At 42.7% G+C, this 1,132,532-nt stretch overlaps 7 protein-coding genes and 3 non-coding genes across 11 annotated transcripts; 3 read left to right on the forward strand and 7 right to left on the reverse strand.

Moving 5' to 3' along the window:
* The first annotated feature begins 135,137 nt into the window (after nucleotides 1–135,137).
* ALK (ALK receptor tyrosine kinase) lies at nucleotides 135,138–820,909 on the forward strand. Its single transcript, XM_087436965.1, has 29 exons — nucleotides 135,138–136,758; nucleotides 336,153–336,272; nucleotides 359,616–359,780; nucleotides 510,959–511,160; nucleotides 639,705–639,832; nucleotides 695,590–695,721; nucleotides 702,695–702,826; nucleotides 705,164–705,264; nucleotides 724,272–724,441; nucleotides 742,089–742,183; nucleotides 742,353–742,481; nucleotides 764,842–765,004; nucleotides 775,495–775,645; nucleotides 781,702–781,833; nucleotides 782,607–782,751; nucleotides 785,471–785,653; nucleotides 786,896–786,994; nucleotides 787,513–787,665; nucleotides 788,736–788,840; nucleotides 790,676–790,862; nucleotides 791,597–791,687; nucleotides 791,819–791,883; nucleotides 793,344–793,473; nucleotides 799,676–799,773; nucleotides 803,551–803,643; nucleotides 805,697–805,798; nucleotides 816,525–816,659; nucleotides 817,350–817,440; nucleotides 819,812–820,909. Exons 1-29 carry the CDS (start codon nucleotides 136,086–136,088, stop codon nucleotides 820,490–820,492), a joined length of 4,851 nt encoding a protein of 1,616 aa, XP_087293091.1. The 5' UTR covers nucleotides 135,138–136,085; the 3' UTR covers nucleotides 820,493–820,909.
* An 8,415-nt stretch (nucleotides 820,910–829,324) lies between these two features.
* CLIP4 (CAP-Gly domain containing linker protein family member 4) lies at nucleotides 829,325–888,465 on the reverse strand. Of its 2 annotated transcripts, none has more exons than XM_087436968.1 (16): nucleotides 888,338–888,465; nucleotides 882,520–882,667; nucleotides 875,159–875,298; nucleotides 874,265–874,358; nucleotides 872,972–873,133; nucleotides 871,100–871,218; nucleotides 867,720–867,956; nucleotides 863,775–863,910; nucleotides 857,603–857,740; nucleotides 852,812–852,901; nucleotides 851,898–852,041; nucleotides 849,802–849,936; nucleotides 846,499–846,622; nucleotides 842,441–842,505; nucleotides 836,858–836,930; nucleotides 829,325–831,602 (listed from the first exon to the last, which is right to left on the reverse strand). In XM_087436968.1, exons 2-16 carry the CDS (start codon nucleotides 882,650–882,652, stop codon nucleotides 831,281–831,283), a joined length of 2,112 nt encoding a protein of 703 aa, XP_087293094.1. In that variant the 5' UTR covers nucleotides 882,653–882,667; nucleotides 888,338–888,465; the 3' UTR covers nucleotides 829,325–831,280. The 2 variants fall into 2 exon arrangements, with proteins under 2 accessions (XP_087293094.1, XP_087293093.1); XM_087436967.1 differs by lacking the exon at nucleotides 888,338–888,465 and adding an exon at nucleotides 884,112–884,203.
* A 28,682-nt stretch (nucleotides 888,466–917,147) lies between these two features.
* PCARE (photoreceptor cilium actin regulator) lies at nucleotides 917,148–925,035 on the forward strand. Its single transcript, XM_004418595.3, has 2 exons — nucleotides 917,148–920,842; nucleotides 924,855–925,035. The coding sequence occupies exons 1-2, from the start codon at nucleotides 917,148–917,150 to the stop codon at nucleotides 925,033–925,035; spliced, it is 3,876 nt and encodes a 1,291-aa protein (XP_004418652.2).
* An 11,849-nt stretch (nucleotides 925,036–936,884) lies between these two features.
* On the reverse strand, nucleotides 936,885–976,334 carry TOGARAM2 (TOG array regulator of axonemal microtubules 2). The gene is made up of 19 exons (XM_004418596.3): nucleotides 975,763–976,334; nucleotides 973,779–973,892; nucleotides 972,010–972,276; nucleotides 971,444–971,655; nucleotides 970,158–970,348; nucleotides 965,109–965,155; nucleotides 962,586–962,752; nucleotides 959,886–960,042; nucleotides 959,493–959,657; nucleotides 957,228–957,381; nucleotides 956,440–956,545; nucleotides 955,402–955,637; nucleotides 953,128–953,286; nucleotides 952,126–952,243; nucleotides 951,643–951,737; nucleotides 949,767–949,959; nucleotides 948,593–948,809; nucleotides 941,211–941,297; nucleotides 936,885–937,361 (listed from the first exon to the last, which is right to left on the reverse strand). Exons 1-19 carry the CDS (start codon nucleotides 975,788–975,790, stop codon nucleotides 937,105–937,107), a joined length of 2,970 nt encoding a protein of 989 aa, XP_004418653.2. The 5' UTR covers nucleotides 975,791–976,334; the 3' UTR covers nucleotides 936,885–937,104.
* Nucleotides 976,335–1,013,527: 37,193 nt separating this feature from the next.
* On the reverse strand, nucleotides 1,013,528–1,061,253 carry WDR43 (WD repeat domain 43). The gene is made up of 18 exons (XM_004418184.3): nucleotides 1,061,014–1,061,253; nucleotides 1,053,415–1,053,552; nucleotides 1,050,270–1,050,391; nucleotides 1,043,830–1,043,950; nucleotides 1,042,912–1,043,051; nucleotides 1,038,738–1,038,840; nucleotides 1,038,111–1,038,175; nucleotides 1,035,542–1,035,713; nucleotides 1,033,789–1,033,875; nucleotides 1,032,634–1,032,765; nucleotides 1,030,710–1,030,841; nucleotides 1,024,236–1,024,322; nucleotides 1,022,340–1,022,371; nucleotides 1,021,023–1,021,086; nucleotides 1,018,219–1,018,332; nucleotides 1,017,623–1,017,692; nucleotides 1,015,256–1,015,305; nucleotides 1,013,528–1,015,154 (listed from the first exon to the last, which is right to left on the reverse strand). The coding sequence occupies exons 1-18, from the start codon at nucleotides 1,061,236–1,061,238 to the stop codon at nucleotides 1,014,960–1,014,962; spliced, it is 2,049 nt and encodes a 682-aa protein (XP_004418241.1). The 5' UTR covers nucleotides 1,061,239–1,061,253; the 3' UTR covers nucleotides 1,013,528–1,014,959.
* LOC147915998 (small nucleolar RNA SNORD53/SNORD92) lies at nucleotides 1,031,988–1,032,063 on the reverse strand. The gene has a single exon (XR_015553716.1). It is a non-coding gene; the product is annotated as a small nucleolar RNA SNORD53/SNORD92 (small nucleolar RNA).
* LOC147915999 (small nucleolar RNA SNORD53/SNORD92) lies at nucleotides 1,033,195–1,033,272 on the reverse strand. The gene has a single exon (XR_015553715.1). It is a non-coding gene; the product is annotated as a small nucleolar RNA SNORD53/SNORD92 (small nucleolar RNA).
* On the reverse strand, nucleotides 1,043,372–1,043,456 carry LOC147916000 (small nucleolar RNA SNORD53/SNORD92). Its single transcript, XR_015553717.1, has one exon. It is a non-coding gene; the product is annotated as a small nucleolar RNA SNORD53/SNORD92 (small nucleolar RNA).
* A 14,666-nt stretch (nucleotides 1,061,254–1,075,919) lies between the features above and the next one.
* On the forward strand, nucleotides 1,075,920–1,093,679 carry TRMT61B (tRNA methyltransferase 61B). Its single transcript, XM_004418185.3, has 7 exons — nucleotides 1,075,920–1,076,657; nucleotides 1,081,696–1,081,798; nucleotides 1,085,918–1,086,108; nucleotides 1,091,617–1,091,708; nucleotides 1,092,157–1,092,383; nucleotides 1,093,101–1,093,178; nucleotides 1,093,262–1,093,679. The coding sequence occupies exons 1-7, from the start codon at nucleotides 1,075,938–1,075,940 to the stop codon at nucleotides 1,093,303–1,093,305; spliced, it is 1,455 nt and encodes a 484-aa protein (XP_004418242.1). The 5' UTR covers nucleotides 1,075,920–1,075,937; the 3' UTR covers nucleotides 1,093,306–1,093,679.
* SPDYA (speedy/RINGO cell cycle regulator family member A) lies at nucleotides 1,093,559–1,121,207 on the reverse strand. Its single transcript, XM_087436970.1, has 7 exons — nucleotides 1,120,955–1,121,207; nucleotides 1,118,390–1,118,448; nucleotides 1,116,384–1,116,469; nucleotides 1,111,164–1,111,335; nucleotides 1,100,507–1,100,801; nucleotides 1,098,841–1,098,843; nucleotides 1,093,559–1,093,647 (listed from the first exon to the last, which is right to left on the reverse strand). Exons 1-7 carry the CDS (start codon nucleotides 1,121,187–1,121,189, stop codon nucleotides 1,093,559–1,093,561), a joined length of 939 nt encoding a protein of 312 aa, XP_087293096.1. The 5' UTR covers nucleotides 1,121,190–1,121,207.
* Nucleotides 1,121,208–1,132,532: the final 11,325 nt, after the last annotated feature.

Here is a 1,132,532-nt window from a genome sequence, read left to right on the forward strand (position 1 = left end):
CCAGAAACCTGGGTGTCATCCTCCCAAGGCCCCTTCCTCTCATTCACCATTCCCCTCCCCACCCCACCCCCTGCCATGTGTAATTAGTTGGGAAGTCCTAGAGCTTCTTTCTCTTCTGTATTTCTGAGTCAACCTTCTCTTTATTCTCAAGGTCGCTGACTTAATTGAAGTTTCATTTACTTCTTGCCTCTCCTAACTGTTCTTCACGCCTCCAGCCAGGACCTCTTCAATCTGCCCGTCTCACAACCACCAGTGTGAACTTCTAAAACACAAATCTTATTCTGCCGCTCCCTTACTTCAAGGGCAATGGTTTCTTAGCAAATGCCACCCTCTGTGACCTGATTTATTTCAGCCTAAATCTCTACATCTTATTTTCCTCAAATGCAGCCTATGCTCAGCCATTACTTGTGATTTTCTTGCAAGGGCCATGCTTGTTCATACCTGCATGCCTTTGCACATGCTGTTCCCTTGACCTGGGATGCCCTTCTCCTCTCCTTCATCCAGCTAACTCCAACTCATTCTTTAAGAGCCAACCCATATGACTCCTCCTCTGAAATGCCTTCTCTAGCCCCAGACTGGGTTAGGTGTTCCTCCATCATCACATTTATCATCAGTCATATCAGATTGTATCAGTCTATTTGTTGAGTTAGTAATCTATCTCTCCCACTAGACTCTAAGTTCTTTGATGTGTTTGTGTTCTGTTTGACTTTGTATCCTCTGTTCCTAGCACACGGCCAGGAACATAGTGGCATCCAATGAATGTCTTCTGAGTGATTAAGGTAGCATGGAGGGAGAGAGCTAGAACTTTGTGAGGAAGCTGGGGCAAGGATCAGGAAGACCTGGTGTGGAAAACAAATGCCTCATTTTATCCAGCCTCAGACATGGGTAAGTCTACCTGTTGTGAAAGGAGGAGAAGAGTAAGGGTATCTTTGGGGAGAATCCATGGAAGGGAATGAAGTATAGGGAAGGCACATTCAAATGTCTGGGTCACTGGTTCTAGCAGTGAAAGTGTCTGACTGAAGAGAGCAGACAATGTCTTTGTTTTTTAACAAATTGTTAAAAAAGATTTTAAGTGAGGGAAAGTCAAGAGACAGAGAGAGCCTAAACTATGGCAAAGCAACAAAAATGAGAGAAGTATACATTCTTAGATTTCTGTGTGAGAGAGCAAGATTATTAGACTCCCAGACAGTGCTCTTTTGACAACATCACTCAACTGGTTGGGTCACAAATGTCATTTCTTCCTGTGAACAGTGTCCTGCAGTTTTCACAGTACTTTTCCAGGCATTGTCTCATTGTATCTGTACACCAACCCAGGAAGTAGGTAGAACTGATCTGATGAATCCCATTGAGCCAGTGAAGAATGGGAAGCTTAGAGAGCCTGGCTGACTTACTCATGCCACAGGGCTGGAACTCTTCCTGGTACAGCTTCTGTCTCTAAGGTGAGACCTTGGGCTGAGTGGCCTATATCAGGTGTGTTTAGAGATGATTTGCCTGAGAAGGCCTATGGCTATTTGCAGGCTCTACAATGAGACAAGAGAGACCTGACAAAGAATGTCCAGAGGCGGAAGCTACTGTAGGTTGGAGAGCAATCTCTGAGTCAATGAAATGTTAGAACAATTTAATATTAGATTAACAGGAGAACTGTGAGTTCCCTAAAGTCTTAATGTCTTCCACTTGCACAACTGGGGCAATTGGCCAAGGAAGCTTTTGATTAGCTGGAGCTTTATGGGATGAAACATTTCCTGTGACAGTGCTCTTTTTTTTTTTTAATGAAAGAGAAAAGAAATGATTCTCAAAAGAGAAAAGGGATAGTTATAAAAGGAAGCATTTTTCTTTCTCCTCTTTAATAGATGTTCTTGTGTTAAATGATTTTGAATCTTAATACCATATTATCAATCTTATCACAACATGAAACATAAGAGTTTTTGTTTTGAGTGGAAGATCAGCGTTTTTCTTAGTCTATATAGCCTAGAAGGTAAGAACACAGGCTTTGGCCTCAGACTGTATTCACATCTTGGCTGCACCACTTACTAGCTGTAGGATCTTGGGCTAGTTGCTTAATGATTCTGTGCCTTAGATCTGTTCCTACCTTATAGGCTTATTTAAGTATTAACTGATATCAGTAGAAAACACTTAGCATATTATTGGTACGATAATATAGTGACAATGCCTTATATTTGCACATAGCTGGTTTTAACTTTTTAAAAGCCCTTCCATTTCATTCTTATAACAACCCTATGAAATAGGCAGAGTGGGGACTCTTGCTGCTTTTTGACAGAGGAGGAACCTGTGGCCCAGAAAGGTTAGGTGATCTGTGAAAGGTCATAGCGCTAACAAAGGGCAGTCTCTTGGATGCCTCTTACCACTCCACTTTTTACAGAGAGGGTAGAATTGGGAATTATCGCTGGGGAGTGAGAAAGCGGGTATGGTGGGGATCTTAGCCCCTTTCTCCTATTCTTCTGGTTTGGAGTGTGCCTTTACTGGGCTCCAGATCTTAAATAAGGGTCTGAACATCAGCTGAGGCTCTATGAATTAGATTGTTGTGTGTCAAATCCTACTTATTGATTTTAGAAATGAAGCCTGTGTTATTTTCATTGATTTATTCTTGGGATTGTTTTGTATACGTTTTACTCTCAAGTTTTAACTGATAGAGCTAGAGTCCATTCTAGTCTTTCAATAAATATTTGTCAAGTACCTACTTGTCGTTGTTACATGCTGTCAGGTTGTCTCTGACTCCTGGCGACCCTGTGAATGTCCATACTGTCCTGTCCTCAACAGCCCTGCTGAGCTTCTGTAGACTCATGCCTATGGCTTCCTTTATGGAGTCAATCCATCTCATATTTGGTCTTCCTCTTTTCCTGCTGCCTTCTACTTTTCCCAGCATTCTTGTTTGTTTGTTTTTGCCCCAAAGAATCCTGTCTTCTCATGATGTGCCTAAAGTAGGACAGCCTCAGTTTTATCATTTTTGCCTCTAGTGATAGTTCAGGTTTAATTTGCTCTAAGACCCACTTGTTCATCTTTTTGGCAGTCCAGGGTATCCATAGAGCTCTCCTCCAATACCACATTTCAAATGAATCAATTTGAATACCTACTATGTGCCAGGAAATGGGTTAAATGATTTCACATATATTTTCCCATTTAACCCTCATAACAACCGTATACATTATGGTAAATTGTCTCCATTTTACAAAAAATGAAATATAAGCTCATAGATGTTGAGTAATGTTCCCAAACTTATGAAGGACCATCACAAGAAAGGGGAAATTATAGGTAAATCTCTCTTGGATAATGATACAAAAATCCCAACAAAATATTAGCAAACTGGTCCAGCAATATATAGAAAAGATAATATATCATGACCAAGTTGGCTTTATATAGGAAATCAAGGTTGGTTTAACATTTAAAAATTAGCTGATGCAATTTACCAAATTAACACAATAATGGAGAGAAGTCGTATATCAGTTCAATAGATGAAGTACAACATTTATTAAATTCAATACCCATTCATGATTAAAAAAAAAACTCTTAGCTAACTAGAAGTAAAATGAAACTTCCTTATTGAGATAACAGGAATTTACAAAAAAAATAATAAAAATATATAGTAAATACCATGGTGAAATACCTGATAAGATCAGGAAGGAGACAATGAAGCCCACAACACCACTTCTCTCCAACATTGTACTGGAAGTCCTAGCCAGGGAAATAAGTCAAGAAAAAAAAAGGCAAAATGAATAGAAAGGAAGAAATGAGACTCTTGTTATTTGCAGATGACACGATTATGTACACAGAAAGCTCAGAAGATTCCACAGATGTGGGGTTCAAATTATTAGGTGAAATTGGTCAGGTCACTGGATACAAGGTCAATGGTCAACAGCAACAAACAATTAGAAAATGGAAATTAAAAAATATACTATTTGCAATAATGTTAAAAACATCAAATATTAGGAATAAGTTTAAAGAAAGACATGCAAAACCTCTATCTCAGGTCTTCCTCTTCAGTATGTAGAATTTCACTTAATACCACTGTTTCCACTGAGGTATCTGACCCTTGTTTTCTGATAAGTGTGGTGTGCTCGAGACAGAGCCTCTCTAGTTCTGTTATACTAATGACAAAACCTCCAGTCTTCTCCCAAAGTGGGGAGGTGTAGTCACTTGGTTACTTGAGAGAGGGGCTCTTAGCGGCTTTCACTCCTCTTGTTTCAGCTGTATCCCTTACCTCACCCATTTGAGTTTTCTGGTTCCTCCAAATTCAGAGCTTTTCTGTGATTCTGAGGTGCAAATTGGTTTGCTTCCTGATGACTTCCCTCTCTTTGTGCTTAGTTTTCAGCTTTCTCTATATTCTTAAGCTGCTATCACTTCCACTTTCCCAAGTCTTGTTGACATCTTTTGTCTGCTGTCATCCTCTCTCTCCTTTTTGTTCTTATGGAGTCACACTTCAAAAAAATTCTTTTATTGTCATTTCACTAGGTTTGGAGGAGGAAGGAGTGATAAATGCATGGGTTTAATCTGCCATGTTTAATCAGAAATTCCACATGAAGTGGAAGTTATAAAAAGTTATAGAAGCAAGTTATAAAAAGCAAAGTCACTAGGCAGTGTTTGTTATGTTTGATTCCTGTACAAACCACTTAACACATCCCGTCCAATACCCTGCCTGCTTCCACAGTTCTCTTAGCTGCTCTCCCTCACAGGCATTTGAGTGTGTTGCTGCTGGACCAGGTGATCCCTGGGGCTCAATCCAGCCTTGAAAGCCTGTCTTCACATTGCCTCCCAGATGGCATTCCATGCCATGAGGATCCGGGATTGACTGACAGGAAGGAGACTGCAATCCCTGAGTCCCCAATACCCACTTCATTCATGAGGTTGTCTTTTGGGGCTTGAAAGAACGCAGATCAGCTTGAACAATGCCATTAATTAAAGTGTATTCTAATTGATTGGATGATCCCTAGGTAGCTTAAGTTTAGGGAGTGAAGGGATAAAGGAAATGGGAAGAGATGCAGAAATCTAGATAGAAAACGCTCTTTCTTTTTCTCTCAGGCTCATCCCAACTCCAAGCACCTGATAAAAAAGGTCTCCTTATCCTGTTCCCTGCAGAGTGAATGGCTCTCCCTGCTACCCTCTCCTTGCCTTTCTTCTGCCCCCAAGCATCTACTGTGTCTCCTAACTGTAAGGCTGGGAGTGCAGTGACCAAGTGTGGGAATGCCAGCTTTCCAATCATGCCTCTACCCCTTACCAGCTCTGTGACCTTGAGCAAGTTACTTTACCTTCCTGTGCCTCAGTTTCCTCGTCTTCAAACTGGGTCAATAATGATGCCCACCTCATATGGTTTTTGTAAGAATTAAACATAAGTATGTAAAGGTACTTAGAACTGTGCCAGCCATGTATGAAGCACTCAGTGCACATTAGTTATTATTTTTATATGCTTTTCTCTGCAAATGAAGTTGAAAGACATAGTCATTACACTCAAGAGCTTGCCATCTATGTGCAGATAGACTAGCATTTGAGTGCATAGGATGCTATGAGGGCAAAGAGGGTCAGTCACTGACTCAGTGGGGATTGGTGACTGGTGGCTGTGGTAGGGGAGTGTGGAGGAGACATCTGGGAAATTATGCTAGAGCAGGTGGTGACCCTTGAATTGAGCCACAGGGGGAGAGTATGAGTTAGCCATCACCAGAACGTAACAGCATGAAGGCAGGAACTTATTCCCAGTGCCTAGAACAGTGCCTGCCACATAACAGGTGCTCAATAAATATTTGTTGCATGAATGAATGAGTGATAAGCTGGAAGAGTGGGCCAGGGGAGTAAAGAATTCCAGACAGAAGAAACAGTTTGTGGGAAAGCACAGGGTTCAGAGAGTACACGACCCACACTGGGGAAAGTATAAGGGCACAGTATGGCAGGAGCTCAGAGTCTGTGTCAGAGAATGGAGAACAGAGAAGAGGCAGGCCCAGGACCAGCAAGAATGTGGAAGACGCACTTCATGGGATGCAAAACAGATGAACTCATTTTAGTGGCATGTGGGACCCAGACCCTCATTTTCTTAGATACAATGTGTCAGTTGCAACAACAATCCCAAATAATATCAATCAAGTTTACAGTTTCGTAATGCTTTCCATTCTACAAAGCAGTGAAACACTTTCACATGTATTATCTCATTTAAGAATCACAATACCTTGTGAAGTTGGTGATATCCCCATTTTACAGATAGGAAAACTGAGGCTCAGAGAGGTTATGGGACTTACCAAGGTTACTCAGCTATAAATTACAAACCTAGGATTCAAACTAGGACTTTGGAAAGCATAGTGCTTCACTGATTTTTATTGTTGTTGCAGAAAATAAATTCATAGTGTGCTGAATAGTGTTAAAATAAACACCCAGGTGACTGTAACCCAGGTTGAGCAATAGAAACATTACCAGCGGTCCCAGAAGGTGGCTATGTACCCCACTCTGGTCTCAACCCCCTTCCTCCCTCCAGAGGTAATCACTATTCTGACTTGTAGAGTAATCAATTCGTTGCTTTTCTTTCTAGTTGTAGCACTTATTAATGCAGACTTGTTTTTTGATCAATCAAATAGTCACTTATAATCTGGGCATTTTTCTATTAGCCTGTAAGTTCATTGAGAGGCCACTTCAGTGGCTTAATTCATAATATTCTTTTGTTAAATATTTAGGGAGCCTCTCCCAAGAGCCCAGCAGCTGGGTTCTGAAGAGCTAGATATAAAAACAGGCCCTGTCTTCAAGTTAGGACAGCCTTATGGTCACTGCTTTAATAATTTGTATGATTTTTAGTTAGAAATAAACAACAGGAACAGCAGCAATGACCCACAGCAGCCCTGGGATGCGAACCCTCAACATCACCTGACTTTTCACAGGTGTGCCTTCCCTCCTCCTGGCCAGGGTGTCCTTCTTGTTCCGTGATGGACAGCAGGGTAACCAGAACAACAGCTCCTTGCTTTGACCACTTGCTATCTTGTGGGCAGTTGGAATTTGTAGGTATTGTTCACCTTCAGAAATAAATTTATTGTTCAGTGTTTCTCAAATTTGAAAATGCATAGCCTCCTGAGAATACATCTGCATATTTCCAGCTTGAGAGAGCCTTCATTAAAAGTTAAGCACTGGGCCGGCCCCCTGGCTTAGCGGTTAAGTGCACGCGCTCCGCTACTGGTGGACCGGGTTCGGATCCCGGGCGCGCACTGACACACCGCTCCTCCGGCCACGCTGAGGCCGTGTCCCACACACAGCAACTAGAAGGATGTGCAGCTATGACATACAACTATCTACTAGGGCTTTGTGGGGGGAATAAAAGAGGGAGGATTGACTATAGATGTTAGCTTAGAGCCGGTCTTCCTCAGCGAAAAGAGGAGGATTAACTACAAGTTAAGCACTTGTAGTTCTGAGTAATCACTTGGTGTCGATATGGTCAATTCTCAGTTATAACACTAACATTGAAATGTCATGGCAGTATTCAGTTATCAGTAGCCATCCATGAGGTACAGAATAAACTTAGATTAATTGTTTAAAAGTTTTCATGAAAAATGAAAATAGAAAATAATTCTTACAGAGAGCTTTGAATTCCTGAGGATATCTCTATGTACTCCGTCAAAGGAAAGGCATGAACTCCCGTGTTGATTGGAATTATAAATAAACCCACGATTAGTGTGGTTTTGGATGCATGTTGATATCTTCAAAGTAGTTCTACCTTCCAGTTATGTGTAAGGTGCATTCTTGTAACACATGTTGACTACAGGGGAAACTTCCAGGGGCAGAGGGTGGATGGCTCAGGGTTGCAAATTGTTCCCGGATAATCTATGAGTAATCAATAGCATACTAAGTCAAGAGACCGACCTGTCTTTGGATCCCCGGCGGAATTTTATTTTAAATTCCCGTTGAAGAACTGGGAGATGATCTATTTTTCCAGTCTGGTTGCCTGGTAAATCAAATGCTCCAGTTTTGGCTCTGTTTGTTATTTCTCTGACCACCAGCCCCAATGGATTAAACAACTCACTGTGCCAGTTTGACCTATGTCTGTTCTAACATATGGAACAGAGTTAATGAGCTTGTTATGACTACTAGAAGGATCCTACCCAGAGAGTTATGGAATTTCAGAGAAGAATAGAAAAGAACCAACGTTTCTTCACTGGATTTTTGCAGCAGCCTCCTAACTTGTTTCCTTGCTGTCATTCTTCACCTGCTCCAACCCATTTTCCACACGGATCGTACTTGTCTTGTGTCGAGTTCCCTAGAAGCAGGGGGCCTGCGCTGGGGTTTGGAGTTGCTGGTGCAAATGATTTATTGAGAGAGTGTTCTCGTGAGATGAGGAATGAGGGAATCAGGACATGGAAGGAGGAAAAAATGCAAAGACATGGCTTGGCTAGAGCTTAGCTTCAGCTTGGTCCCATAGGGTGCTCTGGAGTGGAAATGGCACCACACAGGTGGTCCCACATTGAGGCAAAGGGGCCAACCCTTTGTACTCCATGTCAACCAGTCATTGGCTGTGGGTGCCCCAGGTTCGTGGAGAGTGGGCTGAGGGTGATTCTTCAAAGAAGGGAGCAGCTGTGAGCATTAGCAGCGAGTACTCACAATGCAGGAGGATGGATGCTGTGCTGGAAAAGACGATCTGGGCTGGGCACCAGCTGCATGCGTTACACTAGGTAAACCTAAAATGCATATTTGATGCTGACAGCTGGTAAATTGACTTGCCTAGGAGCACACATCTAATGCTTTGCAGCTATAACCTGCCTACATTTTTTAAAGTTTAGTCTAGCTTATGTGGTATTTGGTGATTTGCCCAGAAAAAAAAAAAAAACGAAATCCAAACATTTCTTATAATTCTTGCAAGCTTGGTGGTGAGACACTCTGGGACTGGACTGGCCCTACTGGAACTGACTAGTTATAACCCAGACTCCTGAGGAAAGTAACCTGTTAATATCCAAAAGACTCTCTAATCCAGTGAGTTGGACCCAATAATGGGATCTCTAGAAAATGACATTCTTACAGTCAGGTAGGTAATAGAGTAATTCTGGAATAGGACACCAAGGACCCAGGCATCACCCCAAACTCTGGAGCTGCGTCAGCACAACTTATCTACACTCTATTTGCTGGGAGCCATGGGACTTCTGATATGCCCTTGTCTTGGCCAGGGTTGGTTCAGGGACTGTGTAGGGCTGGGCTTCAAAGACTGTGGAACAGGACTGGATAAAGCAAGGCTAACAGGAACTAAACTTTGAATCAAATATTTAGTAAAAGATAGTATTTCCAGTTTGAGAAGCTCAAATAAAGAGCTGGGTCTCAAGAGGAACTGTATTATTTTGTTACAGACTAGTTGTTGCTTTATTTTGGTGAGAATTAAGCTTTTCCCTGAAGTCGCCGGATGGTTTGATGATCTTCATGGCAATTACAGACGCAGTCTGGAAGCTGGCGCCAGATGACAGGAGCTGTCCCTGTGGTCTGTATCCCTGTATGCTCTATTGACTGGCAAATATGGCACAGAGAATTTCAAGCATAATGATTGCTCAGCCAACTAGATCAGATCTTATTCCTAAAAGCTGTTTTCTTTCAAAGCTAATATGTTGGTTCCTGACTCATTCTGATCAGTGGGACATCAAGTTGTAAGGAACAGATTGGAGATTATTTTATTGATTTTTTTTTTCTTTTTCTTTACCAAAAGTGAGAGTGAATTTCTCTTCCCTGAGTGTTGTTCAGATACGAGTAAAGCGGAGGACATTAGGAGGTTTGGGTAGAGTCAATGTGGAACCATCACAGCCTGACTCCGCTACCCTGGCACATAAACACTGGGGAAACGGCCTTGGGGAGCCAAAGAGGACTTCACTCTACTGTCTAAAGGGCACAGTCAACTTTTCTTTATGGCCCTGGCTACAGTGGTCGTTGGGAGATCTCAACTGCCTGTGTAGTGTGCATCCCACAGAGGCCCCAGAGCCTTGCCAACACTCTCGAGACCATGGTGTGGGATTGCAAAGGCCACAATTTGGGAATTGTCTGATTCAGAATCTTCCTTTCCTCCCTGGCCCCCAATCTTTTCATCAGAAGGGAGAATGAGACAAGGCAGGAGATTTCTGTTGAATCTAGGAGAAAGCTTTCCTCATTACTCACAAGAGGAAGGTTTGGGAGAGGAACAGAAAAACATTTTTTTCCCCTCAATTTTTCTTCCTCAGGGACTATCCCCATTTCCACTTCCAAATTGTTTTCAAAAATTAACAGTGTGGGGCTGGCCTGGTGGTGTAGTGGTTAAGTTCTCGTGCTCCCCTTCGGCAGCCCGGGGTTCACAGGTTCAGATCCTTGGCACCACTTATCAAGTCATGTTGTGGCAGGCGTCCCACGAATCAAGTGGAGGAAGATGGGCACAGATGTTAGCCCAAGGCCAGTCTTCCTCAGCAAAAAGAGGAGGATTGGCAATAGATGTTAGCTCAGGGCTAACCTTACTCACCAAAAAAAAAAAAAAAAAAGAAAATTAACAGTGAAAAATCATGTTTAGGATGTCTTTCCATGGCCCTCCCCTAAACAATTTCTCAAGTTATTCAAAGTGAAAACTTTTATGTGCACTATTAGCAAACATCAATGACTTAGCATGGCACTGTGATAAGTAGCTTTACATGCAGTACTTCATTTAATCCTCAAAAGAACTTTATGAATCGGGTTATCACGACCATCTCCAATTGGCACAGCTGAGAAGTGTTGAAGCTGTAATTCAAACAGAGGCATATCACCTAGGACTTCAGGGTTCATGCTTTTCACCATGAAGCTGTGCCACCTCCCAGCTCACTGAGCGTGAAGACACACCTAATCCGTGAGCCTGTTGTGGGGCCTGGCTTCATGGTACAGTAGGACCCCCAGCCAAAGTCTTACTGTGGGGCCACTAGAGAGATAAGAGTAGGCTATCAGAGCCAGGCAACCCCACAGAGGTTCACTTCTGACTCTTTATACTGCCCCATATGACACGTCCCATTCACCGAGAACGAGTGGTAGAAGATAACTCTTAAATGCAAAAGATGCACATTGGCCTGCAAGGAGCGCTTCATCATCATGATGGAAGACGATTCATTACCTTGTTGGATTTATGGATTACCTCTTGCCTCTATTAGTTGTAGCTGCTTAGACCTCAGAGTTCTGGAAGTGGTAGAGACCCTGGAACTAGTGTCAAAAGAAGTACCCTGCTTTCCATCCCCTGGGTTCTCAGACCATGAGCACCACAAAGGTAGCTCTTCAATGCTATAAAAATGATAAGATGTTACAGATGTACTCCATTAAGTTGAATCAGTATCCTGTTAACTTGTATGTGTTTGATGTGGCCTGTTAAGTTGATAAGCACTACCCGTGCCTCACATATACGTACGTAGAGACATAAAGGTAATAAAGCAGTAGTTCTCAACCCTGGATACACATTAGAATCATTTGTAAAGCATAGCAATGCCTGGGCCCTACCTCAGACCAGTTAAACCAGCATTTCTGGGCATGAGGTCCAAGCATCAGTATGTTTTCAAAGCTCTTCATATGATTCTAATGTATCCAGGTCTGAGACCCATTGGACTAAGCTAAGTCAACTATGAAACTATGCTAATAAACCGTGTCCTAAGTAAACTATGATACATGTGGGAGCTGGAGCTTTAGTGTGCAATTCAATTGACCAGCTGGGAAGAGGTCTTGGTGGTGGCAGTGGGGTTGCCCATAATGATAGCCTTGTAGACGCAAGGTAAGAGAAAGGTTGAGAATGAGGGATAGAACAATTGTCTGGCAGACAGTGTTGCAGTGGCTTTGAACTCTGGGGAAAGAACTGGCTGAGACTGTGCAGGGGATGGAGTCAGGTGGCAGGTGTCCTAGCCAGGTGGTAGCATTGGTGATATTATCGTGTGAAGGTTTGGAGGTGTAGGGGTGCAGGCACGTAAGAGTGTAGCAGCTGTTGGAATTATGGCAGCTTCATTGAACAAGATCTCAGGCCTTGGAGACATAAAGGGCAGTGGCAGCAGCCCCGGCCAAGAACAGTGAATATAGAGCTAGGAAGGATCAGGAAGCACAGGCCTCATGGGTTTCCAGGCAGGTCAGACAGATGTAAAGATTTCTATCCTACCAGAATCCCTGTTGGATGCTGCCTCTTGCCTTTCTGCTGCTTTAGAAAAGCGTCTCTTAGGAACATTTAAAACTATGCTTAAGCAAGTTTATACAATGCCAGCAAAGTAAGGACATTGTAGAGGATGCGATATTCAAAATGTTTGTTTGCATGCTCTTCATAGTTTATGTGCTACCCCCGTTCCCTACCCTCTCACTTCCCAACAAGAATAACAATGCATTGTGATTAGCCCAGAATTACAGCCTAGGAGGAAGCAGACCTTTGGAGGCTCCTAGAGGGAAAACAGGAAGGGAAAAAAATTTTCAATCCCTGAACCTAGAACTTTTGTCTTTTGGAATCCTGGCTTGTTCAAGCAGTCACAGACAAAGGAGCTGGAATGGAGTGCAGAGATGTGGCTGGGCCTGTTCTGCATATGAATGGAGACTGGCCACTTAAGCACTTGCCATGCTTGGAAACTTCCAGTTCTTAGAAGCCCAGAGAGGGTAAGGAAGGCCCCCCTGTCATTTCATGACATGGTCCCATCTCCCATGACCACATTACCATAGCTCAATAGGTGTCCCTTAACAGACTCCAGTCCCTCCCCTCAAGGAGTCCACAATCAAGTGAAGTGGATGGATAATGTATGCAACCAACTATACTGCAATGCAAGTTTATACAATGAGGTAATACTTCTGCCTGCATCCTCACCGTGTTGTTATGAGAATCAGTTAGCTAACATAACTGGAATGTGCAATAACAGTTAAGGTGTTCGTATTATCAAAATTCAGGATATTAAGCTATATTTCAGCTGTATTGTCATATTTTTCATGTCGGAACCTGAGGTTTAATGCAAAACCACTTACTTACACTTTAGAAATAAGGGGAAGCCTGCAGGAACAGAAAGTTCTTGAGCATGATGCCAAGAGGATGCCATTATAATATTTATACATGTTCTGGTTTAAACTAGCTCCTTAACGATAGTCTTCTTCCCTGTCTTCCTCCTCCAAGCAAAATGATGAGACCAACTTTGACATATGGAAGAATTTCTGCAGTGCAAATTATTCTGGAGGAGAACAACAAAACATAATTTGCAAATGCTGTCAAGGAAATGTTTCTTTCCAAAGGCTACGAGCAGAACAGAACACGTATTGGTGTGTGAGAGTTGCCTCGTGGTTCTGCATGGCTGTGTATGAGAGGACCGTGGTGATGAATGTGCCAGGTACTTTACCAGTGTTCTCTACCCAGATGTTTTACTATGATGCTCTTATAACCCCAGCATTGTCACATTGAAATCCTCAAGAAATAAAATATTCCACGAAATGAAATTTCTACACCTCTGTCTCCCGTTATTTGTAGACAAGATGACACCTGGATTTCAGTAAACACCTTGGCCAAGCACTCCCAAGAGCTATCTAGTCTTGGATGCCCTACTTTAAAGTCTTAAAAGCATTCTTAGAGGGAATGTTTGAATTATGAAGACCATCTCATTTTCCCCGCAGGCCCTTTTCGAGTGAATCTCTTTGCAGCCTTACTGAGTGGGAAATGGCATCGGAGGAAAGGAGAAACAATGATGCTTTTATCTCATACCATTTACAGATAGGTGGACAATATGTGGGGGAAAGGAGTCATTCCCTTAGTGACAACACCTCAACCAGTGTTGTACAGCAGCACTGAGACAGGGACCAGAATCACTGGAGAACAATTTTGCTGTAAAACGCACGAAAAGCAGATTAATGTAGTGGAGAGCAGCATAGGTTTTGAAGTCTGTCACTTACTAGTCAGATGATTTTGGGTGAGGTTCTTAACCTCTCTATGCCAGAGTTTCCTTAGTTGTAAAATAGAGGATAATGACAGTACCTACCTCATAGAGTTGTTATAAAGATTAAGTGTAATAATGCATGGAAAGGGCTTTGGCATAGGGTATGGTGCATTGTAAGCACTTGACAAATGTGAAACAGGTCCTATTGAAGATCTGAAGATAGTGAGGCTAAAGCATTTGCTTTGCCAGCTGATAAAATAAGTACCATCATGTCTGTAGTTGGATGAGAGGTTATAATAATAAATATTCACATATGACTGCAGCAGGGTATTCATCTCCTGGTTTATATGTATTTCTTTATGACATCATGAAGTTGGGAACTCTCCAAATGATATCAAAATGCATAGAGAATGTTACAAACAGGTAAAATTACTGGTCAACCACTTGAAGCTGTCTTCCCAAAGTCCGAGTGAAAACATCGCCAGGGGAGAAATAGAAATAAAAAGTTCTGTTAAACAAACAAAGAACTTAGTGGCCACTTAGAAATATAATTTCATAATTTTAATTTTTCTCAATACATATATATGATTTAAAAAGTCAACTAATACTACAGAGTTTATGTTGAAAACCTATAGGTCCCTATTCATCCCATTCACCTTAGAGTTCCACTCACCATAGGCAAAGACTTTAAACTCTTTACTTCTGTTTTTTTCTATTTATCTCCTATTTCTAGTAACATACAATATACTGCTCTTAGTGAGTTTTCAATTTTATATATTATCTATCCACATCCATTTCCTCAAATGTCTGATGATTCTTGGCCAATCATTTATATTGAGTGAGGCCCTAGAGAGCAGATTGAATTTACCTCCTAATCAGGGAAAGTAGACAAATCTGAAATCCAGATTAGGATTGAGAGGCACTTGTTGACTTAGTTTTCATCTTTAAAAAATTTTGTCAGTACTGTTTTCTTTGTCTTTGTGGGCCTATGTCCTTTTTATTCCTTTATCGTCATTTTAGTGAGGTTTGAGATGGATTCAAATATAAATGCTAGGATTCCATTTACCTGAAAAATCCAACCCATAACTTGTCTATAGCCTTTGAGAGACTACTAAATGACAATTTTTAAAAATAACCAACAGCAATCGTACTTTAATCAGTGTTTTCCTCTGGGAAATGGGAATTCAGGTAGAGTGAGGGGAGAGGATTTTACTTCTCATGCTGTATACTTTTAAATATATCCATACATATACATATATATTAAAATCAAACCTCTCATGATAAAAACAAGGACACTTCAGACAATTTAGTCATTTGTAGTAGTTGTTGCTCACAAATTACACTTATACCAGGGGATGAGATTGTGGTTAGGATTGAAATTTCCATTATTTCATTCCCATTTTGAATTCTTCCAAGTTATGAGGAAGAGTTCTTTTAGGTTATTTTATGCCAGATTAAAATGGCTTTGGGGATGTTAAAAAAGATTTTCACTCAATTTGAAAAAAAATTGATCAGGTCCCTGAAATGAAAAACAATATTTTGTATGATGATGTCTTCTGGACTCTTAACTACATTCTAACTACAGAATGACTGAATAGACATTCCAAAAGTACTGAAGGAAGTAAAGTTAAAGCTTCCATTAAGGCATAAGAAGCAATTTGCCTTTATCTGCTGCAAATATCTTGAATCTAAGAGGTACAGGCATAAAGGCAATAATATCAGCTATAATAACTCACTAAGAAACCCAGAGCAAGTGAGAGTCAAAGCCAGGATTTGGACCCCTGTGTGTCCTTCTTGGTTTTAGCCATCACACTAAACAGGAACCAAGTGCCTTGGAGCAAAGATGAGAGATCAGAGGGTGCCATTCTGCTTGGGATGTTTGAGGACAGCTTTATCAAAAAAGGGACGTCTAGACTGGGTAGCAGTTCACTGCTCACAGGGGCAGGGTTTACTTACGGCTATTCACAGGCCTCTCTGTGACTTTTAGAGGGAATGTATGTTTGTAGAAGGTAAAGGACTTGCTGGCACTCTTCCTGTTCCTCATTGTACATAAAGATATTCTGGATTTCCATGTGAGGAATGACTCTCTACTTAGAAACTTAAAATCACTGGACTCTAAAGTTACAGTGACCAAGTCAGCATGGTATTGGAATAAGGGTACACTTGTAGATCATTGGCACAGAACTGAGAGTCCTGACCATGCTTATATGGTCAAATTGATTTTCAGTAAAGGTGTCAAGGTAATTCAATGGTGAAAGGATGGCCTTTTCAATATGTGGTGCTGGAACAATTGGTTATTCTTGCTGCCATTCTTCCTTTTTTTGTTGTATATAATAAAGCTATTCTTGATTTCCATAAGAGAAAAGACTCTTTACTTAGAAACTTAAATTATTGGACCATAATGGAATTAAACTAGAAATAAACACAGAAGAAATTTGAAAAACTCCCAAATATGTGGAAATATAAACAACGCACTTCTAAATAATCTGTGGATCAAAAAAGAAATCACAGGGGAAATTAGAGAGTATTTTGAGCTGATTGAAAAATGAAAATGCAATTTATCAACACTTGTAAAATGCAACTAAAGCAATGATTAGAGGGAAACTAATAGCTTTAAATGCTTCCATTGGAATAGCAGAAAGGTCTAAAATCAATGATCTAAGGTTCCACCTTAGATCCTTACATAAATAAAGGACAAATTAAACAAACAGAAAAGTAGTAGGAATAAAAGAATAAGGATCAGAGACGAAATCAATGAAATAAGAAACAGACAAGTAATAGTGATAACCATTGAAATCAAAAGCTCCTTCTGTGAAAAGATCAATAAAACTTTAGTTAGACTAATGACAGAGAGAGAGAGAGGGAGAAATATTGAAAGGGAGAGATTGAAAGAGAGAGATTGAAAGAGAGAGAACAAGAAAGTCAAATTAGCAGTATCAGAAATGAAACAGGGACATCATTACAGGTTTTATGAACATTGAAAAGATAATAAAGTAATAATATGAAAAATTTTATGGCAACAAACTCAACAACTTAGTAAGATGGATAAATGTCTTGGAAGACACAAATTACCAAAGCTCACTCACAAAGAAATAAACTGAATTGTCCCATAGCTATTGAATACATTGAATTCATGATTAAAAACCACAAAACCTCCAAGCCCAGGTAGTTTTATTGATGAATTTCATCAACATTTAATGAATAAATAATACCAATCCTACACAAACTCTTGCAGAAAATTGAGGAGGAAAGATCACTACACAACTCATTTTATGAAGCCCAAATTACCTTGATATCAAACCCAGATAAGACATCATGAGAATAGAAAACCACAGACTAATATATCTGGTGAACATAGGTTTAAAAATCTTAAAGTATTAACAAACTGAATCTAGCAATATATAAAAATGGTAGTACACCATGTCCAAGTGGAGTTTATCCTAGGAATTCAAGATTGGTATAACATTATCACATCAATCAATGTATACACCATGTTAATAAAATAAAGGGTAAAACCCATTTAATCATATAAATAGATGCAGAAATGCCTTTGAGAAAATTCAACACACATTTATGGCAAAAACTCTCAGAAAACTAGGAATAGTAGGGAACCTCCTCAATTTGAGAAAGGTCATCTATGAAAAACCTACGACTAATGTTACACTTAATGGTGAATATGTTCCACAAAAGATGAGGAATAAGGGAAGGAATCTGCTCTCATGACTTCTATTCAACATTGTAGTGGTGGTCTTAGCCTGTGCAATAAGACAAGAAAAAGCAAAAAATGACATAGAGATTTGAAAGGAAAAAATAAAACTTTGTTTGTAAACAACATAAGCATGTATGTAGAATGTTCTAAGGAAATCTCCAAAAAAAAGAAAAAAAAGTTACTAGAACTAATAAGTGAGTTTAGTAAGATTGCACAGTACAAGATCAATAAACCAAAATTTACTGTATTTTTATATACTAGCAAACAAAAACTCAGAAATAAAATTTTAGAAATTCCGTTCATAATAGCATGAAATACTCAGAAATAAGTTTAACAAAAGATTTGTAAGACCTCTACACTGAAAAATATAAAACATTGCTGAGAGAAATTATAGAATAGTTAAATAAATAGAGAGCTGTACCAGGTTCGTTGATTGAAATACCCAATATTGTTAAGATGACTATTTTCCAAAAATTGTTCTATAATTTCAATGTAATCCCATTCAAAATCCCAGTAAACTTTTTTCTAAAACGAAATTGATAAGCTGATTCTAAAATTTGTATGGAAATGCAAAGGACCCAGAAAAATCAAAACAGTTAAAAATAAATTGAAGGACTTACATTTCCTGATTTTAAGAATTACTCTAAGGTTACAGTGATCAAGTCAGTATAGTATGGGCATAAAGACTTGTATAACATCGGCAGAGAATTGAGAGTCCTGGAACAGATCACCCTTATGTGGTCAATTGATTTTCAATAAAGATGTCACTATAATTCGATGATGAAAGGATAGTTTTTTCAATATATGGTGCTGGAACAGTTGGTTATTTATATGGAAAAAATGAACTTTGACCCTTCCTTCATGCCATACACAGAAATTAATTAAAAATGAATTAAAAAGTGTTATAATCATAACATTTTTATAAGCAAACATAAAAGAAAATCTTTCAGAACTTGGGTTAGGTGAAGGTTTCTTAGGACAAAAAAAGCATAAACCATAAAAGTAAGAATTTATAAATTGAATTTCATCAAAATTAAAAACTTTTGCTCATATAAAGACAATTAAGAAAATGAATGAAAAGCCATAGATTGGGAAAAACATTTGCAAAATATAGATCTGATAAAGCACTTACGTTCAAGAGTCCAAAGAACTCTTACAACTCAATAATAAGACAAACAATTTTAAAAATGGACAGAAGATTCAAACTGATATTTCATAAAAGAACATATAGAAATGGCCATAAAGCACAAGAAAAGATGCTCAACATCATTAGCTATTAGGGAAATGCAAATAAAACCACTATGAAATAGCACTCATACTCTCAAGAGTATCTGAAAAGATTGACAATAGTAAAGTGTTAAAAATAATATGGAATGACTGAAATTCTCATATTGTTAGTGGAAATGAAAAATGATACGGCTTTCTCTAAAACAAGTTTGGCAATTGTTTTTTTGAAAAAATAAATTTAAACACTTACCATTTGACCCAGTAATTCTACTGCTTTCTGTCTATTCAAGACACAAAAACACATGGCCACACATGGAAGCATTATTCATAATAGCCTAAAATAAGAAATAACCCAATGTCAACCAACTGGTGAATGGATAAACAAAATACGAAATATCCATGCAATGAAATACTACTCAGCAAGAAAAACGAAAGAACTACTGATACACACAACAACATGGAAGAATCTTAAAACCATTGCGGTAAATGAAAGATGTCAGATACAAAAGACTCCGTACTATATAATTTCATTTAGATGGGATTCTGAAAAAGGCAAAATTATGGTTGCAGAAAGTAGATCAGTGGTTGCCTAGTACCCCAGTGCTAAGGATTGACTGCAGCCAGGTACAAGGGAACTTTTTGAACTATACACTCTAAATGGAGGAATTGTAAGAAATTTATACTTCAACAACAACAATATATATATTTTATATATATATATATTAAATATATATATTAAATACTGCAGAAAGCCACTTACACAAATAGCTGTATTTTTTTCAGGACTCTTAGAAAGTGTTTTACCTCTAATTGTTTTCCCTTCTTCATGGTGGTAGTATGTGGTGGCATGAATTTTCATGGCTAATTTACAGGACATTCAATATTTGTGCAAGTGAACTCTTAGAGTTGAGCAAACCTTTCCTGGTGGTATTGGGGTAAAGTGGGGTAAAAACTTAAATCCAGATCAGACTTGATTATTTTAAGAAACATTAAAAAAATACCCTAGTTTATGTCACAAAAAAATTGTCTGAAATTTTTGACTGCAGTTCTTTCCAGCAAAAATTCACATGCTTATTTGTTTGCATTTTTGTAGATTCTATAATGCCCTCCTCTCCCCATGCCCTTGTTTAATGTGTTGGTGAAAAGAATGATTTCCAACTGTTTCCACAAATGGCCACATCTTAAGCTTCTGGAGAATAAATGATGAGAATGTAAATGTTCCTTGTTGAATGCCAATATTTTGGCTACTCTGATTTTTTTTAGAGAATCTTCTAGAGGTCTAGGGCTCAACAATAAGAACAAATAGTAAACTTTTAGTGTCTTGGGCAAAGACAAGTTGGAATAAAATAGGAGCTGGATTAATGCTTATGAGAAATAATAATTTTTGTCTTTATTTCTTTCAGTCTTCCTCTTTTTCTTTCTCTCACTTTCTTACTCCCTGTCTTTTACACACACACACAAACACACGCACACACACCCCTTCATAACAATTGTGCCATTTGGAACTAGAAATGAAAAGAGCAAATAGAATTTAAAAAAACCAAAAGCATAACTTTAAATGAAGTATTTCCACTTCTAGAATTTTATCCTGAGGAAAAATTAAGTACATGAACAGTTTAAGCTGTAAGGTTTTTCTATCTCACTTTTGTATGCAATAGTGAAAAACTGTAAATATGCTAAATGTCACACAGGGATTTTGTCAATAAATTACTGTAATTTTATACAATGGAATAACATGCAGCCATTAAAAACCATGCTGTAGAAGAATATGTACACTACATGGGTAAATGTTATTTTGCTAAGCACAAGGTTGAATTTGCTTCTATGACTATAGTGAGTCCTTGCCAGGTCTACCATGGACCAATAACCCTCTAAGAAACAAAAGACCAAATGTGTCACTGTGATGCAGCGAGAATTTCCTTACATAGTTTTAGGACGGACCCACGAGGCAACCTCCAATGCCCCAGTCCCCTACTGCTTGCTTCTCAAAGAGCGGTCCGTGGACCCATAGCATCCTGTCACCTGAGACTTGTTAGACATGCAGAATCTCAGTCCCCACTCCAGACTTACTGAATCAGAATCTGCATTTTAACAAAAGCCCCAGGTGGTTTCTACGCACACGAAGTTTGGAAGGCTTGCTCTGACCTGACTTTGTGGGGGCTACACAGACCGCTGAACTTTGGGTCCCCATGGAGAGCAACACTCACTCGCTTGTGCCTTTGGTTTCGCGAATAACTTTGCACTGCTTGATTTGCTGGAAAGCAAACTGCTTGATTTGTTTGGAAGTCAATCTCAGTGAAGACAACATTAATGGAGTTCAAACCACTTTTCTCTCCCATCTAAGAACCAGATGAGCCTTTGTCATCTGGACTAGCTCTCACGTATCATTCTAGATCAGCAGTTCCTCAAATGTGTCCACTGGAACACTAGTTCATTTATTTTCTCAATAACCATTTATTAAACCTTGACTGTGTACTCACCTCTATTATAGGCACTGGGCTTTCAGCAGAGAATCAAACAAAACCTGTGCTCTCATGGGGCTTATCTAGTTGTAAAAGGTATGAACAGATTAAAAAAATAAGAGATAAGAGGGATCTGTGGCCAAATATACTTATTAACTTCAGAGTTTCTCAAATGCTTTAATATATTATTGTGCATTGCAAGTTACCACGCAGGTGGAGGGAGTAGGGTGGGCAGAGGTTGACGATATTTAAAAACAGCTTTGACCACGGAGGCTCCTTATTAAGGAGATTCTGGCAGGACTCACAGTCTGCAGAAAATACTTTGACAAATGTAATTTCAAAATCTTAAGAGTAAGAGAGTTTCCCACTGTTGTTATTGTTATTCAGGATCTCAGTAGGGTAGAAATCTATTTTTCATAAAATTCAGAGATATGTATTTCTTCTCTCCTTCACCTTCAAGTAATGATACTTTATGTTCATTTAACAGCTAACTCCACTGATGCTTAAAACACACTGATATTACCCCGTAATGATGTTAAGGCCAAATGAAGTGAGAGAGGCTGGTATCCTCACCCACATGTAATAGATGAGAAAATGGTGGAAGGAGGAGAAGAAATTATTGGAATAATAATAACTAATAGAGTGTGGCAGCCAGAATTCCAAGATGGCCCCCATTACCTTCACCCCTCACGTTATTCCTACTATTATGTATCTTACATGGCAAAAGGGATTTCGTAGATGTAATTGATATTACTAGTGAGTGTTCCTTAAGATAAAGAGATTATCTGGTAGGCCTTACCTAATCACACGAGCCCTTTTAAAAGCAGTTTTCTCTGGCTGATACCTTGATTTCTGCCTGTGATATCCTGAGCAGAGAACCCAGCCATGCTGGCCTGGACTTTTGATCTCCAGAACTGTGAGTCTTGTTTGAAGCGGCTAAGCTTTTGGCAATTTGTTATAAAGCAATAGAAGACTAAAACACAGAGCTTGAAAGCTACCATCCTCTCATTTGACAAATGAAAGAACTGAAGCCTGTGGCTCACCTAATGTGAGTGTCTGAGAGGATCTCTGAGGTCACTTCCTAAGGCCACCTCCAACTTGAAGATGCAATAGTTTTAACATTCACCTCTCCCTCTCCTGGGAAATAACCTAACAGAGTGTTTTCATTATTCATACGGTATGCATTAGACACAGCCCCTCCCTTCAACGAGCTCACAAGTCTGATGAGGGGAACAGGCAGGTGCACAGAGCCCATGTATGTGGAACGCCATACAGAACTGTGCACTGGAAGGAGGGGGTGGTCTCTGTGTCCATTTGGTGGAAAAATGTACGCGTTCTAGTAGGATTTTGGTGATATGTGATATTATGAAACCATATTATTACTTGCAAGGACCTCTAGGATGAGTTCATGGAATTCAGGCTGGGACACATTGCTCATTTTATTGATGTGGAAACCTACACCAGGAGAGGGCTTATGACTTGCCCAAAGTCACATTGTAGAATAGTTCAGAACCTGTTTATGAACTCAGACCACCCACGCCGGGACAGCATTTCCTCTGCTGTACTTCCCCTTTTTGGTCTGCTAAAAAGAAGCCAATCTCTTCCCCTCATCTGTAACACTCTACAAAGGAGAGAAGAGGACTGTTAAAAGAAAATTTTCCACAAACAATTTACTGATCTAGTAGGCTTTTCTTCAGTGACTCATGAATTGGGCAGCAGATAGAAAGGAACTGTGAAGAGCTGTACCAGGCGAGAGGTTTTCATAGACCAAAGGGAATAGGAACAAGGAAGTTACACTGGGCATTTGTTGAGTGGCTAAAGCAGGGTTGTTTTCCTTATATGGAGCAAAGGGAAGACTTGGAGCCTGGTCAGGTAACTTGTGCTGAGCACGCGAGTGCTGATTGGTTGACCTAGACCTTCCTTTTTTGGGAGAGCCGAGCATAGAAATTTAGTTAAGTTTTGGTTTGCTGACATGGGGTTTAGCATGAGTGATTGCATCTTGGGTCTAATCTGGTTACTTTAACAGGACAAAAAACTTTACTCCAGAATTGTTCTGTTTCAAGGAAGAGAGAGACATTCAAACAGGCTCAAGTCCTAGGGGAGCTCCTGGAATGGCGCTTGGCTTCTCACTGGGCTCAGAGGAACCTAGTGCTGTGAGCCTACTCTGTTCTCTGCCCTCAGGGCTGCATAGGTTGCTTTTGCAGCCCTTCTGAGCATCTGCTTCTACATCTGTTTGCTCAGAACCCATCCTGGCCTCCACAAGTTGGAGCCTCTGAACCTAAGCAACACTCAACTTGGCTCCTTATGGCTGACTGGCTGAGTCTCTGATTGTCCTTGTTTGGTATTGCTGGTCATTCAGGGGGAAAAATGAGGTGCCTGGGATCGGGTGTCCACTCCTGGCCTGTGGGTGAGGGCAGTATCTTTCAGAAGTATATTATGGAGATCACTATTACAAGTGCCAAGTGCGGGTGGCTGTTGTCTGGCTGGATGCAGCTCTTTTAAGAAACTACCTCTGCCCTGCAAGATACACCATGTTATAAAAGTGTTATTATCTATGAACCCTGTTATCCAGAGACCATTTATGTCATTTCCTTTGTCACTGAATCTTTAATTCAGTTCTTTCGGTCTTTAGCTCTTTCTCATTGATGTTTTTGTGTCTCCTCCTTGGATTAGAATATCAAGAGGGCCTTATATTTCATGTAAGGGAGATACATTTCATGCCTCCACATGGTCTCTGGAACCTTCCCTTTCTTCATCTGTTCAAAGAGCAGCCCCAACCTCAGTGTGTCCTGGCTTTGAGGGCAAGGACCAAACAGCCATGGCTGGAATGATGGTGGCCAGATGGGATGATGCTGGTGGTATTTGTTCCAAGGGCCCGGCTGCTTGGCTGATGTAAATGCCAGGTGATGTCCATGAACTTGATGACTGCCTGGGCTCCAGGGCCACATTCAGCCCTCCAATTCTTCCTGTGATTCACCATCACTGGGGGCTGTTGAATCACTACAATCAGGAAAAGGTACCAATACTTGGCACTGAAATTTAGCAGCTCTCTTAGCCTTGACACTTCATTAACTGGAGGGAAAATCAATGACAGGCTCTTTATGACCCAGGGCTTCCCACTTAGAGCTTCCTCCAAGTAGGCTATACCATCCCTTCAGCTATACAATCCAAAAACAGGGGCTGCTGCCATCTTGGAATGGACGTTTGAAAGAGAAAAATTTCTTTTTGTTGTTATACATCCAGTAGATGTATTTATTCCTCTTCTCCACAGCCCAGACCTGCACCTTATATGTCAAGGTGATTGTAATCTGGAGTTTGGAAGATGAGAGAACTGTTGATTACAGATATTTTGGAAAGTCTGACTTTGGCAAACTAATAGCTGTGTTGTGGTTAGAATCCTCACTCTGTCTTTGGGGAAGTATGTGTTTAATAGCATTGTCGTTCTGTGTTTGCTTGCTTAATTGCATCCCTCTTCAATCCAGTTTATGGTGTAGAAAACGCTCCTTTGCTTTCTCTGAGTCTGTTTCACATTCATCTTTAACTTTTTCTCAAGTCTGATAAACTCCTCAAAATATTTCCTACTAAAAATTCTGTTTGATTACTGTAGATTAAATTTCTGTGTTTGGCTTCAGAAGATCTGGATTCTAAGCCATGCTTGTCTGGTAACCCATTGCGAGCTTGGGCAAGTCACCCTGAGGAGGATGAAGATAACTAGCCCTGGCTATCTCTTGGCATCAGAAGAGAAAACTTATTGGAAGTCAGTTTACTTTTCTGAGCCAGTGCCTTCATTTTCAGATGTAGGCATAGTTGTTATATAAGCAAGGGCTTTAGGAAAGACAGATGCAGGTTCAAATCCCAACAAAAGCATTGATTAGCCATGTGGTCTTGGGTCAGTTTGTGCATCTCATTTTCCTTTTCATCTGAAAAGTAGGGAGAGTATTACCTTATTGCATTATGTTGGGGTTCAGTGAGGTGATTTAGGTAAAACATAATATGCATTATATCACAACCTCTCCCCCACACCCCAGTACTTGCTGTCCCCCTTACTCACTGCTGTTTTTTTAATAGAATTCATCAGTTTTTAGATTTGATATAATGTACTTATTTATTTTGTTTAGTACCCATCTCCCTCCACAAGCATCACAAGGACAGAGTTTTTTGTTTGTTTACTGCTGTATCCCCAACGCCTAAAACAGTATCTGGCATCTAATAGGCTGTCCATAAATACTTCTATAATAAATGTTAAACGAATGTGATTCTTGTACAAGAGAAAAAGAAAAGTCAGCAGATTTGTTATGTAAAGGACCAGATAGTAAATATTTTAAGTTTGCAGGCCACACAGTCTCTGAACTTGGTTGTGTAGCGTGAAAGTGGTCCCATAGACAATACATAAACAAATGGGTGTGGCTGTGTTCCCATAAAATTTCATTTACAAAAAAACAGGTCTTCAGCTGGGTTTGGTCTACAGGCTATAGTTTGCCTGTCCCTGCTATAGACACATTTAATGGTTCTAAATTCTGATGCGTCATTCGTGTACATCATTAATTCAGGAATAGCCCCTGTTTGGCCTCCTATGGTGAGGAAAGAGAAAAGCCCATCCTGGATATCCTCTCTTTGTCCTCTGGATGCACTATCCTTTCTTCTCCACACTGCCCCTGTCCTAGGAGGCTGACCCTAGATGGCTTTATCCAGTTCCTTTGGCTTCTGGTTGATTTCATTGCCTTGGAGGCACCTGCAGGAATTCAGAGCATGGAAGGAGAGGGGGGTTGAGGCGCTGGTTTCCCAGCTCCCTCCCTGCTGGCAGTGGTTTGGGGAGACTGAGTTCCTTTCTTACAGCCCCAGCTCTTGACAGCTCGCAGTCCCACTGTTTCTCCACCCAGGATGCTTTATCAGTTTTTTTGCGTGCTCTCTTAGCTTTTTTCACACTTTAGTAAACAGTGCCTTCATTACACTTGCTTTTCTTACCCGCTTTAGAAGGGGACTTCTGTTTTCTGCCAGGTCCCTGACTCACACACAGTCCAAAGGAAGAAACACATAGTGGGAGCCAACTGAGATCTCCTTCGTTCTCTGTCCACAGCTGCCCGTGATCCTCTCTCCAGCAGCAGCTACAGAACACTATTTTGGTTGAGACTTTGTGTTTTCTCTTCTTTTCCTGCCAGGAAGGGCAGATAGAAGAGGAAATGACTTGCCGGAGGTAGTAGGTTGGCAAAAAAGTGAGAGGTTCTACTTGTTTCTCAAATTCATCAAAAATAAGAATAGAGTGTCAGAGTTTTTTGGTTCCAAACCCAATGTTTTCACTCCGTAGCCCTGTGTCTTTGGACTAGTTATTTAACTTCTTTGAGCCTCAGATTACTTACCTTTAAAATGGATATAATAATCCCTGCTACGCAAATTAATCTATTTAGTATGATTACACTTAATGAAGAGGAAAAAAAACCCAACAAAACTAATTCATAGAACGTGAAATACTATTTAAAAAATGTTAAGCATGAAAATCTACAGGTGGTTTTCTTCACTTCCTCTATTTTCCAAATTTCATGAATAAGTGTTTATTATTTTTATTGTAAGAAAAAAGAAAAAAAAAAAACCCCAAAACATAGTCTCTGTCAACTTTACAAAGTGGCTCAGGAAATAAAACAAAATGTTATCTTTGAATGCACTTTGAGAACTGCAAAGTGCTGCGAGGATTAGAATTACCATTATTAATTTGCCCCACGGGTTTGAGCCAGGGTTCAGTGGATCTCCTTTTGCTTGTGCAGAGGTGGCTCCTTCTACCAGGACCTTTACTTTTGAGTCCCCAAAGCCAAGGAGATATTAGTGGAGCTTGGCAGAGACCAGGATGCTCCATTTCATTTCTGCTGCGGTACCACCACCCCTCAGGAAAGGGTGGCCCTTTCTCTTGGGCTGTCCTGATTTCAGCACCAGTTATTCTACCAATGTTCTAAGAGGTTTCCAGAAGCACCTTCCACAGCTCCAGCTCCCAAGGTCTTTTTGTCTTCTGCATGAGCTCAGAACCTCCCAGACAGAATAGTAGCCACCAGTCCCTTCTCCTCACCACATTCCTTTCCCTGAGCTCATCCTGTGCATGTGCCCTGGCTCTGGAGCCTCTGAGGGAGGACAAAGGAATGGGGCACCGTGGGCATTTTCATTGACCCTCTTTTCTTATATGTTTTTGGATGAAACCTTTCTTTATGCCTGTACTCATGATGTTTTAGTGTTTGCCTTCACTTATCCCTCCCAAAGAAATGACTTTCATATAGGTGGCCCTTGGATCAGACTTTTTGATTATACACACACACACGTACATATAAAGTTGAAGTTCCATTTTCCTCCCTTCTCAGGGTCACCTACTGTCATGAAATGAATTTGAGTTTATCTATTATATTAATGTTTTCTGATTTAGAAGTGATAGATGGCATTTATGTTTTTTTAACTGTTGTTATTAAAATTTTAAAATAAACATTTTTGTTGAAGTGTAGCATACATACAGAAGTTGTACAAATCCTAAGAGTACATCTTGACCAGTAGTAGTACAGAGCGGGTGGTGCGAGCAGTCCACTGCAGCTTCCGGCAATAAGTGGGCTTTCATGTCTGTAGAGAATTTAAAAACAAGAGAAAAGCAGTCAATCTGCTTTTTATTATCATTATGCGTTGACTATTCTAAACAATGTCAGTGATAAAATCCTCATCCCTGCTGGGCAGACCACTCTCATGGCCCTTCTCGTTGGTATACCCTTCAGCTTGGTAAATACCACACGGTGAACGCATCCATGAACCACTACCCATATGCAGTAATGGAATCGACCAGCATCCTGGAAGACTCACCTGTCGTACCACCAATTCAGTTTGCCTATATTTTAATCTTCTATAAGTGGAATCATACAGTATGTACTCTTTCAAGTCTGGCCTCTTTTGTCCAGCACCATGTTTGTGAGATTCCTCCACATTGTTGTGTATAGCAGTAGTTTATTCATTTCTGTTGTTGCATAATGTTTCAAGGTATGAATATACCAAAATGTGTTTATCCATTCTTGACGTTTGCTAGGAATGTTTTGCGGTTGATTAACATTCATGGTTAACATCTGGGTTGATTCTGTTTTTGAGCTATTATGGATGCTGCTGCTAGGAATGTTCTTGTACATGTCTTTTGGTGCACACATGTAGACATTTCTATTGGGCGTATACCGAGAAGTGGAATTGCTTGGTCACAGAGTATGTGTATGTTCAGCTTTAGTAGATATTGTCACTTCCTTAAAATGTTTGTACCTATTTACGCTCCCACCAGCAGCGCATGAGAGGTTCAGGCACTCCACATGCTCACCAACACTTTGTGTAATCAACTCCTAAAATTTTAACTATTTTGGAAGGAGTGTCATGGTGTCATTTTGTGGTTTTAATGTGTATTTTCCTGATCTCTAATAAGTTTAAGAAACTTTTATGTGTTTATTGGTTATTTGGATACCTCTTTTGTGAAATGCCTATATAAGTCTTTTGCTCCATTTTTTAATTGAATTGTCTGTATAAATGATTTGCAGAAGTTATTTATATAGTCTGGATAAACTTATTTTTTTTTCTGTTATATATAATGCTTTTTCCTCTATGAATGTTGTGTTTTGAAGCACAGCAGTTTCTAATTTTAATGTAGATAAATTTTTTTTATTTTTCCATTGTGGTTAGTGCTATTTGTGTCTTGTTTAAGAAATCTTTGCCTACCACTAAGGTTAATTCTCCTATGTGATTGTCTTGAAGGTTTATTGTTTTGTTTTTTATGTTTAGATCTATAATCCACCTGGAACTGATTTTTATGTATGGTGTGTGATAGGGGTCACTTTTTTTTCCACGTGGATATCTAATTTACCCGGGAATTGTAAAGTGATGATAGTAACTCTCCTGGTTTTGCTCCCAGTCTCGGAGGAAAAACTTTCAACAATTCACAATTAAATGCAATGTTTGCTGCAGGATTTTTGGTAGCCATCCTTTATCAGATGAAGAAAGTGCTCTTCTACTTGTTGGCTAAGTTAGTTTTTTCTTTCAAATCATGAATTGATGTTTATCAGATGATTTTTCCTCATTTATTAAACTAATTTTTTTTCATTATTTTTCTATTAAATTGTAAAGTTACATTGATAGATTTTCAAAATGTTAAGCCAACTTTCCTTTTTGGAATAAAACTACCTTGGTCTTGATGTTGTGTATTCTTGTTGTGCATTGTATTTTATTTGTTTTATGCTTGTGGGTCTTGCCCACATCCACTTGAGGACAAGGGTGTGCCTTGCACAGATTTGATACCCCTCCCCTAATAGAGCTAAGCCTTTAGGAGATGCCCAGTGAATTCTGGTGGAAGTAAAGTGCCATTAATCCAAGTAGAGTCATTTTTCCTGCCTGTAGTTGGATGGCTTTGACAGTTTAGATGGGGTGATTCTCCCAGTGGCTAATGAGCAGCCCGGGAATGCTAATGAAGGGCTTCCTTTGGTTGTCTCTTGTGAGTTAGCAAATGAGCTCTGTAACTTGGAGAGCAGGAAGTTAATTAGCGACCTAGTATAGACAGACCGTGATGGAAATAAGGGAATTTTTGTCTGTCAGAGTGGAGCACTCAGAAGCTTTGAAGGTGAGGTCAGGATTGGAGATGTAAGGAGAAAAGCGAGTGGAAGCCAAAGCTAGGGTTTATAAATAAATGTCAGTGCTGAAGCTCTGTAAAGGAAACCAGGAAAGGCCAGAACACATGGCCTGCACAGGAAGAGGAGCGGGCCCAACATCTGGGTATCGCTGACATCAGAGTTGATTGACATCTCTCCCTGGTAGCAGAACAGAAGATGTGCAGGAGATGTGTACAGTGAGAATAGCTGAAGCGGATCGCCTGCCAGCGGGCGATGATGGACGAGGGATTTTAGGTGTCTTGCACTCCTTGTTCATTTTTCTTTGAGACAGGGTGGAAAATCTAAAACCCCATCTGCTTACACATTTACTACAATAACCCAACAGATAAATAATTTGCCAGGCAGTACCATGGATAATGTTCTCCAAATGAAATCGAATAGACTATAGACATCAGGCGAAGATGAAAGATCGAGGTCTTCCTTGTCAAGCTGCATAAGTGATGTCCACCATAAGCACTGGACTCGGATGTGCTGGGCGTGCTCGTGATCTTGGAAAGGCAACTTCAGCCAGAAAAAGTGTCCCTCCCTTGGCTTAGGCAGACACCTAATTAGTTTAGGAGAAATGCCAAAAAGCAACCTATTGAAAGCTTAAACTATTGCCAGGCACCGTGGGTAAAATATGCAAAGTGCCACCGAGGCAGAAGTAAGGAAGCCTAGAACAGGTGCAACCTAAAACTAACCTGCCAGAGAAATGGTTAGTTCTGTTTCCTCATGAAATGAGTTTAACTTTTTTTCCCCTCATTTTGGAAGCTCTGTCACCTTTACCATTTAAGACCCAGAAACAGATGCTTCCTACCCTCTGCCCACCCAAATTTTAATAGGAGGCTGAAGATGGAAAAGAGTCTCTTGATTTTTCCACGTCCAGGTCAGGTGTCCCAGTCATTCTGTGTTCATCAGGAATATGGCGCGGAAGGGAATGGCGATGTATCAAATTCTGCCTGGTTTAAGCCTGTTCTTTGGAAGTTTAACTACTTGAACGAAATGTTTTAATTTGCCGCACTGGTTTCTTATTGCAACAATGCAGTAATACTACACCGATGTCAGCTGGGGCCTCTGTAGCCTGGGGAAGACCTAAGCCTATCCTCAAGATTTCTGCAGATGCTCTCGGGCCCACTCTTTCATGGTCCTGAGCTGCACTGGAATGGCCAGGTGTAAAATACAGCCTTATCACACACTCGCAGGCTCCACTTATACCAGGGTGTTTTACTAGTAATTTTGCGACCAATATGAGGCAGGTGGGGCAGGGAGGATGCATTCTGCCTGTCACAGCCTCTGACCGTCTCCCTGGCCATCCCCTCTTCTGTCTCCTTCGTGTTCTTCTCTGCCTTTTCTTTTAGAAATCCTTCTTTTTGTCCATGCAGAGAAGTTTTACCCCCTTCGCTGAGCCCTTGGTACCGGTGATATCCATGCCCTTCAGGTCGTACATAACTCAAATGAGCTTCTCAGGGAAGTTTTCTCACAAAGCAGTCTCTCCCTGAAAGATTTAGTACCAGCACTGTTTAGACACTTTGAAGTGGGCATCATTATCCCCATTTTACACTTGAGGAAACTGAGGCCTGGAATGAGTTTGCGAGTTGCTTAAGTTAACACAACAGGGCCAGGATCCTAAATGAGGTTGCTTGACCCCAAATCCCATGCTGTTGCCACTACTCAATGCTGCTTTAAGGGCCCCTTATAAATATTTCAAAGCCCTTTACCTAAGTGATCTCTCCCATGCTCAGGTAGGAGGAGGGTGCAGGTGCACTCTGTCAGCCTTCATACCGTATTGTCGCATAGTGCTTTAACCCACTTTGTTTTATTAAAGCCTACAAGGATCCCTGCGAGTAACCCCTTTTTAAAAAAGAGGAAGCTGCAATTTGGAGAGGGAAGTGACTTGGCTAAAGTCACCACCAGTAAAGAGTACACCTAAGTCTCAAACCCGGGCCTTTTGCCTCCAAATCCATTGCTCTTGACACCGCTGTATGGCAGAAACTCAAAAGTGAAGGGTCAGAAGTTTGTAGCATCCTGGTGATTTCTGCTTGGTTTTTCAAGATGATGTTTAGCCCAGACTGGAAAGAATAACTAGCTCAGCCACAGATACAGGCTTGTCTCGCACCTACCCTGGGGCCCAGGTCAGATCTGACGCTGTGTCATCTCCAGCCGCAGTGGTGGGTATTGAACATCACTGGGCAGGCCAGGAGACACCGGAAGTAGCTGGGCCTTCACATGTATTTTCTTCCTTCCCCTTGGCTTTTTGTGGAGCTGAGCCTGTCATTAATCAGGCTGCGAAGCAAAGGAAATAAAAAACTGCCTTGGAAAGAACTCTTATTTATTTAAAATTGAAAAAAAATACCCAACTCAGAAAAGACTGAAACATATTTCCAATATACTGGATTTGATTATCTGGCTGTGAACAAGGGGACCTAGTCATTTAAAATTAAAGTTTGGATATTTATTTGTTGAAAAAGTTTGTTTGATGAATCAATTGTTCTGGGAGGAGCCCCCACCAGCAGAAATGGTGAGGTTCCATCGTCTTCTCTCTGTACATTCTGACATGCTTGCTAATTGCTCTAATTGTTTGGTGTCACTGTTCACAAGCGCTGGGTAAGGGATGGAAGCAAAGAAGTCCAATACATCCTCATCGTATGGATTTGAACAAGGCTTTTCATCTGAGCAAGGGAGCCCTGGGTCTCTGTCCCTAGGAGTGACCATTAGACGACCCTACTTGCAGCACCCAAATGTGCCAGGCTTGTTGCTTTTGACTTTGATGGTGAGTATCAATCAGAAACATAACGCTTATCCAGCCAGGAGCAAAGACAAATGCATCATTCATACAGTAGAACAGAATGGAGGAGAGTAGGAAGCAGAGGATATTATTATTGTTCTCTAGGGCAGCTTATAGAGGAGAAAACCTGGCAATGAGTGCACAGGAAGCAGTAACTGGCGGATATAATCCCAGCAATATGAACACTGGGACATATTGTACAGCGCTTTCAGTTGAATTCCAAAATAAAATCTCGGTGGACTGGGGACTCCTCTTGCCATGAACTCATGCCCTCACCTCCCTCCCTGCAGTGTTCACAGCAGAATTCTCTGTTACCCTCCTGCTGAATTAGCTTTCCCCAGGCGCAGTTCTGATGGTGTCCCTCCCTTGTTTAGGAACCTGCAGAGGCTCCCTCTTGTCTACAGAATAGAGCGAATTTGGCATTCAACTTTGCTTTAGCATCCTCCTTGACTCGTCTGCTCCTGCCCTTTCCACCTATGGCCCAGGCTTCCCTTCTTGCACCCTGCATTTCAGGGATGAAACCATTATGATCCCAGCACACACTTTCCCTCCTTTTTCAGTTCATGCCTTTTCTTTCTTTACTTCCTGAAATGCTCTAAATCCCATCTTTGCGTGTCACCACCTTCCCGTGGTTTTAGAACCCCGGTGAAATGACACTTCTCTCTTTGATTCCTCTCCCCCAACTGGACACCTCTTCTTCCTTCTCGGGGCTCCCACAGTACTGTGTCTTTCTGATCACAGTACCCATCACCTCCTACCCCATGTTACAGTTCCTTGGTAGGGTTTCTTTTCTGAATACCTTGCCTCATGTGTTCTTTGAAAGCAGGGGCAAGTGATTCCTTGTTGTATCTACTCTGGGGTCAGGCAGGATGCCTTGAGCATCCAAAAATTTTGATGATGAATGAAGGAATGAGAGGTTTACTGAGGCAAGTGTTAGCAGTCTTTGGCCCAGGTTGGCACCCAAGGGTGACGTCTGTCCATCCTTTCCTTCCTTCTCTACTCCCCCTTTTGCTTCTCCCTCTTCTCTCTTTACCTTCTCTTTTTCCTCTTTTTGTCTCACCTGCCCCCAAGCCTTGGTCTCTAAACAGCTCTGCTAGGCATACCTCATCTCTGCAGGTGCTGTTTCCTACTACAGGGGGAGTTTTCCATTGTCCCAAGCAACTTTTAAAGAAGAAGAACAACAACAAACAAACTGTACACTCAACAGGGTCTGGTATCAGGGAAATAGGGACCTTTTTCCATATGGGGCTTGTTTGCTCTGGAGATTACTATCTGAAATAGATGAAAATATACCTTTGTGGAGTGTTCCCTTCTCTCCTCTGGGAAGCAACAAGTGCTCTTTCCTGGCCAGTGTCTCTGCTTCTTTCCAGTGGAGGGTTAAGCACGAGGAGGCAGGTGGGCACAGCCCTGAGTAGCAGCCAAGCCTCTCTTCTTGCTAAGATCCCTCTACAAAGCCCATGTCCCTCTGTGGCCAAGGTTACTGGGCCCTAGTGGTTTGGCTTCAAGAAGCAGGAAATCAGCAAGGTGCTAGCGAAAGAGCACCAGATTGGACTTGACTCTGGCTCTGCCACACTGGGGTGTGGGGGGAACCTGCCAGCATCTAAAGGGCTCAGTTTCCTCTTCTACATAGTGGGGAAGGGGGTTGGATGATCTCTGGGGTCTTTTCTAGATCAAACACTCCAGAATTGCTGATCAGAGATTCCGGATCATTTGAAAAGGCTGCCGTGGCTCAGCCTGAGCTGGGGCCAGGAGGTGGCAGCACCTGCCCCGTTCAGAGCCCACAGTCTCAGCTGCAGCTGCAAGGTCTGGGCTGTCGCTGCCGTAGAGCTGGGGTGGACATCGTGCTGCACTCCCGTGGGGACTCTTTGGTTGCGTCCCACTGCAGGTTTTTTGTGGTCTGCTGGGTTGTGACTGCCAGCAGGACTATCAAGCCGTGGGTACAGGAAGCTCTTAACTGTTCCCTCTCTGTCTGCATCTGACTTCACCTGGCATGACACACGCAGACCAGGGCTCAGTCATCCCCAACGAGGCCCCTGTGACCAGCTCATATCCGGGCAGCTCACTGGAGATCCTTGACGCAGGCTTGGGTCTCCCCCAGGGCAAGTGAGAGCTGCATCCATGAGTAAGCGCCTGTGCTCGCCTACTCCTAGTGTGCGCTCCTGTCTCCCAGGGACCTCTGTGCTGTTTCTAAAAGCTGCATTTGCTCACAGCAAAAATGGAAATGTCTGATGCCAGACATGACTGATGCAAGAACAGAGAAACTGACTTGGGGGTTGCCCATCAACTTGTGGGGAGCTTTTACTAAATGGAGGTGGACATTTAGACACTTAAAAGGCAATAGAATGTTTAGATTGCAAGGAACCTGTGAGATGATCTAGTTCAGTGGTTCTCAAACCCTGCAGGGCATCACCTAGGAAACTTGTTAAAAATACGTATTCCCCGGCTCAGCTTCAGCTCCAATGAATAAGAATCTCTAGTGCTAGAACCTAGGAATCTGTATTTTTTTGTTGTTGTTGGGGAAGATTGGCTCTGAGCTGACATCTGTTGCCAATCCTCCTTTTTTGCTTGAGGAAGATTGTCGCTGAGCTAACGTCTGCTCCAATCTGCCTCTATTTTGCATATGGGATGCCACCACAGCGTGGCTTAATGAGCGGTATGTAGGTCTCTGCCCAGGATCTGACCCTGCCAACCCTGGGCTGCCGAAGCAGAGCACGTGAACTTAACCACTGGGCTGGCCCCCAGGAATCTGTATTTTTAACGAGCTCCTCAGCTATGTCTAACGTAGCTGGTCTGCAGAAAGGCATTTAGGAGCCACCATCTAGTCTATAACAGTACATTCAAGGAGCTTATTAGAAATGCAAATCTCTGGGCCCAGCACTCTGTTTTAACAAGCCCTCAATCCTGGTTTGCCTGGGACTTTCCTGGGTTTAGCACTGAGACTCCGATGTCCCAGGACCTCCCTCAGTCCTAGGAACACCAGGATGATCGGTTCCCTACGAGGTGACTTTTACGCATGCTCAAGTTTGAGAGGCACTGGAAACAGTTTATTTCCCAGTGGAGGAAATGGGGTCCGGGACAGGAGTTTGCCCACAGACATGCAGGCAGTTAGTGGCAGAGATAGGACAAGACTTTCAGCCGTGTCCTTGCTACACTTGGAAACATTTTGCTGTAAGTAGCTGCCTCACTCTTTCCTGTTGTCTTCTAGGAGCTAATCCTGGAGGAACTCATTATGGAGTGGCCATATTTGGAGCAAATAATCTGTATTCTGTGGCCTCCCATGAGTGAGGTGTGCAACAGCGACAGGGGCAGGTGCCATCAGACTTAATGAATTCTTCCAGGCCTTCCCTTGGTCCATGTGGGGAAGGTGACTTACAATTTAATGCATTTCCATTTGGCCGTAATCCTTGGGAAAGCAGCATTACTGAGATGGAGAATCGTTGAGAAAAGATTACAACCCAGGGGATTTGGTACAACTGAGTTAAGATCCCTGGCTGCCCTACTACCTTCAGTGTCCCCCTAGAGGCCCGGGATAAATCCTCGCACGGCTCCCTTTGTTCTCTCACCCTTGTCTGCCCAGACTTGCCAGGCTATGCTTGATCATTAAGTCTAGGTCTGATTTATTTATTCCAGGGTGCCCATTGCATTACCAGTTAGCAAGGAATGGAGTACAGTAACAGGCCAGAGGCTCTTGTAATACAGTGGTTCTCAAACTGGACCATGAAGCACATTCACTTAGAGGGCTTGTTAAAGCAAAGATGGCGGGTCCCACTCCCAGAGTGACTGTAAATTGGTACATTACGAGCACAGGAGTGACTTTGTCATGTGATACTCATTATTGATGTCACCAGGCTGGCCTAACTATATAAGGCAGGCACTAGATGATTTCTAAGGACTCTCCTATCAATGAAATTTTTACTTATGAACAAAGTAGGTACGGCTTTACATATGATGTAATTCATCATCACTGTTCCCTCTTTGCTTAAGGCATCCCTGTGTGTAGGCTAAGACTTAAAAAAAAAAAAGACAATAATTCTTTTGATGTAAAGGTTTAGCTTCAATAACATATAAATATTTAAGGGGAGGGGAGGAAAGAAAACTAACATTTGTTCAGAACCTCTTTTGTTCCAGCTATCATAAAAGCAGAAATGTTAAGCCTTACCAGTCATTTGTACTTAAAACCTCTTAATCTTGGTGTCTGTGGTACCAGAGTCTTCTGGTTTCCTTCCTACGCCCCTGGCCGTCCTTCTCAACCCCCTTCACTAGCTCCTCCTCTTCCTGACTTCTTTGTGGTGTGTTCAAGGCTTGGTCCTGGGCTCTCTATCCCTGGGGGATATTATCTATCCGCTTAGCTTCAAGCCCCATCAATATGCTGGTGACACCCATATTGTACTGTCAGCTTGGACCTCTCCTCTAAGTTCCAGCTGCCTACCTAACAGCTTCACTTGGATGTCTGCATGAAATGTGTCTAAAGCCTCATTCTATATGAAATCTATTCATTTCTCTATCCCCATGGCCCCTTACCTAGTCTGGGCCACCACCATCATCTGTCTTCTGGATAATACAATGGTCTCCTTCCACTTTATTCCACAGTGGCCAGAAGATGTTCTTAAAATGAAAAGCAAACAGTCTCTCCTATACTGAAAACCTTTCACAGACTCCCCATCCACACTCCTCACCATGGCCCACAAAGCCCTGCGGGATCTGGCTCTGCCTACCCCTCTAGCATGTTTTCCTGCAGCCCACACACTGCAGCCACATGCTTTCTTTTGGTTCCTGGAGCACAACTGACTTTGTCACATCTTTGTATGTGCTGTTCCCTCTGCTTGGAATGCATGCTCTTTCGCTGTCTTGGTGTGGCTGGCTCCTTCTCGTCCTTCAGGTTTCAGCTTAAACGTCATGGTCTTAAAATATCCTACTCTGACCATCCCATTGTAAGTAGCTCCATGACTTATCATTTTCTGTTTCAGCGTTCTGTTTATGTTTGGCTTTGACCTTACAAACTGTACTTATTTTATGCTTCTAGTCTGACTACTTTTCTCTTGTTTGTTCCCTCACTGGGCTGTGGGATCTGTAAGGGCAGGGTGTTGATGGTGGGGAAGAAGCTAACTTCACTGCCTGGTATGCAGAGCAGACCCCTAAGAGATTGAGTGAATGTATCAGATCCCATATGGAGAGCATAACTCTGCTCAGGGCTACCAACCATGGGCAAGAAAGAAGGAGAGGAACTGAGGAAGAGAAAGAAGTTTTCAGACATGGGAAGCCATGAGCACTGGCAACAAACAATGCTGGGCTCACAACTCTGTTTTAGCCTGGCCTGGCTACAGGTTTCCCAACTTGCCTGGAGCAGAAGGTCCAGTCCAGTCATGAGCCTGCTTGGAGCATTTCACAGACATTCTTCCCATGGATCTTACTCTCTCCTAAGCATCTCAGTGGCCTCTCTTGGGGTCTTGTGGGGCATGGCAGTAATTCAATCCATTTTCAGATCTGTGCCTTTGAGATGGGTTTGGAGAAGCAAGACTTTGCTTGTGGTGGGGATATGCTTATGCAGAGTAGGCAGCCACTGAGAAGTTCCCATCTCTCCTCCACCAGGGAGCAGAGCTAAACTATAGCCACTCACATGTAATATGAGAAGAAATTAAGTGCTGGTTGTTGTAAACCACTGAGATTTTGCAGTGGTTTGTTATTGCAGCAAAGCTGACTAATAATGTTATCATTCTCTCATAGGAGAGGAGAATGAGGGAAGATTCTTTGGAGGAAAGTATTTCTAGGTTGAGCCCTAAGGATGATCTAAATACCATTTAGACATAGTGGATGTAGGTGGGGAGTGTTCCAGTGAAGGCAAATAACCTATAAAAATTCTCGAATTCAGGAGAAAGTGTTGTTCATTAGAAGAATGAAAAGGGAGTTGGGAATGACTAAAGAATGAGAAAGAAAGAGCGGTAATAAGTACAGCTGGAGAGAGAGTTAGGGCCACACCATGAAGACCCTTGTAAACCAGGATAAGACGTTTACACTTTATCCTAAAGACAATAGAAGACTATTTCATGATCTTTTTTGCCTTTTAGAAAGATCACATTGGCTGATTGCAAAGACTAGCTTAGAGAGGCCAGGAGACGTAGAGAAGTCTGGCAGAACCCCAAGTAAATGATGACAGGCCTGGAGGCACAGAGGGAAGTGGACAAGTGTGAGATGTGTTTGGAAAGATATGGTGACTTCCCATGTGAGAGCTGAGGAGAAAGAGTCAATGATGAGGCCCAGACTTGGGAATCAGGTGAGGGGTATTGACGGAGAGCACAGGAGAGGAGTGTAAGGGAGGCAAATGAGGAGTATATTTTGGCCATTTGGGGTTGCAAGTGCCTGAGAAACACTGTGACATCACTCCTAACAAGAGTACTGTGCCCAGCTAAAAACTACATTGTCTAGCTTCCCTTGCAGCTGAGGAATTGGGAAGAGTCAAGAGGAAGTGATGGTGCCAGATATGAAAATAAACTTTTCCTGAATTCCCTAGAAGACTTCAACTTGTCCCTTACTGGCCAGAACAGTGTCAAATGTTGTTTTAAGTTTGGTTTATATTCTCTACAAACCTTTCCCTTGTGTGCGTATTTTATGACAGTGCGTTTTAAATATGAATGGTATATTATTTGTATCCTTCCGTAACTTGCTCTTTCTTTTTTTTAACTCAACAGCATCACTTAGAATCTAACCATATCATCACATACAGACCTAGATCATTCCTTTTAACTGCTGCATAGTATTCCAGGATCAATGTATTACTGGTTATCTGATCGTTCTCCCATTGCTGCTTGTGTATACGGTTAGATTTGTTTCCAGATTTTTGCTTGTACAACAATGCCCTGAGGGACATCTTTGCACTTGCTTCTTTTTTTGAAAGTGTTTCTTACAAAAACAAATCCCATAAATAATGTCTGGGACAAATAGTGGAATAAGAAGAGTCAGAAGATAGGCATGTTTTTAGTTTTAATAGAAACTGTGAATTGACTTCCACTATGGTTGTATTGATTTTTATTCCCACCAGCAGTGCAAAAGAGTACCTGTTTCTTCACATTCTTGCCATCACCTGATATTATAATGCTTAACATTTGGATCATCTGATGAACAAAAAATAGTATCACTTAAGTTTATATTTTCCTATCTGTTAGCAAAATTGAGCATTTTCAATCTACTTATTCTTCATTTGTAAACCTTCTATGAACTGTTTGTTCATATTCCAGACTATTTTTCTATTAGGTTGTTTTTTCTTTTCTGATAGTTTCCCAAGAGTTCTTTGTATATTCTGGATACTAGTCCTTTGTTAATACTTGCAAATATTTTTTCTCGGTTTCTTGTAACTGTTTAATGCTATATTTTGTATATAGCGTTTGGAAAAGTCAGCTTTATCTATCTCTATGATTTTTACTTTTAGCATCCTTACCCCCAAGGACATCAAAATATTGTATTTTCTTCTACTTCTTTTTATAGATTTTTATGTTACTTTTGGGTATTTATTCCATCTAGCAGTTATTTTTCTTACAGTATGACAGGTATCTAACTATTACCCCTCACCAGAGAGAGGGCCTACTGCTCTAATATCATTTTTTGAGTAATCCATCTTTCCTTTTCCTATTAGAAATGCCACCTCTATCATTTATCAAATTCCCATATATACAAAAGTCTGCTTTTGACTCTCCATCTGTTCCATTGATCTATTCCTTACAATGACAGATAGGTTCTACTTACTTCTCCAGATCTGTTCTCTACTCTTTATCACCCTGTCCCCTGCCCTGGGAAGCTGTATGGAGTATAGGGACTACATCAAGGGGCAGTCCTGCACTTGGGCTTCCAGGTGGGTTAGGCCAATGGGGGTTTTCCAATAGCAGGTGGAGGGAGTGAGGAGAATGGAGTTGGGATATTTATTCTCCTAGCTCTCTTCCTACAGTGTTGTTTTGGGCTGCCTGTGTCCTGCTGTGGAAAGTCACATGTCTTCTTAAGGTAGCCCTCTTTTCCCAACTCCTTTCTTCTGGATTTTGAATTCTAGATTCGCTTCCTTTCCCCAGATTCTGGATTCTGGTAATTTCTGTCTCTCTTTGCCCCTTTAGGCCTGGGGTGGTAATAGCCCCCTTGTTCCTTGCTCTAGGGTGTGGATGGCAGTTTGTGATTTCCCTAGACCCAATCTATACCATGTGTAAATAGCCCCTTTATTAAAACCTTCTGGAATCATTCTAATCTGAGTGTGCTATTAGTTCCCTCCTGGGGCCCCGAATGATACGGTCACGTTAAGATTCTGATTGGGATTGAATTGACTATATAAGTTGTTTGGGGATAAATGAAATACAATATTAAATCTTTCCATCTATAAGCATGATTGGTCTCTCTATTCACATCTTTTAAAAAACGTCTTTCAGTGAAGTTTTATGTTTTTTTTTCTCAAAATGGTTTTGCATATTTTTGTTAGACATTTATAGGTGGCTTTTGTTTCTGTCATGAATAACATCTGTTTCATAGAATATTTTTTAATTGATAAATGTTAGTTTATGGGAAAGTCATTGATTTGTGTAGTTATTTGGCATGTGGATACTTTGCTGAACTCTTTAATGAGTTCCAATTGTTTTTCAGTTGATTTTCTTCAATTTTCTAGGTATATAATCTCATCTGTGGGTAATGAGTTCCATTTCCCTTCGAATTTTTTAATAACTTTTATTTCCTTCTCTTGTGTTTTTTTCTTTTTTGACACTATGTTGAATAATATTAGTGACAGGGAACATTCTTGTCTTGTGTGATATTGATGGGTGTCTTCACCAAACTAAGGACTTTAATGTCTATGTCTCAATTTGCTAAAAGTTTTAAAAACAATAAGTAGATATTGAATTGTATCAAATGCCTTTTCAACAGTCTTGGAGATAATAATATTTGTTAATTTTAATTTTTGTTGAAGTTATACACATATACATGTTAAAAAGGAAAATTGTCCATAAGGATCCTAATAAAAATAACTTTTCCTAACCTTATCCTTCCTACTTCCCACTTCCCTGAGTCAACCATTTTCTAACTCTTTTGGCTGTTTCTTCTGGATATTTGCCTCCGTAGTTTTTAACACAGGCTTAGGCTGCTACCTTTTATTTTTGAGAAATTTCCTTCACTGATTAGAAAGTTATACACTTTATCTCAAGTTTCCTAGGCCTTTTTTTCCATTCTGACATAATACATAAATGCATATTTTTCTGATAAAGTGTAGAGTTAATTAGTATTTATATTCTTAATCTGAGTAGGACAAAAAAGCATTCCTTTATTTGCTTCCCTGTTATCCAAACCCATATTGCTATTGACTAGAATTTTGGGTTCAGATTTTTATTAAAAACTTTTTTCTTTTACAATCAATACTTGCTTAGATTTAACAATAAGCTTTTCTCATTTCTTTTCTTCCTATTTTTTCTTTATAAACATTATTTAGAATTGTTTTATTAAATATTGAGTATATACAAAATCGTATTTATAAAATATGTATAAAGTACAAAGTAAAAATACAATGAGCACATAAGTAACCAAAATCCAGAGTAAGAGAAAGAACACACAGCCCCTAGAGTCCTACTGTCTTTGTTCAAATCCTGGATCTACCATTTATTAACTGTGTGACAGTGGGTGTATTATTTAAACTCTTTGTATCTCTATTTCCTCATTTGTAACATAAGCATGATAATACTTACCTCACAAGGATGTTATGAATGAGCTAAAATGTAACACTGTTTAGAACAGTACCTGGTATATTATAAACACTATATAAATATTAGCTATTACTCTTGCATAAATATACCATAATTTATTTATCCATTTAATGGTGTATGGACATTTTTTACTATCTCAAACAATGCTTCCATGAATATCCATCCACGTGCACCCTGGACCACATGCGTATTACTAAATTATAGAGTATGAGCATCTTTACCTGTATAATGCCAAATTGTTTTCTGTGGTGGTGTTATATTTTACCCCTCAACTAGCAATACATAAGAATTCTGTTTGCCCCACATCTTTATTATACTTGGAATTAAGAGATTTTTAAATGCTTGCCATCATGGTGGCTACGAAATAGTATCTTGTTATGGTTGATTTTGCACCTCTCTGATTACTAGTGCAGTTGACCATTTTTTTTTTGTTGGCCCTTGCAATCTGCTTTCTTTTATGTAGTGCCTATTCAATAGTTTCCCTATTTTTCCACTCTATTCTTTTCTCTTATTGCTGTTTTGAAGTGTTTTAAAAAAAATATGGCATCCTAACCTTTTGTCAGTTATACGTGTTATAAATTTGAGGCTTATCTTTTCACTTCTTTTATAGAGTTTTGATGATCAAAAGTTATTCAATTTTATGTAGTTGATTTATACATTTTGTCTTTGATGATTTTGCTTTTAGTGTCATTCCAAGAATCCTTCTCTCACCCTGAGAACATTTGAATATCTTCTTATATTGTCTGAAAAGTTTGTTTTTCACTATTATGTCTTTAAGCCATCTCTATTGACTTTTATATGTGGTGGGAGGTTTGAGGTTTAATTTCATTTTTTCCCCTATAGATGACCAATTGTCTCAGAAATATTTATTGAAAAGTTCAACCATTTTCTACTGATATGCAGTGTAATTAATCAATTATTTCTCTTCTTGAGTCAGACAGTCTTTGTCTTTTTGCAATTACTGTAAGCACTAATTTATTTGGATATATTTCTACATTTTATTTACTGCTATCATCTTATTTGTCTTGCATTTGCTATAGTTTTTTTCTCTTCTTTCTTGCATTCATTTTGATTGAATGTAATTTCTCCCTCCGCTTTTTCCTTCTATTTCTATTTTTAGTAGTTTCCCTAGAAATGTTAACTTACATCCCTAACTTATCAAATCTAGAGCTTACCAATATTTTTAAAATATCTCATTTAGAACAATAAAAGCACCTTGAAACAGTTTAACTCTGCTCACCTCTCCCCTGACTTAATTCTGTTTTTGTTGTGAATTTTAGTTTTTCTTGTTTATTTTTAATACCACAAGATACTATTATTATATCATACTGACCACATTTCTTTAGATTTATCTACATGTTTACCATATCTGTGCTCTTTGCTCCTTCTTACATCTCAGATCACTTTCCTTCATCTGAGGTATATCCTTTTGAATTCCACTTAGTGGTGGTCCATTGTGTCAAACTCTCATCTTTTGTTTGTCTGAAAACATCTGTTTTGTCCTGTTCTTGAAAGATGTTTTCAAAGTTATTTTCTAAGTTAACAGATATTTTCTTTTAGCCTGATGAAGACATTAGTCCACTATTTTCAGGTTTCCATTATTGTTATTTGGGAGTCAGCTGTCAGACTAACTGTCATCCCTTTCCCAACAATCTGCTTGTCTCTCTGGCAGTTTTTGAGATCTCTTTGTCTTTGGGAGTTTCCATTTCGTTATGATATATCTCTTGGTCAAAGCATGTAACAGTGCCATCCTAGATTCAGGGGTTAGAAAAAGGACTCCACCTCTTGATGGAGAAGTACAAAATATTATAGCTATATGTTTTCAGGAGTGTGCATTTTATTAGTCAACAAATGCACATCATATATTTTTGAAAAACATTAGCACATAAATGTAAAAAACATATTCTATTTAAAGACAATATTTGATGTCCAGGTGGATTTTCAGAAAATTAGCCCATAAGTTAGGAACCATGAATGTAGGGAATGTTCTCAATTGTGACTTCCAAAAATAACCATAACAGCAACAATCATATATTGAGTGCTTATTCTGTATTAGGCAGTGTTCTAAGTGATCTGTAAAAAAAAACTTTTTATTTTGATATAATTTTAGATGTACAGAAAAGTTGCCAAAAACAGTACATAGAATTTTAATATACCCTTCATCCTGCTTTCTCTAAATGTTGACATCTTACACAACCTCAGTACAATTCTCAAAACCAGGAAATTGACACTGACTGTTAACTAACCTACAGACTTTATTTAAATTTCATCAGTTTTCCCACTAATGTCCTTTTTCTGGTCCAGGATCTAATCCAGGACTCCACACTGAATTTGGCATATCCCCCTGACTCCTTCAATCTGAAAGATCCTTAGACTTTCTTTGCCTTTCATGACCTTGACACTTTGGAAGAATCTGTGTTTGTAAAGAGTCTCTCAGTTTAGGCTCGTCTGGTGTTTTCTCTTGAATAGACTGAAGTTAAGCATCCTTGTCAAGAATACCACACGAGGGATATTGTGTCCTTCTTAGTGCATCATATCTGGAGGACACGGTGTTGATTTGTCTTATTACTGGTAATGTTAACTTCAGTCATGTGATTAGGATGCTACCTGCCAGGTTTATCCAATGTGAAAATCACTCTTTTCCCCTTATAATTAATAAGAATTAACTTATTTATTAATTTGTAGTTAATAACAATCTTGTGGGGAGATACACTTCTATTTATCCTTGTACTTTTTAATCTACCATACTCTTATTTTATGTTTTCTGCTCTTTTATCACTCTGTTCTGAATTCTGGGTAATTGCTACAAATTTGTCTTCCAGTTCTCTAATTTTCTTTTCAGTTATGTCTACTCTGCTACTAAATACATCAATTATATTTTTAATTTCAAAATCTCTATTTGGTTCTTTGAAGAAATTACCCATTTAAAAATCTCTTATTTTATTGATAAAATTTTATATTTCATTTTTAAGAGGATTTTAGCTATACCTTTGAAAAGCTCTTTAAGTTTTTTTCTATTTACTATTTCCCCCACATGGAAGTTCTTTGCTTTGTTGGAGAGTTACCTCTTTATGTTCACCTTCATCTGACATTTAACAATTCTTCGTTCTGCATTCATTTTCAGTGTCAGCATTCTCCCCTAGGACCCTGGGACATGCTGGTTTCTTCCCAGATAGCTGGATGTCCTCTCAGCTGGTGTCATCAGTTGTTTCTTGGCATGGCAGATGAGACAACCTCCCGTGCTTTCTGGCATGGTGACCCATCAGTTTCCCATGTAGGTCTTGCATTCTCTTCTCAGGGAGTGTCAGGATACACTGTGGGATCTTAGCTTATAACGAGCCTTTCTATCTACCATTTTTTTCCCAGTATGCCTCACAACTTCAGATACACCAGAATTTCCTCTATTTACATGTATTTATTAAAATAAAATTTTAAGGGTTTGGGGTAGTAGGATGAGAAAGTTAACACTTATATGACACTTAACATATTCTATGCACTATTCTAAGTGCTTAATATATATTAACTTACATATTCCTTCCAACATTCCTATGAGGTAGATACTATTCTTTATCCCCGTTTTATAGATCAGGAGAGTGAGGCACAGAGATATTAAGTGGCTTCCCCCAGAACACAGAACCAGAGTATTGCAGAATCAATATCTTTTTAATCAGATATAAAGCTTCCCCTTGCACTCCTCTCTTTATCAGCCAGCGCCCCCAGCTTTTGCGGCCCCAACTCCCCGGAACAACATCCCACCACTCAAGGTAAAGCCTGCAACCACAGAGGCTGGAATTACAGGAGTGGAAATTAGTTCCGCTAATACAACCCACATGCCCGTCTGTGCACAATGATAGATTGGATTTTGGATCTTGTTCTTCCTGCGCTACCTCCCTGCTTCAAACACTGCTCCAGGACTGTGTTGTTGAAATAAGATTATTGTAGGAATCACTTTCCTGTGGGACCTTAGGAAGTAATTTCTCCTCCTCTGAGCCTGCCTTTTCCACCTGTAAATAAGTAGAGGGCTGAGGGTAAACTGGAAGAGGAAATCTTTAGTTTTTTTCTTTTCTAGCTCCAAGCATTCTCTAAATCTATGAGTCACACATGATGATATTTTCATCATTGCAATTTGACTTGTTTGTATCCACTTTATTTACTTTTCTTTTTGTTTGAATCAGTCTGAAAAAATTAAATTAATACACGTGGTTAAAAAATTGAATAATACAGACGTGCTCAAAATGAAAAACAGTGTCCCGCTTTTCCCCTTTTCTCCCAAATATTGCCCCCTGAAGACAAACTCTCATGACTATCTCTGATTTTAGTTCTACTGGAGGTTACCGCCATACTTCTAAATAAAGTGTGTATTGCTGTTGCTTGATTTATGAGCATCAGACATGATCTATTAGGCTTTGAAAGATGAGGTTATAGCTCATCTATTATGGTCTAAGGGTGAGAGCTCCTGCCCCAGCTCTGTGATCTCAGTTGAATCCCGGAGGTGATGCCTCTGCAAGATGGGAAATTGCTCCCATGGTTGCTCCGTCACTCCGTCACTGCTGCCTAATATAGAATAAGGGCCTTATTCAGGTTTCTTGCTGAAGATGGTAGCACAAGGAGGCACTGGAGACAGCTCATGACTGCACTCTGAGGAGGGGCTTTCTACCCTGGGGAACAGTGTCTCCATCTTTAAAGAGGTTAATCAAGAGGAGTACAGATCAGCACACAGTTTATTGCTCCCAAGAGGGCCTTGCGGTACTGGGGAACCAAGGAATAGGAGCTATTTTACTATAATTGACGGGTGCTGTTGTTCCAGGCAGTGGGAAATAGCAAGGTCACCTGAGATAGGAATAGCTGAGTGCCAGAAGTCCTCTGGCCATGCCCAGTGACTGGCATGGGAAGATTTGGGAAGTGACCTGCATCATCACAGCAGGCCAATTTTCCTCCATCCCACTGGGGATCAGGAAAACATCCTTTGGAAACTTTGGGGGCACAGGCTGTGGTTGGGTGCTGGGAGCAGGTGGCTGCCCTCTGACAATTAGATTGTGCCACAGGAGGCCTGGGCGGGAGTGAGAGACACAGAGAGGACAACCTTGCAACTCTGATTTTCTAGGTCTGGAATCTAGATCTGGTGAGTCCAGGCCTAGAGCTCTTTCTACCACATTAAAATGGAAGAGAACATCACTGAATGTATATCTTGTTAAAACAGATTACTGTTTTAGATCTGTTTAAAAATCTGTTAAAACAGATTACTGCACTGGTAGAGGAGAAATTAGTGTGAGAATGTGCAAGACAGGGGGCCCCAGAGCTCAAAATAGGTGAAAATATCACTAAATTTTATTTTCCAACAGAACTTAAGGCAGAAGGATCCTGCCTGTAATTTTGGAGGCCTAGGGTATACCTTTTAGCTAGCTTTTCCATCAGACACTTCAAGAGAATCTTAGTTTCTTCATCTAAAAATAGGAAAGGTTGGATTATGATCAGCCCTTCCCACTCCAGCATTCTATGATATGAAAAGCTCATATCACACGTGATGTGAAGTAAGGAGAATGACTTTCTTGTCACGTGTTGATCGGGCCTGGTCATAGAAAGTTGTGCAGCAGCATGGCTGATTTTATAGCTGTAGTGCATCCAAGGTCGAGTCAGCCTCCTCCTACAGCCACAGTGAAGAGAAGCTCTTGATTTCATGGTGGCGGAAGATGCTCGGTGAACTCATATCAAATTCTCTGTGAGCTTAAACAAATCTTCAAATGAGACGCTGGACATGAGAAAGGAAGCTTAAGTGGGTCAAGAAAAAGAGCTGTCGGCTGACACTGAAGGATTCATGAAGGTCAGATACACGCGTGAAGTGGGGCCCGTCATCAGCAAGACTGATGAAAATTTGAAAAGGTCAGAAATTTGGTTTGTACAAATAGACAATTATCTGTGAGAATGATGGTTGAGGACTGAAATTGACATGAAAGCAGATTCATTTTGAGAGAACGCTCGAGGAGAAAAGTTTCTCTGGTGATCGTGCTGTGCCTTTGATTAAAGATCGGAAACAGCCAGGACTTGGCATTTGTCTGGATCTCTCAGAGGAAGCTGGACTCAGGAAAGGACTTTTGAGGAAAAGAGTAACTGGTCAAGCAATACCTTCTATCTCTTGCTCACCTCTCTAGTCTACTCATAGTCACAGTTCCTGATCTGGGAAGCACTCATCAAAATAAATGTTGTTGTCAAAATAAAATGAGATTACGTGCATGAAAGGGTATGGCAACCTGAAAGCCCTCAGCTAATGTTATTGCTGTCTTTCAGAGGGCCGGACAAGGAAAGGAGGTGAAGAGGCAGTGTGGTATCTTGGTGAGAGCTATGGCTTTGGCATCAAATGACATGAGTTTTAACTCCTGCTCTACAACCTGAAGATAAATTACTTAACACCTGGAATCTCATATTCCTCATCTGTAAAATGGGGATAACAGAGCCCATTTGCACAGGTGTGTGACTTAAAGCCAAAAAGAATAACATCTGGCAAGACTTTGCAAATGCTAAAGCACTATATAAGTTTGAGGAATTATAAATGTGATTACTATCTTTTGGGTCCTAAATTTATAGGATTGAAATTCGGCTGCTCCAGTGACAGATGAACAGGAACACATGAATGATTACCCCTAGAGTATACTTTTTCTCCTTGCCATCTATCATCAATAAATATTTGATTTACATTTGAAATCTGGCAACCCTGAAAGCCATTAATCCCAATAAATACTCAGCGCTCTGCAAAGCAAAATGTCTCCCAGCCAGAGCCTCCACCTGCTCTGTGATGCCTGCCTTGCGCACACGCTGACAGGCCCATTTGCTGCTGGTACTGTCTATAATGACCCACCCACCAGTCAGTCAACAGCCTGGAATAGGTGGCCACTGTGCATGGAGCAGCTTGCAGGATCTTCAGGCAACTACCGAGGAAGGACAAACATGGCTCAGAGAGCTGACAAGCTGAGAGGTCCTGTTGTGGATGACTATTGTTCATGCCTGTCCAGCCTTCATTTATCCTCTTCTGGTAAGAAAACCTCAATTTTCTTTTTGTTAATCACCCATCCCCCACTCTTGCCAATGTGGTATTTGAGTGAGGCTGACTTCAGCCCCCTGCTCTAGAAGTGGGCACAAAACTCAGTCCTTCTAACCAGAGAGCCTTGGCAATTGGTTCTGGGAAGGGCAAGTCAGTTTGGCCCATTGAATGTCAGGTCCAGAGATCTTGGTCAAATATTGAGAAAAAAAAGTCTTTCCAGAGCCTCAAGATAACCATAAATAGCTTCCTAGTGATATTTCTGAGCACTTGGATCTAGCTGGGCCTGAAGCTTACATTGGACTTTGAAGTTTATTCTGGACTTTGAAGCTTACCCCAACCAATGAATTCCCTTGTTTGCTTGTTCACTTGTTTGGTCTACTCAAGGCTGCCCACAGCCATATACCTAGTTATGGCTGTATTCATTCCTTCAGTCTACAAACCACTTATTGGGTGCCTCCTTGTGTCAGGTTCTGTGCAGGGAGTTTTGATGACCCAGATGTGGGCTCTTCCCTCGTGGAGCTTGCAGACTAGTAGGAGAGACACTGATTATTAAAATACAGTACAGTAAATGTAATGAATGATATATGTATGAGGCATTAAAGAGCATAAAGTGGAAGCCCTTAACTCATCCAAGAGTAGGTCAAGTGTGGAGGATCTGGGAATCTTCTACCTTGAGGAAGTAAACCCTGAGAGGCAACTTCAGGGCTGAGTAAGATTTCCCAGGAAGTGATGGAGAGGAACGTAGATACATGCTAGCTCTTAGCTCTGAGACATAGAGAATGGTGTGTGTGTGCGTGTATGTGTGTGTGTGTGTCTGGGTGTTAAAGGTTGGGGACTAGAGAGGAATTACAAGCAAGTCCAAGTTTCTGGAATGAAAATGCAAGATCTCATTGACAGAACAGTGAAAGTGAAAGTGGGAGGAATCAGGATGATGGGAGGAGTCCTTTTACCCATGGACTTCTCTTGGGTTTTGACTTTCTCCTGTAGGTCAGCCTTGAAATGTATAAAGCAGGAGAACATTTAGAAAGGTCATGCCAGCAGCTATATGGAGAATGGAACTGATAAAGACATCCTGGGAGCTAAGGAAACAAGTTCAGAGGCGCTTGCCCTAACCTTGATGAGAAGCCTAATCAAATTTTGAGAGATAAATACAGATTAAAGAAATATTTTGCAGGTAAAATTTATAGTATTGGTGCCTGGATGTGGGGGTGAGAAAGAGAAAAAGAGTCAGATTTTTTTGGCTTGCGTGGCTAGTGAAGATAGATGGCCAACGGAGATGATAAATTTTGTTTTGGACATGCTGAATTTAAAGTACGTGAGAGATGACTGGACAGACACACCCAGCAGGTATGTGGCTTGATAGAGAAGTCTAGGTTGGAGAGAGACATTTAGGAATCATCAACATATCGTTAAATGTTATCATCTAAGGAGAAAAGTATGGTATAAAGAGCAGAGCATTCAGGAGGAACCCTGGGTAGGCCAATACTGAAGCATTGTGCTGGAGTGAAACGAGCCCTCAAAAGAGGCCGTGAAAGAATGGTCGGAAAGACAGGAGAGGAACCAAGAGTGTGTGGTGCCCTGGAAGTCATGAGAATAGAGCTTTAAGATGGAGGGAGTGATCATCTGCACCACATGCAGTAGAGTATAGAAATAAATAAGATACGTAAGACTGCCTATGGTATTTGAGAGTCAGGAAGTCACCTAGTGATCCTAGAGTGGTATAGAAGAGGAGGGATGGCAGTGGGAGCCAGAGCAGAGTGAGTTGAAGTTGACGGAATAACTGTGACCACTCTTTGTGAAGTTTACCCGAAAAGAGAGGAGAAAGATGGGATAGTAAATGAAAATGGACCCAGTATCAAGGAAGGTTTCCTCTAAGGACAGGAGCCATGTGAGCATATTTCCAGGATAACAGGAAAGAGAGATCTACCAGAAAGGGGGAAGTTGAAGATATAAAAATAGAAGGTTTGGGGATGTAGCAAGACCTTAGAGCCTAGAGGGGTATGATCAAGGGCACCAGGGACAGATTGGCCTTGGAAAGGAGGGCATCTCCTGTTCCAATAATGAGAGGAAATTTTTTAGGATGGGTATGGGTTTTAATAATTGGGTGGGGGAATCTTCAGGAAGAATGCACTTATGGCTCATTTTCACAGAAGTAAGAGGTAAGAGTGGCCAGGAGGGGGCAAGGTTGGGAAGTTGAGGCAGTAATACCAGATAACTATTTTTTTCTGTGGACACTGTCCAGTTGGCTGGGAGTGGACAATGACAAGGAAGGGTAGGTAGCTGAAATGCACATGGCCCAAAGGCACGTGGCTTTTTTTTTTTTAATTTTTATTTATTGCAGTAACATTGGTTTATAACATTGTATAAATTTCAGGTGTACATCACTATACTTCTATTTCTGCATAGATTACATCATGTTCACCACCCAAATACCAATCACAACCCATCACCACACACATGTGCCGAATTATCTCTTTCGCCCTCCCCCCTCCCCCCTTCCCCTCTGGTAACCACCAATCCAATCTCTGTCTCTATGTGTTTGTTTATTTTTGTTATTATCTACTACTTAATGCACGTGGCTTTTTCTTTTTCTTTTTTTTTAATTGAGATACTATTCACATACCATAAAATTTACCTTTTAACTGTGGTTTTTAGTATATTCACAGAGTTGTGCAACCATCTCCACTATCTAATTCCAGAACATTTTAATCACGCACAAAATAAATCTCCTACTCATTAGCCGTCACTACTATTTCCCCCTCCCCTCAGCCCCTGGCAACCACTAATCGGTTTTCTGTCTCTATAGATTTACCTCTTTTGGACATTTCATATAAATAGAATCATACAATATGTGATCCTCTTTGTTACCAACTTCTTTCACTTGGCATAATGTTTTCAAGATATATCCATATTGTAGGATGCATCAGTACTTTATTCCTTTTTATTGCTGAGTAATAGTCCATTGTATAGATATACCACATTTTGTTTATCTATTCATCAGTGTTGGACATTTGATTTATTTCACTTTTGGGCTATTACGAATCATGCTCTTATGAACATTCACGTACAAGTTGTTGTGTGGACATGTTTTAAATTCTCTTGAGTATATACCTAGGAGTGGAATTGCTTGGTCATATGATGTTTATGTTTAACTTTTTGAGAAACTGCCAAACTGTTTTCCAAAGCAGCTACACTATTTTATATACCCATCAGCAGTATAGGGTTCCAATTTCTTCATATCTTCACCAACACTTGCTATACTACTTTTTTAATAACCATCTTAGTGAGTGTGAAGTGGTGTCTCATTGTGGATTTTATTTACATTTCCCTGATGGCTAATGATGTTGAACATCTTTATGTGCTTATTGGCATTTGTATGTCTTCTCTGTAGAAATATCTATGTAAATCCTTTGCCTATTTTTTAATTGGTTTTTTGTCTTTATATTGTTGAGTTGTAAGAGTTCTTCATATATGTATAAACTAGATCCTTATCAGATATGATTTACAAATATTTTCTCCAATTTTGTGGGTTGTCTTTTCACTTTCTGGATAGTGTCCTTAGAAGCACAGAAGTTTTAATTTTAATTTCTCTATTTTCTCTTTGGTTGCTTATGCTTTTGGTGTCATATCTAAGAAACTATTGCCTAATCCAAGGTCAGGAAGATTTACACCTATGTTTTTTTCTAAGAGTTTTGTAGTTACAGCTCTTACATTTAGGTTTTTTATTCATTTTAAGTTAATCTTTTTATATGGTGTGGGACAGATATGCAACTTCATTCTTTTGCATGTTAACATCCAATTGTCCCAACACCATTTGTTTCCCCTATTGAATTGTCTTGGCCCCCTTGTCAAAAATCAACTGACTGTAAATGTAAGGGTTTATTTCTGGATTCTCAATTCTATTCCATTGATCTATATGTATATTCTTACACCTGTGCCACAATACCCTGTTTGCTGTTGCTTTGTATTAAGTTTTGAACTTGGGAAGTGAGACTTCCAGCTCTGTTCTTTATCAAGATTATTTTGGCTATTTTGGATTCCCTATATAGCTACATAAAATTTAGATTTTGAATTTCTGCAAAAAATCCAGCTGGGATTTTGATAGGGATTGTGTTAAACCTATAGATCAATTTGGGAAGTATTGCTATCCTAATAATAATAACTCTTCCAACCCATGATCACAAGGTGTTCTTCCATTTATTTAGGTTTTTAAAAATTTCTTTCAATGATGTTTTGTAGTGTACAAATCTTGCACTCTTTTTAAAAAATTTCTTCCTAAATATTTTATTCTTTTTGATGATATAAATGAAATTATTTTCTCAATTTCATTTTCAGGTTGTTTATATCTGGTGTGTAGAAATATAATTGATTTTTATGTATTGATCGTGTCTCCTACAACCTTATTGAATGCTATTTATTAGTTCTAGCAGTATGCGTGTGTGTGTGTATGTGTGTAATCCTCACAATTTTTTAAAATATACATGATCATGGCATCTGCAGATACAGATAGTTTTACTTCTTCCTTTCTAATCTGGATGCCTTTTGTTTCTTTTTATTGCCTAATTGCCCTGACTAGGACTTCCAGTACAATATTGAATACAAGTGGCAAGGATGAAAATATGATCATCATAACGCTGATATCAGGGGTAAAGCCTTCAGTCTTTCACCATGAAGTATGGTATTAGCTGTGGGTTTTCGTAGATGTCCTTTATTGGGTTCCTTTTATTCCTAATTTGTTGAGTGATTTTATCATGAAAGTATGTTAGATTTTGTCAAATGCTTTTTTCCTGCATCTATTAAAATAATCATGTGGTGGTTGTCCTTTGTTCTATTAATATGGTATATTACATTGATTGATTTTCATCTTTTGAATCAACCTTGCATCCCGGGATATATCCTACTTGTTCATGGTGTATAATCCTTTTTTAAATGTTGTTGTATTTGGCTTGCTAGTATTTTGATGAAGATTTTTACATCCATATTCATAAGTGATATTAGTCTGTAGTGTTCTTTTCTTGTGATATCTTTGTCTGGTTTTAGTATCAGGGTAATACTGACCTCAGAGAATGACTTCAGGGAAGTATTCCCTTTGTTGTACTTTTTGGAAGAATTCTGAAGAATTGTTATTAATTCATCTTTACTTGATTGATAGAATTCATCAATGGACCCATCTGGTTCTAGGCTTTTCTTTATGGTGAGCTATTTTATTACTAATTCAATTTCTTTATTTATTATAGGTCAATTCAGATTTTCTGTTTCCTCTTGAGTCAGTTTTGGTAGATTGTGTATTTCTAAGAATTTGTCCATTTCCTCTGGATTGTCCAATTTGTTGGCATATAATTTTTCATAATATTTCCTTATAATTCCTTTTATTTCTATATGATCAGTAGTAATTTTCCCTCTTTCATTCCTGATTTTAGTAATTTGATTCTTATTTCTTTTTTCTTGGTCAATCTAGCTAAAGGTTTGTCACTTTTGTTGATCTTTTCAAAGAACCAGTTTAGTTTTTTTAATGTCTCTATTGTTCTTCTGTTTTCTTTTTCACTTATTTCTTCCCTAATCTTTATTATTTTCTTCCTTCTGCTTCATTTGGATTTAGTTTGCTCTTCTTTTTTCAGTTTCTTAAGATAGAAAATTAAGTTACTGACTTAATCTTTCTTTTTTTTGTTTAAGTAAAGGTGTTTAAACCTATAAATTTCCCTCTAAGCACAGCTTTAGCTGCATCTCATAAGTTTCGGTATGTTGTGGTTTTGTTTTCATTTATCTCAAAGCATTTCCTATTTCTTTTGTGGTTTCTTCTTTGACCCTCTGATTATTTGACTTGTCTTTTTAAATTTCCACATATTTATAAATTTCCCAAATGGACTTCTGTAATTGCTTTCTAATTTCAATCCATGTCATAAAGTACATACTTCATGTGATTTCAAACATTTAAAATTTATTTAGGGCCGGCCCCGTGGCTTGGCGGTTAAGTGTGTGCGCTCAGTTGCTGGCGGCCGGGGCTCGGATCCCGGGTGTGCACCGACGCACTGCTTCTCTGGCCATGCTGAGGCCGCGTCCCACATACAGCAACTAGAAGGATGTGCAACTGTGACATACAACTGTCTACTATGGCTTTGGGGGAAAATAAATAAATAAATAAAATCTTAAAAAAAAAAATAATAAAATAAAATAAAATAAAATAAAATTTATTTAGGCCTGTTTTATGGCCTAACATGTGGTCTCTTCTGGAGAATATTCCATGCACATTTGAGAAGAATATAAATTCTGCTGTTGTTGGGCGAAGTGTTGTATAGATGTCTCCTGGCTCTAGTTGTTTAAATCTTCTATTTCTTTGTTGATCTTCCTTCTATGTAGTTGTTCTGTCTGTTTTTGAAAGTGGGGTATTGAAGTCTCCAACTATTATTTTTGTGTTGTCTGCTCCTCCTTTCAAGTCTATCAGTTTTTGGTTCATGTATTTTGAGGCTCTCTAGTTAGGTGCATATATATTTGTAATTGTTGTATCTTCTTGATGGATTGACCCTTTCATTATTATAAAATGTCATTCTTTATCTTTAGTAACAATTTTTTTCTTAAAGTCTAGTTGTCTGGTATTAGCCACTCAAGATCTCTTTTGGTTATTTTTGCATGATGTATATTTTTTCATACTTTTTCTTGCAACCTATTTGTATCTTTGAATCGAAAGTGTGTTATTTGTAGACAGTATATAGTTGGATCATGTTTTTGTATACATTCTGCCACAATATCCCTTTTAATTGAAGTGTTTATCCCATTTATATTTAATGTGCTTACTGATAAGATAGCATTTACACCTGCCATTTTGCTATTTGTTTTCTAAATGTTTTGCTATTTTCCCATCTGTTCTTCCATTACTGCCTTCTTTGTTAAATAGCTATGGTTTAATAGACCATTTTAATTCCTTTATCATTTCTTTTCCTATATTTTTGAGTTATTTTTTTTAATGATCACCCTAGGGATTATAATTAACATCTTAACATATAACAATCTATTTCAGATTAATGCCAACTTAATTTCAATAGTATATGAAAACTTTGCTCTTATATAGCTCCATTCCCTCCCCCCTCCCTTCTGTTGCATTATCATACAAATTGCATTTTATACATTATAAGCCCATCAACACAGATTTATAATTATTGTTTTATGCAGTTGTCTCTTAAATCAAATAAGAGAAAAAAGAATTCCAAACAAAACACATTTATGTTTTCTGTTATATTTACCCATGTACTTTCCTTTACCAATGCTCTTTATTTCTTCTTGTGTATTTGAATTACACTCTAGTGTCTTCATTTCAGTCTGAAGGACTCCTTTTGGTATTTCAGACAGGTCTGCTGGCAACAAATTCTCTCAGTTTTATTCACTGATTCTTCTGTGTTGTTCACTGACAATTCAGTGAACTATTTTCAAATTCACTGTTTTTCTTCTGCCTGCTCAGATCTGTTGTTGGGCTCCTCTAGTGAATATTTTCGTTCCAGGTATTGTACTTTTAAGCTCCAGAAATTCTATTTGGTCATCTTTAAATAATTTATATCTCTTTATTGATAATCCTTTTTTAGGTATGACCTCATTCTCATACTTTCCTTTCGTTCTGCAGACATGGTTTTCTTTAGTTTTTTGTTAAAGTAGCATATTTAAAGCTTTTGTGTAGCATGTACAATGTCTAGGCTTCCTCAGGGACAGTTTCCATAGACTGCTTTTTTCCCCTTTATTTTTGCCATACTGTCTTGTTTCTTGCGTGTCTCATAATTTTGTTGAAAACTGGGCATTTTAATAATAAGATGTAGCAATTCTAGAAGTCAGATTTCCCCCCATCCCAAGTTTATTATTGTTGCGCTTTGTTGTTGTCATTGTGAGTTTGTTTCATGACTTTCTGGACAAATTCTGTAATCTGTATTCTTTATCATGAATGATCACTGAAGTTTCTGCTGTTAGCTTGGTTGTCAGCTAATGATCGGCAGAGATTTCTTTAAATGCCTGGAAAGCCTTCCAGTCATTGCTAAAGGGCTCTGTGTGAATTTTGGGCTAAACCTTCAGCAATCACACAGTTAACAACTCTGCCTTAGCTTTTCCTGCTTCCTTGCACAGAGCCTCAAGGTTAGCCAGTGGTGAGATTTAGGGCTTTCTCAGGTCTTATCTGAGTGTGTTCACAGCCCTACACATGCACGTGGCCTTCTAGAATCTCAGCAATATTTCTGTGCTTTTCAAGGCTCCCTGTGGACATCACATTTCCCAGTTTTTTCTTTTAAGCTTTTTGAATAGTCTTTTGTTTACCCCAACTGTTATCCACCTCCTCAGGCAGCTGTGATGTTTAACAATTGCCTCTGATTGTTTTTTACAAATGCCCCCAGGGAAAAGGTTGTTCCTACTGAGCAAGCTCCACGTCAGGTCAAATAACAACAGGCCTTGTGAGTGGGATCTTCCACGGAACTATAAGACAGTTCAGATGTTTGCAGTTCTCTGGGAATTAGGCTTTGAGGGTGCTGCTCCAACCCTGTTCTGCCCCTTCTAGTGGCTGCCAGGATGCTCATTTTCACCGTGATTGTAGGATGTTAAATCTGTGTATAGGAGATATCAAGGATACCGCTGATCTAGGGGTAAAGGTTGGAACTGGAAATAGGGAAGTTAAAATGCCATAATGCTCACTGGCATGTTTCAAGCCTTTGGTTAATTTCTAGAGTTTTGAAAAAGTTAATTCTTGCCAGTGTTCCAGTTAATTTTATGGAGGAGAGGATTTTTAGATGTGCTTACTCTGCCAAATTTGCTGACCATCACTGGATGGTTTCTTCATAAGGTAGAAGTAAGTACAATGATGATGAATTCCAAGGGGTACACCACAAGGCAGAAATGGTTGTAGCTAAGGAAGGCTTAGTGTGGGGGATGCCTTAAACAAATTTTAAAAGAGGGAAGGCTTACGCCTAGATAGAAAAGGGGAGAGAGTTTTCATGTGATTTGAGAGCCAGTCAGGCTCCCAGGCTCCTAAAATGGGGAGTGTCATCTAGAGAATGATGGCTAAACTTGTCATCTTGGAAATACGTTCTCATCCTTAAAAGAAAACCTTTCATGATGGTATCTCACCTTCCAGTTACTACTACCTCTTTCTCTTATTTTCTCATGTATACTTCTTCAAAGAGTGATATACTGTCATGCGTCACCTAATGACAGGGATACGTCCTGATAAATGTGTTGTTAGGCGATTTTGTTGTTGTGCTAACATCATAGAGTGTACTAAAGGAACAAAATTTGCCACCCCAAAATATGTCTCTTTAAACAGGAGGATTATTTTAGACTGATTATTTTTAGGAAACAAAAGATTCAAAGTTTTTCTTGTTACCTCCCCCTTAACTGCCTAAAAGAATTCAGATACAAAAATCTGTTTCAGGAAGTGAGCTATCACCTTAGTATAATATGAACTAGGTGATAGACAGGGAGGAACCTAGAAAAGCCTATTTGTTGGGCTGCCCTCTGTGTTCTTCTGTTTCCGTGTGGCCAAACACTTGTTTTCCAAACATTTACTCCTTTTCACCTACCTGTGAATTACCTTCTTTCCCTTTGAAGTCCCTGAGTCTCCCCATCCCCAACATCTTTTTTTGTCTTTAGTGGAGGACGGTATTTAAGGTGAGGGCTTTGGCCATTTTGTTGAATTACTTGGTTTTCCTGGATTTCTTCTATGTATACATGTTATTAAACTTCTGTTTTTCTCCTGTTAATCTGTCTCATGTCAATTTAATTCTTAGACAAGCTAGAAGGACCTAGAAGGGTAGAGGAAAATTTCTTCCTCCCCTACACTGCTTACACAAACCTTACTGGTATAGCCTACCACACACCTAGGCTGTATGGTACTAATCTTATGGGACCACCATCGTATATGCAGTTCGTCATTGACTGAAATGTCTTATTCTGTACAGTCTTTCTCACTATGTGTCATCTTCAATGCACTCCACTTTGGCTTCTCCTTCTGTCCAGAGGGGCTGGAGGAAGGAAGGCCAGATAGAGAGTCATCCCAGCTTGGGATGGTTCCAGTAGAGAGTATGAATTTGGGCTCTGGACATGGTGAGAAAAGGGTAGATAGGGAAGGATCCCCAGAGGACGAGTTAGCCTAATTCTGAGATTAACCACCTGAGGAAAGAGAGAGGTCTGATCTCTCTCTTTAGTGAAATGTTTTTTAGTGAAATGGAGCTAGAGAGACAAATAAGCTAATTAACATGCATTAAGAAATGAAACCAAGGAAGTAATATTCTCATCTTTACTCTTTGAGTATATTGCTGTTCATGTTTTCAACTGTGAGGTATTTTCTAAATCAAGGCTCATATTGGGGGGAGGACATCTCTTTCAGCTTTCCTGTTTGGCCAGGATAAAATTAGACTGAAGGTCAGAGCAGCCTTGATATAAGGGACTGAGTGGAGAGTTGTAGTCTTGCTGATGGATAGTTAGGTGAGGGCTGATGTTCAACTCAGCCTGGTTCCTGTCATCTCCTGTTTCCCTTTCTCTGCCTCAGCTCAAGGGAAAGATGAACTCGCTTTTCCTGAACCCCTACTATATGTCAGGCATTGGGCTAAGGTGCTCTAAATCTGTTCCCCACCAAATCTTCACATTAACCCTAAGGGATGGGAATCATTGTTCTCACTTTACGGATGAGCAAACTGAGGCTTAGAAAGATTTTTATTTGCCCAAGGTCATGCAGTGAATAAAAAAAAAATACAACAAGGTTGTAAATCTAGGGCTGACTAATTGAAAGTTTGTTGTATTTATTCGCTATCGCTTCTTTCTTTTTTTTTACTTTCTGTCTTCAGAGAGTGACTCTATGTCAGGTGCCAGGGATGCAAAGAGTGCAAAGATAAATAAGCCCTGGACCTTATGTAAATACTCCCTTCTCTTGTCTGTGAGGGCCACAGCCCCTTCCTTCTTTTTGGTTTGGAAAAAGGGAAGAGCAATTTGGGCTCAATTTCCTCTCTGTCTCTGTTCCAGGGGCTTGACTCAGAGCACTGCAGAGTTTCATTCCTGGAAGGAAGGGCTGGTACATTTGGACAAAAATAAAGAAAGAGAGAGAGAGACTTTCAGACTTTGAGAAATACGGAGGTAGCAAGACTAAGGTAGCAAAAGGACCTGCTGAATCTGTCTTCTTCATGGCAGATGGTGGGCACAGAGCCATTACAAGGTCACAAACTCAAACTGCCCACAGGGCCAGGACAGGTCACAATGAGAAAGGCAGGCAAGACATAGAAAACATGTGGCCCACTTGGTCAATCTTGGGTTCTCCCACTTTTGGTGTACACATGGGGGTAAGAAATATTTTACTCTCTTCTCTCTAAATAAATAATAGATCAAGTGCAATGATAAATGACACTGACTCCCGGCTGCCCTGTAGGGAAGACAATGGGACAAGGCGGGCGGTCTAGGGTGATGGGAAAGCAGGTGTCCCACTTGAGGTTGGCAGAAATATTGACTGGGGCAGTGTGTTGTCATGTAGAAACGTGGGTGCAGTTTTTCCAAATCTTTTGATTTTTCAAGAGAAGCTTGGAAAGCCAAATTTTTAAGTGAAATAACTCAATTTTTAAGTCTGAGCACGCAATTCAATTTTTTTTTTTTTAAGACTAGGTAGGCTGTTGATCTGTAGGCCAAACATAATAAATCTGCATGCCACTAGTTTCAACTCTCTTCAGATCATTTTGCAACGAGGACCCAGCCATTGTTGGGCTTGAGGACCAGCTTTCAAAGCATATGGGAGTCGAGGGTACCTTTACCCCTTAGGGAACAGAAGAGCTTCTGTGCTGGAGTGGGAGTTGTTCTCCTTTCTGAGATCAGACTGACATGCCCTTCGTTCTGTTCCTGGCTCCTGCGGCACACCACACTTTATGCTTTTGGTTTCCCCAGAACCCCTTCTTCCTTACTCACTCATACACCTGAAGCAGGCATCTCTAGAATGACGGGGGAACATAAAAGAATGCAACTCTCTGAGAATCCCACCAGAACTATGCTATTCAATACAGTAGCCACTAGGTGCATGTGACTATTGAGCAATTAAAATATGGCTAGTCCAAATTGAGAAGTGCTGTAAAAGTAAAATATATACAGATTTCAAAGCCCTTGCTATGAAAAAAGGAATGTAAAATATCTCAGTAACTTTTTATATTGCTTACATGTTGAAATGATATTTTTGATAGATTGACTTAAATGAAATATGTTATTAAAATTAGTTTGTCTGTTTTCCACATTGTTTTTTAGTGTAGCTACTAGAAAATTAAAAATTACATATATAGGTCACATTTTTTTCCCCACAATTTTCTATACATTGGACAGCGCAGTACTAGGCCCCTCCCATTCCTAGGGTAAACTGGAAAAATTGATTGTTCATTCTATTCTCATTGTCGAGAGAACAACCACTCTGAAGCTCATGGGAGATGATGGGGCTGTTGTGAGGGAATAACCAGGCCCAGCAGTGTCGGGCATCACTTCAGGTAGCTGTGCCTTTAAGTGGCAGGAAACGCCCATGGAGTGGCCACTGAACCGTCAACTCTCACCCTGGATTCTACCTCTCAGTACTCTCTTAGGATGTGACATTTGTCATAGCCCCACATGTCTGGACTTAAGGGAGTGGCCAAGGCTATTTTGAATAACAGCCCTTCCGTGTACAGTCAACACTGAACTGAGCCAAAGGCTGTTTGAGTGTGGGTGAGCAAGTTCAGGGATAAGGGATCCTTCTATCACCTCATGGCCAGAGCACCAGCACAGGAGTCCCCTTTCCTGGCTGGTGTCACAGGATGGATAGTGGCCTCCCAACCACTGCGCCTCTGGATGAGAGATTTATAGTCCTTTATACTCCTGACAGAAGTTAGGAATCTGTGCAGTTGAGACCCCACCATACTCCCCACCCCATGGGCCAAGGGGTATCTGAAGGATACCAACAGAGGCAAGGAAAACCTAGAGCCACAGTGTGCTCTGTCAACTGCGAGCACTTGCTGAACACAGTGCTGAACCCTGGGTGTGCCAGCAGGAATTTTACCCAGCCGAGGAATCAAAGCAGTAGGGACTAGAGTGCAAGTGTTGGATGAAAACATCAGAAATCACTTTTAAAAACACTTTGCTGGGGCCGCCCTCGTGGCGTAGCCGTTGAGTGCACGCGATCCGCTGCTGGCGACCCGGGTTCAGATCCCGGGCGTGCACCGATGCACCACCTGTCAGGCCATGCTGTGGTGGCGTCCCATATAAAGTGGAGGAAGATGGGCACAGATGTTAGCCCAGGGCCAGTCTTCCTCAGCACAAAAAGAGGAGGATTGGCGTGGATGTTAGCTCAGGGTTGATCTTCCTCACCAAAAAAAAAAAAAAAAAAAAAACAACTTTGTTGCATGCTACCACCAGGATTATCGTAGAAAGTTCCTCTTCTTTCCCTCCTTCTTTCCTCCCTGTCCCTCCCCTCCACCCCTTTCTTTCTTTTTTTCTTCTTTCTCTGTGCTCGTGCACAAACCTGCCAACATGTCTTTGCAATCTATCAGAGTCCTGATTTACACCACTCAGATGTTTTGCATGACTGTCACCTCATTAAGGTATTCATGTCCTGGCAGAGCCTGAACTTGAATCTACCTTGAAGGTGTAATTGTGTGTTGCTAATATAATGGCTGGAGCTGCCCATGCAAAGAGCAACACAAGAAAGGTCATGGGGAGGAATGCAAGGTTACAGAGCTACCTGAGGCGTGCTCAGAGCTGATTTGCTCATTTCCTCCAATCCCAGGGAGGAAAAGTCTCACGACGGCAGGTAGAGCCTGTAGAGGGGAATGACTGTGGCATGGGCTTGTGCAGATGGGAGTGGAGAGGAGCTTACTGTGCTTTCCAAATGGCTGAAAGCCTTCGCTGACAATCTGGGCACACACACAGCAATAGCCCTAACCCAGATGCCCATAAATATGGATGAATCAATGGGAGAGGTGGTTGCCTCTCCACTAAAGATGGCTTGCTGTTTCCCCAGCATTAGCAAATTGTCTGCAAAACAATATAGGAAGATATTTTTCTTTTTAGAACTAGATACAAAATTCAAGCTTGCCTTCTTGCATTTGACCTACTTCCCAGGTTCCTTGGGGTACGTGGCATGAGAGATATGGCCAGATGGGCCACTGTGACGCTTTTCTTCTCCTACCACACAGGGAGGGGTGGCTGACTGTGCCGTGGAGGCCTCTGGCCCCCTAGATTATATCACAGTTATAAATTCAGTGAATATTTGTTAAGCACTTTCTATAAGATGTACCAGGTGCTGGGAATAAGACAAGCATGGAGCCTGCCCCAGTGCTCACTGACTAGGTGAGAAGACAGGCAACAGCAAACAATGTGGTAAGTGCTGTTATGAAGGACAGAGGAGGGTGCCATGGCTGGACAGAGAAGGGACGTCTCACCTAGACCAGGTGGCACATGGAAATCTTCCCAGAGCAGAAGGCCCTGTGAATCCTACATTATCACGAATGGGACCTTAGAATTCATCTCATCTAATATTTGCAACAATGAAGAAATAGAGTCCCAGAGAAGTGAAGTAAAACCCCAAGTTTACACAGCTGGTAAGTGGAAGACCAACTGAGGTCAGGTCTCTTTACTTCAGTCTTTTACTCCGATCCACTGAAGTTACGTATTTCTCTTTTCATAATGTTGGGTGTTAAACCAATTGAACTTTAAGACATAAGATGAAAGAGTTGATGGGAACCAAAATATTGCCGTTATTAATTATATAATGGATATTGGAGAATACGGTCTTAGGCGAAGGCTGAACCCCAGGATTAGGCAGACCTGTCCAGCCTGTCCCAGAGGTGCTGGAGCCAAGAGAATACATGCACCTGTGGGCAGCTCACTTTGAAGAGAAAGATGAGCGGAAAGGGCTAGGTGACCCTCTCCAGATTCGTTTCCCAAATGCAGCAACGGAATGGGCCATGCAACACCTCCCAGGGCTCAGAGAGTGTGGGGAGGGAAGGAGCCAGGAGAGCTATGTTAATGAGCTCCCTTCACAAAAAAGTAAGACCAGGAGAGGGGAAGAAACACACTCTCAAAACTCACCTTCCTTCCTCATTCATTTGTCCATTAAACATATTTTTGAGCACTTTCTCCTAGGTGACAAGGATTTAAAGATGTCCTCTTAGCTATCAGAGAAGTCATTACCTAGAAACGAATAGTATTTTCCCTGAAGTTTAACATTGGGAGAGGAGGGGTTATTAAATGTAGATTCTAAGCGACGCAGTCAGTAGTCCACAAAGGGCCCTTTTCTCTCCTTTGAGTCTGTTGGAGAGAATCCACATGAGGCATCACTTGCTGTAATAATGCTCTCATCTCGGCTTTGTACAATCCAAATCACCATGAGGAAGTGGAAAGGAATGGAGTTCTATCTTTCTGTGGTGAGATCTTTCTGTTTCTATCTTTCAGTTTCTCTCTTGCCTCTGGTTGCCAGCTGGTCCTGTCATGGAGTCACACCTTGTGTCCCCCCCACCTCCCCTTCCCTCTCCCTTTCCAGTAAACAGCATCTCTTCTCCATCTTCCCCCCATAAAGAAGGACTACCAACCTTTGACTCACCTCTCTTCCAAAATTTCAATGACTAGTCTTCTCAGAATACATTTGACTGATGTCACAGACCCCTGAGTTTGGAAGGGTCTCAATATAAGAGGGCATTGACCTTAATATAAGTGAGTTTTCTATTCTTTTATTTTTGGTTCCCCCAAAAGGAAACCCTGAGACAAGTAATTTATTTGGGGGGCAGTTCCAGAAAGTACCAGTAGGGGAGTGAGGAAGCTATAGAGGGAAAGGGAACAAAGCCAGCCAAGTGTGGGTTAATGAGCAAGTTTTTGTTGTGGGCACCTGGGGCTCTGTTCCTAGGCCCTGAGAGAGCCTGTGTGCAACATGCCTCAGATTGTCCCTGAAGGATTAGGTGCACCTACATTGGGTGCGTAGATATTTACAAGTGTTATATCCTCTTGTTGGATTGTTCTCTTGATCATTATGTAATGCCCTTCTTTGTCTCTTTTTACAGTTTTTGTTTTAAAGTCTATTTTGTCTGATATGAGTACTGCTACCCCAGCTTTCTTTTCATTGCCATTTGCGTGGAGTATCTTTTTCCATCCCTTCACTTTCAGTTTGTGAGTGTCTTTAGGTCTGAAGTGTGTCTCTTGTATGCAGCATATATATGGGTCTTGTTTTTTTATCCAGTCAGCCACCCTATGCCTTTTAATTGGAGCATTTAGTCCATTGACGTTTAAAGTAGCTATTGATAAGTATGTACTTACTGCCATTTTTTAACTTTTTTTTTTTTTCCTCAGTGTTTTAGTAGTCCTTCTCTGTTCCTTTCTTCTTCTATACAGGATTGATGGTCACTTTAGTTTGACCTCTGTCTGAAAGCTGTACTCTTTAACTACCCTCCTCCCTCCTTTTATGTTTTTGATATCATATCCAACCTCTTTTTGTGCATTTGTATCCATTACGTTCTAATCGTGGAAATAGATAATTTTTCCTGTTTGTGGTCTTCTTTTCCCCTTAAATCAGTCCCTTTAACATTTCTTGTAACACTGGTTTCTTGGTGACAAACTCCTTTAATTTTTGCTTATCTGGGAAAATTTTGATCTCTCCTTCCATTTTGAACGATAACCTTGCTGGGTAGAGTATTCTTGGCTGTAAGTTTTTTCCTTTTAGCACTTTAAATATATCATGCCATTCTCTTCTAGCCTGTAAGGTTTCTGCTGAGAAGTCAGCTGATAGCCTTATGGGGTTTCCTTTGTATGTAACTTGACATTCTCTTGCGGCTTTTAGGATTCTCTCTTTATCTTTAATTCTGGACATTCTGATTATGATGTGTCTTGGTGTGGGCCTCTTTGGGTTTATCTTGTTTGGGGCTCTCTGTGCCTCCTGTACCTGGATGTCTGTTTCCTTCCTTAGGTTAGGGAAGTTTTCATCTATTATTTCTTGAAATAGATTCTCTGCCCCCTTGTCTCGCTCTTCTCCTTCCGGGACACCTATAACACGGATGTTAGTGCGCTTGATGTTGTCCCAGAGGTCCCTTAGACTGTCCTCACTCTTTTTAATTCTTTTCTCTTTTACCTGTTCACCTTGGGTAATTTCTTCTAGTCTTTCTTCCAGCTCACAGATCCGTTCTTCTGTATCCTCTACTCTGCTTTTGAGTCCCTCTAATGAGTTTTTCATTTCCAGTATTGTATTCTTCATTTCTGCTTGGTTCTTTTTATATCTTCCATTTCTTTGTTGACATTCTCACTGAGTCCATCTATTCTTCTCCCCAGATCAGTGAGCATCCTTAACACTCTTAGTTTGAACTCTCTGTCGGGTAGGTTGCTCATTTCTGTTTCACTAAGTTCCTTTTCTGGGGTTTTGTCCTGTTCCCTTACTTGGAATGTATTCTTTTGCCTCTTCATTTTGCCTCTTTCCCTGTGCTTGTGTCTAGGTGTTAGGTGGGTCAGCCGCGTCTCGTGCTCTTGGATAGGTGACCTTATGTAAGTGATGGCTTAGGAGGCTTCCAGTGTGCTACCCTCAGTTCTCAATGTTCCAGGGGTGACCCCTAAGTGGGCTACGTGTATCCTTCTGCTGTGGCCTGTTTGCTCTCCTGTAGGCGCCCAGGGAGGCTGAGTTATGCTCCTGGCCAGCTGTTGTAATGCTCAGCTGCTTGTAGTTGTTGTGGGCCCTTCAGTCTCTTTATCAGCTGTGGGGAGCCCCAGCACAGTTGGCTGCAAGTTCTAATACCACATTTGTGTTGCAGTATTTCTTTTAAGTGAGTAGGCCCCCACCGTGGCAGGTTGTTAGGCTCAGGGCCTTACAATTGCTGTAAGCCTCTAGCCTATTAGGTCTCTTGTCAGCTCTCTGAGGATTGCAGCTGGGTGGGGCTGGCCTCAGGCACAGGAGCACCCAATTGTTTCAGGTTTTGGAAGGTGGAGCAAACCTCCTATGTGGGTCTTTGAGAAGTACAAGTCTTCTGTGGCTGAGAAGCCCTGCCGCCCACAGGTCCACACACACAGTCAACACAGTCCTGCCCCGTGTGAGCGCCCCGACCTCCCCAAGTGGACCCAGTCTCTCCACGGCGGGAGCCCCACACACTCTGCCACCGCCCCACACTCTCCACCCGCTCCTTGTGCACACCCTGCCCCGCTCAAGTCAGCTCAGTTGCCAGGCTGCAGAGAATCCAGTCACCAATCTATGCAGGCCCACAAGTTGCCTGAGGGCTTGTTGTTGGGTGGGGCTAGTCTCTAGGGTGGGCTGCCTGCCCTGGCTGAGCTGGATTAAATCGGTGCTCTAGCGGGTGGGGCAGACCCTGGGCTAGCAGGTCTCAGGGAGAACTCCAATGGCGTCTGTGTCAGCACGCTCACACCAGGCCACAACGATGGCCGCCGCCAATGTCCCAGTCCCTGGAGAGGGCTCACCTCACCGAGATGCTCTCAGGGCCTATTAGGTGAGTCTCTTGTCACCGAAGCACCGTGCACCTTTCTTTCTGGTGATTTTAGGATGCTTTCTGGAACGGGTGAGTTTGTGCGCGGGCCCTTTAAGAGCCAGTTTTAGTTTCTTTGTGAACCGGGTTTTCTGGGGGTGCTACCCAATGCTTTAGTAGCAGGCAAAGTCAGATATTATGCTGCTGGTCTCAATTGTGCTGGGTCCACAAAATGCCCACAGCGGGGGCGCTCCCCGGCTCAGGGCCCCGCGCCTCCAGGGAGGCTGCGTACCTGTGAGCTGCTCCCGGCGGCCGTGAAGCTGGCGGCTTGTGAAGGTGGCGTTTTTCCTCTCCAGAAGGGAGTCTCTGCCTCTTCTACCCCAGTTAGGATTGTCCGTTGTTGCAGGAGTTCCTCTTATCCAGTTTTCAGTTCTGTCTCAGGGGTAATTTTTCCACGAGTAGTTGTAAATTGGCTGTGTCCATGGGAGGAGGTGAGTTCAGAGTCTGCCTACGCCGCCATCTTGACTCCCCGATCCTGTCCCTGAAGGATTAGGAAGTCAGGGTATTTATCCACCAACTTCCATCCTTCTCTAGGAAAAGGTTGTTCCTGGAGCACCAACTCCCTGGAACTTCTGGCCTCCCCCAAAGCAGATTTGAGGCCAGAAAATGTCCTGAAGAAGAGAGACAATGCAGAAAGCCATCCACATGGACTGAACTGTGTACAGTGACCTCTGGGGTAGGCTGGGGGTACAGGCAGGGCACTGACCCCCTTGGCCATGTCTCTGCTAGCCTTTTTTTTTGGTGAGGAAAATTGGCCCTGAGCTAACATCCGTTGCCCATCTTCCTCTTTTTGATTGAGGAAGAGTGGCCCTGAGCTAATATCTGTGCTAGTCTTCCTCTGTTTTGTATGTGGGATGCTGCCACAGAATGGCTTGATGAGTGGTGTAGGTCCGCACCTGGGATTTGAACCGATAAACCCCAGGCCACCGAAGCAGAGCGTGCTAAACTTAACTACTACACCACCGGGCCAGCCCCAGCTGCTAGTCTCTTAAGCCACTCTTTTTTAAAGAATGTACTGTACTTATCACACTTTTCAATTTTACATTAATTTGCAAGTTCATATGTCTAATGTTTGTCTTATTTACTACCATATACCTAATACCTAGCTCAGTGCCTGAAACCTAGGAGATCCTCAGTAATTATTTCTTAATTAAATGATTGAATGAATGAGTGACTCCATGCCCTTGCATCAGCATTCAATCCTTGGGACATGTCTGGGACCTCTGGGGCTTCAGTAACTGGGTGTAGGGGGAAGGTTGGAAATTATGCCTGATTCCAGGTAGTTCTTTCCCTGAGAATCTCTATAGAAACAGAGTATGGCAATCCTTCAAAGTATGTCCCTTCCCCATGCCTGGAACTTAAATCTGTCTGGACACTCTAAGATCCTATCAATGGCTCATTCATTTGACACGTATCAAGCACCCACTGTGGGCAGTGCACTATGTTCAGAGCTGTAAGAAATACAAGAGAAGTACAAGACACAAGTCTTGTCCTCACAGAGCTTACAATCAAGTTGGGGGTAATAAAATAAACCATGTGAATTACAAAACAGCTTGTAATTAAGTGATAGATTGCATTTCTCACTCTATTTGTAGGGTTCAGAATCACCGAGGGGTTTTAATAAAGCAAAGGGGAATGGAACAAGCTGCGGACTTGTGGTGAAGAGCCCTGGATTTGAGTCCCTTCTCTATCACTAGACTCTAAGACTCTGGAGGGCACATACTAGAGTTGATCTAATCTGAAAGAAGAACTAATCACAGTACTTAGGGCCCATGGAAGCCACCTTATTCTCAGCCCCAAGGTTGAGCTATATGAATTACCTTAATGGTGCTGATGCTTTCTGGTTCCTGGTTGGCCAATGGAGAACCCAGTCAGAGGGAGGAGAGTGAGGCTGTGATATTGGTATTCCATGGCTCCCTCCCTATGGTCGCCTCGGCCTGGCTATTGACTCTACCCTACTCTTTCCATTTGGGATCCATTTACCCAACCCTCTCTCATCTCTTTGGGTTTCTGCTAGGTCTGGATTTCCTCACTATCCTTTGAGGTTCCTTATATCTTTCCCACACCTTTGTAAATTAGTCCCTTGGTAAGTAAATCCTCCTTGCATTATCCAGTTTCAATGTGCGATCAGTTTCCTATTGGGACCTGACTGTTACAGAAAAACTCAGGCCCTGCCCTTAAGAAACTTACAGTCTAGTAGGAGAGAGAGCTCTAGACAAGTCTACTCATAATCAGAGGCAGACTGAGAGCAACATGCTGATGGCAACATGCTGAAGGTGTGATGATTCACATTACAGGTTTCTAGAGGGCCTTTCCAAATGTACTTTGGGATATACGGGTGATAGGAACCCTTAGAGAAGAGGTTCTTTCCTATAATTACACTAATTTAACTGTGGTAACATGATTTACTGAAATAGCAGTTGAGGCTTTGTTGTTAATGCTATACAGTTGGCATTTTACATACCCCACCAAGGCCTCTGTTTCCTTACTCCAGGAGCTTCTGCAGGAAGCAGAAGTTTCCAGCACTGCCCCCACCACGACCACCTATCCCCCCACCACCAGCAGACAGTGGCTCTCCTGGCTTTTGTTTTGCCCAAGTCTGTGCTCCAGAGGGGAATGTGCTGAGCTGCAAGGGAAGGGAAGAAGGTGGAGGCAGGTGCTTGGCATCCAACATCATCTAAGAAGACGTTGAGGCTGTCATAGGAAAAAGAGGATTTTAGAACATTTCCTAAGACCAGGAGGGAAAGAAAAGTTTTCAGGTTCACAAGGTAGTAGACACCAGCGGCTGGCCCCTGAGGTACTACAGGGAAGTGGCAGGATCTTAGGAGAGAATGACTCTTTCGGTGCCCCAAGGAGGCTGGACTTGGCAGTCTGGACACTCAGCGTTGGCCATGAGCCCAGGACAGAGGAGACGCTCATCTTTGTGGGATTTCACGGGCGTTTGGACAATGACTATATTAGTGATGGACGATGGACCAGAGAGCCATTCCTGAATGACACGTACTATGCCAGTTCCCTGGGAACTTTGCCAATCCTGAGTGAGGAAAGTATGCTCCCACAGTGACTAAAGTTAAATTTGCTACCAACCCAGTGGGATGGGAGCCCAAAAAAGATTAAATTTTATTTCCGGAGATAAAAATAATGTGATATTTCTTATGTTCCACGTTGTAGAATAAAATTCGTACCTGCTACATGTGGGGACCTCGTCTAGGACTACTAAGAATTCCAGTGCAGAACGTATCTGTCTGCAGGTTTATTACTGCCCTAGCAGTGGGACCAATTGGTTTTGAGGAAATGGCTGTTTCTCTATTGGAAAACTAGTGGGCACAGATGAGTGTGGACTCTCAGAAGTCACAGCTGATTTGGGGAGTACCATGTACTAGTGATGAAACTGAGTTTGAAAGAGTGCTATAGAATGCTTTAAACCTCTGGGTTGTTACAGAGTGGCTTATCAATGTTTGGAAGGAAGGAAGCACAAGTGTAGTTTTGTAATCTAGATTACACTGACAATATTAATTTCTCTGAAATTCCCAAGACGATACAAAGACATTTTAGACTCACAGAAGGAGAAATTTAATGCCCTATCTCTGATTTTATTTTTAAAAACAAACAAACAGGGGCTGGCCTGGTGGTGTAGTGGTTAAGTTCTCATGCTCCACTTCAGCGGCCCAGGATTCGTGGGTTTGGATCCCAGGCGCGGACCTACACACTGCTCATCAAGCCATGCTGTGGCAGCATCCTACGTAGAAAAAATAGAGGAAGATTGGAACAGGTGTTAGCTCAAGGACAAACTTCCTCACCAAAAACAAACAAATAAACTCCCCCCCCAAAAAAAACAAATGAAATTTAACCTCTTTCCAGCATAGAGAGACATCAGAGACTCATATCACCAGAGCCCTCCGTAAGAGAACTCTCTGTTTCCCAAGAGTTATGATGGGTAAAGAGCAGACATCCATGGATAATTTTAGTGGCAGTCTTTCTGGCTGGGGCACATGGGGTCTTAAAACAGAAGATAGACTACCAGGAAGAGGAAGAGGCCTACATCTCATTTGATGAGGCCACAAAGAAGAGGTGGGCTGAATATGCATTTGACAGCTACCGCCTGCTGTGCTCCTTAATGGAAGGGGTTATAGCCTCAGGTTCCAGTTCCACCAAAGGGACCCAAAGAAGTCCAAATGAATTTAGGGACCACTTGCCCCCCAAGTTTGGCCCAGAGCCTGGGGCAGAGTGATGACTTAGAAGATGTAGAGTGCATGGTTTTATATTCGATTGGAAAGACTCATTTATTCATGCAATAAAAATATTTATTGAGCACTCATTATGTGCTAAATGCTCTTCTAGGTTCTGGAGATACAACAGTACACAAAATATGCAAACATCCCTGCCCTTATAAAGTGTGGCAGATTGCATTTGCTAAAAGTGACTCAATGTTTTTAAGATATCAATTCTCCCAAACTTGATCTGTAAATTCAATGAAATCCTAATCAAAGTCCCAGCAAGTTATTTTATGGATATTGACAAACTGATTCTAAAGTTTATGTGGAAAAGCAAAAGGCTCAGAATAGCTAACACAGTACTGAAGAAGAACAACAAAGTTGGAGAACTGGTACTACCTGACTTCGGGTACAGCAACAAAGACAGGGTGATATTTATGAAAAAATAGACAAATAGATCAATTGAACAGAATAGAGAGCTCAGAAATAGACCCACACAAATACAGTCAGCTGATGTTTGACAAAGAGCAAAGGCAATTCAGTGGAGAAAGAATTGTCTTTTCGACAGATGGTGGAACAACAGGATATGCACATGCAAAAAGTTGAATCTAGACACTGACCTTACACCCTACACAAAATTCATTCAAAATGCATCATAGACCTAAATGTAAAATGCAAGACTATAAAATTTCTAGAAGTTAATGTAGGAGAAAATCTAAGTGACCTTGGGTTTGGTGATGCGTTTTTAGAAGCAACACCAAAAAGTATAATCCATGAAAAAAAAATTGCTAAACTGGACTTTACTAAAATTTAAAACTTCTGCTCTGTGAAAGACACTGTTAAGAGAATAAAAATATCAGCTAAAGACTTGGAAAAAATATTTACAAAAAACCTATCTAATAAGGGACTTATATCCAAAATACAATCATGTGTTGCTTAACAACAGGGATACATTCTGAGAAATGCATCGTTAGGCAATTTCATTGTTGTGTGAACATTACACAAACTTAGATGGTATAGCCTACTACATACCTAGTCTAATGGGACCATCATCATATATTGTCTCTCATTGGCTGGAACATTATACAGTGCATGACCATATCCAAAGAACTCTTAAAACTCAGCAATAAGAAAACAAACAACCCAATTTAAAAATGGGCAAAAGATTTGAACAAACATCTCACTAAAGAATATGTGCCTATGCCAAACAAGTATATGAAAAAGATGCTCAACATCATATGTCATTAGGGCATTACAAATTAAAACAATAATGAGATATCACTATACACCTATTAGAATGACTAAAATCCAAGAAACTGACAACACCAAGTGCTGATGAGAATGTGGAGCAACAGAAACTATCATTTATTACTGGTGGGAATGCAAAATGGCACAGCCACTTTGGAAGACAGTTTGGCAGTTTCTTACAAAGCTAAACATAGTCTTGTCATATGGTCCAGTAATTGTGCTCCTAGGTATTTACCCAAATGAGTTGAAATCTTATATCCATATGAAAACCTACACATGAATGTTTACAGCAGCTTTGTTCATAATTGCCAAAAACTGGAAGCAACCAATATGTCCTTCAAAAGGAGAATGGATAAACAAATTGTGGTATATCTATGCAATGGAATATTATTTGGCAATAAAAAGAAATGAGCTATCAAGTCACGAAAAGACATGGAAGAAACTTAAATGCATATTGCTTAGTGAAAGAAGTCAGTTTAAAAAGGTTCTATACTGTATGATTCCAACTATATGACATTCTAGAAAAGCCACCACGTTGTAAGGAAATTCCAGCTATGTGGAGACATCATATGATGGTGTTCCAGCCAACAGTGCCAGCTAATGTCCCAGATGACAGACAGCATCAACTACTAGATATATGAGTACATGAACCTTCACGTAATTCTAGCCCTCAGCTGTCAAGATACCATTAGCCTTCTAGTCTTCCAGCTGAGGACCCAGATATCATGAGCAGAGGCAAATCATCCCCACTGTGCCCTGTCTGAACGCCTGACCCACAGAATTCATGAACATAATAAATGCTTATTTTGTACTCTAAATGGCAGGAAAACTTGCGATAAATAACTCTACCATATATCTCAATAGCAATAGATAACTGGAACATATATTGTATATTCTGGCTACCATTTCATTTGTAGAAAATTCTTACATGGTGGCTGCCAAGGAAGTCTCAGAGACAAAAACATTTAGAAAAGAAAAGAGATTTACTTGCAAAGAAGTGCAAGATAATCAGAAGGACTGGCTCTCCAAATTACAAAAAACAAATGAACTAAATTCCTATATTAGTTTCCTATGGCTGCTGTGACAAATCATCGAAAACTTAATGGCTTAAAAAAGCACAATGTATTATCTTGAATTCTGGAGGTCAGAAGTTTGAAATGGGTCTTATTAGGCTAAAATCAAGGAAAGTGTCAGCAGAGCTTCATTCCTTCTGGAGGCTCTAGGGGAGAATCTACTTTATTGTCTTTTCTAGCTTCTTGAGGCTGCCCACATTCCTTGGCTCATGGCCCCATTCTTTTATTTTCAAAGCCAGCAACATCAGGCCAAGTCTTTCTCATTCTGCCATCTCTCTGGTTCCTTTTGCCTCCTTCTTCCGCTTATAAGGACCTTGTGATTACATTGGGCCCACCCATATAATCCAGGATAATCTTCCCATCTCAAGGTCAGCTGATTAGCAACCTTAATTCCATCTACAACCTTAATTCTCCTTTGTTATATAACCTTACATATCCACAGGTTCTGGAGTTTAGCACATAGATATCTTTGAGGCCATTATTCTGCATGCCAAAGATCCAAACTAGCTTTATTATCAATTATGGGATGGAAATTTTGGTAGGTATTTCCATTCTCTAAGGTTGTTGAGAGTATGTTTTACATACTTTTGTCTCTCTCTGCAAACTTTGCCTGTAGTAGATTCTCGATAAATGTTTGTGGACTGCCTCCACTTCAAAAAAAAGTTCAAGTAGGGAAAGTAAGCATATTCACATACCAGTTACTTTGTTTTATGGAGAGAGAAAAGTTAAGATGACATACAGACCAATCTGAAACCCACCCGGGATACACTAACCTGCTCTTTTAGTTCTGGTTTATCTCGCTGAACTCTTAGCTTAACTTTGTGTAGCAGGTGGGATGGGTCTGTTATCCCTATTTTAGAGATGGGAAAGGAAGTTGCAGGGAGGACAAATGACCTCTCTAAAGTCACCCAGGTGGAACTAGAGAGCGAGCCTTGAGCTCTGTCTCATGTTTCCAAATCCAGTGCTTTTCTCTTACCCACTCTGATGCCTCAGCATCCCCTTGGCCTCTTTCTCGGAGGGTCAATTGCCTACTTGTGTCAATACCTTATGTTTGCTTTTGTTTTCCCCTTTTCTCTCTTGGTATAGGGGATTTCTGTTTTCCCTACTCTGTCCTATGATTTCATGTCCAGCTTATTCTTCATATGAAGCTTGATATTTTGGGGCACTCTCAGGAACCAGCCAAGGAAAGCCAGCACAGAGCAGCTGTGTGAGCTTTTTATCTCGCTCTGCTCTACTGCATGCAGATGTTTTAAATTCCACGCTTTTATACCAGTATGTTTGGACTGGCAGCAGCTGATGAAAGATGAAAGATGATCACTCTTTAAGTCATGATCAAACTTCCAACTGTCTTTTAGGGTTATCAAGGGCAGAGAGAGCCAACGTCACCACTAGCCCCCTCAATTGAGTATTTGCTAATTTAGTCATCCATCTAGCTATTTAAAAATATTTATGGACATATTTAGAGAAATGGAATTGTTCAAGATTTCTCAGCCAGTTAGAGCCAGACATGGGTTTAGAACCCAGTCTACTTTGCCAGCTACACTGATCACCATTGTCAAACCATTAACAGGGAACATCATGGCAAGATGATGTGGTCAGGCTATGAGGGTTGCTCGTCTCCATCAGTCCTCAGATGCCATTTTCTAAGTGTTTTCAAGTTCAGGGGTTTGTTGATGCTGGGAGATATCAGGGTTCAGAGGAAAGGGCAGAGCTTGGAGTGAGACTGGGGTTTGAATCTCAGCTTTAGAAGTTATTAGCTCTGTGCAAGTAAGTTAAATAATTCTGAACCTTACTTTCTTCTTTGTGTAGTGAGAATAATGATACTATCTTTCTAAGACTTGTGAAGAATAAATGATATGGTTCACATGAACCATGTGGCAAAGTCTGTGACATATAGCAAGTACTCAGTAAATACCTGCTTCCTCCCCTCTTTCTGTCTGCAGTGCATTCAGCTATTCCTCAGCCCTGTCCCCAAGGAAGAAGACATTGAGGGTAGGTAAGGCATACCTGGTAACTGAAATTGTAGTCTTGGTTCTGCCCTTGTCACCCTGGAGAAGTTGCAGCCTCATTCTGTATATTGACTTTTTTATATCCATAAAAATGTGGGTAGTCAAGCCTACCCCTCCTAACCTCATGAGGCTTGGTGAATGCACTAAGCTTCTAGAACTGAAAAATCTATAGCACAATGAGAAAAAAGAAGAGGCTCTGCCTCTAATATCGCTGTACCAGTGAGTAGAAAATAAGCAACCAGAGCAACTTGCCAATGATTGAGAACTGTAAATATTTCAAGAGGAAATGAATTTAGAATTGGTCAAAAAGCATTTGATTAATAGCTCCCAGGATTGAAATCCTTTATCAATGTAGTTACTATAGTTAATAGACTTGTATTGAACAACAGCTATGCTCTAGGCAGGCTACAAATAAGAGTAGTTAAACACAGCCCCTCCCCAGTGTCTGCAATTAAATGAGATTGAAAAACAAGCCAAACATGAATAAATGAGAGATGTATTCAGGGGGAGAAATGTGTGGGATTAGATTCACTATGAATCAGGAGACCGCCTGAGCACTACATATGCCATGGGGCCCAAAGTCTGAGAAAAGAGATGGGTAGCTGGTCCAAAAGAAAGCAGTGAAAATGGTAAAACGAGTTCTGAAGGAAGGGTAAATGCTTTGGGTGATTCCCCTGCAGAAGTAAGGGTTCAGGTTTATGAGAATCTGACTGTCCATTGCACACACGTACATCCATCTTCCTCTCACCTATTTCCTCCTCTTCCTCTCCACACTCTTTGTGGTCAGTTTCCAGTTTTACTAGACTGCAAGTCCTCTGAGGATAAGAATCATATCTTATTTGTCTTTGAATGAAATCCACCAGTGCTTGTACAGAGTAAGGTGCTTATTGCATGTTTATTGGACTATTGAGTGATTGAAAGGGTGGATGGACGTGGAGTGGCCAGGCCACAGCCGGCTCAGAGGAATAAGAAAGTACAGGCTGTTTGTCACTACTCAGAAAAGTGTCCTGACACATTTGCAGGTGGGATAATTATTTGGAATCGCAGTGGACATCTGTTGATCACTTACCTAGCAACCGGTGCTGCCTTCACCTCTTTCTAATAGCACGCAGAGTTTCCTTCCTGTGGCTGAGGTACGGATTACCTCACCCTTAGGCCAATCAGTGTAATCTCATCTTGCTTGCCTGGGTGTTGGTCTAGGGCCAGGTGATAACCCAGGCCTAAGCTAATCAGCACATGGACATAACTTGGCCACTCTGATTCATTCAGGTTGGTCCAAATCAGAGTGAGCCTTATTAGTCTGCTCCAAGTTTTGAGCACGAGAAGGTTCATGTCTCTCTCTTCCCTCTGAATGATGTAGAGCATGAACATTGTGTTGGAATCACTATAACCACTTTGCTTCAGTCAGAGATGAAGCAAGTGCATGGGTAAGGGCAGAACCAGAGAAAGGGAACACAAGCTTGGATCAAACTGCACTAAAGACAGCTCTACATTGTGCCTTTCTGTGTGAATCAATACATTCCCTTCATGTTTAAGTCAATTTGATTTGGATTTTATTAATATTCATAACACAATGCATGCTAAGGGATGCAGCCACAATTCTACCATCAAAGTTGGAAACTGAGAGGCAGTGGCATGGTGATTAGGAATTCCGGTATGGCTCCACCACTCCATCACCAGCTCTGACACTGTGCAAGTTATTTGCACTTTCTGAAACTCGATGTTTTTCATATGTAGAGTAAGAATAGGCTTGTGAGGATTAAATGAGATAATGCACGTACACTCCTGAGCACATAATGGGAGCTCAGAAGAGAGTAGCACAGCAGCACTGACATAAACTGTACAACCTTGGAGGGTCCTACCTGGGATTTTTAGTGTAAAAATGACATGTCCTGAGTTATAATTGAACTTTCTTGTCACATTTCTCTACCTTAGGCTTGCTTACCTTAAGTTCTTTGTGTCTACTTCTTAGAAGGTTAAGTCAACTCAAATGGCTTCTTATTAATTACACTGCCCATTTTATTATGCTTTACTCGTTGTACTTTAGTCAGGGTTCTCAAGAGAAACAGAACCAATAGGATATAGACATATTTATATAGATACCTATCTATAGCTCTCTATATTTGTATATATATCAAGAGATTTATTATAAGGAATTGGTTCACACAATTATAGAGGCTGAGAAGTCTCAAGATCTGCAGTCAGCAAACTGGAGACTTAAGAGAGCTGGTGGTATAAGTTCTAGTCTGAGTCCAAAAGCCTCAGAACCAGGAGAGTTGACGGTGTAAGTTCCAGTCCAAGGGCAGGGGAAGACCAATGTCGCAACTCAAGCCAGCAGGCAGGTGAAGTTCACTCTTACTCGGCCTTTTTGTTCTATTCAGTTCTTCAACTGATTGGATGAGGCCCTCCCACGTTAGGGAGGGCAGTCTGTTTTACTCAGTCCATCATTTCAAATGTTAATCTCATCCAGAAACACCCTCACAAACACACCCAGAATAATGTTTGACCAAATATCTGGGCACTCTGTGGCAGTCAAGTTGACACACACAATTAACACTCATTAATTGAAAAATACTTATTAAGTACCTCCTGTGTGCCAGGTATTGTTCTAGGCACTGGGGATGTGGGAGTGGAAAAAAAGAAAGAAATCGCTCCTCTCGTGAAGATGTTTTTTTGTGAAAGTTCCTTATAGCTTAGCAAGTTCTTTCTCCTTATGGTCTCATTTAATCCTCATAATAATCCTGTGAGGTTGTTCCGACAAGCATTATATCTTCACCATGCGAAGTAGGAGATGGAGACACAGAGAGATTAATTTGTTGACTTGGCCAAGGTCATGCAGGTCCTAAGCAGTAGAAACAAGATGAGAATAGAAATCCCCTGAATCCAATGTAATGCTATTTTCACTATACTGGATTTTTATGTACCTATTCACCCACAGAGAGCTGCAAGGTTGAGAGGAGTCCATTTACAGAATTACCTATCTCCATTCTGCAATGTGTTTAGGGATGGACAGCGCAATACGAATTGTCAGATCATGTGTAATTACTATTGTTACTCATTCACCAACACAGTCTAACAGCCTTTCATGCCTTTGCCCAATGAGCAACTGCATTTGAGAAACACACTTGGGTTCGCATCAGTTGACCACTTAATTCTCAACCCAAGACGAGCTCTTGCTTAGTTTAATGGCCCTCAAAATGTTAACATGCATGGGAGCACAAAACAACACTCTTTCTTGTTTTTCCCTCCTTCTAAAAATGCAAGAAATTATTTAAGGAAGTTTTAATGAAATGCATCTGTCACTTATTAAGATGGATGGCTAGAGTGCAGCTTTCCATTACTGGAAATGGCAGAATCAAATTAGGAAATAACAATCCTCAGCATCTTCTCCAACTGGCTTTTGCATAATGTGTTGGGAAAAATGCCACCTCGACGGAAAACTGCTGTTGTGAGCGCCAAGTTTCTTTCCCCAGAGAGATTGTGTTTACTAGTGAGGTTCCTCTTCCCCTTTGGCTCATGAAATGGCTGGGCTTGAGAGTGAATCTTCCTTGCCCAGGACACTTTGGTGTTTGGAGATTGGAGTCTGTTTCCCAGTCCAAGACGCTCAGAGAACCTCTTATGCTGTATGCTTCTCTAAGTCAGAAGACCTGGCTTTAGATATGACTTTTGAAGCATCAAATTTCTCATTTCTTATTGGACCCAACAGCACCCATTCAACAAATACTGGATGTCTTCTACGTGGCCAGCACTCTTTTGATACTGGCGTTGCCAGTGAGAGCAAAACAAAGTGCCTGCTTCACGTTGCTACTACACTAGATGGGGACACAGTAAATAAAGTTCAGAAAGTGTTTCATGCTATCATGGTAATAAAGCAGAGCCACAAAGTCAAGAGTAGGTAGAAGAGGGGTTTATTAGAAAGAATAAAATCTCTTTTACAAGTCATGAAACCCAGGCCCTTATTTCAGGATAACCACTGTATTTTTATGTCTCTAGGGAGAAACTGTGCAGTTAGTGTTTTTTGCTGTTGTTGTTAAAAAGGATATTGAGATCATTTAATTCATCTTCCATCTAAACACAGGAGTCTGTTTTTCAGCAACCCAATAAATGATAGTGGACTAGTCACCTTTTCCTGAATACATCTAAGTTCAATTTTCATTTCCCCAGGAGGAAGTCAAATCACCTCAAAATTTTTGTTAATCCATATAATCTTTCAGGAAACATTTATTGAGCCTGTCCTATGTGCCAGGCACAGCGCGAGGCACCTGGGAGACAGCAGTGAACAAGGCGCGGAACATCAGCAGCATACCCTTCGTTTCCTTAGCACTTGATCGTTATGAAGAACTTTCATGCATGTGATTTTATCCTCTCACCCATCCTGCAAGGTAGGCAGAACGATATAGTCAAGACATTGAAGTTTATGATTGTCATTAGTGCTATTCTTTAAATATTTCTGGCTCTCTTCTTTCTGAGCACAACTCTTTTAAGTAGTTGTGCTGATGTGACACGCTCTGGCCAATGAAATATGAAGAAGAAGGATCATGTCACCAATGAACAGAGGCTCTAAGAGGACCTTTCCCTTCCTGCTTTGGTGGTGATCATGGATGCTCATGTGCCCATCACCAGCTCACTGAGGAACTACAGTGAGCAAAGATCCCTCCTGCCCCACATGGGATGTGTAGTGTGAGTGAGAAATTAAAATTTTACCATATTAAGCTACTGAATTGTGCAGTGTTGTAACTGCCCCATAACTTGGCCCCAAGTAGTACAAGATTCCATCTGATCACTTTTCCTTACTGGGGGCTTACTCTCTTGTGAGGGAACTTAGCATCTCTGGGAGAGTCCATCCCACTGCTAGAAAGTTCTAACTGTTGGGAAGTTCTTCCTTCAAAATCAAAATAAAATCTTCTTCCCCGTCATTTACTCTGACTTCTCACTCTTTCTTCTGGAATATCAAAGGAGAAACCTACACCTCCTTCTACATGGCTGCTTTTCACATAATATGACAGCTGTCATATCTCCCCTCAGAGCTCTCTTCTCCAGGCAAAATGTGACTGATACCCTCAAACTTGTTCTTTAATGACACGATTCCCAGTTGCCTCGTTATTCTTGTTTCCAGTCTCTTGATATACCCTAACTTACCAGTGTAGCTTTTAAGTAGGGAAATCATAATTTCAAATGTTTTATGACCAAATATACTACAATGAAACCTCTATTTTTTTAATGCTTAGGTACTAAAACTAAAAAAAAAAAAAAAAAAAAAGAAAAGATTTAGTAATCTTTTAAGACAAATTCAATCATATACTTCCTGCTCGAAACCCTTCAATAGCTCCCCATTGTGTTTTGGATAAAGCACTCACAAGACCTTAAGTGATCTGATCATAGCCTACTTTTTCAGTTTTATCTTTCCCAAGCATCCCTGTGTTAGTCATTTGCCTATTTGCCCTCTGATCCCTTCCTTCCCCTCCTCTGCTCTATATCACAGTGGGGCAGAAAGAATGCATTCCAGGGCTCCTTACCAGCTGGATTCCACCTAGGTTCGGCCCACTGAGGGCATTGGTGGGAGGGTAGTTTTATTCCCCCACCACTCTGCCTCTACTCCCCCACCAGTCAGCCTCAGGTGGTGTCTCTAGAAATGGCTGCATTTCCTCTGTCTCCTTGTGGCTCCAGCTCCTTCCAGGCTGCTGTGTCCTCTGTTGCCCCACTCCTGCCAAGCAATCACCACTATGCTGTGGCCCCCACCAGATGGCTCCAGCTCTGGGCTCTCGCAACCCCACTCCTCCCTTGGCTTTCTGCTGTAACTGATCGCTGAGTTGCTTCCTCATCCTCTGTTTATCTTCTCATCTTTTCCATCACAGCTGTAAAAAATTCCCTCTATTAAATTTCTTCTATTTGAAATACCTTGAGAGGTTTCTGTTTTCCTGACTTATCTCCATTTAGCAATCTCTTCTCAACCACAGTGAACATATTTCAGTTCTTGGACTTAAGCCACGTTCTCTCTTGCATGTCTGAAACAGTTTTCTATCTACTATCCTAAACATGACTAACTTTATTCATTCTTCAGTTCTCAGTGTAGATATCTCCCCTCTGGGCTCCCTTAGCACTCCATGCTCACTTTTATCAGTATATTCACTTACTCTTGACTTGACCATTTCCCTTTGGAATTATGAGCTAATGGCAGACAAAGGCCACTTCTGCCTTATTCATTGTTTTCCCAGCACCTAACTTCGTGTCTGGCTCATAGAAGGTGCTCAATGAATAACTAAAGAATAAATGAATTAGTAGTATAATTGTAAAAACACGGTTATGAACCCAACATTATATATTTTGAAAAGTGAAATGAGTACCTTGGTAACTATCAATAATGTCTGGCACTCTGAAGGCCATGGGGAGTATTTTGGTGAGGGCTTGTATTGTGGCTTTAATATGTAGAGAAACATGCGTGACCTTGGTTTATATTTTGGATATCTATGAGGCAAGAAATTTCCTGAGTTTTTTACTGCAAAGAGGATAACTTTGGATAAGGAATTGTTGTTGCTGCCATTGGTTATACCAGACAACTGTACCATTGGCAGCAGCCCAAGATTCTATGAAAATGTGTAGATGGGACTGACAGTTGGCCAGGGCATCCTCTAGTGCTAAGATGACCACTGGAGGTTTGGCCAGTTGTGCTGACCTTGGATCCCACGCTTGATCAGGGATGCCTTGGTTAGGGAACGGAAAACAGCAGCTCTCTAGCAGGCTCTATCACATGTGGTGGTGCCACTACAATCCATAATGTATATTGACTCCCTTTTCTCGTCATTCAGCTGATTCCAAGGGGCTCCCCAGGTGGCCAACAGGTCTGGAAGAGGGTTGGCTACCTCTGGTGTCATTGCATCTAGCAAGGGATTGAGGACAGGGGAAGCCATTTCCTCCTGTAGGCAGGATATGCCAGAGGGCCCTGGTTTGGCTTTATCCTATAAGTACTATTTCCGTTTCAATAAGGAGGCCTCTGTGGCCCTGCTGAGCCTGTGGAGTGCTGCTCCATGACCCAAGTTATAATATATAGCTGGTAAAGACTGGTCTGGTAAAGCTGGGTGAGAGCTGGTCTCAGGGACTTCCATCCATCTCCAGAGGAGCCCAATATGTGGCCAGCAGTTGCTGCTTTCATGGTGTATAGTATGAAGCTGAAGAGTTTCTTGCGCTGGAAGCCCATGAGCAATTTATGGCCATCACGGGTGGTCCAGAGACTTCAGGAGACACAAGAGGAAGTTGCTGATGCCTCCACAGTGAAGGAGTCTCTAGGGAGCACTGATGAGATTGCCTGTTGCATTGCAATTTGGACAGATTTTAGAGACTTTTGTTCTAGAGGGGCCCCATTCAAAGTGGGCTGATTTGCAAGTAACAGATAAATGGGCTTAAGTAAAATTTGTAAGTGAGGAATATGTTGCCTCCAAATCCAAATAGATCGAGTAAGTGTTGGGACTGCCTAAAGCAGTGGGTGCCGACAAGGTGAGGAGTTGATTCCTTGATCAAATAATGCCGAGAAATGTTGTTGAGGTGGTAGATCCTTGACTCTTATGGGGAACGACGGCTCAGCCCTAACTGAAAAAGTTCTATGACAAATGTTTATGTATCCTGTGTGAGTGTATCCTTTGAATCTTCTCAGAGGAGGATGTCATCTGTGTAATGTCATATTTGTGTTCCTGGAGAAAATTGAATGCAGTTAAGATCTTTCTTGCAAAGACTGAGTGTGATAGCAGGGCTGCTGGAATATCCCATGGGGAGGCAAGTGAAAGTATGTTGTGTTCCTTCAAAGATGGGGGCAAATTTTTTTTTATTGAGGTCATAGTAGTTTATAACATTGTGAAATTTCAGATGTACATTATTATTTGTCAGTCACAATACAGTCGTGCCCCTTTACCCCTTATGTGCACCCCCCACTCCCTTCCTCTCTGGTAACCGCTAATCTGTTCTCTTTCTCCATGTGTTTATCTTCCACATATGAGTGAAATCGTGTGGTGATTCTCTTTCTACGTCTGGCTTATTTTCCTTAACATAATACCCTCAAGGTCCATCCATGTTGTTGCAAATGGCACAATTTTGTCCTTTTTGTGGCTGACTAGTATTCCATTGTATATATGTACCACATCTTCTTTATCCATTCATCAGTCAATGGGCATGTGGGTTGCTTCCACATCTTGGCTATTGTGAATAATGCTGCAATGAACATAAGGATACATAAATTTCTTTGAATTTTTAATTTCAAGTTCTTTGGATAAATACCCATTAGTGGGATAGGTGAGTAGTATTGTATTTCTATTTTTAATTTTTTGAGAAATCTCCATACGGTTTTCCATAGTGGCTGCACCAGTTTGCATTCCCGCCAGCAGTGTATGAGGGTTCCCTTTTCTCCACATCCTCTCTAACGTTTGATATTTTTTGTGATTATAGCCATTCTAATGGGTATAGGTGATAGCCCATTTCAGTTTTTATTTACATTTCCCTAGTGATTAGTGATGTTGAACATCTTTTCACGTACCTGTTGGCCATCTGTATATCTTCTTTGGAAAAACGTCTATTCATATCCCCTGCCCATTTTTTGATCAGGTTGTTTGTTTTTTTTGTTGAGTTGTATGAGTTCTTTATATATTTTGGAGATTCACTCCTTGTCAGATATATGATTTACAAATATTTTTTACGAGTTGGTGGATTGTCCTTTCGTTTTGTTCCTGGTTTCCTTTGCCTTGCAGAAGCTCTTTGGTCTGACGTAGTCCCATTTGTTTATTTTTTCTTTTGTTTCCCTTGCCTGAGTAGACATGGTATTCGAAAAGATGCTTCTAAGACTGATGTCAAAGAGTGTACTCCCTATATTTTCTTCTAGGAGTTTTACGGTTTAGGTCTTACCTTCAAGTCTTTAATCCATTTTGAGTTAATCTTTATGTATGGCGAAATATAATGATCTACTTTTATTCTTTTGCATTTGGCTGTCCAGTTTTCCCAACACCATTTATTGAAGAAACTTTCCTTTCTCCATTGTATGTTCTTGGCTCGTTTGTTGAAGATCGGCTGTCCGTAAGTGTGTGGTTTTATTTCTGGGCTTTCAATTCTGTTCCATTGACCTGTGTGTCTGTTTTTGTACCAGTACCACGCCGTTTTGATTACTAAAGCTTTGTAGTATATTTTGAAGTCATGGATTATGATGTCTCTAGCTTTGTTCTTTTTTCTCAGGATTGCTGTAGCTATTCGGGGTCTTTTGTTGCCCCATATGAATTTTAGGATTATTTGTTCTATTTCTATGAAGAATGTCATTGAGTTTCTGATTGGGATTGCATTGAATCTGTAGATTGCATTAGGTAGTATGGATATTTTAACTATGTTTATTCTTCCAATCCATGTACATGGAGTATCATTCCATTTCTTTGTGTCATCATCGATGTCTTTCAATAATGTCTTATAGTTTTCATTGTATAGATCTTTCAGCGACGAGGGCAAATTTTGACTGAAAGGCTGTCAAAATAGGCATGAAGAGAACAGATTAGCCAAATCTATAACTGCAAAATACTTGCTGATTGGATGGAGTCAGTAATGTCGATATTACGTATGGGGACCTTAACTGAGGGTATTGTGGCTTTAAGTTTACGGTAAACCGCTGTTAGGTATAATTTATTTTCATCAGGTTTGAACACTAGCCAAATTGGGCCCATAAAGAGGGAGACAGTAGGAACAATGACCCCTTCCTTCAATAAGTCTTGTATAATGGCTCTTAATTCCCGAAGGCCTTGTTTCAAAATATACTGGACTATATTAAGTGTTTTAACCAGGTAGAACAGAAGTGTGAGGAAGGTCTATGGGATCCCATTTTGTGAAACCAACTATAAGTGCCAAAGACTTCATTTTATTCAAATTTATTACTCATTGAGTCAGGGTGTCCATGCCCACTATGGGATATTTTAGGGCAATGAGTGCTATGACCATGGGGAGTTTAGGTAAGGTAAGAGTACTGATGGTTAAGGTGAAGCATAATTATTTGCCCTATATTTTGTGTCTCAAAACTACCCTAAGAGTATAGGGGGTACCTTGTTTAAATTTTGTGAGATCCTAAGTGTAACTGTAACTAAAGCCCAGTGTTGATTAAGCTTGTGAAGATTTGCCAATTGTGGGGAGACTAATGAATCACCAGAGAAGTACAGGGGTAATTGTCCCTGTACACCAGGTGGTGGCTGGTGCCTGGGGGAGATGCCAAGTCCCTAGCAGGATTGTGGTGGTTGTCACTGGGCCCTTGGGGTGGCAGAGGCCCGGGAGTGATGGAGGTCTGGAGGCAACTTGCTGTATATCTGGTGTGGCCTGGTATTGGAGGACTTCTAGTTTCCCCATAGTCTGCTACGATAAAGCTTGCAACTCTTCAAGGGTTGTGCCCCAAATTAAATGATTTGGGAAACCCAGATTTTAGAGTCTGCAGTATCAGGCCTTTTGATGAGGATCTCGGTTTTGGGGACACTGATTACCTGGAAGCCCTTTATGAAGACCATTGCCTCCTTTATAGTTCTCATTCTCTTGATTATTTCTGTGATAGGCAAACACTTATTTGGGTTTCATCTTGTTCTTCATGGGTAACTAATAACTCTAGGCCGTCTAATGCTTTCTTAATAGTGGCAGCCTGGCTAATATGGGGAAGTAAGCCTGCTTGATAATTTGGGGGTGTGCTTCTTAGAAATAATTGCCTTGTATCAGCATCAAAAGGCCCTGCTTGGGGCTAGTAAAGGCCTCTGGTTGATTGGGATGTTCAACAAAATAATAACTCTATTGCATCATGCCAATTTTCCTGAATAGCTGTTGTCCTTCCTCCAAGTTTTCCCAACTGTTGAAAGCATGAGCATTTATGATGGTGGCAGTGTGATGGGCTATTTTCCATGCCATGAACACTCAGTGGATGAGAGAAAGACAGGGAGATGAGCTCTAGAATGCTGCAGAAGTGCATATTATGGGCCCATTTCGATAGATTAAATGAGTTTCTGAATAAATTGTTAATTTTGGGATCATGAGATATGCCTGTTAATTGGCACATCTCAGTAGTAAAGTTAATTCTGAACTAGTGTTATGGAGGTGCAAAAGCCAATTGGTTCCCTTTTCATCTTCCTGTTGAATAAATTCTTTTAGTCAATTTTGGATTTCCAATCAAGTCAAATCACAGGCTTCTGTTTCAGTTTCTGTTTCTTTCACTTGAATAAAAGTCTTGTCAGCAGTTATAAGGAATACTTTACAGAAAGTCTTGCCCTGTCCTGTCTTTAAGCTTCTCCATCCAGGGAATCCCAGTCAGCGTCATCAAGGTTAGGAATTTCATTCCCCACATAACCTCACCCCACAATACCACCTGTTTTGAAGCCATGGGGTTGGAATGTCACTTAACATGCTGATAGGTGGTGGCATCCAGAGTCTTTGGGGACCACTTTTTCAATTTCCAATAAATTTATAGTTTCTTCTGGCCCCTTTGGGGAAACTGGGCTGAAATATTCTGGTATACTTTCATTAGGGTCTGTGCCTTGGGGTATCAGGGATTTCCCCTCTATAATGCCTAGAATCAGGATTTTTTTTCATGCTAGAAACAAAGCAGCAACAGCAGCAGAGGCACTTTCAGCCTCACAGAGTCCTGGTGAGCAGAGTGCCCTGTGGAGCTTGTACCTCAGTGCGCCACGTGCTAGTTGCTCTTCCTCACATGAGCGACCACCTGATGGCCTGTAGATTGCATAGGGTATCAGTTTGTCCCTGAGTGTGTCACCTGGGTGATACACACAAACAACAGTAGGGCAAGAGTCCTTCCCTGAGCCTATAGTCAGTCAGTCTCAGCTCATGATGAAATCAAGACAGCTGAGATGCACAGATAGATCTGGGTCATGATGCACCATCCAGGGCAACTTTAAGGAGGGAATCAATCCCATTTAGGGACTCCTGTTGCTAAATGCCAGTTATCAAAGCTTGTGATTTAGGCAGTTAAATCTGTAACAGAGTCTTAGTAGGACTTGGCATGTGCAGCACAAACTGACATAGCTCAGTGCAAGCTCGCCAGCAGACAGCAGCACAGCTTCAAGTGTGTGCTTGCCAACAGGCAGCGGAGCTGGTTTGCAAGCCAAATACAAGAGAAGAAACACCCCCCGGTGGGGGGGTGGTCATTGCCTAGACCATTCTGCTTACAGTGCCTCTTGTCTTGTGGTTGCCCATGGAGATTGGGATCAAGCCCCTCCAAGTTTGGCTTGGGAGTCAAGACTGATGATGGCACACATGCACCAAGAGGGTATGAAAAAATTCATTACTCATGTATTGAGGCTTTCTGGAAAGAGCAGGATATGCACCCAAGCCGCTCTGAAATGGCTTGAGTGAAACAAGGGGATAGTGGCTTTGGTTGTTATTGTGGTTGGGGGCAGGAGCAGGGAGTGTTTCTGTGCACGTCCAGGGCTTATGTGCTTTGAGCTTCTCTACTGGCACCTAGGGAGAGAGCACCGGAGCTTTCTTATCAGCTTGCCCAAATGTGGGGCACGAGGGTAAGAGAGAAGGGTGGGGCCTGTCAAATATAAGAAATGGAGTCAGACTCTTCATTACACTGATACAAAATGTTTTACAAAGTTCTAATTTTGGCTTGAAAGCTCAAATTGTATCATTAGCAACAAGTATTGTCAGGTATGTTCCAAGATGTGACCGTCTCACTTTGTTTGCTTTTGATGAAGTGTCTGCTAAAGACACAAGTCTGAATAACCATAGTTTATTAGCCATTCTTTTAAGGAAAAATAGTGTTCCATGGAAAAAGTAGCTAATGCAGCGTGCAACTCAATCACACAAGTGCTTTTACTCGCGACAACCACGGTACTTGGGTATGTGGCGGAAGTGCTTTCTCCTTACTTCCCATTTCCTCACACAGATTATTAAAAAGACGTTTACTCGGGCATCAAGATTTAATAAAACTAATCCTGTTTACTGCTTCATCAAGGAAATTTTTAGACAAACTGGAGCTTTCTTTTGCCATGAGTTCACGGCTGTGAAGAACACGATGACTGCTGATAGAGTTTGGTGGCACAGCCTTGATTCATGCCAAGGCACCAGCAGTTTTAGCCAATGTTGCCTTGGCACCATCAGTCCAAATGTCAACTCAGTGAAAAGAGCAGGTAATGTCTTAGTATTACTATGAAGATAGTTTTGACCTCATAACCCTCCTAAAGTATCTCAGAGACTACCCTGCTCCTTTTCAGGTGTTTGCATTCCACACTTTGAAAACCGCGAGACAAGATCAGAATCAAGCAGCAGGGAAGTATATTTTGCCCTTTCCTGAAGCCGTGAGGCAAAGGTGCTCCACAGGAGGGTGAAGAATTGGGACCAATGAATCAACCCATCCTGATGGGTGTCTTATCAATCTCAGCTTGTCTCTAACCGAACTCACTCACCTAATTTACATTATGTTCCAGGTATTATTTGGGGGAATCAATAATAAACAATGAATCAGATGTGGCTCCCGATGTGTTCCCAGATCAGTACAAGCTGAACACACTGCAATAAATGATCATAAAGCGCTTATCAACAGGTCTGATGATGGAAGTACATCCTATGTGTTACGGGAGCACAGTAACTAAATCTCCACAGTGGTCAGAAAAGACTTAACTACAGATGTGATGTTTAGACCGAGTCTTGAAGGAAAGTAGAAGCAGTTCATATGGGGAAAGGATAGGAGCTTTCCGCTGAGGGAATGACATGTGTAATGACATGAAGGCCACAGAGAGTCAAACCTGCTGACATTTCTTTAAAACCAGCTCCAACTCTGTCTCAGTGACACCTTTAATCACCCCAGATCACAACTTAAGGCTTATTCTCATCTCTGCCTTCTCCTCTTTAGCCATTCATTCTTTCAGTCATTCATCAAATTTGTTTCAAGCACCTATTATACATTTTTAGAGTTGCATCTTACTCAGAGGTGGAGCTCAAAAGTCAAGCGGAGAAAGTAGGAAATTACATGGAGTTACAGTTACGTCTGAAAATTCCTTAGATCACCCATAACGTACAATATAAATGGTTTTATGAAGACACAAAGACTTGATTTGGGGATCCATGTTGCATATAAAAAAGCATTAGTCTTACACAGACCTGCTGTGAGATGCTCACACTATGAGAGACACATGAGAGCTGAGACCAAGTGAAGGAATCAGATTCATAGCTTCTGGTTTCTGCTCCCTCCCTGAAACATGACCACTGAGAGGAGTAGAGGGCACATGCGTCTGCATGTTTTAAATGTTCTTCCCTCTCTCTCATGCGTGCACACACACTGCCATAGTTGAATCTGTATAGAAAAAGTGCATGTATGACGAGGCTTCCTTCTATTTTGTCCCTGGTCATGTTGCCGTTTATCACTTTCTTTCTGCCACCTCCATCACCACCCTGCTCTGGGCTCCCAGGTTGCTGTTAGAGTCCTGGAAAGCTGGCCTCCTACTCTGCTCTCTGTGTGCTTCTATCCATTCTTGGCACTAGAATCAAATGAAGCTCCTAAAACCTCCTAGATTAAAGCCTTCCGTATGGTCCCCTATTGCCAAGTGGACACTCAGAACAGACAACTTTTTACTATATGATTTTTTATCTCTCTGACTTCCTTCCCCAACCAGAATGTGAAGTCTGTAAGGGTAGAAATCACCCCTTCTACCCTCTGTATCCGCAGACTCTCCCCATAGTGGGACCCCCATGAATTCTGGTCCTTTTTGATGATGATGAAGACGACATTAAAGTATACATTTTGCCCACTGCATATAAATTGATGTTCACTTGGGTGTGTTTTTTTTTTCTCCTGTGTCCACACAGCTCATCCCTCACTCTGCTTTAAGATAGTTAGTTATCTGACAATGTTTACTTACTTTGTGAGCTTTGCTTCTAGGAAACCTAAAGCTGTCAATCACTTATCTTTTGCAGATCTGTTTTTCAAACCTGATTCTCTTAAAGTCCCTAAAGCAAGTACAGCCAGTTTGTAAGCATTTACAAGGTTGTTCTCCCGCATGGGAGCGATCACTCCCTGCTTAGTGAGTTCTTCCTTCCGCTTGGTGGGACTGTGTGTGGAATGGAACACCACATGTATCGGGGGGCTTTTCCACGTGCCCTGTCCAGGTGTGTGAGAAAGCAGGGGGCCCTCAGCCATGCAACACTGCGCAGGGTAGAAGTTTAATAAATGTTCCTTATTATTTGTGCCCAACTTCTTTCTAAGAAGAATTCAGGGTAGTTTACTAGGAAAAATAAATTAACCATAAGAGAAAAAGGAGGCAAAGAGAAGGAGAGTTCAACCATGTAAGATGAAAAATAGTTAGTGCAAAAATGCACACCGTGAACCTATACACTTGTAAAGGTGGATCATTTATTTGCTCCTGGCTTTCTTGCCAAGACCCTGCAGTTGGAATTCTTATAGGATCACAGAGCCCCGAGGTGAAAACAATGCATTCAACTGAGAGAAGCACAAGTCCTACCATTGAGTCCAGAGGGAAACTTCTCCTAAGGATTTCCATAAAGAGAATCCCTACAGTAAACAATGTCCTCAAGACTGTTCTTACAATAGATGCAGTAGTGGATTTCTCAGGGCTGTTTCTTATAATGTCCTCAAATGTAGCCTTAGAGAGGGAGTAGGATGTCTTGGAGAAAAAGTCTTCCTTTGAGCCTGGCAGGGGAGGGGATAGTCCTGAACCAGACCAAGGCAGGTCTGGATAGGGCTGGGCAGAGCATGTGGGGCAGGGTAGGGCTAGGCCAGGCAGGGCTGGCTGAGAAAGATTGAGCAGAACATGAGCTGGACTGAGCAGGGCTTAGCTGGGCAAGGCAGAGTTGGGCAGGACCAGACAGTGCTGGGCAGGACCAGACAATGCTGGGCAGACTGAAGCATGGATGTGCTGTGCTGAGCAGGTCTGGGCAAGGATACCTGGACTGGGCAGAAGTCATCAGAACTGGGCAGGGCTCAGTAGGACTGGGCAGCTCAGTGCAGAGCTGGGCAGGGCTGCCAGGGCTGGGTAGAGCAGGGCAGAGTAAAGCAGAGCTGGGTAGGACTAGACAAGACTGGACAGGTCTGGGCAGGGGACAAGACATAGCAGGACAGGGTCTTGGACTCTGAAAGGAGTTGCTGAAGGAAGGAGAATGTCCTCTGCTCCAGGAGTCCCTAGAAACTGTTGTCCCAGAACTCATCCTACCTGGGTATCCGAAGGCTGCCTGCCGTTTACATTGTGGATTATGAACCCTGGCAAGGGTGGCACAGACTTAGAGACCTCCCCTGAGGATACTGGCTCAATTATTGTGCACTGAACAGAGTAGTGTCATCATAGTTAGCGAAGACCATCTGGATCTAACGTGTCCTCTGCCTGAAAGAAACTTCTTCCCTGGAAAACTCCTCCTTGTCCTTCAAGACTCAGTGCAAATGGCACTTCCTCTGTGCTACCTTCCCGATGCCTCAGCTCTGCAATTCTCTGACCCTTCACCTACCTCCACCTTAGAGTACCAATAATTTGTATATGTGTCATTTCTAGTCTTGGTTGAAATTCAATCCTTTCTCTTCTGTTCATTCATCATCATGAGTGAGAGTGATGTTACTTGAATGGTCTCTAATTTGGCACACCTATTATTAGTGTTGGGGAAAGAGGGAAAATCCCCCTCTGCCCCTTCCCTTAAGGTTCTTATGGCTGGCCAAATAATTAACAAGATAGGTTAGCAGGAGAAAATAATACCAAGTTTAATAACATGTATACATGGGAGAAAGCAGGGACACTGTGTTTCTCAACACAATAGCAGAAATTCTCATCCTAAATACCATGTTCAGCCAATGACAAAGGAGGATGTTGGGGGTGGGGGGAGTCAGTTACAGGAGATTACCACTAAAGCACTGTAAACAAGAGTAAGGTTATTATGCAGATTTCAGCCCTCACTTTCCACATTGATAAGTTTCTAGAAATGAGGTCATTCCCCCCTCTTCCCAATACAGAGAGGGAGATACCTTTACAAATGGAGATTTCCCTTATAAATGTAAATGTTTGTCTGGCAACTCCTCGAAGGGCCATCCAGAGAATGTGGCCAGAGAGACAGAACTTCTGATAAGATGTGCTTGTTGGTGCGTTTCCTATTGTAACATCTATTTTACATTATATTACAGCAATCAGATAGAAGATCTGTTCCAGGGAGGAGTTACTATGTCAAATTCTTTAGGCAGTTAGTGGGGGAGGTCAAATGTCCTTCAGAGAAAACAATCAAGGTAAAGAGATATATTTCAGGGTGGCCAAATCTTGATCTCCCACATTAGTAACAAACTATTTGTAATATGCTTCACAATTAACATGTCACAATATCTCTACTAGGAGCTGCTTTCATAGGCTAAGATTGATTTGACTATAGGATCAGGGAATACAGTTAGAAGTGTTATTAAGAGGTCTTATTAGGAAACTGAGGCCCAGAGAGGAAATTGACTTACCAGAAGTCACCCAGAGAATTCTGGGGAGAACCTAGGCAAACTTCTTTTCATTCTTGATCTGATATTTTCCCCTACAGGACTTTTCAAAAACATATGACTTTATATCTCAGGGTGCTCTGGGTTAATGGCTCTGAAACCAAGATTCTCAAAATGTGGGTTCATAACTTTCAGGATTTGGGGATTTATAGAAACTTCTCTGGAATGTCATTGCCCAGCCTGAACTCATGACCCCACTCCCTCTTAATCGTATGGTGTCCGCAGGGGCTTCTTCTCCTTTTAACGGTTTTGCTAAGGGAGTAGAGGAGCCCCTGAAGTTGAGTGAGAGTCACAAATACACACATCCAGATCAGCCCGATGGAAAGAGGATGGACACTGGCGTCAGACCTGGGTTTTGATCTGTTTCATAACCTGAGTGAGTCATTTACCATCCCTGAGTCTCAGTTTCCAGTCTATAAACTGGAGATGAGAGTATTTACCTCATTGGACTGTCAGGAGGAATATGAGAGATAATAAATGCAAAATGCCTAGCACAAAGTAGGTCCTCAGTAGGCACATTTTTTGCCTTTCTCCTTAAAAGAGCCCTCACATATCTTTAGTAGAGCCTGTCCATGCCTGGGAGGCAGTTTAGAACAGCAGACTGCTGAGGAATGCAAGCTCTGAGGTTGACCCCAGCCCTAGTCTGGAGCTTTGCGGCCACCTACAGGCTGTGTCAGCTTGCGTAGGTGAGCCTCACTTTCCACACTTTCCCTCCTTTATAAAACCATTGTGAAGATTAAACGAAATACTGCATACAAACAGTTTAGCAACTCAGTGCTTAGTACCAATCAAGGCCAGCCATTAATGGCAGTATTATTACCAATTAAAACGCTTTAGACAGGTGACAATGAGAATCTTCCAAAGGCTGGAGCTCCCTGCAGCTGACCAGTGACTCCTCCTTGGACCCAGCTCTCCCACCAGGCCTGCTGAGCCCCACAGACACCTCTTGTGTCTAGGCTTGATCCTCCAGCTATTATGAAAAATGAAAGGGCTTCTGGCAGCTGCCTCTCCCTCCCTGGGTGTGGCCAGCCCCATGTTTGTAAAGGGTTCAGAAGCACTCTGAAAACTGTGTATGTAGGAGTAATTCGTGGTTAAATCAAGTGCGGGGGGGGTCCTTTCCCCTCTCCCTCCCCAACTGAGGTCCTCCCTCCCCAAGACCCCTCCCCAGGACTGCTGCCACAGCACTGGGTCCAGGACTTCTCCCTACCCTCCCCATCGCCCCGCAGTTTGGCCGTCCCTGATTAGCATTGCAGATTTTCCCAGCTAGGATCTCCCTAATCCAGGGTTTGAAACTTTACCCAGATAAACATTTAATGAGCATGGAGTGCAGTAGACTCCATCCTGAGGGGGTCAGGAGGGAGGAAAGCAGGACCCCTGGGACCTGGAGCTGGAGAAGCAGCTGCTGCTTGCGTCTGTGCTCCACAGCCCACACTCCCCTCCTCTCAGTCTTGGCTGCCCCAGCAGGCTCCATGGGGGTGTGCCTTGGGCTGGCTCCCTGAACCTCAGAGCTGTGATTGCAGGTCTCATCAGGTCATATCCCCTCTGGCTGAGGCAGGGGCCTGTTGTTGGGACCAGACACATGGTATAATTGAGGAGCTGCTGGCAGAGCTGGACTAACAGGGCAGGAAGGGGCCCCTCCTTGGCCAATCCCCAACCCTCGAGGTCAGGGCATCAACACTGCATTTTCTCTCCCCCCCCCACCCCGAGGTCCCATGCTTGGCTGGCCCCCTGGGGGCTTTGGGGTAACTGAAGGATGATGACTCCCAAGATATAGACATCAAAAGAGAGCATCTCCAGGGACCTATGGAACACAATGAAATGAAACCACCACCGTGGAAACCATTTTCGTATGTGCTGTGTATATATAATGTTGAGTTCCATAGTATGCCTGTGAGGTGGGCAGGGCACATTTCCATCCCCAGTTTATGGATGGGGGAACTGAGGCCTGGACAAATGAGTGAAGTGCCTGAGGCTGCCAAGTGAATCAGGCAGAACTAAGACTAGAACCAGATTTTGAAGGTCTTCTGACTTGTGTCAATGGCCTTCCTAAGGGAGCTAGCTGCCCCAGGCAGCTCCACCAGAGGTCTTCTCTGCTCTTGGGGAAGGTCTTCAGAGAGGCCCTAAAAGATAGCTGGGCCTGGACGTCAGCACCTATGGGGTAGGCACCGGGCCTGCTGGACAGGGGAGGAAAAAGAGCTCTGATCCCCACTTGGCCAGGCAGCTTGGGTGGTCAGTTCCTCCACAGAGCCTGTTTTGTCCTCTGAAGAACAGGTACAAAAAGAGCTGCTCCCCAGATATACTGGGATTATTGTGAGAATAAAATGAAATGAGATGAATGTGAAAATGTTTTGTAAATTGTAAGCAGTCATAAAAATGAATAGCATAATTAACACAGAGTCAAGGAACTAGGCTGGGAAAACTTACAGAGGAAAATGACAAGCTAAGAAGAAAGGTGAGTGTTAAAATAGGGCTGGTTTTCTTTCCTTGTCTCCTTCCATCTTCTACAACAGGCTATCTACTCTTTCTGTTTGGAAGGTGCAGACATATTTTGTTTTACCCAGAGGCCCCAAGACCAGCTTTAAGATGAAAATGATTTTATGAGGCAAAACCCTAATGTATATTCCTAACTTCCCTTGAATTTCAGATTTTAAGCATGCTATTACATTGATATTTTCAATACCACTCTCTTTACTCACAAGAATACAAATTAGGTATTTATCTGTTTGACACTATGCATTAAAAGAAAAACAATTTAATCTGGATATGCTAATGTAATTTGCACACAGATACCACTTAAAAATCATGTCCTAAAAATGTCAGACTTACCTTGAATAAGTCTTAGTGGGAATGTATTGCAAAGCAGAGGGAATAAATGCATCATATAGAAAGTCGTAAAATATAGAAACCTTAATCAATTGCAAGAGCAAGTTTAGACTCCAATAAAGGAGAATGATTATATGTGAGTGAATAATTATTTTAAATATAGATATAATTGGGATTACCTTTTGGCTCACATAAAACACTGTAAAACATGAGTTTTATGCAGCAAAGACATTTTGTCATCAGTTCCCATTATTCCTCATAGGATATTATTGGAGGAATAAAGAGCTTTGCCAATGACTGCTTGGAAAGATCTAAGGGAATGGGTCAATATCATTAACCCTTACCTGAAGAAGGAACTGAAGCCTGGAGAATTTAAGTAACCCACCCAAGGTCATGCTGTTGGTCAATAGCAGAGGGGATTGTGTAGCCCAAGTGCCCTGACTTCTGAGCTTGTGCACTGGTCTTTAAAGTTCAAGTGCTGCTTTTCACTATTAGTTTCTGTTAGGAATGTCATTTGGTGTTACAATCTCCTTTTTTTTTATCCTTTTAAATCTCATTTATAAAGTTAAATATGTTTTTTTCCTCTCATTAATTTCAGATTATGTTGCAAAGAGACCCAGGGTTCTGTGAATGTGACTTCACCCCAGTGAGTGTGTGGTGGTAGGAAGGACCAGGAGTAGGGAGTGGTGGGAATCAGCAGGGTCCTTCATCCTCAACCCCTCTTTACCCAGAACTGCTCCACTGCTATTTGCCATATAGATTGGATTTCAGAAACAAAAAAATTGAATTTGAAAAGAGGATTCCACTGCCAAAAAAAGAATACGAAAACCATGACTGAGAGGAAACCATTCCCTTTGGATTGCCAGGTTTGGGGTAGTGGGGGTCAAGGGTGGATAGTGAAGGGTGGCAGCAGTTGTTATTTCCAGTTCAGGGCAGGCCTGCAAGGAATAGGACCGTGAGTGTTCTCACTCCAGGTGTGAATCTGGAGGAGCCAGGAAGCACCTGCCTCTCCCAGCTGCTCTGGGAGGCTCTGTTTGGCTCAGGGAATCCGGAGCAGCAGCCAAGAGCTGCCTCAGAAACGAACAAGCTGTTTTCTGAAAATAGGACATTTGGTGTCTTTAAAGGCATTATACCCCAAGCTTCCCACTTTGAAAGGGAGCAAGATTACAGAGATGTTCAGGGCTGAAGGAAGGGTTCAGAGACATATACCAATGAGAAGTCCCAAACTCCATGTTTATGGGCCCAAATTCTTTCATTTTAGGATCTCAAAGTACCTTATCTGTTCATTAAAGGTGATTACTTCAGCTGTATAGAGAGAAAATAGAGACGAGAGAGAACAGAGCCTGCGGGTGAGTCCTGAATAAATCCCCGGGGCTGGAGGAGACCTTGAAAAGCTGTTGGAAATTTGACGGGATTTATTCCTTTTTCCCCCCTTGTGGAGCTTGAAACTACGAAAAGGGAGACTATGTACCTTTGGATCTGAATTTCATTTTTCATTCTTCAAAATATCACCAATGAAATAATCCTAAAGTGGGGGATACATGATTATTAAGAAAGCTGAGAAGCAAGCATATTCTACCCTTTGAATAGTTCCTGATAAAAGAATAAAAAATACCTTGTGCTTCATTGTTTACACACCACTTCTAACACCGCTAATTTAGTGATAAAGCATCAGAAGGGATCCAGCAGATATACCTGTGAGGATGAGCAACAAATCTGAAAAAATAAAATGAAAACTCAGAGTCCAAGAATCAATGATTACATCATAAAAGGAGGATGGTGGTGACAACTTCATGTACATTTTATATAGGCTATCTCATTTCATCCTCACAATATTCTTTAGAGGTGGGTATCATCATCTCCATTTTACAGGTTCAGAAATTGAGGCCCAGAGAAGTTATGACTTATTTAAGGTCACTTGGTAAAGAAGAAGAAGCATCAAGATTTGAATCCAGGTTTAGTTGCCTCTGAGGTCCATGTTCTCTTTATTCCACCATGGATGAATTCTGATTTGAGGCTACAGTTAAATGCTATTAGGCTTTTAAAAGTGGTTAGGACAGCAAAAAAGGTAAAATATTTTGGTATAAACTTATCAAGAAATGTGCAAATCCTATATGATGAAAACCATAAAACACTTCTGAGAGACACAAAGGTAAACTTGAACAAATAGAAACACATCCCTTGTTCTTGGATAGGCTATCTTAATATCATCAATACATGGGTACTCTTTAAGTTAATTTTTAAATTTTTTTTTTTAAAGACTTTATTTATTTATTTTTTCCCCCCAAAGCCACCGTAGATAGTTGTATGTCATAGCTGCACATCCTTCTAGTTGCTGTATGTGGGACGCAGCCTCAGCATGGCCGGAGAAGCGGTGCGTGGGTGCGCACCCGGGATCTGAAGCTGGGCTGCCAGCAGCAGAGCACGCGCACTTAACTGCTAAGCCACGGGGCCAGCCCTAATTTTTAAATTTGATGTAATTACAATAAAAATGCTAACATGAATTTTTTCCTATAGCTAGAAAAGATGATATTGAAAGTTCATGTGGGAAAATAAACATGAAAGAATAGCTTATATGTGTGTGTGTGGGGGGAGGTGGGTTGGGCGCAGTGGAAGGAGGGACTGGGTATACCAGATATTAAGACACACTACAATGTCTCTATAATTAAAATAGTGTAGTACTGAAACATAACTTGACAAATCAATGAAATAAAACAGAAAGTCCAAAATAGAAACAAATCAAATACATATAGAAATTTAGTATGTATGATAATGGTGACATCTAAAAATCACTGGGGAAAAGATAGATATTTTAATAAATAATGTGAGACAAATATACAGGCATACAGTAAAAGATAAAACTAGATCCATATAATGTGCAAGAATAAAGTTCAAAAGGATCAGATGGAGAGTGGAACTTCTGGCTATGGTGGCATCAAGAAATTGGCATATTCTTTTCGCCCCTAAATAAGTATAAAACTGGACAAAATTGTAAGAAAAATCATTTAAGGGAGTTAGAAATTGGCCATAGGCAGGCAAAATATTAAGCATTTATTCTTAAAAAACTACTAGAGTTTTGGATGAGAACACTGGAGTCTGCAACCTACTTGCTGGGGCTGCTATCATCCTCCCCTCTCCATCCCTGCCTCCACCCACAGATATGTTGGCAAGAATTGTAATTTCGTCATTGTGGAATTGGCCAGGACAAACAGCAGGTTTGCTGCCAAGGGGGTTGAATTCAATAAGAGGCAGAGGGCAAAAACTCAGGGTGTAGTCAGTAAAAGTACAAAAGGTATAAAATGAACAGGGAAACCTACAACTCTGCCTACTTGAGGTTGTGGTTCCAGGACAAGTAAGGGCAAGTGGCAGCTCAGTCAGATATTTAAGAGGGAGACCCTGTAAATGAGAGTCATAGAAGGGCTACATAAGCTCTCCATCTACCCTTGACTGACTATGAAAAAAGGTGCATGCTCAGGAGAGCCTCAAGAGAGTCCAGTGGAAAATGAAAGTCAAGGCAGACTTAAGAACTGGCTGAACTTTGAACTCTTCCTAACTCATAACTCATAACCTAACTCATAACCTAGATAAATCAGTAGAGGAGTAGGTAGAAGCCTTAAGGGATCAAGGTGTTTGAGAACAACCTCTACTCAGATTGTTGGTCATCCACTAAGCTATATAATCCCTAGAAAGCCAGGTTAAAAAAATGAAAGTAAGAATAAGAAAACTGATGGGAGACATAAGTGTTTGCTCATTATGGTGGAAAGAGATTCTGCAGCTGAAGTCCAGGCAAGGTACTCCCCTCCACTAAGAGGGAAAAAAAAAACCCTCAGGAAAGAAGTCAGAATCTAGAGTTGTTATAAAATATTAACTAAAATGACATTTCCAACAAAATTTGCAAAACATGCAAAGAAACAGGAAAGTGTGATTCATATTCAAGAAAAAAAAAAAAGAAGTCAATGGAAATGGATTCTGAGTGGGCCTAGAATGTTAGCTTTAGCAAACAAAACTTTAAAAGGCAATTATAAATATGTTCAAAGGATTAAAGGAAACTGTTTCCAAAGAATTAAAGGAAAATATAGTGACAATGACACAAACAATAGAAAAATTCAATAGAGAAGAAAAAACTATAAAAAGAACCAAATGTAATATTCAGGATTGAAAAATATAATAATTAAAAAATTACTATGTTGCTCAATAGAATATTTGAGATAACAGAAGAAGGAATCAATGAAATAAAAAACAGTTCAGCAAAATTATCTAAGCTGAAAAGCAGAAAAAAAATTACTGAAGAGAAATTAACAGAGTCTCAGAGACATCTGGGACAATATCGAACATACCAATATATCTGTAAAGAGAGTCCCAAAATGAGAAGAGAGAAAAGAGCAGAAGACATATTTAAAGAAATAATAATTGAAAACTCCCCAAATCAGATTTAAAAGATGAATCTACAGATCCAAGAGACTCAACTAACCCCAAGTAGAATAAATACAAAGAGAACCATACCTAGACACGTCATAGTCAATGATAAAATCCAAAGACAAAGAACATCTTGTAAGCAGCAAGAGAAAAATGATTCATCATATGAAGGGAACAGTTTAATTGGCTGACTTCTCATCAGAAAAAATGAAGGTCATAAGGTAGTGTAATGACATATTATAAAAGTGCTGAGAGAAAAAAGAAGTGTCAACCAAGAATTCTATATCTAGCAACACTATCCTTCAAATATGAAGACAAAAATAAAGTTTTCCCCAGGTAAACAAAAACTGAGAGAATTCATTACTAGCAGACCTACTCTACAAGAAACTCTAAAAATGTCCTTCAGACTGAAAGGAAGTGATACCAGATGTTAACTGAATACATAAGAAGAAATGAAGAGTGCTAGAAATGATAAATGTGTAGGTAAAGTATAAAGGAGAACAGAGGAAATTGAGCTATATTGGAGTAAATGCTATATTTTACTGGAATTAAGACAATATTAACTTGAGTTAGATTATGATAAATTAAAGAAATATAATGCAATACTTAAAGTGACCACTAACAAAATAACTAAAAAAATGTAGCTGAAAAGAAATTGAGGAACTAAAATGGTACACTAAAAACATTTGTTTAATATAACAGCCACTAAAGGTGGAAACAAAAGGAAGCAGGAGATATATGGAAAATAAACAGCAAAATGGCAGACATAAATCCAATCATATCAATAATTACATTAGATATAAATGTGTGAACATTCCACTTAAAAGGCAGGGGTTATCAAATTGAATTTCAAAAGCAAGATACAACTCTACGCTATTTACAAGACATCCATCTTAGATTCAAAGACACAAATAAGATGGAAAGAATATACCATGCAAACAATAACTATAAAAGAACTGGAGTGGCTACAAATAATATTAGACAAAGTAGACTTGAAGGCAAGAACTATAACTAGAGACAATGAGGGAAATTTCATAATGATACAAGGGTGAATACATCAGGAAGATATCACAATTATAAACACCTAACAACAGAGCCCCAAAAGATGTAAAGCAAAAAATGGCAGAATTGAATGGAGAAATGGACAATTCAATAATAATAGTTGGAGGTTTCAGTATCCCACCATCAATAATAAAAAGAACTAGACAGGGAATTGATAAGGATATAGAAGACTTAACCAGATATTTTTAGAGCATGCCATCAAACAATAGCAGATTACACATTATTTTCCAGTGCACAATAGACTATTCTCTAGGATAGAATTTATGCTAGGCCACAAAACAAGTCTTAATAAATTTACAAGGATTGAAATCATACAAATTATGTTCTCTAATCACAATGGAAATAAATTAGAAATCTGTAACAGAAAGAAATTTTTAAAATCCTCCAATTTTGAAAATTAAGCACACTTCTAAAGAACCCATGGGTCAATGAAGGAAAAATTAGAAAATATCTTGAAGAGACTGAAAATAAAAACACAACATATCAAAAGTTTTAGGCTGCAGTTAAACAGTGTTTAGAGGAAAATAGCTTTAAAATGTTCGTATTAGAAAGGAAGAAAGATCCAAAATGAACAATCTAAATTTCCACTTTGAGGGACTAGAAACAGAAGAATAAATCAAACTCAAAGTAAGTAGAAGGAAAGGAATAATACATTTTCAATGAAATAGAAAAACAATACAGAAAATTAATGAAATCAAAAGTGGTTTCCTTGAAAAGATTTTTTTTAAAAGATAAATCGTTAGGTAGACCAAGAAAAAGAGAAAACCCAAATTGCCAAAAATCATGAAATGAAAAAGGGACACCATTAGAAATGTTAGAGGAATTAAAGGAATTATACGGGAACATTATGCCAACAAATTCAACAATTTAGATGAAATGAATGAATTCCTAGACACAAATTACCAAAACTGACTCTAGAATAAATAGAAAATTTGAATAGACATGTAAAGAGTAAAAAAGTTGAATTAGTCATTAAAAATGATCTTGCAAAGAAAAACCCAGGCCTGGATGAATTGAATTCAGTCTACTGAATTCAATCGAATATATGTCAATCTTACACAAACCTTTTCAGAAAATAGAGGAGAAGGGAATACTTCTCAACTCATTCTTTGAGGCCAGTATTATCCTGACACCAAAGCCAAACAATGACATCACAAGGAAAGAAAACTACAGAGCATTATTCCTTATGAAAATAGATGCAAAAATCCTTAACGTGGTGAATCCAGCAACACGTAAAAGGATTTTGGACAATGACCACGTGGGATTTATTCCATAAATCCAAATGGATTAGAGACTTGCATGTGAAAAACAAAACTACACAAGTGCTAGAATAAAATATGGGTGAAAATATTCTGTTAGGACCTGGGTATATGCCTATTAATTCTGCTTTGAACTTTGTAAAATTCAGAGGTACTAAAAGAAAAGATTGATAAATTTGACTGCCTGAAAATAAAAAAGAAACTTTTCAATGATAAAAAGGAAAAAAAACTGCATGCAATTTTATTCATAATAAGAGACATTAAAATTAAAATTATACTTAGATACCATTTCTCACCCTTCAGATATAGGATTGGAAAATAGAAACTTGCATTCATTGCTAGTAAGAATGTGAAATGGTACAACCCCTATGGAGTGAATTTGGTAATATCTAACAAAACTACATAAATATTTACCTTTGATCTAGATATCCTTTAATACACACCTCCACCAGTAAAGAATACCTATGTACTAGGTTATTCGTTACAGCATTTTTTAATTGCAGGATATTGGAAAAAGGAGACTGGTTGAATAAAGTACAGTACACTCACATAATGTAGTACTATGCAGTTGTTAAAAAAGAGTGAGGAAGATCTCTATAAACTGATATGGAATGATTTCAAGGCTATATTGTTAAGTTTAAAAAAGCGCTGTGGAAGAAAGCAGGTACAAATATGGAATGGGGAAGGTGAGGAAGAACCTGTGGGTTTGGTTGGATTGAAATAGGAGCTATCAGTATAAACTCATTATGTCTGTCTATCTCCCTGTCTCTGTCTCTATCTCTCTGTCTCTGTCTCTCTCTCTCTCAGTCTTCGTCTTTCTATCTATCTATCTGTCTTTATCTACCTATCTATCTATCCTAGCTCTGCCTGCTGAAAGGGCCTGAACGCACTGGCTCCCAAGGACCAATTAGTACACCTAGAACACAGATCTTATATTTCTCAATATTATTTCCCACTAAAAGGAAATAAGGCTCTTTGGAAAAATGACTGATTCCACAGTTGGGGCAGGAAAGGTACTAGATGGGCCTGGAAGCTGTTGTGCTAGAAAATTAAAAACTGCAAAAAAAAAAAAAAAAAAAATATGAGGACATGTTGAAAAGACACTGAGGGCTTCATTGACTGATGAATGGATAAATAAAATGTGATATAACCATATAATGAAATATTATTCAGCAATAAAAAGGAATGAAGTGCTGATTCATGCTGCAACATGGATGAACTTTGAAAACAATATGCTAAATGAAAGAAGCCAGTCACAAGACCCTACATATTATGTGATTCTATTTATATGAAATATCCAGAATAAGGAAATTTATAGAGATAGGAAGTAGATTAATGGTTGCCTAGGGCTGGGAGGGTTGAGGAGGAATTGGGAGTGACTGCTAACGAGTACAGAGTTTCTTTTTGGGGTGAAGAAAATATTCTACAGTTGATTGTGGTGATGGTTGCACAACTCGGTAAATGTATTAAGACTAGAATTGTATGCTTTAAATGGGTGAATTATATAGCATATGAATTATATTTCAATATAGCTGTTATATTTGTTTATTAAAAAAGACATTGGGGGGCAGCTTGAAGGGACTCCTACCAGTCAAATTTGGGAAATTTGAACATCCAAGTAAATTAGGACAGAAACGGATTATAACCTATTGAATAAAATAAGTAGCCATGAGTCCATAATGATAATAAATATGTAAATGAATAAGTAAATTAGAGAAAAAGGATAGCTCTTTTTAAGTAGAAAGTCAGCTATTAAAGATAGAAGAAATAATGGTGTTAGAAAATCAGCATTTTGCAACCATTATAATACAAATTGATTGAAGCAAGTATCATCAATTATTCTAAATCTGGCAAGGGTGGGGTGAGGAAGTTCTATGAAGAACAGAATACTTTTGTAGTCTCAATGTATCTCCCCACAATCATATATTAACTTGTAAAAGGAAAAATATTAAACATAGAGTGACCAAAATGAACAACACTTTAACCAAGTGATCAAAATGAACATAGCTGAAGGAGGAGTAAATGGATACACAGCACGAGACGTGATGCCTGCGAATGTGTGCCTGAGAAGGGCACGTAACTTATACAGTATTCAGCCAAAAATATATACCATGAATCTAATCATGAGGAAACATCAAACAAACCCAAATCAAGAGAAGTTCTGTAAAATAATTGACCTGTAATCTTCAAAAATATCGATGTCATAAATGGCAAAGAAAGACCGAGGAACTGTTGCAGGTTAAAAAAGACTCAAGAAACATGGCAACTAAATGCAATATGTGATCTTGGCCTGGATCCTTTTCTGGAAAAAAATGACTGTAAGGACATTATTGGGACAATTGATGAAATTCGAAAGCAATCTATAGTTAGATAAAAATATATTAATGTTAAATTTTTGGAATTTGATTTCTATGGCTTTATAAGAGGATATCCTTGTTCTTAGGAAAGATACGCTGAAATATTACGGGTTAAGGGGACATGACATACGTAACCTACTCTCAAATGGTTCAGAAAAAAATTATTAAATATATGTAATATATAACAATTTATATATTAAAAAAGTATTAATTATTATCAATACTTTAATGATATATATATTATAAATAATATATATGATATCTATGTGTATGTATATATAGAGAGAGAATGATAAAACAAATATGGCACAATGTTAAAAATATGAGTAAAGGCTGTATGGAAGTTTTGTGCTGTTCTTGCAACTTTTCTGTAAGCTTGAAATTATTTGAAAATACAAAATTAACAACAAAATTAATATGGCTAAGAATAATATTCAAAACTCTGTTAAGGCCTGCACTGTATTATGTGTGAATTAGAGAATTAGATTGCCCTTTAGTCAAAAATCAGTGATGCACCACCCTTTTCATGGACTCTGGATTATAAGATTTTTAATAACCCTTTTGGAAATAATCTTTTGTATTTTAAAATAAAACAATAGCAAAACTAATATACACACATGGTTTATAGTGAAACCAACCCCCCTGGCCCACTCCCTGCCCTTCCCACCCTTAACCTTGGCTCTGCTCCTCAGAAGAAATCCCTTTGAACCCTTCCTGGATTTAGTCTGCCTCCCACCATATGTTATATGGCACGGTAATGCCACTCTCACCTCGAGAAAGTGTCATTTGACTTCCTCCTGTGGTGAAGGAGGATGTAGCTTATTTATACTCTCCTCCCCTTTTCATTCTTCTAGAAGAAGGATGTCACTGCTTTCAGTTCCTTTAGCTTTTTCCCCCTCCGGCTTTTTTACATTGTTATCCTGGGTTGTAGCTATGTTTTCCTGGGTCCCATAGCTTCCCCTTTATTTCCACCCCAAATTTGTTGGCGTACACCCTAAAGTAACTTTTTTTTTTTTTTTGTGAGGAAGACCAGCCCAGAGCTAACATCCAATGCCAATCATCCTCTTTTTGCTGAGGAAGACTGGCCCTGTGCTAACATCCGTGCCCATCTTCCTCTACTTTATATGGGATGCTGCCAGAGCATGGCTTGACAAGCAGTGCATCGGTGCACGCCCGGGATTTGAACCCCGGGCCACTGCAGCAGAGTGCGTGCACTTAACTGCTGCGCCACCGGGCTGGCCCCTAAAGTAACTTTTAAGAGAGGATACATGGAATATTAACTTTCTGAGGTTTTGCATGTATCACAATACTTTTATTCTAATTTCACACTTGATTAATTAATTTCCTGGATATAAAATTCTAGATTAAAAATAATTTTTTCTCAGCCTTTAAGATATTCTTTCATTATATTCTAGCATCTAGTGTTCCTAATGAGAAATAGGGTGTCAATCTGATTTTTTTTTTCTTTTGTAGGTAAACTTTTCTCCCCCTCTGGATAATTTTATTAGCTTCTCTTTACGTTTGGTGGTCATGTGTCTGGATGTGGGTCCATTTCTTTCATCCTCCTTGACACCATGTTTTCTCCTCTAGGAAGCCTCTCAACTGAATCTAGACTTTCTGAATTGACCATGTCTCTTTTTTCTCTCATATTTTACATCTCTGGTTTTCTTGTTCTCCGTTCTGAAAGTGGACCTTGACTTGATCTTCTAATGATTCTATTTGTGTAATTTTTCTTTGGGAAATTATATTTTTGATTTCTAAGAGATATTTATTGCTCTCTGATATTTAAAAATGGCATCCTGATCGTGTTTTATTAGTGCAGTATTTTCTTGAATTCCACTGGGGACACTTTCTTTTAATCTTGATGTTTCTTCATTATGGTGCAGGCTTTGCCTGTCCAGTCGTTTTTTGATTGAGACTGGGAAAAGGCTGACTGGGAACTCGCTGCGTGTCTGGGCTTCCTGACTGGCAGCTTTTCTTAGGGCGTGGAGACCTAGGAGCCTTTATCCTGGGGGTCCCGTAATGCCCAAATGAGGAGGACTGTACTTAGGGATACAAACCTTCACAAGAAAGGCTGTATCTAGTCCTCCCCACGTAGTTTGTTCTAATTCATTAGAACTAATTCATTAGACACTTTCTTTTTTTCTTCTTTGCTTGCGGCAAATGCTAACACCCGGTATTCTGTAAATGAGAGTGGAGGTAAATTGCTCCATAAACACACCTCAATCTTTGCTCCATTCTGACTCCACGTTCCACTGTACTTGTCCCCCCTCTGGAGTTTGCCTGAAAATTTAACTCCTTCCTCATCTGTAGCCAACTCTAAGTGTATACTAGGCTGCAGTTTCACCTGTGGACAGTCAGTACTTACCAAATGATTTCCTTGTCCCTTTGTTGAGTATTCTGGTCTGCTGTGGGCCCCTCCTGTTCTGTTTGATCTTTAATGAGGTCTTGGGAGGAATAAGACATGTGTTCTGTCCACTATCTTTGGGAATGAGTTTTTTTTTTGGAGGAAGATTAGCCCTGAGTTAACATCTGTTGCCAATCCTCCCCTTTTTGCTGAGGAAGATTGGCCCTGGGCTAACATCTGTGCCCATCTTCCTCTACTTTATATGGGATGCCACCACAGCATGGCTTGATGAGTGGTGCATAGGTCTGCGCCTGGAATCCGAACCTGTGAATCCCGGGCCGCCGACATGGAGCTTGTGAATTTAACTGCTATGCCACCGGGCTGGCCCAGGAATAAGTTTTAATTACCAACATTTTGTTAACAAGGGTCATTGCCCAAGCTCTCTTAGGCAGTTTGGACTAATCTTTATTTTAAATTTAGACATGGCAGTTCCACAAACATTTTTTTCTAGCACACTATTAATGCATTCTGTTTTTAACTTTCCTAGGTATAAACCTACTCATTTCTGAATTAGTGATTCTCTTTTCACCAAAGATCAATATTTACCATTCGATAAATAATCTTGGCTTTTAGGAACTTCCCTAAATCCCTGACTTTCCTGAGGTCAAGCCATGATCACATAATCTGGAGTGGTTGCTTTGTCCTGAGCATTGCTGTCTCCAAGGCTTTGCCAGTTTTTTCCACCAGAATCTTCCCTTCTTTCTCCTGCAGCCCGCCTGTTTTCTCCTCCCATATAAATCCCACCTAAGCTTCAAGGCTAGATGGGCAGGCCAGTCAAAGTGGTGCCCTATCAATATCCTCCTTCTAACAGAGTCTCTGCCCAGAGCCCTGCCGAGGGAGGTGGTCACCAGAGGTGACCATGTGACCCCGTCCCTCTTACACAACATGTACCATGTTGTACCATGTGACCCCGTCCCTCTCCTCCGTCACAGCTGATTGTATGAGCCTTGGCCAGGACCCAAGGGAAACTAATCTATAGATGCAGCAGCAGCCTATGAGGTGATTTTACCTTGTTTTACCTGATCAGACTGATGGTGACTGAACTGAATCTTTTACTCTCTACTGGGTAGTTGATAGCTAAGAGGGTGAGCAGAGTCAGAAACACATGGCGAGAAGCAAACACAGGCACAAGCTGAGTCACATTAATGGTGGGGCATTAATGAGTGACAAAACAAGACAAGGCAATTGCTGGCAGTGTCTTGGGCCCTGAGTGACCTTTATCTAGCCCCAGACTCTATTCGCTGGGCTGTGCCACGGGCCTGTTCTCCCATGAGGTCTGCCTGGGAAATGTTTCCCGATTTCAGCGAAGCCTGGCTCATGGCTAGGCGTCTTTTTTCCTCAGACCTGCCTGCATTCTAATCACTAGCATCCCGTCACTTGGGATAGAAAAGTTTCAGAATTCAGGCCAGAAGTGAAACAAACCCAAACGCACTCTTGAAAGGCCTTGTGCTTCGTGAAACTGCTACTGCAACCCCAGGGATCTCTCCTTCCTCTCAAGAACACTTGGAACAGTGTAGACAGTCCTTACAGGACGTGGCCCATGCCCCGTACTTTGGCTTTCGGACCTACGCTATTAGTCTGACAGGATTAGCAGAGCACGAGAACCAAGCCTTCTGCACCATTGTGTCCTCCATCATGCCTGGAGTGGGGAGGACACATAAGAACTGTTCACTGAATGTTTGCTGAAACAGCGAATGAAAACATAGAAGGTCAAGAAAAGGAGAGAGCCGTGGAGGAAAAGATTTTAATTAAATACACATGGGAATTTCTTTCTAGCTATTATTTATTCCACTAAGCACATGGATGCATGAATTCATTTAACGAATCTTTTTTTTTTTTTTTGGCACATTTGCTATGTATTAAGTGTTAGCTATACAAAGAAAGATAACAAAGCTACAACATTCCTTCTTAAGGAGTTCTAAATCAAATGTGAAAAGGGGAGTTATAAAGTAAGAATTACAATAAAATAAATGTTGTGTTCCGATAGTCCTCTGAAAGTAAAAGAGAATCATGCATAAACAAGGAAGTCTTCACCAAAGGGGAGGAGAGATTAATCTCCTACTGTGTGTCTGCCCGCTGCATAGATGAACTCAGGTGATTCTCAGAGAAAGGTTTTTGTCGTCTATATAGTACATCATTTGTTCATCTTATAGGTGAAGAAATCAGGCTCAGGGAAGTTTGGGCTGTGCCTTGGGTCCCACGGCCAGCAAGACTGAGGCATCACTCCATCCATCTCTTCTGACTTGAAACCCTCCTGCTCTCTCGAGTGTCGGGTATCTGCCATAGGTAACCGTCTTCTGGAGCTTAACCCTGCTCAGACATAAGATTGGAGGCCAGAAAACATAGGGTTTGATTTAAGAAGATTGTTCTGACTGTAACCAACACCCTTGGGACCTTTAGGGGAAAATAAACCCACTGTATATTGGCCTCACAAGACTCTTTAGCCTCCGCAGCTGGTTTCTCTTCTAAGGAGGTCTGGTTCCCCCATCTCGCACCTGGCCCTCAGACCCACACGGCCCGGCCCCAGCTGCTGGGCCCAAAGGGAGGTGCATACACAGGCTCCAACCCGCAGCTCGGCCGGCTGCTCTGGACCTGGGCTTTGCATCAGTTCTGCCTGCAGGGCTTTGTTTAATTATTGCAAACCTGCTGACTCTGGGTTTTAAGGTTTTTTTTTTTTTTCAGTACTGGACACTTAAATTCAGCAAGGGGCCTGGAAAAAGGATTGTATCTTTGGCAATGTCGTTACCAACGGCAGTTGGCAATTACCAGGTCAAAGTTGTGCTAGAGCCAATCTGGAGCTCAGCCTGGCTCCAGGAGAGGAAAATGGAGACAGATATAGGAGGAGGGGCGCTGGGAGCCCTGAGGGACTGCAGAGCCACCTGTTGCTACCGGTCAGCAAATATCCAAACACCCAGGTGTAAGGCAAGGGCCTCACAGTGGTGAGAGGGAGACACAGCCCCCAAGTGCCAGTCTAAGGGACCCTGCAAAGATGCCAGAGTGTGGCAGAGAGAGAGTGCAAACATGTTACATTGCCCTTGAGCGTCACATACCTTTCTTGCTGCGCCACGGAGCAGAAACAACACTTCTGGGAGGGCACAGCTGCCCTTGCCCTTCCTGACAATTTGCCCTCAGGGTTCATCTCTTCAGGGTAACTTCCTTGAACATATCATATTCCATTCCCAACCCGATCTCTTATGAGCGCTCTGAGTGAATGATGGATGAGTATGTCCCAAGTAGGAAGAGAGAAGCTCACACTGCTCCAGGGAGGGCAGAAATGTATGTAGAGGTGAGGAGCACAGCCTTGAAAATCAGAACAAGCACCTTTCCAGCTCCACCTCTGTCACTTCCTATCTGCAGGAACTTGGGCAAGGAACTTAGTTTCTCTAAGCCCCAGTGATCTATACAATGGGCTAATTCTATCTACCTACTAGTTTGTTGTAAAGATTAAATGAAGTAACACTTAAAGGGCACAAGGGATGGAGTAAGCACTCACTGAATGGTGGCTATTGTATTAGTAAAGGACCGTTAGTCTCACCCCATGAATAGACTCAAGAGATTCATTATCCTCAGTGGACTGAGAGTCCATGCCTGTTAGACTGTCAGCGTGAACCCACACCTTCTTCTGATTCCTGAGTTTGGATAGGTCTTACTGATCCTACAATACTCAGCTTAAGCATTTCTTTCTCTGGAACTTTCCTTGACCCCTTCTAGGCTGAGCCAAATGTCCCTCCTCTGGGCTTCATATTTTGCTTATATCTCACATTGTTTTGAAATGATCTATTTCTGTGTTTTTCTCTCCCACTAGATGGTAAACTCCAGGAGGGCAGGGACTGTATTTTTCTCTTAGTAGTCAAGCATCACTCATGGTATGTGGCATAGAAAGGTCCAATATGAACAGAACTGAATTCAGGGTCCAAGTTTGTCCCTTTCTACAAGTCAGGGCCAGGTGCCTGCTGAAAGAGGTAGGGTCGACGGCATCAACTGCATCTTTGACAGAACAGGATCCAAAGGGAAGCAAACTCTTATTCCAGCATACCTTATCTGAGCTGGCAATACCTGTGGGGGCTTTGGGCAGATCTAAGCCATTAAAGGGAATAGAACAAAATGAGAGAAGAGAAAAAAAGAGGGGAAACAGGAAGAGGAAAAGTAGATTTTTAATGGTCTATTATAGATCTTTGCTGATTGAGCAAAAAAATTTTTGCTTGATTGAGCATGAAAGTAGAAGAGAAAGAGGAGATTATTAGAGAGATGACAAACAGGCAATGCCTCACAGACTCACGCCCACCTCTGTGAAAAGACTTGGCTCTGTGCCATGAAGTAGATAAGCCTCATGAAGTTTCAACAATGGGACGAGGAGAGTGTGGGGGTCAAGGGCTCTAGTTTTAGAGTCAGATTGTCTGGTTGGGATCCCAGTTCTACCAAATGGCCATTCACCTGGCTCTTTAAACCCTATTTTCTGTGTTATACAATGTGGATAATAATAACATCTGTTTTATTGTTGTTATAAGGATTAAATGAGATGATCAGTATAGAAGCAGTTGTCAGAGTGCTTGGTACATAGTAAGTGATCAATAAATTATATCAATGATATAGATGTTGTTAATTTTTTCTGAACACCCCAGGCCTGACTCTGGAGCCTCAGAGAGTTGGGGGGAAAGTGGGATGAAGGGGAATCCTTGGATATAGGATAATATGGCCTAGAAAATATCTTCTCCTTTCCCAGTTTATGTTCATTAAGATACTCAAAACATTTTACTATGGATCTAAGGGAATTAGCCAGGTGGAGGGGGAAAATAAAAACAATAACAGTGGAAAGAATGACCCTGGAGTCAGGACATCTGAGTTCTGGTCTAAATCCCACCACCGCTCAGTTTTGTGACCTTGGGCAAGTTCCGTAAGCTCTCTGGGTCTCTGCTCACTCATCTGTCAAATAGAGAAATTGGTCTGTAAGCTCTTTTTTTGGCTACAACAACCATTGATTCTAATATCTAGCCAAGCTGAGTTGAAACATTTTTTTCCTTCTTGTCCACATTTACTTGTTACCCTACCCGGTTGTCTGGGGGCTATAAAGTGATTAATAGGCAAAGCAAACCTCACCAGACAGGCTCTTCATAAAATGAATTGATGGCTGAATAAACACAAGTTATATCTAGCACTATATGTTTAAGTGCTTAAGTTTAAGAACCCAAAGATTTCTGGGGCAGAGGTAGGGGAGGGGTGAGAGTGGGCATGAGAAATACAGAGCTTCCTCAGATGCAGAGCATAATCAGGTTTGGGTGTGCATGGGTCCCTCTCTAAAATACAAGCAGTGACTGAATAAGGCAAGCATTTCCATCTCAGGGAAGAGAGAACCAAGAGCAAACCACAATGATTGATTATACATAACCAAAGGGTTGTCTGATGCAAGAGGGTAGAGAGCTGTCTAGTGGAGGAGGGCACAGCCTCCCATAGCACTCCAGGGGAGAATGATGACCAACAGGGCAGATTGCAGATTTCACTGTAAGTTAAGAAAACTCAGCCATTTCATTAAAAGCGAGGGTTGAGAAACATTTTATGTAGAGGAATGGATAGTAGATATTCTATGCCTTATGGGCCATACAGTCTTTGTCACAATTACTCAGCTCTCTGGAGTGCGAAACCACCAATAGACAGTACATAATAAGCATAGCTGTGTGACAATAAAACATTATTTACAAAAGCAAGTAGCAGGCCAGATTTGGCCCATGGGCCATAGTTTGCTGACCTTGGCATTAGAGGAACACCTGTAGGATTGGGTAGCTGTTGGAAGTAAGTAGTAAGTACCCCCCACCCCAACACCACAGGGAAGACAGGGTTCCAGTAGAGATTGAAAGACCCTCTTAATAGTGCCAGGGTGTATATCCCTGCCTTGCGTAGGGAATCTGGTTAGCTGGCCTGTGGGGTCCCTTTTAACACCAAATCCCACACTTAGAGGGTGGACATAGGGGGAGACCATAGGGTCCTAAGTGTCTGTGAGGGGGCAGAAGACCTTGAAAGAGAAGCTGGGGCTCATAAGACAAACTCCACAATTAACATGGAGCTGCTGCAGTCTAGTTTGATACTTTCAACTTTGGTTCCTTTCTCTTTGGAGGAACGTCATCTGGGAAGGATTTTCTGTTCTTACAATTTTGGCAGATTTGAAGGGGATCTCATGGAGATGGTGATTGACTAATATATCAGATGGGAAAAATTCTTCTCTTCTTTCTTCTGATATTTTGGTTCTCCCCTCATACCGTTTGCCCAACACACACACACACACACACACACACACACACACACACTTCACCACTCACTAGCTGTGTTTACATTTTCAGGCAGACCAGCTGAATACAGAACAGGCATCTAAGAACCCAAGAGAAGCACAGCCTGAGTAGAAAGCTGCAGCTCTGTCTCACCCCCATGGCCTCCTCTTCATGGTTTGCTCCCCCAGAATACCATGCCCTTTTTGGATTTCCTTCATGATCTGTTCAGTCTTCCTCAAACATATAGCAGTATTTGGAGGCAGAAGGAGGGCTTTGGGGTTGCTGGAGGGAATATTAAGTGTATACATGCCAGGCTGCTGTTATCTGACTCCAGGCCGCGTGTACTGATGCATGTGGAATGTTAACACACTAGGCTCCTTCAGCGGCTGCCAGGAGCTCACTGTGGATCCTGTAACAGCCCACTGATAAATTGAGTCCTTGAAAAGCCTAGCTCAGGTGGAGCCAGGCAGGATTCTAGCTCCTTATCTGGCCATTTCCTCCAATCAAGAGTCAGTTAGGCATCCTTACAGACTTGAACTGAATTATCTTTCAGTCTTGTGGCATGGCTGACTGCAGACTTCCAAGATCTGGTCTGCGGGACACTGACCTTTTGCTGTTTCAGCATCTGCAGCATGTCAGAGTAGAAGAATGATGGGAGCAGGAGTCAAGACCATTTGCCTTCAAGTCCTGGCTTTGTCACTTAGGAGATATGGGGCCTCAGGCAAGTCTCAGTCTTGTGAGACTTAGGTTCCTCATTTGTGAAATGGAAATTTAAAAGTAAAATAAAACAAAGCCATGCCAAGTGTAGTGGATTCTCTTTACTCACAGATGTTCTATAAAGTTGCTGCAAACACGGATTTAGTGAATATTGAGCTGGTGCTCCTAGAGGAAATACAGAGTTAGGTTCCTACAAGCCTTTGGTCACAACAGTTTAGTTAATCCATCAATGCATAATCCTGTCTTATGTGTGTTTCTGTTTAAAGACATCTTATTTAATGTACGCTGTTGATTCGTTAATGTTGAACTCATGGCCAACAGCCATAACCCATGCCTGAATGAAGCCTATCTAACACACATTTTTCATGCCTTCTTGCCATGCAGCACTCCAGACTATGCTTAGGGACTATTTTAAACAGTGAAATCACCAACATAAGGCCCAAAAGTGAAAAACATGGCACTCAGTAGATGGCAAAAAGGGCACTGGCTTTTGGTATGAGAACCGAAACAAAGAGAGCATCACCTTGTTTAACCTCAGCTGGGCACATGCACAACAATTATCTCGCTGCTCTGTGCACGTCTATGAATGACCACGAAAGCACTGCAAGAATTGATTTTGGAGTTATAGATAAATTTTAGTGAGAAGGAGAATTTGTGTGAATAATAAGGATTGACAGTACTTGAGAGTCATCATGAGGATCTATTGTGAGAAAGTCCAACAGACCCCATTTAGCGTGCAAAGCCCTCCAAGATCTATTCTAGCCCTTTCTGCTCCTGCTCCCTGATGTACACCCCATTGTCCAGCCATCCTTCCTGTTCTTTGGTCAAGGAATGCTGTTTCTTGCCTCTGTGCCGTTGCACACACTATTTTCTTCCTAAAATGCCCTCCTTGTCCTCATAAAGGTAAGCTATTATTCTACTCAAGGGATGCCAATAGGTAGGAAAACTGGTCTTCCACAAATCTGTATATTTGGCTCAGAATAAAAGAGTTTGATTTTGTTTTGTTTTGTGAGGAAAATCAGCCCTGAGCTAACATCCAATGCCAATCCTCCTTTTTGCCGAGAAAGATTGGCCCTGGGCTAACATCTGTGCCCATCTTCCTCTACTTTATATGGGACGCTGCCACAGCATGGCTTGACAAGCGGTGCGTCAGTGCGCGCCTGGGACTCCAACCTGGGAACCCTGGGCCGCCACAGCGGAGCACGCACCCTTAACCGCTGCGCCGCTGCGACGGCTCCAAAAGAGTTTGATTTTTAAGATTTATTTTTTAAGGCCCATGTAAGTCATGGGTCAAACACACGAAAAAATTTTTTCATTAAAGACCAGTTTCTTCTGATTCTCCTAACTGTCTCCTAAAAGATCTTACAAAATCTCGGTCCCTGGGGAATGCTATTAGTGTCAGAGCATGGGGGGAAATTCCTGCTTCATTTTTCCAGGCTTTTATGTACCCAAGATTTGGGGAACCCTCACTCCCAGCCTGTAGTTTCCACCCTTGTCCTAAACTTTCATCACATGAGACTCTTCAGAATGGTAAGGTTGGAACAACCATCACCAAAATAACATCAGACATCAGAGCCAACCATTTGTGTCTCAGAATGATAGTCCAGCCCTCAGACCTGTTCACTCCAGGGCAGAGCTGGACTTCCTGGAGATGTGGAGCCAGTAATGCAGCGAGTCCCATGAATCTCGATCCCAGGTAGTTGCCTCTGAGCAGCTTGGCTAAACGTCATTGCCAGCTGGGTTTGGGCTCCCATCTGCTCTGCCTACCCCTTGGTTGGACATGCCTGCTCTGTTCCTGCCTTGTTTCATGCCTGCCTCTATCTGGTCCTGGGGCTTATTTCCATTTTTGTTTCATCTTCACTCTAGCCAGCTATTTCCAGCTGCTCCTGGCTTCTCCCGCCTGCGTGAACTGCCTTTCTGCCACCCCTCCTGCCAAGGCTCTGACAGTGCCATCTGATTCCAAGAAGAGGTGGCACCAGGTAGTGAGAGAACATTGAATTGAGAATTAAGCAGACATGGGTTCTGGCCCTGTTCCCACCTCTCGTCATCTGGGTGTTCTTTGCATGTCTTTTATTTTTCTGTGCCCCAGTTTTCCCATCTGTAAAATGAAAGGGTTGATTAGCTCACTGAGGGCTTTTCCAGCATTCGCATTTTATGATGCTATGAGTCTTTGGCAGGGAGATGGGTGGGATGCACCTGATTTGTCCACAGGTGGATAACTGACTTCAACTGGCTCCAGAGCTAATGAAAAATCTGCTGCATGACTGTTTGGTTGAACAAGTTCAGCCTACACATCTATATTTCCCCAGGCTTGGTGATGATGACACCCCTGTGAGTGCCGTCGGCAAAAATGAAAATTAGGCAAAAGCAACGACAATATGGAGGGTACATTATTTGGTTTTCATAGTAATCTCACATTCATTCATTACTCATCTTTTGGAGGAGAAAAACTTCTCAGGGTATCAGAGAAAGCCTTACTGCTCAATTTTCTAATGCTGCTTGGTGGTTCAGAGATTAGCTCAAAAAGGAAACACAAGCAGCCAAATGCCCATGAATCAAGGGAAGAAAATGTTCACTAATCAGGGGTGTTTATAATTTAAAATGAGGATACATAATAATAATGAGGAGGATGGTGTTGGTGATGATGAGGATGGTGGTGGTGGTGATGATGATAATGCTAACAATAGCCAGCACATACAGAGCATATATATTATGTGCTAGGGTCTGTGCTAAGTCTATACACATACTATTTCATTTAATCCTCGGATCCACATTGTATTATCCAAGGTCATACTAAGATATAAACAATGATGTTGTAGAAACATCAGACCTGCTTAGGAGACAATATTAATGTCAGTAATAATAGTGTTTTACATTTACTCCCAGTTTATAAGCCATTGCTCCTCTGTGATACCTTTTCTGTTTTGACTTTGGAAACAACCCTAAGACGTGGAAAGAGTGGACATGTCTCATGTTATAAACAAGGAAATTGAGACTGGCAAAGGTAAACTAATAGGCTAACAAATACCTAAGAAGGAATGATAAAGATCACTTCAAGGGGATTGCATTGGGGTTTTGAGAAAGACAATCTCATCCTTGAAATTTGTACAACAGAAAGAAAGCAAAGTGTTTACTCAGTCGCAAAAGCATTTGCTTAATTGCATGCCCTTTGGCTGTGTCAAAACCTGATTTGGAAATATTTAAGACTCTGAAAAGCTCCCAAAATTCTTTACAAAGAAAGAAGTTCCCCTTCCCTTCTATGACCCTGGGCTTACTGTTTTTCTGTCTGTTTTTCTGTCCTGGTGGGACTCTGGCCTTGCGGGCCCAAATCTCATTCCTTGGGTCAGTGGAGGAGGGTTTGTGGTATCATTGCAGCTACTGCTGCTCTCTGCCCTTCAGTGATGGTTGTTTTTTCTGCTGAGTTTTTCTTTGAAATATTGACCTTTGAAATTCTAGGCCTGCTTAATCTCCAGTCTGTGTTGCCTTGGCTGTGGCCAACTCTTAACCCAGGCGCTATGCAGTCTGCAGCTATGGCCAGTGGCGTGGCGTCTGAAAATGGGGCCCTTCTCCTCCCCATGTTGCTTTTGTTTCCCCCAAGGTCAGCCAAAGGGCTCAGACAAGAATAAAAGATGATCTCAGTGTGCTTGCTTCCAGTTTCTACGCTCAAGAACTTTATGAACTCATTCTTTTAATCTTTCTTCACATTTCTGCCTTGTCTCAGCTGGGTACCATATGCCCTTCTGAGTAACTTTATTCTTATTTCGTCTTCTAGGTCATTCATAAGGATGTTAATCATTTAGAAGGATGGGAGCTTTCCCTACCTGGAGAATGCTTTTTCCTGAACTCATCGAAAGTCTGTTTGATTTGCCCAAGAACTAAGAAAATAAAATCTAGACTAAGTGGGAAAATATTCTGTGTGAATAACATATTTATAAGCTCTGGGTGTTATATCAAAATCCCCACATTGCAGAGAGGCCTGCTAGCTGCTCCCACTGGCGGAATGCGTAGATGCCTATATAGTGTGTTTTAAAGTTTGCTAGAAAAAGTTTCCCACCTCTAAATATATTGCCTTGGATTCTGCCATTACAGATATGTAGCTTAGTGTTAAATATTGCCCTCTGTGTTCGTGTGATAGGGGTGAGAGCCTCTGTTAAAATCAGAATACTCCCAGGGTGGTTTTAAGCTAGAACTGTGTTTGGGATAACAGAATCCATACTGAGTTTTACCAGGTGTAGCAGATGCTTTCAGTACCCCACTCATGCCTGTCTTCAAGGGTCTTATTGCTACTGCAGTGTCCCCAGTTTGGTCCTCAGGCTTTTTCAGGGTGCAGGGACATGTGTGGCCTGCTTGCAGGGGAAGCCGGTGTGCTGGAGTATTAATGCCCTACAGAAGCAGCCCTCCCCTAGGATGGATGGGATTTAATGGCTGTGTACCCCAGCCCCTGTCCCCTTAGTTGGATAATTCTGGTATGTGTTCTATTTGGTCCCCGAGACTTCTCCAGTTCCAGTTTCCCATTGTGGTAATTGGCTTGATGACACCGTTCTTGGCTTCCTTCCCTTCCCTGTGTCACTTCTCATCCTCCTACTGGTGTTTCCTGAGATTTCTTCCTAAATAAACTACAGTTGAAATCTTGTCTCAGGCTGCTTCTGGGGAAACCTAAACTGAGACACCAGGTAACAGCAAGTAGGCACAATCCACGAGGCATGAAGGACCAGGCTGCTTCTCCCAGCTCTAACATCTCAAGTCTGTGGTTTTCAATGTCATGGTGGCAAGAGAGCTGCTGTCCCTCTGGGCATTAGGTCCATGTTTCAGGCAGTAAAAAGGAGAAAACACCAAAAGCCAAGATGGAGACCAAAACCGTCTCCACCAGAGGCTTTGTCATTTTAAACAAGAAGGGATGCCTTCTCTAGAAAATTCTACCTACACCTCTTTTGTCAGAATTAAGTCACCCGCACCCCCACCCCAACTACCGTGGTTACTGGGGAACTGGAGAGTTTTATCTGATCATATTGCCCTGCCTAACAAAACTGGGAGTCTCATTGTAATATAAAAGGAGAACGGATATTGAATAGGCAGTATATATCACAGAAGTTAATGCCTTATAATGTAATACTAACATCTGAGTGTGGCATAGGTTTATTAGATCCATGCTACTCGAAGTATGTGATGAGCAGCGTTGGCATCACCTGGGAGCTTGTTAGAAATGCAGGATCTCAGGTCTACTGAATCGGAAGCTGCTTTTTAACAAGAACCCCCTACCAATAATTGTATGCACAATCAAGTTTGAGAAGCCTTGTCTTAAATCACTTTCCTTGGTGTCAAGACGAACAAGGGAATCCCGTCTTGGTATCCTTTTCTTGGCCTTGCCCGGTGCCTTGTCAGTGGCCAATTTCTGCTGAATGACTGACAACTCATGCCAACCCAGGGTTGGGGGAGAAGCTTCCTCCCTGGTCCCTCACAATCAAAGTGATTGTGATCCTCTCTCCTTTGGATGACCCCCATACTCCTCAATATCCTTTGCCTCTCTCTTTTCTGTATCATAGTCAGTTTCGAACTTCTCTCATTGTTCTCTTGGATCCAAAAGTTTAGGATCTTACTTCATTCATCTTGGCATCCTTCGTACCCCATCCCCTCCTAACACCCAGCTGGGTGCTTTGCTAGGTTAAATTTAGCTGAATTAAGCCTTCTTCTATACCTAGTTGCACCTTTGTTTTTATCATTGCTTTGACTGTTCATTTCCATGTTCCTATTCTTAAAATAAAGCAACTCCCACAACTAACAAGGTAGTGTTTTCTTTCTGGATTTTCCTAGTATTGTTTTAAATGGCTGTGGTGTTTGAATAAACAGAAAAGTGTAGTGCAGAGATTTCAAACATTTTTTGGCAACAGGATTCTTTCTGCAAACATAGAAACTCAGTGTGTGCTCAGATTTGAGGCAAGCTGCTGTGCTTAAACAAAGTGGTGGGGGGGCCTGGACCCCCAGCCCTGGGCTTCCCCACAGTGCCCCTCCCAACCCCCATAGTCCTTAAATGTTTTTGAAAAGTCCTTAAATGTTTGGAAAAAGACTCCACGGCCCACCCATTCCCTCTGTCAGTGATGATAGCAGTTGGTGAGGATAAAAGAGAATTAGAGAAAAACAAAATCAACAAATTGTGAATAACTTATTGCTAGCAAGAAATACATATTGCATATTATTCACGTTGTAAAAGAAGAAGGTGAGCGTATACAAGTCTATATTTGCTAAAGCAATGCCCTGTGATCTTAAAACAACCCAGTGATTTTATTACACCTTCTTTGATAGAAGGTTCAAGTTATTCAAATGGCGCAAATTCACAGGCAGCACATTACAAATTAAATGTCCTTATAAAAGCAAATTAGCACAAGGATATAGATGATTAATATTAAACTTTAATTATTGGAAAAATTATAGGCCTGAAAGACTGTTAATGCAACTATATATCACTACACACTGTAGCGTTACCCAAATAATTGATATTCTCTAAATTGATAATAATGAAACTAAATGAACAGCAATTTATATATTTAAAAGATCAAAAGCTCTGAAAAACCTCACCAGCTCACAATAGTTGTGGTAATCTTGTTGCTAGTAAGAAATCACATGGAGTATTATTTGCATTGTGAGTGCAACTCACATTAGCGCTGGAGACCCAGTGACAAGAAAGCCGACTTCTTCAAAATTGTTGGAGTACAACCACCCATAAGGCATTGCATGCACAGGAAGAAGGAGCTGAGAAATGTGGCCAAGCAGTGCAAGGTGTCCTCACTTTTTGATGGATACTAAATTAAACTTCTCTGCAAACTCTAATAATGAGCTATTTTTAGTTTATGCGCCAACATTTAATAACCTCGATAACTCAATTTAAGGTGTTACTAAGTAGCCCACAGTCCCATGTCAAGATGAAAGTCTGGAGAACAGCTCATCATTTCCTGGAAGAAAGGGAGATCTCTTGCATTTGCCAGGCTTTGAAAATCACTGCTGTAAAGAAGGCGGAGAGACAGGCTGGGAAAATGCTTTGCGTCCCTCAAAGGAGCTTCCTTCATTATGTTGTGCTGCTGGAGATAGAAGCTAAACTCACCAGATGGGCTCCCTTGATGGGCTAGGTGTGCATTCGTGTCCCTGCAAACTCGCCTTGATGTAGTGTGACTTGCAGGGAAGTAACTGGCGGCGGTGCTGGAGGTTCATTAGCGGAGTCCCTGAAGGCCCCAGGAGGCATGTCGGTGGGATGGCTTCTGAGTGAGGGTTCCTTAATGGGCTGAGCTGCTTTACTCTTTTGCTTAAAGACCAATTTAAAAGCAGTTCAGCCGTTCTGCCACTTCTCGCCACCCTTGACTCTAACCACAGGAGCTGCCTGTGGGTCTCCTCAGTGGCCTTGACTCTATGCACATGAGCAGCAGACAGTTTGTAAGTGTGATTGTTCGTCTCCAGGGATGCTTGTCCTTACCTGTGGCCATAGCTCAGGTGGGCTGTAGGGGAGACCTGCTCAGAATCATCAGACTGTAGGGAAAAGGAAGAAGTAGGAAGAGGGCACAGATGGGTGTGGAGCAACCAACCCTCTCCCACAAAAATGGAAGCCAGCAGATCACTGACTGGGGCAACAGGGGTGCAGCAGATGCCATCTTGCCTCCTGTTAGCCTTAATGTCTGAGGCAGTCTGAGTCAGGAACAAGTGTGGGGTTGTAAGACACTGTGGAATTAGAGCAGGCTTTCTCCGTGGATATGGGGGTACAGAGCCAGCCTTGGGGACATTCTCTCTATAGCCAGAAAGATCTCATTGTCATAGGCTCTCATGGCCCGTCCCAATAAAGAAGGTTCTCTACAGAAGGTTCCAAGTTACCTCATCTAGTTCTGAGTTTAATGGACGTGTCTTATCTACTTCCTTCAGAATGTCCATTAGAATCCATCTAGGGATGATTTGAGTGTGTCTCCATCTTCCCATAAATGCATGGGAATCCTTGGAGACTCTGGGTCCAGATAGTTCAGAAATAGCGTTTATTCCCTTCAGGGAATAAGCACACTTAAATAGTTCTCGGGACAGCCTAATGATTTAACTTGGACCTGAAAGAGTTGAGGAAGAAGGGTTAGACCTTCTAAGCCTTGGGGGGGAATTTCATCAGTTTTTGTGACACAGTTGGAACTATAAGGCAGTGATTCTCCTCAAATGTTGGTGTGCATAAGAATTGGCAGGTCTTGGGTAGAGCCCAGGATTCTAAAGTTTAAAGCAAGAATCCTGGGTTATTCTTATGTTTCTTGGGAAACACTGCTATGAAGCGTGGTTTTACAGCCTGCACAGGGGCGACATTAGCTGGTTTGGGGTCAGGATAGAGAATGTGTCTGAAATGACTCTGGGGCCAGGGCTTAGCTATGCTTTGTGAATCAGAGACAAGCAAGGACTTAAGAGACTCAGGAGGGAGAGAGCTCAGATAGATCAATGATGTATGAATAGGTTTGGGTCTGAAGATTTTGCAGGCACAGTTTCCATTCCTTAAATGTTCCTTCAAAACTAGACAGGCCCCAATAGTAACTTCTCACTCATCCCAAACCGAAATTTGTATAGTGCCTCTTTTTTGGTAATCCTCTTTAGAGGATAATGTTTAAAAATACCCTATCTTGGTCCTCAGGCCAGAATTTACCACCTGACTTGAGACAACACACTCATTCCTCCAATTTGAGATGTACACACACACTGTCTGGCAGGTGCAGGATGGCAGCCACAATGATTGATGGAGGGATCTGAAATTTTGGTGGGAGCATGGAGTTTGGAAATATAAGAGTGTGATTCAATAACAAATATATATTTCTCAAGGAAAATCTCAGCATCAGGCATAACAGTAAGATAGTAGAATCATTCCCATAAAGTCAAGAACAACAGGAAGCTCTACACTACCCTCACTATGATTTGATATTTTTTTTGGAGGAGCTAGCGAATAAAACGGGATAAGAGAAGCAAAGGTGGTATAAAAGTTGGAGACAAAGAGCAACATTATCATTGTTTGCGAGTGATACAGTTGTATACTTGGAAAATCCAAGAGGATCAACTGAAAAGCTGTTACAAGCAACAAGTGAATCTGGTAAAAAGGCTGAATACAAAATGAATATAGAGAAATCAATAGCATCCCAATATATAATGCCAATAACTAGTTAGATACTATATTTTTTAAAAATCCCATTTACTATAGCAAAAGAAATAATAGGAATAAACATTACAAGGAATATGCAGGAACTATTTGAAGAAATTGTTAAATAGTATTAAGAACATGGTTAAAAAGACCTCCTATATTCTTGAATAGAAAGATTCAATACTATAAAGATGTAGATCTCCCTGTGTTAATCTGTAAATTTCAAGTGATTTCAGTAAATAAAATAACAGGATTTTTAAACTAGTGGAAGCAGTTCTAAAATTCATATGGCAAAATAAAGAGCAAGAATAGATAGGTAAATTCTGTAAATGAAGAATAATTGGGAGGAGGGAAGAGCTTTCTACCTATTAACCCTTAGGAGGGGTAGACAGATGGATCCATGAACAGAACGGGGGAACCAGAAAGAGATCCATATACAGGCAAATAATTATTTTATAATAAAGGTGGCATTTCTTATCAGTGGGGAAAAGATTTTTTATGAAATAAATAGTGTTGGGACAATGAGTCCCATGTAGGGAGAAAATAAAAAAATAAAGTTGAATTCTAATCTATTCTTTACCAAAAATATCCAAATGCTTTAAAAACATTAAAACATAAAAACTCATGAAAATACTAGAAGAAAGTATAGGATAAAATTTGAAATATCATGTGTGTGTTTGCAGGACGAGGGAGGAACGTATAACTAGAAGCTAAGAAGAGATTATTAATTTGATAGTTGCAAAATTTATTTTGCATGGTAAGATAAAATAATCAAAAGGCAAAAGACAGAAATGTGCTAATTTTTTTAATATATAAAGAAATCCTACTAATCAATAAGAAAGAACCAACAAATCAAAAGACAAAGGGGCGGCCGGTCCGGTGGCTTAGTGGTTGAGTGCGCGTGCTTCGCTATTGGCGGCCCCGGTTCGGATCCCGGGTGCGCACCGACGCACCGCTTCTCCGGCCATGCTGAGGCTGCGTCCCACATACAGCAACAAGAAGGATGTGCAACTATGACATACAACTAACTACTGGGGCTTTGGGGAGAAAAAAGGAGGAGGACTGGCAATAGATGTTAGCTCAGAGCCAGTCTTCTTCAGCAAAAAAAGGAGGATTAGCATGGATGTTAGCTCAGGGCTGATCTTCCTTACAAAAAAAAAGACAAAACAAAGGGGCAAAGTACATAAGCACAGACTTTGCAGAGAGGAAGATACGAAAGACTTTTCGAGTAGGAAAATATGCTTGATCTACTCATAATAGGAGAAATGGAATTTAAAAGTACAATGGGATAACATTTTTTTGTGTGTGTGAGGAAGACTGGGTCTGAGCTAACATCCATTGCCAATCCTACTCTTTTTGTTGAGGAAGATTAGCCCTGAGCTAACATATGTGCCCAGCTTCCTCCATTTTGTATGTGGGTTGCCACCACAGCATGGCTTGATGAGTAATGCGTAGGTCCACGCCCAGGATCCAAATGTGCAAACACCAGGCCGCCAAAGCAGAGCGGCTGAACTTAACCACTATGCCACCGGGCTGGCCCAGGATACCATATTTTTAATCATCAGATTTTAGTGATTGAAAATTTGATAACACTGTGATGGTGAAGCTGTGAGGAAACAATCACTCTCAACTATCTTAGGTATAAAAACTGAGATATTCTCTGTGGAAGGCAATTTGGCAGTACCTATTTTCAATGTGCATACCCTTTGAGCCAGCAATTCCATCGCTAATGAATTTATTATAGAGATATACCTGCATTTGTACAAAATGAAGAGCACAGAAGGTTATTCTGTGCACTATTTATTTTATGTAATAGTAATAATGAAAGAAAAGATTTGAAAAAAACCTAAATCCCGTCAATAGGAACTGGTTGAATATATATGGAACAACCATAAAACGGAATGAAATACAGTCACTTAAAAACACCAAAGCTGTTTTATAGGTGCCGAGATGAAATAATCTCAAAGATATATTGTCATATTAAAAAAAACCTATAGAGTAATGTGTATAGCATGCTACCAATTGCGTGTGTGTGTGTGTGTGTGTGTGTGTGTGTGTTTTAAGGTCTGTACCGACGGATCTCAAACATTTTGGTTTCAGGAGGCCTTTACACTTTTAAAAACTACTGAGGATCCCAATCTAGGATTGTCTTAGAAAATTCTAGAAAACCCAAGAATACACAAGTACACATTCCATTAGCTGTCAAAGTGATGATGTCATCACGTGTCATGCAGCCTTTGGAAAACTCCACCATATACTTGTGAGGGAATAAAAGTGAAACAGGTGAATAATGCCTTGGTATTATTATGAGAATAGTTTTGACCTTATGGATTTCCTGAAAGGGTCTTGAGGACCCCGAGGGGTCCATGGACCACACTTTGAGAACCACTGATCTACACATATGTAATTGTATACACATAGAAAAGTTTTGCATGAATACCCCAGCATGGGTAAAAATTGTTGCCTCTGGAGAAAGGCACTGGGAGGACCAGGGAAAGATGCACTTTCACTGCATAACCTTTTGTAACTTTTCAATTCTCTGCATGTGTTAGTAGTTACATTTTTTACAAAGAAACTTAAGGATCTAAAGAAATGAACTGAAATGCAAACAGATTTATGAGCTATAGAATTAATCAGAGTCATGGACTAAGATTGATGCACATGAATATTTGTCACAGTGTTATTTATAACAGCAAAGACTTGGAAACAACCCACATGTCCAAAAATAGAGACTGGTTAAACAAATTATGGTACATCTATATATTGTAATTCTATGCAGTCATTAAAAATCATAAATCCCTAGAATGTTCTGCTATATGGGAAAATGCTCACAATGTAATGTTAAGTTTAAAAAAATAGTGCAGGATATAATATTGCATGGACCAAATTATACTAACTTAGAACAATACTAGAAGGAAATATACCAAAATTTTCAGTTACTATTTTTGGGTGATGAGACTATGGGTTATTTAAACTTCCTTTTTAATGTATTTCTGAAATTTCCAAATTTCCTATAATTAATATATATCGCTTTTATAATCAGAAAGAAAATGCTATAAAAGAAAGAAAAAAATGGAAAGGATTCAGGGCTGGCCTGGTGGCTTAGCGGTTAAGTTCTCACGCTCCGCTTTGGCGGCCTGGGGTTCACAGGTTCGGATCCCAGGCGCAGACTGACGCACCGCTTGTCAAGTCATGCTGTGGCTGCGTCCCATATAGAGTAGAGGAAGATGGACACAGATGTTAGCCCAGGGCCAATCTTCCTCAACAAAAAAAAAAAAAGAAGAAGAAGAAGAAGGAGGAAAGGATTCATTCCCAGGGCTGTGAGGGGTTGGGCAGCTTGTTGCAGGTGCTGATGGAACAATGAAGTGGTTTTGAGGGATATCCTTCCCCTGGCTGCTGAGGCTGAGGGGCTGTGGCCTGTAGTGATGAACCCTATTTTGGGGATGTTTGGGCACTGGTGGCACTAGCTGTGGTAGATTGGCCTGCAATGGCATGGCTTGGCTGGGGAAGCAGGTAAAAGGGGAGATAGAGGAAACTGGTGAATTGGAAGGGGTGATGTATTTATTGTCTAGTACAACAAATTAATCCAAAACTTAGCAACCTAAAATAACAATAAACATTATCATCTCACAGGTTATATGAGTCAAGAATTTGACTTAGCTAAGTGGTTCCGGCTCAGGGTCTCTTGTGAGGTTACAGTCAAGGTATCAGCTGAGGCTGCAGGCATCTGAAGGCTTTACCTGGCTAGAGGGTCCACTTCCAAGTCGACTTATCCCCATGCCTGGTAAGTTAGGGCTGGCTACTGGCCGTAGTCCTTTGTTCCTTGCCACATAGACCTCTCTATAGGGCTTATTGAATATCCTTATAAGGCAGCTGGCTTCCCCCAGAGCAAGTGATCCAAGAAAGCCACAGTGTCTTTTACAAGCAAACTCATAAGTCATTCACTGTCATTTCCATATATCCTATCAGTGACACTGGTCAGCCCTACTCAGAGTGGAAGGGAAATGCACAAGGGTGCAAATATAAGGAGATAGGGCTATCTTTGATGGTGGACACTTGCTGTTCAAAGTAACAGGGAAGGCTCCAGAGCTCAGCTAGTGTCCCATGGCCAGGCATTGTGGACTGGTGGGAGGTTTGAGGGTCTGTTTTGCAGAGTGGGGACTGACTAGCTGGGCCATACTGAGGCTGCTAAGCCACCAGGAGCCATCAGGCAGGGTTTGGGACTTGGAAATTGGGAGGAGGTCTAGAAGAGGCTCTTCCCTCCTGAAACTAGGTGGCTCTCCCTTTGTATAGAACTGCTATCATGTGCTGGGGGCCCAAATATGGATCACTGGTATTATAACCTTGCATGCTGAATGCTTTGGATCAGCATGATATAAACTTTTTGCCATAAAGCCTTGAAATATCTGCAAAATATGAACATTGTAGAATCCAAATTGCCTCTTATGTGGAAGCCTGCCATACACAGAAGTCATACCAGACCACATGTCCAGATTTGTGGCTTTGAAAATATGGTCCTTGTGAACCTAGGTTTCCCCAGTGCTGTCCAAATCCACCTGGGTAATCAGTTCACCATCAGCACAGAAGTGAAAGCAGAGGACTCTGGGGCTTAGTCTTAATGGGATAAGCCAAGCCAGTCCTGGATAGCAGGGTGAACAGCGCTGGGGGTCAGATATTCCTGGACTTAGAGAATAGTATCTACGTAGGACCTATGCAGAAAATCAGTGCCAGGAAGGACCAGCGAGAGGGAAAGGGCAAGTGTTCTGGCTTGTCTTAGTTTGATTTGCCGGGAGAAAATCCTTCCCAAATTTTCTCAAAAAAGTGAGATGATCATTATAAGGTTATAGATCTGATGGGAGCCATCAGTCCTCAGGAAAGGGGGCATTCTAGTGCCTCACTATTAACATGACTCAAACGTCAGTTCCACAGTCTCTGCTTCCTAGTTCAAATTTTGGAGAGGGAAGCTGACTGGCTCAAGCTATCCTGGGGATTGGCCTCTCTAGAGTCAAGTGTTCACCTCTGGTCTAATCAGCCAAGGCCATGGCCTGTGTCCCGTGGTAATTAGTGATGCTCCCTCTTGGCTATGGGCCCAAACAGAAGAAGAGGGAAAGAGAGGAGAAATGGGCCTCTCGAGGTCACATCCCTGGGAAAGAGGACTGGGAACTAGTATACACACTGCTGGGCTGGCAAGGGATTGGCATCAGGGAAGCCAGTCAGTGGAGAGAGGACTTCAGAGAAAGGGTATTGCCTGGAGGAAGGGTCCTATAAGAACAAGGCTAAGCCCAGCCCTTTCAGAAACTGGGGATATGGTATGGCTTGGTCACAGGGGCAAGAAAGGGGTTCAGTCAGATCTGGGTCTGGATAAGAAAGGAAGGCAGGGACAGAGGACCAGACAGGACAATGCAAATGTGAAATGACGGATCAGATAGGACTGGCCAATGGGAACTGTCCGTTATTTTGATCATTAAGACAACCAGAGCAAGTCAATTAGATGTAATCCATTTCTCAGAAATTGACTTGCCTATGGTCGATCTGATCCATCATGTACACATGATTAGGCTCTAAGATACCAAAGCCTTCTCCTTGATGCCACTAAAAGTCACAGGCGAGGGCACTAACCTCTCTTGGCTGAAAGTCAGAAAGAACTAAATGGAATGGATACTGTGCATTAAAAGGCTTTTCAAGAAGACTATATTGATAACCAAATTACTCCAAAAGTTATTTTTTCATATTCCTCAGTCAAAAATGATATTTAAAAAGATGATAAAATATTAGGATAGCAGCAGGTGATAAGACCAACAAGTGTTGGTTACGATAATAGCTTACATCCTTCTTCCCTAATGTACCAGGCTTCGCTAAACACCGGGATTGCTGTGAAATACACAGTGGTGAACTGTTTGCTTTGATCTCTCTCTTGTTGTTTCTCTCTCTTCAGTAAATGTGACATTGTTTATAGTTTCCAAGAGAGAACTGTCACTCTTTAGTGTTTGAGAAGGGCTTTTTCTGTGTCTGTGTGGCCTCTCATAGCGTGCCTTGGGAGGGATGAGAGCTGTCTGAGCTCTTGTGTTGTTTCCCCTATGATGTATGCACAGACTGAGAGGCTGTGCTATCTGTTGGTGACTGGGATCCCAGGGGAATGAGGTCATTTTCCTCCGGGTATCTCTAGTCTGCTAGACCCCTCCTGGTCTAAGTCATCTAATGCAACACTTGCAGGTTTTCTCCTTCCTTGGGAGTCAATGAAGTTGTTTGCTAGACATTTCTAACTCTCTACCTTGTGGGCCCTTCATGATAGGGTAGGACCACATGGATATTTCCAGCAAGAGCTGTGAGTGGAAATGACAAGTGCCCTTTCCAGGCTGGAGTATTTAGTTCTTGGTGCAAGACCCTTCAAGTTTACTATAGTGGCTGCTCCATCAGCCTGGATCCCTAAATTATTATGATGATCAGAGCCCTCTGCTCACCCGAAGTGGATATGGACTATGAGAAGAATATATTTTATTGTTTTTGAGTTATTGAGATTTGAGGGTGGTTTTTTATTATTACAACGTAACCTGGCTATCCTGACTGATAAATTTTCTTTATAGGAGTCAAATTCTATTATTATATAAAACCATTAAAAGTCATTCGTATAAAGAAAAAAAATCACCCACAATTCTGCCACCCCAGTAAGTCTATTTTTCAATGTTTTCCTCTGGTTATGTTTTTTTTTTTTTTTGTATTTGTAATTTTTGCTTAACTGTAAGATAGGCGTGAATTCAATTTTGTATTCTGGGTTTTTTTCATTTAATTTTATCAAGGCCTCATGATGGTAAGAACCTTGACTGTTTTATTCACCACAGTATCTCCCCTCCACACCTCATGGAAAGCCAAGCATACAGTAGGTGCCTAATAAATAATGGTTGAATTAATAACTTTGCTTTCTTCTTAGCATGATGATTATTAGAAGACTGCAGACTATAGATTCAGAGCTCAGGTTTGTCTAGTGGCAGAGACATTTTCTCAAAGGAGTTTTTGTTTTGTTTTATTTTTCCTCTGGCCAGTGATAGGTCCAAGTTCTTTTCCTGGTTCCCCTGAAAGTTCATAGTCTCCTTCTAGTTCCTGTCCCCAGTCTTGGACGAGAGCTTTTAGTCACTTGGAGAATCTCACACAGAATTTCAGAGTGGACATGTGTCTTAAAGACTATATCTGGTCCTTCTAATTTGATACATGAGCCCAGAGGAACCAAGGGTTTTCCCAAAGTCATAGAGCCTCTGAGAGGCAAGGCTGTGATTGAAATCCACTTTCCTGAACCCAAATCCCCAGTTCATTGGAATGTTTCTTGTGGGTCCCAATTTCTGCTCTTGGCCCGGGGTAAGCTACACTGGTTGTGGATTTCCAATGTCTTAGCAGTAAGCATCTTCTCATGCCTTACTTCAGCTTCACTTACTGATTGTTCTCTTGTCTTTTTTCTCTTCCTTCTCCTTCCTCTTTCTCCTGCTCGTCTTCCTCTTTTCCTTCTTTCTCTCCCTTTTCTCCTCCCCCTCCTCCTTTTTCTTGACCAACTGAATGCCTGACTTAATTAATCATCTAGGTCTCAGTCAGATTTTGCAGTTCTGAGATGTGTTTTGCCTTAAGTCATACTGCTTGGATTTGAAATGCCACTTTTATTACTGCTTCCCCTATAGAGAATTCAGACCCCTCCTTAACTGAGTGGTCCACTTCTCCCTTTCCAGAAGTGGGGGATTTCCTGAGGTGGGTCTTGCTGCTCTCAGCATCCACCTTGACCCTTTCCTCTCTTGGTACCTGGTCTTCTCATTTTCCTCCCTCCTCAACTTAACTGCCCAAGTCATTGCCAAGGTGACCCAGAGCAGCTCACCTTATTAGCTGTGTCCTCGGGGCTCCCAGTATCTCCTGTCTGTTCTCCCCACCACTCCCACCCTCTGTGTGTCTCTTTTTGAGTCAGGCTTTCAATTTCTTCCTCTGTTCACCTCTGCCCATCTCAGCCTATTCCACCCACTCCATTTTCTGTCTTATGAGGTTGCCCAGGATTTGAGAGCATGGACTTCTTAGTCAGATATCCAGGTTCAAATCGTGTAACAGATCTTGTCACCTGTATGGTCTTGTTGTTGGGAAGTTGCCCTCTCTGGGCCATTCCATTTGTAATCTGTAAAATAGAGATATTATTACTTCCCCTCAGAGTGTTAATGTGAATATTAAATGAGATAATGCATGAGAATTATTTTGAAATATGCTGGCCCATAATAAGTGCACAAGACGTGTTAGCTATCACTTATGCTCACACTTTTTATCTTTCTATCTCTGTTTGCCCCACTTGCTCTTTCCCATCTTCTGCACATTCTCATCTATACTTTCTTATCTCCCATCCTCTAGATGGCAACGATATAGGAGAGAGGTGTCAAAATTATAGCTGTCGGCATAAGGAAAAAGCCTAATTCATTCCAATGGGACATGTAAATTTTGGAGGAAAAGAATCATTGGTTCGAATTCCAATTTTGTTATTTACTTGCTGTTTGACCCTGGCCAAATTATTTTGCCTTTCTGAGCCTTAACTGTTTTGTCTCTTTAATGGAAATAATAATATATACCTTCCTCCAAAAGGCCACTGTGTGATGTGATACACAAACATGTACACACACACAGGCACACACTCCTACAGATACATATGTATAGTAACCAATAGAGTCTATCAATATTTGTTCCTGCCTCCTTTTTTAAATTAACAAAAAGGGAACAACATTTTTGAGATTAGGTGTGATTTAATCTACAGGGAGAAGCACTTGTCCTTCCTTGGGGGAAATTTGAGAGAATTTATAAAAGTATGAGAATTAATTGAGACCCATGTGTCCACTAGGTGCAAAGGTAAACGGTCACGGATGTTATCTGGGAGAATGTTAAACCCTGGCAGCTCATCTGAAGTTTCAAGTCTCTGCAGCCCCCTAGTGGCCATTGATTATAGCAGAAAATTTATAGTTACTATACTAGAGTCAATTTGACTTTGGATAAGAATTAGATACAGAAATAAGAGATGGAGTGGGGAGTGCAACAGCCTGCATTTTAGTACTTTTAGTATTTCAAATAGAAGATTATTCTTCCATCAGTGTGCATGCCAGCGAAATGAAAATGCAAACATATATGCTCACATACTAGGGAAGTATTCATCTCCACACCCTTTCTTTCCTCTTCTCTTTCTCATTCTCCCTCCCTCCCGCCTTCCTCCACCAAGGTAGGAGCATCATTTCTTCTACTTGGGTCAGATCATTCTTTGTCCTTGAACTTGTAAAGTCAGTGTACCCAGTTTAAGTTCCAAGGAGAGGCCAGTTGCTTGTCAAATTCAGTGAGTGGTCAAACATAGAGCTAGAAGCAAGTCATTCTGAGAATCAATATTCTTTTGTTATTAGGTCTTCCAACTGCCAAAGGCAATACCACAATGCTCAGAGGAGCCAAGCCTGGGAAAGCAGAGGTCTGCTTGGCCACCACCTCCTGTGGGGCGGTGGGCAAGTTACTGCAGCCCTTTGCAGCTCATTGAGGGAGATTCAACTCCACTCTGTGCTCTGACTCTGTGACGAAGCTCTTCTGCTACCTGCCAGGCTTTGAGCTCCTCAAGGGAGGATCTTGCCTTATTTTTAGCTCTGTCAGTTTTCACAAGGCCTGACAATCAACTTTTGAGAAGAAGGAAGGGAAGGATTTGTGTGAACCAGAGATTGTAGTTTTGTCTCAGGTTCTAGTGAACCACTTGTTATAAACACAGCCATTGTCTGAGTTCTGTGTTGGCAGCTCATGAGAGATGAAGGGAAAGAGAGACCAGAGTTACAGTCCTTACTTCACAGGTGAGTTAAAAAAGGCCTGCAGTTCTGACCTCTTACTCCCAAGGCTATGAGCAAGAGTGTCTGATCATTATCCCTTCTAGGTAAGTCACCACGAGATCTTCTTGGCCTCTCGCTAGTGGAGGGATATAGCAGAGCAGTGGTGAGAGCACATGAGTAAGGGCTTGGGAGGCACATATGACTGTGTGACCCAAGGAAAATCAATTAAGATCTCTGTGACTCATATTTCTCATCTCTAAAACTGGAATTTCAAATACTTACCTTGCAGAGACTAAAGGATACATGTTCAAGCACCATTCTGAGAAAACACAGGGTGACTGAAAAGGTCTGAAATATATTAGTTGTAGCTGAGGAACTCTGCCAGATCGCGGCCGCTCCACACTCTCACCCTGCCAACTTTTCTTGTGTAGATGGTGGGACCACCAGGTTCCCAGGAACGCTTTCAAATAATGGAAGGGTTAGAGAAGATTCTGTCTCAGGGCCCTAATCCAAGCTGTTCTGGGATTTGGCAATGGCGTGCTGCCCCTCCTCCCTTCCCCTCGCCACCAGTTTTATTCCATAACCCGCTTTTCCAAAGTCGGACCCATTTAATCTCCTAAATGCATAATTAGAAAGGGTGGTTGATTACAAAGGCCCCTTGCAGGCCTCCCATTTATCCAAAACAGGCTCCTGTTCACACAGCGGAGAAATAGGGCAGGGAATCTGGAGGAGGGGAAGGAAGGAGAGAGGGGAGAGGGATGCAGGGCGGGGCGGGCTGTGTGCTTTTCTCAATGAATGCCGAGGCCTCTGCAGATTTGCATAGGAGCCGACCTCGGCGCGCCATTGGTTGGCGGGTGCGAGCGGGGCGGGGCGGGCCTGCGTGAGCCAGGCAGCGGCGCGGAGTTGGCGTTCGAGCCCCGCCCCCGCTGCGGCCGCGGCCCCGCCCCCTCCCAGCGCGCGCTCGCGGCTCCGCCAGCTGCAAGTGGCGGGCACCCAGGCAGATGCGATCGAGCGGCTCTGGGGGCGGCAACGGCGGTAGCAGCTGGCACCTCCCGCCGCCGCTGTCCGGAGGGTCGCGGGGCACCGGGCCGCCTTCTGGCCGCCCTCTGGCCAGCTACCCGAAGTCGCAGGGGCTGCCGATGGATGAGGAGGGGGCCGCGAGATTTCGGCTTCTCCTGCCCAGAATGCTTTCTTTCCGCTTCTGCCTCCGGGGCCGCTTTGGTGTCGGAGAACTCTAAGGAGACGAGACGCGGGAGGAGAGCAAGGACGCTGCAAACTTGCGCGGCAGCGGCCTGAGCATCTGCTTCACAGCGCGGGGGTTCAATTCTGGCCCAGAAGTTCAGCGAGCAGTGCAGTCCGAAGACTCCCCGCTGCGGAAGGTCGCAGGAGGGTGCGCGAGAAAGCAGCCCGTACCCTCGATTCCTCCCCAGACGAGAGAGAGAAGCTCAGAGGAACGGAAAGGAGCGCAGGAGGCGTCCAGGACAGCAGACACCAGCTCGGTGCCGCCGTTCCCAGCTGGAAAGTTGCTGAGGCTTGGAGGCTGCTCGAGAGCGGACAGACCGCAGCTCAGGCCGCGGGGGGCGGGGCAGGACGCTACCCAATTGCCACCTCCCTTCTACCATAGTAGTTGCTCTCTTTCCAGAGCGCAGCGAGCCACAGACGGGGGCGCGGCTCTCGGCGCGGCGCGCGAAAGGCACAGGATCCCAGCTGCTAAGCTCTTCGCGCTTCAGGGTCTCTTGACACGCCTCTGAGCTTCCAGACCCGCTTTATTGAGACTCCTGCTCGCCTCCTTGCAGTTGGTGGAAAGCAAGAGAATCCAGTGCACGCACAATCCCCCAGAGATCAGGTGGAAGGAGCCATTCAGGACCAAGGACTGTTCGGAGCCCCTTCCCATTTGGGGGGAAGCGAAGGCGAGGCTGGATCCCGGAGAGTCAGGAGACTAGTATAAGCAACCCTCCTCTGGCGGGATGGGAGCTATAGGACTCCTATGGCTGCTGCTACCGCTGCTTCCAGCGGCAGCTTCGGGCTCCGGGACCGGGACGGGGACCGGAATCGGCCAGCTCGTGGGCTCACCAGCCGTGGGGCCGGCGCTGCAGCCCCGGGAGCCGCTCAGCTACTCGCGCCTGCAGAGGAAGAGCCTTGCCGTGGACTTCGTGGTGCCCTCGCTCTTCCGCGTCTATGCCCGGGACCTGCTGCTGCCGCCGCCGTCCTCCTCGGAGCCGAGGGCCGGCCGGCTGGAGGCGCGCGGCTCGCTGGCTCTCGACTGCGCCCCACTGCTTAGGCTGCTGGGGCCACTGCCGGGGGTCTCCGGCTCGCCTGCCCCGGCCCCGGCACGGACGCTGTCCAGGGTGCTGAAGGGCGGCTCCGTTCGCAAGCTCAGGCGCGCTAAGCAGCTGGTGCTGGAGCTGGGAGAGGCGGCGATCCTTGAGGGCTGCGCCGGGCCCCCAGAGGAGGCTGCTGCGGGGCTGCTCCAATTCAACCTCAGCGAGCTGTTCAGCTGGTGGATTCGCCACGGCGAAGGGCGGCTGAGGATCCGCCTGATGCCTGAGAAGAAGGCGTCGGAAGTGGGCAGAGAGGGAAGGCTGTCCGCGGCGATCCGTGCTTCCCAGCCCCGCCTTCTCTTCCAGATCTTTGGGACCGGTGAGCAGCTCTCGCATGAGCGTGTCGGGATTTGGTTTTTAGTCACATCAATTTGCAATCACTATCAACTAACCCCCGTTTCCAAAACCTCAGCCTCTGGTTCTTAGCCCTCTTTCCCTCTTTCGCAAACCTTCTCCCCCAGTTAGATCATATTTTCTCCCCGAACGCAGTCAGTCCCCAGGGTCTTCCTTCCTCTCCAGCAACCAAGTTGGGAGAAAAGTTTCCTGGCAGAATTGCAGAATGCCTCCTTCTACCGACTTACACAAGGTCCCAGCCAAAACTGGGTTTCCTTGTTCCAGGGCCCCTGGGACAGTTGAAATGCCCCTATTACTTCGATGTTCCAAGCTTAGTTCTAGATCTCAAAACAATTGCCCTTCTTCCCTCCTCCTATTCCTCTTTTCTGTCAGCACAGATTTGGGGAATTTGGTACACTTTCTCAGGGAATATAGAATTCCTCTTCATATTTTGAATCCTACCCAGCTGTCCCCTCCAAATGCTGGCTTACCTAGGGATTGCCTCTGCTTCATTAATTCATTCTGCCCACCCCTCCACCCCAGTCTGCTATCCATTCTCAGACTCTTGTTCTTCCTCTCAGATGTCGTTGAGAGAACCCCAGAGGAACTAAGGGGCAGGGGACTGGAGGGAGATGTGGAGAGAGGGGGCTAAGTTGCCAAGATTGTCTTGCTTTCGGGGAGTTACTGTGAAGCCAGGGAGGGACAATAGTTGATTTCCCTGCCTTTCTTCCCCTGCCCCCTCCCTTCCCTCCAATTCTTAGCTTGAATGTCTGCAGCAGCAGCTCTGGATGACAGTCTCTGGCAGGCCTGTTTCACTGCAGATCTCTCTGCTGGAGACTCCTGAAATGAGGTTTCTGTTTCATCTCCTTCTCATTTTCTTCCCATATTCACTGAGTTGGGGGTGTGTGTACAGGCACTTACTTCTAACTCTTCCCACAGTATCCTTTGACTGGAAATCCAGGTGGTTTTCAATGGATATTTCTCTTGTAAGACCACTGGGGAAAGACTTGTGAATAAAATATACAATGTAAATGAATGAGACAGCATAGAAAAGAAATCATGCCTTTAAAAGCCTACACTAATTCCATTGAGCAAACCCAGTTTCTTTTCTATCATTCTCATCGCCAGAAATAAATGAAATTCTTATGCTCCACTGGTTACTAATGTCTAGTATTAATTGGATGGAAAGCATTGAAAAAGGCCCATTGTAGAGCTACAAGTATCTCCCATGCTTGTCCCAACACACACACACATTCCCACATACACCCAATACTCTCATGCAGCAGAGATATTCAGAAGCTGAGGTTCCTCAGTCATTGCACAGAACACATACTGGTATGTGGTCCCCAAGGAAAACAGAGTATGGATGCATATTTCAGCATTGGCATTAGTGGCATTGGCCCCTAAAATGACCCCTTTGTGTTCAATGTTTGAATTTATATTAGTCCGTAGTAAGAGGCAGGGTCTGATGAGTTTAATAGTGCCTTCTGTGAGCTGAGATAGGAGACCAATACTGTTGTCTCACCACAGATACTTTTGTAAAGAACAGCAGTGCTTTAAAGTCATTGTGGCTTCTGTGGTTTATACATACAACATTCTCTTTTAGTGCCTACTGTTTTTGTAATGGATATAAAAATGACTTCTCTAAAAATGCAGATTTTCTTTCACTTTCGTGTCTATGAGCATCTCTGGAGCTTTCCCATCATCTCTTGTTAAATGACCATAGGTCCCAGTAGTCTATATCAGCTATTGTCAGATGTTGGTGACAGGCAAAAGGGGTCTTTTCTGCAGCCCTGAACTTGCCTACTGTATACAAGCAGGTTGCGTGAAGTTATCAGTGGATGTCTCTAAAGAGTCCCACGCTTAGTGCATTTGAAGAATATATTCCAGTCAAGCCTTAGATAAGGAGTTGAAGCTGCTGAGTGGGGGAGTTTCATGTAGAAAGGAGTGTGCTCCAAGAGCTGCTCTCCCACTGGCAGTAGGGAAGCACTGTGAGCATCCCAAGTCCTCCCTCAGCAGCTCAGTCCACTTGGCAGCTGGACGAAGCCCTTATGCATCATTTGACACATCTAGCAATGCTGGTTTCAGAAAGAGCCAGGATTCTGCCATTAAAAGGCTAGAAATTTTGGCTAAGCATTTTTCAGTAGGATTGGGATCAAATGATTATTGATGGGATCAAATAAGACACTAAGTGTAACTGGATGAGCTCCCCGTGACCTCCAGAGATACAGGCAGTTTGTTGAAAAGCACTTCGGGCCTTGTGGTGATCACACTTGGAACAGGCTGGACTCTCCTGCTCTGAGACATATGCTGCCTTCAGTTAGGCAGCTGGCCATGCAGGACTAGCATCTCACCTTACCACTGCCTCCCCAGCCTCATTCAAATACAGCCTCCACTGCAGACCTCCCCATGGAGGGGGTACACACACCCCGCTATATCATGTTTCATGTTTGGGGCAACATATATCATTGTGGTTCCATTCATTTTCTTGTATGAAAATTCAAGCTTAGGTTCTCTCACTTGGATTGATTTTGCTATTTATCATGTTTGAGGAAATGGGTTTTTTCTTTTTATATAGGCTCTGATTTATAGAAAAGGCATTTAACTCTTCTGTAACATAGGATCTTCAATTATACAAAGGGAAAATAGGCACAACTCAGCTTATTTCTCCCTGCTTCTGCCCAAGTGATTGGTGGTCTTGTCTAGAGGAACACAGGCATGCTGATGGGGCTATATGTGGGGAGGGAAGAGAGGAAGATGGGTGTTCTGCCACCCCTTGTGGTGAGGGGCTTAGGGCAGCCCATTTTTCTCACACTAAAGAGAGCTTCCTAAACCTGAGCAGGACCATGACTAGGGATGTGGTAAAAATGGAAAAGCAGCCAGTCAGGACAAAGCAATACCTTCATATTTCTTGTGGTTTGGGCTGTCTGAGAGGACAAAAGGATGTCTGAGAGGCCTTATAATGCATGACATACTAACGGTTTTTCTTTGTGGGCTGCTTTGAATTTGTAAATGGGATCAGTGTTTCAAAGTCTGAGGCAGTTCCCCAGAGCACCTGTTCATGGAGAAGAGGTAGAGAGACAGTTGCTGGGACTGTATGAATGGTAGTGCACCATCCTGGGACAGCCCAAACCTCAGAAAAGATGTTTGCCTGGAGGCTACCACATTGCCTACAACTCAGCTTTGTATTCTGTTTTGTAGATGTTCTGACACCTTGCTTCTGTCATCCCCCAGGCTGATGATGACCTGTGGGATAGGAGGGCTTGTTTCCCTGTAAACACCTCCCTTCTCACTCCAGGAAAGGGGATATATGACTGGGGACTTTACATGTACTATGGAGAGGCCTGAGCAATTTAGAGAGGATGTATGCAATGCAATATACCTGACCATTGACCTCACATATCTGTCAGTCCCTTCCCATTTCATTTCTGGAGAGGGCAAAGAGAGCAAAGGAAGATAGAGAGGAAATTGGAGCTCTCAGAGGGGATATCAGTTATTGGAGGTGAATTGGGAGAGTTGGAACTAATCCAGAGAAGAGCAGAAAGCTGATTTAAGAGTTGAAGGGACTGATTTATGATGAAAGATGAAAAGAATTAAATATATATGGCTGGGCTAAGAGGTGATGAAGGGAAAGCCATGGTAACAATCTACAAATCTCTGAGGAGGGAGAGTGGCAGTGAAGGAGATGAGTTATTTAGTGTGGCCCATAGAAGTAATAGGATGAGACTTGCAGAAGGAAACTTCAGGTTGAATATCAGGGAAAGCTTATTTTCTGAAATTGATATTCCTCTGACTATGGAATGGAATTCCAAGAGGGCAAAGAGTAAGGTGAGATGTGGGTCAGACAAGCCACAGCATTCATAATTAATCAGTTCTGTATTTTCAAATGCTGAGAAGCCGCAACAGACAGGAGAGCTGGGATAGGGAACAGCAGCAGGAATCAGGATATTTTGGGCTACAACTGTTGAGAGCCTTTGGGTATTGGTGTTTCCAGGGGGAGAAGAAAAGAATTTCATATGTACATTTGAAGTTGGTAGGAAGCACTTACAGAAGAATTGTTAGTGGAAAAAATATTTTGAAATTACTGGGCTTATTCTTCCCTACCCCCAGATTAAACACAGAGTATCTTTATGGGGTGCTGTCTGTACATCCAGTCAGGGGAGGCACACTCACCAGAGCATTATACATCTAAGACACATCTATAGGTGTGTGCGGCATTGAGTCATTGGGCAAGGCAGAAGATACCTGGGTCTTGAGATGATGAGATCAGTTCTAGATTTAGTGGACTCCTACTGGCTACCTGAAAACCCTTTGAAATGCTGAGAATATAAATGGCCATGTAAAAGATGAAGTTCATCTAAATCCAGTTGATCCCTTCACAAATCAAAACCTGGAAAAAGAAGGTCCATAAGGAGTTCGTGTGTGGGGTGTGGGAGGAGAGTGTTATCATTAATAAAAATGAATGCCTTTATAAGGAAGTTTGTCTGCTGAAGGTCGGGAGGGACTGGCCTGCAGGTGGGAGAAGAGAGGGAGAGTTGGGTCAGCAGAAGTTGCAGCTCCCTGCCGCTCTTAGGATTACTGCCCGATAACCTCACTTCATGGAAATTTGCCCAGCCTGACTGATAAAGGACATTTTGCTTTCCTTTATAACCATTATTAATGTCCTGTTACAGTTGTGCGGAACTTTACAATTTATAAAGTACTTTCACATTTATTATTTTTACCAATCCTACAGCAGGCAGGGCAAGTATTTACTTTATTTTATAAATGGAGTAACTGGAATCCAGACATTTGATAACATTTTCCAAGGTTATACATGTAGAAAGTGGTAGACCTGACACTTTCATTTATGTGTTGAGAAGCTTTGAGATGCTAGGTGCTGTGCTAGGTACTGACTAGGACCACAGATCTCCTGGCCTTCACATCAAGCCTCTTCCCACTAAGGGAATCATCTCAAGGTGCCCATTATAAACAACCAAGACATGTAAATAGATGAAAACCTTTACATTATCCTTGTCAAAAGGCCATGCAACAAATATTTGGTGGTCAATAGCCATGACTTGGAAAAATTCCTTAAGATCTTTGAGGCCCAATTTCATCATTAGAAAAATGGGGATCGTCGTCTCAAGGTGTTGTCGTGGAGAGTAAATTAGATGATACGCGTAAATCCTTAACCCAGTGCCTGACACATAATAAATATGAAGCTTTATCAATATGAAGCATATGGTTTTCCCTAGCAGCAGCAAAACCCCAGTGTCTGGTTGCGTAGATTTTGCACTCTACAACTCCAAGAGTTGCATGTACATTTTAGTCTATTTTAATGGTGCCATCTGGAGTGGTGCAGTTCCATTGTGTGGCCGTATGTGGCAGCAGTTGTGATTCTATGGGTTCCCCATGCAACTAGTTTCTATTGTCTCACCACGGAAGGCCTGTCTTTCCCAGAAATGTGGACGAAGAGGAAGATCGAGGTGTGGTATTTACTTCATTTCTATTAACTAATATTCTCTTGTAGGTCTTTTGATCCTGGATTCAGTCCAAAGATTCAAGCAACATATTCACAATCCAATTCTTTTTTCTTCTACAGAAAGAAACTAAGCCTTAGCTTTATGAAAGTATGAAATCGAACACTGATGAAGAACAAGATAGAGGCATTACAGAAGAGTAGTTTTGTCAAGCGGAAAGCAGGGGAGAGATGGAAAGCACCAACTGGTTAATGGACATAAGCCCATTAAGAGCAGTTAAATCTTTGAGATTTCATGGAGACACACAGCCCAGGGACTTGAGTGGGAGGCTGCCTCAGGAAAGTGCCTCAACCTAAAAGAGGCTGTTAAGCATCCACACAGCATTTTATAGGGGGCGTTTTTTATGAGCCATAGCTGAGCCATTGCCTCCAAAAGACACACATGAACATCATTTCTGCTTGGGAATAGATGAAGAATAGGGCATGTTGGTGAGGATGGTTATAGGTCCAGCGGTCATATGGAGAGAGCTGACCTATGGACGCCTTCTTCCTTAGAGACATTGTGTAGTCCTCTGGTCTAGGCTGTGGCCAGTGTTTCTTAACTTAGTGATGGCCTAGCCTCTTTCACACAGGTCAAGGTGTGAGGGAAAAGCAGTTAAAAGACAGTGTTGGCTTGGGGTGAGGTGGTGAGAGGGTGGGAGGTACCCCAGCAACTTTTTTGGTGAGCCAGATTTCTCAGAACAACTTCTTTATCTTCAGCAAATCTTGTGGTTAATTTTCCAGCTGGGCTGTTCTGAGTTTGGGTTCTTTCCCAGGGAAATTCTATCAGATTCACTTGGTAATATAACGTAGGCATTCCAGAAAGTGGGAGGTCCCAGAAGAGGGCTCAAGGAGAGCTCCCTTGGGGCAGATACACCCAACCATGTGGTTAATTAAGAGTCTTTCTTCCTTGAACCTTCCCTTTCTGGCTAATTAACAACAGACGCATGGAGAGGTAGGCAGTCAGAATTTCCTGGGGTAAGGAAAAGGCTAAAGGGAAGGTATGAGGGGCCTGCCCCGTGGCTTGGAGGTTGAGTGTGCGCGCTCCGCTACTGGCAGCCCGGGTTCGGATCCCCGGTGCACACCAACGCACCGCTTGTCCAGCCATGCTGAGGCGGCATCCCACATACAGCAACTAGAAGGATATGCAACTATGACATACAACTATCTACTGGGCCTTTGGGGAGAAAAAAGGGAAAAAAGGAGGAGGATTGGCAACAGATGTTAGCTCAGGGCTGGTCTTCCTCAGCAAAAGGAGGAGGATTGGCATGGATGTTAGCTCAGGGCTGATCTTCTTCACACACACACACACAAACACACACACACACACAAAGGAAATCTAAGCAAGTTTGAAGGAAATCAGGGAAATAGCCAAAGGAAATCAGAAGGAAAATTTAAACCATTAACTATGTTTTTCTTTTCCTCTGATTTATCTTTTATTCAGTTTTCATTGGAATATGGGTTCATGAGGGTGGGTGTGGGCAGGACTCTTCATAGATCCTTTCCACATTCTCAGCCTCGATCATTAAAGTAAGTGTTCTATGGTAGAGAGAACACTAAATTAGGAGGTAGAAGACTTAGATTCTCTTATGATATTTGCCTTTTATTAGCTTTGGAATCTTGTACAACTCCCTTAAACTTGTTGAGCCTCTGGGTCTTTGCTCCTAAAGGAGGTAATACAGACCTTGGCTTGGCTACCTCGTGGAGTCACTACGAGCATCGTATGATACAACCTAAGTGGAAAGCTCCAGTCTGGATTACTCAGAAATAAATATATAATGCAGTAGAAAAATGAATACACAAGATCATAAAAAGTGCTGAGATTCTGCTTCATCCATTCACGGTTTCAACCAACTCTTGGCATTAGGAGGAGCAGTACAAGGTCCCAGCTTTGAGGCCAGTGTTGGGGTTCAGTTAATAGCCCAGCAGCCCTGAAAAGGGGTTGTGTGACCCCTTCCCAAGGTTTCTCAGAGTGAGGTCTTTCCATTGAAGTCATTTTGCCCAATTCCAGACTTTTCTGGAAATGAATCTCTAGTAGTGAGACACAGGGACCTGCATTTTAACAACAGAGCATGATTTTTTTTTAAATTGAGGGATTACAAATACAATTGAGTGCATTAATCGTGTGTACAGCTTGCTGATCACTCACATATGCAACATTTGTATAATCACCATCCAGATAAAGAAAGAGAACATTTCTAGCACCCCAGAAAGTTCCCTCCTGTCTTTTCCAGTCTGTATCCACGCCCCACCCAAGGTAACTATCCTTCAGATTTCCACATCACCAATTAGTTTTTCCTGTTCTTGAACTTCATGTAGATGGAATCATACTTATGCACTCCTGTTTGTCTGGCTTCTTTTACTCAACATGATTTCTGTGAGATTCATCAATGTTGCCGTATGTACCACATTCTTTCTTTTTTTTAATTGCTGTGTTGTATTCCTTTATATAAATGTAAGACCATTTATTTATCCATTTTCCTTTTTGTTTTTCCTACTAATGAATTAGATTTTTGGGAAATCAAAAGTAAAAGTCTATTGCAATTAACGGGTAGAATAAGTCACAGATGTGGGGTTGAAGCCCTGCTCTACCATTTATTGGCCCAATGCTATTTATTTTCTTTGCTTTGAACTTCAGTTTTCTTATTTGTAAAGTGAGAAAAATAATACCCATCTCCTCGGGTTGTGAGAATTAAAGAGGATAAGACATGTAGTAGGCTCTCACACACACTTGGTATTCAGCAAGTGTTAGTTTTCCCCCCCAGTTCTTCATTATATTTTTTTCCCTTGGTGGCCAGAATAGATCCTTCAAAAACTTCCTGGAGGAGGGAAGCAGAACCTTTTTGCAAGTGAGGTCCTTCACTCACAGAGGGAAAAGGAACAACCAAGGGCTAAGTTACATGTAATAATTTTTAATAAATAAATTTATTTATAAATAAATAAAATAATTTTAATAAAACACAAGTATTTCCTACACTCAGTTTTAAAATTAATAAAGAAAATAAACTATTCAATAAATAAATCAAAACTTTAAAAAACTCTTTGATCTTATATTCAGATCAGTTAAGAGAAAAAAGTATAGAGGAGACAGAAAAAGATGGACAGAAACACAACCACATGTACATAAAGAGAGAGACAAAAATGACTGAGAATGATAGAGATACAAGTGGAGACACCGAAAGAAGAATGTATAAGAAGAGGCGACCCAGGAAAATCGAAGACAGGAATTATCTCATGGACACTGAGATGCATAGATATAGAAAAAGAGACTAAAAGAGTGACAGAAAGAGAATGCGAGTAGAAGAGGAAAGCGGAGGGAGGAAACACGTGATTATTTTTGTCCTGGAAGGATTCTGACAAATCTGATTTTGGCGTCAAAATCTGCACTCTGAATCTACATTCTCAATTTTATTGAGGTATAATCCACTTACAATACAATGCACCTGTTTTAAGTGTACAGTTTGATTTGTTTTATAAATTTATACACCTGTGTAACCACCATCCTAATTAGGATATAGAACATTCCTGTCAACCCCCAAAAGGTCCTTCTCGACCTTTTGCAGTGAATGCCCTACACTTCCTGCTGTAGGCAACTTCTGATTTGATTTCTATCACAATAGATTAGTTCTGTCTGTTCTGGAGGTTCATATAAATGGAATCATACAGTATATTTTTTTTTCGTGTCTGGCTTCTTTCACTTAGAATTCTAATGCTTTTAAGATTTATTTGTGTAGTTGTGTGTATTAGTAGTTCGTTTCTTTTTATTGCTGAATAGTATTCCATTGTATGAGTATACCACAACTTGTTTATCCATTCATCTTGTGATGGTTGATTCCAGTTTGGGGCTTTCATGAATGAAAGCTGTAGTGAACATTTTGTGTACAAGTCCTTTTGTGGACATATGTTGTCACTTCTTTTAAATCCATTATGGAATTGCTGCATTGTATGGTAAATGTATGTTTAATTTTATAAGAAGTTGACAAACTGTTTTTCCAAGTAGTTGTAGCATTTTACATTCCCACCAGTAATGTCTGAGAGTTCCCCTTGCCCCACTTCCTTGAAAATACTTCGTGTTGTCTAAGTGTGGTGGAATCTCATGGTTTTAATTTACATTTCTTCTGTATTGGTTCTCTAATATTGCATAGGAAGTCACCCCAAAAGTTAGTGGCTCAAAATAATAACAATAATAATTTATCCTTTATAGTTTCTGTAAGTTAGGAATTTGGGAACAGCTTGGCTGAGTGATGTTTGCTTGGAGTCTTTCGTGATTATAGTCAGATATCAGCCAAGGCTGACGTCATAGTAAACCTTGACTGGGGCTGCAGCATCCTCTTACAAGGCTGGCAAGCTTGTGCTGACTGTGGGTGGGTGGTCTCGGTTCTTCTCCAGGTGGTCCTCTCCACAGTGCTGCGGGAACATCTTTATGACATGGTGTCTGGCTTCCCTCAGAGTGATCATGTATTGAGATGATCGTATAGTTTTTCTTCTTTATTTTGCAAATATGATGACTTACACTGTTTGATTTTCAAATGTGGAGTTAGCTTTACATTCCCAGGATAAACTCCACAGAGTCATGTCATATTATCCTTTTACATATTGCTGGATCCATTCACTAATATCTTGTTGAGGATTTCTGCATATGTTCATGATGGTTATTGGCCTGTGACAGGCTCTAGGGTCTGGCTAATGCTGGGCTCGTCAAATGAGTTGGAAAGTGCTCCCTGTTCTATTTTTCTTGGAAGAGAATTGTAATTTTTTCTTTCTTGAATATTTTTTAATAGAATTTGCCACTGAAGCCACTTTGGCCTGGTGTAGTCTTTGTTGGAAAGTTTTAAATTACTAATTAGATTTATTTAATGATAATTATAGGATTATTCAGGTTATCTATTTCTTTTTGAGTGAACTTTAGTAGTTTGAATCCTTCAAGAAATTGGTTCATCTAAGTTATTGAATGAATTAATGCAAGTTAAGTTGTTCATAATATTCCCTTATTATTTTTTACGTTTGTAAGCTCAGTAGTGCTCTCCTCTCTTTCATACTCGATATTGGCAATTACATCCTCTCTCTCTTTTCTTCATGGTCATTCTGGCTAGACCATTGCCAATTTTATTGTTTTGGTTTTTCCCCCCCAAAAAAGGGCTTTTTGTGATAGTGATTTCTTCTATTATTTTTCTTATTTTAATTTCATTGATTTCTTCTCTTATTTTGTTACCTTTCCTTCATTTTGTTTGCCTTTGGTTAAATCTGCTCTTCTTGTTTCTAGTTTCTTGAGGTGAAAGCTTAGATCATTGGGAACATGTAATGCTAAAAATTAACTCCGATAACTATTTTAGCTGCACCTCAAGAATTTCATCATGCTGTGATGAAATTTCATTCGCATTCAATTAAAAATATTTTTGGGGTCCTGCCTGGTGGCGTAGCGGTTAAGTGCACACGCTCCAATTCAGCGGCCCAGGGTTCGCAGGATCGGATCCTGGGTGTGCACTGACGCACCGCTTATCAAACCATACTGTGGCGGCATCCCATATAAAGTAGAGGAAGATGGGCATGGATGTTAGCCCAGGACCAATCTTTCTCAGCAAAAAGAGGAGGATTGGCATCGGATGTTAGCTCAGGGCTAATCTTCCTCACACACAAAATATATATATATATTTTCTAATCTTCCATTTGAGTTTTTCTTTGACCCACGGTTATTTATAAGTGTGCTTTATTTCTGAATATTTGGGGATTTTCCAGATTTCTTTCTTTTACTGATTTCTAGTATAATTCTGATACATCTGAGATCATACTTGGTTTGATTTCAGTTATTTAAAATTTGTTAAGGTTTGTTTTATGGCTCAGAATATGGTCTCTCGTTGAAGGTTCCATGCATACTTGAAAAGAACATATTTTTTGCTGTTGTTGGGTGGAGTGTTCAATCAATGTCAATTAGGTCAATTTGGTTACTAGTGTTGTTTTGGTCTTTTCTATATTTACTGATTTTCTGTGTGTTTGTCACATGTATTACCAATGGAGGAGTGCTAAAGTCTCAAAGTTTTTGTTTGTGTCTCTTTCTCCTTTCAATGCTATCATTTTTTGCTTCATGTATTTCGAAGCTCTATTATTAGGTGCTTACACATTTAGAATTGTGGTGCCTTCTTGGGCCGGTCCCGTGGCTTAGTAGTTAAGTGTGCGCGCTCCCCTGCTGGTGGCCCAGGGTTTGGATCCTGGGCGCGCACCGCCACACCGCTTCTCCGGCCATGCTGAGGCCGCGTCCCACATACAGCAACTAGAAGGACGTGCAGCTATGACATACAACTATCTACTGGGGCTTTGGGGGGGGGGGAGAAAGAATTGTGGTGCCTTCTTGATGATTTGACTCTTCTATTATTATGTAATATCTCTTTTTATCCCTGGTGATATTCATATTTTGAAGGGTTTTTTTTTGATTGATATTAGTATAGCCACTCCAGTTTTCTTTTGATTAGTGCTTGCATGGTATATCTGTTCCACCCTTTTACTTTTAATCTATTTATTTATTTAAAGTGGGGTTTCTTATAGAAAATGTGTAGTTGGATCTTATGGGGTTAATTTTAATACAACCTCACAATGTCTATCTTTTACTTGGTGTATTAGGCCACTTATATTTAATGTTATAATTGACGTGATTGGATTTAGGTCCACCATTTTATTATTATTGTTTTTCTCTCTGCTTTTTGTTCTTCTCTTGTCTCTTTCCTGACATCTTTTGGGTTATTTGAATATTGTTTAGTATTTCAGTTTAATTTATCTATCGTTTTGGCTATATCTCTTCGTATTGTTATTTTAGTGGTTGCTCTGGACGTTACATATATATGTAATATATGTGTGTGTGTGTATATATATATATATATCTTTCATCGTCTACTTTGAGTTGACATTTTACTATTTCACTACACAGTCCTTTACTGCAGGGTCTCTTTTCCCTCCCCCTTTATGTTATAGTTGTCATATGTGTTCTATCTACATAATTTAAAACCCTGCTAGACAACTTTTATAAATTTTTTTTTTGCTTTCAGCAGTTATACATATTTTTAAAAACTTAAGAGGAGAAAACTAGTTCTTCATATTTACCCAGATATATACCATTTCTCTTGCTTTTCCTTCTTCCTGAAGTTCCAATTTTCCCTATTTTATCATTTTCTTTTAACATAAGGAACTTCCTTTTGCATTTCTTTTAGAACAAGTCTTCTGGCAATAAATTCTTTTAGTTTTCCTTTATTTGAGAATGTCCTTATTTCACTTTTATTTCTGAAGTATATTTTTACTGGGCACAGAATTCTGGGTTGACAGTTCTTTTCTTTTTGCACGTTAAGAATGCTGTTCCTCTGTCCTTCATAATTTCTAATGAGCATTCTACCAGTAAACTGTTCTCTATATGTAGCTGTTTTCAAGATTTTTTTTCTTTGTCTTGGTTTTCAGAAGTTTGATTATGATGAGTTGTGCCTGATTTTATTTGACTTTATCCTGTTTGCAGTTTGTTGAGATTCTTGAATCTTTAAGTTTATGTCTTTCATAAAATTTGGGTAGTTTTCAGCCATTATTTTCTCATTTTTTTCCTGCACCAGTATCTTGCTCCCCATCACTGAGACTCCAATTACACAGCTATTAAACCTTTTGATATTGTCTCACATACTTTTGAGTCTCTGCTAGCTCCTTTTTAATTTTTTTTCTCTCTTCTGCAGATTAGACAGTATCTGTGATCTGTCTTCAAGTTTACTAACTCTTTCCTTGTTATCTTCATTTTGCTATAATTTTTTATTTTAGATATTCTACTTTTCAGTTTAAATTTTCCATTTTTAATTAATTTTATGTAATTTATATGATTTAAATAATTTTAAATAATTTCTGTTTACTCACTGAGAACTACCTTTCCATCCATTTGCCACAATGCTAACTTACACATCATGGAATATAGTTATAATGACTTCTTTAAAGTCTTTGCCTGATAATTCCAACATTTACATCATCTTTTTATTAATATTTGTTGATTATCTTCCCCTTTAAGAATTGATTGCATTTTGTTTTTTTGCTTTTTTGTATATTGAGTAATTTTAGATTGTATCCTGGGAATTTTGGAAATTATGTTGTTTGGTCTGAGACTTGGGTGTGGTTTAAATCTTAGTTTTGTTCTCAAAGCCTTTGTTGTGCTGCTTTGAGTCTGTCCACACAATGTACAGCTCAGAGGTGAGCTGGGACCCTGGGCCAGTTTCTTCCTATAATTAGTATGTTTCTTTCTCCAGCTCTCTTCTCTTTGAGTTTCTCCTTAAACTCAGAGTTTTACACACCTGTACTACTATTGCACAGTTCCTGCAACTGGGGTTGCCTCAGTCAAAACAGACAGATAGTAAAGAGAAAGAAAACAGGAATTTCCTCCATACTCTTTGGCCTAAAGGGGCCCCCTTTCTCAGGCGTCTGGCCTGAAATATGTGGTTTCTAACAGGGTTTCTGTTAGAGTTTTGGCTGCTGACATCACCGGCCATGCTGACTCTGCTGAGGGCTCACCATCATGAGAAGAAAGAAAAAAAGAAATGGAGATTTACCTCCATACGCTCTGGATCACAAAGCCCCATTTTCTGGCTTTTTGGCCAGAAAGAAAGGATTTCTCTGGGAATTTTAGCCGTTCATGGGACTACCACCATAGCTTTGCTGGGTGCCCACATTTGGCTTGCAGATGCAAGAGAAAAAAGGTAAAAAACTGAAAATTCACCTCCATATATGTTGCTTTTCCAGGATTTGAATCTCTTCCTCGATATTCTCTGGTTTTATTTACTTTTCAGAGTCCCTTAGTAGTCATGTTTTTGTATTTTGTCCAGAGTTTTTGGTTGTGAGCAGCAGGATAAGTAGGATTTAGTGGGCTTACTCCACCTTGGCTGCACTAGAAGTCCCTCACTCCTTTTTTGAATCAGAGTTTCCATCAACAATATTTTTCTTTCAGCATTTAATAGCTGAGGTTGTGCCATTCTTCTGTATTTAAATTCTTTCAGCTTTTGCTGAAAGTGTCTTTCATTTCTGAAGATTTTCACTGGATATACTTTTAGATTGATGGCACTTTAATGATGTTCCATTGTTGCATGGTTTGCTTTGTTTCTGATCAGAAGTCAGAGACTATCTTTATCTATGTTTCCCCTTATGTCTCCCTTCCTTCTCCCCCCACATGGCTGCTTTAGAATTTTGTCTTTATCATTTCAGCAGTTTGGATTATGATGTATCTGGTAGTTTTATTTGTGTTTTTCTTGCTTAGGATTTGTTGAGAGACTCTTGGTTTTGTGGGTTTATATTTTTCATCACATTTGGAAATTTTTCAAATATTTTTTCTGCTCCCCCTTCTTAATAATCTCATTACAATTTTGTTATATTATTTAACGTGTTCTCACATTTCGTTAAGCTTCTGTTCATTTTTTTTCAGCCCTCTTTCTCTCTGTACTTGAGTTTGGATAGTTTTTATTGCTTGTCTTAAAGTTCACTCTCTTTTCTTCTGCAGTGTCTAATCTGCTGATAAACTAGCCCATCTAATACATTTTCAACTCCAGAATTTCCACGTCCATTTTTGTTTCTTTCCTTATCATGTTTATGGTTTCTTTAAGTCCTTGAACATATTTATAATAACTGTTTTAAAGTTTTTTCTTTTTTTTTTTTAATTTTATTTATTTATTTATTTATTTTTCCCCCAAAGCCCCGGTAGATAGTGTATGTCATAGCTGCACGTCCTTCTAGTTGCTGTATGTGGGACGCAGCCTCAGCATGGCCGGAGAAGCGGTGCATCGGTGTGCGCCCGGGATCCGAACCCGGGCCGCCAGCAGCGGAGCACGCGCACTTAACCACTAAGCCACAGGGCCGGCCCTTAAAGTTTTTTCTGAGGCAATCTGGTACCATGGGAAAGAGCACAGCCATTAGAGTCAGACTGCGTGGGTTCAGATCTTAGTCTTAATGCTTAGAAGCTGGGTTGACCATAGGTAAGTCAGTTACTGTTTCTGTGCTTTAGTTTCCTTAAAATGGTACAAAGAGATTACCTCCCTTGGGGTTGTTGTGAGAATAAATGGGATAATACATAATGCTCTTAGAACAACAGCACCTTGTACCTAACAAGCACTCAACGAATGTTGATTATTATAAAATTATTTTTAAAGTTCTTTTCTGCTAATGAAATTATTTCCGTCACTTCTGCGTCTGTTTCTATTGCTCAATTTTTTTTTCTTGGTTAAAGGTCACATTTTCCTGCTTCTTTGCATACCTAGCAATTTTTTTCTTGGATGTTGTTCGTTATAAATATTACATTGTTGAGTATGTGGATTTTGTTGTTTTCATTTAAAGACTGTTGTTTTGTTTGCCAGGCAGTTAAATTACTTGCCCATCAGTTTAATACTTTCAAGGATTATTGTCAAGCTTTGTTAGAGGGAGTTTAGAGGCACCTTTATTCTATGGTTAGTTTAGGCCTGCTCTTAAGGTTTGGCCGTTTTGGGGTGTCTACTGAATGCCTCAAGTGTTCAGTGTGGTTCTCCACTCCGGTTATTACACACGTAAACATTTCCCAACTCTGTGTAAGCTGCAGAAGTTGTTCAGCTTACAATTCCCTGATAGATGTTTTTTGTAGCTGTCCTTTGCCTGGCCTTGTGGAATGTACAACTTAATATTCAGCCAAAGACTTAATGTGGCCCCTATGCAGTTTTATGGAGTGTATTCTCTCTGTCTGTCTGTCTCTCTCTGTCTGTCTCTCTTTCTCTCTCTCACTGCCTCTTCTCTGGTTTGCTGCCTGGAAATTCAAGCTGTGTCAGCCTTCTCAAATTCCACTCTCTGTTACCTTATGCCTGTGAGACCACCATGCTCTATTTGGGTTCCTCCTTCCAGTATGGGTGTGGTAAATGCCTCAAGGCAGAAAATGAGGGCAGTACTAGAGCCTACCATATTTATTTTCCCTCTCTCAAAGATTATATTCCTATGATACTGATTATCCAATAAAAACAGTTTTTTTATATATATTTGTCCCCAATTTTACAGCTGTTTATGATAGATGAGCTAGTCCAATGCTTGTTACTCCATAATAACTGGGTGCCTATATGATGAACTTTGAGATCATCATCATATTGGCTTGTCTCCAGAGACGCCATATAGATCTATATGAGAAGTGCTTACCAAATAGAAATTAGACATCCTTTTTATGGACATCTATAAATTTGGACTTTTGCCTTGAGGAAACGCTTATTTATTGGTTTGGTTTTTTATACTGAGCACTTACCAAGTTGAATGAAGTACAATCTCTTTCTCCCAGGAGGAGTTCACAAACTAGTAGGGGAGAAAAGGCAGACAAGGCATGCTAATATATAACTCCAGTGAAAGGCAGCACTTGAATGCTGAACAAATGATGTAAGTGGTTATAGTGGTTCAGCGGAGGCTTGGAGAGTTCAATTCCTGCTGGGGTGATTAGGGACAGTTTCATTCTATACCTCCAGATCTCAAAAACCATTCGCTTAAAGGCTGATGAGCCTCACTTGTTCAGTGCATAATGGGAGGGGTGAAGTTCCTCCGAGACAGGAAATTATAGCTCTGGAACTTTAGAAAGAATAAGCTTATTGCCTTTTGGCATGGAGTCAGGTCAAAGGATATTTACTGAGAATGATGGTTGTCTTTTGGGATTGTGACAGAAGTGAGTTAGAAAAAGCTTTCAGAAAGAGGTGATTTGAGAACAGCATCTTGGAGGGAGTGCAGAATTGGACTTGAAAAAGAGAAGGGCAAAGGACCCTCCAAGTTGGGGCAATAGTGCAATGCAGTGCCCAGAGGATGAACAATTGGTTAGATACAGAGAGACAGACAGACAGACAGACTGACTCTGTGCGTGTGTGTTTGTGGATGTGTGTAAGAAAGTAGGACTAGCCAGAGCAGACATGTCTAAGGATTATTGGAGGTTGAGGCAAGGGGTGTTGAGTCAGATACTCTGAGTGAGAGGCGGGGCTGGCTTATTGAGTCAGGAATTTACATTTGATGCTGAAGAAATCAGAAAGTGTTTAGTTCTTGAGTAGGGGTGACACAAATTGGCTTCACATTGACTGCAGATTCTTCAGGAAATGTAGTTTGGTCATGGATCTCAGGCCTGGACTGAAGAGAGAGCTGGTAGTTGGACTGGAGCCCTGAGAGGCTGTTCCACTGGCTCAGGAGTGGGGGACTCAGAGCTGGGCCAAGAGATGCCCAGATATGAGAGGAACAGAAAGGAAGGAGTCAAAGTCTAAAGTTTTGGTCTGGAGACCCAGCAGACTGGTGGTATTACTGGTAAAGCAGACAGTTAGGAAGAGGATCTGGTCTAGGAGGAGAGTGGCTGGCATGATGACTAATGTAGAGGACATCCATCTGAAGATCAAGTTATCTAGTATGCACATGAAGATATGGAACAGAAGCAGCAACAGGTAAGAGGTCCAGGTGGAAGATATGGATGTGGGAGATATTTATATGGACCTGGTGGTTTAATTCTTGAGAGCAGATACATTTTCCTGAGGAAGAAGAAACAGGAAGGAAGGTCATACCTTTGGTTTATTCAAGTTCATAATTAGTGGAATGGAAGTCAACGATGTTACCAGAAAGAAATTCTTACAAGAAGGAAGACAGATTGAAGACCAATGGATTGTGTGGTGTCATGGAAGCTAAGGGAGGCAGATGTTCCACAGATGGAGTACAAAGGCCATTGTGTTTGGCCAAGAGCCTTCTGGAGAGCAGGCATAAGCAGAAGTAAGTTTAGAGGGAGTGCTGAAGAAATTAAAGCAAAATGTGCATAAGTAATCATTCAAGGAGTCTATCTGTGAAAGAAAGAAGAGAAGAAAAAGAGAATGAAATGTCAGTGAGATTAGAGGGTTCAGCAGACTGAAGAAAAGATATATTAAAGATATGTGAAACTTCTTAATATTGAAAAATAGAGGAGGAAAAGCTAAAGAGAAAGGAATTTTCAGGTATCAGAAAGGGAGGGGATAATTGTGAGGCAAAACCACTCAATCTAGGCATTGCAGACTCTTATACAGGCCTTAGATGCATTCCATCCAGGCTCCTGTCTGCTTCTGCAGTCTCTTCTTGAAATAGAGTTCCTGCCATCTCATCTTTTTACCTAGTTCTGGGAGATGGGGTCACTATTTTGTGAGGCTTCCCTGTGCTTGCTGGACAGATCTGTTGGGAAAATATTTAATAATGGCTGAATTCTACTCCTCTGTAACTTAATACTAATGATAACAGTTACCTCTGAACAGTTTTGCACAGATTACTTTATTTAATCCTCACTATAACGTGGTAAGATTGATTTTATTATTATCCCCATTTTCCAGATAAAGAAACAGAGGCTTGAGAGGTTAAGTAACTGGCCAAGGTCACATAGCTAGTGAGAGGAGGATCTGGTATTTGAATCCCAGCGTGTTTAACTCCACTACTATAATCTCTATGTCTTATTGCTCCTACTTGTGACTGTTCTTCTGCCCCCAAGTATTGTTCTTCTTCTAACATGAGGGTCTTTCAAATGTCTGAAGTCAGTTATCCCACGTACCCTGGATAATTTCCTTTGTCTGCTCCTTCTTTTCTTCTTTGTCCTCTTTCTTGCCTTCTTTTCTTTTTTTTCAATTGTTAATTCAACAAATAGTTATCGACAGCTTCAGTATATCAGACACTGTGCTGGGTGCTGCACAGACAGTAATGAACAAAACAGACCAGGGCTTTGCCCTCATGGGTTTATAGACTGGGGATGGAAACCTATTAAGTGTGCAGATTAACAAATAAAAATATAATAAGAAATGACAATGAGTGCTGTGAAGGAAACAAATATTTCTAGCCTCCTTTGTCACTCTTCCTCATAAACTTGGAGTTTCAGAGTGCTCACTATGCTTGCTTCTTTCCTCCTGACGCTCTCCCCTCTTAAAGAGCAGACTTCAAATGAGGACAAGTTTCTGCAGCTGTGATCTGACCATCCCAGAGCACAGTGAGGCTCTTGACTGGGAAACCTTCTGTTACGGCAGCTTAGAGGTAGGAATGGGCAGAACCACAGGCAGGTGTGGCCGGAGAGAAGGAACACAACTCCCTCCTCTGAGATGAGAGGACAAATGTGCAGAGGGCCATACAGAGACCAAGGATGGAGAGCTCAGGCGTGGGGCCAGATGGTCTCAATCCATTCCATGATGTATGACCAGAGGTCATGCTAAATAGGTCACGAAGCCATGCATCCCCTTCTATTCCACAGAACCTGCCTTTTGCTTCACACTTCAGGCTTCCCCCGACTCCCATACCCACACATCTGCTTGAAAAATGCAGCTGAGGAGGAAGCACTAAATATGCATGTGTCACTGTGGGCAGCTAAGGTAGCAAATGTGCTGCAGGGAAGGCTTTCTCCCCTTCCTCCCTTCCCTCCTTCCTTCCCTCCCTTCTTCTCCCGTCCTGTCCCCTTCCCTCCCCTCCATGTCCCTCCACCCTTCCTTCCACCAGCCCGCCCTCCCCCTCTCTCTCTCTTTTTCTCTCTCCCTCTCTCTTTCTTTCTTTCATAGCATTAGTCTCAATACCATAATTTGGAAGAATCTGGTTGGGGAAAAATGTCAAGAAGTACGAATGCAGATTTGGTACATCTGACCTTTCTTGTCTTCAGAACAATAAATGTCAAATAGCTTAAAATGACAGCCAGGATGGCTAGAGATTATTTATATGCTTAAATATTTAGGGAAGAAACATAGTTTAGATTTAGGTCTAATTTACATGAAGATTCTGACCTATGAGGATCATAAGTACTTTTAAGGAGCTAGCATAAACAGTGATGTTTACATTTAAGAAAACAGAAAATGTGAAAAATCAGAGTAGAATGAAGTGGTAAATGATCCCTGATAGGTAATGAGAACATTTGATAACATCAAGAAAGTATTTTGCAACACAAAATTGTGTTTGGGTTTATCAAATCTGCGTGGTGTGGTGTGGTGGCATTCCAGAGAAAGACCCACATTCACATTTCCTCTCCTTTGATTAAATACAAAATATTTTATATATGCATGTTTACTTGTATGACTTATCCCCATTTTACTAAAGAAATTTTATTGTTAAAACAGAAAGAGGGAGAATTATCTTGCTCCAGCTGTGCAAATCCTGATAGGAGTATAATCCTCCAGCCTGGAGTGTAATTCTCTGCTCAGCCTCATACCCAATTATCATCAGAAGCAGCAGCGTCCCTTTCAGAGGGGAGGCTCTGAAAGGTGGTTTTTTGTTTTTTAAGAACTGTGAACATTAGTTAACCCATTTTTTTCTGAAAGGAGATGGTATTGCATTGTGTTAAGAAAATAGAATATGGAGTTAGTTCTGAGTTTGGTACCCAGCTCCAGAACCTACTAGTTAAAAGTTCTTAAGGTAGTAATATAATAACTTAACTTTTTTGCTCTTGGCATCCTTATCTATAAAATAGAGATTATTATAGCACTTGCTTTATAGGGTTCTTATGAGAAGTAAATGAGATAATTTTTAAAAAGAGTTTAGTACAGCACCTGGGACATGGCTAAAGCAGTGAAAATATTTTCCATTATCTTCTATTTTATTATTACTGTTGTTTTATTAATAAAGGGATTTCCTCTAATTGTTTTTTTGTGGCTTCCTTTCCATATCATCTTTGGTGAAATCTAACTATACTCAAAATTAGAGTTTATCTTACAGAAAATACAATTAAATAAAGAAAGGGCCCCAAAGAAATCTTTAAATATTGTGGACTATAGCAGCCTATTTGCTCAAAGTGTAAAGTCATCAGAAAATCAGTGCCATCCCATTGTGCATCACCTAAGGATTCTATATGGAACCAGCAAGGTTTTTTTGTTTTTTTTTTTTTAGTGTTAAAGAATTTTAATTAAGTCATAAAGATCATTTCTAAACTCTTAAGATATTCCTTATAAGATCTTTTACTTTCATAGCAGAAAAGGTCCTTATTTCAATAATTAACTATAAGGTTTGAAAAACTATAATGTGAGTTGAGGCAGTGGAAGGAGGGAAGAAAGTTCTGGACCAGGAGTTGTCGGATTAGGTTTTCATTTTATGATGTGCCAAGTTGTCCTGTTTGAACCTGGGCAAATCACCTAAACTTTCTGTGTCTTAGTTTCTATCATATCAAATAAATGAGTTCTAATCTCTACTATCCCTTTCATATTAAAATTCTGTGATTCTAATGTATTTCCAGGGCTGGTGTTGAAGCATTACTGGAAAGATGCTATTTCTACAACCAGTTGCAGGGTCAATTAGAATTTCACAGAGCTGTGACAAGAAATGATAACCTTCTCTGATTCTTACATATTGCTAGCTAGCAGATTATGATAAGAGCTGTTTACCTCTAACTAATATGCCTTAGAGACTATGATAAGATTAAAGAAATTTATATTCATTTCCACCCAAAAGGAAAACCCAAGTTATTTCGGTGCTTTTCTGGATATATAGTAAACTCATATGGATGCTGTGTTCTGGTGTTCTGTTGTAATCATTACAGCCAGTCAGGGATCAATTGTGTGGACAGAGGCAATCGATAGATAGATAGATACATAGATAGATAGATAGGTAGATAGGTAGATAGATAGATAGACAGATACTTATCCGTCTACCTACTTGCATACATAAAAAGTACTTCCATTTCCTTATTTGAGTAGCATTTATGTTAGGGGTGGGATTGAGGGATAAGGGAGTGTTGGACTCATCTATCTCAGAATGAGGGACATAGGAGATGCTCAGTAAATACTTGGCTGAATCAATGAAGGAAGGAACAAAGAATGAATGAGGAATGAAAATATAGTATATGAAAAGGGCTATTGAGCAAGTTCTTTCCATCTTTAATAACCCATGCCCCAATGAACACAGTGTGTCTTACATTCACGCTCTCACTTCTTGATGGATCATTGACTCTTTCCTTAACTTCAATTCTCCATTCAACAAATAATCAAGTAGAGCTCCTGTGTGTTCAGAACTTTGTAAAGTTCTATAGGGTAAAAGACAATAATTAGAAATGTGATCCCTGACTTTAAAGGACTTATAGTCAAATAAACGACACAAAATATGGGATTTGGAGTCAAAAGTTGGGGATTCAAGACTTGACACCAGCATCAATTAGCTTCATGATCTTCATTTAAACTCTCTTGAGTCCTAGTGAAGTGCAGGGGATGATTCCAACCTCACAGGGTTGTTGAGAGTATCAAATAACATTACATAAGTAGAATAGCGCTCTGTAAAATTGAAAGTGCTGTAAGCATTACACCAGCCATTTAATTGGAAATAGTACAAGATGGTGTAGACTTAAAGGCCAAGTGTCTTGGGGCATAGAACAGTGAGTGGGGTGGTGAGTAGAGACTTCTTGATAGAGCTGAGGCTCAATGGGTCTTGGAGGATGATAGGGTTTGGATAGTCAGGACGAAAGGAGACCATTCCAGGCAAGGAATATGGAGCATGGAGTGAGGGGTGCTCAATTCAGTTTGATTAAATCACCTAGTCTTTCTGGAGTACCTAATATGAACCTCATGCTCTGTTGAGACCTCTCTGTTTGGAGAAGAGATTTTTTGTTGGAAAGTACTGTTGGATGGGCAGACTGGGATCAGGACATGACAGGAGAGTCTTGGAGAGCAAGTGAGGGTGTTTAACCTTTGCATAGCAAGAAACAGGCAGCAATCAATAGGTCTGATGTGAATAGCATTTTAGGAAGATGAAACTAATAATGGTGTGTAGTATGGATTAGAATGTAGAGACTGGAGTCAGTAATCTGGGGTGGAGTAAGGGGGAAGAGTTGGAAAGTGGGATAGCAGAGAAAAGGGTGATTCCAGAAAAATTTCATGGGCCCTGTTGTCAGAGGCAGAAGAGAGAGAAATTCAAGTTTTTCTAGAACTTTCTGCCAGCAAGATTCAAATATCAGTGGTTCATTTGATAAGAAAGAAGAATTAGGAAAGAAAAGATTTTGGGAGGATGAGTTGAGTTCCATTTGCACCTGGGGAGCTGAGATGATAACCGACTCCAGGCAGCAATATCCTGTAAGCAATTGGAAATGTGGCACTAGAACTCATGTAAGAAGCTAGGGCTGGGCATGGGGATTTGGGAATCATCAGCACAGAGACTTCTCATAAATTATGCACTTTGCTTAGGAACTTAATTTCTTGTTTTTTAGGAGCTAAGAGAAATGAAAAGCTTGCTGAATTATGGATTATGCAACTGTATTAAAAGTAATTCTCTCTTTCCCTCTCCCCTCTGCCTCCCTAGTGATTTTTGTGTTCTCTTCTTCCCTCTGATCCACTCCCCCTTCCCCTAATACTTTGTAAACTGAGGGACAAAATAACTTCTATTTCTGTCAGATCAGAAGATTGTCAGCGAAGAGATTAAGGTGATAGGGAATGTTCGCCAGAAGATACGACGATCCTCTTGGCATCGTCTCCAATCCTTCAGAGATCAGAGGGATAGAAGGTTTCTCTAGAGGAAAGCAAGCATTTATATTTATAGGAGGAAATGTTTAAACAGCTAAATTCTCAGTTCCCTGGACAGCCCCGTTGTTTGATTTGCAGCTTTTCTTAAGTAAAGCACTGATTCTCAACAAGAGACGAGCTGCTTGGCAGATAATGTGATCGGATGGAGTAGGGTTTTCAGACCTGGTGGATGGGCTTGAAGCTGGGACTCCTTTCCTCGCACCAAGCTTTCATTTGTGGTTTGAACTGAGTTATCACAAACAGCAGCTGCAGCACTCAGGCGTTGAATTTTCTTTAATTTAATCCTCTTCTTCCTCCCCTCCAAGGAGAAAATTTTCTCAGCAATTTTCTTGGACGCTCTCAAGAACTATCTGGCACAGATTTGACATTAGATAAGGTAATGATGCGGGGGGGGGGGAGTTTCAGAAATAAGACACATGGTGCTAACATTTAGTGAACATCTATTATATGCTAGGCACTTTACAGACATTCTCTCTCTTAATCTCTTCAACTGCAAAAGATGGGTATTTTAATATCTGTTTCACAAATGAGGCGCTGATGGGTTATGCGATTTGCCCAGATCATACGACTAGTAAGTGGCTGAATTGGGATTTGGTTCCCAGAACTAGGATGAGATTTCTAAGCCTGAAGATCCCCTCCTTGTTCCAAGCTTGTGCTTCCTTCCCATCCCTATTATAAGGAAAAATTATTTTTAAAAAAGATACTTGATTATAATTTTGCAGAGGCCTGTGGGGTAGGATGAGAATCCAGTAGTGCTCATATCCATCTACTCCTTAGCTGTGTCACTCATTTCCCTTGTCCCTCTTTCCTTCCTGCTTTCTCTTTTGTTTCTTTTCCTCCTATCATAGTGAGATGCCCTCTTCTCTTCTTACAATTCTTTCTATTGAGATGGACAGATTAAAGGATGAGGCAGAGTGTTGAAGCAATACAGCATCAAGTCCTTCATTTTTCAGGGCATCCTGTGCACTTTTACTTCTGTGGAGCCCAGTTAAAGACCTGTGGATACTACAGTTTGGCTACATTACAGCTTCTGATTTTCGCGTTGACTATGGACAGACATATTGAGAGAAGTACAAGGCACCACAGTGGGTGCTAGAAAAAAAATTACTTTGAAGTGATTAAATTGAAATTTCCTTTAAAATAAAAAAAAAAGTGTCTCCCAGGCTGGCCCCGTGGCTTAGCGGTTAAGTGCGCACGCTCCACTACTGGCGGTCCGAGTTCGGATCCCAGGTGCGCATTGACGCACCACTTCTCCGGCCATGCTGAGGCCGCGTCCCACATACAGCAACTAGAAGGATGTGCAACTATGACATACAACTATCTACTGGGGCTTTGGGGAAAAAAAGGAGGAGGATTGGCAATAGATGTTAGCTCAGAGCCGGTCTTCCTCCGCAAAAAGAGGAGGATTAGCATGGATGTTAGCTCAGGGCTGATCTTCCTCACAAAAAAAAAAAAGTGTCGTCTTTTTTTTTGCATATTTAAGAACTATGTGTCAAGGAGAAAGTGGTGGGGAAGGGAGAGAAGCAGGCAGTAATTTTGCTCAAAAGCTAACAGGTTCTTGGGGATAAAAGGCAAGGACAGCTTGCTGTGTGGCCCTGGCCAGTTGCCCTGGTCCATTACACAGTCGCTTCTTCATCACAGCCCTCATGTGTCCAGGGTTCTCTATTAGGCAGCCCATTTCCACTGACATCCCTCAGGTGGCGATCCATGCAGATTCTCTTCTCCCCTTACCTTTTTCTCCTTCTCTGAAATCTAATACATGAATGAATGGATGAAGGGCCCACCCTCAAGGTAGAACCACCTGTGCTTTCCAAGACCCATTAATCTGGGCAAGACAGGGAAATTGGAGTGGGCCAGGGCCCCTTAAAACACTCCCACGTCAGCCAGTGCATGTTAACTACAGCCTTCCAGGGAATTGTGACTAACAGTGAGGATTTTAGGTCAATAAGGAGGCAAGGCCAGCTGTGAATTTGAGAGGATGCGCATGAGATAGTCACCACAACACTTAGCACATGGTAAGTGCAACCTAGACGTTATTTGTACCGTGATCATGCTTATTCTTATTGAGATCAATTAAAACGCTTTTGGCTGCAAGTAACATAGACCCAAGTAAAAGTAGCTCAACAGTCTTATATAATAAGAGGTCGAAAGTTGGTGTGGCTCCAGGTTGGTTAATTCTGCAACACATGACAAACTCAAGGACCCAGGTCCTTCCTGTCTTTGCACTCTGCCTTCCTCAGGGTTGGTGGCAGCACAAGCTCCAGGCACCTTCACACACAGCTGAAAAGGGGCAAGTGTTTGTCCTTTATTCCTTCATAAGAAAAATGAAAACTTTTCCAAAGGCCCCCAGTGGATTTACCCTTGTGTCCCATTTGCTAGGGCTGCCTCACGTGACTATGCCAAAATCTAGAGGGAATAACACAATTCACTTAGTCTCAAGCTTGAATGTGCATTAGAGTCACTGGCAGGGCTTGTTAAAACAGACATTGCTGGGCCCCATCCCCAGAGTTTCTGATTCAGTAGGTCTAGGGTAGGGCCTGAGAATTTGCATTTCTAACAAGTGCTCTGTTGGTGTGGGGACCACACTTTGAGAACTATTGGCTTAAACTATTCAGCAGTCATCTCCCAGGTCTAGGGTGGTGCCCTTGAAGCATATAGGTGCCCCAAACCTGATCAAAGTCGAACTTGTGTTAGCAAGAGTGACAGGGGAAGTGTCTGCTGAGTAGCCACATCATCATTTTTAATTTTTGGAGTTATAGAAAGGGCAGATGGTTCCATATAAGGCTCTTGATTCCCACTGGGTCATATCTTATAGGAGGCTTTCTCTTCATTTGGGGCAGTTCTGGAGAGTGTCTGGATGGCAAATCCAACTGAGCTGAGGATAGGAGAAATTTCGGCAGCATTCTGGTACAAAGGCTTGTGGATATCAAACGTTTAGATCAGCTGACCACTGGAGATGGTGGTGGTGGCTTCTTCCCCTCCCTCTCCCTCCACTTGCTCCCTACAAACTTCAGTGTCATGTGAAACGTCTGCCTTTCACAAGCCCAAATTCTTCTTGCCTTACAGTGAGTCCCACTTTGGGGATGTGCAGCTCCTGTGGCTGCAAAGGGCTGAGGGCCTCTCAGCTGACAGCTGAGCAGCACAAGCTGAGCCATCAGGGAGCTCGATGCTGAGGCGACTTCTAAATGAACGCTCACTATTGATCCTAACTGAACTGGAAGTTAATGAAAAAGGATTATTGTACAGGGCTTAAGTCGAGGCCAAAATTGTTATTACAGTTAATTATTCTTAAAAGGCACCATTACAGCCATGATTGTTTTTTATCAGCTTTTTCTCTGTGCTGAAAGAGATTTCTTCGAAGGTAGATTCCTGATATAATTAGTCACCTCATCGAATTCTTAATCACCAATCATTTCTCTCCAGATAAAGGTTAATCAAAGGTATATGAGTTGGATATTCTGCCTTAATTGCATTTGATCAGTTTCAAAGAAACCTTTTTCTCTTCCATTTTTGGTTAGGAGTGTGGCCTTTCCCTGGGCTTTTAAACCTAAAACCTGGAAGATTTTAGGCTCACTGGAAGAATGGACCTGTTCTGCTGCTGGTGGCAGCAGGAGATGGACATCTCTGGGTGTGTCTGGGGCTGGAGGAGGGGGTGGGAGAGAGATTCTCTGTGGCTCTGTTGTTAGCGAAAAACTGGGTCTTCTGCTATTCTTTCCCTTCACTCTCCTCCCTTCTTTTTTTCTTTCTTTTCATATGAGGGGGTCAAGGCTTCAACATATGAATTTAGAGGGAACACAATTCGGTCCATAGTGACACCCAATTCACCCTCACAGCTCTGTGCTTTTGTCAAACTCTTCCCTCTCCCGGGGTACCCTTTCTTTTCCTCTCCATCCTGGGAAATGCTCTTCATACCTCAAGTCTCCACACAAATGTCAACTCCTCCAAGACACATAGCCTCCACAGCCCTTCCTGCCCCACAGGAGAGACCTGCTCCCTCCTTTATGTTCCCCAAGAGCTTATGACTGCATGCCTTGTCTTGCCAATTCTCCGGCAGTATCTGTATCTTCTTCACCCCCACTACCACTCCCACCCTCCCATTACAGGGAACAATTTGTGGACCCCATGAGGACATTCAGTAAGTGTCCCTTATTTCAGCATGGAGAGACCTATGCCAGAATCTTCTGGCAGCAAACACAATGTCTGGGACATGCATAGAAGGCCAGGGAAAGAAAGCAACAGACCCATAACCTGTAGCCAGCTCCGTTTCTTCACTGCAGCCATTGAGAATGCTGGAGAGCCATGGGATGGCTCCTGTGGTCCTCCTCTCGAATTCCCATTGGCCAGAAAGAGTCCTGGGAGAGCCAATAACCTGGCTGATAAGTCGGTAATTAACCAGATTGAGGCTCACAATTAACTGTTGAATTGACATGATGAGGGACGTCCTGAGTTAAGCTGCTGGAAGGGCTATTAAAATGCAAACATTATCTAGAAGGAATAAAATAAGAAACTATGGCCAATCATGCAACACTCATTTACAAAGACCATGAATTCTTTTCCACATTATTTAACCCAATAGGTTTCTGAAGGAATGGTGCAGGAGCCAGACCACGGTTTAGCCAGGCTGACAGCCACAGTGCAGGGATTCTTGGAGCTGCAGCTTTCTGCTTCCGTTCTCGGTTTTTGTCTCTCTGCCAAGACTTTCAGTCATATAACTTTCAACTCACAGCCTATCCCTTTTAGAGAAAAGCTTTGTCTTTTAACCTTTGTTCATTTTCAGTGTCTTTCAGAGTGAAAAAAGGATTTTCTTATGGAATCCTGATTCACCCCAGTGTGGTCTGCCTTCTCAGGTTGTCACCCATTCACAATGCAAAATGGCGAGGAGGCGGCTGTCCCAAGTAATAACTTTCAGGGATAATTCAGGTTTTAAATCATTCTAGAGAATTGGGATCAACCAGTGCCCCTCATGTGTGCCACTGCAACTTGCCAATCCCAAATCCCACCTTATCTCCACGCATAAAAGCCACATTAAGTTTTAAGACCTGATTCAAAAATGCATTATGGATAATGATGACACCTTGATATTAAGTCTTCAGAAAGGATCCTGGGCATATGACTTGACATATTGAGGTTTTACCACTGATAGAAATGTTAAGATTTTATGGTTCCCATTGATTGTTAAGCAAATACTACATCTTTCTACAGGAAATATTGACCCCAAAATTGCATTTTAAGAGGAACATGTGTAAGTGGTGTGTGTGTATATGTGTTTGAGGCATAGCCCTTCTCAGATATTGACGTCTTCCCTTGTCGTCCTCCTAATGGGAGTCCAGAGTCAAAGAATATACTGCATTTTTAAAAAAGTGCTTAGGAGTAAGGAGGAAGCATTAGATAACATTATAGCACCCTCATGTTTTAAAATTTTATTTTTCGACAGAAGAGAATATCCTGGACTAGAAGTCATGCTACTTGGGTTCTCACTGCTCTCCCAGTAATTGACTAGATGATCTTAGATAAGTTATTGATAGTTTTAAGAGCTAGCACTTGATTGGGTATTTTTTTTTCAAGTCAGGTTTTGCCTTCATTTCTCATATAACCCTCCCAGCAGCCCTATGTGGGAAGTATGATTGCATTTCCCATTTCACAGGGGCTTAGAGAAGTTAAGTCACTTGCCCAAGTGGTACAGCTCTGGCTCAGGGCTTGCAGACTCCCAACACCCACCATTTACCACCATGCTAAGCTGCAGTCTTGAGTCCAACAACACCATCCATAACAGCAGTAAATACTCATTGAGTGCCTACCGTGAGCCAGGCACTGGGAAAGGGTTGGAGATGGACATGGCCCTTGCTCTCAGAGCTTGAAGACCAGGACAACTAAGTTCTCTCTGGGTTTCTTCATCTTCTACTGTAAGAAAAGAGCTCAGATCCTTGACATCCCTTTCAACTTGAAAGCTTATAAGCGTTTAAACTATTTGCAATGACTTCTAGTTTTCCATTTCTTTATTAATATTATTATCAGCACATTTTTATTGCATGACTGTCATGTGCCAGGCACTCTGCTAAGAGTTTTTATAGGACTATTGAACTTAGTCCTAATACCAGTCCAGGGAGAGACTGCAAATGAGGAAGTGGAGGCTCAGAGAGGTTACTTTGGCCAAGGTCAGTCAGTTTATAAATGGCAGAACTGTGATTTGAACCCAGCTCTGTCAGCCCCATGCTTTCTCAATGTAAGCCACTTCTTGAGCTACTGCTCTTGAAATTTAATAAGCTCCATTAATTAATTAATTAATTTTTTTGTGAGGAAGATCAGCCCTGAGCTAACATCTGACAATCCTCCTCTTTTTGCTGAGGAAGACTGGCTCTGGGCTAACATCCGTGCCCATCTTCCTCTGCTTTATATGGGATGCCGCCACAGCATGGCCTGACAAGCACTGCGTCGGTCCGCTTCCGGGATCCGAACTGGCGAACCCCGGGCCGCCGCAGCGGAGCGTGCGCACTTAACTGCTTGCGCCACCGGGTTGGCCCCAGTAAGCTCCATTAATATAAACGAACTAATTCCTATTACTACAGATATCATGGAAACAGAAATCTAGGTAACTGAGCAAGCTAGAAGCCTGGGCAGCAGTCTTCTTATTACACGCAGCATTATATACTAGGGAATTCAGACCTGGACAGCCTCGACTCTGGTTGTTGGTTTGTTTGAAACCAAGAATGAATCTGGGAACCTTCACATCATTGAGAGTTAACGTTTTGCCATGGTGAATCGATCTTGAGAAGTTGTTAGTTATGAACACAACAACAACAAAGAACTAATATTTATATACCTCTTTATAGTTTCCCAGGCCCTTGCACATCCAGAATCTCATTTGATAAGAGGAAAAGAATAGTGGAATGGGTTGGAAGCCTGCAAATATATAAAGTGATATGGAGTCTGCCAGGGAGAAACTCCGAGCAATGAGAAAAAGGAGCAGGGTCACTCGTCAGAGGCAGACGGCTTATATTTAAATACCTGATCAGGAAGGCGGCTGAGCAGGAGATAAATGTAAAAAGGACCATGAAGCTGAGAATAAATGGAGCAATCTTTTTCTGAATGGAAAGTAGCTGAAATTCCAGGGCCAGGGAAGGGGAGGGGTGGAAATAATCAGAAATTATGGCCTGAGAAGAATCCCTAAAGCTGTCAGACAGCAGGGGACGACAGCAGCCCATCAGGAGTGGCCCAGAGTAGATGGGGCTGTAAATCAAAGGGAGAAGTGTTATGGCCATTGCAGGGCACTGCGGTGCCCTAATGGGGAATGGGCTGGAGGACTTTATAAAACTGGGTCTGCCAGGCTCTGGGCATGATGGAATTGACCGTGTCAAACTTGGGAAGGCTCAAAATTCAACTTGCTTTTGAAAATGGGCTTGTGGGGTGCTTAGATCATTCAGAAGATCCACAAGTCATTTTTTTTTCCTCTCCCAAGAACCTATTTAAAATAAAAAAGATTATATTCTCTTGGGAAATAGTATGTGTGTTGGAGCAGGGGAGCGGTTCTGGGCCTCCAGGCCCCTATGTTTTCTAATTCCATCAGTGCCCATAGAAGCAGTGTGGAGTGGTGGTGGTAGGAACCTCGGTCCTGGCACGAATGGTCTTGGTTTCAAGTCCCAGATCAGACACTTACCAGTGATATGACCAACTCCTTCAGCTCTCAGCCCTCAGATTTTCTCAGCCTCAATTTTATCATCTGTAAAATGGGGACAATAATATCTCAATTATAGCCCATTGTGAGGATCAAATGAGCTAACGATTGTAAAGCACTTAACAAAGGGTCTAGTGCAGAGTAAGTGATCAGAAGCAATTATTAGAGAGGAAAATAAGTGTATCTCTTCATTCAGGAATCACAATCCAACAAAGAAAGAGTGTAGTAGAAAGTTTTCTCTGGGTTATACTGCATAATAACCTCAAACTCTTGTGGCTTTACAAAATTTATGTATTTCTCATTCATGATGCTTGTTGGTGCCACGGGACAGCTGCTACTGCTCCGCTCCGGGCTGTCAGTAGGTTCAGATCTGCTCTATACATCCTCTCATTCTGGGATTCGAGATGAAGGGGGCACCTCTTATCTAAGCCTCAATATTCTCATGGCAAAGGAAACTAGTGCAAGAGAGCGCTGAGAGTCTCTGTCTGGAGCTGGTACTTTTCTGCTTCTACATATATTTCAGTTGCCAAAGGAAATCCTGAGGCTAAGGCCAACATCAGTGGGACAGGGAAGCATATCCTCCCATGGTGGGTGGAGAGGGGAGACTGAATATTTGCAGGACAACAATGGAGTCCACCTCAAGGGGTATGCTTGGGACCATGGCTGTGTGCACAAAGTCATTTGATTGGACCAGGGGGAGAGTGGTTGAAGTCAGTCAAGCCCCTGTTTACCCAAACAATGGACTTATGGTCCAAGAATGGGCTTTTGCTGCGTCTTGCTCTTGGCTCTGGCATTGTGTGGAGGGAGGCTGGCTGTCAGGAGGGCTGTGCCCAAGTTCTCCCTACCACTGTTGCCCTCAGGTCTTGCTGCCTGTGTGCCTCCTCTTGTGACATGGCAATGACCTCCCTGACCAACTCCTTCAGCTCTCGGCCCTTGGGTGGTACTTCCAGGTCTATGTGAGTTGATGGTAAGTCAGTGTCTCCCTAAGCAGTTGGATGTAAATGTTAACACTGGTTCCCAGGCAGCATCAGAATTCAGCGGTTTCTTATAGTTCTTATAGCTCTCCCCAGAATCATAAAATGTCCTTCTTTATGGGTCTCAGACTTGTCATTTTTAAATGAGATGTGGTAGAGTGATCTCTAAGGCCATTTCCAGTTTCTATGGTCTATGACCATGATGATTTGACAAGTGTTTAGGAGGCATGTATGAAATACTTGATCTGAAACTTCCTAATATAGATAAGTGTTAATTGCAACGTTATGCTCATTAAAGTTGCATTACATTACCCACATTACTATAAAAGGGTGATTGTCACTCAGCATCCTCTCCAACTCTCCTGTTACCCTGGGGTGCTTGTTTCTCCCATGTCCACCTCTTTCAAAAAATCTGCTGCAAGCCTGCATGGTGTCACTAAGGTGTGCATGACTGATCACTATTTCCATTCTTGGAGGAGGTGAGTCTTTACTCCTAAAGCAATGACTGTCAAATCCCATGATGTGACAGGTGTTTAGGGGAAGACACTTTAGGGTGGAGGGCCCTCTTCTTCCTTTATTCCAGTTTGATAAATATCCATAGAGCACCCATTATGTTTATCACCAAGCCCTGTGCTTTCATTTATTTTGGCTCATTTAATCCTCACAAAACCTCTTGAAGGAAATATTAGCATCCTCATTTTATAGATGACAAAACTGAGTTCCAAAGAAATTAACTTACCCAAAGTCACACAGCCAGGTATGGCAGATCTAGGATGCAAACTTGGGTCTCTTTCATTGCAATTTCCCCTCCCCTTTTATTATGATTTGATGAGACGTGAACGGAGCTAAGAGTTGGGGGCCTCCATCTAAGACTTGAGCCTGCTTCTGGCCCATCTGGCCTGAGGCAAGTCTCTGACAATGTGGAATTGAGGCACAGGAACATTTAGCTACTAGGAGACCTTTGTTTTTAGATCCATGTTCACAGCTTATTAACTCAATGACTTTAGATTAGTCACATATATAAAACAGGACTTATGATACCTACCCTGCCCATCTCAGAGATTCTGAGGGAGTCTGAGGAAAGAATAAATGTGAAAATACTTTGTAAACTGTTTAATATTCAAATATATGGCACTGTTGGTGGTTCTTCTTAGAAGGGAATGAGAACAAAGCTAAATGCCACTTCCCCTCTTAAAGATAGATTTTGCTTAAAAAGGAAATCATATCCCCCAAAATGTTTGTTCTGAGGTTTCCAGGATACAGGAGAGAGAGTATCAAGTCTGTAGCTTCTTCATAGCAGGGAGAACAAAAGACAGAATTTCAAACTCACTTTTAGAAAACCCAGTGAGAAATCCAGATTTCCATCAAGGCATTCCAGGATTCAGACCCAGACTTGTTTGACTTTGGGAACTCCCACTTTTTCATCCTAAAACACTGCTTAGGCTAGCTACTAACTGAGGTTACCAAATGTAAGACCTGATCCCTTGATTCTGGTGACATGCAGTCTGATCAGAGCGGGGAAAAGACACCCTTACATAGAACAGCTGCATCGTGGTGCAGAGTGGTGTGGGGTGTGGGGTCTATTGCCAGACGAATGCTGGTTAAGACAGGGCAGAGGTTGCTTCTCTCCCACGTGTGGGTGTTCTATGTTTAGCTGAAAGTGTAAATAGCCTGGAAGTACTTGTTTAGAGGACTCAAAACCTCAGGACGTACACATTTTTTGAAGCATTTCTCTATAACGTATTTGTAAAGCACCCTGTTGTCTTATTTTATCAGCTTATTTTCACAATAGAATCCAGCTAAATCTCGCCAGCTGGTTGTTGTTCTTTTCCTTTACAAGCTGGGTCATAAAGGGATGAAATGTCTGCTCAGTCATCCAGGACTGGGAGTATTTGAGCCCCTCTTCATCAGAGACTCTTTATCTGCCTCACCTCACCATCTACCCACCCCCTACCCCTGGTTTCATTCATTCTCTCTCGATACATAGAGATCTAGATCTAGATCTTCTTTCTTCTTTTCTCTCCTCCTTCTGCAGAGAAGCCACTGTACAGCTCTGGAAACATTTTGTTCTAGTCAAATGTGCTTTTAAACATTAACAAAGTACAAAGACAGAACTTTTTAAGGAGAGGCTGCCAGACTAGTTTCTATTCAAAGTCACTTTTTGATTTAAATTAACTTCTACCCAGTGGTTTGCAAACTGTGTCCAGAGATGGTGATGCCCCCACTTTTGATTCCACCATAGCTACTCACTTTCGTTAGTTTTACATTGGGATCCTCTTAGGACTTCACTTGATGAAATGTTCTGATACAAACAGCATGCAAATCCCTCTTTTACACCAACAGTGAGTTTCCCGAGAGTCAGAAGGAAATGGCGTACTGGATGTTAGAGTAAGACTTTTCAAATGGTAAGGGAACTGTCTTAGGAACTGGCATGTAACTTGATATTTTTTTCCAAGTGGTTTTTGAATGAAAGTGTAAATGATGCAAAGATTGTGGGTATAGTAAAAGGAAGTCCTTTTTGGGAATCAATAGGAAGTCACATACGTGTCTCAAACTTGGCTTCTGTGAAAATGGAGTACTCCAGAGCTAATATAGTATTCTGAAAAGAAGCATTAGTGATTTCTTTTTTTTTTTTTTTTTTAGATTTTATTTATTCAGTTTTTTCCCCCCAAAGCCCCAGTAGATAGTTGTATGTCATAGGTTCACATCCTTCTAGTTGCTGTACGTGGGACTCGGCCTCACGTTGGACGGAGAAGCGGTGCCTCGGGGCGCCCCCGGGATCCGAACCCGGGCCGCCAGCATCAGAGCGCGCGCACTTAACCACCGAGCCACGGAGCCGGCTAGTGATTTCTTTTGTGTAAATTACAGCATATATTTCAAGGCCACTGCTGCCCCCGTGCCTCTGAGTTTTGAACTAGGTTCAGTAGTTGGAGCAGCACAGCCCCTGGAAGTTCTACACAGGACAACACCTATACTTGCTTTGGCTGAACAAAGGGAAAAGTCCCTTCAAAAAGAAAATAGGTGCCACAGACATGGTAATTGGTAACAGTTGAGAATAAGTCAGCACATTGTATCTAGAGGTTTATATTTCTTTAAATCCTGCTTTGAATTGTATCATTCCTTAAGTAAGCAGGTAAACGTTAGCCCGTAAAGTTGTGTTAACACTGATCGTTAGCTAATACATATGTTCCTTTTTTATAGAAAAAAAAATTGATTGAGCCCATGTGCTCAATGCGTCCAGGCCTAACCCTCCACACCAAGGAACAGCCTTGAAAATTGGGTCATTGACTTGTATGACCAGAACCCAAAGTATCAATATTTACCAACTAGCTGAGTCACAGATATTGTCTGAGTCTCCAAGAGGTGATAAACCACCAGTGAGTCCTCTTCTCACAATCATCTTTTTGGACGTGTCTCTACTCAGATGGATGGTGGAGAAAAAGGTACCCAAAAGGTTTTATGATTACCTGACCTGACATCCTCGTTTGCCAAATGTTTTCCCTTTAGCCATTTTAAACTCCTTTGTGAAATCTACACCCGGGGATGTTTCTTTCTTTTGAAATCGAGGTCTTAGAACATAGCAATCCTTCCAGTGAGCCTGAAGAGAGATCGGCTGGCTGAGTTCCAAATTAAATGAAACTACAGAAACTACAGGGAATGAGACAACAGAAACAGGATTTTGGTGCAGAGGAAGATGCAACATAATGGGTTGTCAAAACTTTCCTACTCAAAATGTAAGCTATGGAATGGCAATATCATATGTAACCTATGGAAAGGCAATATCAACATCACTTGGGAATTTGTTAAAAATGCAGAGTCCCAGCCCCCATCCCAGACCTGCTGAACCAGCATCTTCATTTTAACAAGATTCCCAGGGTGGCAGTTTAGAAATGGGGCTCAAATTCCTTGATGCTCCTCTCATTGAGAGGTGAGGAGTCTGTGTCCCCTCCCCTTGAATCTGGGCAGGCTTGTGACTGTTTTGACCAATAGTGTCTGGCAGAAATGACTCTGCATAACCTTTTAAGAGTAGGTCAGAAATGGCCATGTAGCTTTCTCCTGATTCTCTTGAGATGCTCACTGTGGGAGAAACCAGCTGCCGTGTAAAAAGTCTGAGCATCCTCCGATAGCCGTGAAGCCTCTTTGATAATCTGTCCCTCTTGAGCCCAGACTTCCAGCCATCCTTGCCAAAATGCCAGACATATGAATGAAGCCACCATGGGCCCACCAGACCGACCCACCCACCACCTGAATACCACCAAGTGACCCCAGTTGATGCCACATGAAGCAGAAGAATTGCCTAGCCAATCCCTGCTTGAATTTCTGAACTACAGAATTCGTGAGATATAATAAAATGGTGTTTCTTTAAGCCACTACGTTTTGATAGTACTTTGTTAGGCAGCAGGATACCTGAAACGTATCTGTACTACGTGAACTGTATGCCCAATAAACATTTGAGAAGCACTAGACAAAAATAAAAATAATAAATCACTCAGGGAGGCATTGAGAGAAATGTGCAGAGAGCAGTCAAAATGCTAGGGTGGGTTAAGATGTTCCTGATTTCAAGTGGGAAGGTTCCACTTGCAGTCTTTCTCTTCTCGTCTTTACTGTGTAAACCATGGCAAGTCTTAGGATAACAGTTGGAAAACTAACATCTATTAAGTGTCTGCTCTGCCAAGCATTGAACTTAGTGCTTTACTGTGTTCTACTACTCTCCAGAACAATCCTAGGAGGTAGGTATAATTATTCCTATGTTATTAATGATGGAACTGAAGCAAAAGAGGTTATATAACTTGCCAAAGGTAATCCACCTGGAAGTTAAATGTAGGTCTTTCTGATTTGAACGTCTCTTTTCCCCAGGTTGTACCATCTCTTGATGGCACAAGGTTGAGATGCATTTGCCCTCGGGCCAGACAAGACACTGTCAGCCAAGGGCACTCTTCCATCCTTCTCTTCCCTCCTGGGAGGAAATAGACATGGCTGGTACCACCAGCCTGAGTTTTGAGTTTGATCTTTCTTTTATATCCAGGCTCAGATGGAGGGCTAACAAAGACCAAGATGCAGGTGACTAGAGAGGTACACGACCAGGATGCTGCACACATATGATGGATTTTTCTTAGGCAACAAGCTCAAATATAATTAATTGGATTAAGAAAAATTCTTTCTCACTCTCCAAGGAGTGAGTAGATCTGAGCCTAGTTTTTACCCAATTGAGTTTGAGTTATTCAACTTCTCTCTAGTCATCTCTTGGGGGAGAAATGCATCTGTTCAGCATCTTTTACTGAGTGTCACTGTGTGCCTGGTGCAATGCTGGTATTGTTGAGGGGGGAATATAGTGGTGAAAAAGACTCAGCACCCCCCCCCCCAGTATTCATCATCATACATCTATGAATATCACTGGGCAGAGTCAGAGGATGGACAGTCTGGGAGGGGCAGGGAAGGTTTTCTAGAGAAGGTGGTCTAAGGTGGGACTTGAGGGATTTCACAGACAGAGATCGGGTTAACAGCATTCAGTCAGGGGGATACTTAAAGCAAAGGCCTTGAGTAAGGAAAAGCCAGAGGGATTGGGAAATGGCAAAGAGACATCAGTGGCTGGAGTTGGTCTAGGCTTCCCATTGGGTGTGTGGATGGGGTGAGGTTAAGGGAGGGGGACTCCCATCCTGTTGACCTTCCTAACAGGGAAGTAAGGGACAAGGGACTTTTTAATGCTTTTTTTTTTTTTTTTTTTTGAGAAAAAATTCCCTGTCAATATCAACAGTAAGCTTACTTGTTTTTCCATTTATGACCAAGGAAAAATGTTTGGGCATTAGGTAGAATTGCTAGATTTAGCAAATAAAAATACAGGATGCCCAGTTAAATTTGAATTTCAGATAAACATGTTCCATACAAAATTTGGGATATGCATGTGCTATACATTTATTCCTTATCTGCAATTCAAAGTTAATTGGGCATCCTGTATTTTACCAGGCAACTCTAGTGCTAGGAAAATATAAATATCTCCTTTGACTCCTCATGTCTATTCCACAGGTGAGGTGAAAACTTACTTGGTTTGTCTAATTTTTATAAGTAAATGAAGTTTCAATTTAACCCAATGTAATAGTTTATGTCAAGACATCATGTTTTGTTTGTACATTATTTTTTCTTTCTTTTTTTTCTTTTAAACAATCTGTTTGCAATTTGTCACTTAGTTTCTTCCTGTGTGCCTTTACTCTTCTGAGTTTAACACTTTCAAGTCTGACAACCACAGTCCTGGAAGTGTTCTGCCTCAAGCCAAGGTTTGCTGTGAGGGGACACCAAGACTTTCATACTTATAATCCTTCACAGCCTTTTGTGTTTCACGGCAAACTTGGAAATTATTACATTTATTTAGACAACTTCAAATGGTGTCCCTGTTTGCAGGTGGACAAATTGGGTGGGGGCTGTCATGTGGGTGGGCGTCGTCACCAGCCTGCTGAAGAGCTGAGGATCAGGACAGGAGGGCATAACACAAGAGGGCATTCCCCGCTCCTAGGACTCACTGGGTTGTGGAGCCTGTCGTTTCTCCCTCCAATTTGATGGCAGTAGAAATTACAAAGAATTTGAGGCTTAAGACTATGGAAAGGGGAGGGGTACATGCAATGAAGATAATGGTAAGAGAGTGATTCATTTTGACCTGGAGAAGGTGAAGGGGATGTGGGAGGGTGAGGAATTAGGAAAAGTTTCATGGAGGAGGTGGCATTTCAGCTGAGCCTTAAAAAGTTGCGTAGAATTTATGCCACATTCTTGACTGTGGAATCTCATGCACTCTCCCCGTCCCATCATGTTACTTTGTGAAGAGTGCAATGGCCCAACTTGTAACAGCACACGGAGGAGGCAGGGAGACAGCCTGTTGTGTTTGGATGAGCTGGCAGGGGAGCCTACCCCACGAGCCCAAAAGTTTGCTGTGCCCACAATGCCACCATGCCCTTTGCTCCAGAGTCAGAATAATTCAGCCCCATCTATCTCTCTTGCTTCCTGTAAGATATAGAAATGCTCCTCTTTGAAACTTGGTAAAATCACCAACCTGCCAATCAGAAGAGGGAAGGATCATAATTAATGATAATAGCCCTGTTTTAATTATAGCTATTTAGCAAGTTAGCAGAACAATACCAGTAACACAGCTCGACACTGAATGGGTCGGGAGCAGCCTGCTATTTCTCTCAGCATTCATGCGGTGCCCCTGGAACTTTGCAAGGCTCAGCTCCCTGTAACTGGAGAGATTGCAAGTGAGAGCTAAGCAGTCTGCATCTCCCCTTTCCCAGTAAGATCTTTCTTCCTTGCTCTCTTCTATACAATCTGCATCTCATGCCAGGTGCATCTGGCTTGACTCAGTGGCCTCTGAAGCTACAATGTTGAAGGTATACCTACCTTCTGTTGGCGTAGGGGAGAGAACTGGGGTATGCAGATCCCAGTGAGGCCCCTTCTGAGCTATCCATCTTTGGCTTATCTCTCTGTCTTGGCCAGACCTAGAATCCTAGAAATTTAGCCCTGGAAGGGACCTTAGAGATTCTTTAATCCAAAGACTTTCAAACTTTTTAAGGCTAGAAGGCTGCTGTAATTGAAGGGGAGGGTGAGAGGATACCCACAAAACCCTGCTCACCCAGCCTCCAACTTGCCCCTGGCTATAGCCACCTGGTTGCTCCCTGGAACCCTTAAGACTCCTTGAAGAAGTTGTTCCTCACTCTCATTTTTAAGATGTGGGGACTAAAGGAAATGCAGCTCTCCTACACCCAAGCAATTAGATACTAGAAGAATTAAAACCTAGATCTCCTCTCTCTCAGGCATATGCCCTTATAATAAACCCACTTAGGTTATTTCAGTGCTGAAAATCCAAATCCATCTATCCATAGATCACCCAAGGACCTAAGGAAAGGTTCTTGGAAAGGAAGAAAGGAGGAGCCTAGGAAGGTCTTGGGGCTGGGGAGAGCCCCTAAGTCAGAGTCAGTGTCTTTTAAGCTGCATTCCATAAGTGGGTTGGGGAATTGTGTGTGTGTGTGTGTATGTGTGTGTATAGCACTTAGGGGCAACTTTTTTTTTCTGTTTTGAGAAAAGGGTCCATAATTTTCATCAGATTTCAGCAGGATTCATGAACCCCAATATTTAAGAACCACAGCCCGAGGTTACTCAGCAAGTCAGCAAAGGGCTCTGACAAACGAAACCCCAGGCTCCTGTTTCCTTTCCAGATCAGATTGTCACACCCTCCTGCCCTGGGGCGCATCAGCCATCTCAGCTGGTTCTTCCTACTTCACAGCTAATTCCAAATGACCACAGACCTAATCAAGATAGAACCTGACAGGTAGCAAAGGCGTGAAGCAGAATGAAGAGGAGCAGGTTCTTCCCCAAGGCAGCCAGGGAGATATTTGCTCTGAGAGATGACCAAGTGGCCTTGTCATTAATGAGGTAGACATCTCTCCAAGGATGGGTCTGCAGAAAAGACAGCATTTCCCCGATTCGTTTTCTGACAAGAAGCAGCCTTTAACAGATGCAGAAGAAATCTGTACGGTGAGGTTTCTAGGATCTGCTTTAAATCTGCCGTGGGACATTGGCAGTCAGAGAAAATCATCTCAGGTGATAAAGAGTTGGATTAGCATCAGATGACTATGAAGTAATAATTCGTCCCTTTGAAATAATTCAGGCAGCCTTTCTTCTCTCTGACAGATTCAGCCCGTGAGGTTTCGGCCTTGTTAGTTACCAGATTTACAGGAAACTTACCGGCTGCTTCTTATCAAAGGGAAGGGAAATTTCTTCCTAAAAGACTTTGGCCTGGCAATCTTCCTTCCTCTTCTGACTTGTAAGAGGGCATGTTGTCTTTGTTTCTAAGGAACAATAACTGTTGCTTTTGAGAGCAAAAGGATAGAATAAGCTGGTATATTACAGCCACCTCATCTTTTGAGTCAAGATGAATAGATCATTGTCTAGAAGGCGAGTCCGCGAGGCCCCAACTTCCCACGTTGTCAGTCTCCTGGGACATGAGTGGAATTGCAGCATTGGTTAGGAGAGGGAGGGCATTAGACCAAGAAGATGGAGCAGAATAGTTTAAAATAGGCTACCTGGTCACACACCATTACCAGTCACTGATGAGGTAAGGATCTTGCACCAGAGTGTAAATCATCTTCATCACTGAGTTCGTGGGTTAGTTCAGCGGACATTTTTTTCATTGCAAGACCTTCTCAAAAGAGGACGCAGTGTGTTGCTGCATGCTTGGTGAACTCTTTATTTCATCATGGACTGGTGCTTTGAGAAGCACTGGTTGAAAACGAAAGTATTTCCTTAAGCTGCTTTCTCGGAAAGCTGGAAGTTTTCCAAGCCAGACGCTCTCAGAATCCAGGAGAATTGATTGGAGGAGGGATTCTTGTCCACTTGGTCAGATCTGTGTGTCCTGGTGTTGCTACCTGTGGACAATAGCCCTTTAGGACCATGCATGGGAAGCTGGGCATGACCAAAGCTGAGTGCGTTAGTTCGCAGGACCTCATGGTTCTGCAGTCATTGTTGGCAAAGGATGCTGAGTGGAATTGCCTTCCCTGGGGGCACTAGGGCCCACCAAGGTGACACTCCTTGGCATTAGTCCTATTTCTTGCCTGCTCACTGCTTGGCCCCTCTGCCTGGATTTTGCCCAGCCAGCCTGCTGTGTTCCTGTACAGCTCCAGGCCCTGGCCTCTATCCCTGCTCCATCTACCAGCCTCACCTTCTTGACTCTGGATTCCTGGCCAACATTGTTGTCTGAGGCCACTTTCCTCATAGACACGCCAAGTGTAATGCTCCCCAATCCCTCAGCCCTGCTGTCTGCTGGCCTAGTGCCACTGTGCTAGCCAACTCCCATACTTAGAGTTCTCTTTGCTCCCTAATCCTATAGCAAAGGAGTTCTTTCATCAGGATGATTGGCAACTGGTTCATTCTCCAGGGAGGACTGGAAATTCCAAGGCCCAGTAGTGACCTGGGCCTGCTGGTGACATCCAAATCCGAGCTGGGTGTAGTTGTGTTAGAAAATGCCCCAGCAGGACAGTGCAGTATATTTGCCTAGGAATGATGGTCAGAGGACAAAACTGAGGCTTGGAATTAAATCTGGGGTTGATGGTTTACCAGCTGTTGGAGCTCAGGCAAGTCCCATGACCACTGAGCCTCAGTTTCGCAATCTGTAAAATACAGATAATGGAAGAAATGTATGAGGACAATCGATGCAGTGGACACACACTTAACACAAGGTTTGGCTTAGAATAGTTTCCATTATTATCACTCAACCTCCTAGAGACCTAATTTACCTAAAGACCTGTGACTTTCTTCTTTGTCTTTTCTCTCCGACTTCTGTGCCTCCTATACTCCTCAGTGGGTAGAATATCACAGCTCCACACTAACATCTCTTGGAAGCAATCAAGTCTCTTTACAAATGGTAAACAGGTGGTTTCTTGGTAAACAAAAAACTGTGTACTTGATTTATCTTGCTATCCAACAAAATGAAAGAGATCACTTTTTATTCTGTACCATAGCAGAAAGCCATTCTTACCAAACAATGCTCACCTCGATTTGTCTCCCAAGTTGGGGTGGATGAGATAATGGCCCCTACAGACTGCAGTCAGCAGGTGGGCCCCCCACCCTCTGATATGGTGGCCATGTCCCTCCCCTGCATCTTGGAAGGAGGCCGGTGTCTTAGAGCCACGTGGCAGCCCATCACACCTCAGGGAACGACAGCTTCTGGGCAGTTCACTGCATTCTCCCCTCACCGAGCTGGGGACAACCACAAGGAGCAGCCTGGAAGCCCTCCTGCCCTGAAGGCCTGGCTCCCAAACCATAGATGGGCAGAGCCTCTGTGTGGGAGGAACGGCGAAGTGGGGGTCTTGCCCATAGCTTGCCTCTATATTCTGTGAAATTTGGAACCAATTAAATTGATGGTGGACTGGGGCCTTGGGAGTTCGTTCAGTAGACAACTGACTGACTTACTCACTGAATGAATGAATGAACAAGTGAGCAATTATTTATTTAATACCTACTGTGTGCCAGGCACCCTTCTAGACACTAGGAACATAGCAGTGAACAAAATGGAAAAAAGTTCCTGCTCTGATGGTGTTTATATTCTAGAGGGGAGAGCAGACAATAAACCAAGAAATACATAGCATATCAGCGGATGATAAGGTTTAGGGAGAAAATGGAGACTGGAAAGGGGATGGACAGTTATGGGGGGTGATCATTTGCATAGGAGGGGCAGGGAAGGCTCTGCCACAGGCTGATGGTAGAGCAGGAGTGGGAATGCCATGAGAGAAGGAGCCATGAGGGTACCTGGAAGAAAGATCCCAGGCGGAGGGAACAGCAAGCACAAAGGATCTGAGGTGGGAGTGTATGTTGGCCCACATTAGCCTCCAACTTTATCTTATAAATGGGCAAAAAAAAGTTACATGCTTATTTCTGGTATGTTTAAGTGTGACTCCACAGGGGTCAAAGGAGACATTGATCCTCGAGCAAGTTACTCCACTGGACCTCAGTTTACTCATTTATGATATAAATGCAGTAGATTAGATTTACTCTGAGCTCCCTTCTGTAGGACAGAGTTTGGAGATTGATTTTTATTATGGGTACTGATAGGCCATGAATGCACGGAGAAGCCAGGACCAAGGCATTGTACTTAGGTGTGGTGCCTTTGTTTCAACCCTGTAGCATTCTTACCTGGCAAAGAGGAGCTCAGTAAATGTTTGCTGAATGAATGACGTAGAAGTCAGGCAGACAGACGAGGGCCAGGAGGAAAAGTTAAAGTCAAGAATGGAGCATGCACTTGGGAATGAAAGGGTTGGGTGGTTCGATTTGGTGACCTTTAAGGTCACTTTTGGTCCTGAGAATCTAGTTCAACTCCAGTGTTTGGATACAGGTTTTGCTGCATATCAACTTATCCCCAAATTTAGCAGCAGCTTAGAACAACAAACATTTACTATCTCACAGAATTTCTGAGGGTCAGGAATCCAGGAATGGCTTAGCTGGAGCTCTCCTGAGGTTGCAGTCAACCATTGGCCAGGGCTGCAGGCACCTCACAGTTGGACCGGGGCTGGAGGATCAGCTTCCAAGATGGCTCACTCACAAGGCTCTTGGCAAGAGGCCTCAGATCCTCGTCACGAGGGCCTCTCCACAGGGCTGCTGGAGTGTCTGTACCAGGACCAGGACCAGGGACTAGGGTGAGGCAAGTTCTGGCTCTCTTCCTCACAATGTGGCAGCTAGCTTCCCCCAACAAGTGACTCAAGAATGAGAGAGCAAGCCGGAAGCAGCAGGGCTTTATTCTATTCATTAGAAGCCAATCCTTAGGTCCAGCTCATACTCTGGGGGAGGTGACTTAGGCTCCACCTCCTGAAGGAAGGAATATAAAAGAATTTGTAGACTTTCAAAAATCCCTCCATCCAGTTTTTAGCTGTGGGAACCTCATTAAGTCGTTAACTTGTGATCCTCAGGTGCTCAACTCTAGCCTTAGCTTACTGCTTAAAACACGCAAGCTGTCTGACATAATATTTGTTCATTTGTCTAGGAGAAAAGGCAAGAATGGATGTACAAAAGGCTAAGAGGGTGATCAGATATTAAAAAACCCATAGGCCACACTCAAGAATTATGATTCAGTTGGTTTTAGGTGAGTTTTGAGCACAGGTATGATTTTATTTAAAAAGTTTTTTGTGGTTATTTTAAAAACATTTACGTATTTATTTCTTATTGTCGTAAAATATACATAAAATTTAACATTTTAACCAGTTCTAAGTGTACACTGACATTAAGTTCATTCACAATGTTGTGCAACCATCACCACTTTCCATTTCCAGAACTTGTTCATTACCCCAAACAAAAACTCTATACCCATTAAATAATAACTCCCCATTCTCCCCTTCCTCTAACCTCTGGTAACATCTATTCTATTTTCTGTCTCTATGAATTTGCCTTATCTAGGTACTTCATATAAGTGGGATCATATAATATTTGTCCTTTTGTGTATGGCTTATTTCACTTAGCATAATATTTTGAAGGTTCACCCATGTTGCAGCATGTGCCAGAATTTCATTCCCTCTTAAGGCAGAATAATTGTGTATATATACCACATTTTGTTTATCCATTCATCCACTGATAGACATTTGGGTTGTTTCCACCTTCGTCTACTATGAATAATTCTGTTATGAATATAGGTGTACAGGTATCTGTTTGAATCCTGCTTTCAATTTTTTGGGATATAAACCCGAAGTGGAAATACTGGATCATATAGTAATTTCATGTTTAATTTTTTGAAGAGCTTCCAAATACAGGCATGTTTTTTAAAAGCTCCCTAGGTGATTCTAATGTGCAGCCGGGGTGATAAGGACTGGCTGTAGGTGAAGACTGCTAAGAAAGTTCATCTGATGGGTGGGGAACATCTGAATTTTCTCGTTGATTTCTAGGTTCCTCTCAAGAGGGAGGAAAATGTCCGATCTGATGTATCTGATATTTCACTTAGTCTCTTTGGATTCAGCTTGTCACTGCCAAGGTTTCTTTCAAGTATGTCAGCGTTTGTCACAGCAACAGAGCATTTTTTGTGCTGGGCTTCAGTTGACAGATGTCAAGCGTTGCTTGGTCTTGGGTGGTGGAGGTGGGCTGGGGACTAGTGAAGGAAGCCATAGATAAGGAAATAACCTTATAATCTTTTAAAGCCACACAAGCAATCATACCAACAAGTACTTTGGGATGCACAAATCCTGGGGCAGTGGACAAGAGAATCTGTACATCTGTTTCTTTGCATCTGTAGATTTGGTCAGTAGTTAGTGGGTGCTTTGATAGTGAAGCAATTTCTATTTACAATTGGGCAGGTCATCGTTAAGAATGGCTCTTTATGGAGTCTATATTTTTCCACTGCTAAATTTGCGCTATGCCGAAAGAGAGAGCTTCCAGAACAAACCAGGTTCCCATGACACGTGGGGAAATATCTACTTTATTGGCCAGAGGCCATTGCTTTGTTGGGGACATTAAAAGGGTCATACTTTTGAGGCGCAACATCAGAGTGGAAGTGCTTCTCAGGCAACTGCAGTCTGGCAGTAAGGAAACAGCAGGGATTTTTATTGTTCTGGTGGCATTTCCATATCACAGGAGGCCAGGAAGGGTCACTCCAGCTCTGTGGGCCACTGCTTTGCCCAGGGAGAGGCCACTGTGCGACATCTGCTTCTTTCTGCCTGCTTCCTTTAAGATTCTGCTTTCACTCCTGATGCCGAATTCTCTTCCTAGAATTTGGAAGGCCACTTCCTAGGCCACTTCTGGATTCTTTCTGTGGGCAGAGTTCTAGCATCTTGGTTTACTCCACTGATTCCCTCTACCTCCTGTCTGACCTGGAACCAAGCCTTGAGCACAGTCATTATTACTGTCTCCCCACCGTCACCACTAGGTTTCCCATTCCAAGGGCCTGTGTACACCAAATGCCTGTGCTCTGGTCCTGCCTCAGCTTCTATTGCTCCCTTGGCATGTGCTGACCCGGCTTCAGGAGCTCTGAGCATCCCAGTGCACACCTTCCCTCCAGCTGCTCCCTCTGCCCACCTCAAATGTCATCTGGCTCTGGGTATCTTTGGGGGTATTGTGGGGAAGAGCCATCTGAAACTGAGCCGTTGGATTCTTGACTTTTACTGTTAATCATGAGAAATCATACTTGGACCTCTTGCCTGTTTGCGCTGGGAGCCCATAGCACTGAACTGCCACTTGGATAAAACATCAGAGTCAGTGGCCAGAGCCACAGCCCAAGGTGGACACCCCCAGTGCCATTGATTCCTGGAGGGAGTGTGGATGGAGACACAGTGAGCTGAGGAGCCCATACAGTCTAGGCCACTTCCCAGGAAGCCTTTGGAAATTCCCTGGGGCTCTTCCGAGGAGAGATGCGGCTTACTTTTTGATGGGTAAATGCTCCAGCCAACTTGAAAGTGAGGAGGAAAGCTGCTTTTGAACAAATCTATAGCAGAGATGAGGAAGTAGAAATTTAAAGAAACAGGTAGCTATAAGAGACCTTAGTGATGATCTAGCTTGTCTACCTGTTTTGTCTCCTCATCAGACGAGGAAGCTGAGGCCTGGAAAGATCACAAGATGGTCTAAGTGCCACACTGCTCTCAGGCACAGCCCCTCTCCAGCTCTGTTCTTAATTCCTTGAATTTACGAGGCCCTCAGTTCTTCTGAATTAAGAATGTTCGGTCAACTCCCTATCATTGTTAAAATATTCTGGAGTCTCTTCTCTGAAAGCATCTAGAGCTTAATCAAAAAGAGAGGAAGGTGGAGGCTGTGAGGTTTCCTGAAGCTTGGGTCTGCGAGTCAGTGCATCCAACAGGCCCATGGGATCATTATCAGCCATGGACTTAATGACACCCAATCTAGGGCAACAGACTGCATGGTTTCTTTGGCCAAGAGGGCAGGTTAGAAGGCCTGCCTCTCTACCAGCTATGAGTGGTTTCTCTCCAACCCGATGAGGAAGATACTACCATTGCTCTCAATTTATGGTTACTTATTCAAAGCTAATACCAGGCTTCTGTCAGAACTGGTGTAGGACATGCTGTGAACCAGCTATGAGACCTTGGACAAGTTGCCTTCCCTCTCTGGGCTTCAGTTTTTCTCCTCTGTAAAACAAGGTGAGTTCCTGATATCTAAGACTTGTAGGGGGTCCATCATTCCATGACCCATGCAATATTGGTAGCAGCCACTAAAGAATGATTTCGAGCCTCTTTTTAAGAACATCTTCAGTTTCTGCATTTCTCACAGGCTTCTTATGGTCAGGAAGATAATTGGAGCCATTGATTGAGAGCTGGTTCTAGAATCAGAGGTTTTGTTGCTCTTGGATGCTGGGCCTGCCCTGATTTGTTTTTTCCCTTTTCATACTGCTTGTGCCTCGTGGGACTACGCTTCCCACTGCCACATGCTCAGCCAGTGACCAACCTTGGACTCCTGTCTATGGGGGACCAAGTGGGCAAGGGAGAGAGGACTCCCATAGGGGAATGTGGTGGCTGAACCCATGGAGCCTGACCAAGACATTCCATCCAGTAGGATTTAAAGAGTCAGCTCAGGATAGTTGCATGGATATATTACAGCTTTAGTACTAGCTGAAAATGACTCAGGGGAGCCTGGATTAGTAGATACAAACTTCCCCTAGGCCAGAGGATGCCTACACTGGTGGTTGGTTGTAGGCTTGATCTCACCGGGATCTCTCCTCGGCAGCCAGGCATCCTATCCCTCAACACTTGGCTTCCACCAACTTTCCTAAAACCAATGGGGTCTATACCAAGGTTCACGTGTGTTGACCACCTAGACCTCTCTGTTCCCACAATGGACTGAAAAAGGAAAATGAAACATACTTATATGCGAACTGAGGGATAATATGCAACACAGCCCTGGAGTCATCATATCTGGTGCCCTCTCCTCCAAAGGTGGTTATTTGAGCTGCCTTATGATCCTGCATGGACTTATGGTTCCTGTGGGCGGTGAGAATTGCTCTTCAGCAGAGACCTATAGCACTTAACTCCTCCTACAGGGAAATTGCGACCCCTGTCTTAATCAGTCTTACCCTGATTTCTTATTTTCTCCCTATAAAATTCTACCAAAACAGAAGTGTATAAAGTAGATAAGGAAATTCATTGGTAATCCATAGAGATTACCAGCACTGTTAGTTTGAGGTATATCTTCTTAGACGTTTTTCTTTGCAGAAACATACCTATATTTGCATATTTTTACATATTTAAAATTTGATTACATTTTCTACATCTTTAAAAACTCTTGGTAAACATGATTTTAATAAAAATATGATATTTTAGGTGCCGGCCCAGTGGCGCAAGTGGTTGGGTGCATGCACTCCGCTGTGGTGGCCCGTGGTTTGCAGGTTCGGATCCCGGGCATGCACCGACACACCGCTTGGTGGGCCATGCTGTGGTGGCGTCCCATGTAAAGTGGAGGAAGACATAAAGTGGAGGAAGATGTGCACGGATGTTGGCCCAGGGCCAGTCTTCCTCAGCAGAAAAAGAGGAGGATTGGCAGATGTTGGCACAGGGCCGATCTTCCTCACAAAAATAAATAAATAAATAAATAAAATATGATATTTTCTAAAACAGATATATCATAATTTGCTTAACTATTTCCATAATGGTGGAAATTTTCCCTAAGTTGTTTTCAAGTTTTTCTTTTATTTTGCTTTCCGTTATGCTTATTGCCAACTTACTTCACCAAAGGTTATTTAAATGTATACGTACATCAGCAATGTATGAGAACACTCAGCTCACAATGCACCATTATTATCATTTTGCTATTATTGTAGATGAAGATCATTATTATTTTAATTTGAAATTCTTTGATAACCCATCAGGTTGGATATTTACCATTTGGATTTTCTCATTTAGAATTTTTCTGTTTGTGTCCTTTTCCTGTTAATCAGTTGGGATCTTAGTGTTTTTGTTGTGTTGGTTTGTTTTTGGTGTTTGTTCTTTGCCTCTTTGTTGCAGATATTATTCCTTGCTTGTTGTCTTTTAATACTGCTTATAACTTTTTGGCATGCAATCCAGTCTATCAGTATTTTCCTTTATAATTCCTTTGCTTTTAAATTTAGAAAGTCTTTACCCCCAGGAAATAAAATATACCTTTATCCATATTTTCTTCTTTTTCATTTTTTGATTTTTTTACCTTAAGCTCTTTGATTCATACTGAATTTATTTAAGTGTAGGATCTAAATCGATTTTCTTTAAAGTAGTTAACCAATTTTTCCAGTATCAATTTTTAGATAATCTTCTCTTCTTTACTGATTTGTGACACTTCCTTTAACTTTTATTAAGGTTTGTTTCTGGGCTATTTGTTCTTTTTTGCTGGTCTCTGTTAGGGGTAATGTTGAAAGTACTAGGCAGTTACTAGGTCAAGGCACAAAGAAAAAGGTTAATCTTACCTTAGCATAACTGCCTCTCCTCCCTGTGAGGTGCCTAAAGAAGGTATATGCACAAGGGACAAGCAAATCAATGTGGTATTTTATTACTAGCTTTAATATTGATGATCCAGTTGTCTCTTGCTGCATAACAAACCACTTGAACTTAGGGACATAAAACAACCATTTTACTCTGCCCATGGATTATATGGGCCAGGAATTGGGAAGGGCACTGCAAGGATGCCTTGTTTCTGCTCCGTGATGTCTGAGGCTTCAGCTTGGAAGACTCAAAGGCTGGGAGTCACTTGATGGTAGGGGCTGGAATCATCTGAAAGTTTGTTCACTTACCTGTCTGCTAATAGATGAGGGCTGTCAACTGGGGCTGTCAGCCAGAATACCTACTTGTGGTCCATGCACGTGGCTATCTTGGGCTTCCTCACAGTGGGTGGCTGGGTTCCAGGAGTTAGTGTCCCACGAGAATCAGGCAGAAGCCTTGCTACCTTTTATGGCTCAACCTCAGAAGTTATGTAGGATCTTTTCTGCCAGTGTCTCAAACCTGTTCAGATTCAAGGTGATGGAAGGAGTGTCAGAGTCACATTGTAAGGAGAGCATGTGGAATGGGAGATACTGTTGTGGCCATCTTTGGGTGAGGTACAAATGTCAGAGCAGGGAACTTTGACAAGCTGGACTAGAGCATTTTTCCTGCTTAATATTCTCTCCTGCTTGATATCCCAGATACCCACGTGGTTCACTGCCTCAGTAACTTAAGACCTGTGCTCAAAGCTACCTTAGTGAGGTCTCCCCTGCCCACTCTATTTAAATTTGACCTCACCCACACCCTGGAACTCTCTATTACCTTTCCTTGCTTTATTATTTCTTCAATAACGCTTATCATCATCTAACATGCAATCTAGTTGACTAATTTGTTATGTTATTATTTATTGTCTGTCTCTTCTCTGTAGAATAAACTCTCCACAAAGGTGGAATCTTTGTCTATTAATATTCATGAATGTCTCCTACCTGCCTAGAACAGTGAGTGGTGCATAGCAGGTGATCAATATTGTTGAATAAATGAATAGATGGATGAAGGGCAGGCGCACCTCATCCCCTTCTTTCTCCTGGCCACCTTGCTTCTTGGGGCTCCTTTGGAAGCCAAAAGAGACAACCAGCCCATCTGCTTTCCTTCTTTTTGCTTTTCCAGGCTCCTAAAATTCTGAATCCCATCTTCCTGCTCCAACTCTATAGCCTTTCTGCTCACCATTCCTTTTTTAATGGCCGGCCCTTGCTCTGCTCCAGCTGAAGTCAGGGCAGCACTCTCCAGGCTCTGAGCCTTCTAGGTCACTCACACCTGCTCCTGCTACCTTTGCCCTGCACCTGATTCTGCAGGGCCCGTGTCTTCTCTGTCCTTCACCCCTCAATGAGAAGTAAGGGCGCTGCTGTCTGGGCAGCTGACCATTCCTCCACCCTCCCCAACTGTGGCTGTGTCATCTCCTTCCACCACGACCCTCACTCAAGTGGAGCAAGGACACTTGGTCCTCTGGACAACCCTGGGAGGCAGGAAGGCCAAGCATGGAGACTTCCATCTGCAGATGAGGAAACTGCAGAGCCATGTAGTAAAAGAGCTTGCCCAAGGTTGTGAAGAACAGCAGCTGGAGCTAAGGTGCTCTGACTTGAGTCCATGGATCTCCATATGCATCAATCCTTCTGATGTGGCGACTGTCTTAATTTCTGACTCTGGGCCACTTCTCAGTCTCTCTGTGTTTCAGTTTCCCCAAAAGGAAATTAAAAAACATCCCAAGGGGTCGGCCCGGTGGCGCAAGAGGTTAAGTGCGTGTGCTCCGCTGCAGCGGCCCAGGGTTTGCCGGTTCGGATCCCGGGCGCACACCGACGCACTGCTTGGCAAGCCATGCTGTAGCGGCGTCCCATATAAAGTGGAGGAAGATGGGCACGGATGTTAGCCCAGGGCCAGCCTTCCTTGGCAAAAAAAAAAAAAAAATAGAGGAGGATTGGCAGATGTTAGCACAGGGCTGATTCCTCACAAAAAAAACAAAAAAAACACATCCCAAGGTGTAAGGCAATTGTAAGTCCTCAAGTTATCAGGGACAAAAACAGCATTGTTGCGATTTATGAATCAGTTGAATAGCATGAACATGGCAACAAAATGGTTGAATATCTCTTTAGGACAAATAAACCTTGTAATTTGATGAAATTACCTTCCAGAAATACCATTTTGACTATTTAAATACAGAAGTTACATACTGAGCAAATGAGTGTTTTGGTTATGATCCTTCTACTCCTGCTACCTTTACTCTAGAGACAATTTTGACAATCTCCTAGTTTTTTTTCTTTTTTAAGTACTAAACTTCCTTGAAGTGATATGAGGACACAAGAAAGTAACTTTTTTTGGCCTTCTTTGACATGCTTATTTGGCCTCTAGCCCTTAGTAAAATGGAGACTATTTTTTAGAATGTCCCCCTTCAACCTGTCATTCTGCTGTCTGCTAGTGGAGTGTCCTGTGGAATGTGGAGTGGGCTGGAGGCTTTCTTTATGTAAATATATTAATCCTTCTGCCACCCTGGAAATTGTCATCAGTGCCAGCCAGATAATGAATTTTGCCCTTCAAATATTGAGCCAGTGTATATATTTCAGCCAAAAGGTAGAAACTGGCTTGTCTGTAAGTGGCAGCAAGGCCCAGGAATGTAGCATTTTGACAGGTTCCCTGGGTTTCCGGTGCACACCACCTTCTACAGATCAGAGAGAGAGAGGAGCCTCACCAGGGCACCTGGTGCACTTGTCTTGCCCACACGGCTGTTGCAAGAGTTTTGTAGTTTCAAACAGGTGACTTGTACCCCATGTGGCACATTTTCCATGGGCCTTTAAGGCCCTTTTCCTTCAGTCCCTTCTCTGTTTCAGTCTCTCTCAACTCCTTTAATCATGGAGTTCTTTTCATCTGCTAACTCTAATTCCTCCTCATGTAGGTTCTCTTTAGTCTTTGCTAGTCTCTGGTAAATCTGCATATCATAGTGATCAGCCTGGGGCATAGGGATGTAGCTCATAAGTTTATCCTGTAAATAGAACCGGAGTTTAAGCTCCTTATTACCATAGAAATTAAAAATTCTTCTACTCACACGTAGGTTTGGTCCTTAGACAGGGTCTGCTAAACCTGCCAACTCCTAGTGGGCTGTGAAAGCCTTGTGCTTGCCACACTCTGAGCTGGTACCTTCCTCTGAACGGCATCAGACACCGCCAGCTCCCACTGCTCAAGGCCTCCAGTGTATTGTGTACTGCGCTGTCAAATGCTGCTCTGGAAACACAAGCAGATTTCATTGCCCTTCCTTTCACTCCAGTTACCAGAGAGTCCATGGGAGTGAGTTCGGTTCCTGGCGATGCACTGGAGATGAGAGATGATGTGGAGGAGGAAGACCCCATCTCCTGAGGGGCAAGGTGGCCTCATTCTACTTCCTGAGGGGTGGGAGGAGCCCCTCTGCTGCCTCTGGGCTGGTCAGGGTCAGTCTGTGGTATCCCTTTGCTTTCTCCATGCCTTGTCTTTCTCTGCCCTGTGGAGAAAGCCACTGATGTTGCTATGGTTCTAGAAACAGTGGGAACACCTGTTAGTTTAGTTTAAAAAAAATTAAAGAACCAACTCCCTGCCAAACACTGGGCTAGACGCTGAGGTTGTGATGCTGAATAGACTGGTCCCTGCCCCCAGAGACCCTTGGGCCCTCGGAGAAAGACCCTGGGCATTCAGAGACCTGGTTTCAAGTTCTGAGTCCTCTCTTACTGGCAATATGGCTTTGGGCAATAATAACGAAAATAACTTCTGTTTTGGAGCACTAACTATGTGCCAGGCATGCAGAATGTTAGTAGTTTCACACACATTACTATGCCTTTTCAACTTTCAGTTTCTTTATACTAGACAGACTTTTTGTCAGCCCAGTTCTTCCTCCAGTGTAATTCTCACCCCCGCCCTCCCACCCCCCAACCATGGCCATGGCTGTGTGATCTAGGGATGGATGTCTGAGCAAAGATGGGCCAAAGTTCCTTATCCTGGAATGGAGGACAGGAGTAAGTTGTGTCAGGAGAGAGAGAGGAAGGAGGTGAATCTGTGAGTCTCTGGGTATGTGGATTATTACACATCAAACTCAAGAACAGCTGAGGAGGAGAGGAAGTCAACCCACACATAAGAAACAAATAAAGCAGATTGGTAAAAAGGAGGAGACAAAAGAAGGCGAGGGGGGTCCTGGGGGCTCCCCAGACCCAGGTACCAGTGTGCTTTGGATGCCCAGCTCTTTGCCTGTTCTTGGGCTCTGTGAGATAGCCTGAGTTCTAGCAAAATCTTCTCTTCTTGGCTGGAGCTAGTATGAATTGGCTCTCTAACCTTTGTAACAAAAAGTCCTAAATATACATTTCTTTTGTGCAAAGGGGAATAATTGTCAGAATTAAATGAGACCATGTATCTGAAGATGCTTTATAAACTGTAAGGATTTATTTAAAATGCAAGAGATTATTGGATGACAACAATGACTATGATGACAGCGATGATGATGATGATATAATGATTAATATCACACAATGATAGACAAATTAAGCTGTTTATAAGTTGTGACATGAGGAGAATTTTCCAGTAGAGCTCAAATGATGCTGGTATTACCTAGTGTCAGGTGGAGTAGATGTGGATTTGATGCTGGACCCAGTGGCTTCCATGGTGACTTAGGAGCTGATCTAGAAGTTTGAGCTTAGTGAGGATGGAGTTTGGGCCCGGGGGAACAGCTGGGTTCCCTCTTAAAAGAGCCCCGTGAACTATTGTCCTAGATCTTCCAGAAAGGGTCTCTTTCCCTCCCAAGAAAGCATCTGTTTCCTCCTCCTGCTCCTGGCAACTCCTGACCCTAACCCTAACCCTAACCCCATTATCTTGAACTAGCTCTGGCCAGCTGCTCAGTAAGAGTGGGGAGCTAAATTGCAGTGCACATGGAGTGCACGTGCCCCAAGCAGGTCACCTTAGGGTGGAGAAGATGTTATGGCTATGTTGGGAAGACATCATTGAGCTGGATCACCCCAGCCACCAGCTCTATTAATTTAATTGTCAACAGCAGAGCTCTGCCTTGGGCTGACAGGGGCAAACCCATTGAACTCAGTAGCATCAAGCCAGAGTGTGGCTAAAAAGACTTAGCTGATATTTCTGACACCTTTGGTGGATATCAGCTCTACTTGAGCTCCAGTGTCCTTCAGGGGAGAGGAAGGGAAGTGTTTGTCACCATGATGTGACTTGCATGTCGAACTGCTAGTTCTATACACATCTCTTCTAGGAAAAACACTGCCTTTTCTCCAAAGACGGACATGTCCTTGCAGGATGCAGACTCTCCCATCATCAGAGGCACCCTGGCACCTGAGGCCATTTTGGGGATGTGAGGAGTGATCTTTTTCTCCCATCCAACGGATTTAACCTTTCTCTTTTCTTTCCTTTGTGTTCTCTTCCCCTGTCATTAAACAAGATAATGTATGTGTGAAAATACCATGCAAATACATTCATGTATTTACCCATTCATTCATTTATTCAACAAATGTGTATTGACTATGTGCCAGGTACTGTACTAGGATTTATCAATACAATGGGAAGGGAAAGACATGAATCTTGGTATCATGGGACTTGCATTCTAGAAGAAGAAATGGGCAAAAACACTAAGCAGAAAAATAAAGGAAATAATCTTTATAAATTATACATCTGTATAAATATTGAAGTGAGCGCTGCGAAGGAAATAAACCAGGGGCAGAGGTAGTGAAAAACAGAAAGCATCTATTTCTATTTAGTTAGGGAGGCCAGGGAGTACTCCTCTGCCAAGACCCAAAAGAAGAGAGAAGGAGCCAGCCCTTCAAGAGAAGAGCATTCTAGATAGAAAAAACTGTGGGCAAAGACCCAAGGCAGGAAGAACTGGGTGTGTTTAAGACACAGAATATGCCAGTGTAACTGCAGTGATCTTGGGCAAGCACTTACTCACTCTGTGCCTCATCTGGAAAATGGGGACAATAGTACTTAAATCTTGGGTTATCATAATTATAAAATGGGATAAAGCATTGTGTTTATTCAAGTCTTCTGAGGAACAGATGCCAAGACAGAATTAGGTGGGCAACAGACTTACTGAGAGAAACATCTTGAAGAATAAAGGGGAGGAAGCCAGAAAAGGTGAGAGAGTTTTCAGACCTTGATGTAGGTCTGACAGCTGTGAAGGAGAGGGGGAAGGAAGGCGTTCCAAGGAAGATCTGGCCAGTCTAGAGGGAGTTCTTGAGCTAGAGCTGCTTGTTGGAGGAGTCTCACGACCCACAGGAATGGGCTGATAGTGGTATCACTGCTTTGCTCAGTCACTGAGCTACCCAGGGAACTACCTGGGGAAAGGCATGGCCTTGTTGTGGACTCTTTGGAGCCAGAGGGATGGCTTCTGCGGCCGTTAGTCAACAGTGCTCCTGCTGCAGAAGATCTGAGTAGTGCATTTTCATAGCTGGCGATAGTATGTGCTTAGTAGACCCTCTGGTACATAACAGGCATTAAAATTAAAGTGCAGCCTTTGTTACTATTATTACCAAGAATTTTAATAATTACTGTTGTTGTCTTATCTTGTTTCCTTGATTCCTTTTCTGTTTCTTTCTCCCCTGCCTTGGCTGTTCTCTAGCCAGTTGCTAGTACCTCTGGACACTACCGATCCTCATGGTCAAGCAAAGAAGTTACTAACAAGAGAGAGCAGGCAGTTGCCATTGAGAGAGACCACTAAAATTGCCCTTTCTTAAAAAAAAAAAAATACCTGTCACACTACCAGAAATTCCATCATTAAAAATTTCTTCTTTTGGGATAAGCCATAAACCACAGGTCCCAAAGGAAAGATTTCAAGGACTTATCCTTGTAGGTCTTTATCTTTGCTTTCTTCAACCATTTGGGAGCACTCAGTATTGCTTAATCTCTCCTTGAAATTCTCCCTTTCTCTTTCATAGTCCCTGCTATTCTGATTGTCCTAACCCCTCTTCCTCTTCTTTGCTCCATATCTATAATCTTTGTTGACTTCTCTTCTTCCTCCCATCCTATGGGAACCCTAAGGCTCTTTTACACCCCTCCCCTCAGAAATCTATGACTTCAATTAGGAACATGACTGCCAAATAAATATCTCTAATTTTTACCTTTCCCAAGCTTTATACCACATCTCTCAACTTTCCTATGGTCATTTCTCCTAGAAGAAGTCCTCCCAATAACTCAGTCTCAACATGCCCAAACCATCTTCTCCACCCTCGACCTTTCCCCCTCTGAAGGTCCTGTTCTCACAGGCTGGAAATCTGGTCACTTCTATCTTCTTGGTGACTCACGCTTGAAATTTGGGGTATATGTGTGACTTTTCCCTCTCCTCCTCCACTTCCAATCGCTCCTGAGTCTTCTATTTATTTTTTCACAAGTGATCACTCTCTTGTCTCCAGCTTCTCTGCCATTGTCTTAATTCATGTTCTCTCCTTCCACCTATGGTTTTGCTGTGGCCTCCTCACTGGTCTTTTTGCTGCCTGCCTCTGATCCCTCCATTAATTTGGGACCGTCTGTTCATTATTTAACATGTATGGATGAAGTCAAAGTGTTTTTAAAGTTTTTGAAAATCGTGTGTTCTCAACAACTTCAGCAGCTTGCAACCTTCTTTATACACGTCGTTTCCATAGATCTGGCTCTCAATGGAGAGCAGAAGCCAACTTCAGCACCCAGGACTTTCTTTCAGGCCTGGCCTTGCTCCCATCCCAAACCTGACCGCATGCTGAACAATCGTTGTCTGCACCTGACCTTTCAGACACTGCATCTTCTTGTCATTCCTCCTATCATCTACAGGGGCGTCCTGTCCCCAGTTGTCCCTCTAGTGTGACACATCCAATTCCTAGCCTCGGCCCCTCCTCTGCATCCTGCCTCACTCACTCAAGTTGTTAAATAAGATTAAGTGGCTATTTCCTGGGAATGTCAGAAAGTTCAATGGCATCAGACCCATTGTCTCTGTAGCCTACTGTTAGTGCATAAGAGATGCTTTGTGAAAAGGGTAGTTCAACTTTGAGTCTCAATTATTACCTCAAGTGATGTTCCTCATCCTTAATTATGTGCTGTTATCCATAAAACGTTAGCGCTCGTATGATTCCTTTTATATAACATTATTGAAATGACAAAATTATAGAGCTGGAGAACAGATTAGTGGTTATTGGGTGTTGGGAATGGGGGCGGAAGGGAGATGGGTGCGGTTATAAAAGGGCAACATGAGAGATCTTTGTGGTGACAGAACTGTTCTGTACCTTGACTGGTGATGGATATAGGAGCTAACACGTGATAAAATTGCACAGAACTAAACACACACAGGCACACGCGAGTACAAGTAAAACTGGGGAAATCTGACTGAGATTGTTGGATTGTACCATTGTCAGTATCCTGAGTGTGCTCTTGTTAGTTATGTAAGATGTTACCACTGGGGGAAACCGGGTAAAAGGTACACCACAGGATCCCTCTGTGTTATTTCTTACAACAGCATATGAATCTACACTTACTTCAAGATATAAAGTTTAATTAAAAAAAAGTTAGCACTCCTAGTTTTAATACTCAATGGTATTTGTGGAACTGAACTATTTATTCTTTCAGCCAATTCTGCCTCTTGGGAGTAATAGATTTCATGGGATTTTTGTTCACTTAATGAGAAAATGTTTCCACTTACTTTTCAAAATGTGCCTCTGGCTTCAGCCTCTCCAGCGTTCTCCTTATTCTATTCATGATTTTGTAGACATCGCTCACACCTTCCCTGGTGCTCTTGCCTATGGACTGAAGAATCCCAATAATTTTAGTGCAACCTCAGCGTCCCTTTGATTGTTTAAACTGCTCTTTTCTGGTCCCTCAGCTGTGCATTTTTTTTTTTTTTTCTTTCTGAAGCAAAAGCGATGAAAACCACACCCCGCCACAGCCTACCAGTGACTGCACCATGATTTGGCATAGACAGCATGGGATCTTCTGTTTGGTTTTTATTTTCCTTCTTCCTCATTTTTTTTTCTTTCTAACATTTTTGGCTACAGAAACACATTAAAAGGAAGCCTTTGGGTCCAGTCTGGGAAAGATTCCCAGGTGAATTCCAAGGGTCTTAACTGAGAATTCAGAGCGCTGATTCCTTTAAGTCAGAGAAAACTCCTCTCCCTATTCATAGTCCCCTAGGAGCCTGTGGCTTCTTCCCATCAATTTTCCCATTCAATATCCAAAAAAAAACTCCATGCCAACTGCAAAATCTGAAAGTGTATTGCACATTCCATACTCTGAGTAATTTATAAGTAAGGTAAATAAGTTTGAGTCCAGTTCTAATTCCCCAGACATGAGCATACTACCCTTCCGGATGCTTTCTGCCTCTAGGTAAGGGTCCTGTATTTGCCAAATCCCATCCCCACAGACCCCTTGCCCAGCACACACAGTTACACAAGGACAAGGAAAATGACTTGGTTAAAAAATAAAAGTAAGATCTGTGGTCTACCTTACTACAGAGGTGGAAAAGACTGTGAGGACATCTTATTTCTAATTCAGCACTCTACTAACTCAGGAACTGCACTTGTTAGACATTTTTCCTTACAGTGAGTCCAAGCTGTTTGCCCTCATGAGGGACACAGGTCCCTCCACCTATGATGCTTCTCTCTGCAAATTGAAACCCCTGTCTCCTTGGTGTTGCACCCACTCAGTCTTTCAGGCATTTTGTGCACGTCAGGGGCAAACAGATGACACCACCAGTCCTTCTTTACCGCTTATGTGGAGTGTCTCCACAGAGGTATGATTTGGCAAAAGCAGGCTGTTGGTGGAATTATGTAGATCTGGGTTCAAATATCTGTTCTTGCACCTACTAACTGGGTGAGCTTGAGAAAATGACTAACTCACAAGCAGACTGTTTCTTCACATATAAAACCTATCTCAAAAGGTCGAGGTGAGAAGGAAATGAAGTCCTCTGTGTGAAATACCTGGTACACACTAGTTGCTTGCACTCTGACAACTTACATTGCTAGTAGTAGCTGTAACAGTTTACTGAGTACTTACTATGTGCTAGATACCACGCTGAGCACTTCACATGCAATATTTGTTTTTATTCCTCACAACCCTATGATGAAGGCGCTATTATTGTTTCCCACTTCACAAATAAGAGAGCTGAGGCTGGGTTAAGTCACTTGCCACGGGCCACATAGCTGGAAAATGGTAGAGCCAAAATTCAACCTCAGATTTTTCTGACACCAGAGGAAAGAATCCTAACCCAAAACTCCGTGTCATTGTTTTTCCCCTTCCTCCCTCTGAGAACTTCAATACATTAATCAGGCAGTCACCTCACGTCTTTCTTGAGAAGCGTCGGGGTATCAGTAAAGAGAATATGCATATTTTAACTGGAAGGAGCCACAATACCTCTCACTCGATGTTTATGTAATTATCATGAATTTCAAATTAATGTCATCTGAATTAATGGGGTCACATATTAAAGAAACAAAACATGATCTTTAGGGTACTTTTTGGTTTTAAAATTTAATGATTCTATACACATAGCAAATTGTAGGGAAATAAACAACTAAATAATGGAAGAATTGAGAAGACTAAACATAGGCTTGTTTTGATCAGGATTGCTCTAGGAACCCCAAAGCCATGGCCGAACTAAGACAAAATGGACAGGGCCTGCGTGTGTCCAATCTTCTCTGACCAAGTGGCTCTAAAGCAAGAATAAGGACTTATAAATTCCTGTAACCACTTATTTAAGGGAGGCATGGAGACTTTTGTCAGTGTGTGGATTTCTACTAATTAATTTTTAGGAGCTCTTCTGTTGATTTTTCCTAAAGTTCAAGTGTGTAATCCTTGAATATTGACCAATTAATTAAAGGTTATATATAGCCTGTTAATCAAGGTTCTCATCTTTACATTTCCATTTCTCCAGGGGTGTGAGGCAGCAATCTCTCGGTAAAAGGAAGAAGGGGATAACTCTCCCCCTTCTTCCCGGTGTCGTTCCCAGGAAATAAGCATAGCACTGCATAAAGAGATGAGTCACTTATGCATCTAGGCAGAAGCACTGTGCAGCATGAGCCCAAGATTCAAACTGACTCGGGAGTAAACCTCTTAACCTACGAGACTTGGTATATTCAAGTATAGAAAGGAAATAATAATAATATTACTGTAGGGCAACTGTGAAGATTAAATGAGATACTGTATGTTAAGGGCCAAGGTGCCTGCTCCTTCACTGGTTCATTCAATGAATATTTATTGAGCCCTCTGTGTGCCAGGCCTGTGCCATGCACCAGGATTACAATAGGGCGCATTGTTTACACTGGAAAATAATGCAGGTTGTTCCTGCCCTCAAGGAGCTCACAGTCTAATGGAAAAGACAGAGCAAAAAAAAAAAGCCACAGACAAAATATATAACTACAAAATGTGATAAAGGACATGGAAAAGAACATAAGCATAAAAGAGAATAGGTAGGGGCTTGGGGGAGAGGGAAATGGGAAGCTGCTGTTCAAAGTGTATAAAGTTTCAGTTTTGCAAGATGAATAAGTTCCAGAGATCTGCAGTACAACACTGTGCCTATAGTTAACAATACCGTGTTGTGCACTTAAAAATTTAAGAGGGTAGATCCCATGTTAAGAGTTCTTAGCACAGTAAAATAAATACACAAATAAACTAGTGTATTTAACTACAAAAAGTATGCATACACATCAATGAATTGATATTAGTAATGCATTTAGAATATTGCCTGGTACAGAGGAAGCGCTATATAAATGTATGTTGACTAAAATAAATAAGTTCAAATATTAGGGCTTTGTTCTAAGAAAATAATCCTGAAATGCACAAAGATTTAATTGCAAGAATGTTGAACCCCAGGACTGTTAATCTAAAGTTGGAAACAACCTAAATGTCCAAAAGTGGATGATCGACTAAGTGATATTAATCCATAAAGAATAAATAAAAGAAAATCCAGGGAGTGTTAATATAGATAGTGTGGATAGTGAAGGCCTCTTTGAGGAGGTAACAGTTAAACTGATCAATGAAGGAGGAGAAAGACCCATCCTGTGCAGAATAGGGGGTGCATCAGAGTAAGAAGAGAACATTACTGGTGGAGGGAACAGTAAATGCCAAGGCTGGGAGGTGGGAGGGGCTTGTCAAGTCTGAAAGATGAGCCCAAGTGAGGATAGAACTGAAGGAAGAAGGAGAGGTAGCAGAGACTGGGGAGCCAGGCAGGGTCTGATCCTGCCGGGTCTCCCAGGCCATCAGAATGAGTTTAGATTTTATTTGAAGTATGACGGGAGGCCTTTGAGGAGGTTTAAGTGGGAGGATGGCATGATCTGATTTACACATTAAGAAGACTGCTCGGTCAGCTGCACGGAGAATGGATGGGGAGGAGGGCAGAGGTGGAAACCAAGAACCCAGTTGAGAAGCTGCCGGACAAGACTAGGTGAGAGATGATGGCAGCTGGACCGGGGTGGTCAAAGTGGGGAGAGTAAGATGGGTGACTCTGAGATGTTGTTTGGAGTCAGAACCAACAAGACTTGCTGATAGATTCATATCCAGATGACAGAAGGTAAAGAATTAAGAATGAAGCCTGGATTTTTGGTTTAAGTAATAAGAAGAGTCAAAGTGTCATTTACTAAGATGGGGAAGACTGGTTTGTGGGGAGAAACAAAGAGTTCACCTCTGGACGTGTTGGATTTGAGCTGTCTGTGAAATATCCAGTTGGAGACATCAAACGAGCTGTGGAGAAGTTGGGATGGAGGTATAAGTTTGGAAGTCAAATATTCCTATTTAATAATAATAATAGCAACTTCTAGTTTATGAGTTTTCTCTGTGTGTTCTTCAGTTATAGCTGTCAAACACGCCCATTAGGCTGTGTACCATCAGGAGATGTAACTGAGTGACTTAGGATAAGGGGAGTATTTGTGGAGGAAGATTTCAGAACTTTGGGATTCTCTGCTGGGCAGGCTGCTCCTCTAGTTCCAACTCAGAGCTAAGATTTGAGAGATCTGTCCCATGGTGTGAGAGACCTTCTCAACGTTTCGGAATGCATCATCAACAGCCGTCACACTCCTAGGCCTACCTGAGGTGGCCCGTCTTGGTGAGCCTGGGTGATGGTGGGTGAGGCAGCTGGTCTGTTTTTTGAGCTTGGAGGGATTAGGGAAAGGCACATAGATTCCACCGCAGAGGAGAAGATCCATAGCTTCTGCTGACACACTCTGTCTGCCTGTCTGATTGTCACCTGGGTGGAAGGCTGTGACGTCTGTGGAAAGATAAGACGTTATATGAACTACAGATCCATTGCTGCCTTAGCCACCTTAACACACCCCTCTCCAAGGAATCAAACTTTGTGCCACAGGTCATGGGATAAATGCTGCATAATGGGCTGGAGTTCTTGTTCCTGTGGAGGCATCTAGGGAACGGAAAAGAAAAATCAATAACGGTTTTTGTTCTGTCTCTATCTTCCCCCACAGGCAGATATGGCCAGAACAGAGTAATAATATGAAAAATTCTCTTGGGCTGAAACATAAGAAAATGCAGGTTCTAGCTCTCATTCTACTGCTGACTGCCTGTCTGACCTTTTCCTGCAAGTCCCCTGAGCATCCCAAACCTTAGTTGGTCTATCTGTGGAATAGGAGCAACCTACGCTTGCTCTGCTCTTCTGTTTTAAAGATCAAATGAGACAACAAGTGTGAAGGTGCTTTGGTAACATTAAAGTGCCATAAAAGTATGAGATATCTGTTTTCATGTATTCAGCCATGCCCCTGCCCTCATGGAAGTTACAGTCTGATGAGGAGGATAAACACCAAACAAACAATGACAAGTGTGGCCATAAAGGGGTAAGAAGAGGTGTCCTTGGAGACAGTAACAAGGGGGGGCCACTTGGTCTTGACCAGTGGTTCTCAAAGTGGGGTTCCCAGACCAGCAGCAGCATTACCTGTGAACTGGTTAAACGGGCACCTTTCCAGGTCCCACCCCAAACCTACTGAAGCAGAAAGGGTGAGGGCTTGTTGAAACACAAGCCCTCCAGGAGATTCTGATTCATGCCCAAGATTGAGAACCACTGGTCTAGACATTCAGGAAGACTTTCCTGAGAAAATATTTTCAGTAAAACCAGAGAAATAATTAGAATTTAGTCAGACAAAGAGGAGTGGGTTGTGGGGTTAAGAATACTATTCCAGAGGGAGATCCTGCACAAGAAACCACTTAGTCCTTTTGAGAAACTGAAATGAGCCTAATGTGGTGGGAGCAAAGAAAGAGCAAGCTCGAAGGGAATGGAATGAAGCAGCCCCGTGGTTGTAAGCCTTGGGAAAGATTTTGCAGTGTGGGAGATCAAGATTTGGCCACCCTGAAATATATCTCTTTACCTTGATTGTTTTCTCTGAGGGACATTTGACCTCCCCCACTAACTGCCTAAAGAATTTGACATGGTGGCTCCTTCCTGGAACAGATCTTCTATCATGATGGCTATAAAGATAATGTAAGATAGAGGTTACAATAGGAATGGCACCAAGCCCCTTTTATCAAAAACTCTGTCTCTCCCTGACCACATTATCTATAGATGACCCTGAAAAAAATTGTCTTCCTGCCCTCTGAAGTCCCAGACCACTACCCACCCCCAACACGTTCCTCACATTTAGCTGCAATACTTAAGCAAGCAGCTTAGACAGAGGGACAAGTTGCTCATTTCTGAGTTTCTCCCATGTATACATGTTAATAAACTTGGTATTATTTTCTCCTGCTAACCTGTCTTGTTGATTATTTGGCCAGCCATAAGAACCTTAAGGAAAAGGGCAGAGGGAGATTCTCTGTCTTCCCCCTACAGTTTTGGCGTAGTCGCCAGGAGCCACACTGGCTGGCAAGTTGCCTTCTCTGGCTGGAAGACCTGCCTTCTCCCTGGACTACTGCAGATGATGAGATACGGGAATGCCTGATGAAAGCCGGCAAAAGGTAAGACTTCTTACCACGTCAGCTTCCCGGAATCTCTATCTGCAGGGTCCGGCGGAAGGAAGTGGTGAGAATTTTTTTCTCTTTCTAAATTTAGATTGGCAGGAGAAAATATTTAGGAAACTAGTTTCTTGTGCTTTTAGTGACTCTTGGTTTAAATTTGGTAGAGTACTCTTGGTTTTGATCTTGATCCCTTTTCCTCCCAGAGGTAGTCTCTGTTTTTCTCTTTTGTCTGTGTCTTTTGTCATAAGAAGGAAATACCATAGGGTAGGACACAGGCATAGGCCCTATAAGCCTGCTGTCCGGGCTGGCCCCACAGACTGGTGAGTTTGCGGGTCTCACCAGACCGGCGTCTACAAACTTTGCTGTAGGTTAATATGCACATGAAGCGAAGGTCATTGCCAAGGGCATCTTGGAAGCCAAAAAGGCTGCAAATTTGGTGGGCACGGGTCGAGCAGTTAAAAGCCATTAGGGCGCTCGTCACTTTCAGAAGACTCCCGTGACAGGATAAGTTGGGTCACAGAACGGGGTAGATGACACAGGTCCCCTGCCAACTACAAAAAAAAGTCTGTGCAACAACGAGGTACTCTGTAAAGCACACAGTCCCCAACCCCGCGGAACCTCCCCCCCTAGGTATTATTCTGGCTCCAAGAGACCTAAGGCGTGGCTAAAGCTGTCATTGTACACATAAGAAAAAAAACCGGATGAGGTTTTTCCTTCTGTCTTGTTCTGTGTCCTGAGAAAACTTGGCTTTGTGACCAGTGAGAATATTCTCCTTGGTCTCCACCATACAGAAGGTGCATTTACCGGGGTGCCCCTTGGTGGCCAGTCGAGTAGACTGGGGTTCCGAACTGTCTCTTTGTCCGGCTGTGCCAAGCTCTCAGGGGAGTTTGTCATAAAGGGCACAGTCCATAAGGGCTTTTGTCATCTTAACCTTCTTTGCTTGTTAGTGCTAGAAAAATCCCATTCCAGTATCGCCCGCCCGGTGTCACAGATTAGCGGGTCTGTGACTGGAGGCGTCCCACACTATTGCGGGAGACCAGAGACACCATCCTTACCGCCTGTGCAACGAAGTTCTGAATATCTTTGGGAGTGAATTCTGTGGATCATGGGGGCTACATCATCTGCGCCCTCACCAGGGACGCCTCTTGCGTCCATGGTAAAGATTTATTCTAAGCGTGGAAAGTTACCTCCAGGTCTTTCCTTAAAAAGGCTTATTAGATTGAGTCACTATTGGAATAAATATACAAATGAAGATCCTACTCGTCCATGGCCAGATGACGGATCCTTTGAATTGGAAAAACTTCTAAATTGGGGGAAAAAAATGTTTTGAGAGCTCTCACATAATTATTTAATTGGTACCTAAAAAAGGCCAGCAAAAAGAAGAAAAAAATTTAAATAGCCTTAAGACCTTGACTCAGGTTACAATTGAATTGAGAACATGTAAAAGTGTAAGTGTTGATAAGATTATAAAGGTTAGAATGTTTGAACTAATTCTATATAAAGAGGTTACATCAACTTTGCCTGAATATGTTTTAAAATGTCTGACTGGGAATGCTTCCCTTGTCCAAAATTAGAAGACGAAGACCTATTGATAAAAATCTTAATGATAACTATGTCTAAAGGTATAAGAGGTGATGAAATTTACATGAAATTTTGTAGGAAAAAAACTGATGTTATTTCTATTACAGAACTGGGTAACAAAAATAGTAATTTAAATGATGGCTAATTTTATCTGAAGTCTTATGAAGTCTTGTAGGCAATCTAAATAATTATTGAGAATAAGTAACTAAATAGTTGTGAAAAAGATGAATGTTGGATGGACTTTAAACAATAATTATGTGTTATGGTGGTTACAGCTTCCAAACTCTTTTTGGTGACTTAAAATTTTAGAGTTTTGCTAAATTTTATGATAAAAATTCAGTTGAATAGATCATTTCCAAATAACATAAGATATTAGACATTGATTGCTAAATATACATTTGTCTACTTTTGCCTTTTCATTACAAGAAAACTAAAAGGTGTTTTGGGTCTATTGGTAAACATATGTTTTATTAAAAGATTGTACTATAAAGTAACATATTTCTAGAAGTTATGAAGTGTTTATAAATTTTCCAAGCCACAAGATACTAATGTAAAAAAAAGTTTATATTTGTTTACTTAGTTTTTACTTACAAATTAAGGTTTCTAAAGGTTAAAATTTCTAATTAGTATATGTGATTAAAGCTACTAAAAATTAAGAAAAATATGTCTGTATACAGAGAAAGTAAGATGTATAAAGAAGGTACAAAAAATGGAAATATTTTGTTTGATTGATTAAAAAAGATAAATTTGTCAAGTACTAGGAGGGAAAAGAAAGACATGGGACAAATTCTAAATGTTAAAAAAAAAGTTATAGGTTTGTGGAAGAGGAATTCTGGAAAAAGAGTTTTTGCATGGTCAAGTTGGCTAAGATTAAAATGAATTTAATTAAGTAAACGAGTTTTAATATCAGAAGTAAGCTCATACAAAATTATAATTTGGTCTTATTTCTCTTAAAAAGATAATTTTCTTGAACTTGATAAAGAGGTTATAAAAGATTTTTCTTTATCTTTGGGTAAGTCTACCTAAAAGACAGAAAAAAAAAACCAAAACTGTTAAAATAATTTCCTGTGTTCAAAAGACTGAGGTCTCTCTATTAAGGCTTTTTAGACTGTTAATGCTCTGTTTGCTTTGACTTTTTATATTTTTGACAAGCTCCCCAAAATTCATATCTTAAATAAAGTCTTTTTTTTTTACTTTTTTTCTTTGAAAATTTTCAAAGGGCCCTGGAACTTCTCAAAAAAATTTGCTCTCTTCCTATAAAGAGAAAGATACTAAACTTATTAGGCTTATTCAGTATGTTAAATTACATGGAAAACATTGTCAGACAAGTGATGATAAGCCTGCTTAGGTGGTATTATGTGGGTAAATGTTATTGATATAGATGTTTTAAAATTGTATAACATTACTAAAATTCTGATCTGTCCTGGTTATCAGTCATAATTCTGGTTATTATTTTAAAGTGTTGTATGTCACAAAATTAACGAAATTTCTCTGTCAATTGCCATTTTGAGGTCTTGTTGTTTACAGACATTTCTTTGCTCTAATGCTTTTGCAAAATGTTTAAACTTCAAAAAAATTCGTGAAAAGGACTCTGACATTTACACTGGAACACAGGTTTCTGACAAACATTCTGATCATAAAACTGAACTTGATAAGAAATTACATAAATCTGATAGAGAGACTGATAACTTTATAAAGCCGCTAACAAAAAGAGTGGGATCAAGAATAGATTACATGGGACTGAACGAACTGATAAGGATGATTATAATTTTTATGATTTTTCATCTGAAGTATTGCTGAATTTTTAATGTTTTGTTTTTTCAGATTTAAGGAAAACTTTTTCTCTTTTCTCCCGAGCTAGCTATGACTTAACAATTTGGCAAATGATACTTTTATAAGTAAAATTAAAATATTTATCTTTTTCTCTCTATCTGATCCCTCGAATTTAGAAACTCTTAGTGAGTGAATATTGTTGTTTTCATGACAATATAGTTATTTGCATAAGTTCAATAAAAATCTGTTCTCCTTATAACAGGACACAATTGAAAACACTGGTTATATTACCAAGGTTGTGACTAGAACATCATATTTGCGATATAACCATACAGCTTTCGAAAAATAAAGATTAGACTTTATGGAATAAAGCCACGTGAAAATATTGGCCTGGTGCCTTATGTTCCAAGCAGCACTTACCAAGATAAATAAAGAATGTCACTTATCTGGCAGGTACAAGGAAACTCGAAATATTTTGGGAGAACCTCAAAAGAGAAGAATTCACCCAAATCTGTAGGTATTACAGGCGAAGTCTGATGACAAAATCCTTGGCTTGGCTTTCCTGGCCTTGAGAGGCCTTTAAAGTTCAATCTGAGATTCCTTATAAAAAGTTCCAGCAAAGCAGATTTAAAAGAGCCTATGTGATCAATTGCTATTCTTGCTGTACTTATGTAAATAATTGGGCCAACTCTATTGGAACTAGACTTATTCTGCAAACTAGTTAGTTTTAATTTGGCTATCTTAATAAAAATGAGGGTGATTTTAGAGAGAAAAATTATATTTCAATAAAAACTATAATATACATTTGTGGATATTAGATCCTAGTTTTGTTAATTGTCTTTTGAGTTTTTTGTTTTATATCTGTTGACTGGACTGGATCCTGATTTCTTCTAGTCTCCTAAAATATCTGGCTACAGATATCCAAACTGTTTTTGATTTTTTTTCCATCATTTTCATTTAAAATCACTAAAAACTAAACCTGCCCTTTTTCCTGAAGCCTTACAAACTAAAGCTGATGGACTTGATATAAACTTGAGATTACCCAATGACATCATCAGAGACATTTTAAACTGCAAAAGATGCTTTGACGCTGACATCTAAAAATCTTCTTAACTGGCTGTCCTCTGAACTCAAAAACTGCTTTACAACTTGCTCCAAACATTAACCTTGTTTTTCTTTTGTTTACATAAAAATGCTTCTATTAAATACTTGATTGCTTGCTTCCGCAATATAGGCATAACCTTGAGAGCCCACCTACATCACCACCTTCCAAAAGGAACTTAATTAAACTGATCTATTATCAGGACTAAAAAATGTGTTCAGTGAGATGAAACAATCTACCAACTCAGCTTCTAGACTATGAAACTGCTTTAAGTTTCAAAAAGACTGTGAAACTTTTAGTTTCAAAGGCCGGACTGTGGGAGATCAAGATTTGGCCACCCTAAAATATATCTCTTTACCTTGATTGTTTTCTCTGAGAGACATTTGACCTCCCCCACTAACTGCCTAAAAAATTTGACATGGTAGCTCCTTCCTGGAACAGAACTTCTATCATGATGGCTGTAAAGATAATGTAAGATAGAGGTTACAATAAGAAAGGCACCAAGCCCCTTTTATCAAAAACTCTGTCTCTCCCTGACCACATTATCTATAGATGACCCTAAAAAAAATTGTCTTCCTGCCCTCTGAAGTCCCAGACCACTAACCACCCCCAACACATTCCTCACCTTTAGCTGCAATACTTAAGCAAGCAGCTTAGACAGAGAGACGAGTTGCTCATTTCTGAGTTTCTCCCATATATACATGTTAATAAACTTGGTATTATTTTCTCCTGCTAACCTGTCTTGTTGATTATTTCGCCAGCCATAAGAACCTTAAAAAAAAGAGCAGAAGGAGATTCTCCCTCTTCCTCCGACAGCAGTTTATGCTCAGGTCAATAGGAAGTCATTAAAGGGTTTTGAGCAAGGAAGGGCTTTTTCTGGTCAATAATGTGCTATTGTAGTTTTAAAACATTTCCTTATAATCCAATAAAGATAGTTAATTGTCTTAATTGGACTTTATACTCTAATTCAGGAAAAGGCACAATATAACTAGAGGGCCAATCCATGAATATATAATCATCACTAATTGAGTGTTCAGCACTGTAGTAGGCACGATAAAGGATGCAGAAAAAGATATGGCTCTTTCAAAGGATTGAGAACCTGGGCCAGAAGACAAGATGGAAGTACACACAAAACTCCCAGGGAAGGATATCAGACACCGTCACGTTAAATTCCTAATTGCCTGGTGTGGCCGTGGCAAGACTCCAGAGACTGGGTAGTAAAAGAAGTGCCAGGGCAGTCAGACAAGGCTTCCAGGGGGAGGTGGGGCACACGCTTGGCTTGGCAGTGGAGGAGGACCTTGGAGGAAAGCGTAGAGGCACAGATTAGCAAGAAATTTGTCTGTATCCTAAGGAACGGGCTTGATGGGAGTTCACAGTTCCCATGGGAAATACTGGAAAATACATTGGAAGGAGCAGCTGAGACCAGATTGTGCAACCGAGCCCAGGGAGAGGAGGCCCCTCAACCTGGCCGTGCAGGCGCCCAGACCATGCTGACCCCAGATGAAGCCGTCCTTGGGCGCGTTGGCACGGGTGCCGCTGGGAGCCCTCAAGCAGAATAATGGGGCCATTTTCTGCTATCACCCCTGAGAATTTCTTCTCCATCTCCTTCCCAGGCTCTTGGGCATCCCTGATAGTTGGCTGCTTTGCACTTGCTTTTAAATCCTTTTACTGAAATATACTAATCCTAGAAAAAAGTGCACAGATCTCAAATTAAGAGCATAAAGAATTTTCCCAAATGGATACCCTTTTGTTAACTCCACCATGATCAAGAAATGGGATATTTCAGCACCCCAAGGCCCCCTCCCCCCACCATTTCCCTTCCAGGCATGCCCATCCCTAGCAAATCACTGCTCTGACTGCTAACTTACTTCTTTTTGTACCTTATGGATTCTCTATTTCTGGCTTCCCAACATTACCTTTGTGAGATCAATCCGTATTGTTGCCTGTAGTCGTAGATTATTCTTTCTCATTGCTGTAGGAAATTCCATTGTGTGAATACACGGCAATTTACTTATGCATTGTCCTGTTGATGGGCATTTAGGTAGTTTCCAGTTTGGGGCTGTTATTGTGTTGCATTTTAACCTTTGATTTGTGTCTTGCTCGTCAGTTTGCTCGGATTTCCCTTTTTGTCACTAAAATCATCTCCTCTGAAACTGTGAATGCTCTGTTGTATGTGTGTTTGGCAAAGGAATTAAACAGAAAAGAATACTAAATAAAAAATGAACAGCAAGAGAGGCGGCTGGAGACAACCGCTCGCTCCTGCCCCTCCTCTTCCTCAGGGAACCGGGCTACGGGAGACCGCTGCAGCCGGCTCAGGGGTGCCGCCAGCCGGGCACCTGCACAGCTGGGCCCCGTGGATTGCTCTTAGGAGCCTGTGGAGGCTGGGAAAAGTATCTTGTTCATTTGTGTAAACAGCTCGGTGTAGGCATTTGGTAAATGTTTCTTGAATGAATGAGTTTCTAACGAAACGGAACATACAAGTTGCTCTGACTCGATGATGTGCCAGGTGGGCCCTGAGAATGCGGCGAGGTATGAAATCCTTCTCTTGAGGATCTTTTGAAAAATGTTTGTCAAGCACTTTGCCCTGTGCCAGGCACCTTCTAGGCGCTTTGCATCCCTCACCTCCTTTTATTCGCACACAGCTCTGTGGAGTAGTTACTCTTCTTACTCCCATGCGCAGCCGGGGAAGCTGAGGCACAGCCGGCCCAGGTAACTTGCCAGCCCCATCCTCACAGAGAGTGTCAGGTGGCATTAGCAGTCGGGTGGGCTTGAATCCGTGCTTTCACTGCCACGCGGCTGGTGTCAAATGAGCACAGCCGGCTGCAGGCCTATGGGAGGAGGGGCAGACATGGAGCCATTCCCAGGTGGGCCGCGGGAGGCCCAGATTCTCAGAGGAGGTGAGGTTTGGGTGGGACCTTGAAGAAGCGGTGATGCTGATGCAGGTGGAGAAGAGCAGGTGTGTCCAGTGACATGGGGGACCAGCTTGCGCACCCTCCTAGGGTGGGCCCAAGGGGGCTGCTCAGAGCCGGTGGGACTATCGGCAGAGGAGGGGCATATCCTGGTTGTACATGGACTACAAACTCTGGGAGAATATTGTGGCAGGTCAATCCACCAAGTGCTACCTGGGTCAATATTTCCCGCTCTGGGGTCTCTGTGGCTTGGCCGCTGTTTGGCTCTCTGGCTGCCAATTCTCTGTGGCCCTGACTTCTGCATTTCATGTGAGCCCAGCTTCCCTCCCCACGCAGTCTCCTAAGTCAGCTTCTGCACTGCCCCCCAGGACAGGGCCCTGCTTGGGGCCTCCGCCTGGACCCTCAGAGCGAGGCTGTCCCCACCTTGTCCTCCTGGCATCTGATTGCAAGATCCAGCTGTGGGGAGCTCAGAGCTGAAACCCGCCTGTGCCTCTCCCTTCCCACAGACCTGAGAGCTTAACCTGCGCTCCTCTCACCCTGGGGAACCCTCTGGACAACAAACAAATCCATTAACATTTGTTAAGAATTTAGAGACTAGGTATTAAAACACTGCAGAAACCCAGCCTGCTAGCAGAAACACTTTAGAATTCTCTAGTCATCCCCCTTCCAGCAACAGCAATTTGATAATCATCTTGAAGACCTTATGGTTTGAGAGCCCATACATCTGCATAGAGATATTCCTTTCCTTCTTCCCTTTAAGTCTAGCTCAGTGGTTCTCAAACTGGCTCGTGAAAAAGCCTTTCTGAACCAGGCGGTAAACGCAAAGCGCATATGCTGCACTTTCTTGGCAGTTTACGGGATTTTCAAGCATAGTTTTGACTCTATGGGACTTTTACCTTGTGCGCTGCCTTCAGAATTGAAGTCCCTCTGTACTGCTGAGCTGGCTGGGAAGAAAAGCCTTCCTCCTGCCCCCTTCCTGGAGGACTAAGGCACCTCCACGCTCTGCTGCCCCTGAGCCCCCAGGGACCCTGGCAGCTGCATACCCAGCCTCGCCAGCAGCCAAGAGGACACTTCTTGGAGACTTGGAAATCCCTGCCACTTATGGAGGGATTTAAATCCAGTTGGCTCCTGAACTGAGCCTATATTTTTGGAGCCAGGAGTCTGTCTCCCCCACTAGACAATGAGGTCATCAAAGGCAAGAGTGTTTCCTCTTCTCCACTCCTCTTCTCCCTCCCCCCCACCTTCCCTCTCCTTCTCCTCCTTTTCCTCCTCCTTCCTCTTCTCCCTCTTCCCTTCTTTTCTCCTTTTCTTCCCCACTCCGTCCTCCCCCTTCCGTATTTCCACCATCATGCACAGTGCCTGGCACAGAATAGCTATTCTATAAAGTTTGATAAATGAATGAATGAATATCATTATTTGGCTTCAGAGGAAAATTCACTCTTTTTTCAGTCTAGGGTGCTTGGAACTGGATTGTCATGTTCACCTTTCTGTCTTTTTCTCTATTCCCTAAAAGCACAAACTCAATTTAGGCTTTAGTGAAAAATGAAGAGCATTAGACCAACCTTTCAAAATTGCTTGGTCAGTACTTCCTGCTCGCCTGTACTTCACGGCGCTGTCATCACTGGGTAATTATAACATTAAGTATGTACCTGATCAGCAAGTTGCTTTTAATTAAAATCCCCTGTTGGTTTCCTAGCACCTCAGGGCTCCTGGAGCATTTGTTCAGCTCTTTGGGCTGCTGGCAAAGTTTCAGCTCCAGGGAATAGGAGCAGACTTCCAGAGGTCCTGGGTCAACATATCTTCCCCCATTTCCCGCCCCCAGATTTCCCAACAGTATTTTGCCAGCTGTGTGGTGACCAGCTCGTTACGTTCACCTCTAGAAGAAGGGGGCTACCTATCCACAGATAGGGGAATGCCGAGGTCCTGCGGAGGGGGGAGGAAACCCCTGGAACCAGAGCTTTTCTTGGCGATTCCTAAACCATGTCCCACCCACAGTGAGATTCCTCCCTGTGCCTTAGCTGATGGGGCCACCTGGCCTCTCTTCTCATGTTCCCACGCAGGGGAGATGGCAAGTGTGGCAGAGCTGTTTCTACTCCTATTTCCTTCACATGTATTTACAGGTTCTACAGCTCAGCAAGAGTCTAGTTTTGGAGGCAGGCAGACCTGCTCATAAATCCTGGGGCAAATGATTTCTTTCTGAGCTTCGTTTCCTCACCCGTAAAATGGAAATAATAATAACACCTATCTCTTGGAATTCTTGTGAGGGAGTATTAAATGATATATGTAAAGAGATTCACATAGTTCCTGGCATGTAATAAACTCTCAGTAAGTGGTGGCTTCTACTACTCTTACCACTACTACTGGTAGCAGCAGTAAAAGTAGTTCTTCCTGACAACAACCCAGTAAGGACTTTGGCCAACTTTTGATGGTCTCCAGGGGAGGATGGCATCCTTTTCTTGCAGTGTTGGATGACCTTCAATCCAAGGGAGAAGAGATGGGTCTTGGACCGCTCAGAAGACTATGGATGGAGAAAGGAACACCTTCACCAGAATAGACTGAACAGGCTGTGGAGACTGAGAAAGTCTAAATATGGAGCAACAACATCAATCTTTGAACACCAACATATGTGCCATAAAATTCACTAATACTTAGAGTAAATGCCTATTTCTTTTTGCCAAAGGATTATATTCCCCTCACTCATATAAACAAGAAAATGTAACATGTTACTGTTTTATTTCAATAAATATTTATTGGGCACTAACTGAGTATCTAGAAGATGTGACAAATATTTATTCAATCGCTCAGACCTTTTGTGTGCCTATTCTGAGTTGAAGACAGGTGTACAATGGTTAATAAGCTGAGCTGCTACACAGAAGCAGGAGACGAGGCACAGAGAGGTAAACAGCCTTTTTACAGGGGACACAGTGGCAGAATTGTGATTGAACCAAGACCTCCTCCTGCTTACCCTAGTGCCTCTCTGCTGTACTGCACCAACAGTAGTCTCTGCTTTCAAAGAGACTGCGATACTTCTGATGGGACAAAAGTTACCAGCAACAAATCATTGAAAGCATTCATTCATTCAACAAATATTTCCATCCCTACTATGTGCCAGGTTCTATGTGATGGATGAATACAAGAGACAAGTTCTTGTTCTCATGGAACTTATATTCTAGAGGGGAAGACAGACAATAAATAAGCATAAAAATAAACAAACAAGGCAATTTTACATAGTGATAAGTATTGTGAAGAAAATAAAACCAGGCAATGGAACAGTAGGCAGTTTGAGAGGGGTGCTGTTGAATTCCAGGGGCTGATGAGAAAGAGCCAGCCAATGTGAACTGTCTGTGGGGCAGAGGGGTGGGCAAGCACCAAGGGCCAGAGGCAGGAACCAACCTGACAAGAAACAGACAGAAGTCCATAGTGACTGGCCTAGGAGAGGACAGTTCAGGGTGAGGTCAGAGAGACTGGCAGGGCCAGACCATGGAGAGCCTGCAGAACAGAAGACATTGTGCTCCCAAGTCCCAAATTAAATTTCTTATAATCGTGGGCCAAAACGTATGGCCCAGCCTATAAGCACTAAATGCAGACTGGACCATTGGAGAAGGCTTCCTTCATGAGGTAGGATTTAATATGAGCCTTGAACGGGATATAAGGGTTATGCAGTGTGCTAAAGAGAGCCCTGGCATGAAGCAGGGCACAGAGGCCTTTTAAGAGCACTTTGGAGAGCCACATTTCCAGAGATATGCCTTGGAGCACAGATGCTGTGAGATGTTCAACCAAAGGCTTCTGGGAAAGTCTTTAAAAAGTTTGGAAATTTGTAAACTAAATTTCCTTCTCCAAGGTTAAAAAAATACTGTAAAGAATTAGGGAAGTCTTGCAGCAAAGATACCTGTTTCACCTTTTGTAATCCAAAGTATCCCAAGTTTTCTTCACCATGGAATCTTATTTATTTTAAGAACTTCTATTACTATTCCTTAGAATTAAGATACCATGGAACGTCTTTTGGGAATCACTGCTCAAGAAAAAGCTGGGATTTGTGTGGGCCTAAGGGGTCGGTAGCTTCAGCCCCGGGATCCCCGGGTGAATGATTCACCACTTGTGCCTGGATTGTTCACGCTGATGATCCCCTCCAGTGACTCAAATCATCAAGTGTCAACTATTACTTTGTTGGCCCTGATCCACTTGTTTTATTTTCATTTTGCTAGCAGCACAAGGGAGGGCCTGGGGAGAGGAAGTGAGTAGACATGGATTCATAATCCCCCCAGACTCGGCTGTGACTGAGCTGGTTATGAAAACGCTCTTGGGTCTTAGACGACAACCCTGTGAACCCCCAGGGCCAATCTCCTGAAAAGGTCGATAGCCACAGCCTGTGAGAGGCCTTTCCTTAGGATAGGCGGCATGTGTGCGTGTGTGTGTGTGTGTGTGTGTGTGTGAGAGAGAGAGAGAGAGAGAGAGAGAGACAGAAAGAGAGAGAGAGAGGAATCAGGGTGAGGATGATTGTATTCTTTGCTCTACTCTGATGCTAGCAACAGCAAACCTATATTTTCTAACTTTGGGCTCTTATTTCACTGTTGGTGACAGTAAACCTTAGTTTGTCAATTACTTGGATGACTCAGAGTTAGTCTTAGGCTCATGAATCTTAGACAGATGGAATGGACTCTAGTGAGAAATCATCCAGTCCACTGTCCCAGTAAGAATCAGGACAATGGTTCTAACCTTTGGAGGATCGTGGAACTCTTTGGAAATCTAATGACAGCTATGGGCCTTGACCCTGGAGAAAAAGCACAGACAAATATTCAAATAACATTTCACCTACAACATTGGAGATTTATCAGCCTTTTTACATTACTGGTATCCCTTATCTGTAGTATATTCAGTAACCTTTTCTTGAGTATCTATTTAAATCCCCTTAATTGACTCCCTTTGCTCCTAGGATAAAGTGAAAGTATTCTTTAAAAGGGCACATGTGGCCCTGCATGATCTGCCCCTGCTCCCTACTAGCCTCATCTGGCACAACTCACTCTCTCTGCTGCCTATCTAGTCGTGCTGCGACCCCTTGGCACACAGTGGGTAGTAAGTGGTAACTGTATGAGATGAGGGAATGATCTTTGGTTGCCAGGGTACACTGTATCTCCAGGCAACCCATTTCATGGTCCCAAGGCTTTTGTTGGCTTTTGGCTTTTGATAAGTGACAATTTATTGCTTCTTCCCATTATACTGACAAGTAATGAGAGGTTTTATCCTTCTGTAAGTAAATCAATGACCACTTTACAAAACTGTTGGCCAGGTCTCTACAATATAAATTTCCCTCAATGGATACATCTCCAGCCAGAACTTATACTTCACTCAGCCCACTCTCAGGCTGTAGGAGTATATGATGACCACATCCATCAGCAACCATCCACACAATCACATTTCCATTTCCTTCCTCCTTCCCTCCCTTCCTTCCTTCTTTCTCCTCCTTCCTTCCTTCCTTCCTTCTTTCCCTCCCTCCTTCCTTTCTTCCTCCTTCCCTTCTTCCCTCCTTTATTCTAGCAGTTGCATAGGCACCTTCAGAAGTTAAGAATTTGAGAAGATCATATTTATACATGCACACACACACACATATACTTGGAGGAAATTCTCTGCCTACGTGTGTACCTGGTGGGTGGGAGTGGATGCAAAGTAAGGCAAAATTTTACTATTCATAGTTGAAACCAACTCTGCATGGTGGTGGGGCACTAAGACCCCTTATAGCTGACGATCCCCTTCCCTTTCCCCGAATTCCCATTCCCCTCATCTCCATCAACACAACCTCATAATGTCAGTATTACTCAAGTCTCAAGCTCTAATACCTTTCTCACTCAACCACCCTTACATGCTCACCCTGCCCTTGCTGCTTGGTGAAGCTATTTCCTTAAGACTTCACACAGTGGGGAGGAGAGAAGCCAGAGGCCCTCCCCTTTCTCATTTCCTCTACCCTTAATGCTAGAACATTTGCTAAAACTTCCCCTTCCCCTCAGCATCCCACCACCAAAATATCCATGGCCTTTGAGCCCATAATTCCCCAGATACAACTTGTCTCCCCACTTGCAAGATAGGACTTTGAATGGAACTAGGTGTGAAAAGAGATGTTTCCACAGCCCCAGGTGCTCAGAGCACACCGCTCTAGTTGAGACTACACAGCCAAATACAGCACTTGGCAAAGATGCTTTGATGGAAATGAACCTTGCTTGCTCAATACCTCCCTCTTTCTTCCCTCCCCACATGGATCAGTCCCAATGTTTGGTCCATGCTGTGGAGACTTGGAGGGTGGTGGTAATCAGCTGCTGTCCTATTGCCATTGAATATGTCCAGAGTCCTTACTGCACCTTAACCACAGCTGCCCCTAATCCAGAAACATGAGTGTCTTCCTCGAAGAGTTGAGTGGTAACTGTGTGGTGTAGTGGGAGAGAAAGTCCATTGTTAAGTGAGAAAAAAAAAACAGACACGTGGGATGTAGCTGTGTGCCTTGGTGGAGCATTAGAATGATAATCAGTGAGCCCCTAAAACGCCCCCAGGTTCAGATTCACCCTCCAGTTCCTGCTTTTTCTGAGGTGTGATGGTGGGGCTCTTCTTGAGTTCCTGTGCTCAGGTAACCTTCCAATAAATTCCTTGTTGCTTAAAGTAACTCATTGCAACCACAAGAGTCTATCTAGCTAGAACCTCTCCTAGGGTTCTTAAATTTATTTTTATTTTTTAATACTCATAAATATACCTGTCATGTTTTCCCTATCAGATTATAAACTCTCTGAGTCAGATTCCAATTCAGAGTCATCTTTCTAGCATCTGATAAAAATTGTTAGAATAAAGAGAGAAAGGGAAGGAGGGAGGGAGGGGAGGAGTGAAGGAGGGAAAGAAGGAGGGGATGAGGGAAAGAGGGAGAGAAGGAGGCAGAGTAAGAAGGAAGGAGGAGGAAGGAGAAGAATGGAGGGAGGAAGAGAGGATGGAAAGTTAATTTTTAGGAGTTATGTGACCTGCACAACCTGAATGTCATCACTCGTACACCATGGCTGGGGTAAGAGTGGAGAGAAAGTGGGTAGAAGCTGGGATGAGAGTGACGCTGAGTTTTTCTTGAAGAAAGACCAGACAAGCCCTTGATTCAGAGCAGAGTTTTGTTTTTGGAGAAATTAGTTTTGACGGATATTTTTGGAAGCTGAAAAAATGGAAGTTTATTTCACTGCCAAGTCTGCCTGTTGCAATTTGGCAAACATGTATTTCTTCACCCTGTTTTGTATTTCAGGTGGCACTGAAATGAGCAGCTCTGGTGAGGCTGTACTGACTCGACTCATTGGTTGTTCAGTATAGCTCCCCAGGACTCGCTGAGCACAGCCCCCAACAGAAGCTGTCTGCTATTACCCAGAAGGCCAATAGAGGGCTCCTGAGAACACTGAGCAAAATTGGGTGGAAGTCACCAAGGAGAGGTTCAACTATAATGGCAGTGGTTATTATGGTTACCTAACACGCAAAAGGATAGAAGTGGATTCAGATAGTAAAGGTCCAAATGGAGGAGAACCTGCCAAGAATGCAATAGAAGAAGTTGGAGTGAGCTCAGATTAGATGAGCTTGTATATGCTATGTATACGGTATGCTGGGTATGTTAAAGATAACTATGTTATCTTGGAAAAAATCACTTAATTTTCCTAGGCCTCAGTTTGCTTAAATAAATTGCTCAGTTACTTAAAATAAATGAATGGGTCATACTGAGATAGTGAGACTCTGGCTTTCTAAAATCTTTTGAGGTATAACCTTCTATTACTACAACTTGTGGGAACCACATTCAGGAATGATCTCACAAAACGTGGCTTACTCAAGAGGAAGAGGGTTAATCCTGTCCCCCAACACAGGCCTAACAAAATGGTCCTATTATACACCTAGAGTAATAGCTAGAATAGTGAATGCAGTCTTTGATGACCAAGCAGCAAGGGATAGTATGGTGTGGGAGAAAGATAACATTAACTATAGCCAAAAGACAGATTGTGATCTTGACTTTGTTTACTAGCTAATAACTTTACCTCTCTGAGTCTCAGTTTCTTCATCTGTAAAGTTGGGATAATCCAAATTGCTTGCCTACATCAAAGTATGATGATCAGATAAGACAATGCAATGAAAGTACTTTGCCTATTGCAATGTGTCACACAAGTGTTCAGCTATTAATAGATGCACTAACTTACCTGCTCCAAATTTAGTGACATAGTATATGTGAATGCCTTGAGTCCTTTTTTTTCCTGAACTTAAGATCTCATATAAACCACATTATAGCCATAGTGTTTCTTTGTAATCTTCTTTCAACAGAAAATAAATTAGAAAAGAAATATTTCTGAAGTACAAAGAAACAGGAACTAGATTTGCAGATCTTAGAACTAGGAGGGAATTCAAGAGAATTCAAGAGCAAAACCAGATGATTTGTAGCCACTATTGAGACTATGTTTGAAGTAGGAAGTAAGATTGCTTTTCTTCATTTATTTATTTATTTGTTCATTTATTTCAGTTGCTTGATGTTCTAGGAATATAAATTTTAGAATTGGGGAAAGAACTAGAGTCTTCCAATGGGCTTGTCTGTCCATCCATTCCTTCAAGCATTTGTTGAGATGTACTTATTTTCCAGACACCAGGTTAGATGCAGGAGGCAATACAAAGATGTGCAAACCATGATCCTTCCCTTTGAGGAACACTGAACACTCAGCCTGTTACACAGTAAGTGATAAATAGATATAGATAGATAGATTTTTGTTCATGTCGTTTTAAGATAAATGAGACGTGGATGTCAAGGAGGTAGTATAGTGGCAAAGAACAAATGCTATGGAGTCAGAAAGCCTTGGGTCCAATCCTAGGTCTGCTAGGTAGACTAGCTTTGTCCTTGAGCAAGTTATTTGGCTTGTCTAAACCTTGTTTTCCTCTTCTATAAATTGGGTAAATGTTGCCTTCCTTGAAGAGTGGCCATAGGGATTAAATGAGCTGATGTATGTAAAGCACAATGAGTAGCATGTAGTAAACCACAATACATGGTAGTTATTATCGGTATTATCATTACTATAGAGACTCACAATACCAAGCCATTCTGGATTTCACAAGACAGACACTGAGGGTCAGAGAAGTTCAGAGGAGGGAGCACTCAGCAAGGCTTTTGGAGAATGACGTTTAGGCCACTTAAAGGGTGAGAGGATTTTCCATTGGCAGGTATAAGGAAAAAGTCATTCCAGAGGAACACGGAAGTATGGATATGAGCAAAGGAGGGGAGCAGGAGAGAACGTGGCAAGTGCCGGGAATGACGAGACATACATTTGCCATGAACAAAAAGCTCATGTTGTGATCTACTTAATGTATTCATTCCGACTTTGAAATTTCCATAAAGATATCTTGCCATGTCTCTCTGTGTAGGAAATTGCCTCAATTATCCTAATGCTTTGCTGGTCTCAAACGAAGGCAGTTACGTGAAATCTTGAAGATGATGCAATTTGTCTTCTGGAATTCTCAGCTACTTTTCCTTCTGTCAGTTTCCCGTCTTGCTGGGGAATTCCACCCTGCCCAGTCATCTAGGATCTCCATGTACTTAAAAAAAACTACATTTATTTTTCTTAATACGTAATAATATATGTTTATTGAGGAGAAATTATAACACACAAGAAAAACTATCTCCTGTGACCTTCATGGTATTTGACCCAGTCATCCTCCCAAAAACACTTTCTTAGAAAAGGAGCTGATACACTAATTTATAATACGATGAAAATGGTTTTCAATGTGACCCCATTTAAAGGCATTTTGCTTTTTGAACAAGCATAGAGCTTCAAGGTAAATGAATTGGAATTTCAGGCATCCACAGGCACACATGGAAGTCATTTGGGTGGTAAAGGTGATACAAGTGTGTACTCAAAAAATAAAAGCATAGGGGCCGACCCAGTGGCACAAGCGGTTAAGTGGGTGTGCACCGCTGCGGCGGTCCAGGGTTAGCCGGTTCAGATCCAGGAGCGCACCTGTGCACTGCTTGTCAAGCTGTGCTGTGGTGGCGTCCCATATAAAGTGGAGGAAGATGGGCACGGATGTTAGCCCTGGGCCGGTCTTCCTCAGCAAAAAAGAGGAGGATTGGCAGATGTTAGCTCAGGGCTGATCTTCCTCACAAAAAAAAAAGAAAAGAAAAAAAGTATAAAAGCATATTATTGACCACTTATACCTAGATGTTGATTTTATTTTTTTAAATTTATGAAAATTAATATAGATATATATATCATGAGATGTATGTATCTTTAGTGTACAGTTGGAAGAGTTTTAATAATTGCATGCACCTGCATAATCCTCATCCCTATCAAGATGTACATTTCCATCACCACAGAAAGACCCCTCATGCCCCTTGCTAGTAATCCCCTCTACAGAAGCAACCACTGTTATTTCTTTCAACATAGCTTCATTATGCATGTTCTGGAACTTCATATAAGTGGAATGATACAGTATGTGTTGTTTTGCCTGGGTTCTTTCATTTAGCATACTTTCACAAAACTATTAGTTTTTTGTGTCTGGCTTCTTTCACTTAACATAATATCTGTGAGATTCATTCGTGTTGTTGTGTGTATCAGTTTGTTCTTTTTTATTGGCGAATAGTATTCCATTGTATAATTATATTACAAATTGTTTATACATTCTCCTGTTGATGGGCATTTAGATTATTTACAGTTTGGAGCTATTGTAGATAAAGTAGCTGTGAACATTCTTATCCAAATCTTTTAAATCTCTATCATTAGTTTTTAACAATTTGATTATGATGTGCCCTGGCATATCTTTCTTTTTTTATCTTGCTTAGGGTCCATTGAACTTCTTAGATCTTTAGATTCATATTTTTCATCAAACTTGGAAAAATTTTCACTATTATTTCTTCAAATATGTTTTTCTGAACCAACCTTTCTTCTCTTTCTGTTAGACCTATTACATGTATGTTATGCTGCTTAATATTTTCCCATAGATCACTAAGTCTCTGTTTATTTTTTCTTATCATCCTTTTCTCTCTTCCTTTTAGTTTGACTATTTTGTATTGCCTGGTTTTCGTGTTCACTGATCTTTTCTTCTGCAGCATCATCTGTTGTTAAGCCCATCCAGTGAAGTTTTCATTTCAGATTATATTTCTCTATTCTAGGATTGCCATTTGGTTCTTTTTTTACTTACCATTTCTCTGTTTGATCCCTTCTTTGTTTCTTCATTAAGTTCATATTTTCCTTTAAATCTTTGAACATACTTATAATACCTATTTTAAAGTCATGGCTGCTAATTCATTCTTCTCTATCATTTCCAATCTATTTCTACTAATTGACTTTTCTCCTGTTAATGGATCACATTTTCTTGTTTCTTTGCCTTTCTGGTAATTTTTTTTGTATGCTGGACATTATTGATGCTACATTGTTGACTGCCTGGATATCGTTGTCTTCCTTAATATGTCATTGAATTTTGTTCTGGAAGGCAATTAACTTACTTGTGAATCAGTTTAATCATTTTAAGGCTTGTTTTTAAACTTTCTTAGGGATGACCTAGAATAGCCTTTAACCTAGGGCTAGCTTAGGCCTACTCTTAAGGCATAGACTTTCTGGGGTCTCTACTGAATTACTGAGGATTTTCCACTGTGGTTGGTGAAAACTCTCATGTATCCCAGGCCTATGCAATCTCCAGTAGATTAGGATACAAACTCTGATAGATAAGCGAACAATTATCCTCTAGTAATTTTTCTTTCTCTGGTATATGTTATTTTCCTGGCCCTGTGAAGTTGTGCCCTACACACACACAGCACAGTGTTCAGCCAAAGACTTGATGGGACTTCTATGCAGATTTGTGTATCTCCTTCTTTGCACAGTTCCTTTCTTTCTGCTACCTCAGTAGCCCTGAACCCCAATATCTATCTCCTGGGCTCAGCAAGACCATGTTTGGGTTTCCTCTTGTTGTGCCACAGTCCAACAAGTGCCTCCAAATAGAAAACTGAGTCAATTGCATGGCTCATCTCATCTATTTCCCTTTCTCAAGAATCACAGTCTTTTGCTGCTTGCTATCCAATGTCTGAAAACAATGATTTCATATATTCATATGTATTTTTCTGGGTTTAGAAATATTTTCATTAGAACATAGAGCTCTGTACTAGTTATTCTATCTTGACCAAAGTGAAAGACCACATAAATATAGTTCATTTTGCGTATGGAGAAACCAAAGCATTGACCTTAGATTATCCAGGATCACCATATTACCAACCCATGGTAAACTTGAAATAATAGCAACAGTTTTCAGCTTTTGGTTTCTCTAATCAACCACACAGTTTCTTGTAGAAAGTGTCTATAAGCAGATTATGGGAATAAATTGATATGCATGGGAACCAAACCATATTTAACAGGGAGGCAACAGATCTAATTGCTAAGCTCTAATTTACTACAGTACTTATTAGTGAATTTTGCCCCAGGCCCATTGTTAGTTGGGTTGGGCTGTGAAACTAGTTGAGGACAATGAGTTATTAGCAGAAAAGGTGTGTATTAATTCTTAGTGAACACTTGTTGTTGGCTGAGCCTTCCAGTCTCCGTTTTCCTTGTCATGGTAACTGGCAAAGTTCAAGATGATGGGTCTGTCAGTCTGGGTCTCTGAGTGACTCAGGTGAGCAGAGACCACTTCTTAAGTCTCAGTGCATGGGTAGCATGAACAAGGAATAATCCTTTATTGTTTTAAGCCGCTCAAATTTTGGGGATTGTGTGTTTTCATGGTGTAACTTAACCTATCCTGAATCATGAGGAGAATGCGATAAAACTTAATTGTCTTAAGTTGGTTCCCCAGAAGCAGACCCTGAGATGTAGATTAGTATGCAAGTGAGTTCTTAGAGAAATGCTCCCATGAGAGACTGCTAAGAGAGTGGGGGAAGCAGGATAGGGAAGGGAAGAAACTAAGTTAAGGTGTGATCTTAGGCATACTTCCCTCAGATGGTATGCTATAGCCTGATTTTGCAGGGGAATTCTGGAACTTAAGTTTTGTCTTGATGTTGTCCCAACTCAGGGCAAGGGAGTAGGGCTTTCTTATGACCACATACAGCCAGGGTTGGGGAGGCGAGGCTGGGGCATGCAGAATGAGTAGAAGGCGATACCAGGGGATGTAGGTGAAACACCGGCATGGTCTACTACTGTGATCACAGGGGAAGAAGAAAAAGCTCTGTACCTTCATTTTCAGTTCTGTATAACAGCAGACCCCTAATTTCTTATCTCTTTTAAAAATGGCATGTAATAAATACACTGTAAAATTATTTGAGGATAGAAATGCTGGTGGTTGCAGAAGTCTCAGATGGAAAGGCCTTTCTCCCTTATTTCAGTATGTCTTGACTACCAATAAACACCCCATAGCATAGCCACTGAATTTTCCCCACAAATATTTGTATTTTCTCCTATATTTTCAACCTCTGAATCAACTTAGAGCAAAAGAGAGCTCCAAAATTTGCCTTCAACTCTTGTTATTATTTATTATTTGCTGGCTGCCAGCAGGGTACTCAGACCCTTTAGCTATACAAAAAGACATAGGTCACAAGTGCTTGTTTCCTCCTCACTACTTGACTTACCCGCTTGCCAGCCCAGCCTGAGTGTTGGCTGCCTCCTTATTTGGCTTAGATTGCAAGGCTTTGGGGAGCTTGTCTAATGGAGAGATTTTCTTTACAAAGAGAGCCGAATAAGTTACTCTGCCTTTGTGCTCTTTTGAAAGGTAAAGCAAATGGAATTTTGCCTGCCATGTTTTGAAGTGAAGGTGTGTGCTTCTTTTGCTGCTGTTGATGGTACAGTTAATGCTGAAGGCAGATCAGGGAACTCTGGTCTTTGTGTGTTTGGCATGAGTGATGTGGAAAGATTCCTACATTAGGTGCAGTAAAATGTTTTGGGACCAATCTCCAATTCAGGAGTATAGAATCATACCTCTCTTTTTCTTTCTCTCCTTTCTTTGTGGTCTCCCCTCCCCACACTCAAATCCCGTTTATTTGTTGACATTTCTGGACAAAGCATTTCCTATTGCAATCCCAGTTCTTCATCTTGATGTTTGACCTGATAGAATGTCTAATATATTGGCGTTATAGCTGATGTCTAAACCAAGTTTACTATTCACTTTGGAAAAATCTTTGCTGTCCCCTCCCACTCTATCTAGTTTCTACATGTTAGCATTGACCTAATTGTTTAGAGTTGATCTTTCCCCTAGAATTTTCTGCCTCAAGCTCTGTCAACCCATTTACCAAAATAATCTTGTCAAATCAGTTGAGAAAATTGATGAGATGGGCTGTTTGGCATTGTGTCAAGCCCATAAAACCTGGCTAACTAAGCTGCCTTTTTCACTTTTTTACTAATTGGGTGGGTACCATGTGGACATAAATATACCATGTGATTGGAGTTCCCAGTCAGAAAGAAGCATTCTTCTCACATTGTCTCCAAACAGTATTGGCTGAGAAGTCAGTGGTTTTGACCTTACCAGATGTATGACCTTGCTAGATACATTATCTAATTCCACTAGCATTTTGGAATCTCACATTAGTGATGTATATCTTATTATAACTTGAATAATATATTAAACATTTGTATGGCCCTTTGCAGTTTACAAAGTGCTTTTATATATCTGCCTCCATTTTATCTGCCCAACTATCTGTCTTACTGACATTATGTGGTTAAACTGTGCTCACTGGCTTAAGAAAATGAGGGCTGGGTTGGTCTGGGAATCGGTTGATATTGCTAATGACAAAGTCTATAAGAGGTCTCCAGAAACCATGTAACTAAGCTTCTAAGGACAACGGCACCAAAACTGTCTAGAGTTGAAGGTTGTGAGTTGTGTTTGTAATTTTGCAGGAAAGGAGATGCTGCATGCCCTTTCCCTGTAGGGAAGGCCTTTAGAATCATATAGATCTGGGCTCTACCACTTATTAACTGTGTCACCTTGTGTAAATTCTCCATCTTTGAGTCTATTTCCTCATTTATAAAATGAGGGTTAAAATGCCTACAATGTGCAGCATTGTTGTGAAGATTAAATGAAACAATTCTTGTGAGGCACATGTACAGTGCCTGGCTCATAGTAAAGTGCTCTATAAAGGCAACTATTATTCCTTGTACTGACTGATCCTTGCTATGGGGACTTCTTCATTATGTTTAACTTTAGTCTCTTTTGGAATATGGAAAATAAATAACTCTGAATTCTTCAACCCAACTAGTGAAAATTCAGACTGTAGAACATGGAAGACTATTATGTCCAAAGACTGATCTGATAAGATGAAGACAGCTAGATTTTCTATTTTGTCCAGTCTCTTCTAGATTCAGGGCCAAACCTCAAGGCTGCTACATTATTGATGGAGAGTTGGTCCTCATACAGGTGCTATGAGGAGTGGTGGAGGGAGATGTGGACACAGGGGTGCAGGGCAGAGCTGCCTTTTCATCACTCTTTCCGTCAGTTATCTACAGAGATTCTGACAGGTGAGAGGAGAATAGAGGCCTGAAGCTCGCTTGCCTTCTGGGCGTGAGAACTTCTAAGTGGCTGGAATCTGGGAGCTGCCCTAGAGATCTTGTCCTCTAACAGACCTCTCTGTCCAGTGCAGTTCGACTCCACCTTCCTGCTTCGAGTGCTCCCTGGCCTCTCCACCCCACCCATGTTGGCCTTTTCTCAGCCCTCTTCCTTGCCATACTCCTTGCCTCCATTGAACATGCTCTTCCTACCCTTCTTTGCCAAGTAAGTTTGTGCACATCCTTCAGAGTGCAGCTCAACTGCTTTTTTCTGAGAAAAGTAATCCTCTCCTGGCCTCCTAACTATGTTAAAGTCCCTTACCTGCTGTCATAGCAGACTGACGATTTTTCATTCATTTCTGTGCTTATTTGATCTATGTCCACTAGTCTTTGAGGTCCATGAAGGTAGATACTGCCTCACTCAGTGTCTGGCACATTGGAGGTACTCCTTAAATATTTGTAGCCTGGGTAGATAAGTGAGTGGATGGGTGAATATTAGGAAGTAGGCACAATAGTCTATGGCTAGCTCAATGTGCTGGAGAAGCCATAGCTTTCCTGCTGGCTTTCAGAAGCTTAGTTCACAAACTTTAAGATTCATGGGCAAACACCCACATGTGTAGTCCGATGAGGCACAGGGAAAGCTAGGGCATTTGTGCAGGCCTAGTGTGCACATGCCTTCTCTCTCATGTGCATTCTACATATTCCACCGCTCCAAAGACAACCCATTTTGAGCTTCTTGGTTGTTGTTCCTTGGTTTACCCCTTTGAGAGATCAACCCCTTTCTCTTCACATCACCTTGGTTCCTTGGCTCTGACACACTGGGTGCTATCTCTGCTTCTTGGACATCCTCCTGCTTGTGAGACCTCTTGCCAGGGACTGATGTGATGGGACTCAGGCACCCAGCTTTCTGAAATTTCCACCTGCTTGCCCCATATTCCTGCTTTCTGGGTCTTCCATTCTCTCCCTTCCTGTCACTAGTCCAGAGTCCTAGGGAATTGGCTTCTGAACATTCAGAATTTCAATCCAGTCTCTCCATGATGTTGAGTGAGATGACCCGCATTCCCATCTCTTGCCTATCCATTTCCATAGAGAAGACAATGCAGGCAGGGGAACTCAGCTCCCAGTAAAGTAGTAGTAGTAGTAGTAGTGAAGATTCACCCTTACACAAGATTTCTTTCCTGTTGCTAGAGGTTCTTTATAAAGCTTGTTAAGGACACTGAAATCTTTGAATAAGACCTGACCCAGTTGGAAAGCACTGTGAAAGCCCAACTTTTCTAAGTCTTAGAATTAAGCATGCAATGAAAGAGATTAGCCTATTCAGGAGACAGTGGCCATTAACCCAGACAGATGCTCACAAGTACTGCCTTGCACTTGCTATATAATAATGAACGCTATTAAATATGAATGACCTCATTTGTCCTCCTGGCATGTGTGTCCCATAGAGAGTGACGCATATGTATATCGCCATTTAGCATCTGGAGAAACTGTAGCCTAGACAGGTTAAGTGATTTTTATTAACAACCAAAGTTAACTATTGAGTGTTGAACCTTGGGAAGGCATTGCATTTGGTAGACTTGTGCCATAAAAGCTATAAATTAGAGTGAGAGTGGGATAAGAAGCCAAAAATATAGACTGACCTGGGTCAACAGTGTTAAGATGGGTCAGCAGGGGACAGTGCAAACAGGAGAGGAGCCGATTAGAAACTAGCAGTTCAGCCTGTCGTGGAGTCGTCATACCTAAGGGCACAAGGGAAAGCTCTAAAGCGTGCTTCTCAAAGTTTAATATACATGCAGATTTCCTGGGGATCTTGTTATAATGCAGATTCTGATTCAGGTCAGGGGTGAGGCCTGGGACTCTGAATTTCTAAAAAACTCCCAGGTGATGTTGATGCTATTGGTCACTGGATCACCTTGAATAGCCAGGGTCTCAGGACCCCTGGGCTATGATGGGAGTAGATCTTACACCAATAGGATTCTTCTTAGTTGAAGTCTCTTTTGAGTCCCCTAGATCTACTTCCACAATGGGGTCTTCCTACATCCTAGGTTTAGGGAGGTAATGACTATCAATGGGGCATATTGGGCTGTGCCCACATCCTGGAAATTGACCAGTGATTTTCTCCTAGACTACCTTAGCAACAACCCTACTTTTTGAAGATTGAGAATTTTTTTTTTCCCTGAAATGATTAATTCAGTTAAAAGGAGAGAGAACTCTTTGCTGTTGCTGTCTTTGTGAAGGACAAAGCATGTATTTGTTCAGAGTTGAAAGAAATGATTGAAAATAAGTTTTCCTGAAGGTATTTACAGCCAAGAGCCTCACTAAAATATCCACTTCACATTGAATAGAGGGGGTTATAGGCTACACAAACACGCTGTCTTCAGCAAGTCAGAGCCAAGTCAACGTTAAACTTCTCAGCAGCCAGCGGCTCCATGCCACTTCGGTTTGCCAAGAGAATGATGAAGGATGCCCAGATTGGAAAGCAAAACCTTGAGAGAGACAGCAAATTATGGCATCAACTTAATGGAAATCTCAAATCTTCACCCAGAGGCTGACAGCTCCTCTGTTCCCATCAGCCCAGAGCTTTTGCTGAGACTGTAGCTATTGAGAAGAGAGATAAAAGTCCAGGAGGGGAGAGAACCTCACCGATCAGGGCCACACCAGGCTGAGGAGTAGACGCATGCACTTGTAGCTTGGGGCAACAGGTTTCAGAGAATCTGGGACAGCCTTGCACTGGTACCCTGGGATTTTTCTAACACCAGAACTCAGTTGTATTAGGATGAGTTCACTGTTCACTGAGAATTAATTTAATGAATAATGTACTTCCCTTCATAGGTGGGAATGATCTTAGTAGTAGACCCACCTCATTCATACAAATATAGACCTATAGTCTGATTCTAAAACTATTCAAAACAATTGTGACAAGCCTAAACCATGTACAACCTTGCTGAGTAATGATCTTAGGCTCCATGCAGTAGGACTGAGAATAAGAGATGTTCTTGCTCTCTGCTCTTATAAATAACACCCTGGGCTGCTTCCCACCCAGCTCCCTGGTCTTGGGAGGGGTACCAGAATCTAAGCAGACCCCAAGAGTAGAGCCAGGTTAGTTTAGGAATATCCACCCTTCATCCCAGGGCCCCTTTCAAGGCCAGTGGTGGGAAACATTCTTGAGCTATGGAACTAGTTTCTCAGCAGGGACACTAAATCACCTCAGATGGGATTTGAGCCTGCCCATTAAGTCCCTGCCCCTGCCCTCGCCAACAGAGCTCACTAAACAGATTGGACTAAGTACTAGAAATAATAACCAGAAAGCACCTCTAATATGTAAACTGTGCGAAGAACTCATCATTTGATAGCAGCTCATAAGCAGAGAAGACCTGTACATTAGAGAACCTCACAACATTACGGTGAATCACAGGGAGCAAGTGTGTTTCTTGTTGGAAATGTTTGGCTTGCCCTTTCTTCTTAGAAGGTCAGTGGGGTTTTGCATTAGACAGTGAACCACAAATTAGGAATTTTGAATAAATTCCCTAGCCTCTCTGGACCTTGACTCCTCACATTTAAAATAATCTTGGAGGCCTTCCCCTCCAGCTCTGATATTCTAATTTTCCTGGGCTTGGCAAAAGCCATGCATCCAGATCTGCTTCTGAACTATGTGCTGTCCTGAGACCATTACTTGATATCACTAAGCCTCTCTTTTCCTTCTAGCAATATTTGCTCCATCAAATATCTTTTGATCATTGGTTGGAAGATACTGGATTGAGACCGATTTCTCTGTTAGTCCCCGAGACTTGGATTTGAGTTCATATATTTGGAAATCAATCTCCCGTAAGAGTGCAGCAGCTGAAGGCAAACCTTTCTGAAATGTTGCACCATTAACATACCCCCTTAAATGGGTTTCAAGTTTGACATCTGACTAATATCAGCACAGCAAGCGCCTGTAGAATTGCAGCCATGAGCTTAGATAAAAGCATTCTGAGTTCCAGTTCAATTTTCTGTTCCTTACAGCAAAGAAACCAGGCGATGCCCTCTCTTTGGTGCTCATTCAATGCTTGGGGGTCCCAAGGAGGTGGCAGGTGGCTGAGGAGAAAAAGATCTGATTTATTGCTCCAATTAATCATGGAGGGCCAGACAGGCATTGCTCCGGTGTTGGACTTTCTCCTCAGAGAGTGTGAGAACATTATTCTCCTCATTCCTTGCACGCCACGACCATTTGCTGCTGCTTCGAGCACAGAAAGGGTTGCATAAACATTTTAATATTGCATGAGGCTTGTATAAGACTGACTGAGTATGTGAATGCTAAACCCTGACACATAAAGAGAAAGAGAGGGAGAGAGAAAGAGAGAACCTGGTAAAGACCTGAGATGGTCTCTTTTTTTTTTATCAACTGGAGAGGCTCTCTGTAGTAGCTCAGAATGTTTTGATGATTCTCATTGTAGAATTTTGTCATGGTTATATATCAAAGCCCATGATAAATCAAGCCCAAATGCCAAAAACTACAGGGATATTTTCTGTTTTTGCTTGATTTTTCACACACAAAAAAGTCTTATAAAATCATAGCCACTCTGTCTTCTTTTTTCTCCAAAAGTTTGGGGTTTTGCAGTTGGATTTCTACTACCCCCGATGGAGAGACAGGCTTCACGTAGATTTCAGAACCATGGTCTGTTTGTCATTCCTACAGCACTATAAGGCCATGACAGAGCTGCTGGGGAGGGGGGGGTAGGGCAGCACAGGGCAGGCCAGTCCCAGGTGGGTGGGTCCCGCTCCCCTGAAAGGGTCCCAGGGAGAGCAGCTGTGTAGGGAAAACTTACTTTGTTTGGCTTAGCATTCAGTGAGTCACAAGACCAAGCCGGGGGTCACCTGGCATCCTTAGTCATGATTCCCCAGCCTCCAGAACATCTTTCTTATAATCACTCTCTTCCAAGCTCCATCACCTCCGCATCTAATTGTTCTTTCTGTTGTTTTGATCCCAACTTCTAAATACTTCTCAGATGCTTCCATGTTTCTCTGTCTCCATCCAGTCTAAGTTCAAATCATCTGCCTGGAACACTGCACTGGTCTCCTAGCTGTTTTTCTTTATCTTCCTCTATCCAATCCCTGCCACACAATAGCATTTTTTTTTTAACACAAAATGATCTTTTCAAGAAAAAAACCTAGTTGTATCACAGCTATGCTAAAAATCACTTAATGATTTCCTCTAGGATTCCTTTAGATAGAAAACATCATCCTTAAGCTGGATTCTCAGGCCCTTCAGATCTGCCTCCTGCCTACTCTACAGCTTCAGCTGCCACCATTCCCTACCTTGCACTTTACGGTCCAACGCTATTGACTTTCTTTACATTCCTTGAAGTACCAAGGTTTCTTGTTTCTCCAGCTCTTCACACACACTTTGTAATATTTATTTTAGTTCTCTGCCTCTCCTCCTTGACTATAATTAGGACATAGACTGAACCTTGCTCATCTTTCTTATTGTATGCCCCAGTGCCTAATGGAGAACTTGGCCACATAGTAGGCACTCAATGCATATGTGATGAATGAATGGATGGAGGGATGAAGAGAAGAAGCAAAGACGGGAGTCAATGTCTGGAACAGACTCTTTCTATTATAGCTCATTCTATGTATAATCATTGAATTCAGAGATAAAGGCTGGAACTGGGGGGACCTTAGGGAGAATATAATCAACAGCCTCATTTTACAGGTGAGGAAACCAAGGCTCTGAAAAGTCAAGTGTTTCACCCGGCATCACACAGCCAGCTAGTGGGCTAAGACTAGAATCCAGGTCTTCTAATGTCTATTCCAATAATTCTCCTGTATCCTTTGCTATATTTCCAAAGATTTGATTTGTCAACTCCTAGAACTTTAGAAATGGGAGGAATCTCTTTGCCATTTTATGAATGAGGAGGCTCACTGAGTCTTAGAGAGGCAGAGGCTCCAGGTCAGTTTTTGTAAATTGCTCAAGTCCTAGAGAACAGGATGGGCATCAGCTACTCAATTGTAGCCACTGCCAAGCTGAGTCATGAGCCAACAGCACATGACTTTGACTACACATGAGGCAGAATGGTGCCCCCAGCAAATAGTCAGAATTCACATTCAGCTACACCAGTTTCACGTTTCCTCTGCCCTCCTCCCACTGAGAGCTGGTTCTGCCTTTGTCTTCCCCCTGTGTAATTGCTCTGGCACTTTAGCTCCCTAAGTTGGTGGCATAAACCACCAGCAGATGCTAGGTAGTGGTCCAAGACCAACCAGGTAGAATTCCAGATCTCCCTCTTGGGCAGCAGGGAGATGTGGAACCACTCACTTTTCTGTGCTTTGATTCCTCCCTCAGCTGAATCAGGAGGCATCCAGAGCCTGGGAGTTGACTCTACTGGATTACCAGAAACATGTGTGTAAACTCCTCTGGACTCCTTGGAGAAAAGGACAAAATAAATTCCAGACATCATCTGTATTCCTTCCTGCAGAGGCTTAGAGGCTAAGCAAACAGGGACTGAGAAAGCTTCCTGAGATCCTTAGACTTCCTAACAGGCCACTGGGAATGTCAAGACAATGTGTGGGATAGCCATCTTGGAATGGCCCATCAGCCTCCAAATTCCCTGTCTGTGCTCATCTTTAGGAGGGGGACCGTGAGGAGGAGCAGTTCACACAAGATTGATTTTCCTTTGCTAAGCCTTAATCATGGCTGGCAGGCAAGAGATTGAGTTTCTCTCTTTTCCCCTAGGTCTGAGGATAGGAAAAACAGCGGGAGGCTAAGACCATTCAGTTTGTGAAAAGCATTCCAGAGGTCTTCCAATTAGTGTAGGAAGCTATCAGGAGCCAAGTGTTCTGGAGTAATTGAGCACCCCAGAACCCTTCCAAATGCACTTCATCAGTGGTGGGTGGCCAGGGCTGAGGGTGGGGCTGGCTTCCTTTTCATTGTCATTTGTGGGGGTTGGTTTTGGCCCTCTCAGGGCAGGAGGATTGAGTCTTGGTTATCACAACTTCTCACTGGGAAGGCGTCTTGATCCTGCAGTTCACTTTTATCTCCTATGTAAGAGAAATTTGTCAAGATTTCTGCTGGTTGTCCCACAGTCTTTCCAAGAGGTAGATTCTTGATGGAAGAGGGAACAGAGGTACAGAAGAGAGGAAAACCAAGCAGGTTGGGAGAGGGTAGAAGGTGGAGTGGGGTAGGGCACCTTCCGTTACTCTCACAACCTTCCTCTTCTTTCTCTGTCACCAGTGGGTGGAAGAACAGAAGGTGGGTCCCACATGGTTCCACATGGCACCACCTTCCCCAAGTGTCACCAGGGATTCCTGGTTTGACAGCACTCTCCATCACTGCTCTGGTGGAGGCTTTGGTCAGACACCTCCCCAGGCAGGCTCCAGATCGAGTAGATGTGCCATCTCCTCCCTCCCCTCTTCTTCACACATCCTCTTCCTTCCCCGCCCCGGCCCCATGATAGCAACATTGGTCCCCAAGGCAAATGTACTGGGATTAACAGCTGTGTGGGATGAGAGTTAGAAACAGAAAAAGAAGGAGAAAGAGGAGAAGTACTGGAGGGGTAGCAGCTCCAACACTCAGAGTGCCATATGTTAGGTCTCAGACATCACATCATCTCTATTCTCATGAGAGGAAGATCAGTTAACGGACTCATCCAATGCTCAAAACCAATCAGTGACAAAGCCAGGATCAAACTCAGAACTTTCCGGATCCAAAGTCTGTGTTCTTTAAGGTACTAAGGAGACAAGGATTTTACGAGTCATCCTCTCTCATGGCCTGAGACTTGCTTCTTTTTCAGCTGAATCTCTATTCTCTTTCAATTCTCTGCATTGCTCAGGCTTTCAAAGACCTTTGACTTTTCCCAGTTCAGTTATTAGTTATCTACTGCTGCATAATAGATTTCCCCAAAACTTAGTGGTTTGAAACAGCAGCAAATGTTTACTATAGCACACAGTTTTGGTGGGTCAGGAATCCAGGAAGGGCTTAGCTGGATGGTTTGGGCTCAGGGTCTTTCCTGTGGTTGCAGTCAAGTTATGGTCAAGGCTTCAGTCATCCGAAGGCTTGACTGGGGCTGGAGGATCTGCTTCCATGAAGGCCCACTCACATGGCCTCAATTCCTCACTATGTGGACCTCCCCATAGAGCTGCTTTACTGAATTCCGTGACATGGTAACTGGCTTCCCCCAGAGCAAGTGATCTAAGAGAGAGCAAGGAGGAAGCTGCAACGCCTTCTGTAACCTAATCTTGCAAGTCACTTACTGTCACTTGCACCATATTCTATTTGTTAGAAGTGAGTCACTAAGTCCTGCTCACCTTCAGGGACAGAGGAATTGGTCTCTATCTCTTGAAGAGAGGAGTATCAAAGAACTTGTAGACATATTTAAAAACCACCACAGCCTATTACCCAAGTCATCTCAATCATAGGGACAGATGTTTTCCACCCTCATGCCAAGTGAATGTGGGCACTGGGATTGCCTATTCCTCACCTGCAATGGGGCCCAGCCCCAAGAAAGACACATTGCATTCTTGTCCATTTAGGTAGCATTATGGATCAGAGAGTGTGGATGGTGTAAACAAAGCAGTCACTTCTGGCAACATCTTTCAGTGCCCTGCTGACTGTGGGGAGTCTAGCTCTCAGAATGAAGTCCTTTTAGCGAAAGAGAACAAAGGTACATAATCCTAATGCTGAGTCTGCTTGTTTTAACCCCTTCCTAATGCCCTGACACAAATGCTACCATTCAATCAATAACGGCAATTTGGTATGGCAACAAATTTTTCTGTGCACAATAGGGGGTTGTGAAAACACTGGGGTGAGTGGCAGTCTAGGGCTTCCACAGTCATCTCTCTCATGGTAATAATTAATAACACTCAGAGAACATTTACAATGAGCCAGGCACTGTTTCAAGCAGCGTTAACTAACTTCCTTCACACAATTCTGTGAAATAAGTGCTGTAATTCATTTCATAGATGAGGAAACTGAAACACAAAAAGGTTGTATAACATATCTAACATCAAATAAGTAGCAGAGTAGTTTTGACCCCAGCAGTGTCTGACCGCTGAATCTGGGCTCTTAGACATGTCTTAGTGGCTTGTATTATGCACAGCCTTGGATGAAAAAACAGGGGAATAAGACAATGTTTCTCAATTTGTGTTGTGAATTTGAACGAGGGGAACCTGTTAAAATGCAGCTACTGATTCAGTGCGTTCCAATTGTGGTCTGGATTCTGCATTTTTAAGAGGCTCCCAGATGATGCTGCTGGGGGGAGGGTAGGAACTACACTTTGAGTGGCAAGATGTCCTTCCCTTTCCCCATTCTTTTTCAGGAACAAAGATTCTCCACCCAAACTGGACTTCAGAATCACTGGGATTGGGGGTGGAGTGGTGGATGGAGATAGTAAAGAAGACAAAAACAAAAATGAAACCCTTCTGCCCATGTTCCATCCTCAAATGCTCTCAGTCACTCGGTATGGGGTGTCTTCCTGAGGAAGCAGTATTTTTAAAAGTACTCCACGTGATTCTCATCTGCAGCTGGGGTGTAGAACCAAGACCTTAGGGGTAAATCTGCAGTCTAGTATCAGACCCGTATCATCTCCCTCTGCAGAAGTTGTAGCACAGGTCCCCATGGCGAGGGCCACCCCATGCTGGTCCAGGCACTACCAAATCCTTTATCTGCTGCTGAGCTGCTGAAGGGATTGGGGATAGAGCAGTGTAGAGCTGAATTACTTATGCAACAGAATATTCTTGGAGCACTTATGGGCTGCCTTGCTTTGGGGGAGAACAGCAGGTCCCAACCTGGAAAACCTGTGCGCTGTTCCTGGCCAGTGCGTGTTGGAGATGCAGTGCATGGGCCCAGCCGGGCTTCCTCTAACGTCTCATTTTGCATAACACTTTTTGTTTTCATTATGCCTAAATTGGGCCTGCCCAGAGAGCGTGATTAAAATGAAAACCTTATTCTAATAGAACTTGGAAAATGGGAGAATGAATCTAAAAATAGGCCACGGAAAAGGAAAAAACTCAAATGGTATAATGACCAAGTTGGTTCAAACAAACACAGTTGCAGTAATTTCTCTTGGAGAGAGAAAACAGCGGTGACGTCCACGGAGGTATTTGTATAATCCAAGTCACATCAAAACTCCTGTCTGTTTTACAGATACAAAACCCTGGGATAAATGGAAGCAAACAGTAATAGGAGATAATAAGAGGAATAATAAGTCTTATTCCCTGCCTTTTGCACAGTGGAGTTTGGCAAGCCAAGAGTATCTGTAATGCACTTTGTTCTCTGCAGAGAAACACTGGATGGCAAGAGGAAACGTCGTTAAAATTCTAACACAAAGCCTGAAGGGGACTGGCCACAGGCATCTGGTTTTTGGTTTCATTCTTTGCTCTCTCTATGATTAGATAACCCACACTTAATAGCTCTGCTTAAACTGAACTCCTTGTAGAAGGCATCCTCTGGTCCCCTGACCTAAGTTAAATTCTCCAGCTCCAAGTCCCCAGCACCCCCTCCATTTCCCCCATAGGGGACTTATTTCTCTTTGTTACTTTTGTTTAACCTGTGTTTAGTTCAGCCCTACATCTCCATGGCCTTGCACAATACAAGGCACATAGGAGAAGCCTAGTATAAATGAATGAATGAATGAATGAATGAATGAGTCCCTGGGAAAACTGCTAAACTTCCCCAGGCCTCTGTGTCCAAGTCAGTACAATGTTGGTGGAGAAGAGTTGGGGCAGATGATCTTGAAGCACCCTTTCTCTTCTGATGCTCCATTAAGAAGGCTTTCGTTTTTCTGGCTTAGCAGTCCACCCTGCAGTTGGCTGGGCAGACTAGTGGCAGAAGACACGGCCCCCCAGTTGTTGCTCAGAGGAGCAGAAAAGGCCACTAGAAAAGTTACCATCTTGCAGTCACATGGCTTACTCATCTCACACCTTGTCCCCCTACTGTGTTCATGCTCTGTGATCTGTAATTCGCTCTAGCGGTTGGGTATTAAGTGTGTTAGCTCTGGGATCTTACTGCCTGGGTTCAAATCCCAGGCCTTGCTCCCTACTAAGATTTGTGACCTTGAGCAAGTTACTACTTCCCTCCCTGTGCCTCCATCTTGTCCCCTATAAAAGAGGAATGATAATTTTTCTACCTTGTAGGGTAGTTGTGAGGATTTAATGAGTTAATACATATAAAGCTCTTAAAATAGGGCTCAAAGTAGGCACTCAATAAATGTCATCTCTTCTTATTACTTCCTCTCTCTTGTATATTCCTGTCTCTGCCTCTGGCCTTTATTCATGAGCTCCCACTCCTCTACTGAATTCTGATTCTGCTTTCAAGGCCCAGCCCCTCATAGACCATAGATCACAACCTGTCAAGCTGGGAGGAGCTGTGCTGATAATTGAATCCAACCCCCTCATTTTACAGATGAGAAGTCAGAGGCACAGAGAGGCGCAGCCAGTTGCTTAAGGTCACAGAGCCGGCTGGTGCAGCACTGGCCACAAACCCAGGGGAACTGACCTTGCAGCCAGGGCTTTCCTTCTGATACCGGGCAGCCTCGGCAGCCTCCCTCTTTGGAACGCAGAGCTCGTCTTGTCAGCATCTTTCTTTTTGGTGCTTGCTCTCTTGTGAAGCCTTTTTACTAGGATGTGATTAGTAATCACTTTTGGAATAGCCTTTCTTGATTAATCTTACATCGCCACGTGCTGAGCATGTTGTTTTGTCCCTAGTAGGTATTCACTAATAATAATGAGCTGCATTGGATTAGGAAGTCATTATTTACAAAGCACTTTCAGATATATTACTATCTCATTGATGCAACAGGGCCAAGAGCCAGGGATTATTTTTATCTCCTCTAGAAAGGGGGAAACAGGTTTAGAGAAAGGAAGAGAATTGCTCAGGGCCACCTAGCCAACAAGGAGGGGAACCCGTCTGTCTGCAAAGCACTCTGCTATTCCTGCTTGCCTGAATGAATGAATCTGTTACTTAATGTTTCATGTGGATTTGTCTTGTTTCCTTCACTAGAAGGCCTGGGCCATGTGTTAAGAATTCCGCATGTGAGAGTCTACAGTAATCACAGCAGGCTCACAATATGTGTTTGTTGAAGAAATTAGTAACAATATTTCACTGTTGCCTCCAACCCTGATGAGATAGAGTCTGTTCAGGCACAAATATCATTGGCTGTGTGGCCTTAATCCACTTTATTCCCAGTCTGTGTTTCTCTTTCTTCCTCTATACAATGTGGTTAAAGCTATTTGCTTCCTTTCAAATTCTTGATGATGCTTTGAGAGCAGGCTGACAACTAAACATTTGTGGACTCCTCAGGCTCTTTCAACAACGAGCCAGGAGAAAGAGTGTGTACGGGAGCTTCAGAGTTCAGAGGCTCAGTCGTGGTCCAGGGTGCTCCAGGATGACATCACGAAGCAGAAGTTGGGAGGGACACGGACAGGAGGTGGTAGGGAGTCATCCGACTAACCCACTCCCATACCCAATTTCCTCAATCTTTAATTACATCCTTATTTCATGAGTTAATGGTGGCATTACCGCCTTAATATTATTCATTAAAGCAGTTAATTCCACGCAACTCTGTCTGGCCTCCTCTGTGAATCCACAAGAAGAGACCTCTCCACAATCTAATAGCAGAAGGCTTCCAAGAGCAAACCTCTCCTCTCTCAGAGAGAGACCAGCACAAGAAGGGGGCCTGTGCAGGGTTCCAGTGCCTTCCTCGCCTTCTGGGCCCCAAGAAACAGAATTGTTTAAATTAAACAGATGGTGGACCAGGAATAGTGGGGTCACTCAAAGGCTTTCACGAACAACCCCACCCTCCTCCCTTTTATTTTTAAATAAATTAGGAAGATCTGTAGAAACAGAGAAAATTTTAATTTAATCCAAAGGGGTCACAAATTTAAATGCCTATAGAGGCAGGCAATTTATGCAATGAAATGAAAGAATGAAAAGAGGCCGGTCTGATAAAATGGGACATGCTAGCTTCAACGAAAGGGGGCAGGCTTAGGCCAACTCTTGCCCTGTGGGAATCTGGAATCATAAGTGAAAGCTCACTGATTTAAGTGTTGGCAACTGATTTAAATGAAAACAAAATAAAACGACACACACACAAAACCTTGTGGGATAAACAAGACTGACTGTGGGGCACGATGCAACCTGGGCTACCAGTTTGAGAGATCCAATGGGGTGACAGCATTCACACGATTCATGCCTTGGGAGGGAAAGAAGCTTTTGAAGGTGTTTGGGAGGCCAGAAAGTGTTTGCTACTCATTTTTTTTATCTATGTACCTAAAAGGAGTTAGGAATGACTCTATAAGGAAATGCCAGGTACTGTGCTAAATTCTTTACAAACTTTGACTCTTAGCCTCACAGCCCTGCAAGTTGGCTATTATTATCCCCATTTGACAGAGAAGAAAACAAAGGCTAGGAAAGCCTAAGTAATTCATACAAAGTCGCACAATTATTGAGTGACAGAAGTAGTATTTAACCTCAATTTAGACTGCTGCACCAGAAATACCTGGGTTCCAGACACAAGCCACAAGACATCTAGATTTTTATGGTTATCCACTAGGAGCCTGCAACACACCAGAAACTGTGTGTTATACCAAAGCTGGATCTACTCATCTGTTCATCCCTTCATTCATTCCGGATTAGATTAGAGGGTCTCTAAGACTTGACACTCTGTGATTCTGAGACACAACCACCACCCCTACTGCCACTAACATTTCCCGCTAACTAGTTGCCAGGTGCTAGCATTTAATTGCATGTAATTCTCACACCAATCCTGTGACATAGTATTAATCCTATTTCACAGAGGAGGAAACTAAGGCTCAGAGAAGTTAAATAACTTGCTCAAGTTCATGCAGCTAATAATGAGACCCAGGGTTGGGGCTCAGGTATGTCTGACTCAACCTCTAAGCAGAGGTGCCTGGGTTGGAATCACAGCTCCACCATTTACAGTAAGTACAGTGTGACATGGGCTAGGCACTTAACCTTGCTGAGCCTCAATGCCACATCTGTAAAGTGGGATAACAGTAGTACACCTGCTTCCTAGGGTTGTTGTTGAGTTAACATATATAGAGCTCTTGGAACTGTGCCTGACACATGTTGAAGTGTTAGCTGTTGTTATTTTCTTTTCTCATAGCCCTGAGCCTGTGTTCTTGCTCTGAGGACAGGAGGTCAGCTGCACATCTGTTCCTGCCTTGCACCACTGTGGGAGAAATGCGGCCCCAGACTTCTGGAGAGAGGCTTAAAGAGCTTCCCTGATGTTAGGGAAACATTAACTTACCCTTTCTTTCTCTCCTTAAGTTTCTTTCAACCACGACAGCCATGGACTTAATAGAATTCAATTCACTAAAGTTCTATTAGTTCTGGATATGAGTTCTAGAAGGAGCTTTCCCAGGAAGCTGTTTATGGGACTGGCAGGATAACAGCTATTCGCCACACAATCATGAATTAAAGGGTTCCACAAGGAGAACATCCTTAGATAGTTTAGGTGAGAGACTCAGAGCAGGCAGGCGTGGCTGCCCCAGGGTGTGCTATGGAGTTCAGTGTCGGGTCTAGGTAACAAGTCGGTCTTACTACAATGGAGCATTATTTGTGCAGGGGCAGGGCACCTCTCATTTTTTGAGGAAACGTATGCCCATATCCCTGCAAGTTCTAGGAGGTTTATTTGTACGCTTCTTTTATCATCTAGGTAATGGATTCAGTAGACTGTCTTGAGGGAGACATTGTCCTCCTTCTTCTGGCGTAACAAGAATGTGTATTCAACCTTGAGCCCTCGACAGGGTTATTCCTCTGGGCTCCTCTGTCCACTCCCTAATTCTTGTTACACCTCCATCCTGAATGCCCGGAGATTCTAGCTTGTGACACCTCTGCTGTGCTCTTCTCTGGAGCTCGCTGGCCAACCTGAAAGGGACGGTTGGCACCTTCACCTAAATACAAGAAAGAGCATACTGACCAGAGGGTTGGGGAGCCTGGAAGAGACATGTTTGTATCTCCTTCGATGTCTGGCACAACGTGGAACCCTTAGTAGGGGCTCAGCAAAGGCTGGCTGGAGAAAGGCATGAACATCCTGTGCTCAGAATTAGCCATATTTACTGGGAGGCACCTGAACCCTCCATCACCTCCTCTATGAAGTTTTTCCTGGTTGTACCTTCATCCAGAAAAAATATCTTCCAATCTGAAGTCCCATGAAGGTTATCTTTACCTCTTAATAGAGTATCATGCTTCACATTATGTCATATGTAATTCCTGGTTCCCTAGTAGGACTGCAAATGTCTTCAAGTCAGGACCAGATTGACCCCATCTTTGTTTTCTGTACAATACCTAGCCTGAGCCCATTAGTGAGAGGTGAGTGTGTGTGTGTGTGTGTGTGTGTGTGTGTGAACTTGAAAGCATTTTCTCTATGAGAGTGGTCTGCATTATAACTCTAAGTCTGTCTCTCTCACCAGATTGTGAGCTCCTTCAGGCCAGAGGTTGTGTCTTACTCATCTTTGCCTCCCTAGCCCATGGCAGAACCATATGCTTCTCCCACAGCCATGTTTATAACCCCCGTATGCAACTGCATTTGTCATCTCTTTGCCAGAGATACACATTTCTACTTATCTTTCACGAAAAACCCTGGCCAGTTACCCTACTCCCGTCAGAAGAAGATCCACTAAAGAAGAGTTGGTTCCTCCTTTATTTGTGCCATCACTATACCTAGTAGAGAACCTGGCTTATAGTAGCTGGGCAAAGAGATTCTTGAATAAGTAACAGGATTGGCACTTTATATTTGCTGAATAGGTGATGGAATCTAGGAAGGAGATCAGACTCCATTTGCACCTACTCCACTGTCGAGTGTTTCCGTCTCCTCTCCTAGAGTGTATATGTGTGTGTTCATGTGTATGTGTAAGTGTAGCCCCAGTGCCCAGCGCAGTGCCTAACACGTAATAAGTGATCCGTAAACATGTCCTGAGTACATGAAACTCAGGCAGGAGATGTTATGGGAGAAAAAGCAGTCAGGGATGTTGGGAGGGATGGTGGGCTCTATGAAAGACCCTGGGGGTGGAGGTCTCCCAACAGATGACATCATCAACCTGAATTGGCTAAGCCAAATCAGGCGTTCTTTGTGTCTCATTGGGCTTCTGGTTCCTGGAGCCCAGCACTATTTTGTTGATCCCAATACACTGACATTTGCTTGGTAGAAGGCAAGTGAAATTTAAGTTGAAATCCCATAAAAACAGGAATGGGATATTTATTTATATCTATACAGAATAATATAAAATTCTTAGGATGAGTGACACATAGAAGATACTCAGTAGTTGATAGTAGCCTTGCATTTCCCTCCCCTTAGTGGTGTGTTGGAGTTCAGTTCACACAGGCCCCTGAGAGCCAATTATGTGCATCTTTTCCAAACTCTGTTAGGTGATTTTTTGCTGGTAGCTAGAAATTGACAACGATAGGAGAATTTACACCACAGAAACTGGCAAGTGCTACAAAATCAGAGTTTATCTCCTCTCTTCTCTCAAAGCATGTTGTTAAACATTTACTAGTGCACCCCTGCCCCTCTTCCTCTCCTCCTGCAGGCTTTGCCTGTGTGTACTTGTTGTGTGTAACTGCGATGGGCCCAGCATAGTAGGATATGTGAAGGAGAACTGGGTGAATGTGGACTGTGTTGTAGCCTTCTGGGTCTCATACCTTCTTCTTCCCTCACACACCTGCATTCAGCTGGCTAACACCTGGTAGGCACAAGGAGGCATGGAGGACCTGAATTATTGCCACTTAAAAACAGGGATTTACCTTGTTGTCTTTCATATTTGTCCATGTTCCTGTCAGTGAGTCACAAGCCTGAAGACTTGAAATATTCATACATGCATGGCCTTCAGAATCAGGGAACACTCAATTTGGAAGGACTATTAAATTTGGTCTAATCCTCTTCTCTTGAGAAATGGCTGAACCTCATGATGACACCATGTAAATACTATTTTTAAATATCTCACGGGTTAAATATCTCATGTCTCCACATCTCTTTTAGGTACTTATAGGAAGGAGTTTGACCCCATCCTACCAAACTTCTCTCTGTTGTGCTATCTCCTCAAGCTACTCCCTGTCTCATGCTCTTAAATTCAAAAGAAGGAGTCAAAATGTGCCCTCTCTACCTCTTCACCGCCCCTTTATCCCTCATAACCTGGCCTTAGACCCCAGCACTACATGAATGGTCCTCATTTGTGTGTCATTTTACAACTCTTTTCATACCTCATCTCTTTGTACCCTGTAGTAGTCTGCTTCGGCCACCATAACAAATACCACAGATTGGGTGGTTTAAACAACAGAATGTATTTTCTCACAGTTCTGTAGACTAGAAGTCCAAGATCAAGGTGCCATCACCTTGATTTCTGGTAAGACTTCTCTTCCTGGCTGTGGATGGCCACCTTCTCACTGTGTTTTCACATGGCCTTTCCTCTGTGCCTGCATAGAGAGAGAGAGCTCTCTGGTCGCTCTTCTTAGAAGGACACCAATCCTATCAGATTAGGGCCCCACCCTTATGAACTCATTTAATTTTAAATACCTCCCTAGAGCCTCTATTTCCAGATACAATCACATTGGGGATTAGGGCTACATCCTATGAATTCTGGGGGAACATAATTCAGTCTATAACAGACCCTGAATATAAGGCCCAGGAGAGAGCCAGGGCAGGTGTTGTGATTGCCATTTTATTAGCACAGGATCTTGAGGCTCAGAAAATTAACAGTGGAGTCAAGTGACTTGTATAAGGTTGCCAGGCTGGTCAGTTGGAAGCTGGGGAGAGAACCTGAGTTTACTGACTCTGCCCCCGGCCTTTTCCCATTGTTTTCCCGGGTCCCCCATCACAAGTCATCCCCAACTGAAAAATACAACAGTCTGTTCTCAGTCCTTATTTCCTTGACAATACTTAACAATATGACTACATACCCATTATTTTTTTAACAATGACATCTCAATTAAATTAAATTGTAAAGGAAAAAATTTTACCCAAAACGCCACCATCTGGACACCATTGCTGTTCTCCTTTGTCTGTGTCACTTTTCAAGTTTTAGCCATATGTACTTATTACACTCAGTTTAATGAGTAAGTTGGCTTAGGAAATCTATTGGCTTGTCAAGCTCTTCAAATCAATGACTTGGTAGATTCCAAAGCCACGGGCAGATATGAGCCCATGGAGTAGAAACTGGTCTTAGATAGACTGGCCCTTTCCCATGAGACTGGACTGTCCTGTGCTACTTTGTTGCTCTCTTCACAAACCACCGCAATACTTCACAACTAGTATTGACTAGTTGCTTTCTGAAATTTCTGTCCTTATGTATGTCTCTGGGAAGTAACCATTTGAATTCAAGACAGAGCAGTGGAAGACACATTGAGAGCTCCATGAAGTCCACGCTCTGACTGTATCTCAAGATGGGAAGTGGGTGTCATTGGGATTTCATATACTCTTCTAAATGTCCCACACTCCTAACATCAGGAGAAGGAGCTGTGAGAAAGGAAGATATTAGGCTGAAGACATCAAAAGCAGCAGCTCCCCCTCCTTAAATCAGGCTCCCTTACTGAGGGAGAAGTAGTGAGATCTAGTAGAATGATTATGATGGAGTGAGACCAACTCTAGTTCACATCCCAACTCTGCCGTGTAGTCATTCATTCTTTCACATCCTCCCTCATTCCAGCAAAATTTTTAAATGGCTTGCTGTCTTGCTACTTGCTTTTGAGGTGACATTCAGCAAGCCTGAATTGATTTCTTAACTTATTTCTGACTCTTAGTAAAATGGAGATACTAACAGCCACCTTGAAAGGCTGTTTGAAGAATTAAACAAAATAATGCATGAAAGTTCCAACTACAACATGTGGCACATAGTAGGTGCCCAATAAACAGCATCCATTATTTAAAAAACGGAAATATATGATAGGCTTGTGTTTGTAAAGCCTTGTATAAGAAAATATCCTTTATCCATGTTCTTCTTTAAAACTCATATGCTCTTGGATGCAGTTTAGCTTCTGCATAAAGTTTATGCTGCCCTGGTGTTATCAATAAGGGACTCATTATTTCATTGGTTTGGTGAAGCAATCCCTGAAAAGGCATTAGGATTTGGGAATGGCAGGTGATTATGGATGGGGCTAAATTATTTACTTCATCAGAGTGTCTCTGGGCTTTATCATGCAGACCTGTCATAGGAAGCTGTACATAAAGATGAATAATGGTCCCTTTAACTCAGGGATCTGAAGGGTCACCAAGGCCGTGGCAGACATATAAAGTTGTGTTTGCTGCATCCATCAAGATACAATTGTGTATGGATGTGATGCATGGCAGGCAGCATGAGGGTGGACTTTGCTTTCCACTTTGTATTCCGGTCATGCTGGGCTGCCACATGGAAAGGCCGCAATTAGCCCTCCAGAGGCCCAGAATCCTGTACTTACACCATTCTTTGCAGTCACTATCTCCTATAGTAGAGCATTCAGGACAGCAGGGGTTTGGAGAATGGACCAGCGAATGTAGGATAACGAAGTGTCTGTTTTTCCATCTGATAGGTGTGCTGGGCTTGAGCTCACTTGTTATCTCCCAGGGATTTAGGAAATTGATGGAAAAGGAAAAAAAAAGGAGATGAAGTAACTGATTCTGTCACTGCCATGTGATGCACCCCAGTGGGGGGTCAGTGGACTCTTGCAGGTTTCTTGGCCTGAGAAGGAGGGACTGACTCCTGCTTAGGCTCTTGGGACCCAGAGCTTTAGAAAAGTCAGGCGGCTTCTCTGAGTTCCAGATGCTTTTTGGATGAAGTTGACTTTCACCTTCTCTCCTTCTTCATAGGGGCTGAGCAGCAAGAGTGGAAGACACTAATCAAATGTGCCACTGTGGGAGAGTCATCTCCTGCACTGGGCCCAACATCCTTATTTTCCAACTCCAGTGACATTCATGTCACCTTCATCATCCATGTCCTACTTTTGCTACATGCACTTAATATTTTCCAAATAGGCAAATTTTTTATTTCAATAGATTTATTTTTAAAGAATAAACCTCATATCATTATAGTAAACAGATACAGAAAATACTTGAAAAAACAGATAAAATGAAAACGAAGCAACGAGGTTAAATTCTTGCTGGATGCTTTAGCCAAATCAAAGTCTCTACACCTGAAGCTTGCACTTTTTTTGTTAAAAAGGGAGCTTGGTAAGTGTTGGAGAAGTGTTAAACACGTAGTAGACCCAGTGGAGACTTACTCTTTGAGATACTCAGAGTGGTACAAGAGAATTGAAACAGGAGTAACTTTCTCACAATATAATTTAATATTATTTAATAACCCATCCTTGTGTTAGCTACAGCATTTTCTGGACCATCTAAAATCATATGTCATATTAACAATGGCATGAATCCTATACTTTGGGGAAAACTAGTTTCCTTTCAACTCCAAATTTTTATTATTTCCATCTATTATCTATCCCTAATGATCACCTAATTAAACATTTCTATTTCCACTTTTACTTCTACTACTTGCTTACTGGCCTATATTAAGCTGGTATTTATTTGAACTGCCCACCCAGCACTTTGTACCTTCAAAACACTTCTAGGTGCCAATTAAAAACCATTGACACTTAAACTCAGCAAATTACTGGAGCCTGGAAGCAGGCCAAGGAACAAATCCCAGAGAATCCTCTGCCCATGCCTCCTGGCACGCGTTGGGCCCTTGAATGCAGAGCCTTCCCTAACGGAAGGAAGCTTCCTCACTCCCTTCCTGAGGGCTGCCACCATTCCAATGAGTAATGTTTTGAGACAGATGCAAAATCGATAGCACTAGACTCACACCACTCTGGTTATCTGCCATTCTTTCTCATTCAACCTCCCTTGGCTTCCCTAGATGAGAGTCTAGGGAGAGATTCATCTCCTCCCTTGTTTCTTATTATATCACTGTTGTAGCCACAGGGACAGCAGGGACAGATATTTCTAGGTTGTCAAGGGAGAGATAGGAAAGATGAGCTCTTTGTAGCACCTGATAACTTGCCATAAAGACCCACAGCGCTATTTGTGGGTTTTAAAAAAGTTAATGTTTTAATTGTCATCTTCAGTTTGCCCAGCTTGTAATCCTTGCTGAGCATCGCTCCCGAGTGAAGTTTGAAAGTACTTTAGGTGGTCGAGTTGTCTGAGATCTCTTTAATGAAGGGATTTGTGTGTATATGTATCTATGTTTTCCCTGAGGATTGTCTAATACAGACCGATGGTCTTTTCTTCCAAGACCCTGCTTGCTCTTCTTATAGCCATCTAACTTGAGACGTTCCACTGAGACTCCCTCTTTTTGCTTCCTGTCTCTTAGCCACCCAGAAATGGCCCCCTGTCCAGGCCTGGATGCTCCCTGCAGGGTGGAGAGAACTGTCATGAATCAGTCATTTCCCCATCTGCCCTCCTCATAGTGTCACCAGTTCCTCAACATTCCCCTGGAAAGCTTTAGATATTCACCTCTGTGTTTCTCTCAGTCCCAGTATTCTAGAAACATCCACATTGCTTAGGTAGAAAATCTTGCCAGGTGAGCACATGGGAAGGATGGCCTCAACTAGCCCTAAGTCCTGCCCAGATTTGCCAGCCACCATGCAATCTTCAGGTGGATTTGTAATTGCCCACATGGACGTGCAGCTCCTTCTCCCTAAACTCCAATTAACAGTAGTGTCTACAGCTTTCCCGCCATTTTAATGTGGTGCCCTAGCTTTTATCTCATCTCCTGGTTTCTAACCTATTTCTTTCCTCCTCCTCTTCCCCATGGACCCCTTTCCTTCCAATATATGACACTATTAGTCTTCCTCAAATGCTATTAAGAAGCTGGTCTCAGGCCGTTGCCATTCCACACCCCTCCCTCCAACAACAACCACAACAGACACAATGCACACTTGCACACAGTTGCTTTAGGGCTTTTCATTCAACTCTCTCTGACACTTGTCCTCAAGCTTTAAAACCTCCCTAAAGCATTTAGGTCTTTCCATACAGTATCATAGCTAGAAGACAATGGAAAAGTATAACAATGCATCGAGATTTTTAATTAAACTTCTGCATATTTGAAAGCTCCTGGAAGTTACTCACCTACTGAGGCCTGGGGTTGTATAGATTCATCTTTAGTTTACCCATGTTGTTATAGTGGACATGCACGTGTGTGCGTGTATGTGTGTGTGTGTGTCGGGGACAGACAGGGACAGAGAGGTGGGAGAAACTAGCCGCCTGACATGCACAAACAATGGCAGGGAGGGGTGGTAATAATGAGAAAGAATGTCCCCTGGGCTTATGCCCATTTATATAGGGTTCCTGTCTTGTAGCCCTTGATGGGTGTGAGGTCTCCTTGTCTGTTATCTCCACTGTTCCCCACAATCACTCGGGAGGTTGGAAAGTGGGCATTATCCTTGTTCTCATTTTATAAGTGATGGGTCTAAGAAGCAGAGGGTAGGCATATTCTGGAAGGTCAGAGGCAGGACTAAGGGGCTGGCACTCCTACCCCTGGTTAGCACCTTAAACCCAATGCAGGCACTCCTCCAGAAAATGGAAAGCACAGAGGTATGGTGGGAGCCACAGGCCCTACCTCCAGGTAAGGAGGTTATTGTTAGCTTGATAACCTTGCTGAACTTCTGTTGCCTTATCTGCTGAATGCAAACAGTCCTCCTGGCCTTACTTGCCTCACATGGTCATGGTCATGAGCTGCATATGAGGTGAGGGTATGAAAGTTCTTTGTGACCTAAAGAATTCTGTGCAAATGTAAGGCTTCGGGGACTAATTCACACCCCGCATCCAGCCCCCGCCAGTTCTCAGAGAACTGGTTAGTTCCAAATGTAACGAAATGGCATCAAGAAGGACAGGGTGCTGGCTGCCCTGCTTGTGACCCCCCCATTCATCTGTTTGTGGGGTTGGGGCAGCAGGCAGGCACTTTAACATTCATTTGGAAATTTGTCTGTAAGTACAGTAGGTAGCCCTTGGAGGATGAGATTACCAACCGTAATATTCTAACTGCTGGCTTTACAGATAGGCAGGCTTTTACATTTGCAATGCAGTCGTGAAGGAAAAAAAAAAGAGATTTAGTTTTCCTGGTTTGCCTCTGAGTATTGCCTAATTGTCTTGAAAAACAATTGACTTGGTATTTCATACTCGGCTTCTAATACTAAGCATACGTATATACTAAGCATACGTATATTATGTCTCCCAGCTCACTTATCTATTTACCACTGTTGCTTGAGGAAGGTTAATTTCTCCTCAGTCTAAGTTGTTTGTTCCCTGCAAATGCTGCCGTTAAGGGACACTGAGGCTGAGTCCATACAGATGTATGGGGAAATGGAGAGCTGTGTGATTTACTGAGGCACAGGTCCAGGGCATGATTTGGACCCCCTTTCCTCCCACCCTCGACCTCTAAGCTTGGGATCCCATCATCTATCTGCATAACTGTCTTAAATCTACATTTCACTGTGTAGAAAACCCAAGACAATGTTTATTCTACATGAATGAATCAACCCTGGTGCAGTCAATTTATTTCTCTTAGTAGGATAAAAAGACAATTTCCACTTGATGGATTTGATCAAACATACAGCAATCTGAATTAATGGTTATGAAGGTGAAGACCAGCACCCCGACAGCCCAATGTTATTTTTCTCTCTAAACAGAGCCAGTGACAGTTAAAACTCTCTATTCAATGTTTCACATCTGGACCATGAAGAATACCCCAAATGTGATAGTGGGGTATTGGACTTGTGCAAACAACCAGTTACTGTTTTAAGAAGTTAATAACCAATTTTAATTATTATTAAACAACCAGTTGAATTAAAGTAAACAAGAGTTTGCTTGACTATATTCAGCTTTTCAATACTAGCTTGTGGGAACTTGATCTCTTTTGGTCCATTCCCTTCCCAAGTCTGCTCCCTAATGAGCTACGTTGCTTAGAACCTCACGTTAATGGAGTTGTGGTGATGGTAGATTTCTTTGGTCTGAATTATGTGGACAATTGCCCAAATTACCACTTTGTTTTGCTGGCAGGGACACAGCTCATTGAAAGTATCTCCCTGAGGTTGCTTTAAAAAAAGATTTGGCATTTAATAAAAGCAGTTCCTTACTTGTGTTACAGTTCAAGCCACTTAGATAATTAAGAAAGAATTCCTTTGACTACATCTTAACTATTTTTAAAAGTTCTCTTTTAAAAAGAAAAAAAAACCATTTAGCTTATTTGCACATTTGATGGGAAACAGAGAAACTAGACTTAAGCCAGAATGCATGATTTGGGGGTCAGAGTAGAGGGGGATGGCATAACTGCCTAAAATGTGTCTTGGACTATCTTTTTGGTTTTCAACCTCCTCCTCCTTTGTCATTGTTGTTATAAACCAGAACTGCTAACCAAACAAATTAGTTTCAGTGTTTTGTTTCCTTTTCCCTTTTCAGTGTAGGTACAAGGTAATAAGACAATGGTTGAGAAATCATGTTGCCAGAGAGAGATGGGAAAAGCAAAGATTCTGAATAATCTACCAACTTGATAACCAGCCCCTGAATACAGAATTCACTATAGAGGGTTTTCTCTCTCTCTCTCTTTTTTTTTTTTTATAATTTTATTTATTTACTTTTTCCCCCCCAAAGCCCCAGTAGATAGTTGTACATCACAGTTTCACATCCTTCCAGTTGCTGTTTGTGGGACGCAGCCTCAGCGTGGCCGGAGAAGCGGTGCGTCGGTGCGCACCCGGGATCCGAACCCGGGCCGCCAGCAGCAGAGTGCGTGCACTTAACCGCTAAGCCACGGGCCGACCCTCTCTCTCTCTCTCTCTCTTTCTAATGATAAATAAGACCATGGAGTTGCCCACTACAATCAACTAAGCTTTCTTCTCCTCTCATTCAGTCTCCATACTTGACTGAGCTTAAGTGGGTGACTATTTTGGGAGACATGTGTGGGTTTCTTATGTGACTGAGCAAAACGTTATTTGATCTTAATTAGGTTTGGGAGATTTTATTTTATTTTGTTTTGACATTTAAACCGAGTCAACATTTGAAGCAGAACTATTTTCTTCGACAGTATAGTTTATCTTACAGAACCAGAGGCAGGTTTTGATTTCGAATCTATTATTATTATTATAATTATTATTTATGCCCTTCTAGACCTAGGGGTTAAGAAGTTGTTAACTCTATTATGTCCCAAACTGATTTGCCCTCAACTGCATTTGCAGTGCTGTAGTAGAAAGACTATGGGCACAGGATCATAGAGTTGACTTACTGAACAACTGTGATTCCAGGCTGTGATTTCTTGGCCTTGATTTCCTCAATTTGGAATGATGGGTTACTGGAAGATTTCTAGAGACTCTTTTAACTTTAATGGTCTATATACTCCCAGAAAATGGAGAGATGTTATTTCTTTCCTCCTGGAAAAAGAAAGAAGTCAGGCAAAAGGAAAGAAAACAAAAAATGAAAAAGTTAAGGGAAGAAAAGAAGGCAAAAACAATGAATAGAGGCCAATTTTTATTGAAGTGGGTGTGTGGCTCCTCTGATCCTTAACGGCTGAAGGTAGCGTAACAGCAGCGTACACAATGCATGATGCAGGCAAAACCTATACATCTTGGAGCTGAATTCACAATCATTAAAAGTAAATGAGAAAACTGAAGTGTTGCTCAGTATAGGTAGCAACTGGAATGCTCTTTTTTTTTTTTTAAGCAACAAAACAGTCTCTGGGACCGAGTGATAGATGACTAGTCATTGAGCTTAAAAAATTCTGTGCATTTTTCAAATTAGGTGCAATGAAGGGGAACTGCAGATTGGGAAAGCAAATGGGTTACTGTTTCCCGTGTTCCTTGTTTTCTTTTCTTACTCTTGGTGGAAGACATTTCTCACGCCATCCACTAGTTATTATATATTGTTTTCTTTTTCCTCCATCAGCTAGATGGGAGAGCCATCTCCCTGGGCTCCATGGTCTTCTCTGGGTTAAAGGTTGTACCTGTCTTGCCATCTGTGGGTCCATGGGAGCTTGGGAGAGCTGACTCAGCACCTGTCCCTCCCTGGGGAAGAAGGCTATGCATGCCTTTAGGCTGCTCCCCCCCTTGCTGTGAGTAGGACCCACCTGAATCTAGATGAGAGAGAGAGAAAGGGCCAGTGCATATGGGAGCCAACAACATGGACATTCCCAGCTGCAAGGCTCTGCCCTGTCACCACATATCAGAGTTGTGAAATGACTAAGCTGTGAGTTAGCTCCCCAAATTGTCTTACTCATGACCTGGAGACCCCAAGCCTTGGGGAAGTTGTGGGTCTTCTCTTCTGCTGCATTCCTTGGTGGTGGGAGTGGGTGGGGATAGATTTGAGCCAAAAGGACTCTTCTTGGGTCTCAAAGAGAAGAACCTGCTGGTAAGTCCTCAGTGGAGGAAATCTGAATGCCCTCAGATCCTGGCCCCTCTGAAAGATCTTCCGTTGCCAGCACTTCCCAGTGGAAGCTCCTGGGGACCTTAATCTCAATGTTTTCATTGGGAGGGGCAGTTGTAGGGGGTTGTGAGCAGTCTGTCCTCGATGACAAGTGCTCCTAATAGGAATCCTGTTCCATAGCAACTTATTCTCTGCACAGTCCTAAACTCTTCCTTCCAACTCACTATATGAAGCCACCTTAGATTGCTTTTGAAACAAGGCGGGGTATAAATAACAAATAAGTTAAACCAGTGAATGGTTCAGCTTCCTTGCCTGAGCTTTAGGAAATGCTAGGAATGATGAAGATACATGCAAGGGTCTATTGCTCTGCCTAGATGAAGGCTAAGGGCTGACTAAATCTGGGGCCTTTCCTTTGGTCTGCATGGTGGTAGCTGGACCTACCTTAGGTCTTTCTTCTCTGAGAGGTTGATCCTGCTGTCTCTTAGCCATGAATGCCCTACCCCACCTCTCACCCTTTTAGACTCAGTTCAAGCATCACCTTTTCTGAGGGATAACCCCTTCCATGTTCCTCCCCACCCCTCACTTCTATCTCCAAGCAATGTGGGTGTCCCCATTCTGGGCTGCCATGATTCTTAGAGTACTGAATGCACCACAATTAATGCAGTTGTTACTTTGCATATTTGCCTCTCCTATTCGGAGTCAGGGCCTTTGTCCTCTTCTGCACCCTGATGCCGCACAGTGCCTGGCCCAGCAAAAATACTGAACACAGGTGCACTGAGTGAATAGGGGAACATATGACATACGGGCTCCAGCCAAGACCGTTGGCATCATGCCCTTTTGGGGCCCACTTCTGCATTCTTTGTTCAGTCAAATGCAATTTGTTAATGATAGTACGATAGTATGCCTGTTTCTCATTTTGAGGTCTTCTTTTATAATGATTTTTTATCCATTTTTCTATTTCTTTTGCTTTTTGGCCAACTATTCTCTATCTTAAGAAAACAAAAACAAAACCAAAACCAATTAAATACTAAGATTCTTAAAGTGATGCATGGTCATTCTTTCCAATATTGAAAAGGAATCTTTCCAATCTTTCCAATATTGAACCACTTCGATGCCTCCTTGCTGCTCTGGATGGAAATGATTTTTAAATTGATTTCAAAATTAGAAGAGAAGTTTCTGAAAATGTTTCTTCTTTAGTTGAAAGGGAAGTGAAGTGAACAAAACACATGGAGACGATGGTATGGAAACTTCTTTTGTTTTGTTCTAATCTGGCTGGTGAGAAATACCACATCTAAAAGAGCCAGCTGTTTGCAGCCATGGTTTCATATTTCAGACATTTTCATATCCCCTCATCTTGATGATTCCTTCAATAGCTCTGTGAGGTAAGTGAAGCAAATCTTTATGTTCCCATTTTAAAGGTGGTAAAACTGATACTCAGAAAGGCTCAACAACTTATTCAAGTTCTCATGGATAGTGAGCTCAGAGGCAGGACTAGGGCCAGGGCTGCTAACTGAACCCGCTACACCAGAAGGCCTCCCCGTGCTCTCTCTCTTTCTCTATTTTTCAGGAAAACTGTCCAGTAAGATCAACATCCTTCCCTCTCTTTCTATGCACATTCTTCTTAGGGACAAGATCAAGGCTTCTCTACCTAAGTTGAGTTTGAAGGATGAATGGAGTTCTTTGGTTTATTATCAGCCTACATTTGAATGCCCATGGACGTATGGCAGATTCTAGATATGCTGGCAATTTATAGAACATGGTTAAGGATGGTCCCCTACTTCTTGAGAGCTTCACCATTCCTGAAATGCACATGAAATTATGTGTGCTAGAAAGGGGTGGACAACAGGAGCAGGAAATTTTGTAGTTTGTGATGGGAAGACCAAATTCTACATGTTTTCTATCCAACACAAAATCTATGTTACGTATGATTTCTATATCCTAACCAACGATTCTCATTCCAATAATATTTGAAACCACAGTTTTCCAAATGCAGTTAAAAAGAATTCTAAGTCCTTCGATTTCTTTTTAATCAGACTTATGTGGATAATTTTGTCTTTGTGAGTGAACCTATGGCCGAGAACACTTGGCTCTCCTAAAATTGAGGGGAGCTGGTGAAGATACTGATTTAATAATAAAGCACTCAAAATACTTTCACACATGCACACAGAAAGGGAGGATTTGGCCATGTTGTAACTACCCAAGTGATGGCAATTATTCCCCTTTTGGATTTAGACTTCTGAGCTTGTTTCCTGATTAGCTAATATAATAAAGGATACTGGCAGGTGTGAGAAATCTGTCTGCTCACCCTCACCTTCCCGGATCTGTGCTTCATGGCAGTACCAATGCAGTGCTCACCCTTAAGATACCTGATCATTAACCGTCAGGCAGCTTTCTCTGGCTGAAAGACTTCCTTACTGACCAGGGAGATCCTAAGCTCACCACTCCACTGTCTTCTGCAGGTGGTCCCACCCACTCATTTTTGGCTTCCCCTTGTACCCCTTAGATGGCTAGGGCTAGAGCTTTACTTGACCCAAACCCTTGGGCCGGTGACTGCATGAATAAAAAAGTCTAGTCCTTTGGTGATAGTGAACTACTCCTCACATTTCTCTGCTCTTCTTTTTATATTCAATTCAACAAATACTTACTGAGCACCTACTTTGTGCATGGATATGGACATGACTAACAATGAGTCCCTGTTTTTAAAGAGATTTAAAATCTAAGAGTAGACAGATAACTAGTCAGTACATAAGTAGTTCATTCATTCAACAAATATTTGGTGAGCAATTCTATGCCAAGCACTGTCCCAGGCGTTTGGGCTATATTGATGAATGAGACAGACCTGGTCCCTGCCTTTAGGGAGCCTATAGTCCAGAAAGGAAGAGACACAGTTAAACGAGCAATGATAGTAAGGGGCAATAGATAACTTGATGAGGACAGGAGAGGCCGCTCTGGGATCTCATAGCCAAAGTGACCATTCTAATCAAGTGGGTCTTAAGAGAGAGTCAAAGTCAATAAATCAAATATAGTTGAGGATGGAAGGGCAGCGATCAGAAGATGCTTCAAGGAGAAGTATTTGAAAAAAAATCTTTGAAAGACGGGTAGACAGTAGCAGGAGAAGAGCATTTTGGTGGAGGGAATAGCATGCACAAAGGCAAAGGAGGTGGGAAAGCAGAGAATGTGCTCAAAAAACAGAGTTACCTGGACTGGTCAGAATATTGATGGTACACCCAGTCTCGGAGAAAAGACTGTTAAAACAAGTTACAGAATAAATCGTTTTTAAATTTAATTTATTTTTAAAATCTTTTAATAATGATTCAAATCTAAAGAAAACTTGCTAGAATAGTATTATAACTCTCCATATACACTTCTGTTACATTTTCCAGTTCTTAACATTTTGCTACATTTTTTCTCTCTCTCTCTACTTCTATGTATACATATTTATATGTAGATGTATATATATATTTACATCTGTATATAATTTTTTATTATCTTTAAACCGTTCTGTAGCAAGTTGTGGACATCATGACCCTATGTGTATCTCCTAAAATCAAACAAATAGGATTTTATTTGCACTTATTCTTTTACATTAAAAAAAATTATTAAAAGACAGCTCAACCGCCCTCCCCACCCATGACATTCGTCATGCACTGTTTCTATGCCCCTCTCCCAGCCCTGCCTTTCCTTTAAGGTAGTTCCATCTCCATCTGCATCTTTCTGAACCCTGAAGTGAACAGCTGCTGAATAGCCAGGTTGCTTGGAGAAAAGGAACAAGTTTAAACAACTCCGAAGTCGTTTGCAGTCTCTGCTGGGTTGAAGCAGACAGGGCCATCTGTGCTTTCTGCTCATATCTCAGGATCTGAAAGAAAATATTCTATGAGGTTTAGGAGAAAATGACATAAAATGAATCCATTCTGCTGTCAGAGATCATAATGAAACTGGAGAAGAGGTACAAAATCAATTCATTCTTATTATAATTTTCAGATTGCCATCTTCCCCGTTTGTTCAGATGTGGGTCTGATGGCTCAAATTGGTCTTTGGAATATTTAAGGAGCTTTTTTGGTCCCTTAATATTGGCTTATCAGTTCCAGTAATTTTATCTCCCAGAGTGAAATTGGCTGCTAGCATTTGGAGGAAATCCATGCTGTATTTTTTCGTAAGTTTTGCTGATCGTCACCCACTCAGCCACAGTAAATGTGCTTCTGGCTTATTAGGAAGACAGCCAGGGAGACGGGACGTTTTATCAAAAACCTCTGGTCGTTCCAGGAGCCCTTCCCCAGCAGAGAGAGCCTTCGTCAAGCATTTGTCTATTTTTCTTCCTGCGTAATACCTTAGATCTCCTGTTTAGAGGAAGTCTTCCCATTTGGCTGCTAAGATAAAAGAGAAAAATCAGGCCTGCAACAAGTGATCCTTTTATTCCTCCTTCAAGTCCATGCACGTGGGCTTCATGGAGCAAGATTAGGAAGGAAGAGAAGGGTAGAAAGAAAGGGTGACTGAGCTTGAAGACCCATTCCCATTTTTCTTGTATTGCAAGTAATAATTGGAATGTGCATCTATGTTCTGTTTATAAAACATTATTATTTTAATTATAAAAATAATATATATTTTTTAAATAATTAAAAAATACTGAATAAAATAATTGTCCATAATTCTAACAACCAAATATAACTACTTTTAACAATTTAATGTTTCCTTGCAGTACTTTGTGAGTGATAAATGTACAGTTGCCAATATATTACGTATTAATTTTTTAAGATGATATTTTCACTTAACATTACCTAAACTCTTAATAAACATCTCTGTTAGAGGTTACATAATAACTTATCTTGCAGATGTCCATAATTTACTTTATCATTTCTTATTTCAGGCAGCTAGTTTGCTTCCTAGTTTTGTTTTGTTTTTAGTTGTTGTTTTGTTTGGTTATATTTTTGCTATAAAGATGGCAGCAATGAATATCCTTATGCAAAAAGCTTTTTATGTGTATATCGGATCATTTTCTTGGGATAGATTTCAATAAGTTAAATTACTGGGTCAAAAGGTAGGCATGTTGTAAAGACTATCTGTATTTGCCTTCAGAGAATTTTTAAAAATGCTCTACGAGAACAATTTACACTTCTGCTAGCAGCGTACAAGAATGCTTATCTCGTTGAACACTTGCCAGATCTGAATATTACTTTAAAAAATATTTTTAAATTTAACAGATAAAGAAAAAAATGCTATCATATTTTAAATTGCAATTCTTTCCTTACTAGTGAGGTTGAAAAGTTTTTCGTGTCTGTTAGCAATTTGCGTGTGTGTGTGTGTGTGTGTGATTTTCTGTTAATGTTCATAGCATTTTTACCTGTTAGTCTTAGTGTTTTTCTAAATTACTTGGATGATATCAGGAGTAACCCTCTGACTACCATGTTTGTTGTGAATTTTTCCCAGATTGAAATCCTTTTACGTAATTTTTGTACAGTTTTAAAATTTCATGTGGTTAAATTTTCTTCCCTTTTCTTTTTATTTTTTAATTGCTTTTGGTCTTAGAAAGTCATCTCTCATCTAGGGATGTATAAAATACTGTTTTGTATTTCCATTGAGTTTAGTTATGGATTAGTTTTTTTTTTAATACTTACTTTACTTTATTCTATCTGCCTTGTATTGTGGTGGATGATTTCAATTGAGGTTCCCCAAATAGTTAAACAGTGATTCCAGCAGTATTTATTAACTAATCCTACCCTCCCTACTAACCTGAGATATGCCATTTATGTATATTCAATTCGTATGTAGACCTGAATCTGTTTCTGGAGTTTCCAATCAGTTCCACGAATCTATTTTGGTCCAGCACCACACTTTTAAAGAAATACAACTTTATAAAATACCCTAATGTATGGTAAAAGAACGCTCCCTCCCTCCCTCCATTAATTTCTTTTTCAAAAAAGGTTAAAACCATTTTAAACTATTTGTTATAACACGAATTTTAGAATCATTTTTCCAACTTCCAAAGAAAACGTATTGGTGTTTTGGTTGGAGTTGTTAAACCTGTACATGAACCCAACCTTCTTCAAGGTTCTAAGTTAACTTTTATTTCATCAGCTCACGTTATGATCAGAATTGCTGATTCCTACACATAAAATAGTAAATACCGATTTTCAGACCACTTGGTACGTCTGAATCACCCTGATTGTTTGGAGAGAACTCTGAAATGGAATGTTTCAAATTCTCTAGACTTTCAATTAATTGATTATTAATGACAAAGTCTGTCTCTGGGTCTATATTAGACAAAACATGAAAACTAGTTGAATGTAAGTCAATGAATGAGTGAATGAATGAATGAGATTTACAGATGGACCATGAAAAACAAAAGATCTGGCTTACCAGAGGCCATCAGGGCCATCTGGGCAGAATGACTATTACTTGGAAATCCCTGATATCGAGTCTGCTAGTAACAACCAATGGTTCCCTATTTATGGTACAGAGATCAGAAACTAAATATTTATTGAGCTCTGCTAGGCGTTTTGCTAGGTGCTTTTCACGTGTTATCTAATAAAAGAAAATAAGGTACAAAAAAGGAAGAGACTTACCCAGAGGTCATGGAGGTTGTAAGAGGTGGAGCCAGATACAAATTCACGTCTCTTGGTCTCTAGAGTCTTTGCGATCCATTTCAGTTCCTACAGTCTGTGCACGAGCAAGTCTAATGTATAGATTCTTAAAGAAAGAAGATTATTTCACCTGTTCCAATTTCAGTGTATCAGAAGTAGCACAAATAGTAATATTTTAGAAATAGAGTCCCACTGATGATTATTTACTCTTGGAAAAGACTGACAAGGTTTGTCTTTTGTCCCTGTTATATGCAAGTAGGTCCACAAAGACTTGGGCCACAAAGGAGTCTACTGATATGTACTTGAGGACCAGAGGATTCTGCATAGATTAGCATTTTTTAAGTCCATTCCATGTCAGTTGTGATTGCAGAGACATGTCTCATGAAGACTTGACCTGGCATCTAGTCTTAACAAGAGCAGACCTGCTTTAATCTACTTTCCACTCTGCTGCTCTCCATCCGGGCAAGATAGTCTAATTATGGCAGATGCAGGGTTGTGAACTGTGGTTTACTCTTCCTAAAAAAAAATGACATTAATGGAGCTGTGATCGTTCTTTAGCTGCATATATTAGAGATTTCTTCCCCAGAGCCCCAAACACTTTGCAAATATGATCTCATTAACCCTCATGCCAAACCTCTGTGGTAGGTCAGCCGTCTTGGCGGCGTTCGGGAATTGAATTATGTAAAGAGAAAGTGGTCTTTTCAGAGCTGCTTGCCAGCTGGGATGGGATCAAGATTAACAGAGACTCTCAGAACTGTACAGGGCCCTAGATATCACCTGATCCAACATCTTAGTTAAATAAACAGGAAACCGAGGCCCAGAGGGGCCATATCACTAAACTTCAGAATTTTCAGTCATGGTTATACGTTGTTATCACCTGGGAATCTTTAAAAATATATGCCATGGTCCAGGTTCCACTCCAGACAAGTTTAATCAATGTCTCTGGGCCCTCCCTCCATCAATGATTTTAAAAGCTTCGTAGATGATTCTAATGAGTAGCCAGAGTTGAGATTTAGCTGGACAAAGGCAAACCCAGGGGGAGAAGCCCTGTCTATATATTTTAGTCTAGGGATCCATCCATGGCTTCCCTTTGTCATTCTGTGTCATACAGTTTGGCTTATGCCAGAAATTCTTGAGATTTTAACAATCCAGGCTGGCATCTTTGAAACAGGAAATATTTGTAGTAATTTCTTAGCTTTTCACTTCATTTCACCAGCAGAGGCAAATTGCAAAGCCGTGGCAACATCACGCTGAAGTAACTGTGTTATTCTGCCAAGCCAGTCAGTCAACTAGTCAAGTGACTGGACAAAATCAGTCAGATCAGTTGGTTGGCTGACTTACCCATTGCAGATAGAATGGTCTGCCTAGTTGTCTAGGCGTAGACATTACTTTTCTACACCTTGCCTTTTACAGGGAGATGTGATGATATTATATTCATATATTATGTTAGTTTCTATCATAAGCTCAGTGCTAGGGAGCACTGGAGAGTCTCAGCATTAGCCCTGTAAGAGAATAAAATGAAATTCTATCCTCTGGCATTATAAGGGTTAGAGATTTAAGACTTCATCACAGTCCCCATAGTAGGTGCTTGGTAAATGGTAGCAGTTATTATACTCACATTGCCTGGGGATATTGCAGCAACTTAAGACCCAGATCCAGACAGGCACATGTGAGTGCACACACACATATATAGTGTGCCGGTATGGAGCAGATTTTTAGACTTGACTATTTGCAAAACTTGGCTAAAGTTGAGGTGGGAGGAAGAAACAACCAATCTATTCACTCTTTCACCTCCAGAAAGAAGTAAGAATACAGAAAGTGGCATTGGTTGGGGAACTAGAAACACAACATAACGCTGTGTCAAGATAAAACATGCTGTCACTCTTACTTTTTAGCTTTACATGAGGTAGAGCGATAGTGGATCTCTTGGCTTCTGCTCCTTAGCCCTCTGGCTCCTAAAGCTAAAGCCCCTCGACCCTGGAATCTGGCATCACTCTTGTCCCTCAGCTCAGTAGTTCTCCATGTCCCTTTCAGTTTTATCATTTTTGACAGTAAGCCAGTCTCATTGAAGTCCTGCCCGGACCTACCCTCTGTTCCCACTGACTTGAGTCTCGCAATGTTGCCTGTGAACCTTCTCCTGTCTCTTATTCAGGAACTGAGCCCTTGTCTAATTCTCTCCATTTCCCTTTCTTATGAGTCCCTGAATCCGTATATAACCTCTCAGTTCTCCCAGGCCCAGGAAGCCTGCCGCTCCATCACATAAGCAATAAAAATGTAAAGAAAGTGACCAATGCTCTCTGTCACCAAGACAGGCTGATGGAGATCTGTCTAGACCTCTCTGGTTTCAGGAGCTAGACCTCTTCCCTCTCTGATGAAGAATGTTAACTTGTCCACTGGAACATCTCCTCACTGCCTGCCTTCCATGACACTAATCCTTCTTGTTGTGAAACCTGTCACCACAGGTGCTGCAGCTACGTGGCCAGGACATGAGCCACATCACTGAGGCACTGGGAAAGTTATCATGAGGCTCCTTAATTTAAACAGCTGCTCCACTGTCAGACAGCTGGGTGAGCTAAGACAACTCCATTCGTTGTCCCTGTAGATAGGTCACAGTCTAAAGACCAGGCAGAGGCTATGAAGCAAATCTCTTATCAACTGTAACCACTGCTTGCTTCCAAGAAACTCTCTTACCTTCATAGAAATCCTTAATGTCTGCAGCAAATGATGATGTGTTTCCATTTCTACAGTTATGCTTACATGCCTAACCAATATTTTCAGATACCAACACTTTGAATAAAGGCATAAATTCTAATCTCACTAATGGGATAAATGTTTACAGACGAGTGCCAAAGAAGGTCATTGGTTTCTTTGATACCATTCTTTGGTGCAGGGCAAGGTCGATTATTTAGACCCATCCACCTTTTCAGCATCATTTCCTGCCTTTCCTTCAAAGAACCATTTAAATGTTCTCCCTTATGGAATCCACCCTACTGTCTCACAAATCCATATTTTTATACTTGTTGCTTCCTCTCTCTCAAATGTCCTTTTCCTTCTCTTCCCGGCTAATGCTTACTCATCCTTCAAACCTTGACCCACATGTCAACTTCCTTGTAAAGTCTTCCCCAAACTATCATCCTTCTCTGTGTCCAAGTACCTTTTGTGTATATCCCATAGACCACTTATGATATTTCTCCTAGCTCTTCGAGCAGAAGCCTGGCATCATTTATTTTCACATCCATGATATGCACAGTATGAGTGCAATAAGTGTTTTGACACAAGTGAATAAATTTAAGTGCAAAGTAACAAACATGGGCCTTGGATTGCCATCTGTTACTTCTTGCGCAATCACGGAAAAATGTTAAGTGGCTTGAGGAATGAAGCTCTGATTAATTCATTTTTTTATCCTTCATCCAGCACCTAACACTGTGTCTAGAACATAGTAGGTGCATAATTCATGTTTTCTAGATGAATTATGACCAGAAGGATTACTGTGGTGCCAATGTGCCCTACCTAAAAATGATATTTGCTTGGGTTAGATTGAACCTGATATGGAACATGCAGGAGACTTTTCTTTCCGTTGAGTGGGTTTCCATTCCCTTTCAAAAGCTCCCAGGACAATCCTTGGGGCATTTGTGCAAACTCAAGAAGCAGAGGGAAGAAAAGGAAACTTTTCACTTGCATTTATTTTTCACCTAGACTTTGGGCTCCCACCACTGAGACTCTGGCTTTCTCCAGTCGGAGGACTGTGTATTATTCCTGATGAACTCTAATTCCTTAGCCCAGTGCCTGGTACACAATCGGTGCTTTATGAATTTTTATTGAATGAATGACCACATGGTGATGTCTATATTGCCTAGGGAAACCCTCTAGCACCATCTCTCCTAAGACACATTTCGGTTTAATATCCATCGCTATGGATGCCATTTCCTCTCCAGGCAAAGTGATTTGTTCAAGTGCAGCTTGCTTGCCTTTGGATTGTCCTCAAAAAAGAATCCCTGACAGTTGTGCTGATGCTTTAGTTAAGTGGAATGAGGTGGTTTCCATTTTCATATTGTTAGAAACTGCCACTTGTGTTGGTTCATGGATTTGGTTAGCACTGGGGGAGCAGCGCTTGTGCTTTTAGGCTCTATAGAAGTTTCAGATAATGGGAGGGAAAGAAAGAAAAGATTGGTTGGAAGAAGGGAGAAAAACTAAGCTAGGCAAAGAAAATGAATATGAAAAAACTTCTCCAAAGGACACAAAAATTGGTGGCATTCATCATTAAAGAGAGGAGCATCAATCATTCCCAGTCTCATTTTATTTTCATTGTGTGTGTGAGTGAAGGTACAAGTGGAAATGACAATGGTGAATAACTTTTAAAAGCCACTTTATCCAGAAATAGTCAATAAGAAAGATATTTAGTTCCAACCTTGCAGATAGGATAAAAAGGGAAATCTATCAACTCTAAAACGTTTTCCCCTGGGTGGGTGAAATTTCTCTGAACCTTTCCTATACTACCCAATATCCAGGGAATGGAAGATAAGGAGTGGTCAGAACCCATAGGGAAGTGCTGTTGGGGAGACCAGGGTGGGGTGGTGGTTCATGGCTACAGTTCATACTAAATTCTTTTTCCCACTGCGGATTCATTTTCAGCCCCATCTGCTTTCTTTCTGGATCTTAGCCTTGTGGCCTGCACAAATTTGCATGCCTTGCTTCTTGTTTTACACATTTTCCCAAATCACATGGACACCTACTCATGTAACTCTCCTTTGTTAATGCAAGGCTGTGTGAAAGGTGGAACTTTCGTAAATCTAATCATCTTTCGAATGTACTCTGGAGCTTTCTATTTAACAGAAGTCAGGCTTGAGTCTCGCACAAAATGAAAAAGACTTTAGCAATCCCACTCACATGCCAGTTTGTCTGCTCTGAAAGGTGGTTTTTTAATCACCAATTTTCTTAAAGCTGAGCCTGTCTTTCCTGAAGCAATGAATAGGTGTCTGCAGTTTGCAGGACATCAGTGTACTCTGCTGAATCAGCTCCAGTCTCTCCACTCCCCTCACTTACCACTAGGAAGTGCCCAGCACAGAACTGTCCCTTGCTTACATCTAATACCCTATACCTATTAGCGCATGTGCACCCAGGTTTTCTGCAGTGCTTGGACGTAGGTAGGGCAGGTAGGGCCCATGCAGAGCCATGCGAGAAGTTTGTGGCAAGAGTCTAGACCAGGCTCTCCAGATGTCTCAGCAAGTGCTTATCCCTCTTTTTGCCATACCATCTCCCTGTAGTAGGATTCACTCTAAAACGTGATACTTCTTTCAGTGATTTAGGGCATGGTCCCCTTGATCCCTTCCTTCTTCATCAGGCATACACTCAAAACTGCTGAAGGATGAAGATGCTGCCTTCATGGATTTTTCACAGATTCTCTACTTGAAGTATACTTTATAAACTAAAGCAGAAGAGAGCGCTGCATCTCTTGCTAAACAACTGGGAGAATGGTTTAGGAGGCAGTATAACGTAGTGGAAAGGCTGGCTTGGGATCAGTCATGGTCTAATTAATTATTAGCATTGTGAACTTGGACAGTTTCTTAACCTCTCTGAACCTCAGTTTCCTCATCTGTAAGATGGATATATTAATACCAACCTCAGAATGCTGTGGATATTAGAGAAAATGTATATACAGCATGGTAGGTGCTGAATAAATAGTAACTATCATTATCGTTAGTGTTTATTAGCACAAAAATTGTTTTGACCTCATCCTTGTTTTATCCTCACCTCCCCACTCTGACTACCCTTCCATTTTCTGTTATTATACTTCTCTTGTGGTTGCCTAAAGACATTTTCTGTTTTCTGTCTCCTCACTCCCTAATCACTCCCCACCTCCACCCCCTTGCTTGCTCACTCTTGCTCTTTTGCTCTCTTCTCACATCTAATCTTATGGTATTCTTATGCTCTCTTCCATCTAAGAATCATAAAATTTCAAAGCTAAAATGGCCCTCAGAGATTCTGGGATCCAGCTCCTGTGTGTCAGATGAGACAACTGAAACCCAAGGAAATTGGCTTCTACACAAGGTCACCAGGTAGTGGAATCCTGGAGGACACAGGTGGATACTCAGTCTACCTTCATGACTCTCTGTCCCTGGGAGTGACCACGTGAGGGATGTCTATCCCCAAGGAGCCTGGTGAGGACAGGGATTTACAGTTCTCAGTCTCCCTAAAGGATAGTATTTTTCCTCTTTCTTTTATAACCCTCAAGAGCATTTTATATTTCAAAGCTCTTTGATAAAACAGCTAAACCAGCTCATCTCCTGGGGCAGCAAAACTCAGCTGAGATTTCTCCTGAAATTCTCTTGTTGTTGGACTGGGGATATTTAGATTTTTTTTTCAGTCCTAAAAAAAATATATAGTTGCTCAGCATGGATAGTACATCATGATTGGACAGTAGTAGGCTTTTGATCTAATTTTTGTGTATGTCTGCTTTCTCAATAATAAATGGGCTTTTGTAATGAGACAAGTTGACACTTACGGAGTTTGCTTTTCATTGGTCCATAGCAAGTTGGGAGTGGCTGAGGATGTGTTCTCTTTTGTTAGTCCTACAGCAAAACTGTGACTTGACACATAATTGGATATTGTTGCTTACGCCCTTTCAATATTCTGGGCATTAGAAGAGAGAGAAAATTGTGTTCCATCTGGGAGAATAGCATCCAAACAAAATGTCAGGTGACAATTTAGCATAGTGCTGCCTGATATGATCCATCACAAAGGAGAGAAGAACTATTGATTATGGTGCTGAAAAGAGAAAAACACATCCTGGAGAAAAAGGCAGGAAAAAATGGGGAGGCTATAATGTAACCTGCTATCTTTAAGTCACTGCTCTTGAGTAATGACAAATATCTTGTGCTGGCTCAGATTTCTTTGAATCAGCTTGGAAATGGGGCCCAACCTCTCTACCATCAAAGACAACAGAAGAGACGTTAAAGAAAGCTGTTTTGAGTAATGTTAATGTTGAGCAGAATGGCTCACACAACAAGACATCCTTCTAGAATGTGGTCGGAGGGCATTCTTCAAAAGGGCCTGAGCATAAGGACTACTAGAGAGGAACTGGCATAAACTCATCAAGAGGCTCATTTGTCTGTGCTCTCAAACAGGCAAGGTGAGAGGCCGAGGCGCACGGAAGGCTGGCTCTGGGGAGTAATAATGGTGCTTGGAGCCTTTCACTTTGGTGCAGGTCACTGGTTCAATTCAAACCCTAACTGCTGGAAATTGTTACGGCTTGATGGCTGATGGGAAATTAGGTTCTGGCTTTCAGTCAGCTTCCTAAAAATATTCACTGTAATTGGTCTCCCTTCCTGGAAGGCTGCTGAAGGCTGGGAAGGGTAACAGGTACAGAACTGTTTTCTGAGGCCAGGAGGAGATTCTGCTGGGATGGAGAGGGTGATAAATGCTGGGCAGGCATGAGAGGAAAGGCAGTGCAGGGGAGGGAGGAAAATACTTTGTTCCTCTCGCCCCTGAAAGTGTGAGGGCTGCAGGGATCCTGAGGGCAGCCTGTAGGCAGACTAGCTTGGGGACAGTGGACAGAGAGATGGACTGAGTCCCATGAAGAAAGTCATATCTGACTCACAGACCTTTTTACCTCGTTCTGATTCATCTCTAGCCCCCTCCTCTCCACAACTGCAGAGAGTCCTAATCTAATTTCGGGGCAGGGGAGCGTGATTTTGAGCTAGCTTCCAAATGCCTTATTTAAGTCTCCAGCTCTTCAGGTCTTAGGCTATTGCAATGCCCAGGCTCTTGCAAAGCAAAAGCTTTGGCACTTAGATTTCAACCACTTTTCTTGGTTTTTCTACTAGTGTTACCCCTCCCCCTGATGCAGTGAATGGGGAAGGGGGAGTGTCACTAGTGTTCTTATCTCCAACTCGCATCCTGCTCTACTTCATTCCATGTGTTTCTTTCAACACTTACCCTATTCCTGGGCTTTTGAAGCCTGCACTCAGGTCAGCCGGTGGACCTGCCTGTGGGTCCATCAGCCTCCAAAAGCCCTGCAAAGGTCTGTTTTGTAGAGTAAGATAGGGGACAGAGGACAGGGGACAGAGGAAACAGCCCATGAGAAACCTGGCTGGGTCTAATATTTTATGGCTTACAATCCTTTAGTCACAAAGATGGGAGATGAGAGGGAAAAAACTCAATACAGCTCATCACCCGTCATAATAAATGGGCAGTGTCATTTTTATATAGGTGAGATCATTTATTTGTTTGCTTTGCATTATGTAATGATTTCAAGTCACTTTGCAGATAATCTGTTTCTAAAAAGTGTGCCTGGTGTGTCAACTGTGTGATCATGGGCACGTTCTCTCTCCACCCTGGAGATGAGGAGCCTGGTTTCTGACCCGGCAAGCCCATAGGAGGGTGGGCAAACTGGCGTGCTAGAGCTATTGGTAAGCCTGGGAGAAGCCCAGAGAGTGGTTTCCACTTGTTTCTGGAACACAGGATTTGTACAAAAGCTTAAATGCTGGATACGGTTCTTTGAAGGAATGGCCCTGCCAAGGCAGAGGGTGAGATGGAAAACAAAGGTGGTATTCTCAAGAACAAGCTGCTGAATTTGCACTCAGTGTCAGAAGCAGGTGGATGTGTTTTAAATATTTGTGTGTTTCTCCTTCATTAGACATTGAACTCCCTGGAGCGTAGTGTCTTTTTTTTTTTTTTTTTAATTTTTTGTTTATTGCAGTAACATTGGTTTATAACATTGTAAAAATTTCAGGTGTACATCATTATACTTCTATTTCTGCATAGATTACATCATGTTCACCACCAAAATACTAATTACAACCCATCACCACACACATGTACCGAATTATCCCTTTCACCCTCCTCCCTCCCCCCTTCTCCTCTGGTAACCACCAATCCAATCTCTGTCCCTATGTGTTTGTTTATTGTTGTTATTATCTACTACTTAATGAAGGAAATCATACGGTATTTGACCTTCTCCCTCTGACTTATTTCACTTTGCATTATACCCTCAATGTCCATCCATGTTGTCACAAATGGCTGGATTTCATCGTTTCTTATGGCTGAGTAGTATTCCATTGTGTATATATACCACAGCTTCTTTATCCATTCGTCTCTTGTTGGGCACTTAGGTTGCTTCCAAGTCTTGGCTATTGTGAATAATACTGCAATGAACACAGGGGTGCATGTACTTTACAAATTGGTGTTTTCAAGTTCTTTGGATAAATACCCAACAGTGGAATAGCTGGATCATATGGTAGTTCTATCGTTGATTTTTTGAGGAATCTCCATACTGTTTTCCATAGTGGCTGCACCAGTTTGCACTCCCACCAGCAGTGTATGAGAGTTCCCTTCTCTCCACATCCTCTCCAACACATGTTGTTTCCTGTCTTGTTAATTATAGCCATTCTGACGGGCGTGAGGTGATATCTCATTGTAGTTTTGATTTGCATTTCCCTGATAGTGATTTTGAACATCTTTTCATGTGTCTGTTGGCCATCTGTATATCTTCTTTGGAGAAATGTCTGTTCAGGTCTTTTGCCCATTTTTTAATTGGGTTGGTAGTTTTTTTGTTGTTGAGATGCCTGAGTTCTTTATATATTTTGGAGATTAAGCCCTTATCAGATGTATGGTTTGCAAATATCTTCTCCCAATTGTTAGGTTGTCTTTTCGATTTGTTGATGGTTTCCTTTGCTGTGCAGAAGCTTTTTAGTTTGATGTAGTCCCATTTGTTTATTTTTTCCATTGTTTCTCTTGCCTGGTCAGATGTGGTGTTTGAAAAGATGTTGCTAAGACCGATGTCGAAGAGCGTACTGCTTATGTTTTCTTCTAGAAGTTTCACAGTTTCAGGTCTTACATTCAAGTCTTTAATCCATTTGGAGTTAATTTTTGTGTATGGTGTAAGGTAAGGGTCCACTTTCATTTTTTTGCATGTGGCTATCCAGTTTTCCCAACACCATTTGTTGAAGAGACTTTCTTTTCCCCATTGTATGTTCTTGGCTCGTTTGTCAAAGATTAGCTGTCCATAGATGTGTGGGTTTATTTCTGGGCTTTTGATTTTATTCCATTGATCTGTGTGTCTGTTTTTGTGCCAGTACCATGCTGTTTTGGTTACTATAGCTTTGTAGTATATTTTGAAATCAGGGAGTGTGATACCTCTAGCTTTGTTCTTTTTTCTCAGGATTCCTTTAGCTATTCGGGGTCTTTTGTTGTTCCATATAAATTTTAGGATTCTTTGTTCTATTTCTGTGAAAAATGTTGTTGGAACTTTGATGGGGATTGCATTGAATCTATAGATGGCTTTTGAAAGTATGGACATCTTAACTATGTTAATTCTTCCAATCCAAGAGCATGGAATATCTTTCCATTTCTTTGTGTCTTCTTCAATTTCTTTCAGAAATGTTTTATAGTTTTCGGTGTACAGATCTTTCACCTCTTTGGTTCAGTTTATTCCTAGGTATTTTATTCTTTTTGTTGCAATTGTAAATGGGATGGTATTCTTAATTTCTCTTTCTGCTACTTCGTTGTTAGTGTACGGAAATGCAACTGGTTTTTGTATGTTGATTTTGTATCCTGCAACTTTACCATATTCGTTTATTACTTCTAAAAGTTTTCTGGTGGATTCTTTAGGGTTTTCTATATATAAAATCATGTCATCTGCAAATAGTGACAGTTTCACTTCTTCCTTTCCAATTTGGATTCCTTTTATTTCTTTCTTTTGCCTGATTGCTCTGGCTAGGACTTCCAGTACTATGTTAAATAGGAGTGGTGACAGTGGGCATCCTTGTCTGGTTCCTGTTCTTAGAGGGATGGCTTTCAGTTTTTCACCATTGAGGATGATATTAGCTGTGGGTTTCTCATATATGGTCTTTATTATGTTGAGGTACTTTCCTTCTATGCCCATTTTATTCAGAGTTTTTATCATAAATGGATGCTGTATCTTGTCAAATGCTTTCTCTGCATCTATTGAGATGATCATGTGATTTTTATTCTTCGTTTTATTAATGTGGTGTATTATGTTGATTGATTTGCGAATGTTAAACCATCCCTGCATCCCTGGAATAAATCCCACTTGATCAGGGTGTATAATCTTTTTAACGTATTGTTGTATGCGATTTGCTAGTATTTTGTTGAGGATTTTCACATCGATGTTCATCAGTGATATTGGCCTGTAATTTTCTTTTTTTGTGTTGTCCTTGTCTGGTTTTGGTATCAGGGTAATGTCAGCTTCGTAGAATGAGTTAGGGAGCTTCCCCCCCTCCTCAATTTTTTGGAGGAGTTTAAAAAGGATAGGTATTAAGTCTTCTTTGAATGTTTGGTAGAATTCACCAGGGAAGCCGTCTGGTCCTGGACTTCCATTTTTGGGGAGGTTTGTGATTACTGTTTCGATCTCCTTACTGGTGATTGGTCTATTCAAATTCTCTACTTCTTCTTGATCCAGTTTTGGAAGGTTGTATCATTCTAAGAATTTATCCATTTCTTCCAGATTGTCGAATTGGTTGGCATATAGCTTTTCATAGTATTCTCTTATAATCTTTTGTATTTCTGAGGTGTCTGTTGTAACCTCTCCTCTTTCATTTCTGATTTTACTTATTTGTGCCTTCTCTCTTTTTTTCTTGGTGAGTCTAGCTAAAGGTTTGTCAATTTTGTTGATCTTTTCAAAGGACCAGCTCTTGGTTTTATTACTTTTTTCTATTGTTTTTTTTTGGTCTCTATTTCATTTATTTCTGCTCTGATTTTTATGATTTCCCTTCTTCTACTGATTTTGGGCTTTGTTTGTTCTTCTTTTTCCAGTTCCTTTAGGTGCATTGTTAGATTGTTTATTTGAGATTTTTCTTGTTTGTTGAGATAGGCCTGTATCACTATAAACTTCCCTCTTAGAACCGCTTTTGCTGTATCCCATAAATTCTGGCATGTCGTATTTTCATTTTCATTTGTCTCCAGGTATTTTTTGATTTCTTCTTTGATTTCTTCGTTAACCCAGTCGTTGTTCAGTAGCATTTTGTTTAATCTCCATGTATTTGTGGCTTTTCTGATTTTCTTCCTATAGTTGATTTCTAGTTTCATACCGTCGTGGTCAGAAAAGTTGCTTGGTATTATTTCAATCTTCTTAAATTTATGGAGACTTGTTTTGTGGCCTAATATGTGATCAATCCTGGAGAATGTTCCATGTGTATTTGAAAAGAACGTGTATTCTTCGGTTTTTGGATGGAATGCTCTGTATATATCTACTAGGTCCATCTGTTCTAGTGTGTCGTTTAAGGCCAATGCTTCCTTATTGATCTTCTCTTTGGATGATCTATCCGTTGGTGTAAGTGGAGTGTTGAAGTCCCCTACTATTGTGTCACTGTATATTTCTGTTTTTATGTCTGTTAATAATTGCTTTATATATTTAGGTGCACCTACATTGGGTGCGTAGATATTTACAAGTGTTATATCCTCTTGTTGGATTGTTCTCTTGATCATTATGTAATGCCCTTCTTTGTCTCTTTTTACAGTTTTTGTTTTAAAGTCTATTTTGTCTGATATGAGTACTGCTACCCCAGCTTTCTTTTCATTGCCATTTGCGTGGAGTATCTTTTTCCATCCCTTCACTTTCAGTTTGTGAGTGTCTTTAGGTCTGAAGTGTGTCTCTTGTATGCAGCATATATATGGGTCTTGTTTTTTTATCCAGTCAGCCACCCTATGCCTTTTAATTGGAGCATTTAGTCCATTGACGTTTAAAGTAGCTATTGATAAGTATGTACTTACTGCCATTTTTTAACTTTTTTTTTTTCTCAGTGTTTTAGTAGTCCTTCTCTGTTCCTTTCTTCTTCTATACAGTATTGATGGTCACTTTAGTTTGACCTCTGTCTGAAACCTGTACTCTTTATCTCCCCTCCTCCCTCCTTTTATGTTTTTGATATCATATCTAACCTCTTTTTTGTGCATTTGTATCCATTACGTTCTTATCATGGAAATAGATAATTTTTCCTATTTGTGGTCTTCTCTTTTCCCCTTAAATCAGTCCCTTTAACATTTCTTGTAGCACTGGTTTCTTGGTGACAAACTCCTTTAATTTTTGCTTGTCTGGGAAAATTTTGATCTCTCCTTCCATTTTGAATGATAACCTTGCTGGGTAGAGTATTCTTGGCTGTAAGTTTTCCTTTTAGCACTTTAAATATATTGTGCCATTCTCTTCTAGCCTGTAAGGTTTCTGCTGAGAAGTCAGCTGATAGCCTTATGGGGTTTCCTTTGTATGTAACTTGACATTCTCTTGCAGCTTTTAGGATTCTCTCTTTATCTTTAATTCTGGACATTTTGATTATGATGTTTCTTGGTGTAGGCCTCTTTGGGTTTATCTTGTTTGGGGCTCTCTGTGATTCCTGTACCTGGATGTCTGTTTCCTTCCTTAGGTTAGGGAAGTTTTCATCTATTATTTCTTGAAATCGATTCTCTGCCCCCTTGTCTCGCTCTACCCCTTCCGGGACACCTATAACACGGATATTAGTATGCTTGATGTTGTCCCAGAGGTCCCTTAGACTCTCCTCACTCTTTTTAATTCTTTTCTCTTTTACCTGTTCACCTTGGGTAATTTCTTCTAGTCTTTCGTCCAGCTCACAGATCCGTTCTTCTGTATCCTCTACTCTGCTTTTTAGTCCCTCTAATGAATTTTTCATTTCCAGTATTGTATTCTCCATTTCTGCTTGGTTCTTCTTTATATCTTCCATTTCTTTGTTGACATTCTCACTGAGTTCATCCATTCTTCTCCCCAGATCAGTGAGCATCCTTAACACTCTTAATTTGAACTGTCTGTTGGGTAGGTTGTTCATTTCTGTTTCACTTAGTTCCTTTTCTGGGGTTTTGTCCTGTTCCCTTACTTGGAATGTATTCTTTTGCCTCCTCATTTTGCCTCTTTCCCTGTGCTTGTGTCTACGTGTTAGGTAGGTCAGCTACGTCTCCTGCTCTTGGATAGGTGACCTTATGTAAGTGATGGCTTAGGAGGCTTCCAGTGTGCTTCCCTCAGTTCTCAATGTTCCAGGGATGACCCCTATGTGGGCTATGTGTGTCCTTCTGTTGTGGCCTGTTTGCTCTCCCTGTAGGCACCCAGGGAGGCCGATTTATGCTCCAGGCCAGCTGTTGTAATGCTCAGCTGCTTGTAGTTGTTGTGGGCCCTTCAGTCTCTTTATCAGGTGTGGGGAGCCCCAGCACAGTTGGCTGCAAGTTCTAATACCACATTTGTGTTGCAGTATTTCTTTTAAGTGAGTAAGCCCCCAGCGTGGCAGGTTGTTAGGCTCAGGGCCTTACAATTGCTGTAAGCCTCTAGCCTATTAGGTCTCTTGTCAGCTCTCTGAGGATTGCAGCTGGGTGGGGCTGGCCTCAGGCACAGGAGCACCCAATTGTTTCAGGCTTTGGAAGGTGGGGCAAACCCCCTATGTGGGTCTTTGAGAAGCACAAGTCTTCTGCAGCTGACAAGCCCTGCCACCCACAGGTTCACACACACAGTCAACACATTCCTGACCCGTGTGCGTGCCCCGACCTCCCCAAGCGGACCCAGTCTCTCCACGGCAGGAGCCCCACACACTCCGCCACCGCCCCACACTCTCCACCCTCTCCTTGTGCACACCCTGCCCTGCTAAAGTCGGCTCAGTTGCCAGGCTGCAGAGAATCCAGTCACCAATCTATGCAGGCCCACAAGTTGCCTGAGGGCTTGTTGTTGGGTGGGGCCAGTCTCTAGGGTGGGCTGCCTGCCCTGGCTGAGCTGGATTAAATTGGTGCTCTAGCGGGTGGAGCAGACCCTGGGCTAGCCGGCCTCAGGGAGAACTCCAATGGCGTCTGTGTCAGCACGCCCACACCGGGCCACAACAATGGCCGCCGCCAATGTCCCAGTCCCTGGAGAGGTCTCATCCCTCACCGAGATGCACTCAGGGCCTATCAGGTGAGTCTCTTTTCACCAAAGCACTGTGCACCTTTCTTTCTGGTGATTTTAGGATGCTTTCTGAAACGGGTGAGTTTGCGCACGGGCCCTTTAAGAGCCGGTTTTAGTTTCTTTGTGAACCAGCTTTTCTGGGGGTACTCCCCAATGTTTTAGTAGCAGGCAAAGTCAGATATTATGCCGCTGGTCTCGATTGTGCTGGGTCCGCAAAATGCCCACAGCGGGGGCACTCCCGGCTCACTTGGAGCGCAGTGTCTCAATTGTCTCTTTTCCCTTCATTCCTAGCAACTACCAGACACATAGTAGGTGTGCAAAAAATACTTGTAAAAATGAGCGCAGGGGGAGAACAGAGCTCAGCGTAGTTCTATCGTTTCTAAAGAGGATGCTTGGCTGCCTTGGAGTATTTTCATTCAGTTCCTACCTGGCCTGCTATTCAAACTACACTTAAGCATCCAGAAAGTCATCTAAAAACGTTTTGCTGAGTAGGCAAGAAACAGATCTTAAAAAGGAGAACTTAGGCTTCCGTATGATGATAAGGCCAAAGCTTAGTCATCAGAAAGGATATTGGATATCTTTGGAGAATCTCTCACCAGCATCACCCTCCTCAAGCAAGATGGGCTCTTCCTTGTGGCATCTGTACCCCCCTGCAATCCTTGGGCTGTGCTAATGTGAACTATCCAGTTCAGCAGGGTGCTGCTCAGATCTCCCTCAGGTGTCCAGGGATTAGTTCCCCCCGCCTGGCTTCCTCCTGCATGCTCCTGACCCCACGTGACCCTGTCATGTTGCAGTTAGGCCCGATCAATAGTCTTTTTAAATAAGCTTTACCCTTTGAAAACGAGCCCTAAGCACTTTGCATTCCTTTTCTGTTCGAAAAGTTCAGTTTTGTTCTATGCTCAGTTCTAAAAATACCTGAGTGAGTAGGAGGCCCCAGCTATGCAGTTCAAAGCTGTTCCAGTAGGTGAGGATCTCCAGGGCTTGACAATGAACTCATTGGGGTGAATGCATCATCTTCCCCCCTTCAGGAAATAGGCTTTATGAAAGACAGAGTAGGAAAGTGAGAATTCTGTCACCTGGCAATCTCAACTCCATGGAAGACAAGGGAGGGCACCAAGATCCTGAAAGTTGTTGAGATGCCTGAGTTGAAAATGGCTGTGACATGTCTCAAATTTTCTTTGCAAGATGGATGCAGTATGTAGACAGTATTGACTGCGAGTCGATTGATAATCTTCAGTCTGTGCTTTTGAGTGCACGGGTGGAGTTCAGGGGTCGATACCCATTGTCTTCAGGGCTGGGATTCTTGATCCACAGTTGATGCTGGTTATTTGGTTCTCAGCATTCCTGAGATCAAGGAGTCTTGTCCAAAAGCCCCATACGTGAAAGACTGTTTCTGGGTGTGAGTGAAGTAATACACTTGTTCCCTTTGCTCATAATTGTCCCAAAGTGGGTAGCAGAGGCCCAGTCTCTGTTTTGACTCTGTGTCCTTAGAGAATAAGAGCATAGTGAGATACATGCTGTTCAAACACTAAGCTTTTTACACTCTGTTTATCTGATTCTTCTGTCTAATTAAAGTTACCTTCTATACTTGATTGGTTTTTAAAGCCCAATATTTGGCAATTAAACCTTCTTTATTCTAACAACTGAGTGGCATTTCCCTGAGTGATTTAGCGCATGATTTATTATCTGCAGAACCAAGGACTGGCTTCCTTGGAGAGCTTCTCTTGTAGAATTTAATGTCTGGGTGGCCACGCTGAACACCCACCAAAGAACCTGCAGATAGATTGTGTGCATTCAACTCCGGAGTCCATGGAACTTGTGTGTGGAGAGCCTTGGCTTGAATTAGGCATCAGGAGACCTGATTTAACGCCCAATAAGACCATTCTTCTAGAGCTCCCTCAAGGTCTTTGAAGGTGCGCTTTATCCATGTCTACTTGTCATGGCCAAAGAAGAGTGGCGGGTGCGGGTAGAGAAGCTGGCCTGCCCCCACCATCACAGCAGGCACTTACCCAGTCAGTCCAGGCCTGTGCTAAGCCTCCCTGGTGTACAGAGTGCTTCGTAGTGGGGTGCAGGACACACAGAGCTTCCAAATCAGACTTGCTAAGAATCAGGAGCAAATCATCTCCACTTGGTCCTTCCTGGGAGCCCAGTCAAACCTCCACAAGGGTTTGCTTTTTTCCATGTTCTCTCACACAGGAAAACCTGTGGCAGGACATGCAGGGGGTGGAGGGAGTGCCAAGGTGGTAATCATAACCTCTCCCCTTATCTCAAAAGAGTAGACTCTATTTCCTATTCAAATTTGTTAGATTTTTGAAGGACAGAGTTTTAGTGTTGTCTTTTCCAGGGAAATAGAGAAAAAGTGGTTGAGCTACCTTTCAAGCACCATAGAAAGAAGGATGCTAAGGAAATGGCAGCCATTTTACAGAGAAGGGATCAGTGTGTTTACCTCTTCCTTTCTGCCTTGCTCCTGTGCATACACATACATTCACATGCATGGATGCATGCACAGACATAGCCTTGCGTCTGCAAAGCTGGCGAACCTGAGCCGTCTAGGAATGCACACAGTACTGTCATTCTGGCCCGTTCTCACTCTGGTGGGAAGACATCTTCTCCAAGTCTGGCATTTTGAGCCGACTTGTGGCCCTTCCTGGGACCCTGGTCCAACCACATACGGCGTTCTTTGTTTGAGAGTGTTTTCAGTCTTTTATCCTCACATATGAGTCCAGAGTGATGCTTAAGGGAGGCTAAACTACTGCCGCCAACCCGATCTGATTCACTGTGAGGTGATTAGCTCTGCCACCTGACACCAAGGACTGCAGAGCGCATCCTAATGTGTTTGTATTTCCTGTACTGTGAATGCAAATGATTTAGGGGGTTTCTTCTAGACTTTTAATCCTTTCCCGAGGACTCCCCCGGGGAGGATAACTGGAGCTATTGAAGACTCGCTGTAGTCATTCTGGCATGTTTCTAAGCTTCCTCAGCAATACCACCCTTCCCGGAGCTGAGGTGGCCTCCTGCTCCTGGAGTCCTTCTGCCTCTGAGCTTCCCTGTTTTCACCAGGTGGAAGACTGGGCTGGTATGTGGAGATGGCACAGAAAGCAAAGGGCCTGTAGAAATTACCCCTGAGATTTGATTGTTCTGGGAACTTCCAGCTGAGATGGTTCTGGGGTGAGCACACAGGCTTGGGGCAGTCAGAGCTGGAAGGGTCTCTAATCCCTTCCTACACTTTGGGGCCTGAGGACCAGAGACATCAACATCACCCAGGAACTAGGCACCATGTAGAATCTCAGACCCCAGCCTAGACATGCTGAATCAGAATCTGCATTTTAACAAGAGCCCCAGGTGATCTGTAGGTATGTTAGAGAAAACAGCCAGTCAGCTCCCTCATCTTAAGGGCTATTCTCCTAATAACTGTCCCTCTGGGATGTATTGTATTGAGAAAATGTCCACGTGGGGAACAGAAAGGAAGCAAGCCAGCAGGAATTTGCAGCATGGATTTCTGACTCTGGGGTCTTGGCAGTAGAAGGACCAAGGAACCCAGCAGTAGGCAAATGAATAGATGGTGGGTGGCTTGAGCAGGCGCAGGAAGAGGTCTGAGTCAACACGGACTTCCTTGACATCCCTTTCTCCTCTTCTCCTTCCCCGCAAACCAGCTGCCACTGACCTTGTCAGGTGCTCATTTCTAGGCTGGATGGTGACTTTAAGAGACACTGGTCTCTAAGAAGTTTATGGTGTGCCTATTTCCCTACTCCTGCCATAGAATTAAAAATAAAATAGCGGTAAACTGTAAAACAAGTATAAAAAGTCTAATGAAATTCTAAATGTCCCCTTGATGAATACTTTGATCCTTGCTTTAAAATAGCAAATGTGAGTTTTGTGTGTGAGCCCCAGCTTTGCTGGCACCCAAGTATATCACTAGGGCATCAGACTCTGCCAACTGCACCCTCGTCCTGCCCTTGCTGCAGTTTGAGGAGACTTGTTCCTGACACTGGATGAGAAGACTTAGGTTCCAGCTCTGTGGCTCCCTCCCAGTGACAGAGCCACTTACCTGTAGATCAGGGGCCAGAACCCTGGTTTCTGGGGTTCCACCTGTTGAGGTGTGGCTGCTCAGGTCACAAGTAACCTGAGGTCCACCTCGGCATAGCTGGCGCCCTGAAGGAATCATGAAAATAATGTTGGCTTCCAGGGCTTGACACAAACTAGGACCTATTTTGAGTTTATCCACATCTTAGTGTCTGGATGCTGATGAAAAACAGACCTGAGTCAGACTTTAAAAAAGCCAACTAGACATTTAACTGCCAGCTTTTCACTCTGCGTTTGACAAGGATCGGAGGGACAAACTGGCTCTCTGACAGACCCACGGGAGGCATACCTCAAGGAATGGGTCCCTGACAGACACATTCAGGAGGCCAGCATAGCCAGCAGGGAAAGGGAGAAGCTGCCCTCTCAAAGGCCGTCCTCAACCTCTCTGCCACCACCGCTTCTCACTCAACGCTGAGTCAAGCTTGGGATTGGAAGCACTGAGGAAGGGGTTAAGAGTCATGGCTGCTTTTGACTTGTCAGTCAATTTTTGATGAACATCTTTCTTGCCCATGCTTGAAGGGCCAGCCTAATTGTCATGAAGTCTTGCTGACAGTAAGCTCTCTTTTCCAAATTCCATTGCTTTTCTTATTTTTAGCTTAGTTACGGTTAAGGGGTATATATATATATATATATATATATACACACACACACATATATATGTATATATGTATATATATTTCTTCAAGAAGGCTCTGAGTATAATTAAGCTTTGTGCTGTGCCTAGCCCCATGCCTGGCAAAGAGAAGATGATCAACACATGTCTAATTCAGTGAGGGGTTTGTGATACCATCAGTCACATGGTTCACTGCTTCAAAAGTGGAAATTAGAAAATGTTTCTCTCCACTGTCTTACAGATGTTACTCTAGTAGACCTGGGAGTTCCCTGATCTTTTAAAAGTCATGTGACTTTTCCAAAATGATCAAGAATTTGTGCAACACCCCGAGATGCCAAGACTTTTCTTGCTGTAACCTTCATGGTTCTCCTTCAATGTAATACTTTCTCACTAAAACTTTGATCTAAAGCAATTGCTCGTTCTGATATTCATTTGGTGGTTACTTCATTCCAGCCAGGAAGCTAAGCAGCTCTACTTAAATTAAGTAATTTAATCTTACAATAGCCTATGGGTCGGTACTATTATTATCCCTATTTTACAGGTTAAGTAACTGTCTCAGGATCACCCAGCTAGTAGACGGGGAAGCAGGGATTTGAACCCAAAGAATTCTGTCTAGAAGAGTCCAAGCTATTAACTAATATGCTATCATCTGCTAAAGGTGTATGGATGTATGGAGCCCTTCTCTCTCTCTCTCTCTTTTTTCAACCTCTGCTTTGGCTTTTTTGCCAGGGAGGAAGACTACTCATGCCTTATGAGTGGAATAGGTTTCCAACTATGAGGAAGAGATTTGGGGTATAACATCTTAGGCCTCTGTCTTATCCCTCCATGTGATATTCAGTTACTTAGGAGGGGTTTCCTTCTCTCCTAGTGGCATAACTAGCTCCAGTTTCTTTGGTTAGCAAAATAAAAAGACTCTATCTCTTTCCCTTAGGTCAAGTATTTTGGTAACAGAAATAGTCAGCTTCAGTAAAACATTACCCTGACTTCCAAGTTACAGAATGGTTTTGCTCAGAGTTAATCAAGACCCCAGAGTTAGAAGGGATTTTAAAAGCCCTTTTATCCAAATCTCCATCTAATTTATGACTCCCCTTTATAACCTTCCACCAAGCATCATGTTGTATTTTGGTTTATCTGTTAATCGGTCAAAGGTGACCTTGTGCTTGTTGACACTTTCAATGATTAAAATAAGAAATCAGGATTTTTTTGCCTTGTTCTGAATCTTCAATCTGGCTTTCTTTTTTTGTCTCCATCTTTTCTCCTTTTAGAACCTATTTATCTGCTTGACATGAACATCCAGGTTAATTACATCCAGAAAGAAATTCCTTCTCTCAATTATAGAATGATTAACTATGTAAATTTAAATTCACCCATCCCCAAGTCAGAATTTTGAAATCATCTTTTTTGGCGACTCTTTGGTGAAGTTCGTTCCATTTACTGATTTTTCTTGGGAGTACAATTATGTCATCCATTTTCAAAGAGAGGCCGTATATACACCACTGAAACTGTTTAATTGCTATCTCTGGTTTTTATACTTTTCTGGTCCACAGAGCTGTGCCTTTTGCATTCTATTGGAAGAAATTTTTCAGATGCACGGCATTCTGTGTTTACTTCTTAGGCCCACCTCAGAGTTCAAAAGTCAGCATTTTATGGAAAGAGCACTGGGCTAGAAGCCAAAATAACTGAGTGAGTCCTAGGTTGGATTCTGCTCTGGGACCTTGGTCAAGGCATTAACTTTTGGGAATCCTGGTTTCATCCTCAGGAAAAAGGGCATTCTGCCAGCTCTGGTCTTCTCATAGGATTGTTGAGAGGCTCAAAACAGGGAATGTATGTAAGAGCTCTTAATAGATTATAATACAGGATGGCAAATATTAGGCCAAAGTCCTGGTTTCTCAGAATGGTTATGAAGTGGGTAAATGTGGAGAAGGGGAGCCAGAGAGCAAGAAAACCCAAAAATCTCAACCTCACAGTTGATTCTTGTCTATCCAGAATGTGTGTCTGTAGATGTCTGGGAGGGGTTGATGAACATTCCTGTCAGTCAGAAATGTGTCAGTCAGGGAATTTCAAAGCAACACAGGGCAGAAAATTAGCTGACAGTGATTTGTACAAATTTAATGAACACTACTTAAGCATCCTGTTTGCAAATAGCACCAAAGATAGTATAACATAAACCTTACCTGGGCCATTTCAGGAGGTGTCATTAACTAGAGGTGTGTTGCTCCAGCCACCACTATGAGTTGCCTCCAAGGGCTCTGAGCATCATCAAGCACCTTATTTATATCTTTTAGACATTTTCCTCACTAGGACTAGCTCTTGGTTGGATATTATCCTACCAAATTATGTTTTTCCCAAGATTTTTATAAATCTCGTGCCATCCTAGTTCTAAGACTTTCTCTTTAAAGAAATCTTCACATTAAAGAAGTCTTCACAGATCCTCTTCCTTCTCCTTGTTCCCTTCAAGATTCTAAATTAATCTCCTCCTCCTTTGAAGTTTTATTTTTTTATGATGCTTTTTGAAAAGAATAGAATTTCATGAGGAAGTTCATGAAACAAAATTCAGCCAAAAATGCACATAGTGCTTAATGCAATAAATAGTTCAGTTGTCATTTCCATCATCCACCCCAATGGAGGAGTGCTTTACTTGTATTTCTTTGAAAAATAGTGAGTCTTTCAGTTATCAATAATTCCTAATTTTATACCAGAGAAATCCATTCTTATGTAGTGGGTTTTGCCCTCTATGGTCATCAGTGCCGATGCCCTTTGGGGAAACCCAACAAGTTGCTAATTGGTGAAATCAGAGCTGAGACCCTCCCAAAGAGCAGAGGCTTCCTCTCCCCAAGTGGTAGAGAATAAAGAGGGGAGATAGAGGTCACTTCCAAGAACACAGGCCCCTGAGGGATTATTTTGGTCAGTTCTCTGTTTCTAGTCAGGATTCATCATTCCTTACTCATTCCTAAGCAATAGCTGTAGGTCCAATGGTATGCTGGTAAATGTTTGACAACTGGCACTCTGAAAAGAAAAATGTGTGTGTGTGTGCGCACACATGCGTATATATGTATATTAATACACACACACACTTACTGTGTATTTTATTGATATAAAAGATGTGCAGTGCACAATTTACAAATAACAATAAGACATTCTTTTTCTTTGTAAATTCAAATTGATTCTCACAGAATACTTTTGTTGATTTTTGCCCAAATTTTTATTTGTAGCCAACATATGGTTGTAATTAATAAATGAGTGTAGTTCTGACATCAATGTTGGTTGATATTTTCGTTTACATTAACAAGTAAAACAAATATGAAACAACAGTAATGTGTGTTGGAACTCCAGCACACGTTATGTGAGTCGCATCTTCCTAGAGCTATGAGGAGAAAGAGGTTTCCCCCCAAGTCTCACCCAAAGTCCTCATGTTGTATGTTAAGCCAATGCCCTACTTTGAACAGGGGAACAGATAGGAAAACACTATTATTACCTGGAAGAGGAAAGGGCACTTGAAAAATTGAGATTCACGCTCTTTTTTATATTCTAATATTTTATCAAATATTATACATGCCTGTAGTTTAAAAATACAGATAGTGTACAAGACTCATCATGAGACACAGCAGTCTTCTGTCTCTCACCCTTCATTTCCTCTCACCAGAGAGACCACCTTTAACTCATTTAGCTGATCTGGGGGACATGCAGCTCCATATCTCTAAAGAATATGCTTGTATTGTTATTTATTTTTTTTTTTTGGTGAGGAAGATTGTCCCTGAGGTAACATCTGTGCCAATCTTGCTCCATTTTATACATGGGATGCTGCCACAGCATGGCTTGATGAGCGGTGCATAGGTCCTCGCCCAGGATCCCAACCCATGAACCCCGGACCGCTGAAGCAGAGCACATGAAGTTAACCACTATGCCACCCTGCTCGCCATTTTATTTCTTGATTTGAGGTTTCAGACACTATCTGTTGCCTTCGCACTGCGGTAGGTGAGGAATGGGTTCTTTGGTGTTCTACCACCCCTGCCACCTCCCACCCCACACATCCTAGTACACATGCCAAGATGTGCCTTTCTTTTCCCTCCACTCTCCCAAGAGTGTTCACATTTTAATTTTGTTCAAATCAATATTCAGTGTTTATATTATATGGTAGTGCAAATGATATTCATGGCTAAACCTTTATTTTTTCTTTCGTGCACAATCTTTCATTTTCCCTAGAGGTTTTGTTTTGTTTTATATTTACATTTAAATTACATTATATCCTTTTATATTAGCTTTGTTTCCACTGAATTTGTCACTGTTTCAACCCCAACTCCCCCAGTTGTCTAAATGTCTTCTCCACATATCAGATGCCTCCACTCTCCCTTCGTTAAGAAATCTCTCCTGGAGCCCTCTGCCCTGCTTTGACCTGGATGGTTACCCTCTGACATCCCGGGCCCTCCCTTCTGCCTCATCCTAGGAATTCTCTCTGCCTTTCCTGTGTTAGACCTTGTCTTTTAGGGTCCCACTGATAATTGGTGGAACACATCTGCAGGCAGCTTCTGGAGAATGAGTACAGGGAGATAAAATATTGGAGACCTTGTATATCTGACAAAACCATTATTTTTCCTTCATATTTGATTGATATTTTCTCTGAGTATAGAATTCTAGGTTGCAACTCATTTCTCTTCAAATATTTGAAGGCATCACTCCATTGTTTTCTAGCTTCTGGCATTGCTGTTAAGAAGTTCAAAGACATTAAGATTCACAATCTTTGGAATGGGATCTGTCTTATTTTTCTTTCTCTGGAAGTTTATTTGATTGTGTCTTTTTCCTCTATGTTCTAAAATTTCATGACATTGTGCCTTTTGAGTTTATTTTAATATTATTGTATGGACCCCTTTAATCTGGAAATTCAAGTCATTCAATTTCCTTGAATTATTTCATGGTTAATTTCTTTCCCTCTTTTGTGTGTGTGTGTGTGTGTGTGTGTGTGTTTTGTTTTCTCTTTTTGGAACTCTTATTATTTGCATAGCGGGCATCCTGGACTTGTCATTTGCTGTTCCTATCTTTCCTGTCCTATTTTCTATCTCTTTATCTTACAACCCTCTGTTGACTTTTTCCATTTATATTATAATATTTTTAATTTCACCAGTCCTATTTTGCTCTTTTAGTGTTCTTTTTTTTTGTATTATCCAGTTCTTGTTTTCATAAATACAATATATCTTCTTTTATATCTCTCAGGATATTAAATATATTCTGAATATGAAATGTTTTCCTTGCATAATTTTTGTTAGTTTGCTTTGATCTTGTTTGTTTGATTTGATTTCCATCTTTTATGTTAGAGATTTTCTTCGGATGTCTGTGAACTCTAGCTTCATGCTCCTGTTAAGAGCAGAGCATTCAAATGCTGTCCGGAAGCTCTGAGCTTGCCACTGGGACTTGTCGTCTGTGGGCTTCACCACAGGGTGTTGTTGGAGAACCTTGATGTCCATGTCTTTAGGTCTTTCCTCTTGTGCTGTTCAAATCCTCCTGGGAAAGCTCTCCCGTTTCCTGCTTATAGGTATAGGCCTGGCAGCCACGTTTGTAAAAAGCCAATAGGGAAGAAGGTTGGAGGTCTCTGGCATTTAGGATACAAATGCTCACTCCTTCCCACTGTGCCCAGTACTCTGCCCACGTCCTCTAGTGGCCCCTCGTGTCCCCTGGACCAGGGAATCTCTATTTCTCCTAGTCCAGAGAACAAACACACCTCTCATTCCTGCTGGGGATGGGGAGGGGATTTGTGGATCCCACTGCTTCTCTATTGGACTTTGATCAAGCTTCTTTGCTTAGCTCCCCTTCCCTCCCACACTCCCAGAGGTAGTAGAGTCAATTCCTCACCCTTTTGAGCAGTTCTGCTAGGAAAACAGGGCTGCTTCTAGGCCCTACACTGTCAGTTGAGGATACAGCTTTCTCAGATCTGTTAAATCAGTTGGTTATCTGTCTAGTCATCCACTTGCTGCCCGGTTTCCAAAATGTTGTTGCTGTTGTCTGCTGTCTCATTCTTTTCGTCCTTGTGCATTTATAACCCCCTTTTCTCCCATAGCATTTCAGTGCACCTTTATTTCATGGAACCTCTTTTTGTGCATTATAGTTCACTGTAAATCTGTCTAATCTCTCCTTTGAAGAGGGAGCTCCTCTGAAAGAAGAGAGGCATCCTGCATATTTAATAGCCCTCAGGACTTAGCAGTGAGAGACAGCTGTGTGCTGAAGTGTACCTACACTGAGGTCGGTTCAGTGGCCCAGACAGGCACGGGGCTAGGTGCTGAGGCTCAGACACTGGTGGGCCCAGTCTCTGCCCTCAAGGAGCTTATGGTTAGGTGCTGTTTTCCTCCCTCCAACCAGAGGGAGTCTGGCTCTGACTGTTGGCATCTCAATGGTTAAAGAAAGAAGTAATGGCTCCATTAGCTTTCCTTGCTCTCTCTTTATCAGAAAAGAGACATAGAGGGAGGTGAAAGGCAGCCTAGAAACAAAGAGACACAACATTTTGTAGACTGATAGGAAAAGGAAGGGCTAGGGTGAGGATGAAAGTCAAGAGACTCCAACCCCTTTCCATATTCTTCTTTGCCCTCTTTTATATGAAAGATTGTTTCCTGATTATAAAGCAGTACAAGTTCAATGTGGCAAGTTTGAGAAATAAAGAGAAGTATAAAGAAAAAACTTAAATTGCTGATAATCCCACCATCTTTAAATATTCTGTTATAATTGTGTGTCTATATATATATATATACATATATATGCATAAATATACCTATATATACATATACATAAATATATATACATATATACACACATATATAATTTAATGACATTGGAATCATACTGAATACGGTATAAGATACTGCTTTTATACTCAGTATTACATTGTGAGTTTTTCTTACATCATTAAATTTCCTTTGAAAGCAACTACAAAATTCTACTCTGTATATATGTTTTGCATTTTAAACTATTTAGGCTCTGTTATTGTTTCATTATTATAAATAAAGGTTTAATTAAGAATCATATACAAAAGCATTTAACTCATTTCTGATTATTTAGAATTTATAGAAATGGATTTACTGGATTATGAGGAATGGATGTTTTTAAAGAGCTTAATGAATATTATAAGATTGCTAAATAAAAAAGTTATACTCATATGTAGTGCCACCAGCAGAGTATAAAAGAGACTATTTCTCTAGTCCCTCAGTGTGTGTGTGTGTGTGTGTGTGTGTGTGTGTATTTGTCACAAGAAAATTTCATTTTTTAAATTTACATTTCTATATTTGGTTAAATTATCCCCTTTCCTATTTTTTTTTTTAGATTTTAGATACCTTTTTAAAATTACTGTTATGTTAATTTTGCCCAATTTAATATTTTGAGGTTCATCATTTTTAATTGATTATTAGAACTCTATATATCAATGCAGTCAACCTTTTGGTGTGTCTTTTCCTTCAATTTATTGTTTCCTTTTTTGCTTTTGTTTTGAAATCTTCTGACATAGAAATTAGTAGATTTTTATGTAATCAAAGCTATCCTCCTTTCTTTGCAATTTCTTTTTGCTTTATACTAAGAAAGTATACTAAGTAGATTTCCTGAACAGGATATTAGTAAGTTTATTTCTCTAAAAGCCATCAGATTTTCCTGCAGTTGCTCAATTACCATTTATTAGGCCCACATTTACTCGGACTCTGAAGGCTGGCTCTGATACTGAGTGTGATGATTAGGCTCTTTAGAGCTCTGGCTCCCTTTGCTAAATCAGTCCACTCTTCCCTCTGCCACCTTCACAGAGAGGACCCGCTGGCTGCTGGCAGAACCACAGACATTGCTACAGCTGTCATCAGATCTCTAAACCATGAAAATTCCTCAGGAACCCCTTGGGATACTCCAGCCTACATCCACCTTAATTTGAAAGTCCTAGGATCCTTCCCAGAAGACTTGCTAAAACAAGAAATAGCAAAGACTGCTCCAGGCACCAACTGACAGCCGGGCAGTAACAGGTCACTTTTCTTTCCTTGTAGCTACCTAATGAGTAATTGTCATGACTTCCCCCAGACTGGGGCTAGAAGATGAGCAGTGTTCCTTGGAGTTATGTCCTTTCATCTTGCCTGTTTGACATCCCTGTTGACAGGACACGAGATGCCGGGCCAGATGGCGCTAGGCACATTATGCAGATGAGTGGCAGAAGTCCAGGTGTGCCGGGGGGTTGGGGAGGAGGAGGCAGAGGAGAAACTGGGCATTTCATCACTCGAGTATACTAGAAAGAACAGTTCCAGCTGGGCTCTGTCTCTTCTTGAGAGCTTGAGTGATTGATGTTCTAAACAGATTCTGAAATGCCCAGGAAAAATGAACGCGTGTCTCCTAATGACTTCATCTTCCCTTATGAAGAGAGAAAATACAGTTTGTAGTGGAAAGAGCACTGTGCTAGGAGTCAGAGGCCCTGGGTTCTATTCCCTCATAGGGTGACTGACTGTCCTGGTTTGCCTGGGACTGATGGTTTGCCCAGGACACAAGACGTTTCATTTTAAAATTGCAACAATCCTGGGCAAACTGGGATGGTTGGTCTCCTTATCTAGCTGTGTGGCATTGGCCATGTCATTTATCCTGCTGAGCCCCTGTCTCTGGACATCTATCCCTACTCTGCCTTGAAAGAGTTGAAGAAAAGATCACCAAGGTATTGGGAGGCAGAGCAATTTAAAGGCTGCATGACCTTGGTCAGGTTACTTTACTTCTTTACTGATCTTATTTTCTGGTCTCTACAATGGGGGTAATACTAGTTAACACCTCATCAGATTACTGTGGGAATCAAATGAAGAATGAAAATTAAATGTAAATTCCTTATCACAGTGCCTGGCATGTAGTATGCTCTATTAAACGTTAGCTGTGGCTCTCATTTTCAGTGCATGTAGAACATTGTCAAAAGCAGGCTACACTGGCACTGGCCCAGTGGCATAGCGCTTATGTTAGTGCTCTGCTTCAGTGGCCTGGGGTTCACAAGTTCGGATCCTGGGCATGGACCTACGTGTCGCTCATCAAGCCATGTTGTGGCAGCATCCCACATGGAGCAACTAGAAGGATGTACAACTGTGACATACAACTATCTACTGGGGGATGTCCTCCCCTTTGGGGAGGAAAAAAAGAAAAATAAAGGAGGAAGATTGGCAACAGATGTTAGCTCAGGGCCAATCTTCCTCAAAATAAATAAATAAATAAATAAATAAATAAATAAATATTTTAAAAAAAAGGTAGGCTACACTGATATTACTGGAAGAGCCCTTGGATTTCAGAAAGTCAACTCCACCCTTTTTGGTTTGGATTGCCCTCATCCAGAGGAGTCAGGAGTCTCAGAAGGCCAGGGTGTACAGTAGCTTCTAGACGAGCCTTCTGGAGGCTAGGCTCTGATCAAGTTAAGAACCACACTCAGAAGCTGACAGTAAAGATCTCCTCCTCTTCTCCTGGACACGTGTTCCAGTTCTGTCAACAATGGTTCCATGTTCCTTGTTGGAAAGTAAATGCTTCAGGGGAGGTAGAAAAGTATATAAAGGATTTTATTCAATAGTCGTTTATTAAGCTCCAGCTCTGCTCCAGGCCTGGTGCAAGTTGCTATGGATATGAAAGTGAGGAAGACTGAATTCCTATCATATCCTTGAGGGGTTACAGTCCTGTTGAGGAGACAGATCTACGTAGCTTTAGGTCATAGAAATCTGTTTAAGTGCCATAACAGTAGTGTGTGTGCTGTACTGAGAAGCCCAGGGAAAGTGCTGACTGTGAGGTTAGTCTTGAAGAATGAGCAGGGGATGGTGGGGAAGAGATGGGAGTTTCAGAGAGTGGAGAGACAATGCTCAAATATGTGAGGCATAGCCTGTATGGAGAATATAGAGATATAGAGTAATTTTTGGTGGCTGGGAAAGAGAATGGAGCCCACACTGTGTAAGTTTAAATGCCCAGCTTGCAAGTTTGAGAGATCTGGAGCAGCATGAAAGGCACTGAATACCCTGTGAAGGAGTTGGGCTTTGTGAGTGGTCCAAGGGGATCCATCCCAGATGTTTAAAGAGGAGATGGAGAAGGTCAGATTTTTGGATTTGAACTTGCTTTGTCTACACAGATTTATCTTCAGTTATCTTCCCCATCATATTGTTTATACTAGCAAAGATTAGAAAGAGTTTTTATGGATTCTCTCGAGTCAATTATGCATTGATGCAGTAGAATGTCATACAGCTATTTAAAATTATATTCGTGATGTATATTCATTGGCATGGAAAGACTTTAAAGAATAGGTTACAAAGAAGGATGTAGTATTTCCACATTTCATCTAAAATTAAATGTATATTTTATAGTGGTGTGCTAGAGCCAGCTCATATGAGCTCGAAAGAACCAATTGTTAGCATCTCTTCCTAAGTCCATGTTCAGTGACATCATTCTGGTAGCTTGAAATCAGCCAAGTGGAAGTATTGGTCATGAAATTGACAAACACTACAAATCAGGGCGCTTTTTGTTGTTGTCGTTAACAGACAGCCACTTGGTAATTTACCAGCACACCACTGTGTATATATAAATATTCAGAGAAAAGCCTGGGCACCACTGGGTGGTGAGATTAGAGGTGATTTCTTTGCTTATCTGTATTTTCCAAGTTTTTAAAATTAACATGCATTACTGAGGTAATTTTTTAAAAAGTTTTTTAAAAAGGGGCTCACTCTGGCAGCCTTGTCATGATGAGGGATGGGAGTGGGGAGATTAATTAGGTTATTCAGACCATCCTTGGAGAACTCATGAGAGCCTGGGATAGGGCACTGCTAAAAGGGGAGAAGGGGGATTGCCATAAGATTTCTGAAAGAGGCCACCCTATAACTTCAAAGACTCTCAGTCGTTTTCAGGTGAGAAATCCATGGAGATTGGATATTTGGGCAATACTTTTATACAACCAACCCAAGAAAAACCAGAAACAAATATCATGAAAATGGAGCATCCATGGGTTTGAACATGATTGCTTTAACCTTCATTCTAGCCCAGAATTTCAAATCCTCTCCTAACATCATTATTATTGAAACTGATGACAAAAAACAAAACGGCCATTCAAGCAAGACTTGAATGTCTTTGCTCTTGGGAGTCCCTGTGGACCCTATGGGGATAGACCAAGGCAGTGACAGAACAAAAGACGTAAGTGGACAAGATCTTTTATTCATTTTTATAACTGTAGTACCTTGCATAGTGCCTCTCCCAGAGCGAGTGCAAAAACAATGTTTGATGAATGCATGAATAACAGATGAGGCTACTCTCGTGGTGCGCTGGTGAATTTGGAACAACCAGCTCTCTGAAGAAAATCTTCCTAGTTTGTGGCATTTGTGGTATAAATACTCCCATCATGACCAATTTCAAGCTATAAGTGTGAAGTCACTGAACTTGAGGTTGGAAATTGATGAACACAATGGGCTCTTGGGAGCCTGTAGGAGCAGGCTCCAGCACACCACTGGCCCACTTGGTATTCAAGCCTCTAGTGACTACCACCAGTCACCTCTCTGGCTAGACCCACTCTCCCGCTAATCGCTTAGAGAGCTCTGCCCTGCCCCAGCCCTGTAGTCATGGCAAGGCCTCTTCCTGACTTTGACACTCGCAATGACTGCTACGGTCCCTAAACAGAGTCCAAGAGAAGTCAAGGGATTGACCCCAAATAGGAAATCCATTGGAAACTTTGGATTAGGGTGGAAGGAAATCTGGGTTCTGGTCATAGCTGACCACAGGATGTCTCTGGTCTCTGTCCTCTCACCTGTTCCTTGGAGATTAGTGATCTCCATCCCAAGGTAGCTGTGAGGGCCAAATAAATAAGTTGTTACTGGATGGAGTTTTAAGAATCCCTGAAAGTGGGTATGGAGCCCTGAAGAAAGCCCTTTCTTTCTCTCCTCCTTTCTTTCTCTTCCCGTTTGCACCTCTCTCCCTAAATTGGCCAGAGACCCTATTATATGGCAACAAGAGCCAAGACTTCCTTTTAGTATCCTGGGGTTAGCGGACATGGGTTTTCCCCATATCCCTTTCAGGGATTTCCTAGGGCTGAGATAATTTGTAAATAAGTTGTGGAGCACAGCCCTCAAAACTGATATGAAAGGGACAGGAGGACAGTGCTCTCAACCCTTCTACTACAGCTTATGACCTGCCAGGCAGGGCCAACTTGTCTCCCTGAAGCAGAGGTGCTATGAGCTCCTCCAGAGGCAGTGGGTCTCCAATGGCTGATAAACGTGGGGGCTGAGCCTGGTTTGATGGGGAAACACTTAATTTCCTGATTTATGAAGCACTCATTTTTATTAACTATCCTTTTTATTAGGCCTCATTCATGGCCTGGGAAAATCCCTATCCTCGTGGTTCTCAATGCCAAGATCTTCATCCAAGCAGAGAGATGCTCAGGAGTCACATCTGTGGGAGAAAATCTGGCTCTGAAAGTGACTAGAAGGCGATAATGGCATTTATAATAATTGTAATAACACTATTTTGGTGCCTGCTATAGGCCTGATCCTGAACCGGTTCCTTATATGTCCTCTAATCCTCAAAGCAACTCTGTGTGATGGATATCATTACCTCCATTATACAGATGAAGAAATTGAGGTTTAGCAAAGGTATGCAATTTGTCCAATGTCACACAGCTAGAAAGTGGTGGATAAGACCTATATCCAGGTCATCTGACTCCCGAGCCCATTATTGAGGCACTGCCATAGATTCTTGGAGCTGGGAAGGGGCTGACAGCTCTCCCCTCAGCCTCCTTCTGTGATTGGGCACCGTTGGCTAGTTGTTTAAGCCCTCCTGTATTCCCATTTCCTCTTTTGTTTCACAGTACAGGCAGAGTGGGATATGTCTCCAAGAGCTGTAATATTTTAAGGGCTAATATTATCTCAGCCATAACTGAGTCCTAACCAACGCTTTATTTTTCTCTCTCTCTCCTGAAACATGGATCTGGCATGATACTTTTCTCTTGTCAGATGGATCGAGGGCTACAAGTTGCTCCACAATATATACTCTCGGGGCGACTGCAAAAAGCAGCCCTCAGCTCAGCTATTAAAATAACCTTCCCTCTGTAATGGATTAGTTATTTCAGCAATGAGGCCCATTTGAAGAGAGATCATGAGATAATTGACTGTCAAACAGTTGAGCAATGTTAAGGTCAATTGTAGTGGAGGTCAATTCGTTTGAACAATGCGCTTGCTTCTGACAGGCCTCATAATGTTGATAATAATAACTTTGGTTTAATGGAAGTGTTCAATGATGTTAGAGAAGAATGAACTATTAGACATTCAGATTAAGTATTGTCTAAACTCAGAAGGTTTTGGAGACAGTTTAGTCACAGCAAACGCGAAATCCTCGGCTAGGGAAAACTGACTTTAAAGAACAGCTGGATTTAATGTCAAAGGCAAATGATTTTCTTTCCCCCTTTACCGATTGACTTGAATTTACGCTGTGCAGACTGTGATTATTCCCTGACTCTATATTTATAGCTTTTCATTTGCATTTTCCAGAATAATTAAGAATTTAACCTAGAACAGGCCATTTTTGAGTAGAGGTGAGTGCTTTCTGATTTTTAAATGAATCGTCTAAATTAGATACTAAATATACATTGTATTCTCCTTGCTTCCTGCTTAAAGTCCTTCTAAACTTCCGGACTCATTACTGGAACCCAAGGGGAGAGATTGCTCACTCCATCTAGAAGTCTGTCTTTGTTTAGGAGAGTGACTCTCATCCACAGAGGACGATCTGTTTCACAAACGTTGACCCTCTGCCTGTGGTTGTATGGAACCAGAGGACAAGCCCCGCGGCTCTTTAATGGGGCGCCGAGGACTTCCCAGTGAGTCCCCAGCAGACTGTAGAAGGGGAAGGCTGCTCCGTTTTCTTTGCTTCAGTTCTACTGGAAATCGTTTCCAATCTATTTTGCTTTGCTTGCCAGTGCTGGATCTTCCTTGTGCTTTTAAAGGATTTACTCCTCCAGGAAGAGTGTAACTCCCCACATCCCCAGGGTAATGCTGCCCTCCAGCTTCAGCTGAGAAGGGGAGAGCTAATCCTCAGGAGTGCCTGCCTCTCTGGGTAGAGCATCGTCATTCTTATCATTGCCCCCATTTAGCACAGGAGGGCTGAGGCTCCAAGGATTAAGACACATGCCCCACATCACATGGCTGGAAAAATTAGGAGCTCAACCATATCTGTTGGCCTCGAAGTCTATTTGTTATTCGTCTCTACTATGCTACCTCCCGCATTTATAAACGAGGCCTCATATCTTGGTTCGTCAGCAATAAAGACCCGTGTCTTCTCCTGAAGTTCATTCTCTGTTAGTGGGTAGGGGGCCCCGAAGGCCCTGCAGCTGCCAGATTCTGCAATGTAACAACAAAGTTTCTAAGAGAGGGGAGGTGTTCTTTCTGGGCAGATGGGCCCTGTGTCTCCTGGCAGGCATGATCAGCTGCAGAGATAATTCATCAGAGCTTTCTGGAAAACTCGCAGCCACAGACACTTGTTTCTCTCCTTAGAGCAGAAGGGAAGGTGGGGACACCCTGATGCTCTGGAGGGTGTAGGTATGAAAACAGCCAGAGGATCCTTCAGAGTTCCAAGTAGGAGGCAGGGCATGTTGAAGCATGTCGAGCACAGCTCACCTGATCTTTCTGAAGGTTAGTGAGCTGTCTGCAAAGTTCTCTGCATGGTTGGACTCCAGGATCCCAAATGCTCCTTCCACTCTAAACAAAAAGGAGCAGTGATCCCAACATTAATGTTTGTAATGCCCATTGCAGAAGAGGCAAATGCCAGTCAAACAGGGTAACCCATGAATCCACTGGCACTCACCTAGACAGGTCATAGGTCAGATTAGTTAGCAAAGATCAAGGGCTTTATGGAATCTGATGGGTCCATTTTAAAGTCCAGTACTTGGGACATTGCTGGGAAGGATGGGCCTTAGTGAAAGTCTGCACTGAGGGATCTTGGCTAATAGTAATAATAATAGGTGCTGACACTTTACAAGCTGTTATTATGTAGCGGGTGTGGCAGCCAGGACTTTGACCTGCATTTTCTCACTTTATCCTTACCCAATAAGGATGCAAGTACTATTACTATCCCCATATCCAAATGAAGAAACTGAGGCTTGGAGGGGTAAATAGCTTGCCTGAGGTCACCCAGATAACAAGTGCTGGAACCAAGAGTCTCACCCAAGTCAGTCACTCAGACTCTGAAGACAGGCTGAGCATATGGAGAGGTGTGTGTGTGTGTGTGTGTGTGTGTAGGGGGTGATAAAAGGATAGGAGAGTTTGCCTACTTTGCATTTTGTCTTAGTTGCATTGGCATTCTTGTGACTATATGGAGAAAAAATATATATATATATGTGGAAATTTCCAAAATACACTGTATTTACCATCGCTTTCTTCCCCATGGTTAGGGCTATCAGATAAGATTCTTGGTATAAATAGTGATCAGCCATTGCTATAAGGACTTCTGCTTATCTGGAAGGCGGATATAAAATTCAGAGTAAACAATTATCAAAGCTAGTTCTCTGGTATAAAGGAGGAAAACAATAAAATTCATACATGCTCAATGAATAGGCCTGTCCTGAAGACCCTGTATGTAACTCTCTTTTAGAATCTATCTTCCCACGTTCTGGCTAGACAAAATGTGGCCAAGCATCTTGCCTGGCCTGAAAGCAGGAGCAGAATGGTGGCTGAGTGAAATACTTCTGGCTTAGTTACACTTCCCATGACAGAAAAAAAAATGACTACCTCCATGAGAAGGACAGGCAGGAGTTTAAAAAATCCTGTAATATTTCCTTTGTTTTGGCTTCAAACATGCTGTTGATAACAGCTGTTACCAGAGTACAGTGTGTTTATTGTTGAGTAATTATGTTTTGCTTTCATATTGGCAAAGCTATTATTTACACTCTTAGGAGCAGTGGACATCTTGTGTGCACAAATGAATTAATGTGACAATGGCTTTTGACTTTGGAAGCAGAGACTTATTAATACCTTCATCTGTAGTGTTGTTAAATAAATACTCATATCTGTTCTTCATGGTACCTATCACTAATGGGTTTCTCCAGCTACAAATTCCACAAGATTGTGCAACCCAAAAGATCAGATTATAGAAAAGAAAGAGAGAAATTATGGACATCTTTCTTATTATGATTTTGAATCCTGTCCAAAAGCCATAGAGTGTTTCTGATTTAAAACAGTCAGATTGGTCAAAGCCAGACATTGGAAACTCCCCAGAGAGGATGTCAAGGGGAAGACTCCTGCACTGTATCCCATCCCTGGTAGACTAAATCAAAATGACATTCCTCTCCTTCCACCCCACACACGTGCGCACACACACACACGCACGCACACACACACATGCACGCACATGCATATAGAGATCTTTTATTTTTCTAGAACCTCCTAAGTACATGGTGGAGGGCTTAGTCAATAGTATTGCTTGGCTGTTTTATTATTACTCACCATTTCTTGTACACCAGGCACCATACAGTTAGCTAAATCACTCACTATATTGGCTAAATGGAAAGGCAGACAGAAAACCTAAGTTAGGTGAAGGATGACGAATATCCTCAAGGAACAGGAAGGTACAATAATGAAGATAAAGGTCTTGTGTAAGGATCTTGTAGACTTTCACTCAAAATGGTTAACTTCAGAAAAGAGAGAAGGCTGGCAAGCAGCAAGGAGACAGCTTAGACATACAGAAGGAGGGAATGGGACGTGAAAGAATTCCACTTGGTAAATATTCTAGTGCCTTCAGTATGTGTAAAATGAAGTGTGTATGGCAGAAAAAGAAAAAAAAAGAGCATGGCATGGCTTTTACTTCTTAGAGAAGTCAAATGGTAGGACAATGTACACTAAGTGTGTAAAGAGGCAGTGGTTTCCACACATATGAAAGGGCGTGGTGGGGCGTGGTGAGACCAAAAGGAAAACAAGGCTTTGCCTCCGAGACTCTTCTAGGGAAACCTGAAATGTCCAGAGAAAAGGAAACTTGAAGGTCTGATGGAGGAGGGAAAGCTTTTGGGTTGAATCCTTTTTAATTAATAGGAGAAGAAAGAAGCAGTAGAAGTCAGAGAGCGGCAGCCACGAGGACAGGTGATGAATAAGGCAGGAGCAGAGCCTGGGGAGAGAGGAACAAGCCAAAGACAGTGTCCGGGCCCCAGGCAAACACACAGAGGGACCAGGAGCAGAAAGGAGCCCAAGGAGACTTGGTCCACATGATACAAATCCTGCTCATCTCTGATACTTCCCATGGGCACTTTCATAAGCACCGGGGTCAAATTACCAGATACAACTAGGACAAGCCTGCTCCTCAGAAAAGGCTTATCCATTGCCTCGTTAATCAGGAGCCATGTTGAACCATGATGCCAAAATGAATCCCAGTTCTGAGGCCAGCAGTCAGCCATTCTCTAGCCAATGTTGAACCTAAAATCACAGCCAACCCCTCCATGCTCCCCAAATAAAAGTGTTGTGGGTGGGGCCGGCCCAGTGGTACAGTGGTTAAGTTTGGTGCACTCCACTTCAGTGGCCCCCGGGGTTCACAAGTTTGGATCCCTGGCGCGAACTTATGCCACTCATCAAGCCATGCTGTGGCAGCATCCCATATAGAAAATAGAGAAAGATGGGCACAGATGTTAGCTCAGGGCTACTCTTCCTCAAGCAAAAAGAGGAAGATTGGTAACAGGTGTTAGCTCAGGGCCAATCTTCCTCACCAAAAAAAAAAAAGGTGTTGTGGGTAAGGTGCAAATACTATCTCTTAGGAATGTGCAAGAGTTTTCTCGAGTGTGGAGAATCAAGACTTAAGTCAGATCGTGTCTGTCTAGTACTCAGAAGCTTCTAGATCAAGGATCAGAAACTGCAGACAGCATGCCCTGCAAGCTAAGATGGTTTTTACATTTACATTTTACATTTTACGTTTTCAAAATGGTTTTTACATTTTGTTAAAGACAAACAGCAACCAAAATGAAGAATAGGCGACAGAGACTATATGTAGCCTTGAAAGCCTAAAATGTTTACTATCTGACCTTTTGTAAAGAAGTTTGCCGACCTCCACTCTACGGGATTCCAGCACATTTAGGAAAAATCCAAAGTTTATTATGGCTTATAGGTAGTGTTGGCAGATCTGACCAAAAAAAAAACAACAAGAAAAAGAGGATGCCCACACAATATTTGGATGTACTCATACTAAAACACTACTTGCTGTTCATTTGAAATTCAGATGTAACCAGGCATCCTGTATTTTATCTGGCAATCTTACAAACAGGGCATTAGGGGGTTCTACAGCAAGAGCCTGGGCTCTGGAATCAGACCACCGGGGTTTAAATCCCAGCTCTGCCATTGACATAACTGGGCAGGCAGTTGACCTTCCTAGGCCTCAGCTTGTCATCTGTAAAATGGGGATGATTGGCTCTCATAGGGCACCTGGAACAGTGCCTGGCACTAGTAAGAGTGTTAGGAGCACCAGCTGTTGTTATTACATCATCTCGCTCCAGGCTATCCCTCTGACTTCACCTCTTGCTTCTCTCCCCTCCCAGACTTCACTCCAGCCACAGTGGCCCCCTGGTCTCTCCCAGACCCTGCGCATGGCTCCTGCCTTAAAGTCCTTGCATTCATGGCATCCTCTGCCCAGAACTCTCTTCTAGCCAGTACCCCCTAGTGTTCACTCCCTCCATGTGTGCGAGTTTCTGCTCAACCACGATCTCCTCGAGAGGACTTCCCTGGCCACCCTGTCACTCTCTAACCCTCTATTCTGCTTCACTTTGTCATCATAGCTTTTGCTGCTCCATGACATTATGTATCTATGCTGTTTGCTCCTGGTCTGCACTCCCACTAGCATGCCAGCTTCCCGGGCGGCGGGATCTTGCCGGTCTTGTTCACTGTATGCTCCTAATCCCCATCAGTGTCTGGCACTTATTTGAAGAAGAAATGAAAGAATCAAGGGCGTGGTTCAGAGTTGTGTGACAGTTATAAAGCACAGCACGTGTTCGTGAGGGTCTTCCATGTGCCGGGGAGAGAGTGGTGAGTAAGCACATGAGGTCCTGGCCCCCTTTTGGGTTTACCGCCTGGCTGGGCAGGCAGATATTACACAAGCACTTAGGAATGATCGAGTAGAAAATCCGAAAATGGCTGTTAAGTCCTGGGGGCTTAGAGAGCATTTGACAGGGAGGTCAGGGAAGGTGTCTCCCAGGAGGGGACCTCTGAGCTGAGCTGTGAAGCAAGACCAGAATTTAGCCAGGTAAAGATGGGGAGGAAGAGCACTGGGCGCTGAGGGAACAGCATGTGCAGGGCCTGGAGGTGGGGCAGCCACAGCGTGTTCACGGAGCATAGGGTCTAGGACGCCGAAGGATGTGGGCACCGTGTGGCTGTGCTCAGCAGCCTGTCCGTCCCGCGTGGTGTTCAGGCGTCTGTGTTCTGCTAGATGCTATGTCAGCACTACTGAGATGGATCTGGGCTAACAGCAGCCTCCTTGCACGCGCTTTTCAAAACTTGTGCTTTTTATTCTTTGTGAGTCATCTTAGCACTGGTGGAAAGTGGTGGACAGGTCTGAAGATTGATCCATGGATCCACGTTGTGGCATAGATACCGTGAAGGATGGCAACCCCCTTCACTGCCATTTCCTTCCTGATGGGGACAGCCCGTAGGAGAGCAGAGGCCTCCACGCAGCCCTGCGTGTCCTTCCGCCGCCAAGCTCTGACCTGGGGCAAGTGAGCTACCTTCTCAGAGCCTCAATTTCCCCATGTACAAAGTGGGGAGGTGGGTACTGATATGTGCCCCATGAAGTTAATAAAAGAATTACATGAGAAGGGATGTAATGTGCTCAGTTTGTTGTCTGTCACAGGCAGGACACCCAGGAACGGGAGCTCCTGGCTCCCGCCTTCTCAAACCCAGCCCTCTTCTACTTGGCAGGATCCATTCTGAGAAGGAAGACTTGAGGTTAGCATTTTCCATCATGTGCCCTTTGAATCCAGTCCCCTGAGAGTCTGCAGAAATAGGTGCTGTGGTAAAATAAGTCCCTGGAGGATTCCTCCTCTAAAACCTCAGGGTTCCTTTCTCAAATCACCAACCAGTGGATTTGTCTCGGCATAGAGCCACAGATGGTTGGGCGTTTGACACACGGGAGCTTCCTGGCGAAGTTGTTTTGTGACGCAGCATAGGGCCTCCTACAGGGCCACTCACCTGTGGAGAGTCAAGGCTGGTCAGCGCAAGGTTGAGGTGTTTTGGAGTGAAGCAGGCTGGTTCCATGAGAGGAGGTGGAGCTAAGAAACCAGCATCCCACAGACAGCGGCGTTGACCAGCAGCTTCAGATGAAATCGCCTCATTGTGGAAACCTGCCAGAGGGCCCCTCACTGCCCCTCCCCACTGGCCCTCCTGAAGTTGGTGCTGTTAGCGAAGCTGCTGTGGCAGCAATTCATAAGCATTCCTTTGGAGGCAGTGAAGCTCAAAATTCACCTATTCATGCACGTTTCATACCTCCCTGGGGCTGGGGGCTGGCAGAAGAGGTCTTGCCGTCCGCATATCCATGCTATCACCCAGCAGCTCCTTAGACTGAGAGAGTATCTCGTCCTGCACATTTGTATACTACTTTTCCTCAGATGACTTTAGAAGCTGTTGTGCTTAGGAAAATATGAAGTCATTCAGAATTTTTTTTCTTATTGATAAATAGTAATATCCTTGACTAGCCAGGTAAAATTACCAACATGCATGGGTTGGCAAAAACGTTTAACCTAAGAAGAGATCTTCATTCCTAAACAGGTTTGGAATGCTGCTTTAGAATATTTGGGATTTCCTCATCAGAGATGAAGAAACTGAGGCAGGGAGTGGCTGCTATCCTGCCTCCGGTCAGTGAGGATGGGCAGGAGACGTGTGTGCTAGTTCACGGCCTGTGTGATGGAGTCAGCCTTCAAACTGCTCTGTCCTCCTCCAAATCTCCTTCTGCAGGGAGACGCACCTGGGGAAGAAAGCACACTGTGTTCTGCGTTCTGTCATGCTTGCTCATCGTCACCCTTGATGGCCTGGATTGGAGGATCTGATAAGCCCACTCCTGTGTATGGGCTGGCAGCATCCTGCAAAGGTACATGGCCGAGCAGAAAGAGCACTGCATTAGGAGTCAGAACACCTGGATTCGAATCCAGCTTAACCATTCACTGTACTGTCCTTGTGGTTCGGGCCAGTTAATTCATCTTTTTTTTTTCTTTTTGGTTTCAATGCTCACATCTGTATATCGGGGAAAAAAGTTTCCTTTGCCTTCCTTGCAAAGAAGCTACAAAGTAACAAGACATAAAACACTTTGAAAACATTTAAAGCAATTCAGCCAGATTCAGACTGCTGACTGTGTTTAGGTGTTAATGCCAAAAGCAAATGTTTCCTTTCTTTTGGCATGTTTAGCATCAGATTCATGGCCTAGAAGTATCAAAAACTGACCTGAAAAAGTTTCTTGGAGTCTGTCAAGGGCACACAGTTATAGTTCAGTTGAGTTTAAACCTTGGGAAGTTGCAGGATGAAATTGGAAATCACTCTGGGTAATGGAGAGCCAAATTGGGCCTTAGAGCAGGTAGCAGGGTGACTTATTTTTTAATGTTTCCAACATGAAAGAACACAATTGATTTTTTTCCTCCTTAATCCCTCCAACTCCCTAGCTTTTATTGTTTCTAAAATAAGATAAACCAAGCAGGTGTTATTTCAGCTCTGTAAACAATCTTTATTTTTCTGGCAATAGGAATAGAAATTGAGGCGGAGACCAGGCTTGCGAGAGGGCGAAGCAAGGTAATCAAGGAAATCATTGATCTTAACTTAGTGACTCCTAGCACTTCTGCAAATGCTCACAGTGGTCGTGCTCCCTCCATAACTCACCCTCCGGTCTTTGTCGATACCTTGTGAAAGTGCGGAGCCTCCGGCAGCAAAATCTTCAAGTGCTCTGGTTCCTTGCACAGATCAAATCACACTCGTTATTTTTTAAGATTAATGGCCACTTCGACTACACTTTCTTGACTTCACTTTCTCGATCGAGGCAAATAATTGTCAAATGATTTTATTGTAATGCTTCGGTGCTGGGAACATTGGAAGAGTTTCCATTTTATTGCACATTCTGAAGTTCTCAACCCACTTCTCCTCCCTTTGTGTGTTTCTGCCACAGGCAGAACTACGTTAGCTTCAAAGACCTTTTCTGAGTTGGCAGACCCTCGGCAGGATGTCGCTGAGAGGAGGAATGAGGCTGAATACACCTAGCAACGGAGACAGGCACTTTATCCCGGGCCTGGTGTGAGTGCGAGGGTTGGAGTGCACACAGCCCCACTGCCTCTAGCCTCAAGACCCCGTGGCAGCTAGACACATGTGGCACACGGGATAGTCCCTTTGGCTCACTTACAGGTCCAGGCAGACACCCAGCTAGCTGGAGTGTGGGCATCCAGCCAGCCACGCCCCAGTCCTTTTTCCAGCTCCGAATCCCCTTGCTCAGCCTTGGGTGTGTCCCTTGACTTCTTGGGGAGCAAGGTTGAGAAGACTGTTTTTCCTTCTTCCTACCTGCCGGGGCCATTCTATTGTGTTGGTGCGGTAGATGAAGTGAGATGCACAGGGAAGAGAGAACAGGTAAGATCTTTGGTGACAGGCAGACCTCGGTTAGATAGTAGTAGCTTTGTGCAAGTACTTTAGCTTTCTGAGTTTCTGTTTTCTTATCTCTAAAATGGGACAACATTACCTATAGCACGCAAGTCTCAAAAATGTTAGTTATAATTACCATCATTGTTATTTTACAATAATTATTAATAGTATTTCTAGAGTTCATGTATATTTTCATGACCAAATATTAGGACTTGTGGTCAAACAAGAAGACAGAATATTTGAACCAGAAACTGTCCCAAAAAATCTAGAACATGGGAACACAATGAACACTCTCTCTGCCTCTACCTTACCTGGCTACATTTCACCTCACGGAAGGTGGTTCCTGCCTCAGAACTGTGCCTAAGCCTTGGCAAATTGGAGGCTCGTCCAGGTAGTGTCCTGACAATCGGGATCCTGTGCTGCCTTGGAAACAAGTTGTCTGGTGTAATTCATTAACTCAGGGCGGCAGAAGGCAAGAGGAGCAGACAGTGCAATCACTACCCAGAAATCAAAGAAACTGAGATGCTCATACCCAATATGCATGAGACCCAACGCCTTTACCAGCACTGAGATCACAGGGCAGGCTGAACCCAAATAAAACTACCGCACGTGTTCTGGCTCCGTATACACACGCTCGGCTGAGGTGCTGTCTGTCTGGGACGGCTGTTCTCTGGCTGCCACCCCTTCCCTGAAATACTTCCCAAGGCTATTCCTTGCTGGCAGGGAGCCCTCATTTCTTCTGGCTAAGGCTGCCCTTGAGATGTTGACATGAACCTGCTTTCAAGGGTCTGAGGCTGTTCTAGGGGAGGGGGACCACAGCTCTAATTAGCAAAGGTCCAGAATGTGTTTCCATCCTGGGAAACAAGAGGACTCATTTCTCCTCTTCTTGTCTTTTTGGAATCTGGGGAAGAACTCAATGAACTAAAAAGTGTCACCCAAGTTTCCATATAGATAAGCTGTTGGGCTAAACCGAAGCTTTTCTCATGTGGGCTAATAGATGATTGAGCTCATCGCATTGGAGGTGTTTGGGCCATGGAGGAAGCCATGACCTCCTTTTCTTTCGAGACTGAGAGGGAGAATGAGGACCCACCACCCTGGAGGAGCTTCCCTCCTACTCAGCATGATTAGGTCTTTCCTTGGGCTTGAGCCTGAGGACTTCCTTCAGGGATAGAAGGCACAGCCTTGTCTGGGACCCCTGACTCTACTTAGCAAGCAGTCCCATAGGTCCTTCTGGGGCCCTGAGGATATGTATTTAACTCTATTATCTATTCAGGATTAAAGGGCCTTTTCTTTGGAATACTTGTTCTCTGAAGGGTACCTAGCACCTGAGGAGCTGTTTTAAAAACACACCACCAGCCCCACACTCCCAAGGCATGTCATAATGAGGGTGGGGATGTAGGGGTGGGTTGAAAAGCTGCTGGGGTGATTTTAATAAGATTACCTTTCACCTAGACTCCTGGTTTTTTGTTTTTTCATGTGGGGGGGGTGGTGGTGAGGAAGATTGGCTGTGAGCCAACATCTGTTGCCAATCTTCCTCTTTTTGGTTGAAGAATACAGTCCCTAAGCTAACATCTGTGCCAGTCTTCCTCTACTTTGTATATGGGATGCCACTGCAGCATGGCTAGACGAGCGGTATATAGGTCCACGCCCGGGATCTGAACCTGCAAACCCTTGGCCACCGAAGTGGAGCACGCGAGCTTAACCACTGTGCCATTGGGCTGGCCCCTAGACCCCTGGTTTCAGAGAGTGGAAGCCAGACCAGCAGTATCAGCACCACCTGGAAACTTGTTAGCAACGCAAATTCTCAGGCCCCACTCCAGAACTACTGAATCAGAAACTCTGGGGGATTGCTAAAGCAGCAATCGTGCTTTAACAAGTCCTCCAGGTGATTTTGATGCACTCTAAAGTTTGAGAGCTGCTGTCCTAAGTGGTCAGGAAGAGTGAAGGCAGGTGTATTGTTTCTGCTCTGTACAGACTAGAGGACACACTCTTAACAACATCTTCTGTGTCAGTATCTCTTAAAGTACTCTGCACTGTCTTCTACGAATCATTCGGGGTGCTTATTAAATATGCAGATTCTTGGGCCCTACTTCAGATTTGCTGAATCAAAATCTTTGAGATTGGGGGTCTGGGGATACTGCATGTTTAACATGCTCCCCAGAGGCTTCTTGCACCCAGTAATTTTTAGGAATTACCTCATGGAATAGACCCTCATTGCTCAAAGTATGGTTTGTGGATCAGCAGCATGGACATCACCACCTGGGAGCTTGTTAGACATGCAGCATCTCAGGCCAAGCCAGACCTACTGAATCAGAATCTGCATTTACAACATAATCCCCAGATGATTCGTATACATATTAACATTTGAGAAGCATGTCCTTAGACCATGTGCTTGGAGCACCTGCCGTATTTGGGCAGCTGATTCACAGAGCTGTGAGTGGGAAGTCATTCCAGAGTAGACCAAGCACTCTTAAAAAGTGCCAGTGTCTGGGCCGGCCCCGTGGCTTAGCGGTTAAGTGCGCGTGTTCTGCTACTGGCGGCCCGGGTTCGGATCCCGGGCGCGCACGGACGCACCGCTTCTCCTGCCACGCTGAGGCCGCGTCCCACATACAGCAACTAGAAGGATGTGCAACTATGACATACAACTATCTACTGGGGCTTTGGGGGAAAAAAAAGAGGAGGATTGGCAATAGATGTTAGCTCAGAGCCAGTCTTCCTCAGCAAAAAAAGAGGATTAGCACGGATGTTAGCTCAGGGCTGATCTTCCTCACAAACACACACACACACACACACACACAAAAAAGTGCCAGTGTCCCATGGGTCCTGACTCAGACATCCTGGAGCTTGTGCCAATGTGTAATTAATGGGGTAATAGATAACCTTGCAAAGCACTGGAGAGATGGCCAACACCTAATGAGTATAGGGTTGAGGGATACCGTGTGGATCCCTTGTTGTAGGTCTTGCATCTTTTAAGAAGGGAAATCCACTCAAACATTCTTCCAAACTACCTTTTGTTTTTTTCCAGAGGGGACAGGCAATCTCAGTTTATTCTTACTACTTAGCCCAGAGAAGCAGAGATATAGGACTCACTTGACTCATTCTTTTGTTTGTAGTTGGTTTCATGTAGCTTTCCAGAAAGGGCTTGCCAACAATCCTTCACAACGTAGTATGAGTTGAGGTTAATTTATCTTTTCTTTGGGTCTTGACACTTTAGAAGGGAAAAATTGAAAATATGTGCTGTGACAGGCTGTAGTCTCCCCTTAAAGGAACTTGAGGCATCAACAGCAGATGAAAAGGTGTTTCGGCATGGGGACTTTCAAATATTGAGCCTCCCAGGAACTCCTGAGATCATATCTGGTATGCCTGGGCCTAACTTCTGAATGTTGCTGGTTTCTCTTTTGTATTTCTGGGAGGAAAGTGGCTGAGCTGAATAGTCTCTGAGTCTCTTTCCATTTTTGGAACTTCTATGGAGTATTTGTTGAACATTCACTCTGTGCTAGGCCCTGTGCTGGACATTGAGGGAATGAGAAATTTAAGATGGTGCTTCTTCTGGTCACCCAGGCCAGGGCTGGTGAGAGGGACAGAGACATCTGCCCTCCCTCTGAGGTCCATGAGATAGTCTCCTCCTCTGCCTTCAAAACCGATGTACCTGGATAGTGACCCAATAGTATCTATAAAGAATATAATGGAAACATCCACTTTTATTGGTGTGAAGAAACTTGCTCATTCTCTCATTCATTCATTCAACAATTTTTTTAACATCTATTTGTAGATAATTGTTCCTTAGATTTGTTTTTAGGTTTGATTATGGAAGCAATCTTTTTTAAGAGTACCTGCTTCCAAAGATAAGTTTTTAAAATTTCAGATTAGTTGGAACATATTATTATGAATAAAGCACTGATTAGAGGAGAAGAAATGGGCTATTTTCCCTCCAGTTTCCCGAGGGGCAGTTTGAGGGAGGTCAAGTTGAAGTTCTAAATAAGGAAGACCTTTGCATCAATCGGCATTGGCCACTCATGGATTAGAGTGACCCCACACACGTGCACACACTTGGAACTGGTGGAGGAGAGGCAGAAGGATCAGCTATCATTGCCCAGGGCTTTGAGATAGGACATGGACTTGGTGGCCTCCTAAAGTACCTTCCAGACCTGAGATTCTGTGAGAAATATAGGAATGCATGTGATTCATCTCAGAGACTGTGGTTCTTTTAGCATGACAACATCTACATGGCTTATTCCATTGTATTTCTGCAGGATGGATAGAGGGCTGGCAAATGAAAGCTAGATTCCATTTTTCTCTCCCAGGTGAGAGTCACTGGTAATATGGCTCAAACGCAATGGACTGAGTAGAAAACATAAAGGGCTTAGAGTGCAACAGATATCTCAAAGCCAGCAACTGGGAACAGTTATAGGAACTTTTTTTCCTGAATTGGCCTAAAGCCTAAGAGTTGTGCAGGAGCCCAGAAAATATCAGGCTTCTCCGCTAACACATCTCCAAATTACCCGAGTGTATCACAAGACACAACTAGGGGAGATGTTGGAGGTGGCGTAGAGACCAAGTTCTGTATCAAACCGTATCCCTGTGGAAAACTGAGAGTTTAGTATAATTTACATCAAGTCATCCTCTTATTTAAAGGGTTCAAGCAAAGCCAAATCTTGTTACACCACTTGCTATTTGTCTTCTGAAGATCCAGGCTTCATGAATGCTCCGCTTACAATTTGAGCACCTGTCACCAGTAAGCAGGGTCATGGTCCAAATACTAGCTTTACATCAGGAATGCATTTCCAGAGATTCCAGTGTGCAATTCTCATTTTTCACAAAAATTGGTTGTTCAAAATTGATCTCCAGTTGCTTTTTTATCAGACTGTTACAGAAACCCATTGTTGGAAGTATTACCTAATAGCAAAGAGATCAGGCTGTGGAGTCAAACATATCTCAGTGGGAATCTTAGTTTTGATTCTTTCTAGTGGTGTTAACTTAGGGAAAGTTACATATCTTCTCTGAACCTCAGCTTCCTCATCTATAAAATGGGAATAGTTCTAACACCAGTTGTTGTAAGGATTAAATGAGATAATATTCATAAAGTGCTAACAGAGTTATCTGACTCATACTAAGTACTTCATTAAGATCACTATTATTATACCTGATCTTTCATAGTGGGGCTTGAGGGTGTGGACCTATGGTCCTAGTATCCTGGAGGTCGAGAATTGATCTCAAGATTTTCACAGTATAAGATCATTCTTTCATTCATTCATTTGTTCATCCAACAAATATAGCACCTACTCTCTGCTAGGCACTATTTTAGGCACTTGGTATAGACGAATAAAATAGAGATTGTCCCTTCGCTCATGGAGTTTACAGTCTAACAGAGGAGTCAGACAACAAGCAAGTGACTAAACAGATACGTAATTACAGATTGGGATGAACAACATGAAGAAAGCAAACAACGGACAGTGATGGAACATACCAGTGTGTGGGAACCGCCCTGGTAGGGTATCAGGGAAGGACTTTTAGAGGAGGGGACATTTAAGCTGGGCCTGAAGGATGAAAAAGATCCAGCTGCACAAAGAACCACTGATCCCTCTATTAGCACACAAAGTAGACACAGTTTCACCAGGAGTACTCCATCCGAGTTGAGACCCCAGCTTTCTTCCTGTCTGTAAAGGAAGTAGACTTTGCCAGCAACTGGGAGAGCGTTTTGCTCATTTTGTTGCATATGGTGGAGGGTTCAATTATATCACAGTTCTCTAGGGCTTAGAATTTTTGGGGATGTTTCACCATGTATTATTCAAGGTTCTCCAGAGAAACAAAACCAATAGGATATATATATATACACACACATATATATATATAATGAGATTTATGATAAAGAATTGGCTCATGCAGTTATGGAAGCAGTTGCATGATCTGCTGTCTGCAAGCTGGAGACCCAGGAAAGCCAGTGGTGTAAATTCCAGTCTGAGTCTGAACGCCTGAGAACCGGAGCACCACCGATGGTGTAAGTTCCAGTTCAAGGGCAGGAGAAGACTTATGTCTCAGTTCAAGCAGTCAGGAAGAGAGAGAAAATTCAACCTGCCTTCCCCTTTTTGTTCTGTTCAGACCCTCAATGGTTTGGATGATGCCCACCCACACTGGGGAGGGCCATTTGCTTTTACTCAGTCCACCAATTCAAGTGCTCATCTCTTCTGGGAACACCTGTACAGACACATGCAGAAATAATGTTTAACCAGATATCTGGGCATCCCTTAGCCCAGTCAAGTTGACACATAAAATTAACCATCACACATCACCAGGATACAGTTTCTGCCCACTGCTGAAGAAGTGTAACTTGTGAGAGGAGAGTGGGCTTTAGATCCAGATGTGGGATACAACATTTCTCTGCCACTTTCTAGTTGAGTGAACTTAGGCAAGTTAACTAATCTCTGAGTCTCAGTTTCCTCATCTCTAAACTGTGAGTGTGGCTTCTGTTGTTGTTAGGATTGAAATTGAAATGAGATAATGCACATAAAATGTTCAATGCCTTTTATAGGGTAGGCATAGAGTAAAGCAAGTTTTTCAGTGGCATTGTTAAAAATAATGGAAACCCACCCCTATTTTCTACCCCATGTCTTAGAAAAAGAAGTCTTTGGCTATGTGGTGGCTTTAAAACATGTCTGCAAATTCTTTGACACTCTTCCCTTCTTCTTGAAAGTGGGCTTGCCTGGGTCACTTACATCTAACTAATAGAATGCAGCAGAAGTGACACTGAGTGATTTCTGAGGCTACATCAGAAAAGGTAATAGCTTCCTTCTGGCTCTCTTTCTCTTGGGATGTCCTTCCAGCCCCCCAACTTGAACCCAGCCACCATGCTGCGAAGAAGCCAGGCAGCCACATGGAAAGGCCACTTAAAGGTGTTCCAGCCGCTTCCCTGGGTAAGGTCCCAGCCAAGAACTAGCATCAACCACCAGACATGTGAGTGAATGAGCCTTTGGATGACTCCAGCCCCCAGCCTTCAAATGCCCCAGCTGACCCTGAGTGGAACAGGGTTGAACTGCCCCTGCCAAGCCCTGCCTACACTGCAGATTTGTGAGCAAAATTAATATTGCCGTTGTTTTAAGCCTTAAGTATTGGAGTGTTTTGTTACACAGCAACAGATAACTGGAATAGCACGCTTCCCTTCTTGGTCCATCCTGCCCCCTACCCAGTGTCTCTCCCATCACCCTGGGCTCAGAGTAGCATAGGTATTAGTAAGGACACTGTATCGTAGTTTCAAGAACTGTGGGTTCTTGTTTCTTCCACCAACTCTGTGGGCCAGAGTTCCCTCCTCTCTGTGGTGGCTTTGGATTAGATACTCTCTCAGGCATTTGCTAGTACCAAGGTCATATAGGAAACAAATATGGAAATAAAAAAAGTTTCAGGCTTTAGGGATTTTGGATTATAAGCCTAAATTTTGCATGCCATGGTATAGAAATCCAATGTTCTCTGAGAGCCTTCTTTGTGAATTTTCAATTAAAGAAAGCATTGTCTAAGCACTTTTGATTTGAGAGGGAGATTTTGCATGTCTCGACCGTGTGAACCATGCAATGGGCTTGGTTGGAGCCTCGCAGGCCTGTCCTGATCCAATTGTCTAGTAATTCTTGTGGAGTCCTCATTAGAACCTGCACCCCAAAGAAGGCTGCCATCCTGGGGGCCCATTTAACACCTGCAAATTCTCTTAAAGTTTATACAAAGACTAGCAGGCCACAGGCTAACAAAGTTTTAAGCCCCCATCTGTTGAGTGGTTTCTGGCAGATGGACTCTAAAGGGTGCTGTGTGTTTTATCATTTTAGTTTCTTCTGAAGAAGGATTTAAAATCAATTTAGGGGTCATGTTCAGGGACTTTGTCAAAACTACAGGCTCCACGTCGAACAGGAACCAGTCCTCAGGGGCTCTCTAATGACAAAGGGAATGTGATCTGGGCTGTTTCAAGTATCCTTGTTCTCATCTCCTTCCTTTGCTGAGGCACTGGCTTTTCTTTTGAAGTCTATTGCCTCCTTCATTTATTCTTTAATTTCATACCCCTGAGGTGAGTCTGCTCTGTCTTGTGTACATAACTGCTGTCGTGGGCAAGGCTTCTCCAATGAACAAAAACTAGCCTGAAAGGGGTTGCTTCGAAAACCACCTCTCCATGTCGAACATCACACCTTTAAATGAAACAGAAGAAAGTCTTCTAATTAAAGGAAAGTTCTGGGCAAGCTTTGGAGAGGAAAAAAAAAAAAAGATTGTAGAAGCCTTAGAGATCTCAGCAGCTAGCTTATGGAATATCAATATAGAAAAACGGATTCATTTGTTTTTCTACCTGCCACCCCCACCCATGGATAGGCAGATCATGAAACTCAGTGTCAGAAAAAGTTAATACTAAGAGCCCAGCAAGAACACTACTTGTTTTTCTTGGTCAGTTTAAGGCTGCTGAGATTGGATTATATCCCTGGGATATTGGTTTTTTCTCTCTATCTACTGCCTGGAGCTTGGCCATTATTGTAATATTGGCAGAGATGTTGTCCAAGTGCAAGAGGCGCTCAGCATTATGAGTCCTTAACCGAAGTATGGCCGGCACATGAAGGGCCCTGTTCATCAGCTGAGTTTTGCAGCTGTCACCTTGCGGGTAGGGGTGGACCTGCAGCTGTGTGTAGGGTTAGACGTGGTTCTGGGATGCTCTCTCTGTCTTAGAGCAAAGGAAAGGGAGGGAATAAGCGGTTTTGGGTTGGAATCTCAGTTGAGATTGCTTATCTGGTTAGAATGAGAGAGTAGGTCAGGTGTGACATGCCAGAGATCTCTTGCCTGGGAGAGGAGCTGTGGTTGTTGGCTTCTGTTGGCTAGAGCACTAGACTAAGGAGTCAACATCCAGTGTTGGATCTGTAGCTGGGGGAAGGAGCTAAGATACGGATATAAAGGAGGTAGGTAAAATTAGAGCCAGGAGGGACCTTGGCAACCAATTAGTCTAGCCCCTTTCTATTACTAATGCAGAGACTGAGACGCATAGTTGGATAGTGATTTGCCCATAGCCTGTAACAGAGGCAGGGCTGCTCATCTCTTCTCTCAAGTCTAGCCCAGGTCTCAGTCCACATCAGGCAGCCTGTACTCACAGGCCCTTGATCACAAGGGTGACCAGAGGAGAGGGTTAGCACCATTAGCCAATACCTACTATGGGAAAAACAGTTTAGAGTGTTTGCCATACAGGTATTTGTCAGCAGTGCCACCTTAGGGTTAAGGATGGCACCTTCCCTAATGAACCTGTCCCTGCCATCTCCTCCAGCAAGAGGGCCCTGGGCCTCCCTGCCCAGTTCATCCATAGTCATGCAGGCTCTGCCTGATATGAGGCTGAATGGAAACACAGGCCCTGTCACCTGGTAGAGATCATCTCCATGTCCCTGGGGAGCCCTGTGGCAGTGAAGTTGTTGGTGTGCAGGAGGCCAATGTGCTCCTTGATATGGGAGGCAGATTTCAGGTTTTGTTGCAAAAATATTTAGATTTTTTTTTCATTTTCATGGATGACTAAAACCTTCTGAGTCCTAGCACTTTGGGTGAGTAATTCTCCTCCCCACCCCAGCTCCTCCTCCAAACCTCTCTTGGACCCCAGTCACGTAACTGCCAGGCCTTGCTGATTAGAGTCCCTCTGTAGCTATGTAGGAGCCATTCAGCTTGAATCTGATTCAGGCCATCTGTGTGGTTCCTTCAACTTGCCCTGGAGACTTCTGTAAGAGGATGGAGGCCAAAGAGGCTTTTGTCTTGGAAGAATCGTCATGAATGACTCTCTAAGAGAGGGATCAAACTTGGTGAGCTTCTCAATGACCAGATGAATGTCACTGGGGGAGACATGGGCTGGTTAGCTTTAATAACCAACAGCTCGACTTAAAAGCTCAGAAATGTATCGAACTTCTTTTTCAGATTTTTTTGCGAAGATTGATTGGCTTCAGTATACAGATTATAGGAATTTTTAAAAAATCAAATATACTTATGCTAGTATGATTTGTCTGTTCTTTGACGCTTAATATTGACACTCTTCGCTACCATTTAGAACCTAATGCTTTCTCTCATTTTTAAAATGTTTGTTTCAGTACTTCAAAAAGTAGATAAGAGCTATCATGGTCAAAAGATAAAAGAATAAAAGGATAAGTAACAGTCTTTCTGTCAGTCTGACTGTCCCTCTGTCTAACCAACTGTCCATCTGTCTGACTGTCCCTTTGTCTGTCTTTCTGACTCCTCTGTCTGTCTGTGTGACTGACTGTCCCTCTCTCTCCCTCTCTCTTTCTGACTATCTGCCCTTCTTCCCTCCCTTCCTTTCTTCCTTCCTTTTTTTATTGAATAAGTATTCAATCTCCTGCTATGTGGAAAACCTTATTTTTTTGTTAATTCATGAAGCTGATAGAACTCCTTTGCACCAGCGTGGAGCCTAGTGGTTATGTAAACTGGCCATGCAGAGTTGAGGACAGAAAACTTCTCAATGTCAGAACAAGGGACTTGAAACACCAGGCCCTGACCTCACATCAAAATGCAATAGCTCTCTGAAGTTTTACTAAACTAGAGAATGAATATGGATGGTATAAGCATTCAATAAATGTTTGCTGAATTGAATGCAATAAAAATGATAAAAGAGACATTACAAATGCATTTTTTTAAAACTTCATTACATGTACTGAAAGACGTTTTTGACATTTTCTCTACAATCCTAGTTACATCCCTAGCGCCTGGCACATATGATAGAGTTCCTTGCTCTGCCATGTTGTGAATCACTGGCTGCAGAGTCAAAACCCATGCTGGCCTCCAGTAATTTGATTTTGATGGGGGATGGGTGGAGACTTATGTTAAAGCAGGCATTGATATGTGCTTGGTATTCACAATGCACATCTCATGAAATCTTTTAATAATCACATAAGGCAGAATTTTCATCCCCATTATATTTTTTAACAATGAGAAAACTGAGATTCAATTATGTTCATTAATCTGTCTCAGTTACATACCTAATATGTGGTAGGACGAAAATGTAAATCTGGGGTTATCAAACTTTACAAAATATGTAACCACGTTCTTTCCACCCTTTTCCATGCACCCTTGAAATCATGTGTCACAGAAATTATTTTTTTGCCATTTTTGTGTTTTTCTTTTCTTTTTAAAAAACCTTTTTATTTTATTTTTTTTTAATTTTTTGTTTATTGCAGTAACATTGGTTTATGACATTGTAAAAATTTCAGGTGTACATCATTGTACTTCTATTTCTGCATAGATTACATCATGTTCACCACCAAAACACTAATTACAACCCATCACCACACACATGTACCGAATTATCCCTTTCACCCTCCTCCCTCCCCCCTTCCCCTCTGGTAACCACCAATCCAATCTCTGTCCCTATGTGTTTGTTTATTGTTGTTATTATCTACTACTTAATGAAGGAAATCATATGGTATTTGACCTTCTCCCTCTGACTTATTTCACTTTGCATTATACCCTCAATGTCCATCCATGTTGTCACAAATGGCTGGATTTCGTCGTTTCTTATGGCTGAGTAGTATTCCATTGTGTATATATACCACATCTTCTTTATCCATTCGTCCCTTGATGGGCACTTAGGTTGCTTCCAAGTCTTGGCTATTGTGAATAACGCTGCAATGAACACAGGGGTGCATGTACTTTACAAAATGGTGTTTTCAAGTTCTTTGGATAAATACCCAACAGTGGAATAGCTGGATCATATGGTAGTTCTAGCCTTGATTTTTTGAGGAATCTCCATACTGTTTTCCATAGTGGCTGCACCAGTTTGCACTCCCACCAGCAGTGTATGAGAGTTCCCTTTTCTCCACATCCTCTCCAACACATGTTGTTTCCTGTCTTGTTAATTATAGCCATTCTGACGGGCGTGAGGTGATATCTCATTGTAGTTTTGATTTGCATTTCCCTGATAGTGATTTTGAACATCTTTTCATGTGTCTGTTGGCCATCTGTATATCTTCTTTGGAGAAATGTCTGTTCAGGTCTTTTGCCCATTTTTTAATTGGGTTGGTAGTTTTTTTGTTGTTGAGATGCATGAGTTCTTTATATATTTTGGAGATTAACCCCTTATCAGATGTATGGCTTGCATATCTTCTCCCAATTGTTAGGTTGTCTTTTCGTTTTGTTGATGGTTTCCTTTGCTGTGCAGAAGCTTTTTAGTTCGATGTAGTCCCATTTATTTATTTTTTCTGTTGTTTCTCTTGCCCGGTCAGACATGGTGCTCGAAAATATGTTGCTAAGACTGATGTCGAAGAGCATACTGCCTATGGTTTCTTCTAGAAGTTTCACAGTTTCAGGTCTTACATTCAAGTCTTTAATCCATTTTGAGTTAATTTTTGTGTATGGTGTAAGGTAAGGGTCTACTTTCATTTTTTTGCATGTGGCTATCCAGTTTTACCAACACCATTTGTTGAAGAGACTTTCTTTTCCCCATTGTATGTTCTTGGCTCGTTTGTCAAAGATTAGCTGTTCATAGATGTGTGGCTTTATTTCTGGGCTTTCGATTCTATTCCATTGATCTGCATGTCTGTTTTTGTGCCAGTACCATGCTGTTTTGGTTACTATAGCTTTGTAGTATATTTTGAAATCAGGGAGTATGATACCTCCAGCTTTGTTCTTTTTTCTCAGGATTCCTTTACCTATTCAGGGTCTTTTGTTGTTCCATATAAATTTTAGGATTCTTTGTTCTATTTCTGTGAAAACTGTTGTTGGAACTTTGATAGGGATTGCATCGAATCTATAGATGGCTTTAGGAAGTATGGACATCTTAACTATGTTAATTCTTCCAATCCAAGAGCACGGAATATCTTTCCATTTCTTTGTGTCTTCTTCAATTTCTTTCAGAAATGTTTTATAGTTTTCGGTGTACAGATCTTTCACCTCTTTGGTTCAGTTTATTCCTAGGTATTTTATTCTTTTTGTTGCAATTGTAAATGGGATGGTATTCTTAATTTCTCTTTCTGCTACTTCGTTGTTAGTGTACGGAAATGCAACTGGTTTTTGTATGTTGATTTTGTATCCTGCAACTTTACCATATTCGTTTATTACTTCTAAAAGTTTTCTGGTGGATTCTTTAGGGTTTTCTATATATAAAATCATGTCATCTGCAAATAGTGACAGTTTCACTTCTTCCTTTCCAATTTGGATCCCTTTTATTTCTTTCTCTTGCCTGATTGCTCTGGCTAGGACTTCCAGTACTATGTTAAATAGGAGTGGTGACAGTAGGCATCCTTGTCTGGTTCCTGTTCTTAGAGGGATGGCTTTCAGTTTTTCACCATTGAGGATGATATTAGCTGTGGGTTTCTCATATATGGTCTTTATTATGTTGAGGTACTTTCCTTCTATACCCATTTTATTCAGAGTTTTTATCATAAATGGATGCTGTATCTTGTCAAATGCTTTCTCTGCATCTATTGAGATGATCATGTGATTTTTATTCTTCATTTTATTAATGTGGTGTATTGCGTTGATTGATTTGCGAATGTTAAACCATCCCTGCATCCCTGGAATAAATCCCACTTGATCATGGTGTATAATCATGTGTCACAGAAATTATTTTTTGCCGTTTTTGGGTTTGGGTTATCAATAGCAATATTCTTCCATGTTCTAACTTAGAAACATTTCATTTTGAGTCTCATGAAACTTTAAGCATAAAACTTCAAATTGTCAGATAGGGCAAATAGCTCAATGGTGTTCTTACCATGTTTCAGCTTTAAGTCCAGGCCACTCTTTAATGAATTCAATTCCAATAGAGGATAAATGAGTCTCCCTTCTATAGTTCCTGTATAGCTCCCAAGATCTATACAGATCTATGCAGTAATTCCACCTTAGCCATGGTTTCACTTTCCATGGTTTCAGTTACCTGTGGTCAACTGCTGTCCAAAAATAATGCTACGTCACAATGCCTACATCATTCACCTCATTTCATCTTATCACGTGGGCACTGTATCATCCCACATCATTGCAAGAAGAAGGTCGAGTACAGTACAATAAGATATTTTGAGAGAGAGAGACCACATTCAGATAACTTTTAGTACAGTATATTGGTATGATTGTTCTATTTTATTATTAGTTATTGTTGTTAATCTCTTACTGTGCCTAAATTAAATTTTATCATAGGTATGTATGTATAGGAAAAAACATGGTATATATAGGGTTCAGTACTATCTGTGGTATCAGGTGTCCACTGGGGGTCTTGGAACTTATCCCCTGCAGATAATGGGGGATTACTGTATACTACTCAAAATATTCCTCAAAATTTTCCTGGTCTTAAAAGCCTGGGCAACCTCCTCTAACTATGAGCAAGGATTGATACATGAGCTGCCTTATCACACTCTGTAATTCTGGAGTGACAAGAAAATAGTAAATGACTGCACAAGTTAAAGAATTTGCCCAGTGGGCTCGTAAGCTAAATTATGCTGTCAGAACACAAACGCGAAAGCCTATTTTATGATAAAAAGTAATGATACATAGAATTTGAGCATGATTCTTCTGCAAAAAGAACATGTAAATTTGTCACGTGTCATTTACTTTTCAACAAAGTCCATTTGGTTGTTCTTTTTCTATTGATACAGGCTCCAAGCTCCATGAGGGCCAGAGCCACTTGGGTGTGGAACTCAGTTTTGGGTGTCTGCAGCACCCAACTACTCAGGTAGTATTTGATGTATAAATGAATGAGTATAATATAACAAAGAATCCTCCCTGGCCTGAGGCACTTTAAAAGCTACTGCCGAACCTGTCTTTCTACCTTGCTATTACTGAGATCTCTCTGCATCCAACTCCTCCCTGCCAGGATCTTGGTTTCAGGGCTCTCATTAGGCCCACCAGGCTTGCATTTTTGCCCTTGTCCCTTCTTGTGCCTGTCTTTCTCCTTCTCACCTTAGCTCAGTTACTCTGGGCAGGACCTGTCTGATCCTCCTGGGTCTCACCCAGACTCAAACTCAAACCATTTCCCGCCCTCCATGTAGACATACTGTGTTATTCTGGGGAACTAGCCCAGGATATTTCCTAATGGTAGAGACTCAGGGAGGATTATGTAAAAGAAGACAAATACCAAGTTGGGAAGGATGGTAGAGGTAATACCTCCCAGCAGACTCTTCTTTTCTGGGCAAACCTTGCTCATGGCAGATGTCCCTGCCACTTGCTTGTTTTGCTCTGTACTCCCTGGTTTGTCAGTTCTTTTCTGAAAACAATGCCAGAACTGAAGGTAATATTATCAGTGTGCTTTGCCCACTGCAGAGCCCAGGGGAGTCACTGCTGCCCATAGTCTGGAGGTTTTGCTGCTAGTGGTGTCACTTACGATTGGAATTAATGTCTTTTTAGCTGCCATGCTGCATTGCTAGCTATATAAGAGCTTAGGGCAATCATACATCCAGTCCCATTTTTTTTTTTCTTTTTACATGAAATGGTCTAAAATCAGCACCAACTGCAACTCCCCAAAACACATTCTGTAGTTGTATAGAAGATACTTTTACATTTTTTTAAAAAAGTAATTCACATTCAACAGAGCATAATGAAAAAAATACAAACACACAAAGCTACCCATAATTACACTATGCAAAGATATCTGCCACTAACATTTTTATTTAATTTTAATGTATACCTTCCAATCTATATTCCATGCATTTATCTCTGGCTATTCACCACCTATGTATTTCAACCAAATTAGGATCACACTGTTTATATTGTTTTATAACCTACCTTTTTATCTTAACATATTATGAAAATATTTCTACATCAATAAATTCTTTTTTTTATTTATATAAATAAACATCCTTTTACTGGATAATATTATCGACTGTTACAGATCTAAGTGTTTCTAATTTTTAGGTGTTACTAAGGAACATCACTGGGGCTAAGTCTTTGTGCACATTCTTAGTTATTTTCTTGGGATGTTTCTAGAATCACATCAGCAAATCATTTTAGAACTTTGTTTTTTTGCAAAGTATTCATATCGATAAACTATGTAAGTTTATACAAATCAATTAATAAACATATAAGAGGCAACAATGTATAAACAGTATTTCAAAGATAATAGCTACAGTTTTATCATCAAAGTATAAAAACCCATTATAATAATATCCAGTCCTGCTGCGTCTGCCTCCCTATGATACCTCCACTTTCTTTTTATTTTATTTTTTATTGAGGTAACGTTGGTTTATAAAATTATATAAATTTCAGGGGTACGTTATTATATTTCGATTTCTGTGTGGACTACATCATGTTCACCACCCAAAGACTGATTACCATCCATCACTGTACACATGTGCCCTGTCACCCATTTTGCCCTCCTCCCTCCCCCCTTCCCCTCTGGTAACCACCAATCTAATCTCTGTATCTATGTGTTTGTTTGTTGTTGTTGTCGTTTTCCACTTATGAGTGAAATCATACAGTATTTGACTTTCTCCCTCTGACATATTTAGCTCAGCGTAATATCCTCAAGGTCCATCCGTGCTGTCGCAAATGGCAAGATGCCATCTTTTTCACGGCCGAGTAGTATTCCATTGAGTATATATGCCGCATCTTCTTTCCCCATTCATCCATTGACAGGCATTTAGGTTGTTTCCAAGTCTTGGCTATTGTGAATAATGCTGCAATGCACATAGCAGTGCAAATATCTTTTCATATTCATGTTTTTGTGTTCTTTGGATAAATACCCAGAAGTGGAATAGCTGGATCATATGGTATTTCTATTCTTAATTTTTTGAGGAATCTCCATACTGTTTTCCATAGTGGCTGCACCGATTTACCTTGCCATCAGCAGTGTGTGAGGGTTCTCTTTTCTCCACATCCTCTCCAACACTTGATTTCTTGTCTTGCTAATTATAGCCATTCTGACAGGCATGACGTGGTATCTTATTATAGTTTTTATTTAAGACTTTTGATACATAAACAATTGATAGTTTGGAAATGTTAACGAGTATTACATTTCTTCTGAATTTGGCTTAGATGATTTCAAATCTTGACTCTGTTTTCTGTTGCATCAGTTATCACTACAAATTCAATAAGCAATTCTTCCATGTCTTGTCGTTGGTTTTTCAAAAAAATATTTAAAAAGATAAGGTCACTCCTTCTGCAAATATTTTCCAAAAGTTAACACTGGATAAGGCACTCTGTTAGATATTGGGGTAAAGGGAATAGAAATTCAAGAGCACATACGCCTTAATCTTGGTCCTCTTTTATTTATTTAATACGGAAAGCATTGTTTCATTAATAAACAATCTGAGACATTTTGTGTTAAACTTGTTCCCTTTCTTAATGCGCTAAATACAAGTTACTTTGTCAAATTTTAAAATACGTTGTCAAAATGGAAATAAGGTAATTTGGCATGAGCCTGACTTCCTTTTTTTTCACCCTGGATTTAAAAAGAAAGGCATATGCTTACTTCAGTAAATTAGAAAAATTCAGAAAAGTATAAAGAAAATAAATGACTCATAACAAGAGCATTCAAAGACAATTACTGTTAATTGGTGTATTTCCTTCCAGGCATTTTCTTTGTATATTTTTTACATAGCTGAGATCATACTATGTATGCAATTTTCCAAGCATATAATGTAAGTATTTCCTCATATTATGAAAAATTCTTTGAAAATATTATCTCTAATGGTTCCATAACATTCCATCATGGAAATAAATTAAATACTAGTGTTCGATGGTTAATAGTGAAAACCTAGATGATACTGCCATGGTTAACTTGTGATTTAGGGCAAGTCACTTACCTTTTCTGTAGCTCAGTTTCCTTATATGCAAAACAAGGATAATTCTGATCTGTATCTTTTAAAGTTTCTATAAGGAATACATGAGACAATTCTAGTAAAGCTTAAACTAGTACATGGCACATAGTGAGCATGCAATAAAAGTTATTATTATTATTACTATTGCTACTATTATTATTTTCTTAGTCATTCTACCTACTGCTAGATAGTTAAGTCATTTCCAATTGAGATAGCATTTACAATTCTAAAATTACTGTAGAGTGTAATTGTTCACAAACATCTTTATAACCTTAGAATATTTTCTTAGAATAGAATCAAAGTCAGTGGTAAGCACACTCTTAAGATTCTAAATATTGCCAAAATTGCTTATCTACACTTATCTACAGTATAGTGCAGTGCTATTATTCTCAGCAGACATATATGTCCAAATCAGGATCACCTATGGGACTTTTTCACCTCTTCTCCCATCCTCTTCCTACCCATCCTCACCCTCCCTCCCCCAGATGACACATGAGAATCAGAATCTCTGGGGCATTTGAAACTCTTATCCTCTAAATATCTTCATATGCAAAATGAGGATATCAATTTCTATTTCATAGGGTTGTTGTGATAAATAAGTAAGATGATGCATGTGTATAGGGCTTTACACATAGTAAGCACTCGTTAGCCACTATCACATTATTTTTACAAATAACAATTAAATTCATGATTTATACTCCTACCAGGAATGTATAAAATTATCTATCTCATTGCCCCTAATCATTCTTGAGCATAATTATTATAAAATTTAATTTTAAATTAATTTACACTATTTAAATTGTTAAAAATTATTTTTAAATATTTTCTAATTCGATAAGTGAAAAGTAGTAGTTCACTGTTTTAATTGGCCTTCCTTTGATTACTGTAGGAGTTGAACTTTTTCAAATATTTATTAGCCATTTGTATTTCCGTGTGTGAGTGTGTGTCGGAGGGAAGGGAGGCAGAGAGAGAGAGAGAGAAAGAGAAATCAGGATCTGTTTATTTTACTGGGGTCTTTGTTTTATACATCTTTTCCTTTTTTAGGGGGACACTGTGTTCTTCTTTTGATAGTAAGGATGTTATCCTCAGTCTGATCATGTCTTATTCCTATTGAACTAGTTTTGTTTCTAAAGGTTTCCAAGCCATCTGGTTAATTATCCACTTTAGAATTTTGCCAGAGAGTATTGTTAAGCTTGTAAGTCTAAGGTCCGTGAACTCTATTCTTTTTTCCCAGTAAAAAAAAAAAAAAAATCTGAAAACATAGCCAATCTCCTATCTCTGGCACAACTTGAAATCTCCATGATTGCTGAGAGCTTCCAGAAGGTGATGGAGATTGTCTGTAGTACCTTTTGCTTGGGCTAGAATGTGAGTGAAGGGAGTGAATATAAAGAGCACAGATTACTTGGTTGCAGTCAATGAATCTGGGCTACAAGGCCAGAAGGATGCTGATACCTGGGCCCAGAGTTGGTTCTGTGCCCTGTCCTGCTGCTTGTTCTTCAGTTCTCCCTCCTAATTGGGTCCCTAACTTGTTTTTCCATGCCTGAGTTCTCACCTTGCTAACCTAATTTATGCTTTACTGGCTTCCAGACTGACAATGTCTCTGGCACTCTCCACCCTTTGTAAGCGTCAGAACTCCAAGTTCAGGCCATCTACTGTTAGCCTCTCCGACATCGGCCAATGATCCGCCAGGATCTGCAGGCCCAAGTTCCTGTTGCCACCTTTTCCTTAGACAGCCCTTTTAACCCCTCCTGTCACTGTCTACACAGCCCTGAAAGCTGACCCATCCCTGTTGTTATGTCTGGATTCCAGATCTTTGCCCACTGCCCACAGAACTCATGTTTACCTCGTAGGGGTCATACAGACTCTTCCCTGAAATTTTAGAACTCAGACCTCTTATTGGCTAGGCCCGAATTTTGTCCGGCATTTCCTTTATTTGCTACAATAGTAATACATTATTATTTTTGGCAATATAAATAACTTTTTCTGAACACTTACTCTATGCTAGGCATTGTGCTAAGTGGTTCATAAGCACTCTCATGACATCTTCAAGGCAAGCATATAAGGTTGCTTCTATTATTGTTCCCACATCACACATGAGGAAAGCGAAGCTTAGAGAAGTTAAATAGCTTGCCTGAGATGGAGATCACCCTTGTAGTAGTGTTAGAGCTGTGAGCTGATTTCAGGTCAACCTGATGTCTAAGCCCATGTTCTAAACTCTAAGATGATATGGCATCATCTGGGATTCCCCTCTGGTCTCCTTTTCCTAATCTAGTTTACATCCCCTTTTATAAACCCTACCTATATATGTGGCATTTCCTACCACATATCTCTATAAGCAACGATACTTCAAAGCTGAAAGAGGCCCTGGCTGCCATTTCATTCTGCTGGGATGACATCAGGTTTTCTCCTCCCTGATCCTGCTTCTAATTCCTGTACAACTTCTGGGGACCCCAGCTGGGTTACTCTTCTTCAGTGCCCCCCTTGCAGGGCGAGAACCCCATCAGCCAGTTGTATGTCTTTTTCTTGGGTGTCATGCTCTCCTGTTTCCTCTGTGAGCAGACTTCCTTCTGCTCACTTCCTAGCTCCTTCTTGCCCTCACTGGCAGGCTACTTCACATCCTAGAGCTTCTCTCTGTTGGCCTTACATCTCCTCCACTTATATCCACTCTGGAGGCTCAGGCCCTCCTTGTCTTTATCTTTGGGGTCTCCCTAACAATTAGCAGCCCACAAATATGCCTTCCTCAAGTCTTTTCACCTCAAGGGTGAGTTAAACCTATTGTGGATATAATTGCTACTTATTTCAGACAGGAAAACTACACAGATCTACAAATGTGGACAGTGAGGAAGCCACGAATAGAACTTCTAGTGTGTGTGCTAACAGGTCGTTCCTCCTTCCTGCCTATTTCAAAGTCTGGAATTCTAGTATACCCTGGTGACCCTCAATGTACCTGGAAAAGTAGCTTTTGTATCTGGTTATATTCCTCTAACTTTCATATTCTGACTACAGCAACTTCTCAGTAGTGGCAGATTTAATAGTCACAGTTTCTACTATTTGCAAGCAATTCCAACTTCCACGGTAGGTAGTAAATTGTCATTTTACTGAGATTAGAATTTGAAAATCTCATACTATTAGGCTGGGTGTGGTGGCAAGTCGCTTAGTGAGTGATTTGTTGTTTTCTGAATGCATTTTATGGAGGTAATGATATGCTACAGCAGTATTCACAGATGGTGGGATTCTAGAAATCTCTGGATGCATCCTGCACAAAAAACAAGAGTTGACTGTGTGTGCAGTCCCAGGGCAAAGTGATGCCTCTTCTCCCCACCCACTGTGATCTGTTGCTGAGTGCGAGCAATTAGCAGGGAATTGACTTCACCTTCCTACAGCACCTTTCCACGTGGTTGACAGACCCTCCCTAGAAGTCAGGAATGCTCTCTATACACAATTATAAGCGATATTGGTAATGTTACCCAATTAGTCCATGTTTCATTCACCTGCTGCAAATATGTTTAATGCTTACTTCCGACTGCTTCTCTTGGGCTGGATTGGTATAGGGCACATTGTCCTGATGAGAATGGAAACATTTGGGTTGCATTTGAAGATATTCAAGGAATTGAGGAAATATATTCATTTTTCCATCCAGAGGTTTAGTGTTGTGTAGATGCTGTCTGAGTGGCACCTACCCGTACAGAATATAACCTTTCATTCGGTGGGCTAGAAAGCTTAGTTTCGTATGCACCTGGTGCTAGCAGCCATCGTGTCTCAGTGCTGCCCAGAATCTCCAATGACAGCAAGACCTGGGAAGTCTTGGGGAGATAGAGTGTCACTTGCAGAAAAAGAGTCCATTATCTTGGAAGCCACTGCAGGAGTCATTGCCGAAAGCAATTTCTTAGAGTTTATGCTCAAACCTTAGAAGGCTCCTCCTGCCGTTATGATTGAAGGGGTAAGGGAGGGAGCCAAGCCCTCTTGGTCGGCAAATGTCATCAGTCATGATGAGCAACTAATCCTGATGAGACTTCTTATAAGACTCTGGTATGATGACAGATGAGGCCACATACAACAGTTAACTCAGTCATTTGTAATCATTACTTTTTGGCCATTCAATAACCATCCTGTGAAATTACTTTATGAATTTCCCAGAGTAGAGAAAGGAGCCGAGTTTTACCCCCTTTTCTTTGGTGAAGCATCCCAGTAGTTATAAATGCTTGAAGGGAACTTTCTACGGCCCCATCAGATCCAACTTCAAGACTCTTATTCACCTGAATCACCTGCTTTCTGTGTGGGTGATGACACAGTGTTGGACACACTTGCTCTTTTCCTAACTCTGCCCACAGAGTAAGCCCCAGGATTCTTCTGTGGCTGACATCTTTATTGCTGTTTCGATATATCCCTAGGGCAAAATGCATGGTGATGGTGCTCTGTTTCTTCTCACAGTGCAACTGTGGCCACATCTCTTGGCCTAGAGCTTCCTTCCCCAGCAATGTGCCATGGTCATGCGTGTGCTACAGTGGCCAACAGGTGTGTAGAGATACCAAACTATCTCAGCACTCTGGGAGGCTGGGTTGAAGCAGGAATGGCTGAAGCCCTTGGGCCAGTTGCCTCTAACTGCGGGCAACCTCTTCTGTTTATCTCGGTGGGCCATACAAATAGTATCATTTTCTCTGTGTCATGGTATGAATAACGGTTAGGAAGCACTGACTTAACCTCTTCGATTTTCATTTTTCTCCTTTCTAAGTCGGGATTTCTTTTTATTATCTTACAAGACCATTGTGAGGATCAAAGGCTTGAATGCGTATGAAGAGGCTTTAAGAACTGCCAAACAATTACTGGGTGTATCACTGGCCACAGAGAGACAGGAATCTGTCTCCAGTTATTCTCATTGGCTGTCCCTTTGAGCATGAGATGGAATTCCACTTTTTTAAATCTTTCCCAGAAATCAATGTACTGCATCTATCATTGAGGTTCATGCACTGACATAATACATTTTTTATAGTCTTTGGTTCTTGTGACTTCTTTAAGGCATCTACCAGAGCAGAAGCTCCTTGCCCCTCTGCCCAGTGATGCTGAGGGTACACAGCAGTGAACATGCCTCCCCTGGTCTATCTGCATTCATGTCCCAGTTTCTTCCAAGTCCACCCAGGCCAAGGCCTCTCCTTCCTGCTAAAGATTGGCCTTTGCTCCCTCTGAGCCTGTGTTGCCTTTGACTGTAGGCCCTTGCCCTAGGCCAAGAGCATCTCAAGTTTCCATGGTCTCAGCCTCTGTGCTCCAGGGTGTGAGCTGGCTGGTGTTGGCCCCCCAGGTGGTTCCAGAGAATGACATCTCTGCACCCTGCAGACAGAGATCTCATGGGCAGAGAGGAACAAGACTGCCCTTTTCCTCAACAGGCCTTAAGCCAAATGCTATCTTGATAAGTGTATAAAAATCAAGTCACAAAACAATATACCGTAAAGTGTTAACACTGAATTTCTGGATGCCGGAAGTATGAATCATTTATTTTCTTCTTTACGCCTTTCTGATTTTTTCAGATTTTCTATAGTGAAAATGAAAGTATATTTTAAATTATATTTCTAAAAGATGCACTCAAGATGTGCTGCATGAAGGTAAATAACAGCTCCAACATTCCTTCACACTTGCTGGCTGCAAATTACTGCCTCTGCTTTCAGAGCCAGGCGATTTGGAGGGGGTGGAAGCCAGAAGGGAGGGGGAGCAGGCAGCAATGTGGGCCATTGAATCTCCTCTTTTCAGACATTGCTCTGGCAGCTAATTCCACGGTGCTCATCTGTATGGTGGCAGTGTGACTTTCATGTTTTCCCCAAGGTGTTTTATGGCCTTTTTACAGTGTAGTTTGAATAACTTTCTCTCAGTAACTTCCAAATAGTGAAAAATATCAGGTGATTTCTCTTTTTCCCTCGCCACTTTTCTTCTCTTCTTTGTTTCTGCCCATTCCTTAATGCTGGTCTCCTCACTATCTCTTCCTTCACCTTCCTCCCTCTTCTTTTCTCTCTCTTCTTGCTGTACCTCTTCCTCTTCATCTCTTTTCACCTAATTTTTAAAGCAAAATTAAAACACGGTGGTGAGAAAGAAAGGATTTGGTCATGTTGGCCTGGCCCATGGTGAGGGGAGTGCAAACACGGATGTATCATTAGGAGCTAAGTGACTGCAAGGGTGGTTCCAGGGGCATTGTCACTCCTCCACTTTTCCAAAAGGTAATTCAGTTTTCAGACCTGTGACAACTGACGTATCTTCATTTGACTTCGTCATTAAGGCCAGAGGAAGACTGCCTAGGAAATTGATGTTTGAGCTGAGGCCCTAACACGGATGAGTAAAGTTAACTAGTTAAAGAGAATGGGATGGGGTGAGAGGCCGGAGAGGACAGGGGTCTATTCAAGCCCAAGTCTGTCTCAGTCCAGAACACCTGCTCCTTATTCACCATGAAGAAAGACGAGGTGTTACTGAGGACCCCTGATGTATGGAACAACCAGCAATGCCGCCGTCCCATTCAGAACCTCTTGGAGATGATGTCAATTGCCCTGCAGAACAGGGACATTGAATTACATACAGCAGAAAGATTTATCAGATCACAGATACCTGTAGTATTCTCCTAACTGGAGGATGACAGACTCCTTCAGATCAACCAGGGAGGTGACCTAGAACTGCCACCTAGAATGGCTTCACTGTTGACAGGACTGCCCCATCCTGTTAGTCATCCTCCTACCTTTTCTCTGATGCTCAGCCTGCTGGGTAAGCTTCCTGCAAGAAAGGGGCCTGGAGTCCAGACCCCAGACCCCAGCCCTTCCCTTTGGTGTCTGGCTGTGTTTGAGTTTTGAGGGTCTAATCCCTGGGGTTTCCTCCTCAGCATGTCCCCCATCAGATTTTCAGGTCTCTGACAAATTTCACCCTAAGCATCCTTCCCCTGATCAGCCAAGGACCCATATCAGGACCAAGCATCAGGCCTGGTGGTGGTTGCCATGGAAACAGTGCTGGCCGAGTTTGAGGCCCTGGAGAGTCAGCTGCCCCCACTGAAGGTGTAATTTTTAGGTGACCTTCCTGGTTGACCTGAAAGAAGTCTGTCATCCTCCAGTTAGGAGAATGCTATAGGCAGATCAATGATCTGATCAATCTTTCTGTTACATGTAATTCAGTGTCCCTGCTCCAGGGGAATCAACATCATCTTCAAGATGTTCTGAACAGGACAGTGGCATCACTGGTTGTTCCGTACATCAGGGGTCCTCAGTAACACCTCATCTTTCTTCATGGCGAATAAGGAGCAGGTGCTCTGGACTGAGATAGACTTGGGCTTGAATAGACCCCTGCCCTCCCTGGCTTCCCACCCCATCCCATTCTCCACTTAGGGCCTCGGCCTAAGGATCAATTTCTTAGGCAGTCTTCCTCTGGCCTTAATGATGAAGTCAAATCCCTCCTTTATACTGTCTCACAGGGCCGTGTATCTCTCCTTCACAGCACATACCAACGTTGAGACACGGCAAGGATTTGTGAGGTTGTTGGACTGCTGTCTGTTGCCCCACCACCTCTAAGCTCCTCAGCCATAAGCTCTAAGGGGGTAATGTTTAATTCTGCTCACTAATGCATCGTAACTGCCAAAGACAGAGCTTGGCACATAGGAGATCCTCAATAAATATTCATTGCATGAATTAATTAATCTTAGTTCCATCCCTTTTCGCTCCAGGACCTTGGGCAAGTTACTTAACCTCTCTGAGCCTCAGATCCCTCATTGGAAATGGAGATAATAATCTCCTATTCAGAAAATTGTGGGATTTACATGGGACAATGGTTGTAAAGCACCCAGAATAGGGCCTGTATGTGTAATAGGCCCACACACACACAACATTGGTTTTTTCCTTAGTTTCTTTTTCACCCCAGAGTATTGCATAGACCAGTAGTTTAAAGGTTTAAAGAGCAAAAATATATGTCCCTCTATTTCTTTCCCCTTCTCCCTTCTCTATTACCTTCTTCAGTGGCTGGTTGAGGCACAGAATGAAGGGTCAGAAGATCAGATTCTCAATTTTTCACTAACGAGATGACCTTGGATGAAACATTGGCTCCTCCTATATTTCAACTTCCTCGTATATGTGATGAGAAGACATAGATAAATGGTCTTTACAGTCCTTCCCAACTCTCTCACCCTGGGTCTCCGCATAGGGGTCAAGGGTAACATTGACCACTGTTGTTCACAGTGCAAGATGAATGGAAGCAAAAAGGAAATGCGGCTCCAGAATAGGGAGAAGCAAATTAGACTATTGGCCTATCTATTTTAATACTGTACAAGCTGAGTTTATTTTAGTAATGTAGGTAAAGAATACTTTAAAATGTATTATCATGACAATGCCCCTTGGTAACAGCACAAGGATTTGTAGTGTATCTTTCTTCAAAAGAGCCTGAGGGCTTTGTATATACTGTCTCATTAATTCTCGGAGCATCCCTAAAGTTGGATGGAAAAGCATGATGAGTTCTGTTTTATATGCAGAGAATCAAAGCTTCAAAAAGGTTAAGTAGCTTACCCAAGGTCACACAGTAACAACACTGTTCCCAGACACCCAGGTCTCTATCTAGCATACCAGCCTGTTAGAGCATTCTGCTCCCAGTCTCTGGAAATGTGTCCAGCCATGGTCACAACAAAGAGGTCTTTGTTCTGAGCAATGTGGTATTTAAAGTGTGGTTTCCTGGAGGCTAGACTCCTTTTACTGGAATGAGAGAGGTGACAAGTAGATAAAGAGGGATTGAAAGGGCTGGACATTAGTAGAAAGTGCTCTGCCCCTCCTCTTCTCCCCCTCCCAAACATCCTTTCCCTGGACCAACCAAGGGCCCATCTCAAGGGCCAAGCATCAGACCTGGTGGTGGTTGCCATGGAAACAGTGCTGGCTGAATTTGAGGCCCTGGGGAGCCATCTGTCCTTATTGAAGGTATGTGTTTCTAGGTCACCTTCTTGGTTAACCTGAAGAGATTCTCTCACCCTCACTTAGGAGAATGCTGCAGGCATGTGCGATCTGATCAATCATTCTGCTGTATTTAACTCAATGTCACTGTTCTCCAGGGCAATCAACATCATCTCCAAGAGGTCTTTGTTGGAGAGTGGCATTTCTGGTTGTCCATGTATCAGGGGTCCTCAGTCATATGTCCTATCCTGATACTAGCTATGCGACCTTTGATAGGGAAGTTGTTCTTTCTGAGCCTCAATCTTCTCATCTGTAAAAAGAGTTAACTAACAGGACTATCATAAGGATTATGAGTGTGAATGGCTCCAAAAGGCATCAGTGAGTCAAAAATCATGGTGCTTGTGTAAGTAGTTACTATCCACTCTTCCCTGCTGGAGCTCACCTCTTCTTGTGAAAGTGGGCTCTCCCTAGGGGTCACCATGGTAACTGTTGCTTCCCGACTTGAAACATCAGTTCAAAAGAGCCAGTTGTTCCTGGATAGTTTGTTGCTTCTTATCCAACTTATCTAGAGACTGCTGGGCCCGCTGGTGAGTGGTTGTCCCCACAGGCACTCCCTCATTCCAGAAGACAAAGGTCTTTCATTGATGGATTCAGTTTTCCAGGCTGCCTCATCTTTGTGTCACTTGCAGTACATTAATCATTTAGTGCCTGGTAAAGCTCTCTGAGATCACTAGACGAAAGGCCTGGTGGCAGTTAAAAGTCTTCTCTTTGATTATTATTCTAGTCAACATATTTTGGGGGCAGAAAATAGGCTTAGATCACAGTGGAGTAAATTTCATAAAGAGTACAAGCAAGCCGCAGAAATGGATCTGGGATGGACAGTCTTGTCCCTGCTGATGGAAGTACTCAGGCCTGGTCTGTGTGTGTGTGTGTGTGTGTGTGTGTGTGTGTGTGTGTGTGCGTGTGTGTGAAGGATCAGGCCACCTGGACAGTGATGTTGTCTTCATTTCTTTCATGAATTAGTATAAATGCCAGTTAGTCTTCCTCTGCTGTCGAAAGCCAATGAGTGCACCCTGGCTAGGTAGATAGGACCAGTGACCAAGCATACTTGGAACGGGGATTCCAGGACAAGAGGAGACATTGCAGGGCTCACAGACCAGTCAGGAGCACTTGCTTGGGACACTGAGGTCATCTCTAGATAAGTCAAAATGTGGCAACTCGGAACACAAATTCTGAAGGGGCAGCATCCAGTATCACCTTGCTTTCATTATCTGGCTTTGACCATGAATTATGAGTCACCTACACAGACATGGTATCCTAACTGATCAGGAGATATCTGGGTTCTATGCCCCTGATTTTGTCCTGACCTTGACGCAGTCTCATGTCCTACATGAGACTGAACAACAGCCCCTATGAGTAAGTTTTTCCTAATTTCTTCTAAATCTCTGAGCTTGAGATCTGTAAGTGAAATTAATACTATTATACTCCATTGTCGTGAACAACCAAGGTAGTTTGAGTGACATTCGATAAATGACCTAAATGCCACTATGCTAAGTGGTAATAAGCCATAGTGGTCAAGGAGGCAGGAGGGCCCAGTTGAAGTTTTGTTTTGGCCCACTCTGAGTCCCAGCTCAACTGCTTTGATGGGCTCCAGCTCAGGGAAGATGGGGAACCTTGGAGAAGGAAGGATTTGGTTTGGACTTTTAAGAGAGTGTGGGAGTTAGGAGAGCAGGGGTTGAGGAAGGACGTTCTAGGCAGAAATCGGCTTGGGCAAAAGTTTGGAGATGTATGTATAATGGAGACCGTAGAATGTGAAAGGATTCTGAATGCGAAATAAGGCTGAAAAACTAAGCAGCGGTCAAAATGTGAAGGCTTCAGATTTATAGGTTTTAGCCCTTTCGGCAGCAACCTCTTTGTGATTCTGTTTTTGGTGTGGGTCCAATATACCCTGCAGGTAGGCCATTGCCAAGGGCAGGGACCATGCTCACAATTCCCCTTGTATTGCCCTCCGTATTCCGTAAGCTGTGCCTTGGGAAGGAGTGTCTGCTTTTCTTGGCTGACAGATGTGGCTCACCACTGAACGACCTCAGTAGTTATACATGGGTCCTTTTGGGGTTGGGGAGAGGTAAGAAATGTGTTGAAACTTTGACTTTCAATGGTACAAGGGAATATTATGAGAGAGAATAATTTTTGCTTCGAGACTTGAGCTGCCAAGAAAGCACAAACCTGCCTGGCAGGGTGGGAGTGGGGCTGGGGAAAGGTGAGGTGGAGAAAAGGCTGTTAATTCCATTCAAATTCCGCCCCTGATGCTAATAGCTCCTCTCTGAATGAGCCAGCTGGGAAGAAATGTGAAAGCAAACTATGGAGAACCAACTATGTGTGAACTGGAGAGGACATTAGGGAACAGCTAGCCCAACCCCCTCATTTTCCAGGCCTAGAGAAGGTGTGGGGAGGTCTGTGTGTTTAGACAAAGGACACATCTGCTAACTCTCCCTTTCTTTTCTCTGAAGATCACATCTCTGTTTTTCAGACTAAATGAACTGCCTGTTACAACTCCAGCATCACCGCTGACTCTAGTAGTCATGTAAATTCGCTGAGAAGGTTTCTTTGGCTGAACAGGTGTGGGCTCAGCCCTATGAACACTGAAGCCGCTTCCCCGGGTTGCCAATCCCAAAAGGGGCAAGTTGGAACACAAATTCGGAAGGGGCAGCATCAAGTATCACATTGCACAGTGCCTTGCACTGCCCTGTGCGCCGGTCTTGCTGCGCTAGCTCACCACAATTTGACATCCGGACAACTATTTATTTGGCCACATTAAGCTTTGCTTTGTGTGACACAAAATCATTGTAAAAGAATGCATTATTAAGTGTGTTTTCAAATAAGGGGGAAAAACTAGCAGGCTGTCACCAATTGTTTTATTGTTGGAAAGAAAATAAGTAAAACGTGTATGAGGCAAAGCAAGAGCAATTCCAAGGAGTGTTTAGAATAAAAGCATTTTTATATTTTATTGATGTAGGTTTGTAAAACATGCCTGCTAGTGAACCTAGGGCATTCACGTAAATAGTCATCACACACACATAGCTCTTTGTTGTTTATACCTATGCAAGTATGATACATTCACTGTATTATGTACGTTGGCTTAGGAATAAATAGACACACAGTGAGACACGTAAAATAAAGGCTGGAAATAGAGACATTGCCAGTTGGCTGAAACTAAGGTAGTGGACTTCGTGGACAGCTGGCAGAGTTAATAATTAACTGGTGAAAATAGAGAAGCAGCTCTTCGGGAACACATTTGATTTCTGGATGTTGTATCCGAGATCCTCAGATATAGGAAAGACTCCCATTCGTTTTGGATTCTGAAGCAGAGATAGAAGCATAAAACTCAAGAATGGCATAACTGATATTTAAAGAGTAGATCATGCACACTTTATCCCATCTGGCCCTTACAAAACCGTTAGAGTTAGTAAAGCACATGTTATTCTTGTTCTTATCATCAATTTCAGAACATTGAGGTTCTGCAGAGTATGTGATTAGCCTGAAGTTCAACAGCTAATAAGTACCAGAGCTAATAATTTTCTTGAGGGCTCTGGTTTCATTCATTTGACAAATATTTATTGAGTGCCTACTGTGTGCCAGACATGGGGACGTACCACTGACTATTACAGAAGACACACAATGAACAAGTGAATTTAAATATAAGAAATAATAAATGGAGGGCAAGGGGATAGAGAGTGGTTTACAGGGAGTGCTATTTCTGACAGGATGATCAGGAAGTTCTTTCTGAGGAGGTGACATTTGGGCAGAGACCTGGATGGAGAGAGGGAATGACTATCTAGGGGGCAGGAGGTTTTTCAGGCTGAGAGAAGCACCAGTGCAAAGGCCCTGAGGCAGGAGTGTGCTTGGCGAGTTTGAGGAATAGCAAGGAGGCCTGTGGGGCTGCAGCTCCACGAGCAAGCTAAAAATGGTTGGAAATGAAGCAGAGAGAGAACTAGGGGTCAGATCATGGGGCCTTTAAGGGCTAGGCCACAGCAAGAAATGTGAAAGCTATTTCAGGGCTGAGGTGTCCATCTAACTGTATTGTGGAGAACACACTGAAGGTGAACACTGGTAGTGGCAGGGAGACCAGTTGGGAGTTTATAGCAGTAGGCAGGATGAGAGGTGATGGAGGAGAGATGAGAAGGCGTAAAATTCAAGTAGAGCCATCAAGATTTGCTGATGCATTGATATGGGGTGTGGGAAAAAGAAGGAAGTCAAGGATTCCTCCTTGGTTTTGACCCAAGCAACCAGGCGAGTTTTATCATCACTTTCTGAAAGGGGAACAGCTGGGGTTTAGGTGGAGGGACATCTAGTGTTTATTTTTGCACGTGCTAAGTTTGAGATATCCATCAGGCAATAAAATGGAGATTCCAAACTGGCAGTTGAATATATATTCTGCTGTCCATGGGAGAGCTTGGGTCTGAAGATATAAATTTAGTGGCGTTAGAATATAGATGGTATTTAAAGCTATGACACTGGATGAGATCACTTTGGGAGCAAGTTTGGATGGAGAAGAGGAAAGGCCCAAGCTGACCAACTTTTAACAACTGTCAAATAATAAAACAAAGACCCTCCCAGAGTCAAAAAAATAAAAAAAAGCCGGAGCTTATTAACATGTCAGGCAAGGAGAAATTCACTGGGTATTTCTCTAGGGAAGAAAAGTCAGAGTTTTTAAAGCCTTAAGAAGAGGGTTACATGGTGGTCATGCTAATTCAGAACTGGAAATCAGCACTTGGGGTAGGAGAGAATGAGTTCATAAGTCTGTACGTGCTTGGTTGAAACAAGTCCCTGCTTCATTCGTCGAGTCTTCAGTGAGGTCCAGGAAGGGGCTGGTATCCCGGGGTCACTTGACATTCATGATCATTGATCATGGGCAGCTGGTTAAAACCACTGTGATGAAATATTTAGCCATGAAATCTCCTAGGTGATTGCTGCTGGAAAGTGGAGAATGTTCCTTTTGTACAGCCTGGAAAATGGGGAGGATCTGGCAAAGAAGAGGAAAGAAGACCTGCCACTGAAGTAGGAGGCAAGGACGGTGGCAACCAAGGACCACGGGGTCACCAAGGTGTGAGGAATCCAAGAAGCACGCAGGGGTCAGCAGGGTCACATGCTGCTGAGAGGTCTAGTAAGATGAGGACCAAGACTGTCCATTGTATCTGCAACCTGGGCTGCCGGTGACCTTGACCTGGAGCGGTAGAGACAATCTGGATGTTATTGAGTTTAAGAGAAAATGGGAAAGAGAAAGTGGAGACAGGAGCATAGACAAATCTTTTAAGAGATTTAGCTGTAAAGGAGAACAGAGTAATGGGACAATGGCTGAAGAAGAGTGTGGAGGTCAAGGAAGTTGTTGCTTCTTTTCTAAGATGGTATACATTTGCTGAGGATGAGATTGACTTGGTAGAGGGGAGAAATTGTTGATGCAGGAGAAAGTGGGGACAATTGCAATAGCAGATTCCTTGAGGAGGGATGAGATTAGCCCCTAAGTGTAGAGGCTGCCACTGCTCACGAGTGTAGACAGCGTATCCGTTATAACAGGAGAGAAGGTAGCGTATACAGGTACCAATATCAGTAAGTTGGTAGATTTGCTTCTCTTTTCTCAATGAAATGAGAAACAAGATCACTAGCTGAGAATGTGGAGGGATGAGGGGAAGAGAAAGTTGGAAGTTATGGTGCTGGAGAGAAGGAGAGTGAATTGAGCCAGTCAGGGAATGCAGTAGGATTCCTGGGCAGTCCTGAGGGTCTTCTTGAGGTTTGCGGTCATGAATTTCAAGTGAGACTCACGTCATCATGGCGTATTCCTCCTCCTCTTCTCCTCCCCTCCTCTCCCACCACCACATTCCGCTGCTCAGGACAATTGTGAAGGAGGAAAGAGGCAGGAGTTGTGGTTGTTTGCTAGGGAATTATTACAGTGATGAACCTGGAATCTAAGCCAAGGACACCAGGGGGTGATGCACAGTGGAAAGATTAGTGTCAAGAGGTTGGGGGTTTCACTGCCTGGACACCCTGCAGTGTCTGGAAAGGGCTCAGGATATCACTAGGAAAAAAACACTAAAACACTCTTGTCTGTAGCCAATCAATAATGCCCCTGTCCAGAGTGCATTTCTTTACTCTTCTCTCCTTGGGGTCTTGGCCATTAGTGGTCAGTCGCACTTGGGCACCTGGAAACTCTTGCTCCTATTTTCCCCTTTCCTTTCTTTTCCACCCCTCCTCCCCAGGGTCCAAGATACACTCCACTTGAGCCAGCAGAGTCTTAATTCACACCTTCTTCCCACACGTCTGTGCTGCTGAGGCCCCTTTCACTCTATATCCTCACATTTTCAGGATGAAGCACCGAAAAGCCAAGCCTGTCTCTTGCTTAAATGAATTGCTTCTCATGGTATCGCTTTTCTCCTTGCTGGAAACCCCCTTCCCACCAGGGGTGAGTTAGGGGAGGATAGGGAGTGTGGAGGGAACCGAGAGCCTCTTCCCTGAACTTGCTAAATGCAGTACTTTCTTCTTTATATTCTAAATTTATGCATATTCTGTGAACTCACTTCTGTCTTGGTGCTTCCAATTTTATTTTGGCAAACAACTTCATTTACACAGGCTATGTTTTTCTTGGTCTTTATTTTTTCAGGTGAGGAGGCCCATCATTTTGGTTGATCCCTCCATTAGCTCCCCCAGCCTCAGGCAGCAAATCACTACTTACCTCCCTCTGGGGACCATGTGAGCCCAGCCTGCTGGCAGAAATTCCAGGAGTTCCTGTAAGGGCAGGATAAAAATTTCTGCTTTTTCTCCAGTATTCATCTTTGAAGTTGCCCAACAATTTATTGGCATTTTTTGGATATCAAATGCCTTAAGCTTATGTCTTTGGGAATGACCCACAATGACACCCATGGCTCCTTGCTAGGCTGTGACTCAACCCCCAGAGCCCTTCCTTTTGAATGATTTCAGATATTTTTTATTCCTGAATATATAATCTGGCCCTTGTCCATGTTAAATGTCATCTGTCATTTTGTGCCCACTCACAGATTCATAAGTGCTTCCTGAAGTCTAGCCCCATCTGCGTGGTGCTTCACATCAAAGAATTTAATACCATTCCCAGACTACGTGGTTAAGAACGACATCACCTGGAAACAGGGAAATATCATGTAGCCTTGATCTTCTCGTTGCTTCAAAATTACTTAAAATTTGAGCTACGCTGATGACTCAGACACAGGGATGCCAATTTTCATTCACATGGGGGGCATTACAGGGGGTTGGTTGTCAGAGTTCTCTCAGACCCCTCACACTGTTGCCCTGTCTAGAGCATACTCAGTGGTGACCTCTGACCTTAGCCATTGCCCTGTGGGGGCCCTGAAGCCCTGTAGAGAGCTGAGGACCACGCTGCACTAGTTTATGAGGGCCCATGATGGTGGTGGAAGGAGTGTGGGCTATCGCATTAGAGCAACCTGTTCTTTTGACTCTAATCTCCTGCCTACTGGCCACGTGGCCACAGACAGGGTGTCTAATCTCTCTAAGCCTCAATTTCCTTGGCTGCAAAATAAGGACAAATAATAGTACTTATTTACAAGGTTGTTGTAAGTGACTGTAATCACACGTTTAAAACACTTAGCATAGTGCCTGGTCCAAATGTGCTCAATTCATATTATTAATTTTTTAAAGATCTAATAAACTCAAAGCTGCTCCTAAGTAGATCTATGTGGCCTTGGGCCTCACCTCTCTCAGCCACATTGCCCGTCTATAAATTAGTTGATGTGAGGGTGAAATGAGATGGCTTCTCTCTGAGACTTACTAACACAGCTTCTGACCTATGTCAGCACATTTCATCTGAGCCATTTTGTAGAAATGCTACCAGAAAAATGTATCTGGTCACCAACCAATTCAATTCTGATCTCTTTAGCTCAGATATAAGGAGAGGAGTCAAAAACTCTTTTCTAGGTACTCAGGACCCAGCACTTGTAACTCAAACCTTTGGAAGGCAGAGATAAGAATATTTCTTTTGGGAAGGGCACCATAGGATACCCATCCTGTTCTAGTTGCAGGGGCACGTGGTCCTGTGGTCAGCTGTGCCCAAGTGCAGCACTTCTAGGTGAAACAGTGGAGGGATCTGGAAAGAAAAGGCTTCCGTGGTCACCCAGGACAGTTCTTTTCTGACAGCATGTGAAGAGGGGTTGATACTAACAGCAGGTTGGAGGCAGGAGAATAGGGCCTGGAGGAGCTGTCACTGGAGATGATGTGGAAGAGACGACAAAGTGCATAGGCTGGAAAAACGTTTCTGCTGCTGCTGCTTCCTTTTATTCTTTCTCTTCTTCCTCTTATTTCTCGTCACTAAGTCACTCCAGATGGTTTCAGAGTAGCAAGCCAGCCCGCTTATGGTAGAGCATGGCCTTTTGATGCTGGGTAAACTTGGGTTCAGTTCCCGATTCCATCGTTGGTTCCTCTGAGCCTCAGTTGTTGCATCTGTAAAATGGGATGATAATGCTTATCTCAGAGAGTCACTGTGAATACCATGTGAGATTATGTGCGTTAAGAGCCTAGTATGGTGCCTGGCCCATGGAAGCTTCAGAAGAATTCCTAGTTCCCTTCCTTCATTTCTCCCCCCACTCAGTCTTGCTACACATCTATCTACTAAACAGAATTGATTCTCAAACTCATCCTTCTTTAAGAGAAAAAGCTTTGCCTGCCATAAAACATTAGCAAATAGTGATTGAGTCAGGGATTTTCTGGGAAGAACTGCATAAGAGCATGCAGTGTGCGTTCATTTGATTTGTAGATATATTATAATTACTTTTCATCACACAAAACCCACTTGAGGTGCTGTTAAAGCAAAGGAATAAAGCTGCTTTTTTCTTTTTCTCTCAACCCTTCTTTCTCTCATGCAAATCAGAAACATTAATCCTTTGTGGCTCCCTGGACTCTTGGCTATAGGAAAACCCATCACTTAGCTTTTTTTTCCCTGAAAATAACATAATTGTCAAAAACTCATAACTTCTGAGTGTAATTTCAGCCCTCTCATTGATAAGGTAATAACCCAAGCAAACAACATTAGATGAAGTTATAAGTCTGAACATAAAGTAGAACGGAGGCATTATTTGGATGAGATGAAGTTCTCTACAAAGTTGCACAAATTCTTATAGGGAGAATAGACTTTGGATAGAGCTATTAGAACAAGCCATTAAGTAGCCTGGCTTCTAGTTCATCTCCCAGAGGTCTTTGGCACGCCCTTGGTCATTAGATCTGGCTGCCCTTGGTAGAAAATGTACACTGAATTCCTGAGGTCAATTCAGTCTACTAGTGGCACAGTCTTTTTTTCCTCATTTTCCAATGGATGTGATGAAAGCCCTTTAGAAACTTTCTGTCTAATCAATATGAGTGACAGCTGAAAGACACATCCCAAGCAAGTGGATCAGTATTCTCTTTGTTTTTATGTTCAGGTCACAGCTCCTCGGAATCACCGACAAACCTGCCTTCTCTTCCTCCTGATTCTGTTGCATGGAATCTGACCTGGATAATGAAAGATTCCTTCCCTTTCCTGTCTCATCGCAGTCGATATGGTAAGTATGCTTTTGGTACTTATTTGTGATGTGTGGTCACCATCTCAGTTTGTGACTCATGGCTCTCCAGGATCACTTAGCCCCTTCTACAGAGGAAGTCCTTCTGTGCTCTTTGTCTCCACTGGCACCCAGCTCTACTGAATCACTTTAGCCAGACCTGGCCCCTCCAGACTGACAGCTGCATCCTGTATCCTGGAGGGAGCCAAGGGCTTTGTTGCTGCCGGATCCCATCCCCCAAGCCTTTATGGTGTATAGTATTCCTGACATCTCCTTATCAATCATTAGATGCAGTGCTTCTTTGCATTTTAACTGGTTTTCTAAATAGAGGGTTCTAACTCATGAGTGTTTCTAACGATGGTAATCTCTTGAGGGAGGATTGTTATTATGAGGGTCACGGGTCTTCCAGGACCCCTCAAGTGACTCTCTTACATTTGGCTAGCTCCTTAAATGTACCCAGGCATGTTCCTAGATATTATTTCAGCTCATTTGATTCTGCAACAACCTTGGAGGTAAGGAGGCCATCACATTCCATTTTTACAGATGTAGAAACTGAGCTTAATCAGATCACAGAGAGTGGATTCTCTAACTACAAAACCGGAATTCTTCCTTTACGTTGACTTTTTCTCCCAGGGGCCACCTACTCAGCCTGCTAGGTCCTAGCAACCTTCAGGAGGCCATATTTACATGGTGTAGATTCCTCATTCTCCATGCTCATCCTAACAGCTCGTGGGAGCTGGACCTCTGTAGAGGAAAGAGCAGGTTTGGAGGAGAGCTAATGTATTTCCGGGTGGACAATTTTTCTTCTCTTGAACTCCTCTGGAGTGAACCCCGTGAGGGCAGACACTAAGCTGTGTTTACTCCTCACTTGATCCCATCACATAGAAGACACTCTTAGAGGTTGTGCATGATGAATTGTGAGAAGGCCTCCAGGGATGGAACTCACTCATCAGCCTGATTCAATTAAGTATTTATGAACCCAGTACAGCACTGAGTTCTAGATTCCCTTCCAGGCATATTTACCTATTCCTGATGCTCACTCTCTGCCCTTGGGCCTGAGCTTTTAAAAATGCACCTAACAGAGATCTTCCACTCACTGCTGTCCCGCATCCATAATGTGATTAGTCTCGGTTGATAATAGCTGTACCTTTCACTTCAAACTTAAAAGAATAAATGCATGAAAAACCCTAGGGCAGTTTAGGATTATATTCTGCTAGGATGTTTCCTCGTACTTTTAAGCCTCCCCAGTGGGAGAGGAAGATCAGTAGTTGTCAGGATATTTCAGATAAGAATTACTTCTTGATTTTATTTAAGCCAGACATTGAGTGTCATCTTATAAGGGCAAGTGTCTATAAATAATTGAAATCTAGTCCTTTGTATTGTTATTGCCTTCTAACCAGATTTGTGATAAAACCAGACTTTGGATAAGATTTTTGAATTTGCTCTCAAAGTCATTCAGTATCTCCACAGCAATGACAACTTTTATAAAATGTAGAATGTCCAAAAAAGGCAGGTCTACCTCCTGCATAACACAGACGGCACTGTATTTGTTCTCTGAGGAGCATCCAGAAAGGTTACAGGTTAACAGGAGAAAGCCACTGGAGTTTATTAAGCTGCTACCTAACGCTGCTTGGCCCTGATATACCTACTTTCTCTCACTGGGCCCCATCTTTCTTATCTGTAAGGTGAAAGTGGAGTGTCATGATGCCTAAGGGCAAAGGAGTAAATCTGGAAGATTCCCAAGATCCCTTTTAAACTCTCCTTGTGGCCTAGAATCCTCATGGTCTCCCTTCTTGGCAGAGGAGAGGACCCAAACCATTGGCCAGATATTGCCCAAATGCTCAGTGAGTGCCAAATTGCCCAAATGCTCGAGTAGGGTGCCAATCATTATTGCTATTGATTCACAGGATGAGAAGAGCTGATTCTTAATTGGTGGCTCCTTGACTGACTGTGGTGGTAATTTCAGAGCCTTTCCATCTTCTCACTCTATTTAATTCAGCTGAGACTCGTGAAGACCTACCTGCCCCCACCACCACCTCTGTGTGCTTTGTCCAGTGCCAGATGCCAGAGGTGATACAAATACACAACTTGGTCTTGCTCTCTCAGAGTTCATAGGCCAGAGAAATAATTCTGGGGGCGGCTAGGCCCATTGCCACAAAAAGTGCCTCTGGGGGCTAACCCCAGAGCACAGAGGTTGAGGACTCACCCCGAGACCCTTGCAGAGCAAACTGAAGACCAAGACTCCTGTCCCCTTAAGGATGTTTGTGAGGGCTCGGCCCACATGTGTCTACGAAGCAAAGAGGCCAGCAGACTCACTGGTGATAAATATACACCTTTCAACTGCCATGAAAGACATTTTAAGAAATGTTAACAACTTCATTAATTTTAAGGCTCAAACTCGGGCAGAGAAATTTGACTGGAAAATCGCCGCCTGAACGACTAGTTCTTCAGACAGCGAGAAGTAACCAAGTCTCAGCAAGCTGATGTAGGCACTTGAGTGGTGGAGCTTTGTGCCTGGCTGGCTGTCTTCACTTGAGTTCTGGGGAGAAGGCAGGAGGGGGCGACAGGAGTAGCCATCCACAACCAGACCACAGGCATCATGATGGACAGTGGCGGCCCAGCCCTCTCAGGCAAGCTGTCCAGTCCTGAATTGAGTATAGCTTTCTTTTCACTGGTGTTTTATGAGAAGAGACAAGGTGGAGAGAGGCTAATAAGATTTACTCACCCCCAGCCTGTAATTATCTGCTTGAGGAAAAAGATTGACCTATCTTTTTGAAGTCTCCCCATATTTCTTCTAATTTACATTGGGGCCTTTTATGTTGTGTAAAATATATTCTCTTCAGTGGCATTTGGTATCAGATTCCAGCTCTTTCTCGCCTCTTGTCTTGAATGATGGGAGCCTGCTAATTTTATCATCAACAAGCAGAGAGCCGCACATTCTTCCTCCAAGGCTTTGAAGGAGGGAGGACATCTAAAGAAAGACTTTTTTTCCCTTTTTTCTTCAGTTCTGATGCCTTAAGACTTATTTATAGGCTTGACTAAAGGACTGGGCTCTAATTACCTACCCAGATAAAAATCTGTTCCATTCAGTAGCTCCAGGTGCTAGGAGATTGAGGCCACTGGGGTTTTGATCACCTTGAGTTCTAGATCCACAGAAGCAGATGTATCCTGCCCAATTTTAACTCATGTTTGCCCACTCTGGGTGTGGGAAGAATCAGATCAACACTTAGAATAATCAAAGGTTCTGCCTCAGATGAGGAAGAGAAAGAGAACTTTCACTTATTGAAAAAAATGTTTAAGCTTGTTATAAAATTGTGATGGGTGGAAATTACTTTGTATCCCATTTTTATAGAAATGTAAATTGGGGGCCAAAGAAGTTTATTAATGTGCTTCCAAGTTATGGAGCAGGTGAGCAGTTAGACAAGATGGAACTCAGATTTTTCTGACTCCAAGTTGAGTGCTCTTTCTAAACATCACAAAGTTAATTCAAAGAAGAATTTCCCCCTCTGTGGAGAGTGCTCTCATTTCCTGGACAACCTGGTATTTGGACTGAATGACGAGTCTGATATCTAAGATTTTGGGCAATTATAGGACCAAGACTTGATGTCCCCAAACTGGACTATCCCAGGCGGGCCAGGTAATTCGCCTCTTCCTAATCATGAGTATAGGCCCCCTAGGCACCATGGGCAGTCCTGTCTTCCCCATAGTAGACTGTGGTCCCTGTCATGTGTTGAATTGTGTCCTCCAAAAAGATATATTGAAGTTAACCCCTAACACCTGTGAATGTGACCTTATTTGGAAATAGGGCCTTTACAGATGCAAGCAAGTTGAGTCCATACTGGATTAGAGTGCCCCCTAATCCAATATAACTGGTGTCCTTATGAGAAGAGGAAGTAGACACAGACACACAGGATGAACGCCATGTAATGATGGAGGCAGAGATTAGAGTGATGCATCTACAAGCTAAGGAATTCCAAGGATTGCTCTAATCCAGTATAACTGGTGTCCTTATGAGAAGAGAATACAGACACAGACACACAACCACAGAAGCTAGGAGAGAGGTATGGGACAGACTTTCCCCTAGGAGAGAGAGCCAGGCCCTGATGATGACTTGATTTTGGACTTCTGGCTCCAGAACTATGAGAGAATAAATTTCTGTTGTTTTAAGCCAGCCCCAGTTTGTGGTACTTTGTTATGACAGCCCCAGCAAACCAATACAATCCTTCATCCCTCTAGTCCTCCAGTGTCCAGAACCTTGACTCCTGGGGAAGAAAGGTTTCTCCCAACATTCCAACATCAGAGCACACCAAAGCCATTGCTGGACTTTAAATAAAAGTTCTATTAACACTTTGTCTGCTTTCAAGCCCATGGGGACCCATCCAATTTAGGGGCTGGTGTCTTGGAAAGAAAGAAAAATTAGGCTTTTTAATTACTTTCCCAGCTGCCAAAACCACCATCACCAGTCCTGTTAATGTATCAATTTTTTTGATTGAAAAGACTGGGTAAATTAAATCTCTCTCTCTCTCAAAAAAAGTCAACCTACCACAGAATCAAAAACGGAAAAAAAAAGACCCTCCAGCCCCCTATGGGATTTGCTTCATAGCTCTGGCAGGAAGTCAGCTTGATCACATTTCTGAAATTACGTATTTAATGTGGCTGGCCGTGATCAGCCGTCCACCCTCAAGAACCTGGCATCAGTGAAAAGCAGCTCCCAGCTCCCTTGTGGACCATTGTCACGGCTAAAAGCTTTCTTACCAATTCCGCTGCCCTAACAGGCCTGTGTTCTCTTCCCAGCCTTGCTTCATTGAGCTGGGATGTCAAGTTCTTTCCCAGTCCATGCCTCTGTATTTTTATCTACAACATGGTAAGCAAAAAGCCTCTGGATATATATATCAAAAAAGCTGAGTCGCAAAGGGGACAGCAATGACAGCTGTCATACAGGACCAAGAAGACTGAGCATCCGTCACTCGGAGAACCACTGACCTTCTGGGAGCCAATGAACTCAATCCATGGAAATTAAATAAGAAGTTGGCTTAGGTGTTTCAAGGAGAGATTTGTTTAGAACACTCCATTTGATCATATACCTTGACACATAGAGTGTCACATAGAGTGTCACCATGTAGACACATAGAGTCACTCAATAAATATCAGCGATTTATCTCTACATTAGTGGCAGGTTGAGTAAGGAGAAGCAGAAAGGAAACAAGTCAAATTAAAAGATAAAAGAATGACCAACTGACACAAAGGCAAGAAAAGCAAGCAAAGAGATCCACTTAAAAGAGTTGTCACAGCCAGAGGGGGAAAAACATTGACAAAAAGGAAAGAGAGAGACAGATGGATGAGGGAACAGAGGATAGAAAGACGCATGTGGAAAGAAACAGAAAGACAGATAAATAGAAAGGATCACTCAGGGCTGTCTGTTCTCCTATGCACGCTTTCTTTCTCTCCTGCTAACATGGTCTCAGCTCTCACACCAGGGCAGGTGGCTCCCTAATGTTTGCTCCAATCTTGACCTCTCTCCTGAGGGTCACTCCTGCATCCCTACCTGCCTGCATCATTTCCCACTTAGTGTGTCTCTGACACCACAGAGAATGGGAGGATGAATGTAAATATTCTTTGAGCACCAACTGTATGCCTAGTCCTACTCTAGGCACAGCAGTGATGAGGACAAATAGGACACGCTCCTTTCCACCAAGGAGCTCTCAAGGAAGAGGCTGACATCCTTGATCTATGACAAGTGCAGTAACAGAGGCGTGTTCAAAGCTCCCTGAAACACAGGGAAGAAGGGCCAGTTTTGTAGAAGACTCGTGAAGGTAGGTGTTCTGCAGACAGGGACAGCTCAGCTAGGGCTTGGACCACAGGGACCACAAAGACCAGTGAGAAGGGCATTCCAGGTGGAGGGAATGAACGTGCAAAGACGTGTTCAGGAACAGGTCAAGCTCAGCGACACAGGGTGTAGAGGACCTGGGAGGAAGCAGCAGGGATGAAAAACAGTTGCTTCTCGGTGTGCCCAGGGTTTAAATATGATCCTACATGTGAAACATAGGTTGGAAAAGGAAGGACAGGAGGGGAATCTGGGAGAGATTCTGGATACAAGGTGAGCATGACTTGGTTGCCCATTCAAGAGAGTCCAGCCTGAGTAACTGAGTTGATGGAGATCCCGTTAACTGAAACAAGGAGGAGGAGAAACATTTGGCAAAGAGAGATGGTGACCAAGACATCTAGGTGGAGGGGAGAAGGGGGTGAGATCTGTGTTGAACAAGTTACATTTGAGGTGCCTTCAGGACATCCAGATGCAGATGGCCAGTAGAGAGTTGTAGATCCAGATCTTGGCTTTGAAGAGAGAGGTGACATGGAGAGTCATTAGCATAGAGACTGCAGGTGAGGCTGGTGATTGGAAGATGAAGGCCCAGAGGAGATCCAGAATGTTGCTTTTAAGAGGTAAGCAGAGGAAGAAGAGCATGGCAAATAGTCAGAGATGGAGAAACAGGAAAAATAGGAGGAGATCCAGAAGTTGCTTTAGCCACAGAAGCCAGGAGGTAAAGAATTTTAGATGAAGGAATCTACAGTGTTGAAGCCACCTAGAGATAAAGTAGAACAAGGACCATGAGAAGGCCTTTCCTCACCCCAGTAAATTCCTTTTATGTTTTACATTCTTCCTCCCAACCCCCCATGTTTCCTACTTTCTCATTCCAGTCTGTCCCCATTGGTTTGTTTTTCCTTCCCTTGAACCTGTCTCCCTAAAGCCTACCTGCTCCAATTTACAAGGCCCAGTTCAATCTCTGCCTCTACCACAGAGCTTTTCCTGAAGACTCAGGCTTCCCTGATAGCTCTTTCTCCTTGGAATTTTTTTATAATACTAGGTTGGTATCATTCCCCCTCTTGAAATCTGAGAAGATTCTGACTTGTACAGGAAATAGTAATTTCCTGAACATCCTAAATTCTCCAAGGACGATGCCCATACTTACAAAACCTAGGGCTTCCCGAACATTTCTTTTCAACCAAATCACTTTCCTCATTTGTATTTCATCTCTTTTACGGCCCAAGTATAAACTAGGTCACCTGATAAAGCAATCATGGATAAATCTATTTTATCCAACCAAAAGCAGAGATGTTAAATGTCACTTCTATCTATCTATCTATCTATCTATCTATCTATCTATCTATCCATCATCTATCATAGATTCACACACCCAATGAGTGCCTACAATTTGCCAGGCTCTTTGCCCCTGCCCCTCATAAAGATTCTAGCCTAGTTCATTTTGTCACGGGTCTAAGATGGTCCCAAACATCCATCTGGAAGGTTCTTCTTAAATACTCGTTGTATGATTGTTTTGTATGTGTATTCAGTACTCCTGGGTCTGATGAACCATTAAGCCTAATAGGAAGATAGAGCTTCTTTTTAGATATTGTATAGCAAACATTCACACTCAGCAGCTGGTGACCACATTACCCCAAATTAGAACATCCTGCAAGGTTGTAGACCTCACTTTATCCCCATTTTCTCACCAAAGAAGGTTATATAATGTCTTTCCATGGCACTTTGCATGTCTGATGTCATACTTTTCCTTGTATCTTAGTTATCTGTGGCCCTGCATCATCATGATTCCTAGACTGGAAGTTCTCAGAGGTCAAGAAATCCACGGCTTTATCCCTTTTGTATCCCTAGTACTTAACCAAGTGTTTTGTACTCAGTTGGGTTCTCAATAGATGTAAACTAGATGAAATTGCAATATTTTCTAAACAATCCAGGGATAAACTAAGAGCATACTTGAGTCTCTCAATTCCCAACCTGGAGCTTTTCCTCCCGTGAGGTTCTCTGTTTTAGTAAAAAGTAGAGATGTTCCCACCAGCCCTGTCATTCCTAAAATCATTTTAATTGGTTTCAGAAAAGACATGTGTCTAAGGGGAGAACAGTTCCGGGCTGGACATACTTTGGTTTAGAATTCAAAGCTGTGACTTTAAATACTTTGAGCAAGTTTATTTTTTCTCTTTTCAATCTAAAAAAGCATATTCAGCAGACATGAGTGAATTGAGGCATTTTTATTTTGACAGCATTGGGACATCTGAGATTGTACATAGAGAATTTCTAACCAGCCTAGAAAGGCATGTGTCCAAAACATATGCAGGAAAATGACTGATCAAGAGTGAGAAAAATGAGAGGAAATCCTCTTAAAATGAAATGTTTTGTCAAGAGGAACCTCAGATGCAAAACTTTATATCAGAAGAGACCTCAGACTAACAGGACTTTAACCAGCCCATTTGGGTAGATGACTAGAATAATTTGGTCTGTGAGACATTCATAGAGATTGTGAGCTGTGAGAGCCCACAGCAGTCTAGTCAAATATCCTCATCTTACAGATGAGGAAACTGAGGCCCAAGGAGGTAAGTGATCTGCCCAGAGCTAGTGCCAAAGCTGAGATGCAAACCCAGGCCAACTACTTGGCAGAGACCACATCTAACCCCTCCACAGGAGAGGCACGGGTGATGGTTCATATTTTCTCAATACTTGGGCTACAAAGCATTTCCTCATGCGTCACTCCCATCTATTGCCTTACCCATCTCATCACTTTATTTAAAATTTTTTTTCCAGTTCTATTGAGAAAAAGTTGACATATATCACTGTGTAAGTTTGAGGTGTACAGCATGATGGTTTGATTTACAAGATTACCACAATAGGTTTAGTTAACATCCATCATCTCATATACATAAAACAAAAAGAAAAGAAAAAAAAATTTCTCCTTGTGATGAGAATGCTTAGGATTTACTCTCTTAACAATTTTCCTATATATCATACAGCAGTGTTAACTACAGTCATCATGTAGTTAACCATAGCCATCATTATCTCCCTAGTACTTATTTATCTTATAACTGGATGTTGTACTTTTTGTCCATCTTCCTCCAGCTCCCCCTCCCCTCCACCTCCTGCCTCTGTTAATCAGAATATGATCTCTTTTTCTATGAGTTTGGTGTTTTGTTTTGTTTTTTAATTAGATTCCACAATATAACTGAGATCACACATATTTTTGTTCCTCTGTCTGACTTATTTCACTTAGCATAATGCCTTCCATCCATGTTGTTGCAGACGGTAGGATTTCTTAATTTTTTTTTGGCTGAACAGTATAATACTTAGGGATAAATTTAACCACGGAGGTGAAAGATGTCTCTCTGGAAACTAAACAAGACTTTGATGAAAGAAATCAAAGAAAACACAAATAAATGGAAAGGTATCTTGTGTTTATGGATTGGAAGAATTAATATTATTAAAATTTCAATACTACCAAAAGCCATCTATAGATTCAATGCAATCTCTATCAAGATTCCCTGGCATTTTTTACAGAAATAGAAAAAACAGTCCCAAAATTTAAATGGAACCATGAAAGACCCTGAATAGCCAAAGAAATCCTGAGACAGAAGAATAAAGCAGGAGGTATCCCACTTCCTGATTTCAAGCTATGCTATAAAGCTATAATAATTAAAACAGTGTGGTACTGGCATAAAAACAGACAGACCAATGGAATAGAATGGAGAGCCCAGAAATAAATCCAAGCATATTCATCAATTAATATTGGACAAAGGAGTTAAGAATACTCAATGGAGAAAATAAATGGTGCTGGAAAAACTGGATATTCACATGTAAAAGAATGTAACTTAACTCTTATCTTATACTACTCATGGAAATTAACTTCAAATGGATTAAAAACTTAAGTGTAAGACCTGAAACCATGAAGCTCCTAGAAGAAAACATAGGAAAAATCTCCTTGACATGGGTCTTGGTAATGATTTTTTGGAAATAACACCTAAAGTACAAGCAACTAAATAAAAAATAAGTGGGATTACATCAAACTAAAAACTTCTGCACAGCAAAAGAAACCATCAAAAAGTGAAAAGATAGAGGCAGGCCTGGTGGCTCAGTGGTTAAGTGCACGTGTTCCATTTCGGCAGCCCGGGGTTCACAGGTTCGGATCCTGGGCATGCACCGGCGCACCGCTTGTCAAGCCATGCTGTGTCGGCGTCCCATATAAAGTAGAGGAAGATGGGCACGGATGTTAGCCCAAGGCCAATCTTCCTCAGCAACAAAAAAAAAAAAAAGAGGAGGGTTGGCATCATAAGTTAGCTCAAGGCTGATCTTCCTCACAAAAAAAAAAAAAGTGAAAAGACAACCTGTGGAATGGGAAAAAATATTTTCAAATCTTCACATTAATTCCTTGGGTCTCCATCAGCCCAGCAGATCCGTGCTGTCCCAAGGGTTGCATCCATGTAGGGTTACCACCATCCTGCTATGGATGAACCCACTGCCGGGCTCAGTCTAGTTGCCTCATGATCACCTGGGGAGCTTCTTAAAACCAAGATTCTGGGACCCCCAAACTGTAGGAGTAGGTTTGGGAGCCACAGATCTTTTGTTCTCCTCCTCGTTGCCTATTTAAATCTCCTCTGTAACATCCAAGCCAGGAGTCTTCCATCCTCTGTCTGAAAGCAAAGTGCAGAGCAGTTGGGGAAGAAACTCAAGTTGGGATCTGAGACATGGAATTCATTCCCAGCTCTGATTCTTGTGAGTTTTATTATCTTCAGCCTGTAAGCCACTCTCTTTGATTCTGTTTGTCGTCTGAAAAACGAGAATGGTGATGATTCCTAATCGACAGCATCACTATAAGGACTAACTACGTGGACAGATTTCCATGTGATCAGAGCACAGGCATTTCTATAATGCTTTCTAAAGAGGAATGAGACCCATTCCAGGGAGAGGCCAAGAGCCTGCATTTTGGTGGCATGGCTCTATTTGCTGGAAGATTTTTCCTCAAAACTCTTTAAGTCCCTAGTTTTGCCCTCTGGAACCTGAAAGCACTTTACCTTTAACCATGATGCTATCTGAGCTGGGATTTAAGCCCATGAGGTCCAGCTTCAAAATTCATACAACTACACTAAAATAAGCAATACTAGTTCCCCACCTGCCTGGAATAACCTTATTCCTTCTTCTATTCGTAAAAAACTTCCTGGCTAAACCTTTACCATCTGTCAAAATCCTTTCATCCTTCAAGACGCAGCCCAAAACTTGCCTCCTCCATGAGCCTCTGGTCCTTCCAGGAAGAAAGTATTTCTTGTTCTGTGTCCCCGTGGCCTCATCATGTCTGCTTGCTTTGAGAGTCAGGTGTGAATAAGTCCATCCGCCCAGTTGGATTAGGAGTCCCTGAAGGGCACAGGGTCCGTGCTAGGGCAGCCTGGCATCTGCTTGATTTTTCAGATTGACATCAGGGAGGAACCCCATTTTCACCTCCAACATCCAGCAGATCCTTATCATCAGAGTCAGAAGAGTAAGTGGGGAGGGTCATTTTGCATGTTCTGAGGTCGAGACCTCTCATGATGATCAGCCTCCTCTGGTTGTTGTGGACGCCACATTGCTCAGAGCTCTCCTCCAACCTTCTGGTTTCACAAATGATCCCATTTGGATGGATGTCATGCTGAGCAGTGTACAGACTACTAGGGTTTTCACCATGCTCTCTGGAGCCAGCTTCATTCTGTTGGAGACCCCATGTTCTGCATGAACACTTCCTGGAAACCTCAGACAGAGAACTGGACTGGAAGTCCAATCTGGGTTATGGTCTCTGCTCTCTTACTTCTCCAGACCCTAGGCTATGCCCTTTTGGCCAAGTCACTTCACCCTCCTGAGCTTCAATTTTCCCGTCTGTAAAATGAGCAGGCTGGGCTAGTTAACTTCAAAATGTCTGGGATTTTAATTATTTTCAATTTACTGTTCTGGGATAAAAAGCAAAGTCCCATTTCTTCAATCTGTAACATTGTTACGGCCACAGATAAGAGAAATGAGAAGGTTTCTGTGCCTATCTCCCACCATCATGGGCATGCGTGTACACACACTCTCTTCTGAGACTGTCTTCCGAGGCTGTGTTTATATAATTGATTGATTGAAGGAGACTTGGCCCTTCTTTGCTGCAGCTTGATTATAAGTGAGCTAAACAGATGTCTTGAACTGGGTGATTGGTTCCCAGATGCATTCTAGGGAGCAAGCTGGTGGAAAGGAAATGAGTGAGTTCAGTTCTGGGGCCCCATGACAAATGAATAGTGGTTGTGGGTGGGGGTGGGCGGGGGCCAGGTTTTGTACTTAGTCTTATGAAGTGAGTGACCAGATGTTGATGGCAGCTGGTGGATTAATATCAAAGGTGACTGGTGGGCTAAGTGCCCCTGTAGGAGATAACCCAGAAAGGGAGAGTAGAAGTCCCTAATCATCCAAGCCTGGGCTGGAAGTCAGGACTCTTGGGATTCTGCTGACCAGCTGGCTAGAGCCAAGTTAGAGAGCTTGTTTTGGCCATCTGCCCAAAAGGGGAAATTGGTCTTAGAATGGTAGAGATGGAAGAGACCTGAGAATAATTTTATTCCACCGCTTCATTTTTCAGATGAGGAAACTGGGGCCTAAAGAAGTTAAAGGACTTGTCTGAAGTCATACTACAGGGCCAGGGCTAGAGCCAAGCTCTTCTTTCTCAAGGTCTAGTGTGACTTCATGTCCAAAGGGAGGCTCAATTAACACATCTAAAAGCAAAGATTGAGTAAAGAGCTTCAACGAGTTTTGACACAGTCAAAGCTTTCTGCCTTCAGTGCTGGACACGCACCACTTTCCCTCCCCTCTGCCGTGGCTGATCCCTGGAGCCACCTCAAGAGCAAAAACAATGACTTCCATCATTTAATAATAATCAAGCTATGTGCAAGAGACCACTCTAAGTGCTTGACATACATCCAGGCATGCCTTGGAGATATTGTGGGTTCAATTCCAGACCACTGCAATAAAGTGAATATCACAATAAAGCAAGTCACACAAATGTTTTATTTTTTCCCAGTGCATATAAAAGATACGTTTATACTATACTATAGTCTATTAATTATGCAATAGCATTATGTTTAAAAGAACAATATACATACCTTAATTAAAAATACTTTATTGCTAAAAAATGCTAATTATTGTCTGAGCCTTCAGTGAGTCGTAATCTTTGCTGGTGGAGAGTCTTGCCTTGATGTTGATGGCAGCTGATTGATCAGGGTGGTGGCTGCTGAAGGCTGGGGTGGCTGTGACAATTTCTTAAAATAAGACAACAATGAAGTTTGCCACATCGATTGACTCTTCCTTTCATGAGAGATTTCTCTGTAGTGTGCGATGCTGTTTAATAGCATTTTACCCACAAGAGAACTTCTTTCAAAATTAGACTCAATCCTCTCAAACCCTGCAGCTGCTTTATCAACTAAGTTTTTGTAATATTCTAAATCGTTCATTGCCGTTGCAACAATTTCCACAACATTTTTGCCAGAAGTAAATTCCATCTCAGAAAACCACTTTCTTTGCTCAACCATAAGAAGCAACTTCTCATCCATTAAAGTTTTATCACGAGATTGCAGCAATTCCTTAACATCCTCAGGTTGCAATTCTAATTCTAGTTCTCTTGCTATTTCCACCACATCTGCAGTTACTTCCTCCACTGAAGTCTTGAACTCTTCAGTCATCCATGAGGGTTGGAGTCAACTTCTTCCAAACTCCTGTTAACGTTGATATTTTCACCTCTTCCCATGAATCACAAATGTTCTTAGTGGCATCTAGAATGGTGAATACCTTCCAGAAGATTCTCAATTCCCTTTGCCCAGATCCGTCAGAAGAATCACCATCTATGGCAGCTATAGCCTTATGAAATATATTTCTTTTTTGTGTGTGTGAGGAAGATCAGCCCTGAGCTAACATCCATGCTAATCCTCCTCTTTTTGCTGAGGAAGACCAGCTCTGAGCTAACATCTATTGTCAATCATCCTTTTTTTTTTTCCCAAAGCCCCAGTAGATAGTTGTATGTCATAGTTGCACATCCTTCTAGTTGCTATATGTGGGATGTGGCCTCAGCATGGCCGGAGAAGCGGTGTGTCGGTGCGTGCCCGGGATCCAAACCCGGGCCGCTAGTAGCAGAACAGGTGCACTTAACCGCTAAGCCGTGGGGCCAGCCCTGAAATGTATTTCTTAAATAAGACTTGAAAATCAAAATTACTCCTTGATCCATAGGCTGCAGAATGGACATTGTGTTGAAAGCAACATTAATCTCGTTGTACATCTCCATCAGAGCTCTTGGGTGACTAGGTGCATTGTCAGTAAACAGTAATATTTTGAAAGGAATCTTTTGTTCTCAGCAGTAGGTCTCAACAATGGGCTTAAAATATTCAGTAAACAATGTTGTAAACAGATGCACCCTCATCCAGGCTTTGTTGTTGCATTTATAGAACACATGCAGAGTAGATTTAGCATAATTCTTAAGGGCCCAACGATTTTTGGAATGGTAAATGAGCATTGGCTTAAAGTCACCAGCTGCATTAGAGAGTGAGCCTGTCCTTTGAAGCTTTGAAGCCAGGCATTGACTTCTCCTCTCTAGCTATGAAAGTCCTAGGTGGCATCTTCTTCCACCTAGGAAAACATCTTCAATGTTTTGTCTACATCAAAAATCTGTTGTTTAGTCAATCCACCTTCATGAATTATCTTAGCTAGATCTTCTGGACAACTTGCTGCAGCTTCTACATCAGCACTTGCTGCTTCACCTTGCGCTATTATGTTATGGAGGTGGCATCTTTCCTTAAACCTCATGAACCAACCTCTGCTGTCTTGAGACTTTTCTTCTGCAGCTTCCTCACCTCTCTCAGCCTCAGTAGAATTGAGGAGAGTTAGGGCCTTGCTCTGGATTAGGCTTTGGTTTAAGGGAATGTTGTGGCTACTTTGATCTTCTATCCAGACCACTAAAACTTTCTCCATATCAGCAATAAGGCTCTTTTGCTTTCTTATCATTCGTATGTTCTCTGGAGTAGCATTTTAATTGTTTTTCAAGCACTTTTCCTTTGCATTCACAACTTGGCTAATTGTCTTGCTCAAGAGGCCTAGCTTTTGGCCTATCTCAGCTTTCGACTGCCTTCCTCACTAAGCTTCATCATTTCTAGCTTTTGATTTAAAGTGAGAGACATGTGTCTCTTCATTTCACTTGAACACTGAGAAGCCATTGCAAGGTTATTAATTTGTCTAATTTCAGTATTGTTGTGTCTCAGGGAACAGGGAGGCCCGAGGAGAGAGAGACGGGAGAACGGCTGGGCAGTGGAGCAATCAGAACACACACAGCATTTATCAATTAAGTTCATTGTCTTATATAGATGTGGTTTGTGGCATCCCAAAACAATTACAATAATAACATCAGAGATCACAGATCACAGATCACCATAACAAATGTAATAATAATGAAAAACCTTGAAATGTTGTGAGAGTTACCAAAATGTGGCTCAGAGAGATGAAGTGAGCAAATGCTGTTGGAAAACGGCGCTGACAGACTTGCTCCTGCCGTAGGGTTGCCACACACCTTCAATTTGTGAACAACACAGTATCTGTGAAGCACAGTAAAGCGAAGCACAGCAGAAAAAAGTGTGCCTGTCTTGCATGTAATCCTCCTCATGACAAGTCCCTGAGGCGGTCCCTGCTTTAATCCCCAGTTTACAGATGAAAAAATTGAGGCACAGAAAGCTTAAGTAATTTGCCCTGAGATATACAGCTAGTAAAGTAACGAAGCCAAGCTCTCGCCTTGAGCACCCTGAACCCATGCAGGATCTATGCTTCTAATTATTCCCCAGACCCCCTGGCGCCCCTCTGAGGTTTTGATATAAAACAGGGCAAGGAAAGAGGATACTTGTTTAGTCAGTGTCTCCCTGGGTCTTCCAAGGTCAAGTCAGTTTAGCTCATCCCTAGGTTTCTGGTGGTAAATCTAAGGCACAGGGAGACCAAGTGCTGTGTCCTGCACCACAAGGCCAAGGTGGTAGGAACATCCATCCAGAGTCTCTCATAGTTACGAAATCACTTCCAGACTCATTTCCTTATTTGATTGTCATAGCAGATATCATTATTATTATTATCATTATTATTATTATTTTGATGAGCATCATTATTGTGATAATTCTCTCTGGTTTATACATGAGGAAACCAAGACTCCAGTGTTAAATGAATTGCCCAAAAGTACAAGGCTGATTAGCCCAGAGCTGGAAGAGTTTCCAGGAGTTCTGTAGTGATCTTTCCTTTTCACTCCTAGGCCACTGCTTTCCCTCCCTCTGTTCTCACCGTAGCTTCTGGCCTGTGCACAGACCTGCTCACCAGCAGGGAGCTTCCTGCAACCATCAAAAGGCAATGTGTTGATGAAAGGGTACATCTAGGAGGAGAGAAGCCAGAAAGCCTTATTGGAGATTATGTGAGGCATATAATCATTGGGAGATATTTGAAACCTAGCCATGTATGTTTTTGCCAGCTTATTCCAGAAAAACAGTATGGATTTTTGAGAATTTTCCTAATTGTTTAAGGTATTGTTTTTTTTGTTTGTTACTCACAGCTTCGAATAATAATACTAAAAATCACAGGGTTAGGAACTGAATTTTAGTACCAATTCTTCCACCCACCCAGTGTGCATCCTTTGGCAAGCTCCATCACGTCCTGGGCCTCAGTTTCTTCATCTCAGATGGTCCCCAAGGTCCCTCATCACCCTGAAGGTCAATGATTGGAAAGTTCTGGAAAATCTCTTGAGAAAAGGAGACCCTGCTTTATGTCTCAGGATTGTTGGCTGCCGAAGGAGTTCCCTTGAGCTGGATACAATCCTGAAGGACTTACAGTGTTTTGAGAATGTTGGTTTCTGGGGCTCTATTTAATGAACTGTAGCTTCAAATACGGATGCCTCTAAAGGCCGCCTATAAGAGAATTGCCACATGTGCATGATGCTTCATACGGTTCTTTACTGAATACACAAATCAGGCTTCTCAGGAATACATTGGCATTGGTATATGCCTCCTATGAAGCGATCTAGTCTCAGCTTAAATATGCCACTAAGCAAGCCTGAGAAGTGAGAGCTGGTGAATCAGTAATTCTGACGTTCAGCTTGGCCCAGGCCTGGTTCTGTCTGGAAAGGATGGCATTCACAAAGGCCTCCACAGCTAGGAGAAATGCCTTCCACACTGTGTGTGAAGGACTCTCTGACTAGCCACATGACCCTGAGTAAATCTTTTTCCTTGCCTGGGTCTTGGTTTTTTTCACCTGTCCAATGGGAGAAATGGTTGACTTCAAATGTCGCTTCAAATTCTAACAGCCTCTGACTCTGTGCATATCACCTATAGGCAAACGAGCCAATCTTCCCACGGTACCACAAAATACTGAGGAAATAGTCATCTGCCATCAGTTGGAATGCCCCACATAAATACCATTTCTCATGGTAAACAGGAGGCTGTGTTCAAAAAGGGCATGACTATACAAATTCTGAATCAGCTAATGTGGTTTGGGAATTTCTCCATTCCAAGCACGTGCATCGTCTCATTGCATCCTCCTAGCAGTTCTGGGAAGTTAGTCTTATCACTGAGATGACCGAGGCTCAGAGAGAGTGAGAGTGCCCACATTGTACAGCTGACAGGTGGCAGAATTGGAGTCAAATCTCAGATCTTGTGCTCTGTCTCTGAAAAACAATCATGATGATATTAATGTCACTTAATGAATAAGACATACGGGTATAGACACATAGGAAAATATTACAGGGCTGAGTGGAACCATAGAGACCACCATTCAACAAGTGAGAGTGTCAGATCCAACATCGGGCCATCTGCATTCCTGGAGTTAAACATCGATTCACGATAACTACAGACACAAAAGCAGTTTTAGCAGGAAAATAACCCCAAGACAAAATCATGATCATGTTGCCATATTTTAAGTGAATAGCAAACCTGATAATTCTCTGTGTTCAGATGCAGATCCCATGGCCAAGTATCCAGTTGGATAAACTCTCTCATGGGCCCCTGATGGCCATGGAAGACTTGCCTACCCTCAGTTCCCTCAATGGGGACGCCTGGTCCGACCCAAGAAACACAGCAGATATCCTGGCAGACGTCAGGAAATCTAGATAGGAAGTTTGAGCCCCGGACCTTACTGCACGTGTGGCCTTGGCTTCCCGAGCCACGCACCCATTGGGATTAAGACTTGGATCTTGGAAGTACCCTGACTTGGTCCTCACCTAGGGCATCTCAGGTCTGACTTTGTAGAGGTGAGATCAGGGCCTTCAAGGACAGCTAAGATGCTCCGGCTCCTGGCCCGCCTCCAGCTTGGCCCGGCCTGCCCCTCCGTGGCTCCAGTTCCTGTCCTGCCTCACTGCTGGTCTTGACTCCTGTTGGTGTCTGTGGCTCCAAATGAGGGGAGCTATTTTTCTGCCTTTTCAAGTCATAATTTCCTGTATGCAAGGTACTGACTTCAAGGCCTCAGGGCTCTCAGGGAGGAAGCAGATCAGTGAAAGCCCGCTCTGTCACTTCCTATCTGAGTAACTCAGTTGTGACTTCACTCCTCTAAACCCCAGTGTCTTCATCTGTTAAATGAGGATAATCCTTCCTACTTCATAGGAATTCAATAAGATAATTATGGAAGGTGCCCAGCACAGTGTCTGACCACAGTAAGCCCTCATTAAACACCAATTATGAAAAGACTTCCCGAGGTCTTCATGGAGTCCTCCCCTTGGGGCATGCAGCCTTCTATAAACACGTACCCAGTGCTGCCAGAGTCAAGAATGTAAGTGAGACCCCAAGCTTGACTTCCAAAACACTCATAATAAGAGTCAAAATGAAGAAGGGTGAAGTAGTATGGGATTGATAATCATGGCGTTCTTCTCTTTTTTTATGACTCTGCTTTTCACCTGTAATATTTGTTTCCAAACCTCATAGTGGGCAGAGACTGAGTGACATCAACCAGCGGGCTCCTGTGGACCTGACCCAGGGTGGCTGTTCTTTAAGGCCTCTGCCACCCTGTGGTCACCTGGAAACCAGCTAGCCCTGGAGCGGGTGTCTTAAAAACTGAAAGAGGTTGCTGGTCCCCTGACCCAAATTTGACTCAAGGTGACTGAGGAAATTAGTGAGAGGTCCTCCATCTCTGCCCGAACAGCCAATGCTAGTTTCCTAGGCACAGGACTTGGGCATGGCTGTTTTAGTAATCTTGCACATTCCTAAAGGCTAGGTTCCACCCTCAGATTCAGTGTCAAGATGGGTGGTCATTGCCAATTCCTTTACAGCCAAGGGAGTTTGATAAGGGGCCTGGGCATCTCTCTGGGCAGGGCTACCACAGGGCTTTTCTGGTCAGTTACTGTAACACTCATCTGAATGGCTGCATTTTATACTAGAACAATGTCTTGAAGCTAATTGTTAATGAATTCAGTTTTTGAAATGTGACTCATACCCTGAAAGGTTTCAGAATATAGGTACAAACTGATAAAAATGCATGAAAACACACACACACGCACACACACACACTCACACTCACTCACTCACCCAGGAACAGTCATCTATAAAACTTGCCTGAGTTTTCCTTCTTAATTCTTTGAGAAACCTGAGTCCCCATTGAGGGTAGTGTGTGTTCAGCCTCCTTCCATGGGAATCTACTTCTAGGTGTGGCAACAAGCCCTTGTTTAGAGGCAGGCAGTGTGAAAGTGACTGATGGTCTATAGATACGATTGTGTTGGCCCAGGATGAGCCCTATAGAATCACTGACCTTCAGAGATGGAGGGCACCATAGAGAGCATGTGCTTCATTTCTTTCAGTTTTCAAATGCAAAACATCAGGCATAGAGAGGAGAATGGACCTGCTGAGATCCCTCAGCTGTTATGTGCAGAACTGAGCCTGGAACCATCCTCACTGCTCTGCCAAGAACTCTTCCTTCACAGCACTTGACACTCCTCTTAGTAGGTGAACTGTTTCCAGAAGAAGATTCCATTTCCATTACTTTATCGTTCTTCCATGATGGAAGTGACTAAAAAGTGGGTAGCAAGTGATTTCAGCTACGTGATCAGCAGGCTCTGAAAAGTTTGTCTTTTTCTCATTGCTGTTTTTCAATGGTTAGATTCTCCCAGGCCCTAACAGGTACATAAAGTAAAGTTGAGATCTCTGGATTCTTCCAAAGGTCACAGTTACTTTGCAAAATGGGCCTGACAAAGGAATTATGGATCTGTCATATTAGGGTATTGGGGAAGCCTTGGCAGATATGAAAAGGTTGCAGACTTTGGGTCTAATGATAACCAAAATATAACACTTCATAGGTTTCTCATATATTATTTAATTTAATCTGTCGGCCCTGGATTAAGATTCTGAAGCTGTGGAGGTGTGATGAAAAACGCCTGAGTCTTCATCATTATCCAGTCCTGGTTTACATTCTGGGTCTGCCTCAGGGTAGTCCTTGATCTTTGGGCAAGTAGAGTAAAATTCCTAAGCCTCAGTTTCCTCGTCTGTAGAGAGAAGACATTATCCACTTCTCAATGTTGTTCCACAGATTACATATAGTGATGTAAGAAAATCACCTAGCGCAGTTCCTGGCAGACAGCAGGGGGTCAGTGAATGTTATTTCCCACCCCTTCCCTTTGGCGGGGACCTTCTCAGCCATTGGGTTGCTTAAGGCTGAACACTTCATTAAAGCCCTTGATCCCTCTGTGTCCTGTCTATAAAATAGACTCTTCAGTCCCTACTGCCCAGGGATTGAGTCAGAGGAGGGTTAAAGAGAGAGAGATTCAAGAAGTACCCTAGGTCTAGAAACTCAGAAATGGCCTAAGGAAAATGAGACTTAATGTGGTGTTCTTAAAGAAGATGAGTCCCAGATATTATTACTCTAAAGGCACTGAGGCTAGCTTGGGAGACAGAAACTTGTCTCAATGTTTTATAAGAAATTAAATCAGAATGTAGAAAAGCACAATTCAATTTCATCCAAAATGAGCAGTAATGTTAACTCTGTTCCTACTTAAAGCCAAAGAGTACAGCTTTGACAGCTAAAGGGAGGCTACCCCGGAGCAGGAATTTTGAAATGAACCTATTTGGTAATAGGAGTATGTGCCTAGCCTGTTTCACTAGGCATGCTCTGGCCCCGAGACAGCTGATTATCAGACTCTCCAGAGTTCAAAGATCCCAGGACTGATGATGGTCCACGTTGGGACTGTATATTCTGTTGTCTGTCTAATATGCGCACAGGCAGTGTCCGAGCTGGCATACCGCACCTCTGTCCCAAATGAAAATAGGATGACTTTAATTGGAGGTGAAAAGTCAAGATAGAGATGGGCAGCAGAGGTTGAAGCTTTGGGAAAGGCACCAGTAGTTGTCGATGTGGGCTGAGTGTGGCTGTTAGCTTTCTCTTCCATCTTCTGACTTGGTCATTCACTAATATAGATGGATCTTTATGACCATCCCCAGAGGAGCAAGGTTTAATGGCTACACCTTTCCTTATAAGGATAATTTTTGTGCTGCAAAGAACAAAATGTTGGATCAGTTTTACTGGCATTCTGCTATCAATACCAACTGCCTGGTAAGCAAGTCTTGAACATTAAGGCAGACTACAATTCACGGACACCAACTTACAGCAGCAGGTCAGCCCCCAGAGGCAGGTAGAAAGTCTCCAAGGCTGATAAAATATGTAGGCAGCGAGTGGCATGTCAACTCAAACTAGGCTAGCTCTGCCCGTTTCTGCTTGCCATTATAAAGGTGAATTGTCTGAATCATGAAAGGGCGAGTGGTATTAACCCTAGGACCAGAAGGATGGCAGCTCCTGGAGAGCAGCTGGTACATAAATCTCTGCTGGCCGGGAAGCAGAAAGATACTTAATAGAGGTGTAATTGAAGGATTTTTTTATTCCTCCCTAAACTCAGATAGTTTGGCTAGTGTCAATGGGAATTATTTTACTCTCACTCTGGGGCAGGGCCAGCTGCGTATGGGTGTGATTAAAGGACAATCCAGTGACCTACTGCCTGCGCTAGAATCAGCCCCACTTCTCTGCATTCTGAAATTCCCAACACCAGACTTGTCTTGGAAATCAAGGTAGCAGTGGCCCTAGAAGCAGCTGTTAAAATACACAACATTAATTGGGAGTTAGCACCCATTAGCACCACTGCACGGATTGATTTATCAAATTAGCTGTAACCCCTCTAAGAGCAAGGACTTTGAAATCTTAAAAAAGTCCAATCAAGAAAGAACTTTAGAAAATACCTGATCTGGGTCTCATTTTGTGTTTGAGGAACTTGAGGCCCAGAGAGGTTAAGCGGCTTGTCCAAGGTAACCAACAAATTAGTGGCAGAGCTGGAGCTGGAACCCAGGTTTTGCTGAGTGCTTGTTTCTAGAATCATCTAATCTAAACCCTTTGCTTTGCAGATGAGGGCACCAAAATCAACACACGAGAGGCAACTGGCCCAACCTGGACACAGACCAAATTCCCCATATTCCCAGTTCAATGGTCCGTCCTTTATATCACATTCTCTCTTTCTTTGCATCCACATGGCTGAGGGGAGACCATGAAGAAAAAGGTGGCTGAATAATTTGCATTTTGGCACATATCCTGTTGATCCATCAGCAAACATTGAGAGCTTACCACATACAAAGTACTTCGGCCACTTTGGGTAATATACAATGAGTAAGGAAGGGAAAAGAGAAGGTGAGTTATCCTAAAAGTAGGGCAGGCATGGAATGATTTGGACACAAGGATAATTCCCCCCAAAAAAGCTCCCCAATAAATCATAAAAAGTACCAGGGCATGGCCTCTTTCTGCCCCCCTGGTCTCTCTCTCTTTACCCAGTGACCTTCCCCATTCCCTTCCCAAGAGAGAATAAGCCCGGATTAGCTGTCATAGCCTAGGCCCTCTTCTCCGGAGGGGGTTGTAGGGTAGCTGATAGGGCTGGCAAACAGGGCTGTGAGTAAGACTTGTGTTCCCTTTGGCCTGTCTCTTCTCAGACAGGACAGGACCTGACTAGGATTTTTCCTGAGCATCCACTTGGCCCAAGCTCATGTATAGACAATGAATTATCCAATTAGTTCTTAACAGCAAACTCCACAGGTAGATATTATCATCCCCAACATACAGGTGAGGAAATTTGAGGCCAGAAAGGTTAATTCTCTTGCCTGGAGTCACCCAGCTGGTAAGTGGCAGAGCCAGACTTAGATTCAGACCTATCTGGTTGCAAAGCCAGGCTGCCCACTTGACTTCAGGCCCTCTCCATGTCACCAGGTAACCTCACAGGATACAGAGCTTCTCATGGTCCAACCTGTTAGCTCTTTTTTTTTCACCTGCCTTCTCTGAGGACACCTCCCATAATCTGAATTATATGAAGGACACTTTTTCTCTCTTAGTCCCCTTTTCACCAATATGGAGCCTAGCCACCTGTGGAATTGGCAACTCACTACCCCTGGATAGGGTGAAGGTTGTGGGTGAGATGAAGGGTAACTTCCTGTAGTGGAGGGATGGGGCTGGAAGGTCATGTTTGGGAGACAGCTTGCCCCGCTGACCTTTGGCTATCGTTGCAGGTCTGGAGTGCAGCTTTGACTTCCCCTGTGAGCTGGAGTATTCTCCTCCATTGCATGACCTCGGGAACCAGAGCTGGTCCTGGCGCCGCGTCCCCTCTGAGGAGGCCTCCCAGATGGACCTGTTGGACGGACCCGAGGCAGAGCATTCCAAGGAGATGCCCAGAGGTAAGGGTAGAGGCCACTGCAAAGTGTCCCGCGTGGGTCGGGACAGGGCTGGGATGTCTATTTCTGTTTGAAATTTTGAGTCTTCCCCAGCCCTGCTCTATCCTGTTTCCTTAAAACCTGTTTTTAATATCCATGCCTCTGCATGTCTTCTTGGGCTGTACAAGGAAGGGAGAATGCAAGTCCAATTTCAAGATCAATCCAACTCATTACTTTCTTACCAAGTGAATAGAATTTTATAACTCTCTTTCCTGCAGATTTCCCAATGTAAGATGCAGGAGAAAGTGCTAATCTGTTTGCTCATTTGAAATAGGGTTGCCGTATGAAATACAGGACATCCAGTTAAATTTGAGCTTCAGGTGAACAACAAATGATGTTTTAGTATAAATATGTCTCATGCGATAGTTGGGACATACTTATGCTTAAAAATTATTCCAAGTTTACTAGAAAATTCAAATGTAACTGAGTGTCCTGCATTTTTATTTGCTAAATCTGGCAATCTTAACTTGGAAGGTATTGTATAACTGGGTTAAATGTCAGTTTCAAAGCCATTAATGAAAGTTCAGGCTGCATATTTAGCTTTGCAAGGTGCTTCCAGTAGTCCTGAGCTATTTACGAACATCTTCTGAATTATCAAGGACTGGAAAAGGTGGGTTCTGGATAAGCTGTGGATGCTTGTTAAATATTTGCTGAGTTTTCAAGAGAGAGATGCGGAGGCACTAAGCTCTGTCCTGCCTCCGGGTCTCTCTAAGGTAAATCTTGGAGCTCCCAGTTCCTTGGACCCAGAAAACTCTGCTGACCCAGAATTGACAGCCTATGTTTCTGGCTTTTAGGAAGAAATAATAACTGACTTGGTAATGGACTTATTGGACATTCGAAGCAGTACTTTCAGTTTACAAAGCCCTTCCACCTACACTGTCTCATTGGAATCCGGTTTTGTGAAGGAGGCAGGGCAGATGAGAAAGCTAGGGCTCAGAGAGGGGAAGTGACTTGCTAAAGATCACACAGCTTGTACATGTGGGTCCAGGTCTAGATGTCTGCTGTGATGAGTCCTAGATAGGAACACTGTCTACCACATCGTGTTTCTGTCTTTGTAGCAAAAGCTATGATGAGAGCCTGCCCTGGACTCAGTTCTTGGGGGCGATTATCTCAGGCTCATACTATTGGGAATCTACCAGGGACGGGACTCAGGTAAGGTCACGGGGGAGGTTGGAGGTGGCACAAAAATAACTCATGCTCTCAGGCTTCTACGTCAGCCTTGAAGCCTGAACTGTGAGACACCTTTCCCTTCTACAACTCTCCCAGGCTGACCTTTTCTGTTTTTATGACTGTCTTGAAATTGCTTGACCTTAATTTATATTTTAAGCTGCTTTCACCTGGTTACTGATGTGTCTTGTGGTGTGTCTTGTGGTGTGTGTGTGTAGGTAAGTGGTTCTTAACCCGATAGTGCATCCAAATCTTCTGAAGAACTTATAAAAAATACTGCCTAGGCCCCAGAGCCTGAGATCTTGATTTAATAGATCTGAGATGGAGCCTAGAAATCTGTACATTTTTAAATTTTATTATAAAATCTAGCATGTGCAAGAAAGTAGACATAACATATATACATGGATTAAAGATTACAATAAAATCAACACGTGTTCTCACCACCAAGTAAAAGAATTTGACTATTGTCAGTCCCTTTACAACTTCTTCTGTCCTCCACCTAGATCAAAGTCTTTCCCGCCCCTCAGAGATAACCACTGTCCTGCATTTTGTGTTAATCAGTCATTTGCTTTTCTTTATGGCCTTACCATTTATGCATGTAGCCCCAAACAACACGTTGATTATGTTTGCAACCTTTATATAAATAGAATAATACTGTCATGTTGTGATTTGTCCATTTTGATGCATGTAGCTGTGGTTCATTTGGTTTTGAATCCACTGCATTAAAATACCACAATTTATCTCTTCTACTGTCATTGGACATTTGGGTTGTTTCCAGGTTTTTGCTATTCCCAACAACACTACTGTAAGCATTTCTGTACATGCCTCTTGATGTGTGTGCACGTCCACGAGTTTCCCTAGAGCAGAGAACTGGGAGTGGAATTGCTGGGTCCTGGGGTGCAGTTTCCATTTCAATAGGTAATGCCAATCTATTTTCTGAAGTGGTGGCACCAAGGTATACTCCCTCTAGTGATGTATTAGTATTCCTCCCCAGGACTGTACATCCACCCTCACTAGTACCTGGTCTTCAGACTTTCTCATTTTTGTCCATCTGGTGGATGAAATACAGTATCTCATTGCAGCTTCAGTTTCCATGGGACTCTATTTTATTGTATGTTTTTATAAGTTTCTCAGGTGATTCTGAAGCATGGTTAGGTTTGTTATACTATTAATGTGGACCCCTTTTCAGACTTACTCCCATTCAACGACCCCCAGGGATATCTCTGCATCCCAATTCTCAACCTCTAGAAACAGTCCTGGCAGTCCATGCATTTTTGGTCATTGTAGATTTTTTTTATTTCATAGCTATTGAATTATGATCGCAGTTCAGTGAGATCAGGAGAGAGGGACAAGAGGCAATTGTCCACAGACTTTGTGGAGTCAGACTTTATAACTTTTAAAATCAGTGCTTTTTAAATTTTTAAACATTTTTTAAAACAGTGCCAATAGATTGTGCGTTGCCACTCTCTGACCTGTTTCACCTCCTCCATCCTCTGTCTTGTGATCTCTGGCATCTGCACGTCACACTGAGAACTGTGAGGAAAAAAAGGAAGAAGGAGAGGAGGAGAGGAAGAAATAAATGCTCACGTCTCAGTGTTCCTGAGTGTGGAAATGTATCGATGCCTTTATGTTTTTAAAAAGCTAGGTCCCCAGGGCCAGGACATGCACTGAATGTGAACCTTTTTCCATTAGATGAATCAGTCAGGATTGGAATATCCATTTTTTAGTAAGTGTTGTCAACTTCCATCTCTCTGAAAAATTGTTGCTCTTTCCAACGTGGTAGTGTGTCACAATACTAAGGACGGTGATGTGAACAACCATGGCAGAAGCCCCTGTGGATACGCCTGTCCACTTTATCAAGTTCTTTAGTGAACAGACACATCCACACATAACTCAGGGGCATCTCACCACTGTTGGAAACTTGTGTTCATTTTTCCTGGGGACTGATGGAGGGATCTATACTCACACAACCTTGATCAGTCTTAGAAACAAGGGATTGGCCTCCCAGCCTTTGTAAGGACACTTCTGGAATGTTACTGAGAGGTGTTCAGAACTTCCAATAATGGGCCAGTCATTGCTTCTTGAGTCAACTGATCACATTACTACCTGCTCCCTGAAGTAGAGTTGCTCCTCATGAAGCAGGCTGATGTATCTTAATGTCCGCTGACCTTCAGGGAAAGAGGTGAAGGTGAAGGGAGAGAAAAAAGATGTGCCCAATCTGCAGAGTAGCAAAGCAAGGACCTACATCCCAGGCCTAACTCCAAAATCTTTAGAATCTCACTTCCTCTGTCATGTTGGCAGAAGAGATGCTGGTGGTGGAGATAGAAGGAGTGATGGGTGCCCTTTAGGCTAGTGTAGTCACTAGAGTTTTTTTTTTAAACTCAACATTTATTGGTTGGATGGTATTTAGACTCTACTGCAATATTTCTTGCCAGGGGATATAGAAGGGCCAGAAAAAGGCAGTGAGATAATACCAATCATAGAAAATGAACTGTAAGAGTATAAATTCTGAATAATTTTAATTTATGGCCCCTGTAGCTGAGAATAATAAGGGAGATACAATTCAGAGCAGCAAGATAATAAAAAGTGATGATCATGATGGAACACAATTTTATAAATTAATAAAATCTTGAGGAATAATCAGGTTGAGGCATTCTGACTTTTTAAGAAGTGCCAGGGGCATGTTTGATGTCTACTACTTATGATGTTTCGGAATGTAGTCAAGGGAACATATTTTTCTTATTTTTCTTCTCCAGCAAGACCAGATTTTGATCTCTAGCATGAACCCTAGTTTTAAAATGGAAAACAGATTGGCAGCCCCTCCCCAACCCCTCACTCATGTGCATACACAGGAAGAACGGGGGTAGACTCAGCTGGGAGGGCTGACATACTTCCTGTATCAACTCAACTTTCTTCCAGGGCACTGGTTTTCAAGTTTTTGCTTTTTTTGTTTTTGGTGGAGGGCCTGGATGGAACTCTGCCACTGAGATTCTTCTGTTTATCAAGATGACTTAGTTTTCAAAAGATTGAGAAGCACTGTCCTAGAGCTCTGGAACAACTAACGATGCTGCCGTGGATGACTAGGGTACTGCAATGCCAGAATGGAGTCATTCAGCCTTTTGGTCCACTCCTGTTGTACCTTTGTGTGTTAGTTTCTTGTAGTTGTAGAGAAAATTAACACATACTGGGTCACTTAAAACAACAGAAATGTATTCTCTCCCAGTTCTGGAAGCCAGCAGTCTAAAATCAAGGGAAGTGTTGGTACCTTCTGACGGCTTTTGCAGGAGTGTGCTCTCCATGCCTCTTTCCTAGCTTCTGGTGATTGCTGGTCATCTGTGGTGTTCCTTGGTTTATAAATGCATCACTCCAATCTCTGCCTCCATCTTGACATGGCATTCTTCTCTATGACTCTGTATCTCAAATTTGTCTCTTATAGGGACACATGTCACTCTATTTAGGTCCCACCTTAAATGTAGCCTCATCTCATCTCAAGATCCTTGATTATATCTGCAAAACCCTGTTTCCAAATAAGGTCACCTGCACAGCTACGAGGGATTAGGACTTGGACATATCTTTTGGTGACCACTATTCAACCCACTACACATTGATTTTTCTCTCCTTGCATGAAGGTTGGCATGTGGATCCTGTGTGTCTCTCCCTGCACTGATGGCCTGTGGATCTTAGACCTTTCAAGAAGTTAGATTAGGCAGGTTCAGAGGAGCTGAGATTAATATCAGAATTTCTCATTATTCCTTCAATTCCTTCCCCTGCTCCAAAGGTTTGCAATATTCTTAAAAGAGTCCTTGAACACCTCTCAAGTGGACTCCATCCCAGGGGCAACTGGAAACTGGGCCACCTTTTGAGCTGTAGGTGCAGGCTTGATGGGAAATCTCTCTCACAATACAGTTCCCTTTGCACTCGCAGTCACTGGAGGCCGCAGCTGGCTGACTGAGTTGGCTCTAAGTCTCATGCTCTGACTCTTGACCCTTTGGGGTGTTGATAGGCAACTGGTGCGATGAAGGTCTGCCCAGCACTTCCTCATTCATCCAGAAACTTATCATTAGCCACCCATTTCTGCCCTAAGGCTTTATTGGCTCATTGACTGGGACCTCATAAATTAGCCTCTACAGTCATTGACACACCTACATGTGAGTGGGTTCACAGATCTTTCTGGAGAGCAAGTTCCATAGATGAGGAAGGGAGGAGATGGCACAAGGACACGCTGTCAGTGAGATGGAGGTGGAGTCACTGAGAGCATGATCTCGAGCTTTGCCCTGGAAGCACCCCTCTTGTCACTGCTCCGCACTGTTGCAGAGGTGCACTGTGCTAGTGCTGGCTTAAAGTCAGGCGGTTACAGCGCTCAGGGTTTAGTGGTCACCTTTAAGGTAACCTGGTTAATGAGAGAGTCAATAATTGCTCACCTCACTTTGTCTGTATAAGCAGCCGTTAGCAAAGACCTCTGGTTTTGGAAGGATGTGGAAGCAGGAAGAGTAGTCAGGAGAGAGAGGCAAACTGGAATAGAAGAGAAGTGTAATTGGAATGACAGAGATATATACACACTCACATACACACAGACTCAACACACATATATACATACACACATACCTACTCTGGGACAGAACAATGTTCCTTTCTTTTCTCTTATTTCAAGCAGGATGATCCAAACTGGGACTATCCATGCCAAGTGTTCATGGGCTCCAGCCCCCGGAAGCTCCCTTCCTCTGTTGTTCACTTTGTCTACTATGAAGTTTCTGTTTTAAGGCAGTGGTCTCTAAACTTTGTTTTATTGTGTGCCCCATCAGTAAAATATTTCTTAACATGCACTCCTACCATGTATATATTCATCAATTATATGCATGTATTTCTTCCTAACTGTATAATATTATTAGTAAAGCTTAATTTCTTTCTTACTTTTTTAGATAAAAATAAACATTATCGTGGACACACTTTGGAGACCACAGCAGGACGTCTGTCCTCTGTAAATGGGATTTGACTTCTGGGTTCGCTAAGGTATCTCACCCTGGCCCCAGGGTCACCGATGTCTCTGTTCCTTTTCCAGTCCATTAAGGAGCCTCCTGGTTGGGTTTCTCCCTGCATACTCACTTCCCATCAGCTCAGCTGTGCTAGCTGGGCACTCCTCCACCAAGAAGCCCTCACGGACAGATCTAGCCCTTGCATAATCTCTGACTCTTAAGTTTCAAAGACCATTTAATCTTTTTTCTCAGAATCTACATGGTTGGAGAGGAAAGAAATCACTTCTGAGCTGAGTGCTGCTAACAATACTAACTCACCCTCAAGAATCAAAAGATACCTTTCTCTAGACATTCTTGTTTCCATTTCAACTGATAGACCTAAGGTACCGGGTTGCAACCGAGTATTTCCTACTGGCTTATCTAAAAAAATTTCTTGATGGTGTTGTTTATGATGGTGAAAAACTAGAAACAATTTAAATGCTCAAACAATAGAGAATTAGTTAAATAAAATATAGTATACCTAAAATATTATGCAGCCATTACATTTATGCTATGTAAAAATATTTAACAATGTGAGAATGTATTCAAGGCTTATTATTAGATTTAAAAAATAGGTTAAAGCATGTGTATAATATAACTTGTTTTGTAAAAGAGAAAACCATATATATCTATGGAAAAAAGTCTATAAGGAAATACACCAACATAGTGTTAGAAGTCATTTCTAGATGACTGAATCACCAGTGATTTTTATTTTCTTCTATGTGCTTTTGGTATTTGCAAATCTGAGTCCATGAACATGCATTACTTTTATAATAAGATAAAGCAGGTTATTATTTTTTAATACAAAGGGATCAAAAATTCCCATTTGAGGCTATATTCTTTTACATTATTTTAGACTTTTTTGGGTAGAAAAACATGTTAACTCTTTTCTGCCACAACAACAACCAAAAAAGCCAGCCCTACTGGCTGGGATGAGATAGATAAGCAGACAGACAAGCAGGTTGCTTTCCTGCCTGCCTGGGTAGGGCACAGGGCACCAACAATTCACATCGGCTCACAAATCCAGAGTGCCCACCCCCCATCCTCTTTCTGCTCCGCTTATCCTTGAAGGGTGGGAAAGGGCAATTGTAGGAACCAAATGTGCAGCAGGCTCAGGAATGTACCCAGGGACCAAGTGCAGCATGTAAGCAGGAGTGACATAAACAAGTCCTATTTCAGTTCAATCTTTGCCCCTTCAGACATATCAGAAGGGTTCCAGGTGGTCATGCATTTCATTTGAGCGTGACTTCTCATCATACTGTCACTGAGGGGATTTGTAGCCTTTTATCCCGGCTCCTCTTCTGGAACTCACCATGAGAGGCCACATTAGTTTTTTGGTTCTGTTTGCAGAAATGTGTCCTTCATCTCCCAAGCAATGCGGTAACCGGGCCTTAGAGCTTGACCCTTGAGCAATCCCTTCAACAAGCTGTGACTTGTGATTTGTTTATCCTAATGAGATTCTGGTACCAAGCTGGCAACTGGAATTTGAGTTCCAGAGAGGGACTCAAGGAGCTCGCATGTTTGCCTCAGAAGTGGGGTGTCTAGTGAAGTATTCTCCACTTCCCCATCATGATGGGCCTCTCCCAGGGTGTTGCCTTCTCTGCCTTTGAAGGAAAGCCTTCAGTGGGAGGGGATGGATTATGGTCGTTTTGTGAACACTACGCCCCTCCTTAGTTGATCCTAACAACCCTGTCCCCGGGGTGATGGGGAGGTAGGTACATGGAAAAAGGAAAGAAGGACAAGAGTTGGAGGGAGTAGGGGCCTGAGTTCTCATCCCAGCTCTCCATAAAGCATGTCACTTACCTCTCTGGGCCTCGGGTTCCTCATCTGTAGGTAAAGTTCTGAGACTAGATTGTCACTAAGGCTATTTCCTGCTCTGATATAAGATTGAGGTTAGGCATATCCATTGCAAAGGATGGCCATGTACCAGGCGCAAAATCTGTGAGCTGTAGAAATTCCTACCAGCTTCAAGAGAGATACCCATCCTCCAAGGCTTGGCCATGGCTTCTGGAAGCCTGACAGCCCCATGGCTCAGGTTACTCTTTGGACCACAGTGTCAAGATGTGAGGAGTGCCTCTAGAAACCTGTGTGCCTGGAGAGAAGAAAGAGGATCTCCTGCCCCAGTTAGCCCCTTAGCATAGAGGAATTTGTCAGATTGGGTCCTTGAGGCTAGAGAGCCTGAGGAGAGTTAGCAGCATAGTGCTGTGAGCTAGGGTGGCAAACAAAACAGTGCTGCCCAAAGAAGTTCGAATCCCAGGGACCTGTGAATAAGTTGCCTTCCATGGCAAAAGGGACTTTGCGGATGAGATTATCCTGGATTGTCTGGGTGGGCCCAATGGAATCACAGGAGTCCAAATAAATGAAAAAGGGAGACAGGAGAGCCAGAGTCAGAGAAGATGTGACAATGGAAACAGAGGTCAGAGAGAGAGAGAGAGATTTGAAGATCATTTAATTATGTGCTAGTTTGTATCAATTTTTTAATTTTATTCATTCTTTGAATCGTATATTCCTTCATTAAGCCAACAATTGGTAAGCCCCTACTGAATGCAAGGCACTGCAAATTAAAATCTAAGTCAAAGGGATCTAAAATCAAGGAGACATAGTTCCATGTAAAGTGGCAACACAGCAGCTGCTGGCATTGAAGGCAGAGGAAAAGGCTGTGAGAGAAGGCAACGCAGGCAGCTTCTAGAAAATGGAAAAGGCTAGAAAATAGATTCTCCCTAAAATCTTATCCAGAAGGAACACAGCCCTGCCAATCCATTTTAGAATTCTGACCTCCAGAACTGTGAGATAATAAATGTGTGTTGTTTTAAGCCGCTAAGTTTCTGGTAATTTGCTACAGCAGGAATAGGAAACTAATACAGCTGGTCTTGGCCAAGCTTGGAGGAAAAGTGATGTGATCTTAGGGTACCATTCTGAAGAGGGCAGGGCTCGGAGGACTGACTGGGCCTCAGAGACACACTTCTTTGTAGTTACTGTGGAAGGTGCTCAGTGAGTCATTGCTGGGAGTGCAGTCTGTAAACTGCCCCCTCCACTGGGGACAGAACAGACGTCTCTGGACCAGAAATGGAACAGAAATAGCAGCAGCAGGAACTAAGCTGGAAGTACGCAGCTGTCTCCGGGAGTCTGGCTCTTGTCGGTAAGAAGGACTGAAGGCACCCCCGGCAGGAGCCTGAAATAGTGGAGCTGGGGTGAGCCTACCTCTCCCGAGGAAGGGAGCTGTGATGCTGCCCGGGACAGTTTCTGCAAAGCTCCTGTGTGAGGTGGCTGGAGGCAGTGAAACCACACACAGAGGGCCTGCAGCCGGCTGCCACGGGCTCAGGGCCTAGCCCCGGCTCTGTCCCCAATAAGACTGGCAAGAGCTACAGTCTGCAAAGTGCTTTTCCATCCATGATCACATTTGAGTCTCACAACACAGGGAGATGGGTATTACTGGTGTCCCCAATGTATAGCTTGTTAAACTGAAGCTAAATAGTAAGCTTCAGAGAGAGGAAACCAGGTTTTCCTCGTTCATTGCGGTGTCCCAAGAGCCTGGCCCAAAGCCCAGTATAAAATAGACATTCAGGGTATTCCTTGACCCACAGTTGGAAGCTTAGAGAGATGAAGTAAGTTTGCTCAAGTCTACAAAGCCGATATGTGGCAGAGCCTGACTTTGAATTCCAGTTTTGTGCATGTGTGTGTGTGAGGAAGACCAGCCCTGAGCTAACACCCGATGCCAATCCGCCTCTTTTTTGCTGAGGAAGACTGGCCCTGGGCTAACATCCGTGCCCATCTTCCTCTACTTTATATGGGACGCCGCCACAGCATGGCTTGACAAGCGGTGTGTCAGTGCGCACCCTGGATCCGAACCAGCAAACCCCGGGCAGCAGAAGCAGAGCGCACAAACTTAACTGCTGCGCCACCGAGCCAGCCCGTGAATTCCAGTTTTTAAACACTGAATCTCATGTTCTTTCTGCTATTTTGAGATCTTCCTAAAACACAGCGTTTCCCAGGCCTACTCCTACATAAGACTCACCCTCATTAAATGTCTGGCAGTGCATTCAGAAGTTCAGGGCATTGTCCACATACCCATGATGCTAGGGAGACTCATTCTGTTCTATGACATAACCAAATTCTATCCACTGTGGTATCTGATAAGGGCAGTGTCTTCAGAAGGGTCTTGGAAAGCTCACTCTCACCTGTGTCTTCTTCGCAGATGGCTAGGGTGAGGGGTACTGAGTAAGGCAGCTACGGCATGAAGCTTGCCATCCAGGCTACACAGTGATGCAATCAGTGTGAGAAGGTGGAATCAGCAACCAGCACTGCCCTTTTAGAAATGGAAGGGACACTGTGCTGAGAGTCAGGAGTTGGGGGTTGGCTGAAGGCTGACATGTGACCTCAGGCCTCAGTCTTTCAATGGTAAACTGAATGGGTAGGACTAGATGATCTCTTAGAGTATGTGAGGCTGTCTTTCTGACTTCCTACTTCCTATTATTAAGAATCTTTTATTAGTGTTATATGGAGTTTTAGCCTCACTGATTTCCATATATCGAATGGTTCAGATAAGACACATCTTAAAGAAATATGGGCTCTGTTTAAGAAAAGACATGAACCGCTCTGAATTTATGCTTGAAGAGAATTGAAGGAAAGCCAGGACCTTGCAAAGAGGAATAAAATAGAATGCTCTGAATGGGGATAACTATAGTGTAATTCTACTTAGAGTGGAAAGATAATCTTTACCCATTCAAGATGGAAAAAGACCGGTTCAATGTAAGTTAGAGAGAGATCTGTGGGTTGTTTTACCTCTAGAGGCTCTCTTTCCTGACTTGTTATAAAAATCAATAGAAATAATGCACAACAGACCACTCTGTAAACAGGAAAATGGCATAGTAATGTGTAGCCTTGCCTGACAGCAGTCATCTCAGCCACAGCATCCTAAAGCAAGGGGTTCTGCTCTTTCTTGATTTAAGAGTCTTGATCATAAAAGGGAAGAGGCTTATTTGGCCCAGATATCCATGTATAATATATCTAAGGGTGTTTTTAAACTTAGGACTTTTTGGATGTGACAAAGGAATTTGCTGAGAATGACTGAGCCCACCTGCGATGGTAATCATGCACATGTACAAATGGAATTGCAGTAGGCTCTGAAGAATACACGAGGGTTCAAATCTCAGTGTCTAGTTCTCCCCATTAAAGTATTGGTAAGAACCTTTAACCTGGGTGGCTGTGGTGAGAATCTAGGTCATTCTTATCTAAAACATTATGATCTATTTTGATTCTTTCCACTTCTTGCACTGGGATTCTTAGTACTGATTGCTAGTCATGCTCGATCAAAACGTTTTTTGGGTATCAGGTCTTTCTTAGCTGATTTTTACAGAGGCTGTTATTATGCTGCACGTAGGATTCACTTGTTATTGAAACTGGTTGCATGCATGGTGTGGCGGTTGCCTGTGTTCCTGGAGTGCCCTGACCTGCAGTTGGGTTCTCTTTGGCAACTCTCTTCTCTCTGATGTGATCAGCATTCTTTACACCTGGAAGCAGTGGAAGAGATATTTAAAATATTTTTTTGGAAATAAGAAATTATTGCAAGGTACTTAAAATGAGAATGATCTTCTCATTGGAAAGTAGATAGACATTAAATTCACTTCTGCAACAACAGCATATGATACTCCTGTTTAATACCCTCATCTCTGATATTGCGTGGGCTGCACAAATATAAAGTATTATTAAAGCATCACTCCTTAGATAATATACTACCCCTCTCCTAAGAATTCTTTTTCTTCCTTTATTAACATGATGTGTTTATACTCAAAAGGTATCCATTTCATAGTGGTGTGTACTCAGGGAGCTGCATGCAGGAGAGCTCAGTGCAGTTGCTGTTATCCCTCCCATGTCCAAGCTCTTAACTCAGATTATACCCCATTTGGAGCCTCTAACTATAAGTCAGATAAAGAGCACTGAGAATATTTTTTCTAAAAAGAGCAATCAAAATAATGCTTTCAAAATGAGCATTTTGGAGAAGGTCAGAGTCTTAATTCCTTCAGCTTGGAAACCCTCCAGAGATCACCAACAATTGTCCAGTCCTCACATGAGTGCTTCATTCCATTCTCCTATTTTTTTTTTTTTTTTTTTGGCTCTTACTTTTCCTTCTCCCTTCTCTTCCTGTCCTCTGTTCCTCTTCCCTCCTCACCCTCTCTTTCTCCTCAAAAGCCAAATTCATCCTTCCCATCTACACCTCTGGAAACAGAACAGGCAGGATCAGTAGAGTCAGCCAGCACACAGACTGGAAGTGGGCTTCCCCTACAAATAAGACCAATTCAGACCTGGTGGCCACATATATAAGGATAAATTTGAGAAACATTGCTTGCTAAAGAAACAAGAGAGTTAGGCAAATTCTAGAAGTCCTCTGCTCCATAAGGAAATAATTAAAATAAAACCTTCATGTAATAGAAAAATAGCTGAGACAATTGGCTTCTTTATTCCTGGAGTCAAAGGCAAGATGGAAAATATTGTCCTTCAGAAGAGAACCAGGTGCCTAGATGGAGTGAAAGAAGGATCCTGACGGAGTCCTACGTCTTTCAGAGGGATTTATCAATTGAGTTTCTGCAAGAAATCTAATTAGCAATCCTCTTCCCAACACCCTCACCAGCAGCAGCAGCCCAGAACTTTTTTTAAATTCATGGTTCCATAAATGCATGAGTAGTCATTGAGCCCATTTATCCTGGAAAAGGGAAAGAAAAAATAAAGCAAAAATAGAAGAGAAACAACCAAAGACCATGAGATCGATAAGGAGCTTTTGTGTGAGCATGTTAGGCCAACTCCAGATAAAGGACTTAGCCTGCACCAAGAAGGGCTAGGAATGAGGGGAGGGAAGGCAACAGGAGCCAATGTTCAGGGACCAGCTAGGCTACATGGCACTTCTGTGTGAATTAGAATAAACTTGCCTCCTCCAGGTGAAGGAATTAGGAAAAGATGCCTCCTCTGAGTGGATGCAGCCAGTGCTAGAACTCATAACTTGACAAGCAGAGCATGAGCTGAATCTCAGCTCCACTCGCTCCCTCACTCAACACATTTGTGCAGGTTACAAATTACCCAACTGCGTACAACGACCCTGTCGGTGTTTATCAAGGGCTTACTTTGTGCTAAACACTTATCATACATTGCCTTATATGATTCTCATGATAAACCCCTAAAATAGTTTCAGACACATGAATACCCACGTTTCAGACACATGAATACCCACGTTTCAGACTAATAAAATGAGATTCAAAGAAGTAAGGTGAAGCAGGGCTTCCAGCTATGGCCAAGTGAAGAGACTGGCAAATTCTCTCCCACAGAAGCAACTGAAGAGGTGGACAAAATGGACAAAACAACCATTTGAGGGTCTGAAAATTGACCAAATAAATACAACAATCTGAGAAGCATTTGTACTTAAGAAACTGCTGAACTTCTGTCTTCCCTGCAGGGTGTGGTTGCAGATAAGACCCAGGTAAGAACTGTGGGATTCTGTGCCATTCTGACCTGGTGCTTCTCCTATTGACCTCACTCAACTTGCACAGAGGTCCTGCCAAAGTAGGGTACACCATGAAGATCAACAGCTTCTATGCTGCAATCAAAAGGGACTCCCTTGATTTGGAGGAGGGCACAAAATACATGCCCAGCAGTGTTGTAGGTGAAAGTGATAATCTATGACTCAGCCGGCCTGAAGCTCTGTCGTGGTTGGGGCAGGCATATTCATGGTTGAGATTGTGTATATTGCCAATGGGGATGGAAAATGATCCAAGCTAGCCACAACTTTCTAGCCAACTCTAAGACTGTGTGTTTATGCAGAGGAGAAACAAAAGAAATCAGCATCCTAAGCATTGAATGCACTCCCTTATACACACACAGATCTATTGGCAAAAGACAGAAATCTTATTGGCTCAAGGTGTTTGAGCACATCCTTTATCCAAACATTTGCAGACCTCTAAGCTACACACGATGACCCATAGGAAGCCAGGCTTAAAAATAAAAACCAGAACATTAAAAAAAAGAAGAAGAAATGCAGAGATATTAGCAGCCACACACTGCAGGGAAGACAGATTTCACAGATATAGCTTGGCCAAGTTTTTAAACAAAGAAACAAACTAACTTAAGAAAGAAAAGAAAACAAAACAGCAACAACAGAAGAACTAACAACAATCTTCAGGGGAGAAAATTGAAGTCCAAAGTTACTAGCAGAACTGCCTTACAGTAAATATTAAAGTAAATCCTTCAGGCTAAAATGAAATCATACCAGTAAATAACATGAATCCACAGGCAGAAATGAAGAACATCATAAATAGTAAATATGCTGATTAATATAAAAGACTCAATAAATGTTTTCTCTCATTTCTTTTCTTCTTTGAAAGACATACGATTATATAAATGCACAAAGAAAACTATATTTCTGGGTTAACACATACATAGATGTAATATATACAGCAATATATATAGCACAAAGGGTAGGAAATGAGATGGACTATATTGGAGCAAAGTTTCTATATTTTGCTGGAATTAGGTTAGTATTAACCTGAAGTAGACTGTGATAAGTTCAGATGCATATAGCATAGGGAAAGCACTAAGAAAATAACTCCAAAAATGTAAAAAAAATCAACAGAAGTTTCTAAATGGTACACTGAAAAATACTTGGCATTCAAGAGAGAGTAGAGGAACCAAAAAGACATGAGACATATGAAGAACAAATAGCAAAAACACCAATGTAAATCCAACCAAATTGCTAGTTATAGTAAATGCAAATAGTCCAAACATTCAATCAAAAGACAGAGATTGTAGGACTACACAAAAAAGCAAGATCCAACTATATGCTTTCTACAAGGGGTACATTGTAGATTCAAAGACACAATAGGTTGAAAGTAAAAGGATAGAAAAAGAGATACCATGCAAACAGTAACCATAAGAGAACTGGAGTAGCTATATTAACATCAGATAAATAGACTTTAAGACAAGAAACATTGCTAAGGAAAAGATGACATTTTATAATGATACAAAAGTCAATTCACCTGGAAGACATAACAAATATAGATATATATGTATCTAACAACAGATCCTCAAAACACATGAAGCATAACAGTCACAACTAAAGGAAAAACAAATAATTTAACAATTATAGTTGGAGATTTCAATGACCCATTCCCAATAATGAATAGAACAACTAAACTGAAGAGGATATAGAAGACTTGGACAATACTATCAACCAACTCAATCTAACTGACAAATATAGGACACTCTACACAAGGACTATAGAATACATATTCCTTTCAAATGCATGGAGAACTTTCTTCAGGATAGACCATATGCTAGGCCAAAAAAACAAGTTTAAATATTGAATCCATACAAAATATGTTCTTCAGTCACAATGGAATAAATTAGAAGTTGACAACAGAAAGAAATCTGAGAAATCCACAAATATTAGGAAATTAAATAAATAATTCATGATTAAAAGAAGAAATCACAAGGGAAATTAGGAAATAGTTTGGCAAATAAAAATTTAAATAAAACATACCAAAACTTATGGGATAAAACTAAAAAAAAAAAACAGAGAGAAAAGTGTAGTTTTAATGCCTATGTTAGAAAAGAAGAAAGGTCTCAAATCCGTAACCTAAGCTTCCAGTTCAAGAAACTAAAAAATAAATAAATAAATAAATACATGAAGCATGCAGAAGAAAAGAAATAAAGATTAGAGCAGAAATCAATGAAATAGAAAATAGAAAACAATAGTGAGAATCAATGAAACCAAAAGTTGGTTCTTGGAAAAGATCAACAAAATTGACAAAATTTTATCTAGACTAACCAAGGGGAAAAAAAGAAAGAGAAGACACAACAAATTACCAAAACCAGAAATGAGAAAGGGAACATCACTATTGACCCTAAGGAAATTAAATGATTATAAGAAAATATTATAGATATGTTTTTGCCAATAAATTAGACAACTTAGATGAAATGGACAAATTCCTAGAAAACATCAATTACCAGAACTAATTCAAAAGGAAATAGAAAAATTTGAACAGACCTATAACAAGGTCAAATAACTTGAATTAGTAATTAAAAACCTACAAAGAAAAGCCCAAACCCAGATATCTTCACTGGTGAATTCTATCAAATATTTGAAGAAAAAAATAATACTAATTCTTCATATACTCTTTCAGAAAATAGAGGAATGAACACCCCAACTTATTCTATGAGGCCACTCACTTTTTCCTGATACTAAAGCTAGAAAAACACATCACAATTAAAGAAAACCACTTACCAACATCTCTCATGAAGAGAGATACAAAAATCCTTAACAAAATATTAGCAAACAAAATCCAGCAACATACGAAAAGGATGATACTGTGATCAACTGGAACTTATCCAGGAATGCAGGGTTGGTTTAAGATCCACAGAGCAATCAATATACTACACCATATTAATAGGATAAAGGACATAAACCATATGATCATCTCAGTAGACATGGAAAAAGCATTTGATAAAATCCAACATCCATTCATGATAAAATCTCTCTGCAAACTAGGCATAGAAGGGAATTTCCTAAACCTGCTAAACAACATCTACAAAAAATCCATACTTAACAATATACTTGATGAAAGATGGGGAACAAGGCAAGGATGTCTGCTTTCGTCACTTGAACCTCACCAGTGCAATAAGGAAAAGACAGACAGAAAGATGTGGGAAGGAAGGAAGGGAGAGAGGGAGGGAGGAAGAAAGGAAGGAAGGAAGGAATTCAACCCATACAGATGGAAAAGGAAAAAGTAAAATTTTCTTTATTAGCAGGTAATGTGATCCTTTATTTAGAAAATTCAAAAGAATTAACAAAAAAAAAAAACTAATAGAACAAATAAATCAATTTAACAAGATCACAAGATACAAAATCAATATACAAGAACCAGTTATATTTCTTTGTTCTAACAACAGACAATTCCCAAAAGGAAATTAAGAAAACGATTTAAATGACAAAATCGTCAAAAAGAAGAAAATACTTAGGAATAAATTTAACAAAAGAAGTGTAAGCCTTGCACATTGAAAATTACAGAGCATTGCTGAAAGAAATTAAGGATAATATAAATAAAAAGAGAGACATTACAATTTCATGGATTGGAAAACTCAATAGTGTAAGATAGTATTTCTCACCAAATTGATCTGTAAATTCAATTCAATTTCTATCAAAATCCCAGCAGGATTTTTTTTTTTTTGTAGCCTAAAAGTTATATGAAAATGCAAAGGACCTAGAATAAATAAAGCAACTTTTAAAAAAGAAGAAAAAATGAAAAAAATTGGAGGATTTATGCTACCTGAGTTCAAAATTTACTATAAAGCCAAAGTAATAAAAACACTGTGATATTGGGGCAAGGAGAGGCATACACATCAATGGAACAGAATTGAGAGTCCAGAAGTAAATCCTTACATTCATGATCAATTGATTTTTGACAAGGGTGCCCTACACAGTTCAGTGGGGGAAAGGTAGTCTTTTCAACAAATTATGCTGGGACAATTGGGTATCCATATACAAAACGATAAACAGACACTTACTTCACACCATGTACAAAATTAACACAAAATGAAGCATAGACCCAAATGTAAGAGCTAAAACTATACAGTTTCTAGAGAAAAAAAAATAGAAGACAATCTTTGTGACTTTGGGTTGGGAAAATAGTTCTTAGATATGACACTAAAATCACAATCAATAAAAGAAAAATTGATAAATTCTACCTTAGCAAAATTCAAAACTTTCGTGCTTTAAAGACACCATTACAAAACTGAAATAATAAGCTACAGAGTAGGAGAAAATATTTGCAAATCACATATCATATAAAGGACTTGTCTCCGGAATATATAAATAACTGTTACAGTTCAATAGTAAGCCTATAAGCCCAATTAAAAATGAGAGTCATATCATCGACTTCAAAGGGATTTACTGAGAGTTAAACAAGATAGCGCACTAAAGCTCTCTTTGGCACAATGTTTGGCATATAATAAATGCTCAGTAAATGGCAGTGATAGTTATGATCAGAAAAGTTATCACTATTTTGTGATAAAGCAGCTGAGCTCCAGGGAAGGTACAGACCTTGCCCAAGGACACTCAGGGTATCAGTAGCAGCGTGAACCAGGCTCCAGCTTGCAGTGTCCAAGGAGGGTTTAGAAAGTTTCACAGTGAACTTCACATTGGCTGAGTGGAAGGTGCTGCTCTCGGCCACCCCATCGTTCAAGGTGACCAAGGATGGGGCCTCCTCCAGGGTCCCTGTCGCGTCAAGTTCTTCTGTTAGAGGAGGTCGGAGGGGAGAGGAAGAGGGAGAAGCACCCTGCTTTTAGTGGGCAATTCTCATGGTCTCACAGTTCTCCCTGGCCCTCACTTGATTTTCATTCATTGTTTCAATGTTGTTATAGTTCATTGTCAGTATTATTTCGAATAGAGAAAAATTGGAAACTACTTTGTCCAATTTTGGGGAAAATTGGAAATTGAGAAAATTGGAAATTAGAGAAAAATTGGAAACTACTTTTTCCAACTTTTGGCCAGGGACTGGCCAAATTAACTAGGCTTTATCCATAACAAATTTAATTACAAAGTTAATACATATTTATTATGAAAAAATTTTAGTTAGATATATGTATTGACGTGGAAAGGTATTGATATATAGTTAAATGAAAAATGTAGTTTGTAAAACAGTATGCATATTATGGCCTGATTTTGGTTTGTGTATGTTTATTTAGGTATAGACAATATCCTGGAAGCATATATATCAAACCATTATCACAGTTACTTCTAGAGAGCAGAATTTTGGTTGGAGAGCCAAGGGGAGAATACACTTCTGTATTGTTAGAATTTTTTCACATATTTCTTTTGTAATTAAAAACCAAAGAAAAAGAAATATAACATTTTTAAATGTTTTTATTTAAAAATTCTTATTTACTTCCCATTAAAATAAAGAAATAAAGTGACTTAAAGTCACACAGCTAGTAAATGGCACACTCAGGATTTGAACTCAGATCTGTGTCTTCTCTACCACACCATCCTCCTTTAGAAGGGACCTGGACGAGAAATTAGGAAGCGCTTCCTGAACATAAGGTTGTGAATCATTGATTTAACTATCAAAAGAGGTCCTGGACTCTCCTGTTTGGGAGATATTGAATAACAGATAGTGGTCTGAAATGGTTCAGGAAGGTGATGAGAGCCTTGTGAAGAAACAGAGGCATTGGTCAAGTGACTCCTGGAAGCCCCTTTCTTATTCTTCTGTGATTCGACAGAATAAGGAAATACCATTCTGTTGATAGTATCAAATTAGGTAGCAAACTTTCAAAGCATCGAGGGAAAAAGGGATCCTAGAAACGACCGTCTAGTAATTCAATCCCTGCTAAAATAGTGGAACAAATATTAAGAGGAAAGAATACTATCTAGGATAATGGAATTATGAGGAATAAGCATTATGGGTTTTAAAAGAACAAATCATGCCAGACAAAGTTGATTGCTTTTTTGATTAGTAGACTGAGGGAATAGAGTAGATGTAATATATCTTGATTTTAGCAAAAGGTTTGATAGTGTCTCGTGAAATTTTACTCAGGAAATTAATTGAAAATGGCCTAGAGATGAGCACTGTTGCGTGAACTTCAGCGTGGTGGCAGGACAGCAGAAGAGAATGAGAAACGGTGATGTATCATAGCAGGGAGATGTGGGGCGGGGAGGTTCAGGTTAGAGGTCAGTTCTATTTAATTATTTCATTACTTCTCAGGAAGAAGAGGAGGCAGCTCTTACGTGAGTGAAATTTATAGTATATCTTATCTGTGTGCTTTAATGAAAAAAGCCTTTGAAAGTTAGCAAGTCTACCTGGTTTTCAATCCCAGGTAGCCTCATTCTGGGTCCCAGAAGAAGCCCTGTAGATGCAAACAATATCATGTGGTCCCATATGAACTTCAACTCTAATTCTGAATAAAATGGTCTTAGCCAAGAGCCTCCCTTATCCTTGTCACCATGCCCTTATCCTGCATGAGTTCCTTCTTAACCCCTAATACCTGGGAGCCCTCCGACACCTCGAATCCCAACACTCAATCCTCTGATCAACTACTTAGTACCTACTATGTGTCAGGCCAATGGTAGATATAAATGATAAAGGACGTTGTAAATGCATAAGACATAAAGAATAGTTCATGGTTTAGAGTAGGTAACAGACACATTAAACTGCTAGTGATCATTGCTGTATTCAAGTTTAAACAACATTCTATGGAAAAACAGGAAGCTGAGAGTAACATTAGATGGATGAAAAGGAGAGTTTGGGAGAGCCAGAGGTTGCTGAGGACAGCTTCAAAGAGGAAGTGATATTGACCAGGGGATTAAAGCAAAGGAAAAAATGTTATATAGGATGGGAAAAGGAAAGGACAATTCAGCCAGAGGATAGAAACAAGTTACTCAACCTCTGTAAATGATCTGTAAAACTCTAACAGTAATCATATCAGCCCTAAGTGTTGTTGGGAAGATGAGGTGAAGGGTTGTCTATATAGAACATAGCACTATGCAGAGCACAGAATAGAGGTTCAACAGTTAGAAGCCATTATGCTGCTGCTGATGATGAGTGGCAGCAAGTGTCAAGGTGGGGTGGGGTTGTGGTGGGACATGAGGATGGAAAGACAGGTTTAGAACCAACTTGTGAAGAAAGACCTTAAAATTCACATTAAGGAATCCAGACTTTACGAGGCAGACAATAGGAGGACATTAATGGGCTTATAAATAAAAGGATAACTTTGCCAGATCTTGTTTTGCCAAGAGAGCTCCGAAACAAACCAGGGCAGTTGCATTGGGAGTAGAAAAAAGGCTGTGAATCTGAGGTCTATCTTGATAGCCAAAGAAAAGAGAATCAAAATTAACTTGATTATATAGCTTGGGCAACTGGATATTTAGTAATGCCATTATCTAAGAAATGGAGCTCAGAAACAGAAACGGGATTACAAGTTTGATTTTTTATCATCCCACAAAAAGTTTCTCTGGACTTCTGCAAATCAAGGCTCTGAACTGTGATGGGAATGCCATTCTCATTATTACTACCTTTGTCTGTAGAAGTGAGATCTTAACAGGCTGACACTGAGCTGTCTCTCCTGGCTCTCAGAGACGTTGGCAATAGAAGCAGTGTTTGTAGGAGAAACATCTCTGGAGGTTTTACCTGGGGAAGAATTGGAATCGCTGTACTAACTGGGAAGAAGTAAATGAGGAACCAAGAAAACAAGGGAGTTCCCAAAGATACTACTCTCCTCTCTTTTCTCCCTCTTATTTTGTTGTTTCAACATAACAAGGAAACGTTTTCAGAAGTCCCTCTCAGGGTGTTTTCAGCATGGAGCCAAACATTTCATTATTTCTCTACTTGACATATAGGCAAACATTAGAGAGAAGCATTATAAATATCCTGACCTGAAACGTATCAGGTTACAGACTAGATCTATTTGCTATGATTGTCCTGCATCACTACATGGAACCAAGTCTAAACTTTCACAAACCTTGATGTCCAAAGTTAGATTTTGTCCTATGCTTTCCTTTAACCATTAAACAAAAGAGAATGAAAAATAGTTCAAGATAATACCTGATTCATTGAAACCTGTTGTGAGAAGATACTCAATATACCTTAGATGCGTGACACAACTGTGAGTCACGCAAAACACAACCCAGTCCTCTTGAAATGGTCCTCATGAGGTTAAACTCAATAGAGGGAAATTGCTTCAGGATCTCACAGCTTTCGTCACTGCTTGTGCTCTTTCTTGGGTAAAAGTTGCTGAGAGAATGGGGGAGGGAATGAAGGAGGACAATGAGAAGGGGAAAGGGAGGGAGAGCAATCATTTTTGGACCAAGAATTTTCTTTTAGTCTCTTCCATTAAAGCTTTGACTGATTATGTTTACTTTGACTCACCTGGAGTGATTAATAAGAGCATGGCTTCATGAAAGAATTTTGTCAGCGTAATCAAGATGTTTTTACTTAAACTTTTTTCAATGTCCCAAGACATAATCACTAGGTCATTTTGGAATCATGTTTTATGGTTGCTCAGGAAGATGAATATTATGAGTTTCAATGGGGCAGTTAGGCCCACAGTTTAGTCTGCTCTGATTTATGAATTGCCCTTTAAGTAAATATAGTGGTAGTTGAACATGGGTTTATGGAAAGTCAGTGTTGTTCTGAGAATGTGTTCAGTGGAGGGAGTATTATTCTAATAGACAAACTTCCTAAGAGTGGATGTACGAATATACAAATTTCTGGTTCCTTGTCAATCATCAAACAGCTCTTAAGCACCTAGTATCTACTGGGTACCTTCTAGGCCTGGTGGGAAATACTAGCAGTGTAAGATATGGTGCTTGTACCAAGGAGCTTATACTTTCATCAAAATGATAAGTCATAACCACATGGCAAGAGTTAAAAACTGTATTATAAAAACTGGCACACAAATTCCTCTGGAGAAGAAACTATCTTTATTTGGAAAAGTATCTTCATATGAATGGCTTGAGGGGTAGATAGCAGATCTGAAGTCATGATGTCCATATGTTCTAATAAAAATAAGGAGAGGACATATTTCCTGAAAGAAGAAAGAAGGGAGAGAAGACCAATGAATGAAGTCATCTTTGATAATTTCTTAATGGAGGGGTGGTTGAAGACTGTAGGTACTAGCACGCCTAATGTTCATTTTGAGGTTGTTTGCGTTCCTCTGATGTAAATTCTTTCTCTGTATTTATTGTTGCCCCTCGCCACCACCACCAAATCTTGTTGTAAACACACAAATTGCCTTTTTGATGGAACTCAAGGGAGGGGTCAAGTTTCACTTTGGGGCCAACTTGTTATGAAACACACATGACATTGAGAAACAAATGAGACAATCCACGAGTTTGAAGCCAGAAATGGCTATGACCACCTAGGAATTTTGGAAATCTTAATGAGAATTTGAGAATTTTGGACTTCCAAAAGACATGGAATTGGAAGTTTAAACTCATCTTCTCTAGACCTCAAAGGGCGGAGAAGCAGGCCATATTTGAGTTTTTGATGACATGTGCACTGAAAAGATATCGATAAATGACGCAGTATGAAACCTGCTAAATATGTTCAGCAAATAAGAGTATTTCTTACATTGTCCTCTGTTGAGTTGCAGTTTCCTGCTGTGTAGATTCTAAATGACGCAGACCAGCCTTTAAGTAAGTACATAAGTGAAGTACAGAGTGGTTACGAGGACCGTGGAGTCAGACTGCTTGAGATCAAATCTTGGCTCTATATTTATTAGCTGCATTATCCTGGGAAAATTACTTTATTTCTCATCTGCAAAGTGCATATAAAGAATCCTGCCTTATAGGATTATTGTGAGGATTAAATGATTAATACATAGCAAGGCCTTAGAACAGCACATATAAAACCTAAACAATCATTATTCTTTCTCTTGTTAGAGTTTAAGGGGATTTCACACTTACGTGTCCTCACAACATTGCCATAAACTACTCTTATCTCAATCATAGAAGCGGAAACATTTATTTATTCATTCAATGAAAATTTAATGAGCCAGACAATGTGGTGGGTCCTTGTATGGCCCAAATCACAGCATCAATGCAAAATTACTTTATCATCTATAAAATAGGAATAATAATAATACCTTTTTGTAGAGTTCTGATGAGATTTAAATGAGTCAATGTATATAAAATCCCTAGAACAGTGCTTAATACTCAATAAATGTTTGTCTCTTTCCTCTCTTTCCAACACTATGTTGCCAGGAGCCAGAGAGGAGCAGAGGGTCAGTAAGTGCTTTTGACTGCACAGAAAGATGCCCAACATAAGGGCTTCATGGGAGAAGTCAACCAAATGAGAAGTAGGGCGAGCACCACAGTTTCCATCAGGGCAACGTGTAGTCTAATTCTTCTGTGCCTTTATGGCTAAAGCAGTACTTCAAGGTGGGCGTGGGGGACGGGTGGGGCTGGGGCTGTGTAATCACATTCAGATAGAGGCATGAAATATAGAAAATAATGGAAATGGAGAAGATTCCAAAGGGAAGAAATTAGTGCTCTTTGGTACAGTCGTATACACTCTTGACTAGAAGGAAAGTTCCAGCCTTCCCTGGCTTCCTACCTGCTTCCTCTACGCACCCTTCTTACCACCCTTTCATGCCCTCCTTCTCCCCTCTCACTTGGCCCTCTCTATTTCTCCTCTTTTTTTTCTTCCCAGTCTTCTCCTGGTTTCCTTCATCTCCCTTTCGCCCTCACTTCCTCCTGTGTATCTTTCCTTCTTTCCTTCCTCATCACACCCCATCTCTTGGAAAGGAAAGAAGGGACAGCATTAAGCGTTGGTCTGAGGTTGACAGAGCTGGGTGGCTGGCAACCAGGAGGTAGCCCTGCCTCCACAGGTGACTTCCAGATGAGAGTGCCTCTGGAGGGAGCAGCTGAGCCTGCCTTGGCCACTCTCCTTGGGCTATCTGTTCCCGACTCCTCTGAACAAATTGGGCACAGATGACTCAGGCTTTAGAATGTTCTTGTCTGTGTTCACAGTCAGTCCATGTACCATCCTTATTCAGCTGATACAGCATCTCCCAGACCAGAGTTTAATCACACAAGCAGTCAGCAAGCACGTCTAGGATCTGTGGATGCAAAGCCCTGGGTCCCAGAGGGACCATCCTGGGCAGACTCTCAATGTCTCCATTTTCCATGACACATCAGGGACTCGCTTGCTAAGATCAAGGCTTCCTTCCAAAATTGTATATGTTAAAGGACTGTTTATTTTATGATGTCCTGGGATGGGAGTGTTAATCTTTTCAAAAGATATGTTCTAGCTAATAATACATAAAATGAGGAAATGTAAGAAGGGGCCATATTACGGTAAGGAAAAGGGAGACAGCACAGAATAGGAGAGAAGAGATGAGGCAAAGTGAGAGGTGGAAAAGAGTATAAAGAGCACAGCTAGGAAGAGAAAGGAGGGAGGAAGAGCATCTCTAAGAGACTGATTAAATTGCTTATATTAAATTTTTTAATGAAGATGAGGACCTCAAAATAAAAACAGATACATAAATACATTCATACACACACACATACATAAATTAAATTTTTAAAAACTAACATCCACACTCACTTTCCAAGTGAATATTGAGTTAGAGTGAATTGTCAGAAATGCCTGGCCCCTGAGGACAGGTATTGTAAATGTAAAGATGGATGGGTTTTTATTTTGAGATTTGTTTACCTGGTAGTCTGGTGGAGTTTGTTTGCTTTTTTAATATCTTGGGTCTAGTCTCAGCCCTGAGAGACTAGGTAATTTGCTTCATCTCTCTGAACTTTCAGTCTCCTCATGTATAACGCAGCAGTTAGAATGTCTCACCTTCCTTAAGGGGCTGCTCATAGAAAGTGTGTGGCAAGCTTTTGTGAGCAGTCCAGGTCCCATGCAGTGCCAAGTCACAGCGACACTCACAGTGGAGACCTGCTCCCATCTCCTCAGCTCACTTTCCCAAGGCAGAAGAGCCCCCTCTCGGATGCAATGATGTTAGTCATACATACTTGCCTACCTAGGACTCTCACCCACGGATTTGCTACAGGACATGAAGTGCTGTCTATCAATGCAACTCTTATTTCATTAAGTAGCATTGTTCCTAGTGAGACTGCAAATGTCTCTATCAGCCACTAATTCTTTTGTTTGAATGGGTCTAGAGGATTCCAATCATTTCTGTTAACTACCTGCAGCAGGCTTGACGGTGAATGTGCTTGCGGGGGGAGGAGGGAGGAGAGGAAACTCACAGTTCTTGAGCACCTGGATAGGCATTAAAACTTGGGCTTTAACTTCATAGTCTCTTACTCAAGAGGAGGTGGAGGAAAGGCGATTCTGAAAGCCCAGTAAGATGTGGTGACTTGAGATAATGAGCCCCTCCCGAATGTGATTTTTTTCTTCTTGCAGAAACTTTGTAATTTGGAATAAAATATAGGAGATTTAAAAACCACAGCTGCTGAACAGTGGCTTAAACTGGCTCAAACAGGGGAGTAAACTTATGGTCCCTGCTTCAGTGTAGTTTATGAGCCTCTTTATCTTTGTCTATTCTGGGGATGAGTATGTAATAAATATTATATATGTGTATTATATATTATGCATCACACATAATTAAGAAAATTTGTATCACTTAATCCACCCTAGAAAGTAAATATACTAGCATGAATATGCATGCTGAACAAAACAGTGTTCATTGTACTTGCATATTACACGTCTTTAAAAAAAATGCTAGTATTTTCTGAGGCCAGGTCAACCTCTGTACAAATATGTGGGTGTTCTATTCGAGCACTGTCTTAGCCCTGGCTCTCCCATCTCTGAAGAGGGGCTATACCAGGCCACTGACGTCTTTCTGAAAGGGTGTTCAGTAGTATCTGAGAAATGCTTAACATTTCTGAGAAAGGATATATTTATTAACTTAAATTTCCTAATGCTAGAAGAGATGCCAAATGAGCATCTTTCCTTGCAGGTGGGCAGTTCAGGTGAGCTAGGAGAAGCCTGGAGAAGTTAAGCAACCCTATCATGTCACCAGAGCTCTTCAATGGGAGAGGTGGGCCTATAGTCTGGACTAGGACTTCTGCAGGCTGCTACAGTGTTCATTGCACTCTGCTTCTCATTTGACTGATGTACAGAGGCAGAAATAAGCTCATTCTAAGTACTTTTGTTTCCTTCGTGTCTCGTGGAATTACAATCCTTTGGCCTGGCTTGAGTGGATCCTGGGGAGAAAGGAGCAGGAAGAACGCTGGAAGCTCATGGGTTTTCGGCCTTGTAGTTGGCTCCACCTCCTACTCCCAGAACCAGGACATATGCATGGCCTGGAGACACGCCCACCATCCTTCCAGCTGTTTAGTTGAGTGAGACAGATGCTCCGGCCGGCAAGTGACCCGAAGTGACTGGCAAAAATTAATTAACTTGCTGCAGAACTAATAATAAGCTGCTGGTTTGTTTTTTCTTTCCTTGACACCGGTTGCCAAAGTGTTTTTCATTAGGGGGCTGAATGCTTCCTTTGTAACCAGAATAACCTCACTAATTACAATCCCATCGTGGCTGGAGAGTTAGACAACAAATCATTGTCTCCTCTTCAGCCACCATGACCTAACTTGTCATCTTTTATTTTCTTGCTGGGAGGAGTTTTCTCCACCCCCAACATTCTCCATCCCTTCTTGAAGGTCTCTTTCAGAAGCGACCTTCAAACATACCTACTTACAATTTTTTTCCTGACAACAGAGCTATTTTGTGTTTGTTGACCTGGACATTTGTTGGAAAGAGAGTACTTCTAGACACTGCATGTCCGTATTCCCAACCTCCCTGGCCTCTTTGCCCAGCCACTTTTGGTTGGTGCCCTGCCGTTTTAATTCATATTTGCAGTGTGCTTTACAATGTGCACATCAGTTTCAAAGATATCTTTAGTCTTCACAAAGATCCTACAGTGCTATCTCCATTTTACAGATGAGGTCATTGAGGCTCACAGAGGTAACATATCCAGAGTCATACCTCTGTTGAAAGGTGCTACTGGTATGAAGACCAGTACTTCTGACTCCAAGTCAAGTGCTCTTTCTAACCCACCACAGCTGCCTCTCTGTCCCTTGTTTTCCCATGTTATCTTTGCAGTCCAGATCTTGCAATCCCCTCTCCCCACTCTCTTTCACCTTAGCCCTATTGCTCCTTTCTTTAAGACTTTTGGGTTCACCATAAGTAAGTGGCAGGGCAGGGATACTGGGTTGCAAAGGATCCACCCAATTGGCTCATGCTCTTTGTAACTTCAGAAATCTTGCTTCAAGCTAGCAGCTTACCCAAACTGATGTCCTAAATCCTTGATGGACACTTTGTTTGGGTGCTTAGTGAGGAGGAGAAAATGAGGAGGCAGATCAGGGAGACACACCGTGCTTCTTATCTAAATAGGAAAAGGTTTCTAAGATTTCTTCTCTGAACAATTTTATTCCATGCAAAAAGAGATGGAGAATGAGGACCAAGGACAATGAAGTCTGTAGTGGGGACTCATGGACTCCAAAACTCCAGATCTGCCTCTGCGTGGAGGACAGGTTTGTTCCTCCTCCCTCACTGGATGCTGAGTCTCCCCACAAAGACTGCAGACTCAGGGTCAGATGGCCCGGCTTGAAATCCTGGCTTCACTATTAACTTGCTGTTTGACTTTGAACAGGTCTCTATGTTTCAGATTCTTCACGTGTAAAGTCAAGACAATAATCTCAACTTCATAGGGCTGTTGTGTTAAGTAAATTAATATATGTATGTCATGTAGAAATGCTTGGCACACAGTAATTATTTAATAAATATTAGCTAGTACTATTACATTATCTAAGAATTGTGATATTAACATTTTTTTCTTTCAATATGTTCCCCTGGGTATGGGAAGAAATGTGTGTACATATGTTAGCCAAGTTTTAAAACATGCTTATGGTCATTTGTTCTTCTATTAGTGTTCTGCAGGATATTAATTTAAAGTGCTTGATTTGGGATGGTTTAAATATATTCACATAATATTAGAGTTGGAAGAGACTCGCTGTATCTCTCTCTCTATATATAAGAGACTCATATATGGTTTCAGTCAATCCCTCTACTATTCCAGTGAGGTCCAATGAGGACATGAAAGCCGGACTTAGAGACTTTTGTCTTTAAGAACTTTATATATATACACTATATAAATATGTATACTACACATATATATACTATATATATAAAGTTCATATATATGTGTGTGTGTGTTTATCTATGTATATATGGTTGGGTTTATTGAAGTATTTAATGTACAAATTTACATTCGTAAAATTAACCCTTTGTAGTGTAGAATCCCATGAGTTTCGATAAACACACACAGCCATGAAACCACCACCACAATCAAGAAAAAATAATTTCTATAACCTCAAAAACTCTGTCATGCCTCCTCTGTGCACTTGGATTTGTATATATACATATCCTTTTGACCTTCAAAGAGAACTATATATTCTTAGAGGAAGTCTATAGATATAGGTATAGATATAGATATAGCTATAGGTATGGCATTTAGCAGAATGGACTCAACTCCTTTGACCCAATCTTCAGCTATTGTATGATCATATGTCAATCAGTAGAGAAATGCAAGACGTATTGAGAAATTTGAGATTTAATCCAGCATTTTTCCAAGTTGTTTGAACTCAGTCCCTCAGAAAAGAGAAATGAATCTCTACATTTTTAATTTTTTTCTACAAAGAGTATCTAGACTAGTTTATAATTGTAACAAAAGCAATACATATTGATGAGCTTTTTTTTTAATTTTATTTTATTATTTTTGTTTGTTCATTGCGGTAACATTGGTTTATAACATTGCATAAATTTCAGGTGTACATCATTATACTTCTATTTCTGCGTGGATTACATCATGTTCACCACCTAAATACTAATTACAACCCATCACCACACACATGTGCCGAATTATCCCTTTTGCCCTCCTCCCTCCCCCCTTCCCCTCTGGTAACCACCAATCCAATCTCTGTCTATGTGTTTGTTTGTTGTTGTTATTATCTACTACTTAATGAGTGAGATCATACGGTATTTGACCTTCTCCCTCTGACTTATTTCGCTTTGCATAATACCTTCAATGTGACAACATGGATGACCTTGTTTTTTAATGAACCTGACCTCTGAAACTAGTTGAGGCTTTACAAGACAAGGTGAGGGTGGTGGAGTCCAGAGATCATGGGCCTGGAACCCAAAGGACTATCTTCTTGCCCATGTGGTCATTACTGAGCCTTTCCAGGCCTCCCTGGACACAGCTCAGAATAAACAGAGGGAGGACTTGATGAGTTCCTCATGGAATCTTTTGTTAGTAAGATTTCAACGTTAGTGGATCTCCTAAGATACTACGTTCGGTATCTTTTCAAGCACCTAGGAGAGTGGCTTGGAGAAACACCAGAGGGAGCTGGTATATATCATTTATTATTCGTTGGATAGTATCTTCATGTCTTTCCAAAATCATGAAGCTCAAAATCATTCAGTTAGGTCCACAAAATACACAGTTCCCAGTTTCTCCAAATCTCTAGTTTATTAATGCCACCACATTCAGCACCTACCAGCATTTCTACAATATTCCAAAGTTGCCACTTTTCCACCTGCAGGAGCACCCTGAGATCACTTTTCTCTAATCCAGACACAGAAAACCTTCTTAGACTTTGAAGGTTGGTTAATCAGAGACAAACATGGCTTACTCTCTGGTTTTTGCACATTGCTGTTAGTATTTTTGAATGTTTCTCTGAATTCTATTTCTGGAAACCAATATCTGGTCGTTAGCAGTTCAGATCCATTAAGCTTCTTGAAGATGTCTCTAGTTGGTGGAACAAAAGAACTTGTTTTATTGGCCTACAGTAAGCTATCAATGACAGAAGCAGCCAGTTTATCATCTCTTCTTTATTAACAGATGTCAGAGTAATTGATGAGGGCTTTTTTTTTTTTTTCAACCTCTGGTATATTTTTTAAATGGATTGATTCTGGGGCATTTCAGTTCATTTACTGACAGTGTCTTAAGAAGTAGAATGTGACTGTAATCAATTTTCATTATCATTGTGTAGCTAATAGGGCTAAAAATAAGAACGCTTAATTTGCTACGGCATGATTGATTATCCAAGAAGAATATGGAATAACGTCTTTTAATATGCCTGGAGAGTTACATTAGACCTTTAAAATTTTTATCCTCAAAACACATCACTTCCTGTGATTTTCTATCCACTAATAAAACAACTCAGGACTCATGGCATGACTTTTCTCTGGCTTTTAATTTCAATGGGTGATCTCCAGTTATAATTGTCATATTCAATTCTCTCCTGTACACAACCTCATGGCCCAAGCTTTCTTTTTCATTGATTCTCTCCATCCTTGTTTCTCTTGAAAAAATTGTTGGAAGCCCTGCTAGATTTAGAAGACCCAAAGCAGCTTCCTAGAATCCTGACTCTGCTTGTGTAAGTTTTCTCTAGACCAAAAGTGAGTCACCTGGAGGATGAGTTCATCACGGAGTCTTCAAGGTGGTATGGTAAAAATAGAAATTTGAAGGTCATATGGCCTTATGAACAAAGTACTGGGCTGGGAATAAGGAGACGTTGGGTCTAGTCCCAACTCTGTCCCATCATCTTGGCCAACTCCTAATCTTTGGGGCTTCAGCTTCCTCATCTGTGAAATGAATACTAATGCTCATTCTGTCTCACACAGTCATTGGTGTATGACAATGACACAAGGTGCATAAATTTGCTTTGTAACTATAAAATTCTGTATATTATTTTTACTACTCCTTCTCATATTCTTTCTCTCCCTATTTTGCATCTTCTGTCCTTCACATCTTACATCTTTCCCAATTCCTTTACTTTCCAATGAAACTTTGGTTACCCTTTGCTCCTGTCTAATATTAATTGAGCATCTACACATATCTAGTCCTTTGGGATATGTTGAAACATTTTATCTTCGCAATAACTCTGTGGAGTACATACTGCCACAGACAAGAGACTGATGTTCGAATTAAGTTAACTTAGGTAAGTAGGTGGCCTAGTCATGATTTGAACTAAAGACTGTCTTATTCTGGGGCACTGTTCCTCAATAGGGTGATTCTCAAGTCTAAAGAGGTTGTTATTTCCTGGCCTGCTCTAATTAAAAGACAAGATGTGATGCACTCAAAAGCAGAACCAAAGCAATAGGAATGGGAGAAAGTCCCAAATCAGTGAATTGATGGCTTTCTTCTTCTTTAGCATTGATGTTTCTTGTGGCCTTCAGACGATTCAGGAAACTTTCGTTATGGAAAACGGTGGCTCTCCATAGAATACCTTCACCACTCTTCCCTTTGATTTTAAATCAGTGTTATACAGAGAGAATTTCTTACCATTTTATTAACCAACCTCAATTATTTTTTATTCTAGTGTGGGCAGGAAACCCTAAGCCAGGGGTCCCAAACTCAGGACTATTATGCCTGGGGAGTTATGATAAGGAATCCCAAAATCTGTCTGTGGACTAAAAAGTTAAAATGCCTCACTCCTCTAGATGCTATTTTTCAAAAATATACAGTATCAATAGTGAATAACAAAATACAAATTCATTTCAGAGCATCACTAAATTCACAGGACAGTAGAAGCTCCCTTAATTAACCTCCACTTTACCAACTCACTGTATTAATCGCTCCCTCTGTAAAGCATCCTGATTGATGCCCACAGCAGCCTGAACACTCGAGGTCAACAGGCTAGTCTCTAGTATACCTGCACACTTCTGCTGCCGTTAGTTAAGATGTTACCGTCCCAGGAGTCTGCTGGATTCGTTCTCAAAGATATTTATGGTAATTACAAAATTCAGTTACAATGCAAAAAGAGAGCTATTGTTTCTATTGAAATTCAGTTGAATGCTTTGGAAGGACCCAGTAAAAGCAAGCCACTAAAAAAGAAGTTGCTGCTGAGTGAGGCAGAGCCACTGAGAAAGGCTCTATGAGTTGTCACCACACAGCTCTAAGGAGTGGTCTGGATGATGCCCCCTCGAGTTGTATAGGGCGGACATGCAAAGCAGTGCACAGAGCCTTTGCATTGGGAGTAAGACGACTGTAAAAGTTTGGAAAGAAAAGCATTAGTATCTTGAAGAAGTCTCTATTCAAAATCCTTCACAAATCTTTTTAGGTTCTTATCCCCCTTTACATGAAGCCAAATGGGAAATTATAGACAGTGCATTAAGGGTATGGTGAATGTAATAACGATGATTCACAAACTGAGGACCTGAGACCTTGACCTGGGCCCCACATCAAAAGATTGGTATATGAATATATGTAAGAAAATAGAATGTTTAAGATATCCTATTTTAGAATTCTCTGACTTAACTGGCTTTTTGGATTAACACATGAACTGCTTGTCCCTGAACTCTAGCCTTTGCTTGTTTTACATGTTCTCAACCAGCAGATACTCAAAGTACCACCACTGTTGTGTCATGAAGAGTGGTCTGTGAAAAGTTCTGAAGTTACAAAGGAGATTTGTCTTGGTGGCACTCAGCTAGCTCTTAACTGAGCACAAGGCTTAGTAATGCTGTCATTGTCAGACAGGGGAACTAGATTCCTGCAAACACCCATATCAGTTTCTGTGTGTGCTACACTCCCTGAATAGCCCACACCACTGTTGTTTCAAGAGCTCCAAGTCACTGTGAGGCGACTAGCAGACTCTGCATTCTCCGTAATTACACCCAATTTTCCAATTGAATTATCGCATGATTTAATTCGTTGGCTGCATCTGGAGAGCATCAGCATTGTGCAGCTGTTGCAGCTTCAAGAGCTAATTGTTGCTAAGCACATTAAAAGTAGCCCTTTTGCAATGCACTGGAGTCAGAGGGGTGGGGGTGTAAACTTTCACTTCCCATTTTCTCTTTGGTTGAATCATCACCCAAAGAGCCCGAGGGGTAGAAAACATTTAAGCCCTGTTAACTTGGAGACCTCATCGGGTATGGTTACTGTCACTGGATGAAAACCCTTAAGTGAGTCGGACATATCCAGACACCAAAATACACAGAGACCTGAGAACTTTATTTGGCATGTCTTAGAGAATCATGACAAATGAGATTAGGTTCGAAACTAAAGGCCCACCAAAAAAGTACAAGGAAGCCAGTTGTTGATGAGGCACCAAGATATGTAAAGACCCCTAAATCTTAGTTCCAGTAAGAAGCTACCATATACCTGCCACTCTACCCATATGTTAAATTCACCTTGATATGTTTCCATAGAGCATCTACTATGTGCATACTCATTTGAAGACTTGGTTCAGTCTAAAATATTTCCTGATATTCATCTTCAGTCTCTTGTTATATAGTATCTTATAGTCAAGGATCTCTTAACTCTGAAAGACATGAATTGAGTACTTCCCATTCTTCCTTCCCTTCCTTGTGGTCCCAAGGATGTGGAGGTTGAGTCTCAGAGTCTCCTCCTCTGCCTAGATTTAGGGGTCTACATATAGGCTCTATATTCTATGAGAAAGATAAAAATTATGAGTTCATTAAAAAATATCAAGGATATTATGTCTGAACTGAAGGCTGACAGGGGAGGAAAGCAGGCCATGGGGGAGCCATATGTAAAGGCTGAAAGGTAGAAGTGGGTCAACTGAGGGAAAGAATAGAGGGACCCAAAATGGAATCTAAGGACAGAGTCCAGGAGACAGGCAGAGGTGAAAGCATGCATTTGCACCATACTAACACTAGGGGATTAAGAGAGAAGTCTGTATCTTGAATGGTGAGATTCCCCATTCTATTCCTCACGCCCTAGACTTCAGAAGAGTGGCAGTTAGGCTTATGCGCTCCTACCCAGGAAGGAAAGCAGAAGGTTCCTCCCTGAGGAGACTGGCAAGCCCAAGATAAAGATCTACTGATGTTGACAAGGAGGACCATTTACACAATGGTTAGGTCCTGGCCCAATCACCCTCCTGTGAAGTTTACAAGGCAAGAGCTCTCATTCATGCACACTGAAATTCCAATAGGCTTTTAATTTATCCCAATCTTAAATAAGAAAGGACAACCCAATACCACCAGACACTTCATGATAGAGTCCTAACGGAAAAAACAGAGACTAAAACCAAAATCAAGAAGCAAAACAAAGAGGAAGAGAGGGTTCTCAAAGTCAATGCAGGAAGCAGGAATTAACCTTAAACACACACACAGACACACATACACACACACAAATGATATCCTCAGAGAGTTTCTAGCACAATTAATTCCAAAATATAAAAGGCATATATGATAGCACATAATTGTGAAATTTTGGAACACTACAAATAATAAGGAGAGATTGTACATCCTTCAGAAGAAAAAATATAGATCACATACAAATAATAGGGAATCAGAATAGCATCTGGCTTAACCACTGCAATTTTGGGATCTAGTAGTCAATTGATAAATGCCTTCAAAATCCCAAAGGAAAATAATTTCCAACCTAGAATTCCATACCTAGCCAAACTATCATTAAATGTGAAGTTAAAACAAAGATACTTTCATAAACACAAAGTCTCCAAAAATTTACCTTTTATGCACTTTCTTTTTCTTTTTTTGAGGAAGATTGGTCCTAAGCTAACATCTGTTGCCAATCTTCCTCCTTTTTTCCTTTTTTCTCCCCAAAGCCCCGGTAGATAGTTGTATGTCATAGTTCTACATCCTTCTAGTTGCTCCATGTGGGACGCCGCCTCAGCATGGCTTGATAAGCAATGTGTAGGTCTGTGCCCAGGATCTGAACCAGTGAACCCTGGGCCATGGAAGCAGAGTGCTCAAACTTAACCGCTACACCACTGGGCTGGCCCTGCACCCTTTCTTAAAAAGATACTGGAGGATATGCCACCTGGAAATAAGGGAACAAAACAAAGAATAGGAAAACATTGGAACCAGGAAACAGAAGATCCATCCCAGAAGAGAGGCAAAGAGGATTCCCAGCGTAATGGTGAAAGGAAGTCCTGGGATGAATTGAAAGTGTTACATGCTACAACACGGATGAACCTCAAAGTCATTATGCAAAGTGAAATAAGCCAGTTACAAAAAGACAAATATTGCATGATCCCACTTATATGAGGTATCTGGAGTAGTCAAATACATAGAGACAGAAAGTAGAATCATGCCTGCCACCAGCTAGGAGGATGGGGAAATGGAGAGTTATTGTTTAATGGGTATGGAATTTCAGTTTGGGAAGAATAAAAAAATTCTGGAGATGGGTGGTAGTGATGGTTTCAGAACAATGTGAATGTATTTAACGTCACTGAACTCTATAGTTAAAAACGGTTAAAGTGCTAAATTTTATGTGCATACATTTTACTACAATTTTTTTAAAAAGAATTGAAAATGTTTGCTCTGGGGAGTGGGAATTAGGAGGGAGGGGCAACTTCTTTCTTTTGTAAGCCTAGAGTATTAATTGGCTTTTAAAACTATGCATGTGTAATACTTTAATAAAAAGAAATTTTTTAGGTAGAACTACATTTTAATTGCAATAGGCATTCCAGGCAGAGGGCACTGCATGAACAGTCAGGGAGGCCTGAAACAGCATGGGGGGAAGCATAAGAAGTTCCATGTTCCTGGGGACCTTAAACAGGCTGTGGGAAGGAGCTGGGGCTTTTTTCTCTAGGACCGTGTTTCTCACAGTGTACTGTGCACTTGCAGATGTACCTGATGATCTTCGTCACTTAAATAGTTATATCTTTAATCTTAAGGTTACCTTCTATTCATAACAAATGACATTGGTTTTTAGTTTATGGTGGTGACAATAGTGATATAGATATTTTAAACTAAATTTTAGTTTATAAATGTGAGTTGATTTTAAGAAAAACACTATGTGAATAATAATATAAGAAGCACACAATTGTGGCAAAAAATCGTGATGGTGGTGCATGGATGACCAAGGTAGAGGAAACACTTTTCTGGACTATAGGGAGCCCTTGATGATTTGGGTGAGGTGGAGTGTCCAAGCTAAGTTTGAGTCCCATATTGATCCAGGGAATATGAACTGCCTTCAACAGCTCCCTGAGACCTGGAGACATCTTCAGAAACTGTCTTGAGGTGAGAGATGGAGATTCAGACGGAGATTCTCTATTCTATGAGTCTGCCTATGAGTAAAAAGAAGTGGCCACTAAAAAATAAAAGATTGTGGACCACTGAGATCATTCTGCTTGGGGGTGAATTAGGGCAGAAAGGCAGAAAACAGGGAGACGAAAGAGAAGCTGCTGCAAGTGACCCAACAGGAGACTATGGGGGCCTGGCCTGGGACAGTACGTAGGGAGAGGAGGAGAGAGATTAGAGACCTAGAGCTCCTGACTGCAAGCCTAGTGTTCTACCTGGTGGCAGCTCATCTGAACTACAAGTACAGCACTTATGAAGAAATAAACGGCTCTTAGAGAATAAGCTTAATAAACCCAAATAAAGAAGTGATGGCAGAAGTTCATTGCCATATTGATTCTCCAACGTTAGGTTACATTATTAGAAGCAGTGGTATTAGAAACTTTTTCCAAGCCCACAAGAATGTGAAACTAGAAGAGCAGCCGTATGTTATAGTAGGAGACTGGACTTGGAGCCATTCATTCATTCACTCTTCATTCATTCATTCTTTCATTTATACCAGAACTATTTATTCAACACATGTGTGAGGAATTGTTCTATACACTGGAAACCCATCAGTGAACAAAACTGACATCAATTCCTGCTTTCCCAGTGCTCATATTCTTGTACAAAGAGACAGAAAATAAATAAATATATAAAATATACACTGTATTAGAAGAGAACAAGTGCTATAAGGACTAATAAAGCTGGGAAGGCGGGAATGGTGGAGTATAGTTTTTTAAAAGGCAATCAGCTAAAGCCTTGTATGAGGGTTAACATTTGAGCAAAGACTTGAAGGAGGTTAGATCATGAGCCATGCAGAAATCTGGAGGAAGAGCATCCAGGCAGAGGGAGTAGCAAGTACAAAGGCCCTGAAGCCAGAGAATGCCTGGAATGTTCAGGAATAGCCACGAGGCCAATGTGGCTGGAGCAGAGCAAGCCAGGGGAAGAGTAGCAGGAGATGAGGTCAGGGAGGTTGCAGGGGGCAGGCTGTACAGGGTCTTGTAGACCATTATAAACACTTTGGCTTTTATTTGCTCTTAGAGAAATGGAAGACCTTTGTGGGGGTTGGATCAGAGGTGACATGCTCTAACTTAAATTTTAAAAGGATCCCTTCAGCTGAAATGTTGAGTCTAGACTATAGTGCAGCAAGGGCTAATGCAGGTAGATATGTAGAAGACATTTGCAAGAATCTAGGCAAAAAAAAATGTTAACTTGATTCAGATGCTAGCAGGAAAAGTAGTAAGAAGTGATCAGATTTTAAGTATATTTTGGAGGTAGAACCAAAGATTTGGATGTGGAATATGAGAGAAAGAAAGGAAACTAGAGTGATTTCAAAGGTTTGGGCCTGGAAGGATGGAGTTGCAATTAATTGTAGTTAGGAATGACTAGATAGATCAAGTTTGTGTAGGTGGATCATGAATTCAGTTTTTGACATGGAAAATTTGAAATATCTATTAAATGTTCAAGTGGAGGTCTTAAGAAGGCAGAGAGATAAATGGGCCTGGAATTCAGGGGAGTGGTTTGAGCTAAAGATTCTTCACTAGGGAGGTGAGATTAGCCAAGGGAATAAGTGTAGCTAAAGAAGAACTGAGGTCCAAAGGCTGAGCTCCAGGGAACTCCAACGTTAACAAGTTGGGGAGATAAGGAGCAACCACAAAAGAAATTGAAGAGAGGATGGTGAAGTAGGAGGAAAACCAAGAAGGTCCTGTGTCCTGGAAGTCAAGTGAAGAAAGTGTGGGAGTGGGAGTGATCAGTTGGGAATAAATGCTGCTGATGGTCCAGGAAGAGCATCAGAGGGCTGAGGATTGACCACTGGATTTAACTACATGGAGGTGACTGGTGATCTTGACAGGAGCAGCTTGGCGGAAGGTGGAGACAGAAGGCTGATTGGAGTTGTAATTGCTGGGCTCTGGTCCACATCACTAACGTGCTGGGTGACTTTGGATAAATCATGCCGCTTCTCATTTGTCAAGTGTGGAGGTTTGAGGTAGAAGATCTCTAAAGCTCCTTATAGCTCCAAAATTTTAAGATTTTGTGATGATTCTAATGAAGCAGAAACTGATAGCCAAAAAATATTTGGAATCTGAAACTTGCGTGTGCGGCTTCTTTTTTCTCAGAGTGAGGAAAATGTGGGTGGAAATCAAAACATTCAGCAAACTGACCATTGGTTCTAAAGTGAAAAAGGCCAAGTTAGTTTGTAGTTTGTTTCAAGACAATTTGAAAAAACGCGCGCGCGCACACACACACACACACAAATTTTCTGACTTTTCCCATAAGAAAAGACACCTAATTTATATTTGTATTTTTGTTTTTGTTCTGTGTGTAATATTGATCCTATTTAATTAAGATTTCCAGACTCTCATTAAACAGAGTGTGTTTTGGTAATTTCCTGAAAGTGAGCCTTTACACGTTGATAACTCCACCTTTCCTGTGGATGCACCTATCTACTACCACCTGGTGGTAGCAAAAATATTACAAAACTGAGCAAAAGAGGAAAAGCAAAGAAAGGAGCCTTTTTTAGTTCACTGCTCCCAAGGGTTGGTCCTAGGTCTTTCCGGGGAATATTGACTGTGTGACGTCTCCAAGGCCTCTGAGGCTGCGGGATGCGCACGACCTCCAGGAGAACTGATGCCTGGGGCTTGGTATGTGGTCCTTACGTCCGAAGCCAATGAAATCCAGACACACCGAATATTTTCCAATATTCCTGGGGGAATGAACCAAGTAAGTGAGGGCCATGAAAATTAATCCTGATTTTCTGAAACCACTTGAACTCTCTGTTTAAGAAATTATCTATGCAAACATTGAAGTACTTCTAGAAAACTGTTTTTAGTAAAGGTTGAGTTTTTGTATTGTTAAGGTCTTCCATCTGTGTCAGAGACAAACTGTGAGCATATCTGGTTGCTAAGAGATATAAACTTCTTTAAATTATCAGCAAACATAATAGCTAACAACTGGATTCCTACATGAATGGAGAAGATTCTGCTGTCCCTGGAGAGTAAAAAACAAGGCAAAACCAAGAAAAAGCCTTTCATTTGAAAAAAAATAGGTGCTGGGATTTATTCTGCTGATGCAAAGACACACCGACGTGACTATAATCTCTCTGTGTTTCTGAAACCACAGGGAAAGTTGGAAGCAGCTCTAAGCAAGGAATAATAACAGATAACAGGAAACTGCAAGACTTCTATCACTATAGCACCCCATCCCCTCTCCTCCCCCATCTTCCTGAGCCAGCTCAGAGAAGATGGTCTGAGTTACAAGGCAGAGAGAGCCACAGTTAAGAGTGACACTGAGCAGAAGGGAGATTTTCCTTAAAGAAGTCTGTATTGTTGTCCCGAACAACCCTAGGATTCAACAGCAGATCAAATGAGTGAGATAACGATATTGGAGTTTCTCTATAATAAAGGAAGCGAGTAAATATCACGTGAATTTAAGATCACTTTAAAGGATTACTTTACCTGGATGTTTATTTCTTGCAATAGTTCTTTATAAATTATAAAAATTTAAAATTGTTCTACTTAATGTAGGAGTGGTGGTTTCACTAATCATGGTGGAAAAGGAGAGGAAATGGGTAGGACCTAACTAATGATGGAGATCTACACATGCTACAATCCAATTTTATAATTTGATATGGGAAGAAATGAGAACCCATTAGAAGCCTGAAATGATCTTAGTTGAAGCAGCAGGCAGGCCAAGTAAATTTGGTAGTAGAAGTGTCAAACAATCAGTGATCTGGCATTGGAAAGGAGAAAATATGGCATATTTGAGTGATGTCACAGAGAGTGAAATAGCTAGTCTTCATAATCTTCTTCATGTCAGAGTTGAAAGATACATAGAGTTAGACTGTGGATCTTCTGATCTACTCCTCTCCACTTTAGATGCAAATTCAAGGCCAGAGAAGTAAGATTATCTAGCCCAAGTCTCAAGGGAATTAGTGCAGCATCAAGACTAGAATCTGGGTCTCCCAGGCTAGTATTCTTCCCAGTATTTCAGTGACGTCTTTAAGCCCTCCATGAAGTGTAAGGCTTAAGGGGCATGTCTGAATGAAGAGCTTTGATAGAGATGGGTAGGGAAAGCCACTGTGAAGGATAGACGGGTGGTGGGGAGGGTAGGTAAATTAGAAAGAATCTTCAGCTCTGCCATATTGATTTTAGAACATCCAACTAAACACCCTTGGTGCTTTCCTCTCCCTTCTGTTTATCCTGTCTCATTCAACCCCATGGTCTCAACTCTCATGTCTAGATAGAGGATCCCCAAATCACTGTCTTCAATCTCTTCCAGTCTCCAATTATATATTTCCAATTGCCTGCCAGACATTCCCTCCTGGATTCCCACTGACATCTCAGACTGAAGATGCCCAAATTGAATTTACTGCCTTTACTTCAAAATGACCTTTTTGTTTTCCTAATTAGTACTATCATCCTCCCAGACATCCCAATTGAAACATTTAGCATTACTGTTACTTCTTTCTCTTCCTTGCAAATCCCCAGTGAACTGCAATCTAGTTAGATGCCAACTGTAGTCACTTTTCTCATCATTGCATCTCTCGCCCCTGCCCCCTGTTCTCGCCCTGCTCTTAGGTCACGCCCTCATTGCCCTGTCCCAAGCTTTTTATGATACCCTTTCTCTGGGCTTTCAGTGTCCAATATTCTTTTATCAGTATTTTCCTCCAAAATCTCAGACTCAGCTGTGTCACTCCTTCATTGAGAAAGCCTTCAGTGGCTCCTATTGTTTATAGAATAAAGTTCAAATTTCTTAGCCTAAAATTTAAAACCCCCACAATTTTTCTAACATATTTTTCCATTACTTATCTTCATGCAGGAGCCACTCAAGTCAACTTTGCTAGATTCAGTAATCACCTAGCCTTTGCATATGCTGTTCTCATTGGTAATGATGTCTTTCTTTCCAGTGTGAACCCTGGATAATTTAATACCTACCCATATTATTTTCACTTTTCAATCCATATTTTAAATCCACTGTGACCCCTAAGAGAACTTTATTATTTTTCTCAAGCCAAAAGGATTCTCTCCTTTGGCTTTTTCCCAAACCATTTTCTTTCTTTCTCTTTTGAAATCTTCACTTTTCACTTTCTGTTAGGTATTATTATTCCTCAAGTTTAAATCCCTAATAAACTATGAGCTCCCAGAGGGTAAAGACAGGTTTAATTTAATCTCATTTGGTATGTTACTTGGGGTATCATACTAAGTAGGTGCTTAATAAATGTTAGTTGAATGAATGACTAAATGAATGTCAAATAAATTCCTGAAGACAGTAGGCAACTTGGGTTTGAATGCGAATAGAAAGGTAAGGATGGAAAGAGGTTTGGAATTTATCCACATACTACTGATGGAAAAAATTACAACTGGTTTTTGTTATTGCCACTTATTTTGTTTACCTTTTTTTTTTCTTTTAAGAGTAGCTGAAAAGGTGAGGGCCAGGTCTGAGACAAGGGAAACTGCAGAACTTAGCCCAGGATGAAAAGGACCCAGTGAGAAAGGAAGTTGAAAGGGAGAGGATATACAATACCCCAGAGGAGAAATTTATGCAGACCCAGATTTGAAGTTAACCTCTGATTATTTGCTATTTATATATTTTAAAGAAATATGCACAAGATTTGTGCTTCTTTTTTGTTTGTCTCCCAATATATGCATGAGCTAGCACAATTCAGGACTTGATTTACCTTTGCTGATTCAGCTTCTTTTCTCTGAGCTTATTTATGGCTGTGAGAGAGGCATTGTGTCCTTGCTGATAAAGGACAACTAAACTATATTCCAGGCTCAGCCACTGAGCTGCTGTGTGACTCCTAGAAAGTTGGTTTCTTCCCCAGCTGCCAAGTTTTCCTGACCTGTAGGAAATGAGGACCACATGTGAAAGGTAGAGTCCTAACCTAGAGTGTCTCAAATTTTAATGTGCATTCAATCTCCTGGGACTCTTGTTAACACAGTAGATTCTGTTTCAGCAGATCTAGAGCAGGGCCTGAAATTCTGCATGTCTAACAAGCTTCCAGATGGACTACACTGGATAGCAGGGTCCTAGACTTTTGAAGACAGAAGGAACCTTAGAGCTCAGCCAAGCCAGTGATTCACAGATCCAACTGGCCACTAGAATCACCTGGGGAGCATCTTAGAATACAGATACCCAGGCTCCACACCCAGAGTCTTGGATGGGGCCCAAACAGGTGAGTTTGTAATAAGCTCCCTAGCTCATTCTGATGTGGAGCTGGATTTGAGAACCACAAGTATCATCTGATCCCCCACTAGGGATGGCAGAACTGAGGCCGGGAGACTGCTTGAATTCCATGAAGAAAGATTCCATTCATATGGAAGTGGTTTTCCTGAAAAAATAACTCCTATGCATTTTGTTATTCTAAGTGAAAGTTCCCCTTTAGAGCCACAGAAATGACTGGATCCTGTATATAATTTATTTCTTAAAAGCTACTAACACAGAAAACCAATTTTTTCTGCCTCTTTTAGAATGATAAATACTCTAGATTATTTTAGTTTCATCCTAATGGTAGAGGAGGGTGGTGGTGGTGGTGGTAGGAATGGCTATTAAGCAATTATGTTATTCAAACACATCATTATTATTATTACCATGATGAGTGAACTCATTATAATTGAACAATAAAAGCATGAATGACTTTGCATTGTTATTAGTGTCTGTCTCAGGGCCCTTGCCTTTCCCAGGGGCTATTGCATTCGGCGGACGTGACTCAGATGTACCGTACTTGCAGTGCTAAACTTGCAAGTTACTGGATTGGTGTTCAGAATTCAATCTGGTCATCTTTTCTTTCCTGATGCTGACCTATTGTTCATTCAAGACTCTTGCCCCTGCCTCCAAATAACATAATCTTAGGAAGACTATGGGCTGCCTACCTCCACTCTTGTCTTCCCATCCTTTTTTTAACACGGCAGCTAGTGATCATCAGAATTGTGAACTGGCATTATAATTCCCTTGCTTAAAACCTGCCAATGGCTGCTTGTTTCTTTTAGGATAAAATAAAATCCTTGGCAAAGCTTCCCAGGCCCTTAAAAGCTGTGCCACTTCCTTCAGCAGCCTCATTACCAGCCATTCTTCCTCTCCCTCTAACCATACTGTTTTGGGCTTCTGGAATGTTCTAACATCTCTTGCCTAGGGACTTGGTACATGCTCTTCTCCTTGTTTATAAGATAATTTCCCCAGCTATTTCCTCCTCATTCTTCAGATCTCAGCTTAAATTTCTGTTTGTCATGGAGCCTTCCCTGGCCATCAGACTAAATTAACACCCCAGTCAACCCCTTCCATAACATCTACTGCTTCTCCATTGGTAACAGTGACTATACCAGTAATTATTTGCTCTATATCTTTCTTCCTTCTCTCATGGTAAACCCCAAAAGGACATAGTGGTCCTTTCAAAGCTAATTTCCCATTGTCCAACACGTACCTGGCTTAATAGTTATTTGTTGGAGCAATGAGTGTAAGAATCCACAAGGCACCTGAACTGACCATACAGAATCGTGGGATCTAAGGGGAACCAAAGGCACTGGGCCTCCCCCTGTCGAATCCCCAGAGTTAGGTGCTGACTTTCTTTTCCCAGTATCCACATCTCCCCCTCCCTTTCCCCCAAATATTTTTTTAAAAACTTTTGGTGATTAAAGTATTTTATCCCTAAATTGAACATCAAAACCCAGCATAGTAGATCAATATTTCCTAGAACTACTGCCACAGTGTTACTCTAGGAGGATGCATGGGTGAAGCTACACAGAGCCCAGAACTATACTTTTGTGGAGACGTTGTTGCGGATGCTGTTTGCTATAGCACTCTGTGTCCCCTATGGAAAGGCCCACCCAAGAAATGGCTCTTTTAACTCATGCATCTCAACAACAAAAAAACTACCAACCCAATTAAAAAATGGGCAAAGGACCTGAACAGACATTTCTCCAAAGAAGATATACAGATGGCCAACAGACACATGAAAAGATGTTCAAAATCACTATCAGGGAAATGCAAATCACAACTACAATGAGATATCACCTCACGCCCGTCAGAATGGCTATAATTAACAAGACAGGAAACAACAGGTGTTGGAGAGGATGTGGAGAGAGGGGAACTCTCATACACTGCTGGTGGGAGTGCAAACTGGTGCAGCCACTATGGAAAACAGTATGGAGATTCCTCAAAAAATCAAGGATAGAACTACCATATGATCCAGCTATTCCACTGTTGGGTATTTATCCAAAGAACTTGAAAACACCAATTTGTAAAGGTATATGCACCTCTGTGTTCATTGCAGCATTATTCACAATAGCCAAGACTTGGAAGCAACCTAAGTGCCCAACAAGAGACGAATGGATAAAGAAGCTGTGGTATATATACACAATGGAATACTACTCAGCCATAAGAAACGATGAAATCCAGCCATTTGTGACAACATGGATGGACATTGAGGGTATAATGCAAAGTGAAATAAGTCAGAGGGAGAAGGTCAAATACCGTATGATTTCCTTCATTAAGTAGTAGATAATAACAACAATAAACAGACACATAGGGACAGAGATTGGATTGGTGGTTACCAGAGGGGAGGGTGGAGGGAGGAGGGTGAAAGGGATAATTCGGTACATGTGTGTGGTGATGGGTTGTAATTAGTATTTGGGTGGTGAACATGATGTAATCTATGCAGAAATAGAAATACAATGATGTACACCTGAAATTAAAAAAAAAAAGAAAAAGAAATGGCTCTTTTAGATTTAAAAGTCAGGAAGAGCTCTGCTTCCTTCAGAAACTGGTGAATATTTTCCTTGTGTCCACTGAATTTGTGTATCACATTTTTCTCTCTCAGCTTTTGCTGCCAGGAAGCTCAGAGCCACATTGTCAGCCCAACTTTTGTAACTGTGGAAGCCTATGGCTCGCATACTTGCAATATAACTCTGCCCTGGTCTTGATTTTCTATTCTAAACATATTTTCTCTGCTCTTGATTTATTAAATTATTTATAGCTTTCTATTTCAGAGTATGAAGTCTTGTAAGCTTCCTCAAATCGTTAGTGGAATGAGGCAGGGAGATATATGAAAGAAAGAAATTCATGAGGCTCTGAGATACATTTCCTTTAAAGTACAGAGGGTTCCTTTCTATGGGTGGTACTGGCAGGAGAGGTGAATAGAGAGAGTCCTGCTGGCAAGGGTGTTCGTTAACTGTGCAAAGACATGGCAGGGTTTCTAGGAAAGGGAACCCTTTTGGAACAGTTTATTGAGGTGATTTTGTTTCTGATCCCTTGCCAAAGCTATCCTCAAGTGACCCACAAGTGTGAGTGACTCTGTCCTCTGAGTGAGGTCTGAATCCTTTTCTGGAGAGTGGCTAAATAGAGTGAGCCTTGTAATTTGTCCTGAAATTCTGTGTGAAAGCTAGATTTAGGTGTGAAAGCATAAGATCTTCTATTATAAGGTCAGAGTTAGAGTGCTTTTATAGGAAAGACCGTAATTTCAGCTACTTTCCAATTCTCCTTAAGCGTCCAACATTGCAGTGGAAACCCTACTTGCTTTAAGAAGCTGGCATTCATTTCTCTCTCTAAGGGAAGTGGGAATGAGCTCGTGTTCCACATGTACTGTACACTGGATGCTATGAATGTACCTCACGTGGGCTGATTTAACTTCCACACCCACCCTGTGAAGTAGGCTTCTTATCTGCATTTTATGTATAGGTAAAACAAGGCTCAGAGAGAGAGACTTGCCCAAGGTCACCTGGCTAATGAGAGGTGGTGCCAGGGTTATATCCAGATCTTCTGACCCCAGAGAGGCTGATCTTCTGCAGTCCACGGGAAGATTGTGTGAGAGCAGGGAAAACTGATAGGGTGAAAAACTACTCAATGGGTGAGATAAAGAGCAGTCACAGGTGGAGCTGGGAGAGGACTCAGAGACAGGCGGAAGAGAAAGCAAGAGACTCCCGTAAGGACCCAGCCTCTGTGCTCAGTGAAGATGCTCCCGCCCCAACCCACATCCATCTCTTTCCCCCATCCTGTCCTCTTTGGTATGCTCTTGTTGCCATAAACAAGTTCCCTGACACTCTAGGTTATCCTGGCTCTCATCATTCTTGCCTCTTGGAAATTAGATATAGATAAAGATCAGATAGATTAGATATAGATATAGACATAAACAAAGACATAGACATAGACATAGACATAGACATAGACATAGACATAGACATATCCACAACATCCTTCTGAGTGGGAGGTGCTTCCTGAAGGTGGATACTAATCACTGAATACTGATATTGGTAAAAGTTGCTATGTATTGAGATACTGTCATGTTCTGGATGCTTTAGAGACATGATTTCATTTAAACCTTGCAAAACCTAGCATGGTAGACATTATTATCTCTGCATTGCAGGTGAGAGAGTTGAGGCTTACAGAGGTTGCCCATGGTCATGCTGTTAGCAAGTACTTGTGCCCCATTTTCTTGCCTCTACTTTCCATCATTGCTGAGATGCCAGTCATGGTCAGGAGAGTCTCTAAGTGTTAAGTTTGCAGTGCCTGTTTAGGGAGAATGGAGTCAATAAAGAGTAAAGAATTTCACAGACCTCCATAAAGCTCTGATTTGAACACTAGTTCTCTCCATTCACTTCATTGACATGCACATTAATTTTTTTTCAAGTTTATTTCAAAATTCTTTGTTGGATTTAATTCCCAGCTTAAGTTTTAATAGGAACTATATATTTTTAATTAAACTTCTTATTTTGAGATAGTTATAGATTTACATGCAGTTGCAAGAAATAATATAGACGATTCCATTTACCCTTTACCCAATATTTCCGCCAATGATAACATCTTGCAAAACTTAAGTATAACACACAACCAGGATATTGCAATTGATAGAAGTAAAATACAGAACAGTTCCACAACCACAAGGATCCCTCATATTGCCCTTTTATAGTCACACTCAGTTCCTTTCCATCCCCATCCCTTCCTTAACCCCTGGCAACCACTAATCTGTTATCCATTTCTATAACTTTATAATTTCCAGAATGCGATATAAATGGAATCATACAGTATGTAACCTTTTAGAATTGGCTTTTTTCACTCACCATGATTTGTCTGGAGATTCCTCCAAATTGTTGCCTATACCAATAGTTCTTTTCTTTTTATTGCTGAGTAGTATTCCATGGTATAAATGTACCACAATTTGTTTAACCATTCACTCATTGGAGAATATTTGGGTTTCTAGTTTGTAGCTGTTATGAGTAAAGCTGCTCTAAACATTTGAGCTCAGATTTTGTGTGAACACATCTTCATTTCTCTGGGCTAAATTCCCAGGAATGCAATTGCTAGGTCATGTGATAATTGCATGTTTAGTTTTACAAGAAACTGCCAAATTGTTTTCCAGAGTGGCTGCACCATTTTACATTCCCACCAGCAATGTAGGAGTGCTGTAGTTTCTCTGCATCCTTCCCAGTATTTGGTGTTGTCACTTTTTAAAATTTTGGCCATTCTGATAGCTATGTAATGATATCTCATTATGGTGTTAATTTGCATTTCCCTAATAGTGATGTTTAACATCTTTTATGTGCTTATTTGCTATCTATGTATCCTCTTTGGTGAAATATCTCTTCATTCTTCTGCCTATTTTCTAATTGGACTGTTTGTTTTTTACTATTGAGTTTTGAGGTTCTTTATATATTCTAGATACTAGTTTTTCTCAGATATGTGATTTGCAAATATTTTCTCCCATCTGTAGCTTGTATTTTCATCCTCTTAACAGGATCCTTTTCAGATCAAAAGTTTTTAATTTTTATGAAATCCAACATAAATTTTTCCTTTTATAGATAGTGATTTTGATGTCAAGTCTAAGAACTTTTTACCGTGCCCCACCTCCCCAAAATTTTCTCCTACATTTCTTCTAAAAGTGTTATAGCTTTACATCTTCCATTTAAGTCCATGATCCATTCAGAGTTTATAGATATCCAGTTGCTCCAGGACCATTGGCAAAGGCTATCTTTCCTCCATTGGATTGACTTTGCACCTTTGTCAAGAATATGGGCATGCTTGTGTGGATCTATTTCTGTGTTCTCATTCTGTATCTGTCTCTCCGCCAACACCACATGGTCTTGATTACAACAGCTATATAGTATTTTGAAATCAGGTAGAGTGATTCTTCCCACTTTACTTTTCTTTTTCAAAAGTGTTTTAGCTATTCTAGTTTCTTTTTCTTTCTATATAAATTTTAGAATAATCTTGTTTATATCTACAAAAATCTTACAGGAATTTTGATAAGAATTGTGTTAAACCAGTTTCCTGTGGCTGCTGTAACAAATTATCACAAACTTGATGGAAAAAAAAAGCAACAGAAATGTATTCTCTCAGAGTTCTGGAGGCCAGAAATTCAAAATCAAGGTGTCAGTAGGGCCAGTCTCCCTCAGGAGGCTCTAAGAGGAGAATCCTTTCCTTGCTTCTTCCAGCTTCTGGTGGCTTCCAGCATTCCTAGGCTGTATCACTCCAATCTCTGCCTCTGTCGTTACACCACCTTCTCCTCTGTGTGTATAATTACCTTCTGCCACTCTCTTATAAGGACACGTGATTGGATTTATCCAATCACCTGGATAATCTAGAATAATCTCCCTATACCCAAGATCCTTAATTTAATCACGTCTGCAAAGATCCTTTTTCCTTATAAGGTAGTAACTAATTTACAGAATCCAGGGATTAGAACCCGATATCTTTGGGTGGTTATTATTCATTCCTAGTATAAACCTGTATCTCAATTTGGGAAAATTGACATCTTTACTATGTTGAGACTTCTAATCCATGAAGTTGGTATGCCTCTCCATTTGTTTAGATTATCTTTGATTTCTTTCACCAGCATTTTGTAGTTTTCAGCACACAAGTACTGTAGAGGTTTTGTTAGATTTATACCCAAGTATTTAATTTTTTGAGCAATTGTAAATAGTATTGTATTTTTAATTTTCATGCCCACGTGTTCATTGCTGGTATATAGAAATACAATTGATTTTTATATTTTGATCTTGTATCCTGCAACTTTGCTGAATTCACTTACTAGTTATATGAATTTTTTAATTAATTCCTTGGGATTTTCTATGTAGACAACCATGTCATCTGAAAATAAGGACAATTTTATGTCTTCCTTTCTGATACATATGTTTTTTATTTCCTTTTATTTACTTATTTACCTTATTGTGTGGGCTATAACTTCCAGTACTATATTGAATAGCAGTTCATAGAGTGGACATCATGCCTTGTTCTCAATCTTTGGGGAAAAGCATTCAGTGTTTTACCATTAAGTATGATGTTAGCTGTAGGGTATTTTTGTAGACTTCTATATCAAGTTGAAGGAGTTCCCCTCTATTCTTAGTTTTCTGAGAGTTTTATTGTGAATGGGGGTTGAATTTGCCTATTGCTTTTTCTGCGTCAATTGATATGATCATTGATATGATTTTTCTTCTTTAGCCTGTCAATATGGTAGGTTATATTGATTGATTTTTGAGTATTGAATTAGCTTTGCATTCCTGGAATAAATCCCACTTGGTCATGGGGCATAATTATTTTTATATATTGCTGCATTTTATTTGCCAATACTTTGTTAAGGACTTTTACATTTATATGCAGTGGGGCTATTGGTGTGTAGTTTTGTGTTTTTGTACTGTATCTAGTTTTGTTTTCAGGGTAATTCTATTTTTATAAAATGAATTGGGAAGTATACCTCTTCTTCTGTTTTCTGGAAGAGATTGTGTAGAATTGGTATTAATTCTTCTTTAAATGTTTGGTAGAATTCTCCAATGAAACCATCTGGACCTGGAGATTACTTTTTTGGGAGTTTCAATGGTGAATTCAATTTCCTTAATAGTTATAGGCTGTTCAAATTATCTATTTCATATTGAGTGAGATGTGATAGTTTGTGTTTTCACGAATTGGTCCATTTTATCTACGTTGTTAAATTGATATGTGTAGAATTGCTTATAGTATTCTTTTATTACCGTTTTGATGGCTGTGGGATCTGTAGGGTCCTTTGTTTTAGTCTTCATATTGGTAATTTGCATCTTCTCTTTTTTTTTCTTTGTTATTCTTGCTGGAAGTTTGTCAATTTTATTGATCTTTCCAAAGAACCAGCTCTTTGTTTTATTGATTATTCTATTGTTTCTTCTGTTTTCAATTTCATTGATTTCTGCTCTTATATTTGTTATGCCCTTCCTTCTACTTGCTTTGGGTTTATTTTTCCCTTCTTTTTCTGGTTTCTTGAGTTGGGAGCATAGATTATTGATTTGAGAATTTTATTCTTTTCTAATGTAAGCATTTGGTGCTACAAAATTCCCTTTCAGCACTGCTTTAGCTATGTCCCACAAATTTTGACATGTTGTTTTTTCATTTTCATTCAGTTCACTGTATTTTTAAATTTCCTTTGAGAATACCTCATTGACTCATAGGTGGTATTTGACATGGGTAAAGCTATCCCACACCTCCTGAACACATACACGAAGTGGAGCCTCTTTATGTTCTAAAGATCATTTTTGACATAATCATTGTTATAACTATGATGATTCTACCCTAGGAAGAAGTGAGAAATGCAGCCCATTAAACCCATGAGATGGGTCATCATGGACTTAGTTCACCCTCACGCCGAGGTGCAGTATGTGCCCCTGCTGTCTTAATCTTCTAGGGCCGCCATAACAAAATACCATAGACTAGATTAAACAACAGAAATTCATTTTCTCACAGTTCTGGAGGCTAGAAGCCCAAAGTCAGAGTGCCCACTTGCTTGCTTTTTGGTGACAGCTGTCTGGCTTGCTGATAGCTGCCTTTTCACTGTGTCCTCCCATGACAGAGAGAGGGATCTATTTCTCTTATAAGGCCACCAATCCTATTGGGTTAGCAGCACACCCTTAATTACTTTTTTTAACCTTATTTATTTAACCTTAATTTGATCTTATTTACCCTAACCTTAATTATTTAACATTAATTATCACCTCAATCACCTAAATTTGACCTTAATTATCTCCCAAATTTAACCTTATTCACCTCCTAAATTACCTAAACTTAACATTAATTACCTCCTTAAAGCCATTTCTCCAAATAGTCACACTGAGGGGTCAGGGCTACAACACATAAATTTGGAGGGAGACAAAATTCAGTCCGTAGCACTGGCACTCCTACTAGCCCCACACCCAGAGAGGAGAACCTGCTCTTTCTCAGCTCTCACAGATTCAGTTTGGCATCACTCACTTTATTGACCTCATACTCTGTGCAAATCTCTGTGTCAAACAGCATAGAGGTGGAGAGGGAGCAGCCTCAGCCCTCTAGGGGTTTACCACCTACTCCAGGGAGAGACGTGCAGAAACTCTTTACAGGAGGCAGCATTAAGGAACAGATCTGTACTCACCTCCTGACTCCACCACTTACTAAGTGCATGGGACCTGGGCAATTCACTCATTTACACCCTTATCTACTAATTAGAGACAATCCCTACTCTGTCTGCCTCAAAGAGTTAAAATGCAACATTGCCATATGGGAAAAAATGGTGATTTGATTCATGTTGCTGGAGCAGAAGGTACGTGGATCAATGGAGAGAAAACTGAGGCAGGGTACATAAAATGGAACTAGTTGGTGTAGGGCATTGAAGGCTATGTTGAGAGATCTAATCTTTATTCTTAAGACAGATTAACTGTGAAGTTCAATGCCTATCTCTTCTACAGCTTTCAAAAGACCTTGACGTCCATTTTCATTTGATACACAAACAGTCCGTTGAATTGCACAGGGCAGGTACTATTTTCTCAGTTTTAGAGATTTCAAAAAAAAAAAAGGAAGCCCAGACAGGTTACCTAACTTGCCAAGATCACGCAGCTGGTAACTGGCAGAGCTGGGATTTCTAACTCCTACTCTAGTCCTTTGTCTACTGCCCCATCCAGCTGCTATAGGAATGCACAACAAGTCCCTGGATGGGATCTAGAATTAAAGCCCCTTTTCATGCTCACAGATTCACACATATTAGCCGAGCCAGTATAGGTGCTCCTCCATATCAGCAAGATTTCCCTGATCTGAACTCTTTTGAATTTGGGAACAGCTTACAGCTCCTACCTGGAATGATGATAAAGACTAGGTTTCCTTTGATTTGTCAAAGTTTCAGACTTAATCTGCATCACTCTCATCATGGGATATGGCCCAAGTGCCAAAATCATCACTTGTTCATTGACATCTATTAATGAGAAATTTTCTTAAAGGAATCTTAATAAACAAAATTTATGATGTAGAGAATGCATAAATGCTTTCTAAATCTTAAAGCTCTGTATATAACTATAAGAGCTTGTTATTTACTTAAATTTTTATTTAGTTTTTGTATATTTTGGGCAATTTCACTTTGATCATTTTATCTACAGACCTGTGAATTGATTTTCTTATTTGCATATCTTGAAAATGTACATTTCTAGATCCTCACCTTTCACAAAGAACCTAAAGTACCATATACTACACAAATCACACCTAAATACCTAAATACGGCTATCAATAGAGGGATTAGTTATAGGTCCTTGATTAATGATGACTAGTATGATGATGGGGCTTGTAAAGTTATCCCACAAGAAAAAATAGGTATCAATAGATAACCAGGCTATGAGTCATGCAGTGTGAATGCCAAAGTTCCTCAAAGACATAGATAGCCAAATTTCAAAATATAACCTATGGTAACTATAGTATATATTTCTTGTGAAAATATGTCTTCGTTAAGATATCAAAGCATTAATCTAGGAGGATTACTAATACTTGATGGTTTGTATAACATTTTTTGGGATACTCTTAAGAACGACACTTAAAATTGTATTAAAATTATAAATACCTAGTACTCTCAGACACTTAATATTTGCCAACCTTGATTCCATCTCTTCATTCTCTGCTTTCAATAAAACCTAAACATTTTCTTATTTATCATAGTTTGGGTGTCAAAGTCTCTAAGCTACCATATAACTCCCTGGTGCTTGGAATTAGAGACCCTGTAGTTAGGCTTAATATTGCTTGCAAAAAAGTGAAATAAAACTCTGTATCCATGATAGCTCTATTAATACTAGAAAATCCCTAAGGTCACCTTTCAGCTATTGTTTTACTTTCCTCCTTCTTTGCAAGGAGGAGGGACTTTTATTTTCTCCCTAGTACCTTTGGAAAAAGCCAGAAGAGGAGAAATATCCACAGTCCACTTTGGGTACCTTCCTGTGCATCCACCACTATTGTTCTCCAACCAAGTGTCCTTCCACCTCACCCTCTTCCAAGCCAGTTGCCAGAACTTTAAGGTACATGTGGTTATTAGCATTTAATCAAGTCTCTGTCTAGACTGTGAATTGTAGTTGTGCCTGAGGAAGACAACTGACATGAACTACCTATAAAAGTAATGTTTTATTATTTATTATTAGAGCGTTTTTGTGGACAATGGCAAGGAGTAGAATGAGAACGGCATTTGTTGGGTACACGACTGCCTCTATGGTAGGCTCGTCATTTTATAGGTCTGTGAGGCAACCTCATCAGAGACAGCTTGTTTCCAGTTAGCTTAATGGTTAAAACTGTGGCGGTGGAGTCAGGCCAACCTGCATTCAAGTCCTGACCCACCACCTGCCACAGCATGACTTACTGCTCTAACCCTTAATCTGTAAAATGGGAATAATAACAGTGCTCACCTCAGAGGGTTGTTATCAGGATTAACCAAAATCATGTATGCAAAGGACTTAGCATAGTGCCTGGCAACTCAATAATGTTAGATGTTGTTGATGTTGTTGTTGTTGTTGTTGTTGTTGTTGTTGTTGTTATTGAAAGATGGTGGTTACTAAGTGGACAGCAATGCCTTGGATTGTGGTTTCTTGGAGTCTGTGCTTGGTGCAACAGAGAGAATTATGAGAGCAGTTTAAGATTACTCAATTTAAGATTCTTCTATAAACCTTAGCTTTAGAAACACTAAAAGAAAACTCTGAGTACTATGTGGGGAAATTCATTATTTCATTTCAAGAAAGATTCAAATAAATAAAGCTCCCGCTGTAGGCCATTGTATATCTATTCACTATCATGGATGTCTGCTTGAAAAAACACTTGTGGTTAGGAAACAATTTTCCATTTGCCCCATTCTTTCCCTAAACTCTTGAACTTTCTAGCACTTGTATACAGAGTTACTTTGTAAAGTATAATAAAGGTTTACATATTTGATAAGACAAATTTGTTTAATCATAGTTAATAGGCAGTAGTCCTGTAGATTGGCTTTGAGTATGGGGCTTCTTAAGCACCCAGAAACATGTGTGAGGGGGGAATTCTTCCAGGATGCCCAGGTCTAGATCTAACGCCATTGTTTTAGCACACACATAACTAGACAGGGCACTATGTGCCCTCTTTAAATAACAACTTGCAGCTTATCATAGAAAGTGTATAACTTTGCCTTCTAAACATGTCCACGGCAGTCGTAGGCTCCATATTTATTTTGGTTCCTTACATCTTCTCTACTTTAGAAAGAATGACTTGTCCCTGTGCATGGGATCATTCTCTGTTTGGGAAGATACATCACAGAGTCTTGAACATATCAAGTCTGTATCATGTAACTCTTTTATTATGGTCTGTCTCTTTTTGTTTTTACAAATTTTTCTGTGTTTGACTAGCTTCTCCTTTAAAGCTTCATTGATTTAAAAGTTACTTGCATTGAATAGCTTGAGACTGCACGTGAACCATTTTAGAAAACAGGTTTTGCAGCCTGGTCTCTGCCAAAGCTTTGGTTTTAGTTCTTAAGGTAGCCAGACATATTTTTCTGACTCAAGCATTTTAAACAGAATTCCACTAAGTTTTAAAACAGAACTATACGCCAGTTTCTTTATAACACAACATGGTATTTGCTATGCAATAACAAATGAATACAGTATAACACTTGTGAAGTGGTACAAGTGAATTCTGTCCAAGAAAACTCCACCATATGGTTCCTCCAGCTCATAAGTTTGGCTGAAATCCTGAAGCATTCTCCTGATAACTGTGGCTGCTTGTACACTTAGTCCCATGAAGTCATGAAAAATTGCAGTAAAATGAAAATTAGCTATATAACTTTTTTTAATGGAGAATACATGTGATTCATCCGGAATGTGCTAAGATTATATAGAAAAGTGTAAATTTTTCTTACAGTTTTGTGGGAGGATTTAATGCTCATAGATTGCATGTTGACAAAGTTAGAATGCTTGCAGTGAATCATAAGAGGCCTAAATGGTGCTTTTATTGTATTTTGGGATCTCAAAGACACATATCTCGGAAATCATAATGGAAGTCAAAGGGAAAATCATGTAGCTTAATACATGCTTTTTAACTTTACACATAGCTGTTTGCAGACGGCCTGAGATGCATAAAGTAAGATCAAGCTTTACTGAATTTAGCAGTTTTTCATCTGAAGAATTCTTAAACCAAGCCCTGTTGATTTTTCAACTGAATGCTGAAAGAGAATTAATGATATTCCCCAAGCCAAATCAAGGTTTGATGCTCTAAAGATTATTTCACTCCTTTGCCCCTTTTCAGCACTTTCAACTTGGGCCCTTTGCAGTGCCATCTAAAATGAAACATGCTAAACTTTTCTGTCTTTAAACACACAAAATCTCTTCTTGCCTAAATGGTAATGAATAAATTACTTTCTGCCGCCTGACAGAAAAATGAATTGTTTAGCAGTTATTATTCAGCCATCTACTTTAAGCCCTGATTGCAGTTCAATTCACATTTGATTCCTAGAGCTTGAAGTATTCATCATTCCACCCCCTTTCCCCCTTCGAAAGGTCCTGGGACATCTTCCTGTTGTGACAAATAAGACGTGACTCATGCCTTCTCATTCGTCTCTCCCGCTGGAGTCTTAGCAGTAAACCGGCTAGAGACCGTGCTCAAGAAATGAGACTTCAGTTGAATGGATCAAATGCTTCACAGTTCCCTGGCCCACTGCAGTTCACTCAACATAAATACAATAATCATCTTCATTTACTGAATTTGGGAATGGAAATGGGCTATCTGCCATCTAATGCAGAAATTTGCAGCATCAACAGTGAGCGGTGTTTTGAGGGAGAGAGAGTGGAGAGCAGGAAAATGTTCTTCCTTGCAAACAGCTCTGCCTTTAGAATACATGAAGTGATGTGTTGTCCTCTCTGGGCACTGTGTAGAGGGCAGCTGGGGCTGGAGAACAGAGGAGAATTTTCTGTTATAATTGGGCTAGAGAGAAATCTTTTATAAAACAGAGCCGTGGTGGTCTGGAAAAGGCTGCTGTTTGCCTTCCGGAGAGCATCTTGCCCAGCCGAACCTCCTTGCGTCAGTCAGGCCTCAGAGCCACAGTGGCGCCTGGCATTAAGCATCATTAGGGGATGATGGGCATGATTACCTGACACTGGCATCTTTCTCTTTTGGAAACTGCAGCCAGGCTCCTAGAAGCAGGTCTAATAACTGCACTGGGTAGGTTGCAGGTGGTTTGGAGGAGCCCCTGGGTGCAGGGATGTTTGACAGCTAGAGAAAGAATAAGAGGAGCTTTCTTTTCACTGCAAGTCTCTCCTCCTCCTTTGGACATCCACCATAATCTCTGCAGAGATGGAGGCCTGTCTTGCTAGAAGACAACCATGTCCGAAGCAGAAAACTAGAGTGGAAAAAGCATGCTGTCTTAGTCTTCTCAGGCTGCTGTAACAAACTACCATAGACAGGGTGGCTAAACAACAGACATTTATGTCTCACAGTTCTGGAGGCTGGGAAGTCCAAGGGTACCGGTACAGTCAGGTTTTTGGTGAGGGCCCTCTTCCTGGCTTCCAGATAGTTGCTTTCTTGCTGTATCTTCACATGGTGGAAAGAGAGAGCTCTGGTCTCTTCCTCTTCTTATAAGGATGCTAATCTCATCACCTCATCTAAACCTAATTGTTTCCCAGAGGCCTTCCTTCCTAATACCATCAAATTGGGAGTTAGGGCTTCAACATCATATGCATTTGAGGAGGACACAAACGTTCAATCCATAACACGTACTGTCAGCAGTTCCCCAGAGCCCTGTGCTGCTTCTCACTTGAGAGAATCAAATTAAACATCAGGAGGGGAAGAGCTTTGTAAATGGTAAAGTATCGTTTGACTCAAACCCTTTGGAAAGCTTTTTGGGAATATATACATACATATACGCATATATGTACATATATACACACACACACACCTGTGTGGGTATTCTTCCTTCCTTCTACCTATGGATTTTGAAGTCAGTTAATTTTGAAGTCAAACTCCAGCCCCTTTCTAGCTATGTAATCTAATGATTAATTTTCTCGTTTGTAAAATCAAGAAAATAAATATAGAATGTTGGCGAGGATGGCATAATATATAGTAGTGAAATTGCTTAGCACAGTGCCTATAGACTCTCTCAATCTACAGTTGCTTGTCCTGGTACCCCACACATACCCCAAGCCACACTGACCTAGCACTTGTTGTGTCCATACTACCCATGTTGGCAACCATGAATCCCACACAGTATGGGACTATCAGTTACCTTTTCCCTGGGTGTTAATCGTATCTCCCCAATGAGTGTGTAGGCTTCTGGAGATGAGACACCCCCACCTCACCTAGCACAGGGGTCTGCCCACAGTGAACACCCTCCCAGTGAATACCAGTTGAACGAATGTTCTTGCTTATAGTCCCTTGGAGTGGGGACTGGGATGGAACACAGTAACAATGAATCTTAGCTATTGAGTAATGATGATGGCATCCTTGATGTTCCTTCTCATGCTGCTCTACAGGAATAGTTCCTCCAAACCAAGGTCTGCCCTTCTTTTCTGCAGGTATGAACACCAAAGTGAAAGAGGGGCTCTCCCTCCGACATTTCCTCTCTCTCACAACCTTCACACCCCTTAGGATTTCTCTCACTCATCCACAGACATTAAACCTCCCTTTGTTAACACTGAAACATTTTTGTGCGAGAGCTCAAGGAATTCTGGAGGGTTGGTTCTACCTTTATAAAAGACCTCAAGTCAGATCAATTTGGAAGGAACTTAAGGATGCCATTCCTTGTGCCCCAGAAACAGGGATAACACTGGTCTCCCCTCACACAGCTCCACCTAAGCAGTCCCCTCAGGGACTTGGTTGGGGTTTGGGGTTCTTACTACCAGCTAGGGCAGGGCTAGTGTTTGAGCAGAGGGAGAATTCTTTCCCCTTCACACGCTCTCCCCGCCCCCACCCTCCAACACTGAAGTGAGCATATTTTACAAACTGAAAGCAGGACACATGGTTTGACAAAGGATTTTTTCCTGACTAGTGAATTGATTTCTTTCTATGAAGAGTCTTGCTAGGATATAAACATCTAATCCCATATGTTACACATTACAGTGAGTATACTTTATTGAAAAGGAAAAAAAATACATGAGCTGAAATACAATTTTAGCTTTATGTGTATCGGTATGTGCATCAGGTAACTTAGTATTTAAACATTTTAATTCAAGACAAACTCCAGAATATTTAACTCAACAATTGAACAACTGTTGTAAACATTTTACTTGCTTTGCAAGTAGACATTTGAAGATTTCTATATTATGATTAATTTTTTAAATTTTTTATTAAAAATATTCTTCTGTTGTAAAGGTAGTATAAGCACATTATAGAAAATTTTAAATAGAGGGAAAAAAATTCATTTATATTTTCACAATCTTAAAAAAGCAATAGCATTTTGTTTACTTTCTTCTGAACTCTGTATGAATTTTATATCATAGTGATGAAGAGCATATTCTCTGGACACAGATTGGGTTCAAAATCAGGCTCTGTCACTTACCAGCTATATGATTTAGGGCAAGTTACTTAACCTCTCTGTACTTCTACCCCATCATCTGTAAAATGGAAATGTTAAGAGCACTGAAAAAATTACTTATGACATTTGTTAAAGAACTGTAAGGCAGACTTTATTTAAGGGGGGCCTACTACAGTGAGTTTGTAGCAGAGGAGAGAGATTGGGCTCAACTCTAAATACAACAAGGAAAAGTGAGAATTTATAGCCAAGTAGCAAGGTAGGGGGTCAGTGGATGGAAAATTACTAAGAGGAAACATCGGGGGTCAGGGAGGATTCTGGCTAAACTGACATAGCAGGATTCTTCCTAAAACTGGACTCTGCAAAGAAGGACACAGGACCCCAAAGCTGGGCCTAGTCAAAAAGAGAGCTCAGAAGAACCTGCCTAGAGTTTGGTCAAGGAGAGACTCTAAGTCAGTATCTACCACATAGGGTTGTTTTGAGAATTAAAAGAGTTAATACACGTGATGTGTTAAAGTGAGACACCATATAGGCGTTAGCTATGATTTTGATTTTACACAGTCGTAATCATCCTATGCATGCATTTTATATCTTTTTCATTTAATGTTTTATTATAATTCTTTTTCATATTTGACATAGTCTTTCATAACCATGATTTTTGATGGTTGCAAACATTGCATCAGATTGCAATTTAACCATTCTTCTGTTATTGGACATTTAAGTTCATTCCAGGTATTTTTCTATTTTAAATAACACTGCCCTGAATGTTATCATGGAGATCACTTTTTCATAGTTTATATTATCTCCTAAGAATAGAGTCCCCAGAAGAGGAGTATCAGGGTCAAAGGCTATAAAGTTGCTATTGCTCATGATACATCCTGACAAATGGCTTTCCAAGGGCCTTGATTCAATTTATGTTTCCACCACAAAGTAGAAGATGAGTGATTCAACTCACCCTCACCAGAATTGAGTCCTATTTTTTTTTCTTTTTTTTTTTGCTGAGGAAGACCGGCTCTGAGCTAACATCTATTGCCAATCCTCCTCCTTTTTTTTCCCCCAAAGCCCCAGTAGATAGTTGTATGTCATAGTTGCACATCCTTCTAGTTGCTGTATGTGAGACGCAGCCTCAGCATGGCCGGAGAAGTGGTGCGTCAGTGCATGCCTGGCATCTGAACCCAGGCCGCCAGTAGCAGAGGGTGCACACTTAACCGCTAAGCCACAGGGCCGGCCCCACTCCTATTGTTTTTTAATCAGCAAATATAACAGGTTAAAAAAAAATGGTTCATTCACAATATTCAAAATATTGTTCAGCATTTCCTCGGTGTTGGGGACTGGGTCTCACACTGGGGATGCTGAGACGGAGACCATTGGTTCTGCCTATGCTCTAGAGAAGAAACTGGAAACTAAACTAACAATTACAACCAGAGTGATAAGAGCCACAGGGTGCAGGACAGGGATCCTCACCCAGCCTGGGGAGTCAGGGAAGGCGTCCTGGAAGGGCCAGGGTTGACTTTAGTCTTGAATGAGGAATAGTTGTTAGCCAGGTGGAAAGAGCTATGGAGTGTTGTTCCATACCCAGGGAACAGCGTGTGCACAGAGGGCTGACACATTTGGGGAACTACAAGAAATTGGATATAGGCATGTGTGAAGGAGTGTTGAGAGACAAGGCTGGGGCCAGGTCATGCAGAGAGGCTGGGTTCTTTTAGAGTTATGATCTTTAAAGGTTGTTGTTTATTTGTTTGTTTTTGATAATAAAAGCAACCTCAGCGGAACCCTGCAAGAGTTTCTGACTGCATATGATCAGATTTACCAACTGGGTCACAGTATTAAATGTGAAAGTAATTGATGCTTCACTAAATAAAGTTAACTTGTAAACTATTAGTATTGCTGCTTCACTAAGTGTGAAGTTATGGGCTGTGTTATAGCCCATGAGGCAGAGTAGTGAGGCAGCAGAAATGATCTTCAACGTCTTCTCACCACCTCTCCTCTCCCCTTTTTTGTTCCTCTCTTCCTGCCTAGTTCCCACCACAGGTTTGGGGACCTGCCCTGCCCAGTTCCTCTCTAAATAATCTTTCAATACCATGGAGAAGGATTGTTGGATTAAACTCTTTGACACTAAGATGCTGGTGACTGGTTAAGAGATCCAGCCCTCTTAACCATTTCGATTTTAAAGGAGGTCACGTGGAGAGAGAAATTTTTGCAAGTCAAAAAAATCTCCAGTGGTTGAATTTCAGCCAGAAGGCCGGCCAGAGAAGGCACTATTTAAGGTTGGGGTGGGCAGGCAGTGCTTCTCAGACCCTTCCATCGTCCGGCATAGCAGACGGTCTTTGTGCAAGTCCAGCCCTGGATGTAGCCTTTTTTCCCACTGACAGGGTGGCTTCCACCTTGGCTTGCCTCCTCCATCATGGCTTCTGGATGGAGTAGGGGATCAGTGTCCTGGGATAGAATCAGGGTCCTGGGGTAGAAGCTGGTCAGAATCAGACTGATGGCCAATGGCTGGCTGGGAGGTGAGGGCTTCTGTGAAGTGGCCACACTTCCATAACCTCAATCTAATCTACCTCCTTAGTCCTGGTAGAAAAACATTGATATCTTTTTTCCACTATCTTTTTTCGCTGTCTTCTAGATAGCAAAATAAATAAATAAATAAAATCATCTAGGACAGTGCTTTTTTCCTCACCTCAGGAAAACATTGTAATTCCCTCCCGGAAGATTTCCTGGATCTTAAATATCAGCACAAACATTTATGCATGAAAAATTAGAGGCCATGAATGATACATGCATTCTGGAAAGTCTGCTCATAAATCTCCCCTCCCTCCTTTGGAAAGTCCCAGGATGGCAGCCAAAGCCTCATTTCCAACCCTATTGAAGACACCTGAGATGAAATTTCCTATTTGTTTCCCACTTGCCTGGCCTTTGCGTATTCAGCCCTCTCTTGTGGCAGACAAGTCTGCTATTATCTTGTCTGAGATATTGTTCTTTTACTTGACCAGATTATAGCACAATTGTCTGTTTGCTCTTTAATACTACTACTTCACAGGGGATTTGCAAGTATTAATGAAGTAATGTTTGAAAACCACTTTGAATTTGTATGCACTCTTTCTATGGAGGCTCTGGGGTTATTATTTCTTAGGGTTTATAGTGTATCTTCAGTGTAAGAAGTTTTAAATTCTTTGCAAACATTTGGATCCATTTCAGTTAAATGATGGAGCTATTGGCTGATAGAGCTGGAGGGGCCTTTGAGAGGATCTAGTCCTACCTTCATACTGAGGAGGTGAGGAAGAGCCTTAGGCCTAGAGAACTGATTTGATTTACCCAGTACCACACAGCTGCTTAGTGCTAGAGCTGGTTCTAGAATCCAGGTGCCCTGACTCCTTGTTCAGTTCTTCAAGTCTGTTGTGGATTGAATTGTGCCCCTCCAAAAATTCCTCTGTTGAAGTCCTAACTCCCTAGTGCCTCAGAATGTGATCTGATTTGAGTTGTTGCAGATGTCATTAGTTAAGATGAAGTCATTCTGGAAGACGATGGGCCCCTAATCCAATATGACTTGTGTCCTTATAAAAGGGAGAAACTTGGACACAGGCACAGATAGAGGGAGAGCACCTTGTGAACATGAAAATGGCCACCGGCAAAACAAGGAGAGAGGCCTGGAAGGGATCCCTGCCTCATAGCCTTCAGAAGGAACCATGCTACCAACACCTTGATTTTGGACTTCTAGCTTCCAGAATTGTGAGATAGTACATTTCTGCAGTTTAAGCCATGAGTTGGTGGTACTTCTTTACAGCAGCCCTTGCAAACTAACGCAAAGTCTTTCCAACTCTTAACACTAATTATTGCCATTGAGAATATTAAGAGATTGAGACAGGAAGAAAGGGAGCCATTTGGTTCAATGCTGGAAAGCCAAGTAATGAACCCAGACACCTATCTTGTCTTCACTCACCCCAGGACTCCTCTCGGGGCTGCTTGATGTTTCTTGGAGGCCTTCACGGTAGGTATAGGCCCTTGATACAGCCCGTAATGATATACCAGTGCCCAAGGGCTGCTTCCTGGCATTCCTCCAATGTCCTTCACAACATCAGAAGGCAGCAGCAGAGCTGAGTGAGGGCAGCAGCCCGGAGACCCTTGCTGCTTGCTGTTTGACAATCCAGGAGAGGTCTTCACCTATGAAAGAATGGAGATGGGTTCTAAAAGTCTTCTTGTAATGAGACACTGGCAGTTCAGAATTCACTCTCCTGGGATAAAGCATGCTGTACATTGGGCGGGGGGGGGGGGTTCCCAGGGCTGTCCACAAAGCCCATGTAAGTTGTATTATTCTAGAAGCTACATTCTAGCAGTGCTGCTTGCTGTGTGGGAAATCACAGTGACATTGAAGAGGGCTCTTTCATTGGGGTCGTCAGGCTGGCAGGCAAATTGTGAGGCTTTTAAGGGAGAAAAGGGCTGAAGAATGCAATATTCTCAGAATCCACACACTCAAAGGGAGGGAGAAAACTAGGAGAACTAGAACTTAGAGGTGCAACACCCCCAAGGAACAGTTTGGGGAAGGTTCCTTTTTACCACATTGGGAAAAACCCAAGCACGTTTGAAAATCAGGAAAGGAGCCAGCCCCATGAAATCACAAATAATCCTGGAGGAGGCCTAGAGAGGTTAAGGTATTTGCCTACGGCCACACGACGAATGAGTGGCAGAGCGGTGACTCTTGGCTGCCAGCCCAGGGCTCTCTACTGTACAAAGATTGTCCAAACTTCAGCCCATTGTTTCCAAAGTTGCATATCACTCTTGCTATCATTTACTTGGTATTATTATAAGTCAGTTAGCTTTTTCAAAAAAACTTAAATATATTTAACCTCATCTAAAGCAATAATAGCCACGAAATTATGGGTTTGATGTGCCAGGTATGTAATTTTTTTTCCTAATACATATTCAAATTAAATGCATAACTATTTTTAAAGCGTTTTATTTTTTTAATCATCTTGCACATCACCAGTAGTAACCACTTATTCCATAGTTTGGGCAGCTCTGCACTGGGAGATGGCAGGTGATGGGGAGAGGAGAACTAGAGGCAGTGGCAGCTTCTTAGAATCATGGAGGGAGAGAGAGTGGACAGATTGGGAGCACAAGAGTGGGGTTAGCTCTGGAGAGGAGGAGGGACTCTCTTCCCCCAAAATGAGGGCCAGTGGGTTCAGGGACAGAGCAACATTGAAATAGAGGTGAAAGAAGATGGCAGAGCTCACGCTCACTGACCTTGATTTTTTCAAAAAAGTAGTATGACAAACTGATGACAACTTGAAAGGAGCACTGAGCTTTAGCTTTTAAATTAAAATTGTATTACAGTCCCCTGAGATTCAACCTTGTTTGTCAAAGGGCAGAGGCAAGTTGTTTCAGAAAAAAAAGTTGGACTTTGAACCTCAACTCTGGTTCTTAAAACACTACTGTAATTGCTTCTGGATTGGATTTTGAGGTTGACCTTTGATCAGAAACATTGGTTTCCTAAGACGAGGTCTCTCCCTGAATAAAGGCAGATTCGATTGCTCTGAACTGGGCTGAATGTGGGTCAGGGACTAGGAGCAGCTTCTAAAAGACTAGCCAAGCTCCTCCTTGGCAGTTCACCATATTGACCCTGAGGAGGGGGGCTGAGGGATGTGCTGGTGTGGACTCTGTAACCCCCCTCCCATTTCACCCCAAAGCACCTACCTGTGGTCACCATCTAAGGGCAGGTTTTCCCAGACCAACTGTTATGCCAGGAAGGAAGAGTTATCACATGACTGTAGAATTGCTGCCTTTTCAACCAGGAACTAGGTAGACAAATCCCACAATCTCTTGATCTCTGGAAGAAAAATAATGGCAATAATCTTTGGCATGTACTATTAAAGAGGAATGATTCTGACACTTGTTAAAAATGGTGAGGATGGGGCTGGCCCGGTGGCGCAAGCGGTTAAGTGCATGCCCTCCACTGCGGCAGCCTGGGGTTCACTGGTTCAGATCCCGGGCACACACCGACACATCGCTTGTTAAGTCATGCTGTGGTGGTGTCCCATATAAAGTAGGGGAAGATGGGCATGGATGTGAGCCCGGGCCAGTCTTCCTCAGCAAAAAAAAAAAAAAAAAAAAGGAGGAGGATTGGCATCGGATGTTAGCTCAGGGCTGGTCTTCCTCACAAAAAAAAAAAAATGGTGAGGAAGACTTTATTCAAGACTATTGCAATAGTCTTGCAATAGGTTGCAACCTATTGCAATAGGTTGAGTGATCAGGCTCAACTCTGAATACAAGAACGACGTGTGGGGATCTATAGCCAAGGAGTAGGGTGAGGGGGTCAGTGGTGGAAAATTACTAAGACGAGACCTCAAAGGTAGGGGGATTCTTGCTAAACCGATTTAGCAGGATTCTTGCTAGAACTGGGCTAGGCAGGCCAAAGACAGGATGGGGGCCAATGCTGAGGCCTAGTTGAGAAGAGGGCTCAGTGGAGCCTGGCTAAAGTTTGGTCAAGGACAGTTTTTGTCAGTACTGAGTCCTCCACGGGTGCCAGGCACTGGGCTATAGCCTTTGAAATGCAATCATCACACCACCTTATGAAGTAGGAACGCTTATTTCAACTTAATTAAAGAGGAAACTGGGGCTCACCCATTGCCCATGGCCTATAGCCAATCAAGTGTTAGATTTGGATTTGATTTCAGTGTCCTCTGATTCCCCAAGCCCAAAGTTTTCCTACCACATAGTGCTTCCTGACCCCATTGTGACCTTCTCCTTCCCCAGAGATGTTTGTAGAAAGAGAAGACACTTACGTGTCTAGAATGGTCAACACACACAGAAGAAGGAATCACCTGGTACCATTTCCTCATAGCTTCTCCATACCCCTCCATTCCTGAATCTTAAGTCATCCTCCTTCTTGCCATTGTGAGCTCTATGAAAGTTCAAAAACCGAGCCTAAGTTTAATGCCCAGATGGAAACATAAGCAAAAATGTATGGCAGTCCCTCCTCTCTTCCTCCCCTCACTAGTCATTGCTGACAGTCCCTTCTCTTCTCTCTAGGCTGCCCTCTGCCCTAACTCCAAGAGTAGAAATTCTGCCCATCTTCAAATTCCAGCACACATGATGCTTCCTCCACAAATCCTCCCAGGAATTCCAAGTAGGAGCTGCTCTCTCCCCACTTGGAATCCCCATGTCCTTTCTAATGCTCTGAGAGCTGTGGCCATGCTCTGCCTTGTGACATAACATAGTTGGCTATGACTCCACCATAAAGATGTCAGCCCAACCAGGGCAGGTCCTGGATCTCTTCATCCCTGACTCAAAAACTGTATTTGGGGGCCGGACCGGTGGTGTAGCGGTTAAGTTCATGCAGTCTGCTTCAGTGGCCTGGGGTACTCGGGTTTGGATCCTCAGCACGGACTGACGCATCGATTGTCAAGCCATGCTGTGGCGATGTCCCGTATAAAGTAGAGGAAGATGGGCACAGATGTTAGCCCAGGGTCAATCTTCCTCAGCAAAAAGGGAAGGATTGGCATCGGATGTTAGCTCAGGACTAATCTTCCTCACACACAAAAAAAAACTGTCTTTGAGTGGAAGTCATTTAGGTGGGGCCCAAACCCTGGCCTCTGCATGGCAGATGTGGCCATATACCAAATGGGATTTGGAGGTTGGGCTCAAAAGAGTCTGCCTCATCCTCCTCAATATTAGGGTAATTTGACTTCCTGAGGTGAGATGCAAAAGGTATTCCTAGTGTTTCAAGTACTGCTTGAAGACCCCTATTAAAATGCAAATAGACTTATATATTTTGGATATTAACCCCTTATCGGATATATGGTTTGCAAATATTTTTTACCCATTCCATAGGTTGTCTTTCATTTTGTAGGTTGTTTTCTTTGCTGTGCAGAAGCTTTTTAGTTTGATGAATTCCCACTTGTCTATGTTTGCTTTTGTTGCCTGTGATTTTGGTGTCACATCCAAAAAAATTATTGCCAAGGCCGATATGTTCCAGCAATCCCACTTCTGGGTATGTATCTAAAGGATCTGAAATCAGGATCACAAAGAGATATCTGCACTCCCATGTTCATCACAGCATTATTCACAATAACCAAGTTATGGAAACAATCTAAATGTTCTTTGATGGATGAATTGATAAAGAAAATGTGGTATATATATATACAATGGCATATTATTCAACCTTAAAAAAGATGGAAATTCTGCCCTTTGCGACACATGGATGGAGCTAGAAGACATTATGCTAAGTGAAACAAGCCAGACACAGAAAGGCAAATACTGCATGATGTCACTTATAAGTGGAATCTAAAATAGTCAAAATCATAGAAACAGAGAGTAGAATAGTGCCTAGCAGGAGAGGGAAACGGGGTGATGTTGGCCAAAGGGTACAAAGTTTCGGTTTTGTAAGATGAATGAGTTCTAGAGATATAATGTACAGCATGGTGACAATAATTAATAATACTGTTTTGTATACTTGAAATTGTGAAGAGGATAGATCTTAAATTAAATCTTCTCACCACACACACACACACACACACACACACACACAGTAGTAACTATGTAGAGGTGATGGATATGTTAATTAGCTTGATTGTGGTAATCTTTTCACAATGTATATGTATATCAAAACATCAAGTTGTACACCTTCAATACACACAGTTTTTATATATCAAAGCTATCTCAATAGAGCTATTGAAAAAAATGCCAAGTAAACTGCCAGAGAGGTCATATGAAACCTTTAGCACCCATCAACACCTGCTGTGAATCCTTCATCAGACCTGTTGCTATCAGCATGGGGACTGAGTGCCTGTGAGCCAGGGTGATGTGAAGCTGGAGGAAGAGTGCAAGGATGAATGAGACCCAAACCCTGCTAGTAAGGAGCTTCTTGGTCTAGGATTGGGGGGTAGGGGCAGGGCAGATGGTATTGATAACAATGATAATTATAAAATGTGAGAAGAGCTCTCGTAATAATAGTGGTAACATTTATTGAGCACTTACTATGAGACAGACACTTTATCTAGGCACTTAATAGAATTAATGCATTAGGACAACAACCCAGTATGGTAGGTAGTATTATTATCCTCGTTTTTTTGATGAGGGAACTGAGGCATAGACAGGTTAAATAACTTGCTCAAGGTCAAAAATTAGAGAATGGTGGAATTTGACCCCAGGCTGGCTGGTGCCAGAGCCCTGCACTAGATAGGAGTTGGTGGTAGGGGGTGGGGGTTATCCAATGAAAATTTCACAGAGGAGGTGACATTATATCTTGAAAAGTGAATATTATTTAACCAAGTAGGAAAGAGGAGAACAGGGAACAGCATTCCTAAAAGTCACAAGCAAGAACACAGATGCTCAGGATCTTATCAAAGAAAAAAATTATCCATGACACTTGTTAAAGAATGATAAGGAAGATTTTATTCAAGACTATTGCAATAGGGATTTTACAGTAAAGGAGAGATTGGGCTCAACCCAAATACAGCAAGGAAAAGTGGGAATTTATAGCCAACGAGTCGGGGGTGAGGGGGAATAGAAAATTACCAAGAGGAAACGTCAGGAATAAGGGGGGATTCTGGCTAAATGGACATAACAGGAGTCTTGCTGAAGGCAGGCCATGTGATCAGATACCGAGGATGGAGGATTCTGGCTAAACTATCTTGACAGGATTCTTGCTAAGTTGGGTTCTTGGAGGATGTGGCCTTGTTGGGCTTAGAGGAGCCTGACTAAAGTTTGGTCAATGAGAAAATATTTGTCAGTCTCTGAATCATTTGTAGTGGAGACGTGCTGTCAGTCTAGAGGGACCTAGAAGAAAAGAGACCAGCTAGGTGACTCTGCAGGGGAGGGGCTGGAGAATAGACAGGGAAGGGGACTTACTGTAACCGTGCCTTTACTGGTGGCCTAACATCATGCCAGGCACTTGAAATAAGTTAAAATTTTTTTTAATAATTTTTTTCAGCTTTGTTGAAATATAATTGACACATAGCACTAAGTTTAATACATAGAATGTGATGATTAAATATACTTACCTATTGCAAAATGTTCACCACCATAGTATTAGCTACAGCTTCCATCCTGTCACATAGTTACCATTTCTTTTTTGTGGCAAGAACATTTGAGATCTCCTCTCTTAACAGCATTCAAGTGTATGACACAGTATTATTAGCTATAATCACCATGCTGTACATTAGATCCCCAAACTTCTTAATCTTATAACTGGAAATCTGTACCCTCTGAGCAACATCTCCCCATTTCCCCCAGCCTCTAGCCCCTGGCAACCACCACTCTGCTCTCAGTTTCTCTGAGTTTGTCTATTTTAGAATCCACATATAAGTGATATCATACAGTATTTGTCTTTCTCAGTCTGACTTATTTCACTTAGCATAATGCCCTCAAGGTCCATCCATGTTGTGGCAAATGGCAGGATTTCCTTTCTCATGGCTGAATAATATTCCATTGTATGTATATAAACCACATCTTCTTTATCCATCATCCATTGATGGACACTTAGTTTGTTTCCATATGTTGGCTATTGTGAATAATTCTGCAATAAACATGGGAGTGCAGATGTCTTTTTGATATCTTGCTTTCGTTTTGAAATAGGTTAAAATTTAATCATGTGGTGCGGAGTCTTCTCCCTGTTGAGCAAACCGAACTTGCAAGAGGTCAAGTGATACAGAGCTGGCAAGTGGCAGAGCTGGGATTAGAAACCAGGTCCCACTGATGCCAGCACCCTCGGCACCTGCTGCAGGGGTTGCTGTCAAGGCAGGGGCTGGGAGGCAGACGGCCATGATCAGTGCGTGTCTAAGGACCCAGGGACCTGAGAAAAGTGGGGCACTGGTTTAGGAAAGGAACCACAGGAAAGGTAGAGGGAAAGTAACCACCCCCAGCTCCTCCCCACTTTTCCTGAGCCCTGGCATCCCTGGTGAGTGTCCTCCAGTCTGGGCTGCCTGGGCCGGGTCAATACTGGCTGGAAGCAAGATGATGGAGTTAGACAGCCAACACTGGCTTCTGCTTTATTGCCCACTGGTCCCTGCTTTAGAGCTTACCTTCTCCCTGGCTCGCTAGAAGTCGATCAGTCTCTCCTTAGCCAGAGGGAAAAGCAAGTCCAGCTGAATTCACCAAAGCTAAGTAACCAGGTTACCGCAGGGCAGGAGTAAATCCATCTTGATAATCACATTTGGCACTATTCGAAGCCATTTTGGTTGGACAGTGCAAATTCATTTTATGGTATAAAATGCTGTTTATTTGTTGTGGAAAAACACTGCACTCAGGCCCATATCCTGTGTTCAAAATCTCCATTCCATGGAAAACAGAGTTTTATTTTCTTAGTGGAGGAGATACAGATGTGTAAGGCGCTTGTGTACCCATGTGACACAGGCCCCGGTAAAGATCAAATGCCAGCTGAGGTCCACAACAGGGAAGAACACTGCCCAAGCCAATGGACTGTGTTTCCATTTAGACTTGTGGTTCCAAAGCTGGTTTTTAACAGGAAGAGCTTATTCCTTGAAAGGACGTGTCAACATCTGAAAATATTAGCTAATTTGACTTCTTGAGGAACAATGCAAAAGGGATTGAAGTGGTTTATTATGTTAAATCTCAAATAAACCTTGACAATTAAAAATGGAAAGGGAGCCAAAACTAATTAAAAGGAGAAGAGAAGAGAAATGCCAGGCTTCTGGAATAAATCTATGATTGCAGTTGAACACTAAATTTAGCTCTAGGCTTCCTTTTGGCACAGGCATTCAAAAAATAATTTGGGTTAATAAAGTTTTTTAGGTTCATTTACAGAAAGCTACCGATGACCACAATCATGGCAGAACACTTATGACTAAACAATTAGCTTGGGAATGGAGATATAAATAGGACTAGAATTCATGAATTTGCTGTCAATGTTTTTCCTTTCTGATGAAGCTCAGATCTGATATTGTGCCTTAACATATATACCCCGACCACCTCTTGTGTGTGCATACCCAGAGTGAGAGGAGTTCATACTCCCTAAGTTTTATATTGGTTTGATTCCTTTCTTCCCAAACTGGTCTGGAGTTGTTCTGAGGGACATGTGCAGTACGGGACTCTACAATTCCAGAGGTATTTGTGGAAGTGTCAAAGAGAACCAGAAGTGATAGTGGTTACAGTGGTGAAAACAGATTTTCCTCAGGAACAATTGCAATAGGAGAAAAGAGACCTCAGTATAGAACTGGGCTCAATTCCAAATACGACAAGGTAAAGTGGGGATTTATGGCCAAAGAGCAGTTGGTGAATGGAAAATTACTGAGAGAGTAGGGTAATTCTTGTTACACTGACCTAACAGTCATTTAGCCTTGCTGAAGGCAGGCTGGAGTAATCAGATATTACCTGGGGATTGTAGGGGTTGAATAATTTGGTCAGATATTAGGGGTGGAGTAGTCTGGCTAAACAGACTTGACAGGAGTCATACTAAAATTGGGCTATGCAGACCCAACAAGGATGGAAACTGAAGGTCAAGGCCTAGCAGGCTTAGAGGAGCCTGACTAGAGTTAGGGCAAGGTGAAAGTGTTTAGCAAAAGACAAGGGGGAAGACAGCAAAACTGCCTGTTCCCAGATTCACCACCTCGTTAACATTAACAGCCCAACCCCTCAGTGAGCAGCGAGCGACTCTCCCATTCCCACTCTCCCCCTCTTCGTGAGCTAAACCACCTGGAGAAGTTGCCATCCTGGACTCCTCCACAGCAGGGGGAGCCTACAGCGCTTGGGACCAGGGGAAAAGAAAGAGGAGGTCGGAAGAGCAGAGGCTGGAAAGAGAATGACCGCAAGGGAGAACTCTCCTCTGGACAAAGATGATTCTTCCTCAGCTGGCTCAGCGCTGGTTGATTTCATAATAACTTTGGCAACTGGAGAGAAATTGTCCATGTTGCAAGTAGAATCCATCTACATTTGTCTTCAGTGTGGAACTCTGCAGTGTGGACATGACTGCCGGGAATGAGTGAGACCAAGAAAGCAGAGCGAAATGAAACTTATCAGGGACTTTAATGATCATCCAGATAAAGATTTAAAAAAAAAAATTGCAACTAAAATGAAGGGGGTGGATACAAATTATATTTGTAAAGGCTTAATTTTTTTATTTCTTTACATTTAAAATCAGAGACACTGTTAGAACGCTACTGAGATGGTGACTGCAAAGGCATCTTATAAGCACAAAGGCATTAGACAGATCATTAACAAGGAAGGCGGTGGGTGCGGCAGGAGGGGGAAGCATGGGTTCTGGGCAGTCCTGGTGTCCAGTCCCAATTCTGCCACTTCTGGGCTGTGCGATCTTGGGCGAGTTGTCCTGCCTGGCTCCGCTCCCGTAAGGAGGTACTGGCATTGCTACTATGAGGAAGAAGCTATTCGTCTGTCTGCTGTTCATTTATTTAGCCAACCTCCACCTTCCTCCTGGTGAGATTTCAGGTGGCTGATGTAACCATTTAATCAAACTACTAACAGCAAACAAACAAGCAAAGACAAACAGGACATTAAAAGTCCACCTATCTCACAGGGTTATGGTGAGGGTTAAATGAAGTACTGTGTATAAGAATGTTTACTTTTTGGATGGTCACATCGCAGATACTCAGTAAATGTTTGTTGAATCTGAGCCCAAGGAGGTGAAGCATTGTGGGTTCTGCCCACAACACCCCAAGGAGAGCTAGAGAAAATCTCTTCCGTAGCCTCCCTTGCCCGTGCATCATCCCACAGCTTCCATGCCCTCAAGGGTTCTACCTCTGAGGGTGGTGCTGTTTGCCACTGTTCCTCTGCAGCCTGTCTCTCCCTGGAGCTCTCAGGGGATGGGCAGAATTTCCCCAGCCGTCCCTCTCCCATGTCTGCCGTTGTTAGGGACCCAGGTCACATGGAGGAAGCTTCAGTTCTTCCTTAGGAGCTGAGCCTGAGAAATGAGCTCCAACAGAGATCTGGGAGAATCATTTAAAGGTCCCAGACATCTTGAATAAATTTTTCAGTGGGGTCCTGGAGAAAGTACAGTGTCAGCAACTCCAGACTGATTTCAGTAGAAGTGAAATGTATTCAAGTAACAGAACTCACAAGCAGACCTAGAGTGTGATTTTATGCAGTCATTTTTTTAATTATTGTTGAGAGGCAGAATCTAGTTGCAGAGAAATGATTTGATGCCGATGCCCAGACTCTAGCTGTAAAATGAGATACAGGGTAACATTTGCCCCATGACCTTGTCCTTCCACAGGACAATGAATGGATCTTATTTTTGTAGAGCTATGATCTTGTCAGTTTAAATCCGGCTTGCTGACCAAACTGGAGAGAAATGTTTGTCTCCAGCAGACCCAGAGCTCCTGTCTGCTGCTGCGTAGAGTCGAGTTTGCTGGCTGGTGTGTGTGGAATTTTGGCTTAATCAGGCCAGCAGTGGAGCAGAAATAATAAACATGGAATTCGAATGAAGGGAAAGCAGAAAGTAGAACTCATCTAAGAAGAATGAAACCCTTTAAATGAAAGTGCATCTTTCTCAATAATAGGAATTCTAATGTTCTTGGAGTCGTTATTATAATAGCTTTCTCTGGAGGATGCAGTACATTAGGGGATCCAAGTCAGAGCAAAGGACGAGCAGCCCTGAATCATTTGTCCACTGAGCCAACAGTGAGTCATCTGCTGTCCATATGCCTTGGTTTCACCATCCACACTCTGGTAATGGCAGTGCTTTATACTCCTGTTGCAGCCTGTGGGTAAACAGAAGGATTTACTAACCTATATTTGCTTTAATAGCCAACAGAGTTATACTTATATCTAGGGCCAACACAAATGGAATGGATGCTTTTTCTATGCTCATAGGCCTATCTGAAGACCTGACAGATAAGGGAAAGGTGAGATTTACATGGGGCTAGGTCTCAAGGAAAAAACCAAGACCAGTGTTCAGAGGCTTTAGGGAGGCTGGTTCTGACTCAACCTAAGGAAATTTGTGTGAGAGTGAATGTATTTTATTGGTAAAAGGGCTCAAGTGAAGATGACCTACATGTCACATATATTTCAGGGGTCACTGCATTGCTGCAAAACGGCGGGACAAATGACCTTTGAGATCTCATCCAAACCTAAGATTTTTGGTCAAAGATTTTATTTACTTTGAATGTGTAGGTGACTTAGGGAAGACCTCTGAAACAATGGTTCTTAACATTTTTCTTCTTTGGGCCACCACGATGGGGTAAAGATCTCACAGAGCCCCTGCCCCTCTCTGCTTGCCACTGTGTAGGCAGACTTGCAATGCTTTGGACTAGTACTGGTGAGGGTGAACAAAATTAAAACTGTTTACCCAGATAAGATATGGGCATTAAAAACTGGAAATGCACACATGAGAGACCAGCCAGTAGATACTGGGACACCTCTCAAACCACACAAGATACCTACCACGTGTTAATAGTCATAGTTTAGAGAGCTGAGGAAGTTGCCTTGAACGTGAGGTGTAAATTCGTTTCCTGTTGTAGAATCCTCTAAGATTTACACCACAGGAAGGAGTAACGGCTGTTTAAGCACAAATGTGTTCTTGGCCTCAAAAGGTATTTATGATGGTGGTAACAAGAGGCCATAGAAATAGCCTGGCCTAGAGGTCAAGGGGCAGGTTGCCATTGTCTGTTCAAAGTCAGTCTTCACTGAAAAACTCCATGAGAGCAGAAACGGAAGCTGTGTCTCCTCTGTCCATCACAGTGCCTGGCACTTAGTAGAGACTCAATAAATGACCAGCTTTCTAATATTAGCTCTGCCACTAACAAGTTACACGATTTGAGGCAAAAAGAGCTAAACTTAGCTCCCCAAGCTGTGAAATCATGTTGAACCCTAGAATCCCAAGACAGACAATTCACACTTCTATTTATCCACCCTAAAATATTTACTAAGTGCCTACTATGTGCCTTCCAGAGTTCATCTATAGCAGAAAACAAAATAGTTCCTGCCTTCAAGAAGCTTATGTTCTAATGAGGGGAGACAAACAACTAGCAAATACCTAAGCAGTTATAGAGGATATCAGATGGTAATAAGTCCTAAGAAGGAAAAAAAAGCATGGTAAGGGAGCTCTGGCAGGCAAGGGTGAGGGGTGAAGGTGTTATTTATACATATATTTATAGAGAGTGGCCAGGGAGGACCTTACTGATAATGTGATATTTTAGCAGAAACATGAAAGAAGTGAGCCAGGCAAATTTCTGGGGAAAGAACATTCCAGATTGAGGATGGAGATAGAAATGTGGGAATAAATGGTATTTAAAGTCATGAGATAGGGTGAGATCACCTAGAGAAAAGCATTGCAGTGAGGGGCCTTGAGACATTCCAGCAGTTGGAGGTCAGGGAGATGAGGGTGACCCATGGAGTAGCAGTAGGAGGGGAGCCAAAGGAGAGTGGGATCCCAGAAGCCAAGAGAAGGAAGTGTTTCGGGGAGGAGGGTCATCATCTGTGTAGAATTTTGCAGATATTTTGAGTACAGTGACTGAGCCTTGACTGTTGGATTTAGCCACATGGAGGTCCTGTGACCTTGACAAAAGCCATTTCAGGGGAGTCGTGGAGGAGAAAGCCTGACTACAGTGGGTTCAGAGAGAATAGGAAGAGAAGATTGGGAGAAATGAGTACAGACATTTTATGTCTATAGTACTTTAGAACTCCTCATTTAGAAGAATTCTGCTGTAAATGTCAGCAGAGAAATGGGTGGTGGTTGCATGAGGATGGGGTTCAAGAAGGGTTTGATGTTTTTTTTTTATATGACAGATATTTTGTTCTTTGCTCATAGGAATGATCCAATAAAGAGGGAAAATACGATCACATTGGAGGGGGAATCCTCTGGCTCACTGAGGGTTCTCCCCAATTTCTGATGTTACCATCTCCCTGGGGAGAGAGGCACAACTCCCCTGTACTGCTCTGGCCTAAGGGGAACACCACAGTCCTCCCCTCACATCTCATCAGCGTTAACTGTCACTGGACTGGAAAATCTAAGCAAGGCTCGTCTACAGGCTTAGAAAAAAGATAGATAGAAAATCAATTCAAAGAATAGTCATAAGCTACAAGACTGGTGCTTCACTGAGTGTGCTCCTTATGCCCCATGGAGTGTGGATAGGGTCAAGTGAGTGAGGAATGCTGAGTCAAACAGAGTTAAACAGACGTGTGTGCTGCAGGACTTCTTGGAGCCTTTAAAAGACTAGTTGCACCTCAAATTTCCAAGAGGGGCATCTGGTGTGAAGAATTCCCCCAATGTATTTGGGGGAATATCACAGAGGATTACAGGCATACAATACAAGAAATAGTGAACTAGATCAGTGGTTGGCAGACTTTTTCTGCAAAGAGCTAGATAGTATATATTTTAGGCTTTGTGAGCCATAGTCTCTGTTGCAACTACTCAACTCTGCTGTTGTAGCACAAAAGCAACCAAAGACAATAGATAAATTGATGGGTATAATTAATAAAAAACAAAGTGTTATTTACAAAAAACAGACAACAGCAGGATTTGACCTGAGTGCCATAGTAGTTTGCCAACCATGAATCAGATAATCTGCCTCAAGAGATGAGCTCATTCTCCTTCAGTCCAACCGCCCATAGGGATGCCCAGTTTCCAGCTACCGCTATGTGGCAGGGGCTATTGTTTATTTACTTTTCACTTAGGGACACTCTCAAATACACTTAAATTCTTTGAAGCTCAGCACAGAGGCCCAAGACCTAGAATGTCCCATCTAGATTCCCATTTCTTTTCTGGGGTCCTGCCCCTTTTCCCTATGATTGACAACGGGAGTATCCACTCTATGCCATTTCCACAAGGCAACTGTATGGGTCCAAATTGAAAGCAACTCTTAATGATGTAGATTGTGGCTTATCGAGTAGGCCTTTTATTTGCTTGTATCCCCTCATTTCCTCATTCCTGGGAGGGAGATAGGGAAGGGAAATGAAGTGAGCATCCACCACATTGGCTGATTATTGTCTCTGTTGAAAGCTTTAGTGGAAAAATGAGATGTGGAACCATACCATATGAAGAATGGTTAGAGAATATTAGTTTGGTAGGTCTGAAAAAAGAAGACTGGTAAGGTTATGAGGAGGTGGCAATGGGGGTGGGAGGTGGGGACAGGTGGAATGTGGGGGTTGGGGACAGGCTGTTTCATGGAAGGGAAATTTTTCCTTTGGAATCCAAGGGATGGAACCAAGACCACCAGGTTGGACTTACAGGGAGCAAATTTCAGCTGATGATCAGGAGTCATTTGATTTTGTCAGAGGGGTCGAGAGATGGCATCATGAGCATTCAACCAGAGGCTGTGGAGAAGATACTCAAAATTCAGGTGTGTGGATGGGCTGGTGTCTTAGTTCAGGTCACTATAACAAAATACCATAGACTGGGGGGCTTTAACAATAAACATTTATTTTTCACAGTTGGAAGCTGAGAAGTCCAAGATCAAAGTGATGGCAGATGAGGCTCCACGTGAGAGCCCTCCTTTTGACTTGCAGATGGCCACCTTCTCTTTAGCTACATCCTCATATGGTGGAGAGAGAGAGAGCTTAGTTCTCTCTTCCTCTTCTTATAAGGACACTAATCCGACCATGGGGGCCCCACCCTCATGACCTCATCTAAACCTAATTACCTCCCAAAGCCCCCACCTCATAATACCATCAAATTGGGTGTTAAGACTTCAACATATGAATTTTAGGACATAAAATATTCAGTCTGTAACAGTTGGACTTTAAGGCCTCTTCCAATCCTGAGAGTTTATGAGATTGAAGCCATCAAGTCAAACATGGTTTTCCCTGGGCTGTAGATCATTGTCTACCCCATAGCTTCCTCCAACTATTACCTTGGTCCCCGTTGTCATTAAACATCACCTATATTATTAGTTGGAGTGAAATATGCCAGAATATCCCAACAGCAATGATTGAGGAGCGGATTCACCAACTTTGAAGAGACTTGCATTGACATCAGTGTCACCACCTTTATATAGCTCTAGTTTGAGCAGAGTGAGCTGAAGAAAAGCTCACTGTAATCCAGGGACATTTGTCTGCACAGGCCTGTGGCTTTGCTCCCATGTCAGAGATGTGAGCAGGCACAAAAGCAAGATCTGAAAGCAAAGCAGTGTGGCATCAGAACATGAAACTCCTAGGGTTGTTACATTTTGTAGTAGAATGGAAACCAGCCTCAACTTCAGCACAAACAGAACACATCAGGCCTTTTTTCACCAGAAATGCTTTTATCCCTTTAAGTGTCTTTTCTCAGGGGGCTGTTCAAAGTGGCTTTTAACAAAGCACCTTTTATCCCAGGTCCTTGGGGATATATGCCTATCACGGATATCTAGAAAACCTGCTGCGCTGGGCCAGGTTAGCTTCTGGGCCATGGTTTTTGCAGTCCTTGTTGCCAGTTGGGAGAAATTCACTAAGTGGAAACGCTGCAGTTTGAAAGGTCTGAGTTTAATCCCTGACACGTCTGAACTTCAGCATGGCCCTTCTCTGCATTTTCTCTCTGTCATAACAACTCAAGTCTCCATTGTAACATGAAAGTGGCCATTGTGAATACGTAAACAACAGCATGGCTGTGTTCCAATAAAAATTTATTTATGGACACTAAAATTTGAATTTCATATAATTTGCATGTCATGATATATTATTCTTCTTTTGATCTTTTTCCAACTATTTAAAAACGTAAAAACGATTCTCACCTCTTGGGTCACCAAAAACAGGAAGTGGGCCAGATCTGGCCCAGGGGCTGTAGTTTGCCAACCTCTGTGCTAGACCTTGGGTATAGAGAGGTGAAGATGATGGATGTGGTCCTAGCCTAATGGCACTTACTGCTGATGGAAGAAATGGATGTTAAACAATAATTTGAATAGTTTTTATGTAATTACTAATTGCATAGGAAGGAAAATAAATGGTATAATTAGGAATTATAACAGGAAAATACCATTTAAATTGGGAAATCAGCAAGTGAAATGAGAACAAAGACCTAAGGATGAGTGATATTTAGCCAAGAAAGAGTAGATAAAAAAGGAAGTGTTCCAGGCAGAAGGGAATTATAGCTCAAACTGATAAACTGAGTGGTGGTTTTTATCCTTCTTTGCAGTCGTAGCAGGTAAGGAAATGCTCCAGGAAGTTTTCAGAAAGAATGTGGTGCCCCAGCGTGTGGGAGAAGTGTGAGGGAACAACCTCATCTCCAAATGGGACACAGGAAAGGAAGTTCCCTGTACCTTCCTTATTGTTATCCTGTGTTTTCACAGAGATTCAGGCCTCTTCATCTTTCTCTTTATCACCGTTATTCCTCCTTTGGGGGACAAGTGAGGGGTAGTGACATTACGAAGCAAAACAGGAACTCTGTACAGCTGGGAGTCGGGTGCCCCGGGCTCTGGATTCCATTCTGCCACCACCTTGTCATGTGGTCCTGGGCACATCGCTTAACCTTTCCTAAACTGAAAGACAAAGGAAGGGCTTTTGTACATCAAGAGTCTCCAGGCAGGTGACCTAAGAATGACTGAGTGGTGGAACTCTAGTCTCCTTCAGAGCAGCCCCATTTGCATCTGTTGTATATGAAGGAGTTTATTAAAAAAATAGAGTTCCATAGAAAGCTTACTGGATTCGATGACTGCTGGGCCCTTCCCAGGCCGGGACCTCTGTAATTCTGTGATAAATCTCTTCTCCGAGCCTGTCCATGTTGGATCCAGACCCAGGAGGGAACCCAGGTCTGGGCACTCCCGGCGCAAATTGGCCGTGGGAGCGCCCATCCAAGCTTTCTGTGACGAGACACAAGGAAAATCCAGGGGTTTTCTTCAGGAAAATGATAAACCCCATCCTTGGAAAAATATCAGGAAAAAACAAAAATACATGGTTCATATCAAGGTTGTTCAGCATTCTATTACCTCAGTGGCACTATGGGCAATTAGTGACATAAATTAGGTGGCAGGCCTTTAATTTCCCAGTAAATCAACATCCTACCGTGAGGGGCTCACACCCCAGAAAGCACTGAACCAGACTGAGTCCCCGGCCCCCTCCCACCTTCAGGTGTTGCTGGAGGCAGCCTCGGGGCCTCTGCCCAGCACCTTCCAGCTTCCTTCCATGCCACCTTGAACATGCTTCCGTCAGAGCTTCTGTCTCCCCCTCAGTCCTGATGGGCCAATGAGCTTTGCCTCTGAATCTGGTAAAGGCCATCCAGACAAAGAATGCTAGGACAAGCTTCTGGACCCTGTTTGTTGAAATCTGCCCAAACCCTGTTCTGAGTCACCCAGACCCAGCATCAGTCCCCCGGACGTGCGCTGCAGGCTCATTCGTATGACTTTCCTGCTGGCCATTTTTTTTCTTCAGAGAATTTCTTTCTGGCTCTCCTTCACTCTACAGTACACTGAGAAGCTGAGCGAGCACCATAATTCTGTCCTGTCCTCTCCACATGGTCATCACACTGAGAAAAAACCCCCAGTACTCTTGACATTTCCCACTGAAACTAATGGAGTTGTTAGAATCCAAGCCTTCAGTGGACCTCTTTCCCCTGGGGTACATGACCCCACCGACTCTACCCTGGTTTCACATCACAGTTAACAAAGTCTTTTGATTCATATCCTTGCAATGGATACTCCGGATAACCCTAATAGGTAGACAGAAGAGGCATGATTATCCCCTATGACACATGGGGAAACTGAGGTACCAGGATCAAGTCATTAAATAGGGATAGAGCTAGAACTGGTGCCCAAGATCTTGATTAAGTATGAAATTAATATTTGTAAAGTGCTTAGAACCAGTCTGGGGGACTTGTTGCAACACCAGACTCCCACTCTCAGGTTCCCCCTGATATTTCTGTATTGCTCACAAAGGCCATTTGCCAAGCTCTGAGTTGCCTAGTTTGAAACTGCTTTTAGAACAGACATCAGACAGAACAAATTTCTCTGCATATAGGCAGAGCTATGTGCAAATGCAATTCTGGTTGTTTTGAGCTATTTTACAGTGAATTTGAGCTCCAGAAACGAGTGCTTTTTTGAGTTATAAAATAGGTTACAAACCCAATACTGAAACCTTTAACCAAATATAGTCAGTGACCCAAGCAGCCCTCTCCCTTTCCACCTAGGTGGATGTCCCTCTGGGCTTGCCTGTTAAGGAATTTGCTGTTAAGCTTCAGTGGAGACACTTAGCCCTTTCTTAGTTCTCAAAGCTAAGCTACCTGTTTCCAAATATATGACCTGAATTCCTTCCTACCCCGTGCCTCCACCCACCCACCATGCCTCTCTGCTCTATTCATTTCTATCTTGTAGTTTATTTGCTACCCTAGCTCTTAAAGTGCCCCAGCCCCTCCCTTTGAATCATCTCACCCTACAATCCAGATCCTACCAAGTTTAGCCCTGCCTGAATCCTCTGAGCTCTCAGGGCTACCCCATCGTGAAACCAAACCGCTCACAAGCAGTGCCTTGCACAGGGGCAGCTCCAAGGTCTCAGTCTGGACCAATAGCCTTGTCACCAACACGTTTCAAAGTCTGCTTCCCTTGTCCCATCATCCCATCTGCTTCTCCTCTAATGCCAGGAGCTATGTCTTCAGCCTCAGCATTTCGTTTCCCACGTAAATGATAATTTAATTTCTTCTTCACATTTATAGCCTTCATTTCCAAAATTTCCATGGATTTTCTTTTTTGGAACCACCTCTTCTTGTTTCATATCTTCTGTTCTTTTCTATGGATGTTATTGCCTTCTTTATCTCTTTGAGTTTCTTAAAGATACTTAAAAGCTCACTTAAGTTTATTCCATCTCTAATTCCTCACGTAAGTTCTTCTATTTGTTGTCTGCATTTCCTGGTGTTATTCTCCCACACAGGCTTGAGGATTTTTGGTTTGTGAGCTCATCTTCCACCAGAGATTTCACCTCTGACTATTCTGGGTGATATCCCAGGGAAACAGTCTTGCAGAGCCTCAGCCCCTGGCTTGAAGGGAAGTGGCTCCCAGCCAGGCCTGTGCTGGCCACTGGTTTGACCCCCTCCTGGACGGGTGGGGTGGCTCTAAGTACTGTCCTTACTGGTGAGACCTGGCTCTGGGTCCTGATCTCCTGTGACTGAAGCTTTCCTACCCTAGACACAGGTGAGCAGTTTGACATCCCCCCCACACAACCTTGGGAAGATGACAGGGATGGGGGATGACACAGCTTAGTTCTGCAAGACCAATGAGCATCACATCCCAGCCCCCTGCCTCATGAAGGTGGTCTGGGACTCGCCATAGGCAAAAAACGTTGGCCCTATTGCCCATAATGGGTTTCCTTTTTTCTCTTCCTTTTTGAGGTTTAAGGAATCCCTATTTTGGGCTAGTGAGAAGTCTCTTGCTTGTTTTTGAGAATGGATATATATTTGTTAACTCTTATTACTCAGATATTCTCCTGTCTTTTTCTGTGTCTGATGTGGAAAACGAAGTGTCAGCTTATGCTCAATTTGCTATCTTGAACAGAAAGTTCAAGTTCAAATTTTAGCTTTCCGATCCAGGCAGGTTCCTGAGAACCTGCATTTTCCTGCAGGCTCTGCAGACAAAACCCTAGTCACATTCTTGTTCCCCGAGAACAGACTCATTCAACAGCTTAATCGAAAAGCCCCCTTGGTACTTCACGATTGCAGCTTCCAGCTTCCTTAAGGAAAACTCTTCATCCCCTGCTCAGGAATTTTTCAGCTTAAAAACGTGTTATCAAGTGAGACAGCACCACCCTACTCCTGGCAGTCAGTCCCTCATTGACTTTCAAATATTAAAAAGTACTTAAGAGCTCACATTTTTATTTTATCACATTTGGGATTGTCCCTTATACTAAGGATGTTCTTGTTATACCATAGGCTTTTCAATTACATTGCACTCCTTTAGGACAGAGGGTAATATTTTTTTGCAGAGTCAGATATTTAAGTGAATTTTATTGTCAAGTTTTCTTTGTAGTCATTTTAAAGCCAGCCACTGTTTCTTAAGCTACCTCTGAGGGTAACTTATCTATTGATGACACAGCTATATCTTTTTACAGTGTTACAGCTTTTCACACCATACAGCTTAAGTACCTTGACATCGTTATTTTAAAGGAGAGAATATTTTTTTTGGTCTGTGATTTTCTATATGTCCTTTTATATGTAGTTTTAGGTGTCCATTTATTTTGTGTTAGGGAACAGAAGTCATGGCTTAAGGTGCCTTGTCATTTAAATCATATTATTTATTTGTATAATATAATTTATATGTTTATAATATTTTTCTGTAAAAGCAATTCATGTCCATTATAGAGTATTCATCAAATACACAAATGAATAAAATAAGAAAATAAAAATCATTCATACTTCCATCATCCAGAGGCTATTATTCACTATTAATTTTTGGAGCATTTCCCTCCAGTCTTTTTTCAATGCATTTAAGTGTACATCTATATCTTATATTCCATAATAGGAATCAGTATGTACATAGATTTCATGGCTCACTATTTTCACTTAGTGTCATGTAATTTTAAATCCAGAGCCAGATGCCCTTTGCTCTCTAGATGGGTTACAGCTCCTTTCCTTCTTTATAAGATGGTGAAACCATGAGCTTTCATGATGTCCCTAATAAAAGGTGTTAGGATGAGAACAATTTGCTTTAGGATCATGCAGTGCCTTAGTGTCACCCCTAGTTTCCTCTACTGGATCCTGGTACACTAGTCCATGTGCAAAACAATGAGTCTTCTCTTTTTAAAAGTCCTCTCTGAACCTCAGTTTTCTCCTACATAATGTGAGGAGGTAAGAGTAGGTGATAAAACTTTGGCCTCCCTTGGTGAGCTCTGACTTTGGCACCACCACTCTTCTCGTGCATGTGGTGCTCAGCCCCTCTCTTCTCCACCACTCCTCAGCTATGTGCCTCCTACCTGCCCTGTGTCCTCTTTGTCCCCTAGAGCTCTTCTGCATCTCCTCCTCTGGTGAAGAAAAGAGAGCTCTCCAGGAGCTTTCAAGGTTTTAATTAAACATGACGCCAGCCAAGCAGCAGTACATATTAAAACTTTTATTAGAAACACTGCTAAGGTTCCATGTTAATCAGGAAGCCATATCTTCCCTTAATGGACAGAATTACTCATTACATCACTAGAATCAGTTGAGACCTCTCCGCTGTCAGATTTTTTTTTTCCCTGATGCAAAATCTGTATGAGTCACTCTCATGTTAGGGATTAATAAATTTATTATTATTTGATTGGTTATGTAATTATGTAAGAAAAGGGAACCTGGTTTTGTTGAGGAATTTCTGACGACTCTATGGCAAATGGAACGACTCAGCACCAAATTAGCAGCGTCGATTCATATTCTTATTTGATTTATCATCTTTCACGTGCTCTGAAGCACAACAGATATGATGGCTCTGGGAGTGAGCACTAAATCTCCTCTCCCTCACCACTCTGTTGACAGTAGTTACTTAAGTAGAGTCTGATTTGTGATGCCGGCCAGGCTTGCTGTCCACTATCTCTGTCACCGCCAGTCAGGGGATTAGATTTCCACAAGACTGTCCCTTTCTTTCCAATTTCCTTTACCTAACTTTTAATAATAATCTCATATATCCCAGGCACTTTTCTATGGCCTTAAAGAATTTCATTGACTTTGTCTTATTCCCTTGGAGTCTTGGAGTAAGTGGTATTTTCAGGTCCATTTTGAAGTTGGGGGGTGCTAAGAGATATAGGTACTGACTAGCCCATAGTTACACAAATTAAAGACTCAATGGCCTGGAGTAGACTATTCCCTCTGGGGAGGAATTCAGTAGCAGGCAAGGCCCCTTCAGACCCCATCACAGAGGGTAATGATGAAAGACCTCATGGACTACTTTATGAGGTCTGACCTCATTCAAGATGAAGTCAGTATGTACTTCAAAAGCATTCCTGGGAGGTTCCCCACATGCTCTCAATGCTCCCTATTAGGAGTCAGGACTTGTTCTCGTGAGCCTGGAGAATTCTAGAGTGGCCAGAGTCCTTGCCACCATTTCAACACTCTTCTAGATTCTATTTTCTCAAGGACTCTTTTGTCTACAGCTAGCCGCTTACTGTTAGACTTCCCCACTGGGTTTCATGAGCAAGTCGTAAATCTATAACGTGGCTCACGGCCCGCAGAATCTGACCATGCTCACCTCTCCAGGCTCCCCTTTCCCCTCCCTGTCTCCCAGCCATGCTGAATTTCTATCATTTCTTTAGATGCCCATGCCCTCCTCTTGCCTCCAGTCTCCAGATATTTAGCTCCCTCTGCCTGGAACACTTTCAGGTAAGGAAAGAAGGTTTGGGGAAAGAGATGGTGAGTTGTTTTGGTCATGTTGAATGAAGGTGACAACAAAACACTCAAGATGTCTATAGGCTACTAAAAATATAGGACATGGGGAATGCAAGAGATTGACAAATAAACTAAGAGTAATTTTTAGAGACAGGATGATTGAAGCCATCAATGGCAATATACGGAGAAATGTATGGAACCCAGAACAGAGCCTTTATTGAGGTTTGGGGAAAGAAAAATCTAGCAAAAGGATGGGGTAGAAACAGAGATAAGAGGAAAATCACTGCAGAGTATGTTTGGAAGTAAGAGAGGGGAGCTAACATTTGTTGAGTGTCCAGTACGTGCCAACACTGTATTAGGTGATTTATATACATGGAGCTGAAATTCAAACCTAAAGCTCATGCTCTCTCCAACATATCATCCCAGAGATGATCTAGTGCCAAATATTACAGAGAGATCAATAGGATGAAGATTGAGAACAATCATTGAATCTAGCTAAGGAAATCATAGATAATTATCAACAAATGAGACACTATTGAAATGAGGTCTCGTTTTTATTAAAATTTATCATCTTTAGGATGTAGTGGAAGAAGCACTGGACAAGAAATATAAAGGTTCTATTCTTAACTCTTCAATTAACTATGTAAGTCACCAATGTATTTGATCTCAGTTTCACAGAAGGTATGTTATTAAAGGGATTTGGTCCTCCAGCTCTTACTGGAATCTGTAATCCTAATTTAGTGAATTTTGCTAGAAATGTATGTACCTGACATACTGCAGCGTGAGGCGGAAACATTGCCTGTTTTGTTCACTATTGTGTCCACAGAACCTAGAACAGTGCTTGGAACACAGTAGACATTCAATATATGTCTGTTACATAAACAAATAAACTCAAAACATTTTTATTAATCTAGACCAAAAGTATAGGCATTATCATGTTGGAAACCTGGATAGTTTAAGACAGTATATTAAAAATTAAACTGTAAGAATAACAGGTAATAAATACTGGTCAGTCTGAAATACTTAAAGTGAATACTAAGATACGTTTTCAGCATAGTTAGGAAAGAATGTGAAACTGGTCTCGGTGTAAGAATCACTGGTCTAAATTGCTCTGCCTTTGAAGTATGAAAATCAGAAAGATGTAAGTCAATCTGAGTCTTTGCTATATAGCTGAAATATCAATAGTCAGACAGGGCATCCATGCAATTGAGAAAAAAACCCAGATCGCAACAAGGACGGGTCAGTGCTGTGTTTTTGGCTGACCATTTTGGATTATACTACAACCAAGAAAGATACAGACCACTTCTATATATTTACTTCTGTTCATTCTCTCTTATTAGAAACAACTTTTTTTTTTCTGGTTATGAATTAGCCCCTGTTCGTGATAGAACATTTCGAAAATACAAAACTACAGAAAGAATAAAATAAAAACTCCCTGTAACCCTAGCTAGTAGCAATGCCCTGTTTTACTATTTTGGAATGCTCCTTCCAGTCTTTTTTCTAGGATACTAATTTTTAGTGCAGCCCCTCAAGCAGAGGCTGACTTGGCCATTAGTGGTAGACCAACAACTGGGAGGCCCAGCGATACCTGGTGAGCTCTCCACACCCACCTCCACCTTCTGGAAAACAAGGATGGGCTCAATTGTCTGGGCCCCCAGGGTCTAGTGGACTCTCTTTTACTCACACCTCTCTAAACACAGTCCTAGCCCCACTATTTCCAGCCAGCTTGCAGCTCCTGGTGCACAGCATGCCTGATCTCAGACCACAGCTCACTTCTGTCAGCGTCCAGGGCTCTCCTGTGCTCTCCCCTCAGCTCCAGAACTCTTTCAGCCTCCGAGGACCTTTTCCCTGTGCTTCACTCTCTCAGCCACCGCTTCATGTCATCAGGCTTGCGGCATTCATGTATTCACTTTTAAAATTTATAAAATTCTTCTTTTACTTGAAAATGTTTTCTCTCTCTTCCTTTTCCTCCCCACCCCCTTCCCCCATGTTTTCTTATGGAGAGAGACTCTTTAAGTCTGTTACCACATCACAGAACAATCTCAAATTCTACCCAAGATAAGTAAGGAGATCTGGGTAAGGTAGCCACAGGCTGGTGCCCTGGCTTCCAACATGGTTTCTCAAGTAGAAACCAAGTTCTACTTTAGCGAAAGAGAAATTGCTTTCAAATATCTGAACAGCAAGAAGGGGGAAAATCATCTTAATATTTCCTAATATTGAGATATTATGCTTCAAGTAACCTAAATATTCAAATATTCATCTACTTGGCATCACAAAGAAAAGACATCTGAGTGAAGGATTGATTTTTCATTTTTCATCCAAATGCTTTGCTAGTGTAAAAAGATAGATTTAGATGCATGACTTCCTTTCCATTTAAAATTATTTATTGTAAACACCCTATTTTTTCCGTTCCTTTCTTTTGCATTTTTATCGGGGACTTCATTTTTCCAGTCTCCTTTGGCCCCCTCCCTGTTTTTGTTTAGAAAAATAGAGGTCTCCACTTCACTGTGTTCTTTTGGGAGAAGTAAAAAAAGAGATGTCCAGTGGTGTGCTAGTGAATATTTAACAACTGGCTCTCCAAAAGAGAGGGGAGATCTCATTTGTAGTGTTTGCCTATTTCCATGGTGCAAATCCTCCTACCATGGCCAATTTTAAGCTACTGACATGATTTTACTGAATGTGATGTTGGGAAGAGATGCACAGTTCACACCGTTATATAGTGTTTCCGCCATACAGACACAATACGTATATAAATATATACCCTCAAAAACATAAATACTAGAAAATAATTAGGAAGTGGGGAATTTTGATGTATTAATTACCTTTATTTTTAATTTAATTTATTTAATTCAGAATTTCTCAACCTTGAGAAATTGACATTTTGGGCTGGATAATTCTTTGTTCTGGGGTCTGCCCCTGTGATTATAGGATCTTTATCAGGAACCCTGGCCTCTACTCAGAAGAGACCAGTAGCACTCCCCACTTGTGACAATCAAAAAACCTCTCCAGACATTGACACATGTCTCCTGTGGTGAAAAATCACCCCCGGTGAGAAACACTGATTTAATTGTAAGTTTGTATACTGCAGTTTTATTAATGGCTGTATTTAACAACCTTCTCTCAAAATTCCTGAAAATTTAATAGACTGCTCTCTCTCACTCACCACTACATCTCCCACAGAGAGGCTTTTCCTCAGAATATAACGGTTTGCCAGGGTCACATAGTGTATGAGAGGAAATAAAAAAAGGAGAGTTCAACTACACTGACTCTTTCTGTTTGTACGTTTAACCGCTGGGTTTATCCCATCCCTATATACAGAGCACATCTTTCTTTCATCGTGTTTTTGGTTTTCTTTGAATTAAAGAGTGTCTTAGCTGACTGCCTAATTTTCTTCCAAAGTGGCCTTTGTTTCGTGCACAGCCCTAGAGTTCCCTCTAAGGTGAATGTGATTTTCTGCTCAGCCAAACTTAGGAGCCTCCCCTAGGTCCTTATGTGCTTTCCAAGGAAGGCAGCTTTGGAGTGGGAGGTGAGGGGCAAAGAATGAAGGGGGAAGGGACCTCTAAGGCAGTGTTAGGCAATGATCTGGGTGAAGAAAGGCCAAATCTCCCATTCTCGGGAGAGACTATGTGCTGGAACAAGAAACTCTAGCCTGTTCCCATCTCTCTACTCCAGGGGAAAGGGAGCTGGAATGAAAAAGTGTGACCTGAGAGCTCTGCCAAGCCATGGGGGTCAGGGTGGGGGACACTTCCTGTCTCATCTATAGGCAGTGAGATTAGCCTTTGCAGATATTTGAGATCATCTCCAACCATTTCCCTTTCTGGGCCTTTCCTGACATCTTGATGCCCTCATCCTTTGCTCCCACCAAATGCCCTACAGCCTTCATAGACCAAAATAACCTCTGGCTTCAGCTGCAACTCCCACTCCACATGCCAACTAGGCACAGGGGTACTGTAACCTATGGACTAATTCATCCCAACTTGTGACGGCCAATTCATAACCCCACCATCCTTTGTGTGTCAACAGAATTTATTCCATTATTGGTAGAATTTGCCTAGGGGAATATATTAGTTTCCTAGGGCTGCCACAACAAATTGCCAAAAACTAGGTGGATTGAAACAACAGAAATTTATTCTCCCGTACGTCTGTAGGCCAAAAGTCTGAAATCAGGGTGTTCACGAGGCCACATTCCCTCTGAAGACTCTAGGAGAGAATCCTTCCTTGTCTCTTACAGCTTCTGGTGGCTCCTGGTGTTCCTTGGCTTATGTCAGCACAATTTAAATCTCTGCCTCTGTCTTCATCTGTCTTACTTCCCTGTGTCTCAAATTTTCCTGTCTTGTCTCTTATAAAGACACCAGTCATTGGATTCAGAGTTCATCTGAACTTAATTCATCTGCAAACCATATTTCCAGATAAGGTCACCTTCACAGGTACTAGAATTTAGGACTAAGACATATCTTTTTGATGGACACTGTTTAACCCACTGCAGGGGGATTAGGAGTGAGGGTTATTTCTGCTGCTTCAAAAATTACTCAACTTGTCTGGCCACCCAACACTAAAACTAGCCAGGAAGTGAGGAGAAGGAGACTGTGGCCTCCAGCTCTCCCTCTCTCCAGGTGTAGGGAGGGATTAAACACACTTGCACTTTCTCCTTCTATGTTGGGGAGATAGTCCTGACACCTCAGTCAAGAGGGACCCTTTTCAACTTCAAGTAGCCTGTTTAAGCCCGAGCAGGTTAAGGAACAGAAAGGGCTCGTAGGGTTGGCTCAGGCCTGATCTGAGAGTAGCAGGGAGCCAGATCCCAGGGTACACAGAGTTTCACAACCAAGTGCCCAGAGCAGCAAAGAGACAGAGTGATGTGGCCAAGGCTGGGGCTGGGGTAGGCCTGTGATACTGCAGGAACAATGGGAATTAGGAGGGATATGAGGGTGAGGATGAGACCCAGAAGGAGCAACAGGTGCTCTGGGATCCCTCTGAATACCCAAGGAGCCTTCAGCTGTTGGTGACTTGCGGGGTTTCAGCTCCTCCCCCACTCTCATTCCACTCCCTCAAGCCCATCTCTGAGGGTTTGTCATCTGCCTTTTCTTGGAGCTGGTTCTCCAGTGACAGTTTCCTCAGCCTTAAATGTTGGTAGCCTTGACTTTGTCTTTGAGATAGAGAGGGATTTTGCAAAGATTGGCAAAAAGGGATCTTAAGCCAAAAAGGATAAAGACAGACCCACGAGAAAGACAGCAGGAAGAATAAAACCCAGAATGAATTCAGGTCCTGGAAAATGCTAGCAAAGGCCCGAAAGTTTGTTTTAGCTCTGATAACAGCAAAAATGAGAGGGCACAGGCTGCCACCACTTGGGGAGGACAATGTAATATACATAACTAAGGTTCTGGGAATTGATTATTTTTGAAAAAAACATTCTTTTTCTGTTCCTTCTCCTACCAAGTCCCCTCCTTTCTCTCTTTTCACCTCTCTCTCTTTCTCTTTCTCTCTCTGTCTCTGCTGCTCTCCTTTCTTGCCTCCCTCTTCTCTCTGACCTTTAGTAAGAAAAATCCAAAACACAGTCTCGAAGGGGCTGCTTTTATTTCTGTCTCTTTAAATTCCGGCAGAGTCCAGCCTCCGCCTGTGTTCCTCTGGTGTATGATATTCTCCTGTCTGTCTAGCCATCAACACTAATGTTTCACGGCTTAGCAGTGTCACTGAGGAGGTGGCCCTTCCCACTGCCCAACTCAAGCCCTCCTGCTGCTCTGTCGTGCTGTCTGTGCTTCCCTTGTTTCCCATGCTGGCTGTAGCTGGCTAGATGCTTTGGTAAGCCAAACATTCACTGACATCCCAAATTTCAGAGGAGCTTTACATCTTTGAATTTCTTTCTAGTAACTAAAAGGAATGAGAGAAGAATTTAGCTGGTCAGAATGAGGAATTCCAAAGGACCTGATAAATGAAATTGGTTTGAGTGGCATCGGTGTTTTGTTTTAATATGGGAGTACTGAACATGTACGTGAGTTTGGATGTAAAACATTCTACCTTTAAAAATGAACAACTGAAAACAAACTCCAGAATCATGCACGATTTGGGTATTACACTGTAGACTAATTAATGCAATACAAATTAGTGACCAATTTTCAAGGAATTAAAATATAACAAAACTACCAATAACGTTGTGTGTAGAATAATTAAATTGTTTCATGATTAAGGATGCATGTGTTCTTCCTAGAGTGCCTGTAGTCATAATTATCCACATGGGTTATCATTGCCCTGTAGATGTAGGCACGTATTGTCTGATGAAGAAGTCCTTTCCATGACAAGCCAGACAAGCTAGCTTTGACTGTGGCTGGATGGCATTCCAGAGGCAACTCTTCCCTAATGTGCTCAATAATGTCTTATTCCCTGGCACACAGAGAATTTGACTTGATCACCCCCCGAGTCCTTCCAGACTGGCAATTTGACAAGCATACTACCGGGTTCTTGGCTATTTACTTTCCATTCTGCCAAAGAGCTTCCACCTGGCACAGAGATAACTGCTCCCTGGCCACCGATTCTGTCTTTATAGAAGTACTTTATGCCAGTTCTCTGAATATTGATTGGACCCTTTTGATCTAAGTCATGTTCTGAAAATAGCTTACTCATCCATAAAATGGGGATAGAGCAACTTCCCGTGCTAGTATCATGGATGAGAAAGCCTCAACTCTGTACAATAATGGTAGAGTTGCCCAGTGCCTTGGGATATTGTTGTCATAGTGACAGCAGGCTTCTCTGACACCTGTGATGCTAAATACTGCGTGGTGTAGCAAAACCCACAAATTTCAGGACTCCAAAAACCTCCGTTAGAGTTCCAGTTTATAAGCTGTGCAAACTGAAGCAAGTTGCTCAGTCTCTGCCCCTTGGTTTGCTCAATGTGAAAACTCAGGACCACTACATCTTTCCTGAATCTTCCTGGTGCAGGGCTTTCCCATCTGAAAAAGGATAAAGATGGACTTGGTCAGAGGTTCTTCACCTTCTCCGGTCACACAGCTCTGGGACATCCATGACAGTTTGTCCTACATGCAAACTTCACCTGTCATTCATGTCGTGGCAGACCCCTTCTCTCTACCCTAAGGAAGCAGATCAGAATGCAAGTGAGAAAGAACAGCATTATTATAGTGAAAGCGTCGAATCTGCTTTAATTTATAAACAGGCATAAATCACTTGCAGGCTTTGGTAGTTTATTATCAGTAGCAAATTACTAAAGATACACCTCACTTACCACTGCTCCATGGTTGAAAACTGCAGAGATGATAAGATTTCTTCCACCTCTAAAGATCTCAAGCCCTGTGCTTGTGTTCAGGCTATATAAATGTAAATATTGGCAAGGATGTTACCAAACGTATGCACAGAGAACAGATCCAACAGAGCCCCTCCCAGAGGAGAGTGGGGGGCTTATCTGCCAGCACCCAGGTGTGTTCACATAGGTGAGAGAATAGCACAGGCATTAGCTGTGACCTGTTAGCCAAATCAGGCCCATGAATTAAGAATGGCTTTTACATTTCAAATGGTTGAAAAAAATCAAAAGAAGAAAACTATTTTGTGACACGTCAAGATTATATGAAATTCAGATTTCCATGTCCATAAATAAAGTTTTGTTGGAACACAGCCAAGCTCATTTGTTTACATATTGTCTACGGCCACTTTCTCTACAATAGCCAAGTTGAGTAGTTGCAACAGAGACTGTCTGGCCCACATAGTCTAAAATATTTACTATCTGATCCTTTAGAAAATGTTGGCCTACTCCTAGAATAGAATGTGACTCACTTTACCTCAATCCCTAAATCTAGAGAGAAAAAAAAGACAGTTTAATGTCTACTTCATTTCTTTCTCTACAAATAATTAGGGTAACTGTATAATTTATTATCCAAACTGAGACCTTTTTGAGAATATCTTAGTCCATTCAGGTTGCTATAACAACATACCACAGATTGGTAGCTTATAAACAATAGAAATTTTTTTCTTACAGTTCTAGAGGCTGGAAGTCTGGGATTAGGGTACCAGGATGGTTGAGTGAGGGCTCTCTTGGTGGTCCGAGACTCCTCATTGTATCCTTACATGGTAGAAGGGGCTAGGAAGTTCTGTGGGGTCTCTTTTATAGGGGCACTAATCCCATTTATGAAGGCTCCACACTTGTGACTTAAGCAGCTCTCAAAGGCCCACCTCCTAATACCATCACGTGGGGCATTAGGATTTCAACATATGAATTTTGGAGGGACACAAATATTGAGACCATAGCACAGAGTGAAGAAGATATATGCATAAACTGAGACAGAATTGGGAAAGCTGGAACACACGTTCACCCTACTTAAAATCCTTGGTGTGAGCAAACTAAAGTAAATTTGTCCACGGTGGGGACAGAAGGCTCTGTTGGCCCAAACTCTAACAGATTCATTCTCTGGCTTCCTGAACTAGAAGAGGCATCTCTGCACAAGAATGGAGAGAAGGGCTAGATCTGGGAGAGCTGACCTCCCTTTGCTCTATAGAGCTCGCTCTGCCTGCCCACCCCTTTCCCCATCCCATGCCCTTATTGTTTAGGCAATATTTCAATATTTTTATATGTTCTTGCTTTTGGGGAGATAAGCTACTTTTTCAAAATTTTTATTTTTAACACATAAGAGAATATTGAGCACAACATAAACACAGAATCTCACCTTTATTTGTTTTGGAAGTCTTCTAAAAATATATCCATTACTCAGCCTCAAGTTTTTTGTATGGGGATCAGGAATGAAAGAAGTCAAAAGAAGAAGTGTGAAGCTGCTGACAGTTATGCATTTTCAGGAAAACCAAAGGAAAAATGCTAAGTATTTGCCCCAGGGCAGCGAATTGACACATTAGCATGTGGTTGAACTGAAAAGGAAAGTGGTTTTTAGAGGCTGGGACCTTTGTATCCTCCAACTAGTTCATCTCAGGAAAAAAAAAATAACCTGGTTGCCTCTGGTAGGGGCAGAAGGAAAAGTGATCTCTTAGAAAAGTCAAGGCCATATCACCTTGGGCTTTATATTTCATTGTGAAATCAATGCTTTCAGTTGTGCTTAAAAATAAGCTCACAGCCTAACCCAGTTATGAAAGGCAGATGTAACACACATCAAGCAACAACCAGGGATCACAGGTCTGCTGTAGCAGGAGACCAGGGACCGTGTCTGTGCCCAGGTCTGAAACTTGGAAACATCCTGCCCCTCCTCCACTTACAGAAGAAAAATATTACTGTCCCTCCAGTTGTCCTGGGGTATTGCCTACTCACCAGCCTTGGAGAAAGGCCCTCTGTGGGAGGGAGACACTCAGGCTAGGGGAAGCAGGAATAGGAAGATGCAGATGCAAAGCTATGATCCAGCCCCCACCCTCACAGGCAGGTTAGGCTGTGCCCAATCCAGCCTCATGGATCCCTCATCCCAGTGCTCCTCCATCCCGGATTTTGTGCCGTTGAGTCTGGGACTCTTAGCTAAAAGTCCTGGAAAATAATCACTCCTAACTCTGGGAACCAACTCAAGGATTTTACTTCCTTGGCTTTTGGTTTTTGTTTGTTCGTTGTAATCTAGTAGAAGGAAAAGGAATACATGTATAATGGTGAAATTTGGGTGCTGTCCGTAGATGTTAACAGTGCTGTGTATTTTTTGGTCTGTAGCAATGGGGGATAGATCTTCCTGATTCACTTCTAATCACACCACATAAGTTGTTACCGGCATTACTTTCTCCAAAGAGGCGAGCCTAAATAAATGCCAAGTTTTCTTATTTCCCAGATTGTATAGCAGAACCACTGGCCCAGGGGATCTTGGAGAGAGCTGATGCATTCCCATGGGCTCAGACCTTGAGCCTTCAACAGAAGCCCAAAATATACCAAAATAAATTCTGGATTTTAGCAAAATTTAGTTAAATTTAAAAGACCCAAGAATTTTTTCAAACTTAAAGAGAATATATGTGGATAGTTATTTCATCCTTGAATGTAGATAAGAATTAAAATAAATTTAACAAACCTGTTGAGATGATTATCTAAGAATTAAAATCCTGCAATCAAAAAATTATAAACAAAATGGAAACACAAACACATTTTCCAAAAACACATAGGAAAGTAGTTGATGTATTTAATATATATAAAAAGCCTTATATAAATAAAAAAGAAAAGCATTTATACCCCTAAGAGAAATATGGGCAACTGATATGAAGCAACAATTCAAAGAAAAATACATGAAAAAGATAAAGAGATCAAAAATGATTGAGATTCTAGTAAGCAAAAATGCAAATTAAATTTTGTAATAACGTTTGGTGATGGATATTAAAAAATTTTTTTTTCTTTTTTTTTTTGGTGAGGAAGATTGGCCCTGAGCTAACATCTGTTGCCAATCTTCCTCTTTTTGCTTGAGGAAGATGGTCCCAGAGCTAACACCTGTGCCAATCTTCCTCTGTTTTGTACGTGGAACACTGCCACAGCAAGGATTGATGAGTGGTGTGTAGGTCCACGCCCGGGATCCAAACCTGTGAACCCTGGGCCACCAAAGCAGGGAGTGCAAACTTAACCACTACACCACCGGGCTGGCCCTTAAAAAATTTTTTTTAAATGCAAAATAGAAAAATAAATTGTTTTTAACTACAAAATTAGCAAAGGTTTTTAATGGTAATAACAGAATAATACCAGTGAAATCATGATGAAATAGGCATGCTCCCTAAGCTGCAAGCAGGAATGCGGCTGATGCGATGTTTTTGGAAAGCGGTTGTACAATATTTATCAAAACATTTAAAATGTTTGTGTCCTCTAAACTACTAATTCTCTTAGGACTCTATCCTACAATAATGATTAAAAACTCGAACAAAAAATATTCTAGAAAGATCTTAGTACAATATTATTTATAAGATCAAAAAACAAAACAAAACCCTGAAAACATGCTAAAAGCCCTCAAATAAGAAATTATTAAGTATAGAGAATATTTAAGGTAACAGAAAAATGCTCATGATACTATAAGTGGAAAAAGCAAGATACAAATTGTATATGGGGTATGATTCTAATTTTGTAAAAATGATTGACAGAAAATACATCAAAATATTGGCAGTGCATAAGTTTCTCTAGGTGTTGGGATTACAGTTGATTTTCACTTTCTTTGCATCATCACTTAAATTGAACACTTAAAAACTTTTAATTATGCATTTATACCTTGCCTTATTCCAAAAAGAACTTAGGGTTTAAAAATATGAATAATTGAGACAGATAAAATACATTAAAATAATTAAGATATTAAGATGAAGAAGAAAACGTGGATAAGAAAGTTACTATGGATCTCAGAATGTCCTTAGCACAAAAAACCATGCCATGTATTATAATATACTGATAGAGGAAACCACAGATTTGGCTGTGGGCTTCTTAGCAGCCCACACGAAGCATGAAATGGTTTCAGTTACAAGATTCACAGTGTATTTAAACTAAAATCAAACCAATTGCTTAATAAAAGAATATGTGTAGTCTGAAACTACAACCAGAGAAAAATCTTTTAGATGGGCTGTTAGAGAGAGACCAACACTCTACATCATCTGAATAATCATAGCAATGCATTTTAGGCAGCATTGTTCACAATGACCTTTAAATAGGGGCTGATGTAAGGTGTAAATCAGAAAAGCAACTCTGTTCATTTGGCTGCATCCAGAGGTAGATTCTAAGGCCCCTAAACCAGCCATTCCAGAATGAGTTCTGCAGATCCTTGATCGGCGAGTTTCTTCATGAGAAAAGGAAGCTATGGCCGCAGGGATGTGAGGACGCCTGTATACTCCATGTGCCTCTCCGAGAGACCTAGTGCATAATTACCAAATCAAACTCTGCTTAATTCAGGTTTGCCGACATTTATTTGACTAATTACTGTGCAAAATTTCTGTTAAGATCCAAATGAACCAGCCATTAGTCTTTCTCAGATTTTACTTTGGGAAAAATTCCCAAGGAACATTTATTGCTTTTAAAAGCAGAGGAATACCATTTAACAAATAATAAAAGAGAAAGCTCCCTGTATTATGGAGTGACTGTACATGCAGTTTCTTATGGATTTATGACATCCTTGCCCTTGCGTTAAATCCTACTAGATTCGACTCCCAAGATCGTTTCTAGAAACCCCACTCAGATCTGGTGGTTCTTTGGAGGTTTTGGGGCGGGGGTTGAGGAGCTCTGATTTTGAACTTCCTTCCCTCTCAACTCATACTATTTGGCTTTGCCTTTAGCAGTTGGCTCCCTGCTGCTTCAGGGCCAAGATCCAAGAAAGATAGAGCTAATTTTTACTGTTACATGCCATGGCTAGAGTGGCTGGGATGCAGAGCTGGAGAAAATGCTAAGACCTTGATAGACACGGAGTAAATAAATCAGCCCTCTAATTAAATTTACATGATAAATAAATAGGTTGTCTCATTTATTTAGTAAACAAATTTAGGCAGATAATGAGATTGTGACTGGAGGCCGTACAATGCCCCAGAGGCATATGCCAGCTATCACCCTGTTAACATTCCACATTTTCTGTAGAAGGGTTTAACTGGCTCATCAGGTGGTTGTGTCTGCAAAAGAAGAGACAAGTGACAAACAGCAAGGAAGGGGTGTCCCTGATACATACATGGGTCTGTCCTTCCATTTGTGGTCTCAGAAGAAATCAGAGAATAGCACCCAAGAAAAGGTTTTTTAGGGAAGAAAGGAGGTTTCTCATGGTAATTGGAAAAAAGGAAGAGAACAGATGGAGCATTTTTATCTTGGTGTTAAAAATCAGGAAACTGAAATCAAGAGAGGTTGGACTTATAATCAAGATGTATCTGACTGTGTTCTCCGTGCAGGGCTCTGCTGTGACTGGAGATCTAGCTGAGAGCCAGCGCATTTGGTTGCATGGCAGAAGCTTTCTTGAATTAACAGAGACAGGCTGCAGGATTTCCCACTGGCCAGTGGCATGGCCTTGAGCAAATCATCCCGTGTCTGTGGGACTTAATTTCCTCCTCTCTAAGTAGAGACTAATAATGGGGAAAGGATCACCAAAGGATTGTGAGACTCGGAATGCTTTGCAAGTTGTAAAGCATGATGCAAATGTTTAATTTTATTATAATATTATGTAAATAACAGCAGGAAGCAAAGTGTAGTGGAAAGAACAGTTTCTATGGATTATGAGGAATGCTGGGCTTGAATTCTGACTTTCTGTTCTTTTCCCTATGTGAAGATGACATTGGAAAAATTCTGCCTCTCTGACTCAGTGTGTCTGTCTTTGTATCCATGTCTTATACTCCGTCTCTCTCTATTTCTGTCTCTGAAACAAATGTGACCACTTCTTGAAAGGGAATCTTGATGCCAGACTTGGGAGAATCCTGTTCATCAGAATCGCTGTGCAGGTGAACATTCTTTAGAGCATCAATACAGAAACTGACAAAATGAGATGGCATTGCAAAGTCCCTTTAATCTGCAAGCCTCGTAGCCCTGCTAAAGCCCAGCAGACACAGGACAGGTGAGAATGTCCAGGACAGGCTATCTGTACAATCTGACACGTCCATGGCCCCCACTCAGACCCAAGGCCCCAGTTTTAGGTCCTAGTTATCACACTAGTCCTATGAGCTCTTGCCTCAAACTCCTTCTCCAGGCCCTGTAATAAAATACAGGACACAATCCATTCTGCATTTAGGGAAAAAGAAAAAAAAAAACACACATAGAAGGAAAGTGAGATTCCCATTCTTCCAGGATTGGGGGTGGAGTTTCTAGGGCCTACTCAAACACCCCCCTCCTCCATGAGCCCTTCAGGATTGCCTCAGCAAGAAGGCCATTCCCCTCTGCTGCATCTGCACAGTGTTTTGTTTCCAACACTCTTAGGCACTCATCCCATTCTCTCCTCCAGGTACGGTTCTGTCTATGCAGATCTTCTCTCTAAAAAGTGCAAACAATGTGAGGTCAGGACTACATGGGAGATATTTCTATGTCTTTGCTGCACTGGACCCATGCCTTGCAAACAGACAGGGACTAATAAATACTTGTTGAGTGAATGTTCGACTTGAGTCTGCGCTCAAGGATGGGGAGGGATAGAATTGCACAATGACCATCGCGCTGCGGTCCACTCTGCAGAGGTACCACATATTCACCCACGCCCACGCTTCTCTTATCCTGGCCTTTCACACCTTTTTCTCTGCCTAAGACACGAGGAATTGAGGCCAGATGGGCATTTTAGCCATCAATGGGCAAAATCTTGGCAGAGCCAAATGCCAGCCTTCTCAGAAATTATTTCATTTTGGAAAGCAAGAACGAGAGAAGCAAGAGACTCCTTCCTGATTTGGGAGTCCAGGGCCTGGGTTCCTGCTTCACCTTCATTGCCCTGGTCATCTATGATGGGCATCATTTCTGAGAGCTCTGACTCTTGGTCCAAGTGATTCCCATCTCTAACCTTGACCTGCAACCTCTAGACCTCAAGGTACCCCAGGCCACATTTCACCTTCCTGGCCTCTCCTCCTCTAGTGCCCTGACAGCAGGGAGTAGTGAGCAGAGCCTGGTGGGAAGTGGACACAGCAAAGTGGTCCTAGCAGGTGTTCCCTTGGCTCTGGGGCTACGGGTGGATTCTACCAGTAAGACCTTTCCTCCCAGCTGTTGCTGTGCACAGGCTCCGCCCCGTGCAGTTCTTGGTGGAACCACACAGTAAGGCCTTAGAGCTGTGTGGAACACCTTGACCTTGGGAAAAGAGGCACCATATGTTCACATACTGATTCATCCCTTAGTCCTGGCCTTGACACTTCTTTCCCTGCCTGAGGCATGAGCAAACTAAGCTAGAAAGGGCATTTAAGCCATCACTCAGCAGAACACAATGGAGCTGACCACTGCTGAGCCCGTGGCGTGAGCCTGCTATTCAGCCTCTTTGACTTGCCGCCACTGGGCAGCAGGACAGCATAAACAGCCCCAAACCACGTCAGGGCCTGTCTTTGTTCAAGCTGAACTAAACTGTCATATGGATGGCAACTTTCCCCTCCACATCTGTTTAGAGTAATTTAAAAATCACAGCTCTTGCACCTACACGATCGGCACCACATGTTGTTCATCTTCCCTATTATCCCAAATTAAAGCGCTGCCTGGTGTCTGGATTTTCTGCATTGCCCGTAATAATGGAGCTCTAATCTGACTCCCAATCAAACTTTGGGAGAAAGCGTATTGAATCAGAGGGGAGTTATGTAAACCTGATTTCTACGTGGCCGCAGGAAAGGAGACCTCCCCAGTGGCTGGGCCTGAAATCCCAGGCTTTGGTTATAATGACGTTCAGATGCCAGCGCTCGCCTTGCGGTTTGGCTCCTGTGCGTGACAGAGAGAAGGAGAGCAAGAGAGGACACTGAAGCGAGTGCATCTGGGCTTCATTAGTTGCAATGTAATTTACAAAAGGCAGCTTTTCAGATGTTGGGATAATCAGCAGGCTGTTATTGAGGTAGCGCACGGTAATCACGGGTTGACATGAGCAATCCATGCGCAGTTAGATAAATGGGTTTGACTGGCAGGGCAGCGGTTGGACTTTAATAAAAAACAAATTGAATTTTTTTTTCCTGTGGCTTAATATAAGAATCATCTGGACATATGCATAAAACCCACACAGTAGCAAAACCCCTGGCAGAAAGAAAATGCCACAGCGCTGGGTCTCAGAGCCAATTTCTGTGTTATAAATTCTGTGGATGTTTGGGCAGTGGTTGAAATGGGGGTGGGTGGGGTGAGGAGGAGAAAGCAATGCAGGGACCTCGCAGCCCAATCCCAGCATAAATCACATAATAATGGACAAGTAATTTAATACCGTTCTGAAGACTCAGAGTGAATCATTGCTTTTTCCTACAATGACTCGGGGCTCTGGTGGGTGAAGAACTTGAAGGTGTTGACTCCTAGAATTATGCCCTCTTTGAGGGCGATATATCCATGTGCCTAGCTTGGTCAAGATTGAAGTCTTCACTGAGGGGTCTGTTAACCTTTCCTTTACATATCTAGTATCCAAAGCACATGGACCCGCCTTCAGTCTGCTATACACACCGTCTCCACACCCCTAAGAGCTCCACAGGGGTCCTCCCATCCTTGGAGCAGCTGTTTCTCAGTCTGAGTAGCTGGCTGTACGCACGGTTTTTTAAGTCCGGCGCATATCAGATGCTCTTGGATAAGCCTTGGGATGGCTCACATGTGCTAAGTTAGTTTGCGTCACCTGCAGGAAAAGAGTCAAGTATCAGCAAGGAGCGCAGAGGACATCGCCAAGGATGTGTAGGGAGGCTGCTGGAGCTTTCTTTGCATATAACAACACAGGTAATCATCAAAGCTGGGCTGAACATTTTTTATCATGTCATGCCCATGTGGACTAGAATGTCACCTTTTTGAAGGTCAGATTAAATAAGCCATGGGAATCTTTAAGGCACCTGAAGCTTGTGAATATAGAAAGGAGAAGAGATGTATTTTTCATGGCAAGTTGATTTAAAATACAGGCATTGGTGTAAGGATGAGGTCATCGTCAAAGATCAGAGAAAGCCTAGAATTCTAAAGCTGGAAGAATCTTAGAAATCATCCATCGCTTGATGAGGAGACTCAAAGACAAAATTGCTTACCCAGAGTCACACAGCAAATTGGCTGCAGAGACAGGGCTAGAACTCTAGGCTCTTTGGTGCTGCTTCATGTCCTGTGGAGTCCCAGACCCATTCAGCAGGTGCTGAAGAAAGGGCCTGGCAAACGAAGAACTCCCCCAAACATCGCACTGCAGGTGGCTGCGGCTCCTTCAAGACTGTTCAGTTCCAGGTCGACACTGCTTAGACTCCCTTCCACTCCCCACATCAGCTGTCCATGACTACACTTCCTGGCATCACCAGCCGAGAAAGCACAGAGATAGCACCCAGATTGCTTGAAGGGCCGTCAGGGGAAGAGCTTGACTAACCACTGGGATCTGTACTGCCCTTGGGCAAGTCTCCTCAATTCTCTGGACTTCAGGCTCCTTTGATTCTAAAACGTGTACATGAAATAAACCATCTCTGGGGCTTTTGTGGCAGTTTATTGTGTTTTTTTGTTTTGTTTTGTTTTTGCTGCAGTGGAACCCTTTTATTCCAGGTGACCCTTCACTGGCCACACAGCCCAGCACTAAGAAAGAGAGGGAGTGGAGTGGCTCTGGTGGAAGGCAGGGAGGAATATGTGCCTTCTTCCTCCCCTCTGCACCCTTCTCAAGCTCAGGGCTCTGCAGAGCATGGCTAGAAAAACACTGGGATACGCTGTCTCAAAGGCCCTTTCAGCTGCAGCATTTTATGATTCTATTAATAGCCTGGACTCAGATGTCTGGACAGAGACTGTATTAATACATAGCATGATGCTCTGTGACCCCTTCCTGAGCTATTGCAGGTCAAGATCCTCTCTTGCTCCTCTTTGCCCAGTGCAGGTAGGGGCACCACCCTGGGCCTACCCACCTCCAGCACCTCTCTCTCAGCTTTCCCCTCATCCAAGAAAAAGCATGGCTTTAAGGATTGAGGACCCTACTCTGAAAGAAGAGAGGCCTTGGGGGTGTTGAGAATTGGGTTAGACTGTCTGTTTCGGTTGCTAGAAAAGACTCATCACCTGCCAATTCATGTGAGAACCGGGGCAGAGATTCATCAAGCACGATTTGCTCTCGGATCAGTGTTTTAGGCCATCTGGGAAACAAGGAGGTTGTTAGGAGCGCTCCTGTATTTGCAGAGCTCGGATGGAGTTGGGAGGAGGGGCGGCGATTAGGATTGCACGTGCTAGAATGATGGACAGCGATACACGGAGCTGTAGCATCTCCCCAGACCCGACCCTCGTCTCCTTTCTCTACCTTTATTAATCCTTCACCTGTTAGCCCCAGATCTCCTCCGTATGGACTTAGAAATCTCCCTTGCATCCATATATTATTATCAATGTTATGTAAGGCAATTAGACACACCCCCAACACTGGACTACTCACTAAATCCCTTCTTGCCTTTTTTCACACCTCAGGAAATGCAGTATGATTTATTCAGTGACTGCTGGGTGCCAGCACAGAGCATATAGGAACCACTACAAAAGTCATCTGCCTTAAGCTCATCTGAAGTGGATATCTTTATTTATTTCCAAGTAAGGAAACTGAGGCTCAGAGTGGTAAAATGACTCAAAGAGAAGAAAGGGTGGGCCCAAGATTTGAACTCAAACACACCAGAGTTTATTGTATGAACTTCCGATGCCACTTCTCGTAAGAACTTGGATAAAGTCGGGCTCTCCCGAGAAGCGTCAGGGGGCTGACAGGCAGCTGGGAAGTCCCCCTAGGGACTCGGTAGGGCTGTCAGGGGCATCTGCAATCAGCAGGTAGTTTTCCCAAGGGCACTGGGTGGACAAAGAAAGGATCTGAACTAGGAGGGAGCAAGAGCTGTGGCCACGTCCTGGGCAAACGTTGACAGAGCACCTACTGGGGACGCGCACCCCTCCCTCACCAAGCTGGCGTTGACAGTTGGGAGGGGAAACCACCAGGCTAGCCTGCAGACAGAGGAAGATGTGCAGGATGTTAAGAAGGAAGCTGAGGGAGGAAAATGAAGAGCCCTGCCAAGACTGGGGCCTGCAGCCTCATCCCTAGTCAAGGCAGGAAAGAGGGGCTTGGAGTTTTTGCTCCTGGTCTCTGAGAGCTTAAAGGGCAGATGAGTTTGGGGCAAGGCACACGTGTAAACCGGGCCATTTCTGAATGTACGGTGATTATTTGGGGATATATAGGCAACCTCTACTTTTTTTCAGCACATCATATTTCTCTGTTTCATTCGTTTCACAGTCTCTAAAACACGTTTCTGTTTTGAGCAGCGAATCGGTCAGCCTCAGTCCTGTGCATCTACCATCTAATAGAAAAGGGAGTCACTGCAGGCTCTCCGCTACAGGCTGCTGCCTGAGCTCCTCATTCCATCTTCAGCAGTGAGACAGGCAGGAGATTGTTAGCCATCTTGAGTGGGGAGGCTGAAAACGTGCACAATGTGTTTTCAAATAAAAACATTTCCCCTGTGACATTCTCTAGTTTTCGGGGTACGCCTTACAGGAGAACAGCAACAATGCCCCTGGGCGAAGCCCCCAGGACTCCGTTCTGGTTGCGTGTTTGGCAAGCCTGGCGCTAGGCAGACTTGGCCAACAGAAACACCATTCTGGGGCCACAGCACTGCAAAAGAGCAATCTTCTGCCCAGAAACCTTCCAGAGGGCTGGGAATTCACTTATCTGCCGGCAAAATTGCCAACTTGGGGTTTCAGCGCTGCTTCTCTGCAAAACCAGGCGCTGAATTACCCCTGCACTTAACAAATGGTTGCCCTGCTCTCCTAAAGCTGCCAACACAAATTGAATTGTATTTTTTCATTGGTGTATACAGTGGGTGTGCTCTAGAGCCAGCACTAATTTCCCCCAAGCAAGATAAATGCACAGACCTGAGCCTTCCTGCTTACATTCTGCCTCATTCTGGCAAATTAAAATGTCACAGAGCTACAGCAATCCTTTAGGAGACCCAGTCAGATGGGGGTGGTGCAGTGGGGGTGGGGAGCCTATCATTTGATTTCACATCTCAGCTGCCACTTAGATAACTAAGGAGAATGAAAACTGGTTAAAACACTCACAGCTTGCCATAAAATAAGACTCTGTAGAAGGCTGTGTCGATGGAATCTTGCAAGAAGCAAAAAGCTATTATTTTGGCAGTTTTCTTAAGAGATATTTTTACATCACGTATCCTCTCGTGGATCCCCGCCTCCCTGCCCCAGTTCACTCTTACAACCAACCACAATCGATTTGGTTTAATTGAGTTCCAAGAAAATTTCCACCTAGAGTGACTATTTTGTGAATCAAAGTTCATCAGCAAACAAAGTTCACACAATCAGAAATGGAGTTTGATTTCGAGAGGCTCTCGGAGGAGAATTGCAGTAGGAAACGGAATTGTGTTTGCAGCTGGAATGCCACTGGTTGTGGTTGCCTGAATTCTCTGAAGTTACTGAAGAATGAGTATTAATAATGTAATGCTGGTTTTCGTATGCTCCTCTTCTCCCAGGCATCTCCCAGGCATCAAAGGGCACTGCAGAGCTCACTCTCATCCTCAAGGCATCCTTTTAGGAAAGGGGGTGTGTGGGTCTGTGCCCAGCCACTTGCCAGAGCAGAAGGCACAGGCCCATAAGAGGCTCCTGAGGACCTGAGCAGGAGCTGAGAGAGGAATCCAGGGACGTCTCCTCACCGGCGAAATGGGAGAAGCACTGGCCTCAGAGCAATTCTAGACAACTTTTACCTTTTCCTGCCCCCACACCCAGGGGTCCAACTTTTCTCACCAAATCTTCACTAACAAGGGTCCGCAAAGGGGCACTTCGTGTGAGAAGCAGTCAGGAGATGTAGTTTGGAGGCTGAAATATGAGATTTTCTGGGACATTTCCATGGTTTACAGGGCCAGTGGGACCAAACATATGAAATCAAAGCTGTCCCAGAAAATTCAAGATAAATGGTAGCCAACCCATGGGGGCTTACAATCAAAAGCAGAGAACACCAACAAAGGCAGGAGGCAGAAGCCCATCAGAATGATACTTAACCCCCTAGTGCACGTTTCAGTTTAGAAAGAGACTTCATATTCGTGATCTCACTCAGCACGCTGGGGTCGGACTGGGGAGAGGTGTCATGGCCCTGCTTTATGGGCAAGGAGGCCAAGGCTCAGGGAGATGGATTGGCAAGAGCAAATCTCTGAGCACAGGTGGGACCCAAACCCAGCTCTCCTGATGTGCAGCCGTGTTCTAGCCAGAGCACCACCCTCCCTCTCCTTACAAGAGAAGACTCAGTGGAGCTTGCTCTCCCTGCTCCAGCATCAATGAGTGCTGCAGGGAAAGTTTTCAAATGGAAGGTTCTAGCCAAGGCCTCTCTTCCTTTGAGGCCTTTGCATTTGGTGCTCCCCACTGGCTGAAATTCTCTCCCCCGTATATCCAAGTCTCTCTCCTTACATCCCTCAGGTCTCTGCTCAAATGCCAGCTCACTAGTGAGATCTTTTCTTACCACCTACCATGCCTATCAAATTTATCCTCCTTACGCTCTTAAATTTTTCTCCATAGCATTTCTCATTTTTTATTTGTCAATGGCCTGTCTCCTTCCTCTGAGTCTAGCCATGAGAGCTGAGACATTGTTGTGCTTGTTGCTCTATCCCAGTGTCTAGATTAGGAGTTGGCTGTTTCTATAAAGGGCTAGATAGTAAATAGTTTAGGCTTTGGGGGGGCCATACATTCTCTGTTGCAACTATTCAACTCTGCCACTGTAGTGTGAAAGTAGCCGTAGACAGTATGTGTATGAATGGGCATGGCTGTGTGCCAATAAAATTTTATTTTTGGACACTGAAATTTGAATTTCATATAATTTTTACATGTCATAAAATATTCTTCTTTCTCTTTTCCCCAACCATTTAAAATGTAAAAACTATTCTTACCTGTGGGCCATACAAAACAGGTGTGGCTTGGATTTGGCCTTCAGGCCATAGTTTGCTGAGCTCTGGTCTAGATCCCTGGCTGGCGTAGAGGAGGCACACAAGACAGAATTGTGGAGTGAGGGACTAAACAAATACGTAACACAACTATATCACACAGTTGCAGCACGCAACAGATAACCAGCCATCAGGTGTTTATGGAGCAGTTAGGTGCCCTGAGGAATGCTCTGGAAGTCAGACACAGCTGTAGGCTCCGGGAGCCCACAGTCTTGTTTTATATGTAGGGGAGGGAGGGCAGGGAGAGAGCTCTTTGTCAGGACAAGAGAAAGCCAGGGAGTTATCTCATCTTCCCTGAAGCTTACCTGGAGATTGAGTCCCCTTAATAAAAACGTCTTTGGACCTATGGAGAGACAGGATGATGAGCTCAGAAACCAGGGCCTAAGAGGAACAAAGTCATCTTGGGGGCCTTGTTCTCTAGAGAGATGCTGCAGAACACTTGCCCTCAGATGTGCATAGACAACTCCAGTGCTGTGTGTCTAGGGCTGGGTGAAGGAATGCACTGGGCATTGTGGGAAGGCAGGGGAAGAGGCCCCTCCCACAGCCTGGGGAAGCAGCGTGGATCAGAGGTACTCTCTCAGCAGGAAATATTTGAGAGAAGCCTTCATTGATACACTCAACTGCCATGTGTTGAGAGACACTGGGATAGGAGCTGAAGATAAAGACAGGCATGAAGATAAAGATAGGTGTGTCTTTGCCTTTGAAGAACTCCCAGTTGCAAGGGGTTCATAGACATTAACCATTATTTCATTAAATTGGTGGTAGGTGCTATGGAGAAGAAATAGAAGGTGCTATGAGAATATAATAGGCACCCAGACTAGGTGCCAAGAAGGGTATGGGTTGGTCTGGGAGACGGTGAGGAGGGGCATGCCAGGCACATAAGGCATGTGCAAAGGCCCAGTGGCATGAAGGAGCCATCAGTATGGCCTGACTGTGTGATGTGTGCTGGGGATTGGGGGTAAAGACCCTCCCATGAGGGAGTGCCCAGCTCTCCTAGGACTTTGTGCGCTATGCTGAGGAGTTTGGGTCCAAATCCTGAAGTCTAGAATTTTTCATTTGAATGGTGGCCAACCACATCTCTGGATGCCTAAAATTTTGAGTTCTCCATCAACGATTGAAGACTTCTAATCAAATCTTTCTCCCAGGGCAGTTTCCAAGAAAAGAAATCCCTATCTACACTTAGGGCGGAACAAACCCGAAACTGCTTTAAGTGAGACCAGCTGAGATATTCTAAACAAAGCACCACAATTTGGAAATGATCCTCTGAACACATGCCTGTTTTTCTTCAAAATGAGATGTAATTCTACCCACTTTGCAGAATAAAAAGTTCAGAGTTGTCTCCAGTGATAGTGAGGATGGGATGTTCTGCCTCACAGTGGTTCTTAATCTTTCTCACTCATTCTGGTAAGGGCCAGCACATTCTTCAGCTGTTTGCAGGTATTCTTGTTTATAAACCATCCCTGTGTGTGGCTGACCCCTGTGTGTCCCTGGGTGCCTCTGAGTGTGTGGCTCTGCACGGCTCTCCCTTGGTCTCCTTAGGTCCCTCTGCAGAGTAGTCCTTTTAATCTTCGCCCTGGTGGGGGACAGGAAGCAAGTGATGCCACCTCCTCCTCCCTCTAGGCCTGTAGGCTCCTGTGTTCCTCTGTTTCCATTTTTCTCTCTTCTGACTGTCTCTTTCCTCTTCCTCTCTCCCTGAGTCTCTGCTCCGTAATTATCCGTAATGTAAACAGAAGATTTTATTATTTTGTTATAATCATATAAAAAGATTTTATGTTTCCTGCTTCTAGTTTAAAAGTCTGATGTGAGAACAGTATTACATTCCTCTCTCAGAAACAGGTAAATACAAGTTTTTCTTTGCTGATGAGCCCTCATGGGATAAAACGTTTGCCATCTGCTCTCTGCACTAGGATGCCCTATCCCAGGGAGCTCTGTTCTCACCAAAATCGAGCCAGCTTTCCTATTGAGAGAGAAAAGTCTAAAAGATAAGCTGTGCTTGTCAGAGGCTTTGAAGATCCCTACCCTGGTGTTGGAGTGACCAGTTCTGAGAAAGAGATTTCTCCAAGGGCTCAGCCTTAAATCCCGCTCCCTCTGAGACTGTTTCCATCTCTGTGTGAGACCCTGTCTCACAACCCTGTGGACTGGGACTGGATGACCCTAACGAGCCCTTTCAACCCATAGCACTTTCACAAACACAAACACTATCTGTTCAAATGTTTCCCTTTTTGCACACAACACTCCCAGAATTTTCACATTCTTGAGCACCATCAATCCTACCTGAGCAAACTCACCAAGCTCCCTGGGAGAAGAGATCCTAAAAAACAAGCCAATTTCGTATGCATAGATGACTTCATAAGCATATATCAACCTTTTCCTTAACGTCATCTTCCGGGTCTAGTGTCTCTGTAATATCTTGAGAATGATCTTAGTTGTTTATCTTCTCTTTCTTTTTAGAAATCCGTTAGAATCCTAGGATTTAATAGTTGTTTCCTTGATGTAGGGAGTTTAATTGTGTAGCTCTTAGCATGCCCTAGAGAGTCTAATGAGAAATAAATAATCCTAAGTAGCCTCCCTTAGGGACGAAGGATAAACTCTTTACCCAGAGGATCTTGTTAAGGAGATTTGCTAATTGTTTCTACAGTGGTAGGCTACTCCCCAATTAAGTAGGAGGGTCCTTCAGGGCTGGGATCATCTCTTATCTTAAGAAGGTATTCCCTTAAGTCCTTAGCACAGGCCCCAGGCAGAAAGGATTCTGTACTGCCCCCAGGAGCCCTTAGTTGTTTGAGCAATGGCTAAGAGTTTTCTTATTGTTTCCATGTCGTCATCTGTAAAAGAAGACACCGTCTCTCAACGTCCTTTGGGGGAAGAAAAGGGAAAGGAAGTCACATTTATTGAGCATGGGTGACATCTGTGCTAGGTACTTTCCCGTCTGTTATTACCCCTCATCTCTACAAGGCACATTTTAGTATCCATCCCATTTTATAGACAAGGAAACTGAGACTCAGTAAGTGAGGCTAAGTGATTTACCCAAGTAATATAGTTATTACATGACAGAGATGGGATTAAGTGACTTCCTCCAGGTAAGGAACTAGAATGGCAGTGATAAGTTCTCAGGAGGTGGTAACCTCCTTTGCTGCCACTGCTGTGGTTACAAAGCCAGACTATTTGATTTCCAAGCTTAGGCTCCAAGAGTGAATAAGAGGAAACATGCAAAATTTGTTGAGAAGGATGAGGAACCTCACACGCTGGATGAAATTCAAGTAGTTTAAGCCAAATACAGGTGCAAATTAACAGCCAGTGTCCAAAGGGCTTGCCAGTGAAGCCCTGTGGCTGGAAGTCCTCTGGGCATTCAGCCTCTGGCCTCCTCCCCTGGGTGGACAGAGGGGAACTGCAGAGGGCCCAGGCTGCGGTCTCTAAAGAAAGGCTCTTCCCCACACCCCCACGCCACGGCCAGAAGTGGAGAGACCCAGCATAACTTTGGAGAGTGCTCTGTTGGTCTCTCCTGCTGACTGCAAATGAGAGCCAGGTTGATGAGATGTCATCGCCCATGGCCACACCAGTGCCAAGCAATTACTTTTCCCACCCAGCCCTGCTGAGAAAACATTGGCAACACACACCAATTTTAGGACCCAGAAGGGAAGAAAGGCTTCCCTCCAATTCAAGTTAGTTCTTTCCCCTCTCTATACCATCTCTGCCAACCAGGACCCAGCCCACATTTTCTCTTTCTTCCTTCACTTCAGAAACTGTGGGATGAGCGAGCACGTAGATCAGGGGAGGTAAGCAGACACTTGGCACCCAGGTTCTAGCGGCTGTGCTATCTCCAGAGACCACTAGGAACCTCAACTTGAAAGGCCTGCCCTACGCTTTGAGTCACCCACCTGAAAAGCACAATACACATTCAGAATTACTGACTGAAATCAGTTCTCCTTTTGATTTTCTTTGCCCTTTCTTTTTCTCCTGGCTGGACTTAGGCAGTGACACTTATCACGGCTACAAAATGTGGCGGTGGAAAAAAAATGTCTCTGTGCTGTTGACAAAAGAAGAAACGCATTCTGTTCAATCGACTGTGGGAGAGGCTGAATTATTTATACTGCCTTTGTCAGTCACTGGGAAAGGTAATTTCATTGCTGAATTTTAAGTTTTTCATTAATTAACCACTTTTTCAGTTCAGTGCTCCGCAGCCAGGCATAAACCCACGGGAGAGCCGTTTCAGAGGCGGGCTGGGGGGAGGGGGCTTGGCTTTGGCCCCGCTGCTCCCAGTGACATATGGATGTTTTTGTGTTTTTGTTTTTCTGTGGTTTCTTCGGCTGTGTGCTGGCGCAGATATTGGATGTTTCATTTAAGACTCAGTCTCACCCAAACTGCCTGCAATTTAATATGTCACAATATATACGTGGGTAAATCATCTCTGTGTCATCTTTCTCAACGTTCTGTTATTAAAGCCCATTTTTCATGGTAAAATATTCCTCCAAGAGACGGCACGAGGTGCACACCTCCCTGTTCCTAGTATTTAACGCTAATAGGCTGAGCCTTCTCTCTGAAACTAAACTAGGAATTGAGAAAATGTAGCAGAATGAATCAGGAAAATGATTTCTTGGAAATAGAATGAGATTAGACTAGAAAGGAGCTTCGGGAGAAAGCTGACATTTTACCTGAACTCTCCAGATAATTGGTTCATCTTTTCCACTTGTCTCGGAGAGTAGAAACCTGGCTAGACTTGCCAGGGGAGAGCGAGGGACTTGTTTCAGGGAGTCTGTGCAGTGGTACTCCGTAAAGAAGGCGCGTGCATAATTTTCAGAACTTTTTCAAGTGTAGTAGTAAGTTGATGATATTCTGTGATTGTGAAACTTCTGTCTGAAGATATGTTTTTGGCTAAGATCCTTTGAAATGTCACTCTTCCCAGAAACAGAGCAGATAAAAGCTTTGTGGATCCAAAGGAGATACGTGAGTGCCTACTGTGTGCCAGGCACGGGACAGGTCCTGAGCACGTGGAGAAGAACGTGGGCTTCTGCCTGTTCATGAGTGACTGTGCTGGGATGGACAATGTCAGCAGGTCCTGTTTGTTGGCTCTTGGCAAGGCCAGTATTTCTGGGCCCTGTTCACATGATCCCACTGTATCAATAAGCCATAGGTAATCAATCTGTCAGCAAGGATGTATCAAGTATCTAGTGAGTCCTTCATGTCATGAGAACACAGAAGGCAGTAAGACAAACAAGTGTGTTATCTGATTTTTTACCCTTGGTCACAGAGCAGCCGTCTTTTCTTAAAGGCTCCCCCTGCACTATGACTTCTTCATTTACATAAAGCATCACCCAAAGTTCCTTGCATCTTAAAAAACAAATCACTTTTATAATTTATTTTGATTAAAATAACATGTTCATGGGGCAGGCCCGGGGTGGTATAGCAGTTAAGGTCAGGCGCCCCGCTTTGGCGTCCCGGGGTTCTCAGGTTCGGGTCCCAGGCTTGGACTGACGCATCGCTTGTCAGGCCATGCTGTGGGGCATGCCATATAAAGTGGAGGAAGATGGGCACAGATGTTAGCCCAGGGCTGATCTTCCTCAGTAAAAAGAGGAGGATTGGTAGCAGATGTTAGCTCAGAGCTGATCTTCCTGACAAAAATAAATAAATAAAAAACATATTCACTGTGAAAAATTGAGCAAATAAAGAGAAGCACAGAAATACAGGAAGGTTACTCTTAACTTTATGACTCAAAGTTTACCACGTTTAACATTTTGGTACATATCCTCCCAGTCTCTTTTTTTTCTATTCATATATTTACATACATAGTTCATATAACATACTACAATTCTGTTTTGTGACTTTTTTCTTATTACATAGAAATATATTATGATCATCTTCCAGGTCATTAATTGTTCTCCTCCAACCTTATCTCCTATTCCCATTGTGTCATGAATTACTTCACTTAACCATTCTCCTTTTTAGGCTGTTTCTATCTTTTTTTTTTTTTTTTTTTGATATTATAATCAATATTTCTTAGAATATTCTGGATACTAAACTTTTACTCACCTCCATATCATTTCCATTAAACAAATTTTAAGTTTTGAACTGCTGGGGCTAAGGTTTTTGCCAAATGTTAAGGTTCTTGACAAATTTTCCACCAGAAATCTTCAACCAGTTTACTTTCCTACTAGCAATGTGTGCGACAACTTGTTTCTCCAACTTCTCCCATTGGTTTCTTGCAAGGGTTGACTTCTTAACAACATGTGAGAGTTTGGGGGATACCCTGCCCCCAGATATCATCAAACTTCCATGCAGATGCAAGTCAGTACAGCTGGAGCATCTTATTTCTTGTATTGGGGTACAGCAAGTTGGTTTTGCTACTGTTACTGGTTTCTTAAATATAAGAGGAAAGCTAGCAGTGCTTCCTTGATGCTCTAGTAAGTTCTGCTTACACGCAAGATGTCCAGACCAAGCATGACGTGGCCACTCAAATCACTTGGACCCTAATGACTGATTAGAATTCAGCCGTGGTGAGTGGCCACCAGCAGCAGGCTGGAATAAGTTGGACGGGTCATAAAGCGGCCCAGGCAGGGTGTCTCTGGCTCCAGCCTTCACCTGTTTTCCTGACCTAGCTTTTCTCCTGCAAGCTAGTAGCTCAAGCAAGAGACACCAGGTTCGACTCGCCATAAAGGGCAGCTCCAGGAGACCCTCTATGACTAGCCCCACTGGAAGAGTCTCTCAAGGCAGTGAAAGCTGACTTGGTGCTGATACACAAAGTTTTGAGTGTTAACAGTGGTCCTCACATCTGCCCATAGATTTTCCTCTTTCTTCTCTCTTCTTTTCTTTTTCCTTCCTTTCTTCTTCTTCTTGTTTTGTTTAACTGCTCTAATTCAATCTCACCAAGTATTGAACTCATATGTGAAAGGTAGTAAAATCCTTTTAGGACTAAAACAGAGTTTATGTTCGGAATAACAATCTATCAGTTTTGCAAGGTGCTGTGAAGCTGCCGCTGTGCGATAGTGACCCAGCGAGGGGAGGCTGGCTGCCTTTGTCTTGTCCTGCTTTTCCATATGATAAACCACGCCCAGGGAGAAGTGGCCGCTGCCAATTAGGAGAGCTGGGCCACCGCCTTGGGGATTCTCCACTGAATAATCTGACTGAGAAGTAGATCCCCAGGGCTCCTCTCGTTTGTTTAGGCTCTGCTGTTGCTTAATTCAGTAGCTATCAAATATTATTTTTCCATAATCCACTTGCTTGATGGCTGGTTCCTAACAGTCCACTGTTTTTCTTTGCCTCTCTTTGCTTTTGCTACCCTTCCTTCACTAACACTTCCCTTACACTTGCTGAACAGTTAAACAGGGTCTTGAGATATCTATATCTATGTCTATATCTATACGCATTTCTGTATCCATCTATCTATCTATCTATCTATCTATCTATCTATCTTCCTGCACTTCTGCGCCCTTCATGCTCACCATTAGAAAGCTACATGCTAGTAAGATCTAGGTTTAAATCTTAGCTCTACCATTTAGGGTCGTTTTGTTTAGACTTGAACCTTCTTTGCCTCAGTTTTGTCATCTGCAAAAGTAGGTATAATAATCTTCTCTCCCAGGGATTTATGTAAGGATTAAATGAGACTATATTAAATCATCCTGCCATGCAGGGCCACAACAGCACACTATCCCAGAGGGCACAGTTCACATTGTCAGCTAGATTTGTGCCATGTAATCATCCCTTCTCCAGCTCCATGCCTGGCACAGGGTAGGTAATTAGTATATGGAATATAATTATTGTTGTTATTATTATTTTCTACTTCTTTCTGAAAACAGCCTCAAGTCGTTAGGCCAGACTGTTATCCCCACAGAGTATTCTGGTAAATGCCCCTGGTTATATGTGGCCTGCAAGCCTGAGGTCCCAGTGAGTGGTTACTGTCCTACCTTTCTGGAAAGATCCATGAATTGTAGACCTGAAGGCAGACAAAGTCTTCTCCTTCCCAAGGAAGAAAGAAAGTGCCTTTGAGAGTTCGTCACATGTCCATTATTTAGGCAGAGCAGTCTTGTGGAAATGTTACTTGTACCTGCGAAAATGAAACTGATTACTTTGCCTGAGCCGCCCTAAAATCCCCGTCAGCAGATCGCTGAGATTCGCCTGGAGCCCTTCTGTCAGATGTCGTGGTCAGAGCTTGGAACTGATCTAACTATCAAACTGTGTGATTCCTAGATCTCTTCTAGAAACGATGCTTTCTAACAATTCATCCCAGGGGTTCCCAAATTTATTTGCACATTAGAATTTCCTGGAAATTTTTTAAACTTGTCAAAGCCCAGGTCCCACCCAGACCAATTAGTCACAATCTTGGGGATGAAACACAGACATTATTGTTTTTTTAAGCCACCAGATGATTCCCATGACGGATCAGTTTGGGGAGCACTGGTTTAGCCGAAGGAGGAAAGAAGGTCAGGGCTTGCAGTGGCTCAGAGCCCAGCACAATCCTCGCCTGCCATTATCTGGCTCACCATAGTGCTCCCCCGAGTAGCATTGCTGGGAAATTTGCTATAGGGTTTGTTTCATTCCACTGATCATGATGCCATGGTGTCTTTTTCTAAGGCCACCTTGCCACATGCATCATGTGCACAGCATCTAATCTGTATTTTCCTGGGGAGAACTCAGAGGATGCTGTGCAAATACCATAGTCTGAGCCTTAAGAGAAAGTAAACCAGAGTAAAAGTTTTCAAACACTCTGCCCTCAGCAGGCAGGACTCCCTTCTCTGGTTTCTCTGTAATAAAGCAAGAAGGCACAGGGTCCTCTCAGATCAAACCCTGAAAGAACCATGGAAAAATCAAGTTGTAGCAGCACAAACACAACAAAAAATAAAGCAACAACCCAAAGATGACAAGAGTGGCTCAACTTGTCTCTGACTCAGAGCGGAGATTTAGATGGCACCTCCCGTCTTAGGGCCTCTGATTCCTCACTCATGATGATCTCAATGGGTCTGCTGAACTCTGCAAATATGGGCGTTTTTATTATTTTCATTATTTCTTAAGAGAGAAATAGAGAAAGAAGAGAAGTAGATGGGAGGATAGGCTGACCAGCCCAGTGTGAGGCATCTTCTCAGGGTGACTGCGGTAGTGACAGGAAATCGTGGAGAAGATGGGCATCTTGCCACATGGTCTCAATAGAGCTGGGAAGCAGTGGTCTGTCCCCCTTTATGAGGGATGGGGAGTGGTGGTAGAGTTCTTCCATGCCAGGCACAAGGCCAGTTGTTCTATGCTCACTCATTTTTGTTGGAACACCCATTTGACAGTGTCTGTTCCTCTGTTGATTTGATTTTGTTTTGATTTTGATAGTTAAATAGATAAGATACATAAGAGAAAGTGCCTGTCACCCCTTGAGATTGGCCTTTGAGAGTCCAAGTTGGAATGGTCTGTTCCCCGGGTTCAGAAGGATTATCCCATGGGAGGGTGTATTATCTGGGGGGCAGGGGGGGGAGGGGCGATCGGGGGCAAGGCAGCTCCCCACATCAGAAAGAGGCTATTGGTTTGCGTGTTACAAAATCATCAATTGCCCTCCCTCCCTTTCAGCCTCTGCCGTGTCTGTCTGTAGAATTTTGCTCATTTCCAGGGGGAAAGGAGCCATGATCCATATGAGCAGTGTCACTGTGGAAGGGGATGTGATAGGTTTTAAAAATGGTCCTAATCTATGAATAGTCTCAAGATTAGGCAGGAAGACTAGATATTCCTGAGCTTTTCTGATACTTCCCTGGATCTTCTCCCAACTCCAACACCGACCATCCATCCCCCTGGAGTCCAGTGATCTTGTCTGAATAGCAATTGATATCTCCCTTCCATTCCACAATTCAAGTTACCCCATTGCAAAAAATTGAAAATGTTTATATAATAAACCATATGTAAAGGCCCCCCACCTAGATATCTAGCACAAAGTGGGTATTTGATATATGTAAATTGAATTTGAAATGAATTGTCTTTGGAGAGAGATGTGGGTAATTAAGCCAGCTAGGAAGTAAACAACTTCTACCATGTTCTGGGCCCTGTGCCAGCACAGAGGAGTCGAATGTGACCACTGCTCTTTGGGAGGCCATGTTTTTGTGAGCAAAGCAATGTAAGGCCCAGCTTCAATTCATGGCATGGAATTTAATTGGCGTCTCCAGGCAGGGGATGTGATTTTCATTTGATCTGGTCTTATCTTTGGGAACCAAGTCATATCCCCAAATAGAATGTACCCTACCCAGGATGGGCCCAGCCCTTTCAGATCTGCTAAACACTTTGCTAAGTATTGTCATTTTGCCTATGTCCCCAAACTTTGGTCACTGAAGCACTTGATGGAAGGCTAATAGTTAAGGAATATGCTAAAACGAGAATTCCTTTCTCTGCTCACAATCCCTTTGTTCTCGTAAATTGGGTTCCCACTCATTCAGATGAGTATTTTGTGAAGTGCCATACTCAAAAGTTAAAATTTTACAGATGAAAAATTTCAGGAATCTAGGTTTCCCTTTTTTTTCCTTCTCTCTCCTCTTTCCAATTGTTCTGCTATTGAGCCAATGCAGTGTGATGGTTGCATTACTAGGAGTGTAATGGCCTTATCAAGGAATGTAATTGTCCTGCTGTACTCAGCCCTGGGCAGACACCATCTGGAGGATGAGCATTTGGAGTCTCCACATTTTAAAGGGGAAATTGACAAACTCATGCTGAGAGATGGTTACAGGCCTGGAGAGGGGACCATGCCGGGAACAGATCAAGGAACCGGAGGTGCATAGTATAGAAAAGAGAGAGCCTAGTGGTCCTGATAATTGTTTTCAAATAGTGGAAAGACCATTGTGTGGGAAGAAGACAGACTTATTCAGTCTTGTCCAGACGGCAGGGTAGGACCCGTAAGTAGACATTAGAGTACAGCAGGTTTGAGCCTGGACTAGGAAAGACGCATCTCACAATCAAAGCTTGTCCAACACAGAAGGAGCTGTCTCATAAACTGCAGGCAGCATCCTCCTAGAGGTTCTCCAGCAGAAGCTGCCAGGGAGAGGGGCAGGGGATTCCTGCCCTGGTTGGGAGGAGGACCATAAAGTTTGCATAGCCTGTGGGAGTCTGTGGCTCCTCCTTGTCCATCTCTTCCTCCTCTTCTTTCTATTAATTCAAAGTCCATTATTAAACGCTTGCTGAGCAAGGTCCTGGATCAGTGACTCTCATGCTGGCCTATATTAGAGTCATTTTGAAAACCTTTCAAAATATCATTACCAAGACTCCACCCCAGACTAGTTAAAATATTTGGTGATGGGGCCCAGGCAACCACATATTTTTAAAGTCCCCCAGGTAATTTTAATGGGAAGCCTGAGCTGGGAACTACTGGCCCAGACAAGGTGAAAATGTGATAATAACCACCTGGCCCCCCAACCAGGCCACTAATATCTAACCATTTAACATGCTGAATGATATTATTTTTAAAAATAAAATTTAGTTTTGTCTCAATAAATTAGTAGCATTTCAGCTTAGATCCTCCTAGATGGTTTTAGTAGCTTATATTCTTATATTATTGTAGCAGGTAACACTGGCATTGAGAGATATAAAGGGTGTGTGGGCATGTGGATGTACAATGAACATGATCCATTTTCAGACGTGATGGATGCTCTACTGACATTGAGCTCAGTTTCCCCTTATGCTCCTGTGCCTCAGCTGGCAAAGGGCCATAATTTCTTCCATGCCCGGTCCACACTCCTCTTCTAATCACCAGGGTACTGTTGTATAGTCAGTGGCCTAAACAGATGCAATCTGGGCAATTCCCCCCTACTTTAGAGTCTTTTGAGGGATACAAGCACTCTCTTCACATATGGGGCTTGTTGTGAGCCAAGAAGAAGGGAAGCACATTCTCTGAAAATGAATGGAGTTATGGGGATTGTTTAGTTGGTAACATGGGACCTTCTAAAGTTACGCTGTCCAATAGAAATATAATGCAAGCTACATATGTAATTTGAAATTTTCTAGTAGCCACGTTTAAAAAAGTAAACAGGTGAAATTAATTTTAATATTACATTTTATTTAACCCAATATATCCAAAATATTATTTCCATATGTAAGTGATGTAAAAATTATTACATTAAAAATTACTTTGGAAATTATTTCATATTAATGAGCTATTGAGTATAATCTACATACTACAAAATTTCCTCATTTCAGGAGTAAGTTTCAATGATTTTTAGTAAATTTACAGAGTTGTGTAACTATCACCACAGTGTAATTTCTAAACAGTTCCATCATCCTAAGAAGAAGAAGCCTTCAGCCCATTTGTAGTAATTCTCAGTTCCCATCTCCCACCCCAGGCAACCAATAATCTATTTCCTCTCTCTTTAGCTTTAAAGGTAATTTAAAATATATGGTCTTCTGCATTTGGCTTCTTTCATTTAACGTGATGTTTTTGGCATTCATTCATATTATAGTATGTGTCAGTACTTTGTTCCTTTTTATTGCTGAATAATATTCCATTGTATGGATATGCCATATTGTGTTTATCCATTCACCAGTTAATGGACATTTGAGCTGTTCCTAGTCTTTGGCTATTACATATGAATAAAACTGCTGTGAACATTCACATATAAATCTGTGTAGACTTACGTGTTTTCATTTCTCTTGGGTAGGTACCTAAGAATGGAATTGCCAGGTATATGTTAACTCTATGTTTAACATTTTAAGAAACTTTAAAATGGCTTTCCAAATAATGAAATATTTTACATTTTTTTAAATGATGTCTTCAAACTCTGATGTGTATTTTACACTTATAGCACATTTCAATTTGAACTAGCCACATTTCGAAAGCTCAATAGCCACACTGGGCTTCGAGCTGCTATATTGGACAGTATAGATCAAAAGTGTACTGTGTCTCTGCCCAGATATCCTATTTGAATCCCAAGCCAGGTCAGGAGAATGTGTTTTGCAGACTCACACACACACGCACACGTATCTCCAAACACACACACACACACACACACACGCCATAAACACATGCACAGTAGCTCCACCCTCATTACTCTTCATTTATGATTCATTCATTTGCCTTTACTGAATGTTGCAATAATTAGATTATGCTAAATAAATATGCTTTACAATAATTTATCCATGGCTTGCTGAAATACATTTCTCATGGGACCGAAGGTGATAAATTAGCAGAAGTATATCCCCTAAAATGAAGATATAGAACCTCATTAAGGGTTGATGGCAAATATTAAGAATGTAGAGAGACAAGGAAGATTAGAAAGCTGAACGTATTGAAAATTGTGTGATAATTCTGGAGATCTCTATTACTTATCAGTGATGACAAGTGTTTAGCCAGTGAAGCCTCTATTGGCAAGAGTTTGGGACATTTCTCCTACCTACTCCATCACTCCTACCCAGTTATCCAAGATCCCAAGATGTTTGGTCTCTTGGCTCTCAAATCCCTAACAAATAGCTTTGGATGCAATTCTGAGTCTCCAAAGCCACCTACGGAGTAAGGGTCCCAAGGCCATTAGAGGGGTCCCCCTTCAATACACAGATTCTTGGAAAGGTTGTTGAAGTTCAGTTTGGGGTTATCTATACCACTTCAGGCAGATAAGCTAAAGTCCATCGAACTTTTCAGGAACTCTCTTGACTTTCAGATCTTGGTAGACCTGTCTGAATCCCTCAAGATGTCTCAGGTACTGGATGCATATTTACCAGAAAGATAGCTTTCCCACTGTGCATGTATATTGTAGTGTTTATGGACAGAAAATTATAGGCTACCCTCTTAAAATTTTCAAATTTGGTATATTATAGCAACTGGCAGATTATTTCTACACCTAAATTCCCTGTCAATTTAATTCAGGAGTCATTTATAGGTATATACTCTGTGCCAGGACTGGGATAAATACCTGAGAGAGTGAATGAATGAATCATGATTTTTGCCCTTGGGGAAAACATAGACTAGCTGGAAACACAAGCATATAGTCATCATAAAGTCTTAAGTTTTAGAAAATATTAAATACCAAGTTATGTATGTACAAAGGGAAAAACAAGACTACCTTTGCTTGAGGAACTTGGAAAGGGCATCCTGGAGGAGGTGACCTTTGAATAGGCCTTGAAGAATGAGTAGGAGATTTCTAGGTGGAGAAGGGGAGGAAAGGCAGAGGGGATGGTCTGTGCAAAGGCTTGGTGGCATGGAGGAGAATGGTGTCTTGGATAGCAGTGACCAACTCTGTGGACTGGGGGCTGGGTCATGGAGTGAAATGAAGGACCTGAGGGCAGGGCTATGTAAAGAGGACATTGGGCCAGGCTAAAGAGTTTGGGCTGAATTCTGTAGGCAAAACTAAGCAAAAAGGACAGCTGGGAGAAGCAGAGTGAAGGCATTTAGCCAAAGACTAACCCTGAGATGAGCAGGAATATGTCAGCATGGAATCAGAAATTTCCAATTCTGAGAGTCTTTCCAGGTCTAAAGTCCTTGATTTTGTGAATGATCTGAAATGTTATAACAATGCCATAAACAAACGTATTTGAAAATGAAGAAGAGATAGGCCCTTGATTAAGGATGATCATGTAGTATTTATAGATGCCAGAAATCAGGAAGAAGCTTTCAGATCACATTTGGTTAGTGTCCTTCTTGTCTAGCAACCCAAAGAGTTTTTGAAACACAAGGAGCCAAACAAGGAACGCAGTGCAGACATCACTGACCAGACATGGACGGAGGAAAGAGACAGCCTCTCCTCTCTTTAAAGACACTGAGGGAGGCGGAGTCAAGATGGCGGCGTAGGCAGACTCTGAACTCACCTCCTCCCGTGGACACAGCCAATTTACAACTACTCGTGGAAGAATTACCCCTGAGACAGAGCTGAAAACTGGATGAGGGGAACTCCTGCAACAACGGACAATCCTAGCTGGGGTAGAAGAGGCAGAGACTCCCTTCCGGAGAGGAAAAATGCCGCCTTCACAAGCCGCCAGCTTCACGGCCGCCGGGAGCAGCTCACAGGTACGCAGCCTCCCTGGAGGCGCGGGGTCCTGAGCCGGGGAGCGCCCCCGCTGTGGGCATTTTGTGGACCCAGCACAATCGACATCAGTGGCATAATATCTGAGTTTGCCTGCTACTAAAGCATTGGGGAGCACCCCCAGAAAACCCGGTTCACAAAGAAACTAAAACTGGCTCTTAAAGGGCCCGCGCACAAACTCACCCCTTCCAGAAAGCATCCTAAAATCACCAGAAAGAAAGGTGCACAGTGCTTCGGTGACAAGAGACTCACCTAATAGGCCCTGAGTGCATCTCGGTGAGGGGTGAGACCTCTCCAGGGACTGGGACATTGGCGGCGGCCATTGTTGTGGCCTGGTGTGAGCGTGCTGACACAGACGCCATTGGAGTTTTCCCTGAGACCTGCTAGCCCAGGGTCTGCTCCACCCGCTAGAGCACCGATTTAATCCAGCTCAGCCAGGGCAGGCAGCCCACCCTAGAGACTGGCCCCACCCAACAACAAGCCCTCAGGCAACGTGTGGGCCTGCATAGATTGGTGACTGGATTCTCTGCAGCCTGGCAACTGAGCTGACTTGAGTGGGGCAGGGTGTGCACAAGGAGCGGGTGGAGAGTGTGGGGTGGTGGCAGAGTGTGTGGGGCTCCCGCCGTAGAGAGACTGGGTCCGCTTGGGGAGGTTGGGGCGCTGACACGGGGCAGGACTGTGTTGACTGTGTGTGTGGACCTGTGGGCGGCAGGGCTTGTCAGCTGCAGAAGACTTGTGCTTCTCAAAGACCCACATAGGAGGTTTGCCCCACCTTCCAAAGCCTGAAACAATTGGGTGCTCCTGTGTCTGAGGCCAGCCCCACCCAGCTGCAATCCTCAGAGAGCTGACAAGAGACCTAATAGGCTAGAGGTTTACAGCAATTCTAAGGCCCTGAGCCTAACAACCTGCCACACTGGGGGCCTACTCACTTAAAAGAAATACTGCAACACAAATGTGGTATTAGAACTTACAGCCAACTGTGCTGGGGCTCCCCACACCTGATAAAGAGACTGAAGGGCCCACAGCAACTACAAGCAGCTGAGCATTACAACAGCTGGCCAGGAGCATAACTCAGCCTCCCTGGGCGCCTATAGGGAGAGCTAACAGGCCACAATAGAAGGACACACGTAGCCCACATAGGGGCCACCCCTGGAACATTGAGAACTGAGGGAAGCACACTGGAAGCCTCCTAAGGCATCACTTACATAAGGTCACCTCTCCAAGAGCAGGAGACGTAGCTGACCTACCTAATACGTAGACACAAGCACAGGGAAAGAGGCAAAATGAGGAGGCAAAAGAATACATTCCAAGTAAGGGAACAGGACAAAACCCCAGAAAAGGAACTAAGTGAAACAGAAATGAGCAACCTACCTGACAGAGAGTTCAAACTAAGAGTGTTAAGGATGCTCACTGATCTGGGGAGAAGAATAGATGAACTCAGTGAGAATGTCAACAAAGAAATGGAAGATATAAAAAAGAACCAATCAGAAATGAAGAATACAATACTGGAAATGAAAAACTCATTAGAGGGACTCAAAAGCAGAGTAGAGGATACAGAAGAATGGATCAGTGAGCTGGAAGAAAGACTAGAAGAAATTACCCAAGGTGAACAGGTAAAAGAGAAAAGAATTAAAAAGAGTGAGGACAGTCTAAGGGACCTCTGGGACAACATCAAGCGCACTAACATCCGTGTTATAGGTGTCCCGGAAGGAGAAGAGCGAGACAAGGGGGCAGAGAATCTATTTCAAGAAATAATAGGTGAAAACTTCCCTAACCTAAGGAAGGAAACAGACATCCAGGTACAGGAAGCACAGAGAGCCCCAAACAAGATAAACCCAAAGAGGCCCACACCAAGACACATCATAATCAAAATGTCCAGAATTAAAGATAAAGAGAGAATCCTAAAATCCGCAAGAGAATGTCAAGTTACATACAAAGGAAACCCCATAAGGCTATCAGCTGACTTCTCAGCAGAAACCTTACAGGCTAGAAGAGAATGGCATGATATATTTAAAGTGCTAAAAGGAAAAAACTTACAGCCAAGAATACTCTACCCAGCAAGGTTATCGTTCAAAATGGAAGGAGAGATCAAAATTTTCCCAGATAAGCAAAAATTAAAGGAGTTTGTCACCAAGAAACCAGTGTTACAAGAAATGTTAAAGGGACGGATTTAAGGGGAAAAGAGAAGACCACAAATAGGAAAAATTATCTATTTCCACGATTAGAATGTAATGGATACAAATGCACAAAAAAGAGGTTAGATATGATATCAAAAACATAAAAGGAGGGAGGAGGGTAGTTAAAGAGTACAGCTTTCAGACAGAGGTCAAACTAAAGTGACCATCAATTCTGTATAGAAGAAGTAAGGAACAGAGAAGGACTACTAAAACACTGAGAAAAAAAAAAAGTTAAAAATGGCAGTAAGTACATACTTATCAATAGCTACTTTAAACGTCAATGGACTAAATGCCCCAATTAAAAGGCATAGGGTGGCTGACTGGATAAAAACAAGACCCATATATATGCTGCATACAAGAGACACACTTCAGACCTAAAGACACTCACAAACTGAAAGTGAAGGGATGGAAAAAGATACTCCACGCAAATGGCAATGAAAAGAAAGCTGGGGTAGCAGTACTCATATCAGACAAAATAGACTTTAAAACAAAAACTGTAAAAAGAGACAAAGAAGGGCATTACATAATGATCAAGGGAACAATCCAACAAGAGGATATAACACTTGTAAATATCTATGCACCCAATGTAGGTGCACCTAAATATATAAAGCAATTATTAACAGACATGAAAACAGAAATAGACAGTAACACAATAATAGTAGGGGACTTTAACACTCCACTTACACCAACGGATAGATCATCCAAACAGAAGATCAATAAGGAAACATTGGCCTTAAACGACACCTTAGAACAGATGGACCTAGTAGATATATACAGAGCATTCCATCCAAAAACCGAAGAATACACGTTCTTTTCAAATACACATGGAACATTCTCCAGGATTGATCACATATTAGGCCACAAAACAAGTCTCCATAAATTTAAGAAGATTGAAATAATACCAAGCATCTTTTCTGACCACAACGGTATGAAACTAGAAATCAACTATAGGAAGAAAATCAGAAAAGCCACAAATACATGGAGATTAAACAAAATGCTACTGAACAACGACTGGGTTAATGAAGAAATCAAAGAAGAAATCAAAAAATACCTGGAGACAAATGAAAATGAAAATACGACATGCCAGAATTTATGGGATACAGCAAAAGCGGTTCTAAGAGGGAAGTTTATAGTGATACAGGCCTATCTCAACAAACAAGAAAAATCTCAAATAAACAATCTAAAAATGCACCTAAAGGAACTGGAAAAAGAAGAACAAACAAAGCCCAAAATCAGGAGAAGAAGGGAAATAATAAAAATCAGAGCAGAAATAAATGAAATGGAGACCAAAAAAACAATAGAAAAAATTAATAAAACCAAGAGCTGGTTCTTTGAAAAGATCAAAAAAATACACAAACCTTTAGCTAGACTCACCAAGAAAAAAAGAGAGAAGGCACAAATAAGTAAAATCAGAAATGAAAGAGGAGAGGTTACAACAGACACCTCAGAAATACAAAAGATTATAAGAGAATACTATGAAAAACTATATGCCAACCAATTCGACAATCTGGAAGAAATGGATAAATTCTTAGAATCATACAACCTTCCAAAACTGGATCAAGAAGAAGTAGAGAATTTGAATAGACCAATCACCAGTAAGGAGATCGAAACAGTAATCAAAAACCTCCCCAAAAATAAAAGTCCAGGACCAGACGGCTTCCCTGGTGAATTCTACCAAACATTCAAAGAAGACTTAATACCTATCCTTTTTAAACTCTTCCAAAAAATTGAGGAGGGGGAAGCTCCTAACTCATTCTAAGCTGACATTACCCTGATACCAAAACCAGACAAGGACAACACAAAAAAAGAAAATTACAGGCCAATATCACTGATGAACATCGATGCGAAACTCCTCAACGAAATACTAGCAAATCGCATACAACAATACGTTAAAAGATTATACACCATGATCAAGTGGGATTTATTCCAGGTATGCAGGGATGGTTTAACATTCGCAAATCAATCAACGTAATACACCACATTAATAAAATGAAGAACAAAAATCACATGATCATCTCAATAGATGCAGAGAAAGCATTTGACAAGATACAGCATCCATTTATGATAAAAACTCTGAATAAAATGGGTATAGAAGGAAAGTACCTCAACATAATAAAGACCATATATGAGAAACCCACAGCTAATATCATCCTCAATGGTGAAAAACTGAAAGCTATCCCTCTAAGAACAGGAACCAGACAAGGATGCCCACTGTCACCACTCCTATTTAACATATTATTGGAAGTCCTAGCCAGAGCAATCAGGCAAGAGAAAGAAATAAAAGGGATCCAAATTGGAAAGGAAGAAGTGAAACTGTCACTATTTGCAGATGACATGATTTTATATATAGAAAACCCTAAAGAATCCACCAGAAAACTTTTAGAAGTAATAAACGAATATGGTAAAGTTGCAGGATACAAAATCAACATACAAAAATCAGTTGCATTTCTGTACACTAACAACAAAGTAGCAGAAAGAGAAATTAAGAATACCATCCCATTTACAATTGCAACAAAAAGAATAAAATACCTAGGAATAAACTTAACCAAAGAGGTGAAAGATCTGTACACGGAAAACTATAAAACATTTCTGAAAGAAATTGAAGAAGACACAAAGAAATGGAAAGATATTCCGTGCTCTTGGATTGGAAGAATTAACATAGTTAAGATGTCCATACTTCCTAAAGCCATCTATAGATTCAATGCAATCCCTATCAAAGTTCCAACAACACTTTTCACAGAAATAGAACAAAGAATCCTAAAATTCATATGGAACAACAAAAGACCCCGAATAGCTAAAGGAATCCTGAGAAAAAGAACAAAGCTGGAGGTATCACACTCCCTGATTTCAAAATATACTACAAAGCTATAGTAACCAAAACAGCATGGTACTGGCACAAAAACAGACACACAGATCAATGGAATAGAATCGAAAGCCCAGAAATAAACCCACACATCTATGGACAGCTAATCTTTGACAAAGGAGCCAAGAACATACAATGGGGAAAAGAAAGTCTCTTCAACAAATGGTGTTGGGAAAACTGGATAGCCATATGCAAAAAAATGAAAGTAGATCCTTACCTTACACCATACACAAAAATTAACTCCAAATGGATTAAAGACTTGAATGTAAGACCTGAAACTGTGAAAGTTCTAGAAGAAAACATAGGCAGTACGCTCTTTGACATCGGTCTTAGCAGCATCTTTTCAAACACCACATCTGACCGGGCAAGAGAAACAATAGAAAAAATAAACAAATGGGACTACATCAAACTAAAAAGCTTCTGCACAGCAAAGGAAACCATCAACAAAACGAAAAGACAACCTAACAATTGGGAGAAGATATTTGCAAACCATACATCTGATAAGGGCTTAATCTCCAAAATATATAAAGAACTCATGCATCTCAACAACAAAAAAACTACCAACCCAATTAAAAACTGGGCAAAAGACCTGAACAGACATTTCTCCAAAGAAGATATACAGATGGCCAACAGACACATGAAAAGATGTTCAAAATCACTAACTATCAGGGAAATGCAAATCAAAACTACAATGAGATATCACCTCACGCCCGTCAGAATGGCTATAATTAACAAGACAGGAAACAACATGTGTTGGAGAGGATGTGGAGAGAAGGGAACTCTCATACACTGCTGGTGGGAGTGCAAACTGGTGCAGCCACTATGGAAAACAGTATGGAGATTCCTCAAAAAATCAAGGATAGAACTACCATATGATCCAGCTATTCCACTGTTGGGTATTTATCCAAAGAACTTGAAAACACCAATTTGCAAAGGTACATGCACCCCTGTGTTCATTGCAGCGTTATTCACAATAGCCAAGACTTGGAAGCAACCTAAGTGCCCATCAAGGGACGAATGGATAAAGAAGCTGTGGTATATATACACAATGGAATACTACTCAGCCATAAGAAACGCATTTAAATCCAGCCATTTGTGACAACATGGATGGACATTGAGGGTATAATGCAAAGTGAAATAAGTCAGAGGGAGAAGGCCAAATACCGTATGATTTCCTTCATTAAGTAGTAGATAATAACAACAATAAACAAACACATAGGGACAGAGATTGGATTGGTGGTTACCAGAGGGGAAGGGGGGAGGGAGGAGGGTGAAAGGGATAATTCGGTGCTTGTGTGTGGTGATGGGTTGTAATTAGTATTTTGGTGGTGAACATGATGTAGTCCATGCAGAAATAGAAGTACAATGATGTACACCTGAAATTTTTGCAATGTTATAAACCAATGTTACTGCAATAAACAAAAAATTAAAAAAAAAATAAAAAAAAAAATAAAGACACTGAGGACTCTCGGCCCAGAAGACCCCTTTGCCAGGGCTTTAAAAGAGCACATGGAGGCAAGCTCAGCCTCCCTGAGTCAGCTTGGAGTAGAGGGCACAGGAGACAGGACGTATGCAAATGTCCGACCTTAACCCACAACCTAAAATCCCAGCATCCGTTATTTTACAACTCTTTGGCTCCTATGATCTATCTGTGCCTTTTGTTTGTTCTTGCTTTTTTTTCCACTATACCATATGTTCCCTGAGGAGAAAGAGGGTGTATATACCACTTTAGTGACAGCCCCCATCCCACCGATATAATGCTGTATATAGTAGATGCTTAAAATCTATTTCGTAGGGCCGGACCCGTGGCTTAGCGGTTAAGTGCGTGCGCTCCGCTACTGGCGGCCCAGGTTCGGATCCCGAGCGCACACCGACGCACCACTTCTCCGGCCATGCTGAGGCCGCGTCCCACATACAGCAACTAAAAGGATGTGCACCTATCACATACAGCTATCTACTGTGGCTTTGGGGGAAAAAAAGGAGGAGGATTGGCAATAGATGTTAGCTCAGAGCCGGTCTTCCTCAGCAAAAAGAGGAGGATTGGCACGGATGTTAGCTCAGAGCTGATCTCCCTCACAAAAAACAAAACAAAAAAAATCTATTTCGTAACCTGTCAGTGGGGGTTTTTAGATGAAGGAGAATGCCTTCATTTGGGGGCCCTTCGTCAGTTTTGTCTGGTGCCCCACTGTTAAATAAAGGGTCAAAGCAACGGATGCTGACCTGCCACTGCTCTTCCCGATCTAGCAACTTTCACATCCCTCTTGCCGAAAGCCCCAGGATCTGAGGCCAATAAGCTCTGAGCCCTGAGCTCTGAGAATCTGATTGGAATTATTTCAGAAGCAGTTGGCTAAGAGCGACACCAGCATCCTTGGTTAGATAGGAAATACCGATATTTCTCATACCTTCTTGAGAACCAAGCACTTTCAATACACCTTAGTGTTTCCAAATGGGCTATTTGATGATCTGCTCTAGGCTACTTACAAGCAGAATTTAGAGGACATTTTTCAATTTCTGGGTTATGCTTAGCTCCCTTATTCTTTCATTTTTTTTCCATTAAAAAAATGGTTGCATTTGCTTTTTTTCAGCTATCCATCAGTCAGTGAACATCTACCTGTCTAGGACCTGCATAGCACTTAGAGAACAAAGTATATGTGATTTTATTACTCATTTGTGTGATAAATGATCCTGTCCATGGAATAGACTGAACGCTCTATGAAATATTGTACAAGGGAGTCAGATAATAAAACTGAAAGATTTGTAAAGATATTTCTGATTTAACTAGTTAGTATTAAGATAAGGAAGAAATCAAAATATGGAAATCTAATTTACTGCAAGTTGCTGGAGAAGAGATATTTACAGCTTATAACATAGGCTAAACAGCGTAAGCTTATAAACTCCACGTGGAAACTAGTTCAGGTCCCTTGGGGTCTGGTAATAAGCCTTGAGAAACCTAGGAAATGTCATCAATAGAAACCTATGCATGTAGACTATGGATCAGAAAACCCTAAGCTGAATGTCACTTCCAAGTTTAAATGAAACCTGGATAGTTCTCATAGGCCGCACGAAAATCACTACCAAACCCTGAGACTTCTTGATGATAACTTTTGTATTTAAAGAAGAGCGAACCTATGAAATCACAGTGGCTGCCTTTCTAATCCTCCTGCTTGGCCCACCCCCATTCAGGTCCGTATATAGTGGCTGTGACCTTGAGAACTTGTCCCTGCTGCATTTCTTGTATCCCTCATCATTGAAAGTTGTCTTGACAGCAACACAAGTGCTCAGGACAGTCTTGTTTGTGATAGTAATGATTATCATGACAGTAATAGTGAGAGTGAGCAGTTACTGAGTCCCTTGCTGAATACCAGAGAGTATGCTAAGCCCTTTTGCAAGGTTTTCCTCTGTTAATCTTCACCACAACTCTATAAGAAGGTCCTATCCCGTCTCTACTTTACAAATGCCTCAGAGAAGCTACTTACCTCATCCCACAGTGTGATCACACAGCAGGTAATGCAGAGCCAGGATTTGGCCCAGGTGGTCAGAGCTCCGAGCAGTGGGACCATAACCACTCTAGGCTGCAGCATCTCCCAGGTAGGCCCCAGGCACCAGTTGGGCCATTGCAGTTGGGCCAGCAGAGCTCTGATGGCAGGTTCCCCTTGGGGCCAATTTGACCATCTCCTCACTCAGTAGGGATGTAACCACGCAGGATTCCAGTCCCCTCTCCTATATTAGGATCCTTTAGTCTGGCTCTTCAGGCAGTTTTTTCCTGTACAAATTTACACCTTTAACAACCTGACAAGCCATTTTTTCTTCCACAACCAAATGTATTTTTCTAAATTTTATTTATAAATATTTCACAGTTATCCTTTTCTTTTTCTTCAATCCTAAACAACTGACTGACGTTTGGTCTTTTTTTTTTTTTTTTTCCTTCTGATTTTTGAAACACAGCATTCCTGCTTTCCAAAAAATTGAAAATCTGCTCCTATTTATTTACCATCATTACCTGTGGCCATTAGGGTATAAGATGCCAAGATACCAACTGCCTCTTCAGGCTCTCCCAATGGGGATCATTTCACCATTTACTTCTTTAGCTGGGCTTTAGTTACAGAATTTCTGAACTCGTGTCAATCATATTCACTAGATCCAAACCAAGGGAGGGGGGAGCAGAGAGGGGTGGTGCGTAGGGGTGGGCAGTGGGCAGCAATTTCCACTTATAGAAATAGATCAAATACTCACAGATTGACTGATCTCAGTTCAGAAGCACTGGTTTTAAGTTTAATCCTCATAGCTCCCTGGCTGGTGAGATTACCAAGCAGATCCAGGAGCCTGACCTGATGCCCTAAACCAAATGCCTACAGCAGCCTGGCAGACAAAGTAAATGAGTGAAGTGGTCCAACAGTAAGATGACAAATGTCCACTGATCCTCAGCCTCAGTGATGGGACATGAGGGAATGGTGGGGGCTGCAGGGAAGAGAAAGCACACGGCCATCTGAGGAGTAGCAGATGCTCAACTCCAGCCAGTTATTGCCACCAAAAAACCAGGCCCATTGTTGCCGGATCTTTCCTTTTTTATTTTTTCCAGAGCAGATGGTAGGCAGATATTCATGTGGTTAATGTTTCCTGACTCTTAAACATTGACTGCCAATCCAAATTTAAAAACCAGTTGACCAAGACTTGGGCAAAAGGAAAGCCTACTCATGGACAACGGGCTCTGAGGGCTGACAATTTGCAAGCTCTTTCCTAACCCTTTTCAGGCCTGACTATTGTTTTGCACTTGAGATCTCACTTGGAATTTAGGGCTTTTCTCTTTACTTAGCTATAATAGCTATAAGAAGTCTAAAGAAAGCTCAATTTACAATATAAATTCAGTGACTTCACTTAGGTTTTCTTTTTTTTTTTCACTTAATGATTTCTATGAATATAATTATGCTTAAAAGTTCCATCCAAAGACCCATAAAGTAATTGGTGTATCTTTAAATAAAGTGATTATTCTTATCAAATATTATTGAATGTAATAATATGGAAAACCATTACAGAACATTCAAGTTTATAAATATAAAAAGGCAAAGTGGTAAACTTTATATATAAGATTTGATAGCATAAAATTGTTTAAATTTTTTACATTAAAAACAAAATTAAATGACAAAAAACAAATGGGAGTAATTTCTTTTGCAAATATAACAGATGAAGGGTTAATAGCCTTCTTTTAAAGAGATCTTACCAATCATTGAGGAAAACACTAAACCTCCTGTAGATAACTGAACAAAAGAAATGAATAGACAATTCACAAAAGAGGAGAAATTACTAATTAAAGAACATATGGGGAAATGATTCAACGTCATTAGTAATTAAAGAAATGCAAATTGAAACAACAAATATTATAATTCCCAGTGCAAGCAAGAGTGTGGTGCAACAGGAACCTCCATGCATTACTGATAAACAAAATGGGCCAGCCTCCTTTGCCTTGTTGGCAAGCAGTTAGTTAATATAAATCAAGAGTTCGGTTCTGTTAAGCAAATATTGAGCTCCTTCTGTGTGCTAGGCATTGGTATATGCGGATGACAAAGGCCCACCCTTATTCTCAGTGAGTGAGTGCGTCCTGTGCTGGAGACAGACACAGGTAACGCCATCATTAGATGGCAAATGGCAGAGGCATCCACAGCATCCAACAAATGCAGGAGGAAGACCGCAGCTCAGTCGGAAAGGTTTGGAAGGATTATTTGAAGAAATGATCCTGAGCTGAGTCTTAAAAGGTGATTAGAATTTAGTTGGATGAAAAAGAGCCATGAGAAGGAAGAAAAGAAGGCAAGGCAATCTCTGCAAAAGCCAGAGCATGGGCAAAGACGTGGTGTCTGCAAGAAGATTGGGACTGCTGCAGCACTGGGTGTGAGGCAAAGAGGCCGAATAGGAGGCTGTGGAGGGAGCCCGGCCAGCCAGCGCTTTGGAAGCATGAACTTCACACCAGGGGCAGCGCAAGGTATGGAAGCAGGGAATGGACCCAAGCAATATGTATTTTTTTAAAAGTCCTGTGTAAAAGTCACTGTGGTTTATTTTTCTAATTTAAAAAATAACAGATGAAAACAAACAACCCAATTTAAAATTGGGCCAAGGACATGAATAGACATTTCTCCAAAGAAGATACACAAATTGCCAATAAGCACTTGAAAAGATGCTCACATCACTAGTCATTAGGGAAACGCAAATCAAAACCACAATGAGATACCACTTCATACCTATTAGGATAACTACTATTTGAAGAAAAAAAAAAGTAAAATAACAAATGTTGGTGAAGATATAGAGAAATTGGAACTGTTGCACATTGCTGGTGGGAACATAAAATATTATAGCCACTGTGGAAAACAACTTGGCAGTTCCTCAAAAAGTTAAACATATAATTATCACATGACCCAGCAATTCCACTCCTAGGTGGAAAAACCCAAAAGAATTGAAACCAGGGACTCAAACAGATATTTGTACACCCATGTTTATGGCAACATTATTCACAATAGCCAAAGGTAGAAACAACCCAGACGTCCATCAACAGATGAATGGATAAATGAAATGTGGTATAAACATACAATGGAATGTTATCCAGCCTTAAAAAGAAATGAAATTCTGACACATGTGGTAATACAACATGGAGAAGCCTTGATGTAATTATGCTAAGTGAAATAAGCCAATCACAAAAGGATAAATACCATATGATTTCACTTATATGAGGTATCTAGAGTAGTCAAACTCATAGAGACAAAAAAAGAATAGAAGTTACCAGGGGCCAGGGGGAGGGATAATGGGGAGTTTCTGTTGGGGATGATGAAAAAGTTCTAGAATTGGATAGTGATGATAGTTGCACAACATTATGAATTTACTTAATGCCACTGAATTGTACACTTAAAAAGGTAAGTTTTATGTTAGGTATATTTTACCACTATAAAAAAATACAAAAAAGTAACATATGTTTTGGAAAATTCAAAAAATATAAAGAAAAATATTCTACCACCCAGAGTTACCCATTTAACCTTGTGGTGAATGCCCTCAAGTGTTTTCTTTTTCCATATACATATTCACATATTTATTACATTTTACTAAATTGGGATCAACTACCCATGCTGTTTTGTACTGCCTTTTCCATCTAATGATAGAGCACGAACATCCCAGCTATTTATACAGCTTGCGTTAGGGTGTAAGCCCTGGAGACAGACCGCCAGGTTTGTGTCTTTGTTGCATTGCTTACTCAGTAACCAGCCGTGTGGCCCTGAGAGGTGCCCTAACCCTCTAAGCTTGTTTCCCCCTCTGTACAAAGGAGATGAGAATAATAGTACCAAACACATGGGTTGTTAAGGATTAAATTAGATCCTGAATATGTATAAGCACAGTGCCTGGTACTCACTAAGAGAAAGCTATTATTATTAATAGTAATAGTATTTAATAATACTCACCTATTCTTTAAGACAATATTTTTAGTGGCTTCATGAAGTACTTCATCACATGGATACACCACACATTACTTAACTAATCTCCGTTGTCCGACATTTGCCATTTCTAAATATTTGCTCACATAAATGATGCTAAGCAACTTTGCAAAGAAGTCTTTATAGATACTCTATGTTTTTTGAAGCACATTCCTAGAAAGGGAATTGTTGGGTCAAAGAACGTGCACAGTTTGAGGGTTTTGGTACATGTTGGTGGACTGCGCCGCCAGAAAGACTATAATATTCAGAGGAACAGGAGAACAATATGAGCAAAAAACCGAACTGTCTAAACTAAAGAAATAGTTTAAATGTGATGTCAACTTATTGGAATATTATACAAGTATTGATAACTATGTTTACAAAGCCTACATAAGAACTGTAGAAAATGCTTATGACGTGTTAAGTGAAAGAGCAAGAAAAAAAGTATATTTAGCGGAATTATAAATGTTAAATATCCTATGCATACGGAGGAACAAAAAAACAAACAAAATAGAAAGTTTGAGTAGCAGGACATTAGATAAATTGCTTTTTCTTACCATTTTTTTTTCTAAATTGTATTTAATGAGCATACACAATGTTTATAGCAAAAGAAAAATACTTTCACTGGGAAAGTATGATTTGTCCCTATATTTGAAGGCTGATATTGAAATTTAGTTTCACATTGCAAGTAGATCTTTAAATAAGTACCCATAGTAATGAAGTTCATATTTCAATTTTCTGGTTGAAAACTTTTCAGATACAAAGTCACCTTCCCGAGCCTTATCTATATGTTCAAAGATTGTGGCGCTTTGAGATTTGTACTGTATTGTATTGGAATCAGCAGTGAAATCAGCAGACACTATTTCCCAAAGGAAATTAATCTAACAGGACTCGGGGAGATACAGCTGCATGTTACCCAAACAGAGCCCAGCGCTTTAGTGAGGGCCGTAGTCCAGGGAAAGGTCCTAATTGTTCAGTCATCTGCGTGGACTTCCTAGGCTCTGGGCCCCTCAGTCTGCACCACCTTGGGCTGATAGGCAGGTTAATCAATGTCTCTGAGCCTCAGTTTCCTCATCTGAAAAGTGGGTATAATAATCACATATCTACCTTACCAGGTTGTAAAATCAAATGCAGTAAACCTTGTAAAATGTTAACCTAGTGCCCAGGATTAGATACTCATTAAAAGTTAGCCGTCATTATCATTATTATCATCCTATAGTTTACCCATTGTTTTTAAAAATAACAGTGAAGCCTAGGGAGACATGACTTCTTGTAGTTTAGTGGAAAGAACCATGCATTTGGAGTCAAATGACCTGGATTGTAATAGTGATTGAAGCACTTACTTATCCAGTGGCCTAGGGCAAGACACTTACTCCTTAGATCAGTGCTGTCTAAGAGAAATATATGAGCCAAAAATGTAATTTTGGATTTTCTAGAAACCACTTTACAAAAAGTAAAAAGAAACAGATGAACTTAATTTTAGTAATATATTTGATTAACCCAATATATCCAATATGATCATTTCGACATATAATCACATAAAAACTATTAATGAAATATTATATATTCTTTTTTCTGTACTAAATCTTTGAAATCTAGTGTACATTTTATACTTATAGTACATTTCATTTTGGAGGCTAAATTTTTAACTGAAATATTTTATCTGTATTTCATAAAATTTATAGTTGAAAAATTAGATTCTCATGCCAAAGTTGTTCCAAACATATTTTTCCAATAACTGAATCAAGTATCAGTTTCTAATTTAAATTAATTAAAATTAAATAAAATGAATTCAGTTCCTCAGTTGCATCAGCCACATTTCAAATACTCAGGAGCCATGTGTGGCTAGTGGCTGCCATGGGAGACACAGCTATAACTGGGGATAGCATCTATCTCACCAAGTTGTTGTAAGATTGTTTGTATGAGAGAGTTTTATAAGTCATAAAATTCTGTCCGAATAGATTACTTCTCCTCCCAGTCACCCAGCTCATGAGAGGTGGCTCAGAGACCAGAACCAAGCCAATATAATTTCCATATGGACGTTTGAACAATACTCACCCTGAGCATTTCAATTTTTTTTTAACTGTGACCCACAGTAAGAAATATATTTTACATAACAACATGGTACACAGAAATGTGTGTGTGTGTGTATGTGTGTACATATAGATCACCATCCATTATTTCCCAAAGGAAAATTACAATACGGATATTTAAAATTTCATCATATTTTTTTCCTCCTCCCAATCTCCTCCTCTCTTCCTCCTTCTCCTCCTTTTTATTTAATGCTGGTCATGACCCGCTACATTGATTTCATGCCCACTAATGGGTTACGAACCACAATTTGAAAAACACTGATCTTAAGAGTCCAAATTTCCAGGCATTTAAAAAACTGATTTGTTTTGTGTTGCAGTAATACTTCTGCTTTAAGAAGAGAAGCCACCTGTCCATTCAAAATGGAAAAATCTTCTCCCCAATATAAATAAGAAGAATGACACTATTTTAGATAAGATACAAGGAAACAAATGAATTATCTCCTTGTCCATTGTGTCATTTATTTATCAACTCAGCAAATGTTTACGAGGAAGCACTGTCCCTGTCATTGTGTTAGGCAATAGACAGCTGGCCCAAGACAGACAAGATCTGTGCCCACAGAGCATCAGCTACAAAACAACGGAAGCCCTCATCACAGTGGCTTAGCCAAATAAAGATCTTGGGTGTTTCGTTTCCCCATAAGAAGATGACCAGAGACAGGCAATGGTGCTGATGTTCAACAACATCATTACTGACTCAGCTTTTGTTACCTTTCTGTTCCACGTCTTCATGCTTGTCACTTCATGGTCACAATACACTTGTCACACCTCCAGCCATTATGTCCGTGTTCCAAGCAAGAAGAAGAAGAAAGAAGCAGAGAGAAGTCTTCTCAAAATTCTCCAGCACATAGGGTTGCCAGCTAATACACAGGATGTTCAGTTAAGTGTGAGTTTCAGACAGACAAAAAACAATGTTTTTAGTATAAGCATGTCCCATGCAATATTTGAGACATATTTTTACTAAAAAATTATTCATTATTTATCTGAAACTCACATTTAACTGGGTATCCTGTATTTTTATTTGCTAACTCTGGCAACCCTATGAGCACAATTCTTCTTACATTTCATTGGCCAGAGCTGTGTCTCATGGCCACTCCTACCTGCAAGAAAGGCCAGTTAAAACACGTCGTTTTTTAAGTTCCAGTCTCAATAAAACAGAAAGGCAAAAGAGAAGGAAGTCAGCTGGGGAGCTGAGTGAGCCAACCTACTATATCTGCTACGGGTCAGTGCTCCTCTGGCCTTCCTTGTAGATCATAGTAAGGAACTTGGATTTTAATCTATGGTCAGTGGGAAGCCATCAAAGGGTTTAAAACAAGGGAATGACTAAATTATATTTAAGAATATGGCTCTGGCTTCTGTGTGCAGAATGTATGGGAAGAGGATAAGTGAGAAGTGGGAAGACCAGTTAGAAGACGCCCAGATCATTCTAGAACCTTTGAGAACTCAGCCCCTAGCATCTTGCCATGCCAGGCCTGCCTCAGACATGTACCTCACCTTCTTGATTGTGAGGTACGTGTCTGAGGCATTCTCACTGAAAAATGAAGACTCAAGCAGGTTGTTCTCTTGGTGCTCCGTGCAGCATTCCCAGAGTGGCACGTGGGTGACACATGGTGGCCTTCCCTTGTTTTTCAGCTGCATGGCTCGGTTGTCAATATTTGCCCATGTTTCATATTTCTCATCAACAGTGGACTGTCTGAGAGCCACAGTACAAGGAACGCCAGAACTTATTATTATGAGTCTGGGATCCTGTGAGGCTCCCACAAGGAAAGGGGTAAAAAATTGCTTTTTAAAATTTTTAATTAAAAAAAATCAATGAAATGCACAGAATAAGTAATAAAATCTGCTACTTCTTAGCAAAATTTGAAAAGCAAGGTGGAAGATTTTTATACCCTAACATCTGGGACTTAAATCAAAAATTGAACAATCTGATTCCAGAGCTACAAACCTATGTGGAAAAGGGAAAACTTGATTCTGTGCTCTGCTCTCTCCAAAGTGGATTTTGTTACACTGAGGATGCTTTGGTCCCCAACTGCCTCCCTTCCCTTCCCGCCCTCAGCAGACACTTTTCTCTCTCCTTCCTCCCGTTTCTCATTGAATTAAATCAATTGTTTAGTTTTTATTTGGCTTCCCTTTCTCCCTCTCATCCGATCAAGTACTTTTCTATTTTCCTCCAGGATTACCAAAATGAGCTCTTAGGGAAAAAAAGGTTTCTCAGCACTTTAGCTTCTCTTTCCTTCCGTTTTTTGCTTTGCCTTCTGTTATCTTTTTTTGCTGACACTCCGGGACACACATGCAGTGTGTAGGGATTATTTGCTTCTTCTCTTTTCCCTAAATGAAACCTGTGGTTAAAAAAAATATATATGTCTGTCTCCTCCAAAAAGGTTTATTCTTTTTACAGGGTCAGAGATCTAAGAGGGGATCTACATAAACATACGCGCACACATACACACAGATACATACATATTCATACGCATATATGTATGTGTTTATACATGTATATAGATATATATGCATACACAGCTGTACACACACCAACATATATATATACATATATATGTTTACTATACATACACACAAGCATATATATATTTTACCATTTCCCGTGAACTTTTCCCTCAGTTTACTTGGACCTGAGGGTGGTCTACAGAACTCCACCAAACACGCAATTGTGCTACTACTTTAGGCTACAACTGAACTCAGTGTTAAGATTAATAATATAGTGTCAAGAACAATCAACTATCTCTACCTCCCTTCCCTCCCTTAATGAACGCATTTTGTTTTTCTAATCATTTGATCTCAAAAACTGATACCATTTCTCTTCAAAGTGCTGCCCAAGGAAGGTGCAGAAAAGCAATACATTTAAGTCCTGGCAGTGGAGGGTAGCAGAGCTAACTCCAAATATTTGACATCATGGCAGAGTGAGATGGTAAAATTGCACAGGGCTAATACTGGAGGGTCCAGGTCCTAACACAGCTCGGTTACCCACTGCAGAACCCAGGCATATCCCTTTACCCCATTGGACTGAGTATCCTCACTTGCAAGGTGAAAAGGTTGGACTAGAGTCCCAAGAGCTCTAGGTCTTTGAAGTTCTGGATTCCTAAATTATTCCTCTGTTAGGAAAAGCATGCCAATGAGGATGATCCCACCTATTCCTTCCTCTAAATTTCAAAATTCTGCTCTAAAATCTAAAACCCGAGTTGAGGCTACATAGAGTAGTAGAATTAGAATCTGAAAAATAAACAATAGGGGAACTCTTTCAGTGGTCCCAATTTCTTCTGGCCACTTCATAAGCCCACACGGACAGATGAGACCCTCAAATACTGCACAACCATTGGGGACCCCCCTAAGCCCTCATGAGTGATTTCCAAAGGAGGACTCATCTGTCTGGGTCCCACCTGCTCAGGCCTTAGTCTGTGACCTCTGGGGACAGTCAGATGGATGAGCTTGAGACCATCTACTGGGCCTGATCCTCAGAGCTATGAGAGTGCAAAGAAAGGAAACTGATGTCTGGGGCAACTGGGGACCAAATTGTAGGACATTTGACTGAAAACATCATCATAGATTTCTATCATGATCAGGTAGATACCGGGTGTTCCAATGGACAGGGAGTCTGAAAACCTTGCTTCTAGTCCCAGATCCACCACTAATTTGCAGTGTGACCTGGGGCAAGTCCTTAACTTCTTTGCTTCTTGGTTTTCTCCTCAGTCCAGCGAGGGATTAAGCTGTGTGACCACCACGTTCATTTCTAACTCTGACCTTCTGAAAGTCTGGTATGGAATGTAGCATTTTTAAGTCTTCTCAGGTAGAGAGACCAACACAGTGACTCAGAGGAGTCTTTCCAAAAGCATGATTCTGCCGTTAAGGAGCTTAGTTCTTGATGAGTGGACAATTTGAAAGTCAGACAAACAGAGAAGGTTTAAGAGATGATAGATATTATAGATATAGATATAGATATAGATATAGATATATAGATATAGATTTAATTATTCACCTTTTACACTACCTTCTTTTTTCCGTGATGTTTTTTCCTTCTTACTTTCTGCAAATGGTGTCTAGAGCAGAAATAGAGTAGAGGAGAGTTTCCAAAGCGTATTCCATGGTATACTATACACAATAGCAAAAGAGTTCTGTACCTAAAGGAGTTTGGGAAATCTTCATTTTACATTCCACTCTTAAAGAGTCACAACTCTTATTGGCGTATTAAGCTTCTAAGAAGTCTTGCAGTGAAAGAGCCTGTTTACTTTTGTTTAACCCAGTAATCCTCAAACTGACTTGATCCCAGAGCTTTCCCATAATATCTATTAACACCTAGGGGGCTTGTGTTCTGGGGAAGATACTCCAGGCCGTGGCACAGCATTATTCTCTGATGCTGCATTTAGTGGCAAGCATCTGTTTGAGGCCTGTATGCGTCACGTTGCACTTCTTCTGTCCATATTCTAGCCCGTTCAACTTCTGATCTTCTTTAGGTCCCACCTAATATGAATGGCGTCATGATCAATTGAATGAGTAATAGCTTCTAATAATGATTTAATAGTTTAATTGCAATATAGACAATTAGCCAATGGTGCCAGAATCATGTGTGATTTTTTGCGATGGAAATCTGTCCATCTATACATTTGTTTACTTATGTTCTCACTCAAAGAATATAATTAAGAGGCTCTGGTTCAGGATGGTGGATTGAGCACACATTTGTCTCCTTTTCTCCTGCAATCCCGCTAAAGTGATGATAAAGGATTCAACGGAGGAATAAGTTATGAATAGCAAACAGAACAGGAGGAGAACCATGAGCGATGTTTAGAGCACAAAGAGGAGATGCAAGCTGTTGATGGAGGAAATAAAGTGGCCATAGCTGAGAAGATGCAAAAGAGGTTTGGAGCAGAGGAGAGAGCCCATCTGCTGGGAGGCACCACAATGAGTACTGATAAGGGGTCCTTGGAAGGAAGGATGAAGGAAGGGAGGAAGAATGAAATTCGTCTATGGTGTGGTTTACCCACCACTTTTCAACTCTATTTTTCCAGACTAAAAGGTAGTAGGATGCTTAACCACAGGGGAAAGAAGAAGGGATCTCTTCTCTAAAAAGTCAAGTGGACTGAAAGATCTAGGGCTGCTAGTGGGAGCGTTCATGCCCACAGTGATGTGTTCATCATGCTAGCATTGGGGAGCAGGCTCCTGCAAAATGGCCTGCCCCTGACACCTGCCATCAGGCCAATTCTGACACACAGAACAAGCACCCTCTAGGTACATAGAGGTTCCTATCAGAGTTCCTAGTCTCTCCTGTTTAAACATAAGGGGCTGAACCAGGATCACCCACCATATGAATAACCTGGCAGCATGAAAAAGAAATATCAACATAAAAAAATCAACCCCAGAGAAAACAAAGATAAATTAGGTAACAGAGGTTAACTTGAAAGATAAAGCTCTTAAGAAGGATTCCAGACTGAGAAGAGAGGGGAATGAAAGCATCAGAGAAATAATAAAACAAATTTACCAGCCGTGAAAGAGATATGTGTTTTCTGATTGAAACATCCCACCAAATGCCACTGAGGAATTTTATAAAGATCCATACTTTGATGTATTGTATTGAAATTTCAGCAGCTCAGTGTTAAAGAAAGATCCTGAAACCTTCCAAAGAGAAAAACATAGATTGACTACAAAGAAATTAACAATAAAACCAGCCTTAGACTTCTCCTCAGCCACACAGATGCTAGACAACACCAAAGCTATGCCTTCAAATTTCTTTTTTTTTTGTGAGGGAGATCAGCCCTGAGCTAACATCCGTGCCAATCCTCCTCTTTTTGCCGAGGAAGACCGGCTCTGAGCTAACATCTATTGCCCATCCTCCTCCTTTTTTTCTTCCCCAAAGCCCCAGTAGATAGTTGTATGTCATAGTTGCACATCCTTCTAGTTGCTGTATGTGGGACGCAGCCTCAGCATGGCCAGAGAAGTGGTGCGTCGGTGCGCACCCGGGATCCAAACCCGGACCACCAGTAGCAGAGCGCACGCACTTAACCGCTAAGCCACTGGGCTGGCCCTATGCCTTCAAATTTCTAAAGCAAAATTTCTAATCTAGAAACTATAGCCAGAAAAGCTATCGACCAAGTGTGAAGACAAGATAAAAATATTTCAGATATTCAAAAATTCACAAACAAGTTTCCCCCTGAGGAAGTTTCCTGAGGATGGTGGGACTAATGGAGCTGTGAAAAGAAATTCCAGAATAATAGCTGTACTGGAGGCCAAGAAAGCAATTGGTACAAATTAAAACAAAAAGTCAATGTCTTCAAGAAGAAGGGAGTGCTTTTTCAAAGATTGTAATGAAGTGTTAGTGATATGGTGAAAAATGCAGATAGAAAATTAAAAAAAGAGAAAAAAGAAAGAAAGAAGGCCAGCATAAAATAAATAAAAGAGAAAAGCAATTAGAAATTTCTGGAAAAACAGACTGCATAAGATAGTTCTGATTCAAATGTAAGGCAAATTAAAATGTGCTACAATTTTGACGAGTGACAATGTAAGACAGAGAGAGAGAGAGGGAATATTCATTTGATCCTGATGCTGGAGGCATTCTTTGTGGAGTGGGATGTATTTTTGGACCTGTAGAGAAGATGATAAATATAACCCTTGTTTGCTGCAGTGGAAAAATGTATAGTTATCAGTAGAAAAGCTCTATTTATTGATTTTCAACATTTAACATCAACCTGTAAACAAAACACAAGACTGAATCATTCTTGCCCAACCTTGACAATGGAAAGGAAAAGTACAGCTGACTTGGGAGGTGGACGCGGAAGAGAAAAAGTGTGGAGAGGGGCAGGAAGACTAATAGCCTCATCTTCCAGTGAGGAGATTCAGGCGACACAGTCTAACGCTGATGGAATAAGTAATAAATTTATCGCATAAAGTTACAACAGTAAGCAATAAAAAAGTAAAAAGGGATTTTAAAAATTTAGGTATTAGGAGGGGGGAGTATCATTTTTCTTATTGTACCATCAACGTAAAAAGTCTCAAGTTATTGCGCCAACAAATAACACTATGATCATAATATTTAGAATTATGAAGGCAGCCACCAAAAGAAATTAGAAATCCTTAAAAAATGTTTTTGGGGCTTAGTGAGAAGAGCAGGATTTGGGGTTTTAGAAAAATTATTGTTATGAGCTATTCTGAACTATTGGACTCTTTGCCGTGTGTATATATTACTTTGATTTTTAAAGTCATTGAGTACCTGCCATGTGACAAGCATTGTGTTGAATACCAGACATTTAAGGGAGGTACCAGCCTTATAGCAGAGGCATCCACAGAAACAAGTGATGCTGGGGCAGAAGCCCCTCTCAGGGATGTATTTGCATAAACTGGAAGAGAGGACGCAGGGCAGGGAATCACAATTCATGGAGTATTTGGCCAGTTGATTGAAACTGTTGGTATAGAATCCTCAGAGAGGTGAATTAGGAGAAGAAATCTTTAGGACTTGGGGGCTTGGAGAATTGACATGTTTCCTTCAGATCGATAACATTCTAGGCAGGCAGATAGAATTACTGACAGTTGGGAGCTCTGTGGGTCCTTAGAGAGACTCTATCCAACTCTTTCATTTTACAGACCAAAGAAGCTTGGTAGTGGTAGAGCTAGGGCCCAGATTCAGACCTTTTGATTCCAAGTTTAGTGATAGATAAAAGGAGTTCCAGACTAAGACACCCCTGAAGCAGCAAGTCAACATTTATCATATACCTACTAAGGGCCAGTGTACTGGCCACTTTATGTGTTTTATTGAATTCAATCTCCACAACAGAAATATGAGGTAGGCTATACGCGTATTAAATTGGAGCAAACTAAGGTTTAAAGAGTTTAAATAATTTGTTTACAGCCTTGAACTGAGTAGAGACAGAACCTGGATGTGAAAGAGTCTGTCTGATATCAAGGTTCAGGCCCCTTGGTTTCTGGCTCATAATTTGAGTCCTGCTGGCTGAGGTGAGAGCAACACATCCCTATATTGGTGACCAGAGGTAAAAATAATAACCATTTCATATTTAATCATTGAACATATCAACACGATCCAATAATAAGGAAAACATGATCCTGGCACCGTATGTGCAGGGCTCTTTGATCTGCCTCTCCACTCCCCCATGGCCCGCACTCAGGGAAGGTCTGTGAGCTGCCAGGCCATCCTTCTTAATTAGAAGGGACCCCAGGAGCCTTTGCATAGCCCTAAGCTAGTCTGAGCAAAATAAACAGGAAACAGAAAAGAAGGAGAGGAGAGAGGAATTCTCACTGACTTTAAAAGATTTATACCGACAATATCCCAGGGAGCTTATGAAATGTATTTTTTCCTTTTTGTTTTTTTTCTTTTTGGTAGAGGAAAGCTGCTGATGAAGAGATAGCTCTCAACTATAGACTTTCATTGAGAGTGAAAATATTTTAAGCTTAGTCTCTTATTGATAGTCCAGTTGCACAAAATAAAATTCATAAAAACATCATCTAACATATTAGAGCTGGAAAAATAATCCATCTTCCAGTCAGTTTTGAGAGAGTCCCATTATTGAGGTTCTGAATTACAAGGACAGAATTTATGTATGTTTCCACATCCAGGAAGGAGGAACAGTGGTGCAGGAAGAACCCCAAGCCCAGCAACTTCAGCCTGATTTTCTCCTGCTGGGAACTTGAGTTTCCCAGGGATGTGTGTGTCCACACACATGTGCACAAGCATGTAACTTTTCTGAGAAGAAAGAGGACATCTCCTTTATTTTGCCTACATTCTTTCCTTCAGTAGCTCAAAAGAGTGGTTTCAAACCAACTTTCCACCAACTTGAAAACATCAGAGTAGGGTCTTAGACCCTACTCTGCACAGTTGTTGCTCCCTTATGTGTGACATGTGTGGCTTCATTCTAATCCCAGACCATGCCTCTTAAGTGTCTGGAGCAAGAGTGTGCCCCCAGAGATGCTTCCAGGACTCTCACTCGCTCTGGACAGATACACACTAATCTAGTATTGACCACCTCAGTCAATCCTAGAGTCAGTCCCCAACATGGCACCTTTGCTTACAACAGTGGCATACTAAACACATCACATTTGCATGTAGTCACATCCTTGCCTAGTGCAGACTGGTGGTGTAGGATGACGTTGGGTCAGTATTGATCCCTCCCTTTCTCTCACCGTACCAGATTAATCTTCCTGAAGCACCGCTCTGATGATGCCACTATCTTGCTCAAAAACTTTTTCTGACTCCCTGTGGTCTACAAAATAAAGTTGAACATCTTCAGCCAGGAGTTAAATGTTCTCTATGATCTGGTCCCACACCTACAGCCCAAGCCTTCCTTATTTCCCAGCCTTCTCTTCACGTACTCTGTTCTGCAGCCCATTGCCGCTACACACTTTCTACGTTTATGCCTTTACTCCTCTTCCTCTCAACTCTTGCACAGCCAGGTCTGCCAATATCTTTATTTTCCTCTCCCTTTAAGACCTACCTCAAAGCTCATCTTCTTTATGAATCTTCCCAAGTGAACCTAATGTCTCCTTCCTGGAACCTCCCAAAGTGCTTTACCTGTATGTGTCTCGTGACTTTCTAACCTCCACTTTTGATTACAATTATTGCAGACATCTCATCACTCCTGCTGGACCTGGAGTTTCTTCAAGGCCAGAATTGTGTCTGGTTTATGTCTGTGTCCCCAGGGCAGAGCCAGTGTTTGGATGTTTGCTCAAGGTAGTCATCCAATATGTGAAATTTGAGGGCGGAAAGGAATGAATAAGGAAACCAGTGAACAAATGGATTTGGTCCAGTACCAATCTGCCTGTCTTTCTCCCTTCTTATCCTTCTAGTTCCTGAGCTACACAACTTGGCCACAAGGCACCATGATCATATTTTAGGGTAACGGATACAGTGGGATAATGAGAAAGATACAAGAGAGAGAGCACTGGTTAGGAGTCCAGAGACCTGGAGTCCAGTCTGGACTTTCAAAGTAAGACTTTGGACAAGTCATTTCCCTATTCTGGTCTCCAGTCTACTTCTCTAGAAAAGAAAGGGTATTCTATCAGATGATCTCTAAGTCCTTTCTAATTCTGAGTCTAATTGTAATTCTGAGTCTTTGATTCTAATCCGTTTCTTTTACCTCTATGCCCATGACAAGAATGTGTCCTCCATTATAAAACAGGGTAATAATACAGATTATTTACTGAGGGTTGTAGAACACTTTTCAAAGGCCCATATGCCATGCTGAAACTTCCCAACAATTGAGAGGGTTCAGTTTCCAATAATGACCCCGTGTCCCTGATCCAGCTCAGAAACAGTCTTGTGCTGACCTCACCCTGAATTTAACTAGAAGTCACATTTATCTACTTCCAGAATATAGGCTTAGCTCGGATATATTACAGGTTCCAGACCACCACCATAAAGCCAATATCACAATAAAGTGAGTCACATGAATTTTTTGGTTTCCCAGTGCATATAAAAGTTATGTTTACACTATACTGTAATCTGTTAAGTGTGCAATAGCATTATGTCTAAAAAAACAATGTACAAACCTTAATTAAAAATACTTTATTGTTAAAAAATGTTAACCATCATCTGAGCCTTCAGCGAGTTGTAATCTTTTTGCTGGTGGAGGGTCTTGCCTCGATGCTGATGGTTGCTGACTGATCAGGGTGGTGGTTGCTGATGGTTGGGGTGGCTGTGACAATTTCTTAAAACAAGACAACAATGAAGTTTGCCACATCAATTGACTCTTCCTTTCATTAACAATTTCTCTGTAGCATGTGATGCTGTTTGATAACATTTTACCCACAGTAGAACTTTCAAAATTGGAATCAATCCTCTCAACCCTGCCGCTGCTTTATCAACCAAGTTTTTGTAATATTGTAGGTCCTTTGTTGTTATTTCAGCAATCTTCACAGCATCTTCACCAGGAGTAGATTCCATCTCAAGAAACCACTTTCTTTGTTCATCCATAAGAAGCAACTCCTCATCCGTTAAAGTTTCATCATGAGATTGCAGCAATTCAGTTATATCTTCAGGCTTCTCTTCTAATTCCAGTTCTCTTGCTATTTTAACCACATCTGTAGTTCCTTCCTCCACTGAAGTCTTGAACCTCTAAAAGTCATCCATGAGAGTGGGAATCAACTTCTTCCAAACTCCTGTCAATATTGATATTTTGACCTCTCCCCATGAATCATAAATGTTCTTAATGGCATCTAGAACAATGAATCCTTTCCAGAAGGTTTTCAATTTACTTTGCCCAGATCCATCAGACGGATCACTATCTATGGCAGCTATAGCCTTATGAAATGTATTTCTTAAATACTAAGACTCGAAAGTCAAAATGACTCCTTGATCCATGGGATGTAGAATCGATGTTTTTGGTAGGTGTGAAAACAACATTAATCTCATTGTACATCTCCATCAGAGCTCTTGGGTGACCAGGTGCATTGTCAATGAGCAATAATATTTTGAAAGGAATCTTTTTCTCTGAGCAGTACGTCTCAACAGTGGGCTTAAAATATTCAGTAAACCATGTTGTAAACAGATGTGCCCTCATTCAGGCTTTGTTATTCCATTTACAGAACACGTGCAGAGTAGACTTAGCATAATTCTTAAGAACCTTAGGATTTTTGGAATGGTAAATGAGCATTGGCTTAAAGTCACAAGCTACATTAGTCCCTAACAAGAGAGTGAGCCTGTCCTTTGAAGCTTTGAAGCCATGCATTGACTTCTCCTCTCTAGCTATGAAAGTCCTATGTGGCATCTTCTTCCAATATAAGGCTGTTTTGTCTACGTTGAAAATCTGTTGTTTAGTGTATCCACCTTCATTAATTATCTTAGCAAGTTCTTCTGGTCGACTTGCTGCAGCTTCTACATCAGCACTTGCTGCTTCACCTTGCACTTTTATATTTTGGAGACGGCTTCTTTTCCTTAAACCTCATGAACCAACCTCTGCTGGCTTCAGACTTTTCTTCTCCAGCTTCCTCACCTCTCTCAGCCTTCATAGAACTGAAGAGTTAAAGGCCTTGTGGATTAGGGTTTGGCTTAAGGGAATGTTGTGGCTGGTTTGATCTTCTATCCAGACCACTAAAACTTTTTCCATGTCAGCAATAAGGCTCTTTTGCTATCTTATCATTCACGTGTTCACTGGAGTAGCACTTTTAATTTTTCTAAAGAACTTTTCCCTTGCAATCCCAACTTGGCTAACTGTTTGACACAAGAGGTCTAGCTTCTGGCTTATCTCAGCGTTTGACATGCCTTTCTCCATGTGCGTATTCATTTCTAGCTTTTGATTTAAAGTGAGAGATATGCAGCTGTTCCTTTCACTTGAATACTTAGAGGCCATTGTAGAGTTATTTATTGGTCTGATTTCAATATTGTTGGTTATCAAGGAATAGGGAGGCCTAAGACGAGAGAGAGAGACAGGGGAATGGCCAGTTCATAGAACAGTCAGAACTCACACAACATTTATGGATTAAGTTCCCTGTCTTTTTTTTTTTTTTTTTTAAAGATTTTATTTATTCAGTTTTTTCCCCCCAAAGCCCCAGTAGATAGCCGTATGTCATAGGTTCACATCCTTCTAGTTGCTGTACGTGGGACCCGGCCTCACGTTGGACGGAGAAGTGGTGCCTCTGGGCGCTCCCGGGATCCGAACCCGGGCCGCCAGCATCAGAGCGCGCGCACTTAACCGCCAAGCCACGGAGCCGGCCCGAAGTTCCCTGTCTTATATGGGCATAATTCATGGTGCCCCAAAAGAATTATAATAGTAACATCAAAGATCACTGATCACGGATCACCATAACAAATATAATAATAACGAAAAAGTTTGAAATTCTGTGAGATTACCAAAATGTGACACAGAGACACAAAGTGAGCAAATACTGTTGGAAAAATGGTGCCGATAGACTTGCTTGACTCAGGGTTGCCACAAACTTTCAATTCGTAAAAAAAAAACAATATCTGTGAAGCGCAATAAAACAAGCTATGCCTGTATTGCAAATCTTCAATTTCTGACACAGTACCTTCTCCTTGGAAAATGCTTTTCTTTTGGTAGGAATCCCCTTATTTCATCTGCATCGTTCTCTATTGCAAGCTGCTAGTTCATTTGCCTGCTTGGTAAATTCCTGTAGAAGGAGACTAATTCAAAGTGCCGGGGGGTGGTTTAGAAGGATGAGCACTCATTAGCTCGTTCCCACTGGAGAAGTCAGGGATCTTGTTGGAATAGGCTTCCACTGCTAAAGGAGCAGTGTCCGATGGTCCAAAACTTCAATGCAGAAGTGTGGCAAGTAAAATTAATGCATCAGAAGGAATGCCTGGAACAGTAAAATGCTACTGTGCTTTTACCCTGACAGTAATCCCCATGAATATAGATTTCTTGTAGGTCACTTGGCCCGGGCTACTGGAATTAGGGTCGGCTTGCCCCAGAGGGAACTGCCACAGGCACGGCACCAGGAGGGATTTGTAGGGCTTTCTTTGTAGAGACCAGTTGCAAATTCACATGACTCATAGAAGTATGAGCTGAAATAGATTTTAAGAGATTATTGAGTTCAGCCAACCTTTTTCACTCCATTTATAAACGAGGAAACTGAAACCTGAGAAAGTTAACACTTTGTCCAAGATCACTCAGCTAGTAAACGAAGGAGCAGGAGTCATGATCTTAACTACTACATAATAAGTGACCCAAAGCCCCCACCAAGACCCCTCTCCAAGCCACCCACCTCTCCCGGAAAATCTTGAACTGGTCATAACTATTTGAGAACCTAGAGCCAACCTGTACATTCTTAGGAAACTCTGAGTTGTCTAACAGACATGAATTGAGTCCCAAGTTGTCTTGAATGTGACATGGAGAACTCAGATCAGCCTTGATTTAAACTGTGACCTATAGGGTGGTCTGAGATGCTTCTGAGTCCTGGTTTGCAGAGTATGGAGAGACCCTACATGGATGTTTACAAGATGACACTGATGTCCTGGCTCCACCCTTGGCGCATTTATGGAGGGAGTGGCTCTGTTTAGGCTGTCCCCCTAGACCAGGATGTAAATCTATAACAACATCTTAGCACCTGGGTTGGGTTTCTGACTCTGGTCACTCTTTAGTGGTTAGGTAATACCCCCTATTCTTCCTATGTCCAATGGGACTTTGTTAATTGTGCTTATTGGCTGGCAAAGAATCAGAGAGATGTCATTCCTACTTTAACTTGGAAGACGGTCAAAATCAAATAATTGATTATTTAATAGGATGCTTCCTCTCTGCCTAAAACTGGGTAAAGTGTTCTCCATGCTTATCTCACATAATCCTCACAACCACCCTTTGAAATAGATGTTTTCCTGCCTATGTTACTGAGGAAGAACCTGAGACTCAAGGACATAGAGCTAGTAAGCAGGGGAGCTAAGGTGAGAACTTCAGTCTTCCTGATTTTAAAGCCTAAGTCCCCAGTCACCGTCCTCTTGCTTCAGGCTTTACTTTTTACAAAGACAATCTAAGAGAGGGGGAAGAGGGCTGGGTGTGTGGGAAGAAGGTGAGAAAGGCCTCCAGCATCGCTGACTTGGATGCCATTGGTCTCTAAATCCTGCAACAGAGCTGCTACTGGTCCTCCTGTCTGGACACACCCGCAGAGTCACTTTCCCTATTTCTTGGCAGGCTCCTTCCTCCTCCTCAACACCTCAGCAGACTCCAAGCACACCATCCTGAGCCCGTGGATGAGGAGCAGCAGCGAGCACTGCAGGCTGGCCGTCTCAGTGCACAGGCACCTGCAGCCCTCTGGGAGGTACATCGCCCAGCTGCTGCCCCACAACGAGGCTGGAAGAGAGATCCTCCTGGTACCCACTCCGGGGAAGCATGGGTAAGTCCTTCCCCGTGTCCTAAATCAATTATATAAAAAATTTGGCTTGTGGCTACAAACGTCCAGCGTCTGTGACATCTACTTAGAACTCACAATGGTCCTTTAAATAGTAGGGTCCAGATTGAGCCATTACTGCTAATATTCCCTGGGTAGTGTCTCAGGCACTGATCTGTGGGATCCTCTGGCTGCCCAGGCTGGTAGTCCTTCCAGAGGCCAGAGAACCAGATGGCACAGTGGGCATTTAATGAGTGGGTGTTAAAGATATTCATTTCCAAAATCCAGGTGAAGCCAAGAAGAAAACAGCTAAGGGGAATGTTAAAAGACCAAAATAAAAGTAATTCAATATGCTGGAAACAGTTTTACCAGCAGAACTGGGGCCGGAAGGGAAAGAACAAACTACCATGGCTGCCCAAGCTGGTTCTACAGGAATATGGGACCCTAGAGCAGAGTTGGTCAGGGATACCACAATGGTATCAATTCAGCAGAGATTGGAACAAGCTTTGTTCTAGAACCTCTAGGGCTTACACAACACTGAAGTCACACCAAATATCTATGTCAGTAAACTCCTTTAAGCTTCCAGGAGATACTTGCCTACTCAGTGACCCATCGGGCCTCTAGAAGAAGTGACATTGGAAAGCAAACTTGAACCAGTGTATCTCTGTGCCTGCCTTTTTTCCTCATTCTGTAAGTATAAAACCACCATAAGACCTCAGTTTTGCGGAGCACCAGATCTGATTCCCTTGTAATCAGCAAGGGTGAGAGATCCTTCCTTGTGGCATGTTTGCAGGAGAAAGACCTCCACTTTCTAGCTACACTTAGACTTTGCTTCCCTCTAAGAAAATACTTTTCAGAGGGGTCGCATCTGAACGATGATATTACCCATCCTCCACCTCCATGGTGTTCTGGGTCAGTGAGAGAGATCCTACCTACTGCTTTTCCAGTAAAGCTGTATGGTGTCCTTAGTAATTTCTTGAAAGTCTTCACCCCACCTCCCTGCTACTGACCCACCTGTATTTAGTTGTGCTTCAAAGAACTACAAGCTGCTACAATCCCAGCAGGAATGAAATCTTGGCTTCAAGAAGGATGCTCTCCCCATTCCTAAATTCATATTCATCTTCTTGCCTCTGAAATGCCTCATTGGGCTGGCCAGGAGGGGCCCAGCCACCAAGTGCCTCTTGCTCTATTCACCAGAAATCAGGAATGTCGGATGTCTGGGCTGCCCATTGTTTTGTGTGAGCTGTCCTCCAGGGCCAAGCCTCCCTGCAACATGGCCTCCCTTTCTTGTGAGAAGCCCAGATGGGAAGGCCTCCCATCCATGGGAGGGGCTGGTAGTGGCCTCAGCTGCAGTGCCATCATATAGGCGTTTGCCCACCCTCATGAGCTCTTTATGCTGACTTCTGCACTCAACACTCCTGCCCCACCAAGCCTGGCAGAGACCAGAGAGTACTACTCAGGGCTTCTGGGACTTCAAGCAATCAATCTCTTGAGGTCCTGGTGGGGGTAGATCATTGATGTCACAGAGGGAAATGGAGTTTTGGATCTTCCTGAAATGCAGGCTGAGAATGTGCATGAGTGTGAGAGGAAGAGTGCCAGAGGGATTTCAGCACTTCCTGAGTAGCAGAGCCTGCTCCCCTGTATAGCATGGTCAAGAAGACGATAGATCCACGGTATGACCAGACTTGGGGGCTTTTGAAGAGTTTTCCCCTCTTTATCCTCCTATGGTCATAACTACCAAGTGAATTCCCATTTAACTGATGAGAAAACTGAGGCGGAGACAGGAAATAGGAAGTGATGTGGCCCAAACTAGACTCCAAGTCTCCTGTTTCATCATTCATGCTCCTTCTGGGAAACCCATAGCCTCTCAGCAGGAACTCAGGGGGAAAGAGTGGGGTTTGGAAAGAGGAAATGGAAGGTAAAGGAACCTTGCAAAAAGAGATGATATATAGTCTTTGGTGGGTCAAGACTGATGATGCCAGGAGGCATGTGATGGCAGCCTTCCCTCCACATGTGGTGAGAACAAGGAGACCAAGACTGCTCGGTGTGTGCAGGCCATGAACTTCCCCTGAGGCTGCCATGGCCACCAGTCTCAAGGCCCACTCTGCTGGCCAGTGCATTTTCTTCCCAAGGCGACTCTTCCATCACCAGAGTCAGTCTGCCCCCTGGAGGGTGGGAGTTGAAGCAGGAGAAAGGGAGCAGGGGTGCTGGGGCAAGCCCATGGACTCAATGGCTTTGCTGGGGTTGCCCCTACATCTACAGGGGCTTTGCCTCAGGCTGGGCTCTGTGCATCTCCGTGCAGAGATGTTCTCCCCAGCCCGGCAGAGCCATCTTGAAGTTTAATGATGAGTGGGAGTGATTTCAAATTTAAATTAAAGATGCCCAAGCCAGGCTCCCCAGCTCCAACAAGATCAGTGTGGTGAGGGTGGAAGGCGGCAGCTGAAGGAGCAATCCATAGACTGCTCTGCTGCGGGGAGGAACTCTGCTGCCCCAGGCATCTTGGCAAGCAGCAGGACACAGGCGCTTGTCAGAGCAATACAGAGAGCTCTGGGTATTTGTGTAGAGTTGGATCTGGGTTGCTCAGCCTCAGCGCTATTGACATCTGGGGCCAGACAATTCTTTTTGTGGGCACTGTCCTATGCACGGTCCCCACCTTCCCAGGCCTCTACCCACTAGATGCCCATAGCACCTCCCCTGCTTGTGACCATAAAAATGTCTTCAGACATTGTCAAATGTCCCCTGGGGGGCAAAATCACCCCCAATGAGAACCACTGAAATAAATAGAACATTTTAGAGCTGGGAGGAACAGGGGGATTTACCTAGTTCAACCTTGTCAGTTCACAGGTGTGGGAACTGAGGCCCAAGAGGGCAAAGGGCCTTGCTCCATGTCACCTGATGAGTGTCAGTGTTGGTAGGCAAGTGTCTTGAGCCCTACACTCATGTGTATGTGCCAACCACTATACTAGATCCTGGGTTACAAAGATATATAAGGCCCAGTCCCTACCCTTGAGTAATAATAACTGTTGCTAACACTTATTAAGGACTTCCTAGATGCGCTAGCCAGTTACTGTCGTGCATTTTACCTGCATTTTCTTGTTTAATACTCAGCAGCACAATGAACCAGGTACTGTTATTATCTTCCATTTTACAGATGAGGAAATTCAGTGAGGTCAAAAAACCTACCCAAGGTCACCAGCTAGACAAGGTGGAGGGGGTGTGAACCTAACCAGCACAACCTCAGACTGTTTTTACCCATTGCTGGAAGAGCTCAATTAGGCCATGAGAGTGCAGCAGAAAAATTATTATGCTGTGAATCAAAGCCCTGAATTTAAGTCCTAGCTCAATGAACAATCATTTATTGGATACTTTCTATTCGTTAGGACCATAGAGGTGCTAGGGACGCAAAAGGCCAGCGTTTGATGGTCCATGAAAGGATGCTCCATGAACAAGCTCTATGCCTTCAGGCACATCCCATTCCCTCCCAAACCTCAGTTTCTCCATCTGTAAAGTGGGGATGATGTTGTCGGCCCTGCTGACATGGTTCTGTGAGGTCAACGTAATAAGGGATGTAAAGAGTTTTGCACACTCTGAGCAGGATGCAAATGTAAGAGGCCATTATTGAATACCCTAATCTGCTCTGCTCTGCTCAGAATTTGAGATCACAAAGGATTGAGACTTGTCTGTTCTCTGATTATGAGGTCAGTGCCAGTCTCAAGAATCCTTTGGTTTTGAGATCCTTGGCAGTTTGCCTCTCCGGAAGCTCACCCCCTTTAATGTCAGAGACAACCCCAGCAGCACAGTGCTTAGTGTGGCAAAGGGGACACAGCGACATCCTGGTGGTGATGACAGTGATGATTACAAACGGGGCTGGCTTCCTGTCAGAACAGAACATGGTGGTTTGGGGACCGCTATTTGGAAAACAACATGCAGCATTTGTAGTAACAAGGGAGGAAGTTGTCATAACACAGTCAGCTGGGAAGAGCCTGACTCAGAGGAGTGGGCTGAGAAATAACTACTCAGCGGCCACCGAGTCCCCGGAAACCACCAAGTCGTGAGCACACGATGCAACATCAGAGGAAACAGCAGCCTGCCTGTTGGAGGTGCTGGAGGCAGGAGTAGGCAGTTGGGGAATCCCAGCAGCTGCTCCCTTCCTTGTCCCCTGGAAAGCAGCAGCATGCATGAGTTCTAATGAAGCACAGAGCTTGAGCGCCTGCGTCTGCCAAGGCAGCCTGGCTTTGGCCGAGATCTCCCAGGGAACAGATGACAACGAATGCCTGGCCTGCTCATCTGTTCATCTGCCCGACCAGAATGGCCATAGAAGCAAGGAAGCAGAGAAATGGGCTGTCAAACAGCCCAGCCCCTCGGGCCACAGAGTCCAGCAGACATAGGACATCTTAACTGGAAATTAGAGGCCACAAAGTTCCCATGAATTGAATGAATATGGTAATACCTATTTAATACGGTGAATTGTGAAACAGCGTAAGGAAAATGGCTCACGTTGTGCCTGACTGTAGTAGGCACTTAATACAAGCTAGATCCTTTTCAGTTCATACATTCATTTAACAACCATGGATTGAGCTCCTCCTGTGTAATAAGGTGCTGGGAACACACAGCCGAAGACGACACGAGCACAGCTTTCAAGGAGCATCCAGTCCAGTAAGGAAGACAAAAGCAAAATAGAAACAGCACATGCTTGGCAGATGTTTTTAAATTGGGACCCAGAGATATAAAGAGGCCAAGCTAAGATCACGGGCCAGCAGAGCCAGCACAGGCAGCCCAGCCCCTGCTGCCGCCTCCTGTGCCTCCCGCTGCGCTTCCCTGCCTTGCTGCAGAAAGCTGTTTCAGAAAGAGCTATCCAGCAGCAATTGGCAGTGTGAAATCGGCACCCTCCTGCACTCAGGAACACAAGCTCAAGGGTCGGTGGTGTTTTGGGATGTAGGAGCAACTCCCCAGGGCTCCTTCCCGGACACCCATCACAAGTTTTCCTTCCTCTCCCAGCGCACGGCTTTCTCCTGCAGCCGCGGGTATCTGGGGACTTTATTATGTGTGACCAGAACTACACAGTGTGTAGAAGAAAGAATTGGGCCCTCAGGGGATAGAAGTTGCCAATCATTTGAATTACTAATACTTGAAAAGATGTTTTAAATCTAAAGGATTTGGTGATTCTCAAGCTTGAGCCGAGATAAGCTGTCAGGGCCATTTCACAGCACAAACAAGGCTCATTTCAGAGGGTGGCAGAGAAGTAAGATTCTCCTTGGTGCAAAGCTTCACCTTTCTGCAAGATCTTAACCCCTATGCTCAGAGGAGACTTGAGTTCAATCTTCTCCCCAACCCTGTTGGTTTCCTGGTGGGGAAGCTGAGGCTGAGAGGCGTGACGTGATGTGATGAGGGTCAAAGTACAAGCCAAGACTCATGACCATGTTGGCACACTGAAGCCGAGTCCTCCCACGCTCTGTTCAGTCTGTACCCCAGCTGAACAGCTTTATCAAGAAATCCTCAAACTCACTACCCTTAGACTAAAATCTGCAGCCACCCTTCCCAGGTGAAGAAAAAGCCATGTCGGTGCTGGGTACCCACACACTGCCACGTTTCTTTAAACTAGTCAGTTCTGATCAAAGATCCCAGCTGTCAAACCAGAAGTAATCCTAATGGGAGACACGCCAAAGTAATTTAACCCAAAGCAATATGGATTTCTGGGTGTTAGGAGGATCAGTGTCGTCCGGCTTCCATCACTAATTTGTATCATGGTTCTGGAACAACCACAGCCTTTCCCAGCCTTGACTTCTTACCTTCTCAAGTGGACATTCAGCTGCACTCTGCCCCTTCCTCCTTCCTGCAGTGCCAGCAATCCCACTTCAGGTTGCTACTCGGGACTGGCGTACCGGGAAACGAGTTTCCCCACCCCAGACTCCTGCGCTTTGCTCCCCTCTCCTAGTCTGGCCAACAGGACAGTTACCCCTACTGACCCAGGGAGACCTTCTGCTGCTGACTCTTCCTGTAAACAGACTGGATGGTCTCAGCAGGCTGAGTGAGGGATAGGCTCAGGGTAGGGCAGCATGGAAAGGCGCCACAAGCATTTGCTTCTGAAAAGATGCCTGGCTGCCTTTGCCAAGCTGTGCTGGGTTTAACTTCAGGCGGCCTGAGGCAGTGGGGCAAGTCTGACCAGTGTGGGGAAGTCAGAGGCCTGTGGCCTGCAGCGCCCCCTGCCAAAGTTCTCCTGCATCCCGCCTGCCTGATAGACAGGATCGGGAATAAAAAAGGTGATCATTTATTGAAATTGATGCCCTTGAGTGGCAGTGTCACAATGATTTAATTTCAGGCCCAGCTTTTTCTCACTTTCAAAGTCATTCGCAGTGTTAGCTTCTCTCTTCTTCCGCTTGGTCTGAATAACACACTAATAAATATACAATAAGGGCTTTAATGTCCGGGTGATTTACACTAAAAAGAGAGAGCCATTCAAAGGCTTTAAAGATAATTTTTAAAAGCCTTAAAACTCACACCCAGGCTTGTCAGGGACATATTTCCCAGACACCCTGGGCCAGGAACAATGGTGCAGCTTGGAGTTTTCTGAGCACAGCACGGTTATGAGACTTGGGCCCTAAGTGCACTGAGAGGGCGCTCCCACACACAGCGTGAGTGTGGGCAAGTCTCTGAACCTCTATGAGCCCCAGCTTTCCTATCTATAAAATGGTGATAAGCCCACCTCAAGGGGTTGTTGGGAGGATTAAATTGATAACATGCAGAGTGGCTGCTAATAGTACTCCCCTCGCCCTGCTCTTGGCTGCCCCTCTAAGAAGTCCAGGGCTGGCCCTTCTCCAAGCTGCTCAGGGTTGTGGGGGAGTGGGTGTGAGGACAGCTAAGGTTACTGATTTCACTCCCCTCATTCTCAGAGTGACCACCTGTGTTCTCTATGTTGGACCCCAAAGTACCAGTCCCACTGACTGTGCTTGGATTTATCATATTTCTCACCCCTGTAGGTAGTAATATTGAAGCAACTACTAAAATGCTAGTCCTCTCTAGAGCACCTGGACTTTAAGCCATTAACATGATAGGTCTCAAGCTTTGGGGGTGAAAATCAGAACCCTTTCTCCATTCTGCAACTCCAGCGATTTTACAAAATTATACAACTGAGTCCCATCCCAAGCAATTCTGATTCTATTAGTCTTGGGAAGGGCGCATGAGCATATGTATTTTTTAAAAGTGCCACAGGGATTCTGGTGTACATGAAAAATTAAGAATCATAGCTAACACTTCAACTTGAATTGGTTAATCCCATACACTAGTAACTTTCTATGACCATTTAGTAAACACTAAGGAGAAAAGTCAAAAAGAAAGCTTGGAGAGGTGATATGGACTTGTGTGCAGGGTGGAAAGTCTTTTTTTCCCCTCGTGGGTGGACAGGCTAGTGACAGGGCTGTTCAACCCTGGCCTGATCCTGGCTGTGTAGCCCCCAAGCTGTGGTAGCCAGGGTGCACTCAAGGCCGTGCACAGGACTTGTCTCTATTGGTGGGTCTACTCGGGACACATCTGTTATTCTCTCTCCAAAAGGACTGCGGCTTTCAAGGCCACAGGGGACTGAGAAGAATACAATGTGACTAGGAAAAGCCAGACTTTTCAGAGTCAGAAAGAGTCTCCATCTCATCCATCCTTCCATCCATGCATTTATCCATCCATTCATCCATTTATCCACCATCCATCACCCATCTTTGTTCTTCAGAATATCAGGTGTTGACTTTCATCTAGGTCCATGTCACGTGTTGACTCTTGTCTAGGTCCCAGATTAATAGCAGAGCCATGGCACTCCTTTTTGTTCTCAGGGGGCAAATACTATGTCATTAATATTCATGGTGAATATCTGTACAGCGCATGTCCAGGTTATCAGATTCATCAACATCCATCAACTCATTTCATCTTCACTACGTTCTATGTCATATATATTATTACCTTCATTTTAACAGATGAGTACACTGAATCTCAAAGAGGTTCAGTGATTTGCTCATAGTCATGATAACAGGAGAACACAGGAAACTGAGAGCTGTTCTCATCCAGTCAGGAAAAGCTCTTCTTAGGAAGACTCATCTGATTTTTGGCCGTCTAGTTCTGGGCCACAAGCCTTGAAGGCAGAGATCTCAGCTTGTACATTTCTTATTCCCCACAGTGTCTGGCACAGTGCCTAGCACATAGTAGGTATTCTGTGTTAGGTAAATGGACATCAGATCAATTTAAGGTAGTCTATGATGTGACTCTTCTTAAGCCTAAGCTCTGGGTCTAAAAATTAAATCCCAGTCAGAGATCACAGAAGAGTCTCTAATCAGTGAAAAGATGGAAAGTATTTTCTCCCCACCGTCTGCCCAACCCAGGGATAGATGTGTAATTCTCTCCAGGGCTCAGGAAGCAGCTGTCAGAGTGCACCTCAACTGTGAAGGTTGCCACTAAGTACAAAGGACATTTCCTTTCCTGGCAGGTACAACTTTTACTCACGATTGCTTTCATTGATGGGCGTCAAGAAAAATAAATGAAAAGACTATCGGCTTCTGCCAGTTTTGACCTTCGAGATTTGACAGCCCAAGGCTTGTAGTTAGGCTCTTTTGAGGTGGTTGCTTTCGTTTTCCCACTCTTCCCTGGATACGTGGTGGGTTGAACACTAAAAAGATGAAAGAACTGTGAATACCTAGAATTCCTTGGCTTGTCAGAATAGCATTTGGCAAATCCCATAATGATAAATACATGTTGTATACAAAGAGAAGTCAAAATGCATGGAAACAATCACTTCTCATCTCAGAAGTGTTTATTGAGCCTCACCATTTCTCCGTGGGGAGGGAGATATTAAAAATAGGTGGAGGAATTCAGGCAGTAGACCACTGGTATCAAAGAATTCACTCATTCATTCCATCGTGCATTCTGTCAATAAATGTTTATGGATCTTACTTTGTCCCAAGCACTGGTTGGATTCTGATGGCTCATTCTGCCTTAAAGGGGCTCACAATGAGGTTTGGTGTTGGATGACAAGGGACAATTGCGATGCTGTGGGGAAAGGGCTGTAACGGGTGCGTGCACAGGTGCCACAGGGGTGTGGAGGAGTGCATGCCTCTGTGTGCCGGTGGCTGGCAGGCAAGCTGGCCCAGAGAAGACAACTTGAGCTGGCTCTGAAGGGAGAAGGGGACTGGTCAGGTGGACAATGGGAGGAAGACACCCCATGCAGAGAGGGCACGTGTGCCAAGGCCTGGCAGCCTGAGAATGTAGGTGTGCTGGGTCTGCACCATCATTCAGCCATCCTGCCCCATCCACTCTCTCAGAGTGCTCACACCCTCATGTGTATGTGCCACCAGCTTATGTGGCAACAGAACCCGTCCCCTTGTCACCAAGGCAGGCTCCAGACAGAAGAGTCTCATCCCTGGACCCTCCTCCACCCCCACCACCTCTTGTAGCAAATGTCCTGCTACAAGTGCTCAGAAGATTTCACGCTGGGTCCAGGCACTTACTCACCTTCTCTCTCTCTCTGGCGGTATCTTCCCCCACAGTGAGGATTCCAGGTTCCTGTAAATAATTCGTGTATGCAGTTGTTTGCTACCCCAGCACAAGTGGATTTCAGAGTACAAGCTAGTCACACTTTCTGGTTACTGTTGGCTCAGACTCCAGGACTTTCCTGTCATCCCTCCGCTCCTCCCCCTTTGCAGGGAGACAGGTTGTTCCTCACGGATTGTCCTCCACCCCCTTCTCCACCACAGAGCCCCTTATTCATTCTTCAGCACCCAGTTCAATGTCTCCTCCTCTGAGAAGCCCTTTTAAGGTCCCCCGAATGGCGTTGGCCCTGCTGCCTTGTGATGATCCAGCTACAGGCCTGTCTCTCCCACCAGTCGACAGGGACCCAAGGTCCTTTCACTGCTGGCTCCTAGTGTTGACACATAAAGGAAAGGGAGAGTGAGGCTGCTGGCAGGGGATGAGCCAGCATCCTGGCAGCCTAATTAGGAACTCATCTCCCTTCCAGCATTTCCCTTAATTTGTATAATAATAATAATGAAGAGGAGGAAGAAGGTTTTATTCCATTCGAGCTGCTATAAAAAATACCACTGGCTGGATGGCTTATAAATAACAGAAATTTATTTCTCACAGTTCTGGAGTTGGAAGTCCAAGATGAGGGTGCCAGCATGGTCATGTTCTGGTGAGGGCCCTCTTCCTGGTTCATAGTTGGTGTCTTCTCACTGTGTCCTTGCATGTGGAAGGGGCAAGGGAGCTCTCTGGAGCCTCTTTTATAAGAGTGCTAATCCCATTCATGAGGGCTTCACCCTCGTGACCTAACCACCTCCCAAAGGCCCCATCTCCTAATACCATCACTTTGGGGGTTAGGTTACAGCATGTGAATTTAGAGGGGATACATTCAGACCGTAGCAAGGACAGAGAGGAATAGTTACTTGTGAGAGCCTCTTCCAAAGCCCATCTGACTTCAGCTCCAACCAGTAGGATGCTCACCATCTTGCAAAGCAGACCACCCTGCCGTGGGGCAGCTGTAGCTGCTAGAAAGAACTTGCTAATGGCCCTGTGGCTTGGTAACCTTGGAAAGTTACTGAAGGTCTCTAAAAAGTTATTTAATTTCTTCAAGCCTCTGGTGTCTCTCCATAAAATGGGAGTAATAATACCTACCTTGTAGGAGCTTCATAAGGATTATTGCTTTTAACAATGGTAGTTAAAGCGTATTGAGTGTTTACCATGTTCTTAGCTAATGCATGTGATAGCATTTAATACCACAATTTCCCTATGAAGTAGTACTATGATAATGTGAATAAGGCACCTAGAATAATTTGAGCAGACACTTATATGTTAGTTCCTTCTCCTATTTCACCATTATCTGGCTGATCCTCTGTTTCTCCTCTGGAATTATATACAACAAGCCTACTTTCTCCTAACGAGGCTGTTTTTCATTCCTTTGAGGATAGTTTTCATGTCTCTTCTTAACATTTTTTTTCCCCAGGCTAAACAATTTTAGTTTCTTCTACAGCATATTTTCCAGAGCCACATTCTTCTAATGTAATCTTACCAGTGAAGTGGTCAGGGGCTTGTTCTTCAGTGATCTGGAAACCTCGACCCAACAATGTAACTTAAGCTTGGCTCACTCTCCCACCAGCTGCATCCTGCTGTTTGAACCCCCGACACTCTAAAGTTGACACCGTTAGGAACCAGGGAGGCTGCCGGAGCATTTCATCGAAACCATTTCTTAGATTGTTTGCATCCTTTCTTCCAGATGGAGAATCCTCACGTTTCTCTCACAGGCAACAAAGGCCTTTCTTGTTTGCTATTGACATTCCCCAAAATACCTGATTCAAAAAGATTTAATTCTGGTCCCAAGCTTTTGCGTCATCTTGCCGTGTTTGTCATCCTTTCAATCTGCCAGCTTTGCCCCTTTGTTCCCCTAATTGCCAGAGACATTTTTATACTGAGTAAATTGCATCAGGCTCACTGCAAAATACATCAATTTGGGAAGCGTATGAGCTACACTGTTGTCTTAAGTGTGCATTAACATTTAGATGCGTTATTTAAAACAGGTCCAGGGTTAGTGCCGGGGAGACAGCCTCATGACTATTCTGACTCATTCTCTGCAGCCAGCCAGACTCCAGAGAAGGGAATCCTGCAGCCATCACCAGTCCTGTTTTACTCTCTGTCCCTCTAACGAGGGCTTGAACTAGGTGAGAACTTTTAAGAGCTCAGATTTGGGAAATTGATTGACAAGCTGAGTTGGACTTGGTGGTCTCAGAGTGAAAAGCAAGCTGGAGTAGGAGACGACAGGGAGGAGAGATTCTCCTTCTCTCTCATCATACATCAGGCACGCACACGAGATCTAGGTTTAAGTAGAAATCAGACAGCCAGAAGTCTTTGGCGATAAAACAAAGCACACAAAAAGAAACAAAAGACACCAGCCAACCCTCTTTTGTGTCAAAATTAAACAATGTTCTGAAAACCAGTGAAAAAGAAAAGCTGCAATCCAGATGATCCTGTGGAGATTCAATGAGCTAATTCTTTTATCATCAAAAGAGTTAGGTAATAGCGCCATTAGTTGCAGAAGGTTTAAAAATTGGAGAGAGTGGCATCACCAGGACAATTGCCTGATTTATGCTTTTTCAATCACCTGGGCTCATGGCCTAAACTGGTAATGGACTCCATCCATCAAAAAATTATTCCATCTGGCATCCTGGTTTCTGAGGAAATCTGGACGTCCTCACAGAGAATTGGCTAAATGATATAATGTATGTGAAAGCCCTTAGCACAGTGCCTTAGTAAAAGGTGGTCGAATCTATTCAGTCTATTGTAATTTTATGTTCAGAGATATGATGGTGCATTAGATAACAGAAGAGAAATGAAATCTAAGTTGTATAATGCCATACTTAAGATCCTGATGCCCTGAGATGTATGACTATGAGGATTGTAAGGGTGGCACCTTCTCAGGGAGATCTGCCCACACACATCTGTCCCTGTGCATCCCTTCTCCTAAGGCCCTTTGTAAGCACTAGCTCCAATCCCATGGAAGCTCACCAATGCATTTCTGCCCATTTCTCGTAATAGAATCCGAACTTCATGCGGGTATACACTGTGCTTTCATTGTGGTGTGCCCGAAGTCCAATACAATGCCTGACACAGAATAGATATTCAATAAATGTTTGTTGACTGAGAAATATTTCCAAATAGAACTAAAAAATATTGTCTTGCTGATTTCTGAGTTGAAGCAGATGATGAGTAAGGGTATCTTATGCCGTTGTGCTGGGCAGGCCAAAAGCAGTAGGATCCCTGACTAGAGATGGAAAACAATGCACGAAGACCACTGCCACCACTTGTATGGACTTGCTATATGGTGGGCATTGTTCCAAGAGCCTTTACCTATATGTACCCATTTAGTCTTCAAATAGTCCTATGAGGTAACGTATCATTATTATCCCCATTTTATGGATGAAGAGACTGAACTTGCCCACAGTCTTGCTAGTAATGATCAGAGCTGGGATTTGAACCCACAGAGTCTCGCTCCAGAGCCCATGACTACCACACTACATGATATGACCTCTCCAAAAGAGATATGAAGAGGCGGCCCCCACACTGCCCCCCACAGGGGAGTTCACAGGTGGCCCTGTCAGGTGACATGTCAGGTGGACAGGGGCACACACCAGTGAGAAGAGACTGTCCCCTCTACATGTTCCACGTGAAATAGCACCTCCACTACCTACCTAGGGACACGCCACCTCCTACCGGGTAGAAAAGTGGACCCCTTAATTCAGCTACCTGGGCCTGAGAGGAAGATGCTATGCAAGGCCTCGTGTGTGGTGCTGGTTTGGGAAAAATGAGAGCAGAACAAGCACAGGATTATAGTGGGAGCAGGAGAGAAGTTTCCGGCACAGCCCTGTGTCCTGAGGACGTGAGTAGGGAGGGGGAAGGGGAGGCAGAGCAGACCTGCACTCCAACCAGACCCTAGCAGTGCACTTAGTCATTTCATTCTATTTAGAGGCAAAATTGAATAACAAACCACTAAGGAGAGAGATGAGGGATGCATACATAATGTCTTATTGGATAAACTGAGGCAAGATGGAAATAACAAAGTCTGCTTGCTTCTTGCTGTTTTGTGGAAACTCATGCTGAGCTGGGACCCAGGCTCTAGCTCTCTCACTGCGAAGCCCCCACTCAAATCATTGGACCCTGCTCTCTCCCCAACTCTGCTCAGTCAGGCTTGAACTGGCCTTGCACATCCCTGTGAATAGGATTTCCAAAAGCTCTAGAGGAAAAGTGAAAAAAATCTCTCTCTTTTCCAATTGGCTAATGAAAATATCTTCCTCTAATTGAACTTTCCCCTCTTGCTTATGCCTTTTGATGCCTGCACTTAATTTCTTTTAAACAGGAAGCTGCTGTGATCAGAGAATTCAAAGTTACATCTGCATCTTTTGTGCTGAATTGTTTTACCATAGGCTTCTAAAGCTAGTTACAGCTTTTGATTTTGATGAGAGCAACATAGGTCCCACCAGTTGTGCTATAATTAGTTGTCTGCTTACACAATTGGGGAGAGAAAATTATTGATTGATTCCCTATTCAAAAAGAAGATCAATAATGTGTTTCCCACAACCACATGATTCCATTCTGACCCTCTGTCTTGGTGAGCTCATGTCCCATGGTCCACCCCCTCCCCCTTCCTATCCTGGGTTGCCCTTCTCTTTGTCTTCATTCATTCATTCATTCATTCTTTCAGTCAGTCAGTCAGTCAGTCAATTCTTGTCTCAATAAGTATTCCTCTGCTATGTGCATGGAAATGTGCTAGATGGTAGAAATAGAACTGGGAACAAGCAGAAATGATTGCCGTCCTCATGAAGTTTACATTCTAGAGGGAGGATGAATAGTAATAATCACACGTATAATCATTCAATTACCATAGTGATGCAGGACGGAGGAGCAGAGGCTTCTATAAGGGGGGCCTGACCTGCGCCAGGAGTTCAGCGAAGCCTTCCCAAGGAAGTGGCATTTCAACTGAAGTCTGAAGGAAGAGTAGTAATATGACAAGTGGCAAGACTCTTCCAGGGAGTGGGAACAGCTTATGAAGGCCCTGAAGGGAAATGCGTGAGATATTTTTTAGGAAATCAAGGAAAACTGGTGAATCTGGGCCTAAAAGTGAAAAGAGGCCTGGCTGGGGAAAAGGATGGGGAGAAAGAGAGGCAGAGGAGAGGTAGGCACACTGAGGATCACAACTTTTATCTTAAGAGCCATGGAAAGCTGATGTAGAGTATTAAGGCTAGGACTGCGAGTAAATTGGAGGTAGGACAACAGTGGGTGTGGAGACCCCAGACCTTTGCAGCACCCCAGGGGACAGGAGGGTAAACTAGAGAGTGAGGTCTGGAGAGAATTGAATGGACTTGCAGATATGTACAAGGTGCAATAGACAAGATTAGTAATGGATTAAATACAGGTAGGAGAGAGAGGAAGGTATTTTTGTCTTGACCAGTTGGGTGGATGGAGCTATTCACTAAAACAGGCAAAAATGAAGGAGGTACAGGCATGGAGAGGAAAATAGAAAATTCAGTTTGGAGATCATGAGTTTTTAGGGACTTAAAAACATTCAAGTGGATATGCAAGTAGATACAGGGATCTAGAGCTCAGAGAAAAGATCTGGGCTGGAGAAAAAAAATTAGGAGTTGTTGGCATATTGGCGTGACCTTGGTGCCATGGGAGTGTATTAAAATGCCTAGGAAATTAACTGGTAAAGCATCATAGACATAAATGTAAAAATCTAAAACTATACAATTTCTAGAAGAAAGCATAAGAGAAAATCTTTGCAAACTTGGGTAAGCAAAGATTTCTTAGATAGCATACAAAAAATATAAACTATAAAACAAAATATTGATCAATTGGAGTTTATCAAAATTAAAAACTCTTGCTCTTCAAAAGATTCCATTTAAAAAATGAAAAGCCAAGTCACAGAATAGTAGAAAATACTTGAGATTTTATATACATATCTCTGACAAAGGACTTGTACCCACCCAGTTAAGAAATGGACAAAAGATTTTACTTGACACCACACAAAAGAAGATATACAAACGGCCATTAAGCATATGAAAAGATGCTCAACATCGCTAGTCATCAGGAAAATTAGAATGGCTACAATTAGAAAGACTGACCATACCTAGTGTTGGTGAGAATAATGAAGGAACTAGAACTCTCTTGTACTGCTGATGAGAATGTAAGATGGTATAACCACTTTGGAAAACGGTTTGGAAGTTTCTTTAAAAATTAGGCATACACCTACCATACAACCCAGCTATTCCACTCCTAGATATTTATCCAAGAGAATGAAGACGTATGTTCACACAAAGGCTTGTACGTTAGAATTCATAGCAGCTTTATTTGCAATCGTCTCCAGCTGGAAATGACCCAACTGTCCACCAACAGGTGAGTGGATAAACAAATTGTGGTTTGTGTATACAATGGAACACTGTCCAGAAACTAAAAGAAATGAACCACTGACACTTAGAACAATGTGGATGAATCTCAAAATCATTTCTGCCCAGAGAAAGAAGCCAGGCACAAAGACTACATGGCGTGTGTTTCCATTCATATAGAACTCCAGAAAATGCAAACTAACCTACTTATGTACAGTGACAGAAAGCAGGGCAGAGGTTGCCTGGGGAGTAAGGCAGGACTGACTACAAAGGGGCGAGAGGACTTTTAAGGAGTGGTGGGGAGATAATGGAAATGTTCTATATTTTGAATGTGGTTATGGTTTCCTGGTGCAACAACTATTAAAACTCATCAAATTTTACAGTTTAAATAGATGTCACAAGTAGTGAAAGGGAGATGGGAAAGTGGGTGTGCATGTGTAGACAATTATATTGAGGAGCTTAAGTGTGAAGGGTTGGTGAGAGGTGGCAGATGGAGGGGGGGAGGGATCAAGGCCACTTATTTGTGCCCTACTTGTCCCTGACTTGTACCACTCAGATACAGCTAGTCAAGATGGAGCCTCTGATTCATGAATCACCTCTCTCATGAAAGTTTCCCGGAAGACTTCAACCTACTCTGTTCTCTTCACTTCTCAACTCCGTAAAACTGTCTAGACTACAAAATACCACTCCAGTGTCTCATCTGATCAGATCATGCCTATAGGTTACTCTACTCAATTCTTTGTTTCCTTTGTCTAGCAACACCCAGTGCTATCTTTATACACAAATTGTTCTGCATAGGAGTTTCTCGTTTCCCCCAACGAGACTGTTCCTTCACTACTAGTTATTGAATTTTTGCTATGAGCTAAATGATTTACTAATATTGTACATATTGAATACTCGTAACATCCTATGAGGTAAATATTACTAACTTCAGTTCACAGGGAAGAAAACTAAGGCTTGGGGAAATTAAGCAACTTCCAAAAGCAGTAGAACTGGGATTTGAACTTAGGTTTTTGTGAGTTCTGAGTTCTCAGTTCTTTCTGAGTTCTAAAGCCTGCTCATAAGCACTGTAGGCGTGGCTTCCCTCCAACTGGGGCCGTGCTTTATACTTACCGTGCCCACGTTTGCAACTGGTACAGTGCTAAGCACATTGCAAATGGTAAACAAATATTGGTTTATTCATTGATTGATTCCCTCGACTAATATTTTTATGTTTTAAAATAGCAACCACCTGCCACCAGGGACTCTTAAGGGGCTTTAAGAATGTCAGTTATTAGGTACATTTCATCCTTGCTGGAGCAGATGAAGAAATTAATTAAAGGGGCCCCAGGCTTTTTGTCAGTGCCTGGGTAGGAGGAGAGAAAGGCAGGTCAGCTTCCATCTCTCTGCTCATCTCAGCTACCTTTTCACCTTCTCTGGGACTTCTCCTTCCCTTCAAGAGAAGCCACAGGAATGTCAGGGGATTGTGACCACCTCCACTGGTCACCTTGGCCCAGACCCAGTGTAGGAGTTTCCATTACACTCATGACTCCATTGGGATTCCTGGAGCGGGAAGTGGTGACTGAAGCCACTGCTTGGTCTTTCTTCTCCTAATTGCAAAGTGACAAGTCCCAAATGTGAAATACAAGTAAATCACAATTGCTAAACATAAAAACTACCTTTCAATATCCTTGGAAGTAAAGTCCCCTCTCTAGCTCTTTCTTTTTTTTCTCTCTCTGTCTCTCAGTGTCTCTCTCCAACTCTACCTTCTTTCTTTCTGACTCTCTAATGTCCCAAAAAGCATGCATTATAATTGCTTATCTAAAAGGTTTTTTAAGTTGTTGTAAAAGTTTAAGTTCTATTAGAAATACATTGGAACTAGATTCCAATTATGTGTCCTTGATTTTTGCATAATTTAGAGCAAGTCACTGTTTTTTGATGAATCAGTGCAGAAACAGGAATTCATTCATGAATAAAGGTTTCCAAGGATTCATGAGAATCCAGAGTGAGATACTTGCCTAGAAGGTAGAAACACTGTTTCTTCCAGATTTTGGAGTTTATATTCAGTGAAAAACATGAGAGTAGGAGGGACTGAAAAGTATTGAACTAGTGAGTACAGAAAGCTTTTGCTGATCTAATTTACTCTTAAAACAGCTTTCTCCGTGGTTGAAGGAATCTCTGTTCTCCTTAAGCCTTTCTTTCTAGGCTACAGTTAAAAAAAATAAGTTTCTTTTAACGTATCAGGGGAAACTAACGATGTGTTGAAGATGCTTCAGTGAGAGATGAAGCTGAAATCAGTAATGCTGGAAAAGGTCAAAGCCAGAATTGTTATTTAAATGTTGAATACCCAAAATTTGCTACAAGTTGCTTATAAACATTCACAATAATCAGTGCTCTTTTCCTCTGGAAGCTTTCGTTAAAAGGAAGCCTCCCACACGTGACCGTGTGTCTGTGTATGTGTATATGCGTGTATGTGTGTGTGCGCGCGTGTGTGTCCCAGAAACAACTGTCTTTTTATAGTACGGCTTGAGTATCCCTCTTCCCCTGACACATAGGAGTACCTGCACAAACTACTCACATCCCATTTTTAACTTTTTTTCTTTTCCATTAAAGTAAAAATACCTACTGAATCAGAATTACCAAGAGAGGAGCCTGGACATCTCTTTAATAATGCAACCCAGATGACTCCCATGACTGAGGAAGCTTGAGAAACAAGACTTTGATGGTCTGAAGCAAAGATTCTCGAGGTTTCTTGTGCATATGAATCACCTGGGCATCTAGTTAAAATGTAGATCCTGTTCCAGTAGGTGAGAGATAGAGATGAAAATCTGCATTTCTAACAAGCTCCCAGGAGATGCTTATGTTGCTCTGACCATGTTGGGTAGCAAGGGTCTAAAGGAAATGCATTCAAATGTCCACACACAGATATCAATTGGGACTAGAGGCGAGAACAGTTACAGAGGCACCTTCTGCCCTTCTTGCTCATCCGATGAGTGATGGTAGAAAGGATTCTCAAGAAGGCCAGCAAGGCCCTGCGGGGCGGCAATTTCTCAGTGCACTCACCAAGTTCTAGATCAGATCTTCAGTTTTGCAGGGCCATGCATGCTCCAGACCCAGGCTAACCACACTCCCAAAAGACATGCATAAGTCATAGATGCTAATTTTTTAATGTCCAATAAAACATATAATGATTGGTGAGAATCCTCTCTTTGGTCAAGGCATTCTCTGCCTGCAAGCAGATCCGCATGGGCAGCCAAAATATCAAATTATAATCAGTGGGTGGCTTGGTGAGCAGGCCTTCAGAAGTGTCAGCTGAGTGATTTCAGTGGCCTCTTGCTCTACTGTGGGGACGCACCTTAAGTCATGACTCAGTTAACTTGGCCCGCCTTTCCTGCTCCTATTCTGAGAACTTCTTGCTTCTCTTGAAGTGTTTTGATTCAATTCATTCCTTCATCCCTCAAATGCAAAACTCTCCCAAGCCCCGGTGTCGTGCGGGGCACTGAGGTCACAGAAATGTTAGTGAAAATTGAGTCCTGCTCCTCCTGGTTTGCATCTGAAAACCATTCTGTCTCTTTTTCTTTTAATAATGTTTAATTTTAAAAAATTTTAATAGTGGTAAAATACAATAAAATTTACCATCTTAACCATTTTTAAGTATACAATTCGGTTGTCTTAAGTAAATTTACATTGTTGTACAACCATCACCACTATCCATCTCTGGTATTTTTCATTATCTCAAACTGAAATTCATACCCATTAAACACTAACTCCCCATTCCTTACTCCTCTCAACCCCTGACAACCACCATTCTACTTTGTCTCTATGAATTTGACTGCTCTTGGTACCTCATAGAAGTGGAATCATACTGTATTTGTCCTTTCGTGATTGGCTTATTTCAGTTACTGTAATGTCTTCCGAGTTCATCCATGTTTAGCATGTGTAAGAATTTCCTTCCTTTTTAAGGCTGAATAATATTCCATTGTATGTATATACCACATTTTGTGTATCCATTCACCTGTCGATGAGTATTTAAGCTGCTTCTACATTTTGCCTATTGTGAATAATGCTGCTATGAACATTGGTGTACAGATGTCTCTTTGAGACCTGCTATCAGTTCTTTTGGATCTATACCCAGAAGTGGAATTGCTGGATCATATGGTAATTCTATTTTTAATTTTTTGAGAACCGTAGTACTATTTCCATAGTGCTTGCACCATTTTACATTCCCATCAACAGTGCACAAGCATTCCAGTATTCCAATATCCTTGCCAATACTTCTGCCTCTTACTTTAAGCGACTTCCTTAGCTATACTCTGGGCCATTGCCCCAGTGTCCCACTCAAAACACTCTTTCAATCTTCTCTGCCCTCTCCAAGTCCTGCTCAACTTCTGAAGCCAAGTCCCAAGTTTTCTAAAAACTCTGATGACATTAGTCCCTGATGAACTCACTTTGTCTACACCTAAGACCACTCCTATTTTCCATTGACTGAGTGTCTCCTTCTCAAATCACCCCCTGTTGCTCCAAGTAGAGTTCATGTTCCATGCTTCTTGGTTTTATCTAGCAGTAAAAGCAATTGGTATTTGTTGTAACTTGTTTGATAGAATAATATGAAGAAAAGCAAGAAGTATGCAGAATCTGAAAAAGGAATCAAGTGCCCAAAGCTTGATTCCTGTTCTGATAACTCTGTACAATGAGAAAAGAAATGGAGTCCTGTTACCCCAGAACATTGTCTCTGGTGGAGACTTACTGAGAGCCTCTGGACCCACCTAGTCAGATATCCTTCCCGCGGCCGCAGTTGCCTTGGAGAGCACTGACCCTAAAGATCATCAGGTAAGGAGAGGCACTTCTCAGAGGAGGCCTGGCTCTGAAAAAGCTAACCACAAATCTGTAGCAAACCAGATTCATTAGTTCAGGGGATTGCTGTGGGAATCCATGTGGATTTTATCACAATGTCTGCAGGCACTTATGTTACACAAGTGCTGAGTTTTCTTCCATATCTATTCACCCCATGGTAGATGTCAGTAAACAGCCCCAGTGGGGCTGCTGCTGGCTGCTGAACCAAACAAATGTTACTTTTTTTTCCAATTAATCTGCGCCCTTTTGAGTTTGAAAGCTTCTCGACCTCTCATTGGATTCTCTTTAGGGAGGCGATAGTATCCCTTGGCTGCCTCACATTATAGAAAGAGCTGATGGTGCTGGGATTGGCCTCTTAGAATCTCTGCCATTTCTCTGCCATCATGTGAATGCTCTGATGTGTGACATGTCTGTTGCCATCCCTGGCTTGCCCTGCACCCATTTATCTGTATGAAGCAACTCCCTGAAGCCGCAGCCACCACACACGGGGCCTACATAGCAGAGGGCCCAGTTCCAATGTTCTTTCAAGCTCTTCCACTGGGAATGGAATTCCAATCATGTCAAGAGTGCTGGCCCAACACAGAACTCCTCCTAAGCTCATCAGAACCAGAGGGGAATGGGAAGCTCTGGCAGGTAGGAGACTTTTAGGACATTTAGTACAACTTCCAGCTGGTATTTGAAGCCCCTGTCAAGTGGTTGGCAGTCTATTTGAACTTCTGTGACAGGGAACTCACTGCCCCCAATATAGTTCACTCATCTCTAGACAGCACATTTGTTCTGGAGCCATTGATGCCCCAAGAGACTACTGAGCAGGAATTGGCATATAGCCGGGGAGAGCTACCCAGCACTGGGGTAACAGCAGGTCTCTGGCCACCTTCCCCCTCCTGGTAGTCCTGGGAAGCTATGCTGAGGACTGTGTGAGGTCTGGGTGCCCCAGACTGTTATAAAACTGCCATCAGGGTATCCCCCCCAGTAGAGAATTCATCAGCCTTCCCGCCTTGAGAACCACAGAGCAGCCCAGCTGCCCTCAAGTTATGCCCCATCAAGAGGCCCCAAAGGTTTTGGAGTTACTCTCAGCCCAGCTGGTTTCCCTTACCCCAGTCTAATTACTATCCCCTCCCAGATGGGAACCACATTTTCCTTCATAATCCTAACACAGCCTGACACCTGGGGTGTCAACAGACCATAAGCAGCCTGGGGTCTCTGCCCTATTTCAGGCCCTCATCACCTGTTGTCTTGAATGTTACAGTCCCCCTAGACTCCATCCCTGCCTCTAGGCTCCTTGCTTCCACTCACCACCCAGCTGACAAAATGACCTTCTAAAATGCCAGTCTGACCACATTATTCTTCAGCTCAGCATCATTCAGTGGCTCTCTGTCTCCTACAGGATCAAGCCTAGTCTTGTGCCAAGCCTTGAGGTCTGTCCAGTTGCTCCATGTTAATCCACCCCTGGCTGCCTCCCCAACCCCGTCTCAGGAAGTGGCCCATCATCTGAGCATTGCCCAAGGCTGAGATTCTTCCTCATCTCCTCCTTGACCCCTCACCCCATGTCGGCTCTGAGAGCAAGCCCCATCAATTCTACCTCCAAAATACATACTTACCCACTCACCCTCTCTCCCACCACCCTGGTTCCAGCCGCTGTCACCTCTCACCAGTATCACAGTAATACTCTCCTAACTGGCCTTCCCGCTTCCACTTTTGCTCCCTTCTAATTCATTCTCTACACAGTAGACAGAGTAAACTTTAAAATATAAGTCAAATTATGTAATTCACTATAAAACCTTTGAATGGCTTCCCATTGATCTCAGAGTAAAATCTTGGCCAAAAGCCCTGTATGACCTGGCTTCACCCACATATCTGACCCTCTCTCACACCATTCTCCCCACAATCACTGTCCATCTGTCTCTCCCAGCCACAGGCCCTTTGCACTTACTGCTCCCCTAGCATGGAATACCCTTTCCCCAGCTCTATACTATCATCTCTTGTCATCCTTTAGTCTCAGCTAAAACATCTCCACCTCAGGAATGCTTGTTGTGACCTGTTTTTCTCTATCTCAGCACCTCGTTTAGTTCCTTTTAGCACTACTCACAATTTGAAATTAGTTAATGTATTTGGTTCCTTGTTTATTGTCAAACTCCCTCAAAGCTCCTTGAGGGCAAAGACCTCCTCTCTTTCACTATATCCACCGCATCAACAGCACGGAATGCAGTTCATATCATTTGGTAGGGGCTCCGTAAATTTTGTCGATTGAATGCTAGATGAATCCAGCACCTGCTCCTTCTCCAGTCTTTCTTCTCCACCACTCCTCACCCCTACACCCACATTCCAGCCATGCTGGCTGGAATTCCCTGAAGATGCAGGCTGCTTTATGTCTCTGTGCCTTTGCACATGCCCCTGGGTTGGGATTCTTAAACTGCCCTGTCTACCTAGAAAATCTCTCTGATTGAAATATCATCTCTTGGGCCGGCCCTGTGGCTTAGCGGTTAAGTGCGCGCGCTCTGCTACTGGCGGCCTGGGTTCGGATCTCGGGCGCGCACCAACGCACCACTTCTCCGGCCATGCTGACGCCACATCCCACACACAGCAACTAGAAGGATGTGTAAACATGACATACAACTATCTACTGGGGCTTTGGGGGGAAAAAAAAAAGAGGAGGTTTAGCATGGATGTTAGCTCAGGGCTGATCTTCCTCACAAAAAAAAAAGAAAAGAAAAAAAAGAAATATCACCTCTTCTCCAAAGCCTTTCCAGCCTCATCAAGCAAAGCTAGTGCCCCAGACCTCCATGTGCCACAGTTTGGTGCCCACGCCTCTATTCTTGCTCTTGGCAACTAGATTGTAATGATTCGTTTTCATAACCATATCCTCTGTAAACTGTGACATCCCTGAGAAAAGAGATCATGTCTTCTCCATCTCCCCAATCTTCATTCACAATCAAATATAGAACCTGGAACATATTAGTTGCTTAACAAACATTTGTTGAAAAGATGACTGAATTAAGTGGAAGATCAGTCCCTGGATGTCCGTTCAAGAGGCCGGATTACTAATCTCAGCACCCTGGTAATCCAAGTGACTCACAATGCCGCTTTGTGTCTCAGTTTCTTCACCTATATATTGGGAATAATAATTAATTACTTATCTATCTCATAAGGTTAGTTTAAGAAAAAAATAAAATAGTACATACAAAAATAGTTTGAAAAATATAAATTCATTCATTTCAAAAATATTTATTGAGTCCTTACTCAGTGCTAAGGCACTCGAGTTACAAATGTGAAGACAGGATCCCTTAAAGGATTCTACTTCTTCAAGATGGCATTATTATTGGTTAGCTGCCCATCATAAAAACATGCCTACCCCTTATTGTCTTGGTTCTTGGTCTGCAGCATCTTTGCATTAATCCTTTGCTCTTGGATTCACTGCATACCTGTATATTCTAGTTTTACTGGAAGTCTCTGCATGCTTCCAGCTATAATCACGGCTGAATGAGTCTCTTACCAATCCTGGTTCCACTTCAGGAAAACTGTCAGCGATAATACACAGCACCAGTCCCATCCATCTGTGTAAGAGATAATGTAATTCTAAGACAATATTTAACACTGTGGGATGAGGCACAAACTCAATATGTTTTCAAGCAGAATAGAAAAAAATATGCGCCCCATCTCATTAATCACAATAAGAATGAGGGATGGGGCAGATACCCAGGCTGGTGCTGTTCCCTCCAAGTTAATCTGTCTTCATAGTGGCCCTTGATAAAAAGAATGCCCGTGTCAGTGTTCTGCTTGTTCAATGGCAATTTACATTGGGGGAGCTCAAGATTTATCGAGTAACAGGAACCTCTCAGTAATAAAAACTTGAGTGATCCATGCTGTGTTTGGAGTTAATTCTACTGCAAACACTCTCTAGGGATGAAACTTCAAGAGAAGGATTTCAAGGTGTGTATTTATAAAACTTATCTATTCACAAGTACTTATTGGGTTCATCCATTCACTCATTCAACAAATTTTTACTGGGCACCAACTCTGTGCAAGAAGTTCTGTCAGGGGTTTGGGGCTGCCAAAGGAGCCAGATATGGTCTGTACCCTCAAGGGACTCCCATGAGGGAAGATGCAGCTCATAGCCAATGAGGGCACCACGTGGATTATAAGCTCCACAAAGACAGGGACGATGTCTGTTCACTCTCCAGTGTATACCCGGTGCCTATCATAAGGCCTGGCACAGAAAAGTTCATTAAAAATTTGTTAAATGACAAGTGTCCATCAACGGTTGAATGGATAAACAAAATGCAATCCATACAAGCAATGGAATATTACTCAGCCTTTAAAAGGAAGGAAATTCTGACACATGCTACAACCTGAGCAAACCTTGAAGACATTATGCTAAGTGAAATAAGCTCATAATAAAAGGACAAATACTACATGAATCCACTTATATGAGATACCTAGAGAGGTCAAATTCAGAGAGACAGAAAGTGGAATGGTGGTTGCCAGGGGCTGGGGGTAGGAGGGAATGGAGAGTTATTAATTAACGGATATAGAGTTTCAGTTTTGCAAGATGAAAAAAGTTCTGGAAATGGATGGTGGTGATGGTTGTAGTCCAAAGGGAATGTACTTAATGCCACTGAACCGTGCACTAAAAAGTGGTTAAGGTGGTAAATTTTATGTTATGTATATTTTACCACCACCACCACAACAAAAATTTTTAAAGGGCTACCAAGAAGTCCAGAGAGAGCTTGAGGAGATGTAATGCAGTGTTCCACAGAGAAGGAGTCATTGGGAGGACACGTGCTTTCCCAGGGAGAGAGAGGAAGAAGAAGGCATAGAATTGTGCACTCCAGGGGTGTCAAGGAAAGGAGGCCAAGGGAAGAGTGGTCAGAGCTCGGAGGAGCAGTGGGCCAGTTAGGGACATGGAAATGAAGGGTCAGAGAGTTCCAAGGAGAGCCTTTAGAGAATGACAGCAGTTGACCAAAGCCTTTGGATTTGACAAGTAGGAAGTAACAGGCAACCACAGGTAGAGCTTCCTCAGAGACATGGCAATGAGGCTGCACAGGCCTACATACCAAGTGAATGCAGAATAAGACATTGAAGTTTGATAGTAAAGGAAGGAGAATGATGGTAGAAACTTGAAAGAATCAGTGGAGGGGAGAGAAAAAAGAATTAACAAGGGACAGAGGGATTGAAAGAAAAGGAGAGATGTTCTGGAAGGATCTAGAATGGCTGGGAAGGATGAGTTGGGGGAGTCCTTCTCCCTTTGAAACAAAAGGTCAGGATGAGAAGATGGAAGAGGTATCAGGAAGAAGTAAGGTGGAGAATAGGGAGCTGAAGGTCTTCTGCCTCCTCAGGGAGGCAGGAAGAAAGACCAAGTGCTGATGATGAGAAGATGAGAATACACCAGAGAAGAGTTGGAGAGTTTGCAGCTGGTGTTATAGGGAATGTGGACGGGCACAAATTGGTGAAGAGTAAAGCACTGGGTCCTGTGTGTGCAAGGAGACCAGGGGTCCTGACACAACAATGCTTGGCTCCTGGTGACCTGAAGGAAGAGAGCAAATGGAAGATTTGCCCAGATGGGGATGAGTGAGACAGGGTCAGCAGCAGGGGGACATGCTTCTTCAGGATAGGCAAGAGCACGGATAAAACCAATGTCCATGAAGTCCAGCCTGGATGGTAAGTAAATCAGGATCAAAGGGAGCTAGGAGGATATGAAGTCAGGGACTAGAGTTCACGATGAGGGTGAAGAGATGGTTCAGAAAGGAAGAGAGACTAAGGCGAGGCTGAAGGAAAGGAAAAGGTAGCCAGAGAGAAAGCTTGGAGTCTCAAATCATGGTCGAAGAGCAGCTGTGTGGGAGGGCAGGGAACAGGAGATTGGTGCTGACAAGGGGTGGACATCATCCAAGTTTAAGTCAGGGAACTGCGAGGTCCAAGTATTTGTGGAATGTTGAAATGTCCCCAGTGATAGTGACAGGGTGATGAGTTGGAAACAAGTGTTAGATGAATAAGAAAGTCAACCACTGGGGAGGGAAGAGGGAGCGAAGGGGAAGGTTTATTTGGCTGACTAGGACAAAAAGAGAAAGAGCTTGCTGAAAGACAGAGGTGCAGCTACTGGGGGGACAGGACCTGAGGACACCAGAAGACAGAGTCAGTCACTCAGGAAGAAACGGGCTCGGGGTGGGGTCGACTTCCACTGAAGAGGGTTTGCTGTGGGAAAAGCTGGGGCCACCCATGAAGGAAGGACGGTTGGAGGGAGAAAGCTGGAGTTTGAGATTTACAGCTTGAGCAATAATTGTGAAGAAGCCAGATGAAGAGGCGGGCTAGAAGAATGAGAGAGGATTCCGGAAGGGTGAAGTCAGGGAGATGTGGAGTGAGGAACTTAGAGTCAAATTCCAAGTGTCTGTTAAACTAGTCAACCCTCAACCTGAATGTAGAGGACCTCCACACAGGAGGTCCAGAGCAGTACTCCGGTGTTGGATTCTCCAGTGCCACAAAAGTGGGGTGACAAGCGTATGTCTTGGGAATGGAAGACTCCTGCTTCTAATGTGCAGGCCTGCCAGTCAGGATGCCAGCGTTCTCATTCCAACTGCCACCAGCCAGTTTATGAACTTAAGTAATAAGCCTTTCTTTTGGTGTGTGGGGGAGGGCATTATTCTGAGTCTTGGACTCCTTTTCTGCAAAAAGAGAGTGTTTGGAACAGGTGATCTTCCAGCTACAAAATGCCGTGATCTGTGAATCTGTGTCCTTGGCCTGTTCATGCTACCATTTCTGACTATGTTCAGTTATAATGACCATCCAACTCCACATTCTCTCCGCTGGTGGGAGGGGTACACACTCATTAGGAAAAAGTGGGAGCCCTTGGCCGAATAACATTGTCATTACAGACTTATCTCAGTCAGGACACTACTAGTACAAACAGCTCCTTCTTGCAAATTAGAAAAAGCCCCCCAGCTCTTGGCAGACAAACCAGCAAAGAGAGATGAGCAAAAGGCCGTGCTTGGCAGGTGGAGCCAGGCTGGATCGGGACCCCCTCCTCCCCTCTGCAGGCTGCTCCAGTGTGGGCCCCAAGCTGTGCAACTGAGACCCTGATTTCAATCCTTGTGACAAGAGAAGTGTCATCGACAGCAAGTCAGCACTCCCATTTTACGGATGAAGAATCAGAACACAGACGCTTCGGTAATTTTCCCTACAACTAGTGGCCCCGTACACACATACCCCAACCCTACATGCTTTGGATTCCTGAAAAGGGTTGCATTTCAAAACTATTCTGTTTTGGTTTTTATATATTTTATATCAATGTGTATTTCCTTGCCTAATAGCTTAACACTTAATGGAGGATATCTCCCCCTCCGTGCCAACCTGGTCACCATGCTTTCCATCCCACTGTTCAAACCATATTTGGATATTTATCATATCACCCACAGTCAAAATTCCATCTCATCTGGAAGGAATATAGCTGCAATATTACAAGAGCATAGAATAAGTACCAAAATGCATAATTCTTTATCATCCTTTCAGCTCCCATATGCACTTACTGAAATGCATTTGGCCAAATGAGAAGGGGGGAAAGAGAAATGAATCCTAAAGGAGATAATGGTAATTTTATAAGAAATTGTATTTTGATTTATACTATTATTACTTATAAGTGATAGTATTATAAAAATATCAGGAGCTCGCAATTAGTTTTGTGTTTTTTGGACTTAAGAATGGAGAAAAAATTTAAACTTACTTTCTGGACCAGGAGAGCAATAATCATTTTATGACTATATTCATTTTCTTAGCCTCAGATGAAAAAGGTGGCCAGGGACTAGTTATAATAAATGATCATGCTTTCTTTGTCAAGGCCCCCTATATGACCAAAACGATATGGTTTGTGGAGTTCCGGTGGGAACAGAGATTTGAACCTAAATGAAAGAAAAAGATCCTGTCTTCAAGGGATTTGCCTTTTTGATAGGAATACAGGGCCTAGATACATAAAAGAGTCATAATGGATTTTACAAAGACTTACAGATCACCCCCAAGGGCTGATTAGTAGAAAGCAACAGAGCATGGTCTGTGCGGAGATTATAGAGGAGAGAAGGGACCTGAGCGAGCTGAGGTCAGTGAGGACATGCATAGAGCTGAGAGCTCTGGTCGCTCTGGGTTGCAAGCATGATGTCTAACACAGACCACGTCTTTGCGTTTGATCAATGTTTGAAGCAGAGCATAGGTTGGTAGAGAGGTGGGGTCAGGTATTGTTAATAGAGGTATGCCAAGACGTGGAGAACATTCCCAGAGCTCTGGTGGAAGTTTTGTGTTCTCATACAAAGAAGAAATGGGCTTGAGGTGAGATCGACTTCCCACCCCAATGATACACCATGATGATAACGACAGTTATTATCATGTTCCAGACATCACAGATTCATCATCTTGAAATCCTTATAACTGTCCCAGGTAGCGATGACAAGCGGGTGTCAGCCATCATGCCAACCCCATTTGGTTGGTAGTGGTTGCATGAGACACAGTAAGGGTTGCATCCAGGCTTGGTGAAAAAGGGCATCATTCATGCCGGGTTACTGGAGTCTGCCACGGGCAGAGAGTGTTGTGGTACCCATGGCAAATATTTGCCATCTCTATTCTAAGGGAGGACCATGGATTAGATTAAGAAACCAGGGTTAAGTTAAGGAGCTTTCATAAACTCATATAGTTGCTTTTTGTGAAGCTAGGAGAGGGTCATATTAGAAAAAGACATGCCTTTCTCAAGACATTTTATTTTTACGTGTTGTAAAATTGTCGTAGTATACAATTTTAACAGAGCACGCCACTCTACTACCATCTTCTGGAAAATGGTCATTAAAAAACATAAACACCTATAGCGTCTATGATGTGAATGCCTTGGATATAGCATCCTTGTGCAGGACACAGCCAGCACAGCTGTACACAGCGACCCTGAACCAGGATTTGATTCGAGATGGTCTGTATTTGTTCCACTACCCAACGTTGCCTTAATGAAAAAGTGAGGGAGTTGTAGAGGAAAGGCAGTGAGTTTTTAGAGGGCCTTAAAATTTTGCCTAAAGAGTTTGGATCTGATGCAATAGGTAATGAGCAAAAGGGCTGTTCATATGCATATGATCTCCTTAAATCAGATATTTACAGGTTGAGTACCTACAGTTTTTTGCATTTTGTGAAGCATGTTACATTTTTAAAAATACTTTGGATAAGTTATTTCATGTGATCTCTACGTGTGGAACTACAGTACAAATTCCTGAGCGAAGAACCGGCATCATTTGGGGGTGGGGAATCTCAGAGCAGGAGTTATATAAAGCTTCCCTCCTCTAAAAACGGTATGTGAAGTTGTGCTCTTTTCCTTACCTGGTTTGGATTCTCTTAACTGAAACTGAAACATGTATTTCAGTATTTAATTTATCAGTATCTCAAGTAGACTTGCTAAATCATAGCTCTATTCACTGGCTGTGCCAGCATAATTAATTACACTGTGACACCTCCTGACAGCATTTTCCAGGGACTGAGGGAAAAAAACTAAACACAAAACAGGAAAATTTGGGTCAACTTTCTATATATTCATCATGGGTTTCTTTAGTTTGAGTCTTGGCTTTCTGTAGTTGAGTGACCTTGGGCAATTCTCTTCCTGAGTTTCCTTCTCTGTCAAAATGTGGAGGTGGGAATAAATAATCTTTAGCATTCAAGGTGGCAGGAGGAAAGAGATGGCACATTCAAACTGGATAATTTGAGGTGCGTTTAAGAAAGCAGATTCTTTATAATGGTGTGGCAGTCTGAGGAAACCACTAGGGACAGAGCTGCAGCCCAGGGCCAGTAAGCACAGGCCATCACTACCCGAGTCCTGAAGGAGAAGGGGAGCCACGGTTACTAGAATCCACAGGGAGACAGTGTGGAGAAAAAGCTGCCTTGAGAGAAGCAGTGACCTTTGCTCCATGGAGGGAAGTAGAGAAATAAATTCCCCAATACCACTTCCCTCCCTCTAATCTCCTACGATGCTCCCCATTGGCCAAACCCAGCCAGAAGCCAGAAAGCAAGGGAGTGTGGGATGCATTCCATGCAGCTCAAACTCCCAAAGCATGAAGGAGGGAGGCAAAGAGCAGAGAGTGGATCCAGGGCAGGCGGGAGATACCCAGCATGCTCCCGGAGTCCATCCGACATGAACATACTTAACGTACATTAAACACCTTGTCTTCTTAAGCATGCAAATGGAAATGTGTTAGAAGAATTTTTTTTGAGTAGAGAATGTGCTAGTAACTTAGGGGAATATGACCTAAAGCATGGAGTCTGCCATAGTAGGTGAGCAAAATGTATTTACGGAATGAACAAATATACGAAAGAAAGAAAACAGCTCCACCTGAGGTCTAACAGCAAAGAACTATGAGACTCCACACACACACACACGCACACACACAGAGTCTCTAAAGAGCTTTGAGCTTCTCACTATAGCATGGAATTTACTAGGCAGTGAGTCAATTCTGGGACTCTAGCCTTGAGACAAAATTATTGAGACACCCAAAAGGCCCATTGTAATGCTATATCACAAGCCAGGCAGATCAGGAATCCCAGGGTTGTGGGTCTGGGAAGGACTCGAGGGAGCAGCTGGTCCAACCCACCCCTTTCTGTTCCAGGATGGGTTACCATGAGCTGCAAAAGGGCCTGACTTGTCAGATCCCCACCTGGATGGGGCAGAGCCAGGCGCAGCCCCCACTTCCCCACCAGCCCCTGTTAGGACTCGATGCCTCACTCCAATGTTGCAGCCCTCGTGAGTGTGGGAAAGGTTGCTGGTTTTTAAGATCTCAGAGCCCCAAACTTCGTGGCCTTCTGAACACCCTCTGTTTCGCCAAGCTCTCTGCTTTGTTAGCATTCACTTCTCATTATGTATTCCTCCCACAGCTTCTGCCCAAGTGTTTTTAACTGCACTTTCCATCACCGTTAACAGAGACCCTGAAGTGGACTAATTCTGTCTGAAGACCTAAAGGCTTGGGCTATTTTTGATACTGATATTACTAAAAATAATAATAAACCTGTCATTTATTCAGCACCTTCTGGGTACCAGGCTCTAATCCAGGCAATCTCATATACTTTATCTCAACTAATCCTCCCCAAACCCATCAAGTTGGGGATTCTGCTTATTATTGCTCGTATGAAGACACAGGGACAGTTTCCCCAGACACTGAGCAACCTGCCTAAGATTCCATGACAAGTTAGCGGGAGACCCAGTGTATCTCTCTACTCACTCCACTGCCTCCCTTCTGCTCTGCCAGAATGAAAGACCTTCAGGGGTAAAAAGAACTTGCTGCTTCTCTGTGTTTGGCTGTTTTAACCTGGCAGTGATGGCTTGCAAAGAGGGTCTCTGTGAGCTGCATCACTAGCCAAGTCCCAAGGGCTCTGCAGGGCATCTCTCAGGGAGCCTTGTTCAGCCTCCTTACCAAGTGCACGCCCTAGACCTGGGTGTTGGGAGACGGGAGGGAACTAACATGTGTTGTGCTTTGTGCATCCGAAAGGCCACATCACTTAATCCTCCCACAACCTTGTGAAGTAGAAATTATTATTCCCATTGTACAGATGAGGAAACTGAGACTTACCAAAGGAGGAAAGAGTGAAATCAGTTCTTTTTTTTTAATAATTTTATTTATTTACTTCTTCCCCCCCTCCAAAGCCCCAGTAGATAGTTGTACGTCATTGCTGCACATCCTTCTAGTTGCTGCATGTGGGACGCGGCCTCAGTGTGGTCGGAGAAGCAGTGTGTCAGTGCGCGCCTGGGATCCGAACCCAGGCCGCCAGCGGCGGAGTGCGCGCACTTAACTGCCAAGCCACAGGGCCGGCCCTGAAATCAATTCTGTTCTGAAAGCTAATATTCTTTTCACTGCACACTGCTCCCCCAGATAAAGTGAGAAAAAAGGGTCAACAAGAAAGCCTCAGAGATCATCTTGATTAACCTCTCACTGCTGCAGGGACCTCCTGGAAAACATCCTGACTGGGACCCATACTGCCCTTCCAAGGCAGCTCATTCTGTTATGAGACAACTGGAGAAAACACTCATTCTCTGATGTAATATGCCTTTGCCCTTGGCTGGGTTGGGGGACAGAGTTTGGGAATGAGGGGAGACCAGGGTCTGGACCAGAGGAGTCCTCGAGGCAACTGGAGATGCCAAAATCTCAGGAGTGAGGTCCCCGGGTGGAGCCATTTGAAAAGCTGATTGGCAATCCTTCTAGTCCTTATCCCACTGTTGGATAAAAATGTTCAACAGGACGGGGCAGGGGACAGAGAGACATTAATCCACACTCCTTGGCTGTTAACGCTCAAGTAACTGTAAATCCACTTAATACCGTTATCAGCTAGTCCACATCTATCTTATTACTTGAGAGGATAGCAAGAGAGATTTCATCAGAAGCCAAAATGAGATGCATGCTCTCTACTGCATTATTCCGCAACCTGCCGTGTGCCAAGCCTATCAGAAGAGAAAATAAGATTGGTTTGCATGCCTGGTTCTGAGTTTACCCACAGTGGCTTTTTGGTGATCCCTGCATTCTTTTCTAAATGCTCCCAAACCATCTGGTTAGAAATATGTTTTAAAATTTTGCCAAGGATCCATGCCAATATTACCAGTATGAAGTTTATTTTTTAAATCAGAACACTTAACTACATCTAATCTGCAACAGGCATTTGCATAACCAGACAGCCTTGGGTTTCCACAGCTTAGACAACCACACACTTGATGTTATATCTGGCCTCAAAAATCATCTTTAAGAACTTTTATGAGCAGAAAGCAGTTCCCCATCTGTACTCTTGGTTTCATTCTTATTAGGTAGAACCACTAGACCAAAGAAAAATCATCAAAACTTTTGCTAAGCACCTACTATGTGCCAGACACTAGCCAGGCACTGGAGAAACCCAGAACTGAATAGGGGCCCAGTCTGGGCCAATGCAGAGTCTCATCCTAAGGCCCTGATTCTTTCTTCCCATTCCTAATGCCTTTTTCCTATTCTTTTTAAGCAACTCTGACCTGAATCACCAAGGACTTGCACCATTGTCTCTTCTCTCCTCAAGGGCAGGGACTGTTTTATTTCTAGATGCATCCCCACTGGACAGCCCCATATCTTCCATGGAAAACACACTTAACACACACTTGTAACGATAATAACAGTGTGGATGATGGGTTGGGGCAAGAAGACACAGCCTAAAGATAAATAAATTTCTGATTCAGAAGGAACAGGTTATGGAAACACATTAAGTATAGTGTTGCCGATTAATATGATTGAGTATTAGGAGACCTTGCAATGCTGTAATTTGGAATGGTAACCGTGGCATATTCTTCCATTCAGGCCGGGGGTAATATTTTTTCATGATTAGCTTTTGATTAATCCTACTAGATTGATATTTCATATATAGCCTATACATTTGTTCTTAAGGGTTTAATTGCTTGTGTAATTTGTGAGCATTAGAATTGCTATGTAAATGAATTTCCAGCTTCTAATTCACCTTTAAGATAATTAAAGTGTGGTTAGTTAAGAACATTAGACATCTATGAAAAGCCACTGAGGGAAATTTGGTTTGCTCGGATGAGGAGGTGGCCTTGTATGTTTCTTTTCAGTCATTTTGTTTTTCTCCCAGATCCTGGGTCCTCCATATGTCCTCCACCGTTAGTCCCTGCCTCTCTTCTCTCCTGCTGGCACCAACTAAATTTGCCAGTTAGAGAAGGACACATGTTGAGTGAAAGTAACAACCTGTTTCGTAAACAAGCTCCACTGCTTCTAAGAGAAACCAGAGGGACTCATGTTCCTTGCTGAGACGCTCCTCTCCTCAATTTGATGAATTGTTTTCCAATTTTGATGCAATAATATTGCTCATGATATGTGTATTCAACATGAATTTTAGAATCAAAGCTCAGCTGTTGGGTCTAGCAAGCAGTTCAGGGAACTGAACTTACCTTTTCCCGACTCCTTGGTAAAGAAGAAGAAATAGCGGCATTTAGTAGCAGCATAGGGTGCATGGGGAGGAGAAAGAGCATGGACTTTTGAGGTAGGCAGGTTTGGTTTTCATTCAATCCAGTTCAGTTCATTCATTCATTCAGCAAATACTTATTGAGCACATACTATAGACCCAGCTCTATCTGGGCATTGGGGAGAAACTAGTGGATTAGACAGGCAAACCTGATTCCACAGGGGCTTTGAACCTGCACTCCATATTTACCAGCTGTGTAAGACATTGGATTTATCTCTTCAGTTCTCTGAGCCTCAATTTCCTTGTCCATAAAATGAGAATATTAAAAATAAGATTGTTAAAAGAATAAAATAAGATGATATTTTTTAAGTACTTATACCAAAGGTCTTAATCCTGGGTCCATGGATGCTTAGAGGACGGTGGATAGAATTGCAAGGTCTATGAACTTGGGAGGAAAAAATTACATCTTTATTTTTAGTACTTATAATGGAAATTTAGCATTTCTTCAATTGTGAATGTAGGCAACAAATCTACCACTACTGTGTGGTAGTAGTGTATGTGATTTTGTCACAAACACTGTCTCATTACAGTTGTTGCAGACATCATGAAATACTCTTGAAGCTCATCACTACTTCAAATTTACGGATGTTATTAGATCTGCTGTGAGATACTGTTATTAAATGTGTTAATAAAGAAGCACACAGGGCTGGCCCCGTGGCTTAGCGGTTAAGTGCGTGTGCTCTGCTGCTGGCGGCCTGGGTTCGGATCCCGGGCGCGCATTGACGCACCGCTTCTCTGGCTATGCTGAGGCTGCGTCCCACATACAGTAACTAGAAGGATGTGCAGCTATGACATACAACTATCTACTGGGGCTTTGGGGAAAAAATAAATAAAATTAAAAAAAAATACAATGATGTGAAATAAATTTAAAAAAAAAAAATAAATAAATAAAGAAGCACACATATTCCTCTATCATAACTGTATTTATATATTGATAACTATATTTTAGTATCATTGGTTTCCTTTGTAGCTCTATGTATTTTATTTTATATATTTGAAAATATTACTCTAAGAAGGCATCCATAGGCTTCACCAGACCATCAAAATGGTCCATGACACACATGAAAAGGAAGAACACCTGTCTTAGACGGTGTCTACTACAGTGGTTATCACACTTTAGCATGAGTCGACATCACCTAAAGGGTTTGTTAAAACACACATTGCTGTCTCCCACCCCCCCCCCCAAGTTTCCAACGCAGTAGGTTTGAGGGAAGGCTTCATGATTTGCATTTCTAATAAGTTCTCAGGTGAAGCTGGTGCTGTGGATCCAGGGACCACACTTTGAGAACCTTGGCCTGGTATATAATAAGTATTTAAATGTTATTTCTCCCCCGCATTGACCTGGCACGTGAACACTTTCGGGTCATGGGAGAGCTAGCAAATGATTCAGCAGCACATTCATTCAGCAACACATGAATACTCCATCTGACTCTGCTGGCCCGGCCATGCTGAGCTTCAGCCCCTCCTCTGCCCGTGGCCAAGGTCATGTGATCCTACTGCTTGCAAGCTCAGGCCCTCCCCTGTCTCTAGCTCCAATTCTGACTTAGGGGCAATTTAAGAAGCACTGAATATTCTGGGATATATCATCAAGTCTTACTTGCTGGCTGGCCAACTCTAACCCCTTATCCCTTGTCCCCAGCTATGATACCTGGTTTCTGCTTTGTTCCATGGTACATGAGTCTCTGACTCATGCTCTAGTCTCTGTTAGACAAGTGCTTGCCCCCATGCTCAGGGTTTGGAGTCCTAGCCTGGATGTGGTGTAATGACTGAGTACCTGCTACCTATAGAATGCCCACCTTCCTGCATTTATGAGCATTGCCCACTCTTGGTCTTCTTTTAGACATATTTCTCTCTTCTGTGGGGCCACATGCTCTTCAGACCACCTGCATATGCCACTATCTATTGCCATATCCTTCAGATACCAGATCTTGGGCTTTTCCTGGGCTCAGTACCTAAGACAGCGCCCCATCCTGGAATAAGCTTCTGGGGTTGAGGTTCTAGCCTGCTTGAGTTAACCCTTCCTGCTGGAGTCCACTGTGACATATCCCATCATGCCCCAGAAAACATATTTGTCATGCTTTGTTATTTTGGGCAGGACCAAGCATCAGATTAATATAATATCTTTGGAAGTGTTTATACTTGTAGAATTAATCATTTATTGAGTAAGCATCTATTAAGTGCTAGGCATCATGCCAAGCCTTAGGGTTAGAAAAGGAAAAAACTGAGATGCACACCTTGTTTTAAGAAATGCACAGACTAATATGAGATGTAAACTTGTAAATAAATAATTGTGGTCTCTTTTCATCTCCTTTGCATATTCATTTGCTTAGTTCTGCTCTAGTTAGTAATTCATCTCTAATTCTTCTTTAAGTGGACTTTTTTTTAAGTCCTGAAGATGACCAGTTGTGAGTTCTCCTTTGGCAGACTTTTAGTCCTTTTGCTTTCTTCTCCAAGCATGTGGCCCCATTTACTACCCTACTGATCCCAGTGATCGTTGCTGTTGAGTTGGCTAATAAAGTGATATCGCTCCCCTTTGCTCCATGAAACCAAAGTAATCAGCTTGAACAAAGACAAAAGCCTTCCCAGGTGGAGGAGGACCAGGCTGTGATGAAAAGTCTTCAACTAACTTCACTTTTCTGCTAAGTCTACCTGGTATTCCCACTTCCAACACCCTCATCTCCCTTTGAAGATACCTCATGGTTACGGGGCTCCAGTGGATCTGAACAATTTGATTTTCTCCCCATAGACCATCATTACTAAATGAGAGGTGGAGATCATGAGTAGATTATGAAAAAAAAGAATGTCAGACATCATTTTTTCCTTTCTTTGCTTTTTCAACCAACCTGAGTGTAATTTATGAAATATGACCATGAACGCTCTCTGGATTCTTACCAATATTATCTGGCCCATGCCAACTCAACAGCTCCATCGCGATCAGTCATGCGGGGGGAACTCCTTGACATTTCCTGAACTAGTGCTGCTCTGCTCCAGTGCTACTGTGATTAATTAGATGTTTAAGAGAGCTGGTGAGTCACCAGTGTTTGAGTATCAGTTGGGGGGTTAGGAGTGACCCCAGCATTCTGATGAATACAACAGCATGATGAAATGCAACTTATGTAATAGGATGTAGGCACCTCTTAGAGCATGGTGACAGACTATCAAGGAGTAAGTAACAAGAACTTGTCAGTTGCCTGAAAAGCAGCCTGCAAAACAAATAGAATGCAAATAGTTCTTACATAGGCATATATTAATAGCACCTGTTTTGTCCGGAGAACTCTCCTGGGATTACCTAGAACTGCATATGAGATGTTCCCTGCTGCAGTGAAGTCAAGTTTAAGGAGGGCAGACAGAATGTGGAATGCTGTAGGCGTGTATCTACGTGTGGATGCATGTGTGTATAACTATTATGGAAGAGTCCAACAGAAACGAAAATAACAATCCAAGAAAATATGCTGAGCAGAAGTGACCAAAGGAACTCCAACCACTGGACCCCTCTTGCCTTTGAATATGGGCTGAGCTCCAGGAACAAGCCCAAGGCAGCACGCAGCCTGCAGGGAGGGGAGCAGATACCCAAACTGCGAGTGCTGCGTCCGGCCCTGCCTATAGCCCTGATTCTGTCTCAGTAAAATGACGGATCAGTAAGTGGGCAGGAAATTAAATGAAATAATGTTTAATACCTAGTGAGGTGACTGGAACATAGTACGCACTGAATAAATGTCTCCCCACCTCCCAAATCATCTACCATTAACCCCATTTTACAGTTTAGGAAACTGAGCCTCAGAGATTAAGTGAGCTGCCCAAGGTCACAGAGCTGTTAAACTATAAAGACGGGACTTTCAACCTTGAATCTGGTGCTCTGAACACTATGCCACGTTGCCTCCCATTTCACATTTTCACGGATTAACCATCTCAAGTAGAGTCCTTGCTTCAGCTGACTTTAGGGTTCGTAAAGAGCACAATCCTAATCGAGTGCAACCACTTTTCCTCAAAGTCCAAGCTGGGACTTGGAAAAACAGTCTCACCTCATTATCTAACCTGAATCCTATTCCCTCAGTCGCAGATCCACTCACAGCCACAGACAGCTGTCAGGGTTCAGCAGTTCTCCCACAGTGCTCTCCCACCGCATGCTCAGTGACTGCCCTGCATGCAGCAGAGAGCTGATAGAAAGCATCTGTTCTAGCTCCCCTATATGCCAGTCTGCTTATTTCAGTTCCTTTTGGGCCGTGATCCCATACTGGCAATCCTTAGAAATCCAATTTTGTCTACTTTTTTGATGACTCCAAAGTTCAGAAAGTTAGAGTATCACTTTTTAATTGATTCTACTTTCCAGAAACTCAAAATGCATAGTCCTACTAACAACTGTCCCCTCTAGCTCTACTGGAAAATGCATATGGACCCATTAGTGGGCATTGTTTTAGTCATCGTTATTCTCTTAGGACTCTGCTTTAGAAAAACTTACATTTTTGAAATTGCTATCATTTAATTCCATAAGCAGTTGATTTAAGCTACATTTTTTCCATTAAATGAAAATTAAATTAAGCTCATTATTGTATTAGACAGACATTGATTATACTCGCTTTGGTTTTAATTAAATGGTACTATTCATTATTTCCTCCTCCGTAGTGCTTTTAATTTTCTTTGGTATATAATTTGGGGTAACAACAATATCAGTAAATCCCTCATAAATAATATTCAAAGAGAAAGACATACAAAACACACTGTGAAAGCAATTTGAGGGTATTTGTTTATTGTTTTTAATTTACTGGTAGGATATTTATCAGAGAATATTTTTCCATGTTGCTCCTTTGTGATAAGAGGGCATGCCCATATCTCTCTTAAGCAGCTCTGTCTTTTGCAGTTAATGGCTGACTTCAAGATGTCATTGATCTTAAAAATGTGCTGACTTTATGTGCAACATTGAAGTTATGGTCCAAGGGGTAGATGTTTGAATTTAAGTCTAAGAACATTATCAGAAAGGTTCAGAAAAATGTCCAGAGAAGCTTATTTAGTTTTTTCTATAACATTTGTGAAGCACTCATTTCATGCCAAACAGTCTCTTGGGACCTGAAAATGCATGTAAAGATAGAGAACCACAGACCTTGTCCTTCTGGTACCTGTATTCTAAAGAGTAGGAGATAACGTAATATATACTGACTCCAAGCCTCCGAGAAAACAGGATTCCCGTTAACCTGCTGACAGTGCCTGAACTATTCTCTGCAAATCTAGACTTGAGCAGGATCGTGTATTTTGCACTTCCCTCCTCTAAATATATCACAATGATAGGTATGGAATGATATAACTGAGCTCAAAAATGCAGATACCATCTCTCAAATCCAGAACAGACATGGAAAATAGCGAGTAGATCAAGCTGCAGACCTGAAGGGCTCTGGGGAGGGGAGCAGTCCATGCAGCTAGGAATTTGGCCCCTTTGTGGTAAGTAGTTCTCAGGGTGACCACCCAAGATGGAAGCTCAGGGTTCAGCGCTTGCAGCCAGGGTTGACGTGGGATAAGCGCCTTCAATCATAAACGGAGCCGAAAAAGGGCCACTGCGGCTACTGTTTCTAGCCAGCCGCAGTCCTGTGGATGAGGTCTTGTGACCTGGAACTGAACCAGCTACCCAGTGATTGGATCTGGTTCTGGCTTTGAGGGAGTTGCAAGCAGGGGCAACACAAACAACTACACAGGGAGGGGTGAGCCTGGCTGGGAACAGGAGGACGTGTAAATAAACACCCATCACTCAAAATGAGCCTAGCCTTCAAGTACAAAATCCCAAAATGTAAAAATATGCCAAGAAGAAAGCCTAAAATCAATGATCAGGATATGAATGCTCTTCAGACTAAAAGAAGTTTTTGTACCAGTCTGAATAAGCTTTAAAATGAGTACATTTAGTGTATACTCAAGTAGATACATGAAGGAAAACTTCTGTTTAAAAAGTTAGGAAACAAAAGCAGGCTGACATGAAATGAGAACCGAGGGATATGAAAAGGAACCGATTATAAATGTTAGAAATAAAAAAGAGTCATTAAAAATAAAATTAAAATAAATGTTTAAGTAAAATTTAACAGCTCAGAGGTTGAGATGAACTCTGGAATGGTCTTGTTCAAATGGAAAATTAGTGGAGTGGATGGTTATACTCAAGGATTCACCCAAAAGGCAGCAGAGAGAGACAAAGAGATTTTCTAAATTTTTGAAAAAGCAGTTTAGAGATGTGGAAAATAGAGAGGGCCTTACATAGTGTAACAGAGTGTCAGAAGAGAGCAGAGGGGTTGGAGGAGAGTCAATAGTTGGGAAAATAATATGAGAATTTTCCGGAAGTGGAGAAAGGTAGAATTATTTGGATTAAAAAGTTCACTCCAAGTATGCAGCAAAATAAAGATAGATAGATAGATAGATAGATAGATAGATAGATAGATAGATATTCCTAGACAAATTATAGTAAAACTTCAGGTTACCAAGGGTAATACAGAGAAAAATCTTAAAAGCTAGTAACATACTTTTTAAAATTTTTTTAAACTGAGGTATAATTGACATATGACATTATATTAGTCTCAGGTATACAAAATAATGGTTCAATATCTGTATACATTATCCTAGTAGAATATTTTTAAGGGGATTAGTTATAATCAGAATATCAAGCTTCTCATTCGCAACAAAAGATACCAGAAAACAGTAAACTAATAATATCTTCAAAGTGCTGGAGGAAAGTTGTTAACCTAGAATTTTAAAGCCGTCTACAGTATTTTTAAGAAATAAGGTCAAAATTAAGACATTTTCAGAATTACAAGGACTAAAAGAGTTTACAATCCATAGACTCTCATGAAAAGAATATTAAAGGACATATTTCACCAAAGAAGAAAATAAATCTTGAGGGAAAGTATGGGATATAAGAAACAATACATAGCACAGAAATAATTAAAATATGTTGGTAAATTTTAAAATATTACAATGAATCATTGATTGCAAAAAATACTTTAGGACATTTTAAAAAATAAACCTAAAACTCTAGAAAAAGTAAAACAGAATTGGAAATGGTGTTCAATAGGTACTTTAAGGTTACTAAGTTCTACTTTGTTTTGGGGAGAAGGATAGAAACACTGAAAAAAAATTAAATTTAGTTTTTCTTGAAAACAAATTATAGTTAAGAATGTATGTAAAAGTTTGTTGCAAAGAACGGAAAGATAATCTATAGCTTCTAAATCAGCTGAGGATAAAATGAAGATAACATACAGTATATACTATATATAGTATATATAGAAATATAGTATTGATCTAACAGAAGGCAAGGGGAAAAAAATGAAAGAAAGAAAAGTGTAAAAAATCAAAAAGATAATGATAGTAGTTGGTAGAAATAGGTCAAATATATCAGTAATCACACAAAAAGGTAAATTGACTAAATTCACCTATTAAAAAGACAGATTTTCATATTGAGTTAAAGAGATAAACAGAATCCAGCTACCTATTCCTTATAAGAAGCATAACTAAACAAAACCACACAGGAAGGTTGAAAATAAGGGGATGTGAAAAGAGTTACCATGTGGCCAAAAGAAACTATTACTATCAGTCAAAATAGAACTTACAGCAAAACTTGTAATATGGATAAGGAAAACGACGAAAATAATAAAGGAAGACTCTAGCAATACCTCGCAGCAGTAAACTTGCATGTGCTTAATGATATGGCCTTATGTATAAAGTATAAGAAGGCTGACCGAAAACAAAGAGGAACTGACAAAGCCTCAAATTTCTTTTCAGAAATTTGAAAATCAAATGGAAAAATAATTAGTAAGGATATAGAAGAACTGAACAACAAAATTAACATGGAATATATTATGGACTCAATAAGTAAAGAGTGTACATTCTTTCCATAGACATGTACAACAATTATAAAAATTTATCACATTCCATATCCAGAGGAAGTCTTATATTTCACAGGACTGATACCATAGAAATCACGTTCTCTGACCACAGTGCAATTAAATTAAAAGTAGTAATAATAATAAAAGATAGTTAAAAATAATACCAACATATGTTTGGAAACATAAAAATGTCCTCCTAAATAACTCATGGATTAGAGAGACAACCACAGTGGAAATTACTAGATATTTAGAAACAGGAGACAATAAACGTACTAATGAATGTTTGTAAAATGCAGCTACAGTGAACTTTGAGGTCAAATTTATAGCCTTGTACACATTTTCCAAAAAAATTTTATGAGACTCAACTCAACAAGCTACAAATATAAAGCCTAACTTAAAGAAAATAGAAGAAAAAAAGTAATAAAGAGTGTTAACAAAGCTGAGTCTTTGGGGAAAAAAAACTAATAAATGAGACAAAGGAGAAAAAGGAAAGTCAGACAATAACTACAGATACAGCAGAATTTTTAAAAAATAAAGGAATTCAATAAACAATTTTATGTCAATAAATTTGAAAACTTAGATGAATACATAGTGTTCTAGAAAGAGATAAATTGCCAACATTGGCTCAAAAAGAAATAGAAACTCTGAATAAACTGATAACCATTAATAAAAAGGAATTAATAATCAACCCCTCCAACACCCCACAAAAGACACAAGATCCAGATGGTCTTAGGCAAGCTTTATTAACCCTCCAAGAAACAGATAAATAAATCCTATCTTTTATAAACTATTTCAGAGAACAGAAAAAAAGGTAAAACTATATAACTCATTTAATACGGCCAGCATACTCTTGATAACAAAACTGACAGTAAAGAAACATTTGAGACCAATCTCATTAAGTCCTAAATAAAATACAAGAAACTAAATGCAGCAGTATATTTAAAAAGTGCATATATCATAACCCATTATGATTTATCCCAGGAATGCAAGGATGGATCAACAACAGAAAACCTAGTAAATAGGCATGGCAGCTTTATCTATCTATCTCCATCTAACTGTCTATCAGTTACCTACCTATGTAACAATAATATAAAAACATTCATGAAATAGAAAAGCACTAAAGTCGGAATAGTGACTACATCTACGAAAAGAGGAAAAAGATAGGATCCAGGAGGAATACACAAGAGGGGCTCCAACTTAAATATATGTTACTACATTAAACAAAATCTAAAGCAAAATGGTAAAAAGTAATGATTTGATAAAGCTGGGTCGGGCACATGGATATTAATCAAATTATTCTCCCAGCATTTCTATATGTTAATAATATTTCACAACTTCAAATAAAACGCTATTTGGAGATCATCTGTGTTGGGGCTTCTCAAGCTTGAGTATGCATGTGAATCATCTGAGAATCTTGTTAAAATGCAGAATCCCATTCAGTAGTTCTGTCAGCTGGGGCCTGAGATTCTGCATTTCTGAAAAGTTCCCAGGTGATACTGATGATACTCCTGCATGGACTACACTTTGAGTAGCAAGAGTGGTTCTCAAACCTGGACATACGTTAGAATTAGCTGGGGAGCTTTAAAAAGAACCTGATGCCTGTACCCTAGCCCCAGAGATTCTGATTCAGTTGGTCTGAGGTGGTGCCTCAACGTTGGTACTTTTTGAAAGCTCCTCAAGCGATGCTAGTGTGCAGACATGGTTTAAACCCATTCAGCGAAGCTCATTTTATAGCTGAGGAAGCTAAGACTCCAGGAGAGGTAGATACTTACCCAGGTTGCACAACTTGCTGGGCTGTTCCCTTTCCACGTACAAATTTTTACTTCAGTCTCTTCCAAGTTCCCGCCCTTCGGATTTCCTATCGTAGGGCGCATGTTGCTCATTCACTCTTCTTAACCCAACAACTGTGTAGTCATAGCCACCTGAAATAGAATTGGGCAGATCCAAAGCATAGTTATAAATCAAGTCAGGCTGCCATTGGCACTCTCCAGCCACCTCCCTCCCCGTCCATTGCCCCTCCATGCACAAACGGATACACTCGTGGGGAGCTTCCTGCCATGGATTTGAATAAATGACATCGAGGAGGAATAAAGAATATTCTTCTCCAAAGACTAGGTCTCAGAGTTTTTCAATTTTTTGTCTTGTTTTGTTTTTTTACTTTGCTTTTTCTTCTACAGCAATCTCCTGCTCTCTCATCAGCTGAAGTAAAAGACACTAGTCATTCCATTGCACCAAAAACACTCATCTATGTGCGAAGGACCCATGAGATCCATACCATGCCGAAGAAAGCCTTATTACATGACTTCGTGTCATGCTGTTAGCTCAGCACAGGTTTAAAACACCAGGTAAACTTTTCCCAGGTGTGTTCAGTTTTAATTCTTCTCTTCTAGTTTGACCTCTGTTCTTCCGTACTCATCCACTCTGATTTGATACTTCCTCCCTCAGATGTAGGCATAGACATCTTTCTCCCTTAGTTCTCCTTGACCTTGAATGAGTAGGATTTATGCCCGTGCTCCAAGTCCTCCAGGAACTTTATACTGGTAGAATTAAGAGACTAGAGTCTTGCAAACCAACACCTCCCTTTTATAAAACCAAGGCCCTGAGCTGGGGGGTAACTTGCTCCAGCTCATGGCATGCTGTACAATGGTATCTGTCATACTGACCATCTGGATCCTACCCCTAGAAATACCTTTCCAAGCCCAGAGACAGCCTTTATGGTTCCAAAACTAATGGAGCTTTCATTTCCTATACTGGTCTCAAACCAGGGCTGTCTCAGGGGAAAGAGGCAGAGGCTGGTCAGAATTTACCCAGGGGCTACACTAAAGGTTTATATTTTGTCCATTTGAGATCTGTGGTCACAGGCAGGAAGGGAAAGTCACAATTGGCTTGATTAGGTTTTCTAACAGGCCCACCCACTGCACTGACCATATTCTTACTTCTAAGGCAGGTAGGACACGAGGCAATTAATTACTTTCTTTGTGGGAAGAACTGAGGCTTAAGAGCCTTTGAAAATCAATCTGCAACTCATTCTGTTGCTGGGTTTTAAATATTTCCTTCACCCTCTTTCCTGAATATAAAGTAACTACTGTATCAATAGTCCTTCCTTTTACTTATCACTTTTCTGGGCAGGAAAGCTGTGAACCATGTAAAGAGAGAAATGACAGCTAGAGAGAGGAGTCCCAGAAAACCATATTTAAGGTATAGAAAGAGGAAAGCTTTAAACTCAAAAACTATTAAACCTGAAAAGACCTTAGAGACAATGAGTCCAACACTATTTTTAGGTGAAGAAATTGAAGCCTAAAGAAGTAGCTTTGCCAAAGTCAGAGATTCTAGAAAGCTAAAGAAAGACAGAGACCTAGGGTCTGGCAGGAACAAAATAATCGCTTAAGGTAGGCCTTCATTTATGCAAATGGTGCTGATAAAATAGTATGTATAAATTGATTTTTGGTAAAATCAAATTATATGTGAAGTCTATTACAGGAGCTTGCAGTTTACAGGAATCCTATGATAAAGACTAAAAAACAATTTTTTTTTCCCTTTCCCATTGCTCTTTTATTTTAAATCTGGATTTGGCTACAGGGGAGTTGCTTAAAGCCAACTATATTGGCAATTCAGTGAATTCTTACTGCTGAGTTTGTTTTCTTACCAAGATGAAAATGATGAAATGGTAAAATAGTTAAGGCACAGAATTACAGATCAAGAATCCAAGTTCTGGGCCGGCCCCGTGGCTTAGCGGTTAAGTGCTCACACTCCGCTGCTGGCGGCCCAGGTTCGGATCCCGGGCGTGCACCGACCCACCGCTTGTCCGGCCATGCTGAGGCTGTGTCCCACATACAGCAACTAGAAGGTTGTGCAGCTATGACATACAACTATCTACTGGGGCTTTGGGGGGAAAAGAAAAAAAGTGGAGGATTGGCAATAGATGTTAGCTCAGAGCCGGTCTTCCTCAGCAAAAAGAAGAGGATTGGCACGGATGTTAGCTCAGGGCTGATCTTCCCCACACACAAAAAAAAGAATCCAAGTTCTAGTCCAGATCCACCACTAACCAGCTGTGTGGCCTTGGGTGAGTCACTGAACCTCTATGGGCAGCTATTTCCTCACCAACTGTTCTGGAATAATCTCTAAGGCCTCCCCTTCACTAAAGCTGGAGCTGATCCTCAGACACAGGAGCACTGGCTCCTGTTAGAGGAATACACACATGTGCTATGTGGGGTGACTCAAAGGACCACGCTGAATCTCATTTTCCTTCTTTAGGACCTCGCTACTCAAAGTGTGCTCCTTGCACCAGCAGCAGCGGCATCACAGGGATGCTCATTAGAAATGCAGAATCTCAGGCCTCACCCAGACCTGCTGAATCAGAATCCGCATTTTAACAAGGTCTCCAGGAGATGCATATGCACATTTAAGTTTGAGAAGCATTGGCTTAGGACACCTCCTCCGGTTTCCCAGATGATAGACAGCTTCTCTTTGAGCTTCCTTGGTGCCCATTTTTGCACCCACCTGTGTGCCAAGTGCCTGTCGGGCTCCTGCCTGACCCAGCCAGCCAGGTTCTGCTTGCTGTCTTGGGTCTGACTGGGCTTTCCTCTTGGGTGGGGTGTAAAGTAAGTGGATAGGTTACTGACAACAGCAAGAAGCATCAACGTGTCATTGGGGCAAAGGGATAGTAAAAAGCAGAGACAAGAAATATAAACAGACAACCTGGGACCATTTCGTTTAGAGACACAGTCCCATACAACTCGGCAAACTAAAAATACTTACAATACAAGAAAGGGCTTAAGTTATGTCTATTTAAGGAGTTGTTATACAAGTTTTTTTAATTCAAGAATAACAAGCACAAAAGTCAAACAAATAAAAGAAAAATAAGCACATGAACAGGCAATTCACAGAAGAGATAGTAGAATGGTCAATAAATCCATGAAAAGATGCTCAACCTCAGGAAATTCAAATTAAAGCAACAAGATACCATTTCACACCTCTCCATATAATTTTTATTCTTTTTAAAATATTTTACTTTTAACTGTGAAGTATTGCAGACACACAGAAAATAATATACCAAGTATAACAAATACTCATATACCCACCACTTAGAATTAATAGATATTAACATTTTGTCCTATTTGCTTTGGTTTTTCCCCCTTTTTTAGTAAAGCTAAAGTCTCACTACGTTCCTCTTTCCTCCTGCCCCATCACTCTCCTGAAGTCTCTGGGTGTTATTCCACACTCAACCTTATACTTTCCCTGTATACGAATGTGTCCACAGTCAATGCATATTCTTGTTTTGATCACACTATATATATCTTTTGGAACTTGTGTTTCTTCACTCCACATTGTTTTGGGGATTTTTTCTGTGTTGAATTATATAGAGTTCATTCTTTTTTTTAAACTACTGTTTAGTATTTAGTGGAATGAATAAAACGCTGAGGGACAGTCAAGTTGAAGAGAATGAGAAAGCCTGTTTAGAAAAAAACAAACAACTTTTAGTTATGTGTCTACTATATTTTGGATCAAAGATTTCCTATACCAGATTCCAAGAATCCTGTGCCCCTTTTCCTTGTCTAAATCGATGCCTTCCACCCCTGAGAAGAATGTTCTCCTCCACATCTTCCTAACTTCTTCCAAAGTCATTGCCAGAGCAGAACACTGGTGCCTCTGGGTGGGGGCAGAAGGGCAAAGGACCAGCAAACCTCAGGGCCCACAGCCAAGCTACCTCACGTCCACCTGTCTTACCCCACGGTCTGCAGTCAAACTGCCTGTGACTGGAGAAGGCTCAATTCCCCGCATCCAACGATACGTAGAGAAAATGCAAACACTTTATTGCTACAATTTATCTTAAAGGAGATTTGCAAAGCTGCATCCTGAGATGGATGGTGTGACATCCAGAGATTTCATGCACTGTATTTCTCATTTATGGGCCTCAATTTAGTTAAGAGAAGAGAAGCTTTCTAGAGCAAAAACACCCTAAAGCTTTAGTAAAGTGGGATATTTAATTAATTCCAAAATCACCAAATGGGTAAAGAGTGAGTCTCAGACCTGTGTGTTCAAGGGTCCCCCGGGCCTGCTTGTTAGCTCCCTCCTAGGTCTTGGCAACAGAGCTGTGCACTGAGAAAGACTGAGGCTGTGCTTAGGGCCTCATATCCTACAACTCTCTCAACCTTGAGCCTAGAAAGCTCAGGGTGGAACCTTTCCCCTGAATAACCTGGTGGTTTAAATTGATTTGCATATGCAAATGACTCATTCCTAGTAGGTCTTTAGGAGCCTTGAGAGCACAGAATTTAAGTCCTCTACTCAAAGCTCTACTACAGGTCAGCACAGAGTAAGGGGGTAGTGGAAAGAATGTAGCAGCCACCAGGAAGGCAAGTCCTCCACCTGTCCACGGCTGTTTCCACATGCCCACATGGATGCCAGCACCTGCCCTACCTTTCTTGGAAGGAGCTTGAGTGACTCCTGGCAGACAACGGATGTGAGAGCTGTTTCAAGGCTGCAGTGCACTTTATTCAAAACAAGGATCGTTATAGTCAAGTGTACAGTAAAGGATGGTTTATCGATTGACTCTGAAAGGAACATGGAGTAAGCTGTCTTCCCACAAAGATTAGTGGAGAAAGACATGTACCATATTCATATGTATATGTTTTATATTTATGAACATATTTATGTTCATATGTGTCTTTGTATTCATCTTCGTATTTGTGATGATATTAATATTCATATTTCTATTTGGTCTGGAGCCAAAAGCAGGGAACCTGGGGAGCTCTGAGAAGCTGAAAGTGAGACAGTCTCTTCATTTCTTACAGATGGAGAAGCATACATCAAGTGAGGCAGTGCTCTGCACAGCTTATCGATATTGAACTCAGACTCGGGAAAATAGTCTTTTTTCTTTTTTGTTTAAAATCAATGTGTTATCTGCTGGCAAAAGATCTTTACTTACCTTGCCTATATACTCCTGCACAGCACCTCCAGCTAGAACCCAAGCTTTTGGATTCTAAATCGCATTCAGATTCAGCTCGTACTTCCTGACCACCAACCTTGTGCTGGCCAGGCAATCAATTTGCCCAAAGTCATCCAGCCACATCTGAAGTCCCCACGTTTCTTATTGCTCCTTACCACACAGAGCCCCCTCTTTCCTTCACATCCCTCAATGCCCACTATGCCTGCATTACTGCACCTCTAAAACTGGCAGCCACTTAGGATCTATCACCCTCAGAACTGCTGTGTCCAGAGCAGGAAAAGCTGGGACCTTTGAGATCACCCTTTTAGTTTGTGACCTTCAAAACTTGGGAACCACTCTAAGTTATTAAGAATCGTGTAATGCCTCTCATGAAACAGCCTGAACCTGAGGGTAGGATTTATTGACTTGCTTAGCTCGAAAGGAAAGAACATCAACCTCAATGGAATACATATTGTGTGCCAGGCATTCTACTAGGGAATTTCATGGTTTCCATATTCCTAAATCTTCACCACAACTATAGAGGTAAGTATTATGATTTATTTTATGATATGGAATCTCAGAAAGGTTAAGTAATGTGTCCCAGACCACACAGATGGTAAGTGACAGAGCAGCTGTCTCTGTTGCATGCTGCTGCCTCTGGCTGATGGGATAAGGTGGTACTAAGCATATTGATGATGGTTATGTAATTTTGAGGCCTCCTGGCTCGTTCTAGTCTCTATGACCCACTCAAGCCTTCTAAACCAAGAATCATCACCTTGCTCCTGTTCACATATCCAAACCTTTCCCAACCTGCACTGCTCAGCTCAACTCTCCCTCATGGATCACCTCTTCCTGTGGCCTCCCACAGCCTGTCTAGTCTGAGTGTTCCCTGTCTACACCACAACCTAGACTCTCCTGCATCCTCTGCCCACTAAGTGATAAATGGGAATCCCACCTCCGCATCACCCAGTCAAGCCCCTGAAGGCAGAGTGTCGGGCCCAGGAGGAACTTTAAGTACGGGCCCTGTTGACAGCCATCTGTGGCCCTCCGTTTGGCTGCAATTCCATTATTGGCATTCATTTATTTGGCTCAAGATTTTGTCATTGTTAATAGGGGAAGTAATAATGCACTAAGCCACATCAGGCGTTTATATCCTTCTTTGATTTCACTTTATGAAAGTAGTTTTGATAGGAAAGGAAGAATCGTGTGAGGCCCACTGGAGTTACTCAAGGACAATTAAAAGGAGAATAGCAGTTGAGGGGAGAAGGAGATTGAGGGGGAGAGGGGTGAGAAACGACAAAGTTGACTTCGTCCATTTCCCGTTTGCCTGAGGGCCGGGTAGTTGTTTACTGGGTTAGTCAAGGATTCTAGAATGCGAGAAGTAGAATTCTTAGGATCATCTAGACCTGTTCCCAGAAATTACAGAAAAAAAAACTAAGATCCAAAAGAAGCAGCTGTCATCTTTTTAAAACACAGATCTGACTGCCACTCCCATACTACCAGCTCTTCAGCGCTATTGGCCACAGCAGCCAGGCTTCCGTCGAGACAAGCCTCAGTCTCGTACATGACACACATCCATTGGCATATGCAGATTTTGACTTTTCTTCCATTCAGTCCATAATTTTTTAGTGCCTAGAATGTTCCAGCCCCTTTAAGAACCAACTGAAATGTAATTCCCTCAGTAATTTCTTCATTGCTCCCAGTCTAATTAGCCCTCCCCATGCAAAACCCCTGTACTGATATTTCACAGTATTTGTCACCACTCGCAATGAAACATTTGCTGGTGTGTTTATTTGTTTAAAGTCTACCCCTCCCACCCCAACTGGTCTGTAAATTCCATGAGGCAGGGAAGTTTATTCACCATGTGAAGCATGTCAATTGTCTGGCACATAGTAGGCATTCAGTAAATACTTACTGAACGAATAAATGAAATGTGCTAGGGATTGGGGATATAGCAAACATTCAGACAAGTATGGACTCTGCCCTCACAGAACTTACAGTTCATCAGGGCAGGAAGGGAGACAAAGCAGACAATTATCAATTGGGTGGGAGTGACATGATCACTTTGGGGATGGCACCATCCTTGCTCTGCTCTACCCCTTTTCCATCCTTTCTTGAAGCCCATCAGTATGTGAATGAGTGAGAGAGAGGTGCATAGTGACCACCTTGAATCTGCTCTACTGTAAATTGACTACAAAAAGGCAAGTCAATCAATACCTGAAGAGTCGTTAGTAACAAATTACTAGCAATGCATCTCACAACTAATTTCTGCAGTGTGATACCACAGTGAGAAAGGCTACAGGATGGGATCTGAGTTCTTTGCAGGACCCAGGGGCTCCTTTGCAATCTGCCTGAGGTGTCTTTTCAGTCTCTCCTCCCACCTCTTCCCCCTGGGTGCCCTCAAACACATTGAGTCCCAGCCCACACACCAGGCTTTCCTGCCCTTGCTCCACTCCCTCCCAAGGAAGCACCACCTGGAAAGACCCCCCTGACCCCTGGGCCTGATGCTCTTTCTCTTCTGTGCTCTCCTCTTCCACGGCACTGGTCACGTGGGTATATGGAGCTATATCCATATCCCTAAATATATTCAGTGGTTGTCTCTGCATAGTGGGATTATGCGTGGTTTTTATTTCCTTCTTGATACTATCAGATATTTTCTGTTTTTTCTACAATGTGTCTTTCCTACAATTATCTTTATAAATGGAAAAAAAATTGCTGATGTTTAAAAAAGACTGTAGTTATTTTATGTCTGTCACTCCAGCTGTACTGTGGGCTTGCCAAGGCCAGCAACCAGGTCTTTTTTATCTTCAAAGCTTGGAACCTATTATGTGCTCCTTGTATGTCAGATGAATGAATGAATGGATGAATGAATGAATGAATGGGGAGAAGAGGGCAGCAATCGATTTGGCAACTAAAGACGTGAATCCCAGCCTCAGTTCATCATCTGGAAGGTGAGTAACAAATCCTATTGGTCTCAGCATCATAAACTGATAAATCGTTCCAAGGGAGTCTCTTGACCATTCCCTCCCACAGCAAGCGCCGTCCTCTGGCTAGGATCTCTGCCCCACTGTCCCTACCCTGTCTGTTTAAGGCAGCCCTACATAGCACAACTGAGACTTGCTTTTCATTGCAGTGTGGGACTTGATGTCACTGGTCACATTTGCCGCCTGTCTGGGGTTTTATAGACACAGTTTCTCTGTTTATTGTGATGTCAGCTTGCACAATTTCTCTTCAGGCACTCAGATCCTTTCAAGCATGAAGCTCCTAGAGATGAATGAGCCTTTATCGGGGGCTCAGTGCTCTTTACTCAGTGGGAGCCAGCTGTGCTCTTGGCTGTCTTAAATTTTCAGCCAGATTTTCCAAACCTTTGACTGCGAGGCCAGGGCCACAGGGAGACTGGCCCCAGCGGTTCACTGTTATCTCCACAGAGCAAGGAGGGATTCAGCCACTCAATAAGGGAGGGAGATAATCTCCCTCTGCTGCCTGCTGGGAGGGCCTGGAGATGTAGTCTTATGTGGCTAACCTGGGGCAGCCCAGAATGTTCACCAATGTGGGGGCTTGGAGAAAGGAGGAATCCCTGCAGAGTAGGGAGGGGCTCTGGGATGAGACTGAAGGCAGGCGATTCTCTCACCTACACACTATGTGGCCTTGGGCAGAGGCTTCACCTCTCTGAGCCCATATCCTCATCAATCAAATGGGAATAGTGTCACCTGAGATAATGTGGAGTACATAAAAGACGTTCAGTAAAGGGAAGTCTGTTTCTTTCCATGCCACCTTTGGGCTCTCTGAGGCCCGGGTTGTCCCAGAGATGTGCCTCTGGTTCAGCAAGGAGGGGATTTCCCCAGGACTGGCTGCTGGGCCTCTGACCTTGCCTACTGCCTTCCTTACTGTTCCTTCTCCACTCCCCCTCTCGTGTTGAGGCCGGGCACTGCTTCTCCAGGAGGCGAGCTGAAGGAATCAAAGGCAGAGTTGATGGCCAAGTAGCGGGGGTAGGAGGGGACTTCAGATGAGACAGAGGAGCCCACGGCTGCTTCTGCAGGAACTTCAAGGGTCCCTAAGGTCTCCCTTCAAAGTGACGCTGAAGCCTGGGCGCTGACAAGTGGCAGCAGTGGCGGATGGGCCCCGACTGGCAAAGCGCTTTGAGTAGATAATTAGTTCAGGCTTTTGTGCTCTTCTGTCTTTGCCTGTCAACTTGATCTGATGAATCACCCCTCCCCATACCCACCTTTCTTCACACCCTCCCTCACTTTTCTTCCTCTAGAAAACCAACCCGAACTAAACTTCCCCAAATCTAACAGAATAAGAAATGAATTCAGGAGTAAGTTTCTATGCTGCAATGCCATCTTGTGAAAGAGAGCGTATTCCTGAATTCACAATTTTTTCCCAGAGGCAAAATAGTCAGATATTGTTGCTGTAGAGTTAGTTACACAGTGTTAACTGGAACTCTGTACAGTGATACTTGCATGAAGCCCATTCCTTGGACATTTGGGAAAAGATACACAGGTCTGTGTAGGAACAGAAAGTCACCACTGTTGCCATCAGCAGCCCCAACCACTACTTGTGTTTTTTCTTCTTTTAATTTTTAAACTCTTTTTATGAAATGTAATATACTTACACTAAAAACCACACATCAGTGGATGAATTTTTGTGAAATGAAATCATTCATATGACTACCACACAGACCAAGATTTGGAACATTTACGGCTTGTGAGAAGCCTCCCTATACCCCTCCAGTCATTTTTATATGAATAAGCATAAGAATAATATTACCTATTTTGTGTCTGTGAGATATTTCCATTTAGTTGTATATAGCAGCAATTCAATTTTCATTGTTTTATAATAGTCCGTTGTATAAATTTACCTTATCCAGTGTATTAGGTTGTTCTTGTACATGTCTTTTGATGCACAGTGTCACAATGTATGCATTTTTTTTTTTTTTTTTTTTTTTTTTGCTGGGCAAGATTCACTCTGAGCTAACATCTATTGCCAGTCTTCCTCTTTTTTTTCTCTCCAAAGCCCCAGTACATAGTTGTATATTTTAATTGTAAGTCCTTCTAGTTCTTCTATGTGAGCCACTGCCACAGTATGGCTACTGACAGACAAGTGGTGTGGTTTCATGCCTGGGAACTGAACCCAGGTGGCTAAAGCAGCATGTGTTGACCTTTAACTGCTAGGCCATCAAGGCTGGCTCTGTATGCATTTTTTTTTGGATATTTACTTAGGAGGGTCAAAAGTGTGTGTCCATTCAGCTTTAGAAGATATTGCTAAATAATTTGCCAAAGTGGTTGTACCAATTTACACTCCCTCCAGCAATATACGAATCTTCCAGCTGCTCCATATTCTCGACTTGGTAGGGTCAGTATTTTGTTTATTTTATTCTGTTCTGTTTGTCTTTAGCCACTCTGATGGATGTGAAGTGGTATTTCATTGTGGTTTTAGTTTGCATTTCTCTGATGAATAATGATGTTAAACATCTTTTCATATGCTTATTGGACCTGTGTACATCTTTTGCTCATTTTTGTTGTTATTGTATTATCTATATTTGTCTTATTGATTTTAGGGGTTCTTTATATATTCTGGACAAAAGTCCTTTGTCAGATTTTGCATTGTGAATATTGCAAATATTTTCCCCCAGTCTGTGGCTTGCCTTTCCATTTACTTAATAGTATCTTCTAATGAGAAATTTTTATGAAGTCCTACTTAACAATTTTTTTTTATGATTAGTGCTTTTTGTGACCTATTTAAGAAATCTTTACCTATCCCAACATCATAAACGTATCTCCTATGTTATCTTGTAGAAGCTGCATTGTTTCACGTTTCATATTTAGGACTATTGAATTCATTTAAAGTGAAATTTTTTTTTTTTTTTTTTTTTTTTTTGTGAGGAGGACCAGCCCTGAGCTAACATCCAATGCCAATCCTCCTCTTTTTTTGCTGAGGAAGACTGGCCCTGGGCTAACATCCATGCCCATCTTCCTCTACTTTATATGGGACGCCGCCACAGCATGGCTTAACAAGAGGTGCGTTGGTGCGCGCTCGGGATCCAAACCAGCGAACCCTGGGCCTCTGCAGTGGAGCGCATGCCACCTGGCTGGCCCCTAAAGTGACTTTTTATGTATGTCATGAAGTAGAAATGCATACACACTTTTTCATATAGATATCCCATTGATCCAATACTATTTGTTGAAAATATTATCGTTTCTCCATTGTGTTACGATGGAAATTTTGTTATAAATCACATGATGATAAGTGTGGGTTTGTTTCTAGACTCTATTCAGTTGGTTTCTTTGTGTCTTTGCATCAGTACCACTCTGTTTTAATTAATGTAGCTTCATAATCTGTCTTGATACCTGGCACTCTGAGTGCTCCAATTTTGTTTTTCTTCAAGATTGTCTTTGCCATACTTAGCCCTTTACATTTCCATGTACATTTTAGAATCATCTCACATAAAAAAAAATAGTCTGCTAAGATTTTGATTGAGATTGGGTTGAATCTATAGATTATCTTGAGGAGAATTGACATTTCAATATTGAGCCTTCCAATCCATTAGCATAATAGAGGCTTCCATTTATTTAGGGTCTTCCTTAATTTCTTTCAGTAATATTTTGTAGTTTACTTTGTGTTCTTGCCAATATTTCTTTAAATTTATTTCTATGTGATTTTTAAGTGCTTTTGTAAAAGTTGTTTTAAAAAATTAATTTTTCTTTTATGACTAGTATTTAAAAATATAATTTTTGTTGTGTATTGACTGTATCCAAAGACCATGTTAAATTTATTTATTGATTCTAAAAGTTTATAATTATTTCAGATTTTCTGTCTTGTTGTCTGCCAAAGTTGATAGTTTTATTTTTTCTTTTCTAAATAGTATGCATTTTCTTTCTTTTTTTTTTTCTTTTTGCCTTATTGTATTGGCTAAGAGAGCCACTAAAATGTATATTAGAAGTAGTGATAGTGAGTATGATAGATTCATTTCTTAACTCAGAAGAAAGATTTCAGTATCTCATCATTAGGTGTAACGTTAGCTGTAGGATTGTCAGAGACGTAATTTATCAGATTGAGGAATTTTCCTTCTTTTCTGGTTCCTATGGTTTCATCTCAAAATTTAGTGGCAAAAAATAACCATTTATTATGCTCAAAGATTCTGTGGGTAAGGAATTTAGGCAGGAAGCAGTAGAGAAGGCTTGTCTCTGCTTCACAATGTCTGGGGCCACGGCTGGAAGGCTTGAAGTTGAGGGGATGGAATCGTTTGAAAGCTTGTTCTCTCATACATCTGGTGGTTGATGCTAGCTGTTGGCGGGGGCCCTCTGCATACAGTCTCTCCACACAGGCTAATTGGAGCTTTCTCATAGCGTGGTAAATTGCTTTCAATAGTGAATATCCTACAAGAGGGCAGGCTGGAAGCTGCATTGCCTTTTAGGATCTAATCTCAAAAGTCACACAACGTCATTTGGACTGTATTCTATTCCACAAGATAGTCACAGAGTCCTGCAAGTTCTGGAAGAGCATGGGGGAACAGAAATATTGCTGTGGCCATTTTTGGAAAATAGCATCTGCCACAACTTCTGTTCCTAGTGTGCTGAGGATTTTAACCATGAATGGGTGATGAATTGTAGCAAATGCTTTTCCCGTATCTATCAAGTTGTTTATATAATGTTTATTCTTTTTTCTATTAATGTAGTGAATTACACTGAATGAATTTTAAGAATTTAAATAGCCTTATATCCTGGAATAAGCCCAACTTCTTGTGATCGATTATCCATTTTGTATGTAACTCATAGTGATTTGTTAATATTTTGTTTAGAACTTTTGCATCTACGTTCATGAGAAAGATTGACCCATAATTGTTCCTTCTTGTAAGCCTTCTTAGTTTTTGTTATCAAAGTTATGCTAATCTTATAAAACAAGAAGGGAAGACTTCCTTATTTTTCTATTTTCTGCTAAGATTTTGTGTGAAATTGGTTTTACCCCATCTTTAAATATTTGGAAGAATTCACTGGTAAAGCCACCTTGGCCTGGAATAATCTTTGTGAAAAAGTATTTAATGATGCATCCTATTAACTTGTTAGTTATATATTCTTTGACTATGCTGTTCCTTGTTACTCTAGAGATCATTAGAGTATACTTTAAATTAGTATGCTTACCATTCTTGAACAAGGGGAGGATCTTGGATTTCCTAAATTCCATTTACTCCCACCCTATATTTTGTCCTTTTGTTGTCATTTATTTTATTGCTACACATATTTTAAATCTCTCAAGACATTATTATTGTGTTAAATAGTCAAAATTCACTTAAATATTCCCCCATATTTTCCCTTTCCAATGCTCTTTTGCCCCTTGTATTACCGTGCTTCTATCTGGGACCATTTTCCTTTGCCTCAAGAGCTCTCCTTAATATTTCTTTTTTTTTTTTTCTTTTCCATGAGGAAGATCAGCCCTGAGCTAACATCCATGCCAATCCTCCTCTTTTTGCTGAGGAAGACTGGCCCTGGGCTAACATCCATGCCCATCTTCCTTCACTTTATATGGGACGCCACCACAGCATGGCCTGACAAGCAGTGCCTTGGTTTGCACCTGGGATCCCAACCCGGGCCACCTGCAGCGGAGTGTGCACTTAACCACTACGCCACGGGGCCGGACCCTAATATTTCTTTTAGTGAAGGTCTACTGGAAAAAATTTCTCAGCTGTTTTGTCTGAAAATGTCTCTATTTTACCTTCATTTCTGAAGATTATTTTCACCAGTAAATAATTCTTGGCTGGCAGTCATTTTCTTTCTACACTTTACATATAACACTGTTTTCTGGCCTTTATTGGCTCTGTTGAAAAGTTGGTTTTCAGCTTTAGAGATGCTTCCTTGGAGGTAGTGTCCCCTCTGGCTATTTTAAAGATTTTCTTTTTGTCTTTGATTTTCTGCAGCTTTATTATGATGTGACTAGATGTGTTTTTCTTTATTTTTATTCTATTTGGGGTTTATGGAGACACTTGATGTTTTTGTTCATTTCAAAAAAAGAATTCTCAGCCAGTATTTCTTCACATATTGCCTCTGTCCTTTCCTCTTGCTCCTCTCTTTCTGGGACTTCAAATTACATCTACTTTACACCTTCTCATGTGTCTCCTGGTCTTTCTGACTCTTTTCTATATTTTTAATCTTTTTTTCTCCCTATGATTAAATTTGGATATTTTCTACTGACCTCTCTTCTAATTTACTAATTCTCTCTTCTGCTGTGTCCAATCTACTGTTAAACCCATCTGTTGAATTATTGATTTTAGTTATTATATTTATCACTTCTAGAAATTCCATTTGATTCTTATTTCATAGACTCCTGTTCTCTGATGAAATTCATATTTCACTGGTTTTCTTGAACAAATTCTTCAGATAATTATTTTAAAGTATGTATTTGATAAATCCATTACCAGACTTCATGGTCTGTTTTTCTCTGTTGTTTTTTGTCTTGGCTTTGGGTCATTTGGTCCTGTTTCCTGTCGGTCCTGGTAATATTTTATTGAATTACAGAAGCTCTGGATGACGTTGTTGTTCTTCAGAGAAGTTTCATTTTCTTTTGGCAGGCAGATCACATTGATCCAATCAAGATGATTCAGGGCTGTGGAATCTCAATGAAAGACTGGGTAGAATTGGCAGGAATCAGTAACTTATTGGAAAACAGGGGCTGGAGGAAAAGGGATGGTTAGGATTGGCAAGAGAGAAGAAGTCAAACACTCTAAGCTGGGAACGTCAGTGACAAGGAGGAACATGCCATTAAGAGAGTTGCAAGGAGGACCAAAATCAGGAAAGAAAAGGGAAGGATTTGATTGCCATGCAGTTGGAGCATGCCTGTGAAAGGATGTTGTGGCTGGATAGACACAGTGAGTTTAGCTTTAGGGGAGACAACACCTTGAAATACAAGTCAAAAATAAAAGTGAGAAGGACCTTATCAAAATACTTAGGCTAATAAAAGCTGTAATATCTGAAGCCCACCTGCTGCTTCCTTAGTTGATGTTCCTGTTGACATCGCCGACACTTCTCAGTCCCTGTCAAATCAAAGTCTCTGGGTATTGAGAAGTCAACTTGGCACAAAATAATGGCTTATCATCACCAATTTGGATAATTCCTTACACTGGACCAACATATTGACAAATGTGAATAGATCAAACATTCATCTTTTCATTATCTTTTTGAAGGGATGACTGCTCCTTCACTCAGATTGGCAGCAAGAGTAGCTTCCGTCAGAAAGCTTCTTATCACCATCTTTACCCTCTCGGGGCTCGTTAGGGCTGGCTACTTCCGAGAAACATCCATCTGTGCCATTAATTGTGAGGCAATTACTGCAGTTTGTTTTGTGCCAATTCAGTTTGAACCAGGAACTTGTTATCTGGAAGGATAGACATGAGAAATATGTGTCCGTGAACTTATATTGCATATATTCTTCTAATCTGTATCTCCGTGACTCTTCAGTTTCACCACAAAATATATCTGTTGACCCACCAACTGCTCAGCACTGGTATAGATACTACAGGTAGGTCTCAAACTTTTTTATCTCAGGATCACTTGACACTGTTAAAAATTCTTGAGGATGCCAAAGAGTTTTGTTCATACGGGTTAAAGCTATTGACTTAATCATATTATATATGAAGCCGAGAAATTTTAAAAATATTTATCTATTAATTCACTTACAAATAATAATAAATCCATTACATGTTAACATAAATAACATATTTTAATTAAAAGCAACTATTTTTACCAAAACTAAAACAAGTTTAATGAGAAGAGTGGCATTGTATATTTTTGCAAATCTCTTTAATGTTCAGCTTAAGAGAAGTCATGTAGCTTCTGGAAAACTGTACTGTATACTCACGAGAGAATGAGAATGGAAAAGGCAAATAATATCTAAATATGATTATGAACATAGTTTTGCCCTTGTGGGCCACCTGAAAGAGACTCAGCAATCCCAAGGATCTGTGAGCCACACTTGGAGAAGCATTGGTGTAGCTGATAGGCTTTTATGCCAGAATGAGTGAGAGGATTCCAAGTCCTGGTCTTCAACCGTGCTCTTCTTTTTAAATCAGCCTTTTAGCTTTTAAAATCAGAATTAATAGTGTATTTGAACTCTTTCAAGTGACATAAATTTAAGATAAACTAGTTTAAGTGAAAAAGGAAGGTTAATTGGCTCATGCAACTGGAAAGTCTAAAATAGTGAGACCAGGCTTCAGATTCCACCCTATCAAGGGGCTCAAGAATTCCCTAGAATATAAGCCTTTAGAGGACTTGTTCACTGCCCTAGCCCCAAGGTCAAGAACAGTGCTAAACACATAGTAAGTACTCTATATATATTTGCGAATTACTTAAACAATAGATTAATGACTGTTAGCAAGACTCTGTTGTCACTCCTCAACTCTGCTTTCCTCGTATTTTTTCTATTATCAGTAAGATTTCCTGGCAAGATGGCCCCTGGCAGCTCTGGTCAAGACGGTTCTTAGTGCTCATAATCCCAAAGAAAAAGTCATCCTTCCTTCACACAGCATCATATTATTCCCCAAGAAGGAAAATTATTGACTCTTCTTGGTTCATGTGCCCAAGCTGAATCAATTATTGTATGTGAGGAGAATGAGTATTACCAGCTTAAAGGGGAAGGAGAGATGAAATTATTAGTAACCTCACCAGAATCAAATTAAGTGAAAAATGTGGCAGTTCCCACAAAGAAAGACCACTGAGCATACATTACACAAAATTACAGATGTCCATTAAAAGATATCATAATAACCTGTCAACAAATGGCTTACCTACTCAAGTGTAACTCAAATTGTCAGATATATAATATGTGGTCTGGTCACTTCAATGATCCAGAGAACTCTATGCCAGCCAAGTTAACAACTGAGTGATTGATTTGTGATTATTCAATTTAATTTTAGTCACTGAGCTTCAGAACAAACTATTCGACTTTTTTCTACCTCACTTTCTTCAAATGTAAAATGTGTGAGAGCACTGCTGTCATACGTCACACCATTCGGAAACCATCAGTGAGTGCTTGTTGCCTATAAGAAAGAATCTCAAACGCTCAATGCCAGGCCCTTTAGTTCATCCCAGTGGTTCCATGGTCTCCAACCTTTTCAAAATTGAGGAGCCCTTTTAATGACTCCCATGTAGTAGAAGTTAATTGTTTAGTCATAAACATTAATTGATTTTAAAAAATACATAATGACAGCAAATTCTATCAATTTAATAACACTTTAAAATAAATTTGCACCATGAGAGCATTCACATGTATTTGAATATTGTTATACATGTATTTGTCAGGCATATTTGACAGTCTCCAAATAAAGTTTGGTGTGTGTGTGTGTGTGTGTGTGTGTGTGTGTGTGTGTGGTTTCCATGACTCTCTGGACATAGAATAACAAAAAGTACTGAGAGCTAAAATATTAACACTTTTAGAGAGGTTTGGAGATTCTTTTCTGAGGTCTGTACCAGTGTTTTCATGGCTTTCTAAAGACTAAGGAAGACAGCTATCCATCCACATGGTGGCAAGAAGCCCTGGACCATGAAGAGCTTCAAATTACTTGAACGTTTTTTTAAATTCAACTTTAGCTCCACTTATGGTTTATTAGCTATACCTCTTTCTTTTTATATCTTAGTGGGTAGTCTAGGGTTTTTAGTATTCATCTTAAAATTATCAAAACCTACCTTCTCATAATATAACTTCATGTGTAGTATAAAATTGTCATGTTAGTATATGTCCAATCCCCCCCAGCCTTTGTACTATTGTTGTTATACATTTTAATTCTACATATATTATAAATCCCATAATACGTTGTTATTATTTTTGCTTTAAACAGTCAAATTTTTTAAAGGAATGGGAAAATGAGACAAAATGTCTCATATTTACCTGCATAGTCGCCATTTCTGGCATTCTTTAAAGGAATGGGAAAATGAGACACAATGTCTCATATTTACCTGCATAGTCGCCATTTCTGGCATTCTTCATTCCTTTGTGTAGATCCAGATTTCCGTCCTTTTGCCTGAAGAACTTCCTTTAACATGTCTTATAGTGAAAGTCTCTATCAGCTTTTGTTTGTCAGCAAAACTCTTTATTTTGCCTTCATTTTTAAAAGATGTTTTTGCTGAATGTAGAATTCTAAGTTGACAGTTTTTTCTTTCAGCATTTTAAAGATGTTGCTCTATTGTCTTCTGACCTGCATGACTTCTAACAATGAGTTGGCTCAATTCTTATGTTTGCCCCTGTGTACATAATGTATCCTTCTTCTCCGGATGCTTTAAAAAAAAATTTATCACTGGTTTTAAACAGTTTGATTATGATAGGTCTTGATGTGATTTTCTTCACGTTTTTTCAGATTGAGGTTCACTGAGCATCTTGGATCTGTGGATTCTATAGTTTTCAACAAATTTGGAAATGTTTCTGCTATTATTTCTTCAAATACTTATTCCCTTTTCTGGGACTCCATTTACACATGTTAGATTAGACTGTTTGATAACTGTCCCATAGCCCACTGACACTGTGCTAACTTTTTTTAGTCTTTTTCTCTCTGATCTTCATTTTGGATAGTTTCACCCTGCTTTACATCATTGAGCATATTTATAAGATTTATAATAGTTATTTTAAGATAATTATCTACTAATTCTATTATCTCTTACTTCTGGGTCTGTTTCCACTGACTGATTTTTCTTTTGATTGTGGGTCATATTTTCTTCTTTGAATGCCTGGTAATTTTCGGTTGGATGCTGGACATTGTGATTTTACGTTGTTGGGGCCTGGATATTTGCTATATTCCCTTAAAGAGTGTTGGATTTTGTTCTGGCATGCAGTTAAGTAAATTGCAGATCAGTCTGACCCTTTCAAGGCTTGCTTTTAAGTTTTCTGTGTCAGGTTTAGAGTAGTCTTTATTCTGGGACTAATTTAACCCTACTACTACTAAAGAGTTATTTTTCTGAGGACTCTACTGAATGGTATTACTAGACCTATCCACTCTGGCTGGTTGGGACACAGACTATTCATAGCCTGAGCTCCAGAAATTGTTTACCCTATTGCTTTCTGGTGCTTCTTTCCTTGTCCTGTGTTGGTTTTCTCTCATGCATGCATGAATCAGTACTCAGCTAAAGATTCAAGGGGACTCCTCTGCAGATTTCCAGGGCTCTCATGCTCGCTAGCACGTGCTCTCTCTTTCTCTCTTTCTCTCTTTCTCTCTCTCACTGCAGCTTCCTCTCTGATATCTTGCCTGAAAACTGCAGCTACTTTGGCCTCCCCAAACTCCCATCTCTGCCTCCTCAAATCGGCAAAGTCACCAAACTTTGTTTGGATTGACTCTCTTTGAATTGCACCATGGAAGCTGCTTCCAGGCAACAACCTGGGGAAATTATGAGGCTCGTCTCATTTATTTTCCTTCTCTCACGGACCACAGTCTTGTGCTGCCTGTTGTTCAATGTCTGAAACCCACCACTTTATATGGATTTCCAGTTTTCTAGTTATTTATGACAGGAGGCCAATCCCTGTAGCAGTTAATTCTCATGGGCAGAAGTGGAAGTCTCCATGAGGAGCTTTGAATAAACCAAAGCAACAGCCAACTTTTACATTTAAAACATTTTTTTCAGTATGAAAAATACCACACCTGCCACTGTGGATCTCTGAAAAATAGTCACCATATTCCACGGTATTTCAAGTGAATGGAGTATATGGAATACTTCTGCTTGCTGCAGAAATCAATCCAAAACAAAGGAGTGCATAAGTGCTAATTTTTTGGGATATTTCTCACTTATAAGAGGAGTGAGCATCTAAATTATCCTGTAAAACTCCATCTGGGGACCGGCCCAGTGGCGCAAGCAGTTGAGGGCACACGCTCCGCTGCAGCAGCCCGGGGTTCGTTGGTTTGGATCCTGGGCAAGCACCGTCACACCGCTTGGCAAGCCATGCTGTGGTGGCATCCCATATAAAGTGGAGAAAGATGGGCATGGATGTTAGCCCAGGACCAGTCTTCCTCAGCAAAAAAAAGAGGAGGATTGGCAGTTGTTAGCACAGGGCTGATCCTCCTCACAAAAAAAAAAAAAAAAACCTCCATCTGAAGTCTCAAAGAAGCAAATAAAATTATCACTCATTACATGTTTTTGTTTTATTGTTGTTAGCATGTTAGTTTTAGGTCGGATTTATGGTATAGATTTTTATGTTTATAAGTTATATGACTACTTTGATTATACAATAAGACCAAATGTGCTGTAATATGTTCAATATATTTATTCCCATTTTATAGGACTTGGAACATCATTTTATTATTTCAAATGATGTTACATTTTTCTCTTGTGCCTTGTTATTGGCTATATTTATAATTAATTGGATCCTACATCTTTGGTTAGGAGCACAACCCTTTTTATGACATAATTCCTATGGGGGAAATAGGAATCATTTTATAATGATTTGCTTTATAACACTGTTTTCAGGGACATATTGTAGCAAAAAGTAGCCTTTGCTATAAAAATCTTTAGTTTATGGGGCTGGCCCAGTGGCGCAGGCGGTTAAGTGCACGAGCTCTGCTTCAGCAGCTCAGGGTTCACAGGTTCGGATCCCCTGCGCGCACCGACACACTGCCATGCTGTGGCGGCGTCACATATAAAGTGGAGGAAGATGGGAATGGATGTTAGCTCAGGGCTGATCTTCCTCACAAAAAAAAATTCTTTATTTTAACTCTTGCATTACTCCTCAGCATGGTATGTGTATATGTCTTATCTCTTCAACTAGATAATAAATGTGCTGAGAACAAAAATCAAGTATAGTAGTTCTTTGTATCTACAATGCCTTACATATAAGAGGAAAGCAGTGTGGCATAATGCTGTTTTATTTTAAAGTATTCTTTTAACCAGCAGAACCATTTCTTTAGATTATCTCTTATGTGAGAGTATAGTTTATAAAATAGATTAACAAGAATTCTTCTGGTTGAAGTGGGATAAGGCACCCAGACCCCCAGTCACTGTGTTCCTTTCATTTCTATTGTAAGGTAGTGACTGGGACCTCTTCACTGTAGAGTGAGGCTCCAGAGTGGATGGCTCAGGATTTGGAGTCAGTCCATCTTAATTCAAGCCCAGGACCCACTATTTACTTGCGGAGAGGTTTTGAGTGAGTTGCTAAACCTCTCTGAGTCTGTTTTCTGTAAAACAAGGATTTTAATCATTATGATACTTCTGTATCAGTCAGAGATGCTTTTAGCTGAAAGTGACAGAGAAAATCTAATTTATAGTGACCTAAAAAAACAGAGGTTTATTTTTCTTACTTAAAAACAAGTTCAGATGTATGCATTTGCTGGAGTTTTTTCCCACAAGTTCAATAATATTGTTGGAGACCCCAGCTCTCTTTATCTTCCTGCTCCACCATATTTATCCTTTTGGCTTTCATCCGTATGCTTGTTGCTTTGAGGTCACAAGATGGCTATTCATGTATGAGTTCCAGAAAGAAAGAAGGGGCAGCCATCCACCTCAGGGGGTTGTTTGTTTTTTTAATTCAGAAAGGGAAATTTTTCCAGCATACTTCTTTTTATGTCTCATTAGCTAGAACATGTCCATCCTTTGCCAGTCAGTGGCCAAAAGTAATGAGTTTGGACCAATCGAAAATTTTCCCCTAGGGATGGAATAGGGGGCCCTCGTTCCCAGGTTTCATGGGATGTCCAGTGCAACACATGAATGCCTCAGGGTCCTGTTGGCAGGGGAGAAGAAGCAGAAGAGGAGTGCTCACTGGTGTCTGCCGTGTCTGCCCCCATACCTGCCTGATGGAGTTTAGATGACTGCTGAGCTTCCCATGAGGATGTACATGGAAGTGAATTTCAAACTGTGAAAGCACCATCAAAATAAGATCCTTCATTATGTTAACTTCTTGGCAAATGTTTGAGAAGCGAAGAAACGGGGAAATTTCAGTAGAAAATAAGAATGGCATTGAAAGTCCTAAGTCAGTGATTATGAAAGTATACTCCCATGATGCCTACATTAGAAGGCATCAGAAGGATTGATAATTGAAATATAAATTCAGACTTACTAAAGGTGAACCTTTAGGTTGGTCCGAGAAACCTCTACTTTAAAACATCTCCCAAATAATTTTTATGCCCCTTAAAATGGAGAACTATGGCCCTGCATTCTGGGGACAATCCAGTGAGGTAGAACCAGGTATTCTTGGGTAGGTGTGCACCTGCAGTGGGTATTTTGAGGCATGAGAGAGAGGAACACTACACGAAAGAGTAGATAGCTGAACAGCAACTGTACCTTCTCTTTAGCATAGTCCCGAACACAGCATAAGCACTCCATAATGTTAGCATAGCCCCGAACACAGCGTAAGCACTCCATAATGTTAGCAACTTTTATTATTATTGACAATTTTCTCCAGCACCGGGAGACCTAGATCTTAATGGATGCCTCAGCTATTGTTCAGTTGTTCAGTCACCGTCTGTGAAATGAAGTCACTATCACCCAAGTCTGCTAGCAGTAGACACCATTGAAGTCTCCTAATTCAATCCACAGGGAACAATAGGAAGTTTCTGATGCATTCTATAGGTCAATAAGAAATTTCAAGCCTCAAGATTGTTTTGAAGGTATTCGCAAGACTGATACAGTATTTTTAAAGGGTATAGAGTCCCTCAAAAGCAAGACAGCCTAAAACAAATTCAAGGTGTAATGATTAGTGGCATCTCCTTAGCCCAGAGTGTTGGGAAGGGCAGATGATAAATTACTACAAGCCTTGGCAAAATGCTGAAAAGTTCTACATAACAACATAGCGAGTCTGAAGCCAAGTATCTGGGCCTGACTGAGCAAATGCTTTCCTGGTTGATTTTGAAACAAATTAATCAAGTTATAGGCGATCATTCTAGGCTGCGTATCCCAAGTTGCATAACTGGACCTGAAATGATTGTCAAAGGCAAAAATATATACACATAGACATATAAATTTAAATTTATATATATATGTGTGTATGTGTGTGAGCATATGTACATATATTTAAATTTATATATATATACACACACACATATTATAAAAACACTGTGGGAGCCACATGGTCAACATGGTTATTGGTTTAAAAAGTACACTGCATATCTCCATTTGTCATTCTTTGAACCTTTTTCCTACAAGCTAAACATACCTCTAGAGCTTACACAAAGGGTATTTGTAAGCATAGCATCTGAGACTTTCCTAAACTTCCTAACATGTTGATAGCACCTTCAGAATGCTGAAAAGTTAAGAAGGGGCAGGGGGAAAAGTGTATGGAAATAAGAAGGATTTTTTTTTCACTTGGACAAAGCACCTAACCTATCTCAACTTTAATTTCCTCATTCATGAGATGGGAATAAAAATACCAACGTCACAGGACTGTTATGGGGATCGAATGGAATAATGTATATAAATATGTAATGAATATAAATAACATAAATAAATAATGTATATAAAGCACCTAGTACACATAGTAGGCCCTTGATAAACCAGTGTTACCTTTTACTACCCTCTATACTTAGATGTGATAGGTTTGAAGAAGTGATTTGAGCCCAAGCTCCCTTCATAGTGTTCAAAGGCACCGTCTGAGAAGAAGGGACAGAGTCCCAGCCTGACCTGGCCAGGAGTGCTGTAGGGGTCCTGCTGGAACTCCCTGAGACCTGTAGGCTGCAAACTGTCCTGCAACATGGAGACCACAGACGCACCACAAGTTGGATTTAGAAGAAGCCTTAGAGAAGCAGCCTTTGGCATCATCCCTTGAAAGTCTATTTCCTGCCAGCTGCAGAACCCCTCCCCACATCTGCCTCAGGCAGGGACCCGCCCTCCACTTTACCTCCTCACCCTGTTTCTGAAGGTCACCTGAGCTTTGGTGGGCAGGTGTGGTGACTCCCACCCAGAAACACCATTCGGTAAGGTGGGTGAACTTCTGGTTCCCACGCCGTAATCAAGCTGGTGCTGAAATGTTTGTTGGCTCAGTGAACTAGGTACATAAGGATGCTTTCTTTCACTTTTGAGACCTAGAAAGGGATTTCTCCCTTCCCGTTTTAAGCTCAAGAGAAATTTCCAGTGATCTCTCAGGTGCACCTTTCTGCATTCAGTTTGCTTCATGGAGTAGACTATTTTTAAGGCAGAAAATAGAAGGAAGCAGGCTCTCCAGACTAACCTGTAATCAATTTCTTGCTTCTTTGGGTGTGATCATCTTTGTGTAGAAATGTTATTCTATACCATCCCCATCTGTGCAACCTCTTTTCAGTTGTAATCTCTGGACTGACAAGGCAAGGAGAGGCTCCATGTAAACTGTATATGCTGTGTTGAGAAGGAACCAGCGTGTGTTGAAAAACTACTATGTGACAGGCATGGTTCTAGATATTTTGCATGTGATATTTACTTTAATCTTCAAAATAACGCTCCAAGTTAGGTTGTAATAGTCCCATTTTCTTATTATGGTAAAATACATATAACATAAAATTTACCATTTTAACTATTTTAAGTATAAAATTTAGTGGCATTCACATTTTGGTGCAGCTATCACCACATTCATCACCAGAACTTTTCTCATCTTCCCAAACTGAAACTCTGTACCCATTAAACACTAACTCTCCATTCCCCCCTCCTCCCAGCCCCTGGCAATCCCCATTTCACTTTCTGTCTCTATGAATTTGACTACTCTATGTACTTCATGTAAGTGGAATCATACAGTATCTGTCCTTTCATGACTGGCTTATTTCACTTAGCTTAATTTCCCAAGAGTCATCCATGTTGTAATATATGTCAGAATTTTCTTCCTTTTTAAGGTTAAATAATATTCTAGTATATGTGTATACCTCATTTTGTTTATCCATTCATCTATTGAAGGGCATTTGGGTTTTTTCTACCTTTTGGTTATTGTGAATAATGTTGCTATGAACATTGGTGTACAGTATCTCTTTGAGTCCCTGAGTCCTAGATGTGGAGTTGCTAGATCATATGGTAATTCCACGTTTAACTTTTTGAGGAACTACCAAACTGTTTTCCACAGCAACTGCACCATTTTATATTCCTACTAGCAGTGCATGAAGGTTCCAATTTCCCCATATCCTCACCAACACTTATTATTTTCTGGTTTGGTTCTTGTTTGATAATAGCCATCCTAATGGATGTGAAGTGGCATTTCCATTTTATAGGTGAGGAAAATGAGATTCAAAAGTGAGAGGTAACTTATTCAACATCAGGCTGTTAGTAAGCAGAAGAGGTCCAACTCTAATCTAGAACTCTTAGATCTTAAACATTTTGCTGTATTCTTTGTACCAGCAGGATGCCAGGAATGCAGGGCCCTCAGGAGAACCACAGAGGAGAAAGTCTGTTTAAGAGAAGAGCCCCGTTGAATCTGTTTTCATTTCCAAGAGCCACCCAAAGATGGACAGGCTGTTTCCGTGATGTAATTGCTTGATCAAGAGCCCAACTCAGAATTTCAATTTCGACAGTTAAAAATAGAGGCTTTTGAATTCCCGTTTCTCTTACTTCTGTTGGTCAGTCAAGTGGTTGTTGACCTTTTCTTTTCTACATCCGGACTAAGGTTTTCCCTGGGGACATCATGCATGTTCCTTTCTGCAGCCAATTAGATCGTTCTGATTGTGGAGCTAACAAACAGCTCATATTTGAAAACTCAGAGTGAGAGAGAGACACACACAGGGAAAGACAGTGAAGTAGAAGCAGTGAGGGAGAGAAGAAGAGAGAGGATGGTGAGATTGATGTAATTAGCATGGCACAGCGTTTCAGACAGTTAAACAACTTCCATATCTCTCCCTGGCATACAGGACAACAGGAGTCTGCAATGGGAGACCAGATATAAGGCCCCAGCTTGCCTCTTTCCCAGGGTAGGAGACAGCTTCCATATCTTCGTCATTTGACAGATGGCACAGCTAAAGCTCAGACAGGGCAAATGCCTTGACTGAGATCCCACAGCTAAAATAATATGAGAGGCAAGAAAGGACCCCAGTCCACTGGTGTGCCCCTGGGCTTTCTGCACACTGTTCCCTCTGCCCTCTCGCTTCAGCACTTTGTGAAAGAGATAATGGCCAGTGGCCCCTTTCTCTTAAAGTCTCGTCTATCTCACCTGCTAATTCCTATTACCAGCATGAAAAATGTGGCAAAACAGTGTAGAATTTAGATTAGATGATGTCTAAGACCCTCTTTAAGCTTTGGCTGGGCTTGAGTTTCTGGCTTCATGACTTGAGTGCTGTGTAAATTAGGACTGGTCATTTCTCCTCTCTGAGCTTCGTTTTCCTCATCTGTGGAGCAGAAATATTAATTTAATCTCAAAAGGTTTTTATTGTGAACAATAAGGAAGTATATAACTAGATGCTAGGCATGCAATTAGTCGTTGATATGTAGAATTAAAATAATATTCATTGATGAAATTTCATTCCTCCGACTGGAAGAACACTGCAAATTTTGAGCTCTTCTTAGGTCCTTAGATTTGGAGAACAGCATAGCACATAATTTCATATATCCTGCAATTGAAAATAAATTCAGTTCTGTAGGTCATCCCAGGATGGCCTATGTCTCACTGAATTAATTTTGCTGCAATTTCCAACAGTCTATAGAGACTTACTTACCCATGCCCTCAGGACCCAGTGCTTAGACTGTGCCAGTTCTACTAAGCAGCCAAAGTTATTACCCTGCCCACCAAAAGCTGGAGAATTCTTTTGGGAAGGCATTGCATGTGTTAATCCAACCATTGCATTTAATCCCAGTCATTAACTACTTTAATTAAATCTAATTCAATAAATGTGTATTGAAGACCTAGAATGTGGCATGGGCGCTAGGTTCTGGAGACACAAAGACCTGTAGGGGAGATATCCCTAAGCCTTTGTGGATCGTGGCATGTGACAGATGATGTGAGTGAGCCTCTTCCTTGAGGCTACCCTTCACTTAACTTCGCCTTCTGCCAACATCTTATATAACTATAGTAAGTACTGAAACATAACAGGTCTGTTATGTTTCACATCTTCTCCTTCAAGGGACACCTCAAGTCTTCCCAAAGCTGCCTCCTCCCTTCTTCCCACACTTCCTCCATCTCTGCTTCTTCCCTTCCCTCCCTCTTTTCCTTCACCAATTCTTCCTTTCCACTAGTCCATCCTTCTTTCTTCCTTCTCATCCTTCCTCTCACTCACAAATAATTAGTTAATACCTACTACGTAATACGCACTGTTCTAGAAAATGACATATAAGCCCCTGCTCAATACGTTTATATTTTTTTAGAAAAACCTTTTATTTCAAGACAATTTTAGACTTAGATAAAAGTTGCAAGAATAGTACAGGGATTTCTTATATACCCTTCACTTAACTTCGCCTTCTGCCAACATCTTATATAACTATAGTAAGTACTGAAACCAGGAAATTAACATTGATGCATTTCTATTAGCAATCCTACAGATATTATTAGGATTTTTCCAGTTTTCCACTCCTTTTTCTGGGTCCAGGAGCCAATCTAGGCTCCTGTATCATGTTTAGTTATCATATCTCCTTACTTTTCTCCAGTCTATGACAATCCTTCAGTCTTTGTCTGTCATGCCCTTGACACGTTTGAGTAGAACTGGTCAGGTATTCCATAGACTGTCACTTAACTTGGGATTGTCTAATGTTGTCTCATGATTAGACTGAGGTTCTACATCATTGGAGGGATACCACAGAAGTGACGTGTCCTCAGTGCATCATATCAAGGAGGTACACGATGTCAAAATGTCTTGTCACTGGTGATGTTCATCCTGGGTTACACTGGAGAAGTTAACACTTGGTGAGTGTCTGATAGTTTTCTCCTCTGTAATAAAGTTACCATTTTCTCCTAATTAATTAGTATTTTTCTGGGAGATAGTTTGCGACCATGCAAATATCCTCTTTTTCATCATGCTTTCACCCACTGATTTTATTACACATTGTTTTTTGAAAACTTCCTTACTCGAGAAGCTTACCTTTTATTAGGAGGAGTTAGATAATAAAGAAGTAATGAAATAAATTAGGTGACTTTAGATAGTGAAAGTGTCTTAAAGAAAATAGAAGAAGGTGGAATGACAGAAAGAGAGGTCTACTTTAGTTATTACTTCAGGGAAGTCCTCTCTAAGGAGGTGACATTTGAGCTGAGACCTGAATGACAAAAACCCAGCTGAATGAGATCTGAGAGAAAAGCACTCCAGGCAAAGCACACAGCAGCAGCAAGAGCCTGGAAGCCAGAACGAGCAAAGCCTGTTTGAGGAAAGGAGGCTTTGGCTAGAGTGGAGTGAATAAGTGGCCAAGTGGTGGGAGCTAAGGATGCAGAAGTAGGGAGAAGTAGATCAGGTGAACCCTGAAGGCGGGGTAGAGAGTTTGAAAGTTCTCTAAGGGCAGTGCTACTTCCATCATTAAATGTGTTCTCTATCTGTGCTGTCCTCTAGGGTATTTGCTAAATACATCTGCTACCTAAATTTAAATTGTCATGGATTGAAATCAAATCAAATAAAAAATTCAGTTCTCAGTTACAATAGCCAATTTTTAAGTGCTCAGTAGTCACCATTGTGGCTAGTGGCTACCCTATTGGATGACACAGATCACTTCCATCATGGCAGAAAGTTCTATTGGACAGCTCTCTTATGTACGCCTTCTGGAGGTCATTCATTATGTTCGTTTCTATGGGCAATACAGAATAGAATGAGTTATGGGCCTTGCTCTCCAGTAACTTCAAGGTTAGTAGACAAATGTACAAATAAACACAATATCAGGTAGCATGTATTAAGACCATGGGCATGGCACAGAAAAAAATGTGTAGGATTTGGACAAAGCACTTACAACTGAAAGATCAGAAAAGGCTTCATGGAGAAGCAGCACTTAGATGTCTAGAAGGATGATAAGATTCTGATGAATTGAGATGAGGAAGTCATTCCTGATGAAACGTTTGGTGTGAACTAAGGTTTTGGAGACATAAGGTACAAGATGAAGATGACAAGTAGTCTAGATTGACTGGAGTTTGGATGTGTGTGTAGGAGAATGTGAGGGGAAGATTAGCAGGCAGGTGGGTGATATAGTGTGAAAGGCCTCGGAGCCAGAATAAGGGGTTTTGTCTTTATCCCATAGGCAAAGCGGAGCTGTTGATGGTTTTTACTAAAGGAGTAACTTGATCAGAGCTGTGCTTCAGAAAGCTTGGTTGGTGTGTGGTGTACGAGGTGGACTGTGGTTGGGGAGAGACAGACTGCAGGGAGAGGGTTGGAAATCCATTTGCAGTAGAGCAAGCGTGAGGTCATTCCTTTTCCAGCATGTATTTTTCTAAAACCTAGAAGCATTCTCAAGCACATAAAGACAGGCTGCTTGAAATATAACATTCGGAAATAAACTTTGAGATTTGAAAATATACAACTTACTCTTTATAGCAAGCAAATATCTTATATAACTGTAGTATAAATACTGAAACTATGAATTTAATATTAACATATAAACCCCACAGGATTTGATTCAGATATTTGATAAACAGGTATTCTTTGTGCATATTTATTCACACAAATCAGAGTTTTTTAAACTTTAGTGTTCATAAAAATCACCTGGGCAGCTTGCTACAATGCAGAGCCCTGGGCCCTGCCACAGATGTTCTGATTTGTCAGGCATGGGATGGAGCAAGGGACCTGGATTTTAACAAAAGAAGCGGTAATCTGAAGAAAGGCACCCGAGAAACACTGGCCAGTCCCATTTCCCTATAAGCTCTCTGTCTTCAAGTTAACAGATTCTCCTTCTCATTTTTATAGGCTGCAACCCCACAGATATTAAAAAAACAAAGTTCCTCTCCCATGATGCCTTTTTCTCCCACCTCCATGAAGTAGTAGATGTAAGAGAACTGTAACATATTTTTCCACTAACAATTTCTTTTCATTTTATCCACTTAAAATACGCTTAAAGAGAGGCTGGCCCAGTGGCGTAGTGGTTAAGTTCGCACGCTCTGCTTCGGCGGCCCAGGGTTCGCAGGTTCGGATCCCGGGCGCACACCATCACAACGCTTATCAAGCCACGCTGTGGGGCGTCTCATATAAAGTAGAGGAAGAGGGACATGGATGTTAGCCCAGGGCTAATCTTCCTCAGCAAAAAGAGGAGGATTGGCAATGGATGTTAGCTCAGGGCTGATCTTCCTAAAAATAAATAAATAAATAAGTAGGCTTAAAGAAGTATCCCTTCATTTTCCTCTTTTTCCCCCAGGTGCTGATTTCCAGAGCTATCTTTCTACCTTTCACCCATGTATCCCTGATATTGACGTTGTTTTGCTTTGTGCTATCTGCCCTGCACAACCAAAATTCCTGTGAGGACAAGCACCTTGTTGGAGTCATTTCCACGAGCCCTGCAGGGCTCACCCGGTGCCCTGGGATCACACAGTTAACACTTGTGTGACCCTCAGAGTTCTGGCCCAACTGGTGCCACAGCGTTCTAATAACCCAGCGGAACTGGAGTCGTTACCAAAGCCACGTCACAGATGAGATTACCGAATCTCAGAGGGTTTAAGTGGCTCCTCAAGGGCACACAGTAAATATCCGAGTGACTTTGAACCTAGGTCTCTGCACCCAGTATCCCAAAGGTTTTGCTCTTTACCACTTGGCTCCAAAGAAGATAGGTGTTCAGTGATGCTGATGTTTTTCCCTTGGGGTCATAGGAGCCTTATTGTCAGGAGGGGAACAGGAGGGTGACAGCATGTTCCCCTTTGCGCCTTGGGTTTTGCTTGCTGTCATTCACTTCCAACCCTGGCACTTTCTCTTCTTATTTCTCCAATGCCATATGCCCAGGCTCTATCTGCACTAACAGGCAGCTGTTCCATTAGCCCATCTTCAAGAAGAGTGTTCCCAATTCACAGGTACCTGGGGAGTCCAGAGGGTGATAATTACAGACCTTTCCTCCAATTCCACACAAGGAAGGAGCTTTCACAATTTAACATGACCCCTTTCTTCCAAATATATCACATTGTAGACAACATGCTTGCGAAAGGAGCCTAAAGATTTCCTTTGGCAATCCATGCCTCCATGAAACAGGTGGGGGTTTTGACACAAGAGCCTCACCTGGACAGACAGTTCCTGAGGGAAGTGACGGGGGGGAACTGACATCCATGAACCCTCAGGTCCTCAGCCAGACCCTTGCAGACATTGTCCTCTCCCAAGGCTCTCCTGCTCCTGATGAAGTGCCTCTGGGTTGCACACCTAAGTGAAGCACATTGGGTCTGGACTGTGAATGGAAAAGTCCCTAACAGTCGTGACTGTCAGAGCCCACGTTAACGGAGACCCCAACACAGTGGCTGGGCAGACACCAAGGCGCAAATCTCCTAATGAGGAATTTTCCAAGCAGCTTGAAGAGAAGGTAGGAAGTATGCAGCCCTCAGAGTCCGAGATCAAAGCCACCAGCTTGGGAGGCCTTCTCTGCTTCCACTCACCTACCCTCCCACTAGGCAAATAAATACACTTCCCTGTGGGCCCCCAGAGGACATTGTTTAGACCTTCACTTACCAGAGTAAATTCAAATTAGTTGATGAGGTATCTGGTTCCCTATTATACTGTGAGAGCAGGTCCCATGTTTTATCCACCTCGTATCCCTAGACCCTGGTTTCTGGCACGTAGTAGATGCTCAATACATGTTCAGCTGATGAATGAAAAAATAAATAAATTATATGGCATGACAGCTGTCTGCAACTATTGGAAGATGGTCATGCAAGGAGGGATTGTTTTTGCCCTTTGTGCAGTAGTGGGTAGAACTAGGATCAAGCAGTAGATGCTATGATTTTAGCAACATAAAGTAGAGGGGTTTGTTTTGTTTTGTTTTTTAACTGTCTGGACCCTGATAAGTTGAGATGGGTTAACTGCTGTGGAGAAAGCAGTGATATCCCTATCATAGAAGGGGTTCAAACCGGAAACAGGAGGAGAATATGCAAAGATATTAAGAGAATTCAAGCATGGGCATTTGGATGGATGGTTGGTCTAGACACCTTTAAGGCTTCTTCCAACCTTGAGACTCTGATTTCAGGATTTGTTTTTATTCACCTGCAAGGCTGCTTTAGTGGCCTGACTATATATGGGGATATTTTTCATCTTTCAAAGTAATCCAAAGGCAGCCTCTCCACTTACCTAAGGAGCTTTTGGTGGGCAGTGTGGATTGACTTATAGTGGGGCTGACTTGCATGTTGCGTGATTCACTGTGCTCCATAGCTGCCCCCAAACACATATATCATTGTGTCTGCTGTTGCAAGATGACACTGTTATTTCCCACCTGTGCAAATACAGCTGTAAAAAATGATGCATGGCCAGCCGTCCCTTCCCCAGAGTGTAGACAGAGAGCACACACCCTCCGGCTTAACACACCCAAGAGGCACGCACACCTACTTCTGAATTTCAACACTCATTTTTAAGCCTGGTAAGAAGAGAAGAGAATTGCAAATGAACTCACATTACCAGCAAAACCAAACCAGCCTCCCTCTTAGATTACTTTGTATATGAAGTCTGTGGACTACAGAAGGACCTCATTCTCTGTGGCTTCCTGGAAAAGCAAAAAGCTTTCCAGCAGTTTCAGCAAACAAGCAGGCTCTGAGCCTTCTCTCTTTGTTAGCGATTTGATTCAAACTGTGTTTGCTAGCAGCGAAATACAAAGGGAAAGCAAGTCAGTATGGTATAACTTTGAAATTTTTAGCAAGCTCCATGGGAAAGAATAATAAACCATAAATTGCTGCATCTGGCCTTAAATTTATAAAGAAAACAATAATGCAAGAAACCAAAAATGTTACTCTTCTTTGTCATTTAAAAAAAATAGTTTCGCCTCTTCTTCACTTTTTGTGAACCCTTTTACTTCACCAATCGTGAAACTGCATCAAAAGCAACATCACTGTCTCCCCACCTCTCCATTAGGCAATACAATTGTGCTGAAAAATTCACACAAATTCAGGCAGCAAAGAGACCGGGAAAAGTCGAGAATGGTAAGGCCCTCCATCCCAAAGACAAGAGGTGTGGAGTGGGTTTCTGTTTAAGAAGGCAAAGCCAGAAGCTTACCTGGAGGACCTGTGCCACTGAACCTGAGATTTAAAGTGGCCCTCTGTGTTCAAGGTGAAATCTCTCCCCAGCCACCCTCTATTTTACCAAAGGTGCTGCTGAATTGTGTCATCAACTAATAGAAACAGACTGTGGAAGGAAGGACAGGGCCCGACTCCATTTTCTTTTCTTTTATGTGTGCTCAGCAAACCAGGACCAATTCTATTCTATTTCCTTTATTCAGGGCAATCATCTCGGACTGTATTATAATAAACACATAGGATTTTTCCCCCCCTAAAGCTGCTGCTTGCTGTGCTGCTCAAAACAATTTCCCAATCTGACAAAAGCACCGCATGTCAAGGACCTGTTCTGTGTGCACTCTCTGTCCCCATCCTACCCAGATGCTGTGGCTTAACCTGAATGTTTCCTGCCCAGGTGCTGGCATACCCACCAGAGAGGTTTCTGCAAGAAATCATAACAAGCATCTCTACAAAACAACAGCAAATGGCCTCTGTACAAGTGATAGGGCTTGCCCCTAGAGGGTCAGGGTTAAGGGAGGTCTGTGCCCTACTTGCTCCTTCAGCCCAGGGCGGGAGGCAGGAGGTGGCCAGATGGCGCATTGGTGTTGAAGCAGTGCTATCACATGGGGAATGAACCAAATGGGAAGGTGCCTTGGTGGGCGAGTCAGAGGACACAGAGAGGGTCTCTGGGCGCAGCGAGCCCATCTCACCTCTCCAGTCTGGCTCCTCCAGGTATATTAAAAGTATTGGTGCCTGAGCCTCACCCCTGAGATTCCATTTAAGTGGTCGGGGTGGAGCCTGAGCACTGATCTGTTTCAAATCTCCCCAGGTGATGTTAGCGTGCAGCCAGGGTTGCAAACCTCTTGTCCAGACTCTGCAGGAGTGGAAGAAGGTTGCACAGTGCCCGACCCAGAGTTAACAGACAGTACACCTGAGCTACTCTCATTACTATTACTATTGTTACTCCAAAGTCTGGTTGCACATCCTGGGAACATCCAGACTGTAATCACCTGGAGGGGATGGCCTTGTCCCAGAACTTCAGTGTCCCATCACTGGTTTCCACCTAGGGTAGGTGTTCAATAAACATAGCCTGATTTGTCAAGATGACCCCTAGGAGCTAGTCAACTCAATTTTTTCTCGTGCTTACGGCTGTGAGCCATGATCATGATCCATTTGTAATAAAGAGTCCTGGAGTTGGGTCAGGACACTGTGTTCTTGTTCTAGCTCTACCACCTTGATCAAGTCCCTTCCCTTCTCTTGGCCTCAGTTTAGCCATTTGTAGAACAAGAGTGTTAGATTATGCAATTGATCACTGAAGACTCATCTGCTCTGTCTTTGGCTTTGGAAGCATACGTTAACAAAACACTCCTGTTTGTCTACTAACAGGGTTGACAAGTTTGGAAGAATACTAAATATTACATACTCAACATTGGGAAAGGCAGAAGTCATGTGAAGAGGGGAAGTGGGGCAGATTCTGATGGAAAGGTCAATTGGGGCTAGGTTGTGAAGAGTCTTGAGTGCCTCAATCAGGTACGTGGACTTTATTCAGAATGGAATTGGGCACCATCCATGAATGTGTGCCAGGAAATTGATGCCCCAGCTGTGTTTTAACAGTCGACACTGGCATCCATCTTCCAGGGAGGTCCTTAAGGGAGGACTCATACCTTACTCTTCTAATCAGTAAATGCCTAGCACCAGCATTATTGAATGATTAATGAATGAAAGATTTTGCTTAACTGATGTCACATATCCTGATGAAGACTGAAAAAGGATAATAACCATACGTTAAACTCTAGGTTCCCTAACATCCATATTTTTTAAACATCTGGAAGGGTAACTAAAGTTTAAAATATTCTTCCTGATTCTTGTGATGATATAAACAGCCTTTGGCCACCAGATTTTTCTAAGCCAACGCAGGGACACTATTGGCACATTATTTTGCATGAAATATAGTGATTTACATAAATTTGCATAGTGCTTTCAAAAAGCCTTATTTTTGAGTATGTCAAATAAAATAAAACAAATTAACGTAATCTACTGGCATTGTGTGGAAGCCCAGCTTGAGGATCCTGGTGGTGACGGGGCCAGCGGCTGGAAGAGCAAAGAGCCTGCTTTTAGGAAGCTATGACCACCCCTGGCTCAGTGTAGACAGGGGTCAACAGACACAATGAAGTCTGAGAACAGACAACTCTTTTGGCGGAGTAGTCTCAAGCATCTGGACAGCGCTCAGTAGTTCACAAACTCCATTTACATCCCTTATTTCATTTAAGCCTCACAAAACCCTGTGTGCTTGGTAGGGCTGGGGTTGTATGAGCTTTTAATTAGTAAGGGGATTACAGAGGTGAAGTGACTTGCTCGTGACACACTAGTAAATGGTCATGCCTAGATGTAAACGTAAGACTTTGTTCCAAATCTAGGCCTCTTGGTCCTCCAGAGGCTTGATACCCTGAGAATTGATCCAGAGTTCCCTCGAGAAGAGGCGAAATGTCCCCATTTACTGCTAATCCAGCGTGTCCTCTTCAGCCACCACAGGGCCGCTGGGAAAATGTACGAGGGAACCCCCTGATGGTTCAGGGACCACGTCACCTAGCCTGTGATGCATCTGGCCCTAAGTAATTGCCTTTTTATCGTTTGAGACAGTTACTTGAAAGTTATGGTAATGGGGTGAAAATATAAGCAGCTTATAGTTTACTAGAACATTAATCCTCTGGGGATGATTTCTTTTTCCCTCTGAGCATATCTGTGGGGCCTTTTCCATCACATTATGTAGAATTTATTTTTAGACTTTTCCCGCTGTGATCCACCATCACCTATCCAACCTTGCCTAGTTACTCATCTCCACGTTTGCTAAGCTATATATATATAAGGGTTTCTGATGCAGGTCCTGGACAGGAAGGCCTCTGGTCTAGGGGAGTGGCATTTAGCAGCAGCCCAGGGATGATACACACAATGGGAAGTAGGAGTCAGATCATGGGCTTTGGAGCCAGACAGAGCTAAGTCCAAATCCTGGCTCCTCCATCTTTGACAACTTGACTTTGGCTTCTTTGAGCTTATTTCTTCATCCCTAAAAGCAATGGTGCATCTGTACCTCCAGAAGCTCAAACTGATGCTGTGAGGCTGATCCTGTGAATTTGGGTGGGCCTGGCCTGGACGGCCTTGGGCAGACCTGCTTGAGGTCAGCTACTGCAGCTAGCAGCCCTAGGAGGCAGAAAATGCTCCCAAAGTTGGTGTATCCCCAAGGCACAGCAAGCGCAGTGCCTAGAGCCCACAATACACTTAGGGCCCTATAAAAACTTCTAATTTCTTTTAAAATCAGAAGGGGAAAAAAAAGAGCTTTTAGGTTGAATGAAGTGTTATAATATTATATAATATTAATATATTTATCTGTATATCGATGCAATTGTAAAATAGAATTTTTAAGTTTTTTGGAGGAAGGGTCCCATGAAGGCAAAAGTGCCTGAGCCCTCAAAAGTCATAATGCAGAGCTGGATGCTCCTGCCTGGCCCTCTGTTGTTCCCTGGTCACCCAGTCTTCATCCATTCAATCTTCACCTGTTCATTTACAAAAAAAGCATCCAAATTGGGGGCCGTGGGTGATCGAGCCCCCTACATCTCAAGATGCCCAGCAAGAACCTACCTTTCTGAGAGGGTCATTTCATATCAAAATGACCGTTGGTTTGTCTAGACTTGGCTACTTGCTTGCTGTGCATCTTGCTCCAGCCAGTGTCGTTCCATGTTCCCCAGGGTCCTCATGTTCCTGCCCAAAGCCCCTGAACTGCCTCAAGCTGAGCATCAGGACAGAGAAGAGAGAAGGTGCTGGGTGACTGGGAGCTCCCGACTCCCTGTTCCATGGCACACCTTTCGCCCCCTGCCCTCTTCATTCAGGAGTTGTTCGAGCAGAGTAAATAAGTATTTCAATAGCAATCACATTCTTCTGTTGTTTATTTGATAAAAACTATTGAGAAAATAGGAGAACTGATGCCAATTCATGATGTGACTTTCTCCTTTCTGTGCCTCAGTTTCTCCATTTGCAAATTGGGGCTAATAAGAGCAGCCTTGTAGGAGCAATGGGAAAGGGAATGAAATTACAGCTGAGAAGGTGGAGAATGCCTTCAGAAGAAACATTCTAGCTGAGCTGGGAGTTATTATTAGCTTGAGTATCAGTGAGCTCAAGCCTCTCAGAGTGCCCAGGGCATAAGGACTTCCTGTGTCTATAGGGCTAAACGTCCTCCTCCACTTCCTTCCTGAATTACCATCCGTTGATTTCATCACTACCGAAAGGGCCCTGATTTTTGGTTACTCTCAGTTCACACCCTGTGAAAGGCTGTGTGAGCCAGAGGTCAGTTCAGCTTGGAGACTTAGCAACACCCCTTTCCAACCACTTCTGAAATCCTTGGTCAACTTCATGGCAGGCCTGAAGTCTAAGGGGCAAGGAAACAGGAGCAAGAAGGGAAGAGTGAGAGGAGAAAAGGAAGGTAAGGTCTCATAGGGAAGGGGAAGGACACCCTCAACTGCCTGAGTGTCACTCCAGGCCTGTGCCCTCATTCTCCATTGCAAGGTCATCCTTTGAGCAGGACACTCAGGAAGTGCTCCCCAACCCCTGCATCCTTGTCACATTGTAACCACCATGTGGCACCTAACCTTAGCCAGTGGTAGAGTCACGGCTTTGTCCCTTTCATGTTGAGTTAGAATCAGAGGTCTTTGACCTGGAAAGGACATTGGAAATCATTTGTCCAACACTGTCTTTTTACAGATGAGGAAATCGAAGCCCAGAAGCTTAAGGAACTTGTCCAAGTTCACACAGCAACGAAGTGAGGGCTAAAGCCCGGGTGTTCTGATGTCCAGTCCAGTGTCCCTTTCACTGTAGTGCATAAGGTTTTTAGATGTGCCTATATGTGTGTGTACATACACACACATACCTACACACAAACACACACACACACATTTCCACATGCTTGGGAGTCTAGGTGTGCTTATGTTATTTTATTTGTCCTTACAGCAACCGGGCCTGGAAAACAAGTAATATATCCCTATTTTTACCAGTGAAGAAGGTGAAGCTCGAATGGCTAAGGGAAAATACTCAAGATCACCCAGGTCATTGTAGCAAAGCTGGTATAAAACCCAGACTCCTTCCTCCCAGACAGTGCACTTCCCACCATCCCACACTGCCTCGGACCCAACTCTCCAGAGCTCTTGGCTATGGCTATTATGAAGGAGCCAGGATTCCCATCCATATTTATAGGAAAACTTCTGGCTCAACTGCATTCATGCTTATAAAGTCTCAACATTTTTTTTTAATTTATCAGAGGAAAGAAAGTAACAATGGTGTTGATGGCAGTTTGTGTAATTAACACCCCAAAGCTCCTAATACTATAAGGTTTTTTGATTCAGTGCATTCTCCCTAAAGATGCTCTTTTTACTGGTCAAGTGGCATTATCTCAAGGATTATAATGGAGGGGGAAAGATGCCCGCCAGAAGAGAGTGGAAGGTAGGCATGATTTGGGTTTGTCATTAGTGATCTCAGGTACACTTTGCTGTACCTATAAACCTGCATCCTGCAAAGATTTGAGTGATGAAACCAGTGAGTTCCAGATAAGGAGTTGGACATCTGCTTCTCAATTAGTGCTTAAATTAGCACTAATTTGTTTGGAAGTGATTTGTGCCTCTACAAGGCGGCATAACTGAAAGTTGTTTTCTTTCCTATGACTGTAACTTTTTACTCTTCTCACAATGGGCCAGATGGATGCATCAGAGCGGGCTTGCTGGGCTGCAGAAGAACGATGTATATTCCTGTTCCTGTCAATATTCCAGAAGACATTGTTACTCCTTAATCTCAGTACGGTCATAATACCCAAATCAAGGTCTTGAAGAATGTTCAGCCTCTTCCCCTTCGTGGAAGTACATAATTGGCTCTTCTGTGGTTGTTAAACCAGGATTGATGTTCATATGGTCCATACCACTACGACTATGCTACTTATTAAAACGTTGATGTATTTCCAGATCAGTTGGAAAATAGTCACTTCTCCAGGCCCTTCAAGTGCCCCATCACTTCCTCAGCTGCCCCAGACTCAAGGAGCCCAGATGAGCACCAATAAGGAGCTGCCTCGGCACCCACCAACCTAACAGTCAGGTCCCTATGGCTTCCGCGTGCCTGCCCCATTCCTGCATGTCCCTCAGCTAAGCAGGCTCCGCTGTGCTGAGGGAGACAGCATCCCTGAGAGCTATAGTGGATCACAGCAGGCAAATGCCCACTCTGTGGTTCCCCTAGAGGGACCCCAAGTGACTGGTTGCTAAGGGTTTTAATATCACACTGTGTGTTCAGATTCCTTAGTGAGGTGCACAGAGAGGCTAATGCGTTTCACCAGGGCCCTCTGCAGGTATGATGCCCTCTTATCAGCTGTAAGGTTGACATGGGCAAGCCCAAAGAATATGCCTGGAACAGGGCATGCCAAGCCCTGCCTCTTACAGTGGTGGGGTGGGCAATGCTGGAGGCTGCCTGCCCAGACTCTGACTGCAAGGCTAAGTTAAGGTTAAGTGTGGCGGGGAGTAGAAGTCCAAAGTGGTTATTGAAACCAGAGGCTTTCGATCCAAGAGTTCATAGCCAAGGCCCAGAGGCAAACAGGAATCAGAGAACCAGGAGAGGCAAGAGGGAATGAGAAAGGGACAAAATCTAGATGTTTCTGCCCCTCAATCAGAGTCCATGGACACACAGGGGTCTGTGAGTTCTCTGCGATAATTTGTGATCTGTTTTCATTTTGATAATAATCTAAAAGAAAGACATTTCACTTCTACCTTTGGGCGTGTGTCTTCAATCACTTTGGTACCAAAGAGTGGTGTTTTAATGATCATGACACATGAAAACAGAAGTGAAGCTGACCTGGTAAGGGTTTATGCCTTTGACGGCCAAACGACCTGAGGGGACTCAGATGAGAGAAGGGTTTGCAGCAGTTGGCATAGCAAAAACTCCTGGGAGAATTGATTCATCACACAACCCGTGTGGTATGGGCACGTCAACCTGAAAAGACCTGTGTTCGTTTTCTAGGGCTGCTGTAACAAAGTACCACAAACTGAATGACTTATTCTCTCACAGTACGGGTGGCCAGAAGCCCAAAATCAAGGTGTCAGCTGGGCCATACTCCCTCTGAGACTCTGGATAGAATCCTTCCTTGCCTCTTCCTACTTTTGGTGGTGGCCATTGATCCTTGGCATTCCTTAGCTTGCAGCTGCATCACTTCAATCTCTGCCTCTGTTGTCACATGACCTTCTCTCTGCATGTCTTTCCCTTTTTCTTCTTATAAGGACACCAGTCATATTGGATTAGGGCCCATCCTAATGACCTCATCTTAACTTGATTGCACTCGCAGAAACTCTGTATAAGGTCGTATTCACAGGTACCAGGGATTAGGAATTCAACATATCTTTTTGGAGGACCCAATTCAACCCATAACAGAACCTGAGTAGGAGCAGTCTGTGCCCTCGTTGTCCTGAGAGCTATGATATTGTTTCAGCATATAGTACCTTTCACTACATTGAATTGGTCTGTTCATTGGAATTGCATGGTTTTGTACATTTGTTTGTTCTTACTTTGTAAATAATTATTGAATTATTTTGTTTGGTTTTAATAGTCATACAAGAGCTGTATGCATAAGGAGTTTATACCTACTTTTATGTTGTACATTTTTAAATAACATTATAATACAAATAATTTGTCACTCAGGTAGTCCTTGACAATTTTCATTTGTTCTATTTAAAGTAGCTGCATGTTGTTTCAGTACTAGAGCCCCTGGGGTCTAGATGAATTCCAGATGTGAGAGGAGGAGGTGCCTTTCCAAAGCTTGTATGTGTGAGTACATGTGTTAAAAGGAGCTTGCCTGGGCATGTGGTCAGATTTCAAATTCCCTGAAGGCCTGTGTACCTCTTATGACCAGCATATGCCCCCAAGAACCCATATGTTGGGTTCTGAAATGGCCTGGAGCCGAGGTCAGTTCTGTTAGTTCCCCTCCCCCCATGCCTCTCAGCGGTAATATCTGGGCCAGAGAGGGGGCTGATTCCGGCTTGAGTGCCACAGGGAGGGCTGCTCTGGAGATAGCCAAGCTCCAGACAGCTGAGTAGTCCTAGAACCTAGAGAAGAACTTGCCTCTAGGATAAGTCCACAGCTCCCTCCCCTAGAATCAGTAAGAGCCCCAGGGGACATTGTACCCTACTACATTGACCCTCATGGCCCTGAGGACAGCTTTGCCCTCAGTGGTCCAACATGAGATCTTGAATGTCAGTCCAAGATGTTTGGTTTATGCTCTTTGATCCAGAAACAGACAGATGGACATTAGATGGAATTCTCTGTTTCATCTATGTATCCCTAAATGCAGACCCCTGGAGGGTGGAGGTGGGAATCTGGGAGAGCAGCCTTAAGCTGCTTGCAGCAAATAATGAATTTCTTTGTTTTCTTTCTATCTTTTTTTTTTTGGAGTTTTAAGTCCAAAATATGTAAACCCTATTCTTGTAAAAAATATTAAACTAACTTGTTTCCTCAAAAATCTTTGATTAAAATTGATGCTTCTGAAAGATATTCCAACCTCAATGCTTTCTCACCTGCCATCTCCAGTTGAAGCACTAAATATCAAATAGTTGAGGGACTTCTTTCCTCTATGACCAGCCAAGGAGAAAAAACACTGAACAGGGAGCAAGAAGACTTGTCTCAAGGCCTTATTCCAATACTTAATAGACCTTTGAATTTACATAACCCATTTAACCACACTGAGCCTCAATTTCCAAATCTGGAAAATGGATATAGTAACACCCATCTGTCTTCCTCATTGTCTTGAAGATTGACTAAGATAATAGGTGAGAAAGCTTCTTAGAATGTAAATTGTTGTTTAAATGTGAGTTGTTTTTGCCACTTGTCAATGCCCTTGAGGTAAAGACCACTAGAAACATACCTGGAGTTCAACAAGTTCGGTTTATTACTCGCTGCAAAGCAAAACAAATATCATGGGGTACATGGGGTGTCTCAGTAAGAGGGTGTGAAAAGGAACCTGTTATAGGATTTGGGCTTTGGTTGGATAATTTCAGGGAGGGTCTAGGGAAAAAGGTTTGCTCTAAATTGGATGCTGTCAGAAAGGGGGGCAATTCCGTGATTGGATATCTCAATAAATCTTCTCTGTTGGGAGGGAAGACTAGATGAGGATAAAGCTGTAATTTAATTGCTAAGGAAGCAGGAGTAACTCATCTTGGTCAACAGAGGCGGTGTTTGGTATTTTGTATGCAGCACAGATCTTATTTTTGTCTGTGCTTAGAAGTGGCCTTGCTTTGTCTCATTTTATCATGATCTCAGAGTAACCTTGTCTGAGCGCGGTATTTTGTGTTCATGTCTGATAGGGGAATAACATGGCCGAGGTGTGCGTGCCAGGCCAGCTTCTGAATGTCAGGGGCTGCTCTTTTTTTCTTTCTCACATTACACATACTCAAACCAACAAATTCTCTATAGAACCACGGGCCCACGGGGTTTCAAAAATCGATGTACTCAGAGCAGGTAATGGGAGAAGGAAGAAGGGAGGGAGAAAAACAAGGAGGAAGGAATGAGAAACTTAAAGGGGAAAAGAAGTTGTGAGGCTGTAGTGTGTTTGCACATCCACCAAGACTCTCCAGGAGCAGAGGAAGAACTCAAATGGATTGAGTTTTTTCCGCTTCATAATAGGCCTTCAGTGGAGGCGGCATCAAAAGGGCAGCCTAGAAAACACCAACGCCACTCAATACACTTAAAGGGGCACCAGCTTAATCAAATTCTGGGACTGGCTATGGATTTGGCCCTAACCACTGTAGGGGAGGAAGAACTATTACTCTACCTTCTAGGTCCTTCTGCCTGGTCTATGAATTAAATTGACCTGAGACAGAATAACAGAAGAAAAATCAAACAAAGTTTAATAACATGTATACATGGGAGAAAACCAGGAAAACTGAGTAACTTGCCGAAATGGTCATGGCCACCACAAATGTTTGCTGGGCCATCTACAAACGCTAAGGCCCAAGAGACAGAACTTCAATAAAAAATGGGCTTAGCAAGGACCCTGCCAGTCTACTAACACCCAGAGTTATCTATGGTAATGGCCTGTCCTGGGGACAGGCCTTCTATCTTAAATTCTTTTAGGCAGTTAGAGAGAAGGTCAAAGTTTTTTCACAGTCTTTTGTCCTTAAAAATAATCAAGCTAAAGAGAGACATTTTGGGGGAGCAAATTCTGATCCCCCACACTAGCTCTTCCACTCCGCCTGAATTCTATGTCACATAGATCTTGGGGTCCGTGCTTCCTGAATGGTTGGAGGAAGATTCCAGAGCCATTTTCTCCTCTGGCTGGTCTGTGATCAAAGTGCACAGATGTTTCATAAAACTTAAAATGACTAAACCATTTACCTCAGATGGCTAATCAAGCAGGTTTAAAGAATTCCAAAGTATCAAGGAACCACAAGTGCAGAGTGGAAATTGAATTGCGGTCACAGATATGGTTTGGTCATTAAAAGCTGAACTTGATGGGCTAACAGAGAGTTATCAGCTGATGAGCGAACATCAATATGATAGCACAAAACTGGCCTTTGTCGAAAGGAGATCTTCTCAAAGACCTCGTGATACCCAGTAGAAGATGAACTCTTGATACCTGCTATATCTCAGTTAATAGCTTCAGTTGAATCAGATTAATTTAAAGGGGCTAATGAAAATGATGTAGGAGAAGGTTTGGAGGTGATAATTTGATGTGGAGATATCAGCTGAAAGATGATGACATTATGAAACCAGTCCCCTGGGGAACAGGCAGCAAGTGCTGAAAAGTAAGAAGGAAGCAGAGGGTTCCCGCCTCCTTTTCTATCAGTTCACCGTGTCTCGCTCAGACAGGAATGTGGCAAAATTGGTTGACATTAATCAGTAAAAAATTTTAAATGACTATCAGATTTCTAAGGCGTTCAAATCTTACTGATGGTTTTATAATATATGGATTCTGCATTTTTCTTGCATTGCTAGAAAGGTTCTCTGGCTGAACTTGCTGTGCCTTCTTGGCCTCTTGCTATCATTTTTTTGGACCAAAGTTATACTCAAAGCCAAATCTTAGCATTATTGAGGCCATATCTTATACAGAAAAATAAAAAATATCTAAGACAAAGGTAGAAAATTAAGTGGTTAACAAGTAGGAGGAAAGAATTTTAATGGCCACATGGATCCCACCTTTGATACTTGTTTTGGTATGCTCGGGCTGCTCTAACAAGAACACCACAGATGGGTGGCTTAAACAAATATTTTCTGACAGTTCTGGAGACTGGGAAGTCCAAGATCATGGCTGGCAGATTTGGTGTCCAGTGAGGACTTATTTCCTGGTTTGCAGATAGCCACCTTCTTGCTATATCCTCACATGGTGGAGAGAGCAAGCTCTGGTCTCTTCATCACCTTATAAGGCCACTAATCCAATCATCCCATCATGATGGCTCCACTCTCATGACCAAATCACCTCCCAAAGGCCCTGCCTCCAAATACCATCACATTGGGGATGTAGGCTTCAACATATGAATTTGAGAGGGACACAAACATTCAGTCTATAGCACTACTTTAAGGGTTAAAGTTGCCAAGATCTGTCTAGCTGCTCTTGACACAGTTCCTCAATAAAATTGGCAAATAGAGGACGAAGCTCATATTGCCTTTGGAGTTAACTTTACCTATATTCAAATCTTAGCACCAGCTTTTATTACCTCTGTGACCTTGGAATGACTTCACAAAACCTTTCCAAAATTTTGCATTCTTATGTTTGTTTTTTTTTAAACATGTGGGAGGGGGAAATACTTCACTGTGTTACTGCCAGAACTAGGTGAGATCATGGATATAAAAGCACCTGACACTGCACTTGGAGGTTCAAAAACTTTTTGATGTTATGTTGTTCTCAGTTATCCTCTTGTTTATAGCACCTGGCAGGGCCACCTCTGACAGATGCATAAAGGCATTAGTCTTAAAGTAGATTCAGCAGAGTGGTTTTGGTGGCACTGAACACTCCTGAAAATGAGCTTTGCAGTTCTAGGTAAGAAAGTTCAATGATTCCTCGGGATTTAGTCATTTGAGTGCCTGGCACATAGTTGGCTCAATACGTATTTTGTATAATGAGTGAATGTCAAGTGGTAGAGACTCTATTTGTTGCCTTTAATTGATTAGTTCATTTCTATAGTGTTTTGGGTAAAAGCCACAAAAATCTATTGGTAGAAATGGCAATGGCCCACTAAATCGGGAGCTTCCAAGGGCATTGCTTGATATAAGGCAGGTGCTTTCTTGAACTGTACTGGCCTCTCAACCAGGAGATCTGGGTGCTTTAAATAGTTGTGCAACCTTGGTGAAATCAGGTCAGTTCTCTAGGTCTTAGTTTCCTTATCTATGAAATGAAAGCTTTGGGCTGGAAGATTTCTCTGATTCCTTCCAGTTGTAATCATCTGTGATCCAAAACTGACTGTTCCCTTGCAAATGGATTCCCCACTGACCTAATGGGAAGAGATACAATTGCCTCATCACTCAACCATGAGCCCAGCAATGTCCATTAGAATTGGAAGGCGAGTCTCCATTGTAAGTGGATATTATATGTATTGGGGCCTGATCAATGCCTTTCCTTTGTGGGTGAAGTGTTACTTTGATAAATGCCTATCTTACGAATTTTAATCATATGGATTGTCAGCACTCCTCAAACTCTAAAGACCAAACTATTGTTATTACTTATTGACTGATTTAGAGCCAGGTCAAAGAAAAGAGTCCCAAACATTGGCAGCTGAAATATTTATGATGCAACTGGTGTCGCTTCTAAGTAAAGCACACTACATTCAGGAAGAAACACATTATGGCAAGCCAGGCCTTAAATTGAGGAACATGTCTCCATTTTAGCCATGCAAATCATTCATCAGAGAGCAATCAATAATAATTTGATATTCCTAGGAGACAAAGCAGAGGTGGGAGTGGGCTTTGGGACTGATTCTGCTGTCTTAACTTTCAGAAAAGGAGTAAGCTATCCCCGATATCCCATCATAGCCCCAATCCCATTTTCATTAGTCCATTATGCCTTTCCATCCTCTTTTTAAAGGACAACATGTCTACTTGGAGTGTGTCATATAGATATATAAGATAGAGATTAGGAGTTTTTGAAAATACGCGGTCAAAAGCTGTATGCATTGCCTTTCTAACCAAGGATAACACATTAGGGATTCTTGTACAGGTACAAGTCGTGAAGTGATATGCAAAACATCCTTTATAAAACTGCAGGCAAAGGCATGCATCCCATGCCTACCGCTTCTCCACACTTTTCCTTTACGAAAGCATATTGACTGGTTCCAACTATTGAGAGGTTGGGGTCAAAGAAGCTCTGAGTTTAAAATATCTTGTTGTAGATGTTCCATTAAACTTGGCCTAAGAGATTCAGAAAGTCTTACTAGGAATTGCCAGCAGGATGGGGTGTGATATTCCAAGTAGGGGAAGCCATTTGGTCTATATTGCCCTAGGTAGCAAAGAAGGAAAGAGATGCATTTTCTTCTAACCTTTAACAAAAGAGTAAAATCCATCAATCAACAAGCAAGCACTTACTAGGCACCCGCTTTTAGCAAAGCCTCAGGGTAAGTACTTGGGGAGAACACAAGTTAGTTGAAATTTGGTATTCTCTCAGATACAGTATCAAGCTTCCTACTACCGGTCTCATGCCTCCTCACCAAAACCCTCTCAAATCCTGCTACTCAAAGTGTGGTCAACATCAGCATTACCTGGGACCTTTTTAAACAATCTCCAGCCCTACCTTAGTCCTACTAAATTAAAGTAGGCATTTTAATAAAATCCTCCTGTCACTCATATGCACATTAAAGTTTAAGAAGCACTGCTGTAGACCACAGGAGTCTGAGAAATAATCACATAGCCAATCAAAGAGTACTCACAGGGGGCATCCTGAAGTCCCTATCATGCAGCCAATATTGTCATAACAGCCTCTTATAGTCTTTAAACATAGCCTGGTCACTTGGGAAATAATTAGAGATTCTCTCTATGGGTCTGATAAAGAGGATGTCTTTGTTAATTATGTGAAATCATAGATAGTGCAGCTGGGAAGGATCGTACTGACTACCTATTTCCTCCTGATAGAGATAAGGATACCCAGAGCAAGGAAATGATCAGTGGCACATAACTAGTAAGTAGGAGAGCTGGGGCTAGAACTGAGGTTTCTGAACTTATTATCTAATGCTTATTCACCTCCACTTCACTGAGAAATGAAGACAGAGCCTGAAGGGCTTGTTGGATGAATCACAAATCAGTTGCTTCGCAATAGATCAGATTAGTCAGTAAAAAATGACTACATCTAATTTACCATTGGATAATTTACCAATTTACCAATTTTTACCAATCCCAAGCAATGGATATAGTCAAATTCTCAAGGGGAGAAAATGGAATCATAGGAATATGGCCATTTTGAACATGGCCATGAGTCAGGAACAGTATAGACACTGAGCAAATTTAATCATCAAATAAATGAGCTAGTTATACAATCTAAGGTTATTTGTCCCCTGACAACCATAGGAAATAGGTATGTCAGAGAGAGGCCTACCTGTAACCTAGGTCTCAGGGATGGAGGGAGTCTCCTAAAGTTCCTTTTGTGCTAGAATGCCCTCCCTTAAGCCCCATCCTTCCAGGGCCAGCTAAAATGCTGCCTCCTCTATTCAATGAATGGGAGTGGGAATGGGAATGGAATGCAATAATGGAATGCAATGGGACAGAACACTCTCTCCTCTACTGGCCTGGGAGCTCCTAAAGACAGAATGCACATCTGAATTATATCTGGGTCCCCAAAGCATCTAGTCCCTAGTAGGGCCTCAATCACTGTTTGCTTGGTGGAACCATTAGGGGAGTTCTTTCATAATTCACAGATGAGTCAGCTTCCATTACAAGAATAACTGTAGGGGCTTTGGGGAACCCCAAATCTACTGGCAGTCATCACTAGGGGTACAGACCTACCTGAACACATCCAAAGTCCCTGTTGCTGTCCTTGCATGCAGTTGGCATGGTACACTCATGTCAGTCAGCTGAATCAAGGGACAAACAGGGAGTTTGCACCGAATCCTGAGCAAGAAGAAAGGTTTGTTTGACCAAATTGATTTATCAGTTCTCATGTGCCTAGAATAAATCATTATGAATGGAAAAAATAAATCACTTCAGTAGTTTTTGTTTATGATTTAGTTTTGGCTAAAATTCAGAGTCAGTTGGTTACAGAAGTCAAGAGGATTGACTCCCATTGCCTACTTAATCCATTAGCCTGAATGTTCTGCTTTTCACACTGTTGTTTTCTGTCTTGTCGACATAGACTTACATATACATTAATGACTCTTGGGGGATACAACCCAAGAGCATGTTATCTTCCCATATTTATCATTTGGTTTGGTTTTCCAACCTCCTAGGTCCCTTGGCCTCACATATCAGATATCATTTGATTGAATCACCTAAATCCATTTTCCTTCACTTTCAGCTAGCTTACTGTTGTCCTTTCTGGCTCGTAGCTTATAATGATTCTCTTGTGTCTGGCATCTCCAAATCTGTCTTTTTTGGAAGTGATTATGTTTCCAAGAACTTTTACTTTTACTCCCCAGTTATAGAAAAAAGCCTTCGCTTTGCAGTATAGCCTTCTTGTCCTCACCTTGCATTTCAGCCCAGCTACATTCCATCTGGAATGCTGGCAGAGTGTACCAGCACTGCCCTGGCTGGGCTGTTTTCCTCTTGAAGCACTCAATGGAGGTACCCCAAAACACAGAGTGTCAGGAGATTGATGTGGAATCTAGCATCAGAATACATGGGAAGTCATACACAATATGTGGCCTTTGCCTTGCCCCATTCATTTCTTGCTTCACTCATTAAACACAATATTCATTAATTGTTCTCTTTATACTAGGTAATGAGAACTTATCACAGTCTGGGTATGCCCATAGATTCCATTTTATCTCCAGAATTGACTTATTAGCTTTACCTCTTTGTTTTATTTTTTTAGGAGTTCTCTTGTGCAGGGATTGGCAAACTATGACCCGCATGGAGGCCACCTGTTTTTATAATTAAAATTTTATTGGAACACAGCTATGCTTATCTGTTACATATTCTCTATGGCTGCTTCATGTTACAATGGCAAAGTTGACTAGTTGTAATAGAGACTGTGTGACCCTCAAACCTAAAATATTTACTATATGGCCTTTTACAGAAAAAGTCTCCCTACCATTGGTTTACAGAATTCTTTGCACATTTTTAAATTGGTTTACATGTCTTTTTATAATTGAAGTGTAGGTGTTCTTTATATATTCTAGATACAATTCCCTTATAAGATATATGATTTGCAGATATGTTCTCTGTGGGTTATCTTTTCACTTTCCTGATGGTATCCTTTGAAGTGCAAAAGTTTTTAATTTTGGTCAAATCCAATTTCTCCATTTTTTCTTTTGTTTCTTGTACTTTTTGTGTCATATCTAAGACTCCATTACCAAATCTAAGGTCATAAAGATTTACCCCTATTTTCCTTTTAAGCATTTTATAGTTTTAGCTCTTACATTTACGTCTTTGACTATCTTGAGTTAACTTTCATATATAGTGTGAGGGAGGGGTTCAACTTCATTCTTCTGCATTGAATATCTGGTTGTCCCAGCAACATTTTTTGAAAAGACTATTCTTTCCCCCATTCACTTGTCTTAGTACCCTCTCAAAAATCAATTAACCGTAAATGTGATGGTTTATTTCAATTCTGTTCCATTGATCTATGTGTTTATCCTTATGCCAGTACAACAATGTCTTGAATACTCTTGCATTGTAGCAAGTTTGAAATCAGCAAGAGTGAATCCTCCTACTTTGTTCTTGTTAAAGACTGTTTTGGCTATCCGAGTCCCTTGCAATTTCATATGAATTTTAGGACCAGCTTGTCAATTTCTACCAAAAAGTCACCTAGGATTCTGATAGGGATTGCATTTAATATGCAGATCAATTTAAGGACTATTGCCATCATGACAATATTAAGTCTTCTAATTCATGAACATGGGATGTTTTTCATTTATTTAGATCTTTGATATTTTCAACAATATTTTGTAGTTTTTCAGAGTGTGTTGTTGCACTTATTTTGTTAAATTTATTTATAAATTTTTATAGTATTATAAATAGGATTATTTTCTTAATTTCATTTTTGGATTATACATTGCAAATGTATAGACATACAATTTATTTTTGTATCCTGCAACCTTGCTCAACTTCTTATTAGTTCTAATATTTTTTAGTGATGTCTTTTCTTGTGATGTCTTTGTTTTTGGTATCAGATAACACTGGCCTCATGGAATGAATCAAGAAGTGTTCCCTCCTCTTCTTTTTTTTGGAAAACTTTGTGAAGAATTGATATTATTTCTTTAAATTTTTGGTAGAATTCAGCAGTGAAGCCATTTGGGCCTGAAATTTTCTTTGTGGGTAGTTTTTTAATTACTGACTTCATCTCTTGTTGTTATGTATCTATTCAGGTTTTTTTATACAACTGAGATTTAAATAAGTTAAGAGAAGGAAGGAGAAAAAAGAAGCATTTTTACTGTCTTTTATGATTTTGTAATTACCTTTACCAGAGCTCTTTGTTTTTTTTGTGTGTGGAATTATTCTGATATTACTTGCTTTCTGCCTGAACAATTTCCTTTAGTATTTCTTATAAGGCAGGTCAGCTAGCAACAAATTCTCTCAGTTTTTGTTTATCTGGAAATGGTTTTACTTAATCTTCATTTATTTTTCTTTTTTTGGTGAGGAATATTAGCCCTGATCTAACATCTGTTGCCAATCTTCCTCTTATTGCCGAGGAAGACTGGCCCTAAGCTAACATCTATGCCCATCTTCCTCTATTTTATATGTGGGATGCCTGCCGCAGCATGGCCTAATAAGCAGTGCGCAGGTCTATGCCCGAAATCCAAACCCGTGAAGCCCAGGCCACCCAAGCGGAGTGCGCACACTTAACCATTACGCCACCAGGCCAGCCCCTAACCTTCATTTATGAAAAATAGTTTTGCTGGATGTAAGATTCTTGGTCGAAGGTTTTTTCTTTCAGTACTTTGAATATGTCATCCCACTGCCTTCTGGCCTCCATTGTTTCTGATAAGAAGACAACTGTTAATCTTATTGAGGTCCCTTTGTAAATGATGTCATTTTTTTCTTATTTCTTTAAAGATTTTCTCTTTGTCTTTGACTTTAGCATTTTTACTACAATGAGTCTGCATGTGGATATTATGGGTTGAATTGTGTCCCCTCAAAAAGATATGTTGAAGTCCTAACCCCCAGTACCTGTGATGTGACCTTATTTGGCTTTAGTGAAGCCTATTTTTCTTGCAGTGTGAAGCATCTGATGTCACTCTTCAGAGGGTATAGTCTTGGGCATGCTAGGATGACATCCTACAATGACAGTGGTTTTAACAGGGCTCTTTTAGACTGTCTCTTTCCCTGATCTCTGTTAAACTGTTTGCGTCTGTTTACATCACATCAGCTGTTGGCTTCCACTAATCGTTAGCTGATTGTTTTATTATTTTTGGCAAAGCTCTGGAGCATATTGTTCCACAGTCTGGTCCAATTAAATTTGGGTCCCTTTGTGGTCCTTGAAGTTTCTTTTGACCTCAGCTGGGCTCTTCTTAGCTGTCTCTTTCCTTGGCTCTCTCTGGCAAAATAGCTGGCCTACTGGTTGCCTTCTTGCTCTCATGAATCTACCGAGCTCCTCTCCACTGTTTATCACCAAAATCATCATTGTTTTTGAGAGCATCCTTAGGCTTGACTTTCTCTACCCTTTTTCAAATAAAGTCAGTTCCTTTGGAGAGAACTTTGGAGATCTCTGTTCTTATGACCTGCCTCTCCCTAGGGCTGGGGGCAGGAGATAGTGGCCCACTTCTCTTGAAGTGACACCTTCTTTATGGGCAGGGTGCTGAGCAGAGTTAGTAGTTTTTCTTCTTATCAACTTGACTCTCCCAGTTTGGAACCTCTGTCTTACACGTAAGCTGTGGTCAGAGCAATTGGGAGCCCAGTATTCTCAGTGTGCCACGCCTGAGGTAGAGTCTCTACTCTATGAGTGGGGGCTGGGTGGAGTAAGGGAGTGCTGATCTTGTGGCCACACTCACCTGGAATTTAGCCTTTGCCACACACAGCTGGGGAAGATGAGAAATGCTGGTGGCCTGCCCCACCTGGGGGTGGGTACTAGACTGGGAGCTGGGGGAAGAGGGAGCCCTCTGTTCTTGACTGAATCTACCTGGAGTGGAGTTTCCATCACATTGAACAGGGACGGGGAAGGAGGGTTCCAATATCACAGATTCTTACTGTACTTACTGAGTTTTAGTAGGTTTTCTTGAATATTGTAAATGTTTTGTTTTGTTTTTTTTTTTCATTTGCTATATGCCCTTAGGACAATTTCCAGAGACTTTAAGTGATTACATTTTTAGAAATAATTTTCACCACTTATGCTTGTTTCACTGGGGAACAGGCCTTCAGAGCTCCTCATGTCACCATTCCAAAAGTGGAACCCCTCTGCAATTCTTTCTTTATTTTTCTCTCTCATGCCAGATGGTGAACTCCTTTAGAATAGGGAATGTGTCCAAATAATAATTGCTGCCTGCATTTACTTTGCTAGAAACTATGCTACTCTGTGAATATTATTTCTAATCCCCTCAATAGCAAGTTGGTTATTATCACCACTTCTTGGGTGAGGAGACTGAGGCTTAAAAGGTTAAGTGACTTGCTTGAAATCTCGCCATTAGTAATTGTTGGAGCCAAGAGCCCAAACCAAGTCCCTCTCTCTAAAGTCTGTGGCCTTCCCACTTCACCATGATGCCCTTGTGTCTCTAGCACTCAGCATAGTACTTGGGATACAGGTGCTAGCTGAATCAATGAAAAAATTATAAATGAATGAATAAATAATTAAACTCTTAGGCACAAAAACCTAAGAATCTCTATCAGCAAGTGACTACCCTCCCTCCTTTCCCATTTTGCTTTCAGGATGATTGATGCCCTTTCACAGCAACCTCTCTGACCTTGCTAATTAGTTCCTTTGCCTTAATGGCAACTATAACATATAAGAACAACCTTAATCCTAAATTCATTAAATTAGATCAATGGGTATTATATAGGCACAATCTTCAGGAAGTATAATACTAAGCTCTTTGGAATTTGCAAAGGGTCTTCCCTTTGAGTTTATTTCAGTGACAGATCATAGCAGTATTCTTTTGCACTATTTGATTTTTGCATAATTTGTCAGTTTGGCTATTTTTAGGTTGGTCATCTTTAATGCTGAATTGTTAAGAAATTCAATCAGCTGTACCATTCTCGGTATGATGGTACCTGAGTCTCTATCTGACAGATACATCTATTGGACACCCTAAAAGCTGAATCAGTAGCTTCCTTCCAAACACAAGCTTTATCTTTTTAAGTTCCACTTTTTCTTTCTTTCCTCCTCTTTTTTTTAGAATTAAATTTTCATTACCCAAGTAACACATGAATGTATTCTCCTTATGAAAATTTCTATGGATACATATTTCTGTGCACATGTGACATACAGAAAAAAAGGCTTGAAAAAATATATTCCAAACTTAATATAGTGGTTACCTCTAGGGATGGAAACGGGAAGGGGAAGAAGGGAACTTGCTGGTAAAAGAGAACACTAGGCTTATGGGTAATGTTTTCCTATTTTGCAAGGAGAACGTATCCTCCTCCTCTTTGTTCCCTGCGCCCACTGTCATTCTTAGTGCAAACATGTGAGAATGTGTATATCCCCAATGTATATGAGGTGAATTCAGCCAAAACCTCCTAGTGGGTCCCCCCAATGTCCTGAGGAATCACTCACCCCTTCTTAATTGTTCTCTCTTGAATAGGAGAAATGGGATATCATTATTCTTGCCTGTGCCTTTTTTGTCTACAATATACATTTTCTATTAGCTTGGTCTGCTGCGGTTTATGGCAGTTTTATTGCTTATATTATTTGCCAGTAAACACCAGCTTGATCCTGAAGAAGCAGAGAGAATTGAAGAGGTACTTCGAGAGGCACATTCTGTTACCAATAGCTAGTCACTCCTTGCTTAGTGATTCGAGCTAAGGCAGCCCAGGGAAGAGAGACTGGGGTGTGGCACATCCAGAGATTCATTTCGACCATCTCCTCAATTGACACTAATTGCTCCCCTGTAGTTAGTCATAAAAGGGTGCAGATTGTTGGTTAGGTCAATGAGTATGTTGGAGAGAGCAAGGACTTTGAGGTTTCAATCCTGATACAAATCCTAGTTTCATCTCTAGCCGAAGGGCTCATAGGCAAGTCTCAGTCTCTTTCAAGTCAGTTTTAGTTTCTCCCTCTTCCTCCTCCTCCTCCTCCTTCCCTTCCTCCTCTTTCTAGAATTAAATGAAATTACATAGGCAAGAACTTAGTTCCATAAATGCTGGGGCACATAGAGGTGTTCTGTGATTGACTACGAGTTTCCTTTTCCTCTGCTAAGATAGGAAAAAAATTCTTTCTCCTTCTTCTGGCATTAATGTGTCCTCTGTTTCTCCTTCTAAAAATATGGGGAGCAGTCTTCACCCATGCGCATCTCCCATGGCATGGTTGGCGACCCTTATGGGTAAGATCCCTCAGACTGCGCAGAGATTTGATGCAGGAAAGAAAAGTACCAAATGCTGTTCTGACTGAGGTTTGGAGTTGTCATAGAGCCAGGCATCACTTCTGAAGCAGTTCCTGAAAAAGCTTTTAAGAAGAAAGATTTCCAATATCTGTAGGAGGAGTAAGGCTTAGGCCCCTCGAGGAACAATAACCCCAGGCCATGCCGAATGCTTCCATCCTTCAGACGGAAACTCCCTTGAGGAAACAGCAGCTGGCAGGAGATGTCACTGGCATTTCTGATTTCCATATGATAAGCTTGGCATAAAAGATACCTAACAAGTCTCAAAAAGCAAAAAAAAAATTAAATAAAAACTTCTTGAGCAGCGTGTTGCTTTCATCAAGCATTTCCTGGGAAAGTAAGTGTTACGGAAGCTGGAAAAGGGAGAGTGAGTGTCACATTTGACTAGCACCCCGGGAAACACCCAAACCTGCTAATGCCTCCATGGTGCGCGTCATTTGCGGTGAGAAGCCTGGGACTAGAGAGGCCTCCCAAAGGATCAGGGATGAGGTTTTCTCTGAGTGAATATATCCCACCAATTTGGGGCCTGCCGTCAGTCATCCTTAAGGCTGTCCCTGTGCTAAGGGGGACTATGTTTTCTATTAGTAAGTTGAGAGACCCAAGTAACCCTCCTGGATCTCACCCGATTTTACTGGGTACCTTTAGGTTCTTCTGAAAAGGACTTAACTATCATTAAAGTCAGGCTTTTAATTCTGTGACCCCGGCATAGAGGGACTAAGTTACACCTACCTTACCTCTAGGCTCCTAAAAGACTACCCTGGTTTTCATCTCTAGACTCATTCCTTGGCCTCTCCTCATGGACAAAGCCCAAGGAGCCTCAATGTAGAGGGCTTCTCAAAATGAAATTGTCTGGGAAAATTCCAGAATCAAGTTTACCTAAAAGCTAATCCCAAACATTCTTAGAGGTTAAGAAAAAGAGAAGTTGGCTATAAAATGAATTGCTTCTCTAGAATTTTCTAGCAAACAAAGGCTCTTCCTCAAGATGTTACAGTAGGGGCATTCCATAGAGTTTGTGATTTGCAGAAAGGTTCAAATATAAGGGCTCTTCTTTAACCCACCCTGACTGTGGTCTGGGGAGAGATTACTCAGAATGCCTTATCAAGGCTGGGCTTCTGATGCCTGATTCAGATGCTCTGGCTCTCTGGCCCTCTGGGACACAGGAGGCAGCCAGGCTGAGCATGAAACAGTGAACCAGGAGTCTGAACCCACATCCCTAATCCAGTGCCCATCTCTGATGGGGTCAGAGCCCATTCACCCACACACAGACTGTTAGGGTGGGAAGCAGTCTTAGAAATATTGTCAAATATTGTCACAGTCACTTGGACCCAAACACAGACTCACAAAAGGTGGCCTCCTGCCTGCACTCATTCTGGCACCTTTTCTCTCATTGCTCTGTTGACCTCTGGATTGAGGGGGATGCAGCTTGCAGTACCAGCAGAGGATATCCATCGATTTAGGGAGTGGGTTACAGCCAATTTCCCCTTTGGATGCCAAGAGGAAGGGAACCAACAGTGCTGTTCTGCCAGAGCCACCCTGGGCTGAACATGGACTAACAGTGTGGAGACAAGAGGGATCCTGAGCCACCAGCAGCCCCCTTGGCCATTGCTTTCCTGACCAGTTCGGTAATGGAACAAGGCAGCCTCCGAATCCCTTCTGCTGCTTCTGCTGCAGTTCGGGGTGTGTAATTGCAAAGCAGAGAAGCAAGTTTGTCAATGTAGAAAGTAAGGTCTGGCCAGCATTCCATTTCCCCAGACTTTTAATAACAGGCTGCGGGGCTAGCATTTTTCCTCTCTGTGGTTATCTGTTTCTTTTTGCAAAGCAAGACATTCCCGTGAAGGGCGCTGAGACCGTAAGGCGGGTCATAAAGGGTGACAAAGCAGAAAGAGTCGCCCGCAGTCTCCTCTGCTGGCGATTCACTCCGCCTGGTTATTCATCCGCACAGAGGAGTCGCGGGCCTCACTCTTAAATGGCTTCATTCATGATGATTGACTTCGGAGATCTGCCTGCGCCTTTGCAGAATGTTAAGCAGGAAAGGATTTTTCCGTCCTTTGAACCAGCTATGTTGGGAAGCTCTAGTTTCACAGGCCTGGAGTGGGAGACTGACGGGAAAATCAGCCCTCTACGGTAACCCGTTCCTCAAATGAGTATAACCACTGAATAAACATGGTAATGAATCCGGGAGCAGCTCCGTGCCTGTGGGCGCTCAGGTGTTTTTCTGACCCTTCTAAGCAGCATCTAAAACCTTCAAATACCAGTAAAAGTTTGTTTTCTTAACATACCTTCACTTCTGTCTACTGATTACCTTTGGTGCCTATATTACATAGGTTGTGGAATATTGTTCTTTAGAAATGCAACGTCAGGTGTATTAGTATGATGCCTTGCATATCTTTCCAGTGTAGGGCCCACCGTTCTAGTCAAAGTATCACCACTCTAGTTCAAGCTTTATCCCCCCAGAGCTTGACATTTGCATTAGTTTCCCAACATGGATCTGTCTCCACTGTTCCCAGTCCTCTTACCTCTCATTATCTTCATGATTGGTAAAGCCAAGACGTTTTGCCTATGGACCACTTTACTTATATAACTTCCCTGATGATGATAAACCTTCATGAGCTCCCCACTGACTCTCAAACAAAAACCAAACTCCTTGGTAGAATGGGTAAGGTCTTTTGCTTTGTATTATGCTAATCCTCTGCCCTCTCCACTCCACCAAGCAGGTTCACTCCTCATTTTTAACCAACCTTCACACCTTCCAACTCTGCAACCTTTGCTTACAAGTTGTTTCTCCACCTGGAAGGCCCTCACCTCCCATCTCTGCCTATCACATTCCAACTCATGCCCTAGGGTCAGGAAATCTTTACTGATAATTCCTGTTACTGAATGCCTTGTATTATAGCCATATGAGGAAATATCTTGTCTTCCCCACTAGAATATAGGGTTATTGAGAGCAGGGACCTTGTATATTTTTGTATTTCCACCCTGCCCCCTCACCTATAGTAGCCCACTGCTTTGCATGTCACAAACATGTAATAATTTTTTAAATGATGAATGAATATATAAATGAATAAGTGACCAACAAATTAGTTGGTTAATACTGGGCAAACTTTCCCTTAACTTCTAGTCTCTATTTTACTATGCCACCCAAAGCAAAGAAACGCACCTCTTAGTAATGTGATTTGAAAAGCAAGGTTATAAAATATCTGTTACTAATGCTTTTTCTCTGAAATCCTTGGTTGCAAACATACTTTAAGAGAATAGAGCATAAAAACTTGGAACTAGGGGCTGGGTTTTCTGGTTCCACGAATCCCCAAGGAGTGCTGAGGTGTGGAGATTGGAAAACATCAAGAATTAGATCAGCCAGAGCACACAGAGGTTGACTGCTTTCTGGTCTAGGTGAATATTTTGTAATTGCAGAGTTGATTCAGCCCTCGAGGTCAAGAACTGGGAAATCTAGCTCTCTGTGGTTCTACTTGAATTAAGGACTAATCGAATCCAGCCAGTAAAAGCAAACCACTCCTTATAGGTTGTGAGTATAGGGTAAGAGAAGGAAGCCAGGAAGCATGAAGTTAAAGGGGTGCTGTGCCCCAGGGTGGTGAAGCTTAGGGAGCTCTTCTGTTGATTTTCAGAAATAGAATTACAACCGTACTTTTAAAAAATAAATACATAAAATAAACATGTCCTGAAGCATACAATTTATAAGCCCAACCACTAGGGTAAATGCACTCTCGATCTTAAGCATGGTGTTAGGCTGTATTCCAGTACATGGGACTGTCAGACTTAGCACCTGCAAGAACAGAACAGAGCAGTTTCAGTCCTTGTGCACGTAAAGCCCCCAAGACGGGACAGCCTTGAGGAAGAGTCTCTCTTCCTGGTGTCATATCTGAATTTTTTATTTGGATTGGAAATACCTACTTGGTGATCACAGGGTATAGGCTAGAGGGTGTTTAGTCAGAAGAAATAACCTTGCCTTGGAATGAGCATACTCTATCACTACCTATGTGATCCTGGGCAAGTCTCTTCTTTCTCCATCAGTTTCTTTATCTGGTGAACTAGGGGATTAGAACAGAGGGTCTCTGGGTCTGCTTTCAACCTGTGGGAGATCAAAATTTGGCCACCCCAAAATGTATCTCTTTACCTTGATTATTTTCTCTGATGGACATTTGACCTCCCCCACTAACTGCCTAAAGGAATTTAACTCTGGGTATGGACAGACTGGCAGGGTCCTCGATAAGCCCATTCTTGTCAAAGTTCTGTTTACCAAACATTTACATTTGTAAAGGTATCTCCCTGTCTGTACTGGGAAGAGGGGGGATGACCTTATCTCTGGAAACTCTTATCAGTACAGAAGGAAAGGACTTAAATCTGCATACCCTTTATTGTTGTGCTTTCCGGTAATCTGTCTCCTCCCCCACCCCCAAGATCCTCCTTTGTCTTTATCTAAATTTATTTAAGGGGAAAAACCTCCGCCATTTGTTGATAAACTCAGTTTCCCTGGTGTCTCCCCTGTATACATGTTATTAAACTTTGATTTTCTCCTGCTATTCCGTCTCATTTCAATTTAATTTGTAGCCCAGCCAGGAAGGACCCAGAGCAGGTAGAGGATACTCTTCTTCCTCCTTCAAACCCTAGGACCTACTCACTTGTGGAGAAATTCTATGAGTGTATGAATCTTTGTTCTTTGTAGCATCTGTAGGACTATCACTTTTCAGTACAAGTTTGCATCTTGAGCTATCCCAAGAATTAGGAGTTTTGAGAAAAGAAGGGAGAAATGTTTCAAAAGTTGGTTACCAAAGCAAAGAAAAGATGCTAACATTGATTGACCTGCTGGAATGTTTGAAATGCGCCAAACATCTATAAGACAGGGGTAAATCTTGTCTTATCAGCAAATATTTTTTGACTGCATGCTACAGGGCGGGTATTGAACCAGATACTGGAGATGCAACATGGAGTTTATAGTCTAATCCCAGTTTTCCAGATGGAAAAGCTGACATTTAGAGAGGTTAAGTAATTGGCACAAGGTCACATAGCTATTGGTGGGTAGAATCAAAATTTGAACCCTCACCCTCTGACTGCTGCAGGACATCATACTGCATCCTGGGAACTGAGATAAAAGGACCAAAAGGAGTAGTGTCTGGAGCCTGAGACTGGATCTGACATCTTGATGTTCTTCCTGATGGAGCCACTGAAGTGAGTTTTTTGTGCTTCTTGACCTCTCCCCAAAGTCTGATAGTCTCTGAAAATCCTTTGCTTCCCTTAGTAATTTTTGTTGAAGCATCATCTGTAAATTATACTAATCCCTTGGAAAATTGCTTCTGGAAAACTCAAAACCAGACCTCTGAAGCCTGGCCCTTGGGTCCCATATTTGATATTTCTAGAAGCTGAAAGTGGACTTAGTCCTATTTCAGATCACAAATCAGGTACTTGAAGAAATAGCTAAAAGATAGCTCTCTAGCAAATTGGAATTTTATTCCTTAATCCCATTCCCCAAAGCTCCTGGCTTCTTGTTGGATTAGCATATAGGCATTGAGGCACCTGAAAGAGATTATGAAGACCCTAGAACTGGTTCTGTATTCCATCCCACCCTCCCACTTCTGACCTGCAGCCCTTGAGCCTATATCCTCAACACAGTGGTTCTGACTGGAGAGCCTGCTCATTCCAAACTTAATGGATTGAAGGAGTGCTGCACCAGCCTAAGGTAATTCCTTGCCCACTATCTCATGTAGGGCTGTAGGGGGGAGACCTGAAGGATCAAAGGGATCAGGGTGGGGGCTGGGGAAAGGCTAATGACTTGAGTTTAGATACACTCCATTTTATGCTAAAAGGATAAAAAGAGTTGTTGAGGAGAGCATGCCAATTAGGTGACCAATAGAGCTTCAGCAGGAGAAACTAGAGATAAAGAACATGTTTTGGGGGCATAGTGGAAAGCTCAGAAAAACTGAGCTTGAATGCCAGCTCAGTATACTAACCATGTGCCTTGGGTCACGAGGCATCAGTGTCTTCCTCAATTGAATGGGGATAATAACACTTCCCTTGGAAGGTTGTGAAGATAATTGCTAACATAGAGCAAAAGTCTAATTGCAATAGAAGGTACCTGCTAGTATTTTTGCTTTATCTGTATTGTCCCTCATGAATCCAGCAAGGTTTCAGACCTAGCACGTCAGCACCATGGCATTCAATAGTCACTTGTTAGCGAGGGAAGGAGAAGCTTAGCTGTGAACAGACACGTGTGATTTTATCTTATGTATATTTATACATGTGTGGGGGTATATCTGCCTATGAGTGTGTGTACAAGTGTGCACATATCCTGTGTGTACATGCATCATGTGCGTGTCCCTGCCCAGAGCTACACCTCCAGGTGACATTTTCCGAAGTGACTGGGAGTTTTGATAACCTCCCTTCTCATGCAGCCTGCCTTGAATGTGGCAGTTTGAGAATCCCAATTATAGACCCTTGTCTCAAAACAGCCTGGAAAACATAAAGACAAGCCTCACAAACATTGTCTCATTAGTTCAGTAAAACCTTACTAATTTATCCTAATTGCAGGGAAGGATCGTTTGCATGCGGGAAGTGTCTGAAAGGGGCCTGCTTTAATAAATAGACAGGACTTATTTGTAATTAGTGGTGCCACTTACGCACAAACAATCAATGTGATCAAGTCCTTAAAAACAGTTTGTTCTCATAAGTGGGTTGCACATTCCCACTGTCATCTTGAAGCTGCTAATGCAAGGAGTGACCTGGGAGCAAGAGTCCTTTATTTTCCTTCTTATTTCCAAGTAAACAACAATCTAACAGATGGCCAAGGGAGTTGAACTAGGGCCTACTTGCAGGGGTGGAGGGAGACAACAATGGCAAAGCTGAGAGTTTTGGCAAGAGTCAGGACTCACAAGACCTAAATTCTCATCCTAGTTCAGTCCCTGAACTGTCAAATTACTTTATCTCTCTGGGTCTTAATTTCTCATTTCTCAAATGACAGAGTTTAACTCAGTGGTCTCTCAGTGCTTTTAAATCATAGCATTTCAGAGCTGTAAGAGATCCTAGAGATCATCCTGTATTTATACGTGAAGATAGTAACGGGTTCTTCCCATCTCATGTTCCTCTGAGGGTTCCTGAACTACAAATTATGAAGGTTGAACATATGTTTAATGACGTATATGATTGAGATAAGGCTCAGGCAAGAGGGTGGGACTGGAAGAACTTGCCTCAGGTCAAGGTCCAGCAGAGAACAGAGGAGCAGCCAATAGGGCACACAGAGAATGGGCACTCAGAGAAACCAGAAATGGGTGTTGGGGCAGAGAAGTGGACAGGAGAATCCAGAGAAGGAGCAAGAAAGGTCTGGGGTCACCAATGGAGCAGGCAGGTGGGTGGGAAGCCCACGAGGAATCAAGGACCCAGATGAGAATCTTGGCAAAGAAAAGCAAAACTCAGCAAAAGTATTGGGCCCAGCCTCAGGGCACCAAAGAAGACGATGAGGGTTGATGGAGAGCCATGGGCCCTGCCACTGGTGGTAATTACAAGGCTGGAGGTCCAAAGGCATCTTCTCTGATTAAAGGAGATCAAGAAAGCCCTGGGCTTGTGAATTGTTTTCTATCCTCTGGAGACATGTAGCATAATAAATGGAAGGCCTGGTTGATGAATTGAAGGGAGCTCCATGTGATGGAGGGCATCCAGGTAGAAATGGTTCAAGGCAGTAGGAAATGCAATGCTGATGGTCCAGGTGAGCCATCGAATCAGAGCTAGAGCTGAAAATCTGCAAGTCATCCCCACAGAAAGAAGCAGTGAACCTGTGAGAATGGACAAGCTCTCTGCAGAGAGCAGAAAGGGAAAGAGAAAGGTCAAAGACAATCTTAGAGAACACCCTCATTCTGGTTGGGCAAATAAATTAAAAGGTGACCTATCCTCTTACCTTACTAGAGGCTAATAGTGAAGTATATATTGAAGACAGGTGGGAGAAAGGACGAGTGGCATTTTAGAGGACACAAGAATAAATATGGGCTTTCCTCCTTGAGTTGCATATTATCAGATCCACCTGTCTGTGCCTCTCCTTCACTTACGTTATTGTTCACTGATGAGATGGCATCTCCATCGTCTCCAGAATGCAAACAATAACAAAACAAGTCCTTGGTTTTCTTTTCATTCAGAGAGTGTGAGTTGAGATGTGGAAGACATAGAAATAAATCAGTCCCTCGATATGGATGTTTGTATGTTTCCTTCTTCCTGGGCAATTCCATTCTAGAGAAAATTTCAGCAAGTCTTGCTTTTTTCTTGATTCATTTTTCTAACTGAGCATTCTCATGCTCAAAACTGGTGACCTTGAGGCGGTCAGCTGGGGCAGCAATCTCAGAAAGGTCTGCCTGCCTCCCAAATGCCTCTCTTCTCAGCCTGAAATTCATAGAACTAAAAACTATCTCATCTACCCATTCCCCCTTTTTTTTTAAAAAGTGAAGAATCAGTCCAGGAAAGATTAAATAAATGGCTTACTCCAGTTCATTAGTGCATATTATGGATTACATAGTATTTCTCAAATCAGAGTATTTTATGTGAGCCCCTTTTAAAATAAAAAAAGGATATTTTATGAGTCCCTGTAATACATGCTTATTCCCCCAGGGAACCCCAGACTCCAGGTTAAGAGTCGGAAGTGTAGTTCAAGGTGGCTGATGGTAGCAACTTGTTTCCTGAAGGATCTAGTTGAAATGTGTCATATGCTCCTCTCCCACTGGCATCCTGAGTTCTATAAAATGGTTTTTTCCTGAATACTTTTGCTCCAGGAATCTTCCCAGGCCCCACCCTGTAACCTTCTCACTCTTTCTCCTTGGACCAATGGAGTGTATCTTTCTCTGTCTCCAGTCATAGGGGTCTCTGTGACTTTTTGGTTTCCAAGGCACCTCACTAGATATTGGCCTTTATTTGGCTCACTAACTCTCTCAGGTCCACGCTCATTCAGAAGGTGAGGCAGAAGAAGATGGAGGAGTTTTCCAGGTGATGGGATGGCTGGGCCACCGTGACGTGCACACGGGGGAGAAAAATGTCAGTGGCCCAGTAGAAGGCACAACCTTGGGAAGCTCTGAATAGAATGTGGGATGGAAAAATCTGCTGGGTCAAAGAGGGTGTGTAGGGACTTGAGCCACAGCATATGGGAACTGGAGGGCCCTAGGGGAGTCCTAGACCTAGTCCTCCTCAAACTCTACATCTGTTATTAGCTGTGTGACCTTGAGCAAGTCACCTAGCTTTCCTCAATTTCTGTTTCCTCATCATGATAGACCTACCTCGCTCGTACGGTGGTGGGGAAGGTTGAATGAAATAATGGATATGAAGTGCTTAACACAATGTCCAGCACCTAATAAGAACTCAATAAATGGGGGCTGTGAATAGCAACAAAGGTGGAATTAGAAACCTGGGTCTCCTGAATCCCTCATTTGGGATGTTACACATCTCACCCACAGGGGACAAATTCACCTCACAGGTTTATTTATGGTTGAGCCTTGTGGAAAATGTGTTCTGAAGAATATAAAGAACTGCGTCAGATTAGAAAGTTATGAATTCTAGGCAGTTGGACGTGTTGGCTGGAGAGTTGAGGGACAGGATTGAACATGGAGCATAGGGGATGCATGTGGACTCCATGCACAAAATCAGATGTGCTGCTAATGGGGACAGCTGACATGTCGACAAAATCAGAGTGTGCCATGGGGTGGGGGAGCAGAAAGGCCTGCCTCCTGATCATTATTCAGGCCAGTTCCTTCCTGAAAATTCTGACTCTTCTAACCTCCTAATACAGAAGGTCCATGAACTGGGCAGCCCTCTCAGCTCCATGCAGGCTCTGCAAATGAGTAGAGGTGCAATCAGTGATTGGTGGGCTTCACTTCAGAGGTGTTGGGCATCTGCCAGGCTAAAGCCCTTTGAGCCTAAGAGGGACCTCATGTTTACTGAAGGCAAACTTGAGGAAGGGCTGGTAATAATTCAGCTCATAGCCTCATAGACTCTCGTCCCAACTCAAATCCTAAGGAGTCTCAGTGCAAAGGGGGTCTGGGTGGGAGGAATGGAAAATGGAAAAGTGTGGAAGAGGGGCTTCAGGAGGTCAGAGTTCCTAGGGAAGACACAGGCAGCGGATTTGGTGGAATGATGCATTTGTTCCTTCTGCCTTGTCTATAAAAGATTCCCCAACCTTCCCTGAATTGCATCCCCGGGCTTCGAAGAGTAGGGGTTGACTTGTCCCAAGGTCATGCTCATCAGTGATAGGGATGGAGAAATGTCACTCTGGGCCTTGTTGGCTCTGCAATTATTCAAATGCTTTGCTTATAATACAATCACAGCTCCTAGCTCTGATTATTGGCATCATCAACATCATCTATTAACGGGTTTTGAGCTCCTCTGGGTACAGGGCATTGTACAAGATGCTAAACAGTGCCAAATACAGATTCAGAAAATGAAAGACAGAAAAGAGCAGAAAGTGGACCAAACCAGGCATCATTCTGAGTAGCAAGATCTAAATCAGCCTGAATCCATTCCTGTGAGCTAATCTTAAAGGGCCAGGGCCTCCTAAATTCCAGAAGTGCATTAATTATTCCAGAGTCTTTTTATCATTCTTGTCTCCATTATTTTCAGCTGCCTACTTTTAACTAGAAGTATTTAAACTTCTATTAGCTTTCTTTTTTTCCCTTTTGTTAAATAAACTTTCTCTTTATCACCTATCAGACTTTCCTGGTGTGGCCATCTGCAGGGGGAGAACTAGCAGAAATCGAACAGAGCAAAATAAATAGGTAAAGAAGGACTTGATTCCAAATTGGCCAGACTGCTGTGTTTGCACAGTGGCGCCTTGCTACCTGGTGTTTCTTCTTGATGGGACCTTGGGAACTCAGCACAAAGGAAGGAGACAAACTTTGCAGAAATTGCCCATCACCCCGGCGTGAAACGTGCTCAGCCCGCTGCAGAGCTCCAAACATCTGTTCTGCCTCCTTTCGTGCGTGTGCTTTTAAGCCGATGGTGGGAGACAGCCTGCCGGAAACGTCTTAGTTTCCACCAAAGACATATTGTAGGTTAGAAGGCAGACGGCTGTTGTTGTATTGAAAACCTGTTCATCAGAGTTTCCAAAAGGAACAGATATGAAAGGTTCAAATGAACCCTTCAGGGTTTCTCCACCTAACCAGGCCTTAATCTCTGCCTCTCATTAATCTTTAATGAACAACAAAGAAAATGTGTCACTGGCTAATTATTGTGTAGGGTGGCAGATGCTGAGCGAGGAAAAGTCCCCAGAGTCACGTCATTTAAAGGGACACTGTCAAAAAGAAAGTCTTATTTTGAAACGGATTCCCTGACCTGTAACATTATCTATTTCTTGTTAAACTTGCATTACACTTCTCTCTCGACATTTTTACCATTATCTCTGACTGGGGGACTTGAAAATTAAAAGTCTGGAGCAATCCAAATTTGGAGAAACCCAAATTTGTCCCCCTACAGGAAATTCTCATCCCTTCTCACTGGAGCTGGATGGAAGGACTCAACTGCTTTTCCTCCTGTCGTGTTGCCTACCTGCAATGTCTTTCCCCTGCATCTACTTCCTCCAAATTCTTCTTTCCCCCTTTAATTAATTAATCCTGTCCCATGCTGGGCTGGGGTTTCCCTTACTTTGTATTTTCTTAGCACTTATGCAGTCTCGGCATGTGAATTCTTGAATGTAAGTTCCTTTAGGGCAGGAACTATGTCTCATCACCCATATCCAGTACCTACCACATGCCTGGTGCATACTATGCTCAATAAGTGTTTGTTGAATTCAGTGAAATTGCTTATATGTGCCTTGGGCTTATTTGTTTCTTATTCCATACTACCTCTTTAGTCTTCACACTAAAAACTCCTTGAGGGTAGGATTCTCGTCTTATTCTTCCTTTGCTCTACCGCTAGAACACTTGCTACACACTTATGTAACAGGTTCTCCACGTGCTGGATGGCCGTGTTAATTGTTTAAAGTTAGTTTTTTATAGCAACCCAGCATGAACTATGAAGTGTCCTGTTGCAGTAAATAGTTATATGCTCTCTAAATACTATGAAACTAGGGTAGTCTCAGTAGGTTTCCTTTTATAGCCAATTTTATTTTTAGATTTAAATGCAAGGATCTCAATGTTATATTTTTAGGATTCTGTTTACTTCAGGAGTCACTCAAAAAAAAAATTTTTAATTTAAAAATGTTAACCCCAGTCAAATTCCAAACAAGTTGCTGAAGAAGTGGTTTTGGAACTTTTAGAAAAGAATGCAGTGATTCTCCGAGTCAGCACAGGCTCACCTAAAACAATTCCTGGAAAACACCTTCTTCAGAAGAGTCGTGAGATTAGTAGGATAAGGGAATGTGACAGACACAGAAGATCGTGATTTAAGCAACACATGTGACAGTGTTTTTCTTGATACTCTGGTAGGTGGGTCTGCAGCAAATCGAACACGTGTATCCAGAGGCATAGTGAATGAGCCTTGTCCATCTGGAAGGTGTCTCTAATAAAAACGATAAAGGATTCTGCCTTGACCTTTGGCTCTGTGTTTTTAATGCATGACTGAGATGGTGGCAGAGAGGGAATCCTAACATTTGTTCAGACCTACTACATTCTGGCCACATGCTAGAAGCTGTATGTTCATTATCTCATTTCATAGGAGGCCTCTTCTGCTGATGACTCCAAGCGCGGTAGGAGAGCTAATACCACAGATGACAGATTCTAAATTCTGGAAACCAGGCCACTTAAAATTTGCTGCAGGAAATGTCATGGTCCTGCACTCAGGTTCAAAACAATCTGCTGCTTTAAGCCACAACCTATAGGATCTGGAAAATCTGGTTTGGACACAGTTCGTGGGAAAATGATTGGAGTAACCTAGGGAGGGGTGAGGAGGGGGAGGCATTGCAGTTGGCCACAAGCTCACACAAAACCGTAGTGAGCGGCAGCTGCCTGAGAGGACAGTGTTACAGGCGCGGAGCCCAGATCCCAGGGAGGGTTGACCCTAGCGTTCCCTGCGGTGGCCAAACTAGTGCAAGGTACTGCCACTGTCCTAGTATCCAGGAGCTGAAAGGAGCTTCAGGGGTCATCTAGCTGGATTTTTGTCAACAAATTTTAAGGGAACAAACTTAAAAATGAAGAGAATGACCACACTGAGGTGAGCACCAGAAACCAAAACAATAGTAACCTATTATAACGTATATTTTCAGAGCACTTTCCTATTCATTCTGCCACTTAATCTTTCCAACAATCCTGTGGGGAAGTTGATAAAATAGACGAGCAGTGAGCAGAGAGGTGAAGTGACCTGCCAAAGTCCCCCAGCCAGTGAAGAAGGAGAGTCTTAAGCCAGGATCTCCAAACTCTCAATCCAGTGCTCTCTCTGGAGCCATGCTGCCTCTCCAGGTCAGCTCCTGGCCCACCCGTCACCCGGCATCTGCTCCCTGCACAGTCTGGCCCAGAGCAGCTGCACGGCAGGCAAGGGCCATTTGCATGTCTGGCTTTCAGCAGAGCTTGAGCTCGAGTTCCTGGGGAATGGCTCTGTCAGGTTTTCACTCAACACCCTTCTGTCAAGCCCGTCTTCCCTTCCTTTGCTGATATCTTCTGAAGTCAGGGATGTAAAACACAACCAAACATGAACCTGCGGTTCCCTGCCAGCCCGTCCCTCAGAGCTGCCCCGACTCCCAGAAACAATACCCTGATTATCATTCATTATTTCTGCTCCTTAGTATTAAACCCCTTTTAATATGGCATTGGAGACCATTGGGGAGTTTTAAATTTCATGTCAGATCAGGATTTATGGGCCAGTTCTGAAATTTTACCTCTGGGCTCAATAATTGCAATTCCCTTTTAATCGCTCTCTTAGACACCTCTGTTAAAAGACTTCAATTATTTCCACACAGTGGCCCCTGGGATTTGGTCAATCTGAATACTCAACTTGTGTCACCTCCTTTTGGAGGCCCACATGTGAGGCTTTAGCCATGGGTCCAGTTTGAAGATACCAGGTCTACCAAGCAGTCCCACCAAGGAGCCTGGGGATTCTTAGGAAAGAAATCTGCCTCACGAGGGGATTCCTTGTGAATTTCCAAGAAGGTGGAAGGCCCCCATCCACCCCCGCCCTCCAATCCCCGACAGGAAGCAGGAAATCAATGCGTTAGGATGCGCGTGTTCGCCGTGTTTGTTGTGAAAGCTGTACAGTTTTGAGAACATGCAAATGCATATTGGGAATCCTTCCATGGGAAATAGCTTACAGGAATATGATTTGAGGAGTCAAGTGAGAGGGTCAGGGAGGGGCGAGATCCTTTCATTGAGCCCTAGAGAGCCCTGTGATGCTTTCTGTAAAAGCAGATGCTATCTAAGGGGTTGTGCAGTATTGAAAAGGGCCCCCCCAGCACCAAGGACAGAATGAGGACACCAGAGCAGCAACAGCCTGCAAAGGGCAGCCAGGTCACAGAGAGGAGAGAAGAGCTGGGGGGACAGCACGCTCTTACCCTGTTAAAGACCCAACAGGATCAGAGTGTAGTGAAGGGGGCTAAGACAGAATGCTGGGGGTGGGAGTGCTAAAGGAGCCACCTCTGATATGTCATTTAGTGCTTTATATCCAGTGACAGCAATTTGTATGGGAGAAATGAGTAACTGTATGCAGAGTCACCAATTGCTGAAAAGAGGTTTCATTATGGGCCAAAACAGCTGCCTCTGTTGGGAGACAGTGGGCTGGGTAGGGGACAGAGTTCAGGCAGGGAAAAGGGGAATTCACCAAGGAGGCTTGGGAAAAAAGAGAAAAACCAGGACTCAAGCCTCATACACTGATGTTCCAAGTCCTGTCCTCAGGTAGAGACAGCCAAGAGAGAACGAGACTCCTCAACCTTGGGGAAGAGGTGCCCCCAGGCCCTCTGTCAGCAGGCCTTCACAGGCTGCATAGGGACTGCCTGCACTGGCAGGAACAGCCTATTAGAAGGTCATTAATAGGCTGGAACAAAGCAAGAAAAGCCTTCATCACTCAAGAGTGTTGATCTTCTAACACGGCAACAGACTAAGCCAGTGCATCTCCAAATGGAGCGCAGTCACCCCATGGGCATCCAACATGATTCATTGGAGGTACTATTAATATAGCTGCTTATACGTATTACTTATTTAAAAATAAGATATTAAATTTTACTAATTTTTAATATTAGATGGACAAGAGTACATGTGCATGCTCAAAAGATTTTTATAATGGAGAAAAATAAGTAAGAAAATCTTTTGAATTAGATGATGTACTTGATGCTAAAGGATTCAGTGACATATCATTTAATACAATCGGGGGCTCCAGCCTCTGGCCCATGCCCAGGCACATACCCACAAACATACGCAGAACCAAGTCATAGATGAGGACTGAAGGGCCTGCGGTTATCTTTACTCAGTTCAGTGAGAGGCTGCAAGGATTAGGCACCAGATGCTGTCCCTAGGATCCTAGTGTCTATGCTCTTTTCCTTTCTAAAAAACTGGGTTCCATTTCCTTCTGCTTTTCATGCCTCAGTTTTCTTCCCCAAAATGGGAAGACTCATGTATTATCCCTGCCCTGCAAGAACTGATGTTTATTTTCACCAAGTAAAAATGCCAAGAAGGAGGAGACTCCCAACTCGGATTTGTCCCAGGTTTCCCCTACACATACACCTCTCCTGCGCTTGCCAAGGGATGGCTCTAGAAACAGGAGAACATCTTCAGTCAGCCTCCACATGTACCAACACCAGGCAGACAACATGCCGGCCAATCCCCAGGCTTTAAGGCCCTTCCCATTTCCAGGTGTCTTCAGGGGATGGATAGGCGAGCAGCAGCCTTGGACTCACAAGACCAAGCTCTAGCTCTTCCAACTAGTCCTCCCAGCATAGCCCTTCATTCCACACTGCCTGGCTGGGTGACAAAGAGGATAAGAGCACCTACATGCTTGTCGCCCAGGTGGCTGTAAGAATCAGATGAGAGGGTGTGTATGGAAACATGGAGCCCCCGCAGATGGCAGCCAGTGTACTGAGGTGGAAGTCCCATGGCCGTCCCAAGGAACACTCACCCTGTGAACCTGAGTATTCTGGACTGAGGGTCCATCTTCGCCCTGAGCTCATCCATAGTTTAAATCTCTTGGTACTCATAGTGAGTAGTATGCTCTGCACACAGTGGGCCCTCAAGAAACTATCTCATCCGTCTCTGGGATACCTCTCAGCTTGGAAGTTGTGGGACCTCTAAGTGTCTGAGGCCATCCTCCTCCACCTGCTACAGCAGCCCAGGTTGCATCCTGCTTCTGTGGGAATCTGGGGCATATAGAGACAGCTGTGGACGTGGAGTTTGACAGGCCTGGGTTTGAATCTCAGCTGTTACTTACTAAATGGAGAACAAGATAGTTTACCTGCTGGAATCTCTTTCCTCATCTGTACAATGGGGCAACAACTCCTACCTCTTACAGTTCCTAAGAGGATTAAGTGAGATAGCTCTGAAGAGTTCCTTCACAGTGTCTGGCACAGCATTAGTGTCCAAGAGTGGTAGACATTATGATAATTATAATAATCTAATAGCAATATAACATTTATTACCATCATTGCTTGGATGACATCACTGGCTGGTCGCCAAAGCCAGAGACAATAGCAGACCACAGATCCCTTCCACATCTTTCAGGATCCACCCACAGCAGCACCTGCCACATAACCCCTACTCTGTGAGCATGAAAAGCCAGAGATGAGTGTTTGGTGTAGAGGCAACCAGCCCCTTAAATCAAAGACTCGGGCTGTTTTGAATGATGTCTCTGAACCTGCTCCAAGCTGTCAGCAGAGCTTCGGAACCACCCACAGGGCTTGCAAGGGCCAAAGGCTTATGTGCTGGGCTCTGTCTTCCCAGCCTTTGTCCTAGTCCATTCCTGCAGCCTCTGTCCTTTGAGAGTGCTGTGGACTGGGGAGAAGCAGAGGGCTTCTGCTCTCCCTCTTGGCTCCATGAGAAACATGCCGAACAACTGGATAGACTCCAGCTTCCGTGATCTATCAGTAAAGGCCTGAGCAAAGAAATGGGTTTTTCAGCCTCATCTCCAGGAGTCAGTTCTTATTGACTCTTTGGTTTGGTTTTAACAAAACTGCATTGCAGGCTCACCAGTGACTATGGTGACACTTACAGTACAGTGGATATCAAGGCGGCCCTTTTTTTGGATACATCTCTTAGAAGGCAGGTGAAGGAAGACGGGCTATTCCTGTCTTGTAGGTGACTGTTCTCTAAGCACTTATTGATTAAATGTATCACTGAAGGATTGAACCAGCCAAAAGCCAGGAGCCTGCCCTTTCCAGAAAATTGCAGCTTCCGTTGTACAGGGCCAGGGACAGTGTCAAAGGATTCTGAGTGTTCAGGGCTTTCTTACTCTAAATATTCCCACTACAAGAGGAATCAGGAGAGGAGAGGAAGGGCTGGCCCATGCCTCGACAACCCTGTTCACTCTAACCCTAGCCCCAATTTTTCTGTCTCCCCCATGTGCCTCTGTTTCTAGTCCAGGCCCAGCATCCCTTAAAAGTCAGGTCACTATTTTGAGCTGACCCTCTAATGTCGTTTGAAAATTGGTGGTGGCAGTTCCAGCCCAGAAATTGGCTCCCAGGTGAACACACCATTGGCACACTCTCAGGGCCTCTCAAGCGGTTCTGTCTGCTATGTTCTGGAAAGCTCTCATGTGGCCGACACAGTAAAAGCCTGAAGTCCAAATTCCATTAGTTTCCTCAAGCATGACTTAAAGGCATGAGCATTATCCAGGCGAATCTAATGGGCCCATGATTCCTGGGTTATTAGCAAGCACTTCCTCATATCATTCTACAGTGGGTCCTCCCTGAAGGTGAAGGGGATATTATTCATATGGGAGGCAGAGGTAAATGTGTAGGAAAATGTCCTGCACTCTTTCTGGTCCCAAAGAAAATGGGGCTTCCTTGTGAGAAATGAGTTGATTTCCTAGTAGCCTGTGGGCTGCCTGTCCATGGGCTGGTCATCACACAGAAAAATAATGCCACTCATCCATAATCGGTAAAAATATTTTAAAATTTGTTTTTCAACTTGGTGAGGACAGTTTTGAACTATCCACCTATATTAGTTTGCTAGGGCTCCCATAACAAACTACCACAAACTGGGTGGCTTAAACAACCATTCTGGAGGCTAGATGTCCAAACTCAGGGTGTCAGCAGGGTTGGTTCCTTCTGAGGCCTGTGAGGAAGACTCTGTTCCATACCTCTCTCCTAGCTTCTGCTAGTTTGTTGGCAATCTTTGGAATTCCTTGGTTTGTAGATGCATCACCCCAATTCTTTGCCTTCATCTTCACATGGCCTTATCCCTGTGTGCGTGTCTGTCTCTATGTCCAAATTTCCCCTTATTATAAGGACACAGTCACGTTGGATTGGGGCCCACTGTAATGATCTCATTTTTAACTTGATTACCTTTATAAAGACCCTAGTTCCAAGTAAGATCACATTTTGAGACACTGGGGGTTATGACTTCAATGTGTGTTTTGCAAGGGATACAATTCAACACATAACACCAGCCTTTCTGCCCATCCCTTCTAGGACCAGAGGAGGCCAGCCAATAATAATAAATGTCACCTCCTCCAAGAAGCTTTTCTAAAAACTCCTTGGGCAGAGTTAGGCGTGTCTTACCTTTGTCTCCCTATACCAGCCACCTGGTCCAACCTGGGAGTTGGATTCCTGAAGGCACTAAGTTGAGTCTTGATCAGTGAAGAACAGCCCAGTGCAGAAAAAGTAGAAAAGGGATTCTGGGTACAGGGAACATCCTGAGCACATGCCCGGGGCAGGAAAGAGCGTGTCCTGAGGCATGGTCAGGACCAGAGGCATTGGAGGTCCTGAGGGCATTGGAGAGCCTAGTCATGTTTGAGTTTTAATGAGGTTATTCCAGACACAAGGTGTAGAATGGAACCCTCCTCTGTCCGCAGAGTGCAGGTGGGTATGTCCCCAGGCCTCAGTCCTTCTCTGCCATGTGACAGAATTAGACATGGTGATTTCCAAGATTCGTGCCAGTCTTACATCTTTCAACCCCACAGAAACATCATCATCCATGATACTTGCTACAGTACAGTATAGGCACTGTAGCAGGACCAGTGCCCCCTCTGCACCAAGGAGCTCAGAACGTGGCCCACCAGTGCCTCTGGCAATTACCTCTGCATCCCTGGATGGCCACCCAGCAAAGGGTGGGGCAGGAGGGGTAGGTGGAATGGGGGGTCATCTCTGGTAGGGACAAATCTGTGGCTGTCCTGACCCCCCTTCACTGGGCCCCTCCAGCCTTTTCCAGCTGACCACGATCCCAGCCCCAGAATTTGCTTACAGGGCTACAGTTTATGGTCAGGTCTACCCTACCATATAAAGTTTCAGCACAGTGGCTCGACTTGGCTGGAGATTTATGCCTGAAATGGAACCTCTGAGCTTGAGCACCAGCATTTTGCTTAGCGCAGAGGCTTGTGTTCATACTGAACCAATCAATACATTAGCGCATTAAATGGCATTTAGGCTGGCTCTCTAGGGAGCAGGATGGACGACTGGCTGTCATTTGAACACAGGCAGGGAGGACTGCTTCCAGGTCTGGGAAATCCTGGGCCTTGAGGCGGGGGCACCTGGGATGAAAGCCCCAACCCCAGACCCACTCAGGACTCAGGGCTCAAACTGGAGGCAGACTGGGCTGAAGGAGGGATCCTACAGAAACAGCAACATTTCAGGTTTCAATGTTGTCTTTATCCTTCTCCCTGAGGAGGATGTATTTTAAAAAAACAAAAACAAAAGAACTGGCTGCATTGAGTTGGCTTGAAAGAAAAGATTGTATTTGAAAAGAACAGATGGTGCTAAAAAGTTGTTGGAGGGAAGAGAGTTAGGAAACCAAATTCCAGATTCCCACTGGCTGCTGGTGGGTGATGTGCCCAAATCTCCTTACAGAAAGAGTTCAAAAGGCAAAATGATCAACTGGGACTCTAATCAAAGAAAGTCCACCTCCTTCCCTGCTGGAGAGATTGTCTGACAAATCTGTGGAGTGAGGAATCCTGCTGAGATCCCTTCTTGTGCTCAGTTCTGTCATTTTCAATGATTTCTGGAATGCCAGCACCAGCCAAACTCTCTCTCCTCTCACTTCCCTTGCCCAGAATCCAGCTGAGTCCCTCCCCACAGCCCCCTGATGAGGGATGTTCAGCAGATGCTGGGGTGGTGGCTTGCAAGGGACCTAAACCAAATTTCAAAGAAACTCAATGAGGAACTTCAGGATTCTCAGGCTCGCTACTCTTGATTTGAAGAAATTTCCTCTCACTTGATTTTTTGCCTGGATAATCAGTGTTTCTTCCTTTAAAAAGAAGAAAAAACATTAGTTAATATTCTATGGATTTCTTTATACAAACTAGAGCAAAGAAGAAGCCCTCTTAGAAAATAAGCTTGGGACTAATAGTTGCTTGGGAATCAACTTACATCATTAAACATTTTATTTTAACTGCAACTTCTAAATGTATGCTAATTCACCCATCTCTTGATGTAGGGCCTAGGCCTTTGCTTCCAGTATGGGTGTGTTGACTGGAGTTCTGCACTGTCTCGCTGTGTAAATCACATTCATGACACCATGACACCACATACATGATTTCCAGTTTCAGTTTCTTCAAAATGGAAAAAATTTATAAACCCTTATGAGCTAATCTGAAAGCTTTCTAGATTTTTAAGATTTTCGCCCCCAATCTTTTCTGTTGCCCCATCCACACCTAAGTAAACAGAGTGACTTTTAGCACTGTGTCACTGCTAGTCTCTATGAAGTAATTCGAATTTCCCTTACTCATGTTGCATCAATTTAGTGAGTACAACCGGCATAAACAGGCGTGGGAACAGCGGAATTGGCTCTCAGTGGGTGTGTAACTCAAGTGATAGGAGTAGAATGTGTGGAGGTACTAGAGAGCAACCTTGAACCTTCAGAAGGCACAGGGGGTTCCATTGAATGTAAAATGTAGAGACTATGCTAATCCAGCAAGCAAACTGGCCACGTGGAGGCCAGTTAAGAACACTTCTGCTATTAGTTTTCCTTACAACTGTGGCTATGATCAGTCTATTCGCCACCGCACCCCCAATGAATAGGGGCTAGGTCTGTAGAGGTCGACTCTCAGTCTCCTACTTCCTGGCCTGGTATATAGACTGAAGAAAAAAGTCTGTCAGAGACTGGGCTGCATGTCTGCCTCCCACAAGCCTGTGTATTCCAACCTGGTTATGATGATGTGGAACTTGAGTAGAGAAGGAATAGGACAGCCTGGGGCAACACTGGGAAGAAGCCAAAATATTTCTTGGATTCATCCTTTCCTGAGCACTGCTGTTCTTCAAATACTAGCCACTCCCAACCCACCAAAAAGCTTTTTATTTTTTTTTAATTTAATTTTATTTATTTTTTCCCCCAAAGCTCCAGTAGATAGTTGTATGTCATAGCTGCACATCCTTCTAGTTGCTGTACGTGGGCCGTAGCCTCAGCATGGCCGGAGAAGTGGTGCGTGGGTGCGCGCCCGGGATCCGAACCCGGGCCGCCAGCAGCGGAGCGCGCACGCTTAAGCACTAAGCCATGGGGCCGGTCCCAAAAAGCTTTTTAAAAAAACTAATCATTTACATTTCACATAAATTTAAACCTATGTGCAATATAGTAGAAAGTGCAAGAGTTTTGAAGATAGTCTTGGGTTCCTATCGCCTCTTACCTTTTACTATGTGGGCAAATTATGTAAGCTCTCTGAGCCTCAATTTTTTTTTTTTCGCTTATAAAATGGGGGTGATAATACCTGTCTCATGCATTTATTGTGAATATTAAATGAGATAAAGTAAAATAGCTGCCTTAAATCCTTTCTGGAATGAGGCAGAACATAAATAAACACACAAACAAATAAAATGTGTATCAGTGCCTGGCACAATGTTTCCAGTGTTTTCTGCATTTGTGCACTTGTCTCTTCATCTCCACATGGGGAAATGAAAGGAGATCCAAAAATCTTGGTGTCTGAGGTGGGAGGCTCTCCCCAAATGCCCGAAATCCCACCACACTGTCAGTTTCCTATTTCACCTTCTTGTAAGGTCATTCTTTATAAGATCATCTGCCACACTGAGATTAAGAGAGAAAAGAAACACTAACGTAATAGTAACTGTAGTAGTAATACTATTGAGTGTTAGCTAAGTGCTTGACACGTCTTAAGTCATGTGATCCTCACAGTACCCCTGTAAGGTTCTACTGTCATCCCCACTTCTTAATGATGGAACTCAGGCACAGAGAGGTTAGATTAGGTAGCTGGCCAGAGGTCGCAGGCAATAAGAGGCAGAATTGAGATTACAAAGCAGGAAATCTGGCTCCCAGTTTTGTGCTCTTAATATCTTTCTCTTGAAGGAAGGAAGGAAAAAGGGAAGGGAGGGAGTGAAGGAAGGAAGGAGGTAAAATTAGAAGAAGCAAATGAGGCCAGAAAAAGGAGCCCAAAAGCATTCATTTTTTCTTTGCTCAAAAAGCATGAGAGAAGAATTAGGGGAAATGCAATCTGGGAACATTTTCTTAGCCCCACTCCGGGAAAGCTGGGCAACCTTCCAGATCTCCATCACCCGTACAGCATCTCTGATGAAAACCAAAACTGCTTTCCAGCTGCCAATGCTAAGTTCTCAACCAGGTCCACCTGTGGCCCCAGGGAGCCCTTCCCTGTCTCAGGACCTCCTTTGCGCCCCCATGCCCCTCTAGCAGAGCCACAGGCCACCCTCAGCCTCGGGGCGGCTCTTTTCCACCACAGGCCTCTGGAAGTCACATCCCGAACCCACCTGAAACCTCGTTTTCATCTAGATCAGATCCTCTCCAGGGCACATGCATCTAACTTCTGGGAAATTGTGAAGGGCAAGGGAATAACAAAGCCAAGGCTACGTGGATAAAAGACCCCGTGCCACACACCAAGTGCTATCACTGTTACAGAAAATTAACTAGCAACAAAGGACTTCACACTAAAATTTACATTGATCTGGCATTTTTTTCCCTGCTATATCTCATAAAAATGCTTTAAATGCAGGCTGATTTAATGGAAACAATAAAAAATAGTACTGAACAGTTTATATTTGCGGCTGCAGAATTACTACAAGGTATATTTTAAGAAAGATTTGAAAGTTATTGTGTCTTTTTCCTTTAGGGTAGGATTTGGGGGAGAAGTACAGTTGGCTATTTTTTTCCCCGTATTGATCTAGGCGAGCTCCCACAGGCTCAGTTCCTTGTTTCTAACTAATCTTCACACCGTCACACCCACGTCCAGAAACTCGTCAAGAGAGAGTCTTAGCAAAGGGACATGTAGAGGAATGTCAGCTGTGTGGCCTGAACCTCAACAGGGTCATGCTTAGTAACATTAAGCTCAGTAATAATAATAATCCTGTGACAGAGCTCTACATGAAAGGGACACAGCTGGTTGTCTAATTTATGTGGTTTCCATAATCCTTGACCTAAGCCATGAGTTTGGCTGTCCTGGCAAGGGGGTTAGTCACCACCTGAATGACTTGGCTCTGGTGACCACTACAGAGCATGTGAATGGCCACATCTTTTAGCTTCAGGTCCCCAACCATGTTCACCAGGGCCAGAAGTTGAAACAAAGCCTCAGGAAGACACAGCTTCTAATCTCAAGAAGCTTAAAAGGGCAGTTTCAGATGGTGTTCATAAAGAGTATGGAGTCACAGTAACCTGGATTTAAAACTAAGCTGGAAGAGGAGCATACAGTAGGCCTTCAATAAATGTTAACTATTGCAATTGATCATATTATTAGTGCTGTTATTACTACTGGTATTATTGCTGTTGTTAATATTCATATCGACTTGGTTCCAGACCCACCTGCATTGTAGAGAACGTTCATGCATCAGATGGGACCTCTTCTAGTTGAGCACTCAGGTCCCCTCCATGTCTCAATTACTATAAGTCTCTGATTCCTTCTTTGGATTCTAGGTACACGAACAAGAGCTGATTTGATGGCTGCTTCCCACGGCCCTGCCCCCTTAAAGAAGGGGCTTGTCCACAAATCGGGAGCCAAGAGCTATGTGATGAACCAACCCCTAAACTTTCCTCAACCCCGAAACTTCCCCGGTCCTTAGGTTCCTCCTAACAGGGAAGGCATCATTATCACTTGAATGGATGACAGCTAACAATAATGAATTAACATGAACTTTTAGATTAACTAGGCTCCACTACAATATAAATTTCGGCCAAGAATGTCAGAATCTTGTCTCATTTAACAGAAATCTGTTCATGCATTTGTTCTCTCATTCAACAAACATTTGTTGAGCATCTATGATGTATCAGGCCCTGGAGATGCAATGATGAATGACCCACCATTCCGGCTTTAAGAAGGTGGGGGTGGGGGTGGCAGGGTGGTAAGACACAGAGAAATCTTCTTCCTGCAGAGGCCAGTGAAAAACATTGACGCTCTCCAGACTGGACCACCTGTTCTCAGAATGCACAGTCTGTATGGCCTCTGCTCATGTGCTCATGCCAGCCTCTCTTTCTGCATTGCCCTTTTCCCAATTCCTATCCCCTCTTCAGAGCCCATCCTCAAGTTACACCTCTCTTAATCACCCAAACTGAGACAGCACTTTGCCCTCTATGCTTCAAGAGTATAGAGTGCCTATGTCACTCACTTAGCTCTTCTATACTGCATTTCACTTTAAATTTTGGTACGTACTTGTACTCTTTCTCACTAGTCTGTAAGCTCCTTGTGTGCAAAGCTAAATCCTAAACCCTTAGGATCCCCAAAGCATTTAATACTTTATCTAGTGTGTAACAATGCACCAATAAATCCCTGAGAAATGGAATTCAATTCAACAAATTCTAACCAAGATCTAGACACAAGGCATCTTTTCACATGCTACAGGAAGATGCAAAGGTAAATAAGAGGTCTTTACTATAAGTGAGATGGGGTACTCTGGAGGATTCTGAGCAGAATGTTGATCTGCTATCATAGTCCAACCCTAATAGATTTTGTTGTAGGGGTGTTTCAACATAATTTCTTGGGGCTGTGCTTAACATATGAAGATTTATTTAACTAAGAATTTTTTTTTTTTTTTTGGTTTAAACAAATAAGGTGGCTGCTATTCATAAATTGCAAATGCCTTCCTCACCTTCTTTTACCTACATTCCTTTCCCCCTTGAATCTCATAATGAGTTGAGATGCAGAGAGTTTCATGGACCAGTGCCATTTCATGAAGAAAGCTATGATCTTCCGTAAGAATAGCTCCCTCTTATTGAGCCCTCAATAAGAATGTTCCTTTGCGTACCTCCTTCTCACAGATTCTCGCAACTATCCAGCAAGCTAGGCATTATGACTTCCACTTAAAAATAAGGAAACCAAAGATCCGAGAAGTTAAATCACTTGCCTAGGGTCTCTTAGCTAGTAAATGGTGGAGCTGAGAACTCAGTCTAGGCCGCATGATATTGCAACCTCTAAAACCATCTCAGAAAGGCATTCTGTTGAATAGCACGTAGGGTTTGAGGGCTCACTTTTGTGAGCCAGCCCTACATCGACATTATGCCTGTTGGAATATCACACAGCAGCAAAGTAATGCACGTTTCTCTGTCTTGTCAATTGCCACCCTTGGCCCTCAAGTGCTATCAAAAAGTGCCCCTTCATTCTGGGCTTAAAATAACTTGGTGCCTTCATCCTCGTGAGATGGTTGCCAACCCTTCAATCTCATCAGCAGCATGCCTCACATCAAACATGCCAGACAGTTTCCTTTAAACATGTCGAGACTAACCTGGTATGGAGTGGTGGGAGCCTTAGAGATTCTTTTTGTTTCCATGTCAGAGCTTTTTATGATTTTTGGTTCTGTGTGTGCATTTTCTGACAATGTACGTATTTCACTGTCTGGCTGGCCTGTCTATCCTCAGAACCCAGACTGGTGATCCCTCTAGCAATGCTAAGTAGACATATCCTTTTCTATCTCTGTGATTCTAGTGATGTGAAAAGTGACTGAATACACAGACTGATCCAGAGGTAGCCTTGTCTCTTGTTCTTGCAATGTGGGAGCAATTATATACTTGATTTTAATCTCAGGTCTGCAGGTTACCAAATGTGTGACCTTGGGCAGGTATCTCCATTTCTCTCATGGGGTGGAACTGAGTCTCTTTGCAGGAATAAATCTGTGATTTTTTGACTAATCACTCTTCTTCCACAATCTGTAGGATATTATTTGTCCATTGCAGCTTTCAGGGGTTTCCTAAAGTGATTTGTCACTAGAACTACAATCCTCTGGAAAAGAATAAGCATCAGACCAACAAGGGACCTTGGAGAACTTTAAATTCAGTGCCCGCATTTTGCTAATGAAGAACCTAAATCCCAAAGAGGTGCAGGTACTTACCCTAGCCCATGCAAATCCGGGACCAGAATCTGAGACTCAGCTCCCAATTAAGTGGCCTTTGTACATACTGCTTCCAGCCTCCAGGTCAGAAACGGACCTTGATATTCACAAACCAACCCTCCTGCCTTTTTTTGATGGACTCTAATGTATTCATTATGATGTAGCTACTCAGCAAAAATGTGTGGTCAGTTTTTTTGTCTCAGCAAATTCACACAAAATTGGAGACACTTTTTCTGGTTGAGAACACAGTTGATCTGAAAACATCCAAAACTTCAGGCATTTGGAGTAAAGCGCCTTGTTCAAAGTCATCAGGCAAATGAGGGGCAGAGCCAGAACTGGAAGTAGAGAGCTCCAGAGAGACACCTAGAAGATAATGGATGGTGACAGGCTATCCATACAGTCCTTCTGGCTTCCCGAAGCCCAGATGGACTCCCCACACTGTCAAATTGATAGATTGAAGCAACGGTGCTAAGATGGCCACAAATCCCCAGCACATGGATACAGCTGCACTTTTGTTTCTTTGTTTCTAGGAGGCTCTAGGTCAGAACATAACCTTCCCCCTTGCAAGCACTAGTAGAGTTGCCACTGGCCAAAGAGCACAGGACCCTAATGAGCGAGTTTCATGACCACTGGGATGTAAGCCAAGAAAATGGAGGCAGACAGAAAAGAGAGCTTGGATTTGTTTTTCAGGGGGTTTTTGGCTATCTCTTAAACAAATCTGACCCTAGGTACAGACTTGCCCTTTTCTAGTTCCAACTTCCCTGGTTATAAAATACATGTTTGGCAACTGCTCTGAAAGTTATTAAAGTTGCAGCAGTAAACTATGGGAGGCCAGAGAATTTCAGACAAAACTTATTACATCCGTAACTCAGAAACTAATTCCTAAAACTCTTGACACATTTATCCAGAGGGCTAGTGCCAATACAGAAATGGAAATCTTTGTCAAGGGCCACTGTGTACCTGGAATTAAAATCCATCATTCCTCAGAGCAGAGAGCTACGATTTTGGCAGAATATGAATAGTCATGCCTTTCACCACCATCTTTCCTCAAAAATAGGGTCCTTTATTTTTCAGAAAAACGAGAAAAATTCTGCTCTCTTTGTTTGTTTGTTTCCTTAAGAACCCCTAGTTTACATTTTCTTTTCAAATGTTTATTTGACAGTTCCACATTTAAAGTGAAGGGCCTCTTTTTCCTTATTCAATTGCACTGGTTTTACTTTGAATAGAAATCCTGCTGGGTACAGTAACAGAGAACAAACTTTACAACAGCAAAACCCCTTCTACAGCGTCTATTGTGGGGAAACTTAATACACTTTTATTAAATGGCTGAGGCATTGGCTTCGGTGATTGGAATTAAATACAGAAGAGCAAAGAAAGGGAACAAAACTACATTCCTCTCTCAACAGACTGCTACTGCATGCCCAGCAACGTGGCAGGACTGGAGACTCAAAACTGCCATCCAAGAGTGCCCCACTGAAAGACTATTGATTGCCTTAGGCAATGCCTTCATCACTAAAAGTTAGTAAAGACAGAAAAGACTTGATGGGTTCCACTGTTAGCAAGCAAATGGAGAAATGAGCCCTCTGATTCACTGTTGGAGGATTGACAATATGCCTCAGACTTTTAAATGTACATTCACTTTGACTCGGGTTCTAAGAATTTATCCTACGGAGGTATTTACATAAGTACACAGGGTTAGCCTCAGTATGATCATAAAGAGGAAAAATCAGGAGCAATGCACAGATTATTAAAAATGCAATCATTGAACTGATCGTGTAACCTATATTTATTGTCTCATGACATACCATTGAGTGGCAAAGTGCAGTCACAGAGAGCATATGTACTATGGTCTCATTTATGTAAAATTGTAGATGAAAGGCTGTTCACCTATGTGTTTACCATGGTTATCCCCGGATAATGAGCTTCTGGGTGACTTTTACTTTCCTTTACCAACTTTTCTGAATGGTTGGATGAGCATCACCTTATACTTTGGGGGAGGGTGCTTTAAAAATTTCTTAAAATAGAAAGCTAGTCTTTCCCTAAATTCCTTAGCACTTGTACTGCTATACCTAAGCCCAACCTAGCGGTAAGACAATATGAAACATTGTGATGAGTTCTGGGGTGTATACATATGTCAAAACTCATCAATTTCTACACTTCAATTCATCAAATTGTACACTTTCAGTACATGCAGCTTATGTTACATCATTATACATCAATAAAATTGTTTTTCTTTAAAAGGAAAGAAAATATGAAATAGTCCAGGTAATTTTTATTCTCCACACAAAATTGGTAAAATAACTATATATATTAAAAACCTGAATCAATGTTGGAAAATAAATTTGATGTTCCAATCAGTGACAGGAGGCTATTCCAAGAGGTTAATAGCCTGAGTATGGTGTAAAAATGTTCATTTAGCTTCTTCTCCGTTCTCCCACGGTGTCAGTGTCCTTGGTTATAGATGGATGCAGAGCTCACTGTTTGACCCGCTTCTGTCTTCTTCTGTTTGCACCTTTTTGCAGAGTCCATGTCAATCTAAAGTACCTTTTACCCTAAAATACATGCTTCGGTGCACTTTAATTTTCCTGCAGTAAATAAGTAGCCCTTGCTAGCTTCCCTTAAGTAACTATATAGCAAACCTGAGGGTTCTGAGACTTTGGGATCAGATAAAATTCCAAAAACCAAGCATTCTTTCCAGAGATAATTATGAATACACTGATAAATGTTTTGAAGACTATTCCTTCCCTCTGCTGGCAGGTTTCCTCAAGTATAGATATTCTTTTCCTATAAGACTAGCTACTGAAATAGTTCAAAAGTCTGCAATTGCCAGAAAGAATATGACAAAAGAAACACCAGTGGCTAGAGTGGGTTGAGAATTGGGCCTCTGAGTTAGCTCGACAAGAAGGAAACAAGAGTTTGTGTGTTGGTGTCAGAGTCACCATTCTCATTCTCGGAGCCACTTAGGATTCCCTCTCTTGGTGCCCATGAAGAAGGTGGGTCCTGAAGTCACTGCAGGGGCAGGACCTCTCTGCAAGTTAGGCGTGCTTCTCATCACTGTTTTTCTGTTCTCTTCCCCTCTGTTTTCCAATGCAACCAGTTGGACAGTGCTGCAGGGAAGAATTGGGCGCCCAGAGAACCCATTCCGAGTGGCCCTGGAATACATCTCAAGTGGAAATCGAAGCTTGTCTGCAGTGGACTTCTTTGCCCTGAAGAACTGCAGTGAAGGTATCTGAATCTGGCTTTTCCCTCCACTCCTTGGCAACTTGTTATCTTAAGTGTGTCCGTAACATGCCACCGCGATTAGCTGGGACTGTGCACAGTTATATAAAAAAGTCGATGGTGCTTTGGGGCTGATTCTGAATATTTCCAAGTGCTTCATAGCCCAGCTGATCAATTTTCAAAGATTGAGTATAACATTATATCTGCTTAATGTAAAACTTCATCAAATAGAATATAGTCTTTGTTAGATAACACATTAGCTTAACTTCCCTAGCTGCCAAGTGCTTTCAGCTATGTTTTGTTTTGTTTTGTTTTTTATTGTGGAAAATGTCAAATGTATACAAATAAATAGAATAGTGCAGTGAATCCTCATATACCCTCAACCCAGTTTCAACAATTATCAACATTCCACCATTTTTGTTTCACCTATATCTCTACTCATTCTTCACCCCATCAACTTGATAATGATTATTATTTTATTTTTTTCCTGAGGCAAAATTAATAACTAAGTATTTTTAATGATTTGATTTAAGCTATTATTAGGGACAGCATGGGAAATGGTTATATGTGAAATTTTTTGCTTGTTTTGTAAAAACCATTAGAGAATGGTCCACAGTGTCATTGAACTAATTTGCATGAATCCCACATTGTGAATTTATTTCAAGATTTATTACCAAGAGGAGGCATCTCTCTCCTGAATAAGAATTTGTTGATTTTTTTCCTTTTGCCTTTGTTGCCATGGAACTCTAAACTAAATGCAATACTCAATCACAGTAATTATATCTGTGTAGTGTTTTTGATAAGCTTATTTCCCCTCCCTCTACAGAGTTTATGATCTTCTATTCCTATTTTCAAGGTCTTATTTTATATGTGTCTTTCATTAGACATCGTCTCAAGTCTGATTGGTAAGCAGGATGAAATGGATCATCAATAGATATAAGAGGTTGATCTTTCCTTGATTCTTCAGAAGACCTAGGGTCATAATTATAAACATTGTCTCCCACATGTAAAAGGTATAGGAGACGGGTTTGAATTATACAAGTCTTAGGAGGAAGTTGCTTTTATTACTGCTATTCTTCTGCTATGCCTGCCTCTGCCCAGAGGTTCACAGGGAAGGGAACTCTCACCCGTGCCATGGAACCTATGGTCTGAGAGGCCCAAGAATGAAGTGTGGACAGGAAGGAAGCTGTGGCACTCCCAGACCTAAATCCTCAATTTAGACTATTCATGAACAACCATGAAAGCCCATAACACACAGCCATCTGTTGCATGTAGGGGTCCAGCTTTGAATCTTGCACCTCTTGGAGCTGGTATATGAAAAGGACTCCCTTAGGTAGGGAACCCACTGATCACCAGCTCCTTGTGCTGCTGTGGCTCTTCAATCATTGCTGGCCTTGCAAGAACTTTCACATAGTGCGTTTTTTTTTCCCTTTAATCAAAGCTGGTTTATGTGTGGGAAAAAGAAAAATCATCATAATGTGATAGATTGAACTTCAGCTCAAGTTGAAAAGGTGGTTAACCTGTGATGTGAGGGAATGTACAAGAAACATATGGTTTGGGAGAAAGCCAGGAGCTTGTACAAATGTTTCTGCACTCATGAACTTGGGGATTTGTGAATGTCTCCGGACATCATCAGTCCTCGCAGATGTCAAAGGTCTATGTACGGTCCAAAAGAGGCCATCTGTTGAAATGGAGCCAGTTAAAAGGAATGTGATGGGGAAAAGGTATCAGTTCCCAGAATTGGCCTAATCTCATTTCAGCAATGTCAAGAGAAGGGAATAAGAGACTACAAAACTCCAGATATAGGGCCCAGCACAAATATTCCTGCAAAAATTCTTTGTACCTTTGAATCAAGGATCTCAATCAGTTGTGCCAATTTTTCCTCTCTTGCCTCTAGAACTCCCTTTCCACCTACAAAATTCTTCCCCTGCAGCTTATGTTGCATTTGCAGTGTCTACTTCAGAGTTTAAAAGACCTGTTTCTTGTCTGCTTCTCTACCCTTATGAAACCAGGAGAGTTGACCTCTCTAACTTTCTCTCATGATCCAGAAAGTGTTTCTTCTGGCAGCACACTCTCTTAGAGGAGGGAGAAAAGAAGTCTGCCTCTAATTCTCTAGGGAAGGTGGATTGGCCAAGAGACCTAGGATGGTTCTCATGGCCCAGCTACCTTCCTTCAGAGACTCCAGGTCCAAGAACAGATGGTCTCCATGGAGAAACAGATGTTCTCTGCACTCCTTCTCTGGCTTGGACTCTTGTGGCCACCAAGGGGTGTGAAAGGATCAGTGTGGATGTGTAAAGCAGAGAGCAGAAGAACAAAGCGATCCCGGTGTTTCCTAAGAACTTCTAACCCTCCCTCCCATAGCAGAACAAATTCAAGTGCACATCAGTTGGTGTGGACAAGTTACACACATAAGAAGCATCCTAAAACTACACTTACATATTTAAAAGGAAGGAGTTATTTTGGAGGCACACTCGCCTCCAAAGCCTATTGGATGTAGACAAGGCCTCCAAGGCTTATTTGATGTAGACAAACATTGATATTTTCTGAGATCATTGCTTTGATTAGGTCATAAAGGGGAAGAGATAAGGGGAGAGAAGTAGTATCATTAAGGGAGTGAACAGGGCAGGTGACATTAGCTAGGGTTATAGATAGGTCTGCAGGATGCTTGATCTGTTTTCTGATAGTAACTTGCTCCCCTCATGATGAGGCACAGTCAGAGCATGAGGAGAAACACGTCTGTAAAACTCTACAGCCTTTCCTTTGCCCACGCGAAGAGAGGCATTATTTTAGTTAATCCAGAGAAGGCTTACAGGGGACATTGAGACAATACTCCCCACAAAGGAGATGATATCTCTCTGTGGGTGTCATCAGGGCGGAGCCCATGCCTCTTTCCTCTCTGAATCCTGACACCTATCACAGTGTGTAGCACCTAACAGGTACTCAGTTAATAAGCAATAGAAGCTAACTTCGACAGGGCACTTACTACGTGCAAAGGCAAAGTGCTGATTGATCCCTTTATGTGTATTATCGCTGTGAGCTTTACAATAATGCTAAAGAGAAGGTACTATTATCCTCATTTTACAGATAGGGAAACTGAAGCTCACAGAAGTTTCAAAACTTGCCAATGTCATTCAGTTAGGGAAAGGTAGAGCCAAGCTCAATCCTAAGTCAATCTGACCACCAAGCCAGTGTTTCTGTCCACTACATTCTGCCACCTTTGTGGAATATGTAGAGTCTGGGGTTTTATTTATTACCAGAAATGTTAGGATTATCTTTGACTCCTCCTCTTGTCTCTACATCTAAATGGCTGAGCCCTGGGCTCTAGACTTGTGGCTGCCTTGCGTCCTATCTGTTGCTGTCTAAATGTTGCTGTTGCTGCCTCTCAAATTTACCTTCTGACTTCATTTTCTCAGCAACACGCCTTAGCCAGGCCTTTGGATATGCATACTTGGACTTTGGCAGTAGCCAGCTGGCCTCCCTGATACCATTAACCACCCTTCACACTTTGCCAGACAAATCTCCCCAAAACTCCCTTTCCTTGTGGCACTTCCATGGGACTTCAGTAACTTCTTATTGCCTCCCATCTTGGAAATATAGGGGCTAGACTGAACCATCTCCCTCATTCCTGGGGCCGGGAAAGTGATGGACTGGGGATCACCCAGTTGATGGTAAAGCTGGGACTGACGTCAAGACCATCTTGGCTCTGGCCTTGGTACTCTCACCACTGCTCAGTCCTGCCTGGAAAGCCACAGTGTCTCTGCTTGATTTCCAAGGTCCTTTACAATCTGGCCCCACTGTACCTGTCCACTGTTACACCCTCTGTTCTCCCACACCTTCTGCCCTCTAGTCAGGCTGGTTTTCTGTACACTACACCAGGAATGGCCAGCTTGGTCCCAGGCCTTCCATTTGAACACAGACTCATCGTTTAAGATCCAGCTTGGGGCCAAAACCCTCCAGAACGTCATTCACAGCTACAGAAATTCTTCTTGGAAGACTTTCTCTCTGCATCTAAATTTAGCAGCTGTTTTGTAATTATTTCCCAATTAGTCATTTGGGGACTCGAACTTGAGGTTCAAGACTTTGTCTTATATTTCTTTCATTTCTCTAGGGAGCAGTTAACAGAGTGCTAAACACATAGGAAACACTACGTAAATACTTGTTGACTGATTGGTGGTTAATCAATCAATTGATAAATGCTGCTCCTGCTTTTATAGCTTTGGCCTATTACATTACTACTTTCAAAAGAAAGTAGCAGTGGGTGGAAATTGCTTGGAAGAGATTTCTCCCTGATCTTAAAAGAGCAGTTTGTATATTCAGCACTGACAGGAGGGATATCAGCCCCCAGAGACACCAATGCCTGGGCTCCCAGGGAACTCTTCCCCTATTCACAAAAACCTTTCTTCATCAGACAACCCAGAACAATAGGATTATGCAGGACACTCATCAGGACTCCTCACGTTCAGAGAAGCTTGTAGAAAAACACATGTCAGAATGGGCAGGAAGGACTAGCTTCTTGAAAAGGATTTGAAAAAGATCAGTGTGTCTCTGAGCAGCTCATAAAAATATACATCATTGCAAACACTCATCTAGCACCTTCTATACACCAGGGCCTGTTCCATGCATGTTGTATGTATTAACTCATTTAACCCTACAACAACACCATGGGGTATATATTATTATTATCAGCACTCCCATTATATGGATAGGGAAATCAAGGCACAGAGACCTGAGTAATTTACCCAAAGTCTCACAGCTGATATTGGGAAGGAGGTCTTCTGCTCCAGCATCCATGCTCTCAGCTCCACATGCTGCTGATACCTGTGGAAGGTCACTGCTGGAAAGAAGCCCAGAAAGCATCTAATACTTCTTAAGCATCCTCTCTCACCATGTGGAAACTGAATGAACAAACACCCAAAGATTTACCTTGAACTTTGACACAATAATTACTGACTACTCCAATGTGATTTCTACCTCCAACTTATGGTTGTCAAGTTCTCAGTTTTTCTAAGAAACCAATTTGAAATTTCCCTCTCCTTGCCCAGGTTGGTCAAAGGTACTTTAGGTGACCACCCACTGGTCAACAGTAGACGCCCCCATCCGTGAAAATCAAAGAACTGCAAATGGCTCCTGTATGAGCCTAAATACACTTTATTGCAGGCCACCATAGTTCCCTTTCTCTTTCAGGAACTTGCAAGAATCATGTCCGAGGTTTCTCAGGTCAGAGCCACATTCAGCTCACTAACAGATTTCTCAACAAGTACTCTTGGTCCCTTACCCTATCGAGACACTTTCATACACATTACCTCCTCTGACCCGTTCAGCAGAGAGGGTGTCATAATCCTCACATTACCCATGAGGGGTTATTTCACTAACTTCTGTAGTTCAGGACGGGGGAGGAATCCAACGTGTCAAATGCAGTCCCACTACCATGGATACCTAAAACACATGTCCCAAAAGAGTTGAAAATGCACAGATATCTTAACCTCTCTGAGCCTAACATGAGGGCGTTTGAACTAGATCCATGGTCTTCAAACATTGCAGTGGTTGAACCCTTAATTCAAAGTCTTATATAGAAGTCCATTATATAAAATTACACAAGCAGAGCTGCCCTAGGGGAAGTGAGGGTGGGGGGCACAGAATTCACCTGCTCCACAGCCCTTGACACCCCCCTCCAAATGAGGGGTGTCATGAAATACGTGAGATACAGTTTGAGAACCACTGGACAGTCTGATTTCAACTCTCCTATTAACTCCAGCCTTTTGATCGTATGATTCTGAACTTACTTAAAATATGATAGACAAAAATAGTTAGATTAACCATGTCTTCTTTAAACAATTAAGACTAAGCACAAGGCTATTATACTTTGAATATGGGCCATTTTCATACGGCAAATTCTTACCCTGGTGGGTCCTAGCTTTGAGATGCTAGGCATGGAGCTAGTATGAATGTTTCCAGTAAAAAAATGTGTGGCATCTCCCAGTCTTGTCCCCTCTCTCTTCTCCTAGTCCACCAAAGACAGTGATGGACAGGGGAGGATGTCCTCCTTAGCCAAGAGGGGACAAGAGGTAATGAGAGAAGCTGAACAAACAGATTCTAATCTTTGGCCAGCCATGTGGAACCCATCAGCCTCCGGAATAGGCTCCAAAATCCAGCTGGGTAAAATGAGAGATTACCTCATGGGTTCCTGGCAGCCTAGCCCAAACTGGGCATTTTCTGTTCCAACAGCAGACAACACCCCAGCAGGATCCTCAGTCTGTGCTTGTAAAATGGAGATTACTGTGGCACTCTGTCTCAGGGCTGCCAGCAGAAAACTCTCTACGTGGTAGACTCATCCATCCATCCATCCGTGCATTCACTCATTCATCTGACAGACATTTACTGAGTAAATACTAAACTGAAAGCATACTGACATTGATATAAACTTGTTGCTTCTCTCTTAGAACTGAGTTTTGGTGTGGTAGCTTTGAGATCTCCATTCTACTTTGCACAGAAACTGCTCCCCAAAGGGCATCCCTGACTTACATTAATTTGCACCAGAGGTATTGAATAGGTGCTCCATTTGTAAAGATGTCGTCCTCCAAACTAGTGCCAAGGTGCCTTTCTCAGAAAAACCACAGAACGAGCACTGAACCAGCAATCAGGGGATTGAAGTCCCCTTTCCAGCTCTTATTTGCCATAGACTAACCAACTTTTCCGACCAGAAGGGACATTAAAGATCTCCCCCAGAATTGGCACATTGATTGTTTTTTAATTTAAAATAGGAATAACAATATGTCAGTGGTTGTCCCAAAGCTGTCCTTAATCGGAAGGGACAAATGAGAAGATGGTTGCAGAGGTGCGTTGTGGGTGATGCTCTGAGCCATCTGATCTCTCTCGGCCTCACCTGGCCTGAAGCCTTTTAAAACAAAGCTGCCCCTTTGCTGCTGCTCGGCTTATCATGGAGAAACTACTATTCGTAGAAACTAATTGGCTCTTCTGATGCCTCTTCCAAAACTTTGCAATGTTAATAATAACCAATGCCAAGTGGGTGATGAGAGCCACAGCACTGCCAACCTGGGACCCTCACCAAGGTGGCCGCCTTCTGGGTTGGTCACTTCAAGGGACTGTATCAGTGCTGCAATGGTGGGATCTATTGCTTGGAAGTGAGAGCCAGGGAGAAAGGGTTGCCACAGTCTGGCGTCCTCACTTAGTTCTCATTGTATTCTCCAGGTGGAAGGTGAACCCTATTTTCAAAACATTCTCCTTCTTAACTCCCTATTTCTAAAACTTCCTGCCCATAATTTATCTTTGGACTGTACTGTTTAAAAGACAAGATTAAAATTATGATTGCCTCTAGCCATTGAGATCTACTCACATTTCTCCAAACACACCTCCCCCCCTCAAGCTTCTGTTCCAGCTGCGCTCCTGAAGAGTGCTCTCCCTCTTCCCATTCGCATTCTGTCTTTCAAAGTCCTGCACTTGTTATTTTTTGTTTATTTTTTGTTTTTTTTGTTTTTGTGAGGAAGATCAGCCCTGAGCTAACATCCATGCTAATCCTCCTCGTTTTGCTGAGGAAGACCGGCTCTGAGCTAACATCCACTGCCAATCCTCCTCCTTTTTTTCCCCAAAGCCCCAGCAGATAGTTGTACGTCATAGTTGCACATCGTTCTAGTTGCTGTATGTGGGACGCGGCCTCAGCATGGCCGGAGAAGCGGTGCGTCGGTGCACGCCCGGGATCTGAACCCGGGCCGCCAGTAGCCGAGCGCGCGCACTTAACCGCTAAGCCACGAGGCCGGCCCCCTGCACTTGTTTTAAATTTCAGCTCAGGTGGTATCATTGCCAAAGTCTCAGCTCAGAACTATGTTTCCATATATTTCTATTTTAGGAAAGTCTACTTCTTTCCAGACTTATTTATGTGTCTTATTCAATAGATGCTAAGTTCCTAGAATCAAAGACTATGTCTTTTTTTTTTAATCTCTGTATTCCAATTAACAACTAACAGTGCTCTTCTCATGGTAAGCACTGAATAAAGGTTTTCTTGTTACAATGTAGGAGACAGATTACAGGCTTTGGAATCAGACAGAATGAGTGTGGAATCCCAGCTCCACCACTTCCCACCAGTTGAGCTTGGAAGAGTTTTTTAAAATCTGAGTTCCAGTTTTCCCATCAGTAAATGGGGCTAATAATACAATTATAGGTTCGTTGGGAAATTAAAACTGATATGGTGTGTAGAGCCCCTAGCACAGCTGCCACAATAAATACCATTGCCCTCTCTCTCTCTCGGGTCCCCTGACTCAGCTGAATGTCCTCATTCTGGAATCAGGGCTGAATAATTCTGTACAACTATCCAAGGCTGTGTTTGCAGGTTCACATACACCTTTCACTTTCCATCTGGGCCTTGTCTGAACTGTTGGGCCAAGGGAAAGGTTACCCCATTTCCAGCAGAGACTCTGAGAGCCCAGACCTACATTCTGATTTCAATGGCAGCTGCTTCTCTTCCCCCACAATCTATGCTTTTATCCCTGATAAAGTCTTTTTTTCCTTTGTGACTGGGTGCACAGAATCCCTCACACCACGCAAAGGAGTAGGACTCTTTAATCCTGTGGGGATGGTTGGAGGCTGGGGAAGAGCCTAAAAGTCCTTTGGCATGTTTGTCACGCTGCCTCCCTCGGCAGACAGCACGGAGTGTGAAACAGCCAGGCCCCCAGCTGGTGGAACCAGGAAGGAACTTGTGGCTGGCCCCTCCTTTCCCTACTGATGCATAGCTGCTCTTGGCAGAGACTTCCTTACTTTGGAATGGCTTATTCATAATCGCTAATAAAGCCAATTAAAAATGCCCCGCAAAGCGCTTAGGAACAATAACGATTGCTTGGGCAACTATTTTAGATATGCGACCTCTGGAAATCGCCTGGAAACAGGGGCAGACACAAAAGGTTTTTAAATATAAATAAATAAGGAACCGGTGTGCTGAGGTCATTGTACTCCCAGAAGAAAATTACTTTCAAATTACAACTACATAAAAGAAATAATTGAAAAGATTAATCACACTAAAATAATTGGTCTATTTTACAAGTAATTTGGAGCAATATTCTGTCATTGACATCAATGTCTTGTAGTAGAATAGTAATGAATTTCATTCTCTGACTAATGTATTTATTTTATTAATGGTACTAAATGGCGTTGTTACTGCTTATAAATATTTCATAACTTTTAATTCATTAAAATGTTCAAGGAATTTCCAAAAGTATTTATTAGTTTTAAATCATCCTTAGTATTCAATATGCAGTTGCTACGCTCCCTGGGTAATTAAAAAAATTATTGTTTTGGGTAATGGGAGTCTCTTTGAATGTGGAGGATTAAGCCCCAGTTATTAATGAGACTGACTCCAGCTGGTGACTGATGAGGGGCTTGGTGAAGCTGTGTTTCTGCTTTAGGTCTCTAAGGCCCCTCTGTAGCCATTTCTTAAAATCTGTGGCTGTGAGGGGAACAGGGTGGACCCAGATAAATTAATTCCAGAGATGATAAGAGAAACATCAGTCTAAACGGTGGTTTCAATCCACCATCTCTCCCTCACCCTCTCCATCTTCCTGAAACAGCTGACAGCAGAATCCTTACATTCCAGCCTCACCTCCTCTCTCTGTTTCTTTCATGCTTTGATAGAGGCCATAACAAGTAAAATAGGCAAAAAGATGCAACAGAAAGAAAAGCAAGGGACCCTGCATGATGAACAGTGGGAAGAGGGGAGGATTTGGATAAGAAAAATGTGGGTCTGAATCCTACCTGAGTTGCTGGGTGCTATGTGTCCATTATATCCTGCAGTACTAGATAGTTCACATGTGAAATGAAGACAACGGTACCTAGCCAGGGTCTGTGAGAGGATTAAATATGACATTGTGTGCGGCCTACATGACATGGTGCCTAGAACTTACTGGAAAATCAAACGGTTAGTTCTACCCTTCCTTAAGTCTAAAGACTGTATCATGGTGGCTTTGACCCAATGGCCTTGGTAACTCTGAATTAACCCATGGTAGAAACAATTGGTATGAGTCATCAAGAAAAACTGGACCAACAGTAAATTGGTGCAACTCAGGGCTTCAGTGAAGTCTAAGGACATCCCAGGAGGAGGGATGGGCTGACTCTGCTCTCAGCGCTCTGCCCCACAGGTCTGAGATCAGGCTCACTGCACTGCTCCAGTGCCGCCTCCACACAGGAATGGCTAAAGGCATTTGGCACTGGGCAATTTGGGAGGGGCTAGGATCCAACAAGTGGGTTGGAGTAAACTGAGGCTTCTCATACTTGGACACTTGTACCTTGAGGTATAAGGATATGCAGTGGTGTTCTGGGAGTGTCCAAACACACAGAATCAATGTGGTCCATCTTTCCAGAGCTTCAGTTCTACCAAAAGATTGGAGTGGAGGGATATTTTTGTATGAAAACTAGCATGGCCATGTACCGGGCTCCACTGCAAACTCCACACAAATTTTAAGATAAAACAGGCTTTAAAGACCTTTTCTGCTTGTAGTGATCCCTCAGATTCTGGGAGGTGACTTCACTCTTCTCTGCCATTTGGGGCACATCAGAGGGGATGTTGATGAAGCAGCACTCCAGGAGGACAGAGGGACATGGGTAAAAGAAGGAGATATAGCCGGGTCTGGGATCATCTGCTGGGAAGCTGGAGCCAAAGGGAAAGTATCCTCTCAGTGCAAGCTGGAGGAGGGCGGGATGGCAAGCAGAATCCCAAGGTGACGCCAGAGACCAGCAGGGGGGCCCTAACCAGCCAAATTAGGCAGATAAGGACTCAGCTCCTAAAATTGAGGTACCAGGTCAGGGCCAGACTAACCAAATATTAGATTTAATATTTGTGCATAGGCCTAAAGCTTCTTAAATTTCCCCAAGGACAGAATTGATCTCAGAGTTGGTTTTGTTTTCTTTTGTTTTGTTTTGTTTGAAGGGGGATACAGGGAGGGATACTAAACCTTTATCTGAAGACCTGGGAGACATTGTACTTCCTCTCTGCCCAGACCCCTGGACAGAGCTCCTCACACCAGGGGCTGTGGGAACCGAAGTCCTCCCGAGTGGAGGACTCTGAGTGTGGGCGGAGGGAGCTGTTTACAAGCTGATGGGCATAGACGGGAGTACAGTACATCACATCCCTGCTGGGATGGTACGCATTGTCTCTTTTCACTTGAGGTTATTTTGAAGTTTTTGGCATCCTCTGTTTTCAAGTTATGCTGCGAGCACGGTTTTTGTGGAACTTTATTTTGCCTTTCCTGTTGAGATTGTCTGGGGAGGCTGCACTGGGAGACAGTTGCTGGGCAACTGCCCAGAAGGCCCTACAATATGCAGTTTGCAAACCACAGGGCAAACGGTCTCTGTGATCCCTCCTTCCCTCAGCTCCAACAGTCTGGGATTCTGTGCACAGCATTTGGGTGGATGTCAGGTCTTTTGGCTTTTGCTGCTTCTGCTTCTTCATTTAGCTCTTAGGCAGCATTTTGAGTCTACAAAAAGCTTAACAAACATTGACTAATTACCCCTCATTAATCATTCATGCAACTGGTAGACCAGGGTCTTATCATTTCCTTCAAGAACACGGGTGCAATATCCTGTGTGGATCCCAAATCACATGCCTGGGGGGTGATGGGACCATCATGGCAGCACTGGGATCCTCCCAAGCTCACTGGGGGAGTGGGCCGGAAGGTAGGCACAGGCTCTGTGAAGCTCCAACCCCCCTAGGATGCCCTTCTGCTCTAATGAACAGGAAGGATGAGCCATATCGCCCGCCAATGGCAGCTGAGAAGCAATAAGCTTTAATTAGAGGTTTCTTCCCGGAAATTCACGTGGATATAAGTCTGTTGTCTTAAAAGGCCCAGAGAAGTTGAACACCTCAACTTTCTTTTGCTTTTATAAGCTGATCCTCTTACTCATTTGTGAAATGTAAATATAATGAAAATGTTGGCTCTGAACAAGGGCTCTGATTAGCTCCCCAATGCTACAGGGACAGGCAGCCTGAGTCTAGGGTCGGGAGGCAGCCTGTCTGTAGATACGTGGTTCAGGAACACACAGCAGGGAGGTGAACGAGAGGTCATGGCTGGAACAGCAGCAGAACCAAATCCTGGAGAGAGTCAGTCTAGTCTCTTGGAGGGCTGGGAATGGAGCAAGCTTCCTGCACCCCAGCCCCCAGAGGTTGAGGAGAGCCTGTGAGTAGCCCAAAGCCTCTGTCCTGTGGTCTTGGGCTTCTGAGTGTGTAAAGCTAGAGTGAGAAATTCCCAGAATTACATTGTGTGGATTAGAACAGAGAGCAGAAAATTACAAGGACAGACGGTCTCTGATTTCCTTCTTACCATCTCAGGACTGATATCTTTCTTTCTTGTTAGTGCACAGAAACAAACTCTTGCTTGCTGGCTTTCACACACTCTCTCCCATATATCCACTGCACATGTAAGTACACTAATGTTAGAGTGCTGTCCTCCTGTCCATTCTCTGCCATTGTTCCCCTGGTGTGGCTGTTTTCCCCCTTCCTTTCTCTCCACTCCTTACCTGTGTCTGTATGCAGTGCCAAAGCCTCTACTCAATCCAAGGTCATATCGTTTGTTTACTCTGTATGATAGGAAATAAGCAAAGGTGGAGAGAGCATTTCCCTTCTCCGTTGTTTGTTTTGGCATCTCTTGCCAGCCTCTCCCTACATCTCCCCACCCTCAGCCTCTCTTCCCTCTGTCTCCCCAGACTCTGGATATCTTTATCTTTTTGCTTGTCTATGAACTCAGTCTCATTTCTCAACGTTCTTCCTCTCCTTTTGTGAGGGGAAGAAAACTGGGGCATGGAATTGGCCATCTGATTGCTGTGGGCATCTCAATTATTAGTGAAGCCTACTCTGCTTTCACTCCAGGCACAGGCCTGAGCCTCTGCAGCCCTGGACAATGGCTGAAATGGTCAGATTGGCTACACTGGGGACAGATCCGGGGTGTGCACACAGGGAGTTTTCCTCTCTTTTCTTCCTTACTCTAGGCATAGATTTTCCCCTCTCCTCCTTTTTCCCTCCACCTATTATTCCTCCTTTCCTATCACGTGCCAGTCATTCCCTAATTAGGAGACCTCACCCCCCCCAACACACACACATGCATACATGAGTGCATGAATAGTGAGGGGTTTTGTGGGGCATTTGGACGTGGTGATCCTAAAGTGAGCCTCAGGGGCAAGACCACAACCTTCAGTTGGAGAGTAAGGTCTTTCCTGGTGTTGATCACATGGCAAAGACAAGGATCTAGGTAGATAGGAGTGTCCAGCATTTTCCTCTGGGGGTCAAGAAATTAAATTGGAGAGAGCTCTTGGGTAATGGGAGCTGAGGTTGCACTCACTACAGGGTTAGACACTAGAAGCTCGGAAGGAGAGTCTTGGGAAAACTCTCTTCTCTTCTGGGGTCAGCAAAGCACATGATGCACACTGGAGGTTTCCTCCCTTGTCTTTCCCAGTCTTTAGTAAAGTCAGGTTGAACATTCCAGCTTATCTTGGTTGTACTCCAAGAGTTTTGTCTCAGCTTTGGCCAGGGTTTTAAAGGGTTTAAACATCACTCCTGAGATCTGATTGATGATGGCAGTAGTGATCCATGGGATTCTCCAAGGAAATGGCAAATCTCAGAAAAAGAGGGAGGGAGGGAGAAAAAGCTATGAGGTCTAACCTCTTCCCTCACCATGAAGTTCTCCTTCTGTGCCAAACTTAGAGGTTCTGAGCTGGCCACTGATTAAGGAAGGTGGGATCTCCCTACCTGGTACCTGTCCAGATGCATAAACTGGGCTTGCCATTTCCCCACCAGCTAGTAACTGGACTCCACAACAGGAGTCTATGCTTCCAGAACCCAGACTAGAGGTTTTATTAAAGAAATAAAACTCTTTGGGATTTTTTTAAAATCATATTTGCATTTCCATATTATTATATTATCTGGTGCAATTTCATCAGAAGCCCCACTGACATATGAGGTACCACTGTTTCTCATCATTGGTTGTTGCTTTTCAGAGATAAAAAATAGAAGAGGAGTCACATGGTCACCATTTGATGGGTTCTTTGGTCAGTGTAGAACTCTTCCCACTGTAGCCCCCACCCGAGCCCTTGGTTCCAGCCACAGACAACCCCAGTAAGTATGGTGTGAGGGGTAGCCCAGGGCTCTGTCTGCAGAGCTCTAGCAAGGCTTCTCCGCAGGTCTCAGGTAGATCATCCAAGTACTACAGCCTGTTTGACTTTTGCTTCTGTTATTTTTCCCTTGCTTCCCTTTCTCTCCCTGCTAAGTTGTGAAGCTTCCACCTCATCTCTGCATTTCTAGTGCTTGGCTCAAAGCCTGGCACACAATAGGGGCTCCATGAATTTTTGTAGAGAGTTGAGTGAGTGAATGAACAAATGAGTCAAGAGGGAGTGGTATGGGGAAGTGTCTATGAATGCAAAGCAGAGTGGAAAATTGATATCAGCAGCTAGAAATTGTAAACAAGGAAAATACATCAATATTTCAGATGATTTCAGATATCTGTGTACTCATTGTAGGTGGGCATTCTACTTTGTAAATATAGGCAAAAACTAACACACCCAGTAGCATAAGCTTAAATTCCAGATTCTCCCCTTCCAGAAGAAGAAGAAGAATTGCAAGAGTGGGCCGTCCAGTACACACCATCCAGAAACTCCTTCCCTAGGTCCTGAACACTGCCAGGACTACTCAGGTTGGTGATGAGTGATGTGCTCACCCCCATATGATTTACTTAAGGTGGGACTTTGCCCCTTCTCTGAAGATGTTACAACAGAAGTGAACAGCAAATGTACTTGTATTCGCTGTCTTCTATCAACTCCCTTGCCTTCTAGGGCTTCAGTTAACTATACAACTCTTCACTTTTGAAAATCACAAGTTTGATATAATTTAGCATCTGGAAAGGGCTTAAAGGAGATTTTTTTTTTTTTTTTTTTTGGTCTTCCCTCCTCCCTAATTTTACAGATTAGCAGACCAAGGCCCAAAGACATTAAGGTTCTGTAATCACCAAGCAACCAAGTCACGACGTTTTACCTCCTATTCCATTTTTCCTTCAACCTCTACCTGCTACGCCTCAGCCGTGGAAAGATTAGAAAGTGGCTTTAACATCTATACGTTTCTGTTCCCTCATCCTGGATCCTCACCATCCAGCACAGAGCCTGGCATAGACCAGATGCTCAGTCAGTGGTCTTCATTGAAATAAATGGAATACATGGCATCCTGATAAAGTATTAAATGGATGATAAGCTTACTGGAACCTATGTCTCAGCTTGTATTTTCAAAGAGAGGACCAGCCCACACTCAGCCCAGGGAAAGGGCATGCCTAAGAAGAGAGCTATGGTGGGGGAAGAAAAGCCAGACTAGTTGTGATGTAAGAGAATCAGCCCATGGGAAATGATTTTAAACATTATATAGAGGATGTGAATTTTACAGTCCTCATACGCAAAAAATTAAAAATTAAACTGAACTTGGCTCTTAGGAGAACCCTCCATTTCCATTGATGGAAAACAGCTTAATCTAAAGTCAGCTCTTAAAGTCAACTCTGACATAGGAATTTTCTGTATTCCTTTTGGATAGATATTCAGACAGTTCAGAATTCTCTCCTTTTCCTTTCTCCTTCCCAGTCCTGTGGGGAGTAAGTAAAAATGAGAAGGCTTCTGTGGCATCTGGTAGTGGAAAAGCCATCCACTCTGGCCTCCCCTGAGAGATTCACTCCCTGTCGGTCTGTGGTCATCAGGCCAGCCCCATGAGTGGGACTGAGGGAGTCCTTGCTTGCGGATCATCTGGTCCACACGGATCATTCCAGCTCTGTCCACAAGGCCTCTACAGGTCTGCCTACACCCTCTCAGCCACGTCCGGGCCCCATCAGTGGGACACTGAGACTCTCAACACTCTCCCATGCTGTTCTGGGTTCCGAGGCACTCCCTACCAAGAATCTCCTGGCTGCTCCATCTGCTCTCCTGACTCTATTGAAGCAGCTGAGAGCACACACATCTAACCCAGGGCACACACGTCTTCTTGCTCACAAGTCCCCCAAGACTTTCTGGTCTTCCTGTCCTTCCCACACCCCCACCAGGCCAAGTGTCCAGTAGGAAATGCACAGACCTTGTTGCCCTAGCAGGGCCACTTGCTTGCTCTCCTCTCATTTTCTCTCTGCTTCCAATCTACACAGTCTATTCCACAACCTTGTACATTCCACCTCACTCTGTGGTTTTTACTGTAGGCCTATATTTTGGGGCCTATCAATTCTTGGTTCCAGATACTCAAAACTCAGGGTTTTTTGACTGCAAGATCCGTTTCACCCTGAAAAAGTCCAGATCTTACCATTGAAAATCTGTGTTCAAGTGTATATTCCCTCCCAATCCCAGTGCATGGAGAAAGTGACAGCAACTATCTAAATGGAGGAGGGCAAGAGAGTGGGTCTACATTGCTCAAGAAAAAGAAACCTCAGGTGACATTTCAAAATAGTATCATATTTTGAATTATAATTATCATAGTCATAATATTATTATCACATTATCACACCCCCTGAGTCCACTGGACTCCAGCTGAGTCCAGTGCCTCCAGCTAAACAATAACCAGAGAGAGCTATCAGTGCTCCTTTTGAATGACCTTAATGGGAAGAGTTTCCACAATAAGTTTGATGGGAGACAAAGAACTCAAAATATTTTAAAATTCTATGATGTTCCAGGAAACATCCACCCCTTTTGGGTGTGGATTGTAGCCCTGAGTCAGGCTAAGAACCCAATAGAGCTATATGTGAATGTTTTTGGTGTACACCATATTCTCCCCCATCGAAAAATCATGACCTAAGGCAGGATCCAGGCTGTGTTCCGTGATGGCCAAAATTCATGTTTTGAAAGAATCTCCTACATCTTGTTCCTTCTCAAGATCCCAATCACCTGTGAAGTTCAAAGACCTTGAAGCCTTTTTTCTCTGGCCCTAACCTATATTCCCAGCCCTCTCCATCTTGGCATGTGACTAAATCCCAAACCCCAGCCCACCAGATCAACAATCTGTCCTCTGAACAGGCCAGGAACAGTCATCCCATCTGTCCCAAGCCCATCTCTTCATCAAGGACCATCACAAATCTCATTTCATCCGCCAGTGGCATCCACGAACACTTCCCACAGTATCATCATTTAAACCACTCATTTGGCACTAACTAGCCTCAAGTCATCAGCTGCTCATGACTTATAAAAAGTGATTTCATGTTTGGTACTACTCTATGTTTTGGATGGAGTCTACCAACTCTTGGTTCATCCAATACACGTGAGAATGTGTTCCTGCCCATCTAGATGGTAAGCTTCCAAGGACTGTGCACTACAGTGAAAAAGATTTTTGAGCCACACACAGCACTCATCTAACTCAACCTCTCTAAGCTTATTTCTCATCATAAAATGAGAATCGTTATAATGCCAACATTATAGGGATGGGATTAAACTCAAACAGATAACCTGTGTAAAGAATAGGCACAGAAAATTTTCAAAAAAGCTGATTCTCTTCCTTCTTTCTCTTTAGAGTTCTGTATTTCCTCTTCTCCCTCCTCCCACCCCTACTCAGCAAAATGAGTCCTACCAACTCACATGATGGCCTGATGCCTAAAGCATAATAAGTCCTCAATAAAGATTTGCTAGATGGATGAAAGATAAATGGATGAATGAATTAATGAGAAAAAAGACATGTTGGGATTGCTCCATTGACCACACTTGCTCTCTGTCTCACATTTGTTCTCCATCAGAGCAGCTTAGCCCAGCCGCTGGGAGGCCTCCTGACTACTGCCCTGAGCCCTGGCTCTCCTTTGTCCATTTTGCTAAGGAAGAGCTTGGCAAGTGTCCCTGAATGAGGCTTCAGTTTCCTTGACAGTGAAAACCAGGGCACATGTAAGGAATGATAGTTGGCTCTTTCCTCAAGGACGATGTGTCCTTCAGAAAGAAGTGGCAGGATTTCTATCAGAACCAGATTCCCTCTCAGTGCAAGCAAGCTGGGGCTTCCAGCTTTCCTATGCAGTAACATGAAGCCCACATTGAGCCAGACTCATTAGCTGGCCCTTCCCCAGTTCAACCGCTTTCCGGCGTCTCAGAGAAGTTGCCGTAGCTCTTCACACTGCTCCATTTCCCTTTCCAGGAGGGAACAGGGAGACATTCCTGAAACCAAAGCCTGTTAGCTATGCCGGGTGTTATCATTACCCAAGCTGGACATTTCCTTTCCTGGTCTGAAAACATCAGGTGTCTGCCATGGAGGTGGGGTGGCTGTTTCAGACATATGTATGTGGACAGATAGCCTCCCTTTAATTAATCTCTAATCATGAAAGACTCCAATTCAATGTAGAACATTAACTCAGTAATATTTATATTTTCCTATTTTTAATGTGTGTTTATAGCCCTTAATAATGAGGGACTGTGAGGTTGGATGACATTTTTAAGGGCTTGGATTTATTTCAGCAAGACCATTAGAGAGTTTCATAATCTCACTCCCAATATGGGAGGAAGAAGGAGGTCTTGCAGGGGAGGAGGTGCCAATTCATGCCAGTGTTACTCCAGTTTCCAGCTAAGGTATTATAATCTCCCAACGCTTGTCGCAAACAGATTACAATCTGGTTTCCTCTATACATTTCTTAATAACTTTTCTGAAGAGATGATGGAGACTGAATTGTTGACTCAGATTGTACCAGCTTTCTAAGATTCCTGCTTTCAGAGGTGGGAATGGTGAATTGAAGAGTTATTTACTTCAATTTTTAAAAGGTGTCCATCACTGAGGTCCCTAGGCTTGTGTACAAAGATTAAAAGACACAATTCCCTCAGATAAATAGACTGAGTAACCTGTATGTAGGCCAAGCCAACTACAGTGTAGACAACCATGCAATCCTGCCCCTTAGAGCCAGAGGTAGTAGTGGTCCAGTGAGCTCATAGACCAGAGCATATGTCCCAGTTGAAGTGACGGTTTCATGAGGATGTGAGAGAGGAGGCCAGGTGACTTCGATCTGCACTTTCTAGTCAAGAGACCAGCCTCTTTGGGGCTGAGTGGTGTGAGCTCAGAGAGGCACCACTCCATGGAAAAGGCCACATCTGCAGGCCAGTGCCGTGCTGTTTCCAAGAAATAGCCCGGCAGCAATGGATGAAGGTCCCTTAGAAAGACAGAAGCCAAAGTGGGGTCTGTGCTCCCAGGAAAGAGATGTTCCCAGGAGCCCTTGATTTATTATGTTAGTGCACACTCCAGGATCTGCCTGTGAAGAGATCCCTGAAATCCCACACTCTCAGAAAAAGGTTCTAGATAGCCAGTATGAAAGGGAAACTGAGGTTAACCCATTTCTCCTCGGCACCCTGGGAGAGGTGAAGAGGCAGGCGCAAAAGAAAGGAAAGGGAAGGAAGAGGAAAGGAAAAGAGGGCAGGCAAGGCATGGAGGTTGAAAAAAGCATTTGGAGAAACATCTTTCTCCAAAACGTTGGTGATGTGATGGAAATACTGGGTGGGGAGTTAGTTGTTGTGGTAAGTCATGTCAATGGGAAGCAGTAGAAGAGAAATTATATATGCCTAACACATTCATTCAATGTGTTTTTTTGGTTTTTAGGGGGTTTTTTGCATCTGCTGTTTGCTGGTACTGTGCTAGGTCTTGGGCAATATAAGTATAAAAGCAATTAAAGAAATTTCTTGACCTTAAAGAGCTCAGCCTAGTGGGTAAGACATGCATGGAAGGAAGTGATTACAACACAGTAAGGTGAATGCAGGTAAAGCTCTTTCACAGCACTGTGGAAACATGGAGGACAGAGTGACTAACTCAGGGCCTGCATGAAAAAAGATAATTCAACAGAGCTATAGAAAGGGAGCTGCATAAGAGAAGAGCACAGAAATTCTTCTCACTTTGTGAAACCCATCCAGCTCCACGAAGCCTTCCTGACCCTCCTTCCCTCCCCCAGTAAAATTGATCCACTCCCCTTGCTGTGTACACACCCGTTCATGATGGTCTTTCCACATCTTGTCACACATTAAACACTCTGCCTCCTTCTAATATACTGTAAACTCCTTGCATGCAAGGACCATGTTTTATTCATGTTTGCATCTTTAGCACCTAAAATATTGATATAGAATATCGTGTGTCAGATTGTGGGCTGCTAATAAGTGTTTGTTAGAAAGACAAGGAAGGAAGGAAGGAAGGAAGGAAGGAAGGAAGGAAGGGAAGAAGGAGGAGGAAGGGAAGGAGAAGGGAGGAAGAGAGAAATGAATTTCTTAAACTTGTGGCACTTATTTCCATAACCTCTGTCATTCTCCTGTACTTGGCCTCCTTCTCCAGGTCTCTCCCTCTTCCCCCTATTCCCTTTTAATTCTCCCCCCAACCCATGCCTGCTCCCTCCCTCTCCCCTTCCATCCTCAGTCTCCCTTTCTCTGTTTCTCCTCCATTTCCTGCCCCTTCTCACATCGTATCTTACCCATGAGCCTTTGTGTTCTTTCTCTATCCTTCTCTCCCTAATTTCCCTTTAGTGAGGTCAGAGGTCTGAAATGGATCACAAAACACAATGAAGTGAGGGAAAGGATGAGCTAAATATAATTTGTTTCAAAGGCAGCCAATCTTCTTAGGCCTTAAGTCAATGAGGAACAAAGAACCCCGGGCCCAATGCCTCCACAGCCTTCACCTCTCTGGGGTCGCTGGCAGTGGATAGGCCACAGTATCCAAGCATCATGTGGCCAATCCATTTTGAGAGCTGCCAGCCCAAAGCAAGAGTCATGGAGAGCGTATGCTCTGCTGAAAAAGAGCCTACATGGTCACCCCAAACTGCAGATCCCATGGGAATCACCTCTCCCGGCTGCCTCACTTTACAGCTTAGGAAACCCAGGCACCAGGGAAATTAAGTGACTTACCCAAGGTCACACAGCAAGTCATGGCTGAGCCAAACCCAGAACTTAGTCTCTGGACCACTAGTCCCCTGATTTTCCCACTACAATGCTTTGCCTCTCACTCTGACAATACATTTTCTGCAAGCCGGGATTGATGCAGCTGACACGCACTCACACGCAGGGAGTCCTTCTTCATGCCGAGAAATGCATCCAGTTATAGGGAGGAAGGTGACAGCTGTTTAATAGAGCTCTGTGGGATGGTTCTGGACTTAGAATGTGGAATATTATCTCCCACTAATGCGTTAGAGGAGACGGGGAGAAACAAAATGTAATTACCCAAACGGCTGTTTTTCCCGGATACCAAAACTAATTCTCTCACTCTGGTGAATAATGCTGGGGGGTCTTTAACAATTGGTTTATGCCCCGTCTGAAAGCTGTCACCACTCCTAATAGCACGGAGACCTGTTTTCCAATCAAGGGTATCAGTTTGAGACTGCCTCGGAGATCAGCCTGTGGATTCATCAGTTTCCTGAGGGCTCCTGAGAGAGTCTCTCCAAGGAGGATCCGGGGAGACTTTGCTGCTCAGCTTCTGACAGCGTGGCCTCCGGGAGGCCTCCCTCAGGTATGGTCATTCTTCACTTCTCTCACCGAGACCCTGGCAGCCTATTTGGTTCCAATGACAGAGGGTACACAGGGAGTGAGGATTTAGAGAAGCACTCTGTTCTTAGAAGAACCCAGAACAAGTGGGCTTCCTACCACCCATCTTTAAACAAACCTCATATACAAGCATCTCAATTATAAAGCACATAAATTAAGCATAATTAATTCATCTCATCGACTGAGAAATAACTTCTTCTCCTCTAAATGTCTTCAGACTTTTATTTCTACCACCATTATGGTACTTATGTTTTACCACAATTCCTAGTTATTTGTGCTCCTGTCACATCTGCCATAAGATTCCTACTCTTTGAGGATAAGAGTCAATGAATCATCTCTGTATTTCCACAGCACCTGACAACCACCACAGAGCTGTATGCCGAAGATGCCCAATGAATAAACTTAACATGAAGTAACTGACAAAAATATGTTTACTACGTGGCCTTAGAGAAAAGCATCCACTGTGTGCAGGAATGAGCCTTGTGTAAGAAGCTCTGGATAATCTGTGCCCTTTGTACTTCCTACTGTGCAAAGGCCAGTAGGCTACACGGAAGCTAGACCTGTGATGGGGGAGGATTGGCCGGCCAAGTTCAGGACAGTGTGCAAACTCCGCAGCAGCCCCTTGCCCAGGAAGAAAGGAACCAGAGCCCGCTCAGGCTAAGATGGAGCCTGGGACTGGGAAGACTCACTCATGGCTGTGTGGACTCTGCCCAGTCAGGGAGGGTTAGTGGACTGCAGAAGGCCAAGGACATGTGAGCTAAGCAGGAAAAGCCACGACTCATGGCTCGTAAATCTGGTCAGGCTTTCAGACTGTGGACACTTACTGCCCTGGATCTAGGAAGGGAGGTGAAGTGCACATCTTTTTTCCCACAGCATGAGGAAGCATTGCGACAAAGTCTGAAAAGACAGAGGCACTGCCAAACGGCCAAGCTGCATGAACTCTGTGTTAGGTAGAGTTATCTCCCAGGCGGAGAGAGGAGGTGAGAAGGCGGTGAGATCACCCAACCAGACCACCTGCTCAGGAGATTTCCAGTCTGGGGATGAGCTGGATCTCACTTGTGGCCTTCTGGGAGGTGAGCTAGCTGATGCGGCCCACTAATGATACGCTGAGAGCCTTTATGAATTGAGTCTCTGGAAGTCCAACTAGAGAGTGTATTGATCCCAAAGTCACCCTCAGGTGGAACAGTCATAAATTACCAGTCAGCTTTTATTATGTGAGAGACTTTCACATTCTGAGAGTCTGACTTTCTCCCTTTTATTATCCTAATGAAATACTGTGACTCAGCCTAACACTAGAAAGCACCCAGTGAAGAGGGAACAGGATTTCTGGGCTAATTGTCTATGCTCCTCACTGAGGAGGCTGGGACACCAGTCCTGCCAGGAAACCTGCTGTGTGTGGGACAGTCTGAATGCTAAGTGGCCTCGCTTTTGTGGAGCTCAAAAGGCACGGAGGTCTGGAATCGGGGTGCAGAGGAGCAGTAGACCTAAATCTCCTCCTCAAGGGATGGGGAACTGGCTGCATTACAGTGACTTGATGATCCAGGGAAGACACCAGTCCCAGCTGGTGTGTGTGAGGATGTTACAGTGTAGGTTGAAAGGCTCCTTTTACATTCTGGTGTGGGTCATCCTTCCAGATATACCTAGAATATTCTCAATTATTCATCCATTTTTTGAAAAAGTCCTATGCTGGAACCATTTATTTATTAATCTCCCAAACATTTATTAATCATCTACAAATGTGCATAATAGGGAATTGCTGATCCTCACAGAGCTTGTACAGTAATAAAGGAGAAGTACATATGACAACTAATTATAATGAAGTGGAATACCACCGTGGGGGAAGCTGTGGAAACGGGGAAATAACAGGTGATTTCAAATAGGAGAGATGGCATCCGTGCCTGCCTCTCACTGAGCCCCACTCAGTTTATTTAACGGCAATGCAGATGAGAGGCTGTACAGAAAGGTGGGCACCCACAGGCAGAGTAAATCCACATTCGAGTGGAACTGGTGAACAATCAACTTTCCCAACGCTTGAGCAAACATCAGATTGAAATGGCTCCTCCAGAGCCCTTGGAAGAATCTGCTGTCAGCCAGACTGCTTCCTGGGGACCGTATGGCCAGTGGCGGCTTTTGTTCCTATTTGGAGACAAACACGACTGAGAGCCCTAAACAGAGCAGGCTGAATCCCTAACATTCTGCATGAGGCTCAAATATTTATCTGAATACAGTGTTTTCTCCATCTTTACTTTTCACCTAAGACCAGAACATGTATTAAAAATTATAGAATTTGATCAGTCCTATCAGTCATCGTTCAGAGATTTAAATTTCCAAATAAATAAGATAAATTATCTTATGAGGACATCATTGCTTATTTCAAGGAACAACGCCTATCTCAGACAATGATTGTCGTCTTTTGCAGGTTTCCTTGCATAAGCTGTTCATGACACACTAAAAAACTTCAGAGGTACCCTGAACAAACTCAACACCATATTCGTTAAGAACTCTGGCTGTGGAGTCTGACATTCTGGGCTCAAGTATCCCTTCTGCTGTTTGCCAGTAGTGTGAACTTAGTCACTTCCTTTGCTCCTCTTAGCCTCAATTTATCCATCTGTAAAATAGTGGTAATAATAGTGCCTACCTCATAGAGATACTGAATGGAGTGAATAGGGTATTGCGTATTCGGCGTTTATCGCAGTTATTAGTAAATAGGGAGATTTGATAGCTAGGAATTATTATTTTTTAAGGAAAAGGCCAAACCAATGAGATATAATTAAGCATCTCAGAAATTGAGGGGCTAGTTTCTGAGATATACCCTTGACCACCATATACAAGAAGAGAGCTCTTTCCACCCAACCCTCCAGGAAGAACCTACTAAGTCAATCTGCGGATTCTGCAAAGGGGATTGCTGACATAAAAGAACAAGCCAAGTCACATCCCAACTGGAGCTTGGCACTTGAAATGGGGTGCCTTGACGATTCCAAAAGACAGGGAGGCCAGGGGTGTTGCCACAGCAACATCTATGGTCAGGAGGGCAGAATGGGAGTTGAATATGGCCATGTTATGACCCTAAATAGCAAAGGCATCTGCCATGAAAGTTTGCCAAGACTGCTGAGACTTCAGGAATAATGTAACTGGTCTTTCTAGAAGCTAGAAGCGGTGTTATAATGTACTGTGTGACGGGAGAGAGACCACTTCTTCCTAGAAGATCCACAGAAGTCTTCAAAGAACAGTATGAGCTGGGCCTTGCCAGAGAGTAGAACTTGGACAGAGAGATGTGGAGATGATCCAGGTGCAGGTGACAGTGAGAATGACGATGAGGAAGGGATGAGGGCAAAGCACTAACTAACATCAGCATGATCACCATTAATCATTGCTGACTCATGTTTAGTCCTGGCCAGGTACCAAACCCTGTGCTAAGCACTTTAGATGGGTTATTTCATACTCCTCACCATAGGCCACATGGTAGCTCACTATCCCAATTTTATAGAGAGAGAACCTAAGACACAGAGGCTTTAATTAGAGCCAATGTGTAAAAACAAAGGTGACGGCCATGGCCTGACTAAATCTTGTCATTCATTCAATGCGGAAAAATGTTTGGGGTTTGCCTAGGAAACTGTGAGTAGTGTGGGGTGACTGAAGGTCCAGAGGGTGGGACTGGGAGTTTTTGAGGAAAGGCAGACTCAGGCAGTCCAGTGTGGGTTACAAATGGCAAGAAGGCTTCAGGCACTAATAGGTTTTAGCTTATACCCAGGAACTGGAAGATTCTTTACCCTCAGCTAAACTCAGGTCTTTCCTTCTTTGTCCAAGACAGCCCAGAATAAATAGCCCCCAGCAGCTGCACGGGAGCCCATGCTGCATGCAGGGCCCCGATGGTGCGCTTGAGTTTATTTATTTATTTAGATGTCATTTTCAGCGTGACTGAATGATTCCACTCTCCACCCCTCCAGTGAGTCTGCTCAGTCTTCCATCCCAAAATCAGACAGGAGGAGTGGAGCCAATTTTAAGATACCACCCTGAGGTCACTGAACACACACTTGGGAAGAGATGCATGCACACACTTGGCTCCAGCACACTGCTGGCCCCGGACCTCTGAGGAGCCCAATGTGGAACCCAGAGAATCTTGGAGGTCCCTCCTAGCTCTGGCTTTGTATATTGTACATCAGGGTAACCCAAACTTTGGAGTTAAGCTCCCCTCAATGTTGGGCAAATATCAGGGAATGGGCAGAGTATGCAGTGAGGAAAACAGTTTAGAGAGTTCAGGATCTTGGTTTTATGCCTAATCCAAAAGGCAATGTGTCTGACAGTTCAGTGACTCTTAATTAGATGATATTGAATCAGCAGAACTGCTTCCTGTGGCTAAAAGGCTTTCCTTTTGAGTGCAGCCATTCAATTACTGCTAGGGCCCGTCGGGCAACGAGCCTTAGCTGAGGAATGGGTGGGATAGGAGCGTGGCATAATGGCGAGCATTGCAGAGACCTTCAAGGATGATGAGTGTCTGTGTGTGTGTGTGTGTGTGTGTGTGTGTGTGTGTAGTGGGAGCACAGGCCAGGATGGGCTGGGAGTCTTGGACTTACAGACTCAGGAGTTACCTAGTAGAAGGTGACCTGAGAACCAGAGAGATCCCATAGAAAAGCACTAGACTGGGAATCCAGGAGCCCGGGTTTTAGGCCCAGCCCTGTGTGACTTTGTTTCCCTTTCTGAAAATATGAGAATCATGATGCCCACCATGCCTTCTTCACAAGAGTATTGTAGAATCAAGTGAAAAGTCTGTGAAAGCTTTATACAGATGGAGGACAATAAGCCCTACTCATCAGAGAAGTGGCAAAACACCCATGGTTTGGCCAAAGGCCTCTGGAACCAGTCAGTTGCTAGGGCAAGTATCCGACGTCCACTGTTGTCACCACCAAGAGAAGTGGGAGCATCGTGATGGTATTCATGGCCTGGGACTGGAACCAGACAGCTACGGACGCCAAGAAAGTGACTCTTCATCTTACTCCTGGAGGGAGAGGTAAGAGCCTCTCACCTCTGCTCCTATGTGTTAGGGATCATTAAAGCCTCTGAGTTTTAGCTTTTCTGTGTCTAAAATTGGGATAACGAGGAGAAAGGACGAAGAGTAAAATGAAGAGTTAGCATGGTGCCCGGTGCGCAGTGTCGCTGCTTCTCTTGGGGTGCTGCTCTGCTCCTCTTGCTCTGCTAATGATCTGCTTCTTAACCTCGTCTGGAACGTGGCCCAGAAGGGCTTCCTCAGCCCCAAATCCACCCCAGGACCTTTCAGCTGCGCCCCCACAGACAACCAGCACTGCCTCAGTTTCAAATTCTGAAGAACAGCATCTGGCTGGCCCAGATGAGCCTTTCAAGCAAGACCACATAAATCATAGGTGGTTCGCCAGCCTGTGGAAGGACAGCCCTCCAGTCGCAGCAGGAAGGGGTCACACAGCACAGAGAGAACCTGGCCACTTAAGATGGGGCAGACTCCTTTAGGAGCCGGTGCAGGGAGCAGGCCACAATTGGCTTCCCTGAAGCCTATACACTCAGAAATAAAATTCTGAAAGACCTTGTGGCTGGCACATGAGACCACCCTGAAGGTCATACAAAAAGTGCAAATGTTAGTGAGGGGATGGTTGGGGACATTTGAGTTTAAGTGAAAGAAATGTCTCAGATTCAGCGTTAAGGCTATTCTATAAATAGGGAACAAGATGGTTATCCTCTGTTGAAACTGAAAGCATTTGTCCATTTCTCTCCCTACCTTTGAGTCTCACTACCCTAACCAGGCAACAGGAAGGAAAGATGTTTTCCTTGCGGAGTGTTTATGAAGAATTCAGCAGAGTCTTTATGTATTAGGTTGAATCATGTGGAATTGCCACGTTCATGGGTCCAAGTGGTCCAGTGTCGGCAATTTCAACCTAATAGAAGGCTTTCAATAAATGCTTTCCCTTGAGGCCCTCACTCCACCATGACCTTCACCACAAGAAAATATTGAAACCTCAACACACTGCCGTCGGGTCATTTACAGTTCAACGTACATGTGTAATAGACAAAACACCTCTCCCTGGTGGGCAGATGGAAGCCGGCTTTAGCTCAGACAGCACCTTGTAAGCCCCCAGGTTGGAAAATTCCAGAAATGAGTTTTCTCTTCAATCATGTTTTTTTTTCCTTTTCCCTGAAAATTGGAGTAATTGCAAATGTAAATATAAAAAAAGTGAAAAACTGATGGTTGATTGATAGGGAAGAACAATACATCCAGCTCATTATCTTCTCTTGGAGCAGCACATGGCCAGTCCAGCAGCTCTTCTGATGGAGGAGGTGGGGCGTGGAGGAATGGGAGGTAGCTGGGGCAGAACCCAAGGATGCTGGCCTGGGGACCAAGTCAGCCACTAACATTAGGGGACTCAGGACTAGTCTCTTTCCCTCTCTGGGGCTCAGATTTCTCATCTGCAAGATGAACAGTCAGTTGGGTGTACTCTCACTCCTGTTCAGCATCAATGATCTCTGAGAGAGGGGTGCACATAGTCAGGTAACCTGGAATGAAAAGGGGAAGTCAGAGTGAGCCCTGTGCCAACTGTGACTGTGAATGAGTGGTCCCTGCCCATTCACCCCCACGGCCTTGAGCCCTTTTCACTCTACTTCCTTCCCGATCCTCCTCTCCCCTCAGGCACTATGGGGCTCTGCCTCCTTCCCACACTCCCTCCTATTCCTCACAAACCCCCAGCCACCACCCTCTGGCCTCTCTTCTCCTTCCTCTCCCCCATCACAGTTTTAGTGCCTTGAGGTCACTACTCCATAGATGGATCTGAAGCGCTTGACTTGCTAATCACTGATTAGTTAGCCAACATCAAGATGTCACATAACCCCTCTGGGCCTCAGTTTTCCCATCTGACATTTTATCCTCTGTGCCTTTGCTTTAGCATATGCAATACCTACCACCACCAGGCAGGCATGTGACATTTGGCGGCAGAGGTGGGAGAGTGAGGCTGGGATGGGCCTCGAGCAGTGGCCCCCATGCTGCACTTCCTTTGGGACCATGTGGTCCGCCTCAACTGGAGACTGGCTCATGTGGCTGCCTAGCACATCGCCGGCCCCCATGTGGCTTTTAAAAGCATCTCTGCCTTTCCTCTCTACCTACAGTTCTACGACTAATAACAGTAATAAATCTATGCCACTGGTGACAGTTTACCAAGGGCTTTCACACACGGTATCTCCTTTGCTCTTCTCCACAATCCTTATTGTCTCCAGGTTAGCAGTGGAGAAGGTGAGGGCACAGCATAGACGTGAGGTGGGTGGCTAATGGTTAGAACAACCAGAACCAGAACTCGGATCACTGACTCCTAGCACGGTGGCCCCTCCGTAATACTGCACCACCTTGCTCTAAGATGGTTGTCATTTCCACTCCTGATGCTGAGGGAAGCTGGAGGAAGAGACGGTAGCTGCCAAGGTTAGGAGTGACGATAGAGTTGGCTTCACTGTGGCCAGGGCTCAGGAGGATCTGAATATCCAGAGCTGCAGGAACCCCAACAGGAGAGTTCTTGGCTTTTAAGGCCAACATCTGCTCTTCACGTGGATCAACCCCAATCATGTGTCAGTCTTCTCTTCTTTCAACAAGAGCCTTCTCCTCAAGGAATAAGTGTCTGCCTCCACCGCCCCACTCCCAGCCTCCCACTGAGGTTACTGAATTGCTCCTGGCCCATCTTGGCCTCTCCAGCCTAACTCCACTTCAAGACTTTTCAGCTGCAATTATCGCCGTAAATCATCAAGTCTTTCCATGTGTTTAGTGAGATTTCTCAAGCTGAGAATCTGATTGCTCTGGCTTATTTCTTTGAGCCAGACCACATAAGTGACAGTTTATGGCCAGCTTAGGAATTGATTGCCCTTGGCTCAATTAAATATGGCTGGAGCCGGTGTTGTGTGGTACAGAGGTGGCCTTCCAGGGTACAGAAACTCGGGGCAGTGAAGGCAGCAGGACTGACACATCCACTGTAGGCAGGTTACTTGTGCCCTGGCCTTTCCCTGGGACACCTTCCCTTCTGTCCTTATCAGGTGGCCCCTACTGATTTGCCATGGCCCACCCCAAGTGTTACCTCCTCTGTGAAGCCTTCAGGAAGAATGAGTCTGTCCTCCCTCTAAACTTTGATCCATCTGTCCTCAGTTTTTACACGTCTTAACCCCTATAAGAATATAAGATCCCAAAAGAATGAAAGTATTTTTTATCTATCTTTAATAATTCTATATGTTAATTCAAAAAAAAAGCCATGATGTAATGGTATTTCCCAATACTGTTGGGGTGAAAAATTGTCCCATGTTCAAATATGTGTAATGAATGTTGAGTTTTAAAAATGATGCCCAAATTTCTCTAGTCTGGGACTTCTCAGAGCCTTTAATTTGCTAATGTGCAATTTAAATATCCAAGAGGAAAATAGAATATGTAGCCTTCCTGTACTTATTGCCATGAAATTATCTCTTTATGAAGCACCAAAAACAGCCCCCAGAACCAGTTTTTTCTGCAGAAAACAGTTTGGGAGACACTAGTGTAGCAGAAGTTGCTTAGATTCAGGTAGGAATAAGTCATAGTTCAAATCTGGCTCTGTGATGTTGGACAAGACACTTAACTTCTCTGGGCCTGGGTTTTTTGATCTGTTAACCAAAGATAATAATACCTACTCAAAGGGTTGGTGGAAGGGTAAAATGACATATGGAGTATGCAAAATGACGGGCACAGTGACTGGCATTGAGCAGGTTCTCCATACACGGTTGTGTTGGTTTCTGGGTACTCCTCCACTGCTGAGTTTACTCTAGAGCAGGTACTCAGGAGGTGCCCATTCAGAAGCATAGCACCAGAAGAAGTCTGGAAGCCTCCTTATAGCCAACAGAAATCCAGCAAGGCCAGAGCCAGTGGCAGCCACCCCGTGGGACAAGCTGACTCAGACACTCAGCTCAGTGTATGGGTTTTCCCAGGATCTTGCCCTCTGCCCATCCCCTTACCAGGACCAGAGATCACAGATGGACAACCGACTTCTTTCTGGCCACAACAAAAGCCTACTGGCCCTAGGCCGCTCTCACCCAGCACACTGAATAAAATAATAAAGTCACTTACATTTGCACAGCTCCTGCAAGTTCACGAAGAGCTCTCCTTTATAGCTTCTGTCTCATCACCTCAACCAGGTCAGGTAGATCTTACAGTGCATGCCCTGGAGGTGTGCAACAGGACAGTTCTGATCCTAGCAAACTTGTAGGATAGACAGGACAGCGATTATTTATGCCCATTTTACAGATATGAAAAGCAAGACTTGGAAAGAGTAAACCAGTTGCCCGAGCCTTTGCCCTAAAATCAACAGTCCATCAGCCTTGCCTGCTGGACATGCTCTTACTGGTTCTCAATCATCCTCCAGGGTCTGGGGCCTGCCTACCTCCATCTTGAGTGTGTGATGCTCCTGTCTCAGTGATTCCTCCCTTGCTTGGACCAAACCATCTGACCAGTTTCCTCCTGACCAGCCCTGTCTAGTAGCCCTGGTGACACGGACCTCGTCGGCACTAGATCTCTTTGTCCAGCTTGGAGCCTCACCATATCCCCAGGCTGCTCTCCGCTGGGCATGGCATATCCTCAGGTGTTGAATGTATAAATCATGTCTCCATCCCTCTCCCTGCTCACATGGTCCCTCTCCCTGAGCTGTCACCTGGCCAGCCTCTACAACTCCTTCACGCTACCTGCAAGGTGCTCCTCAAGAGGTGGAAATAGTGAAAGAAGAGGCCACCAGCCAGGAAACAGGCTGCCACTAATTTTTGCATTGGAGGGTTGAAAACAGCCCCAGTGCAGTAGAACCCTGCTCCCTGGATGTGGAGTTGTTTTGTGTCTAAATGAACCTCTCTCTTCAGCCACTGCCCCCTACCCTGGTAGATGCCATGCCAATTGCCTCCACATAACGCACTCTGATTTCCCCACTGTGATTCATAATGGACTATTAAGCCAATGTTGCCCCATGAATCTCAGCCTATAAGGCAGTAATCAAAAGCAAGCAGTTTGAAATGACTTTCCCTGGATGAGGCCACAAACGAACAGAGGCCAGAACTCAGCCTGAGTCCTATTGTCAAGACGCCAGTCACAGTGGGGTCAAGAACAAAGGGGCAGGCTGTGCCGCAGGCCAGGGAAGCCACTGCTTCCCAGTAATTAGGACCCAACAAGCCCCATAGAAGAAGGCGGACTCCACTGTCTTCTCCAAGCCAATGGAGATGGTGGCTTGCAACCCATTTCATCAGGAGGAGTGATAATAATGCAGCCAGCATTCATCAAGCTTTCCTCAAGGTCTGGCACCACCAAGAGCTTTATGGACAGTGACTTGTTAGCTCTTCACAAAGACTCAATGAAAAAAGTACTCTTATTATCCCCATTATACACGTGAGAAACTGAGTCTTAGCAAGGATAAGCCACTTGCCCAAGCTTACAGAATCAGTACGTGATGGAGCCAAGAGTCACACTCAGGCAGCCTGTCTTCAGTGCCCAGTTCGAGATCCAAGGAGGGGTCCTGATTGAATTTGGGTCCCTTTTATGAAGCATCTCAATGAACACAGTTAACAGGAAGAAAGCATTGAATTAAGAGTCTGTTCTGACAGAGGGAGCTGTAAATAGTAGAAAGTGGCCTGCCTCTTTTCTCCTACATGATCTGGACAAGAACCAAACCTCTTAGTGGCTTTACAGCTACCTCACAGAATTATTACAAAGATTAAATCCCATAACTTGTTCAAAGTGCTTCAGAAACCGTGACGTTGACCATATGAGCCATTAGTACTTGCTGTTGTACGAAGAGCCAGTGCATGAAGAACTCTGGTCCTGCTACCAACTAGTTAACTGAAATGTCCCAACTGGCTTTGTGAACTAGTACCTCTGAGCTTCAGCTTTTCAACTGTAGAATGACACTATTGATACCTGGCTGCCTTCTCACCTTGTCTCCTACCGACCTGGTTGTCTAAGTTGTAAAGCCCCAGTGAGCTGTGGCCCATTGGTGCCCTGAGGAGGCACAGTGTACCATATGAATGGAAAGCATTTATTACGATGGTGATTGCACTAAGATGCCCTCTCCAGAGAGCTGCCAGCACTTTACAGACACGGTTCATTCATTCTCATAAGCAGACCCAGATGGACCACCCTGAGGGACCATCTGGCCGGGTAGATGTGCCAAGTCAGCCTCAGAGAGATGGGGAGATTCTGGCTTACTGGGGTGGGGACAGAATCCTGTAACTCACGCTTTCAACCCTTGCCCAACCTGGCACACACTGTGTTGCTTCTGAGAGACTAAGAGTAGACCCCTTCACCCCCAAATTTCCCCTTGTCTTTAGGGACCAATTCGCCAGCCCACATCAAGTTAATGGGAAAGTCTTCAAGGTGACACAGCAAATCTATACAGCCATCCCTTGCAGCCAAATCCTTACAGCAGAGGTTCTCAAGATGTGTCCCAGGACCAGTACCATCAGAATTTACGTAATTAGAAATGCAAGTTATCTCATTCAGTAGGTCTCTACCTTAGACCTACTGAATGAGAAATTCTGGGGGTTTTAAGAAGCATGATTTTGATACATGCTAAAGTTTGAGAACCACTTTCTTGAAGTAAATCCCAGTTCCGGGTGCAAAGGTCATTTGTGGCTCATGGTATGCACTCTCGGCAGATGTAGAGGGTTAGTTTTGTGGCAGATCAGATCTTGAGCAGTCATTATTCCCAGGGTCGGAGGCTGAAAGGCAATTAGGTTAAAGATCCCCCCCCCAACTCCATTATCACCCCTTCCTTCTCCCTTGCTGCCCAAGTAACCCTTGCATCTTAAGAGTGGATAGGACCATAATCCAGTTCTTTTACAATTAATAAGATGTAGGAAGAGAGAGCCTTCCCAAATTTTTTTTCCTGGGGGCCCGGAATCTGGACCTAAATCTCCTCTCTGCCCTCTAAGAAAGGCGCCAAGGCCTTAGCTACAGGCAGACTCCAGCAGCTCAGAGCATCAGCCTCATCACTCCCTCCCCACCCATACCGTACCCCATCCCAACCAAATGATTATCTTTAGTGGTCCTGTTCAATATTTCTCCCAAGTGCTAATGGAACTGCTCCCACCTCTCATTGCTAAGCAGGGAAATAACCAGGATATGATCAGAAGCAAGCAAGCATACTTTTTGTTTAGTCTGGCATCCCCCGCATATTGGTGTATCTGATTTGTGAACCTCAGGGGCAAAGACCATGCCATGTCTAATTTATCTCTGCAATCCCATATGGCATGTGGAGAGTGCTCTATAGTTGTTAATTATCTGGTTGAATCTGCCCCGGGTTCACCAGAGTGGTATCAGCAGAGCCCGGGTTGAAGGAACACAGAATTCAGTGCCAGGCTGTGACCTTGTGGCTGGCAGGCTGCAACCCCGTGAGGGTGGGGGTTTGCCGAGGTCAGTGCCTGCATAGATGTGAATTTGACTCGCGATGCAAGTCAAGGAGAGCTTGAGACTGGCCTGAGGCAAGCAGGAATTGCTACCAAGGGAATGTTGGCATTGGCTCTGGTAAGAACCCTTTGCCATCCCACTGTCTTCATCATCAGGGACCTCTCTGCCCATCAGGAGGCAGGGGGCAAGGGAAGGAGTCCAGGTTTTGGAGCCTGAAAGACAACTCTAGAACTATACAATTGGGTAGTCTTTGATAAGTTACTAGACCTCCAAAAATTGCTTCTCATCTGGAATATGGAGAGAGCAAAACCTATATATCAAGTGAGCTATCATATACCACGCACCTTATCACATAGGGTCACTTTCTCTTCTCTCCAGCCCTTGTTGGGACTCAATACTTTGAGGTAAGGACATAGGAATCTAGGGATCCTAAAATTTGAAGAAAATAACTTCCAAATTAGTTGCATAATAGCTTGTAGAGTGAGTAAAAAATGGAATGGTCTGGCCACACAAATCTGTAGTTGGGCTTGTTCCCAGAAGCTGGTAGTAGCCACTAGCTGATTGGAGTGGCTTCTCAGAAGTTTGTCATGAGTCCCTCCACATGTAGACAATAACCCCAAATAGAAGCCTACCCATTGCAGTTCCCACCCCAACCTCCAGGGTCTGGGCTCTGGCTCAACAGGTGGCATGATCAAGAATGGAGAAGGAGAAAGAGTCTGTACCATATGACTCCATTTTTCTAAAAGGCAACCTAATCTAAAGTAACAAAATGCAAACCAGTACTTGGGCCTGGGGATAGAGAGAAAGGATGGACTACAAAGGGGCATGAGGAATTTCTTGGGGGTGTTGGAGATGTTCTGTATTTTGATTATGTTGATGGTTTTACATGTGTATATCACTGTCGTACTTCACCGATTTGTACACTTTAAGTGAATATGGTTTATTATACATAAAATATTCATCAATAAAATTGATAGAAAAGAAAGGGGGAGAGGCCTCAGGCCCCCCAAATTATTGTGAGGCTAATTCAGCAAATGTAGACTAGATGCTTATTCTGCCATTTTGAAAAAGAAGAGTCAGGACTTGAACAGATATTTGTACACCAATGTTGATAGCAGCATTATTCATAATAGCCAAAAGATGGAAGCAACTCAACTGTCCATCAGTAGATAAACAAATTGTAGTATATGGATACAATATATTATTTGGCTAATAAAGCCTAGTGCCTTAAAAAGGAAGGAAATTCTGACACCTGCTATAATGTGGATGAACCCTGAGGACATTGTGCTAAGGGAAATAAGCCAGTCACAAAAGGACAAATATTGTGATTCCACTTACATGAGGTACTTACAGTAGTCATATTCATAGAGACAGAAAGTAGAAGAGTAGTTTCCAGAGGTTTTGGGGAGAGGAGAATGGAGAGTTTGTGTTTAATGCATACAGAGTTTCAGTTTTGCAAGATGACAAGAGTTCTGTGGATGGATGGTGGTGATGGCAACAATGTGAATGTACTCAATGCCACTGAACTGTACTCTTAAAAATAGTTAAGATGATAAATTTTATGTGTATTTTACCACTATTTTTTTTTTTAAATATAAAAAAGGGAGGGGCCACCAGATGGCTGGCTAGTAGTCATGCTGTCTGGTCAGTGTGTTCTCCGCCAGCACAGAAGCCCACCTGGAAAAACAGATTCTGCAGAAGGAGAATACCAGGGCTTCAGAGGATTGATCAGGATTCTTCTCCTCAGGCAGAGTCAGAGAGCCCATCCTTAGAATGTTCTAGAAGGTTCTAGAATGTTCTAGAAGGTGTATTGGACTGGCAACCAGGAGATCATGATTCTAGTCCCTCTCTACCCCTTACAACCTATCTGACCTTGAACCAGCTTCCTCATCCATAAAATGGAGGTGACAGTGACATGTCATAGGTTTGTTGTCAGGATCAAATGAAATAATTTATGTTGTTGAGCTTCAAAAAGTGGAGAGTGCTGTGCAAATGAAGGTCTTTATTATTCTGAGTCACTGCACTTCAAGGGAGACAAGTGAGGTCAGGGGAGCAGGTGTAGACCAAGTCTGACCATCAGGGCAAGAAATTATGAGCGAAATTATTCCACTAATTGTAACAGAGATCCAGGAACATGTTGCAGAGTGAATGATCAGCTCTTGGGGACTGCCTGGCCGGGTCAGCTGCCTTTGGTTCATTCATCTCCTCCCAGTTCAGAGGCTCTGACAGATGGACGCAGGAATTGCCTCCTAGTTCAGTGAGTGAAATGGACACGGTGAATAGTTTACAGTTTACCCCTGAGCCAGTAAATCCAAACTCCTCTGCACTGTGTTGTGCCTGGAACACATTAAATCTGGCATAAGACAGGACATAAAATATATCGGAGTTTAGTTGATTTGTTAATTTAGCTGTCAATGGAAATCAGATGTGGAGATTCACTGCCGTGCAAAGTAGCTATTTGTGCCTCTGTCAGAAGTGCGGGTCTAAACCATGATTTAAAAGCCTTGCCAGAGCACTGTGGGTGTCTCGCGGATGCGGTAGCCCTGAGAATTGCCAAGAGCTTGGTGGTCCAGCCATGGGTAAGATCCATCTCCCCATCCCTACCGCGGTCCTCGCTGTACCAGCAGGAGGTTCTCAGGCGTGGGTCAGGGGTGTGGATAAGGTGTGGATTCCTGAAAATAAAGCAGAGACTCCATTCGAACGATATCTTCCCATGGATCATTTTTTCCCCTCTAAAAATGGAAGGAATCTCTGCCCTGCCTGCCTCCTGCAGTGATTGTGAGAAATTAACGAGATGACAGATGTGAAAGTGCTTTGAAGAGTTTCGTGAACAGAAATGCAGGGCAAATTGGTCTCCTTAGAATGTCAGCATTGGTCTAGGAAGAGAGGGAGGATCGGCTCACTCACGCTTCTTTTAGAGTCACTTTACTTCCTTTATTCTAATTATAAAAGTTGTATATGCCCATTATAGATCACATAAATTCAGAAAGACATGAAAAAGGAAACTCAGAGCGCTCATAATCCTCCAGCTCAGAGGTAACAGGTTAACAATTTGATGTATTTCTTCTAGTTTTTATTTCTGTGTGATTAAATGGGTTTCGCCATGCTGTCCCAGCATTCTTAGATACAGGTGGGTTCGTTTTTTGTTTTTTGTTTTAAGTTAATTTATCAAGAAGTTTTTCTCATGTTATTAGAAGTTCTTCAAAAATTTTTGTGTGATGCAAGTGTGCCAGCTTTTTTGTGTGTGTGAAGAAGATCAGCCCTGAGCTAACATCCAATGCCAATCCCTCTATCTTTTTTTTTTATTTTTTCTGAGGAAGATTGGCCCTGAGCTAACATCCATGCCCATCTTCCTCTACTTTATATGGGACACCGCCATAGCGTGACTTGACAAGCGGTGCATCAGTGCATGCCCGGGATCCGAACCTGTGAACCCCGGGCCACCGAAGCAGAGCGCACACACTTAACCGCTTGCACCACTGGGCTGGCAAGTGTGCCAGCCTTTATTAGCAGTCTCCTATTGTTAGACTTCTTGTTTCCTTGTTTTTACTTCTATGGTATTGTAATCTGCTATGAATATCTTCGGGTCTAAATATCTGTATAATGCTGTTTCCTCAAAGACATTTCCTGGAAGGGGAGCTTCAAGGTCTAAGAGTCTGAATAAAATTTTTAAGGTTCTTGAAACATATCACCAAATTTTTCTAGAAAGTTCTATCAGTTCACTTTCTCACCGGCAGTATGTAAAAGTCCCTAACTCACTACATTCTTGCTAGTGCCGAATATTATTTTAAAATCTTTGCTGATTTGATGAAGCTCGATTTTTTAAAATCTAACCCTCAGATGATTTATGTGCTTCAGAGATAGCACTATTAACAATGGCTAAATGAACATACTATTGTATTGACTATACAGATGCAGGTTCCACTTATGAGGACCCACAAAACAATTTCTCTTGGAGCTCAAGATCAGGAAGAGCATTCATTTTCCCATGAACACTTTGAACCTTACAATTGATCCTGTTGCTCTTTTTGCTTTGGCTACTAGGAAGCACAGAAATGTACTTTAGCCAAATTTTAGTTATTATGTAAAAATCTTATGGCACATTTGTACTAAAATATTACCCTTACATCACCCTGATTTATTTATTCATATGTTTTTATCATATGTAATTGCAGGTAGCCTCAAATCGTTTTTCGAACGATGCAGAAATAGTTAAGTTTTTCATGTATTATTTTCAGACTTAAGCTTGTTTATTCTCACCCAAGAGAGCAGCTTTGCCATCAGTGGACTTTGTAAGAAGTTCCAACTAGTGGCCTTCACCTCCGTTTTCTTTCTGAAACTTAAACTCACAGTGATGCACACATGGGTCTCCAGCACCAGTCTTGGTAAAATTCAAATGTGATGAACTAGCTCACCAACCCACCACGCCTACTCATTCTCATTCCCTCTCCTCCTCACCCTCCATTTACGGGAAGCCTCAGAAGTTTGAAGTGACTGTTGCAGAAAGTAGGCTGCTTAGCCCAGCGACCTTCAGTGCTCAAGCATCTTCCTGAGGGTCTTCTCTTTGCTGAGCCTACTTTTGACATAAGACATTCCAGGCTGGTGGATCTGGCCCTGTCGATGACTTGGATGAGTCCTGGTCTTCACCGTTGGTAGTGCTGGTCCTTGGTCCAGAATCTGCAGTAGGCAAGGAGGCTGCTCTGCCAGCACATTGGCAATGCTCCAGGGAGGTCTAGAAATGTCTCTGCTGCTACTTCACCTTCCGAGATCAGACTGCAACGCGGCGCGAACCCCTGCGGTCTGAGCCAGCATCCTCTCTCCCACCTGGCATCTGCCCTCTGCCCTTTGCTGTGCCAAGCACTTCAACAGAGAGCCACGAGGGGAAGCTAGCACAGGGCAGCCCCCTCTGAAGCCGGGGCCTGCAATCGTCCACCAAGAGGCAGGCGTGTGCCGAGCAGCGGAGAGAGGCCCTCGTCTGCTCAGCTCAGCTGATGAGGCAGGCCAGGGGCTGCCGATCTGAGCTCAGAATGCAGCTTCCTGCCCATTCTTGTTGGTAATTGGAATCGCAGCTGGGAGGACTGGAGAGGGAAATGTTACAGGCCAGACTCTCTCTGACTGCTTTCCTAAAGACAATTACAATTACCCTGCAAGAGAAAACGACAGAGAGGAAACTGAGGCTCAGAGAGGTTGGGCACATCCAAGGTCACACAACTAGTAAGTGGCTGAGCTGGGCTTGAACTCGGTCTGCTAACTCCAGAGACTTTGCCCCTCCTCACTATGCTCTGAGGGGAGGCGGGAGGGAGTGGCTGTGGCTGGGAAGGCTGTGACCCCCTGGGAGAAACCCCGTATGTCATCTCCACCACGTCACTCACCACAGGGGAGCAGGGCCAAAGCAGTGATGCCACTGCCTGCCTCTCCCCGATGCCGTGACGCAGCCACGCCAGCTCCACAAACTGTTGGCGTGAGTGTAGGTGGCGTGGAGGAAGAGACAGACCTTTGGAGCAGAGGAGGGGAGAGGAAAAGGCGCCCCTCCACCTTCAGGCCAGTCTTGGCTTCACTGAGAATGCACAACACATCAACTCTTGTGGGGACTGCAGGGTAGGGAGGGCCTGTGGAGCCTCAAGGACCACCCACAGCGACAAGGAGCTGGCGGAGGGGAGCAGGGAGGAGCTTGTGATGGGGAGCTGAGATAATGTGGACCAGGGCCAGCTGGGTGGCCAAGGCTGTCTCTCCACACCTTGCCTTTCTGCAGCTGGTGGGTGCAGCCCCACACAGGACCCCCATGCCGGCCCCTCCCAGAGCCCTGCCTTCCCAGAGTGCTCCCTCACCTCAGGACCATCCTGTCACGCTACTCGGAGCCACAGTCGGAGTCCTCCTGGCACTCCCCAAATTCCCCAATGTGGCCCTGCCTCCTGGGCCTCCCTGATACCACGGCGGCTGCCCTATGAGGCCCTGGAGGCCCTGCAAGAGGAAGGAATGCGACAGCTGGCAGCAGCCTGCTCCTCCCTTCTGCCTTTGCAGATAAAGGTCCACCGTTGCCCAGATGCTTGAACCTCAACGCCATCTTGTACTTCTTCCTCCATCATCCCATAGTCCTATCCTGACGATTCTACCTTTGAAATAGCTCTCACCAACCCCCTCCTCTCCACCCCATAGCCCTGTCCTGACCCTGCCCTCCCTGGACTCCTGTGATGGCCCTCTGGCCACCAGCATCTCCGACCCCCTCCCATCCCCACCCCATGCCTTTCTCCACACCTCTCTATGACATGGTCCTATGTCTGTCTCCTGCTCTGGTCCCATCCCTTCTGAAAGTATTTTAGATATTCTTTGTCACCTATGGGCTTGCAGTCCACAATCCTCCCTCTTGTTTATTCCCGGGACTTCTAAAATGGCCTTTTCCACCCTGGCGGGTCTAGCATATTGATTAAGAGCATGGGCTTCAGAGTCATGCACGCAGACCATCCAAATCCTGGCTCTGCTGATACTCTGTGACCTCAGGAATGGTTTTATAAATCCTTGGATCCCAGTTTCCTTCTCGTAAAATGAAGATAACAGCTATTTCATGCAGTTGCTGTATAGTCTAAATAAGATAATGCATATAAAGCCTAAAGTCTGAAGTCTTTAGTGTGTCATTCAAGGCTTTCATGAATGGCTTCCTGCCTGTTTTTCCAGCTTGCCCCACTCACCCCTGCTTGTACTGGGGGTCACCCAGACAACTTGCTATTCCCTGAGCATGCCATCCTCTTCCTGGGGCTCCCTTGTCCTTTCTCCCTGTTGGATCAACTCCTGCCCATTCTTTGAGCACAACTCAAGTGTTGCCTCTTTTCTAGAGCCTTCCTGGGCCTATAGTCAGACACCCTCCTTTGTGTGCCTATCATTCATACATTCCAGTTACCTATTTCTGAGTAACAAATACTCCAGAGTGTAGCTGCTTAAAGCAATAACTATTATATTTTCTGGGACAAGAATTTGGGCAGAGCTCAGCTAGGTAATTTTTTTGTACCATGTGGCATTGATGGAGGTTATGCAGTGGCATTCAGCTGGCAGATCAGTGGGTGTGCAGTGTCCAGGATGGCCTTGCTTACATGCCGGCTGCATTGGCAAAGACGGTGAGGAGGCTGGGTTCAGCTGGGACTGTCTCCAGAGTGCCTACCCTTGACTTCTCCAGCACAGCAGCCTTCAGACAGTCACACTTCTTCCATGGAAGCTCTGGGCTCCAACGCCAAATGTACCCCTGAGCAAGGTGGGAGTTGCACAGCTTTTTACGATCCAGCCTCAAAAGTCACATGGTGGCTCCCATCATATGCTATCAGTCCAAGCAGTCACAAGCCTGCCCAGATTCAAGAGGAGTCAACAGAGATCCCCACCTCTCAATAATCCTCTCAAGAGGATTATTAAAAGAATTTGCAGATAAGTTTGAAAACTGTCACAACACACACATATTTTAGCCCACATATCTGCCCCAACATACAGGATGGACTCAAGGGTATAGATTATGTTTTCTTCATCATCTACCATTTATTGAACACCTACTATGTACCGGGCACTGAGGCTTACCTGTAGTTTTTCTAAACCCTAAAACAACCCTGAGAGATAGATGCTAAAGTTCAAGGCAATTGAGTACTTTGTACAAGACCAAATGGTGAAGTTAGAATTCAAATTTGGTCCAGCTATCTTCAAAACCAAACTCTTTCCTTAGCCTCTGCACATGCTTGGCAAATTACAAAGTGGAGATTCAGGACAGCCACACAGTTAAAAAGCTGTCCATCGGATCCATATAAAACAGGTCGCACTTGTAGAGCTCCATGGCAAAACCACTTTCCTTTCTGGATCCTTCCTGAACTGAGAGGATGCATGCACCTGTGCCCCTGGGACATGGTGGGGGGTCTGTGCAAGACTAGTGGGCATGAGTAGTCCTGTAGGTGTCCTTACAGACCTGTCCCATCAAGTCTTGTCTGTTTTCTCACCTATTTTCTCTAAACAAAATTGTAAACTCTGTTCAGTAGCGCTTCACTCTAGAGCATATAGTACCTGGCAGAAACGCGCCTGAGTGTTCGGAAAATACTCATAAAAGTGGAAATGGAGCTCTGTGTGCCTGGGGACCTGCTGGGCCTGAAGCAGCCCTCTGCGTGACGTGCCCCACATTTAACAGCAAGAGCAAGGACTGAGAGGATTCTAGCTGAGCTGGGAGTCTCCCCATAGGCTTTCAAATTGTCATCCACATTTATCATCATTACCAGACTCCCCTCCCCCTCCCTGGCAACTTCTTCCTACATGTGGAGTTCTTCACTGTTCCCTGTTGTTGGCTGAGACCTCGACCTACCAGGGAGGAAGAAGAAAGGCCCCTTAGAGCCCACCTGGTCCAATCCCATCATTTCCAGATAATCAGACCAAGGCCCAGAGAGGGCATATGCCTAGTGCAACATCACTCGGCTAGTACCTGGCAGTGTCGGGGCAGATCTGAGGCCTCCTCACTGCCAGGCCAGTGCATTCAGGCTCTGTCCACTGCCTCACACACCAGCATATTCCGCTGGAAGCCAAACAGAGAGGGGATTTAAAAGAAGAGCCTGAACTCCTTACAGGGCCACAACAATAGGCTTTTCTCATTAGGCCACGCTGATGTCTTGCCCTGCTGTCTTAATTAGGGCCTATTTTCAAGGCCAGCATAATCAGCCATCTTTTATTTTTGATTGTGATAAAATACATATAACGTGAAATTCACCATCTTAACCATTTGTTAGTGTACAGTTCAGTAGTGTTAAATGTATTCACATTGTGCAACCAGTTTCTTGAACTTTTTCATCTTGCAAAATTGAAACGCCATACCCATTAAACAATTCCCCATTCTCCCCTTCCCCCAGTCCCTGGCAATCAGCATTCCACTTTCTGTCTCTATGAATTTGACTACCCTAGGTACTTCATATAAGTGGAATCATACAGTATTTGTCTTTTTGTGACTGATTTATTTCACTTAGCAAATGTCCTCAGGGTTCATCCATGTTGTAGCATACTGTTTTCCCACTGACAGTGTACAAGTGTTCCAATTTCTCCTCCACATCCCACCAACACTTGTCATTTTCCATTTTGTTGATAGTAGCCATTCTAAATCACTCATCTTCTTGTATATTTCACTTATGTCCATTCAAGGAATCAAGTCAAAGATAGTACACAAAAAATGGCTGACACATAGTAGGTACTCATTTAATATTATTTCTTGTTATTATTATTATTTATCCTTTCTTCCTTTCTGTCATCCAGCTTTCCTTCTTCACTGGATTTCTCCCAGTTTTGTGATTCTGAGAAAGTCAGACCCTAACATCAGAGTCTTAGAAAAGAACTAAAAACTAAAAACTGCAAAGAGATTCTTGACTCCTACCCAAAGCAAGCAACTTTCATCTTTTCATAGGAGACTCTGCCCCCTTCCCAGATTTCTTTACCTGGACTGGGCCTGTCAAACTGAATAACACAGAAGCTCGTCACATTTCCTCCAAGGAGACCGTGCTTCCTCTTGACCCTGTCTGGAAGTGGCCCATCCACTGAACATTACTAGCTTGGAGCCTGGTCCCAACTACCCCCTTGGTTTTGAGCCTGGAATGGAAAGTACTTTCTGACAGTCTCCCAGCCTCTCACAATTTACTGTGAATCAGCCATCACTTCTCTCCTCCGTGTCTGCTGGGCTCCCAGAAGCCCGGGCCTGCTGCAGCTTCCTTGACCTTCCAGTTAGTGCTCCATTGTGGGTATGAGCATGCAGCCATCATCCTGAATGGAGTTGGCAATGCCAAGCAAGGTCTTTAGAAACAGAGAAGGCCACCGTTGCTGCAATGAGCCTCTTACATGATTTGGTTTCTATATGGACAAATCCCAGCTTTGTACACATGTAGCCATGGGGGTTAGGGCTGCATGGAAGATCTCTTCAGTGAAATGCCTTTTCTCTGAAATACCACTTCTAAATGGTGAATAAAGCAAAAATCCTTCTTCTGAACCCATTGCCCCCAATTTTTTATTAAAGAGCATATATTCACTTATTCTTCCAAAAACTTTTATTGACAGCCCACTATATGCTGGGCACTGTTCCAGGAACTGGGAATTCAGCAGTGAAAATACACACTAAGCTCTCCATCCCCTTAATGCTGGTGGGGTAGAAAGACTAGTACCAAAACTAATAAGGAAAGGGTATATTGCCAGAGTGTAAGTATCAGGAGAAACAATACAGCAGGGAAGGGAGACAGGAAGTGTCTAGGGTGGGGCAGGGGAGAGATTTTAATAAGGTCACCAGGGAAAGCCTCACTGAGAAGCTAACATTTCAGTAAAGACAAGGAAGTGAGGGATGAGCCACTTATGGCTTTGTGAGATCCTGTATGAATGTTGGTGGTTAATAATAAAAATAAAATCTTAATCATCTGCACTCAGTAGTTTACAAAGTACTTTTCCATGACTATCTCACTGGACCCCAACAACTTCTGAAAGAGATGAGATTTTTGGCTGGCCCAGGAAAAAAACCACGGACTCTGATATTCATCTTGCTCCCCTGTGCCTGGATCCTGTCTTATCACCTATCTGGTACAGGATTCCCCTAAAAAGGTTTTACCAGCAATTTGAGGGACTGTCCAATCCAGAATCCCAGCCAGCCTCACTCTCTATCCCTCCACCCCTCCACAGTTCCCTGAGACTGCCAGCTTATCTGCTTGGGCCTCTGTCTCCAGCCCGTTACACACATTCTCTCCCTGGTGATCTACTGCCTTGTAGTCTACCATCCTCCCTCTCATTTATTCCTGGGGCTTCTCACATGGCTTTTTCCACCTGGTAGGTCTAGAGTATTAATAAAGAGCATGGGCTTCAGGGTCACATAGACATAAAATCCTGCCTCTATGACCTTAGGAATGGTCTTACAAATCCTTGGATCCCAGTTTCCTTCTCAGTAAAATGGAGAAAATAACTACTTCACATAGTTGCTATAAGGACTAAATAAAATACTGCTTATAAAGCCTTCAATGTGGTACCTAGAAGATGATAAGAGCTCAATAAATGGTGAGGGTGGTGTTTATTGTTATCATGATTGACATCCGCATCAGCGCCCAACGGCTATCTTGTCTCCTCAGTAAGCAGCCATCCCTTCCACCATGGCTACCAGGGGTCGAATGGAGGCAAGATGATCTCCCATCTATCTTCAAGGGGCTGAATCCACCTGGCCCCCTTCAGTGGAGGTACCTCAAGAGGCCACTGGCGTGATCAGCGCTCCTGTCTCTACTCCTCCAGCATGAATGATCCCTGCTCACCTCTGCTCTCCGTTCCAAGCAGCCTTCTCCACTGCATAATCTGCAGCATCCCTCCAGTGGTCTCAGTTGTAGCTGTAATTTGTTTGTGATTAGTATCAATTCTCCAAGGTGTGATTGGAGTTGTTTGCTGTTTACTGAACAAACAAGAGGAGGAAGCGACGTATTATATGGGAAGCTGTGGTGCAGAATGGTTAAATGTCACCGCTTTTCAGGGAGATTAATGGTGAAAAGTGCACAGAGGTCGTTTACAATATTAAAAGTAAAATTATTGCTGCGTCTTTTCAGCAAAGCAATGAAGATAAATGCCACATACGGAAAGCTTGGGAAAAGGACCAGGCAACAAAATAAAGGGGGTGTTGAAGGTACAAAGGGATAAGAAAATTTTTAACTTCTTCAGAGAGCTCAGCCGCGAAAATGAAACACATTCTGCTTTCCTACTGATGGCCTACAGGAATCTCTGTGATTCTTCATACATTTACATGGAGACTGTCTCTGTCTGAGGAGCTGGGATTTTGAAACTCACCCTCAGTGGCTCTGTCACGTCAGCTGGAAGCCGTGGTTTCATCTTCGCACCATCTTTGATGTCCCCTCTCTCTCACCCTTACCTCCAGGCCATCAGCCTGTGCTGTCAAGGTCACCCCCAACGCGAAACTCACATCACTCACTTCTCTCCAGCTCTACCAGCCTCCTGCGAGCGGCCTTCATCACTTGCTTGGTCGCTTATAACAATGGCCTTCAAACTAGTTTACCCACTTCTATTGCCCTCGCCAATCTATTCTTCCTCAATTGCTCAGAATGATCTTCTAAAAAACTAATCAAATTGTTTTCAATCTCTTGGCTAAACTCCTTAAGCAAAATCCACACGCCTTACCACAGCCTGCAATGTCCTGCCTGATTGGTCCTCTGCCTCCCTCCCCAGCCACCCGTCAAGACCCTCCGTGACCCTCCTGAACCAGCCTGGCCTTAGCTCTGCTTCTAGATCATGAGCATCCTTCCCCACCCCCACTGTTGCAGCTCCTGCTCCTCCACAGCCTTTTGGTATGGCTGACTCTCTCTTGTCCTTCAGCATCAGCTCAAATATCACCTCCCCAGAGAGGACTCATGTGGCCCACCTATCAAACTAGGTCACCCATGTTACTCTGTGTTCACTACCTTAACCGCAGTCCCACGCTCTTAGCAGAAGCTCTGAACATAGTTGTTCAATAATCCAAAGACTGAAAGGGGGGAGGGGTGGAATTTCTACCATTGTAAACTAAAGGAGTTAACAATTTCCAGAATGCAAGGAAATTCCACCTCATCCCATTCTTCTACTTAAACTTAGTGATCTATTTTGCACTCCTTCAACGTACCTTCATTAGCACTCACTATGTGCCAAGCACTCTCCAGGAGATAAAATGCGTAAGACAGACCCCCTGCCTCAAAGAATTTAGTATTTAGTGCGAGAACCTAGCAATGCAGACATAATTGTGCAATAGGGTGAGGTGAGTGCACAGTTAAAGGTGTATAGCAATTACCAGCACACCCCAGAGGGAGCCACATGTCTTTCTTAAAGGGAGAAGAACAAGCAATTGGGAAAGTGACATCTGAGTTAGAAGGAATTGTTCAGATGGAGACGATGATTCTAGACAACAGAGTCGGGTTGCACAAAGGCTGTTGTGATGGCTGCACGTTCAAAAAACTGCAAGTCATGGTGTTTAGCTAAAGATGCAAAGGAACACGGAAAAGGTGGGAAAGTGGGTTGTGCCAGGTGTGCAAAGCCTCAATTTATATTGAATGGTGTGGAAACCAGCAAAAGTTCAAGGTAGGAGTAGGACCTAAAAGGAGCTGGGCTCAGAAAGCTAATTCTGGTGGTGAGGTGACTCCAAAGACAATCTTGAAAATTCACCACTGCAATTATTTTTCATAGCTATTATTTGTGTTGTAAATTACTATTGCATTTGTTTCTATCATTGTTTTGCTGAAAGGGTCTGGCCGTTTAGATCCTCACCTCTGCTATGGGATGTGAGGGATTCCCAAAGGTGCTGTCTGTCCCCAAGATCTGGCCTGTCCAACTTCTTCATTGACCCCTTGCCACCCACCCCCCATGACCCATTCTCCCCAACTCCTCAGATACTCTCTGAAATTAGCTCATTAGCATCCCACATGTTGTTTTATGTACACAATTTCATTTGATCCACACCAAAATCCTGTAAATTAGATAGCATCCCTAATTTACAGAAGAGAAAAACCCTGTGAACTATGTCAGAGTTCACACCACTAGCTAGGAGGAGAATGAACCTAGTATAATTTTATCTACACCTTAGGGGTCTCATCAATACAAACTCATCAATACAAACAAAGCAATACCTTGGGTTTGCTGGAGTAATAGCAGAAATGGAATCTAGGTGTGAAAGGAACTCTGAGAACTCTGGACCAAGGAAGGAATCATCATGGTGAGGGGGTGGGTGGTGCTGGAAGGCTTGGGATTCTTCCAAGGGGAGAAGGAACTGAAGATCCATTTATTTCTCTAACACTAGAGGTTCTCAGACTTTGGTGTACCCAGTTGTCACCCAGGGATCTTGTGGAACATGTGGTTCCAGAGTTCCATCCCCAGATATTCTGACTCTGTACGTCTACGGGGGACCCAGGAAGCAGCGTGATTACCAAGCTCTTGTGTGACTTTGATGCAGAGGGTCTGTGGACACACCATCAACACAATAGCCTCAACCCATGGTAAATGCAAATGGCTGGCATTAGAGGGTCTACAAACAAGGAAACTGAGGCCCAGAGGAGAAGTGACTTGCTCAGGGCCTCAGAAGCCTAGAGGCAAGGCTGGGCCTCTGACCAGCTCTCCCAGTTCCCAGTACAGTGCTCTCTTACCCAGCCTGCTGGCAGTCCTCCACAGCTAGCCCCTCTCCTCACCGCTTTACATTTTGAGTAGGAACCCAAGATGCCAGTTCTGTAATGAGGTTGTCCACACTACAATTTATGAGGCCCAAAGCCCTCAGCAGGACTGGTCTCTGCCAGGCTTAATTTACACAGTTCGAAGGCCTTCCAACACCCCCATTAACGTCAGCACAGTGGCGGCGGCTGTTAGCCTGTGCATGCCGTTTGACTACGTCCTCATCATGTCACCATCCATTTTCACGTCTCTGAGCTTGTTTACCCTTGAGCACCTGATTCTCCTCATCCTGGGAAACATTAAGTTTCTAATGGCAGGGAGGAACCTGGCCCAGCCTCCGGGCTCCAGCTCCAGCCCCACCCCTGACCTCCCTTCTCCAGAAGCCAGCCTCCTCCCACACGTAGTCTCCTCTTCTCTTTAAGAGCAAGACCCCCTTCTCACTGAAGCAGCACTCAATTTTCCCCTTTAATGAGTCATCGGTTAGGCAAGAGCAAGCAGGTGGGAGACAGCCCAAAAGCTGCTACAAATATGCTTTTTTTAATGCCACATAAATCACTTTAATTAAAAATTAAGTGCCCTAAAATTTGACATTCATTTAAAAAAGAAATTTGAGTTAGGAGAGTTGTGTAGATTTTGTAGCATCAAATCTCCAAGACACAATTGAAGGAGGAGACTATGTTGGGTTTCTGTTTTGAATGCACAATTAGGGAAAAGGAATCATTCTCAGCGAGTGAACCTAATAAGACACCCGTGGTGTAGAACAGCAATTCACGTAACCTGACCCGGGCCATGCATTTCTCAGATGCAAATCTGAACTAATTTCTACTGCATCCGGATAGGAGATAAATGGGCTAAGAAATGTGGTATGCTGTTTTAGGAGAGATGTTCCAGGATGCAAATGACAGATGACTGAGACAGGAAAAGCCAACATGAGGCAACCAAGAGAAGCTTGCTGGGTGAACGGCTTAGTAAAGATGCATGGGAGAGCAGAAGGCTTCAGGGGAGAGTCATTAAATGGTCAGCATTAGTAAAGATGGCACTAACTATATCAAATCAGCCTTATAAACATGGAGCTACCAACAACCATTGTCCAGAACCCCGGAATCAGGATGTCACAGATGGAAAGGGTCTTGGAGTTTGGATTTGAGGCCACATTCTCATTGCACCAGGGGGCAGTAGAGCCCCATGGAGGTAAAGGATGCACCCAAGACACACAGGTGCTCAGGAGCTGATCCTCCATCTCTCTAAGGAAGTCGTTCTCAACCCTATGCCCATGAGAATCCCTTGAGGGGCTTTTAAAACCATCAAGGCCAAGGGCCTCTCCTTCAGAGATACCGATTTCGTTGGTCCAGGTGGGGCCTGAACATCAACAGTATTTCTGACTTCCCAGGTGACTCCTATGGGCAGTCAGGGCACTGCTCTGGAAGGTGATCTAATCTGAGTCGTGGGAGAACTCCACTAGGATCATCTGACTAGGTTCTGTACCTTTCCCTGCAGTTTACTAGCTGTGAGACCACAGGCAAAGCACCTAGCAAGGAGCTGGTTGCATTTTGTAGTGCCTCACTGTTTAAAAAACATTTCTCTGTACGTGATTTAGTCTCTCAAATCCTCAATCTTCTGATTAATCAAATGGGAATAATAATAACTTCTGCCAGTTTTTTATGAGGTTCAAACAAGAAGGATTAGGAAAGCACATTGTAAGCTATTAAAATGCTATACAAAGGCAAGGAACGATGACAATTTACTACCCCTGGTGACTTACATCATTATTCTGGGAAGAACTGCTGTTTCAAAGGTAATAAATAAATTCCCATTGAGAAGACCCTTACTAACAAAAGACTCCCAAGCACCAACTCTCCCCAGAGTGCCTTGATCTCAGATCTCCCTAACCTTTCTGTGATTAGGGCTTTTGGTGTTTCAGCGATTACCGGGAATCACCAGCAGGCACCTGGGAGTGGAAAGCATCAGGAAGTGCCAGCAGGGAGTGGGGGCTGACTCTTTATATAGAAGCCCCAGCCCTTTCTTGCTGGTCCGGAGGCAGGCTATGACCACCCCATGCCTTCGGTTACCCCACTGCATAAGCCAAAACAATCATTTCACAACCACAGAGAGGATGCTGTTTAGGAAACTCAGGCTCTTGATTAAAACCATTCACCAAGGGTACTTCCCTCCTTGGAATTCATGGGCTCCATAAAAAAAGCTTAAGAAGACAGAGCAGTTGTTTTTTGTTGTGCCTCATTAGTTTTGAGTTTGGGCTGGCTGTAGAGATCAGAGTACCAGGCGTCCATCTAATTGAATCTCTCGCAAGCATACAGTTCCCTGTGGTACGGAGGAGGCAATGCCAAGGAGCCTGTAGTCTCCAGCCGGGGGAAGGAGATGGGGAAGAGCTGGTGGAAGCAGAGCTGAAGGATATGGCTGCTCTGGACTGTCGTTGTGCTTTAGTCAAGGAAGAGAAGTCCTGGGAATAAGCTTCTCCAGGGCATCCAGAGAGTGAAAGCAGCACCACCCTCCCACTACTGGACTCCTCCTTGGTCGAGGTTTGTGGGTGAAGAGCAGGGAGACTGACGTCCTGCCCTTCCATACACACCATCACTGCTCCTGAGGACAGTCATCACCTGGAGGGGTCCCGACAGACAGACACAGTACAAAAGATAGAGAACAAGATGTCAAAATTATGGGTTTCCACCAATCCTTCAGGAAGCCATGTAACCACTCTGAGCCTTTGTATTCTCAACTATAAAATGGGCATAACCATACCTTCCACAGATAATACATAGGATCAGCTTACTTCCCAAATCTTGGGGTGGGAAGATCTCTATACAAGGCACTGCTGTAGACTCATGAATATAAGACGTGATACCTCCCTTCACGTCACTTACAGTTTGGTGAGGAAGACAAGCATACAAGCAGCTAAGGCAGAATGTCCACCACGTTAAAGGCAAGAAGAAGTAATGTGCTATACAAGTCCAAGTGAAGAGATGGTTTATGGAGGGGGAGAATGGGGGAATCCAGGAAAATGTCGTCAATGAGGTCTAGATCCTCATTAAAAGAAGAGTAGATGGTAGAAGACGTTTTCCCAGATGAGAAGGCAACCCAAAGACTACAAAGGGTGACCCACAATTACCAATCCCACATGGAACAAACTCTCTAAGTGTGAAAGAAAAAGAAGAAATCACCAAGGAAAATATGGATAGGTTTGGATTACATACTAACTGAAAACTCCTATATATCAAGATACATTATAAACAGAATGAAAATACACATAAAATACTGGGGAAAATTGTCAAACATATAATAAATAGTTTCATGTCTTTGTTAATAATTTCATACAATTCAATAGGAAAACGTGAAGATCCTAACAGATAAATTGGCAAAAGGAAATGGGCAAATCTTTAAAGGTCAAAGTAAAATAAAGCTAGTAACATATGAAAAAAATACTCAGCCTCACTAATTGCCCAAGAAATACAAAATAGAACAGCCAGGAAATACCTTTAGTTAAAACTAAAAATCATGATAACATTCAGGATCGGCCAGGATGTAGTAAGAGGGACACGCATGTATGAACACAGCTGGTGAGAGTGTAAATTGGATTAACTTCTAGAAAGCAATTTGGCAATATGTATCAAGGGCCTTTAAAAAGTTTATACCCTTTGATTCAGTAATTCCACTTCTGGGAATCCATCCTATGAAAATAATCTGAAATGTCAACAAAGGTTTATGGTCAAAGATAGTCTTCGAAGTGTTTTTAGAAACAGTCCAACAATCCAGTCATTGAATACTGTTTAAATAAATAATGGTACATATCACACAGTATTGTAGCCATTAAAAAGTATTCTTCTGGGGAATTTTTAAACTCTTGGAAAAACTTGTGATATCACCTTGATTATTTTGAGGCATATATACATATGACACACCTATACAGACTTTTAAAGCATAGGCCAAAAAAACTAAAGAGAAATCTTCCAAGATGTTAAAAATGTTGGCCTCTGGATAGTGGGATTCTGGGCATTGGTTTTGTTTATTTTTCCCCTGCTTTCAAACTTTAGACAATAGGCATATATTTTTAGAATGAAGGGAAGTAAAAGAAATTGTAAGACATATTTGGGGAATGACAAGTCATTGGTGTGTGAAACACGCACATGTTCATGAAGACACACAATGAGGAAGAAGGCCTAATCATAAGGTGTGAATAAAACACGACACAGCTTCCATTTGTTCCATAGGTTGAGGAAGACTTTATAGGTTTTTCTATTTTGCTTGCTTTCTTCGGCAGGGCTGGGAGCGAGGGCCATAAGGTCCTAACTGTATTTAATGATCACATAAACGGCATAGGAAAAGATGCTTTGGAAACTAGAAATCACCAAGCAAAGGTGAAGGACAATTTTTTGTATTATCCTAAACACCTTTGCCCTGAAGGAGGGGAAGGGAGGACAGGCGGTGTCACTGGGCAGGCGAGGCCCACCAACTGGGGTGGACACACCAGTCTGGCCCTCATAGCCGCCCCCAGCTGGAGGCCACCTGCATGCCACCTCCTCTCACCTTCACTTAATTGGAAACTTCCCCCATTAAGTGGAAATAATAAAGCCGCCCTGTCCCGGTGGGTATAGGGTTTAGTGAGCAGGCAGATGAAGTCCTGATGCTGTGCTTGACAGGTGGCAGGTATGCCATATGTGATGCCAGGTGTCCTGGCTGTGCCCTTGATTCCTGGGACAAAGTCCACAGCCACCCCTAGCAAAGCAGTCAGTGCTTCAGGGAGGACTCCCCTCCTCCCTCTCTGCATGGCGAAGACGGGACCTGCCAGGGACCAGCACCAGTTCCTTAAAAGCATTTTATTTACCAGCTTCCAAGAGGGCATGACTGACAAGTGGAGAATTGATGCGCAGAATTAAAGCTATAAAATGAATTTGGCATTTACCTTTGAGAACAAGCATTGTGTCTCTTATTGTCGTTCTTTTTGTATTTTGGTCCTGTGTGCTGAGTATTTGGGGAGGCAGTAGGGTAAGTTTTCATTGTGCATTTCCCTGCACTTGGAATTGACAGGGGGTTTGGATAAAACATTGTCTTAGGCTGCCTTGAGGAATAGGGATAGACGGGGGTGCATTTTTCCTTCTGTGTGAGGAAGAAAGGGGCAGAGGTAACTAGTACAGGGAACCACAGAGATCCAGTCACAAAACAAGTTAAAGACCTGAGAAGCTGATCTCAAGCTACACTGGGCTCCAGAGGACCGGGGCCTCAGCTGACATAGTCTATTATTTCAGCTGGAGTCGGGTTTAGATGGTGTATTAGTTTCCTATGGCTGCTGTAACAAACTACCACAAACTTAGTAGCTTAAAACATTTTTTAAACCCCAACACAAATTTATTCTCTTAGAGTTCCAAAGGGCAGAAGTCTGAAATCAGTTTCACTGGGCTAAAGTCATGTTGTCAGCAAGGCTGGCTCCTTCTGGAGACTCTAGGAGAGAATCCGCTTCCTTGCCTTTTCTGGCTTCTAGAGGCCGCCTGCCTTCCTTGGCTCATGACCCTTTCCTCATATTACTCCAAACTCCTGCTTCCATCAGCACATCTCCTATTTCTTACTGTGACTTTCTCGCTGCCCTCTGATAAGAACCCTTGTGATTACACCTGGATAACCCAAGATACTCTCCCCACCTAAAGATCCTTAATTTAATCACATCAGTAAAGTCCCTCTTACCACATAAAGTAATATATTCGCAGGTTTGGGGGATTAGGATGTGGCTATTTGGGGGGTCAATTATTCAGCCTACCACAGACAGGTAACCTCATGCGCAGGCTTTTCGTGAACCCTCCTGGGGCAGGCACTGGCTAGGGCTGGGAGACACACAGAGGCTCAAACAACTTGGTGAAGAAGAGGGGAACATGCACACGTGTTCTAGAGCCAGGTTACATGGAACCAACGTCAGATGAGGCTGGAGCACAGGCTTCGTGGGGAGAGACAGAGACAGGTGAGTCAGGAAAAGAAATTGGGGCCCAAATCACAGAGGACCTTGAAGAACAGGTTAAAGAGTTTGGATGTGATTCCCTGAAGGAAGCAGGGCTTGTGTTTTCCACGCGCAGGAGTCACAGAGAATGCCCAGCCAGGCTGGAGGCCCATCTGACAATGCTGTATGGCCATCTGCCGGCAGCTGACAAATTGAGCCTTATCTGGACCAGCCTGTTAAAGAGGCCCCAAGGCCTCCTCCAGTGCCTCCCTTCCATGAGATGGAGAAGGAAGCTTTGCTGTCTGACAGGCTGGGTCTGAATCCTACTTACCAGCTGTGTGACCTTAGGCAAGTCACTTGAACTCTCTGACTCAGTTTCCCACTTAGGAAATGGACACTGTTAAGACTTGCATAGCTTCTTTACAGGGCGTGATGTGCTAAGCTACACAGAGGGATTCTAGAAGTAAACCAACCGGACTTGATGTTAGTTTCAGGGCTGTTGGAAACAGTCCAATGAACTAAAAATATCATGGAATTTTAGATATTAAAGATCACCTAACCTGGGGAGTCCCACCTCACAATCACCTGGGAGGTTGTATTACAGTAAAATTGAATAGAGGGGAGTCTAATTTCACAGCCAGGGTTGGAGAAGCCCACCCCTTATGTGAGGCAAAGAAAGACTATGGGACTTGTCCAAGTGAGGGTCCTGGTTCATCCTCTCCACACCCAGCTTAGCATTGAGGTGGGTGGGATGGGGTGGGGAGACTGTTGAGGCACCAGCTACCATGGGGATGGAGCTAGACAAGAGGACAGAGTGCAAGGCAGCTAGACCTGGGGGTCGACCCAGGGGGGCCCTGCCTGGTCATCACTACAGGAACCAGAGTCTCCCCCATCCCACACTAACCTAGAGCTGGGTGGCAGGAGGCACACTCAGAAGCACCAGCCAGGTCCTTGCTAGGTGGTCCCCAGGCCAGGTCCCCCATTCAACAGGGCAGGCTAGGCCTGGCCAGCCTTCTCCTCCCAGAATCCTGGCTCTCTGGAGTCACAGGTTAATTAATTATCAGAATGCATTGTTCTTGATACAGAAACAAATAACTTCTAATGTGTTCATTATAAACTGCCCCCTCTCTCTTCTCTCACTGGATAATATGATTTATCTAAGAATTTCAGACCTGGAATGGACCTTAGAAATATCACCAAAAACCCTCCTTTTGTAGACGGAGAGACAGGGGACCAGAGAGAGAAGGGGCAGGGTCAGCATCACACAGCCAGTCATGGAGGAGGTGGTCCAGGCCCCAAGGCCCCGGCTCTCACGATAGTGTTCCTTGCATTCAACAACAGGAAGTGCTGCATGTTTCTAGAATCACTCCAACGGTGGAATCTGGGGTCAAGAACACGGGGAAGACACACTGGACCACATATGCCCCAAATTCAACCTTGAGGGTAGAGCTGCCTGTACGCAGATGAGACTCCACCTGCAGGCTGTCCACCCGGCACACTGAAGCCATGGGTTTGAGGACCCCAGAGTGTTGGGGGAACATGGACCAAACCTCGGGCCACCTTGCTACTCACCATCTCTAGAAAGTGAGACCGCCAGAGGGCTGCGGGTGTGTTAGGGGCTTTGACTTCCTCTCAGCCTCCTGGTGTTGGCCCTCGCTGTGGCCAGACTGAGAAGCAGGTGTCAGTCAGGCCTTGGGGTGTGACCAGCAGGGCAGAGTGATGCTCTCCCTGAAGACTTCCCAGAGGGCCACCCAAACTGACCAGGGGCATGTGTCTCTGTGTGCTCTCCAGGAACGTCCCCGGGCTCCAAGATGGCCTTGCAGAGTTCCTTCACTTGCTGGAACGGGACAGTCCTCCAGCTCGGGCAGGCCTGCGACTTCCACCCGGACTGCACCCAGGGAGAAGACGAGGGCCAGCTGTGCAGTGAGTAGATGGGAGCTTCCCCACCCCACCCCACGCCAGCCCATGCCCATATCTCCCCCTGCCCCCATCACCCCAGGTATGGGAGCTTGGGCAACCTTCCTTACGTCTAGTGCCTCTTGTGTCCTCTCGGTGGCAACTTTCAAAGGCTACACGGTCTTCAAGAGACAGACCTAAGATCTGTGCTCTAGAAACAGCATATATGTTGAGAACCAAGCAAGATCTTGTAAGCCATGCTCTCAGCATCCTCATGGCAGAGAGAAACTGTGCAGGCTAAAGCCCAGCTCTGTAACATGGCATTAGAAGCCCTCTACACCCATACTTCCCCCATGTTTCAAGCCTTATCTTTTATCACCCACCTGCCTCTCTCATCCTCCCAATCTTCCATGTACTCCAGCTCCAGCTGTATCAAACCACGTCTCAGCTCCCTCATGCCTCCATGGCTTTGCTCATGCACTATCCCTTGCCTAGAATGCTCTTTCCCTTCTAGAGTCACATCTATTCTTTAAAGACTCATCTTAAGAGTCGATTCTTCTGGGAAGTCTCCTCTGACCATCCTCCACAAGTACAATTGGTTCTTCTTCCTCTGGACCCCCCCGTAACATCCATTATTTTTTATTGACAACTTTTTAGAGATATAATTCATATACTATACGGTTCACCCATTTAAAGTGTACACTTCAGTGTCTTTGAGCATAGTCACAGGGTTGTGCAAACATCACCACAATCTACTTTAGAACATTTTTATCATCTCAAAAAGAAACTTCTAGCCATCTCTCCTCATTTCCCTCCAGCACCCTCCCCCCACCACCACTACTAGCCCTAAGCAACCACTAACCTACTTTCTGTTTCCATAGATTTACCTATTCTGGGATTCTGGGCATTTCATATAAATGGAATCATACAATATGTGGTCTTTTATAATTACATCTTTCACTTAGCATAATGTTCTCAAGGCCCATCCATGTTGTAGCAGGTATCAGTCCTTCATTTCTTTTTATCATCAAATCATATCTCATTGTATGGATATACCACATTTTGTTTCTCCATTCATCAGTTGATGGACATTTGAGTTGTTTCCACTTTTTGGCTATTATGAATTATGCTGCTGTGAACATTTGTGTAGAAGTTTTTGTGTGGACATATGTTTTCGTTTCTCTTGAGTATATACCTAGGAGCAGAATTGCTGGATATATGGTAACTCTATATTTAACATTTTGATGAACTTCCAAGCTGTTTTCCAAAGTGGCTGCACCATCTTACATTACCACCAGTAATGTATAAGGGTTCTAATTGCTCCACATCCTTGTCAACACTTACTATTATCTGTCTTGTTATTTTAGCCATCCTAGTGGGTGTGCATCCACTACATTTTATGGAGGTGGTTTTCATATCTCTCTTCCTCTCTGTGGGGAGATTGGGTCTGATACTCTTCCTCATATCAATATCTTCCCCCAGTCAGTATCTCAAATGATTCTTGGCACAACATAGGTGCTCAATGACTCTTTGTTGATTAAAATGAATAAATGAGTTGGGAAACTTGGGCTCCATAGAGGAAAATAAATTGCTGAGTTCTTACTGGTAGGTAGGGGCAGAGTCAGTTTCCCAGCCCAGTGCTCACTCCATTGAAGACAGTGTTCTCAGCAGCTGCCTGGCCGGGAGTAAACGCTCCGAGTTTTTACATTTTTGTCAGGGAAACCACAAACACTTACAGAACACACACAGTGTGAGCTAGAAAATGTGCTAGATCCTGGAGCAGAGACAAAGAATGCAGCACCTGCCCTCAAAGCGCTGAAAATCCAGCACAGGGGCGGGAGTGAAAAAAGGGAGCCATACTGGGAAAGGAGGCAGCAGACACATGCCTGGGGTGCTGTAGGGCCAGACACAGGAGCAAGTGCCTCGCCCCTCGGACACACCAGCCCCAAGACGCTGCGGCCTGCAAAACAGCTCTAAAACGTTAACAGTGTCCCCCAGGTCATCTGGAGGACAGATTATCCCAAGGGGGACAAAAGGTTTTATTTACTCCTTTAAATGAAGCAATAAAGAAATCCATTTTTCAATTTGAAAAACTTCCTTTTTATGCAAAACTTTCCAGTGAAGTTGTCCAATAATGAGAGAACTGTGGTTGTTTGGATAACACTCAGTAAGGAGTTGCTGGTAAGCCCTTTGCTTGTCCCACACTGTCCTGTTGCTGGCCTTTCTCCCAGAGCTCTCACTGTGCACGTGGACCACTGTGGAGCCAGCCCGGCCACGGTGCCCGGGAGGGGCCTAGGTGTGTCTCTGTAGTTATTTGTCTCCGCGGTTTTTCCAGTAGTGCCTCTGAGCTGTGTGATTTTGCTTTTGCCTTTTTAAAGTTTTTTGATACCCACTTCCCAGCTGGACACAGGTCAGAGGGCCATGCCCTGATTTACAATTGGGAACATGAAAGCACAGAGAAGGTAATTGATTTGTTCAGGGTCACACAGCATGTCAGGAACAGAGCCATGATTAGAGCACTGAGCCTGCAGGCTCCAGCCCATTACTGTGGGCTCAGGGCATTTCCCCACCATTCTGGGCTTGCCATTAACGGGTTTCCAGGGCCAACTCCAAGCTTGAGGGCAGCCTAGCTCCAGCATAGAGGGCAGGCACCTGGGGCCCAAGGCCTTTCCTGCCACACTTGAAAAGCTGCTCAGACCAGCTGCCAGAATGACAGCTCCACACTGGAGAATACCCCCACTGCGTTCTTTGGGAAAGAAATCGGTTGCTAGGAAGAGAAGTTCAATTCAGAGGGAGGGTTATTCTGATCTTGTTGCCACTCTGATCTTGGCAGTACTCTTGGCAAATATCCTTTTCTGTATTTGTGTGCCCCATTCTCTGGCATTTTTGCTGTTTTCCCTGTCACATTGACTGATGTTAATTCTGGAAACCATCCCCACAAAGAAAACAACAACAGTGATAATAATACTGGCTAACCTCTATTGAGCATTTACTATATGCTGGGAGCTGCTCCAAACAGTGTTCATGTGTTAACTTACTTCAGCCTCACAACAGTCCCAGGTGCTGCTATTACATCCACCATAGACATAAGGAGCCTGAAGTCCGTGGTCAAATGGCCAGCCAGTGGCTGAGCAAAGCCCACACTCTGAACAACTGCAAGCCAGTCTCATTTGTTTTATGAGTTCCCAGCGGTTGGTTGTGCCAGGCACAACCCCAGCTATGTATCCACCCAGGAAGAAGGGGCCAAGAAAAGTCAAGAAAGATCCGGGGCTCTGCCACCACCTTTCTCGGGGATCAGATTATTTGTCTCCACCCTCTGGGCCTCAGTTTCCTCATCTATAATATGAGTTGCAACATGAAACCCGCTGATGTGTTGATGTCCACGATGCATTTAGGACAATGCTCTTCGCTCCCCAACACAGCTGTCCTGCATTTCCAATTAAACATTGCCAATCCCAGTGAGACATCCAAGGATGCTATAACCCATCGAAGAGTGTCTTCAGGTTCCCTGTGTATTGAGCAATGGCCTCAGTAGCAAGCAGCCCCCCAGAAAAGGGTCAGGTGTCCCCCCTTCAGCCCCTGGATGGGTCATTGACTCACTGGGTATTGCAGGCAGCTCACTTCCCCTCCATGGACTCAATAATCTCATCTGTTTGGTAAGGATACTCTTCCTGCCAGGCAAAAACAGTTTTTTAAAAGTTTATTTCTTTATTGTAAAATAAAACATGTTGGTTGTAAAATATTTGGAAAATCTAGAAAAGTACACAGGAGAAAATAACTATTGCCCGTAATCCTCCCTCTCAGACATTCAGAGATAACCATAATATTTTGATGTATTTCTTCTAGCGTTTTTTCCCATGACTCTATATTTTCAAGGAAATGTATAATACATATTTATCAAAAATGTTAACAGAGTTGTCACGCAGGAAGGAAAAGTAGTGTCATTTGGCCTGGAGTTTATACATGGCAGCTCCTGCAGCTACTGCTGAGGTCACATCTCCGTGACTCTACCAATTTGTCTCTCTTAGACTGGAATCAGGTGTCATAATTGCCGAATGTTGCGGGATGGATTGACCTCCACACAGCCTGATTTGGCCATCCAGCCAATGAAATAACTGGCTGCAGTCCAAGACGAGGGTCAGTTAGAGCTGTGATTCTCAGAGGTTGAGGTGCATAGAACCAGCTGGAGAGCATTAAAAATGCAAATTCTGACTCGGTGGTGGCGGGATGGGGGACCTGAGATTCTGCACTTCTCACAGCTTCAGAGGCGATGTGGATGTGGCTGGTCCCTGGACCACATTTTGATTGTTAAAGGGTTAGAGGACTGAACCCACTCCATTTCATTCAGCAAATACGTATTGAGTCCTACAATGTGCCAAGCACTGAGTAGGTGCTTGGGGTGAATGAAAGGAGAAAGGGGTGATCAGAGCGGGAGTTGACATTAGATCCAACCCTGCACACCAACGCTGTGCTCAGGCATTTGGCCCTAAGGGCCATTTCCAAAATCTACCTAATCCACTAAGGGGCTGTGTTCTGGCGCTCACCCCACCAGCTTCCTCAGGGCCAGCTTCCTGCTGAGCACTGATGTGCTTGCAATGGTGGAAATCCTCTCAGCACACCCTCCTGCCCTCAAGCTTTTAATTGTCACATAGATTGTCAGTTGCCCTAACTATTTTGCCTACCACCTCTTTCTTTATTCAATCAGCCAGAAAGAAACGGGCTTCCAATCCCAGCCCACCCTGGATCCTATGCCAAGCTAGGATGAGGATGGGCTTCCAGAAGGTGGAGAATGCCAATGGCTCTCCTTATTCCTGTCCCAGTGGAAGGCATGGGCAGAGCTACCACAGGCATTTCCAGAAAGGCAGCTGAGGACCCGTCTCTGCCCTGAGGGCAGTGTTGGCTGTTTCAGCCAGTCCCCTGATGGATTCCCCTGCCCCAGATGTGAATGATAATTAATAATGCCACCACCGCTCTATATTTGCTCAACTCTGTCTATTTACAAAATGTTTCCACACTCTCTCCCTTATTTTGTCCTTAAATAGCCCTGTGAAACAGACACTAACATTACCCCATTTTACAGATGAGCGAGCTGAGGCTCTGAGGAAGGAAGTGACCTCCCTAAGGTCGCACAGCAGAAAGCTGTAAGGCTAGGACTAGAGCCCAGGTGGCTGGATTCCAGTCCTGCTGAGGTACCAACACCCATAAGTCAAGCCAAGTTCTCTGCCTCCACCCCTAAAAGGAGGGAAAAGGAGGGCACGATGTGCCGTGCAGGCCTCAGCTCAGCCCTGCCCTCTCCTTCTATCAGGAGCCCATCGCCTGCTGGAATCTTCCATCGTGGTCCCCGGTTTAAAGCACGCTTGTGAAGGACACTTCATGGAAGGTCACTTCCAGCTTCCAGTTAGTTTTTGCAAAAGAAGTGGATGTGGGATCCCTTGAGGGGGGCATAAAAAATAAAGCAGCTCTCCTTAGCTTTTGGATTTTTAATCAGAGGAACGTGCAGGGCTTGGGGGAAGAATGATTTCTTCAGGGGGGTATAAATGGGAAGAGATGCTCAAAGTCAGTGACAGCTGGTTTTAATTTATAATTCTGCCTCTGTGTGAAATGCACAGAGAAGCATGGGGAAATGAGTAATAATTCACTAAGGTGCTGTCACAGCCAGGAAGCATTAGGGCCCTCTTTGTCAGCCTGCTGCTGCCAAGAAGCCTGAGACAGAGGAAGGACATGGAGAGCGGTGGGTGCAGCTAGAGAACTCCTTTCCTCCTGCGCGGGAACATGGCCCTGCTGCTCCTCTACAGCCTGGCCAGGGGCTGTGGGTGCCATCAGAATAGCCTGGAGTGGCTGCGCCTTCCCTGCAGTTGTTCTCTGAGTAAACTAGAGAGCCTGAGCTCTCTCTAACCCTCTTCTCCTTTCCTCCTCCTCCTGGGGACAGTTGGGAAATGTATGATCCTTAAAGCTGACTGTGGCCTTTTCAGTGGGACCTGAGGTCAGGCTGATATAGAGAAAAGGATAACAGGGCCCTTTATGCTGAGCCAAGAGATGATTTAAAGAGGCCCCAGGGACTGGGATTCTTGGTCAGGATAGGCTACACGATGCTGCCGTAATAAGCCATCCTAAAGTTTCAGGGGCTTAACGTAACATTTACAGTACCCGTCCACTGAGGGTTGGGGTGGGAGGGGCCTCTGCTCCACAGGGTCTCTCAGGGACTTGGGCTGGTGGGGGCTCCACCATCATACAGCACCACCCCCAGAAACAAGGACTTTCCTTGGCCACTTCAACAGAGGAAGAGACAGACTGAGAACTGCACGAGGGCTTTTCGCAGCCTCCATCCAGCAGAGATGCACGTCACTTCCATTCACATTTCATTGGCCAGAACTACACATGAGGCTTCACTTAACCACAAGGGGGTTGGGAAATAAAGGGGAACAAACAGAAAGTTCTGAGCAATATGTCTCTCTGCAGAGCGGGGTGATTTGAGGGACCCAAACCAACTCCTGGCCAAGACAACCACTACCACCACCACATGCTTGTCAATGTGTCGACCATTAGAAATGTGTTCTAGTGAGTTACACAGTGGCTTCTCCTGGGGTCATTTTCATGGTGGATCAGTATAAAGAGCACAGAACCTAGGAGCTAGAAGAACTGGGTTCAAGTCCCAGCTGGGTTACCTGATTGGCTGTATGAACTTGGTCAGGTTTCTTAACATCTCTGAGCCTCTGCTTTGTCATATATAAAATGAGTTAATAATACCCATGCTGTGGAGTTATTATTATTATTACTATTTTATTTTCTGAAGATCAGAAAATCATAAACCAGCACACGCACAAGTTAGAGATTGGGGCTTCTCTTCATTATGATCAGTTTCGCTAGACATCAAGGGTCTGGCTGGGGAGCTGTTCCTAATGAGGATAATTTGGTCACACCTGATTAATTTTACTTGATGTTGGCCTATTTTGTCTTTAGCAGTCCTGGAAATGACTGTGCCCCTGCACTCTCCCTGCAGGTAAACTGCCTGCTGGTTTTTACTGCAACTTCGAGGATGGCTTCTGTGGCTGGACCCAAGGTGCAATCTCGTCCCACATGCCCCGGTGGCAGGTCAGGACCCTAAAGGATGCCCGGTTCCAGGACCACCAAGGTACTACCACTCTCTTCCTTACCCCTGGTGCCCACCTGGACAGACAGAGACTAAGGGTTCCACCCCAGGGAAGCTGGACCTCCCCTCATCCTGCAAGGCAAGCCCGGGAGGCTGCCCATATCTTGCCCTGGGGTGTTCACACACAATTCCCTCTTCAGTCCTTCCTGGGCTTTAGAATGATTGAATCAGACCAAGGTAGATGTCACCTTTTTGTCCTTAAAATGAGAACCTTGATGAAGGATTAGCTGAAAGATAAGAAAAACAGCAACAATAATAGCAATCCATTCACTCAAGAAGTGTTTGCTGGGGACCTCCTATGTGTCTGGCACATAATTCATTGAGAAGTAAGGAAAACGCAGCCCTCTTATGACTGGGGAGACTGCAGCACAGGGAGGCCTGGTGTCATTTGCCCCAGGTTGTGCCTGGGACCCTTGCACCACATCTGGGTCACTCGCTGCAGCCCAGGATCCTCAGCCACACCCCACCCCCACCCCCACCTCAAGCTGGCAATTCCCGCCCTTCCCATGCCAGAGCCCGTCCTCCCACTGCCCCTGCTCAACTGACAGAGGGGCAGAGAGCCTCCACACACCCAGGAGATGGCCACCCACACCAGGCCGAGCTGACTCCACACCTTGAGACGCAGGCCCTGGTGTGGATTAGTGGGGTCTGTGAGGCCAGCACAGCTCCAAGCATCGGGCTGCTGGAGAGGCCAGACCATCCAGCCATGGGCCCAGCCTTGGGCTGTGCCAGTGGCTAGGTCTGGGCAGGCCCTGGGGTCCACTTCTGTAGGATGGGGCTGGAGGGTCTCTCCCCTTCCCTCCCTTGCATTTGCCTGTTCTTTGTGGAGCTAGAGACCCTCATACCAAAATCCCTCTCTTTTCAAGCAAAGATCACACATCCTATGGAATCTTTTAAGAATTAATAATAACAATAAAAGTGTGAGAGAGGACAAAATCCAGATCAACCACTCAGGATCCAGAGCCAGTGCAATTCCGTCCTCGGTCCTCAGAGCTGGCTGCATCTGAGTGAGTTGGCTTTCGGCCACATTAGAAAGAAGCCTGAGTCCTGGCAGTCACAGGAGAGTTCCGCAGGCCCTCACCAGATGTGGAAGCCCCGGAGCTCCTGCTTCTCCTCGGGGCCTCCTCGCTCCACTGCATCATCCTCAGCACCTTGTCAGTAGGAGCAGAGAAGAGAGACAGAGCTCACAGCTAGCCATGATCTTCATGTCTCTGCTCTCAGACAGCACCCATGGCAAATAAATGCCCAGCCCTTGTTGAATACCTCTGGTGACAGGGCTCTCACTGCCTCCTAAAGTGGCCATTCCATTGTTGCACAGCTCTGAACTGTAGAGCAGTTTTCCTTACCTCAAGGCAAGCTGCACCTCTCTGTAAATTCTACTTATTGATCATGATTTCTGTGAACTGGAGCCCCAAAGAACTAAACTATGCCCTCTCCCACAGAGGCAGCCCTTCAGATATTTAAAGACAACAATTGTGACCCACCCACTGCATGAGTTCCTTTCTCTCCCCAATAACATAACCCCAGCTCCTTGAATCTTCCTCAAGGATGGGCAGCATGCTTTCTAGGATTTCTGGCCTGTCCTGGTTACTCTGCTCTGGACCCACCTGAACTTGTTACTTGGTAGTAACTCCATAACAGACTTTACTAAGAGGTAGAGAAAAGTAGAAATGAATGACTGAAGTCCTGCTTGGGGTTCTATAGGGCCCCTAAAAAGTTGTGAGCTCACTCTGACACCCATCTCCATAGCACTGACCCTCTACAGAATGTTCCACAGTTCCTGGAGGCTTACAGATGCTTCTTCCACCACCATGTGGGGGTGGGGGTCATGTTGTCGCAGGTTTTCAGGCAGATCCGTGCTTAGAAAACCCAATAAATTAATCTTCCTGGTCAGGGCATGGGGCACAGGGTGACCTGGTAGAAGAGAGTGACGGTCGCAGAGACCATTGGAGGGCAAAGAGCTGGCATGACTAGAAATTGGGAGAGGTGGGGCTGGGGGTCCCAGGGTGCTTCAGGCTGCTCCTGGGCTTATGGGCTCAAGTTGGCAACCTTGGGAGATCAGGGATACAGTAGGCCGGATGTATGGTGCTGGGTCATCCCAGGCCATTTGGAATGAGACCTTTGCAGGAGCCAAGTTTTGACAGTGACAAGAAGGCTGTCTTATCCACTGTAGGCAGAAGAAACCAGTGTCCTCCAAGATGTCCCTAGGCTAGAGAGGAATGGTGCAGAGTCCATTAACCCTGCCCTCATTAACCCTGCATCCTGGGGCCCTGCAGTGCATGATGATGGTGCATTTTTGACTCTTCCTCTCTGCCCCAGGCCACTCCCTGTTGCTCAGCACCACTGACGTCCCCACTTCTGAAAGTGCTACAGTGACCAGCGCTACATTTCCCGCACCGATGAAGAGCTCTCCGTGTGAGGCAAGTCTCCGTGTTCCTCTAGTTCTCTGACTTCTCCTGCCGCCCCTCACTTTGGGTACTTTCAGATGGACCCAAACATCTGAGCCAAGTAGCCTGGATGGTCTAGCTGCTTGTTCTCCGGGAGGGAGGACAGGAGGGCCATCTGTGCCATCTTCTAGGCAGAGAGTGCCCACCAACATGGTCCAGTCCCATCTGCAGAGAATCTCACCTTAAACATCCATGCTCAGCGACACTGGACTATTTGCAACAGGACCTGGATTTAAGCAAACCCAGAGAGTAGTTCCAAGGCATAACAGGGGAGGGTAACAGCGATTTACAAGAGACTTTCCACAGAATCTTTCTTAAAAATATCAAGCTCTTGTAATACGTTTTAAATTGTATAGGTTATCAAAATTTGATTTACATAAATTTCACTAAGCCAGCAACTGCATTCAGTAAGATACCTCCTGAGCCACTTACCCAAATGGTCTCTGTAGCTGTTCCTCTTTAGTGTGAGGACTGAGAGACCAGTGCCATGTTTCTTAGCACAAGGCCATATTCTCTAGGGACCAAGAAATGTGCTTAGACCCCAACATGGCCCAGTGATTAAGCTCGTGGACTCTGGAATCAACTGCCCGAATCCAAGCCGGCTTCAAATTGGCTATACAATTTGTTCGGGCAATTAATAGCCTCTGGAGGCCTCACTTTCCACACCTGGAAAGGGGAGACAATAAGATTGCCTACCTCAAGGAGGTGAGGATTAAACAGGTTAAAATATGTACAGGGCTTATCACAGCATCTGGCACAAAGTAGGCACTACCATAGTTGGCCAGCAGTGCCTGGCACCCTGTATCAACATAGGAAAGGAGAACGGGGAGGACGAGGAAGAGGACTAGCCAAAAATCAGACTCTGCTCTCGGGGCTGGGCCACGCCTGTGCTTCTTTGCCTTCCCCCATGGCACCGCATCAACATCTTGCACGTAGTAGAAAGCCAACACGTACTTTAGACTTGGCCAGGCCTCTCTTTCTGGAAACTCACAGGAGAAGTTTCTTTCTGGCGTCGTTTCAGGAAAGCTATGCACCCTGTGAGCAATGTATTTCCTTTCACGTTGTGGACGTGATGAAACTGACCAGATTCGCTTCCCCTCCGCTGGCTGGTAGAAACCCCCGGAGGTGCAGCTTTGACCAGCAGAGGAGTAGAAACAGGCTCCCCTGCTAAGGGACGCAGGCAAATTCAAGCCCTCCGACTTTTTGTGAAATAAAAACTCACAGACATAAATAAGAACGGAAGAGAGGTATCGGTGAAGTTTTTTTTAATAGGAACAATGGTCATATTAAATCTGAGGCTCCCTCCTAGTAAGCAAATAGGGGTTCAAGATGTGCAGTTTGTAGCAGCCTCATTGCTGGTTCGATTTTATAACTCGACATTTGCCCTGTCTTTCTGACCCTCTTCTAGTTTGTGTTATCTGACTAGATTTTATGTATCTCCGTGAGCCACCTTAAATCCTTTTTGGAAGAAGTCAGGGCACAAATAAATAGATTCATTACATTAAATTGTATTTGAGAAACCACGCTATCTGATGCAGATGGTGGAATTACACAGTCATCCTTGATATTTCTCAGGTGCCTCAGAGCAGGCGCCTAGAAAGGAAAGCTTCTTAACGAAAATCTAAATGAGGAGAGAGGGTTGGCCCACCTGAGAGGTGGGGGGGGATCCATAAAGCGTTTGATCTTTAAATTTACGTTTCACTGGATTTAATATGAGCCTAATTTCAGAAAAAGAAATGTCAAGGTAAAAATGATATTTTTCTAATACTTCATCATTTCTCTAATAACCTTTGGGTTGATCAATAGCTCACACAGGTGTTTTGCTTTACTGGCCTGTTTTATTTTTCCTCCAGTCAAATTTGCTCTGGGCTATTTCTGCTGTTTCCTGCCCTTTTCCAGAACTCAGCTCGGCAGGAGTGATGAAGGGAAAGCAATGAGCCCGCTCCCCTCTCAGCTCACAGCGATTTCGCATTCAGGTTTTCAGACCATTCATCTAACACCGATGGGTCTTTGAATTCCCAGTGTTGGGGGAAATGTTTTCATCAGAAAAATAAATAACCAGAATAGAAATATGCATTTCCAGGTTTGTAAGCCAGCCATTTATTTCATTTGAATCCTAAATGCAGAAGGCAGGAAGTTGATTTCCTTCTCCCAGGTTGGCTGAACTCCGTGACAGGGAAATGGATATTGCATTTCTGTGTGAGACTGTGTGAGGTTAACTTGCAGCCTTCAAACCCCACCAACCCTAAAGGGGCCCGAGTGCAGCAAGGTGGACACAAGATAGAGCCAGGGGTGAAGGTCTCTGATGAACGTCAGGCCCTCAGGGTCTGGTGGCTGGCCGAGCCGAGCTCCAGGGCTAACACCCACCACCGAACGTCTTCTCTACACCCAGACCAGTCCTGGTCCATGGGACCTCTAGGAAGTTGAAGTAATTGCAGAGTATCTCAAGATGCTCCCTGAAGAAACCCCACACTCATCAGTGGGTTCCCATAGGGCAACTGGTATAGCCTTTGATGCATTTCCTTGAAAATCTAGCTACAATCTAACTAGTAGGTCTATGTTTCTCCAGTTGCAGTCGCTTGGAAAAATGTAATAAATGCAGATTCTTGGGCCCCACCCCAGACCTCCTGGGTGACATCACTGAGTGGGGTCTGGGAATCTGCATTTTTAAAACCCACCCTCAGAGATTTGGATGCACACTGAAACTTGAGAGTAATTGGCCATAGGTGTACTTGCCAATTGTGACCAAAATTCATTCTGAGCCCATGCTGAGAGCTTTCCTCCACCTGTAGCCGCAAATAGTGTGATGTAACTTTCCTTTTAGAAAGATGAGTAAGAGAAGAGGTTAGAAATGAGGGGATGGGGGAAGAGGCAGAGGAGACAGAAGGGGCTAGGAAAGCACCCCTCAGAGCCTACATGGAGCCAGGGCAGATGCCCACCAACAATGGAGACATAGCCAGGGTATGCTTTTGTGCCAGCCAGCTTCCAGGGCAATCCAGAAGTACGCCAACCTCAGCCTCCTTCCTCCAGACTCCTGCTTCCACCTAAGACCAGCTGCCTCTCCCTGGCTGGCCACGGTGCAGGCACTGCCTCCTCCGTCACTCTGCACAGTTGCATGTGGGGCATGAATATTTAAAGACCTCTGCCTAGCCCAGCCCCAAACAAGAGAGGGTGTTGTGGGGGTTTTTGCCCCCCCCTTCTTCACCACGAGCTATTCTCTGCGGGAAACTGGGGAAGCCACTTACAGTATCTTCAGATTTTATTTTATTTTTATTTTTATTTTGCTGAGCTCCAGTTCAAATAATTATAGTTGCCACCGGGGAGGGGAGCCTCGCGGTAGCTTTCATGTGTTCGCTTGCTGTCAGACCTGCTCGTGGCCACCTCGGCTGGGAGACACACTCGGATGTGTCTAGCATTGCAGCTGCTGATAATAAAGAGCGAGGGAGAGTGGCAGGGGCCGTCTCTGCCCCTCCCCCTGCCTTTCACACATCTAGAAGCCTGAATGTCTCAACAAGCCCCGTGTGGTTTGAAATTCTATTTTATTTGAATAGCCTGCCTGTGACTAGAATATTTTAAACCATGTTCTCAGTACAGAACAAGGCCTAGGGGGAAGAAAAAGTGGGCTTCTCTCATTTTCTTTCCCTCTCCAAAACAGGGAAGCAGTTTTCCTTGTATGAGCTGTATGGAAGGGACCCAGGAAGTGGGATGTGACCCACTTCATTGGTGGTGACACTCTAGGGCAGGTCACTTCCCGGCTGCTGGTTTTCTGAACTTGCTGGAGCTGCAGCCACCTCCGTCCTCTCCCTACACGCATGTACCTACACACACATACACACACACACACTGGGATCCTGGAACACAGCCTCAGAGGTCGCCTTTCTGCCCCTGACGTCAGCCCTATAGTGATAAAAGGGTTGGCTTTGATTAGCGGCTGGGGGCTGCCGAGATCAGGGCAGAAGGCCACCAGCGGGGCTCCTCCGTGTTGGCAGGGGCTATCTGGCCTGCGCAGAAGGACACCTCCACTCGGCATCATTAAAACCAGCAAATGTGGCCCAGAGGGATGTGGGAGAACAGCTTGGCATCTGGACTTGTCCTCTGCCATACGTTCAGCCCTGCTCAAAGCCCCACTGAGAAGGAGCCCTCAAGGCGGGCAGGGCCCTGAAGGCTAGAGGCCAGGGAGTTTCTCAGCAAATTGCTCTCTGGTTGATTTTGCAAGACTTTTTGGGGTGCTGGTGAGAGTTCCTGGACACAGGGCCCATCCTTTCCTGGAGATTTGGCTGGTGGGGTTCTCCAGCATCTCAGTGTCACTCAGAAGCAAAATACACGAGAGTCACGGCTGTGTCGATGGGCGTTATTCAGGCTGGGCCCGCTCCCTCCCCGTGGGCAAAGAGGACTTTCAAGATAGGAAGGAGAGGGGAACTTTTCTGACAGCTGTGTTTGAAGTTTATTATACCCAGTGGCAAAATCTTCCATGGAAAGGCAACAAAAGGCGGATAAGAGTAATAGTAATTATTATAGGATGGCTTGAGGTAGAGGAGAAAACAAAAGCAGAAGGACTCTTCCTTTATCAGTCCCCACCAAACCCTCAATGAGGGGGGACCCATGGGGAAGAGTTAGAATATTCTATTCAGCTCACTTTATGGAGCACATCCTGTGTGTCAGGGCTTCCCCGCCTGTGATGAGGTGGGAGGGGGGCGGGTCGAGGCACATGCAGGGCCGCCCAGGGGATGGGAGCAGCCCATCGCTGCAGGGCAGGAAAGAAATGTCTCAGAGATGCACAGCCAGTAAGCACAAAATCAAGATCAAACTCAGACCTTATGACTCCAAGCGTCATGCTCTTTGTATCACACTGGGCTGCCCCTGCCGGGGGGTGGGGGTACAACCGTGACGCCGAGACACACAGGGGACACAACAGATGGTACCTCCTCAGCTTCAGGGGAGTCGATGTGGGCCTCAAAAGCATCTGTGAGTCCTGACATCGCTCTCACCTAACCCAGAGCCCCCACCCCACCTTAGACTCCTCATCTCTGGAGGCAGGGAAGAAATACCGCCCCATTTTGTAACAGACTAGTTACCCACTTAGTCTCTCCTCAAGCCAGGACTAGTCACTGGGTCTAATTCCTGAGCAGCCAAGGGAACACTGCTGCTCACCTATGGACTTAAATATTATTTGTGCCTTGTGTGTGCCTTATTCTAAGCTCCAAGTGCTCTCACTTATTTTAGCAAATCAGGAAGGAAAAGCTATTTCAAGAGGCCTCGTGGCCTTGATCCTGAATAGGGTTATCATTTCCTGGATGCAGTCCATCTTCTGCATAGAACATGTGCCCATCTGTGGAGAAGGAAACTGCACTTTTCCCTCTCCCTATTCACCCATTCTCCCCTGTGTCACGGCCAACTGGCCAAACACTGACCAGTGGAAGAACAAGCCAGTCCCTACCAGGGTCCACCTGGGAGCAGCCTCTGCCCTTGTATGGCCAAGCTATGTTGCATGAACACCTTGAGGTGGCTGTAGAAACCCTCTTTGTAAATAGTTTGGGGCCAGTGCCAAGCTAGGGAAGATTCCAGGGTAACATTATCCCTAGCTCCCTGCCCATAAGCCTGAGCACCTTTTGTCAGGTATTTCGGGACAGGACATCTAACCCCATCTCATCGAATGCTATGGAATCCACTGCAGTGACAGAATCGCTGGTAGACATCAACTCGCAAGGTAGTCCAGCTCACCTTCAATAACTCCGGGCTTTAGTGCTTGCCTGGATTAGAAGTAAGTCCAGCTAGACTTGCTAGGGGTTGTTTTCACACTCTGTCCTCTGTACCACCCCTCTTCCTGCTTTGGGGACCTTCTAAGAACCAGGCGTAGGGCCCCATACTATGTGACATCCAGCTGGGTTGTCCACTCTCTGCCCAGGAGGACATAACATTGAGCCCAGCGGAAACACAGTGCCCCTCTGGCTCCCACGGGGTGATGCTGACATCTGAAGCAAGTCAGAGCAGCATGGTGGCTCAAGGCAGCTGCCTCCCTCCTGCCCCGTGTCCAGAGGAATCCAGCTGGTCACGCAGCGCTGGGGCACAAGGAGCATCACTGAGGCAGTGTGGTGTGGTGGGAAGAGCAGTGCCTTGAGGTCTCTTAGCCCTTGGTGGGATCCTGCCACTCTCAGGCAGGGTGACCTTGTGCAAATCACCTCACCCTTTGCAGGTTCAGTATCCTCTGCAGGACTGTTGGGAGAAACAAGTAGATGAGTTACAAGGAGTGCCCAGCCCTAGACACATAGATGCTTAGTAAATGGTACTGGTGATTTCTACTCCTCTACTGCTGCTGTTACTATTATTATCTGACTTTTGTGATGATTCCAGGATCAAAGGCGGGAACCTACCCTATGCAAGGATCCTGAATCTAGAAATTTGGCCTCTGCTATGCCCTAGGTGACCTGGCAATAGGGGGATGGGCAATATTGCCCAGCTCAATGACTGGGGTCCAAGGAAGCTAATGCTCTACTGGCAGCAGATGAGCCCCTGTCACTGCCTCTCCCATCCCCACCAGCTCCTCCTCCGCCCCCACTCACACCCGGGCAGCAGACACCTAAACAGATGGTTTTGTCACCCTTTTACAAATGGGGAGACTAAGGGTCAGGGAGGGAGCCTGCGATCATGCACAGCTGGCCAGCAGTGCAGCAGAGTGTCCTTAAGACACAAAAGCATCTCCTCAGGAGAACTCCTGTGAATGGGACAGTGGCAGCAAATGAGGGGACCACCCGAGAAAGGAGAGGAAGGGCAGATGGAGGGAGTGTGGTGAAATGACCCAGAGCAGAACATCACAAGCCTGACTTTTCTTTTAAAATCTCTTTTTATAACTTTAAAATGACTGCCAGTTCTGTATTTTATTCCCTAACGTGCGTGTTTGTTTGAATACAAAAACACAATTCATTACAGTTGACCCTCCCTGAGTGGGGACCAGAGAGGCAGCGTGGAACTCGGCTGGGCTGGGTGGACGTGCAGATGCCCGGCCTGCAGGAGAGGTGAGGGAGGGAGGAGCACAGCGGGCCTCAGTTAGGCAGTGAGCCAGCAAGTACTCATTTCAAACCCACCATGTGGCCAGCCTTGCCAGAGATAGACTGCAGGAATCTGGGATCTCTTTAGGGAATTTATTCAACAGAAAAGTTAAGAAAACTTATTTTAAGTACTATAGGTCCTAGTCTCCAAGTTACTTATAGATCTCTCAACTACATTACACTAAAAAGCAAGCCAAAATTAACCAGAGCCCTCAAACACCCTAACTTTTTGCATTCCTGGGAAAAAGAAACCTTCCCTTAGCCTGGCGCTGAGGCAAGGGACCCTTTATAACTGTAAAGCCAACTAAGGGAGTATTTTTAAAATATCAGACCCTACTGTGTGGCTGGCACTGTACTAAGCAGTTCACGTCCATGATCTCATTACCAACACAGGCTAGTGAGGAATTGTTACCCCCACTTACTGACGCAGAACCTGGTTCTTAGAGAGCTCAAGGGACTTGCCCAAGGTCACCCTGCGAGTAAGAGGCAGAGCCAGGACTCAGACTAGGTCTGTCCAGCTCCAAAGGCAAAGCTGCACTCTAGGGTCACTAGACTTGACTTAGGTCACGAGAATTTGCATCCCAACTCTGCCATTTATGAGCCATAAGACCTCAAGCAAGTCGCTCTCTGTAACTGGGGATCAAAATACCTGTTTTCCTTGCTGCATGAGGCTGTTTCAAGGATCAGATGAAAATACAAAAACTCTTTGTAATCTCTACAATATTTATGAATGACAGCAACTATTGTTATTGTGCCTCTTCTTACTTTGCACAGGCATGAAGAAGTTACTGCCGACATAAATTCAGACACTGGGTGTGTTCTTGTTTCTCCCCACAATCATCAACGTGTGCATAGGTTGGGAGCACTGTTTTGCATGGTGCCTAGCATTAGCACCAGGAGGATGTGCCCAATGAACCCATTTAATCAATAATTAATTAATTAACTGGGCAGCCCCTCAGTTGTAAGCATAACCTTGGTCCAGGATAAGAGCTAACAAGGAGACTTCTCATTGATTCTCAAGTATCCAACAAACGCGACCCCACTGAGATTTCTGAGCCAAAATAATTCTTCCCTCAGTACCTAGAGCTGGGAAGCCGCTGGAACCTCACATTCTGGCACCACTTACTGTCATGTGGTTGCCACTGCCAGGAAACACATTAACGGGTTAAAGTAGTCAAAAGCAATTGTAATTACAGTTGGACATAATTAATTTAATACCTTTGAGCCATTCAAAATTAATACCTCTGCCATTACATGATGAAACTGAGGCATATGAAGAATTGCCGTCAAAGCTCAGTGGTGTGAATAAAACCCTCCTGGGTGCTCAGCAGAGATTTGGGTCACATTCAAAATCCACATGTTCATCATGGACCCTCGTGGCTCCCACTGGTGGTGATCACTGTAACACGTTCAGGTGGCCCATATATGGGGGGACACCCTGTGGAAAGCACAGGCTCTCCCCAGCTGTCTGAGAATAATTACTGCCTGGGTGGCTATGGGCCCTGCAGACATTCGTGTGCCCGGAGTCATTTATTCTCTTTCCAATGGTCATCCATGAAGGTTGTAGGAGTTTCATTGCATAGAGTTGATCCTGTTCCCCAGCCAGAGGATTACAAAGCTATTTCTCAGCATTATCCCCATCACACACAGAGAAACTGAGGCACAGAGGAGGCTGTTTGCTCAAGATCACCCCATTACAATGTAACAAAAGAAAATATCAGCTTTTTCTTCCCATAAGACTGGAAAAATAATTCTCTGGAGAACCTGAAAGAAAAAACACTGGACTAAAATTTTTTAACACAGCATCCTTCACCCTGCCGTATTCTGGTTTTTGTGAGCTGTTTATCTCTAACCTGGTGTCCCCTGCCTGCTCTTTCCAGTACAGGAGGAAGGAACTAACATTGACCAGATGTATTTGGTAAGCCGGCCACGGGGCTCACATAATCTTATTAAAGTCTCCCAGTAACTTTGTTTGGAGAGTATGATGAGCCCCATTTTACAGAGGAAGACTGAGGCCCTGAGATATGATGTCATAAATAAAGACAGAACCGCTCTTTCTGATTTCAAAGCCCGTGCTCTGTCCGCAGCATGACTCCACTGCATTCCCCAGAATCTCCCTCCTTCCTTTGGTCTTTCTCTCAAAGGTTCAGGCAAGAGAACCTGATCCTCCCTGAAGTGAGTAAAAACACAACACTCTTTTCCCACTTTCTGACATCAGAATCCCCCTCACTTTTTAATATAGCATTTATTGTTTTTTCTGATTACAAAAGTACTCTATGTTCATTGTAGAATATTAGGAAAATACAGGAAAGTATGAAGAAGAAAATTGAAATTGCCCATAGTCTTACCCCCAACGATAACCCCTGTTATCAAGTTGGTACATTTCCTTCCAGACAGATAAATGTAGATTTGAGCAGAGTGATAGATAAAGAGTTTATACAAATTAAGTGTCATACCATATATGCATTTTGTGTCTTCTTTCTTTCCTTAATATTACATTTTCCTATATCAATATTATTTTTCATAAACATGCTTTTGTGTGTGTGTGTGTGTGTGTGAGGAAGATTAGCCCTGAGCTAACATCTGTTGCCAATCCTCTCTTTTTGCTGAGGATAATTGGCCCTGGGCTAACATCCGTGCCCATCTTCCTCTACTCTATATGGGACACCGCCAGAGCATGGCTTGATAAGCACTGCGTCGGTCTGCACACGGGATCAGAACCCGTGAAACCCAGGCCGCAGAAACAGAGCGTGCAAACTTAACTGCTACGCCACCCGGCTGGCCCCCATAAACATGCTTTTAATAGCTGCATGCTCTAAACTTATTTTATGTTTTTTGTTCTAGTTATCAAAAGTAATAGATGTTCATTGTAAAAAAAAAAATTAGAAAAAAAAGAAAAGACCAAAGAAGAAAAAAATACCTATAACTCCTTAACCTCAACAGCCAGGGATCCCATGGTTATTCTTTTTCTATATATAACCCTCACGTTATATAGAACCCTGAGAAATCTCAATCTTTTAAGTCTCCTACATGGCCAGGAATCCAGCATTTCTTAAGCCTCCATAATTGCAAGCATTTGCCAGCGTATTTTACTTGCTTATTATCAGAAATCTGCATCTGGCCTGCTTCTTGCTGTGTTGGGTTGATTTTTCATTAGGCTATTTATAGCTAGAGAATCAGTGTTTATTTTTTCCAGGTGAATTAGGAGATGGTGTACAAAAACACTGGGCTTTGCAGTGAGTCAATACTCTCAGTTAAACTTAATAAGAGACCATATTGGAACAAAGGAACTCTTAAAATTATAAGTTCACACCCAGAATCACAGCCCTATGGCATCTTAGGTTGGGAAGGAGCCTTAACCTCCATTCAAACCTTGGATGTCTCTGACAACAACCCCAGTCCTGGTTATCCTGTCATGGGGAATAGCCAGGGAGTACCCACCCCCCAAAACAAGCTCATCTTTGAGCATATCTGTCTGTTAAAAAGTACTTCCTTCTGTTGAAGTGAAAGGCACACTAGAGTGTCCATCCTTGGTTTTGTCTCTACTGCTGGAATACATGCAGCCCTACAGACATTTGAAGAAAGATAGCACCTCCCCCTCGTAGTATTTCCTACGTTAGGTGGCACTGCATGCAGAATGAACATTATTTGATACCGTTCAGTCTCTTTTGTCCAACTTCAGCCTAAATTCCATGCTGATTTTTTTTAATGGGTTCAAGAGATTATTGTGAAGTTGCCACGAGGTATGCATAGCAAACACAGGACATATTCTAGGCATAAAATAGCAGTAATTACCTCTGGAGGAGGAAAGGGCTGTGAGAGAAATAATAGCATTAGGCCTAGCCACAATGCTGCTCCTGCTTTACATACAAAACTTTCATTAATAAAATGACAAACACTGGTAGCACATAATTGGAAAGCCTATCGAGCCCTACAGAGAGGGAGGAAATAAAGGCCCTTGTAAAAGGGCTGGCTGGAGCCAGAAGACATAATTGCTGGTGGCGTGCTCCTGGCATTGTCTCTTTTCACTTGTCTCATTTGCTGTCTGCGTGTAAAAGAGTTTATTAGTCAAAAGCTGTCGTTTATAACCTATATCTATTAGGATATGTCTAGAAGGATCAAAATTTTTATTATTACAAGAGCCAACAAGTGTTATTTCCTGTAAATATTATTTTGGATTTGTATGAGATTTCCCATATTTGTGTGAATACATTTCATATAGAGATATATATAGATATAGATACATGCATACATACATTTACGACTATTAATTGTCTGGCAGAGACAAAGTTTGTAAACGGTTTAAAATCTACTATTTCCTTAATTCTCTTAATATGAAGATATTTCTGTGATAAGATCTTGTTAAAATTTAAATTCTGATTCAGTAGGTCTAGGGTGGGTCCTGAGACCCTGCATTTCTAATAAGTTCTCAGGTCATGCTGACACTGCTGGTCCACAGACCACACCTTGAGCAACAAGGATCTAGAAATCATTTGCAATACACTCCAAAAGATTTAAATATTACCATGATGTATTACATGTATACTGCACTATAGATATGGTAGAAAGAGCATAGAACCTAGTGTGGAATCCAGGTCTGCAGCATATGGGTTTAGTGACCATGGGTGACTAACTTAACCTCTCTAACCCTCAGATTCCACATCTTAAAATGGGTATGATACCTACAGGAAAGAATGTTGTGAGTATAAAATGAGACAACATATGCACAAGTGCCTAGCACAGCTCTCTAGTATTCAATAAATAGTCGATTAGCAAATTACTTCATCCTATAGGCCACCCAGATAGAAACTGGTCTATTAAAATCAAATTCCAAGGATGCTTTTTGCCCACTCTGGGCTCCTGAACCTTGACTGTCAAGATCGAGCCAGATCCACCTGGCATGGGTATCTATATATAACAACATCAAACGGGTCTTTAACCTAAGACTGCATAAGGACCCTGGAAGTCTTTGAGAGGGACTTGAGCCTGTATCTGCTCTGGGAATCACATATAGTTGCTCTATACACTTAGATTCAAGTAATTAATAAAGGATATTCAGTAAGAATTGATATCAGTCCTCCAGTTCTTCCAATTAAGAAATTGGTGAGAACCTTACCCTGTAGACCCAAAAGGATAGTTCTGGTCCCATTTGCATCCTCAGGTCATCCCTGCTTACCCTCAGCCCCAGGATCTCTCACTCTCATGGTTGTTCTCAGTCTTTGCCCGGGGGTGATGTGGCAGCCCCTCTGCTCGAGGCCGTGTCCTCCTCCCTGCAGGAAAAACACTCCTTCTACACCTTGGTGATGGTGGGCACATTTTAAGCCATTTTATAGTTATTAAGAATTGCCTCCTACTCAAAGTCCAAGATGAAAATGGACCCCTCACTGAGAAAGCCAGGCTACTTCCTGCACTAAGTAGTCCCATCTCCCCAGTGGTCTCAACCTAGGTTGTACTTTAGAATCACCTGGAGAGATCTGAAAAACTGCCGATGCTTAGGACCTACCCATGGCCAATTAAGGCTGAATCTCTGGGGTGGAGCCCAGACATGGGTAGTCGTGAAAGCTCCCCAGGTGATTCTAATTTGCAGCCCAGGTTGAAAAACCACTGGTTTAACCATTTCATTCACGACATGTGAGCTCTACTTCCACATTTTTTTTTAAAGAATGCGCTCTCTTTTTTCTTTTTTTTTTCTGCTGGGAAAGAGTTTCTCTGAGCTAACATCTGTTGCCGATCATCCTCTCTTTTTTTTTTTCTCTCCCCAACACCCAAGTACATAGTTGTATATTCTAGTTGTAAGTCCTTCTAGTTCTTCTGTGTGAGCCGCTGCCATGGCATGGCTATTGACAGACGAGTGGTGTGATTCCATGCCCGGGAACTGAACCCAGGCCACCAAAGCAGAGCGCGCCAAACTTTAAGCACTAGGCCATCAGGGCTGGCTCTCTACTTCCACATTCTTTATCTCACTCAATCTTTATAACTACATTTTAAGGTGGATGAGGAAGGTATGGTTATTATCACAAGTTTGTCTGTAAGAAAATAAAGGCTCAGAGTGGGTAAGTGATCGGCTTAAAGTCACACAGTTAATTCACTTTGGCCTTGGAGCCCAAACTCCAAGTTATCCCCTTTTCAACAGGCAAGAAATCAAGGATAGTTTGACAAGCCATCCCAGAATGAATGTTGATACAAAGGGCAGTAGCTTCTGGTGCCTTCTAGAAAGGAAGTTGGATGAGTCATAGGAGCACAGGGACAGAGTCCCAGAGGCTGCTCTCTAACTTCATGCTTCTCTGCAGATTCTGATGCAGTACGTCTGGGGTCAGGCCGGAGATTCTGCATCTCTACTGAGTTCCCAGGTAACATACCAGCCCAAAGATCACACTCTGAGTAGCAAAGCACTAACTGACTCTTAGAGGCAGGATCTGGAATCACTAGGGATAACTACAGGTGAGAAGTAGGCCAAGTGAAAGACCACAAGTTCTGGACTGCTTGTGTCTTGAGGAAGAATAACATCTGCCTAGATACATCACCTTACCAAACATTCAGTGGATGAAAAAAATAAATGGCCAAAAAACACACTTTGCTAGCCACTCACTGGCTGCCAGTTTGCAATCTTATTCCGAATCTTTTGTATCTGTTTCTAGAAGTAGACTTTGCTGAAACTCAAACAGTGCACGCTTTGTTTGAGTTTAGCTGTAGACATATGTTTTCTGCTATAAACACAGGTGGTGGTATTATAAGGTGAAAGGACAGTCAAATTTTTAATTCTCCTCTTTGTCCATAACTTTGAGCAGTTGGGTCAAGTGACTGACTTGACCCAAGTTCTGACTGTCTATGTCAAGTGTCTTGACTGTCTTCTGTCTTATATCTTCACTGCCAAGTGGCTCCAATTACTTCCTCTTTTGCTACACTCAGCACAATTGCAATTACTCATTTAAATTCAGACTTCCTGGCTAGATGATAAGGTCCATGAGGACAGGGAATATGTGCATAACATGCAGCACATAGTAGATATGCAGTAAATATTTGTTGAATGAGTGGATGATCATCTCCCTCATGGACTGATACCAAGAGGGATCCTGGTGGACCACCTCAGGAGCTAAGGATGCCATCCTTAGCACCATCCCTTGGCAGCCAGCCCAATTCTCTCTTGCTCAGGCCAATTGTCCTAAAATATAGCACAGGGAGATGGGGAAAGCTCAGTTGTCAGCTGGCCAATGGCCCCAGTGTTGATATGACAGGGCTACATCTCACTGACATACTCAGGCCACCAGCAGACTCTACTTCAAACTGAAAGTTTCCTAAGAGCAGCTGAGAACTAGGCAGTTTCGACTATATCCAGTTGGCTGCAAAGTGGGTGGATCCTCTCCCCTTTCCTGGAACCTGACCTCTAGAATGCAAGAAAGTGCTAGGGAGCTTCACAGGATGGAAAGTTGATTTCTGTCCCTAAGAGGGGGACCTGGTAAAGATGGGAGAGTCTTCTTATATACGTATACATTTGTATGCCTTCTGACATTGATCAGCTCCTACTGTGTGCCCTCCCTTGACAACCACTGTGAATTCAAGATGAATAAGACAGTCCCTGCCTTGAAGGAACTTGTAGCCCAAGGGGGATGGAGGGGATGGAGGGAAGATAAGGCAGCAGAGCTATGCCCTGTGATGGTCCCAATGACGTCAGTTATAAGATTTCAGAAGAGGGGGAGGTCATTTCTGAGCTAAATGATAAGAAACGGCTCCTTGAAAAGAAAATAGATTTAACTTTTCTTAAGTGGCAAGAAGGAAAGAGAATTTAGAGGAAATGGAAAGATCAAAAGCACAAAGGCAGAAAAATTCATGGCAGGTGCAAAACTGGCATGTAGACCGGTATGAGGGAGTCGAGGAACCAAGATTCATTGAGCCTCCATGTGTGGATGACTGGGTGAGAACTCTGGCAGACCCCACTGCTTACCTGGTTGCTCTAAGGTAGTACAGACAGTTCTTCAGTCACCTCACAACATAAAACACAGGCTTATTTAGAAATCAAAATGCCCTATCCAGTCAAAACTTGAATCTTGCTTGAAAGTTAGGGCTTCTTTCCCTCCGCTCCTCTTACCACATTTGGCCCTACTGCAGAGCCTGAGATCAAGGAAAGAGTGGTCACTGATCTCTCTCCTTCTTCACCCAGCTCTCCTCCTCTTCTTCCTCTTGCTAACTTCTGACCCTTCAAGGTCTTAAGTACAGGGAGGGAGAAGAGGCCAGGAGAGCAGGAGAGTTCTTACTTGGCCAGGACTGTTGTGGTGATCTCTGGCTTTGGTATTTTCTGGATGTGACAAATATTTAAGGCTTACTATTTCTCACAGGGGACACTTCTGTGGTTTCTTTGGAGATCTACCTTTCTCCCCACCCCTTCCACTATGGCTGGGAATCTTTCACCTTGACTAGGACCTATGCATCTCCATTCCAGGAGTTCAGTTACTCCTTTCTCTGCCCTTGAGCATATCGAGATACCTGCAGCTTCTTTCTGCTGAGTTCTATTTACCCCTCCAAGCAGCCCTCTAGGACAAGATCTAAAATGACCCACATGGGTTCTGTTATATAATGCTAACTCTAGTCTGTGTGCAACGCTCATGCATTTTTTGCCCCAGCAAACTCTGAGAGTACAGGCTACCCAACGCTGTCACTTCACCTTTGTTCTGCCATCAGAGCAGCTAACCAGCCCATTGTTCATACTTCAGATTTTCCAGGTAGGAGATAGACACTAATCCACTGTGCTTCCCCAAAATGGGAGTAAATTTCAAGTGTTCAATGTAGTATCACTAAAACCACTCTCTCTTGACTTGGGATGAAAAGCGAACTTTCTTTGCAGGAGGGTGAAGTGAGATGGTACTCAAGATACACCAAAAGCACATTCCAAAAACTCTCTGCTAATAATCAACCACCAACTTTTCTATATCCAAAGTATAGTTGAGGAATTAAGAATTGTGTAACCTGTTTTCATCCTCGTCTCTTGAAAGTCCTGCATCGTTGTGTTCTCAGACTTTTCTTTTAAATGCAATATCTATTGCATCAGTACTTTAGCCAAAATTCCTTTTTAATACTTTGTTGCATTATTTGTTATTTCCTTTTGTCGTCACTATAATCCTATAAAGTAGATAAAACTATTCCCATCTTAGATAATGGAGCACTGAGCTTCAAATTGACCAAAGTGGCAAGAATAGGTTTGAATCCAGATCTCTCTGACTCTAGAGCTCTTAGACCATTCTAGAATAAAGGATACATGTGGCTCAGCATACATACTGGATAAATATTCATTGAATGCCTAAAAAGCTGATTTGCTTAGATTCTGGAGGAATGTAAATGCCTTGATATTAATTGATAGAGAGTGAGAAACTATTGAAGAGTCACAGATGGCAGTGAAAAACAGGAAAATGTGACAGAGATAGACAAAAGAATGTAGAAGGGAGAAAGTGGAGAGGGAGATGCACTTTAGGAGGCTATGAAAGAGTTCAAAGAGTAAGTTATAAAAGACATGGTGAGTGATGCTTTGTTATTAATGAGGATAGAAGCCAGGTTGAAAGAAATTAAAGAGAGAATGGTGACAAGGAAATAGAAGCAGCAGTTACATACCAGTTATCCAAGATGTTGACATCTGAATGGAGGTACGGAAATAGGTCGCAAGCCAGAGGAGCTAGAAGGATCAAATAAAGGATATTTTTCCAGGATAGGTGAAACCTGATCTTACTTTTAGACAGAAGAGCCAGAAGATAGAGAGACTCTGAAGGTTCTGGAGAAAGGAGGAGCAGTTATTGAGAGAGCAAGGACTAAGGGGAAGTAAAATGAGAAGAGGTTAACATAGAAGAAAATGAAGGATACATCTTCCTCTAAGACAGGAAAGGAAGCGAGAAGGTGGGTAAATAGACACTTCTGCTGCAAAAGAAAAGAAAAGAAGAAGAAGAAGAAGAGAGGCTGGAGGAGATTGTACCTGATATAGTAAATCTTTGTCAGTAAAATAGGAATCAAAATAATGGATCAGGATTTGGGGACCAGGAGGTGACAGCATCAGTGTTTGAGGAAGAGTTTGAAACACCTATTGTGCTATATGTGTTCAGAAATCAATTCTGGAAATCAGCAGTGGATGAATAAGTACCACCAACAGTCCAGGGCATTGAGGTTCAACAGTCTGATTTCACGGAAGTCCAAATCAACAATATTCTGTGTCCAAAGAGCAAAAGGAGAGAAAGCATGTGGCAAGCATTATCCCAAGCTGGGCACTGTAGGGCCTGGGCTGAGGGCTGAGAGGGTTTAGTTAGCAAAAGTAGGATTAAAATTTCCAGTTATGGCATCCAGCAGCACAAGAAAGCCAAATGGAACCAGAAAAAAATTGACAGCTTTTTTAAATTATCCCGGGAGGTCTCAATGGAGACAAGCATTTGCTGCATTGGATTTGGGGAAATGGGAAAGGTATAAGTGAAGAGATTTATGGTTATAGACTAGGCTTACCGGACTCAGACTCTCAGAAGTAGAACAGCGCCTGGTCACCCTAATGCAGGTGTGGCCTTGTTAGTGAAGAGGTTGTATGAAACAGAATGGGAAGTCTTTAGCTTCAGCTCCCCATGGTACATAACCTCTCTGATCAAACTGTGAGGCAACCATGAGCTCAGGGACTGGGAGACAAAGAAGCAGAGATTTACAGAGAAGCATGTCTTCAAACAATGAGAATCAAAGTAAAAGGGGCGCCATAGCTGATGAAAACTCCAGCTTACCATAGGACATATTTTACCTTCCTTCCTACAATAGCCGTTTTTTACTACAGGATCTGAATGGGAATATTTGGGGCAATGATATGCTATAGTCATCCTAAGTTTTAAATGTTGTTTATAGATTGTTTCTATCAAACATACAACCTCTATTATTTTCAACACAAAGACCAGAGACCTTGTTTATAATATATACTGCCTCTGAGCATGACCGCACGTAAACTTTCTTAGAAATATTAGCTACGATTCCCTTTCATATGTCCAGGAAACAGTGTCATAGAAACCTTTAATAAAGACACAATGAAAACATATGGTTGTGGCTTCCTTTTGGCAAAGTGGGCCATCTTCATTCTGAAAGACAGCCATATTAAGAGATCTTTATATGTAGATTTTTGTCTCACCTTTGCCTACCAGTGGCCATAGGTCTCAAGTCATAGGGTCTCCAGTTAACTAACACATAACATGGTACCGTTGAAATTAGACTATTAAAGTCTTTGGGGAAGGAATAAAAATCTGTGATATCTAAATCACTAAAAGAAATTGAGTCACAAAATTACTTGCCCAAGGTCACAAAGTGAATTGGGGCCACAGACAAGAATCTTTGGGTCCTCCTTAGGAAGTTTGTTTAAAACCCTCAGAGGGGCCGGCCCGGGGGCGCAAGCGGTTAAGTGTGCACGCTCCGCTGCGGCAGCCTGGGGTTCGCTGGTTCAGATCCCGGGTGCACCCCGATGCACCACTTGGCAAGCCATGCTGTGTCAGCATCCCATATAAAGTGGAGGAAGATAGGCACGGAAGTTAGCCCAGGGCCAGTCTTCTTCAGCAAAAAAAAAGAGGAGGATTGGCAGATGTTAGCACAGGGCTGATCTTCCCCACAAAAAATAAAAAAAAAAACCTCAGAGTATCTTGATATTGATATCACCTCAGAGGCAGAATCTTGTGAAATTTAGGATGATGACATCAATCTGAACAAAGTTCCAAAATTGGCCATCAGTTGCCCCTCCCAGCTCCTTGAACCTTAATGAAAGCTATTTTGGGAGACAGTGAGTGAGATCAGGCAGTGGGTGTCCAGCTATCGTCACTGGGCAAACCTCAGCCGAGTATCCAGCAAAATCCTTTAGGCTTCAGTCGAGAATTCCAGGAAGGAGACCTAAGATTTCCTTTCAACATTAACACCTTGTCCTTCTGGCTCTTCTCTCCCTTGCAGCTCCGAATGTCCTGGCTCATCCGTGGAGTCTTAAGGGGAAACGTCTCCTTGGTGCTGGTGGAAAACAAAACCGGGAAGGAACAAAGCAGAATGGTCTGGCATGTGGCCACCAATGAAGGCTTGAGCCTGTGGCAGTGGACAGTGCTGCCTCTCCTCGATGTGGCCGACAGGTGGGTCTCTAACCATCCCCATAACTCCCTTTCCCTCCATCAGCCAAAATGCAAAAGGGGGCCATGGCTTCCCTGCCCCCATACCTCTACCCAAGACACACATCCAGATGTGCACACAGACAAATGTGTACACACACGTGCATGCACACACACACATACTTTCTGCATACTTACAGGAATCACTGAGTTTCTCCAAGGGATTTCCATGCTAGTGAGCATTTATTTCTCACATCTCTGACCTGGCCTGGTTGGCTGCCTCCAGTATCTGTAGGAAGAAACAAAATTGAACAACTCATATTTTTCCCAAATAATAATCAGACTTCGTATGTATACAGCATTTTCTCTTAATTAATGGATTTTTGCCTTACTTTCCCATTTGACATATTATGTATTCCTTATTAACAACAACAAAACCTGTGACGTAGGTAGGACAGGCCTTATCATGTTCCCCATTCCTGCGCTTTTACGAGCTTCTCATCTGCTGAGAACCAAAGAGGTGAAGCACCAGCAAGTTGGCATCAGAGTGAGGACTGGCGCTCAGGCTGGTCCAAGTCCAGTGCTCTGTGGAGTCAGATCTCTGGGGCAGGTGGATGACAAATTCTTCAGTTAACAGAGGAGTGCTTCTACTAGAGGCCCTGGTTCCTATTTGGGTTCTATCACTAATGACCTTTGTGACCTTGAACTTCTCTGGGCCTCAGTTTCCTCATCTTTAAACCGAGAGGGTTGGACTAGAAGATCGTTAACTCCATGTGGCTCTAAAATGGAGCAGTAACCACTAAGTTCAGCTGCCACTTGTCTCCCAGGATGGCACCAGTCTGCCACCTGCAGTCGGCCTGGAGCAAGCAGTGCTTGAGTAAAGATGGCCCGGCACAGCAGCTCATGTGACGCTCTGCTGTGTCATACTGAACCCCAGACAGTTGGTGCTGATCTGTTCCAGACAAAAAAGGCTGGACGGGGGAGCAGGTCATTTCTATAAAGGGGATAAATAAATGGATCTGGAAGGGGCTAAATGTCCCTACAATCCAGAGAAGCCTCTGCATTAAACTCCTAAAAACATGTTCATGTTGCCATCCTAGTGGATCTACTTTAAAAAAATGAGGGCAAAGGGCTTAAGTCAAGGCAGAGGGTATTTCAATTGGCACCCAGCTTTGTAATATAAAGCTGGGTCTCAGATTGGTTACCTAAACTTCAGAGAGTCTGCTGTTTTCAAGAGCTTATAACTCGAGCTGTGCTGTCATAGGAAGAAGCCATCGTCCTCACTCTGGGCACCAGCTTCCCACTCCTTCAGATGTGTGTGGGTTAAAGATCAAAGCCCTTGGACATCCCAAGACTCAGTGCTGCCCACAGGACAAATGGATTTAATTAAAGTGAAGGAAGGGGCAGTGTGGGCACTCCCCACCATAGACTAGTCTTTTGTCCTGTGGGATTGTGGGGGCTGTGTGCAGGGGATGGAGAACAGGAGATGATGCCAGAGCCCTCCCTCCTGGGAGATGCTAAATTAATTCAGATGAATCAAAGGGATTTTTTTCCTCCTCAATCCAGCAAGTCCTCTCGCTGTCATAGACACTCCAGGGGATTTAAAGCAAGTAAGATGTTGACACTGTTCACTCCCATCTGCTAGAGTTTCATTTGAAGGAGACTTTGTTCTCAGCCTCCTTCCTTCCTGTTAAAGGCTGTTTACCAGACTGACGTATCCAATATTGATACTGAGACCAAACTGTCCAGTGGGGATTCAGACAAAGGCCAGCTTGGTCTGAGGATGCCTTATGACCTAATAAGTGTGCAATTACAGAACACACGGGTGTCCCCATTCACCGGAAGCCTGCACACCACTGCTATGCTCTGATGTGGGAAGCTGCCCCCTCAAACCCAAGATGATATAGGAGGCCTCAAGACCCAGAGGCAAATGGAACTGCAGAGAATGAGGCATAGCAGTTTTTCCTTCCTAAAATCCAGCTAGACTGTAGATATAACTGGCCTATAAAACTAAAGTAGCACTGTGGATAAAGGAGCATAGGCTTTAGAATCAGAGAGTCCCAAGTTTAAAAACTGGCTCAGCCACTTACTAATTGTGTGACCTCAGCCAACTACGGAACCTCTCTGAGCCTCAGTGTCCACATCTGTAAAATGAGTATAATAACAGTACAACTTCGCAGGATTGTAATGAGACTAAATAAAATGATTATCAGAAGCATCTATATATAGTAGATATTAATAAATTTTATTTTCCACTTCCTCCACCCTCAGCTCTCAGTTAGGTAGCCTCAGATAATTTATTGAATAAATAGCACAAATCACAACCACTAATCTTCTAAGTCAAGCCATGATTATAAAACAGAGATAATAAAATCTACCTCTTAGGGGCTTGGGGGAGTAAAGTGCTTGGTGAACTGCCTTGCCTACAGTAAATACTTAGTCAGTAATAACTAATAATATCTATAATATAATAATAACAATATCTCCCCACTTAATGCCTCAGAAGAGGCTGGGATGGCCAATTTAGCAATAATAACCAGTCATCCAACTCTAAGATGGAGTGAGGATTCTTACAAATTTGCCGTCATCAATGCTCTGTAGAATCCTTATAAGGGGAACTCACTGATGGAGGAGGAGCAAGAGGCACACTCTTCCCTCTCTCTTCCAGGGAGAGAGAGCTATAGCTGCCCAGATTGCCAGAAAATGAAAATGGGAGGAGAAAGAAGGCAGAGGAAGGAAATAAATAATGTAAAGAGGAAAAGAAAATGGATAAAAGATAAAGAAAGACCAACTCCCTTCCTTCTGACCCTGAGGTAGGCGTTAGCACCTTGCACCGCTTGCTCCCCTCCCATGAAGCTTCCTTAGGCAGGTCCTGGCATCAGCTCTTCAGCACCCGCCTCCTGGACAGCTCCCCAACCATGGCCTTGGAAGAGGCAGAAACTTTATTCCCTATGCCGTCCCAAATCACCTCTGCTCCTAGCTTCCCCATCCTTTTTTAAAATGACTTCATTAGGGCTTACAGGTAAGCCCTAAAGTGCTCTCGGGCTCTAGACAGTGGTCATAGCCCCTGGACATCACATGAAACTAGCCTAAGCTAGTCCTCTTGCCTCTTGCCTTGTCCTCTTGCCTTGATACAGCAGGGACCTCCCAACTTGTCTCTTTGCCTCCATTTTTTGTCCCCACCCAATCCAGTCTACACAAGGCAGCCGGAATAAACTTTTTGAAATGTAAATATAATCATTTTCCCATTTTAAAAATCCTTTCATGGCTTCCTGTGGGTTTTAGGGTGCTGTTCAAACTCCTTTAATAAGACCTTTATTTAGGCCACGTGTGGTCTGTCCAACCTAATTTCACCATCCCCTATTCATACCATTATTCCTCTATTATTCTACCCAGTAGCCTCACCGACTTTCTTTCAACTCAGTTGTACCATGCTAAATTCTTACTTCCAGGCTTTTGCACCTGCCATTCTCTCCACCTGAAATTTTCTTCTTGTACTTTTCATCTCTACCACTCTTCCTTCAATTTTGAAGAAGCTTCCCCAGACCCCTAGACCCACAACATATTCTCATGGCTCTTGAAACATCCCTATTCTAACCTGTCACTCTTTACTACCTGTTTTTTTAATATCTGAATATACACACCAACAAGGCAGGGATCAGGTCTGTCATATATCACTGTTAGCTGAACATTTAGTACCATGCCTAACACCCAGTATGTCCAACAAACATGTGTTAACAGAATGATGAAATGAGAGAAATTGCATATATTTCCAAATTCCAGCTGAAGTAACTGAGAATTTCACATGTTGGAATCCATCTAACATTCCTCCTCTGTTCAACCTGTGTCTAACAAAACAGATAAAATCACATTATAATAAATACTACTGCAAAGTATTCTGTATATGAAAGCAACACCTGTGTCCCATCAGATGAACCCAAACAGCATTTGTTACTCTTGTGACAAGGAATTCTCTTTAGAGACTTGCCTGGTACCTGTGCTTTCTTGGTCTCTGGTCACTGTCCTGTCGGAATCACTTTATAAGAAAGACTTTGATCTTAATTGTGTGCCCTGGTCCTCGCGAGTAGGGAGATCTAGACCTGAACACTTGAGAGCAAAGAGCTATATTCAGATTGATCCTACCACAAAGTAGTCCTTCTGCAAAGGCTCAGAGAATATGCCATAGCTATATAAAGGCTGATGACAGGGGGACATTGATTCATGGAATGATATTTCTTCTGCCCCTTTACAAATAGGAAAAGTGATAGAAATAATGCCATAGTCTGTCATCATTACGAAATGATATTAACTGTACAGCCATACTATAAAAGGTAACAGGAAAAGTCTCCAAGAGCAGTGCCCAAGATGTTTTGAGCAGTGGCAACATTCCTGGAATACAGATATGTGCTCTCAAGGTAATTTTGAAGTAATTCAAACATTGGTTGGATGTGTGCTTAAAAGTTATCTCATTAGTTTATATCTACCTCATGTAACTAGTTTTCTTCATTCTCTCCCCAGTTCATCAGCTCCTCCCCCTCCATTCAATTGCTACCCTTTGTGTCAGAATTAATTCTACTTTTTCTCAAAATGGAAGAAAGACAAGTTCTTTCCCCTTATTTTATATATTTAAATTAAACACAATGTTCCCACACCATCCTAAGCTTTGACATGCTTACAGAGCAGAAGTAAGCACTAAGTTCAACTCATTATGAGGTGTATTTGGAAACATCATGGGTCAAATCATGTCCCACAAATCACTGCAATTGTACAGCCAAATAGAAAGTACATAACTTATAGCAAATGTGTAGGCTCCATTCCCCAGCATTATCATTATAAAGGCTTTTAGCTGTACACTATATACATAGTCTAACAAGAAAAAATTTTCCCTCTGGAAATATTTAGATTTCCTGTTCCCTTGGCATCCTTTGTCCTAAACGACAGGTGGTTCGTTTCACAAATGCATCTTTCAAATGGGATCGGTTAAAGAGAGTTATGTCTTCATGTACTCAGACCAGAAACTCCACAGAGCCAAGATTTCTCTCCTATTCCATTCTTGTTGCTCATCCTCAGAATCCCCATTTTATATGGGGTCTTATCAGTAACAATACCGTCCCTTTGTGTAGCATCTTTCTGTGATGAGAAAGCCATTAGAGGGGCTTTTTCATTACTTACTCTTACCTGAATAGATAAGTAGTAAATTCCAGTGAGTGGAAATACAGAAATTTTCAATGAACCTTAGTTTGCAGGCCTAGACACACCCCAGAAAAAAGTTGTGTTTCATTCAGATTTTTGTAAATTGAATCCCAGCTCCTCATAGAGCCATGGGGAGTTATGAATGATGATGATTAGAGCCAGCGTTTGTTGAGTACTTAACTGTGTGCCAGTCCCTGCAACAAGTACTTAACATGCATTATCTCATTTCATCCTTAAAACAGCCCCCTTGGGGTAGATACTGTAATTAATCCCCTTTTTAATAAGAGTAATCTGAGGTTTAAAGAGGTGAAATAATTTTCCCTTAACCCTCAGGCTATTCTGCTTCCCATGTACATGCCTAAGGAAATGAACGCCCAGTGCTTGGCACGTACTAGAAAACTTGATAAATGGTAGCCATTGTTATTAACAAAATATTTTGGTTTGGGATTTTTTTAGGCCACACCTCTTATTCATTTTGAGTTACTTTTCTGTTTTTTCCTTTGCTTCATCCACCCCCTGGAATCCATCATCTTAATTCCCCACCACCAGCTTCTGCTAAAGATCACTCCCTGCCCAGCCACACCGTGCCCGCCTGCTCTGTCGCCTCCAGCCAGGTAGCATCACCAGCACAGGGAGAGTCTCCTGTTTTCCTTCCAGGGAACCATGGCCCCCTTCCCATGTGCCTTTTCAAGTCACCACTCTAGCATATGTTTGAGTATCTCTACTCCAAAACTAGAGCATAGGTTCTGATAGGCATCTTTTATTTGCAAATATATTAATTTGCCATGTCTAACAAAAGCATAAAAATACAATACATTTAATTATACATTTAATGAATCACCCTTTAGTAGAGAGTGAAGTTCACTTCCATAAGGACTGACACAGAAAATCCAAGCCCTATGAGGGCTACACCGTCCCTAGGAGAAGTCGGCAGGGGGTCAGACCCTGCATGCATTCTTCACCTTCAGCCTGCCTCCCCTTCTCCAAAAGTTTCCATTTGTAACTGTTTGCCTCCACCTGTCCTTCCAAAGGAGGAGGGATGCCTGGGAGGAGTGTATGTCACACCCTACAAACTCCCCCAAGCCAGTGCCTGCTGCTCCTTCGCTGGACAGGCTGCTCTGACTGTCACAGCAGCTCCTGAACCTCCTCACAGTCTGCCCCCGGGTCCTCCCCACCCACAGCAGCCATGAATCTCCCTTTCCAGGTGCTTGACTCCTTCACAATGTGAGGTGCCCACTCTGTGCCACACCTCTGGGTAGCTAGGGCAGGTGTCATCTCCCATTTTCAGGTGAGAAGACCGAGGCAGAGAGGGGTTAAATCAAGGTCCTACAGGTAGTTAACCATAGAGCCTCCTCCTTAGAGCTCCTGCTTCATCTCCTTCCACTTTACCAGAGAGCACTCTGTGAAGATGCTCAAGTGTGAAACAGTATTAACCTCCAAAGTCATCTAGGTATTATGTATTTGTTTATCCAGCCAACACTGACTGCCCTACTCAGTGCCAGGTGATGGGCTTAGCTAGACAAGCGATACAGCCCCAGCCCCCTAGGAACGTCATCTATTAGGGGAGGCTGGCAGGAAAACAAGACTGTTGCATCACAGGGCAGAAAGGGCTGGGGGGTGGGGGGAGGCACAAAGAGAGAGAATGGCATGAGGCCCAATAAAGCCACAGCTGTTGGGGCTCCTCGCATCCAAACAGATACCTCTCTAGGAGCCAGCTTGGGGTTCTCCCTTGCCAGATATGCCCATGCCAACAGAAGCAGAGAACAATGACTGTTGCTCAGGGTGGGTCTGCATTTGTTCATTCGTTCACTATCAACAGACGCACAGTAGGGACTCGCTCTGGAGCAGCCCCACAGGCTCCAAAGTCAGAGGTAGAGGCAGAGGGGAGGGGCAGATCTCAAGGCTCTGCTTTCCTAGGGTGGCGCCTGCTCCTCCTGAGGTGAGTCTGACTGCTCTGAGTCCGTATACACAGGCAAAACCCAGCCCTTCCAGGGCCTCCTCGCAGTGGGTGAAGAAAACAACACAAAAGGCGCTCTTCCCTCTACCCAGCTGTGTCCCTTCCTGAAGCTGCTGGGGCTGGGCCCTCGACATGCTTATTAACATTAGGCTGAATCAGTTCTTTGAACTGAGAGAAAATGATGGGCTCCAGGGCAGTTTTAGGCCAAACAGGGTGAATTGCAGTCACTAAACCCGTCAGGCTCAAAGCCCTTTGCTAGAAACTTGGCTTTGCTCTCCTTACGTTCCCAGAGGGAGGCAGGAACTAGCATCCCAGAGCACTAGACCACGCTCCTTAAATCCAGTCTGCCTCACTCAGGCGTGTCCTTAGTCCTGGAGTGGCGCTGAGTGTGCAGTGGGGAAGGCGGTAACGTGAGGGAAGGGTACTTCAGAGTCCCGCAGCCAGCCAAGGGCTAACTTTATCCATCACCCCATCCCCAGGAGTGGGTTAGTCATCAACCCAACCACATCAGGTGCACTGAACACACCTGAGTAAGTAGCCTTGTGCTACATGATATGTTTGTTGTGGTAGCACTACCCAAAGTAACGTTAAACCTCCAATCCTCAGGGCTATACAAAAAGAAATGTATTTCTTGCTCATGTGAAATCCAAAATGAATGTGCTAGTTGGTGGGTGGCCTTCCATCTGGTCATTCAGGGACCCAGACTCCTTCTCCCAGTGGCTCCACTCTTTTCTTCAGTTTCGTAATCCTTTGCATTCAGACAGCCAATGGGGGAAGAGCATGAGGGATCTCATATAGGAAAATTTTTATGAATCATCACTTCGGCTCACTTTCTATTGGCTAGAACTCAGTCAGATGGCCATACTTAATGCAAGGGATGCCGGGGAATGTAGCCTAGCTGTGTGCCCAGAAGAAGGGGAAATGGGTTTGATGAAAAAAAAAATGATATGTTGTATCATGGGGTAAGCCAAGGAATACAGCCCCCTCTCTGGGCATATATCAGAGTGTCACTTGAGAACACTGATTCCTTATTTAGCTACTCCAAGCAATGCTCAGTCTTCTCCAAGAACCTTCATAATTCAAGGCTGAAATCAATTCCAGGATCCATTCTAAGGTATGAATGTTTCATTCCCAAAATTTTATGATACAGCAAAACCTCACTTTCTAGCAGAAATAACCCCATAATTTCTCTTACTGCATTTTTCCTTTCTAAAAACAAAAAAATAAATTAACAGGAAAAAGTACTTTGAAAAGGTTTAAAGCTAGCAGACATCATAGGATAATTGTTTACAAATTTGGCTGAACATTATGATCACCTGGAAAACTTTTTTTTTAATGCAGAGTCTGGGCCCCATACATGGAGTTTCTAATTCAATAGATCACACATTGGGTCTGGGAATCTATATTTTTTAAAACATTCCCAAATTGATTTTGATGTTCAACCAGATTTGCAAGTCACTGGCATAAAATGTCGGATTCAGATGTCTTGTGGGCAACACAGGGAATCAAGTGACTAGAGAAGTGTCATTGGCTGTCAAGTTGTCAGCAAACATATTTTAAGCCCCAATCAAGTACAGAGGATGGAAAGGGGTGTATGACCCAGCCTCTTGCTGGGTCACAGGGCCTGCATGCTGGGGGGGTCACACAGAGCATATGCACTGAAAGGCAAACAGTAACATGTGGAGCGTTGTGCAGGGCCCCACAGAGCATGGCTGATGTTCAGATGGCGCAGTGACCTCCCTGTGTCAGGGAAGCCGTCGTGGAGAAAATGGGATTATTATAAGATGGATCTCGAGGAAAATTTAGGTCTTAAGAAATGGGAAAGAAACAAGGGCATTCCAGAGACGGTCATCAGGATGAGCAGAGGCTTAGAGACAGGATTGTTTTATGTGGGTTCAAGGTTGTGTCAGAGAATCCTGAGCAAACTCCTCAGGAGAGGATGAGTGTGGATATTAGGCCAAGTATTTTGGACTCTGAGCTGTAGGGAATAGAGAGCCATTGAGCACGGAGATGGGCGGGAGGATGGGACACCAGAGCATGGAGACTGTTGGAGGTTCTTGTGAGGGACTGAATATGAAATGATCTGAGCCTCAAAGTAGGGCTCAGAAAGAGGGAAGGGGAGCTGGAGGAGAAGAGGTCCCTTCTGCTGCTCCCTTCCAAATGGCACCATTGGCCCCAGGACAGCCTTAATTTTAGGTCAGCTCTCTGAAAAGAGGGGGAGAGATGTAGCTGGTGGTTCAGCAATGCAATGTGCAACCAAGCATTGATATATACAAATCAAACATTCATAACTCTTTAAGGAACCGGCCCTGTTTCTCAGAAAATATCCCAGATCATTGGAGCAAGGAGCAGATTAGCAATTCTGAGCTTTAAATCCTATTTCTAACACTGATTTACTGTGACGTTAGGGACAAGTTGTTGCTTTTGATTGCTAAGCTTCCACAATCAAGAGTGCAAAGCAGTGAGACAGATACGGCCTGGGAGCCTGGTTTAAGAAGTAGTCACTCAAAATGGCAATAAGTGAACACCTTTAGAATAATAGGGTGTTCAGATCTGCTTCAGATTTTCGTGGTGATATTCACTGCTCAGTTTACAAGTCAACAGGTGCATATCTTTTTCATAACTCTTAGAGCCTCTGAAAATGTAGCCCTGTACTCTCGGCTCCTTCTCTCTCCAGACACAAAGTCTAGAATTTAAGTAACTGGGCTGCTGACATTTGAAGCACGGCAGAATCTAATTCCATATATGCTATTCTCCAAGAACCTCATTGACGTTCACAGCCTCCACCCTCCCCTCCTTGCAGATGACTCATAGTCTTTATTTCCACCTGAGTCCCACACCTGGGTTTCCAGCTGCCTGATTGGCATCCCACCCACACCTTCGGCGTGGCCCCCCCACCACACCCCACTCCTGAGTGATTCTTCTGTCCATGGCTCTACCATTGTCCTAGCACTCAGTTCTCCAAAGTCTTTCTTGACTTCTCTCTCACTGCCCAGATTCAATGTTTTCCTAGATTGTGTAGATTCCAGCTCTATGGAGGCAGAAGTAAAAGGGACTTTGGAAATCCCCTATACAGTGAATAATATGAATTATAAATCTGTTTGAATTCCTCATGGCCAAGGTCCATGCCTTATGCATCTCTATACTCCCAGCTGTAGACACAGTGCCTCACTCATAGTAGGTGTGCAAATAATCTTTGTTCAAAGGCAGAGAGGGAGATATGTAACTTATAATACTGCCTGAGGAAACACAGATTCCTAATAAAAATGTAATATAAAACAAGAAAAATGAACTAGAATCTCCCATGCTAAAGAACGACTTCCACTGTGAAAATACCCACGTGACAGATTATTAAAAACCAAGATGGCGCCTAACAAGTTTCGGTGACTTGCCCAGGGTCCCACCAAGGATATAGCCCAGTCTTCACTCCGCTCCGCCTTTTGAAACTCAGCCTCCACCAAACAGAGAAGGCTACTAATTCACTCTCATAAAGATATGTTTGTCAGGGGAGAAGGGAACCAGCAACCACCCTTTTCCTGGGTCTTCTCACCATGGGGACTGCTGCCATCTCTGGCACCATCTCAGCCCTCCAAGCCACAAGCCAGCTCAGCAGAAGAAGAGGCCAGTGTTGGAAATGTCCGTGTGTCCGAGAAAGGCGGAGCAGACATCCTGGTCTCTCTGAGAAGAATGGATGCAGGCAGTTTCTAACTCTGGACAGCCCTCCAGGCCCCCAATTGCTCCAAGGGGCTTGTTTTACTTCACAAATAGTGTAGAGAACGTAGGAGACTAAATGAGATTAAGGAACTTGGATAGCTCAGCAAGGGACGGTGAAAGAAGTGGCCTGGGAAGCCAGAGGACTGAGTTTCCTCTTGCCTCTGCTGCTGTCTCTCTGTGGGACCTGGCAAGTCAGATGATACTCCCAAGAGGTCCCTGCCCTTTCTTCTTTGGCTCTTGTGCTGGCCCCCCAGAGATAATCTAGCCTAAGTAACTCTGACAGGGACGTTCAGCCCAAGGAAAAGACTCGTGGGCTCATGTGTATGTACTCTCTCTCTCTCCCTCCCCCCTTCCCCCACCTCCCCCATGTGCGCCCCCCCCCTCACCCCACCCCTTGAAGAAAGGCATTACTTCTCCTCCCTCAGGGCACTTGACACCTTCCAGCCTGTGAGGCAGATATTTTTGTGCTCAGTCACCTCCTCTGCTGGACCAGGGCTCCAGGAAGCAAGATTCACCTTTGGCCTTTCCCCATCAAAGCTTGGGGCCTGGGGAGAGATCCATCCACGTGACATAGAACGAGAGTGTGAAAGAGCAAAATGGGAACTTGCTAGAGAAGGGCTTCTCCCTGCCTGCAGGCTGGTGAAACATCCCTGTGGTGGGCTTTCTGATTGGTGGCATGTGGGGGCAAATGTGGGAACCATTGGTGGCATGTGGGGCAAATGTGCGAACCATATCCTTTAGTCTCAGCCTCCAGAAGTGAGCACAGCCGATGCCTGGAAACCTGGGACTGAGACTGTTGAAGTCTGAGTAATTCTCTATGCTTGCTCAGCCTGACTGAAAATTCCTTTTTCCCCTATTCCACTCCAAAAGGCTCCCTCACGGAAGCCAGATTCGTTAAGAAAGATCTCTCTGGCCCTTGGCAGCACTGGAATCAAATCACTCTGTATCGACTTCCCCTCACTGCTCAGTGGTGTCATTATGCCCGGAGGGGAAACCTAGTCAGGAGATAGTAAATTACTTGGGAGATGGGACTGAATAGGGAGAGGGGTTTCCCCCAACTGCTGAGTCTTGAATGTCCAGCCCATCCCCACTTGCCTGTGCCGGAGCCAAAGTCTCCTAGAGTCAGGATGCACATGTTCAGCTCTGGCCGTGTTGACCCAGCCAGGGCTGGTCCCAGGAACCCAAAGCTGGCCATCGGCCCCTCCTCTTCATTCAGTAACTGAAGTCAAATTCGCAGATAGTAGGATGGATGCCGCAGGGCTTTTTCATCACATACATTCTTCTAATAGAAATGCATACCGTGACTCAAGCTTTGTGACAGTCCCTTTTAGAAGACTTTTGCCCAGCAAATCAACTGTGCAGTGAGAAATTGGAGAAAGTGTTTTTCCTTGGCAGTATCTGCCAGCTCTATCCTAAGCAGCCAGACCCCAGACAAGCCCCAACTGTGAAAAGGGATGCAGAACGCTCCCTCCTTCTGAGCCCACTAAATGGTGGATGGAGGAATTTGCCTATCCTTTAAATATCTTTTACCCAGTCTGGCCATTCTTTCTTTCTCTCTCTCCAAAGCGTTCCTATTCCCTTAGTCCACATTCAGACTCACACCTTTTTGTTAGCTACTTAAAATCATTAAGTGAACATAATTAGGTTTGTCAATCCCTAAGGCTGGCAGGGTGGCAAATAAGGCATTATATTTACTGTCCATTAACAGTCTGTTGCCTGAATGAGATTGTGCATTTTCTGAGCTGTGCATGAGCAGCATCAGCATTTCCTATGCAGAGATCTGCCCAGTGGGTCTGGGAGACACCCAATTCCAAGGCCACCCCCTCTAAGCCTGGCCCATTGCATCAATGGCCACCTCCCAGAATCCCCCCAGGGCCAATTTTCAACAGGCCTCTCTGTAAAGCAGAGCAAGACAGACTTGGGGAGTGCATTCTTTATGCAAAGCCAAGCTCCAACCAAGATCTCTAGCCAAGTCTGTTTTAGCAACAAGCTCCAAACCCCAGCGGCTGGAAAAAAAAGAGAAAAAGCAACAACAACCCGTACAATCAAAAGTATCTTCTTTGGAGAAACCAAAAGCGCTGAGCAGGTGTGAACTATTGAGGGGCAGGAAGTGAAATCTCCACTGCTAAGGGCTAGAAAGAGGGGAGCTCAGCTACCATGTTCTTAAATAGCACAGATCAGTGAGGGAGCTGGAACAGCCCCAAAGAGCTGGCTCTTCCCTTCTCCTTGCCCAGGCTGTGCACAGAGAGGGAGGGCAAGGATCTTCTAGCCATGGGGGCTCAGCTTCCTTTCCCCACACAGAGCTAAAGCTTTGAGATAAGGAGTAGTGGAGTAACCTATATGTTTTTGAGAACCACCTGGCCTCTGCGATCCTGACAGTAATGTGGCATGGGCCTTGCTTTCCCTCAAACCCAGAGCAGTCCACCTGGTACATGCTAGAACTTTCCCTCAGACCCAGAGCAGTCTACTTGGTACATGCTAGAACTTGTCCTCAGTCCTAGAGCAGTCCACCTGGTACATGCTAGAACTTTTCCTCAGACTCAGAGCAGTCCACCTGGTACATGCTAGAACTTCCTCTCAGTCTCAGAGCAGTCCACTGGGTACATGCTAGAACTTTTCCTCAGACCCAGAGCAGTATGCCTGGTATATGCTAGAACTTTTCCTCAGATCCAGAGCATTCCACCTGATACATGCTAGAAGTTCCTCTTAGTCTCAGAGCAATCTGCCTGGTACATGCTAGAACTTGAGACCTGAGGCTGTGGCTGACTCTGGAGAGTGATTTGGTATCTATACTTTTGGGGGGGCTCAACAGGAAAGAGTGATTGGACCAGAAAGGCTCTGAAAGCCTTGAGGAAGTCTTGCCCACCTCCAACAGGGACAGGGTGAGCAGAGCCAGGAGCAATCTCTTCTTCACCTAAGGTTCAGGTAAAGGCATACAATCAGGTACCATTCAAAGCAGAGAAGCCTGAACCTGGGTGGCCCTGATGGCCACCTGGTCTCTTGGTCAGTGCTCCCACAGAAAAGAAACTGCTACATTGGTTCCTCTGTCCCCTCCCTGCCTCAACACCTACCATCCCCAGACCCCATTCCCAGGCTGCCTTTCTTCACCCCTGCCCTCCCCACGCCCCAGCATGACCCACCTTTGTCCCACCTGTCCCTTCCCTGCAGCCTCTGGAGCCTGGAGCATTTGGGGAAGGGTTGGCAATGTGGCCTCCTGGGTGGATGGAGGTAGCATTACGTGTTTCCATCTGATTCGACATCTGATTGAGCCTTCCCTGATTGTTATGTGTGTTCCTGACTCAAAATATGTGCAATTCTCAGTGTCAATCAAACTCTTTTAAACAGCAGCTGCCATTGCCGTTGCCTCGCAGAGCGCTTTAGAAACTCTTCTATTTAGAAACCATTCCAGCCCCAGCTTGCATTATGCCATCAATAATAAGAGGGCCAGTGGCTGGTTGAGAACTTTGCAGCTCTAATCTCTCAGTAATAAAGAAGGAAGGCAGAGAGAGGGCAGGAGTGCAGGGAGGGGAGGGGAGATGTGCAACTTCCCCGAAAGGGCCCGTGTACGGGACATAGGGATTATGTCCCTCTCCCCCACGGTAAATAGGCACACACATGTAGTTTACTTGCTCAGGACCCCCAGGCCCTCCTGGAAGGTACACGCATGAAGTGCTCAGCACTGAGATCAGCGCCTAGCGTGGCCCCTCGGCCTGTGGATGACAGATTAGGAGATGATGACCCAGAGTGGAGAACTGGAAAGGTGGGCTGTGGGGCCTTTACCCACTGCTAATCCCCCCAGGAACATGATCCTTTCTAGTCACCGTCTCCAAGTAGCTCCATGTGCCTGTTCTCTTGCTGCCTAGGAGCAGCATCTCCCTAACCCTGGCGACCCTGGCTGTAAAGAGAACAAGACAGCAGTATTAAGGCCTCCGTTTGCCACTTGAGAATCCCGGGCCTGGCTTTTCTGAGGTTATACAGGCTCAAGCCAGGAGGTCATCTGTGGACTGTGTTCCCCGTGGAGATCTGGGGAAACCGTGGCTGTGATTTGCCGAGACTCATGGAGAAACCTGATGCAGGTGTGTAAGAACATGTGCCTCTCACCATCTTACTTCCTTCCACACCCCTCACACTTGAGCCAGAGGCGCCCTTCCTGCTCTGACACGCCCCTCTACTGGAGATGCCCTCTCATCACTGCTATGCATCCTCATATCCACATTTTTGAGTCCTCTCCTTCCTTCAGAACCAACTGAAATACCACCTCCTCTGTGAAGTGCTCCCTATCTCCCCAGCCTGGTGGAATTCCTCCTTCCTCTGAGCTCTCAGGGCATTTTATATGCATCTCTTCTGTGGCATTTACCTCCTTGTATCTTATTCTACACTAATGAATACACTCTTCCTCTCTCCACTGGACAGTAAGCAACTTGAATGGGGCATTCCCATCTGATTTCTCTTAGAATCCCCCATAGGCCTAAAATAGGGGCTAATACTCGATAGGTGTGTATGAAATGAAAATCAATTCAATAGGTCATAATCAAGGTCATTATGCTTGTCAGGGTCATAATAAAAGATGCCTCTCAGAGGCATATGCCTAAGTGCCGAGAGCTGGCTGAACAAGTGGGTGGGTTCTTGTGCTGGCCATCCCTCATACACACTCATCCATCCTGCCCAGGTGTCTTGAAAGAGGATTTGGGAATTCTCCACTGGGCGCTCCTCCTTCCATGCCCAACCAAACACCAGCCCTCCTTGCTGGTCCATCCTGACTAAGGGGGGCATGTAGACCCCACCATGAGGAATGAGGCCTGAAGGGCACCAATGGGGTTGGCCATGGGTACAACAGAGTCAGGCATTTCCTCTTTAGAATTGAACCGGATTTGTGCCCTCTAATTGTGACTTTCAAACAGGAAGGATTATTTGCGAATGATCAGATTGCACAAGATAGGTGAAGGCATAGACAGATTTACTGAGTAGTTTAGTTGAGAATAATCAATCACAAATGTACTATTTAGATAAAAGTTTGCTTTTGATTTCAAGTCTTTCCCCCACAGGAGGCAATAATTGTTCTGGCCAGGAGTAACCAAGCCAAAGTCTAACTCTTCTACATGTTGATCAGAGGTCATCTGCTCATGGGTATAACAGGGGCTTCCAGCCCCAGCAGCAGTTCACTCATTGACTGTAAAGCTTTGCTGTCCTCACTGCAAAAATTGTGAGTGAACATTCTTTCTCCTGCCTGTCTCTTTCCTATATGCCCTTCTTCCCTCTGTTAACATTCTAGTTCCTGTGCCCTCCTTGCCCCGCCTCCTCCACACTGTCAGTCTCCCACTCCTGCCCACGCTCCTGTTTTCTGCTCTTGTTCCCCCATGCTGCCAACACTCTATTGTCTGGGTTCCCTCTCTCTCTCCTTTTTTTCTAAGTTTTATCAAGCTATAATTTACGTACCATAAAATTCACCTGTTTTAGGTGTACATGTCAATGACGTTTAGCAAATTTATAGAATTCTGCAAAGAGCACCACAATCCAATTTAGAATATTTCCATCACCCCAAAAAGAGCCCTTTTGCTGGTTTACAGTAGATACTATTCCCACTCCCAGCCCCAGGCAACCACTAATCTGCTGTCTCTGTAGATTTGCCTATTCTAGACATTTCCTATAAATGGAATCATTTATACGAATGGAATCACGAGCTCTTTAACTTATTGTCTGGCTTCTTTAGCTTAGCATAATATTTTTGAGGTTCATCCATCTTATAGCCTGTCTCCTGGTCTGTTCTCTTTTACTGGGGAATAGCATTCCACTGTGTGGCCATCCCACATGTGGTTTATCCAGTCACCAATTGATGGGCATGGGTTCCCTCTCTTGAGGGTGTTTTAACATCCACATCAGATGTGCATCTTCTTCTGCGGGTCAATCTGGATTGACTTGCTGAAAGTTGGGAAAGGTTTTTCAAGTTCTTAAGAAACTCACACTTTACAGTAGGGCAGGGCTGGTTGACTAACAGCCTTCCAGGAGGATGGCTTCCTAGGAAACAAATGAACCAAAGATGTTTTCTGTTTATCCCACTCTACAGCCTTCCCTGGCCACAGTGCAGGACCTGACCCTCCAAGGCTATGAAAGAGGTGGAAAGCAACAATATCTCAGTGGGTTTACTGTTAACATTTATGGCCCGCTCTGTGTTGGTTACAAACACTCCCAGGGATCATAGTCAACTCATTTAATATTTAACTAGTCAGGCATTGCACAGACCAACCCCAATCGGAACTGATGCTGTCTGTGCAAGACACAGATCCTTGAGATCTCTGCCCTGTGAGGGGTTAACATTTTGGTTGCTGGATTATGAGGAAAACCAGGGGGAACCAGGGAGGGAGTCAGGCTGCCTGAGGCAACAAGCAGGAGACACTCTGGGGACAGCGGCTCCTTATCAATTGGGCCAGAAGCATTTCAATATTTTAGTAATGACTTCAGCTCCGCTGGGGAGCACCAGCTGAATATCAAGGCTACCCATTTCAGCCCATCCTGCACACCCATCAGGTGAAAGAGGTCTCCTCAGAGTTTCAGGGAGTCCGGGACCCAAGCCCAAAACTCCAAATTGGATTAACATATGGAGCACTCCCTCAGAAAGGGAAGTACTCTGTGCTGGAGGAGTGGGAGGAGATGGTGACTGCTCCCCTCTTGCAACTTCTGTGAGATTAGGTGAGGCTGATGAAAACGACAGTCATGAGCCGGGTATCAGCACATGTTTGCTTGGTGCTGAATCCTAAGACATGACCAAGCCAGGTTGTACCTCACACACTCCTCTTAACTCATGTACAGGTTCTGGCTGCAGATTGTCGCATGGTGGGGACAAGGATCCAGAGCCACCGTGGCTTTTGACAATATCTCCATCAGCCTGGACTGCTACCTCACCAGTGAGTTCACCCTGTCCCTGGCACTTGTCCCCAACCCAGACTACCCTGGCCTCACTATTCCTCCTTAACCCAAGCCCGACTGTCTCTCCCACCTTCCCAGGGGCAAACTCACCTCTTTCCCTTAACCTGAGCCTCATCTGACTCAGCGCATGTGTCTTCTCTATTCCAGTCAGTGGGGAGGACGAGACGCCACAGAATACAGCACCCAAATCAAGAAATCTGTTTGAGAGAAACTCAAACAAGGAGCCGAAACCCTGGGAAAATACACCAAGAGAGACCCCCATCTTTGACCCTACAGGTAAGGGTTCAACTTACAAATTTGAGCAAAGCAATTTTTTGTTGCAAAAGGCAGAAGAAAGATGTGTGCTGTGATGTGATTGGGATGGGGAGCTATGTTTAAAGAATAAAATAGTCAACCTTTAGAAGGAACACCACCTACCCCCTGGCTATGGGGCTCCAAGAGGAAGCTGCTTGGTTCTTTTACTGCCTGAGCAAATGGAGCTTCTGGAAGTTGTGCAAAGGAGCAGCTCTCCTCCATGCCTGGGGAACACCCAGGCCCCGACACCAATGGGAGAACCAAGCTGGTATCCTTTCCTCACCTCAGTCCCCTCATACCACTCCTCATTTACTGAACAAAGCGAACTTTCCCTCTGATTTCTCCTCTTTTTGAAGAGAGTTGGGCCCCAGGCCAAGGTTATCTGTTGCACAAAGGCAGGCTGCCCCATCAAGGGTAAAGCCCCCAAAGCATCTGGTTCAACACAGTTCAACACAGGTCACACAAAGCTTGGCTCCTTTCCAAAGCTGTTCAATTCAGCATCCCCCAGGCTGAAAGACTTCTCATGGGGGCTCTTGCTGCTTCAAACACAGGCCTCTGCAGCCTCTGGCCCTAAACCATGGAGGTGGCTTCTCAGCTACAATTTGTACCAGCAGGAAATCTCCTGGATTCAGTCTCCAAACCCAGCATGATGTTCCTCGGGAGTTATTAAGTCAGAGGCTGTGAGCCAAGCCCCAGAGAAGCTGATTAAGGCCACTCAGCCTGACACCAGCAAGTCAGAGGGTTCCCCCAGGTGGGCATTGTTGCCTGGGCACGAGAATCTTCTTCCGACAAGAGTCACCTGGAGGAGTTGTACAGCACGCGATCCACCCACACTCTTTTTCCTATAAAAGATAATTCTTTATTAAAATAGCAATTGATAAGTGATAAATCTCTCCTTTCTACTTATAATGTGAAATCCTTGTTTAAACAGTGCCAAGCATGAAAAAAAAAGTAGAGGCTTATACATTCTCCACTAAATTGTCGACTTATTAGGTAAATATTAGCTTTGCTTTCCCTTTGAAGAAATTCTTTCCTTTCTCCCCTCTGAAAAGCCACCCTGGGACTAACTCTCATCCCTCCCCTATCCCTGCCTGATCTAATCCAGCTGCCAAACTAGGGGAAAGAGTTCCTTACTTTTCCCATCGCCTCTCCCCTTTCCTCCCTTTGCCTTAACCAGAGCCTCAGAAAACCGTTTCATTTTTCCACACAAGGAGAACCTGGCCTCCAGAACTACCATCTCTCTCTATTTCCCCACTCGGCCTCATGGTCCATGAAAACATCTAACACAAGGGAGGCAGCCTTCTCTGCGAATTGTTCACGCCCCCAGCCCAGTGATTCCCCTCCATTACTTTCTGGCTCTTGGTCAACCACCTCTTCCCCATGGTAAATTCAGGACCTGCTAAGCAAACATCGTGGCAAGCCCCACCGGCCTAACCACCAGCACTGATCACATAGCAGGGGCTTCAGAAACACTTATTGATTGACTGGTGGGCGCTTGACACTTGAGCTCAGTTCTCGGATGTCAGCAGCCAGCTCCCTGCAGCCAGCATTTAGGAAACAGCCATCCACCCTGCCTGACTCCCAGGTTTATTGCCATGTAACTCCCACTGTCCCTAAAAGGCTAATCGATAAGGGCCTGCCCAATGGCCACTCAGACTAATGAAATCACACCACGGTTCAAAAGCAGAGATGCTCCCCCACCACCTCCAAATAAAATTAGAAGCGAGTGGCTGCTAGAGAGGCTGGAGATGACAATGGCTGGAACGCGAGCCTCCCCCGCTGCCCAGCCCCCAACCTCAGAGCAGGAGTGACAGGCAAGTGGCCATGGGTCAGCGTTCTGTCTCCAGACCCCCTTCCAGAGTGACCTCAACTCGAAGGGAAGAAGACACTGAACCAGTACATCCCCAGGCGGTCTTAGTAGGCTCCTCGGGAAGGCTTCGGAGCACTGAATAAAGAGCCAGTGCTTTCCTAGGAACACTGCCACATCAAGGATCAGCTCAGGAGAGGGAGAAGCTGAGTCAGGCTCCCAACACCCCTTCTCCTACTGTGTTCTAGTAGCAGGACGTATGTCTCCCCCATCCTGACAGATCTGCCAGTCCCACCTTGCTGCAGAGCCCTAGCGGTGGGAGTGGGGGTGTTTTTGTCTTCATTGGGAGCATTTACAGGGGGCTGGGGGAGCAGGGCCTCTTCTCCCCACTACCCACAGGATGACATCCACTGAGGCCCTGAGGCTCTGACATTGGCCAGGACTCAGCCTCACAGTCAGGGAGAACAGGCCAGGTCCTGTGTCCGCGCTGAGGCCCACCCACGCCCAACTTTAATCTAGACCCACAGTTCTCTCATACTTCCTCTGTGGCTGATTCAGTGCTCAGAGATGCTGAGCAGAACAGGGTCCAGGTCAGGAGCTCAAAGAACTCACAGTATAGGGGAGGAGAGGGCAAGTAGACAAATGATTAAGGCCAAGCAGCCAGGGAAGTGCCGTGCAGAGGGGGGTCCTGGAGGAGGAGAGGTCCAGCGGGCTCATGGAGATGCCAAGGTCAGGGCCACACCCACGCAGAAATAATCACCCAGCAGACGTTTGCCTGGCACCTCCCACAACCCCAGCATTGTGCGGCTACGACAGGGACAAGGTGAGCCACTACTCACTGTTCTGGAGCTTCTGGCCCATGGAGGAGGGCAGCCTGTGAACCAGCAGGTCATGGCCTGCAAGGTGAAGCTTAATCTGACTCAGAGTTTCCACCTGGGAGGGCCCCCGGGAGAGGAAGGGAGGGAGAGGAGCAATCAGCAAGCATGCCTGACCCTGGGCCAGGTGTTTCACACGTCACCTCGTCTAGTCCATCTGGCCCAAGGACGGCTGCTGCTATCACCATTGTAGGGATGAGGAAGGTGGTCTAGAATATGAGTCTCACAGCTGGTAGGGCATGGGGCCAGGATGTGGCCCCAAAGTCTGCATTCTTTCAGCCAACTAAGCTACTTCTAGGTGTCCAAGTCCAATCAGAGATCAACACTAAAATGGAAAAGAGCGGGGAGAGCTTCCAAGACGAGGGGTCCTGCGTGACCAGTAAACAGATCAGCTCCGGCCCTCCAACAAAGGATGGAAGAGACAAGATAATAAGATTTTCTTCCCAAAGTTCAGTGCTGTCAAGTTTCTGCTGGGCTGGAACAAGGGCAGCTGGTGGCATTTCAAGTCTCCTCCTGGCAGGCATTAGAGCAACTCCTCGAAACGCAAAGGCCACATCGGGTCTTCTGAAAACAGTCACTCACAAAGCTCCTAAGTTTCCCTAAACACTCCTCACGTGCCACAAGCCAGCCCTCCCCATTGATGAGGGCCTGACCCTCTGGGGGTGAGGACAACTCCCTCATGCCCCCGCCACAGGGCCGAGCTGAGCCGCTGGAGCACCCAGGCAGGGAGAAGCTTCTCCAGGTGCTTCACGAAGCATTCTCGGAAGCCTCTGAGTCACTTAAGCTAATCAGATGAAGAAACTAAGAGAGAAAACGGGGCAAGTATTAAGTCTGGGGAAATTACATTTGTCAGCTTTGCACATACAATTACGCTAACCAAATGGTTGGGATAATGCAATCACGGGGCTGCAGAGCTCTATTCCTCTCTGTCTCTCTCTCTCTCTCTGTCGCAGCAGTGAATGTTAGGGGTAAGGAGGTACAAGCAGGACCCCCCCCCCGCAACAGCCCAGGTATGGGCAGGCAGGACCCCAGGGCCCAGGTCCCTGCCTCAACTTCCTTACCCCTCCCCCCTTCTCCTGCGCCCACATATGTAGTGAGGGTGTGAGGGAATCAGCTCATTTTATGTGAAAACCAACCCAAACCTTGGGCCCAACCCACAAGTACCTGTAACTAGTGGAGCCCTGGCATCAAACCAGTCTTGCCTCTGAGTTGGTTGGTGACGGTTGGTGACAGTTGGTTTACCATTTTCTGCGTACACATCTCTTGCCAAAGGGTGGGGGACAATTAAAAATGCATAGGATCATGAAAAGAGCACTGGACCAGGAGTCAGACCCCTGTGCACAGCCCTGGCTGGCCTGCACTGGCAAGTTGTGCTCCTGGGGCGGGTCCTCTACGGCTTCCTCCCCCTAGTCTGATGGCTGGGGCTTGTCAGCAAACCCACAGGTAGCCGGTCTCTTGTGAGAGGGGCTAACATTAACACAGACAAGGGCGGAAAAACTGCTATTTTCAAAAGTCAAGGTTTGAGGTAGACAGTCTCCAGGTGCCTCCCCATCCCAGCTTCTTGGGTCTAAGGGCTGAAGGGATATGGCATAACGTAGCCAGAGCTTTATTTGGCCCATCTCTCTAATTAACCCATGGCACTGCTAATGTGCCCAGAAGTAAGGGTGACAGACTGTCCGTTTCCACACACGCTCCAATGATTCAAGGACAGATGCCAATTCCATGGGAAAGTTTTATGTGTTTCATATAAATTGATTGGGTCTATTTCTGCTAAATGCATTATCCATTCACCACAGAACAACTATTAGAGTTAATAGAATTTGTAGCTAGAGCCATTACGTTCCAAGCACGCCCTTCTGGGGATGACGGCATTGTTGGAAGGCAGGCTTCGCAGGGCCTGACCCCCCCTCACTCAGAACCTGTCTCCTCACTCAGTGGGGGTCTTTGTCTCTGTCAGAGCCTTCTGTGCTCAGGCCCTGCAGGCCCAATAGTGAGGATTCACCCAGTTCCTAAATAAATAAATGTATCCTAGTCCAGCTCCAAAAAGTCCTGTCATCTTATCACCTGTTGGCATTGCAGACAACCCCATGCCAGGCTGATGGCAGAGAGGAAGCTGGGATCCTGTAGCTCCTTCCTGTGTGCCAGTTTTGGAGGCAGGAGGCCCCAGAGGCATTGGGAGACAGGAAATAAGTAAAGGTGGGAGGGCCAGGGAGCACCACTCACTCCAGGGGGGTTAAGATTAGACTCTTGTTCATTGCATCATTAACAGCTTTCCCCGAAATGCCCAGTGACAGAATCTGGGACTTCGTGAGTGCAGAGCGAGCAGGTCGGCAGTCAGGGACCTAGATCAGGCCCAGGGTTTCTCCAAGCGTGTCCTCACATCATCTACTTCTGGTCACCTGGCTGGGTGAGGGGGGACCCACAAGTGCTACTCATTAAAAATGCAGATTCCTAGGCCCAGCAGACCTGTGGAATCGGAATGTCTGGGAATGGGAGGTCAAACTCTGCATTTCTAACAAACTCTCAAGGACAGCCTGATTTAAAACAAAGTTTGGGGACCCCAGACTGCAGCCTGACCTCAATACAGATGAGGCTGGGCCTTGGGAAGGGAGGAGGCAGCTCAGGGCCACACAGCCTCCTTTTAAGGCTTCATCTCTCTTCATCTTCATCTCACACCGAAGACCTTGTACTATGTTGTTTGCTCTTGACACAGCGATGATAACCGCTAGTCGCTGAGCGTTGCTGTGTGCCAGGAACTGTGCTGGGCTCTTTCAGAAGCATTATCTTGTTTGTTAGTGCTGTAATATTATCCCCCTTTTACAGACGAGGAAACTGAGGCCCACAGAGGTTAAGTTATACAACTTATACAAGTTATACAACTAAAGGCTAAAGAATATGTTTCTTTGGAAATCAAATAAAAAATAAAGTTTTCTGAGCCAGATCACATTTGGAAGGGCAAAGTTGTGATAAAGAAACCTTAAAGGAATCTCATGTTGAATAGATCTTCTAGAGGAATCTCTCTTCTCTGAAAAACATTTTTTCTAATGTCAGTCTTTGCTTAAACAGAGCACATATACGTCTTCACTAATAGTCAAAACAGTGCACCAGGCACACAATGCACTCATACACACGTAAGAAAGCTGATAATTGCAGCTAATTGGCGTCCCTGTGTGCACCCCAGCCTTCACTGGAGCACATGGAAGGCACTTCTAACAGCACCCATTCAACTAGGGGAAGCAACTCTTGGAGAGCTGAGCAGGCATGGGTCCGTAGATACAATCCTTTGAACCCCTTCAGGCACTGGCCATTTCCCTGTTCAGCTGGCCTGCTATTTAACCAAGAGCTGCGTGTTCTCTCTTTTTTACTAATTTTAGATTATCACCTATTTATAGCAAGTGAACTAGTGATGACGCATGAAGCACCAGCCTTACCAAGGCTCGTGGGCCCCCAGTCACGTCAGCAGATTCGGCGCTCTCCTAATTAGAATGTCACTCTTCATTTGGGTGCGTCTCCTTTCCCTGGGAGCTAGTACGGCTGTGCTCCAGGAAGAGAGGTGGCGTGGAACTAATTCATGATTCATGATCTCCATTACTGACGTTAGCAAGTCTCCTCCAGTGTAAGAGACTTCGCATGCTGGAGAGCCAGCCAGCATCTCCAAGAGGTAACCAACATCGAGGCCCAGGGGCTGCTTGGTTGCCAAAGGAGAGAAAGCACTTCCACAGGGACCAGTGACCATGACAGGGTGGAAGTGAAGGCTGGATGGGAGGCCCTCCTCCCCGGGCAGAGTACCCACCAGCAACAGAGCTTCCCGGGTGTATGTTCCACCGTTTACTGCCTCCTGTCATCTGTTCACCGGTCTCCAGTTACTAAGCACGTTCAGTGTCTCTCATTTGATCCTTACAGACTCCCCCCACCCAGGGTAAACATCACTACCACGAAGCAATAGGCATAGTTTTTAAGAGCACAGGCTACCTGTGTTCAGGTCCCAGCTATGCCACTTGCTTTAAGCCACTCCCTTCTCCTTTCTGTGCCTTTGTTTCCTCACATCAAAAAAAAAAACGGGGCTTATATTCTCAGTGGTTACGTCTCATAGATTTGATGAAAGGATCACATGAGTTATACGTGTCAAGGGCTTAGAGAGGTGCTTGACATACAGGGAGCTACATGAGCCTGCGCTATTTTCCCCGTTTTAGAATCGAGGAAACAGAATCAGAGGCTGATGCGACTTGCCCCACCCATCACTGCAGAGCCAGGGTTCCCACTCAGGCCGGCTCACCCCAAAGTCCTCCTGCTCTAACCCACTGCCGCCTAGCTGCTGACCGCGGTGACGGAGAAGCTCCTGCTGCGTCCAGCCCGGCCAGTTTGCTCTCCACTCAGGAGATTCAACTCATCATTCCATGCAGAAAACATGATTGCTGTCTAGTTAATGCTTTCACAATTCCCTGGATCCCAATCCTAGAAAAAAAAATCTTAGAGAACAAGTTCAATCTAGCAAGTACGTGCTGGGCGCCTGCTCTGTGCCAGGCCCTGTGCTGCTGCCTCGGGGCCTGCGGCTGAGAATGGGCCAAAGAGCCGCTTTTGAAAATGCACCACCCAGAGCTGGGTCCTCGAAACCTGATACAAAGCCACTGTTATCCCAGCGAGAGAGAGACTCTGGTTCCCTTTCCAATTTCCGATTCTGATCACATCTGAAATTAGGACAGGTCCCCCACTCCACAGCTCTGACTTCATTCTGTCCTGGATGATGAGAAGGTCTTCATCCAAGATCGATGCATTGCAAATTAGACTGAACTGATCATCATTTTTTAAGAGACATCCAATGTCCTTTGAGAAAGCAAGGAATTGATAGTGCTACTTCAGAACTGCCCAACCCTAGGCCCCACTGGAGAAATAGAACAGCATCATCCAGCTCTGAGGACTCAAAAACACCTCACGAACCTCCAGTCTGACACTAATGGTGGTTGGAATTATGGGAAAGCTATAGACAAAATGCCTTAACACCACACCGTGGCTCCTCTTAGCATCGGAGAGGACTCATTGCCTCTCCAAAAATAGCATGTTTTTTGCCATTTGTTTCAGTGAAAATTTACATAAGTGGGAGACAATAAATGCTGCAGGAACTCTGGGCTCAGCACGCCTTGATTAACATCATTTAGCTCCAAGACCAGCAGAACGCAAAAGCCCCCTCCATCAGTGCAAGTGCATTAAGCGCTTGTTGTTTGGGAAGACCACTTTTAATTATTGTCCTCCTCCCAGACTTGCTGGTCCTGCCTACAAAACAACCCCGCATCCCCTCAGAGCCTATTCAGCTCTCTGCTTGTTGCAGCAAAGCTTCAGTGGTCCTGGACAGAGAGATGTTATTATTATTTTTTTAATTCATCTAGACCCAAAGCTGAACAGAGGAACTAGGAGGAGAAAGGCTGAAATGCTAACTATAGATAACAAAAGGAGGTCCCCCCGACCGCTTGCCCCTCCACTGCCAAGAGGCAAATGTACGAGAAGTGGAATTGCCTCAGCCATCACTGAGTCAAGGAGGAGAGAAGGCACAGGGAAGAACTCAGCCCAGCCGGTGCCCTCCACACTGGGTGTTTACACAAAAGATGAGGAGGCCAAAGAAAGTACTGGCTGCTGGGGGGTGCTTTAGGGTGTCTGGATAGTTATCTATTGCTTTGTAACAAATTACCATAAACGTAGTGGCTTAAAACAACACACATTTGTTATATCGGTTTCTGTGTTTAGGAAAGCAGGCACAGCTCAGTTGGGTCCTCTGCGTCATAGTTTCTCATAAGGTTGCAATCAAGGTGTTTTCCAGGGCTGGAGTCTCATCTGAAAGTTTGACTGGGGAAGGAGTCACTCCCAAGCTCACATGATTGTTGGCTGTTCCTAGAGAAGCCAGTGAAGACAGCAAGGGAGGGAGAGAGAGAGGGTGCTAGCAAGATGGAATTCACAACCTTATGTAATGTAATCGTGAAAATGACACCCCATCACCTTTGCCTTATTCTGTTGGTTGGAAGCAATTCACAGGTCTCACCCATACTCAAAGGGAGGGGATTATGCAAAGGTATGACTACCAGGAGGTAGAGATCATTGGGGGCCACCTTAGAGCCTACCTGCAGTGGCTTTTGTGTGCTGGAGACCAACCAATCACCAGGAAGTTTTGAGAGCTCATTGTGGATTCTGATGGGCAGAATTCCTGGCAGCAATCTCAAGCCTATCTGTTCAACATTGCACAGACACTTAAATATTCACAGAGTACCTACTGAGTGCCAGTCCATAGCAAGATGGTAAGTGGATTGGCAAAGGATCCTAGAGACCAAGATTCTAGCTGTGTAACTTCAGGACAGGCAAGCATTCTGGATCCCAGTTTTTTCTTCACCCATAAAGTAGGGATAACAATTACCTGCCACAGTTGTTTCTCAGACCTGGCTATTGTAGTGAGCAAATGAGATCATTTCTAACAGGCTTTGAAAGGTACAGAAGAATATACTAATATAAAATATTGTTATGATACTGTTATCAACATTATTATTAAAATAATCACCAAAAAGATTGGGCCAATTTGCTTGTCCCTCATATGTTGCCTTCTATGAATCTCCAGTATATTCATAATCCTCTTCCTCCCCAACCTATAAGCTGTGCACTCTTTTGTATATACACATAGGTGTGCGTTCTGGGTATATTTTTCCTCAAATTTTTTGCAGAAGTTTCAAGCAAATTCCAATTTCTGGCCCCTTACAGCTAATATGTTGGGAGGGGGCAGTATTTTGCATTTTGGTTCCTCTCACTTAGTCAGTCCCCCCAACCCAACTGATCAGCAATTTGTAGGTGAAACCCTCTAACTCCACTTGGAGGAAATAAATGAATTGTGTGGGGCCATAGAAGATTGCCCCCAAAAGACCCAGTCATCAATATAAATTGAAAGCAGGGTTTTAGTCTTTTAAAGCTTGTCAAGATCTCGGAAATGCTAGAGACTCGAGAGCTTTCTCCAAGCACAGGTTTTCAAACAAATTACAGGTGATTGGATCTGAGAGGCCTGATTTGGTTTTTATAGTGAATTTTGACTGTGACTACATAATAATGTGAGAGCACATTGTATTCACTTAATTATTATTTATTAAGTGACTGACAGATTGAGTGATCCTGTTCCAGGATTAATGTTAACAAGTAAGGAAACTAAGGCATAGCTTGGGCTTGTCCAGCAACCTAACTGAGAATCAGGAAAACTCCCCAGGTCTCAGAATAGCTCCCTGAAAAAGAGGGCTATTGGGGCTGACCTGGTGGCATAGTGGTTAACTTTGCACACTCTGCTTTGGCTGCCCGGAGTTTGTGGGTCCGGATCCTGGGCGTGGACCTACATACCACTCATCAAGCGACACTGTGGCAGCATCCCATATACAAAACAGGAAGATTGTCACAGATGTTAGCTCAGGGACAATCTTCCTCACCAAAAAAAAAAAAAAAGAGGACTATTTCTTTTCCCTCAACGGGCTTTATGACTTTGATCCTACTGACTAGTCCATTCAGCCTATCAACTGATGGGTTCTATCAGCCATCAGGTAAGTGGAGTGTCCACACTGCTAAGGAGGTAGGACTCGAGCATTTTCTTAAAGACTGAAGGGCTCCCTGCTCTTCAGTTACATGGGTGTGGGTATGTGAGTATGAGTGTGTGCTGGTGTGTGTGCGAGTGAGTGTGTGAAGATGTGTGCCAGCTCCTCAGGAGCCTGCCCCCTTTCTGCTGTGCAGTCATGGGTAAGAGAGAAAATGCCTTTCAACAAATATCCTTTTATCCTACCAGACTCTTCTGGTTCACTCCATCCTAGATTGCTCTAATTCTAATACCAGAACTCCAAAGGGCCAAAGATGTTCCCACTGAACCACACAAGTTCACCCCAGCACGCATGAGCCTCCCCTTCTGACTACTCAAGTGGGTTTGGGGGCTGGTATTTGGCCTACTCTCTTCTTTCTATTTTGCTTTGTTTTGTTTTTGTTTTTCATTGAACAACAGTTTATTAACCACCTTCTTTGTGACAGGCACTGTTTTAGGTCCGGGAGACAAAGCAGCAAACAAAATCGACTGAGCCCCACTCCTGTAGAGTTTCCATGCTAGTGACAACATGCCAGACAGACAACAAACAAGTGTATAGATGATATAGGTTCAGATAGCTCTGTGTTGTGAAGACAATAAAGCAAGTTAAGGGGACAGAGATGCCAGTGGTGGAGCATGTGTGCTATAACGATGGGGTGTTGAGGGAGAAAACTTTAGGTTCCTTCAAGTGTGCGTCAGAGCAAAGCCAGGATGATACTATTTGTTACTAATATTAAGATTCTACTTTTTACTCCTATGCTTGTGTGGCCTGGGGAAACCCCCGAGGCCCTCCACAACATAGCTACAACTCTAATGGCCTTGACCACAAAGTGTGAGGAGACACAGCAGAGGGTGGGTGAAGAGAGGGCAGCAGCCTGAATTGAGCAGGCTGGGCCAGGGGAGTGACCCAGATGCCTGGCCCTCCACCAAGGAAGGCAGGCTGAAGGCCACAGTGTCTAAAGAAGCATTGGAAACGTCGTCCCAATCCAGGCGGGCATTGCTCTTTGAGGGATAGCAACAGAAGTCTCTGGTCAGTGGTGTTTTCATTGCAAGTAAGTAGGATATCTTAATTCTAGGAGGCTCCATTCAGATTGAAGTAGGACCCAGCCAATGGCCCAAGGAAGGGTCCAGTCCCATAACAAAAATTATTTCATAGATGACTGATGACGTTAGTTCAGTGGCCCTATATGTGACTGCTGTCATTAGTTCAATGCCTGGTGATGTCAAGACTCACATCTCTGTGATCTTGGCCTTTTCCTCATGCTTGTTGCCTCACGGCTGCTACATCTCCAGCCACCATGACTGCATTGCAGGCAGGAATAAGAGAGAAGTGTCTCTTCCCTTCTTTTCTCTAGTCCTTTAGGCTTATATACTTTGTCTTCTCTTCTTGATCCATGATTTGGTCCTACTTCCTCCCTCACTACTTTAGTTTCTGCCCTTGACCTTTGGATTTCCCACCTTCTCCTGTGTCCCTGTTCTCCAATTCATCTTAGAGGGTCCAGAACCCAGACCTAAGTGTCAGGACATTTGTTCCTTCTAGTTCCAAATCACTTGGCCAGTTGGGCTGCCTGCACCTCCATCTGCCCATCTGTCAGAGGTGTTACAGTCCCAAGGGCCTTGTAAGGATTTTGCCTATCATGACTTAGAACCACACAATAGCAAGAACTATTAAGAATAAAGCAGTGAGGGGTTCTGTCCTCCCACACTGTTGCCTCTCTCTCAGACGCCAGTGGATCTTACAACAGGAGGCAGCAAATCCTACTAACATAACCCCTATGGCTGTGCACCAGACCAAGGTTTTCTCTCCCTAGTCTGTGGACAAGAGCAGATGAAGGCAGAAATCAATGACTCTTTGGGCCTGAGCATGGCAAGGCTGGTATTTGAACCACCACTTAAGCCTCGAAACCAAATCCATTACGTGTAACCCCCGGATGGATGAGTCCACAGCACCCGTCTCAATATCAAATACTTTATTAACACAACTCTGGCCTGAAGCCAACTGGGAATAACCAAATTACCCCCCGAGGCCTCCCTTAACTTAATTTTTACAGCTCTGCTTTCAGGATAGTGTTTCTCCTGTGACCTTTCTCTTCTCTCGTGTGTTACTAACTTTCCCTGGGGGAGCAGAGGACGGCTGAAAACACAACACAGCAGCCATCACAGGAGCCTCACATTGCCCAGCGTCAGAGCTGTTTAGGGTAATTCAGTCCTGAAAGCAGCTTTTATCTCAACAGCCCTGACTTGCTGCCCTGTTGATGGGAAGCTGGTTCACTTGGAGGTTCCTCTCCGCGAAGGGTGTCTGCCTCCCAGCAGAGAGGGACATGGGCCTCTGGTCTTTGTTCCCCAGGAGCCCTCAGTGTTATCAAACATCCGGCCTGTCTAGGGGAACTGTGCAAGGGGCAAAGGAAGCAAAGACGTAACAGTAAAAAGAGAGCATGTGTGTGAGCACTTCTAGCACAAAAGACAGGGCTGGTATTATAATTTTATTGTTACTACCTCCTCACTTCTCATCATCAAAAAGAACAAGAGAGAAATGACCAGAAAGCTTTACATGAATGAACTGTGTGTGTGTGTCTGTCTGTGTGTGTGTGTGTGTGTGTGTTGCATGCAAACAAATTCAGTCTGAGAAACAAACCAGAACAACAAGGAAGAATCCATCAACTGAAACTGTACCATAGAAAGAGTAAATGTGACCAGCCCCTCTTCACTTAGCCTCAGGTTTGCTCTGTGATCACAGGCCAATTGTTTAACTTTTCTATGTGATTGTCTATCTTATGAGATAAAAGTAACAATTCTTCCCCCTTCCCTATCTACTGACCTAACATTTAGGGAGCTAAACTCACTGGGGGATGGAGGTACTACATAAATGTACAGTAATTAAGCACACTGAAATTGAAGGCCTAAAGATTCCCAGCCCTGTTCATTCAGAATCATAGTAACATCCTTTTATCTAAGGTATTCCAGTACCTTCCACTATCCACCAAATATAAGTACCAAAATATAGGTACATTCCAAAACTGTGAAATAAAGTCTTCCTGCAGCTAGCTGCCCCTCAGCCTGATGCACAGAGAAGTCTAGGGCCACTCTCATGCCCTCACTCAACATTGGGTATAAAATAAGATTAAACACAGGAAGACATGCTGAAGTACTAAAAGAGCATACCTGACAGTAGAGAGAGAAGAAAGTGAGTCAGTGTAAAATATTTCCATCTGGGGCCACTTAGTGAAAGGTCTAATAGCCCTAAACAACTTGTCAAGTCTGGGTGGCACTATCAAGAAAAAGTTAAATTATACTTAGGAGCTGTATCAAAAAAAAAAAAAAGGCAGAACATGACGTAACAGCAGGTTCTAGGCCGTGGTCATTGGAGATGTCCCTGATGTGAAATCTGAAAACCCTGCAGCCCTAGGAGTAGAAATGCAGGTGAGGGACCTGACCAGGTACATGGTACAAAGGGGATGATCATAGCAAATGACCTCAAGTGATTCCTACATTAAAATATTTTTGAAGGATTCTGGGAAGGTGGCAGTGATGGTAGTAACAGAATAGTTTTTTAATCTCTCTGAATCTAAAAACTGAGCAACCATATATCAAAACTGAAAGCCCATGACATTTACAACAAAATTTTTGATAAGGTATTCCCCTCAAACCCCAAAATACAAGTGGTGGGGACAAAGCACCAACAACCACAAGACCTGCATAGTATCAGCATCTGAACAAGAGAAAGAAGAAGAAAGCATCAGGCTGTCTTACAAACCTGAGAACCAGAGAACCCTAAAAGAGCTGACAGATAGTGGCTAGAAACGACAGAAGGCCAATCTGAGAACAGCTGTGGAAACCGGGGAGTCTTTGCCCAATCCAGTAGTATGTGAGTGCAGGGGCTGAGGTAAGACCTGAAGGAGCTGGGACAGTCTGGCCACCGAGCCTCTGTTCCAGGAAAGGGCCCACACTGAGAAGAAATTTCTGGGAGTGAAATCAATATTGAGTAAGATAGGGATCATAGAGACAAAAAAAAATAAGAGGATGTCCAGATAAAAGTTGTGAAAAGAAACAGAGCCAGAAACATCAGAAAACAAACTGACATATTTTTTAACACTCTATGAAAAAATGTGTAGAGAGAGATCTGTGAAATTAGAAAAGCTCCTGAACACTAAAAGTTCTAGAAAGCTAGTTTCACATAAAAATACATAATGAAGAAGTCTTAAGATCAAATCCCATCCAAAATTACAATAAGAATTCTCAAAAGAGCATAGAGGACAGAATAACATCCCTACAGAAAAATGAAAACATACCAGAAAGACATGCCTACAGAATAGATCAAAATTTTAAACTTCTATCTCAAAGTGAGCTAAAAGACAGTAAAACAATAATACAAGACATGAAAAATAACATGAATCAGTATCACAAAAGATCAAAAACTAGGTGGTAGAACTCAGAAGATAATGTGAAATAAAAGGAAAAAATAATTTCAGAAATGAAGACTAAATTAAAAGGAACACAAGAGCTAATAAACACAATAGTTAATGCCTTACAAGAAACACAAGGTGAAAAGAGAAAATATTTTAGAAGATGACATACATCGAAGATAGGTAAAGAAGATCCAACATACAGATAACAGGAGTGCCTGAAGAAGAAAACCAAAGAAGGGGAACAAAACAAATACTGAAAGCTGTAATTCAAGAACATTTTTCTTATTGAAACTACTTATTAAAAGAGCACACTGTGTATCTGAGAATATTGACCCAGCATGAGCAATACCAAAGGATACTCTAGTAAAATTGCTGAACCTTAAAAAAAAAAACAAAAAACTTTGGGCACCTAAGCAAAAGCAGCAAATGGTTTATTAGAGAATAAAATTTAGATATCATCAGAGTTTTTGACAGTAGTACTTTATACCGGAAGAAAATGGAGTAACACATTTAATATACTCAAGGGAAAAAAATATTATCAACACCCAAGAACTCAAGGAGTATTACTCCCATGAGCCTATCCTAAGGAATCTACTTGAAAATGAGCTTCAGACAATCAAAATGATTGGAGATACATCAACCTGACTGATAAGACCATTAAACATATAATACTTGCAGAAGTAAGACTAACTAAGGACTAAATAGGAAAGAGAATCGTATGTAATGGCAGTATGTCCCAATAGTGCAGATAGAGTACAACTTCAAGAAATTATAGGAGAATGGAGAGCACATAACCAAAATAATTTTTTAACTGGTCTCAGTGTTCATATTGATGATAGTACAATAGTAGTATTGTTACTCTGATACCATTGTGTGTATAATGAAGGATAAAGTAAATGAGTAACTATAGAATATTCTAATTCTATTATCACCTGTGTTCTTGAGAGCCAAGAGTCTCAAAAATTTGTGGAAAAAGAAATACAGATGTAATATAGAAGAAGTTAAATTAAAACTCTGTAGTCCTGAATTTGGATTAGAAGTATCAATGTGAGCTTATGAGGTATTTTGTCATATACATACATGTATATTTCAAATATATGTATGTTTATACTGAAATAGATACATACACACACATATATATTTCCTAGCTCTGTCCACTAAAGAAACTTAGAAACAATCACCAATCCAGTAGCAATAAGTGTCCATAGCACCTAGATTGTGTAATTAAAATACCTTTTTCCACTAAAAACCAAGGCTTTTGATAAAATGGCTGAGTCCAGGTGTGGGGAAGAAACATTTTATCATACCAGATAGCAAGCAAACAAAAGAACTCAGGAAGCTACCACTGACCAAAAATGGGACAATTTGAGCTTCTAAAGCATAATAATTGTGATTAATTAAAACTCAAAAATATGTTGAAATTCATGGATTCATAATATACAAACAACTAATTGGTCAACTTCAGAGGATGATAGAGAAGCAATTCATTATCTTGAAACTATAAATAAGGAGAAAGAATTGAGCATTTATCCTGCCTTTCCTATATGAACTGTACCACAGGAAACCAAATAGTAGGTGAGAGGAAGCATCTCTTTATAAATACTGTATATTCCAACTAATAAATAAGAAAAAAAAGATATAATTTGAATATCATTATTTTGCCGTTCTCGATAAATGGACCTAGGCCTTAAGCTTCAACAACTGCTAACATCAACAAAAGAAAGCAATAATCATATATTGATCAGATATCTAGAAGGGGACACTGCTGCATTGTTTAAAGAGTTGAGACAGATGGTAGAACATGTTTTAACCTCGCAATGGCTACAACATATTATTTTCATTTCACCCTAATAAGGAGAACAATTTATTAATTTTCATCATGTACTCAAAAAAAGGGTTACTTTTTCCAATTTATAACAAAGAATGGCGTCATATACATTTAGGGATGGGATGATTGTATTTACTTGGATTTTGGTCATGATTTTATTTAACGGGATCTCTGATGGCCATCAAAATGGTTCAATACGCCACAGCTCCCGTAAAGTTCAGCTCAGTCAATAGATATGGATAAAATTCAATTCCAGGGATCAGAATCAAAAAGGTACAAAAGATTCACGTAAGCCATTGAGTTTTTTCTGTGGTACAACCCCATAGGCCTTCAGTATGAGGCAGATCCTTATTATTGTGATTAATAGCGATAGTTGAGAACTTATTTTCCTTTGTATCACGCTTTATTTCTTTGCATTCAATTGAGCAGATGAGATGGCTTAGCAACAGTAATAAAACCAGTATAATCACTGTCTAGCCTATTTTTTTTTAGCATTGTGCTATATATTACTAATTGATTTGTTTCTTCTTGGAGGGTGCTGCAATATACTTAAAATGAAACCCACTGCTTAATGGACTTTTCTTCACTGAGCTGTCTATAAGCAATCACTATTTTGATGTTTGTGGATCCTTTATACAATTTAGATGTGAATGAGTATTAAGCTAGGTTTCCAGTGTGTGGTATAAGAACAAGAGAAAGCAGATCTTTTTGTTTTTTTTCTTTCATAAATGAGTTTTAATACAATAGTTTTTTAAGTAGGAGAGGAGGAAAGAGCCAGGATTCCTCCCTCTCCTGCCTCCAATCCAGACTCCTCCTTGGGGGACATTTGATCCTCCTACAGCTCCACAGAACCTCAGGGACCAGTGTAGACTCTCAGCTGGGGAAATATGAGGACGCTTGTACTCTCGGGTTGGCAGTTTAGCATCAAACCCACCTCACTGCGGGTCTCACTGTGACCTTGATCTTCTTTTCAAAAGCCAAGGTTTTGCCTTGTGGCCAATGACCCACTCCCTCTCTCTTATATCTCTGCTTCCTGACCTCATAAACATTCCAGTTACTGGATTTCCCTTTTGACACCTCCTGGCTCCCCATGGCCTCTGGGGACCAGAGTCCTGAGGCTAGCATCTGCTTTCCCTGGCTTGTGCCCTACAGCCCACACTCTGCTAGGCTGAACTACTGTGGGTGCCACTGTGGGACTTGCTGGGGCTGAGGTCCACCTACCATGGTACCCTGACCAGACTCGCACCTGTTCCCTCATGGTGGCCTGCCTACTCTCTGGGCCTGACTTTAAATGAGCCCTAGGCTCATGGATTTAAAAGGAAAAAAAAAACCCCAGACTCACAGGAAGGTTCCATGCAGATTTCCTGGTGATCCTGGCACCTTTTCAAGCTTTGAACCTCGGCTCAGAAGATCTGTGTTTAATTCCTGGCTTGACCAATTACCCACTCAGAACTGCAGGCTGGTCACTCGGCTTCTCTGAACTTGAATTTGCTGGTTTTTAAAGGGGATACCTTCAGGACTGAGACGCATTTTCACAGGCACTGGATGTATATATGAAAGCACAGTGCCTGACTCATATTAAGTGCACAATAAATATTGAGAGGCTGCTCCCTTAGTGGGTGGAATTTACCTCTCAGGTGTCTGAGTTTAGGGCTCCCCACTCCACCCAGAAGGAAGCATAAGACAACTCAGGAAACGAATAGCTTCTACCTGGGGATCAAAGCTCACTTTGGCTTCTCCTGCCCTCTGGAACCACTGTGGCTAATTCTCTTGCCTCCCAGGTACTGAACCTGACTGCTTTGATCTACAAAGTTGTGCGCAATGCCTTCTACCCCAGATACTTCTGAAAATCAGCCTAGCCTTTGCCTTTCCTATCGTGGTTCTAACTCTACCTGCCTTAGCTTAGAGCTGATCTCATGCCTACTAGGCCTGAAGTCCTGCCAGACCCTTTCTGCTCCCAGGGTCCCCTGTTCCCAGATGCCTCCTGTAGGGCCTTCCTAGGCCCACAACAATTCAAGTCTCAGGGCAATAGCCCACCTCTCAGGTAAGGATCTGGAAATTATTATAATCTGTTCCCAGCAAGCCTCAGCCCAGTGCTCAGCTGAGGGAGGCCAACACTGTGTTGGGCACCTTCAGAGGGACACTAGAAATAAGGCAGAATAGCGATTGTCCCCTTACACAAATCTACAGGAATCCACAGTTCTGGTGACGTCATCTCAAAAAAACAGATTCTAGCATTAAAGAAGCTTCTGAGAAGGATATGAGATTAGGGGCTCATGCAGGAACAATCTAAAAAGGTTGGAAGTCTTCAGGGCAGAAAGCTGGGAAGGGCTTGATCACCACTGCAGAATCCTTGGACTGAGGAGGAACCCCCAATTTTGGTTCCTTCCCCAATGCTGATTTACTCAGAAAAGTCAGTTCCCTTCTCTAGAATGTTCTTTCTTCATCTGGACAACAAAGTAGGTGGGACTAGTTCACAAATCTAGTTGATTCTGGGAAGGTTTTTATATAATTCGTATATTGCACCCACCCCCACCTCAAACTAGGATCTACTGAATCTGAATCTCTAAGGTCCTAGAATCTGTATTCTTAAAGGTCCTCTGAAGGTTTGGGAAACAGAGAATTCAGTGATCTCCAAGGCCCCATCTTGCCATGACATTCTGTGATGTCTATGAGATTCCAGGGAGAGTGAACAGAGAACCAATAGGATGAACAAGACAAGCCTACACACATAATAAAAAGGACAGACTTTGCACAATGGGCAATAAACTCAGAAACCTCCGACCCCCAAGAGGTGGTGCTGGTGGGAAACATAAATTGATTCCAAACAACTCTGGGCAGATTTATGAGGGTCATCCGAGGGAGTAGGGAGGATCACCATGTCTCAAAGGCTGCTGGGAGCAACAGAATTCTGGCTGGACAAATCACGGGTCTGACCTGGGATGGCAAATCCTCTGTTCCCATGGAATCCACTTTAGAAAGATTCCCTCTCTGGACCTTTCCATCAGAAATTGTTGAAAATAAAAACAAAATTTTGTGCATAGAAACCACCTAAGACTAATATATGTCCACTGAGTTGGGAAAATACTGGTCCCTTTATTGAGAAACAGCCCTAGAGTCCCTCCTTTGTGGAATGAGAACATAAATCTTGAGATTGGGGTGTCTCTGCTTCTGATGATCAGAAATTGAACAGGAAGTTACACACTTTCTTAACTATATTCATTATGCATCTCTAATGTCAAATGTTATTCTAAGCACTTTGCTTAGGTCATTATCTACTACATTATTATCTCCACTTGTTCAGATTAAGAAACCGAGGCTCAGAGAGGGTATATAATTTACCTGAGGTCACGCAGCTAGTCAGGGGCAAATCTAGGATGAGAAAAGTTGACCCACCTGGATCCAAAGCTCATGACCCTCTTCCTACCTCACCAAATGCCCCACCTGGCCAAGAAGTAGAAGCTCAGCATGTCTGGGAATGTCTCAGAACTTTCAGAACAATGTTAACCTGGGCTGAAGGTGAGATGCTCAAGTAGGATGCCAAGCCCATACCTTTAGCTCTCTTTCTCTCCCTTATTTTGAGAAAAATAAAATGTATATATATGTGTGTGTGTGTGTGTGTGCGTGTGTGTGTGTGTGTGTGTGTGCATGTATATACATATTTTTTTCTTTCATTTCCAGGACTAAATTAACTAAATAAACTCTTATATTGCTGCCCCCAAACCCAAGCTGCTTGATGTAGGCACAGACTGGACCTGAAGAATAGGCTTCAAGGAGCTAGAGATCACGGGAAGAGTGGATTTTTCAACTCCCATTCTGAGTTCTTCTTTTTCTCCCTGCCCCAATCCTCATCCCCAACTCAATGAGTTTAAATTCCTAGGTCCTGCTGACAAGGGATCTGTTTCACAGAAACTCCCCTGGCCACATTTCCCGTTGTCAGGAGCAGCACATCTTGGGGGTAGGCAGGAGTCATTGACACAACTCAGATTTTTAGAATTTTGGGCTTTATAATGACCTTTCATACCCCTTGCTTGCTTTAATCCTCATGCAAATCCAGCCCCTATTACACATGAAGGAACTCTATCAAGGTTCTACAACCAATAAGCAATGAGGCTGCACCCAAACCCAGGTGTTCCTGCTGATTTCAAAGCCCGTGTCCTTTCCCTTTCACCTCTGGCACAGCCCACACATATGATGTGGGCACTGGAGAGGGTTACAGGCAACAGGCCAAAACAGCTCTGTTACAGTGCCTTCAGTAAAAAGTCAGTCCTCTGAATTAACAGGTTAACTCTTTGTAGTACAAATAGATCAGAAAATTAACAGTCAGCAATTCACACCGAAGAGGAATGGATTCATCACCTTCTTGCCCTTGAAATGACCTTCAGAAACCAAATAGAAATCAAGCTCTTCATTTGGAAAAAGCCTAGAAAAGTGTTGAGTACTCAGTGTTGAGTAGCTGTATGTCTTGGGACCCCAACTAGAACTTCAGCCTCCTGAGCTCGGGGCCAGGACAGTGTCACGGAAGCCCATCACAACTGGCCCAGTTTTCAGAGTATCAAAACTGCCCAGCATAATTTCAATCTGATGGCTTATAATTAGCAACTGTCTTTCATACTTGCATCATCAAATTAGTTGAAAGTCTTCAAAACATTTCACTTTAACATTTTAATGAACAAAGCTATGTACACCCAAATTAATTTTTCCATTATTTTCTGTAGATAGAATTCGACTTAATCTCTTTAAAGAGAAATAATTTCTGCAATCTTATAATGAGATTTTTGTATCTTAAGTAAAAGTAATTTATCAAGAACACATTTTTTTAAAGTTTTTGCAGGTTGTAAAAATGTTAGAATTCTGGCCAGCATGAAATCGGACAACTCCCCAAGGTCTAGCCTGGCTCAAAGAAAGTTTGAAAGGAAATGGCCCAGCGGTGATGGAGGGATGGGGTGTGCAGAGTGTTCCTGAGGCACCCGCAGAGGGCCACCTAAGGACATTGGGTGCTCTGGGTGAGGGCAGAGCACCAGGAAGTGGCGGCAGGAAAGCCAAGACGAATGTGAGCTGCTTCCCCATTTTTTACATTCTCTGTTATGCAGGGAGCCTGAAAGCTGCTTTCATTGTGTTTCAAACCCTAATGGTGGTGAATACAGAGGCTGAGCCCTGTTGAGGGCCTAACAGATAGACAAAGACTTGAGCCAGGAGTACAAGGCTTCCTGCTCCCACTACTGTCCTGGGGCCCTGGGCCAATGCAGGGTCATGGAGCTAACTCTGTGTCCAGTTTACTCTTTTGATCTTCCCCAAGCTAAGAGGATCCTATATGCAGATGTCAAACCTTTGGGAGCAGATTAAATGCAGTCACGATAGCACAGATTGAATGCCTGTTGTTTGCCCAGCACTGCACTGGACACCATGAGAAACCAGGAGAGGGCCCAGCTGCTGCCTGTGTCTGTCCCACTGGAAAGAGGTCATCTCTGCCTCCTCAGAACTCTCACAGTGCAGTGTTAGCCATCCATCCTAGGGCTTTTGTTTCACTGCCCTGCATTACAGTTGGTTGCATCTTTGTTGATCTCCCATAGTGCTCTGTGAGCTTCTTAAAGCCAGGATCCAAGTCTGCTCCATCTATGTCTTTCCCTTCATATCTGATCCAGGGCCCAGCACATAGTAGATTCTCAACCGAAGTTTCCAGTTTGAATGACTCTTTGGTTTTTCTTGCCCCAACCTTGGTGCCATCTTGGAACATGGGTTTGGGGCCATGGAGCAAATGGCTCAGAAGCAGCCCAGGGAGGCCCATGATGGAGGGATAGCCAGGCCAAGTGAGTGACTGCCTTTCCTCTTATGCCGTAGTTCACTGGCTCTTCACCACATGCGGGGCCAGCGGGCCCCACGGCCCTACACAGGCCCAGTGCAACAACGCCTACCGAAACTCCAACCTGAGCGTGGTGGTAGGAAGCGAGGGCCCCCTGAAGGGCATCCAGACCTGGAAGGTTCCAGCCACTGACACCTACAGGTGTGTATGAAGGAGGGGGAGGCTGGGGGGCAGATCCACCCTCCTGAAGAGGACTGGGGTCCTGCCTGTGGGTGCATGCCCCCGGTGTGCCTGGCAAGCCAAGGCTCAAAGGTCATGGACTCTGGCCCATAGTGGGATGTAAGGGATGCAGATGGGGAGATTTGGGATAATGGAATATGGTAACAAAGGAAGATGTGTCCTCTGTCCTCAAGGAGCCCACAGACTATTTGTGGAGATAATATGCATGCATGAGCTTTCTTCAGAACATTGTTTGTCTTTATCATTAATAATTATAGTTATAGTGGGCTGTTCTTTGAATATTACTTGATGCTGTCCCAACGAGTCAGTGCATGTAAAAATGTTTGGGAGGGGCTGGCCCCGTGGCGTAGTGGTTAAGTGCGCGCGCTCCGCTGCTGGCGGCCCGGGTTCAGGTCCCGGGCGCGCACCGACGCACCGCTTGTCAGGCCATGCTGTGGAGGCCTCCCATATAAAGTGGAGGAAGATAGGCACAGATGTTAGCCCAGGGCCAGTCTTCCTCAGCAAAAATGAGGAGGATTGGCACGGATGTTAGCTCAGGGCTGATCTTCCTCACAAAAAAAAAAATGTTTGGGAAACAAAAGTATGACATGAAAGGTGATGTTCTTATCCTTGAGCCTCTTTTCCTGAGCCTTCGCTGTTCACAAGTAAAGCAACTGTTCTTGCACTCTTGTCCCATGGCCAACCCCAACCGTGCAGTATTCCACTAGAGCAAGGAGGGAGGCCCAACTCCACTGGGCCACTTAGCTAAGCGAAGCTCATGGCAAGGCTTAGACCACTGCTTCTCAGCCTTGAGCCGGCATCGGAATGACTGGGGGGCTGGTCAAAAGACAGATTGCTGGCCCCACTCGCAGAGCATCTGGTTTTATAGGTCTGGAGTGGGGTCTGAAAACATGAATTTCTAACAAGTTCCCGGATGCTGCTGATGCAGCCCCTGAGAACCACAGAGTTCCATCAAACCGTTGACTGTAATCCTCCTGCTGCTTGATGGCGTGGGCAAGGCCATTTGTCCTCATGTGACAAATGAGGAAACTGAGGTCCAGAGTGTCAGGATCCTCCCCATGTCCCACAGTCCAGAAATCGCCTGCAGCCCTAGTCTTCTGAGGTGCAGCCTTGCTGCGGCTCCTGCCACTACACAAGGCCAGGCTGTTTAAACAGGAAGCATCGTAATTATGCTCTTGCTGGTGTGAATGCCCCCTGGAGGCAGAACACAGTGGGGAGTGAGCTCTCCTCCCCCTCCCGCAACCCCCAGCCCCCAGCACATCCTCAGCCCCCTGGGAGGGAAAGGGGCTTCTCCAGTTGCTCTGTTTTCTGTGCAGTCCCACCCCTGGGACCTCAGCGTAAATGTGTTTCGGGGAGAGCCCTAAGTGCTTTTTAAATGACATTCTGGGCAGGAGTGCAGTAACAAGGTTTGGCTGCAATCAGATTAGCTGCTCTAGGTCCCACACATCCCCAGTAAATGGCTGAAGACACCCGGCCACCCCTGGCCCCACCACACTGAGCAGGCCAGGCCTCCCTTCCTGCCTGGGTCATCCACTGATGCACTGTCCCAGAGAGAAGGGAATGAATGTTTGCTGGGACCCGCCAGGTATTTCTCCTTCTGGCAGTGAGGTAGATCTCATGACTTGTTATTACTGATAGTCCCTTGTCTCCATATGAGGAAACTGGAGTCAGAGAAGCTTAACAGCTGATCTAAGGCCACTCAATCAGTGACAGAGCTGGAATGTGCACCCAGGGCCCTCTGGCTCAAAGTCTGCATGTTCTTTCCACTAAAACCCACACCTGGACTCTGAGAGGCATGCAGGAGACAGGATGAATGGGAAAGGGGGGGTGGGCATAGGAAGCATGCACTATCCACCTCCAGGAAGCCTCTGGAAATGAAAGCCTGGGAGGAGAGGCCCCACCACCTGAAGGGATAGCGGCCAGCCCAGCCCTCGGTGCAGATCCCCATATGTAAAAACAAAGTGAAGAAGAAAGAGGAGCTGTAAGGCAGACAGAGACGTCAACAGCAAACCCCAAGACCCGTTGTCCTATCCCTGCCCAGGGCAACTCCCAAGCCAGCCTGGCTAGAAGTCCCTTGCTGCCTCTCCCACAAAGATGGATAAACAGGAGACGCCACATATGGGGGTCCTCTTGGGCTACATTCCCCCTGAGACAGTGTGAATCAGACCCACTTCCAAACTCGAGCAGGTTCTGTAGCTCTTGAGGCTCTGTTTCCCCATCTGTACAAGGGGGCTGGGGGTTTGCTAACACCTGCCCAGCTGGTTGCGAAAGTCATGTACAAGTTCCTCGCACAATGCTGTGCGTGCTGCGTGCTCCCTGGCCTGTGGGCAGAGAAATCAGCTAGAGCAACCACAGTGTCAGGCAGCAGGCAGCGGCCAGACAGCATTTCAGGAGCAGATTGATTCCACGGACAGTAGTTCCTAACTTCTCTGCTTCCGAGGACTTTTTTCTGACTTCCTCAAATGGGCCCCATGATTTGAAAGATTTTGCCTGCCAAACTGCACTTATTAAATAATAATTAATTCATTTTCCCATTTTTTATTAATCACAGCCATATCTAAGTCTAGCCAGGTTTCTGATCTGCGTGAATTGCCACAGTATTGCCACACTGCATTGATATAATCCCAGCCCAAATGGGAGAACTGTTTCCATTTCTCTCTTTGGAATGTTGACACTAGCTGGCAGCCCCCAGCATTGCCTGGTGAATGCTCATTGGAAACATACACAACGAGCCATTTTTCTGTTGAATCAGGACACTTTGAGGTGTCCAAATTGGTAATGGGGACATTTTGATCTCCAAGACTCTGTTGAACTGGCCTGAGATAGCACCATATCAAAATGGAAGAAGCAAAACCGAGAAACATTAGGTTTGGGTTTTTGTTGTTTTTGTCGAGTCCTTGTTTTTTAACCCAATAAAGGCTGTAACAGATATTCCTGACCTCACCTTATGCTTCACCCTGGGTGAAGCCCAGGGCTTGGGCAATAATGTCTACTGGTCACATAACTTCGTTTTCAAAGAAGCAGACCATTTAACGATTTGCTTTTTAGACCACATCAAAATGTCCCCAAGTCGGAATATCTGTGTTGTCAGGTGGCCTTGTTCTGAAAGACATTTTCTCCATATTAACTAATTCTTATTTAGCAAGTGCAGTTCATCTAGTGAGATAAACATGGGGCACACTAGAGGACGTGAGAAAAAGGTGCTTGGAAACCGAAAGGTTGGGAGCATTTCTTAGGGAATCCATCTATTCCTGGAAGAGTGTGAGCACTCAGCTAGTGCTGTCCGGCTGCTGCAGAGGCCTGGCACTATTAGTGCTCCAGCTGACTTCTACCTGCTGGTCAGAGAGGTGAAGGAAAGGGATCTCACACTTATCAAGCACCTACTGTATGCCAAGATGAGGCCATCATTGCCTGGGGCTTCCTCAGAGATGCGTACAGGTGAAAGCACCCCCACTCTTAACTGATCATTTATCCTGGGCCCATCTCCCACCCTCTACTGCTTTGCCCACCACCACAAAGGAAGAGGCCCAGAAAGAGAGAAAGGAAGGAGAGGCTGGGGAGAAGGGGACCGCAGGCTGGGGTGGGTATTCAGGGGCAACACCTAAATCCCCCCTCCCCGCCTCTTTCCTGGGCTTCTCCTTCCCCTGGATTCACCATTTCCTCTGTGAAAACAGGAGAAGTGAGGCAGTCACTCTGTTCAAGTACCTATGTCCTGGTGTCCAGGTCTGCTCCCCTTCTGCTTTGCAAATCTCAGTGGGCCACATTTCGCATCTGTTAGGACACAGCCTGACACAAAGTATATAAAGGTGAACAGGATCCACTCTCTGCCCAAGAGGAGCCCCAGCCAATGGGGTGGTGGATGTAAGAACGAAGCATTTCAGTGTGAGGTAGAGAGTCCTAAAGTGGAGGTTTACACAAGGCACTGCTGTCAGAGGCCAGGGGAAAGGACCAACTCATGAATGTCTTCCACAGAGACAGAGACCTGAGTTAAGTCTTGGAGGCGATGGAGTTGTCTACAAAGAAGAGAGGCGGGCCTTCCTGGTGGAAGGAGCACCAGGGGCAAATCCTGGCTGGTGGGAGCAGAGGCAGGACCTGGCCCTGGGGCTGGAGCCTCCCTTCCCAAATGCCTTTAGCTCCCTCTGGTGATGGCAGGAGAGTGGTCATGAGAGAAACAAGCCTGGAGGCAGGGAGAGCAGAGGGAAGGCTGCTGCGGTCACCCAGGCAAGAGTCAGAAAGGGCTAAACCAGGGCAGGGGAAACATGGTTTGAGGGGAGGGGCAGGGCCAAGAAGTGTTGGGGAGGTAGAATCAGCATGATTGGAGGATTGGGGAGGAGGCAATGCCCAGAATGACAGCCATGCCTGAGGGGCTGAGGAAGCCAGGACAATGAGTGACAGCTGCCATCTCAAGGAGCTTGATTGAGAAGGACAGATGGGGATTAGGCTAATGGCGAGAGGGGCACCTGATTAAGGGAGATTTCTGGGTCATGGTTCTGAGTGATGACGTCTGGAGTGTGCCATGGGGGTGGGTGGCTGAAGTAGAGCACAAAAAGAGCATGGATTGTGGGGTATGTGCTGGGGTGGGCGAGATCCTCAGCCTCACCATAAAATAGAGATAGCTGCTGACAGAGCCCAGCTCCCAGGACTGCTGGGCATTTAGTGCGATTCTGTGGGTGACGGAATCCACACTCAGTAGATGTCGGGAGCCATCTCTCACTCTTCCTGACTTCTCCTCTTCATCCATCTCTCTCTCCTTTCAGCCTGCCTTCCATCCTTCCTTCCTTCCTTCTTTCCTTCCTTCCTACCTCTCTAGGACTCAGCATCCTTTCCAGCCCTGAGTCCTCACCTCTTTTCCCACATACACACACACACATGCAGATCATCTATAAAAACATTTGTCAAGCACAGCCCACAACTCCTGTTGGCATTCTCTCATGGTTCACTTGTTCCTCAGACATTACGTACAAGAGGCCCCAAATCCCAGCTGGAGCCAGCAAATCCTGCCAGCTGACCTGGGCTACAGCTGTTCCTGATGGTCTCTATCACTGCCACTCCTTTCCTCACCTGGCTCCAGGGACCAGAGTGTGCAGCTGGATGACACCATCATTCAACCCAATCCACAAAGAGCCGTGGGGATCCTACTGTGTGCTGGCTGCTGAACCATGGGGCTCCTACTGTGTGCTGGGCACTGAGCCATTGATTTCCTACTGTGTGCCAGGCTCTGAGTAGGTGCCACAGGACTTGCAGAGGGGACTGAGAATCTGGAGCCTCACAGTCTTTGGAAAGACCACAGCACGGAAAAGTTAAATAACAGTGCACAATGCCAGTGACGTTCTAGACAATTGTAGAAGAGAGTCACAAGACATGATTAATTGCCAAAGTAATTGTGCAGATAGCCATCACTGTGAAGAGCACGGAGCAGGGAAAGTCAGAGGCGTGGGTGATTGTGCAAAGATCAATGGGCTGCAGGCAGAATGGAGTTGGGTCCAACTTCTGCCACCAACATAGCATGTGACCTTGAAAGTGTGCTTTCGCCCCCCTACAGTGGCCCCATCTGTAGAGGGAGGGGTTGTAGAGAGAGGTCACCGAGATCTCCTCCGGCTCTGATATTCCCAGGTGCTTAGGGCTGTTCTGGTCAAGAAGGTTGTAGGGAAGAAGTGGACGATGAGCCTTGCTCTTTGGTGCAATCGCCAATGCAATGCAATTGGTGCCCAAGAATGGAACTTGGGCAGCAAGGAGCACATGCCTCCACAACTGGCCCTTCACTGCTGACCCCCAGAGGTGTCTCCTGGTGGCTCAGATGCCTCATCTGCATAATACGACTGTACATCTGAACAGAAATTTCCAATGACCAAGCCCTGTACACACTCACACATCTCCTGTGCTCACAATAACCCTGTCCGGTAGGATCTTACTAACGTGATTTCACAGAGGAGGAAACAGAGGATCGGAGGAGGGAAAGAGACTAGCCCAAGTCCCACTGGGAATTAGAGGCAGAGCCCAGAGTGGGGTGCAGGGGAGAAATGAGGTGCGTCATGCTTCTCCAAGTGGAGTCGGCTCCCTCCCTCCCCTCTACCGCCCCCCAGCATCCTCTCGGAGGTGTGGGGCCAACACTGCCGTTGTGCTGCACACCAGCTGTGCTCTCATTTCATGATCCAGCAGGCAGCCACTTTGATTTGCTGCTAATTCTTTGTTTAAAAAAGATTCACAACTCAATTACATCAGGTAACAATAGCTCACAGTCAATAATACAAAACGCAAACCCAATAAACATCCATTCTGACCAGGGGACATGGATTTAGAAGAGGAAAAACAAAAAAAATTACAGCATCAGCTCGTTGAGAACAGTATCTTATAATTTCCAGTAAATTGGAATCACTGCGTGTCATTTTCCCCATTTGAGTGGCAGGTATATTAATTTGTTGTCATTCATCAACTACCAAAAATAAATTGTTTACGAGGGGTGGAGAGAAAGCTTCAGAGCTTCAGGCTGTGGTTATTATTCTGGCACGAGTTTGTCTAACATGATTCATATGGTTCCAGCGTCTTCAGAAGTGCCAAGGCTGGCCTGTGCTCCCACTGGCTCCTTATAGAGGTGGGTCGTGGGTGAAACTGAGCAGCCTTGACTCCAGGTCCCCTCGGCCACACCCTGCTCCACCTCTTGTCCTGCTCTCTAGAAATCAGAGCCTCATTCACTCACCCCTTTCTGCCTCCCAGAAGTCACCCCTGGGAGAGGAGTGGACAGGCTCACCCCCCAGGGTACGTCAGGACAGCAGCGACTATTTGTTGCTCCCTGGGTACCCTCCAGGTGCTGAATTAGGTCCCTTATAGACATTATCTCATTTAATTCTCACAACAACCTTCAAGGTAGGTATTATTATCCCCCTTTTATAGGTGGGGAAAATGGAGCTCAGAGAGGGTAAATAACCTACCCAAGGTCACACAGCTAATGAGGAACACTGGCAGGGCCAGGCCCAGGAGAGGTCAGCAAGGTGCCTCGGACACAAAATTTAAGGAGGCACTGGCTCTCAGGGTGAGAGCCCTGAGTACTGGGTCGGCCCATGAGAGGGAGGTGCCTCACCCCACCCCTGGCCCTGAGTAACAGAGCTTGAATTTGGATCCCGGTCTCTCTGCATTCAAGCCCATGCTTTTTTCACTGTGGCACAGCCCACTCCAGAGATCAGCCTTGTAGTAGGAGCAACTAGAAGCTTCCAAAGGAGTGAAGCTCTATGGTGGGATGTGAGGTCTCAGAGGGCTGGTAAGGCAGGCCTATTTCCCCACACTAGTTCAGGCAGGCAGTTGCCTGCCCCCCGTGACTTGAAGCCAGTCCCTAGTCCAGGCTGGAAACACGACCATCATACGGGAAAGGAAAATCCAGCTGCTGAGGCCTGGTTGTCAAGCTCCACCGTCTACTCTGGAATCTATACAGCTGAGTCCTACCTTTTACTTGGCATCTGTTTGCAGTCTTTTCAAATACACTGCTTATCCCCGTGAGGGCAGGGTCCTTGTCCTCCTTTCTTTTCTTGGTAGGGGAAGCGGAGGCTCCAAGAGGTAACCACGTTGCCCCAAGTCACACAGCCAGCAGAGCACCCAGTGTATGACTCAGAGCTCGGGCTCTTTCCAGCCCACCTCATGGCCAACAACTAGGTCAAGACCTAGGTGGGGCTGGCGTTCAGATTTGGCTGGGGCAGGAGAAGTAGGAAAGAAGACTTAGGGAGGAAAAAACGAGTCAAGAACAAACTTCTAAAATATAATGATTTGTCTAAATTTAAACATGTGAAAGAGTTCAGAATGATTCATAATGCATGCAGATTGATGCAGATGACTATGCAAATGATGCAAAAAGGGATGAGAAGGGTACCGCTTACCTCTCAGCCGTAAGCTGGAGTGGGTAGGAAAGGACTCCGTCTCGGGCAGCAGTTTTCCAAGCAAACCACAGCTTCAGGTTGAAAAGACTTTCTCATGCAACCTGACAAAGCCCCAGAAACCCGAGCCATGAGCAGGACAGAGGGGGGCCCATCCACATTGCTATCTCTTGACTCCACACAGACAGTCTGGACCCCCACTGCTCTCACCACCCCCTGCCCCAGGCTTCTGTTCTCGGAGCTAAATCTGCTTGCTTTCCTTTCACCAATAAGCCTTCCTTTTTCCTCAGCCTTTTAATTGTCCTTATCACCTTCTCCATTTCTCATGGATCAGGAGCAAGGGTTTGGCTGAGGGGCTGAGGGAATTAGGATGGACAGTAGCTTCTTAGACCACCCTCACTGTGCGGCCATGTAAGCCTCACAGCAGCATATCAGAGAGGAAATGGCCTCTATGAGGGGAAATGTGGGGGGTTTGGACCAGCTGATCAGCTGCCACTGGTCAGCTGTGTGGCCTCAGATGAGTTACTTAATCCCTCTGAGCCTCAGATTCCTCATCTGTCAAATGAGACTACTAACATCTCCTGTTTATGGCTGTTGGGGGATGTCACGTGCATTCATGCCTGGCACGTTGTAGGATGCTCAGGAATTGGCCCCCACTTCCCTCTGCAGACCTATAACCCCTGCCTCCCCACTTCAGCCACCTGCTGCAGTCAGACATACCACGGGCTTTCCTGCCTCTTCACTTCCGTTCACCAAAACCTGACTCCTACCCTCCATCTCTTCCTGCTTGTCTGAGAGTCCTACCCATCCATCATCTCCACCTTAAAACCAACTTCAAACCTCCACCCCTACCCCCGCAACCAACCAAGACCTGCAGCGTGCCACTGCCTCTGACGCCTGTCACAGTCATCTGTCTCCCTCCTGGGCCCTGAGCACCTGATGGCCCTGACTTTGTGCAGAGATTTGCCCCTTTCTCAGAGCTTTCGCCCCATTATCTCCTTTTGATGTTGAACCTCCCTATTACCCTGTGAGTTCCGAAAAGAAGATAGGGTTCCTTTTTGACTAGGAAGAAGCTGGGACTCTGAGAGGACACACAGCTAGGAAATGGTCCACTCTGATCATGGAACCCCAGATCCCTTTGGTCCCTCCACCTTGCCTCCCCAATGTAGCCCTTATGATGAGATTTCTCTTTGCATAACTATGACTATCTCCCCACTTTCTTTGTAAGCCCCTTGAGGGCCTGGAGCCCATCTCAGATCTCCTCTTACGCACACAGCTTTATGCCACACCTGGCTTGCAGTGGGCTCTGATCAGTGCCTGGCAGGGCGATGGGCACCAGACTCTCCTTTGCCCTCCAAGGAGACCTCAGCTTCTCACCTGCTGCATTAGCAATCAGCCAGCCCTCCAGGCTTGTCTCTGCAGAATGGGCCTGAGCTCCGCCTTAGGAGAGCCCCCAGGAGGCCCCTCGCACATTTGGAACATGGGATATTTTCTAGAATTATAGGTGGAAAAGCCACGTGTGTGCACATGAGCAAAGCCGCCTTACATCTCTTTCGGGAAGCTTTTCGTGAAGGACATTGGATCTGAATGCGTGGGGACATGAAAACCTCCCGAGTCCCTTTCCCTGTCAGCTGGTCTCCGGGGAGGCATTTGTAGCTGGTCCCCTCGCTCTCTTCAAGACATGCAGCTCTTCTGACACGGTCCACCAGTTGAATTCTTTTTTTCCCATCCATGCTTGACTTCATCTCAACAACCTAAGAGGCAGCAGAAATAATCCCATGTCCCCACACTCTGTTTTTATTTTCGTCATGATTTGTTGTTTGTTGTCTGCACGCATATTGCTCCCGAAGGAGTTACTGGCGGGATGGGAATAAACAGTCGGTGCTCACAAACACCACTCTCCTCAATCATTCCATGTGGGACCACCTTGTGTCTAGACCTCGTGGGGAGACTTTAAAACTCTGTACCAAGGCAATCACTGCTACTTCCACCATTGATAATCATCATCATCATAAATACTTATTGAGTGCTTATCATGTGCCAGGCACAGTACTAACACTACGTGTCTTAATTCTTTTAATCCTCACAACACACATGGGCTAGAAGGTAGGTTCTCTTATAATCCCCATTTTACAGATGTGGAACAGAGAAGTTAAGTTACTTGTCTAAAGTCACATGAGTCCTTTGATCTTGGACAGGGAGAGAAATCCATAATGGGAAATCCCAGGTATCCAGGGCACCAGCACCCCAACACCCCACATTAATGCAGGCTCTCCCTGTCCTCCCTCTCTCTCTTTCTCTCTCTCCAAGCCCCCCAGTCTTCTCCCTCTTTCTCTCTTGCACCCATTACTAGTTCTTTACCTTCCTAGCTCTGTGAATGGGGCAATTCCCTGGCCCTCTCTAGATCTGCCTGTCCTCTCCTGACAGTGGAGAGAGGAGCCCTCCCTGCTGACCTCATGGGCGGATGTGGGTGAGAACCCTCAGGACTGGGACGGTGGTGCACTTGGCCCACTAGAAGCTGCTGGGTTGGCAAGAAGGGGGTTGGTCTTCACACCAGGGAAGGATCCCATGTGCTTTGTCCCATTGCAGCATCTCGGGCTATGGAGCCGCCGGCGGGAAAGGCGGGAAGAACACCATGATGCGGTCCCACGGCGTGTCTGTGCTGGGCATCTTCAACCTGGAGAAGGACGACACACTGTACATCCTGGTCGGGCAACAGGGGGAAGACGCCTGCCCCAGCGTAAGTGCCCAGAGCAGGGGTTTCTCCTCCACACTCACTAGGACCCAAGCAGGCCCCTCAGAGGGCACCAAGGCTGGACACACTCCCTCTGGGAGCTCACGTTCACAGATGGCAGGACTTGCCCCTTGCCGCTCCCTTTCCAGGGCCATTTGGGTGCATGGGAAAGCGGGTGGTGTGGCTGTTGGGATTTCACATCCCCACAGGGACCAAGGCTGAGGCATGAGTTTCATGAGCAACCCTTAAAACTGAAGAACTGAATCCTACTTGAATGGGCAAATGGTTGTTCTCAGCAGAAGTAGGAGTTGAAGCCCACTTCCTAAACTTTCTTGCTAGGGCACCGTTGTCTTCAGCCATATTATAACCAGGAAAGCACCAGGTTAAACATTTCTTGTTCAGCTCAAAATCACAGACTCATAGCCACATATATGTACATAAATGAGTAGAAAAAGTTCTGAAAGATACAGATAACAGTGGTTGCTTCGAGGAGGGGACTGGGGTTGAGGGGACTTTGTCAGTAATGTCTGATATTGTTACAAAGAGAATGGATTCATATATTATTTGTTATTTGTGTGATTAAAAATAAAAATAAAAAAAATTGGAAAGCACCGACTCAGAGCTGGAAGACCATGTAGTGCACTTCCCCCATTTTACAGATGAGAAAAGGGAGACCACTGAGGTGAAGGGACTTGTCCAAAGTAGCTCGGAGCGCAGCACAGAGAAGGGACTCTGGCTCCTGTTTTTGCTGACCCACACTTGCTTGGGCCTCAGTTTCTATAGCCTTTTTCCCTTTTTCACCTACAGCCCATCACTTGACAAGCCAGACTGCCATTCTCTGCAGCCCCAGAGACAGCCTGTCATTCTGGTTCCTGACCCCACTGGGGTGTCCAGCTGTCAAAGAGGGACAGCTCCAACAGCAGGACTTAAGAAAGCTGTTAGTGGTCTAAAATTACCAGGAGAAGGAGACAGTGAAGACTAGTAAAGCATAGCCATGCAAACTCCCAGCACCCCAGTTGTTTGCCTCTTGCCTATGTCTGGGGGAGGCAGGACCCTGGCCGTGCTGGCTGTCCTGGAGGAACTCGGCACCTGCAAGATGTGTCTCCTCACTGGGCCAGGCCCTACCCTCACCTGAAGCCCAGTTTCTGGCCTGGTGGGCAGGGCCTGGGAAGGGAGCTGGTTCTAGTGCCCAGGACCCAGGGCTTCTTCTCCAGGAAATTATTTGAGAGCAGCTTTGGAAGACAGATGTGGGAACAAAGGCTATTGAGAAAGCATTTCAGTTCCACAAAATTAACTCAGGGCTCCTAAGAGCTAGGCCCCAGGCTGGGAGCTAGGAGTAAAGCACAGCGATCCCCCACCCCCACTTTACAGGGTTAAAACAAAGCAACAGGAGTAAGCTAGGCAGGTGCAGCCTTGTGCGTGAGAACTGTCTGGACTCCAACTTTTATTTAGCAGCTATAATCAGGACTTTCCAACCTGATATAATATATTAAGTCATTAAATTACAGGCTACTGTAATTTTCACAGGAATTTATTGAGTGCTAATGTAATTCTTTCATCTAAGCGGAAAGATTGCATTGAGTTCTGCAAGGGACTTTGACTTGATTGGATTGTAATCAGTTATGTCTTTTCACAGGACTGCATCCTTTTTTTTATTTTTAATTCAATTGTAATCTACTTGTTCCTCTGGGTTGTTGCAATTTATCATTTGATTAATCAACCTACTTGCTCTCAAACTTTGTCGATGCGCAGGGAGAGTGCCAAGGAAGCTGATTCTCAGCCAGGGACCGAGGGCGGCCCTCTCTGCTGGTCGGGCCGGGCATAGCATGGGCCCGGGGGGGAAAGTAATTGGTCTTCTGGGTTGCTCCACACCTCCACACCCCAGGAGTCACTGTGAGAGGGAGAAAGAAAGGCCATTTACAGGCACCACCTCAATCTGCACTCCTCCCTCCGCAGAAGAATGATATCTAGAGAGGATCCTCTATAGAATGAAACAGACCCTAAGAATTAAACTGCAGAATTTGGCAGCTTTGCTGGTTCAACTGCACATCTGTGTGCAATCGCTATTCCTTTGTGCCTGGCCACTCCTGAGACCAGAATGGGCTCCAGCTGCTGGAAACCCCACACACATCCCCCTCAGCCCACTTCTCCAGTTCCTTCCTAGCCTCATCTGGTGGCATGACTCAGGGGCTTCTCAACATCAGCACTAGCGACATTTTGGAGCAGATAATTCTTTGTGATGGGGCTGTCCTGTGCACTGTAGGCTGTTTAGCAGCATCCCTGGCCTCTGCCCACCAGATGCCAGTAGCATCCTCCAATAATGACAATCAAAAATGCATCCAGACATTTCCAAATATCTCCAAGGGAGCAAAATCACTGGTCTGATTGTTAAATCTCACCATTACCATCACTCACAATGGAAAATTGTGAGGGGCCAGACCACACCCAGCCAGCTCCCAACTCATTCAAATGTATTCAGCAAATATTAATTGAGTCCCTACTATGTGGCAGTCACTGTTCTAAGAACTTGGGATACATCCATGGACAGAAGATCTTTGCTTTCAAGGAGCTTCCATTCATGCTGGGGGAGGAGGGATGGGCAGACAATAACTAGGAAACATAAATTAATCAGAACATCCAAAAGTGAAAGTGTCTGGGGAATAGAAGCAGGGTAAAGGGAGTCAAGTGTGCGCGGCAGGCTGTAATTTTAAATAAGGTGGTCACGGGAAGCCTGTTGAAGAAATGACAGCTGAGCAGAGCCCTGACAGAGGTGAAGGGTTGAACCAGGAGTCTGGGGACTCCAGCAGAGCAGAGGCCAAGTCCCTGAGGTGGGAGCGAGCCTAGTGTACTCAAGAACAGCCAGGATGACTGGAGGGAGCAAGAGAGTAGGTGAGAGATGAGGTCAGAAGTAATGGGGACCAGATCGGGCCATCATAAGGACATATTTAAGCCATAGGAGCGTTTTGAGCCAAAAGGTAAGAATAGTGACCTGATTCGATTTGCATATTAAAAGGCTCACTCTGGCTGCAATGGGGAGAATAGACCCCATAGTCTCAAGGGAAGAGTCAGGGCAATGAATTCAATGGCTATTGCATTAATCTAGACAAGAGAGGATGGTGGCTTGGGCCAGGATGGTAACAGTGGAGGTGGTGAAAAGTGGTTGAATTCTGGCCACATTTGGAATGTAAAATCCGAAAAGATTTGTGTCCGATTTGATGAGGAACTGAGAGAAGAAAGGGTCAAGGATGACTCCAAGAATTGTGCCTGAGCCACTGGAAGGAGGGAGCTGCCGTCACCTGAGTTGGGGAATGCCGCAGGTTTGGGGGCTGATCAGGAGTTTAGTGTGGGCCATGCTGACTTGTAGAGGTCTGGTAGACAGCCAAGTGGGGACTTCAGTAGACAACGGGAGATGTGCTGCTGGAGTTCAGGAGAGGAGTCTAGAGTGGAGATACTAATTTGAGAGAAACCAGCATAAAGTTGAGACAGGATGACAGGATGAGATTGCCTAGGGAGCGTTACAGATTGAGAAGAAGACCAAAGACTGAGCCCTGGGGGCCCCCAACATTTAGAGGATAGAGAAAAGAAGAGGAACCAGAAGGAGGCTGAGGAGGAGGAGCCCGGGAGGTAGGAGGAGATTCCAGAGGGTGTGGCCTTCTGGAAGTGAGGTAAAGAAAGTATATCACGGAGAAGTGATCAATTCTGCCAAAAGCTGCTGCTGGGCCCACCGAGATGCAGACTGAGAATCATTCTCTGCCCCTCACCTGATTTAAAGGAGACACGGGAGCAGGGGCAGCAGGAGATGGGTGCGAGTCCGGGCTCTAGTTAGAGGAAAGGCCATCCTCCAGCCCGACTGCTTCCTCCTCCCCGCTTCGGCAATCTCCAGGCATCTTCAGATTCTGTTCAGGGGGCCGGCCCTGTGGCTTGGTGGTTAAGTGCACGCGCTGCGATGCTGGCGGCCCGGGTTCGGATCCCGGGTGCGCATCGAGGCACCACTTCTCTGTCCAGCCTGAGGCCGAGTCCCACATACAGCAACTAGAAGGATGTGCAGCTGTGACATACAACTATCTACTGGGGCTTTGGGGGCAAAAAATAAAAATAAAATCTTTAAAAAAAAAAAAAAAAGATTCTGTTCAGGGAAAAGGGCATCCCCAAGGGATGGGGGCCCCACTGCTGCTGGGCAGAGGAGAGGAGGAGAGGGAGCAGGTCTGAGGGGATGGATCATCTTAGCACCACTGGTTCAGACTGGCAGCTCCCCGATTTACAGAGAAGGAGGCAGACCCAGGCAGGTGAGGTGCCTCACCAAAGTGGTCGGGCAAATCTCCCGCAGAGCCAGTCAAGAAGCCAGACTGGACCCTGTATTCTGGGCTCTACTTTTCCCAGCTGACAGCCCACATTTCTGTCCCCTGCCCCAGGGCTCAGCCCTCAGGGCAAGCCCCTTGCACCTCATGCCCTCCCCAGGCAACAGTTAGCAGGGTTTCCTTCCAGCAGTGCCACCCCGCTACCCCCAGCCCTGGTCCGCACTGCACATACACAGGAGGAATGTCAGCTCTCTATAATAGCAATTCAGAGCCTTCCACCCACACTAAATCCACTCTAAGAAATATCAAATTATTTCCATCATTAAATCCGAAATGCCATAAAACAAATTGCATCTCGGCTATTTATCTGGAAATTTCTCTAGTACTCATTGCTTGCACCCCTGAGTGTATTAGCATAAGGAGTGGCTTGAGATGAATTGCCATGTCCACTGGCTGGTTACACAGCAGCATTCGATGGAAATTTGATGTTTTATTGGCCTTTTTTCTATTAAGTGAAAGAAAAGTCATTTTCCTCTGAGGTCAGGCTGATGGAGAGTTCATCTTAGCTGCTGTGGCCAACAAGCAGGGTGGCTGTTCTTGAACACTGCCTTCTTTATTCAAAGATTCCAGGATACTGTGTCACAGGATTTTCCAGCACATCCCCAGGGATTCCCAGATGCCTGGCCCCACACCAGGACCACATGTGGGCCCAGAAGCGAATCCAAATAAAATAACAGCGGTCATTTACTCAGTCCCTAACACATGTGAGACACTACCCTAGACTCCTTCCTGTACTATTCATGACCTACAGTGTCTTTATCTTTGTCCTGTACTGCATCTCAGAGAGATCGAGCGCCTCCTCCACAGCTGTCCTGGGGTGTCTGTTATTTCCAGAGTTCACACCCTGTCCTCCATGGTGCACGCAGAGAGCTCTCTTTAGGGCTGTGCCAGGGCATTTCTGGAGGCAACAAATGGGACGTTCGCTGGGAGGAATGAGATGTCCCAAATAGAAAAATGATTTTCCCAAAGATGAGCTGGGAAGAAGATCCGAGTCTGGCCTCCCGCTTCTTTTTTCTCTTCCCATGAGGCTTCAGAACTGTAATTTCTCACAATACCTCAATGGCTCCCCACTGCCTAAAGAATGAAGACAAAGAATGAACTCTTTGTCTGATGGTATTCAAGGCCTCTGGCCGTAATCTGACTGTCCAGTTTAGTTCCGTCTACCCACAACCATTTACACTCCCTCCAGCCCTATCTCACCTTTCTCACCCCCTCTTGAGAGTCCAAAGGATCCTAACAGGTCCTCTGAGACCATGTCTCTGTCCTAAGATGGACTTTTCTGAGCCAGAGTCTCCTTGTGCTTTTCCCCAAATACTCCACTCACCTCCTTCCCTCTGGGCTCATGGTGTTCTCTCCCGCTGGAATGACCTAACTTTCCCCCATTCTCTGTGTTTAAAAATCTCCCTATCCTTCAAGGCCCAATTAAATGCCACTTCCTGCAGGCAGTCCTCCCTGGCCACCAATCAGCAACAAAGGCTCGCTCTCCCTCCCTCAACTTCCCACATATTTTTCCATCGAAGCTACCCTGTGGTCCTTCTCCAAAGCTGCCAAGAGTGATGGTTATCTGTGTATATTTTTTGTCTCCTCAACTTAACTGTAAGCTACTGGAGAGGTTGCCAGACTCTATCTTTAAGTGTGGAAGATCTATCTCCTGGGAAGTAGAGAACCTTGGGCACAAACATGAGGTGCTTTTTGTTTCTACAGACAAACCGATTAATCCAGAAAGTCTGCATTGGAGAGAACAACGTGATAGAAGAAGAAATCCGCGTGAACAGAAGCGTGCACGAGTGGGCAGGAGGGGGCGGAGGAGGGGGCGGGGCCACCTACGTGTTTAAGGTAGGTTGGCTGTGCCAGCTCCCCAGGGGCGGTGACTTCTGGGCGTCATGGTGTGGGACCCTCACGACAGCCCGGGAAAAGAAATGCCTCAGGTGCTCTTAGTCCCATTTAAAGATGAGGAAACCGAGGCCCAGAGGGATTTAGAGTTCCCTGTCTGTCCAAGAAAGACAGGACTTTGCTTGCTGATTACCAGCCCGATTTCACCATGCAGGCCTTTGCCATGCCTGCTTCAGAACTCCAGAGGGTCCCCTGTGCCCTCTTCTGTCCTGAAGTGGAGTGTTCTGATGTTATCGCAACCAGGCAAAGGCTTCCTGATAGGTCCTCCCCCATGGACGGTGATGCTGAGGACTTAATCTTGAAGTGGTGGGGGTCAGAGCTAGAGACCCCTGAGAGTAGAGAGGAAGGAGAGAGCAGAGGGACCTGCTTGTAACCACCAGCACCCGACCTCTGAGGCTAGTCTGCTGAGCCTCAGGAAAGCCGGGTGTGAGCAGCCTCTGAGGTAGATCCCCGCCTCCGGGTATTCGTATATCTATTTCTATCTCTTGGTGCTCCTGTTTCTCTGATCGAACCCTGACTGATACGGGGGCTGGGTGGGGTGGGGGTGGGAAGATGATGGGCTGTTGTAACGTGAGTTCAGAGCCCTCAGAGTACCGAGGTGTCACCCACCGCCCCGCAAACGCTCAGATGTATTTCTACATTGAAACCAGGGCTCAGGGGTCTCCAGAGTGGAAGCCCAGCCCGGTTTCTCAATCTCTGAATGTCCCACCGAGCAGATGAAGGATGGCGTGCCAGTGCCCCTGATCATTGCAGCCGGCGGTGGCGGCAGGGCCTATGGGGCCAAGACAGACACGTTCCACCCAGAGAGGCTGGAGAATAACTCCTCGGTTCTGGGGCTCAACGGCAATTCTGGAGCCGCAGGTAAAGCACTGCAAGCCCGCCCTCTCCCAGAACATTCTCCCGGGACCGGGACTGGGTGAGCTTCAGCTCTGTCCGGGCGCCATCACACACCTGTGGGCATCATAGTCGCTGGTACTTGAGATGCTGGGAGCTCTAGATATTGGCACCAGTACCAAGGGAGCGAGGGCAGGCAGCAGCTTGGGCACCCGGAGGCCACTTTGCTGACATGGATGCAGACTTGCCGAAGGTCACTGGGAAAATGAGACAGGCAGCAGCATTCGGACGGCCAGCCCAATGCTCCCAGGATTCTACCAAAAGCAATTGGATGTGAGCAGGTGGAAGAAACCTGGGCAGAGTCAGGCCCCCCAGGCCCCTGTGGTTCATCCCTCCAGGCCCCGGGCTGCCAGCTCACACATCTCCTCACTGGAAAATCTTTCTGGAATCTCCACAGCTGTGCTCTCTGTTCTCATTGGTGAGAGCCAGCCACCCAGAAATAGAGGACAGATGTGAATTCTCTGATTCCTCTGAAGTCAGACATCTCTAAACAGAAGATACAATTCATTTTTATATTTTCTTTTCTCCACAATCAGACTGCAGGTGGAATTTTGAAGGCATTTAAGATTTGAAATTAATTAAAATAAATACTCAAACTTTCTCTTCAATCGAGAGATGGCTAGAGATAGAAGAAAGAGTAGAAACAGTTGTCGGTCCGTGGTGAGGAATTGCCTCCAGCAATATTTACAGCGCCCTTACCAGGTTCAGCATTTAGTGAATTACAGAGCACTTCCACATGTGCTTTTCAAAACAATCCTATAGGGTTTTCCAGAAAGATATTATTCCCATTTTACAGAAGAGTCAATAAACTCATAGAGATTGGGTGAATTTTTTTCTCAACTTGGCCAAACTCTTTTGTACTCAATCCATTTTTTAAAACTTTGTTGTTATTGATTTGTTGTTACTTTTATGTCCATTGTTTTCTTTTCCACACATTTGCCCAAAGGCTGCAAGATGGGGGTGGGGGTTAGAAACCACTTCAGCTGGGGACTGTGCAGGACGCAAGCGTGTGGTGGTGCAGGCAAGGGAGGGAGGGCACACGTGGTATCAGGCCCGTCTCAGCCCAACTTATTTTCTAAGCTCATGGCCCTGATGGCCTCCAGAGCCCACTTCTGGTCCCTAATGGAGCTGAGGGGCCTTCCCTCTGCCACATCACATCGGCCTTGACAGGCCCCCACCCCACCATCTGGCCGGCAGAAGGGAGGCCAGCCACCTCAAACTCAGGCGCAACAATCCAGCCCGGCCGCTTCCAAAGCTGACAAAAGTCCCCACAACTTGCCTCGGGGCCTCCATTCAGCTCTGCTTGTCCCTGTTCTAGATCTGAGCTTGTTCCTGACCGTGGCATCATTTCCTGAAACCTGGCTCCCTCTTTCTAGCACGATAGTCATCTCTGTCCCCACCTAGACATCCCTCTGCTGCCCCTTCTGGGTCCGGAAGAACCTTGGCCACAAGTTCTTCCAGATGACCCTTCCAGGCCGGTTAATCCATATGGTTCCAGCATGCCCAGACACTGCTGCTTCTCCAGGTCCCCACCACCCATCATCTGCTGCAGCAGAACGAGCTTTGGGGTCTTTTGGAGTAGACTGCCTGTTGAAATGTCATACAGAACGATACGGAGGGAGAGGGTGGGGGTCCTGGAATCTCAAGGGCCAGCAGGAGAGATTTACTGTGCTCAGCCTGTGGCCTTAAAATAAAGTTGCATTCACCCTCAGCTCTGTAAATAACATTTCCTTTGCAAGAGTTCAAAGCAGCCCCAGGGGTTGGGAAGCACAGCTCAGCTGCTGCCATTGACACGAGGGTATCGCCAGCCCGGCCCCCCACCCCCCCCCACCCCCAGCCCTCTCTCTGCTCCCGACCTTGGAGCAGGTCCTTAGAATCAGGCAGACAAGACACTGCCTGAGCTTCGACCCCAAAACAGACTAAGCTTCAGAGTGTGAGGCCTTCTGCTTGCGTGTGTTCTGCCTCACAAATGCCCAGCGATCCTACACTTTGTGGTTTATGAAGCATTTCACACACTCACTGTCTCCTTTGATCCTAACAGCAACCCCATGAGGCCAGTCTTATCATCACCAAGTTACGGGTGAGGAAACTGAGGCTCAGAATGGGAAAGGTCTTGCCCAGGGCTTCACAGCCAGTAAACGGTAGAGCCTGTTGGGTTATCTGGTGCCTGGTCCAGGATTCCTACAAGGAACTTCACTGCAGTGACCTGGCAGGGCTAGACAGTTGGCTGCCTAAGGACTGGTGGGTCCTGGTTCTTGTTGGGATGGGAAGCAGGTAATGAAAGAAAGGCCCAGCACTTCTGGACTTGGCGGGCATGGAAAGAAAGCAGAGGGACAAGTTTACTTGGCGTGCTGCCTGTCCCCCAACCTCGCCCCATCCCGAACCAAGCACATTGCCTGGCCTTTGAGCCAGAGGCCTGACGGGAACCAGAGGTTCAAGGCACACTCCCATCTGGACATGCATGACTATGGCCAAAGCAGGTCCCCCTAGGGCAAAGGGCATGCTCCTGGTTTTCCAGCTGTGGACTCTGAAGCCCCCAGGCCCCACTGAAGACAGGCCCCTTGGGCACTGGAGCTGGAGCAGCACCCCTCAAAGCACACCACGTCCTGCTTCCTTTGCCAGATCCAGCGGCTAACCTAAGCTTGCCAGCATCCTCACTTGGGGTTTTCTCCATCTCTTCCTGCAGGTGGTGGAGGTGGCTGGAATGATAACACTTCCTTGCTCTGGTCTGGAAAATCTTTGCTGGAGGGTGCCACCGGAGGACATTCCTGCCCCCAGGCCATGAAGAAGTGGGGGTGGGAGACAAGAGGGGGTTTCGGAGGGGGTGGCGGGGGGTGCTCCTCAGGTGGAGGAGGCGGAGGATATATAGGTAAAGATGATTCGTGTTCAAGGTGTCACTCCCCTCCCCTTAGTCCTAGGCCCCTCACCTCCCTGTCCTCTCCCCAGCCCTCGCCTGCCCTTCCCTGGCTGCCCCAAGTGTGGACTGTGATGTAATCTGTAACCATGCACGCCTCTCAGCCCCAGACCAGCCAGAGGCAGGGTGTTGGCTTGCGAGCCAGCATCCTGCCTCAAGGCTTAAATAGCAACAGCATCAAGATCCCGTGTGATTCTTGATCTCCTCGCACCAAAGCCAGTGACAAAGGGGCTTTGATTTCCCAGGCTATTCTCTGAGCCACCCCCAGGGTCATGCTGGCATGAGAACCTTGGAGGCCAGACTCCCCAGTCCCCTTTGGATGGCCTGGCCCAAGTCCTTGCCGAGCCAGCTCCCTAAGGGCCTGGTTTGTGGCTTCTGGCCTCATGGACTCCTCACTCTCCCTTCCCTGCCCCAGCCCATCAGCTTCCAGAATGGCAGCTCTCTCCATGCTGATGGGCACCACTCCTGAGGGCAGCTGTGGGCAGCCCCAGCCCAGCCAGCCACTGGCCCCAGCTCTCCTCTGGGCTCCAGAGCAGAGCAGAAGAGCCTTCTGAAGCTGAGAGGCTGGGAGGCGATGGCTCCACCATCCCCAGAGATTAGGACACAATGCATGCACGCACTGTGATGTTCTGTCTGTGTTTTGCTTTACGCTGTGTGTAAGATGCTTGTGTTAACCAGATGTTCTTCTTTTCCAAGCCCGGGGTGGGTGGGAGGAACCCAAGGTGGGGAGCCCAAAGACAACCCAGCCCTAGCTGAAAGGAGGGACAGGAGCCTAAAGGCACAGGGGCCCATCCGCCCATGCCCTAACCCTGACCCTGTGAGCCTGGAGAGCAATTCCTCAGTACTACTGCCGTGGCCAGTCCTGGAAGAGGCCCCAAGGGGCCAACTCAGTCTGGGGAGACTAGAACTTCTCCAACTCTTGCTCACATGGACTGCATCCTACTGGGGCCCCAGCAGAGTGGTAGAGACTCCCCAGTGGGAGCTGGCCTGGACCTGGAGGGGAAAGTGACCCACACATCTGGCGTCTACTAAGCCAAGCCCAAGTGCAGCCTCTGTGCCCTGAGCCTCCCTTCCCTCCCATCGCCCCAGCCCCCCAGGCCCCTCCCTGAGCCCCGCTGCATGCCCTGCTGATGCGCACGTGTGTTGAGACTTGGGCACACACCTCTCTGCGTTAAACTCTTCTCTGGTTTGCCACAGGCGGCAACGCAGCCTCAAACAATGACCCCGAGGTGGATGGGGAGGATGGGGTTTCCTTCATCAGTCCGCTGGGCATCCTCTACACCCCGGCTTTAAAAGGTATCGCCCTCTGCCAGGTGGAGGACCAACTTCCTTAGGCCTGTTCTCCCTCCCAGCTAAAACCTCGGGGCTGCTGGTATGCATCCAGGATACAGCATGATTGTGTGTCCCTTGTAGGCAAGTCTTCCTGGTGCTCATCTCACCAAGTTTTCTGGAAGTCAGGATGTGTGGTCTAATATGGACACAGTGGCAGAATATTGACTACCAGTCAGGCTGGTCCTGGAGAATGCAGCAGTAATAGTCCCCTTACCTGTACCAGCCAACCTACGGGTCACACCTGTGGACCCTCCCGCTCACCTACAAAAATGCACCTCCACGTCCTCTGTCTGAGCTCCACTCACCAGATGCACCAGGGACTTGCCTACACAGAGCGGTGCTTCCAGTGGCAGTGGGCCGTAGGAACAGGGACCAGAGAAGCCACACTGACCGGCTGGAGAAAAAGCACAGAGGCTGGGAATGGGGTGCAGGGCGGGCTTCGCAGGCTTAGCCTGAAGCTGACCCTCCCTCCCTGTCACCAGTGATGGAGGGCCACGGGGAAGTGAATATTAAGCATTACCTAAACTGCAGCCACTGTGAGGTAGACGAGTGCCACATGGACCCCGAGAGCCACAAGATCATCTGCTTCTGTGACCACGGGACAGTGCTGGCCGAGGACGGCGTCTCCTGCATCGGTAAGGGGATGGGAAGGAGAGATGGGGGTGAGGCTCAGAGCTTGAGCTTCGGCCCTTGGTGGCCGCAGCTGGTTTCCGTGGATCCGGGACACCTCAGACGCAGTTTCCTGACCCCAGTCTGTCTGCACCCAGCGAGAGTGCTTCGAGGGCTGGGCAGAGGGACTGTGTGTGGAAGGTGGGTCACGGCTCCTGAAGGAGTCCTAAGCCATCTAGACCCACCCCTAACCCAGGGCGTGAACCCTCACATCCCCACCAACGGGCCATCCCACCTCCACCGAAGCCCCCCTGTGACAGGGACCTCGAGACTCCTAAGGCACGCTGTTCCATCAGGGGGTTACAGAGCCGGGACCCTGTTCCTTTCAACTTCTGCTCCTCAGCTCCCTAGCTGCAACGAGCAGCCTCTCGGGGCCATGTGTGAAGACAGTGCTTCCGTCGTCCTCCTGCAAGTCTTCCCAGACTAAATAACCCGTTTATTTCAATCCCTTCATACAGGACACAGCTTTCTGTTTCCTCCCCGTCCTGGTGTCCCACGTCTGCAGGTGTTCCCATTGTCAATGTCCCTTTTGAAATGTGGTGTCTGGTCACAGACATGATGCCTCAGTGTGGTCTGTGTCCCTGTGCCTCCGGGACCCTCCCTCCGGTGCTCTGGGCCCAGCGCTCTCAGGGCCACGGGAAGTAATTCAGCCTCAGTGTGTTACTGACGGGCACACTTACTATTGGGCCACATTGGGTGTCGTCACCTAAGGCCCCTGCGTCTCTTCTGTAGCCACTATTGCTCACCTTTCATCCTCATTCTGTCATTGTGCCGTTGACATTTTGGACCAGTGTCCAGAATTTGATATTTATTCCTGTTACGAGTTCCCTCCACCCAAATGTACTGTTGAAAGCTGTAAACCAGGATGAACCTGCTTCATGCCCCTGGTCCTCTGAAAAGGAAGGTGGACGGGGTCTTCAGGGACGGGGAGGAGTGCGTGGCTTTTGTCCTGGCCGGGGAGGGTGTTCCTGACTTGGGGCCAGCACAAAGGAGAATCAGTGTGGTCTTCGATGCCCTGTGGGGACCTGTCTTCCAGTCTCGCCCACCCCGGAGCCCCACCTGCCACTCTCGCTGATCCTCTCCGTCGTGACCTCTGCCCTCGTGGCCGCCCTCGTCCTGGCTTTCTCCGGCATCATGATCGGTGAGTGTGCCAGAGCCCTGGAGTTTCCAAAAGGGGGCAGAGGAGGCAGATCTGGCAGAACAGGACAGTGTCTCAGGCTGTGCCGCATATGCTGAGCTGTCACTCTGGGTGGGTGGTGATTCGAGCAGCGCAGGCCAAGTCAAGACAGAAGCCCCCCACTCTCCACCCCCCAACACAGCTGCAGTTCCCTGATTCTAAACCTTAGCCCCATGTATAGCCTCCTAGCTGCTCAAGGAGGTGGGGGGGGGGCACTCTGCAGAGGTGGACACAATAGCTAAAGCTCGCCCCCACCCCAGATTTCACTTTCAGCTCTCATCAGACATGCGCTTCAGTGGGCACCGCCCCTGGTTTGGCTCTCTCCGGGTGTAATGCCTGCAGCCCACCCGTCCCCACTCCAAGCAGGAACGCAAAGTTGGTTTCTGCGAGTTTTCTGTTAGGCCTGTAAGCCAAGGTGAGCTTATCTGCAGGTCACAGAGGGCACAGCAGGGTCCGGCCAGGCTCTTATTGCTGGAAATGCCCAGGGCAGAAGGGCAGGGACATGGAGGAAGACAGAGGGAAAGGCTCAGCTCCGGACAGCACTTTCAGCCAGCCCCCTCGAGGGCAAGGGAATCAGAGGATGGACAGGGAGATGGCAGCATGTTATTCCCATGTGATGCCATCCTTGAAGGAGACGGGATGATTAGAGCTAACACTTGTTACACACTTACTACCTGCCAGGTGATTTACACTTTTTAGTTCACTAAATCCTCAAATAACCACATGATCATGGTTGGTACATTTCACAGCGGAGGGAACTGAGCGCACAACAGTTGACTCACATGCCCTGGCCCATGAGCGGTGGGTAGACGCAGAATCCAGCCTGTGAATCGCCATGTCATCTGCCTCCCGTGGAGTTTGCCTTACAGAATATTCTCACATATAGTAATAACTGGGATAGTGGTCACTTGCACTGGTAGAGCTCTTTAGAAGTCTCAAAACCATTTTATGTCAGTGAATTCATTTCATTATCACAACCCTAGAGGGTGGAGAGTGGGGGGGCTTAGGGGATAGGGCAGGAGTTACTGTCCCTGCTTACAGAGAAGACTGAGGTCCAAAGAGGTCACGTGACCTGGTCAGTGTCTCTCAGCTTGTTAGTAACGAGGTTGCAATCAGAACGCAGGTCCTCAGGCGCCAGCTTAGAGAGCTTTCACTCTGCGGCAGTTCTCCCACTGTAGCAAGCACAGGTGACAGGAGCCCCGGCTGCACTCTCAAATCCACTGCCGTGTTTGCACTGAGGCTGCCCCGCCCAACGACGGAGGCATGGGACTCCTCTGATGGCGGCCTTTGGCTCTGGAACTTCCCAACAGTCTTGCTGAAACTTCTTTGGGCTGCATGGCTGTCTAGGGTCTTTACTCAGCCCTCCCTTGCTCTCTCCTGCATGTGGGGTCAGACTTTGAACACAGTCTGATGGCTCTCCCAGCCTTCCTCTGCTCACTCCCGATTTTCTCTCATAGGCATTTCCCCTAATAAAATTCTTGCACATTTAATCCCATCTTGGGTCTGCTTCTCGGAGGACCCAAACTAATGTATCTGTGCCCCTGTATGAGGCAATAAAATCTTTTCCATTTACATGATTTTAAGCTTTACATTTATTTTAAATAACCTTTCCATTAAAAGTACACTTTTGCATCTGTAATCATCTTGTTAGTATTACTAAGTGTGATGGAAATGTTTAGATCTCAGAGGAGGAGATGGAAATCCAGGAAGGCTTCCTGGAGGAGGTGGCCTGTGCTGGGCTCCAAGGCCCAGGCTGCCTGGTCTAGGCCACATTGCAGGTGACCTCCCTCTGTCTGCAGTGTATCGCCGGAAGCACCAGGAGCTGCAGGCCATGCAGATGGAGCTGCAGAGCCCCGAGTACAAGCTGAGCAAGCTCCGCACCTCGACCATCATGACCGACTACAACCCCAACTACTGCTTCGCTGGCAAGACCTCCTCCATCAGTGACCTAAAGGAGGTGCCGCGGAAAAACATCACCCTCCTTCGGTGAGTGCCCCGCCAGGGTCCTCTGGGGCGACAGGTGGGGAAGGGGGAGTTCTAGGTGCTGGATGTCATCCCTGCGCCACGCATTCCTCTTGCCTCAAGAAACGAGCAAAGCCACCCCTCAGGGCACCTCCAGCCCTCCCAGGGGGGAAGGTTTCATGTTTAGGGCCACAAGGGATATTGAATCATTTATTTTAGCATGCTGTATGTTCATGGGGTTTGTACAATGAGAGGAGGACTAGATGGGAGGAACCAGGGCACTCCTCAAAGTCCACTCAAGTGCCCCTCCCAAGCCTTCCCGGCCCCTCCCTTGTCCAAGCTCCCAGAGCACCCTGTGCATTCCTCTATCATTCACTGGCCACACTCCACAGAAGTATCTGCCAGTGATCTGTCCCTCCCCAGGGAGGGCGAGCCTCCCTGCCCTCCCACCTCCACCCCCACCCCCGGCGCGGGCCGGATCTTATTCACCTCTACGTCCCAGGCAAATATCAGAGACCCAATAAGTATTCATTGAATGAATGTTCAACCAATGCCATGAATCCCTGGTTGGAAGCTTTCTTGCCGGTTTTCGGATGAAGCAATGGAGACCCCGGATTGCATAGCAAAGCCAGGTTGAGGGTGTGGCTCTTGAGTGGGTGCATGACCCCCGCCTCGTGTGTGTGTCCACTAAATGAGCCCCCCGCCTCTTTCTCGTGGCCCACCCACCTTCGCCTCATCTTGCCTTCTCCTTTGCACAGGGGTCTGGGCCATGGCGCATTTGGGGAGGTGTACGAAGGTCAGGTATCTGGAATGCCCAACGACCCGAGCCCCCTACAAGTGGCTGTAAAGGTAAGGGGCGGCTCCCTCGTGGGCCTGACCTTGGCCAGCAGTCTGTGTCGCCTGCAGCTCTGGGCTGACAGCCTCTCACTCCCGCTGCTCACAGTCTTCTCCTCCTTCCCACCTTCCCCTTCTGTGCCCAGACGCTGCCTGAAGTGTGTTCCGAACAGGACGAACTGGATTTCCTCATGGAAGCCCTGATCATCAGGTAAAGCCACAGAGAGACACTCCCCCCACCTCCCCACCCCTATAAGGAACGTGGAGACATTTCTAACAGACAGATGTCTCCGAGAGAAACCGTGCTAACCTCCAGCACACCCTTTTCTTCCCAAAATTCTTAACACGTCTTACGAATGGAATAGCCCCAGATGGCTGTCTCAGAAAAAAGGCCTAATAATCTGTGGCCTAATAATCCCACCAATATCACTCTACCTTCAACCAGCATCCCTGTGTAGTCCATTGGTTCTTTTTCCCTTTTTCTTAAGAAATAGAGCGTCCTAGTTTTTGACAGTAGAAGACATAATCTCCTTCTAGGTAACTCTTCTGCCAGGCCCTTCACCAATCCCAGCTCTTAGATCTCGTGTAAAGGAAATGTGCCCCTAACCTGTTGGAGGCTGTCCCACCCTGGTCCACCCAGCTGGCCCGCACGCTGCAACTTGTGGCTCCAGGGCCCCTAAGTAGGTGGGAATCTCAGTGCCCAGGGCTCTGACAGCAGATCACCTTAAGGAGGACACAGAGGTTTGACCTGGAGTTCTGGCCAGCTCATGGCCTCCTGTGGCACAGGGGAGCCTCGAACACCCTGATAGGTTGGGGAGGCCTGGGGTCTCCGCTTGGTGGAAGTGGCAGGGAACTGAGGCCAAGGCAGTGTATGATGTGCCTGTGGGGTCTGGAGCCACAGGAGGACACACAGGGGGCTCAGCGTCTTGCTTTAACAATAACTTATTTTCTGATTGTACGTGTAATATATGATTATTGAATAAAACTTGGACAGTATAAGATTTTATGGAAGGAGGCCCAAATCGTTCAGTCTCACTACTAAGGAATAACTAACCCCCCTTATATTTCAGCGTCTAGTCACCCAGTCGTTCAGCTCAGCGTGTGTGTGCCCATGTGGAGTTCCCTGGCCCCCTGCCCCATGTGTCCTAATATGATCACATTAACAAGGAAACCCAAATCTCAGGGCCCCCGTGAGGGATCCACAGTGGGATCCAATGGCCTCTTTCTCGCTCTCTTTCACACGCAGTCACTTGGCAGGTCTCACACAGTCCCTCGTGAAAGCAGTTCCTCCAACTTCCACCTGAGCCCTTCCTCAGAGAACTCAAACACGAATCCTAGCAAGCCGTCCATGCACCAATCTCTGAGAAAGACACTCGATGCTGCCCTGTCCCCCGACTCCACTTTCTCACCCAAGTGCCTGTACAGCGTCCTCGGCCTCCAACCAAATACTCTTGTGCAAACTGAACTCCCGCTGGGCCCACCCTCTGGTTCTTCCACCCGCTCAGCAGTGAGATTCTCGGCTTAGGCTCAGCGGGGGACCCCTGCTACCCACATTTACAGAATGCATTCACATAATGTGGCTGCTGAAAATATAACTGTATCCTGATGTTCCCCCTAAGATCTTCCCAGACTCAGCTCAGTTAAATTTGGTTACTCCCCCCTGCTCTGCAGTAAATTCAATCACCAGAACATCGTGCGCTGTATTGGGGTGAGTCTGCAAGCCCTGCCCCGGTTTATCCTGCTGGAGCTCATGGCGGGAGGAGACCTCAAGTCCTTCCTCCGGGAGACCCGCCCTCGCCCGGTGAGTGAGAACCAGTCTTTCCCCAGTGGTTGTGCCATGGAACGGAACAGGGGGTGGAAGGGGCAAGAGGGGGCGGCCTAGGAAGCGGCATACTCAGAGGGTCAAGGAAAGCAGCCCTCGGCCTTGGATCTGGGGGCATGGCTGGGACAGAGTGGACAGAAGGTGGCCAACGGTGCTGTGGAGGTTGTGCAAGGCTTGTGCAGTGGATTCTCTGGCCTGAATCCATTTTCATAGCCTGCCGGTCTGTGATAGAGACGAGCACAGGGGGGGACTTTCATGCCAGCCATGTCACTAACTCAACCAACTGACCTGGGGCAAATGACTCTACATCCACTCATTCTGGACCCCACGGTCCTCATCCCTCAAATGGCGACATCCTGACTTTGTAGCTTTACTATCAAAATAAAGTGCTGAGGTATTTAGGAAGGTGCTGTGCACTTGTGATGGCGAAGGAGCTAGAGCTTGGAGGAGTGAAGAAACCCAGGTGGACCCGGGAATGCCACGCCCCAGGCCTGCTTGGCCATTGCACAACCACGAGGCTTAGGGCAGTCTGCCCCCTCTAACCTCAGTCTCTGCAGTGTGCAATCCCAGGGCCGGACTAGAACGTCTCAGAGGTGGTTCTACATTATAGAACGCAGCACACTGTGCGGACCCAGAGTCTAGCTGCCCACTCCTGTCCTGCCAGGGTCTTCAGGAGGCCCGGGTCACCAGGAACGGGAGAAGAGCAGACCCCCGAGTTAGGACTTGGCTTCCTCGAGTTGCCGCTGGACTGTGAGGACCACAGGGAAGACTTGCACCCTCCCAACCCCCAAGAAAGCAGAGACAGACCGACAGCCGCTCTGCTACAGAGAGCCCAGAACTGAACACTCTGCTCACAAGGACTCTAAGTGGTGGCAGAACCCTCAAAAGGTCACGCCTGCTCCAAGCCCCACCTACGGTCAGGCCGCATTTAGAATCCCTTAGCCTTAGGAGCCTCCACACTCTTCCTACAAGCCCCTGGGTGACCCATCTTGGCATATAAAAAGAATCTTGTCCAACTCCTTGAAAAGATGAGTGTGTGTGCACCTAAGTACACCTGGCAGGAGGATGTGAGGGAGAAAAGACTAACCCCACCTCGTAATAATCCTCATCACCATTATTATCATCTTCCTCATAGTTTTCACATTTCTCAAAACCATCCTATGAAGTAGACAGATCTTACCCCCATTTTACAGACTAGAAAACTGTGGCTCAGAGAGGTTATGTGACTTGCCGAGGCCACACAAGAAGTAGAATAGCTGGTCTAGAACTCAGGACTTGTGACTACTGATTCAGTGCTCCCTCCAACCTGCTGTGCTATTTATCCCAATGATCCTCTTTGAGAAGCCAGGCAGTGTCAACATGAGATTGGGTCGTTGAGAACCAACACTGCCAGCTATGCAGGCGGCTCTGCCAGGGTCTGGGCACCAGCCTCAATGGCTTTCCCAGCACCACCCAGCCAGACAGAGCCTTCAGCCCTCATGCCCTGAGATTCTCAACAGTGTTTCTGGCAGAGGTCAAATGGGGGACACGTGACATCAGACTTCGGGAAGAGTCAGATCCATGGTTTTCCCACTGGACATTCCTGAGGCTTGAGGAGAAGGAAGTATTATGCATGCAAAAGAGAGACCTCCTTGGACAGGGGCTCTGAGAACCCACCACTTAGCCAGTCCAAGGACCTTGGGAGTGGGGGGATTCTCTCTCTCTTGCAGGCAAAGGTATCTCTCTCCCCTGATGATGAAAGGTAGTTTGAGTATTGTCTCAGAGAACAAAGCACCAGCAAGGAAAGAAAGATCATTGACATCTCCCCCCACCTCCCACCCCAGTGCCACCCCAGGGAGGCTCAGAGCAGGGGCCTGCTGCCAAGTTCTGACCTCTCACAGCAGGCACTGCCCAGGGCATGCCCACTACCAGGAGACAGTCGACTCCCCTTGGGAGAGCCACTTCTAAGGGTCAGGATTCCACCCGCCAAATTCGCTCTTTTAACCCTTGATCCTGCTCCTCCTTTGGTGGCTCTCCTTGCCAACCGTGCCTCCAAGTCTCAGTAGCACCCCAATCATCCTTCTCCTCACCCTCATATACAGCCACCCATCCCAGGGGAGCTGGTCCTTCCTGAGATACCTGCCCATGAGGGGTGATTTAAAATGTCACATTACAGCCCTCCGGAGTGACCCCATGCAAATGCATTTGTGATAGCAGCTTCTGCAGGGGGTTTAAGAGGTTTGCTGGGCATCCTATATGAATTCTCAGAGCCACGAGATTCGACGTAGTAGGGTGAGGTCCAGAGTGACTGTGGGAAGGAATGCAATGTAGAGTGGACAGAGGGGGCTAATATCAGTGAATCCTACATGCAATGAAGAAGGGACTGGCTAATGGACGCCAGGGCTGGAGAAATAAACACGTTGAAGAGAGGGTGGGCAGAGTTGTGCCTCCAGGCTGTGGAAGTCACTGGATTCAAAGGCCTGAATTCCACCCGATTCATTTATTTGAACCCCCTGAGACTGTCAGGGCTTACCTAATGACCTGCGGTGCACAGGCACTCGCCTGGGCATTCAGAATCAGATGAGGTCTCTATCCTCACTTCCTGCCCTCCCTGGGCCTCAGTGGTCCACAGATCGTCAGGATCAAAGGACCTCAGAGACGGTCTAAGAGGCTCCAGCTTCAGATAATGTGTGTATGGACATGAAGTGACAAAACAGACGTACGTACTCAGTGGACAGAATAGAAGCTCTGGCCAACCATGTCTATCACGGAAATGAAATTCGTAAGTACAGATGAAAACATCATTTGGTCCCAGGACCCCAGCTCTTAAAGAAGAAAGGACCTTTTTTAATATCGAAAAATGCAGACTCTATCTTTTTTCAACAAGTATTTATTGAGGGTTTAATATATGCCAGATATACGCGAATAGCTGTCTTTTAGTATCTGTTGATTCAATCAATAATGACAAAAGCCATTAAGGAGTCAGTAATCTCTTTATTAAAGGGGGCGGTCATTAACTACAATAGTGTCTGCATCTATTTGGAACTTGGTGATGCCTATAAGTTATGGCTCTAGAGTACACAGGTGGCTCTTTGGATCCCAGAGGTCACAGTGTACAGGTGAGAACCTCCGATGGACTAATGCTCAGGTTTAGATCTTTGGCTCTGATTTTGCCATACCGACGCTGGCTCCAAAATGCATGAAGGAGCATTTGGTGCCAGTGAAAAGTCGGCCACATTAGGAGCCAGGAAATATGAGGGCTCCTGCAGTAACTTCTCATCACTCCTCAAAATGGATTTTTGCTGCTCTTTGTATTTTGTGTCCCTTGTCTGCATTTGCTTCTTCCTTTCACCTTTCCCTCTCGCCCTTATATGCATCCATTTTTAAATATATCCCTATTCAGTTTTTCACTTGGTGAAACAATTCCTATCCCATGTCCTGTGAGTCTTTGTCTCTAAATGATTATGGAGAAGCTACTTAAGGAAAGGATAAATATCAGTATTATTCCGTCTTATTAGTATATATTACCCTTTGGGAATAGCCCCTCAGAAGCTGTGATGAAAGAAATCATCCCACTTCACTGGGCCTGTTTTCTCACCTGTAAAAAGAGGATATTAGTCTAAACAGTGTCCCAGAAAGGAAGCCGGTGCCCTGAGGTGCTGCACACTCATATGCACGCTCAAAAGAATTCTGTGGTCAAATTCCAGAGCCACTGCAGTCTCCCTCTTCTTGATTCTCAATGCACATTAGTATATAGCAAAGACTCTGATAATTCCTGTGATAAAGAAACCTATTTAACCCGGGAATTCCCACGCCTGTTTGATCGAAGGGCATCCCACCTGCCTGCTTCAGGAAATACTGGACGAGATCTCTCTGACTGCTGGATGGGCTACATCCATAACCACGACTGCCTGAAGAATGTCTGATTGCCAAAGGAAGTGGCAGATCGGGCAAAAAAACGCGGATTCCACCTCCTTCTTTGTCCAGGATGGATACAAATGGCATTGGGCACACCACTACACTCTCACTGCTAGTTTAGGTATTGGTTTTGCAACAACGTCCACACCTCCCCCAACCACACACACACACACACACACACACACACGTGAGCACACACACACACGCCACGGGTTGCCAACTATCTGCTTCTGTGCAGACTGATTAGCGGAGAAGTTAATTTGCTCTGAGCAGCCAAAGACAGGGAGCCCAGATAAACCTGGTCCGTGGGTTAATGCCTGGGAAGATTTAGTCCCTGCAGCGCCAGGCTCACAGAGCATTTGAGAACAACGGTCCTCGCATCCTGAGTGATGGGGGCTAAGACACAAAGAGACTCAGGGGAAGCTAGGACTGGGTCCTCCTTTGGTAGGAAGAGAAAACATTTTCCTGAAGATATTTCTAATACATATAATAGCAACATAGATGTGTATTTCCCTCGGAAGTATATTACTTTCGTTTCTCCAGGAAATGGGGACTGTCTCTCTCACAGTGCCTGGTACTTCTGACTCTAACAAGGCCCCTGGAGAAGCCAAACACAAGGACCATTTCTTGAGACCCCCACGACCCTACACAGTGTAACCCCATGCATAACTGCAGACCACTTGATGAAGCATCCATTCTGCGCCTCTTTCTGAGTGTCCTCATAACAATCCAGTGAGATCGATGGTGTCATGCCACTTTCACAGACAAGGACACTGTGGCTTGGAGAGAGGCAGAGCACTTAGCTCCAGGTCACACAGCCAGTAAGGGAGGAACAGGGATGAAGCTCAGGTCAGCTCCACTGACCACTGAAATATGCTGCTCACTGCGTTTGTGTGCTGTGCTCTGTATTCACTTGGGTACTGGGCACCGTGTCCACATATACTGCATCCCTTCTCTGACACGATCTTCAGAGAAGCTCAACCTTAAATCCTAGAATTGTTCCTCCCCCAACTCATATCCTTAAAGTCCAGCTCAGGGCAGTTTTGGCCCCACCTAATTAGCTGTGTGACCTGGAGTGAGTCACTTAGCCTCTCTTGAGCCCTCAGCCTTCTCATCTTTAATATGGAGATAACCTCTCTTCCCTACTGACCACGCAGCACGTTGCACCAAGGAGACCATGTACTTGGACTTGCTGTATTGTATGTAATCACTGCCTGATGTTCTATGGACAGAAACTCCCCCTCCCTAAGTTGTCTCCTCCAGACTTGAAGCATGGCCTCGTGCAGCACAGCTTCTCTCTGCCTCCTCCAGACCCACATGATTGCTGCAAGGAGTCCTGGGAGGCCCTGATCCATGACAGAGAACACCCCCACCGGCATCTAAGTAAATCCTAGTTCAATTGTAATCAACTAACAAACCCCCCATTTCCATGGACCTCTGCTGTGATCCAAGGGTTGTGCTGCATAGCGTGGACGTGGATGCTGATGCCCCTGCCTCGGGGACCTCAAAGTTGGCTTAGAGACATGGAAAAATAAACACAGAACAACAAAGTGAATGTGACCCCGCACGACAACGTGCTCCTGCAGACTTCGGGGATTTAGGAATTAAAAGAGAGTGAAGACAGGATGGTGGCTTCAGAAAAGACTTCGCGGCACTCGACAGACTGTCCGAGAAGCTGAGACAGGCTGCACCCCAGAGAGGGTGCCGTCTCCTTTTACACAAAGGAGACTTCATACAGAAAAGCTTGAGATCGCTTTTCAGCTGCCCAGCGTTTTCCAAAAGCTTTTCTTTTTCATTCCCCTTTAAGTCTAGATCTTCTTGAAGAAAACGAATTTTTAAAAATATTTTTAAACATTTAAATAGAGGATTAAAAAAAAAATTTTCCCCCTTGATTTTCTCAGGGCTTGTTTATAAGTTTAAGGGATCAAATGTTTCTGAAGATGAGGGTGGAAGAATGTGCAGAATAAATGAAAAGCGAAAGTCATCTGCCCCATCCTGGGCTCCTGTGGTTTGGGGTCTCAGCCCTGGCTGCACGTTAACTCACCTGGGGAGCTGTGAAACCTACAAAATCTGCGCCCACCGGAGACAGTGATTCATCAGTCGGGGTGGAGGCCCAGGCATCTGCATTTGTTTAAAGCCGCCAGGTGATTTCTCCTGTGCGGCCAGGGCCCCAGGTGGACAGCGTGTCCATGCTTGGCCTACTCGTGAGCCCTGGAAGCTAGTGTTTCAGATTTTCTCTCCCGCAAGAGCTTCTCGTTAGTGGATCGTTTCCATGTCCCCACAGAATCAGCCCTCCTCCCTCGCCATGCTGGACCTTCTGCACGTGGCTCAGGACATCGCCTGTGGATGTCAGTATCTAGAGGAAAATCACTTCATCCACCGGTGAGTCAGTGACCTTGCTCTTCCCCCCGCCTTCTGTATGCTTCCCTGTCTCAAGGGCCCAGATCTCCCCCTTCAGAGTAGAACAGTAGGTCTTTCTCCAAAGTTGTTTGGATGATCAGCTTCATTTGTCTTTAAGATGATTACTTATGGAATCAGGGCTTCATTTGCCCCGTATGCAAAATGGGTATCATAAAATACCCATCCCAGTGCTGGACACCTACATGAGATATTCCTGACCTCCTTCGGGGACTCCTGCCTCTATCTTGCAGTGGTGTGTTCAAGTCCTGTGTCACCTTAATGTTTCCCCCACCTAGAAAACTGGGCTCCTTAAGGGGAAGTAAGGAATCCATATTTTCACATATTTGACTATGGATAACTCAAAGGCAAGGACCCTGCTGTATTCTTCTTCGTATCCCTGGCATATAGTGGGGCACAATAATGTTTGTTAGATAATTTTTTTCTAAAATACTCTGAAATGAAGCATAATGATTATTTTCTTTACTTCTATACTTCATTTCTTCTACTCTATAAGACCTTTATGTTTAAATGGTGTTTGGACTGGGACGTCAAGTCCACATATAATGCTGTAGGCATCATAGATTACACATGTTTCTTTCCATGTGGATGTTGATGACTTTTCTCAGCTGACAGCTTGACTCAGAAATCTGAAAATTCAAATAGATTGTTAGGCTCTTTGCAAAGCTGTCCTAATGATTTGCTTCTAATTTAGTAAATAACAACCTGGTGAACTAGCAATCATTTATTAACCCATGTCTTCAAAGACATGTTCCTAGTAAGTAGAATATGTGAGTACAAAGTAGGAAATGAGAGGTGCTGTATGAGTTTAGAAATAGAAAAGCACATAAGTCAATAACAAGCTATGCTTTCTTCCCTAATAAAAATGGGGAAATTAAAGATCAAGAAATACACTCACCCAAGTCCCAAAGTCATTCCTGAGACAAGGTGATAAATTCTCACATTGGTTTATCCTGTTGCTGTCACATCATCGTTTTGGTCTTCAGATCTTCCTCTTGTTTCTAAACCTTTCCAACTTGCAGATCATTGTGCTAGACAGAAAATAGACGCACGAGAGGAGCTGGGGCCAGTCTTTTATGTCCTCAGCCCAAGCTCACCCTTTGCTTCACAGCGCCATTGCCATTGCCATTGCCGTTCTTGCCCTTTTTCTTGTGCTCAGAACTTCCCAGAAATCTCAGCTCTGGGCTTTATTGTTGCTCAGACATGCCAAGATTGTGCTCTTTTTGGAATTCCTTCTTGGTTAGATCCATATTTCCATCAATCTTTTGTCTATATCCTTTAAGTTGGGACTCATCCGAGAGCAACCGGTGTAGTCACCTTGGTGACTTCAGGTCTCAGAGCCCTTTGCTTCTCCCTGAGATTGTTTCTGCTTTTTCATCTCCACCCCATGTTAGTCACCAAGCACACAGATTCTCTGGTTGAGGGAGCATATCCATTTTTCCTCTGCTATTTTGAAATCTGCTTCCCGAGAGCCATGATACATTTTGACTATATCCAGTGCTCTGTTACTATAGCTAATAAGATAATAGGATCACATTCTCTCAAGATTCCTATCACTTTCATATCTGTACATAGTTACTGAAGGTCAGAATTAGATCCCAGAGTAATAGTTTGTTGCTCCTTTTATCTTTTTTGAGAAGTGAAATGTCAGAGATAAAATCAAGAATATATCAGATGATCTGCTTTATAAGTAAAAGGCAACTTCTAGCAAAAATTGTCCGTCTCAATCAAAACTTGTCTTCTGGGGTAAGAGCGATTAGGAAAGCGTCTTTTATATCTTCTGGGAGGTGTGTGGCACATTCCCACAACAGTATTACAACTAATTCTCTCTCTTCTACACCTTATATCTGCCTTAAGATTCACAGATTCCCACGCACTCCTAAATTCAGAGCAGACCTCCTTCACCAGATCCACATACTCCCATTTTTCTATTAGATCTGTTTCCTTTGGACATACTTTATTGCCATTTCAAGAATTATGTGTCATTCTACCAATTCTTGGTGTGTTCTATGATGCTACATTTACTTTCTTGCCATTAAATTCAAGATCACTTTTTTAAGCAATCATTCCATGCACATCCACATAAAGACATTTCTGGAGCCATAAATATTGTTCCTGGTCTACTTCGCTGTATTTCTCTTGAGAAATAATAGCTATATATCCCACTATTTTTCTTCTTTTTGATGTCATACGTGTTATGCTTTTACAGTTTTATTAGGGCATTTTATTCAACATTGCTCCTCAAAATTCAACTTAAATGTCCTGGATCAGGTCAGTGGCATTAACAACACCATCTCCCATCCTGGCCCATTGTTCTGGTATCCTAAGCCATGATCCCCAATCCAGATCCTTTTTTTTAAATAATTTTTATTTATTTATTTATTTCCCCCCCCAAAGCCCCAGTAGATAGTTGTATGTCATAGCTGCACATCCTTCTAGTTGCTGTATGTGGGACGCGGCCTCAGCATGGTCGGAGAAGCCGTGCGTCGGTGCGCGCCCAGGATCCGACCCCAGGCCACCAGCAGCGGAGCGCGCGCACTTAACCGCTAAGCCACGGGGATACTACCCAGTTGTTTATTTTCCGTGTCCTTCTTTCTCAACCAAAGATCAGGACCTCCATGAAAGCAGTTGAAAATATGAAAACACCACCTGTGCCCCCTAAGAAGTAGTTTTGTTTTTCTGTCCAGGACTTTACTATTATTAGAGACCCATTCCAGGCTTCCTCTGGCTGCATCCTTGGTTCCCACGTACATATCAAGAATGGGTAAGCAGCCAGTGGAAGCTGACGAGTCTTGGAAAGCTTCTAGTCATGCCTTAGAGGCATGCTGTAGGAAAATAGGCCATCTGCAATAGAACAACGAAGAAGACAAGATAACTTTATAACTTGAAAGATGTGATTCTTCAGCCATGTAACAATGATGCATATGGCTTAGCAAAGACTTTAGATAAAATCGTGGATGCAAGAACCATAATGGCTTATTAAAAGAGAAAACTAAAATGGCCGGCCCAGTGGCGTAGTGGTTAAGTTCACATGCTCCACGTTGGCAGCCCGGGGTTCACAGGTTTGCATCCTGGGCACAGACCTACGCACCACTCATCAGGCCATGCTGTGGCAGGTGTCCCACATAAAACAGAGGAAGATGGGCACAGATGTTAGCTCAGGGCCAGTCTTCCTCACCAAAAAAAAAAAAAGAAAAATAGAAATATTTGGGAATACCTGGACCTACTTGAACTTGAGAGTATGGAAGTCCTGCTGTCCCAGGACACTCCTTCAAACAATTGGCAGAAACCATCAGCAAAATGTATAAAACAATAGCCTAAAGCCAAATGGCATTTCTCATATCCCTATATTATCCGCTTTTAGCATGGATTAAAATGGCACCATCTATCTTATAGGGTTGTGATGAGAATTAGATATGAAGCACTTAGAACAATGCTCAGTTTATAGTAAAAAGCCAATAAATTCTAGTTTCTATTATAGTTATTTTCATTATTGTTATCCCATTAAACATTTCCAATCATCTCCCTAATCTTTTTCCATTTCTCTGTTAGTTCTGAGGCCTAGAATTGGTACAGCTATGTCTTTCAAACTGAAGTATAATGAAGTGAAGGAACTATAGGGCAGAGGAGGGAACTATTTGAACTTCAAATTGGAAGTGAAAATCCTTGCGATGAATATCATACATTTATCTTACCAGGGATAAAATTAGGAAGTGCATTTTCTCATTTTTTTCTTTCCAGGGACATCGCTGCCAGAAACTGCCTCTTGACATGTCCAGGCCCTGGAAGAGTGGCCAAGATTGGAGACTTTGGAATGGCCCGAGACATCTACAGGTGAGTAAGGACTGCCATCACCCATTAAAGCCCGCCTCCTCAACCTCATCCCCTCAGGTGAATGGCCGCTTGTGCCTTAAATCATCTGTTGTACCTTGTCAACTTGCCACCTAAAATTCCATTGAGTTCATTTTCAGGATATGGGAAACCTTAACTGGTACCTGTGCTTGAAGGTCTAATCCTAGGATCGTACTGCCAGCAATAATTGACACCAAGTTCTTAATTAGGTTGTCTTTCTGGTTCCCACTCTCTAATCCTAGCATGTTCTGAGACACAGAATAACCTGGATACTTGATATGGGAAAAGGCTACAACATAAACTTCAACTTACTTAACTCCTCTCCTCAATACTCAGGAATTCTAAACAGACTGCTCATCCCAGGAAAGAGCACCCGAGAACTGCCAGGAGACTAGGCCCAGCTCATTGGTCTCTTTACCCACAAGAGACACAGGAGTGTAGGTCAAAGCCCATAGGTACTTAGCTCAGCCTTATTTCTTTTTCCCTGTCGTATTCTCAAGACTACATTAAAAAAATAAAATAATTTTTTAAAATAGAAAAAAAAAAACACTTCTATTGCACTTTCTCTCACTCATCTCTTCCCAACACTTGCTTCTTCTTTGTCTAATTATTTACAACAGTGACTTGTTTCTTGAGCTGAGCAAGTCCCTCCTTTGCATGGTCACTAATTACACCTTCCCTGATCCAGGGGTAGAGTGAGGAGAGATGGTTCTGTAGAGCTTTCACTCTTTGGAGAATAAGGGGGACCCTGAAGGCCTCCGACAGAAGTGGTAACAATCTCCACGGGGTGAGAATGCTGATGGCGTCCTGTTACCATGGAGCAGCACACGGAGAATTATGAGTTAGGAATGTTTTTAACTACAGTCGTCTGCCACTGGTCTCCGCCACACTACCTCGGGACACTCCACTTGACCTTCTGTTACTACCCAGTGAGCTCCCCACCTCCAGGCTTCACCACCCTAACTTACCTCTGGAACCACCGTTCCCACACGCCCTGTGCAATTTCATGTGTCAGGGACGGTCTTCTGGGAGAGCTTCTTCACCACTCAGCTCCATCAGCCCCTTTCTATGACACTTTTCCTGTACCTTACCCCCCCGCTTCAACTGGAACAAATCAACTCTCCATTTGTGTCACTGAGCTACCTACATACCTACATCATTATATGTGTTGTTCTGCACTGCAACTGTTTATGTGTCTGTTTCTCCCACTAAACCGTATCCTCGGAAGAGAGAGACTATGACTTATTTATGTCCTTGGCACATGGCAGAGTACCTGATACATGCTAAATACTCAGTATATGTTTAATGAAGTAATTAATTAATCTAGGCAGCTGGCGAGGAGCTGCCTCCCAGAGCACACCCCGACAGGAGAACACAGGGCTGGGGGAGGAGCTGGCTTCAAAGGTATGAGTTAATTTATTACTTTTTATCAGTGATGTCATTAATGCAACTCACTGATAAAAACTAACAAATTAACTCCTATGCTTTTGAAGCCAGCTCCGCCCCCAGCCCTGTGTTCTCCTGTCGGGGTGTGCTCTGGGAGGCAGCTTCCCACCAGCTCCCAGGTTATTTGTTGAGTGCTTATACTGAACTAAACGCTGTATGAGTGCCGTGGAGGATCCAAAGTGAATAAGACACAAGCCTTGCTCTCAGTTCTCCCATTTTGGGTCTTGCATTACTGTGGATCGTCAGGAACAGGCTGTACTTACAAGGTTGCAGTAGTGTTATTCATTGTGAGTTATAATAAACAAAACCCATCAGGGAAATCTAACCATCTGCTAGTAGATATTTTAGTCATTGTATAGATGTTTTCTTTCATGCCTCCAGAGGGCTGTTTTGTCTCCTATTAAATGACCTCAAAGTTCTTAACTAAATGATCTGTGTTCCCCTACTCTCCTCCTGAACCACAAGAACACCTCATTAATTTCAATCCTTTAATGGGTAGACCTTGTTTTTCCACTTTCTCAAGTTGCCTGGAGCTTCCTCTCAGAGCCATCACTAGAACAAAGTTGAGTTTTCGTTTTCTCCCTCACAGAGCGAGCTACTACCGAAAGGGAGGCTGTGCAATGCTGCCTGTCAAATGGATGCCCCCAGAGGCCTTCATGGAAGGAATATTTACTTCTAAAACAGACACATGGTGAGTCTTTCTCCTGCCCTCCTCCAGGTCTCACCGTGGGCCTTAAGATGGTGCTCTTGGGCCAAATGATCCCAGATTCTCATGGGAGAGGGTAAGAGGAGAAGAATCAACACACCTCTACAACAGGGGCTCTCAAACGTTGGCATATATCAGACTCATCAGAAAGCCTTGGTAAAACACAGATTACTAGACCCCATCCTGAGAGCTTATGATTCAGAAGGTCTGGGGTCACTGAGAATTTGCATTTCTAACAAGTTCCCAGGTGATGCTGATGATGTTGGCTGGGAGACCACAATTGAGAGCCACATATAATTTTTTTTTATATATATATAACAACAAAGTTGAGTTTGTTCCAGGAATGCAACATTGAGTTAACATTAGAAAAAGTGATCAGTGAAATTCTCCATATTAACAGAATAAAGGAGAAAAGGAAATAATTATCAGCACAAAAGTGCTGCAGGTGATAGTGGTGGTCAGACTCATTCCACAGTTAAAAATAAGTTTGGAAAACACTGTCTGTACATTAGATCTCCAGAACTTATTCATCATGCATAACTGAAACTTTGTACTCCCTGACGGACACCTCCTCATTTCCCCCTCCCCCCAGCCCCTGGCACCATCATTCTACTCTCTGCTTCTGTGATTCCACATATAAGTGAAATCATGCGGTATTTGTCTTTCTGTGTCTGGCTTATTTCATTTAATGTAATGTCCTCCAGGTTCATCCATGTTGTTGCAAATGGCAGGATTTTCTTTTTTAAGGCTGAATAATATTCCATTGTATATATACACGCCACATTTTCTTTATCCACTCATCTGTCAAAGGATATTTACATTGTTTCCATATTTTGGCTATTGTGAATAATGCTTCAATGAACTTGGGAATGCAGATATCTCTTTGAGATACTGATTTCATCTCCTTTGGATATATATCTGGAAGTGGGATTGCTGGATCTTAAGGTCGTTCTATTTTTAACTTTTTGAGGAATCTCCATACTGTTTTATGTAATGGCTGTAAGAGCATCACATAATTTTAAATGGCAGATTGAACCCATGCTTCCCCCGAAAATACACACACACACACACAAAACACTAAAGGGAGTCTTTTTAGTTCATAAAAATCCGCAAAGACAACAACAATGACAAAATTTTGGAAAATGGAAAGTTTATGGACAAGTGATACCTTACATAGGAGACTAGAAGTTGATATCGAGGTTCACAAGCAGCCTGATTCACTCTGCCTAAGAGCCCCAGAAAGGCCCAGGAATTGAAGGTGCCTCTACTTCAGATGTTCAGCAGACAAGAAAATTAGTTACAAATATGTTTAAAAGGTAACTAGATCCTCTAGCCCATTCCCTCACCCCCGGCCCTTCCCCTACCATCACACAAGACTAGGGGCTCCCTCTCTGAAGAGGTTAAACTAAAGTCTTTCTCGTCTTGGGGTCATTAGACATCATCAAGGGTGAATTCTCTACTATAAGCAGGGATACAAGTCTACCAACTTAAAGGTATATGCCCCCTTCCTCCCCTCAGTTCCAAGAACGCAACAGCTAGGCAGGAGTAGGTTAGAGAATTCCTCATTGGAGGAACTGACCAAGAAGAGAAAAACTCCAGATACTGCAAGTGGTAGTAGGCTGAATTATGGCCCTCCAAAAGTATCAAGCCCTCATCCCATAAACCTGTAACTGTTATCTTATAAGGAAAAGGAGTCTTTGCAGATGTGATGAAGTTGAGGATCTTGAGGTGGGATAATTATCCTGGATTATCTGGGTGGGCCCTAAATGCCACCATAAGTGTCCTTATGAGAGAGAGGCAGAGAGAGATTTCACACATACAGAGGAGGAGGCAATGTGAACACAGAGGTGGAAGTTGAAGAGATGTGGCCGCAAGTCAAGGAATCCTGGCAGCCACCAGAAGCTGGAAGACGCAAGGAACAGATTCTCCCCTAGAGTCTCTGGAGGGAGTGTGGCCTGCCACACCTTGATTTGAGCCCACAATACTGATTTCAGATGTCTGGTCTTCAGAACTGTGAGAGAATAAAGTTCCGTTGTTTTAAGCCACCAAGTTTGTGGTAATTTGTTACAGCAGCCACAGGAAACTAATACACCCAGTGAAACAAGCCAGCCAGTTGCCTACCAGTCGACAAGCCTCATCTACATTGAGCTTCCCTGCAGCTTTGTAATGTCCCAGTCTTAAAATACGAACAGACAGCCAAGAATCAACGAATGTTTGAGAAAAGATTCTAGTCTGAAGGAGACAAACATATAAAAAGGAAGTTGGGGGAAGAAAAATGCAGAAAGCTTAGGAAAACTTTTAAAAACTTTAATACCCTCAGAAAGATAAATGATTGTGACCATAATCTAAGAACTAAAGATTACTTAAAACAATGTTTCCAGGAAATAAAGTTCTTAGAAATAAAAACATGATGACAGAGCCCTCGAGGAGATGGAGCATTGGTCCCCTGCAGCTTGTGTGGGCTGCACACAGCACGTCCTTTCAAAGAGCACAGGGAGGGGGGCAGGGGAAGAAAGAAGCCTGAGGAACAGGACCTCAGCCAGGAGAGCAAGGTCAGCTTCAACAGTGGTGGGTCATGTTGACAGTACATACCCTGGATATGATATGATGAAAATGGTGCTTAACCTCTGTGGTCTTTCTCCCCAGGCCCAATAACTCCCGTCTAATCATAAAAAAAAAAAAAAAAAAAAAAAGGGGCCGCCCAGTGGCGCAGCGGTTAAGCACGCGCGCTCCGCTACAGCAGCCCGGGGTTCATAGGTTCGGATCCCAGGCGAGCACCGACGCATCGGTTGGCAAGCCATGCTGTGGGTGGCATCCCATATAAAGTAGAGGAAGATGGGCACGGATGTTAGCCCAGGGCCAGTCTTGCTCAAGAAAAAAGGGGAGGATTGGCATCAGATGTTAGCTCAGGGCTAGTCCTCCTCACAAAAAAAAAAAAAAAATTCCTGATTGGACATTGTAAAAAAATCCCTGACCAGTACTCTTCAAAACTGTCAGGGTCATCAAAAACAGGGAAAGTCTGAGAAGTTGCCAAAGTCAAGAATAGCCTAAGGAAACATGACAACTAAATCTAATGTGATATTCTAATGGGGTCCTGGAACAGAAAAAGGAAATTCAGCAAAAACTAAGGAAATCTGAATAAACTACGGATTTTAGTTCATAATAAAGCCTTAATATTGGCTTATTAATTGTAACAAATGTACCATACTAATGTAAGATGCTAAAAATAGGGGGAACTGAGTGTGGGGTATGTGGGAACACTGTGTTATCGTCATAGTTTCTTTACAATCTAAAACTGTTCTTAAGAAAATAAAGTTTATTTTTTTAATATGATGATAAATATGTAAAAGTAATAGAAAGGTTGGATGACAGAATTGAATAAACCTTCTAGAAAATAAAACAACTATAAACACATGTGATATATAGGAAAGAAAAGAAAAGAAAATTAAGAGGATTAAACCATTAGATCCAATTAGCTGTCAGCTCCCAGAAAGAATAAACAGAGGAAATGAAGAGAATAAAAATATCAAAGAAATAATTCAAGAAGATTTCCCAGAACAGAAGGACATATATTTCCAGAAGGAAAGCATCCACCAAGTGCCAAGCACTGTGGATGAAAAGAGCCACACAGGAGCACATCAACATGAAATTTCAGACCAGTGGTGATCAAGATTCTGCAAGCTCCCAAGGAGAAAAATAAGATAATAGTAAAAAATAGGGAATCTGAATGGCATCAAAGTTCTCAACAGCAACGCAGGAAACCCAGAAGACCATTAGCAGAAGTCCTCCAAATTCTGAAAGCCTTGCGTTGAGATAACATCATAAGATGGTAGGGCCAAAATGATCAGGGTCCCCTTTCTAATCCATGTTTGAGAATGTGAGCAAGAGCCTTTGTTAAAATAAGTCACAGAGATTTGACTTCCCCAGACCTAGTGGATCTCAAAGTGTGGTCCTCGGATCAACAGCATCAGCATCACCTGGAAACATCTTAGAAACGCAAATTCTCAGCCCCCACCTCTGGCCTAATGAAATAGAAACTCTAGGGATGGGGCCCCGCAATCTGTGTTTTAAGGAGCCCTCCAGGTGATTCCACATGCACCAAAGTGACAGCACCACCAACCTACCCTATACAGGTATAGATAGTAATGTAGGTAATTAGGGAATTGTTCTGAACACACGCATATCCTATGACCCAGCAATTCTCTTCTAAGTGTCTACAGTAGAGAGAGGTTGGCACAAATAGACTTGGGCAAGGACGGTCACTTGCAACATTGTTTACAAAAGAGAAAAAGCAAAACAACCTAACTATCCTTCAAGTAGGGGATGCAAAAATCATCTGTGGTTTACTTATATCATAGGAAAGGATTCAGCAGAATAAAAGAACACACTAAACCTACATGTATCAACATGGATAAATCTCAAAACAACATTTAGTGGAAAAAAGGCAAGTTCCAAAAAGGGATAGGATATCATTTATGTATAATTTTACAATACAAAAATTAAGTCTGTAATATAGATTCTGTATTGTTTACGCTTTCACACATTGTGGTACATGGGAAGGCTACCTTCTAACTTCAGTGGCGGAGAGGGAGGGAGGAGAAAGGATGGAGGATGGGGCTTATTTTTATCTGGTTTATTTCTTCAAAAAGAGAGGGAGAACTGACACAAGGCAAAATATTAATATCTAGATACATAGGTATCTATTATATTACTTTTCCCTTTTGAATTTTAGATTGTTTCATGATTAAAATGCTTAAAGAAACAAATAAATTATATAACTTCAGATACTGATAAGTGCTCGGTAGACAAGAAGAGGATAAAGAGTGTCGGGGTGGAGGGGCCAGAGGAGGGAAGCTGTCTTACCACAGATGGTGGGCGAAGGCTCCACAGAGGAAGTGAGATTCTAATATTTGCATGACGGAAACGTACACAGGGAAAGATCTGCAAGAAAGGCTTTCCAGGCTGAAGGAAGGTCAAGTCTAAAGGGCCAGTGGCAGAAACAAGACCGGCTTGTTTGAGGAATGACAAGTCTTCGTGGCTGGAGCTGGTGAGCACAGGGGCCAGTGGTAGTTGAGATGGAAGGGGCAGGCAGGGGCAGAACATGGAGGGTCGTAGGACCCAGGTTAGCGGATGTGGATTTTATCCGGAGCACAATGGGATGCCCCTGAAGGGTTAGAAGCAAGACTGTGGTGTGATCTTTATTTTTTTTCTTTCTCCTCTTTTTTTTTTTTAGAGGTAACATTGGTTTATAATATTGTATAAATTTCAGGTGTACATCATTATATTTCAGTTTCTGTGTAGATTACATCATGTTCACCACCCAAAGACCAATTACCATCCATCACCACACACATGTGCCTAGTCACTCCTTTCACCATCCCCCCTCCCCCTTCCCCTCTTGTAACCACCAATCTAATCTCTGTATCTATGTGTTTTGTTGTTGTTGTTGTTGCTGTTTTTATCTTCTATTTATGAGTGAGGTCATACAGTAATTGGGTTTCTCCCTCTGACTTGTTTTACTTAGCATAGTACCCTCAAGGTCCACCCATGTTGTTGCAAATGGGATGATTTTGTCTTTTTTATGGCTAAGTAGTATTCCACTGTGTATATATACCACGTCTTCTTTATCCATTCATCCATTGATGGGCACTTAGGTTGTTTCCAAGTCTTGGCTATTATGAATAATGCTGCAATGAACATAGGGGTGCATATATCTTTACACATTCATGTTTTCATGATCTTTGGATAAATACTCAGCAGTGAAATAGCTGAATCGTATGGCAGTTCTATTCTTAATTTTTTGAGGAATCACCATAGTATTTTCCATAGAGGCTGCACCAGTTTGCATTCCCACCAGCAGCATATGAGAATTCCCTTTTCTCCACATCCTCTCCAACACTTGTTATTTCTTGTCTTGTTAATTATAGCCATTCCAACAGGCATCAGGTGATATCTCATGGGAGTTTTGATTTGCATTGCCCTAATAATTAGTGATATTGAACATCTTTTCATGTGCCTGTTGGCAATCTGTATATCTTCTTTGGAAAAATGTCTGTTCAGATCTTTTCCCCATTTTTTAATTGGGTTGTTAGTTTTTTTTGTTGTTGAGATGTATGAGTTCTTTATATATTTTGGATATTAACCTCTTATCAGATATATGGTTTGCAATATCTTCTCCCAATTGTTGGGTTGTCTTTTTGTTTTGTTGATGGTTTCCTTTGCTGTGCAGAAGCTTTTTAGTTTGATGTAGTCCCATTTGTTTATTTTTTCTGTTGTTTCCCATGCCTGATAAGACATGGCATTTGAAAATATGCTGCTAAGACCAATGTCAAAGAGTGTACTGCCTAGTTTTCTTCTAGAAGCTTTATGGTTTCAGGTCTTACATTCAAGGCTTTAATCTATTTTGAGTTAACTTTTGTGTATGCTGTAAGATAATGGTCTACTTTCATTCTTTTGCATGTGGCTGTCCAGTTTTCCCAGCACCATTTCTTGAAGAGACTTTCCTTTCTCCATTGTATTTCTTGGCTCCCTTGTCGAAAATTAGCTGTCCATAGATGTGTGGGTTTATTTCTGGGCTCTTGATTTTGTTCCATTGATCTGTGTGTCTGTTTGTGTGCCAGTACCATCCTGTTTTGATTACTATAGCTTTGTGGTATATTTTGAAATCAGGGAGTGTGAACAAAACCTCCAGCTTTGTTCTTTTTTCTAAGGATTCCTTTGGCTATTCAGGGTCTTTTGTTGTCCCATATAAATTTTAGGATTCTTTGTTCTATTTCTGTGAAAAATGTGATACAAAATCAACATACAAAAATCAATTGTGTTTCTATACACTAACAACAAAGTAGCAGAAAGAGAAATTAAGAATACAATCCCATTTACAATTGCAATAAAAAGAATAAAATACCTAGAAATAAATTTAACCAAAGAAGTGAAAGACTTGTGCACTGAAAACTATAAAATGTTGTTGAAAGAAATGAAGAAGACACAAAGGAATGTAAAGATATTCTGTGCTCTTGGATTCGAAGAATTAACATAGTTAAAATGTCCATACTTCCTAAAGCAATCTACAGATTCAATGCGGTCTTAAAAAAAAAAAAAAATCACTCTGGCTGCCATTGAAAATAGACTGGGGGGGGGGGGGCAGGTGGAGACGGGAAACCAATTAGGAAAATACTGCACATCTCTAGATAAGAGGTGAGAGGAACTAGGCATAGTGGTGGCAGCGGAGGCGGTTAAATTTGGTCAAGCTCTATCTTGAGAGTTTACAGGACTGCTGAAAGTTGGATGTGGAGTGGGAGGTGTGAGAAAGAGGGAGATCAAGACAACTCCTCAGTTTGCATCTTGAGTGGTACCACTGAACTGGAAAGAATGACGCAGGAGATGGTTTGGGTGCAGAAAGAGTTCTGTTTGTGCTTGTCAAGTTTGAGTTGCCCATTAAAATAGGCCAGTGGAGATCTTGAGCAGACTTCTAATACATGAACCTGAAGCAAACTGCAAAAGACAGCAGAATCAGCTGGCTGGAATTTTAAATACAACACAGTAACTTTTGGTTCCTATTTTTCCTAAAAGTGTGACCCACCCTCTACCACATCTGGAGACAATCTTCCACCTTCAGATTATAAATAAAGGAAAATAAAATTTAGCTTTAAAAGATGGATAAGCACAGCACAATTCGAGATTTTGAAACTTTTCCATCAGATTATCTTCATTGATTCAAATTTTAAAAATAACAATTTAATCAGCAATCATTTAAGCTATTTCTATAATTTCCAGTAGACTAAATTTAATACCAAGAGAAAAAAAGTGGGATTTTTATTAAATATTTGTTTTTATTTCATTTTGAATGCTTTGGTGTAGAGCTTTGGGCCTTGTTGGTCCTACTGAGGACAGGCTCATAGATGTTAAAGAACCATCTGGCATACAAAATATAGATTTACCTTATCTGTAGCATTGCTAGATAAAATACAAAATGGCCAGTTAAAATTGAACTTCAGATGAACAGCAAATAATTTTTAGTGTAAGTATATTCCATGCAATATTTGAAATACACTTATACTAAAAAAGTATTTCTTGTTTATCTGGAATTCAGAATTAATTAGTTGTCCTGTATGGTTATTTGTTAAATCTGACAACTCTGTTTACCTGAAATTATCAAAGTTCTATAACCAACACTACTTCTTGTTCCCTTGAACTCTTCTCAACTTAAAAAGTAAATTTGCTTATTATTTTATCTCAAAATGAGTTTATTCGGGAATAGCCAAAAGAATTGCAATTCAGGATGTGCATGCTATGGCAAACCATAGGCAAATCCAGCAAACAAATAAGGGGAGCTACTTTTATAGAGAAAAGGGGGAAAATGGAGGGGCTGTTCTAAAGGAAAATCCATTGGGGGAAAGTAACAGTTCAGGGTGGCAACATCTTCTCATTGGCTGAGCTGCTGCATTCTTATTGGCTGGGCTGTTGCCAGGTGGGGAGAGAAGTCTTCCTTCAGCAGTAAAGTAGCTCTACTTCCTGTCTAAGATGCAAGCAACCATCTTTTCCTGTTTGGTGTAATTGACGATGTGACAGGTGGTGAGAGCCCCTGCTGCAGACTTTCTCGACTCCAATTTAGCTAAGGTTTCTTTTATTAATTTCCACACTCTAAATCAAGAAAATAAACATCTATTTGCAGTCTATATACTGGTTGTCTCAAAGGATACTGCAATCTCTCTCTCTGTCTAAACATATAGCTAGAATTCTTTAGGCCTTGCTGCCAGTTCCTTGCATGATTTCGCTTATTTTGTTTTTCCTTGGGGGCAAAAAAACCACCAAACAGAGAGGAATAATATATGTGCCAGGCAACTTGTAGGTAGCAGAATCATGAGATCTAATAATGTATTCCAGTCTGTCTTGGATTAGTTGTATAATAACCTCTGCTTCAGCCTTCTCACCTGAAAAATATGGAAAACATCTTTGCCCAAGCCTCCTCACAAGAGTCTTTGAAATTTCACCAAGGTGATGTCAATAAAAGTCCTTCGTGTTCCTTAGGAGATGGAGGAGCCATAGTTCTCTACAATTTTTGAGGTAATATTTATTAACATCAGAAAACTACAACCAGATACAAAAACAAAGATAAGCTTTTTTTGTCAAAAAGCTAATTATAAAATTAAAGGTTTAAAATTAAAATTTTAGTCAAAATATCAAAGGAAATGATTTTGGAATATGGTAAAAATCATTTTAAGGTTCATTTAAAACAAATAACAAATGAGAAATCAAGTATGTTTCTTTAAATAAAGAGAAATAGGAAAAAGATGCCCTACCAGATATCAAAACATAAATACACAAAAATTAAAACAGAATGGCATCAATGTAAGAGGCAGACAAATAGATGAAGTGAATAGGTAGCCCAGAAACAGACCTATTTTTACTCATAAGTCAATAGGTAAGGGGAAAATTATTTTAGGAATAGTGTTAGAAGAGTGGTTGTTTGGAAAAATAAATCAATTTAGATCCTTACGTCATACTATATACCAAACTAAATTTCACCTGGATTTGAGAAGAGAGAAGAAACAAATACAACTAGAATAAAATAGCAAATATTCATCTAATTTTTGGTGAAGAGATGATTGCTAAATCTATAAAATAGATGGAGGAAATCACACATTTTGTTAAAAATAGATATGACTACCTAAAAATAAAAATCTTTGGTATTTTTATAAATAAAAATTAGAATTAGAAAGCAACTTACAGAAGTATTTGGTTTTTAAATAAAAGGTTAGCATCTCTGATATTTAAAGTATGTCTACAAACCCAAAAGAAAATTGACAGATATCAAAACAATATGTGGATAAAAATGGGCAAAAGATATGAACAATTCAAAGGAGAAAAAAATGAAGTGAATTAATAAATATTTGAGAAAACACTCAATGATGTTAATTATCAAGTCATTAACATAATTTAAAATATTCTATTTTTTTAAAAAATTAGCAAAAGTTCTCATTTTTAATAAGAATACCCAACGTTAGTGAGAGTGTCTGATGCATTCCTGCATAATGCTAGTTGATGATCAGAGTGACACATTTGGAAGTAAAATGGACAATATGTGTCAAGAATTTTTCAGTGTTCATATTCTTTTGATCTAGTAATTCCATTAGAATTATCCTAGATTTTACTAGATTATTCTAATCCTAAATTTGGGGAATTTACCCTAAGGAAATTGTCCTTTTAAAAAATGCACAAAGATGTTCACCACAGTATTTTAAATATTTAAAAAATTGAAAATAATATGCAAATGATAAGGCAAATTATGGCTCAACTATTCCATGGAATGTTTCACAGCCATTTCAAATTCTGTTTGTATTAGCACAGAAAATGTTTATGCTATAATGGAATGTGTAAAAAAAATTAAGATTCAAAATTGCATATTGAATATAACTGCGATTATGTAAAAAAAAATCTAAGCACAGGAACTCAACTAGAACAAAAAGATAACATGCTAACAGTGGTTGTCTTTTTATGGAACACTGCACGTGGCTACTTTCTCATTCTTTTATTTTTCTCCAAATTAAGAATTCTCTATTGTAGAAATATGTGTGATAAAAAAATTAAAATTTTACGTGTGTCTGTGTATGTGTGTCTGTGTGTGTCCCTGTGTGTGTGTACGTGTATGTCTGTGTATGTATCTGCCTGTGTGTATGTGTATCCATATCCATTTCTTCTGTCCTGTGCACAGGTCCTTCGGAGTGCTGCTGTGGGAAATATTCTCTCTTGGATATATGCCGTACCCCAGCAAAAGCAACCAGGAAGTTCTGGAGTTCGTCACCAGCGGAGGACGGATGGACCCACCTAAGAACTGCCCTGGGCCCGTGTACGCCTCTTTTAGGAACATTTCTAGAAATTACTAAGCACAGTTTTCCTTTTCTGAAAATATCTGCAGCCACATATGCTTTTTCCTTTTAAGATGAAGGGCAGGTGGCTGAACTTGTTTAGTATGCCCCAAGATAGTAACGTGTCTGTGACTTCAAGGAGATGGGTTAGTCTTCCGGCCCCTGGAAAGCAATAATGTCACGCCCAAAAAGGTATCCATGGTCTGGCTGGAGGCTCAGGCTCACACTCCTCAAGCACCTCCTAGGAATTTGTGTCCCAGACTCCACTCCAGCTGCCCTACACCATATGTCTGAGTCTCCTTTAAGTATTTCCATTCCCTGCATTTTCTGCTGTCCTGTCTGGCATCCCTCACCTCCTTCCCACAAGCAAGATAGGAAATGTAATTAGAGTATTCTGCCCCAGAGGTCATTTAATTCAGGAATGGAATGAGAGGAGCCATATTTAATGTAAACACCAGGATGTCTGTCTTAATAACACCTCTACACCTGGGCGCGATTCCTTGGCCCATCAGCAGAGGGCAGCATATGCCAACCACATGGGACCTAGATGAGTTGCCACCCTCCAAGACAGTGCCACCTCTGGTCCCATTTAGAAAAGTGCTGGGGGAAAAAAATGTATTTTTCATCCTTGTTTCTCCTGACTGTAATTAATGTGCTTACTCTTCTTTTAGATACCGGATAATGACCCAGTGCTGGCAACATCAGCCTGAAGACAGGCCCAACTTTGCCATAATTTTGGAGAGGATTGAATACTGTACCCAGGTATAAACACTTTTTTCCCCCTTGACCACTATTTATATGGAAGAGTCTTAAAGATGGCAAATACCAAAATGTGAAATAAAAGTTAAACCAGCCAGAAAATACGAGTTATGATCATGAGAATGAATGTTTATCTATAAAGTAAAACGATTGGTATCTCAGTTTGCCTGTTTTGTAAATAAATACTAGTAACTGCTGCTTTCTTCACCAGCACGTGACACAGTGGCAGAAACTCAGTAACATTAGGGAACCAATTCAATTCATAAGCATTAACTAAATCCCTCGTGGGTGCCTAATGTTTTATTAGACAAAACTGGAGCTTCAAATTAGTGTTGAAAACACTTGCTCTCAAAGAGTTCATAGCCTGGCTGAAGAACTAATAATGTGAAATAATTAACAATATATAACTGTTAAATTATATGTCCAGTGTGTTAGAGGGATTAAAGGAAGGAAAGGTCAAAGTAATCTGGAGAAATGTTAACATTATCAGTAGCATTAGTATAGCATCTGTAATACACAAATCACTTTTCATGTACTCATTTTATCCTCAGTGAGGTACATAAAACATCCCCATTTTGCAGGTGAGGAGTTGAGGCTTAGAGAGGTTGTCCAAGCCACACAGTTTCCTAGCAATCCCGCTGGTCCCTCTGCAGATCCCTCTCCCATTTCCTTCAGTAATGGCTCTAAATTTTCCCTTTTCTACCCCATTTTCAGCAGACAACTATGCCTCCTACCTCCTCAAGAGTGGAGAGGCTATCAAGTGGGAATCCCCTCGGTTTCCTCCCTGTGTCTGCATCTCACTCGTCCTCACCACCTTCCTTCCCGCCTCAGTGGAAGTGGTGGCCCTCCTCCCCTTCAAGGAGAACCTCTCTACCTGCACCACCAACTGCCCCTCAGGGACCTTCATTCCACCAGTTATCGCCCCTCCACTGTGTCTGCCTCCTTTCCCTCTCTCGGCTCTCATTCTGCCAGAATATCTAAATTTTGCAGAATATTTCGGAAGTCTAACAATAAACCACTATGTCTCTAAATTCCCTCATCTTAGTCATGACAAAAGACCTATACGTTTCAAACTGCAGTCACTTCTTGGCCTCACGATTCCATCCTTTCGGGTCCTTTCAGCTCGGAAGTAAGCGGACTGGCATTTATCTGGATGGACTCCATTTATCAAGTTATTTGGGGTTCCTTCAGAGAACTTGGTGTTCAGTGGCATTTTCGGTTATTATGTTGTAATATTAATGCAATATACCCACTTAAATATATATACTTGGGAGTAATTTTTCTCCAAAGTATATAATATCCCTTTTTAAAAGTAGGTAGTTCTATACAAGCATATTTTGACTACTCACTATAGAAATTAAAAATTAGCAGAGAAGGAAGTAAAGAATAAAAGAGAATCGGGAGGTAGGTTTTTTATTCTTAAACTCTTTATCGATAAATACTGGACCAATGTGCTTTTCTGTTAAACTGAAGTAATGGTTTTCCCAATTTGCATAAAATATTAAAGAATTAAATTTCCCTAAGCTTAAGTTTCCTTCCACAAATTTCCCTCATATCTCTGGCAACTGTTTTTGCTTTTCTATATTACAGTCTATTGCTGTAAAAATGATCTAGCACAAAGTTGTTAGTTTTGTAAATGGTTTTCCTCTCAGCACTTCAGTATTTCCTGGGTTTCACTAAGGGCCTCATTATATACAAAATAAAGAACAGAGTGGCTGCATTGTGCTATCTGCACATGCAGTGATATGATGGCATAGAAGGAGTCATAACCCAGTGTAACCCATCCAAATATCATAAAAGTGGGAGGTAGCTAGGAAGACAACAAGAGACAAACCTTGTATAAGCCAACAGGTGTGTGTCTCTCTCCCCTCTCCTCTCTTCTCCGCCCCTCGCCCCCACCCATGTGCGCATGGATGCACACGCACACGCACACATGCACACACACACAACCTGAAGTCAAGCAGACAGACTTTTCTTTTTAGTTGGAATGATTTTATTGGAAATAGATTGGAATAATTTTTTAAACTAATTTATAATTTTTTTTAAATCCATTAATCTGTAAGATTTGCCCAAAGGTGGTCTCTGCAAAGCCTTTCCTGACCCCGGTCCCTACCCCAGGCAGGTGGCTGCTTCCCAGCAGCTGTGCACACTTCTTTTACAGCACTTATCCTCGAAGCTCTCCAAGGATGAGGATGATTTCCCATTTGTTTCTTATTTCCCAGTGCCTGTAAATTAATATAGTCCCAATAAACAGTGAATGGTTTCCTCATCTGTAAAATAAGTTTGGATGAGATCATTGCTAAGATATCTTCCAGATTCAACATTTTTTGTCTGTGATTCAAAGTTTTAATCAGTTCTTTTCTCCTACCTGTAGGATCCAGATGTGATCAACACTGCTTTGCCGATAGAATACGGCCCCCTCATGGACGAGGAAGAGAAAGTGCCCATGCGGCCCAAAGACCCTGAGGAGATTCCTCCTCTTCTAGTTTCTCCTCCACAAGCTAAAAGGGAGGAAGGGCAGGATGCCCCGCTGCCTCTGCCTTCCACGGCCTCTGGCAAAGCCGCGAAGAAACCAACAGCTGCAGAGGTCTCTGTTCGAGTCACTAGAGTGCCAGCCGTGGAAGGGGGACACGTTAATATGGCATTCTCTCAGTCCAACCCGCCATCAGAGCTGCACAAAGTCCAGGGATCCAGAAACAAACCAACCAGCCTGTGGAACCCAACTTATGGCTCATGGTTTACAGAGAAACCCGCCAAAAAGAACAATCCCCCAGCAAAGAAGGAGCAACAGGAGAGAGGAAACCTGGGACGTGAGGGAAGCTGTACTGTCCCCCCTAACACTGCAACTGGCAGACTTCCAGGCGCCTCTCTACTCCTAGAACCATCTTCGCTGACTGCCAACATGAAGGAAGTGCCCCTGTTCAGGCTGCGTCACTTCCCATGTGGCAATGTCAACTATGGCTACCAGCAACAGGGCTTACCTTTAGAGGCCACCCCTGCCCCTGGAACTAGTCATTATGAGGACACCATTCTGAAAACCCAGCCTGGGCCCTGAGCCTGTCGGCACTCATTTCTCTTCCTTGGGAACCCTGAGCCCATGGAGGAGGGACAGGTAAAGGCTCCTCCACAAACCAGAGACCAAATGTCACTTTTCATGTTGTGCCAACGTGTTTTGAAGTGCCACATAAAAAGCTGTATTTTCAAAATGCTTTAGAAAGGTTTTGAGCATGGATTCATCTATTCTTTCAAAAGAAGAAAATATCATAAAGACGAGTGATAAATACAAGGTTGCATAAGCTGTTTATGCATGGTTGCTGTACACTTCCTCATGCTTCTTTCAAACTGTGTGCTCTGCTCAATGCAGTCAGAATTAGCTGCTTATGTGTTTCATAGGTGTTTCCTTACCTTGTTGATGTGGACCTGGACCACTTGTGGGGAGAGAGAACAGAAATAAAAGAGTTATTTGTAATGAGTCAGCATGGAGAAAGACATTCTTTACTTGGAAAAGAAAAATTATAGACAACTAACCAAAACGTCATGTTAGATGACGGTTAGATACTTTCAATTATGCTGATTCATCAATGATGGTAAAAATGTGGTGAATACTTAACGTGGTGTAGAGAAAATGTGTATATACTCATCTAAATGAGACGCAGACATTCCAAGTGCTCTGAGTATGATAAACCCCCGTACGGATCCAGAGAGTCAAACATCCTGTTAATACACCTCATGCCTTAAGAAAATCCTCCTTGTAAAAGTGAACAACTGAGTGTGAGGTTTCCTGCTGGATTGAAAACTCGAGATTTAAATTATTAATTACTTATTTTAAAACTTTCCACTAATTAAAATAAACTCTGATCATTTAAAAACAAAACTTTTAAGCAGCAGTGAACATCAAAGCATAGAAACATATCCACTCATGGGCGTAAGCGTCAATAGCTCTTAGACCAAAACCTTCTAATGGTTTCAGTCATGAAGGTTAGGTACCAAATTGAAGTTTCTACTTGTGCTGATAGAAAGGTCATTGGGTGGTGGTCCAGACAGGCCGTCAGTGGTCCTGGGGAGAGGTACTAACGCAGTATCCTTCCTTCCCGTGTTCACCTGAACTTTCTCTCCCTTCATCATGTGATCATAATATCCATGAGAACACACATTTGCTGAAATATACATAGCATAATTTGTATAGCTACCAAATGCAGATTAAAACAAAGAATTTTTCCTCTGGGTGACAATGAGCGAAGGAATTAGGAACATTGGAGTGCTGAGGTTGACGCTGACATGTTATAGTGGGAGTGCGGAACTTGGTTTTCACAGGTGAAATTTATTTCCATGAATCAAGAATCTGTTAAACTTTACACACGTACTTATGCAATAATGCTTCACATTATCAATGTTTTCATTTCATTCTTTCTTTCTGCTTCTCTTCCATTGTCCTGCCCAGTCTCTTTCCTGGTGGGAGCTGTGCCAAAGCATCGCTTTGGGAGGAGAGCATTTTGTATTACTTGCTGGGCACTAAGCATTCCCAAGCAAAAGGACTGTACATGTACCTACCTTTTCACCTACCTTCTCAGTTTCACTACAGCAAAGTATCACTTTGGACATGGGAAAGCCATTCTGTTCTAAGCCAATCCTAGAGAAGGTTCCCTCCTCCTATGGCAGATGCCTTGCCCTAGTAGGTGGTTCTGCACATCTGTAGAGGCCCTGATACCCTGGACGCCGCATTTCCTTATCTTCTTAACTGCCAAAATATTTTCATCAGAATAACATGAAGACGAAACATCAATGATGAACCCATCTCTAAATAACCATCAGGATAGTTTGGGCTCCTGCCAGGCGCAAAAGTATATATAGTAAAATTATATAAACATCAATCTAACTCACAAACCACCTGAAGGGGCCCCAGAATCCCACTTTGAGAAACACTCTCCTAAAGGATAATGACCAAGGAACTGTCAAAACTAAGAATAATTTCATTTTATATTTGTAATCCCAGTAACCTATTAAACAGGGAGCATGCTACATGGTTAAATAGCCAACTTTTTCTTGTCATTAATGGTGAAAAAAATCTTATCCCTTTCTCTTATTAAAAACTACAAATCCCTTACATCTTCAGGCTGTGCCTTACTACCACAGAGATTGGTTTGTTGATTCTCTCTAATTGTCTTTACTGGTATCAACTTTCATGTAAATGATAGTCAAGTCTTACAAGTCTGTATCCATGGATAAGTAAATAAACACCTGCACACTGAGATATGATGACCTCAAGATGTTTCATTTCACTCGCTGTAAGCCCTCGGTATTAGCATGATATTAATCTGGACTGTCGTCCACTCAATATTGCCCCAGCCATATGGCTACAGCAATTCATACAGATGCTGTGGACGCTCATATTTATTAACCATGATAGAAAGTTCCACCTAGAACATGAACAGGCACAATTAATTAAGTTTGCAGAAGCTATGCTAATTAAACCATAAGCTAGTATAATTTATATTCCATGTCCATAAAGAAGCTCATCGTAAGTTCACAACCGTTCCATTGGGAAATTAGCAATTTGTGAGGAATGACCATTTTCTTAGTACATAGCACCTCAAAATCAAAATTGCAGGAATAAATTTTATTTTTTTAGAAGAACATGATCTACTAGTAGTCAACAGACCAGATTCTCTTCCACCAGTTAGGCTGTGGGGCCCGGCTCTCCTTGGGTTATGGGACCTGCCTGTACCTGTCTCCATATACAAAATGAGAATAATCACCTCCCCTTCTCACTGCCCCTCAGGGAACTGAGACACTGTGTGAGAGCACAGGCACGCTCTCTTACACTTCTTGAATTCCCAAGTGATCTGGGGTTGGGTGCGGGGAGAAGTGTGTAAGTCAGTGTGTCCACGCATGCCTGCCGGCTCTACACCCCTCTGGCCCTCCTCACCCTCCCATTTCTGTCAGGTTTAACTTCATCTGTCACTTGTGACAGTATGACACAATGACAGTAGCAAGAACCGTACCAGAACCAAGTCCTTTTCGGCTCAAAAGAAGACCGTGAAGACTCCACCACACTAAGAACTGGGTTCTAAGTGTTACAGATAAGCATCACAGAAAGGAAGATACATGATCAATTTGAGTAATTCTTTTTTTTTTTAATTTCTGGCATCTCCATATACTACTTGGTAAACTCTATAGCTGTAAGATATTACGTAACTGCAGACTAACTTTATTCCTCTAAGAAATTCTAAGTGATCATGATATTTTCATGATTTTCTCCAATAATAGCAGGATTAAAATTCATATAAGCTTTGTAGATCTAAAATAAGATGCATATGAATCACACTATTCTGAATAACAGACTCCCCATGACAAGATTCATAAAATTGTATGAAGTGTGTTATCTGTCTTTAGCTAATGACTTTTTAAATAGGTCCCCAAAGAACATACAACTTGACTTTGCTAATTTCATTGCAGCAGATGGCTCCCCATGTTGTGTGAACATACAAAACCCAAACCAGCATTCCCATAACCCCCCACAAGATGCCCTAAAATAAAACATAATTACTGAGAACAAATAGTAAGGCTTCTATTAAGATTCTGATTTCATTTGATATCCTGAGTAGGTATATTTAATTTTTAATGCACTACTCAAGTACAAAGCTATTTTTAGCTCTAGCTTAACAACTTTAAAACATTGGAAAAGCTCACTGTAAGAACAGACTTACATACAGTTGGGGGGATGGGAGGAGCATGAACTATAATCACAACACTAAAGCAATGACTTTCCTCTCAAAGTAAAACAAGTGTGTTACCCTTCCAGGTAAAAAGGGCACTGGCAGGCTAACTGCAGAAAACCTGCAGGTACAAAGGCCGCTGGCAGTGCTGTCCCCTGTCCGTTGCTTAGATCCGTCTGCTCAACACACCCTCAAGCTATCTCCCCACTCTACCAATTTACTAAGGCCTCCTGCCTCCTTGAAAACAATTACTCACAATTATTTATCCCACCATCACTAAAATTCTCATTTGGTAAGTGCATTTCAGCTGGTGTTAGTTGAAAGGCAGTCTTATTAAATGAACTCTCACTAAGCTTTAACAACTAGTGTATTAACACTCACTAGAATATTTACATTTTGAGAGGTTATTTGCCAATATAGGTGAATATCACATTGATGAAACTTCAGATGATTATACTCTCTTGGATGGTTTCTGTTATAAGTGCAGACGGTGGTGTGGTTCCCTGACAGGGAAATGAACTGGGGCCGCAGTGGTGAGAGCGCCAAATCTTAACCACTAGACCACCAGGCTGACCTTGGATGGCCTAGTGCTCATCAATTACATGAGAAACAGCAAGCAGATTGGGCAGGAGTTAAAAGACCCAGGTACTAGACTGCAATTATCTACCTAGGTGACTCAAGCAAGTTCCTTAAACTCTCACTTTCTCATTTAAAAACATGAGCAGTCGGTTTTGTCTCAAAGGCCCCTTCCAACTCTGAAGCCTGTGATTCTCTAAGACCTCACCTCTGTGTAAAGTAAATCCCAACACCCGGCCCACAATGGGTAGGACCCGACTGGTACAGAGGGGCATGTGTGTGTTCTCTTCCTTGACCCTGACTCTTCATTCAGAGCCAAAACCAATTAATTCAGTGCACAGTTCCAGTGAGCCAAATTGAATCTTTATACAGAAGTAGACTAGAAAGAAGTCCAGTATCAGCTCTGTTTATTCTTACTATTCAAGCTTTTAACAAATCATAAAATCACTAACATAGCAAAATGAGGTCAATCAGGGGTGGTTACTTGAAAAAAGCAAAGCTGACTGTGAGAATCATGTCCATTTAATGACCTTCACACCTTCACGTTACACTTCACTTATTTCTCTTTTGTTACGTTTACTACAACTGCAGCCCTAGTAGCAAAGTAAATAAAATCATAAAACTTATCTTTTGAAGGCTATCTTTTACCCCTGCTAGTATTTGATGATCTATCTGATGCACCTTCTGTCAGCTGTCAGTTTGCGCCTCCCAGTGCCCATTCCCAAAGTGAGGTAATAAAGCCCAGAACAAGCCACATCTTTGAGACCACGAGGTGTCTGTGGAGTCAGGCATCCCTCAATAAGTGTCACGGTGCCATTATGAGGAGGAATTCATTAATAATAGGAGTCTTCTCTCCCAATTACCATGAGATTGGATAGAACCCTCTTATCAGGTTTATAGAGATAACCGCTGCCATTGGATGATAATTTTTGGAAACCGGTTGTGAATAATATAGCTTTATAGGGATCTAGAAAAAGGGAATCCCAAAAAGATACCCAATTTAAATATCCCACCAAAAGATAAGATTGTGAAGACTGCAGGCAAATTTTCTACATTTTCATGCATTTAAGAGTCAAGAAAAAAGAAACAATTTAGGGGCCGGCTAGTTGGCGTAGCAGTTAAGTTCGCATGCTCCGCTTCGGCAGCCCAGGGTTCACCAGTTTGGATCCTGGGCGCAGACCTCCACACCGCTCATCAAGCCATGCTGAGGCGGTGTCCCACATAGAGCTACTAGAAGGATGTGCAGCTGTGACATACAATATCTACTGGGGCTTTGGGGAGAAAAAAGGAAGAAGATTGGCAACAGATGTTAGCTCAGGGCCAATCTTCCTCAAAAAAAAAGAAACCAATTTAAATCTTTTTGCATTATTTCAAAGTAATATTTATATAGTATTTCACAGTTCTCAGAAGAACTAAAGAAATATTAAAGACAGAAATTCTTTTTCCTCACGTATGTACCAAGCAGCAGCTGTGATGTTTTATAAAAGAAACTAAAGCAGAACATTACACTGGATTTTCCTTTGTCACACACCAGGGAGTAAGAAGTGAGGCCTCAAGAAATCTCATGCTATTTCATAATTCCCTAAGCTCCACTCCCTTCAAGAAAGAGAAAAGATCATTCGAGAAAATGACACTATTTTTAACTGATATCTATAATCTATTGGAATTCTTATTATAAATCCATTTTTATTGGCAGGTCCAATAAAAGGGACTGAAATTTTTCATTTTACTTTTCTTCTCTATTGTCTATAGTGCAAAATCCACCTTCCCCTGCCATCGATATGGGACTTGTTATGACTATTGAAATTCATCTTAAAATCCATTTTAGGGTATCTCTTCCAAAGATACTGGATAGTAACACCTATCCTTCATACCAAGAACAGTCAGAGACAGCCAATATCAACACTGCTGACGGAGACTTGAGCTGAATCTCAGAAGTCATATTACGGACAGAATAAAAAGAATGGTTGAAGCTGTGTGAATAACTTTAACATGATTCATTTCCATGTCAGTCTCATTTGATTTGTTATGTGAAAAATAATTAGTCTGGTCTTCAAGAAGGTAAGTCTACTTCGAGTAAAGCCACGATGAACTCAATTAGGCTGGAGTTGAAAGCACTTAACCTCCGTGAGATAGACACAGGGCAGGGAGAACACAGCACCTGGATACTTAAACTTCCTACACTGCAGAGATGCTTACAATTCAAATTCAGTCCAGTAGACTTCCGAGACTCTCTATTTAATTTCATTTATCCAATTCGAACAACTCTAAGTATCTAACCCTGAGCCCAAATCCCTCCAGACCAAGAAACCTCAGGGGTGTGCAGGGGTGTAAATACTGAAATAGCTATAGTAGCAACAAACGCGTACGTCTAGACTCATGTAGGATCTTAGAGCTGACCTTAAACCAGATTTGTGAGCTTTTTTTTTTAAATGACACCAGTGATCACTGGGAACAGGTTATATTTTAAGCTAATAGCCTCAATTTAAACACCTAACATACCTTTACCAACATAATTCAGAACTTACTGCCCCCTCCTCAGCACCACCACGACCACCACGTTTCCCTATCTGAGACAGACAGTAAATGACAAACCTGCTGCTGCTTTATCATGAAAATCCTATTCATTATAAGATATTCTAAAGGGGTAAGAGGAAGAAAGGTTCCCATGCCCCTTGGTGCCTTTCTCCTCAAGGGAGAGGCTGTGAGCAGAAAGCCAGTTTCCTTTATACCAAGCATAATGAAAATATATTACTGTCAGTAATACGTGCCCATCCCCTCTAATTCCGCCACACATACTTCTTTTTCCCTCCTGTAAAAAGGAGCACTAGCAAAAATTTTGGTAGAAAAAATTCTTTTTGCCTACGCAAAGGCATCATATTCTGCTTATAATAAAATCTTAACGTGTCCTACTTAGCTTGTTCAGCCTACATACAAGCTTCATTAGGAATGTCTATTGCGTATTCCAGCAGCTTGTGACATGGATTGTAAATAAGGACCTATGTACCAAGGGATATTAAACAATTACTAAAAAAATGTGATAATGTGAGTTTTGTGTTAACCACTGTATTTGTATTATAAATAAGTGTGGTGAAGGAAAGGGCATGAAGAAAAACAAAAAATAAATTCTCCTATTAGCTTGCAATGTGGTGATACATATTATATGTCTCTGAGTTAATCATCTAGATAACAAATGTCCGGTGAGTACTTAAAATAACTAGATCTGTTGCTTTCTTTTCTTTTCTTTTTTTTTTTGTGAGGAAGATTAGCCCTGAGCTAACATCTGATGCCAATCCTCCTCTTTTTGCCAAGGAAGATTGGTCCTGGGCTAACATCCGTGCCCATCTTCCCCTACTTTATACGGGACAGCGTCACAACATGGCTTGACAAGTGGTGCGTCATTCTGTGCCTGGGATCCGAACCTGCAAACCCTTGGCCAGCGAAGTAGAGCGTGCAAACTTAACCACTACGCCACCGGGCCAATATGGCTTAAATAATATTATCACATATTCTAAGTAGGTAGGTCCAAAATAAAACTCTGAAATAAAAATGCTTGGCTCTGGAGACCAATGCTGTGCATACTCGGGTAAGGTCCAGTTCACTCGCTCTAGATTAGCCCACACATATTCCTACGTTCTCTAAACTGTCATCACAGCAAAACAGAAATTCATAGCTGGCCCGGGGCCAACACAGGGGTGGTGGCCTTGATGACTCTGTTGTTTTTTCCTCCCCCTTTTCCACCCCGACACCCTACATCTTTCTCTCTCCTTCATGTCGCTATTTGGGGGTAAAGGTGGGCTCCTGTGATTCAAACCTTTCTTGTCGTCTTTCCTCCCTTATCTAGCAAAATTTACCAAGTCCTAGGCCTGGTCTCTCAAGGCCACCTGTCTGAAGCCAGCTAGACAATATCTTCACTTTACACAATCGATGCCTTTACTGCGTCTGTTCATTCAACAAACGTTTTCTGAGCATTCAGTAGGTACCAAGTATCATCCTGGATGTGAAGGATAAAGCAATGAACAAACAGTCCAAAATCCAACCCTCAGTCTAGGGAGGGAAGAGAGAATAACAAGCAAAAAGTTTAGCATGACCAAGGGTGGTAACTGCTAAGGAGAAAAGCAAAACATGACAGGGATGAGGAGTCGGGGAGAGGACGATGCGAGGGACTCATACCAAGATCACACCGCCTCAGCTCAGGTTCAGCAAACATCTGTATCTGAACACTTTCAAGCACTTAAAAATATTCCCACCAAATTAGCCTGAAATACAGAAACAAAGCTTTTTAGTATAAAGTAGATAATTATTTAAATATATTATAAATCTAAATTCAAAGTGTTATATCCTAGTTAAATAAACAAATGAAAACCCACTGGTAAAAAAGCAAGTTAAGCAATTTTGGAAAACTTTAGAAACACATTCTTTTCTTAAACGGCTCTCTGTCCATCAAAACAACATAACGGGAGGGTGCTTAAAAACATTACTTGTTGAGAAGAAAGGATGATACTTTTCAAGACTCTTTATAGGGACAGGACAAACCAAAGTCAGTACTGTAAGAAAAAACAAAGTCCAAAGCACACGTACTCCGAGTTACTGAGCAAGGGCAAATTGCAGATGGAGTAAATGACGAGATATCATTCCAAAACCAAAAGAGCTTCCCTTTTTATTAATGCTCAAGAAGTGAACTTTGAATGACATTTAATAAGCAGAACACAAATGAAAACACTTAATTTGCATATATAGTATATGTAAACATATACATTATCTGGATTTAATCATCCTAATCTAAATATGACGACGAACATTTCTCTAACCTCAAAATAAATTCAGCACTGGCATTACTGTTTCTAACTTATAGTGTTTCATATCTAACAGGAAGAATTATGGACACCCAAGTTCAGTGTAGTGATGAATTTCACGTTAAGGTATAAATAGAGTTTTTAAGAAATAAGCTATATAATAAAATAAGTTTACTTTTGAATCGCAGTACAGTCATTTTCTTCAATCAATAAAAATATTCCTTGATTATAAAGCAGCCTTATTTTGCAAATGCATTTCAGGAAAATAGCTCTAGCAATTTTTGAAATACCACACTTTTTAAAAAAGGCAGCAAAGCAACGGAATTTAGATTTTAAATAGTATATTGCAAAATAGTTCAACATATTATTCCTAAGCATAAAGCGAGCTCCATTCCGAAGGAGACTTGTAATCTTATAAAGCAAACTGTTCCGATGTTTCTGTAGGAGTTTAACATCTAAATACCTACAATAAAAGATAAATCTTTATACATATAGGACATAAACTTCAATACATACCCACAACACAAATATTTTGCACTATTACATGACTATTATGAAGCTTAGCTTGTTAACATGTGCTCAAAAAGGGAAATAAAAACACGATACAGTTCTGTAGCTTTATAACAGGCTGAATTCTGCAACAACTGTAAATGTAAGAACAGCAAACACAATACCAGTTTTATGAATAAAACAAAAAAATTGAGAAATCATAAACATTTCAATGAATAACTGCTACATTCTTCCTAACACATCTTAACTTGCTCTCTTCTCTTAAATATAATTTTTTCAAATGTTTTTCATATCCCAGGAGGAAATGATGGCAAATTCTCCACAAAGATGAAAGTGCATCACGTTTTAAAAGTGCTTCGTGTGTGTGTGTGTTTTATAGATATGTCCGATAAGGAAGTTAAATAAGTAAGTGCAAAGAATTCTAATGATGACTTGAATTCATAAACCTAATCATGGGCTTTTGTAGTTCATCCAAATGCGGCAGTCATCAACACAGAGGAAAAATCTGAGATAACATGCTTTGTATAGAAGAAAGAGCATGAGGCACAAGTCAGGAGACCCATGTCCTATTCTCAGCTCTGTTAACCAACTAGTTGGTGACCCGGGTAAGAGAAGAACCACTTGAGACCTCCTTTCCCATATTTGCCAACGTGTGCGAGGCTGAGCTGGAGCGCCCCGAGGCCCCATCCAACTCCACAGTTCTAACTTATCTTTAGATGAGGCATTCCTGAAAGGGCAAATAATTTTACCAAAAATATGAAAAATACACTAGTCATATAGCTACTATTCTCTTATTGTACTTATTAGTACAGAAATAAAAACTCCAAAAATACTTGACAGAAAAAGGTCATGTGAACATCATATGTTAACTAAAACTAGTGAAAACCTTCACAATTACAGCATCTGAAAAATCCACTACTGTGTGCAAGTGAACAGAGTAAGCAACATCAGTTGGTTACCCAATGGCACATTTTTTCCTAAGTCTCAGAATTTTCTTGGGTCTAAAGCTTTAAATGCTTTAAAAAATGCTTATTTTGAAATTGTTTTAACAGGACCATGATTCCCATAGTTCATATGTCTAGCTTTTTAAAGGAATCTCTCTGAATTGTTATAACGGTTTTTATGAAGATACCTACATTTTCAAATTTTAAATAATGGCTAAATAAAGTAAACCATTTGCCATGGACTATCTTACACCATATACAAATGTATGTATGAGCTCATTTAATATTTTAGAAGTTTAACTCAACAATTCTCATCCACAAGCTTTGACCCATTTATTCCCCGATAGGTTACTCTGCTTGGTCTCACTAAGACTCCGTGGTTCGGCTTACAGGTGAAGTAGCGCTTGTCACCCACTGCTCCATCGTTTTTCCCCTTGGCGCTTCGAAGCTCAAGTCCAAGCCAGATCCCTGACGCGAAGTCAGTGGGGCCCACGTACCTCACGGTCCCCATCTCATTGGAGCTCGTGAGGAGGACCTGAGACCCCTCGTGCAGCTTCACGGCCCCTTCCACGCCGCCCGCGGGGGCCGTGCTGCTCCAGCTGCGCCGCAGAGCGGTCTTGGATCTGTTCAGCGGGGGGAGGAAGGAAACTGTTAGCTACGAAAGCCACGCGACGCAACTGATCATTTCCACCAGCAGATTCACAACTTATTCTCAAGGAAGAACACTTTATGTATGCAACTTGATATTTTTATTCTATATAGCAATACTAGCATATACTTTTGTTTAACATTTAAGATGTTTTTCTCTTTTGGCTATTTTAATACTACCCTAGTCTGGATTTAAGATTTCACTAGCAATTTCTAAATATACATATGCTTTCAGTAAGATAACAATTAGAAAAAACACACTTATACCTATTTAACTGCTATCAATATTATCAACTAAAGCAAAAAGAAAAGCACCCAGCATTTGGCTGTGGTAAATTAAAATTACCTTTTGTTCACTTTTTTAATATTTCTTTACATGAAAACAATTTTTAAAAATGGTTAACCCACAACTTTGGAAAATGAATTTACCTATATCTTCTATGAACGAACTCCAGTTACACTTATGGGTTTACCACCCTCCCCGCCACTAACTTTAAGGAGGATCTTAGTTGCCTGGAGCAGGATTCCTCTCCTTGTCTCCACAACGAAACATCGCTTCTAACGTCCTGCCTCCGAGCACCCGCCACCAACCCGACCTGATACATCTCTCGGGCACCCACACCCGGAACTCAGCCGGGGCCTCACGCTGGTCCTGCCCCAGAGCTTCCTCACTGTCACCGGGAAGTAGCTAACCCTGAAACTCACCCTAAGTAGAAACATTACCAGGATCCTGCTGCCCTATGACCTGAGACATCTCAAAAGGGTTATCCAGAAACCACCACCAATGGAACCTTCCACCCTCCATCCACACCACCTCTCTTCCCAAAGAAATCCTTCTCCCTGGCCCCACAATAGAGATAACACAGAACCTGTTACCAAAACTGCATGGCACCTAATGTGAACAGAATCTGGGTCCTGCTTATTTTCTATTTGATTTCACTTTCTCCATTTTTTAATACACTGTCACACATAATGTCTCATTTCCTCCCACTAACGACCTTGGGAGAAAGGAACAGCACTCTGCTTTTATGGGTAGGAAAACTGAGGTCTGCAGACTTATCCTAAGCCACATTTGCCAATAAGTGATAGAGTTCTAGTTAGAAAATACAATGGGAAAAAAAATCATTCACCATGTCAAATGCACAAATACAATGATAAATTAACAAAGAAATATCTAATAACTGTAAGAAGAAGTATAAATCTTTGCTGAAGAACATACAAAAGAAAAACGAAAGAGCTTTGTTCATGGATAGAAATACATATATGTCAATTCTCCCCAAATTCACTTCTAAAGGGATATTTTTTGAAACCTGACAAAATTTACTCTAAATGTCACATAAATAATGACAATATCTATCATGTCCTGAACACTTACTCCATCCAAACACTTCATATACACTCTCTCACTCAACCTCACCCAGACCAGTGACATAGATATTATCTCCTTCTAATGCAGGAGAAATGTGAGGCTCAAAAAATGAAGCTTTTTTGCCTAAGGTCAGGGAGATGGTAAAGAGGAGAGATGAGGCTCAGGTCCAAGGCCGTCCATGTACAAAGGCCAGGCTCTTACAACCATAATGGGTATGAGTAATTAACAAAAGGTTGAAAAATAATACAGCAAGATTTACACTGCCATTATGTTAGGTTATAAAGTTACAATAATTAAAACAATGTGGCTCTGGCACAAGAAGGTACTTTTAAATACTCAGAAACGGTATCTTAGAAAAATAGACATAATTACTTCTTATGTGATAAAAAGTAAAACTTCAAATCAGTGGAAAAGGAGTGAATATTCAGTTAGGGATGCTGTAAAAATTGATTATTTGGGGGAAAAGAATATGATTCTTACCATTCGCTATATATTAAAATACATTCCAAACAGATTAAAGAGTCAAATGCATAAATTGAAAAAAAGAAAGAACTAGAAGAAAATAAAGCTGAACATTTATCTAATCATACACACACATACATACACACACAGAGGTGGGGAAGGAGGGAAACAGATACATGTTTTAAAACTTTAGTATCTACTATTAGTTAAATTATGATTTTTTCACTTATTATTATGCCATAAAAATTTTTTCCATATCACAGTACAGTCTTTAAAAAGATTTCAAAAGTCACACTGAGGAAAACTATTAAAGAATACAGGATATATGATAGGGAAAAGCTTTCAAAGAGTATATAGAGCACGATTTGTCCAACTTTGCTTAAAAATTCAGATACGTGCTTTAGAAAAAAACTGGAAAAATATCTACCAAAATGCTCACGGTGATAATCTCATCTAGATGATAAAATTACAGCTTATCTTTATCTGCATTTAGTTTTTTGTAATTTTCAAATTTTGTACAATCAACTTTTATCATCAAAAAATCTTTAAAGAAAGAAGTAATAAATGAATTCAATATCTAAACCAAAAATTAATGGTTTGGGTAAAGACTTACCATTCTAATAAGAATCATTTGATTCAAGTTATATCAAAGCTCTAAAAGCCCTGGAAGTGAGACATTTAGAATTACACTACATTTGAGAGCTATGTTTACTCATTCAAAAACATCAATTGACCACCTATGAAATGGCAGGCCGGGGACTAGGTTCTAGGATTTGTGCATAATAACCAGTAAAATACTATAGATACTGCAATAAAGACTGTGTACAGTGGGGAGGGAGCACAGAGGAGGAGGAAATCTCTCCTCCCTTCTTGAGGTTACTCGACAGACCAGCAGACAGAAAAGAGAAGCAGACACAATCATAAAGCAAAATGTATGTATTATTTTTTTTTGAACAGCACAGAGAGTTTAGAGAACTGCTCGTCACTTGCGAGGATATTACCACAAAGATAAGTCAGGAGAAACAGACAGGAGCCGATCGTGCAGGCCTTTATATGCTGGGCCAACGACTCTGGACTTCATTCTGTGTTTGAGAATTCAAAGCTTTAAGGGACAGGCAGAAAACGCAAACAGATGATGTGATATGATGGAACCTGTGGCAAACTGGATTGCACGAGTTCTATCTAAAGACATTCAAATCTGAGCTGCCCAAATAAATCGTGTCAATAGGCTGCATCCCACAGATTGGACATGATGAAGGTTTTTCATGCAGACGCACTGATAACACAGAGAGGAGCTGACATAAGTTGCTAATGATGGGGATGAGGTGTAGAGACAGGTGAGATACAGATCAGAGGCTGGATGCAGATGGTGGGAGAGGATGCCTTGTGCCAACCAGGTTGCTGTGATGCCTACAGTAAAGTCTCAGGCTCCCTGTCTTTATTACGCCCACCATTCTTGGCATTAGATACATAGAGAATTCTGAAGACAGAAGAGCTGTTTCCAATCCCCCTTCCGTCACTTTCTCCTCTGAATGAAGTGCATTCACCACTATCTCAATAAATGATCTAGAAAACCAAACCCTGTTCTTTCACGAACATGCCACGTAGGCTGCTGCTTCCCCCTCCCTCAGTTCTCCTCCACTCTCACAGACCAAACATGTCCTTTGCCCGAAGTCCTTCAAGTTTCTTGCCCAGGAATTTTCATCATCTCTGACTATATTTTCCATGTTTCTTCTGGAAGCATCATTTATTTCCACATGAATAAACAAGAAAATGGCACAGTGTTTGGCAAAGCTCAATAAACTCATTTTTTCAGCCCATGTTCTTCAGAATACATCATGCTTCCAGATTACCAACAGCACAACATACAAGCAACTCTGTCCCCTCAACAAAAGGTCATCCAAACACTACAATGTGTCTTACCCCTAAGATCAGGGGCAGATCTCTAGCACCTGCCAACACCTCAAGTCTGTCTTTTGTTCCTTATGACACTGATCATCAAACACTTCAGTCACATATTCTATAGTAAAAATAAATAATTTTAAAATTGATTCTATACCCTCAATTAAAGTATATTTATTCCTTTTCTTAAACAGGTACTAGTCTCAATCTGTAGAAGTATCAGTAAAGCTTCATTTCTTTTTATTTTTTGTAGAAAACAAATAGAAGTATTGATATTTTCTCCTCATGTCAACAGGTCATCTGTGCATAGCCATACCAGCTGTATAATTCGCATGGATCAGACTTTTTCTCCTTCCCTCGTTTCTCTGTATCATGCCCTCCCACTCCCCAACATCTCGACACTGATTTTGACACTTCTCCCCCTTCAGAATCCCTATATCCTGGTTGTCTCTTCTTAGTAATTTCTTCCATTCTGCCTAAGAAGCCTTGAATATCTTCAGTCAACTGGAGCATAAAGTTAGTGCCCTTAAACTCTCTCAGCTACTCAAGTGAGGAGACCAATTTCAAAACTCCCAAAATTGGTGAAGGTTTTGAGGAAGGGGGGAAAAAAAACCCACCCAACCCTGCTACACAGTACCTACCAGTGCCTTAGGACCTGCCAGGGGTCTCGAGTGAAATTTCAGATCTTCGTGAAGCCTCCCAAAAACTTCACACTAGATTATTACATACATGACCGGCCTGCTGCTCGGCTCATGGTGGAGTCCTAGTGCTCGGGCTCTAATTCCTAGTGGCTTCTACCCCACTACTTACATAGGGATGAGCACTTCCCCACTCAGCCAGCCTCTTTTCTCCCCCACAGCGTTAGTCTATAGATTAACTGAAAAGATTAAAAAAAAAAAAAAAAAAATCCTTAACCCAATCAGTCTAGAAGAGCCTCATACTCCTCTAAAAGTAAAAAAGTTTCTAAAAGTCTCAGAAAACCATTAGGGGACTAAAGTGGGTCTGGGAGAAAAAAATATAAATAAAAAGGAGAGTCTCTATAAAGAAACAAAAAAAGGCATTTTGAGCAGTAGACTCTACAAGAGAAAGCGAGAGAATTTTTTGCAATAATAGTCAGATTACCTTATGCAAAAAGGCCTGACATTTCTTTCACATATTGCTGAAAACACTAAATCAAATCTCTGACTAATTAAATAAACAGAGTTTAAAATCAATTCAATGATAACACAAAATGTAAATTCCTCCAACTTTTATTAACAGGACTAAATCTCTTTGAAAAATATGCAGTGTACTACTTTTAGTCACTGGTGACATTTTTAATTGAGCTTGCAAAGGAGGGAGAAAGAACTCTTCTCAATATACTCATCACACTTTTTCTCCTAAGTGTTAAAATTCTACCATGCAATGTAAAAGACGCAAATTCCACTTTTCCTTCCTTCACAGAATCCTGTCGTGTTCATCTTGAAAGGCATTTTTCTAAATCTTCTTAATACTCACTTGGCAAAAGCATTTCTTCTGTTAATCTCTTTTTGGGAAGAAGCAGAAGTTGTACTAAAACTTCTCCTAAAACCTAAACATGATCAAAAGAGGAAAAATAAATCACAAATTTGCAGTCCTTATTAAAACTTATCTTTTATCATTTCTTCTATAGATATTCTATTATATCAAATGTTTCTTTGGAAACAGAAAGCAAAGAAAATAAGTACATACAGAATATAATAGTAGTTTAGATTTCTTGATAAATTTTTATCCTACCTTTCTCATCAAACTATGCACATATATGAATAAGTTAAGATCATGACATTATTTCTGGAGATTTTTATTATAAAATTTCTCAAAAACCAAATAAAACTGAATTATACATTGATAAAGCTGAATCTTTTTAGTCTCAAATATTATAATCTTGATAAATCATATGAAAACAAGAAAAATAAAAATAGTTTAAAAAAATCACTAAAGATACCCCATTTATAAAATATTGAACAATATGTTTCAGAGCTTATGATTGTTGGCATCCCCAAATGACAGAGTTATAACAACAACAAAAAAATGACTTCGCAAAAGGTAAATTTTTAAAAAAGAATCTGATTTCCAGTTCTGGCACTTATGACAGAGCAGATGTGCTGAATGAATCTCCTGACTGAAGTGAGTATAATTTAAAGCAACTATAATTTTGTTAAAAATACTGTTGAGCTGACACAAAAGATGCAATTTCAAAGAGGCCAAACACCAAAAAGGGAAACCACGAGAGGTAACCAAGCACCAAAGCAATTGACCCTCAGTAAGGATTGCCACTGAATTCCAGAGAACTTGGGCTTCAGCCTTATTGGCTGCACAGGAGATGGCTGCCAAGATGGGGATTCGAACAAAAGACTCCTGGTTAAGTGAGGATCCCAAACAGCTCACCTCAGAGAAAAGTTAAATGAGAAACAACATGAAACACTGTTCAGACAAAGATAAAGGAAGGTGGCTTATATCAACCTAACGCTCAGAAGAAGGCAAAATTTTCTCCCCTCAAAATTTGTGATCATAAGCCAAATTCATTTTATTCGGGTAATATAAAAAAACATGGCAGAGAATGTAAATCAAAGTAGTCCCAGGTTGGCAGTGCCTCTAGGCCACTGGCGAAAGTAAATATAATATTCTCTGGAGGCATCAACCCAGGTCTCAAAGAATTCCCATCATTAAATTCTTAGTAAAATAAGCATCTCACAATAAGAAATTACAAGACTCACAAGGAAAGAAGGCACCATAAGTTAGGCCCCATAGAAGCAGATGGCAGAACCAGACTCACAAAGACTTCAGGTATTAAATTATTTAACATAAAATAAAAGATAATATTTAAAATGTTTAAAGACATAAAAGATAAACTTGAAAACATGGGAAAGGAATAAGTGACAAAATAAGAACCAAATAGACTTGTAAAAAGAAAAAAAGAAATGAAAATTTTATAATTAAAAACTTTGTGGCTGGATTAAGCAGCAGAATAAACACAGCTGAAGAAAGAATCAAGAAACAGAAAGTTAGATCTGAAGATATCCAGAAGGCAGTCCAGAGAGACCAAGTTGTGAAAAATACGAAAGAGGCACAAGACAGCCTACAGCACTACCCATCATAGTCTCAGGAGATAACAAAGAGAATGAAAGACAAGTATATGGACAAGAATTTTACAGAACTGATCAAAGATACTAATTCTCAGATCCAGGAAGACCCACGATGCCAAACAGGATAAACAAAGAGAAGTCTCCACCCAGACACATCATAGTGAAACTGTACAACACCAAGGAAACAGAGGAGACCTTTAAAAGGAATCAAAAAGAAAAGTCACCTATTACAGTATGGATTAGACAGACTCATAGCTGACTTCTCAAAAAAAATGACAAATGACAGAGAACAGAAAACAGTACAATTATATTGTCAATGTGCTGGGAGAAAATATCTTTCAAACTAAAATTTTCACCAATTTTTAATTTTATCCAGTAAAACTATAGAAAAGACAAACAAAAACTGAGAGAGTTTACTACCAACAAACCTTTTCTAAAAGAAATTTCAAAGAATACACATGAGGTAGAAACAAAATGCTCCCAAGTGGAAGTTCTGAGAATTAATGACTAAAGATATTGGTAAATATGTGAGCAAATTAAATAAATATTTATTATATATAAACTATTATAATAATGTGAATTTGCAGGGAAATAACTGAATAACTCAGTTTTTAAGGATTTTCTATTATTTGGGAAAGGGTAAACATAATGATTAGCTTTAGACTTTGCTAAGTATGTATCTCCAAGTACCTAGAGTAATTACCAAGAAGCATAGTCATAGAGTATAACTTTTATACAAGTAGAGAATGGAATGGAAAAAAATAGGGGTGTAAGAATATAACCAGAACAAAGTCAAAAACAAAAAACATTTAAGTTTAAAAAAGTTGAAAAAATAGAAAACAAATAAAATAGCATAAATAAATCCAAATATATTAGTAATTACAATAAATGCAAATAGGTTAAACTCTCAGGTTAAAACACAAAGATTGTCAGACCATATTTTTTTTTAAAAAAGTAATACCCAATTATATTCTATTTAGAAAATACTCCAAAAACATAAAGACATAGACAGGTTATAAGGCAATGGATAGAAAAAGATATATTAGGCAAATAACGAAAAGAAAGCTGATATAAGGTAAAAATCAGTATTATAAAAGCAATACCATTTACATTAACACCAAAAAATGAATTATGTACAAATAAATCTAATAAAATATGTACAAAAATCTATATGAGGAAAACTCTCATGAAAGAAATTAACAAAAATCTAAAAAAATGGAGAGGTATTTCATGTCCATGGATAGGAAGACTCAATATTGTGAAAATGTCAGTTCTTCCCAATTTGATCTATACATCCAATACAATCCCAATCAAAATCCCAGTAAATTATTTTGTGGACATCAACAAACTGATTGTGAAGTTTATATGGAAAGGCAAAGGCCAAGAATAACCAGTGCAAGGTTGAGGGAGAAGATCAAAGTCAGAGGACTGACACTACTGAACTTGAAGACTTACTATAAAGCTACAGTAATCCAGACAGTGTGGTGTTAGTGAAAGAAAAGACAAACAGATCAGTGGAACAGAATACGGCACCCAGAAAGAGACCCACACAAATACAGTCGACTGATCTTTGACAAGAGAGCAAAGGCAATTCATCAATGCAGAAAGGACAGTCTTTTTCTTTTGGTGAGGAAGATTGACCCTGAGCTAACATCTCTTGCCAACCTTCCTCTTTTTTATTTTATTTTTTTTGCTTGAGGAAGATTGTCCCTGAGCTAACATCTGTGCCAATCCTCCTCTATTTTATATATGGGATGCTGCCACAGCATGGCTTGATGAGAGGTGTGTAGGTCCCCGCCCAGGATCCAAACCCCAGAGCCGCTGAAGTGGAGCATGCAAACGTAACTACTAAGCCACTGGGCCAGCCCCAACAAAGGATAGTCTTTTTAACAAATAGTGCTGGAACGACTAGACATTCACAGCACCACCCCCCCCCCCAAAAAAAACGAATCTAGCCACAGAGCTTACACATTTCACAAAAATTACCTCAATGGATCATAGATCTAAATGCATAATGCAAAACTATAAAACTCCTAGAAGATAACATAGGAGAAATTCAGGGAGACCTTGGGTTTGGCGATGACATTTTAGATACAACACTAAAAGCACAATCCATGAAAGAAAAAATTGATAATTTGGACTCCGCCCTGTGATAGGCACTGTTACGACAATGAAAAGACAAGCCACAGATTGAGAGAAAATATTTGCAAAACACATTCTGATAAAAGTCTAGTATCCAAAATATGTAAAAAACTCTTAAAACTCAACAAGAAAACAACAAACACAATTTAAAAATGGACAACTCACCAAAGAAGATGTACAGATGGCAACTAAGCATATGCAAAGATCCCCAACATCTGTTGTGGGCTGAATTGCATCCCCCTCAAATGCATTTGTTGAAGTCTTAACCCCTAGTACCTCAGAATGTGACTGTACTCAGAGACAGGGTCTTTAAAGTGGTAATTAAGTTAAAATGAGGTCATATGGGTGGGCCCTAATCAAGTATTGCTGGTGTCCTTATAGAAGAGATTAGGATACAGACACACACAGAAGGAAGACCATGTGAAGACACAGGAGGAAGATGACCAACTACAAGGCAAGGAAAGAGGCCTTAGAAGAAACCAACCTGCCAACACCTTGATCTTGGACTTCTAGCCTCCAAAATTCTGAGAAAATAAATTTCTCTTGTTTAAGCAACGCCACCTGTGGTACTTTGTTATGCTAGCCCTAGCAAACTAACACATCCTCATATGTCATGAAGGAATTTCAAATTAAAACAATGAGAGACTATTACACACCAATTAGAATGGAGAAAATCCACAGACCATGAAATTAATCTCAACAAATATTTAAGGATTGGTACTATACAAATCATTCTTTCACAGATGGTTATCCATATGGAAAAAAAAGAAATTAGATCCTTACTATACACAAAATCAATTCCAGGTGAATTGACAAATATAAAAAGCAAAAATATAAAACTTTTAGAAAGCAACCTGGGAAAATATCTTTATGATGTGTTTTAGGAAAAGATTTCTTAAGACAAAACATGTAAAATATAATGGTTTGCTATTTTGACTACTTAAAAATTAAGAACTGCTCATCAAAAGACACCAAAAAAAAAAAAAAAGGCAAAATACAAGTTAAAAACTGGGCAAGATATTTGCAACACACAAAACTGAAAAAATATTAGTGTTCAAAATAATAAAGAAAGCTACAAATTAATAAGATAAAAACACATCAACCAAAATAAAAATGGGCAAAAGACTTAACAGGTTCATCATAAAAAAGGAAATATATATGGCCCATAAACATGAAAACAGGCTCAACCTCATTTGTAATCTGGAAAATGCAAATCAAAACCAAAACAAGATACCACTTAAATCCATCAGCTTGGCCAAGACTTCTAAATCTAACAAGACCAGTGTTGGCGAGGCGAGGAGCAACAGAGACTCTCATCCCCTGCTCAGGAGAATGTGCACTGCAGAGTTTGGCATTACCCAGGAAGGCTGATGATGTGGATATCCTATGCCTGGAAATTCTAGAGTGACTTCTGCACATGTGCACAATAGCATAGTTTGTAATAGTAAAAAACAGGCTGTAACCCAAATATCCATCAAATACAGAATGAATTCTAATGGAACACTAAACAACAAAATAGCAAACAATAATCAAAACTAAACATATATTATTTATTGATATATTTGTATACGGGTGATAAAGATAAAGACAGGGAATAATTAACATAAAATTCAAGAGGCAGGAGCGGTGGAGGGGTACTCAGGGGTTTCCATAGTAGAGGTGGTCTTCTTCTTCTGCTAGGGGGTGGGTCATAGATGTTTGCTTTATGATGACATGAACTACATAAGCACATTTTACATACTCTTTGGTATACATCTATACTTCACAATAAAAAATTTTCAATAAATAAAAGCAAAGGAACAATTATTAGGAACATAAAACTACATAATCTTACCAGGATAAGAATGATTCTGTTTATTGGAGGAAATTTCTGAAAGAGTATCCATGGAATCTGTTACTCTGTGAATAAAACAAGGAATGCAAACCTCATTAGAAGCAGCTGGTCTTCAGATTTAAGACTGGCTCTTAACTGAGGTTTTCACACCAATGGTTATTTATTTCACTCATTTGACAAACATTTATTGAGCATCTACTATGAGCAAGGAATGAACTTTAATCTAGCATTGGAGATAGGCAATAATCAAACAGAAGAGGTCCTCATTATCTAAGGATAATTAGGACAGAAAAAGTTAACTTAAAGTGAATTCACTTAAAACAGGGACCTAACTTTATTTCTTTGGTACTTTATCTTCAAAGAGAAACTAAAAAATGGAAAATAAACTTATTTTATATATTAAATTTAACAAACGTTAGATTATAATCGTAAAAACATCACATTCTTAAATTGAAAAAAGATATTGGCTGAGTCTGTATATGTGTGTAATTTTTCTGATAAAATTGTATGCCTAATACAATTCAACATCTTTTACTTTATATCTGACTCTAAGCACAATCATAAAGGTCACTTTCCTGACAGATTTGTCTTTATTTTTTGATATTCAAATCATTCTTTATCTTTTAAAAGCCAAGCCTAACAGTCTCATTTTCTTTCAATCATTTACTGACCTAAATCTGCAAAGCCTTCACTCTGTCAATCACTTCCTCCAGCAGACTTTGTTACCATTAAGAAATCCTGCAACTCTTGCAATATTTTCCACTTCATCTTGCAATTCATATGCATCATTTTTACATGATCTACAACATACAGCAATCAATGAGACGCTAATGAACACAAAGAATATGACTTGATGAAGAGGACAGACACTGGAATTAAGTGGTGACAGATAGTTGTGAAGAACTTAATTCTAAAAGTAACCAGTTCATCAGTAGTAAGTACCCAATGGCAGGAACTAAGAATAAGACAATAATACTATGCTGATAAGGATCACCGGGGCAAAAAACAGATAGACGGATCAATCGATTGATAGATAGGTAAAGTAGATAGAGAGAGCATAGATCTAGTCAGTGAGTTTTCTTAAAATTGCTCTAAAGAACTCTTGGTTGATTTATACGTTAACAGAAGAAAAGGCATTAACTAGATGAAAGTTTGGTGACAGTAGGTGGGTCTAGAAAGCCACCTAAGCAGAGGAAATAACCTGTGCAAAGATTCTGAGACAGAAGCACATTTTAAAAAGGAAACAAATGAAGCCAGCTCTGATCTGGAGAGGAGTGGGATGCAAGGTGGGCCTGCGGCTGGTTGCTACTGACTCAGACTGTCCTCAAACAGGCCCTGGGTTAAAACCCTTCCTTCTTGAAGACCAGTGGTGTCTTTAAAGAGCTCCAAAGCTGGTTTAAATTAGAATCTCCTCAAAATCAGGGACCATGTCTGTGTTATGTGCTTATAAAATGCCTAGCACAGCATGAAGTGCTAAAGACACTTAATAGTATTTGATGACGATGAATGAGACAATCAGAAGATGACAGGAAGACAGCTGGAGGGAGACGGCAGTTCATTAGAGACAGCCCTGTTTCTTTTAAGAAGAGCGGGCTGCTTTTAAATGAATCACCTTAAAGAAGGCTAAATAGAAAGCAGGAAAAAAAAGAGAAAGAAAGTGGCTTCACAATCTCAAAGAGAAGAAAGGCTGTTACGGCATAAAAAATACTACACTAGATTTGATCGATATTTACTGTGCCTACAAATATGCCAAACTGTGTTCTCTGGGCAATCAAACGTGAGACCGAGAACCCGGTTCTCGTGACTGGGAGACGAAAAGGCTGCTAAGAGACTGTAGCAATGTGTTCGTGAAGATCCGTCCAAGTAATATGAGAACCAGAAGACTGACTGGTGACTCAGCATGGATTTTACTCCCGAATCAATCATTTATAAGATACGGCTCCTGAAGAAAGTCATGGAACCTCTTTTAAGCATTATAAGGTCATAGTTAAGAGCACACAGTCTGATGCTAGACTACCTGGGTCCAAATCCCCACTTGGGAGCTGTGCACAACTGCACAACTCACTTAACTTCCTTTCCTCAGCTGTGAAATACGGATAATTATAGTCTCTCCCCCACAGGGCTGCTGCAGAGGAGGAAACAATACACAGAAAGCACTAAAAACAGGGCCCACCATCTAAGTGCTAGTCATTAGCTATTACCTCTCTTTCTTCATTTATAAAATGACTACCAAAAAAAAGCAAGGGCTTTGGAAAAAACAACAACAAAATAACAAACCTGGGCCAGGCCAGCTCCACCATTAACTAGTGTAGGAGATCAAAACATGCCACTCCCAACCCTGCCACTCAGCGTGAGGGTTATCCTGAGCTGAAGACCTTTGAGAATCCACAAGCAAGGAGACGCTTTTTCTGAACTCCCCTTATCTGCCTAAAACAGATCCTCCATAAAAAGAACTCAATTGTCATCAATCCCTCCCCAGGAGCTTCATCACACAGAGGAGGAGGGGAGATGAGAAGTTAACACCACACCCAGACAGACATTGTCACAAACTATCACATCTCCCATCCATTTTTTCAAGGGCCCATTCATCTTTCCTAAAAACCATTTGCTCTCCGACAAGGGGCCTTTCTCCTCCTCCCTTGCCCCTATCAATTAAGATGATCTATGAACTCTTCAGTCTCACCACTCCTTTGGGTGTTCACTTCTTTCTGTGATGCCCCAGTGCACGTGAAATTAAAATTTAATAAATGTGTATGCCTTTTCTCCCGTTAATCTGTTTAATTCACAGACCACCCCCCACCACCACCAAGGACGGAACTTAAGAGGGTAGAGGAAAAGCTTTTCCTCCTCTACACTAGTTATACGACTTGAGCTAAGTTACTTCATCTCTTGAAACTTTTCTTCTCCTGCAAGAGGGAAATGATCATAACACCCTACACCTCCCTGGGTCTGGGGCGACTGATGAGAGATGCATGGAAAGTGCACCGGACAGAGCCTGCCACTCATGAAATGCTCAATAACTGTCTGTAATAGTTATTGTTCTTTTCCAGCTCACCTGATCAAATATTTAATCGGATCAAATGAAACAACATTTCACTGAAGATATTTTATAAACTACACAGCACTATATGTTAAATGCTATGTTATCATAAATAATAGGAAAAAATTACATCAACTACATCATAGAAGGAGGAAATTAATACAAAAATTATATGTAATTATTCAATAAGGAAAACAAAGTGAGGAAGAAAATGGATATAAAAACTATTAAATTCGCCAGGAGGCAGTCACAAGGCCTAGTTGGAAAGGAACTAACGGGACTCCCAGGTTGTGACTATAGATCTAGTCTCTTGGAGGTGATTATACCATATATATTATTTCCCATTTCCCATCCACCGAAAAGCACACCAAGCAGACTTCTTTCAGCACATAAGTCATTTCACATAATGGTACCTAGAATTTCATCAGGACTTGCTTCTGCTCAACTTATTTTTTTAAAACCAGAGTGAGCTGGTAGGCAAGTATACTATCTTAAGAAGAAACACGGAGGAGGTATATTACATATAAATCCTTGAAGCTTCACTTCCCCAAAGATCTACTGCCTATCTATTTTTGAAAACTAAAGAAATCAGAGGAAAAAGCCATTTTGGTTCCATTAGGTTTGCAGGAGAATGAATGGGGTGCCTGCTGGCAGGAAATCTAATGCAGTTAGGATGTGACTGAAGCAATCAGAGAGCATTTTTACTTTTGTTTGCATGACAGATTAAGCTTGCTGCTCTCACTGTTCTTAGCTGCAAACGCCACTTCTAATAGCCTACACATACTCATAGGGTTTGCAAATTAGGAATAAAGGAGGTTTTTAAAATTGCAAATCCTCAGCAAAGCAAATTTAGCTTTCCATGAGCCTCCTCTCTGAAGAAGGTGGTTGGTTAACCCCTTAAAAGAAGACACGAGCTGTAACCAGTGCACGTCTTTAATATGAAATTAGAGACTCTAACTACAAACCATTGAAATTACAAAAAGTTCTCGTGAATAAACATAAATTCCATTTTTCTCACCTTTGCACCCTGGAGGGGGGAGCAAATATTCCATACCTCGGAGAACAACTAAAATACTGCACACCTCCAACTGAACCATCATTCTTGCCGTGGGGTTTCTCAAGCTCTATTCCATACCAATACCCTAGGACAAAAATACTGGATTTTAAAAGCATCTGCACTTTATCCAAAATTATTATGCTATTATACAAACCCAAAGTCTAGATGCTTTCACGTTTTCACAAATGACCAAAATGATGGAAAAGCATCATGATGATTAAGCTTTCAAATGATAAAATTATAAAATAAAATTTGAAAATTTAAAAAATGCACAGGAAAAACATTTTACAAGCATAATTGCAGAGTTGTACATTAAGGGAGAAAGATAACATGCACAAATACAAATTTGGTAAGGATTAGCTATTATGCAAGTAGTATAGGACCAAAATATATCTAACAGCTATAATGAAGAAGACACTCCTTGCCTCGGTAATGTGGCGTGTTTACATGAGAGAGGTGCAGCATAATACTGAGATGTATAAATCATAACATGAACACGCAATCTTTTCATTTCACTCTCCCAATATCAGAACACCACGAACAGTTCTTCAATAATTAAAAAAGGATAAAAATCATATGGAAAATATGACTAGACTTCATGGTGACTCTTCTTTTTGAATTTTTGATTCAAAAAAAATTGAATTTTTTGAAATTTTGATTTTTGAAAACAAAAGTCATTTTTAACCTAAATGAGAAGATTTAGGTTAGCTAATAGCAAGAATTTTCTAAAAGGCTTTTACATATTTAAAATGTAAAATTTCCTCAGAGCCCACTCTGAGGAAAGTAATAGGATTTCCTTTTCTAGAGAGGCTAAAATTAAAGTAGAAAGCTTGCTTTTAGTGCGGTAAATATGAAGTAAACGGACGCACAGTCCTGGAGTAAGGATTCTCAAACTGAGGGCGCCTCAAGACCAGTTAAGAATGCCTAACAGTCAATATGTTTTTTATTTAAAAGGACAATACAGTAGTAATTGGTTTTGGTCTCTTACAATCAATATCAAATAAAAATAAGAATATAGATATTGAGAAAATTATTGCAAATTAGAAAATACAAAACTGTTGTTTCTTTCAGATTACTAGTTCAAAGAGTCAACTATATAACCTCTAAAATGACAACCTAGAAGTTCATAATTTTTTTCCTCTTATGTCCAAAAAGATGACACTTGAGCCCATTTCCAAATACTGGAGTTTGGGTTGAAAAGACTAATGCATGACCATTGTCTATTATACTTAAACAGTCCTGCTATGCACCAGTACAGAGCTATGCATACAAACCTATTCCTTAGCCACACTAAGGCTCTGAAAAGAGGTCATCAGGTTTCTGAAGGTCATTAACCAGTCTAGTCTGGTTGCCACTGTTATGTCTCTAACACAGTCACAATTTTCCAGGGTTTACTTCCTTCTGCCTTTGATGCTTTCCTATATCATTTTTGCATTTTCCCATTTTAATATACCATATAACTGCTACATGTTTACCATATAACTCTTGAAAATGTATAACACACAGCAGAAAGACATTACAACTAGTATTAACAGTAGTGACTACACATTGTGTGGTAGTGGTGAGATATGGATATCTTCCCATTTAAATGGTAATTTTCTTTCAGAGGTGGCACTAATAAAAATGCCTAAGAGGCTAAACATGACCTCTCTCAGGTCTACATCTTATAATCTATAAAAAGCCTACCACTGTTCTATAGAACTAATTGATCTAAATTTTGATACCACAAAAAATATATGCTACTACTGTCTAAAAGGGCAGAATGATTTTAATAAAAAAGTTTCCAACTTTTATTAAATTTGCTTATTACTTCCCCAATTTCTAAATGCTTTACCTTAGGAATTCAAAAATTAAAAGTCGACCTAAAATAATGAATTATATCCAACAAATCAAACCATACTAGCCTTGTTTAATATAATCAGAGAAAGGGAACTCAAAAGACATAGTGATTGTGAAAAATAAACCTACCTTTGGGATTCTTAAGTTTTTATTTGAGAACTAAATCAAGAACATCCTAACTAATCTCAGTTACCGCCTAGAGACCTAAGAGAGACATGAATTATAAAACATATAGCCTATCTCAAACCAATTTGTTGGACTGCAATTCTAAGTGGTGTTAACAAAACAAGAATATGTTGGGAGACAATTCTCCATGGCTCTCTCACGTTTCTGCACGTCTATGGACAGAGGCACTACTGTCTTTTCATGAACGTTTGTACAGAGGACAGCCTTGGAGGATACAGACAGTCTCCCCAGTGCAAAAGACAGGCATGCTTGCCACCTAGCATGAAGGTTCAGATTCTTTAAGCTCAGGGTTCCTCTCCTGTAGCACAAACCACTGGGTGTGCAGGTGTCACCTGGTCCTCTCTATCTCACCGTCTGGGAATTGGGGCTCTGGGAACAAGTGCAAGAAAATGCTGACACTGGCTACTACTATTGCTGTGAGCACTGAAGTCCCCCGTCTCTGACCCAGGAGCGCAACATCTTCTACCAGCATCTGTGAAACTGTGGCCATCTAACATGTTAGCTTGCAAAAAGGATAAAACCTCAGACTCTTCACAGTTCTTCACAGACTACCACAAACTTTTTTAAAAAATCAATGTTTTAGGTAACCTTTTCCCAAAACGCTGCAATGCCACCATGTGTCAAAATAGCATATTGCTATTTAAAACATACAAACATGGTTTCATTCAACGGGCTTCTATTTGAAATTACAATCACTGAAAATGCAAAAGAAAGATAATCTTTACTTTTGGAAACACAACATTAAGTCTAGACTGGTATGAACATACAAATACACAAATACACATTTTTAAGATCCCAGGGTACCCAAAAGCTTTCTCATTTTCCTTCGAACTCTTTTGTTTGCCTTTCTCTCCAACCCACTCTGATAAAAGCTATATGCCGTGAATTCATTATCTACTCATTTTAAAGATTATCCTTAGCAAAAATCTAACCCTAAAATGTTTTCTCTGTTATTTAGCACACTTGGCAATCAGTGAGAGTAAAACTGAAGAGCGATAACTAATTTTAACATTAGACAATTTAAAACACAACTGGCAAGAAAAAGGTATGGATAACAGTCAACCTGAGTAAAAACAGTCTGCATTTTAATCATTGTTTTGCGTTTTACTTGCCATAGCCACCATCCACAAGAACTGTTAACCAAGAATTCTCTATAATTAAATTTTATTTACATGTAAAATTTTAAACCTTTTGTATTCTAAAGAATTTAATTGGGCAAAGAATATACAGTTGAGTTACCTGGAGCAAAGTTTGTTTTCCCAAAGAACTTAATGGTACCAATCCTCTGGCCTACCACCAACACTCTATCTCCAAGGCGGAGTTCTCCTTCACAACGGGTATTATTTGCTATAGATGTTGCTGAGGAATTCAAACCTGTTTAATTGGTTGGTGGGGGAAGGGGATAGGGCAGGAAAAGAGGAGAAAAACAAAAGGGAAAAATACTCAAAATGCACATTCGCCAAAAAGTCACTATGCATTCTAACCAGTCTAGTTAGCTGGAGATTTCAATATATGATGCCTTTCATTACAAATGTCATCTACAGTTGTGTTTCTCACATGTGAGGCCAAGCCACTCAAAGGAAATTCGAAGGGTTTCCTGAGAAAATTATTGCCATGGGAACTTCACACACGATCCCTGGTAAAGCATCAGCTCTACTGAGATTGCCTGGGGCACTCTCTACTAGAGCAGAGGGCAGCATGCTTGTTCTGGAAGGGGCTAGATAGTAAATACTTTAGGCTTTGCAAGCCATACCATCTGTGTCCCAACTACTCAACTCTGCTGCTGCAGCACAAGAGCAGACAGAGATAAATGGGGATGGAATGTTTTAATAAAACCTCGTTTACAAAAATAAGTGGTAAGGTGGGTTTGGGCCATGGGCTGTAGTCTGTCAATCCCTGTTCTAGTAAAATGCTGGAATTATAGTGGTCCACCGGGACTCAGGGTAAAGGATATACACAGGAATGTGATCGGAAAGTGAAATTGCTATAAAGTTCCAATTACCCCAAATTGACTTCCTCTTGATGGAAAAAAACCACTCCCCTTCACGTTGATTCAAACCTAAACCCTGAAATGCCCACTATTAAACACGAGAAGTACTAGAGAAATACTGTCTAGAAAGCTGTTCAGTTGTAACAGAGAAGAGGTGGGCCCGTGCTTTCTGGACAAGTTAGCTATACAGGTCAATAAGTGAACTGCAATAAATTTAATATAGGTCAATTTCTACAGGAAGTCAGATAAAGCGTTTTATATACATCCTTACATATAACTGAAGAAATGTGGAATGAACAGATCATGCAGAATTCCCAGCTAGTTAAAAAGCCACATCAGAACAGGTTTTCATTGCCAACCTGTTAGGAGAGCCTTTGACCCTCTCCTCATAGTTCTAAATAATGACTTGGACAAAAATAGAGAAAGCATGCTTTTTAAATATGAAGACGACACAAAAGTAAGTGAAAAGCTAATATGCAAGATATAAGAAGCAAAATTCAGAGGGATGAAAACGCTAACATTCAATTACATGAAAATAAACGTAAAGTCCTATATGGAGCAGCCAAATGAGCAGACCCAGCCTAAGGCTCTACTGAGCCAATACTGCAGTGTGCTCACCACAGCGGCACGAGCAGCCTTAGACTGTGTTGCACTGAGAGGCAACAGTTCAGCTCGCCAAGGCCGGCTGTGAGGGGTCTGGAGACCCCGCAGATGAGGAAAAGCTGGGATGGAGGGGGCTCTAACAGCAGCAGAGAAAGCACCACACAGACCTGAGGGTAGAGCCCAGCTGTGCACTGAGAAACTGCCATCATGCACCAGGACTTACCTCCCTAAGCCTCGGTTTCCTCATTCATAAAATGAGGATGGTAGTAATAGGACCTACCCTATAAGTTTATTTTGAGAATTAAATGAAATAAGGTATGTAAAGTGCCTAGAATAGTATCTGCAATAATGAGTATACATTATATGTTATTCTTATAGGTTTAGATTAGAAAAGAGATAAGTAAAGAAAAATGATAAATCATACAGCTTCCAAGCATCTGAGGATCTATCATAAAGTTCTAAAGTGAACCTTGAAGGGCTGGAGGCCTTAGACACATGGGGAGGAGAAGTCAATCCAGACCAGGAAAATGGCGTGAGCACTAGGAGAACGGCTGAGAAATCCAGAGTATGCTTACAGAGGGGAGGGAGGCGGGGGGCTACAAGGGAGACAGGGAGGAGTGCAAGTAGTTCAGTGTGACTGCAGTAAAGGGTTCCTTCTACACAGTTAAAAAGAGCAAATCTACTTACAAACAAACCAAGATAAAAAACACCAAGAAAGCCTGGTTGAAAAAGCCATAGATACCAGCACTGGCTCTAGATGAGACAGACGGGCTTTTGCTCATTGTCTTCTTGTTATTGCCACGTGCATTCGGTTTCTTGGGGCAGCTCTGTTTGTGTTCCAAAGAAGACGCAGAGGAGGAGCTGCTGAGGGATCCAAGCAAGGCAGCTACAACAGGTAAAGGACAAGAATACATCAAAGGGTGGAAAACAAGACGGGAACCAATGAGATGCTTTTCCAGGTAAATCTTTCTGAAACTTTCCATTTAGCTTCCTCGATTGTGGATTACCTAGTTGAATTAAATGCCTAGTTTCATCCAAATGTATCATAGTTCACACAAACAAGATTTTATAACCAAATATTTTAAAGATTCACACTATATGACGACAATCTTAGGTAGGACAGTGTTGTCACATTATTAACTTAAACTGACTACTTATTCTAACCACCACTGTCTCTCACCTCTCACTTCAGATGAGTTAGTAGAATCCCATCTTATTTATATAAAAAACGCTATTAATATGTTTTAAGGTAACAGAGCTTAATATTGAAATGTTTTGTGTTAACCTGAAGGCAAGCAGGGATACTTCTGAATTTTCCATTCATGTTCTAGTCACCCAATGATTTGATAGCTAAAGATAACTGGAAACATTATTATCAAGCCATCTACACTGAGGAATTTCCTTTCAGTCTGTCTTTTAGTCTAATCCTGTAGTTCTCTAATTTAATTGTACATAAGGTTTACAGTACAGGATTTTGTACAAAAACCACGTATAGACTTTATTATGAGATGTTTAAGGGATTTTCAAGGGTAATTTTTACTATAATTTTTCCCTTACAAACTTTAAAACTTAGCCCCCATATAAGCTATATCACTATCCTATTTTAAAGTTCCATCAATAAATTAAATTTTGACAACAGAGTTATAAATATATTACCATCTTTCTCTGTTACAGTTTTCAGTTCTTCACCAGGAGGCAATGAAAGTGTTGATCCAGAAGCACTATCTTTTTTTGATGTCATTAATCCTAGGACACAGAAAGAAAACGCTTTCGGCAAGAAAGAATTTTGTTTAATGTTAAACTAAAAATGTGTTTGCTTTTGGGGCCAGCCCCATGGCGTAGCGGTTAAGTGCGAATGCTCCGCTGCTGGCAGCCCGGGTTCGGACCCCGGGCACACACCGACGCACCCAGGCCATGCTGTGGCGGCGTCTCACATAAAGTGGAGGAAGATCAGCACGGATATTAGCTCAGGGCCAGTCTTCCTCAGCAAATAGAGGAGCATGAGCACAGACGTTGGCTCAGGGTTGGTCTTCCTCACCAAAAAAAACAAAAAATGTGTTTGCTTTTTAAAGCACAGACATCCCTCGTTATCTAAATCTTATCCACTTCTGAAAACACACTGGATAATAAATTCACAGACAGCAGGGGCCAATATTTCATTATTTAAAGGGGAACGAAAAGAATGCATGCCTAGCCCATCTGAAAACCCCAATCAATTTCCCCAAATATCACTAAAGTATCTTTTAAATTCATTTAACAATCCACTAAGGAATTCCAAATAATATGAAGCATTTAAAACACAGTTACCTAATTGTTTGACACAGTGCACTCATCAATGTGTCTGCACAACGCCAGCAGGTAAAGCTGTATTAACAGCTGAGGCAGGTTTGCTGCATGCTTGCCAGGACTTGCAAACAACTCACATGACTTCACTGGGTATGCACGCAAATTCATTACAGCAGATTTTATATTTAGAGAGTGAATTTGGGGTAAAAAATTTTGCAGGGGCGGGCCCCATGGCATAGTGGTGAAGTTCAGCACGGTCTGCTTCAGCAGCCCAGGTTCACGGGTTTGGATCCAAGGCACGGACCCACATCACTCATCAGCCATGCCAAGGCAGTGACCCACATACAAAATAGAGGAAGATGGGCACAGATGTTAGCTCAGGGCTACTCTTCCTCAAGCAAAAAGAACAAAAAAAAATTGCAAATCACTGTAGCAACTATTCATTTAATTGAGAGTAAGAGAATAAGAAATTCTGTACTCTCTGCCACTAGTATTCTGAAAATGACTCCCCAACTTTCACCACACCCAACTCCCACAGCAAACTCATTTTGAAAAAGAAAAAGCTCATCGATAATACTCTACCTTATTAAGACTTCTGTTTCAATTCTACAGAACCAAATTCTTTAAATAAGAAACGTAACGGACTACACTCAGTTTTGAATTCCATCAAGCACTCATTGCAATTCTACTCACTTACGAGGCATTTTGGGTGAAGAACTGTGCTTGGCCCTCTGAGCATCACAACATGAACCAAACATGGTCCCAGCCCTAAAGGAGGACTTTTCAATTCAGGATGATGGAAAGACATGGACAAAGATAACTAAACTATGAGGACATTTTCACATAAGCACTAGCATGACGGAGGAGACAACGTCACAGCTACGAAGACAAATGAATGTCTCATCAAGAAGATCACATTCTGAGACGGGTCTTGAGAGAGAGGGCAGATTTCTTCTAGAGAATATTGAAGGTATAATCAGAAGGAACTGAGGGTAGGCATTCTGGATGGACAAAAAGAAAAAAAAGTCTTAAAGAAAGACAGGGTCAGAGAAGGATTAGGAGCTTGGCTGGAATAGAGAGTACTTTGGGGGTGTGAGAGAAGTACACTGGATAGACAGGTCAGGGTAAAACCTCAGAGGGTGACAGTGCCAGCTAAGGAAATGCAACTCTTCTGTAAAGGATGAGGCTCTGATGGGCTTTGAAAAGGAGAACTAGCATGAACAGAGTTATAGCTGAATAACATTACACTGACAGCAAAGTTCAGAAGGAAACTAGAGGAGCAGAGACCAGTTAGAAGTTACTACAGGAGGCCAGGAATGAGGGCCAGAACTACAACAGCAGGAACTGAATGGAGGGTGGGCAAGAGAGACTGTGAAGGCAACCGACAGAGGGAATTTCTTGTTTCTCAGGTATATTTTTCAGTTCTAAAATATCCATTTGGTACTTTCTTTGTATTCGAATATTTTTATTGAGATAACCAGAGATTCACATGCAGTTGTAAAAAACAAGACAGAGAGATCTCTGGTACACTTTGCCCCATTTACCCCGAAAGAAACATTTTACAAAACTATAGTACAATATCACAACCAAGACACCGACATTGATGTAATCCACCAATCTTAGATTAGCCCTGTTTTACTTGTACTCGTTTGTGTGTGTGTGTGCACGCGTACATGCGTGTATGCAGGCACACATGCATCACTTGGTTCTTTTTTATATCTTCATTCCTCTGCTGAAACTTTCTTTCCATTTGTTTCAAGATTATTCACCCTTAATTCTTAGAGCATGGTTATAATAAATTCTTTAAAGTCTTTATCTGATAAATGTCTATGTCATCTCAGGGTTGGCATCCTTTGTTTGTCTTTTTCCTTAAGAGATATTGAGATTTTCCTGGTTTTCCATACTTTTAGCAATTCTGGATTATATCATATACATTTTGAATATTATGTTGTGGGATTCTGGGTCTCCTTTAAATCCTACGGAGAATGTTGACTGTTTTGTTTTGTTCCGAGGCAGCCGACCCAGTTAGGTTCAGGCTGGATGTCCCTACCAATCTTCTGGCACTGTAGTCCCATGGGCAGTTCAGTTGCCAAAGCCTTTTTGGGATCTTTCTCATGTCTTGTGCCACCAGTAGTCAGTCTGAGACCTGGGAAGTGGTCTACGCAGGAGACCAATGCCTGGGGTCAAGTCCAGGCACACACAATTTGGGAGTAAGCCCAGAGGTTTGCATCCAGTATTTTGAGATCACTTTCTTGAGCTCCCTCCTCTCCACGGTCTCCCTGACACTTTGCTACTCCCATGGGCACCCCTTCCTGGTATTCTGGGTAGAATGCCTAGGCTTTAGTTCCCCTGCTCTGTCATATAATCTTCTGTGATTCACTCTGCCTCTGGGGCCAAGCGGTGAGAAAAAAGAAGAAAAACTAATGGGGATTTCATCCACGTCCTTGCGACCACAGTTTCTCTGGTCAGAGACAAGGGTCCTCTTCCTTGGGGTTTTAGGTGCCTGGCTGTCCACTGCTGCTGCCACACCATGCAGGACTGTTAGGGACTGGGGTGCACAGAGCCAAAGTGGGAAAAAAGCAATCAAGAAAGAAAACAGAGGATTCCCTCCACTTTCTGTCCAGTAGGTGACCCCTCTTCTGCTCCTCAGACCAGAAACAGAGGGCTCCTCTTTGAGCTTCCTTTCTATATCTGCTGTGTACTTCCGGGTTTCAGGTTTAAAGGATACCATTTACGACAGCATCAATAGTTCTTCCCAAATTGATTTAAGGTTTACATGCAATACCAATTAAAACTTCAACAGCGCAGTGGCGTAGTGGTTAAGGTCACACACTCCACTTCGGCGGCCTGGAGTTCACCGGTTCAGATCCTGGGTGTGGACATACTCCCCACTCATCAAGTCATGCTGAGGCAGTGTCCCACACAAAAGAACTAGAAGGACCTACAACTAGGATATACAACTATGTACTGGAGCTTTGGGGAGGAAAAAAAGAAAAGAGAGAGGAAGACTGGCAACAGATATTAGCTCAGGACCACTCTTCCTCACAAAAAAAAAAAAAAACTTCAAGAGCTATCTTTATAAAAGAAACTTAACAAAAAATTTATACAGAAATGTGATTTATAAGGGCCCAAATACACAAGATACTGTTTAAGAATAAGGTAGGAGGCCTTCCTCTACTAGATATCAGATTTATTTTTTAAAAACTATAGTAATTACAAAGTGCAGTATGGACACAGGGATATTCAAATAGCCCAACGGAACGGAGTAGAAAGGCCAACCAAATTCTTGGACAAAATCCTTTAATCACGATAGAAAGCCTTTCTGCTTCAGTTATTGATGAGTTAGCAAGTATTTATTGAGCCCCTATTTTATTTTATGTGCTACAGCAAATACGAACAAAATACTCTCAAAGTACAAAATACTCTCACAGTCCACTTAAAAGTTTAAAATTCTGCTGAGAGAATAAAAGATCTACACAAGTAAAGCGATCAGAAGACAAAACCCAAGATAACAAATAACAATTGGGTGCTAAGGATAAAAGTGTGTAAGAAGTTAGAGAATGAAGAGACCGAAGTGAACTGGAGTCCTCAGGGAAGTTTTCCTGCAGAAACAAAATCTGAAAAAGGACGTAAAGAAGGGCTAGGACCTCAAAAGGCAGAAGTCAAATTCCTGCACCTAGAGACACAGCATGAGACAGTGTGAAGGACAGAGCGAGAACAGCGTACGCACAAGACAGTGAGATGTAACAAACCGCAGTCGGACCACGGCAGCAGTAAGAGACTCCATCAAATACAGACAGGACTCGGCCACTTTCAAGAGTCGGGACTTCTTCTGATAGAAAAGAAGTCTCTAAAATCCTTGAACGGGTGAGAAACATAAAGCTAGCTGTGTTGTATACAGATTTATTGGAGGTATAAAATCTAGCTTTGAGGTGACAAAGGTATGGAGATAGTAAGAAAGAAAAGGAAGGAGCAAATCTGAAATACTCTCATTTGGAATTAAAATCATAAACTACGATCGAGGTTTAAAAATGTGTAAGACGCAGGTTTTATTAAATTCAGGTGTCACAGTTAGCTAACAAAAAAGTGTGAAGCAATCTAAATACAAGGCATTCCACGAATAAAAATGCTGAAGGCATTTAACATTCTGGTTTGACCTACCAGTATTTACTTTTGACGTGACGTGAGCTACATCAATTTTCTGGGATCTGATGAGAGGCACAGCTTTCGCAGAAGTGTGTACTATATTCCTCCTTCGATCTTTTGCTTTACTTATCTTTGAAAGAGGTGCAAAAATACCTGAGGGAGAATGTAGAATTTTAGTGTTAAGCTATTAACACTAGAGCATTTCAAATAAAGAGGCAAGTACAACTATTTAGTGATATAAAGCTTTAAGTTCTTGTTTAGTGCTGACTAGGTGGCCTATAGTGAGAGACAGAAAAAAAGTAAGACACAGCTCTTGCTCTCAAAGAGCTTACAATCTAGTTGTCAAGACTAACAACATGCACAGTAATTTAAGAATCACATAAAAGATACACAATCGGGTAGTAAGTGAAATTCAGGGAAAAGAAAAATGAGTAAAGGTAATAGTTTTCCATTATAATTATTTCTGACTAAGCTATCGGCAAATAATAGTGCACTATATAGTATAAAAACCATTCTTCTGTATCACTTTACCTCTAGCTCCTTTAAAACTTACATTTTTCCCACACAATAGCTTTTTATGTCCATGTTTTCTCTGTCTTTTAGACTGTATACTTTTAGAAGATAAAATTCACTGTTACTCATCTCTTCATTCCCCCACTGCATCTAATAATTACAGTGCCTTACACATAGGAGGGATATAAAAATTCCTTTTGAGTATGAAATATAACCTTCCCAAAAGGCCTAGCCCTCAGCTCCTGACCATCAGAAACCACACAGCGTGTGTTGGGGAGGGGAAGCATGTGGGGACCGGGATTTGCTGCGGGTGGAAGTATAAAATTCTATTAAAAAAGGAGTTTATCCCGGCAATAAAATATTCAGTATAAACAAGTAGGCATAGACATTAGAGACAGTAAATATGAACTATAAATACCAAGATTACCTGGCTAAGACATTTTAAAAGACAAAATAAAGTCATAATATGTATATTACACTCTTCCATTGAGTGTTTACAACCTAACAAAAACACATTATGACTAAAATGTAATATATTAAAAACAACTTGTTCTAAAATAGGTTTGCAAAAAACGCTCAGGACTCTACAAAAAGTGAGTGCTTTGTTAATAGCTAACAGATGCCAACTATACTACTTCTCTGCTAATCTTGGAATTCTCTCCTCCCTTGGATTTTATACTTTATCCTGATTATCCTACCACTTTTGACTTAGGCACAACGTTCTCTCTTCTATCTCCTGCCTATCAGATTTTCCCTGACTTTCTATTCTTTTCTCTAAATTCTTTTCCTTGCCAAATACACAAACACACACACACACACACACATACACACACATGACCTTGATGATGATTACATTCAGTGTTGCCAGGGGTTGGAAGAAAAAAATTGTTTTATACTCTGGGAATATAAATTTGTACAGTTTTACTGGAAGACAAAAATTCTGATCTAATCTACTTTACGGCATTAATTATAAGGAAATATTTATACTTAGAGGTGTGCACAAAGGTTACAAGGTTACATTTGTATATTATAAGGAGAAGATAGATTTTAAGAGCCAAGTTTACTACTATGATCCAATCACACTTTTGGAAATTAATCATGAGAAAATAATCTAAATAGGAAGAAAAGACCATATACCTGAATATGTCATCACTGCAATATTATTCATAAGTAGGAGAAAACAATTATTTGGCAATAGGATGAATGAATTAACTATATCTATGAACTACTGCATCACCATTAAGTAAAACAATAAAGATTGTATAAAAATAGAGAAAAATATGAAAATAAATCAAGAAAATAGAACTTAAGTTATATATTTGATTACATTATATCTGTGAAAACTGTATGTGTGGATATAGGAAACACTAAAAAATTGAAAACCAAAACATATTTATGAGAACAGTCAGACTATGAATTATTTTTCAAGTTTATCTGTCATTAACATTATAATAATGTTGTTCAAGAAATGATTTTTTTTCTTAATCTGAGGAAAATTATGTGGGTTTTCCTTCAAGGTCTTAACAGAAAACTTCCACATGATAAAGCATATTTGTTTTTTAAAAAAAAGAATTAAATATTTAATTCTATGGCTTGAAAAGATTTCTATAGCATATAAAACCTCACGTATATAGTTCTCACTCTTCTTGTTTTTTTAACTAACTAAATCATTTGGGAGAACTAAAACTAAATTTAAAGCAATGCCTGGATATAATCAAAGCCCAGACTGTGAATAGTACACAGCCAACCTTCCTGTTCAGTAACCCATGCTAATCAAAGTACTGACGGGATTTTTCTCAGATCTTGACATACAGTTGTACAGCTTAACTAAAAATAAACAGGTGAGGAAGAATTATTTTAAAATAGAAGAGTAATAAATTTCCAGATAAACATGGCCCATTTTGTTTAACTCCAAGTCCTCCCAAAACTCCACTAAAATATTAGTAAGGAATAAAAATGGTATCAACTCTAAAGAAAAAAGGAAATGGCAAAAAGGAGAAAAAAGTCTAAATGCTTCCAAGGAAGCTTTCAAAGAGAAGGGGAAAGGTCAAAGAGAGAAGACAGAAAGACTATGAAACTTCTAAACAGCAACACTGGAAGCTCAAGATAGCAGCTGGCGAACCATGGCCCAGAGCCATATCCTGCTTGACACCTATTTTTGTAAAGCTCTACTGAAACACAGCCACACCCGCTTGTTTACATATTGTCTAGGCTGCTTACTCACTACAACAGAAGAGCTGAATAGTTGTAACAAGAGACTGTATGGCCCATAAAGCCTAAAATATTTACTGCCTGGCGCTTTGCAGAAAAAGTTTGCCAAACTGCATTAGATAATAGGGTATCACCTTCAAAATACTGAGAGAATATGAATTCCAACCTAACATTCTTTATCTCACCAAATTATCACATGAAGTATGAGAGGAGAAATAAACATATTTTTAGAACAAAAGGTCTCAAAAAATTTACCTCCCATGAGTCCTTTGTTAAAAAGCTACTGAAGGATGAGCTCCACAAAAACAAATAAGTAAGTTAAGAAAAAACTGATTTAGAATAGTAAGAGCACCAAATCTTTCTCTTCATAGTACGAAGTCAATAGATGTCTAAAATTGGAAAAATCAAGAAAGATTCATGTAAATATATTATTTACAAATACGAATATTAATATCAGAAGATACAACAGCTAAAGGAGTTGAAAAAGTTCTTGCCCCTAAAGAGCAGGACTCGGGGTCAGGGAAGGCCAAGCCAGGGGAGGGTTTAGCTGTTGTTATTAATAAACCTTACAATACAATTTGACTTATTAAACTAGGTACATGTATTCACTTTGGTAATTACTGAAAGAAATAAAAACTGTATTACCGATATTAAAATTTATTACGAAATTTTCATAATTGCCAAAACTTAGAAGGAACTGAGATATCTTTCAGTAGGTGAATGGATAAGTAAGCTGTGGTACATCCAGACAAGGGAATATTATTCAGTGCTAAAAAGACATAGAGGAAACTTAAATGCATATTACTAAGTGAAAGAAGCCAATGTGAAAAGGCTACATACTGTATGATTCCAATGATATGACATTCTGGAGAAGGCAAAACTATGGAGACAGTAAAAAGATCAGTGGTTGCCAGGGATTGAGGGGAGAAGAGAAGGATGAATAGGTGAAGCACAGAGGATTTTTAGGGCAGTAAAAACACCCTGTATATTACTATAATGATGGATACACGTCATTACACATTTGTCTAAACCCACAGAACGTACAGCACAAAGAGTGAACCCTAAGGTAACTATGAACTTTGAGTAACTATGATGTGGCAATGTAGGTTCATCAATTGTAAAAAATGTACCTTCTGGTAAAGGGATGTTGATAATAGAGAAGGCTATGCATGTGTGGGAGCAGGGGGTATATGGGAAATCTCCGTACCTCCCTCTCAATTTTGCTGTGAACCCAAAACTATTCTGGGAAAAAAAGTCTTAAATATTATAAAATTTCTTCAACTTAAAAAAATCTAATATGTGCTAGAATTAACAGATCAATGGAACAAAACAATCCTGAAACAAACTATAGCATTTTATGAGAATTTAGTTTATAATAAAGGAAACACAACAAGCCAAAGGGAAAATGATAGATTTAGAAAGAGAGAGAGAAAAAACCATTGCTGAGAAGAGACAAATCTTTAGCTTCTGCTTAATCAGGAGAGTCTCCACCCCTCCCTGCCCCCGAACCCCCCCACCCCAACCCCACCCCACTCCTGCCCCCCCTCGACCCCCTGGTGAGCAATGACCTGGCTCAGCACACTGAGCTCTCTGCAGGAAGGCTACTCCCATTTTTTATATAATCCACCACATGATCCTTGCCCCCCAACTTGCCTTTAATTATGTAAAGCGGCACAGAGGCAAGGTTCTTGGGGTATCCGGCTTTGTCCTAATGCAGCTTGCCTCTCCTTAGGATGATGAGATTTGGGGAGGCCACATGCATTCTATTACAATCTAAGCATTTCCCACTAATCTGATTTACATCTGTCTTGTGTTGCTAATGGTTTTTGATCTTGCCTTTAGTCTGCTTGACAGTTGCCAAAATTAGCTAACAGAGGAAAATTAAAATTAAATTCTTAATCTCTCACAACCAACCAAATAAATTCCAAATGGATTAAATAATGTAGTATAAAAAAACTAAAACATTCAAATAAATAAAATATATAACTAACCTTAAATTAGGAAGAACTATCTTTCTAAGCATAAAAGCAATGCACGAAATTATAAATGAAAAGTCTTTTAACTACATAAAACTATATGTCCAAAACACTGTAAATGAAATTCAAAGGCAATGACAAAATACCTGTAATAAATATAAAGGCTTAATATCCTAAATATGTATTTTTATAAACTCTTACTAGTTTAAAAAAAACACTAAATGCCAATTTTTTAATGGATAAATAATATGAACAGTTATCTCCTGACAATTGCCAAGATAACACAAAAAAAAACCTATATACTACAACAAAACATTTTAAATGTTTTATTTCACCACAATCAAAGATATATGAATTTAAACACAGAAATTTTCGCCCATCAAATTAGGAAAATTAAAGGAAACGTAGCAATTAAAAATCACATTTTCAAACACTATTTAAAGATTTAGGGAAATTATAATCGGATGTCAAGTAAAAATGCAAAATACATAACATAAACCAAATTTTGTGAAAAAATTTAAACAGAAAAAATATACAGATGATTTTATTTTCTTCTTTCTCCTTTTTTATGTTTTTTAAATCTTATACAATGATCATTTTTTATAAACAATAAAAGTCTTTAATAATAGACCAAAATATGAGGCTCCATCTTAAGTGAATGACAAAAAAGAAACTGGTAATTTTGATAAATTTAAGAGCTAGCAAACAGGTAACATTTTTTGAGTGCTTACAGGGAACCAAGCACTATTCCAGGTGTTTTACGTATTTACCAAAACATTTAATCCTCATAAATTCTTGAGGTATTGTTATCTCCATTTTATCAAAGACAAACTGAGGCACAAGGAGAGAGAGAAGGTCACACAGCTGGCAGATAGGGAAGCTGATTCATACCCGAGCACTCAGACTCCAAAGCTCATAGTGTCCTCAGCATTATACCTAACTGCCTCCCTGTCGAGCTCTAAGATGAAATACTGTGCGACGAGGGAAACTAATGTTCTAGAAGAATATTTCACATCAAGGAAAAATATTCACAACATAGTAAGCGACAAAAGCAAATTGAAATCAGTGTGTCCGGGTGTGTGTGTGTATAACACAGAGAGAGAGAGAGAGTATATGAATTTAATTAAACATCTGTCAGAAAGAGAAAGAATCATCCCAGCTCAGGAGTACTACAATAAAGTTGGCCACACTTGTTTTTCCAATTTTTCAAGTTTTTCAACCTCCAGAGCTCTGCATTTCCTTGATAACAAAGTCCCTCCCTCAGTCATGAATCCACAATGAGGAGGATTTAAAGAGGTCTACAGACGAGGGGGCACTCCTGGTCAGACACCTTCTCCCAGTCACTCTACTGCTCACAGCATAAAAAGGGCAGCCCCTTATTTATTTCAAAAGGGGAAAGTTTTATTTAAAAAAGTAAAGTTTTATTTTAAAAAGAGTAAAATTTGATTATTTTAAATTAATTCTCATTTAGTTAGTAACTACCTTACCATATTTGGGGGCACATTTAAAGTACTGGACTTTCCCAACACTTCCATTGTTTTTTCCTTCTGGTTCATCCAACTCAATGCCAGCCCACTGCCCACTTGCAAATTCCGTTGTTCCACAAAATCTTAATGTTCCAACCTAAAGAAAATATAAATCAGAATAACTTTTGAGTATTACTAGTAATCCTAAGTGTGCTACTCTTGCAACTTTACCATGGAAATTTTTAAAAACCGTTCTCTCAAAGTGGACTTCAGAACAAGGAATATTACCAGGGATAAAAAGAGACATTAAACAATGATAAAAGAGTCAATTCACCAAGAAGACATAAGAATCCTAAATCTGTATGCACCTAACAACTGAGCTTCAAATGAAACAGAAACTGACAGAACTGAAAAGAGAAATAGACAAAACCACAATTACAGTTGGAGACTTCAACACACCTCTCTCCATAATCAATAGGCCAAGTAGGCAGAAAATCAGTAAGGATATAGAAAACCTGAAACCTGAAACCAGCAATAAGCCAACTTGACCTAACTGACATTTATAAAACACTCCACCCAAAAAAGCAGAATACAAATGTCAAAAGAACAGAAATCATACAAAATAATTCTCAGACCATAATGCAATTAAACCAAAAATCACTAGCAAAAAGATATATGGAAAAATCTCCAAATATCTGGCAATTAAACAATATAATCTTAAATAACCCAGGGTGAAAGAGAAAATCACAAGAAATAAGAAAATATTTTGAAGTGAATGAAAATGATAACACAATATATCAAAATTTGTGAGATCCTGCAAAAGCAATGTTTAGAGGGACATTTATAGCACTAAAATGCTTTTATTAGAAAAGGTCTCAAATCAATGATATAAACTTCCACCTTAGGAAACTAGAAAGTGAAGACTCAAATTTGGCAAGCAAAAGGAAGGAAATAATAAAGAAAATAAATTAAGAACGGACAAACAATAGAGAAAATCAATGAAACCAAAAGCTGGTTCTTTGGAAAGATAACTAAAATAAATAAACTTTTCGCTGGAGACCAAGGGAAAAAGAGAGAAGACACAAATTACAAACATCATGAATGAAAGAGGGACATTATTAAATTCCGTCAATCATCTAAAGAATAGTAAGAAAATACTATGAATAACTCTAAGCCTATAAATTTGACAAATGACATGAAACATTCCAATTCCTGCAAAGACACAAATTGTCAAAGCTCACACCTGAACTGAATTTGTAGCTAAAAATCTTCCAAAAAAAAAAAAAAAAAACTCCAGACCCAGATGGCCTCACTGGTGAATTCTACCAAAGAATTTAAGGAAAAAATACTATGAGTTTCACACAAACTCTCATACAAGATGAAAGTGAAGGGATCAATTCCCAACTCATTTTATGAAGCCAGCATTACCTTGATACCAAAACCAGACAAAGACATTACAAGAAAAGAAAACTATACATCAATATCCCTCATGAATACAGAAACAAGAATCCTCAACAAAAGGACAGCAAATCAAACCCAGCAATACACAGAAAGGATAACACATCATGACCAAGTGAGGTTTATCATGAGAATGCAAAGTTTGTTCAACGTGTGAGAATTAGTAAACAAAATTCATCATATCCACAAACTATTTCAACATGCTTTCATGATGACAATAATTGAAAAAAACCTCTCAGCAAACTAGGAATAGATGGGAACTTCCTCAGCTTAATAAAAGACATCTATACAAAATCTACAGCTAACAATTATCATACTAAATGATGAAAGACTGAGTGCTCTCCCCTTAAGACTGTGAACAGGGTGAACAGGGCAGGGATGTTGGCTCTTACCACTTCTATTCATCATTATACTGAAGGGCCTAGGCAATGAAATAAGGCAAGACAAATAAATAAAAGGCATACAGATTGGAAAGAAATAAAACTGTCTCTATTCGCAGACAAAATGATTGTTTACATAGGATATCTCAAAGAAACCACCAAAAAAAGGCCAGACCTAATAAATTTAGCAAGGTTAAAGGATACAGGTCAATATACAAAAATCAATTGTATTTCTATATACCAGCAATGAACAACGGGAAAATGAAATTTCAAACACACCGCCATTTACAATAGCACCAAAGATCATGAAAAACTTACGTATAAATCTAACAAAGCATGTGCAATATCTATACGCTTAAAACTACAAAACTGATGAAATAAACCAAAGACCTATTAAATAGAGAGATATATTGTGTTTGTGATTGAAAGACTTGGTATTTTAAGATGTCAATTCCCCTCAACTGATCTGTTTAACACAACTCCATTCAAAATCCCAGCAGAATTTTTTAATAAAAATCTGTAAGCTGATTCTAAAATGTACGTGGAAAGGCAAAGGAACTAAAAAAAAGGAAAAAAATTGAAGACCTAACAATCCCTGATTTTAAGACTTACTATAAAGCTACAGCAATCATGACAGGGTAGTAGTGAAGAAAGGATAATCATTAGATCAATGGAGCAGAACAGAATCCAGAAATATACCCACACATATATGGTCAATTGACAAAGGTGCAAGGGCAATTCAAGAGAGAGCAAGAGACAGAAACAAACTCTATCTATACCTAGTACTCTGCACAAATATTAACCTAAAATTAAAGCTAAATGTAAAACCTAAACTATGAACTTCTAGAAGAAAACACAGCATAAAATTTCTTAGATATGCTAAACACACAATCCATAAAATAAAAAGTTGATAAAATGGACGTCATCAATATTTAAAACATCTGCTCTTTGAAAGACAGTCCCAAGAGAAGAGAAGACGAGCAACAGACTGAGAGAAACATAAATGTAACCAGACTGGCCAGGAGATGATCACGGTAAACCCAGCTGACTGGCGCATGCATATTCATTGTACGCGTCTACTTTCATACAGCTTTAGGTTATCCAAAATAAAACAACAAAATAACTGTTCTCAAAGTCCATTCTCAGACACAGGACAGGAATACTAAAGAAGCTGAATATTAATCCTAAGTAAAAAAACAAAAATGCTATGCATTCATAATTTCTTGATAATTTAGCTCCACAGATAGGATAATAAAAAACTAACAGAAGTCCTATGAACGTATTCTTTGCAAAGCTGGTAAATGTCATTCTCAACATAATAGTTTGTTTGTAGCTTACCTTCCTTTTTAAAGCAATTTTCTCAGTAAATCAAACTTCCAAATTTCAGTGTTTTCTGAAAAATTTGCATCGCCCTTCCCATGAGCCCACCCAAATATGTTAGGAAATTCAATATCCAACCAGGAATTCCCTGTTCCATTCTCAATAGTGAGCTCCCTATTAACACCAAAATTTAAAAAAGGAAAAAAACACCCATCCCATATGAAGTATTAAAAAGAGAGAAAGGCAACAATTGAGTGCCATATGGACACGGAGGCTTTGAAGCAAAAGAGATACCTGGAGCATCTTTAATGGGGTGGGGTGGGGAGTCCTCTTCGCCACATACTTTTTTTTTTATCAGGTTCAAGTAATACCTAAGATTTTTCTATTTGTGGGATCTCAAAGCCAAATACCCATGAATGGCGAGAGTCTCCTTTGCTCCCTTTCTGTGAGGTGGCAGTAGCGGGAGAAACGCCACTAAGGACGGCAGGGGGCCTGCAAGGAAAGCGTCGAGGCCAGATGATTTCTCAGCTCAGGTCCGTAAAGGCACTCAACAGCTCTACCTATTCTTTTCCCACTCAAAAAACGATGTCTTCACTACTAAATTCAAATAGTTTATATTCTTAAATCATACTTTATAGCAAATGTGCACCGAAGTTTCACATTTTCCATTAAGTATCTCTCTACATACATATTGAATTAAAAAAAACAAACTCAGAACTCTGCCCACTACTGCATGCACCCTTGGCACACAGGCCACGGGCATAACGACCTTGGACAGAGCTCTCGACATTGTAGTTACTTACGATACCTTCTGTCCTGCAATAACAACACGATCCCCCAACTTCAGGCCAAGTGACGTAAGCATTGCCTTGCTAGTAACACGATCATAATTTGGAAGCGTGGGCTTTGAGATATCACATGACAGAGGCACCGCATCCAACAGCATCTGCTTGATTTCTTTAGCAGTTGCCGCGGCATCGGCCATTTCTAATGGCATTTCGACCGGGTCTGGAACAACATCAGCAGGGACCTGTCCTTTGTCATTCTACACATAAAGAGAAGACAAAAACGTCAATTCACACCTACTTAGAGCTCTACGTAGTCATATACAAAATTGTTTTTGGAAAAATTTAAAGTTACATTCATTCATCATTTCTTTATTCAAAAATATTTAACATCTACTATACGCCAGAGACGACATTCTAAGTGCTAAAGATACCACAGTGAAGAAAACAACAAGCCTTCCCCTCAAAGAGCACACATTCTGGTGGGAGAGACAGACTGTAAACAATCAAACAAGCAAAATATATGGTATATTAATGGTAAAAAGTGGAGAGAGAAAAGACAATGCAGGGAAGGGGAACAGGAGACATGGGGACAGAGGTGGCTATTCACGCAGTGAGTCAAGGGAGGCCTCACTGCTAAGACACGTTGACTCAGCGGCCGGAAGAGATGAGAGAGTACCGTGCAGGTTGGCTGGCAGGGAAATGCGTACCTCGCCCAAGGAGGAGCAAGCGCTAAGGCCACGAGTTACAGCACGCCTGGCTACAGAGGTTTACAGAAGGCAAGTTCGGAGATAGAAGCCACAGGACTGACTGGCTTCCCAGCCCCAGACCCTAGACTCTCTCCACTAGCCCACAGCCGCCGCCTCCACTCTGTGACCTCGAACCATCCTGCCCACTCACGGAGTGACTCAGATTTCAGGAACGGAAACTACAGTTTTGATACTTCTAAAATTTGGGCTATAATCAAGAAAGCAGCTCTGTTCTCACTATAAAGGAGAGGCTGTATCCTCGGATTTATCCTGCAACAAGACAAAACGGTCAGGTACAAGCCCACTAACAGTTGCATGGTGTTTATTAACCAAAACCCTATCATATAAATTATCTCATTTGGTTCTCACATCAAGAAAAAGCTTATGAATAAAACAGCTAAAAATCCTTGCCCATTAAGAATTTATATTGTAGTAGGAGAGACAATCACTAACTAAACAAGTAAAATATTACTAACACTTCCAGTTTGCCAACCAGGAAAATCAGGCAAGGAGAGATTAATGACTCACTCAGTCACTTACTCGATGACTGGCAGAGGTGACATTGTAATCCACTTCTAGGACCCTCTAGACTCTCAGTCTTTCTCCTCCATGCTATCCTTCCCTCAAACTACTTATCTTTCTCCTACGCTCCCTAACCAAAAAACTTAGACTTTACGAGAAAGATTCCAGATTATAATCCCCTTTTAATATGATGAATCAAGATTCTTTTGCTGAGAAACTTTTTTCCTTTTTCTTCTCCAAGATAATTATCTTCAAATGATCCATAAAGTTAAAAGAATGGGGCTTTTAGAACACATTTAGTTTACAAATATGTAACTCACATTTTTTGTTTTAAAATTCAAGTCAGTTTGGCCCTAAGTAAAAATATCATAGGAAGACACACTATCAAATTTCTCAGACGGTGATGAACTATTTTAATCCCAGATTTCAAAGAAAAAATACAAAATATAATGAAGATATGTACAACACTAATATGTCCTTTTGATAAAAAGAGAGAGAGGGAAAAACTTTAAAAACAAAAAAACCTAACTGATAAATTGTAAGCAGTATTTACAATAAATACTTTCCTTCAGATTTTAAGTCCTCACTTTTCCAGAGTAAGTTACACACTGCTGTTAATTCCTATAAAATTTAGCAACTGAAACTTCTGTTAAGAAAAACACTAAATAACAATAAAATAACAACAATGATGATGTCATGCTGACATAAGAAGGCTTATTCATGATTAATCACAGAATTCTATTTTATTCCAAAACAGTAGTTATCAGAGAAGGATCCACGGGCTACTGCTGACTCACACATTCACCGCTTTTTTCCTTAAGTATTAACCTTGAAATTATAGTAATCTATTATTAATTGTTTCTGGCCTGAATTTGTAATTTACCTCAGTGACATACCTCACTGCATCTAACTAAATTCAAAATATTCTCTCCACTAATGGGGTTGTGTCAACTGTTGCACTAGCAAAGGCACACACGCCTCACCTTCACATTCCAGTCAGACTGAATTATCGTCTCCTAGCCTTTGGGCCAGGTACTCTCTCCGCCTAAAATGCTTTTCTCACCTCCCTCCTCTATCTGGTTAATTCTTAACTATGTTTAAGCACTCAGTGTCACCTCTGCCAGGAAGCCTTCCCAAGACTTGGAGAGATGCCCCTCCTACGCGACCCCATGGTGCTCTGTGCACACCCCGCTGCCCTCGGGTCGTAACACACTGAACTTAACACACTTCAGTCAAACTGACTGCTTACTTGTCCATCCTCCCCTCTAGACTGTAGTCGCCTTGAGGACAGAGTTTTATCTTACTTACTGTTGTATTCTCCCAGTGCCCACTAAACAACAGGGTACGAAAGAAGAACGGGGGGGTGGTGAACTAACTAAATGACGGGGTTAAACAGAAAGAAAAGTGGCAAAGAATTACGCAGGAGAGGGGAAACAGGAAAGCAGGGAGAGGGAGAGGAAAACAGGAGGGAAGAGGTTTTTCAAACACTGCCCTCCCTGCCCCTTCAAGGTAAGGCACCAACCCAATTAAGAATCTCTGCCACAGCAAGTCACTGTTATTAACACATGGGAAAAGAACACTGAAAGCCTCTTCTGTGAAGACAATAAAATACCAAAGGATTTAAAGATTATGAAATTCCATCCTGTAACATTACCATGAAAAAATAAATTTTTCCTTTGATTTTTAAAGGTTTACTCCATTCTTAAATATGCATTTTTTTAAATTGTCTGGAATAAAATTTCTTTCCAAAAGAATTTAAAAGACGATTTAATACAGAAATATAACTTTAATATATGCATTTTTAACAGCTAACTTTTTATAAATATATCAAAAGCCTAAATGAAAGATACTTAAACTCAAAGATGATGACACTTTAATGAGCTTTTTACTTTGCTGAATGAAGCTAAGTTTTGTAGAGCTTAACAATATAAGGAGACTGCAAGTCACTGCTATACTTGACATTTATTTGAGATAAAGTTTATCATCATCACTTTTTATACGGGGCACAGAAACATAAATTTTTTGCTGATATAAGAGTTTTATAACAACATCCAAATTCAACTCTTTACTGGGAGATAATGTTAGATATTTTAATTCTTTTAATATTTTTCACTTTTAATTTAACCTCTTACCCTAAATGCAGGATTTGCTCCATGCTCCAGTAAGCATTTCACAGTACCTGCACACAAGTTATACGCGGCAATATGCAGAGCTGTCCCAAAATTAAAGTCACTGCAAGTGGCATCCACATCTGCAATTAAACATCACAAGCTTATTAACTAAAATTTTAAATTTAGCTATTATAATGCAAAAGGAGACAGGTTGAGTTTTTTGGGAGCGAGTTGGAAAAGGAGCTTTATCAGCCATTTATGAGACTTAAATTAACCCATTAGATGCACGATTTCACAATGGAACAAAATCTTCCTACTACAATCTGGTTAACCAATTACATTCTTAGCACAATAAAATTTCATTATAAAATGGACTTTATCATGGGTTTTCCAACTATCACAAACTAAACTATATTTAGGGCAATTAATGGCAATAACTAATATTTGTAAAAGTAACTATCTTAACATAATCTCTCGTTAACAAACCTCTTGCATATCTGCCATGACAACTACAATGAGGTAGTAGGGTTTAGGTCAGGGACCAGCAAACTATGGCCCATGGGCCAAATCAAACTCACCATCTGTTTTTGTAAAGAAGGTTTTCTTGGAACACAGCCACGTGCATTCATTTACATATCCTCTATGGCTACTTTCATGCCACAACAGCAGAATCAAGCAGTTGCGACTGAGACCATAAAAAGCCTAAAATACTTACTATCTAGCCCTTTAGAGAAAAAGTGGTAGGTAAAACAAAACAAAATTTTCAAACTAGGAATAAGTTAAAGACTAATTAAACATATAAACGCTTACATATTGTACTCATGCACAATACTTTATTCAACAAATGAATCTGGACTTCACAATAAGAAAAGGAATCTCTCCATTCTAAGGACATTCTAATAACTTTCAGTAAATCATCATGATGCTATACTTACACACAGGAAATCATCTAGATTTGGAAATCCCATTTTGAATGTTTTCTACAACAAGGGTTTAATACCTCTGGTTCTGCTAATCCAACCTTAATCTAAACCACACCACTCCACATGCCCCACCTAAAACTGCAAACAACCAAGACGTGCTCAGGACAAACTCTCCTGAGTAAGCAAAGACACTGGACTATAAAGAGAGGCTTTTTTCCTCACATCAGTCAAAACGTGAAAAGGTAAAAGTTAAAGAGCAAATGGACAAGTATACAGAGCAGAGGTTAGAAACAAATTTTCTGGGCAATTTGTTTACTGAATCTCTAAAACAAGTCTTCTACAAATGGAGAAAACATTGCATGCCGCCTTTAACTTAAAGTAACACTACTGCACTTGCTCTCATGTTTTTCTCAAAAGAAAACTGACACACTGAGAGGACCAGGGAGAAAGCCAAAATACCAGGACTGTAATTTAGACGTTCTGATGTTCAATCTTAGGATACCACCATCACGACAGGAAGAGAAAAAAATAACCCCAAAATTTTATCCTTTAATGGAACCATAGAATTTTAGAACTGAAGGCCACCTAAAACAAATATTCCTTATGATTTCAATGCTTAGCTCTGAAGGCTTTAGTGCTCTATTTCTGGCTACCCAAATGAGACAAAAGAATTATACAGCACGAAGATTCAATTACACTTTATAAAATCCAGGTTTCTGGGGACTTTGCAGAGATATAAAAACCCAGAGAACACGTTTTTATTTTGTATCTCTTTGTAAAGACTTTTTGTGAAAGGACAGTAATTAATCTTCAATAAAGAAATTTTAAACTATTTCTGGAAAAAGATGTGAGACAGGAGGTCATACGGAACAAGACGGATTAGGAGGAAAAAACTCTTTGAATTATCATTTTTATGCCACTAATAAAATGTTCAATTAGTGACATCTAAAGGTGATTTTATAGTACTTGCCTTTTGGTTTAGATGTCTTCAAAATCACTCTTATAAGCTCAGGGACATCAAAATAAGCAGCATAATGCAAAGCGTTCATATTTGTCCAGCGACTCCGCAAACTAACATCTGCTCCCAGATCAATAAGTTGAGTTGCAAATTTTACAGCTGTATCAACATCACCTAAAGAAGGTTTTCTAAATTATTTTTCTTCAGTACAAATTTTAAGTTCCAATGGATGGCTATCTACTACCTCACTTAAAAAGCCAAAGCAAACAGCATAGCAAACATACACTTACACCTCAAAAACTGCACTTACAAGGAATTTATTCTAAGAAAATAATCATACTCGGGGATATGAATAAACACTTAGCTGTAAAGATGTTCATCACAGCACTTTTTATTATGAATAAAATTCTGAAACAACCTAAAAGTACAATAATGAAAAACTGGTTAAATACATTATGAGACATCCATATAATGGAATACTATAAAACCATTAAAAACAATGCACTACTAGACCAGTGCTACTCCAAGTGTGCTCCATGGACCACCGCCAGTCCCAAACTGTAATTTGTTTGTACTTTTTATAACTCATTTCTTTTTCCCTGTATAACCATTTCTTCTGAATATATTAATGGAACTGTAATTTTATGCCTTTTGAAAAACATTTGGGCTTGTATTTTACATGTCTTTATTTCATTTTTCTATTATAAATTCATTGTTATTTTATTTTACAAAAGTATTAGGCCATGATGGATTGCAAAAAAAAAAGAGTCCTTCAGCATCCATAGTTTAAGAAGCCCTATATCAGACTACTGAAACAGAGAGAGATGTTCACAATATACAGTGAAGGAAGAGAGGCAGGTTTACACAATGATAAAGCACAGGAGAATACTAATTTTGGAAAATACAAACATATGTTATGTATATAGGAACAGACCTTAGACAAGCCTAAAGACTGGGGTCTGCAGGGGTTGGGCTACCTGGAAAACGGATCTTGGATTGTCAAACCTTCTGTAAACTCTCAGGAAGGTTATAGGGTGTTACCAGTTACTCTCAACTAGAGAGCACGCAGGCGTGAAGCCTGTTCCAGAAAAGCTGGGAGGTGCCAGGAGACTATAAAGACCCCCTTGAGGAAAGGCAGAAAGGGCAAGGTTTTTGCAAGGACCTAACTGAATCCTCACCTATTCAAGGAATATTATTATCATCAGCTAGGTGTCCTCACAGGCACTCTGGTTGGCATAAACATAGCTTTTACACAAACACAAATATACATGTTCTAAGCAATTAATAGATTTACCACATACTTACCAATCCCATGAGCTCCAGACTTGCAAGTATAATGTAAAAGAGTCATATCTGTCAATCCATCTCTGTCATTCACATTGCAACCTCTCTTAAGAATCTGAGGAAACCAAGGAAGATATGATTACAACCTGACTCCTGAAGTCAACTGATTTCAAACCAATGCTGGGGAACCAAGTCATTAACCAAGTTAATTCTTATCTGAATTAGTTCTCAACAAAACGTGTAGATAGAACGGGCTTCTCTTAAGGATAAATTTTAAATCCACACCCAACAACAATAATGAAAACTGAAGTTCTCACCAGACTGAAGGAAATTCTTAGAGTATTCCAAGGTAATCTGGCACTTCAAATATGTTCCCTAAGCTCTCAAAGAATAAGCAAAATTTTCTTTCTAATGGGTGTAACGGTATTTGAAAAAAGTATGAGCTCTCTCTTCCCACAATATGACAACATGCTGGTCAATAACCCAGTTAGTCTTTCATCCCTCGTTCAAAAAATCAACTATTTTTAAAAATTATATTTGAGTCTAGATCTTTACCAAACCACTCAAAAGTATAGAGAAAACATGATGGGAATCAAATCCCCTTATGAAAGTATTTTTTAAAGCTTACAAAATTAATTTGTATAAAGAAAGCAAATATGAAAAATGCCTGCTCCCACTAAGAGTCTATAATGTCACATCTCCAGATGTGAGAATGTGAGGAGCAGGGGAGTAATGGAAAGAATATACAGTCCTAACCCACTGCTCCACGAAAAACCTGGAAATACAAAGAACAAACATCAGAAACTTTAAAAGTCTTCTCCTTTATCACCATCTTTCCATTCAGACCAGAAAAAAAAAAATCTATACCATTAACAAATCTAACAACGCAAAACTCAAAATCTAAGAATTCCTTACCTCATTTCCAATAATGTCGATGTTTTGCTGGACCTGAGGAACCCATTGTCTTAAAATGGCAAATAATTCTGATACAGAAGTTTTGGGATCAAAGAGAATTTCCTGGCATGATGTATCATTAGGATCAAAGAAAGAAAACTCTGAAATAAAAAAGGTGTAAATTAAATTTATTATAAGTTCCAAATAAATACATTCAAAATAACAGACAATAAGACCAGGGCTCAAATGATACAAATATTTTTAGATGCTAGAGAAAGTAGATTTAGTTTTCTCAAATCCAAAGTCAGAATCGCCAAAAAGTATGAGGCACTCCTGAATTGCTGTGAGACTGAGATTTCCATTTATCATGCCCCATTTTATTAGAGATGAAATAAAAATGTGAGTGCACAAACCCTGATCTCAAACCCTGAACTTTCCAAGAACTTTTTCTAAGGCACAGAAAATTTTATCAATATTTTCACCTCTCAAAACATCAATACGTTATGAACAGTAGATTCACATCTATGATTAAAACATATGTTAAAGAAAGAAATATGCCAAAATATCAACAGTGTGCTTGAACAATGTGTAATTCAAAATATTCTTTTTACTTCTCTGCATTCTCCTAATCTTCTATAATAAACAGGCATTACTTTTTATTCACTGAAGAAGCATGAGGGGAACGGCTACACTGACCCATAAGGAAGCGACATCTGGCAACGCAGCGGTGAAACTTTGGGACAAAGTGACTGGGTTGCTTTGGAACATGTATTAGTAAAAACATGGAACACTAGACAAAATTGAACATGATCTAAGCATCTCTTAAAATTTCTTTATTTAGATTCATAGAAAACTTAGATCATCCTATGGCTAGAGAATAAAAGAGAATGGAAGAAAATCAGATTCTACTGTCTTGAACAATCTTAAAAAAGGTAGGGAATCTAAAAAACCAGAGGCATTGAAGAAGGGAAGCATTACAAAACCAACACTTGCTGAGTGCTTACAATCTACCAAATACCTCACCAGTCCTCACAAACACCTTACCTGGCAGTGTTACTATTCCCACCTTGCAGATGAGGAAACCAAAGCTCAGACTAAATAACACTTGCTCAAAGTCACGAAGCTAGCGAGCGGCAAATGCAGGGCAGAGAACCAGGTCTGTCTTCCTCTCTCTACTACACTGCCTCCCTAAGAGAACTCACGATGAGCTCAGATTTTAACAGCACACACAAGTAGCAGGGTTCATGTTTTTTTTTTTAATTTTCTTCTTTGTATTTTTATACATTTTCCAAAACGATATTATGTACACACAATTCTTACTTTTAAAATCAGGATAACTAAAAGACAAAAGGAGAGGCACAAAACCAAGGTCATATAGAAAAGTGGAGCAGCAGTCCATTAGAAGAGAATCAGCAAGACTAAGACTATGAGATACTGTCCAAAGTCTTAGACAACAAAATGGTCCTCTGTGCTCAGAAAAGAATCAGTATCCAGCATGGAAAAGTACCTTGCATAGCTTCTTCAATGTAGATTTGGGTGTGTTTCTTATAAATTTCAGTTGACTGGATTTTTTTTTTTTTTGGTCTAATTCATTCATCCATTCACTAAATACTTATGGATCAGTCACTTTACTAGGCATTGGGAATTTCTAGTAGAGAAATTTCTGAATATAAACCTAAACAGACTCTTCTGTATGTGTCCACAGGAAAGATGTACAGGAATGCTTTTTCTAGCATTGATTATAATAGCAAAAAAAAAATTGGAAAACTGATTTATTTGTGGGAGGAGAGAGACAAAATTACTCTACAGTTCATCTGTGCCAGAGCTTCTCAAACATTAACGTAGATAGGAATCACCCAGGGATCTTTTTACAATGTAGATTCTGATCCAGTAAGTCTCAGGTGGGGCCTGGGATTGCATTTCTAACAAGCTCCCAGCAATGCCAATGCTACCGGACTAAGGAACACACTTTGAGTAGCAAAGATCTAGAAAGTAAATATAAGAGTTATAAATAAGTAAGAACATTTGAACCAAGAAGAATAATGGTCAGAGTGTGTGTGTGGGCGGGGGGAATAGCCCAATAAATACTAAAGCATATAACAACACTTCAGTAATTATATACTGAGGTAATGGCAAATAGCAGTCACCTCATTTAAACAATAATGACAAAATGTTATACTTATTAAGTGCTTAACAGGTGCCAGGCTGTTCTATGTACTTTACATATATTACCTTATTTAATCCTGATAACAACCATATGAGGTAGGTACCATTATTATTCTCATTTTAACAAAGAAGAAACAAAGGGATAGAGAAAATAAATAATTTGCCCAAGATCACACAACTGGTAAGTGATTGAGTCAGGACTAAAGCCAGACTGACCTATAGTCTTAACCTTTGTGCTACATTGCATATTAAGACATCTAACTGCATCTGAATTTTAAGGTTCCATACAGCAAACAAAACAAAACAAAAAATTAATCAAAAGAAAGTGAGGGTGGAGGATGTCTCACTTCCAGTCAAGATGGAGTAATGGGGACCAAATTTGCCCTTCCATCTGAAACAACCAAAAAACCAAAGGAAACAGATGAAACACAGTTTTCAAGACACTAGACATTAGCCAATGAAAGAAAGTGATCCCTAAAAGACAATATACAAACAAGGTGAGTCTTACAATTGCCCCAGGTTTCTGCCTTGAGAGTTTCTAGGCCCCAAGACAGAGAGAGGGAAACCAAGAAAAATCCCAGAAGACTCCCTGAGTTGAAGAGAGAAAGCTGAGAGTCCAAGGAAATCAAGGCAGCTAGAGTTCACAGGGCAGAGTATCAGAGAGGAGAGAGACGCTCAGCAAGAGAACCACAGAGATCTGTGGAGGTTCCTGCTTGAGCATTTAACATATTATTGTGAGGAAATACCTGAGGTAAGGGAAAGAACCATCCAAAAGGATTAGAGGAATTAGTGCTGAGTGCTCATAAAGGGCCTTGATCAGTGCCTGTTCCCACCAAAAAGGCTGGGAAAAAAATTCACAGGGCACTGGAAGGAGTACTGAATAGTACTAATTATTGAGGAATAATTAGCCCCAGATGATCTCTGCTCCAGAACCACCTAACAAATCATAAAAGCAAGACCTGAGAGGATGAAACTATTTCCAAGTAACTTAACTGCCTCCCAGAACAAAGTTCAAGAATGTTTATAGGAATACAAAAATAGCCAGCACTCGACAAGTAAAATTCACAATGTCTGGCATCCAATCAAAGATTACCAGGCATGCAAAGAAAGGGGAAAACATGACCCATAATCAGGGGAAAAATCAATTGCAACAGACCTTGAGTTGACAAAAAAATTATAATTAACAAAAAGGGACATTAAAACAGCCATTATAACTGGATTCTAAATGTTCAAATGGTTAAGTAAACATACAGACTATATAAAAAACCCAAATCAAACTTTAGAGATAAAAAACTACATCTGAGGTGAAAACTACACTGGATGAGATCATCAGCTGATCAGACATTGCATTAGACATTGCATAAGAAAAGACATAGCAATAGAAACTATCCAAAATGGAGCACAAAAAGAAAAAGAATTTTTAAAATATGAGAAAAGCATCAGTGAGCTGTGGGACAATTTCAAGTGGTCTAATATTTGTGTAACTGGAGTCTTTAAAAAGTGGGAAGGGCAGAAAAAATATCTGAAGAAATAACGATTGCCCAAACCTGATGAAAACTGAAACCCACAGATCCAAGAAGCTTAAGAGACCCCAAGCACATAAAGAAAACTACACCAAGCTACATCATAATAAAACCACTCAAAACCAAAGATACAGAGACAATCTTAAAAGCAGCCAAGAAGGGAAGAAAAGGACATTACATACAGAGCAACAACAACGATACTAGATTTCCTGTCAGAAACAATGCAAGTTGGAAGACAGTGGACCAACGTATTTAAGTACTGAAAGAAAAAACTATCAACCTAGAATTCTATACCCGGCAAATATATTTTTCAAAAAAGAAGGTAACATAAAGATGTTTTCCGACATATAAGAGCTGAAAAGATTTCTCACCAGCAGACCTGCACCACAAGAAGTGTTAAAGGAAGTCCTTTAGGCAGAAGGAAAATAGTCAAATGGAAATCTGGATCTACACAAAGGAAGGAAGAGCACTAAAAATGGTAATTATGTGGGTAAATGAGACTTTTTGTTATTATTATTTAAAACTCTTTAAGAGATAATTCGCTGTTTAAGCAAAAACAATAAGAACGTATTGTGACGTTTATAGCATATGTAACGTGTGTTCTGTGTAAACTGGCTCTGAAGGTATTCAAAGCACAAGATTCCAAAACCCTTTAGTCCTCCAGGGTAACCACCTTGAGAGTCAACACTGAGCTGCATGTCTAAGCTCTGGTTTGTGTGGTTTGGTTTGGTTTTCTTTGTTTCTTGGTTTCAGTCTCATTCTCAGTCTCACATTCAATGGCTCCCATTATATTTAGGGTAAAGTACACATCCCTTACCAAGGCCTCAATGATCCTGTACGATCTGGCCCCTGTCGTCCTCTCCAACTTCATCTCCTACCATTCTGCCCCTCAATCACTTTGCTTCTCAGCCACACTAGCTGTCTATTCATCCTTAGGATATACCAGTTTTTTCCCCAAGTCTGTGCCTTCAATTTCCTTTTCCGCCTAGAACACTTCTCTCCAGGCTCTTTTCATGACCAGCTCTTCAGATCCCTCAGTGACTACCTATCTGAAACAGCCCCCCTCCCCTTATCCTCTATCACAGCACCCTGTCTCTTTTCTCCACAGAACTCATTATCATCTATAATATTTATGTTTTGTTTATTCATTTGTTGATTGTCTGTTTTCCCCACTCGACTGTCTGTCTTGGTCACTATGCTATCCCCAACATCTAGGACAGCATCTAGCACATAACAAGCCCTCAATAAATACGTAATAAACAAAATTCAGGGTGCCACTTTTAAGAGGACATTGACTACAGTGTACTAAGAAGAAAACATCTAGAATGAAAACGGTCTAGAAATCCTGATAATGAGGGACTGGTGAAGGAACTAGAAACATGTAGTCTAAGGAAGTACCGACTAAGTAAAAATATTCAAATTATCTTCAAATATTTGAAGGCTATCAAATATAAGAAGTGTTTGTTCCACATATCAAACTAGTACCAGCTGGCCAAAATTTCAAGGAGACTTATTTTCAGTCCATATACAAAAATAATTTTATCATAACTAAAGTTTTTTTAACAATGAAATGGATTATTTCATTAGTTTCCCATTAGTATCCAAGTGGTTGAATGGTTATCTGTCAGAGAACCTGAAAAAACAGAATTTCCATACTGGGAAGTGAGCAGGGAAAGCTGAACTATAGGACCACTCAGATTCTCAGAATCTCTAATTCTAAGAATACAGGTAATGTTTAATTTCAGTTATACAAACGGGTCAATATCCATTATCACCTTTCATTCAATGTACTTATTCAACAAACATTGACTGAGCAACTAATATCAACAAATGACAATATTAGCCCTAATGAGATTAACAAAAATAAAACATGACTGCCACCTCATCCCAAAAAGCTATAGTCTAGGAAAGGAAACAAGACAATTATACCCCAAGATAGAATGAGATAAGTGTCATAAGCAGGGTATAAAGTGTTTTAGTTCAAGGTTTTTCTGCATAACTGATTTTTTCCATCTGAAAATAAGCCCAGTCAATTTTTGTAAAAGCTGCAAATAATTCCTAGGATCTAGGCACAAGTTTTATGTAATACTTTTAAAGATTGCAAGATAAGTTGCTACAGAATCTGACCACATAAAAACAGCATACTTAGGGGCCGGCACAGTGGCACAAGCAGTTAACTGCACGCCCTTCACTGCAGCGGCCCGGCATTTGCCGGTTCGGATCCTGGGCACGCACCGACGCACTGCTTGGCAAGCCACGCTGTGGCGGTGTCCCATATAAAGTGGAGGAAAATGGGCATGGATGCTAGCCCAGGGCCAGTCTTCCTCAGCAAAAAAAAGAGGAAGACTGGCAAATGTTAGCTCAGGGCTGATCTCCTCACACACATACACAAAAAAAAAACAACATACTTAGAGAGGAGTAGTTATTAGAATAGATATGACTAAAAAGACAAATTCCCAATCCAATAATTTTATATCTACTAATATTTAAAAATTGCATTATGTCTACCTCCAAAGACAATTTGAAATGGTGACCCAATATTTTACTTGAAAAACTGTAACTAAATTAGAAATGTAACAAATCTATCAAATTTAACTCCTGGTTTCCTCTTATTCCTATATTAACTATCTGATAAAATATGGCCCTGGGGAAATAAGCCTAAATAGATGAAAACTAGAATACTTCTAAATTTACATTTTACAGAGGAGAGTTAAATGAACTATTTTATTTTTTGTGTGTGTGAGGAAGATCAGCCCTGAGCTAACCTCCGTGCTAATCCTCCTCTTTTTGCCGAGGAAGACCAGCCTTGAGCTAACATCTATTGCCAATCCTCCTCCTTTCTTTTTCCCCCCGAAGCCCCAGTAGATAGTTGTATGTCATAGCTGCACATCCTTCTAGTTGCTGTATGTGGGACGCAGCCTCAGCATGGCCGGACAATCGGTGCATCGGTGTGCGCCCAGGATCCCAACCCGGGCCGCCAGTAGCGGAGCGCGTGCACTTAACCTCTAAGCCACAGGGCCGTCCCTAAATGAACTATTTTAAAAATGAACCAATCTCACTCCACATTCCAGGGAAATGTGTCACCCTCTGCCTAAGTACACAGCTTCTTTTTTTTTAAGTTTTACCAAATGTTATTTGTGTATATACTGATAATTATAATGGGCAACAACTGAGACAAGATCCTAATAAGGCCTGCTTATGTATTGAACATGTAACTTGTTACAGCATCATCCAAGCTTGGATCCTTTCAGCAGTGATTATTTGGTTTGTTAATTAGAATCCTAGTATTTCAGAGACAACAGGGTCCTTGGAGATGGCTATTTCACAGTGCTTTTAAATCATTTTTTAAGTATATGGCTCTTTTAGCAAGATTTAACCAAAATAAATACATCAATAGCAGAACAATGCTAGATGTCTAAGCACCATTGCATTCTAAAAATAAAATCTTCTAAATCCATTGTGGTACTTAAAATGAACATTTTTACATAATAAAAATGCTGACAGCAGAAATAAAGCATTCAACTTAAGAGGCAGAAAAAGCAATAAGCAATTGTATTTTTGAAAAAGGAAAACTTGAGCAATTTTATGAAAACCATAACAAATGGTTTTAGGAAAAATTATGAGTGCAAAAAGGGCCTAAGACAGAAGTCAAGCTACCAGTTTATAGAAAAGAAACATAGCTACTTAACATACCACAGTCTGAAGGCATTGGTGCTGCAGAAATGGAAAAGATAACTGGTGTATCAGAACCTGGAAACAAAAATGGGTATCTTCCAATCAAAGAATTTCCTTCTAATGGAAAATCTGGAAGGTCTTCTATGGTCATCTTCTAGAAAGCCACCTTTAATGAGAGGGGGGAAAAAAGCATATCTATTATATTTGTATACAACTTAGAATGACTCCCTTCAATCACAAAAAGCCTACATTCTTTTAATATTTAACCTACTGACATTTTTAACTTCAAGCTTCAAGAGTCTTTTTACAGGGGAAGGGGAAAAAAAACCTTCCTTTTAGCAAACTATTGTTAAAGAATACACGTTGCTTCACACTGCCTCTTACAGAGTTAGCAGCAGAGGTAATCTTTCTAGACAAATCTCAGGGATAATATTAGCTCAGGAGTAATATTATTTCCCAATAATTGGTGAAAACATTTTTTAAATGCTGAGGTAATCTAAATGGGTGATGTTCTCTTTACTCACAGCGACAAACAAGGGAATATTATCCCCTGTAGATAACTTCTCCTGGAATCTGACACATGTTATATCATCTGTCACCCAACAGCTCATGCCATGTGCTCTTCACATGAAAACAATCCAGTTAGGAATGTTCTCATTACTTTCCAATATCCCAGAAAACTTTACTGAAAATTAATCACATCACTTGTACAAATTGAAGGGCTTACTGACATTGTTTCACCTCCTGACAATGTACAGGATCTCTTTATGCTATCCTAGAGGACGGAAGGTCATGCTTTTTAGACCCCATCACTTATATTACCTCTGCTTCCTAGAAAATATGAGCATTCAGAATAAACTTGCTCTAAATTAGACTCGTGCTGCACCCTAACCCACACATCAGAAATGACGTAGAAAGCAGAGAAAACGTTAGTAAAACTGAATTCTGAGGCTAAAATCCTTCCAGTTTCTTTTGCATCAATTCTTTAAAGTCTGAAATATTATGAATCTCTATACCTGTTTTTAAACATAAGCAGAAAACCATATTACAAAACCACATAAAAATGATTTTAGATTATTTCAGTTGAAAGACTAGAATAAGCAAAAATAGTTACCTGACAGTTTCCTCTAGCAGATAACGTCAGGCTAGATATTACTCAATGTGTGTTCCAGGATACTTCGTTAACCAACCCTACGTCTAACTTAGTTATCTTTACTCTACCACCACCACCCTTCTCCAAGGAAGTAGTTACCTCTCTGAGCTAACTGGTTCCTTTCCAACTTGATTCACAGGTTTCCTGTATACTAGCAGAAACTGGTAACACATAAGATTCTTTCTTTCTTCTCACAAGGTGCATGTTTATATGGATATGGATATTATATATTAACCCAATCCAGTGTTACTATGTTAAAGGTATTCAAGTTTTCTTGGATGCTAAAATTACTTGCCACCCAATCATTTTGACATTAACTATTTGACATTAATTATTAACCACATAAATAGGAAAATAACAAGGAATTTGTGTCATATAGCATGGTGATCTTCCTCAAATACTATCAATTCCAAAAAGTAACATACAGCACAAAGACAGCCCTCCTTCAACACTATACCTTTTCAGTGTTGAAGTAACTCAGGATTTCTACTTGTTGGCCTCTACTTGCTTGGCAGCAAGTCTGGACAAAACATTCTATGCAGGGCATGAAGCTTCCTTTAAAGTCAAGGAACAGAAACAAATTTAATAAACATCTAACCACTATGTACAAGGCACTGGACTATTCTAGATGTCTCAGAAAATACAAAAAGGAATAACAGGTGGTCCATGCTTGTTAGGCAGCCTACAATCTACTAGGGTGGATAAAAGAGCACTAATAACTATAGATGATGAAACAGAATGGGATATGTTCCACAACATAAGTACAAGGAACACCTGCTATGGGAGTGCCTGAGAATCAGAAATGGTGCAGTGAAGAAGGCATCACCTGAGATGGGTCTTGAAAGATGAGTAGGCAGAAATAGGGGCAGAAATTTAAAAGGGGAACACTTTAAAGGAACAGCAAGCTGGAACTTGGGGTACATCTAGGAAAACAGTCATAGGTAAGGCTGTAATGGATTTTTAGGGAGAACTTTAAATACCTGATCAAAGACCAAACCACTTAATTCCAAGAGCACCGGAAAACCACTGATTTTTTAAAGGGAGGGTGTGCTGATTTCAGCTGTGTTTTAGGAAGAGTAATCTGACTATAATCACACTTTGGGACTCAGTCATGTTTTTTATACTCTTAATTCTTCAGCAAAGTGATTATGTGGTTCTCTTTCGGAATCAGTTAAGAGGAGCCACCTTGCCAAATCTCCTGTTCAAAGAGCAGCGTTTCCCATTCAAAAAAGTTTTTTGAGGGCCGGCCCCGTGGCTTGGCAGTTAAGTGCACGTGCTCTGCTACTGGCGGCCCCGGTTCGGATCCCGGGCGCGCACTGACGCACCGCTTCTCCGGCCATGCTGAGGCCGCGTCCCACATACAGCAACTAGAAGGATGTGCAACTACGACATACAACTATCTACTGGGGCTTTGGGGAAAAAAAGGAGGAGGACTGGCAACAGATGTTAGCTCAGAGCCAGTCTTCCTCAGCAAAAAGAGGAGGATTAGCATGGATGTTAGCTCAGGGCTGATCTTCCTCACAAAAAAAAAAAAAAAAGTTTACTGAAAGTGATCCCCAGAGCACCTTTCATTCCCTTGTAGACAGCTGAGATCCTTAGGATAAGAACTGTGTCTTACAAAACTATCACTTGCCACAGGAGCTAAATTAGTGTCTTACACATATTTAATAAATATTCAAATCCTAGATTCCAGGTGGAAAGATGATTCATTCAAGAAGATGTAATCAACTTCATCATCACCAGTTAGATACTTGAAGCCCAGAGAAGCTACAATATTACCTGACCCATGCAGGAAACATTCCTTGTATTTTGTGTCTTCCTTGTATTTTGTGTCTTCATTGCATTTTTCTCTAGTCCCATTTCCTTTCCTTCACAAAACACCCAACATTCTACCTTTTGTCCCACCAAAGAAAACTATGCACTCTACAAACTTTTGTATAGTCTTAGAATCTTTCCCTAAAAGCTATTTCTGGATCTTCAGATCCATGACACCAGAGAATCTTGGTCGAACTTAGAGATGTACTGATCTGAATTGAGTACATACTTTCATTTCAAATCCTACTATGGTTACCTGGTGAGAACAGATTATATAAAGTAAGCCTAAGACAAAAAGTCAGCCCTAACTAACTATGAACATAACAGATGCAATAACTAGAATCAAATTCCCAAAACTTTGATTTATATAGGTATCCCATCCTACTCCATCACCTCTGAGCAAAAGCATCTTGTAACGCGGCTATACTATCTTGTGATTTTTCAAGGATTCCTGATCCATGCCCTAACACGGAATGGTGGTGAGTAGGGATGTCCACTAACTTCTTCAGAGGAGTTCAAGGCTGTTAGGGCCTCACTAAGGAATCTCACTGAGGGCAAGAGACTCCCTCAGATTTATTTGGAATATGGTTCAAGGGCAGCATCCTTGAGCTATTCAACTAGAAGACCTAAGCTGTGTCCACATGAGTTGCAATCATGAGGTCCTTTCATTCAGCCTCATATGGTATTTTGTTGTGAGTCTTTATTTTCATGAGATTCCAAAAAGTAATCTAACCAAAACAAGCATTTAAAACATAACTCCAACTATCTATTTATTTGATACCTACACGAAATTTGTTCAGTCATTAAGCAGGTATTTATAGTACTTGATACTTAGCTCTAGGCACTAGAGAGAATATAAAACATACCTGCCCTCAAGAAGTTCATTTAGTCATTCAACAAATATTTATCGAGTGCTTTTTACTAAGTCCTAGGCTAAGCACAGCGAAGGGAAAGAAAACAGATATGCCCTTGCCCTCATGCAGATTATAGCCTACTGCAGGATTTCTACAAGAAAGCTGTAATTACAGTATAACTGTAATAAACGCTGGATTCAAGAAGGCCAGTGGAGGCTTCCTGAGGGACTAACAATTTAAAGCTGCAGTGCCCAACCAGGTAGCTACTAGCCACATGTGGCTATTTCAATTAAATTAAAAATTCAGCACCTCCATTGCTCTAGCCCCATACAAGTCCTCAAAAGCCACACGTGGCTAGTGGCTACCATACTGAGCAGTGCAGAAAGAATATTTCCCTTGTTCAGAAAGTTCTATTGAGCATCACTGAAGGAAAACAGTGCTGCTCAAACTCCAGATGAGAAAACAGTATACAGACGCCTGAAACAACAAGAAATAAACAAAGGCTAACAAACTAAGCAAGCCCATAGCTGCACAGTTAATTATACATAATTAACAAGAGAACAGTAAGCTTAAAAGTAACCAGATAGAGGTTTAAACAGGAAGAAAGAGTTAAGTTGATTCTATATTCATAAAGATCATAAAGTGATTCATAAAGATCACTAGTATATGTTTCAAAATTGGAGTTATTATAAGCAAACAAAGACACCATAAAAATAGCACTTTTTTAAAAGGTCTTGCTGGTGGGAACTGTATCTGGTAAATCTGAAATGTCTGAAATAAATCCTACAAATTATATACCATGTGCCAAATCTTCTATAAAATAGAAAGAAACATAGTCAATACATGTCAAGATCCAATCTTACAGCTCAGGTAGTTCAGATCAAATGAAAGTATTTAAAAACGCACATTTATGTTAACAAAGTAAGACAAAACCAGGACGGTTTTGCATCATAAAAATATAGAACGCTAGACCTGCCATTTTCAGTTCTGGCTTCCCCTCTACAGTGGCTACACGTCCTGCACCACGTGATCTTCTGACATTTAGACGACTTCCTTTAAATTGTGCAGAAGATTCATAAATGACAACTGTCAATGTGAAAGCGAAGTACAATTAAAGTATTTGGGGGGTGTTTCTAGGAAGGAGGGTGTTTCTTTATTTAAATATTTCAAACGCAGCGATTTTCACTATGACATTGCTACAATATGAACCACAGTCTAGCTGGGAACACAGAGAAAGTTATTACCCCATGAGAATATCACCCTCTGCTACATATCAAAACATTGTCTCAAACAGAGCTTAAATCCAAATTGCCTATATAGTCTCCGGATGAATGAGCAACCTGACATGTCATTCAAAAGCAAGCTGACATTATAAACGCATCGATCTAATCCACGGGATGCCAGCTAAACCGTGTCTCCGTTTAGGACATGTCTCTGCGCAAGTATTGCCGCCAACTTCCCTTCCCAATTCCCGCGACTTAGAATTAAGGAATTTCGGGGCAGCAAAAGACTGGACGCAAAGTCATTTGGTTTGGCTTCGAATTCCCACTGGCAAAAGGTTTCTTAAATAATTGAATAAGCAAGGGGAGACACGAGAGATCTGAAGAGGCCCGTTTCAGGAAAACGACGACCGGCCGCGCACAGCGCGCAGCACACCGATGCCCGCGGGAGGCACTGCCAGGGCGCCGGGGTCGTCCGAGCCGGGGCCAGAACCCAGCTCCGCCACGGGGTCCGGCCCATCCCACCCACCTCGCGGCGTCCCATCCTAAATTAAATTGCCCTTGAGGAACGGAAACGAGAAACCCACACCCTCGCCGGTGGGCCGCGCCGCCCCCACCCGCGGCGCCGCCCCGGGGAGGCCTCCCGGAGCCGGCGACACCGGCGCCCACTGGAGGCGGCCGCAGGGCTCCCGGGGCCCCCAGCGCCTCCCCGCGGCCCTCCCCGAACCGCCAACCGCCCCTCGGACACCCGCGCCCCCCGCCCGGCCCGGAGCCCCTGCGCGCTCCTGCCCCACCTGCCTCCTCCGGTCCTCTCGGGGCGGCCGCCTGGGAACGCGGGGGCTCGGAGGAAAGGCCGAGAGGCGCGCTCCTCTGCCCGGCGCCTGTCTGCGCTGTCCGGCCGCGGAGGCTCCCACCGCGCCGCTCCCCGACCTCGTCCGGCCCCTCCCGCCTGCCGCCTCCGCGCGCGCCGGAGCCGGAGCCCGAGCCCGAGCCGGACCCCACGCGGGGTCGGCGCGCGCGCAGTGCAGGCGCCCGGGCTGCGCACAGGCCTCGGCCGCGGCCCCGCGCACGCGCCGGGAAGCGGGGCGCGGAGGCGAGGAGCGTGTGCCAGCGCTCGCTGGCCTCCTGCTTGCGCCCCCACAGCCCCTCCACAGGCAGAAGGTTGGGCCTCGAGGTTAGGGCTGTCTGGGGGCGCTTCACGGGTTAACCTCGCGTGGGGGTGGTGCCCCTGTGATATCTCCACCGCAGGTTCTCGGAGGAACCCTGCCTGGCCCAGTGAATGGGGGAAGCAGCCAGTGACACGAAAGTACAGACGCTCCTGCATTAACGCCCTTAGCTAGCCGAATCTGGCCTGCCTCCCTGTCCCACATCCCTGGGCTAGAAGCCCTCCTACCCCCTTCTTAGGAGCAGGCACTGCGTCTTACCCTTTTTGGGCTACCCAGTGTCTAGCTTTGCACATGGCCCAGAGTAGGTCCATCGGTCAGTTACCTGTTTGCAGGTCTTGCTGTAAAAAGCCTAGTCAATGCTATACCCAAGTTGAATAATTACACTCACGGGTGTCAGTGTAGGGGCACAAGGGGAGAAGTGAGTAACCGTCGCAGGAGTTTATTTCCCCTGCTGCTCTGCTCCCTTCTCACCCCCTTCTCTCCTGGTCCCCTTTTCCATCCTCCAAGAACCAGAAAGTGGTGATGAATGCTGACATCCTGGTTCTCTTTCATCCGTCATCCGTGGAAGGAAAAGTGTTACTTGACACTTAATGAGTCCCATTGATGAAAGGACTTAATGAGTCCGTTGTTTCCCCATGACTGAAGTTTGTAACAGAGTCAGTAGTGTTACACCATAACAACTCTCTCTGAGGCCTTTTCCCTCTGGCTCTGATACACAAACTACCACACTGTACTTCCATGTTCATCAAGCACAGTGCCTGGCAATAGCAGATGTTGAATGAATGAACGTCTCTCCGTGACTCTTCAAGAGCAGAGCTAAGCGCTTGGAGCACACCAGAGCATCTTTTCCTGTTTGAATCATTGATTCCAGGCACTAGAAAGGCCCCTCTCCTCCAATTGCTTGAGTTCCCTTTACAGTATCCTCCCACCAAGCGGCCATAGCTGAATACCACCTGTAACCAGGAACTCACTTCCTTTGAGAGCAGCCATTTTATCTTTGACCAACCTAGTTGACAAGTTCTTCCTGCCTTGGGAGCTAAAATCCAGCTGCCTCATCTCCTTATTGGGCTCTATTTCTACCCTAGAGACTTCCAGATCATGTCTGACTCCAAGGTGTCCAGGGCAAGCATTTTCTATCCCTTAGGCTGCTCCTTATATGACATGGTGACCATCCCACTCACCAGAGTGTTGAGGGACTCTTCATGATGCATCCCAGCTTTTCCAGGGCCCTCTTAAATGTGATGCTCAGGAATGAATGGGGTGTCCTATTGAGTGCAGAGAGAAACTGCCACCTCTTTCTAGGTCCTCTGCCTCTATTAGCATAGCTCAAAGTATTAAAATAGTTGTTTGCAACAGTCACATCACATTGTTGAATCAGGTGGAGCATACTGTCAACTAAAACCCGTGGCACTTATGCAATATTTAAACACCATGACCATCCCACAGTCCTGGTCAGCTGCCAGTATCTCTGTCCCTGCAAGTTCAGCATCTTCGTGCACTCTCAGGGATGATAATGTGACACAGATGCTTCCTCCTCCCTTTGGGGATTCCACTCCACTCTCCCTGCTCTCATCACACCCTGTTCTTGCCTGACCTCGCCCACCTCTCTAAACTGGTTAAAAGAAGGAAGGCAATCTGCCCTTGGTTGGCTTTAAGCAATTGTAAATGAGCCCTATTGTTAGTGAGCCACAGAAACTCATAAAGATCTATGTGTAACAGAAGGTGCTATTTGTAACTTTCCATAGGTATACAGTTCACTTTTATTGCTGTTTTACATTATCCCTCTGAGACACCACTATTAGCAGGTGGCAGGGTGTGGCTAGCTGAGTTGTTCTTAACTATAATAAAAATCTCTGTTAGAACCAGCAAGGCCACTGGCTTTTTCTGCTACACCCAAACACCATTCAGTGTATAGGCAAATTCCCAGGACACCAAGCCATTAGAGACAGAGTCTCCCACTCACTTGGTTGCCTTCATCCAAAAAACTGAAGTTACTCCCTAGACCACCATCAAGAATGCAAGCGCTCATTGGAGTCATGCTTCCTGGAACACCCCGTGGGTCATACAAGTCTTAGAACCAGGTATTGCCCAGTTAACAAGAGTTGGACTGGGCAATAATATGGGGCCAGACCTTGGAACTTGAACCATCCACTGGGATGTGAAGACACGTGGGGATACGGTCCAGCCACAGCTGCTGAGATTCACTTATGTCTGAAGGCACCAGAAGGTTCCTGGCCAATGCAGCAGTAAAGCACGGTCCCAGGAGGTGCTCAGTATCAGTAGCCAGCATCAGTGTGGAGAAGGGGACACTGCTGACTGAGCACTGCATGATCCCTACCTGTGGGATCTTACTTCCTTCACTTTACAAATGAAGAAATGGACTCCAGGAGGCTGTAGCACTTGCTCAATGTACCCTGGGGCGAAATAAGTTTAAACCTAAGTGTGTCTAATATGAAGGCCTATGTTGATCCTCTATTTTGCAATCCCTCACAGGGTGTCCTTTAAGGCCTTCAGGACACAGAAATGCTGCATGAGCAGCAGGGATCATTGAGAAATCAGGCAGACAATCAGCAAGTCAGCATCAGGAAGGTCTGTCAGTGGCTAATGGGACCCCAAACCATGAGAAAAGGGTTAGGGGAAATAGGCAAAAGAAGACAGGGTCACCGTTCTGACATGGACTGAGGTATTGGGCAGGATATCGTTCACAGTGGAGGAACACAAGGATTCATTTCCCGAATCGGGGTGTACAGGGCATGAGGAACATAAAAGACATCCAGCTCTCAGAATTGGGGTGCCAGATTGGAACCCCACTAACAGAGGTAGTTATATGCAGAATATCAGAGCACTGGGTAGAACCCCTAAAATCTTCCTGTCATCTTTGCAGATGATATGATCATCAGCATAGAAAACCCTACAGAATCAACTATTATAAGTAATAAGTGAGTTCAATAAGGTTGCCAAGTATGAGATCAATTTCTAAAAATCAATAGTTTCGCCTACATCAGCAGTAAGCAACCAGGAAGTATAATGGACAATAAGAGACCATTCACAATAGCAATAAAACTCTACAGCATAATATCCAGAAATTAACCTAACAACTTGCAAGAACTTTGTGGAGAAAATTTTTAAACTCTATATAAGGACATAAAAGAAGATTGAACAAATGAAGATATACTGTGGATAGGATGACTTTACATTGTAAAAATGTCCATTTAATCTCTAAATTCAATCTTATGCCAACCAAAATTCCAGCAGGAACTCAAATTCTAAGGAACTTCAATAAACTTATAAAATATATAAGGAAAAATGAAATTTGAAATAGTTGTCAATTTTAAAAAGCAAGAGCTAAGAAAGATATTATGTCATTACCACATAGTGATACCCACTAGTATGTGACTAGTACAGGAACAAATAAAACAGTGAAGCAGAATAGACAGCTCAGAAGGGACCTCAATATATGTAAAGTTGGTACCACAAATCCATGAGAAAAATATAAATTATTTAGAAGATGGTGTTGGGGAAACAGACTTAGTTTATGAAGAAAAAATAAAGTTGGATGCCCCATGTCCACCATATACAAAGGTGAAACCCAAAAGGATTAAAGACCTACATTTGAAAGGTAGAAAAGAAAATGTAGGAGTATATCTTTATGAACGTGGAGTAAGGATTTACTTCTTAAAACAAAACTGCAAAAGCACAAATCTTAAAACAAAAGACTGGGAGATTTGACTGCATCACAACTGATCGACTACATCGTTAATGAAGAATACAAAAAAGTTAACAAACAGCTGACAAATTGGGAGAAGATATATGGTATGTTCAAAAGCAGCTAGGGATTAATAACTAAAATACATAAGGAACTTTTGCAAATCAACAAAAAGAAGTCCAAAAATCCAATATAAAAATGAGAAAAAGACAAGAATAGGCGTTCACAGAAGGGAAAGACTGAATGGCAAGCAAGCATAGTAGAGATGCTCAAACTCACTAGTGATGAGAGAATAGAAATACAAATAGTATGATACTACCTATAGCCACTGGTATGCTGGTATATGTTTAAAACCCAGCTCTCAGTGTGGAGGGGGAGAAAGTGCTAATTTGTAGCATTTGCCCATTTCCGTGGTGCAAATACTCTCACCCCTGCTGATTTCTAGCTACCGGTGTGAGGTCACTGAAGAAGGAGTTGGGAAGGAATATGCTCAATCTGCTCTCATGAGCCAGCTCCAACACACCAGTGCTTTACCCATCAGCTTGGCAAAAATTAGAAAGATAATCTTAAATGTTGGGAAAGATATGGGGAAATGGGAATCCTCATGCACTGCTGATGGGAATTTAAACTGGTAAATACATTCTGTAGAGCAATCTAGCAGTATTTAGTGAAAAAGTTATCAGCATGCTCTACGACTCGGCAATCACCCTCCTAGATATGCCCCAGAGAAGCCCTTATAATGGTCCTATGAGAATCTTTTTCATCTGGCTTCCAGGAAGCCATTCACTCATTTATGAGGTGATTTCATGCAGTCCATGGCTTTAAGTACCATCTCTATTTTCATGATTCCAAAATTTCTGTCTCCAGCCCTGAACTTCAGACATATCCAACTCCCTACTCAGCATCTAATCTATAGTGTATAGTGAGCATCTCAAATAGAACTTGTTCAAAATAGAACCCTTGCCCATAACCTTCCCATGTCGGTAAATGACAAATCAATTCTCTTTGCTTACTGGAGTCATCCTTTCTTTCTTTCATATTTCTGGATTCCCCAAAGTCCCATTCCTCATTCTTAAAATAAGTTCATGACATCTATATTGATGAAGAAATTCATCAAGACCACTGAAATCCCTACAAATCAATAGCCTCTGGACACCCCAGGAATTTCCTACTGCTGTTACTTGGGTTTGCTTTCCTCTGACCCATCTCCTTTTCTTTCTCAAGGCTGTAAGTGGGGACTGTCTGCTGAAGTGGGCACAAACCAAAGACCTCACAAGCCATATTATCTGAATCTGTGGTTCTCATTTCTGGTTGCACATTCAAATCTCCTTTCAGAAATAAACCCTCAAGATTCCCTCAAATATTCTAATTCAACTGGTCTAGTTTAGATTCATGCTACCGTATATGTTTATTCTCTCTTTTGTTAGCCTAGTTCCCAAGAAGATACAAACGAATGAATGTTGCAAACCCAACTTGTTCCTATGTGGGCAACAGCTTCCCAGGTCCTCCCGTTGGTGCCACTCCCAAACACCATGTGACACAACCACTTTTAAAAGTCTTGTTTACAGGCCAACATAAAGGAAGAAGGAACAAAGGGAATGCTTCATGGTATCAGGATCAAAATTGCCACATTGTACAAGAACTAAGTTTTTCATACGGGCTGCCCAAGTTTTTGGCCATCAAGACACCTCCAGAAACACCTCTGACACACAAAAATGGCATCAAGCCAGTTTCCACTAGGATGTTAGTTCCAACGCACTCCTCCAATTGAAACTGAATCTAACCAAGTCTCTAGATACAGCTATCATTTTATAGAAAATGTGAAGCATAAAGGAATATCATAAACAACACCATGAGGATGCAATTAGCCAAATCCAAACTGTGGAAGCTTATACAGGGTCAATAACCCAATTCCTACAACTAAAAGAATAGCTCAGAGACCTGGAATAGATCAAAAGAGACAAAAAAGGGGCCGGCCCAGTGGCGCAAGCGGTTAAGTGCGCGCGCTCCGCTGCGGCGGCCTGGGGTTCGCTGGTTCGGATCCCGGGCGCGCACAGATGCACTGCTTGGCAAACCATGCTGTGGCGGCGTCCCATATAAAGTGGAGGAAGATGGGCACAGATGTTAGCCCAGGGCCGTCTTCCTCAGCAAAAAAAAGAGGAGGATTGGCGGATGTTAGCACAGGGCTGATCTCCTCACAAAAAAAAAAAAAAAGAGACAAAAGAGCTCTATCCCCAACATATAATGTGCAGACCCTATTTTGATCTGGATTCAAACAAAGAAATGTAAAAAAATTCTTGAGACAATTGAGGGAAATTCAACCCAAATTGGATATTAAATGATACCTAGAAATTTTTGTCAGTTTTGTTAGGTATGATAATGACACTGTGATTATGTTTTTATTAAAAGTCCTTATCCATTAGAGATTCATACTGAAGAATTTATGATAAAATGTTTAAGGTCTGGGGTTTGCTTTAAAGTGCTCCATTAAAGATAAACCTGTGGGGGGCTGGCCCAGTGGCGCAGCCCTTAAGTACTCGCTCTCCACTTCGGCAGCCCAGGGTTCGCAGGTTCAGATCCCTGGCGCGCACCAACGCACTGCTTATCAAGCCATGCTGTGGTGGTGTCCCATGTAAAGTAGAGGGAGATGGGCACAGAGGTTAGCCCAGGGCCAATCTTCCTCAGAAAAAAGGAGGAGGATTGGCATCGGATGATAGCTCAGGGCTGATCTTCCTCACAAAAAATAAAAATAAAAAAATGATCTGTGGTAGGAATGTAAATTGGTTCAACCACTATGGAAAACAATATGGAGGTTCTTCAAAAAATTAAAATAGATATACCATATGATCCAGCAATTCCACTTTGGGGCATATACCCAAAGGAAATGAAAACAGGATTTCAAAGAGATGTATGCACTCCCATGTTTATTGCAGCGTTATTGACAAAAACTAAGGCATGGAAACAACCTAAATGCCCATCAATGGATGAACAGATAAAAAAGATGTGGTTCATATACACAATGGAATATTATTCAGCCATGAGAAAGAAGGATATCCTCCCATTTGCGACAACATGGGTGGGCCATGAACACATTATGCTAAGCAAGACAAGTCAGAGAGAGAAAGACAAGTACTGTATGATATCACTTATATGTGGAATCTAAAACAGTTAAACCTGTAGAAAACAAAGAGTAAAATGGTAGTTCCAGGGGCTGGGGGGAGGGGGAATTAGAATGATGGTGTTAAGGGTACAAACTTGTAACCAGCAGTAAATAAGCCGTAGAGATCTAATGCACTTTATAATGAATATAGACAATAATATTGTACTATATTATGTAATGTGATAAATATCACTACATCGGCAATCATATTACAATATATAAATGTATCAAAGTGACACACTGTACACCTTAAACTTATACAATGTTAATGTCAAATTTAGTCAATAAAAAAATGTGTGTGGTGGGAAGGATAGATAAAAAAAATGACAAAATATTGATAATTATTAAATCTGAATGGCGGATATATTATTCTTTCTTCTTTTGCATAAATTTGAAATTTTTCCATAATAAAAAGTTTTAAAAGAAAAAGCTCCAAGAGGGCAGGAATTTTAGTCTCTTTCTGTCACTGCTATAGCCTCAGACCTAGAACAGCATCTGGCACATAGTACAAATTCAATAAATACGTGGTGATTGAACTGGCCTGGTTCTTTAAGATTTCAATCTCGGTAGAGATAGACTATTATATCTGATGAATTTAGAAATCACAGAAGTTGTCTTTGTATCACGTGCATGCACGCAGTCTAAAATGGGAAGCATTCATACATCCCTCAATCTCTATCAAGTTGCTTTTCCAGCAGCTGTTTACAAAACCAATGCAGCTTTACCCCCGTTCACTGTAAACTATCAGCTGCTTTAATAGCATCTTGATCAGGGGGTGAGAGAATGTCAGACCTACTGGAGCTTCCCCAGAGCGGGTGGAAAGCAGCTTGTACCTTGCCAACAGATGGATCACATGACTCACCTGACAAAGAAAGCCATTGACAGACCAGTTAGTTGGTATTGAGTCATAAGAAAATCTCCTTTGTGACAAAAACAGCATGGATAATAAGATTGCTTTTGACATTTCTCATCTAACCATGTTTGCAACAGGAGGGAAAAATTAAGGGAAAAATAAATGTGAGTTGCTTTTTTAGATTCACGTGGGACTCAACCCAAGAAGAATAAGTTATAGTCTATCTTTTTAAAGCCCATCAAGATATATCACGCAGCACCTTTACCATCGTCAAGATAATCACAACCATAAGGCGCTGAATGACACTTAGAAAGACAACCGAATCGCATATGGGTCCACCAAATCACCAGAAGTACACTGAGTGCCGCCTACCTGAAGGGCAGTATGGAGGCTACCGTAGCATAAGATTCACACCTTGTGTTCCAGTAAGGGAGGGAGACTGTCATGGCTGCAATGGTAGGCAACCTGAGTTGGAACTCCAGAATCCTCTCTCCTTAGCTCTGTAACCTTAGCAAATCACTCAACCTCTCTGATCCTTAGTTTGCTCCTTTATAAAATGAGGTAAAGAATACCTGCTTCCTGGGCCGGCCCCATGGCTTAGCGGTTAAGTGCTTGCGCTCCGCTGCTGGCGGCCCGGGTTTGGATCCCGGGCACGCACCAACGCACCGATTCTCTGGCCGTGCTGAGGCCGCGTCCCACATACAGCAACTAGAAGGATGTGCAGCTATGACATACAACTATCTACTGGGGCTTTGGAGGAAAAATAAATAAAATTAAAAAAAAAAAACTTTGTAAAGAATACCTGCTTCCAAGCGTTGTCATGAGCACAAGACCTGGCTCAGAGTGAACGCTCAATAAATAGCTGGATGAAAACCATAGCGTGTGGTCATAAGACATGAGCATGAGAAAAGAACGCCAACCACATGCCAAAGGAACAGTGTCAGTACTAGGGATTTCCCAAGAGGGAGAGCACATTGCAGGATGGGGTGATCAGGAAATGCTTCGAGGAAGAGAGATATTTTGAGCTAAGTGTGGAGGATAATGAGATCCAGTTATACAAATGAGGAGCTAGCATTTACTGAGTGCTTAGTATGTGCTGTACATTGTTCTAAGCACTTTCATGAATTATTTTACTCCTGAAAGAGAAATATCATTTTAGTTTCATTTTCCGATTGGAGAAATCAAGGCATAGAGTAGTTAGATAACTTGCCCAAGATCACACAGTTAGTAGCAAAACCAGGATTTGAACCCAGGCAGTCTAGTTCAAGTGATTAAACTCTTAGCCACGATGCTTTGCAAGATAAAGGCTTGGAGGCAGAAAAGCTGAACGTGTGTTTGGAGGATAGTAAAGAGTCTAGCTGGAGCAGAGCCCATGGTACAGACCAGTAGGAGAGGAGCTGACAGGTGGGTTGGTGCTAGACCAGGAATGGCCTCGAATGTCACACTAAGAGGCTGAAAGACTACCCCTAGGGATGAGGAAAAGCCACCATGAATTTCTTAAAAGGGAAAGACTAAGGAATCTGTCAGCACTGTTCAAAATGGAAACTCCTGTCTAACCTTTATGCCCCGTATCTGTTATGGTCTCTTAATAAAAAGTCTGAAACAAAAGCATAGTTTAAAATTCAAGCATTCTGAAGTGAAATTTAGCAACTAAAAATAAAGTTGCCTTTAGAGTCTTAGGCTTTATCAATTCAAGTTAAATAGATTTTTTAAAAATAGCAAATGATATTTCTCCACAGACAGCTTAGTTTTTGTGTTTGATGTATGCTCGATAATGACCTGCATTCAAAATGAAGTTGAGGCAAGTTATATGGATGCCCTTGGGAGACGGAGATGTATTGTTTCTGCCTTTCCCCACACACCTCATTAACCACTTCACAGCACAACAATAACACCTACATATCATCATTTTAACCACAGGATATTGTATAATAATATAATCATATAATAATCTTTCAGATATGTGACCATTACACAAAAGCACAATTCCAGCAAAAAAACACCAGCCATTCTGCTTCCTTGGGTGCTGTCCATCCAGCAAGGTGCTGACGGGCTTGCTGCCCACCCTAGGCACTCCACTCCTCTTGGCACCATGGTTTCTGTCTCTCCAGCCTCACCCATGCCCTAACTCAGATTTCAAGGCAGTCTCTCAAAGTTCAGCTGGTCAAGTGAGGCACCACACATCTACCAAGGAGCTGCATTTTCACCATTTAGAGGCATTGCTGCTAGTAACAAGAGCCTAGCATCTTTGCAAGCAATGGTCATTGACATCACGGACACTTGTGCACCTCTATTGCAAAGGCCACTGGCCATGCTCAAGTCCCAGCTGCATCTAAGATTGGCCACCTCCAAGCACACTAGTCCACACAGTCCTCAGCTCCTGCAACCCAAAAAGGCTCAAGAAAAGAGGTGTGGGCTGTGAGGGGAGCTCCCAGTCCTCATTTGTCAAGGACTTACTAAGCAATTCTTGCTATCAGTAAATACCACTAGATATTGCCCTGTCCTTAGGGACTTTATAACCCAGCTGAGAGAAAAAAATTAAAACTCTCGAAAAAATGGAAGCAGGAACCAGGCTTTGAAGTCAGACATATGCGGTTTGCCTGGAACTGAGAAGGTTCTCAGGATATGGCACTTCCAGCTTTAAAACCAGAACAGTGCCAGGGAAACCAGAACAAGTTGGTCACCCTACAGACAGATCAAAGTTCAAGTTTAATTAGCTTTGGGACGTTGAACAAATAAAATAACCTTTCAAAGCTCAGCTTCCTCATTTATAAAATGAGTATAATAGTAGTACCTACTTTATCACATATTTCTTGTAAGAATTCAATGAGCTATGGTATAAAAATAACTAAGCACAGTGCCTAACTGAATAATTGCTCAATAAGTGTTAATAGTGTATATATAATCAATAAGCACAAGATAGCATATAATGCAAGACTGAATTAGATGTTTTAGGAACTGAAAAAATTAGATAAGGGAGAATTGGATCAAGAAAAGTTTCCATAATGATAGGGTTGACAGATAAAATATAGGTGCCCAATTAAATTTGAATTTCAGATAAACAACTAGTAACTTTTTAGTATAAGTATGTACTATATTTTTAAAAATTATTTGTTGTTTATCTGAAATTCAAATTTAACTGGGTATCTGGGTATTTTATTTGCTTAAAATGGCAACCCTACATAAAGGAATTAGGACCTAAATTGTTCTTTGGAAGAAGAGGGAAGAATAAAATGCCAGGCAGAGGAATAAACATGAGCAGCAGTGGACAGAGGACAAGAGCAATGCATGGGACAGCCTTGTAAGTTTGTAGGGGAAACACCTTGAGATCTAGGCCAAAGAGCCTACTTTTGATGCAGAATGTATGGGAGAGTTAGAGGTAAGGTGCTGGGGTCCTGGGATAATGTGGTAATCAAAAGGAAGAGATGCTTCAGAGAAAGAATGAATGAGACTTCATGAAGGAAAAGAGTGGATCCAATGTTTTGAACTCGAGTCGCTACAAGGGGCACTATATACCCAAGGAGATCAAGTATGTGGCTGTCCTTATAGTCAGGTGGGTGGCAGTAGGATGGGGGGAAAAAAAAGCGTTGGCTGCAGAGAGATATTATGAGGGAAGGTAATGTCTGTGAAGAAGGCACTGACTAAACTCTGAATATGAATGTGTCCTTCCACTATGAAAACTTTCTTGAATCCCTGCAGTGTCATTATTGGTGACCTGAATAAGCAACTACATGTAACACTAGAGAAGCCACTTGAGCTAAGTTAACTCTGAACAAGAAAAAAATGGGGCATTTAATGCCTGTTTTGCTCTTCCCTTAGTAGTGAGAAGAGATTAAAGCTATGGGATTCATACATTTCCCCCACTGCTTTCCTCCCTCCCGAGAGGAAGTTCTCCTGCCCATCAGAAATGGCAGAGCTCTTCAAAGAGTGTGTTCAATGCAGCCAGTGAGGGGCCTGGGGAACTCAGAGCAACATCTCTTGGGGTCTGCATCGCTATTTTTGACCTCCAAAGCAGGTGCTGTCTTCCTGATGTGTGTACATGGAATTCTACTCTTGCAGCAAATGAAAAATCTGCAGTCTCATTTGGTAGCTTTTCCCCAGAAAGGCAGTGCTTCTCTTTAGAAACACTCCCTAACATGAGCCTGTAATTCTGTGATTCAAAGAAGCAAATGGTTCAGAATATCTGCCTTGAGGTATATGTGAAACCAAAAACTGATAGTCCTAAAAGAACTAGACCCAAAGGATCTGCTTAGGAACTCAACTCTAAGCACTTTATTGAGTTCTGATTACTACTCCCATTGATATTCAGGACTTCTGTGCTTTTTGCTCTTTAAGGTTGTTTCCCACCTCTGCCAGATGTGATAAGGCCCATCCCTCCAACATTCCCACCTCTGCATCCTTGTGCATGCCATTCCTCTGCTTAGACCTGGCCTTTAATCTACCTCCACCTATCCAAACTCTACTACCCTTCCAGACCCTCCTACTTCTCACTTCTTCCGTGGAGAGCCAGTTCCCTAACTTCTCCAAACCACACTGATCTCTCCCTTTTGCTAAGGAAGGACACATTTTCAAACCCAATTGTATACTATTTTTTCTTAGTTGCTCATATGGAAGCATTTTGTCCTGCCTTCCCAGTGAGGTTGTAAACCTCAGGACAGCAGAGAACATTTCTTTTGTATGCCTAGAAACACTCAATACCAAATGCTGTATTAAACTTAAAATTGAAGGTTGTAACAAAACTATCACACTAATGAAAGATATTAATAATAGGGGAAACTGTGAGGGGAAAGGAGGCTTGTAGGAATTCTCTGTACTGTCTGCTGAATTTTCTGTACACCTGAAACTGCTCTTAAAAAATACAGTCTATTAATTTTAAAAAATGTTTAATTTAATCTTTTTCCAAGTCTTGTGTTCCTTCCTCTCTTTCAAGAGACAAAAAGAAGCAATGAGAGAAAAGGGCAAAGAATACATTTAAAAAGTGGAGGCCGGCCCTGTGGCTTGGTGGTTAAGTGCGCGTGCTGCAATGCTGGTGGCCCGGGTTCGGATCCCTGGTGCGCATCGAAGCACCACTTCTCCGTCCATCCTGAGGCCGAGTCCCACATACAGCAACTAGAAGGATGTGCAGCTATGACATACAACTATCTACTGGGGCTTTGGGGGGAAAAAATAAAATAAATAAAATCTTTAAAAAAAAAATAAATAAATAAAAATTAAAAAAATAAATAAAAAAAAATAAAAAGTGGAACAATATACAAAAATCAATTGCTTTCACATATACCAGCAATAAACAATTAGAATTTGAAATTAAAAACAGAACATCATAAACATTAGTATCAAAAGAGAGGGAGAGAGAGATACTTAGGTATAAATCTAAAAAAATATGTACACAATCGATATAAGGAAAACTAGAAAACTGTTATGAAAGCAACTAAAGAAGATCTAAATAAATGGAGAGAGAGTCCATGTTCATGGATAGGAGGACTCAATATTATTAAGATGTCACTTCTTCCCAAATTGATCTGTACATTCAATGCAATCCCAATCAAAATCCCAGTAAATTATTTTGTGGATATTGACAAACTGATCCTAAAGTTTGTATCAAAAGGCCAAAGAGCCAGAATAACTAACACAATCTTGAAGAAAAGCAAAGTCAAAGGACTGATAAGACTTGACTTAGAGACTTACTATAAAACTACAGTAATTGAGACAGTATGGTATTGGTAAAAGACAAGACAAATAGATCAATGGAAAACAATAGAGAGCCCAAAAATATACCCACACAAATATAGTCAACCAATCTCTAACAAAGGAGCAAAGATAATTCAGTGGAAGAAAGACAATGTTTTCAACAAACAGTGCTGGAACAACTGGACAGTCACATACAAAAATATTAATCTAGACGCAGACCATACATCTTTCACAAAAACTAACTCAAAATGGATCACAGACATAAATGTAAAATGCAAAACTATAAAATTTTTAGAAGATAACATAGGAGACAATGTAAGTGACCTTGCATTTGGTAATGACTTTTTAGATACACCACCAAATACATGATCCAATTTTTTTTTTTTTTTGGTGAGGAAGATTGGTGCTGAGCTAACATTGGTGCCAATCTATTTTGTATGTGGGATGCCACCACAGCATGGCTTGATGAGCGGTGTGCAGGTCTGCACCCAGTATCCAAATCCGCAAACCCTGGGCCGCCAAAGCAGAGTGCATGAACTTAACCACTATGCCACCAGGCTGGCCCTGATCCAATTTTTTAAAGAAAAAATTAACAAGTTGAACTTCATTAGAATTAAAAACTTCTGCTCTGCAAAAGGCCCTGTTAAGAGAATGAAAAGACAGACATAGACTGGAAGAAAATCTTTGCAAAACACTTATCTGATAAAGGTCTTGTACCCAAAATATACAAAGAACTCCTAATAGTCAACAATAAGAAAACAACCCAACTAGAAAAATGGGCAAAAGATCTGAGCAGATGTCCACGAAGAAGATATACAGATGGCAAGTAAGTACATGAAAAGATGCTCAATGTCGTATGTTATTACGGAATTAAAACACAACAAAATACCACTACGAACCTCTTAGAATGGCTAAAATCCTAAACACTGACAATATCAAATTCTGGCAAGGATATGGAGCAACAGGGACTCTCATTCATTGCTTGTGGGAACGAAAAATGATACGGCCACTTTGAAACTGATAGACAGTTAGCCATTGATGATTAGTTAGCTAGTAACTAAAGTTTTTTTCCTTCTTTGCAATTACTGGTTATAGCTTTTAGTTGTTCACCCACCCATTGTTAACTGTGCTGCCTAGGCAATATGCTATCTGACTCCCACTAGGTTCCTCTAGATAACGTCTCCCTGGAGCCTGGGTCACCACGGTAATGGGTGTTTGAGTTGTTTTCAGGAATTAGGACCCCCTTGTCCAGTTCAGGCCAGTTGAGACCACCAACCTATCAACTGGGCCTGCGCAGATGCCCAATAAGTGTGAGGTCAAGAGGCTAAAAGCTCCACCCTCAGATTATGCTAACACCCCCCTTTTGTGAACATGTGTCCTATGAAGAGGCACAAAGTTTGACTACACAGGCACAGACCATCAATTACCTCACCTCTCCTCACCTCCAATCATCTATCTCCACGCTTCAGACCACCTTCCACCCTTCCCCATAAATATCCCTGCGTCCCCATTTTCAGGGAGGAGGATTTGAGACTTCTTCTCCCATTTCATCACTTGGCTGCCTTGTGATTAAAACCCTCCCTCTGCTGCAATCTTGTCGTCTCAGTGTTTGGCTTTCCAGGTGATAGGCAAAAACGAACCTGGCTTGGTAACAACTTTGGAAAACAGTTTGGCAATTTCTTGTAAAACTAAGCATAATCTTACCATGTGATCCAACAATCACATTCTTAGGTATTTACCCAAGTGATTTGAAAAGGTATGTCCACACAAAACCCTGCACATGAATGTTTATAGCAACTTTACACATAATTGCCAAAGATGGGCAAAAATCAAGACGTCCTTCCATAAGTGAATGGATAAACAAATTGTGGTTCATCTATACAACGGAATATTATTCAGTGTTTAAAAAGTAATGAGCTATATCAAGCCACAAAAAGACTTAGAGGAACCTTAAACATATTGGTAAGCGAAAGAAGCCAGTCTGAAAAGGATACACACTAGATAATTCCAACTATATGACATTCTGGAAAAGACAAAACTATAGAGACAGTAAAAAGATCAGTGGTTCCCAGAGTCTGGGAGGGAGGAAGAGAAGGATGAATAGGTGGAACACAAGGGATTTTTAAGGGCAGTAAAACTATTCTGTATGATACTGTAATGGTGGGTACATGACATTACACATTTGTCAAAACCCATAGAATGTACAACACGAAGAGGGAACCCTAACCTAAACTACAGATTTTAGTTAATAATAATGTCTCAAGATTGGTTCACTGACTGTAAAAAGAAAAAAAAGCGGATTGTGAAGCATTTTTAATACTCCATTTAGGTTTTTAGCACTGAACTGACTTTTTGACTTTTTGATGTTATTATGTAGGAAAGGACACATTTCTGTAAAATAGTATCTGACCTTTGCCTCACAATAAAATTGCCTCACAATATGTGTCCAATTAATTTGTCTAAAATAATAGTATGGTTTGTCCAGGATGCTCACCTGTGCCTTAGCAGAAATGAGGTTTCATCAGAGGCCTGAGTGGGCATGAGATTCATTTTACAATGAAACTTACCCAAATCATGTCACTGTCTTCTCAATGTCACAGAAAAAATAATTTTCGGTATCTCATGGGTCTTCTTCAGCAAGAGCACAAATTGTTTAGAGTGTGGCTTGGGAATGTATGGAAATAGGTGTTTTCATAATGGGCTCCCTTGGACCCATATACAGATTCCGATTACAGGAAGCCAGGGTGGTGGTGGCAGGCTTTGACTTGCCTCCCTGCAGTGGAGTCCTGCTTCGCGTGCACCAGCCTGCTTCCCTACAGGGAGCAAATACATAACAATGATATTGCCTGTGGTGCTATGGATACCAGATTTAAAGAGCCAGAGACCATTAGTTACAACCCTTAATCTGTCTCTTAGGCTGCCAGCAGCAACGGCAGAAGAATTGTTAGTGGGGCCTGGTCCTTCACTTCACAGCAAGGAAGAAGCCCCAGAAACTGAAGAGACTCTCCCAAAGGGAGATGGGGAAATCAATACCTGACTCACTCTTACTCCCTCCAAGCTCTCGCCAATGCCTCTCAAGGGCAGGAGCCCTGGGGATGCCCTGCCTAGGGATCTGCCCCCCAGGGCACTGAGAAGGGTGGAGAGGCTTGCAGAGTGGGGCAAACAGAAGATATCCAGCACAACCTCCAATTTCATATCTTCCCCTTTTTGGTCAGAGGGTTGTAATCTGGCCTGGACTTCCTCAGCACTCCAAAATATGTACTTTTTCCACTAACAAGAGTTAGCTCTGCTTTCTGATATAAAGAGAACATTTTGAACAGAAATTTGAATGGATTTCTTCATGATTTCTGATGATGATAAGACATTGTGTTGACCTTATGAGCTGCAGCCACAGATCAGGTAATAACTTGGAAGCACAGTCCTTAATGATTCCGTGGTCTATTCATGAGATTTTACTGACACCTGGCTGCCTGTAATTATTGGAGCCAGTACAAATTTCACAGTCACTGACTCAAGTGTGCAAAAATGTAATTTTATCTATTCTCCTATAATTGAGTATAATTTCTGCCTCGAGCCTCCATTCTCCCTCAAAGTAGAGAAAATTTAATCTAGCCACTCTCAGATAAACTCATTCGAATTCAGTCATTTCTTAGTCAATTCAAGTGCATAATTTGGTCACAATTAGGTTTAAAATGCTCTCTCTTTTCTCCCCATCATCTTCTCTTCCCTGGAACCTATCTCGGCTCTCCAGGGCTTATCTGAGAAGCTCACTTCTTGGTCTTAGTAGGTCGTGTCTGGCTCTGGGTATAGCAGATAACATGTGCTCCCTTGAGAGGTGACCTGGGTGGTCTGTGGGACACAAGGAGGTTCCCATTAATTCCCTCCACTGAGAGGGCAGCTCCTTCCTCACCTGGTTCTCACACTCGTTCTGGGCTGACCCTCTGGCTCTCTCTCTCTTTCTGCTAACTTTGTTCTACACGGAAGCTCCCAGGACATTGTGGGTGTCTTCTTATGCCACTCTGGCCTGAAGGAGACTGGGGAGGGCATGTCTCTCATCCTTTTGTACCTAGACATGTGACACCACCAGTCTGACTCGGACACATCAAGACGACCTGGGGCACTTCTCCCCAAGGCTTGCTGGCTTGCTCTCTCCCCAGCCTCGAGCTGTGGCTCAGGGAGCAGGACACAGGCACCTCTTCACTCAGGACTTGAGGCCTTGAGATCAGAGCAGAGACACACAGAGTCCCAGACTCACACATGACCCTGTGCCTTCTCTCTAAACTCTTTCTCATTCCTACCTCAGGAGGTATTTGTTAACTATTGGAGGGGGTGGTGTGGGGTGGAGACTCTTCTGTTCTCTCCTCCAATCCCCTTGCAGACATTTTCTTACACCTGAAGTGGAGCCTTTGAACTTAGAAGTCAATGATTCATTGACTTGATCTTGTTCTTCACTGAAAGTCTTCCCCAACAGGCTGTGAGGAAAGGGGCTTGAGATGCACTAAGACCTGATGAGTATGAGGAGAGAGAAGAGCACATCCATCAACATTCCACATCCCAGTCTGCCACAGTGTCGTCTGGTTTACTTCCATTTACTATTTTACCTTATGAGGTACAACTAACAGTAATTAGACTCATTTTGTTTCACGACTGAAATTGGCTCAGAAAAATATTCTAAAAGAGATTGTTCTAAAAATTTTTTTAGGAAATAGCTGCTTGTTGAATATATGTTAACGGCCACTCCATCACCGCACCAACCCCAAGTCTCCATCTCCCCATTTCTGACTGCTCATTTGGATAAGCAAATTACTGAGGAATGGTGATCAAATTAGCCTCTTTATTTAATAATCACATTTCTCATTCAGTTTAAAGCTCATCTCTCACTTAACTGCTCACTTAACTGCTCACTTACACATTTTCAAGTCATCTCCTTAGTTTGCCATTTTGTGGCCTCAAAGAACTTAGTATCATTATATTCGCCAGTTCACTTCCATTTTGAAAATTCTTTAAAACATTAAAACAAGACCCAGAAATCCCTGAGAGGCCATAATTTACAGTTATCCTTGAAACATGTTCACTGTTAACTATTTCAGAGGTAAAGCTCAATCTAGTCATGTCCTCTCATTTCACAGGAACTCAACTTTTAAAAATAATAACTTCCTTAAAAAACAATAATAATAACTTCCTTAATATAAATTTGTCCAGGTATTTTACAGAGTATAACTTTAGCCTTTCTAAACATGACAACAAACATAGAAATTATAAAGAAAAAGACTGATAGAGTTGATTATGCAAAATGAAAACTTCTGTACTCCAAAAATATCATAAACAAAATTAAAAAGCAAAAGGAAAACTTAAAAAAAATACTTGCAACGTGGCAACATATATGACCAGTTAAAATGTTAACATCCTGAAAATTAACAAAATAAAAATAAACACCCCAATTTTTAGGATATAGAAGTAGTCCCTGAAAGAAAATATGCAAATGGCCAACAAAGCATATAATTTTTAAAATACACAAACTCTCTAACAAACTCATAAATGCGAATTAAAATGAGATGCCATTTTTCCTCTTTAAACTCAGCAGATTTTTTTTTTTTCAGCAGATTTTTTTAAAGGATAATATCCAATGTTGGCAAGTTTGCAATAAAGTAGATACATATTCACACTGCTGCTGGGAATGTAAACTGGTAAAATCTTTCTGGAGAGTAATTTCACAATTTGTACCAAAAGTCTTAAAAATGTTATATTCAGGGTGCAGTGGAGGTTCCTCGTAGGATCCAAACACTATGGCTCCAAAGTGGGGGTGTGCCAGAGGGGTATTTAAAATTCTGTGTGTGCATAAAAGTATACAAGCATACATATATTCAGGGAGCTCCCCCTGAATATAACTCCCCAATTTGTAAGTGTGGCTGCTCATCATACTTCCAAAGAGTACAGTAGAGACGGGGGGGAATAACTTCACAGTTGAGCAACCTGACACACACTGCATCAGCCAGGTGATCAAGGTCAATCAACATCAGCAGTCATAAATCATGTTGACAGTACATACTCTTGATATGATGTAATAAAGATGGCACAATACCTCTGTGATCTCCCTCTCAAAAGCCCATAACTCCAATCCAATCATGAGAAAAACATCAGACAAATCCCAATTGAGGGACATCCTACAATATGACTGGTACGTCTCAAAACTGTCAAGGTCATCAAAAACAAGGCAAGTCTGACAAAATGTCATAGCCAAGAAGAGCCTAAGAAGTCATGATGACTAAATGTAATGTGGTATTCTGGATGGAATCCTGAAACAGAAATACAACATCAGGTTAAAACTAAGGAAATCTAACTAAAGTGTAGACTTTAGTTAATAATTATGTATCAATATTGGTTCAATAATTATAACAAATGTACCACAGTAATGTAAGATGTTAATAATAGGGGAAACTGTGTAGAGGGAGATTATATTGTAACTCTCTGCTCAATTTTTCTGTAAACTTAAAACCGTTCTAGAAAAAGAAAGTCAATTAATTTTTTTCCATGTTTACTTTCTTTGGCTAATTCCACATCCCAGAATTTATACTAATAAAATAATCACAAATGTGGGCAAAGATTTACCTACAAGGATATTTCAGTATTATTTAAAGTAGAAGTAAGCTAAATGTTCAGTAATAAGAGACTGGCCAAATAAACTATCTTTCCTCTGTTCAATGGAATACTGTGTAGCCATTAAAAATGCTGTAAAGAATATTTGGTGATATGAATATAAATTTATGATATAGTAAGAGAAAAACTAGGTTCCAAACTGTAAATACAGCAAGATCTTGTCTTTACTGAGACAGGATAAACAGATATAGATAGATATTCGTTTTTATTTCTCTTTGAGCTATCTATAATTTCTAACTTTTTACATTGCATATATTGCTTTTTTTTTATTGTGGTAAAATACACATAACATAATATTTACTATTTTAACCACTTCAAAGTGTACAATTCAGTGGCATTTAGTACATTCACATTGTTATGCAACCATCACCACTACCTGGTTCCAGAAACTTTTCATCACCACAAAAGGAAATCTCTTACCCATTAAGAAGTCACTCTCATTCTCCCGTCACCCCAGCCCCTGACAACCATTAATCTGCTTTCTGTCTCTATAGATTTGGCTATTCTGGATATTTCAGATAAATGGAATCATACAATATGTGACCTTTTCTATCTAGCTTCTTTCTCTTAGCATAATGTTTTCAAGGTTCAACCATGTTGTAGCATGTATCAATACCTCATTCTTTTTTATGGCTGAATAATATTCCATGGTATGGATATAACACATTTTGTCTACCCATTCATCAGTTGATGGGCATTTGAGTTGTTTCCACCTTTATCCATAGTGAACAGTGCTGCCATGAACAATCATAGACAAGTTTCTGTTTAAACATATGACTTCTATAATAAAGAAAAATATGCTGTTCTTAAAAAATAATGTCTGTCTTTGTCTTCTCGGGCTGCTGTAACAAAATACCATAGATGGGGTGATAAATTTTAATATCATCATCATCTCCGAGTCAATAAGATTATTCACATTTTAGGTTTTTTTCTTTATTTCCTGTCTTACGTATGTGCATGATTTTTCTTCACATTAAGGGAAAACAGTAACAACTTTTTTAGTTTTAAAAATACAATGATGAAAACTGCTGCATTAAGAAAGTTGGAAAAACATGAAGGTAGTGTACAATCTGATAATGTCTGTATTATCTGAATTGAAACCAGATCAATAAATCTGGACCAATAAGTGGTGAGGGGAGAATTCCATGTTTCAGAGTTTGAGATTTGGGTTTCTCTAACAATCACTAGTAAGGAGGGGATGGCAATCAGACTTCTACATTATTGCTCCGAAGGAAAATATCCTGTTTCCTTTTAGGACCAAACTATTGCAGACGACAGTCTTAACCATGAGGATGTTAGAGGCTGAAGGACCTTGAAATCATCTATTCAATGGCACAAGGACTGTGACAGCCCGGAGTTGGACACATGCTAGGTCCCAATAGATCTTTGCTAAATCTCCTCATAAGATATTTTATGGGAAAGCCCAATATGTTAAACAGAGAAAAAGTGGAGGTGCTTGGTTAAAGTTGAGGTGTCCCTTGGACCCCTCATAGGCCAACCTAGGGCTCCTTGAAGCAGAGTTTGAAGGTCATTAACACGCTTCAACCGCCTCATTTTGAAGTTGTCACAGCAGACAGCCTGATACAGTAGAAAGAGCGGGAGCCGGAGAATCGGCCAGACCTGAGGTTTAGGTCCTAGCTTCACTACTTTTAAGATGTTTGTCTCTGGGCCGGCCCCGTGGCTTAGCGGTTAAGTGCGAGCGCTCCGCTGCTGGCGGCCGGGTTTGGATCCCAGGTGCGCACCGACGCACCGCTTCTCCGACCATGCTGAGGCCGCATCCCACATACAGCAACTAGAAGGACGTGCAACTATGACACACAACTATCTACTGGGGCTTTGGGGGAAAAATAAATAAATAAAATCTTAAGATGTTTGTCTCTGCCTCAGACATTGGCTTCTCAAATAAATCCTGTCCATTTGGTCACCCTTTTCTCCACCCAGCTATGCCACAGGGTAGGTGTGTGGTTATGTCTATGTGATATGCATTTCTGCATAGGACTTCTCTCAGAGAAATATCTGCCTTGGAAGAAGAGTTAGTAAATTCATGAATTGTGCTTTGATTTACACCTTTGGAGACTCTGCTCTTTATCTTTTTGTTAAAGTAAGAGGCTGTTGCCTTGATTATACACATCGCGGTTTTTTCCTTAAGAGTGTTGAAACAGTGTAATGTGGAAAATGTTAATAATGTGTTTAAGTGAACAAGGACAATACAATGGCATGTACAATATGGTTAGCAGCTGTGTAAAATACATATATACAAGTAGAAGAAAGGAGTGGAAAGTAATAAGCAAAAATAAAAATTACAATGCTTGTCAAATTCAAGCATGTTTATGGAATGCAAACATTTTTGCTGAAATCAACAATTCTTGCTTAAAAATATCTCTGGGGATAGAAGTATACTCCTTATCTTCCTCTGAGAGAGACTTTAATCAGTGGTCAATATGAAGCCACTTTACACGTTCAATTCCCAGGCCCCAACCACAGCTCTGACAAGCTAGAGTCGTGGGAGGTGGGCCAGAGAGCCAGGAGTCTGTGCTGAGATCAGAGGTTCTGGAGCACAGGACTTCCTGTGGGATCTAGAATTCAGGGCGAAGTGTTATCTGAAAGTCCCCATCTGGGGACAGAATTAAAACCAATGACCATCCAACCTAGTTATTAATCCAAAGGGACTAGTTAGAGACAGAGAAGGTTTGGAAGGGCAACCTGGAGGACTTCTTTGGGCTGAAGAGCAAACCTGAAGTTGCTTCTCATAGGCTCCTGCAGGCTTCCTCCTGGTGGGGCCAGAATCTGGGCATGTGACTGAAAAGTCCAACATGAGTTGAACTGCCAAGCTATGGAAGCTTGAAATACAGATGTCTTATCAAAAAAAAATGTAGTAGGAATAACACAGGCTTTGGAATCAGAGAGACCAGGGTTCGAATTTCAGATCAGCTACATGCTGGTTACATGACTTGAACAAATTATCTAAACATTTCAGCTTCAGTTTCCTCATCTGGAAACATGGATGTGATAGGGGAGACTACTTGGCCACCAAAACTTGGGGCTCCACTTCTGTGGTATAGAGATGTTGCTGGAAAGTAGCTGTCCTGCCAAGGGTTGATTACATTTCTCAGCCCTTTTGCATCTAAGTGGGGCCATGACAAGCCCTGGACCTTAAAGTGTGAACACAAATGATGGGTATCGACTGAGCAACGACTCTTGTCTATCCAGTATGCCTTCCTCACACTCTCTTCCCCTTCTGCCTTGGAAGTCATATTTTGAAGATGTTGATGTTTCCGAGTGGAAGGGCCTAGATCCCTGAGTCACCACTTGGAGGAGAGCTGTTTAAGAGACCAACCCAATTAAGAATGTCTGCATTGGCATTGTGTGAACAATAATAACTCTTAATGCGTTAAGTCATTGAGATTTGGGGGTTGTTTGTTACAGCAGTTAGCCTACCCTAAGCTAAATATCTAATTTATAGGTAAGAATTGAGTCTATTTCAATAAAACAGTTTCTCTTAACATGCAAGGAAAAAAAAGAAAAAACTAGATGAAATTTTTCCAAATTTGGAGAGTATATTTAGAATACTTTGACTCCAAATATAGGCTACATCGTCTGGATGAACTTTATTTTGATGGATCCTCAGAAGTACCTCCAAGAGTTAAGTAGTCTACCTCCAGAGGTACAATGAGAGGCCTGTGTGACTACTGATTCAGACAATAAGCCATGTATATGAAGATTTGGTGAGAACAAACAGGAGTTTCTAATGTGATCACTAAATCAGGAGTCGCTTAGGGCAGACACCTGAATGTCTCATGTTGCTCTCCTATAGAATTGCTCATCACACGAGCAACTCTGGATGGATTGCTCTAAGGAATGTAACAGTAGCCAGATTAATTTTTTAATGATGGCTAATGATTCTCCTCAGCAAAGCAGGGGAGGCAAGCTAGTGAAATGACGTATGTCGAGTGCCTGACACAGTGCCTGGAACACAGACATCAGCTCCCTTTTCCTGCCAGCTGACTAGAGTGGGTGCTTGTCGCCCATTCATCCACATCTGGACCAGGGAACTGTGTCACAAAGAGTATCCCTTCAGATCTGAAGGACCAGGTATGCCCTAGGCCCTGGTTAGTGGGGAATTTTTCTTAGCTTTTAAGGTTCAGGAGAGCTCACTGGTGAAGCTGATAGAACTTGAGAAATATGATATTTTTTCAGATTGTTTAAATGACATTCAGTTTTGGCTCAAAATTGATGCTACGTTAGAACCATCTTTTGCTAATCAGTTAGTTCAGGGTCACACGAAAAGAAATGGGGTGGAATTTATTTGAGTGCTGAATGGTAAGGACAAGCCCTTAGTAAACTAATGTTCACTGTACATAGTTATGTTTTAGATGTCGTGGTTTGACCTACGATATGTCCAGACCTTTTTTTTTGAGTGGCCTTTTGAACATGGAGCCTAGTTTTTCTCTCCTTGAGTGTGAACTGTGCTTATTGACTGGCTTCTAAAGAATAGAATGCAGAGAAAGTGAAGGTGTATGGCTTCTGAGATGAGGACATAGTAGCCTCCTCCTTGCTCTCTCTTGGTTGGCTTGCTCTGGGGGAAGCCAGCTGCCACGTTGGGAGGACAGTCAAGCAGCCCTGTGGAGAGCTCCACATGACGAGAAACTGAGGCCTCCTGCAAACATCCAGTAAAGAATTGAGGCCTTCTGTCAACAGGCATGTGAATGAGCTACCTTGGAAGTATATCAACCAGGGACCAGCCTGGTGGTGCAGCGGTTAAGATCGTGCATTCCACTTTGGCAGCCTGGGGTTCGCCGGTTCAGATCCTGGGCGCGGACTTATTCACCGCTCATCAAGCCACGCTGAGGTGGCATCCCACATAGAAGACCTAGAAAGACCTACAAGTAGGATATACAACTATGTACTTGGGGCTTTGGAGAGAAAAGAGAAAAAAAGGGGAAGATTGGCAACAGATGTTAGCCCAGGGCCAATCTTCCTCAAAAAAAAAAAAATCAACCAGCCCCAGTCAAGCCTTCAGATGACTGGAACCCTGGCTGATGTCTTGACTGCAATCTCCATGAGAGACCCTTAGCCAGAACTACCCAGTGAGCTGCTCCCAAATTCCTGACCCACAGAAACACATAATGTTTCATAATGAGATAATGGTTGCTGTTTTAAGCTGCTAAATTTGGAGGTAATTTGTTATCTGATAATAGACAACTAATTCAGGACCCTTTTCCAAGACCAAGAGCATTATAACTGAGACTCTCTTAGGCACAAAGTAAAGCATACAATACTGCATTTTACTTAGGGGTGTGTGTGTGTGTGTTAGCATACATAGAGTAAAATGCACAACTGAAGTGTCCAACTCAAGGTATTTTTACCTATGTATATACCCATGTAACCACTCCCCAGTTCAAGATATAGAACATTCCCATTACCTTAAGAAATTCCCTCATGCCCACGTCCAGTTAATAATTCTCCACAGAGGTAACCACTTTTCTGAGTTCTATTATAAATTAGTTTTGCACATTCCTGAACTTCACATAAACGAAATCATTCAATGTGTGCTCTTTTTTATGTCTAGCTTCTTTCACTCAGCATAATAATTTTTAAATTTATGTTGTTACATGTTTCAATAGTTTGTTCCTTTTACTGCTAGGTAGTATTCCATCAGACAATTATGACAAATTTATTTATTTCCCTATGGACAAACATCTGGATTATTTCTGATTTGAGGCTATTATGAATAAAGCCAACACGGATATTCTTGAGCCCGTTCCTTTTGTGGACCTATGCATTCAATACTCTTGGATAATTCTTAGGAGTGGAATTGATGTGGCATAAGGTGGGTGTATGTTTAACTGTCAAACAATTTTACAAAGTAGTTAGATCATTTTCCATTCCCACTCAGAGTAATTTAGTTGGATTTTTTTTTCATTTGCAGCAATACTAGTCGGAAAAGAAAGAAAAACTAGTTAGTCTTAATGAAAAATGAGTGACAATGAATAAAGAGCTTCCTAAATTATTAGGAATAGTCAAGAAAAGCAGTCTACAAGGCACAGAGCTACCTGACAGCTGATCCTCCCGGCAAATACTTTTATTTTGATCATTGGTTTGGAAATAATTTTAGCCACTTAGATCAAAGGTTTTCACAAGATGATTTGAGCAGGGGCCCAAATCCCGAGAGGAGAAGAATTTACATAAAGAGCCCTTCAGATGAGCTTTCCACTCTGTTAAATGGAAGAGAGAAGAGTCTCCCCACACGCCGTGCTTGTTTACTGAGCCAGCTCGGTGCTGTGACAAATGAAACAACTTCTTGAGGCCCAACACAGCTCGCCCCCAGGCACTGAGTCAGCTTTGTGTTTCCCATGAGTTCTACTTCAAATAAACAGACCGGAGAACTTTATTAATTATGCACTCTGGGGCATAAGGCTGTGACTGGCATCAGGCTCTGCACACAGCCCCAGTAGCCAGTCTCCAGCTAGCTCACGGCACAGGAGGTGTCTCTAACTTCCTTCCATTGCTGAAACCGTCCTGAAAACCACAGTGTTATTTTCATTGGTTATGCGGGGCACAAAGAGAAAATGAAAACTATAAAGCCAGAATATCAACTCCAATCTCAGCCACTTCAGGAGATGCTCAACGAAATATTTTTTCTATTAGGAAACTTAAAAATTGGCAACAAGCTAAGTGTCAAAAAATGGGAACAGTTAAATAAAAGCCGTCCCTCCCCCTGCGGTAGGTGGGAATTGTTGGGTGTTTAAGAGCGGAGAAACGACACAATAAGGCCTTAGAAATATCCTGAGGAGGCAGTGTACTGGGCAAAGGACACAGACACAGAACAGCCAAAGACCCGGATGCAGGGGGCTCCAAGTCCACTAGCTGGCAATTATTTCCAGACAATTCAGGAAAGGATTGGGGCTTTGTCCCTGACAAAGCAATGAATTTTCTTATGGCTCTTATTATTATAAGTGCCCTAGATGCCAGGAGAAAAGTAATAAAGAATTTCTTGGGTTTTTTTTTTTTTTTTTTTGAGTACCTACCACTCTCCAGGCTCTGCCCCAAACATTTAACAAGCATTAAATGACTTAATCCATACAACAGCTCCATGAAGTAGGTACCATTATCCCCATTTCAAAGACGAGCTCTGCCTCAGGGAAGTTAAATAACTTGTGGAAGACCCTCCAGGTACCTAAGAGGAGAAGGATTCAGGACTGAAACTCAAGTCTCCCTACGCCAAGCCCTTGCTCTAGACTTTACTGACAGCAAATAAGGTTCAAAAGGAATTTAAAAATGGGCGGCTGCTACCCTTAGCCATGGGCAAGAGCACAATGCTCGGGTTGAATAGAAGCTGTGCTTAAAAACAAAAATAAAAATTTCCCTTGAGTTCTACTCATGACCAAATGGCTCTCCACTGCCCAGTGTTAGCTTATCTTCCTATGAGAAAGTTCCAACAAGGAGCTGCTTCCTGTAGGAGCACCGCCTCCCTGAGCCCCTGTGGTCCGCAGCGACCCACTTGAGCTCATACGGCCATGAGTTTTTCTGCTTTCCTCCTCCAAACCATGGAGGATGGCTTCCCTGCTATCTAACCCACTTTTCTAATACAGAGGAAAGCCACCTTGCCTGCTTTATTCACTGTCTTATTTAAAGAAGCTCTCTAGCACTAGAACTGTGGTGTTTCTATAAGCCACACAAACCAGAACGTATTGCTTCAATTTCCTTCTATTGTGTGTTTTGGGGTCTTCTTGATAATAGCAGGTTGGAGCACACTCGCTGGTTTGCCCTTATTAAACTGTGAAGGTCGTTTCTCTGCCAGGATCTGTAATCGGCAAGCCCTTGCTTCTCCTCCACAAATGTGTCTCTTCCAGAGCCTTTTGCAATTATGGCTCATTTCTCTAGGTTGCATATGGCAGGCGTCTGAACAGAATTAAAAGCACGAGCACGTGCAAAAATAATCCACTTCCCAAGATAGTAAATGCTGAGGAGTTCTAGATTAGAACACACTGGGAGTGCTGACTGGCTAGGGCGTGATTAACCTAATAGGCTTAAAGTTCCACTTGCCATCCACATCTGTTAGGACACGGGCAAAACGCAGGCCCGTAATCCACGAGACTGAGGTCTTTTCGAATTGCCCTGCTGGTCACTAACAGCAGAGGGTTCAAAACTTGGGACCACAATAGGACGACAGGCACCGTTACCTCCACACGGGGAAGCCAAGGCAGTGAAGAAAGCTGGCTCTGAGTTTAGGCCACTGCACCAGGGACTTCAAAGGATTCTGGCTTGGAAACTGCCTGGATGGACTAGTAAGACTGACTTTTGCTCCTATTTCAAATATTACTTTCTGAAGGTTGTGACACTTGTGGGTGGGAGATGACTACAAGGTGAAATCATGGGGTGTACACCTTCCCACAGTGAAATTGTTAACAGCGTTGCTAAGAGTGGCATCCAGTTTTTTAAAAAGCCGAAAGCAATTTTGCCAGGATGTCAGGGGGGCAGTGAAAGATGCTCCATCCCTTTGCTAGCTCAAATCTCTACCTGCTCTGACTCTGGGAGGGGCTTGTCCCAGGGACAGAGGCCGGCAGAGGAGCAGCCAAGTTCCAGATGGACTCAAACCAGGGCTAAAGGTCTTTGTCAGCTCACGAGAGATCCCACTGCAGGCAAAAGGAAAGATGTGGAAGGACTGATCCCAGAAACCGAAACCTCCCCATCCCAGCTGAACAAATTGCACAGCCACATGGCTAAGGACATTCCATTCAAGACACAGACCCACAGGTCACAAGGGGCAGACTTTTCTGGGGAAGAGAGTGAAGAAAGTAATTCCCAAGAAACCTCCAAATGGGAAAGGAAGCCAAAATGCCATAGGTCAGGCAAACAGGGCCATTGCTGCCAAACCATCTTTCCTGCTCCTAGGTCTGAAGACAAAATAGACTTCCCTGAGCCCCTGGTAAAGGCCCACCAGCATGCTTACGCCTATCTGCACTCCTGCCTCTCCAAATACGAAGCAATTCTGTGCGTCACCCATCGGGCCACCCAGACCCAGGAGCTGCTGCAGCCCATGGTCAGCTTCCTGCTGCACTGCTTTGATGAGGTTAACCAGCTCCTAGGGGAGATCTCCAAGGATGGAGAAGTGCTCCTCCAGGAAGTTAGGGAGGATCTGGCTTGGCCATTGAAGAAAGGGGAGCCCCAGGAGCAGCCGGACCTCCTGCAACAGCTTCTGCAGTACACAGTCAGTAAGCTGCAGGTGCTCCGCGGCACAGTGGCCTCGCTCACCAGCGGCGTCCTGGAGGGCTCCGGCAGCTACCTCCACAGCACCGCAAGCCACTTGGGACACAAGCTGAGCATAAAGAGGGGTGTGGATGAACGCCTCCTAAGGGCTCTGGGGCAATTGGAGAGCTTGGCAAGCGACCACACGGACCCTGGAGCGCAGGGTCTACCCTTGTGCTCTGAGGACAGTGGCATTGGTGCTGACAATGAGTCCGTGCAGCTGGCAGACAAGCTGGGCAAGCAAGCCAGCTGGGACTTAGGGCCGGAGCCTGCAGAATGGAAGCCAGTGATTTCACCCACAGTGGAGGCCAGGCTATTGGGACATGCCCGGCAGCAAAGTCCTTTCCAAATGGGTCCAGACAGACCCCAGGACTGCCCACTCTCAAGGCCTCCTACGGCAAAGGTTCAGCCAGCAGCACAGGGTGGAGCAGGGAGCCCACACCCCTCCAGCACTGAAAATACCACTTCCAGGCCCTTCGGGAGGGGCAAAAGCACTCTGCGTGATTGCCTTGGGACTGAGAACTCCGTGGAAGTATACCCCCCTAAAGGCTCCAGGTTGATGGACACGCCATCCCTCAGCGAAGGTGAGGACAGCAGCCCAGAGGAGGAGGAAGACACTTCTCACCTAAGGCCGAGGTCTTCACCTTCTGGCCAGGAAAGCACATTTCAGCTACTGAGGAGCCCCCAGGCCCAGGAAATGATTCTGAAGATGAAGGAAGCCATCAGCGAAAGGATCAAGTTTGTCCCTGTGCCCTCAGGGCACCAAGACTGGGCTGAGGAGGAAGAGAGGAGGACAGCAGTCCCACCGAGACCTAGCACTGTCAGTGGCAGCAGGAGGGCCCCAGAGAGGCAGAGGAGGTCTCAGTCAGAGGGGTGTCTGAAGAGCCACATGGAAGACCCCACCCTCCAGGAGCTGCGGAGGGTCCAGAGAGACCTCAGCCAGAGGCTGGAGGCGTTTTACGCCCTGGCTGCACGACGGCAGGGGCAGAGCAAGGGGCAGGCTCTGCACCCCAGAGCAGCAGCTGGGAGGCCCCACAACAACTACAGGGTCACCCCGAGCAACACCATCAGCAAGCTGAAGGCATCCCTCACCAAGAACTTCAGCATTTTGCCAAGTCAAGACAAGAGCATTTTGCAGAAATGCAGTCCCCGCCCTGAAAGTGAACAGCCCTGGCAGGGAAAAGCTGAGGGGCTTCCAAATGCCATCCCATCAGGTGAGAGGGCCAGTGAGGCTCCCGGGGCTGAGGACTGGAACTTCAGGGGCCATGCCACCAGAACATCAGTCAAGAAACTCATTGAAACTTTCAGTGCCACTGACAGTCTGAGGACACTTGGGGATTCCAAGGACTCCGGGCTGAACTCCTGCCTCAGGAAGTGGGGGGTCCCCATCATGCCTCCCAGATTTCCCATTTACAGGGGGCTTGCTCCTTTGTATCCAAAGCCCCAAATTTCTCCAGCAGCAGGCAGAGACTCTCTCAAGGTGGGCCCAGGCTGGAGACCCTTAGGTCCTGTCTTCCCCCCTCTGCTCACAGCAGAAGCATCCAAGAGTGAGGACCTCAATTGTGAAAATGAGGAGGGCCCAGAGCATCTCCCTCCACCACCTCTGGAAATCCTCATGGACAAATCATTCACCTCTCTGGAGCCCCCAGAAAGCAGCAATCTGGCAAGGTCCTCCCTTGAAGGAACCCACGTGCCAGGGCTGGGAAAGCCCGGCCCTGCCCGGAGAACGTGGGCTTCCTCAAAGCTCAGAGCTTCTATGGACCCCACTCACCTGCTTCCCAGCAAGAGCACTGCCACCCTCACCGGGCCCCGCAGCGCAGGGCCAGGGAGCAGCAGGAGTGGCTGGAATACCAGAAAGCTCACCTTGGACCTGAACCGCCCACCAGCAACCGGCCAAAACCCAGAGGTGGAGGGCAGCAGGGCTCAGAGTCAGGCACGAGCGGACAGGGCCGCAAGCCTCTCCAAGCATCCCCAGAAGGCAGTCTCCTGGCACCACTCTAGCCACACATCTGGGCAGACCAGGACCTCGGAACCCAGCCTGGCCAGACCAATTCGAGGGCCACGTTCTCCCGAGGCTCTAAGACAGAGCCAAGAGAGAAGCCCCCCAGTGGTCAAGAAGGCCTCTCCCACAAGGGCACACTGGACACCCCGAGCAGACAAGAGTCACCCAAGCCTGCCCTCCTGTCACGGACCTGCCCAGCCAAGTATGCCCTCCGTGCATGGCTCCCCCAGCCCACCACTCAGCCCTCTGGCAAGCCCCAGGGTGCTAAGTCCCCCAACAGTGAAGAAAGGAGCTTCCCCACCACCCCAGCACAAGCTGCCCAGCCCTCCCCTGGTGAGCCCACCTGCTCAGCACAAGGTCTCCAGCCCCCCTACCCAGCGCACAGAAGCAAGTTCCCCTGCCTCTGGCCCCTCCCTATCTCCCCCAGCGTCCCACAGCCAGGAGCTCAAGGAAACAAAAGATTCTGAAGATAGTTGGGCAACCACAGCCAAAGCGCCTAGGAATACATGTTCCATATTCTGCCCGGCTACCTCCTCTCTGTTCGAAGCTAAATCGCCATTCTCAACAGCCCACCCACTCAGCCCACCATCACTGCCACCTGAAGCTGGAGGCTCGTGCGGGACCCCCACAGGACGCTGGAGGAGCAGCTCAGGGCCACAACCGAGGGCGGACTCACAGCGGGGAACGGCTCTGTGTGCCCTCAATCCTCAGCCCTTCGTCAGAAGGACAGCTTCTGACCGCCGGCCGGGCGTCCGCCTGCACCTGCCTGTCCTGGGTGCCACCAGCAATGCTTGTGAATCCCAGCATGGCCAGAGCAGGTAAGGAGAGTCCTAAGGTCCTCAAGAACCCAAAAGAGCCTTTGCATATGTGGCTGGTATCTATCGCTTTTTACTATATTATAAATTAAAATTAAGAAATGTTTGAAATACTTATTAATTTAAAAAAACAAAAAGGACCCCATTATATGTTAACATAAATAATACATTCTTATGAAATGTAACTATATTTTCCACAACAAAATCTAATGAAAAGAGTGGCACTGTCTTTTATTTTTGCAAATCTCTTTAGTGTGTGGCTTCACAGAAAGACAGCTGAATTTTCAGATCTGGTTCTGCAGTCAATCTGTTGGGATCTCATACATCATGTAGACTGGAAAACTCCACTCTACATTCATGAAAGAATGAGTGAAAAAGGGAAGTAACACCTTAGTACTATAATGAAGATAGTTTGGACCTCATGGACCCCCCTGAAAGGGCCTGGGGGACACCCAGGGGACACGCCTTAAGAATGGCCGGTCCTGGAGGTGTGGAATATAAATGACTGGCTTCCTCATTCCCCCAAGGACCTGCCCCCACTTCTCCAATCCAGCCTCATCTCCACCTCCCTCTTCAGAGGTGTGTAGAGGAAGAACAAGACTCTTCATGAGCGCTGAGCACCAGAATCCAGGCAGAAGGGCTTCCACCCTTCCCCTTGGCAGAGTGAGTTCCAAGTGTATCTCTTTCATGAGAGGCACTGACTTGCATGTCATTGGCCCAGCCATGCTGACAGGCCTGCGCATGAGGCTGCAATGGGCCATGAGTCAAAGTATAGCCATCGCCTGAGCATTGAAAGAAGGACTCGTATGCTCAAGTGGTTATTTTATAGAATACATGGGGAAATGCGTCTTTTCCAGAATGGTGGCATGGGGAAAAAATGTAAATCTGAGGCCTATTAGAGAGGAACTCATCAATATGTCTTGATATCAGATCACACAAAGTTCAACCAGCCCCAGTCCTTGCTATCTTTGCACTGCCCACAATTGCGTGAATCAGCAGTTAATTTCTGCCAGAGTGGTGCGTGTTACAGACTTCACAACCTGTCACGGCATAAATGGTAATTTTTTACAAAGTACTCGGCAGTCAATTTTAAATAAAGATGCTATCTCAGGAAGGTTGTGCCTTATTATGTTATATAAACTTCCCCAGCCACTTGAAAGAAATGAAATATTATTTTTGCAAGAATCTTAAGGTAACATTGCTCTTTTCTTAAATCTAAAATGAGCCTCCTATACAGCACCTTTCATCTGAGAACCTCTATAAATGTTAATGCATTATTCCTCACACTGGCCACCTATTCAGTTATTAGATTTCTAAAACTGTGCCCTTCAGGAGGAGAGCTTGAGAGAATAGGGACAATAAAATGGCATTAATTAAAAACACTAACATTTAAAAACAGCAGGAGCAATAATAAAATAACATAAAATTGTTCAAGAAGAAAATAATGCCCTTCTCTCAGGCTTCTCCTCGGAATACAGCAGCCTAAAACGTTGTTTTATGTCCTGAATCTCAACACTTGGAGACATGGGGGGAGGTGGAGAATTACTTGTAGCTTAAAAGAGAGAGGACAATGCATGAACAGGAGCCTTCCCAAGGTCGCGTGGAAGGTCACATAATGACTCGCACCCGTTCCCCTGTCTTCTGGTAAGACCACACCTCTAAGCCATTCCAAATTGAAACTGTGAGAACGTGATGGGAAAATCCTCATTCCCTAGCCCCTTCAACCCGCTACCCAACCCTGTAATGTCGGCGTCTGGGAGCAGAAGCACACCAGCTGTAAGAGCACCAAGCATTTGCTCCAAGGTCACGCAACAAGCCAACAAGCCAGTGCCAGAGAGCCAGAAACTGCTCCGGACACACTGTTTCCCCAGGCAGGGACTTGCAGGGACACAACCACACCCATTATATCTTGCAGCCGAGGCAGGCTTGCAGAATGAACTGGCCTGCATCCAGCGTTGACGCCCTCCTGGTCATCCCGTGCTAGGCACGAGCCCCTTTTATAGAAAAAATGATGATGTTTATATCCTCCCGGTCTTGGAGCCCAGGGGACTGGGAACAGTCCTTGCAGGCTGACCCAGGAAGCTCAGTTGCTGAGCTTCAACTGCTACTTATGTGTTGAATCCCCTGTGGAGGTGTGTGTCTCTAGGTCTCAGCATGCTGGGGCGCTGTGAGCATCAAGAGGGTCCAGACTTTGTCCCCCATATGTGGCACTTGTAGTCTTTGCCTGAACTGGGCCGTCCAGGCAGGAGCTCTCTGCAACCCTCATCTCGTTTCCTGGATCAGGCTGCCTAGGCAGCCTGCCTCCCCAGCAGTTCTGGGAACCAGTAGAACCACAGCCACATTGTGGCAACCAGGAAAACCAACCTCCTAGCCTGAGCCTCAGGCAGATGTGGAAGCCGGTTGGGGTTGAGGAAGACACAGTTCTACGACCAAATCATTTGTCAGACCTCAGTGTCAGCCTCTGCTGACGCTGCATACCACAGCCTGTCCTCTGGACATGCCCCTCCCATTCCTGCCAGCCACTCCAGCTGGGGAGCAGCAAAAGGTCGTGGATGAAGTGCATCCTGTATATGCCTTCCACTGCTCCAAAAGGTGCACAGGGAGAGGAAGTAAGTAAGGTGGGAGCTGTGGCTCACAAATCACACTGGGTCCTGCAGGGACCTGTGATGGGCCTGGAGGCCGACACAGATGAGTCAGGCTTTAAGGAACACAGTGAGTTCCTCACTGCCTGAAAATCATGTATGTATGGCAGTCTTAGTGCCCGTTCCACTTCAGCCCTTATTCCTGTCACCTTGATCTTGTTAAAATCCAAACTCAAACTTGTCTTCCATTGGTTTGACGTCCATGTAAGCCTAACCACACAAAGCTGAGCACGCTGTGTAATATAGCTCATGGAATAGTCAAGAACATGTTGTCATGGGCAGAGAGAAGCGCTCCCAGTCTGTGTATGTGGGAAGCTGGGTCCAGTCCTGGCCCTGGGGCAATTGATGGAGAGACTCCGATCTTCAGGTGCCCACCTATAGTATGACAGGGTTGTTTCTAGGGTCTTTCCAGGTGTGACTTCCCATTCATGCTACAAAGCAGCGCCAGAGTGACTGCTGACCGGTCACTGGGCAATTACCATGTGCTAGTTGGTACGCTAAGAGTTTTACATGCTTCACCCAATATTGATACCTTTGAGTGCCCAGTGGGATGGATACTATTATTTTCTTCATTTTACAAAGAAGGAAACTGAACCAGAGAGATTAATTAACACGCTACAGGTCACACAGCTGGTAAGCGGAAGAGCCTTGAGCCCAGGCAGCCAGACTCCATCCTCCACGTAGTAATGTGAGGCTAGCCTGCCAGCACACACCCAGTATGGCTTTCTGAGCTGGTCCCCCTTCTGGCCTAGACTGCTCCAGGCTTGGGACCACCCTCCATTCTGTATTCCAAAAGCACACGGGGTGTCCCTCCCCACTCACAGCCCCTCTCGCTGTATCACTCAGCAGCGGGAAGCTCTGTTCTAGCCAAATGCCTGGCCTGGGCCAACTAGTTTCCATTTTACTCCTTTCAGGAAAAGGGTGGCAGCTGAGCAAAGTAGGGTTTTTTTTTTTTTTTTGCTGTTATTGTTGATGGTGTTTTTAATTCAACTAGCTAAGTGTAGCCCTTTTTTAAACAAGAAGTGCTTTAAAAACAAAAACAAAATAAAAGCCTGGCTCCCAGAACTCCTGTGGGAGTTGCTTTGTTCAGATCAGCAGGATCCTGGGCATCATGGGAAAGAACAGGACTTAACCCGTCAGCGGAAACCCCAGGAGATTGGCTCCCAGGGTGCCCGAGCACAGTGGGCACGCACAAGGACGGCACCCGCAGTCAAACCTGATACAGAAAGACAGAGGCCTGGCACTGAGGGTCCACCGGGCCTGTGGCTGAGACAAACAGGGAGGGACGGACAGAGGCAGAGTGGAGAGCAGGGGAGGGGCCGGAAGGAACAGGAGAAGAGTGTCTGATCTGCACCTGTTCTTTCTCTCAGCAGCAGCAGTGAGGAGAGCCCCAAGAAGGACACAGATCCGTGGTGCAGCCGCTGCACCCCAGAACTGAAGGGCGGCGGCAGAGATGCATCTCCCCCAGAGCTCTGCGTGCTGGGCCACGGGCTCCAACGGGAGGCCCCCACCAGCTGCACCCAGGACAAGCCCCAGCAGAAGGAAGCAGCCTGACAGGCTAGCCAACACTGATGCCAGCCACCCCTGGAAGGCAAAGGGTGACAACTAAGCATCAGGCTGTCCTATAGATGGTGGGACAACCAAACTCCTATTGAGGTGTCCTAGAAAGGCCTGGAAGGTGCGCTGCCCAGAGGGTCTGCTACGTTCTAAACATTCACTATTTTCAGTCCCAGATCCTGCTTTGCCTTGGGGTTCAAAGGTTCACTGTAACTTTGGACCCCACAATGACACTCTTTAATCCTTCAATTACTGGCCTTAATTTAGGGGGAAAATGTATTTATCGCATGCTTGATGGGCCTGGTGTTTTACCCGGGGACGTCATTTAATCCCCACAACGAGTGAAGCAGGTAGCATTCTTCGGGTTTTGCAGTTAAGAAAACCAGAGACCCCACCCAGCAGCTGTCTTGCCTGAGGTCACATAGCTAGGAAGAGAACACAGCAAAACTCGGAACAGGTGAAAGACAAACTCTATTGTCTTTCATTACATCTCATTGCCCAGGACTAGTCCGTCACTCCGTCTGCCTGAAGCATGCGTAGCTGTACAGATCGTTGGAAAGCTGTGGTCTTTTAAGGTCAAATAGTGGCACAGCATTGAAGTCCCCGTTCCAAGCTTTGTTTAGAAGCTAATTGTTTCAGGGATAAGAAGACTGAGGTGGAATTAAGACACAGCCCCACCCACCCTCTTTCCTTTCCTCCTTCCCAAGCTCAGCTCCAAAGCCCAAACATAAAGCTGCCAGCCTGCCAGCTCAGCCTTGCTGCCTCTCAGCCTAAGCGTGTCTCAGAGGCGTGTCTCAAATGCTCTGCCCTACGCGTCCACATGCCTCGCAGGCTGAGTGGGTACAACAAGCCTCCCAAACAAGCAGGGACAAGCAGCCTATTCTCTGTGTCCACACACACACACACACACACACACACACACACACACATGCCAGTCTCCCCCAGGGGCTTCTCAGCCAACTTTGTTCCCAGGTCATCTGCAGAACTTCTGCTGGAGTTGAAATTGAAGTGAGGAACAGCCATTCATGCCAAAAACCTGCTTCTGCCAATGAACTAGATATTTGCTACAGATCCTGGAATTTTTCCACTGGAGGCTGTGGCGTACTTTCCATTTAGAAAAGAATTTGCAGTAATTGGGTGATTCAGTGCTGGCTCAGTGAGTTGTCAAAAGACAAGAATTCTCACCCACAGGGTACAGCTAAGGGACAATCCTCCAGATCTGCTGCAAAGCTGATTTTTTAAGTTTAGGAAAATTATAGGCTTCAAGTCCTTTCTTGCTGAAATAGATCATGACTCAAGATCGTGTTAAACTGGGTCCTGGGACTACAGGTACCTTCCCCAGGGATAGGCTGTGACTCCAAGTCAATGAATCCCACTTTGACTTGTCCAGTTATTAAAATAGGAATAATCTCTTCAAAGACACTCAAGGAACAGTTGATTAAACTGCAAAGAGGGGTAGTTTACCCTCCCCTTTGTTGGGAAATGTCTGTCCACAGCCAGCTATATGCTCACATTTGCTGTGCAGCCTCACTAACCATCGGAGCAGAGCCCAGGCAGCAGCAGGGCCAGTTCTGGGGCTGAGCCACACCCAGCCACAGGCATGGACCCTGGGAACAGCCTGGGCTGCAAACAATGGGAGGAAGTCCAGCTACCCAGGCAGGGCAGGGCTGAGGTAAGTGTGTGAGAACAGCCAGGTTTAGGAAACTTGCTTGATATAGATCTGGGCAGTCTCCCTACACGGTTAGGCCAGCAGTGTGGGTAAGAGGGGGTGGGCCCTGTGTAGACTGGGCACTGAGCTGAGCATGCAGGAAGCCAGCAGTGTGGAGAGATCCAGATCGCAAGTAAGAGGACTGTCAGAAAGCAGACCCCACCCTGTGCTAGGGTTGAGGGGTAGGCTTCCTGGAGGTCTGAAGAAACAAAGCAGAACCCCAGCTACAAGGAGACTGGACAGGGACACAGTTGATGAAACTGGGATACGACATGGGGATGTTACCACAGGAGTGATAAAAAGTCTAGTTACTGGAACCAGGATATGAAGCAGGCCAGATCCACAGGGAGAAGAGTGAGGCTGAGTCTCCAGCCCAGGCTCCCCTTAAAGGGTCTCATCTTACACGTTTTGGGGATGATTTGAGTGTGTAGGTGAGGGCTGAGTGCACCCAGCTTCTGCCATGAGAGCTAGAGGTGGGGAGCCAGACAGCATATTACATCATGGAGGGGGTCAGCATCAGAGAGAACGCCCTGGAAGAGTCTGGAATGAACCATTGCTGTTCTTCATGAGTGTGCCTGGCAGGAGGCTCTCCCCAAAGCTAGGCTGGAAAGCAGCAGCCAACACCCACCCCTCTCGTGCTACAGCTGCCATGGAAGAATACAGGACTCCTCCTGCCATCAGCCATGGAGCAGGTCATGACTCCTCCTCATCCTTCTACATTTACTGAGCACCTACTCACGCCAGGACAGGGCTAGGCTCCTGCCATATATCTCTATGTGTAATGAGAGGCCCCCGCTGCCTCCAGGCCCAGGCAGCAGGGACAACGAGCTGGTGTAGCCATCCTGTTGCCCAAGGACCCAAAGGCTTCAAGAATCCCAAGTCAGCTTTCCCAGGGGAAAGGGGGAGGGATTGCCAAGGCCAAGGGTCTAGGAGGCAATAAAGGCCAAAGGTAAAGCAGTGCCAAGTGGGCACAGGTCAAAGATGTGTTTTTGGCTATCATCCCAACTACCAGACTTAGCCCAAATTACATGCGAATTAGACTTTGTACAAAAGAAGTTAAATCCACCACAACAGTCCACTTGAGTGGCATCAACTCCATTTCACCACCCCCGGAGCCCAGGCCTGTCCTCAGACCCATGTCTTTGGCTCTGCCTTAGGGAGCACACCGCTGGTGGCCATGAGGGGCAAGCCAGTGCCACAGCTTTTCAGATGTCACTCTTACCCACCCTCTCTGCCTCCACCCAAGAGCCTTGGAACTCACTGGGCCCAATCCACTTCCTGTGCTCAAAGGAGAAGGGGGGGCAGGTTTTTTTGTATTGTTTTGTCTTTTTAAATTAATTAAGCCAATGGACCCAACTCATCAAGAATTAATGTTGGGTATAGAGACAGCAGGAATCCACCACAGGAGATCAATTTATATTGTACATATTATACCCAAATTCTTATTTGGGCCAACTCCTTTCTGGGGGGTGTATGGCCTCCTCCTCCACACCCACAGAGACCCCCACAGCTGCAAAAAGGGAGGTGCTCAGCTGGCTCCTTACCCAACATAATACTAACATGGCAAATAGTTCTGCCTCAAGGGAAAAACACAATATTTTGGTTCCATCAAAAGGATTCATGGAGAAAAAAAGCAAATATAATATTCTGGCAGAAAAGTGATAGCTTTTTGCAAGTATAAATACAATCTTCAAGATGAAATATAACTTCCCTCCACAGCTTGGGTCTGTGTGGTTGTTTACTATAAACAGCAAGTATTTTCCCTCCTTACATCGTATACCCAGTTCAGAACCTAAAATAATCCATGTTGATAGAAAATGCAGGGCAGACAGACCAAAGAGACTTTTCTTTCGTTGTGAAGAGCTTATATTTGACAAGATTTGCCTCATAAACCCTACAATGTGAATGAAAGAGAGTTTGACAAATATATTCTTTTTTCTAAAATAAACCAGTATTTTGCATGTATCAGGGGAGCCAGTGCAGTGAATTATAAGTGTCAACACGTTTGTCAATTGATCATTTGGTTGACTGCTTACAGGCTGCCAACACCCACTCTATCTTCCAAAGGAAAGCTTTTCAAAGGTAATGTATTTTTGAGTAGCCCCACATCAAAGATTCTGTTGACCTGCCATAAAGTAAATGTGTTCTGAGCCTATATTAACAGAACATTTTATACTGCACTGTGGTTTACTCCCTGTGCCTGCCTGAAGTTTACATAAAGTTTCATCAATCCATCCAGACATTTTTATGAAATGTAATTAAAGATGCGTTGCACACTCAGAGGAGTGAACAGTTAATTCACTCAGCACTCTAATTCAATTTTATGGAGGCCCCTGGACACTGCTGGCTTGATTACACTCATGGACTTCAGAAAGTAACTTTGTGGATCGTCTGTGGGTCCTGCGTCAGGTGACTATAGAATTCGACTGATCTAGTAGCCCAAGATCTGAATGCTGTAATTCCAGACACCCTTGAAGTCTATCACACGAGTCAACCCCATGCGCAATGCCCATAGACAAACCTGATGGTCCTGAATTAGAGGAAGAAGGAACAAGGAAGAGGAGGAGAAAGAAGGAGGGACATGATGAACGTGACAGTCGCCCTGGGGAGCCAGAGTCGATCCCAGAGTTGATGGTTGGAATTAGGACACAGGAGCTGAGGCCAGACACCTCCATCACCCCAGCCTGTGACCTGGCTTCATTCTTTTTTTTTTTTTTTTTAATTTTTTGTTTATTGCAGTAACATTGGTTTATGACATCGTAAAAATTTCAGGTGTACATCATTGTACTTCTATTTCTGCATAGATTACATCATGATCACCACCAAAATACTAATTACAACCCATCACCACACACATGTACCGAATTATCCCTTTCACCCTCCTCCCTCCCCCCTTCCCCTCTGGTAACCACCAATCCAATCTCTGTCTCTATGTGTTTGTTTATTGTTGTTATTATCTACTACTTAATGAAGGAAATCATACGGTATTTGACCTTCTCCCTCTGACATATTTCACTTTGCATTATACCCTCAATGTCCATCCATGTTGTCACAAATGCCTGGATTTCATCGTTTCTTATGGCTTCATTCTTAAACCATCTTTTGAGCCACCTTGGGGATCTGAATTCAATCCCTCCTCCATTTTTGTTTTTAATGTTCATCTCTGCCATCTCTGCACTTTAAGATTCTGATTAAGAACAGAACTCAATACCGTTTCCCCCTCCTTCCAGATCTGCGCTTTGATCCTGGAAGAAAGTTAAAAACAGCTGTCAAACCCAGCTAAAATTGACTTCCTTCTTGAACGATTCCATGTCTTTCAAAGTGAAAAGACTTTAAAACATTTTGCTTGCAATCACAACTACATATGTCAAACATACCAAACGGAAAAAAACAAATTAAGCTTCAGAATCTCCCGTTTATTCGCATGTTGAGTTGTGGGTGATCTGTCAGTCAGATGATGGGAATGACTTTAGTGATTTCTGAACAGTGGGATTTATTGGGATGAGGCTATAATGCTTTTCTTTTTTTATGTGTATAATGCTCTACTTTTTCAAAATACAATTATCTACACTGTTTTATTTGATCTTTAAAAAATCCTATGAGAGGAACAAAGCAGGCATTTTTTCAATACCTTTTACAAATGAGAAAAAGGAGGCTGAGAGAGGTCAAATGTCTTGCTCCAAAGACACATGGCCAGTTAGTGGCAGAACTAGGGCCCCTAGCCCCTGACCAGCCTTGGTTCTAACACCTACTGTGAGCAATATTCAGATTACTGGGAGGCGGGGGGAATGGCAGCCCTAGAAAAAGATACCATAACCTTCTTTGAAAAAAACCTCAGTTTTCTCTAACATTTACAAATAGGAAATTATTTTTCATATCCAGCCAAAGTCCAGTTGTAATTTTAGCCATTCCTCTTAAACTAGTTTGGATGGAAACTCAAAACAAAATTTCCAACAGAATTTTTAAAAATAATAATCCTCTCTACTTACCTCAACCACTCCCCAAGCTTCCCACACAAGCACATATAAAATTGCTCTGGCATCAAGAAAGAAAGAAAAGTCTTTTCCAAAATATCTTTGTTCCTCATTGCCACAAACCCCTGAAGTGGGCTTCCGGGTAAACCCCCGGCAGGAGCAGACGACACTTCGAGAGACAGCTCTGACACTTCATTGTCAGAGCCTCAAAGCGGTAAAAACCAGTGGATGAGGCAGCAAGGAAATATAGACCTTGGGAAGCAAACTGCCTTCATGAAAATTGTTTATCTAGCTTTTTTTTTTCTCCTTTGGAAGGGGACAGGATTGGCTGTGTGTACAAAACCTGGTGACCTTTTAAAGCTATTGTTTAGTTAACAGCTTCTGACACCAGCCGCAGAGGCACTGGATCACTTTCTGGACATAAAAATTCTCAAGGAGAGCCCAAGGTGATGCTAATAACAGCTGTCAACCCACAGAGAGGTAATTATAAAGCCATGATTAAAACAAAACAAAACCTTCACATGTTACAGCCTTCTTCCCTGAAACACCAGGTGACAGGATACGGAGAGGCCATAATGACCCTGAATAAGCCTCACTAATAAGGACCAAACTGGAACCCCCTCAGTGGTCCCTGACTCAGCAACACCCACCTGGTGAGCAACCCGAGTACACGGTGATGCTGCCCTGCCGCCTGCCCAAGGGACTCCTGGAGCCCCGCTGGGAACAGCAGTCAGAGCACTGCTTCTCCAACCCACCTGATCCTAGGAATCACTCAGCTGCACGAGAATTTGCAGGCTCCCAGGCCCCTTGCTGGAGGGACAGATCTAGAGCTGAGGCTAGGAATCTGAATTTTTAACAAGCACCCATCCCCATCTCCCTTGCTCCCTCCCCCAAGCAATTGTTTTCACCAACCATGTTTGGGAAATACAGGCTTAGGGATGCTGACTCCCAGGTGCGGGCTAGCCTGGGAACCTAACAACCACTGAGAGCTTTGGGACTGTGGCAGAGGCTCTCGACCTTGAGGGTGTCCCAGGGGTCCTCACTTCAACAAGCACCACGGGTACTGCTGTTGCCAGCAGGCCGCAGTCCACACTGTGCCTACATCTTCCCCATGCTGGCAGCCTCCAATCACGGCACAGCTCAAGCCTTCCCTTTTTTCCACTATAAAGCTTTTCCACTCCTCTGCCTGCCCTTGAGTCTCTGCCGAAACACAAGTGACCGTGGCTGAATCCCTTGCTATAGCAAGCTCTGAATAAACAGTCTTTGCTTTTTTCGTTGGCTGTTCTTCATTTATTTCCACAAATCCTGTCCCCACCAAGGCCATGGTTGGTTAGCCATGAGCAGCACGCCCTGATGATCAGGTCAGACCAAGCAGACCTAAAGACCCCCTGCCCCAAAGTTTTTAAGGGCAAAACTCTGGGGCCAGCCTAGTTCCAGGAGACCATGGGATTTCAACTGGTCCTCTCAAGGGGCTCAGACTGACCCAAAGGGAGGTAAATGTCTTAGAGCCATAAAATATCCTAGAGGGGATATTTGAAGCCAAACAGACCTGAGCACAGATCCAAGCTTTAACCACTTTCTAGCTGTGAATTGGGGCCTGGCCCCCACAATGTGATCCCTGCCAGACCAGCAGTGTTGACATCACCTGGGGGCTTGTTGGAAATGCTGAATCTCAGGCCCCACACCAGACCTGCTGAATTGGAACATACTTGAACAAGATTCCCAGTGATTTCCATGTACTGGTGGAGGTAGCTTATCAAGCATCTCTGAGGCCTCGTTTCCTCACTGGGAAATGGAGGAAATAATATCTTCCTTATGAGCTGTCAAGAATGACAGACCAGGAACATCGCAGATATTCAGTTAAGAAGTTGGCTCCTCCTCTCAACTTCCCTTCTTGGGGCTCCATTTTACTCCCTCCGGTACCAGGGGACAGAAGATGACCCACTTTACCTTCATCATTTCTCCCTTCCTTTTCCAACGGCAGAACTGAGTTATAAAGAAAGGCAAATGCTTTCAGCAAGAAAGTGTTCTGCCATCCTCCAAATCCTTCTGCCCCCCGGGCTGAGAGTCAGAGGAGGAGTGGAGGGGAGGGAACAGCCCTGTAGGAAGAAGGGCTTCCAGATTTCTTCTCCTGTTGGAGGTTGGTTTGGGAAATGCTGAGGGTGGCTGTGAGGGAGGTGTCAAGTAAGGAGAAGGAGGAAGGCAACTGGAGAGATGACAGGCCCCCAAACCGTGAGAACAGCCCTAACTTCCTAGGAGAGAGGGCAAAACACGCTCTACCCTCTGAAACAAGCCCAGGGCAGGGTAACAGTGGGTCTCAGGCTTCACAAAGCTCCAAGGCACATTCTCTCTTCTTCCAACTCCAAGGGCAGCGGAGCACAAGACCTTGATCCTAGGTGCTCCTAAAGCAATGACCCCAAAAACATGATGGCCAATATTTGTTGAGTGCTGCCTCTGCTCATGGCCTTGTGCTAAGCACTTTACAAGAACCATCTCATTAATCATCACAATAGCCCAGTTAAGGTGGGCATTGTTGTCATCCCCCCCACCACATACACAACACACACACACACACACACACACACACACACACACACACACTGGATTGATAAGATCAGCAAGGTTAACAAGTGGGTCTAAGGCCACACACCAGCAAGCAACAGTGCCTGGACTTGAGTCTAGCCTCTCTGACTCCAGTGCCTGGCCTCAGTCTCTATCCCCAACCCCAGGACACCCCAGTGCTGTTAGGTGAGGAGATCTGGAAGGCCAGAAGCCCACAAGGCCAAAGCCATCACCACTTTCAATGTCTTTGATTTTACTGTGGTTTCGGAATTTGGCCATCCATTAGAATCACTTGAAGAGAAAAGAAAAAAAAAGAGAAGAGAGAAAAGAAAAGAGAAGAAATGGATAAAGAATGTATATCTTCTTTATACACACACACACAATGGGATACTATTCAGCCACGAGAAGGAAGGAAATTCTGCCTTTGCAACAACTTGGATGGACCTTGAGGGCCTTATGCTGAGTGGAATAAGTCAGACAGAGATAGACAAATACTCTATGATTTCACTTATATGTAGAATCTAAAAAAGCCAAATTCAGAGAAAAGGACAGTAGAGTGGTGGTTGCCAGGGGCTGTAGGTGGGAGAAATGGGGGCGATGTTGGTCAAAGGGCACAAACTTCCAGTTAGAAGATTAACAGATTCTGGGAATCTAATGTATAGCATGGTGATTATAGCTAATAAATCTGTATTATATACTTGAATGTTGCTAAGAGAGTAAATCTTAAATGTTCTCAACACAAAAAAGAAATAGTAATTATGCGATAGACGTGTTAGCGTCTAACTCTGTGGTGGTAATCATTTTGCAATATATAAATGTATCAAATCGACAGGTTGCACACCTTAAACTTACACAGTGTTATGTGTCGATTATATCTCAATAAAGCTGGGGATGGGGATAGAAAGGAAAGAAAAGATAGCTACCTGATTCCCATCCCATACCAGTTGAATCCAAAATCCCCTGGGGGTGGGGCCCAGACATCGGTATATTTTTTAATCTCACCAAATGACTCTGAAGCACAGCGAGAGTAGAGAAACATTTCTCCACTCAGAAGGTAAGAGATGAGGCAAGAAAGACACAACAAGACAAGAAGTGGGGCCTTTAGGAAAATTTTCCTAAAATCTGAAAAATTCCTAAGCAGTTACATGTTCTCAGACCAGTCTTGGGTCCTTGATTCTCACACTGGAGAGAGAGAGAGAAAGAGAGAGAGAGAGAGCTCTTCCACAGCTCGAGGCTATATTCCCACTCCCAAGAGCATCTTAAGCAAGTAGAGCTCCCGGCCACACACACAGCCAAGCAGTGAATGGGGTGGCCTCGGCTCAGACCCACCCCGGCTCTCAGGACAATCTCCATTTCCCATGACCGGCTTCCACTGGGACTCGTTCTTGCCGGCCCTGCCAACAGGCCCAGGCCCAGGGTACTAATGCGCTGTCTTCCCTTTGTTATAAAAGTAATGACATGGGAAACCTTTAGGGACTGAAATTCCCTGAGGCACCAGAACCACTCAGCACCCCTACCCATGGGGTTGTGCCAGAGGTGTCGCCACAGAGCCCAGCTGCCCAGAGACTCGATTAAAACCTGAAATAGTGAAGGAAAACAGGATCACGCAAAGATTATTCTTTGCTTTTCAGCTGTTTTCTATTGTTTTAAACACCTCCCCCCATGAGGATGGGTACAGAGCACAGGAGACAGGAAGCTTCTTGTCTGAAGTCATACTTGAAGATAGGACCCAAATGTGGGAAGATAGGACAAGGCTTTTCTGTGTGTGTGTGAGGAAGATCAGCCCTGAACTAACAAGCGATGTCAATCCTCCTCTTTTTGCTGAAGAAGACTGGCCCTGAGCTAACATCCATGCCCATCTTCCTCTACTTTATATGGGACGCCACCACAGCATGGCTTGACAAGCGGTGCACCGATGTGTGCCTGGGATCCGAACCTGCGAACTCTCGGGCTGCCGAAGCAGAGCGCACGCACTTAACAGCTACGCCACCAGGCCGGCCCCGGACAAGGCTTTTGAGCTTACTTTCTACCTTCAAAATCCCTGCCAGACTCTACATCCCTGGGCTCCTACGGTTCTAAAAATTCCTGAAATCTGATGGGTTCTAGGATCTTGACAAGCAGAAAATGTCAGTCTCCCAACCAAATCCAAAAGATCTTCTCAGACTCCAAGCAAACACAATTAATTAAATTGTGTAAAACTTTACAAGTGTTTTTTTGGATTTTTGACGGCTCCCTGTCTAGCAGGTCTTTCATCTGGTTCAGTCAGAATCAACAGAGGACAAGGCGGTTGTGGGGAAGCCCCTGCTGGGGTCACAATTAGGTGAGAAGCGGCTCACGCTGGGGCTGGAATTACCCAAGTCACAGTTAAGCTGCCTATTAAAAGCCCAAGTCCCAAGATAACTGTGCCATGCCCAACCTCACCCCAGGGCATTTGGGGGTTGCGGGGGTGGGGGTGGGGGCGACCTAGTTACACCTGGCAACACAGGCAAGATGGAAAAGCAGCTTCTTCAGCCAGGGGCACCCATGGGGTTTAAAAATATGTAAGTGAGTCGATTTGGGGCTTCCCAGCCTGCTCTGGGCCGGACTCCCCAGGGGGGACTCAGTACAGTGATGTGGAACTGATGTTATACCCAGGGGTGGGTGACAGTGGAGAGGGGCCCATGTGTGGGACCTGCCAGAAAACTTGCTGGCATGAAGCCTCAGCCTCCTGGATCTGTTCCAGGGTGTTGCTGTGGGTCTGGCCTCCTTGGCTGGCACTGGGATGTTGCCCCTTCAGCCTTCACCTTACCCATGTGTTTGAGGTAATGACCTGAGCTCTAATTCTTCCTGGTCACATTGTTGTCAACCTGCCGCTGGCCCCAGGCAAAGCAGAGCCACCCCTACTGTGTCCAGAGCCCAAGCCCCAGATGTCCCCTTCTCACTGCCCCATTTCTTTGGCTGCTCCATCAGTGGGAAACGCCTTCTCTCAGCTTCCTTAGGTCCTGGCCCATCCAACATGCCTCTTCAGCTTCATGATCCGCCAAGCTGGAGTAACCCGTGCAATTTCAGAGCTTCCCCCTGACGTCTGCATACTGTGTAGCACTTTACCTTCTACCACGTGCTTTCGCTTATGCTATTTCAAGTGTGAAACATCATCTAGTCCTCTTCAGAACTGGCCAGAATGCCAGCATCCAGAGAAGGCTTTTAGTCATGAGAACATCTGACTCTCCTTGCCTTTTGAAAAGCTGGATGGATCCCTTTAGAAGGTTCCTATAGGACCAACAGATGCTGCACTGAAGATTTTGTAAGGCAGAAGCACGATGCCCCCGGAGATGTTTGTTACATTCACCTCAAATCAGGCTCGTACCAAGTGGACTGGATTTGAATGACCAGCTCGGGGCCTCTGGGTCAGGAGGGCTTGTCCAGCTGCTCACAGACAGGGGCCTAGGCCCCCAAAGGGTCTGCAACCTGTGGCTCTGTGCTACGCTTTTTCTCCCTAACTTTTCTTCTCCGTATCATCTGCAGCTGGTTTTGCTATTGTCATGTTTTGTTTTCTTTGTCACAAACCTAGTTACTGGAAAATTCTCTGATGTTAAAAAAGTGCAAGATAATAAAACTTTAGAAAAATAAATAATTCTTTTATTTCTACTGCAAAATATACTATGTACATCTGGAACTCTAAGGGAAAGTAGACCAGGAGATTATTCCATCATAAAAATAAAGTCAGCTGAGAAACAACGATTGCCCATTTCAGATCCGGCTTGAATCCAGCTGAAAGGGGCGTGAGCTGCCAGTTGTCTTGGTATCAGATGCCACCCCTCTGTCGGTGACCTTGGGGCTGCCTCACAGGGATTCCGTGTTTAAGAGTTCCTGGAGCGTTTGGAGGACTTTCTTTGGCTGGGCAGCAGCCAAGTCCTGTAGCCGGGAGCCCATCTGCTCCTGGAGGCTCCTGGACAGCTGGCGGACCGCCGTGCGGACGTTCCCGCCGTGCCCAGGCAGGACACCGTTCCCGATCATGGTGTTCAGGAAGTACCAGAGGACCGGAAGGACGTGGCGCTCCACAGCCTGGGGTTTTCGGGGGTAAACTGAGGCCACCAGCACTGTTGGGCAGAAAACAGGGAGAGTTACTTGAGTCAGGCACTCTCCCTCTCCCACTGCCCTCTCTTGGGACATGAACTCTGTCCCCCAAAGGGCAGGCAGCCCAGCAGGGCCAACTCATCCATTAGACATACTACCTAGGGCTCACGACACATTTAGGGGCCCATGGAAATGTTTTAATTTCTTTTAAAATCAGAAGAAAAAAATATGAAGATATTCAGATGTTTATACCAATCAGTCATAGAACATAATTTTTAACATATTTTTTATAGAAGAAAGGCAAAAGTGCTCAAGGTCCATCAGAGTCATAATCAGGCCCCGCAGCCCAGGGGAAAGGAAAGATGGAGACGTGCCTGGACTGCAGTCCTGCCGCTGCTATTTACCGTGTGAGTCAATTGTCGTGTGAGCTTGAGCAAGCCGCCCAACCTTTCTGAGCCTGTTCCCTAATCTGTAAAGTAAGGATGATAATCCTGAACCAAACTCTTGAGATTATTAGAGATTAGATAATAAATGTACGTGAAGTGTCTATGTAGGTAGGCGTGTGACAATTGGTGGCCAGTACTGGTGTTGATTTCATCCACATTACCACCTCTAAGAGTTCACACAGAGAAAATGTACTGGGGAGAGAAGTCAAGACCCTCTCAAATGAAGCATTCTAGAAAATAAAACAGCCAGCGGGAGATAAGACCAGCGTGGCCTTCCCGGTGTCTGATGCCAAACCTCACGGAAAGAACAGCAGTAACCCAGGGGGCGTGAACGTGCTTTGTAAACCGTCCAGCTCTGCACAGACCCTTCATCCCAGTGATGAACCTCCAAATCTGGTTACCCTAGGCCCCCTATCTTCTCTAAACCCCAGAAAACCCAGAAGCAGGCTAAATCTGCCAGCAAGTCCTCTATCACAGGCTAAATGCCGGGGCTGCACCCAATGTCAAAGCCACATCACGGGCCACCTCAAGTCTCTTCGGAGGAGCTGCTCCTGCCTTCACCCATGGCTGTGTTACCCTAAGCATGTTCGTGCTAACGATGCTTGCTTTACAATGAGTGCGCTCTGTCTGTCATCCTGCCAAAGGATAAGTGCTGGTGAAGGCAAATGATGCTGAGAGAAGCACCTTGTTTATTTATGGGACAAAGAAACTAGAAGGTTCCCTGGGCCGAAACATGCCTGGGAAACTAACACTGCCTGAGTCCTGAGTCTGGGGCTCAGAGCTTTGCAGTGTGACTCCATTTCATTGTCATAGCACCCAAGAGGCAGGACACTCGTCCATTTCACAGGGGAGGAAACCAACACTCAGGGGTCAAGGAGCTCGCCCAAGACCACACAGCTAACAAGGCAGAGGACAGAAGCCAAGCCTGCCTCCAGAGCCCGTGCTCTTTCCAGCCCTCGCTGCCCCTAACCTCTAGGGGTTCCTCATTTCAGAGGCTGGTCTGAAGCTTTATTTTTAGCGAAACCCCCAATTTGTCCTTCCTTCATTAGTTTAACATCATCCATTCCCCCAGGATATCTTCCAGCAGGAGCCCCCCGGGGCCCCTCTGATTTCAGAGACAGCCTAGGACAGCGGGAAACCAGAGAAGATGAGGGGCTCCCTCAGCTCAGCCTCACACTCTCTGTGCCATTTCCGGTGGAATGTGTATGTTGTCTTTCAGGCCATACCCTCAGGGTTCCTGCGCCCCACACTGTGGGGCTTCCCTTGGGGCTCCCCACGTGTCACAGAGCCCTGAGAAGTAAAGGTGGCCCTCATTACTGGGAAGGGCAGGACTGCACCCAATGAGTCAACCAAGCCATGTCAGCGTTGAGCAGCTTCGTGAAGTGGGACAAAGAGCTGAGAGTTACTTCCCTGTCCTGGAAACAGGCTGCGAAGGGAGGGCACAGGAACAGGAAAGCCACCCAGTCAGCCCCAAGGAGCGAGGGAGGGAGTGGGTAGGGGGAGAGAGGGGAATGGAGAAGTGGAGATAGGAGGGGGACAGCCAGAGGGAACTTAAAGACAACCAATAACCCTGATTAGCCACCTACAATGAACACTGTAACTCAAAAGTTTCCTAAATCTCCACTGAATCTCACCTGCAAATGAAGGGGAGAAGTGTTCCAAGAACCAGGCCCCCGCAGAGCTCCCCCAACCCCACCAAAGGGCAAGGGGTTCACCTTCCCCTAACCTGCCACACCTTACCTGCTCCTCCAACAGGGACAGGCTGTACTTCACACCTGGCCTCTCCCTCCCCACAGTGAGGCATCTACACCCTGACCCAGGAAGCTTACTTCTGCAGTCAGTTCCCTCCCTGGGGAGGGAGGGGGAGGTGGGGTCACCTGGCTGACAGTGGTGGGCCTCTTGAGCTGGCAGAGGTGGCAGTGGCCCTTCTGGGAGTCATCATAAGGAAGAAAACCCCATTAAACTCAAGCTTAAAAGGCAGCTGAAGTAATTAGCCAAAGATTTGCTCCTGTTAAGCTCTGCTATTATTAGTCCACGCCTGTGTCAATTGAAATTTTATTCTCTGTTCCTGGCTGACACGGAGTTAACAGAAGAGCTACATAGAAACTCTTGCTTTTGAGGTCTCTTGGAAATAGATGGAAAATATTTACAGTAAACAGATAATCTAAAGTGAAGTACCCACCCACCTCTGGGCCCCATAAATTACCTATACAAGGACTGGTAAGTGTTTCACCCAGAGAACGCTAATTTTTTTGTATGCATGTGTGTGAGGAAGATTGGCCCTGAGGTAACATCTGTTGCCAATCCTCCTCTTTTTGCTTGAGGAAGATTGTCGCTGAGCTAACATTTGTGCCAGTCTTCTATTTTGCACGTGGGATGCCGCCACAGCATGGCTTGATGATGATAGGTGTTTAGGTCCACGGCCGAGATCTGAACTCGTGAACCCTGGGCCACCAAAGTGGAGCACATGAACTTAACCACTATGCCATGGGGCCAGCCCCCAGAGAATGCTAATTTTGAGCAACAGAAAGGGTTTCTTGCTTGGTTCCCAGGGTGGTCTCAGTTGTGTGGCCCGGTTCCCACCCCAGGGCACCTACAGCATGGCACTGTGGCTGCATCGTGGCCCCCAGCCCCACCTCACTCGCCCCAACTGCTTGGGGAAGGCCTGGCCCTGGACAGGAGGTAAGGGGCCACTCTGGGGATGCTGGAAGGATGGAACCAGGGCACAGAGGCAAGGCCAGGAGCAAGAGATGGGGCCATGGGGGAGTGGGAATCAAACCCTCAGTCAAGCAACATATGCTGAGCACACTCTGAGGGCCGATACCACGAGGGCCTGGCTGGGCCAGTGGACTGAGGCTGGCACCATGTGGGACCTGAGGCAGGAGGGCTGGGAGAACGGAGACAGAGAAGCTGTTACCAGAACCAAGTGAGCACCACCCACGTGGAGGAAGAAGGGTGGAGGAGGGCTGTACAGGCTGGGAGCCGCATGTGGGCAGGCAAAGGTGAGAGGATGGGAGATCAGCCACTGCGAGGAGGGTGGCAGGCTGGCACCCAGGAGCAAAGGCAGGGGCCGCTCAGGGAGAGGCAGCTTAGCCCAGAGCATGAGGGCATGGCTCTGCAGCAGGCGCCTGGGGACAAATCCTGGATCACTTGCCAAGGGACCCTGGGCACTTAACCTTTCTGACCTCCATTTTCCTTATTTCTACAAAAGGGATAATCACGGAGCCCACACCCTCCTTGTGGGGTTGTTATGAGGATTAAATGATCCAGTGTGTATAATCGGGAGTGGTGAACATGGGGCAGAGCCTGGAGGGCCAGGCAGCAACGGGCGTTGTGGGCCACACCAGGGAGCCTGGACACTATCCTGAAGATTGCTCAGGAGCCATGCAAGGATTTAAGCAGGGGGAGGGGTTTGGGGGTGCTCACCTGATAGGCGTTCTGTGATGTCAAGCACAGCGCGGCCACTCAACAAACGCACTCGCCCAGCAAATGCCTGTAGGAGGCACAGGTTGTCTAGAAGAGATGGTGAGTGTCAGTGTCAGCTGTGCCAGGTACCTGCAACACCTACGTGGGGAAGAGGCCCTTTGGGGAGCTGAATTAATTTTTCCAGGTCACAATGGGGCCACTTAAAAAAGTGAATGTACAGGGGATGTTTGGAGAAGAGTAAGTGGCCTGGCATAGTTAAACTGGCTCCCAAAAAGGCCACATTTACTCCCTTGGATCTGGTTCATATTGTCTGCGCTTCCTCAAAATTGCTGTGAGCTTTGGGGCAAAAGAGGGTAGACAGATAAATACAGAGAGATGGATGATTGATGATAGATAGGTAGATAGATGATTGATAGAGGGATGATTGATGATAGATGATTCATTGACAGATTGATAGATAATTGATAGACAGACGGATGAAAGAGACAGATGGATAGATGAATATAGACGTGGATATGCAGATGGAGTTTTAGGGAAAACTGAGGCACTGAGCCATGGTGACACCAAAGGTCAGAAAAGGGTTGGGGTCAGAATTCAGAAATTTTGGCTCTCTGCAAAGCCTGAACTTGAGCTCTAAGCAAGGGTGTCCCCACAGCCAGATGGCTGGTTATTTCCACACTGAACATTTACTGATATCCTCTCTGAAATAGGCATGGAGCTAGGAACTAGATGAGACTTGGTTCCCCTCCTCCTCTTTCCCTCTAAGAGACTCCCTTGACCAGGAGACAGACACTTAAGCGTGATTCGAACACAGGGAAGCGCCATGCTCATGTAACCAAGAGCCTGGGGTTCTGGAGCTAGGGAGACCAATTCATCTCTCTCTGCCCAGACCCTCCCCATTTTAGCACTGAAAGTCCCGTATCCTGGGAAACCTCTCAGTCCCTGGCAAACCAGGATGGTTGTCACCCTATCAGGAGCAGAAGCGCTGGGCTGGCTCTGGTAGGGTCGGAGGAGGGGCTTTGCAGGTTGGGGGGCAGCACGTATTACCTCTCAGTAGTTTATATACAACCTCACTGCGTGAGACCCAGGCCCAGACGACACTAGTAAAGACAGCGAAGTTTATCCCCCACATGCCCCACAATCACGAGGCTTAGTGAAAAGAGGGAGTTTTAATCTTCATTTATTGTCCCACCTCGCCTACACCAGCCCAGCACTCCTGCCACACCCGGCTGGAGCCCAGCTCTCCCTGCTCCCAGCCACACCCACGGGTGAAGCCTGGGGAGGAGCACTCCCCACTTGGATCCTGAAGGAGCGTTTATTAGAGACGAACCACTAACGGCGAAATCACAGGTGGTGGGGTGGGGGATGTTTCGGGATAAAGAGGCTCTCTGGCATTCTTTGACTATATTTCTAAAGTCGACTCCAGCAGGATCTCATAGGTACTTCATTTAGAACCTGCTCATTCTTCCCCAGTCTAGCTGACGTCTCCTGGTTTCTCAAACTATTAAATTTGAAGTCATGTATTCCTCACAAAGATATCCAAGGTGAGGAAAGTGGACTCTCACCTGAGAAAAGTGTGCTAACCTGGAGAATATTTCCAAGGTCGGACCGCTCTCCTCTTACCACCAGACAGCCTCTGCATGAACCCTGAGGGTACCCAGCACGCCCCACTCCCAACATTTTGCAACCACAGCAACCACAGCATAATTCAGTGGCATGTGGGACAAGTAACCAAATGCACATTTCAGGGACGTGGCTGTGGGGCCTGCCTGCACCTGTCAGGGACTTAAGGGGTGTTACCACAGCCAGCCCCAGCAAGTGTGTCCGGGGGTCCCAGGAGCTGACCATCTCAAGGCCAGATTTCTCTTTGCAGGGGACAGAGATTAGAGGCCTGCTTGAGGAAGTCTTTTCGACAGGTTTCACCTTCTCCGAGTTCCTTCAAGCCCTCAGCACAGAGCCTGGCATCCCCATAGAGGTGCAATCAAAGCTTTGTTTTTCCTGTCAGGCAACCATTCTAGCTAAGAGCTAATTCCTGCTTCCCTTGCTCTCCTCCTGAGGCCTGTAAGGGATATAGAGGAGAAAATGTACACATGTACATTTACTGCTTGCAACAGCTCCATCCATAAGGCAAGAGTCTTTAAAGTAATTTGTTCTGGGAGATAAAAGAGATGCCAGCCTCTAGAACACTGCAGTTAGCAAGAAGTGGTCTCACGGTGTCTTGGTAAAGCTATAATTGTGTAAGAATAGGTTTTATGCTTTATTGTTTCCAGGTGCTTCTATTGGTCCCACCCCCCCCATCATTAGCCATGAGCTTGCTTCTAAGGCCAAGGACTTCTCCCTCCTTGGTCTCTCCCACAACAATCAGTCTAGGACATTGTCTGGACAGAGCTGGACCTCCCCTCTTCTGGCCACTGACATGGCCTCCCAGAGCCAGAGAGAAGTGAAGAACTTGGAAGATACTTGAAAATGCACATCCTGCAGACATCTATGTCAGACCGTGCTCTCACGTGCCTGGCACACCCCAGGTACTCAATAAATGCTTGTGGGGTACAGGGCAATGTTAAAGCAGAGACACTGTTTGCCCGTGCTGGTTTATAGACCCCAGAGCACATGCCCCAGGTAGCTGGCCTCTCTTCCTCTGACCACTTTTATAGTGAAAGCTCACCTGTCAGGTCACACCCAGGTTTAATGAGAGGCAGTAAAGTGCAGTGGTTAAGGGTGTGGGCTCCGGGTCCAGATCACCTGGATTGAATCGTGGCTTTTCCACGTTTTGGTGTGAAGCATCACTTATCCTCTCTCAGCCTCAGTTTACCCCTCTATAAAATGAGGATAATACTAGTACCTTCCTCATAGAGCTGCTGTGAGGATTAAATGAGTTGACATAATGCTTAGGAAAGTGCCTCGAGCATATAATTACGATGTCAGTATCAGCTATGTTGCTACTATTACTGCTATTACCCAAAAATGCTCTGAAAGCCCAGCAACTTTCATGGTGGAGAGACCAATTAAGAGGCTGGAATCTAACTTTTGAAACCTTAATACCCATGGTCCATTAGCCTGGGCCCGGCTTTGCATAGGCTCCTCTTCACAGGCTTCCCCACAAGGAAGCCATGGCTGGGCTTGGTGCTGCCCACACAAAAGGGCGGCAAAGCCGTGCAATGTAGAGAAAATAGCGACCAGCTAGCAAACCAGACAGCCTGTCCTCCCCAGGTCTAGCCTCCCCTCTCTACAACGGGGTGAGGTCTAGGGGGGCTTGCACCCATCCCATTCAGCCAAGCCCTGAGGCTGCCAGGCCACATCATGCCGGGCTACTGGGAAGCCAGAGAAAAGCTTTTAAGAAAGCATAAAAAATATGGTAGTGGGGACAGTGGCAGCAAAGAAACTGGAGTCAAACTGGACCCCAGACAATAAGCACAAGACTCAGTAAGTTATGATATCACACAGCTGAATTCTCCGCAGCCACCAAAACTAGGTCGGCTCATCATAGGAAAACTGGGGATGAGCCACATGAACAGAGAAATACAAGCTATGGTATAGCACAGGACAGAGCTGTTAAAAGTGACTCGTGTGTAACCATATGTAAATGCTCATGCTCTGCTTTTTTTAAAGCAGGATGCAAATTTAAATGTGTAATATAATCATGACTGTACACAAACGTGCACAGAAAAAATATCTAAAATGAAAAATGCCAAATGTTAATAATGGTTTCTCTTAGGAATTGGGGCTATAAGTGAGGTTTTTTTTTCCTTCCAAATGCCTTGTATTTTCCATTTTCTCAATAATTAATAAGTATGACTTTTACAGTGGTGGAAAGTAAACATATTTTTAGGTTAACAAGAAAGACTGCATAATAGCATGGGAAACTGAGCAGTGTTAAATGAAAGAAACAAAGCCAAAAATGTATTTATATTATGATTTTTAACCAGGGAAATTTGTATACATGTGGACAAAAAATAGAAGATAGAGACATTTTAAAGCAGTTGGTATATTAGAGGGCCACCACGGATGAATTTTTAAATTCCATTAATAACATAATATTGGTCATATGATTTATATAAGGTAATAAATGTAAAGTCAGAGAGCAAAATAGCACAAGTAGATCTGAAGCTGCCCATTTTTGAGCTTATCTGCTCTCTCCAGCACTGGCCAGGGCTGTGCTAAATTAAGAGAACTCCTTTTGGAGCTCAATGTGACCAGCAGGGGGTGAGCTGTCAGCAGCCTGACGTTTTCATTAGTGAAGTTTCTTCTGTAACTGACCCAGTAACAGAGACCAAAGAGAGAACCAGCCAGTCTGTTCAGGAACTGCCTTGATCCCCAGAATAACTCCCCTGAAAGCAGAAGGTCTTAGTGCTGAGTAGAAAGGATGCCACTCCAGCCTCACTCCTGGAGAGGCCCTAAAGCAGGCAGTGACAGAGGGCAGAGGTCAGGGAGCAAGGTACCCAACATATCTCCTTCCTCGCCACCCCCCAAAAAGGGGACGTGGACAGAAATCCCCACCTGCTCTGTCAACCAACACACCACCTGCCCAATCACCCTGGGGAAAACCAAGGAACTGGAAGAGATATGGTGGCTGGCTGATGAGTCAACTTTACCACTGAATTCCAGAATCAAGAGGGGTCTTTAGAGGTCGCCTAAGAAGATCAACCTTCCAGTTTGGCTGTATGATCTGGACTTTGTGCCAGAAGACAGCCTGACTGTGTTCTTAATCCCCTTGCCTCTCCCCCCACCCCGCGCCCTCCCCATTGAGCAGGAAACAAACAGTAACATGTTGAGGCTTTGCTTTATGACTTTCCACATTTAAGTACTTCACAGCATTTCACGGTTCCTCTCCAGCCTGGAGCCCAGACTCCCTCGTGGGGCATGGAGAAGCAGGCTTGGGAGAAAGCTCTCTGCTCACAGGGCTCCAAGCCTCTTCCAGGAGGGGCCTCAGGGTGTTAAGGGCCCACTAGGGCCACCAGGCTCAGCCTGGGTGATACGGGAAGGAAGATTTACACTCCTTTTCTGTCACACCTGCCCCAGTCTGCTTCTACCACCCAATCCCCTGAGACAGTGGGAAGTTTAGTTACTTGCATCCATGTTTCCCTCCGCAGGCCAGGCTCAGACCACTCCAGACAGATGAGAACCATCCCCAGAGAGGGCTTGATTCTCCCCTTGGTACCCCTGACAGTGATGGATTCTGGTCGGCAACGTAAATCCCTCCGGTTCTGACCTTGGTGGATATAGAAATCGGCTCATCCCTTCATAGTTAAGAAGACTTCCAAAACCGGTGTTGTCGGTTGGGGTGAGAGGATGTGGCTCACAGCAAAGCCAGTGTCCCCGAGAGCCCACTGCCACACCTGCTCAGAGTGACCTGGAGTCAAGACCCTGTGCTTCACCCTTTGCTGCCCACAGGAGCCTTTTGCTAGGGGTTTACTGGGCTCTGTCCATCCCTTTGAGGCCAATCCCATTCCATTCCAGCCTAGCACTGACCTAAGGACCAGAGAGGAAGACAGTGCCCCTCACGCCTGCCTCCATTCTCCCCGCACCAAATCCTCCAGCTGATGGACCAGAGGGGGCATCGTCAGCCATACCCAAGGAGACCCTGTCCCAGGAGGAAGCAGAACTATAGGCATCTTCCTGGAAGCTGCAACCTGCCTCAAGGTGTGGTCAGATCACAAAAGCAGGCCACCGCCAAGCCCCCTTTCCAGGGTGTCTAGCCCAGGTGGCTGCAGCAGGGCCCCAAGTAGAGGGGACCTGAGTCTTGTGACAAAGTGAGACACCAGGTTCTGCAGCCCAAATCTCCAGAGCTCCTGCATGCTCAAGGAGGCCGGCCCAATGGCACAAAGGGGAAACGGAAACACCTGGAGGGGAAGAGTGAAAAGCTCTCCCCCCAGACAAGGGTGCTTATCCTCTTCAAACAGCTAAGGCCTATTTCGCTTGGTGCAGGTTTTCCCAATAAATCCAGGGCCCGTGGTGATTTACCAAGAGACTTGGTTATTGGCAACAGCAATCTCACTTACCCAGAGCAGTGCTGAGAACAAGCCGTCACTTAGAGCTGGATTTATATTGTTTGTTCTACAGCAACAAACTCAGCAAATCATAAATTCCCTCTGAGATGAAGAGAGGAAAGTGACAATATTTATGAACTCAAGAGGCGGAGAAGGGCCTGACCAAGCCTTTGATTTGTAACTGAAACTTCTCCTGGAGGCTGCAGCCAAGGACACAGCTGCTGTCCCAGCCCCAGGGAGCTGGGATCAGGCCAGGGGGCGGGTGGGTACCAGGCAGTGTTTCCAGCCTCAGCATGGGGATGCTCTGTGGATCCTAAAGACAGGACATTGCTCTCTGCTCATCGGGATGTACAGCAAGAAGGCAAACAAGGGCGGTTCTCAGATCATAAGCTTCCTCACATCGAGGCAAGACTGGTTTGTGAAAACTCATGGTTCTACTGGTCTGGACATAAGTCTGCTCGTGTGTTACATTCTCACTCACACCTGAGGTTTTGAATTTGCACTTCAGTCTGTGTACTAGATACACCAAATATCATCTCCTAATCATCTGTGAAAGGAATGGAGAACAGAAGAGGATGCACCAAAAATTCCCCCTAATGTTCTAGAACCAAGGTGTGATGCTGCAAAGCACATGAGGAGCTGAGGAGCTCTCGCCTTTCCTGATGTCTCCCCCACAGTTCCTCCCTTTTTTTTTATTCTTCCCCCAACCCCCACTCCACCCTCACTCCCCACCCCCCGCCCCAAATCCCTACCACCCCAAGCCCTGGCCTCCAAGAATCTTCCTAAAAGACAACTCTCATCCATTCCGTGCTCAAAAAGCCAGTGGGGTCCTGGCCTGACTCCTGTGCCAGACAATCAAGATGGCTGGCCACCCAGGCCCACCCACCCATCAGCTTTGTCCTCTCCAACATGCCCCGCACTCTCACCAGCATCCTGCCTGGTCCCCATACAAGCCACATCCACCACTACCAGCTCTACAACTAAAAAAATTGCTGATAACTCTTCCTAACTCTTTCCTGGCAATCCTGACCTGTGTGTCCTTCGATGCCCTGTTGGCTTACTCACTGTGGTGCTGTGTGACCCTGGGTGAGTCATTTCTGTCACATGTACTATGTGAAGGCAAGCCTAGATCATCTCCACATCTCCTTCACTTCTCACTAAGACACATGCGTGGATGTGCATGGGAAAACTTGCCAACCAAGAGCCACAGAGGCGCTGGGCTGCCCATCCCTGCTCTATGCAGCCTTTGGGGAAAGGTTTAGCCTGACAGCCAACCAGTGCCTTTCACCGCTCTGCTGATTCCCAAGCAGGAAGGGTGGGCCCATGCTAGGGGGCTACTAGGGAGGGATCCAGCTGCCTACCAGAACCAAGTGGGGGCTGCAGCAGGAGGCTCACCCAGACTCTCAATCATTGCATCCAGTGCAGTCGCCGCAGCAGCGTAAATCCCTGAGTTCTTGGAGTTGAGGTTGTCTGCGACAGCGATGATGATAGAGAGCAGCACAGGTTGCAAGCTTTCTTTCAGGAGGGGGATCATCTTGGAGAGGGACTCCAGCGCCCACTGGTTCACTTTCTTGTTGGAATCCTGAAGCCTTGGGGTGAAAGCGTCAAAGACCTATTGAGGGAACAGAAACCAAGAGCCCATGGGAACCCAGGCTGGGCAGGAGTCCCACAGTCCAACCAACCTCCCTCGGAAGGGATTCCTCCTGCGTCCCTGACAGGGGTCATCTAAACTATCCAGAACATTTCCAATGATGAAGAGCTTGCCTCCTCAAAAGGGGAGGGGACAAGAGGGAGGAGCGAGCCCCTATTGAGCACCCATTGTGTGCACAGCATCAGAGCATGGTGTCAGGTACTCTGTTGTCTCTCTTTCAGGGAGTGATCTTAACAACCCACGTGGCAGGTGTTCTCATCCTCACTTCACACTAAAAACAAAACAAAAACTGACGCTGGAAGAGGTTAAAAGTCTTGCCCCAGGTCACACAGCTAGTAAGAAATTTGGATGGAGACCCATGTCCGCTGACATCAAGCCTGTGTCTTAACTCTGCTATGTGGCTTGACTGTCAGCAGTCTCACTCCTGGAAGGAGCTTTCCAGCCTGTGAAAGGCCTGTGCCTGCTCCTAACCCGCCTGTCCAGCCATCCTGGCCCAGTCGTCTAGTCCACCACATGCTCTGCCGCCAAAACATCATGTGCATAGCTAGACCAGGAGCAGCCCCCAGTCACAGCATTTTCCACCTCTGTCCTCCTCCCCATAAATCTGCTAGAGGGATGAGAGACACCCAGAACATCTCTGAGCAGTCCCAAGGTGCCCGGGAGAAGGCAGTGCCCTCACCCCTTGGCCACTTCTGGCCCTTCGTTACCAAGGCAACTGGACAGCTAGTGCTGATTGGAACAGCAAGCCCTGTTCTCTTACACTGGGATCACACGCCTGTTGTACCGCCCTGGCCCCTTCCTGGCCCTCTTTACCCCAAGGGGTCTGGCACTAGGTCCAACCCTGTTCTGAGTTTTCCAAATTGAAGTTGCACCCACAGGGAGAGACAGGTGGGAGGGCAGGGGTGGGGCAGTGCTCACCTGGACCAGGTTGGTGGTGATGAGCTCGGGCTTGGCCTTGCAGTAGTCCAGGAGCCGCCCCACACCTTCCATCCGAGACTGGTACTCCTTGGCCTCCAGCAGCCGCGTCAGCTCCCGCAGCTGCTCCACTGTCTCCAAGCCACCTCGCATGGAGGAGCGCAGCCCCGCCAGCCACGGGCCATTGGAGCTGAGCCTATGTGGAAGGAGCATCTGATCTGGGCAGCCCCAAGGGATGGACATACCTCTTGTCCCATGCCCCCTCCCACAGACAGGTGGGGCTGAGACAAGAGTGTCACCCACAGCTTAATCTACCCCCAGCTTCTCCTCCACTCACTGCTGGGGGACACTGGTCTTAGGAACTCTAGAAGTCCCTTTTCCTCAGGGGGCAACAATATGGTGGCCTAGCACCCCATCCCCTTGTCAGAGCGAGGGCTCTCTCTTCCTCCCTTTTTTTCTCTTTTCAGAAGACATGTGAAGAATGGGAGAGAAAGCTTGCAGTGAAGGGGTGGGAATCCACAAAGAGATGACTGGTGCATATTTAATCTAAGACTGAGGGAGGATCCTGCCAGGTGCCTGCATCCTGATGCCTGGCTGTCCAGGCCCTGCTCACACTCCTCCAGTAACTAGGGAAATGTTAAGAAGCCCTGTTCTCTTACTCTGGGATCATATGCCCGTTGTACCCCTCTGGCCCCTTCCAGCTAGCATGAGAGCAGCTCCTATCCCCCCATCCAGCTCAGAGCCTGGGTCTATGAGCTCATGCCCTACACCCGGGTCCCACCTGACAGAGCCCCAACACCATTCATTCTGTCATTCATTCCTACATTCCATGCTGTTTGCCAGCTGAGTGCCAAGAGCTGTGCTGGGCACTGAGAACAATGAGAAGAGAGACACGGCCTTTGATCTAAGGCGCTCACAGACCAATGGGAGACAGGTAAGTCAACAGGCTGACAGAGGACTAAAGAACAGGAGCAACCTGTCTACCCGGAGGACATGGGGGCACAGAGTGTCAGAGAGAGCTTCCGAGAGAGGGTGACAGGTGAGCTGAATCTTGCAGAATAAACAGGCACGTTCTAGGTGCAGATGGCACAGCACAAGCAAAGGCTCAGTAGGGAGAGAGAGCATGGAGAGGCAGGGAACATGAGCTCTCTGGTCTGGCTGAGAGAGGCTGCATGGGAGAGAGGCAGGAAGTTATCCTTGAAGGGGTGGGCGGGGGGCTTCCCTGGGTGCCCTGCTAAGAAGCTCATATGTAGACCTCCCAGGACACTGTAGAAAAGTTTTTAAGTTTTAGACACAGAAGTGACCATTGGATTCCTGCTTGGTTTCTAACTCCTCCTAGCTCCCACCCTCCAGCCCCTCAGCCCATTCCTTCTCATCTACCTTGGTCTCAATTCTGCCTCTAAATGAGTCTCAGGCTGGCCACTCTGATGGTGAAAGGGTCTGCAGCTCTAAATGAATGGAGAAACACTGAGCTCATACAGCCTGACCAACAACACATTCCACCTGTACGAGTGGAGTTGCTCCTACTTGGCCAAGAGAGCAGACCAGGAGCAGCCCTCAGCCACAGCATCTTCCACCTCTGCCCTCTCCCCATAAATCTTCTAGAGGGATGAGAGATGCCCAGAACATCTCTGAGCAGTCCCAAGGTGCCTGGCAGGAGGCATCTACTGGCAGATGCTCCAGATCCCAGGATTTGGTCTCCCAGGATTTGGGTGAGGAACACATCCTATAAATTCACCCATGAGTGCTGGAGACATAACTAGGCCTCAGCCGTAGCCCAGATCCACACATCCTCCCAGAGCCTCCCCTGGCCTGGGGCAAGCAGAACATCTGTCACAGTCTTGGATGTGGAGCCCCAGAGAGACAAGAGCAGCCATACCCGTGCTCGCCGGGCAGCCCGTTCTCACACACCACCAGACTCCTGGACACCTTGCGGCCTTTGGCAAATGGAGGGTCCTCACTATCTTCTATTCCCTTGAAAAATACAAACAAAACATGAGCCAAAAGGGGTGGCCCTGTGGGGAACTGCCAGACACTCCAGCCTAGATCGTAACAAGAGGAATGCCTCCTTCCACAGGGGAGAGCTTCGGAGGGCAGAGTAGAGCCTTCCAGAGCACTGGGAGTGGAGTCAGGAGTCAAGATCCCCATTTAACAGATGAAGGCGTAGAGGCCCAGAGAGGCTCAAGGAACAGGCAGTGAGGGGCAGAAGCAGGTCAGAGCAGAGGGGAAGGGAATTCCGCCTGTCCGGAGCCGTGGAGGACATGAAAGCCACTGGCGTGCACTCCCCACTCCCCTGACCAGCGTGAGGGCTGCCAGGCTCAGCTGTGACCCCACCCCAGACCACTCACAGCCCACCGCTCACCCGCAGTTTAATGGCCGCCATGACCTTGCGCAGGTCGTGAGACGGGAGCGACTGCTTCAGAAATGCATCAAACTTCGAGTTCGACATCAAGATATTCACCATCTTCCGGCCATAAAACCTGCCATAGGAGAAAGAGCAAGATGAAGAAATAGCCTCAGAAATGCATCATAAATTTACTTTATATAAAGCTTTACATAATTTTTCTAATTATAGTAAGAGAGTTTTTAATACTTTTTCTAATTAGGACACTAATCCCCACCCAGTTAAAAACTAGATTCAGAAAAGAATGAACATCATCCATAATCTCAAGAGAAATCCACTATTACATTTTTATGTAGTTTCTTATAGTCTTTTTTCAGTGCATATACATTTTAGTTGATATCAGAATGTATATACAACTTTTATCCAGCTTTTTTCACTTTATCATTAATCATCTTCCCATGTCATCCTTTTTAATGGCTACATAATATTCTCTTAGGTGGCTATACCAAAATGTACTTAACTTGTTTCTAGCATGGGACATTCAGAAGTCTGAGGAAGGGTGCAGTGGGGCAGCATAGGAGCGAGTGGTCACCTCTACCTGGTGAACAGTGATGGGCTGGGGAGAGAATCAAGGAGAGCTTCATAGAAGAGGTGAACCTTGGGTTGGGACTCAAAAGATGAGTAGGAGTTCACAAGTGGCAGAGGGCAGGCAGGGTGGACAAATGACCACAGGAGGATGAGGAGAACCAGGGAGTGCAGTGCCATGGAAACCAGGAAGCATAGGGTTCCCAGAAGGAAAATGAAGTGTAGCCCACACCATTCAGTGTGAGAGAGAGGCCAGAATGGAGAGGAGTTTTAAATCTGGAGAGATATTAGATCCTGATTTCCATCCCTCACCAACAATTAAAAACAAACAAACCAAAACCTTCTGCTTCCCCTCCAATATTCCCCATTGGCTGGTTGCATTATGTGTCCCGGGCTGGCCAGGTCAGTAGCCCCAGGCCCCTGGCCCTGCCTTACCTGGTGTCCTGGTTGGAGTCCTGGGCCAGCCTCACCAGGTTGTGCACCAGCATGTCTGTGCTGTCCTTGGTGCCTGAGAGAAGCTTCTCAGCGCCTATCTGCTCCAGCACGGCCAAGAGGTGCTCAGCAGTGCATTTCCGGACTAAGGGGTTTCGGTGGCTGAAAAGAAACAAAATCACAGTCAGGGACTCAGTCAAGGAACGGGGTGTGGGGGTCCCCACACTGGCACACATGGACCTACAACTGTGCATCCATGATTCATGCCACAGTGGGCTCCAAATTCTGTCTCGGGTCAGCTAAAGGGAATCTTTGAGGAAAGAGCAATCATTCCCTGACAATAGGGATAAGGATGAGGACAGCAACAACGGGGGTGGGAATAGCACACCGTGAAGCCGCGTGATGCTCCCCTCACACACCGTGTGCCAACGGTTCTCTGTGCCCCCCTGAGGTCTTAGTCTGCCTTTGTCTAAGTGCGCTTCCCCATCCTTTGCCCACCTAGAAAGATCCTACCTCTGCCTTCCCCAGCCCCCCAGTAGAACTAGATGCTCCCTGGGGGTAGCACTGCCTCCTCCACTGGGAGGTACGGTTGCACCCCTGTGACTCCCCAGTCAGGCTGGGAGCTCCTGGGGAGTGGGCACCAAGCACTCTCTCAGTCGAATCCCCAGTGCCCTGCTGATGCCTGGCATGTGCCTGGCACTTAGTGGGAGCTTACCGCACACTGCGCAGTTGGTGAGCTGAATTGAGACAGGAGGGGGGACAGGGGATTAATGGGTGATTTGGTAACTGTAACGGGGGAACCTGAATTCTTACAAGAGAAACCCATCAGGATGTGACCTCTTTCTTTTTCACTTTTTCAAGCAGAGCCTATGTGTCCACAGTCCATTAGGCAACACTGACCCCTTTTTCCCCAGGGTCCCATCCCAGAGGAACACAAAGGGGGACTTCTGGGCTCTCCCTCCTCAGTCTGGTCCATGGACCAGCACTGTTAGTATCGGAATCAGAATCCGCATTTTGGCAAGATCCCCGGGAATTCAAATGCACAGCACCTGCCCCTGGTTCTTGCTGACAGTGATCAGTGGCCTCAGTTTGTAGTGAGTGCACCCTCCGTGCCAGGCACCACGCCCAGCACCTTCCGTCCATTACCTCCCAACAACTCCACAAGCTACTGTGATCATCATTTGCAGGCGAGGAGGCTGAGGCAAAGGGAGGAATCCAGAAGAAAGTACAGTTAAGTCCTCCCAAGTTAATGTCAGCCACAGTAAGCACTCAGTACACATTCGGCAGAGGCAGGCACTGTCCTAAGTCCTCTTTCATGGATCAATTCATGTACTCCTCACAACAATTTTATCATCCCCATTTTACAGATGAGGAAACTGAGACACAGAGAAGTTAAGTCACAGTCCAGGACGTGAACCCAGGAGATGTGGCTCCGGAGCCCCTCGCCCTTTGCACTGGGCTGTGGTACCATTAGCAAAGGCCTGCTGGCTGCTACAACGCACTGGGGTCCATCTGAGAAGGTTCTCGGCATAAGCATCATGACTGGCTTATTGGGGTTGAGAGTTGTCTCCCCTGTGGGAGAAAGGGCTTGGGAAATGCTTTTGGTTTTGCTTTTGGTTTGGGTTTGTGCTTAAGAGGAAAGCAACTCTGGCTGCAGAAAGGCTCCAGTAGTAGCCAGCACCCCCCAAGCCCCAGGAGAAGGCCAAGTGGTGCCAGCTAAAGTAGGCGATTCTGTGCTTTGCTCCCCTCACGGCTCAGATTTCATCAGAATGAAACAGCCTCCCCTAGGAGAGGGGCTGGAGCTCCTCAGGCACAGGCTGCAGGCTGCAGAGGCAGCCCCGTCTCCCGGGACGTTACCACGGCCACTAGGAGCTCCCCAAGCTTGAGCAGAACAACAGCACCTCTCCCCTTCCAGCCAGAGCTCAGGGCTTCCCTGAGCTCCCCTCCTTATCCCCAGCCGGGCCCAGGGAAGGTGAGAGAGAAGCCCACCAGGAAGCAGGGGTCTTCCTCCCCCAGCTAAATGCATGAGGCATTCGCTTGAAGCCTGAGGTGGGCCCCTCCTTCACTCTGACCCTCTGACTCATCACCTGGGCCTCTGAAATCCCAAAGGACCCCGCTACAGCCTCACTTTCCGCCTCCCTCCTTCTCTGTCTCTTTCCATCCTTCCTTCCTGCCCTCCCACCCCCATTTACTTGCTCCTTTCCCATCCCAGGGCCTCTCCTCTGGCCTCACCTTCCCAGACCACTCCCACCCCTCAGACAATGGACCTTCACATACTAGACACCCGCTGAGGTGAGGGCCACCAGGGAGCGGGCCGGAGTCACGTTCTCCACCATGGCCCCTAGGGACCGGTTGGCTGCTCTCTGGATGAACTCGCTGGTATTCCCCATCTTCTGGAGCAGGCAGCGGGCGATCTCCTCAGCCTCCTGGTCCATATTCTTCTTCAAGGCCTGGAAGAGGTCTCCCAGGATGCTGATTGCCAGGCGGGACACCTTGGAGCGGAGGTTGGTAACCTTGGAGAGAGATGGGAGAGGGACCCTCCAGGGCGGCTGGACCCTGACAAGGGTTCCAGAACGTACCAAGAATGGGGCACTGCGCCACCCCCTCCAGCCACCTCCACCTTCACCCCAGGCCTCGGCCTTGCCAGGCTGGAAAGGAAAATCCTACAGCAGCTCTGGCAAAGCAGTCCCATTTTTTAAAAATACCATTACTGTTGTTATCATCATAATTACTAATTCCACTATCATTATCATCTGAAATTTATGCAGCACTTAGTCTTCAAAACACTTTGATAAATAACATCCAATTTGATCTTCACAAGGCCCCCTGATTGGAACAGTCCATTCCCAAGGGAGGGGCATGGCCTCCACATGTGATGTGATAAGATGCGTCTTATTGTCCCTCTGGGCCCAGCCTAGGCCAAGCCCCAGCCCCATGAGAGAAAGGCCTTGGGAAATGCTACAACTGCCTTGAGGTTAGAATCTGGCCCAGAACGCCGCATCCCTCCTCTGACATTCTGAGTACAGAGGACAATGCAAGGTTGTGACAAATGGGCATACAGGACTCTGATTGTTTCAATACCCAGAGATTAAAAATAAGGAAACCCAGGTCTCAGTTTTCCGATCAGAAATGGGTGGCCACCTCCCACCTCAGTGGCTGAGGTCTGAGAAATAAGCAAGGGATGCCCACGTTCCGGGAGCCCCTCTGTGGCTGCTGTGTGACCCGCAGTGAGCAGCACCAGTGAAGAGGGACTGGCTGCAGGGTGGAGGGCCGGGGGTGGGGGCCAGAGGGCGCACAGGCTCTGGGAAGCCTCACCTCCCCAGTCACAGCCAAGGACACGTCGTGCAGCCTCCCGGCGAGGACCTCCGGGTGACAGGCGGCCAGGCGCTGGATGCTCACCAGCCCCTTCTCCTTCATCTGCCTGAAAAGCAAGTCCAGACCCTGTCACAGGCAGGTGGGAGGGAGGAGCCCCACTCCCTCTGCAGACTAGGGACACCCCTGTCACCACCCCTCCCCGCACCACTGCAGGGTGGGATTTGATGGCCTCAAAGTCAGGGTTTCCTGATGGAACACCCAGGCTGAAATCCCAACAGTCCAGTAAAAGCCAATTTAGGGGACCCTGGCTCACCCTCACCCAGCACTTGGGCCTACACCTGACACAACGTGAGCACCTTCAAGAGAGGGCACTGGAACATGAGGAGTGAAGACAGGAAGGGCTTCCCACAAATGTTCTGGACCCCAAATCATCCATTACTCTGCTCATGACTAGGACTGTGTGTCCTGCCAGGGTAGTGGGAGGAGCACTGGGAGCAGATTAAACTTGATTCAGAGAAATAAAGTGCTGTGACCTTAAGGAAGTGTTGTGGAGTCAAATTTATACTTGCCACGCCTGGCTCTGGTATGCCACAGAGCAGTGCACAGGGCTGCTTAGAAGTCCCGGGGCAGACACAGGAGGCTAGACTCACACACACGCACACACGCACACGCACTCCTCTCTCCACGGCACCAGGGCCTGGCAGTGGGGGAGGAGGGCAGCTGGGGGCAGGAGCTATTCTGCAGCTCTCCCCCGGCCACAGTGCATGAAGGGGAAGATGTCTCCTCACCAGTCGCTGCTGTCAAGGCACTGGAGGGCATCCATCAACCCCAGCTCCGGGTTTGAGAAAGGCCTCAACTCCTTAAAGGCTTGAAGGTCCATCTCTTCCTCCTCTTCTTCCCATTCAGGAGACCCCAACATAAGCACTGCAGGCAATGAGTTAGCTGCACTCACAGAAAAGAAAAGGAACAGGGCAGGTTTCACCAGGAGAACCCTGGTGCCACAGAGACTTCCTAAATCTCTACCTTGTTGACTTTTTCCATTCCTGCCCTTGCCAACCTGATTATTATAAACAAACTGGCCTGTGATATGCAGCTTGGTGTCATGTGGCCAAGCCCACCGAGCCAGGGATTCACCCCCAATCCTGCCCTATCTACGGTTGAGAGGGGGCGCATAAGTCTGTCAAGGAATGACTCCCTTACTCCCTTTGGTGGTGTTCTAACCTCCTTCCCCACCAGGAACCTGTGTTATCAGCTTCTCCTCCTTCCCCTCACACTCCATCCTTTTGTGAAGTTGCTCAAGGGCAGGGAAGTGGTCCAAAGGCAGCTGGCCGGAGGAAGCAGGAGACAATGAAAGCATCCCCCCAAGACAATGTAGCTAACTGGCACCCGCGTGGTCAAGATGTGGCCACACTTGCAGGGACTGACAATAAGCAGGGATGTTGTTTAAAAATCAGATCACGTTTTCTATGCACTCCTTCTTTGGGGACAAATGCTAGAATCATAAAATCCTAGAAGAACAGGAAGAAAGTTTAGAGCTATCTATCAGGTCCAACGCCTGAATCACAGAGTTGAGGCATCAGAGGCCCAGAGAGGCTGGAGGCCCCACCCGCAGTCCCCCAGCTCCTCTATCAGCAGAGCCAGGACAAGGAGGTCTCCTCCGAATCCAGGGTCTCTCTGCCACACCTAGCCTCCTGGCTAGCTCTCTTCAGAGGTCCATCTCCACTGGGATGATTTTCACCATGGCATATCCAGGAAGTCCAGAGTTGGGGGGGCTGTCCTTCACTTAAAGCCAAGACACAAAGACCTCATTCCTGGATGCTCTTGTCAGCTCTGCCAATGGATCAGGAGTCATTAGCTAAAGCCTTAGTCCCTATGGGCCACCATCACCTTGAGTGACCCAGAGTGACCCTGGGTCTCTGGGTCTCAGTTCTACTGTCTATAAAATGAGTGGGGTGGGTTAGACAGATCAATATTTCTCAAGTATCAACCATTCAATTACCACTTTCATGATTTTTTATCATATCTCTTAATTACCTGTACTTTTATTTATACGGTATTTTTCTTCAAATCAACCCACTTTTCAAATCCTAAATAAGTTTATTTTAAAGGGAAATTATGTCACTACCATAATCTGTAAGCTAATATTATTTGTCATAGAACATGATAAATATTTACAGTAAAAATAAAATGTTATAAACTCTAGCTATAAAATTACGGCCAGCTTCCGATGTCTCTGAGCCAAAAGGAAAGTCTCTGTTTAAAAAGGAGATTTGCAAGTCTTAGAGAGGTGCTAAAAACTAGCACCAAATTAAGACTTTCTACTTGATGGAATCAAAAGGATAGAAACAGAATGGAAAAGGGAGGTGAGTCAATATTATTTCTGGCACCAAAATGATGCTCTATTCTACCATCACGGTCCCACTACATCCCACACTTAAAGAAACTCCAAACCTGGTTGGTTCTTTTCAAATGTTCTTTAGTAGTAGATTTTTTTCAAATGAAATCACATGTGGATGCCTAGTATATGAAAAGGTGAGGCAAAATAGATGCTCCTCTGGGAGAATGGGGACAGAGGCTCCCCTTATCCCTTTGCACCTTCCTGAGCATCCCACAGAACCTTTTGATCCTGGGATCCTGGTCTGAAACCACCCTGTGAAGCCCTGACATTTTATGAGGCAACATGCAGGAAACCAGGGTCTTCCCAGAACCCTCTCTCCCTCTTCCTTGTGTTTCTAGCTACTTCCCTGGATGCTGTTTCCCAGCATCTGTGGTCCTGGTGCACTGGTGAGTCCTCTAGGACATGTCACACAGGTGGGGCACACTGCCCAGCCATCTACAATTCCAGCTACAAGTCCCTGGTTCCCCAGCCTGGCTCGTAGATACTTTTGACTTACAGACACTGTTCCTCTCTCTCTGGCAAGGTGACCACACCCCAGGCTGCCCCCTACTCTAACATGGACAATGGGCAGAGGCAGAACAGCCAAGGTCACCTTTGCCACGCACCAAAGCACAACGAGAGGACATGCACCCCCGGCAGTCGGTCTGGGCCCCACCTGAAGCATGGCGGGCAAAGCTGGGCTCCTGCTTGCTGACGGAGATGCTGGGCAGTGAGGCCCGGTTGGCCCGCTTCCTCAGGATGACCCCGATGTTGTTCCTGCGTGGGCTGCTCAGCTCAGTGGGCACAGACAGCGTCCTGCTGCCCCGGAGGGGAAGGAGACCTATGGAAGCAGAGAAAGTTCTAGGATGGAGCAGGTCCTACCTGTCCCCAGAACCCAGTGTCCTCCTTTGGAAATGGGCCCATCAGCAAGCTATGAGAGAGTAGATGTGGCCCCCTGTCCAGTCTCAGGATAGGGAGGGTGGGGAGATATGGACAATCTCTCTTTTGGCCCAAGTGTTGGCCAAGAAGCATCCTTAGCCTGAGGGAATCCCGCCCAGGCACCCAGTACCTTCTTTCATCAAGGTCCTCCGGGAGCCCAGGCTCTGGGAAGCGAGCTCCCGCTCCTTCTCCCTCTCCGGCTCCTTTGCCCTCCCGAACAACTCCATCTCCTTCATCTGCTTCAGCCGCATCTTCTCCTGGGCAGACCTGGAGATGGTGACCTGGATCTGGCACAAGGTCAAGGCAAACTCCATTACACTTGGAGACTCAACTGTGCTTTCTATACCTTCATTCATTCAATCATCAGGAATGTGAGTGGCTCCTATGCATCGACTGCTGTTCTAGAGTGAACAAAATGACAAAGGCCTTGCTCCCAAAGAGCTGCCATGCAACGGGGAGACAGCAAACAGACCAGTCTCTAATGTCAGGCAATACATACTGGAAGGAAAGTAAGGGACAGAGGGTGATGGGCCTTCTGTTTTAGGTAGGAAGGCCCAGGGGGACTCCCTGCAGAGGCGAAATTTAAGCAGAGACATAAATGAAATGAGGGAGCAGGTCATGCAGATTTCTAGGAGACAAATGTTCTAAGCAGAGAGAGTGGCAAGTGCAAAGGCCCTGAGGCTGGAGTGTGCTGGGCTTGGTTGGGAGCAGGGAGGAGGACGCTGGCTGGAGCACCCTGAGTCAAAGGATGGTAGGACACTGGGCAGAGGGGGTGGGGGTGGGGCAGAGCCATAGCACACTGGGCCCTGTGGTCCATGGTGAGGATTTGGGCTTTTCCTCTGAAGGATGCTGCAAGCCACTGGAGGTTTTGAGCAGAGGAATGACATGATCAGACTTCCCTTTTTTTTGGAGGGGTGGGGGCGGTGGTTGGAGGGATTCTCTAAGTGTTGTGTTTTTTTAAAACCTTTTATTTTGACGTAATTTAAGACTCACAGAAGTTGCAAAAACAGAACCAAGAGTTCCCATGTGGTGGGGCTTGGACTAGGATAACAGGAATGGGAATGGTAGAGGGGCCAGATTCCAGACACATTTCAAAAGCAGAGCCCACCGCTTTTGCTGATATGTGAGATGTGGGATAAGAGAGAAAGAGGAGACAAGGATGGGCTCAAGATCTTCAGCTGGAGCAGCTGGAAGGCTGGAGTTGCCTTTTACTGCCGTTCACTGAGAGGGGACACTGGGAAAAGAGGAGGTTTTGGGGGGTGAGGATTCAACAGTTGAATTTTGGACAAGGTAAGTTTGAACTGTAATTCAATGTCTAAGTGGAGATGTTGAGTATCAGTTTATACATATATATATATAGTTAGATAATTTAACTGCTACTGGAGGTCAGGAGAAGGTCTGAGCTGGAGAGGGAAGTTTGGGAGTCCTCAGCACGTAGATAGTACCTAATGCCCTAGACTGGTCAGGTCACAGGGGGTCAGTATAAACAGACAAGAGGCCAGAGGTCTGAGCTCTGGGGGCCTCCAACGTATGGAGGTCAGGAAGATGAGGAGGAGTCAGCAAAGAAGGCCTGGGATGGCCCCCGCTATGATGTAGGCAGAGAATCAAGAAAAACCCATCCCTCACCTCCATCCCTAGGAGGGGAATTCAAGAAGGATGAGCCACAAAAGCAGCTGATGGGTCAAGTTAGAAGAGGACTGAGATGTGCTGCACGTGGGAAGGTAACAGCCATCGGTGATCTCAATGTGGGCCGTTTCAATGGGGCGGTGGAGACTAAAGCCCACCTGAAGTGGACTAGGGAGAGAATGGGTAGAGAGATGAGGTAGCTTTGTTTTCTTAAAATAAAGGAAATAACAGAGAGCTAAGATCCTGATAGGCAGGACCCAATTTCAAGGAGAATATTGTTGATGCAAGAGTACGGACAAATGTTGGAGTTGCGGTGTTAGATGGATTGAGCTAGAACAGCAGGAGAAGGTGGTGAGTGAATGGGATGCTTGAAATTGAGACTCCAGTGGGGTGAAGTTATTTGCAGTGCCAGGGTCTACGGTATGACCACGGGAGTGAGTGGCTAAGGGGGTGGAGGATGAGATCATCTCACAGCACTGAATTACTCTCCCTCTGTTTCATGACCTGTTGCCCTCGTTGGAGTAGGACTATGGTGCCCGCATCTTATCATCATCGCTGGATCCTAGTCCTAACACAGTAGTACATGCACATAGCAGGCCTTCGAGATAAGTTTATTGCACTTTTATATCTCTGTCTAAAAGAATGAGCACGGGTCCTCATAACAGTGACTCTCCAAGTGTTACTAAATGCATCAAGACTCGGATCTGGATGAATCATCTGGACCAAGGTCATCTTAGAAGTGCAAGGTATTTGTCAGCCTGTCAAGCACAGCCTTTGGCTGATCTGCCTCTGAGTCAGCGGCTCCTCAGTTGCTATCTTGGGTGTTGGTTCAAATGACTCAGCTTGGTTCACCTAAGCCCCTCTGAGCTCTCCCCCGCATCCTGCTTCCTTCTGAACCATGTGTGGCCTCTTCTGCCCTCTCTTCCTCCCTCATCCCTGCCCCTCAGCTCCCGCTATACTCTTCCCTTCACCTAGTCCCCCACCCCCATCCTTCTCCTCTTCTCTCTTGCTTCTCTTCCTTTCTTCAGCCCTCACCCCAAACCCATCCACAGATTCTAGCCATAAATACTAGGGGCAGCTGCCTTGGGGCTCTTCCTTGCTTACCTCAAGCTGGTCTCACACTTGTATATTTCAGAAACATGCTTATGTTCAGCCAGTGGTCCACTAAGACCCTGACATCCTCCTCCCCTTGCTTTCCAGATACCTTGGTGCTGCTCTCCTCCTGGTCCTCTTCTTTAGGCAAGGGGTGGGCTTCTTTGGCATGGCCGAAGGAGAAGGCTGTCAGCGTAGGAGCAGACTGAGATGAAGGCAGGGCAGGCTTCTCGGGGGCTGAAGACCTGCCTCTGATGGGCAGAGCCAAAGGTTTTGGCTCTGAGGAGTCAAGAACAAGAATGGAACTGAGGACACCCAGCACCCTGAAGCAGCAGCAGTCCCTCTGGGCTTCCCCTGAGGCTCTACGACCCTGGTTGGTGTAACGTTTTATTGCCTAAGCCCTCCACCCTCAATTCTTCTGCCCAACCCTTCCTTGATGGAGAAAGACATATGTTAAATTTATTCTTCAGAGCAGCATTGGCACGCATAGAATGAGCTGCCCAAGGACCAACACCGTCCTCCTCTCATTTATCCATCCATCCATCCATTCATTCAACAATTACTGCACACCTCAGTCTAAGAAGGAGAGGGAGGAAGGAGGCTGGACAGGAAACAGGGGCAGATCTGTTATCTAAGAGGCTGAAGATATTTCCTAAGAAAATAAATCTGTATTACCTCGAAGGTATTTACCTCAGGAAGAGAAAAAATAAAATGACCCCATTGGCCATTTTATACCACCAAGGACCTGTCTGAGACTATGACACAGCATGAAGGGACCAGAGAACTAACTATGCTAGTCCAATCGTTTCATTTTACAGACAGGAGAGCTGAGACCCAGCAACCTTCAGATGCTCTTGTGACGGATAAAATACAAATTCATTGCCAAATGACATCAAATTCATAGTATCTTTTCATCATTCTGTATTTTCCCAATCAAATGATTTTAAAAGTATATTTCTTATTTTGGAGGCAGACTGGGAATAGGTTCATTAGTTTTCTTTTAATGAAAGAGGTGATAACCGAGTTCTCCTGCTCACAAAGTTTGCAGCTCACTGTCTTTGGGTGAAACTGCAAATCAGGGTTCCACTGGGATGGGGGCCACCACCTGGGGCTGCCTGAGGCTGGAAAGGGTGTCTTGAGTCTGGCACTCTGGCAAGGCTCCCAGGTCACCCCGGACCTCTGCCAGGCCCATGGCTTCTGCCAAGGATCCCTCTGCCTGGTGCAGGATGTGCCCAAGGACCTGGGAGAAGGATCAAGGGCCAAGGAGGAAGAGGAGTGAAGGCTCCATCTGCCCAGAAGTAAGAGGCAGGACAGAGGGCACAGGTGTCTGGGTGCCAGCTGACCAGGGCAAAGACTGCAGAAATGCCACCAGAACTGGGGAAGTCCTCTGCTTCAGACAATACCACATGAGCCCCTAGCAATGCGCTAGGACCGTTACACAGATTGGGCAATGTTAGCCCCAGCTGATGGCTGGAGGGTCGAGTGCCCTTTAAGGACTTCACTATTTTGTATCCCCCTCCTCACCTACACCTCCAAGAGAAACCCTAGAAAGGGTGTCTTGTCTGAGCAACCTGGCCCCTGCCCCCAAGCTCCTGGGAACCTGGTTCTCAAGCGGCAAGCTGGTGAGGCAGACAAGGGAGTAGTTAGGGACTGGGGTCTCTTGGCCCAAACCCCCACACTGGCATTCTCAGGGTTAGCTCTTGTGCCAGAGACACTCCAGGGAGTAGCAGAAGCAGCAGCCACCTCAGAGGTTTCTGTGCCAGGCCTGCCTCTCAGGCCCAGCTGCATGGCCTGCCCCTGGGGCCTCTTGGGCAACAGCCTCCCTTTCACCAGCTGACCCACCTGCTGAGCTGATTACAGAGTGACCTGCCGGGAAGCTGGACAGGGCGCCCCCACTTCCTGCCGCTCAGCACAGCAGCTGCCTCCAGCCCCCACGACCTGCGGCCCCGCTCAGGGTGCTCCACCCGAGTCCCCTCACCCGCCCTGCCCAGGGTTCAGCTTCCCTTCTCCCCAGAGTTAGGTCATCAGGCTGGAGAGCCCCCTCCTCCCTCTTCTAAAGCCTCTCTCCCCTCAGCCTCCCGCCCGGCCCCCAGCCCTCAGCCACACTTCCAATCCACTTGGCCCGATTCCCCTGACACTGAATCCTTCGAGGACCAGCTGACTCAGGGGTTTGTGGGATGTGGTTTAATTTCTCACTCTGTCTGGTGAGGAACACTCTCCTCTCCTTGCTTGAAACAGTGCAGGGGCAGCTGCACGATGTGTCAAAAGGGCCAGCTTTGGAGCCCTGCGGACCTGCGTGCAAACGTGACGGGGCTGCCTTCCAGCTGTGAGACGGGGAGAAGGTCCAGCTCTCTGAGCCTCAGTGCATCCCTTCTTCTGTCAAACAGGACAGCACCTTCTCTCTCAGTTGGGCCGTCGTGAAGCTACACATGCTAGTGCATGAGGACACGCCAAGCACAGAGCGGGGGCCACCCTGCAGCGTGGTGCCGGGTGACTTCAGCTTCCCCATTTGTGGAAAGAGGGGCTCAGGTACGAGAGTAGTCAGGTATCCTCTGGCCCTAATTCTGACCCCATGACCCAGCCCGGGAACCGGGGAATCAAACAACAAGTGAGGATGCGCATGGAGAGTACATACCCAGAGATTGCAGGGTCTTCTCTCGAGGCCCACTCTCCCGAGCCAAGCTTAAAAGAATGGAGGAGAAAAAAGCACCATGAGAGACGGCAAGCAAGAGCTCCTGCTGTGAGGAGGCAGGGCAGGTGGTTCAAGGAGGGGGCAACGGCCAATATGGTGGGGGCTATGGGCCCCCCTGTAAATAGGCTCTTGGTCAGGGGTTCAAAGCTGCAGGAGATACAGCTCCTTCTGCAAACTCAAGGGCAGGCTGAGCGGCAGGCCAAGCTGGGTGTCCAGAGACAGCTCTGAGCCCTATTTTCTGGCTGCACAGCCCATTGATTCCCCAGGAAGCCGCCTCCACATGGAAACTGCTCAGTGTTAAAGTAGGCCCAGGCCCCTGCTGTGCCCACAGGAGAGCAGCTGCAGCAGCTGATGGGGGCAAATCCCCTCCCAGCTCGGGGCAGACTGAGCTCAAGTCCCCCACACTGACCCACCCCGTGAGAGCTCAGAGACCCCTAAAGTCCTCCTCCTCAAGATAGTCATCCCTGTTCCCCTGCCCTCTGGGTCTAGAGGGATTGACCACTTTGTTGCTGATGGGAAATCGCCACTGTTTTGTACAATCCCAAACTCCCCAGGGGAAGGGAAGATGGGGCATGCCCCGCATTGGTTTTATGTAACTTTTTAAATAGGCAGCACCATTTACTCATTCAACGGATGTTTACTGAAGACCTACTCTGCGCCCAGCACTGTTCTAGATACTGGGAATGGAGCATCAATGAGACACGAGACGACCCCTCCTCATGGAGCTTACATGCCCATGAAGACCAGTTACGCACTATCCAACAAGGATTTTTCTCTTCTTAGCGGGGAAATGCATAGATATCAGAACCCCTGGGGGCCTGGCAGGGTAACAAGCCACAACAAAAGGATTGGGACACAACGTCCTGTGCCCTGGCCTCAGAGGATTCACTCAGCAGAATGACCCAGGCTGAGGGGGCCAGAGCATAGGCAGCAAGAGAGCCCGCTTCAGTGCCGGCCCAGATCCAAGGGACCCCTGTCTGAGGAGCCTGTGGGGGTCAGAGGGACCCTAGGTCCACTGGAGGGGCAGAGCTTCAGGCCGGGCTGGGACCAGCCAGGACTCAGAGCTGCTCCCTGGAACAGGTACAGCCTCTTGGATCTGGACCCACACGAGGGGCTTGTGTGAACCGAGTTAGCAGGTGAATACCCGAGGGCACCCAGCCTAGGGACCCCACCCACTAGGTCTTTGCCACTGGGACCCACCACTGCCCAACTGCACTAACAGGATTGCGGGGAAGGAGAGGCGGGAAGTCCCTGTGGTTGCCCCTGGCTGCCTGAGGTGGGCACCGGGCGCTGATAACCCCAGTGCCACTTCCTTCTCCCAGGCCTGGCCGCATCCAGCCTCTGGCCTGCACCTTCACCCCTTTGGCCTCAGGCTGGAGGCTGCCTTTCCTTCCACCCTGAGCAAGGATGGGGCCTCAGAGCACTTGGCTCTGCCTCCTTCAAGCTGTGGACCTTGGGAAGCTTCTCACCTTCCTTTCTCTAGAGACCCCTCAGCAGAAAGGATGGAGGCCGCGGCCACCCACACCTGTCAGAGCCTCTGCGTTTCTCCACGCAGCGTCCCAGCCCCTCCTCCCTCTGCTGCACCCACAAAAATGCCCCCACTGCCTGAGGTCCTTCCACAGGGGGAGGTGCGGGGGCAGCAAAGCTCCATCTCCAGCAAGAGCCCTCTCCCTGCTCCAGGCTGGACATCAGAGCATCTACCAGTGTCCCTGGGCAGCACGAGCTGACCCCATCCAAGCACAGCCTCACCACTGCCCCCAGCCCTGCCTCTCCTCCCAGTTCCCTGTCTCCATGGAGGGCACCACCATCTGTCAAAGCCAGGAACTCCTGCATGGTCCTCAGCACTCCCCTTCGTCCCACATCCAGCCGGTCACTAAGCCCGGCTGGCCCTCCTTCCATCCGGCCCTCCTTCCGTCCATCCCTCTGCGCGCTCACCACTGCAGACTACCACCTCTGCCCTGCTCGGCGCCCGTGGCCTCTCCCCCGATTCCTGCAGCAGCCCCCTTAGCGTGCACCACCCATGTCACTGTGTGGTTGCCAAAGTGGCCTTTCTAAATCAGATCTGATGTCACTTCCACCAAAAAAGCTTTCAGTGGCACCTCGTTACATCAGGATAAGCTCACGCTCCTCCACCTAGCACCCAGGGCCCTTCAGCCCTGCTTACCTCACCCGCCTGTCCCGCACAAATATAGCTGCGGCCGTGCAAACTCCCCGAGACTCCCTGAATGCCTCAGTCACTCCTCCTTCACGTCTCTCCCTCTTCATGTCACAAACTCTCCCTTAGCCAAAACTCAGCTCAGGCCTCACCTCCTCCAAGAAGACTTCCCAGCCTGATTGAGATCATTTTCCACTGGGCTCCCCAGAATGACGGCAGCCTTCTAGATTAGCACTTATCTCACTGGATCTTGAGACAGTGGTTTACTCGCAAATCTCTCTCACGAGCACCTAGAACACAGACACTGTGTCTTGTCTGGCTTTGTTTCTGCAGCACCTGGCACATAGTAGGTGCTTAATAGCTTTTAAGTGAGTGAATGGATGGATAGATGGATGGACAAAGGAATGAATGAAACAAGTGGTAATGGAGGCCCCTTCCCACCCATTTGCTAGCAAGTCTCCTAGAGTCAGTGGAGAGAAATCTATGTCACAACCAGACAGCAAGTGGGCAGGCATTTACTGTGTGCCTAACCCATGCCAAGAATCAAGCTTGACACCGTGGGGAGCTACAGAGATTTCAAGATATGGCCCCTGCCCTGTAGTATTCCAAGTTAAAGAACAGAATGAGATTTAAATAAAGAGTTGAACAAATCAATGAAAGGGGGTGGTCCGGCAGTCCATGGGCTGGATGCCGTCTGGATGGTGCAGAGAAGGCACTTCCCCTTCTTGCCACCCCGAGGAGGACAAGGAAGATCTTAGAGTGAGAGTGGACGTGGAGCTGAATGGCAGTGGGGGATGGAGTGAAAGGCTTGTGTTGAAGCTGCAGAGATGGAGGAGGGGAGATGACTTCCAGGGTTTGGCATGTCCACACCGGGTCTGGAGTGGGGGAAGGTTCCTGCAGAGCAGCACAGGAGGAAGAGTGTGGAGTGGTGAGCTGGGACACCCTGAATGTCCGACCAAGGAGAGTTGTCTTTAAGCTACTGGCACCAGGAAGTCAATGAGGAAGAAGTGCATGGAAGAGGTATATGGGTAGGGGGATGGCAGGGGATGAAAGATTAGAATGCAGAGCCAAGGGCTGCAAGGAGACAGCTTAGGAGCTGTAGGGGGAGGTCAAGAGGGAGCCAGTAAGTGCAAACTGAGAGGAGAGGCAGAGGCAAGAAAGGGGTGGTAGCTTTTGTATTTTTTCTTGATATTTAAGAAAGACCTGATGGGAAGTGGCAATCTGTTAGGAACAGAAGCCACAGGAGCAAGAGTCACTGGGGATGCCAAAACTGGAAGACCAAAGAGAATGCCCGCCCCATGGTAGAAATCAGGACGTCGCGGGAGGGAGGCAGTTTGGGGAAACGAGGTGCTCCATGGTGTTGCCGGGATGGTGACACATCCTCCCTCCCTCCTTCTGACGCTGGATCTGCATCAGCCATGAGGACACTGGGGATGCCCAACAAGAAGATGGAACCACGGAGCTTGACTCTGGGGAGACCTCAGGACAGAGCAGGGGACGCGGAAGTCACCCATCCCCTCATGATCTTGGAAGCCAGCTGTACAGACAAGATCCCAGGGAAGAAGAAGGAGATGGAAGCAAAGGGCCCTGAACCAAATTCGAGAATGGCAACATTTAAGAGACAGATGAAAGGGGGCACACAGGAGACTACCTGAAAGGTCAAGAAGGAGACATAAAATCAGGAAGGTGAGGAACGAGAAGAAGTCAAGAGCATCAACAGCTCAAATGATGCAAAGAAATCAAGAGCAATGAGATGGGAGGAAAGGCCACTGGTCTGGGGCCAGAGGGTCATTATAGCCACCAAGATTGCCTCTCGGAGGGGAGGAAGAGGCAGACGGCTGAGCAGGAAAGGAGGAGGAAGCGTCCGATGGTGAGGAAGCAGCGATTGATGGAACAGGCCATTGTCTGAGGAGACTGACGGTGAGAACCAAGCAGAGGAATCAGATCCAGGAGCAGATCCATGGATGGGTTCCCACACTCCAAAAGGGCTGGGGAAAGATGCGGACACGGGCATGGACAGAAGTGAAGGCAGCATGGGAGACAGAGTCTATCTTGAGAAGAAGCTTGGGAAGAAGCTCGAGAGAAATAGAATTCTTCAGTACATCAGGCCTCAGCAAAACGAGAGAGAAGTAGGTTACAGCAGGAACTCGATTGTGACCCGTGCTGGGTGAGTTAGCACCACAAGCTGTGAGCTCTCTCTCTCTCTCTCTCTCTCTCTCACACACACACACACACGCATGCGCGCACGCTTGCTCTGACATTAGTCTGGACTGACACAGGGATGTTCTTGGCCATCTAGAAAGCACCGTCTGTCCCACTTACAAGCCATAACTCAGATTCATTACAACACAGAGATCCTCCACCCCACTGGTTCTCAGCCTTTTTTGGACATGAAGACCCCTTTTTAAGTCCAAAACTTTTGTGGACTACCATTTCCTCCACCCCAAACGCATGATAATGCTTATATTTTTAGTATCCGTTAATTAAGAAAATACATAATAACAAAGAGCTACCATGAATTCAATAGAGCTTTAAAATAATTGGTATTTTATTCATCACTGCAGCAACCACATATATCAGGAAACTGATAGAAGATGGAGGCTGGGACATTGTTTATTAAGCCCATACACCCAGGCTGCTGGAGTCAAGGATCAGAGCAGGGCAACAAGGCTGTGGGCTCCCCAGGGCTGTGGCTTACAGGTGGGGGACCCTGCGCTTCACAAGCCCAGTCCCCCAGAGCTCTGCCCTGGCATGGAGGTTCAGCCATGGGGAGCCCAAGCAGATCTTGGGGGATAGGAGAGAGGACTGCAAGGTAGTTTTGACTTAGGGCTGCTTACCGTGCTGGGGGGGCCCTCAGGCCCATGAGGATGTCCTGGCCTAGAGGCAAGCGGCTGGGAAGGGAGCCAGATGTGCAGGAGGAGGGCCCAGCAGGCAGCCCAGCCTTTGGGATGGGCGGGATCACAATGCCCCCCAGCGACTTCTGCATCTTCTCGTCATTGCAGTGCAGGTATTGTCGGGAGATCTGCACCTGGGAGCAGAGGTGGGGGAGGGTTCTGGTCCACGGAAACATCCCACTCTGATGCTCACGTCCCAGGCACCTCATGCAGGGCGGTCCCTTCTATCAGGAGCCACCTCAGCAGCAGTGCTGGGACGTGTCTTCTGGTTCTCTTCCCAGCCATACAACCCTGGGACCCCCAGAAAGCTCTTGTTTCCTCACCACTCCAGGCAAGAAGGCTGGTAAGGCATCCCCTCATCCCTACTCCAACCCCTTCTGTTGGTATTATTCGTTTTTCTGTGCTTCTCTTTTCAGAAAAATCTTAGAACACCAAAGCTGGAAAGGCTCTCCAAAATCATGTAGTCCAATCTGCTTTTTATAGATGTGCAAACCGGGGCCCAGAGAGGGGAGTGACTTGCCCGTGATCACAGAGCCAGTGAGGGGCAGAGTGGAAACCAGAGCTCAAATCTCCTGAGTCCTAGCCCAGCATTCTTCTCCTGCTACCACACTCCCTTTCCTAAAATGGAGAGGGTCAGAAGCACGAGGAATTCTGGAACATTTTGACCAGAGAAGGCCTAGTGACCACCAAGTGAAGGACAGATGGCACACAGCCTCTGCTTGAGCAGGAGCTCAGTACCTCTAGGGCAGCCACTCGGAACTCTCAGGCCAGCCACAGGAGTTTTGGGTGCTGTGGGGGAAGATGAATGACAACCCCGAGCCCCTCCAGTGCTGCCCCCATCCATGAGGGCAGCCCCTGAGACACCTCCAGAAAAGCTAAGGGTTCAGAAACAGGGGTTAGTAAAGGATGAAAGAAAGACAGAAGAAGAGGGAGATAAGACTCAGAGCAGTGGGGCTGGCCCAGTGGCATAGTGGTTAAGTTTGCGCCTTCCACTTTGGCGGCCCAGGGTTCAGAGGTTTGCATCCTGGGTGCAGACCTATGCACTGCTTATCAAGCCATGCTGTGGTAGGTGACCCGCATATAAAGTAGAGGAAGATGGGCACAGATGTTAGCCCAGGGCCAATATTCCTCAGCAAAAATAGGAGGATTGGCAACAGATGTTAGCTCAGGGCTAATCTTCCTCACAAGAAAAAAAAAAAAAAAGACTCAGAGCAGTCAAGTCATCTTACCTCCTCAGCACCGGGTCTCAGCTCCTGGGGACCCTGACTCCCACCAGGTGGGTCCAGGCTCTTCTCCTTGGCTCCGCCAGCCTCTGGGGTGGTGGGGATGCTCTGGATGGGAGGCATAGGCCTGGGCACCCTCAGCAACCTCTGAGAGGTGGCCCGGGGGATGGTGTTCCTCAGGGGAACTCCTTTGGGGCCTCCCCCAGGATCTAGAGAAGCTGTATGGGGTAGAGATGGAAAATAAGTCAGTCCCAGGAGCACAGGGAGTGGGGGCTAATTCAAATGCTGGCAACAGGGCCCTATGTCCTGGGGAAGACTGGGATGGCAAGAGGAGATGACAGATCCGCCCCAGCCCCACCCCCACCACTAGACTGCACAAGCAGGGGTGCTGAGTGTCCTTTCCCATTTCTGTAAAATTTGATGGAAAGTGCCAATGAAAGCCCCCTATTTAAAATTGAAAGCCAGGTTGGGTAGAAAGGGAAATAAAATCAGTACTAGGTTAGGAATGATTAGGCCTGGGGTCCCTGAACTTGGAGTGGGTGGGTGGGAGGTGGGCAGGGCCCAAGGCTCACCTCGGGAAGATGCTGCCAAGCCCTCTGAGAGCCTCCTTTTCTTGAGCTTGTCCTTGATCTGGGTGGTGTCCCGGGCCACACTGTTAGCCTCTGACTCCAGCGAGGGGAGGGGCCCCAGAGACAGGGCCCCAAGGTTCCTGGGGTGGCCATTCCTGGCCTGCCAGCCCCTCAAGGGAGCATCCAGCTTGAGGCTGCCAGGGTCCCCATGTCCACTCAAGAGCTGTGACGGCTTCTCCAGCAGGATGCTTGGTGTTGGCTGGAGGGAGGCTGAGTGAGACAGAGGCAAGAGTGACTTGGCCCACAGCACGCAGGGTGGCACCCATCAGCAAACTCTTTGGCGCTGCTTCCTTGGAAGTCAGCCGCTCACCCGGTGAATCCCAGTCATTCAATTTGTCCATCACTCTTTGGTTGATTCATTCATTCGACAGTATCTATGAAGCACCTACCCTGAACAAGACCTGTGTCATGAGGTACTCAGAGGAAGAAAAGGGGTATCAGCGTGCAGCCCTATCAGAGCACAGATGAAAGGCCATAATACTCAGGGAAGCCCCCTTGCCCAGGGACCACCATCCACCAACCTCCAGGATCCAACCAACTCATTCAATATTCTTGAACACCTGACATACCAAACACAGACTGAAAAGAGAAATTCAGATTCAGAACAAATCATGCTCCCATGCAGACACCAGTTTATCTAACTACTCACTCAACAAACATTCAACGAGCATCTAGTATGCACCAAGCACTGTCAAGGCAATTGGAGATACAGAGATGCATGAGGCATAGACTTTATCACTAAAGGACTTTCCATCTATTAGAGAAATAAGCTATGTCCCTAAATGGGTTCGTCACAAGGTAAAATGTGAGATGTGCCATAAGAGAGATATCAACAAAGTGCTTTGTCACGTTAAGGAGGAGGAGGAGGAGGATCTGGAAAACCTTCAAGAAGTGGTGGTGTTTGAACCGGCCCTTGAAGGAGCCTGGACCATGGAGGGGCTAGAGAAAGCATACAAACAGACCAGCTTTCAGAATCTCAGCCACACGCCCAGCACTTCTTGGAGTGCCTTGATGTAGGCCATGAGACCCTGATGCCAGCACCAGACACAAGGAAAGCCGAACTTGGTGCCAGCCACAGACCTGTAAGGGGACTGGCCTGAGAGAGGGCGAGTAACCATAACAATCAGATTCTCCATCCAAAACACTGGAACTGGGGCTTTGCAGAGAAGATGGTCCGCAGCTGGAAGCTAAAGTAGGAAGTTGCGGAGCAGAGAGTGGAGGAGAAGCTGAATGGGTGTCCTGAAAATCACCCAATCTGCAGCTGTGTCTCTAGAGGTGCCCACATCCCTACCACCCCAAAGTGAGGGGAAGCAGACCCTGTCTTCCCAGGGCTATTGGGGCTTCCCCTGGAGTTCCAGGAGAGCCAGGTGCATGCTGAAATCCCCCTTCCCTGTTCTGCGGGTCCCCTCAGTACACTTCCATCCCCTGAGGCACAGAATTGAAAAGACCCACCTAAAACCAAAGGGCATTTTCAGCAGGAACTACTGTAAAAATAACATCTGCTGGTAGCTTGAGGATATGGCCAGGCATCTAAACACACTCATCTCCTCCCTCCAGGACGAGGCCCAAGCTCTGCTCTGTCACTGGCCATGACTGGGCAGCTGCCAAGTAGAACCCCCTATTCTCTGCTCAAAATGCTCAGAGAGGCCACCCAGGGCACTCGAAGGCAATTTAGTGTGACCGAGTCACCAGGCCAGGTCCTCCCATCTTACCTTCTCCATGAGTCTGCAGGCCAGAGACTCTGCTTCCTCCCAGGAGTGTACGGGGCCCAGCACTGGTCCGAGGGACACTCCCACAGTACACAGCCACTGGAGCCAGAACCTTGGCTGGGGAGAGAACCACAGGGAGAGTGCCATCTTAGAGTCCTCTGAGGCCCACGCCCCCCAACCAGAGCCTGGCCCTCAGAGGGGTGCCTGCCACCCCAAGTCCGGCTGGCCAGGGCACCATGATCCCCTCTTGGCCTGGCTGCTCTCCCCCTCCTCACATTCTGCCGGCCTTCTCCCTCCCGGCTTTGCTCAAAACCGCCCACCACACCTCCTTAGTCTCCTTCATGGGCTCCCCTCCTCCACCGCCTCCACCCCTCCCTCTGTCCACTGCGCGTCTCAGGCCAGCTGCTCTCACTGCCAGGCCCTGAATTGTCACCCTCACACGGTAACCCCCTAACCTGTGGCGTGGCCCCCAGTGGCAGGGCGGAGTATCCCAGCACCTGCTCCACTCCCCTCCCCTGAGTCCTCGAGCACCTCATCAGCCGTCCTACGCTGACCCTTCATCTTCTCTCCTAAACTCCCCGGCTCAGCAAATGGCACCACTGATCCTACTGCAGACATGTATGAAGTGTTGCTCTGCAGGGACTCTGCCCCTCACAGTTCCCAGTGACATAGTCACGAGCAAGGCTGAAGTCTGGTGGGGGAGATGACGAGTAACACGTAATAACAGTGTGGGGGCCGAGCCCGCGCCAGAGGCAGGACAGGCAAGGCTTCTGGGGTGGGGAGGGAGCCTGAGCTGAAAGTCAGAAAATAGGAGGGGAGACTCAGCCAACCACCTGCTCCTTTAAGAAGCCTTGCCTCCCCCCTGCGTCCCCACAGCACCCCAGGCATTCCTCCGTCTTACACTCCCCGCTCCTGGCCTCTCCCTGTCTGGGATGGGGACCACGTCGTCTTCATCTTTATAGTTCCTGCTCTCAGTAGGCATTAAATGTTTGCAAGCTGAACCTCAGGACCATCTGTGGGGCCCTAACCCACCACCTGGAGAAGCCCCTACGAAGGTGGAACCCAGCACACCCACCCCCAGGGTGGAAGGTCCCTAGACCAGGAGTCAGGAGTCTGGGTTCCCATCCTGTTTCTGTCACCTGTGTGACCTTGAGGAAATAACCTCTCTGAGTCTCGGTTCCCAGATCAGTAAAATAAAGGAGTTGTACAGGACCTGGGGCTCATAGGGTCATATCTGCATTCTATTTCTAGATTTTCAGATTTTTCTTAAGACTGCAGCACCTCCCCCTTCCCTACAAGGATCTAATGTCAGCAGGCTCTGACACAGCACTAAATCATGCAGTTGTCTTCACACTGATACATCAGAGCCGCAGGGTGCTCTGCCCTCAGCATAATGACCTCTTTCCTGAACTGCTCTGGCATTCCCCGGGTCTCTACATCATTCCCAAGTGGTCGCCTGGCGTCTGCTCCAGCCTCTCCAGGGAAAAGCAGCTCTCCACCTCACAAGCACCCACTCCATCTGGGGCGGGACCTGTCAACCCCCTCACTCTCCAGAGGAAAGTGAAGCCCACACAGCGGCTCCCAGACCTGGAACCCTGCCTCCGGACACTGAGCCGGCCACACAGTTCCCACTCTCCCGCCTTGTCAGCTGAGGAAACGGGGACACCAGCCCTCCCTGAGGTCCCGGCCCCACATCCTCTGCCCGTGCACAGAGTCCCACCCCAGAACCTGTCAGCCCTTAGCCAGCCCACCAGCTCAGAGAGTGGAGGCAAAGCTCAGGCCAAGTCCCTAGAACATTCCAAGCCCCTCCCCGGGCCAGGGAGCCTGCAGACAGCAAGCTGAGCAGGGAGGGCCAGCGTCAGCTGGCGGAGAGCTGGGCCGGGATGGAAAGGCAGGGCTGCCTGGATACATCTCCCAGGCAGAGCACAGCCCCTGGGACAATCCAAGGAAGACCCTTGCCCCCATGGCCTCTCTTGGTGCCCCTTACCTGGGGGGACAGTGTCACGGGTGCCCATGCCCTGGGTGGAGAAGGTGCCTGGGAGGTTGTCCAGAGGCAGCCGCTATTCTGGGCCGTGAGTACAGTCCTCGGGGGTCCAGGGCCGAGGGCCCCCACCTGTAAACATCCAGGGACCTGGGGTGGAGGGGCAGAGAGAAGTCAGTACAACAAATAACAAACACTTTTCAAACGCTTCGCAGAAAGCCCGTCAGGAGCTAAAGCATTCTTGTAGTGAAGAAATCTGCCACTGGACTGAAGGACACTTCTCTTCTGACATTCGGACTCTCTCGACACTTCAAAGTTTCCAGGTGCCAAGGCTGCATGACTGGGCAGAGCTCACTGGGAAGAGTGTCCAGGAAACTCTGAACCTGGCTTCGTTTGTGGCTTTGACACGGACAGCTTAGGGTCTCAGGGATAGTGGAATTTATCACGGGGGAGTCTGACACTGTTTCTCCATCGGTTTCTATTTTCTTCAGAAACCCGTTACTCTGCCAGCTGCCCTGGAAGCTCATGACGGACGTGGAGATTTGTGACCCCGCCCATCACTCAGGCACCTGGTGGCGTCTCCCAGAAGCCTTGGCTCTCTAGTTGTCTCTCAGGACACGCCTGCCTCCACCTGCATGAAGTTCCTGGTCCTCATTCTCACCTCACTGACCAAGCCAAACCTCTGACCCTCTCGGCCGTTTCACTGTCCTGTGGCTGACCGCTTGACCATGCCAAGCCTCTTCCCAGCCTCCTGTAAGCCTCTGGGGTCAGCCATCGGCTCTTGCCCTTGACCTAACTTCATTCTCTTTCCGAGTGACAAAGGTCTCATTGCAGACTCTGTGACTCGATACAACTTGTCATAATTCTTTGCTGAGATAATGGTGACCTGTTTTCACCCTGACAGGTAAGGAAGTGGATGGCGAGCACTGGTTAGTGATAAAATCGGGGGTAAAGGCCACATCTCCCAATTTCTACTCAAGAGCAGCTCCCTCAAGATATCATCTGGGGACCAGGCAGGATGCAGTGACAACTTCCTCTTGTTGAGCAACAGATCCCAACTCAGGAACTGAGGAAACCTGCCTTCCATCTGGAAGCAAGCCAGCCACCGTCCCCACCCAGGCGCCAGAAGGCACGGCAGCTCCTGGCAACCCTTCTGGCCAAACAGAGGTGCCAGCCGAGCCCAGCGGCTCCGGCCCCAGCCAGCCCTTGCCTGGTCTCACTGCTTATGACCTCAAGCCCCTTGATTTCTTTGTCTGAGGAGAACTTTCCTCACACCAGGGGAGAAGGCAATTCCCTGTCTGCTGGCTCCTGGGACAAGGATTTGGCCACACGGTAGTGCCAAGTGGCCAGGACTGTCCATGAGATGGAGCACTTCTCCTGAGCAAGGTGGCAGAAGATTCTACTCCACAGGATCCAACACCCCACTCCTCACTCCAGTGAGCTGGGAAAGAGACAAGAGATTGTCAAGGGGGCTGCTTCCAGCAAAGCACAGCGGGAATGTTCCAGGAGGGGACTAGACCTTCCACAGCTGAATTAAAGCAAACAAGCAGGAATCCAGGCTTTTGGGACAGGGAGAGTTGCAGGCCCCACAGACTCCTGCTACCAGTATCTAACCAGAGCACAGACTTCCTATGCAAACTGTATGTAGAAAAGCAATACTTAGCTACAGCCCCTGTTCTCAACCTCAGCTGTACTCAGAGTCATCTGGGAACTGATTAGAATTACAGATTCCAAGGCCCCACCTCGGGCCCCTGCTGAATTAGTCTTCTAGGGAGCAGGCCACAGGGATCAGGGATCAGGTTGTTTTCTTAACTCCTGAGTGATTTTGATGTTCCAACAGGATTGGGAACCACTGGGCTATAGGTCAGATTCACTTCATAATAAGACCCCAGTCCTATTTCTCACCTTAGACTGTCAAAGTGGTTATTGCTGCCTCAGTTTCCCCAAAGTGGTCACTCTCTAGGAGGCTAAAGAGAAGATTTGGAGCTGCCTGAGTACAGGCAGCATAGGGTTCAGTGGCCACCTCTACTGCAAAGGGCCTTCTGAACAAGACCATCCCCTACCCTGCCCACCACTAACTCCTCAGCAGGCTGAATGGCCCCGGCCAAGACAGCCCCCGTTACTCCAGGTCCTGAGGGCTCCCACCCGGATCCACATCACAGCCTGCCAGGGCAACCCAGAGGGCAGAGCCCCTTTTAGGCCCGCCCCCGCCTGCATCTACACCTTTTACCCTCACGCCCTCAGGGTCCACGTGCAGGGTCTCCTAGGCACCTGCCCAAGGGGAGATGGCTACTGCTGTGTGGGGACAAACAACTATGTCTTATGTCTTATGTGAGCATCATGAGTGGCGTCTCCCCAGGAAAATCATGTAGGCCCAGCACCTGGTGGGAACTTAAAGATCCATGTCCAAACTATAAAAGCCAGAATCAGAAATTCCAGCTCAAATGTGGACAGAGCTTTGGGGTTTAGTATGGACAGCACCTAGCGCCTGACCCCCAGGGCACAATTCACTGAGCCCCCGTTTGTACCCAATACTCTTCTGGGCACCAAGGAGGGACTGTCCCCTATTGGAACAGCCTCTGACCTAAAGGGCTAACAGCCAGTGGGTTCTGGGGACCAGGGTTCCGTCCTCACTCCCTGATGCTCTGGATTGCCCCAGATGGCTGGCTCCTCCATCCTGGGCCTCAGTTTCCAGCTCAGGGAAAGGGGATGGCCTGAGGAAACTGACTGTTGTCCACTCCTTCCACTAAAGCCATGGCTACAGAGGTTCCATGGTAACTGGCACCACAGAATGAAGAAAGGTGACAGAAGGGACTCGGGTTTCAAGTGGCAAAGAAACAAAAGCTAAGACTGGCCTGGTAAAGAATGTCACCCCCCAAGGACAAAATCCCAACCACCCTGTGCCTTGTGCAGCCTCCAGGGAGCCAGTGCCCTGCTCCACGTCCACCTCGGTCCCGTGGGAGCTGGGCAGAGACTGGTCCCAAGAGAACAGCCCTCAGACAGGAGGGCAAGGGAAAGGCTCGAGGAGGGAGGAGGGATCAGAGCAGGGAGGCCAGGGAGGGGATGGGCCCAGATCCTGAGACATAGCCACCCCCGCCCACCCTCCCAGGGGCTGCGGTACCGCAGCTTCCTTCATGTGGCAGTGACACAACCCCCTCCTCCTTTTAGAGGCCTCTGAGAGACAGGGGTCCCAGTAAGTCAGAGATCTCATCTCCTCAGACGTGTTTGGTGGGAAGAAGAGTGCCACGTCAAGGTGAGTAGAGAAAGGGAGGAGGGGAAAGATGGTGGAGTTAACAAACCTAGTTTCTGAACCCAAAACTACGTTCCCCCACTGAAATACTCACTCTCTGAAGAGAGGCCTCCAATCTAGGCCCCCCTCCCATTGCACACTCCCGCCCCAGTGTGCTCCTGAACACCCACCCGGAGCTCTGGCTCTGGGGTCAGACAGCTGGGTTAGAACCCTGCCCTCGCCCCTCTTGTGGGAACTTGGGAAAGTTACTTAATTTCTCTGAGCTTTGATATCTTCATTTGAAGAAATGTCCTAATAAAGGGTATTGTTAGGATTAAATGATGTCAAGTGCAAAAATAATTTAGTACCATTGCTGGTAGATGGTCAATAATGTCAGGTCTGAACTCTTCCTCCTCTTCCCCCCATGCACACACATGCACACACACGCACACACCCACACTTTGCACAGTTATCACGGGCCAGCCCCCATTCCTACAATACAGACCCAGGTGACACAGGTGTCCCTCATGAGGAGGAGACAGACTTGTCTATAGAGTAAGAGGCTTAAACCGTGCGGGCCCTTGACCTCCTGCAGTTGTCACCCGTGATTCTGTGCTGCCACATAGATGCTCCCTGCAGCGCCCAGCAGAATGCAGTCAGTCCCGGGCAGAGATGGGCACAAGGGAGAACAGCAGTGCTGTCTGACTAGGCCCTTGGAGACCCTCCATGGAAAAGCAGCATCCTCACTGGGCCTGGAAGGAAGCGGAATCTAGATGGGTAGGGAAACAGGAAAGGCATCCAGGCTGAGGAAACAGTCTGAGCAAAAGCCCTGGGGTTGGGGGGGTGGTGACAAACAAATGGGCCTGTGAGTTTGGGGTCTGGTGCGAGGGCTCAAGTCTGGGAAGACGGATGAGGGCCAGGATGGGGAGACTGGCAACCATCTGTCAGAGTCTGGGCCTATTCTGCAGGCAGAGGGAACTCTGAAGACTTTTCGAGGAGAGGAATGACATTATCTGACCTGTGTTTTCATGCAGACCCCTTGAGTTAGACCTGAGAGGGACTTCCTAGGGAAGGACTGAAACTTAGAGACCACTAGCCCAGCCTCTGGACAAAGCTGGAGAAAATATGTGACTTAACCAAGATTTGCCACTAGTTATTGACAAAGTTTAGACTGGGTAGAACACTCCTTCATGTACCCCAGGCTGTCTCCCTCAGGGTAATTAGTCACCCACCTACCCTCTGCTCATCATACACACACCTCACCCTTCCCCCCACATGAGGCAGCCATCCCCTAGACCTCCAGAGAAAACTCTGGGTGTTCTCAGGTGACCTATTGGACTCTGACCTCCTGGGCTCAGACTATCACTGAAAGTCTGAGATCTACTCATTCATTCAACCATATGCTAGGAACTAGGACACAAAGGTAAAGGAGACTAAATTCCAGCACCCATGAGCTGTGTGACCACAGGCATGCTACCAAACTTCTCTGAGCCCCACTTTCTTTAACTGCAAAAATGGAGATCTTACCTATTCCACTTCAACAGTGCATTCAATAAAATACAAAAATCACTTAGCACTGGGTCTGGCCCCTAGCAAGTAATCAACACCCAGTCACGTTGGTATCAGTGCCGTGAACAAAGATCCCAGCAGCTGCAGGTGGGGGACAGGTTTGGGTGGATAGGGTGGGAGGCTGTGGAAATAATCCTGGAGAGAGAGGATAAGAGTCTGATCTGGCACAGAGGTGGTTCAAATAGGGGCAGGGGAAGATCTGAGAACTATTTAGAAGGCAAGTCAACAGGACACGGAGACTGAATAGATAAGGGTGGTTGGGGCGAGTCTAGACTGAGTGCAAGGTTCTGGCATGAGGGCTGGAGGACCAGGCGCCGTTGGCTGCCGAGATGGTGAACCCGGGAGAAGGTGCCAGTCTGGGAGAGACATTGGGTCCTGGTTTGGGCAGGCTGGTTCGTGGCTCCTCCAAGACAGCCAGATGAGAGCATCCAGAAAGCAGCTGGCCTGAGGCTTGAGAGACAGAGGTCTGGGCTAGAGCCACAGGCCTGGAAGTCCCTGGTAATAAGACAGCAATTAAAGCCATGAGCGTAGATGTCATCAGTGAGAAGACCTGGCCAAGTGCCCAGAGCAAGGACACTCAGGGAGGCAGGGAGAGGGTGACAGGAAAACCAAAGAGCAGAGTGAGCAGAAGTGTCAACTCAGCAAGGACTGGGGAAAGCCCACTGGGTGTGACCATTAGGGAATCATCCAGAAGGTGAATGAGCATGTGGGAACCTGGAGGTCACAGAGGAGTGTGTGGAAGGTCGAAGAGTGGAGACAGCAAGTACAGACCACTCTGGAAGTGGGGGATGAGAATGGGAGGAGAGAGAGGGTGGTAGCTGGGAGGAGCAGGGGTGGATGAAGCTGGTGCTGTTCACTTGCTTGTTTGTTCTCTGTGTCTTTTTAAGGATAGGAATTACTAGAGTATATCCAAAGGAGGAAGGGAAAGGCTGGAGACACGGAGGGAGGATGGGGAACTGGTGGAACAGCATCCCAGAGCTCACTGGGCAGGGAGAAGGGCACAGCAGGCAGGTGTGCGCCAGGCTGGAGGAGGGCACCAGTCCTCAGGCACTGGAGGAGGGCAGCCTGGGGGAGTCTGGGGGTAGCAGCAGGAAGGCTGAAATGGTCGTGTTGAGAGGATTGTCCGTGAAGTAGGAGGTGAGACTGATGAGCATGAGAGCAGGACTCAGGAGATCAGTGAAGTTCTGGAAAATGGTGTATTCTGACGCCAGAAAAAACAAACAGTTCTACTCCTTTTCCCGCCCCCACTCCAGCCAGATGCCTCCATCTTTGTGAGCCTGGGGCAGGGCTGATGTCTTCCAGATAAAGACTCTGCCCTCCTGGAGCTGGGAGTCCCAAGAGCCACCTCCACCCAAAACCAGGAGACTGAAACCCACCCCACCAGAACCTCTGGGAGGGGCATCCAAGGGCCCCCCACTCAGGCTCCTGGCTCCAGCTGCGACTGGCATGTGGGCCAGCAGGAAGGCAGTGCCCAGATGAGCCAGCCCCCCACCATAACTGCTCCTTTCCTGGGCCCTTCACCAGCTCAGCAGCTACATCCACTGGCCGCAGATGCCGTCTCCCTGCTGTGGGATCAGGTGGGGTCAGTACTCCTGTGACCCCTCTGTTCTGTCCTCCCAACAGTATGAGGCACAGGTCAGCTAATAGGACCACGGGAATTTAGAGAAATGCAGACAAAGGGCCAAATGCAGTGCCTGGCACATAGTAATAACTCAGTAATTGCAGCATGAATGAGTGAAGAAATCGAAATTAAAGCACATCTTTCCAGACAGTCTTGCTGAGAAGAAAATAAGTGAAAGAAACCAACATTCCTTAGTTCCAGGCTGCCAAGTGCCAGGCACGGGGCAGGTGCTGCCGAATACTATGCCATTTAACCTTTGAACTGGAACAACAAGGAAGATATTAGTGTCCTCATTTTATAGACAAGATTCAGGCTCAGCGATGTTAAGTAACCAGATCAAGGCCACAGAGCTACTAAGAAGAAGCATGAGGGCTGATGCTGTCTGCTCTTGGAGGTGGTGGAACAGAGTATGCACTTAAGAGTCAACAGACTTGGATTAAATTCCATCGCCTGCCAGCTGTGTGACTTCTCCAAGCACACAGCACGTTACTAAACTTCTCCAAGCCGCCTTTAACTGAGAAATGGAAATAGTAATACCTATCTCACAAGGTTCTTGAGAGTATTTGTGAAAATATGAAAAGTATTTAATACCGTGTCTGGCCCCTAGCAAGTACTCAATAAACAGTGGCTATTATTATTATTGTTTGTTTAATGACTATTTTACTGTGTGCGTTCAGATGTTCAAGGAGAGGGAAAGTGTCCTTTTTGAAAGTCTTTGGGCAAGAAGCTACAGAGGTCTGGTGGGGTGGCAAAATGGAGGTGCCGCCTGGGGGAGCAGGATGTCCCCCATTGCACACGTTTTCTGGGGTGAGCAGGAGGCAGCGGGCAGGCTGGGGCAGGACACTTAGAGGAGCAGCTCAAGTACCACCTTGCTGGGAAACGCTCCAAGAGGTCCCTTCTTACCAGAACAGACAGAGGCTGTTAAGGAGGCAGTTAACACCTGCATCTTAACGATTTCCCGGGACAGGGTGGATCTCGTGGTCAAGAGCCCAAAGCAGTGCTTCTCGAAAGTTTTTATGCCCAACACAGCTGAGGAGTGTGGCCTTCCACTTGTAATAGCTCTGTGTGTGGAGGGAGGTGGGGGGGCAGATAGGGAGAGGAAGGGCAGAGCTGCGTAAATGTCGAGGTCTGTGACATTTGAAACAGCCCCTGCATCCTCTTCCTAGGAATTCTGATATGAGAATTATTGGTCTAAAAGATGTGGGAAAGCCTAAGGGTGAGAGAGAGTTTTATTTAAGCTGTGTTTGAAAAACAGTGGAGGTAGGAGACAAGCAAGGCTGCCCTGTTTGATTGTCTAGGTTGGGCACCACACAAGGGCATCATAATTAAGTACCCTTTGTCACTAGGGCCACCACTTGCTCCTGCAGTGCCTTTGTGTGAGTTAGAAAAAGATGCCTCTTTCTCAAGACACTTCACTTTTATTCATCAGAGAAGGGCTGTAATAAATGTTTAGTGTCTGCTGTGTGAATGGTGTCCCCTTAACATATCCATAAATCTACAAAATTCAAAATCTTCTGAGCCTGCCCCAACTTTCATGTATCCTGTTGATGCAAATATAAATTAGAGATCAGAACATGTGCTAGGAATTTAATGAAGTTCCACATTGTGGGGACAGGATGTGCCTTTACCTGCTCCTCTTGTCACTAAATTTCGAGCTGCAAGGGACCTCGAAGGTCAGCTGGTCTCCTGGCTGGTAAAAGAGGGGTTAATCTGAGGCCCGGAGACACTGCCCCACATACCAGGGCCCGCACCCCTCAGGCATCACACTAGCCACCAGCTGGCAAGGCCCTCAGCAGGGCTAGGAGGGAAGCTTTCTTCTCCAACCTCCCACCAAGGCCTCCCCAAGGTGGTCCCCTCTGCCCTGCAGTGCCCGGTCAGAGCCAGGACAGCACATTCCCGAAGACTAAGTTCCCTGGCGGGGCTGGGTGCCGTGCGTCAAATACTGCCTGAAATTTCACAGCTGCTGGCCCAGGCTTGGAGGGCTTCTGCCCACCCTTGCTTTCCACCAGCAAGGTCTGAGTTGTCCTGGAGCTTGATCACAGTCCTGGAGTCTTGAACGAAAAGTGGCCTGGTCCCCTGCCCCGGGAATGCTTTCTGTGTGGTTTGGCTGTTCCTGGACCCCTGCCCCGCTGCCGGAGCTTCAGTCGTCAAACTGCGGTCTGTGAACACATACGGGTACCAGAGTTCCAGAGGGACTGGGAAGAAATAAAGCATCTTTCCAACCAGAGTCTCAGCAAAGTTGTTTTGACATGCCTGGCATCTACATATCTGTCACCTTCCAGGACAGGGCTCCTGACAACAGTCTCCCCACGAGAAGCTCAGAAGACTTCAGACCACCAGCTCTGTCCTTGTCCCCAGGAGAACGCTGACTCTCCTTGACCGAAAGGTAGAATCTTACATGGCTTCTCCAAGGCATATGCCAGGTTTCCCTGGGAGACTGAAATGGCTTCTGTGGAGGGCCATTTTTTTTCCTGTCCTCATTTTATTGAAGGGAATTCCCAAGCCCAGGAGGGGATGCAAGTTGGGCTAAGAACCAGAGGTTTTGAAGCAGAGACAAAGTGGAAGCCTCAGCCCTCCACACAGCTGCTCTGGAGCCTGGGTCTGCAGCTCAGAGACAGATGACAGAGAAATAACAAGGATAACTGATTGGTCTCCCAAGAAGAAAAATGGGAGGGTAGGGACAGAGGGGCGTGGAGGGCAGAGAGAAAAGTGGAAGTCGGGAAACTGAGCACAGTGAGGGGGCTGAGAGAGAGACCAGGGGAAAAGGGGAACCCAAGAGGAAGGAAAGTGTGAAGCAACAAAGGTGAGGGCAGGCTCTCTGCTCCTGGTAATCAGGGAAATGCAAATGAAAGTCGGAATGAAATGCTACCACCAGTCTGCAAAGATTGGCAAAAATTCAGATTACAGACGATACCAAGTGCTGACGAGACACAGAGCACCAGGGACCCTCACCATGGTGGGTGAGGTGTAAATGGGCACCGCCTCTTGAGAAGGGTCTGGCTTTGTCTAATAAAGTTAAAGACATGCAAATTCTACGCCTAGTATCTACCCTAGAAAAACTAAGAAAGAAGTACGAGAACGTTCACAGCAGCTCTATTGATAACGGCCAAAATCTGGAAATAATCCCAGTGCCCAATAGGGAAATGGAGAAATAAATTATGGTGTATTCATGCCATGGGATATTCCACGGCAATGAAATGAGCAAACCACTGCTCTACTCAACACCATGGACGACTCCACAGCATAACGTTTAGCCAAAGAAGCCAGACGCAAAGGACTTGATAGAATGTGATTCTGTTTATATACGGTTCAAAGGAAGACAAAATCAAACTGAGTGTTTAGAAATGCATAAATAGATGGTAAAACTTTATCAAGAAACAAGGAAACATGTGGAGTGTGATTAACTCTAAAGTGAAGTGAGGCAGCCCATGGGGGAGGGTTCTGGGGTGCTACCAGAGTGTCTGTTCCTTGACCTGGGTGGTAGCGGCTACACAGACATTCACATTATAACTCTTCTTTACATTGTTCGTGAGTTTTATACATTCTTCTGTCTGCAAGAGGTTGAGCATAAAACAAATAATAAAATTCCAGGCATCCACGCTGGTGAGCAGAGTCGGGTGCCTCTGAGGTCACCCTGGGAGCAGTGGGAGACCCTCAGGGGCTGGTCTCCCCAGAGCTCAGCTTGAAGTCTCCCCATTACTTGCTCCCACGACATTCCCTTTCATTCAGATCTGCTAGGCCAAGGCTCTGTGGGCTGAAACAGAGCCAGTCCTGGGAGCCAGCCAGCCGGAGATGGAAAGGCTGCAGGGCCCGTCCTGCCAGGGCGTGGTGGGGAGCAGCGCAGGGTGTGCCTGGCTCAGGACCAGCCCCATTACCCGCCCTGCACACCCCGCCTGGGGCAGGACGCCACCGTGCACTCTGACCGTCCTCGGTCATGTACCCACAGAGCACAGGCCTGTCCAGTCCCTCCCAGTGCTCTGGAGGAAATACCAGACCTTCAAGTCCCCAGCCAACGTGGGCCCTTGTCCTGGAGAGGTGGCTCACAAAACCATTGTTTCAGGAGCCCCAAATCTGCTCTAGCAAGGAACGCAATCATCTCTGCAATGGTAATAACTGCGTCAGCAAAGGTAACTTCCATTTAGCACAGGGGCTCGCAAGCCGGCTGCTCTCTTACAACCTCCACTCCTCACAAGCAGCCCCGAGGGAGGCATTATTGAACCCTCACTTTACAGGTGAGGAAACTGAGGCTCAGAACGAAAAGAGCATAAGTCCACGCAGCCAGTAAGAGGAGCCAGAATTCGAACCCAGAGCTGAGCCCCCACAAGGCCTGTGCAGCGCCCCTAAGCACAGATCCTAACCCCGGCACACCCCCATTCCTCCCGGCACCATTGCCCTCGGCACTCGGGGAGCCTTGGCCAGGTGGGTGCCCGTGTCTTGTGGAGTTTACCCCCAAACAGAGAGCTCTGATAGAGGCCATGGTCAGGGAGGGGACAGCCCAGGGCAGCCCCTCCTTCCTTGGCTCCCAGCAATCAGAGAGCAGCCTGCAACCTCCTCCTCCAGAGCTCACACAGAAAGGCCCAGAGAGAGGAAGGGACCTCTCCGCAGTCACACAGCCTCCATTTCATGGCATGATGCTTTTCCTCTCATGCGCCCTTTGTCCTTGCTCTGGAACAGGTCCTTGATGCCCCTCCAAAGACTTCAGGCGTCCTGACCCACCCTCCCACTTCCCTCCCCCACAAATAGCTTGGCGGACACATCACCTCTCACCTCTCTGTCCAGAGGCCAAACCCCCGTCACCAGAGGAATCCAGGTTCCATGGTCTCTCCGCAGACGACACTGCCCATGGGTCCAGAGAGGCAAGGATGGGGTGGCCGTATGCCTGACCTGCCCTGGCCCCAGCCCAGCCTTGCAGCCCTGGGCTCTGGGCCTCCTGTCTGGGCAGGTGCTGGGGCGGCCACTGGCCCTGCTGCTGGCACCTCCTGCTCCCTGCCAGGCTCTCCTGGAATAAACAAGGCTGCATAGCAACCACCTTCTGAAAGAGCCCGCAGCTCCCTGCATGGGGGAGAGACGGAGCCAGGAGACTATTCCCCTTGGCCCCATTTCTTCTGGGGCTCGCCTGGGCACTGGGCACTCCCAAGTGGCCAACCCATCCTGTGGGGCCACCGGAGAGAGCAAGCTGCGCCCACTGCATGGTGACTGCAGCAAGAGAGTGCGTGGCAGGCTTAGAGCAGACAGGCTGGTGGTAGTTAACCCTGGTTTTGCCGTGGTTGGTCTCTGGGCCCAATTCTGGCTCAGCTTTCAAGCTGCTTCTAGAGGCAGCAGGGCAGACAGTGTGAGCATCCAGGCCTTGGCAGCAGGCAGAGCTGGGTTTGAAGCCTGATCCTGCTTCTTCCAGCTGTGTGACCCCGGCCAGTACTTAACCCTTCTCAGCCTCAGTTTCCTCATCTATAACACAGGGTCACAACAGTACTGACTTGATAGGGTTGCTGTCAGGATCGAACAGGGCAGGTGACAGGCTTGTGATTATGCCTAGCCCACAGGACATCTTCTATCACATTAGCGCCCTTCCCCAGAAATACTTGCACAGCAGGAAGCCTGTGGCCTCCTCCCCAACCAGATTCTACTACCCCAATTTGTGGAAAATGTGAACCCTAGCAGCCCATGTATGCTTCCTCATTGAGCCCAGGCCCTAGGACAGAAATCCCAGGCTGGTATCTCCCCCCATCGAATGACAACTGCTCCCACATTTCACCCCACCCGCCTCTAATCTTCATCATCCAAGGGGCACAGGGGGAGCCAGAGGCCTCACTGATTTTATGCAGCCTTGCAAAGAGCCACTCACCCAAAGACAATAAGAATCTTTCCAGGCGGGCAACCCCACATTCTTTACAGAGGAATCGGCAGGCATATGAAATACAGAGCAGGGAGAGCTGGCGAGAGGCTGCTCATACATCCAGGAGGCCTGGCTGACTGAATCATGTGCCCGGGGCTTGCTGACTGAACCCACATCCGGCCTTCTCAGGACTTTCCTGAGGTTCTCTCCTCTTCTCTGAGACACCACTGGGGACAGGCCTGTGGGGGTCTCCTCTGAGGCCCTAAGAGGAACAGTTTTCATTCACCAAGCTCCAGGAGGGGCCAAAGAGGGCCAGCCAATGAGCACTAAGAACAAGATCCGCCATGGTGGACACTGGCCCGGAGCCAGAACCCAGAGGCCTGCTGGGCTCTACAGGGAGGCTGCTCCTTGCCACGGCCCCTCGGGAAGCAACCTGGCAAGTTGAACTGAATTCCCAAACTCCTCCTAACAGAGGCCCCAGGAAGGAGGTGTTTCCTTGTGCTTTGTATGAGGTAGGTATGAAGAAACCCGAGTTTACAGATGGGGAACTGAGGCCCAGCAACATAAGTCCTTGCTCAAGTTCCAAAGCCTGTAAGGGACAGAGAGTCACCATGGAATGCCAGATAGGGTGTGGACAGGGGAGGCCGGCCTCCATGTCCCTTTGCTCTCCCTGGGAGAGGGCATGTGTGCATCTCCCCCCAAGCCCACCATCGCATCAGAGCCCAAGAGTCAGCGCTTCTAAAATACAGATCCGATGGTCACTCCCCAGATGGACACGCTCCATGGCTCCCAGTGTCCTTGGGGTAAAGGCCACACTCAGCACCATGGTGACAAGCCCCCCCAAACTGGCCCCTGCTCAGTTCTCCTTCAGCCGCATCTCTTCCTGTTCCCCTCGCTCACACCTTGACCCTGCTGGACTGTCGAACATTAAGCATTTCCCGAGGGCCACCTGTGCCACACTCTGTGCCAGGTGCTAGAAATACAGGAGAGATTACAGTCTGCTCTCAGGAGCCGAGTGATTGAGAGAGACTTCACTGGGCAACTAACTGTGCATTCCTGTGTTACCTATAATAAGGGGGATGCATTTTGCAGACCTTGAGAACTAGAGCTCTGAAGCCAGACTGGATCTGACCTCAGCCACCTCTTGACCTTGGGCAGGAAACAAGCTCTCAGAGTCCCAGTTTTCCCATGTGCCAAGCGCTCCACTGGCATAGAGCAGGCACCCTGCCAGGTCACATGCTCAGCATTACTGTGATGATGTGACACTGAGAGTGAGCCTGAGGACTGTGAGCTGTGGCGTCAACCTGAAGCCTGAAGGGTAATGAGCTGGCCAGGTGATGGCAGGGGTGGAACCATTGAAGCTCCTGAAGCCCACGCCTGGGGCCCCTGTGAGCCTGGGTGTTACCCCACAGGACAGTGCTCCGGGTGGAGGCAGGGGGAGGGCAGGCTGCCATCTAGAAGCTTGCTGGTAACTCACCTGAAGAGATCTCAGAAGAAAGGGACTGAATCTCTTGGCCCCAGTAATTTGTTGTGATTTCTTTTATCATTCTAAATAAATATTCACTTTCATACCTAATTCTGTCTTCTTTCTCAAAGAAGCCCCCAAATCGTTTAAGCTTCAAGCCTAACAAAGCCTGGATCAACCCCTGATGGGAGGGTGTTCAGGGCACAGGCAGACCCTCTCAGAGGCCTATCAGCAAGAGAAGAGACTCGGGAGGAATTGCAGGACGTGAGGGCCTATGGGGCAGGGGCTGGAGGGGAGGAGAATGGCGAAAGGTTGAGGGAGGAGAGACCAGATCACGAGGCCTTCTAAGCCATCTTAAAATAGAGTGTGCACTCACAGACCCCGAACATGTGGCTCTCAGGCCTCTGGGTGTCTACTTAACAGCTCCACCTACATAGCACACGCACACAGACACACACATACATGCATACACACATACACACATGTACACATACACACATACACACAAACACACATGTGCGCACACACACGCTTGTCTGCCTAGCAAGTCCTTACCCATCTTGCAAGACACACCTTGTTATGGAATTGTGTCTCCCCAAAATTCATTTGTTGAAGTCCTAGCCCCCAATACCTCAGAATGTGCCCTATTTGGAAATAGGGTCGTTACAGATATAATTAGTTAAGAGGAGGCCCTACTGGAGGAGGGTGTGACTGGTGTCCTTATAAAAAGGGGAAATTTGGACACACAATCCAATGTGACTGGTGTCCTTACAGAAAGGGGAAGTTTGGATACACACACACACACACACACACAGGGAGAACCTTATGTGAAGATTGTAGTTACGCTGCCACAGGTAAGGAACTACGAGAAGCTAGGAGAGAGGCCTGGACAGTCCTTCCCTAGCACCTTCAGAGGGAGCATGGGCCTGCCCGCCTAGCCTCCAGACCTGTGAGACAATAAATGTCTGTTGTTCTAAGCTGCCCAGTTTGTGGTACTTTGTTACGACAGCCCCGGGAAACTAATACAGATCTCAAGCATCGTGTCCCGAGCGAAGCCTCCCCCAACCCCTCCAGGAAGAGCCGAGTGCTCCCTGCTGGAGTCCAGTGCAGGATACCTCCCACTCCCCTCTGGGTCCTCTCTCCATCCCCTCCACCCTGCTCTGTGCTGATCCGCTGATAGAAGCCTGCCTCTCTGGGCTACATCAACAGGCCCTCCTGCCTCTGGACCCCTTGGGTTTGGCCAATAGAGGAGAGAGGTCAGGGTTCTTTTCCCCCAGCTTCCTCCATGCAGTCCTGCTGGGCTGGCTGCACACCTCACCTGAAGGTCATGGCTCCGGACAGGCAACCTTCTCCATTTCCAAGGTCCTAAAACTACTCCCTTCAAGCTTATGGCTGATGGAGGTGCCCAGCAGGAGCAGCCAGCTGCTGCACTACCCCTGTGGTTTCTCATCCTGCCCACACCTGTGTACCCTCTCATGAAATTTTCCCCCAATCACCCAATTTCAGTGTCTCCATGTTCCCTGTCATCACACTGACTCTCTTCGGTGAGCTTGGTGACTCCGCGTCTGTGGCCCCCATCATCTGTGAGTTCTCTGAAGACAAGGACCATGAGTGATTATTTCTATACACCCACCACGGGGCACATGGCCCAGCCCACCCCAGAAGGCATTGAATAAATGCTTGAAATGAATGAATTAAACGGACTAACAGACCACGCAGAATCACAGGCCAGGATGAGGGCTCTTGAAAGCACCAGATAAGTAGCCCCCACCACATCCACAAAGGACAGCTCTTGTCTACCCAGAAAGCAGCTCAAGAAGATCTCAAAAACTGATATCTGTAGCTTTCCATGCTGATGAATTTGATCAGTGGAAAATAATTACATTTGACCCTATTCTCTCAATAAAAATGTCACTGACGGTCCTCTTGGCCCTTGTTGATTTGTAAAATGAATTAAACTGCTTCTTTTTCCAGCAACATGAAGGACTAAATATCCTGAACACATTTCCCATTGCAACTCCCTGGATGCCCCAGTTTTTTACAAATAGCCTCCTAAATACACAGCTGGGCTCGGGGTAGGGACCCCACTGAGGGATGCAGCTGCCATGCTCTTCCTCACTCCTGGCCTTTGCTCATGCTGTTCCTCCACCTAGGAAGCCTTTCCCACAACCCTTCCTATCACTTTATGTATACATATCACCCTGGCCAAGTCCCACTTCCACTTGGGGACCCCTCCCTAAGTCCCCGGGGCCCTCCTCTGCTTCTCTAGCCCCTGCATGTCCCTGTCATAGCTCCACTCAGCAGACTGAGCTGTAAGTGTTCACCCTGGCCCCGCCCCCCAGCCAACCATGCACACACACTAGGCTGTGAGCTCCTTGAGGGCAGGGCCAATGTCTTTAGATCCCTAGAACCTAGTGGCCACAGAGTGCACAGTAGACACAGTACATGTCGTGGGTATGAGTGACACAACCCTGACAGTGTGCGGGAGGGGATGGTTAGTGGCATAGATCTCCTTTCCGAGCAATGTCCACTGCTTTTCCCAGGAATGTACCTGATCTCCAGGCTACAGACCAGAATCTGGGCACCAGATATTGTATGGCAGAGTGAGGGAGGGGGGTGGAATTCTGACCCCTTGGCTGGCATTGCCCCATTAAAACAGTACTGTCCTAGCCAAAGCTAAAGTTTAGGTCACATAGAGCATATGCAGCAAGGCCCTCCTGGTGGGGACCCCAGGGAGGTGAAATGCCCAGGCTGGGCCTCCCTTTGTCTCTGCCTCAGGTTCCTGCCTCTTAGGATAAAGCAAGTCCAGACTAACACTGATTAGCATGTGACAAGGCCAAGAGTTCCAGACAAGGAGACAGGGGAGTTGGTCCCAGTCCTGACTCTGTCATCAACTTTACTGTGTGACTTCCAGCAAGTTCCCATCCTCCTGGACTTCTAAACTGTCATTGTGAAACAAGAGGATCAGACACTGGATGACCTCCAGGTCCCTTCACTCTCTGATGCCCTGTATTCTGGATCCTACTCCAGGCTGAGGAGAAGGGCTAGAAGCCTCCCTCCCTTCCACATGCCACACGCCCCATGCAGAGAAATAGAATGATGGAGGCAAGCTGGCTCTGTTTCTAATCTGACACTTGGGCTGACTCATCGTCACAAAAGATCACTCATATTCCTTCTTACCCCAGCCCGTCCCTTAGAGCCCAGCCTGTGAAAGCCTGGGAGATGCTGACTACATCTCAGGCTGGGTGGGGGTGGTCAGACACTGCCAAGGGCACAGAACAGGCCCCATCCAATTGGCATTTCCTCTGGGCTGGCTTGTTCCCTGGGAAGTTCCTGGGAAACTCCAAAATAATATATGCAACCTAAGCCACAAAGTTAGAGAAGGGACCAAGCCAAACCCTTCAAATTACAGATGAGGGAAACTGAGGCCCAGAGGGTCACAAAGCAAATCAATGGTAGTGACAGGACATGGACCATGGCCTTCTGATTATGCTGTTTCTGGCCCCAGCTGCCCCTCCCAAGAGGAGCCAACCCTTTACCCTACATGGGTCCTTCCTTTCCCCCACAAAAGGGAGTGCTGGAGAAGGGAACAGCTTGCTGCCCCACAGCCACAAGAAGGGGCATGAGGGAGGATATCTGTTCCTACAACAATAAGTGAATGGATGGATAAATGGATGGAAGGGAGGAAGGAAGGGAGGGAGGGAAACTAATACGTGAATGAATGAATAAATGAATGAAATGAAAGAATGAATGTGAAGAAAGAGTTGGAGGGCAGAGGGAGCGAAAGGGTCAATAGATGAGCAAATAATTCTGGGAACTAATAGAGAAAAAGGATTTGATACATTTTCATAAGAATATGCAAGAAATAAGAATATTCTTAAAATGCTCCCACATTTCCAGTTTGTCAAAATTGATCAAGCTTATTATGAACATACTTATGATATGTGCACATTTCTGCACATATGTTGTTATTTTTTTAAAAGACTCTGTCCAGCAGGGTCCAGTGGGGAATGGAATGAGGCAAAGCATGGCAGCATGAGGCAGTATCCTGATGTTACTGGGCTGGTATCAGTGGGGCCTAATGAGGAACTGAACATCCATCCCCACCTGGATCTGTGGCCACACCTAAACAGGGTGACTTCCTTCAAAAAAAAAGAAGATTAAATAGGATCTAGAGTCTTACAACATAATACCCAAATGTCCAGGACACAACTGAAAATCACTCATCGTACCAAGAACAAGGAAAATCTTAGCTTAAATGAGAAAAGACAATCAAATGATGCAACACCAAGGAGACACAGCTGTTGGGATTATCTAACAAGGGTTTTAAAGCAGCCATCATAAAATGCTTTGATGAGCAATTATGAACATGCTAGAAACACATTAAAAAAATAGCAAGTCTCAGCAAAGTAATTGAAAATACAAACAAAAACCAACTGGAAATTTTAGAACTGAAAAATACAACTGAAATAAACAACTCAATGTGAATATGATGGTGACAGAGGAAAGAATCAGTAAACTTGAAGATAGAACAATAGAAATTACCCAGTATGAATAAGAAAGAGAGAATAGACTGAAAAAAAATTGACAGAGCCACAGGGACCTGTGGGACTATAAACAAAGATCTAACATTTGTACTACTGGAGTAGAAAGAAGAAAGAATGTGGAACTAAAACAGTATTCAAAGAAATAATGGCTAAAAACTTCCCAAATTTAATGAAAGATATTGATCTACAGACTCAAGAAGCTGAGGAAATCTCAAATGGAATAAACCTAAAGAAATCCACATCGAGACATATCACAATTAAAGTTCAGAAAACTGAAGACAAAGAAAAAAAAAAATCTTGAAAGAAAAAAACTGTCAACCCAGAATTCTATACCCAGCAAAAATATCCTTCAGGAATGAAGATGAAATCAAGATATCCTTAGATAAAAGAAACTCAGAGAAATTGTCACCGTTGGACCTACCCTAAAAGAAGGGCTAAGGGTAGTTCTTCAAACAGAAAGGAAATGATAAAAGAAAGAAACTTGAAACATCAGGAATGAAGAAAGAACAGGGAAAGAGTAAAAATACAGGTATATATATATATGGCTATTTTTCTCCTCCCTGGAGAAGGGCAGCCACAGAGGGTGGAACAGTGTCCCACAAGCTTGGAAATCCCCAGCACAGCTTACACAAATAGACACCATCCAGGGACAGAGTGAAGGAGCATATCTGAAGCATTTTGAGTCAAGCAACACTCAAGCCCTACTGCTGACGCCAGCTAGTGTGCTCATAAAGGCCTTTTATTGTTTAAGACATTTTGAAGAGGGTTTTCTATTACTTGAAGCTGACAGACAGCTTCCTAACTGACAAGGCAACTTGATTCACTGAGACTTTCTATCCAGTTAAAGATTCTCATGCTGAGAAGAATGTAATGACTAAAATGGAAAGCCTCGACAAACCTTCCTCACTAGGGCAATACCTAATTCAACCCACGTGAACACAAATCTCGTTCTTGGTGTGGACTTGCATGGCAGGGACAGGCTAGTCAAAGAGCTTTTCCCCAACACATAAGAGCTGTTGCCCTAGGAGAAAGGCAAGCAGGTGATGAAGACTCGAGGCTTCTTGACCAGAGCCTGGGGGCAAGCGCTGCTCTGGGCTCGGAAGAGAAATGCTCAGTCTGTTCAGTTCTGCATCTCCTCACCACACTGTGGGAAGGGTATCAGCAAAAAACAGCCCATCCAGAGGACAGAGGACATGATGGGGAGGGGCTCTAGACCACATCACATGAGCAACAGTGAAGACATAGAGAAAAAGGGCTCAGAGGGGAATCTGAGGGCTCCATTGAGCCACTGAAGGGATAACAGGCCACAATGGACTGGGCGTGGCTGCATGGCTCCAGAGGCCAGGACACTAATTAATGGGTATACAGGAGGATGAACTTCCAACACTCTAACAAATGGCTTCCCCAAGAAGCAGTAAACTCCTCATCCTTAGAGATGTTCGAGGAAAAGCTGGACAGCAACATTCCAGGATATTTAATAGGGATCCAGCCTCCCCCTGACCGCAGCCTCCTGTTCCCCAGCCCCACTCAGTGATTCTGGAATTTGGGGGAAATGGGAGATATAGCCCCCTGTATTTCAGCTGGATACTATGTTTCATTTCAGCTACATTCTGGAATCATGCTATTGGCCAGACCTGCCCCAGGACCAATGGGGATTTCCAGCCCAGCCAATCCCCAGTTGTGTTTTGTGGAACAAATATGAATGCAAAAAAAAAAAAAAAAAATTCTGGTAAAGAAAGTTTGGGAAACATGACCTTAAATGATGCTGAACTAGTTTCTTAACAATAATACATCTCAGGGCTTTATAGGTTGAGTGTATTGTAATGCTCCAATAAGGGGTAGTGTGAAGCAATTTCCAAATCTATATGACTATATACCTGTTTGTTCATGAAATAGTTCTTAGGACCAGAGTTTTAAGGAAGGCACATTGCAAAACAGTGCTCCGATCTGTCTCAAAGTTTCCAAGGCAACTAGCCTAGAACTTCAGCCCACTGAACAACAAATTCATAATTCAATTCAAATCATATTTTACTTCTTGAGACCATCAAGACAAATCAGATCCCAAGAAAGGTGCCCAGATCAGTCAGGGTGTGTATCTCCCTCTCCAGCTGGTACCAGAACATCATTACTTCCCTCCAGAAAAGTCATCAGAAGCAAAAGAGGAAGAAAAATCCTTCAGAGAAAAAAAATACCTCAGAGAAGATATAAAAGAAGCCTCAGGAGTGAGAAGAGGGAGAGAGTACATCTTCCCACCATCAGAAAGTTGATAGAGGATCTCCTCCCCCCAACCCAGCCCCACCACCACCAATCTTTGCTCTCGAAACTATAAACCATCAGGAAATGCAAGCTTTTTTGAGCAATTTCAGCCACCTCCGGAATATGACCAGCAAACACTTCGCCATCCCCCACTCCCCCCCCCCCACTGTCCCACCCCCCAGGTACCTGAGGAGCCAGGCTTCAGGGGAGTTTTCAAAGGCAGGAAGTCCCAGTCTTGGTTCTGCAGTCTCCAGGGCTGCTGGTCCCCAGCAGCCTCGAGCAGTCAGCCAGGGCTTCCTGGGAGGGAGAGGCGAGGAGGAAGAGACACACACATCCTCCCCAAGAGACAAGCCAGGGCTGGTGGAGGGAGAGCCAGGCCCGATGGTCTCTGGGCACTGGCTCTGCTTGATGTGGATGGAAAGAAAAGACTCTTGTTCCTCACAGTGAGGAACAGTTTTATTTATATCCCTGGGTGACAGTTACCATGGATATAAATCAATTTTTGGAGACTGTCAGTTGCCAGTTGAATATAAAGAGCGAGCTTTCCCTGAGCTGTGGTCACCCAGAGACACACACGGGAGACGGAGACGGATAGCAGGCTCAGGTCTGCCGACAGAGTGGACACAAGCAAGCACCTGGCTCCGGGGAGCCCACCCTGGGTTCCTAACATGGCACACACATATGTGCATGGCCACACAGCACACACTCCCATCAGGGAGAAGTAATCTGACATAGATATTAACTCCCTTTACCCATGTTAATATGCAGGACACCCAGAACCCTAAAGAACACTTCCCCAGAATGCCCCAAGAAAATATCCAAAAACGAGCCCCTGAGAGAGGGCCTGCTAATGGCTCATTTGATAATCAGAGCTACCACTTACTTGCCAGTCCAAGCATTTTGTAGATATTAGCTAATTTATCCTCACAACAACCTTTGGGGGTAGATATTCTTATTATTCCTACCTTACTGATGAGGAAACTGAGGCTCAGAGAGGTCACTCAGCTCACAGCTGTAGGGCCAGGATCAAAATCCAGCTTGTCTACTTCCATAGCAGTTCTTCTGTACCATCAAGACCTCTGGAACCCAGATTCAGCTCTGTGCCTGTGGCCTCATGCAAATCATTAAATGTCTCTCTACCCCATGTTCTCATCTCTAAAATGAGAATAAAAATATTTTTCCTGCTTATGTCCTAGGACTGTTATAAGAATCATGTCAAAGGTAATCCAAATTAAGAGAAGAGAAAAAGAAAGGAATTAATATTCATTAATCACCTACTGTGCCAAGCAGTTACCTTGTAACTTACAACAGCTTATCTCTAATTCTGCGAGAAAAATGAGAAACCTAAGGGGAAAGCCATGTGTCAAAGACCTCATAGTCAGGAAGTCCAAGAGTCTGGATTCAAACAGAGGTCTATCTGGTTCCCAAACTTTTGTTTTTTATGTTTTTTTTTTTGTTTGTATGTTTCTGTACACCAAGTTGTCACGGGTACAAAAAGAACCCTATTAGCATTAATAACCCAAGTCCACTGGGACTCTAATCTTCTGGAATCTTCATTTGCCCATCAGTGTAGGCATGTTCTGTCTCTCTGGCCACAGAAAGGCTGCAGCTTCCAACTTCTGCACTTGGGCAAGATGCCCACCCTACCCAAGATGCCCTGTCTCTGAGTCCTCTGTATCACCCACTGCTCTGTCCCACATCCTGCCAGGTAGTTACAGACTCACTAGCCTCACCTTTAAATGGCGCTAAAACCAGAACTGAAGATAGCCATGGAAAGTCTCCAGCCCCAGAAGTGGCCTGCAGGACAAACCTTGCAAAGCTCCTGAAGTCCAGCTAGAACCCTCCTGAAACCTCCCTGTGCACAGAGTATCCTGACGCTTCATCATAAAAACACAGATGGACGTTTGTCATTCTTGCTGTAAATAGCAATGGCACATTCTTCTGGTGAGATCAAAGAGCAAATATCCTGTATTCCTCTCATGCTGATCTTCCCGGAGCTCACAGGGCTGCCTGGACATGGCCTCATCCATCCTAGCAGCAGGGCAAGCCTGCTTGGGGGACCCTCTGAAACACTGGCTGTGACCACAGCAGAAGCCATGGCTCTCTAAGGACCCTGTGGGTGACACCAGGGAGTGCTGCCCCCAGAAGCACGTCCAGCATGCACACTTTCCTTAGGGTGTGTGTGGGTCGGGGGAGGAGGACAAATGTATAAAGGACCGAGATGGCCTGGTCTCCACCAATTAGACACACTGAGGAGAAGGGCAGACTCAGAGAGGAGGACAAAGGAGGGGGAGGGAAGGGAGGGAGAGAGAGAGAGAATATCTTATAACAGCAGAGCACATCTCAGAGTGTAGAAGCCAAAGTGAGCATGACTAGAATTCACAGTGTTATGGAGGGGAAAACAGTTTAACTATAAAAAAGAGACCCTAGAGCCCCAGTGGCCTAGAGTTAAGTTCAATGTGCTCTGCTTCAGCAGCCCAGGTTCAGCTCCCGGGTGCGGACCTACACCACACATCAGTGGCCATGCTGTGGCAGGTGGCCCACATACAAAATAGAGGAAGATTGGCAACAGAAGTTAGCTCAGGGATAATCTTCCTCAGCAAAAAAAAAAAAAAAAAAAAAAAAGAGGCCCTAGCTGGAAAACAGAGGATGACAGAGGGAATAAGTGCACTTAGGTTGGAACAAGTGATTTTGTACTTGACGCTCTGTGGGCTTTGTGGTCTTAAGCTAGTTTCATAACATCTCTGAGATTTTTTACTCAACACCTGTGTAGTGCTGCTCGCTGGACACATTACAAACTTTATTTCATCTTCACAGCCACCCTCTGAGTTGCTCTTGTCTTCATTTTGTGGATGAGGAAATGGACACTGGGAGAAGGTGAGTGGCTTGCCAAAGGTCACAGAGTAAGTGCTAGAGTCTGGGTCCTCACACTGGAAGTCCTCACACTGGAAGCCTGTGCTATACTCCATTTCTCTATAGGAAAAGGCACGCTAGGTGAGCAACAGCCGCCTCTGATAGGGCCAGTGTAGAGCAGTTCATGATAAGAGCTACAGAGCTTTAATTTGTACACTTTTTTAGCAGAGTGGCCTATCTGGTTTTTTTTGCTTTTTAACTTTAAAAGATCCAAATTAATAAACAGTCCAGACTTGGACAAATTTTTTGAAATCTGAAAATCCATAAATCCATCTGTCTCTGCCCAAACAATGTATTTGATGACAAGCCCCTTGGGGGCCTAAAAATGCAATGTCAAATATGCTGCTTTTCTTTTCTCTATCTCTTTTTTTTTTTTCTTTTTCTGTTTTGGTTAAATACAATTCTTCCTCTTGCAAACTTTTGTATTTGCAGAGTTGTAGACTTTATGGGTCTTCTTTCACACATGAAATTTCTCAAGTCCAGAGTCTTGCCAATGTTTCTGAAATGCAGTAGGCTCTCCTGTGAAACTCCTGAGCTGTCATAATGCAGATGAAAAATGGGCACTATTTCCCCTGCGTTCTTCGGGAGTAGGCAGTCATTATAAACCATCATCATGGCAGGGATAGTATAGTCCTATTTTTGTATTTATAGGCACATATGCACATAGAAAAGTCTAGAAGGATATATGCCAAAACATTATTTCTGCTTACTTCAGGATGGAGGGGATTATGCATGATTTTTACTTCAATTAGTATTTCAAGGTTTTCTACTATGAACACAGATTATTTATATGCATTTTTAAATTACTATAATAAAGACTATGCAGCCACATAAAAAAGCTCAATAATCAAAAGTTAAATGAGACTTCTCTTTCTGACATGATGGAATAACATATACTGGATTTACCCTCCCACAATAAACAATTAGAAAACTGGACAAAATAAACGAAACAATTATTTTCAGATGTGGACAACAGGCAGCACCATGATTTCTGAGAGAAAGGAAACAGATGCAGTGAGTCCTTCAGGAGTCCTAGCTTTCTCCTTGGAGGCACACTCCAGACCACTGAGCAGGGAAGAGGAACCCCAACCCAGCTGTGTTGAAAAGACAGAGATCAGGGTTCAGAGAAGATGAGGAAGCTGGAAGTTGCAGGACAGAGTTCTGGTGAAGAGAGAGGTAGACAGAAAAATGGCTCCAAAAAAATCTGCCTTGGAATCCCTTTGAGTCTTTACTGAATACCAAGAAGCTCATGGGCAGAGTGAAATTCCAGGAGGTCAGACAAAGAGCTACCAAGAAACAGTGAACTGAATGGTTCCCAGAGCTTACACAGCATTTATGTTCCAAGCAGCCAGAAAGGAGAGTCTTTGTGGATAACTCAGGGCATTCACCAGGGAACTCAGCAGAGCCATGCATATTGTGATGTACATGGCAAATCCTAGGGCCATCACTAAAGAAACAAACCAAAGAAATAGAGCAAATAGGCCAATTGGGAAGATAAAGTGGAATTTTTAAAATATTCAACCAAAAGTCCCAAAAAAAAGAAGAAAATAAGGAACAAAGAACAGATGAAACAAATAGAAAACAAACAGCAAAAATCCCAATCATATTGATAATATATTAAATGTAAAGGGTTAAACATTCAAATTACAAGGAAGAGAGAGTCAGACTGGGTAAAAACAAGACCCAATTATATGCTGCTTACAAGGAAAAAACTTTAAAATTAAAAACACAGATAGGTTAAAAGTAAAAGGATGGAAAAAGATATATCATACAATAAGCATACCATTAGCAAACAATAAGCATAAGATAACTGGAGTGGCTAATTTAATATCAGATGAAGTAGACATTAGGACAAGAGATTACCAGGTATAAAGAGAGACATTTCACAATGACAAAGAGGTCAACTCATCAAGAAGATATAACAGTCTTAAACATGTATGCACCCAATAACGAAGCTTAATATACATGCAGTAAAAACTGGCAGAACTGAAGGAAAAATAGACAAATTCACACTTACAGTTGAATACTTCAATAGATTTCTTTTGATAATTGATAAGTAGACACAAAAAGTAGAAAACCTGAATAACAATATCAAACAATTTGACCTAATTGATATTTATAGAACACCCCAGCCAACAATAGCAGATACACATTCTTTTCAAGTGCATAAGAAACATTCATCAAGATAGATCATACACTGGGCCATAAAATAAGTCTCAATAAATATAAAGAATTAAGTCATACAGAGGATGTTCTCTTACCACAACAGAATTAAGTTAGAAATTAATAACAGAAAGATCTTTGAAAATCCCCAAATGTTTGGAAATTAAAAATCACACTTCTAAATAATCCAGGAGCCAAAGGAGAACTCACAAGAGAAATTAGGGAATATTTTGAATTGAATGAAAATGAAAACATGGCATATCAAAATTTGTGGGGTACTGCTAAAGCAGTTCTTAGAGGGAAAGTTTAGCTTTCAGTTCTACACTGGAAACAACCCAAATCTCCAACAACAGAAGGAATAAACAAATTGTAGCATATCCATACAATAGAATACCACTTAGCAATAAATAGAACAAACTAGAGACATGTGCAACAACATCAATGAATCTCAAAAACATTATGTTGAGTCTCCTTCATTGGAAACTCACAATCAGAAGAGTACATATATATGATTTTTTTTATATGAAGTTCTTGGAAAGATATCTATTCCATAGTGACAGTAAGCATACCAGTGGTTGCCTCAGACTTGTGGGGAGGGGGGACATTTGGGATTAGCTAGGAAGATGCACAAAGGAATGTTTTGGGGTGATGAAAATTTCCTATATCTGGATTGTGTAGTGGTTATATAGGTGTGAACATTTGTTGAAACCCATTGACTTGTACACTTAAAAAGTATGTTTTTATTGATTATAAATTATATCTCAATAAAGTTTTTTTTTAACTACCATCACTAATAGGGGGAAAATGTGCCATTATTTCGCCTCCTGATGAGTTGCAATATGAAATATACAGCATCACCTTTGATCTTCTGTCAAAACTGTTAAACCTAAATCTTATCAAGCCCTAAGATCTGTGCTATTCCATATCATAGCCACTAGCCACATGTGACTATTTAAATGTAAATTAATGAAAAGTAAATAAAATTTAAAATTCAGTAACTGGGTGACACTGGCTACACTTTAAGGGCCACGTGTGGCTACTGAATACCATATTGGACATCACAGAGAACACTTCCATCATCACAGAAAGTTCTATTGGCTAGTGCTGAGATATAACTTCCAGATTACAGAAAGCACAGGGGATGGAGGAGTGAGTTAAACCCACAATAGGGAAACAATCAAATCCAGCCCATGGCTCTTCCTACAAAACAACTGGCCTGGTCTCTTCAATGTGTCAATGTCAGAGAAAAAACTAAGGCGGGGAGAGGGGAAAATACTGTTTTAGAGCAAAAGTAACTAAAGAAGACTTAACAACCAAATCCAATGAGTGAAACTAGACTGGATCCTGGTTTGAAAAGAGCCAGCTATAAAAGACGTTTTGGGGACAATTGGGAAAAACTTAATATGAACTAGATATTAGATGGTATTAGGGAATTACTGTTTGATTTTTTGGTGTCATATTGGTATTGTGGTTATGTAGGAGGTCATAATTTTTAGGAACTTCACACTGAAGTATTTAGGAGTAAAGTGTCATGATATCTCCAATTTACTTTCTAAAAGATCAGCAAAAATAAATAGATGCACTGGTCATTGCAGTATCTTTTGAAATGGTGCAAAACAGAAAGTTATGTAAATTTCTATCAGCAGGGGACTAGATAAGTAATATATGTCCATGTATATGCATAGAGAGAGACAGGGAGACACTATCTAGCAGGTGAAATGAATCAACTTAGATACATGTTTCAACAAAGATAAATCTTAAAAACAACTTCGAAAAAGCAAGTTGCAAAAGGATACATGTAGTGTGATACTACGTAAAAGTTCTAAGAACACAAAATAATAGTATCCACTGTGGATTCAGATAGATAAATATGTATAATTTTAAAACCTGGATGGGATGATTCAAACCAACTTAAAGACAGAGGGTTCTCCCGGGAAGGAGGGAGGGAAATGGGATGGGAAAGTATTCAACCATATCTGTAACATTATATTTCTTTAAGGAAAAATAAATGTAAATGTGTCAAATATGGGCAGTGTTCATGTACTTCTCTATATTATTCTGTGTATTTCTTTTGTATGCTTGAAATGTAACATTTTAAAAAAATAGAGAAAAATAAATAAATATATGTATACAAATGTAGATAAAGCAAAATATAACAAAACATTCACAATGGTTTAATCTAAGTGATGTGCATACAGATAATTATACTAATCTTTTCACTTTTCTGTATATTTGAAATTTTCATAAGTGAAGAAAAGAAGTAAAAAAAAAAAAATTCTTACCCCCCCCACTATCATTGACATAATGTAAAATTATAGTTTTCATTGACAAAGTCTCTGGGGTAAATTAATGCAGTTGGTGTACGGTGTGTGTGATTTTTCTCTGAATTTGGCTTTATTATTATTACTTCACTTTTGAAGGAAATGCAGAAAGAGCAACATCTTTCAAGCTTCCTATACACAAGGACTGTTCCAGACTAAGAGCTGCTGCTGCTTTCCCTGTTGGCTGGGCGTTTTGTCAGGTTGGTGTTTGTAGTCCAGTGGGGGTCTGCCTGTGTCCAGGAAGAGTACAGGTAGACCAGCTGTCTGCTCGGAGGGCACTGCCTGAATCTGTGCATCTGGAAGGGGCAGCCCATCTCCTGAAGATGCAATTTCTTCTAAATCGGGACTCATTCTGGGTCCCTCTCACGATGTGTGTTGCTGCGCTAGAGACGTTAGGGCTCTGCTTTGGGACCCGGACACCAGAAAAGAGAGAGAGCTGGAAGCACCTCAGAGTTTCCCTGGGCCAACCCCAGAAGGTGGGGTACAGAAAACACATCCCCACCTGCCATGGGAGTTTACACAGGTTGAGGTCACAACTAGCAGCTTTTCCTCAAGAGGCCCAGTCTGTATGCAACAAGAAGAAATTTGCACAAAGCAAGGCTGGCACCTAGTGTTTGTTTTTTATATTGATGTTGTCCTTCTAACCTGAGAAAGTAACTAGGGCAATCTGGATAGGCCTGGTGAGGATGAGAGAAAATGTGGTGACAGTATCCTGGTTCTAAGCACACCAACTAAATTCAGCAAACTCAATGAGAGCAATAAGCAACACACACATGAGCTCTCAACTCCAAACGTGGAATGTCCAGTGACCATTTGGGGATAACTGAGAAAAATCTGCCATATCTCTGTTCATCAAAACTCATTTTGGTTTCTTAAAATTAGTCTCCCACACATAACTGAATCAGGGACCTCTAAGTGCTGGAGTTGCGAGCTTCTAGAACACACCTATTCGCCACTCACTTTAATCATTTTTGCTTCCCAGAAGGCCCTCCCTCAAGGCTTGGGTCAATGTACTCAAATCCTCTAATCGTTCTGATCCCTGGCTGGCAATAGATCAATCTCTCCTTTCTCACGGCTTCCACAGCACTCCACTTATAAAAGTATATGACATTTACTTCATTCTACCTTGTATTCTAATTAGTTGCTTAACTGTATCTCCCTATTCATCCCCATCCCTAAATTATAAGTGCCGTTGTCCCAAATCCAGGGACAATCCAGTGCTGTGTGTCAAATGCAGTCAACTGTGTGCAATGCACTGAGCACCCAGCTGTGAGAGAAGAGGTAAAAAATATCCTTCCCACTGAAGAGATTCCCACCTATGCAGACCCCCAGTGCTTCCCCTATCCTATTGAAGTCCTACATAAACACACAAAACCATTCATTCATGAGGTAAGAGCTTGCTAAATACAATGTGTTAGAGTCTTACCTACTTTGCCTAAACTGGGATGTTCAGCTACACACTCTTAAAGGAGCAACTAGGTGATTACTTCCAATGTAATTACCCCAGCCTGAGGTGGTAGAAGCAAGAGCCATCGTTTTTTTAAATTTTTTAAAAAATCGTATTATGTTCCTATCAAATGAGAAAAGTAATGTTTTAATGTTGTAATACTCCATGATGAAATCAATTCTCTTAATCTACTGGTTTATCTCAAACCCAATCAAAATTCCCATTGGATTTATTTTTAACTTGGGGGAAAAATTTGAAAAGTTCATCTGTAACCTGTTACAGCCACATTGATGGGCAATTTGACAGGATCTACTAAAATTTAAAGTACACATATCCTGTGACCTAGAATTTTCCTTTTCAATAGCCACCCTAGGAAGATCCTGGCACATGTGCACAAGAAGCACGGACAAGGTCACCACAACATTCCTTATTTTTCTGAGAAACTGGAAACAACCTCAATGTCTATCAATCAGGGAATGGTTCAACAGCCTAAAACCACAGCAGTGGTTCTCAGAAGTGAGTGTGCTCACAGAACGGCAGCATCAATGCCATCTGGGAATTTGTTAGAAATGCAGGTTCCCTGGCCCCACTCTGACTCAGAAACTCCAGGGCGGGGCCCAGCAATCTGCTTTAACCAGTCCTCCAGCCGACTTGGACACAGTTTAAAAGAATGAGGTAGTTCTATATTACTAACTTGGAAAGTCCTCCAAGATATATTGGGTAATAAAAAGCAAATTCAAGTTGCAGAATGTTGCACACAGTATTCCATTCACGGGGGAAAAAGAAACTACTTATTTTCTGATAGCACATCTATATTTATGCAAATGAATAGAAAAAGACTTGGAGGAATCCAAACTCTAAAGTAACACAGTTACCACTGCATATATAACCACCACAAGCAGGAAGGGGATCAGAAGTGGTGGGCAAAGTTAGTTTAGCCTTATATGTAATGTTTTCACCCTTTTTTACAAGAACACATTTCTATATTACTTGTCTAATTAAAATTTATTTTTTAATGAGGTCCCTAGACTAAACAAATTCATAGACAAAAAGAAGAATGGTGGTTGCCAGGGAGAGGGGGGAGGGGGAAGTGAGGAGTTGGTGTTTAACGGGGACAGACTTTAAATTTGAGAGGATGAAAGAGTTCTGGAGATGGATGGTGGTCATGGCTGCACATGGCTGCACATGTGAATGTACTAAATGCCACTGAACCGTACACTTAAAAAAATGGTTAAAATGGTAAATTTTATATCATGTATATTTTACCGCAACTTAAAAATTAAAAAATGTATTTTTTTAAATGCTTAAGCTATCTGTGAGGTAGACAGTAACACAGCTCACAATGAACCCAGCTTTGGGGAGGAAGACTGCTGTCTTCACAGGGGTGGGCTCGCAGGAGTCATCAGTGTGGTGTGACACCGTCCCCGGGCATGGATGACTGGACATGGTGGACACCTGAAACAGGATGCACCCAGGAACGGGCAATTTGGACTGGCTCAGGCTCCCAGCAGAACACACATGACAGACTCAGAGTATCTGAGGAGAGTTTCATAAAGAGACTACTTACAAAGGTGTGAGCAGAGTTCAGGAAACCAACAGGGTGGGTGAAGGACTCTGGGACAGATAAGAAAGGAAGGCAACCTTTAAACGGGAGCCACAAAAGAACAAAGGGAAAGAATTGCTCCTGGACTCCAGCTAGAGTTAAGGCACAGGAGGAAGAAAGCAGCAACCTCCGCCAAACCACAGCCCAGGAGAGAGCTCACCAGGGGAATAAACACTCTGACCTCCTCACCTCCCACCCTCCAATCTCCTGCCAGTACCACCCACTGGCTGATCCCAACCAAAAGCCACGAAAGGGAGCTGGGCTGATGCAGTTTGTAAAATTCAACCTCCGAGGGCACAGAGCAGATGGAGAAAAGCAGGAAAGTGGACCTGAAGAGGCAAAGAATATCCAGCTCTCCTGAGAATCAGCAACATCATAAACTCGGGGACTGTAAAGCAGCCAAAGGCCAGGGAAAGAGAGAACTGTTATCAGGCAGCAGAGGGCAGCAGATAATGGACCACAAGAAGGCCCTAACGGTTCTTCCCCCTCCCACTTGTAATTCCTTCCTGAGGCCTAGCTGTTTCTGCCTGTGTACTGAGATTCTTTGAAATTGTAATGCATTTGTTTTGCTTAAGACGCCTCTAGTAAGTTTCTGTTTCTCACAACCAGAGAATCTTTACTTAATAATATGGAAGAACGAAAAGGCAAAAAAATATTTAGGAAAATATTTCAAAGAGGTATAAGGATATCAGCAATAAAAATGAATTACAAAGCTACAGTAGTTAAAACTAATGCACTGGCAAAAGAAAAGAGATCAATGGAATGGATAGCAAATAAACAGATCTACCACATGACAAATGTCTACGGGACAGAAAAAGAGCGGGCTGCTGTAACAAATTACCATAGACTGGGTGGCTTAGACAACAAACATTTATTTCTCACAGTTCTGAAGGCTGAGAAGGCCAAGATCAAGGCGCCGGCAGATCTGGTACCTGGTGAGAACCTGCTTCCTGGTTTGCAGATGGCCGTCTTCTCGTATCCTCACGTCAGAGAGCAGAAAGGAAGAAAGCTCTCGTGTCTCTTCTTATGAGGGCACTAAGCCCATCATGAGGGCTCCACTCTCACGACTTAATTACCTCCCAGGACCCCATCTTCAAATACCATCACCGTGGGCGTTAGGGTTTTGAGATATGACTTTTGGGGAGACACAAAATCAGTCCATAACAAACAGTGTGCAGAAAACTAGTGTGTGTGTGTGAACCCTAAGTTAGAGCCTCATCTCTCAGATACACCGAAAAGAATTCCATACAGATTAGAGAAGCAGCTTTCAAATGTCTTACCCACAGAAACACATCCTACATTGCAACCTAGTATATGTATGCCCCTCTAAAACAATTACTCTTAACTACATGCAGCACATTGATATTTTCTATTAATGACCTTTTCTACTTTGAAAAACGGTGGTTGCAACCTACTTTATTTCACACTGCACTGATAAATCACAACCAGTTACTACAGAGGTAAATGTTAAAAAAAAGGTAAAGATATAAAACAACTACAACAAAATACAAGTATCTTCCTAGGGGGAAGTTTTTTAAGCTTAAAGAAAACTACAGAGGAAAACAGCATCATGAAAAAACTGAAAAGGCAAATTGGGGAAATATTTGCTGTGTATGTTTGGTAAGGGATGAATATCTTTACTATATAAAAAGCCTTTACAGGTAAATAAAACAATCGCTTTAAGCATGGACAAGGACCTGAGCCCACAAACACTAAAGAAATACAAGAGGCAGTGAAAAAAGGGGAACTGAGGTTCACAATGAAATGGAAACACAAGCACTGCCTGTAGGGCTGAAAGTCAATGCCACCTTTCTGGAAAAGGATTTTGGCAAATTTCCTAAATCTGAAGAGAACAGAATATTCGTGTATTTTATTGAGTAATGCTACTCCTAGAAATATCTCATAAGGATACATTTAAAGAAAAATACAAAATGTGAGTAAGAACATACACTGTAGCATTACCTGTAACAAACTGTAACAGGAGAATGTTTCAAGTATAACATGGGAGGAATACTAAAAACCACAAGCATTGTTATTTCAAAGGGTAATTAATGATTTAATAAGTGACAAAGGATAAAATGAATACATATTATGATTCCAATTCCATAAGAAAAATGTGTGCACTCATGCAAAGAGAAAAAGATTAAAAGGAGATATACTGTAATATTATAAATGGTTATCTCTGTTAATATGATTTTATTTCCCTTCTTTATTCTTTTTGGTATTTTCCAAAATTTACTTAATGAATATCATTACTTTTAAAACAATAGATTTAAAAAATACATTAAAGAAAAGGAAAAAGATTTGATTAAGTTCACTTTTTCACCTGTGGAAAAGCAGGGACTATGTTTACCTATAAGGCTCTTTTGAATTTCTTGAGACAAAAAGGAGTTTCCCTTAGAACTTGTGCCCCACTCTCCCTTCCCATATTGGAAAACTGTCTAACAATTAATTGTTCTGAAAACAATCTTTGCCAGGTGCTGCGCGTTGGTGTTCAGTGTCCCCACAGACACTGTTCCATTTGGTTATCACAGCATCCTTGCGACAGACAGCGTTGTTACTCTCCTGCCAGACCAAAAAGAGAAATTAAGTAGATTTATCATTGCCATGCTGGAGTGTGGACCCAGAATTAGAACTTCTGGCCCTAAATTTGGTCTCTCCACAATACACTGATTGTGTTCATGTTTGCCTTCTTTCATTTCCTGGACCTGATCCTATCATAAAAATCACCAATTTAGAGACTTTGTCAATTGCACAACCATGTAAATATACTTAATGCCACAGACTGTACACTTAAAAATGGTATATCTTCTGTATATTTTACCACAATTTAAAAAAAAGTGGCGGGAGGTGGACTTTGCCAGGTTGAGAATAACAAAGCCAAAGTTTGCCTGAAAATACCAAGTTTGTTTCTTAAGTGTAACCATATTGCGATGGTACCCACCGTCAGGAGCAAGCTCTCCGCTAAATTATGAGAACACATCCTAACCAGCTGTCCTAAGTGGGTGCCTGAGGAGATCCAACATACCGACATTCCAACCACAGTTAACTGTCCTGTTGAAAGGAGGATACAAGTGAGAGCACCCAGAGCAAGCTATCAAGACCATCTAATTCATTTCTTGTTCCAATTCCAGACTTCAGGTCAAAGACAATCTTCCAATTATAAAACCGGTTTACTGTGTGACTTTCTTATGCAGAGAGAAGACGTCACCACCCAACATGAACACTCTTGCTCCACCTGAGGGATGTATTTCTCATTCTAAATAAATACACCATTTAAATACCAATTTTTCTTGGAAGCCTGGTTAATGATTTGACTATATGAAATTGCATCGATTCTAGGAACAAGGACAAAATTAAGTTTCTGAACCTGCAAAGCTTTGGCCCAGCTTTGGAACATCATGACCACATAGGTCCAGCTAAGGCAGCTGCCAAGTTGTCTGTGACTTCAGTGACTGCATCACCAGGCAACCACACCCCTTCCCCTCTTTCAAACTAGAACAAATTAATCTACAACAGGGCCAAGTGCAAACCTATAACAACATGCTTTCATACCTATTTATTTCCATTAGGAAATTCTTTTTAAAACATTGGCATCCAAAAAGCATATTTCCTCCCCCCTTTGAGCCATTATTACCTAGAAAGAATATGCCAGGCAATTTTTAAACTGGTGATTTTCACCTTTTGGATTTTTCATGACATTCCTTACCTCTTCAAGTATATTTATAATCACCCCGTTCTTCTCAGAACTATTTTCATATTAAAAATTACCCATACGAAAATCCATTATAGGGCCAGCCCCATGGCTTAGCTGTTAAGTGCATGTGCTCCGCTGCTGGCAGCCTGGGCTCAGATCCCGGGCGCGCACCAACGCACCGCTTCTCCGGCCATGCTGAGGCCGCGTCCCACATACAGCAACTAGAAGGATGTGCAGCTACGACATACAACTATCTACCGGGGCTTTGGGGGGAAAAATAAAAGAAAAGAAAAAAAAAAAGAAAATCCATTATAGTACTGATGAGTACTGTCAATCTAGTTTGCTCACACCAAGTCAGCCAGCACTGTATAGAAGAATGAGCGCCATCGATCCCATGATTTCTCCCACATTGCTTCCTGTTTGAACGATGCCTGCTAATCCGTTTACACTGCTGTGGCCTTTCATCCTGCCCGTTTTCTGATCCAGCGCACAATTTGGAAGCATAATGGGTTGGCACAAGGGGCAGTGCTGAAGTGCCACAAAGGTGAAGACCACTACACTGGATTAAAAGAAAAACAACTTTTATGCCTGAGTTGCCTTCAAAGAAGGGATCAACAAATGGTCAATATGAAGGGAATCATAAAAACCACTGCAGCCTGGGAGGATTCCCCAGTAATATCAATTACAGTTGAAAGAAATCATGGCTGAAGGATGTCATGAATTCAGATTTGAAGAGAATGGAAGACTAAACATCAATTCCTCCTATCTCATCACCACTCTCTCTTGATGTCCCTTGGGGTTTCTCTTCTCTCTTACTCCAATGCTAGAGTGCCAGGCCTGGGTGCTTTTCCTATGTGCATTTACTCCCATGGGAAGCTCACCCAGTCTTGTGGCTTTAATGTCACATACAGGTCAATCCCAAAGCTCTACCTCCATCTCGACCACTCCCCACAAGTTAACTGGGTATGTATTTGCATTCCCAATAAATATCTGTAACTCAACATTTCCAAAACTCAATTCCTGATCTCCCTTCCCAAACCTCCACCACCCACAGCATCCTCCAGGTGCTCCAGCAAAAAACACTTGGGAGTCCTAGGTGACTCCTCCATTTCTCACAATTTACAGGAAATCCCATTAGCTCTAACTTCAAAACAATCCCAGAAACCAACCAAACTCCATTACTACCCCCTTGGTCTAAGTCACTGCTATCTCTCACTTGGATTACTACAAAAGCATCCCACTGGCTTCTGCCTATTAGGATACAGTTCTGCAATTTCTCAACACAGCACCAGGGTGATACTAAATTCTCAACACAGAAGCCAGACCACATCACTCCTCCGCTCCAACGCTGCAACTCCCTGTTTCACTCAGAGCCTAAACCAGTCTCTACAATGGCCGACACAACCTGACTGCTCAGTACCTCTCTGCTAATCTCTCTCCCCTTCTCACTCCGTTCAGGTGGCCTTTATCTCCTCTCAATGTTTCAACACATCAGACATGGGCTGGCCATAGGGCCTTTGCTCATGCTGTTTCCTCTGCTAGAACACTCATCCCCAGATCCCTACTTAGCTAACGCCCTCACTCCTCCTAGTCCATGTTCAAATCACACCTTCTCAATACAGCCTACCCCGATCATATATTTAACTCTGCAACCTGCACTACCCTACCCCAACTCCCAGTCTCCTTACTCCACTTTTTTTCCCCCATAGCAGTTACCATCTTTTAACATACTATACAGAATTTACTTACTCATTATGCATTGTTTATTGCCTGTATCTCTTTTGTTAGAATGTCAGCTCCTCAGGACAGGTTATCCTTTTTTGCTTTTTTCAGTCACGTATATACCAAGCAACTAAATAATCAATACTTGTTAAATGAATGTACAATGTTGAAAATTAACTCCCACAGGAATTGTTATAACAGCCTTATATAGCATCAATGGACCAAATGTTCTCACTACCAAGATCCCATTTCTGACTCTCAAACACGCCTCTGCACTAAGGCTTCAAAAGTCCCAAAACTAAAGCCTGGACATCTACTTATGTCAAAACATACTAATACAGTCATGCACTGCATAATGACGTTTCAGTCAACAAAGGACCACATACATGGTACTGGTCCCATAAGATTAGTCTAGCTATGTAGTAGATGTTTATGTATACACATGGGTGTATAGATGGCTAAACCATCTAGGTTTGTGTAACTACACTCTACGATGTTCACACAAGGATGAAATCGCCTGATGACACACTTCTCAGCATGTATCCCATCACTAAACAAGGCATAACTTTATACTTATCTATACCCAAAGAATTTCTTACAAAATAATCTCAAATATCACTACCTATTTAGTATTCTTGCCAAAAACATCAAACCAGAATCTAATCATAAGGAAACAAGCAGACAAATCCAGACTGTAGGACATTCTGCAACACAGCTTAATTTATGTGGACTCACTTAGATATCAAAATCATGAAACAGACACATACACAATGGGGAATATTCTGGAATAGAGCAATATGACAACCAAATACAATGTGTGATCCTTGATTTGATCACGAACAGAAGGTTAATTTTTCAAAATAAAAATTGGGAAGAAAAATTTATCTCAAAAAAGACAACACCACACAAAACTTTTTTGTCTGGATTAGGAGTGGAATAACCCAGTGAAATACCCTGACACTAGAAAATTCTCTTTGTAACAAGCTTAATTTAACTCTGCATTTGTCTAAACCAAAAAATAATTAGTAAGCAATTACTACACAGTTGTAGTCCTTTACTTCTTTAGGGAGAACCAGGTGCAGGGGAACTCTGACTCACAGACCTCAAAATGGGATCTAATAATGAGAACGTGCATCCTCCTGTCACCGCTGCCTTGAGCCGTGGAAGAACAACCCAGCCAAGGGGGACTACATCAAGAAACCACCACTAGATTAAGACAAAGCTCTTGGTTCTTCCACTTCCATACAAACTCTAGGTTACCCAGCAAGCCTGGAAAGCATTTACCTATTAATGCTAGTGGAATCAGATTGCTTTTTTGAAATCTTCCCACCACAAGGCCAGATGTGTGGCTATTCCCCTACATATACCACAAGACAAGCACTGGGTAAAGATGAATATTTATTCACTTTACAAAGAGAATGGTATTAAATTGCCATAAACAGCTCCAATTATAGACAAATATAACTGTACATTACACCAGCAGCTGGCTCAAACTTGCCTTGCCACGATGCTTATATGGCTCCAGCTCTATTAGTTGAGCACAGAATTCTCTGTTCTGCCACTGATGTTAAAAAGTCCCTCAGAGATAATGGTTTTGTGTTTTACATATTCACAGGTGGGAAAAATAAACCCCTCTCCCCAGCCCTTCCTTAGAGTTGAGCTTCCATTTGCATGTTCCCTAGAGAGCACTAAACAAATACTGGCTCATTCTTTAAAAAAAAGAAAAATCACTGATAATTTGAAAAGGCTTTTGTAGCACACCAAAATACCTATTTATACATACATAAAAAATCTTGAGTCAGATTTATAATTTTAAAGGTAACAGATGCCCTAACACTGCCAAAAGTGGGTAATGAAAAGGAAGGAAAACATTAAATTACTGAATTATAAAAATATTTTCTTTGGAAAAAAATTCCAACAAGGTTATCCTTAATATCTAAAACCAAAGAGAAAAAATAAACAGTTGTTCTTTGATCCATTAGTAATGTAAATAAAAATGAACACCTCTTCAAAAGCAGCTATAACTGAATTTTTTAAAAAGTTGTAGGTAATGAGCACTTCTACATCTATACACTGATGATTCTTTACAGGCAACTTGCAGTCAAGAAAAATCCTTAATATGGCTAATTCTTTAGTTTTTTAATTACCATAATTTTTTGTGTGCTTTAAAAAAATATTTCAAATGACAGCTTAAAAAATAAGTGGTTGTTTTTGGCAAGCACTCCAAATATTCAATCTGACTCAAATCAGATTACCACAGTTAACAGACAAGCTAGGGATACTGGTGATTTTATTTTTTTAATCACAATCATTTTTACTCCAGCTTTTAGTTACCCCCTTATATTTTATGAAAACGTACCAAATTAAAAATTTTTTCACTAGTGCTGCTTCTTATCTAGATTTGATGAAAGATACCAACCTGAGATAAGAGCTGACTCCTTCACAAAAGTCCAGTTCTTGAATCTCTATATGGGAAATGTCTTTATCTGCACTTTTGTCAATTCTTGGTGTAACCAATCATACTAGGGTATTATAAAAATATACCATATATTGGACACTCATGTCAGTACATAGCAGAAAATGTTATCTATTTACTGTGTAAAGTTTATTAACATTTGAATGAAACACTCTTATTTACACAGTTAAGTCTGGGGTGCTCAGGACAGCAAGGTGGTATGGGAGCCACCACTAGAAATTTGGAAATGTGCAACGGTCCTTGGCATCCTGTCACAGAGATAACCCTCCCCAGGAGAACTCGGCAGCACTGGGAAAGGTGAGCCAGAGTTTATATAATTCAATTGCCTTGTTTTTCTGTCTTCATTCTTCTTCACTTTCATTTTCCAGATCTAAATCAGAATCTCCATTTAATTCTTTTTCACTTGCCACATCTCTGTCCTCACCATTTTCTTCATCTTTTTCTTCAGCATCCTCATCTTCCTCTTCATTCTCTTCATCAACATCCTCATCTTTTATACTTTCTTTCTCTTCCTCATCTTCCTCATCCCAATTATCCTAGTAGAAATATGAAGCAAGGAAAGCATTCATGAAGGCCCCATTCTTACAGAATACAAGGATCTAAAGGCAGATTTATTTAAGGGAAACAAATTACTCACATCAGAATCCTTATCTGCTATTTCATCATCAGACTCCTCTTCAGAAGATTCTGTAAGGGTTGGAAAAAGCCTAGCCTTAATTTTGTCATCAAAGCAAAGGGCACAGCCTTGAAAACTAAACAGAATCAGACTCCTGAATTTACTTTAGAAATACTATATTCAGCTATCATCCATCTGAAAAGTAACTTCCAATATTCTTATCTGCAAAAAAGCCCATTTATTATATCATTCCATCAAGATCTCATTGAGCAGGATGAAGCAACAAAACCTTAACAAAATTTCATCTCAAAAAACTAAGCTGAGGATGTGGAGAAGAGGGAACCCTTGTGCACTGCTGGTGGGAAAGTAAACTGGTACAGCCACTATGGAAAACAATACCAAGGTTTCTCAAAAAATTAGAAGTAGAATTACCATACGATCCACCAATTTCACTTCTGGATATACACTAAAGGAAACGAAATCAGGATCTCAAAGAGATAACTCCATTCCATGTTCATATAGCATTATTTACAACAGTCATGACACGCAAACAATCTAAATGTCCATCAACAGACAAACGGATAAAGAAAATGTGGTGTGTATATACATACATACATACACACACACACACACAATAGAATTAACACCTGAATTCAGCCATAAAAAACGTGAAATCCTGACATTTGTGACAACACAGATGGACCTTGAGGGCACTGTGCTAAGTGGAATAAGTCAGACAGAAAATGATAGATACTGTATGACCTCCACTTATATGTGGAATCTAAAAAGCCAAATTCATAGATACAGAGAACAGATTGGTGATTGCCAGAGGTGGGGGATGCGGGAGTGGGGGAAATGTGTGAAGGTCAAAACGTACAAGCTTCCAGTTATAAGATACATAAGTCCAGGGGATGCAGTGTACAGCATCTTGACCATAATTAACAATAATGTACGGTATATTTAAAAGTTGCTAAGAGTGTAGATCTTAAGTTCTCATCACAAGAAAACAAAATTGTATAAATACGTGTGGTGATGAATGTTAACATATGGTGGTGATCATTTTGAAATATATATACAGTGAATCACTATGTTGTACATCTAAAACAAATACAATGTTATGTCAATTATATCTCAAAACTGAAAAAAACCTTCACAAAAAGTCTAATTAATTAATTCACATATGCTTTTATGTCCTTCAGTTATGTTTTATAATTTTCTCTATAAAGGTTTTGTTTCATTTTTTAGATGTATTTCTATTGGTACTTCATAGTTTTGACTGCTGCTACGAATGAGATCTTTTTTCCTAATACATTTTCTAACTGGGATATAAATTAGTCAACATACAACACATTACTGGGACATAATAATGCTACCAATTCCTTTTTGCTGATCTTGGTATGCAGTTAACTTGCTTATTTGCATATCTCATTAGTAATGGTGTGACTCTAGAAGTCCAGTGTTCTAGAATTCATTTCTTTCATACAGTACTAGGCAAGATATCCAGAAGTAATAAAATGTACATTATTGTCCTAGTCCTGACTTTATGGGAATGCTTCTATGCTTCTAAACTTTATGTTTGATGTAGATTTACTAAGGAAATTCCCTTCAATTCCTAGCTTGCTTAGATTATCAAATAATGAGATACATGAAGACTGAAATTTATTAAATTCTTTTTCTGTATCTATTAAAATAATATATAGTGTTTCCCATTAATCTGTTAATATGGTGACTACATTAACAGATTTCTTGATGCTAAATCGCCTTACAATCTTTAAATAAATCCTACTTGGTAATGACATACTGTTTTACTTAAGCACTTCTATAATAATTTCCTACGTAGGATATTTGAGGATGGTCTAAAATGTTAGTTTCTTGACTATCCTTGCCTGGTTTTGACTCATAAAATGCCTAAATTGTTTGTAGATGACAAAAATGACTTTTTTCCTTGAAAGACAGATAAAATTCACCTATAGAACTTCTGTGTCTGTAATCTTGTGAGGAAAAGTTTTGCTTAAGTCAATTTTAAAGCTATTGGCTTGCTCAAGGTTTTTCCTATTTCTTTTCATTTTCAAGTCAATTTTGGAACTGACTAAGAAATCACCTATATCATCTAGGTTTTGTAATGTATTGGCATAAAGTTTGTTCACAGTGTTATTCTATTTAAATCTCTTCCATACCTAATGCTGTTTTTTGTTACTGTATTATATCTGTAACTTCTCTTTTCTTATTTGATCATATTTTTGCTACAAGCTTGCCCATTTTTTTAGAGGTATGCCAAAGCATGATCTTCTTCACATTGATGTTTTTACCAAATAAGATAAGAGAGCTGAGTCAATGTAAAAAACTAAATGTTCCAACTTTAGACTCTACCCTTCCCCCAAGCTTTACCTTCTTCATACACCAATTTTGCCTTCTGTGCAGGACAAGTCGTTCCCTTTGTTTTTTCTGACGCTGTAACCTGAAAGACAATAAAGTGCTATTATGAAGGAGAGTATAAGTTTATCTCAAGTATCACAACCACCACCAACCCTCCCCAATAGAAAACTCACCCTCAATCACTATAATGGGTGACCTTAATAAAATGTAGATCAAATACAGGCAAAAAAACATATTCGTCAAATACAAGAGGAAAAGAATTACTCTGTAAAAGTTGAAAAAACCTCTTAAGGTGATCAGAGTTTCTTTCTGTGCCAAAATTTTTCAACTGTATAAATATCCTGTAACTTTTTGTTCATAGTACCACAATCATCCCAACTGTATTAATTGAAATATAATGGTGAGAGCCTTTGAGTAAAAGTTGAAATAGGCCAGCTAAGTTTACTTACTGTCAAATACATAACGCTTCCAAGTTAAAGACTAGATCCTGATTTACCAATTTCTTACTGAAACAGGGAGCTTTCAAAGTTCAGGTAAATGATCCTTATTTCTCTCTCCATTCCTAAAACATTCAAAAGTTTCAGCACAAAACAATTTGATTTACTTACTTGTGTGATTAGAAGGATAAGCTTTCCATGAAGGTGGGAGAGTTTCTGAAAAGTTTTTACTCTGCTTTCCATTAACTGATACAGTGTCCCCAGCTGGGGTACCAAGTCAGGCAACTAGGAAAAAAAAAATGATCATTTTATATTATTATGACACAATATAGATAACAAACACACAAATCATCCTCAGCTAAGTCTGAGTATTTAGCCACTATACCACAAGCATTTGCTTGAACTTCCAGTGACAGTGGCTGGTTGTGACATGGCCTAGCAACATCTCAAACTTTCAGAGGCCTTCAATGCAAAAAGTAACGTATTTAAAAAAATGATACAAGGTCAGAAGGGGCAACTGCAAGGTAAAAAAACTGCAGGGTGGGACTTCTTTGTATTGATCACAATATTTCAGAGAAGGTCAACATAAAGCAGACACTAAATAAAAAATAACCCCACCACATATCTCTAGGCTAAAGGGAGCATTCCTCTGAAACTTACTGTCTGATGACATCACATTATCTACCTCTACCATAAAGCCCCAGCAAGCTAGGGGAAGCTTTTCACAGCTTTTAGAAGCCAGCAGGACAGTGACAGAGCTACAAAGCTGACCTTACAGTATTTCGAACATATACTCTGTTAATGAATTCTCTGAACCATGCTTAAGAAATTAAAGCAGGAAATTCTTTTACTTGTTCCTCTAGAGCCACAGAAAAAGGGACCTCACTCTTTGCCCTTTAAGTAGCTTTTACCTGCCCTGCTATCTCCGACATTTTAGCATAAATAAGAGTGTTTCATTCAAATTTTATTTATTTATTTATTTTTCCCCCAAAGCCCCAGTAGATAGTTGTATGTCATAGCTGCACATCCTTCTAGTTGCTGTATGTGGGACGCGGCCTCAGCATGGCCGTAGAAGCGGTGCGTCAGTGGGCGCCCAGGATCCGAACCCGGGCCGCCAGCAGCGGAGCAGGTGCACTTAACCGCCAAGCCACGGGGCCGGCCCAAGAGTGTTTCATTCAAATGTTAAACTTTAAATAGTAAACAGACACAAAAATGAATAAAACGGGAGCCAGCCTGGTGGCGTAGCGGTTAAGTGCGCGTGCTCCGCTTCGGCGGCCTGGGGTTCGCAGGTTCAGATCCCAGGTGCACACTGATGCACCGCTTGTCAAGCCATGCTGTGGCGGCATCCCATATGAAAAACAGAGGAAGATGGGCACGGATGTTAGCCCAGGGCCAATCTCCCTCAGCAAAAGAGGAAGATTGGCATTGGATGTTAGCTCAGGGCTAATACTCCTCACTAAAAAAAAAAAAAACAAAAAAATGAATAAAACAAAGTTTAACATGATCACACTTCAATTACCATCATCTCCTTTCTACTTCTCCCTATTCAGACTATAAGCACCAGGAAGATGGGGATCAGAGTACCTTGTACAATACCAAAGCCCCATGCCTAGCATAGTCCTTAGCTTAGAGAAGGTACTTAAAGATATCTGATAAGGAAGGAAGAAATAAAGGAAAGGCAGGAGGAAAAGCACTGTTTTCTGAGGAGAGAGAACTGCTGTAGGCTTGTCCTCCCTATACCATACTTCAAGGTCTGTTTTGCCATGACTTTGAATGTTACACAACTACTACTCCAGTACTTACACCTTAGGAGTTGATTCCAGAAGGGATTTCAATACAAGGCCTCCTAGGGCTCTTTTCACATTTAAGCAAGTAACTTAGGTCACAAAATGAGTGTTGTGCTGTCTAGCAGCCAGAGTCCCAAGACCTGAAGCTTCGCGTATCCTTCCATGCCCATCATCAGGCCACGCTGCCACTCCACTCACCACTGCCCCCAATTCATTTCCCAAGATTCCTGCAAGCTGGGAGACCCAATATCCATTCTTACTGCTTCTCGTCTCTTCCCCCTTCTAACAGCCTGGCAGAGTTCTCCACGGACACACAAAGAACAAACTGCTGACTGCAAAGCAGGTTATCTAATAGTTTTCCCTACTGCCAACTACTGAAGGCAAAAGAAGCCTGAGACAGAGAACAAGGGACAGTGACAAGGCAGAAGCCTGGCTGAAACTGCGTTAGGAAAGGAAGAGATATAGTTTAGAGAGCAATTAAGAATTTTTTTTAACTATCCACTATAATCTTTTAAGAAGAATCTACCTTAAGGTGCTAATCAAATAAAACAAAAATTAAATTGTATAATTTTATTTCTAACAAAATATAACTGACATAATGAATAATGACGTGGCAAAGAACTCAACTCACATTGTGACATATAAAATTGTTTTTTCTGGTATTACTTTAACATTTTATGCTCCCTCCCTTCTGTTTGCATAAACCAAGAGCTGACAGCAGCCCCAGCAAAATATCAGGTAGTAAAGGTTTAACTTATGTCATTTTTATCACAAGCTACCTTTTATCCTCCCGGGATGAGGGAGGACAAACATGTTAGCGTGCATATATACAAACTTTAAAAATCTGCTAAGTTTTTAAGAGGGGAGGGGAGAGAGACATACAATTTAAAGGTAATTTTGCTGAACAGGTTCACATATAGAAAAACATATGAAGGCTAATATGTCAATATATAACTTTTCTCCAAGTTCTGCATAGCATATATGTCACTTTTAAAATCCATGAGACAAAAAGACCAATTTATAAAAGGCAACAACAGTGACATTATGAGGTTGCACCTGAAGAAAAACAAAATCTCTAAAAGCAGCAGCTGATGGCTAAATGACAGGTGGAAAGGATGGTTTTGTTAAGCTATCAGTTTATAATCCTCAAAGTCAAATTATTCAGCAACTGTAGCTGAAAAGACTTACTGTGGATAGATATGATGCATGGACTGTTAACACACATTTTAGCCACTGAACCATTAAAACAGCACTGAAAAAAAGGAAAAAAATCCAAGTAAATTAATGTACACAAATTCAAAGTTTAGAGTTACAAATTAGAAAAACCCACAAAGGTAAAGTGAAGATCTATAAATTGTGCTCTGTGAAAATGACTATAATAAATAAACCACTGTGAATCTGACGGTCCTTTCATTCTTTCACTGAGTCTATTTCAGATCTATGTAATATTCTAATCTCTTGGGGAGGGGAGGGGAAGGAGGATGGATTGAAAAACAGGACAAAAATCCCTTCCTCTAAAACAACTCAATTCAAGAATAAAACTCACGCTTTACTTCGTAATTAACTGATACGAGCACAGTAAACTGGGCTCAACAGACTTTGCATTTTATGCTCATGCTGTTTGAGCCCATCATCTACTCACCATCAGGCACAAACAGCAAAAGATTTCCACACCAACATTAAAAAACATATATAGACCAAAAATGTGTAAGCTGGGCCTAACTAATGAATTCTTTAGCTTTCCTGTGTGAGCTCCAAAGGCTAATGGAGCCTATCAGGAAATAACTTAGAAAAGAAAAACTGTATATTGTAGACACTGATAATACTACACTAGAAGCTTTGGATCTTTAAGATATCAACTTCCTATTTAAATATTTAATCAGAAAATCACTAACAAAAAAGACCCACAAAATTTAGTCTTTTACAGAATATTTCCTTAAAGTGTCTTAGCAGCTACCTAATGGTTAGGCAAGTTCTATAAATGGCAATTTTACATATCATGATTAGGACCAAATCATTAAATAAGACTAATTCATTAAATGACCTGATAATAAAGCTGAAAAACCTACACAGGAGTTTTCTAAAAGAAAGAAAAAAACTGATAAAATCTTAGGAATAAGAATCATTCCACTTCAAATAAATGGGTAGAGTAATATTTGACACTTAAAGAGTTTTATTAGCTAGAATTTGGGGCTACCTACCATGTAATTTCATGCTGTCAGACATTGCTATTTTTAACAATCATCTCTAAAATATTTACAAAATCAAACAATTTTTTTTTTTTAATTTATTTTTTTCCCCCCAAGCCCCAGTAGATAGTTGTATGTCAGAGTTGCACATCCTTCTAGTTGCTGTACGTGGGACGCAGCCTCAGCATGGCTGGGTGCGTCGGTGCGCGCCCAGGATCCGAACCCCGGGCCACCAGCAGCGGAGCACGTGCGCTTAACGCTAAGCCACAGGCCGGCCCTACAAAATCAAACAATTTAAGTCACCTAAACATCTTACCTATTAGGATGTCCTTGCAATCTCTTTGTAAGCTGAGGGGGAAAAAAACAGTATTAGCAAAAGCACTTCACAGGCAATCCCCATCCATTCCCAGGAACACACATCCACAGAACAAAGGAAAATAATGACTATATTAGGAAATCATTATTCCTAAATGATTCCTAAATTTCCTAATTCCTAAATGTTTAATCAATATAACATAATCTAGGAATACAGTCCCATAAGAGTAATTACCTGATAAAAATCTAGGCTAGGATTTATATGAATGAATGTCCAGAATAGGCAATCCATAGAGACCAAAAATAGATTAGTGGATGCCAGAAACCGGGGGTAAGGGAGAATGGGGAGTGACTAATAGATATGGGATTTCTTTTTCATGTGACAATTGCATAACCTGTGAACTACTAAAAAACACTGACTTGTACACTTTAAAAGAATAAATTTTATGGTGTGTGAATTATATTTCTATAAAAAAATACATAGAAAAAAATCTAGGTCAGGTAAATGTTGTTTGAGTAGGTAAGATTCTAAAGCCATATGACCAGCTTTTCTAATATATGACACTGTTTTTCTAAATACAGAGGTTTCCCCTACCAGTAACAGTAAAGCAGCCCACATTAATACCAGAACTACTCTCACAAAATACTTCAGCACGTCAAACAAATGTATTCCAAGTATAACTTCTAATTACAAAGAATCTAATTTTAGGCCTATTTTATAATTTTTACTCATATTTTTCGGACAAGCTTCAGTCAAATTATGTACTTTTAAGAGAGAAGATTTTCCTTTAGATTACTAATGAATTACAAATTATTTGAAGTGCACGTACAACACACCTCAGTTCACCACCTTCACTGGCACCCAAATGGCTCCAGCCCCTGGGGTTGTGTTGGAGTTATCCCTCAGTGCCACTACCATGCTGTCACTGACTATGCACAGGCCTTCTGTCCCCAGCACTCCTATTACCCTTTTCTCGTCTAGCCGCTATCTACTCCTTTCTTAAAACCCTTAAACAGAATTACTAAAACAAAGCCAGGGAGACCACTTGCCAGAAACCGTGCAAGTTATTCTTGCATAGGCCAAAGGCTGAACAACTACTAGATAATCTTAATGCCCTCTCAAATTCCATATTGCCAGGCCTAGAGATTAACAGCTCTTCTGCAATAAAGAAAATGAAAACGTACAAAAGTGGTTTCAGTGTCAGGTTACGGTACCTCGCAGGTCCCAGTGAGAAAAACCAAAATGAGAATTTGGGGCTCTGTGTTGGGATTTCTTTTTTCTTTTTTTAAATTTCTAGCACTTTTTGTTTTTTTGAGGAAGATTGGCTCTGGGCTAACATCTGTTGCCAATCTTCCTCTTTTTCTTTTTTTCACCCCAAAGCCCCAGTACATAGTTGTGTATCACGGCTGTAGAGTTGTAGCTCTTCTATGTGGGACACCACCTCAGCACAGCCTGATGAGCAACGAGTAGGTCCGCGTCCAGGATCCGAAGCAGCGAATCCTGGGCCGCCGAAGCGGAACGCGCGAACTTAACCGCTATGCCAGGAGGCCGGCCCGTGTTGGAATTTCTACAACCATCATCCCATGTAGATGACATCCTGCATATACAGCATTCAATGGTTCACTTTAAAATTCCCAATGCCTTTCAGATAAATAGAAACACACTTGCCCTTAGTAGAATAAAAGTAAAAATGCCAATGACATTCCCTTTCATTGCCTCAGGAATTCATCCATTTCACTTTTCTTTCCAAAGTATTTTAGGAGTTCTTCCTAGTTATCTATCATCCACTCTAAATACCCTGCTTGCCTACATACTACAAATCCATCTCTCTAAATACTGGATTTTATCTTTAATTCACAACATTAGGACCTTAAAATGAAAAGCATACTCCATTACCTCTTGCAACAATGGAATAACAGCATGCAGGGGCATCCTTAACACAGTCCTCTTTATTAGGTTTAAATTCCTAGTTTGAAGTACTTTCTGTGAGAAAATAAAAGAAATATAAAGATAAGCATACTTAGAAGCTGAGGACACTACAGGAACACTGTCAGTAAAAATATTTTAAAAACCAAGGCAATCAACTACCAACTAAATTTTAGCAAATAAAGGTTGGAGGGACTGGACGAAGAATGTTATATTATGTCTTACGGCTATCAGACAAGTAGTCTTCAGGCATCAGGACGTTTACTTCAATAAATGGTTCCTTCTCTACAAACTCTAAACTTTTAGGAACTAATTTTTGCACATAAAACAGAAAAGAACACCTCTAGAGATATTTAAATACAGATACATACTTTAAAGAAGTTCCCAAATCTTCATTTTACGAAATTAAAGACATAGCCACATAAGAGTAAACAAAACATACTAAAATCACACTTAGAAAGCAACAAACCGGGGGCCAGCCCTGTGGCGTAGCGGTTAAGTGCGCACGCTCCGCTGCTGGCGGCCCAGGTTCAGATCCCGGGCGCGCACTGACACACCACTTGTCAGGCCATGATGTGGCGGTGTCCCACATAAAGTGGAGGAAGATGGGCACGGATGTCAGCTCAGGGCCAGTCTTCCTCAGCAAAAAGAGGAGGATTGGCAGGGATGTTAGCTCAGGGCTGACCTTCCTAACAACAACAACAAAAAAGCAACAAACCTTTTAAAATTAAGTGTGAACTTTTTGATAAAATTTTAAGACAATCAAAAGATCACATAATGAGTGCCTGAATGAAAACCCTTTAAGGGTGCATCAATGGGCAAAATTCAGTCTGCACCCCAGGGTATAGAAAAGGACACAGAGCAGATTAGTCCTAATCCTAGCTGGTCTTTCAACTTCTCCAAACCCCAGCTGCTTCCTCTATAGGGAAGGGTGGGAAATAAGAATCCTTTTGGGTCTCAAAATCCTGATTGCCCCCTTCCTCTTGAATACTTTTAAATATTTATTCATTCTAAAGGGTTTACTCCTAGGGGAACTTGCCCCATGGGTGGCACATGCTATGTTTTGGCGGCAGTTGTTCCTACAAAGCTAATACTCAGGATATAAACAGCAAAGGTACCCGAGGGGAAAATACAGAAGTTGGTAACAGCCCTAACATATCCTTTCAGAATTCTCTATGGATTTTATTTGCTTGTAAAAATATCTTTACACCAAGCCCTACTAAATCCATGAAGTACTATTTAAAAACTATTACTGATATAATTAGTTTCTTATGCAAAAGAAATAAAACTTTTTATATACAATCACTGGACAACTGACGGATGGACTGTCCTGATTTAGCAGTCCCAGTTAACATACTATTTTCATTTTCAAATAATCAAAATACAAGATTCAAAGCTAAATATGTTGATCAGAACTTTAACAATAATTCAAAAGGTGCCTGATGATACTAATTAATTCCTCAAATCACCTCGTTATTATAAATGTCAGTTATCAAAAAGTTTCAGTGATGTAAACTAGTCTACAAATTACTCTGAGATATGACATGCTTTTGTTAAGGTCCTCAATTTTTACAGGATGTTCACCAAACCACCAGGCTCCACTGTCCTAAATGGCCAAATAGGGTAGTAGCACTTCAGGTCAAGGAATACACTCGAACTTGTTGCTGCACATTATTTATACCAAAAGCTTGGTTAAGAAACATATTGTAGGACCGAAGCTTTGAAAAATATACAGTTTGTGAAATTCTCTAGTGCTCTAAATTTGTAAAGTGATCATATAATTTTGTTGTCCAAACTGGGACACTTCTGAGAATAAAAGAAGTCACTATTAATAATTACACCAAGAGGTGTAAACCACAACTGTCACGGGCAAGTAACAGTATGTATGGTCTAGCTATTTAGAAGTTATTCCAAACTGCAGGGCAGAAGAATTTTTAACAAGTTTTCAGATAATTCTTATGCCCACTAAAGACAGAAGCTCTGTGATAATTTTCAAATTTAAAATGAGCAAATGAGCAAATAAGTTATCCAAACCAAGTGAAATGATAATGGATAGATGAGTTAGCATTATTAACTTTTCTGCCAAGAATGCATTTAAAGAAACAACCCTATAAACCATAGCTACAACTAGCAAAATGATACTGAAAATGGGATTTTTCTTTTACAACTTTACTGCTTTATAACTGAAGCATAATAAACAGTGCACATTTAAAGTGTACTATTTGATCAGTATGATATAAACAAATATCCATGAAACAAAGACTGTGATAAACATTCTATCACTCTCAAGTCTCCTTGGGCTCCTTTACAATCTATCCCTCCTTCCACCACCATCCCCAAGCAACCACTGAACTACATTGGTCTGCATTTTCTAAAATTTTTATATAACTGGAATCATACAGTATGTACTCTTTTTTTTGTCTGGCTTCTTTCTCACAGCATAAGTTTGAAATCGATCCATGCTGTTGATGAATCAATAATACATTCCTTATATTGCTATATAAATAATTTGTTTACCCATTCTTACATTGAGGGACATATAGGTTCTTTCCAGTTTTTGGCTATTACAAACAGCTGCTATGACCATTCACGTACACGTCTTCACATGAACATGTTTTTGATTCTCTTGGTAAAAATATTTAGGGATAGAAAGCCTGGGTCGTATGGTAGGTGTATCCTTAACTTTTAAGAACTGCCCAACTGTTTTCCAAAGTAGTTGTATCATTTTACATTCCCATCAGCAAGATATAAGAGTTCTAGTTGCTCCACATCCTCACCAACAGATGGTACTATCTGTCTTTTTAATTTTAATCAAGCTATAAGGGGTACGTAGTGTTATCTCATCGTGACTTTAATTTGCGTCTGTGATGATTAATGACATATATAATACATTTACATGTACTTACTGGCCATTTGAATTCTTTAGTGAAGTATCTGTTCACACATTTACCAACTGCTTTCTGAGTTGAGTCTCATTATTGAATTGAGTTCTTTATACATTCTGGATATAAATCCTTTGTCTGATATATGTGTTGTGAATATTTTTTCCAGCCTGCAGGTTGCCTTTTCATTCTCTTAAGTCTCATTTCAAGAGCAAAAGTTTTTAATTTTCATGAAGTCCAAACGACCACTTTTTCCTTTAGAGTTCCATGCTTTTTGTGATGAAGCCTTTCTCCACGCAAACTTGCAAGGATTTTCTCCTAGAAGTTTTGTAGGTTTTGGTTTTACATTTATGTCTATGATCACTTTTGTGTAAGGTGTGAGGTAAAAGCTGAGATCCTTTCTTGGGGCTGGGGGAGGAAGACTGGCCCTGTTGCCGATCTTCCTCTTTTTGCTTGAGGAAGATGGTTCCTGAGCTAACATCAGCGCCCATCTTCCCCTACTTTGTACGTGGGCTGCCACCACAGTATGGCTTGATGAGTGGTGTAGGTCCACACCTGGATCTAAACCCATGAACCAGGCCACCGAAGCAGAGCGTGTAAACTTAACCACTACACCACTAGGCTGGCCCAAGATCCACTTTTTTCCATATGGATATTCAGTTGGTTCAACACCACTTGTTGAAAAGACTTTGCTTTCCCCATTGACTCAACTTAGTATCTTTACTGAAAACCAACTGTGTGTGGTCTATTACCGGACTCTCTGTTTTGGTTCCTTAATCCGTATTTATTTTTTCACCAATATCAAACTATCTGGATGACTATAGCTTTATAATAAAATCAAGTAGGTTAAGTCCTCCAATTTTGCTCTTTATTTTATAATTACTTTGGTTATTTTATGCCCTTTGAATTTCTAAAAGGCAGTTGCTGGAATTTAAATGGGAATGCATTGAATATATAGATTAATTTGGGGAGAATTCCTCATCTTAACAATGTTGAATCTTCCAAACCATAAACATCATTTACTTAGATCTTTGTTAATTTCTCTCAACTTTTGTTATTTTTCAATGTAGAGGTAGAGGCATCTTTTGTAGATTTATCCTAGGTATTTTTTGGTACTACTACAAATGAAACTTTTAAAAAATATTTAATTTAAATAAATTTTTAAAAATATTTTAAAATATCTATCTCCTATGGGAGCCACGAATTACATAAATGACTAGGCTTCTCTTTTTGCATAAGCTATAGACTATTTCTTTAGGTCAAATTTCCCCCTTCCTAAAGCCATAAATTTTAATGTAAAGTTTTCTATGATAGGGATTCTTAACCTCACTTCTGGTCCCATGTTGTATCTCTGCCACTGCTCACTTTCTTCTTTCATTCCTTTTTTTAATGTCTTCCTACTATACTTCATGTATCCTCAAAAAGTACCTTTTAGGAACGAGGAAGACTATTTTTGGGGAAAAAATATTTGATTTTTTTTCTTTACTTGCTTCTTTCTTTTTAGAGTGGAGTATAGAATGTATAAATGCATAATCTCCCAGGTAATCTAGTATGGGAATATTTCCATACTTTTACTTTTTTTTTTAAGGGTTATTTTAAGCCCTTCACTATAACTTTCACAGGTCTTTTCCAGCACACAATTTTTCAGGATTCAACTAGTTTCCAATTACTTCTACTTAAGTAATACAACATATCAGCTCGAAGTCCTTAAGAATGAAAAGGCCTTACATGTACAATCCTTTACAACTTAAGAGGTGCTTTCATAAACATCATTTCACTTGTCCTCCCAAGAATTTATGATACCTGATAAAAGTATACACTGTCACCTTTGAAGTGTCAAAAGATTCTAATCTGAATCTCCTCAAGCTTCTAGATCCCAAGACCACTGTACAGGAAATATGACGGACAGAGGAACACGTTAAATGATACCATTTATTGGGTCAAATGACCCAGTAAAATGGATTTTTGCAGGAGGCAAAATCCAGAACGTAAGAATCTCTATAGGGCAAATAACCTAGCTTCTCCAAAAAATAAATTCCAAGAGACAAACGAGGCAGATCCACCAAATACAGTGTGGACATGGTTGGGATCCTGTTTTAAAGAAAGCAAAAAATAAAAACTTAAAAAGTTTAGAGACAATCAGGGAATTGTAAACACCAACTGGATATTTGAAGATTTTAAGGAATTACTATTTACTTTTTTTAGGCGTGATAATGGATTGTGGTTACGTTTTTAAAAGGAGCTGTTATCATCAGAGTTGAACAGGGATATATTTATGGATGAAATGATACATCTGAGATTTGCTTCACTATAACCTGGGAAGGCATATGGCCAGATAGATGGAACAATGAAAGACTGGCTAGTGTTGATAATTTCTGAAATTAGGTAATGGGTTCATGGTGGTCCACTGGACTATTTTTAAATGTTGTGAAATGTTTCTCAAAAAATTTTTAAAAAAGAAAAAATTGGTAGCTGATTCACTTGTACTACTGAGGAAGGTTTCAAAGCATAGTTAAGTAGGCAATGATGGCAGATAAGTTATATTCCAGTTTAAAAACACTGCCAACTGTTCTCTACAGCTTCTTATTTTTCACCAAATCTTCACCTAGGTTTCCATGCCATATTAAACTAAAATCCACCATTCAAAATACATACACTCACAAACTATTTTAAAAGTAATTTTATGTTTTTAGACATGCTGGTTTCCCCTCGCATTTTGCAAAATCACCTTAAACATAAATATAAGATACTCCCATTTAGATCAAAATATAAATCAGAGAGATACGACCCATAGGTTACATATTAAAGTCAAATCTATAGTAAGTGGCACCATATCACTGAGTCACTAAGAATAAATGCACTTAACAAATGTAAATTGCTTTAATCTGATCAGGCAGTGCTTAAATCCAATTTCTTACACTTAAATTTTCTCTACAGACCACTGTCAAATTCTGGAATTTAAGAGGACAGAATTAAGAAACTTCATACAAACAGTCACCAACTTACAAACACAGAAATCATAAATGCCTCCCTTCATACAAAGTTTTTAGTACTTTTACCTCTAAATACTTTACAACATAACCCCCAACCCTCTTGAATTTTTCCCCCAAACCTCCTACCCATTGCCAAGGTTCCACCTCACTGCCCCCTCTCACGGCCAGGGGGAAATAAGTTTCTGGAATCCAGAGTAAAAACTCAGGAACGCATTTTCCTACAGAAAAAAATATAAATTGTGATCTAGAATGCTGAGTATTAAAATTCAGCTACACTATGTTTACAAAGGCTTTTGTGAACTAAAGCCTAAGAACCTAATAACAATTCAGAACAATATTTCTATGAGAAAATGCATTCCAGGTTCAAAATAATTCAATACAATCCCTTTGTAGGTTGGTGACTGTCTGTATAGTGCCACCAAGTGATAGATATTATACTAAACTCACAAAATATTAAATTCAAAATGGCAACATAACATGACTATTCACTCTGTGAATGTGCTTACATCAATCGCTTTCTAAGAAAAATTAACCATCTTAATTCATTTAAAAACTGCTATAATACTTACGTTTAGCATTTCAAAATCATTACTTTCTAAACCCTGTGCAAGAAGAACTGGAAAGCTATTTGTCTGTGGAAGGTCATCCTTTTCTTTTCTTGTATCTATATCCAGTGCTCCCAGGCGCTCTTCAATGCTAACCTACAGAACAGAAACAACCTATTAATGTTAAAACAGACAAGGCGTCAAAGTAGTTTGGTCAAATTACTTGGTGCTTATGTCTTAGGAAACAAAAAGCACTGACTGATTCACACCTCAATCCTAAAAACCACAAATATGCTCTTTCTCATTCCAAAGGAATATGATTACCATAAAGCCAGTGTGGGAGACAAGTGAAATATTTGCAATCCAAGTTTCCAGACTCCAGTGAAAACAACAACTGCCTAATAAGCCATGATTTGAAAATGTAATTCATAAAAATCCCTCTATATGAAGATTCAAAAAATGCAAGAATCTGGCATCTGATTACTAAAGCACAAGAAAAGAACTATTATCACAGAAGCTTCACCTTCTGTAACAATCCCTTGCCATCAACCTCAGATTTGCAAAAGGAAACAAATATTATCAAAAGAGCATATAGTTATGTTCCCAAAAAATTTATAAAATTTCTTCCTATTTTTCTCTTTATAAGTTTCAAATGGTGATTTATTTTCTAGTAGATGCTATACTATGACCAAGTTGCCTTGATAAATATCTAAAATTTAAGTGTAAATAAACATGATGCAATTTGCTATACAAAAACTCAACTGTACAGAACTCACTCCTCATTAAAGCACATCTAACAACCATGTTCTGCCAGCCTCTTGGTAACAAGATCAAAATACAAATGTTCTATGACTACCAGAGCAAAAAGATATGCTTTGGTAAAGCCTCCTGTTTGGGTTATCTTAATTTATGAAAAATATAAAAAAGGCAGGAGGAAATTAAAGGGTTGGATCCAGGCCAAACTAAAGAAAGTTGGCACATTACTTGTAAATACAGATATCATATTATTGAGGAACAATTTTTATGAACAGCAATGTTATTCCCAACTCCCCACCCAATGAAGTTAAGACGTTTAGAATCAGATAAAGAAACATAATCTTTCTCTAATGATAAAACAGTTAAAATTCTAGATTACTCAGACACGAGCAACAAATGTGAACAGAAGATGAAAAACAACTGAACAGACAAGTACAGTAACCACAGGAGGGTTTTGGGAGTGAGAAAAAATGAAGTTTATAAGCACTTAAAGAGGTTATCACGACAATCACTTTTAAAGACCAACTAGCACTAAATCAACCAGGATTGCTCAGACAGCCAAGAGAAGAGGCATCATTGGAACTCAGCAACATGCGAAACCCAACGAAAATCATCACGGCAAGTCCTGGCTTAATCTATTCAATTACGTTACCAAGCTAACTATTAACAAATAGCCAAAACAGCACCCTCTTTAGTTAATAAGAGTTCTGTCTTCTCCATTAACAGTGGCCAAAGGGGCCGGCCCGGTGGCGCAAGTGGTTAAGTGCGCACACTCCGCTGCAGCGGCCCGGTTCAGATCCAGGGCGCGCACCGATGTACTGCTTGGCAAGCCATGCTGTGCGGCATCCAATATAAAGTGGAGGAAGATGGGCACGGATGTTAGCCCAGGGCCAGTCTTATTCAGCAAAAAAAAAAAAAAAAGAGGAGGATTGGCAGATGTTAGCACAGGGCTGATCTCCTCACAAGGGGGAAAAAAAAAAAAAAAAAAAAAAAAACAGTGGCCAAATAAGTCTTACATAGGTCACGACCTGGAATTTTGGAACCAACACTACTGGGGATGAGAGAGGAAAACACCAGCAATCTCAGTAAGTTTCTGAAGTTTCAACTTTGGCTTTATCCAATGTAGTTGCTAGAATCTCCCAAGTAATCTTAAATTTCCAACTCAAAAAATGGTCAGAGTGATTGTATTTACCTCATTTTCCCCTAATTTCCTCTTGTTCTCTATTTCCTCAGTTTGTGGAAGAGCAGGCTTGATCGCTGCCTGATGACCAGGTATCCCAGGCACCAGAACTTTTGCTTCAGCATTCATCACTGGTGTTCTCACCTGTTAAACAGGAATAGCAGAGGTGTGACAAAGGAAATTATGCCTTAGTCCTTGCAAGATGTATCCCCAATGAGAAAACTAACAACTTTTAAAAGGTTTTCCTATTGGAAACTTAATATGTGGGCCGGCTCCGTGGTGTAGCAGTTAAGTGCGCATGCTCCGCTGGAAACTTAATATGATATGAATTAAAGATAAATTTTTTTAAATTTTACTGAGGTCATAAAAAGATAAATTTTAATTAAATGTTGGCAAATAAGTTTTTAAATGATAACCTCAAAGTTCACCGTTTTAAAGCCTTCAATACTACTTAAGACTAAAAACCAGGAAAAACAAAATCTACAGATTACACAAGGACACACTGACTTAAAAATGTTCAAGAGTGAAGTTGTGTATTTTACGACCACCTCCAGTAATCAATCTTTGCCAGAAATGCTCAGACAGCCAAGAGAAAGGTGTCATCTCTGAAACTCAGCCAGAAGCGAAACCATATGCATGTCATCATAGCATGTCTTGGCTTTCCTTTTCTCATTAAACTGCCAAACATATGATATTCACATGTAGACACCATATTATATACTAAATAAAGCATCACGATGATGTTCTTATATATGGTATCAAATTCCAGACCCATTATGGTTTCAGGTTTTATTCCACCCTGAAATACAGAACTCCTCTCAACAAAGTTATGCTCCTTTAAGTACTGAGATTGATAAAATAATTTATTGATAAATTTGATATCGATATTTATTCCTACAGACTTCCTTGCACAGATGATCATGCATAGGAGTCAGGAAGAACTAAATCCAAGGTCTTCAACTTCCAGTCATCTATTTACTCATTCATTCAACAAATCAAGAGCACAGAAATGGAGAAAGTTTTACAATTTTAATGTCTAAAACCTAACCCCACAAAATTTGTTAAGATCATAAAAACGATATTAAAGAGTTTAAACATAGTATTACATAACATTTAAATTCACCCAAATCTCTTTTTTCCTCAACTTCTAATATGTAATGCACTCACCTTTGTTATAGCTGTTTCTACTTTTGGAGCCCAGCAGTTTGAAATATCCCTTACTAAACACATATGAGCTTCTTTGGAATTTAAAGCCTGGAAATATAATTTTAAAGGGGGAAAGGGGTGAGAAGGGGAAAAAAAAAAGGAGACAATACCAAATAAAGCAATTGGAAATAAGAATAAAATGAAAAACTTCGTGCCCAGTTGTACATTTTTATAAAAATACAAACAAGTATGGGCAGCTTCCACACAAAACTGTTAGCCATTCAGACTGATAACCATTCAGACTGACGGTGGCTGAGGAAAACGGGTAAACTGAAGATACTAGGCATGATGTTTACTTTCTTCTTAAAGTATCTACTACTCAAATTTTTCACATGTACAATACAGTTTTAAAACATCAACAGATTTTTGGTATTAAATGTACCAGATTTTAAAGAAAACATATCAGTTCATCACCCTTGTAAAGAATAATCTGTGCTCAAAAAAAAAAAATGGTCCTACCCTAAGATTTCCTACTGCTATCCTTTCCACAAGCAAGTTAAAGACAGGACTACTGATTAACAAAATGCTCTAAGGTAGATCTCCATTATGCAATATGGTATTATTCAGGGGAAGGAAGTCAGATGCAGCAAAGTATCTATGTGCCCATAAAGCTTTAAGGTTTTATGTAATCCTCTATGCCCATATAATCAATCAATACCTGGACACAAAACAAACAGGAAACAATGGCTGAGCCCAGAGATGGGGGTTAGGGGGTCCCTGTATGGGAAGGAGATTTGTTTACAGCTCAACACTTTTCTCCTTTTTGTATTAAACCATATTCACGTATTAAATTTTTTAAAAGTACAAAGTATTTAAATAAACTCAACAAGAGCTTGCTTGGGCATATAATATTGCACTCATAGCCTCCCTGAGAGCCTTACTGAATAAAAGTATTATAAATGAAAATTCAATGGGTGCTATTACTAAGGGCTCTTAAGATTTATCTTTCGGATAATTGGGCAAAATTCACTTATACCTGTGCTGACCAAAATGGTAGCCACTAGGAATGTGTAGCTACCAAGCACTGGAAATGTGGCTAGTGCAAACTGAGATGTGCTTGTAAGAGTAAAACATACACCAGATTTCAAAGACATAATACCAAAAAAGGGAGGAGGGGGAATAAAATATCTCAAATAATGTTTTATATTGACTAAGCATTAAAAAATATTCTGAATGTACTGGGCTAACTAAAATTTATATAGGGAGTTCTCACAGATTAAAATAAACCACCCAGGGCCGGCCCCGTGGCTTAGCAGTTAAGTGCACACGCTCCGCTACTGGCAGCCCGGGTTCGGATCCCGGGTGCACACCGACGCACCGCTTCTCCGGCCATGCTGAGGCCGCTTCCCACATACAGCAACTAGAAGGATGTGCAACTATGACATACAACTATCTACTGGGGCTTTGGGGGGAAAAAAGGAGAAGGATTGGCAATAGATGTTAGCTCAGAGCCGGTCTTCCTCAGCAAAAAGAGAAGGATTAGCATGGATGTTAGCTCAGGGCTGATCTTCCTCACAAAAAAAAAAAATAAATAAAAATAAAAAATATATAAAATAAAATAAAATAAACCACCCAGTGAAAGGCCCTTCAGTCAGGGAAAAGGAGGATTTTTTTAAATATTCCTATAAGCAGACCAATGTATCATTTTAAAATCATTCTTTCCCGTGGAGATGTTGATGCTATGTTGTTTTACTCCAGAGTAGCATCTACGTACCACTCGCTCAATGGTGGGCTGAAACCAATTGCCATATACAAGCAACAATGACATTTTGTCTGAGCAAAAACCAGCTGCTAGAATAGGGATGGGTTTTGCTGTTGCTTTCTTGCCTTTCCCAGGTGTTGCTATCTGAATTGTGCAGCTTGAAGTCAAGGGCTTTTTGCAGTATCTAGAAATGGGGAAGAAAATTAGATTAGAAAATTTGAAACAACATTTCATACTAGTTCTCTGAAGTTGGCATCAAGTAATGAAATGTGACCCTCCTCTGGCCTCCACACTACCAGCAGGAGAGATCAGGGTCCCCAGAGCACTAGTATTCCTGTCAAGACTTCATAAGTCCCCTCCCGCCAACATTCAAGTCCTCACCACCGAAATCTGCCTTGAGACCTATTTGCCCTTCTATCCCATGTGTCAACCCCGACAAGAGGCCTCAAGCTCCCAAGTGCTCTCTCACCACCCTGAGCTTCAGTCCCATTGGCTCTATACATGCCCCATTCCAATCAGCCCCATTTCCAATCGCTCCCAACCCCCGAGAGCCTTACCATGACCTCTGCAACATAGTTCCAACAGCAAAATTATCAACAAAATATAATCAGCAAAATTATACTCTCAATTTCTTCCCTAAGGGCTCTCTTCACCTTCTTGCTCTACACTGGCTCATCCCTCAGCCCTCCCAAGTTGTAGCTGTTTTCTCTCCTACAGCCTTTGTGCCGGGGCCTTGGACATGATTTAAGTACGCTCCTTGCTCTTCACCGACACTTTAAGACAAATAGTCTCTCCCTCCTTCACCTCCAAAACTTTTGAAATTGCTGTTATCAGGTACCATCTACGTTCCCCTCCTGCCATCATCCAATGATCTCTGGGTCACTCCCCCATATTTCTTACAGATTTTAGTGGCTCACTGTCATTCTGTCCAACACTACTCTCCTGAGGACTTCCTTTCTTAGCAGTTTGATGACCCTTCTCACACTCTGGCCTCTCAGTTCCTTAACCTTCCTACCTCCAACAACCCTGTCCTTCACCGTACCTCAGCTGCTCACTCCTCACACCACAGACAGCTTATCAACAGTTAGTGCACACCCTCCATAACTTCCATTGTAAGCACCCCACTATCCCTTATCTTTCCAACTCACTCCTCCTAGCATCCTGACTTCACAACCACCTCTATCCAGGATTTCTGGTCTCTGCTTTGGCCTTTGCCCGCTCTGTAGTCTTTTCTCGACACATCAGAGAGAATAACTTAAAACTTAAGTCAAGCCCTATCAACCCTCTGTTCAAAATCCTTCAATGGCTTATTACCGGCCAAGTCCTCACCATGGCCCACTACTTCTGGACCTTCAATTATACATTCCATGTACACATTTTTGTTGTTAGTGTCATTAAGTCGATTCCGGCTTCTAATGACTCTGTGGACAGCAGAGCGGAACCCTGCCCAGTCTATTTGCGCCACCTCTCACTTTCCAGCACTATATCAGACAACGCTCCGCTGTTCCTCATAGGGTTTTCATGTCCAATTTTTTCGTAAGTGGGTGGCCGGGTACTTCTTCCTAGTCTGTCTTAGGCTGGAAGCTCCACTGAAACCTGTCCACCATGTGTGACCCTGCTGGTATTTGAAATACCAGTGGCATAGCTTTCAGCATCACAGCAACACGCGGCCACTACAGTATGACAACTGACAGACAGGTGGTGTGGTTCCCTGACCGGGAAATGAACCCGGGCCGTAGTGGTGAGAGTGCCAAATCTTAACCGCCAGATCACCACACATAAGACTCTGTGAATAAAGGCATCAATTGTTACACGCTAAAATGTTAATAGTTAACCTCTATAGAGCAGAACTCAATGGAAGGAGACTTGGATTTTATAATCAATTGTCTATGCATCCTGAATGTTTTAAAATAAATCTATACTGCTTTCATAGTTAGTTTATATTTAAATAAATTCCTATACTAGGATTTTAAAAGGAAGGATAGCAACTGACAATACGAGGTTGAAACTATTTGGAAGTTTAACATAATTGTGCACTTGAGTCTCAGAACACGTTTATAGTGTATGGCCAGGATCAGCAAACTTTCTGTAAAGGGCTACATAGTAAATATTTTAATTTTGGGGGGCCACATATAGTCTCTATTAGATTTGGCCTGTACGCCATAGTTTGCTGACCCCTGGATTATGACTCGTAAACAACCTACCAACAGCACTATCCCCTCTGTCTACCAAAACACTAGCATGCCAGGCTTCACTGATCCACATGTGTGCGGCCAAGGGAAGCACTATCAAAAATAGGAATTAAGGCATTGCCAAAGTTCATAAGCAAAGTTCTCTGACTGAACCACTTTCTTTTAAAATTTATCGTTAGAACTACCAACATTTACTAAGCATACATCATAAAAAGCCACCCTCCTAACCACAAATATGAAGAAATGGCCCACAACTCCAAGAACTTGAGTTCTCCCTGCGAATGTATGTAGTCATATGGATAAAGAATCTAAGAATGCTTTCAAAACAATCTCACTGAAAAGTGAGAGTATGAAGAAATAAGACAGGGACTTGATAATGTCTAACTTACCCATTTAATATGTGTTCAAAAAGATGAACTTGACCGTCTTTGCAAACAACAGCTAACTTGACAGGCTAAAAGAAAAATTTATCTGATTACTCCAATAGGTAATATACTCCAGTCTACTGCAATGGATAATTACTTTCATAATATACTTAGGAAAAGTCAACTCTCCTCCCCACTCCTTTAAATAACCAGAGAAAAGCCAGAACAGCAAGTATGCACAACCCTTGCATTTAGAAATAATTACTGCCACCAAAATAACAATTCATGTCATTATTGTCAAGATTATAAATAAAAGTTTAGGACAATAAAAGAAAACACAGTCAAGGAAAAGGAAGCCTAGAAGTCAGAGGAGCAAAGTCACTACCAAGGGCAGAGGCTGACACCAGGGAGCTGGCATGCCCCCAGGTCAGAGCAGTCAGGGCTGTGCAAATGCCACTCATGGTCCCTTCCCCTCATGAGAGCTCACCACTGTGACAATGGTTATTTCAAACAGTCTAAGAAGAATTTAATGTTTCATTCTTCCTCCCTCATGTCCCCACTTTCCTGAGTCATTAAATCATCAAAACCCTGCTTTTAAAAGTAATATCTGTGAAATCCGAAAACAAATTCTCGAAAATTGAGCCATTTTACCTCTTCTTTGTTTTCTGACAAAGTCAAGTCAATATAGACAGGTTCATCTGTAACCGTAAAAGACATCACTGCATTCTTTTCTTTGTTTTCTGACCGGATCTGCCTAGATAACAAAACCAATGATTAGATAATAAGACAGACGGGGGCAAACACCTACAGGGTGTTAGATTAGATTAGATTTCGAAAAACATTAGATTTTCTTTTTCATCTTTTAAAAGCTAAATAAGGTGACTAAAGATCAAAATAAGGGAAGCATTCGTGCCACTACCATACAACATGGTTACACGGGAAAAAAGAAAGCATTAATGTGTGCGTTTGCAGCAGATTTAAACAATGAGTAACATTCTCTATTCTTTTCCATTAATCGATTTGTCTATCTAGATGCCAATACCACACTGTCTTGATTACTGTAGCATGACAACAAGTCTTGAAATCACACAACGTCAGTCCTCCAACTCTTTTCTTTTTTTCAAAGTTGTTTTGGCTATTCTGTGTTCTTTGCACTTCAATTTGAATTTTAAAATCAGACTGTCAATTTCTACAAAAAAAATCTGCTGGAGTTTTGACTGGGTTTGCATTGAATCTATAGATTAAATTGAGGAGAATTAATGTCATAGCAATACTGAGAAGACAGAGTCCAGAAATAGACCCATATATATACACAAACATAACACAAACGATTCTCATTATTCACTGATTCCTTATTTGATAATTCGCCTACTTGCCGAAATTTATTTGTAAACCCCAAAAATAATATTTGTGGCGCTTTCGTGGTCTTTAACAGGCATGTACAGAGCAGTAAAACGTATGGGTTGCCCCATACACATGAGGTAAAACAAGGCTGTGCTCTGCCTTCTTATTTCAGCTCTCATACTATGAAAAGTATTCTTTTTGCACTCTATGTAGTGCCATGTTTTTGGCTTTTGTGCTTTTTGTTGGTGATTTCACTGTTTAAAATGGCCCCCAAGAGTAGTGCTGCAGTGCTGTTTAGTGTTCTAAGAGCAAAAAAGCTGTGATGCGCCTTATGGAGAAAATGTTTGTGTTAGATAAACTTTGTTCTGACATGAGTTCATCATATGTGTGTGTGTGTATGTGTATATATATATATATACACAAAATAAGGTCTCTAAACAGGAACACACATAAAAAAGGTTATGTACTGATTAGATAACAAAAATGTTGTGACCAGAGAGGCTTGCAGAAACTTAACCCTTATTTTCCCAGAGGAGTAATAGTATCACTAAATCAGTGCTCATGAGGACTTTACACAATATTCCTACTGCAAATAACAAGAATTGACTGTATGTGTATATACGTGTATATATGCAAAACCAATTCACTAGAGACAGTCTTTTCAACAAATAGTACTGAGACCACTGGACAGCCATAATGCAAAAACATGAACTTCAATCCATTCCTCGTACCATGTTCACAAAATTAATTCAAAACAATCACAGGGCCAGCCCTGGTGGCCTAGTGGTTAAGTTCGGTGCACTCTGTTTTGGCGGCCCAGGTTCAGTTCCTGGGCGTGGACCTACACCACTCGTCTGTCAGTGGCCACGCTGTGGCAGGGGCTACATACAAAAAGAGGAAGACTGGCAATGGATGTTAGCTCAGGGCAAATCTTCCTCAGCAAAACAAAAACAGATCACAGAACAAAATGTAAGTCCTAAAGCTATAAAACTTCCAGGAGAAAACCTTCGTGATCTTAGGTTAAGCAAAGATTTTTAAACATAATCTGGACTTCTCATCAAAATTAAAAACTCTCTTCCTCAAAAAGACAAGCCATAGACTAGGAGAAAATATTTACAAAGCATAAACCTGATGATAATGGACTTGTATTCAGAATATACACAGAACTCGCAAAACTCAGTAAGAAAACAACTCAATAAAAACTAAGTTCAAAATATTTGGACACTTGGTCAAAGAACATATCCAGCTAGCAAATAAGCACATGGAAGATTCTCAACATCAATGGCCATTAGGGAAATACAAATTAAAACCACACTGAGATACCACTACACACCTATTAGAATAGCTAAAATTAAATGACCATATCAAGTGCTGGTGAGGATGTGAAGGAATTAGCACTCTTATACACAGCTAGTTGGAATGTAAATTGGTACCACTTTGAAAAAAATTTGGCAATTTCTAAAAGACTTAAATATACACCTATCGTATGATCTAGCCATTGCACTCCTAGGTGCTTTCCAGAGAAATCAATCATATGCCTATACAAAGACCTGTACATAAATGTCCATAACAACTTTATTTGTAATGTCCCAAACACGTCAACAAGCCTGGAGATGGGTACAGAAGGGGATTACAAAGAGATATGAGGACACTCTTGGGAGCAGTGCACATGGTCACTGCCTTGACTGTGATAATGACTTCACAGATGAATACACATGTCAAAACTTATCTGTACTGTACGCTTTAAATATGTACAGTTTATTATATGTCAATTATACCTCAACAAGGCTGTTAAAAAACCGTAGGCACAAAAAAAGTAAACGAGTAACAGAGTAACAAACACAGTTTACAAACATGATTCAAAATCAATTTTTTAATCAACTAGTGAGACTTTATACATTTACCAGTAAACAATCTTCCAATATTTTTGTGTCTAGATGAAAATTAAGAGTTGATCTGATAAATTCTAAATATTTCATGCACAATGTGTTAAGAAAACCAGATTCACTCTAACATGAAGTCATTCATACTACACATGTTCAAAATCACTGCCATCAGACTCCTATATACAGAAGAAATTGCAATCTTAGCCCATCAATAGGAGATAATACTGTCTCCTTATAGTAATATGAAAGGTTTTTTGTTTTGTTTTTTTTTCCATTCAGCGGCTAGAAGCTTTCAAATGTTATTTCCTTAACAGAAATTTGTGTCTTTCAAAGGTAATTATCAGGAAACCTTAGGGTCTTTGCTACCTTTGCTCTGCCTACCAAAACAAAATTTCAGGAGCTTCATAAATGGCCTTTTCAGGCGGCCTTTCAACATGGGTTTTAATTTCTTTGTTTTTTAAGTTTACTCTCCGGTTACCAGGAAGCCCCCCGGCATACACATATTATTTTCAGGATCTTAAGACAACAGAAATCAACTTTTATTTTATAGAAGAAATTTTGCAGCTGGAGACCCCTAGGTCTAGGGAGCCAACAAGAGGAAGCATTTAAAATTGAAGCACCTCAATAATGTCAGGAGCCTTTGGTGGCGGATTTTAACTTTCTGACGTTACTAATTTCTTATGTAAGTGTTAAATCCTCTAGAACTAAAAGAAATTATCCCAACAAGAGCTCCTCAAAAATAAGACAGAGAACAGAAAACCAACTCAATTTGATATGAGAGGCATAATTAAAAACTACAGCTTAGTTGACGGTTTTGAAGGTGAACAGAGGTCCACATTAGGCCCCATGAACCTTTCCCAACACAACTACTTTAAGGAATACACATTTGATGAGTCCCACTTCTGAGTATTATTTGGTATAAATTCATAATAACTCTATATGGTCAAGAGCATGCTCAACTAACTGATCACTAAGATGAGAAACTACTTTTATTTTTTAAATCTCTACTCATTTTGTCCATGAATAGTAGGATTAAAAAAAGTTAACTTCACCATCAGATGATGTCTAAAATCCAAGAAATTTCCTATATTTCTTAAATTTAAAAACTTTTTGCTAGCCCTTTAATATCAAATTAATTTTTACTTTTAAAAGTAGTTTCAAAGGGAATTAGTAACAGCAACTACTGCAAATTCTCAGACAAGCCAAAGAATTTAATGTCCTCAGAAAATCATCAGTAAATAGACATTACTGTACTAGATTAACTCAGTGGAGTCATATATTTCAACCAAATCACAGAATTTCCTAAAATTTAAAAACAAAAGGTTATTTTTAAATTGTGCAGTCACAAAAATATCGCCTACTGTACCTCTAAACATGCATGGAGGAGGCTCCATTATGTAATGAATGCCCTTAAATTTTTCTCATAAAGATCTGTTTTTTAGGCAGGCTCAATTCTTTATTATAAGTCAATGTAAATTTAATATTAAATACAATAAAGCAAGTCTCATACTCATCATTTACATTAACCATATAAGCTGTGACAGATTCTGTCTTTTCAAGGCAAAGTTACCTTCCAAATCCAAAAGACTACATACCAGACATTAAGTAACCGGTCATGCACTGCTCCAGATAAGAAATAAAGACCTGTAATTCCATCAAAGGGTTGGCTCTCATTAGGAGGTCTGATAGTAGTGAACAGAAGTGATGAAACCGGCGTTGCATGTCCTGTGAAGTGCTAGAGAAAATTAAATCTCATTTAGGAGAGGATGGATACAAAGCAGTAACAGATACTAAGAGTCCTCATGTGTCATAAACAAGATATATATGATACATAACTGACATCAGAGCTCCAGACTAAAGGTAATAGTTAAATTTAATTCTATGTAACTAAGGTTATTTGTGCTATATTCTTCTCACTTCTTAAAAAATCCATCTGAAAACAGTGAAAATTAAGATGTCCCTTTCCAAATCCCATGACCCTACCCCACAATCTATTTCTTCCATTTTTGAGTTGAAGATTCACTTAATTCTATCCATTTTTAATGGGGTGCATGGGTGCTCAGACACAGCCAAGGAATTGTAGGTCTTCATTTTACTCTCAGTGAGTCGAAACCACAATTTTAAGGCATCATCACAGCACCAAGTGTTCAGTAACCCTTGAGCGCACTCAAAATGTGATACTCAATCGCCATAGTTAAATACTGTAAGTGGACCAAATGCTGGATGCAAGGTAGAAATCAAAATTACTATAATCACTCCATAGTAAAGTAAAAGATTTCCAATACAAATTCCACTTCTTATATTCATTTTTCCAATGCACGTTAAATGGATACGTCTCCCCTATTTAAATCAAACCAGATTCGGAGGCTAACTTTTGTCTATTAAGCTTACATTTGATAAGCTTGAAAATAAAGGATCTACTCTTAAACCAATATCCTATGGCTCAGACTTCTGCCTTTCTTCATATTTACTCTAGATGACTGTTATGCTTATAACTAATCTGATTCACTCACTCTGTAGACTTCTTTGGTCTCCAAAACCCATAGTTTGATTGTTCGACCAGCTGAAAGCAACATTTTTCCATCTGGGCTGATACACAGGGAACTGACGCTGCTATTGTCACCTTTCCATTTGCTGTATTGTGAAGAGAAACAAAAATACCTCAATGAATAGGGATAAAACTTTATTCAGAGCAAAAAAATAACAAAAACAAATCAAGCATTAAAAATACCACCTAAGGGGGCCGGCCCGGTGGCACAAGCGGTTAAGTGCACGCGCTCTGCTGTGGCGGCCCGGGGTTCGCCAGTTTGGATCCCAGGCGCACACCAACATACCGCTTGGCAAGCCGTGCTGTGACAGCGTCCCATATAAAGTAGAGGAAGATGGACACGGATGTTAGCCCAGGGCCAGTTTTCCTCAGCAAAAAAGAGGAGGATTGGCATTGGATGTTAGCTCAGGGCTGGTCTTCCTCACCAAAAAAAAAAAAAAACAAAAAAAAACAAAACCACCTAAGGTTCTATGCCAAAATGTATTCCCTAAAAGCTCATGTCAGGTAACTAACCTTGGACACATCACTAACATAAAGCCTCCCTGATAGGACGATAACAGAGATTCTCAAGAGGTACCAGAAAGCGGGTAAGTTATAAGAATGTAAAATGGGTAACTGTATATCCTGTGATCCACGAGGTGGATTTTGTTAACGCTCAGGAAACCACCATGTTGGCTAGACCTCTGCAAGTCCATTCTATTCATTCCATCTATCTTTAATTTACTTAGCACAGTCCAGAAGGTTATTTCCACTTCAAACCCACATAGATGAGCCCTCATCTGATAGGGTAAAATAAATTAGGTATAGATGATCCCTTTCTAATACCTCAAATATGAACAGCAAATGAGACTTTGCAGTCTATTGCACACGTTAATGCTATTATAGCCACAGGAAGCTTGGCTATTCACTTACAAAGTCAAGAAATAACAGTAGCAATCTTATTACTAAAAGAGGTTATTTCTCAAGTAGAAGAAAATGTACTGTTCTGCCAGTCATATTGGAATATGTCAAATTACTCATTTGGAAAAACAAAATTAGATTTCTACTTGATACTATAAACACACGCAACTTACTAATTGATTAAAAATAAGTATTAAAAAATATATAGGAGAACATTTTTATAATCCTGGGAACAGGAAAGGCTTTTCAAAGCAATTACAAACCAGAAATCATACAGGAAAAAATGACCTGATTTAATTAAATGAAACTCTGTACCACAAAAAAAGTCATAAAATCAAAATAAAAGCAAAAGGCTAGGAGAAAATATCAAAGATATATACTATAGACGAAGGATTAATACTCAGAATACATAAATAGCTCATTATGTTCAAGAAATAGCTTCTTAAGTTCAAGAAAAAGAACTCAAAAAGAGACAAAGGATATAAACAGGCAATTCACAGAAGAAATACCAATTGCTAATAAACATGAACATTCAACTGCACTAGTAATCAAGGAAATGCAGCAATAACGTACCAGAGAACTTTTCCTCTACCCTCATGGGTTCCTAATATTTTTGACAATTTCTCATCAATTCCCACAGCTTTGACGCTCACTTATATTTATTCAACACCTGTTCACTGAATTGATACATTTTTATTAAAAAAGACATGATCCCCAAAAAATGGGCAAAGGAAATGAAAAGACACTTCTCCAAAGAAGATATACAGACGGCCAACAGGCACGTGAAAAGATGTTCAACATCACTAATCATCAGGGAAATGCAAATCAAAACAACACTAAGATTATCACCTCACGCCCGTTAGAATGGCTATAATCACCAAGACAAAAAACAACAAATGTTGGAGAGGATGTGGAGAAACAGGAACCCTCATACACAGCTGGTGGGAATGCAAACTGGTGCAGCCTCTATGGAAAACGGTATGGAGATTCCTCAAAGAATTAAAAATAGAAATACCCTATGATCCAGCTATCTCACTACTGGGAATCTATCCAACGAACCTGCAATCAACAATCCAAAGAGGCTTATGCACCCCTATGTTCACTGCAGCATTATTCAGTACAGCTAAGAAGTGGAAGCAACCTAAGTGTTCCTCGACTGATGACTAGATCAAGAAGATGTGGTATATACATACAATGGAATACTACTCAGCCATAAAAAAAGACAAAATCGTCCCATTTGCAACAACATGGATGGGCCTGGAGGGTATTATGTTAAGTGAAATAAGCCAGAAAGAGAGAGACAAATACTGTATGATCTCACTCATATGTGGAACAGAAACCAACACATGGACAGAGAAAACTGTATTGTGGTTACCAGGGGCAATGGGGGTAGCGGGTAGGCACCAGGGGTGAAGGGAGACATATATATGGTGATGGACAAACAAAAATGTACAACCCAAAATTTCACAATGTTATAAACTATTGAAACATCAATAAAAAAAAAAAAAAAGACATGATCCCCACCTTCACAAGCTTCCTGAATCTACTTCCTCACTCAGCACTGAAAATGTGAGCACAGAGCCGCCGCCGCCGCCGCCGCCGCCACCACCACCACCACCACCACCACCGCTCCCACCCCTCCCCCAATAAGAGCTTTGAAAATCAAACTGTAACCCTCCTACACCAGCATCACCTGAAAACTGGTTAGAATTAAGGACTCCCAAGCACCAACCTAGACCTACTAAATCATATCTGTATGCACAAGTAATGTCCATGCACATTAGAGCTCACTGAAAAGCACTAGATAAGAAGATTGCTCTCTGGAAAATGTAATTGCTTCCAGAGGAAATGACCTATACATACTGACATTTGAAGGCCTCTCCATCACTCTACAAATGAAGCCCAACAATTGAGCCACACACCCACAGAGGCCTTCCAATCAGCTTTTTTTTTTTATTTAGTGTGTGTGTGTGTGCGCGCGCGCGCGCGCGTGTGTGTAAGATCAGCCCTGAGCTAACATCCATGCCAAGCCTCCTCTTTTTGCTGAGGAAGACTGGCCCTGAGCTAACATCCATGCCCATCTTCCTCCACTTTATATGGGAGGCGACCAGAGCGTGGCCTGACAAGCGGTGTGTCGGTGCATGCCCGGGATCCGAACCCAGGCCACCAGCAGCAGAGCGCGCGCACTTAACTGATACACCACTGGGCCGGCCCCCGTCAATCAGCTTTTTAATGTTTCATTTTCAAATAGCAACAGGCAGCCAAGGATCTCCAGTCATTTGAAGAATGCCTTTAAGACGAAAGACAGAGACCAAAAGCAAACAAAAATCAAAACACATCCTCAAGAGTGAAACAATGGAAGGAACAAAAGAAAACTTTAAATCCTATAATTAATATCTTTAAAGGGTTAGAAAATATTATATGCATAAAAGGAACATAATGCAACAAAAAAATATTCAGAGAACAAAAAACAGTTCCTGTAAGTGAAAAATATGTTAAGAGAAATTTTAAAATTCAATAGAAGATCTGGAAGATGATGTTGAGGAAATCTCCCAGGTAACAGAAGAAAAAGACAAAAGGGAAAAAATAAGAGGGGAAAAAAGTAAGAAACTTAAAGGATTAGTCCAGGAGATACAACATCTAAATAATAGTACAGAATACTAGAGAAAGACCAAAGGAAACAGAGGGGTTGAAATTATCAAACACATAGTGCAAGAAAAATGAAGAACAGAAATTTCAGGCTAAATGGTCCCTCGAAAGCTAGGGTAGTTCATTGATTAAAGAAAAAAGCTCAGGATATTTTTAGAATACTAAGGATAAGTAATACCAACAGCTAAAAAACCGATGAACCAGTGCTTCAAAATCCTGAGGGAAAATTATTTCCAACCTAAAATTCTATACCCTCAAACTATCAATCAACTGTGAGGGTAGAATAAAGACACTGGTGGACAAGCAAATCAATCTACCATCCACACACCCTTTCTCAGGAAGCTACCAATTCATGTGCTTCACCAAAAGGAAGGAGTCAACCAACAAAGAGAAAAATGGGATCCAAGAAATAGAGGCTCCGTCTGACAAAAGAATTTTCAAGCTGATGGTGAAAGGAAATCTCAGGACAATCGCTGTTCAGGAGACCCTGGAAGAAAGCAGAGAAGTCCTCCAAGAAACAAATAAAACTGATTAACTGATGTCTGAAAATAACCGAGAAGATTTACATTACTGTAGGAGAACAAACTAATGATAGGTATACACAAAACTAAGCAAAAGAAGAATAAGGCAATTATAAAACTTAATATAAAATATTAAAGAAAAGCAAAGTTGTGTGCCAAAAATATAATATAAACCTAGTACAGGGGCCAGCCCCGTGGTTTAGCGGTTAAGTGCGGGCGCTCCGCTACTGGTGGCCCGGGTTCGGATCCCGGGCGCGCACCGAAGCACTGCTTCCCCAGCCATGCTGAGGCCACGTCCCACATACAGCAACTAGAAGGATGTGCAATTATGACATACAACTATCTACTGGGGCTTTGGGGAAAAGAAAGGAGGAAGATTGGCAGTAGATGTTAGCTCAGAGCCAGTCTTCCACAGCAAAAAAAAAAAAGAGGAGGATTAGCATGGATGTTAGCTCAGGGCTGATCTTCCTCACAAAAAAAAAAAAACCCTAGTACAGTCCAATGCTCATCTATAACAATATTTAAGTAGTCATAATGTAAACAATGAATACTGCTTAATCAAAAAATTGTGACATAATATTGGGAGAATGGGGAGGCTAAGAGAGCTAAACCTTCATCTTCTGTAGCAAGAAATCAAGAAATAGTACCTAACATAGAAAACAAAAATCACAGCAGCCTTAGAATGCTAAGAACGAAACGGGAACACAATATTATACAAGACGGTACAGTTTAGATGAGAGCTCAGGCTCTGATTTAACCTATTTCTCAACTGTAAAATAGGAGGCCACTTCACAGTGTTAGGATTAAATACAATACTGTGTGTAATGGGAACAGTGCCTTGAACATTACTAGTCCCTATGTGAAGGGTCTGACTTTGTGAACTCTCATCCAGACAGCATTTTGAAAATACAGGTGCATGGGCCCCACCCCAGACCTAGTGAATGAGAATCTCCACAGGTGTTTCTGACAGTCACCAGTGTGGAAACTACTGTGCAAGTAAATGGAGCACAAACCCTTACTGAGAACCTCTAGGCAGATGACTACTCATCTGCACCTCCAGCCCCAAGCCCTCCTCCTTTAAACTCAAAACCTCTATCACCACTCTGTCTGTTAGGTCTTGCCTTTCACATATTTCAAATTCAACTTGTCTAAATAGTCCAAAACCATTTCCCTCTTCTGATCATAATTTCTATTAACCGCACCACTACTTCCCGAAGTTCACAAAGCTGAAAACTTGGTAGTTACCTTTATTTAACTCCTTTCTGTCACTCAATACACCCCTCCATCCTACCCAAGTGTTGCTGATTCTTCTTGATTGCTATCTTTCCCATTCTTACTTTCCACTCTTACCATCCTAGACCGGGACTATTACAACAACCACCTGGGATCTGGCTTCTCTGCCTTTGAACTAGCTCCTTCCCATATAGTCTACACATCGCTGACAGATTACTTTTCCTCAAAGCATTATTTTGGTTACTTTATTCTGAAGACACTGACCTTCAGTGGCTCTCTCCTGCTACCTGGAGAGAAATGGTTTGAATAGAATCCAAGAAAGTAGTTTCAGTATGGTAGAAAAACACTGTACCAGAATTCAAACTCCTCTACCACTTGTTAGCTGTAGGACCATGGGCATCATTATCCTCCTTAGGGTTCTCATGTACACAATAAATTGAACCTCATTCAACAGTCCACATTTATTGAACATCTAATCTACTATAAGCCAATCACAGGATTAGGTGCTTGAACTAGAAGAGCTGTCTGAGATTTTTATCTACAAGAGACACTTAAGGCCAGAGTCCTGAGATACTCTGGCTCATATCCTCCACCAGCCTTTATCCCCTAGTATGCCCCTCCTCTAAATTACTCTACTCAGCTCCAAGTGCATCTTTCACTTCCCTTTCTCCTAGCCTTGCTCTTGCCATCTCCCCACCTTCCTTTCCCCACCCTGGAAAGGATTCTCCCACCCTCTTCTATCCAAATCTCACCTATCCTAGAAGACCGAACTGAAATCCTCTCTCTTCCACCAGGCCTTCCCAACAATATCCTATTCATCTGACCAGTCATCACATGCTACCTTATGACATCTCTTGTGCAGTTATTTCACTCTTGTACCATTACTTAACTTTTATGTATTAAAATCTTACATGCCCTATTTGATTAAAAGTTTCTTGAGAACAGTCTATAACCTTATTAGTGTCTAGATTCCCCACTGTGTCCAATATCAAATTTTACTTATAGCAAGAATACAGTCCTGACTTGTCAAACTCTAATACATTTCCAAACGGTAACCAAGTTACTCCTCCAATAATACCATAGAACCATCAATGTTACTCACCACTTTACTTTGCACGTCTGTGTATTCCATTCCACAATATGTTTATCATCTGAACAACTATACAAATAGCCATTGTCTTGATGCCACTGTATGCAATTGACTTTGCTGTCATGTCCACCACTCTGCAGATTAAAAAAAAAATTTAAGAAAAGAAAAACAAAATAAAACTCATCTGGTATATGATAATATGCACCCTAATATTTGGTTACTAAACAATTAACTAAATGTTAGGCCTTGACCTAGCTAAAAAAGCCTTAACCTACATCCACCCATTTCCAACATCAAAAATAAGATAAATTGGGGCCGGCCCAGTGGCCTAGTGGTTGGGTTCGCACGCTCCACTTTGGCGGCCCGGGGTTTGCGGGTTCAGATCCCGGGTGTGGACCTACACATTGCTCATCAGGCCATGCTGTGGTGGCATCCCATGTACAAAGTCGAGGAAGACTGGCACGGATGTTAGCTCAGCGACAATATTCCTCAAGTAAAAAGAGGAACATTGGCAACGGATGTTAGCTCAGGGCCAATCTTCCTCGCAAAAAAAAAAAAAGAAGAAGAAGAAGAAGAAGAAGATAAATCAACTATAACTTCATCAGATGTTAACCTTCCCTTTTCCTCTGGTGGAAAAACATACTTCCACATAGTAAGTCAAAGGATACTAGTCCTAAATGCCACTTACTTTTGACAGGAATGTGAGCACTAAGCATGATAAAATACTTCATGTATAGTGGCAGAAAGTTTGTGACACTTGAGAGAACTAGTAAAGTCAAATCTTAAAGAGTTTAAAGTCAGTACTTAAGGTGAAAATCATGTCTAGTCAAAACTATCCTTGAAAATCCCTTTTTTAAAAAAGTGCCAAAACTACCCAGTTACTTCCCCCTCCCTCCTATCAGCTATCTACTCAAAGAACTAAGTCCTTTATTATAGACACACACACAAAGAACTGAACAAAGGATACGAACAGATAAATTTCACAGACAGAATTCAGCAAGAAAATAAATAAAAATTTTCAAAGTTAGTAATCCAAGAGATACAAATCAAAACAAAGTAACATTTTCAGTCTGTTCATCTAGCAATTTGTTTAGTATTTTAATACCCAGGACCACACTCAACTGGGAGGACAGGAGAGAGCAATAAAGTGAGATTCCCTTCTTGCTATACATACCTCTGCTTTAATTTTTTTTTACAGTTGTGTATTATTTTTATAATCTTTAATGTGAAAACAATAGTCATGTGCTACACAATGCTGTTTTGGTCAATAACAGACCGCATACACGACAATGTTCCCCTAAGATTAGTACCTAGCTGTGTAGTAGGCTATACCATCTAGGTTTGCATAACTCTCCACTCGACGATGTTCACACGACAACGAAATCACCTAACGATGCATTTCTCAGAACCTATTCCCTGTTGTCAAGGGACACGTGACTGTATTTTTAAATGCTTGTTAAAAATCAGGTAAAATTTTTCACCTATCCAAGTAACTGGGTTTTTGTTAGTGTTATTGTTGTTTTAATGGGAATATTGAATGGTGGCAATAAGGCTACTGAAACACAGGTACTATCCTTCCATTGTTGATATAAGCACAAATCAGGAAAACTCTTCCAGAAAGTATTTTTATACTCTGTGTAAAAAGCCTTAACACTAAAACCCTCTGACTAATCACAGGTTAGTAATTCTGGGAATCCATGTAAGGGAAAAAAAAATTAAAACAAAACAAAAAAAAAATCAGAAACCACCTAAACAATCAGTAATAGTTAAAACACCAAGGGACTGGGCCGGCCCCGTGGCTTAGAGGTTAAGTGCACGCGCTCTGCTGCTGGCGGCCCGGGTTTGGATCCCGGGCGCGCACCGATGAACCGCTTCTCTGGCCATGCTGAGGCTGCATCCCACATACAGCAACTAGAAGGATGTGCAACTATGACACAGAACTATCTACTGGGGCTTTGGGGTAAAAATAAATAAATAAATAAATAAAATTAAAATAACTGTTTAAAAAAAACACCAAGGGACTATCTAATTTAGTAGGATTTTAGGCAGTCATTAAAAATGTTTATAATTAGTTCTTGACAAATATGAAAAATGCTTACATTGTAATTTAATGGAAAATATCAAGATACAAAATAGATGGACAGAATCCAATTATATTTTTAAACACATGCATAAAGCAAAGAAATACATAATCTATTAAACAGAAGATCTCTCAGTGACAAATTTAGGTATAAATTTTTTCCCTTTTCAACGTTATGTAGTTCCAAATTATCTATGGGTAGATGTTACTTAAAAGAGAAAATATTGTTTTATTCATATATACAGAAAGCATTCCGATATACAGACAGTTCAGTGAACACCAAAAACATATTATAATAGATATTGTCTGAAACAAATTATGCCAGTTAAGTTATTGCCTTGCAGCACCAAACCATTACTGCTCTGCTCTGCAATGCTGGGGCTGGGACTCCGCAAACCACATCTCTGCTTTGCCAGCCAGATCACCAGTAGGCTCCACCAGTAAGGGGTGCTAGAGGGAGGCAAGGCTGGAGGAGGAACAGGGACTTGTTCCTTCCTGTCTCCCAGTCTGCATCACCCCAACACTTCTTCACCCTAGCAGTGGCAATCCTTTCAGCAGCAACTGAACTCAATATGCAATTTTTCCAACACTTGGAGAATCAGTTTCATCACCTCCCTTCAGAGACACCAGCAGTCAGCTGGAGCCCCCTCCTAAGAGGGCTGGACCCCCAGCCCACGGGGCCATACTGCCTCAAGAGACAGCAGCACCGAGAGCAACACTTGTTCCTCAAAAGTCTGAGTTTCAGCAATAATTCCAACTGCCTCCTTGTTCCCTAGCCCTAGAGGTGGTGAGTGAGCTCCTTCCTGCAGTTACTATCTGTGATACTTAAAATTGTTCTTACCCTTTCTTATTTTAAACCTAGTCAACAACTCTTTATATTCTGACCCATAATAAGGACTATGACACCTATCATAGCTATTATCAAATATTACTGTTCAGAATTTTAAATGTGGAAGGGGCAGGAAAATACCCCCATAGTGTAGATCCTGAACTGTTTTGTTTTTAATAAATCTCTAATAATCAGTTTCCCTGTCATATCTTTTATATAAAATATACACACACACATTATATACTTACTATTAATTTACTGTGTAATTCTCCTTTTACTGTACTGTATAATAAAATACTACCAACTGCTGTACCAAGAGCCAACAAGTCAGTCTGGTTACTTGTTCCTATAGCTTCTGATTTCCTTTTTTTCCTCTGAGGAGTTTCCTGGAAAAAAAAGAGAAAACAATTGTTTTATTTGTATTTAAAAAACTGAAACATTATTAATGCATAAATGCAAATACCCACTACCCCACAAATGAAACATGACTGCTACTAAAAGACACTTCAAAAAAAGCGGGGGGAGGTGGGATTCCCTCTCAGATGATTTTTCACTACTTCCAAAAAAAAAAGAAAAAAAATCACTCCAATGGGAAGAAGAGCTCGTAACAATCTGTCCCCCATCTCCTATCCCTCTGGAAGAAAGGTGGCAGTTGGGACAATCTGGTATGCTCTTGGTATTCTCTTAACAGATCCAAGCAGCCTCACCGCTGCTTCCACTTCTCAGAAACCAACCAGTCCTAAAAGGTCCAAGTGAAGCCTCTACTCCCAAGCAAAGTGATTATAGAGCCATACTCAAGCAGCCAATGCGTCCCCTTTCTCTCCCCTTAATCCTTCCTTGCATTCTAGCTTTGTTTTCAGGAAAAGGGACTCAAATGTTTTTATATTTACAAACATGCATTTACTTCAATTTGAGTTGAAAAAAATAGTTGTGGGCCGGCCCTGTGGCTTGGTGGTTAAGTGCACGTGCTGCGATGCTGGTGGCCCGGGTTCGGATCCCGGGTGCGCATCGAGGCACCACTTCTCCGTTCATCCTGAGGCCGAGTCCCACATGCAGTAACTAGAGGGATGTGCAGCTACGACATGCAGCTATCCACTGGGGCTTTGGGGGGAAAAAATAAAATAAATAAAATCTTTAAAAAAAAAAAAAAGAAAAAAATAGTTGTAACTAGTAGAGCAGCACAGAGTGCACACTAGAGAAGTTGCTCCAGTGACTGCTTAAGGGCTAGTCTGCAAGTTCCACGTGGTCTTGGTGATTCTAATGACTTAGGAGGCACAAGTTTCAATCTAGTGTCAAATGCCACAAGACTTCTTTGATTTATTTCAAAAATGATACTAACAGCTCCTGTCCATCAAAAAGATAGTCAATGATCACAGAGTACTACATCAGCGTTTATAATGCTGAAAAATTATTTATAATTTCAGAACTTCTCTTCCATATGTTTATGATTTTTTTTTAATTAAAGCTTCCCAAGCTTATATTTTAGCATAAAGAAGCTCTGAGAAATGGATTCTTTTAGTGCAAAACAGATCAATAGCATAGGAAAGAGAACATTTTCTCAACAATGCAAGAGCTTTGCTCTACGGCACAAAAAAGCAGCCCAAGATACATAAAAATCTGCTCAACCCAAAAACCACCAATGAAAACTATGATGTTACCAGTGCTTAAAGAATATCAAGGAGTAGACTTATAAAACATTTTCTGTTTTTTCGTTTTAGTTATGAGGATGTTCCATTTGAAGAATTTGATTCCTTGGACACACTTAGGTCAACAAAAAGTAAAAAAACTTAACAAAAAATAAGGTAACTTTTTACATACAGAAAAATATAATACATTTTGCAAGTCCTGAGAAATGTATCTACATTAATAAATCCAAAAGAGAAGTTACAATTAAAAGCCATAAAAATAAAAAAGTCTGATTGTCTCATCAGTAACATTTAATTTGTTTGAAACATTGAAACTTTAGCACAAGGTGTGTCCTAGGTCCCACCTTCAGTTAAATGAATTTCTAAAGCAACCTTTAAATGATCCCAGAGAGCAAATGTGGTTCCGCATAACTTTATAAACATAAACACCTATTTCAGGCGAGGACAGTGGGGAAAGTATACCAACCTACTACTATCTTATCAGAAAACTCTTCTCTGAAAGATTCCAGAAAGTATTTCTTGTACTCTTGGTTTTCTAAATCAAATTAAAATCATCTACACTAAGGTTTCTAATGTGTGAAACACAGGCTGGTCCAAACATGTATATGTTTTTCTGGAGATACGAATTTACATTAAAAAGCACAAAGAAATTTTAGAAATTAAACATTAACATATCCAAAGCCCTAATTTCCCTATCAGCAAAATCGCTATATTTTTGGAAGAAGCAAGCAGTCAAGTCAGAGGAGTATCCACAGAATCTCTGCCCAATTCTGAAGATCACTGGTCTAAACTTAAATAATAATCCAATTAATTAATCTCAAAGAACTACTGACTCATGTACGTTTTCTCAGAGTTGGATGATCTTTTTAAAAATAACTTCCCGGGGGCCGGCCCCGTGGCTTGGCAGTTAAGTGCGCGCGCTCCGCTGCTGGCGGCCCAGGTTCGGACCCCGGGCCCGCACCGAGGCACTGCTTCTCTGGCCATGCTGAGGCCACGTCCCACGTGCAGCAACTGGGGGGATGTGCAACTATGACATGCAACTATCTACTGGGGCTTTGGGGGAAAAATAAATAAATAAATAAAAATAATTTAAAAAAATAAAATAAAATAAAATAACTTCCCGTGCAGCAAGAGGAGCATGCCCAAACAGGTAACACAACAACCAGATAAATATATATATAAGCAATGTGCATTTTAGTGAAATCTAATATTTTAAATATTACCCCATTACTAAATATTTCTGAAACCAGAAGTTTAGTGCTACTGATTATTACATTATGACAGACTTTTGTTGGCATTTTCTATCTGAACCTGTTATTCCTGTCATCAAAAACTTAAATGACTCCCCAGAGAAGAGTGAATCAATATAAACAACTCGCTGGCATTCGAAAGCATCCACAATTTGCCTCCAACCCACCTTTTCCAGGCTTATTTCCAAATCTATCCTTACATGACACTCCCTCATCACAAATATGCTTTCCCATTTTGCTTTTGCTTTTCCCTCCACTTGGACAGGCCTTTTCCTATTCACCTCAATTTTCTTTTGGTTAAAAATCTATCCATGCTTCAAGGTCCATCTCAAATCTCTCTCCACAAAAACCTCTTCTTTCTCTTAAGGCACAAGTCATACTCTGCTCTGCATTACAGACACGGTATATCTGAATTGTCTTTATTTCTTCTTTGATGTGTTAGTCATACTCAGTTTTGTTTCCTCTCAAGTGCCTAGCACTTGTCATGTGCACATTAACTATACATGCAAGTAAATAAAGTAATGGAAAGGGTAGGCTAAAAATTTAGTTCATATATTTGTGATTGGAAAATCTGAATTCCTGGACGCACCAGGAGTAAAGACCAAAACGATGTGATTTCTTACACTAAAGAGTCTTTTCCAATGTGAAGGTCTGACTGAGCTAAGCAATAAATACCAAACCAGTCTGAAGAAAGCTTATCAGCATTTGATCCAGAAGGCAATCAGAAAACAGAGTAAGAGTCTGAATGGCATATGTGCATGATTTATAAAAGCAAGACACAGTATAAATGTAGTGGAGACAGAGAGAAAAAAGCACATCCAAGTGATGAAGCCTGAATTTGATCAATTGAGCAATGACTTTTTAGACTGAGATCCCAGAGGAAGAAAAGAGTTTACATAGAGAGCCAATACACACACTCATAAAAACGTATGTATAAACTGAAACAAGTTTCACAAAAACTTTATCCTTCATCATGCAAAATATACTGACATTGTCTATTTCACTTTTTAATGCTGTCACAACCCACTAAATCTATTTCGCAATGCACTAATGGATCAAGACCTATTTTTGAAAAATACTGACCTCTAGACACTGAAAATTATGCCAAGTTTCAAGTCTCATTCTGCAATTAGTCTCCTATGCCATAGTCTCTTGGCCTATATTACTATCACTTACTCTGGCAAATGTTTAAGTTTCATGGATAAAGGTGAACAAAATGTGTGCATTTTACACATAATTACAGACAGTATTTATATCAAAACAATTATAATTCTAATACACAGGAATTTCTATTTCTGCCAATGGGATCTAATCTGCAAACTTTACCTTCTTTTAAAGTTTAAATACTGGAGAGACCTTAAGACAGCCTTCATCGTACAGAAGTCGAGTGTGCTACATCTCTAAGAAATGGAAGTGGGGATACTCAGCTGAGATTTTTCCTAGAAATATCCTTAATGCTACTGTGCTTGTCCTGTCCAATGTCTGAAATGCCACGCGGTTCATTCAACAAGCACTAAGCTGTGTGGGTCATTTTAACTGCAGTGACAGCAAAGCAGCGTAAGTACATTTACTGCGGTAGCCAACAGCAGACAAGGCTGTTTCACCAGGGCTCTACAGCAGTTAGGGAAGGAAAAGTAGAAAAGTTGGAGAGATTTAAGGGGGCAACAGAACAGCAGGGTCAGTTCCTAGGTGGCTCAGCCATTTACTGTGTGGCTTTGGCATATCATTTAACATCTTAGCCTCAGTTTACATACGCAAATCTGAGGAGCTCTAAACACGGCGTCCATCTATAGTCCATCAATCTGTCGCCTTGCACTTTTCTCGTCATCCTAGGAGGTCCTCTTGCCCCAGGCTCCATCAACCAAAAGGAATGCTCAGCTATATAATATATATATGAAAACCCTCTAAAAACTATTGTGTCATAAATGCAAGTATTATAATCATTCTATGACCAAGAACAAGAAGCAGCAATCTAATTTCCCTAAACATTTATGAACCACTGCTTGAACTCCTGTTACCCAAGAAATCCAGCACCAACTCACAATTCTCCATCGATAAGAATACTGTCACCAAACTTTGTCCTTGGGTGGCAAACTGCAAATTACTGAACCAGATGCAGGACACTCTTACAAACTGATTTATATTGAGGAATGTAGCGGTAAATGATAAAATGAGCCCATATAGAACACGCAATGATTCATTCAATAACTAACATTTATTGAGCATTTACTGCATGCCAGACCATACTACACCAGTCACATACATTGCCTCATTTAATCCTCTCAGAACGCTGAAAGGTGGGTGGCATAATCTCCATTTCACATTTGAGAGAAACAAGATCTTAACAAGATGTTAAGAACACGGGCCTCAGAATAACACTCTTTTCATGCCTCTTACTTTAAGCCTCAAAGTTGCAAAATAATAGGGTTTCATAAGATGAGAGCATCTTAAAACTTAAGCGGCAAGCATCATAACCCCGGGGACCTGAGAGCAAAGGTTGAAGCAGTTGCTACAAATCACTCTTCATTTTCTATCTTTAAAAATCATGTGACTTTTTAATTTTATACCATAATATATGTGCAAATTTGTTTTAATACAGGAAAACTGCTTCACTCCCTAATTTTCGAGTAAAAATGATGCTCTAAGAGAACACATTCCCAAGATGATGAGGACTGGATGTCTCTACATTCCTCCCAGCTGTCAATTCTGTGATTCAAGATCTAAGGTTACAGTGTAAGAGCACTAGACCAGGAGCCAGAGTATCTCAACTCTAGTCGCTTCAACTACTTTACTGTCTATTAGGGCTTCGGTGAAGTCATTTAAACTTTCTTAGTCCTGATTCTCAGTTTTTAAAAATGTAATAATTTCAGGGCATCTCACTGGGTTGTGTGGCTAAAACGAGAGCATACAGGTAAAAGGATACTGAAACCTGTATAAACTTTTTAATGTAGCCCAACTCTCATTTTTCAATGAAGCCTCCAAAATTAAAGTGACTTGCTCAATGTGACAAAAGCAAGTTTGACTTGAGTCCTGATTATGAAACCAAATCCAGATATTTTCTATTGTATCAAAGTGTTATATATATTCTAAAACTAAGACTCTTAACAGGAAATTTAAGACTAGGCAAAAATTTTATTCCTGAGGTATACAATGTGATAGTAAGTCAACAGAAAAGCAAAGTGGGCGACAAATTTTTGCCAACCTAATATTAACTATTTGTTGCAGATAATAGAGAACTGAGCTCTAAATACCAGAATTCTAGTCCTGGTTCCATTTTTGGCTTTTTCAAGTTGCTTAACTTTCTAGAGCCTCAGTTTTTCTTCCCAAACAAGGCAAAAAGTTAGTCTTTACCTACCTTGCAGGACTAATCACACAAATATGAGATACTTATAACGATATTAACACTTGCAGCACTTACACACCAAGAACTATTCTAAATATTGTATGCATTATTAAATATGTTAACCTTCACAACCACTCTATGCGGTAGATACTATTATCCTCATTTTACAAATGAGGAACTACAGGCACAATTACTACTATGAAGCCAAGCCTGGATTCAAATGTAGGCAGCATAGCTTGGATCCATGAATCTAATCATTGCTCTGTATTTCTCCTCTTCATTAGTATTATCACTTTACAGGAATGTTAAAATACAAACATAAAAAACAACTTTGAGAAAGAAAAATATGCAGAGTGCTGTAATTTTAACACTGACAACTACGATTTTTTCACAAGTCCAAGTTTTGTGCTTGACTAAGAGCTCTGAAAAGGTTTCTCTTATTAGTCAAGAGGAGACACTTCATCCAGAAACTATGAAAATTAAGCTTAAAATGTGAAAAATACCTAAACATACTTATACAAAGTAGAACAAGTTAGATGCATCCCTACTTTTAACCTAAAAATTTAGTAGAAAGTTCCCTAGGGTAGTCAGAGGGGAGTTAAGATCTGTACTAAATACTAGCTTTTGAAGTTTTACAGAGTGTCAGCTGAACACCACACACCTCACAATACCTGATGCTTCCAAACCACATTGGACTGATTCAGTTTGGCTACCCTGTACCTGCAGTTCCCACGTGCGTGTGAGTTAGAGCAGATGTAGTCGCGTGACTCACAGTGAATAGCATCTTACCTGAGATGGGTGGCTAAGAGTGAAAAGCCTTCCCTAACTCGGCAGTGTCCTATCTAACAGAAACTTCACCTGGACTCACGATCATTAAGCTCAACTACTTCAGTTTACCACCATATCCTAATGCAGACTTCAACCTTGGAGGAAAGGAGATGTACAACAATGGAGCCTAGCAGAAATTAAAAATAAAAAAGCAAGAAGGTTCAAACGGCCGAGAATGGAAACGACCCTGGGAAAGTCAAGAGTTTCAAGAGTGCAAGTCCCACATCCTGGACGTGGAAGAGAACACGTGGTGAGTCGGCACCCGAGGGGGGGGGGGGCGGGTTGGGGTTGTCCGGAAGCAAGGAAACAGACTTGTTCATTCCAACTGCCCAGGGCAAAGCCAATAAGTTGGACAGGGGTCGGAGAAGTAGTATAGCCCCAAAGTGGAGCTCTGTCAAAGGCCAAGGCTCTGAAGAGCGCACGCTGATGAGCAAGGCCAGGCAGCAGGAAGCCGCCCCTGGGGGGCCGGGGGCCTCCGCGAACATGGCGGCCCCGGCGACTGCGGGGCGCCGGGCGCCGACTGCCGACTGCATGGAGCCCGCCGGCAGGGTTCCGGCCCACGGCCCGTGAGGTCGGGCGGCGCCCTCTCTCGCTGCCCTCGGGACAGGCCGCACACAGGGCTGGCGGCGTGGGCCCAGTCCGCGCCGCCGCCGCGCCCCGCGCCTCCTCGCCCCGGGCCGTCGAGGGCCACGCGCGATGCTGGGCCACGCGCCGAGGGGCCGGGGGGACCCGGAGGCCGAGTCGACAGGCGCCCGCCCACCGCCATCCCGCTCGCTTTACCTTGGCCTGCAGCCGCCCTGGCGCCCAGGCCAAGCAGGTGCAGGTACCGCTGAGGTGCGCGGAAGGCACGTACTCCTGCTGCAGCCGGTTGTTGGCTGTTTCCCACACTCGCAGGTGACCGTCGGTAGACGCCAAAGCGAAGTAGGCCTGGCTCTGCGGGGAGAAGGCGCAGGGAACCCCCGCGGGAGACAGGGGGTCGGCAACACTGCCGCCACCCGCCGCCATTGCTGCTCTGGCTCCGCGGCAGCCACGTGTTCGCCCGTGCGCAGGCGCACCGACGCGGGGCGGGGTCTGGAGGGAGGAAGTGGGGCGGAGGAAGCGCCGAGGGTCGAGGGCGTGGCCTTTCGCCGCGCAGGCGAGCGTAGGGCGGGCCCACTGTGTGGACGGTGGCCCGGTGGGCCAATGCTAACTTGCACTGGGGGAGGGAGAGGACGTGTGGAGCAATGTGACTGACTGTGCCCTGGAGAGCGGGGCTCATTCCTTTAAATAGAGTTGTTCCGTAGGAAGTTGGATATATGAAAAGATCACAGTTAGAGATATAAACTGTGGATGCGTTAGCATACAGATGCTGTTTGAAACTGTGGGACTGGTCAGATCATGTTGGGTGTAAGTATAGATAGAGAAGAAAACTTAGCCCCAAACTATGCCAGTCTTTAAAGGTCAGGAAGAGGAAGAAGATCCAGCAAAGAAGATTAAGAAGGGGTAACAGTGAGGCAGGATGAAAGCCCAGGAGAATGAGATGCCCTGGAAACCAAAGTTTTATAAGAATTTCACAAGCAAGATATGATCAAAGCCGTGTCAAATGCTGTAAGATGAAGACTGAGCATTAACCAGTGGACTTGGCAAGATCAAGGACACTGGTGACTTTTCAAAAGCATTTTTAGTAGAGAGGTAGGGGGGAAAAACTTATTGTAGAGAGTAGAGGGGGAAAAAGGGAGTGAGAAAGTGCAGAAAAGTATAGACAACTATTTCAAGGATTTTTGTTATAAAAAAACATATATAGGTCTGTATGAAAAAAGATCTGAGCTAGAGTGATAGATTTGTTAGTTGTAAATATACAAATAAAAGCCTATTTATTGTGCACTTATTATTATGTCAGGTATTGTTCTAAGTGTTTTATGTATATTAATTCACTTAGTCCTCCCAACAGCCCTAGGGTGTAGAAACTATCAATATCTCCATTTTTCAGATTTTTTTAAAATTTTTTATTTATTTTTTCCCTCAAAGCCCCAGTAGATAGTTGTCTGTCATAGCTGCACATCCTTCTAGTTGCTGTATGTGGGACGCGGCCTCAGCATGGCCGGAGAAGTGGTGCGCCGGTGCGCGCCCGGGGTTCCGAACCTGGGCCGCCAGCAGCGGAGCGCGCTCACTTAACCGCTAAGCCACGGGGCCAGCCCTCCATTTTTCAGATTTAAAAAAACTGAGATATAGAGCTGGGCAGTGGAAGAGAAGCTGGATTTCCAACCCAAGTCATCTTTGGGCATGGACGACCTGACCCAATGAGACTATGTAGGGTTCACATAGATGACCCTCCAATACCCAAACATATCATTTCTTGACCTCCTCCCTTTCAATGATCTTGGCATCTACCTTATACCAGCCACTCACTCCCACGGTCATGTCGCAGACCTTATCATTACAATAACTGCACCCCCTCCATAATCTCTGTTTCCACACACTGCTCTCTAACCACCAACTCCTATTTTTTCAGCCCGCTCCCTCTAGCTCCCAGGCTCCAGCCAATCCTTCTACCCCACAGGACCATCAATTCATCGATCCTACAATGTTTTCACCAGCCCTCACCCCTCCTCCCTGACGGCTGCCCTTCCCTCTTAATTCATCTTAAAGTCTGTCATTGCAGTTCTCAACTCCCTTGCCTCTTTCTCACATCGTAGTCCTTCGTTGGTGAAACTGCAAGCCTGGTAAAATCTAACTCTCCACCCAAAAGCAGCTGAAAGTGAGTAGAGAAAAGCCACAACCACTCTATTATGACTCTTACCCACTTTAAATTCATGATCACAAATGTCATGTGGGAAGTCAATGCTACCAGGTTATCAATTGTTCCCTAGTCCATTCACTCTTCCACTCTCCTAGACATTAATTCATATCCTATCACCTCAAACTTCCTCCTCCAACCTCGCTCTCAGTGGATGACTTTGCTTCCTATTTTCTGAGAAAATAGCAATCAGAAGAGAACCTCCACGAGCTCCCAGTACCACAGACGCTACCCACCTGTGCTCCATCTCTCCTGTACTACAGATGAATTGTCCATGCTCCTGGCAAAGGCCACTACTCCACGTAAGTTCTAGATCCCATCCTCTCTTGTCCATTCAAGAATATTATTCCAGGGGCCGGCCTGGTGGCGCAAGCGGTTAAGTGCGCGCGCTCTGCTTCGGCTGCCCGGGGTTCACAGGTTCAGAACCCCGGGCACGCACCGACGCACCACTTGGTAAGCCATGCTGTGGCGGCATCCCATATAAAGTAGAGGAAGATGGGCACGGATGTTAGCTCAGGGCCACTCTTCCTCAAGAAAAAAGGGGAGGATTGGCACTGGATGTTAGCTCAGGGCTAGTCCTCCTCACAAAAAAAAAAAAAAAGAATATTATTCCAGGGGCCGGCCCCATGGCTTAGCGGTTAAGTGCGAGAACTCTGCTGCTGGCGGCCTGGGTTCAGATCCGGGGCACGCACCAACGCACCGCTTCTCTGGCCATGCTGCGGCTGCATCCCACATACAGCAACTAGAAGGGTGTGCAACTACGACATACAATTCTACTGGGGCTTTGGGGAAAAATAAATAAATAAATAAATAAAATTATTTAAAAAAAAAAAAAGAATATTATTCCAAAAAGTCTTTCCTCTCTCTACCAGCATCAAGTTTTACTTCTCAGCTTAATCCTTCTCATCAACATATAAATATAATGTTATTTCTCCCTTCTTAAAAGATAAAATTCCCTTGACCCCACTTCCCCCTCTAGTTGCTGTTCCAATATTTCTTTCCTTTAAAACAAAACAAAAAAAAAAGGAGTCTAATTTTCTCAATTTCTCTCCTCCGATGGGACTTTCATCCTCACCCACCACTACACAGAAACTCTTCCCAAGGCCACCAGTAACCTCCACACTGCTAAATATGTGTCCATTCTAAGTCCAAATCTTACTTGGCTTGTCATTAGCGTGCTTGTCTTCCACAACATCACACCCTCCTGGCTTCTTGTTACTTCTCTGGTTGCTCCTCTCAGTCTTCTCTCCTGGCTCTTCCTTATGTCCCACTCTCTAACATCAGGGTGCCCTGGGGCACTTCTTTACCTGGGCATATGACTTTCCAGAATGAAGACTATATTTTCCAGCCTTCTATGCAGCAATGTGAGGCCATATGACTATAGGCCAGTACAAAAATATCCTTAAATTGAGAGGGTATACTAGTCATCATTGCTTTTTTCTTCTACCTCTTCTTTTTTTTTTTTTAAATCCCTCCTATCTGGGGGATGCTTCCTGCATTCTTTCTCTCTTTTTTTGCAGGAGAAGATTCACCCTACACTAACATCTGTTACCATTCTTCCTCCTTTTTCTTCCTTTTTTTCCCCGCCCCGCCCCCCAAAGCCCCAGTACATAGTTGTGTATGGTTGTAAGTTCTTCTATTTCTTCTATGTGACCCACTGCCACAGCATGGCTACTGACAGACAAGTGGTGTGGTTCCGTGCCTGGGAACCGAACCTGGGCTGCTGAAGCGGAGTGCACCGAACTTTAGCCAGGCCATCAGGGCTGGCTTGCTTTTTTCTTCTTAATCCTTGGAACTCAAATGTGGTGGCCAAACCTGGAGCATCTATGTTGGACTTTGAGGAGAAAAGAACATGCTAAGAAGGGCAGAGCAACAATAGAGAAGGACCTAGAGACCCTGAAGCCTTATATATGCCCTGGACCAAATCTTCTGAACTTGTTTTATACAAGAGAAAATAGACGTCCCTCTTGTTTAAATTACTATCTTTTGGGTTGTGTCACATGCAGCTGAACCTAATCGTGTTCATTCTTTCGTATCCTTTGCCCCAGTTGGTGATACCACCAGCCATCCAGTTAGCCATTGTAGAAAGCCAGAATTCAGCCCTGTTTATTACCCAATCTCATATCTCATTTCTACCCAAACACATACACACTTCTGATCAGTCATCAGATTCTTTTTATCTCTTAAATAATTCCCCACTCAATTTCCTCACCTCCATCCAATTCAACCACCTCTGTTCTTATTTGAACCTTATATCTCTCACCTGAAGTGCTGCCACTGCTTTGATTGGACTCCCTTTCTCCAGGCTGCCCATTGGTATAATCTTTGCAAGTCATAAATCTGACCATTCTACCTCTCTACTTAAAACCCTTCGCAAGCTTGCTGGTACCTATAGAAGAAAGTCTATACTGCTTAATATATATGGATTACAATCTATAATCTGGTTCTTGTTGATGATGGTCTCCCCTATCATCACTCACTATAGGTTGCCTCAAACATCACACCCCAGATCCTGACCTGCTTCTGGTTTCCTGCCCTTACCACCCTTGTTCTGGGCTCTGCTCTTTTGTTCATGCTTGTAATTTAGGCTCTTCCAATCTTCCCTCTGCCCCCAATTCCAGCCCTTCATCCAATTTACTAACAATTTGACTAAACAAATTCCTATAAGTCCTAAAGAGTGATAGAGCCTATCAATCTCTAATCCTTAACAAAATATTAGCAAGTCAAGTCTAGCAATAAATAAAAAAGTTTATACACCATAATCAAGTGGGATTTATCCCAGGAATGCAAAGTTGGTTTAACATTCAAAAATCAATACATGTAATACAACACATTAATAGAATAAAGGATAAAAAACACATGGCAATCTCAAAAGGTACAGAAAAAGAATTGAACAAAATCCAACACCCATTCATGATTTAAAAAAAAAAAAACTTAAACTAGGAATAGAAGGGAACATCCTCAACCTGATAAAGGGAATCTACAAAAAAACCCACAGCTCACTTCATACTTCATGGCGAAAGACTGATGCTTTCCTCCTAAGAATGAGAACAAATCAATGCTGTCCACTCTTACCAATTCTATTTGGTATTTTACTGAAGGGTCTATCTAGTGCAGTAAAGTAAATAATAATAATAATTATTGTTAGTAATTATTATTATTATGGCATCCAAATTGAAGAGGAAGGAGTAAAAGTATCTTTATTCACAGATGACATGTAGGAAATCTCAAGGAATTCACAAAAAGCTCTAAAACTAATAAATAAATGTAGCAAGGTCACAAGACACAAGATCGATATACAGAAAATCAATTGTATTTCTACATAGTATTAATGGACAATTTCTGAAAATTAAATTAGGAAAATGATTCCATTTGCAATAGCACTTGAAAGAATAAAATACTTGGGAATAAATTTAACAAAAGAATTTCAAGACTTGTACTCTGAAAAGTACAAAATATTGCTGAGAAAAATTAAGCAGACCTAAATAAATGGAAAGATATTGCATGTTCATGAATTGGTAAACTCGATATTGTCAAAATAGCAATTCTCCTCAATTCACTCTATAAATTCAATGCAATTCACTGAAATCCATATCAAAATCTTAGCAGGACTTTTGTAGAAATAGATAAGCTGACTCTAAAATTTATATGGAAACACAAAGGACCTAAAATATTGAAAACAATTTTTCAAAAGAAGAACAAAATTGGTACACTCACATTACCTAATTTCAAAGTTAACTATAAAGCTACAGTAATTAAATGTGATAACAGTGCAAGTATGGGCATATAGAGCAATGGAACAAAACCAAGAGTACAGAAATAAACTTTTACACTTGAAGTCAATTGATATCGGCAAGGTGCCAAGCCAATTCAATAGGCAAAGTACAGTCTTTTTCATAAATAGCACTGGGCCAACTGGATATCCACATGCAAAAAATATATAAATAATTAAGAAGACAAACAACCAACTAAAAAATCAGCAAAAGACTTGAATAGACAATTCATCAAAGAAGATACATGAATGGCTAATAAGCACATGAAAAGATGCTCAACATCATTAGCCATTAAGGAAATGCAAATTAAAACAACAATGAGATACCACTTCATGCCCACTGGGATAGTTATAATAGAAAGACAGACAATAACAACTGTTGAGGATGTGGAGACACTGGAACTCATACATTTCTCATGGAAATGTAAAAAAGTACAGCCCCTTTGGAAAAGAATTTGTTAGTTTCTTAAAAAAATTTAACATGAACTTCCTGTACAACTTAGCAATTCCACTCCTAGGTACCTACTCATAGAAATGAAAACATATGTCCACACAAAAACTTGTACCTGAATATTCATAGCAGTATTATTCATAGCCAAAAACTATAAACAAATGTCTATCAGCTAGTGAACAGATAAACAAAATATAGTGTATCCAAACAATAGAATATTGTTCAGCAATAAAAATGAAGTATTGATATACGCTACAATATGAGTGAGCCTCAAAAACATGCTAAGTAAAAGAAGCCAGACGCAAAAGACTACATAATGTACAATTCCATTCATATGAAATATCCAGAAAAGGAATATTTATAGAGACAGAAAACAGATCAGTGGTTGCCTGGAGCTAAAGGTGGGAACAGAGTTTAACTGCAAATGGGCATAAGGAAATGTTTTAGGATGATAGAAATGTTCCAAAATTGGATTGTGGTAATGGTTGCACAACTCTACTTTATAAATTTATTAAAATAATTGAATTGTTCACCTACAATGGATGAATTTTCTGGTATGTAAATTATACCTCAATGAAGTTTTGTTTTTTTTTTTTTAAAGATTTTATTTATTTATTTTTTCCCCCCAAAGCCCTAGTAGATAGTTGTATGTCATAGCTGCACATCCTTCTAGTTGCTGTATGTGGGACGCGGCCTCAGCATGGCCGGAGAAGCGGTGCTCGCCCAGGACCCGAACCCGGGCCGCCAGCAGCAGAGCGCGCGCACTTAACCGCTAAGCCACAGGGCCGGCCCACAGTGAAGTTTTTTTTTAAAAAAAAGAAGGGGCCAGCTCGGTGGTGTAGTGGTTGAGTTGGCACACTCTGCTATGGCTGCCTGCGGTTTGCAGGTTTGGATCCTGGTCACGGACCTACACACTGCTCATCAAGCCTTACTGTGGTGGCATCCCATATACAAAATGGAGGAGGATTGGCACAGATATTAGCTCAGGGACAATCTTCCTCACAAAAGAAAAAAAGAAGAGCCTTTCCTAAGCTCTTTTTTAATAGTAGAGTGCCAACTAATAAATACAAAAAAAATTATAGAGTTAGAAAACCATCAATGAATGCAAAACTAATCTCAACGTATTTCTCCATCATTAATTACAAAGGTTAAAATAGTAACTTTACTGTGGAGATACTAGAAGTACTTGGACTTAACTAAGTGATCAAAGCTAACATCATCAATATTGGAACAAACTGACATCGTTTGACTCCTAATATGATGCACTATGGAGGAAGAATTTCAGTAGAATTTCTGACAAAAATGCATATTCCAAATCTAATCAGGAGGAAACGTCAGATAAACTCAAATTGAGGGGCATTCTATAAAATAATTGGCCGGGCCGGCCCCGTGGCTTAGCGGTTAGGTGCTCGCGATCCGCTACTGGAGGCCAGGGTTCGGATCCCGGGCCCGCACCGACGCACCGCTTCTCCAGCCATGCTGAGGCCGCGTCCCACCTACAGCAACTAGAAGGATGTGCAACTATGACATACAGCTACCTACTGGGGCTTTGGGGAAAAAAACCGAGGAGGATTGGCAATAGATGTTAGCTCAGAGCCGGTCTTCCTCAGCAAAAATAGGAGGATTAGCATGGATGTTAGCTCACAGCTGATCTTCCTCACAAAAAACAAAAAATAAAAAAAAGAAAAAAAGAAAATAATTGGCCTGTATTCTTCAAAAATGTCAAAAGCAAGGAATAAGGAAAGGCTGAGGAACTGTTTGTTCTAGATTAAAGAAGGCTAAAGAGACATGACAGCTAAATGAATATGTGATCCTGGATTGGATCCTGAACTGGAAAAAAACAATAAACGATATTATTGGGCTAAAGCAACAAAATCTGAATGTGGTCTGTAGATTAGACAACAGTATTATAGCAACGTTAAATGTCCTTAATGTGATAATCTTTACCATGGTTAGGTAGAAGAACGTCTTTTTTCCTAGGAAATACTCACTGAAGTATTTAGGGATTAGGGGCACAATGTCTCCAACCTATTTTCAAATGGTTCAGAAAAAAATGTGCATGAGTGTGTATGTGTGTGTGTATTGTGTGCATGGAGAGAGATGGAAAGGGAGAGGGAGAAAATGAAAAAAGCAAGGGGGGTTAACATGCAATCAGTTGGTGAATTTAGATAAGAGGAATGGGAGACCCTTGTGCAACTTTTGAAATTATATCAACATAAAAGTTACCCAAAAAAAGTCTTCCTTGATCCCCAGCCTCAAACACCCCACTTTAGACAATCAGTGTCTGAGTTTCAGCTATGATGATTTACATCATCTCATTTAAAATAATAAAATAATTAAAATAATCTGCTCCAGAGTCTGTCATCTCAGGGGCATGCCTAGCATACTTAACACCCAGAGTGGATCTTTTTTTGAAAACAAAAAAGGGGATCTTTTTTTAAAAACATCCCCTTCTCCAGATGACAAAATTGTTTTTAATAATAATCATAAAATGAAACAAATAATAATAAGGGCATAAAAGAAACACACTGATAATTTTCTTTTACTGGACCTCACATATTCTGCCAGTTAAAAAAGATAAATAAATTATATAATAAATATTATAGTACAAAAAGGAAAAAGTTATGGACTCATATTTTCAATTACATTAAAACATTTTTAAAGGGGGGAGCTTATATCTATATATTGGTCTGTTGAAGTAATTGAATAATAACATTAGTTTTGTTTTCAAGCTTTTAACTTCTGCAGATTTGTCAATAACTTCAGCAAAATTAATCTTCACATATTCAACTTCAATAGACAGAGCTGCTAGATTTGTCAATCTATACTTGCTCACATTGTAGACAACACTTTATAGTAATTTCAAACAGTTTCTTTACACGAAACAACATATACAAAACTGGTTAAGAAAAAGCTTAAACTTGGAATAAGTGTGACAGATTCATAAAAATCCTGTTTCATAATAGATTTCAGATACTGTAATACTGTCCGTGCCTTTGTTTCTTTGAGTAGCTAAGTAGCTTTCAGATGTCTATACAGCTAAAACATTTTAAACACAAATAAAAATTCTATGACAAGTAGTCATAGAATGACAGGATTGAAGTAACTCAAGTTCTGCTTCTTCATCTTCATAATTGTTGTGGTATCACTGTTCATCTGATTCTCCAGTTTTAACGCAGGGGTTGGAGACGTGAAATGTGCTCATAGCAAGCTTGAATGATTCCGAACCTTTAAGAACTTAGAAAGAACTCTTGTAACTGAGTCCACATGTGTCAGGGCCAACTATATAATTAGGAGTTCTTGGAATTAACCTTCTTAGATACTATAATATTTATCTAAGGATAAGTAATAAAAATGTGCCAATTTGAAGCATGTATACATACACACATACATGCATGTAATTAAAACTCAGTGGTAACCACACCCCTTGTTTAGAACTTGAGCCAATAAAAGGTTTTGGGGGAGAGAAGTATTTCACCACTGACATTGTTTAGAACAGGTGTCATCTTGTGATAATAGGAAGCAGACTAGCTTTTCATTGATTTTAGTATTGGTTTTGAATTCTTCACAGATGGTGCACCTCTTTACTGCCTGGATGCTGGGCAGAGAGCTCCCACCATTGTGACTTTAGTATGTCACTGTGTCTCCCCTAATGGGCTGTGAATTCCATGAGGGCAAGAATTACTCCCACCCCCCAATTCAATCTCTGTATCCTCAGCCCAGCACTACACATGGCACAAAGTAGACACTCAAGACACATTTACTAAATAACTGAATGAAAGAATGTAGGGGGCCGGCCCTGTGGCTTGGTGGTTAAGTGCGCGCGCTGCGATGCTGGTGGCCCGGGTTCGGATCCCGGGTACGCATCGAGGCACCACTTCTCCATTCATCCTGAGGCCGAGTCCCACATACAGCAACTAGAAGGATGTGCAGCTACGACACACAACTATCCACTGGGGCTTTGGGGGGAAAAATAAAATAAATAAAATCTTTAAAAAAAAAAAAAAAGAAAGAATGTAGAACAGGACTAGGGAGGCCTCAGATGCAGATAGTCAAATTTGGTGGTGACTAAAATGCCCTATTTCAATAATTGTGCCTACAGTGGTGGCTAATGGAAATGGAAAGGAAATCCACAGGACTTGATTAGAGGTTGTGAGCGTGCTTCTGTCTGTGTCAGAAGAGAGTGTCACAGAGAGAAGAATCACAGATGACCTGGAACTTTCTAGCATAGAAATAAAAGAAAATCATGTGATTTTAACTGATATAGAGAATATAAGAGGACCGGGGTTCCAGTGGACTAGAAGAACAGAAGAATGGAGGAAAGGTAGAAATGATGACTTAGTTCAGTTTGGGCCATGCTGAGTTTGAGGTACTAGCATGTCAACCAGTGATGGTATCTAGGAGACAGTTGAAAATATGGATTTTATATTTAACTTTTTGTTTAAAAGATACAAGTGGCTTGTTTATAGTTTTCCATTGTCTTTTTTAATAGTGAACACTGCTTCAGTTACTTTATTCCTAAATAGGCTTTTGAGCAGAGCTGGGAACATAAGCACTATTTACACCAGATTGCAAATATCCTATTTACAAGTTTTAGGAATACAATACATTTATTAAATGGAGATTGCCTAAATTAGCCAGCATGCACCTGTGAGAGACAATGCTAGTTGCCTCCAAACCCATTTCCCCTTCTTCAATATTAATAGAATTGAATATAATTAATAGAGTAGTTATTCAATATTAATGGAATAGATTTTCAGCTATGTTTATATTCAGCTGTAATAAAGACTAAATTTTCCATCTTCACTTGCCGCTAGACCTGGCCACGCGATGAGTTCTGGTCAATGAAACATAAGCAGAAGCGATATGTGCATTTTTAGAGAAGTGTTTTTAAGGAAAGAAGGAAAGACTTTCTTCCCTCTTCCCCCTTCTTACTGACTAGAACTGAGATGTAATGGCTGGAGCTTGAGCAACTATACTGAACTATAAGGTAAGCTTTGGAATGGAAACCACACCTAGGAGTATCTGACACTTCACAGTGCCATATTAGCCCTGAATTTCCTACCTTTGCTTACAGCCAAACTGTATCATAACTAATATACAACCTTACCTAACTGTTTGAATTTAAGTGCACAAACAAGAGTCACTTAATTAGGCAGGATTGCTTATTGTGTGAAAACTCACAACAGTGGCACATGTACATGGTCTTGCTAAGGTTTTACTGCTGTTTATGCTCATTCATAATCTTCAATACAAAGAGTCAATGTGAGAAGAAGATTAGAGTATGACTACAATTTTACAAAAACTGAATAATAAGCAATGCATAGAAGAAAGATTAGAATAGTATTTGTCTTGGGTGCTCAGGGGAGTCCTCTTTTGGTGAGATGCATGATCAGGAGCCAATTATGCAAAGTAAATGAATGAATGAATGATGACTGAATAGATGGGTGGATATGCTCAAGGTTTTAAGTTTTAAAAAGGTTTTAAGTTTAGAAGAGTTTGATTATTTTATGTGCATTCATAAACAAAGTGAGAGAACATAAATATAAAGTTTAAATGCTTCACAATTAACTTTAAAAACAGAGCACTGGTGGTTGAGTTCTGCAGGGTCAGTTGGTGGCATCTGAGAAAGAGATGGAGGGCAGAAGGAAGGGGTGCAGCGTGGAGGTTCTCTGAGGCCCAGACTAGCACTGAACCCTGACCTGCAGTAGGCGTGGTGGGGATGGAGGGGAGAGTCAGTCCAGTCTCCAAAAGAAGGACCTTGAGGAAGAGGAAAGAGGATCTAGAATCCTCTTCAGGCGAGGAATCCCAAGGAGGACTGATCAGTTCTTCATATTCTAAACTGATGGCTCACAATGGTTCTGGATCACCCTGCATAGTATCCTCTACTTGAGGAACCAAAAGATGGGGTTTAGTGAGTGGTGTGGGTGATGATAAGTAACAAGATCCTCCAATTTTAAATATCATGCAATTTTTCTTTAAAGCCTGTACATATATTTGAGAAATTTTAAAACTTCTCTGGATTTATATTTCCAATCTTTCTTTCTTTCTTTCTTTCTTTGTGTGTGAGATGAGCCCTGTGCTAACATCTGCCAATCCTCCTCTTTTTTTGCTGAGGAAGACTGGCCCTGGGCTAACATCCATGCCCATCTTCCTCCACTTTATATGGGACGCCACCACAGCATGGCTTGCCAAACAGTGCATCCGTGCACGCCCGGGATCCGAACCAGTGGACCCCGGGCTGCCACAGTGGAGCGTGTGCACTTAACCGCTTGTGCCACCGGGCCAGCCCCTATATTTCCAATTTCTAATAACACAACAGTAAACCCTAGAGAAGTTCTACAAGATCCAGATTCAAGTTCAGCAGCAACTGGGGAGAAAAATGAAAAAGCAAAAGAAAAGCAGTTATATTCTTAGACAGATAATTTATATTTCATTAAAAGTCAGTAAGAAAAAATGTATGAACTTCAACAGTTTTAATAAAAGCTAAATACATGTATAGATACAGAACAAAATATACAACTATTAAATATAATTGGACCATATTTACACATTGAGTTATTTAGTATAGGGACCTAGGTATCAGGGAAGCTGTTTTTCTCATTTCCTACTTTTTTCATTCATTTATTCAACAAATTTGGGCATATTGTGTGTCAGGCACTATGACACACACTGGAATTCTAATGATGAGCAAGACACAGCCCTCTCAACAATCTTATCCTCTAACTTGGGAAATGGTAAATAAATAGCGACTTCCATACAATATGACATGTGCCATGACAGATCTAAAGACAGGACACACCAGGAGCACAGAGGAGAGGCACTTCTCCCAGTCTTTCAGAGTCGTTATAAGTCACCATTCTGGCAGTAACGTGAGCTTGATACCTGAAGGACGAGAGTAAGTTATACAAAATAGAGGGAAGACGCACGTGCAAAGAGCTAGAGGAGGACATTTGTAGAACTAGAACTAGTGGTCTAGATTGGTGATTTTAAAATGTCGGCTATCAGCCATAGCATTTCTTGACAGCTATTTGGATTCTAAAGTAATTGCTTGACTAAATGCCACTTGACAACAGTGTCTTTCTGGCTTTATACCATAATGTAAACGTAATGAGTTGATGATGCCTCATATTTTCAGAGAACAGTTTCAAAGTGCAAATTGACAGTTTCATAGGCAAGACAGAAGGAAAGGAAAAGTAGAGCCAGAAACAGAAAGGCACACACAGTGACTTTTTTTTGAGAGCTTAAATGCTCCGAAAGATCGTGAATACATAAGGAATAATTATATTTTTCAAAATGTGTTAATGTATTTAATTAGATGTGTGTAGGACAAAATATTTATAACATTGTGTCTGTTATTCAAACAATAGAAAGGGATGCCATTTATTATTTACAGTTTATTTCAGAAATTAGAGATTTGTAAATTTACTTCCCATATTTTGTCAATATATCTTCTTTCCACTTCCTACTCCTTCTTAAATAACAGCCAAATATAATTTAATATTTAAGAGATAATAAAGTAGGGATGACAAATTTAAAAACGATTGTAGGGCTTAGGAGTCAGAAGGTTCCAATTTAGGCCCAAATTTGGCAATGATAATAAAAAGATTGGTCATAAAAACTTTTCTTAAAAAACAGATCAAAACCGAAAGTGAGACATGCACTTGGGGTAGAGGGAGAGCAGTTTCTTTAGTCATTTTTAGGATTAAAAGACAGAAACCCTGATGATGGAGTTCATGGTGGCCAATGATTTATAAAGCACAGACTAGAAAGTATTAATTTCTGTCTTTGAAAGTAATAGCAATATTTTATCAAATTTAAACTGAATTCGTGGCCCTTTGAACATATTTCGACTCTCTCTGAATTCAGTTGTACTGTTGACCTGTCTTTGAGAAGGGGCGTTACAGTACAAAGAGCATAGACTGCTGAACCAGATTGACCGAGACGGGAAACCCCGTCACGCCGCTTCTCCTAGGTTGCCAAAATGATGTTGCCAAAATCATTTAATCTCCCTGGGTCAGTTTTCTTATGTGTAAAACAAGAATAGTTATTTCTAACACAGGGTTGTCGTAAACTTAAATAATGAATATCGAAAGCGCCTAGTATTGTCAGACCCGCAATAAACTTTTGCCAAGTGAATTAATATTAATCCAATAGGTTAGTGATATATAATGTGAAAGAGACTTTGGACTCCAAAGATAACTTTTTCCCGTTGTTTTTGTTTTGTTTTTAGGATTAAATTTATTATTTTTTAAATTTTTGGGGCTGCCAAAACCTGGGAATAGACGATTTTATGACGGGGTGACGTGCGTGCTCGTGATTACTAGCGAGCTAACCCTGGTGTAGAACTTCAGTTTACACAGCGCTTTGACAGGCTTTGTCTCTCTTAATCCTCCTCTCCCCGGGCGAGGCGGGTGGAGATTTGTCGGCGGTCTGTTGTTTACTCTGCCACATTCCGATGAGGAAAACGAGCCCCCGCGCGGCCGCGAGACTCGCTCCCCGGACAGCTACCCCGCGGCTCCCGCGCGGAGGGCTCCCCACGCCCCGTCTGCACGCAGGCGCAGTCGCGGAGCTCTCCTCGCGAAGCTCTTCCGGCGAAGACGCTGTGGAGCCCCCAGGCGGCTGCGTCGTGCATCGAGCAGCGGGAGGCGGAGCTTCGCCCGGCTCTACGTCACTGGCAAGAGACGGCGCCTGCACGGGGTGCCATGCTGTCGGCGGGTTGCCGGGGTCTGGTCGTCCTACGGTTGCGGCCCCTCCGCAGGCGGCCGTGGCTCGCGACGTGTTCAGTCCTGCGCGGCCTTGGGCAAGAACCAGTGGAGACAGCCTGGTCACTGTGTTGCGAGTCGTCGCCTAGAGACGCAGGAGATGGAGATGGAGAGGGAGAGCGCGAGACCGCACAGGGAAAAGGCGCCAGCGCGCAGTCGCCTCCATCTCTCCCTCCGCGCGTCCAGCGCTTTGGCACCAGATGTCTTTCGTCACTGGAAAGCCTCAGGCTGCATATGCCGCAAGAGGAGTCACCCCCTCGAGAGCGCGGGGACTCGAGCGGAGACCAGGGCCATTGCGGTCCCGCACACCTGGGGTCCGGGGGTCCCTTGCTGCCCGCCCTGGGCCAGTCCGCGACCGAGGTAGAAGAGCTTCACGTCTCCTCTTCCTCGTCAGCTGCTAGAGAGAGGCCCTTTCGGGCGGGGGAGCTGATTTTAGCTGAGACTGAGAAGAGAGAAACACAATTTAAAAAATTGTTTAGGTTGAGCAACGCCGGACAGTTAAATAGTAGCTGGGGGACAGTCCCGTTCAGCGAGATCGTGGGGAAATTTCCCGGCCAGATACTGAGGAGTTCCTCTGGTAAGCACTTCATGCTGAGGAGGCCGGCATTGGAAGACTATGTATTACTGATGAAAAGAGGGCCTGCCATAACATATCCGAAGGTAATGCGATGGGAGTTAGCTGCGTACAGTATTGGTTCCAGAAAGGGCACAACTGATGCCTTTTTACATCCTAATTCATGTACTGAAAGCACATGGCAGAACGTTGAAAGTTTTTATTCTCAGCCTTTTTTTTTTTTAACCAATGGATATTTTTACATATCTTATGATTGCTAATTTTAGGAGGAAACATCCAGATTTTAATTTTAATTTGGGAGTCTTGATTCTCTTATCTCTAAAGTGAAGAGAATATCGACTTATTATATAGACTGATGTGGACTCACTAGGCACATAATAAGTACTTACATTTGTTCCCCATAACTCTTAACGTTTGCAAGTTCAGCACTCAAGAGAATGTTGAATTCTTTTGAGAACAGTTTTTTAGTACATTATGGTGATATTTTAATCATCATTTAATAAGGCATGTTACTAGTATATTTTATCAACAGTAGATATATTACTATGCTTTTCATTTTAGGAAAAAAATAAAGTTTTGTATTAAAACAGCTAACATTAAAAACTAAACATAAAAGGAATATTCTTTATAAGTAAATTGCCTAGTTCCTTGTTACAATCTTACACTAGTGGTTTATTTCAGTCCTTAATTACAGTCACAGTCCTTGAGTAGAATGTTCCTTTGTAATTGTGACAACTCCTCCTCCTGTCCCCAGATGAGGATTCATTCATTATTTATTCAGCAAATAAGCGTCTACCTTCTATATTCAGGGCGTTATTACAGGGAAGTATAGCTGAACCATAGTCCTCGCTCTCAACATAGACCTTACATCCTAGAGTGGGTGACAACAAACAAGTAAAAGAATAAGGTAATTTCAGGTAGTGTTAAGTGCCACGAAGACAAATAGATTAACAATGACATTGTGTTCAGTGACCTAGGGGAGAAGAATACTTTATGTCAGTTGGTTAGAGAAGGTCTTCAAGGAAGTACATTTGATAAGAAACCTAATTATGGAAGAGCCAGCCATGCAAAGATCTAGAAGCCGAGTGTTCTTGCAAAGGGAAGAGTATTGCAGAGATTCTGTTGTGGCCTGAGTGGGTTAGGTGAGGAAGAGAATGGTATGAAATGTGGTTGTAGGGATGAGTATTTTATTCCATGTGCATTGGGTGACCACTGGAAGGTTCTAATTAGAATCCAATCTGTATTTTTTTTAAATTTATTTATGTGTGTGTGTGAGAGAGAGAGGAAGATCAGCTCTGAGCTAACATCCATGCCAATCTTCCTCTTTTTGCTGAAGAAGACTGGCCCTGGGCTAACATCTTTGCCTATCTTCCTCTACTTTATATGGGATGCTGCCTGACAAGCGATGCATCGGTGCACGTCCGAACCTGGGCTGCCAGCACTTAACCGCTACGCCACAGGGCCGGCCTACCAATTTATATTTTAAAAGGTCTACCTAGGAACTATGAAAACTTTCGCGGAGGCTTTAGGTCAGTGGGCTATCTGTAAGCTCTTGACAGAAACTTTGTCCTTTTTTAGTGTATTGCTTGTGTTTCCTCTTTTGGCTGTTACAACCTAGCCATAAAAAAAGACTTGTAATTTCATCATGCTTCCCTACATCTTTTTTCTCCCCACTAGACAAAACTGTGAGAGAACAGTTGTATTTTATAAAGTTAAAACTTAGTGTACTTTCTGCCTTTCCATTTGTCACAGAGTTCCATGCTAAGAGGAATTTAAAGACTGGACTTGCTAGGTGTTGACTTCTCCTTTTACCTCCCAAGTGGTGGCTGCAGGAGATTTGATTTCAACCTTTTACAAGTTTGAAATGCCTTTTAAAGATTTTATTTATTTTATTTTTTCCCCCCAAAGCCCCAGTGGATAGTTGTATGTCGTAGCTGCACATCCTTCTAGTTGCTGTATGTGGGACTCGGCCTCAGGATGAACGGAGAAGCGGTGCCTCGATGCGCACCCGGGATCCGATCCCGAGCCACCAGCATCGCAGCGTGCGCACTTAACCACCAAGCCACAGGGCCGGCCCATGAAATGCCTTTTAAAGGAGTACTTCAACTGACTTTTGAAAGCTGGTTTCCCCATTAGAATTACATAGTTTTATCTTAATATTAAAAGTAGGTCTGTGGGAGCAATTTTTTTTTGTCTTTTAAAAATTTTTTATTGATGTCTTAATAGTTTATAACATTGTGAAATTTTTGTTGTACATTATTATTTGTCACCATATAAATGCCTCCTTTTACCCCTTGTGCCCACCACCACCCTCAACCCCTTTGACCCTGGTAACCACCAAACAGTTCTCTCTGTCCGTGTGTTAGTTTATCTTCCACATATGAGTGAAATCATGCAGTGTTTGTCTTTCTCTGTCTGGCTTGTTTCACTTAACATAATACCCTCCAGGTCCATCCATGTTGTTGCAAATGGGATGATTTTGTCTTTTTTATGGCTGAGTAGTATGTCATTGTATATATATACCACATCTTCTTTATCCAAACATCAGTTGAGGGACACTTGGGTTGCTTCCACTTCTTGGCTATAGTGAATAATGCTGCAATGAACATAGGGGTGCATAAGCCACTTTGGATAAATACCCAGTCGTGGGATAGCTGGATCATAAGGTATTTCTATTTTTTTTTTTTTGTGAGGAAGATCAGCCTTGAGCTAACATCTGCCAATCCTCCTCTTTTTTTGCTGAGGAAGACTGGCCCTGGGCTAACATCCATACCCATCTTCCTCCACTTTATATGTGGCACTGCCACAGCATGGCTTGACAAGCGGTGCGTGGGTGCACGCCGGGATCTGAACTGGCAAACCCCGGGCCACCGCAGCGGAGCACGCGCACTTAACCGCTTGTGCCACCGGGCCGGCCCCAAGGTATTTCTATTTTTAATTTTTTGAGGAACCTCCATACTGTTTTCCATAGAGGCTGCACCAGTTTGCATTCCCACCAGCAGTGAATTAGGGTTCCCGTTTCTCCACATCCTCTCCAACATTTGTTCTTTTTTGTCTTGGTGATCATAGCCATTCTAATGGGTGTAAGGTGATATCTTAGTGTAGTTTTGATTTGCATTTCCGTGATGATTAGTGGTGTTGAACATCTTTCGTGTTGAAAGCCTGAAATTTTAAAATGCATAGAAAACTTAATAGTAGAATGATATTTCATAACTTTGGAGGAATCTCCCAGTAGCTTCAAATCCCTTTTGGAAGGAGAGAGGGAAATGAATAAATGCTAATGTCCCACTCACGTTTTGGACTGAAATTGCTAGGATGTATGTAGTGGGATCCAACATAGAAAATTCATCCCACTGAGACCGTGTAACCTGAATGGCAGGAAGCAAAAGTTAAAGTGTGCTCAAGTTTCTTTATTTTTTATTTTTTAATTTTTTGTGGGAAGATTAGCCCTGAGCTAACACCTGTTGCCAATCCTCCTCTTTTTTGCTGAGGAATATTGGCCCTCGGCTAACATCTGTGCCCATCTTCCTCTACTTTATGTGGGATGCCTGCCACAGCGTGGCTTGAGTGGTGCATAGGTCTGCACCCGGGATCTGGACCTGTGAACCCCGGGCCACCAGAAGCGGACTGCACGAACCTAACCACTACATCAAGTGTTTTTATTTTATAATACTTGGTTTCTGTATTTCATATGAAAAGGTCCAAGAAAATAAAACTGCCTTCTCTAGGGCATTCCACTGAAATGATTTCTCAAGTGGCCTCCCACTCCTGGGTGAAGTTGTCTGTGCCCCCAGGTGCCTGGCACATGGGAGAGGATAGGTATGTCTGAAAGACTCAGCATTTGTGAATGAAACTTTTTGACTAATACATCTTAAAAATTATGTTTCTGTGTATCATTTGGTCTAAGCCTTAGTCCAACATTTCAGAAAATACATTTTGGCTTTTAATTAGACGACTGTACCTGTTAAGTATTTTCTTATGCAACCAAACCTATACTTAATACACAGCTTTGTTGTGACTTGACAGGATCCTGGAAACCTTCCTTCTTTTAGAATTTTCACAGCAGCTTTTCACAGAGAAGAAAAGGTAGTAAAAACTTATCAGATATGCTGCTTTTTAGCAACTTTGAAAGGTTTGGTATTGGGGGAATGTTGAAATAAATGCTAACATTTAAAATTCTCTATGTACTACTTGGTATACTGTAATGATCAACAGCATGGTCTTTGGGAGTTCAACATTGGTTCTACTCCTGACTTGCCCATTTAATTCCTGGCTGTGTGACTTTGGGCAAATTATTTAACCTCTTTGATTTCTCATTTTTATGATGGGGATAATGATACTTTTCTGATATTCTTGTTCTGATTAAACAAGATAATATATGAAAGCAGTTTGCTTAGTTACAGAAGCCTAGCATGTGGTAAAGTTTCAATAAACAGCTCTTATTACTATCATCCATGATATTCCTGTTAAAACAATTCTTCAATTATAGTGTTTGGCAAATGGGTCCTCCTGTCTATTCCTGGTATCCTAATTCTAAATTAAAGTTCATCATTTCATGCAGAGATTATGTAATAACTTCCTAACTGGTCTTCCTGCTTCTAATTTTTCTCTGCTCTAGTATATTCTGTATTCCCTTGACAGATTAACCTTCATAAAATGCCATTTATATTACCTTGATGATGTACCCCAGTTACTCACCAGGTCAAGTTCAAATGCTTTAGCCTGGCATTGAAGTCTCTCCTTATCTCTCCTCCTGAGATGGGCAAACTGTATTTATTCTACCTCTGTTTTGTTTAAAGCTGTTTCTACCTTATGATTATTTCCTTAAATTCTCCACTCTATGTCCTTAAGCTAGGGCAGTCTGCTCACTTCTTTCTCTGAGCTCCTGTTGTACTTATGGTCTTTAATTTCAGTATTATACTGAAGTGCTGCTTTATTTGCTAATTGATTCTTGAATCTCTTATTTCATCAAGTATATTGTAAACTCTTGGAAGGCAAGGCCAGAGTTAATCCTTTTTTTTTCCACTCCTTTTTTCTCCATGTCCAACATTGTGTTTGATAAGAGTGGGTGCTTAGTACATATTTATTGGTCACTGAATCACCCATACTGTGTTTCAATCATAGGATATGAATATGATACTGTTGATGATGAATATCCACCCAGGTGATACTGTTCTGGAAGCTGGCTCGGGCTCTGGTGGAATGAGCTTATTTTTATCCAGAGCAGGTAAGAGATTGGGATAATTGAGCTGAATTTAGATGACAGAAAAAACATTCAATCTGTTCATAATAACAAAAAGTTAAATAGATAAAGATGTTTGGGAAAATATTCATTCACATAACTTTGTGAGAGAGCGTTCTCATTGAAACCAAATGTAAGCAACTATTTTTCTTTCCATTTTGTACATTTATTCCAGTTATTCTCTTTCTAACCCTCTCTCTGTTTTCTTTGCTGTTTCTCACTCTCTCCATCCTTTTTAATGCTTCTACCTTTTTTGTGTGTGTGTGGGAGGAAGATTAGCCCTGAGCTAACATCTGTCACCAATCCTTCTCTTTTTGCTGAGGAAGACTGGCCCTGGGCTAACTTGCGTGCCCATCTTCCTCCACTTTATATGGGACGCTGCTACAGCACAGCTTGACAAGCAGTGAGTCGGCACACACCCAGGATCTGAACCCCGGGCCACTGAAGCGGAGTGTGTACACTTAACTGCTACGCCGACGGGCCGGCCCCTCTACCTTTTTTTTTAAACTAAACTTTTTATTGGAGCATAACATAGCTACAGAAGAGTGCACAGATTATAAGTGTATACCTCAGTGAATTTTTATATAGTGACCATACTTATGTAGTTATTACCCAGATCAAGATAGGGACTGTTACTGCGCCACAGAAGCCACCTCATGTCCGCTCTCAGTCCTTATGCTCCCCAGAGGCAACCACTACTCTGACTTTTAGCATCATTGATTAGTTTTGCCTATTTTGAACCTTATATAAAAGGAGTCATACAGTATGTACTTTTTTGGGTCTGGCTACTTTCTTTTTTTTCTTTTCTTTTTTTTTTTTGTGAGGAAGATTGGTCCTGGGCTAACATCCTTGCCCACCTTCCTCTACTTTATATATATAGTGGGATGCCTGCCACAGCATGGCTTCTGTAAGCTGTGTGTAGGTCCACACCTGGGATCCGAACTTGTGAACCCTGGGCCACTAAAGTGGAGTGGGCAAACTTAACCACTACAACACCAGGCCAGCCCCCTGGGTCTGGCTACTTTCATTCAACATTTTGTTTGTGAGATTTAGTCATTGCATGTAGCAGTAGTTCTTTCAATTTAGTTGCTATATAGTTATTCCACTTTATAAATAAATCACAATTTATCCATTCTGCTGTTGATGAGCATTTGAGTTGAATATTATGAGTAGTGCTGCTCTGAACATTCTTGTACTTGTCTTTTGGTGCACATATTTACATGTTTTTGTTAATAATAGTGCCAGATGAATACTCAATATGAGAGAATATAGGAGGAGGATGGCTGTCAGCTGCTGGGGAAGAATCATGTACTATTAAGAGCAAAGAATTATAATTGGTATTCATAAGTAAATTAACCATAATGCAGAACTATTAAGTTAAAGCTAAATCATGGAGAGTTTTCCTTTCTTTAAGAAAGTCTCGGGGCCGGCCCAGTGGCATAGTTCGACGAGCTCTGCTTTGGCAGCCTGGGTTCACGGGTTCAGATCCTGGGCACGGACCTACACCACTCATCAAGCCATGCTGTAGTGGCATTCCATATAGAAAATAGAGGAAAGACTGGCACAGATGTTAGCTCAGGGCTAATCTTCCTCAAGCAAAAAGAGGAAGATTGGCAACAGATGTTAGCTCAGGCCCAATATTCCTCACCACAAAAAAAAAAAAGTCTTTAAACATTGTCGGTTGGTAAAAGTACTGCTTGAAGGTAGCACCCGATCAAAAATCCACGGGTACATAGTAAACCTAAAAATCTGTTCCTGTTCCCACCACATGATCTCCGGTTAGTGTTATCCTAGTTGACTATTGCTCCCTTTGACCACTTACTCCTCTCAGTATCAGGGTTGCTTTGGCTGGTCTGGCTACCTGTGCTGTGTTCCCTTCTTCACCTAATAATAGACTGCTGAACAGTGACAGTACTCTCTTTGGGTAGATTCTTTTTTTTTTAATCATTCATGTTGTTCTTTATTAATGCATTCTTTTTTAAACTAATAAACTTTGTTAGAGCAGTTGTAAGTCTATATGGGTAGATTTTATAAAGACTACAGATAGAAATATACTGAATTAAACCTTTTGTTCTTTGACCCCAATGCCATCACATACAAACATAATCCAGCTTATACTATTGTTAGGCACTTCACTCCAGGCTCCTCAATTCTTTTGTCTTACTCTTTTCTGTGTATAGTTAAAGGCAGTCATTTCTTCACAATATGTGCAAGATTCCTAAATGCATTTGACAAAGTGAATTTATAAAAATTTGTGAGACAGGAGGAGTGCTGATATTTCTCATATCGATAGTATCAGAGGAGTGTCATGGCATAAATGATCCCAGACTATGAGTGATCAAGAAATTATTGCTGTTTACCTTTGGGATGGATTTTTTCCCCCATAATTTTCTTTTCTACTTGTTTAGCTTATGCTACTATTTTTTTTTTTGTAAGGAAGATTAGCCCTGAGTTAACATCCATTGCCAATCCTCCTCTTTTTGCTGAGGAAGATTGGCCCTGGGCTAACATCCGTGCCCCTCTTCTTCTACTATATAAAGGACACCACCACAGCATGGCTTGACAAGCGGTGCATTAGTCCGCGCCTGGGATCTGAACCTGTGAACCCTGGGCCGCCAAAGCGGAGTGCGCGAACTTAACCAATACACCACCAGGCAGGCCCTAGCTTTTGCTACTATTAACATTAATTTTTATCCCTTGAGAACATGATTGCTTGCAGCTGGAGTTACATTGCAAAAGACATCCTGGAATTTAAACTTTTCATTAGTAAACTACAGACTGATTGATCTGGGACAACCTCCAAACGGTATCAAATCACCTCAGATAGAGGTGGGTGGAAAATTAATTGCCTTAAGTTAAAATGCAGTAGTTTTCTGTGAAACTGCAGTATTACTATGCTAAACAATTTGAAATTTCTTCAGACACACACAAAAATACATATATCTTTAAATTTTTTTTTTTTGTGAGAAAGATCAGCCCTGAGCTAACATCCAAGCCAATCCTCCTCTTTTTGCTGAGGAAGACCGGCCCTGAGCCAACATCTATTGCCAATCCTCCTCCTTTTTTTTGATCCCTTTTTCTCCCCAAAGCCCCAGTAGATAGTTGTGGGTCATAGTTGCACATCCTTCTAGTTGCTGTATGTGGGACGCTGCCTCAGCATGGCCGGACAAGCGGTGCGTTGGTGCGCGGCCGGGATCCGAACCCAGGTCACCAGTAGCGGAGTGTGCACACCGAACCGCTAAGCCGCGGGGCCCGCCCCCATATATCTTTAAATATATGGAAGGCCTAACCTCATCCATAACAAAAGAAATGCAAATTAAAACTACAATGGTAAACTATATTCAACTTTTAGATTGACACAGATAAAAAGTTTGATAACTCTTTGTGGGAAAGGGTCCAAAGAAATAGGCATGAATACATTGTTGGTAGAGCGTAAATTGGTATCATTTTTTTGGAGGACCATTTGATGATAATTTTCAAAATAAAAATTGCATTTTTAGGATGTTATTCTATAGATATACTGGCTCACGTGTACAGGACATAGGCAGAATAATTTTCATTGCAATATTGTTTATAATCGCATAAGACTAGAAACAAGCTAAATGTTCATTGGTAGGTAACGTGTTAAATAAATTATGGCATAGCCATATAGTGGAACATAATAGCTGTTACAAAGAATGCAGTAGATCTGTTAACCACTGAAGTGGCATTGGTAAATAAGAAGGTAATTAAGTTAATCACTGAAGTGGCATTGGTAAATAAGAAAGAAGGTACAGTACAGTGTATGAAATACATCACAATAAGTGTTAAAAACAAAGAGAAAGAGATACTTGCACACTTGTATAGACACCGACTATCTTGGGAAGGTAAATAACTGGTAATATGGTTGCCATATTAACCAACCAAGAGGGAGGTTGCTAATCCCCCTCCATCTGAAGAGGGAGATTGACTGGGGATCTGGGCTGGGATAGAAACTTTTGTAATCTTGAACTATTTGAATTATTTTTTCACATCCATGTAATACCTTTGCAACATAAATTTTTGACATTCTTTTATGAATTGATTAATACTGTGAAATATCATAAATTATTTTTTTCAATTAAGTTGGATCACAAGGACGAGTCATAAGTTTTGAAATACGAAAAGACCACCATGAACTGGCTAAGAAAAATTACAAACACTGGTGTGATTCATGGAAAATGAGTCATGTAGAACAGTGGCCAGACAATGTGGATTTTATTCATAAGGATATTTCAGGAGCAAATGAAGACATAAGATCTTTAACATTTGATGCGGTAAGTTTTCTAAAGTGGGTCCAATGATATTACCTAATACTGAGTACAAATTAAACAAGGATCACACTTCTTTATGGATGTGGATCTTCCTTCATTATTTGCCCCAATTCTATCTCTAGATGTGGGAGGAATATTTTCCTTTAATATGATGGTGGGATTTAGAGCAGAGAGACATAGTGAATCAGATACCAAAGTTGTTAATAAATGTGGGGTAATGACCAGATACTAGGAGGAGTAGTTGAGCATCATGAATCTCAGCATTTCTAGGATAAAGGAATAATAATTTGGAAGCAGCATTGGGAGCATATTGAGCCCAGCGTCTGACCTCATGTGAGATTTGGGAGAATACATAGCCTCCATTTGTGAGGAAACAGGCAAGGGCATCTTTAGACGGTTAAAGTCAGGATGTAGAGGAGTATTCATTAAAGATGGTGAGGATAGAGGCATTTATTATGAACAAAGCTCCAGAAAGTGGAGTGGAGGGATTTGTGAGGAAGAGGAGCAGTGGGAAGTTGAGTTAGGGGAGAAGAAGCAGAGTAGTATGAAGATAGAAAGATAGATGATGAGAGGATGACATTTTAAGCTGTGACCAGTGATGGTAGAGATGTGGGATAAGGAGGTTATTGTTGGCTTCAAAGTTTCAGAATTCTAGTATAAGTTGCCTTATCCTTGATGATGTCATTATTAGTTCATAGCTTGACACTGGACTGAGGTCTGGGTAAGGAGTCTTCTTGGCTTTTCTTAATTGGCTGTTGGAAGATTGGATTATTTTAGGACCTTTATAAGGGAGAGTAAAGTTCAAAGAGGAGATTTTTATCAGGACCGGTTCCTATCTTTAAAATAACTAAAGCATATAGTTTTAGTGGAACAGCTTCCTGGACACAAAGACTACAGTTCTTTTTCCACGTCCTTGTTTGGCTTGCATATTATAGCTCAATATAGGCCAAAAACTGTATGTAGGCCATCCATAGGAATGTCATAGATACCTGGGAGGTTAATTGGTCATCAGAATTTTGCTTGATGAGTATGAAACACAACAAAGGATTTTAACAATATCGTTGAAGCTTTGTAAAAACCTGCTGAACCATCTCTGATATAAGGAAAGAATACTCCTTAGTAGATTTATTCAGTTGAATCTCTCTTGAATAATAGTACCAGATGAATACTCAGTATGAGCCAATAAAGAAAGAGGAGAGCTGTCAGCTGCTGGGGAAGAGTCATTCCCCAGCAAAGGAGCAAAGAATTACAGTTGGTATTCGTAAAGAAATTAACCATAATATGGAACTATTAAGTTAAAGCTAGATCATGAAGAATTTTCCTTTCTTTAAGAAAGTCTCTAAAAATTGTGAGTTGGTAAAAGTTCTGCTTGAAGGTAGCACTTGACCAAAAATCAAGAGGTGTATATTATACATAAATTTCTATTCATGTTCCCCCACTTGATTTCTCATTACTGTTATCCTAGTTGATCATTGCTCCCTTTGACTACTTAATTCCTCTCCTAGATGCCATCTTACCTCCTAGGGCTTTACACTTCCAATCCATTCTCCTCATCTCTAAATTAATCTAGTTCCGGTACTGTCATTCTCCTGCTGAAAAACCAATTAGTAGCTTTTCATTCAAAGACTTACGGTGTCCTTCAGAATCTGATCTCAACCTTCCCCTTCCTTTCTTTTCTAGCCCTTTCTGTAACCTGCCTATACTCCTGCCATCCAAAATAACAGTAAATGAATAAAAAAGGTGTTAAACCACAAAGACTAAGAGAACAGGAGAAGAAAAAATAGCTAATAAAAGATTTTTAACAAATTTTAGAAATAGTGAAATCTACTGTATCTACATCAATCTCAAAGACATGGTGTTTACTCAAAGAAGCATTATAAAAAATTTGTATGGAATGGCTGCATATATGTAAAATTTAAAACTACAGAAAACAGTACCATGTATTGTTTGTAGCTATATACATATGTTGTAAAAGTATAAAATTATTTGGGAACATTAAACTTGAGGACAGTGATTATCTCTGAGGAAAGAAAAGGAAGGGTAGGGGAATAGAGGGAAATAAGTTTTGGAGTCCATTCAGTCTGGTTCATTCTCAGACTCCATAAGAGCCACTATGACCTTGGATAAGTTACTTAATCTTTCTTTGCCTCAGTCACCTCATGTATTAAACAGAAATAATAGTAATAATAATAGTGCCTATTTCACAGAGTTGTTGGGGATTAAATGAGATAATTCACGTAAACTGCATAGACCAGTACCTAGTATATAGTAAGCATTAAATAAATATTAGCTATGATTTTCATCATTATTATTTTATCTCCTTTTCTTCACCTGTTTAAATTATACTCTTCCTTCAAAGCTTAGATCAAAGGTTGTCTCCTCCGTGGAATGTACCATAATCATCTAACTGGAGGATTATCTTCCTCTGAATTACTGAACCACTTTGTTTCTTGATTCAGCAAGCATTTATTAAAGACCTGCTATATGCCATGTATTATGTTAAGACAAAAATGAATTATATATTTAAAGGAGCTTTCAATCTAGAAGAAAAGATACACATACAAACACTTATTAGAAAGATTCAGACACATGAAACACCGTGGCTGTAGAATTGGGTATAGTGAGGAGATGAAGCTGCAGATGCAGTCATGGGGGGCTAGATAATGAAGAACACTTATATGTATATCAAGCTAGGGCGAATGGACATTCTGTTGTAAATAATGGGAAACTACTGATGAGTTTTTAAGTAGGGGAGTAGAATGTCTAGATTCCTGTTTTAGAATGATTCTGGTGGAAGAATAGAGGCTATGAGTCTATATAGAAAGCTATTGTAATGTTTCAACAAGATATGATAAGGTCCTGACCTAAGGCAGTAGTAGAAGGATGAATTTGAGAAATACTTAAGAGATAGCTTTGTGGGACTGGATAATTTTAATCTAAACAGAAGCATCAGAGCCTCACAGATTCTCCGAAGAATCCAAGGTAAAGAAAGTGATGACTCCAAGTTTCTGGTTTGAGTGACTAGATGAATGGTAATGTTGTTAACTGAGAATAGAGCATTCAAGAGGATTGGCAGGTTTCTTGGTTATCTGATTTTTCGTCCTTCTCAATAATATAGTAAAACTACAGTCAAAGAAACCCATTTATGTCCATCATGTTGACCCTTTGATTCAGTCATTGAAATCTTTATTTGGATATCTTTTTTTTTTTCTAAAAATTGTGTTACTTTTTTTTTTTTTTAATATTTATTTTTGTGAGGAAGATCAGCCCTGAGCTAACATCCGTGCTAATCCTCCTCTTTTTGCTGAGGAAGACCGGCTCTGAGCTAACATCTATTGCCAATCCTCCTCCTTTTTTTTTCCCCCAAAGCCCCAGTAGATAGTTGTATGTCATAGTTGCACATCCTTCTAGTTGATGTATGTGGGATGCGGCTTCAGCATGGCCGGAGAAGCAGTGCGTCGGTGCGTGCCCTGATCCGAACCCGGGCCGCCAGTAGCGGAGCGCGCGCACTTAACCGCTAAGCCACGGGGCCAGCCCCTTTATTTGGATATCTAATAGGCATCTTAAACTCCTGTCCAAACCTGAATTCCTGATTATTTCTCTCCAAGCTTGCTCATCATTTTCCTCATTAGTAAATGACATCTCCATTCTTTCAGTGGCTTAGGCTAAAAACACTGGATTCATCCTGATTCCTCTCTTTCTCATATCCCACAGCCAATCCTAATTCTAATTGGCTCTGCCTTTTCAAAATATATACCACTTCTCATCACATCCAATGGTATTTGCTCTTGCAAGTCACCATCATCCTTTCTTGCCCTCTCCCAGTCTTTTCTACGTATAGATTTAAAAAATAAGTCAGAAGGTACTTAATGCCACTGAATTGTACACTTAAAATGATGAATTTTATGTTTATCACACAAAAAATCTTTTTTTAAAGTCAGATCATGTCTAAAACTTGCCAGCAGCTTTTCTCTTCCTGAATAAAGCTAAAGCCTGTAAGATTCTACATAATCTGTCCCTCTCCCACTCCTACCACATCCCCACCATCTTAGAACTCATCTCTTACCACTTTCCCCCTTTTGTCTCCACTGCAGCGACAGTGGCCTTCTCAGACTCACCAAGTATCCTGCAGCCTCAGAGCATTAGTATTTTCTGTTCTCTCCGTCTGGAGCACATTTCCCCCCTAAATTTCCACAGGGTGAGCTTAATCATTTTCTTCAGGTCTCTTCACTGACCAGCCTATGTATAAAATAGCGCTTTCTTTCCCTGCCCTGTCACTCTCTAGCTCTCATATTCTGCTTTATAATTCTATAGTTCTTCATGTCACTCATCACCCTCTGACTTACATATTTATTGGACTTTTTGCTTAATGTCTATCCCTTTATTAGAATATAAGTTCCCATGAAACAGAATATAAGCTCCTGTTATATCCTTAGCACTTAGCAAAATGCTTGGCACGTGGAAGGTGCTGAATAAATATTTGGTGAATAAATTAATAATGAATAATGTTCCTTGACCCATTAATACTGTTTTTTAAAAAAACACATAAACAATAGAATAATTTCTAATTTAGTAAATATATTGATGTGCCAACTATTCTTAGCTTTCTGGAGTTATCTATCAATAAAAATCACTTTATTTTCTATTTTGACTGTGTTTATTTTTGTTTCCAATGAAATTTTTTTTTTTATAAACTTTCCACCATTATTACAATTTCATTAAGTTCTTTTTTGTTTTACTGTATTTTGTGTAATTTTTTTATTTTTTATTTTTTTAATTTTATTTATTTATTTATTTTTTCCCCCAAAGCCCCAGTAGATAGTTGTATGTCATAGTTGCACACTCCTCTAGTTGCTGTATGTGGGACGCGGCCTCAGCATGGCCGGAGAAGTAGTGCTTCTGTGCGCGCCTGGGATCCGAACCCAGGCCGCCTGCATTGGAGCGCACGCACTTAACCGCTAAGCCACGGGGCCGGCCCCCAATGAATTTTTTTTGAAAATTTCATTTACTCATTGTATTCATTTGACATCTTTTGTGAGTACAGCCCTATATTCTGCCCTGTTGAATGAAGAATAAATAAGGGACGTGCACTTTAGAATCTCTAAAATTAATATTCAGAACTTTTCTTTTGAATATAAAAATACATGTATGAGATAATGTGAATTTTTATTGCCAAAAGCTGAACTAAAGCATTGAAACTTTATATATATGTATGTATATGTATAAGTATGTGTATAAAATATAGCTAAAGAAAGATTCCTGTATTATCAATAGTGCCAAGCGTAAGACACCATTACGATTTTCATGTAGTTAAGTACTATGATAAATTGTATAATAATAAATATGCCTTTTTGGGAGCAGTAAAATGACAGTTAGTAGTACTATATTCTAAAAAATGAAATACTTTGAGTAATTGCTTTCTAAAAGTGTATCATTTCACCACAATAAGAAAAGAAAACCTGTGCTTTATTTAAACAGAACTCAGTCTGATTCTCTTTCCTCCTCCTACAGGTAGCTTTGGATATGTTGAATCCTCAAGTTGCTTTGCCTGTTATATACCCAAATCTTAAACAGGGTGGTGTATGTGCTGTATATCTAGCAAAGTGAGTAATGTCGCTGTTCTTCTTTGTAATGCGATTTTAAACACACTTTTATTTTGTCTTAAGTATTAGGCTAAAATGTTCATTTTGTAACTGAGTTAGGTGTATATGTCATTTCGTAAAACTGTTATTAAATGACATATGTCCCAAATTCATATTGCTGTTTAAATCATCTTTTATATAAATGGTAATATAAGATGCATATTTCTTCTGACAATTTAGAAGAAAAGTTTTAAAAGCGTAATGTGAACAATAATGTGAAATTATGATCTCTATATGTTTTTACTTAGTATTCTGTGTAATTGTCTATTAAGTGCCCTAACTTCCATTTTTACTGTTTTCCCCCTTGATTTAACTACAGCATTTAAATTTGGGTAAGAGGTATAGTGAACTTAAATATAAAGTTATTATTATAGTAGAAATTTAAAGTACATTTTCACTTTTCTGAAAGCATCACACAGGTTATTGAACTTTTAGATGGAATTCGCATCTGTGAACTTGCTCTCTCATGTGAAAAGATAAGTGAAGTCATTGTCAGAGATTGGTTGGTTTGCCTTGCAAAACAGAAAAATGGAATTTTAGCTCAAAAAGTAGAACCTAAAATCAACACAGATTTACGATTACATTCTCAAGAGAAAATTAGACTTGAAGGTGAGATGTTTCAAGAGGATGATCACGGTGAGTTTCAATTTTATTTTATGAATATATTTGCAATAATAAATGGAGAATAGGTTCCTGAGTATATTGACCAATAAATTATAAAAATATTTCTCAGGGATTTTTTATTTTTCCTATAGAAATTGAAATGTGATATTTATTCTGTTAAATCAAAATTTCTAAGGGACAGAATAATGACTTTTCCTGCCTTTTATGTAAAAGTGATACTTGTGAATAATTGAGCTTCTTATAATATTCATACTTTACTTGTGACAAGGAAGTTGGCTTATGAAATACTTTAAATATACTAAAGAATGTTTTTAATTTAGATTAGTGATTATTACTGAAGGGAAAGAATTTAATAGGACCTGATATGTAACTAGCTAATATTCCATAAAGGAACTTCTAAGATGCTGCTGAAATTTTTCAAAGAACTAAATTTAGGTCCTTGTTGTATGTATACATTATTTAGGCCGTGAACAAGTTTTCATAAGTCCATTGAGTTATGATATGGGCTTATCTATTTGGTTATAAAACCATATATAAGTTTATCATGTAATCTTTGACAAATTGTTTCTGTGAGATAACTGGCAGAGTAGCTCCAAAATAAATGCTAAAAAAAATGTCTGAGAGCAAAAACTTACAGTAAAGGGACAGTAATTTGTATTTTAACAGTTTTGTGAACAAATTACAAAATATTTTATGTAGCTTATAAAATAATATTTTGTTCCATAACAGAAGAATCACATTCTGATTTTCCATATGGATCATTTCCCTATATTGCTAGACCTATACACTGGCAAACTGGTCATACAGGTGAGTAATGTTTTCAGGCCATGTTAAATGGTATTTTCTTCTAATTATTGTAATGACCTTACTTTTTTCTTCCCTTAAATTAGCTTTTCTTGTCAAGTTGAGGAAATTCAAACTACAACTTAACTGAGTACCTCAGATGACAACAACTGATTTGAAGACAGGAAAGTATCAAAATAGAACTTTATATTGCAAATCACTATTATAAATTGGCATTTTTAGGTATTATTAATAATGATTTGTATAACTTTTACATATAATTTTGAAAAATAACAAAAGCTAAAGAAATATGTGTAACATTTCAAAACTACTTAAATGTCCCATTTGGACACTTGTCTTGCAGTTAGTACTTAATGATTCCACATTGGTTTAGTTGAGCCATCTCATTCTTCACTTCCTGTAAACCACTCCATAGATTTGTCTTTCTCCATGAAATTAGTTTTCTTGTCTTTGTTTGATTGATGGTCATTGGCTACCAAAATAAAATATGCATTTTAAGGTAAATTTTATGTATCTGTGTATTTTAAATACATATTTTAATGGCTTATATGTATCTTAAAAAATAAAGAAATCTGGGTTATAGTAAATAATAGGGGGAAAACTGATAAGAATAAGACCACCTTAAAAATTGTAACAAAAGATGTAACAATTCTTGAGTCTCTTTTATCCTTCTCAGAATGATTTTAACTAGTTTGAAAGAACGTCTGAATTTTTCCATTATTACATAAATGTTTGGAGAAATATATCTTATAAATATGAAATAACTAGGACTAGGGATTATTATTATTCATAGATACCAGTTATTTAGCATTTACCATGTGCCTTACATTGTTTTAAGAACTTTATAATATTTTTTCCTTTAATATGTGTATTCATCTTTAAGGTTTTTGTATTTTACAGATAAACAAATAGAGCTTAGAGTAGTTAGGTTTTGTTTAAATACAGATATTTTATAGGTTTTAAAGTGGTAGTGCTTGAGAGGATAAATGCAGCCATTCCTGGATTTATCCCTTAGGCTAGAACTATTTAATATGATATATATTTTTTAAATAACATTTTACATATTTTTATTATGTAGAAAATTTTAACCTAAAATCTTTGCCTTTATAGACTTTACAGTCTATCGTAGAGCTAGACATTAAATAATCACTCAAATATAAAACTAAAACTGTTACAAATGCTCCAGAGAAGTACAGGGTACTATAATAGGGGTTTTGCTCTGGTCCAGTAATCAAGTGACAATTGAGCTGAGACCTGAATGGTAAGTAGAAGTGAACTACAGCAGGGAAAAGGAGAACAGAAAAGGCCAGTGATGCTGGGGTTGAGTGAAAGAGAGTGGAAAGATAGGTAGGGGTCAGGCCATGCAGGATCTTGTAGACCTGTTAAGGAGTTTGTCTGTCCTAAGAAAAATGGGGTGCCAATGAAGAATTTATTGAAGTAAAGGGTAACATGCTTACTTAAGGTGTTTCGGAAAAAATCACTCTGGTTGCATTTGGAGAACTGATTGAATCATAAGCAGGGTATTTTTCTGGTGTCATATTTCTGTATGGTTAGTATCTGAACTCATACAATAATAATGGCTTTATAGTTTTCATAACATTTCCAGATATACAGAAGCTCTGAAGTACATTTTTAAATTCCATAGTGGAATACTGTCTTTTCTTCTGCCTTTCTATTTAACTAGTAGTGAAATTCCGTCCTTCATTTATTGTTTTGAAAGCAGTCACTAATTGTACTACTTGGAGAAGGGGCTGGCTCGAGAGCAAAGAAACGTTGTACCTTCTACTCCTATTTCCTGTATATTAGTTTCTGTTCAGTACGCTGTGCTCAGAAGATGTTGAATTGAACAAGACCTCTCTAACAGTGTCCATTCTAGTATTAAGTTGAATTGAAAACCAACTACAGAAGCAAATAAGCATTTATTTATATAGTTATCAAAGTCCAGCTTAAGCCCTTTCTCCATCTCTCCATCAAACACTAAGCACGTTTACAATCCGATTTATGGGACAGATGCCTTCTTCTCAAATTAGCTTTCTGTGTTCATGTCTGGCTCTCATTTACCATACTGTAAAACTCGTAGAGATTTACAACTGACTCACAACTGTCTTCCCAGCACCTTCCAGAGGCCCCACCTTTTCCACCCAGTAAATGATCGATAAAAATTTGCCGATGACTTTAAGCTTTCAACTGGGTCATGTGTTGTTTCATCTGTTGACTTGGTTACTCTAGGGGGAAATTTAGGTATCTAGCTCTTGGATTGTGGAAGCCTTTGGGTTTGAACTTTATACTTAAGAGGCAGTAGGGAACTTCTGAATGTTTTATGGTCGTGTAAAAGGGGATATTTTTTAAAAGTCTGTTAGTGATGTCTGTGAGTATTTAAAGGAAGGAAAAAACTGTTAAATGAGAAACTTCCTAGTAATACACAGTGTACAACTATGAGGTGAGGAAAAGGGGCAGATGTAAAAAAATATTCTAAAGGAAGAACCAGAGAAGCTGGTGATTCATTGGATGTAGAGGGAGAGAAGCTATATATTTTCAAACTGTTATCTGCTATTCAGAAGCACTTTCCCTTACTTCTCTGGGCAAAACAGGACTCAGTTAATGCCCGGCTCATATATTACTTCCTCTGCAAAGCCTTCACCAAGTCTCTCACCCCCACAGAATTAATTCTGGAATCTTTTGTGCTCCTAAATGTTGATCATATAATTAGCATTGCCCTTATCGTATCATTAATTTACAAGCCCTAATTATGCTTTCATTAAGTATAAGGATTTGAAACCTGGATGAATAGAACAGTGGTAATGACAAAAATAAATAAAGTTCAGAGAAGGATTTATTTTTAAGGGAAAATTACTTGGTTTTATATTATATAACAGTTAGACTGTCCTGTGCCTGCCTGCATGACCCAGGACTAAGGTTTGGTATATTGCTTTTTTCCCTTGGCTTCACTCTAAAATCTGAGGAGTCCTCAGATAATACATAATAATACATACTCATGTTTCAGATGGACTAGTCTAGGTGTCGTAAGGCTTAAGACAGCATGAGGTAAAGAGAAATAATGTAATTAGTATTAAAATGTGCTATGTATTCAGATAGAACTGGGTTCTTATCTTACTGTTTTTGTTGTTGCTGTTGTTTTACCTTGAAACTAACTTTTCTGAGTTGTTTCTTCATCAGTAAAATGAGTGTCATAATGCCATTTCAAGATTTCTTGGGGGGATCAGGTGCTAAATGAGACTAGACTCTCTTTATAAAGTGCCTCGCACATTATTGGTGATTGTGATGTATGTAAATTTGTAAAGAATGCCTCATCTATCCCCCCAACCTTTTAAAAATGAAAAATATTCTGTACTTAATAAATGTCATAAACATGTTTACATAAAACTTGTTTTTTGAACATGTTGTTTTGAGAAAAAAATTTTAAAGGCAGAAAAATTTTAAAGGCACGTCTACTTGAAAAGTGAAAAGTTGCTTGCTTGTGCTTGAAAGAAAGATGGAAGCATTGATTACCAGCTATAGCTAAGTTTTAGCATAAAAGCCTGGAGCAGACCATCAGCTCTCTGTGTCTCTCTTGGAGAATGGTGAATTGAGTTTTCTATAACCACAGACCATTAAGTGATTCCAACCACCTTATGTGGACTGGAGGAAGAAAATTTTGCTAGCAGAGGTCACTACTGGGAATCAGCAGCTGCTGAGGCAGTGAGAGACTGACCACTGCTCCTGATAACACTGTGTTGTCTTTAAACCCCCCACTCCCCACCCCAAATTAGCTTATTCCCTTGTAAAGCCTACTGAGGGAAAATGAATGTAAATGTTTACTGGTCAAGTGTATGTATGAGCAGTAATTTTTCTTTGTGTTGCCTACCCTCTGTCATCCTGAAACAAAAGGTTTTTTACATTTAACCTTGAGTTAGTACTCTGAATAAAACAATAATGGGTAAATACTTGTTCCTTCTTGTATAGGACCTGTATATCCTAAAAAAGGGCTTCAGGGCTTTCATCCTGGGACAACTCTCCTAAGTCAGGTGCCCCACTTTTCATCCACATCCCTCAAAGACCTGCTTTTTTTTCAAAGCAAGCTGACTGGCAGGCAGAGCCCTTACTCCCTGGGTGCACCCTGATTTCCTGTTGAGATATCAAAGCCTAAAATATATAGTGATACTTCTCTTGATATCTACAGGGGCTAGTCTGAATAAAATATAACTGCTTCTGTTCTTTCTGTAAATACCTGTTCAAATTGTGGTTGGAATTCTCTCCTAATTCATTCCATATCGCCTTTCATCAGGAACCTGATTCTTAATGCTTTCACCACCTCCTTAGTCCATAGCAGTCTGCTAGAAGACTTCTGTGGCAGCTTATTTTCGCCACCAAAGGCAAGATTTCATCAAAGGGGGCAGTAGAGCATAATAGTTAGGAATTCAGGCTGTAGTCTAGAGTCAGAGACCTGGGTTCAAATGTCACTCTACCACCTTGGGCAAATTATTTAACCTCTCTAAGCCTCAGTTTCCTTATCTCCAAAGTGGAGATAATAGTATTTACCTTAGGGTTGGCTGTGAATATTAAGTGAGATTATGAATATAAAAAGCTTAACACTGCCTAGAACATTTTAAACGTCTAGTATAAGGTGTAGGTAAAAAGAGCTGGGAGAGAGGGGAGGGATGCTAAAAGGCAATTCTTATTTTATAATTTAGCCTATGGTAGATCTTATTTACCTTCAAATATGAGTGAACCAATAAAAATTATGCTTGGAAGTGTTGCAAGGGAAGAGACTACACTGTCAGTCAAATTTGTTTAGTAATTAGTATGGCCAGGGAATGGAACAATGACTGAGGCATGACCCCTACCTTCAAAATCTTAAGGATCTAGTTTCTCTTTTAGTAAAACTTCAGTAGCCACTCACTGTTAATTTCATAAGGATGTAGTAAGAATAAATAGGTGAAATTCTGAGATAATGTGGGTCTCATCATAGAGTTAGAAAGACCCATAAGAAATCTGTCAGTCCTATCTTCAGATGGGTGAAAATCTGAAGAAAGGCTTTTTAAGAAGTAAAAAGGATCACTGCTAGTAGAATATTATTCTGGTTCTGTTTCAAACTGAGAGATGTCTGAGAAATACTCTAACTTTATAAATATAATTTGAATGAAAATTATGGTGTAGTTGACAAAAGTATTTCCAGTTCATATGACTGTTTTCTAATTAACATAAGACACTATTGTTCTAAGCACCTTAAATCCCAACAAAAATGAAATGTGCAAATAAATTATGATACTTATACTATGTCACGATTAAAAATCAGGTTTTAAAAGACTAAATAATGACATGGGGAAATGCTTTATGATAAGTGAAAAAAAGCAGGCCTAGACATTTTTTTTTTAATAGAAATAGAAAAATATAGTATTATAAAGCTATAGTAATCAAAACAGTATGGTATTGACATAAAAAAAGACACATAGATCAATGGAACAGAATAGAGAGCCCAGAAATAAACCCACACATATATGGTCAATTAATTATTTCTAACAAAGGAGCCAAGAATATACAATAGGGAAAGGATAATCTCTTCAATAAAGGGTGTTGGAAAAACTGGACAGCCACATGAAAAAGAATGAAACTGGACCACTATCTTACACCATGCACAAAAAACCAACTCAAAATGGATTAAAACCAACTTAAAAACATAAAACTCCTGGAAGAAAACGAGGTAAGCTCCTTGACATTGGTCTTGGCAATGGATTTTTTGGATTTGACACAAAAGCAAAGGCAACAAAAGCAAAAATAGTGAGACTACATCAAACTAAAAAACTTCTGTGCAGCAAAGGAAACCATCAATAAAATGAAAAGGCAACCTATGGAATGGGAGAAAATATTTGCAAATGATATATCTGATAAGGGGTTAATATCCAAAATATATAAAGAACTCACACAACCCAGTAGAAAAAAAAATACAATTTAAAAATGGGCAGAGGAACTGAACAGACATTTTTCCAAAGATGACATACTAATGGCCAACAGATACATGAAAAGGTGTTCAACTTCACTAATTATCAGGGAAATGCAAATCAAAACCACAATGAGATATTATCTCACACCTATTATCAAAAAGGCAAGAAATAACAAGTGTTGGTGAGGATGTGGAGAAAAGGGAATCCTCGTCAATGTTGGTGGTAATGTAAATTGCTGCACCACTATGGAAAACAGTATGGAGGTTTCTCAAAAAATTAAAAATAGAACTACCATATGATCCACCAATTCCACTTCTGGGTATTTATGCAGGAAACAAAATCACTGTCTCGAAAATATCTGAACCTTCATGTTCATTGCAGCATTATTTACAATAGTCAACACATGGAAACCACCTAAGTGTCCATTGATGGATGAATGGATAAAGAAAATGTAGCTTATGTATACAATGGCATATCACTCAGCAATAAAAAAGAAGGAAGTCCTGCCATTTGTGACAACATGGATGGACCTTGAGGGCGTTATGCTAAGTGAAATAAGTCAGAGAAAGACAAATACTTTGTGACCTTATATATGGAAATCTTATATGTGGAATCTAAAAGAACCTGAACTCAGATACAGAGAACCAATTGGTGGTTGCCAGAGGCGGGGGGTGAGAGGTGGGCAAAATAGATAAAGGTGGTCAAAAGGTACAAACTTCCAGTTATAAGATAAATAAGTCCTGGGGATGTAATCTACAGCATGGTGACTATAGTTAACAATACTATATTGTATATTTGAAAGTTGCTAAGACAGTAGATCTTAAAAGTTCTTATTACAAGAAAAATGTAACTGTGGTGATAGATGTTAACTAAACTTATTGTGGAAATCATTTTGCAGTATATACATATGTCAAATCCTGATGTTGTACACCTAAAACTAATACAATCTTATATGTCAATTATATCTCAATTTTAAAAAGTGTATAGAAGAAAACCAATAGTTAATCACTGATGAAGCTGGATGGTGAGATTACAAGTAAATTTATTTTCTTCTTGAAACTTGTTTTGAATAAAATAAACGTTTCAAAGAAAATGGTTCTGGCACTTAAAATACTTAATACTTAAAATACTTGACACCCATGGTGTATTAGGTTTCAATTTAACATAAGTCAAATTAAAAATTGTTTAGTTTAGGTAGGCTACCACAAAACAGATACTGACATAAGAAAAAAAAGTAGTAACTGAAAAGGGAAAAACTTTCAATAGTAATTATTGTTATAGTATATAAATTATTATGTACCTCTGCTTGTAAGGATTGAATACAGGTCAATAAATAACTGAGATTTATTAATAATGCATAAATCTAATTCTGACATCACTAAATCATACCTTGAGAATAGCTATAAGCTTGAGAAGGATCAACTGTTACGTCCATTGAGAATGAATTGTGTGATTCCTGAGAATGTTTCTCTATCACCTCTACTGTATCACTGGATGAAGATGATGAAGACAATCCCAGTCTAACATATCTTCCTTTTTTACCACAGAGTGAACAATCCACTGGTGTGGCACTAGGTCCCCGGGGCAGTTGAATTTCATCTCTGTTGTAGTTTCTAACAGCTCCACTGTGATGCACAGAGCGTTCTCGTTGCCATATATAATGGGTTGGAGCAATGGCCATAACCTATAGTGGAAAGCTTTCTTTTAGAATTTTGATAAGATTTTAAAATTTTGTAAAATTAAGTACAAAAATTATAACTCAAGAACAGCTATTTCTAAAACTAGACCTAAAAATCTAAGTTACCGATGCTAAAAAAAAAAAAAAAAAGAGCATCTCCAGATAAGGCAAAATTACCTTTAAAGTGATTCGTTGCTTAGATACTTAAGATAATAATTGACAAAGTATTTAAATTATTTCAAATAGGAAACAGGATTGAAGCAACCTTCCAGGTTTTTCAATTCTGAATACTCTAAGTTTGGGAAAGATAATACAATTAGCCCAAAACAATACATAATTCTTAATTTTGGAATGTATTAGGTTGAAAATAATATATATATATATATTTTTGTGTGTGTGAGGAGGATCAGCCCTGAGCTAACATCCATCGCCAATCCTCTTTTTGCTGAGGAAGGTTGGCCCTGGACTAACATCTGTGCCCATCTTCCTCTCCTTTATTTATTTTTTCGTGTGAGGAAGATCAGCCCTGAGCCAACATGCATGCCAATCCTCTTTTTGCTGAGGAATACCAGCCCTGAGCTAACATCTATTGCCAATCCTCCTTTTTTCCCCCCAAAGCCCCAGTAGATAGTTGTATGTCATAGTTGCACATCCTTCTTAGTTGCTGTTTGTGGGATGCCGCCTCAGCATAGCCGGACAAGCGGTGCGTTGGTGTGCGTCCCGGATCCAAACGCGGGCTGCCAGTAGTGGAGCGCGTGCACTTAACCGCTAAGCCATGGGGCCGGCCCCTCTTCCTCTGCTTTATATGGGACGCCACCACAGCATGGCTTGACAAGCGGTGCGTCGGTGCGCGCCCAGGATCTGAACCTGTGAACCCTGGGCCGCCAAAGCGGAGCGTGTGCGCTTAACCACTACACCACCAGGCCAGCCCCTGAAAATAATATTTTTAATTGAGGTTTCCAACTATGTATGTTAGGCTAATCTTAAAATGTTTGCAATTATGGCAAGGGGTTAGGTGAATTAAAACACAGGTAAATTACTTAAACTCTCTGTTCCTCAGTTTCCTTGTCTGTAATATGGAGAGAACAATAGTGTCTATTTCAGCAGGTTGTTGCAAGGATTAGATGAGGAATTATTTGTAAAGCACGTAAGATTCCTCACTACATGTCAGGCATTGTTCTTTAAGGTTTGTTACATAAAACATTGCCTTTAGAATCAAGATAGATATAGTTTCTTATCCTGGCTCTGCCACTTGCTAGCTGTATGATACTGGGCAAGTTACTTAACCTTTCTGAGGCTCAATTTCTTCATATCTAAAATGAGGATACTATCTGCCTCATAGGATTGTTCTGAGGGTTAGATATGTGTAAAATCCTTATATAGTAAACATCTGGAAAATGATAGCCATTTAGGAAGTCAAGCTAGGGTAGGGAAGTGTACCTATGTGCTGACTTCATGATGTCTAAAACTTCTAAGCAGAATATTACTTCTAAGCAAAAATGTTTAGTTGCAGTTATCAATGACCTAAAGTAAATGAGAATTGTAGAATTTAACAGCTTATTAATTGCCTAGACCAGTGATTTTGAAACTTTTGAGGAGCCCTCAGGTTTTACTATATTAAGGGTTCCAGGAGGGGCTAAGGGAAGACAGAACAGGCAGAGAAGCTCAATTTTGGGGATTGTATGTAAAATTTTGTTTTGAAAGAAAAGCTTTTGGGGCCGGCCCAGTGGCGAAGCGGTTAAGTGCGTGCACTCCACTTCCAAGGCCCGAGGGTTCGCAGGTTCGGATCCCGGGCGCGCACTGACGCACCGCTTGTGCAGCCATGCTATGGCAGCATCCCATATAAAGTAGAGGAAGATGGGCACGTATGTTGGCTCAGGGCCAATCCTTCTCAGCAAAAAGAGGAGGACTGGCATTGGATGTTAGCTCAAGGCTGATCTTCCTCACAAGAAAAAAAAAAGAAGACCTTTTACTGTTAAAAATGAAAACCTTCTTAAAAACCCCCAGATTAAGACCATTCTCCTCAGAAAATGGGGTTATTGTGGCCTCCTCCAAGAAAATGGCATAAAGAATACTAGCTATACTAATTTTTAAAAGTATATTTTAGGATTGAATTTATTTTATAATCCACTTCTTAAATCCTTCAAAAAAGTTTTCAATCAAAGACATGTAATAAAGTTACATATCTTTAAAAAGGTAGAAATAAAGATGTTAACTTTAAACATTTCTATAACAATGTAAAACTAGGTTCAGAGTTAGCTAAGGTGAGGAAGTAGAATATCAGAATTTCTTATTCCTTCCATATTTATCTACTATTTTTTTCCTCAACACTTCTATATCTTTATTTCCCATATCTGGAATGTCCTCTCCCTTTGTCTTAGTATTGCTTTTCCTTCAATGCTCAGCATAAGTCTCACCTTTCTAAAAACTACAGCTCTCAGATTTTCTTGTTAATGCCATATTAGGACTTTTAGTATATAAGTGTCTAGTACTCAGATATATCTTTTTATTTTTTTTTTCTAAGGAAGATTTGCCCTGAGCTAACATTCGTGCCACTCTTCCTCTATTTTGTATGTGGGTCACTGCCACAGCATGGAGGCTGAGTGGTGTAGGTCCACACCTGGGAACCAAAACCTGGGCCGCCGAAGCAGAGCGCACTGAACTTAACCACTACGCCACGGGGCTGGCCCTCAAATATATCTTTTAATCATGTAATCTATTCCATTGAAAGTCTCCTCTGGGCAGGAATAGTCTCTCATAAACCTCTCTATCAAATGTCCCCCACACAATATTATGCAGTCATTAAATATTTTTTAATGATGGATGAAAATAATTAAGAATTAGAGGCCACTGACATTATGAACTTTTGAAAATATGATTTTTGTAGGAATTTAGCAAAGTCTAGTGAGAAGAGCAAAAGGAAATACAAAACAAAGAGTACAAAATAGAAGGTTTGGTACACTGTTCTTTCTGCAATAAGCTAGACATCATAGTCTCTCCACATGCTAACCAAGCTAGAAAAATGCATGCACACACACTTGTTTACTTTTAAATATATATTATGTTTACATATATTTTATACACATATGTGTAATTAGAATGTTATTGTGGATTAAAAAGAAAATTGTACCAGGGTTAAAAGAGCAGGATTTTGGTCTTAATTCTATTATTTCTATGACCTTAAGCAAATTACATAACTTTCTGGGCCACAAGGTGTCTTTAATATATGAGAAAATAGGTCACTTACAGTCCTCAAATTCTGTGAGTCTATGAAAGTAACTTTTCTAAAGCATTGGTAGCACCTGACCTACTACAGACGTTATCCTATTTTTTACTTTATCTTACTCTTCTGTCATTTTTAGTGATTTTTTTATTTTGGTGCCTTTGGTGGGTGTTCCTGAAATTTAATACTTGGCCCTCTGTTTTTCTTTATATATGCTCCTCTATAATCTCAAGAGAGAGTATAGGATAGGTGTTAAAAGCACTACTTTGGAGTCACACTGCCTAGATTTGAATACTGGTGTGCTGCTTTACTAATTGTGTGTCCTTAGAGAAGTCATTTATTCTCTCCGTGCCTCAGTTTCCTCATCTGAAATTACCTAGCTATCTAGAAATTTTGAGTTAATACGTAAGCAGTATTTAGAACAGTGCCAGCAAGTGCTCAAGAAATATTAACATTACTTTCATCTTGGATTGCTTATCTACTCTACCAAGCTTTAAACATCACATATGTGATAACATCTTACTCATACCTGTTGACCATTCACTTATTCAATTATCACCTTAAATTTATATGTCTAATACCAAATTTCTTATCTTCCAATAAACCATTTTACTTCTTTAGCCTTCCTTATTTCCATTATGGAATCTATTACTCTTTCTGTTATATAGTTTTGAAACTTTTGACAGCTCACTCTCCCATATGCCCTATTTCCAACTGGTCACCAAGTAATGACAATTATAATTCCAAAGCATTGATTTTTCTTCAGCACCTTCATCTTCAGCACTAGGTTTACACCTTGCTTCCTGACCTATAGCAAGTTTAGCCTTTTCCAGTACCTTCCTTATACTGGATCTCTTCTGCATACTGTCTGGATTATTTTGTTCAAAACATTGCTTATATCACATCACTGCTTTCTAAATTCCTAATCTAGAATCAAGTAGTAGCTGATGGAGAAATCAGCTATGATGATATTGTGCCATCTAGACCAGAGTATGTAACAAGAATAGAGAAAAGCCTCCTCTTGATAAAATTGCTACCCTCTATGATGCATAAAGGGGCTGGAATTGGAGTCTCTTTCTCATCAGATTGACATCTTCCATAATCTGTGAACCAATCTAGAAATTAAGCTATCATCAAGCTAAATAAATTCCACCTCAGAGGAGCTGGTGTCCAAAAAGGTAAGCTGATTGTAGGAAGAAGATAAGATTAGAATAAGTAGGGAAATAGTCTTTACTTTTTTCAGCCCTACATATATTTTTCAATTTAATCATACCTCATCTCATTCCAAAAAAAGATTTGATTGAGGCAACTGACAAAAAGAGCAAATGAATTTTTTTCATTAAACTAGGACTACAAAGGGAAAATTTGGGTAGAGGGGGAAAGCAGACATGCCAGTAACGAAGGGTAATAGAATTGACGTGGTTAAGGATAAAACCTGGCCCTTAGCTTCTTTGCAGCAGCAAAGGCTTAAAAAAAAAAGGGGACAAATTACAAAATTCATATTATCTGAAAGGAGAGAATAAGTTTTTTCTTTAGACAGTGGTGTATAGTGGAAAGAATGCTGAGTTTAAGTACTAGCTGGCCCCGCCACTTACTAACTGAATGACCATGGACAAATCACTACCTTTCTAAGCCAGTTTCTTCATCTGAAAAATGGAGAGAATACTTATGCTATTTAATTCCTGAGATAAAATAATAGATATAAATGCATTTTCTAAACTGACAAATGAGAGGTGGAGGCTAGATGTCAGAGAAAACAGAACACTGGGAAATCATTAGACATGAAGTCAGTTCTGGCTCTGCCACTTAATTGATGTATGATCTTGAGTAAATCTCAACCTGCTTGATCCTCAGTTTCATCAGCTGTAAAATGAGAATGCTACAGCCTTCACAGGTATTTTTGTGAGGATAAGAAGATAATTTATATGAAACTATTTATGAATTTGTAAAGCACAATGCGAATGTAGAGTATTATTATTCTAAGTCAGTCTGTAGCTACAATCATAACTTGGGTTAATTTTAGGATATGAGACTAAAGAAAGGGATTGGCAGTACGCCAGTACAGGGCTCTCAATAACAAATGCATAACTCTTTGTTCACTTTTTTTTTTTTTTTGAGGAAGATCAGCCCTGAGCTAACATCCATGCCAATCTTTTTTTTTTTTTTTTGCCGAGGAACACTGGCTCTGAGCTAACATCCGTGCCCATCTTCCTCCACTTTATGTGGGACGCCGCCACAGCATGGCCTGACAAGCAGTGCGTAGGTGCGCACCCGGGATCCGAACTCGGGCCGCCAGCAGCAGAGTGAGTGCACTTAACCACTACGCCACGGGGCCGGCCCCCAAATGCATAATTCTTAACTAAATTTCTAACAGCATGTCTTGCTACTTTAACACAGCAAACTGCAGGGCAAGGATGTGTAATACTTCTTTATAATAAATCGCCATAACACTGAACTTGGTGTCTTACTCGTAAGTTAGCTGTCGAATGAATACTTGAGAACAGGATAAAATCTACTAGGTAATTGCCTTTCCTATACATCATCATGATTCAAATGTACCTGGTTGGAACAGCAAAAAAAAAAAAAAAAAAAAAAGCTTACCTATCTGCCACCGGAGTAAGGGGCAGTGCTCAGTGAGCTCCGTGAAAAATTGTTTTATAGTTTATTGTTTTTCTATTTCATGGATAAGAGGGTATGAAAAAGAATTGAAAGCTTTAAGTTCCATTCATTCTGTCAGCCAGCAATATTTACTGAGTACCTACTATATGCCAGGCACTGTTCTAGGCACTAGATACACAATAAGAACAAAATAAAGACCCTACTCTCGGAATTTATATTCCAGTAGGGGGAAATAGACATTAGTAAGATAAATAAGTAAAACAGAGTATGTTATATGTGGTAAAGTGCTATGAAGAAAACCAGGAAAAGGAACAGAGTAATAATAGGAGGTACTACTTGTTATTTTAACAGCTTTATTGAGATTTAACTCAAATACCATACAATTCACCCATTTAGAGTGTACAATTCAGTGGCTTTTAGTATATTCAGAGTAGCACAACCATAACCACAGTCTATTTTAGAACATTTTCATCACTCCATAAAGAGACCAGTCATACCACATTCCTTCCTCCCCTTAGCCCCTGGTAACCACTAGTCTACTTCCTGTTTCTTTGGATTTTATTCTGGACAGTTCATATAAATGGAATCATACAATATGTGGTCCTTTGTGACTGGCTTCTTTCCCTTAGCAAGTTTTCAGGGTTCATCCATGTTGTAAGCATGTATCAGTTCTTTATTCCTTTTAATTGCCAAGTAATATATGATTGTATGGATATACCATATTTTGTTTATCCATTCATTAGCTGATAGACATTTGGGGTTGTTTTCACTTTTTGACTATTATGAATAATGCTATGAACATTCGTGTACAAGTTTTTGTGTGGACATAGTTTTCATTTCTTTAGGGTATATAACTAGGTGTGGAATTGCTGGGTCATATGGTGACTCTATGTTAAGCCTTTTGAGGTACTGCCAGACTGTTGTCCAAAGCAACTATACTATTTTACATTCCTACCAGAGGTGTATGAGGGTTCCAATTTCTTCACATCCTTGCCAATGCTTGTTATTATCTTTTTTTATTACAACCATCTTAGTGGGTGTGAAGTGATATCTCCTTGTGGTTTTGATTTTGCCTTTCTCTGATGGGCAAAGATGTTGAGCATCTTTTCATGTGCTTTTTTGCCCATTTGTATATCTTCTTTGGAGAAATGCCTATTCAGATCCCTTGCCCTTTTCAAAATTGTCTTTTTTATTATTGAGTTTTAAGAGCTTTTTATATACTCTAGATACAAATTCCTTATCAGACAAATGGTTTGCAAAAAATTTCTCCCATTTTGTGGGTTGTCTCTTCCCTTTCTTGATGGTGTCCTTTGAAGGACAAAAGTTTTAAATTTTGATGATGTCCACTTTACCTATATTTTCTTTTGTTGCTTGTGTTTTGTATCATATCTAAGAAACATAATCCAAGGTCATAAAGATTTACCCCATGTTTTCTTTTTATAGCTTTTTAGCTTACATTCAGGTCTTTGATCCATTTTGAGTTAGTTTTTACATATCATATGAAGCAGGGGTCCAACTGCATTCTTTTGCATGTGGATATCCAGTTGTCCCAGCACCATTTGTTGAAAAGACTTTTCTTTCCTCATTGAATCTTCTTGGTACCCTTGTCAAAATTCAATTGAACATAAACGTGAGGGTTTACTTCTGGACTCTTATTTCATTAAGGGAGATACTACTTGATATAGGATGGTAAGGAAAGGTTTCTCTGAGGTGACATCTAAGCAGAGTCCTGAATGAAGTCAGGAAGTGAAGCATACTGATATCTAGGGAAAAAGCATTCCAGGTAATGGGAATGGTAAGTGCAAAGACTTTGAAGTGGCAGTGTCCTTGCTGTGTCTGAAGAACAGCAAGGAGGCCAGTGTGGCTGGAGTGAAGTGAGCAAGGATGGGAGATGAAGTCAGAGATAAGGGAGGATAAAAATTAGACTATTGGTGGTGAGCATGATGCAGTCTATATAGAATACTGGTAAATAATTACACCTGAAATTTCACAATGTTATAAACCATTATGACCTCAATAAAATAATAAAAAAGAAAAAGAGAACATGATGTAACCTATGCAAAAATAGAAGTACAATGATGTACACCTGAAATTTTTTACAATGTCATAAACCTGTGTGACTGCAATAAACAAAAATTAAAAAAAAAAATAAATAAATGCTCAAGTAAGTAACCAGCTTACTTCAGATTTCTGGTAAAAAAAAAAAAAAAAAGAAAAAGAGAGAGAGATAAGGGAGGAGAATTGGCAAACCATGTAGAGCCAGGATAAGGACTTTGCCTTTTACCCTGTGTGAGATGGAAAGCCTCTGGAAGCTTTTGAGTAGAGGAGTCATGATTTGACTTACTTTCTAAAAGATTTACTCTGGCTGCTGTATAAGGAATAGACTAGAGGAAGAAAGATTATAAGAGAGACTACGTGGAAGGTTACGGCAATAATTGAGGCAAGAGATGACAATCAAAGTAGGGTTTAGTAGGGGAGATGGTGAGAAATGGTAGGATGCTGGATATTTTTTTAAGTTATGGATGTGAGAAAAAGAAAAGTCTAGGGTGAAATTTTTTGGCCTGAGACACTAGAAGGATGAAGTTATCATTTATTAACATGGAAGACTGCAGGAGGACAGGTTTGGAGGTCTATGTGGAGGAATCAGAAACTCAATTTTCAGCATGTTTGAGGTTTCTACTAGATAATGAAATATGAATAAGAAGCTTGATATACAGGTCTGGAATTAGGGAAGAGATTTGTTAGTTCAGTGTTGAAGCCTTGAGAGATTAAACTTTTCTGGAAATCCCTTTACATAACTGAGTTTACAGCTCTCTAAAACTTTTTCTAGTCTTTTACACATATGATGTGGCAATTAAGCCACATCATTCTCTGGCTCTTTAATAGCCAGAGAATGCCTGGTGTCAGCAACTGAGATAATTCCAGCTCCAATAGTGTAAATCAAAGTTGTTTGCAGTTAAGATGCTAGTCGTTGTATCTTAGGAGAGGGTGGACACTTTGCCATGAGATGAGCATTGCTTATCCTGGCCTCTTGCTTCTGATGCCCCCCTCCATGCCCTTAGCTGAGTGTCCCATGGGGCTGGAAGCATTTACTTTGAAAAAATAAGAGTGTTCAAATAAGGTCCACTATCATGTCCAACAATGGCAACTGGTGCACAAATTATGCCCTCCTGACCTGAGGAGATAGTGACAAAAAATAACAATATAGGACTCTTTCAATGTCCTGTAACTGGAATGAGTCATTTATTTTTTATTTATTTATTTTTTATAATTTTATTGATTTATTTTTTTTGCCCCCAAAGCCCCAGTAGATAGTTGTATGTCATAGTTGCACATCCTTCTAGTTGCTGTATGTGGGATGCGGCCTCAGCATGGCTGGAGAAGCGGTGCGTCGGTGTGCGCCCGGGATCCGAACCCGGGCCGCCAGCAGTGGAGCGCGTGCACCCAACCACTAAGCCATGGGACCGGCCCTGGAATGAGTCATTTAAATCCTATAATGAGGATCCAATAATTTGGGAAGGCCGGATACACCCAATCTCTTATATTTTTCTACTGAATTGACTCTTGTAAAGACTTAGCTTGCTGTATAGTCTTCTAAGTTATTTCTGAATCCTTTTATTTCCTCCAACATTCAACAATCCTCCTAATTTAATCCACAAATATGCATACTTGCCATATCTTCATCTCATAAATATCATTAGCAAGGTTAGTTCTGGGCAGAGTTCTGTGACACACCTCTAAAGTCTTCCCTCAGGTTTGACACTAATCCATTAATTGGCTCTTTTGGCCGATAGTCACTTAACTGTATATGACTTCATTTAATTACATATTATCTCGTGCATATTTACCAAACTTTTCTGTAATAGTACTGGCTTACAGTAATCACTGCCTTCCATTTAATTTTCTACTCTAAGAATTTTTCTTTAGTGTGAAACATTAACTTTCTTCTTTATTGAAAACCAGAACATTAGATAAAATAACTGATCTTTTAAATTTTATTGTCTTTCTGCTTTATCTTAATAGAATCTGGCATCAAAGAAACTTACTTTATCTATTCTATGTGAAAAGAGGTATGGTTTTTAAACCTATTTAAATTTATTTAAATATTATACCATGCAGTTCACATTTCAATCTTGGGAACCTGAAATTTCGTATACTTTATTTAATGAAAATTGTTATTCAACTCCAGTGTTATTACTATAAGATATTTTGGAAAGTGCACACTACCCTTTCCCAATATATTTGGTGATCTTTTAAGACAAGAGAAACATACTCAAAATAAAAATACCTACTACAGAAGTAGACTGCTCTGAAAAACAGAAATGACGATTTTTAATTATTATGGTATAAAATTGAAACATGAACATTGTGATACACAAGTTGTACTCATGTTAACCATCAAGGTTAATGGTCTACCCTTAAATATACAAAAATTGAAACATTAGTAGCACATTAAAAAACAAGACAAGGAAAATTACATAAACAGAAGACAGAGATTACATATATAAAGTATTTTAAAATCTTACCTCCTCACAACATCGCCTGCTTACAATAGCCCTATAGTCAATTCTATCCCAGAGCTGGTCCCTTAACTTTAAGAAATTAGGGAACAATTTTCTCCAGTTTTTCCCTAAAGCCCATGGAAAAATTTCATATTTGGATTCTTCTTCATCTTCTTCAACTGTATTAGCCAGATACCTAACAAAGAAGACCAAGAACTCAAAAAAGAAATGGATAAAGGATAGAAACAGGCAGTTCATAAAAAAAAATACAAATTGCTTATAAACACATACAAGATATTCAACTTTACTCATAAAGAAATGTAGATCAAAAATTGAGATACAATGAATTTTACCCCGTTGAGTTCTGAATATTTTTGTATTCCTATAAATCTTGAGCTTTATTCTAAGATGCAGATAAGTTACTTGGAAACAGCCTGATCCTTTCAGGTCTTGCTTTTATGATTTGTTAGGTGGATCTGGAGCAACGTGCAGTCTGGAGCTAATTATTCCCCACTACTGAGGCAAGATGTTCCTGAGTACTCTATCCAATATCCTGTGAATTATGAGTTTTTCTGTCTAGCTGGTGGGAACAGGCACTATTTCCAGTCCTGGGTGAATGTTAGGTACTGTCCACCCTAATCCTTTCTTATGGTCTTTCCCCATACTCAGGTAGTTTCCTTATACACATATGGAAATCAGTATCTTGCCATATGCTTGAGGGGGATCAGGCATGCATAGAAGCAGGAAAACACAACCCATTATAAGAGGAATAATCAATCAATCAAAACTGATACACACGGTAGAAGTAACAGACAAGGACATTAAAATAGTTATAATCATTCCAGATGTTCAAAAAGATAAGTAGACACATTGAAAGTGTACTTCTAAAGATGAAAACTACGTGTACAATGAAAAAATACAAAGTGAGATTAAAAGCAGATTAAATATTGCAGAAGAAAAGATTTGTGCATTGAAGACATAGCAAGATAAACTATCCAAATTGAAACATACAGAGAAAGAGAAACAAAAATATGAACAGAGCATCAATGAGCTATGAGATAACTTCAAGCAGCCTAATAAAGGTGAAACTGGAGTCCCTAGAGGGTAGTGGGTGGACAGAACAAATACTTGAAGAAAGAATGGCTGAAAATCTGATGAAAACTATAAACCCACAAAGGGGCTCAATGAAGACCAAAGCACAAAACATGAAGAAAATTACACCAAGGCACATCATAATCAAACTGTTCAGAACCAGTGATAAAATCTTAAAAAGCAGTCAGAGAAGTAAAAGACAGGTTAAATAACACAGGAACAGAAATAAGGATGGAGATTTCCCAATTGCCCAAGGTTTCCAATGGGAAACAATGCAAGCCCCATAGATGACTTTCCAAGAAAAATGGGCAACTTACAATAAAAAAATTACAAAACACATAAGGGAACAAGGCACCATGAGCAGAAACAGACCCTGAAGTCTGAAGATACTGACATTAATAGACAAACACCAAAGAAAGGGAGGTCTTAAAAGCAGTCAGAAAGGAAGGCAAATGATCTCAAGTGGAAGGTTTGAGATGCAAGAAGGAACAGTAAGCAAAGATATAAATATGTGGGTAAATCTAAAATGTTGAATGTATAAAATAAGAGTAATAATGTCTAACTTTTGGAGGGCATCAGGTAGAACTATAGAATCGCAAAACAAGAGACTATAAGTTGAGAAGGAGGTGATTTGAGGTAAAATGCTTAAGGTTCTAAATATGCTCTAAAATGCTTAAGGTTCTTAAGGTTCTGATTAAAAATAACTAAGGTAATTGCTGAAAGAATAGATATACACTGCATAATTTCCAAACAAGTAGAGGAAAAAAGGTGTCAAAAAATAAAAATTAAAAAATCTCTATCAAAAGAAGATAAAAATGGAGGGGCAAGAAGAAATAGAAAAAATGGGACATACACAAAGTACATAACAAGATGGTAGAAAAAAAATCCAAATATATAAGCAACAATAGAATAGTATTCTGCAGTGAAAATGAATCAACTACAGCTACACATATCAATATAAGTGAAATTCAAAATCAGACTATTATAAAGCAAAAGAAGGAAAATACCAAAGAACAGTACACATGATTCCTTTATATACAGCTCAAAAACAGAAAAAAACAAATAATATATTATTAGAGGTATATACATAGAATAAAGCAAGAAAATGACTACTTGTGGAAAGGAGGGTTCTAATTGGGAAACTGTGTACTGTAACCTTCTAAGATTCTGGCAATGTTCTTGAGTCATGGGTACATGAGTATTTGTTTTGCTTTTATTCTTTCACACACACATACATACACACTCCATACACTCTCTTGTAGATATTTCACATTAAAATTTTTTTAAAGGCACACAAGTGTGTAGTATGCTTCTATTTATGTAATATACACACTAGTTCATGTATAGAAAATTATTTCTAGACAGATACAGATCAAACTGTTAATTGTCCTTGAGGAAGGAGGCCAAAGTCTTGAGGTATGAGGAACACTTACTTTTAACTGTATATCCTCTTATGTACTTTTTAAAAAAAACCATGTGCATATTCACAGTTACATTAATATAAAATGATCACCTACATGTTACTTTATCCTCCCTCAAAATAACTGTATTTTAATATTACCTGATTATAAAGCACCTCAATATTAAACCTATTCAGTTATATGAGTCAAATCATGTCCTCTGTGAAATTATATAATTTATTACTTTAATATCCTTGATAGTGCTTACTTAGTAAAGGGTAGACAGAGCAAAGGTTGGCCCCTGTCATGCTTGCTGACTAAGTGAAACATGGGAAATCTATATAATGTACTATGGTACTATGGTATCAGGACTACATCATGATTCTATTCTAGATTAACAATTTTTCAGGCTCAATGTGATGAAATATCTGTATCATATACATGTAAATTGTCTTCTAGTTTGAAATAGTTAGATTTTCTTGGAGCAGAGTTCATTTCTTCTGCATGACAGTAATTATGTTCACTCAAATAAAGAATTAAGAACCTCTTATATGTTAGCCACTGAAAGGTGCAAAAAAACCGTAATATACACGTTCCTTGCCTTTAAGGAGCTTCCAGTCAAGTAGAAGAGGCAACTAAGTATGAACAAATGACCGTAAAAGAGAATATGAAGAATGGTAATAGAAGTTAGAATGTTATAAGAATATATAAAAAGGGGGGCTGGCCCGGTGGCGCAAGCGGTTAAGTGCGCGCTCTCCGCTGCAGCGGCCCGGGGTTCGCCGGTTCGGATCCTGGGCGCGCACTGATGCACCGCTTGTCAAGCCATGCTGTGGCGGTGTCCCATATAAAGTGGAGGAAGATGGGCACGGATGTTAGCCCAGGGCCAGTCTTCCTCAGCAAAAAGAGGAGGATTGGCAGATGTTAGCTCAGGGCCGATCTTCCTCAAAAAAAAAAAAAAAGAATATATAAAAAGGAAAAGAAATTGAGTTAGAATTGCAGCTGAGAAAATATTTAATGAGAAGAACTATTGAGTCAGGCTATGCAAAAAGTATGATTAGATATAAAATGGAAATTATAATTCAAGTTGTTTTTAATATGGAGCTTATAATACAACATGCAATGCAACCACACGGACTACTACATAGTGTAAGCTGACACAGTGCTTTACTGGTAATCACTACAAAAAAAGTCAAACAAATGCAATTTCAAGCATTTAAGATTTAAACTAAAGCTTCTTTTGGTTTGTTTTTAATTTTCAGGTGAGAAATAAACTACAAAATAGATATTGCATCAACATATGAATATAATACATTACTAAGAGACACGTAAAAAGCAGCATAGCAGGGCTGGCCCAGTGGCATAGTGGTTAAGTTCACGTGCTCCGCTTCAGCAGCCCAGGGTTCTCGGGTTTGGATCCCGGGTGCAGACCGACACACCGCTTGTCAAACCATGCTGTGGCAGTGTCCCATATAAAGTAGAGGAAGATGGGCACGGATGTTAGCCCAGGGCCAATCTTCCTCAGCTAAAAGAGGAGGATTGGCAACAGATGTTAGCTCAGGGCTAATCTTCCTCACACACACAAAAAAACACATAGCTTAGTGGTCAGTGGCTGAATTAGGCCACTGGCAACTCCCACCTGAATTTGCGCCCCAGCTCTGCTGCTCACTAACTTTTGTGATCTTGGAAAGTACTTAATCTTCCTAAGTCTCAAGTTCCCCATCTGTAAAATGAGGATAATTAAAAAATGTATCTCATAGGGAAGGTTAAATGAGCTTATAAAAAATATTTTTGTGGTGCCTTGCACATAATACTCAACATTAGCTAATACTATTATAGTCCCCCAATTTAGCAATCATCACCAAATTTTATATTGAGTTCATTTTTCCCTATGCATGGGGAAATGTGTCTCCTGAATATATGCAGAGATGAGTTTCTTCTAGTCCTATTTCTTGAATCACTGAATTAAACAGACTGAGTAAAAACTTACTTTTCAGTGCTAACAGTTGTTGTGGTATTCAATCTAAATATTTATATGTAGGTCCTTAGTTAAGTACTTAAAATTATATTCACACATTCCCAACCACAGCATTATATTCAGGTACTGGGTAGAAAAGGTTTTAAGATTTAGATATTCTTAAATTATATTGATTCTAGCAGAATTCTGACCTATAGCTTGAAAAGCCATGTTATTAAAATCATTTAACAGATCACAAAGTTTGTATGAACTGTCTAATATAAAGTCAATGGAAGAACTGGAAAGCAAATTATACTCCTTGGTCAAAGTTTAATGTGTTAAGTAAAACAGTTAAGGGATACTAAAGGTATCAGATATGAATAACTCCTATGTTATACAATGAGAATGTCCAGAGCATTTTCTACAAACTACTCAATGTAAAAGGACAATAATGATGATGATTTTTACTATATATTAACTGGAAATTTTAAAAAGAATATTTTGGCTTTATCTAAGTCCAAAAGAGGAGAATTTGGGATAATTTATCTGGAGTACTCTGAAAAATGTAAAGGTACAATACAAACTCAAGTGGAATATTGAATAGTAAATCTTAGGCATATAGCAGGATAAGGTCAGTGAAAAGAATATAAAACTATCCTATTAAAGTAAAAAAACATATAGCTTTTATACAGGACGGCCCATTCAAAGATATACATCAGGTTTTAAACAGCCTCTGTTTTAAACAAGGTATCATATATATTATAAATAACTAAAATCACTTGTAGAAAGCATACTTACAGAGCAATAAAGAAATTTATCCTGGTATGCTCATTTATAGTAAATTTAGCCCTCTTGAAATAAACAAAGGTCATAGCCAAAAGATACTATAGGGAAAAAAGTTAAAAATTAATGTTTTGCTTTCATAAGTAAAACTGCTTTAAAATAGTTACCGTTAAGATGAATAAGCTAAAATAAGAAAGCATTATTTATCTTTATTATAGAAGTATCTATTTATTTGAGTCCTTATCTTTTGGCTTCCTGTAATCCATGTGAACAGTGAGAAATAGTTCTGGACTATTTATCACGACTAAGATTACAACTAGAATGACCCCCCAAATTTTATTATTGCCAATATTTTTTGAACCAAAACCCAACTTTTTTCTATCTTAAATTTCAAACCTATAGAGAAGCTGAAATAATAATAAAATGAATAACCATACATCTTTTACCTAGATTCACCGGTTGTTAACATGTTGCCACATTGGCTTGATGTATGTGTATATACAAAAATTTTTTTCCTGAACCCTTTGAGTTAGTTGCAGACATCCATACTCGCTTTTTAAAATAATCTTTAAACAATAACTTCTAATGAGAAATTAGAATAACTTGGCTCTATTTTCATTTGAAAAAAGTGTTTTAATTGTATTATTAGAAAGACACATGTCTAGCTTGATATTAGGACACTATGCCAGGTTCTGCCTGTTCAAATGAAAAACAAGTAATACTACCGACGTATTAGATTCCCTCTCATGCAATGCTTATTCATCCTACCTTCACAGGATTGGTTACAAAGGTGATTCCAAGTTTTCAAGGTAACTTGCAGTAGAGGACTCTTGAAACACTTTTAAGGTAACAGTACTCCTGGTTAGTTACTTTAAAAGCACTGCCCTCTGCTGTCCAACAACTTTAATTACTGTAATGCACTTAAAACTATAAAGTTTAAAACTTGACAACTCCATGAGAACTAGATATTTGATATTAAGGCATTACCATTAATTTTTAAAAGTATTAGTGACATTGTGATCATGTTAAAAAGATCTCATCTTTTAGAGATACATTTTAAAATATTTATGGATAAAGTGTTAGGATGTCTGGGGGTTGCTTTAAAATAATCCAGTTTTGGGGAGAGGGGTTAAAAGAAACAAGAATGGCCATGAGTTGATGATTGCTGGAGCTGGATGACAGGCACATGGAGGGTCTTTGTTCTATTCTCTCTACCCTAAGTTGTGTATGTTTGAAGTTTTCCAAAATTAAGAAAAAAACTTCTCCGATTTTTTTGTTATCTTAAGCTTGAAATAAAGAAGTTCACATCAATATTAACTTAGTGGGTATTTAATCATTAGCTAGTCTTCTGTTCATTCCGTTTGCTGTTGGTTGGCACATTATTTTTAAGTGTAATGTGAAGTCATGCTGAATTTTCTCATATGACTACCTGGTCTAAGATGGTATTTACAAAGCTGAAATCAGAACTGTTCAGCTAAATCTAAAGAGTATAGAAACATCATGGTCCCTAGAATGTAAATTAGCATCATGTTTTTTTTGTGAAACACTGATTCTTAAATAAAGAATATGATAAACTAATTTTACTTTATAAAATTATTAGGATTTGTTTTATCTAAATTACTTACAAAATATTAAAATGTATAACAGGCTGCTTTAATAGAATGAATCGCAGAATATTCTTTCTCCATAGCCTGATAAAAGGTAATAATTCTGACCAAGACATATTAAGTCCATACTGATTCTTGTTTTCAATCAAACACATATAGACTTAAGGTCATTTAAATTTATCAATAATATTCTACAATTCCTCAAGTATAGAATGTATCTACGGTGTATGCTAATTTCAAAAATTAATGTGTAAGGATTTCACTTTGAAAGAGCAATGCAGGCTAGTTCTTTTCCTAACCTTAATTAATAAGACAGAAAATTCTTATATGGTTTTGTTATACGGTTTTGTTAAAGTTCTGATGGTCTGGTAATATAATAATGCCGGTTAATGATTATATTTTTACCAAATTTACCTTGTCTGCAATTTTACAGCAGCAGTCCATCCACAAGAAATCTTGAATTAAATCGTCATCTATAACAAAAGATAGCTATGACTTACTTGTCTTTTAAAAATAGAATGTTTCCTTTTGAAGAATTAATTTCTACATAAGATTATAAATGATGCTTAGAAATCAAACAAAAATGGCTGGACCAGTGTTGTCTAAGGTGTAGTTTTCAGTTCTTTGGTATATTTGCCATTGCAAGCACTGTACAAAAAGCTACCTCTTTATTCTTTGGCTTTCCATCTAACTTGCCTTAATATATAGCTCAGACTGGAGGGAGAATGGTAGAAGTGTTTGGTTTACTAAATATCCAAATAGCTCTTTGAGAAATATGTCTTGGGTAACTGTAGATTAGCTCTTCGTTACTTTCCAAAATCAATCTTTAACAGGTGGAAATGGAATCTGATAAAAGATAACTCAGTCTTTAAGAAATAATGACTTAATGAATACTCTGTTTTCTAAATATGTTTTACTTTTTCTATTACTTTCTCCTTTTAGGTCCCAGCGTATATTTTGTTTTAGATTCCTCTTCTCTCCTCCTATTTATCTCTGTCCAATTATCTATTATCCAAATACACATGAAAATGTCTATATAAAGAAGATTCAGGGCCTGGCCCCGTGGCTTAGCGGTTAAGTGTGCGCACTCCGCTGCTGGCGGCCGGGGTTCGGATCCCGGGCGCGCACCGACACACCACTTCTCCAGCCATGCTGAGGCCACGTCCCACATACAGCAACTAGAAGGAAGTGCGACTATGACATACAACTATCTACTGGGGCTTCGGGGGAAAAAATAAAATAAAAATAAAAAAAAAATTAAAAAAAAAAAAAAAGATTCATAATTCATTAGTTACTTATAATTAACATTTAATTTTGGAAAAACCAAGTTTTATAACAAAAAGATCAACAAACAAAAATACTGTTGATAAAAGAATAACATCCAAATAGTAGGTCAAAACACTTATTTCAATTTTAAAAGGCTAAAATATATAATCCCAAAATATATGGGTAGTTGTCAGAATATAATCTGAGAAAATCTACTTTTTCCCATTTCCCTCCTTCATTTTAAGTAACAAAGTATAACTTCTTTATATTAATTTTTACATCCTACAAATATCATCAAAAAAGTCAAATATGTGGAAAGTTCCCAGAATAAGTACTGATTTTCTGAAAGTAATTCATTTCTGCCTTGTTAGAATCCATTTCTATTTTTTTTTTTTTTTGGTGAGGAAGATCGGCCCTGAACTAACATCTGCCAATCCTCCTCTTTTTTTTTTTGCTGAGGAAGACTGGCCCTGGGCTAACATCCATGCCCATCTTCCTCTACTTTATATGGGACACCGCCACAGCATGGCCTGACAAGTGGTGCGTTGGTGCGCGCCCAGGATCCGAACTGGCGAACTCCAGGCCGCCACAGCGGAACGTGCGCACTTAACCACTTGCGCCACTGGGCCGCATTTCTATTTCTTAAATTACCTAAAATGGTAGAGGCCAGGTGTTTTTTCTTATTTCTCATGATGAGTTATGAATAAGTTTGTGGGTAAATTATTTTGCTCTACTGTTAATAAAGAGGGAAACTTGTATTAATAGCATTCTAGGTCTTGACAGGGAACATCCTTATAGTTCAACATTTTTCTACTTATATTACTTATATTTTTTCTTCTTCTTATCTCTTCTTATTTTGCTTTTCTTTACATCTTAACCAGCTTGCCCTCTTTTTTTTCAAGATTTCTCTCCTCTCAGCCAGGGAAGTACTCTTGTCCCCATCTCTCTCTTACATGCATGTGCCTTCCTCTATAAACAAGGAAGCCTGTTACCTGGATCTACCAGACTGTGGTATCTACTTGACTTGATTCATTCCCACAGATATTTACCAGAATCCATCTATCCTATCCTTTATTCTAATCTGTCTACCATACTACCTTACCTCAAAAAAAAAAAAAATCCCTTCTCTTTCTTGGCCAGGAGAAGTACTATAAGTTTCTTTTGGGATATTTTTTAAAAGTTTATCAGCAAACACTGTCTCATGATCTGAACAAATTCAAACTCAATTTCATTATATGAGCATGATGATAAAGCATATTCCCCAGATATAATACTGAAACTTCTCTAGGTTGACTAACCTTTCCAGTTTGCTCAGTTTAAGCACTGAAAGTCCTGGGAAACCCCTCAGGCCCAATCAAACAGGGTCAATTGGCTCACCTGAGACTTTACGTAGAATTTTACTTTAGGTCAAACAAAACTCATGCTATAAACTTGAATTGCCTAGAATTTACATTTGACACTTGGATTTAAGTAGTCTAGAAGCTAAATGAGCCTGAATTTCTAATCCAAAAACAATCAAAACAAACAAAAACCCAACATAAAAAAAAAAAAAAGACTAAGTAAAACAAAAACAAATTTGGTTGGAAATGGAAAATCTGACATAGAAAATAAAAGCATCCTCTTTGATTATTATGAAAATGATAAAATAGATCTTTACATTCTCTCATTTTTAAGTACTTTACAATTACCACTATTACAATATTTTAAACCTACCAAATAATTTAAAGAAAGCAGTCATTTCCTGACGCTGTATAACTAGACAGGGTCCTTTGGGGCGTTTAGATTTTTTGCTATTATGTGCATTTTTTTCAGATGCTGGCCAACTATCTTCAAAAACAGCACGCTTCAGATTAACGGGTTTTTTAGGCTGATGTGATCTATTTGACCCTGATTTTACATGAACAGTGACAGTAGGTGGTGTCTCACAACACAGCTGATTATGCCTCATTTTGGTTTCCCAAGATTCCTGTAAAAATAAAACATACAATTATTTATCACACTCTTGTTCATTTCTATATAAAAACAATTGAATGACACTACCAGATGCAGTCATATGAAATGTTACTGAACTTGTTACTAAAATGTTATTTGTGACAGTGACTCACATGAGAAATTGCTTTTAGAATTCAGTGCTAAGAAAAGCTGTGCTTCCTTTGGGTAACTGATATGCCTCCTCTTCCCAAAAAATAAGATCCTGTATACTGTTTTGCTTTGACTACTAGAGAATGCAAAACCAAATTTGAAAGTTAATTATAGAAACTGCTAAGTTTATAATCTATTTGTGGTATTCTTTTTTCCTGATAATTTTTTATTCTGCTTACATTGACATAATTTTATCATATGGTTTTTATATGCCACCTCAAATTTTTTATAGGACAAGGCAAACTATTTCCAGAAATAAATTATTATCAATATCAAGTATTATATTAAAAAGCAACTCCACACACAAAAAAACATTTTCTTACTGGTAAATTCCTTAATATGTTACAAAATTCACTTTTTCAACAAGCATTTATCGGTATTTATTGAAAAGTTAAAAACAATTCTAGCAAGGAAATGTATGGTATATGAGCTTTGAGGGATTCTCATAAATTGATCACTCTGATTTTTAAAGTTGTGAGTGCATGACCATTATATTTGAGTGGCTGATTATAAGTGTATAATCAGTGAATGTACAGTGTTATAATCTAATAAAATTTGAAACAAAGTTAACCCATCAATATTTAACAATATGCATAATCGCTATCATGTTTGGTGGTAATTAGTTCATGTAATTACTACAGTTAGTATTACTTTTGTGGTCAAAGTATTTATAGGGCAATAGGAAAGGGAGGTATGAATAGGCAAAGCAGGAAGCTACTCTAAGACCCTAATGAGAACCTCTGAATCCATAACTCACAGTGACCCAGGCAGCCATGCCTCCCTTGGTGTTCAAGTAGTTATGTACAGATTCTCCTTCCTGACCCTCAGAAACTTCCCTGCTGAAGGAAGGAATGGAAAATAAGATTGGATATAGTGGGGCTAGATCAGCACTGTCCAATATAATGTGAACCACACATGTAATTTTATATTTTTAAAGCTGCATTAAAAAAGTACAAATAAGCAAGTGAATTTAATTTTAGTAATATATTTTATGTAACCTAGTATATCCAAAATATCATTTTAACATGTAATCAATATAAAAATTAATGAGATATTTTACATTCTTTTTTTCATACTAAGTCTTTGAAATCTCATGTGTATTTACATTTATAGTATATCTCAATTTGGATGCTAAATTCCCAACAGTTAAAGTGAAATGTAGTCCAATCAAGATAAGTAGTCTGTAGGGAAAAATATTTCACACTCCTTCAGTATTTAATTTTAAATTAAATAAAAGTAAAAATTCAATTCTTCAGTTGCACCAGCCACATTTCAAGTGCCCAACAGCTACTACATTAGGTAGGCTAGTGGCTACCATATAGACAGTACAGGGCTAGATTATGAAGAATAGGCAGGGGAAATTATATTCAGTTGATTCTATAATTGCTTCTCTCCCTTCTATTCTGCTTCCCTCCTCTCTCCCCATCTTTCTTCCTAGATCCTAAGGTCCAACCAAATTGAAGGCAATTGTGGAGTGGGTGTAGGGGTGCTACAAACTCCATAGAAAAAGGAATGGGTGATAAATTGAGCCTTGAGACTTGTGTAAGAACTTTCTACTCTTTCCTACCCACTTCATCTGGGAGACAGCTGGAGGCCTCATCTGCATCTTTTTTTTTTCTGAAGCAAGAGCAGCCTTACAATCTAGATGGAAAAACTAAATAGTCAGGCTTCTCAAATTGGGGGCTAGGCCTGGGTTGGAATGTACCAGAATATAGAATAACTGTGGAATATCTACCAGGAGGTAAGATTTACTCAATGTTAAGTAACTTAAAATAGTGTTGTTATATTAAAACAACCATGGATCTATCATGAAATAGGATGCAAATTTTCTATCAATCAAAAAATAAATATCATGCTTACAGTATAGCTTTACACTATTCCACTAAACCCTCATGTATGTGTTGGGATATTTCATATAAAATTTGAGAAAACAGAAAGAGATGTCTGAAATTCCCCAAATAGAGATTCATTGAGGTTAATAAGCAAACACTAGTAGGAAAGTTATGGAGAAGGAGCTTAAGGAGAGAAGCGATTGATGCTACATTCTTGGTCAAATTCCACCTTGAGGTAGCTATTAAATTTTGCTCTTCATTTAGATATAATAATAAGAGAATGAGAGTTCTGATGGCAAGCCAGAGGAAGAGAATGAAAGGCAGATTAAAATATGAGCCATTTCAGAGAAGGGGAAGAGACAGGGAAGGAGGCGGAACTAGAAGAAACTATGCTCATATGGCAAAATCTTTTACTGAGTTTGTACATGGCCCACCAACATGAAAAAAATCATACCAGAATTCATACTTGAATAGGATGTCTAGGGTTTTTTGTTTTTTGTAAGTAGACCACAGCTAATCTATAGACATCTGAAATAATTTCTTCTCTGGGGGTAATATAAAGAATGATGGGGGTGGTGGTTCACAGATCATACAATAGAAGTAGTAGTTGGGGATTCATTTGCATATATGAAAAATCTAATAGCAATATCCATTGGTAATTCAGGACAGGCAGGTAAGCCTTAACTTCTTTATAATTGCAGCCTCACACTGAGCACTTAATATGTGCCAGACACTGTTCTAAAAGTTTTACATGCATTATCTCATTTAATTCTCAAAACATTTCTATAAGGTGGGTACTGTTTTTTTTTTTTTTGAGGAAGAGTGGCCGTGCGCTAACATCTGTTGCCAATCTTCCTCTTTTTTCTTTTTTTTTTTTTTCCTCCCCGAAGCCCCAGTGCATAGTTGTGTATCATAGTTGTAGAGTTGTAGCTCTTCTGTATGAGATACCACCTCAGCATGGCTTGATGAGCAGTGAGCAGGTCCGAGCCCAGGATCCAAACTGGCCAACCCCAGGCCACCGAAGCGGCATGGGCGAACTTAACCGCTACGCCACCGGGCTGACCCCAAGGTGGGTACTATTTCATCCTTATTTTCTAGATAAGAAGTTTGAGGCTTTGGGAAGTTAAGAAATTTGCCCATGGCCACATAATTAATGAGTGATAAAGCTAGGACTTGAATCCAGGACTGTCTGACACCAAAGCCCCCTATTCTTTAACCACTAAAGAACTGTTTTAAAGATTAAATGAAATCATGTGTAAAACATTTGACACATAGTAAGTAGTCCGATATCACTTACTGTAATCCTCACCAGGAAAACAAACCCAGCTACAGGGTTACACTTTATAAAAATTTAATCCTAGCATTTGCAGTGCAAATGTGCACAAGACATTGTGACTTAGTGGTTAAATAAGCCATTGCTGTGGGGAAGAAAGATGGGCTTTTTTGCTAAAATAAAATAACTCCTAAAAAAGAATCCTCATTGAAATGACTAAAGCATTTTTCTGTCATAACCACAGAATCTAATTATTGAAAAACAACGCAGCAAATTTAGAAAAAAATATTCTGGCAAAAGTGCTGGAAGCTTTGTTGGGGCTGTTATCAAATCTCCACTCTTTTGATGTTTTACAGATTTTTTTTCTAATTTAATTAATCATCTAATAGTTGTAGAACACTTTTAGCCTCAGCCAAGTGCTAGGTGCTACAGTGTTTGTAAAATTACATGGCACAGCTGTTCCAATAAGAAGTTCAAATCTGATTAGAAATCCAACCCATTAGTGAATAAAGCAATACACTTCGATGAAGTCTGGGGAATAAATGGAAACTAGATGGAATAGAATTAAAGGAGTGGTGTGCTAGAAAACGATGTGCAGGAGGTGTGAACATGCCTCCCTCCCCTTTTTTAAATGTGGCAATGATTAGAAAGAAGAAAATGAACAGCAGCCAGAAGGGACAAAAATCAAATGAGGAATTTTTTTAAGACAGGATTCTTACGGGTGCCGGAAGGCAGAAGGAACAGAGCCAGTTGAGAGTATAGGTTAAAATACTGGAACAGAACTGGATTAAGACCTGGTTTTGTCTCACTAGCTATGTGACCTTAGGCCATTGAACTTCTCGGAGCCTCATTTCCTCACTTAGGATATTGAGATAATAAAAGCACCTGTTTTTTTAGAACCTGGTACATAGTAAATATTCAATAAAAAGCACCTATTCTTAGGCATTGTTAATAATACATATTTTGTAGGGTTGACGAGAAAAGGAACTATATGGATAATGCCTAGCACAGTGCTGAATGCTTAGCAGAAACTCAATATACAGCAACACTATTATTGTATCTTCTTTACAGGAAGGGTGTCTTGCAAGGAAAGACGAGTCGGAACACCACAGCTAAATTTCACCTCAACCAATAAATAAATGTTAAAATTCTATTGGTACCAGAGATCACAGGTATTTTTTAAAGTGCTTATGTTAAAGAATAAAATTTGTCAATAGACAGGATCTCAACCTTAACATAGCAGGGGTTTATCAGTCTTTAAATGTTAAATTACTTCAAAAGTTTTTTTGTGTGTGTGAGGAAGATCAGCCCTGAGCTAACATCCCTGCCAATCCTCCTCCTTTTTTTCCCCAAAGCCCCAGTAGACAGTTGTATGTCATAGTTGCACAACTTCAAAAGTTTTTTTTAAAAAAATTGAAGCTAGTTGGCCTCCAGTCGTATAGAAAAAGTAAGAAAAGGACATTTGTAAATTTTGAGAAATGGGCGAAGGGCGTGGCACTGAGACGCAGGAGCTCGGATCTCCAGATTCTGGTGCGGACGCTCGCGGGAGCCAAGACGTGTTTAACGGGACTTACAACACCCGGGGGAGACCGGCGGGCGGGCTGGGGGCTGGGAGCAGGGGCCACTTCATAGGCCTTCCCCCGAGCGGGAGGGCGCCGAGGAGCCCCGCGGCACGGGGGCTTCCCATCTCGGTGCCCTTCCCTCCCCGGCCCCCCGGCCAGCACCACCTAAGCCGCGAGAGCCAAGTGCGGGCCCAATTCCCTGCACACCGGACCGGGGAAGGGTGCCGCGCGGCCTGCCGCTTCCCGAGGCCGCTACCCGCGCCGTCGCCGGCTTCCCTGGGGCCCTGAGCCCCACGCCGCCCGCGGTCCCACCTCGACGCCCGCCGCCCCACCCCTCTCGCAAGCCCAGCCCGAAGGAGCCACGAGGGTGTCTTCGCGTCGCTGCGAAGGCTCCTGAGGGAACTGACGGGCAGAAGCCTGAGGGGAAGGGGCTGAGGCGCCGCCACACCCTCACACACGGTGGGCGGCGGGGACGGGGGCGAGAGGGATGGAAGGACCAGGCACAACCGAAACGGAGAGCCGCCGGCGAGACCCGAAACCAGGCGCGAGCAGAAGGTACCTGCGAAAACCTGGGACTGAGGAACGAGGTGCGTGCCGACGGTCGGCCTCCCGCAGACGCTCCCGGGCCGCAGACGGTTGCTCGCTGGTCGCTACACAGCGGCACCACCCGCTCGAAGACCTCCCGCCAACCAGGAGCGAGGCTGCGCGGACCAATCAGCGAGCAGAGCCCGCCGCCGGGGGCGGGGCCGGCCCGAGGCTGCGCGCGCCGCGCCCCCCGCCCCGCACTCCCGCCGGCCCACCTTCTACCGTTACTCTGCTTTACCCACTGGGCAAGACCCAGGCAAAACGCCACGACCCCCCCCCCAGATCCCTTTTTGCATCTTAATTTAACCCCTTTCTCTTGGATGCTTATCAAAGTCAGGCTTGTATTAGAGCCATTACTCTTCCCTCCAGCTAGATGGAGAGGCCCTGCAAGGGCTGGGACTTCAGGTCTTCTCACGTCTTCCCCCAGCACCGCGCACGGCGCCTTGCACACACACTGGCAGGAAAGCGATAAACGGAGACGGCAATAGTAGGACAAAGAATCAGAGGTAACGTCGCAGCAGCAATTATAATGTACATACAATTACTGCTATGTTAAAATAATTATATAAAGAGGAAGAGACCACGTCAACTAAAAAAAGTGTCAATACCCTGGCTCCTTGCGAGAAGGGTTAATGTTATTCTATTCTGTTAAATCTACTGTTCTAAGCTGTAAATTCTTCTACAGGAACCTTTTCTTTCCGGCCTCATCCTAGCCCTTGGCCAGGTGCCTGGGATGTAGTAGGTCCTTAATACATGTTTGTTAAATGAATAAATAAAAGGATTCTTCAAAGCTTTTTAATTTTTTCCGTGACATTCTTTCCTCTTCACTTCTCTTCTACCTAATGTGCAACCTCCTTTTTCCCATTTTTTTCATGTTGCTACAGTCTTTCTAAATATTTTTAATGAATGCATAATACTCCAGAGTGGACGGACCAAATTTAAATTTTTATCTTTGGATTGCTTCCAGATTTTTCAGCCATTACAATTATTACACTTAAAAAGCAATTTGGCCTTGCCTATTTTGTGGTACTTTCCAGCAATCAGTTCTTCAGTCAGCATCTCCGGAGAATAAATATATCAGTTCCTTCTTTCTTGGGCTCTCACACAGTGAGATGATGGCAAAATGACCTACAAGTAAGATGACGGCACAATCTGGGAACTCATTTTTCCTTACAGATGCCTTCGACATTTTCCCCATGGCCCTTAAATGGAGGAACGAACCAAGAAGCATCAACCGGTTGTGAAAACTTTCAATATTGATTCTCCTAGGAAAATGACTGCTTCAAGCCTCATTCCTCTTTCCCTGGTTCTTCTCTTTTTTCCCCTCAAGGTATGAGTCAGGGTTTACTATGATTACTAGTTTTCAGTCTTGAGGACAGAATGTTTACTGAACAATGAATATTTACTATATGGAAAGCACTGTTGCAAAATGGGAGGCAAAGAAGTACACAACAATGAACACAACCATGGCCCCTACCTTTCTAGAACTTTCTAGACAGATACAGACACAAATAACTAAAATATAAGGCACAATGAGTTGTGCCATGAGAGAGATGCATAAATAATGCAAAGGTAAACTACAGTTAGGAGAGGGTACTCCTTAGGACCCCAAAATCTTCACATAGTAATTTATTAGGTAAGTAAAATTTGCACACACAAGTCAGCCAATACACACAGATGTTAACAAAGCTATTGGAGAAGAAGCGTATCGCTTAAGTTTTGGCTTCAAGTAGAGTTACTACCAGCGAGGCCTTCATGAGTGTTCTCATTCTTGAGTTTTTTACTATGTTGGGCCCATGATGTAGAGGAAAGACAATGTACTTCAAAATCACAGACCTGCTTTGAATACAAGGACTTCCACTTTACTAGCTCTATGAAGTGGGCAAATTATTTAACTTCTGTATGCCTCAGTTAAATGTAAATGTAGGATGATACCATCTACTTTGTAAGAGTGTATGGGACACATTGTGGGTAAACTGCCTAGAGGTGGACTGGCACATAGCAGGCGTTCTTTTAGTTCCCTTCTTGCCTCCATTTGATCTGGGACTTGGATGATAACAAGAAGCATTTATTTAATTGAATAGCCTCCACACTATTGTCTACAGTCCCTTTCCTCTTCTATCCAGCCAGTCCATCATCTCTAAAGCATTGCTTTGTTATTCCCTTACTAAATAATCATTGATCATTGCCCATAGCCCATATTGCCCTGTGCCGGGTTGTCTACATTGCCTCTTTTGACCCCATTCTACTTTCTAAATGTACCCCCTCCACTTTTATCCAGGTAAGGATTCTCTACCCTAGACTTACTAACATACTTGCTTATCTCTAAGCATGTCTTTTTTGTGTGTGTGTGAGGAAGATCAGCCCTGAGCTAACATCTGATGCCAATCCTCCTCTTTTTTTTTTCTGAGGAAGACTGGCCCTGGGCTAACATCCAATGCCCATCTTCCTCTACTTTACATGGGACGCCGCCACAGCATGGCTCGACAAGTGTTGCGTCAGTGCGCGCCTGGGATCTGAACTGGCGAACCCTGGGCTGCTACAGCGGAGCACGCGCACTTAACCGCTTGCACCACGGGGCCAGCCCCTCTAAGCATGTCTTGAACCTTCTCACTTCAGTGAGCTTGTATATAATGTCTTCTATCTTCATCACCTTCATTTAAATTTCCTATCTGGGGCCGGCCCCGTGGCTTGGTGGTTAAGTGAGCGCGCTCTACTGCTGGCGACCCGGGTTCAGATCCCAGGCTTGCACCGACGCGCTGCTTCTCTGGCCATGCTGAGGCCACGTCCCACATACAGCAACTAGAAGGATGTGCAGCTGTGACACACAGCTATCTACTGGGGCTTTGGGGGGAAAAATAAATAAATAAAATCTTTAAAAAAAAAAAAAAAAAAAAATAAATTTCCTATCTGGTCTCCATCCTTTACCATCCAGCTTAAGTCATCAGCCCATCATTTGAGTGCTCAATAAGTGTAGGGCTCTGTGCCACTCTTAAATTCCTACAGCACTTTCTAAAGTTCTATGTACTCTTATTAACCAGCTATCTTTTTTATAAAAAATTATTTTTATTATATGTACATAGATACAATTTTACATAAATGGGATTGCATACATACTTTTAAAAATGGAATATTTGATATGTAAAAAAGAATATACATAACATACATGCAGGCTAAAGCATAATAAAACGAAAACTCAAGCCACTACTCACCAAACAAGCATGGACCTAACATTCAAGAAATAGAACATAAATAGTACTGTTGAGATTCTGCATGTTCCTCCTTCTCCCCTTACTTTACTAAAGAGCTGACTTTTGTTTTTTCCCATTCCTTTTTCTTTAGATTTACTGTATCCTTAAATATAAATTTTGTTTGTAAATTTAATACTCTTCGTATTCTTCATAAAGATTTAGACATGCTAATGCATGACACTTTCAGCATGCATCATTTTCATTGCTGTATAGAATTCTATGAATATACCGTAATGTATCAATACTCCTGTCAACAGCAGTTTGGGTCATTTTTTGCTACTATGAATGCTATGAGCATTCTCGTACACAGACCTCGTTAGCAGCTGCTATGCCTCTGTAAGATCATTTTAGTTATTTATAGTTGGCACAGGTTCTGATTAGCTGGTGGTCTAATTGGTCAGTACCCATGTTTTAAAGTCAAATATTCTGAATACTACTTCTGCTTGTATATGCCCCATGGTGCGCAGTTTTTTTAAACAAATGCTTTAAAGTGAAACTGACAGGTTTTAGGGTATGCGCATTTTCAACTTTACAAGATTATGAATGCTTAATTCATTTTTTAGGTAGTTGTACCAATTTTAAGAGTTCTCAGTAGTCTACATCTTGCCAATTTCCTATTTTCAGACTTTTTGTGACTAGATTATCTTTTCAAGCATATCGTACAGGACACCTTTGAGTTTTCTTTTCAGTATCCCTTTTCTAGGAAATGTTCTACTCAACCTCCCAAATCGCTTGGGTGCAGAAATAGCAGCTATATTCATGCAATATCATCTTTCCTCAACTTCATTCGTTAGAGTCATAAGGGCCCTTGATCCAAGCTGGGACAAATTTCCTTTCTGGAATTTTGCACTATAACCAAGAAGTCAGCCTGGCTGCTCGCTGACTGCTCTTCCATATGTAAGAGAGAAAAACTCTTGAGAAGTATCAGGATAGAACAATCATTAAACAAGATAAAAGGACTGTATTAAATTTCTCTCTGGAAGTGTTTTCTCCATTGTATCTCACTTTTTTATTCCTTACTGAAAATATCTTTTTCTTGATCTTTTTCCATAGTTCCTTCTGCCTATCACATAATCCTTGTTATATTGAGGCAACAGCCTCTCCACTTTCAAGTTTTGATTCCTGGTTTTAAGTGTTCATAATTACTAGGTTACCTTTGAAAGACAAAATGTTATACAAACCATACCACCTTCTTAAAAATGTCTGCAGTGGCTCACAACAAAGGTGACTTTAAGGTCAACAAAACAGAGAACCTAGACTACAGAAAGGGGGAGGCAAGAAAGTAACCATAAGGATCCTGGGAAGTCTGATTCTGAACAAGAGGCAACTTCCCCCCTGTGCCTGTCAGGTGCTAGCTGCGAAATGTTCAAGTAATTGAACACTTTGACTTTTCCTATTTACCAATATTTTACCAAATAAGGATTACAGTTTTGACAACAAATTATTTATTTTAGCTACAAAGACCCAAATCACTTTTCTCCTGAGACTCCACCAGAAACAAAAAGCAGTTAGATGAAAACAAACTATACTATTTTTGGCTAACTTTTCCAAAAGGTCAAGGTGTTAAAATACTAATAATTTTTGCAACTCACTTGCCATTCATTAAACAAATATTTGCATGGGTACTATGTGCCAGGCACCAGTTTAGGAGCTGAAGAGACATCACTGAACAAGAGACAAAAATCTCTGCCCATATGAACTTACATTCTAGTCGCATACAATCTAGACCTAAAGGTTCTAAGGGCCAAATAAAACAAAGTTTTGAAGGAATGCCCAACATACTAAGGGATCTGTCACACACTCATTTGTCATCTTCTACTCTACTGACACCCAAAACCGTGTAGGTTACAAGTAAGATTTTAGAACCACAGTCGCTGGCAAAGATCCCCAAGAGGAAAGAAGCAAAGATTTATGGCCACTCTTGTAAAAATAAGTGTTTTATTAAACACTGGCAACCTGAATGAGAAAATAAATTACAATGAGAAATTAAAGAAGTTTATAAGTCAACCAGTGTAGGAGGGGGTGGCTGAAGGCAATAAGTTTTGACTTTTTAAATTTCCTAATCAGGATTTGTTTAGAAATTATGGCATTCAAACGTACAGGTAAAATCCAATTTTAACAGGAGATCAAAATTGTTACACTATATCTAAATTTAACTTTTGTCGAAGAAACCTTATAAAGAGAATAAAGATTTTAAAACTTTAGGTGTATAGTTTGTCTTATTTAACTATTGTTCATTTTGTAAGGTATGCTCTCACTTTAAAATCCTTTTAACTACTTTTTAGCTGTTTAAGAACACTGTGAAACACAGCAATCCACTAGCAAAAAGGGACATAGTATTCTAAGTGGATGCCACTGGTATAATCAGGCTATGGAGTGTCTTCTCAGGTGCAGCTTTGATTCAGGAATGGATTCACAAGGAGGAGAGGTGGATTAGGTCCGAGGAGCAACAGCAGAGTACGCACGACCATTTTCCTTCTCTAAATACATTTTTACCATAAAGATGTGAAAAAAAAAATTTGTTCTTTTGGTTCAAAAGTTACAGTTGCCAAGGAGACACAGGAATGTACCTGAACTTATAAAAGGAGACATATTTCAATTCCTTGGCTCAATATAACACACTTTATATTCTTAAAGGACACATCT

This window comes from Ceratotherium simum, chromosome 11, assembly GCF_057802395.1.
Source record: "Ceratotherium simum simum isolate JZ-2026a chromosome 11, ASM5780239v1, whole genome shotgun sequence".
Taxonomy (NCBI): domain Eukaryota; kingdom Metazoa; phylum Chordata; class Mammalia; order Perissodactyla; family Rhinocerotidae; genus Ceratotherium; species Ceratotherium simum.

Excerpts from the sequence above, each read along its gene's own strand:
- ALK (XM_087436965.1), top strand. The coding sequence starts at position 136,086 with ATGGGAGCTATAGGACTCCTATGGCTGCTGCTACCGCTGCTTCCAGCG. Across the intron at positions 785,654-786,895 it reads AGGAGGCGGAGGATATATAG|GCGGCAACGCAGCCTCAAAC; the intron begins GTAAAGATGATT and ends GGTTTGCCACAG. Across the intron at positions 799,774-803,550 it reads GAAAATCACTTCATCCACCG|GGACATCGCTGCCAGAAACT; the intron begins GTGAGTCAGTGA and ends TTTTCTTTCCAG.
- PCARE (XM_004418595.3), top strand. The coding sequence starts at position 917,148 with ATGGGGTGTACACCTTCCCACAGTGAAATTGTTAACAGCGTTGCTAAG. Across the intron at positions 920,843-924,854 it reads TCCCAGCATGGCCAGAGCAG|CAGCAGTGAGGAGAGCCCCA; the intron begins GTAAGGAGAGTC and ends TTCTCTCAGCAG.
- WDR43 (XM_004418184.3), bottom strand. The coding sequence starts at position 1,061,238 with ATGGCGGCGGGTGGCGGCAGTGTTGCCGACCCCCTGTCTCCCGCGGGG. Across the intron at positions 1,050,392-1,053,414 it reads AATTACACAGTAAATTAATA|AGTGGTGGACATGACAGCAA; the intron begins GTAAGTATATAA and ends TTTAATCTGCAG. Across the intron at positions 1,032,766-1,033,788 it reads TAGAAACAGCTATAACAAAG|GTGAGAACACCAGTGATGAA; the intron begins GTGAGTGCATTA and ends CCTGTTTAACAG.
- TRMT61B (XM_004418185.3), top strand. The coding sequence starts at position 1,075,938 with ATGCTGTCGGCGGGTTGCCGGGGTCTGGTCGTCCTACGGTTGCGGCCC. Across the intron at positions 1,092,384-1,093,100 it reads GTTTCAAGAGGATGATCACG|AAGAATCACATTCTGATTTT; the intron begins GTGAGTTTCAAT and ends GTTCCATAACAG. Across the intron at positions 1,093,179-1,093,261 it reads CTGGCAAACTGGTCATACAG|CTTTTCTTGTCAAGTTGAGG; the intron begins GTGAGTAATGTT and ends CCCTTAAATTAG.
- SPDYA (XM_087436970.1), bottom strand. The coding sequence starts at position 1,121,189 with ATGAGGCATAATCAGCTGTGTTGTGAGACACCACCTACTGTCACTGTT. Across the intron at positions 1,118,449-1,120,954 it reads TGCTTTCTTTAAATTATTTG|ATGACGATTTAATTCAAGAT; the intron begins GTAGGTTTAAAA and ends CTTTTGTTATAG. Across the intron at positions 1,100,802-1,111,163 it reads GCAGGCGATGTTGTGAGGAG|GTTATGGCCATTGCTCCAAC; the intron begins GTAAGATTTTAA and ends TTTCCACTATAG.
- TOGARAM2 (XM_004418596.3), bottom strand. The coding sequence starts at position 975,790 with ATGGGCACCCGTGACACTGTCCCCCCAG. Across the intron at positions 951,738-952,125 it reads TGGCGGCCATTAAACTGCGG|GGAATAGAAGATAGTGAGGA; the intron begins GTGAGCGGTGGG and ends GTATTTTTCAAG. Across the intron at positions 941,298-948,592 it reads TGCAATGATTGAGAGTCTGG|ACAACCTGTGCCTCCTACAG; the intron begins GTGAGCCTCCTG and ends CATCTCTTCTAG.
- CLIP4 (XM_087436968.1), bottom strand. The coding sequence starts at position 882,652 with ATGACCATAGAAGACCTTCCAGATTTTCCATTAGAAGGAAATTCTTTG. Across the intron at positions 873,134-874,264 it reads GTCTGGAGCTCATGGGATTG|GTGATGTTGATACAGCTGTA; the intron begins GTAAGTATGTGG and ends AACCTTCTTTAG. Across the intron at positions 849,937-851,897 it reads CTCATCTAGAGCCAGTGCTG|GTTTGAATTCCTCAGCAACA; the intron begins GTATCTATGGCT and ends CCAATTAAACAG.